General features: G+C 37.3%; 5 protein-coding genes and 1 long non-coding RNA gene across 10 annotated transcripts; 3 read left to right on the forward strand and 3 right to left on the reverse strand.

Moving 5' to 3' along the window:
• The first annotated feature begins 8,940 nt into the window (after positions 1 to 8,940).
• Positions 8,941 to 20,986, forward strand: HDDC2 (HD domain containing 2). The gene is made up of 6 exons (XM_062570918.1): positions 8,941 to 9,027; positions 9,446 to 9,567; positions 10,507 to 10,609; positions 12,651 to 12,719; positions 16,452 to 16,590; positions 20,845 to 20,986. Exons 1-6 carry the CDS (start codon positions 8,959 to 8,961, stop codon positions 20,937 to 20,939), a joined length of 597 nt encoding a protein of 198 aa, XP_062426902.1. The 5' UTR covers positions 8,941 to 8,958; the 3' UTR covers positions 20,940 to 20,986.
• A 3,768-nt stretch (positions 20,987 to 24,754) lies between these two features.
• On the reverse strand, positions 24,755 to 85,286 carry TPD52L1 (TPD52 like 1). The gene is made up of 7 exons (XM_062570919.1): positions 85,219 to 85,286; positions 65,493 to 65,608; positions 58,633 to 58,781; positions 41,113 to 41,214; positions 32,000 to 32,038; positions 30,606 to 30,666; positions 24,755 to 26,412 (listed from the first exon to the last, which is right to left on the reverse strand). The coding sequence occupies exons 1-7, from the start codon at positions 85,235 to 85,237 to the stop codon at positions 26,281 to 26,283; spliced, it is 618 nt and encodes a 205-aa protein (XP_062426903.1). The 5' UTR covers positions 85,238 to 85,286; the 3' UTR covers positions 24,755 to 26,280.
• Positions 85,287 to 120,817: 35,531 nt separating this feature from the next.
• On the reverse strand, positions 120,818 to 183,847 carry RNF217 (ring finger protein 217). Its single transcript, XM_062572597.1, has 6 exons — positions 183,221 to 183,847; positions 148,312 to 148,545; positions 140,024 to 140,188; positions 132,652 to 132,853; positions 124,591 to 124,662; positions 120,818 to 122,648 (listed from the first exon to the last, which is right to left on the reverse strand). The coding sequence occupies exons 1-6, from the start codon at positions 183,845 to 183,847 to the stop codon at positions 122,575 to 122,577; spliced, it is 1,374 nt and encodes a 457-aa protein (XP_062428581.1). The 3' UTR covers positions 120,818 to 122,574.
• Positions 183,848 to 239,586: 55,739 nt separating this feature from the next.
• On the reverse strand, positions 239,587 to 785,530 carry NKAIN2 (sodium/potassium transporting ATPase interacting 2). The gene is made up of 7 exons (XM_062570920.1): positions 785,432 to 785,530; positions 538,422 to 538,559; positions 496,591 to 496,671; positions 318,515 to 318,715; positions 263,036 to 263,096; positions 246,142 to 246,223; positions 239,587 to 240,705 (listed from the first exon to the last, which is right to left on the reverse strand). Exons 1-7 carry the CDS (start codon positions 785,483 to 785,485, stop codon positions 240,696 to 240,698), a joined length of 627 nt encoding a protein of 208 aa, XP_062426904.1. The 5' UTR covers positions 785,486 to 785,530; the 3' UTR covers positions 239,587 to 240,695.
• A 418-nt stretch (positions 785,531 to 785,948) lies between these two features.
• LOC134137828 (uncharacterized) lies at positions 785,949 to 806,190 on the forward strand. Of its 5 annotated transcripts, none has more exons than XR_009957755.1 (6): positions 785,949 to 786,051; positions 786,864 to 786,974; positions 800,705 to 800,758; positions 802,865 to 803,069; positions 804,932 to 805,008; positions 806,093 to 806,190. It is a non-coding gene; the product is annotated as an uncharacterized LOC134137828 (long non-coding RNA). The 5 variants fall into 5 exon arrangements; XR_009957754.1 differs by lacking the exon at positions 806,093 to 806,190 and adding an exon at positions 805,594 to 805,951; XR_009957752.1 differs by lacking the exon at positions 806,093 to 806,190 and having other exon boundaries at positions 804,932 to 805,951.
• Positions 806,191 to 842,149: 35,959 nt separating this feature from the next.
• Positions 842,150 to 1,083,321, forward strand: TRDN (triadin). Its single transcript, XM_062573067.1, is given in 40 exon segments — positions 842,150 to 842,160; positions 842,589 to 842,664; positions 844,230 to 844,405; positions 881,432 to 881,682; positions 894,876 to 895,013; positions 896,873 to 896,902; positions 912,905 to 912,955; positions 919,890 to 919,949; positions 922,611 to 922,670; positions 925,427 to 925,486; positions 928,069 to 928,128; positions 929,460 to 929,654; positions 934,306 to 934,365; positions 952,168 to 952,239; positions 963,467 to 963,529; positions 964,389 to 964,451; positions 983,653 to 983,688; positions 986,899 to 986,952; positions 1,000,117 to 1,000,149; positions 1,000,255 to 1,000,287; positions 1,001,499 to 1,001,525; positions 1,008,307 to 1,008,354; positions 1,010,809 to 1,010,832; positions 1,013,606 to 1,013,656; positions 1,014,173 to 1,014,223; positions 1,018,113 to 1,018,163; positions 1,020,870 to 1,020,920; positions 1,021,491 to 1,021,541; positions 1,031,235 to 1,031,264; positions 1,043,611 to 1,043,637; positions 1,044,765 to 1,044,812; positions 1,050,173 to 1,050,217; positions 1,052,291 to 1,052,308; positions 1,053,963 to 1,054,010; positions 1,054,915 to 1,054,935; positions 1,059,046 to 1,059,072; positions 1,060,115 to 1,060,150; positions 1,060,368 to 1,060,412; positions 1,061,419 to 1,061,466; positions 1,080,791 to 1,083,321. Coding segments are annotated over 40 exon segments (2,472 nt in total). The 3' UTR covers positions 1,080,934 to 1,083,321.
• The last annotated feature ends 65,267 nt before the right edge of the window (positions 1,083,322 to 1,148,588 follow it).

Raw genomic sequence — 1,148,588 nt, forward strand, 5'->3', positions numbered from 1 at the left:
CTCCTTCAAGCTTGCAACCTCTGCAGTACAGCCCAGTAGCCTCACGACTTTGGATACACAGGGATGACAGAGCCAACTCAGGCTGATCAGCTGAGGCTGCATGTGGGGTCACTGAGGAGAAGAGAGGCTTCAGAGCTGTACCATCAGTGCGTAAAATAACAGCTGAGCAGTGGGGGAGCAGGAGGCAGCAGCTCATTATTTGCATCTCTTAGTGTGTGAGAACCAACAGGAACAACGTGGGTCAACACCCTGCAAAAATGCATAAGCATATACAGTTATAAAGCTATATATACAGTCGGCTAATCATCAGCTCTCCCTAGAAGACAATGAACTAATTTACAGTGGACAAAGACAAGTATGCTTATATGTTCTCAACGGGACTACAGCCATACAGTCGGACAGTGTTCCAATCTGATTTTCTTCTCAGAGCCCAGAATAACAAACAAATCAGTGTGCCTTTATTTTAAAAAATGTTGCTCACAGTAATAAGGGTGGGTGGGGGAACTCAAAAGGAAGCAGAGCTGTGATAAAAATTCCATTTGGTTCTTTCTTGTATGTCAGAAAAAAATTTACATTACAATTCAGAGTGCCTTTGCAGGTTTATTTTTCTTTACATTGTTACATGTCCGATCACATCTGATTTTGGAAGCTAAGCAGAGTCTGACTTGGCTGGCATTTAGGAGACTGTTGAAAATACAGTACTTTGGGCAGGATCTGTATTCTCATTATATGAATATACAGGGCCTAACAGCATGATTTTTTTGTGTGTGAACAAGAACATTCACAGTTTTACATACTTTAAAATACTGCCCTGCACCAGATACTGACTGAAAATAACAGCATGAGTCTTAAGTGAGCATGCTTTGAATAAGAAAAAAAAAAAAAAAAAAAAAAAAAAAACAGGAAAGCTTGTGAATACTAGTTACTATTCTCCAAAGAGCACAGAAAAACTCTTTGGGCAAAATGATCATCAGCTCATTAGAGATAGGAAAGAAACTCTTTAATTTCTGTCTGTTTGCAATTTACTTTACTAAGCGCTGACAATGGCAGTGGACTGTGAAAATCCCTTCAAAACTTATTTGAGTATAATATGGGTAAATAACACAAGCTTTTTAATAAAAAAGATATGAGGCTTAGACGAAGGTTTTTTCATTTTATTTGGGGTCCCCTGTTATTTTTAGTGTCTCAGTAACAAAGGGCTTAATTATCATATAAAGGTTCCTAACTTTTTGCTTTACCTTAGAAAATTCCAGATCACGTCTGGCCTTCTATGATTTTGCTTGGAGGCTCCCAAGCAAGAGTTAAAACTAGTAGAACAAAACTAGTAAAACAAAAGTTTCCTTTATTAAAAATGTTAATTAGTCATTCAAGTTAAACAAGTATCACTGAAAGAATAACAAATGTGACTGAAACTCCCTTCCTCTCTTACTTTCTTAAAAAAATATCATCAGTGGGTACCTCTCTGATCCTGAGTGGATCTTGCAACTCAGAGGGAACACCATTTCTTTGGCAAAAAGAAATTTAAAAGGCAAAAAAAAAAAAATCCCTGTAAACATGTTACAAAGACAGATAATGAACAACAACCCCAAAAAAAGATATTTGGTTATCTTTGGTAAAAAGAAACAGATAAGACATGACAAAGAAAGGCAAGTTTCATATGACTATTAGCTTTTCCCAGGTAGATAGTCTGGGATAGATTTATACAGTTTTGCAGTCTTTCTTCGTTATGTCAAAATGCAAGGGATTTCTAAATCCTTATTTGGATGCACCCTCTAACAGCAGAGAGAAACTGACAATTACTGAAGCAAGGCAAGTCGTTTTCAGTTTAGCAGTTTTTTTCTAAGCCAGACTTGTGGTTTTATTTGAGTCTGAATGCTTCCATTCTCTGAGAAGCCCAGTGGCTTTTCAATAGCAGAAGATCAAATGATGTTAATCAGGCAGCGTGGTCTAATCCTCTAATTCAGCTGCCTTTTTACATTAGAAATGTCCTGCTCATGTAAGACTGATTTGCTCTTAAATTGACTTTTTTTGTTAAATGTACTATTCTGAAGGTCTGCTCCTGGCTCTGCAGATCTTACTTCCACTTAACTACCTTTACTTTCTCTATCTTTTTTTTTTTTTAATTTCTAGAAAGGCAAGTGTTAAGGGTTCTGACAGGAAATTTCTTGTTAATCACAGAAATGTTATGCAACAGCAATACGAAAAGCATTTGCATTTTTTTTTTAGTAGTGATCCTACAAGGTTATCTACATTTAACAAATATACTACAGTTAGCTATTGCCGACTACAGGAAGACTATCCCAAGCAAAATTTCTCCTCAGCCTTCTGATGTTCCTTCCACTGACATTCACAAATGTTCCATCAAAGACTGAAACAATCTGCTCACCTTTTTTTGTTCCTTTTTGTTCTCTTCTTTTTGATGTGGTGACTGGTGCACCACACTGTGTGACAGGCCTTCACATACGTTATGGGGGGCAGGCCAGGAGCAGTGGTGCTATCTTGCCACTAGGAAAGGCCAGTGTGACCAGCGCTCCTCTGCAATGTCTGTCTCCCTCAACTCTGTGCATCAGCAGGTAGATCTCAGACTGCAGCCACACCTGACCTGCAGGCTCACAGGAGGGGAAAGAGCCTCCTGCTCCATAAATGACTGTTAGCTTACACAGTGCTGCTGAGATTGCCTCGTGCAGGCACGAGGAAGGGGTCAGCTGGGCGACCCTCAAACACAGTCTGTCAAACTTGGTAGGTTTTCTGACAGTGTTATGCTGAAACAGCTCCTGAGCTCTATAAGCACGAGTGGACAGACTGTCAGCACTGGTTGTGTCCACCGACCTTCACAGCAGCTCCCATTAATGAAGGTCAAATGAGGGAATCCCAGCAATCTATACCACATACATTTAATTGTATTACCAGTTCTCATTCACACGTTTGGAACTAAAACTCTGAAAACCCTAAAAACAGGCATTTCTCCTACAGGCAACACATACATGTCTGATCTCTACATAAACACAAAGGCTAGACTTTCCTGAAGCACCAAGTTTTCTGTCCAAATATAGTCTTCAGTGTTAATGACTACAGCACAAATGAAGTTCCACTCGCCCCTAGGCTGGATTTGGTCACTATTTACAGCCAATAACGAGTGAACGTATGTGACAGGTACTTTCTACACAGGTACTTTGTACGCTTTTAATGTTAACCTTCTCCATATGAACCTCGCCTGCTTGAATTGTAGAGGAAGTCATGATAAAAATGTATAGCCCTTTGGCTCAGACATCAGTGAATGCGACCTACCTCCACTGCCTGTGCAAGGCAGCTCAGTGCAGTCTGGGCATAAGAACACATAGCGTAATACCTGTGAGGTGTACGGCAGAGGGGAAGAAGGCACATGGCACACACATGCGAGGTCTAGCGTCCCTGCTGTTTGCTCTTTCTGGATCACTACAGAGGATTCTTGCACAAGCAGACTATTTTTACCTTATTGCTAAGATTGCCTCATGTAAAGGAAGATAAAACATTGTTTGGAGAAATCAAATGAGCATTTACAGTCCCTGAGAAGTGCTCTTTAATCTTTTTTCTTCTTGCAGAAGACAAAGGGGCTATTCTTCCTGCCTATTGAATCTGCAATATGTAATCACTTTGCTACATACACTGAATCACACTTTTTTTTTTATGTCAGATGATAACAGATGAATTTAGTCAATTAATTACTTTTTCCAAAGATATTTCCCTGACACAAGGTTTGGTGTGTCCATATTAGCAGAACACATAAAAGTTTTAGAACTCTCTAGTGCTGTTATTGGCATTACACAAACCACAAGCTGATTAAGTTCCACCTTAAAAGTAATTAAGGGTTCTGTCCCCAGTCATCTGGGTTTTGTAGAGATGATTTTCATATTATTGTGCACATGTACTAAACAACCCCTTTCCTTCAGCGCTTTTTTGCTAAAGAAATTAAAACGTAATTTAAACACAGCATTTGGTAACACCAATTGTATTTGAAGTAGATTCACGGGCAGAGAGCGCCATCTCCTGCTACCAAATATGATTACCCAACAGTAGCAAGATACGTAATTTAGCATTTCTCCTTGGAATTTCCATCTGCTACAGCAAAAGGTGCAGCAAAAAGCCACTTTAGCTTGATGAATGATTGGGACTTAAGTCTTAACATTATCTTAATATCCTGTAGTGAGACTTTGCAAATCCCTGCTAACATTTCTGAATTAAATTAGAAAAACTGATTATAATTGCAAGGAGCTAGGATCCTAGATTTGTTTCTGCTGTTGGGCTGCTCAGTCAAGAATAGAAACATCTTAGATTTTAAAAGAGTTAATATTTTTACTATATTATTGTCCTCTGGCCCTCCAGAGATTTAAGTATGTACTTAACACTATGTATGGTGCACATGTTAAGTATTGGGAAATACTCACAAATGGTTATACCTCTAGTACTATCCCAGAATGACTGAGTAAAAAGCTAATGTAAGTAAGCAATTTTGTTTGCATATACATTGTAAAGAATAGTTGTATTAAGGGCAAATGTATCTCAAATTACTATTTTATCCCATATAAATTGTACATATGTTTTAACATACACTTTTGAATAAATCTATTATATGCTGAAAAAAGTAAATGAAGACATTATTTCCAGCAGATGCCTGAGAAATTTTCTCCGCTAATATGCTAAATGGTGTTAGTACATTCTGTGTACTGTTACCTAGCAGCATTCTGCTCTATTTAATGTCATTAGAAACCTCAGGTCTCCTGAGCATTCATAACTCCAAAGGATTAAAATGGAGCAGAGGTATTAAGTATGCTAAAAAATCAAATTGTGTATGCTAAATGCACACAAAAAATCTTCAGTGTGTAAACCACAAATAGATCATATGCTAGTTTTCAAAGTATTTTCTAAATTTAGTGAATGCAGGGGGGCTTGTGAGTCTAGCCTCTTTAATGACACAGAAGAGTCTGTTTCAGAAATGTACCTTAATGACACAGGCAGCAACAAATTATTGCACGTAAAATCAAAAATGATGCTTCCTAAAATACATTCTTTACAAGACTTACCTATGCTAAAGAATTGTTAAAGAGTTTGCAAAAGCAAACAGTTACAGGATTTAAAGGGGTATATACACACTAAACATCTATATTGAATAGAAGCCCTCATGAATGTTTAAGAGAAGATTTCTGCTACTGCTAGCTTTAAAGATAGATTCATTATTTTATTAATATAGAAATTATTAAATTATTACATGCTACTTCTGTGATAGTCTGAGTTTAGAAGGTACGTGACTACTTTTTAGAAAACCAGAAGGATTCAGTTTTTCGCCACAGAGATTGCAAGATACAAGAAAAATGTTTATGTAGTACAAAGAGACACGTAAAGGACAAAAAGGTGATCAAGAATAGTTAGCATGGATTTACCAAGGACAAATCATGCTTGAGCAACCTGACCACATCCTGTGATGAAATGGCTGACTACATGGGCAAGGGGACAGCAGTGGACATAATAAATCCTGACTTCAGTAAGGCTTTTGAAATAATTTTCCACAGCATTTTCACTTGGAAGCTGAAGAAATACGGCCTGAATGAGCTGGCTTTTAGATGGACTGAAAACGGGGTAGTCTGCTGGGCTCTATGGGTAGCAATGGAGGCCTTAGCATCTGCCTGAAGGCCAGTAACAAGCAGAGCACCCTAGGAGTTGATACTATTGCCCATATGGTTCATTATTTTCTTCAAAAAGTTGGATGATGAGACAGCATGCACCTTTGGTATATTTACAGATAATACTAAGTTAGTGGGAGCGGCTGACGCATCGGATGGTGGAGCTTCAGATCAGAGGCACTTTGAGAAACGTAAGGATTGTGATGACCAAAGCCTTAACAGGTCCAACAAGTAGAAGTGCAAACAAGGAGAAATGCAAAGCTCAGAACCTGGGACAGAGTAAACTGTGCCATTGATACCAGCTGCAGAGACTGGCTAACTAGCAGCCTTACTGAAAAAGGCCTGTGGCTATAGTGAAAGGCAAGTCCAATATGAGCAACCAGTGTGCTGTCTTCCCAAATAAGGCAAATCAGATGCAAGACTACATTAGAAGGTGCATGACCAGCAGATCGAGGGAAGTTATTGTCCCCCCCACCTTGCTTGGGGCTGGTGAGCGTAATAAAAATACAGTGTACAGTTATGTGCTCCCTAGTTCAAGAGAAGGGGCTTCAGTAAAGGGCTACCAAGATGACTGGAATCTAGATCATATAACCCAGGCTGAGAGGCTGAGAGAGCCGGAGCTGTCTTGTCTTTTGAAGAACCTAAGGGTGGCCTAATTGCAACCTACAGTTACTTGAAGGATAGTTACAAACATGACAGAGCCAAACACTTCTTTGTAGTAGCAGACAATATAACACAAAGCAATGACCAGAAACTGTGGCTTGGGAGGTCCAGAGAGGACATTATGAAAAAAAATATATTTACTTGTACATGTAGAAGATGTGAAATTTTCATCTTTGAAGACAAAGTTGCAGCAGATCTGACTTACTTCACTGATACTTCACTCTGAGTGGGAGTCTACACAACTTCCAGAGGTCCTTTTCAACCAACATTTTTGTGAAAAAGCTGTAACACTGATGATTTTCGTGCTCTATGATCTTTCTTTATTGTGTGAAGATAGCTTTTAAATGGTCACCAAACACTCTATTTGGACCTATTAATAATTCAGAAATATTAAGCACACACATGAGCAAAAATAAAAATACTATGCCATCTGCTGATATCTCAAACTGCAGATGTTCTTTTCTGAAAATCAAAAATTTATTGTCACATTTAAACCATTAAATAGTATTTTAGTTGGCAGTATAAAAATAGCAAAGAAATGCAATGTATTGTGAAAAGCTACTGATTGTAATTTAGTGTGTTACTTATTTCAAGCTGTAAAAGTGATGTGAAGTGCCCGTAGCCAGATGCCAGGAGCCCCTAAACTAATTTAAACCTCTGAATGCAGCAACCAAGATAACCACTCTCTCTTCCAAGAATAATTATATAAGCTTGCTCCATTTCCTATGCTTTTTTTTTTCTTTTAAGCATGCTAAATGATATGATCAGTTTTAACTTAATTATGAGATACTCACAGAGAAGGCCCCAACAGCAATTCATTTTTGTAGCTGCCTGTATCAACAAGAGCCCAGCTTCCACTTCTCTTGGTATCATTTGTGGCAGTTCTAAGAGTCTAAGAAAAGCTCTGTGCAGAGTTTATAAAATGTGTGGAACTTAATCAGAACAAAACATGCTAGTCAGCAAAATTCATACAGCCCATGCTGTATGCTTCAATCTTGTTTCTTTCATCACAAAGGAAAGAGTTATATAACCCTATATAGCTGAGTGTGTCCTTTTATTGGAATAATTTAAATTCCCTGTCCGCTCCTACTATCCCCAGCATTATTGCTGTTCATCCTTTAATTAGTGCTATTTCTGCATGTCAATCACGTACTTGATATTACACAAGGAATGTAAAGAGACATAGCTAATAGTTCCAACGAGCTTACAACCAAAATAGTCAATTCCAAACTTGCTCTTTCTTGAAGAATTGCTAGTAATTTGGTTCACATAACAATACCCCCTGTAATCTTTTCTACCCTTGTTCCTGTCTACAAGACTGCTTTCCTTTTTTCATGTGGAAGGATTCCTTCGTATCATTTTTGTAATGAAAGAATGGAAGGAATAAGCCACCTATGTATCCTTTCTTGAAGCAGTCACATCCATGAATAATCCAATTTCTATTGTTGCTTTCTTCATTTTTGCTAAGCGAATCTGGAATGTGGTTTTGAGTCTACTGCTTACTTCTTTCTTCTGTAGTCTCACCTGACTTAAAGAAGTGGAACCCACAACCTTGCATCAGCACATCAGCTCTCCAGGCAGGACAGGGTTAGATACCTCAGATAGATACCAAAATAGCATCCACCGAGTACAGAATTGTGCAAAATTAGCACATCCAATGGCTAAACCTAAAAACCACTGAAGAGTTAAGGAAGTCCCACCTAAGGACGTACTGAGCTGGTCTGAATGTCCATCTACCTCAGTGCCCCATTTTGACACTGGCCAATGGGAAAAAAAAAGACGAGGAGCCCTGGGCAAGCATGGTGTAACCACTCCCACACTACACAGTCCCATTGCCTGCAATTAACTATTTAGGGGCTTTCATAGCTTGTTTCCTTCTTTTTTCTTCCACAACTCTGAAGGGCTTTTGTTCCCAGGAACAGCATTCACACTTCCGACCTCCGCAGTGCACCACAGGAGTGCCCAGGTGCCCAACCACTACAGCCCAGGCCCTCCCCTGGAGGCAGGCACCCCACAATTTCCTCAACGTGGCAAAGCTTCTAACGCTTCTAAAATGCACAGAGTTCCTCTTCTAAAAATCGCTTCCTTAGATACCTTCCTGACAGCCGTTTGCCCGAGGAGCAGGACCCCCACCGCCCTTCCAGGCTGCCAGGTTTGACAGGCCCTAAGGGCACCGCAGGATGGGGAAGCCCAGAATCGGGTGGAAGGGAAGCGAGGAAAGCGTACTTGACCCATCCTGCCACCGAGCAAAAACGAATTCATCCAAAATTTGTGGGACTAAAGTGGGGGAGGCAAAGGGGACCGCAAGGGAACACGCAGCCCTGGGGCCGCTGCGGGCCCCTGACACTGCCATGCCTCGCCTCTCAGGGCACGTTACGGCCACGGTCTACCTACACGTTGCCACCCAACCACACACGCTTAACGCGTGTAAAAACAAAAAAAAAACAAAAAAAGAAAAAGAAAAAGAAAAAGAAAGAAAAAGAGAAAAGGAAAAGAAAAGGGGAAAACAAAACCCCGAACGGCTCCTGCCGGCCGCTCTCGCGGTCGCAGCAGGTGTGCGGCGGGGCGGGGCCGCCATGGCGGCGGGCGGGGCCGGCGGCGGAGGAGGAGGAGCAGGAGCGAGCGCGAGAGCGAGCGGATGGCGGCGGCGGCGGCGGAGGGGGTGGGCGGCTTGCTGCGGTTCCTGAGGCTGGTGGGGCAGCTCAAGGTGAGCGCGGGGAGCGGGGCCGGGGCAGCGCGGCGGCGGCGCGCCGCCCGCCCGCGGGTTTCCCTGCCCGTCCCGCTCCCGCAGCGCCGCAGCCGCGCGGCGGGCAGGCCGCGGCGGGGGGACGCGCCCGCCCGTGCCCCGTTGGGAAGGGAGGAAGCCGCCGGCGGGTCCAAGCCTTGCGCTCCGGGCAGCGCAGCGGCTGCGGCGGGGCGGCCTGGGGCTCGCAGGGGCTGCGCGCGCGGCGCGGTGGCTGCCGCGGAGCCCGGCCTGGGCGGCCGGAAGCGCCAAAATTAGCCGCGTCCGAGGTGGCAGCGAGGCCGCGCTCCTGCTGGCGTCCCTAGAGCGAGGTGCTTCGAGCCTAAGCTTTTAACGTTTCGGTTTTTAACGTTACCGCGTTATGGTAACTGTCTCCACCCAGAGGGTGCCGCGGACGGGATGGGTGTACAGCGGCGTGGAGAAGCCGGAGAGCGTGTCCGATCACATGTACCGAATGGCCCTGCTGGCGCTGGTGGCCCAAGACAAGACCCTTAACAAGGACAGGTGAGATGTCGCTCGTTGTCACGACTCTTGCTGAAGGTGGTGGAAGAGCCGCAAGCAAAGTGCTTACAGCTGCTCTCGTGCTGTGGGAGAGCTTTTAAAGCAGTGGGAGTATTTGAATTCCTCCCCCCCGGTCCCCTTTTGAGGGGCTGCAGTAACCTAGAGAGCTTAAAGGGACTTAAGGACTTTTATGACCAAAATCAGAGTGCTGAGGCAGCTTTAACTCAGAGGCTCTGAGCATATAGCTTCTCGCAAGCTATAAATAAGCAAGCTGAAGACTTTCAGTTAAAAGGCAGTTTGAGGAAGGAGAAGGCAAAGCCATATACTGCACAGATTTTGACAGACTGAGTTAGCACTCAGCAGCAATAGAGACACATAAATCGTATAGCACAGATGCGAAAGCATGGTTAGTGTTGAATGAGTTGTCAAGTATGGTATGGGATCATATTTGCTTTGTCGATTCAAGAGAGAATGAAAATGATGATGACTTTTGACTATTTTCTTACAGACTGACATAGCTACAGAGTTGTAAGTGTGTTTTGTCAGGTTATATATTGAATTTGGGATGGCTCCAATCAGATTATATTCTACTTGTTACAGGCATAATGTGAAGTTTGTAATGTAGTTAGCTTTTGTTTGCTTGGGTTTGGGAGATGTTATGATAACTGAGTACATCACACTTGAATAGTATCCTCTTATACAAACTATATTTAAATGTATATTTACAGTCAGCAGTAGCTGGAAAGCAGGAATTAAAATCGTATATAGGTGGAAGCCATTTCTCTTAGCCAAGAAATGAAAAATATTGTGTAGAATTGGGAGGAAAAAACAGAAAATATACAAAGGGGATAGCTTATGCATTTTCTTAAGACATCTTTATTAATTATGAGATGCAACTTAAAATGATGAAAAATTAATTATTCTGTCTTGACTTCTTGTCAGATGCATACGATTAGTTTTGGTTCACGATATGGCTGAATGCATCGTTGGAGATATCGCTCCTGCAGATAATATCTCCAAAGAGGAGAAACACAGGAGAGAAGAGGTATGACGCACTGTCTGAAACCACATCTGTGAAGCTTTTTACATGTTTTTAAATATTATGGTGGCAGTGAAGAGACCCTCAAAACAACCTAATACTGTCTTGGGCATTGTGTAAATATACCATAAGTAACCATTTTTTTTTGACATTTTGGTGTTACCCTTGCACTTCTTCATTTTGTCTGTGTATAGAAGGAGAACACCTGAAGTAATCTCCATACCAACCATTAATTCCTCTACTGACTAGATCTTTTTGCAGCCTGAGGTGTTAGTCATATTTACTAGCCTTATCAAGAAGTGGGGAGTAGAGAGTAAGTATACTGAGAAGAGTGGATGACAGTTACTAGAGTTTATACAGTATCAGATAACTTGAATGCATCATAAACTTTGTTTAAACAATTTGCACAGAAATCTGGTGTAGATGACAATTTTGACATTAGTCTTTGCAGTTTGGCGTGATATATTTGATTTTGTCCATGTGTATATCTGAACTGCTGGTTTGTTGATACTGGTTTGGTGTATTATTTGAAGAAAAGATAAACCACTCCTTCAGTCACAGCTAGAGGGCACCGTCATGCCTTTTAATTTCAGTTCTTTATAGTATGATGAATGTTCCAGTGGTATTTTTTTTCTACTTTTTTGCTTACTGTTTAAGCTTGAGAGTAAGGATTTAAGACTAATTCTAGACATAACCTGTTTCCTAAGACTAAGTGCGACTTAAAGATCAAAAGACTATTTAGAATTCTTTAAATGCTACCTTTACCAACTGTAATTTCAGTCTTTCTGGTTTTTTTAAGTGTACTTGTTCAATGTATTCTTACACTAAACCCAAAAAACCTTTCCCTAATGCCTCCAAAGGTTGTTTTGTCACCACAGGTCAGAAATTAACTTGCTTAGAGGGAATTACCATTTGTATTTAGGCACTTACAGAAGTTTGATGTTTAAATATGTTTACCATTTTTTTCTGAAGTGTTTTTAGCTCTTCCTGCTTCCATTTAGCTCAGTAGGACTTTGCTGTTGACCTCATGAGAAGTCATGAGAAGGAGGATCTAGTACTGAACATTTATGTTGACCTTGAATTTCAGGGTAAAATTACATAGAGGGTAGTGGTTTCATTAGATGGCCTGGGCTGAATTATTAGTAATTATTAGTATTCTACTGCTGAGTTCTCTTTTGCCCTCTGCTCTGTTGTTTATGTTGAGCTGTTCCAGAAGTTTGCTTGCTTGTTTGGTAAGTTTAATCAGCTAGTCTCACTAAGGCAACAGAAAATTAACTTGATGTTTTTTAAAGAAAGAAGTCTTCCCCCCCCCCCCTCCCCGTGTAAGCCATTTTGCCCTGATAACCATGAAATTAGATGAGCTCCAGAGCTGGAAGGAGATGGGGAGGAATGAGACCTTAATGCATCAGTGGCAGGGAGCAGGTGATTAAGCTGAGCCACATTGTGAAACCATGTCCTGTGTCTCAAGTTGAAAAACAATCATGGCATAAAACTTCTGGTTTGTTTGTGATGTTGGTTGTTTCAGAACCAGCACTGTGTTACTAGGAAACAGTAGAAATAGTACAGAAGTAAGAGTGATTACCTGGAGGAATCTGAAGAACATACATGCTTGTTATACCATTAGTTTGATATGGCATTACACCTTATCCCAAGATTTTTGTATCTCAGCCTGGGAGTATTGTGTCTTATTACTGCAGAAGAAGGCAGAACTGGTAACTGATGGCAGTTCCCCAGCATTTGACTTGCCTGTTTTGCTCTGGGCTTCTTTTTGAACTCTTGAAGTTACTAGATACACTTCCAGGTTATTTTTCTGTTCTTTTGAACTAATTCTCTAACAATGCATTTAAGCAGCTCCCAGAAAAAAGTCTTCTCTGTGCTAAGTGCTCCTACTGTTCGGCTGGTAGATTTCATGGTGTACGCTAACTATAGAAAAGTATTGTCTGGTGTATGCTTTTACAAACTTTGTAACAAGCAGTTATTTATTTATTTTTTAAGATGTGCTTGCTCAGGTCATGGATATATGCAAATGCCTTCTTTTTTTTTTCAGGCAGCTATGCAACAACTGACCCAGCTTCTGTCAGATGACCTCAGAAAAGAAATCTATGAACTCTGGGAAGTAAGCTTGCAATCTTTTAATCCTTTGCTAAAATTTAGAGTTACCTATTGTCCTCTTTCTGTTTGCCTGTAAAACTACGCTATCTCTTGTTTGACATCAAGCAAGGTAGATTCATTGCTCAGGAGATAAGGCTTTAAATTTTTTAGTGAACAGTATGAGTGAAGGTGACTTTGGAATCCCTTTCAAGATAGAACTGTAAACTTTGGTAGAAAAAACAGCCTTTGACCTCGCAGAGTTCTGGGTGAACCCTTTCAGGGCTTGATTTGACAACTGAAAGAAGTTTTCTCTTTATATCCAGGCCTTTTGGATATAAATCTGTTTCTTACTGCAGTATGTTTTGTTGACAGCTGTCTCTTTGTAGCTCTTTTAATACAGAAAAATATAATGGAATCTGACTACGTCATCTAATAATTATTACCTGTATAAAAAGCAGAAAAAAATGTGGATTTAATTTCTTTACTATACAGCCCATTAGACTAAAATATTTGGTAGTAAGTTCTACTTTAAAAATAAATCTGGAGTACTGATAAAGTACAGTGCTCTTTTACAAGCAGTACAGATTGCTGGCCCATCCTGGATACCTTAAATCTTTGTATTGGAAAACAAATATTTGAAGGTGATTTAACTTTGTAATGCAAATTCATGGTGTTAATTGTGAAGATCTTTGCAAACAAGAGATCATTAGATTATTTCCAGAGACAATCCATGTTAAAATTTACTGTGCTTTATAATATTCTGTGCTTCCTCTGACATACGATCTCATGAGCACATGTAAGTCCATAGTCTCTTGTTCACAACGTGATGTGAACAAGGGGTTGTGTGTTTCTTGGACTCTATAACCCTAGGCTATATTTTATGCTGACATTCTTATTTTTCCACTTTAGATGGTATTTAAATTCCATATATTTACCACCAACTTTTGTACTTGGTTATATCCCACTATTTTTTTTTCTCTGTAATTGTGTGGTTACACTGGCAACAGAGCTAGATTTTTCAGTGCTTCATGCCAAGGTTAAAGGGTTAAATCAGCATAACCAAATTTGGGGAATAGGGAGTGTGCATTTGTATAGTAAGCACTGGTTCCCTCTCCATTTGGAAGCTGTTGTAATAGAAGAACAAGAGTTTATGATAGATAAGAGTTGTCTTGTGGGATTTTTTTTTTTGCGTGTTTCTTCCTTTGCCTCAGGCTTCTCTCCTGATTGTATAGGAGCTAGTTCAGTATGCAATTAGTTCTTCAGTATGTTCTTCATCTTTATCGTCACCATAATTTAGGATATGCACACTTTGATCATTTGTTCTTTGTTCCTTCAGGATAATTAATTGGCATTACCATTACCTTTCCAATGTAGCAGTATCAATGTAACCCACACAGCAACAGGTGTAATCTAAAAATCGAATACTCACATGCAGCCCCTCTAGTCTTTCTTTAGGTCCATCAAAAAAAAAAAGCAGAAAATGAGAATCTTCTGATCACTTGATATAATATGCTCTCAGCTAGCCAGAGGCATTTCTGTCTTTTTGTGAGTGAGCAAAGTGATGGGCCTGATCTGAACAGTAGCTGGACAAGATCTATTGAGACTCTCACCAAGTTCTTTTGTACTGCTATGTCCTGTTTTGACCTCCTTTTCCCTACAGCCTTGAGAAGACTGTTGTTTTGGACTGTACTGGCTGGCTCTTTGCAAGTGTGTGTCTGTCTGTGTGGTGTTGGAGAGAAAGGTAGCAGAGAGATGCCGTTGATACATTTTCATTTTGTAACTTAATTCAGAATATATTTAAGTCGGCACACTTCAGCTGTGTCCTGCTTTTCATATTTTCAAGAGCAAAATCACAGTAGTCATTTTAAAAGTCCACCCTACATAGACTGTGTGTTTGAAAGAGCAGTTACTGTTTTTCCAAAGTACATTATTTTGCACTCTGAAACAGCTGGGGGGGGCAAAACAATAAATTATTATTTCAGTGATATGCTCAGTTACATTACAATAGCTAATATTTCTTGAAGTTAATGTAAGCTGAGGTATGCATAAGATCTGGAGGGCTTTGTGCACGAGGAAATGGGTGACAGATTGATATTCCCAATGAATGGTGGAGGTGAGGCAGACTTTTACAAACAAACAGCCACTGTGATAAAGTTCTCCTTTATAATGTTACCAAAAGAGTTTGTGCTTTTTGGTGACAAATGAAATGGAATAAAACATGGTCATGAAAATAGTATAAATAAATGAATTTGAGTAAGTAAGAGGTAGTAGTTATTTTATATATGAAACAAATCTCAGACTGAAAGGAGGAAAGAGAAAGGTAAAAATGTTGAAATGAAACTGTTGACTAAACTGTTGATCAGAATGTAATTGAAACTTTAAAACATCATTTAAATTACCAATCAATCGTGGCTATCAAAATTTGAATTTCTGACTTTAGGATGTAAAACAATAAGTGTAATAATAAAGCAGGCTCCTAACAGTATGTCAGACAAGCAAATAACCAGCGATGCTCATTACCTGAGCATCGCTGTGCTGGAATTATAAACCAGGACCTTGCCACTATGACATTCACCATTATCTTCTCAATACAGAGAGAATTTACTGCAAATAGATTTATTCCTGTCTGTCATGTTACAGAAACAAAATTCTACTCTATGAACTGCCCTAAATACTGGTAGTAGTTTAGGGTCTTTCTTGTCTGTTTAAAGTTCTGCCAAAATCTTGCCATGTTCTGTGGGTTAGTAGGAAAAACTTCCTGCAGTTGCACCGTTCTCATCTGTAGAGTTGCTCTGGTGTGTAACTGGTTTCAGGCTCTACCTGAAAGCACAGGTAGGCCTGGTGTGTACATAAGAGACTGGTCTGGTTATTACTGATGATGATGAGGGAGGTCAGACTTACTGAGAATAGCAAGGTGGTGATAACCCACAGAGAAGGTGGCTTTTTCTGCAGCTGATTTGGAAAGCCTGGAGTAGACCATTTGAAGATACAATGTCATAGATTTTGAAAAAAGAAAAGTGAAATGGCCAACCTGTCTGCAACCATCACTGGAAGTAAATGACAGCAAAATTGTTCAAGTTGACTAGTAATATGAATGACTCGCAAATATGAACTGACAGTGGATGGAAAGAAGGAAAAGATAGCAGAGCGATTAAAGGACTTGAAGTGTTATACAGAGGAAACCTCATAACACCACCACTCCTTGTCTCCCAGGGGAGAGAGAAAGACATAAGCAGCTCAGACAGATTAGACCAAAGAGATTAAGAAGGAGTGACAGGAAAATTGTAAGGAACAACTGCTTATGAAACTAGCAAGTGGCGGAGAAAAATGCAAAATAGTTCTTCAGATATATAAAAGCAATACATTGGCACACAATGTGGTGATTCATAGTCTTAACTAACCCTGGAAAAGGTCTTTTATATAAAAAAAATTTCATTATATGGAACCTATTATTTAATTTGTACATTACGATTAGGATTGTCTTCATGTGATCCCTGATTCAGCAAAACATTTTGGTACACGTTTGAGTATGCAAAAGTTAATTGTGTCCTTAAATCCTGTTATGTTTAGTAGAACTTCAGCACCTACTTAATTTTAAGTGTTTTGCTGAGTAGCAGGCCTTAAAAGAAGGAACTCTGTCTTGAATATTTATGGAATGGCTTTTACTAATAAAGAAAATTCTAGATATAAAAAGAGCTTCTAATACTCTGTTTCAGAACAACAAATAAAAATTTCTTATAATTGCACATCTGTTTAGGAATATGAAAATCAGTCTACTGCAGAAGCCAAGTTTGTAAAACAGTTGGATCAGTGTGAGATGATACTGCAAGCATTTGAGTATGAGGAGTTGGAAAAGGCACCTGGCAGACTACAGGATTTTTATGATTCAACTGCTGGTATGATAATTTTTTTCTTTTTTAATAAAATCAATACACAAATTGCTTTTTTTTTCTTTCCCTGAGAGACATGCAGAAAAGGTAAGAAACAGTTGTTATACCATTACTGAAGTACACACTAAATATTTTTGATGAAGCTTATTTTGGTGTGAAAACACCTTACATCTGTCTGTACATGTTGAACATGGATTACACTTATACTAAGTCCCTTTTACATCTCTTTGTATTTAGAGAGAAACTTAGCTTTCATCACTTGCATGCATTTAAGGATCTCTCTATACTACTAAAGGGGTTTAAAGGAGCCTTCAGTCTTCACTGATGCTTTGACAGAAGCTTACTTCTACTCTAAGCTAGTGTTTCACAAGCCAGTGAAGTAAACTGTCATGGAAAAGCTGCCAAGGCTTGTCCACGTGTTATACTATTGCCCTTTACTGCTCTTCCATGTAGGTACTAACATTACCAAGGGCGATTTAGAAACCATCAAACAGGATTTCAGAGCTCTGGAGATGGTGGACAAGGGTCTGGCAGCTCAGGTCATTTTCTCCTCAATTCTGCCAGTGAGGAGGAAGGATGAGAGGAGGAGTAGATGGATTTTTCTAAGTTAACAAATGGCTGCACTGCTGGTGTTGGCAACAGGCTTTTGGTTTCTATAACCATGGGACCACGTTTGAAGATCAAGATCATCAACAACTGATGGGGAGAGATGGAATCCACCTCACTAAGCAGAGTACACATCTTTACTAACAGGTTGGCCGGCCTGGTAAGGAGTGCTTTAAACTAGGAACAGTGGGGGAAGGGGAGAGTTATAGAGACAGGGTAGTCAATGTGGCTCAAGTCAGGATGCCTCCAGCAGGTGCATGCAGCTGGGGAAGTGTGGATGGGACATGGCTATGGAGTATCCTCTTGCACCCTTCCCAGGAAACATCCATGCACGATTACCTCTCTGTAATGCCTGTATGCTAATGCACACAGCATGAGGAATATACAGGAAGAATTAGAGGTGTGTATGCGGTTGCAGGGCTATGATCTAATTGCAGTTACAGAGACGTGGTGGGATAGCTTGCATGACTTGAATACTGACATGGATGGCTACATGGATGGATGGATAGCTGCTTTTTAATAAAGACAGGCCAGGAAGTCAAGGTTATCGATTTGTCCTTCATGTGAGAGAGCAACTGGAATGTGTGAAGCTCTGCCCTAGGGTAGATGAAAAGCAGGTCGAGAGCTTATGAGTAAGGATTAAAGGGCCGGCTAACATGGGTGACATTGTTGTGGGTGTTTACTACAGGCCACCTGATCAGGAAGAGGAACTCAGTGAGGCCTTCTACAGACACCTGGAAGCAGCCTCACAATCACAAGCCCTGGTTCTCATGAGGGACTTTAACCATCCTAATACCTTTTGGAGGAATAACACAACAAGGCACAAGCAATCCAGGAGGTTCCTGGGGAGCACTGGTGGTAACTTTGACACAGGTGGTGGAGGAGCCAACAAGGAGAGGTGTCCTGCGGGACCTTGTACTAACAAACAAACAAGGACTGGTGGCAGATGTGAAGGTTGGAGACAGCTTTGGCTGCAGTGACCATGAGATGGTGGAGTTCAGAATCCTGTGAAGAAGAAGCAGGGCAGTAAGTAGAATCGCAACCGTGGATTGAGCAGAGCAAACTTTGGCCTCTTCAGGGACCTTCTTGGAAGAATCCCATGGGTTAGGACCCTAGATTGGAAGTGGGGGTCCAAGAGAGCTGGGTAATATTCAAGCATCGCTTCCTCTGACCTCAAGAGCGGTGCATCCTTATGAGTAAGAAGTCAAGCAAAGGAAGCATGGATGAGCAAGGAGCTCCTGGCAAAACTGAAACAGAAGGAGGAGGCATGGATGAGCAAGGAGCTCCGGGCAAAACTGAAACAGAAGAAGGAGGTATATAGAATGTGGAAAAGGGGATAGGCCACTTGGGAGGAATATAGGAACGTCAGAGTATGCAGGGATGAGACAAGGAAGGCTAAGGCCCATTTGGAATTGAATGTGGCAAGGGATGTCAAGGACAACAAGGACTTCTTCAAATACATCTGTAGCATAAAGGAAGACTAGGGAAAATATGGGCCTGCTGTTGAACAGGTTAGGTGCCCTGCTGACGAAGGATACAGAGAAGGCAGAGATACCGAATGCCTTCTCTGCTTCAGTCTTTACTGCTAAGGGCAGCCCTCAGGAATCCCACACCCTGGAGACAAGACAGAAGGTCTGGAGAAAGGAAGACTTTCCCTTGGTCGAGGAGGATCGGGTTAGAGATCATTTAGACAAACCTGACACCCAAGAAGTCCATGCGCCCTGACGGGATGCACCCACGAGTGCTGAGGGAGCTGGTGGATGTCATTGCCAGGCTGCTCTCAATCACCTTTGAGAGGTCATGGAGGACAAGAGAGGTGCCTGAGGACTGGCAGAAAGCCAGCGTCACTTCAAAAAAAAGCAAGAAGAGGGACTCAGGGAACTACAGGTCCGTCAGCCTCACCTCCATCCCTGGGAAGGTGATGGAACAGCTCATCCTGGATGTCATCTCTAAGCATAGGGAGGAAAAGATGATCAGGAGTAGTCTGCATGGATTTATGAAGGGGAAATAATGTTTAACCAATCTGATAGCTTTCTCTGATGGAATGACTGGCTGAGATGCAAGGGGGAGAGCAGTGGGTGTTATCTGCCTTGGCTTCAGGAAGGCTTTTGACACTGTCTCCCATAACATTGTCCACGGCAAACGCAGGGAGCGTGGGCTGGATGAGCAGCCAGTGAGGTGGCCTGAGAACTGGCTGAATGGCAGAGCTCAGGGGGTTGTGATCGGTAGCACAAAATCTGGTTGGAGGCCTGTAGCCAGCAGTGTCCTTCAGGGGTTAATACTAGGTCCAGTCTTGTTCAAGTTACTCATCAGTGGCCTGGGTGAAGGGATAGAATGCATCCTCAGGAGGTTTGCTGCCAGGAGTGGCTGATACAGCAGAAGGCTGTGCTGCCATTCAGAGAGACCTGGACAGGCTAGAGAGATGGGTGAAGAGGAACCTCATGAAGTTCAACAAAGGCAAGGGCAGGGTACTTCACATGGGTACCAGTACAGACAGGGGACTGATCTGCTGGAAAGCAACTCTGCAGAGAAGGACTTGGGAGTCCTGGTGGGTAATAAGTTAACTGTGAGCCGGCAATGTGCCTTTGAGGCCAAGAAGGCCAATGGTATCCTGGGGTGAGTTAGGGAGAGCCTGGCCTGTTAGTGAGGTAGGTGATCATCTCCCTCTGCTCAGGCCTGGTGAGGCCACATCTGGAGTGCTGTATCCAATTCTAGGCTCCCCAGTACAAGAGAGACATGGAGAGACTGGAGAGAGCCCAGCAGGGGGCTGCAAAGATGGTTATGGAACTGGAGCATCTCTCTTAGGAAAGGCTGCAAGAGCTGGGGCTCCTGTTTAGCTTGGAGAGAAGACTGAGGGGGCATACGTGATGCTGTGTACCCTCTCCACCCTCCTGTGGAGTTCTTCTTACTTCTTTCCCCCCCACCTCCTCCTCCTGGGGTGGTACTCACCACTAGGTCTGTGACAGGATCTTACCAATGTATACAGATATCTGAAGGGAGAATGTCAAGTGCATATGGGGCCAGACTCCTTTCAGTGGCACCAAGTAATAGGACAAGAGCAATGGGCACAAACTGAAACTTGGGAAGCTCCACCTGAACATGAGGGAAAACTCTTTGCTGTGAGAGTGACAGAGCACTGGAACAAGTTGCCCAGAGAGGTTGTGGAGTCTCCTTCTCTGGAGATAATCAAAACCCACCTGGATGCAACCCTGTCTAAAATGCTGTTGGTGACCCTGCTGAGCAGGGAGGTTGGACTAGATGATCTCCAGAGGTCCCTTCCAACCTCAACCATTCTATTATTCTGTGAAAATTGTTATCCCTACATTGACTGTGGCCTTGTAGAACCTACTCAAAATATGTGGGAACCAGCTCAGTCAAGTGCTTCAGATGTAATTGTACTACATTTTATGCTATCTACTGCTCTTCATGTTTTCCAAAATAAATTAAATTGTTAGTTAAAATGAGAAAATAGGTAAAATAGTTGCTTTTAAAATTTAATCCCCTTATTGGAGTGGTTATTAAAAATTGTCTTAAAAATAATGTAGTTTATTCTGAGCTTACATCAACATCACTGCCAACCTTTTAGAGCTAACCTTTCACACACAGAAAAATGAGAGCATTTTAATTAATTTTTCCTTTTCTTTTGTCTTGCAGGAAAATTTGTTCATCCAGAAATACTTCAGCTTGTGTCTGTGATTAATACAGAACGGAATCAAAAAATAGCTGCTGCATGTCATCCACGTTCCTAAGGTGTTCCTAAACAGCTGTAGCTATATTAAACTTTTTTTTGATTTTACATTCTCTATGTTGTTTTACTTCCCATCACCAAGACTGCCAGGGGAGTTTTTTTCTGTGCATTAACTGCTGAGAATCCTGGGACCACTTAGGAGTGGGTATGGTAATTACATCTCAGAGCATAGATTCTGTCAGTATTTCTGCCCTCCCCTCCCCCCTCAGCTTGGCTTTGTCTAATGCAGTCTCACTTACAAAAATACTTTATCTGGAGAACAGTGCATTTCATGGTAGGGCAAAATAGCTAAAATGCTGAATGAAATGTTACTTCCTTTTGTTGCTAAGGGAAAGTCTAGTTATTATATCAAAGCATATGTTCTTCAGCAGAACATAACCCAGTAATAATAAACATTAGGAAGATTAGGAAGACACTGTTCTGCAGAAATAGTTACTCTTTAATTATTTTCTGTGCTTTAACACCTAAATGCCTGTTTAGTTTTTTATTACCTCTGAAAGAAGTCTTTGGAGTAGCATAACACTTTGGTTTATTGTCTAAACGGTATTTCAAGCAGATTCTGTCCTGGTTCTGCAGAAAGGTGTAAAAGGCCTGACTAACACTCTCCAAAAGGAAACTTCATTTCCACTTATGCATCAGTGTTGCCAACTTCCAAACTAGTCCTCCCAGATAAATGGGAGGGAGTCGTGCTTAGTCCTCATCTCATGCTGAGGTTCAGTTCCAGAGGAATGTGGTTCCTCGGATATTTCCTTTGAAAACATGTTTAATACTAGATAAGCCTTGAAGAATACTAAAACACCTCCATTCTGTGTATAAAATCAATTGCTGTATTCAGAGAAAGAACAGTAAGACAGTAACTGTTGTGGTTTGGTTTGACACACTAATGTTTTTATTTCACTAGCAGGTTCAGAGTTCAAACTAATTTTCAAGATAGTTGAAAGCAGAATCCAAATCTTTATTAAATTCCAGCTTTACAGCTTTCTTCATCTTTCCTAAGTGAGATACTCTTTGGATAAAATCTTCCTTTGTATATTTCTCAGTCAGTGGGGTTCTAGTTGAGTAAAAATCCACTCTTAAGGTTTTCCTTCATGCTCAGTCAAGTAAGAATGTGTGACAGCATCAGCATGTGTTGGCTGTGCTGACATTTTTTTTTCAGTGCCATGAATGGGCATCTCTGAGGCTTCCACTGGGGAAATTCAGGTAAGTTTAACTTAGCTCATTGCAAACAAATCTGTTCAGATAATGCACTGACTGGGACAGGTAGTCTTGTTTTGTGACTTCTAAATATGCACAGGCTTAAGAACGTACACTTACTGTATCAAATAGGTTACTAACTATTCACTGTGTTACACAGAAGCAAGAAGCATGAGTGCATTTCTCTAGAAGCTCTTGATAGAGGCAAACTTAGCTTTGGAGTATGTGATCCTTAGGAAGTGATCATTTCATTAATTAACTTTTCTCAGTATATTTCTCTTCTGTGTTTCATACAATTCCTTACATGTGTCTTCATTATAGCAGGGAATGCTGCCAAGGTGTCTGTAAGGCCAGTACTCCTAACTGCCCTTCACCCCGCAATGGCAATATGCTGGACACTTGCACAAATAATTCATAATGCCCAAGTTGTCATATAGATGTGCAAGTGCCTGTACTCCAATGTAAAGCTGTTCTTCCCTTGTTCAGATAGTGTTACAGTTCCCTGTAAGCTGTTACCCACTGGTACTGATTCTGCTGTAAATGACAGTTATTGATGGAAGCAGTAATGCCAGTGTAGAAATACAGAAAAGTTGTCAAATAAATCTGTAGTGGTGGTAAATACCAAAATGAGTTTAGTGTGTGCATTCCTAGCTGTTGCTTAGTATATGTGGATGGAGATTGGGGTGATGTCGTAATTACCAGATAATATAGTTTGCACTTGAAAAAATTGTGTAGTAGAGACTTGGAGCTAGCTTCTCTGTCTTCAGCATTGTGTCAGATGAGGCAGCTGTAAATTCGATTGTAGTTTCCTTTAAGGTAGATAATTTAGTTGAGTGTGTATCTTCAGGCAGAATGACTCTAGGAAACATCATTGCGCAGATCTTAGGTGCCTGACCAGAGCTCGTACTTTCCTGTCTAGTGTGATCTGTGACTGGTGCCTTTGGCAATGCCATTGACTGTTTTGCAGAGTCGCTGGGAGCTTTTGCTGTAGGGGCCAGAACAGTACAGAAAATCTGCAGAAACTCTTGGTACAGACAAAGTGTGGAATACTGGAATGCCTGGTGCGCTCAGGAAACCTCACGAGGCAGCAGTTGTGCCCCGTGGAGAGTCTGAAAGAGCAATCCGCACTTTGCTGAGCTGTAGGAAACTCTGACTAGTGGTTATTACTGTTCGATTGTGCTATTACAGTGGTGGTGATAAAGAGTTGTCCAGGACCTGTCATTCATCAGCATTTTTATTCTGTTGAGTTATGTACCAATCAAAGTTTGTATAGAAAGCCAACTGTAAAGGGCTGAAGACAGAACTAAAATCTATCTTGACAAATTCGAGAAGTGGTTTGATAAGAACATGCAGCAAGTACTAACCCTAGCCGGACCAGTCAGTTCTTGTGGCACAGCAGTTGGCTTCCCTGGCTAGCGATACACAGTTCTGCAGGGAATCAAGAGCTGAACCTGAATCAGCAATGAAATGTTGCAAGAAAGGTATCTATTATCAGTGGAAGCAGAAACAGTTTGTGTGCCTGTTGCCCCAGTGTTTTTTTTTTTTTTTTTTTTTTTTTTTTAAAGAAACCTAGGATGTACTCCATGTAAAATTATAATTTACTTCTATCATTGCAACTGTAATTGCATGCTAGTTTTGGACACTGCATTTTAAGAGAAATAGGAATTAGCTGGAAACACACTGGAGACGTGCAATCAGAGAATACGAGCTGTGATGAGAGGCTGAAAGAAAGGTTAGCAGACAGCCTGTGGGATCTCTGGCTAACGCAGAAGTGACGTGCACTGCTCGCATGTAGGACAAGTATGCTACACCTTAGCATATGACTTGTGAAATGAAATCACCTCCTCCATGTCTTTACCCTGCTCTATTCATATCAGGATTGCCCTCACTCATAGTGGTTGCTATTTTAACAACAACATGATAAGGATTTTCATGCAACAGAAGTGTGTCTGAGCAACTCACCTTTACTAACAGTAATATCAACACAATCTCTTTAAATTGTACTCTTAAGGGAATTAAAAACAATTCACTGCTCTCCCATAAATATGTTTGTGTATATGTATATACATATGTGCATATATATGTGTATATATGGATATATACACATATGCATGTGTGTGTTTACCTATATATATGAAATGAAGTCTAAATCATTTTCCTGTAGAAGATGACAATGCCTGTCCTCCATGTTTTAACCTTGTCTTGGCTGCTGGCCCTGTTCAAAAGAAGGTCAATACTTTTAGAACTACAAGCTATTCATTCGTTCCTCTGCAGCACATTTTACTTTTACCGAACAGTTCAGTCATTTTTCTTCTTTGAACCTCCAGATCTTCAAAACTTAAGCCAGAGATTTCCATGGGAAACTCCAGGCCTGGAAGGCAGTGAATGCATTTTAAAAACTGCAGGAATGGCAGATTACTTTCCTAGAGTTTACTTTGATACTCTACTGTAATACAGCAAGGCATAGAAAGGAGACAGAGTATTATTAGTGACTGTAAGAATGCTTTAAAAAAAATCTAGAGTGTAAAAGAGTTGAAATTTATTTTTAATAAGAATATCAATAACTTCATTTACACAAACTAAGTTGACCAGTAAGATTTTGTTTAAATTTATGTACTAAAAACTCTGCAAAATAAGCTAGCAAACTGTCACAACAAAACTGTACTAAAAAGAATTACATTTGCTTCCATGCTAAAATTACACTAAAGAGGCATTTTATATAAATGTCAAAGCTAACTTATGTCCAGTTACACATTATGAAAGGACTTCCAACTTTGTAAAAACTAAAACAAAAGCCACATTGGGAAAAATCACTTAAAGCCAAATTTTCTCACAAGATTTTAAGCAATGTGTAATGTTAAAATCACTAACACCAGTTTGAAGCTTTGCCTTACACTCAAAACAAGCATCCATTTTAAAAGTATCCCAGACCACTTTCCATTTTGCTTATACTCTTGGTAAACTTGCACTCATCTTGGTCTGGTGAACTGAGTAATACAACATGCAGACTGACATGTGCTCTACAGCAAGACACTCACAAATGTGCTGTTCTTTTAAAAAATGTTAAAAGGATGCAAGAAAACATGCTGAATCAAAGCTGCGAGAGATGACTGGCTCTTGGTGACTAAGTAGATGATATAAAATAGAATTATGCCCAGGAGTGCAATTAAACAGGACAAAATTTGGCGCAAAACGTGAAGTACTCACTCATCCTGGGTATTGTAACATAGTGGGGCTTATGTTAGTAGCTCTGACGTACAGACTGAAGGCATGGGCTCTCTAGCCGATGGCACGTCTTAATTGTTGTTTAGGTACACTTTAAGGCTGTAACTGCAATGAGGCTCATGCTGTTCAGTCATAAATTTACCTTCCCTTATTTTTGAGGGGAAGATATAGAGGCAAAATTACTACAGGCTTTTCTTCCCTCTCCCTTCCCTTCCCTCAAACCACAGAACGCAAGCAACAAAACACATTTTTAAATTGAAGCTTTTCCAGCTACACTGATCAGCTTAGATCAGCAGTGGTGATCAGCTTAGTTTCTATATGAAAAACTCTTCCTGTTCTCCTTATCTCTGCTAACTAATAGGTAGAGGGCTATGTCAGACTGTATCAGTGAGAGAGAAAAAACTTTTCTGTGACAAGAAGTGATTTTAATTCCATTAGGAAATAGACACTCCTGAGCAAAGGGCACCTGGTATGGCTAATAGACAGTTGGTGTATGGACTATTGCTGGCAATAGAAATCTTTGCACAGCTCTGGTTCCATCTGTCTGATGTGGCACTGAGAAGGGGGTTACAAACCAACAAAAAAAATTAAGTAAAATAAAGTAAAAAACAGATTGGGAAAATCTGGGGAGAAGTTAGCTGAAAATTAAAATTCATTTGGTCACTTAACATTATAGAATTTAGAGTATTATAGGTCAAATATTTCTTTGCAATTCCTGTGGCATACAAAATACCTACTGATAAAATGACCCATCCAAAATATAAATATAGAGAGGAAGAATTTTTCTGGCACAAGGTCAGCAAGGCAGTTTTCCAAAGCTGACAAAACCTTGTTTCTCAGGCTGGGTTGTGAGAGACATCTAGAAATTGCTGGCTGGGTAGGTCTCCAAACAGAGGCCCATGAGGCTTGGGAGGGCCAGAAGTCTAACACTGAAGCTCTTCCTCGTTCTCAGGAAGTCGGGTGCCAGCAAGAGAGCTCTGAGCACTGGCATGGGCTGTAGAGCTGAGAACTTCTTCAAAACTGCCTCCAGTGTGACCTGTCCCACCAACCTTGGTCTGAAACAAGGCAAACAAAGACAAGTTCAAGTCCTACTTGCTGTCGAGGGGCTCAGAACTGTTCAAAGGAGACACAAAACATGGGAGCTTTATTTTTTTTTAATAGTACCCACAAAGTTTAAAAAGAAACCACATAAAGCAACTTCCCCAATTTCTAAACTTCTAGGCTGCATTTTTCAACTCTACCCATGGAATGTGTCATAAACTTAAAGGAACCATCCTGTAAGTCCTACCAGTGAACTTAGGAAGGTTCTTTACATGCGCGTCTTGAATTTATTCTTTGAGCTCTGTGCAGGCTGAATAAGAGATGGGTATTAAAATGAACTGATTTATTTTCTAAGTAAAAAGTAGCCCATCCTCCAACAACAGTAACATAGCTACCCTCAAAATGTATAAACCTGGCTGGGTTTTCAGTCAGTAGAAGGAATTTGGTAACCAAAGAACAAAACTAGCAGTCTGTCCTGGTAGGTTCTTTTAACCATCTAGATAGATAGATAGATAGATACTGAGTTGCAAAACTGCCCAGAGCATTTTAGTTGAGACCCTTTAACATAATTTCTTCCGGGGGTTGGGGGGAATTGTATTAATGAAGCATACAATTATGTGCTCACAGTTCATCTATTTTCAAAATGCTGCATTCTGTAGAATTTATAAATATAAGTACTAAAATAAAATATGACTAAAACTCTGAAAGCGAGTATTTATAACAAAGAAAAAGCTTTATTTAAAGCTTTGGAAAATATCAAGACTATAAGTGAATAAAAAACAAAGCTGGTTTGATTTGGTTGTCTTGATAAGGGTATATTCCCAAGCGAAAAAAAGGAATATTCTTCTTGGGAGTTGATTAAAGTCTGAAAATAGAGCAAAACTCTCCATTCCTAAAACTGCAGCGGGACTTACTTAAATAAAAGGTGGCATTTTTCCAGCCTGTCAGCCAGTGAATGCTTAGGAAGATTATTTTAATTAAATGAACTCTGCATCCTAAGTATCCAAAGGGTTAATCCTGTGTAATCCTTTGTTTCATCAGCTAGCACAGGAGCTTACCTAGCTTGAAAGTTCAAAATAAAACAAGTTAGTAGGATGCTTGATATTTGTTTTGACAGTTTGAGTCATAGTTATTAAAAGTTCCCATCCTGAGAAGTAAAAATCTGTATCCATTTTAGTGGGCTGTGCTGACTTTCAGAAAGCATCAATCCACCACCGATTTTTTTGCAAACAGCAATGCAAAATATACAAGCTACACGTGTCCATTTCCAAATTAAAACTCCCTACAAAAATAATAGTGATTCAGACTGATCAAAATGAGTGTGGAAGTAGACTATTCCTTGTGCTATTTCAAGTGACTCAGAAAAAGTGCATCTGACTTTGGACACCTCAAAATCAGAAATATGGTTTCATTTTCTGTTTGTTTCTGCCTACTCTTCCATAGGAAAATAAGAACAGTGCAGGTCATTCTTCTGGAATGCCTCTGGCCAATAGCCAGTGCTTACAGCAAACATTTAATTCATAAGTATTTTGGTTTTTAGAAAAGTTGAAAAGAGTTAGGCATCCATGCTGATTTCCAGGGAAACTCAATTCACTCTCCCAAGAAAGTTGCAACCCAAAGACCAAACTCAAGACCACATAAAATCTATTGACTTCTAAATGTGTGAAATCTGAACATCAGTTTTGGCTGACTACAGGGCACAGAAGGACTACTTACTTAAGACTTGTAGCTAGTATGAAAAAGATGGTAATTTGATAATGCTGCTTCCATTCTTTTCTTTTGTCAGAAGTTTCTCTGCTTTTCAGCTCACAAGAGGGCCCCAGAACTGAAGGGCCAGCCTATGCGGTCCTCCTACTCCCCAGACTTCCTGATGCCCACAGTAACAAACTCCTACTCTTGCAAGCCTTGGAACAGAGGCAAGGGAAAAGGAAGAACATTGCTGAGATATTGCCAGCTGTCCATCTTCAGGGTGACACCCTATGTTCATCACACCAGTTCCCTTTATTTCTCACTTCTTGGTGCACACAGAGAAAGCAAATACAGACAGAAAATGTTTCACAAAATGTCAGTGGGTTTGCCAGTAAAGCTGGACAATGGCATGAAGGTTGAAATGGATATGGTAGCTGACTTTAGACTCAAGACTTTTGGTTTGGTAGTACTCAACTAAGGATTCCTTAAAAGTGATCTAAGAGCACCCCAAACACATGGCAGGCTAAGAATTGGTATGACAAACACTCTCCTCTAGCAGTATGCCTTGGCTTAATCAGCAAAATAAGATCAATCTCCTCAAGCAGATCACCGTGAGAAGAAATAGTCTTTAGGGCTGTGCAGTTTGAGGTGAATTTTCCTCCCTCTTGAATGACTCATGGGGAGGTAACTGGAAATATAACCCTCCTGGAAGCAGAATGGACATCACTCATATTGGTCCTATAGCCATCAAAGTAAGGCCAAAGGCTTTAAGCTGCCTCTCTTGCAGACTGGCCATAGATGTAGAAGAAATGGATTTGAGGAGAGTAGAGGAGTCTAGAAGTAAACTTGGGAGCTAGAATTGTCAACAGGTCTACAAGCCCTGAGAGTAGGTTTACTGACTAACCTCATTGCCACCAAATGACTAACTTGGATACACTTTCAAGTGCTGCACTTCTCTAAAGTAGCGTCTTTGCCCACTTGACAAGTGGTTGAAAATGCAAAATGTCCATTTCAGGCATCATTCTCAGGAGCTGTTTCCCTTATTTAGTTGAGTAAAAGCAGAAGAAACATAAGCATGTATATACTTGATGATTGCAGTAGGTAGGAATTCAGACCTTACAAGCTGATGCACCCCAGTTCATGAATGCATTGCTTCTGCAGTGTGGGTGAGTATGAAAAGCATTTGCAGCTAAGATGAAAACAAGGAAACAGAAAGGTATATAACAGCACTGAACTGAGACTCTGGAGGCCTAGGTTCTGCTCTAGCTCTGCCCCTAGACTTACTTGGAGTGCTGTCTCCCAACTGTGAAACTGAGATGATGTTTCCCTCTTTGACAACATGCAATAGAGATGACATCACCCAATGCTATCATGAGTTAAAGTTGCCAGCCTATCACTGAAGAAATGTGAATACTCAAAAGCTGCAAATGATGGAGTGAACCTAAGCATTCTTTGGTAGAAATGCTGTTTTAGAAACATAAAAAGAAATCCAACTCTCTGTTGCTCCTTAACTTCCTTAGACACTGACTAAAAAATGTTATCTTCATACCATTTCACAGTACTATGAAAAAGACAGTCTTTCTCTGTGTACCTGCAGCTTGAGTTCTAGCTGTAATTTGCATTTTATATGATAAGAAGTGCCCTCTTGTCCAAGTGGAACATCATTTTCTTGTCATTTTAATGCTTTACAATTTGTAATAACAAATCACAATGTCAATGTCAACACCCATTGACATTAATCCAGTATTTTCAGTTTCTCCTAAAATGAAGGGTGATAATTTTGGCCCTTGTAAGCACTAACACTAATTGCCGTTGGAATGCAGTGGAATCTTCTATAGCATTAAAGTAAAATGTCATTTTATGGGTATTTAAAAGAGCTTTATCAGATGAATAAAAACAATTAAGGGACAGACCTTTTTGTTCCCCCTTCAATATGCTTTGCCATGCTGCAAATATTAGCTCACAAATAATGAAATGGACCTGTGCATTAGGAGAAGAATAGTTCATTGCTAAGAGTCACACTGGTTGTGTGAATCAAGCCAGAGTCACATGACAGCTCCCACCAGTTGAGGAAGCAGCACTTGGTGGGCATCACTCAGGGACTTAGGTTCACGCTGTAAACATACAGCTGTGTCAGTCTGGCAAGGCACTGCACAAAGCTCTTAAGACTACACTGCTTTTGAAATCTGACCTGTCTCTCGACATGGCCCTGCTTTGCACACCATAGCCAGCCATGATCACACTTTCTGAAATGTCCCTATTTTCCATTTTAGTGTGGCCCTTTTTCAGCCTTTCTGAGACCGTTTTTTTACTTTGGTAGACAGCGTTAAGTCATTACGTGACAACTGAGAAGCAGTGAAAGACCACTTCTCTGCAAATTGCCTGTGCACTTGCAGTTCTATGAAAACTCTTGATGGAACAGCAAATTCAAGCTGTCTCCTGTACAAATGATAATGATAGCTAAGCTGTTACACTTCTTTAACAAGCACAGCCATGTCATTCAGCCCCTAACCTTTACCTTAAAGTTTGTAACGGTGGACTCAACCTTCTCCTCAAATGATTTGAAAGTTGGAGAATTCCTGGTGAAAAAAACAAAAGAAAGTTAAAGGGAGGAAGGAGGACAGTTAATTCAAAACTCAATTGTATATCACAGTTTCATCAATTTTTGCCAGGCAACAATGCTAGGACAGAATGAAGGCTGGCTGGCAGCACAGGGCTATATACTAACAGGATATGAGCAGTCACTTGTCAAATCCAGTTACAGTAACCAGGTGAGTATTGGTTTTGCTACGAATTTGCAAATGCAGAACCTCCCTAATAACTGAAACTGAACAGTGACTTGCCTGCTTATCCTCTGGTACATTTACTCTGTTCTCTGAAGGAAAAACCAGAGAATGCTGGCCTTAGTTATGCATTTCTATGTTTGTATCCATTTTTGTTGTTGCCAAAGTGAAATTAACATTTTTTTCAACTGGTGATCAAGGTAATAGTCTATATGATTAAAAGATGCTAGCTTAACATTAAAATGTACCAGAGGGCTGGGGCAAGGAGATTTGAACTACAGGGGAAGTGGGTCTCAAATACCTTTGAGGAATCCTGACCCCACTCCATGATTTTGTGACATTAAGTTTTCCTTGCTGCTTTCAAAGACAAAGACTTTGGCAAAATTGTGTCCCAAGAGTGTCCCTCTAATGGAGCTAAGCTTTGTTCTGCCTTTCACTCCTCATGGAATGGAGCACAACGCTTTGTTTTTGAAGAACTGTGAGTTGAACATATCTTATAAGAAGGGAAAAAATGAGCAAAAGGTGCAATTTTCTTTTTTAAAGCAAGCCACATATTCAGTTTTCTGGCTTGCCTGACAACCTCATTCTTTTTTTTTCTTCAAAACTTGAAGCATAGCTTGTCTACTTTTAAATGCATTCAATTTTTAACATTTCTCCCTGCCAACTGAATATACAGATCACAACAAACACCTGTGGCTTAATATTATAAACATAATGCATATGCTCTGTTTAGAGTGAGAGTATAGATCCCCACAGAAAATTGCACAAGACGCCCTTTAGCTGCTTGGATGGATGCCTCTCCCCCACTCTGTCCATGGATTCCAGCTGCTTCCCCACTGCTGATAATCCCCATCCTATGCAGGAAGACATGCTAGAAGTAGACAAGCTGGGACAAGTATGAAAGCTTTTCCACTCACAGCAGTTCAGCTAGCACAGGCAGACTTGGGCAAATCTACAGTGGGTAAAGGGAGAATGCAGTTTAATATTCCCTTCTCTGCGTCTTGCTTGACAGCTGATTAGTTGATCATCTGAGTAAAAACTGAAGGATCAGAATCAAAGAATGAAAACTGCCCCTGGCATTATGCTGTTGAACATCAGCATAGCAAATATAATATGGGTAGCATATTACCTCATCGCAGGCATGCTTATAGAATGGCGAATAGAGTAACTGTGGAAGGAAAACAAAAGAGAAGGAAAAAAAGGTGTAAAATCCAGTGTGCAACATGGTTGTTACACATCATTTTTTATGTTTTAGTTTTACTTTTTTTAAAAAAACAGTGTGCTGGTACTCTGCTCCCAATGGAGAAAGCTTGTCAGACTCACCTGTTAATTCCAGCTCACTTTCAGCACTGAAGTTCTTGCCAACCACACTCTCATATCAAGTGATTCCAGACTGCAGAGGGCTCAAAGGAACCATGCAACACAGTTCCTGCCAATACCTGTTTAAAGGACTCAGACCTTTGCTGTCTACAGAGATGTGCAACACATTACAGAGGAACAGAGAGCTATCTTTGTGTTCCTTGCTCACAGATGATAAGCTCTGGCCTAGGTGAGGACAGTACACCTCACATTTGTGAACATAAACAAAGTTGGTTCAAGGCAACCAAAAGAAGTTGGTAAGGAAGGCAATTGCTTGCTTTATTTCGTATGTACAATGCATCTAGTCCGAACAGCCAGGCCCTGCCCCTGTTTGCATATCTGCCTGGGCAACCGGCTATCTAAACAAGAGATTTCCTCAATAGAGAGGCAACACTCACAGCTGCAGCAGTTCCTGTTCTCATCTCTTTGGGACATTTCACTCCTTCCTTCATAAAGCAACACTACGAAGTGTAGAAAGCTCTGTTCTCCAAAGCTCTCTCCAGCTCTCACAATCTTTTCTTCCCTCTTCAGACTTCCCAGCACCATGGGTGTGGGAGGGCTGACTGGCAGAGGGTGCAGTCTCTCTATCACTCAGACCTGCAAATCCTCTTGCTCACCTTTAATACAACAGATATCCCTCACCCTAGCCTCTTGGCTCATATTAGCCACCTTCTCCCACCTCAGCCAAAGTCAATTCTGCTATTATAACATTTCGTATTCCCTACTGCTGAGAAGCATCACACTTATTTTGAATATGTTCCTTTACTTATTTGAAATAAAAATACCATCTGTAACTACATTTATAGTCAAGTAAATTGCACACCTCAAGAGGACGCAGTGTTTCAAAAGTTCATGAGTGGCTATCTTCAGTGTTGACAAACAGCTGCAGTCTGGTCTTATTAAAAATAGTAGGAGCTTTACTTTAAGGGACATTAATATTGGGCTGCCATCAAGCAAAATATGTTTATTGCATTAAAATATGAAAACTCTCATATGGCAGGTTTAGCTCAGTTGGTTAGAGTGTGGTGCTGCTAATGCCAAGGTCACGGGCTCAATCCCCGTATGGGCTACGCTGAGGGTTGGACTAGATGATCTCCAGAGGTCCCTTCCAACCTTACCATTCTATGATTCTATGATAAACAGCACATTTGTTCCAAACTATCAGTCTCCTTATACAAATTCAGAGAAACACTGTTTCCATATATACAAAGAAGCCATTTTTTTCAGAATTAAAAATTAGAAATAGGAAAAAAATCAAAAACAAAAACAAGAGCTGTTTGGCAAGAAGGTGTATTAGATCAGTCTTAGATGAACTGTTTTCTGCGTGTATATACCTTAAGGCTTCTGCTAAGCTGAGACAGACAAGCAGTGATTCCAAACACAATACAAAGTTTTCATGTTCAATTAGCATACCATTTTTAAGATTTAGGAAAGACAAGTCCAAACATTCACAATTGCAGATCTCTAAAAATCCTAGTTAAGTGAAACAAGCATGTTTGCCATACCAGTCTGGTAACATATGACAAACAGGCAGAAAATAAAGAATTTTAGTGTAATTCAGCATAAGCTGCTCCTTTTCTAATAGCAAAACATACGAAATATGAAGCTCTAAATGAGAAGATTACATTGTGCCAAATTAAACTCACACAGCTGAGAAATGACATGTGACAGACAATCTATTGAGTGCATATTTTACTGAGTCCATCTTTTTATTTTCTTTAAAGGGGAGAGGATGCAAGCTATAGCAACAATAACAACAGCTTCCAATATTGTTCTATTAGAAAAAATCTACCTAATATTTTAGGCTTCAAGACACTTGTGTCTGCAGTGGTGAAAGACTTCACAGGTTCAGTGCAAAGGCAGAGAACAGAGATCCTTCATGCCAAAGGATTGTTAGGTTTTACAGTTTTGTTTCATGTCAGAGTGAGATAGGAAGTCGATTTAGGCCACATTTTGAAGTTTTTTTTCAGTGAAGTAAGAGTTCATGTAAGGACAACATTTAGCTAAACAGAACAAATTTTTTGAGCCATCCTGTGCATTAAAGATGCTACAAGGCCAGACTGCTGAGGATTCAGGGCTGTACAGCCCCTTTGCTAGGTGAACTGACTAAAAGTCAGTAAGCTTATAGAATCTTTAAGTGCACACAAGATTGCTTTATCATCATCATATTTTTCATCATATATTGAAATGTTCTACAGCATTAGTAAGCTCAAGCTCTAAAGAAGGTGAAGAACCCTTCCTAGTCATCACAAGAACTTGTCCTACCTTTGGAGATCTCTCTAAGACTCAAGACTTTTACAGAGTCACACTGTATACTTCATGACTGCTATACTTCTACTTTATTAAAGAGGTAGGAATTAAATTGTTTATGTGACCTTTATAAAACTCAGCTCACAGAACAGAATTTTTACTAAGTGCTGTTTATGTTCCAGCCTTTAGATAGAAGGAGGTGGCTGAGAGAACAGATTACATGTAAACAGGTTTTCCCAAGAGAAACTTCTTTTGAATGCATTCATTATTTGGAGACTAATCTACTCAAGAGCAAGGCAAACACTCTAGTCACTTACTCCAGTCCTTTCCTCATTAGAATCACCATGGAGTAGAAATGAGACATTACAGTTTAAGTAAAATATATTTTTATCTTACATACAGTCCTGAAAGGCAAGAGGTTACTGTGTTATATTCCGTAAAACAAGCCCTGTCAAATATACAGGCAGTGTTTAAGAGTGCTATTTAAGAAGAGCAATATGTCTTACCCAATTGAATGTGATCTATGGTAGCCGTAAAAGGAGAGAAAAGTGACAGTTAAGAGTATTAACAAAATTTAGTAAAAAATATACATACATATCCGTAACATGCCTAAGGAGAAAAAAAGTAAATCATTCACACTCAAATTTTGACACTGGAATTCACACTAGAACATGGATCATTTGAGATTCTGTCAAGGCAAAAATATAACTTTTAGTAATTTTTACATACTCGTTACACACTTTAATAATTTTTACACACACTACACAGTTAATCTCTGATTATCTGTGCAACAAAGTATAGACTTTTTGTCTTCTAAAGTTTGTGTCATTTTCATTAGATCATGTTTGATCAATGCTAACTGATTTTTCTCCCCAGATTGCACCTTAACTTCATTCAAGAAGTATCAGCCAACTGGAAATTCACATCAGTAGCAAATGTCTTTTCCCCATCTGGATTTTTTTTTATCATTTCTCAGTTCAGGAGTTTATGGAAAAAAAAATCCTTTTAATTCCTAAAATGACATTTTCTAAAAAACTGTTTTCTGTTGAAAATGTTATTTTCAGCACTTTGACACTGTTTTTCGGCTCACAGGAAGACTATACAATTGAGAACTGATATACAATACTCAAAGGATGTCACTAAGGTTCCAAAGTCAAGAAATGATGATGGAGACAGCCTCTCCTCCATCTGTGTACTATTGATGTAGTTTTTAATTACAGACCTCTTCTTCAAGGGAACACCAGCCTAATGCAGTGAAACAGATAGATGGTGCACACTTAACCAACATCTCTTCAAGTTTTTAGATAACTTTTGGATGTGTGGTGTGATGCGTTATTTACTGTACAATATTTATACCTTACTCTGAAAAAAAATATTGACTTTTTCAGGGGCTATTTTATGAAGCTTATCATTACATATGTAGGTGCTTTGCAAACAGATTGCCTTCACAACACAGTTCTGTTTAGACCTGCTTACAGTAATACTGTTGCTGATTTTAGCCTCCTTTTACTACCAGCTGACTCCTAGTACCAGCCATTCCTTACTCCATGCTAGCACCAATACTCGCAGAGCTATATGGTAAGCAAGATTGGGAATCTGTGTTACTGCAGAGCTCTACAAACCAGCACAACTGAAGGTGCAAGTGCCAGTACAAATAAGAGAAAGCAACTACCTCACCTGTCATCAGAAGAAATGCTTATGAAATTCAATTCTGAAACAAGACGATATCATTATTTCTATTATAGAGGGTATCAGAGACACAGAATGGGAGTTTTGGATATCTGACAGCTATGATTTTTCAAGGAATTCAGCTCCCAGTGACCTCAGCAACAGTTGTGAGTGCTCAGAACAACCCTAGATCATGGAAAGCACAGAAATGCAGGAGTGGAAGAGATATCAAAAATACATTCCCACAGCACTAGAACAGATTAATTATACCTGATCCACCTCCAACAGACATCTGCCTAACCTGCTTTAAAAAAATCCAACAAGCTGTTTATATTTAAATGAGTTAAGTCTTTGTTAGCTTAATGACCTTTAAACGTTTTTCTCTTTTTTCTTGCACTAGTAGTAGTGTGTGTGGTGGCATGTATGCATGTAGTAGAGTAGTGCAAGTAGTTTCCTTGATTTTTAAAACTCTTTTAAAATTGAAATATCAGAAATCCCCCACTTGGTATCACAACTTTTCTAGAGGAGTCATCAGCATGGCTGAAGCTGTAACATCCACACAGACAACTGTAGAATAATCCAGCAGTATCCACAAAAAGATCCAAACTTTGCCAGCAAAAGAGCAAGGGATAAAGGCCCCCAACTCTACATCAGCCCTCTGCTCTACATGACAAAAGACATGTTGCCACCACTATATACAGCCAGCAGGGGAGTGGTAGGACTCAGGGATCTTGGACTCAGTCTGGCTGAGAGAAGAACGTGCTCAAACGGGCTTTTTCAACCTGATCTCACCTATCTTAACCCTCTGAAATTGTCCCAGTCCATCCTCTTTCTCCATGGCTGCCTCCTGATGTTCCTACTGTCCTGCCTTGCTCTGTCCCCAGAACCCTGCCCTTTCCATCCATTCATTATCAGTCTTTCCCTTCATTCATACAGTGGGGCTGTAAAGAGGAAAGAGGAAGAAAATCACACTTTTTTTTCCCAGAAATCTCAGACTCTGTCCTCTACATCTGAGTAGCTGGGGCCTGTATTACTTTCCTATGAGTGACCTGGGACTCTCTTCTTCCCCTTTGTCTTCCCTTTCCATAAAGAGGACATGTCAGAACATGTTACAGAGATGATGTACAATAAATAAATAAATAAATAAACTAACTGATTTCATGCTATTAATTGGAAGAGCTATTCATGAACTATTATCTTAAGTGTATCCCAAAGCAAAATTGTGTGTTTACTGGTTTTATATGCATTTCTCCTATTTCTAGTAACATGATCATATCAAATAAAATGCATCACAAATCCAAAGATATGTTATTGGCACTAATTAAAAATAGCACAAAATTCAAAAGATGCAAAATGCTAAGGATTATTAACCTACAAAATGAGCTGGGTAGCTAAGGATGAGGAGGAAAGAGGAGCGTGGAAGCTATATGAAAAGGATTTTGCCCCCAAAAAGCGGGGTTTCTCTGTTCATCGGGACACATGGGAGAGAGGATTTTGCCACTTCTTCCTTCCTTCATGTAGACTTCATCCTTTTGAAATCCTAACATAGCAGAACAGAATATCCAGGGGAAGTTCATCTGGCCTGCTGTTGATGTGTCATATTTTAGTAAGTATTTTCAGAAATAATTCAGTGTGAAATATCTTTCAGATTATCAGTTAAGACCTTGCTTCTTCAAAACAAAAGTAAATGTGTTTCATGTGATACTCTGTCCAGCTGACACAGCAGGCAGCCTGAAAAACAAAATTTTGTTTCACAAAGAAGTTAGATTTCAATATTCAGAATCAGACTGACTGCAAGTCCTTTCAAAATTCTTACTGCCACAGGGGTAAAGGCTAAACACACCAGACTGCTGAACATACTGGGAATTATGATGATCATCTGGATTTCAGAAATCAGTTTCAAATGTCTGCTCTGAATGAAAGCAGAGCGGGGATTTGCATCTGAATGTCAATGGTGACTATCAATCTTAATGCCTAAACAAGAGAATAGAGCCAGAGTCTAATGTGTATTTAAAACAGTATTATGGGAGAGGGCAGAGATAATCCATATGCTAGACCACTGAAATGAAATGAAATGAAATGATTTGGATTAGAAAAAAAGCAAGCAAACAATGAAACAAAGAAAGCATACCTCCCTAGAGCTCACTCCCCCAAACACAGCTGGCATTAGAGTAGGAGTGGGGGAGATTTTTAACCGAGGTCATTTAAGTCGTAAGGTTTATAGTGTAACCCAACATAAAGCTGCACCTGCCTAAATTGAGCCGAGATCTTGAGCTAATCTTGCTGCTGAGATAAGCATACTGACTATTACTCTAGATTTGGGGTGTTCAGCAGACATAGAAGGCCTTATTCATACATGCTTTGTGTAACTATGGGATACTAGCTATGCCGCTTGCTTCTTCATCGTCATTTGTCAAGAAAACTCTCCTTACTGAACACTTAATTAAAATCAGTATGTTTCCACAAAAAATGGCAGTGCTAGTAAGTTTGTATTTTCTTGAAAAATTCCCAAGCAGGTACACGGTAATCAATCTGGGCAAAAAAAAGCTACTGGAATCAAGTTTCTTGATTAATCAAAATGGATTTAGCCTCTGCTTTCAGCCCTTGGCTAAATGGCTAATGGGATAAATACTGCCCAGCTGCTTTCCAAGTGCTAGTCAGATGATCATAGTGGGGAGGGGACTGATAGGTAGGATGAAGGAATTGGTTAGCAGTCATGTTAAGTATTAAAGGACGCAGTGTATTACAGCAAAGACATTTCTTCCTTTGCAGTTAATCTCAATCCCTATGTAAAGCCCACATAACAGGATCTGAGAAGTACCAAATGGTCAATAGTCCTCCTCCTATGATCTAGAACCAGTGTCCAAGGTACTTGCACAACAAATCTGTGATCACAGCTCTGGGATCCAGAGCAGAGAAACAGCAACAGGACTTGTCCACTAAGCAGTGTGTTTGCCTTGCTACAGGAGGAGGTGTTAGGAAAAGAACAGAAAATAAAACAGAAAATATGTTTGTGCCACATGCTGCATGCATATCTCATCATGCCTTTCTCAGAAATGTATTGTACAATTAGGAGTGCAGAAAAGGCACTCATAATAAGAATACACAAAGGTAGAAAACAGCATTGGTATGACAAGCAGCTAAACAGGCTAGAGTCTCAGCCTGGAAAAGAGGTAACTGAAGTGAAATACAGGAAAACTACAGGAAATCCTAAGTGACTTGAAGGAGAGGAGTAAGTAGAGAGAAGTAAATTCACTGTTCCTCCCAAGAAAAGTAACAGAAGGCATCAAAGGAAGGTAGATAAGGTAGAGATTCAGAAGAGAAAAATAATAAATAAATAAATCATACAGACCTCTTCACCACAAAACTATCTGCTAATCTGGGGGGTCCTGAGGTGTTATGAATACTAGAAACTCATGTAAGTTGAAAAAAATGATACATTCATGATGAAGAATCCATCAAAGATTTTTAAATGAAAGGTGTCACCTCTGTTTTAGAATGTTCTCAGATGACAGATTGCTAAAAGCTTGAAGAATGTTCCCAAGAAAATACAACTGCATGCTTCCTTGCTGTTATACCCTTTTCTAGGCATATACTACCTACGGGTGTTTAACTGTATTGAGTCAAACAATTCTTAGCTTACTCTAGTTGTAAGCCACTTATTAGAATTCCACTTTAAATTGAAATGTGAAAGAGTCATTGTAAAGCAAATTTTTCTTTCATAGTTTCACCTAGAAGAACAGCTGTAGTATTTCTATAGAGGGTTTATTTAGCTGCGTGTAAAGACAGGTATGAAGGAGGGACTCTATAAAAAATTTCTAAAGATTTATATTAAAAATAAAAAAGTGGAAAAAATAAGTTTACCTGTAAAAAATTATTCTTCAACCATTTGCAGCAACAACGTATCTATATTTGAAATATTGTGAAATGAATTCACATAGTTCTTAGGATACAGTTACATCTTGCACTATAAAATTACCAAAAAAAGTGACTATATGCTGACATCTCTAATAAATGAGACCCTAATTCTCCAGTTCAAACAATATGCTGTCCATATACATTTATTTCCTCACAAAAAAATCAACTCCCTAAAACACCTGAAAATAAATTTGTACTCCTACTACCAACTTGAAAGCTGAAATGCTAGCTTACTATGATATATAATTTCTTCATTTACTCTCTCATTTTGAAGAACTAAAATCAACATTTTAAGGATACATTGACATATATAAAGCCTGTCATTTAAGTCACACATGCAAATAACAATTTTCCCCAAGCCTTCAACTTCTATTATTTTCATCATATCTATTTTTAATAAATACAGCCGCACAACAAAATTTTGTCTGCTATCTTAGTAGGCTTGGACTAGCAGAGTGAAAACCAAGGGCAAGAGACAAAAGCCTTTCAGATAGGTAAAATATTAAAACTTGATGGGAAACAGTTTAAGTAAGAGAAAAGGCAGTAACAGTTTGCTAAGTAGTAAAACCTGACTTCAGGATGTGGTACTACTTTTATTTTATCCTTTGTACAACTTGAAAAAGCTGATAAAAAAACAGCCTGAAATCCTTTTGATTTATCTTTCCAAGAGGAGCCCCAGGCAGGCTTGCTTTCTTTAGATAACGTTTGTCTCCAATCTCATTTATGAATAAAATTAGGTTAATTAAGATTTAACTGTATTTTTTTCTTCTATTTTATTTGTATACTTTCCTGGGCTTGCAAAGTAATTCCAAAAGGGATTTCCAAGTTGTCTGTTTTTTTTATTTTATTTTTTTTTTTTAATCCAGGACTGAAACAAGAATTATACCTTTATTCACAGTTGCCCTTTCCTGTCAGCTGGAACCGTGAATACAGTACTACAATTATGAGCACTACTGAAACTTTAAAACACTAGTGTAGAAGAAAAGTGATAGACTTGGTATCCCTTTTCTCCTCAAAAAAGACCAAAGAAGCAGCAGATCCCTATACCTCATATCTCCAAACTTCTTGCTGATAGCAGTTCCTACGTTGCTGATAGCTGCTGTGGCCTTCTGTCCTGCATGGCTCAGGGTCTCGTGTGTTTTCTTGTAACTGGGGGGAGGGGGGAAAAAAAGAAAGAAAAAACAGAAATGGTGCTAAGTATTAAGAAACAGAGGCTAGAATTCTCTGCAATCCCCTGCAATTCCCTTTTCTCTTATTTCTACATCTCAAAGTCCCATCCACTAAAGCGTTAAGAACTGTAATAATTGTAGCATAAAATGAATTACAGTGATGCCCACTCCTACACAGCTTCTATGATTCTAAGTGCAGTTTAATCCTAATGTGAGCAAAACACCCTCCAGAGCAATCCTTCACTGTTTCTCCCCCCACACCCCAGCAGATAATCCCCTATGGTCAGTGCAAGCTGTTTAAATGCAGGAGGCAGTGATTTGTTACGGCTTCCTAAATACTTGTTTGATACAATTTCAGTAAACTTGCATCAGCTAAGAAGCATAAAATACATGTATGTATAGCATAAACATTTACCTACAGAATCATCTTAATTTACTGATCTGGAAGATATGCTTTAACCCATGGAGACCATTCAGTATGGTTAAATTACATTCTCAGAGTAATGAATAAGCTTTGTTGTATGGATGCTTTCTTTGCTGAGTAAACTATTTCTGAGTATGTAAGAAGCTTCTCTCCTAGGAAATTAACTGATGCTCTCAGTGATGCAAACAAGCTCAGAATTAGAATATTGACCTAGTAACAAAAGGATAGTATGTTAAAATCAGTCTTGCATCCTGCAGTGTGTCTTGGCAGACAAGAACTGTAGAAATGATCATAAAAAATCAGAAATATAATTTATTGATCTTATTTCCCTTTTGAACAATTTTTTTAGGATTGTAAAGACTGCAAAAGACTGCAAATTCTTTAAGATTCCAAAATACAGTAGAGATTAATGAAAAATCCCACTGCCTAATTCATAAAACAGACTATTTTATTCTTAGTTTTAGATATATGACAGCAATACAACCTTGTGGAGAAAGCAGAGGAAGTAAAAGAAGATTAACATTTGCCACACAGCACATCACATTTATGCCAGGTCCTTTTAGCCTTGGTAATATCTACTGCTGAAAGTTGTTAACCTCTGTCGTACACCCAATGGGTCAGCAAGGCAGATACCATGTAAAGCTCTATACTTTTAGACAATATTCCATCCACAATTAATTTCCCACAACATACATACGTTGATTATATACTCCTAATCCACAAAATATCTTCTAGACCACTGACCACATAAGAAGATATAACATCTACCAGATAAAACATCTAGTTTGTGAAAGTGCCTGTCTCTGTTTCCACTGATGAGAATGGGAGTCTAGAGGAGCGCCTTAGACCAGGATACCAAACCCCCAGATATCAAAAGTTAGATAAGCTGAATTAACTGTAAGCAATAATCTTAGGGGCATTAAGGGATAACAAGGGGTAAAAAAATTTAACAGTTACAGAAAGAGCAAAAATTATAAAAGAAAAAACACTGGGTTATGCCAATTTTATTATTCCTCTCTCAGGGTTAGAGTACAGAGAAGATCCAAGAGATTGTTTTCAGTCAGTCTTCTTTCCCATCAGTCCTAAGGTTTGTCACTTGGACAAAGAAAGATTGCAATGCTCGTATCTCACAGAAGCTTCATTTGCTAGCTTAACTAATTTAATCACTCTGGCACTCTCTTGCTGTCAGTAGACATACTCTCATGTAAGTTAGAGTGCTATGGTACCCTAAAACAAATGTTAATGATGCTTCAGTCAAACTATGAGCATACACCTTTTGAAAAGTGTTGATATATGAAAAAAATCAAAAATCAAAAAAAAACCTGTGAGTTTATATATATAAGTGTATTTTTAAAATACGTCTGTATTGTTGCATTCACACCTTTAAACATTTTATTAATGGAGAAGATTACAAATCCATTCAACACAAGTGGAATTTTGCTGATAACAGAAATGAGGGTCAAGACATGACTTCCTAAAGGACTAAAAGGTCCTTTGTAGCAGAGCCAAGCTCACTTTACCTACACTCCAATCCGTCTGGACACAAACCATCCATGCACAAACAAATCCAGCCTCATCAGTCACAGCTGGTTCACATGTTCCTCTGAGAATGCAGGCAAGAGGGAGCTTCCCTCTTTCTGCAAATTACTGTGTTCAATCCTTAAGCCTGTTTTAAACATCGAAAGACTCCTATTAAGCTGAACCCTTATCCTAACTTGCATTTTCATATGTTATCTCCAACGCTTAACACAATGTCCTCCCCATGTATTTCTATCAGGAAGAAAGAAATGGAAACTGCATTTATGTTCCTAATACTTCTAATGTTATGTAACAGTGTAAATCCAGCTAAGACTGTTACACAATTGGTTTTTTTTGAGTGCCAGCTCCAGAAACATGACCTCTGACATGGAAACACCTCCTCCCTTCAGCAATGCTCAAGAAGAGTTTTCAAGAACAGAAAAATAGCAAAAGTAAAAATACAAAGTGCAAAGAGCAGTATCTGCCAGCAGACACAGGAACAGTAATTTGAATCTCAGAAAAACTCACTAATGGTTAGCTAAAAAAAATCACCCTCCTGTACTTGCCCCTCTACCATTATCCACATCACTGTGCCTCCTTCATAAATAAATGATGTCTCCATAGAGCACATTGCCTCGCTGTAATCAGTTATGATCTGTATTGATATACAGCACAGTATTTTGGGTCAGATATTTTTATCATCATAGTTATGTTTATATTTACAATATTTATTTGATATCTTGCCAAGTACTCTGGCAAATGATGATCTCTTTAGACATATTCTTTCTGACTTCTGGAAATCTTCTCAGTTGTATTCAGTGTTAATAATTTGAGCCAGATATTTTCACAGCCTCACATAACACATAGCAGTTTGTAGCTTTTAAGGTACTGAACACCTAGTTACTTACTCAGAAAACTCTAAGAGTAGCAGTAAGTTTGCTATTTCAGTTCAGAATATTTATACCTGGGAGACAGAAAAAGTGTTGTACCTTTGTTTTTTCCCAACTTCTCCTTCCACTGCCAAATGCTCTCCTATGCTAAACGATATGATCTACACTTCCATCATATTCTTACCTTTTGAACAGACATTATTGGCAATTAATTTGCAAGTACTGACAGTCTAGATTTTATCAGGATAGTGAAAACATCTCAACAGTCAGTCAGTCATTGACTGAGATATGTAGGTGACCCTGAACCCCAAGGCAGAAATCCTCCAGCAGAAACAGAAACTCAATGAATTTATGACACAAAGATTCAAGAAATACTTTATTTCTGTCCAACCCACAATGGACATTTTACACAGGTGCATCATTAGGCTCTTTTCTTTCTTACACTGATAAAAATTGTTATAAACCATCCCTCCCTCAGTTTAACAGCATTATCTCAATGTCCATCAACAAAAGTAGAAACAGGCCAACTTTAAACAGAAGACATGATTTATACAGTTACGAGTAGGAATAAATTCCTTGTTTTTGAAGCACCTACACATACTCCATAGAAAAGGAGGGTTACTGGCAGTGCCTAACAAAGACTACATTTCATTTTTCTTACTCAGCACTTCCTAACAAACACTTACTGTTTATTTAACAAACACATAGGATTAAACAAATATGGTATGAGACCTGCTGTCACAATTAACCTGCTAATCAAACTAACCTGTGTCACCTGAGGCAGCCAACAGGTGCAGCAGTTGCGCAGCAGGGTGCAAAGAAGCAGCCCTAGTCATAGCAGCGTATACTTCCTCAGATACGGTTACAACATGCTGCAGAGTGCACTTCCCAGTAACCACTGGACTTGCTTGCCTGGTTGGCAGTCAACTTTTCTGCAGAAGATGAGCTGTGTTGCCACAAAAAGAAGTATGAGACGAAGTAGGAAGGCTGCCTCCAAGAAGATGAGTGTGAGATAGATAGGATATTCTCAAAAACCCTTCAGCTTCAAGAGTCTCAACCTCCCATAGCACTGGAGATGTAGGCAGACTCTGTGCTACATGGAACAGTAAGTCATAACTCTGTAGGAGATGCAGGATGGAAACTGGTCACTTTTCATATGAGGAGGAAGGCTGTAGCTCCTCCTGAATACTTACAACTGATGAACAAGTTCAGTGCCCTCCAAGCTAAGGAGGAGCTGGGCATGGCTTCAAGTGAAGCACCTGGGCTGATGGACCTGTGACACGCAGGAACATCCAGAAGAAGTGGCAAGTGATTGGAGGGGGTGACTCCCTGCTCCAGGGGACAGAGGCACCCATCTGCTGACCTGATCTCTTATCTAAAGAGGTTTGCTGCCTGATGGGGGCTCAGATTCGAGATGTCATGGGGAGATTGCCAAAGCTTGTCCACCCATTCAACTATTACCCCCTGCTGCCTTTCTGGGTGGGCACCAACAATACTGCCAAAGGCAACTTGGAAAGTATCAAGTGGGTTTACAGAGCTCTGACGATGGAGGTCAGGTGTGGAGGCCCAAGTCATTTTCTTCTTGATCCTGTCAGTGAGAGGGAAGGATGGGAGGAGTTGCTGATGGATACTCCAAGTAAACAATTAGCTGTGCAGCTGGCATTGGCAGTAGGGATTTGTTTTCTACAACCATGTGACCCTGTCTGAAGACTGACAAGTGATTAGGAGAGATAGGATACACCTCACTAAATGGGGCACACATGCCTTTGCCAACACACTAGTCAACCTGGTAAGGAAGGCTTTAAACTAGCAAAGATGGAGGAAGAGTTATGGAGACCATGCAGTCAGCAAAACAGGGCTCAAGCAGGGATACCTTAAGCAATTGCATGCAGCAAAGGAAGTACCTAAAAGACAAGACTATAGGGGAACCTCAGGGAAATCAGCATGCTCAAATACATCTCTGAAGTACCTGTACACAAATGCACACAGCACAGGGAACAAACAGGAAGAATTAGAGATCTGTGTACAGTCACAGGGCTATGATCTCACTCCAATTACAGAGTGATGGTGGGATGGATAGCTTGTGTGACTGGAATGCTGTCATGGATGGATACATGTTCCTTAGGAAGGATAAGCGAAGAAGGTGAGGAAGAGGAGTTGCTCTTTAATGTGAGAGAGTAACTAGAATATATCAAGCTCTGCCTTGGGGTGGAGGAGGAGGTCGAGAGCTTATGAGCGAAGATTAAGGAGCAGATTAGACACTGTTGTGGCTGTTTGCCACAGGCCACTTGATCAGGAAGAGGAAGTAGATGAGCTGTCAGAACGAGGTGGAGGCCGAATGCCTTCTCTGCTTCAGTCTTTACTGCTAACAGCAGCCCTCAGGAATCCCACATCCTAGAGACAAGACAGAAGGTCTGGAGAAAGGAAGACTTTCCCTTGGTCAAGGAAGATCGGGTTAGAGATCATTTAGACAAACCTGACACCCAAGAAGTCCATGCGCCCTGACAGGATGCACCCACGAGTGCTGAGGGAGCTGGTGGATGTCATTGCCAGGCTGCTCTCAATCACCTTTGAGAGGTCATGGAGGACAAGAGAGGTGCCTGAGGACTGGCAGAAAGCCAGTGTCACTCCAGTCTTCAAAAAGGCAAGAAGAGGGACTCAGGGAACTACAGGTCCGTCAGCCTCACCTCCATCCCTGGGAAGGTGATGGAACAGCTCATCCTGGATGTCATCTCTAAGCATAGGGAGGAAAAGATGATCAGGAGTAGTCTGCATGGATTTATGAAGGGGAAATAATGTTTAACCAATCTGATAGCTTTCTCTGATGGAATGACTGGCTGAGATGCAAGGGGGAGAGCAGTGGGTGTTATCTGCCTTGGCTTCAGGAAGGCTTTTGACACTGTCTCCCATAACATTGTCCATGGCAAACGCAGGGAGCGTGGGCTGGATGAGCAGCCAGTGAGGTGGCCTGAGAACTGGCTGAATGGCAGAGCTCAGGGGGTTGTGATCGGTAGCACAAAATCTGGTTGGAGGCCTGTAGCCAGCAGTGTCCTTCAGGGGTTAATACTAGGTCCAGTCTTGTTCAAGTTACTCATCAGTGGCCTGGGTGAAGGGATAGAATGCATCCTCAGCAGGTTTGCTGCCAGGAGTGGCTGATACAGCAGAAGGCTGTGCTGCCATTCAGAGAGACCTGGACAGGCTAGAGAGATGGGTGAAGAGGAACCTCATGAAGTTCAACAAAGGCAAGGGCAGGGTACTTCACATGGGTACCAGTACAGACAGGGGACTGATCTGCTGGAAAGCAACTCTGCAGAGAAGGACCTGGGAGTTTTGGAAGACAAGTGAACCATGAGCCGGCAACGTGCCCTTGAGGCCAAGGAGGTCAATGGTATCCTGGGTTGCATTCCTAGCAGATTGACAGAGTTGATTCTCCCCTTCTACTCAGCCCTGGTGAAGGCACCTCTGTGTTTGAGATCCCCAATACAAGAGACATAGAGCAAGTATACCAAAGGGATGATGAAGGAACTGGAGCATCTCTCATATGAGTAGAGGCTCAGAGAGCTGGGCCTGTTTAGCCTGGAGAAGAGAAGACTGAGAAGGGATCTTATTAATGTGTATAAGTATCTGAAGGGAGGGTGTAAAGATGATGGGAGTCAGACTCTCTTCAGTGGTGCCAAAGGACAGAACAAGATGCAACGAGCACAAAGTGAAACACAGGAAGTTCCATCTGAACAGGAGGAAACACTCTTTTACTGTGAGGGTGACAGAGCACTGGAAGGGACTGCCTATAGAGGGTGTGGAGTCTCCATCCCTGGAGATATTCAAAAACTATCTGGACACAGCACTGTGCAATGTGTTCTAGGTAACCCTGCTTGAGCAAGGGAGTTGGACTAGACGATGTCCAGAGGCCCCTTCCAACCTCAACCATTCTGTGATTCTGAATATTAACTTTTTCAGATCATGACATCTATCTAAAATTTTGTCCATGGACTTCTGATCACTGTTTTTAAAACAGAGAATTTCTTTAAAATAGCAATAATAAATAACAGTGATGTTACCAGAAGCCATCATAAAATACGCTGATATCACACAGCTATATTTTGATAACATTCCCTTTCTAGCACATTTAATGGAAGCTCTTAAGACTACTTACATCTCCAGTAATGTAACGTACTCCTTAGGCAAATAGATTTGCAGCATATTTTTGTTTGCATTTTTACGTGACAGTTTCTTGTACTGTAACTAAATTGCACTATCTTATGAAACAAGGTCTCACTATATGATTTTACAGCCAGTTAAAAAAAAACAAACAATAAAACATAAAATACAGAGGGAAGGAAACATGTCATTCTTCATACAAAATACAGCCACACTTCAGACATATAGAGAGGTCAGAGAACTAGATTTTAAACAACCAGCAACTCAGTAAGGAGCCGTCCTTCACAGAGCAGAATTTAGTCCAACCTTCTTTCGTAGGCAAAAATATGTGCTGCTGACAGAAGTAGGCTACAAATATAATAATCTTATTTTGCATGGTAAGCTGCACGTTCAAACTGCTACAGTACTTATAAAGATTTTAGTATCATTTTCTGTAAATATGACAACACGTACTGGTAATTAGTACATCTTCACCCAGTGTTGTGCCTCTTCATCAACGTTTTCTGGCAAAATTAATCCAGTTGAGAAACCTTCCTCTGTAATAAAGCTTACATAAGATGGAACAAAATGCAAACAATTAACAAGAAAACCATATTGTAGAGCAGAGCCTGGTGGCACAAGCCATGTCCTATGGAGCTTTTTAGAGCTTAAGCCATTAGTCAGCTTAAGAATGACATTTTCTGGAATGAATGTAAAGCATCTGGGTCTCTGAGAGACTCTTAACTATAAAACCATTTTGCTATTCATTTTCTGTGGAAAAAGCAGGCTTAGTATTAACTAAGTAATGCTAATGCTTAAATGAAATTAATGTATGTGTGAATGACAGACAATATGTACTTAGAACATATGCTTTAAGAGCATTCATATTGCCATATCGTCCACAAATGAATAAAAAGTTTTGGAATTCACCTGAAATTCATTCTAACTTAAAAAAAGAAATAATGTGATGTATTTTTCAGCCATTTCTCCTTTTGTCAAATGTGTAAAGAATTAATTGAAATTGTGCTGGCTCTTGGGTATTGTATATATGTCTAAATCAGTCAAAGGAACTATGCCCCAGGTGGTTCCTCCCCCATAGTGACAGGAAGGGCAGAGCTCAGGGAACAGAAACACTGCAGGTCACAGGGAAGCTGCCCGAAGCCAGGAATCCACAGGCAGCATACGACAGGAGACTGCTCAGGGGGCTGGGGAGAGTCATGGGTCAGGAAAGGTGCCAGACAGCACTGCCAACTGTAGTCCCGTGCTACAGTTGTCAAAACCATGCAAAAAATGGGGCTACAATTGTATGGAAGTCACTACTTGCACAGGGCAGCATAGAATGGAGGAAAGCAGTTGTGCTCATCTCTGAGTATAAAAACCACAACTCATTTTCTTGAGCCAATTAGGCTTAAGACATTTCAGGTCCATACTGCATAGTTTATCCCATTTTAAACTGTGCCAGCAATGAAATCATGCAGACTAAAATTTGTGAGTCTCCTTTTTCTTTTCCTTCCTCTTCTTCCCCTTCCTTCTCCTGCCATTTCTCTTTGTCTTCTGTTTCTTCCTTTCTCTTTCCCACCCTTTCTTTTTCTTTTCTTTTTTTTTTTTTGCCTTTTGTTCCTTCCTCTGCTTTCCTGCCGCCTTCTTGCCTTTTCTCCCTTTTGCTGCCTTTCTTTTTCCTTCCCTCTCTTCCTTTTTCTGTGTTTTCTTGCCTTGGCATTCCTTTCCCTCCCCCTCTTTTGCCTTCCTTTCCTTCCTTGCCTTTCAGTTCCATTCCTTTCCATTTCATTCTCTTCCATTCTTCCCCGCCTTTTCTTCCCCTGCCTTTTCCTGCCTTTTCTTTCCTTCTCTTCCCTTCTATCCCTTCCTTTCCTTTCCTTTTTCCTTCTCCATTATTTCAGGGATTCTAGTTTACAGCCCCTTCTCCCCTCCTTGTAATTAGATACATGTATAATATACATACATGTATAGTTTCTGGTTCAAAGTCATAATGACGGTGGGTTGTTCCTACGAAACTAACACGATATTTCAGTGATCCAGCACAGCACCTGAAACAGCTATAGAATTACCACTAGCTGAAGTTTCTGGTGCAAACAGTTGGACATGGAACAATGGGAATGGATTAGGTGACTTTTCAGAGTTCCTTTTTCAGACTTATTTTCCATGACCCCACACATTTCATTCACCCTTCTATGTTCAAAGGCAGAGCAGTATGTGGAAAAGTGGCAAAAAAATGACTTTGAGGAAGGCATGAACATCAGCTGGTCTGACCAAAAGGACACATAAGGTCAGTCGAAGCGAGGGCCCCTTTGCTTAGAGCACATGTTCACAAACAGGCACCATGCTTGCTTCACTTACACAATTACTACACTTACTTGTATGTTTAAAGATGAAAATATCACTGGGCGATTACTCATTTCAATGAACAGAAGCCCCCACGTTTCTTTTACTATCACTCATTACAAGTGTGTCGGGGAATGCAGTATGCCGAGTTCCTAAATGACACAGCAGGACTAAGTCAGACTAAATTCCGTCTGACTTCCTGAGAAAATTCAGATCCTCTAGAACACATTACTATATATTTAAAGTTATACTAATGAAGGCAAGAAGTATCACAGTTTTTTAAATCCCCAAACTCCTGCAGTGCAACTATTGCTTTCTATTTTCTTATCACCTGGCAGAAATTCACAAAAACATAAACTCTCACTACTTATGGAAACTTATATCTTACATCTTGTAATACAAGTATCTATCCTCCTGCTATCAACAGAACTAATATTACTCACACAGTTTTCAATTGGTAGTCCCAGAGGGGATCCCTTCTCTCTCTCTCTGGAGGGAAAGGCCCAGTCCATGCTGAATGTTCCTCTTCCAAATCTCAGGTAAGGATAGAGCTGTTTATTCTGAATGACTCTTCCTAAACAGGCTTCAGAAGACAGACAGCACTTGAGAAAGCCCCAGGCACTGTCTAGGAGACATGTTGTTAGGTGCTAGCACTTGCAGATCTCTTATTTCTGGCCACTAATTAATGAGATATTCTGTTCCTATAATATGTAAAAATTTTCATCTGTGAGGACAAAAGATGAAAAGTCATTCTAAAAATAGAGCTTTGAGAGAAGGCTAAGGAATATCTTAGTTGGCACTCTCATGTTTTCACTTTCCATCACCTCAAAGTAGTCCTGATCCCACGCCTGGAATCACCAAGAATATGGGCTTTGAGACATTTCACTTCATTTCACAACTGCAGCTCTCAAGGAGAGAACAGGTTTTCTTTAAGTTTTTCACTGTTCTAGCGATTTATTGACCATAGTAGAATTCCTCCTTGCAGTGATCTGAATATCTAGAGTGCTCACTGCTTTTTCAGTTTTTAATATAAAAATAGAAGTCTTCATCTCGCTGGAAGCTATCCCTATAGTTATTTTACTATACATCTGTTGGGGTTGAAAGGTTATTCATCTAAACCAGAAGAGGCCTATGTTTTCTAACAGTTCCTAACATTTTGAAGACAGACCAACAAAGGAACTTCTGGAAGCTATTAGGCTGGAGTGAGGTTATTGGTGGGTAATTCTGCAGAACAATCTGGGTGTAATTGATCCTTGGGAACTCCATAGTCCCAAAATTATGGAAGACAACACTATAATATCCTATTGTTTTTACCAGAGAAGTACAGAAGAGCACCAACTTAAAAGCTAAGGGACAAAGCTAGGCACAGTGACAACATAAGTGCTTACCAAAGGCCAAGGTATCTTGTGAACCTATTTCTAGTACTTCATGTGAGAGATTGGCGAGGAGGATGCATTAATCCTTGTAATCTTACCCTCGTGCTCTTAACCCTCACAACACAATGCAATTCTTTAGCTGGATTTAACTGGAAGAACAGTACTATTTTACAGTTTAACGGAGACGTGGTGGGATACTTCACGACTGGAGCGCTGCAATGGATGGCATACTCAAGGTCTATAGGAATGACAGCCCAGGATAATGAGGAAGGGGAGTTACCCGGTATGGGAGAGAGTAGGGGAAATGCATAGAGCTGTGACAAGCGAGGGATAGTGTGCCAGCTGAGAGCTTATGCATCAGGATTAGCAGGAAGACCAGCATGGGTAACATTATAGTAGATACTTGCTGTAGACTGTATGATCAGGAATAAGCAGAGAAGGCCTTCTTCATACAACTGGAAGAAGCCTCACATTTGTAAGTCTTGGTCCTCAAAGAGCACATGAGCTACCACTTGAATCATAAGCTATCTGAGAGGTTTCTGAAGCACATTGGTGACAACTTCCTAACACAGGCAATGAAGGAGCTGATGAGAGGAGACAATCTGTCAGACCTCAATACTTACAAATAAGTAAGAACTCGTTGAGGATGTGAAGGTTTGGGGCAGCCTTGGCTGCAGCAATCATGCGATGGTGGATTTCAAGAACTCCTACGAAGACAGAGAGGGCAAAAAGGTGGCTCACACCTCTGGACTTCAGACTTTGAGCTGTTCAGGATCTGTGTGGAAGAATCCCAAAGGACACAGCATTGGAGAGAAAAGGGGTGCAGGAAAGCTGGTTACTTTTCAAGGATTATCTTCTCCAAGGTCAAGAATGGTTCATCCAAACAGGCAAATCATGTCTATCCCAATCAAGCAAAGGTAGCAGGAGGCCTGCATGGATGAACAAGGAGCTACTAGCTAAACTCAAATATAAAAAGGACACACAGAAAAGGTGGAGATACAGAGAGGTGACCCAGAAGGAAAACAAAGACACTCTCCAAGCATGCAGGGATGGGGTTAAGAAAGCCCATCTGGGGTTGAGTTTGGTGAGAGACATGAAGTGCAACAAGACGGGCTTCTATAGGTATATCAGCTGCAAAAGGAGGACTAGGGAAATCCAGGTTCACTGCTAAATGAGGCAGGGAACCTGGAGATAAAGGACATAGAAAAGGCCAAGGTACTCAATGTCTTCTTTGCATCAGTCTTTTCTGGTAAGACACCCATTAGGAATATCAGGCCCCTGAGACAGCAGGAAGTCTGAGACAAAGACTACTTACCCCGGCAGAGAAAGATCATGTTAGGGTACATTTAAACAACCTGGACTTACATTAGTCCATGGCACCTGATGGGATGCACCCATTAGTGTTGAGGGAGTTAGCTGGCAAGGCCACTTTCGATTCATTTGTAAAGTTCATGGTGATTGGGACCAGAAGAAAGCAAATCACACTCCTATCTTTAAGGAGGACAAGAAGAAGGAATTACAGGCCAGTCAGCCTCACCTTGATCCTCTGGAAGATGATTCTTTCAGCACTATCACCCCATAACATTCTCTTAGACAAGATATTCTCTTAGATAGTTCACAGTAAAGTGGACTGTAAACTGGCTGAACTGCCAGGGTCAAGAGGGCTGTGATCAGCAACACAGAGCACATCCTCAGCAAGTTTGCATATGACACAAAAGTGGGAAGAGTGGTTAGTATACCACAGGTTTGTGCTACCATTCAGAGGAACTCTTCTGGCTGCAGAAATTGAACAACATGAATCTTACAAAGTTCAGTAAAGGAAAATGCGAAGACCTTCTCCTGGGTAGAAATAACCCCATGCACCAGTACACATTGGAGGCCGTTCATCTGGAAAGATCTGGGGGTCCTGCCGGGCACCAAGGTGGTCATGTGCCAGCAGTGCACCCTCATGTCAAGGAAATCGAATGGTATCCTGGATGACATTAGGAAGATCGTTGCCAACAGGTTGAGTGAAGCGACATTCCCCTCTACTCAGCCCTGCTGAGGCCACATCCAGAATGCTGCATCTAATGCTGGGCTCCCCAGTACAAGAGAGACGTGGACACACTGGAGAGAGTTTGGCAATGCGCAACTGAGATGATTAAGGGACTGGAGCATCTGTCATAGGAGCAGATGTTAAGAGAGAGAGGATTAATAGAGAAGAGAAGGCTTGGGGTGTAGTGTTTCTTATTAATATGTATAAATATCTGATGGGAGAGTGTGAAGATGGACTCAGACTCTTCTCAGAGGTGCCCAGTGACAGGACAAAGGAAAGGCACAAATCAAAATACAAGAAATTTCATTTAAACATAAGAAAAAGCTTTTACTCTAAGGATGACTGGACACTAGAACAGGTTGTCCAAAATGGCTGTTGTCCCTATCCTTGGAGATGCTCAAAACATGACTGGACATGGTTCAAAGCAACCTGCTCTAGCTGACCCCGCTTTGAGCAGAGGGATCGACTAAGTGATCTCCAGAGGTCCCTTCTAACCTCATTTATCCTGTGATGCTGTACAAAAGTAGGCTATTCTTCACAGAAGTCATCTTCGTGTCTTAATATACTATGCAGTGAAAATCTGAAATATGGAAGGGTACACATTTTGAGTAATACTGTAGAAAGAGCTGTGGATACTTTACTAAAGCTCCACCAATCAAATAGGTTAACTAAGTAAACATATTGTGTTCAGGTTACATAAAACCTTTCCTTTGCAGCACGATGTTAATTAGAAAAATTAAATTACACTCTCTGTACAAACATTTTTATTGATTCTTTACCCTAAAATAACTAACCCTATAAGCCACTAACATTATCTTGCTTCTAGCATCTAAATAAAAATTATCTATATTTAAAATATAAATTAAAAACTGCATTGCTAGAAGCCAACTGAATATCCACCCACCTCTATTCACTGAAAACTCGATCTTTTTAACAAAGGTGTGTGGGGGAAGTCATTCCAGCTGAATGTCTCATCATCACAAAAGAAAATTAAACTTAAGGCAATCATTTGCTCTCAAGTTATTGATATGCTCTACAGTAGACATCCCCTGCCTTCCCTAACACAGGGATTATACTAAAAATCAATGCACTGAAGAATAGCAGAAGAAATGAGCATAGAATATGTAAAAAGGCATTATGCTTCTGGTCATCGTAGTAAGTGAATGACTTCCAGGTATATTTCTTACTAAGATGAAAAATACAAATAGCATTACATTTTTTCTTTTTTTCTTTTTCTTTTTCTTTTTTTTTTTAAGAGAGAAATAAAGTTGATAAAAATGCTGATTTGGTACAAAAAAAGCAGCATGCTACTGTTGCAAATACAACGTCCTACTAGAGGTGGCAGGAATTGGTTTTGTGTATCCTGAAGCATGAAAGGAAGCAGACTTTGTGCAGTTCTGTGCGCTCAACACATTAAAATCCTGACTCTATGCAGGCCATCAGCCCATTGATCTCCAGCTCTGTTTTTTATCACTGTGAAAACTAATTTTTTTAATCATAACAGAATCCTCTACTAATAATTTCTGACATTTACATGTCAAGTATGCTTAGGCTAACTCTGTAACTACCTGCCCAACCTTTTAAAACTTAGATGCTCAAAAAGAATCAGGAATCCAAGTTTACATTTAGTCATTCCAGGTGGCATTCATTCCAATTACGACTTAGGTACCGAGTCTTAACTAGGTGTTCAGACACACTTTACGTAATTGCTTGTGAGAGAAATCCACTCCTCTATCTCTAAGCCTACTCTAACCCTAAGAATCCATCCCTAAATAGAGAGCTTGAGAAATTATTATTAATAATAAGAGAACAATCTAGTGCTTAATTGTTCTTTGTGGCTTTGAAGCTCTCCCCATTAAAGAAAAGTGGCTTTAATTTCCACAAAAGCACAGCATCTGCAAAATCCAGTAAGATTTGGTAAAAGCAAAATTTGCCTCCCTAAAATCAGGTCTTTTTTAAAAGTGACTAACTGTGGATGTAGGAGCCTAAAATACAGGCATGTAAATATTTTGAATTTAATTTTTTAATACAGGCTTTTCATTCATACTAAATCTGAAAATCTTGGTGAGGTACGCTATCACATTGCTATTTTGATGTAACAACAATGAATCACCTCTACTACTTAATATATCCATTCTTTAGAATACTGAATTTCTACAATTTACATTGGGATCATTAAGTGTCAGTCAGAATTATACAGCACCTTACACAGTTGGACCACAGACATCAGGATTTGCAAGGGCACAAATGAACTCTGTGCTCAAGCCCAAATAATCAACCATGGACACTGAATGCCTAATGGCTTGTTGTTTCTGAAACTCATCTTAAAGATGAGCAGTACCCTACTGCTAAAATCTCAAGTCTCTTTACCCTTGCAGGAAACGTCCACATTGTGAAGGAAGAATGGAAAGCTGCCTTGGAATATGCTACCAAATTTCACATAAAAATGGAAATTTTTATTCTGAAATTTTGCCAGTGTCTCCCAGGCACTTTAGTTTAAGTACCTTGTGCCCCTTCTCTCCTCTCAGTGCCTCCTCTGAAAGCTCAATTTCTCTAGACTACTCTCTCCCAGAAAACACCACACTCCCTCACTGAGGGCAAAAAGGGTGCCCCTGTCAGTGACAGATCATGAGGAATGGGACCTCATGACTGCCCAAAGAGAAACTGACCAAAGGTTAAAGATATGCAAACTACAATTCCCATTAGAGACATTATGCCTTGTTTGACTTTTCATTAAAAGGGGAAAAAAAACGTGTATTTTAATAGAAAATGTACATTTTTGTCTTTTTCCACTGCAATGTCTTCTTCCACTCCTATTGCTTTGCCTGCCTGTGCTCAGGGTCAGTTCTGGCGTGGCACAGTTGTGTAACCTTGGGTCAGACTGTGGTGACAACGCTGTGTAAGAAAGAGTTGGGAGAAGACATGATGGATGCCTCTTGCCTTCACCTGGGAGCTGCATTTAAGCTCAGAGTGTGTTCAAGCCCTTAGTCTTGTTTGACCTATATTACACATACACCTGCGTCTGGCCACGCACCTCACTGAACCTGATCTGCAGATTTGACTTCCTGCCTTGACCTGAGACTAGCCTCATCACTACAGACTTCTCTGGAGAACTGGACTCCTGGCTTGACCCCGTCTACTGTCATTGAACCTAACCTTCTTTGCTTTCACTGTCTGACTACTGTAGGACTGTAGCCCTGTGTGTGAAGCCACTGCCCTGCTTGCCTTGCTGTCAGCTCCCAGTTTGCAGAGTACCTCACTCTTGCTCCTCTCTGACAGTCTCAAATCCAATTGTCAATTAAGAAAAAAAAAGGAAAAAAAAGAGGAGTAGCTTTTCAGATTGCACTTGATGTAAGGTTGGTTCTCCTTTCTATTAATATTGCTATTAATTCAGCCCAAGAATTTGTAGAGCAATACAGTGTGCATAAAGCTCAGTATGAAGCTGAGACCAGCCCCCCAGTAACTACCATGGCCTTCCTGGAGCTTTGGAACTCATGCTTATTTAACGTCTCCCTCTGTGACACTCCATTTTTCATCAGCTTTTATACTGGAGATACAAAATAAAAAGTGTTTAGAAGAAGTGCTGTCTGTCCTGGGTATGAACATTTTTTCTGGCAGATTCAAGGGTATGTCTTATCATTATTTCTAAACATCATTTTTAATTCCTTTTCTGTGCAAGACCAAAGGCCTCCAAGTTGCAATCCAAATAACAACTGTGCTCCCCAAACAATCAGTAAATTTACAGAAGGCACCTTCCTGGAAGGCAGCAACTGAGTTAGACTACAGACTGCCAGAGTATAATTGGTTTGCTTCTAGAAAAAAATAATTCAAATAAAAACCATTTCAACAACAGTTCTACCACCACCACCAAAATTTCAATACTCATTTTTGCACTGAAAAGTGGTGTATCATTTTTTTACACTTCTAAATTACTTTTCATTGGAGGAACCCAGAGCTGCTCATATGTACAAGCCAAGTTTCACTAGACTCTTGTGAGCTAGTTATCCATTCTGCACAGTCCTAAATGGAGGCTGTGATAGCCTTAAGTGACTTGCACAGACTACTGGCTCGTAACAAAGTACTTGACATACGTGGGTACATGTTAACGTCAAAGGCGATAAAGTTATTCTTCTAGCTTTTTGTTGTTTCTTTCGGACAACTAAAAGCAGGAATAACAATTCTGCATCACATCAATTCTGTCAGTATTCTTTACAATTGAGATGATAGTACTTTTTGGTTTAAATTGTTGCTGATATTTTGAAACTTTTTTTTTTTTTTTTTTTTTTTTTTTTAACATTTTTTCCCATAGAGGCTGAAAAATATAATACTTTGAGATGAAATAAAAGAGTTCTTTCTCTCCCCAGTAAGGACTTAGTAGAAATGTGTCATGGGACAGGAAGATGACCTCCTTGGTGCCCTGGCAGTCTTAGCTGTAATTTTGTAAGAGTGAAGTTCAACAGAGTAGCAAATCGTTTTGTTGTTGTTGTGGAAGGCTGGTTCCCCCTCCCGCCGCCATGTCTCCTTACTGTTTTAAGAAGCCTGATGTACTCATTCCTGTCATCTGCTCCTGCTGGCAGGTATTTCAACTGCTAAGCTTCATATGAGGGCTCATCAGGACAATGCCACCAATATACACAACATACAAAGAATGAACTTGTGCAAGGTCTGTACTCACGCAGAAGTTGTCTGCATATCATGCCAGCTTTTGCTAAAGTTCTGCTTCAGTTCATTCATCAGACTTATGCCAAGCTTTTGTTTAATTTCCATGAGGTGCTTTTCTTTGGCTGCTAATACTTGCCGCAAAGTTGAAATTTCTTCCTCTAGCTGAGTAAAAGAAAGGAGGAGGAGGAGAAAGAAGAAAAGTGTTAGCCTGTTCCATAAAAAGAGTAACTATGTTAAGAGATGGAATGAGTGTCATTTGAACTTGCATTTTTCATACAGGACTAGAGAGACAGAATGAGAATCACATGCTTGTGGAGATCAAAAAGATGCATCCAGAACACAGTCAAAATTACCATTCTACTATAAATAATATCTCTCTGCTATATATGTGCATACACGTGCATCTGTGATCTGCCTTAGGACTTTAGGGATTCTCAAACATCAATTTTTAATTCACAGATAAAATGGGAATGTGTAGAAAAAGAGAAGACTAGATAATCCAGACAGAAATGTCTCCTTGAATGCACAAGTTTTTAAGTTCCTATTTGCAGCTTTTTAGTCTTCCACTCTCATGAAAAAAATAGATTAAAAATTTTTAGAAGCAGATGTTAAAAAAAGGATAATATTTTAGTAAAGAACATAAAAAACCTAAGGTCCTCCTCACAAGTTTTACTCCTTTAGTGTAGGCCATATATATTCCAAAATACTAAAAGAAAAATACATCGGAAATGGACTTTTAACACGAATGAACAGATCCTACCTGAAGTACGGAATCACTCAACAGACACAGTGGATTAGCCTATTCAGAGCTCCTGCTCATTAACCAAACTGTGCAAATTCAAGCCAACCCAAACACAGGAATGTTGCTCTCCCTGCAGCGGACATTATTTTAAAGGCATTTAAAACAAAATACTGTTTCAGCAAGGCAATGAGCTGAACACTTGACTAAGAAAAGAGACCACTGACATGTTTGCCATTGATTCTAATGTTTTACTCCTTGGTAGCATTCCTGTGAGCATGGGTTTGAATTCTTCACCAGGAAAACCTCCTGAGCTGGTTACACAAGCAGCACTCAGAGCTACTGAAGCTAACAAGGGTAAGCAACATGAGAGCAGCTGCCTTTCACTTCACATTTAGAAGCTCCCTTACCAACTGCGTGCCTTCCTCCATATGTTAATAGGATAACATATGTTAACGTATCTTATAACCATATGTTAAGTTCCCTGGAATGACAGTCCTACTGTGATTTAACTCCATAGGTGGCTGACAATGAGGCAAGGACCAGCCGAATCAGTCGCTGACCTCTAGGGCTATTTTTAGGATGTTAGCATTATTTTTTATCTTGCACACTCATGCATTCTGTTTTCCTGTAAAACTGGTTGCAAGTCCATTGTTCTTTGAAAAGTCTCACTGTTTAATCCTCCACCTATCAATTTCTCCTTTGTCACAGGGACCTGCTATCTAAATTATTCAAGTAGCTTGGGAATTAAGCAGTAAGACTGTGAACACAAAGCAAAATCATGACCTCAGTGAAGCAGATACCAATATTCATGGATTTCTGTGATGCCACCACTTCATCAGTAGACTAAACAATGATCCAAAACTGCTTTATTCTCTTCCCGTATCCTTTATGCTCCATTATATTCCTAACATGAAAATGGAACACTGCCAAGAGGCAGCATGAGGGTCTATTCTGAGAGGTTTACTGCGTAAACGCTTACAGAAAGAAGAAATTTCAAAAATTTCAGCACTCCTAAGATGACAAAGTTTAGAATTCTCTATAACTGTTTCCTACCCACAGCAAACCCTTTAGTGCACAAATTTGCCTCAGTAACACTATTAAAGAATTTAATGTAAACCAACACCAGTATGATTACAGGTACTTAAAAATTAATTCTTTCCATATGGACTAGTACTAGGTTGGTCACCATGTACCTAGATATGTGAAGATCCAAAGGCTTCTATTACAATTACTTTCCATCTGTCCAGCTGAATAGACACCTAAAGCTGTAAAGCCTTAAGCAAGCCTTAACCCTGTGCCCAGTGACTTAAGTAGGAACAACATTTTTGGCCATACTAAAGATAGTAAGTTGCTTTCCTTTAGAGACCAGAATCTGGTTTTAAACTGACAACATCCTCCTCAAATTCTGTCTTTCTAAAATAACAGTAGGTATATAGTCTCCCTAAAGTGCTCAGATATAAGTGAAGACAGAATGCAGGCAAAATAGGTTAGGGACTTACAGTGGGATCTCCAAAATCATTTAAGCAGGTTACAATCCTAGCTCCCACGGAAGTCCGGCATCCCCGCTTAGGGATTTTTGAAAAGTCCATCATTACAAATGCAGACTCCATTATGAAAGTAGGGCTTAGGTCAACAGAAATACACTTACAGAGGAGAGAAACATGAGGACTAAAAGCTTATAATGAATGCATATAGGTACAACACTTCTCCACTTTGCAGGCTTTACAATCACAGTTAATTGCTATTTCTTCTTTCCTCTATTACTGCGTGGAACACCTGTAAAAGCAGGAAGAAGAGCTGACCACCTAAGAAACTGATTCCTAAGAGCAGCTGGCTAACCTAACATGTAAATCACACAAGGTGAGTTCCCAAGAGATGTACAAATACAGACAGATCTCTGCAATCTGGCACAAATAATATGGAGGGAAGACAACAGAGTTCATGGGTAGTTAGCCACACACAAATGCCCCCCCCCCCCCCAAAAAAAAAAAAAAAAAAAAAAAAAAAAAAAGAGAGAGAATTTTAAAGTGTTTTCCCAGTATAGAACCAGCACAGAAAAAATGGACACATTTCAGCTAGGTCAGTTCCTAGATGTAGTGCTGAGAGCTACACAAGTGCCTGTGCCTTCACAGCACAGGGAACAGAAACAAGGGCTGGAAGTGGAGAAGAAAAGAAAGCAGTGACCAATTAAACCAGCACAAGCAGCATGCTGGTTGAACACAAAGTCACAGACACATATCATTTTTACCAAAATACTATTTTTTACTATTTTTACTGAAATTAAGGCAGACGTGACCGTTTCTGAGCATGAACTACCTGAGGCTTCACTAGGCATTGTTTAAAGAAATAAAAAGTGAGTTAAGTAAGCAACGCTGGCAGCACCACATCATGTTCACACAAACTGATGAGTGACTACGGTAAACCCAACCTTGGCGGGGAAACAAAGGCCAGGACTCCCTGACAGGAGGCCCTGGGAGCTGTGCTGGCCCACGGAGCTTGCACTAGCCTCTGTGAGCTGGTACATCTGTCTTTGGCTATGCCGTAACACTTCATCCCTGCAGCTGCGTTCACAGCATAGCCTATCCCAGTCACACTGCCAAAAATCACTTGGGAGGCAGGGAGGTGAAAACACACAGGAAGGGGTAGAAAGTCTGAAAGAACACTGCCACAAAACCTCTCTTATCATGGAGCTAAGGCTTGCAGATACCAGGGGTTCTCAGCGTTCGATCTAACCCCTCATCATCATGTTTACTACTGTAGCAGCTAGACTGCAGGTAGTGTGGAGCTGCCTGCCCGCAGCAGGACTGAACCTTTGCTTTGTTGCATACATATAGCCTGTAAGAAAAGCCGGAAAAGGCGTAAGAGAAAGACAAAAAAAAAAAATGTAAAATGAAAGGACAAGCACTGGTATGGTGCTTATAACAAAAGAAGGGTAATTCTGAGGGAATACATGATAACTGAAAAAGGTTCACTTTATGAGCACAAAAATCATCTTTTCCTTTATGTCTTTGGCTTTCAAATAAACAAGACCACATCTTCTCTATGATGTTCTTTGATGTAATCCTTTTTACGTCAAAAGACGCATAGAAACTTACAGTGGGCATACAGAGAAATTATGTCTCAATGAAGCTGATCTACTAGAGCCCAATATTTTGACCATCTATTTTATTTACTAAGCTGATGATTGTTACTCAATAGTTACTCTTCACAAAGTTTATACCTCCAGGCTCAGTGACTGTTAATATATAGGTTAACTTGGGTAAATGGCTCCCAGGGACATCAAGGATACTCATAAATAAAATTACCCACAGATCTGCAGAAACAAGTACTCATATCTTTCCTCATACTGAGAATAAATATACAGTTACACACTCTGGACCAGCTGGAAAGCTTGTAGGTCAAATCAGATAGCTACTACGGTGAAGGTATGGGAGGGGGAAGACAAGAGGGAGTAAATGACTGCTTTGATGGGTAGAATGGAAGGACAACAGATGGTAGCAATCGATCGATCAGGACAGCCAGAAAACCTCAGTGTCATGACTCAGGAGATTGTACCACAGCACTCCCACCGAGGGGAGAAGAAAAGAAAATCTGCTTCTGATCTTGTGTAAAGCTTTTAGGCTACAATTTTCTGCCATGATTCTGAAACATCAGACTGCCCTCTGATAATTCAGATGATTGTCAGACGTTCCTGTAACATTTATTTATTTTACTTGCACTGTAGAAACACCAAGGCTCAACTAGAGTCAGAGCCCTGCTGTGCTAGTCAGACTACAAATACAAGACCAGAGCTAGTGCATTCACTGAAGGGCTTGCAGTATAAAAAGACTAACTAGCAGGGTAGCGGGAAAAGAGGATACAACAAGCATACCTGAAAAACAATAGTGTAAATTTCCCTCTTAATGCTGGGAGGGAAGGGAAGAAGATAGAGAATACATACAGTAGATACAGAAGACAGAGATGGAGCTCATTTTCTCCATTTAAACATATGCACATGAGAAGCTCTCAATAGTTCCTGATTCTATCAAACATTAACCGATCTCATCACTAAGGAAGATTTGGAACTCCCTGAGCAGTAAGAAAAGGACAACTGTTCCTGCAGGCTAACATAGGCAATATTAACCCACACACATGGATACGGAAGAAAACAAAACTACCACTGGTTACTTTAAAGCACTACCTTCAAGCTAAGGCAAGCAGCTTTTTGAAAGGAAAGATTATCCAGTTTCTACTGAGGTTACTTTCGGAAGGAGCTGAAGTCTTACATATCTTTTTGTAATTTTTTTTTTCTAAGAATCATAAGCCTCATTTAAGTTTAGACTTAGCTCACTCCTTATTCAATTTTTCCAAACCTTTCTTTGAATATTATCAATTTTGTTTTGCTTTTAAGAGTAAATTGTACACCAATAAATTGCAGTGAGCAATTTAGGAGATTATTTATAGGTCAGTTAAGATCGTAATATTTGAAAGATAACCTCTCAGTTCTATGTTGGTACATAAATTAAAGCATTTCTGCCATGAGCCACTGAGAATACTCAAGTCCCACAGGAATTAGTAAGCAGAAAGGATGCCCAGAAACTCATGGATGAGCTCCCTTCGGAAAGGCTTATCATTCTCAGATGATTGCAGAAGTTCTTTTGTATTCCTTCCTTCCATCCCTCTCAAGTCCCTTTCACCAGAAAAGTATACAGAAAGCAACAATGAATCAGGGAGGAAAAGCCAATAACAAACAATTCCTATCTTATTGCAGATGAACTTAATACGTAACGCTAGCTTCCTTCTTGCTGATTACTGAAGTAACAAGATCATCAAAGAAGAAACAAGTGATGTAACAACTCAGAAAAATAGGCCTGATATAACTTTAAAACAAAAAAATCCTTTGCTTTTTGTCCCACTAGGATATTGTAAATCACCATTTCAGTCGAATGACTTGAAAGTTAAGAATATGACTTCTAAGGTATTTAATATTACGACCTAGCATTAAATCGGGGTTAGGTTTAGCTCAGTTGGTTAGAGCGTGGTGCTGCTAATGACAAGGTCACGGGCTACCCTGAGGGTTGAATTAGATGATCTCCAGAGGTCCCTTCCAACCTTACCATTCTATGATTCTATGATATTTTGTTATATGAAGGAGAGGGATTAATTTCTGCAGAAGAACTATTCTCTGAGTGAGTCTATTCTGTTTCATAGCAGCACATACTTCAGAGAGCACTGAAGAAGAATGGACTTAATACGAAATGCTTTTTTCCTAGTGGGTTTACATTTTGAGGGTATATGCTCTATTCTCTTAACCATTCTTTATTTCAATTAAGACAAAAATAAAAAAATCCTCCTCCCTCATACAACTGTGACTTCTACTATTTCTCTCCTATATAAAATAAATAAATCCTCATTTTCTTCCCATTCATTCATTTTCCACTTAGGAACTTCACTGCTGTTTCTGCAGTCTTTAACAGAAGTAATTAAAACTGAATCCACTCTTCCATTGTAGGCCCAACAGAAACAAGCTTCTTAAGCTTTATAATACAAGGACCACATAGTTCAGGCTTCTTTCCTCCTACCTTGTTGTTATTAAATATTATTTTTTAAAACCTCTTCATGGCATTCTGAGAAGTTATGATATCATGACATGCTGTGAAGTTCTTTACTTAAGCAAAAAGGAAAAAAAAAGGCAAACCAAGAATATAACCCTCTAAACACATCAGTGCTAAAACGAAGCAAAACTGTGGCAAAATTATTGTGTTCATCATCACCACTTCTCTGTAATCATCATCAACAACTTTCCCTTTGAGTATTATACAAAGAATCTTTTCCATCAGGAGTCACACCATAGTAGCACATAGATCTAACAGGAAGAACAGATTTCATTTTTCATAAATTCTAGTTTATAAATAAAGACAAATGACATTTATTGACTAAAATGGCATATTCATCTCTACAATCAGCAGGTAAAAGATGATTAACCTTCCAAAAATATCTAAGGAAATGAATCATTTTACAGAATTCTAGCCTAAAAGAATTTTAATAAAAGGAAGAGCATGCCTTTATGATGTGAACTTCAATATATAATTAGTATCTTCCTGTTTCAGGAAGTAGAAAAATTAACACCTACAGAGATTCAAATTCATTACCTTGGCTAGCTCAGTCTTTAACTCTTCTTTTTCTTCTTCAGAAATCATACTGGTGAAATCAACATCAGTGACCATGTCTTCATCTGTTTCATGCAAAGACTGTGTTTCCAACAGGCCTTAAAGTAAAGAGTTAAAAGGTCAAGACAGCTATTATCAATCATTTCAGCCATTTCAGCTAGATATCCTCTTAAAAAAAAAAAATCATAGCTTGATTTAATGTTCACTCACTTAAAAAACCCACAATCTTTCCTGCTAAAGGCAATTTGGATTCTGCCTCTCTGGTTCTGAAAAGCTACTGGTAATGTCAGATAAGAAATGCTGTACAAAATGATCTCATATGCGAAAGCAGCGATCACACCAAGAAAGCAAGCACCTTGGATCCTACTAGTCCATGACTGAGTACTTCCTTGATTTTAACAGAAAAGGGAAGAAAAAAAGATGAAAAATGTTTTTTTGTCAAAATAAGAAAGCTGATTAATGTGGACTACTAGTGGGGCAGTGACAATAATATACTGAGCGATATAGCAAACATATTTCTGAGTCAAACTTTATTTTAAACCACTTGTGATTGCAGCAATTTGAGAACCTTATAAATGAACACAGTTTGCAGAAGCAAATGCCATACCTACTATTTGTACACATCCAAATGTTTAGAGAGAAGCGTACCTTGTTTCACATCTAAAACTGTGAAGGATGACCTACTATACTGGACCTTCTGTTACTTTCTTCTTCTGACTGTTGAAGGTCAATATCAGAATGTATGATAACTAAGTTAAGCACATAAATAAATTCTGGTAAGACCTGGACTGGTTGGTATAATATATTCAGAGGAAACAAAATATACCCTATCTCCATATCATTCAGTTTGGAAAAGAATGACTGCCATGGCTTCAGTCATTAAGAATATCTCATTGCCTGTAAACAAAACAAACACTGTAAAACATTACGTAACAGAAAATATACTCTCTTTCCGAGACTTCTTCTTTTTTTTTTTTTTAACAAGTTCTCAATCTGTTTGCAGTGTGAAAGAAAATTATCCTCCAGGATTCACTCCAACAGGACTTTTCCCTGTATTTCACCTCTGTAACTGAAAAATCTGCCATCTCAGCTGACTCCTGACATCTATGTGTTGTTTAATACAAAAGAGAACTGCTTCTTTCTGAGGTTCACACAGGGACATATACTCTATTACACAGAGATTAGATGTGTGGCATTTGTTAAGTTTTAGCAGTACAGAATTGAAGGTACAGGCAGCAAGAGTTTAAAGTTTTAAATAACAACTTCAAAATAGGTGCTTCATATTTCCATGTACGTCCCATGGAGAAGAAAGCAAAACTCCCTCCAACTTTCTGTCATTCCTTCCAACTAGGGGTTCTAGCATACCCAGATTTCCTGCTATTTAGCAGAATGGAACTGATTTGATTCTTATCATCAGCTTCACTGCAGAGCACTATGTGGTGAACTCAGCCTTGTTAATCATTACTCCCACAAGTAGGGAGGAAAGAAAAAAGCAGTAACACAGGTGCTGAACCCCTGCCTGGCACCATATGCAAGAAAAGAGCACTGTAAGCATCAAAGTCTTTTTTAAAAACTGAAAGCACATAAAAGATGTTGATACCTTAGCTACTACTCAAGGGACAGCTTGCCAGGGAAACGCAGATTTCCAAAGTCACAACAAAAGAAAAACACATTTTTATATATGCTATTCAGCAGGAATATTCCCAAATTACTTTTACTAACCCTCCTCCACCCCTAAACACAATTGTTGTTTTATATTTATTTGAGGTTTAACAGTGTTGCTATGGGAAACAGGCTAAACCTATCCCCTATAGTCTCTTTTAAACTCTAGAAGTATGCTCTTTTTTCATGGATGGAGAAGGGGTAGTACAGGACAGTTCTGGGAAATACTGAGAAGAATCTAGATGGAACAGGGTTAAAGCTGAAACACCTTAAGGAAAAGCTAGGAGCAGAATATATAAAAGACATAAGCGGAGGAGATCTTAGGGCAGCTGACACTTAGACAGAAGAAGCGGAGGAGATCTTAGGGCAGCTGACACTTAGACAGAAGGCAGAGCTGAACTCAAGGGATAACACTAGTTTGAGATTGAATAGGTAAAGAGAATTACTGGACAATGGATAGACAGAGATGGAAGCTAACAGGAGCCAAAAAAAAAAAAAAAAAAAAAAAAAAAAAAAAAAAAAAGATCAAGATAGAACTGCAATTAAAATCCCATTCTGAGAAAGCAGGTGCATGACAGTCTTCTGCATGATCTTCTGCAGTCCCACTTCTTATCTCTTGTTTCTCATCCAACTCCCAAGGCATCTTAAATTCTTGTCTGATCCCTCAATCTGTAATCAACACTATCCTTCCACACAGGCTTCACTCCACTGATCTCACAGTTCCAGTTTCGATAGCTCTCCACCATACTCAGTGTCTCAGACTTCTTTCAGCCAGTATCAATTCTTAAACTTCCTCACATGAGCACTGTCACCATCAACCTATCCTTAAAGTCTTCCTTTTCTTTTCTCGGCTTCTGTCTTTCCTTCCATCATCTCTGCTTTTCCCAGCCACATCTAGCACCCTTCAGTCCTGGATGACACCTTCCATGCTAGTCTTCCACTGTTACCATACTCCCTGTTGGCATCCATGAGGTAAACTCCACTGGCATCTTCTCACCACTTACCACTGGACACTTCTGTCCTGGGCAAAGTCTACTGGCACAAGTAGGAGGTTTCAGTTCTGGTGCTGGTTCTCCTGAACTTCTTAGTCTCTTTTACCACTTAAGCAACAGAAATATATTCCTTTATTCTAATCCGAATAGATCTCCTTGCCAGAGCCTGGGCTACCCCTACAGAATCTGTCAAATTTACCTTTCTCAGTCTTCAGACTTAGGAAAAAAGAAAAAGCAAATCAAGTACATTAGGGAGAATATATGCTTCCTGAAGCAGCAGAGATCTTAACTCTTGCTATTTATTCAGGACGTAAATTTAAAACTCTATCCCTATGATTTATATCCTAGGGATTTCAGCATCTACAATTTCAAGCGATTGCATGGCAAAGTATACAAGTGAGTTTCCAAAGATTTGGGGTTTTTTTAGCCTTTTTAGACACATGCACTTATTGCCCTTCTAATAACCACCAAGTTCACTGTTACATTTCAGAGTTAGAAGTCTCTTATTACAAATGTAATGAAAACAGTCAGCCTGGCACAGAATAAGATTTACATTAGTAATTTAACTGACAGAATGCTAGACAAGTTCATGCTCATATGAGATACTAGAGAAACCACATAAAGAAGAAAGGTCATTCATGTAACACCTCTTTTACAAGAACAGAAGAAAATGTCTGAGTTCGTACTTCTGTACACCATGGTATTCATTCCTCCAATGCACACTTTCTATGGTATTCTTATAGCACCTCACCCCGGAGTTCAGCTCAGCCCCAGGAGAAACTACAGTATTAGGGTAATTCAGGAAAGTCAGCCAACTAAAAGCCACAAAACTACAGAAAACTGGACTACTGATGTTCTCCTGCTCACAGGACAACTTGTTATTTTTGCTGCCTCCAAGGAGAATAAAAACCTGCAGAAAGAGTCACACCAACACATATATGAATATTTATTGATATAGGTAGTAAAGCAGCTCCTATTGCTAGTAGTGCTGACCCTGAAAACCTTCCACCCTCTACTCTGTGCAGGAAGAACAGACTGGGCTCAACCTTTCCTGTAGAGTCCCTTCACACCTTTCAGACATTGATTATAGATGCACCAAATACAGAAGCATAATAAAACATAAGAACTCAGTGGGATGGCTGACATATTTTAAATGAAGCATATGAGTAACTCCTTAAGACTCAAGGAAAAAGATAGGTTCTTATTAAGTGTGCTTAATCTAGCTATACATTTTGTTTAGCATGCTTAATATAGCAACTCATTACAAAAAACACACAATGATTAGTTGGTTCAGATAAATGGTTAGAGCTGTGAGTCGCAGAATCCAGTATTTTGCTACACTATCATAGTAGCCAAGTGCCAGATTTAGGCATCTAAGAGTCGGAATTTTAAAATAACACTGCATTTTTACACCTCACTGCGTAACATTCAATTCCAGCAATTATGTATTTCACTCAAGAAAAAAATAAATCTGCACTTTAGCAATGCAGACATTCATAAGTATGCATGCACAAATACTCTGTTTATACATAAAGATGCTATAATTGAGCAGGCAACACAAAGGTTTCTTTATTAGTCTCAGACTTCTTACTCTGAGAAAGAAAAGAACTTAATAGGTTTCCAATTTACCTGGAATCAGATAGTTCAACTTAATTACCCCAAAGATCGATATACAGCTATACACAGCATAGCCTACATCCTATATACTATACCTATATATCTATACAGTATATATCCCTATATATGCTTATATATCTATGTATAATCATACTATATCTAGAGTTATATAGGTAATCTATAACTTTTCACTGGAACTAAAATAGATATTCAAGGCAAACTCTTCCTGTGAAAAGATAGTCCTTACATTAGATTTGAATTTTCTGATCTCCAGGTAAAACCCATCTTTTTCTTTAGACTATTTTAAATAACAGTATTCAAATGATCATAACTCATTTACTAAAGCATCAGTTAACCCATGATTGTTTTATATAACCCTAAAGAATAGTTGGTGCAATATACAGACTTTTTTCTTAATTAAACTACCTGTATCTCCTGTAAAGTCTACTAATGAATGGTTTGCCTCGATTTCAGTTGCACAAAATGCAGAGAATCAGACCACTTGTTGAGAAGCTGCAAACTAGAATCTGGTCAGGTAACATTTCAGGCTGTGTCTTCCCAACAATTTACTGCAAAATTAACTGAAGTTATTCCTTCTCCTAACTTACAGAATTAGTCAAAATATTTATCACTCATAGTCAAGGCCCTATTTGACACACATGGCACAAAATTTTGAAGTGATACAATTCCAAATGGCTAAATCAGTTTTCCATATGAAGCGATAAATATGTATCTGCTCAGAATCATTACTGTCGAATTACCAATTGGGTTTATGTGCAGGAAACTAAATGCATTTTAACTGTATGCTCACAAAAGTAAAGACACTAAAAAAATCCCTACTATACTAGGATTCTTACACCTGAATATTAAATTTAACTGATTTCATTGCATTGAGAATCACAGTAATTCTACAGCTGGAAGATACTTGATACTCTCCAGAGCAATACATAATGTACTTTAATCCTGCTAAATCAAAGTCAACAGCATTGCTAAGGCAGCAACAAAAAGCAAAGCAGTTACAATTAGGACATATTTTAATGTGAAATGGAGCACAATATAGGTCAGCATCAAACAGCTTAAATTCAGGCTCTAGTTGCATCAGTAACTTGTTCTCTGCTGCTTAGCCATGCTGAATTACATAGCTTATCCACTCAGACACAGTATTGTGGTAACATAATTACACTAGTCTTGAGCCTTTAGTCTGTACCTCTGCTTTGGGTCACAGGCATATACCAGCTGCTCAGAGCTTATGGGTATCTCCGCACTGTGCTACATTGCACTGAGTAGCAGAAAAATTCTCCTAGTTACTGCTCCTCCCTAGATGCTGCCATCTCTGCATTACAACCAGCATCTTCAGAGTGAGGGGAGCGCTGCAAGTCCCTGATGATGATGAAACTCTCTCTGCCATGGGCAGGTTTTTTAAGAAGCTGACTATTACTGTCCAGTGCACTTTAAGGGATGTCCTATGAACCCACCTACAAGTACTGTTCTCATACGATCCAGAAGTCTTGAATGATCTTTTTCCGCTCCTGTCCAATTTCATGATCCAATAATATAGAGCTAATCGGTCAGGGAGAGACAGTAAGTTTTGATTTTTGCCTAAACATGCGTGAGTTTAGTGACTAAGCTTTCTGTGACTTGTTAATTTGGGCACGGAGCTATGCAAGTAGCTGAAGTGTTTTCAAATTAACATCAAATCTTAATGGATATTTGTCAGTAGAAGCAAAGTAATGTTGGTTTGAGGTTCCCTCTTTTCCCGGACTGGCATGTGTGTGCTTTCTCATGGAAAAATGGCACTCAGGTTGCACTGCTTCCTTTCCTGACTTCTTCCAGGAACACTGGAGATCACTAAAGCTGTCACTAAAACAGGAAACACTGGAATTGCTCTCATAATTGAACTTGTTTAGATGCATAGCTGGTGTAATTTCAGAATCATACCAATATCCATATCTGGAATCAGGAACAAACTTTCCACCCATTCAGAAGACAGAAGCTGTTGAGCACGTAGAGGGTTTTTGCTTCTTTTTGCAGAATCAGTGTTGCAAACTTCCCAGCACGAAGATTTCCATTTAATCCTGCATCTCTTCTATCCTCTCCTAATAGCATAATATTCTAACCTTTGACCTCTTAGTATTGGCCTAAAGTGATAGTTCTCCAAGGCTTGTTCATGCAGACTACTAATAGGTGGGACATCAGGATGGGGTAGGGAGAGCAAATGCACCACCACCTACTAGCATCATTTTTCTTTCCTCCTTTTGCCCAGATTAAGTCACTCCTGTTTCTCCTGCATTCAATTCAGTTGCTCTGTCGTGTCCTGCTCTGCTATTCCACAGAAAAATCACACAAGAAGCATCAAATGGGCAGAAGTAATTCTAGAACATATTCCAGGAACCTCCTGTCCCTCATACTCCATGGTCAGAAGTCCTCATTGCCTATTCTTTTCTCTAAATTTCTTCCAAGACAACTCAATTGAGACTTAGGTTGGTATGTGCCACTACAAGTCTACCAGGAGATGGATACAAAACCTGGTCCACCTCGCTCAACTACCTTTTCCAGGCAGCCCCCATTCTGACTGCCTGAGATTGCTGGGGAAAAGATCTGAAGGTCTGCATGGTCTCATCCAACCTGTCATTCCTAAAACAAGCTACACTAAGGATGTATCCATGGGTATCTTATTCACCCTTCACTGAGAGGTATACTTGTGAATGTCTGAACCTATGTTACTCCAAAAGAAAACAAAAAGCATATAGTAGGGTATATATCAGTGCAAAGAGCTGCTTGGTTTACACCATTTTTAGGAGGTCATAGTACTTGCTGTCATACATAATTAGACAAAGTAAACAGAAAAGATGGAAAGTATAGGAATATCAGAAATTAGGAACTGCTAACCATACAGAAGGATCCAACACAAAAGGATTAAACATGCAACCATCTGTATTAGGTATTTATACAAAAAAAGTACGGAGTGGATGTCTGGGAGAATATGTTTAACGTGATCTTCTAAAAGATTCATATGAGAAGAGAATGCAACAACTGTACAAGGAGTTAACAGTATGCTGAAACATTCCATGGGCATTTTAACATTCTCCCCCAACATTCATGCTAGTTATGGCTGTGACTGGCAATAGAAGATTTACAGTCTGCTGTTAAACCTGTTTTAACTTTGACCTGTACCTATGCGCATGTTTGCTACTAGAATAATTGTTTTAATTCACACAATGAAGTAATGACAAATCAACTATGTCACTTTGAAACTACAGAATCTGTAACTTTTCATAAAGTTTAAATTAACCACAATTCTGTGGTTAATTAACCACAACAATGATGAAATTTGAGACAGATTTTCAGACTCCACATTCAGGTGTATGAAAATCAGCTGCACGCACTTGTTTTAATCAATGTTCTGTATATATTTTCTTCATATTCCTCTTACAGTCATTTTGTAGAGTATCCTACATCAACATAAATCTTGCATGTTGATCTTGTAAAAAAAAAAAAAACACAAAAAACAAAACACTACTGGCAGTGATGTCGGTTGAATTAACGACGGTAACAACAAAATTAAAGGCAAAACCACCGCATTTTAGGTGCTAAAATTCTCTGATATTCATTTCAGGGAAATGTATAGATGATAATCCTTTATTCTAACAAAACACTTAAGTAGTGAGGCCCTTTTTATGCTCTTATTTTCTTTATCATCTGTGTTTTAATTTACAAGAGATCTCAGCACATGTTTCCTGATCAAACAAAAACAGCATACCTAACTTGTTATCTGGTACTCATATCAGTGAGGAAAATAATCTAATTTGAAGCACAGTAAGCAACAACATGCTACAGCTTCATTTGCCATGTCACTATATTGTGGCCAACAGCATAGCAAGGTATGCAGGAGTACCGTTTCTCACTTCCAATTGGAAAACACTTGTTCACAAATTTAAATTGCAATTAAGTTTAAGTGACGAAATTGTAAGCAGAACAAAGGAACTGTCCAGACATTGCATTAGTGTCTTTGATCTTCTTTACGTTATCAGTCTTAATATCAGAGATTGAGGGTGAGGGGGTGAGGGAAGGAGAGACAAGAGACTAGAGGCATATACAACAAAAAACTAAATTGATCAGAAAATTTATTAAAAGTCAGAAGATTTTCACCACTTTTTTTCCTTTCATTTGGAATTATCCTGGGAGAACCTAAATAGAAAATATTCTCTTATGCCATCCATCTAGGAAACAAACTCCTTGAAAGAATACTTTCATTTGCCTTTGGTCCTAACTGTGGATGAGACCAAAGTGCTCAAGCCTATGAATTACTGCACAGTTTGTCTTTCTCCTAAAGGACAGAAGTGAATTGGGTAAAAGTAGCAACCATGTAAAAATAAATAAATAAATAAATCTTATTGAAGGTAGGTACCAAGCTTTGAGCTAGGCTCTCATCTTCCAAACAAAATCACTGAAACATCTAGCAATGCTTGGTAGGCATATCTTATGCATTTTATCCAAACACATATAACTGCCTTTATATGAAATAATAATCCGGCTGGCTCAGGGAAGACAAGGGCGACATTGCTTTCTAAGCTGCAGCTACGAAAATACAAAGCAATTGTTGCAAAATATAGCAGTTCAATGGCAGCACATGCTTCTTTCTATTATGTCAATACTGAAAGTACTGACAGTATTGTGCCACTTACTGTGCTTTCTATTGATCATTCTGTACAACTTTCCTTGAGGTCAGGGGTAAGAAAGATGCCACAAGTGGAACAGTTATCATGTCTTTTCTTTCTTTAGGCAGAACAGAAAAAAAAAGAAAAAAAAAAGATGAAGTCACGATGGAAATAATGGGGAACGAGAAAGTGGATGACACTGAGTCACAAAAGAGACTTGTTCTCTACAAATAAGGTACTCTAGAAATTGTAACAGACTGCATAAAACAAATGAAGGAATAGAGCATACATAATCAGACTAAAGAAAAAGAAATGTTGGGGAAGATAAGAGCTATGACATCGAAATGCTAGCAGTCAGAGGTGGAAATTGTCAGTTAAATTTTTTAAAACCACCCTTACACACTAAAAATATACAATGGTACATTTTTCTAATCTCAGAATAGACAGGCATCTTGGGCTTCATCCTCAACGGGTAGATGTGACTGAAATCCCATCAATTGTATAATTGAGCTCACACATCTGCTTCACTGAAGCAAAAATCACAGAAATTTAATGGCTTGAATAATAACCTCTCTCCTAAGAAAGGATTGGTTTATTGTACTTTTCTAAACCCAGATGCAGAAGAAAACCACTAGATAGAAATCTAACTGCAGTAAAATTACGCTCACAAGTCTTCTCAATCAACTTCCAACAAAGTATCAGGGCTGCAGGAAGTGACAAAATTACACATATTTTTTAATTTAAAAAAATTCTTCAAATAACTCCAATATGCATTCTTTAGGTCACAAAAAGCGTAAGAAAACACAAGATCTTTAGAAGTCTAATTAAAAATGAGTAAAATCTTGCTGGGGCCAGTAAGCTGCTTTCTCTAACCAGCCTGGCTCAGCACCATAAAGCCAAAATGTCACCTTGCCTCCTGCAAATGCACTTTCACTTCTGATCTTGTAAACTTGCTAGGGAAAATGAAAACAAGCAGTTATAAATAGGCACATGACAGATTCTTTATTCTCTTCAGCTAAAAGTCATAATTCTTAATGCTTTTATACAGATTAAATATTTTAGCACCATTACATGTACAAAAATATAGACTTAGGAATGATGAAGTAAGAAGGTATAAATTATATCCCCTGTATTTGCTCAACCTTTCACACTGGGAGAGTAAAGATTACAGCTTTTAAGGACCAGGACTGTCTTTTAGTATATTGCTTGGCACAACAGGTTCATGATCTGTAACTAAGGCTTGTAGGCAGCATCATAATTATAAATTAATAACAATAATTCACCCACTAAGTGGAATGTAGGCACAGTTGCTCTCCCCAGAGACTTCTTAAAGGTTAGTGTTAAACCATGTAAGAGCACGCAGCTACTGTGAAGAGGCAGCAAATCAACCCACCCCACAGCATAGGCAGATCTTGCCTCCCCTCTTTTTTTTTTTTTTTTTTTTTTGCCCTTGTGCACCTATGTCCCTAAAGGAGAATATAGGATGGTGTAGACTTCTGCTGGATTTTCTAAAGAAACTTCACCTAGTCTTTCATATATCTAATTGCAGTACAATTGCATACTCATTTAAAAGTTAACAAAAAATACAGATCATTTACCTTTTACTATTTTTAAACCTATCCATTTTATCAGAGAGGAAGTCCACGTATTCTCTTGCATGGGCCTTACATTTAAAATAAAGTTACTTGTTAAAGTGAACACTGTAAATATATTGAAAAACAGCTTTGATTTTGTGCCACTTTGCCTCCTACAAATGCAGTGCCTTACACAGTGAGGCAGCCATTCCCATGGGAGGTTTATCTGATAAACTTAGTGTGACACTGCAATTTTCCAGACAGGCTTCACAAAATACTTGTCTATCAGTACAGCACTGCATATTCAGGCCTGTTCAATGCAAAGTTTCATTAGTCTTTTCATTATTTTTTAGGCAGCACCTTGAACCATTAAATGAGATATTTATTATTCTGCCTTTAATGTTAAGTTCCAGTTAAGGCATTCACAGTTCTTGGCATCATTAATTTTGCATTTATGCCCACTCAGTGTTTTGTATCATGCTGTTACAAAGCAATGTGTTTGCTTAATGAGGTTGTGGGTGGAGGCATCTGGGGTTTAGGGTTCAGGATATCTGTGAAGTTCCCAGATAAACAAGTTTCTCAGGCTCTCCAGTTGGGTAGCGTTTCAAGAGGATACATGCCTCTCCATTCAGAATGACTTACACAAATGACCATATTCCAGGATGAGAGATTATTTATCAGATCAGGATACAGAGACAGGCACTTCTAGCCACAGCAGGCAGCCTCAATGCCATCTTCGAGGTCCCCGATTTACCCTCAAGTATGGGCCAAAGTGGCAGTCATCACAGACAAGGCATGTTTTCTCCTCCTTCAAGATCAACAGGGAAGTTGCTCCCCAAAACAGAGAGAGTCAAACATCTGCCCTAATCCCTATCAGTCCCCCAGCCTGGTAACATGCCTATCATAACTTCTCCCAAGCTGCCTTAAGAAGTTTTTAAAGGGGAACACAAGACACTCCTCTACTCCTCACCCATCTACTAGCTCATTTGAGAAGACCTTTCTGCAGACCTTGTCGCAGAATGGACATATTTCTGAAATAAACAAGTATTACAGTGCTTGTATCTGATATTATCTTTCATTCATGCCTCCATCCCTTCCCAACCTAACTGTTAAAATCTTATTCTCCATTATCTTTCCTCAGTCTTTGATTCCCTTTTGCAGCACTTAACTATGATTAGAATACTACTTAGCATTTGACTCTCCATATTTCAGTGCAGACTCGGACACAACCGACCCTTTTGTTCCACATCTAAGTCAAATCCTGCCTTTGAATCTCTTTGGAAAGGCTACAAACTTATCATTAAATATTGTTCTTTACTCCTTGTGCTTAACATAGACTTTATCTATATTGCTCATTATCTAGAGCAGCTTTCTTGTACTTCTCTAATTTTTATTATTTTGAAGTAATTAATTTTAAAACTGCAGGCAGAAGATGTTTTTCTCTCTACCTCTAGTATCTCACTTCCAGCAACCTGACAGCACCTGTTATTTAATTCTGCAAAGATCTTATCTAAATCTTCAAACTGCATTGTGATTCTGTTTATACTAATAGCATTTTTCAGTAGCCCTTTTTCCCCCCATCGGTCCATCTATTCACGTGATTGTTTCTTCTTCACCATCATCTTTTCTTTGTCATCAAAGTTTCTCCATCATCTGACCCATAACATGATTGCAGGATTTACGCCTGCAAGACATTTGGCTTCACTGTTTCTTTAGTCTCCTAGTCACATGCACATAATAGTGTGTAACACTAGTTAGCTAGTTTAATTACCTGGCAAATATCATTCTTCCTGATTGTAACTGTGATTCCTTCCTCCCACAGTAAGTTAATAGCTGCCACCTGCCTATTAAAATACTTTGAGCAGAAGATAATCTTCTGTTCCTGGCATAATTGCCCCTCTAACTCTATAATGTATATACATTTTTACTCACCTCTAAGGAAAATCTGATAGTGTTTAAATACAACTACCTCTGATCACTTTTTAATGAAAATTTAGCAGGCAGCAACCCAGTACAGAAAGAACATAGAGCAGTTGAAGCCTTCAGAAGACATTCTAGTTAGAATACACTAGCTTCAAGTCATTCTCTAAAAATTTACAGGTTTTTCCTAGCGTGACCTGTCAGAGAGCTACTCAGAGGAGTTAAGAAGATTTTAATTAAAACGTGTAACATAAAAAGAATTAGATAAGCACCTAAAATATCTGAGCCAACGTCAGCATGACAAATTATTTCCAAATTGACTCAAAGCACAATGAATACAGTTATTCCAAGGAAGTAATACAAAAGTATTTTAAAACTTCAAGATTGTTATCAGCAGCTTTCTTGCAACTGCCGATATGCACTACTTTAGTTTCACACAGGTGACGAACCAATTTCATTGAACCAGTGAACACAGGAACCTGTCTTTTTACTGAACAAGTAAGCATGGAAAGCACTAGCTCTCTTCATTCACCATTTACAAACAATTACAAAAGATAATTCCATAATGCTACACCATAGGTACTGTTTACCCTGCTTTTCATACTTATGATTTATAAATTAGTTAACCAGCAGTTATTACTTGTTACTTCAAAGAGTGGCACAGGTACTACAGAAAGACAACTGTATTTGTATAGCTAAAGAGGGATGGTGTTTCACAAATCAAAGCAAAGCCTAGACAGAAACGAGGCTGTACAAATGGCAAATAAAAACAGAAAGGATGGGTCTCATAAGAGGAAGAAATAATTTGGGTAGGATCTGGTCCATTGGGGCCTGGGAAATCAAATAATAACTGCACTTACCAGCAAACAAAAATAGACTTTTCAGTAAGAAAGACATTAAAGTAAACTAAAACCACAGTGCCTTCTACAAAAATATTCTGTGCAGATGCTTTATTGGAAAAACCAGCTCTGTATCTATGGACAATTTTTGATTCCATGAATGTCAGAAAATTTTTAGAGTGTAATTTTATATCTCTCTCTGCCAAAGCACTATAAGAGACCCTAGTTCCTGTGTTACACTGAATGCTGAATCTTGGGGTTATGTTTTGAGTAATCTGTTGTTATTATAAGTATTTTGAATTCTATTATCTTACCAAAATGTTAGAAGTCCAGCTTTGCCTCTAGAACAGCAAAGCTGAAAAGTGATTGCTTTCCAGTACACATTTTAAATACTCTCAAAGCTTTAAAGTACTTTACTGGACAGAGTTATTAGTAGACACCAAAAATATCTGCGTGCTCAGGTAAATCAGTGGTGATAGCAGAAAAACTGCTAAGATTTTGAAGAAAGTCAATGTCACATCTAAAACTCAAATGCAGATTTTTTTAGTCCCCTTTCGCCCTTTCCACTATGTGATGGTTTAGAGAACACTGCAGTAAAAATGCCAATTTCAGAGAGGAGCAGAACAATTACAAAAGAATAGGCTACTTTTTAAAAATTTGACATTGTGACTGTGCATTTCTATGGGATCCAAATAAAACCAGATAGAAGTAGCCTGCCCAGATCTAGCACTTATTATCTCAAGCTATTTTTGATTGATAAGAGAGATCTCATTTTACCCTTAAAACACCTTCTGAAACTGAAGGCTGACCTTCATTTTTCAAAACCCAAATTCCTGGATTACCCTAAAACAAGCTACTAAACAACATCTAAATTCCTAAATACAGTCATGTAGAATGTATTTCAATCACTTTGTAATCTTCTGCCACGCTTGTGCCACATTGTCAACCTTCAACCCTATAAGCAAAGCTCCACATATTTCTGTACTGTATCAAGCAAGGCAGTGAGGCACATCAGAAGGGTATCGGCAGACTAATCTTTCCACTAATACACTTGAGAACACTGACAAAGAGCAGACTATACTTGTGCTGCCTCACAGTAAGACCTTGATATCAACAGTCTAATGAAAATAATAAGATTTAGGAGAAAAAAAATAGAGCAAGAACTTAAAAACATGTTTTAGGGGCAGTTTTGCTTGTTTTTGCACGTTCTGCATATCTTCATCACTGTAAAACTGGAAAAGTTGCAATGTCTCATAAAACGGGCCCTAGATTTTTGAATACATGTCTCTCTACTTCTGTTTTCCAAATCCTACCACATTAGTCTCAGCTCTCTTGGGTAGCAATGAAACCACTCAAATTTCCTCAGCCTCAGCAAACTGAATTTCTTCCTGTGACAAGTGTCTTAAAGCTGAAAGCAGCACAGGTTCAAAAGGGTAAAATAAAAGCACTACATTTGCTTTCAGACACTTATTTGCTTAAAATCTGATAATATTACTGATAACCTATTCCATGCATACATTTTTCCTCCATTTAGTATAATTGCTCTTTTATCATTTATCCTTTTTATCTCAAGCTCTGGGCACTTTTGTTAAATATTTAAGAATCCTATTATAAATTAAAACCCTACCATTTTCACTTGACCTCATCTTCACGTGATCTTATTAACACAGCACTGGAGACTTCCAGCATGCAGTAAAATATGCAAGCTACCACTGGCTGGTTCAATTATCCCAGTATCCTCCTGACCCATTGCAAAGCCCTTTCCTGCTTTCTTCCACAGCTGGGTAACGATGAGCTCCAAAAGGCAGTTAGCAGACAGCGCAAGTGCCTGGCTAACAGAGCTGATCCTGAAGCCCTGGGAACACCTATGCCCAGGTATTTTCCTGTTAAAGAGAGGCGGGGGAATGTAAATGCACTTCTAGCAATGAAAGGAACCAGCACCAGTGTGGGGTGAAGATGCTAAGGTTGCCCTTGCCTCATCTTTCCCTTTTTCCTCAAAAAACACAGACAAACATGTGCCCTGAAGGACTTATAACTAAGCTGAGGGATTCTTTTTCTCATGGAACAATTTCACTAAATCGGCCCCAGGCCACTAGTCTGACTCAGTACTTAGGGGAATGGTGAACATAATACAAAATGGTAAGGAATGCTCCTTGACATTGCTACCCATCTCAGATGGGGTATGGGAAGCTGCAGCCCTCTCCAGTATGACTACTTCCTTTACTGTGGCAGACAGCACTGTTGCTGCAGTGAAGTAACCTCTCCATGTGCTCCCTATCTCACCTTCCCACTGTCAGTCTCCATCCAGGTTCCTATCTTTCTTACTAACCACAATTAATGAGGAAGAGGGAGAGACAATGCTCACCGAGCTGCCAATAGCCTGTTTTTTGGAGTCCTATACACCTAACCACAAATAATGCAAGACCTCCTTACCACCACTTCCCACCATGGGAGACCTCAAGCATCAGCCTATGAGATGGGGGGTGGTCAGGGAAAGGGCCACAGGGCCAGTGGTGTGACTTCTAATGGCCATCTTCTGATCATAAACCCCAGCAAAATGGCACACGCCTAGCTGCAGCTTCATCAGCTCTGTAGCCTCCATGTGAAATGCAGCTGGCCAGAGGATCACAAGTGAAGCAGGTCAGCTGCATCTGGCCCTTGAGGTCACACAGCAGAGGAAAGCAGTGCTGTGCTGCCAGCCTGTGAGACACTGGCCTAGATGAAGAAGAGTCTAAGATATGGACTAACTACATCTCTCACTATCACATGTGACAGGGGTACACAGAGCCACAGTAAGCAAAATGGCCACAATGCACAACTACTAGCAAAGGCTGCAGAGTAGCCGTAAGAAATGCTGTAAGGAGGAACTGCTAGGGCAAAGAAATGCCTAAAACACTTCTGAGTTTTTGACAGAGTTAAGAAGCTGGTCAAGTATAGGCTAGTAGAGCAAACTTCAGCAGTGGGAAAGAAATACAGACATAGCAGAATTCACAGAAAGTCAGGATGAAACTGAAAAGAGGGATTCAATTGCTTCCTTTCACTGCAGCTAGTATTTTTCTTCTTTGTCGTTTGCTCCTAGTTTAGTGGCACCCTTCAAATACTTCAAATTAGGTTTCATCATCTGATAAGGTTCCTCCAAAGATGTAACACCAGTCAATGTAAAAGACACTGGGTAGGCAGAATGACAAAGAGCAGAAAGCTGCACATCAAAGCTTCATCAACGGAGGAAACAAGACAGGATACAACGGGGAAGAAAAAGGTATGATTATGGCTGAAACTAGGAAAAAAAAAGGCCTACGTATTGCAAGGAGAAAAATAGATTAAGAGCAAAGTTCTAAAGTTAAGAGTCATGAGATTCTCAGATGAAACACAAATGGAAGACATCCACAGTAGTGTCACAGCTAGAGAATACTTAAGGTTTTAAGTTAGTAGCAGAACTACACAGGAGAAAGTCAGCTAATCTGCACCTGGGTCCAGAGAGAGTATCAGGACAAGAAAAAACATAGTATGGAGCTTCCCACCTTGCACGCAGAAACACTGTGTTTCTAAGTGTTTCACTTTAGAAACGACTGATAGTCATAGGAAGAAAACAAATATGTTCTTACAGAAATTTTTAGCACCTCACATAAGTACAGCTGAATGGTGTGTTCCCAGGACCCTCTATATCATCATTCAGAGAAAAACGCAATGAAAGATAAAAGCAGTCAGAGGCTTAAAGGTTACAACTTATATAAAGTACAATTTATGATGTTTATTATACACACAAATTTGTGTACAGGGAACATACGGTTATTTCTTTACAAAAGATTTTTAACATTCATATTTAACATTTAATAACAATTACTATTATTTTCCATTCGGAAGACAGCCTTGTCTAGTTAGCACTGAATGCCAAGAGAACATATTTAAGCATAATAATAATTCCATATCACCCATGAAATTCTATACTGCTTCAAGTAAAATATCAGAGCATTTAACTTGCGCAGTCTTTAGATCATGGACAGATGTATGCACACAGTGCCTTGCACAAAAGGCTCCTGATGTTAGCTACGGCCTCTAGGTAGCACTATGATGCAAATAATTACACATAATAACTTTTTTTTTTTACAGTAACAGAAAGATTTATAAAGCTGATTCATGCTGCTCTGTAAAGATGCTGACAAAATTATTTTCCTGCTCTGAAGAAATCTACAGTTTATATTTGCATGGGTGTATTTTTTTGAACATGCAGTTGGTCTACTAAGGCATAGCATCCCTTCAGGATAATATAGAATGGCATAAAAAACATAATTATGTCAAAAAGTCCTTTTGAAGAAAATCTTCAAAGTATTAAATAATGAGAAACTTGACAGTGCTTTCAAATTTATAGCTTTTACCTTCTCTTTTCAACAGGAAGGCAGTCCCCCAGCAGAGCACACTGGAACAAACTATTCAGGATTTATTTCTCTGCGGGCATCTAAAGGTTTCTTAGAAGCAATTCATAAACTCATTTAAACGTATGCACGTTTCTCTTACTGCTTAAGCAGATACTTGAATTCAATAGATTTTTTTTCAAAGCAAATCGCTACTGTTTTCTTAGTAACCTTCTATAACTATGTTCTGCAAATTACATAGTGGAATTGAAAAATTCAGATTTCTGGCCAGTGCTTAAATGTACTTAACTGAATTCAACTGCACTAGAGACATTCAGGCTCAATTCTTTTTGTCAGCAAGGCTCCATAACTGCAATAGCAGGCATTGAATTAAGTCTAGAAAGAGAGGGGGACACTTTGGAACAGAAGACTTCCTGATATGCAAATACCACAATGCTTTTAGCTTGCACTGCTAGTGCATTAAAATAAAGTCTTTTTTGTTTTTTTAAGAAATGGGAGACTGTTCTGAGGAACTTTAGAGACAAAACACACAGATGAGAAACAGAAGAAAAAATAACTTAAGAAATGAGTCCCATACTGAAGACTTGAAGAGCCCCATATTTGCCTGTCAACTAGGTATGATAATTTTAGGAATTCAAACAAAGAAAAAAAGAGAAAAAGGGCTAAGAATCCCTACTGAGATAAAAATGCATACAAAATACTCTCATTAGCCAACAGACATAAATGAAGAACATATTAAAGAAAAAACCTTCCTATGGCAGTAACAGCACTAAGAAGACTCAGTAAAAAGTTGATAACCACAACATAGATTAGCAAAACACATTACTGGCTGTTTTTAACATATACTAAGAGTGTATTCACCTTACCAGTCAGGGAGAGGAAAGAATTCACATTAACATATACCATTATCTCACTAGTTAGAATCAGATACTGTTCTCCATCAATTCTACAGAACAAGAAACGACCAAATCCTTTATCATGTACACCTATTTAAAAAAAACAGGAACTCCGCTGTAGTTATCTGTACAGCTGTATTTTGGAAATCAGTTTAAATAGCTGCCTCATGCTATAGTATCAATGTAGACTTAAAAGAAAAAGACCAAAACCCCAGGAACTCAGCCAGAGATCTATTTATTTTGCCAGTCATGGCAATAAAGTCGAGCCATATATCCATTAAGACAGCCTATACAGCACGCTTTTGCTCGAGAGGCTTTCTCCTTGAGTGATCAACTCAAATCCCCCACTGTATGCCTTTACTTACCACAGTACTTGCTATCAACGTTTGTTTTTTTATGTACCTTTTTAATACAGCTTTTACCTATTCTTGAAGGCTGTTCTGTCACTTAATTTCAATAAGCATCTGTCTCCTCCCTATTTCTATTTATTTTACGGACGACAGAGTATCTTCTAAGCATCCTGCTTTCAAAGGAACAGTTTTACCGCCTGCTTAGCAGTTCTGGCTTACGGGCATGGACAATGAAGTTAAAAGGTTCTTCACTGCCCAGAAAATAAAAGCTATTAGCTTAAAGGTGAGCGAGATCCACGCATGTTAAACACCTCGTGTTGATTCAAGTCATCTAAACCTCGCATGAAAAGTTCCTTCTGCTCTGCGGCAGGTCAATTCATTTTACCCGGCGAGCGCTGAACGGCTTCAGCACACCGTGAGTGAACACTGGCCCACAACTGATATAAAAAAAATAAATAAAAAAAAAAAAAGGAAGAAAGGGAGGGGGATATTTAATCCTAACAGTGGCAATACAAGAAGCGAACCGCTCGCTCCGGCTTTGCCAAACTGCAGAAATACTGCAGCACGCCCAATTTTAAAGCGCTTTCCCCTCCCCGGCCTCGGGAGAGCGGTAAGTCCCGCCGCGGGATGGCGGCTCAGGCGGCCCCGGGACAGGGTTGCTGCCGGGCCGGGTCCCGCCGCGCCCGCGGCCCCAGCGCGGCTCGGGACACCACGGACCGCGCCCGCGCCGCGGGCTCGGCGCGTCCCCAGCGCCGGGGGAGCAGCGCCCCGCGCCCCCTCCTCGCACGCCCCGCGCCGCCGAGGGGCTTCGCCCGGCCGAGACTCACCCTGTGCCTGCGCCTCCATGGCGCGGAGCCGCCGCTGCCGCCGCCGCCGCCGCTCCGCACGGAGCAACGGCTCTGGCGGCGCTGGCAGCCGGCGCGCGGCGCCCCCGCCCGCCCCCGCCGCGGCCGGGGCCGGCGGCGCCCCCTGCCGGCCAGGCGCGGCGCCGCCCGCGGCCTGTGGAGGGCCGGCGAGGCGAAGAGCGCGCTGGCGGGCCGGGCGCCGCCTCGGTGCCCCTGCCCCGTCTCCTGTTTCCGCGGCTGTGTCTGAATCTCTCCCGCCTCGCTGCCGGGGGCACCTGAGAGCGGCAGTCCGGTCCTGAAGTTAGCGCTGGACGCAGAGGCGAGTCCGCTGCCGCGGCTGCCGGCCGGAGGGCCCAAGGCCTCAAAGCCCCTGGCGCTCAGTAATCTTATTTTTAGCTGCAGAAAAGCAAAGCCAAAAGAAATAATTATGCAGTGAAGTCAGAGAGAAAAGAGCGTTTACCTGTACCAAGTAAGTTCTTTACCTTAAAATACTACAGAACATTGCAAAGTATAAGCTTTATCATTCAACTTTGCTTTCCTAACAAGTTCAGAAATTATGGCCAAGGCAACCTTAATTTATACACATCTATAATGTTTTAATATGCACATGCTGGTGGGTTTGAATTTGAATTATCGTAAAACATGAATTATGAATATTTTTTCTGTGCAAGCCTGTCTTCATTGTGATTTGATATCTCTTCAGGCTAGAATTTACCACTTACAAAAGTGTAACAGCGGCTGTCAGAAGAACGAAGTTCTGTACACGTATCATTTCAAATAAAGAGATGTTCCATTGTGAGGAGGTTTGAGCTCAGAAATGCCATAAACTCTTACAGTAAAAAACCCAGGCCCCCAAGTATGGCCATAAGTGTGTGAAACAGCTCAGAAGTTTCTCCTTGAAGGTAAAAATATCAGTATGATTAGAACATGGACTTTTCTGCAAATATAGGCAGAGAGTTTAAAATTCTCTAAGCATGCTCTGTTATGTGTAATGGAAACTGAATACCTAATTTATTTACATATCTATAAAAATATTGAAAACAATGTTTCTGTAGAAGTATAATTTAAAATCTTTGAGGCATACACTGTTCCAATTACTGCAAAATATTACCTTTTACTGATTTTTGAAACACTATATTGGATTTATTCTTTCCATTCAAATATATTGCTTATTCTTCCACACCAGAAGTAAGGAAAACTTTCCTCTGTAGGGAAAATCCAAGTAATGTCATACCTAATGAGTACTGGCAATCAACAAAACTACTTCTGCATTTAAGTTCTACATGTAAGTTCTATATATCTTAAAATATCTCTAAAGAAATCTTCATGAGATCTTTATGAGATCCATAGTGACATGTTTGTATCATGAAATACATATTTATCTCATGGCACATGACACAGGAAAAGAAATCAGCCGAGTTAATATTTTGCTATAGCATACAGTGAGGAAATCAGCATTGGAAAAATAAATGTGATTATAAAATTAATACCCCCTGAAGTTATGTCATTTAATATAAAAGTAACTGGTTCATTTTCTAGCTACCCGTTTTAGTTTTGCTCTGCATGTATCACTGATTTCCTCATTGACCTTGCCAAATTTTTCAATTTTTGAAATTCTTATTTGTTGCTGAATGCTTCAGATTGCACCATTTTTTACAACACAAGAATAAAAGGCGTCAAGTGAATTTGTTACAAAAACTGATGGTATTACACAGGCTGGTTTTTGTTGTCTAACACTAAAAAGACACTGTCAATTTAGTGACAGACTTCAGTGGACCTGTTTGCGCTTGTAATAACCACATGCATTTTGCAGATAGAGATTAAAGGCAGGACTCTGTATGATGCTGAACATGCCAAACTCTTATTAACTTCCCATGGAAAATAATAAGGAGAAATTGTGTTGAATGATTTGCATCAATGTAAACAGTCTAAGAACCATGAAATACCACTGCAAATTACTGGTCTGTCAGGCTGAATTATCATTTAGTAGGATAAACTACAATATATGCACACATGCAATTCATAAGAAAAATGCCAGGCCACAATGAATGCAATATTAAATTTGTGATAAAAAATTAGATCTCCTAGCCATGAGCAGGTTAAAGCTTTCTAGTCACATGCCTTGGCTGGGAAGGCCAAGAAGGCCAATGTTTCTTTTGTTTCAGTAAAAGGTTGGAAAAACAGAATATCATATTTTCAGAGGATATATTACTGTTTATTTCTTCCATCCAGAAGTCCTCGAGTTCTTTGTCAAGTGTTCAGGATTTGGCATATTATGGGTGCCAGTTTTTCAATTAAATTTTGAAAATAAAAATAGAATATACACTATTATTTCATGGGCTTTTTTGCTTAGCTTTTAGTAAGTTCTTTTGCTTTTTGTTTCATATTTTATGCATACTTAATGTTTAAGGCAATCTTACAATATAAAAATAAGAAGTGTGAGATGTCTTTGTTACATAGTGACAAGTAGTTACTTAGACTGTAAACCTTCTGGACAAGGACTTCAGTCTGTGTTTTCTTACAGTGGCTTTATGGGTCTAAAGGTACTAGAGCAATAGAAAGAATATTGCTAACATAAATTATGCAGTTCTATTATTAGAGGATAGCGTTACACTCCCTATACCTTTCTGAACAGTAAGCAGTGCTTTTAACACCTTTTTCCACTAGGTGCTTGAGTTAGAGGAAATGTGTGAATCTCTCGAAAGCATCTCCAAAACTCATGAAGGAAGTCTGCAAAGGGAATACGTTGGATCATTGTATGAGAATTTCATCCACTTCAAAGAAAGTTAAGTACGTACTGCACTGACTTTCCTCTATGGCTCCCTACTTTATCATATAGGTTAGATAAAACAAAACACGTTACCCTGTTTTGTAAATTAGATATAAGTTCAGTCAACAAAGCTTTAAAACTCTTTGTAGTTCAATGTTATCTTCTTGTTTTCATTTAACTTTCAGTTAGCTATTCAACTGCACTTTGTTGCAACATTTAAGTCAAGGTTTGCTTCCTTCCCCCAAAATATCAACCTGTTAGAGTAACAAGCCATCATACGCGAGATAAAGAAACAGATTTATCTCCATCATTTGATATCTATTAAATCTATGTTATATATACATAGATTTCCATTCAAGCTCCCTTAATACTTTTCAAGTCTGTATTTGAATTGGTAAATGCTAATATGAGGGAAGACCTATTACCTGTCATGTAAGCTTTTACATTCAGTGAAGACCAAATAAGTTCATGAAAGAGAAATCCACTGAGATCCACTGGAATTTTACCATCCTCTTCATATTGGCTATGTCTGTTACTACCACTAGGATATGCAATACCAAAAATGCTTGGGAGCACAAGCAGTTCCTAGATCTTCCTGCCTCCCATCTGTTGCCTGAATACTGTAAAAGAAACGCTTTCTGTTTCCTATGGTCTAAAGATATATAAACCCAGGACAGCTGTACTGAGTGAGATGAAATACATAGATGAAAGATCCATTTAGCCCAATATGTGTATAAAACCTGGGCTTTTCCCCTTCTACTTCCCAGCCTCCAACTACTTTTAATTCAGAGATTTTTCAAGCTGAATGCAGTTTCTGTGTATTAGATAAATCTCAGTGGATTTCTTTTCCATGAACTTATTTGGTCTTCACTGCATAGAATACTCAACATCCTTTGGTAGGGTGTTCAACAGATAAATAACCTTTACTTGAAGTACTAGCTCCTTTTGAACCTGGTTCCCTGTAACTTCATTTAACTGAAAAATTCAATATATTTTTATTGACCACGGAAAAAGAAATACTCATGTCTGATACTCTTCAATAAATAGGAGACTACTATGAACCCTACGATCAGGGTCTAGTTAGATTAACTATTTCCTAACAAAAATACCTGTTGGAAAAGAGTCAGTCTTCTCATCTTTGAGAGAACAGTGAAGATGTTTTGAAAGGCCAGGTTAGGCTCAAATAACCTTTTTCATGATTTCTCAGAACTTCTTGTCCTGTTGCAAAAGATATTCGTGTCTCTTGATCTCATACTGAACATACTCTGCATGATCCTTCACTGTGAGAAGCTGACTAATGCTGGAAGAGTGAGCTGTGTAATTGCTTTCCTTGAGTGCCCTTTCCTGAAATACATTATAAATCACAATTACATTAAAAGAAATTAAAACACAGTTAGAGAAGGTCTGAAGGTGAGAATCTTCCAATTACAGATAGAAGAAAACATACTCCACAATCCCACCAGTCATTCAAAGCAGCAACATCAGGACTAGGCTTTTGTAAATATCTGTTTGTTGAACCTTCTTACAGAAAAAATGGCAAAAGAAAAATAACTAATCACAATGTGTTTCATTAATGAAAATAATTTTAAATTGATAAGTATTAATGAATGTCTGTCTACTTTCAACATTCTTTGATTTCTCTATCACTAACAAAATAAAGATAAAACTTGTATTCACAAAAAAACCTCTATGGACCCTAGTCAAGAAGATAGGTTTTTTTCTCCTATAAATCCGTATAGTTTGCTTGATGCAGATGCCCGAAGGCACTAAAATAACCTACCTTAAAAAACACATGGGAAATTAACGGGAAAAAACACCATTTTTTTGTCTAATACATACAAATATTTGGTTCTGCTCAGTTACCTTAGCATTTTGTCTGTAGTAAAACCTTACTGTTGGTGATATTCTCAGGCTTTGCCTTTGGTTACACCTTTCTCTTTCTGACAGAGTTCTTCTATAGTAATGTTAAAGCTTCAAAGTATTAGGTATTTATGGTGTATTAATGAAACCTTGAATAGCTCAATAAAAGCCTTTTCTATATTTTTAACAATGACAGTTACCAAATGTAAGCTATGCGTTAAACCCACCTTTATTATTAAATAAATAAATAAATAAAAAGATTGGAGGGTATTTCCCACTATATTGCCAGATACTTCCATTACCATTTCACTCAATCTCAGAATGAAATGTATTTATAATACCTCTTTTGAGAGACATCTTCACTTTAGAAATGGGAAAATGCAGCTCAGGAAAACCAAACAACTTAGTGGTCAAAGAGAAAGGCTGGGCAAAGCAAGTTCTTAACACTAGTCACTGGTGTCAAACCTTCTTGCAGGGTCAGGCATGCTAAAGGAAAACCAGCTGATCCTGCAGTCAGATGACTGCCAACACACTTTAGGCTGGAAGCTTGAGACCTGTGCACTGGGTTTTTGCTATACATCCAGCAACTGCTGTAACTCAGAGGTCCTGTCCAAAATGCTTGCTTTATTTTATGATTGAGGCAGTGCTGTGGAAAACATAGGAGCTGTGAGGCTTGGAAGAGTTGGAAACCCAGTCACTACAGAAGAAGTAAATGGAAAGTAAGTGGAAAAGGGCACCCATAAAACCTTTCATAAACTTACCTAAAGTCTCTAAAGAGATCAAGGATATGGCATACATTCTTTGAGTAAATCCTTGAGTAAATTGTTATCTTCTCTAAGTGTTTATTTATGTTTTTTTAATCTGAATTTGAAAACAATGACTTTAAAACATAATTGGTATTTGGGAGTAAGTCAGTTTTGTGTTTTTCAGCTGAGTTTGCTCTGTCTACCCCATATCTGGAAAATTCTTATACATTCCTTCTTAGAAATTCTTTCGCATTGAAACAAAGCAAATAAAGAAAGACTACTCCTGAAGTAATCTTTCATATGGAAGTTTTGTAACATTGCCTCTGACGCTTTTTTCTATATGAAGTCTCAAGAAACTTCTATTTAAAAAGGTGTACACACATGCACTCATGCACATATACATGTACATAGTTGGATGTGTCTGTCTATAAGCACACACAATATTAAAAAAAGTGATTAAAAACAATAAATACTTTAAATCTCTTAACAGACAGAATTTGAGAATTCTCTTGAAATCAGCAGATGCTCTAAATTGAGTCAGATGTTCTGAAATAACGTTCTTACGGCGTTTGAACATGATCACTGTGTAAAAAATGAAATATGAAATGATATTGCAATGAAAAAGCAACAGCTTGTTTTTCTGTGGTAACTTAGCATGGCAATGCTGTTTGAGTGAGACCCACCACACTCTCTCCCTCTCCCGCTCTTATAAGCTTCAATTGCTTGTTCAGTTCCAAGAGCTGGGAATATAGCATGCCATTCTTTCTAGTTCAGGATTTATAATCATCCATCACTTTCATTCTTAAGAAACGATATTGCTATGCCAGAAGAGCATTCTCTTGCATTTTCTGGTGAAGAAAGCTCATCTCACTTTTGGACAGCAAAAGCATCACATGCAAAAGAATGCCTTAGTTATCAAAAATGTTTCATCGGAAGATGACTGTCAAGCCATGTGGTTTTAAAGATGCACGTTACAACATTATGAGACACTGTGAGATCTGAATAGTAGACACTCACTTCAAACAACTTATGATATACTATAGCCTCATCAAAACCAGATTTCCTCATAAACCTCACAGACCAAATTTGTCAAAATCAACATTTTTTGGTCGTATTATAAAAAAACTATCATTGAGAATAAATTTTGAGACTGACTCACTACAAAGGCACATCTTGCTCGTAGGAGGTATCCTACTGCAAGAATAATTGTTGTATAATGCCTTTTCAAAACAAAGCTGTCAAGGCAATTTAGGAACGCTCAGATAATGTATATATGCATATATAGAGATGCATACTACTGCTTTAAAACTTTTGGGACACTTACTTATCCTAGGAAGTTGGTGAAAACACTTGCAAATCTCAGACGTAAACAGTAAATACAAAAAAACAAAAGAATGCTACTGTGTGATATTTGTAAAGCTCTGAAAATACTCAGGCTGTGCTATCAATCTAAAATCATGTTTATTCTAGATTTCAAGGCTATCTTTGACATGGTTCAGTCTAAACTGTCCTTTCAAAGTGTTCATTACCTTAATCTGCTCATGACAGGAATAAAGAAAATTATCCTCAGGACAAAGGTATGAATGACCTAACAGCACAACTGAAAATATCATGTGACCTCAGACCCATGGAGAACAGAAGAGACAAGCATAATCAATGAAAAAAGGGTTTTTGTTAAGTTTCTCTGAAGGAAACTGTTACTGCAGAAAAGCAGAATCATTGAGGGTGGAAGCAACCTCTGGAGAGCATCTAGTCTAATCCCCTCCCTGCTCAAAGCGGGTTCAGAGAGAGCAGGTTGTCAGGACTATGTCCAGTAGAATTTTGCATATCTCCAAAGACAGGGACTCCACAACCTCTCTGGCAACCCAGTCCATTGTCTGATTACTCTTACAGTAATAAAACAGGTTTTTCTTATGCTTAAATGGAACTTTCTGTGTTTCGATTTGTGCCCATCACCTCTCGTCCTGTCACTGGGCACCACTGAAAAGAGTCTAGCTCCTTTACTTGTCCCATCAGATATTTATACATATTGAAAAGATCCCTCTGAGCCTTGTCTTCTTCAGGCTGAACAGGGCCAGCTCTCTCAGCCTCTCTTCTTATGACAGAGGCTCTGCCCTTTGCCGGACTTGCTGCAGTAGCTCCATGTCCATCTTGTATTGGAGAGCCCAGAACTGGACACAGCACTCCAGGTGTGGCCTCACCAGGGCTGGGTAGAGGGGAAGGATCATCGGCCTTGGCGTGCTGGCAAGGCTGTCCCTAGTGCAGCCCAGCATACCTGTGGCCTTCTTTGCCACAAGAGCACGCTGTTGGCCCATGGTCTACGTGGTGTCCACCAGGACCCCCAGGTCCTTCTCTACAGAGCTGCTTTCTATCCAGATGGCCCCCCGCATGTCCTGGTGCATGAGGTTATTTCTACCCAAGTGCAGGACTTTGCATTCCCCTTTGTGAACTTCATGAGATGCCTCTTGCCCATTTCTCTGGTGTCTCGAGGTCCCTTTGAATGGCAGCAGAGCCTTCTGGTGTATCAGCCCCTCCTCCCAGTTTTGTATCATCTCTGAAGTTGCTGAGGGTTCACTCTGTGCCTTCATCCAGGCCATTAACAAAGATTTTTGACAGTATTATCCCCAGTATTGACCCCAGGGGTGCACCACTAGTGACTGGCTTTCAACTGGACTTTGTGCCACTAATCAAAATCCTCTGAGCCCAGCAGTTCAGGTAGTTTTTAGTCTGCCTCACTGTCCATTTATCTTGTGTGCCAACCCTGCTGTAGAATAAAATTTCAGTTTTAAAGAACACTGCAAAATTATGTTTTATTAAGAAAGTGTAGTTGATAAATCTGTATCATAACAGAATTCAAATTTTATGGTACAAAACCAATCTCTGACATATCTCTCATGATCATTTCATTTCTAATGCAATTTAACTCTAACTCATACAGTTACTTCTATATTCTTAAAATATTTTCTTTATTTCCAAAGGGTAAGTAGTTAACCAAAGAAAGGATACAATTTATTTTTTACATGAAGCTGAGAAATGGAATTCCTGATTGAGAATGTTTAGACTGTTTATTGGTTTGGGAAGAGTTCATCAATATAGGTGCTTATTGAGAAGCTGTACAGCACCTATTGTTGAGAAGCATTTAAATCAGTCCCTTAAAGGAGTTCTCTCTTTGAAGTGCTCTTAAGACTGATGGAAAGCCTAACACATTTAATTATTGCTGTTTTGTTGGATTTCATGTCATTTTCTGGGGCTAAAATCCTGCATCTCCAGAGTGAAGTGCAAGTGTATCCTACTATATGACTCTGAGCAACTAAACCAACCTGCAGATACTCCTACCTATTTATTATCTAGACCATCACAACAAAAATGGAATTCTTTAATAAATAACATAACAGTACCTGACAGGAAGATAAAGTTTATAAATAATCTCTATTTTATGTGCTGGCCTATGCAATGATGCAAACAAATGAATCATGTTTCACTAAATGACTAGGATATTTAAAAAAATTTTGCAACTTATGCAAAATACTTGAGTATTCTAAAAAAAGGAAAAAGAAGCTTTCATAAAAAGAGTTTGCAGTAGAAATGATGCCTCTGCACAGTCAGACATAGAGAAACATCAAATAAAGAAACATCCTTTTTCCTATTAAAAAACCCCACTACCCCAAGTTATTTTTTAAAAGTAATCATTGCAAGTTTACCACACGTTAATTAAGTTAGACCACATATTGATCCATTAAAGAGAAGAAGCACCTTGGAAAGCCTCTCCCCTTTGGATGTCAATCTTGATTTGACAGAAGGCACCTTCTGAGGAAGATCAAAGAACTGGCAACAATCCATCAGGATCATCAGAATGCACTCAAAGAACAAGGTGCCTATTTAAAGTGACTTTAGCCTCCCTAAAAACAGTAGTTGATGAATGAAAATAGAAAAATCATGTGCTCCATCTGCCATAAACCAAATCACCTGATATCATGCATTATCTGCTCTTGCAACATTGCTGGGTTTTAAGATATTTTCTCTTCCATGTCATGCATAGCCACCTGCAGTTTCAGAAGCTCTGTTCTCTATTCAGAAAATTTCAGCTCTACTGCTGTTTGTTCTACACATTGCTTTAGCTTGATGTCAGTACACATACCTGAGGATTCAGAATTTGGATAACCAACTGCTTATTTTCCAAATACTTGTAAACTGTACGACTAATTCGGGATGCCAGTACTCTGGGATAAAAAGTAGTTTTCCTATTGAAAATCTGTCCCACATTGATTCTATCCTTTGCTTAATTATGAGCATCTAAAAACAGAATAAGGCTCAAACAGTTCCGTGTTTTTCACCTAATAAATAGTCGAAATCGCAAATGACACTTTCCTTTTTGATATGTCTGTGTACTTTTCAGTTTTTCTTAAAGTGAGCAAGTTACTTGTTAAGCCACACTTTTTTTTCCTGTGGAACAGTAAGTACCAGGAGGTGACACTACCACATTCTCCTTTGGCATTGAAAATTCTAAATGCATGGAAGGTCAAGAGTATACGAGGTTCAAGCAGAAAGATGTGTGATCTATAGAGTATACTTCTCTCAAAGGCCTGAAATGAAACATGCCATAATTCAGAGTATGCTTGCAAAAGGTTTCTGAGGCAGACATGGAAAACAGTTTGTCTTGGAGTGCAGTCTGCCTGCACTCCAACTCACATGGATGTAAGCCAGCTCTACATGGATAACCCCAGCTAATAATCTGAGCTAAAAGACAAGGTGTGTTAGTTTGGATTCAGTTCTGTATTGGTATGGTTACATGGCTCCTGTTTTGGAGCTGCCTGGGGGTTTGGGTAAGGCTCACACACCTCTGTCTGCAAAGTACTGCTGCCATCGCCCAGATCAATTTCTCTGCTGACAGCCCAGCCTGCTGCAACGCTCCCTCTCCTCCTGTAAGTGCTGAGTTTTGGAGGATGACAGCAGACTGCTCTTATCAATCATTCCTTTACCGTGAGTGTCTGAGGTCTGTACAAGGAAATGAACCATACAAAGGATTTTTTTTTTAGACTTTTTAAAGACCTTGAAAGTTACACACATATCAGAACTGTTCTAGCTGATAGAATCAGATAAATCTGACATTGCTTAAAAGATTGCACAGTCTGAGATTAGTTCAAGCCTACCCCCCTTCTCCAGGATCAGTTTCGTAACATACATATTTATTAAACATAAAATTCAGCATATCTCTCTCATCTTTGTCCCAGGGTTCTTTGAAAGTTGCCTTTTACTTTCTAATATAATACTTTTAAAAGAGACACCCTTACGGCTTTTGGTCTTAATTAGTCATTAAGGAGAACTCTTTTATTATATATCACATACTCTGTATTCAAGATTCCTGCATCTAACACCAAGGCAATTTGAAAGAGGGTTTTTGTGTACCTCTACCTATTTTTAGAATCTTCAGCCTTTCTAACAAACAAAGGGACTGACAACTTAATTAATCACAGGTTAATTTGCATTTTTCTCCTTTATTTTATACTACTTCGGATTTTATCTGTTTAATAAGAAGCTATCTTGGATCTGTTTTTTAACCCTATTGCAACTCCAGTGGCTATTCAAAGAAAAGTATTTTTTATAACAGTTTTCACTTCATGATTTACCAAAAGGAAAAGCAAGAAGGATTTCTCTTAAAAGCTATATGAGGTCAAGCACATACTATTATATTAATGTTAGAATCTATGGCCCTAGTCTTTGTCACCAGATCAAAGAACTTACTAGAGTTTGCATATGCTCTCTGCCTCACATTATCCAAATCCTAGACTTGGTTAACACTGATTTCCAACAAACAGTAGAGAATTAATTTTTCCTCTGATATTGAAATATTATGCTTATAGAACTGAAGAGTAGATTTAAACAACAGGAATCTAAATTGTTACAGTAATTTTTTTTCTGATAAGCTGAATTCCATCCTCAGCAAAGTGTATAATGTTTTCTGTATCAAGTATTTCTTCTCAGATAAACATGAGGAGTCAGTCAAAACGCATGTTTTGAGTTACTTAGTGATAACAGGCAAAATACCTTATAAAGATTTTCTATTCACTGTTACTCGGGTTGGTTTGCTGCTCTTCTAATTCCTGCTTGGCTCAAAGTATCTCCCTTCCCAGAGATCTGTTGTCTGTCTGCCTCTTCTTTCTCATCAGTTGTGTGATCTCATTCAGTAAAGTCAGCTTATCATTAGAATGCATTTCTAAATAGTAAAAAGATTATCTTAATGGGAGCAAGGTTTTTTCTTTCTTTCTTTTTTGTAGCCCCAAAAGGTCTTTTTTATTCTAATTTGATAAGCGCACACTGGTAAAATTACAAACATTTATGTAACAATCAACCAGGATAATTATAGATCATTTTACCCCACAGGTAGGTCAATTATTTCTTTAATCAAGTTATGCATACATTAACTGCTGTCTGTGTCTAGGCTGGTACTAATTGAAATGACGCATGATTACTGCATAATTTAAAATCTCTTCAGATTGCAGAATTGGGTCTGACCTAGCAAGGAACTTTGCCGCTGTTATTCTCTTAGAGCCAAATTAATTATATTGTTTTCAATTCCAGTTCTACTTGTTTTGTTTTCTTGCAGTTGTCTCTTTTATAGACTCCCCTTTACATTGGTAAGTGGGAATGGAGCTGTCCCCGTTCAAGCACATCACATGCCCAGTAGGGAAAAGTTAAGCAAGACCAATAATAACGTGTATTACTAGTTTTGTTCCTGCTTTATAGAACTTGCATTTTTAAGGCATCACAAAGAACACAGAATAACGGGAAAGTCTAAACCATCTTTTATCCTGAAATGAACATTGCTGCCATGTTGATTTCCTGTAAATAAACTCAATCTCAGTAGTGCAGACTGAAAAATAGCAGTTTTTCATAGCAAGTACCATAACACATTCCAGCTTGACCCAAGTTAGATTTAGTGGAAATCCCACTTTTAAATCAGTGTACTTTTCATGAGAAAACCTCAGGAATTTATTCAAATAACCTGAAAAATGTATTCAAAGATGAGTAAGTAAAACTGGCATGAGATCTTCAGGTATATTTATAATAAGTAACTATACATTTGTTTCAGGTTTTTATCACTGTGACTGTTGTGCATAAGTAGTACACCTTTTTACCACTTGATGGTGCTAAATGTTTTATACACTTAAGCAAAACTATAAATACATGCTCTAAAAACGAGCCTTCTTTCGAAGCATAGTTTAAAGCTTGATGCGTGAATCTTACTTCATTTTTATGGAAGCATACATTTATAATTTGCTATCATAGATATTTAAAAATAAGACATTATGGTTCACCTGTTGTAACTTTAGCACTGAAAACTGTTATAAGCGTCTGTATTTGTCATCTTACCTCCTCCTCCCCAATTCCCACCCACTTGATATCTACATCTAGCAGGTAATGACACAATTAGACATGTACCTCTGATGTGTTCCTTTTGTACATGCACATCCTTGCCAGCATGGGTGTCAACCCCGCTCTCACCTTCTCTTTCCCTAAGATCCACATCATGCCTTTACCATTTACAAGACCCTTACTTATATCTGAGTCCAGGATGAAATTTGCTTACCTGGGCAGGCAGAAAGTGATGTTTCTGAAGAATAAGGCTCATTCACCAGTGGCATGAGGCTGGCACCAGCCATGCTAGTCTGTGCCCTCACATTAACAATCAAAGTGAGCAAAATTAGGAGAGAACAGGAGCAAGATTTTTCAGAGGCCCCTTAAATTAGGTTAGTGCAGTGCAGCTGGTAAAGTAAGTTTGATATGAGACAGTGAGCAATTTGAAAGTCTTCATACTCCTGTGCTTTCTAAAGGATGTTTGGCAACTGTATGTGCAGTGAGCATTTTGTTAGCCTTAAACAGGAATGAGGTCAGGATTACATAGAAGCTGCATGGAAACTCCATGGCTGGAGGAGCAAGAGATTTCAACCCACCCCTTCTCATGTCAGGCCACGTCACCGTCCTTCTGCCACAGCACTGAGGAAAAACATTTCCTCCTCCTTCTACATGCCAGCACATGTGCCCTCATTGCTGACTGTACCTTCAGAGGGAGGGAGGGAGAAAAACATATAGTAAGGTATCTTTGTAAAGGGAAACTGAAAATTATGATGGAAGAGTGAGCGCAGAAGAAGAAAAACAACTATATGTGATGAGGCAAAATACAGAAAACACTATTTTAGGATGTCTTCATGTCTAGATGAGCTGGAAGAGTTATAATATTTGGGATGAAGGGCTACATGTTTACAGTGTACTATACTGTGTATATGGGGAAATTGTCTCCTAGTCCTGTGAAAGATGCCTTGTGACTTACAGCACTTTGGGAAATAGGCACCTATGTGTCTCAAAAGTGGGTCTGCAATCATCTTTATTCTCAATTTATTTCTGATCAGGGTGGGATGTTGGAACCCAATATCATGTTCAAAAATGGCAATAACTTACACAGCTTTTGGAGTATTTGCAAATCTATGTTGCTGTAATAATCTCACTACTATTAGGCACATTATACTTACCTGCTATTTTTGTACAGCTAAACTCCTTCACACAGGTCTAATCATCATATTAAAACATGATTGTTCTTAGCCACTGCTCAATCCAAAGAGCTTGAAGATACAAGCCTCTCTAACTATAATTAGAATCAAACTGAAAAAAAAAAAATCACTCCGCTGCTCCCCAAATTCCAACATGCAAAATTTCAAGGCAGAACTGTTTTTCTGGAAAACAGTTCTTGCCTCCAACTGTTCAGTTAGCTCTAGATTTTATGCCATTGTGCTGAAAAAATTGCATATAGTATCAAAAAGCTCAATTTCTAAGGCTTTACTATTCTGCCTTTTGTTTGAAGGACCATTACTATCTGTTCTGTGGAAGACATCAACCATTATGGATTTTCAATCTGGTTCTCCCATTAGCATGCTGCTGGGCTGGTTCAGGCTAGCATTTGCAGTGGGGTCTGACATGTAAACTGCTATCGTCAACTAATAAATAGATCCGATAAATAATAAATAGACCTGATCCTAGGTCATCTATGGAAAGGATTTATTAGTAAACACTCCTCATCATAACTGCACATAGAATTCAATACAGCAGTGTTGCCAGTGTTACTGCTTAAAGATGTGTGTGCGGATTAGCATAACTAAATATGTACCTACTGCAATCAATCAGATGAACAGGGCTTAAAAAATAATTCAATAATTAACAAGATTCAAATTATACACACACCTTATATGTATGCAGTAATACATTTTAATATAATAATATAATACTGCAACATGTAATAATGCATATATAGACACACACACATATATATGTATATAAAATAACCTAAAGGGTAAAATATAATTGCATACAAGGAACATATCACTTTGTTAATGCACTATTTTACATAATCAAATCATATATAGTGAAACTTTCAGACTGAGCAATATATGTCCACAGTGTCGAGAAGCAGCCTAGAAGTTTTTCCTATGAGTTAACTTTGTAATAGAGGTGGCAAAAATGCTAAGCAGGGGATTTCCCTTGTGGGGAAAAAAAAGAAAAAAACAAAACAAAAAAACATAGCTCTAAGGCTTCATAAAAAGTCCATAGATAGTTGAAAGGTGAACATTTTGAATTATTTAAGAAAACACTCATTATCCCTACAAGTAAGAGACAAAAGAGGTTCAGAACCTGGTTGAATGTACAATACCAGAAATCAGAAAAATGACTGGGAGGGACTCAAGCTCTCTGAGCACATATCAGTATTTTAGTTACTGATGTTTTGAAGGAAGAATTTTCCTTTTGTCAGATTATTCAGCATCTACTCACTGCATAGTTTCTTGCAGCTTCTTTTGAAGCAGTAATCTAGAGGGCTCTTCACTGCTGGAGACAGGATTCTAAAATAGAAAGAGTAATTGCTTTAACCTACAACAGCTATTCTTTAGATCCTAATACTGATGAAAGAGGGCATACATACAGTGAAAAAAACTCTGTTTCCTGAAGTGTAGGGGGTAACAACTTCATCTAAAAAAATGGTGTTATAACTGATTTTCTTCTTTTTACTAACCGAAAAAAAAAAAGCCACCTGAGGCAATATCCTACCTCTCATGTCTTTCATTGTGCTAAGTATCCTGTCCAGATCTCAATCTAGTACAGATTAACTGGAATTCAGAAATGAGATCATGGTGTTACAGCAGATTTTTTCAAAGAATTTTAATTTCATTATACAGGGCAGCCTCTGGACAATCAGAAGTCAGCCTCAGAGTGGCCATTTCCATTCTATTCTGCCTGTGTTTCCTAATATTTATAGTCTAGTGTGAAATATAGATATATTCCTGTTGAAAGGTAGAAAAGAAATGAAAATCTGGGAGAAAACGACTTGTGAATCATCAAAGATTGAAAGCAAGTATGTTACTCTCTGGTAGCAAAGGAAAATATTTATGTTAGGTGGAGAGTTTACAAAAAACTAAGCAGTTGGTCTCTGGAGTTTTGCTAAATCACAGGGATGTGTGGGAAGAGAGAGAGATCGTGGAAAAAATGCATTTGTTGAAAAAATAATTACTATCTTCAACCTTTGTCTTGTTATTAATTCATTCTCTTTTTTCCTGCAGAATATTTAAACACACTGTCCTCATGCTTTACTTCCAAATGGAAGCCATCAACTTGAGACTGTAATGCCTAGGAAAAAAAATATTAAGGATATTTTATGGTGAAAGCTTCATCCATCTCCTAACTAAATGTTTTCATACATATCAAAGAGTCATCTGCCCTATTGTCTCTAAGATCAGACTAATAAATCTTAAAGAAAAAGACTCAAACCAAAAAAATGCACCTTTCTATAAATGCATTCAGATGCAAACTTTCATGCTTAGTGTTCGATACCATTCCACACAGTCAACACAAAACTATTGTTAACTTCTTGCTGAAAACAGTATGTTCAGACATGTTACAACTTTGAATGATGAATATATAACATTGGTCTCATCTGCTGTACTACTTGTGGTAATCTTTTAATTTAAGTAGTTTTAGCCACTTAGATTGGTAAGACTTGACACACAAACATTATCATTTGTGAGCTATACCTGTTACGTAGAAATCTCATTTTAGACATAATATCTTAACACATCAGTCTAAAAACCAATGGCTACTCAGCCAACTTCTATCATAACTAATAGAATGATGTCTGATTTTTTTCTTCTCAAATTTTAAGAACACTGGGCCATTTTCAGCTGGCCGCAATCCGTATATTTATTTAATCCTGACTGGTGCTATGAAGCTCCCAGCTAAGAACTCTTCCTGGCTCTGAGCTGCTCTGAGCTGCTCTACAGCTCTACAAAAATCCTAGTTCTTTACCTTGAGTAGGAATGGGACGCATTTGAAATTTAAACCACGCAAATACGTCTGCTTGTGGCTCATCATGATTTACAATTATAGCAGCTTCTGAAGGAAAACATTGTTTGTACATGCAGTATCAAACTACATCAATGGACATCTGAAGTTTCTCAGGATGCGGTATTTATGCTGTGGCCTTCTGACTTAAAAACATGTTCATAGACCATAAGTGAAGCAGGCAAAAAGTTATTTTTGTGGTGGACTAGGTCAAGTCTGGAGAGAGCCATACCAATGACCATGAATGACAAGGCACACTGGTCTTGAAGAAAGTCCCTGCTGGGTCAACGGGCTCATTGTGTGGTGAGCCAATATATCTTATTAGCGCAGTAACACATAAAAAAGGGAAGCAATTCTAACTTCAGCTGCCTTTTACCTGATACGCAATAAAATGCATAGTATGCATTTGGCTAAAAATCTATCTTGAAAACATGATTATAGTCCATTATTTAGCTAAAATCTTTCAAAGATGTACACTTTTAGAAAACATTTTTTAAAGCAATTTCTTCCCCTTGAAAGTTTCGACAGCATTCTTGAAAAAGATAAGCCAAACAATAGGCTCCTGAGTACATGGCATCTTTTCAGAAGTACCTTGCATCTATCAAACCCTCTGAGATCATATAGAGACACTATCCTGTTTCAGTGTATTTCTGAATAGTACTCCAGTGATCGTGTTTTTTGCTCATGAGTCATAAAATTGAATTGGAGTAGACACAATATCCTTATTCAGTGAATTGGCTGCACTTTTCCCCATTTGATTACACACAGGTTGTCTCATAAAAATTCCTTAATTTGATTTATAACAACAAATATGCTTGATTTGCTGTTCTTTTACTAGTTTGTTATTAACTTTCGTTAACTCCTGCACAAATTCATTAAGCGCCTGGTAACAGAAGAGAATGTCATACAATATTACTTAAACATGATGTAAACCACTAGCACACAATAAATCTAATGTCACGTTACTTAACCCACTTGATCATTTCCTTTTTCTGGCATGGTGGGCTGTCAATAAAATAAGCAGGCATGAACATGACAGATTTTGCTAAATGAAATATTTTGTCTCCTAAGACTTCACATCTTTGCCAACGTAACCAGACCAAATAAGAAAACTTTTTCCATATTTAGCTATATTGAACTATACTGAGGCTTTTGAAAGCGATTTGTTTTCTCTAGAAATTTTGTCCTTCATCTAGGTAAGGAGATAGACTTGGGCTGCATGGCTCTCCTGCTGAACAAAAATTTTGTGGAGAGTAGGTGAAACAGGCACAGTTATAGACAACTAATTCCGCTGCCGCCAAGCTGGAATGGAACGTGTAGGTGAACATTTGATTCCTGATCAGTATTCCAAAAGAGTAAATAGATTGCTTTTTCCAAGATAAAAATGACTTTATTCCAGCATAGACTGCCCATAAGGAGCAGTCAATGCATCTTTGTATAGTTTTTATGTGTATATATAGTTTTAAACACAGGTAGCCCAACAGCACACATAGCTTTGCAGATCAAAGCCTCATTCATCCAGAAGTCCCTGCTACTGTCTTTAATCAAGCTATAAACTGAATTGTAAAATCAGACTGTAAAGCTTAGATGAAAAGCAGTATCTTGAAAGCATTTTAATAGGTTCTTTGAATTTGCATCATTTTAAAGCAGCTTTTTTTTTTTTTTTTTTTTTTTAAAAGAACTTTCTATATATTGAGGCTAGAGAGTTCACAGAATAAACCTAGTCAATAGAGTTATTTACAAAGAATAAATTCAAATGACTGAGGAAAAGTTACATGGAGATTTTGAAACATTTGTTCAGTTTCAGAAACAATCGAGGGCTGAAGATCTGTGGCTTTATTTAGTCAAGAGAGATGATTAAAAGTTAAGGTTATCAATTAATTTATAATTTGTTACATAAATTTCACAGTATTTTATTTAAGTCTAAAGAAAATGTATTTCTTATTTAATAATGAACAAAATGTAATATTAATGTATTTCGATCAACGGCTTTTGATGTCTTTCTCCAGAAGTTTTTTGGCTGGTGACTCACACAGCACACGAAGAATATAGGAATTTGTCTTCCAGTTCCAAGAGATCCTTTGTGGCTGGAAATTCTTGATATATTCAGATGCTACACTTGAAGGAATAGTCTTCATGGGTAGGACAGATCAGAACACTCTCTGTACTTTCTTACTTGTATTAGTTGATCCAGAATTTATTCTCACTATATTTTTCTATTTACTACTTCTTCTCATCTTTATACATTTTTACACTTACTGGTAGTAGTGGTAACCAATATATAGTTGGCACACTTTCAAAGATCAAGTTACCATTGCTGTGCTTTAATACTAACGTTCACAGAAATGAAATTTCACATTCAAGTTTCAGGGAGAACTTTATATGTGCAGGAAAAGATCACATGGGTGAACATTTGCATTTTATCCTGAGATCCTAAAGAAACAAGGCTTGTGTGACCATGTTGTATGGTGGTCTGCAGTAACGAGCCTCAAAGATGTAAAGTTCCTATATAACTTGAGGAAATCAGTATCTGGGCAAGAGAAAGACCAAAGCAGGGGTGCTTCAGTAGGGAGAAAGACTGTAGCGCCGGCTCAGGGTTAGCTGGTGTGAGGCCAGCCAGCCTGCTGCCTCCTGGAGATCGGCCTGGCTGTCAACTCGGCTGCAGTAGCTGGTCATTCAGCGCATGCGTATTTTAAGAAAAAGGCAGCGTGTGTGCTCAGCAGCAGCAGGAGAGAAGGCATCAGGTGAGAATTTAGGGAAGATGGGGTGGAACTAGAGATAATAATGGGGGGGCTGAGGTCACGTAGTACATATCAGGTGGAAATATGTTATGATGGAGGGGGCACAGAAAGAGAAGTACTTGTTCCATGAGAAACCTGATTTTGTTAATCTTTCTGCTCATGAAACAATTCATTTCAAGTCTTTCATTCCTAACAAGCACAGTAACCAGGAAGAAGAATGGCTGGACTCTGCTTCTTGTCAAGGTTTTCAGGTACACAAATCCAATATGGTTGGTCTCTAACCTAAGCAACAATGCACAGTGCTCATCAGATGTGCCTTTACAACAGTCCTTCTCCTTTTTTGGTGATCCTATGCTGTTATCGTCTTTATAACTTTGAATCCTTTCCTTGGTTCCCATTTCACTTTCTAACATTTCTAAAGGAAATTAGCAAAATCCTCCCCTCCCTCTCCAAAAAAAGAGATGGATTAAAAAACAAACAACGGTCAAATTATTACACTATAGTTCTTTTATGCTATAATATGACAAGGCAACCCAGAGCGAATAATGCTATTGATTTGCTTTTTTTGATACATATTTATATAAAATAAGCTCTAAGACAGCAGCACAGTACACTAAAATGATCATTCTTCTGGTAGCAAGAGCAGACCATGCAGAGTTCTGCTATTATTTGCCTGGCTCTTCCACACATGTGCAGAAACTACTCTATACTTGCACACCACATCCAGCACTCTGGGACACAGTGGATTTCACCAACACGTACGGCTTGCTTACCCTCAAATACTTGGGGAAAATAGCAGCTAGGACAGGTTGCCACAACCAAAGCAATTAACTCAGCTTACTTGGAGCTGCCTTTTTCTGGGAGCTCCTCATCTATCAGGCTGTCAGCCGAGTTAATGGCTTTGGCAGGGCCAGCTGCTTCTCGCTTATCACATGATGAGGCAGAAGCCTGCCATAGGCTGACTAGGGGTCCCTACCCAACACCTGGCTTATAGGAAGTAAAATTACGACAATCATGTTTAGTCCTTGAAAGCTCATTTTTGGGAGAAGAAAAGTCAATCTTTCTTTAGCTTGTCTCCCTTTACTTTTACAGGAATGATAATATCCTAATCATCTTTTGATCCAAGGCTGCAAAATGTCTAATTCAACATTAAAATGAAGTAGTAAATGGGAGTTAAATGAAGGCTATGTGTTGCCTGTCATCTAAGTAACCTTGTTTCTTAAAACTAACATCGTAAGTGGAGTGGTGACATAAAATGTTTGTTGTAAGGAATGTGAGAAAGAGGCAACAGTAGATATGCTTGAAGGTACAAAATATTGAAGGTTTTATTGGAAAGTTGTACCGAATTAATGTTTGTTTGATTTGGCAAAGGTTTCCCACTAGCCAATTTATTATAAGCTTTGACTTGTCCATCACCTCATAAAAGCCAGATGAAATTAAAATGAAGACAATTTTTAGAACATATTTTTAGTAAATAATAAACATATGGTAAAACTAAAAGTTTAAGTATATATTGTTTGAAAAATAGTTAAAATCAAGAAGTCTTAAGGAAAAGGTCTTACAGGCAAGGAAACCTGCAAGTACTCAGATAGATATAGAGTGAAAATGCAGACAGCTGAAAAGGTAACACTTAAATAATCACTCAGTCTTTCCTGTAGTTCATCTCATACTGTGCTTTTCAAAGTTATTTTGATGTGCTGCACTAAAGACTTGGCATTACTTTTATTTGATAAATTGTAGTGTTAGTTAAAAGAAGAAAATGTACACCAATGATAATATGTTTTTTTTAAGTGGAAAGAGGTAGGAGCAGGATGGAGAAAATCCACCTCGATTATGTGCAACCCTCGAGAAAGAAGCCATTATCCAAATCAGTTCCCCTGTGTGCTACAGGAGATCATCAAAAGCTAACATGAAATGAGAGCTGTCAGTCAGGGTAAAACGTAGTATGTGGATTACATTTTTTTTTTGCAAAGCTGAAGAGATTCACCATTGCTCAAAACTACGTGAAACCAAGCATCCCTCAGGGAAGCAGGCACCTGAGGCAGGTGGCAGGTGGCACCCCTAACCCACCAGTGGGAGTTCTGAGAGGTGCTTGGCAAGTCAGGCTACCACTAACTAACCCACAGACTCATACGAATTTTTGAAAAAATAAAAAGGGGGAAAAGGAGGAAAAAAAGCCACAATGAGCCTATAGGTAACAATTTCAGTGATGAGACAGAAGGCAGACAAATTAGGCAACAGGCACATAAAAAAGGCTGGTCAAAGGAGATGAAGTCTAAGCCAGAGCAGAACATGGGGATCAATATGTCCATCACTCAGGACAGTGGAAACAAAGCTTAGCATCAGATCATTTAAGCATTACAGTTAGGGAAATGTTACGGAGGAGGAAAAACATTTCGCTGAGGAGACCATGACTGGATCTAAAAGAGGATAAGGGGGTAATATAAGTGGAAATTAAGTTGAGGCAACAACTTAGCTGAGGTGGAAAAAAAGTCAGGTAATAGAATAATGCACTGCAAAGTGGACAGGCTGGTAACAGCTGGGTACCTCCTTGTGTTTTAGGCGAATCCTTATCCTATTATTACCTGTGGCTGAAGAGAGGAGAGGTAATTTTTTTCACATGAAGTTGGCTTGGGGAGGTCATGTCCCTACCATTTCTAGTGGATCACCATTGAGACCTACCATAACATTCCCCCCACTTAATGACCTTCAGGATAAGGATAGAAAGAGGATGATCTAGCAATACTGGCCCAGAGCAAAATTCCAGGTAGTCCAATATCCCATCTGTAATAGAAACCAGCTGTCTGAGGAAGGATGCAAGAATAAAGCAAACATTACCTTCTACCACTATCCAAGCATCCAAACATTTTTCATTTTCAAGGATCTCTTGAGCCAGACAGAGTATATATACATTTAGCAACATCTACAATATACTTTGGAAAGAAATGACACGGCTTTTACTATTTGCATAAAGACTCTCCTTTGTTTGTTACAGCTTCTGATAGCCTCATTTCAAGGAATCACAGAAAAATTGGTGTTGGAAAGGACCTCTTGACCATCTGATCCAATGCCCCTTCTCAAGTTGGGTCAGCTAGTGCAGGTTGCCCAGCAACATGTCCAATCAGGTTTGGAATATCTCCAAGGATGGAGCCTCCACAAACTCTCTGGCAATCCAGGCCAATGTTCAACCACTCTCACAGGGAAGAAGTATTTTCTTATGTTCAGATGGAATTTCCTGTGGTTTTGTTTGTGCCCATTGCCTCTTGTCTGTCACTTGGTGCCACTGAGCCCTCTGGCTCTGTCCTCTTTACACCCTCCCATCAGACATTGATAAAATCCCTCTGAGCCTTGCCTTCAGGCTGAACAGGGTCAGCTCTCTCAGCCTCTCTTCTTATGACAGAGTCCTTTGCTGGACTTGCTGCAGTAGCTCCATGTCCATCTTGTATTGGAGAGCCCAGAACTGGACACAGCACTCCAGGTGTGGCCTGACCAGGGCTGGGTAGAGGGGAAGGATCATCGGCCTTGGCGTGCTGGCAAGGCTGTCCCTAGTGCAGCCCAGCATACCTGTGGCCTTCTTTGCCACAAGAGCACGCTGTTGGCCCATGGTCTACGTGGTGTCCACTAGGACCCCCCAGGTCCTTCTCTACAGAGCTGCTTTCTATCCAGATGGCCCCCCACATGTCCTGGTGCATGAGGTTATTTCTACCCAAGTGCAGGACTTTGCATTCCCCTTTGTGAACTTCATGAGATGCCTCTTGCCCATTTCTCTGGTGTCTCGAGGTCCCTTTGAATGGCAGCAGAGCCTTCTGGTGTATCAGCCCCTCCTCCCAGTTTTGTATCATCTCTGAAGTTGCTGAGGGTTCACTCTGTGCCTTCATCCAGGCCATTAACAAAGATTTTTGACAGTGTTGGCCTTAGTTAGACAGTACTGGCCCTAGGGTACACCACTACTGACTGACCTTCAGCTGGACTTCATGATGCTGATCACAACCCTTTGAATCTAGGAATTCAGCCCATTTTCAGTCCACCTCACTTGTCTAGCTCATACTCCATCAGCTTGTCTATAAAAAGATGTTATGAGGGAACAGTGTCAAAAGCCTTTTACTAAAATCAAGATAAACAACAACATCCACTGCCCCCCCCTCATCACCAAGCCAGTCATTTCATCCTAGAAGGCTATCAAGTTGCTTAAGCATGATTTCCCTTTCAGAAATCCATGCTGACTACTTCTGATCACCTTTCCGTCCTTCACATGTCTAGAAATAGTATCTAGGATTAGTTACTCTATCACCTTCCCAGGGACTGAGGTGAGGATGATTAGCCAGTAGTTTTTCCCTTTTCCCTCCTTTTTCCCTTCCTAAAGGTAGAGATGACATTTCCTTTCTTCCAGTCCTCAGGAACCCCTTCCAATCATCATGACAAGCTGGGGGCTGACCTTCTGGAGAGCAGCTCTGCAGAGAAGGACCTGGGAGTGCTGGTGGATGACAAATTGACCATGAGCCAGCAACGTGCCCTAGTGGCCAAGAAGGCCAACGGTATCCTAGGATGCATTAGGAAGAGTGTTGCCAGCAGGTCGAGGGAGGTGATCCTGCCGCTCTACTCAGCCATAGTGAGGCCTCATCTCGAGTCCTGTGTCCAGTTCTGGGCTCCCTAGAACAAGAGAGACATGGAGCTACTGGAGAGAGTTCAGCGTAGGGCTACAAAGATGATCAGAGGGCTGGAGCACCTGCCCTATGAGGAACAGCTGTGAGAGCTGGGCCTCTTCAGCCTGGGGAAGAGAAGACTGAGGGGGGATCTTATCAATGTGTATAAATAGCTGAAGGGAGGGTGTCAAGGGGATGGGGACAAACTCTTTTCAGTTGTCCTGTGTGACAGGACAAGAGGCAATGGGCAGAAATTGAAGCACAGGAAGTTCTGCCTGACCGTGAAGGGGAATTTCTTCACTGTGACAGTGATGGAGCACTGGAAGAGGTTGCCCAGAGAAGTTGTGGAGTCTCCTTCTCTGAAGATATTCAACGTGTACCTGGATGCAACCCTGTCTACCATGCTCTAGGTGACCCTGCTGAGTGGGGAGGTTGGACTAGATGATCTCCAGAGGTCCCTTCCAACCTTACTGATTCTATGATTCTATGACCTACCATCGCCTTGCAAAGACATTGACCAGCATCCTCAGCACTTATGGGTATATCCTATCAGGTCCTGTGGATTTGTGTATGTCCACCTTGTTTAAGTGTTCCCTAAGCTGATCTTCCTCCAGCAAGGGCAAGTCTTCATGGCTTCAGACTTCCCTTCTGGTCTCAGTGGCTTGAGATTCCTGAAGCCCAGTCTAACCAGTAAGGTCTGAGGTAAAGAAGGTATTCAGTACCTTGACCTTTTCCAAGTCCTTTGTGACTAGCAAAATGTGGACCCACATTTTCCATAGCCTTCTTTTCACTACTTGTGTACTCATAGAAGCCTGTCTTGGTGTACTTATTCCCTACCAGTTTCAACGCCAAGTGGGCTTTCGCTTTCTTAACCCTATCCCTGCAGATGCAGACAGTGTATTGATATTCCTCCCGGGTCACCTGAACCTGCCTCCACCTCTTGTATGCTTCCTTTTGATATTTGAATTTAACCGGGAGCAACATGTTCATCCATGCAGGCCTCCTGCTGCCTTTGCATGATTTCCTGCTTGTTAGGAAGAACTGTTCCCAGGCAACACTTCAGGCACTCCCCCTGCTCTCTCATATACAGCACAACTCCCCTTCCTCACTGTCCCAGGCAATCTTTCCTAAAGAGTCTGTACGACCTGTGGCAGCACTCGAGTCACGTAAGTTATCTCACCATGTCCCCATGATTCTAATGAGAACATAGCCCTGTAAATAAACATAGACTTCTAATTCATCCTGTTTGTTTCCTGTGCTGCTGCATTAGTGTAAGGACACTTGAGAGAGGAACCCCAGCGTGCTGACTTCCCAGACGAGGCACAAAAGCTTTCCTCCTAATACAGCCCTGTAGGCACTTCTTTATTTACCCACATGCTCCTGGGGAGATTCCACTTCAGCCCTGTTTTAAGAAGTCCCTTCTGTTTACATAACACCAGGACCTTTGGTTGTCAACCCTATCCACCACTTCCTTACAGAAGTAAGTACAGACTATTAAACAAAATGACTTGTCTGCATGATTGCCAATCCTGTAGAAGAAATTTGTTAGGCTGGTGAGGCAAGACTTTTGTCACAAAAGCCACGCTGACTTTTCCAAAGGATGGTAATTGTACTCATGTAGCTGCTAATTCTGACTTTTTAACTCTATTCTCATTAGCTGGTAGTCACATACCCCTCATTTTACACATCACTTCCTTTTTCAAAGTTCCTCATAATCTAAGGTAAAGCTTGTGCCTTTTGCCTGATTTTGTTGCTGAAACCAAACTAAGCAAATATATGAGAAACTCGAATTCATTCAGAATTTTTTAAAATGTTATTTTTTTACAGTCATGTGTAAACAGATTCATTATTTTGGGAAAAGAGACTCAGATTTATATTTCCTATAATTGCTATTTCAAGCAACATGGCAGTCATCTGTAGGGAAGTGTCCAAATGTTATGGCTGTAGTACCTGCAATCTTTAGGAAACATATCAGTCCTATTTACTTTTAGAAGTATGTTTATAAACTAAACTTGCTTTTCTGTTTTTTATCACGTAGTTTGTGACAGGTGAAAAGTTAGCCTTTAACCTGAGTTTTAGCTATAGGGATGTTGATTTCTCTGGACTCCTAACCATCCTCTCATTACTTAGACTACTTGCTAGAATTACTGCAGTTAAGGGATCTCTAGTACGATGTCTGCAAATTTTGACTTTGGTGGGGGGGGGGGGGAAGTGGAGAAAGGGCAGAAAGACTCATCTCCTAATGTTGGCAAGAGGCACCTAGGGCAGGTCTCTGTCAGTCAAGATTTTTGATGTGTATTTTATTGTAATGAAAGTTCTTTTCAGCTTTGTTTCCTATAGAAACAAAATATACATGAATGTGCCACAATGTCTACTTGTGCAAGAACATGCAAATGCTGTTTCATAGTTAGGCATAGTGTTTAAAGATCCCCAACACATCAGACAAAACATTTCATCAGTATTATCAATTCAGTAGTATGGAAACTGAAAACAGTTCCTCTGAGAAAGACATATCTGGCTCAATTAATGGCCGCCATATTTCAAATTTACAGCTACAGCAAATGCTGGCTTCTGTAAAAATTCAATCACTGAAAGAATAGAGATTTAAAAAATGATGGGAATGGAAAAATTGGATTATAGCATGTTTTTTCTTACATTATATTGGGTTATTTTAACCTAACATTTTAACCTTTCTTGAGAAGGAAAATTTTGTCTTGCATATTAAGATACTTATAAAATTAAAAGCAACAGCCCAGAGATTATAACACATGGGAGTATTACATGTAAAACTTAAAATCAGCTTGGAAGTGAAAGTCCAGTTTACTATAATGAATATTTTTAAAAATAGTGAAGATCGAAAGTGACGGTTATGCAGGATTTGTGAACACAGAGATTTCTGGATTTTTTTTAAAGTCATTCTATGGGATTTCTTTATGATTATGTAACAATCATAAGTTTAACAAATACTACTTGGAGTTGGTTGACTGATAACCATGCACACAACAGTTTGAAGAACAGAGAGAAACATTCAGACAGGTTTTCTTTTTCTTCAAAACTTTATTATGTAGACATTACTAGAAGACACTGTAAAACCCTCTGTGTGCAAGTGAACAAACTCTATAATATTGTAAGTCTTCCCACAATCCATTAAATGCACAACTGCCCCCCTTCACACACGTTTCTGAATATTAATTCTAAGACAAGTGGAGTGCATTCAAATTCTACTTTACATTCTTCCATTTCATCATGGAGAAGTACTTTTTTCAGGTTCTTAATAACAGGGGATTAGGATAACAGTGTAAGTGAAAGGAATGCCTTTAAAAGAAAAGAAGTACCATAAGTTTTGACTTATGAACTTCACTCTCAACACAGACATCAGATTCATCTCATAGTCTTTTAAATTAAACTGCCTACCATGAAGAACGTGATTGCATTTAGCGAAGTGAAGCAGTACAGAGATATACCTATTACTGAATACTAGTGAGGTAACATTTTGAAAATAAACTGTTAAAAAAGTCATTTAATTTCAAAAGGTCCTGTCCAGCAGGACAAACATTGGCAGAACATCTTCCCTTGTATCCATGCTTTTGTACATGTGCATATACAACCTGTGTCTACTACAGCTTTCCAAAGAACAGGATTTTAGTTATACATTCATCAGGACAAGTTTAAAATCAGACACTGCTATGGTAGATTCAACAGAAGACTTCAGTGAATTTTCTCTAGATCACCTAAAATAAAAGGCACTCTGAAGAGGGTAGCAAAAAATTATCCTTACAAAACACTGACACAGACTGAAGCAGCCACAAAGTTGAGCATACTCAACAGTGATTACTGGTATAAATTTAAAATACCAACTTGAACATGGATTGTTTTTAAAATATTGCCCAAGACTACTGAAAATTTTTGTCAGGTTATTATAGCATGAAGACCATTGTTGCTACACTATGCAATGAACAATATAGTTATCAGATAAACGCAAGAGAAAGATGATGGAAAACTTATCAGCATTTTGGTTGTGTGTCTGCTGGCTATGAAGAGAGAAGAATGCAGTTTGAGGAAGTAACTTTTACATCAACACTCTAACTCTTAAAAGTGATGAAGTATTTTGGTACATGGTGCCTCCTATTCAGTGAGGTATAGGATGAGCTAGTTAACAACTAACTTGGAGATAAAACTGAAGTAAAAGTTATTAAGATGTCTGAAAGAGTGACAACTCAGTTAAGTTTTATTGTAGTATGGCTCTCATCAAATTCCCTATTATCGAAAACTTCAGATTTGTAAGCTGAACCCTGACTACGCACAAATGTATGATTCTTTGTGAAGAAGTAGCACTGAAAGGGAGAGTCTTACTACTAATTAAGAACTCCACGGAGGGGGAAAAAAAGTTTCTTCTACAGTTCTGGAAAACTCAAGAATTCCAGTGGAAGAACAAGTTCTAAAAGATATTCTTCTCATCTTCATTTCTCCCTCTTTACCTTCCTTCCCAAATTTTTAGTGGGGGAAACTGAATATGGTAAAACCACTTTATGATCATGAATTAATGATGCAGCATGACTTTTACATCTACCTCCCACTCCAATTATTAGCTCTCTGGAATTTCCTTCTAATAATTGCCATTTTATAACCTCCCTCTTTTTCTCCCCCTGCTGCCCCCCCAGATCATTTCCAGCAGTAGCTCATATAGGTCAAGATAACTCTAGAAATATAGCTTATTCTTGACATTTGATTTCAAATACATGGACAAAAGCGGGAACAATGCTAGTAGGGAAAATCGAATTTACAAAATCTAGATCATAATAGGTAAAATTCCACTGCCTTCTGACAAAAGGGAGTAATCTCAGAAAAAGAAAAAAAAATCCCTCAGTCTCCTTTTTGAAGCTAACTGAAGATGATAAAATGATTTCTATTTTTTTCAAATCATATCTTTATCACATAATGAAGGGCAGTGCAAGAGATCTCATATCTGATCCTCCAAGCTCACTTGAGGGCTTGGTCCATCAGGATACCAGAGAGGATTTACCAACTTTTTCTTAAAAAGGATACGCTAGTTCAAGTGCAAATACCATCTGCATTAAGTCTCAACCTAATGTGTCTCTGCGTGCCATGCTCCTCAACACTTCCATTGCCACATTAGCATGAACAGGGCCTGTTATTGAGCCTTTGAGGACAGATACACTCCAGCTGTGGTCTGAACTAACTTCTGTTAAATTCTATTTTCCAAAAAGTTGCTTTTCTTTTTAGTGGTTAAAAGCTTTTAGCTGATTATACTGGAAGACTAAACTAATTCTGACAACACCTATAGATGCATTTCTGCACAAATCTGAAGGGAGGGGATGAACAGTAAGTTAAACTCAAGAAACTAGATCAAGATCATGAAAATTAACACAGGCACATCAGATTACCATTATTATTCCTAAAAAGACAATATCTTCACGAACATAACATTCCTCAATCTTCTCAACAAACTAGTATTTGGTTACCTTGGCTTAACATGCCCATGTATAGGAGTCTGCTTAAGAGAAATTTCCATACTGCTCTATGGAGTGAAAGGTGGATGAAGACTGTGATTAAGAACAGAAAAACCTTTTTCACTTGTTTCAAACAAATAAGGCACTAACGTATTTTTAAATAATTTTATCAGTATACAAAACACTGAACACTGGAATTCAAGTGTTGAATATTTGGACATTACTTATCTCCAGTTTTCATGCCTTACTCTTCATTAGTGACCCAATAAATATATTACAGAAAGTTTTAGTCAGTAATGCAGTTTTTATATATTCCAAATGTAGAGTTAGAAATTGCTTTCTTAGTGAATCTGAATTCTGTTTTGTATGGCTTTTTATCTGTGCCAGAAGCATGTAGACTGAAAAGGTATAATCTTATTGTTCCCCTACCCTTACCTCCTGGCATTCAAATTAACTGTATTTTAAAGGAAATTCTTCACATTCAAATATAAAGAGAGATGGGGGGGGGGAATTCTCACTGAATTGTCATGGAATTAAGATAAGGTTCTGCTTTGACAACCTCCTTGGAAAGGGAGATCATGTTTACTTTTTCTCAGCACCTATTATTCTCATCTCTACCATAAGCAAAGAGTTAATTATTCAATAGTGAACTCAGATGGTTAGATATGTAACCAAAAAAAAAAAAAAAAAAAAAAGTGTTTAATTACATAAAAATGTAAAAATAAAAGCTCTGAAGAAAACCAGACACCAGTATTTTGCAATTAAGTAATTTAAGTATAACAGAAATAATCTTTTGCTAGTATTGCTCAGCAAAATCTTACCGAAATCACATACTGTGAGATCACATTTCCTAATGTCCAATTCCATCTTCAGCCATTTTCACCAACTGGTTTCAAATAATGAAATTTAAAAGGAAGAGTATAATGAAATAAAATGTATAACAAATGGAAACACGGTAAACATTTTATTACAAGATAGTAAACGCAGTGAAATCTACTACTGTCCTTGCAATTTTTGGACATGAAGCAGTAGGATGTAAATTGGTATGAAGACTTGTTTTAATAGTGCATTTTTTTATGCAAAAAGATAGGCCATGACTAAAGACAAAATCCATCTGCTTATCCAAAGCTTGCATAAGACATAAAAGGATTTCTTAACTGCATCAGCAATTTTACAAGACAGGTTTAAAGTATCTGAATGACTTGTTTGGATTCTGTAAGTAGACTTTCATTGTTAAAATGAGGAAAATGTGGCATGGTACTAGTAACATCACGCTCAGTGACAGTAGGTTAAAATTTCAAGAAATAACATTTTCATTTCATCTTGCCAGCTTTTCAACAAGATTAACACTGAATGGGGCTAGTATGCAACAGTGTTTAAGCAGACTGTGCAAAATCCATTTTTTAATGCTAAAAATGTCAAATATTTTTATACATATTCCTATTCTGACTTTGATTCATCCAACACATTTCAGATCTACTTGTCACATTTTCATACAAGCCAAATAAGCCCCCAAAAGGTTTTCTTCGGCACAATATGCATTTTTAAATAAACTAGTTGCTATTATTATTTTTTTTTTTTTAACAAAGATACATTTAGGAATAAACAGAGTTATGCTCTTTTTTTTTTAAACTAGGGAGAAAGTAATTAAAGCTTATATTACAGTTCTACTTCTGAAATCAGGGCATGCACTCTAAGATCAGTTTTCATTTCTCTACCTTATAGTATTTCACTGTCAGGCTAAGAGCATCAGTGATTAAGTGCCTAATAAGAGCATTCCATTCCTTACTGGAGAGGAAACATATAGATCCTGAGCCCTTATGCACAAAATGAAGGAAGAAACAGCCAGAAAGTTACAGTCCTGTGTCACAGCAACAAATTGCATTAAAGTTTCTTAGAGAAATAAATAAATAAATACATGTTTGCAGGTATTGTGTCAGTAATATACACGTGAACACGCTGCTAGTCTTACAGCTGAATCCAGGCTCAGGTGGTTTTCCATGTAATAGTAGTAGACAAGCCACCAAGAGTATTAGCAACGTAACTTCTTAAATATATGTGTACTCTTTTCAAGTTTGTTTCTGCATTAACTCTGAAAAATATTAAACCATTCCTAACTCCAATTCTTAAACTGAGCTAATGTGGCTTACACTGAAGGAAGCTGAACTTAAAAATATGTAATTTAACACTGTCTGTGGATGTGATTTTTAAAGTTATTGGTGTCTCAAATTGTAAAAAGCTTTATTTATTGTACAAAAGATAGGATTAAAAACAGTATTTCCCTGACAATTTGCTGCAATAAGAATGCCATTTGGAAACTCTTCCCGTCTTCCTGCCCTCTCCTGCATCCATTAAACAAGAGCTGGTACTACACTCTGCTAATGAGACAACAGGCTTTATAACAGTTTGCTCTTCTTCAGAAATAAACCTGATTTTCAAGTTGCTTTATAACAGTTGTCTACATAGTTCAAATATTTCAATCAAGGCCAAACTTTATACTTGCATAAGAACGGGTGCGATTTCTCTGGTTTAACAGGGCTATGACTTATGTTAGGAACGGAACCGACCCGCTGCATCTGTAAGGCTGCAAAATCAGAAGAAACTAAGAAATAAACTCTCTAATAGTTTCTTCTTTTAGGATTCTTTACATCAACAAAATCAAGAGAGATCTAATATAGATTATAGAGGTAACAGTAATCCATGATTCTCATCCACAGCTTGGAGCTACACAATTATCATGCCAAGGATTATAAATGATGCAAGGTCTGCTCAAGAAACAAAACACATTTTTCAACACTTATTTAAACAAATTGAAAAAAAAACTTGAAGTCTGCATGGCAAACTGTTTGACCACTGAATATGGAAGTTCCTCAAATCTAACTGGGAAGAGAAGCCATTCAGTCACTGCTGAATTTGTATCCTCTGACAGGACTACTGCCTGAACTACGTACTATTTAACATCACACTAGCTGTGCCGGTCTTTGGAAGAGCAGAAAGCCCACTGGCTAAAAGGAATACCTGATAGTGAAATTGGCAATAGTCCCTACAAATTACTATTTTTTAAAAAAGTAAAACTTCACGATGATTAAAGTTTCAGAACCAAGTAAATAAATAGTTGTAAACTATAACACTCCTCCCAAAACAAAAAACCTGTCATACCAGCAAGAGTTACGCAGTCAGCATTAGATGTATCAAAAACATACACAAAATCCTCCCTCTCTTATACATTTGCACTAACCCAAAGGAAGATAATAGATCATTGAAAATGCACTATATTTTAATATTTGAAAGGTATATGTTTTATAGTAAAGGTGATGAGAACTGAAAATTAACAGAAGTTACTGTATGAAACTGAAACGGGTGAACCAGCTAGAGCTCACAACTGCTCAGAACTGCACTTCTGCCTCTCACATTCCTGCTCAGTTTTCCACCCCCACTACCTAGCAGATTTACAAAAGTAGCTACTTCCCAACGACCAAACTGCTGGATAAGCTCTGCAGATACACGTAACTGCGCTCTGAGAGGCTGCAGCACTCAAAATTTTCCTGCCACAAATACAATTGAGGAGCCCTGTAACTCGACTCAACTGCTGAAATTAATTAATTACTTCTAGAGGAGAAAGCGCATCTCCTCTTTCCCCCCCCCCCCCCCCCCCCCCCCCGAGCCAGAGAGCAACATGGGGTAGAAGGCGGTGGGGGGAGGAAATATAAAAAAAAAGATTCTTGGAAAACTAGAACTCAGATTTGCACAGTAATATTTGTTCGGTCACATGGACACCCTAGACACTTAAAGCACTTACCTAGGTGGCCAGTCTGAATGCAATGATGAATACCACACTGTACCATTTTAAGGGGCTCTCTTAAACAAGCATGAACTAAGCTGAAAATAGGTGATGTAGAATCAGGTGTTAACTTGAAAACAAAAGGTCTGTTACAAAGCAAGAGTGACACGGGGCTAAAATGCTTCTTTTGATATGCATGTCTCACCTAAGGACCAAAAGCAAGAAAGTCTTTTGGGGCTCTTTGGGCTGGGGATTGCTGCTCCTACAAAGGCACCAAAGGTGCCCATAGAGTCTGCTGACCAAGGGAATGGCCAAGGGCAGCTGCTGCGCGGGCTGGGCTTGACAGGACTCTCCTGAACACCTGAACCAGGGACCTTTACAGAGGGTTTTCCAGTGCAGGGAGAGTCAGTGGAAAGATGACTCAGAGTAAAAAGCAGCCTCAAGAGAAAGAGGCCTCTCCGGCTGCGCCCACCCAGCTTGGTCAGGGGCCCGCGGGAGCTCAGCTGGGGCTGGGGGAGCAGGGTACAGCCCTGCAGGCAGGACACCTAACTCCTGCAGCACGTGCGCAGGAAAGCACGAGTGCACGAACAAATCGCCTGCACCAGGCGAACCAGAAACACCAAGGATTTAAGGTTTTCTTAGCCTGAATACAGATACTGGTGAACAAGAACTTCTCACAAGGATAAATGATCTTAACTATTAAGCGTGGTGAAAGCAATCTGGATGTTCAAGCACATAGTAACACGAAACCTGCCTTGAGCAACGACTTAACAGGTTCATTCAACTGCCTCATGAAGTTTTCTCCTAGTGAAGATGAAGTAGAAGTGTCTGACAGTCTCTTCAGAGTACAGTTAAAAAAAAAGGGGGGGGGGTAATGGAACAGAAAAACATACTTGAATTTCCTTCCCAAGTTCATTCCATTTCCCCAAAGTTGATAAAATAATGATTGCAAAACAAATCATGTGACTTCGATGTACACAAACTTTCCTTCAATACTGGAAGAGCTGTTTAAAAGCTAACATTTTATTAAAAAAATATAGGACTGGATCTTGATTTTTTTTTTTTTTTTTAACAGCAAAGCAAAATCAAATAGTTGTCATCCCTCCTTTCCCCTGCCCCAAGAAAACAAAATATATTAGACTTTTTCTTCTCCACAAGGTCAAAGATGCCTATGTGTAGAATATGAAATATCATTTTTATTTGATTTAATCTGTTCTGATGAAATCAAAATGGCCCAAATGAAATGATAATGGAGGAGGAGTGTACTCCTCTCCTTCACCCACAATAACACGCTTTCTGAATATAAAATAAGTGCCGATCTATTATCTTCCCTTTTATGTTGTTTATTCTAGTATCTTGAGATCTGACTGAACTCCCATCAAAAACTATGAAAATCTCAAACATCACAGTGAAAATAGCTACAAAGATTTTAAGAATATCTCACATATTTATAAAGAACTGGGAAAAGTAAATTAATGCACTGTGTAGCTAATTACAGAGAATCTCAAGTACTAAAATATTCTTAAATGGAATAGTTTGACATCATACTACAGACTGCATTGCAAAACCAAATGTGTGTGTGTGTGTGTGTGTGTGTGTGTGTGTGTGTGTGTGTATATATATATATGTATATATATATATATCTTGGAGGTCTGAAATTTTTTGAAATAATACAAAAATATCTTTGTTATTTGACATTTAATGAAAGGAATAAAAATCCCTGAGTAAGCCAAAGAGAACTGACATAGATGGCCTCAGAAACACTTTCAAAAACAAGACTGATTTTAAGGCAGCTTCCAATCTGCATATTGAACAAAAATACAAAACTGATGCATCTAATTAATAGATGGATTTGCACTGAAAATACTTTTGAACTTTACTTCTAAAAATGTCACTGCTTCCCAGCTTAATTTGAAAATCTTAGGAAGGTACTGTTTTACTTTCAGGAGAGGGTCAACATGCCCTTAAACTTAAATGGAAAAAATAAGTTCTGTTGGCTACTATGGTGTGCTTATACCCACTGTTTCAGCAAGGGAAAAAAAAAAACAAAAAGCAAAATCACAAGAATACACACACACTAGCCAACTATAGTAAGCTCACGCTTGTGTTTCCAGGTAAACAAAATTAATCAGTTTCTTCCATGGAGGCTTTGTAGTCAAAGTGGTTATTTCACGACAAAAGAGTATTACGTTGGTGGGCAGCATACCATTTACTTAATAATTACAACTAGATTGAGATTTCATGACAAGTTTCCGAGAAACTGTTGCAAAGCACATCATTTCAAAAGACACTATTTGTAGGCCTAAATTTTGAAGTCTGTAGACTTTCAGCACATGGACTCTGTTCTTCCCCTTCCTCCCATATATATATATATACATATGTTTTTTTCCCCCACACACAAATATTTCACTGAAAAAGTACCTTCGCCGTAGAAATCCATTCTTAAGATCAGCTTGAATTTTTATAAATAGAAAGTATTTCTCTTCATCTATTCTTTGTGTATCAGTGTTCTGCTTACACAGATTTACTTTATTCTAAATTTTACTTTTAGATTATATTTGCACAACTGACAAATTTGTAATAGAACTAGAAAAGAAAAAAAATCTTAGTAGCTGGTTCCTAACCCTGAATTATATTGCTTTTGTGATGATGCACTGAGAAAAAAGTCCAGTAAACAGCAGTGATAGTCTGAAGTTAGGAACAGAGAGCAAGAATAGCTGTTCTCTTTAAAGACCTTGAACAACAGGTCAAGAAGGGAGGGAGATGCTGGAAGCATAGACGAAGAATAAAATGGTCTCTTTACAATGCATGACCCCTCCTGTTATCCAAACTTCATTTCAGTTTTCCTCATGAGGCATCAGTGGACGCTCTAAGACTTGGATAGCCTACTTTAAAAAAAAAAGTGCTATTTAGGTAATAAAATTTCATCAATTCCATCTTCACACAAAACTAGTGTGTAGTATTACATGCCAAGTCAGAACAGAAAAGCAGGTTTGCAGCTTCCTTGCGAATACATTTCCTTGTACATTCTGTATCACATTGCAGTGAGTATCTGGGGATAGAACAGGCCACAGGTATTTCTCATCATCCGACTTTTTCAAATCTTCTCTTTTACTGGGAGAGATTCAAAATGCTGTAACTCTAGCAAAGTTACTCCCCTATCCAAATCACTATTTATAAGCTGACACAATTTAAATACTAAAACAAAACCGATCAGTGAATTTAAGTATCATAAAGTTTCAAATAATAAGATTATCTCTCTTAGAGGCACTGTTATTTGGCTGAGGCAATCCATGCCGCAGAAATGAAACCTAGGCTCTTGCTCACTAGTAGGACGACTCGGAAGATAACCAGCTGTCATGTTCCGGCATATGACTGGGTTTTGGTATGCTAAAGAGAATGCTGTGTGTTGAAAGTTATTTACAGAATTAGTTTTTAATACCAAAAGTAGAATGTTCAGTGTACAGTAGGAGTCCAAACACTTCTAAGCATTTCCCCCTTAAAGGCTGACACCGAAGTTAAATGAAGCACATTAGCAGTTAAATCCTTTCTTCACAGGCCAATCGGTAGTAGAGTTGTGGCTACAAATACAGACTTTGATTGTCTAGTTCAGCAACTTAGATCTAAATCTTCAAAAAACTCCAAAGTAATAGCTAAAAAAAAAAAAAAAAAAAAAAAAAAAGAAAAAAAAAACCCCAAAACAAAACCAAAACCCCCCCACATTTAAAAAGCAGCAGTCAGGGGGCCCATCTTGTTCAGAGTGCACCAGAGCAAAAAGGCTTTCTGGTCTGCAGTAGTGTTGGTGGCTGCGGGAAGACGGCAGGAGATCCTCCGTGCTTCTTCCAGGGCCGTGGCGCAGGCGCTGCACCAGCACTGTATTGCTCTGTTGCACAAACCGTGTACAGCCCTTGCAGGACCAGCTCAGTTCAGATGAGTAAGGTCCATCCTTACCAGGGCATACCTGTCCGTGACCTCTTCCTCTGCTTTTTACAAAGGCAATAGATAGGAAACACAAATAAACCTGCCAAAATAAGAAAGTAAGATGACATAATTAAACGTAGTCCTTTGCATACTCATTTTGTGCTTTCAGTGTACACAGAGCACTCAGATGCAGCTTTCCATCTTTCAGGGAACTTAGATGAGGCATTTGGACAAGCAGAAAAAAAAAAACACTAGACTGCAACAGTCTCTTTGGTAACTTGTTCAACTACACTTTGCTTACTTTAGAACAAATTCCTGCTAAAACCCCTATCTCTGACAGAAATAAATTCCTGAACAATGGTCTGCTTTGTAAGAGATACAAACTTAAAACTTTAAAAAGTATTTTTGCAATTTTTAGATCTAAATCTAGGGCTGATTTAATTAAACCTGTTTTCATAAACACGTAATATATAAATCTAAAAGGCTAACAAATATCTGCTTATCGTAATGTTGGAATTCTGGTTTACTTCAGACAATCCACTCTTTCCAAATCCCCTTAATCTTTAATTCAACCAGTTTTACAAGTATTAAAGGCAGCATATTGTGTCTGTACTATTTTTTATATGTATCCTTCTCTATTATTAAGTAATACCAAATGTTTATCCTTGCCAGGCAGGGAATTTTTTTTAAATCTTAAAAAGTCTTTTGAGAGAAAGTAGAGTGTAAAAGGAAAAAAAAAAAATCAGATTTATCTAAGTGAAAAATAGTTTGCCATAAGAGATACTCTTTCAATCCTAAAGGAAAAAGTGTGTCTTCCCACACTACTGAGATAGTGAAGAATCACTTTTCAGCTACCACCGCAGCAATCAGCTATACCAAAAGACTACCACAGTTGTTGGGGTCCTTGCTATGCTTAATAATCTTCTTATTTGTGTAAAAAGGTTTTCAGCTATGCTACTAAGATTACTTTTACAGGTGTGTTGTCAGTAAATACTGCTGTAATTACCTCAAAATCGAAACTTTACTATAAATAATCAATGTCTTTGGAATTGCACACACTGCTCTTCTCGATTGCCTCAGTTACATGGCCAGACCTACGGTGGGACGTCAGTGGCAGAATCGACATTATTGCAGCTGTATTACTGGAAAACCTTCTTAGTTTTAATTTTTAATATAAGCAAGAGGTTTTTGTTTTGTTTTTCTTACAGTATAGATTATACCAGACTGCTGAGTAACATAAGCTTTACTGGCATTAGAGTCTTTACTGCCTACGTTTTTGACATAAAAATGTCATCAAAACAATATATATCTCTTCAGTCAACCCAACTCAGCATTGTTACCAAAAATGTCCATATTCTTAGTCTAAATGCTCACTATATTCTAGACTCAGGTATACTCTAGAAAACCTTTATCAGTACATTGTATATAACCAATCAGTATATAGCCAATCTTATTAATGTAATTATCCTACTATATATTGGTTTTACTGTATCAGAACAAAGGTACATCATCCCAATATGCTTCAGAGATGGGCATTCAGAGTAAGTTTCCAATGCCCTAGAGTAATTGGCAGTAACATTTTACTGCCAATACGAATGAACAGTGGCTATGCACTCACATAGCCAAAATTACATCTTGCAGCTCACGTGACAAAGTTCTTAAAGTTGTGATCCACTGGGGTGGTGAAAGGGAGGTTCCAAGCCAGCCAGCCCCTGGCACTAGATATAAACTATGCAGGCCTTTTCGGTATTTTAAATATAAAAGGTAATGATTTTGGTTCACAAGAGCCTTAACAATGAAATAATTGGGAAAAAAATATTAAGCTAGTAGGCATAAAGCATACGTAAGAAGAAAGTTATAAAGCTTTAAGATTTTGAAGACATAAATCCATTTAGAAAAAATATATCCATTTTACACTAAAAAGAACTCCTCAGTTTGTACTTTTTCTATGTTTACCTCAGAGAGGGAAATACTGAGACATTAATCATGCAAGGAAGTCTGGCAAAATCAGAATCAGACTCATTCCTGTCTGTAATTCTTACCTATTACAACAGCTATGGCTCCCAGTGCCAGTCCAAGAACCAGTATTAGGGGTGTAATGAGTAGTTTTCCAGCTGAAACACAAAATTCATTAAATAATAAAATGCCTGCTTTGAATTTCAACCTCTCCAACCATTCTTAAATATTTGGACAATCTGACCTCTAAAAATCAAAAGCTGCTTTCTTTCTTTTCTTTTTTCTTTTTCTTTTTTTTTTTTTATACTTTAATAAGATTCTTATTTGTAAAGTCAGTCTGCAAATCTAGCTGGGTATCATCACCAAAAAGCCATCTCCTTGTACATGCTGCTCTCTCTATCCACCGCAATTCTCTGGGCATAGCCCATTTTGTACATTAACAATTAACTGCCATTAACTTCGGTTTCCATTCTGAAATCCTTCGGGCACTAACAGGAACAGGGAGGATATAAGGTTACAGTCTTTTGGCTTTAGAGAGATTCTCCAAAATCCTGTTGTACCACAACAACGCTGGGAAGATGCCAAGCAAGCCAGTGTCTTTGGGGAGTTAAGGTTAGCCCAAGGCAACAATACCAGCTGGTATCTAAACATGCTTCCCCTCCCTCTAAAAGGCTACGGTAAAGTCCTCATGTACTGCTGTGATTTAGGACTAAACCAAATGACCACCAACCCTATTGGCAGTGCTGTGTTGCTGCTCCTACATGAGTAAGGTGACAGGGTTGTACTGCCCGTCAGGAAGAGCCTAAGACTCTGAGAACATATGAAATCCACTCTCATTCTTTTCTTTTTTTCTGTGTTTATCATCTGCGTAACTGCATGGAAGGAAGGCAGGGCTCCTTTGGAAATGCTAAGTTGAAACTGAACTTTGAACCAAGTTACCTCGTGTCATATACGTTCAACTACACAGCGCAGAATCTCTCTCCCTGTGCTAGCTGAGTGGCTCAGACACGTTACTTTTCTCAGCTCTTTGAAAATGCAGCGTGTAAAGTACCTTTACTCACACACCAGCAGTTTGAACAGAGATTTGAAACTCCACAATTCTCTCTGTTAAGCCTATGTTTGAAAGATTACCTCTAGAAAGGGAGATCAAGCTCATTCCCTCTCGCTTCTCTCAAGTCACTTGTATCAGATTTCAGTGAAAGGATTACTTCATTCAACAATGATGTAAACCTCTCCATAACCTGAAACACGACTTTGGGCAGTCTGAAGGAAAAATGAGATATTTTGGAAATATTTACAGCAGTAAATGAACTGGTCCTTTTCACACTCCTGTTTTGATAGCTTTTAAATTTCTTAGGGTGCTGTGGGTGGGAAACATTAATTCCTAGAAGAAAAAAGTTGGCAAATACTATTGGTATTACTCTATTTACTAGGCATCCTAATGGTAGACTTTCTCGGGACTCCACTGAGTTGCATTATACAGACACAGAAGTTGCCATTGCCTCAAATAAGTTATTCAAGTCTAGACAGGAGAATGAATATAAAGTGACAGAAAATTCAAGTATACACCAAAAAATCAGTGATCAAAATATTTAAAATATTAACAATGCCTTCAACAATTCTGAAATAAAACTTATAAAACTATTTTAATGCACAAGCTCTATGTACTTTATTAATAACCATATACCTTATTAACAACGATGTAATTTGAACGTCAGAAGATGTTTGCTACCAATATTATTAAGTACTTAAACCACTAGACAGATACCTAAAGCACACAGAAGCCAGAGTCTGTAGAAGGGCTAGGCTAGCTTTTGATACAAGTAATTTCTTTGCAAACACAAAGAATGTTTCCTAACCTAATTCAGTTTAATAACTTGTTGACTCATATTTGACAAACTAACTCTGAGCTGAAATAAATCATTAACATTTGTCTTTTTCCTCCTGCCTGTGAACATGAAGTGAGGCATATTGTGTAGTCTCTTACTTCTATGACTGGAAAGGACAAAATGACTTTTCGTTATCATGAGACAATCAATTCACTAACTGGAGATCTTTCTTTAGCTATGCATTCTTTCTAAGTGCTAAGCTTTAAAAACAAAACATTGTCTTATGTTATTATATATACATTATACCCTTGTATAGCTATAAAATGTCCTATAAATGCCCTGGTGAAGGGCACTTAAGACCTTTATCTTTTTTTTTTTTTACTTTTATCATACAAAACTAAGGAACAAGTTTCTATTAAGTGAGTAAGACTTATTCAAGCTACAATCAGGTAAGAGCACAAACAACAGCAATCATTGCAAAGTAACAGACACCTAACTTTTACTCCAATCATTTGTATCTGCATCACATGAAAAAATCGTAAAATGCTCTGTTTTATACGTCTGCACCGTACATTAGCTTCTATCCAAATGCATCTTTGCGCAAATCATTTGTCACAGTGTGAGGGATTATGAGGCTCTTAATCACAGTCAGAGGCATACTAAGAAATGCTGGTGAGACTAAGGGTGCTCATTACACATTTCACAAGGATCCGTTGTCTTATCTCTACTAGCTCAGGGCCTGCTTGCAGAGAAGCTGTGCCAGTAAGGAACTCGGCAGCAACTGCAAAACTTGTTACAGAGCTGAATAAAATTATGGGTCATTAATCCACGCAGTGAACTCCGCACTAGGTTATAGCAGACAGTTCGGTTACGCTCCAAGTTAGTTTTTAAGGATAACTACAAACACTGTAGTAAATAAATCAAGCCCCAAAAGGGAACATTTCTAGAATTCTACTCAAATCAATGGTAGACAGTTTTCTTTTTCTATGCAGACTTACTCAATACAAAGATTTAGACTTCTGCAGTAACATATTTACATTTTGAAGACCTTCACATGATTTCATAGGAGTTTCACTACTGTTGATATACAGAAAGATTTTTTTTTTTTTTTTTTTTTTTTTTTTTTTTTGCAAAAGGAGGAATCATTTGGGGAAATATGAGGGAATATTTTCCCCTTGCGTAACTCTGTATGTATTTCCTTAAAGGCACACATTAAAAAAAAAAAAAAAATCCTTTGAGAATTCTTTTCCATGTAAAAAGCTAATATACCAGTTTTGGAGAACAAATTTAATCACCAGCATATGAAAAATGGAAAGTTCAGTCTTCCACATCTAAATATCAGTATATGCTTAAATAGAGCCACTCTAAGTACATATTTACAAATTAAAAAGTCACAACTAGCTAGATTTAAGTTCTAATACAAGTTTCTGTTTATATTTAAAAAGTCCAATCAAATGCATAAGGGACATTCTTACAAATCAGACCGACTTAAACAAAGCTGCTAATAAAGCTTGGATCCCAGGACTGCATGTTTCCTCCTGCTGTGCTCCGCACTGTGCACACATGAAGTGAATCACGCACTCTGTCTTAGCACAGCAGTACGTATCAGTAAGCTTTGAAAATATGCTGTTTTCAGATTCATAGTTGAAACACAATACACCATGCAAATAAACTTCAGTTGTTTTAAAGGCATCCTTTATATGTTCTGTCCTGTTACGTATCCATCTAATTAGTAAATGATTTTGAACATAATTCACCCAGCTGAATTCAGATGACACTAAAGTGGCACACATTGAATACACTGAAGAAAGCTTAACGTATGTTTCTCCTTTCTGTGTTCAATAAAGAAGGTAATTCATCACTAACTCAAGTTATATTTAAAAATTCTGCCTTCAACAACTTAGCTAAGTGGAGTCTATTTAGTATGAAGATGAAACCTCCGAGTCCACTGGAAATGAAGGGTAAGAGTTACTTCGTCTTACTGTACACACTGGTCACAGGGCAAAGCTCCTTTAAAAAACATGCAAGCTAAGGTGGGGAGAGAAACGTCATCAAATTAAGCAGAGATCAATTCTATCAGTTTACTTACCTCTTTCCTCTCTGACTTCTATTACCTTTACAAAGACATTGGTTTATGAAGAGCAGTACATTTAAATTTAATGCTATTAATTTATGCTGCCATTTTATTACAGAACAGCCTGTGATTGCAGGCACAGACCTCTACTTCTAAACAGAAAATATGATAGCATGCCAGAGTCTGCCATAAAGCATTCTTTCCTCTTTACACACCCCATCCACCCGGATTAAGTAAAAAGAAGCCAAAGAACCTTCACTGCATAGACTACAAGATCACCACATTTCCTTAAACAAGTACATTTCTTCTCCATAGCAAGAGAATAAAAATGTCACAGAATAAAATGCATCTACTGACACCTCATTGCAGCCCACTTGCAGCCAAAAGTAAAGTTCTATAGTAAAAAAACCACAGTGCTGCTTAGAGGAAATTCCACCTTTTTTTTTTCGGGGGGGGGGGGGGGGGAGGGGGAGAGGGAGTGGCACAACATGTTACTAAAATTTAGAGTCTGTGCTTCGTAGCGACCTTTTCCTCTGCGTTCTGCTACAGTCTCTTTTCTGTTGACTCTCAAAATGGAACCAAAAATCAGTCTTGTACAATCCTCCTGATAATAATGTTACACCGATGCCTGGCAAAGTCTGAACGTATTTGATCCCTAAAAGGAATGAAAGATTTCTAGATTTTCAACTGGATTTTAAGTAATGAAGACTAGGAAGCTTCAGTTAAGAACAAATACAAAAGCAAAGATCATGATAAGGATTCCGAGGGAGGGTCTATAAAAGCAAGATACCAGACAATAAGCGAATTATTAATGTTTACTCTATTTTATGATACAAGAAGAAATCAATTAAATTATCAAGAGGCAACTTAAAAAAACAAGAGAGGAAGTACGTACTTTCTCCACACAATGCATAATAATATCCTACAGCAAAATATCCATGGATAGTGTGGAGACCAAAACTATAACTTATTGAAGAAAAATAGGATAAACTGCTGAAGGATAACTCTACTGATAGTTATTAAGCAAAGATGCAGATGCAACCACAACTAAAAGTCTCCAAACCAACGATTACTGGCAATACATTTAGTGGGATCACGTTTCCAGTTGGTCACTGCTGAAGACAAACTCTGCCACACAGACCTTTGCACTTACCCAGTTAAGGGGAAGAAAACAACTCTGTTGAAGATGGCTACAGTTTTACAAGGATAGGTGCTCCTGCCAAGCCTCCACCCCTCCACAAGCTGAACTGACACTACATCACAGCTGGGGAGTACAGCATCTTGAAAGAAGAACGTCAGGAGAGACCACCTTACACCAACATAATGCCTTCTTAAAAGAAAAAAAGACTGTGTGTACATCAAGGCCCATGCTGACCCACACGAGCTACTCATTGCTAAAATCTAATTCAACAGAGGAAAATGAGTTGGCTGAATTCTCGATTCCTGCACAGAAGCAAGTTGCTACACCTTTACTTTTTGGATTTCAGATGCCAGTGTTGCTAGGGCTCGCATCTACATTTATACAATGTATCAGAACTGATACTGAAAAAATAAAACCAGAAACCATCCAACTTCCCTCTAGAGAAGCCTGAGAGACTCAGGGTCCTGCATATCAATGCAGGAATCTGACTCATGGCGAACTTGGACGTTAACAAACTATTCTAAAAATCGGGGCAATTATCACGTTTGCTGACAGAATCAGTTAGCTCCGCGTCTATTAACATGAACATTCCCAAGGAAAACACCACATTATGACAGAGGCAGTCTTGGAGATAAATTTTTAACAGCAAATTCTAGGAGAAATTTAGGCTGAGGTTTTGACCTTTGCTAGTCTTTCTTGGCTTCCTAACACTTTCAAACAGAAAATAAGAGTAAAAAATCTTGTACATTCTGTATACATCTATGCATGCTTTTATGAATTATTAAGATACACATCTTCATGACTGCTCAAGAATTTCAACTTTGATACATATACTTCTGCACTGGTCTTTACTACCTCCATAGCATTATTTGCATATAAACTGATTTTCTTCCTTGTTGTTAGTAAAAGCTGATTTTTTTAAAGAAGAAAAATAGTGTGTTCTTCTGTTCCTTAAAAATATTAACCAGGGAAACAGGGAAAATAAAACCTAACTTATGTATTATTAAAATCATGCATGCAGTTTCTGGCACTAATCAGCAAACTGCATGTTCAGATACCACATGTGTAAACCAGGAAATAATAAAACTTTTGGCAGACCTAGTTTGTGATAAAAAATAATACTTATTTGTATGTGTATACCCATGCCACAGAGAAGGTTTAATCTTGAAGTAACATTACTTATGATTCTGCATGTGAGCAGCACAGTATTTGTAATGTCTGAGTACAATCCTTCGCTATCACATAGTAATTCCATCAAATATACCAAGATCCATTTTAAAATAATTTATATTGCTTGCCATGTTGTTTTTACTGAAAGCTCTTCTGAAACCTTACCAAGTGCTTAGAAAATGCCTTTGAATCTTAAGCCTGAACTTATTCTTGAATAGTTTACATCCATTTGTTCTAGTTCCAGCACTGTCTTTAATCTTTAATAGATCTTCTCATATGTTGGAATTTATCTCTCTAAAATATATCACAGAGTAAACATCTAGAATTGTTTTGAATTTTTATCCTCTTTCCCATTTATTTCTGTATCTTTAGTTCACCTCTCTTTTAAAGTTTGTTCTAAAGCCTTGCAAGCTCCTGAGGTCAAACTACTCGGCCTGTATTACTTACCATCATTTGTTAAATATGCATTCCATGTTTGCTAGTCTCCCACAACGTTGTAGATCAGTTAACAATTCTTATTACGAGGCCTATGAGTTTGTGTGCCAACTCTTGTATTATTCCAAAATGGAAATCACCTGGTTTTCTTACTGGAACACATTTGGCTCTGGAGTATTGTTTTCACCTCAGTTCTACTGATGTCTGTTTCCACACACGCAATCTCTCACCTTATCTCTATATTCAACATCATCCAGTTGAAAAACTTTTTCCTTATCCTAGGTAAATTCCAATTTACCTCTAATTTCTTTGCCTTGTTTCAAAGTACAAAATTTTCCCTAATGGGTCCCCAGTATTTCATACTTAATACAATCTTTTCCTACAGTGTTTTAAATTGAGAACAATTCTTATCTTACAAGATACCTTATATAGGTACTAATTTAACATGTTGTAGCAAGTTATCATGTAAAATGATTTTTGTTGTGCTTCTATAAGGTTGAGGCAGATATACAGCTTTTCAAAAGCAAATTAGGAGTCCCTTTTTTTAAAAAAAAATGTCTATCTTTTGGCAATATATTCTTGTGAGAAAGATTAATTTACATGGCTGTACTTTTAAGCTGGACTTCATCTGGGCAGAATGAGATCAAAGTCCACAACACGCACATTGACAGCTTTGTATCTTGTTGCGAGTGAAATCGTGCAGGTCTAGTTCCTACTAGGAGAGCTACTGAAGAACAAGGATCTCTGAATAACAGGCAGTCATCAACTCAGAGCAAGGACCAAGAACTCCCCAGCGCAGAACTGTTAACTAGCTCCTTTAGAAATGTGGTATTTCAGATACTTCCTTCTCTCCTCTCTCCTGCTAGGTAGCTCAGACACCCCCAGCTCAGCATGCAAATCCCATTCTTGGGGACAAACATTTCCCTAGGTGTTGTACGGGGACGTTCCAGTCCAGGCACTTCGCTTGGCTGCCAGACTCCACTCAGACTTGGCCAAACTTCATTGTGCCATGACCTGTAGGATCCTCCCGTGGATCCAGGTTTCAGCTGCTACGAAACGCGGCATAGCTATCCCTGGGTGCCTGAGTAAATGCTTATGGATTAGTCTGTTAACGGAGAGACATAAAGATCAAATAGTGGTAGTTATGCAGCCATATGCAAAAAGACAAATATATAAAATGCAAAGAGAAACTTCCTACATCGTAAGTCTGAGAATTGCACTTTCTTTTTCCAAGTTTGTTTGTAATCATTATGTGTTATTGAGAAAAGGTTAGGAAACAGTATCCTAATAAAAGACATCATACTTATTCATACAGAGTCCACTGAAAAATAGAGTCCAAATGCCACATCTTTTAATATTTTTAGTAAACCACCTTTTACATAACTAAACAGCAGGCTGTGCATCCTTTACTCTAAACCAATAGTTTTCAGTATACTGATTTTTTTCCCCACAATCTCCTCATTGTGCAGCTCTCCACAAGGTACATTTATCCACTCACCACAGACAGAGCCTCGCACTAATCTCCTTAAATGTGGTCTCTCAGGGAGGTAGCGGTATTTGCATCCAAAGATACTGAGGTTTGACGTGTGATCTCCGAAGAAACGGAGCTGGCGGTATCTCTCCCCACAACGGTAACAGAAATTAGTGTTACATTGTGAACAGGTCATGTGGTCACACCCTTCTGTTCTCTGGATGTGGATCTTTATGAGCAGAAGAAAAAAGAAAAGATTATTTTTCCCCCCTAAGCACAGAAAAGTAGGCACTACCCCTGTAACTGTACATCCCCTGTGTCAAACGGGGTGACGCTGCAAGCAGCCCCTTGCTCAACTCTCACCCGCTGCTTGCATCGACTGACGCTGTAACTGCCTTAGGGCAGTAAGTTTCTACTGTGCTTTTACAGAGCAACAAACATAAAAGTTGCATTTGTTTCCAGATTTCCACTGAAGAAGTGGAAATTACTTCCACTTATTTCTCCTTCTTTGTTGAAACAAGCTCCTTGTCTTCGACAAGAATCCAAGTTGCTCTTTGCCCTTACTGAATGCTTTGAAAGATGAAAAGTTGCAGTCACATTAGCACGAAACGTTAAGAGTAATACAGTAATCATATCTCATGAACTTCATCTGACTCGCCAGAGATGGGCTTCCCTCTTATACCACCTGTGGCTCCACTCCCTTTCCCATTACAAATGGATTTGGCATTTTGCAATAAAAGCTAGAATCACTATGCTGTTTGCATGAATGATAAGAGCAGTAATGGATTTTTTCTTTCTTTTTTTTCCTTTTTTTTTTTAAAAAAAAGAAAGTATCTACAGACTCTATTAGAAAAACTACATTCAGCTTTCACAATGTTTGTAGTATACCATTAAGCAGGGCTGTTTTATGTTCTGCTTTCATCTTTCCACTGACTGCCTGCATGAAATTAACTCACTTACCATTCCTATCCCTCCATGTACTCTTCTGCTAAATTGCTAAATTTACTTACTTTGCATAGATTCTGTAAGGCTTCACTTTTAGTTAATAGTTCAGAGAACCTTAGAAGAAAGCTAGTCCTGGGGCTGAGTATTTCACTAAAGCAAATTGCGTACTGCAACAATGATTAGACAGCTATTTTAAATCTTGCCAACAAAAAACATAGCTAACAGTGGTAAGCAGTTTTCCTTTTTCACAAAACTGATACAAACAACACTCTGCACCTGCTAAAACAAGTCCACTAGGTTTGATGATGGAATAGTAGATAAAGTTTTCAGAATAATTGACATTGGAAGTGACTTTTAGTCATTTTAGTGTCATTTATTTCAACCTCTGCTCAGAGCAGGGCTAATTGCAGAGTCAGACCCAGTTTCCCTTGTCAAAATCTAATGTGACAAGACCTAAGAACGGCTATTTCACAGTCTCTTTAAACAACCTGCCCCATGCTTAGCCACTCTCGCTGGGACTATTTTTTTTTTCCTCTCATGTCCAATTGGAATTTTACTTGTTAAAACTGGCAATGAATGCCTCCATAACCTCTTACTTATATCCAGAAGTACTAATTTTGTGAGAAGGTAAAGGTGAAGACAAAACATCACTACTTAAAATGGCCTTGCCAGCATCAGAGCACTTACGTGAGATGCGGAAAGCTCAGGTACAATTGAATCAGCCTCGCACCTCGAGAGAGGTTTGTCGTCACTTGTAGGCACTTGACATTCTTGAGAGGGTCAAGTGCGTTTGCACTCTTAGAGCTGAGAAACTTTGCCCATTGGACGTGCTACTGAAACTGGCACTTCACATTTGTGTGTGTGTATGAAAGAAAAACTGATGTTTTCCTGTAACAGTACTTTTGGTAAAAGAATCCAGAGCAGATGTAGTTAAAAGTAGTTTCAGGTACACCTGCCAACAGGTGAAATTCAGAGAACAACTCTACAGGAGCTGGAGGTGGCTTTTATCATCTGCTGATTCACAGTGACACGTTTTCATCTTAAACATGGAAATGAGGAAATCGAACCTTCTGACACTAATGAAAAGTATTTGATTTTTTTTTTATTGAGACTGCTGAACTCTCCTTTCTCTTCAACTTACAAACCCAATACATTAAGTTTCCATCAAGCCTAATTGGAAATCTGTGCAAGCCTGGAGCCTAATAACCCTAGATGCAAATACTCCTTCCAAAAACATTTCATACGTAAAAACAAAAATCAAAACAAAAGAAAAAGAAAATGTTTCTCTGGTAGTTGGAAACTCAAGTTGGGAATGGCTCTGTACATTATACCCTCTGGGTCTTTCATAAATACCCACCTCCTCTTGGATACTGTCTGCCATCCTTCTAACCACACTGTCTTAGAAGTATGCAAACTCCAGTTAGCCAGCCACTATTCCCATCACTCCTCAAGGTTCACTTCTGAATCTAATCGTTTCTGCCTTATGTGTTCCAAAACAAAGTATGAGAAATCCCATAAAACAAGCAAAACGTGTTTCTGTTATCACCTGAACCTTCCTGCCCATTTCCCATCTGCCTGAAACACAGACATACTCCTCTCTCAAAGCATAGAGAGGCTGACACAGGATTTGTTTTCTTACAGATACATAGTGCAATTATATGAACTTTACTTTTTGAAGAAACAAAAATGAAATATTACAAGTTTTGGACAATGCTTACGCAGAACCATCTGCACATAACTCTCTAAAAGCTGCAAATTTGAAACAACTTTTACTTGCCTTTTCACTTACATTTTTTGTTGCAAAAACTTTGCCTTTTGATTAGGAGAGAATTCACTAAGAAAATTAGTTGCAGAGCTTGGACACCCTATCTACGCACACAGATTGACAATGCCAGATGAATTTTCTATAATTTGGTCAGGCAGCTTTCAAGACTAACAAACGACACTTCACCAGAGAAACTTCAGCTCTGGTTCACATGGGTATTTCTCTCTCCCCTCCGCATAATCCGCTGACAGAGATGGATGGCAAATCTATAGGTCGGGAAAGCGATCGCCTATGGGTCAGATATCACATGCACGTTCCCGCTCAGCTGGCCAAAACAGCGGGAATGCGCCAGGCAGGAGACACCAAGAGGAGCGCAAGGGGCTGGGAATGCGGCTTGCTATAGTTAGCTGGTTCAGTGCGAGTTTCAAGGGCTTGATCAACTCAAGAGTTTTTCCAACAGCACGGTGGGGGGTGGAGGCGGCAAGATGAGAGGAAAAATTGCCACAAGCCTCCTGCCTCCCCAGACTCAGGCACTATTACTGGCTTAATCCCGCACAGCAACAAGCGCCCAGAGCCCGCTCACATCCAAGGACATACCACACCTTACACGGTAAGGTTAGTTCACTCAAACTCAAGAGTGGCTCCCAGAACAAAGGTGTAAAAAAAAAAAAAAAAAAAAAAAAAAAAAAAAAACCCACCAACTGTGAAGTACATTGAGCTAAAGGACTTCAAGGCAGCAGCTGAATTAGCAGATTGGCTAACGGAGGCATAGTTTTGCAGCTCTAACAAATACACCTTACTTTGCAACTTTGCAATGATGCGTACAGATGACCTAAGTAATCTGCTAGAGCATGAATAGTAAGCAAAGGAATCTTGAAAATATTTCAGTATTTTCCTTAATCAACTGAGATAGCTGAACTAGTTGCCTTCCCATCCTGCAAACAAATATCCTCTGTAAAGGAAGGCCTGTTCACAGAAATCTTCAAAACAAAAAACACCCCCCCAAAAAACAGTCCAAAGAGATCTACCGCTCCCCACTGAACAGAGCTGTCATTTCTCTTCCCCTCCTTTTGAAGGAAACTTGATGCATAGCCGATTCCCTTCATATACAAGCACAGATTCTCCTCGTTCCAGTCAGCGAAAAAGAATTCAAAGAACACCTTTAAAAGCTATGTTCTCAGTTATTTGGTAACGTTCATTTTAATCAGAATAGTAAATCCAGACATAAGTAGTATATATTCCTTGATCTGCATTAACGCTCTTGTTTATTGAGCTTTCTGCCTCTGTTCAAAGCTTTCTTAGAAAGAACCACTGCTTTGCGTTTCCTCTGTCAGTGTTCTCTTTTGAAATCTGTGGTAAGATAATACCAATATAAAGTACTTCCTTGTTTTGCTGTACTGTAAAGACACTTGTGGAAGAAGGATATTTTGTTGCAAACACACTGTTTTCACGACACTGTAAAAAAAATAAAATAAAGCAAAATCCCAACCAGTAGTGGGGAAGACACAAACTTGCACATTTTACAAAAAGGCACTTAACAATATGCAGTAATTTTGCACTCATTAGCCAACTCTATCTAAAACAAAATCACAACTTGATTGGACAAATTTTGAGAAAAATGGTCTATGCTGAGTATCTTAAAACAGCATATAATAAATTTGGGAAAGTCTCTACTAAAAACAAGATATATCATAACTCAAATATCATAATTTAAGCTATATAAAAGAGTAACAACTTGATATTAATCTACTGATATATATTCACAGAATAAAACAACAGCAATGTATTTTGACAATATGTAATATTTTTATTACAGTTGAAAATAATCTCTTCCTGTTAGGTGCACTAAGGCTGTGTCTACCTACAGAAAAAGGTTATTAAAGCTGTTTTAACAGTATTCACATTCCCAAGGATTATGTTCTTTCAAAACCACTGAAAAACGTGTGAATACTTGCCTAAAGATCTGCCTATGTATTCACTGCAAGACTATTAGCGCTTAAAATCTCCCATTTTCCCACCTGCATGCCCAGACAAGACACAAATTGTACATTCGACTTCTCAGTGATATAGCTACTTTAAGAAAAAAGTCTGTGCATGTACTTGTCTGCATGTATATATAAATGTAACAGTTACCTCTTGGAGATAAAGTCAGAACCTGTGACACTGTAGTCAGTATCACACTTTGGAAGTTACCAGTAATTTTACAAGTCATCTCAGGAAAGAACGTCTGCCTCCACTAGACTTTTAGTTTCTATTAGCTTCAGTTTTAGTGTAAAGATCAAATACCAGTATCTTGATTTTTTGTCAATTTGTTGGTCAGATGTGACTAGCGCCATTTTTTTAAGCAAAACATGAAAGCGCTATTCTTTTAAATAGAACATAAGCATATACCAAAATAAAATAGTTGTCGCCTGAAACACTGCCTACCTGGATCTAGAAAAAGGATAGCTCAAATCCTGCGTTAACAATGCTGCTTTCTCCTTCACTCTTTTTGTCTTTTTGAATGGGAAACGTGACGATCATCTGATTCAGTATAGGCCATTATCTCATACACATGGTATTTTGGGGGGCGGCTGGAGGGAGAGGCAGAGAACATACGATCTCTCCTCCTAGCTGTTGACTCTTGGTGTGCTTATCCCCACACCCAAGCATCTTTTAATCCTTTTGATGCAGATGAAGGCTGTTGAAGATGTATTTTTGGTAACTACTCAGTAACTGATTAAGAAAGAAAAAATAAAATAGCACCACAAGAGGCACGCAGGCCAAGTGGCTCTTCTGATTACTTGCTACTGATAGGTTTGATTTTGAAAACAAAAGTGTTTTCTTATAAATATTTCATAGAAGTTGTAAACAGGAAGAACTTTTTTCACCTTTAAAGAATAATGCCAGGAATAAGTGTGGGGGGCACCTTATATTAAGGCTGAATTCCCTCTTAGATTAGTATTACGTTACAAAAAAGGACTTGTCAACAAAGGTTCTTTTTCAGTGCTAGTTTCCTAACTTTCCATAGTGCCTCCCACCATGCAGGGCATTCTATTTTCTTTTAAATAACGAAAAAAAGTAACCTAAAGCCTTTTTTGGAATTAATAGCTGAACTCACCGAACTTCAGAACTCAGCACTAGTGAGCACAGAATTTTTGAGTGTTCAGCCTTTTCTTTCAGAGTCAGTGAAAACAGTTGTACACTTAATGTTTCAGAGAGTCGGATCATTTCTTTAAAACGTATTTAATACATTAAGTTTTGCAGCTTTGTTCCTTTCTATTTACTGCATGGACCTGCCTTTTCTCTGCTTTTCCACTCTGCTTTTTTGGCTTAGAATCCTGTTTTTTTTTTTCCTTTTTCCTCCTTTTATTTTCGACAAGTCCAACTACTGCTTATCATTATCTACTTATTTCAATAGTTACATCATTCACACTGTCATAAAATCCAAATCTGGATACAAGTCAAAGAATTAAAAACAGATCCTTCTTCCCATTCCAAAGGGAACAAAGTTTGGAAAAACATTGGTCAAGGCTTCACAGAAAGTGAGCATTTTTAAAACCAGCTCAAACCTGTCAACTCTTACCAAATGGCAAGCTGTTAAAATTCTGCTCAAATGTCACATGTAGGTGGGAGGAAGGGTAAACAAATGACTGTTCATTTCAGAGCTTTAGGAATTTTTGTTAATGTTCTGAAATCTTTCAATTGCAAGCTACAGCATCTCAGGCCTTTCTTTCCCCTTGACTAGAATAAGATACTGAGTAAACTGATAAACATTCTCTTACTTGCACAGGACAAGGTTTGAAGTGTGACAAAAGTATACTTTATACTTAAAAAAAAGTCTTTCTGTTCAGTATTTATTTCCTACTAAATGCTCCCATTTTCTTACTATGTCCTCTCCTCGAGCTAGATGTAGAGCTGTAGATAGGTTCAAGTTAGACACTCCCTTTTAAAAAGCCACAGTTCCCCCTGACCAGGGTGCTCTCAGGGTTGTGACTTGCTACCCTCTCCGCAGCTGGAGACAACTGCTGGAGAAAAACGAGGGAACAGACCCAACAGCCACCCTCCTCAAGGGCAGCAGCCGGCGGGACGTGCCTGCGCGGGTGCGCCTGGCTGCTCACTGGTGGGAAACGCTGCTTATCCTAGAAGAAAATAATTGGTTTTAGGGTGGAGGACACAACTTCTTCTGTCTGCTGAAAGTTAAACTAATTTATGAGAAAGACTTGCGAAGGACTGATATTTAATCCTAAAAAGTTTTTCTACTGTTGCCTAATCTCAAAAGTCTCAAATAGTTAACTTGCCAACAAAGAACTTTGTGTTATTCAGCTACCGAATGCACTCAAGATTTTTTTTTTTTTGGGGGGGGGGGGGGAGGAGAGAAAGAAAAAAGAAAGAAGACAGAGGGCATTACATTTCTTTAAATCTTTATTTCAGGAATAATTCGGACTGTAACATACATACATTATGAGTATAAAATGAAGCCTTTCCTTAGAATTTCCATAATGTTTATTTTATGTGCAAGGGGTCTGCAGAATCATTTCAGGAATTGCTAAGTAAAATATTTGATTCTTTTCTCAGTGGGCCGGAGATGAGAATCTGCACAGCAAGTGTGATTTTAAATCCAGAATGGAAGCTTCAAGTATTTACTTTGGATAAATATTTAAAACTGGTTTGAAAAGACGACCTGCGAGCCAACAGAAAGTAACTTACCTTGCATTTTGGACACTTCTGGGCATTCCTTTGCCCATGCTCAATTTCGTTGGCCCAGTGACGCAACAGCTTGTCTCCCTTTTTGTATTCCTTACAGTTAACACCTTCATGCCAGGGAGAGTGGCACTTAAAACACCAGACAAATTGGCAAGATGGACACTGGATCTGTGTAAATGAAAAAGAACCATACTCATTTGCAAGCTGTGCGCTGACTCGGCTAGAAAACCCACCTGAAAATTATCACTCTTAATTTAAGACAGTAACTGCACAGCAATAAAGGTCTAAATTTGTTTAAAAAATACAAGTGATCATAGAAGCTAACATTGTTTCTTTCATTTTAAGAGAGAGAAGCTGAAGAATTAATTGCTAAAGCCAATGATGGCCTCAGTCGTACAGAACACAAGTAGTTTATTTTAAACATAGGAACTGTTTACTGAATTTACTGCATGGCTCATATGCCAACAGGCAAAATCCAGAAAATATATTTAGGTGCCCCCCAAGGCATATGTGATGTCACCTAAAACTTAGCAGCCAATTTTCACTTCATTGGTCTCTTCCTTCCAGTCATGAACTGCGTTTCCTAGGATGTTACCAGGGAGCATGTGGTCTTCTGAAGGAAACATAGCAAGCCCAGAATGCTTTAGGAAGCTTGTATTAAAAATAGCCCTGGGAAAAGCACCCAAGAACAAGGGTCTTCCTGCTTCTCAACCAAGCGCCCCAACCACCACTTCAGAGTCAAGCACATGCTCTATTTCTCTCGATTATATAAGGGTGAGCAGAGGATGTGCCAAGCTCAGTCCACTTGCTAAAAGCTACACCTAATGGCGAAAAATGCCAGTTAAACTCCTTAAATTGAAAAAGGATCTATCCTTCCCACTCCTCTGGCTTCAATCACTATGTAAAACCAAGTACTGTCATCATTATCTCTTCTTCCAGAGCCTGGACATTTTTTTATTTATTTTTTTGAGAAAAGCTACCATAGCTGCTATGCCTGTAGAAGTCTGAAGAATCTGGGCAAGTTTCAGGTGCTCATCTAACAAGAGACAGGCCTCCTATCTGGACAGTGACTAATGAAGCAAGATCCATAAAGCCTCATTACATACAGGCACATCTAAATTTCAGCTGTGTTTGGCAGCAGAACTTTTTAAGTTCAGCTGCAAAAACAGGGGAAGACAGGGAAACGCAAATTTCTTAAGCAATTACTGAGCCCTTTCCACCATCTCCAGCTTCAGCCTCTGTCTTGCACTGTCCTTGCTTTGTCCCAGCTGATCAACTGGATCAGGGAATCCAACCAGCTGAAGAAAGCTTTCCAGCTGCATCTGTTCACATATCTGGTTTACCACCTAACCATAGAAATGTTTGTGCTGGCAATCCATGGGGTGAGGGTTCTGTTCAGGAAACTACATCCTTGGGTACGGTCATATGCAAGGCCCTCACGAGAAATTTCTCAAAACAAGTTCTCTCTTCCCACACGTTACCGTCACCTCAGCTCAGACACGCTGACTGGCTCTGCTCTGTCTCAGCTCCATCTAGATGCTGAAGCAGGTGCTTGGAGCTCCCTGAAGTATTTTACTGAGGAGCAGCCAAAATTATATGTGCAGTTCCTACATCTGTTACTATCAGCATGTTAATACAAAGCTGACTTGATCAGCTTAATGCATGACTGAGTGATGAAGCTTTCTGCTATCCTTAATGCTGTTTCCCAAGTGCTACACATAGAGAGAAAGCATTTAGATTTTATATCTTATTTTTAATAAGATACTGTTTATATTAATATTTATATTTTAATATTTTTACACACCAAAGATCTAACTGACACAATGGTTCAAGCTGAGTATGATTCTGCATGACACATTTCTAAGTATTTATTTGCAAATGTTCTTGCTCTGCAGCATTGTCTAACAATCGTAGCCTCTTTTGCAGTATGTGAAGCCTTTTTGTCTGTGTAAAATACTTGTTATATACAGTATGACCTTTAAACAATGGACTATATGATGTGCTAATCTGTCATGTGCATTTAAGGGTTAGAAAACAGACAAAATTTCCTTCATATCAAATGGACTCAAATACAGTGAAAAGTTAAAGCGGATGAAATTCTGATATCCTGTATAAGCATCACTTACTGCTTTCCATAGCTACACAGTGATAGTTTTGCTGCGATGGTAAGATACGCTCAGAAAAAAATTACATACATCACATGCTTCCTGTCAATGCAAAGACTTACAGAAGACCTAGGTAGGCAGCACAAAAACAGGACAGGTTCTATACTATTTAAGAACAAATTAAAATTTTTTTGCAAAACTTTAAAGCAGCACATTAAAGCTGCAATACGTCAGTTACAAACATTATCACTTTTGCATGAGAACACAGTAATTTCTGACCAAATTTCAAAGCCCAAGATATGAAGAAAGAAAAGCAATATAAAATGCAATTAGTATTCTTTCTCTGATCTGGTGGTCTCCTAGTAGCTCCTAAATTTAAGAAATGGAAAAGTTTTTGATATGATAAGAATATGTAATATTTTTCCTGTTGCCTAAATAACAGAGGAGTTTAAATTCCAGTTTTAAAAGTGATTTAAGCACTTCCAAGCATGCTTTGGTGGAAGTTAACAGGCTCTTCGGCTTCTCTCTCGTTTAGAAAATTTCTGCATAAAGTCTTAGACCTGCAAAAGAAATCTATCACTCCCAACCCTTTGATTTTGTATTAGATAGAATAAAATAATTCATACATAGCGTTCAATGCAGATTAACTAAGGACTTTTAGGAAAAAGGTTTGAACAAATCTTAGAGATTGTAAGAGGACACTCCTGAGAGCTGTAACTTCATAGATTCAGTTCTCTGGGTTAAATACTCTTCAAATACAAATTTTCAAAAAGATTGTAAGATTGTAGAGATCTTTATGTTTACGCTTTCATTAAAAAAAAAAAAGAACAAGAACAAAAAACAAACCCCCCAAACCCCAGAACTCCAAAACTCCTACCCTTCTTCTAGTTGTGCTAATGCTTTTCTTAGAATAGATATTCTACAGAAAGTAGCATTAGGTCTGGCAGAATTAAGTCCCTGTAGGAGTGTCTCCGTGCCCAGATGCTAAATGAAAGGAAATATCCTATCCTGCTAACATTAACGTGCAGCAGGAAAATTCCCACTTGGAAGAACCTGAAGAACAGCATATTTATTGCTACTAAACCAATCTACTCAGAACACTGATTTATGTTCCCGTAATTCCTTAGAAACCAATAAGCACAACAGATAGCTTATTATCTGACTCAGCATCCCCAGTAACTTGTTTTAGAGCTTAGAATTTATGCTTTTCAATAATATATGTTACAGTGGCCTGCTGCTGGGAAGGCACCACACTGTACTCATAATGCCTTAGGCAAAGATGGAGCTGAGTGTTCTACAGCCTGACAGTTTTACCAGTTGCAATACTCAGACATTTAAGACTGAAAATAAACATAAAAAATAAATATAAACCCAAATCAATAGGTCTCGGAAGTTGAAAATTAAAGCTCCTTATTTAAACAAAATGCCAACATAATTTAAAGCAAGAGTAAAACAAATTTTTCTTCCTGACACAAACTCATTTCAGGCTCTATCTTTCTATTACAGCATACATAGAATCACAAGAAATACAGCTTATACCTGTAAATTGACATCAAATGTTTCCAAATACTTTTGTTACTTAGCAGCTGAAATATGGTACAAGAGTATAATCACATGAACTCAAACTAACATTTATTATGATGAGAGGCCCTGATTAAGTGAAGTAAACTAATGGGAACTGTGTACAAGGTTTGGACTTCCTAGTTGCCTTTTCCATCTTCCACCCCTGACAGCACCTTCCAGAAAACTGAATTAGTAAGTACTTTTAAATTTTGAATAGACTTGGCTTCACTCTGCTGTTCTATGTATTTTTCTAGTGTATGTTCTATTTGAACATACATTAAGTATGCAAAAAAAAGTATGTCTCTAAGTACTATTAACCTTATTTTTCTTGAATCTAGGGACTGCAAGACAAACCTCCAAACCTATCCAAATTTGGATTCAGAGCGTGACATCATGGCATGTGTTTAAGGAGTGGGAACACAACAGGGCAATTATGGCAGTCTGTCAGGTTCTTACTCCATTCCTCCTCTGCTTTTTCAAAAGAAAAAAAAACACATCTGCTTTATGCTTCAGCATCAGCGCATGAAATCATCCTACCATGGACACAAAAATGCTCTTTTCATGGAACTTAAAGCAGCAAAAATATTGTCCAGTAAAACACACAAACTACATCTGAAAAAAAACTAGTGGTTTTTTTCAAATGCATTTCTCTCAAAAATTTCATCTTTTATGACTTTCATTTCAGTCAATCAGAACTGAGAGCATATACACACAAACTTTTACACCATCCAAAGGTCAGTTTCCCTTGAAATAGAAAAGATTACACAACTTCCCACACTAACCCTCTGCTTCTCCACCTTCTGAAATGCTGACCTTTGAGGCTAACATTTTCCATTGTCTTAGACAGAACAGTTTACAGGAAAGAGTCTAACTATCATTTTCCTCACCTCCTAGAAAAAGATCTTTCAAAACTGGCAGGTAACACCAACACAAAACATTGCTTGTTGTGACATGACGTTAGCAAAACTGACCTCATAATCAAAATATTCTGAGAACCTGAAGCTACAGGAAGATTAATGGGATTTTCTATTGCTTAATGGAATGTTAGCTACAGACTTGGAAGCCTAAATTAATTGTGCAGCTAACTGATTACATAAATTACAACACCTAGCTAAATTACAACCTCTAGCTATGGCTACACAGTCCCTTTATTCCAAAATAATATGGGCTCCTGCCAAAACAGCTGCCTCCTCCTTGTCACCAGCTCATCCCCTCTCCTGTACCAGCTGAAAACAAGCAACACCAGAACAAACAAATATTGTTTCCACTGGAGCTGATTTTTCATCCAACCTCCAACGTGACACCAGAACATCCACGTGAGCAAAAAGCAAGCTGGCAGGAATGAACTGCCCACAGCAAAGAGGGGGAGCAGGACAAAATCACTATGCTCAAAGCAGTCCAGGTTTAAGGCAGATTGGAGCAATGCATAGCCTCAGCCATGAAGATATCCTCAACTCAAGGGTAAAATTTGATCCAAAAAGATAAAACTCATTGATATAAACTCCACAGGTCTGTTCTATCACAGCATCTTCGCAAGTAGTTTTCTACTAGCTCTAGAGCAACATTTGAGAAACTCTTAGTTAAAAATAAGGGAGTTTAAATAAAAACTACATTGAAAAAACATTTACATTTTGGAAGCTAAGCACTCAGATTAAGATTTTTTTTCATATGACATGTCTCTCTTGACTGAAGTGAACAACTTTATTAGAAACTTCACAAGCTGATAAGGCAGAAGTGTGGCTCAAGCATCAATAATTATTTCTTCATGGCAGGTCAGAGAGCCAACACAAAAATAGGTGAAATCCAGGGCTTGGGAGAGAAAAACAACACAGAAAAAAAAAATCTTGCAGAACAAGGAAATGTATAGTCACTCACGCTAGTGAAACCAGTGTATGTTCCATGTGTACAAGCCAAACCACTAATTTTCAAAACTTTTACCCATTTCCCTTTGCACTTGGGCATACGAGCTTTGACCAAAGTCTTACATTCCCAATTTAGATCATGAAATTGAGAGAAAGGTATTCCCTTACTTAAAGCTGGGTCCATTTGTAACATGAACACTTAGGTAGGAAGCTAAATAGTCACACAACTGTATTGTGCTGTACTAAGTGATACTAATAGGAGATGGAAGGTTTGGATAGCAAGAAGGTTACAGCTTCCCCTTGCTTCCCCTCCTTCTCGCCTAACTAATATGCACTGGCTAACGGTCTGCGCTCAGCACAGCAAGACTTTGATCTTAAAAATGGAAAGCAGCATTAGCAAACTGAACTGCTAGCCTTACATCAGTTTAGATGGCATTAAACAGTTACAGCAAGGAAAACTAATCAAGATAATAAACATTTAAAGAGTTACAAGAGACATTTGTAAGATTTACAGTAGTGTATCAATTGCTGGAGTACTATTAACCACACTTTTTAAATACCTGTTCAAATGTACTCTTGGATTTGAAACAAGTGCTTTGGTGCTACAGTGTACAGGAATGCAAGGGTACTGGCACTGAGTCCTTCTATGCAATGACCTCCTGGGATACTTCTGTGCACACTTTCTCACATATGCCTTAGTTTTTCTTTCAGGGCTGATGCTTCAGTTCAGAATTCCTCTAATGCATTTATTACTTATATTGCTTGCATGCGAATATGCAAGTCTCTCAGTCTCCAATCAGGCCACTCCTACGCTCTCTGCAGAAGGAAATGAGTCCTTACCCCCAAAAGACCTTATAATTAAAGATAAAGGCAAGATGCTATAAAAGAAATCAGGTGAGAATATACAAAAAATATGAGATAATAATGGTCAACAGAAATCTGTGTATGTAAGTACTCACATATATACAATCTCATATAGAAGTCTTTTTTTGAACCTTATCCTAACGGCAAAACTCTTCCCTGTGGTGAGCTTAAAATTAGACACTAAAACTGCATCTATGCTAGTAAACAACACAGGTCCAGGAAGCAGGCTGAAACCCTGGCCTATGAGCATCCTTACTGCCTGTCAGCACATTCCTAATTATAGTTTTGACTGAAGTCAACCAGACGTTCTTCCAGGCAACACCTAGGTGCAGCTCAAAGGACACATTCTGCCATCTTCTGTTCCCAGGAGGACACTTTAGCTCTGTGGATAAGAGACACAACATTTCACCACAGGACCAGAAAACTTCTTCTGGCCTGCTCTATTTAATGCACTAGACAGAGCCTGAAATTCCTTCTCTGCTTATAATTTCCAGGGTAGCAGTGGGAACATTTTAACTACAGCATTTCAATTCATAAGAGAGCGCTGCTGGGCAGACTGACCCACTTTTTGACTAGAAGAACATATACGAATACTCAGAGTTGGCATGCCCATTATACAACAGCTGCACAACCTGTGACAGATATCAATGTGACAGTAACAGCCTCTGACACCTCAAGAGGGGCTGTAGCAGGCTTATTACAACAACTCACCTACCATAGACTGTACATCCTGTCTATATCTGAGGGAACGCTGAGTGGATGGATGAAGGAGAATGGCTGCAGGCAGAGGGAGCTTTACATGCAATTTGGAGTTTCTCCAATTCTGTGTAATGGGCCAAAAATCCACAACAGGAAGTCCAACAGACTTTGTGGCTGCTTGCATGTAATTCATACCTTGTGCAGATGTACATAAGAACCTCACAAGTCAGGGTTAGCTCCACCAAGGTTGCAACTCCTCTAGCTACACAGCCGTCTACCTTTTAATCTCTATACATAAAGGCTGAATTTTATGCTGTAATTAGGGCTATCTAAACAATCATCTAAATTCCTATTGTGGAAAACTGGTTTGTCAAGGGAAGGCCAGCTCAGTAATGAAATTAACTACAACAGAGCTAATAACCGGATGGAAAACTAATACAGACCCTTGAAACAGGAATCAAAATGCATGAAGAAGGGGCTAGATGACTCTCTCTCTGACTGCAGGAAGAACATGATGTTGCAGACAGAACCTGTCTGTAACTCAGATGGATCTCCAGGAGTTCAAAGCTTCTGTCTGTAACCTCTTGCACACTTCATCTTTAATTGAAATCATGATATAAGCCATTCTTATACTAAAAGAAGGGCTGTGAAAAGGGGTTTTCTTGCTCTATTTTAAGTTTTCTGTGCTGTGAGTTATTAGACTACAGTAGCTTTTAACCTAAAGTAAGGGACTGAAGAAATCCAAACCATAGAGACAGACAACAGCTCTATTTTAAGGAAGGAGTAAGCTAAGAGTGTATCTCAGAACACAAAAGCACCCAGAACCCATTTACTCGCAGCTTCAGAGAAAGCTTTTCTTTGCTGGAGTTATGTATATAAAATTATCAGTTATAGTGACAATTCCCCTTCTGCAGTCTCTTCTAATCATGACTGTATTGTCCACACCTCCAAGAAGAAAATACTGTCACTCTTTAATTTCAAATGGGCAAGTGGCACAATTTTGTTTTTCCACAAAAAAAGTTCAACTATTTGAATTATTAGAAATGAATTAACTAGTTAATCAATGATTCATACTACAGATTCTTAATAACAGCTTACATTAGGTCTCAGAAACAGAAGAAAGCCCCCTTAATGCCCACCAAATGCTGACCTACTTTTGTTGTGCTACCTAATCCATAGCTCTGGCAAGCATGCTCACTTTGTATTTGTTCTCCAATTTGGCAGGGGTAGGAATGTGGCCTCTCCTCCGGAAGGTAGTAAAGTGCTTGCACTGAGGGCATGGCTTGGTGCTGGAGTCAATGCGGCTGAGTTCCAGGAAATATTTATACTTGATGATATCGTCATGGGGCAGATTATAGAGGACAGTTGTTTCATCCAGGTGTTCGCTACACTCTGTGATCGGGCATTTTATATCTGCTTGTCCCAGCTGCACCTGCATATAAAAAATAAAATTAAATTAAATTAAAAAAACAAAGCACAGAAGAGCTGTATGACCCTTTGCTTGAAAAAGGTAACATGCTGCAAGTACTGCAGAAGCAGGCATTTATGAATTTTGCAAGAAAATCCATTTAGTTTTGAAGTACACTAGCAATTCACCAACTACCAAGTATACCTTCTTAAAACTACTTTGATTTACTCCAAGCACACTCTAGTTTTTCTAGAGGATATTTTCATATCCAAACAGAAAAGCTAATTACCTTTATGACAACAGGAATTATTAAAAGTGTAGTCTCATCATATGCATGACTGTGGCATAGTCCATGTAACCAAAACATGAGCTCTAACTAGTAACACCCATTCAGTACTCCATGCTTTGGGTGTAATAGTTGCCTCTCCACTACCCTGGCTCATGTGGGTTGTGAAAAGGCAGATAATGGAAACACTCACGTACTGTTTCGCTACAAAACAAGCTGGGAATCACAGTCTGGAGAACTGAAGTAAATTTGGGATCATCAGAGTCTACCAGCAATGACTCGGTGCTTGTCCTGACTGGTTCCTGCCAACCACGCTCAGTATCTCTGCAGTCTGAGTTCCAAGAAGCTCATTACATGCCATACTGCATGAGCAGAAAATGTCATTTGAGCCTGGGGCTGACCAAACCAAAAAGTTTTCCCAGAACTCAGAGTGCGGGAGAGTTAAACACACACACACACACACACACACACACACACACACACAAAAACAATAAAAAACCCATGCTCCTTTCTCCCCAAAGAGAAACCACACACACTCACAGAAGCAAGCTGAAGTCTAACAGGGCAGAAACTACTGTTGATCTAATGAATCTTGATTGTCCTAAGATGACCCATATGGTCAGATATCTGCAACTTGTTTCTAGAGCTCCTGGTTTTGAGAGCACAGTGTTGGACCCAGGTCTGCATGCTTCATGCTTGGCAGGCTTTATTACCTTGGACTCCATGCCAAAACAGCAGATCCCAGCTGGTCTGGGAGCGGTATGGTTGTGTATATTAGGCACTGAGCCCATGTTAATAAATCCTGATGGATCCAAAGACAGTCTGCAAAGACCCAACTTGAGTATGTTTGCATCTACCACAAGTAATCTTAGATCACGTGAATGAGAGCTGACCGCACAAGCAGAGCTGACCACTGACCAGTTCCTTCTTTACTGAATATCTCCATGCAAAGAAGAAAGGGTTTGATGAGGAAAGGACATCCATCTCTAAGGATCACTGTTGCAAAGTTGAAGAGCTGGATTTCCTTAGTATTTTTAACATGCTACATCACAAGAATATAAAAAAGACTATATTAAATATAATAGGATATAATAGGAATACTTCAAATTTGGATGCAGATCTCAATAACGCATAGTGGTATCAAAAGACATGCCTTAAAACAGAGATGTTACTAATGCACCATTTAAGCTAAGAAAGGAAAAAAAAACAAAACAAAAACCCCACAACCACAGCCCTGCCGCAGCAACAGAGTTATTGTAAAGGGAAACTAGCAAAGCCGTATGGCTTTAATTGAATGAGCATTAATTTAGTCAGGAGTTAGAGGATTAGAGAAGTCATAACAAAATGATATAAAACCCAAGGTTTGCACTGACTTCAAAGAAAACCCACTGCACTACTTTTTGTTCTTCTGCAATAAAAGAACACCACTTGTTCTTTAGCAATGTAGCTAATGCACAGCAGATCAAAGAGATTAAGTGTCTGTCAAAGACGGAAAGGCAGGGTGAGGATGCTGGCAGCACCTCAGACCAAAGAACAGCAGAGAAGAGCTCAACTGGCAATGCTGCAGTGCCCTGAGCAGCCTCAGCTCAGGGGAGCAGGGAGGTCAGGTCCGCGGTAGGTCTGCCTAGGGCAGAGAGGACAGGCTCATTTCCAAACACATGCATTCTTAGGCAACTTGTCTGAATGCAAACTGCAGCTCAGAAAGCTAAGCAGAGTTCCACCACGTGCCAGCAAGGACAGACCAAAATGTTTGTCTTTTACATGGACCAGCATGGAGCAGGAAGAGCCAGTCCTCAAAGATACTATCACAAAAATAATGCACATACAAAAGAATCTGGGGAATGTACTCATGCTCTGACTGGAGAACACTAATCTACCTGTAGCAACATGTGAAAATTGAGCTCAACTATCTGATATCACTAGAGTGATTCTTCACAAAAATACAGGAAATCACCAGAGTGATCCTTCTCAGAAATTAGAAGAGTTACAATCAGGCCACAAGGAAAACCTAACCTCATGACTCAACATACATCCTTGGTTTGAAGGGTAAGCCTCCATTTGAAAAATTCAATCAACAGTATCACCATGTGATCCTAACAAACCTACTAGGAACTGATTCACAGTCAAAATCTATTACCAAAGTATTTTTATTAGAGCTAGGGGTCCCTGGACAATCCAGTTATGCTGCCAAAAGTCCTAGCAGAAGCACAGAAAGTTTTGCAGGGGCTCAGACCTTTAAGCACTCACATCTTGCATCCCAGCCCTAGTCCTTTTCTGTGCAGTGTTCAGAATTACGTATGTACACAGACTTTCATGAAAATACAGGAAAGCAAGTCTAATCTTCCTTCCTCAGCTGGTGTCTACACACGCCAAGAGTCAATATAATTTCTACAGCAGTCGGCATCACAAAACAGCCAGGAATGTTTATGAGACCTAATAATGTTACTGATAGCTTATTTCAGAATGCTTGGGGTTTGGTTATAATTTATCATCCGATACATGATGAAACCATGCTTAAAAAGCAAAGAACCAACCATCTAGCACTAAGAACTCCGACACTAAAATAGGAAAACAGTTTATAATAGAAATATGAAAAGCTACTGCAGCTTTTCCAATGTTATGATTAGTGTAAGCTTCTATTTAAGGAAGTGAAGGCACAACAATTTTAAAAGTAGTAGTCAAATGAGCCCACCTGTGGGGGTCTACTGACTCTGTTTTATTTTTTAGTATTAGAAAAAATACTAAAAGAGGTAAGCCATTTTGCTAAAAGTGAACTAAGCTACAATGGAATGGCACCTCACATTGAGACGACGCACTGTATCTGGCATTTAAGCTGGTACTTACGAAACAGTGTTTATATGAAATACTAGTCAAGAGTTAGAACAAACCTGCATTTGTAGAATAAAGCAATACAGAATTGAACGCTTTCTATTTTTCATGCCCATATAGAATACGATTAATACATGTGGTTAAGAGTCAAGTGCGGTTTCAGTGTTTATTTTAAAAATACGTTTTACACTTACTTGAAGTAAATCATTTTTATCCTCTGTAACAGTTTTAGCCGTTCAAGTTTGGCAAAGATTGGTTCTTTTCCTATGTTTTTGAATGGGACTGAAGTGAACAGAGCTGTTTTGCTTATTAGCAGCAACTTCAATGGAGCCTTGTCTTACCAAAACAGTCCATCTTTGTTTGCGCACTAGCACTGGCAATTGATGCAAGCACAGCTTTAGAAATAGGCTGCTAGGCTACCTGCTGCTGTAGATCCAGGAGGTGCTGGGGAACAGGGAAGAAAAATCTGTTTTAATCTTGATAAAAGTAACCGGTTTTATTCTCCCCTTGATTTTTTTTCAAAAAACAAATTTTGAAGAGTTTTACCCTGCAATATCAGCTTATCACAATGTCAAAATGCTGAGTTTTAAAAAAGTCTTTGAATTTTAAGATACCGCTGCGCATTAAGAACTTTCAACGTGCTCAACAGCATGGTGTATTTTCACAGCATGAGGAATGACTCCGATATGTCTAAAGGTTGCTGAGCTGCAGCAGAGTGTTAAATGTCAGACACCATTCAGTTATCATATCCAGCTGTGCTTCACTTTCCTCTGGCATCTCTGGAGGTGCTAACACCGCTCACAATTCAAAACATGAAAGCAGGCTCTCAGGACCTTCTTTTATAAAAAAGGGTAACATTTAAACTTACTGGAAAAGCAACAGGTGCTCCCCTCCCAAATTCTTGTCATTTTATTTGAAAAGACTGTTTAGATTGGGGGCTGGGGCAGACTCTAGAGTAGAGCATTTTTTGCCCAAGAACACAGTAATACCAACAGCAGAACAGAGAAACAGATGGCATGGTATTTTAAGTTAGGAAATTAAAGGAAAGCTGAAGGGAAAAAATAAATAAAATCTTTGTTACCTACATAGAAAGTAAAGTTCAGACTACATCAGAAGCACCGATTTATACCTGTCATTTAGCTTGGCCAAAATTGGATAGAAAGTGATCTGTTTAGGGTGTATTTGTGAAGGAAATTATATTCCCTAAAAAAAGTGTTATTCTACTTTAAAATAGAAACACATACAAACTGGCATTTGCTTACTCAAAGTTTACTCCTAGTCCAGAGATGTATATGCTGTTCAGATGAGTAAGTTTTTCTTGCTCTTCACATTTTAATGTTGAAAGGTCAACAGTCTACACCACTGTACAATACTTACATTTCTACCAGTGGGCCAAATTCTGTCCTTGAAAACATCCCTGTGACCAATCAAGGATAACAAAGGTTATTATTCTTCTTCTTTACGCATAAAGACTTTTTTTTTGGGGGGGGGGGGGGGGGGGGTGGGGAGGGGAACAGCACATATGAAAGTAGAGGCCACAGCCTGGCCTGCAAGTTTTACATATTATGGAGGAAGAAACACATGGAAGAAAGTTTCCTTTATTTATAAGCAAAATCCTATTGCCCTGTAGGTCACTGGAAATGTTGCTCATTCTCGTTTTTGCTGGTAAGTTTCAAATTAGTGAAGAATCATTTTTAAGTTTGGGTGGGGAGGGTGCTGTTTTGTTTTCTTAACAACAAACAGCACCTCAGGAAGTAATTCAAGGGCTCACCATGTTTCAGGATTCTACAGTGGTAGGCACTATACAAACGAAACCCAAGTAGACATTGAACAAGTGCAAGGTTGTGGTTCCGTGGCCATTTCTGTGGCTAAAATCCTAATTCAAGCAGTCCATATCCCCTGCCTCATGCTAGATGGCATGCTCCATCTAGCTGTTTTTAAAACAAACAAACAAACAAAATCACAAAACAACCTATGAAACAGATTCTCTTTTTCAGTCTGTCCTCCCCTCTTAACTGCCAAATCCTTAGTGGTCTAAGTCCTCAGTGGTACCAAACAAGTGAGAACACACACACAGAAACAGGGTAAGGGTAGATTATGGGCTACAGTTTTGTTGTATTACAACCAAACAGGAAACCATAGACTAAGTTGCTCATGCGTGACCTCCTCCATCGGACATTTTTACGCGTTCTTGTCTGTACTTCCCAGAATTGTAGAACGGTTGAAGTTAGAAGGGACCTCTGGAGATCATCTAGTCCAGCCCCCCAAACCATATTCCACTGGCTCAGTTTTACTTTCACTTCCCTTTTATTCCTCTCTCTATAGCGCAGAACTGCATTGAAATTACTTTCTGAATCCATCTTTCAGTAAGTAACCCTACTGTCTTCTCCACCACTCACCAGTTGCAACCTCTCTATTGCAGAGCCATTACTTCTCTCCTCAAGAGGAAAGGTCGTATTACCTTTAGGGAGACGTGCAGTGCTTTTATCAAAAGCTCATAGGAAGAGGTCCAAGGGGTGAAGATTCCCTGTATGCCGGAACTAGATTCGTAACTGTTACTGCTTTTGGTTCTAATTGCTATTTTCTGCTGGGGTAGGAAATACCTGAATGACCATCAGAACAACTAGAAAGACTGATCTTTCTCAGTAGTCAATGGAGAACGAGGAACTCTGCTTCAAATGAATTCAGAGAAGAAGGCACATTTAAAAAGCACCTTTAAGTTGCTCCCTTTCTCCCTCCTCAATAACTAAAAGTAGCCCAGGGAAACTAAACGTTAGTTAAGAAAGTTAGCTGGTGTTAGAAAACACCAAAGTGAGACAGGTACTCAAAGACTCCTAATCCAACAAAAACAAAATAAAAATGCAAAAGATTTCTTTATATTTGTGACATCTCCATTTTTAAATACAACATAAAAGGACACTTTCTTTTGAGTAGTAACAGAAGTTCAACCCAAAATTTGTACTCTGATTGCACATATTTGTTCTTCTTCCACATCTACATGATGCACCTGGATACAGCAGTGAGAATTAACTGACTCTTGCTCCATGTGGCATTCAGAAAGAGAAAAGCCACTTGGGCTCAGTGCTGTAGGCATTAGCAGGTGGCTGCGGCTTGCATTACCTGTCACACCGCTGACACAAAGAGAAGACATAAAGGAGCAAAATCTTGGGGCCTTTGAAGAACATTTTATATATCAACCCTCAGAAAAGGACACGCAAGAGCAAGAGGCTGACAGGGAATTATGGCATACATAACTGCAAGCCAAACACCACCAGTACATCAAAGGTCCGACTCCTCTGCTCCAAAAGCATGTCTTCTAAACAGTATACAAAGCATATTTAAATGTAGCATCTGTTCAAATTCTCAAAGCTCATCTAATGTTTATAACTTCAGTTACAAACTGGGATTCAAAGTTCGGTCGTATTCTTCTGAGGAACGCTTTAAAGAGTGCAATTACAAAAAAACCTTATCTTCAGCAGAGCTGCTAGATGATGCAGAAGTAACTAGTGTGCCAGAGAAGGCAGCAGCTGCCTGAGCCAGCTCAAGCAACCCCAGACTTAACTAGCAAAACTGGCCTGCACAGCCAGCAGCAAAACCATAAACCACAGTGTGTATTTCCCATTTAATAACTCTTCCTTTTCTCCACAGTTACAATTACATTCAAAGCTAGTTTAGAAAACAGGGAGGAAAAAAGCTTGTAAGACATTTTTCAAAATATCTTCTAAACTCAAGCAAAACAGTTTCGTTAAAGGCTTCTTAATTTGCTTTATCATTCAACCACATACTGGCATAAAGCCTTTTCCCTTCCTGCTACAGGATCAGGTTCTAGCAGTTCAGCTTGAATATTTAGGACCTATTAGTCCTAATCCTACAGAATTAGAATTTATGGAAAAATGTTTACAGAAAAAACAAATCAACACTAAAATTCTCCTTCGTAAGATATAAACAAATACTGTTATCAACCTGCACGAGATCCCGTCTCTCTGTCATCTCTTCTATTACTTTCTCAAGCACCAAATTGTTTAAAAAGGAAAAAAGGCTTTATCTCACTAATACTACTAAAAAACAGCTACCTGGCAAAAAGTCTTTCTTCTGCCTGCTATCACACCATAAACACAGAGCATGTGATCAGAAAGCATGGCAGTTACATGCCTTTTGACCTGAATTTTTGGCTTCCGCAGTGAGCTGAATCCACAGCGTAGGAAATGTTTAGTCCTGTGTCCAGACAAAAACAGAACTGTTAAACTTGGATGGTTATCTGTTTAGGTGGGACACTTTCTGACAAAGAGGCAAACCAGTTTTTCTAGACTCCAGTAGAGTTATCCTAAGAGATCAACATGCAGAAAACTTTCATCATCTCACCAAGCACTGGAATTTCCAAGATAAAGCAGTCTTTCATCTCTCATTTTAGGATGTGCATGGGGGGCGGGGGGAAATGAGGGGAAAATCCGTGCTGAAAAGCAGAAGTGTAATTTAGAGGTAGAATGTCAGAACCTGGATTGGAGGTATCTAACTCAAATCTAAAGATTTCTCTGCATTCATTAGGGGAAACAAGAAAATACACAAGAATTTTCTCATTTTGCCCAGGTTTGCAAGTTTTATCTCCAGAGGTCACTACCAATCTCAAGCATTTTGATTTTGTGATTACCAGTGCTAACTAAATAGGGAATAGGATATTTTTATAATCCTTAGAAAACATATTCACTTTTAGGTTATCTGTAGATTCAGAGATGCCTATTAAAGAAGAGTGTTGAGGGTGGCAGATTGAACAAGGTTCATCTGGGAGTGGAAAGCAGAGGCAAGTGCATCTGCACCTTGACAGTAGTTGCTCCTTTGTAGGAGCAGGACAGGAAGACCATACCAGAGCAGATGCCAGGAGGGATTACAAAAAAGAAACAAGGAGCAGACCATCTGCATTGCACGATATGCTCAGATAACTCAGCCGTCATGCAGGTGAGCCCTGCTCTTAGCAGGTCTCAGCAGAATTAGGAAAGAGGAATGGCAAAGAAGCTACAGATTCATAAGACAATGGTTTATCAGTATAGTCTTGCTTTAAGGACTTCCAATATTGGGATAAAAATGTCACAGACAAATGTCTCGGAGCACAGAACTAATATAAACCAACCCCGATAGTTGCTATCTGTAAAAGAAATAAGACAAAGTAAAACTGATAGTTTAAATGCAGGCTTAAATTCAGATCACTACAGTCTGTTCTCCTACAGCCAGCATAAACCCTGTAAAAACTGTAAGCTGTGTCCTACTTTGACAACACATACTTCACCATGCAAGCCCAACCTGGGTCATTTCTGCACGTTTCAGGACCTGGTAAGGCGCCGACCGCTGCAGAGCCCTGGCTGACGCCCAGGGAAGAGGCCAGCAACCAGCCCCCACGTGATGGCACGCGGCCACAGCAGCGGGGACCGACCGCTCAGTGCAGGAGTTTTACCAATGGCACGTGAGAGCACGTCTCGCTCCCAGCACGCAGAGAACTCCCAAAGGAAAAGTCACGACATGAGTGTTTACTATAATTTATTTAAGTACTTGTCTTAGAAAAGAATTACAAAACGAAAACAAAATTCTGCTCTCTTTTCCTTTCCAATTAAGAAGATTAAAACAAACTGTTGTCAGTTACTTGAGTAGGTCATTTTATTTATATGCCAATCCTTCACAGCATCTGCACTTAAAAAGTAACACTACTGTTTCCTAATCTCACAGTAGAAAACTGAACTGTTTAACTCTGAACTCCATTGGGTTCAGACTGGATTAACCTAGATTCAGATCAAGTCCAATGGAGTAATACTGTTAACTATTAACAACGATCAGTATCACAACCCGAAAGAAAAAAAAAGAGAAAAGGTGCAGTAAATATGACGTAGAAGTATAACGCGGTAGAGACAGAGAGTACTAGAGTACTGCAGTACTTCTTCAAAAGCTAGCAGAATAACTTTCTGCTGGTCTAGGCAGCATGTTAAACCCCATCGCTGGAAAAATGGATTCTTAGTCACAGCAATATTTTATGCAAAGCATAAATGAAAGTAAAGTTCCCTTTATGAACCTGGCAGCCACGGCAGTGGCAAACCATACTCTATTACTGCAAGTAAACACTGTGCCTAGACCAAACCCCCCCCCTCTTCCAATCCCTTCTCACGCTTTCCTCAAGGAACGAACAAAACGAGCTCCCACAATGGTGTCACAGATCAGTGAAAGCACATGGTCGCAATCCGGACTGAGACAGATCACTTCAGTCTTCGCACAGAGCCAACCAAAATCCATCAACAACAGTGGCAATTTATTCTGTGGCTATTTGTTTGGAGAAAGGGAGATCGACAGCTCATTCTCCATCTGTTTCAGAGGCGAGGTCCAAACCAGAAAGAAAAGGAGGAAAAAGCTCCCAAGTTCTCATTTGCCAACCAGCACTCCTATTTCACAGGAAAAGGACCCAAAACATCATAAATTTGCAAAACCAATTACTGAGCCTGTAATACAGATTAGCCCACATAGCAATTCAGCCAGTAGCATCAACAACAGTTAACCAAACCTCGGGTTCGATCAGCCACAGCCCTTCCTACATTTTGCCTTTGTATCTACAGAAACGTTTTGTGGTGCATAACATAGTTCCAGCTGAAACCGGTATTTAGCAAACAAAAAGAAAAGCTCTTCTAACTGGAGGAAAGGAGGAGAGGAGGAGCGAAATCCTCCTACCTATCTCAATACTCCATTACAAAATATGTTTATAAACCAAAACAAAACAGAGTGCTGCCACAGATGTGGAAAATGACTTAAATATGGTGAGAAAGTCAACGTAAACCTCTCGACTATTCTCTGCCCACTCGGATCATCTACATGCCCTGGTCTGTACTAGGAAAGATGGACATTTTACCATCATTCTTTAATTGTTCTGCTCTCCTTTAGAAAACCAGCTACAACTACTTACTTTGAATATCTTTGCTAGATCTGAGGCTGCATGTGAATTTTCTTGTATGTGTATGGACAGCCAAAATATTTTGATTCTTGGCTATCTGACACCAAAGCAAATTCTGCCCACTTGAGAAATTTAATATAAAAGCAGTGGAGTTGCACAGGTATAAAGGAAGGCAAAATAAAGCCTGGAAAATACTTTCTACCCAGCACATGATTGTCAGGAGCAGTAACAGCATATCTCCTTCCTAAGGTCCTGGCTGGAATTTACAATGTTAAAATACCATCACTTGGCTTTCCTTGCAAACAGCACGACTTAAAGGAATTTGTTTACACAATGAAGAAAGAGCTATAATTTGAAATATATATATTAGTTCTATAATATTTCTATAATAGTTCTATTTCTCTGCCTCCCTGAAAAGAGACCTATGTCATCCTAACTGTACCCATCCACAAGAAAACTGCTTTCGGTGAAACTCCACTCTGTGAAAGCTATTACAAAGTGAAACAAGCTGATGGCTTAAATAGCTGAAGTCATAAACTTCAGAAGTGGATTAGCATGCACCACACGGACGCATTTTCATGGATCAGTATTTCCTGCAAATGGCTGATGCAGGGCACAACTTCCAAACTTCTCTCCACATGTTGTATCTGCATAAATCCCAGGAGATACTGTGCCAACCCTCCAATTTCACTTTGCTTTGTAAAGTTATTTCTCAAAATACATTGTCTATTTTAAACCACATTTTAACACCCTGAATGCAATGACAAATGCGGCCACAAAAGGGAGCAAATACACAAGACCAAGATGTGCAAATAAAACAACCTTCTCCAGGGAGCTGCTACAGGCAACAGCCTAAACAGCAGCTTTGAACAATACCTTGAGTAGCGAAAGTGAAAGAAAATCATGCAAGAGGAATAACATACTACCCACCATTAAACAGTTAAACATAGGTACCTTTACCTAAGACACCTCATTAGAAAATTTTGGCAAAAAAAAAATGCTGTTATATGAGAAGAAAGGACAATTTTGCACCAGAATTGATCTAATTCAGTAGAGAACCGCACAGGTCTAATGTCCAATGACTGCTGAACAGTGTATTTCAATTCCTAAACAGTGTGTTTAACAACCCCAATATGAGTGTTACTTCTCTTGCTGATAAAAGGCCAGCTGGAATTTTGGGGTTGTTACTGTATCGGTTCAGCCTTTCTGAGAGCTAGCCAGAACTGAGTCCCAACCGAAGCTGTCTGACAGTTTTCAGCTGGATTAATGGAGAATCTTTTCCAGATGTTATTTGTTGCAAGCAGCTGCAGTCCCTACAACACTGCATCCAGAAATCATTAGAAACAGAAGGAGAGAAGGAGCTAATAGAGGTTTTAAACCAGAAGAAACAAACCTTAATTGTGCTCAGAACAGTATATTCTACTTACTGCTTTTTCACAAAACCAAGAAAACATGAAGCAAGTTTATTTTAATCAATATAGACAGTTCTATCAGCTGATGGGCTATTAGATTAAAATATCCTTTTTTCACATCAGATTTGCCATAAGAAAGGAGGATTTCTTATTTATTCCAAACTCTGAAACAAGATAATCTTTTTCAAAAAAAATCACTACTTCTCACTCTGTTCTTGTTTATATATTTAAAAAACCCCAAACACCTATAGTAATTTAATATGTCCTAGTCTTTACTACCAACCCATTACTACATTGATATGAATTTAACATATCTGTTGCACGCAGTGTTGTACTTAGAGAACCCACTTTTGCTTACGTGAGGCTCAGATAACGGACAGAGGGAGAATAAGCCCAAATGCCCCAGGTTTTATCCCTGGCTAAAAATTCAGAGTTGACAGTGAGGAAGAGATTTGATTCTTGCAAAAATACTGCTGTGAACAGATAAGGCTGTGGAAGTTCTTGCACGTAGGAACCAGAACAGGGTAAAATATGGCTTCCCCTCCTTTATCTCATGATGTTTTTCATCCCTTGTGCTGCTCTGAGACACACAATGTATTCAGGCACTGGCTGAGACTAAAGAGGAAGGTGGAATAGGAAACAGCCACTGTAATCATCAAGCTCAATTCCCTGCTACTACTCTCTTTGGCTATTTAGAGAAATTGGAACGGAAAAAAAAGACAAAATAAGACTTCTAACCACATGCAGTTCTCCTCCTTCTGGATGCCACTCCAGGCTTATTCTGCATCACCAGGAATCCAGCCCAAGATCTCCAGTTATCTGAACAGACACATACAGGAATTTGAAAGATCTGGGGTACAGATCAAGCCACATCTCTAACGTATCAGTTGGTCTAGGTATCCCTCTTCCAGTCTCAGACCTCCTAAGTCGTTCCTGTAAGCCACAGTTAGCTAAGACCGCTGTTTATGTCAAACTGTGTTCTGCCTGATGGCTAGAAACGACTGCAGGAGTCGGTACAGCTTTCCCTTATGTGTTAGATACAGCAACTGTGAGGCTGCAAGGAGGGAAGATTCAGCTGGCTAACACAGCAGAAGACTGAAGTGTTTTTAAATTAGTTTTCCAGTTGATCAGGCAGCTGAATTAATTCTCCCTGTGATACATGATCGCTAGTTTGCAACCCAAGAGAAAAGCTGTAGATGCATAGCAAGAGAATCTTTCAGAAGTAGCTACCCATTAATTCAGCTTACCTGTCATGTCAATCTACACCTTCTGATCATGTACCAGGTATGCTCTGTGTTGTCTTTGATTACCTTTAAGAAGCTACAAGTCCAAAATGCGCTAAGCAGCCCCCTCAGTAATATGTTAGTGGCAACTACAGTAACAAGGTTAGAGGGGTGTACCAGATCCCCTTCCCATGAGAGTTTTTGCAACGTTTTCCATACATGGCTCCTATAATTGCTGTTCTTCAGAAAAAAACCTGTATTTTGGAATAGCGAGGCCATACATTAGTATTCATAAATCTAACAATATCTTCCCATTGTGTATGGGTATTTAAGATGTTCAGCACCTGTATGTGTGGAAATCTTTCACTAAACGTAAGGTCTGAACTTTGTTAGTAGCTTCTACCCACCACACTTCAAAGGCTTCCTAGTTTTCTGCTGGCACTAGTTCAGTTCTGCACTTGTATCTCCCTCTGAATAAAATTCTTCTCTGTGAAGCTAAAGCAAAGGAAATAATTAGGAGTAACTAGACTTTTTAAGAAGACACACAGTATCTGTAATAAAACAACTAAATTAATACATATTCTCAGCAACTTGCAAGATGCAAGGAGGAATTCTACCAACAACTGTTACATACACCAAAAAACATCATAAAGTGGCTGACTATAAGAATAAACAACTATATAAAATATAATATGAACAGGATCCCTCACTGACTTGACATAATTTTCACAGAATTTCACCAAATGTGTTTCATTATTCCATTCTAAGAATAAAGATACTGCCTCCAGAGACTCTCATCAAAAAATAGTTATGAGAAAAAACACCCAACAACCTTGCATGCAATTGGAAAAAAACACACTTATTTTTCATTTCTGTAGATACAGCCTATTCATTTAGAAACAAAATTACCTCAGGCTTGTATCAAGGATTATTGACTGTGAGGCTTTTGAGGTGCTGAGTAGGTTGATAGAAAGCTTGAAACATCACTTCTTCCTGCATTAAACCTTTACAAGCCTCCAGAAACTGGGTTGCCATTTCACATCATACTGAATATTTAAAGAAGCAGCTTCATTCCTAACAGGAGGCATCTGAGTTTCAAAACTGCCACCAGTAAGGACTGGAGCTTGGGGAGCAGGGGGAGGTGAAGGAGGTATCAAGCCACTTCTGAAACCACAGACTTCAACAGTAATTGAATTCAACACTAGTTGAGGAAATTCTAGTTTCATTAATTAATTCCAAAGAATATATAGTCCTTAGCTGGAGAAGACTAACAGGTAGGAATTGAAAAGGTCTAAGAGAAATTAATTATAATAAAACATGGCAACAAGGAATGCAGGAGAGTGTGTACATAACAACATAAATCTCTCCAACTCCAGATTTTGCAAGAGCAAAAACAAATGACAGACAGCTTCAAAGGCAAAAAGCCAGGAGGATAAATAAGTATTCATTATCAGAAAAGCTTTTAGAAATACTTAATTTAGCATTTCATTAATATTTTCATTGCAATCAAAGTACATCACATGATATTAAACAGCACTGACCTATCTATCAACATTTCTCTCAAAAAGTTAGTTTTGTTTCAGTTTCTTCATGGGATGAAAAGTACTTTTTATTAGGAAAAAAAACCCACAGTTCTTCCAGAGCAAATAATCACTACTACCTGCTAGCTGCAAACAACAAATACTCTCTAGGGTTAAGCAGTCCTTGACAATCATTTGCTGCAAATAAAAGTTGCTGTAGCAGCTTGATCAGTAGCAGTTGTTTACCTGGAAAGGGAATGCAGTCATTGCTGTTACAGCTTGTTTGGAATCACCCAGACCAGACCTCCCCAGCAAATCCCTGTCCCTCCTACTAATCACAGTGTTTTTTCTCCTCTCTGCTGCAGTTACTTTCCTAGATCACAATGTCCTCTCACTTGACATATCGGGGGTAGAAGGAAATGGGAAATCACTCCTCAAAATTTTCTTAATCCACTAATTTCCCTCACTTTAGTAAATCCAATACCCAGGCTGCTGCTCCTATTACCTCATTTCTATCCAGGGGATATTCTGTGCTTGTAAAGTCTCCTTTTATCCTGCATCTGTGCCAGTATAGGAGCTGCAACTCAGAGCTGCTATTGCTGCTGCCCAGGAACTTACTGCCCCAAAACACATTGATTTTCTGTGCAGAAAAAAAAAGGCAGCAATATTCATACTTGTGAATTTTGTGGGTCTGGTGGCATGCCAAAATACCAAGATAAATAATGTGTTTGTTATGCAATCTTGACCAGAAGGCTGCTTACAATTTGGAAAAACCATATCGTCCTGCCATAAAGTTAAGTTCTAAGGTGTCCTGACATTTCTCCAGAAGGATCACAACATTGTTTCATTAAGAAGTGCTGTGTTAATTTTGTCATTAATTCAACAACAGACAAGTTCGGGATTTTTTTCTCCACGTGTACTTCATGTAGACTCCCCCTGCCCCCCCCCCACCGCTATAAATTTTTTGACCCAGTAACACCAAGCTGTAAAGAAATACCATAAAGGAAAGCTGAGAATTTCTGGCAGCGCCAGCAGGACAAAATATAGCTTGTCCTTTTATGGTAATCATCCACTGATAGTTAAGTTTTCTGATATTTGTTAAAATATGCCTCAGCACTTTTCCTGGTGGAGAGAGACCAGGCTCAATGACTTTCCCACCCCTTTATTCCCAGCTGGATAGGGAGGGATGGCAGAAGTGATCCTCCAGATCTAGCCTTTGGCACTCTTCCCTGCCCAGACGGATCAGCTGATGGCCTGTGAAATGATTCCATCATTTCTTACGAACACATAACCTTACTAGAACACTAAATTTTTAATATTAAAGTAACTAATGAGACTAACATCAAGTTTAAGGGGACACCTCTGAAATTCCTCCCTCTCCTACACTATATATTCCCTTCTTAAATTCAAGCTGATGTAGTTGAAACAACTATAAAAAACTAAATTTTGCAGTCAAATTTTGTCTGGGAACAGGGTAAAGTAAATCACCATGAACACAGGGGAGGAAAAAAGAAAAAAAAACTTGAAATTTATAGTAAAATATCATTATTTAAAACTATGGGACACTAAGGTTAAAAATAAAATGATGGATATGAGAAAGCCAAAGGATGCTTACATTTATTAAATCCACAGGCTGCTTGCTGCCAAGCAATGGTAAGACAGCATCAAGGGAAAGTTTAAGAACATTTTATAGAATCATTTAGATTTAATGAAACATCTTTTATTAAAGGTAAAATGGATCTTTTGTTGTATTCTAGTGCATAGAGTACCCTAATTAAAAAGCCATTTTTAATAATGAGGTCTCTGGAGTCTACTTTCCACCTATACTGAAAAATATATTTGCTATAAATATTTTAATACAAGTATGACAAGTATTACGGAAGAGTGAAGAAAAGACTTCTATGTAGTTTAACTGGAATGAAAAACTGTGTCACTCAACTAATGACTTCTCACATCGATTTATATCTCCTGCTTTCACATGCAGAACAACTATGCAAGTTTTGCACACAGAACAACATAATCTATGAGGACGCCCCATCAAATTACCTATGTGAATAGTACAGTAAACATGAATAAATTTAGAAAAAGAGTAAAAAAGCCCCACACTGGTGCTAATTTCCATATATACTGCACACTTTTCATACCAAGTCCCTAGAGTACAAATGGCTACATTTAAAATCAAGTACAAAACACAGTTCCATTTGATTTCTCATTTGCAAAACTGGAATCAGTAACAAAACAGGTTAAAAAGCTTTTCAATGCACAGGAAAGAAATGATACTGCACAAGGAGAATAAATAAGATCACGAAAGCATTTTCAAAGTGCATCCTCAGCTAGTTCTGAACACCAAATCAACCTCCAAAGCAGCAATTATTCATTTCTCATAGCAGCATATGAACGTTTTGCAAAATGAATGTATTTTTCCTAATGTTACTTTCATTTATCATAAAACATAGCTCCTAGCGACTTTGAGTGCCAAAGCTGAGCTCACAAACCAAGTCACTGTGGGTGATCTTAGACAAGTCTGGATTAAGGGACCTGGCTAACATCACCTGGAAGGCTCTAATACAGGCAAAAAGAGAACGCAGTTCTCTTACCATAACCATTACGTTACTCTGCTGTCTTATGGCTCCCAGATTCACGAAAGCTCTAGCAATCCTCCTTAAAGCAGTTGCATGGGAGAGGATCAACTTCTACACACTTTGTCAGCAAGCTGGAAGTCAACAAGTTGGAAGTCAATCACCTAGTCTCATCATTTCTACGGTCTCAGTTCCAGCTGGCACGGGAAACTACTCCAGCTGGCAAGCACCTAGGTACTCTTCCCCCGAGCCCCTGCACCAGCTTCCTCCATCCTCTGGTCTCTCTATGCTAGGCTCTTCCATGCCAACTTCTTATTCTTTGCCAAGCCAGCCCTGATTGTTCTTCGTTCTTTACACCATAAACCTTAGTGAATTCCCTGTGCCTTCAGCTCCCACGTCGTTGTGTTATGTCCATAAACAACATTTCTTGGCCCCTTCAATTTAACTCGTCTGCCACCTGCACCCTCCTGTTTCTGCTGTGTTTCAGTGGCTCTACTCCTGGATGGCAGGAAAGGAGCATTTACAGCACACCAAAAGAGCGCCGCCCTCGTAGGACTCATCATGGAATGTTATAGGGGTTTACAGTAGATAGGAGGGACAAAGAGTGGATCTCGCTAAGGTCCTACAAGACTGGAACAGCTCAACGTTGGTAGAATTACCAGTGAATTACACCACCTCATGAAAAAGTCTGCACACGTATAATTGCAGCTTTTCAACACTTATTATTTGATCACACAGTAGTGGATAGTATTTCCAAATACAGACAGATACCCTGCAAAATGCTGAAGCCCTCTTCATCTCCTAAATCACCAAAACACTGAAGATTTCCAATAATGTGGCCTAAACACTACTTTTTAAAAATTACTATCAAACTGGCTGGACAAAAATAAATGAATTTCTCAAAAGTCCATTCTTGGAACTACCTAAACCAACTCTTTGCTAAAGTTTTCCCCACAAATTCAAATGGGACAGAACATTTCTACTTGGAAAAAATCTAGAACAACTAAGGACAGGTTTATGTTTGCTTGAGACTAACAGCTGACCATACCTCCAGCTGCAACCGTGGTGCACGGAAGATGCTTTTACCCAAGGAAAACCAGACTTATGGAATTCACAAGGGAATTCAACAATCGTCCTCATTAACCATGACAACAGACGGATGTGTTATGCTGGAAGGCGGCTGATTCTTCTACTAAAAGACTGACAGCACAAACCACACGCATTCATTACTGTGCAATAAAAATACTTTTACAAGGCTCTTGGAAAGTAAACCTTGTTGAGCAGCAAACAAGACTGCAGTACAGCAGAGACAACCTGGTCAAACAGTAGAAACTGCTTAAGAGATATAAGCAGAAAAGTGGAGTACAAAAAAAAAGAAGAGACTAGGACTTTTTTAACTGTCTTTGTCACCAAGAAGAAATTTGGGTGGAATACCTACTATGTTTAAAAAATTTACAGACTATGGAGCAAAGAACATTTTTGCTAGAATTTTACAGATTTGCAATCATCATCAGTTGTAGTCATAACAACAACAAAGTCTTCTCTCTAAGCAGCGAGAGGCAAAACTGACTTTAAAGACAGTCTAAATTGGAGTTACAAATAGGCATAGATCATAGAATTGGTAAGGTTGGAAGGGACCTCCAGAGATCATCTAGTCCAAACCTCAAGCGAGTGGCCCATACAGGCATCGAACCAATGACCTTGGCATTCTTAGTACCATGCTCTAACCAACCGAGCTAAACCTAACCCCAAGGTTATTCCACTGTGATCCCTATAGGACAATGAAGACCAATCAGCTGTCCTAAGCCTGTATTTTTCCAGTTAAAATGTTAAGCTATAAACAATTGAACTTGCTTAGGTTTGCAACATATAGCACTACAATTAACATCTGTTGTGCAATACAAAAAATTATGTATGAAGGTAAGCGTGCTAAATACAAACCCCCAAAAATATCATTTCTGAAATGCAAATAAGTGGTCAAAGCAGTAATATGCTAAATCAGCACTGAAATTTTCCACTGTCGTTTGATATGTTCGCTAAATTGGATAACGCCAGCTGCTTTTTTGTTTGTTCGTTTATTTTTTAATTATCCAGCCCATTTTCTTCCTGGTCTTATTAACACTGCCCTACCACCTCAACAGTACTGGTCAATTAACGCATAAGTACTTGATCACTTAGGCTGAATCAAAAAATCCTTTATGAGAGTCAACATATTATATGAATTTAACTGGAACATTAAAACTGTAATTGAGCACACCTGCCTTGTGTACAGTCATATAATGCTGTCACATGCTAAACACAGCATAGAAACTCCATTGCTTCAGAGAAATATTAACTCCTTTTTCTAACTCTGCAAATCAAGTTATGCTTCAAGAGAAGGAAAGGGAAAAACAGAAGGAAAAACAGAATTAAAAAACAGACAAACAAGTCTTAATCTCATGATTACTCCCCTCTCTTATCTGCATTTCTAGGGCTTGGGAGAAGAGTAGGAGAGGGGAGAACAAAATCAATAACTCTTCTGCTGCTTAATGAGGTCTTTAAAAAAATCTTTTGTAATGATCAGCACAACAATAAAGATAATCTTCCTGTTACAGCCATCTATGATGCTACCTTTCCAAGTTTCACAACCGAACTGTAGCTATGCATAACAGAAACAGAATCACAGAATCGGTAAGGTTGGAAGGGACCTTACAAGGTCACAAGGCTATGGAGCAGAATCACCAGAATTTGCATCTAAAAATCACAGGCAGCTGAGTAATATGTGCTAGCAGAGAAGATGCACAAATCCTCCATCTGAACACAGTCCAGCCCTGCAGAGGTGCAGAGGAGCAGCAATGAATGGTGAACGACTTCTTAAGCCCACTGTCACCAACTGCTCAGCCTTACGTAAGCCTCTGTAGTCACAGCAGCCGCATGATACCACCAACGCAGACTGTGGCCACCTCCTGGAGAAGTCTGCTATTTCAGTCATATTTATTTGCTCAAAAGCAGCTGGAGAGGCAAGAGATTGCCACATCTGATTAACGAGATTCTCCTGCAAGGAGGTCTTGCTCTCCTGTTTAGTTATACATTGATGGGAGGAAAAATAGGACAAACACTCCAATGATAACAGAGCTAAAAAGAGTTCATTGTTTAATAGTAATTTCTTCTCCCAAAGTCACATAGCATACCACAGATGCTTGATTTCTTCTAAGCTTTCACTGTAAAGGCACTTATAAATAACCTATAATGTGGCCAAGTTGCTTTTAATTTCTATTGCCTACCTCTAGATCTTCAGAGCACGACTCCAAATACTATAGTGAAAGAACTGTTGTGGAAGGAAATGCCACTGCAATAAGCTACTGACAGCTAAAGGGAAACGGATCCAGGGGGGTGAAGAAGAAAGAGAGCAAGAGCTGGAAACTAGTAAGAGCAGAGGTCACTCTCCAGGATCTTCACAGCACTTAACAGATAAGCACAGACATATTGATTACGAAGTAGCTCAACTTCCTGCCATAAATAAAGGTTTTATAATCCACTCAAAATACAAATTAGGCAGCCAGTCGCTTCATTTTATTTGTCTTTGCTTATTCTTTAGGCCACGTCTGTTTTCCAAGTGTCTCCATAGACCATTACACAACATGTACTATTATTTCATATACTCCAGATACAGTTCTCATCTGTTTTTTTCCACCACGGCTTAAGAATACAAAGTAATCCATTAAAAATCACAAGCCTGTATCTTTCAAAAACGTTTCCTAAATGTTGAAATGCCTTTTGGTGTCTGCATATATCAAGCTTCATGTTTGTATAACGCTTTGTTCAAACACAGAGGTAGGCTCGTCACGATCAGATTAGCCCCCAGTACTGATCATCAGTGTACCTTCTAGGCCAAGAATTAAATCAGTTAGCACTTCCATGAAATTTATCTTCCCAGAGAGACATATACCACTGGCGAACTCATCTACCCTACAAGAAACTGAAGGCCTGCAGCAAACCAATTTAGTCTGGTCTAATCCAGTCTAATTTAACAAGTATTGAATGAAAGTATCTGTTAACATTACACAACCTCCAAAGGCACAGCAAAGGAAAGATGCAGGCACACACTGGACATTAAAGATGCAAGACATGCACTTGGCGAGCCAGCCTCTAGCTCTATTCAAAATGTGCTGATTTTTCTGTTCATCTAACTTCTACATATAGCAACCATAAAAAGCATGACAGCTTCAGCAATTCTGTTCAGGTGGCTTGTGGGTATATTCGGGGATGAATACAGAAACTCGGCATTATTGTACCTTAACCTTCTCAGCAGTTTTTACTGCTGGAAAATGGACCTCTGGGTCCATTGGGTCCGGCACAGAGCCAGGATGGATTTCTCCCAAATCCCTAAGTAAGTCACCTTGCAGCCACCCCTAATCTATCAAAAGACTACCTGGCAGCCAATATAAATACTTTAAGAATGCTAAAATCCTTCCACCAAACGTGTTAGATATTGGTATCAATAACTGGAAAAAGGGGAAAAAAAAAAAGGAAAGAAAGAAAACCTTTGAATGAGACATCAGGAAATAAAACCAGTGTAATGCTGCTGCTGCCTACCAAGTGAAACACACAGATAACTGAAGACTAACAGAAAAAGAAGGAAGCTCAGCAAGCTATTACTGCTCAGTAATTCAGCTACCACTGTCTAGTAATTAGCAGCACACTTGCCCAGCTCGTAACTGTAACATCACCAAAAAAAAGCACCCCCTCCCTCATATAACCTTCAGAGATTGTTTTTCCAATCTTATGTAGCTTTTTTTTGGGGGGTGGAGGGAGGGAGGGAGGTATACTTTAATCATTTGTTCAGTTCATTGGTTCCTTGTTTCCATGTAATAACAATCAGTGTAAACTTAAACAAACAATCACTGTTTTTTTTGCTAATTGTTCGTTCTCTCATACGTTTCTTTATACAGCGGCTTGTGTGAATTCCCTTGGAAAGTTATTTCAAAGGCATCCTCTATACTCTAGTTCAAGTCAGGTGACAGTACAGCAGTCTCACAGAGACTGGGGGAGATTTGAAAATTGTTCCTATTCAGCCATATCAGTGTATCAAGAACTCGGTCATGTTTTGAAATTTAGTCAAAAAAAATTCTCCTAAAAACAGCTTAAGCCATTTGTAATACCTTACAGACCAGAGAATGCATGATGTAAAGTATGGTTTTAAGTAACTAACATCAGATGATGAAAACTTTTCAGTAATCTCCTCCTTCAGTTCAAGTTCCTCCCCAGTAGAACTCACTCTCAGAAACCCAGACCTCCCCATCAAACTGGGCCTGACAGTCCCACATAGCTAGTACTTTTTCACAGAACTACAGGTGCTAACTTTGAGAACCATTCAGATATTGAAGTCATCTTCTTTAAAGCACAGGAGACTGGAAAGGATCTCAAAGATCACTCCCTGCTATCTCAAATATTTAGGCTCACTCCAATTTCTAGCCTAACTTAACTTACAACAAATTTTTATAATTGGTACTGTGCCAACGCTTAGGAAGTAACCCTCCTATTCCCTCTTGGATTTAGAGAGAATAGTCATTTCTCTTCTCAGTTCTCATTATACTAAAACAAACCATTTGCATCTGCATGGCAGCAATCTGCTCCCTGCAACCCTTCCTGGTTCCTGCCATCTTGCTCCAACACAGGTGCCCAAGATCCCAAATAAACCTCACCAGATGCAATGGCCTAATGCAACTCTCCTCTCCCTACCACATGCTAGACTCGCACTTACTTTTTTAGCATTTCCATCATATTAGCTGCTTGTCATACACTGTCATTAACTCAAATTCGCTGCCTCCTACTAATGCTCCAACAGTCAGGCTCCCACCTGAAAAAAGAAAATGCTGTTATTGGCCTCCAGTTGTACGCCCTAGCATGCAGTTTTATTAGTTTCATTCTAATTCTATAAAACCTGAAGACAGACTGGATTAAGGGAAAGATAAGGCAAGAGAAACACGTGCAATTACATGATATACACAGAAAGAACAAATATTTGCCATGAATCAGATTTCCTATGTGATGTCCAACAACATCTTTTCTGAAGAAAAGAAAGCTTTCTCTTCCAGTCTTGAAAAGGCACCCAGTTGATGCAGATAAGATCACTGGCTCATAATCTCTTCCTTGTTCCCACCAACTGTTCTTATAAAACTTTAAATTCTACTAAGTCAAAACTCTTCACAGAAGCTAAATGGCAGGCTAGTATCAAAAAATGCTCATATTTTGGTGCCAGTTCATCACTGAGGAAAGGAGAGGTGGCCTTCTCCTTATCTCCTCCCCTTCCCCCTAAACAAACACTTCACTAAGAAACATACTTTTAGGTTGTGAAAACCACAGTTACTGCCCATTCATGCCAATGCAACTGTTAGAAGTATAGATTACATACAGGTTAAAAAAAAATCTGTTGTAAAAATATCCTTAAAAATTTCATGGGTTGAAAACTTAATCAACATACCTGCGGAAAGCAAGCAACAGGCTTCGAATGCATCAAGAAGAAGGGGAAAAAAATAGATGTCTTCCCACACTCCCTTTTAATGCAAAAGCTGGTTTATATTTGTGGTTTATTCCAAACAATTATCTCCTTGGCCAACAAGTTATCTTCAGTCTGACTCCTGACACTGAAAGTCAATTAGCATGGACAAGAATACACCAGAAAAGTAATTAATTGATTTTGGTTTCTTTCTTTAAAAGAGGGCATTTTTTTTTGTACTTACACCAATAGATGGTATGACTAAGCTCAAAAGAAACCTTCATCAACAAAAGAGTTTCTTAATCTAAGATCTCAAGATGGTGTATATCTGGTTCTTCCATGGCAGTTGCACCTTGCTCTGTTGTATATTTTTAGAATAACATCACTTTTAACAGCAACCTTCAGACATTTTGTGTCTTTGGGGGTGGAGACCAGGAAAAGACAACCAAACCCCAAAATCTTTCAATCATTTTGAGCTCTGCATCTCTATTCATTTGCTATTAAAATAGGTAAGGAGCTCAAGGAACTTCTTTTGAGAGTTGCTAGCTGCAGGAAAAAATTCTTTTACTCATACAAATACAATGAGCTTAACTGGCACTTCTTGGCAAACTAAAGCTGTTGAAACAAGCAAGATTTTACCTCTGATTTACAGAGAATATTCACACGAAAAACTTTACTTTTAAAATGCCTTAGAGATAATCTGTTATGTATTACAAAACGCTGGAGGATGCTTTAGAATTCCAGCTAGTTGAAAGCTTCTCATCTAATGACATGACAAGAATAAACTATTGAAACACAGCAGTGAAAACAATACCAGAAACACAGCAGTGGAGACAATACCAAGAACTTCAGGCCTGCAGGTGGCTTAGAAGAGTGCTCTGGACATGCCAAGCCTGTCCAGAGAGCTGTGGGTGCAGACGCATCTACAGGAGTTGGACAAGCCATAAGTTCCTCCAGACTGTGAAAGAGGAAATGATGCAGAAACATGACTGAATTTCAGTTCTGATTTCATCAAGCTCCAGTGAAAACCTCCACATGCAATCATCTGTACATGCTCTTTGTCATGTACTGTTTTTCCAGTCATTTTATTCCGCCAAACTGTCACTGTTGACAAAATAAACGGTCCCAATTAGCCATGGACACTTGATTCTCTACCACCTTGTGGTGGAATAAGTATTTGCATGGCTGCAGCATAAGAATGAAGAACTTGATTTAAAAAAAAAAAAAAAAAAAAAAAGAAAAAAAAAAGCACAATAGGTGTTAAATGTTAATTTTAACCCTTATCAGTTCTCCTGGTGGATCATGTAAAGGGAGGATGCAGGAACAGTAATGAACAAGTTATAGGGAGGAGTGGGCAGCATTGCTGGCTTAAGTGACTGTAAACCTTTGGTCTTAGACTGAACGCAATGCTCTTCTTCCTACAGAAAGAAAGAGACCCAGAACTCATTTTAGAACCACAATTTGCTAGAAATGATGGCCTGGCCTTTTTTGTCTAGGTCTCTACCTGCTTTGGCTTAGATAAAGTCCTCATGAAGCATCATATTCTAAGATATTTCAAGCAGGATTTGCCTGCTTGAAGGCAGGATTGAGAGTTACTCTCACAAAAAGAACCACAAATCAGGTCTTCATATGGAGTATCTGCTTCACTGAGGCAAAAGCACTCAGTAATGTCACCAGTAATAGGAACCCTCACACCATAACTCACAGCAAACGTACTTTACATCTTAGGAACTGGGAAGCTGCCAACAATTTAAAATAATCTTACAACTCCCAAAAATGCCTTTAAAGAATTGCCAGCCTTAAAAGTTTGAAAATTATTCTGAAGTATTACTGAGAAATACAACAGAAGCAAGTCTGTATTTTCCATCAAACAAATGGGTGAGGATTTCTGCGGTTGCTTAATTTCTATCACCCCTCTGTCAGCAAAGTAAGGGCTGTGCATCTAGTCACTTTGAGGTCTAGATAGCTATGTATACATCAATACCTGAAACACCCCAAAGTCTCTAACAGCAAGAATACTTAGGCAGAACTCCAGTTTTTTGCAATTGATGCTCTAACTTCACTTCAAGTAGGGTTAAATAATGATGATAAAATATACTATCATCACTGTAACTCTCCTTGGAGTAGTAACACCTATATTTCGTAGCTGGTACGCAACACCTGGGAGTCTAAACACTACTGAGCATGTTTGCTCTTTTGTGGATCCATCCATTCCAAAATCTTCTAAACTGCACATTCTTTCACCTCCTTAAGCTGCAGGCTAATACCATAAAGTTAACTAAGCAGAGTTTCCAAGCTATTCCACAACTGAACTGCATATGCACTTGAAAAAGCACTGAATAGTTTACATACTTGCTTCTATAAATCTTTTAAAGGAATACTTCTAACTAGACAAATTATACCTGGCACTGCACAGGTGCACTGGGATGGAAAGGCAGAAGGTGTCCTATCCCCAAAGTGCATTCATACAGCAAACATTAAAATAGTAAAAAAAGTTAAGAATCGCTCCTCTCCCACTCTTGTGTCCACACATAACAGTAACAGTGATGAAAACAGTAAAGTATTTTTTTTTAGCTGCTCAGGAAAGCAGCATTTCTTACAGCACCTCTGAAACTGTATCACTGATGGCACAAGGCATCTCCCTACTCCATCCTTCTTTGCTACCTACAAGGTAGCAAAGTCCTTCAACAGGCCAGTAAAACACATGCTCACCGTCTTCCCAAAAGCTCTGGACTGAAGCTACATACCTTAAAAAATAATAGTGATAGACTTTAAACATAGTTTGTTTTTGGTTTAAGGCTAAATTTATTCCCCCTCCTGCCCACTCCATCCCATAGTAAAACAGAAATAAAACTAGTCCTATTTCACTTTCTGGTTATCATTTACCAGAACAATAGGTCAGTATTCCGCTGCAAGTTTAAATGGAGACCAAGGACCCACCTTATATTTTGAGGTCAGAAATCTCCATGATTCCCTTTTGTTTTACTAAAGCTTATTCAAGCAAGCCTCTGGGTCAAACCGAGTCTTACAACATCATCAAGCCCTTCCCATCCGGGCAATCTTCTCATTCTTCTTCCTTCCTTGTATTGTACGACCAACCTCACAGAACCACATCACAGCTGAAATAAGTTGGATAGGACTTCCTTTTCTGTAGAAGCTAAAGGGACAGAGTCATCTGGATCCCTATCCAGCCCCTCAGCTGGTACATCATTCCTATGAAAACAGTGGAGCAAATCAAACAAGAGAGGTACCCACCTTTGCTGCCATTCATATCACATCAATGGTAGAAAACAATAAAAAATAGCATCAAAAAGTACTAGGCTTGCAAATGTCGAACTTTGCCCCTTCTGATTGCTACTATATCCAATATATTCAGGTCTCTACACTTCAGTAAAAGCACCAGTGGGGAGAAAAAAAAAGACTATGCAGAGCTACTTTTATTTTTATCTGATATTTCTAATGATTTAAAGGGAGACATTTTCAGTTTTATAAATGTGTTATACAGTCCATAAACAAACATGTAAAGAAAAGGATATGTTAGTTTTAGGAATTTCTATATCTTTTTATTAAATTGTAGTCTCTGAAGTCCATAGCCCTTCTTATAACTACATAAATAAAAGGGAGCAACTACAGTATCTCCCAACAAGCTATTAAATGAAAATACACACTAACCTTAAAATAATGCAGAGAAGAAGATGAAGGCAAATGTAGACTCTAAGCCACTTCAATTTCATTTCCAAAACTGTCTTAAACTATCATTAAACTTTTGATCTTCTGCATTGTTAATCCTGAAAATTCTCTAAATTTTTTTTCTAAATTTATTCAATATCACACACATTAGTTATCTGAAGCAACTGCTCTCACAAGGCTTGTTACTTGTAACATAAATGGATGTAGACCATAGTAGAAAACTGTACCTTCAAGAAAAGACTGTTCAGCAGGAATTCTGTCGTTTCTATGTTCACATTAACTTCCAAATAATATTAATTTCTTTGGTAACCAAAAATTTTTCAAGTGCATAACAACTGGCTCAAAAGTCCAAAGGCCTCTCCGTCACTAGACAAATTTCTCACTTTTTCTATACTATAAAAGCCATTGCTGTTTGTCAGATAAAAGACCTAGATAGAACCTATTTTTTGGGGGGGCGGCGGGGGAGGAATATATTCCTAAAGAAAGTAGTAAAAAAAAAAAAAAAAAAAAAAAAAAAAGGCATGAAAGGTGAAAGAAAGGAAAGTGCAAGCAGCTGAAGTATACGAAAAGACAGATTAGCCAACATAACTGGATGAGTAAGTAACACCCTTCTACATCAGCCTAAATTCTTTTGAAGAAATTACATCCCTTACAACTCTTAATCATTTGGACAACGTACATACATCCTACCCATTTAAGAGACGTACTTTTCTTAAGCCCAGCTGGTTTAGACAGCAGGAAGCAAGGTATTTGTTCAAGAAGAAGAAAGGAATGAAGGGCCAAGAGGCCCCAGAGCCGTTGGGAGAACAGTTGTCTGGGTGGAGGAACAGAAGAAGGGGGCAGAGGTGAGCTGCAGGCCTGCCCAGTCCCTATTTAATTCCTTCACATCTCCCCGTTGGGGAGCAGTGGGAGGGGAGGCACCCAGCAGACCACCTCCATGTAGGCCAGTCTGTGCAATCACCAGTTCCCACCTCGTCTCACCAGTGAAGGACTGGCAAAGCACGGCAGACTGCGTATAGCAGGCAGGGAAAGAGCAGGGCTTCTGCTGCACAGAAGTTTTGCACTTTCAAAATCAGATTTCAACCCGCACTGAAATAAAGCCAATTCTCCTCCATCTCCCACTTCAATTTCACGCTAGTGGAACTCCTTACCCTTCCAAATCAACTTTACTGTCAGAAGCAACAACTTCATGACACTGCTATAGGACTCACCCTCCCTCACGCCAGGAATTCAGACATTTCTGCATCAGCACAAGCTCTCCTGGGATCAACGTTTTTCCTATTCTAGGCATTCTACAGATCAGGGTTTTGCTGGAAATCTTCTTAGTTTTATGAAGAACATCCACCCTTTCTCCCAGTGCCCTCCATAACAGTACGGTTAAGAAGGAATGGCCACACGTTCCAGCTATGTATCTGGTAGAGGCTTATCCAAACAAGAGGAATTCATAGTGGTCCATGCTGTGTAAGTTTGGAGCTCTTTTTATACATAGAATAAACAAGCAAAATGTCTGTGATGTTGGATCGAGGTCTACAAGCATTAGGACTAGGCAGTATTAAGATGCAAGAATAGTGCTCAAAGAGAGTTTTCTTAAATATATACATAAAATTATGTGTGTGTGTGTGTATATATATATATATATGTGTGTGTGTGTGTGTGTATTATGTGTATATGTGCGTGTGTATAATGCATGTTTCTAGCAGTGATTGATTTTGTAAAAGTTTGTTTGAAACTGAAGATTTGGCCCAAACTGGATCCAGCAACGAGCATTCAGAGGAACTGAAAGCTATATGCCTAGTCAGATTCAAAGACTAATAACCTTAAAATAAATAGGCTATTTAAATTAATAAAGACTAATAAAGACTAACCATAGACTAATAAAGACTATAACCTTAAACCTACTTGGGTGTCAAGCTGAACTGCAATACAAATTGCAGTTGGGCAGCTAACTACACTATGGCATTTCAGCCCCGACACTGCCTACAACACACAGGAACACGAAGGACAGATTTTCAGAAGCTGTTTGCTGAAAGCGTCAGCGAGGAAGTCGAGGTTCTCCTGTGGCTTACTTATGGCTCATGGCTGACGGACGAGGTACATCTGCATCCTCCTACTCAGGAACCAAATACTTTACAGTGGCTGAAGTGGCTGGTTTGGTTTACAAAGCCTATAATCCAGCAGATAGAGATTCTCTTCTACTTTCTACTTAACCTTCTCTTTCTGTTTGCTTAAAACTTCAAAGACTAATGATGACCCTGCCATCATCTCCCGGCAGCCAGCCTGTAGCCACCCTACCAACTTAGCGGCTAGCATTAGAGTACGTTTTGGGGTTGCGCTCTCCGGTGAGCACAGCCACCCTCCCACGCGGAGAGCCAGCAGCTCATTCGCAGTCAGGTGGGATGATTCAGCGCTGGGGCACCTGCACTTCGGCCGGCTGCCTTTCATCAGCAGCTAGACCGCAGCTTTGAAGGTAGATCCTTTCCTTGATGCAATCAGGCACCTGAAGCGGTGCACAGCTGTCAGGTCCTTCTAGGTCCAACCTCCTCCTAGTTTTAGGCACTCTGGTCAGCCCCTAAACTCTCCTGCTAGTTAACATGGCCTTATAATTACATTCCAGAAAATCCTGACTAACATCCTGCTGCTTTTCTTCCTGGGCCTTTCAGAAAGAGATCATGCATAGAAAAAAACCCCAAGACCTCAAGTCACTGATACAAGAAAATTGGTAACAGATCCCAGGCAGAAGGAAGATGATCTCTGTATTTTGCTTAGGAGAGTAAAGGAGGATTGTAATCTCACCAAAACCAACCATACACAAAAAGCTGTCAGATGCAAACGCCCCCCCCCCAATCCCTTCTGATTTAACCACCTCCACTAATCTGATTCACGTTCCTATAATTAAAGCATCACCATATCTGATTGAGAATATAGTATGCTGCATAAATTAACTCACTTAAAGTCCTTTAATATAAGAAGGACTGCTCCAAGAGAATTACAAAATTTACAAAATAAAGCATTACTAATGAGCGTAGGATCAAAACTGGATTATCAAGTTTCCCAATTTGCAAGTAGAAAAAGTAGGCAGTAAAATCACCAAGGTTTGTATAAGACATTTGCAGCCGCCTTATAATAAAAGTGAAGCAAGTATAGATACAATTATAAATATTTCTTCAAATATTTATTAGAGAAATTATTTATAGATGTTAGGAAACAGCGTAAGTTAGGAAACAGCATATGCTATTTTGGTCTATGTAATTCTTGCTAAAAAGTAAGGCATGAGATTATTGTTCCGAACAGCACTTGTCAGATTTACAGATTGGAGAGATGAGGAAACACATATAAACCTTTGCCTCTTTATCAGGCAAAGTTAAGTTAAATATAAAATCTTAGTTGAACTGTTGGTCAGTCTCTCACTGTTTGTTTGTTTTTCTAAAGAAAATTTCCAAATAAAAACCACATGGACACACACACGCACAAAAAGCAAAACTAGGCACAAATACTTCCCTCTAACTCAGTTTACAAGCAGCCAGGAGAGGTTAGGAAGTGATTCACTCATTTAGCAAACCTATGCGTGCACACAGCTTCTAGAATAAACCAAGTTTGATGCAACATGAAATAGAGAGGGCGATGTGAAGTGAAGGAAATGTGAATGCAGTATTATTTTTTTTTTTAGAACTTTCCCTCCTTGGTTTATATGTTGTATAGACAAGTACAGAAGTGCATAGCTCCCAGCTCAAGCAGAAACTCTTCCCCCCTTGCGACTGCAGCCTAGCTCACTGTAGATCTGACAGTCTGAGGAGATTCTCCCCACGAGCACTGCCCTCCCAAAAGCAGCACTGGCATTTCAAACACCCTCACTCTTAATCTCGTCCTTCTTAAATTCATAATTTAGAGGCGAAGAACAGCTTTGGGCTGCATTAATTCCTGCTGACAGGGTTTGCTGTGACCTGGACCAGGCTCTGTGGGACCACACACTTTTACCCACATCCTGAGGCATAAGAGCTAGAATCTCTTTCATGATAACCCATTACTCATACTTACCCCTTCCTCAATTTCTTTTGGTCTAAGGAAATAGAGAAGTCATAGAAAATTTTTTGTGAATAAAACTGGCCACAGTCAGATGTTTGTGAGTACTAGCTCCTTCCCCTCAACACACCACAAGGGAAAAAAAAAAAAAAGAGAGAGAGAGAGAGAGAGAGAGAGAGAGAGGAAAAAAAGACTGAGTAAAGTGAGGCAGGGCTAAGTTATGCCAGTACCAAAAGTGAGGCTCCAGATCAGCGTTAGAGCTTTGGGTTTGCTTATTGGCTTCTGTGCCAGCTGTTAAATCTTTGAAAGGGATTATGCAGTAAGGTGCCAGTGATAAAAGAAACTGCATTTCACCTCTAAGGCCCTTCCAATCCTACATTCCTAAACCAATTAGCCTCATTTTCCCCCATGTCTGTAAAACCAAGAGAGAACCTGGTTGCTGTGGGAGCATTTTCATCTGGATAATCTTCTTTTCAGCAATACCTAAAACGCCAGTTGTCTAATCTGTATGTCAAGGCAAAGGTTTTGATGTAGCTTCACATTTATATAGAAGAGAGTAGAAACATTAACAGAGTTTTTATTTTGATATTCCATTAAGCACCATTTCAGAAATCATAATGAAACTAACGTAGGAGAATCCAGCTTTCTTCAGTTGGAAAATAAACATTAAATGAAATACAAACTCTTTTAAATGTTATTCTTCTGTCAACATACTCCAGATTTCAGCATGAAAAACCACTCCTGCTCCAGCAAGTTAGAGCCAACGTCTTCTCTAATCAAGGACACAGATTACTACTTCTTTGACAAAGAGTCCAAATCTAAACAGTGTATTACTTCCCTCTCTCCCATTCCTAGACTAAGCTGACTGTCTAGAAACTGAAAATATGTTTGAATTTTCAAACAGAACCCACTTCACAACTCTTTTTTAAATTTTGACAAGTTTCTTTTTCTAGCTACATGAGGATAGATCTCAGATTATAGGTGTTTTTATTTCTATTCCACACTGCCTTTCCACTCATCTTTCCCAGAAATTCCTCTGATACAACAGTTGTGGAGAGAAATCTTTTCCTTCTCCTCAGGATGAGTCACAGGGTCCTTCAACAGCATAGAGGAAAGGTATATCATTTATTTTTCTTTGCAAAGAAATATCACTTCCTTTTTCGAAGAAGTAAAATAAGTGAAGAACACACTGGACTGTATTTGAGGGTGTTTGGTCTTCTTTTTTTTCTGATGAAATATATCAAGTAGTTAAAATTGTGTGGTCCTAACAGCACTTATAACTGTGTCCCTGTGTTCACAAAACTGCTCAGTGAATCTTAATTCTCGAGAAGTCTATTCCTGACTGCAGATACCCCAGCTTTTATGCATATGAGTAAGTATCGATATGGCTATCTGCCATATAGACTTTTTAATACCTTCCAGGGTAGGCTTTCCAGAGGGCTCAGCAATAGTAGTGACTTTCCTGAAGAGGGCATCCCTTTGTACACATCCAACAACTGGCCAATTCCAAACCCACTTCAGGGGGGATTTCCTTGGTTCCCAAGTCACTCAGCTGCTGCAGCCACCAACCTTTGGACTATCCTCAGAAAGTCCAGCCTAAGCCAGGCAGAAGACTTTTTCAGTAGAGCTTCAGCTACCAGTTCACATAACTTCCTTAAACCAGATGTAAACTGTTCTCTGCATCATGACTAATATTGAAACAATTTGGGATTTGGGGTAGGATCTTACTCAGATACAACTTTTTAAATCAAATCTCTCAAGACCATAGGTCCTTTCTTACTCAAAGAAAATAAAACCAAAACAAACAAAAACAAAGGCACATATATGGGCAGTTCATTTGTTTTAGGCAAACTGCACCCTAAAAAAAGCACCTTTCTCTCCCTCTTCCCCCAGTGATTATAGAAGAGGTTCAGACAGCTAGACTCAGTGTTTATGTCTATGCTGTAGGCACTGAGATTTGATCAGCTGAGGTTATCACTGAAGATCCTGACTGGCCATTCCTCTGTGCAAGATCCTCACTGTCAGGGTTGCAGATGGACTGAGAGACAACCAGGCCCCCCACAGGGCACGGCATTGGCAATACCTTCAGAAAACTTATTAAAAGAGTTTCCCATACATCACTTAACTAAAAAACAAACCAAACATCCTGAGCTCTGTGCAAGAAGTCTCAAGAACGCTTATTAGATGTTCCTGAATTTCAGTATTACAAGAGACATTCATAAACACAATTCCAGTTTCTCTCACCCCATCAGTTCCCACATTACAGTACTCCCTGTTATCTAAACAGAATTAAAGTGTTTCAGAAAATTCTGAGCAAGTTCAGTATTAGTCAAGACAAACACTACCAACACTAGTAAATGCTGCCTAGGCAAGCCAATACCCAGACAGGGGCATATGCTTCAGTTCAACCAGCACGTGCAAGCTCTAAGCAATGAAATACACTCCAGCCAGAACAACCTTACAACTATTTATAGTGCATGGGGGTAGCTGTAGCTGCCTTTCCAGTTCCTGTGTACACAGTCCAACTAGGGCAGTCTATACCAGCCAGGCTCCCAGGGCCAACAGGTGAAAAAACACGTTCTCCCACCAAGAAGCACATCTCTACCAAGTGTCCCAAATGTTTATAAGCACTTAAAAGTGGCAAGAGAAAGGTTTATTTGGTTTTGTTTTCCATGTATCTATACTTCTCCCATTGCTCTTTGGGTTTAGGGCATGCCTACCCTAGTGCTAGAAACAATGCAGAAATCTCCTCTGATGCTAAGCCAGCAAATAAAAACATTAGTGGAGATGAGAGCTTAGCTTTCAATCTGATGACTTCAGTTTGAAACAGCAATTCTGTCTAGCAAATCAAACTGCGATGGAGAAATAAGTAACCTATATAAAGTAGCTATTCAGCCAGGATAGATTTTTTTTTGAACTTTTTATTTACTATTGTAACTGTAGCTCTTCAAGAACAACTGACTACACAAATTCCCCCCCCCCATTTTTTTCATAATTGGCATGATCCCAAATACAAGATAGCCTCAGATGAGCATGCAGAGTGGCCGCAGGGTCTATCAAAGAGTGCATTTAACATCAGTACACACAAATAGCAATACACACGCTGAACTCACAAAGATAAAACGACTGCAGGATCAAAGCCAAAATTCTAAATTTGTAACCCAGGAAATCACCTCAGAAGAAGCTGCTCAGGCTACCAACCTATGTTTCTTATCATTCTTTGCACTTGTTTTTGAAAGGAAATCGTTGCCAGTCACGTAAGAACTCCAAATTTCAAATAGAAAATTTCAGAGAAAGACTGGGAAGAGCCTGAAAACATAAAACTGACCAAAACGTATGAGATAAACCCTTTAGGATCAAACGGTTAGTAGATTAGTAGCTCGAACACTGATGGTCGCTAAACAAGTTTTGTATAGGATTGGAAATTTTTTCCTGTGCCACACCGTAAGTTTTTTTTTTTTTTTTTTTTTTTTTTTAAGGAACGTGTGCTGTGAAATCAAACCTGCACCAAAGTTTTCGTATATAAAAAGAAAGAAAAAAGAAAAAGAAAAAAAAAAGCAAGAACTACCTTATGGTTTTTATATCTCTATCTGCAGATGCAAGGGAGACCGGCAGCCGGGTTTCCCTGCCCCGGCCGAGGGTGACCCCGGCCCGGTGCGAGCCGCCCGGGAGGCGCTGCCTCTCCTCGGGCAGAGGCACCGGGCTGCTGCCGAGCCGAGCCGAGCCGAGCCGTGCCGTACCTGGGAGCTGAGGTACCGCTTGAGGCACTCCTCGCACACCGCCTTCTTGCAGCACGACAGCGGCTTGATGGGCTTCTCCTCGAGGCACACGCGGCAGCTGAGCACCAGCAGCGGCCCGAAGTCCCCGGCGATCAGCCCGGAGAAGGGCTCCGGCAGCAGGTACAAGTCCACCACCTCGATGCTGCCGCCCGCCGACAGCGGGTCGCCGCCCGCCGCCGCGCCGCGCCGCCCCGGGGGCTGCCCGCCGCCGCCGTCGGGGGGCGCGGCGGGGGCCGCCGCCGCCCGGTCGTTCTCCACGCAGTACACGGTGCAGTACACGTGCCGCCGCGGGGCGCGGCGCCGCCCGCCGCCCCACTCCGCGCCCGCGCCCTCCTCCGACGGCTCCCCGCCGCCCCTCGGCTCCGGCCCGGCCTCCGCCTCCTCGCCGCCGGCACCGCTCCGCTCGGGGCTGCCGGCGGGCGGCGGCGGCTCCCCGCTTCGCCCCGGCTCCGCCGCCCCGTCGCCCGGGGCCGCCTCCCGCGGCGGCTCGCCCGCGCCGGGCTCCGGCTCCGGCGCCCCGACGGCCGGGCTGGGCGGCGCGGCGGCGGCCGCCCGCGGGGCGCTCAGCGAGCTCTGCTGCTCCCCCATCGCCGCCCGCCGCTGCTTCCCATCCAGCCGCCTCCCGGCCCCGCTTCTGCTTCCGGGTCCCGAGCCGCGCCGCGCCGGGCCGCGCCGGGCCGAGCCGCGCCGCGGGCACCGGGCGCCGCCGCTCCTTCCTCCTGCCTCGCGGCTTCGGCGCTGAGGAGGAAGCGGCGGCGGCGGGCGCCGCTCAGCGCCGCCCCCGGGGGCCCCGCCGCGGCCCGACCCCCATGCTGCAGCCGCGGGGCACCGGCCGCCCCTGGCGCCGCGGCCAGCGACACCGGCCCCGCCTCGCAGCGCAGCGGAGCCGCGCCGACCCCGGCCCGGCCCGGCCCGGCCCGGCCTGCCCGCCTCCCGCGCCGCCACCGCCCCCTCGGCGCGGCCGTCGGACCCGCCCCGCCGCGCCGCGCCGCCTGCCTGGCCCGGCCCCTCATTCACTCGTAAACACCGCCGGGCTGTGCCGGGGGCCGAGCGGGGCCGTGCCAGCGGCACGCGGGGTTGTGCCTGCGCCCCCCGGCTTGCTTTTTCTTTTTTCTTTTTTTCTTTTTTTTCTTTTTTCCTTTTTTATTTTTTCATTTTTTTTCCTTCTTTTTTCTTTTTTCTTTTTTGTTTTTTCTTTTTTCTTTTATTTCCTTTTTCTTTTTTTCCCTTTTTATTTTTTCTCTTTTTTCTATTTTTTTCTTCTTTCTTCTTTTTTCTTTTTTGTTGTTCTTTTTTTCCCTTTCCTTCTTCTTCCTTCTTCTTCCTGCTTTCTTCTTATTATTTTCTTCCTTCTTCTTCCTTCTTCTTTTTTCTTCTTCTTTTCTTAGCAGTGCCTGTCATCTTCAGTCAGCACTTGTCACCACTGTCCAGAAATATTTCATTCTCCTGAGGCATACAGAAAAAAAAGAAAATGCTCCGTAGAAAGCAAACACCATCTTCAGTTTCAAAATGCCTTGATGTTTATTAACCACACCCTCAAGTAACATTTTGAACATAAATATCAGCACCCAGTTAAAAACGATTTCTGAAGGAGACAAGTCATAGCAAGCAGGAGCAGCATCCTCACTGCCATGTGTCTTTAGGAATAAACTACCCAGGTAAGATCTACCTGCCAAATGCAGTACAGCAGCACTGGCAAAAGTAATTTACTCAGTTAAATTCTGACAGGTTGATCCATGTAGGAATTATCTCTTTCTTCAGAGTGCTTGCAATTAAGGAGGATTAGAAGAGCGTGTGCACATTGTGCACAGAAAGTCTGCCAACAAGCCAGATGCCACCGATAGAAGAAAATATCTCCAGAACTTGACATTGTCAGATACATTGTCACAGGCAGCAGATATCATAGAGCTGATTCCATCCCCAGCTTTGTCTAGAGTATTGTTCAGAAGTTAATCAGCTGCTAGAGCTATGTCAATTTTGCCTTACATATGGTAATTTTTGTTTAAAAAATATAAAATTGAAATTTTCAAGAAATTGGGAAAATTCAAATGGGTGGTGTTTTCAATACATATATATATATATGTGTATATATATATATATACACACATACATATAGTCAGAGCTACTCTGTTAGTGAGTGCATGGGGCTGGACTAACAGAAATAAGGAGGCCTGGGTCACGGAGGAGATGGCAGTGCAGGGGGTAGCGGAGGTGTTTGCTTGCAGCCAGCTCAGCTCAGGCGAGCTCATTAGCTCTGACTCACGCAGGCCCTGCAGGACCGGAGGCAGCTCTGCGCATTTATCTGGCTCTGCTCGAGCTAAACAACCGTCGCAGCACGCCGGGTAGTGAAGACGGGGTCAGCCGGAGCTTTGGAAGGCCCCCGTGGCACGGAGGTGCGTGTGCTCTGGGCATGAGCTGAGCCTCCCCGGAAAGCCGCACGAGGGGCCTGCGCTGCACTAGGGAATTCCAGAAATGCAAACACCTAAGGCTGCCGATAGCATTTGCTGGCTCTGGGTCTCTGCTGCTTGAAACTGCTATATTTCTCCCAGACCTGAGCTGACCTGAAAGTCAATGTGGAGGGATTTATGCAATATCACATTCTAGCTACTCCTGCAGAAAACTTACATGAGAGAATTATTTCTTTCAAATAATACATATTTGTGTATTTTTTTATTTAGCTTTTCTTATTTGAGCATCTAGAGTTTTTACTCCCGAAGCTCCATTTGAGAATGCAAAGCATAAAACCCTTAATGAGAAAACATTAGACTTTCATACACCCCTACCACTGAAGAAGCTGGAGCTTAAAGAAAAACCTAGAAAGATAGCATCATTGCAAGAGCAAGCAATGTTGCTCATATGTTAGTTTAATTTAGAAATACATGTGCTGTAACACAGCCAGGAACAAATAAATGGGTCTGGGGAATTCACAATGACAGTGCTAATTGCACTAATGAACTCGAGGAGAACTAGGATGCAAATCCGAACTGGAGAACTGCTGGTTCTGTCAGGATACAAACTATGGCCTGGGCATAGCTAAGTGGTCGCGGACATGTAGTAAGGGCCGTGTGAATGGAGATGGTTTCGGTACAGCTGTAGTGGCTGCCCCGGATGCCCTGCTCCCTCGCAGGCGGTGGGGCGGGCTGGGGGCTGCCAGGCCCTGCCCTGCTGCTGCCAGGACACCCCAGCCCCTGCAGCGCAGTGCCCTGACGCGTGTATGCTTTGCAACAAGGTCTTTGCAGTAATCTGTATGTATTGTCTCATGTTAAGCCTTTAGAAACATGAAATTATGTAATAACGGGCAGAAAGAGATACTGGCATCAGATAAACATAACGTGACCTGTGAGTCCATCACATACTAGCTGATTGCCTCTCCCACTGGGTCTTTGCACGGACTCATATTAGGACCACGTCAAAGAACAGTTTTCAAAATAAAAAGAAAAAAGAAACCCCATGAGCCTCCAACAACCTGCTAAAATAGGACACACGCTTGCATCGCGTATGCTTATTCCCGAGGAGAGCTGGTGAGAGAACGAACAGCGCGTGGCGGGTGCGAGTGATGGCGCTTAACGCGCTGCTGGCAGGGGCTGGGGTGGGAGGGCAGCACGCAGCAGCCTGCCCAGAGCAGGGTACGTGGTTCCTAACCAAGGGTCGAGTCTCGGCGCTGCTGACTAACAGACTGTGTGAGCTGTCTAGAGCTGGCTCTTATCCAGGTTTTGACAAACCGTGAGTCAGATTTGCACCCAGAGTGACTCTGTTGATACAACTTTCTTTTTTGTTTTAAAACACAATTTTTGATTCATACCTTTTACACTCCCCTTAGCTCATGTCTAGACTTTAAATAAAACGTTATGAAAGATATTTACAAGATAGCAGCGCAACAGGATTTGCATAACAGATTCAAATTAATTATTCTACAAAGATTTTTTTTTTCCCTAGCCAAACTGGTTGCTTTAGAAAAAACTTTGTCATGTTTGAACACAGTGGTGTGGAACTCAGTCCCGTTACTAGAAAGATTGCTTTTCTCTCGGTGATGGCTAAGTGGAGCGCAGCAGAAATTCACACGTTTGAGCTTTGCAAATGAAGTACGAAAGAGCAGCTGGCAGCACATTCTCTGCGAGGAGTCCTCGGGTCTGAAAAGCTTTGTCCATCCTCATCCACTAGAGTCTGGATTTGCTAACCTCTGGGAACACAGCAAAGTCCCTTGTTTTCTCCTTCTTTGCTGAGACTGTGGGAGGGTTTGGTTTGAAGAAGTATGTCTAGGAGCAGTTGTTTTACTCATGCCTGATTTTTAAATTCTGCAGTTGAGTCCAGGCTCCTGCAGTCGTGTTTTCAAATACTAAATGTAATTGGCTGCAACTGTTCTGGTCAGAATTGCATTTAGTTTTGAGGGGTTTTTTTGATTCACATTGAATAAATAAACTGTTTGCTTTTATATCAATGTAATATCATTGCTACTACATCAATGCGTTCAGTTTTTCACAACTTGTAAAATTTTATGGTTTTGCCCTGAGAATTTCCTTCTTTTCTTACTTTTGCTCCTTAGTTTCTTCCTTCCTTTCTTCTCTTCCTTTCTTTTCCTTTATCAAAGAACAAATGCTTACTAAAAACTTCAATAAAAGAAAATACTGTTATGCAACATGGAAGCAAAATGCAGAATTTATTACTACACATAATCACCAAAAAAGTTCCATAGCAGAATTTAAACACTGATTTGTTACTTCTAAGCACTACAGCTGAGCTAAGGTAGGCTGTGTTGTCTGTATCAGCTATATGTGTGTGTGTGTGTCTATATGAAAGAGGACATATGTATATATGGGAAAAAGGAGGAGGAAACATACATTTCCCAAGACTGTAGTTCATGAGTCTTTGTGAAAATTACTTTTGCTGAAAATAATTAATATTTGTAGGATGAGTAATTAACATTCATTCTTCTGGGCTAATGCCAATAGCCTCTGAGGAAATCTGAAGAATTATTTTCCCATGTGCAGCAATAAGTAAATGGCAGGTGGTACTGGGCTATTGGATACAGAACTGACTTTTTTTGAGACTCTCTTTTCAAATACTTTTTATTTTGCTATTAAATTTTTGGAAGGATTTCATATTTTAGTTTGCTGTCTTGCCAACCATTACATATTCTGGCTATTCTGTGAAATATCTTTAATGAAATGTTTACATTTGTTTTGAAAAATAAATAAAAATTCAGATTCTCATTTATCATAAGAGGAAAATAATTTATTCCGTGTGACTTCATGTACAGCTGTAACACAAGAGTCTCCACACACTTTTTGCCCCTCAACATTTCCAGTTCTCAGTATTCTGTGCTCTCCACCTGTAATCTATCGCCTTACGTTCTCTAGCATACATCCAATGAGCACCACTCTGGACATCGTCCTATTTTTTAAAAGGTATGAAACTGGCTATGCTGGCTTGACAATATTTACCAGAATAGTTCCTATAACCTTCTCTGACAAAAGCTCACAGCAATAGCGTGTCATTAATGACAAAAGTTTTCTGGGACCATCCAGCGAGAACAGAACTCTTGAAGATCTTCCTTCATTTACAATTCTGAATTTAGATGGGTTGCACTAGACACAATTTATTAGACACAATTTATTTGGGAATCACTTTCCCAAATGCAAAGAACCATTTGAGTGAAGCAAGGTATCACCTCATCATCATAGTTTTAAGATCTTGAGATTAAAACTGAGAGACTGCACTGGGACTCTCATGATCACCACAGATTACTTTTTCAGATAGGCTTATTCACTTTGAGTTGCAGAACTACATCTAAATCAAGCTGTGCTCCATGTATCCAACAGTTACCATTTTTCTTATTAACAGCCCAAATGGAAGACAATACCTGTATCATTTATCAACATTAATCTGGATGAATCGCTGAGCTCCATGGATGTGATATGGCCTCCTTTAGGAATCTGAAGGTATTTTTCACTCATGGCAGCGATGAAAGCATGAGAGCATTCCAAACTGCTTCAGCATTTTTCAACTCTCCCAAAGAAAGAAACCTTCATTATAGCATTATTTTTATGGACATGCCTTTGAAGTTTAAAGTGTCAGCTCGCCACAGAACTACGAGACAACTGCATAGTAAAAGTAAATTCTGCTGAAAGGCAAACACATTCTATAGCTTTTATTGTTTTAATTAACTATGCAGAATGACACACAAATAGAGTGTTTTCTTGAATAAAGACTTAGCAGCTACATTTTCAAAAATATCCTGTGTAATTCTCTGATGTGCAAATTGCTGTCTTTTCCTTCTTAGCTTCAGGCTTGAAAAGCAGTTGAACATTTGTTAAAACAATTGTCTATGCATGTTATAGGATTATCAAATTACACTTTTATCATTTTGTACTTGAGGGTTTTTACATTGTTAATAATTTAAAAGGATTTCAGAAAATAATTAAATTAAGTAATTAACCTGATCAAACAGTGGAGATACATGGATCTACTCAAATTAGCTGTTTAATTATGGTTCCTCACTTCTTAAAGCCAAATTTCGGAATGATTTTGAAGACTTCCTTCTGCTCCTGTCTGTAATTCCACAAAACCTGCCGTTATCAGCGGAGGCTCACGTTACACGCTCTGTGGCTCTGCGCAGACTTATTACTTCTGCAGGGAGCCACTGCAGCAAACGGAGCCCTGTGGACAAGCGTCTCGCGGAGAGCGCACCGCAGCGGGAGCCCGGGGGCCTCGCTTCTAATCTCAGCTCTATGGCTGACCAGCCGTGTGACCTTGCACGCGATGATACTCTTATATCTCTGTTTCCCCTTTTACCCTTCGCCTGGCTCAATTATTTAGACTGTAGGCTGCGTGCGACAAAGAGCGTTTGCAGCTGAGGCACCACCTGGCCTAGCGAATTCCCTTGTCTTGGTTGAAGACCCTAGGTACTGCCGTGACACTGAAAAAACACAGCAACCTCCAAATCTATCGTGCCACATGAAATTAGTTCATTCATAAGAATTTTAATAGTTAAAGCAAAATCGTTTGTATTGAGATCCTTCTTCTCCCTACCTTTACTTTGTTCATTGACTACACCGTTGATGGCCAAAATAAAGCTTCATTTTAAGGCTTGGACACTCTAATTGTAGATGACAAGTTGGCCATGAGCCAGCAATGTGCCCCTGTGACCAAGAAGGCCAATGGTTTCCTGTGGTGCATTAGGAAGAGTGTTGCCAGCAGGTCGAGGGAGGTGATTCTGCCCCTCTACTCAGCCCTGGGGAGGCCTCATCTCAAGTACTGCATCCAGTTCTGGGCTCCCCAGGACAAGAGAGACATGGAGCTACTGGAGAGAGTCCAGTGAAGGTCTACAAAGATGGTCAGAGGGCAGGAGCATCTGCCCTATGAGGAACGGCTGCGAGAGCTGGGCCTCTTCAGCCTGGGGAAGAGAAGGCTGAGGGGGAATCTTATCAATGTGGATAAGTACCTGAAGGGAGGGTGTCAAGGGGACGGGGACAAATTCTTTCCAGTTGTCCCATGTGACAGGACAAGAGGCAATGGGCAGAAATTGAAGCACAGGAAGTTCTGCCTGAGCGTGAGGGGGAATTTCTTCACTGTGACAGTGATGGAGCACTGGAAGAGGTTGCCCAGAGAAGTTGTGGAGTCTCCTTCTCTGGAGATCTTCAAGGCCCGCCTGGACGCAGCCCTGTCTACCATGCTCTAGGTGACCCTGCTGAGCGGGGGCATTGGACTAGATGATCTCGAGAGGTCCCTTCCAACCTTACTGATTCTATGATTCTGTGATTCTAATTGGCAAGATGAGTAGGACCATGCTCTGAAAGACTGGCTTCACTGTAGAGATGTCCTACTTTTCCTCAGCAAATATTCACAGGATGGGAAATAGCAAGGGAAAAAAGGAGATTGAATTACGACTCTGCAAAATTAGAATATTTATATATTGATTGTCCTGTAGTTTGTTTGCTTGTGCTGCACTGCAGTGGGAATTGAGAAGCACCAAAGAGTGGGAAGAGGGAGTGAATTATCTTGACTAAAACTTAACCATTTCCTTGCTGCAGTATGCATCCAATGTGCAATGCAAAATATACACAGTGACAGATAGCACACATTTTGTGAAGTGCTGCTAAGAGACAGTGATTAATGAGAAATCAGGTAAAGAAATTCATGAAAGATAATTTTATGGGTTTTAGAAATGCTATACACTGTTTGATGCGCCAGGGGACCTTCCCACCACCCTCCAATTACAGTCCAATTCTTAAAATTCTTAATTTCTTAAATCTTCATCGTTGACACTGAAAAAAAATGCATAAATTTTATGCAGTTTACCTGAGGATTTACTGTATAGAGCTCTTCTTAAAAATATTTTCAAATACTATATTATTTAATATGTCTCATTTTAAAACGGACAAAAATAATAATGTTAAAAAGTGAGGGCCAGCCAGGGCAGTCTACAGACTGCAACAGAAAACTATTTTCACAAAACTGACAGATTCAGTCAGTAGCTTGATAAACGCTGGTGAGAAACAGCCTGCACTCTGAGCAGAAAAGTTGTCCTTTAGTAGCCATTTGGGGAGTAACGTTAGTGTGTCTCACCCTGATGATAAGGTTAGTTGCTTGGTTTGCACAAGAAGTCCTGGATGGAGTTATAGGGAAAAAAAAAAGGCAAGAGATGTTGAAACAATCCCTGGGGTGATGAAAGGGCATCAATAAACCTCTTATCCTAGCAAAGCATAACAGAGGGAAAAAAATGTAACAGTCAAAGATACTGTCTGGACTGAAAAGAAAATACGCTTAATCTCTCTGAGAGTGGAATCTGAATAGTAAGCCAAGGTTGCAGTCAAACCCCCACCGCTTCTTTTGTGCATCTGGTATGTTTATCAGCAACATCAAAAAAATCTCAAAAATGCCAACCTTTCACAGGAGCTTTCCCAGGAAGCTGCTCATATGCCTGTCTGCTGGGAAACCAAGAAATGGTGCCAGTTGTGATAGGCTTTTGCTACAGGAATCTCTGTTCGTGAGGAAAGGAACGGAGACTAACTCACCTCACGTAGCCTCAGAGCCCCAGGGTAAAAATCCTTGGTATGATTTAAATTGTAGATAAACTTGAATTAGACTCAGGGGGAAAATTCTCACCATCATATTTTTTAATCCCAAGTCAAAAGTTTCACTTTTACACCGGCAGTGGCAGAGTTTATAAAAATCAGTAAATATGGTTAAAATAAAGAGTGTTTCTTCTATTAATTTAAACAGGAAGTATATAACAACTCATCATTGCTTGACGTTGTACGACCTCACCTGCTGCTTGGAGTCAATCTATGTGTAAGAGAGAACATTACAGGAAAGAGAAGAGAGCAACTGCAGGAGATAAACATGTAAACCATGTAAATGCAATCAGATTTGTCTTTTAGGTTTTTATTACTTACCAACCTTTAATAACTGGAAGGTCTAGTGATAGGAAAAGGCTGATAAAGCAACTCAAACATGGAACAGCTATGGGCTGCCTTTGTGCAGCCAATACTAACGAAGTGCAATTCATTGACTACTTTTGTTTTTCCAGTGAAAACATTTATCTGTGGTTCCTTCAGGATATCTAAGTGTATAAGCTGCAAGGTTAATTTTTGTAAGCTAAGAATTTATCTGAACAGAGCACGAATGGCATGATTTTAAACCAGTGAAATTAAATTGATGCAGTTCAAAGGTAAAGTGGTATAACCTGAGTCAATGCCAGTGAAAAAATGCCCAGAATGAAGACATGTTTATTTAGACAAATTATTTAACAGCAGATGCTAACATCATAGTCATCATTCAGGACTGTTTCTCCCTAGCTTCCTTGGTCACATCAACAGGACAACAACTATCTCTAAAATGTCTAAAAATGACATTGAGAAATAGGTGAAGCATTTATCTTTATGATGCATGATATTCCAATTTTAAAAGATATCACAGTGTAGCTGAAGTAGTACACATGTCAAATAGACCCCAAAGCTGGTAATCAAAATCAAGAAGTAGCTGTCAGTGGGGAAGGATCATTAAGTGGGACTTTTTCCAGTAGGGCTCAGTAGGGATTAGCGAGAGGCCTGGCGCCACTCCGTAATTTCATTAGCAGCCTGGAAGTCAATGTGGTGACCGAGAGCTGATGCGTGGTAACTGACGGTCAGGACTGAGCTGCTGTACAAAGGAGTATGAGTGTGTCTCTCTTGTTCAAATACAATGTTTTAATATAGTAAAAGGCCAACAAATGAGAATGTCTCAACATAGGTAACAGATTTTGTAGTGCTTAAAGTCTGGATTCTCTTCTAAGAAGGGCTGGATGCTTTTGCTAGAAGTTATGCTTCAAACGTGCATTATATGTACTCGGTACACATGATTTATTGATAAATAGGAAATAAAACTAGAATCAGCTTAAGGAGACCTTTCTGGCATGAGCCTATCTTTAATCCGTGAAAGTTCTGCATGTTGCCTGGACCTAAAAAAATGCAGAACTGCTCTGTGTCGCCTGAGTGCTTCAGCAGGGCTCTGCCGAAGGAGTCCGGGCTTTTATTTGTCTGACTTCGTCAGCATGAATTAGAGTCACAGCTCTGCTAGAGCGCTGAGCTGGATGGAAATGTTATAGGGAAGAGTCGCAGTGTTTGCTGCAGAAAGACTGTTAAGGAAGCCTAAGTGCTTCTCCAGGTTAACAGTTTTGCTTACAGTGCTTTTTTTTTCTTTTTCTTTTGCCTGGAAGGTATATTGATGCAGTTCCTAGCATGAATGTGAGTATGTTGGATGCTTTTAGACCAGCATTACGTTTCGCTTTCCCATTTGGGAATAAACCGGACAAGTTTAAGCCTTTAAATTAACAAAAATACATTCACGCCAATGGGATTACAGCACTCAAAGTGTTCCAGTGCAGTTGCTGCCCTGCTTTTGATAAATTTAGGCAAAGTCCACATTTTTTAGCCTGCTGAAAACGGACACACTGAACTTTTAGTTCAGAAACTGAAAAGAGAAAAATCTCTACTGAAAAGATGCTCCTAAAGTCATAATCTAGGAACATAGTTAACAATATTTTAACTTGCCTTGGCTGTGTGGTGCACTGTGCAGTCATGCCATAGTCTATCTAATCTAAGCTATTATTCAGCTTTTAAATACGTGAAACAGAGAGAACACAGCTAAGACTATGCCAACAAACTTGCCATGATTTTTAAAAGCCTATTCCCCCCCCCCTTTTTTTTTGGGGGGGGGGAGAGATGTACTGAAACATTTAAAAACTTGGACAGAGCAATTTTTATTTTCAAAATTATGGATACTAATGTAATTTCTATTTGTGAGCTTGTTCTATGCCCATTTCGAAATCTTTATTCCATGCATTAAGCACCAATTAGAAATTGAAAGTTAAGGGTAGATAAGATTAATTTTTTTCACATATTTCTTATGATTAATATTAAAAAGTATGTGGGATAGAAAAGGATTACAGACCAATAGCACCATTTCCCTTGTAATCTTTATCCCTTTCCTGACTAACTGCTATCTGCTAATGCAAATCCACAAGATTCTGACCTTTCTTTTTGCTTTCCTTCCCTGCAAGCACCGTGGAGGAAATGATTCCTGTCACGTAGCCAAAGGGGGCATATTTACATGGCTCCACATGATGTGACAAGGAAATCCTGTCGTAGGGAACTCAGAAGGAAAACAAGTACGTTGTCTATTCTGTCATTCTTTTTTAGGACTCCTGCCTCTACTCCTCAACAGGTTTACTTCCTGAATCACCAGTTTTGTTATTTTATCGATACAGATCTCTTTGTTTCTGAATGTTCTCTCTCCATTTTTGAAAGTGGGGGTTTCCAGGACATCATTCGCCTTCCTGAAATCTTAGCATATATCGAGTGATTATGTTCTTGTCTGTTGCATGCTTTTACTTTGCAAATTTTGCTTTTAGTACTGCATTTTTTTTTTGTTCCTCCACTGATCATCTTTAAGCTATGCATCAAAGTAAGGAAACACCGTAAGTTCTTTAATTCTGTTTTGTTCAGGGGCAGGGGTAAAAAAGACCTTCGCTGTATATAGTGAACGAGAGTTTCGTCATTTCAGATCCTAAATCATTCAAACAGTAGCCAGCGGAAGCCAAACGTAGGAGGGTTAGTGTTTGTTTTTAAATGTATTTGGTGCATGTATAGTACTGTAGCTCATAGTTTCTAGATAATATTATAAAAAAAACCCATGAAAACTCAGTCTGAGAGCTTTCCCTCATCTACCCAATCAGTACTTAAAAGGTCTAATTTCCTTTCCTAACGGCTCTGAGAGCGCTAATTAAAATCATCAGCGAAGTGTTTCAGTTGACTAGGGCGGGCGCTTTCAGCAGAAAGAGCGCCCTGTGTAAAATCAATGCGGAACTTAGGCAGCAAAGAGAGGATATTAAACGTTGATGATAGTGCAGGCTACAGAGCCGTTGTTAGGAAAGCCCAACGCGTGTTAGTGTCTTGCCACAGTTTCTAACTGGGAAAACGTTTGCTCGGGCGCTAACCGTTCCCGCAGCCGAGTCCCAGGCAGCGTGAGGTTAGAGCTGGATCTGATTAGGGACCAGCAGATTAGAACAAAAGTACTTTCCATCGTAGCATTAGTTCTGATCCAAAATGCTGCACGTCAGTGGCTCTAAGCTTTGGGAAAAATTAGCTCCAGATTCCGATTGATGCCTCAGAAGCATCTCTTTTTTTATACAGTGGACAATAGCCTCTTTTAAAAACTCTCTGATTCCAGAGGGGAGTTCAGAGTTTGTCTGAATTGAAAATTCTTGAGATTTTTTTCCAAACTCTTAATTCTACAGATAAATTTTCATTTGTCTCCCCCATGTATACAGTTCTTGAAAACAGTGTAGAAAAGATGGAATTTATTCAAAGCCAAAATCATTTTTGATCTGCTTAAAGGTGCTGGGACAGAAAACTTGACATCTGGTGTTTAAGGCAAGACTTAGTTCAAGCTCCTGAAAAACAAAAGTGCTCAGAGGGTACTAAAATAATAAACAAAAACTTCTTAACTCTTGTGAAAGACAAGAGGGGAAATCCTGTGATCAAGAAGAGAAAGAAATTTTAATAGTAAGGGCCTTGTTAAGAGTCAACCAAGTCAGATTCTTTTACATAAAAAGATGTACAAACCTATGCAATGAAAACTTGTGGAATATCACAACTATTTCAGGAAATTTTTTTGTCTCCTTAAAAATAATAAAAACATTTCAATTTTCAGCTTAAGAAATACTAAAAATACTGTTCATTTTATACTGCATTTCTTTGCCTTTCTTACTTCAGAGTGGAATCTGAAATGGGGTAAAAGTAGAATATCAAGGGAATAACAACAAATATTAAATGCATAAGCATTTGGGAGCTTTTTCTTATTGTTTCATTGAAAACTCTGAAATATTAAATAAATAAATAAATTGAAATGTTAGACCCAAACTGTTATTTTTTTAAAAGATTTCTGTATTTCAGAAGATGAGAGAAGTTCAGTGAATGAGGAGATGATTAAAAAGAGACTAGAGCTGCAGTTTTCTAGTCCTGCCTTACAATTCTGATAAAAAAAAATCCAGTGTATTTATGGAATGCCAAAGACTATAAAATCAGTGATTTTTTTTCCCCTCACAGTTTACTTTCAACGAGTATACAGGATATAGAGAGCACCCTGAAAAGATCTAACTTGAACAAGAGGCCAGCATTGGTCCTACATACAAGAGCTTGAATACTAGGTCTTCAATTCTGTGTGGTTTTCAGGACGCTGCTGGGATATGCGACAAGGGCTCTGCAGACACCCTTTGCAGATACTTATGGATGTTGTCTGAGTGGCCACCTGCATTTCGATCTTGTACTGTCACTCTTTGTTATGTTACATGTTATTCATCTAAAACGAGATATGATGCAACTTAGGAATGCTTCTAAACTAAAATAAGTGTGAGACACTAAACTCCTATAACAGTGAACTGCTGTGGATGTGAGGCAATCGTGACTGGCAGTGCAGGTCCTCCATGCAGCAAGGTTTATGAGGAATTGTGGTCTATAACAAATGATGAGCACATCTATGAATAGACCTACATGTAATTTAATAACATCTTTTGTTGATTTCCTCTATATTCAAAACCACACACAAATTCTGAATTATCTTGATGGGAAGCTACAAGACTTCAGCAATAAACTTTCTTTTTATAGACAACGGGAATCGGGTGGTTTGGATGGGCTACATCAATTGTGAATGGCTTCATGATACCTATGAAGGGCTGTGGTTAGGCCTCACTCATAGAGCAACAGATAAAGAATTGTTTTAGTCACAGATACTTATTGAAAATGTTCCAGAATAGGTGAGAGACCACTGCAGGATACAAAGCCTATGTATAACAGGATGAGAACTGGGAGCACATACTGCTAAAGATTTAAGCTACACAGATTTTCTTTTATAGATTTACTCAGATAAGCTATGAAAAATAAATTTTTGCATGTTTGACTGCTACTCTATGAGACTATCAATTTTTAAGAGAGTTTTATGAAGCCTTGATCCAGAAAAAACATATTTATTAGACAACTATCTAGTTTTAGAAAGAAAATAAAAACTACAAATAAGATAATAAAATTGGTGATAATAAAGACCCTAAAGGATTTTAAATCTGCAATGTGAAGATTTAGGTTCAGCTTTGACTGACATAAAGAAGTGGAACTGTAGATTTCCAATATGAATCACTGTCCCTCGATTATCATAATGTGTAATTTTCAAGTAGGTTAGATTCAGATTACTGGAAATAATTTCTGACTCCATTCTAGAAAATGTTGATGAGATAGCTGTAGATTTAAGGGTCATTAAAAGATTCTCATTCACAAACTTATGCACTTACCTTTAATTACATGTTTAATTCTCTTTGAAGCTAATGGTGTTTAAAAATGTCTTCAATCCTTTCAGCTTCAATGGAGCTTTAACATTGCTTTCAACAGGAAATTTGCTAAAATGTTTTTCTTAACTGGGGACTGTAACAGCATTTTCTCATCTCCCTCCTGCCTGCAGGATCAGCCTTTCGTTCATTCCTCTCCTGCAGGCTCCAGCCTCCTCTGCTAGTAGAGTTAGGGAGCACTGTGACCTAGATGGAGAGGAGGCAAAGCTCTACAGCCTCACTTGACTCTAGCGTTTTCTGTTTTGCTGATTTTCTATTTAGTACATTCAGCTTATTATCCTCAGAAGCATACAAGTCAGTAAAATCATCATGTTTTACTTTATGAAGATTATGAAGATTAAGAAATTTTATGAAGAATGGGGATGATATTTTTTTACTGTTTTCTTTAAAGAAGCGGCTTCATATAGGGATAAAGAAAAACTACACAGTTGGTATAACCGGTAAAGTAACATTCCAGGAACATTAACATTATTGGGGGTCCCTAGTGACTTTGAAGCTTCAAAAAGTTTGTCTTCTCTCAAGTTTGTTTAGTGACCAAAATATGTAGAGCCGAGGGAGGGGGGGGGGCAGGTAATTTTGGTAAATCAACTGGCAAAAACCAGAAAATTCAGGTTTCTATTTCTTTTTCATTCTGTATGGAATTTAATAGTAGTACCTAAGTTCATCTGTAGTGAATAGTTTTGCTAAGAAGTGTTATACAAAAAGGAAAATTGGTTTTGTAATTCAAGTATTGTCAAGATTTTGAATATAGATAATAGCCATCATCCAAGCCCCATGTTTATCCAGGTGGGAGCACCTATGTCTATTCCATAGTCTTTATGCTGCATTAAAATGTCCAGCTGCTTTTATAGTGCTTTTGTGGGTACCACCGATTCCTCTCATCCTTGTTCACAAAAGCCCTATTAGCAAAGAGCAATACTTGACTGCACCAGGCTTAGTCCATGGCTGAATGTGTACCACCTATGTAAATGGCTCTGCTTGACTTCTGCTGTCACCCGTCCTTGCCTTGCAGCTGACAGAAGAAACTCAGAGTCTTGAGGCATTTATTCTTCATGAGTATTCCTCAGGACCTGTCTGCATTTTCACTTGGTAGGCCCTTGTTTGGGAAATGTGGCCTCCTGAGTGCCTGAAAAGAGCTGGAAAGCCCAAGAACCTCAGTCCTATAGGATCATAGAATTGATAAGGTTGGAAGGGACCTCTGGAGATCATCTAGTCAACCCCAAACGAGTGGCCCGTATGAGGATCGAACCTGCAACCTTGGCATTATTAGCACCATGCTCTAACCAACTGAGGATTCCTCCTTTATTTCTACCCACTTCCTCTTTCTCTTAAAAATTTATCCAGGCCTGGCCCAGAGGCACCAGAGCTTGCCAGAGCCCAGGAATATAGCCCAGAACACCTTCCTTGGGTTTATAGTGTGGGATGTCTGGATCTGTAAGTTCAAGTCCTCTCCTTAGGATAGCAAGTCAGGAGACAAATGGCATGCACTATTTCTGGCAAGATCCAAAATCTGTTGTTGTTATTCTGTTCCCAAAATAACTGTTCTTTTCTCCCACTGAGGCTGAGGTGAAGAAAATGTCCCTGCAGCCATCCTATAAAGAATGGCTTTCCTGCAGGCACCATGTCCCAGGGTGCTATAGAAGTCACACAAGGTACTTTTCAGAAAAGCTGGTTTTTCTGAATAACTTTAGAATAGCCTGAAGCAGGTCATTTAACAAGAAAATGGAGCAAGCTTATGTTAGCTGAAGAATTAGGCTTAGCAAACAAAGGGCTGTGTCCATGGAAACATTTCCAGGTTTGGCCCTCTGGAGAAACCTCCCTCCCATCATCATACTGGTCTGCAAAGAAACTCACTCCCACCTTGTCAATTGGATCTCTGAAGGGAGCATGTGGGCTCTACTGAGGCCACTTTTCTTCCTAGCACAGCACATGGTCGAATCCTGCAGTGAAACCAGAATACCTCCCTCTCTGAAAGGGCCTTTGACTCCAGTCCTTGTCTTCTCCTCTTGCCCAGCTTTAAATCCTCTGTTATGTAGACAATTCAGAGGACGACAATCCCCAAAGCATCCCAGGGCAAGGGCTCTGCTCTCCTGATCCTTAGCTTTCTGCAGTGTATATGGAGACAAAAAGAGAGACTAACCCACAGCCTCTTCACCAGTGTCTGCTCTATCTGTTCCAGCTCTCCAGAGCCTATTCCAAGACTGATCACCTCAGAAGACTTCCTCAGTCCTAGGAATGCCAGGATAATGGTTTTGCTCATGAGAAAAGGACTTCACATCAACAAATGTGAAAGCTTGCCCAAGGCCAGCTGAGGAGTAGGAAGATGGTGAGGATTAGGAAGACAGAGTACTTTGTGGTAGGTGGCCCTTTGGCCCTTTCCACCAGTGGCAGTGGAGTGGGAAAGAGAGCTAGGTATAAGGTGGAATATTTTGTATCTAGACAAAAAACACTGCTGGTAGACTTCTCTCTGAGTATTCATGCATCTAGGCTGTGGACAGGGATGTTATCTGTTTAAAATGGCGAGTTGGCTAGAATAATCTCTCTTTCCCTCCCTCCCCCCCCCTCTCTCTCTCTCCCTTTTTTTTGGACAGGAGTTGGGAAGGGAAAGAAAATAGGGAACTGTCACACAACAAAATGAGACAGATGTACACTCTTGTGGGATGTCAGCCAGTGAGGTGTGGTGTTATTGTCTAGAGTGTTTCCAGACCCCACCATCTCCACTTTCTGCTGGCAATAATGGTGAGATGCTATATATCTGAGTGAAGGAGCAGGGAGGGAACACAGCCATTGTAACCATACTACACAGGCGAGTCTCTGTTGGCATAGCATGATGCCTTTCTAACGCTGATCATAGCCCTTCCTTTGTGAAATAGCACGTAGGAGTCCGCTTTGCTACATGGGACATCTCTTTTCACAGCTATTCTCATGCTGCTACATGTGAGAGGAAAGTGGAAATCCTTCTTGCCCTGCAGAGCATACAAAGAAGCTCAGCAAGTGTGTAAGCAGTGCTGGGGCACAGATCCATGCAAGGCCATGCAATGCTGATTTGCATATCTTTCAGTGGATGTGGCCTTCTGTCCTTCCAGCCTAGAGGGCATTAAGACCACGTCAGAAGATGCCCTAGAGGATGCTATGAGGACTAGGTGCCCTCAAGGTATTCCCTAGGAAATCTAGGTAGAACGCTGTTTTCTGGCTGCAGATGGGGTCATACTGATCCCATCATCACATATTGCTCCTGCACTTGTGCATCTGCTTTTATATTCCTTGCCATATTATAATGGCTGCCACAGATATCTGCTGTAGGCAAGAAAAGATAGAAAACTGGTTAAGGCTAGAATACAAGACTAGAAGAAATAGTCAGTCTGTAAAGAGAGGAAGGCTTTACCAGTGCAGCTCAAATCCATCCTGAGACATGAGCTGAACCCATCCTGGATTCAACGTATTGTTAGACAACCATAGTCTGATCACTCATAAGCAAAGAAAGATTGTGGATACTTCTAAGTTATTTAGAGTAATAAGGCTAATTTTGGAATGCAGGAAGACTCCCCAAGACTGTATGACCTGGCAGCAAAATGGCAGATGAAATTCAATGTGTATTCATATAAAGTAAGGAGGTGGTACTTTCCACAGTGGGTAAAAGAGGGTGTAACTTCTTGTCAAAAGAAGTGGTAGATATTAAAAGGGGAACTTGAAAAAATTTACAGAGCAGATACTAAATATATAGAAGCTACATCTAGCTCTGAAAGCCCCTGAGCTGGAAAGAACTGAAAGCTAAAAGGGTGTCAGGGTTATGTATTGCTTATACTTTTCTTCCTGGTCTGTGAGCAATCTTTTATGACTATTCTTGGTCACAGTGGGCTAGACGGACTGTTGTTACACATTATAAGCATTATACAAAATAAATGTTGAACATAGATAGCATAGTGTTCACAGTTCCTGTCATCCTGCCTCCCTGCCTTCCTGCCTTCCTGCCTTCCTGCCTTCCTTCCTCCTTTCCTTTATGCAGAGATTGGGGAAAAAATCACAAAGATTAAACAGACTTTTAAAATTCTCAGCAGCAGCTATTTGGAGGAGGGAGTAGAACAAATCCTGCACAATCCCTGAAGATAGGAGTTTCTGAAAGGAAATATTTTAATTTGGCATTATACCACCTTGACTTCCATTTGATGAAGACACAGGCAGTAGGGAATGTTACATTCAGTGAAAGATAAAAACTGACCAGGTCACAGAAAAAATCAGTCCCTGTTAGTAGAATGGTCTAGGCTGGTATTTATACAAAAGTCAACATTGTTGTAATCAAGATAGTCTAAGGATATAGATGAAGCAATTTTTGAAGAAGAAATAATATCTTTTGTTAATCTGACTGCTACAGTAGCCAAATGCATTGGAGCAGCCTTGAGCACATAAGCCTTGGCCTTGGGCACCCGAGCCCTTCCTCCAGGCTCAGACAGCAGCTTCTGCTTTGAGCACACAAGCCTTTCTTCAGCTCTGAATCAGGAGCTTTTATCAGAGATGGGGAGAAGGGCTTCTGTGCCTGAAAGCTAGCTTGTTTTCTGCAGCTATATCAGCTGGTCTAATACAAGAGATCATGGTTCCTTTGCATCTCTTAAGGATCCCAGAGATAAGGTGCCAGGAGACTACATTCAAATATTTCAGCACAGTTTTTGGATACTGCAGGATTTTTGGATTTTTCTGCAACCAACTTTTGTACACAGATTACACTGTGCCTTTATGACTGGGGCCTTAGTAAAGAATGGAGAACCTAAAATGAGAAACTGCCAGCAAAAGATTTTAGTATATTCAGTGGCCAGTCACAGATAGACTATTGAGGCTCTCGTTCAGACTAGAGACCTGGCAAGCTGGGGCTCAAGGTGGCCAGGATGCACCTTTTGGGGCTCTCCTGGACAAGCAGCTTGCAGGCTACATCTGCTACATTGATTGTCTCAGGGGATGGGGAGATGGTGTAAAAGGTGAGTGAGGAGCCACAGTCATCCTATGTGCAGATGTCTGAAGATTTCTCCTTCCAAAAATATAAGCATAGCCGGAAAGATCACACATTTGCAAAACTCTCATTTGGAAGCTGAGGAATTACGTGGCGGAATTAAGGGATTTACTAGTACACAGAATGGCATGTCCAAACTCACCACAGCTTCAAGGTCCTCAGTGATGTCCAAAAGCAAATACTAAAAAAGCTGTATCCTTGACTCTGTTGTAGGGTGTTTGATTGTTTTAATCATAGTAGTGATTGTCGATTGGCCTCATCCAAACTACAGGTTTATAGAGATGTACTTCTTGTCTTTCATTCTGTCAGACAGCAGCCTTGGTTGCCTGCTTTTCTGTTTTTCTCTGAATCACTTTGATGTGGATCCTCCACATCCTGAATGAGCTATGTAATAAGCCACCTACTGTGTAAAAGCTGGTACAGTTCCTCCTCCCACTGTATTCTTTAATGAAAATAGCCATGGAAGCGGCTTTAATCAAGCCTTCAAGGGCATAGCTCATCTCATCTCATAACAGGTCTTAGGAAGAAAACAAATGCCAAAATTTATCTAGACTGCCGAAACAACAAAACAAAACAAAATGAAACAAAAACCTAAAAAAATCACCCAAGGAATCTTGCAGTTCAAATAAAGTCTGATATAGTCCAGACCATGGGATTCATTTCACTTAACATTAGTCATCTAAAACGGAGACATCTGGTCTAGTCCACTGACTTTCTCTCAGGCGATGGAGCAAGCAGCATGCATCAGGAAGGCACGTCATCTCCTCTCACCTGCGTGCCTGTGGAGGATGGGGCAGGCCCTCTCCAGAGCTACCTGCTTCCTGTCACTGTCTCCAGTCCCTTTTGGCCAGGGTAGGTACAGGGCTACCTTTCTATACACAGAATTTCACTGAGGCTAAAAATAATAATCTGAATAAAATGAGACCGTTATTCAGACGGTCTCACAATTGTGTGTGGTAAATTACAAATGTGCGCGCACTGAACAATAAAACAGTCTGATAAAAAAGTGAAAAGTGACCATGAGCTTTTACTGAGCTCTAGGGGAAAAAAAAAGCAAGAAATCATCAACAATTCACTCTGAGATGGACAAAATCCAAAATGCTTCAGTGAATTAGTTTACAGGTGGCAAGGCTCTTGAGTCAAGAGTACCAGCTTCTTGTTGCCATAGAAAATAAAGTGATAAAACCTACAAAAAACCCCAGTTATGCAGGGCCAGTTTTCTATGGAGAAAGTCATTTACATTTCTGTCATTTTTGACTTTAAAGATAGTTTTTTTTTGTGATTCTAAACACTTCCTAAATATTAACAAAATAACTGTAATATGCAGTTTAACTGTAATACAGGCATCAAATGTACCTGAAATGCATTGCTATGGTAGCATTAGTATCTCTAAATGAGGCACAACAGAAGGCATAGCCTTCAAATACTCTGTTTAAGAAAATAAGCTGTGTCAGAATAAGGCCAATAATCCTACATGTGGGAGATTAAACATCTTTATATGTATTACAGTTTTGGAGGATAGTCCAGATTATTCAATATTCCTCATAGATATTCCTAATAAATGTTGTTGAGAGGTATGTTTTACTAATTCTTTTTATACTTGAAGGACCATCTATAGTGGATCCCCATGTTCAGAACTGCCAAAGCCATCTTATTGTTTCAGTTTTTAGAATATTTAGAAAGATATCTAAGCATACAATGTAAGGCATTTGAATCACTCTGATCAATTCAGTTATATTCTTACAAATGTCATGAAGGGAATGCAACCGTTATTCTGTTATGAGCTTTTGCAAATTAATTTTAAAAAGTCTAAAGAAAAGAAACATGTACAGGACATATACACATACCAAAATGATAAGAATGTACACAATTAGGTTTTCTTTCTTTGATCTATAAACTCAGTTTCTGTACTAGATGCATATAAAATTTTCCTGATTGCTCTCCAATTCCCATCTTTCAAACTGACCTATCTCACTAGTTCCAGCAGCCTGTTTGCCACTCAGCTGCTCATTCTGCATTCACCAACACTTACAGCACACTGATCTCGTAATCCTAGAGGGTGCTAATGTCACACAGCAGCTGAGAATCTCCATAAGATATATTTCTGCAGTTGGAACACACAGGTAAAATTAGGAGCATTTATTGATCCTGAAGTCTATACCTCTTGGCTGCATATGACACAAAGATATGTAGAAATCTTTTTTTAAAATAGACGACATTAAAACTCAAGTGATTTCCTCATTATTTCTATTCCATTTCATTCTGTGATTCTATGATTCTTCTTTAAGCCAGATTCATGTCTTCATCTTGCTAAGGCTCATTTAGTGAAAATCAATCTGGTCCTACAGCTCCCTCTTCTGTACATTTATCATAAGTGCAAGAAATTCAGTAGCTTAGTCTCCTTATTTGTTTATTCCACAGCTATGTGCAGACTTACCCAGTTTAGTCATTATTCCAGGTTTGAACCTCTTATAGCTGATAGTGAATTTATAGTCATTACACCTCATTGTGTTAGGAGAATACTGTTAAAGCGAGCCACCAGAAAGGAGACAGAAGCAACTACATTTTTTCAAAGGCTTATGAAGATGCAGATTGGCACCTGCTGCGTTATGGAAAGATGCCTGAGTAGAGTAAGTATCTAATTTTCAAAGGGTGTTTATTAAAACCTGCTCATGTTTATTTGTCTCTCCTGCTAAATGCCAGCTGTCATCTCTAGGCTTCTACATTCTGTTGAAAGTCTGCTTGAGAAGAGCTGCACATCCAGGCTCCAGTGGATGCATTAAACTAGCTGAGACCAGGATCTCATTTCTCAGTGTCACTCCAAGGTCAAACAAAACCCGCCTGGTAGAATCAGAGATTAAACCAGGGATTTAATCAGGAAGCTATCATTCCTTGGGTAAAAGCTGAAGATAATTTGATAGTTACATTTACTGTGATGATGGCTCTCCCTCAAAAGCCACCTCTTCCAGGGAATCTGAGCCCTCTATCAAGCACAATTCAATCACTACTGTCACTGCAGCTTCCTTTATTTAGGCGGTGCAATAGGCAGCGTAACACAGACATGCTCTTAACCAGTAAACCCTTATTGTTCCCTAGCTGCTGTTTTTCTAACATAGTGAATACATACCCACTTACTGCTTTATAAACTTGTCTTTACAAATACATGTGTATATATATAAATATATATACACATATTGTCTTTTTAGGGATGTATATATGCGCACACATACACACACACATAAATAAAGATATTTTTTATATTGTATATATAGGTATTGTAAGTATGTATCAGTATATATATATATATATATATGTTCAGTCTAGCTATATTTACATATACTATAAATATGTATGTGTGTATTAGTGTATCTCTAAATGTATATATATATGTATGTATCTATCTATTGATCTATATAAAAGTGTGTGGGTGTGTGTCTGTGCGAGTGTGTGTATGCACACTAAGATAACTGACATACAGAAACACCCAACAGAGCCTTTGCCACATGCCTTTACATGTTTGACACCTGCAAACAACTGTTTGAACGAGGTATTATCTCTTACATTATCTACAAGTACAGCTTGGGTCATTTGAGCTATCTTAACTTCTAGCTTGTCAGCATCAGCATTACTTAGCAGCATTCAGTATTGCTCAGTTTAAAACCGAGCCCTTTCATGACTGATAGACTCCTTCCCAGTTCTCATATATATTCTATAACAAGTCAAGCCCAAGCTTCCTGCAGAAACATTCACCTTGTTGTTGATACAAAGATCAGAAAAGAGAGAGTGAGAAGCAGAGTACCAATGGGTAAGGTGATGTACACTGGGGAGAAGAAAATGTCAGAAGTTAGCTTTAGTGTTTCTGCAAATCCAGCCCCCGTCGTCTCATGGTAGCTTCCCAGAAGAGAAAGACAGAGCAAATGCCCAGCAGTAAACAGCTTGCTTTAAATACCTTAGTCAGGATCACACAGAAACTCTGTGGCAGAGGTTTGCACAGACTCCCTCCGGCAGCATTGGAGCTGACAGAACTGGGGGCAATGTTCAGCTTCCTCCCCCGTGGGACCACTGTGTTTCTTCCTGCAGTCACTGACCTCATTCACTGCACATCATTTAAGTTATGCAACCAAAGATTTATAAAGGTAACACTTCATTACCTTCACTGCACAAGCTGCTCCTCCCTCAGAGATCTGGCTCCTGTACTGAATGCTGAGAAGGAAAACTGTCTGCAGACATATAATTCAGATGTAAAATGGTATGTGATGAGCAGGAAAAATGATGTTTAATTTTACAAGCAACTTCAATACCGATAACTTGAAACTTCTGAATTACTGTCTTTGACACTCTAGAATTCTTTAAAATAAAAATAGCAAAAAATAATAAAAGTAATTTCCTAACTCTTTTAAAATCATCCTGGGAAAGTGGATGGAATAGTTGGTTACGGTGAATCATTCATATGCAGAGCACAGAGCTAATGAAATAACTGACACTATCCAGGGAGTAGCCATAGAGCAGGCAGGGATTGCTGCTTAACCAGTCTGTTTTATTTCTTGAAAGAAGAAGAATGAAGGGTTGTAAGCTCTCTGTTTCATTCTAAGTACCCATAAGCAATTCTCCTGATTGCTTTTCCTCCTTACCACTTGATAGTTCTTCCTACACTCCTTTTCTATTACTGCCCACTTTTATGTGTGGGCATCTCCATCTACCTTTTTTCATCTCCCACCTTCTTGTCAACTTAGAGAGTGTTCAGGATCTGGCTCCCTCCCATTTTCCTATCCCAGCCTCTGATACCTCTATTCTATAACTCTCTCCACTCAAAGGAGAGAGTTATAGGAGGCTACTTTTTCCTTTTCTTGTTGCAGCTGAGGCCAGCAGAGAAAGAAAATGTAGCAGAGGAATAAATACTGAAAATAGAGAAGAAATAATCTACCTGTTCTCTTTTCTTACATCTAATGCCAGAAAACTGTGGCAGAAGGACTAGTTGCAGAGAAAATCCAAAACGGTTGCCATAATCCAAAATAGAAGAAAGATTTTTCATTTTGAGGCCACAGCATATGCAAATTTGATAAATAAGCAAAAAACTACAGGGAGATGCAACATGATCAGTGAAGATGGAATATTCACATTAATTGGCCAAAAAGAAAGTCTCTGCTGATATTGTGTGATTATGATGGTCTTATAATTTGATCAAGTTTGAAGGAATTTTTCACAAAAAATTTAAAAGACAGCACGCTGAGACCAGTTATCACTTCAAATCTCAATATGACTATAGCAGTTCAATGAATAGTTGAAAAGACACTTTTAACAGACATAAATATATTTTCATCCAGGTTCATTCTTGGGACATTAAAAATAGTTTTCTCTGTATTGAAATCTTCAACAGAAAGTTTGCTAATGCTTTAAGCAACTGAAATAAGGTCTCTCAGATGGAAAGATGTGGATAAGTATAGCTCTACCAATTTTACTAGCTCTGCTTATCTTCACAGGCCAATGAATTGTATCAACTAAGCTGCAACCAAGTACACATCTGAGTGAGAGTACACTCTCACTGCTGAAGAGAGTGCATTTTCCACCTATGGATCAAGCAGACTGGTGTATTTTACTGCACATTTCCTGCAGAACAGTATGTTTTGTAGATATATCCAATCTAGTTTAAAACAAGATTATCTCTTGGACATTGTTATACATTTTACAATTCAAATAACCCTGCCTTTCTGAAATAGGGCTGAGCAAAACACTGAGTCTGTAGAGTACACATCCTAAAAGAGAAGTCATCTTTAGAAAATGGTCATGCAAATGGGGAAAAAAAAAAAGAAAATAGAGGCATTTATCTGCAACGTTAGTGGAAAACCACTGCTGCAGTTTCAGAGATTTTCAGCATTTGTCCATACTGGAATTTGCATTTTGCCTGTATCACGGATTAAAATAGAGGGGCCAGATACACTCCTAAAGATGTTTTTTTTCCTTGCAGTATGGTTTGCAAATGAAAGTCTGCCTGGGCTGGCACGATTTTTCTTAGTTTTTTGCACTGCACTAGTGCTGCACAGGTCTGGAAGAGCCTGCAGCAGGGGGCATGACTGCGCAGAATGGATATTCACGCTTTTAGTGTGGGAAGTCTTGACCTACATTGAGCCTGTGTGTAGGACATTCAGATAACGACTCCACTGTTAGCATGCATGGATCCACACCAAGAGATACCCAGTGGCATTCCAGCTTAAAAGAAGCACTAAGCTAGAGAAAAGTCTTGTTGTAATCATGAATTACTGCTGTATTACTGCTTGTTGCTAGCAGCTGGTTTAACACCAATGTTGTTACCCCCGCACTACATGGCTCTAAGTGTCAACATGGGCAAACTGTGGTCAGTGACTAAGGCAGCTAAATTGATGTTAACAGCCAGTTACTGGCAGCCTTAAGGAAAGTCCTGCGAACTGGGAGCTCCCTGACACTGTACCTGCTAATGGACACTGTGGCTCTTCTCAGTTTTACTAGCAACAGTAACAGCAAAAATGTTCCCCAGATCAGCTTTGCTGGGTAGCTGCAGGGGTCTCTAGAGGTCAGTCTCAGGCGAGCAGTCACCCACGAGCCTGCTGGGCCACGGACTCCTCATGCTGCTTCTTGCCAGACCCAGCAGCCTCCTTTATCACCTGCCACCCTCAGGATTCCTGGCTGCAGGCTAGAGACACTGTGGGTTAGTCTTTGGAGTCAAAATCATTTTTTGAAAACTTTATTTCGCTCAGTAATATTTAAACAAGTGCAGGACATGAATTGCTGAGGTTCTGGCATGGAGCTGCTCAGTTTCCACCTCAGCCGTCATCCTCAGGAAACCCTCAAACTCTGTGCTCTGTCTGCTCTAGGGAATCTAATCTGACTGGCAATTTCAAATCCGCCTGCACAGGAAGTACTCTAATAGCCCCCTTTAATTTAAAAATCAAATCAAAAGATAGTATCCCACTTTATCTGTTAATACAAGGGCTCAGCTGGTGTCTGGGACAGAAGGGAGCGTCCTCCTCAGCCTGCAGCAGCTCAGGGTCCTCTTCCCAGGAACATCTGGCCCAAGTTGTGGAGTTGCAGTATGCCAGCAAAACAACCTGCCTTCCTCCTATTGAAGTTATTCTGCTTCCCATTAAATAATAAATGTTCACCGACATCAGAAGACAGAGAGAGTGTTGTTCTAGCTAAGTAGTTAGGACAACCCCATGGTTTCCATTTTTGGCTGCAAGGGCTGCTCACTGATTTCATATTATGTAACAACACATAGGCACGAATGACACGAACAGGGAGGGCTCAGAGGAGATGTGGGCACCCAGGGATTTGTCTGTCAACATCAAATGCTATCGTATTTCTCCTGGTTTTCCTGCCCCGACCACCTATGTTTGCTTCTCCTTTTCTCTGCTATGATTGAAGAAAAGAAGGATAGAGGACAAATTCCAATTACAGTTAAAGCACTGACTTTTGAGGGGCTGGAGAAGTTCAACTATGTTTTTTAAAAATCACTGCTTGGGAGAAAAATTACTGTGAAACCAAAATAAAAATCATTCCACCATTTAAAACTTTTTGACTATCTGGACTGATAATTCATGAATATAAAGAAAATAAATCTCTATACAGTGTATATTATCTATATTATGATATTCATTAACAGGGGAAAAAAAGCTCATTGAATGTAGGAACATTTTAAAGAGTTTTTCATTTGTCATATGAATACAGAAGAGTTTTTGTGTGGGATATCATTTTAGGATCTTCTTTAATCTTCTTTAATTTTACTGAGATTTGGTGGTGGTGGGAAGAACAAATGTCTATCTTTCTCTCAGATTTTGTTTTCCTATGAGTCATTACTCATGTCTTCTTAACACTTATGAGATACTACATGACTTGTATATAATATTATCTTAGCTTATTTATGGATGCATTAAGTATCTTTTAAAGTTCAGTCCATGCTTTCCCCCCCAAACAACTCAAGCCCTTTTATTACTTTGTTCTTCTGACTCACTAACAATATTTTATCCTGCTTTGATTATTATACAGAAGTTGTTATTATATAGAAACAGAGATATGAGGAAATGCTTCCTTTTATTTTCCTGGAATGAAAGCCTCATTAAACAGACTAATTCTGCCTTGGCAACTACTCATTTTGATCTCAGTTTGGAAACATGTAACACTTTTCATAGAACATTACTAAAATTGGGAGACAAAATTTTTTTATGAATGACCCCTGTAGGGTGTCCAGGTCAATGGGGCTCTCACACCTTCTGAGAATCTCTAATGTGATTTGAAGATAGAAGCAGAACTAAAAGTTTATAAAAGAAGTATCTGTTGTATTTTATCATCACGTAGGATCAGATTGGGTGGGAATGAGCCAGCCATGAATCGGTGAAGATTTTCAATTAGCAGAAAGTGCTTGTGTGAGTGGAAAGGTTCAGAAACACCTTTCCAAGAAGTATGTTTTGGTAGCAAAAAAATGTGACTGGTTTTATGGAGCCTAACAACCACATAACCACATGGGTTAGTGGGGACTGGAGCAGGTGGACCGGGAAGTCTCAGCCCTGCTCTGTTCCTATGCTGTGGATGCTCCACAGGGCTATTGCAGAAAGAATTTCAGGTGACCATGTGTTCTTTCTTGCCCATGTGTTCTCTGCCCTCTTATGTTTTCTGCATAGAACTGGATGTTGCAGTGATAAAGCTAACTGCTATTCTGATCTTTATTGGTTGCTCAGAGTGCATTCCCAGCTCAACGTCTACCAATAGCTTTCACAGGAGAATCTCATCAGATCGTGTCCTGACCTGCAGTCTCTTATGACCCTTTGGTTAGCTAGTAGGCTTAACTCACTCCTAGTGCCTGCAACACTCCAGGAGATTGTTTCAGGAAAAAAAAAAAAAAAAGTTATTGCTTATTTATGTAATATTGAAAACAGGTCTTAAAGCAAGGTTACTTACCTTCGTTCCTAGTTTACAGATTTCACTTCCCAGAGCCACAGAAGCCTCCCTTGTTTAATAACAAATTCTCTCTCTGATCTGGAATTTATCATTTAAAGTCTTGCCCAGTCCTTTGACCACTTCCTAGATAAAACCACCATTGCTCAACTTTCAACTGCCTTCTGGTGTTAAAGATTAGCTCCAGCTACAGTAAGGAAGCCTTGCAACTTGTTAGAGGCTGAATGGAAGAGCTTTAAATTGAACAAATGTACAAGAGCATATTTTAAGCTGGGATAAATCTCATGACCTTTATGTTTATCTTTCTAAAGCTTTTTTACTTCAATGATAATAGGTGGAAAAATGCTTTTAGATGGGAAAATTTAATAACTCAGTGAAGATTTTCAGTATCTCTGACCAGTTAACATTCACACGGAGGTGTCAAGAGAAGAAAAGGACAGACAAGCTGAACAAGCACCCTTGTATTGAGTGGCTGTACAGTTTTCAGACACATGAGCTGAGGTTCAGCTCCAGATGAAGGCAAATAAATTTAAATATCTATGTGTGAGCTTGGTGCCTATGCTTCCACTATTGTCAGTGGCATTTAGGGTATCCTTCAACAGATGAGGCATAGGTTTCTCATTTAGGGCAAACAAATCAATCAAAAGACTCCACTGATGGTATTGTCTCATGGTCTGAACTAGTTGTCTGAACACAGATGTCTCGTGTTGTTTGAGATGTCCACACTGGTTTGGCATCTGGTATAGCATCTGCAGAGACCCATGCTCTTTTGGAAGGGCAGCTGGAGGCCAGAGATGTGCTCTGGGATGTATTATTTGAGACTGTGCAATTATTTTTATGCAAAAGCATCAAATCATTGAATTCCACTGATACTAGCTCATATGCAGATATTTAAATAATTTTCTTAATCTGGTGCTGATTCATACCTGGAATGCATCTTTCCTGATTATGAGAACATTCAGCGAGAAAGGAAATGAAGCTAGATGGCTGTAGTTCTCTTCTATGCAAAATATTCTGGGCAATGTGGGAAAAGCCTCCTGCCATCCAACATGTGTCCTGTGGGATAGATTTCCTACTGAGCATAAGGAGAAATGCCGTCAGGAATCAAGTGGGTGCAGAACCTGTGCAAAGGCATATGGTCAGTAAAAGGACATCTTCTGCCTCTTGCATCTCTCAGGGGAACTTTAGGGTCTGGCATGGGAACAGGGATAAAGCCCCCGCAGCCATAGCACTGAGGCTGTGCAGCCCCTTCTCTGCTCTGCATCCCGTGCTGCAAGAATACATTTTGTAACAAATGCTTTCAACTTTTACTCTTTCATCAATAGATGGCACTAGGCAGTTAGCAAGAACCATGTCTGTTTATGACATTTTTGATCAGTAAGTAGGCTGTTTCAGCACTCGGTACCCTGTACTTTATATGGCTTAAGATCACATTTTCATGGATTCTACCACACTTTCCAAGTTTTCTTACTCATAAAGGACAAAAGACATAACAAGAAGCTGGAATTTCTAACAAAGAGCCTCAGTAGTTGTCGGAGGCGGGCTTGCGGAATCATAAGACGACCCAATATGAGCTAGCAATATGATCCGTTTATTTCAGCAACTTAACCTGCTTATATACCATCGTATGCTGTTCACACGCTCAAGCATCCAGCTGGCTATATCTAATTGGCTTACTACTATAGTTCACGCCGCAAAGCTCTGTGCTATTGGCTATCCACATATTCACTGTCCCGTCTTGCCAACCCCTTCATCCTGTTTTTACACAGCATTCATTCTTACTCCCTCATTACTTGTCCTTCAAGGTGTCTCCAAGGTTACTCCATATCAGCAAGTCAGGGTTGCTCATTTGCACGGCCTGATATCCATGCTCGTCCAGCCAATTCTCTACAAGTAGTGGTGAGTGTGAAGACGTTAATTCAGATTGTAAGCATGGTTTACACTGGGGGTTTTCTATGTAAAAACTCTGACCCTACATTGATTTGCTTGAATTTGGTTTATATTCATAATTTCAATTCAAACTCTTAGCACTATTCTGAGCTGCTCAGAACATTCTGAGGCTATCAATCAATTGCAGCATTTTCATTTTCCAGTTTAACTGTGTTTAATGGAAAATATCTTGTGAGGGAGAGGAGGGGGAAAGGAAAAGGTTATTGTGGGGGGAAGCTCATGAATTACTGATCCCATGAATTATGTGATCTTATCACGTGTGATCCGCAGGATGAGCAGACATGATTTCAATAGGTTTCTGAAAAGAAACAGCTATTGAAATCTCACCTTCAATTCTCTAGCCCTTTACAACAGGCTGAAGCAGTTAATCCTTCTTCTGCAGCATGTGTCATTCACCTTGTTGCTGTGTGCTTGTTAAAGAAAAGTAAGAGGAGAACCGATAAAGTATTTTTAGTTCTTGTAATAACCATTTAGAGACCAGGATTAAAATTTCCTGATGGGATCAAGATAAAGTATGTCAGCCTCCCAGAAGTATGTATGATAAGACCAATGGGAGCAGGTCCTTGTATTTGTGTCCTATAAAGCAAGGTACAAACTGCCTCTTAGTCTGAGTTAACTTGTTGAAGTGTTAACAACCTAGCTGTTAACTCAGTAGACTGCATACGCAGCACTCTCTTAATGATCCAAAGCTATTTTATACACACAAACTTTTTTATGTACAAAAAATATTAATACCAATTCAATTATATTTTTCCCTCAGTACTAGCTTAACATGTAACAGGTGTGTAGGAATGACTGCTGATGTTATGTTTTTTGATGAGCCTTTCCATATGTGGTGCTATCTTTAATCAGAGTATTGAAGGCTAGTTGCACTTCAGATGATAGCATAAAGAAATCTGGAATCAAATAACGAAGACCTCACCGGAAGGTGAAACTTACACCATTTCTACATTTTGCTTCATATTTTAGTAAAGTAAGGTCTGTTGGTCTGCCTAAATGCATATGGTGCTGGGCAGGTAACCCTTCTTCCTCCCGGCTGCTGCTATCTGCATTATGCACTAGGGACAGTTCCAGTGTTAGGATTTAACATCGATAACACTTTCGTGCTACCAGGAACAATGGAGATCAAAACGGCATCACGAGATGCCATCTCTTGCATACCCTTGTTGGACCCGGCTTCTCTACTCTTTGCTTTTTATAAGCAGCCGTAGTGTGGCTAAGTGGTGGTCTTTGCCATACAAATTACTTGCTTTTAAAAATAGAATTGCATCATTCATGAGTGAAGGAAAAGCTGCATATGCTCTATGTTTGGATTTCACTCCTGCCTTTAATTACAAAATTGTCTCACAAAATTGTAATCTCAAAATTGATTCAAATTGACTTGGAAAGGGAACGTTGTCATGTAGATTGAAAACTGACTGCAATATCACAAACAAAGGGTAATAGGAAATATAAATATATATTCTATTTAAAACCAAAGACTTGTAATGATTTTGAGGAATGATATCCTTTAACAGCTTAGTGAATGAGAGGAGCAAATGTGATAATTGTCTCCTGGCTGAAACACAGAACTGGAATAGAAAATCTCTAGGGTTAAAATACAAGGTTGCTCTGCAGCCTGAACTGTAGATGGAGGCTGGTAACCACTCATCTACTCTGCAAGTTGAGTTCCTGGACAATCTTTTGTCTTGCATGCAACAGTAGGTCACATAGATAGTATGTATACTACTGAGAAGTACAGATAGTGGGAATGAATGCAAACATCCAGAAGATTAAAAAAAAAAAATTGCAAGCAAGAATAACAACCTGACCTCAAATCTCACAAAAATAAAGGTAGCAGATTTTTTTCTCTTTTCTTTCTTTTCTTTCTTTCTTTTCTTTTATTTTTATTTTTTTTAACATCCTTCAGTTGGATCAGGCTAGGGAAACAACAAAATGCAATGTAGTAAAATTCATAGTAATATGCTGGGGAAGTAGATAGGTGTAATTTAAAGCATATTCAGTGGGAGGCAGGAATGTGGGAAGCATTACAGCTGAAAAAGACCCATGGGTGACAACAGACAGCAAAACTATAGTGTTTTGAGGGTCTTGCAAGATCAGGCTGGGTATATGACAGTTCAGTTGTGAAACAAACAATTTCCTGAAGTGACCAGAATCATTCCAGGCAGAATATTCCATTTTTCTATACACCTATTTCTTGAAATATCTAAAAGATTCAGGCATTTTATGAAATGGCTGATGTTATGGTTAGAGCCATATTTTTAATCTGGGTGCTACGAGCATCTTGTGGTGTTATTGCTGTGAAGATCAAATGATCTGCAGGAAACGGTGGCCTCAGCAACTGCTCACTGAACTGTATGTATATATATATATATATGTATATATATGTATACATATATATATGCAAGGTAAAACTTCAGCAACATGTAATAGTTACATATTTTGCAGTATGTATTTACCACTGCTGTATTACAGTGTCTCTAGGAGCTCCATCTGGGTGCCCCATAAGGTCTAATGTCATGGGCGCCCAACAGAAAGTTCTCTGAGCACTGATGAAACCTGTTTTTAGTATTTGTCCTCATTGTAGATGCCAGCTTGAAGGATGATACTATTATCCTCTCCATCAGTTTCTTTTTCTCTACACAGAGGCCTATTTAGAAACCTCTTCCACCCGAAAACTCACCATTTACAGGACTCAGTCATGATCCTTCCCCTCTCTATCTAGCTTATTTCAAAACAAATTCAAAGCTTTTCAGGTGGGGATGGATGACAAACAAATAACAAGCTGCAGAGTTACTTAAGCCTCATTTTTGAGGTAAGCAGACTAAAAATGATTGTGAACTGAAAGGACAAACTATTCATAAGCCTCCAGATAATTCTGCAAGCAGAAAGGAGCTGAGTGAGACATATTAACTGAAGTGTTGGTAGATCGCAGATACCTAACCTTTGTTCAATTTGAAGCATGGACAGAGGTTGCTTAAGGTGGCTTGAAAAATGCTCTGAAAGTTCAGAAATCATGTGGGACCAAGGACTATGACAGAGGTCTGTTACCTGACTGACTGGCGTTACTTAACCTGAGCTTCAATACAGCATAGTGACTCATTCCCACTGATTTATGCCAGAGCCCTTTAAACATGGAGTCCTCCAAAGGCTGTATTAAGCTGTAGAATAATCTTCCTTAAAAAGTAGCAGTGGAGCCATTGCTAGAAATGCTAGGCAGAGCATTAGGAAATACTCATTTCAAAGTAACCAAACTCTACAGCCTACTTCTGTGGACTCGCTCAGGAAGGTGCTCTCTGGAGGCTAGTGGTGGGGAAGCACCGAGCCAACACACTGTTCACCTGGACCTGTTCATGGAGAGAGGCTATGCAGGAAAATCAAAGAGAGCCCTTCTCTCCCTCTCAAATATTCATGAAAGTTCAGTAAATCTGACATAAAACTGATGAGCATGTCTTGAAACGGTGACCTGCCTTCGCTTGCTAAATGGATTTACAGATAATCATCAACTGTTTCTTTTGTGAATCAAACTCTTTGACACTAAGCAAAGCAATTGTAGTAGGTCTTCTGGGAACTAAATGTAGTTACCTCTGATGTTGTTTTTAAAGTACTTGTTTACAGGGTGTCAGATAGTAAGACTGTGTATGATTCATGGCAAATAGCAGCATACCAGAACTTTAAACTCTCCTTGCATTGCAATTTGCCTGCTAGCTTGCTCGGATGAAAGCAGAATATTTATCTTTTTACTGCAAATATACTTTACGATTAGCACTTTTTAAACAGCAAATGTAAAATATAGCATAGCAACTTCTGTTAACTTTAGTATAAACTACATTAATCAAGTGCCTTCTGTAGATATTCCCCTAGTGTTTATGCCCCAAATTGACTGTTCTTTTTATCATAGAAAACATTCACAAATTTTCTAGAATAATTTCTTTTTCTTTTTCTTTTTCTTTTTCTTTTTTAATATATATGGTTTGAATTTCGTTTCAACAACCTTGATACATGCAGTCTAGGACATTTTGAAATATATACAACCAGTTCCTCCTTTATTTATTGAATTGTAACTGCCCAGAACTGAATGGAGGATTCTGTTGTATTTGCTGTGGTACTGTTGATGATGTAGGACCTAATTAAAATAGCACTGCTAGCATGATGTACACATGGCTGCACAGCTGCATTGCAATTTTTTTTGTTCTTACATTTACAGGAACCCTGCTTATGCATGCAGCCAGCAGCTCTTTTGAGCAGCTTGGACAAGAGAGACATATACTGTTTTTTTCACAGGTTATTATTTCTTACCTAATGGAACAAAACCACATCTTCTTCATGTGGCAAACCTCCCATATAGTCTATGTAGAGGTACTTAGCTGCTTCCAAGAGCATTTTCTATCCTGAACTCAGATTAATGATGGCAGAAGTGATCTAGGAAGGACTGGAGAGGATATGTGTGCCTGCTTCTTGGTCATTGGCATAAACACAGGAAAATGAGGATGAATAAACTGGTCAAGGAGCTGTAAAGTTTCCAACAGAGGAAATCTATTTTACCTATTACACCAGGAACTACACCACAGAGACTGTGGATCTACCTCCTGTTCAAAGCTGAGGATAAATTTCTTCATTAGGTCAATTTTTTAAAAAAAATCTGTTTACTTGGCTTGCTGTTTGGCAGAGCAGAGATGAGAGCTGCACTGTACTCTTGATAGAGAGGTCATCTGCAGTATTTTTGCTAATTAACCCTCTTTGCCTCTGTAACATGCATAAACACACACATACATACACGTTCAATCACTCTTTGCAGACTTTTTCAAAATCTTTTCATGTAAGTACCATTCTTACTTTGCAGTCCTTTGCTGAACTTCTCTATTCAGCTCTTTGAGATGAAAATAGCTCCATGAAATCACAAATGGGTTTAATTAAATTTTGTTTTTAAATTTTAAGTGCAAATCAGAGCTAAGGTCTGTGTTTTTGTCTGTGAGATTCTTTGATCCCAAGCTGACTTTTAGATTTCTGAAGCACACACCATCAAAACAAAATTAATTGGAGTACCATGGGTTATCCTGGAACTCAGAATAATAGCAAAATTTATCCAAATGCATCCAATGAAACACTTGATATATCATTCTATTTAGCAGTCATAGTCTACAGAAGTTCATTTGTCTACTTTCTGTTTTTCCTAGTGAAAGAAATATAAAGGCATAAAAACAGTTTTAAATTTGATATGTAAAAAAGTAAAGAGAATACACTGCAGAACTGTTTTCCTACTATTGTAGTTCTAAATTTTAATTTAGAAATAATAAATTTATTTCTATGTTTTTCTCTCATTTCCTCTCCCATCTCAATTATTCTTTTCTTTTTATAATGCTCTTCTTAACTACCTACAATCCAGCTGTAATCTGTTGCCACAGCATTTGTACAGCTGAAAAGAGAACATCACTGAATTGTCAGCATGTTTTCAACTTCATTAAAGATGACAACCTGGTAATCAGCTGTACGGGCTGTATTACCACAGTTACAAGGAAATCTGAGCTATTTTCCTGCCATTACATCTTCCTAACAGCAATTAGCATATTCCAGAGTTGAGTAGCACAGTCCATGTTTTCATGTTTATTGGAAAACTGCTTTGAGAAAACTTGGAATTTGCTTTCACAGGTCTCTCTTGAATAAAGACTCCTAAACCACTATTCAAACTAATGGGAGAATGTCAGTGTAGTTGTGATATGTTTATTGGGGGTGAATGATTTTAGAGTAAAGTTTGAACTGCTCTTCCACTAAATTTAGCAACTGAGAATTGTCAGAGACAGAAGTTCTGCTCAAAGAGAATTAACTTTGCATATTTTGTTGTAATTTCATCTTCATTTCACTAAATTGTGGTCTTTTGGAAAGACCAGATAAGTCTTCTTACCAGGTAGGTAAGTTACCAGGTAGGTAATCTTGATTTTTCTATAATTCCACCAGCATAAAGCATGAAACTTTTCATAGAACTATATTGTAAGAATGTATAAGCTAAAATTGACCCAGCAGGGAAAAACTAGTACAGATAAGGAGAAAGAAGAAAACCTGGAAAATGATGGTAATATAAGGTAACACCTACATGAGTCAAAAGACATATTTGATTTTTTTTCTTAAAAAAAAATGAAGACTTAAATCTAGCCATTTATGACGAAGACTTTATGACTAGAACAAAATTAGGAAGGATTTGGTAGAAGAAATGAATCGATGTTAAGTTTGAGAACATCCATATAAAACTTAAGGGTCAGCATGGAAGAACATATAAAGACGCTGATGAGAACAAAGTCAGAGTCTAACCAGAGTTTATCACAGGCACCAATAATTGCTAACAGAATAAAATTGAAACATAGGAAAGGAGATCAATTGTTTCTCAGATATAAGCAAGGTGCTATTTCCTATAGGAAATAGGAAGGAAGGAAGGAATCTGAAGATAATGCAAGGAGATTCTTTGGAACAATTTAAGAGAGAAAGTCAAAAATATGCAAAGCAAGTGGTTCTTAGGCATTTGGATAAATTTAAATGCCAAAATATGCATAGAAGGAACAAGGAGACAGCTGCAGTAGTCAAATGAAACATCTCTAAGAGATATGAGAAGGCAGCTTCAGAGAGAAGACACAATGTGCATGAGTATGTGAACAGAGAAAGACGGGAAAGGAACAGAAGATGGCTTCCTAGGTCATAGGTACCATTCATGACATGTATATATGATAAAGAGCAGAACAGCCAGAAATCAGGTGTATCAAGGAAAAAAAGTAAGAATGCAATGTTGAGATGTGAAATGTAATTGAAGAAAAGCATGTGGCAAAGTACAAACATATTTAGTGTTTGCCAGATACGTAATGCAAACAAACAAAATCTGCAAAGCCCCTGGGCAGGGCTTTGTACCATACAGCTGATATTCTGAGACTGGATAAATTTGATGTTTGCTAGAGGCCTCACATATTTCTGATCAAAAGTCCCTAGACAAAGGAACAAGTCCCTAGACAAGGATACAGATAACATACAAATGTGACATATCAACAGCAAGCATCTGACACGCTGCATGTGGTATGCATGCACTGATTGCCTGGACTTGAAGTGTGTGTGTAGATCAATTGGATAGCAAAGATCATGTGGTTTTAATGCATTTCAGCTAAGTAGAACTTTCACTCAAGACGAGACAAAGCTACACAGCATGCGAGCAGTGACTATTTGTCTCAGATTTCAAAACGTCCTCTAGCCCAAAATGTCCTCTCCTGAAAGATGGAAAAGGCAACAGAGTAAGAAAGTTGTGCCAGTGTTGTCAGATACGGATATTCATGAAGTGTGTTAAGTACAAAGCATTCTGCACAGCATGGTACACAGGCACAGAGAAAAATAGAGCCCAGGTCCTTTCAGAGTAGTGATGAATTTAGCAACAGAATTTAACAACCACTTTCACTTTTGCTGCAATGCAGCATAAGGAAATGTGCTTACGCCACATGGCTATGCTGTCCGAGTTGGTTTGCAAAAATAGGCAGAACAGCTCAGAATGTCAGGTCCAAGCCATGACATTCATATGGCTTATATCAGCAATGCTGATAAAGTCATGGAGGCATACTGAGGAAATGCAAGGTTAGATGTAAGTATAAGGACAAATACTATAATCTTGATATCTGTGTGATAGCTGTGACAGCAGAGCCACTTCTGAGAACATTTGTCTTCACATCATGAAGTTTGTTACCAATTGTACTGTCTATGCAATGCCTGAGAGGACATCTTACAGCAGAGGCAGTTGAGGCAGCATTTCTTGATGTGTTTAAAAGGTACATGACATCTCCCAGACTCCAAGGACTCAAGCTACCTCCAAAAGCAGTACACCTGCCACAATGGCTGACAGCAGCAATAAGAGCTGAAGTGCAAAAGGAACGGCAGCAAACACCTGAGTGTAATGGAAAGAGGGGGAAAACTCAGCTGCAGAGACTGCTAACACTGACATGAGCTAGATAGGCATGAGCCCTTTGGAGCTAACAAAATTAATTAGTAAAACTAAAGAGATAGTCCCTGCTGAGCCTGAGCCATCGTGTGGCTCCCTCTCTGCTCCGTTTTAGGCTAGACTGCATGATCACACAGGACACAAGACAGTCGGGACAAGTGTCTTGCTTGTCTTTTCTTCCTCTCTGCAGTCCAGCTATAGCCTACCCATCCTAAAGGGCCTCATTTACAAGGCCTCCTCAGCAGTCGCAGTCTGTGTCTGGACGCTGTGTCAACAGGGACGAAGAAGCAAATGAAGTGCACACAGTTGTCTGTCTAGATGATGGCTCTTCCAGAAAACACCTTCTGGTATTTTTGTATTGCATCTGCACAAGTCCAGCAAAGGTACAGTGAAATATTAGAAGGAATAGGAGTCCTTGCTGTTGACAATCTACTATACAGAGACACTCGGCAAAAATCTAATAGCACTACTCATAAGATGGAGTGCCATCTAAAACTGAATCATAGAAAAATAAAAATTGGTGTTGTGTGAGTTGCTTTGATCAGACCTTGGAAAAAATGTACATCTGATCTTGTTCAAAGACAGTGAAAACAGTAAAACATTTTCAAGTCTCCAGCTTCTCAGAGGAAAAATCAGAATCCATAACAACACTGGTTTACCTAGTGCAGTTTTCATATAGATTTCTGCTATGAAGCTGAAGGGAAAAAAGGAAAAAAACAAAAAGCATGTTATTGGGAAAATCTGCTGAGAACTTTGAGAACAAAGGGGCTGTATTATTTTCAAACAGCAATAAACGACAGAAATAAAATCATTGACTACATTCCAGGGTATGTTCCTAGAGATTCAGGATATGACACTGTAAAGGTAGACGTGCCACAAATAGTGGACAAAGCGGTATTTTTACAGGAAAATGCTTTAGGAGCATAAAGATTGAAAGTGTAGAACTATAGCAGGAAAATTAAATTCAAACAGAAGAGAATTTACCATTGTCACTGGATGTCAGTACCTACTGTGGAGTATAGTTGAAATGGATCACAAACCTTAGGGGATATTCTTGATAAACCTTTAGCTTCTGCACCATGTGTGAAGCTGCATTATCAGCTTCACACATGATCATAAACATACAAAAGTATGACTTCAAAGTGAAATACAAGCCCAGAAGAGAAATTCTTTTAGCAGCATGTACTGGTGTCTGCAAATAAGAGAGCAGAAATTCTGTGGAGAAACAGAGAGCATCAATATGATGAATCTTTTAAAAGAATAGGTCAGGATGGCTTGCTGAAAACCAAGTTCTCCTGGCCTAACAGGACTTTTGGAGTGTAAAAAGCAAAGTTAACTGGGAAAATTAAATGAAAGAAAACAGTGGCATTGAAGGAAACTCCTTCCAGCCATCTGAAAAAATTTATTTATGAACCTTGCAGTGGTGTTACGGAAAGTCTGAGAATTAGATATCTTCACTGATCCCAGATTACTGTAAGATACTAGAGATGGCCAGGAGATGCAGAGATTTTGTTTCTTTTTCTTTCATATGACAATGAAAAGTGTAAGGCAACATTTGAATAAATTAATTTGTATTAATGATATTTGCATTGTGCAAATTACGAGAGGCAGAAGCCTCCAACTCTTGTACTAACAGAAGATATACTTTAGAGAGCCTAGCAGCAATGGATAACTGATCTAGAGATGATACTCTTAACCTACCACTAGATTATTATTGTAAAACTGTTTTTGAAGTAGCTACAGTAGACAATGCATCCCTGATCTCTGGACTTAGTGATACAAAGATAATATTCACCAGCTAAAGCATCAATAATGAGCTTGCTTCACACAAGGAACCACAGGACACATTTGAAAAATTTCAAAGCTGTGGCATTTTGCTTGCACACACGCACTTTCACACACACACACAACCAGCCATCTGCACTGCCCACAGTCCTGTGGGTGGCTGAAAGGCGTACAAATCAGCAAGCTGATTCTGATACTGTTCGAGGTGGTCAGAAGTGCTACCTCTTTGTTTATTAAGCTGCTAAAATGCATCTCTGGAGTCAGATATTTTATCCTCACAGGCTCTAGCAAGCAGAAAGCTCAAAGCTGTAACCTCTGTGTAAAGAGTATCTTTTTCTTTCCAGAGCCTAATATCAGGGTGAAATAAAACAGCTGAATGAACAGAGGAAGAAGATGGAAATTCTATTCATGATAAAAATGCCAATATACCTAATCTCTTCCAAAAGGCTATGTGGGTCAGTGCCACTCTAGTGAGAAAACTGAGCAGCCTATGCTAGATGTTATGGAGCCAAAAAGGGGGTTTTTATCTGGGTGAAATCAAATATTTATCAGCTGCTCTTATTGCTATGAGCACAGTAAGTGATGACCGTGCAAGCCCCATGATATTGAGAGGGTGATTCCTGCCAAGCCAGCCACCTCCAGGAGAAAACGGGCAACAGTTACAGCAAAAACATGTATGCTCTATGGTTGACCCACTGTTAATACACAGAAATGCACAAAACAGCCCCTGATATCTACATAGGAGAAAATCCAAATCTAAAACTTGGAGGGACTACATCAACATCTGCTGGGATGCCTCCTCTCCATGACTTAACCACAATCATCCTAAGTGTGGTTCAGATCTTATGAGCTTGAGCTTTGTCTTGCCTATGAAAGTGTGCATACAAAGAGCTTTTCCTCAGAAGATCCAAAGATATGTTTCCTTGCAACATTAGAAAGACACTCCACATAGCAGTCTTCCTAAATGTAACGTCCAGCCTTGTCTTTGTGGGAGTGTCACCGTTTCCATGAGGAGGTGAACTTCACTGATGTATCAGTTGAGAGGGCCATTTTGTCCCTCTGCATCTGGATAAGCAGTGATGCAGTTCATGGTCTGGACTTTTAAAACCCGACCAGGCTCTCTCTTGATATGAGCTTGTGACCACCCAATAACCCCTGTAATGAAAGAAGACTCAGAGGAGATGAGCCCATCAAGATACTCTTCAAGCTCAGGAAGGTGCGACCTAGTAATCACAACCCTTGCATGACTTTAGCTTAACACAAAGAGGGGCAGAGGGTGACCTTTGTTTTAGATAAGTACCTGAAAATTTGGTGAAGAAAAAAAGAATGTTTCCTTTTGAGTTTAACAAAAGGTGGGAATGTCTCTCTGAGATTAGCCAGATCAGCTTGGGGGAAGTGAGTATGTGGCTCAGCCCAATGTTGAGTGTAAAACCTGAACAAATAACAAAGGAATTTTTGAAGGGAGCAATGGGCTGGAGCCGGCTTCAACCCACGTATTCCTTCCCGGCAACTGGGGACGCTCAGCGTCATGACGGTGAGTGTATTATAGAGACCAGTAATAGCAATTGCACTTGTATTGTGATTTCAGTATACTGCTATAATACTCTGCTAAATCAAAAATCCCATGTTAACACCAAATATCTTCAAAGTAAACTTTTACATTAAATATTGCACTCTCCGTATGTGTGGAGGAGCTAAAAGAACATAGTCAGAGAGTACTGGACTCTGACAGAAATACATTCAGCTGTTTCTCCATCTGTCCTAAAGCTCTTTCTTTTTTCGATGAACTTGCTCTGCCTTGTATACATCTCCTTTCTAACATCTGCCTTCCTTGATTAGTCCTTGGCAACCTTCCAGCACCCATCTTCAGAAAGAGGTGAAACAGTGCCAGCCACATCCTCGTGTATCCAGAATGCAGCTTACTCAGGAAGTCAAGCTCTTATAGCCCTCTGTGATAAGGTCCTCCAAATCTAACAGGAGGATTTGAGCTACTGCCTGACCCAAACACTTCACTGTCATAAACTGGACTGCTCAGAGGAGAGTCACCTAGAGCAGGCTGCTCAGAGCTGTGTCTGGTTGGACTTCTGAAGCACCTTTGCCTATCAAAGGTTTAAATTGTGACAGAGATCATTTCATTAACAAGAAACTTCAGAACTAGTATCATAATATTTGATCAATCATCAAAATTATAAAGGATGAAGGAAAGAAATCATTTCCAAAGGGATTTTTGTGAAAAAGAAGATACAGAAGCAGACATTTTACACCAAAATTTTCTTATTTGGAAAGTCAATACTCAGGAGAGGTGATCTGTCTAAGGAATTAGGTCCCAGTTCTGATGAGTGTGAAATTGTCCCGTCAGCTCTGCCAACTGAGCAGAACAGACAATAGAGGCCAAGACTCAGCGAGAACATGAGGCAGGTTTTAAAGTTTGTTGTCATTTCTTTTCCTTGTAGCTGCTCCAAAACTAATAAATAGTTCCCTGACTTTTCACTTTTTTATAGGGTAAATAGCTTTATTAATTATCTTTTCTTCCATTTTAGGAGTTATTGAAGGCTGGTCAGAAATGTATTAAATATCTTACTCTCCAGGATGGGAAAGGTCCCTCGGAGGAGCCAGCAGTATCAAGGGCATTTCTCTACCAAATGACAAGAACCGGTAACACAGGCTGCCAAGCTGGCAGATAGAAATATCCCTTGGTATCAGCCAAAGGCAGTGATCACGAAGCAGGGAGACATGGAGAAGACTTGAGACCCGAGCGTCCTACCGACTTTGACACCTCACGTTATTCTTGGTTGACAGAGTGACTCACTGGTGTGACTCAGACCTGAAAGCCATCAGGAATGTGTAAAAAAACACTTTGTGACAGACTGAATTCCTCTGTAACAGTTTTGCTAATGCCCCAAACACCCGGGGTTATGCTGTGAGACTCTCTGAATCCTCACATAATTCATGAAAAACCAGTTAATCAGCAGGACCTCAAGGACTGGCATCTGCAGATTCCATGTTTATGGCAGAATATGACAGAATAATGTTGCATTACAGTAATTCATGATGTTAGATTTCTAATATATTGCTTTTGCAAGAATGGTATAGTAAGCAATGCCTAAACAGAGTTTCTTGGTTACTATCAATATGTGCCAACTCTAAGCTGCTGAGAATAGGATGTCTTTGAAAAACTTCATTAATTCAAAAGCCCATTACACTTATTGCAGGCTGGTTGGATTCTGTATCACTGTTTCTAGAAGCCAATGCCACAGAAAGGGAAATGATGCTGTTAGTTGTCACTGAAAATGCAATTTGTGAGAAGATCTAAAGGTTCTGACCTTGTCATTGTTGGAGTTGACATTTATTCCTATATAGCGCCATTGGCTTCCATTCTTATCAGTGCAGGTAAGGCAAAAACCTGGTATATTAACCTGGATTTCCCTATAAGGAAGCCAAAATGAATCAAGGTCAATCAAGATGAGATAACAAGAAAAGAGATTCTGAAGCCAGATTAGGCCAGATGGCTGTTAAATGATGGGTGCCTGCTACTTAGAATATATAGATATATGTGTATATATGTTTGTAAATATATTTTTGTATATATGTATGTATACACATATATGTGGTAAAATTTGGTAAAGCAGATCTTTCCAGTTGGAGATTTCTAAAGTTATTTTTTTCTGAAATTCAGCTCATACAAAGGTCTTTGGTAGATCTTCTTTGAAAAACAAACAAAAAAATCTTTTTATTTTAAAAGCAGTTTTAAGCTCACTATCTTCTTTTTAACTGCCCATACCGTACTATGTAAATAAACTATCTGATATCTTGAAATCATCTTTTCTTGGACATCACTGTGTCCTGCACCATGCTCATGTGCATATGCCATGCCCCAGCTTTATTTCCCTTTGCAAGCACCCGAGTCATCCAGACCTCCTCACAAATTTTCTCTCTCCGACAGAAAACGTCAGCAGCAAAACACACATGCCAATGGCATTTCTGCAGAGAGCTGCACACAAAAGCCAAAGCCTGACGGTTACCATGGGATTCTCTCATTAAGCTTTTACTGAATACACTGTATTCTTCACTGTCTATTAATCTCTGCTACTCTTCCTTCCCTTACCAAAATTCTCCTGCTCTCTGTGCAAGAATGTTAATTGTATCAGGTCCCTTCAAGGGTAAAGGAGCTGTTGAGCTTTGGCATTCACCAGTGAGCTTCCATCTGGTTTGAAAAATCTCTTCTCTCAAATCTTCGCCAAATAGGTATTGCTGCGTATTTTAGAAAAGAGAAGAAAATCAGCTACTGCATCTGTTGTTATTTATGAATAATAATAAAAAGCTTTGAACAAGGAAGGTACATAATGTGCCCTCCTGCTAAACAGTGGGTAGAGTTCTGATTTTCACTAAGAGCCCATCATACCCATTTAGCAGGGTAAAGGAGCCTTAAAATGGGTATGTTTTACCCATTTTACTGGGTAAAATTATCTCACTCACTTAAAGGCCCATTTACACTTCCAGAAAAGTATGAAAGGGTCACAGAAGTAAAGATGGCCCAAGTTACTGTTTCATGTGAAACAGGCATTTCTGTTTTCTATACATGTACTATGCGCCCAGGCTTACGGCTTTGATATAGGAATGGCTCGTGGGGAAGACTTGGCTTTGCAAAATGTTAACTGTACATAGGCAGCTTAGAAGAAAGATTTCTGCCCTTTTGGATCACACAAAGACTACAGCGTAGCTGCATGTACTGAATCCCCTAGGGAGGCAAGCGTGACATTTTAATGTGCACCTCGTTTTACTTAAGACAGTAGTACTAAGAAGGTTTTGTTTTACGCTTAGTCCTCAGGTAAAGGAGCCTGAGTGACAGATTTTTCTTCTTTTGTCCAAATCTCTAGTATGCTCCAGATACGTCAAAAAAATTGTCAGCTATAGCACGGTTAGCCAGCTATGGGGGTGCCTGTTTCTAGACAGCTGCTAGGCTAGATCAGGTTTCCTATGCAGGCCCCAGGTGCTTCATATGTTGTGATACAAAGCTGTGGCTGCTATAAGCCCGCAGTAGATTTTAGAAAGCTGGGAAGGGAATTATAGTGACTTGCTGCTGGCAGATTTCTGTTAATGTGTTTGCTCACATTCTTCAGGATCTTACGAGAATTACCAGCGAATGCAGATAACTGACAGGATCTTAGTTATAATTAGTAGCAGCTTCCCTTCTGACATACAGGAAGGGCTAACAACATCTTTCTTAGGGCAGAGTTGTTATGCTATACGCCAGGGAGGTACTTTAAAAAAATATATTTTCTGGCAAAAAGCCTCTCCCACTTGCTTGAGACAGATGGCAGTGGAAGGGATTCTAAAGTGATGTAGTTAGAGGGTAGCAAAGTATTGTACAAACTGTAGCAGCGTGTAGGCTGTTGTTATAGATCAAGAGTTATTTTTGATATTACTGAATATACATCCATTACATCAAGGCCTCAAATAAAAATGACCAGTTCCAAAATAAGAATATCAGAGCAGATACGGATGGAATTTCTATCCTTTTCTCCATACTAGCTGTGAAAAATCTCAGAGAAATAGCATTTAATAGATTTGGAATCTTGAAACTTGAGAACTGAATCTGAATTAATGTATTTATTTAGCCTGACTTGTGAAGTGTACCTGTCCACAGAGTCTAATCACATAGAGCACTGATTTTCAAAGTTCCTTCTCTTCCATTTCAAAGGAATTTAAAAATGCAAATAAGCATTAGTTGGGCTTTCAAAAAGGCCTAAAAACCTAAATACCCTTGAGGAGTTTAAGATTCACTGACTTTCAGCAAAACTGAGAGGTCTGATTTAAGGTTAACTCTCCTCACTTGCATGACACAGGAAAAAAGTATCAGACAGCATGGCTTGGGCTGCTGAGTTTCTTTACAGCTGCAAACAACCCTGTGATGTTTATTTGAGAGGTCTATTTGATCTTGGAGGGCCCCTTCCCAATCTGCATCTTCCTGGAAAGTCCTGTATCTTTTTCTACAAAAATATCCTTTTAGAAATCTGTTCTCCCTTTCCTGCCATAGTTACAGACAATACAGATGAAAAATGAAGTGTAGAAAAGGGAGAAGCCAAGAACAAAAACAGAACAACAAAAAACAAAAAACAGAAAAACAAAAACTTCCTTTCCACAGAGCCTAAAGCCTTTAACAGAATGAACCACGGCAAAGGGGCAGGATTAGAAGATCTTTTGGAGTATTAGCGTCAGCCTAGTTAAACAGAGCTTAACAACCTGAGTTAAACAGAGCTTCTGGCCATAGTTTGGATGGCTATCAGGACTGAGGAGATGTTTTCAGTATAAATGGTGAGGAGATCTGAGCTTGAGGATGGCTTTTGAGATTGATCTTGATAGCTAACATGGTAGTGCTTTGCTTTTTTACAATGCGTTTTCACCAATTTTTCCAGCTAATCCCTTTGATTATTTCTAAATATAAAATGTACTCACCAAAATGGGAAAATATATGATAATAAACAGGTAATAATAAGTAGTAATAAAAACTCTAAATAATTATGTATGTGACTCAAGATATGTTCACATCCATAAGAGGCTGGATGTTATTTAGAGAATAAATTCAAGTCCAAACAGTGATCAAGACTTTCTCACCTAAAAGTGCACCCTAGTTAGAGTTTTATGGCTTTCCTAATGCAAAAATTTGGAGTGTAGTCCATGCTCATCAAAACTAAGTGAACTAACCCATTAACAAGCGCAAGGCCTCTCAGGAGCTAGGCAAGATAGAGATTGCCAGTGGCACTGGCCACCCCTGAGAAGATTCTGGCTCTGTCTATCTATTATAAATTAGACCTGGGGATAGAACAAAATGTAAGGTAGAGCCAGCTGAAAGTCTGACTGCTTTTGTTCCAAGAATGGCACCATGAGCTAAAATAAAGACCTGGGAAGAGATTCTTGCAGATCCAGACTTGCTGTTCCTGCTGATGTTGGGGATCTGAGGACTCTGGAGTGGCAATATGTGTTGCTTTGGGGACCTGCTGGCATACAAGCCAGCTCAAGCCGCAAGTGCAGGTGTTTCAGGTGCTTTTTTCTCATTCTTTTTTTCTTTCTTTTTTCTTTTTTTCCATCCCCATAGGCAAAGCTGAGTCCAAGGTGGCAGCTTTTGCAGCGGTTCCTGGCTGCATCTCCTTGATCTCTGTTTCACATGTGCCTAGAGCTAGACCTGCTGAGATGGCATAGCTCCACTGACGCACTGGATGTTTTGTCACTTAGGACATGGAGACCCTTGTTATTTTTAAGGGACACATATCAAGGCTTCAGTTCAATCATTTAAAATGCCCGTAAGAACTGAAGCTTTCATGAGGCAAATGCATCAGGGGTCCAAGTTTGAGAAGCACAAGTTTGAAGGAATTGGCATGAAATAAGCAATACTAGTTTCTCATTTCCCTTTACTCAGCAGAATACAGGTCTGTACACATGAGCTTGAGAAAGAAGTGACTGTTGGGGTGGGAGTCTCCCTTGGACAGAGTTTTCTCAGGAACTACATTTCAGGCTGTGAGATAATGAGCAGAGAGGCATTTGTACACAGGAGAAACTCCAGGCTGAGTAATGCTTTTAGCATCTGGGTTATTACTCATTATCTGTATTAGAAACACTGGATTTTATTATTCTGCCTTTTGAGGTCGTACTTTATCTCTCTGCTGATGGATTAGTCTGCTCAGTGGAAAACTTTCCAAATCTGAAGAGCTTTGTGCAACTGAGCAAGAAACTAGAAGAACATGAAATGCTTGGATTGAGAATTGTATGTTACAACTAATATTTAACATTTATTTAAAAGGGGGAAAGAAGTCATGTAGCAGATTCTCACTATCACATTGACCAAATAACTGCAAATATCTTTTCGATTCCTCCTTAATACTCATATTTTGCAGAAAATTTCCATTGGTGCTAATCTGCCTGGGGTGATATTCATTCACATAAAGTGAAATATACAGAAGAGTAGGAATGACTGAAAGATTTTACTGGCACACATGTGGCGATGAGCAGCTTATGTAGGTCAGCACATATGAGTACTTTTTTTTTTATCACTAGAGCATATATTTTGCAAATGTTAAGCATGAAAGGAGAAAAAATCAGAAATTTTGTAGAAGTCATTAAAAATTTTTACTAGGTGTTGTAACTGTTTACTAACCAGGCCTAACTGTGGCAAGCTTTCATTTTTCAAGTAAGGTAGATATTCAGACATTTTAATTACAAAGAGTGAGATTCTCACTTCCCACTGAAATGAAAAGCAAAATTCCTATGGACTTTAATGCAACTGAGAGTTCATCAACTGCAGGAAACTCAGAGAAGAGAAAAATAATAACTCATACATTTTAGAAATTGGTATTATTCCCAAAAGCATTTTAAGGATAATGCTTTATTCTTGCTATATCAATTCTGAGACTCTCCCAGGACAACAAGCAAGATTTTTGCATTGTCTCCAGATGCTAAGCATATATCCAGTGGGAATCAAATATGATTTAAATGAGAGTCAGATCACAGAATAGTTGGGGTTGGAAGTGACCTATAGAGCACATCTGGTCTGATATCCCTGCTCAAGCAGGGTCTGCTACAGATGGTTGCCCAGGACTGTGTCCAGCTAGGTTTTGAATTTCTCCAAGGATGAAGCCTCCACAACCTGTCTGGGCAAGCTGCTCCAGTGCTTATTCACTTTCATGATAAAGAGGTGATTTTTATGTTCAGACCAAATTTTCTGTGTTTCAGTTTGTGCCAGTTACCTCTTGTCCTGTTACTGGCCACCCCTGAGCAGAGTCTGGCTCTGTCTATCTATTATACGCTAGACCTGGGGACAGAACAAAGTATTTTATATCTAAGGCTAAAGCTCATTGTTGTTTAGGGAATGGAATTTTCCAAATTGACAGGAAGAAAGAAACAGTTTTTGATTGCTGATGCAAAATCAAAAGCAAACAAACGAAAAAGAATCAAGATTACAAGAATACTAGCAATACTTGAATTAGTGGAAAAAATCCTAAGAGAAAACAAAACAAAACAAAACAAAACAGTGGACAGAGGAAAAATGGAAATATAGAGAAAAATGGTGCTGGGTATACATTATGTGGGCCAAATACTGCCTATGTGTCACTGCCACTTACAAAGTGACCATGAGCTGCCTTTCTTGATCCCAAATAATCTTTGCAGCAGCAAGGAGCAGCTTAGCGTCACCACCAGATACTGTTACTCCTTTAAGTCAGGGAAGGGTGTTCAGTACAGGTGCCAGCTCCGTGTTCATATTGTTGTGATTTCCACTAACATTTCGTACTTGTTTCTGGCAATTCTCTCACTTACTTTTGCACCACAAACTTTTTGATTGTAGTCAGACCTTTACTGTGATTTCACACTCTTCTAATGTCTTCGTTAGTCTTTAAATGTTGTACTTTCATTTGTATTGCCTTAATCCCTCTGATTCTCCCCAGTTTGACGGATAGGATGGAGTTTCCAAAATCTGCCATAGGTGACCCTCATATGGTGATGACTGTTATGGCTGTCATTGTCACTGACATATAAATCATTTATTTCTCCTGACATTTTGTTCTTGCTGCCTAAAAGTGGGATCAGATTTTGGCCATGAAAATCACATGTGTACTGTATGTGAGTATGCAATGAACATGAGAAGTTTTACTTTTTTTTCGATTTAGAGATTCAGTGTTCCTGATACTTCAAAAACCATCATAGAACTGGGAGGAAAAAAAGATAAAGTAGGATATAAATAAAAATATCCCCCCAAGTGAGACACAGCACTTTCAAAGCATGGTTTCTTTTATTCTCTGTTTCATTTCTTTGTCCTTCACTGACCTCTCTCCTGCCAGCATCTACCATTTTGTAATCTATGATTTGATCTTATTATAGGTGATTTCCATATATTTATTTTTAAGTACATACTAAGACAGTATATAAATAAAATAATTATCAAATTTATGGAAAACAAAGTGAAACTGCTGACATTCCTGAAAACATTCTTGTGTTTTCCTGGATTTGAACTACAAAAAATAAGTCAAACCAAAAATGCAACAGTTTTACTTTATTTAGTGTCAACAGAGTTCATAATGTTTTCCATATCAAGCTTTTGTTTAAAGTTTAAGCAGGTATCTACATGTTATGCTAGGCAAGACCTTACATCTCTATTCTGCGGAGCAGACAATAAAAGCAAAGATTAAATGGAAAACATATTTTATATTAATTATAGCTGGTTAGCATTTCTCAGCACCTGAAAGGAAATAAACAGAAGTTCTCTTCTACTGGAAGCTCTCAGTATATTGGCTCAAATCATTAAATGTGGATAACTTACATTGCTACACATAGTAACATGGAAATATTTATCAGAAATTGATGAATGAAACAGGAAGAATAATGAAGAAAAATGACAGTACATATACGCTCCACAAAGGAAAATAAACAATGTAACTATTTGGTAAATAAATACCTGTAGAACTCTTAGAAATGACTTACTGATTAATTGAATAAATCCATCAACCTTTTGTGATGGCATCAATTTGCAGTCTTTTATGTTGCTGTTTTTCCACAGCTACTGCTTTAAATGCCTTTAAAATGTAGGAGACAATATAATATAGCTATATGGAGGGATCATAAGCAAGTTGGTTACTTTAGTGAAATACAATTGAATTATTTTTTACTTAACTCTCATATGCACATGCTTAAATTAACTGCATCATTATAGTTATACTTCACATTCTTTTTTTTTTTTTTTTTTTTTTGCCTAGCTCTGCCTCCTAATGTTATTTTTTACCTACTCTTTGATTAATCAAAATTTAATAGCAGAGTGGAAGTATGACATCATTTTTCCCTTTTCTTTATATTGAAGGAGCCTTTTTTTTTTTTTTTTTTTTTTTTTTTTTTAATATAAACCCTTTTCAGAAAGGACTGTCTTGTTTAGAGTGGTCACACATGGCACCATTCTTGTATGTGAACATAACCATCAGAAATCATAGTTGTTATAAAAGGAATACCTATCTGAAAAATAAGCACTCCAGGGCTTTGTATGTGTTAAGAAGAGGTATAGGAAAAACTAAATAGAGGAGAGCATATATAAGTGATTTTGTACCCGCATCATGAAATATATTCAGATAATACCTATATATGACTGAGAGAAATGAGGAGACAACATTTAGCACAAACGCATGTAGATGCATGAATATAGATGCATGAGAATGCTGTGAAAATTAACTCAACGGCACATACATGTTCTCCTAGGAATAAAAAGTTATTCTAAATGCTCACACATGCAGAAACCAGCCTTTCAAATGCTTGCAAGAGGAAAACAAAATCTGAGACAAATTCAGACTGACTGAAGGAGGAATCTGATTCAGTCAGCAAGTCTCAAATACATTTTATGTGAATTTTCTTCTATATCACCTGTGCCTTTTCTAACTTGAGATATTTATGACTCTCTCTGTACTCACTGAACTATAGATTTAGCAAATGTAATTGTATATTTGAAAATGATTGCTACTAGGGCTAGCTGAATCTCATGACCACTATAACACTGTCAACCTTTACAAGTCTATTAAGTGTCTCACATTATCTGGGGATTTTAGAGGATTTATGTAACCTTTATGTTTCATGTTCTTCCAGATTTGAACACATACACAATGATGCTATCCCCTGTTATGGTAAATACTTTCATTATATGAAAAGTGTGAAACAGTAGATATGAAAAAAGAGCAGTACATAAGTTAATCAGGGTTTATGGGGAAGTATTGAGACAGAGTGGGAGAGAGAAAATGGAACAAAAAGATGGTGATATAGGAAAAGAAAGGAACTATATGAAATAAGAGATGCTGGAAAACGTCTGGGAGTCCAGAAGACTGTTGAAGAGCACAAGCTGAATATGAGCATTCTCCTTCACATTTAGCTCCAGATGACTTATCTGCTTGCAGGATAAAGAAAAGGCCAAGAGAGCAGTTTGGTAACAGGTAGTAGTAAAGCATCTTCCAATGGTGAATGTAGAGGTCTGGTTTTCTGATTAGAAGATTTAATTTTGGATCAGAGGTGACCATACGCTATTTTTTGAATGATCAAGTTAGGCACTGTCAATCCTATCTACTCAAAATAATAATTCCAAGGCATTTGAAAGTCCTGAGAGCTACATTTTCCACTCAGCAGAGAACAGAAAAGATAATGTTTGATTGAACCTGATGAAAAAACTCTTTTGTAATGTCAACAGGATTTGGATGAGGCTTATAAAAGACAGATTTATCAGCTGGCTTCTGAGACAATAACTAGTGAGATTTTTAAGAGAAGAGTATGTTTTGAAAAGACTTCTGTGCATGCGGGGTAATGAATAATATGTATGATGCTGCTTAACATTAGGTATAATATCTTTCTTTCTATCGCACCTTGCTATATCCAGGTCACAACTCCAACTGGCTGCTATTGCCTCTCTTGGTAAAAGTCTGCATGGGGGGGCTTGGTAGGACATGAGACCAAGCAGAGTTGATTCTTCCAGTCCATGACTTGAGATGAAGCCGATTAGTGAATACATAAAGAAAGGGTCCTTCACCAACTCTTCTGTGTGTTGCCACTTCTATATGTGAATGAATAACTGCAGTCTCAAGGGTAGTTTCTTTCATACCTGGTAGTTACATTTAATATTGCATGTAATTTGGGGTGCATTGATTAGCATACCATCATCTGGTCTACATTTTTCTCAAAGGAACACTAGACACAATGATTCCTGCAGCATTTCTACGTATTGGTACTTTAATACAATTTGTGTCACCTTTAGGATTTGTCTCCAGTCCACATACACTATATAGGAGCTAGATTCACACCAGCTGGACGACAAATTCAGAAGGTTTATCAGTTTCCTCTCAGCTTAGCTTGAAGGGGCTCATCAGAAGAAACAAACACGCTCCATACATGGGGCTTTCCAACCATGATAGAAAAATTCTCATCCTCTGATTAATTACCTCTAAAAGGAAAACAAAGAACAGGAAATAAAAATGTTACCAGCCTGAAGATTCACGCCGTATGAAATTTTGTTTTACCTTGAAAAGTCTCAGTTATGTTGGACAGTGAGTTATTGTTAATGTACTCAAAGTGATGACAAGAATGCAAATGATTAACACCTCCAGGCTCTGAATTATTAGCTCTCCTATCTGGATTTATCCAGGAATCAACATATGTTTTACCAGACTTTTCCAAAATGCTGTACAATAGCTGAGTATTGCACCCAGTGCTTTAATTAAGCACGTGGGGAACGAGCCTTATCTCCTTACCTGGCTGAAAAGCATCACTTGCAGTATAGTTATGACATAAAAAACTGCAACAGCAATAACTAATGAATGCTCCTACTACGGAAGAGTCTTGGGAGAGCACAACCAAGCATATTCAAATGTAAACAGCTCTGCTCTTCTTTTATTAGATGACCTCAGGTAAGCTATCAAAATATGTGAGCTCTATAAAGAGGATGTTTCAGACAGGATTTCATGTTTTCAGTTTTGGGACAATGAACAACGGATAAAGAAAATGAATGCAGTGGAAATATCCGAGTTACATAGCTCCTGCTTAACAAGGATTACTTACGCAATACATAACACTGTTGCAACTGTAGACCTATCAGAGACTTAAAATTCCTGATGAGTGGCCAAAAAAGATGTTTTCTAAATGAAGAGTTTATTGCAGTCAGCCTTGTAAAAGAAACCTTTTAGTGCCAGTGATAACGAAAATATGTGCTACTTATGACTGAATTAAAATGAAGTCATGACCTGGCAATTTCTATTCAATGCTGTCACATCTATGCACTGCACAGATCAGGATTGTCATCATGTAAACATAATAGGATTATTTATCCTGCATTGTTGCTGAGCTGGAAACAGAAATTCTGAGTTTTCTACAAGTTGTGAATAGCATCAGGGGGCCATGAATAGCTTGGAAACCTATATTTTTCCATTTATTTTTAAATGCAAATTACACTAGTCAAAAAATCACTTTTGTTAAAAATACATTCAGAATTAACAAATGCAAAAAGAAAAAAAAAGACACATTTGGATTGTATCTCTTGCCTTCTGAATATTTAAGTTTATAACAAAAGCCAGCCTAGAAAAATAACATTCTTTACTGGATTTTGAGGAGGATACACCTGTACAAATCAAAAATGTCATCCAGATGTTCTCACACTACTGTGCTCTAAATTGCTTCCAAAAGAGATCTGTCCACTAATCATTTAGTTTAGTAGTCAACAGTCCTAAGTTCTTTTTAATGGTGATGCTGTAACTGCAACTCAAGCAGGGTTATGAATACCAGCTTCTACATGTGTGTATATATAAATATATATATACAGCGTGTATGTGAGTGTGTGTATATCTATTCTATATGTAATATATGAATACACATTTACCATTGTAATACTTAATAGTTATATGTGCTTCCTATTTCCTAAGCACTGTACAAACATTGACAATTCAAACCTCACAAAAAGCCTGTGAGGCATTTATTATCCCCATTTTATAGATGGGGAGACTAAGATACAGAGAAATTAAGGCCAAACTTTTATAAATTAGTTAGACCTAAAAACTATCTATAGACACTTCAGTAAATTATCTGACTTCTAAAATCTCTATGTACCAGTAGATGCCATTTTGAGAGCAAACACTGAAAGATATAAAAACTGTTTTTGACAACTGAATCACTGTTTATGTGCCTAAACTGTTTTCTTTTATGCTAGAAAGTCATTTTTATAGAAATATGATTTCAGTTAACTTTTATACAGGGAAGGTTGAAATACCCTGGTATGATATTTTCATTACATCTAAACTTTTAAATATTGTACGTCTGCTATATTTAATATAACATAAAAGTAGAAACTTCCAAAATTTTTCAGTTTTTGGGAAATTTCAGCCTGGCACTTGGAGCTGTATGATCAGACATCTCATTTCAGGTACCCAAGTGTGAAAATTTGAACTAGGGATCCCAATCAGCCAAGAATGCTTTACGGGATGAGGCTGAAGTGACTTGCCTAATTCATGCAGGAACTCATTAGCAGGATTTAGGACTGGAATCCTTGGCTCTATGCACAAGCCATTTCTTGGATTATGCAGCCTCTATCACTAGTTTTTCTTGTGTAATATATATACATACACATACACACACACACGTATATATATATAGATATAAATCTCACTGAATAAATGTAAATACAGATCCTGAACATGTCCCATATCTAATATTTGGTGGTGAATGCCTGTTCCTCTGTCACTGTCCAGAGTTACTGCTTGTGACACATTACATCCATGCAAACACAGCAAAGGGCATTGGTTTGTATAGAGATGAATAAGTGGAGCTAGTGCACAGGTCATGGGAACTCAGAAGCCATGGGGACATGAAGGTCTGGGGAGCAAGGAAAAGAGAGTCGCTCGGGGGCAGCTTGAGCTTTTCCAATGACTGAACCTCCCTCTCGCCCTCAAAAGCTATACGGTCACCTAAGGTGTGATAGGTGCACGTGTTTGCGCTGGTTCTGAGCAAAGAAACAATGATGATTCAAGTTCCTGAAAAGCCTGAGCAAAATATTTTTTCCTCCTAATGAAAGCCATCTAAGTGCTTGAAAATACAGATCAAATTTAGAACAAAACATATGTTCCTAGGAGTTCAGAGTATTTCATATACACATTGACCTACTAGCAAAATTCCCAAAGGCATCTTGTTGCCAACTACGTAACAGCACAGTTTTTTTTTCAGCCACAATAATACAGGAAGATAAAATACACGTTCTAACACACAACAGATCCCCCGAATATACCACAAAAAGGTCTCCAATATTTCATCAACTCAGCTAGTCCCTCCCCCCACTCCCCAACCAAAAAGAAAAATAAAATATATAGTTCCCTTATGATGCAATTAGAAAAGAAAAATGCTCACTTACAGAGAATTTTCAGTTGAAATTAGATATAAAAGAGTAAACATAGCTAGTATATATTCAGTTGGCCTTGGTTGATAGAAATCTGCGGATGTCTCTGTCATTAGTAAAAGACATTTAGAGATAGCTATAAAAGCACCTACAGTATGATAAATAAAAACAGCGGGATTAAGAAGCACTGTTTCTGCTGCTTATTTCCAGTAGGTTCAGTTATTAGTTTATGTTACCCTTTTCCCCACCCTGGCCCCCAAAAGATCTAATTAAGATCTAATTTCCTTTTTTTTTTTTTTTTTTTTAATCATTATAAACTATTTGTATCTTGACCACTGTGGAGCCTCAAAAGTAAAGCACTTTTCTGAGAGCTGGCAGTTTTCTACTCAGTCACTCTGCTGAGGAGCAACAGAGCCTTATTCCCTGACATGAAAACAAAACAGAACAAAACAAAGAAAACCACTGACTTAGAAATCGTTCAGAATTAACAACAGCATGTTGAGCCTAAAGGACGTTACTTCAGAAAGCTTGCACTGAGTTTCTCTGATGTGCAACGCAGTAGGGTTAAGGCAAGTATGAACTGTACAGCCTTCAGGGCAAACAACGTGCTGTCCAGTGACTTCTGTCGCAAGGTCATCCTGGTATTTTTAGCATCATGTTGACTGCGGAGACTTGATGTGGCCAGGAGTGCAAAGGGGCTCTGAAAGCACCAAACGGGGTGGGTTCATGTCTTAATCCAGATGGGCAGGACTGGTGGTGGTCAGGGTAGGGAAGAGACAGAAGATGGCACCAATGCCTCCGCTCTGACCCTCCTGCGCCTTGTAGTGGGACGCTGGGAGGCAGGAGGTCCAAAGTGCGAGTCCTGGGCATCTCCTTCTGTACCCAGTAGAAAGAGGGGCTGAATGTGCCCTTTTATTTTTGTATCAATGTTCAATCAGCATTTTTTAAAACACAAAAACTGGATTTTTTTGCTCTTTGTAGAATCTAGGGGGCCATCCTGAAACAGTTTCTTAGACAGGTCCTCCAGCCCCTGTTGAGTAGTCCCCATGTTTACTTTGACCTAAGAGAGACAGGAAAAGAAAGATATTTCAATCCATTAGAGACACATCTGACAACCACCCTGCAGCTCCTGTGCCCATCTACAAGCAAGTGTAAGCAGCCAACTGGTAACAGTTCAGATATATGTGGGATGAGGCTAGCAGAAGGGAAACACTGTTTGCTCAGGTGATCTCTTGACTCTCTTTGAAACATCATTAAAGAAGTCAGTGTAGGTTTTCCAAGCCATTCTAGGCAGGAATAATATTTAACTGTACACTTCTGTCAGACCGCTGACCATGTATAGCTGGAAGATGACCCGAACAATAATAATCCACCAAGAACACAGCAATCTTTATGAAAACAATTGACATTAGACAGAACAGAAAGGCTGAGTAATGGGTGCATGGGAAAGCTGCCCTGAGGCTCACTCTAAAAGCAGCGCGTATGTGTGAGTGCCACAGTGTCTGTGAAGCTAACAAGTGCTATGGTTAAACTTGCATTTTGTAACTCTTGACTTTCACAGTCTAAAACAGACAAGTTGCTGCTCATTTCTAGATAGGGTTTAGCTGGTGGTTTATTCAAATGAAGTGTTGCCTATGATATCTGAATTCCACAAACATGGGTCTTAGGAAGTCCAGCTCAAGAAACCAGTATCACAGCAGATTTTTACTGTGTGAACATGCTGAGTGTTGTGCTGGTTATACATTAGCTCCTGGTTTTTGTGTCTTGATTATGTTGCATTGTTGCTTCAAATGAATCATAAAGTAGTTATCTTCAGATTAGCGTATGTGAAATCATCTGGACAAATGGCTACAGCTTTAGGCTAAGAGACCAGGATGATGCATAAGTAAAATTCAATAAAATACAACAGAAAAGATGGGAACAGGTACTAAGGCAAATGCACTAGAAAAAAAATCCCAATTACTGACTCAAATTTCCTTCAACATTTGGAGAAAATTAACATTCCTATAGTCAGAGACTCCTGTAAAGTAAGCACATTCTAATGAAAAAACAATGCCTACAAATAGTTCTGTGTAGCATGAACATACATAAGCAGGCATATATGTATGTGTATATATATCGGTGTGTACATGGAAGTGTGTGTATGCGTGTGTGTATATATATGTGTATATATACATAATATGTATATATAATGCATAGATCCTTAGGCTTCACAGAGTTCAAGACAAGCAAGCTTTGCCTCAGGGCTGAACTGCTCTTGAACAATTTATCCAGTGCATTGGGCATCAGTATCAGACATGCATTTTTTTTCTTTTTGCTTCACTTCTTTTTTTGAATGAACAAGTTTTACTGGGAAAAACTTAAAGAAAAATCTCTCTTCCCTCCCTCCTTCCTGCTGATTTTAGAACAGTGCTCATGCAGTGCAATCTTGTTCCATGGCTATAACTGTGTTTTTCTCATGTGCAGTAAAACCAGTGCCATAGAACAGCTCTTAGTGTGCAGTCACCTTCCTTGGTCACCTCCCAAGAGGTCTCTTGACAATTGATTTCCATCATCTTATTGTGTACTTGTCCCACTGTCTGGAAATGAGCACTGGCATCTTCAGCGCCGAATGCCAACAAGCTGCTGTTCTGGACATCAGCCGTGGTGCGCTGCAAGGAGGTACGCGAGCAGCAGGTCTGTCTCCTTCTGTCTAGAATGCGTATTCGTTTTGAAGGGACTGTCTAGGCTTCTTGGCTTGCACAGCGCAGAGCACGCTGCTGGCACTTCAATAACAAAAATAGCCATTTACATCTAGAGTAGATAAAAGTCATGATAACCCCCTTTCCCACCTCCAAACCGATGTTTTATTTATATCATATTTTTAAATTGAATATATTTTGCTCCTTAAAAATAAGGCAATTTAAACTAAATGTGAAATTGGGACAGTTGATGAGAAGGAGAACTGTGACAGGAATTCAAAGCCTAAAATATAGAGAAAAGAGACAAAGTGAGTCTGATTCTAATAATTCTAACTATTTAAGGAAATAGTAGCCAGAGAGTCACCTCAATTCACTGTCTATGGGCAATGCTCCCTTTTCATAAATCAGTTTAAGTATCAAACATTTTTCAATAATTCTTTTTTTTTTCTTGAAGTCTCCTGTTCATTTATGGTAGTTTTACATAACTAATTAAGCTTCATATTAATATTCTGCATGCATTTAAATTGAGTTCAAACATTTTTATAAGTGCAGCTTAACTGATATTGCAAACAAAAAGTAAAATTCTTAAGTAAAAAAAAAAACCCTGACACAACAGAAATGCAAAACCAGGGGTCTTAATAAATCAATATAATTATTTAATTGCACACCTAAGTTCGTGTAGGTTCACTGTAGCCTTCAAATTAACAATGCAAAGTGCTAACTTTAGCACATAAGTGAAAACTGGTTGCAATACTGTGTCTTAGCATTCAGCAATTACTAAGACTTAGCATTCCTTCAGGACGATAATTAAACTGCACATGTATAAAACAGTTAAAGCTGATTTATAATCCCCTTGATATAAATTAGTCTGGCTGGAATAAAAGTTTGTGTTGATGAAATTCTGTCATTGTTATCCATTAAATCAATTCACCTCTGCAAATAGGATGTCAGTGCTGGCTGAGAGCTACCACAGAACTCTATACATATTTAAGGTCTGCACTATTTCTGTACATGAATCCATCTGACAAACATGGGGAGGGCTTTCTGTGCTCATTACTGAAATATATGTTGAGATTTGCATTTCAGTCAGACCTGTATAATCATTAGAAGCTGATACTGTTCTCGTAAGCTCTTCAAAGCTGAGGTCATGTTCTTTTCTTTGCTTTTGCAGCACACCTAACATGCTAGCCTATAACAAAAAGAAGTTTTATTTGTGCCTTTGGAAGTAGTTAGTAGCCAGATGATTTGAAGGAAACTATTTCCTTTATCTCTTACGAGCCCAGAGCTCCGCATGAGTTGCACTCTGTTTGAGACCAAAAGGCAGAGCATGCAAAGGTAGCAACAGGCTGTTTTATATCTTCTTGATCTTTTTGCAGGAATTAGACTCGATGTTTAATTTATCCTCCACTGCCCATGGATTCAAAGAGCTATTACAACAGTTGATAAATTCATGGAAATAGTTATATGGATATAGTTATATAGATATGTATGGATATGGATATGGTATAGATATAGTAGATATCCATCTATATCCTAGATGGATATGGTCATAGCCTGGACATCTGTGACAGTATGGCAATGGACCTACTAAAACTGCTTTCCAATTCTACCCCCGGCCTCTCTATATTAAATGATTCTTATGATTTACTCAACCTCCAAGGATGCTGAGCATTGTAAGGTGCAGGTGACAGTGGCTAGAGAGTAATGTAAAGTCCTTATTTTTTTTCCCCCCTTTTTTCCTTGAGTACTATGAGTGCTAACACTGATGTTCTGCAATGGACAAGATCCCTGGGGAATGAAATCCTTCCTCTCAACAAATAAAGCTTTAAAACACTAAGTATAGTCTGCTGTTATAGTATCAGTGTGTTGTGACTTCCAGTACATATTATTGCTGTAAGCAGTGCTACAAGTAGATCAAACCATGGCTTGATTAATTTAACATTCAAATTTGTTGCTCTGCTACCTAATGCTCTGCCTAAATCTACAGAGCAACTGCAGTGTGAATACATATGGATGTATTCCTAATGTGCTTCAGCTGTAAATAATAGAAAGTTATTTCTAAGCGCTAAGTAATTACTAAATGCCTGTTAAGGACAGATTGTACACAAAAAGATTAAAAAGAGGGAGAGAACCTTGTCAAATACTATAAAGTCACAGGGAAACATAAAGTATTTTTGACTGTTGCTGGGACATGATTATACTTTTGTGGCTGATTGACCAAAGCATCAACTTACATGCTGATTTTTGTCTCCTAGTTAAGATAGCAAAATCACCTATATACTGGTGAGAAAGCTGCAGTGGAATATGTCAGAATACAGTTTACATGGATGTATCATGTATCTCTCCATCTGAGCTACAAGCCTAAAAATATTGCCTTCTTCTTTTCATGGCTCTAGTGCTCTTTCCAGTCAGTATAAAGAGGCTCAGTAAATGCAATCTGCTGCTCTGGAAGAAACACTGAGAGCATAAAGAGAATGGGATAATATCTCAGCTAGAGGCTCCATATGTTGATGGCAAGGTGTAGTATACCGAGAAAGAAATAGGATTAGAATTGTTCTAAGTATCTATGAACCGCATGTAATACAAGGAAGGAAATAACATTTTCTAAATGTACAGCACAGTGCCAAAAGTGCAGGTGAAAAATCTTTACACGAACACAGACGGACGGGAAGCTAAAGTTAAAATGACATTGGAGATATGCACTATTGTAATTGGAGATTATTAAAAAACTCCTAACAATACTCCCAAATGGCCTGATCCTAAGCACTACCGCAGAATTGATTGTTTCACTGATAAATGAGTAAACGTCACTTCCATGCAAAAATCCACTAATCCATTAGCAGATTTGCTTCCAGTTATCAGAAGAAATGAAATTATATTCAAGTATGAATAGAGAGTATTTTGGATGGATGTTGTTTGCCTGTATTTAGTTCTTTTCCTCAAAACAAATATTCAGGAGAGAAACAAAGGCAAAAAGTAAATGTTATCCCTTTGTGAGCTATCACGTGCTGTACTTTTACCATATAGGCCAGTGATGGCAAGTAAAAAGCAATTCAAAAGTCTGCAGAAGTGAGTAAGATTTAGCTGGGGAGTGAGGACTGCTCTGAATGGCACCTGGCATCCATACAGGAAATATTTGGAGAGCTTTATTTCTGGACCCAATCTATGGCTGGGTGTGGGCTCCAGTGTGAATGTGCTCCAGTTGTATGTAGGTACTGAGATTTGGTATCCTCTTTCAATCCTCATATATATCAGGCTGCATTTTTAGGGAGTGGATAGAGCTGTCACTCTTACTGGTGAGATATAACATTGTTTTCTATTCAGATTGCTCTAAAAGTGATATGTTGTTACAAATTTTTAAAATATGAAGACTGCAAATGAAGTAGAGAAGTACCTCACAGAATACGTGTTCTGGTAAATGAATGCTAAATGCATCTACTAAATTTATCAGGTTGCTGAACTTTGATAAGTCTTAATAAAGCCACTTTTATACATCCAAGTCCTGGTCAGATCTGACTAGTTTTTACTAAAGAAAATTCTCATTGCTTTTGAGTGGAACCTGCATGAATGAAAATGGAGTAAAATCAGGTGAGAGCTCAGTGTTATTTAAACAACTGTGACACATTGTATCCTACCTTAAGAAATCATTATCATGCAACAAAAGGGTAATGTTGCTGCTTAAGTATAGCTTGAATTCAGTCTGTCAAAAAGGCTTCTGCCTATTCTGAATTTTTAAGTCACATCATCCTTCAGCTTAATGATCCTTTAATATCAGCCTGGCACTCTGCAGAATATCTCAAAAGTTAAGTACTCACATATACATGGGCTGTAGCTGTAAATGAGATGTCTTCTGTGGGCCTTGATAGCCGTAAGAGTCGAATCCACCTATAAAATCAACTGAAGAAGGGGGAAATAGCTTTCATTAGCAACATCTTTTCAGAAGAGATAGGCACTATCATTTAAGAACCACCCAACACACAGATTATTTTTGATGGACCTCTTAATAATCTGTTAAAATTAGACCATCTAATTGTGGAGATGCAAAAAAGGGTAGGAAATGGGAAAAAGCAAAGTCTTTAGATTTTTAAATTAATCACAGGAAGACAATAAGGGATTTATAAAAGCCATCTGTCTGTCAGAAAGAGCTGCACATCATTCTCTTTCAAGTAGTCCACCTCACTAGAGCACAAAATGACTTTCTATTCAGATATTACAAATGCTGTAAACCATTTATTTATTGGCATGAATGCATTGCTTCTGACTGTGATTACTGTGTCAAGCTTGTTGACATACTGTGGTTCGGCGATGTAGAGGAGAAAGCACATTGATCCTACTCTGTTTGAGAGACAGAAGATTCCCTGCTTTGACATTTGGGTTGAAATGCACAAAAAGGGGACTGGAACAGTTTATCTGAGCTTCAGACACAAGACTTCACAGATCTAAGCAAACCAGCATTTCTCTCAAGACACTGGAGGTTTATGGGAAGGTTGTAGGGAAATGTTATTAATTCATACTACTGCCAGTTCCCAGTGGTCTTCTCATGTTTATTTTAAACAATTTCCAAGGTGATTCACTCTCATCTGAGTCTGAGGCCCCTGCTTTTCTGCTGTAACATGTTCTTGCACTGATAAAAGTGTGCCCTTTGCTTCCTTTGCACCAAGACCCAGCTATGGCTTTTGGGGGTTGTTTGTGGGCAGCTCTCATCCCTGAAATACTGTCATATATACTGTCATAAATACTCACGTACAAGATGTGAATTTGACTTTACTTTGACAGAAAAAGACAGAGAGTTCAGATACAGAGGTGCCTTCTTCATCAATCTGGGCACTTCTCAGACTGACTGTATGTATGTCGAAAGCAAAAAGAAGGAATAAAAAATCTTTGGTGTCAGATAATTTCTTATGGATCTAAAATGAAGTAACATTCACATAAAAATTCATGAAACATTAATTTACAATCCTCAATTTGAGAACTTTCATGGTGGACGGAGTCCTTAATATTTGCATTTATGAGATTATTTTATCCTAAGGTAACTCTCAATGTGCTTCATACTGAACAATGCATTCACATGTGGTCCAGGAATGTTATAAAGCCAAATTCTTGTGCACTGGTTTGCAATAGCCACCGAACACTAGACTGAACAGCTGTGATATGTCACCACTGCAAACACAGACAAGTTGAAGCTGCCTTTTCCCCTGGCCACAGTGGAAGGAAATTTCCCCAAGGAAATCGTTTAGTTCATCCTGGGCTTTGCGGCAGTATTAAATATACCTGTATCCCAGAATGATGTTTTACTAAATTAATTCCTGACATATCTAATGAAAGAGTTTCTATAGTCTATCCGTGTTGCCTCTCCCTGTGCCTAACTTACTAATGTCTAATTTAAATTTAATTTCCTGCAAATTAAAAACTTTTCTACTTCTTCATCTTTTCTCCCAATGGACATGAAGACAAATGAGCCATTTTTTCTTTTATAACTACTTTTAAACATTTTTTTGAAAAGTATTTTCAGGTTATCTATCTTTTCTAGATTTAAGCCTAGCGAGTTGTTTCAGCTTTTTTTTATGGTACACGTTTTCAAAATCTTTAAATTTTCTATTTTGATCCTTAGCCCACTTACATTTCTTTTAAAATGTGATGCACAGATCAGAACTAACTGGTACAATTGACATGGAGGTATTGGCCACCATATTGTAAGCCCCATACACCTCCTCAGATCTTTCTCTCTCTCTCCCTCTCTCTTTTTTTCCCCACTTTTTGTCACCAGCAGTAGTCTAGCCAGTTAATTTCTATTTTGTCTGAATACATTTGATTTCTCCTTTCCCCCAGGAGTTCTTTTGCACTTCTTTATAGAATTTCATCTCCTTGATTTCAGGCTACTTCTCAAGATCATTTCTGAGTCCTAATCCTATCTTAAGAAGTGCTTGAATATCTCCCACTCTGGCTTCATCTTATTATTATTATTATTATTATTATTTAATAAATGTTCTCTCGTCTATCATTCTTGCTGTTAGCTACAATAATGAAGAGAATTATTTCACTACTGAGGTCCCACTGAGATCCCATCTGAAATGTCATCCCAGCTGGTTGGTAACTAAATTTTAAATACAATTCTGAGCACAACCAATGATGACTTTTATCTGGACAGTACTGCTCTGGCTTGCTTACAAAAATTTCATAGGATCAAAATCCTGCTAAAATCAGGATAAATTCCATTTATTGCTTCGTACTTATTCACCGTCTGTAATCATCAGAAGAACTTTTTAACAACATAATCATGTCTTTGGAAGCATATTAAGTTTATAAGCTGAAATGAAGAATTCCCTATAGGATTATTGCTGAATGAAGTGCTAGGCTGGGACGATATGAAAAATCTCTTATTCAAATGCAAAGATTGCAACAAAAAGAAGGGAAAGGCTTTACTGTAACTATGGTTTGTTGGATTTTGCCCAGTTTTTCTTGTTTTCCCCACTCCTGACCCCTGACAATACAAGCCAGAAAATATGCGTGTTGGACTGAATGTCCAGCTGGTGTCAAGTCTTGTCATTTTATGGATGTTATCAGAGCATTTGCCCTGACTTGCATTTTTTGTGAGCTTCCCAAGAGCCTTCAAGCAACCAGCAAATCATTATTATAAGGTTGCAAGCATGCATCTGTTTTGCAGACATGGTGTGAAAGGTCTTAAGGGTGTTTTTAAGGTCATCTTCAAAAAGCTAATCGAACATATTAATAAAAAGATTTCTGTAAGTGAAAGGAGTTTGTGGGCACATGAGAAAGATGTACGCCTATTTTCTCTGTAGACATTGTGTCTCAACTATCGCACAAAGTAAACATAAAGTGTTAACAAGCCAGATTGTAAAGTGACAAACAAGATGGACTTGTAGAGACCTTTCTGCTTTAGGCTGACAGTAGACGATCCCGCATGCATAACCTGATGATGGTAGGGCAGAGGATATTATTGTGACCTTGTTAAAAACATACAGTACTTTCTTACACACAACAACAAACTTTGCAAGGTAGGCAAAGGAAAAGGTAGATAATAGAAGGGGAACTCCAATGCAAAAGAATTTCAATAATTTCTTTGAAGCAAGTTTTTCTTTTCTTTATGGTGGCAGTTTCTCAGTTAGCACTGCAAAGCCTGTGGTGCCCAGACTGTGTTAAAAGCTCCCTGTGGACTCTGAGCCAGTTTCTTAAAGCATGCAAAACACTGCCCTTTCTGCAGGCATTTTATCCTGGCTGTGCCTGAAAGGTCACTAAAAGTGTCATACAACCGATATGTTCCCGGCAGAAGTAACACGAGATGAATAAAATAAGGCTTATTAACTGAAGTACTACAGATGCTTCCATTCTTAACTTTATCCATCAAACACATTTTTTGACTACTATATTTTACATTCATCTTACATGTCACTGCTATCAGAAGTGCCTCTTTTGTCATGTTTTGCCTTAGTAAAAGCACACATACATGTATAAACAAATACAGTCTTGTTCTTTTGAAAGAACTGCTTTCTTGAAATCTCATCTGCTGAGATGCTTATTTCCCTAGCTAGGCTGCCTAAAGCATGATGATAACTGTGCTATTTATCTGTAAAAAATGTTATAAGAAATTCATCATGAGTGTTTTCTTTCTTTGCTAGTTTTAAGGGGCTTCTTAGGCATATGATTGCTATTACTGGTGTACCACAAACATTTTCTGGGACATATGGTTCAAAATTCGGACATATTTTCAATTGCTAAGCACCCACAGGGATGTGATGTTTTAGCCTCTGCCCACAGTCACGGTCTCCACTGTCTCCAATGTATATCCAGACAGGATGAGAGGCATAAATGCATTCTTCATATCTGATTTCTGGAAGTTGTGGTGTATAAAGGGACTGAGATGATACACTTGCACAAAAGAAGATCCCATTAGCATGGATGTGCATATGGGAGAAGGAAGGGACTCTACAAAGCTAACAGTGAGAAGCAATAAAACTCAAATCAACAGATGGACAAAGAGAAAGGAAACAGTATGCAATGAAAACAACAAGAAATTTTCTTGTAGAAAGCACAAGGAAAGATTTTGAAAAGAAATCATAAGACTAGATGCTATTCTCCTCATGAAAAGTTTCCTCTGTAAAATATAAATGCAGAAGAATAAAGATTCAGGCTAATATATAATTTTAGCTTCAGTTACTTCATTGAAGCAGTGATAATTTATATTAGCTTAGGATCTGACCCAAAGAGTCATTTAGGGCATATGGGCATAGAAATATGACAGACATTATGGCTTTCCTTGAATTTTAGTTAGCATGCAAAAATCAGTGCAGATTAGATATAAAAGGATTTAGATTTCAGAAAACAGGAGGTGGAAGACTGGCTTTATCTGCAATGAAAATGAAAAGGAAAGGTTGGGAAATAGCCATGTACATGGCCAATCTGTGACCTCCAGGATTTGTCTGCTTTCAGGCCCTCTTCTTTCTTTGTTCCTTTGCTGTTATTGTCTTCCCGATTCTCCCTTCCTGCCCTTGATACATGAGGCTGTACCTCTCATGACTGAATGTATTGTCACCACTCAACCCTGGCTTCACCTCAACGTCCGCTTCCTGCCCACAGCTCCTTCTTTAAAAGTAAAAAAGCCTTTGGTAGTAATTTTGTAACCCAGCTGACTAGCACTGATTCCTCCTCTCTTCCTTCCATTCTTCCATCTCCCTGAAGAAACAGTGAGGGAGTCCCACAAGCTCACCCCCAAGTTCACCACCTCTTACAAACTGAGTAGTCACGTTCACAAATGCAGATCCTGCTATCATCTACCATCTCTGAGCCATCACAGAGTACCTGTCTTGTGCTCAGTTTGCTCTTTCTACGCAGATTAAAAGCTCATAGCTCTGTGGTATGCTAAAACCAGAACTCCTAGTCTCCCACCCTAGCACTCCCTGATACCTCTAACAGTGAATGACAGCACAATTTTGCCTTTCAGTCGAGGACTTTCATGTTAGATGGCTTAGGCTTTGGCTGCTCTCTGTGGCTGTATAGCTGTGCACTATTTGGTTTCTGATGATTATTTTTGCATATTGAAGAGGAAGATTTTTCTGTCCACTGACACAGCAATAACATTTACCCAGGGCTCTCGGTGTCAAACACTACAATTGTTCCTTTTTTCGACCTTACCAAATGCAGGTGTATCCGAAAGCAGCAAGGCTCATCTCTTTGACTAGCTTACTCCTCTCTGCATCCTGTTACAGACTTCGTCTTCCATGCTGCAAGCAGAAGCTAAATCTTTTTGTATTCAAAGCCCTTTATAAAGTCTCCACAACAATCTCCCTTCCTTCCATTTTTAAAAGCTAAATTCTGCCCCATGTTGCCAGCTTGACCTGCACACTTATAACATTTCCAAACACTTTCTTTCCCTGTGAGACGTTCTTCACAAGCAGTTCTCTCATTATTTTCCCTAAAACTCTTCTTTGTTCTATTGGCAATAGTTAGGTTACCCATGCACTAATATTCCTGTCTACCACACTGAAAAGTATTTGCTCATTGTTTCTTTGCGCTTTCTTTCTGCCTGTGCCCACCTGTTATGTATTGTCTGATATGTAGATTGCAAGCTCCAGGAAATGGGGCTTTCATGTTTTCACACTGCTTGATATCTTGGTAGGCCTTAAATATATTTATGAATCTGAAGCACTAAAATAATATTAAAGATTTGCGATTATATATAGTCAAGATGGTGCCATTTAAAAAGTGCTAGTGACCAGCGGAGCATGTGTGCATGTGCATATGGATGTTTTCTGCACATGCACATCACAGCCAAATATATTCCCCGTGTGTTATTGCACAGAGAGAATGTTTGGTACACATGTGCTACATCTGACATGTATGGAATTAAACTTACTACACGCTGGCTGAGGAAGACCTCTGGACTCAGGCCTCAGAACTGCAGTGATTAAATTTCACTGCCACATCAAGGCACTCTACTGCACACATAGCTGGGAGAGAGGACGGACAGCAAACAAAACAAAGCTAATAATTTCACTGAAGGGAGTGTTGGTGTAGAAATGAATATTTGAGGCAGCTCTCTTGCTGAAAGTTAAAAAAAATGGCAACATCGTGAAAAAACAGGAGGGAAATAAAATTAGGCTTGATGTTAGTAAGTTTGGAAAAGACACACTTGGAAATAGCAATAAAATATAAATTGGAAAAAAATATAAAAGAACATATGGGGACACCCATGCTCCTGCAGCTTTGCCAGTATCCTGCCTCCCGCCTCACCGTCTGGTGAAGACACTTCCAAACCCTTTAGTGCTCTAGTCTTTGTATGCTGTGGCAGTGGCTTGGTGGCAATAAGACAATATAGCACACAAGAGGAGGTTTGCTTGAATACAATCTCAATAAAGTTTGTTTACAATGATAATCAAATGTTATTGGTCTTTGGGTTGAGTGTACAGCAATTTAGACTCACAAAATAGGATAGAGCCAAGTATTGACAAAGCAGGGAGAAAGAGCATATCTGTCAATAAATAAGGCTGTGTCCTTACTGATGGGACAAAGGAAGATTATGAAAAGTGTTAAAGACTTGGACACACGTTCCAATTTTGGCAGTATAATATGTACTACATTTCTGCCAAATAGCCAGTAATAGCCAGTTAAATGAGTACTGTTAGCTCACCCCACTTATGAGGCAAAGTAAAACCTCAGCTTTTTAAACTGTAATTTCCTGACATTTTTGAACCCTACAATGTCCACAAGAATAGCAAGGGAACACAAATTTCTGTAAAGTTTCTCAACTCAATTCTGTAGCACTGCCATTATCACAGTGCCATTTACTTTCAAAATAGCCAAAGGATTCCCTCATTTTTTGTGTCACTGAGGCTTTCCCTCTTGATTCTTCGCCTCCTACCATGCTTCTTGGATAAGGCATCCTTATCCATGCCTTCTGGATAAGGGCCTACAAGGTCTTCTTCTGTTTCTGATACTACTGATCCCTGACCAATTCTTCATTCATCCCTTCTGGGACAAGATGTAGGACTTGGAAAATATACAGACTGGTGACATCTGATAAGCACCGCTTGGTGGCACCACCTGTCTAGAGTCATTGTCAGGGATTTTGGCCTGCTTTGCCCAGTGATTAGGACCAAATGGGGATGCAGACCCTGAATTCAAGAGGAACTAAGTTGTACATAGCAAAAGATACCAGCATGAACAGTGGTGACGGCCAGGAAATTAGGGAAGCCCAGAAGTGTCTCAGACTCACAGATGGAGAAGGGGACTGGTCAAAGGCAGAGCCTTGGGATAGAATATGAGGAAGACCATGCTGCAGAGGAATGCATTAGCAAGACACGGCTGTCCAAAGATAGGAATGGTAGGGGAGAAGGGGCAGGTGCCAGGACCACTGCTGAGCAGAAAGGCAGTGGGCTGAAAGCAACCAGGACTAAACAACCAAGGGAGGCTGGAGGAAGAGGCAGGAATGAGGGTTAGGCAGCTGGAGGCAGAAACAAGGACTGAGGATACAGCAGGGAAGAATAAGAGCCAGAAGCCAGGAGGAAATGACTGGAATATAAGCGCAGCAATGAGAAATACTGAACTGTAGCTGTCAGAGTTGCCGCTTAGACCTGATAAACACAGCAAACCATCTGTCAAGCTTATAGACTGGGGAATAAGGCTAGTGAGGTAGGCTGCTGTTTGACTGCTGCAAGGCTTTGCAAGGCTTATGTAAACCTGCAGTGGGGCTAGCCCAAGGCTCCATAAAGAGTATTGCAGGAAAGTCCGTTATACATCTATACTCAGCTGCAAAAACATTAACAGTCTACAAATACATTCTTTTTCTAAACCAGAGGGACTTGGACACTGCTGGATAATAGTCATTTGCTTTCATATTTTTATGACTGAGTAAAAAATATAGACCTCAGATAGTTTTTGATGGAAAAACTATCCAAAGAATTAAAGAAAATGTAGGTTAGACTGAATTATCATAGAGCTGATCAAATGAATTGTTAGGAGGAGATTGTTCTAAGCCAGTTCTTTGCTACGGGAAAGTGATAAAGAGATGAAAAAACAAAAGAGAGAGGAAAAGAAAACGTCTGGGTCAGTGGTCTCCAAGTGTGACTATTATATTAATAAATTAGAATAAAAGTCATTAATAGGTGCAACAAAGTGGAGAATTAAGGCCCAAATCTATGCAGTTAACAACCCAAGGCTAATGAATACCCATCTAGATATTTAAAGGGAAAAGAAGTAGACATGCAGACAGAAAGAAATTAGTACAAAGTTATGCTCCAGATATCTAGAAAACTGCTAGCAGCTCATGTTGACTCTCTCAGTGGGGAAGGCACTAAGGTGGTGGGAATGGGTTTTTTTGGGGGACTGCTTTTCGGGACTGCTGGAAAAGGTTAATGAATATGGTCTACCCATAGCAGTTTGGCCTGCCGAGATGTAGCCATCCTTGCTGGAGCTCTTGTTTAAGTCAGACTGAGCTTTACTGGCAAAGACATGCAAAGGAGGTAGACTACACCTACTCGTTTTGCCGGGATGTGAGGAGGCAGAGAGAGGCAGAGCTGTGGCGGCCCGGCCGCCCGGCGAGGCTGCTGAGCTCGGCGGGGAAGGCAGCGCCGAGGAAGCCTGGGCAGGGAAGGGAGCTCAGAGCTCACTGTGGCTGGCAGCCGGCTCTATCTCTGCCCATGCTCTCTGCGGGTCTGTGTTAGAGGATGTCTGTCAGTGAACAGGGAGAGAAGTCCCTCCAGAGGTCAATTCAGTAGTGTTTGCTTCCAAAATCTGGCTTCGAGTTTAACTCAAAGCATTAACAACTGGTGCAAATCTGAATGAAGTCTTTGGACAGTATCAAAGCAAAATATGACAGCCAACCTGAAACCATTTTCCATTCAATTTTCAGTTTGCAGAGATTCTCAAATTTTAGTACTTTTTCTTCTTTTGAGTGTGAGTTTTATTTATTTTTAAGCCTCAAAACATTTTGCTGGATGGGGAAGACCACTTCCTATTCATCTATGGAAACATCCTGGGAATTTCTTCAAATCATCTATGGCTTTTGCTGTCAGAACTGTCTCTAGTTACTACCTCATTTCTGCTACCAATTTGAAAAAGACATGTGGGACTTTGTTATATGGACTGAACTTTTTTTTGTTGCTCTCCTCAAATAATTAATTCATGAGAAGACTAGTAATATTTTCAAAACACTTTGGTATAAAATACAGTTTTCTTTATAAAAGGTTTGTTAACCATTCATTCCCTTTTCAAATGCGAAGATTTTTTCCAACATTTCCGTGATACGTCTTTCTTAAAACATGGATGATGAATAGTTAAAAAAAAGCAATGCAAGGTAGATACATCCCCCTGGCTGTTACAATGCATTGATTTTATTAAGCAGTGCCCCATTGTGATGAGCTGCTGGAATGGAAATGCTACTTCCTTCAAGCTCTATGTTATGTTATTTAGACATATTTTAAAGTTGAGCTTGACAATCCCCACAGGAGGTGGTGATGGATGCAAGGGGAGTGGCGGGGAAGACAGGGAGGGAGAAGGGGAATTAGCATAGATGGAGCCAGCAATGGCACCATTTTCCCCTGTGTAATTTTATTTATATATTTGCCTCATACCACATTCTTGTCTCCTAGGGATTCTTTGAATATCAACTTCATTAGTTACGAAGGCAGCAATCCATAACCAATTTTCTTTTCATGTCAAGCTTGTTCATGTATAAACCCAACCCTTTTGTTGGCAACATTTGCAATTAATCCCGCAAACAAAGAAAATGCAAATCATACAGTCTACCCTAAGCACCCTTTCTGACTCAAGGCCCTGACCACTATCTATTATACACTAAAATGAATTGAAATTCCCACTTTGAGTCTATCCTAATTTTCTAGTGATAATAGGCATGGATTCCCAGAAGCACTCTATGCATCTTGATAGTAACATCCTAATTTCCTTTCCTGGTAAATGTTTTAAATAAGATTTTAGCACCAAAGGAAATTAACCTTTAAATTAATTGTAATTATAAAATGCCATCACTGATTTTGTCTTCAGACTAATTACTTGCTATTATTTAAACAAACTGCACCTCCTCAGAGCTTTAAGTTCGTTTCTCTCTCTGCAGTACCGTGCCAAATGATCGTGGATAAGGCTGCATATGTCTGCCAGGCCCTGTGACACCTAGACTGCTCAGTTCCATTTGCATGTCAAATGCAGCCAGTTTTAGTTGTCGTATCTTCCCGTCACAGCCTTTTCCCTTGTGCTTCAGCCTAGCACTCGGCTGCTCAGACATTTTCGGCGTGTGCTTTCTAGCTAGCGACCGAGCCTTGTGGGATGCAGAGGGTCTATGTTCTGCGTCACTGAGAATGAGATGCTAAATACTAGCTTCTGTTTTTATAAAAGGCTCCTTCCAAGGCATGACATGGCTGGAAATAATGATGCAGAAACCTGCTATTGCTACTTGCAAACGGTTGACTCTGTACACATGTCTTAGGAAGTTTCCTAAATGTTCTTGGTGGCACTGTAGCTCTCCAAGCTTGCTCTTTTTTAGGAAGACAAGTATGAAGCAGATTTCAAAGGTTTCATTCTCTCAGTGCTTCCATCAACATCTTGACAGCTGAAGGCATCCCATTTCCCTCCCTTTGGTTTACTTAGTTCACGTAACAGTCACCCCACTAAATGAAACAAGTAAACGAAAAAGCTTCTAATTTAGCCGCAGGCTGTAAATTGGAGAGTGCAGCTGAGCAAAAACAATTTGATAAATTTCAAATGTAGCTTCAGCTTTTGTAGCCTGTTCATTGAATTCTCACTCATGAATGACCGGTTCAACAGCTGGAGAACAATTGCGTTTTAAATACTGGCTTTTATTTGTTCCTGTGCTTGTTTGTCAATGCTTCTTTAGACTGTCTAGGCACTTTTTAGCATTAACCAGACAAATTAGACCAGTGATTCATCCTATTATGAGAGAGGTGTCTAACACAGGGCAAACTGCTCTTTGGATTTACCTTCCTGTCTCCACTGACTGCAGCAGAAAATTCAGTCATTAGTTTAAACTATACTCCTAATTATATATGACTGTAGTCAGGTGAGATGAATCCCATCCTTGACATTTTGTGGAACCAGGGAGGGGCCCAGAAAAGGTAAATGTGTTTCCCCTTCTGATATTATTATTCTTGTATGATAGATTCTATTTCTATTATTTTGAGGACATAGAGTATCAGGATGCAGATCCCCCTCCTGATCAGAAGTTCTGCAATATTCCCACATAAGCTGAGGAGGGCAAGTGGTGGCAGCCTATAAAGCCTTTGGTAACACAGATAAGGTGAAGACAGGATGATTGTTCACTGTTTTGCAATACAATAAGAAGAATATGCTATACAAATGGTAGGTGCAAAATGAACAAAATGTATAGCTAAGGAACTCCTTCCCACAGGATGCTGTGTTACATTACACATTAGTTTGTATGTAGGGGGACATGCTCGAGAAGAAAAGCCCAGTTAAATACAACAAGCCTACTTCTGTCTAAGGAAGCTCCTGAACCTCAATTTACTATTAGAATTTTCTGTGAAATATCTATATGTACTTACTATGTTCTTATAAGCCTATTGGCAGATATATATCTAAGTAAGCATCAGCCGCTCCTTGTTGTTGGGTATAGTGTATTGGGCTAAAAGCATCTCCCTTATGTTTTGTTGCAACAGATAACTCTGCACTTGTAAACTGCGGCTTACACTGACGGCAGCCGTGGCATCACCGTCCTGCCAGGGAAGAGACCTGTGAGCCTGATGGGGAAGAAGCCTCCAGAGCTGCTCTAAGCTCAGCCTTGACTACAGAGAGGTGGTTTCAGTCATCTTCAGCCATCCCTCAGCCTTAGTTCCTGGTCCATTCCTGCTTCATTTCTGTCCTTCTCCTATCCTGGTCATCTTAAAATTTACAGCCATATTCACCAGAAAAAGGGAAGGGAAAGAAAGAAGTAGAATTAATAGCTGAACATTTGCTAGCAGTTTTAGCTAGTCTTTGTTTTAGCAAGTCTTTGTTTTAGAGATTTTAAAGCAGGGATGGAAGCAGAGGTATTATTCTCTGTAACATCTCACTAAGCAGATTGTGAAAAGCATTTGGCACAGAAATAAAGTGATACCTGAGCACATTCTGAACTTCAATAGTGCCTTTCATCCCAGAAGCTCAAAGTTATGAAGCAACATGCCTCTGAGTTTGTCCCCATCATTATTTCCCATTTTAAATATGGGAAACAGAAATATGGAGAGGTTAAATAACCCACCCAGAGGTGGAAGGGAGTCTGTAACAGTGAGAAAAATAAAACCGTTTTCTACCTATTCCATATGTTTATCAAAAATTCACATCTCTTAAAACTAATGAACTTGATGTCTTTTAAAAGCAAATTTTTGCCACTACTTTGGTATGTCCCAGGTCAAGCATAGGACCCCAGGATGCATGGCTCTTTGGCACTGAGCATTTTCACAAATTGCCGTGCTGCACTGCTCATCAGTAGGTACCCAGTATCCAGGGTATTTTATTATTAAATGTTTTTCATTTTTGAGTTAAAAAGAATGAATCTTGAATTCATACTTTCACATAAGGGAGCAAAATCATTTTAAAGGGTTATCTAGTGTTTAGTTCTATGTCAGACATCCCCAAAAGCTGTGCTCAAGAGAATATAGAGCAAAAATCTATTTAACTTGTCTGTAATTTCTTTTGCTTTGCAGTTTACCTGGAAACAATGCCAAGAGAAAAGGAAACTGTGTGTGTGTGCAAGCTGGACTCCTGCTAGTGCAAGACAGTGCAAAGGCTGTGCCTTGTGGTACTCTAGAAGCAGTCAGACAAATCCTATTTCTTCTCTGATTACCTTGATATTGTGTGTGGTAAGTGAATAATGATTTTTTTTCTTCCTGTCTGGGACTGCAGGAGAGCACTCTGGATTAGGATTTCACTGCAGGACACATACCGAACCAGTGATTTTCACTAGTAATTTGGGCTAGGGCTCCTCCCTAGTCAGACTAGTCCCTCTAATAACAATCCAATTCCTTTTCCATCAAACAGAATCTATAAGGAGAGCACTGCATTCCTCTTCAGTAACCCAGGTTCCTTTTTTAATTGCCTACAGACAAAAAGCCCCAGGAAGATGTTGCTTTATTGCTTATATTACAGAGTTTTCCACCAAATATCTGCATATTTAATAACATTTTGAAAAATACATTGATTTTGCTTTACTAAGGCAGTAACAGCTTATAGTAGGAAGCCAAATTGCTAGTGAGGAAATGCACATTAAATGAACATTTCAGTGTTATTAAAAATAATGTGCAGCCTTTGAAAAATGGAAGCCTAATATGATTTTGGAGAACAAATGAGGAGCTTCGATAAGTTTACAGCCGTTGAATGCCTCGAAGTAATGATAGTTGTCGACATTCTCATGCTTTATTTTTAATTGCTGCAGCTAATAATGTTAATGAGGTAAGAATGACAATAGCTTAGTCACTGCAGCAGCAAGAGTGGAAAGGAGAGTGTTGAGCAGGCAGAAGCCCTGCTGGGACCCGTCCTCGCTCATCTTTCCCAGCTCTGCACCTGAGGTGCACCAAGCTTAAGAGTGCCTTGTCCCTGCGCAATCACAGGGAGAAAGATGAAGAACAGATTTTCAGGAGAGAGAAGCTACTACCAACAGAAGTAGCTGGGATAAACCACCTTTGTCTGATCCTTGGGGATGAGCACTACTCTGGTGTGGCATGTGCAGACTACTGCTTGGGACCATAACTACAAGGAAAATAGCTTCCTCTCTAATCCTCAGTATAGAAAAAGGCAGATTTTTCTCATGAAAGCTGGTGCATGACTCGTGCTTTGATTTAGGACCTGCTGCTGGATTCATTTGGTTTGTGAGTAGTTTAACCCCCTAGATTTGCTGACTCAGTCTTAGTTATGACCCTGATTTGATCACTGTGTGGTTCCCTTCTTAATCTTTTAGTGAGGATTACTCTGAGGTTAATCTTAGTGAAATGTTTCCTTAATTCTGCCCTTGTTCATTTGTTATTTTAATAAAATCTGTAAAAAGAATGGAGAAATGGTTATTCTTTCAGCTTGTACCAATTGCTCTGAGAACAAAGCTAATTCAGCTGAAGTAGCTTAAAAGCAATTTGATTTTATTTCTACAGTGGAGGTTTTACCCTGACAGAAGATGAAACGCTTGGAGCAATGCTCATGTGTTTCTTTGGTTAAAATTTGCAACATCCCCCTGCCTGGCATCTGGAGATCGCTAGACTTTTTCCTCTAGTCTCACCCCCTACTGCCCACCTCCCCCAGGGTGAGTGTTCCTGCCCTACTTGCTTCTTCTCCTCTGCTTTCAGGCAGCTGTTGCTCCCTAGCCCATTAACAAAAAAAAAGAAGAAATGGAATTTCTTTCTTTCTTTCTTTTCTTTTCTTTTCTTTTCTTTCTTTTTTTTCTTTTTTTTTTTTTTTTCCTGTTAGCTATAGTAGCATGCCAGGGTGGGGAAGTGAAAAAGTGAAAAAGGCTGTGGGAGTAGAAACACATTTGGCGGATCTCAGGTGACCTCAGTCTTAAAAGGCTGGCGCAAGGAGGTAGCTCTAGCAATGGCTCTGGAGAAGGCTCTGGGGCATATTTCACTTTCCCTAAAGCTTCTCTCTTTTATGCTTACTTGGTCTGCATGGGACAACTCCATCTGCGAACGTGCTGAGGAAGTTACGCTTAGGAATCTTCCCTTACAATATAAATACTAAATGACACAGAATCTGTAAGGGATACATTACTTCCTAGAGAGGAGTGGTAGATTGATTTGTTGCTGAAAGGGAGGGAAAGGGCAAGAAAACATATATAAATGGAGGGAAAAAAAAGAATCTAAAATGTAATCAGAGCAGGGGGTATCTTTATGGACTCTGCTCCCTGGCTGTTAGAGAGCACTCAGCCCATATCAGAGTGGATGTCTGAGCAAAGAACTAGAATCATTCTGACTCTCTGCTAAATACTGTCTCTCAGTACAAATTAAAGCTGCTTTAGTTTTATGATACCTTGAGGGGCCAAAATCAGATCTGAGAGTTATTATAGTGTTAGAACAACTCGGTCACAGAGTTTGCTCTTTCTCTTTTCTTCCAGCCACGCTTCCAAAACTCACCAGAGGGGAAATTGCAGAGCGTTTGCTTGTGCTGGCTTCCCTGTGTTGAGCAAACTTTTGCCCCAGAACTCCAGAGAGGCTCCTATGGGTGGAGGAGACGGCTCTTCGGCTAGAAGAGGGAGACCTGGCTGAGGTGCACTAACAAAGTAATAAAAGCCTCAAAATAGGCAAGGCAACCACAAGAAAAGGCTCAGAGAAGCATGACAATCTGTGGCTTCGGAACAACAGGGAGCTCCCACGGCAGCGAGCAGAAAACAATACCATATTGGCTGTAGCGCTCTGCTGCCAGGAATACTGTTTTACAGACCGCAGGAGAAATCTTTCAAATGTGCTCCGAGTCCTGTGCTTGTTCAGTGAGCCAAATCACAAGTCCCTTCCTCACTTTTTACTTATATTGTGCCCTAAAGCATTACACAAGACTGGAAAAAAAAAAAAAAAAAAAAAAGATCCAAACCATGGGAAGAGGGGGCAGAATTGTTTTAAACAAGATTTCATTTGGGGGACGAGGAATTCAACTCTGTGGATAGTGAATTCACTTAATTGGAGTAAACAAAGGCCATATGGCTGGGTCACTCCCTAAAAAGACAGACATATTTATGACATATCCTTGCTCCACAAACTTGTCTTAACCTCTTTTTACTACCACACCTTCCTCACCTCCTCAGAAACACAGATATTATTGAAATGAGCACAGATCGGAAGACCTCCAAAATGCGGTTTGATTTCAGCACTGAATCTCCCCTCGATGGCTCACAGTGGCACTGCATTGCCAATAGATTATAGAATTTCAGCTATTTTCTACACAGCAGAACACACAGAAGAACCCCCACCAGGCTTATCAGCACTCTCAATCAAATAAAAGCCCTTTAGCTTCCTTTTGCAAAACTCTCTCTAGGATTCATGTATATTTTATCAAAGTTGCATGCAGTTTTGATACTTGTTTCTAAAATGCTTTAGTATAAATCCCAAGATGTCCTGAAATGCTGCAGTGGCCCTTTTTGAAAAAATCGAGGTTAAAGTAAGAAAAAATGAAATGACTTGGCTTCATAGCATGTATTTAGAGTAAATTCAGCTCTACAGGCTTCTATTCATAATAAATAAGCAGAAGAAACACAAGCACATATCTATATGAGATCATTTCACTCTTGTCACTGTACCCTGGGAGCAGCAGGAACAAAGACAAACTCCACAGTTTCACCTCTCATAAATGAAGGTCCTGCATGAGCTAAAGATTTTTTTTTTTTTTTTTTTTTTTTTTTTACCCTCAGTGGTAACCAACTATGGTAAAAGTAGCAGTTTGAAATAAGGAAAAAAAAGTTGGGTTTGGCAATTGGTATTTTTGCCCTTCTTTTTGTTCTTAAGGTACACTGTGGGGAAAAATATTATAACGATCTTTTCAGAAGAAAGGAGTGTGTATTTTTCTAGGTTGCATTTCTTGATTCCTTTATCTTCCAGACACTTGTAAATTGTAGATTAAGGATGGTCAGAAAGCGTGCTCTGACTACAGTGGAATAAGACATTTATGTGGAAGTCTACAAGAGCCCACATAGCAGAGGGGTGATTTAAAAAGAAAAAGAATTCATTTTGTATGTAATAAAGCTTTAGTACTTACAGCTATCCTCTTCTTCAGTAATACATTTCACAACATAACAGGCATAGATGAAGCCCGCCAGCTGAAATAGAATACAATAGCATTAGATGTAAAGCAAATACAATAGGAAAACAGGAGCTGTTTTTTTTTAAAAAATAGAACCAAAACCAGAAACAACAGAAATTAACTTCACCAGATTTTTTTTTGATAGGGCAGTGATAATTCTTTACAACAAACTCTTCTAATAATGAGTGAATTTCCTTGTTTTCTGTGATTTTCTGGAAGTTGTCAGGAGCTGGTATTTCCTTAAATACAAACTTTCAATAAAAATTACAAAATAATTAATAAAAAGTCAATTTTGCTTCCTTTTACTTATTGAAAACCAAAAAAACCCCAATAGGTAGGTGGGTAGTAGGGAGTTTAGCAAATGAAAGTGTACATGTTTGTATGAAAATCATATTTGCTTGCCAGTAAAATTTCATGCTCTAGCAGAACTCTCTTTATTTTAGCAGAACATTGCTACCTGAATGTAACATTGATTCAGTGTACTTGTAAATTAGTAAAGGTTTTGTAGAAATATTTTATTATTTGAAATTAGGGTTGTGGATCTGACACTGGAATGGGTTCCTGTATCTGCAGTAGCCCCTGAGCCTCAATAAATACGTAGTACTTCATTCCCGGATAGATCTAGGTGTTTGCATCAGAGTCTTATGTTGCAGCTGAAAATGGATCTTGTTCCCTGCATCCCTCATCTCAGAAGGAGCCCAGAAGTGGGTTGCAACCACAAATGAAATAACTAAAAGAAAATGTAAATTCTGGTGTGCTGCTGGAGTGCCATGGTAGATTGATTATCTCTCTGCCATCTAAAAAAAATGAAAAGAAGGAAAGTAAGGGCCAATATCACACGTGGCTATGGCCAAATATTATGTAAATTCTCTGCTAGTCCTTCCGCCAAATTCTATTTGTTATGCATAAGAAGTTACACTCACACTGGAAGCAATAAAACAAGTACTGCAACAGCAGTATCTGCCATTTGTGTGCTTTACAGGGCTTCCTCTACATTTGGGTTTGAAGAGTTTCCTGATTGCAAATAAGCATTTTACATCCTTTAGCTTATCACTGAAGCCTGTATAAAGATGGTAGGATGTCAAAAGAATTTTGGTTGTTCTGTCTCTTTGTAGTGAAAAGTGAATAACATTGTAAAAATGTGTTGTTCTGCATAGGTCACCTCCTAGAGATCTTTTCAGGAGTTGCAAATCTAATTTGTAGCCTTTAGAAATTATTTTTTAACCTAGATAATAAAAATGCATAAAGACTCCAGCTAAAATTGAGCTCTGAGTGTGCATGGTGCAAAAAACTTAATCTCTGGTTGAGGGAGATTATGACCTCAATTTCAGACAAATTAATCAGTGAGTTAGACCGTAAACTGGTGAAATCTGAGAAAAGAGCATGTGTTGTTATGAATGCAATTATACATTTACACAATTCCAGGGCACATCTACAAATGCTGTAGTAGTTAGTGTTCTGGGTTCTTAGAGTCCTTAATATAAACTCTATACGTGAAATATAAACAAAATCGCTTTGTTTCCTAGTGGATCCACGCTGGAGGTAGTGACTGTGTAGAAAACCATCCATACCTATGGATACTAGCTTCTAACACCTGTGTGTGAGAGAGAGGGCTAAGGAGAAAAAGGTCAGCCCCAGGATTTTTCTGAAGAGGTCAAGACTTGATTTGGAGCTTGTACTGCAGCCAATATAGATGCTGTATACTGCTTAAGTTCCTGTTGGGAGCCCGGAAGCTGCATTACAAGAGAACTAAATCATTAATTTTGTCATTTATTATAAATCTGCCTTAAAGTGCTGCTGGGAAGATTTTACACCTGGGAAGAATGAAATATTCACAGCCGGACACAAAGAACGTACTGTACCGAGAACAGTGGCATTCAGCTAATATCAGTATTTCATCTCTGTTTTATTGGATCACTCTTTCCTTTGGTTTCTTGGCTTCAAGACAGAGGGCTAATTTACTTCACTGACTTATGCCCTGCATAACCCTATTGACTTCAGTGTCATTACATGTGGCTTAAATCAGCAAAGAATTAGGCCCAGAAAGGTTATTCATAAACGATTCCATTCTTGGATGTGAACCCTGGCTTAATAGTTTCTCTGTGCTTTTTTTACAGACCATCAGATCCAAGTTGGCTGGATAGTTACATCTGTGGTAGGCGATCACAGTGGTAAAGTCTTTCTCTATAATACGGTTCAATATTTCGCTTTCTGCTAAAACACCACAAGTCCACCTGTTTTTAACTAAACTCCTCCCACAAAGCACGGTAAACAAAGTGTATCACAAACTGTGCTTACTACTCATCTTTTAATTGTGTTCGGTTGCATCCCTTAAATAGCTAGGGAACTCTTTTGAGATATAAGTAGATCCTACAGCATTTTGTCAGATGAGCTTGCCGATTAAAAGAGTGCCTTAAAGTTAGAAATTGTTCTGTTCTAAATACAATAATACAATGGAAGTTTTTTTCCCATGAGATAACCAAGATTCATAAAACAAACCTTCCCTTCTCCCACATTTTTCTCCAATCCTTTGCTTGATACACACAATAATTTTGTTTTAATTTTAATACCCCATTAGTTATATTCTCTCTCTCTCTTTTTTTTTTTTAAACGAAGCCACTTATCAGTTCTGATCCAGTGATAGTCATTCCAGCGATAGACATTCAAGTTTTACTTTCTCATTGTGCCAGCAGTAAAGGGTATTCACTGAAACCTAATGCTCAGAACTGAATGTGATGTTTTTTCACTTTGAACATGCTCAATGGCCTGAGCTCATGGGGACTATAGATATCAACCGGATGGAGACTAGGACTATGTTTCCTCACCACTGTACTCAGGCTTCCTGCATGAGGGGCAGGCTCATCTATGCACATACCAGAGCTTTCTAGGGCGGCCAGTCAGCTAAGATGATTAATGTATTTCCTCAGGGATGAAAGGCGCTCAGAAAATTTGCTGTCTTGGTTGCAAGTGCAAGGTGCATTTCTTCGACCTTGCTTCTCTTACAAAAACACACTGCAATGTACCTATACAAAAATATATATGTGAAATAAATTCCAAACTAAACACTTCACGGAACACACTTCTTCCCCTGGAGAAAGATGAGAAAACAAACAAATGATAGAGGCTAGTCACATTGCTTAATATATTTACTGGAAATCCCTCAAATACACAGTGCTAAGTGCAGTATAGGAATTACACAGAACAGAATCTTCCTGATGCAGTGTCTCAGGAGGAGTTTTTTTCTCTTCTGTGAGGAGGAAGGGAATGAGTCCTTAGAGATAATGAAGCGAATGTGCACAAATGTCTCCCAGAATGAGTTCAAAACTAGGAAGGCTAGCATGGAAACCCTTGTTGCTTTGCATTCCTTTTTTTCATTACCCTAGTTTTCTTTTATAAACCATCGGTACGATGAACAGAAAATTGGATCTGAATCGCAGAACCATCCAAATTAGATGTCTGCATCTGTCCCAGAAATCAAAACATTACTGTGCTATGGGTCTCCAGGAAAGAAGGAACTGTTAACACTCCCACTCATTTATATATAGAGTGATTACTGAATACATGTTTTCATGAACTTCATTTTCTGCAGCTTGAGAAAATCTCTTTAGTGCTCTCTCCAGTATATCCACATGAGTATAAATAAGCACTGCTCTTTCTAAAAGTTATGCATTGCCCATCGCTGCGCTAGTTCCCATGGTGTTAATTTCATGGCATCTGATGTTCATTTTCATGCAAGGTAATAACTATACAATGATCTCAAACATTTTTGTTAAAAAAGAAAATTTTTTTTCATCTCTAAATATCTTGTTTTGTTCCTTCTGCAAAGGAAGAAAACCCAAGAGCCTAAAATAAATCAATATTAAAACAGCACTACTAAAGAAATGGCAATTAGATTAATTATGGAATCGTGTTAACGCCTCTTATTCCATTATTATGGCTATACAAAGTAAAAGAAAAAATTTACTGGAATGTTCTCTACCCTAGACAGCACTAACCTGTTACACTGCTAGTGAGCCTTAGCTGATCCTGAGTTTTCTGTGAGTGTACTTCCAGAGCTACCCAAAATGTCAAGTGCTGGGATCGAACTTGATCAAATTGATCAAAATCGTGTCTTGCTATTTTTTCTCACCCCTTTTATGAAGATAAATGTTTTCATACACTGCAGATGGCATCAGATTTGGGAAAAAAAGCTATTATATGAAAAACTATAATTCCTGGTCAAAGTCCTCCCATCTTTTCCCCTTTTAAAGTAATATCTAGATAGATAAATGTTAGAGGCTATCTTCATTAAGCTGAACGGCTGAAACAGAAGAATAACAACAAGGAAGAAACAAAAATTAGAAGTAGGTAAGATCTGAGTGGGGAAAGGTGAGGAGGAGAAGGCTCTAAAGATGAAGATGAATGATTTAAGGGTTACAGAAATAGCAGAGACTCAGCTTCACTGAGCATGAGTGTTTTATTTTATAACTGGTCTTTGTCAGGAGAAAAGGGACATCAAACTTAAAAAATACAAACCCACAGCATTTTCCTATGGAAAGATGTTACAGAGTCCACTGAAACAGCTAACGCTGAGGCCCATTAATTTATTTTTCATGACTAAGTTTTCCAGATTCCATAGTTTTTGCAGGGTCCCATAAGCACTATGTTTGAAGATCTTGACAAAAAAGTGAGACAGTTCAGGTAATAATACTGCAGAATTACATGTAGGTGGCTATGATAACTTTACGTTGCCATTTACATTTCTACCCACATACAACTTTACGTTAACTATATTTCTTAAGCTTATGGAGGCTGGCTGTACATTTAGAGCCTTTGTAATGTTTTGCATTAAAGGGATGGTATTTCTTTAAAATGGAGTTTCGAAGACTAGAGATATACATATACATATATAAATATATAACTATAAATATAAATATATATATATATTGTGGAGCAACCAAAGAACCGAAGAATTGCTATCTAGAAAACTTCCAGTAGCTTGATTCTCAGGAAAATCATACTCATTATTTAGCAAAATAGATGAGACAGAGACCTTTCTATCAATATCTGTAGAATTAAATCAGTGTCATGGGGGTTCTAAAGCTGCCCCCTGCAAAAAACCCTTTCAAACACAATTTCATTGCCTGCAGCAGTACAGTGTCAGTGAGAGAAGATCATTGCTAGAGTTTAATATAAGACTGAAGCTATGTGCCATGGAAACTACTCCACTGAGGTACATTTTTATTTACACTTGCATTTACCACTGTGAAAATTCTGTCATTCGCAAAATTTAACTACATTTCATCATAACAGGAGCATTCAAAAACTACAGATACCAGATCAGAATCCTGATGGGCAATGCAGACTGTGTGGCTTTAGTGTCATTTTTCTACATAATTAACTATCTATGTGCTACCTGAGAGTAATTATTCATTAGTGTGGCCAAGTAGCTTTTTCTTTGAAATAAAATAATTATTAAAAAAACACTGTGTTAGGTTACCATGACCACAATAATATCCAATACACAAACATAGAATTTAAAAAAATGACAGAATCTGATTTCTTAACCTATATAATTGTCAAATTCTTCTTCTTTCCTTCTTTAAGTTGCAAGCTTCCCCAGAGGTTTTTTATTTATTATTTTTTTCCAGTGGGCACAATAAAATATGAATCATAGATAAATCTAGATACAGTGGAAAACAGAAGTGTGATAAAAAATTCATTATTTTAACTCATGAATTGTAGTCTTTTTTGTATCAGCTATCTAGAAGGTGCTTAGCATAAAGTCTTTTCTTATTTCTCTGTGGACCATTCAGTTTTCTTGAGATTTCATTTTTGTACAGGCACAGGAAGATCATCATGAAGACCTGCTAGAATGTTTTTGTTTGAAATGCTGCGGGGAGCTTGAAAATGGTTTCGTCTTGTTCAGGGCAACCGCTCCCTTAGCATCTTCCCCAGCAAGCTTTTTCACCTGATGAATTGAAGAGACCACAGGGGCACCAAAAATCACAGCTCCGTGGCTTGTCAGATAAGAGCTGTGCAAACCTTTAACAACAGCAGAAGGTAAGAGATACTTACCTGTTTTGAAGCTGTATTACAGACACTCAGCTTGACCCAAATTTCCTGAAAGTTTAGGAAGACTTTTCTGTGGATCTGACCTTAAACTTTCTACAAATCTCCCCTCTTCCTAAGTATTTCCGTATGATTTATGCTTTTGATAACCACACGATATTTGGTGCTTTTCCATGATTTCATCTCACAGCTAAAGAGAAGGACGTACTTTGTCCTGTTTCAAATACAATCCAAAATGCAGGGGCTACCAGCTTGTACGAAATGAAAGTAGGGATCATTTATTGCTGAACTCCATGTTAACTGAGCTGCAAAGCATCTTGCAGATTCAGTCTCAGCGTTGAACTCAATGTTGCTGCTCTCACAGGCAAAATGCCCCACCTGGGATTTTGCTGGACTCCCTCGGGAAGCTAAAGCAGGCATGGCTACAGCCACAGAGGGGAAGCACAGCGTGCCGACCCGTGCTAATCCCCAGGTGACAGCTTAGAGCAATGATAGCGCCAGAAAGCCAGGAGCAAATTCCCCGTCAGCTGCTTTCAGCAGGTATTGGGTGCAGGTCAAATACACACTGCTCAGTGCAGACTGAATACATCAATGTTGCAAAAAAAACCCCTATACAAAACAAGAAAATTTTAACTTTTTCTTTTCCGCTTCAGTGGAACTATGTCCTCTTTACCTTTTCTTAGTTACCCTTCATTAGGGTTACAGGATATGTCCGACTACCTATTTTTGTTAATTTTATCTAAAGTGAGAGTATGAAAGCCTTGGCAATTGAAAAGCCTATTGCTCTGTTTCCTTTTACTGTGTAGCTCTGAAACCCAACTTGTCACTGTTAGAACATAGCTGTGATTGTACAGGGGTCAACAGTGTGCAGTGACTGCTGTTCGCATCAAAGGGATTTAGCCATTAGGGCTGTGTAGATTGGGAAAAATCATCCCATTTATTTTTAAAACAAGGTTAGCTGCCTCTATCCACCCAGCAACAGCAAAACAGCAAAACAAAGAGTGAAATTTAAGCAAAAAACCTCAGGTAAAAGGCTTTAAAATAAGCATCACACTGGTCAGCATGCTATTAATAGGAATGGATTATTAAAAGAAGAGTCCATATGTGTCTGTATGTGGGTCCTGCTCTGAAGCTTTTATTGTAAGGCAACTTTCATGGAAAAAACCTCTTTTCCCTCTTCTCTTCTGGGAATGCTTTGGGATGGTTTAATCATCTGGCTTTGGTATCTGACTGCCTTTGGCAGCTGTAGCTTTTCTTATCATTATGTCTCAGTGTGTGTCACCTTTTCCAGACAGCCATAGGATTAGGATAAGAAAAATTGGTTCCTTATGCTGCAGCTCTAACAAAGACACAGACTGCTCACAGCCCACCAAATGAATGCCTAGCATTTTAAATTGAACAGCATTAGACGAAACTCTTGATTATCAATGCTACTCACTCTTTTGAGGGGCAGTAGAAAAAAATCTGCATATCTGAAGTTTGTGCAGATTGCATAGGGGGAAATATTTTGATGGTACAAGAGAACTCTGAATTCCTGATAAACAAACACATACAAGAGCTTCTGTTCTGTGAAAAACCCTCCACGCTGAGGCACCCATATGGTGAGCAAACCTCGATGATGCGACTGTGAATAATGCCCCTCAGATCCTGGGAACAGAAGCATTTGGGGGAGAGTGAGTAGAGGATGAGAAATGGAGTATTGTGCTGGGTCTACCACTTTCTCAAGACTGTGGCCTACCATGAAAACTGTATAGAGTAAAAGTTTGATAAGGAAGTACAGGTAATGGCACTCTTCTTCATCATCAGTTGTTAGATTAAGTTTGATTAATCCTGCCACATAAATAGCAGGTGACAGAAAATTTCATCAGAGGTAAGAGAAAGTTTTCAGTAAAGACTGACTATTTTCCTGTGATGCTATTCATTTTTACTGTAATGTATTGTTGTTTATTTGAAGGCTGTGACAGCAGTCACAGGATCAGGAAACTCCATGAGTACATAACAGCCTTCAGCACTACACTGACTTCATGGTGGTGGTCATGGCGTGACAGCCTAATATTGCTCTGATCAAAGTGTTTCTACGATGGGCTGGTGATGGCTGTGTATTGATGTACTGTATACAAAGCGCACAGCTCAGCTGAAGCAGCTCTTCAGCAACCAAAACAGTCAAGTTCCTTAACTTACAAGACGAAAACCAGATAAGGTACATATTGCCATCCATATGAATAGCTGTAGGTGGTGCGATCTAGATGAAGAGGGACTTAATTGCTAAAAGCTGAGTATCGATTAGTTATTAAAATACAAGAATAATCTTGAGCCAGTAAAAACAGGGGAATAGACCAATCTCTTTGACAGTGCCTTCAGCAAAAGAGTTGCCAAGGAGATGGCTAAGTCAGGGGGAGGTTCCGCCTCTCAGCCCCATGGCTGCAGGATGCCTGACAGAATATTCTCTGCCTGGCAATGCATATAAGGCAGATTAGGGAAGAGTGAACTGATCTCAACCAAACAGCTCCTTCAAGCCTCATGCTCTCAAGTAAGAAAAGAGAAATACCTCACCGAAAATTCAAAGCCGTCTACATGGCGGTGGAGGAAGGGGAGCTCCACAGCACGGCATCTCCCTAGGATTCATATCTCTACCCAGTTCACTGCTTAGCATAAACATTTTGCTCTAGATGCACAATATAACAGCATTAGATGTCAGTGGGGGTTCAAGGTCAATAAAACTTCTTCCTGTGGCATCTAATGCTTAAAGTAACTGAACTCAGCTCATGTTTCTGTGCTATTTTTCCTCACAGCATTAGCCTACTGCAGGCTTTTTCCACATTTGTAATCTATAATAAAAGATATGTTTCAGTGCTACCTTTTGCATTCAGCAAAAGTAGCTAAGCAGGTTTCAAAAAGCAAATGCCAAAGCACTTTATGAAATCTTCCTTGCAGAAGGAGAACCACTGGAGAGTTTAAAGGAATATCACACCATGCAGCCTAGCCTAGTATGAAAAGAGATTACCCTCTAGAGTCTCTGAAGGAAAGGACAATTTGAATTCCATCACCAAAGGCATCTTTTCCTTTACATTCCTTCTGGTGGAGGGCAGGAGATCACTTCCTTATTTATTCAGCATGACAAATAGTGATCTCATTATCCTGAATGGAAATAGTTTAATGATTAGGATCCCAGTTGCACTCTGGAGTGAAAGAAGACATATGCATAAATTTTCCAATATGTGTGACGAAAAAAACGTGATCCCTTTAGCTGAAGACTCCAGTAACATCATGTCACATTAAGTATTTTGGGGGAATGACAAATTGTAAAGCGAGAACATTCTCGGAAAGGCCATGTCCTTAGAATCTGTGCCTCATTTCAGAGAGTTAAGCGGATGAGTTATATCTGACAGTTTATGAACCTTGTTAATATAATGCAATACCTGGGAGTGTGCCAGCCACAGTGATCAAGGGAGTATAAATTAGACCTCTGCCATAGGCAGACATCACATACCCATTTAAAACTAAATGTTTCACCTGAACCAGTCTCTTCTCTTATTATCCACTAAATCAGTGATCTTCAGCTTGAAGCTCTGAAGCTCCACACAGCTCTCAGCAGCCGGCACATGTCTCTTTTTTAGGTCTCAGTAAGAGACTATTTAACATACTGATGCATAGGTTGCTCTGATAGGAAAAGCACAAGTGGCAGCAGTAATTTGACATGTTAGTCTCTCAAGAAAAATGTGAATTTTCTTTTTTCTTTTTGGGGGGGGGGGGACCCATGAGTGGTGAAGGCCACAACGGTCATCTATTCCACATACAGCACATTCAGGGCCACAGCGACCTCTGGCAATCCAGCCAGCACCAGATTGTCATGTCTTGGCCCCTTCAGGAGAGCATAAGGAAAGGTGAGGGGAAGCCTCTGTGCCAGCAGAGAAAGACGATTTCTCTTCAGCCTCCACACTGGCATTAGACTGCATTAAGGGAGAGAAAAGGCCATTGCCTTTTTCCTTCTGCTCTGGCATCAACATTCACCATAGCCATCACGCTGATGCAGCAGCTGTGTTCCTTCATCGTACCAGAAAATGTTATGTCTTTATCCTTGCCTTTAGAAGCTCCCATCACCTATGTGATGCAGAGCCATAATGCTCCCTAACATGGACTTCAAAACAATGCAATCAAGATTTATTTTTTCTTTCTTTCCAAGTTCCGTTTACAATGTCTGTACAATGGAGATGATAATGCCTGTTTCACCAGGGTGGTATAAGGTTTCATTCATCACTATGACATTTGCTTTGAGATTTTGGATGCAAGGTATTAAAGGGGGTTCAACTAGGTATTTGTTCTACTTTTTTATTAATCAATTATATTACTCTATTAAGAATAACAGCAATATGTTAATGCTTTATATTTAATATTGTTTGTATTTAATTTTGTGCATATTTGTATTCCAAATGTTAACATTGTCAATATTTTGTTGTTCTCAGGCTCAGCTCCGGCAGAGAACAGATCCTTGGTAGAGAGTGATTTGGTGTTATTGACTTGAACAGATGCACTAGCTCTTTGAAAAATGAAAGACAACATTAAATCATACTGAGGGTCAGAGAAGAAATGGTTCTTAGATTGTTGGTACTCCTATATCACCTATTCAGTGCTAAGATTGGGAAATATGACTTTTTTTTTCCTGGTTCTCTTATCTTGCCAGAATAGAGGGAAGAGGGGACAATTTAGTTGGTGAGACATGAGAGAATGCAACATGACACTGGGCCAAGTCACACAGACATTTTTGAAGACAGCTGAGCCACACAGCCGCATCACGACACTAAACATAGTGTAAAGTCAAGACATGGCATACTCCGTGAGATTTCCTCCCTGGTTTATTATGTATCCACAGAAAGTGGGTGAAATTCTATTAGTATCTTCAGAAGTTAGAAAGAAACGAGAAGAGCGTAAGAGTTTTAGGGAAATTGTGCATAGTGACTGAATTAGACCTCTCAGAAGAAAAAGCAAAATATTTGATGGTCACAGTTCGGTCCTAATCACATTTCTAATACAAGATATTTTCATTACAATTTAGCTCATTTTTGAATGTCCAGATACCTGATGCTAGTCAGGAGCAAGCAAAACTGTGTCTCTTAGGAAGCATCGGGAGAATGTTCCAAAGGAAGATGAAACACCTTAATTGCAGTATAATGCACTGGAGAGCTACTTGGAGAAAAATGAAACAGTACTTGAAGGCATAAAAGGAGTTTTCAGAGATGCAGGAAGAGTGTTGACAACATAGAAGGGAAAAGAGACTAGATGCTCGGATGCGCACACACACACAAACCTACCTTTCGTTTTTCACTGGTGCCCTGATGTATATTATCTACTCTGAATAAGAGAACTGAAGTTTAGGAGATATGTCTGTACAATCTAGCAACTGTTTGTTACATCTCCTTCAATCCTGGACACCTTAAATTTTCTACTGCCATGCAAGAGGTGCTGTAGCTTGGCCTGTCAGTAGTTTTCTAGTATGACGAAGCATGAAGGCATTCTGCTTCATTAGATTTCATGTGTTAGGATGTGAAGTTAGTTAATTTGAATGATTATATGATTATCAGTTCAATAGTTAGGGAGTTATACCATTATTGAACCATATTTATTGCCCAAGCCATCCTACATTAAAGAATAAAGATATCTTTATTCTACGAGTAATTGACCAGTTGCATTCGAGCATCCTTATCTTTCCTTGTGTCATTCTGTATGTCACATATGGACCATGCCTGTTTGCGTAATTTGTGAAGTTACTAAATAAATAGCAAAAAATGATAAAAAAACCCCTTACTCATTTGAAAAAATGATATATTCAATAAAGTATAATTCTTAAATACCTTGGCAGTACCAGCTAAACATGGAAAGAGCTCTCAGATAGGAAGAGTGAAGACATAATCTGAAAAACAGTTGAGAATTCTGTATGGAAAAAGCTTTACTTTTTTTGACTTTCAGCTAGCAAACAGCCCTTAGCAGCTACTTTGGACTTCTGCCTTTCACAGTGACAAGGTGTCAGAGATGATAATTGAAGCAAATATATGTATACCCTGCTGTTACGAATCACTGTGAAAAGTGATTACTCCTATAGGCAATGTATTTGCAGGAAACTAGCGATACATTTTGCCAAATTCTGCTCTGTTATTTAGATGGAAAGCTGAACAAGTTCTTAGACACTTATACCTAAATAACAGGGCAACCTTAGGCAGAGTGGACAAAACATTTTTATAATACCAACCTGACTTGGAAGCCCTATTTTTTAAATTGACTAAGGGACTTAGGAACTCATTGTTGACATTTAGGCTGACAAGTATGAAAATCACTTTTGAAAGTGGGATTTGAGAGTTTCTGACAAACCTTTTTTTTTTTTTTTTTTTTTTTTTTTAACAAACATTTTATACATGTTTCAGTGGAGGAGATATTTTAGCCTACCTGAGAGCAGTGAATACAAAATGACAGCTATATTTTACCGATACAGGCTAATTCAGGAAAGTTTCAATTAAATCATAATATTTCTTGATAATCTCCTCTAATCAGGTGAATAGCACCCTGGAATTCTTCACTGTGGAAGCAAACAATTTTCTCTTAATAATTTCATCTTTATTATGCTTTATGTCTTTGTTAAAAGCTATGAATATCCTTTATTACACAGGTTATTGTAATTCTGAAGATATGCATTAGTATATTGTTCGATCTAAGATTTAAAATAAAAGACCTTATCTTTTTAAAAATGTTCTATTTACAGATGAACTACACTTTCATAAAGTGATAGATCTGGTTGGATTTCCACTCATGTTTAGTGAAGTAAAGCACTAATGCTATCATGTGAATGCTCAAGAAGACACATAGTGCTTGCAAATGTAATACATGGTATTAGTAGGCAATAAATCACCAATCCAAAATAATACAAGTCTATAGCATGAACACTGAAATGTTTAAGGTATAAAACATAAGATAAAGAATTCCAGTGTGAGGCTAGAGATATTGCAGAATAAATTTATAGTTATATAGAATAGAGGAAAAGCAAACACAAGGTTTGAAAAAAATATGCCAAGATAAATAAAAAAGCATTCAAACATATAGTGAACAGGGACTGGAGGGAAAGCAGGCCTTATTAGAGATAAAAAGTGCAATTTGCAGATTTGAAAGATGACTGTGCTACCCAAATAAAATAGATCCTTTGCTTGAATGTTTACAAACCAGAGTTGACACAGGTCCAATAAGCAGGGCTATGTTTCTCTAAAAAACTGAAGCAAAACAGATACATCAATAATACTGAAGAAAGATGTTAAATTAAAACTGAAAAGGCAACAGATTCCACCTCAGAAATTATTTAGGGCAGAAAGTCCTATTTTTTCAAAAGGATCACAGATTGTGTCTAAATGGTCAGTTAGGCTAAGCTTCTGTAAGTCTTGTGGTCTTCATTCCTTCACCTGGATGACTCGGTTGGAGCTAAGAATGGATTAGCTGGTGTTACTATGGGTTACTTTTCTCTGGAAACCAGAACATCAGGAAAGAAGAGGTTAATGGGTGCTTAGGTCTGACCTCAGTTTGGTTTTGGGATGGAAAAGAAATCAGACCTGGGAGCTTGGAAGGGCTCTCAGGCCTCTCCAGGTTGGAAGCCTGAGTCATGACTGTGGTCTCAAGGAGAGAGGGAGCCTTGCATCCCCACAGGTAATTCACGTGGCACAGAAAGCAGTCTCTGGAACTGTAACAGTAAAATTATGTGATCATGTGGAACTGAGCTTGAGACATTAAGATGCATTTCCTGCAAGCTGTGAATGTATTTTTGTGTTGTTTTTCAGGCTTCCTTCTGATTTCATGTTTAGCTGATTTACAGTGATCTCCATGGTGATCTCTGATCATTCATTGGCATGTAGTCACTTACCTCCAAGTTCAGCAAGCGATAAAAGTTGAGAGAAGCAAGTATTTGAGTGCTTAGGTAGCATGACAGACCAAACTGGCAGAAAACACATCTCCTTTTTTTGTTGTGTTACATATAATTTTTACTAAAAGGATAACTTGAAAGCTTCTCTGTAACTGAGTGATCTATCTGTAGATCAACTACAATGACGTACTTGCAAGTGGGAAATATATCTACTTAAAATAGCAAGTATTAATCAAAATAGCTCTTCCATTTTCAGAAGAATAACCATTCTCCACCTGCTTTCAAGCATTTTATTTTACATTATCCCAAATTAAATGGTTTGGCAGCTGTAATTTCTAAGTTCATTAAATTGATATGACGAAATATTGTATAGCAATTTACTTACATGCACCTGGGTATATATATATGAGAGTGGAGATATTTCTTTCACATTTTCAGAGACTTTATAGAAGCTTACTCTTCCTCTGCAGTGAAAATAGCAAAGTTTCAAAGGCAGGTGGTTCTTTCTGTGCCTGGAGTGGCTGAGTGCCTCATGAAAAGTTTGTGTAATTGCTACCAAAGGCATAATTCCACACAAAGGTACTAGACTTCTTGCTTAATATGTGCCTGGTTAGCAGGTGCTTGCCTCTGAGTTTGATCCTGATCTTCATGCAGTGTGCAGCAACCTAGATATGATGGAAGACTTGAAACAATGGGGCGGTAAACAGACGAGAAGCCCAAGTTTTATTCAGGGAGATGTTAATTGGATAGTTAGTGAAGATATCTATTTTATCTGGGGAACAGCAGAGAACTGCCTTGGTATTGCTCATCTTCACACAATCAGGCTATCTCATTCAGTTTCAATAAAGAAATTTAGTTAATAGTTCCACATCAATTTATCTGATTTGAATTTGACAGTCACCCTGACACTCTTTCATGTTCTTTTGGAGTCAACATTCCAAGTTCCTTTCTAGCCTTTAGTCTTTTTCAGTCTTTACATTTCTGTAACAAAAATGAAGGTCCTGATGATAGCATATTTCTATCTTCATTCATTTACTGATTTTGTCGATCTTGAAGTCTTACTTAGCCTATTAAACACTGCGGCTGCTTTCACTGTCCTTGGTGCTGACACAATGAGGCACAGTCTTCCATGATTGACATTCTTCTCTGAAAACAATATTTTTCCAGTCTACATAGAGTCCTCATTTGCAGTTTTCACATGAAAGCCTTCTGTATGACTCCATCATTTATGACTTCTTCACAGCAATCTTCATTATAATAAATACTATGATGGGGAACATTTGTATTCTAATATGTCTGTTGTCTTCCATAGGTCATCTACTCTGTTTTCTTCTACCAAGCAATGAAAACTCAGACCATATAGTTTCTATTAGCAATCTATCCATTGAATTACTGTGATATTTCCATCAGCTGCAAAAGTTTATCCAGGCAACCACTATGTCAGAAAACACACATGGCAAGATGTAACCTAGTCACAACTGTACTGTAATGTATTTGCTGCTAACCTGAAGACAATGTGCTATTTTGCTGTAATGACTTGGACTGATATACATGCTAACTTTGAAATACTTTCCAGTTCCTTCATCTTTGTGAAGAATTATACATCTTTCCAAAAACAGTAAGATAATGTGAAGGAAAGCTCTGTGCTTAATTGAGGATTAATGGAATAACAATGTACAGATGTCTTTTCTGAAAGCTGAATATTCTTTATTGACAATTCATTGTCACTTACCTGGGGAAACAGCTCTGATAGAAAAGTCAGATCTTGGTTTTGCCCTCAAATTGCATTTGCTTAACATTTTTCTAGTAGCTTCTGAAATTTTTGTCTCTGGAACCATGAACATAATTGATAACAGTTATAATTCTGTTTCTTTTTTTTTTCCATGAATGTTAAAAAAATGTCTAGTCATTGGTAAGAGACAGACACCTATAGAGAGAATAAGCTATCCCACTTGTTTTAGGCATCTAAATTAGGATGGGCTAAATCTCCGTAGAAGTGCTTGTCTTTCTCCGTGATTAGGGAAGAAGCCCAATTGCCCACCTTAGGCTAGATACCCAAATTTTAGATGATTGAAGTCACGTGAGTGAAGGTGAATCCCATTCTAGCAGAATAAAGTAGGAATTTCAGAGTGTGTGTATGTCTACAACAACCAAAACCCAACTGAATTTAGAATATGCAAAGACTTAGAGGACTAACATTCCTTCAGAGCAACCTAGATGTCTTGCTATACTGAATACAAGCAAATAAAACGTGTTTGAATACAGGCAGAAATGTGTTTGAATACAGGCAGGCAGGAAAGCCTGGCTTATAGATGTGGTAGTGCCTGAAACACCTTCCTGGTGCATAACTAACCTCAACATTGAGGTTAAACAGATCATGTGCTCTCTGGCTGTTTAAATGCGAACTGAATTTAATTGTGGATATTACCTTTTTTTTTTTTTTTTTTTTTTTTGTATTTATGGCACAGATCTTACTAGAGTTTAATATATTTTTAGTGCCCACACTTCAAGAAGGATTTTGAAAAGAGGCAGAAGGTTCAGAGAAGAGTGATGAGAATGATTAGAGGACTGGGGAGCATGAGCAACTCACTGAGTAGGAAGGAGATTAAATAGGCTATCAAAAAAAAAAAAGATTAACTTCATAAACCATAAAAACAGAGAACAAAACTTTTCTAATGACAGGGTACTGCAGTTTATCACATAAGTGTCTTGTAAATCTCTAGATCCAAAGCTTAAATTTAGACAAGAAAGATGAAGTTAAATTTAACAAGAATTGTAGTGAAATTTCCATCATGGGACATTTTCAAATCAAGATTAAATATATTTTTAACTTTAATTCAGATAGAAATCAGTTCAGGGGCTCTCTATAGCCTGTGTCATGTAGAAGGTCAAACTAGGTAGTCACAGTGTTTTGTTCTGGTTTCATGATTTGTGACTCTAGTATGGTGATACAATGTCGATACATAACAATTTCAGTATATGCCAACATTTGTGGAAGAAAACAATTCTACAAGAGGGGAAAAATGAGCACTTTGCTTCTGTGGAAGAATAATAGAAAAACTTGAAGTGATGGTATTCGAAGTTAGTCTCTAACTCGCTCAGATATAACAAAGTATATAACTATCTTCAACTGTACTGTTTTACTGGTCTCTAATCTTTTACTGTTTTCTGCATGAGTAAATTACCTTCAGTGAGCACATTCAGTAATTAGCAGCATGGTGCATATTACACAATTATTACTGCACTTAACTCACTCTATATGTAATTTTTATTGCTATTTATATTTTAAATTCAGAGAATCCCAGGAGATGTGTAACCAGCTTTCTCCAGATCTCAGTTTAATATTTATTTCAGAAATGTGAGGAAAGAGGACACACTTCACCAGTTTCAACCCTTATGTCAAGAAGCATTGCATCTGAATCTCCAGACAGGAAGAAAATAATGAAATAACCTTCTGAAACAAAATGCATAGGATTTAAGGAAAGTGAAGGAAGCTTGGGATAAGGGCAAATACAGGGCAAGAGAATGAGGGAACATGTCACCTTGACTCTTTTTCACTTCTCTTAATTTTTCATTTCTTAAGAAGCATAATGTTCCTGACTTCTGTATTCTACAGAAGGTTTTAATGCTGGTAGGAGGTTGCCTGAGGCAAACATAGCTCCCTTCTGCAGGTCACCATATAACCACCACACCAGACATTCCTGTCTATGAAGTGATCATGTGCAGACACTGAAGACTAAAAGCACACTGAGGCTGCACATCACTGGTGGAGAGCTCCCATATCAGCCAGTAGCTTTCATGAAACACACTAAAAGAAGTGAACTATAGAGATAACAATGACAGGAAGTTGTACAATGACATAAATCAAGCGTCTTATGGAATAGGGCCACAGTAATGAGGCAGAGGGATTGCACTGCCTAAAGAACTAGCAATATTATATCTTCATAAAACGGAGCACATTCATGGAAATTGACTAATTAATGACGCAGGGAAAGACACTCTGGCTATGTCTATATTGCTAAACAGAAAAGGCCAAGGGCCAATCTCTGGCTCCAAGGCCAAATAGTGTGGAATAGTTCAGAAGGAATGTTTTCTATCGCATCTTCTTAACCTTACTGCTCTTACTTTGAGAAAAATTTAAGTGGATATAACAGATGCACTTTATGGCACCAAAACAGTGGACCAGCAGAAATCTGAACACACATAATACCATAGCAGCTTCTTGTACATTTTTTTTTGGTCTAGATTAACTACAGTAAAGCCTGCCTAATGGAAGCTCACACACATGTAGCATGATTTGTCTCACTCTTTGCGAGAAATGATGACTCTGAATAGTCTTTCTCACTATTCAGAAGCCAGCAAGAGGAAATAATTCCATTTTCACATCAGCCAAGAAAGTTACAAGATGGTTATAGCAGTGAAGTAGGTAACTTATTACCTCCATTTTTAAATAGAGAATGAGAGATACAGCAAGCTGAAGTGGTTTACCAGGAGGTCACTGTGTCCTCATAGTCTGAATAGAATCTAAGAGTGCAGGCTCCAGTCCTGCCTCAGAAGCTGAATTTCCCTGGAATCTCAGGTACAAATAAACCTTCTCCAACAGAAAAATTGGAACTCATTACTACCTGGCTCCCAGCCAACACGTAATTCACCAGACCTGAAGGAAAAGAAGGTCTTTTTAAGAGAAACCTGGAGCATTTTGGAAATATTTCAGTAAATGAACGAGCTCATTATTTGTCTGTGAGGCATATAGCTAAAAAGGTAAAAATTACAAGAATTTTCTGCAGCCACACTTATGGCAGTTCTTTCTTTTTCAGGTTTTAAGCTTTGTTTGCTGATCATTACCTGTGGTTTTACTGGTTTATACACAGTATTCCCAATAGTACCATATGGTTAAGGCCCCTGCCATCACAGACCCTGTGAATTGTGTATTTTTTTAAGTTGGTAATAAACACTTCCAGGACAAAATAGAAACAAAACAGCAAGTCACTTTTGGCTGTTAACAACTACCTTCTAGTTCCCAATCTTCCCACATTCTGATATTATTTCTTGATAAGCCTTTTATCTTACAGGCATGTCTTCCTCACTTCTACTCTTACTTTTAAAGGCTTTACACAAATCCTCTACACTAAAACGAAAGCATTTAGAAAACACTTGACTTATTTTTAAAACACCTACACAGCAGTCTGCACACACATTTTCTTTCACCTTGTCTCAAAGCATCACAAGCTTTTTCCCCAGCAGTCTTGCATGTTTTGGCTTCTCCCTCATTTTGTGCTAAGCTGTTCTTTGATAAGGTTCAGCTAGGGAAATCCATTCCTCTCAGGACCCAATCAGGTTTTTACATCAATTAGGCTAATTGACAGAAGGCTTAACACATTTCTTAATTATGACTGCAAAGATGCTTCTTGGGAGAAACCCCAAAGCACAGGAGGGGGAAAAAAAAGAAACAAACCTCTTTTCTCGTAAAATAATTTTGGAAGTATCTTCAAGGTAAAATACAGAGAAGGGAGTTTAGCAATGGGCAAATATCTCATTATGGCTGAGACTGCTCTCAGCCAGACCATACTAAAAAGATTACCCTACAGCTGACTGTAAAAAGGTAAATAACCAGAAAGTAAGAGAGACAGTTAAGACAAAAAATGAAGACAAAAAAACTCTATAAAGATCCACAAGTTACAAAAAGGTATACTTCATTCTGCAAATTCTTCTTTTGTATAAAGTATTAGATGACTATATTTACCAGTATTCTCTAGAGCTATAACTTAAATACCTCTTAGTATTATTAGATTTTAAGATTCACCAAGTCAGAACTAAAACCTACTGTTTTTTTCCTGATTTTATATGACAGTGTCTGAAATCATTTGTCTTTATTCATATTAGTTGTCTTAATTTTTTTTTAACCTCAGACTAAACATTATAACTAAGCTAAACATTGTGATATAGAAGAAACAGTTTATATTACAATATGATTTTGTGTGTTAAACTGTAATTCCTTCTCTTCTGTTTCAGTTCTATAGGCTTTTTCTAGGCTATAGTCTTTTCTAGTCTTTTATATTATATCATAAAATATTTTTGGGAGAGGAACCCCTGCCAGAGATATTTATCCTCAGTCTTGGCTAGTAAATCTGAACATCTGGCCACCCAACTTGATTATTTTATTTTATCTATTTATTTATTTATTATAATGTATATGCTGCACAGAGAACAAAGAACAGCCCTTAGGGAAGAAATGCTTAGAGCAGTATGGAGGAGTTATATACATAAATCCCTTGGACATATTTTCCATGTAGTGCACTTAAAACCAATATCCTATTACTTACTATTGCCCCACTGGAGTTGGAATCAGTGTTAAACTGCAGCAGTGCTTTAAAATAAATGGACCATGTTGTAGTTTTTCTGTTTGTGTGTGAATATTAGGGAAGAAGGCCATGATGGCTTTAAGTAAATGCATGTGGTACACACTGAATCTCATTGCCAAAATGGCATTTTTTTTCTCTCTAGATACATTACAGCTCTTCTCTTTAGCATGATGTTTAGCATGATATTTTCTCTTTAGCATGCTCTGACTTGTGCTATGACTGCACTTTTAATAGCCTAAAACCTCCATTAAAATCCATAGGAAGCACTTATTTACTTTCAAGGTCCTGATTTTGAATACTGAGGAAAATGCAGTTTATCCCTTGATAAATTGTCAACACAGTAAAGACTAGATTATGCCAGAGAACAGCCTTACAGTCACTCTTTAACTCTAAGTGGGAGTTTATTGCTCATGGGAAAGGAATGTTGTTATGGTGCCCTCCATCCTCTCCATGGCTGCTAGCTGGTGGTGCTTTGGGGGGTGTTGGGACTGGACCTGGTCACTCTGGCATGCACCAAGAGCTTGGGGCTCTGAGCTTTACACCAGAGGCACTAGCTGGTGCAGGATTTGCTCTGGCTTATTCAGTGCAATTCCAGCTTGGGGGAGCTACGGCTCCCCTCTTAATATCCAAATATCCCTCACTGGGATGAAAGGCACCCTCCACTGTGCAGAATCTGGTGAATGTCAATCTATTCCTTTGAAAAATGAGAACTCCTCTTCCCTGCTTTGGTTCCAGCCCAGGTACTCTTGTTTAATTTTCCCTTAACAACTCTAACATTTTCTACTCTTTGCTCTACCTCATCTTCAAAAGAAAGGCAGTATTTTTCTTCCAGATTAGTGCCAGCTAGTAAGGTCTGACAATATGAAAGGAAAGTGTGGATAGGTGATAGTAGCAGTTCTGTTCCTTATGTGACTGCCAATGCTTTTCTTTACGTTTACTTTAAGGCAAGGTAGCACTGCAGGTCAAAGGGGAGTGTGGGACAGAAGAGGCAGTGCTGTAAATTGGATTATGCTCCATTCATCTTCATCTCTCGCCCTGATCTTCCCTAGACCTGTAGTGCTACTTTTGTCTCTTCAGGTTGCATAGTATCACGTTCAAGGAATGAGGAGCAGATGCATATGCAGATGCATGTGCAGAATCTGTCTTGTGAGTGGTCTCTCCCCAACCTGCCCTAAGGATCCCTTTGGTGGTCTTGTCCCACTTGGCTTACGATCCTCCCCTTCCCGGGTGAGTGACAGGGAGGCAGAAGCAAAACAGAGACAGACAGTTATGCTCCATGCGTATTCTCCCACAGGTTGCACAGGTCCCAGCGCTGACTGTGCTGAGAGGTGATACACTGTGTCCAAAAGAGGTGTGGGAGAGAAAGCAAGCAGCAGGAGTCAGAAGAAAGCTTCTGGTGAAGCTATAGTAGGAATACGAGGTCAGTCTAAGAAAAACCCTGCTCCTACATCTCCCGTGGGCTGATGCAATATTTTTGCTCTGTTAGTCACGTAGGTTTCTCTCTTTTCTTTTGTTTGGGTATATATATGCTGAATTACTTATTGGATCAGTTCTACTTCTCAGGCTTCTAATCCATTTCTAGAAACTCTTGGATCCTACAAAAATAGGGTGAGAAGTACATCTATCACCTCTTCCAGCCTCAAGATAGAGGCAGCTCTACCTATACTGTTCCTGATGTTTTCCTGCAGGAGGGGGAGAGTGTCTTAAAAACCTCTCATGATGGCAATTCCTTGATTGCCCTGTGTGATCTATTCCAGAGTTTCACTACTTCTATGCTTAGCAAAATTCCTAACCTCTATCATGACGCAGTTTAAGCCCAAGATTTGTTGCCTTAATTTATCCCCATTTTTCTTTGTAGTTTTCACTTTTTCTGAAACTTGACTGAATAAAGATACTATGTTGTTTAATGGCAGTAAGTGTGGAACTTCTGAGTAAAAACAAAGTATTAGACATTGATGGAAGCTAAAGCTTAGGCAAATGCAGGCCCCAGGCACTCATGGGTTAAGGCATCAGTTGAACAAAGGCAGCAAATGGTTAATTATGCTGTCTAACTACGGGCGTCTGACTAGGATGCTCTGAATTACCTCTGAATCTTCTCTGCACCGACTATAGGGATTTTACATTTTTACTTTGAGATAGTCTGAATCTCACTAATCAAACTTTGTGAATAGCCCTACTCCACCCAAGCCCCCCTTCACATGTTCAGTCTCTTTTTAGATTTGACTGCCAGTGCTCGTCTTACAAAAACAACAATAATAGTGAAAGCAGCAATAACTGAAATTCATGTTGCCTTTTTGTGGAGTAGGGAAATCATATTTGTGCTTCAAAATGGTTCCATAGAATAAATTGCGTAATAATTCATTGACTCACTGATTGTTGTGGTTTATTAGATTAGCTGGTGGCAACTACAAATCTATTCTATTAGGCAAAAAGAAAACTAATTTTTTAGTGTTTTTTATAGACAATTGGAATACTCCATCTCTAATGTATGCTGTTCTCCAGCACAGCAAAGTATGTATGTTACTATACTGTTCAGGATTTGTCTGGCTCTGAGAATATCAGTGTCTGAATCTGTTTATTGATAGACAATACTATGCAATATGTGGTGCGAGATAAATGGGATTCTTCCTTTTTTGCTTGTCACCAGTGCTAGAGAACTGATGGCAATTAAATCATGAATAAGTGAGACTGCAATCATCTTGATATGCTTCAGCATTTGTAAATTGGTTAGGGCTCAAATAAATGTTCTAGTCCTCAACGTTTCTTGAATGTGTTAAAAATCTAGTTTAATTGTGAGAGACACTTGTCCTTTACTAAGAAGTAAGTAAAAGACTTCTTGTAACCTTGAATGGTACTGGACCTAATTGAACTTTACTGTCTTATGGATGCTTAAGAGAAAACACTTCAACTTTATGCTTCTAAATGGATTACACTTAGAGGCAGCTCTAAGATTAAAGGCACAGTGTGAGACTGGCTGTCAGTGTGAATGCTCTTTCATCCTCATGATTGTGTTTCCGTGTCACTTCTGCAAACCTAGGAGAGAAATCAGTGAAGCTTCAGCTTTATATTAGGCTTATTTCTGTGAAATGATTTCAGGTAGTTCAGTATTAAAATGATCCTATGACCCTCCATCAATGGATGATGTAGTTGCTCAAGTGACACTGGCTAAAATCGTTAGTTATCTAGAGACAGAGAGTAGAGCTCAGTAACACTTTCATTCTTGTGTTTTATTTTCAGAACAACACGTATTCAGACAGATTGAAACTATTGGTTAATTTGTGGGAAACACTGGAATATTTCAGCTAATTATTTTCTAAAAATGTTTCATATTATTTTCTAAAGACAATATTTTGATTTTTGGCAATGAATAAAACTATGAATGAAGAAAAATTCTTTCCTTTCCCTTTTCATGGCTTTTGCAAGGAGCTAAAAGTCAAACTTTTGTGCAGCTCTGAATATGTTATGTGCTATTGCAAACATCGCCTTGATCTATCCTCTTAAAATTGCCTTTTTGTAGACTGTGAGAATCACAGGGCAAGACCATTGCTGTGTTTTACTGGAAGTTCTACAGCCTATCGGTTCAATTCCAGAGTGAACCCTGTAAATAACGACTGCTATCGAGTATGAATGTACATGGAAATAAAGTAATATTTGTGTATTTAATCTCGATTCACCAAAATTATTATTCCAGGTCTAATAAAACATTTCAAACAAAGTTGTCTTTCAACCTTATAGCAGTTGGAATTTGTAGCTGATATTTCTTATTCAGATAGAGATAATCAGCTGAAGGCAATGCTATTTTCCCTCAATATACTTTTATATCAGACAGAAATTCAAATGTTATTGCCCTTGAAAAAAAACCCTTCTAATTTTCACTCTTACTGCTTTATCTAACTGTATAACCTTTTTGAAAATAATCCTTCAATCTTTTTTTAATTACATCACTAGTTATATAGTGACTATGTTTTTTGACTGATATTTTTTCATCTATATCTGATAAACAAATAAAAATGAAAATGTTGATCAACTGAGTATGAAGAGAAAGATTAAGTTCACAGGGAAGTATGACTGACCAATAAAGCCCTACAATGCGGGAAGGCTCAGAGGAGATGGACAAGGGCGAGGTGCCCAGAAACCTCAGGAATAATGTAGGATGTGACTCATTAACCGCAGGTATTGCACAGAGATCTCACTTTATCTCAACCCCATGGGGACCAGAGGGTGACCTTTGCTTTAGGTAAGCAGCTGTATCTGTTGAGCGGATCAGCTGGTGTAAATGTTTCTTCCTGAGTTTATCAGAAGAATGTGAATGTCTCCCTGAGATAGCCAGACCAGCTTGGGGAAGTGTGTATGTGGCTCCACCAAATATAGAGTACAAAACCTGAACAACTACAAAAGAAATTTGAAGAGAGCAATGGGCGTGAGCTGACTTCAACCCACGTATTACTTCCTGGTGCCTGGGGACACCCAGCATCGTGGTGGTGAGCATATTATAGAGACTAGTAATGGGGATCACATTGGTACTCTGATTGACCTATATATTGCAATTGCTGTATTTCGCTAAGTGTATATATTTGTATTGTGATTTCCGTATATTTCTGTATCACTCTGCTAAAACAAAAATCCCATGTAACATCAAACATCTTCAAAGTAAACTTTTACGTTAAACATTACACTCTTCATGTATGGAATGTCTAAAAAAAAAAAAAGTCTGGTCAGAGTATACTGGACTATGACAGAAAGAAAGTGAAAGCGTAGAGAAACATCTAGCACGTACTGAATTCATTCTACAGTATTGCCTGAGATGATGAATTGTATTTAAGTACCCTTGTGAACACAAGACTTCATGAAAGCAATCTATGCTTTTCAATTCCTGGTATTTGGGATGTCTTGTCCTATTTTCCTCCATCATAAACCAACTATCACTTGTTTAAGTGTTGATGTGATTATGTGATTTGCTTCTTTGTTCAACAGCTGTTCACAATCTGTTACCCTAGCAAATTTCCTCTAAACTTCTATTGAGAAAGGATCTAAAGTGCTTTAGATCTTTTTGCTTGGAATGATAAAAATAATAATTTATCAACATGATTCATATACATTTATCTTTGAGCCTGTGCCATTCTAACTTGTTGAAAAGACAGGAGGGAAATGTGGCAGTGATTTTTCTAAGTGTTGTATTAACAAGCTGTAAATGAAAAATTGTGCAGGTACCACAACTGAAAGCATAATAGGTAAAGTGAGAAAAGAAAGTTTTTGAGCTGTGACAGACATACTATATTTAAAAGCACAAGAGCTAGGATAAAATAAATGATACTAGTCAAACTTACATAAAATTATATTTCAGTTTGCAGCTACCTTTCCTTATTAATTAATGAAAACCAAGTAAGTCCAGAAACATTTTCATCTGTGAATTTGAAATGGTAGAATAATATCTCACAAAGCCTTCGGACTTCTATGCTAACCGCTCTATTCACATCAGAAGAGAATGTCGTAGGAAAAAAAAAAACAAAAAACCTATGATGTTGCTAGTCCAGATATTGGCCAAGGTAAATATCCCTTGTGCAATCCAGTCATCACAAAGATGTGCACTCAAGATATAACTCTTGTAGAAAAAAAAAATCTTAGCTTTATACCACTTATTGCACTTCCATTTTCTTTTATAACTTACGCAAGAGGACAACTAACATGGGAATAAGTATAATCAACCTAAGCCCACTTATAAAAGAGACAAGAAACACGTTTTTGGGTGGGGTGTGCTCCTAAAAAAAATCTTCTATTATATTAGAAGGAAGATTTTATTTTTTACTTAGTAGACTAAGATCATGCTATTTTATATATATGTATATAAATATATGTATATGTATAAATATATATATGTGTAAATATATATATATATATGTTTATATAAGCATATACATATATATGAGGAGGACTTGCATTACGTCCAATTAAAGGCTCTTAAAAAATGTCCAGATAGTTGATCCATGCTGGAATGATGTCCAGTAGTTTATTGACTTGGAAGGAGAAGAGCCCTCTGATATGACTTAGAAATTTCTCTCCCCATGTTTTATTAGCAACTGGAAAGTGGATATAACTCCATTTGTCTTCAATATCAGTGAAAGCTGGCATTTTTACAGAGCTCATTAGCCACAATTAGTTTTCTTGAAATAAAGGTAGCATTGGCAATGGGGGAATTTCTTATGTATACATGTGTGTGTGTGCGTATATATATGTATATATACACATACATGTATGTATGTATAGATGACAGTGCTGCTGAAAGAGTATAATTTTCTGAGACCAAATTTCTCAGGATTAGAAAAGTATTTTTATCCAGTGAATAAAAAGCACAAATGGCAGTTTCTCTACTCTGCTGTGCCAATGGCTCCATACTTGGCTTATTGGCACATCAAAAAAAGTCTCTTGTAGTATCTTTGATGATTTAGATATAAAGATGCTATCAACTAGCTCCCGGTCATGTAACTGAATATATGGATAACAAATACCTACATGAGCTGTCAGGTGAAACATATCCATGCATAGGCTGGACTAAATTATCAAAGAATGAATGACTTTGATTTGAAGAATAATGAATAGTAACTTACCACAGATTGCATAAGTTGATGATAAAATTGGCTTAGGAATTGTTCCTCCCACCATCTGAAGTCCTTTGGATTCACAGGGGTTCCACTGCAACTGCTAGGATTCTACCGCTTTTCCTCTCTAACTTAGAGACTGAGTAACAGCTTGCAAGGATGACAGTTGTTTTCTGCTCTTGCATTAACTGCAAGTGCCTTTTAGAGTAAACATATCTAGGAATAACTTTCTGTACTGCTGAACGTGGCAAGTCTTAATATTCCAGTCACTCCCCATAGAGAATTAACGAAGAGTGGCAAGACAGAAGCAAGGGAGGAGAGTCAGATCAAGAGTTTTTTTTTTTTTTTTTTTTCACATGAACAAAACCTGAAAAATAATACCAGCTCACAGTTTATCACTGTGTGGTACACGTCTCATTAAATAGGAAACACAGAAATAAGATGCAGTAAAATACCTTTGGTAAATTGAAAATGAGTGTCGTACAGAAATCACACCAGTGTGAATTCAGATTTTTAAAGAACAAAACAAATTGGCTCATTTGAAACTTGTAATTTCATGCATCTCATCATTACAAAAAAAAAAAAAAAAAAATGTGAACAATATCTAGAGTACAAGTAGATGTTGTGATACTATTGGAGCTTTGCATTTAGGATTTATTATAACACTCGCAGAATCCCCTGATGTACTTACATTCTTGTAATTCACATTATTTACCTATCATTTAAGACTCTCCATAATTCGTGCTGTCATGTACTGTTGCCTATTATGTCACTATGATACCACAGGGATTTGATCAGTGGCTGAGCTGCTTTAACTCAATTAAGTATACTTGACAAACTGTGTGATACTCTAAGTTTCACAGAATTATTTTTAACTATGACAAGATGACACATCGTTGTCTCTTGACTGCTAACCTAGATTGGATGATACCGACTGATAGAGGAAGCTATCTTGGCTGATAGGTGTACATAGCGGTAACTGAGAATGCATCATACTATTAAGTTCCAACAATTGCTTTACTGCTGTTATAAATGTCAGCTCCAACCTATGATAAAAAATATCTCACAGCAGGGCTCCTACTCACACTTTGGACATTAAGTCTCATCTTTGTAGCAGACTGGATATTCTGAAATATGTACAGAACTGAGGGAGTGTGAGTTCCTTCTCAGTAAATCTTACCGAGCCTGTTACGCTTACCATTTAGGCAGGAGTTGAGCTCTGTTTCAGAGCCCTGAAAAATGCAAAGTGACTGCAGATTTACATTACTCCTATAGAGGCTGCATTTAGCTATTAGCTGTACAACTCAATGAACATAAATTTTGGGAGATGACTATGTATGCACTTTGTAACTCACGTTTCAGTTCTGGCTCTTCAGTGGACAAGACCAGTTTTCTGGCTCTTCTCCTCCCACTCATAATTGCAATGGTACGCTTACAATTTTTGAGTATGCAGGTGTTCCCTTTTTCAAAAAGAAAGCCAGGTTGCATGTTTTCTGTCTAGTAAACTAGGATTTTAAACTAGTAGACTAAGGCTTTTATTAAATGGTATGGCCCAAAAAGCTGCACAGTCCCTTAGCAAATAGCAGCAATTCTGCTGAGGTGAGAAAAATAACCTTTAGCATAAGCTAAAGGCATACAGCCATTAATTCTCAGACAGTACTAAATAGAGCAGTCAGAGTGTGATACTAAGAGGAAGTTTGTACTCACATCTTTAGTATGTACAAGTAAATGTAAAAGGAAGTTAGACATGAGAATAAACTACGTCTTTTATGACCCTCTTTATTAACAGGGCTCCTGTGTGTTGATAAAGTTTGTTTTTGGATGTCTTTCCAGCCACCAGATTTGTATCTATTAGTGGTAAAGATGAATCAAAGATTAGATATCTTTGTTAATTTTCAAGACTGTCTAATCTTTTTCACGTGTCTCATCACAGAAATATTATTTTTAATTTCTTTTATTTTACCTCAGTTTTTTTTGTTCTTGTCTTTCCCACCTTTTCATTTTCTGAAGAAAAATGGCTTAAGTGGAGAAGTTTCCTTCACAGAAGGATACAAAAAGCCACTTATACATTGGTTACCTCTGGAAAAAAACCCTTAGGAATAAGCATAGCTCTATCTTCTTTCCATATTTCCAATGTTTTCAGTTGTAAATCTCATCTTTGATACAGCAGGATGATCCAAGGTAAAGGAGGCTGCATTTCAGTTACCATTCTTTCAAGATGGTATTGCAGTGCAAAATGATGTTACAAAACATATAAAAAATAACCCTGTGTGGACCCAAGACCTCAGAAAAATCCATCATCAACATCTTATTCCATGTGGTGAACAACAGAGGACAATGATGGCCTTGCACACGACAGCCACCACCCTTTTTGAAGAAAACTAGCTTCATTGGCTTTAAAACCCAGAAGAGCATTAGAAGGGTGAGCATAACACCAGAAAAAGAGCTAGATACTGGAAAGTTTATGCATAAAATTTTAAACTGTGTTATTAATCTGTGATAAATAGTTAATCTAGACAACGAGTGTCAGCATCATTGTGACTGGACTAATATAACCGTTGTATTTTGATATGACTGAAAAATTTTAATTGGTGTAGCAATAAATTCTCAGCTCCATATGTCAGGCATGTCCCATTTTGCCTATAGCATGACTGTAACAGAAGTACAACTTAAAATGTATTGCAACTTGGCTAAAGAAATGTTTGTCTTATGCTAGAATCAGGGCATACCATTTCAGGCATGGCACAGTGTTTCTAGCTCCTGAACTAGTCTGCTCAGGGCTAGTTTGGGTATTTTTGTATGTTATATTGTCTGAGGTAGACATACTTTTACCTTAAAATTCCTCTCTCCCCCCCCCCCCCCGGCCCATTTATTTAATAACCAAATGATCACTTTATTACTATCAAGGAGAGCACAAAGGAGTGCAGGTACATTAATCTAGTTTAAATATCATTAGTTACTTTCCACTCACCCTGTTGAAAGGTCGTGTGTGGGTCAATACAGGTAGGAAACACTCTGATGAAGGAGTAACTGTTATCTTGCAAATTATCAGTGGGCACTGCAGCACAGCAGAAGGCTGACAAGAGTTTGTCGTCAGCTCCTGCAACCCACTGAGCAATGCCACAGAGAGAAACAAAAGGTCTGATTTTCACCATGCAACTCTTGATGCATTTATTGGGACTGGTGGAACAGCACAAAGTGGCTATCAAACCACCTTAGCCCATGCTGGAGGAGGCTTCTTTTGGTTGTGGTATGGCTGGTTGTTCCTACCCTCACCTGCTGCTGCAGCCCTGAGAGGTTTTGCTAGAGGACACTGATGGACTTGTTTTCCAGCCTGTTCTTGATAGTGGCTGGGAACTGACTGGCTCCAGCCCACCTAGGGGTTTTATATATATCTGCATATATAGAGTGTCTGTGATCTCAATTGCATTTGAACAGTCAGTTGTCATTTCCGCATCCAATAGAAGTTTGTTTTCCTAATCAGAAATTTTGAGAAGGAAACACCTGTGAAATGTCCCCTTACAAGATTTATAAATGCTAACTCAAATCTGATGCTCATATCTCCTCTAGTCACAGCTTGAGCCCTGCCACCAGAACTAGACACCACCTATTTCCAACAGGAGCTCCAGCAGTAACACATGCTGTTGAGACCAGTGGAAGTTTAGTTGGAGCTAAACAGTTCTGGTTTGCACGTGCTTGCAAATGTCTGTAAATAAGGGTGTAACCCAAAGGAGTGTGGGAACAACCTGAGATGTGCAATATCTGAGAGTTTTTGTAAGAATACTATTCTGCACAATAAAAAATGAGGATCTCTAGAGTGGTAGCGTAATCTTAGCTATGCGACTTTCTCCACTTCCATCCTAAACCATACAAAACTATGCATGTCATTAGTCAGATGATTAAAAGGTCCATTTTCAATCCAATAATAATATTTGTCTATTTAACTTCCTGCCATGACAGAGCATATCTAGACTAAAACAAATGAGATACAGTCTTTGTAGCTGACTCCAATGGTGTGAGCCTAGAGCTTAGTAACTAGTTCCTGTATACTATGTAAGTCTGTCACAAAAAGGCTTATGCTGTTTTCAAAGCTACAAATGAAAAGAAATTGAGTTCACATGCTGCAGTGATGCAAATCAAAAGCCATAACATTTGTATTAATTGCTGAAAGCAGATAGTGCCTGGGAAGCAGAATAGAGGGTGGAAGTGCAATAAATCTTCAAATCTAAATTTGGAAATGAGCCCAGTTTTTTGGGAGTTCAGAGTCTGGTAGGATTTATTTTTTAAAGAGTAATTCTATCAGGAAAAAATTAGTCTGAGAAGTATATTCTAGACCTTTGTTAATTTTTCTTTGGCCATTAGCCAAATGTTGTTAATTGAACCTCTAAGAACTGGTTCACTTACTCCGGTACCCACAGAGAATTAAATGTTTTTTTATAACAACCAATGCTCTTAGACTTTTTCATCCTGTCATTTAAAGATACGATTAGTACTATATTTTTAGGATCTTTACTGAAAATCCTAAATGAGGACTGAAAATAAACTTGAAAAATATAACTCAATTTACTAGTCTGACTCTTTCTGCTGTGGGCTACATAACGGCAATAGTGCCAGGAACATTAGTTATTCTGAAAGACTTTAAAATAGCCACTAAATAAAAAAGAGAATGCAAATGCAATCTTTCTCTCCCTTTTAATAACTTGATGGAAAAATAGAGGAATAAAGCATCACAGAACTCTTCATTATATCTAATATATTTATTACATTCTATATTTAGGATAAAAACATATAGATACATAAAAATTAATAGTACAGTGATTTGCAACTGCTCTAGGGCTTCTCCAAATTACTGAAATGCAGGGTACATCACTGCACAATGATGCTATACTGATTTTCTTAGGTGCTGAAAAACCAACAGCACCATTCCTGACCAACGGCTGAAGAAGGTTCATGGCAATGCTGAGATAAATGAGAGAAAGTAATTGCATATGCAGAGGTAGGAGACTTGACCAGTAATTGTTTACTAAAATAATTAGTATTGTTGCAGTCTAATAGCAAATGTGTATTAAAGATCTGAGAGAAGTTTATGCTCTGAAAGGTAGATATTCTTACATCTCTTAGAACTGATGAAAGGTAGAATTATTTCTCATACGAGTGGGGTGAAGATTTGACTGCATTTGTGCTCGGCAGCTGTTTTATTGTTGTTTTGTTCTATTATACTGTCAATAGAAGGAAAGTGGAAAAGAAAATGGCAAGAAAAGTTGGGAGATACTAACAGCAAGAGAAAAAGACAAAAAGAGAAAAATAAATGCAGTGGAAAGAAACCTCCCCAGTTCTACTGCCAAGACTTGTCAGCTCCTTTTGCATCTAGGGCTCACTGGCCTGTTTTCTCCACTGAAGTCACACCGCTAACACATTATTAGCTGAAGTGGTTTTGTGGGCTTCATAGAAAAGCTGAGTGTTAAGAAAATAGTTCAGGGAATGAAGAATAATTGTTTAATGAATAGCCACAACATGCCATTTGCAAGACTTTATGGTGTTGCTTAAAATTGAATATTTTACTCTTCAGAAACAGTATTTCTTCTGAGGAGAGAGAAGGTAAAGGATGATGTACTGAATTATTTTCTCAAACTTTTTGCCCACATGACAGCAAAGCAAGAAAAACAGAGGTACAATATTAAAATGGAGACATATACATATATGCATGCATGGAGAACCAATATAGCCATACAAGCAAATTCAAATGGAGATGTAGCATATACTGGCAAAATCAGTTTTCTACTAGTGTAGCTTATGCTAGTTTCATAAACAAATTTAAGATTTTTGTTTTAAATACAACTGCATGAACACTTATAGTTTTACTGGGGAAGTTATACTTCTGAGGCTAGGAAAATAATTGATTCAACAGAGACATTCATTACTGCATTGCATGAATTTTCAAATACTTATTTTCCATTTATATTTTCATGAAAAACCAGCCTTTTCTTTCCTTCTATTCCAGTCACATAAACATACATGCAAATATGTTGTATATACATATACATGTATTATTTGCTTACCAGACTTTGGAAATCATGTCTAACATAAACCCATGGAAATCTGATAGAAGTAACAATTCAAACATATCAGGGCTTAAAACAAGCCAACTCTCTGATATATTGACTCATTCTAATAGAAGATGCATGTTTTTCTAGCCTGATTTACTTGAGCTACTTTCTGGTAGCTTAATTTGAATGTTTTTTTTAGTCGCAGTAAGGGGGGGGAGAGATAGATAGATAGAGAGAGAGAGAGAGAAGAAAGATTGACTGGGTGACAGACCACACAAACAGAGATGCTAAGCCGTCAAATGCCAGATCAGGTAAGATCTCCCCAGTGAATCCACAGCTCTGGGGTAAGAAAGAGAAGCCCTTGCTCTAGTGTTTTCATAGAGCTACTGTCGAGATTTTCCTTTTTCTGTCTCTTTTTATGAAGGCATTTGACATATGGTTCTAGTGCTGCTCAGTTACACATATCTCTTCTACCTCGCTTAGCATTTTTCATTTATTTGTCATTTCCCATTTTTAACTAGAATTATACTTTATTCATCCTTCCACATAGCCTTATGTTATTAATTTTTATTGGGGAACAAAAAACGTCTCTAGTCTATTATTTGTGAGGAGAGAAAGTTTAATCAGTATGGAACCTGGCTGAGAATAAGATATAAGAGTTTCCTATTTTAAATGGGATGATTGGTCACTAACATAGTTTTTCCCAAGCACTGAAAATATATTTAAGACTATGCCATTTGATTAACTTGTAAAGTCTGAGAGTAGCTAGCAAATTCAATTATGGATTCAAATTATGTTACTAAATTGGTCTAATTTTTAAAAGTGATGAATGAGGTGCATTAAAAGAAATGGATAATAAAGGTCTAAAGAGGAATTGGCAAAGACTCTATTAATTAAAACTCAATGAACGCATGCATATCTTTGTTATGTGAATGGGTGCACAGCTACAAATACGTTGGTGTGCATCAAAAATCTAACTTTACGTAACATTTATATTACACCGTTTAATTTCCTACATACTTCAAATTCATTTAAATATATATTTATGATGGCATGAGATATTAGAAATGTGTTTCTGCAACACATTAGGTGCAGTTAGGGTGCAGTGTCTTTTCTGGAAGACAGAAAGCTCTTTAAAAAGAATTCTGAATGTCCATGAAAGATATAATGATGTTCCTTAAACCTGGTAAGCTTGGGCAATGAAAAGTTAGATGACTCAGCCCCGATGCTAGTAAATTAATGGAAGAGGCAGGAGCAAAGATGATAGATCAGATCCCTTGGTGAGTCCCTCATGAGTCCCTATTCTTTAGCCTGGGTCAAAGACCAACGTAAGGAAGGGACCCCCAGGAATTTCTGTGCAAGATGCAGTAATGAAATTGATTTCTAAGGATCCCCTGGATGTAAATGAAAGCCTTGAGCTCAAACTGCCAGTCCTGCACCCACAGATGAGCTCCAAGAGGCACCTACAATGTCATCTCTGATCACTGTACATCAGATCTTGGTGCAACCTTAGGCTGGGAATTCAGAAGATGACCTAATGCTATAGAATTACTGTTCAGGCTCATTTCCTGTGCTGATGAGGATTTTTGTGTCCTCTCTGTTTTGAAAGGGGACCCTGGGGTGGGAAGCAACTGCTCCAAGAAAATAGTTCGAAATCAGCACCAGTTCTGATGTGGATTTTCACCCTCTTCTTGTATATAAAATGTCTTCTCAATCTCCATTTTCATGTCCTTTCTTGCACAAAGCAAGAGATCATATACATCATCTTGTGCACAAACAATAGCCCAAACCTATGTTTGTATTTCTTGTACAACTCTGTATGTAAGTAGAATGAGCATGTAAGGGCTGAACAGCACTCTGGAGAGATCTACACATCTATCTTTCTCCAACAACTACAGTTTAGCACCTTTGGTAGACTAGATCAGAGCCTGCATATCTCCCCTTTTTATCCTGCCTTCTTTGTTTCAGCAGAACATTATTCTCACCAATTGTTTGAAAACCAGCTTGCTTTTCTGCAGCTGGTGAAGAGGAGTACCTGCTTGCAAGCCTGAGAAGCACACAGCTAGCTCCTTAGGGATGGCTCTTTTCCAACAGACACTGTGCAGCTTCTGCAAACACTCAATTACATTTTCAAGATGAGAGATTGGAATTTCAGAGGTTGTCATAAACAGACCTATAACTACTTAAACATCAGGTATTTTCAGAACATCTTTTCTTTTTTTAGTTTTAAGAGACTTTTAAGAAATAGGAGAAAATCGGATGCTTCCAGTTCGCTGTAGCTGAAACATAAGTGTTGGCAAGGAGGCATGATATGAGCTGGGAGACAGGTCTTTTATATGATGGTGGCTGGAGATTAAGAGAGGTGCACAAATTAACAAAGTGAAACAAATATAAATAGTTCTTGTCAAAAATAAGTAGAGACAGTTTGTGTTGCACAGGTTAAACATTATTCTAGCCAAATATTTCACAACTCATAAGACAATCTTTGACTGATCAGACTGTCAAATAACAAGCAGGACAGTTGGTAGCACGTGAAAGGATGCTGCCTCCTGTCACAGGATTCACCCAGTTTAAAAGCAGGAGCTTTTCCCATAGCCATTCAGGCATCCCTGCTTCCTGCTTCAGAGACTCCATCTCCTGGAAATAGCCTGTCAGGTCCCATCTGTTTTTTTGTGAAGCTGCCAGCCTCCTGAGACAAGGCCCTCCATTCCCATCTCCTGTCTGCTGCCGGAAAACCAAAGGGGAATAACCTCTGCAATCTGCCAGAAATTGGTTTTCTGAAAGCAAGAACTCTGCTTCAGGGAGCTGCAATCTACCATACTTAGAAGAAAATTAGTTTTCTAAGTACAGGGCTTTCTTCTGCTGGCTGCCTCAGTTCTCCATGTTTGCCTGGTCTCCTTCTGTTCACAGTATGCCTTGTGGGAGTTTAAGCTTAAATAGCTCATTAACAAGTAAAATTCAGAACATACAATTTCTTATTATGGCAGAACATACAATTTCTTATTATGGCAGTTATTGTGGAGGGAAAGAAAGGATAGTAAAGAAACTTTTAGACATTCCTTGCCATTACAATGATAGTAAACCTTTGAGCATGAGGCAGGCTATGGCTGGTATAATTAACAACTGTTAAATTTGTCAGTACCTAGAAAACAATTAGCAGGTGTCCTATTTGATGTGGCAGTATCATTAATCATTGGAAGTATCCCTTCAAATTGATTTATCAGTCAAGTAACTGTGCCCTTGCTGTGGCTTTATATAGGATGATAATTTTACACTGTTTTATAAACATAGATAAAGTGACATCCTCTACCCCAACAGACTTACTGTTTAAATAAGGCAGGACAAACATACATAACAGAGACAAAATGGGACAAAAGCTGAGGAGAGGGAATATCTATCATGAGAACAAGACAATAGAGATTATCAAGAAAGATTTTGGAACAGAGAAAAGGTGCTTTATTGAGTAGGAGCTGGGAAAATAACTGTAAGGCACAGGACTAGGAAGAGAAGAGACCATCTGTTTGGAAAAAAAATAAAGTAATCATAGGAAGAGTCATTTTCACACATTCAAGCGTATGAAAAGCTTTAAAGCAAACCAGGGGGCTTCAGGATGATTCAGCATGCATCAGAAAAGAGGGAGCGAGGAAAATAGCACCATTTGGGAAGAGGAGTGAGGTAGACAAGAGAAAGGCTATAGAAATAAAGGTGTAGTGTGTAATCCAGTTTTAGTGATGGAGAACTGGGCTCTTGGGAGATGGTAAAAAGAGAGGGAAGCCATACAACTCAGTGAACTAGAGTATCCATAGTGAACAAAGGAGAAAAGAAAATCAACCTAGTGTGCTGCATGGAAAAGGCTCAGAGGTGAAATGGAGGTGATGTTGAGTGCATCAGATGGTTTAGAACAGAGGGGAATTTTCCTTTTAGCTAACATAAAATTTGCTATTTTGCAATATGTAAAGCATAAAATTAAGCTATTTGTTACCTATTTAAAGCAGTAGCAATTTTCTTGCACAAATAAGGGCAACGTCTGTAATTACATCAAGTGAGCTGAAGCAAGAACTGCCAATTGTCAAGCATAAACTATTTCTTATGCAACACCACTCAGATCACAGGATAGTATTACCCAATTATTTCACTGTGCGAGCTGGGTTACTTTATGGCTTCTTCTGAAACATTGTTTATTGGCAGTGTTAGAGAAAGGATTTTGCTGTTGATGGGCCACTGGGTTATTCTGATGTGCTAGTATTTCTACAAAAAAAAGTCTTTGCTGCATTTCTACAATTTAGCATCCAGACAGCACCGGCTGTCATACTATGTCGTATTACATAATGGAACCCAGTCATGGATCCAGTAAATGTTCTTCAGTTCTCTGTTTTATTGTGACAAATTCTGTCTTCTTCTTACAAATCCAGCTTTCTTTTAAGTCTACGCTTCTCTGCAATGTGTCTACAAATGTGCCCTGCTATAACAAAGAGTTATTCCGTAAGTATACTGAACACTAGATTATAACCAGAAGTAGATACCAACACCAAGAGTCATTGTTGATCTCAAACCACCTCCTAGTGGAGCTAAAGGTGTTGTTGTGTCCTCCTTCTGTCTATGGAGCAGAGATGCGAGCCTTCAGAGTTCCCTGAAAGAAACTATCACTAAATTTTAGAACATCAGTACTGAAGGACTAATCTAAAACTGTGACAGCTTCTGTCCACAATCCCTAATGCTAAACATCTTTTAATCTTTTAAAGTTTTTAAAGTACTAAACCTTCAGTAATCTTGTACCGTTGAAACTCTCCAGTCTCCATGGAAGTGTAATAATCCCCAGAGATGAGCGGAAGATGTCAGTATTGTTGCCAATATTTTTACTCAAGTTGTCCAGGATGGAAAAGTATTTTTTTTTCTATCCTGAAGCTAAATAATGTCTTCTGAAAGTCTCTCTTACATCAAAATGCTGCAAAATTTTATCAGAAATTATACATCCAAGATAGGCAATGTTGTTAAAAACAAAACAAACTCCTAAACATGAGGATAATTAGTAGACAGTTATTCAAAGATACCAACAAGCAGATCCCATTTGTATGGGAAAGTAATTCCTAGAGGAAAAATGTGAGTCTGTAAATATAATACATAATCCTTTCTTATGCTTTTTATGTAATCAGTATCATTATATTACCTAATGACACCAATTATTTAAAAATTAAGCACATGGTACAGCGTACTTCATATTTATTATATTCAGATAGAGTTGCTATCTGCAGCACTTCAGGGGCAGACATCCTTTAATAAATTCTACATATGCCTTTGGTATATTCTCCAGGGTTGCATTTTTTTAATGCTTACTCTTTTAGTGGGGAATCTTAAACATAAAAAATTAAAAAGGTCAATTTTATGATGAAACACATGAGTCTGGATATTCTAAATGGCACCCTAGACTACAGAAGCTAATTGCTTTTTGACAGAAGAACTCTCTTTCATGCTCACAATGGAAACAGGTTTATGTGAAAAGCAGGATGCATCTCTCCTCAGCTTCCAGGCCTGCTGGGACTTGTTGAGATGAGTGACATTATGAAAAATAGCCGTCACCTGGAGCCAGTTAATATTATAATCAAGTGAAAGTACAATTATGGCTGTCTTAATCCATCTGTCTGTATGTATCCGCTCCACTTCCAATCACCTGCTTTGGTCACAGGTGTATTATTATGGAGCTGGAGTTGAAGAGATCCAACCACACGAATGTTCCAAATTGCTGTATACTCTTCCATGGCAGTTTGCTTCTCTCTGTATCTTTAGTGTGGTTATTTGTCAGCAGGGACAACAAGCAAAGGCCACATATTGCATGAAGTATAGCCAAAGTTCCTTTGCATGTGGCGGTTGGCTGAATAACACCCAAATTTATGTCCACATACTGCAATTTTGACAATTGTTATTTATGTAAAATGAAAGAAGAAGAGCTAACAAATGTACTGTGTTCTGTTGAAATGCCTAAAGCTTGGTAGTATGCAACAGATATTGGATCCCATAACTGAAACTATGGTAAACAAACAAAAATTTCTAGTATGTGATGGTAGTTCTACAAAGGCAATCTGCAATTATATGATATTTAGATAGTTAGTTTCTAATTTCACCCTGGATGATGTTTGATATTCTAAGTGGTCAAACTGAGAACATGTAATTATATCTGATAAAATCAATTTACAACAGTATCAACAATCAAATAATAGCAACTACAACAAACAACACTAGCAATATCTTTTCATTTTAAATAACAAAATGCTAACTAAACTCAGGTGATGTTTTCAAATTTTGATTGGCTATCCATACAGGGGAAAGTTGAATGATTTTACTATTCAAACATTCAAACTATTTCCAGCTGACAGCAGTAGGCTCTCATCAGTTCTTTGCTATTTAATGTGAAGCTTGTCACTCATATTATGAATCTGATAATGAAGTTTCAATATGAGTTTCATATTAATTTCATTCATTGTGAATTTGTAATGAATTTCTGCATAAATTTTACCAAGGAAGTTCTTGATTTGATAACTATTCTGTGTAGAGAATACTAGATTCCAGGGTTGGTATAAAAAAGAAAAATCAAAAGCTCCTCAGACATAATCATACAAAAACTTAAAATCCATTTTGAAAATTATCTGAAAAAGATTTTTCTGAAGACAATTATAGTTAACGGAAAACAGTGGTAGGTTCTTGGGCACATTCCTAAAGTATTAAAAAAAAAGAGAAGAATTAGCTTTTCAAGCTTGGTGATAGTTTCAACCCTGAACTCTTGTGCACAAGTCTGGTGTTAGAACTCAACCTACAAGACTTCAGGTTTTGATCCAGTTTCGAAGAAGCAAAACATTGAGTCAGTATGTATTAGATGCTGAAGGGTCGTGGATTGCAACTGTTACAGATATTATCACATTTTTAGAAGCTCCAAAAACCACTTATAATTTAGTTGTTGACAAACTATTTGAGAAACAAAAAAAATCTTCCAGTAGTGTTCAGCAAAGTGCTACTTTTTGATTTCAATAAATTGCTTAAAGATTTGATGCTAAGGGAAGAATCAAAAAGCTTCTGAATGAGCTATACAACTGCATAATCTAAATTAAAAATGCCATTGAGTCACTCTGTGAGATAGTTAATTGTCCAATCACATTTCATATCCTCTTCAAAATTCTCTCTGAGACTTGCTCAGAGCTACCTGCTCTGAGCAGGTGCTCTCTAAGAGGTTGTGAATAAATAGAGCTCTTAAGTGTGTTAGAATTGAAGGTCAGGCTTTTGACAAAGCTCAGAAAATGTTCAGAGGCTATCTCAGATCAAACTTCCCAAATTCAGCCATGCTCAAATATAAGGCATTATTCACAGGTCTGCAGATGACAACTGAGTCAAATGTGGCTGTCCCTTGCCTAAAAATAGATGGGTTAATCTGGAAGTACTTTAATTCTTCTGAGTCTCCAACTTGAGATCACATCTTTTACCACCCAAGGTGACTCTCAGTAAGTGCACAAAAGGGTAATACCTTCAAATGGCTTTATAAACAAATCTACTGACTTTTTTAGACTATGGACAATTACACAGTGAAGAAACAAAAAAACTCATTCCTTTTACTTACTCATGTCATTCTAGGTTGTTTTAATTAAAATGAATCACCAAGTTTAAAGAAGCTGAACAGTTACTTAAAAGAAGCACTTCAGAATAGAGAATGCAATGCACTGCTGTGAAACTTTGTTCATCCCTGATATTTAAAAATGGTCAAATTAAATGCAGATTCTTTAGGGTAACCCTTAGGTTCGCATAAACACTATGAACTTCCTGGCAGCAGTACTATTTCCAAGAAGATCTAAAAGAGACTGACAAAGCAGTGCATATTGCTTACCTATGTTTTACATATAACCATTATCATAATTTTTAATGACACTGAGCTCTTTCAGTCAGCCAGAGCTTCACAAATCATAAAGGTGTAAATGAGCAGACGGCATCTGGAAAGAATCTAATACTTTATAAAATGATAGTATGTTTAGTTCATGTAGTTTACATTCCTGTGAAATTTGCTGCATCGTTATATTCTGATCATTGCAGCAGGAAGCAATAACCATAGCAAGAAAGAGCTAACAGCCAGGGAAAAGAATCCTTTTCTTGTGACACACAATGATTTAAGAAATGTCTTTACAAAACACAAAGCCACAGAAACCTAAAATGCTGGTTCAGACAGTGTACAAAACATTGATTTAGGAGATTAATGCTTTTGAAGACCGAATCACTTCATGCAGATTGTAACAGAAAATGTTTGCAAGAGTCCAGTGCAATCTTTGAAGTGTATCTGGGTTATCTATTTTGTACAGTTGGTATCCAGCCACAGCAAAAATTTCTGCAGGCATCTCTAAAGGAGAATCAGGAGGCTGTCATCTGAAAATGAGGCAGGAACCACCAGCTGATACAGCAAATGCCAAGCGACTATTTAGCAGTGCCAGCTCACACAAGACTTGTACAGAAAAATAGCCCCCTCTCTTCTCCTGTTTGTATCTAAATCTTCAGGAAACTAAATCACTTCCTAAAAGCAAGGATGGAGAGAACAGTCTATTATTCCTTGACAGACCACGAAGCATTGTCCATATTGACAATCTGTTTTGTATAAGCAGGCTGCAGAAGCAGTAAATCCTATTCACCTGTTCAAAGTCAAATGAAGACATTCAGAAAACAGAATAGCTATTACAGGCAGTGGTGAAAGAAGACTACATCAAAGACAGGTTAAATGGATGCACCAGCTATTAGATTATGCACAGTTACAACTGGAAAATCCACCAAACCCTTCTATCACCTGCTAATGCCCTTCAGGATATTAATTATATCATCCAGTCTAACTAGCTGACCATCCTCTGTTCTGTCAGTGCTAATTTCCTGGATAAAAAATCAATTTCATGCTAACAGGACTACTATGCAAAATGCTTATATTATACTATGGTTTCACTAATGCACACTTTCCCTACCCAAAACATATGGCATTCAGTGTGTACAGACCACTCCAGAGATTTACTGTAATTATGTCATGATGTGCTTATTGTTATGGATTCAGCAGCCTTTCTGCATCTCTACCTGCTTTGTTCAAGAGCAGCTGCTAGCTTCAAGCTGTTGCCTGCTTCCAGCAGCAGAAGCTGAATGAAGGAATGCTTTCTAGGGAAGACATGTTTTGAAGCAGACACACTGACAATAAACCAAATTCACTTGGGAAGCATAACATTGACTGGATAAAAGTCGAGTAATCAGTCTATGATAATTTACTGAAACTGGGTGCAATTTGCTTTAAAATGAAAATTTCCCCTGCTGCTGATGTTGGACTTGGAGGCCTTTAACTGATAAAAGTGTAGCATTTGCTTTTGTGAAGTAGCTGATCTTTGGAGATTCATTAAACCTCATTATTTCTTCTTATGTGTAAGTGACTATTAATACCAACTCACTGAATGTGAGGAATGGGAAGAACAAGACTGAAACAAGACTTGACAGTCCTTCTGTAGCACACGCTTTCTGTGCTCACTGTGACTGTATATAGAGTTATTAACAAAAGCCTGAATCTCTTGACGAAATAGTGAATGCTTAAGATGAGACCGTCTGACAAATTCTGATTTCTGTGTACGGTTTCCATTACAAATCAGTAGCATGCATTCTGGCTGCACTTCGGCCAGCGTCGGTGGGAGCTCCGCGTGCAGAGGCCCAGATCTGGCCCATTCTCGCTACCACCTGCCATGTGCCACTTCCGAACTGAGTAAGCCTTCCTAGAAAATGGGGCTGCTTGAACCTAAATCAGAGACAGAGAATTGTGTCTTGGGCTCTGTTTTATTTTTCCCTGATCTTTAGGAGAAGCGTATATGGAAGGGGAAATGATTAGTTAGTTAGGAAGAACAATAAGTGCAGAGAAGTCGGGTGTTCCTCTGTTGTGCTTTTGTTATGCTGCCCTTCTTGGAAATGGCAGCTATTAATATTTTATTGACTCAAACCTCTGGGGTAGATTCCAGATGTTACTACTTAATCATGCTCTACATTTAAAAAAAAATATATTCTGTCATGTCAATATTTAATTCTCATCTATAGCAACAACCATTATCACCAGCCAAATGCCCATAAGAATTTACAAGTGCCTTTTTTCCCTCTATTTCATAGCACATGAGTGATATGTTCCAGTTTCAAGAAAAGCCTGGACACAACAAAAATAAAATAAAGCAGAGGAAAGGTCTCACTTCTACATTATTAATTTGTATTTGTATAAAACATTAGAAGATAACTATTTCATTTTCTATGTTCAGAACAGAATGGAAACTAAGTTAGTAGAGCTTAAGGGTAGAGTTAAAAGAATCTCGCCTTCTGGAAAAAAATTCTGCTCAGTTGATTTCGGGAACATGAATTGCTTTATACCAATCAGTTTCCGGCAGTTGGGTACTGAAAGACTGGTATCTAAATAGTTCTGAAGTTTAAATGAGTGGTGCTGCTAAAGAGTGCATCTTACAAGGCCCCCCAAAATATCATCAGAGCATAAATATGCTGTTTGATTGTCCAGTCAGGACTGAAGATATCATCTGCTGAAAAAGTGGGAAGAATTTTCTGGTGTCTACTCAGAATACACAAGAAGAACAGGTTACCTCTACTTTTAAGAGAGAGTCTTTTTCTTCATTTGGATGGAACAATGATATTTGTCACTAATGAATATTACCTGTCATTTGAAATCTTGGCTTCAGGTGGAAGCTCCAGCACATACATGCCAAAAAATGATCTCAGACTCCTCTCTCCTTAGAATTGCCACATTGTAGAAAGCAGAGAGCTAAGATTCCTTAGGTCATGTCTATAAACAGAGGATTATACTCTGTATTACATAGGTTGTTTTGCAAGCTACATAAACATTAGAAAATGTTTTATCCTATAAATAACAGATTTTTTTCCCCTCAGGTTACTAGGTTACAGCTCACGTTCCTTTCCTGGACTCCATGCTGTGTGGCCACATCTTGAAAGCTAGAGATTGGGTTAGCTCTGATATTGCTGTGGCTTTAGTGAACCCAAATTCTCAGGATGTCGTTATCATGGCTTTGTGGATGTGTGGCAGTGTATAGAGAGATATACTGGCAAATGAAGTAATTCAGAGACTGTCTCCTGGTCTAAAGGTTAACTGGTAGGATGCAGCCTGTATTCACACAACTAAGCTCTTTTTATCCCCAGGAACAAGGTGATTATATCCAAGCTTTCTGTCAGGGATGGTCCCTGGCTTGTGCTACTGTATAACCATGTCCAGACATGGTCTGGCACAGTGGTAGTGAGTCCGGGCCCAATGCATGACAGGGGCTGTGGTGAAAGGTAAAGAATGTGGCGGTTCTTGGGCTTGTGTCCTGGCCAAGTACAGGTGTAGTCTAGAGTCCAGAATCAAAGCAACCAGCCAGGAAAACTAGCAGGAAACAAGGTACCATTTTGATTATCACTTCCCTACACTTTAAAAGATTTTCATTGACATTGATACATTAAGATAAAAGATTTCAGTGCTGATGTAGTTTCCAAGAGAATCCTATTTCTTCAGAAAGTTCCCAGATGGATCCATCACTTAGACTGTATGAAGAACCTCAAACAACAAAAATAATAGGACCAGTTTCTTGGCCTGCCTCAGATATTTAGTCCAAGGTCCTAAAATACACACTTGCCATAAAAACTTAGGTACTTTGTTCTAGAAGGTAAAAGGCTTTTTGCACTGTCCATGCTATAAAATGGGGAAAAATATTACAGAATTCATAACACAATATTATGATTTCTATTCGCACACAATAAGGGAAATTTAAATGCTTCTTAGATTTCCATTTTTCCTAGGCATAGTTAGTTCTTTCTTTTAAAATTTTTTTGAGGAGTAGTTAGCCCCATCAAAAGCAATTGACTTTTTAAAGAATTTTAGGAATTTACCATTAATCTACCAGCACTTTCCATATAGATTCAGCTGCAGTTGCTGTGAGCTGTACAGCTTACAATTTTTTCTCTGGTGAATTTAACAGACTAGATTTTCTAAACTGTGGGTTTGTGACTACAATTACCATGACTAAAGCTATATAATATATAATTCTACATTTTTATAGATAATGCTATACTTTTATGAGCTCAGTTCATCTTTTGCACAGGAAGCTGTGCTATCAGCACACAAAAGTGGAACATAAAGTATACTGTACAAATTTCAACACAAATTTGAAAGCTTCCTCTGGAAATATGCCGTAATGCTGGCCTTTTCTGTATTTTTAGAAAAATACCTTATTCTCCACAACCAAGTGTGAAAGTTGGTGGTGTGGTTTATCAATCCCTCTCTTAAATTCAGGAAAGGGTACTTTAGCTCATGAAATGAGGTGTCTTGCTTTCAGCTCTGGGGGTTCTCATGGGGTGTGAAGCAAAATGGCAAAATGACAGCTGTAATATTTGTGCATGGCAGCACAAGGCAGTACTTAATCTCAGCAAGAATATTGATCCCAAAGACACTGTGATATACCTGTATTGTGCATATTTCTATAGTTTAAGCAGCAGCATTTGTATATTTACTTTACTGCCTGAATCATCTCAGGGAAGAGGTTGGTGAACTGAGCTCTTGCTATGAAGAGGGATTCCTTTCTGTTTAACTATACATCGTAATCGAATACCTGAGATTATCAGATGCTTGTGCTTTTTCTTACTGTTCTTATTCTATATATATATATATGTCTAAAGCAGTTGTAATTAGAGTACTTGGTTTCTCTACCATGTCAATTCACTTGTAGAGAATATCCAAAGAAAGAAAATGGAATGGACTAGGTTCTTCATCCCGAATCTCTTCAAAAATGTGAAAAACCTGAGATGCTTACCAAATCCTAAGTAAAAAGACACCAATCTATCGCTTTGAGAGGCATATAGCTGGAAGTACACAAGTAGCTCTGATGCTAGGACAGTGTCATGCACACAGAGGCAGGGCTGAGCTATTATAGCAACTGAAGAATAATTTAAATCTCAGCTGTGGGAGGAAGTAAGCCAGCAAGCCAGCTTCACCTAGTAGCCCAGCATCTCCACCATCATATAGCCCCAGGACAGCCATGAGGTCCTGAACCTGGGGAACCATAATCTCGCTGCTGTGCTGTGTAACTATCTGCTCTATAGGGTAAGACAGACTGGTCACTCCGACAGCAGATTCAGAGTTCTCTATATGAAGGAATACATATGAGATAGTCAAGCCAAACTGTTAGGAAACTTCCCTCAGGTCTCAAAGTAATGAGTTTAATGTTCAACTCTTAGATATTGCAGTTCTGATCCCCCAAAGAAATCACTCCTTGGCTAGTGCAGGAAGAGAATCTGTGAGAGGCAGAACTGCTTCTTCCAGTCTCAGCTCATGCTGGTGCTGTTGCTTCTTGTTTAGTCAGGGAAATAAACCTCTTTCTTAGAGAAAATCCTGCATGCACTGATCAGGTAACTCTAAAGCTGACTGCTCTCCACTGAGTTGGAGCAAACTTGTTTTCACACAATTACCATATGACTTAGCTTTATATGAGCCCAGTTCATTAAGAAGGGAAGCTTTTAGGTAAATGAATGAGTGCAATTCTACTTACAAAGCTCCCTGCTCATTAAAAAACAGTTTATGCTTTGATGTGTGGAATTCAGTTTTCTGCAAGGATTGGTGAAGAAAAGCAGGTAGAATTTGATAGAAGCAACAACAGATAACATATGTAGGCATAAAGAAATCTCTTCTACAGTAATCCTTCAAAACACTAATGACATATGCTCTAACATTATTGTTAAACAGAGAAACAGCAACACGCTGTGCTCTGAGGCAATGTCAAAGAAGCCTGAACCTGATGTTGCTCCTCCACTAACATGACACGTCAATGTTATTAAATTAACACTTTACAATGATTCATACCCTCTTCTCATTGTGCTCATTCTGCCCAGTCCTGTTGTGAAAAACTAGTCTGTCTAAAGTACCGATCTATGTCATTTAGAATCAATTTTCTTTCAATCACTGTGTTGCCCTAGAAAGGAACTCCACCTTAATTAAATAACGTTATTTTTCCCCATTAGGTTCAAAGAGTCATAAGTTGATTATGTGAGCTCTTGTCTCCTTTTTCACATATAAGTATTCTCTCCACTTTGCAAGCACAACAGGAGGCAGCCGATATGCAAGGTATGAGCACGGGCGTATGTGTGTGTTGAAGAGATGGAGTCTGCTGTCAGAAAGGAGGCAGGAAAACAAAACTGACATCGGTAAATCTGAGGGCTTTTATGTGCAAGACCTACTTATGTGCAGAACTGAAGAGCTCTGTGTTGGCTAGAAAGGAAAATGGCATCAAACTTACATATTACTATGAATAGACCTGCTGTATGCCACATGTGATCAGCAAAAAGGAATTGAAAACTGAAAAATAAGAATCTGATGTTGGTCTACTGCTCTAGTCAGAGACCAGAAGTTTTTCAAGAGCTTTGCCTTTTTACTTTAGCAGCAAGCAGATCTGATGTTTATCTTATTTTGCTTTTTTTAAGCATATCCAATTATACATATTTTGAGCATGAGAATGGGATATGCTGGATTATTAACAAGACCAAAGCCTAAATCAGGCAGTGAAACTTCCTAAGGATTCCGAATCATCTATCTGAACTCAGTAAAAACCTTTAACACAAGGCAAGTTCTTAGGTTGTGCCTGGCCCTAAGTTTTTGTAGCTACGAGAAAAGGACCTACTTGTTTACTTCCTCAACATTTTGATCTGAAGAATTTAATGCAAATTTAAGGTCTGTTTGATTCTGTTCAGTAGTATTTTAGGACCCATGGGGACACTGTCCTGGTCTTTGCTTCATTCTCCATGGCACCATTTGCTAGGCAGGTTTTATTTTTCCTCCATTCCTGTGACAGGTTGCCTCTTATCCCCCGCCTTCACTCTTTTATTCCTCCTCCCATCATACAGTCTGTCCTTTTGATACACCCACACACTTTATGCTCACTGTTTGCTGCTTTTAGTCCTGCTCTGCCATTTGTTAGGGTTAGAAGGAACTACTAGTCTCTTGCTCTGCTCAGTGTCTTCAAAAAAAAAAAGAGAAAGAAAAGAGAAGAGAAAGAGAAGAGAAAGAGAAGAGAAAGAAAAGAGAAAGAAAAGAGAAAGAAAAGAGAAAGAGAGAAAAAAGGAAAGTATTTTTCCTCTCCCAGTCTATGGATGCACTTTCACTCTTCTGTTCTGCTCCAAATAGAAATTTTACAAGTCCTTCATTCCTTTAACCTCTCCTGTCTGCTTGTCCCCTGGACTCCCTCCTACTCTCTCACTCAATGAGTTGCAGCTTCATAGGAGTGTCCTGCTCTCCATGTTCCACGTTCTCCCTAGCTCCTAACCAGCACCCTAGGCTAGGCTGAGCGCATCAGGAATGCTACCACAAAGACTGTTTTCCTGAGTTGGTTTATCCCTCTATTTCTCCTCTTTACTTTTTTTCCCCTCTATTCAAATTCAACTATTGCTTTATTTTGCCAGGTCTTTTGTAGCTTATCCCTCCCTAATCTGTCCCCTCTCATTCACTGTCAGTGTGAGAGAGTGCATCACTGATGAGCCACAAGCCAGTTCTCAGCTCCCTGATAGATTTCAAACCTTCACGCTTTCCTCTTGTGCTGCCTTTTAAGAGATTTTTTCCCATGGATAGTGCAAATTTAACTCATTATTCTAGTTCACAACCCATTTTAGGACTTTTCTATCATGCCTACAAAAAAACTGACAATAGTTAATTAGGAAGCGCACTGAAATTGCGAGCCTGTATTCTCTCTCCATTTTCCTGTCTTTCCCCATTTTTCTGTCTCTGTTAGTCGGCTGGCTGGTTTTGTAGGTAGGCTGTAAGTTCTTTGGGACAGGAAGTGTTGCTTTGCTTTGTGATCATACCGTGTGCACTGGTGATTTTTAGGTGATACACTCTTAGTGGCATATTTGAGTCAAATACATATAGCATGGAGATCCAAAGCACAAGAAGACAGTCCAGTTAAGAAGATTTTTATGAAGTAACATCCTGCTCCCACTGCTCTGCTCAGCACTCTCACTTCTTTGTTATTCTGCACTGAAAGGACTATAGATAATTATAGTCATTGTAAACTTGTGGTTTTCTTATTTTACTTGTTTCTAATATGGGACATTTCAGAGACTAATTAGGAGTTTAGCCATACTTCCACTTTCAAGCAGTAAGAACCACAAAACAAAGCAGAAAAGAAATGCTGACTAGATGGCTAAGGATAAACTCCTCTCTTTCTCTGTATTCCCATCTCTCCACAAGGGCATGAGAATAGTATGTTAACATTAACAATTTCTAGAATACTCTATTCTAATTATTACTAATCCTTGAGAGAAGCAGGAAGCATTAATACAGTACAACTAGTCTACTGTCCTAAGTGTTTAAATATATACATGGACTTATTTACAGTACCTTACTGTACTGTTTGATTACCTTGCAACATTTGATGGAATTATCCTTGCAACACCTTTCTGAGATATGTGAGAACTACTGTTTGTACAGTACAGACAGAAAATGGTACAGGAGTTAAGCACCCTGCCAAAGGTCACACTGTAAGTCTGCAACAAAGCAGAGATTTTGAAGCTAGCTAGGAAGCCATCCAGTCTTATTATCACATGTTAATAATACAGTTATGTTTCATGATGATTTAAATCAGCCTGAGAGCATCACAGCTTGAAAGATATTATGCATGATGCAGACTATGCAGAATCCCAAGTAGTATACATTTACTGTAACTAGTATGGATGGATAATTACCTATTACAATTATTTAAAGCATAAAATAATAATTTTAATGACTGCATGATGCATATATTAAAGTACTAATACAGGAAGGAACAAAAGGAATTAAGACTAATGTACAGCACATAAAAATTCAGTGGACAAGATCACTATGAAGATGGTCAATACTTGCACATAATAGTTTACTTAAGGTTTTATTTATTTGGTATGTAAGTTACCATCAATAATGTGAATATAGTACACAAGAAATGCCTTTTCCCCACTCACTTGTTTTACTGGAATAATGTTACACAGTTCATCTTTTCGAGGGCTATATAACTAAAAACCAAATTGGCTAAGGTGATGCCTTCACATTAGTCTTATTCCCATAACTCAGGCACTTAGTTCCACTAAAATCAATAGACTCACGAATGTGTAAGTGAGAAGTAAAAGACAAGCATAATAAATACTTTAAATCTTACATTGGCAAATAGATATGCAATTCTGTCACATTAACTCCATGGCTGATCTTTTATTTGCATATTTTCAGAGTTTTGATCTACAAATGGATTTTAATTTGTCGACTCTTGCAAGAAAAGCCTTGTGGGAGCGGGGCAGGTCATGCATAATCAAAGAGTAAAACACAGGCAGAAGGAAGATGTGGAGAATCAGAGCTCCATTTCTGTATGAAATGCAATTATCATTATTATAATTTGCTTGTATCACATAAAGGCCTTACTGTAGTAGGTGTCATCCACATTTAGTGTTTCTTTTCAAGAAGTCCCTGTCTATGCAAATGGCATAATCTCTTACAAACTTAACATGAAAAATGTGGAATTCTTGCTTTTCTCGCTGCCCTTCAGGAAGAAGCACAGAGAGGCAAAATGATTTTCTCAAGGACATAGTGGTAGATCTGGAAGGAGAACCCAATGATCTTAACCACATTTCAGTCTCTTAACTGCAAAACCTTCCTTTTGCTGTTCTACAACAAGAGTTCAGTAAATTTGCATAGGAAGAAAATTTTGTATAGGATCCATAGCTAAAGTGAGACACTGACTGGGTGTGGGTATGTGTGAATCTGTGAGCTTGTGACCTTTTTCTGGCCATGTGGGTTCCCTGGGGTCCCTATGCTATTTATACACAAAGCCAACCCCCTCTTTTTTATATGCCAAGGTTAGGAGTACATACTCCTCACTGTATCCTCCATACCCTGAGCACTGTCTTCAGGGTGAAATAACAGCTATTCCTCCTGTCTTTTGGGGTAGGTGGGAACTTTCATTCAGCATCCACTTCATAAAAGCTATGCAGAATGCAACTTAGATTTCTCAAACCAGTAGCAAATCAGACGTCCATTAGTACCAGTGACCTCATCCTCTACCTGGAACAATCATCTCCAGAGATCAGTAATTTAAGGATATTCATCCTTGATAACTCAAGAGTTCAGAAAATGAAATAGCTTTTCTGATGTAAGCAACAAGAATCAATAACCATTAAGCACATAAGGACACTTTAATGTATAGAGCATGTGAGCATCCAAGTCACTTCATCACCAGAACAGTTCATCTGGGGAGTATGCAGGCGTCAGGGACAGGCAGAATTGTGGCCCTCCCACAACACATTGATGGTCCAGGTGCTTAGATATCATAGCTCTGTAAATGACGCTTGCCTGGGAGAGAATGAGTAAAGTGGAGAATTTGCCTATGTGAGGACTGCCGTGAGGATTAGCTTTGTGCAACAAAATAACTGAATTATTTGTGGCTGAAGCTATACGTTTTTCCTCAACTACCACCGCAGCGTTGAAGAAAGTACTGGTTTTGGCAAGATCCAAAGCTAAGATTTCACCTTTGCAGATTCAATGGTGCTATTCACTGGGAAATGGGAAAGGGAGGGGAGGAAGGGAGGGAGTCATTTGGTAAAAATGTCTTCCCTGCATCTTTTCCCAGACCTCAGGGTTTCACAAAAAACAGAACAAATCATGACCTTAGCAGTTCTATTCGGTTTAATACAGCTGCATTCTGCAGGTGGTGACCTAAAAATATGTTTATTTTGCAGCACTGCAGGCTGCAAAGCTGCACTTCAGAATGAAATAGATTCCCCTCACTCACATTTCCCTTCTTCATTCTGAACTTCCTCTCTCTCTTTTTAACTTGATGGAAGAAAGTGGTAAGAAACATAGAGATAAAATGATAGCAATGAGGCTCAGCTCAGTCTGAAATAGGCTGCCAAATAGAACCAAATAGGAGGTATCAGTATGGAGCACAAAAAATCTGACAAGCACAGTGTGTGGCACTAAGATTTTGGTACCAGACCATGTCAGAGAAGCATGCCAAGCATGGAAAACTCCCATGAAACTATCATAGTAACTGACTGAAAAATCACTGGAAGTTTTTCAAAATAGAGATCCACAAACACAAAACGAAATCAGTCAATGTCTGAGCAAGAAGTAATGTGCTGAAATGGAAATGGCTACAAGACAAATGGGAAAGCGCACTGAACGATTATTTTACATATCTCTGATGCCAGGGTTGGTTTACTCATAGGATCTAGAGGGGCTGTGTTCTCCCATCAGCACCCATCAAAGCCCTGTGTGCTCTGTGTCGCGGGACAAAGGAGCAGTTGCAGCCCCCTTTATTGCTGTGGTTATTCCAGCCTTGCTTTGCATACATAAGTGCTAACTACCAAATCAGGATAATCCTCATTTTATCAGAACATTTCCTTGCACACAGTAGCTCTCAAAGAATTTTTCCCCATTTTGAAGATTTTCTGAATCATGAACTTCAACTGGTCAAAGTATAGGGAATATCAAGAGATATCAAAAATGTGCTGACAGGCAATAGCAATAATAGTAGAGTACTCCCACCCCCTCTTTCCTTTTTCCCCTCCTCTCTCCACAAAATTTTCTATTATTTCTTCAATGTGACCTGATATATGTTAGGAATTTGGCCAAGTTGTTTGTTTATTCTGAATAAAATCTTTTCCTCAACAGAATCTGGCAAAACATCTGTGCATCATTATGTCTGGCTCTCTTTAGTCTCAAAGGTAGATGTTACACAATAAACACCACCAGCCTGTACAATAGGGACTCTCCTGACCTTTAGGATCATTTCACATTCCAGTTGTCTTAACTGGTACTCTTTTTAAGAGAAGAAATGACTGTTTTCCAAAATGGCACTCTTACAGAACCAAAATCTGTATTGAATTCCACAATATTAGCAGCAACATTTGTATGGTTCAGAAGCCGATGCTGTTATCTCCTAGGGCACATTCCTGGATAAGGTGGGGAGTTAACGTTTCTTGGAGATGCTGAGTATTCTCTACCTCCTTGGCAAACTATCTTTCTGCAATCCTTGAAATATGCAACAACCCACCTGGAGCCTTTCTTTTTAGAAAGTATACAATGAAGGAGCTTTTATAGCTTTTAGCTTAGCTTTCATATTCTTTCCACTAAGTATTTCACAGAAAATGTCACATCTATATGGAGTCTAACCTTCCGTGAGCTTACTAACAAGCTATATAAGATACACCCAGTATAACATTTTCAAAGACTGATATAAGTAGGTCTCAGTGAAGTTGAATTTCTTTGTAAATTTTATCTGTAGGCAGTAGGAAACATCCTTAAAAACACACTACATGAAAAAGCCAAGATCAACATTCGCTTGATCATTGTCATGAACATACAGAAATACAAACAGAAAGCAAGTAACCAATTTGCAGGTGGCAATTTATAGTTTTACAGTTAAAGTGCAAGATTCACTGAAGTGCCTATAGAAGAAAATTGAAGGGAAAGATTAATTTCTTTCTACTAACTGGAGATAAATCTAATCCAAGGCTTGGGCTTGTTGAAAGCTAGTTTGCTCAAAATCAAGCAATATCTGCTCTTCTAACATTGTGCTATACATCACTGAGCAGCACTTGGTAATTCCTTTTTCTCACCACATTTATTATGATTGTGATTTATGCTAGCATTTCTATTAGAACCCCATTCAGAAAAGTGAAAACGATGTATATGTAACCATTAAGCACTAAGTTTGGAAAATTGTCCTATACTTTTAATGCATACCTCTTTACCTATGATAATCACATTTACAGTGACAGGAATAGAAATGTAAAAATATCTTTAGTTTGCTACAGCTGTCAGATTACTGATGGTTTTTTGTTCTGAATCATTCCTCTGGCTTGCAAAGAATGGTCTTATCAAGCAATGCAGCTCTGTTGTGGCATAGATACACAAAAATTTTTGTTGCACTGTACTTATGTTTCCCCAGAATAAGAACAGAATCTGGCCTGAACTATGCATTCCTTGAGTTTCTTTTTCACCATTCATTACACACGAAAAATAAGACAGAAAAATAAGGATATCTCCTTTCAGATTAAGTCTGAGTTAAGTAAAATTGGTTATAGATAAAGTTGTAAAGCTGTTTTGATCATACTAGTTTAGTCAATCTGATTTCTTTGCACTTTGTCTCTTTTCCATCAGTTGTAGCTTGTCAAAATTGCACTTGTGTACTATCTGGAGTGAGGACTGCTTTTATCTTGCTAAACTATCCAGTGCGTGCCTCCCTAACAACTTGATCAGGGTCATTTCCTTCTGCTACAAGCTGCCCACCTGGTGAGCCCAGAAGAGGTCTGGGTTGGCTCCCGTGAAGGGGGGCAGCAGTGCTTTCAGGTGAATCAGCTACTAACTGCTTACATGTGGAGCTGTCACAGAGATGTACTGACACAGAGGGAATAGGTAGCTAAACCTGTTCACCTCTGGAATAGCTGAGAGCCACATTCTATGTTACAGGCTATCCAGATTAACTTCTGCACCTGGCAAACCAAATTTCCCCCCTCTTTTGCTTGTGTGGTCCATCTTTGAACAAAGCTTTGGAATCCTCTGCACAAAAATGTATATAGTGGGAGTCATGTACCCAGGTGTTGAACTAAATTTATATATAGTAATGACTTTATTTGCAATCAGGTATAAATATATATATATCTCCACTTGGGCAGGAAAGTGTGTGCATTGCTAGGGCCTACATAAAAATACAGCTTGCCATTCAATGTAATTAAGTCTTTTCACCTGAGTTAGAGCCAGGAAAAATGATTAGTACAGGTAAATATTGTTTAACACCTATCAGATTCCCCAACCATTACAAACCGCTTTTCACTGCTCATAAATTTTCCTTGGTGTAACAGTGGATTCTTACCCACATAAGTAAGTATGTACTTACATACATTTTCTTCTCTTGAGAAAAACCTTTCCCATTTTTGTGAAGGGCATATTGAATAATGTGGTTAAGACAACTGGTCAGTTTTGCTGATTTAAGAAAACAATATAATTTGACTAGTTACATATGAGATCTGTGCAATGATCAATGAATCTATTTTTACTGTGAAAAAAAATCTCTTTGATTTTGGCCTTTTTCATATTCATTTGGGCTTTCATAGTAGTAGCTGTAACTGATTATTTCGTCATAACTTATATCTTCTAGTGTAATATGAATGTAATTTTCTGCAAGTATTTTGTGGGAATGTCAATGGTTAAAATAGAGGCCAGGAAGAGTAATGATAGCAGTTCTTACAGCATTAAATGTGTATAGCGAAGCTTTCATGTACAGGTTGCTTGCAGTAGCTGCAAGCCAGGAGAGTTTCACTACAGGGCTTCTAAAACTTAGTTCCAGGGTTTCTAAATCAATGACAATATTCCACTATACTGGTAATAAAGCACTGCAAGAAGAAATCAAGAAAAAGTGCTGGGAGTGAGGCTGTTTATAAACACTTACTGCAAGGAAGATCTGAAGAGAACTGTGAGCCACTTCTATGTACTGGTATTCAAGAAAACACCCCGAGACAGTGATATAACGATGATCCTCTGGTGCCCAGTCTGGGGCTGGGGTTACTGAGGTCACGGTGCAGCCTGGTCCATTCTCCATCCACCAAGAACGATGCATTGAGATATTAAAGGTCAGAATGAGATCTGTTTCCTGCAAAAGTACAAGTGAAGAATTAACACGCTGGGATGGTACTCTGCTACCAATTGCCTCAGCTAGAGATTTTTCAGCATGCATAAAGAAGCAAAGAGCAGCAATAAAACTGCACTGTCACATGAAGATTAGTGGAGCTTGCCTGCAGCAAGCTCAAGTAGCTGTACCTTGACAGGCAGAATTGTTCTGGAGCAGAAGGAAAATAATCCTGCAAGCCAGGATCTGCTCCCAGACATTTGTAGTAGCCTGGACCATATTTCCCATGTTCCTGTGGAAATCATAAGGACTGATGGATGTGCATATTTCTACCCCAACTTTCCTCTGTTCAGTTGCTAAAAGTATGGCTCCTATTTTGGTGGTCTGATCCACCAAACTATGCAAGAATCCTTGGGAACTGGGACTTCATAGACTGTAATATGTGTGGATCTTTTGCAAGGAGTTCAACTCATAGAGTCTGAGAAGTAGTATGACAGGACTGAAATATTGGAGGAGATGCAGTAAAAGGGTTTAGCCTTATTGCTTGAAACTGTAGCCTCCTCTTCTGAATTCTTAGTAATGCTCATCTCAATCTTCCAACTTTGTAGTTGTTTGTAAGGGAACAGCTACTGAGTGTTGCCTTGTCTAAAGACTGTTCAGCTCATTAAATAAAGGGCAAAGAAGCAGGCAACCTTTAAATCCCATGCAGCTGGTACTTTCTAGCTAGTGCAAGGGAGTAGCTAGTCAGCCATGCTTTCCATTAAGATTGTGCTTATAAATAGTTCATAAAGGATTAATAAATGATTAATATACATCATAAACAATACTATGGATATGACTTTCATAAATTATACTTGGTTGCACACTACTTGAGGGTGTTATACATGGTTATAAGTAAACTATGGACCTTGTGAATTCTGCAATAACCTACACTGCTTACCAACTCTTTATAAACTATTTATAAATGTAACTTCATTGGAAAGTGTGAGTATCCTCGTCTATGTGCACATGTGCTCAGTCATGTAAAAAAGACTGCTTTTAAGTAATGTCTTTGCAGAGCCAAATTCTCTCCACACCTAACCTAAATTTTTTCAGTCTGTTGATGTTATTAATAATTAAGAATCTCATAAAGATTTCAAAATGTGACTATTTAATCATGTTTACCATGCCAAAATGATCATAATGACCATTCAGAATGCTCATTCTGAAGCAGATATATTGTGTCCTTATTTCCCTCCCTTCAAAAATAATCATTTTTCAGTTACACCTGTTTTTCCTCTGCACTAATTCAAGCGAAGGTAACTCCATCCATTGAAGTGTTGGATAATATCATGACTGACGTGTCAATCAATCAGCAATTACACTTTACACTTTATTTTATTGAAAGATATTTTAGGACACTTTATTTTATTTAAAGGACTACAGTCTTAAACAGCATAAATTTAGTACATTAAAAAATAAAAAAGAAGTTACCCTGCATAAACATACCCAACTGTCAAATGGCAGTAAGGATCACAAACACTGCTGCAATGAATAATTACCCTATGTCGTCAGAGCAGCCTGGTCCAGCAAATGATTAGCTGTATGAATAAACCCATGACACTTCCCATAAATTTAGTGATGCAACTAAATTTCAGCATTTTGAAGGTAATCAAGATTACTGTGAACATTTGAGTAACGGCTGCGTGAGCTGGGTCTCTTCAGCCTGGGGAAGAGAAGACTGAGGGGGGATCTTATCAATGTGTACAAGTACCTGAAGGGAGGGTGTCAAGGGGACAGGGACAAACTCTTTTCAGTTGTCCTGTGTGACAGGACAAGAGGCAATGGGCAAAAACCGAACCACAAGAAGTTCCGCCTGAGCATGAGGGGGAATTTCTTCCCTGTGAGAGTGACGGAGCACTGGCACAGGTTGCCCAGAGAGGTTGTGGAGTCTCCTTCTCTGGAGATCTTCAAGGCTCGCCTGGATGCAACCCTGTCTAACACACTCTAGGTGACCCTGCTTGAGCAGGGGGGTTGGACTAGGTGATCTCCAGAGGTCCCTTCCAACCTTACTGATTCTATGATTCTATGATTTGGATAAACAATCTGAATTTGCTGAAAACAGACATATTTTCCTGCGGCTATATGCCTTCATCCTCAACAAACTTGCCTGTCTCTGGACCCCTCTCTAGCAAATCTACTACTCTGATGTCTGCTGGAGTCTGTCTGTCTTGGGTACAGTCAACAGACATTTCACCCCCAGCATCCAAGCCAGGAGGTTTTTCCTTTTTCTGGAGTCAGGGTTGTTACGACTCCTTTGTAGTACAAAGTCCTTCTCACCCAGTGTAAAGGGTTGAAGAATAGGTGAATATCTTTGGAGTAACTTTGCTTGAAGTGATAGATTTATTCCTGAATGACTAAAATCAAAATCCATCATGTTATTGTCAAAAGATATTTAAGCCATTCTAGTTACCATGGAAAATTCTTAACCTCTGGTCTTTTATCAGAGCAGCAGTATGAATGAATAGGACTCATTGTTTGACTCTATTTTATTGTTCCAATACATCCAGAAGAATCAGGATGGAGTAAAAATATTTTATGAGAGCAGATAAGGGATGAAAAATATATTATTTGAAAAAGAAAGGAATAAACTAGCTGTCAGGGACTGAATATTTGTTAGACATCTGCAAGGTGAAGTTAAAATGTGTCAGGAGGAGCTAATAAAGATCAAAACTGGACTCTCTAGAGACAACTTCATTGCTTTAAAGATAGTTATGTTTGCTTACACAAGGTGTAGTAGTCCAAAAAGCTTTTGGTTAAAAGTACAAGTAAAAGTGCCAAGTTACAGAAAATATAATTACACAGTAAAATCTTTATAATTATATATGTAAATAAAACTTCACAAAATTCAGCTTTCTTCTTCCCTGAATTTATTCCTGCAATAAACAACTTTTACTGAAAGCCTGGAATTCATATCTTGGAAATTTTGAATAAAGTGGTTGAGAAGTCTTTTAAAGAATGTAGCTATTATATATCTAATTAATGAAGAAACAGTGGCCAAGTTCAGCAAGCAAAATAGTAAGTGGAGGCAAAATCTGGTTTGTTAGACCCTTGCCATCATCCATGCCTCAGTGCAAGTACAACTGGAAAAAGACTGACAATGAACTCCAATTTTCACAAACAAGTACCTGTCCCTGTAAATTAGTGCCCATAAATTCTTACGCCCAAAGCATGTGGGATAAGAATAAACGCAGAAGGATCCTGTTTATACAAAGTCAGCTGCAGCACAACTTTAGACCTTTTCAGGTGTTAATCATTATGGGCTTTGATCTTGCTTATAAGCTTCAAATTATCTCCCTCTATGGGCAATGAGATTAGAAGAATATTTCCAGTTGTTTAATAGTGAAGGATATCTAGTTTAGGAAGAGTTTTACTTTTTAATGAGAAAACTGATAAGGACCTGAATGTCCTTGTAGAACTGTGTGAACCAAATTAAAGATGATATATCTATCATTAACAGCTATTATACTGGAAACATTTCAAATTATTTTTTAATAAGCTTTCTTGCTATTTACTCTGCTCACTGTTTGAATATACCTTTAGTGGCCATAGATGAGGATTGCACTGGAAGCAGAGGATTTTTGTATTCTCTTGTGTATTTGCCATATGTTTTCTTCCCAGTGTCTATGGCTCAGATTTCTCTATTGTTCAGAGAAATGCAGAGAAATGGTCTAAAAAACCTTGGAAATATGAAACTTAACAAGAACTGTTGATACACATTGGGCATGTTGATATGTTGTTTTCACTGTTTGTATGTCAAGGAAGATTTTATTACCCTAAGTTCAACAAACAGCTGCTTCCTTCATGTGCACAGAAATACATCTGTATGAGCTTTATTGATGATCACTGTGAGGCTTTTGTAAATCCTGGTGATATTTGTAAAGCCTGTTAATGGAAATCAGTGCATTAAAGTAGATTTTGTTATTCAGCAAAGGTAAAAATCAGAGGAAAATATTCTGTAGGACATCTTTGCCGCTGTTCTTGAGATGTCATGGTATTTGTAGTGGTCAGGAGACGTACTATTACTGGACTGGACAAAACTGGAACTTGAAGATTTCATAGACATTAGAAGCCCAGACATCTTCAAAGCAAGTGTATAAATTTATTCTAGCTTGTTTTGTGAAAAATACAGAATCCTGATGGATGTATGTCTGTGTTAAATACAGTACATAATAACTTTGGCTAGGATTAAGTGCACACTGCTTCTGGTTGACGAAAACCTACACATCTTACTGAAGACAGCTAATAACAGAACATGGCAGTAGAGAGCTATGTAAGAGTTACTAAGAATAAATATAGCCTTCTTTGTATAAAGGAGCAGCAGTCCTCCAAATGAAGATAGTTAGGCAGTGTGTGTATATTTCTACTACTATATATTAATATGTATACTATCTCTGAACAGTAATCATGGCAAGGGTTTTGTTAGGCAGTCTGGTGCAGTTTGGAACAGCTGATCCCAAAAAATCCAAGAGAAATCCGAGCAAAAAGAAAGGCAGTAGTGATTCAGGGTTATTCTCTTTGAAAGTACAAGAGATTTTGAAGACTCAGGGAAACTAAATTACGTTGACCTCTGTGCTTGTGGCTTCCCATGTCATAGGAGATGAGATTATTCTATTTTACTAATTAGGAATTGCTGAAATCTGTGCAGAGCTATGAAGCTGCAGTACAAGTTTCGCCAAATGCAACCATGCAACCCCTTGTTTCATTTTTCAAACCCAAACAAGCAAGAACAGGCTGCTTGGAGACTGAATGATCACACAAGTTTTCAGGGATAAAAGAGCAGTGTCTGAAAGTGTCTATAGTTCTGGATGCCTTGGATGTGCAGAGACCTCTACAGGCAGTTTTGCCTTCTGTTATCTCACTTTTCCGCTAAAAGTAGCTCCCATCAGGCAGTACCATTTTGGTATGAGAGCAGACTTCCTGTCTAAAGAAACAACTGCTCTTACTGAAGGGTCAAGATACAGATTGACATGTAGGCCTTTTTTTTTTTTCTTTTTTTTTTCTTTTTTTTTTTTTTTTTTTTTTACTGTCTTATCCACAGTTGATATAAAGGAAATAATTATTGTACAATTGTGTAGAGATCATGGATTTCCACTACCAAAATTTTTTTTATCCTGTTGCATCTTAAATTTTTAGCATCTCTATTTTACTTTTTTGCTAAACAGGCAATTCATTCCCTTTCATTTGAACATTTTTTTTTCAGTAACTCACAATTTTGGCCTTGAATTTGCTCTTACATAACAATTATGCATCAGTATAATTCCAAACGTGATATGCAATATGGTTTACCTATATGGCATTAATGAGATAAGACTGTATCAGTCTGCATCCATCCAGCAGATTTACCTCTGAAATTGATCCATGAAAAAAAGCAGAAGTTATCTTACTGTTAGCTTTTCTCAGTAATCTGTTCAAAATGCTCTGCATGTGTCTTAAGTGATTTCTAGGGTAGTGTACATCCAAAGATCTCAATGAATTACTTATAAAGACATCAACATGAGAGAAAGAGATCACTCAAGTGTGCTGATTTTTTTTTCTAAAATGAAAGTAGATGCTTATATGAACAAAATACTGTAAAATAGTTCTCAAAAAGCATAGCCACTTCAATACAGGGATTGACACTGTAATTTACGACTCTGTTATAGCATTCCTATCAATAATCCTATGAAATTGTTAGAGCTTCAATCAATGCTATCTTAATTAAGATCTTCATATTTTTGTAATATTGGAATATCTATACTGACAGACCTAACAATTCTGTTCCATCCTGTTACATTTTATTAAGATCCCTTGCTAAATTCCAGAATATTAATTCCATCAGTTCAGCAGCATCAACATTTTTCATTAACAGCTTTATTCAAGAGGTTTCTATCTATATAGTTCTTCAATTAAAAATATCATAAAAAGAAAGCAAAAACTTGCAATTTGTATTGCAAGGTTACTACTATCTCATGAATATTTTTCATATTTAAACAGAATATTTTTAGACTAAGAATGTTCTGGACTAAGATCCTTTGAATTTTTTAATGGAGAGTAGGAGAAACAAGTCCACCCCAATATTTAGTGACTTATAGTTACTATTGGGAGTTGACAGGTTGCAGTCTTTGTGCTATCATGTAGACATTTGAATCTGTGTCTTCTACAAATTTAGTGAAGTCCCAGGCATTAGAATATTATGAAGCTCTTTACAATTGGCTTTGTGTAGGATTTAAGTTTGGTAGAATAATAAAAATCCAATGAAATAGACAGCTGAACAGAGGTTCCCACATCCCAGTGTAGCAGTCAACCCTTTTAATTTCTCACCACACTCAATACCACTCTAGAATTGAAGGATTCAAGTTTTGAAGGAAATTGTGTTGAATATAATACCTTGTCCTGAAAAGTTTCAGTTTTGACAAACCACTGTTCTCTGATGAAAATAGCCAGACTTGCCTAGAAACTTTGTTAGTGCAGATATAAAGTGGGCAGTTTTCCACTTTCAACTGATGTACACTGTTCTAAGACTACTGACTGGCATGGAATTATTGCCAGATTTCATTAAAAAAAGCTTCATTCATTCCAGAAGATGAAGTCTGGAATTGTAAGTCGAAAATTTAAACCTGAAGATGCAAAAAAGCAACTTAGATATATTTTTGTGTACTAAAAGACGATGATCCAACAGGTATATTAGAGAACTAATTTTAAGCTTCAATGTGGAACAGTGCGACTGGATTGAGGGCAGAGTTCCATAGCTAGAAACTGGATGGTAGTGCTTAGTCTCTCTTCATAATATTCTTCCCATACTAAAAGTGCATTTCACAATGTAAAACTGTAAACAAATTTTAGTCATTCTAAATTCAGTACCATTCTGAATTTCTTTTCAAAATGAAGTGAATATTATGAACAGTTTCCAAACACTAGTTGTCCATTTTTAGTTGAAAATAGATGATTTCACAGTTTACAGAAATATCACTGTATTTGTATTAGTTTGTCATGTACAGAACAGAACAGAATGATTTTAAACAAGTTTTAGCTCCTTAGTGTCTCAGGATGGATTTTTTTTTTTCTTTTTAAATGGTAAAGGAAATATGTCTCATGTCTTGTTTTATCCAGGCAAATATACAGATCAATAGTGCTTAAAATTTGCAGACATAAATATAAATAACCCCCTAATTCAAAATAAAACACTCTAAGTACAAAGATGTCTTACATTTGGATAATATCCAAAGGACTGAGCAGAGCTTCCAGTGAGCTAAGAACAAAGCAACAAACGGCAAGGTCTAGGTCCCCAGTAAAACAATAGGATCAAAGGATCTTGTCCTTAAAATGTTTCCCTTTCTAGGATGAATGGTTTGCTCTAAGTTGTAAAAGCATCTCAGGAACACTTTGCTTAATTACCTCTCTTCAAGGCAAAAGTTTATCATGGTCAACAATTTAATAAGGATGATTGCAAAAGTGTGTGATATAGAACTTCTCTGATAGTTTTAGAGTGTCCATGCAGAAGAAAACTCCTGTTGATATGGTTTGTTTTAGGATCCTTTGGCATTGGTTATATAACAGTAAATGCTGTAAAACAGTACACATATAAAATGGCAAATCTTTGTTTTCTGTTTCCGGGGATGTTTATTCTCTTTAAAAATTTAAATAATTATAGCATCTATCTTTTCTTACTTTAAACAACCTGCTTATCCATGACTCCTGAGTTGAGCTTATGCCTACAATTGAGATATACATATTTTTTTCTGATTGAGTCAGCCTCTGATATTACATCCACAAAATGCAGAGTGTACAGAAAACAGTAAGTAGACTTCAACAGAGTTCTCAGGTCAAAGTTGTTATCCCAGAAGAGGCATTAGGAAACATGAGACCGTTGTCATGCAGAAGTGGTTCAAGAAACACCGAGGTGAGGATTAATACATATTGTACACAATACACTATAGTTTAAGCATTTCTAGTCAGCACTGAGTTTGTGTGTGTCAGGATTTCAGGATAAATAAAAATAAGCCTGGATGAATCAGGAAATTACTAAAAAGTGTGTGGAACCATCTTATTCAGTTTAATTCAAATTTAGCCCCAATGAATATTTTCAAGAGAATTTACTTCTGTGAGGAGGTTGCAATGAACTAAAGCAGCAACTTATAATGCATAGCTAGTCCTCACAACCCACTTGCATTCTCAGTATGAAACAAAATAGCCATATTTAAATGATTTGAATTCTTCTGAAGTCAATAGAGTCCAGCTGAAAGAGAGTCTAAGTATTTCTGAAGGACCCTGAAAAGCTACTTAGAGAACCTAAATAAGACATTGAGCAGGAAGCCAGCCACAGATAAGAGAGGACAGAGATGGCACTGGAATGTGTGCCGTCTAAATATAAACCTTATGTCCTCTTAAAGAACTAGCATGGGGTATGGAACAACTTTCACCATGATTTAGATCACTGTTGATGAGGCTGACACTTTTCATCCACAGATTTAGATTCAGCTCTGAAGTTGTACAACATTCAGGTAGCTTGCAAATTTGGGCCAGTAGAGCAAAAGTCAGCTCAGCAAACCAACATGAATAAACAGCATGGTGTGCAAAAAGACTGAATATAGCAGTCTCTGTTGCAACACTGCTGAATATTTGTAGCAAGGATGTTTCTGATTTTCAGTCTGACACATTTTCCTCCTACCTATGGCTTTTATCTGACTTCAAGGACTCACACAGGTACAACTCTACCAGGTCACAAAGGAAAACCCATGTCACTGTTTTCAGTGTAAAAACATTTAGCTACCCCACAGATTTTGAAAAAGACCTTCAGTACTTATCTCTGTGGTTCTGTTTATTTTTTAAATGAACAAAACAGTTGTCTCAGGGCTGTGTTATAACACCCCAACTAACTTTAGTTCATAAAGAGTTCATTCATGTTTTTGCAATTGAGGATGTTTATTGGACTATGTAAGGCTATATTCAGATTTGATATATCAAACTCTTTTCACTTTACATGCAGTAATTAATTTAACAGTAAGTGAAACTGCTCTTTCCTTTTCTAGAGTGATATTATGTCACATAACACGGACCACAGATTAGTTTTATGAAAACTAATTTGATTATTCACTACTCTCATCTAACTGCAGAAATAAGATCTAGCTTATCTTGGACATGGAGTGAATTAAGGATGGTTTGTATATTGGCTGTTCCCTGTGTTTGAGAAGTTACACTAAGGAAATTATTTGAATTATGTCTAAGAAATGGGATTCATAGTTTCCTCTATTTTAGTGATAGACTTTTTTTCTGCAGTGTACCTCAGAAATAATTTTGAAGAATCCAAGAATACTCAGGAATTCCAGCTGAAATTGGAGACTAGTTTTAGCTTAAAAATGAAGAGAACAACACCATAAGCGATTCATTTCCACATTTACAGAAGAAAGTGTTAAAGTTTTTTAAACTAGACTCATTAGGGCATTTAGGCAGCATTTGCAAATTGAAATGGAAAATGCTAGCACATGCACTTATTCAGTGTACGTTATATGGGTTCAAATCTCCCTGTTTCTTGATTCAAAAAGTGTACTTCACTCTTCTTGTGAGGTGTTACTGAAGGATGACTATGCAATCAGCTGAGTAAACTACAGCCTTGTAAGAACAATTTGAGGCCATTTTAAAAGATTCAGTGCATAACTTTGGGTAAATGTATGTTTTCTATTAAGCTTTCAGAAGCACACCTTAAGGAATAAGATTATGATGCCATGCTAGATTTTTACCTAGTACGAAGGAAAGTACCTCATGTACCATAAAAGAAAAAGTAGCAATTTAAATCAGCTAAGGTACTAATCCATAGATTAATCATCTGCCACTCTTCTACACTGCATGCAATGCTGCTAAATCATGCATAACTATCTGTAGAGTATAAGAATACCTAATTTAAGATGTCAAAAACAGTTCAATAAAAGGATCCACTATTTTGCACATCTTATCTGTAGCACCAGTTTGTATAACACACACACCAGTTTCTATAACAGGCATAAGGTTATGATATATGTAAGGTTATACATACAGTAATGAATAGCATACATAAGAGAGCATACATAGCATGCAAAAGAAATATCATGCGGATTCAGGGTGTAGGGTTATGATTTTGAACTAATAGTATCATTAGGTGATAACAAGATGCTTTCTAAGTATCATACTAATTCATCCTAAAACTCTTTACAACAGCTTTTATTTCCCATGATTTTCTTCTCCTTCCCCTTAGATAAAAATATTTTCTTCTAGTATTTGACAATGCAGCAGTTAACAAATAAACCATATTATTTAATGATATAACAAATGCTACTTTGTACTGTACGCGTGTCTTTTTTTTGTAAAGCTTTGTTCTCTTTTCAATAGTTAAATTATAGAAATAAAAATAATAAAAAAAAATAATGTAGATTGATTCAGATATTCCCATTCTTAAATATGGTTTATCCCCGTATTTTATTTCAGATATTAAATGCAAATGTAAAGGAGATGGTTTTGTAAAAGACAATGCAGAATAGCCTACAAATTGCAGAGGAGGATCTTGTATCTAGTAGGCACCCTTAAAACCTGTTTCTAGAAAAGCTGTGTCTTAACGATAGCTTAGTGGCAGTTCTTATGAGATGTCAGTTCCACTGTTACAGGAGATTCATGTTTTGATGCTTTGCTCCATCTCACAGGGTTGTGCAAAAGTAAAAATTGCCTTTCACTTCAAATTTGCATTGATTTGCTTCAAAGACAGAAGAAGCCTCAAGTTATGGTTTCCTACTAGTTAGTAACCTGATCACTCTTCAGTGAGAATGCAAACTCCATCTCTTACAGCTGAGCACTGACTGGCAGGTGAGCAGCTCTGCAGAAAAGGCCTGCAGAGAGGCCTGAAGGACACCAAGCTGACTCTGAGCCAGCATAGCAAAGAAGACCAACAGCATCCTGGGCTGCGTTAGGCAGACCATTGCCAGCAGGTCGAGGGAGATGATCCTTTTCCTCTACTTATCTCTGATGAAGCCACATGTAGAGTGCTATGTCTAGTGCTGGGCTCCTAAGTGTGAAAGAGATGTGGAGCTACTGGAGCAAGTCCAGCAGAGGGCCACAAAGATGACTAAGGGACTGGAACATTTGTCATAGAGGGAGAGATTGAGGGCACTGGATCTGTTCAGTGTTAAGAGGAGAAGGCTCAGAAGGGATCCCAGTGCTGCCCATAACCTAGAGAGAGGCAAGCCTAGAGAAGACGAGGCTCCTCTCAGTAGTGCCCAACAGAAGGACAAGGGACAACAAACACAAGTTGGAATACAGTAAATTCTGATTAGATTTAAAGATTTTTTTGCTTGCTTGTTTTCCATGAGTGTGGTCAAAAACTAGAGCAGGTGCCCAAAGAGGTGGTGCAATCCTTGCACCAATAGATCCTTGGATCCTTGGAGCTATTCAAAACTTGACTGGAAAAGTGCCTGAACAATCTGATTTAATTGGTCCTCCTTTGAGAAGAGAGTTGTATCAGATGATCTTCCAGTCTAATTATTCTGTGATACAAAATGCATTCCCTTGAAGATTAAAAAAAAAAAATGTTCCCGTAGTTCTCTAAAAAAGCCCCTAATTACACCACAAATTGGCTTCTTGCAGCACAAAAGTCAGTGGGGTGTATCCCTCAAAATCCTACTATAACATACTGGAGAACACAGTAATAATAAAAACCCAGCAACTCAAGTATGACTTGTCCACTGGACTGATAACTAATCCATGATCTAACTCTGTAGGGGAAGCATACTTTCAGAATAGACTTTCAAGAACAGATTTTTAGCTTACATGCTTTCTGCCTTGAAACAACCTAGAGGTGTCTCTTTCAGTGGGATGGAGAAAGAAAAACTGGCATTGGTGTGGCACAAATGTTTGCCTTGAATTTGTTGTACAGATTTTAAATGATGCAGCTATGATTAGGGCCCTTCCCTATCTCGAAATATCACATATGAGCTAGAATAAAACAGTGAAGATGTTCAAAATTTTAGGAAATTTTTCTTAAATGTTTTCTCAGTCATTCCACTTGACTCATATCATCACAGTACTTATGCCTGTATGTTTTATTTACAAGCATTTCAGGCAAGCTAACTAAAATTCCACTTAAGATGCCTGTCTGAATACAAAGACCCTCCAGTTTCCAGTCAGGATTAAGATGAAAACTAGGAGCAATGATCTTTAATGAGCATAGCTTAAGAGAGGCAACTAGAAGAGAGTTCTATCTGTGTAGACTGAATCAGTGATTGAAAACTTTATTTAAGAAGCTGACAGGGAGTAGATTTAGCATTCTAACTGTGGTGTCTGTGTCAGTTTCTTAAATTAAGTTTTCAGTAGCTGATTTAGCCCAGGGAAATGTAGAAATCTGGTTGAGGCGTCTCTTGGGGCTGCTTATACTAAATTTTTTGTTTGTGTTTAGTGCTAATGCAGAATTAGAAGAACTCCAGTGTCAAGATGTTAGAAGATCGATTCTTTTTATTACTTTGAATTGGAAAGCTGGTATACACAATAGAGCACTTGCAGGGGAAGAATGATACAAAGATCTCTTTTTTGATTTCTTGGTGTTTAGGAATATTACAAAACTCTGTGAATTCAAAGAAGTAGAGTTAATTTTGTGTCAAGGAATAAACTTAGGGTACCTAGTTTATTAAGTATGGAGTGGGTAAAAATATTTTTATAGAAATATATATCTGCCCAATGGAAAAATACATAAACTTCAATGAGTTTTACAGTATCTATATAATCACTTCATTATGAAGTGCTAGCAATAAACCACATGTGCTCTGTCTCTTTCCTTTGGGTTAAACTCTCCTAATACCTTACCTGTAAGAGGGCTCTTTTATTTACAAGGCACATAGCTTTTCTGTCAACATCACTGATTTTTAATGTTTCTTGGAAAGAGGCATAAAAATATTAAAACTTCCCTGAGGAGAAGTCCTCTGCAATGTGTAATGCTGCAATTCTGAATTCTCTAGGAGCTGAAGTTGTCCAGAGAAGGTAGCAGTGAGGCCATATATGCTTTCAACTCGAAATAAATTTTTGTCTGGAAGGGTGATCTGTAAAGTATTATTACATTTAAAGGATACATCTCTATTAGAACAAATGGGATTTCAGCTTAAAACCTAATGGCACAATCAGGCCTGAAAATAAAGATTGCATAGTTTAGCACTGTAAGGTTAGGAAATGACAAACTCCAGCTTTTATGTGCAACCTTGGTTCTACCTTACTCACTTCAGCATTACAATATAGTGTTTAATTACTTACCATTCCAGCAAAATGAGCTAAGCACACAGCACCTTGTTCATCATTTACTCTCACATATTTTTCAGTCTTGTAACAATTCAGTATAAACTGTAGAGAATTCCAGCTTAATCCTAAATAATTTAAGAAATAATTTCATTTTTTTGTACTGATGATAATTCTACCGAATTAAAGGGACTCTCATAGCACATGAGATTAAAATTGTTATTTGAGTCCAGACCTTCAGATAAACACTTTCTAAGATATATATAGATTCTATTAATATATCCTTGTATACTGGTGGTGACAAGAGTATCTTTTTCATTCTTGGTATGGTTTTTCAGCTGATTTTGTCCTGTATTAAGGTAAGTATACAATGATTCCTTAACATGCTGAAGAGAATGTCAAATGAGACAAAGTTTAATGTTATCAAAACCCAAAATATACTACATCTTGCTGATTTTGTCCTACCATAAGCCATTCTTTTTAAGAAGGAAAACGATAAAACTGCACTCAGAAAGTAATTTCAATAGTCCTTGGTCATAATGGATAGACAAACAATGCTATGCTGAGGTCTACTGTGGATTCAGTACTACTATATGTTCATTAATTACATGGATGATTGAATAGATAATAGACTTAGCAAATGTGTGCTGAGAGCTTGCAAGCACAGTTGAGGATAGAAGTAACATTCATAATCATCTTAAGAATCTAGAGAAACATCCTGAACATATGTTTCTGTTCAGCAAGAACAAATGCAAAGAACTATGCTTAGACAGAAATAGCTAAATGCACAAATGTGGGATGGGTGACAACTGGCTAGGCAGTAGTCCTTTAGTGAAGGACAGAAAGGTTATCATGGTTCACAAACTGAACAGGGATCAACAGTATTGTGTTGCTGCAAATAAAAGGAGTCATCCTTCTCAGTCATATAGATAGTGTAATTTGGAGCACTGGTAAAATTCAGGTTAGGCTAGTGCTGGCAAGGCTTGAGTTTAAAAGATTTTAACAAAACATGTGGACCAACTGGAGAAAAGCTAGAGGGGACCAGTTAGAATGAGTAGGGGTCTGAGAACAAGATCTATGAAGAAAGACAGAAAGAACTAGGATTTCTTAGCTCAGACAAGAGAAGACTGAGTGCTCAGTAGACTGTTGAAAAGAACAGAGCAACCTGTTTCCCTGTCTATGATGGAGATATCCATCATTGTCCCAGGAACGAAATTACATTGCAAAGAAGAGGTTTCAGATTAGATCTTGGGGAAGAAAGAATTTCTAAAGTTGAGGGATATGAAATCACAGGAATAGACTACTTGGGAATCTGTTGTTGCTGGCATTTAAGAACAAGTTAGACAAATTTCTCACGTTTTTCATATATATTTAGGTTGGGGATATGGGTTAAATGTCCTACCGAGTCATTCAGCAACGTGAGTCAATAATTCTAATAACTGAAAGCATGGTTCTGGGAATACATAATATTTATAAATATGTAACACTTATCACCAGTCATTCCACTGAGATTTGATATATTTAATATAATAATTGGAAGTGCCCAACATGTAAGGCATAAACATAACTGAATTTAAATATAACAAGTTTCCCTGGAGTCCTCTAAGAGACATGAGCAATTTTAATGCAAAAGAAGGGAGACTCATTTCGAGAAGCAATTTTAAGTGAATACTCTATTAAAATGATATCTTCTTCCCTAGGTTCTCAACTTCTGATAGGCTAATTGCTATAGTACTACAGTCCGTTCTGTGGGACTCTCAGAGTAGGAAATGGAATGACTGGAATTCATTTCTCTAACTTTTGATGTCTACCTCTGAACTAGTCACCCTTAGAATCAATGGAGCTGAATCTCACCAGCTGTAGAAGTCATCTTCAGTATGAGGTGAATCATACCCTAAGATTCACTGTTTTTCTCTGTTGGCTTTAGGGCAGGTCTAAATGCTAACTTAAATGTAGGCATCTGCATTTGGTCAGCTTCATATACTTAGCAAATAAAATCCAAAATACAGATACCCTTCTGTACATATAATTCAGATTAAAAATAAATAATGATATGTGTGTATATATATATATACACACACACACACATACATATACGTGTGTGTGTGTATACATATACACATGTGTGCACACAAACATACACACACACATGCACACATACATACATATATATACTTATACATACACATATATCATAGAATCATGGAATCAGTAAGGCTGGAAGGGACCTCTGGAGATCATCTAGTCCAACACCCCTGCTCAAGCAGGGTCACCTAGAGCATGTTAGACAGGGTTACATCCAGGCGGGCCTTGAAGATCTCCAGAGAAGGAGACTCCACCACCTCTCTGGGCAACCTGTGTCAGGGCTCCGTCACTCTCACAGGGAAGAAATTCCCCCTCACGATCAGGCAGAACTTCCTGTGCTTCAATTTCTGCCCATTGCCTCTTGTCCTGTCACACAGGACAACTGAAAAGAGTTTGTCTGCGTCCCCTTGACACCCTCCCTTCAGGTACTTATACACATTGATAAGATCCCCCCTCAGTCTCTTCCCCAGGCTGAAGAGGCCCAGCTCTCACAGCCGTTCGAGCCAATAATGTTGGTTTCAGAGCATTTATTTTCTACAGATGGAGGTTCTAAGAAGGCACTGGCACTAGAAATGAGTACTTATTCCTTCAGTCTTTTTGAACTTTTGAACCTTTTGGAAACTTGTCATTAAACCATTTATGAACTCATATTACAGAAGAAATTTGAGGACTCTGAGACAAGATTCCTGGAGTTTGTGATTCCAGCAAAAGGAGTTCTGAGCTAATTGATTAAACAGCTAAGAGCTTGCAATCTCAGGGAATTCAGGCTGCTGCAGTGATGGAGTCTCAGCTCCTCAGAAAGCAGCCTTCTGCCAGGATTTTGCCATGGCTGTAATACTCTAGAGGAAAATTCCAAAATTCTACTTCAGACCTTTGCCATTATAACTAACTATCTCCTCTGAGAAGAATCTGATGTCCCACTAGAAAGCTAGAGAGAAGGCAAAGGAGACATTGTATTGACAATAGTACCAAACTTGCTGTAGAATTCAAATTTGGCATGATAAAGTTGATTTAACTAGTCACAGGAATGAAAAAAAAAATGAATGCAATACAATTTACAGTTGACTATCTCTTGCCTAATTCTGTAAGGAAGAATTGATTTGTGGACTGGAAATTGCAATCTTAGGAAAAGGAGACAATAAGGAAATTAAATGCATCTGTTAATTTTTTTGATACTGTTAACCTGAACATGAATGTTAAATTGGCTCAAGTAAAAAAGGAAGTCATGGATGCTCAGTTATATATATATATATATAAATCAGAAACAACAGATAAGTTATTAAGGATATTACTAGTAGTCAGAAAAAATAATGCTATAAGCAAATAGTCAAGCATTCAGAGAGATGAAAAGGAGAAATTCTGGTCAAGATAAAGTCAGACTTTAAAAAATAAACTATAATAAATTCAATAAGATATTTTTATTAAATAAGCAGAACAGGGATAAAAGAGGTTCCAGAATTTTTTTCACTCAGACCTGAAGTCAGCAGAATTTCCTGAAGCTTAATGTTGAATATAATCTTAAACTGATTTGATAAAATACACACCTGAACAACAAAAACACAACTGAAAAACTTTGGAATCAGAAATGTCTTGTATTAGCATTGACTATGTTTCATTCATATTTTATTCAGAAAATTAAAATATGATGTCCCTTGATTTTGAATTTTTAAACTTAAATTGCTTGCAAAAAGGAAACAGTTCTTGCTTTCTTCTAGATTTTGCAAAGGTGAACATACTTGTAATTCAATTGATCCTGTGCCTAGTGAGACAGGTGATCATGTGTACATGTTTTTCTTTCTTTGTATGAACTTGAATATAATTTTCCTAGTTTCCATTTTCAGATTGCAATATCCATTTCTGTCAAGTTCTAATTTCCTATTCAATATTACTCTATGTCTTACTACTGTCACACCTGCAGTGATCATTTATCATGAATAATTCCAGCTTCTGCTTAACATACTTAACACTCTCTGCTTCCACCTGTATCTGTCAGCTGATACCCATGCACCATGGCTATGGATATATTAGATCTAGTGTCTCTTGATCCCTGCACAGAATACAAACGCTTTAGAAACACCAGCAGCTAAGGCTCCTATTTCTAGCTCCACATAAGATATTAATCATTGGACTAACGCACAACATGCTCTCCTGATAAAGAGCAGATCACTTTTCATGGTTTCTGTTCTACTTGCAAGAGCTATATTCTGTCCAATATTACAACAGTCTAAATCAGTTATTAGTGGTAGTGTTTACTGAGTAGTCATAAACGCATTCACTAGATCTCTAGATATAATTCTGTGAAATGGAGGTTCTGATATTACAACTGAATGTTGAATCAGAGTGAATAACCATACTTTACCTTTCCTATTAAAATCTAGTTATTACTTTCTCAGAGGTATATTATTCCTATGATACAGAGCAGACAGTTTGAATAAATATGGAAAAGATCTGTAGCAAGATAGACTTAAATCTCTGATAAATCCCAAATGGAAGATTGTAAACTCCTTGATCAGATGAGATGGAAAATCTTGTGAATGAAGGGATATTTACTGGATATACTTTATGGAGCTAAAGACTTAGATTTATTTACCATGTACTGCCTGTTGTTTAACTGTTCACACCAAAACTATGTACTGCATAAATGCATTATAAGCAGGCCTTTGCCTGTTGCTAGGAAATGACATGAAATTCTTTAAGCTGCCAGGCATATTATTGCATAATATGACTAAAAATCTGGCTTGTTCTACCTCAAAACCATTGAGAATAAACTTCTTTGGGAGAAAGAACTGAATTGATGCATAGATACATGCATATGTACCTACATCTCTCTCTATGCCTTTACACAGGTATGTGTATACATAAACTTACCCTCACTTTTTCTCGCTTTCTAAATACAGTGAGTGAAATCAGTGAATGATGAGCATTGTCATTTGCCAGTGGTATTAACCTTTTGGTGCAATAGATTCCTCTTCCTTATATCTTAATTATATTTTTTTTACCAGATTTGCAGAATTTACATGTTTTAAAAGAGTTCTATAAGTGGTACTGAATTAGGAAAGAGAAAGGAAAGCAAAGATAGACTTCTACCTTATAGACAACAGACAAACTGTTGTCTACCACAGACAAACTGTGAAGATATTAGTGCCAAAAAAGCTTTAGAAGAAATATGTCTTTACTAGAATACTGCTTGAGTGTATTAAAAACTGTAAACCCACCTAAAAATTTATAGCGGTAAAGTTAAGATCAAACTGTATGTCTAAATAGATAATTGGGGCAGGATTATACCTCCTAACTTTAACCATCTGAAAATCAAATGTCTGGTCAGAGCTACTTCCCTGGGATGAGTTATAATCAATGGAGATGAGTGCTAGAAGGTGACTGCTAACCTTCCTAAGAATAATTGCCAAAGATATCTGGGATAAAGTGTCCTCTAAGCAGAGAATGATTTTCCACTGGCCTAGACGACTGTAACAGTTTAAGTGACTGAACTTCAGATAGCTACAAGATAATTTGGATCACTTCCTATTTATCTTAACATTCATGAAGGTGGAAGAGAGGCTTATGCAAAGTCTACTGATATTAGGGGAAATTTTATTAATATATTTATTAACATAAATGTATTTGAATTAAGCTCCTTGCATTGTGCTATTGATCTCTTACTGATGCCCTCAGACATATACATTTTGTAGGAATAGCTGTTTTCCTATTATTGAACCAAAATAAATTTGGCATGTTGTATCTTAATGTATGGCTTAGTACATGAATAAATATATATACTTTGTTAATTTAAGGATTTTTGTGTAATTATGTGTGTGGTATGTTCAATAGTCATCTCATAAAAATAGCAGTCACTACAGTTTTGTTACCTGTTAAAACTCCTTTCAAATCTCTATGCACTATATGTCTTTAGGAAGAAAAGAAAAGCACGTATTCATCTGTCCTAAATAAAAACAGAATAATTCTTCCTTTGATTTATATGAAACATTTTCATTTGTTGCATCAAGTTTTTTAATAAAATGGATAGAAAAGGATGAACAATAGGAAATCTATGAAAATTTTAATTTTTTAACATTTTGTTAAAGCCAAAGAAATCTTTATTTATTTGATACCCGAGTTAGAAATCTCTTTCAAATACATCTATCAAGATAATGAACTTTTCTCCTTTGTTTAGTATGCAAGAAGAATATAAAGCCTATGGAAAACAATTATTAGTGAACTCTCTGATGTTAATATATTGTTCAAATCCTGACAACCAGGTCAGTAAAGAAAAAAAAAAAACTTGTCTAGTTTAAAGGGAAATCTCTTTAAAGTGGGGTTTTTGTTTCTGCTCAGCACACTCTGAGTATATGAATATACATTGGCTTGGAAAAGTATAGGTCTGATACTGTAACTTTGCAATCTGATGAAGAAAAAAGAATGTATTCGCATGTAATGCAATTGCCTCATTCAGATATGATGCAAAGACCAGACATCTCTGTGTCAAAAATCTGTACCAATAGGCTTGTTATATAACGTTTGCTTGATTAGATCTGACAAATTCAGAGCAGAATCTTTACATCCTTCTTTCAACCCCATTAGCACCATACTGCATACACAGTATTTATTTTCAGGACTCTTTAGTCCTTGTAGATTCCTCTCTGATCATAAAAATTGTATATTTTTTTTAAAAAAATTCTAATTGTATTTTAACTGATCCAGACCCAGAGATTTTTTTTTTTTGATAATCGTATTGCACTTGGTCTAATCAATTCTTTAATTTTATAATCTCTAGTGGAATCTCATCTATCTTCTAGTCATTATGATAATTATGTTACAAATTGGCATAAGAGTTATTTCAGCAAAGGCTTTGTACGAGGGCTCTCACATAACTGAACCATCCAAAGAAGAATAATGTATCTTGTGACACTGAAACTCAGTGAGACCGCAGCTTAGATGTATGTGACTGTGTTAGCTTTAATTTAACTAATTTTGCATAACAATATTAATGAAGAAAGTGCACAAAAGAGTTCAGCCACTTACTTAAAGGCCCTAGATAGGTTTGTGCAGTAAGATCCACATAGCTGTAGCTATATGGCTATCTTTGTTTAAGCTAAACAGAGTAAAGCTGTCATGGTTCTGTCTACACAAGGTACAATCACCCATCTTTATTCCAGTCAAAATGCTATTTTAAAGCTATACTTAATTTTTCTACTCTTTTTTCTCTGGTTGATAGTATAACACTACCCTTTTGCTGATAGAAAGGGTGGCTGAAGCAAATTGAATATGTATTCAAGCCAAAATGCTTGGTAAGGAGAAACAAAAGGCATAGTGTCTGTCCATTTCTCATTCACATCTCCTCCTTTTTTATAGCCTTTCACAAAGGCAGAAGAAGGAGATTTTTGAATAGCAATAAATAAATATATTACAAGACACCTATTGAACAAAGAAGAGAAAAAAAACCACAGAGCAGGTGAGCATTAAGCAAATACTCTGTACTTTATGTGCTACTTGAGAGGTAACCTTGTGGAAAATAATAGGATGTGAACATCACACGAGATCTATGTCATAATCTATGGATTGAGAGCTGGCTGAAAGGCAGAGCTCAGAGGGTCGTCATCAGTGGCCTGGAGTCTAGTTGGAGGCCTGTGGCTGGTGGCGTCCCCCAGGGATCAGGACTGGGTCCCATCCTGTTCAACTTCTTCATCAATGACCTGGATGAGGGGACAGAGTGCCTCCTCAGCAAGTTTGCTGATGATACCAAGCTGGGAGGAGCAGCTGACACACCTGAGGGCTGTGCTGCCATTCAGAGAGACCTGGACAGCCTGGAGAGCTGGGCAAAGAGGAACCTCCTGAGGTTCAACAAGGGCAAGTGCAGAGTCCCGCACCTAGGGAGAAATAACCCTAGGCACCAGTACAAGCTGGGGACTGATCTGCTGGAGAGCAGCTCTGCAGAGAAGGACCTGGGAGTGCTGGTGGATGACAAGTTCACCACGAGCGAACTTGGAATTAGGAAGCGTGTTGCCAGCAGGTGGAGGGAGGTGATCCTGCCCCTCTCCTCAGCCCTGGGGAGGCCTCATCTGGAGTCCTGTGTCCAGTTCTGGGCTCCCCAGGACAAGAGAGACATGGAGCTACTGGAGAGAGTCCAGCGTAGGGCTACGAAGATGGTCAGAGGGCTGGAGCACCTGCCCTACGACGAACGGCTGTGAGAGCTGGGCCTCTTCAGCCTGGGGAAGAGAAGACTGAGGGGGGATCTTATCAATGTGTACAAGTACCTGAAGGGAGGGTGTCAAGGGGACGGGGACAAACTCTTTTCAGTTGTCCTGTGTGACAGGACAAGAGGCAATGGGCAGAAATTGAAGCACAGGAAGTTCTGCCTGACCGTGAGGGGGAATTTCTTCCCTGTGAGAGTGACGGAGCACTGGAACAGGCTGCCCAGGGAGGTTGTGGAGTCTCCTTCTGTGGAGATCTTCAAGGTCCGCCTGGATGCAACGCTGTCTACCATGCTCTAGGTGACCCTGCTGAGTGGAGACGTTGGACTAGATGATCTCCAGAAGTCCCTTCCAACCTTACTGATTTTATGATTCTTTAATTCTATGATAATACATGTGTCCAATAAGGAATGAATTGACCTTTAATTCTGGGGTTTCTAAATGTGTGACACATCAACTTTTCAACTATAATACTATCTCTTCAATGCAAGTAGAGTGTGCATAGGCTTATGTGTACACCATACAAACTTCTGCAAAAGTGCTAGACTTTGTTGGTTGATTTTCAACTTCAGGGATAAAACCTAGATAACAGATATCATTGCATGTTTTCACATGGGCAAATTTATTTTTTTTTTCCCTTCTTAAAATGCTTTGATTCCAAATTTGTATCAAGATCATAAAGTGAATTGCTATTGTGACTACTATTACCAAACACTTTTTCATCTCTCTGGCAAGTTGTTTCTAGTATTATTTTATAGGTTTTAAACCAGATATTTCTGGCTTTGAGAGACTGTGTTCATTTGTTTTTACTCACTAGAAAACCCTTCAAGCTGCTGAGCTAGTTTTTCATTAGAAACTAATAAATTTGACTTGAATATACACAATGCTAAAAGGCTTAGTTTGCTGTGACTTGACCTAGCTTACTATGTCATCTAAGCCCCTAAGCTTTATTTGTAAGGGCTGTTAACGCTGTATGAGTATTCAGTTCCAAAACTTCATGTAATAGTTTTTTTTCTTGGGGCACAGTTCTATGAAATATATGAAATTAATCAAGGATAATATAACTTACAACAGAGATAGAGAAGACTACTCTCGAGTTATTGAATAGTATCCAGAAAAACAGGAAGTGACTGATAAATGAGACAAAGTTTGCGTCCATCCTTTTGTACTTCACAGAATGTGCACGTTCTAGGTAGAAAGACAGAGTGCAAGTGGGCCGAGCTGGTATGAGCTGCTATAACTTCCATATGCTTTTAGTCAGTACATTTGATGATTCATTCACATAGCATTAGTGTTTCTTGATAACACTGTGCTTTTTTAAAGCTGTAATGCACTTTGTCCTAATGCTTTTCAGGGGTTGAATTCCAAGAAGGAAGCTTAATATTTCAGTTCTACTTCCCTTTAAACTTTGTGAGCATTTTTTTTAATAAATAAAAATAAAAAATGGTCATCCATATGCACTTGAAAATCTTTAAAATAGGCAACGCAGTCTATTATCTTAGATGAAGTCTATTAACAAAATAAATAGCATGTATCTAAGGCTTCAGATACAACTCCTTTTTTCCCTTTGGACCTAGATTGGCTGAAGACCTCCTCATTTCTGCACTTTATTAGAGATTACCACATTCTCAGATCTGTCCTTCAGCCAAAAGCAGTTCTGTCAATATCAATTGCTTTACTAAAACCCATCTAGTTAAATTATTTAAACTTATCTGCCTCTTTTAAACTGAAACAAATGAAGTACTTCATGAGCAACTCAAAGCCTGCATCAAAAGGGACAGTAACCTTTGGTAGATAGTTGGATGATGAAGCATATTTGGGAAGCTGAGATCCATGTGGTTTAATTACAACTGAACAGCAATGTTTAAACAAAGCCCAGCCAACCCCATTCAGCTACTTAAAAGCCCACTAATGAAAGGACCCAGCCTTGACAAGGATCTGTCTTCTTTTCTAGAAAGAAAATAAGGTATGTCTTATTGAGTGCCCTGACCAGTTATAAGCCAGCTATCAACCTAGCTGTGACAGTCAGTTTCCTAAAGAGCTGGCTTGGCCCTTGAGAGATAGATTGCCCAGCAGATTGATTAGCTGCCTCTTACAGATCACTGTAGAGTTTCTTTGGTAGCTTCTGACAGTCTGTTCCTTCTCCTTGCTTGCTTGTTGACCCTGCAATATGTCAGTCATACATATACGCCTTACTCACGACATAGCTCAGATCACAGGCCTCCACTTGTCTGCTGTCCTACCTGCAATTTGGATACCTCTAGCATTTTCACTTTCAGCTTAACTTTATATTTGCTTCTGCTTATCGCTCTTGGATAGTGCATTGAAACTCTTTCAGTTGCTGAGGCTGAGGTTGCCTTTGGCCTGTCTTTGAGCAGACTGCTGCCTAATCACTCAACTGATGTGGTCAGCAGTTTTTACCACCCAGTTTGGGCCATATTATGTCTACATTATATGATTCAATACCATATGAAAAAGTAAGGGGACTCACCTTTCTATTTCTTCCACCAGTATCTAGAGGTGGACCACTCAATACTGAGGCTTCAGATAATAGTCATTCATCTAAGAGTTGTTATTAAATCATGTGCTTTTCTGATTAAAAAGTCCTAAAATTTATTGTCTGTGGGGATTTCTAGGTAATTGCATATTTGTGCTGAAGTATAAGATTTAGATTTTCTGATATTTCCTGGGATGTTTAATTAAATGATCAAACATACTTTTATTAGAGCATCTCAAAGAAAGACTTCAGAATATTTATATCACTTGTGAAAATAAGACTTTTTCCAGGAGGTCACACAAGCATTTTTGCAAAATTACCACACATTTTTATGGGACTCAAACTTGTTATTCTTGTGAGTGGCAACTAAGATAGATTTTACCATTCTATTTTAAGATATATCCTCAAGATATTCTGTACAGTATTTTTACCTAGTGCTAGCGATCAGGTCAATTCACCAAATAATTTCCTTGTCAGTGTCTTTGGAACTAGTCTTCCTGAAAACATAGTCTAGAGACATTCTGTTGCATCCACTCTCCACATTGAATCTTTTTCTGAATTGGGTGTTTGCTTCTGAATGATTAGCAGCAACCATATCCAAAGGAAGAAACATTTTTCCCTGTCTTGTGTTTGTTTTTATGTGTTTAATGATGATACAACAATTTGAAAAAGCTTTTGAAAGAGAAAATGTATAGCAAATTAAATACCTCCTCCACATTCCTAATTCTCGGTGAGAAGTCAGCAGATTGGTGCCTGCATAAAACAGCCCATTTGAATCTCCTGCAGCCTGACTCTATATGCAAACTCTGTAGTATTTGCATCTCTGTATTAGCGTCTCAGATCCCTGACAGACCTGTTGTTTGAGACAAAACAGAAATATTGGCATTTTCATATTTGCTGTAAAGAACAGCATGTGATTCTGCAACTCATTCAAATTTCACTTATTTTAGGTAGTGTTGTTGTACCTGAAAAAAACAGAGTATTGTATGTATTTACGTTCATTTTCCCTTTTCTATAAAAGAATATTCATATATCTTTTTTCTATGTGGGGAAGTAAGACAGGCAAGGAATAATGCCCATTTAGATGCCTGCTTACATTTTGATAGGAAATAGGCACTTAAATCCATTGAAAAAAATGTATCTAAGAGACTTTGACTGAAGAACTTAGTGGCAAAGCAAAGATTTGAAACATCCTCCCAACTCCCAGCTTAGTAATTTAAGCATTTGATGGGCTTTCTTCTTGAACTGTAATTCACAAGAATAAACTCTGATTCTGCAAATATATACATTATGCTTGACTATTACCTTCAGTAGGACTATACGGAAAGGTCAGCACACACATGTAGACAATGACACCTGTAGTTTATCTTAAAAGATTTTTTTTTCATTTTAAGGGAATAAGAACTGAGGTAGTTGCTGGGTTTTCTTTTAGGGTTGCAGGTCATAGCTTTCCTGACTCTTCTTTTCTTTCAAAACAACCTTTGCAAAGGCAAGGTGTTTAGCAGTGTAACTGTTTACCTATAAAATGTAAAAATACATATTTCTAAAATAAATGTCATATTCTGCCTCCAAAATGCCAGATACAATTCCCAGGGACTTCCACTGAAATCCGAACATGTAGTAAAAGGATATATTTGATTTTAAGAATACCTAGAATGTTTTACAAATATAGTACTACTTATATATTCTGCATAGTTATGACTGACAGTGATGAAATCACTGGAGGCTTTCATTTCATTGACACTTTGAGGAAGGAGCACCTGCTTGATCATATAGAACTGAAGTTGGACTGCAAAGCTCATCTGGAAATGGAAAGAAATAAAATTTAAATTTGATCATTTAATATGAGGCAACAATTTATTTCGAAGTGGTTTAGGTGCATTTTAATGAATTTAGAATTAAAAGATGGATACATTTACATTAGTTTTAACTGGTGCTTATTTCTTCTGAATTCAAATGGGTTTTGCATTCTCCTAGTTTTGCTCTCATCATCGCACAGCATAGATAATAGCATCCTGTTTAATTGCTAATTATTCTTTGTAATTCTATTTAGGCAGTTTAATTATTTTGTTTAGTGATTTAATAACAACATTTGACTCCTTATATTTTCAAAGCACGTTAGAATTAATGACTAGCATGAGGTACATAGTAGCACTAGTAAAATCCCTGCAGGTGGAGAAACTGAGAAAAAAAGTGACTTGATTTTGGTACAGTAGGACTGAAGAGCTCTTCTTCTTCTTCTTTTTTTTTTTTTTTTTTTTTTTTTTAGACCAAACCACCCCTCTCCTTTACTTTGCCTTATGAAAATATAAGGTTAGAATCTGATTTAATTAATGCTAGTCTAGAGGTTTCCTTTAAAAGACAGAGGCAAGAGAAATTTATCTATTTCATATATTAATAATTAATACAACTGAACAAGGACTAGATACAAACTATATTTCAGGCAATTAGAAGCCTTTTTTTTCATGAGTGTGAATGGGTTGGGGATTTCCTATTGGCAATTTCTACCACCCTTTATCATGCTGTAAATGAAATGGTTTCAGGAAAGTACATTCTGCACAGGAAGTCTTGATTTGCTTTAAAATCCTCACCTCTGAGGATACCAGCATGTACAAAAGTATCTCATATTTTCCATATCTAGATTATTGTCATTAATGTGTAGATGATCATAAGAGTAACTAAATTGCTCTTTGTAGTATTTCTGCTGGTGCCCGCACCAAAGGGGAATATACTGTCTGAATTTATTCCATTTTATTCCTGCAAAATATTTTACTAGAGAAAATCCTGCCTTAAAAACAGCCCTATCACAGACTGCTGTATTTTCTTTTGTACACTTATAAGTTACCTCATTTAGGTCCATGTTGGACATCCAACTTGCATTTTTAGTTGTCAAATGACATGAAAAATAGGCATCATTGCATGTATACCCAGTTCTTCTAGATGCTTCCATGCAGTAGGATATTTCTTCATCAAAACTCATTTATAGCTCAGAAAAGGAAAGTTTGCTACATCAAGACTTTTTTTTACACTCCATGCTGCTAGTAAGATAATAGATGACATCTCAATTTAATATATTATCAATCTGTGGTTATGAGTGTCGGTTGTAAACCCACAAGCTTCTAGCCCCCAAATTCATCTCCCTCCAAATAAACCACAATAACAAATCCAGCAGAGGGATAGATACTCAGAGCTTATAGAAACTTCCACCTCTAGTGGTGGCAACCTCACCAAAAACAATCCCCCCTTTCCTTCCCGACGAGCAGTTCTGCTCTATATCATTACTGCTGAATACCGAATGAATTGCATTTGTACCCATGCTCTAACTGAGGGTATGGACATTCTCACTATGGAGGAAATGAGAGCAATAATCAATGTTTTACAATTCCAAATCAATTACTGGTTATGTTTAGAAGGCAAAATTAATAACCCTATCAAGAGCTGAACTATTAATGCAGCAAACCTTCACATGGCACATGTAGCTTTCTCAATTACATTCCACTGCAGACTAAATATGACTTAAGACAGCTAATATCAGGGAAATCTTCATTTGTTGCTGAGTCTTAGTCCGATAAACAAAAAACGTTCCTGTATTCGTTCAGATTTATATGAATTTTGGTGAAAAAAGTGACAAAATAAAAATTAAATGAAATCTAGGTTCCAGAATATTTTGTAGTTTTTCTAGGTTACAACATGCAATACGGTGGTGTGGTAGTAGAAGACTAAGAAAAAAGTTCTAAATTCATAGAGTTGAGGGGTTTTGTATCAATATTTTACAGTGTATTTGCTAAGACATGCAAAAAGTCTTTTATTTTAACTGTCTATGCAATGGTTTACTAGTCTGTCCTGCAGATAAAAATTTATTTTGTTTTAGCAATCCAACTTTTTGGCAGAAGATGTACACTTGGAAGATTCAAAGGAACAAATCTCCTTGTGTAAATATACATTATTTTTTAAAGGAGGCTGTTTTAAATAAATCTAGTAACTAGAATTATTCTAGAACTATTCTGATAATAGAATATTCAAGTTCTGTGTGAGTAGTTTCAACATTTCAACTAAGTTATTTTCCAAAGAGGTAGTGACTGTAATCCCAATCTCAAAGAGAAAGATTCTTGTTTTGAGGGAGTGAAAGCTGGAAGTGACTGTCCTGATGTAGGAACTCAGAGGACATGGAGTTACAAGAATTTTCAGAATGAAAGAAGAGGAGAGACTAGATAGTGTTGTGGCTACCTCCACGGACTTTTAGTATATGAAAGCAAAGGGTATCCACCTTTATTTTTATATTTCTGTGACCTCTTTCCTGATGTCTTCTGGTAACATGTCAAAAATTCCTTTTAACTACTAAATAAATGAAAAAAATATGTACTCCAAAACGTGCCTCAATTCTTCCTCCCATTTTGTGCCAAACTTTCTCTCTTATGGGTTTGATGACCTTGGGCTTTTTTCTTTTTCTATGCCTGACTTATCCCCATTGGACTAGTTTGGGACACTAGTGACCGAAAAAGAGATAGGAGTCCTTTTAAATAGATGAGCTGTGAGCTTTTAGTCAATGTTGCAGTAAAAAAGGCTAATGAGATCATAGGATGTCAAAATGTGGAATAGGTGAATTTAGAAAATGGTTTTATCTCTGTATCTGTCATCACTGAAACAGAAACAGCAGATTCTGTGCTGCATTTTAAATGAATATTTTATGCATATATACATACATTCATATATAATATATAATATATACTTAGACACACATATCTAATACATATATATATATATATATATACATATCTATATATAAATCACTGTGTAGTAATGGCAGCAAAGACATATCAAAAAGGACTGTCTGATGCAGGCGTAAACTACAGAGATTGAAATAGGAAGACCCATCAAAATGGAGGGCAACTGGAATAACCTGCCAAGGAAAGTGATGGATTCCTGGTCTCTTTAACGTCTTTTAAGTGAAGTTCTACTCTGAAAGGTGTTTTCGTGAAACATAAGTCTTCAGCTTGACACCATGGCAAATGGATGAAGTGGTTGCATTACACCAATGTCTGATTAAATGGTCAGCTCCTTCCAACCTCTAGGTAGTGAAAAAACTGTGTGAGGAAATTGCATGTGGAAACACAGGTTCAATATCCGTAAGTCAGCTGGCAGGGGAGATCACCTCAGTTGTTCCTCAGCTGTTCAGAGTTTACAGGGATTTCTGGAATTGTGGCTGAATATCAGTTTTTCTAAAGTTAACAAATATGAAGATTTGTGAAATTTTGCGCTGTCACCCATTCCATGAAGTTGTTCTACACTTAGGCATAGCACGTGCTCACTCCTATGATACAAGCATGTGTGCTGATCACCTTGCTTGTCCCACCTCAATCCGTGACATCAGCATGGAGTCCAGATTTTTGATGTGTGGCAGCTAGCCATGCCATCAGTTGTATAACAGAGGTAAACTATGAAATCTCAGTGTCAAAATCTTTAGAAATATATTTACTGAGAGTTGCTTGTTTAGCTTTCTTTGAATGTTTCTTTCTATTCAAATTACCTTTCTACCTAACACAGAAAACAACCTGGAAATCCTGCCTAAAGTGTAGAAACGTGATTATAAATGGAGTCATGCTCTTCACTGCTGCATAAAAGCGAATGCAAGATCAAGGTCTTAAGACCCTTTTGAGAATTAATTGAAGTTCTTGAAGGGACAGACTTTAAAAAGTGTTTCTAAGGGCCATATGTGGGCAGGATGTGTATGGGAACAAAGATGCTGAAGTTACTGGAAACATGCATGAGATCAGCTAGAGCTAAAGATGTTCCCTCCGATGTAATAAAACTACCTCTACTTAGGCACCCAAAGGCGTCAACAGAACCTATAAAATGAGATGTGCAAGTGCTTTTGGAAAACCCATTGTAAGCCTGACATTTTAAAAATTTATAGTTGTGTACTGGTCACTTTAGAGCTTTTGATGTGTTGGACCAGAAGCCTTGTGCTAGAGTCACTCTACTAGTGAGAAATTCTCCTTTTCCCAGACCAAACCCAACCTGCCATGGCAGTTCTTCCCCTTGAGACTAGGATTCAGCACTAGTAGCAGGCAGAGACTAGACGCAAGTGCTCTGACTACTGTGATCATTTAGGGAATGCTAATGTGCTACTCCTGAGATTAATGCTGCTGCATTCTGTAAGGTGACAGAATTAGCGAATTACTGACACAAAAGTGCACTTCCATGACAAAACCTACAGGAATGGTATTTTCTGCACAAATCTCACAGAAAGAACTAGGAAGTGAGGCACAATAAAATGTTTCATGGAACATTTTGTGATGCAGCAGTTATGTTTATGTGATCTAGTGTTTCCTTAGTTCTCATTTTTTAAGCTTTGCTTTTCTTTTGCTCATTTTCTTCTGAATACAGTTGAAGAATCTGAATATCTGAAGAATAAAGAGACTCTTTCCACTCTGGCCGGTAAGGAGACATGCAAGATCCCAAAGCCTTCTTTTAAATTCAGGGTCCTCTACAATCAATTTCCACCAGGAGTCATCGTAAAACTGACCTTATGCTCCTCAGGCTGCACAGAATGTTGACACTAGTACATTAAAAACAGAGATTGTGTTCGGTTGCAGAGTTGAAAAAAGTATTTTGCTTATTAGAACGCTTTTGTATTACTCTTCATAGATCTGAAATTTATTGTTCTTCTATCTTACTAGCCAGTTATGGCATCATGTTATTAACTTTTTACTGTAGATGTCTTTGTAATTTTATTTCAACTACATAACTCATTCGATGACAATACTTTAATAAGGAACAAAACTTTGCTATTATATCAAACTTAATTATATGCCTACTATAGGGATAAAAGCAAAAAAGCCTGTAGTAATGAAATAATTTAAAAGAAATACATGTCCTTCTGTGAAAAAAAGACTGCATAACTTAAGAAGCATCTCTCCTTACTTATGAGAGATTTGTAGAGATTTAAAAGTAGCAATAGAATAAGAATGAAGCTAAAACTTTGACTACTACAGAAAATCTGTGATTTTTTCCATTGTTAGGGAGATGTTAGGGATAAAATATTCACAAATGAGTGAATATTGGGGTTTTACTGAAAGATCTTCACTGTTATTTGAGTAAAAGGATGCAAAGATATGTCAAAACTCATATTTTCAAGGCCTCCCAGAGGCCTTTCTGATACGCAAGCTTTGAGGTATTGAGGCTATGAAGGAAATCAAATCAGATTTTCTGTGTCACAACTATTCAACCTCTTGCTCATCCCCAGTGGCAACAGTATGCTGTGGGACAGGCAGTACCTGCCCATGGAAGTGCTGCTTTGAAATGAAATTTCCTGTACATGTATCTGAATTGGGCTGGACACGTTATTCAATGGCTACATGGTCCATGGGACTCCAGACATTTGACACTGTCATTGCTATAAAAACAATACTTTGGATGCTGATTCTCTGAAATGAGAAGTGTTTAACAACCACGACTGCAAGGTTGGTTGCAGTTCTGATGTGCCATCTTGTTTGGAGTCAGCCACAGGCTATGCGTCCTGGCCAAAAAACTCTGAGAGTCCTGATGAAAGGTAATGATAGGAGATAAGATAGGATACAGACAACACGCAAAGTGAAACCTACCTTAGAAGTCCTCCATGTATTCAGGCTTCTCAAACTGTCATATGGGGCTTCTAAGTGAAAAATGTTTAAAAATCGGTGTACTATAAAAAGTGAAAATCTCTAAAGAATTGTGAGCTGTCAAAGGAGGCAACTCTCAACTCTAACGAGAGTCACAAGAGTATAACTTTATGAAAAGTTTGGAAATCATGGGGAAAGAGTCATCACAAGTAGTTACTGCCTTTCATGTTTTTAAATTAATTAGCAATATACCCATGGTTTGAACAGAACATTCTCATGTGATTTTGATTTCACTTGCTCCTATGTAAACTCACAGCGTATGTTCTTTCGTGTTCTCATAGGCAACTACAAGCTGGCTTATAACCTGCACACAAGCCTTTACAGAAAGAACAAAATTTACCATCAGTAAGCAGACAGTCAAGTCTCTAAAGCAGTTTGCTTTAAATGTGTAGAATCATATCATACATATTTCATCAGCTGAAAGTTGTATGACTTTTGCTGCATTCTGGTTAATCTTCCCAGTGAACGATGCTGGAGTACACAAAAAATGTTCTCTGGGATTCATAACTTGAAAATTTGCCACATACTGTTGATTACTTTGAAGGAAGTGGCTAGCATTTAATCTAATTTTACTTTGCAGGTGAAGCACTTAGCAAATGATTATTTTCAAGGAAAATTAATAATTTTTGTGGGTTTACCAAAAACTTAAAGGGAATCCAAGAGTTGTGTGATGTTTTAGATCTCAAGGAGAAATAATACTTTCCATACCCCAAACTCAACACATCTACAGCTTGGTCAGCTCAATGCACTTAAGTGTGAAAACTAGTCATGTAATAAGATACACTAAAAGATAGGCTACACTATAATATCTGGCAGCCATTTACAACCGCAGAACTGCCTAAAACCATATTGCACCACAAAATTATGAAACATCTTTTATAGCTTCTGCTTCTTAGTAAAAAGCCAGCAATATTTAAGCAATTATAATTCGTGACTTTAAATTATAATTCATGACTAAATCAATCTGAATGTAAAGTTATCATTTTGTATTATAGCGATAAACCCCATGAATCTAAAAGTCCCTGTAATTTTAAAAAGTTTCCTCAAACAATTTGAAAATTTACAATGACAGTCACTAAAAACAGTAACTCTTACTTAAATCAGAGAATATGGAATTCCATCAGAACAGGGAGGTTTTACATTATCAGATGATTATACCAGATTTCTGTTTAGGAAGGAAATACAATAAAAGTTCTTTAAATAACAACCTATCATATTTCAAAATTTTCAGAATTAAAATATGTTCTGTATATGCACACAACTTTTAATAATGAGGATTTTAATAATGAGAAGTAATTTCTTACTTCTATCTAAGCAGAAAAATAAAATACATCATTTTATTATCTGAACTCAGGAAAATCCAGAAGTGTTGTTATTAGCATGTCTTCAGAATCACTGAAAATATTGCATTGGACCTTCTTTCCTCACAAACTCATTACACCATTGGCCTATATTTTATTTGTACGTGCTATTTGGACATCATACAGTCATATTATTTACTCCAGAAGCCTTTTCCCCCATGAAGAAGTTAAAGAATGAACCACATAAATTTCAGTGGCACAGTGTGCTCAGCTTAACAAGTAATATGGATTTTTCAGGAAGGTCTAAATACTGTCCTACACAGAATTGCTTTGAATCCTAGTAGGAATATATTCTAGGCACATGATTTGATGTTGTCTTTTTATCATTTTGGAGATGCTTGGAAATGGGTGCTAATCTGCAAAGCCTAGATGTCAGCAAAAGCAGCTCTCTGATGTAAATGGTTTACCAAAGACCGCTTTAATTTCTCAGAAAAGCAAAAGGTTAGAGAATAATAACACGCTGCAAAGGGAATTCAAAGAGTTAACCATTATATGCAAATTGTCCTCAGATGTTCAGTATGAATTAAATTCTTCTACAAAGCTCAATAAAGACAGCAAATCATTTTGTACTGGCCCCAGAGACACAGTGAGAGTGGTCTGGTATTTTAACAGTTTCTTTTTTCTCTCTGTAACATGTTCTATAACATTATAGAATACTGTCTCTGTCTTGCATTTCAGTACCAATAGCAAAAAGATGTGTTATTTTCTAAATTCAGGAGCTTTGCCTCTCTGTTAGTTCTGTATTTCTCCTAAGTTCTCTATTTTTAAGTCAATGCTCTTATCTGGCTTGTGGAAGCTTTTAAGAATCATGATGTAGACAGAATCTGTCTGTTTAACCTAAAACAAAGCGGCTCGCGGCTGGGAGCAGCTACGGTGCTGCAGCATGGCTGGGGGTGCTTTGGCTGCCGTTCTGTTCCACCTTGCTCTACGTTCAAGACAGTCTCCAATACTGCGCTCACAAATTCAGCCTCTCTGCTGTCACTAAGCAGCACCACTTTATTCAATATAGAGCCTTATACTGATCTCATCATTGTAATCTCTGTCTGGCTGTTCTCCAGTAGTGACTGAAACAACATGACTCATGTCTGCGATATGTGGTTTGTTTTCTCTCCTATTTTTTCATTGGGAGGAGAAAGATAGGTGCAACGTTGGTTTTCGTTTTGTATTTGTGGTTTATGTTATTTTAAATGTATGTGCTATGGTGTGCTCTGCATTTACTGGTCTTACTGGTCATGATTGCTGTTGTAAAATGTTTTTCAACTTGGCGTTTATAATACACTGTACTCTTTTTTCCCGGGGACAACATTCTTGCTTTGACAAAATTATCTACTATTTTTTTTTCTTAATGCCTTTCTGTGCAATGATGAAAATTGTACTCCACTAATTACCCTGAATAACTCTGTTTAAATCAGCCCTTAAATATGGCCAAGTAGGACAAAATGCAAAGATTTGCAGATCTATAGGAAATGCAGAAAGCTGCCTCCCTGTTCTGACTCACTGCCAGTGGTTTTGAAATTACAAGCAGACACTTTTTAAAGTGAACGTGAACCTTTCATGTTATTTTGGATATTCTGCTCATTTCCCAGTGAATGATGGTTTTACTTAAAACTTGGGAAGCTTCCTAACAGTTTAGGCCTGTACAGAACACATTCAAAATGGAGTATGTTACTGAGCTTTTTAGGGGAATTCATTACGCTTTAGAAAAATGTTCTGAACATTGCCTGTACCCACATACAATATGCCTTTTCAAATGAAAGGAAAAACATCTCAGAAAATTACAGGGAGATGGTGTGAACTTGTTTCGGTGAGCAAGTTTGAGTCTCTGCCTTGAGGACTGAGTTCTCCTGGGTCCTTTTTCATCTTCAAAATAGGTGTTGTTTGGAATGATATAGAGGGGAAACTTCAGAAATGAAGGTGTCTAGCTGATTCCTAATGTCAGTCACTAGTCACTACCTATTACCTTCTCTAACACGTGTAACAGCAGTCACAAACTCAGCTGAGCCCTCGCTGTGGTGTACAGCACGGCTTGATTTAATGTCTCCCTTATTGTAACAGCCACTCTGTATTGTGAGTTTTTTTTTTTTTTTTTTTTTTTTTTTTTTGAGTATTCAGTTGTCATGAGGAATAGTGTGCCTCATTCTGCCTCGGGTGTAATTCAGCCACAAATCAGAAATAACCCAACTAAAGTCAACTATTCCTTTCCATATCCCACTATATTGCATTGAATCCCCAAAGGCAAGAACTTGAGGGTTCCCAAACGTGAAGAGAACAGTTTTGAAGAGATCTCTTTACTCTTTTCTTCTAGGATCAAAACAGTTGTGTTTAGGCAGTGAACAAAACGGATGCCTAACTTCAGTTCAATTTTTACATTCACTGTACTCATTTGAATTTTCACCCTGTCATTCAAGTAGAAGTTACAGCTGTGTGGTTCTGGGGCAGTAGGGTTCTTGGACTTTTGAAGGTGATTTAGGGATCAGTAATACTATTGACAGCTAAACTCACTTGACTCTAAGAGGACAATAGAGGTTGGATTGAGAGATAAATGATCTTGTGTTCAAGACTTTCTATTTCTTACTTGGTTTCCTACCCACATGGGAAAGCCATCTGCTGATCCTAATCCCCTTTGCCGTGAGGACATTTCTTCTGCTCCTGTGAGTGTGCTGGTACACTCAGTGCAGTTGCCCCATGGTGAGACTGGAGCAGGAGCAATATCCTAGGTGTCCCACAGGTGATGCCTGCCAAAGCCTGGGAGCAACGAGTGAACAGGTGCACATTGGAAATTTTAAGATTCCTATAATTTGGCCAAATTTGACTTTTGACTGGAAAGGCAACACATATCTCCAACATCACCGTTCACGTTTCTTTCCAAGCTGCTATTCTAAAGTATGGATAGTCTAGAGTGCCTCACGCAAATACCTGGGACCTCGTTTTGGTGAGACTACCATCTACTCTCACTCTTGAAACTTGCTGAACCTCCACTGAAATTTAACATCCATCTTCCCAAAAGAAAAAGCCTGAGCAGAGAGCAAGCATGAAATGTCAGCATGAAAGAACCTCAGCCAAATTTGTAAGACACTGAAAACTGGGATTTCTTAGTGAAATATATACATAAATATATAAATATATATAAGTGTATATATACATATATTTCTAACACTATCCAGTACCCGAGGAAATAACTTCTCGTGACTTTAGTGAAGATTTATTTGCCCTTACTACCTTATTAATGATACAGATTTTATGTTTGAATTTCCTGGTGAAGTGGTAGTAACGACAGACAACTCTTTAATTACACAACCTGTGCTACAACTAAAGAATATAACTTATAAAATATCGAACATTTGATAACAAAATACCTGCACACTGTAATTCTTGATAGGTGGTATCCAGTGGGCAAAAATATTAGCTGTTTCAGACAGTTCTCCACCAAATATTGGTTATAGAAATTACATTGACCTTAATGCAGACACACAAGTTTACACAAACTAAGATTCTGTCCAGAAACATTAATTGGAATGTCTTTCAGGATTTGTTTTTAGTAAGAGTTTATAAAAAGGAGGCTTTTATAAAGTGAGATTTTACTGTGTATTTTGCTGAAACTTTTGTTTGGAAAGAAGGTTAGGAAGCTTCAAGTTAAATGTTTTGAAATAGAAAAGGAATGACTGCTTGACAGGTTTAAAAAGTCACGCTTGACAGAGTAGTTATAGCTGTTTGATAGTAAGACTTAAATGTTCTGCTTTATTGGATGACAGGCTGAAAAACTGGAAGACTATCAAAATAATTTTTTTATATATACTCAATTTTTTTCTACTTAATAATCCAAGGTCAAACATGCACTTTAATAAAAAAAAAAAAAAAAAAAAAAAAAAAAACTGTAAACTTTTGTGCATGGTCAGGGAAAACAGACCAAATTTAATGTTTCTTTCAATGTATTTGCTAGTCTACATACAGAAAGTGCATTACAATTGCGTTAGCAAGGCAAAGCTTTTCTTGACTATACAGAGAAGCTGTGTCAGGATAGAAGCCATCCTTTAGAATGAGAAATTTAAACTTTATAAAATAACCCTGTACACACACACACACACACACACACATATATATATAAAATAATATCTCAAAGCTTTCTTACATTGATATTTGCATTTATTAAAGCATTTGGAGATGATATAATGATATCCCAAGTTCTTTGGTTTGATTTTTCTACACATTCAATAAAATCATAAGACACATTTCCACCCACTTTTCTCCACATGTCCAATTGCTTGTAGGTGCTCTTTTTCCCTCATCTGCTAATGGAGAGCCCAGCCTCTGCTGATCAGCCTGACAATTGACTCAAATTACATAAATATCTTTCAAAAGGAAGGCATTGTTCAGGATGAAGTAAGGACCTCAACTCAGTTTGCAATTACAGCTTATTCCTCAAGAAGGTTTTCACAGTTTAAAGCTTTTCTTCTCGTATCAGTCAGTAAGTAAATACAGCAGGTTTCTTGAATTGCACTTTCAGGCTTCTAAAGAAGTGCTTTTATTTTAGTACATTTTAGTATCACTCATATTGATATTGTTATTATTATAATTATTGTACCTGAACATTTCAAAGTCTAATTTTCTGTTTGCCCTTCAGCATCAATCACTAAGGTTCACTCACACTGGGGAAAAAAATTACCATGAGGTTATATTTAGAAAAATCATTTTTTCTTCTCCACTTTTTCTCAGCTATACGGGGATATTTTTGTCGGTGATAATATTTCTCCCTTAATGCTTACTCCTATATATTGATTGGAAACCATCATTTACATATGCAAGGAATATTGATTTTGCATAAAAAGGACATTCATTTGATTTAAAAATTTTCTTTAAAATGAACAGTAAATAAAAGATTATATTTTGAATTTGAAAAATAATTTGAAAAGCTAATCCTTCAGAAAGGTCCTCCCTTATGTATTGCTTAGGTTGATTTACAGAATATCTAAGGTTACAATTTTTTCCCCTTTTATTTTCCCAGTCACTTTGCACTGGAGGAGAAATATTCTTTTCCCATTATTCTTCATCTATGCCTCTACTAAAGCCCTAGTTCAGGAAATAGCTGAACACATCCTTTTGTCCTATTGTGTTCAAATTATTAACATATTCTCCCTTGAATCTAGAACAAATTTTGTTTATATATTGAATTGTATATAAACATTGATATACATTTTACTATAAAACTTCATCAGCAAGGGTTTGAAACAATTAAATTACTTTAAAAAAATCTCTACATGAAGAATAATCTGATATATAGAGAAAAAGATTAAAATCCTAGGTAACAGTGTTAAGGATTTATTTCAATGGTCAGAGTACAGAGCGTAAAGTCCCAGTAGACTTCACTGAGTTCACCACTCTTTCAGAATAAAAACAATGAATTCTAGGCATAATCATGGACTGAAGTCTTCCCTTCCGCTAGATTTATAATTAGCTCATTAGTTTTCCTACGTCTTAAGAGAAATGACCTTTTAAGAGTCAAAATACTCTTTCTTATGATAGCATCAGAGTTATAACAGTTAAAAATTACGAGCTTGTTAACATGACAGGATTTTTTTAAGTCAAGTTATTAAAGAGTCCAGAGTATGTTTATGGAATAATATTATCCACAAAAGAAATCATAGTGCATATCACATCTGCCATCACAGATAGATATTTAGGGCACTGGATTTTTTTTCATATTTGTGAGAATTTCATCTAAGGATCAAAAGGAACTTTATCACTGCAGAAAAGAGGATTAGATGCATGAAAAGAGACATGAGAAAAACAAGAATCATTTCTTGGCAATTTTTCTAAAATATCAAACTTTTAAAGGAAACTGAAAACTTTTTCCATCATCTTTAACTACCAGAGATGAACAGTGGTAACTCCCCCAGAATGAACAGAAGATCCAAAATATTATCTGAGGATCTAAATTTCCTTAAGCTTGAATAAATTATTATTACGTTATTAAGAACTATTTTGTTTACAGTATCAATTAAATATGCTATTTAGGATTCCAATAAATCTCAAATAGGTCTGTGATCTAATGGATTTTAATGCAAACATTCTTCCTGATGAATCAGGCAAGAACACATTTGAAAAACCTCTAGGAGAAATTCTAGATTGAAAAAGAGGAGATACAGATTGCAGAGGGGACTGCAGACTTTTTCCTTGTGCTTATAGAATTATTTGTTCAGGTTTTCTCAAAAGACCTTACATATATCAGATGTCAATCCATCTGAAATTCTACTTTTTTTTTGGTAGACTTAAGAGATCTTGCTCTGTTTAATATACTTGAAATGAATCAGAGTTTTCATACGTCAGGTTGTATCCACTTGTATAGAAAAGGGGGATAAAAATAATGCGCCCTTCAAAGAAAAACTTTAGAAGTCAAAAGGCACACAGACCATTCCTTAACATAAAGGCAAAATATTTAATAAGAATTCTATCTACTAGTGCAAAATAAAATATTTCTCTTAGCTTGATAAGACCTGTCGGATGGTGAACAATGCTTTTGTCAAGAAAGGAAATATTTTTCCAGTGGTTGCACAAACAGAATAAACCAGAAAAAAGAACATTATTTTAGATAAATGATCAATCTCTTCATGGTCCTTGAGGCTCATTTAAGAACAGCTTTCTGCAGGGCTATGCCAGGGAGTCTGTGATGCATGTAATAGAATCAAAGTGCTCCAATACAATTCCAGAATGGTAGAATCTCTGTTTATCTCTGAGCTCACTTTTTCTAACTTCAGCTCTAGATTTAATGACCTCAGTAGCTTACAAAAGACCACCAAGCTGCTCTTTGAAAATAGATTTTGTCTGGTAACTACTACAGGTGGCATTTTACTTTAGGAAGCTAATGGAAACTGATGAATGACAGAGCTATTTTAAATATACATCTTCTTAACATATAAGAGCAAATGATTATTCCTATTCCAATATTTTTCCCCAACTTTGAAGTACAGAAGGCAGTTACAAAATGCTTTAAAATAAAACACCCTGATTGCACTAAATTATCTTGAGCTATAATAAAAACTTTTTTTGGATAACTCTGTGGAAACTAGGCAGCAGCATGCAGCTGTACAAATGAATATAGAAAGACATAATAGATTTTTTTAAAGTGGAGCATCTCCACTCCATTGCTCCTTCTTACCCTTTCCCACACAGATACACTTATTTCAGTTTTCACAGAACTTTTGCAGTACAGGTAAATGCTCACAATTATAAAAGACAAAATCCTCTTTAAAAGGAGACCCATAATACCTTACCTGATTTTCTTTTAGCTGCTGCAGCCATATATCCCAGCAGAAATTAACAGATTAATAAAACTTAGAACCATGCTCCTCTTGCTTGTTCTAAAATCAACCCTCTTAACCTTGCAGAGATAGCACTGCAAGTATTGAAACACTAGTGAAGTGTGCAACATATATGATACTGTAAAAATTAAATAGGTATTGTTTGTCTGTCCTACATGCATGCATGACAGACGTTTAATTACTAGTGACAAAAGCACAACTATGTGCTTTATGAGGAAGGAATCACATGAACAGATTGCTGGTGAAGAACAGACAAAAAAAACTTATCCACCACCAATAGAACATAAGCTTGCACTGCCGATAGAATATGTTCCCCTTACAACTGTAATTTTTATCATCACCAATTTTCACCATTTGGCTAATTTTTCAAAGCAGTAGAAAGTCAGTAATATTAAAAATAATCATTGCAATTTTAAATTAAAAATACATTTTTTTTTACCCTGTAGTGAGAACACCTGCGGCAGATCCGTTGAGGACTCAGTAACTGGCAGAGTACATGGCAGCAGGTGGACAGCAGGTCACATACCCTAAGCTATTTTTCATTTAATTTGAATATACCATTTTTCTATGTCATGTTCTAAAACAAATTTGGGCTTTCAGAATGAATTTAATCTGCGGAATGGATTGTATAACTTGCTTCATGTTCTCACTCTCTTTTTGGCACTGGAAACAGATGAGGAAAAGGAGTACAATTAAAAACCTTGAAAATCTTTGGGGGTTTGGATCCAAATATTCACCCAACACCATTATTCTTTTCTTATGGGCCACTTAAGAATATTATAAAATATAGAATTTACATTCTAAAATTTAGATTTGAAATGTAAAACTATCTACTAACCTTTACACCATTTCACATATATTGCCCTGCACTTCTGAGACATATGATACACATGGAATGTAGTCTTATCAACACTGTAAAGACAGCACTCCACTTTTTCCTACAGATGCTCACAGATGAGTCAGACCGTACAGCAGGACAGAAGGGGATGAAGGTACGCTTAATTGTCCTAGTAGTTGCCCAAAAGCATGTGTGATGTTTCTGAGAGAAAATTCCAGAGCAATGCAGAGCCAACATCTGTGTCAAAGGCTAATGATAAAATAATAAAAAAAAAACTTAGCATGTATCATCAATTTTTGTTCATTGCTGGGGGTAGATTTTCTACAAATTTGAACAATGAAATCACTACTCTATCCACATTTTAAGAGGGCTGGTCAAAAGAACTAAAATTTATGGACTTTGAAAATCCATCATGGCTCCCTGGCTCAGTCTGTCCAAGGATTTTTTTCTCCAAACTGAGAACAGGAGCTGCTTGATAGTTTGAAAAGTTGTGACTGCTAAGAGACTAAATGATTACTCCTGTAAACATGAACACTGATAAGCTCCATTTAAGGACTGGAAAAATGGTTAACTAACAAGATCCAGAGCTTTTATTGCTGCCCTTCAGTGAATAAAGTGCCTGCGCAGTTCATGACTGCGAATACCCTTGCAGCTACCTCACTCAAATATATCTACTGGTATTTACCATCTTAAGTCACTCTGTGGTTAAGGATACCTTCAAACTCAATGTGAGTAATCTTATATGCAAGGTTAGGATTCATCTCACCTATCTTTAGCTGGCTAATTGTCAAGTTTCTAGACTAAGCTAGTTGTTCAGGCACCTTCTGTAAGACTGAGAAGAGACTGACGCCTTCTGTGGATGAATCATACCACCTACCCAGACGATTATCTCGAGCTGATTAGCTTTGCCTTTGCTAACCCACTGTCAGACAGCTGCAGCTGGTGACTCCCACTCAGAGTAATGCCAGACATTCATAGCATTAGGCCGCGACAAAAGAAGAGATTACTTAGATTTTAAGGAATATTTATCCATTTAGAAAAGTCTCTCAAGCTGATGTTACAAGGAAATGGAAGGTTTCTTTCTTTACCACCCTTATGAACAGGTATAACATTTCAAAGGGTCTGTGCCACAAGTGATCGGGTGCAGTCCAGTGACCCTGCTGCTGGTCGTGCGGCCAGCTCTCTGGCTCCTAATGCTAGATCATCAAGCTATTCAGCTTTATCAGCAACCACCAACAGTGAAAAGGCCAATCTTTTGAGAATAAGGTCAAAAGATAGCTGGGAAGCATTACAATATCAAGTATTATCAAGTGTCAAATGATCAGTGAAGTTTTTTCTGTACATGCTGCAAGTTCACCAATTTCATTATCTATATGCCCTGCTTCACTTTCCAGGCTTCTAATGCCTATTGCCTTGTTTGAACAAAATACAAGTATATTAAATGATCTGGCCTTACTTGTCCCCCAGTGAAGTTCAATTTATTGACAGAACACTTTTTGTTTCACTTCCTAATTTTAAGTACAATGGATTTACTACGGATTTGAATTCACTCGGTAATTGGTACTCTTACACACTACATTACTAATTTAAATAATATTATATTTCCTTCCTACTAAATATCTGAGTCTTACAGCTTCAGACAAAAAGAAAAGATATTTCTTTAAATCTGTACAAACACATGAAACAAAGGAACATACTGAATGGGAGATACCGCATCAGGCTACTTGACTGTCTCTGCACTACACAACCATCAGCAACTTCGAAACAGAGAAGAGAACCTTTTTTTGCAAGCAGCTTTCTTGAAGCCTGGACTTTGGAGTTTCTGTCAGAGGTAGAGTTTCCAGAGCTTCTAGATTCCCGGTTCTGTGGTAGGAACCTCTTTATAGGTTCTTCCCTAGAAAGATGGATTTTGTGTGCTCTTCTGAGGCCAGCAGGTTTGCCCAGAAGATAGAGATGCCCAGGAGAGAAAGATACTATGGAATAGAAGGCATTATGTGAAACACAAAATGTATTGACTTTTTTAATCTCTGGGTGTTCATTATTTATCAGATTGTAGACTGGGGGTAGACAGTGGTCATGTGCTCCTCCCTGATTTTATCATGCACAGCACTATCTTGACATTCGTATCTTGATTAGAGGCTCTGAATGTGACTACTGTGACAGAACACATAATGCACATATAACACTTTCTGTGTGCAGTAACACCTGACATACCTCTGCCTAAACAAGCACCTGCTTTGTGGCCAGACAAGTGTATGGATGCCTGCAGATGCCGACCTAAACAAGCTTTGTTCCCAAAGTTGAGAACTAGATAACTCTTTCTTCGGTAGAAGTAGATCTTGATGTCTAAATACATCTTGCCATAATAACCAGGAAATGATTCACACTGCAAGTTTCTTCAAGGAAATAAGCCATCTCATTTTATATGAGGATCTATCATGGATGTTAACATGACCTCATTTGAAGCTGAATTGGTAGTATTGAACTTTCCTCATTTTCTGAGTACTACAGACATCAACACTAATTTTTATAAGGTTTGGTGAGATGTGAAAGATTTACAGTCCAAGATGTCTGAAATAAAACCTAGGTTACATAGACTCAGAAGGTGTCATAAGTTGAAGCTGGACTCGAGATGAACAGTGTTAGACAAGGCTTAGTCTATAACAAAACCAAAAGTGGTAGCACGTTCTATAATTTGCTTTGTCAGGTGTAAGAAAAGATGGGGAAAAACAAGTTCCCTAGTACAATTTTTAAGCTAGGGAAAAAAGAAAAGAATTCTCTGAAAAGTCTTTTTCAGCTGAATTGCCCACACCAGGGAGATCTGGGAAGAATAAAAGCACTACTACATGGTGCATTATGGCTATCCACATTGCTCTCCTAGTGTCCTGAAATCAGAAGTTCTGTAGATGTCTTTTTTGGGGGGAAGAGATCAGCAGAAAACAAATAGAGAAAAAAAAAAGAAGAAAAAAAAACTTAGATGGGATCTAAGGCTTGTCCCTTAGTCTGGCAAGGCATTTCCAGAGCTGGTTCCACAGTTGGTGAGTCTGCCCATGAACTTGGGTTTGGAGTAATTTGTATGCAACAGGGTAGCTTCAGCCTTTCTTTATCAATTTCTTAAATCTGTAGGAGGCCTAAGTAAATGAGGCTCCTAACTCTTCACACACTAATTTTGGTGCCTGAAGATACACGACGTACCTACCCATTAGGATGTGTTTGGCCTTCTGCCAATGAATGCCGTTCATATGGTGATTTGATTTCATTTAAGTAAAATATCCATTCATATCATCACACAGCTAATGGGAGTGTTCATAATCAGTACAATGACTGGACATATTAGCACAATAAATTCAGTTCAGTGAGTCACTTCTGGTTTTGGGAAATTGAGTCTGAATTGAGTCACTTTAATGATTCATCTTAGCTGGGGTAACAAGAACAGGCTAGAGCCTTTAAAAGTGAGTATTTGCATTCTGCTCCCAGATGCTTTTCTTTGTCTCATGCAAAAGTCATCCTGGAGTTCCTCTTTGCTGTGGCTTATCTCAGCTTTTTCTTGACATCTGCCCTAAAAGGCAGAACCTCTTCAGAGGAGACTTGAACATGTAAAAAAAAAAAAAAGTTTTACTTCTTCTTTATCTAAAATACAGTTAGAACTATGCAATTCCTCAGCTATGAGCACAGTTATATGAACATACCTGGCACAATTAATTTAAGTGCAGCTAAGCTTAAGAGGATGTATCTGAATTTGAAACAAGCGAAGAAAACACCCAAATCCAATACCCTTAAACAAAATACATATAGCAGTGTAAAAGAGCTCTGTTTACATGAGACTTTGGGAATGTTAAAATATATTAACACAGAATATTGCCCTGACGTGCACCAAAGTCAATGAGAGTTGCTAAATAGAACTTTTTCAAGGGAGACAAAAGAATAGGCAAGATATTACGGGAGAACTACACACTAATATAAATTTAAAAGTAAAATATGCGGAAAAAAAAAAGACAAAAAGAGTCAATCTTCTCTTTTACTACATTATGTTAACTACCTCTTGCAACTGTTATAAATGTCACTTGCTGGCTTCCAGCTGTTCAGGAATGGGTTTGTTTTTAAAGCACTGACTGAATAGAATAATTGTTTTGCAATGTTCAACAGCATGATGTGTTGGTTTTGTTTCTGTTTTTTAATGTACGTAATTGAATAATCACATCATCTTCATGCCTCAAATGCCTACCTATGATAGGAAATACATACTTCAGGTTTCTTAAGGAGTTCGTATTCACTTAACCGGTTTGTCTACGCCGTACATTTTCACTGTACAGGATAAAAAATACTGTCTCTCTGACATACTTGAACCATTCATGATTCAAGACTCATATGAGTTTTAGATATTGTTCAAGAGCTGAATTTCTAGCACTGTAAAAAATATGCAGTCTTGTCATTTTGTACAGTATGGTTATCTGCATTACAATCTCCAGCTTCTGCAACGCACTTTCTTAATTAATATAACTATTTTAAGTTTGGTTTTGTAACGCTCTTTGTTGATGTCATCCATAAATTCCCCTTCCTCCTCTTTTTATGTTGTGTAAATTAGGTGTCCTGAGGCTCTGACTCTCTTCTCATGATGGTTTTAATCTATGAAATAGATCTAATATCTTCAGGTAAGGTACCTGTGTTTTAACTAGGAGCAGAGGAAAGCCAAAGCTTCAGGTTTTGGCTATACAATCAAACACAACTAATTGTGGTGACTTAACAAGATACCTCCTGTCAGCTAAGCAGCTACGAGCATGTTTTAGTCCAATTAATTATGAAAGAGTATAACTTAGTTTAAATGAATAATGAGGGTGAAGACAGCATATTACATCAGAAGACATCAGAATAAACTTTTTTTTCTAGGCTGTTTTGTACTTGCCCATTCTGTGTTGCCTAGACCCCTAACAAGACGCTGTGTGTTGTGTCCTGGAAGCACTCAGACACTGAAGATAGGCTCCTTCTCCTCTAATGTTAGACTGCTGCATTGTAGACTCCCATTTCACAGCAAATGGAGGCAAAATTTTAAGCTATGATTTATCTAACCTGTATCAGATGATTACTCGTAGATGAGTAATGGGCTCCTAGAGCCCATTAACTCTATTAAATATAACTCCAACAACTGTAAAAGGAGCGAAAGCTGACTGTCTCAGACACAGAGCTGTGCATTTCATCAAGTGAATCCCACAAAAGTATTATATAGTCAGGCTTTATCTGCTCAAAATGGTCACTGTGATTAAAGGTTCACTTAATTATGACCCTTATCTGAGCACCTAGGGTGGGATTTATCTCACTTAATTTTCTACATCTGGAATGTAATCATTTTTGAACTATCAAAACAAAGCTGAGCGAGTAGTCTGGAATCCATGTCAAAGGAAACAATCATTTCTGAAGGTAAATTCATGTTGTTCTAAAGTAGATATGTAACACAGGGCAGAGAAATCATGCTCCAGAGGTACCTTTTTCTACTTTGACTTAAAATGGCAGTCTAGATAGGCAGGTGAGATGGAGACACTAGGCAAGATGCAGCATGCAGTATCCTGCATACTGCAGTATCTTGAGTACCACAGTAACTGAGAAGTAACGTGTTCCACTTTCTCTTTATTTGTCCTTTCTCTGTTTTTTCTCATGTCATGCAGGTTTATCTCCCTCCCAAGGCAGGATGGAGGGCTGTAATTTTTTCTCAACCTAATATAAAAATGAGAAAATGTATGCACCCAGGAAAGTTTTTTTGGGTCAGCAGAATTTGAGTTGTAGTGATCAGAACACAGCAAGTAACAGCAACCTGAAATGCTCTGCTAAATCCTGTGAGTTTTTTGTACTGTTTTACAAACCTTTCCCCTGCATCCAGCTATGACTTAGAGCAAAAGAAATAGCAAACCAATAACAGACAAAGTCAACTGAACAACTGACTGTGCAGAGGAAAAAAGAAATTTCAGCCTGAAAAAGTACAAAATCAATAGAAAAAACAGTACGCAGTCCTGCATCCTTTATATCAAAAGTCTGCAAAGAAATCCCAGACCAACATTTGATTTTAAATTAATGACAACTCTTTAAATTTAAGCTTTATAGACTCATTAAATCAGCAAACAAGAACTGTGTGATGTGAACAGGAAATTGCAATTGGATCTTGACTTTTTAGTTTGTTCCATTACAAATAAAATAACTTCAGACACAGCAAGAAAACAGATCATAATTTAGTATTTTCTCCATCTTAATTCTCCATTTTCAGTAATCTGGAAAAAAATACATTTTTAGAGCAAGTAATACAGGATGAAAATATGAATTTCCATTTTGGAATTTTATTTTATACTGAGAGTCAGGAAAAAATACAGAACACAGAAGAAAGTATTAGCTAAAATATAGTGTGCTTCTCTGTTCATTTGCCTGCAAGCACAGAAATGATACTCTAGCAGTTTGTCCTGTCTAATTTTCTAACTTGAAACCACTGAAGGAAAACATGAGGAGCTCACAGGGATGAAAAATAGAATTAAAAACAAATCAACATTTTAGTGTTTGTTATGTTTTAAACAAAGAGATATAGTCAGGAAGAATTTCTGTATGTTTGCATTGGTATATGTTTCTGTAAAGCACACAGGAAAAATGCAGCCTTCATGCTGATGGAGATTGACAGGACATTACTATAATTTTCAGAATATGAAAAGTAGTAAAGGATTATCAGCAAAAAACAGTTTAGCAGAAGCAGTCTTGAATTAAATGACATGCAAAGCTCTGAAGGGAAACTACAAGTATAGAAGACAATCATTAAGGATGAGATTCTTTAATGGAGATGCTCTTAGAAAAAGCTTCCTTATATATCTTTTAACTTCCTATTTTTAAATATTCCTTTATGGTAAATAAGGCTGTCTTTCCCCTTCATAAAATGCCATTGTTGCATTATTCTGCTCTTGGTAATAGTTAAAAATGAAAACAGTGGAAGAGACCATAAACATGAAACTGTGGCTCCCTCAGAGTACCTGTGTGTGCATAATTCCTTTCAGAAACACCATCTTGATCTCTATATTCCTTTTCATGCAAACACAGCTTCATTTAAATTTAATATTTTCAATACGTTTTCCATTTTTAGGATGCCTCCTTTAGATAATATCCACTCTGACTCCATCCTTGACTCGCAAACCCATGTCCTGGGCTCGCAGACTGGTAGTTCGGTTCAGATATGCCATTCTTTCTGCCTGGCTCTGTATCACATAGCATTGTAGGACTGAATTAGATTAGGTCATGGGAGTTTTCTCATGACTGTTATGACTGAATAAGTTTTATACATCTAGTGGATACCCATAGAATGGAATCATTTACAGTCAACAGAAACAATCACTTCTGGAGGTAAATTCACTTTGTTCCAAGGTAGACATATAACACAGGCCAGGGGAATTATTCTCCAGAGGTACCTTTTTCTACTTTGATGTAAAATGGCAATCTAGATAATCAGATAGAGACACTAGGCAAGATGAACCTCCCTCGTAGTGTGCAGTAACTGAGAAGTAACATGTACCACTTTCTCTTTATTTATCCTTTATCCAGTTCTTTAGCCATACTGGAGTGCTCATTCGAGGAGACATTATGGTTTTCCTCCACTCTGGGAACATTCGTGGGAAGAGATTACACTAATTTTCTCCTCTTTTCTGCAGGAAGTGAGCAATTTACTGCTGGCTTGCTTTTATAGAAGTTTACTGTTCCTATCTTTCCTGTCACCTACTTAAAAGGTGAAGGCAAATTTCTGAAATAGTAGTTACTCTCTTCTTTCTAGGTACTGGCTAGAGAGAGATAAGTCATGCTAGGGAAATTCTAAGATCTGAATAAACTGTACGAAATATCTTACTTGAAACACAGTCCACTTTTGAATTTGCTTTACTTGATATTTTTCTTATTTAAAAGTAGTAAAAATAAATCTTGTGTGCTCTATATTATTACTGTTGTTTGGGTTCCTTTACTGTCATATAAAATTGTTACTTTCTTTTTTTAGTGGTTAATCTACAAGTATTTTGGCATAAGCCGAACATCTTGCCAATAAAAAGATAGAATATTCTAAAGTACCCAAAGAAATTTGGAAATTTACAGTGCACTTTTTACCGTGCTGTGGTACTCTAACCTCTCTGCAGAATGGTTTGCAATGGCAGTTCTGCCAAATGATTCCTCTCAGTTTTCCTGCATAGTCACATAAATAATACATGTGAACACAAAAAGAAGGCTCGACTCTCTCAAGAACTACTGAGGACAAGGTGTACCTGTCTCAGAAAAGGATTCTGGAGTGCAGTATTTGAAAAGTGATCATAGACTTCTCAAAAGAAAAAAATAAATAGAGGACCCTGATATTATATTTGGCTAAGGCAATACGACTTAGCCAAACTCCAAACAGATGAAGGTAGGGTGAAGAGAGGTAAGCATTTCTGTTTTTTTTACTCCTTTAATCCTGACAGTATATTTTCAATTTCCTATAATAAAGGCCTAGATTCCCTGCAAAAGTTTACTCTCCAGTCTTCAGTGAAAGAACATTACTGGAATATTCTAACATTTCTCTTAGGTTAAGCTTTTCTGGTAAAGGAGAAAACATCATGGTAAATAAAAACAAATGTATTAAAAAATAATAGTCTTCACCTTAATTTTTACAATTTTTAATTTTCATCAAAAGAAATGTTCAAGACAAAGTAACAGGTTAAAAACAACAGAAAAAAGCATTCCAAGTTAAGGTACTTTACTCTTAGATGCATTTCCTCTCTTGTAAGTATTAACTACATGTATTTAAAAGATATATGCTGCAGTAGATTGAATCTAAGAATTTTAAAGAAAGTATAAGTCAAGCCCATGGAGCCTTTTCATATTTGCAAACTAACCAATAATATTCTGTTTGGAACTGAAACCACAGTTTAAAACCTCCCAAATAACAAGCAAATTTAAAATTCAGATTTGTTTTTCTGATCATGGAGGGCATTTAAAAGCAACAGAGAGCTATTATTTTACTTAAAAAAGAAAATAATCTGCCTCTAAAGGTTAGAGTTATCTAAAGCTTGTGATTTACATTAAGGCTAACTTCTAGATGCACCTCATCCCTAGTCTTTCAATTTTTAGCTGAGAATTTTCCTCAGATTTTCTTCAGAGTCTTTAATCACTGGGGTCCCAATTCCTACAGCTTTTCTCACTTTCAAGCCTCATGTACTTTTTGTCTTCTATAGATCAATAAAAAGAGACTCAGCTGGTGATTGTAACAGCTCTCTTTCATGTCTTCCTTCTTAGTTTATGTTAAGATCTTTTGCCCACAAATTTCCCCAAAGGCAGTTTTTAATTTCTTCTTGCCCACATTTAATGAACAAACAGAAAAGAGATAACATATCCTATATTCTTGGTAGTGTAGGACAATATTACAAAGGCCTTGAACCATAACAGTGTGTTCTGGGCAGAGCTATGCCAATTTATGCTAGCCAATGCTGCCATGCTTCATTTTCACCAGAATCTGCAACAAAATTCCTCTCAAGGGCCTTACTGAGTGTAAATCATTGTACTGCATTTTTATGCAATTAATCAGAATGATCTGTTGCTTCAAGACCCACATATTTAGTAAGCAACTTCCATGCACTTGTACACTAATTCTACTTGAGTGTGAGTTTAGTCATAGTTTCACCTTTATTCTCCTTGCAGTATATTTTAGGCTGTTTCAACTGGATAGTGAATCCTAGATTGGATTTCTTAAACACGTGTTAGCTTTAGGAGCAGTATAGGTAGATGAGTGGGAGGTCACTCATTTACTCAATTTTTGTTTCGCTGCCCCTGTATCCTGGGGATACTCTTCATGGCCATATTCTCATTTTTGTTTTAAACTATCATACTTAAAGAAAGCTTGGGAAGTCCTTCAGTTCCCATGATGTAAAAGTACAACTACCAAAAAAAAAAAAAAAAAAAAAAAAAAATGGTACACAAAAAATAAAGTTCAAAACCAAATATGATGTTATTCCTCAAATGTTATTTAAAAAGACAAAAGGAAACCATACATTGTATTAGGAGCACAATGAGGTAAAATTTCAGTCTACTACTTATAAGTTATTTGAATACTGAATACAGTTAGTAACATTTGATCCTTCTCCGAAGTTCCCATCTAATCAAGCTGCATCCAACTGCAATTTAAACAACCAAGCCTTCATGTTCATCTCTTTTCCCTATGAAAAGCAGAAAAGCTTCTCCCTGTGCACTCTGGAAAATCCTTGTGAACTACTGAACCCAATCATTGCCCCTTAACAGCAATTGGTTGCAGAGTGGAATTGGGTCTGAATTGTGCTGCTTGAACAGAGAGACTGAGCTGGGAATGAAACTATGGACATAAATTGGCCATGACAGCTGAGTTGGCAGGTGAGAGCCTGGGGCTCTGACCCTAGGTCGTATATGCAATGTGAACATAACTTTAGCAGTCTTAGGAAGAAAAAGGCAAGATTTTTATGTTCTGCAATGAGTGTTCATTATTACATGTTTCAAATCTACATAAGATACATAATTGCTCATTATTTTTAAAAGCATCAATTTTAGTTGAGATACATCTAATCACTAGGGTGTCTGAATATTCTGAAAAAGTCTTCTAATTGTCTTTTGTTAGATTATATTTTTTTTAAGATTTCCCTCTCCTAGAGTATGGGGTCATGATGATCACCCCTAAACCTAGCAAAATAATGTAAAGAAATTCAAACTCCTTCAAACCTGGATCTCTGCAATGAACTAAATGATTCAGTACAACCCAAGCAATGCTTTTTTGATCTATGGTCTAATATGCAGCTCTTGGCTATTGATAATCAAATTAACACTAGAACAGCCATGAAGCAAAGACAGGTTCAGAAATCCTAACCAAATCCCTTTGAAAAGGGAGGAATTACAGAGGTTATTATGTTAACAAAAGTATCTTAATATCATATTCTGTGTAGCTGCTTATATAATCATGTACTTTGGATTAAAGAATAGGATTCAGTTTTAATGTACTGAAAACTTCTATATTCTTTAAGGTGTCTCAGTGAATCATTATTAGAGAATGAATTATTAGCAGAGAATTGAAATTGAATTTCAGTCTTGAATTTATATAACTTTTTAAATTTATACTGACTTTGGTCTCCTTTATATATAATCATTAGTTTGGCATGTGTGAACCTCAAAATAGAGATTTTATTTTTTTTTAATTAAATACTGAAAGCCAATGAGAAAATTCTAATGTGTTTTGAATCTTAGATGAATATTGTGTTGAAGTGGAGCTTTAACAACACAAAATTCACACTGTTTCAATACAAAGTTGTGTGATATTTTTTTTCTTTTAAGGCATTGAACCAGATTCTGTTCATTGGTCTGGGTAATGCAGTAATAAGAAGATAAATTTCTTTATCATAACCTAAATCATGATATCACTATAAAGTTTAAAGACTATGCCCTCAGAGGATGTAGCTTTGTTATGTGGCTTAAAATCAGGAAGGTGCTCTGGGTAGCAACAAAGAGGAAGTTCATCAACAGATACAACCTCCTAGTCTTATACCTTTGCTTGGAGCTCCAACTTTGTCTTATAAACATTTATTGAAACAAGCTGGTTACAGGTTTAAACACAAATAGTTGTAACATGAATTGTATTTCAGCTGTGGAACTCATTCCTGCAGGATGCTGAGCACTGGAAAGAGTTTACTTATGTTAAAAAAACAACCACAGAAATCCGTGGAAGAAAAATCCATACAGGGCTTTTAAATACAAAGACACAACAAGCAGCTGAGGGATTCTCTTAGGCGAAGGCTGCTGGGAGCTGGGAGCAAGTTCTGAAGAAATGTCACAAGACATATACTTTACTGTGACTGCAATTTCATGGTATTTATTGTTGGCTGTTGTCATTACTTCTCATCTCCAATATGATATTATCCCATCCCCACCAAAAACCTCAGAGCCTTTTCTAAAGGTCTTTCTAAAGGCATAAAGGAAGATAAAAACATGAATAACTCAAATGGTTACAGAAGACCATAAATTTAAAAGAAAAACATAAACCAAAGCAGAGAGAAGCTATAAAAGAGGAAACCACGGCTGGCCAAAAAATGCAGAGCAGTGCCCACTATGCCCTTTGCTTTCATCATTTAAAATTTGAGTATTTCTGGATGGAAGGCTTCACTTCTCAAAAAGGCAGAGACAGACTCTCCTTCCTCCCTGACTCCCCCACCCCCTTTCACTGCAGGCTTCCTAGGTACATTTTTGGTATATTTTTCTTCTTAATTGGAATGAAAGCGTATTTTATAACTCAAGTGTTCTGTCAACTAAAATCATCAAACTTTGATGTTAAATCTTTTACTTCAGCTATAGCTGTGTATTTTGTTCTAATATATGACTAAATAATTCCCTTGAATATTTACACAAGAGAGAAGAATTTATAGCTGTCCATGAAGCATTTATCCTCTAGGCAACTATTCTTTTTTCTTTTTTTAAATTTTCCCTGGCTTATAACATCATTGGCCAATGGTCCAGTGAGAAATTTTCTCTCTTTCTCATCTTTATAAACCATTCAGTTACCTTCAGCTGTAAAGAGATAGGAGAAAAATCTTAATTTTACTCTGCTGGGAAGCTGTAGAGGCAATGTTTCCTCAAGGGCGAGAAGTGTGCTAGTTCTACCCTATCTCTGCAAAGCAGGTGTTACTGAGCCACAGCAAAAATGCAGTCTGACTCCTACCAAAAGGAGAATTTCTGTTAGCATCTACTACTTTGGTCATGGATTTTTTTAATATATAAATATACACAACTCCACAAACTTTTATTCACTGAATAAATATTTTACAAATTAACTATGTGGAGATTATGATAAACATGCAGTACCTGCAATGATTTATTAATATTGAATTGCTTATTAATGTAGTGTTTTCTGTGTGGCAGTTTATGTATTTCTCTGTAGGGATCTGCCAAGCAGGAGGACAGAGACAGCTTGAGACAGTCACCTGTCACTTAGCACTTATGATTACTTTAACTACAGGGCAACGGCACAACTTCTAAGTTTAAACTTTGATCACTAGTGAGACTAGGATAGTACAGATAGACCATTGACATTTTTTTCAGTGGTATTTTTAATTTACCTAAATTTTGGATTTAAAAGGATATTTATAAAACAAATAACATCTTGGCTGAAATTTCCTAAGAATATTTTAAATGGCCATATTTACTTAGCTAATCAGTACAGCAACTTTTTCTTCCTCTTGCGAGCACAGCTGACATTGAAATGCCATGTATGTAATTCTATAAAGAGTATTACATAAAGATATTTCAAATAAAAACATAGCTTAAAAACTATTTTTAATTATTTATTGATATAATTAAATTGTATTAATGCCCTTTATTATCCATATTAAAAATTCACAAGGAATTTCATCCATTTCATCTTTATTAGATGTCATAACTTGTTATGTATTTTCATGAACTATTGATGAATATGAATTGCTCAAAAGCAATTTTTTCCTTTTACTTATAATGGCTATAAGGGGAGTATATTAATATTTGAACAAGCAGTTATATTTGCTAGTCAGTATAATTTCTACCACTTTTTCCCAGCATGCAGTACAAATGCAACATCCTTCATACATGGAATCTGCCAACCCTTGCAGATGATACGGTACAAAGTTCTTCTTAGCAATGTATTCCATAATTATCTCATATCTCATGGCTTCTTATCTTATAAGAGTAGTAAATATATTTCATAAAGTGAGTGCAAGATATTAAACACATTGGTAAATATTATGGTGGAATTGGCAGCTTCAGAGTTAAAGAAAGGTTTATAGAGAAGTTGAATTTTTACATGAAAAAAATCAAACAAGCTTTCTCTCTTAAAATCCCATATTTACTGTTTTAATTAAAAAAAATCATTTGGTGAATTAATTAATTAATTGGAATGGAGTTCACAACAGACAAGTAAAGTAGGATATGTCCATACCTGAGAATTACTGATGGGAATAATATGGAATGTTGGGCAGTGTGGGTAAAGATTGCACTTTTAATGAGTGTTCTATTTTTTCTTTCTAGTCCTCTATCTCTTCTTATTTTATAACCTGGATATTGCAAAAGTGTTTTTAGGCCATAGTCATTTTCTGATATACTTGACTTCCAATGTATCAAGAGTTCTAAAATATTTATGCTACCTTATGCTGACTAGGTCTTTTAGTTTGACATTGGTAGGACTTGCATTCCTAAATTACCTAACTGCTTTGGGAAATCCCATTCGTAGCTGTCTAAATGAAGAATGTGATTGTAGACTATTCTTAAGTGTTAGTATCTCTACCTAGAAATTTACAAAAACTTTGTCAGCGTTTAGAAACTGGAAGTAATTATGCCTCATTAACACCAAGGCAATTTGTCTTTTAAGCTACAAGGACTTTTGAGCAACCAAGAGAAAAGAATGTAATAAAATCAGAATTGTAGTCCTTAGATAACAGCGTTCTTCACTACTCAGCCGGATTTATTTGCAGCTCAGTCATCTTGTGTAAGGGTAGATCTTGAATTGCTTTATGCATCTGTGTAAGTTAAATGTAGGAGCAGTCACTGTTCATGTACAAAATAGCTAAGGAGTTGCCTTACCACCTCCAGAATGAAACATTTCTTTTAAGGGGCCATTCTATTTCTTATTATCTCTTTCTTTTCTGGATGTTTTGCAAAATTCGAATGCAATATCTTCACATTTATGTCATTAAAACCTACATTCATCATTATTTATTAAACGTTGTAATGGAAAGCAGCAATGCACAAAGTTTCAAAGTTAGTTTTATAAAGGCTCATGCTGATTGAACTTTAAACAAAGAATTTTAACAATGAATTAAATCTTTCTGTCCTCAATCACTCTATAGTGGTGTAGAGAAAGTCAGGCAATAAGACAGGAAGAAATTGGAAAACTGCATCAGTGAGGAATTGGGAGTGTATTCTGTAACTGACTGGCATTGATCTTGTGCAGTAAAATAGTTCTGTGGCTCAGCTTAAAAGCCATCATACTTTGCTTGCTTTGTACTTTTCCAATATGGCTTAAAGCAGTCAGAATTTGCAGCTGAATTTAACTATAAGATTGATCAAATAATAATAATAAAAAGATATATTCAACCTCCTGCGTCTAAATTTTCACTTAGATTCACCACTACAAACAAAACTAATAAAAAAGTACAGGTATTAGACAAAAGTTATGTTAGAAAGTTAGTGTAACATTAGGACACTAGCATCACACACAAACTAGGATAGCATTTGTTGTCTTAGTTTTTCCTTTTCTTGTAGCCTCCTGCCTTGCTTTATAACTTTCGGCTTCACCAAGTTAGGTCACACAGACAAGAGTCTCCTTCATTGCTTAGTTCTGATTTATATGCAGATCCATTCCATTTTACAGTGAACAAGGCAGAGATCTTGAGGAAGAATAGTAAATCATAAAATAATTAAAAATGGCAAGGTATGTCACAGGCAGAAGAGCCAAATGAAGGTTGCACGAAAACATTATATTTAAATATTTTGGAAAAATTAGTGCATTTATTTTAACAGCTGAAATATTTAATTGCCTATTTAATCAGTTGTACTTTATTAGCAATGAACTGAAAATAATGGTCTAACTCTCTCAGGCCAAAGAAAACAGTAAATAAATATGCTCTTTAGTCTAGAGACATGATACAATAGGTATTGTTCAAAATAAAATTCACACTTGGGAAAAAGATGACACGTTGTAGTCTTCTCTTTAGATTCACAGAGAAAAGATGCTATTGCATGCAGTTTTATTCAAAACATAAAAAAGAGTGGGTACAGCTCCCAGAAGACAATATTTGGGATCAAAAAATACTTACAGTATCAAATTCAAAAGTACATCAAAAGAAAATGGTATCTTGTTTTTGATGGCAGCCCATCAACAACCTAATTGCATGACAGATTCATCCAGAGGAAACTTGAAGAATGCTAACTGAAGTGTCTAATAGAAGTCTTTTGGGAGACAGATGCCTCTTTTGGAAAAATAGACTTCATGTGTAGAATTGGACTCATTGTGATTGCTGTCCGGAGATAAGATGACTGAAAATACAGTTGGGTGTTGTACAAACAGAACCCAATTTCTTCAGTAGTGAAGGTAGTAATTTAACAATATGTTGACTATAAGGATATGATGACATATCCTGACTCTTTTTGAGAAAGAATCAGAAAAGAACTGCAGCAAATCATTTACTTTCTAAGAGTACCTTCCAGAACTTTTTGAGTATTTTTATGATTCCAATGAAGACAATGCATGTAGTCTGTAAAGGGCTTTAGCAGCCTCCAACCGACAGAAATAAATGCACTATTACAAAGGAATTTTATCTATTCAATAAAAATATCTTACCTCAGACACTGAGTTATCTTCAAAATTGTTTTGTTTCAGTTTTAGTTAGGCATACAATATTTGAAATGCTTTCTAATTAAATGCCAGCAGTTACCCTGTGGCCTCATTTTCACCACAAACACCTTTCCCTCACAGGTGAATTCTCAGCATTCCTAGCTGGGAGATGAACCAGTGTTTGGAAGGTTCTTAGTAAATTTTTTTAAAGTACAGTGAATACCTAAATCAGTTATATGTGAAGGTATGCCACTGGCTATTCACTAGGGATATCGAAAGATTTACAGTTGATCATATTAATCTACATCATGACTTACTAACTGTACCTTACTAAAATGACAAGACACGAGGAGATGCATAGGTAGGGTTTACAATCCTCTTTTTCATTGAACAGATATTCAGGGAAATCACACAATGAGCTAGATTGATTGGAACGACCTAATTTTTAAGACTGACGTCCTGGCCCTTTATACAGCCTTAAAAGACTTGGAAAGCCATTATACATGGCTGCGCACCAAAATGAGAAATGAAAACAGGATAACATGGGGTCACTGGCTGGGCTGGTTGCGCTTGCACAGAAGGAGGCTAGAGATGAGTGGGCTGGTCTGCAAGCTACATACGTTAATTGAACAACCCCTGATGGGTATGGGGCGAAATGTTGCAGGTTGCTGCTTGGTCCTGGAGGCTGTCTTATCGCATTACATTTTTTGTGCTTTCCATGTAAGATCTGCCACCCCAACCATTTTAATTCACAGTTGAAACTCATTGCGTGGAGGGCAAAAATATACCCCTCAATATGTGATTAGAAAAAAAGGAAAAATCCCATGTCTACAAGATGAGGATTCTTTCTGCTCTTTTAAGAGGAACCTAAGCGCATCAATGAGAATTTATCTGAAATCCAATTCACCAAACTTTTAAGTGCTAACGTAAATTGTTTAAATTGGTTTCCACAGAACCCACTGCATCCTGCTACCTTGTGCTTTCTGACAGTAGGTTTAATTTTCTTGGAAATCGAAAGTACAATCCACATCCTTTTCACAATGCAAAACATTGTGCATATTTAACAAGCTAACGTTTTAAACTCTTACTATGCAAACTGCACCCTTAAGGGTGATTGAAATATGATTTAAATGTAAATCCTCCCTCTCATTTTTATTTTTTAAAATACCATTAAATACATTTTACAACAATTCAGCCTAACACATACCCTAGCAGAAGTGAGATAATCAAATATGCTTTTCCCGTAAAATTTCATAAGGCTGCCTCATTTTCTAAACAGAAGCAGCAGTATGTATTAAAGTACACCAGAAATTATTCCCTTTGTTGCAGCAAAAAATGAAAACAGCGATGTGACATCTGATAGCAAAAGACTTGATTGGGGTTGGTTTCTATGCATTCTGCTCTAATTTTGAAGTGCAAAACAATTGGAAAAATAAAAGCAAATTCTGAGCAAATGATTAAGGCTTTGGAATGTGTTTGCTCAGCAATAGTTATGTTTCAGCATATTCTGCAAGTAGTGTTCATAGGAGGTAGGATATCAAGTTTATTTTTTTCCTGTTAAATTTGTGTCTTATGTTTAACCTTTCCAAAAGTTTTCAGTGTAGCTTTGGGAAGACAGACAATCAAGATAAAAAGAACGAATTTCATCCATTCTGAAACCAGTGATCAGTGAACTAACTCTATCATGAGTAAACCACTAGAAATCGCAAATCAGAAATGCATTACCTTAAATTTGTCATGCAAAGCCCCTGCAGATTGGTCTTGCAATCCAAGCAATCCAATCCAAGCAAAATCCAGTGCATAGCATTTCTTCTTAGGAGATGAACACTCTCCCCAGTGTGAAATAAGACAGTATACTGTAGTGGTATACTGTCTTTGCAAACCATTTACTACTTCAAATAGAGATATTTGTAGTTTCAGTATTTTCCTTCTGTTTAGAGCCTTCTTATTAGAGTTTGTCTTGAAAATTTCCTTACAGATAAATGAATATTGCAAAATAATTGATTGTGTAATTTACTGTTATCAAAGCTGTTGATAAAATAGAAAAGTTATAAATAAAATTGTGCCCTAAATCCTAGATGAATAAATATAATTCTTTGCAATAGTTTCAGTATTTTTTTCTGATTCTGTCAACTTCACTGAAAATTTTATTTTCATAAAGTAAACATTTTGAAGATATGTGTGGCTATAAAATAGTTTCTCATTACTTTTAGGTGTGGAAAAGCATAAAATATCAGCAACAGGCTTCATCAGTGATTGCACACTGCATGTAAGAATGAAGAATACAGAAACAGACGCATTTGCTGACTTTGGAACAGGTTGAACTATTAAAAAAAAGATATCAAAACACATATCGGTGGCATGGAATTGTAATAAAATGATGAGAAATAAATAGATAAACAGTTCTTTTTAAAGAATATTTTAAAAGATCTTTTCCAGTCAATTGTCAGAGCCAAATATAGAAATCATCTTTTATTTTTCCCCTTCTGCATGCTCCTTTTCAGCTTGATCCTTTCACACTGCACAAAACTTGCTCAATATGCCTATAAGCCTCCCCTCAATATTTTGTCTGGAATGCTGTGCGTACAGGTTTCTTAGGCCACCCCATCCCAAAACTCTGTCAGAGTTTCTGGTTGTCACTATGTCTCCACATGCGCAGCAACAATAGAGGCAGATCATTTTCAACGGGTGGTCAATTATCATCTCCAAGTTAACATACACAAAATTGTTCCGGTCAGACTATAAACGCTAAATATTATTGGAAGACATAACACAAGACACTCAATGAACTAATGTTGAAGGAATAGGATTAAAAAGTCCCTTCAAATAATACTGTAATTCTCCAACTCTACCTCTGTAGGAATGTCAAAGAGACTTGCCAAAGGGAATGTCAAGGCCAAAAACTGTATGCACCAACGTACAGGTTAATGCCCACCCAACCCCAAACCTCCAAGCTCTGTTGCCAGATCTTCAAGGAGCCATGAGGTGCGGTCCCTCACCCAGGATAATGAACTCCACCTTATCTGAGGCTTAGCACCTTACTGACGTGACATACTGCTCCTGCTTCCTATTTTATTGCATGGACCTGAAAACTGGGGCAGAGTATACCTCATCTTGGAGAGCACATTTGTAGACCTCCCATTAGCTATATACCACCAAGCGTAAAGTTTTTACTAGTTGTAGTCTAAAAGCCTAAAAGTAATGAATATAGGAGATAACCACACGACGCCAAGATGAAATAATTTGGGTGTGATCCTCCTTGGATTGAAATCAAAGGAGATTTGCTACTGTTTTCAAGGAGACACAGGGTCATGGAAGCGCTTCCAAGGTTATGTCAGAGATGCAGCTGCAGCACATAGATAGTTTGGTTAACGATTTGATTGCAGCATCAGAGAGCTCAGTGTGAGTTAGTTAGTCAAACACAGGCAATAAGAGAATTGTGCACACTTCCAATAGAGGTATATTACTATAACTATATAGTTCACTACTTTTTTTTTTTTGTTAATTTTTTATTTTTTGAAATATAAATATTCTCTAAATTACAAGAGTCATGGATTAGATTGACAAAGACCCAAGTGCTCCTGCAGATTTAGAGTTCAGATTCACGATGTGGCAACGTACAATCTTTTTCTAATAATATTTGTGTAGGATTTTATTTGGGCAAAAAAGAAATGAATGTTCTACCCTCCAAGCTTTTGAAAACACATCCATCCTTCAAGCTGAATCTGATAGGATTCTGGTCTAAAGTAAAGGAAAACTTCCAGAGAAAACTTATTGAAATGCTAGCATTTGATCAAATGAGCTTTTCAATCGCATCTTTGTCCAGAGCTCTAATACTGCGAATACTCATAGGCAGTTATCAAAAACCACACAGCTATTTAAGCTGTTATGTACCGAATTCGTGCTTTGAGAAACGTATCTAGGAATTCTTCAACTTCCTCTTCTGCATAAACTCATTCATGTTTGATAAAAATGAATTAAGTCATCTTAGCAAGGGATTTTTAAATCTCTCACTGTTATAGATAACTTGTGCAGAAAAAATGGGACTTCATATCCCAGATTTCTCATGACTATCTGAAAGATAGCAAAAGGTCTTATTGTTAACACTACTAAAAGTCCCTTAAAATATCTTGCTGCATTGTTTGAAAGTGCATATAATAATTACACACAGAATACCAATCTCCCCCTTCCTAACTGAGAGTAAGGACCACAATAGTGTATTATTTGATGCCTGGAGTGCTTAATCAGCATATTTTATAGTTGCATAAACATTTTTCTTATTGACAAAACTGAATTTTATGCAGATAGCTACCAATACAATTCATAGAATTACCTGCATAAATACTTCTATTTGAACATGACCCCACAATTTATAAAGATTTAAAGTAATTTTTGGTTCAGTTTATTATTTACTATGTAAAGAATTTTTAAAAAGATGCTTATTCAGTCAGGAGAATTTACTATACATTTTTTTTTTTTTTTTTTACATAAACCTCCTATTTAAACAACCCCTATATGCCCCCACCCTTTTAGTATAATTCCACAGGATGCTCTGGAACCAAGTTTGAGAAAAAAAAAATGCTATTTAAGAGTTTGCTACTGAGTGATAGCTACCATAGTAGTTGCCATCCCAGTTAGAAGGTCCTTTTCTTATTTTGGGTGATGCTCAGCAGTCCACTGTAGAGCCAAAGCTCTTGGAGGGATGATTTTTCAACTGACTGTGGGAAATCATAAACAAGATTTCACCGTAACAGTTTTAGAAGGTGCTATACAGATCATGTCCTTTTGATGTCACAGAAAGAAAAGAAAAAAAAATCTTTTTTCTTCCTTCTGGCTGAAGCTGTTGATCCATGCCTTGGGGAAGCAGAAGGAAGTAGGCGGGGGGGGGGGGGAGTGAACTCCATGATCTGCCATTTTACACCTGTTCCTGCTCCTTCTTCTAATCCAAACCATATAAAAGGTTTAAGGTTGATGCAATAATAAGAGCTCTAGGCATCTATCGTCAACAAAGCGAACTTTCATCCAACTCTTACTTAATTGGCAATTATTTCAAATTTCTGATGTTATTCACTCTGTTTTGATCTGTAGACATAAAAATGTAGGTGACAATAGGACCGATGAAATTATCTGTCTCAAGGTGTGGAATAAGTGCAGAGGCCATATACTTTCTTCTGAGAAATCAAGTAATTCACATAATCCTGTACAGTTTTTAATTAAATCAAATGCTTAAAACACCTGCTAAGTTCCGGTTTCACTTATAGATGAAACATTTCTGACTTCTTATATGAAATATAAATTTGGTCATACATCAGAGACTTGATCCCTTATTTTTGGTTTCATTTTGTCTGTCCCTCCCATGCTACCCCTTCTGATGGTCACCTGTCTTCAGACACCCTTTTTTCCATGGAACTTAAATGAAACCCAAAGAGATGCATGTAGGAACTGTCAGGTGAACAGCCTGCAAATTGTGTTCTACCATTACTGCTTTCCCGAAGGAATCATTTTATGCTAGAATCATTTTCGTCTAGGCCCCGGCTTTGAAGTATATCGTGCAATGCCATGTCCATTGGAGAGGGTTTTAATAGTTGGAAGGCACAGTACTGAGTAAAATCACAAAAAAATCCTACTGAGTTTTCATGTTGTGGACGTTCAAATGTGGTGCTTTTGCTCTGGAAGAATCGGAGAAATGCAATTTAGTATTGTCATCTCTCTCACTAAACTATTATCAAAACTCAGCTCTCCCTATATCTTGTGCACTGAAAGAACATGATCTTACATGGGCAACCCCCCCCCCAAAAAAAAAAAAAAGTTAAAAGAAGACGCTGCTTCCATCATTCAATATTCAACATTTCAACTTTACGGAAAATGGCTTTTTAGGCTAGTAAATAAAACATCTCCCTGATACTCTAATATCCTGTCTTTGGCATAGCTGCTCATAAAGGAAGCAGAGCATCCACTCCCACTGAGCTGCAGAGCACTAAACCATGCAAAGAACTGAAAAATGCAGAGCAGGCAGCAAATGCATCACCAGGAAGTAAGGAACGTGTAGCTCAGTAATGTCTCTTCTGTGTCTCACACTGTCTCTGGCACAACTGCAGCATGATTCTTATTTGATAATTCTTATTTTTTAATACTGTGGTTTGTATCCATTTTGTGTTTTCTTTTACCAGAGTCATGACACTTCCTGTTTTAAGCTATAGCTATACATGTCTGTTCAGAGTGAGGAGAAATATATTGCTGCACTGCTCAATCTGACTGAGACTGTGGTCTTGCTAGAATGGCCAAAAACGTCGTTGCCTCATTACAGTGAGCCTCAGACTTTTTCCCCGGAGAGGAGGGACAGCTGCTGCACAGAGCTGCTGTATTCCTTTCGTCGGCACATCAGCGAGCGGAAAGGACACGCGGTGGCTACTGGGGAGAGAAGGACTTTTCTCTCTGCCCACTGCTCCTCCGGTCTCCTTGCACTGCGCAGCCGTGCGGAGCGAGGCACACTGCTTTGCAGAGACACGGAGACCGGTGTGCGGTCCCTGGGGTGGGCGGCACGGCTGTGCTGCGCGGTGGGGCGGCAGGCAGAGGTTTTCAGCTGTTTTAAACGAGGAGGGTTTGACGAGTCACAGGTAAACATGTACATGCTTTATGTCACCATCTCCATCTCGGGCTCCATGGGGAGCACAGGAATACATCGCTGTTTCTTAGAATGGATATAACACTCAGTCCAACTCTCCATTAGCATTTTTCCCTTTGAAAATGCCAGTAAAGAAATGCTTTCCTTTACTTGCCCAAGGGCCAATTAAAATAGTTAAATAATGACAGTACCTTAATTGGTACAGACAGATTCTGTATGATAGGCTATATTTTATATTAAATCACTATCTATCTTTCCTCCCATCATAGAGCACAAGATCAAATCTGTATTTCTAGCACAGAACACCTCAAAATGCTAAATGCTATATTGCAGTGCTGGTGCAAAAATGTACTAGAAATTATGCAGAGAAGAAGGAAAAGAGTACTTATCCCAAAGAATTTAAAAGGATATAGAATTTATTCCCAAGAGATAATTGTTCAAAGACACAACCATTGAAACTTGTGGGATCATAAAACCCTAAACCTAGTATTTCTTTAACTAGCCACAGATAACTTCTTATCCAACTTGAAAGTCATATTCTAAAGACATAAAGAAAGTTGCTGGAGCTAAATGACTTGCACCGCAGATATTCCTGAGTTGTTTTTATCATTAATGTTATGTAATGATGATTTAAGCCCAAGAAGAATGATGGTGTGATATTTTCAGGTAGATATTATAAGTAATTGTCTTTTTTACAATTTAAGCTAAAACTTTTTATCAGAGAAGGGCATCTGCATGCCAAAATTGTGTATGCGGAAAAGCTACAATTTTTAATTGGTTCAATTTCCCTTTATTTATTTCTATGAGATGTATTTTGATGATATTTTTTCTATTATATCCGTTTGCAATTTCTATACTTTCAAAGTTAGGATATTTCTGAAAGAGAATGCATCTGAGTCATTCTGAAAAAAAGAAAGAACAAAGGGGGCTCTGAGCGTTCTTACCAGTAAAATATAGAAACAGCAGCTGTACTCATTTGTGAGTCAGATAGACATGTTTGACTGGTGTTTGCTTGCTACACTCTCCCCCATCCTGAGGGGCTGCAACTGTGGGAGCCAAATGGATGGTGCAATGCTGTTCATTAGCAAAACTCCCACGGCAACATTTAGCACTTGGAGAAGGTCAGGAGAGGTGGATAGCATCCCTGAGAGCACAGCTAGAGACACTTTAGAACGACCTATCTCGGAGCAGCTATGCTGAGCAGGGCTCAGAATAAGGATGTATCTGATGTCTGCAAACTAGAATGGCACAGAGAAAATAATGTTTTCCTGGCATTTCTCAAAGGTCATGTGGTGCTTTTTCGGCTGAAAACAACATGAAAGAAAAGAGTAATGATCAAAGAAAGAAAAGGAGGCAGGGGAAGCCTGCTTTGCACAGTTTGTCCTTATCCCTTACAGAGAACCACTGTATTGACTATCTATCTGGCTACTTTGTAAATACAAGAACTAGTACTGATTTGGTCTTTTATCCTAATCACAATAAAATACAGATAACATAACAAATGATGTGGAGTGTAGTGCTTGTTTATAGACCACGTTGCCGGCTACTATAAATAAGCTTTGCAGAGCTGGAGTCCATGTATTAAACTGGCAGGATCTGCTTTTCAAGGAAAACTTCAAGGAAATTTTCACAGATTTCCCAAGGATGCTGTCTCAGTGGATGAAATGAGATTTGGTTTAGTCCTTCTGAGAGTGTATTTCATTTAAAAAACTAACTTCAGTCAATGCAATTTTGGATGTGTCTTTATTTAGTGTCTTGTACAGCATCCAACATGTTGTTCACTCTTGGCACGTGCAAACTTGCGCTTTGATGGTCTCAGCAGTATTCAGTCATTCAGAAGAGAGTACTTGAAATGTTACTATTGCATGCTCTCAGAAGTCCATTTGTTCTTCATTGCATTTATATTTTCTTAGATTACATGCTTTTTCACTGGAAGTAAGAAGAATTAGGTAAGCAAATGTGAAGCTATCTGGATTTTGAATCCAGACACTATACATAAGAGCACTGGGCTAAAATGCAAAAGACCTGGGCAGGATTCCAAAACTAGGTAAAAATATATTAATAACTTGCTTTCTTTCACTTGTCCATTCATAAAATGAGATAATACTTTCTCACCTCACAGCAACATTACAAATATAAAATCTGTTTGCAATGATGTGGTGTTCCAGAGAGGAAGGCTGAATGCGGGTAGCAGGGCTATGTTCCTGGTCTTTCTTCCCTCACAGGGAGTAGCTGGGCATGGATAGGGAATGGAGGAGATATTCATTTCATGCTGATGTACAGTATTTGTAAATCTTATTTTTGAAGGAAGCAAAATTCTCTTGCAGGCAGATGCTGTCTTTTGGATTTTTTTTTTTTTGATGTCAAGAATATTCATCAGGGTGAGCAGGGAGGGAGGTGATTTGACATATCCATTTATTAGCATCGCCTCTGAGAGGCTAGGAGGACATCTTTCTTGTGCCACATGCTGAACATCTTCCTTTTATAGCTTTACACCCTAATTACAGATTTTCGTTAAAAAGTTCTCAAGTTCTCTTGCTTCTCTCTCCTTAGTCCTGTGCACAAACATGATGCTTGCTAAGTCATGTGTATTGAACACTGCAAATTCCTACTTAAAACAGGACACCATATACTTCTATGTAGTGGAGAAGAGCATTTCTCAATGTGTGCTTATATTTTCTTATTATGATTCTTCACTCCTCGCTTACACTTGTTAAAACACAGAAGAGAAGATGATTTTAAATTAGCTCCTTATGCTTGTTTTCCACCAGGATTCACTGACTGATTTTGTGGAATGTGTCAGAGATGGAAGGAAGGAAGATATTTATTGTGAAGTTACTTTTAACACTTCATGGGAGGCCAAGAACTTGACCAGTCCATAGAATTAATTACTTTCTTGTTCTCTAGAACCCGTACCTTCATAAATCCTAGAGGCAGAAATCTGTACACTAAAGTATGGATACTACCTGCATTATCCATGGATAAACCATGGAACATTTTAGGAGTGCTACACTCACTTTAATGTAAAAGAGAATAATGATAAATAAGCAAACCTAAAAAATCAAAAAATAGTGTTGATTCCACTGAAAAAGCCAAAAATTCAATTGTTTTAAAGCAAAATATCTATTGCATAACAAGGCCTTATCTTCCAAATGCAAAAAGTAGAACTAATGCAATGTTAAATTTCAAAAGTTAAAGACTCAAAAACCATATATTATAAGCTAAGACTTGGCAGTATTGTCAGCCATACTGCATATTTTACAATGTACATTAGTGCCACAGACTAATACGTCAAGATTTAAGCTAGAAAAGGGAGAAAATAGAAAATTCTGCATCTGTGCAATGAAAATCACCAAAAGAAAGAGAAAGCCTATTGTGGTTTATATACGCTGTGGTGTTATTGTGAACACAATGTTGTTATGAGCACTCTCACTTGTACCTTTACCTTAACCACTGAAGCAGGTTTATTCTTCTGTGTGAGTGCTGTCCTCAGGCCCTCGGATAATGTAGTTCCCCTGGCTCTTCCCTTAGATGATGACTGCGACCATGGCAAAGGTATGGTTCTCTCAGTGCCTCAAGCTCATCTCTATCACTTCAAAGGGTGTCTGCAAATGTCTGGTGAAAGCAATAATGAATCTAGTGCTCATAAACTCTCTCTGGATACCTGCATATGACACGTCTAAAACTGGAGAAAAAAAATTATATAACTGAACTTGTCTATAGGTTTATAGGCTTCTGAGAGAAAAGATGCATATTTGGGAATGAGAAGAAAATTTCTGTGTCATCAGAAACTGATTAGCATAACAGTAACAAGTAGCTGTAAAGTAGGAGGATATAGATTGCAGGTGGACTAGGGAACATTTGCTGCAAGATCCAAAATTATCCCTCTTTTCTCCCCAGTTTTCTTGTTAGTAGTGTACAGCCCAGTGGGATAATAATGTACACATCTGACTAGATATGAGGAAGCTGAAAATAGGAAGTAAAAGTCTCGTGGGTCTTTAAAAGCCAAAGGTTTATTTTATTCACTTAAGGTCAAGAGCTTGCTGCCTGTGGCAAAACTTATCCACTCAGATGTAGTTGGGAGAACAGGAGGAAGGGAATATTACCAGAAGATTTGGAAAGCTGTGTTTTTTAAATGGTGGGACTTGTAACTAGGTGTCATCTGCACCCACTATAAGGGAATGGAAATAAAAAGATCTTTCCTGAGCACGTTACAGCACTGAGGGTCCATCTGTTCACTTATTGCAAGGACTGATCGATTCTAGAGATGCTGCCGGCACTGGTCTCCTGCACTGGACAGAAGAGAGAGGGCTTGAGCCACCCCATTTGACACAGGAGTGCTGCTGTGCAACCCTCAGCTTTGCTCACCACCTCTTTCTGTACGACAGATGCAGAATTTTACTCTTAACATCACACTATCATCAGTTCTGGGATTGAGTATCCTCATATTTTTATTCTTTTTCTCTTAAACCTTCTGGACATTTCTTAATTAGTTCTCTGTCCAGGTATTTTTCTATAATCATGCTAAGGCAGTCAATATACCCAGCTCAGGTTCCGTATTCAACTCTTCTCATCATTCAGTGAGAATCTGAGGCAGACTTGAGCAGCAGTGATTTGTATTGATCTGGCTTTCTAACTTTTACGTTGTAGATATTGAATTTTTAGACAAATTTTCAATAAAAATAATCTTATGAAAATTACAGAATATGGATTATTTTGTTTGTTCCTAAAGCCTTTTTCCTAATGTTTCTCTCTCCCTTGCACCGGAGTGTCAGTGTTGCATCGTGTCATTCCTAGCATGACCTGCCATATCCCTACACTGGTACCTCACAGCTTTCTCCTACTTTCTCCACTTTCCACAAACCCAGCCCTGTATCTGTCTACTTACTCCTAGTTTTGTCAGCTGTTCATATGCGATTATCTGTGGGTTGGCATTTGCCTAGTACCAAGCAAGGCAAGAACACACACACAGGCAGCAGTTTTCAATTATTACTATTTACAAGGAGGACCATAGTCATAGTAAAAGGTTTAGAAGCCTCTAAATTACTCCTGTCTATTTCTCTACCACAAACTCTTTCCACTTTGTTTATAGGTGAACAGTTGTATTTTCAGACCTTTTTATTTCTTGATTAACATACAAATGCAAGATGTGCTTGGAAAGGGCAAATTTCCCTGTAGAGAATCTAAGGCTACTTCAGTGTATTTCTGTTGTTGTGGACCCAAAGGCTCAGGCCTCCATCAGACTATAACATTTTGTGACAGTTTCACTCTGTACCAACTATCTTCTCTCTTTTGAGATTTAGACTTTTCCTTCCCTAAGATAAAATTTTTCTTAGTAGATTATGAGATCTTCCATAGGAAACAAAGCAAAACAAAACAAAACAAAACCAAAACTGTAGAGCCAAGACTAAAGCCTGCTTTCAACATTGAGATAAGCAGTCACTTCTTTGTTTCATAATGCACATGATGTACAAATGCAAATGTCAGAATTGCCTGTAGCATAAGCCACAGTAGGAAAAACAGTATAAGTTTGCTATACCTGAACACAAAGATCAGCTGGAGAAAGTAAAAATAGATTTTGTTTTTTTTTTCCTTAATCAGAAAGGCTGCCGAGTCAGTTATGTTGAAATAGAAGAGAGAACTGACTTGATCGTACACATGCAAGCACACAGCTTTTATGTTGAGTTGTGGTAATGTAAAACAGATTCTTAATTTAAAAGAGAGGGCTTACACCAACAGCACTCCATAAGAAACCACTTTATCATGATCTCTGATCAATGAATGAAATTTATAACATTAGAAAAGGTCTGTCTGTGCTTGCAAATGAACAATATGCCATGACATATATACAACTTTTTATATTCACCATGTGAAATAATGGTTATTTGCCAGCAGGATTGTTCCTAATTTATTTTTCTAATAATCTAGTCACTGAGTAGCTATAATGCTTATTGACTGTGATTCTTCCAGATCAATAACATATCGTCAAAACAATCCTTCAGCTGTTCAATAAAACAAAACAAAAATTGATAAAGTAGAATTGTCTATATGGGAAGAGCACCAAGCACTTCCCAATACGCAATCATTATATAATGCTAGCAACAAAGGTAGGGGTGTAGCTCACCCAATTTCAGTCATATAAAAGAGACAGATGTTTATTTTAATATATTAGCTAAGCTCCCTTCTTAGCCAGCTGACCTACGGAGGGTAATGGATAGGCTTCAAAGACCAGGTGAAGTGAAGAGCCCTCTGAAGATGTCCATCTCTAAAGACTAGGGAAATCCTGCTGTTTTGTTGATTGCTAGTAGGTCACAGTGCACCAGTCCTAATGAACTAACCTTTGTGTGATAAAGTATTTTGGGGAGAAGTTTGGAAATATTTATCAAGGAGCTGAAAAATAGCTTGCTGGCAAGTTCCAGTCGCAGGATGATCATTTCATTCTCATGTACAGTTACAGTAAAGCGTGACAACACCACATGGACTAGGAATAGTTCTCCCTCTGCACTCTTGCACTCTGAATTTCCTCATGAAGAGACACTTTGCTTTAACAAATACACAGAACAATTGTGAGAGAAAGGGTCTAAACCAGTTTTCTCTCCTTGGCTCGAGTTGTTTTTCAGCTCCAAACATTTGAAATTCATGAGTCTGTTTCCAAGAATCCTGGGGTTAGGTTTAAACACGTAAGGAGTTTTTAAAACATAATTGTTTCCTTTTGTTGGTTTCTGAACATTTTGGGGGATAGTTGTGTCATATCTTCAAGCATTTATTAGAAAATGTGAGGTTTGTAATTAAAGCACTTTTTATTAATATTTTTGAGATTTTTCTTTAGGATACTCATGCAATGGCTGTCTACATGGTCAATCTTAACTCTAGAAACAGGAATTCAGGCAAAACACCAAATCTTACCAAAATAGTTGTTAAAATTGCAAAAAGTAGTAATTTGAGTATGAGGCTGAAAATGTTGCTGTGAAGCAGCATGGTTTAGTTGTTTCATTGAGTTCTGGGGAGCCCTTAGGCTTACCATGAGTCTTTTTATTCACTGCACTGGGTTTTTGACCAGTATTGCAAGGTTTTATGTGAATTCAGTGTGTGGTTGAAACCCAAAAGAACAGGACAAACATATTTACAGTGCATCAATCATATATACAGAAAAATCAATGTATCTGGACAAACATTCTGAACTTCTCTTATCTTTTTACACAGGCCAGAGAGCAAATAAGCTTAAAAGGAATATACCTTCCTCAATACTGAATTAGTGACAGGAACATACATTAATCAGTAACAATTAATATTTCATTCTAATATAGATAATGGTACCTATTTGTGATTCAGAAAAATCTTATGTGCTGTCAGAAAAATATTCCAGGTTAGAAGGTTAGCAATAGAACTTATGCTAGTATTGAAATTTTTCATTTTTTAAGACCTAGAATAATTACACAGCTTTATTCTCTAAGATTATGCTTTGTAAGAGATAGCAAATAAAGCAAACTCATATGTTGTCTGTCACCTGGACAGATGTTACTGCAAGCTAACAAAAGAACTACAAAAAAACCCATCCAGAGAATAAGTACAAGCCTTACTCACTAAATAGTCATTTGACATCCCTTTTCACAGAGTCTGCCCCTTGGGCAAGGGTCTCTGTGATAAAGATAAGCTCACATTGTAAATGCTTACTTTATAGCCAACTCCAGTGAACTCTGCTAAAGGCAATATTTGTAGTTAACATTACTGTGCAAATTTCTTTTCATTTCTGAGACAGCTAGAAAGACTACATTGCTGATGTTCTTTCATATTAGATATCTCTTGTGAAATCTTGGTGATCTGTATTTTTCAAGACTACTAGAACTGGAGAGATTTTAACCTAAGTAACACAGTGAGAATGCAACAAATAATCAAATAAGAATTGAAATGTAAAGTTAGAAATGCAAAGAGAAATTATTTTTGTTTTGTAGTAAAAGTTAGAAATGCAAAGAGAAATTATTTTTGTTTTGTAGTAAAATTAATAATTTCCAGAAAGACCTCTGTTTTAGAAGATTATACTTTTTATAATGAAATACAAAAGTATACTCTCTGCAGGTAGCATAATTTGATATAAAACTAATCTTGATACATATAGTCCACTTTTTAATGGATTTTAGATTTATGTTATTTGTTTTATGGTCAGTTAAAGTCTAATATAATGCTTTAAGCTCATTCTGGCTTTGGATACAACTGAAAATGTATTTAAAGTTAGATGTAGGAAGTGAAAGTCAATACCGGATTCAACCTGACCTCCGTTTTCTGCTTTTAGAATATAAGAATGTGAATACAAATAAAATGATATTGATTAATGTTGCCATCCATGCAAACCAGAGACTTGCTTACATTGGTGTCACTGAAATTATTGTCCAAGAAGAAAATATAACACATAGGCCTAAATCGTAGACAGGTTCAATCTTTGTGATAACTGCATGTAGCCAAAAATGACAAAAATAATCCATTTGCCCTCAGTTTTGTGGGACAGCCTAACTTGAAAAGAAATATGTTTCTTTTGTCATAGGGCTGCTGAGTTCTCTATGGCATTGACATATTACAATTACTGTAATGGAAAGAGCATCTTCTTTAAGTGATATTAGGTCAAGGTGCAGTACAATATTTGATCACTACATTCCTTCTAGCTTTTTAAAGCAGATTTTAAATTTCCACTAAATTGTCTCTGAGGCATTTTACTTACATCTTTTTTTTTTTAACTATATGGTCAGAATTCCAAAAGAATAATCTAAAAGCTATTACAAAATTTGTGCTGTCCATATTTGCAGAAATGACCATGTTTTTGTACTCACTTGAAAGCGCAAACTGTTTAGGTATGTCTTAATCCAATTTTGACTTACGAACGCACAGCTTGCTCTCAGAAACATGCTTGCATATGTAATTAAAAGATATGGGGTAATACTTACAGCTCCTGCCAAGACATTCAACGGAGAGCACTGGGGAGAAGGAGATGAAAGCAACCAGAGCAGGAGCCACACAAATTGGAATATGGAGCAGGCAACAGCAGGAGCAGATAAAAGGTTAATGCCACGTTTGGGAGAGCAAGACAGGGATTCTGTCCCAGGTAGGGCTTAGAACAGGTCTTGAGATTCACATGAAACAAACCGGTATGTATGAATTATGGAGACATAGTTCTATCTTGGGACTTGTGGCAACTTTACAAATCATGCCTGCCTTTCTCTCATGGTTTATGATAGCATTGGAAACCCTTGATGGAAATATAACCTCATAAGCCAGATACCTGCTATTTATTCTGTACCTTGTGTATATAACCAACAATTACTTGTTTACAGCAAGAATGACTTACATCTACTCACATTTGAACTCAAGGACCTCCATGGATGACAAGTATAACAGCAACATACTGTTTGCCAAACCCACTAGAATACTTTGTGAAAATATTGGAGGATGGGAGGAGGGAAAAGGGATGGAGGGAAAGAGGCAGTGTATTTTGTATAAGTGTGTTTGCAGGAAAGAAAAGGTGGTCAGATGGGGGGTTAGGTTAGGCATGTGAGAGGCAACACAAATCCATTTCAAAGACTTTAAGTCACACAATTCCCATTAAAACCAGTGGGGTATGTTTGGCTAAATTACATGCAACACTTTGAAATTTGAGGGGAAAGTCTTTAGCCATTAACTGTGATGTAATTTAGCTTGAAATCTTAATGAGAGAGGGAAAATAGCATTTGGGGGCAAAACATTTGCATAGCCCACTTCTTCTGCAGGTGTCTAATTGGTAGTGATACAGGTTTCATTAGAATACGCAGCAGGTTGTGGAGCTATCTAAAACGCTACTGAAGATAAATGCATTTTGTTATCAGCAAATCAGCTTGCACTGGGAACCAACAGGGGAATATACTGTATGATACCCACCCCCCATCATTCATTTCATCCAGCTTTGTGGAAAAAACGGAATACAAAAAGAATTATTAACACCTCATACATTGGATACTAGTTTAAAAGCCACAAGTCTGGCAATCTAAAGCAGGAGTGGATAAAAGCAATCTATCACCTTTATTAGTGCTGTGTTTACTGTGGTCCTGGAAGGAGTGAAGGAGGCAGGTGGTGCGATAGAACCACAGTCTGAAGTTAATGGGCTTCTGTACTTTGAAGACACAGTGTGAGAAGGTAAGGAGGGCTTATATGAAATCCTGCATGTAGGAAATTAATTCCTAGCTATGCTATTCACTTGCAAGTATGTGGTATTTTTGCATGGAAGATATTAGGGATTGCTGCCTGGAGAGAAAATGATCCTTAGCTGGGAGGGGATAAGCATTACAAGTCCCAAACTACAAGGAAAGAGTATCTTTGGACAAGCTTCATCTCCCAGCTTTTTGTTAAAGTAGAATGTGATTGTAAGCACACATCTGTCAAACAAATGGAAACAAATATAACAATACTGCAGTCTTAAAAACACAGATACCTGAAAAGCAAGACAAAACCAACAATCTCACCAAAGCCACAGTGGAAATACGGGAAAGCATGGAGACACAGAGTTAAAATATCCTAGATTAACTTAACTCTACCCACCTCTAACGTTTACATTACATTACTAACGTTTACATTACATACCTCTATCCATTGGGGATTTTTTTGTTGTTGTTTTAGACTTTAAATGATGAGCACCTCTATGTGGGGCTGCTTGTACAGCACTTGACAGAGAACGTTTTGGTTGAGGCTAAGACTCCTAGGCACTTTGCTTACACAGAGAAGGAGTATCATTAATAAAAACATGGCTAGCTAACCCATTATTCAGAAGAAATGGAGTTATTGGGACTTTTTTGAGGGGACAGCAAAAGAACTTATTTTGTTTTGTGTTTTTATCCTTCAAACAATAAGAAACTTGTGAATGCGTGTCACGTTTTCAAAAAACTCTTTCTCTGAATATTATGTGTGACCATTGGCAGGCACTTCCATTTCTCAGAATATGATTTTTTATAAGTAGCATAAAAGTTTGCTTACACTGTCAGTAAATAGTATATTGGTGGGGAGTGCTGAAGTTTTGTTTTCTTCTTTTTTTTAATCTTTATCTTTATCTTTTTTTTTTTTTTTTTTTTTTTTTTTTTTTTTCAGGGAATGCCCAGACATTTATAATGGAGAGACAGGTAGGCACCTCTCTGACTACTTCAAAGAATGCCTCAGCACAGAGATGGAGAATTTGACAGATCTATTGTGTCCACACTCACTGTCAATAACCAGGGCTGCTCACATCTCTCTTGGGCTCCCAGGCTGCCAAGTAGTGAAAAACCACCAAAGTTAAATGTGCCATCCACTTTTGTGTTCCCACCAGTCCGAAGATTAAATGAGAGTTTCTTTGTTGACTGCTACTAACATTTCTGCTGGCTTTTCATACTTCATACTAACCACCTGCCTGCTGAGGCCTGCCACACATCCAGACAACATCATCTGTCTTTGGAAAACTGTTGTTTTCAATTACATCTTGTGTTTCACATTAACTGTGTGTGTGTGTCCTGAATCCTGTATCTTGCCTATCAATTAGCTGAGAAATATATAAAGCTCTGTACTTAACTATTTTAGCATAGTTTTCCAAGGAAAAAAAAATACAGCTCCCAGCACCTTCCTGTCTGTCTGGTCTTTTACCCTCTTTCTGCCTAACTCTTCCTTTCCTTCTCCCATCTAATTTTTGAGCCCGCTGGCAGATATCAACCAAATCTGACAGGCATCTAGATATTGGACTCCCACAAGTCTCATGAGAAGAGGAAACAGGGAAGAGAAGAAGCGATCTATTATTATATCCATTGAGGAAAAGGCTAAAATGTGTCTACAGTGTTTTTCTGCAGGCTGGCTTGGTGCTCATTGGCCAGCACAGGTACCTGGCCAATGCAGCTTGCAATTAGGCCTTTCATGTCCAGCCAGGTAGATAGGGAAGATGAGAGGATGTAAATATTTCCTAAGTGCTTTTAGGTGTCTCTGGGAAAACTCAGGTATTATCAGAGATGAGAAATGAGAGTAGGGATGCTTTGGAGAAGACCTGAGCGTATTTCGTAAAGGCCATTGAAAGGAGAAAGGGAACTGTGTGAAAGCTGGGTTGGTGGGGAGCGGGCGGCTGCAGATACTGTGATAAGAACTGCAGAGGATGCAAAGCCATGGAAAATCAGGACTCACGAGGTACACTGCCCACGGAACAATTTATTTTGTCTTTGCTATTTGTATTCCATCCTTCTTAGGGTGTACACTTTACACACTTCTGATCCGATGTCTAACAAACTTTCTAAATAATGGAATCTATCTATGCATTATTCCATAATAGTGCTAGAATTTAAATGGGTCAATATGCAAGTAATATTCAGTCATCCAAGTTGATTTCTCTCTATATAATAAAACCTTGATTATCCAACCTCCCTTTTTAATTATCAACATAATACAAAGCTTTTCCAACTTCATAGAGCCCTGAGTTTATGAAAATATTTTGCCTGCCCAAGACTGCAACGGAACATTTAAAAAGTATTTATCTTGTTTCACAAACTATGGGGAACAACTTTTCTGATTAATTTAGTTATTATCCCTGAGCAGGCTGTTAGATCTTTGTATTTGTTTATTTGTAGTAGTTTGTATGTACAATTTTTAACCTCCAATGGAGTTTATGCATAACAGGTCACTATGATTATTTCCTGTTTGCTCTGTGTGTAGTTTGATTAATCACCAAATCAGAGGATATTACTTCTGCTCCAAGATTGGATGACCTATGTCTTATAAACAGGAAAAATGCCTTGCTATTAATGAGTCTACAGTTTTTGATGACTCTTGCAATATGGCAAAAAAAAAAAAAAAAAAAGACTTTAATAAAGGACCATACTGCCTTTTACTAGATGTGAATAAGCTATAGATCTATTCTTTCTAATGTTCATGATTCTTTCCCTTTTCTTGAATATTCTTGTGAATAGATTCTGTTTTGTACAAATGTTTCTGAATAAAATCATTGTGAGCATTGCTGAAATAAATCAGCAGATATAATCATAGGAACACTGATAAATATCTTAACTTCACCTACATCCAGTTTAAACAGAATGGGAGTTTAATTCAGCTGGCTATTTTAGACTAACTCAGGTTTCCAAAATTAGGAAGCTTTCTGACTTCCCTACACAGCTCATGAAGAAAGAAAAACAATTTTTCACAGCTTAAGTTTTCCAGGAAGTCCAGGCCTACATTGTTCATAAGTTAATTGTATGAATATTTTATAGCACGCTGTGCATATGAAAAATGTGCAGCATATATGATGCAAATCTTCACATAAGCATAGATATTTCTAGTATTACTGTATGTATATAGCACAAGATAAGTAAGGGCTTCGGAGGGATTTCTTTGCAAAATTTGGCCATATTAAATTCTGACATAGCATAATATGTAACAGTATACACAAAGAAATGGCTTTGGAAAAAATATTAATTATAGTTATCATAAAATATATGCTCTCTGAGACTCAAGGAGCAATATTTCTTGGAAGGAAAACAACAAATTAAAGTAAAAATGCTTTAAAATGCATAATTATCATGTATTAAGTTGAAAAAAACCCAGGACATAGAAATATCCATGCTCTTCAAAATGTCAAGTTGAACACCTTGCTGTGAGCTACACTGTTTAATGTATGGGTGGCTTTCAGTTCTAAAATTCTAATGCATAAAGGACAGCATGACAGGATCTTATAACTTTATGAAGATAACAAAAAAACCTGTGACGTTTCATTAAAATTAAACCATTTACTAACATTTCTGAAGAATACATTTGTGGAGTCTGATAATTTTGTCAAATAAACAGAAGTCAAAGTGTCACTTTCCAGAGACTACTGCTGTGCTCAAGGTCTCAGTTAAAGATGCAAAATTAAGTGTCTTTATGCTCAAGAACACCAAAGCAAGCCTGTTTGCTTCTTAATAAATATGAACAAGCAAATCCCATTAATCTGCAGAATATTTTAAAACTGTTTTTTTTTTTCTGTTCCTTTTCTTTCAACAACTTTCTTGCAAAAGTCATGGTAAAATCTGTCAAATAAACCCTTCTTTGATTCAAATTCTTGCCTTAGCTTCAGGTTTATTTCTCTATATAGTTGTCTGAAAAAGACACCATTTTATTCACTGCAGGCTACATCTAATTCACCTTGTTGGCTCTGCTGTTAGGTGTAACTGTGACACGGTAACTGTGCTGAGTGATGTCTCACTTCATGAAAAGCATCCCTGAAGATAGTAGAAGCAATTAGAATCAGACTCCACAACCAGCTGTATAACGCATGCTCAAACTTTTGTGATTCCTGATTCTAAATATAGAGCTGATGGAAGGGCTATGGAAGTCCAAGTCTGCTCTCACAGTTTTTTTCAAGAATAGTTTGGTAAAAGTAATCAATTTAATACAATGACCTTGCTTCCAAGGCCTAGGTTACTGGAGATGATTTCGTTTGCATATGTAAATGTAATTATTTCCTGTCTGAATGCAGATGGCTGCAGACCAGACCTTGATATGCAGAGTGAACACTGATTCAGGGATTTAGGTAAGATTTAGAAAATACCTATATATCCTAATTTGTCATACATATCCATGGAAAAATCTCCCTAAAACTGTGCCTATAATCAAGATTTCTGCATTGGAATTTAGTTATCACTTTGTTCATTAGCCCACAGAATATAAGGGGAAGTAGGAGATGCTGAATGTCAGCAGGATTTCAGGAAGACGCACTGAGTTGAGCTCTTTGGAGAAAAAGCTCAAGATTACAAGTAATATAGATTTCAAAGTCAGAGGAGAGTTTTGGATGATCTTTTTTTTCCTCACAGAACAGGGCAGAGAACTTCAGGCCATTGCCTCAAGTACAAAAATACCAACCGGAGGGGTCTACTACAGAATTTCAAATAGTATACAGACTTGGCTTGACTATTTCAAGTGATGAGGACTTCCCCAGGTCTTTAGGGAAGGTTATTACTTCCTTATTTTTTTTTAAATAAGTACTCTGAATGTATCTACCTAGATTATTAACATTAGATTTTACCGCAACGCCTCCCCTTTTTTTTCCTGCTACATTAAAGAAATACCTGCTAGTAGATTTTCCTTCTCCACAGTAGATGGTCTGTATCCAGATTGTTCTTATTTTCTGTGGCCACATTGAACTGATTTTGTTTCCTATATTTCTTGCTATGGTTTATTAGTCCCTCTTTCTCCCCTCCTCTCCTGTTCTTTATCCTTTTAACAGAGTGGACTGCAAAACTGCATTCAAGAGACTAACAGCAGTTTACAAATGAAGCATACTAAATTCATAGGTCATGTTTATCTTCTGTGCTACAGTACCTAACTGAGACACTCCCTTACCTCCTGTCTCCAAATTCTTTCCAGCATCAGTGCAACCCAAGATAGTCTCTCTCATTTGGCAGGAATGACCTACATCGTTTTCCTGCTAGATGTGTGACCTTGTTCTTGGTATTGTTTGCATTTTTTGAATGAGCCTGCTTCACCAAGCAAGCTAGATTAATCCATAAAGCTGACTTAACCCTGTCATTATTTATCAGTGGAGCTACCCAAAACCCTTTTATTTTCTAGTTGCTGGAAATATTATTTGTTTGCTTATAATTTAGTTTCGTTCCTAATCAGATCCCAACCTGTGTCCAAATTAGAGAGTGAACTGGCAGATCTGCTCCAGGGCACTGACCCCATGAATGACCCCTCATGGCTTTTAAATGCAGCTGACATTCTTGTCATACCACTGTTTGCAGTAAAACTGTCAGGAACATCATTTTCCTGAGCATCTGCATATTGCTATCCTTACAATTGTAAAGCAAAAATAGACATGGTTGCTTTATTAATGTCAGGGAGGGGGCAAACGCAGCCACATCTTTTGTGAAACGAGAAAATCCCACAGTCAAAATCTGCCACAACGTTTCAGCACCTAAAATTGGAAGCACTGTCCAAACCCAAAGAGAAGAAACCTTGCACAAATACTTGCCCTCCGTTCACTATCCCATCCATTCTGTAGAACAGATGGACTTTTCGGCGCATACTCCATTGGGAGCACTGGGCACTAACATCGTCCAGATCCCCTTGCTAGAACTGGGGGTAGAAACGAAACATTGACCCTGAGAGGTTGTTAGGAAACTGCCTTGGGGTATAAGCTGTTTTAGTGGCTTGCATCAGTGGTAGGGATCAGCCAGTTGTGCTTGGGCTGTGCGTGTGGGAGGAAACGAAGAGAAATGACCAGGAATCATGATGGCTGTTGGACTGCAAGGGGACATTGGCTTATCCAGAGCCTGTCTGGGAAGGCATTCTCTTCCCAACTGCTCTCATGGAAAATTACACCTCTCAAATCATGAGATACTTGTACACACAGACACACAGATGGACAGGAACACACCATAAGGTGGTTTGATTCGCCCTGTGGTTTGCAAGCCTCCATAGCTCCTGTTTTCTAGGTTTTCGAGGCAGCCAATCTGTGCGTGGTGCAATATGCCGACAATATTATGCATTAGCTATGACTTATGGTCATGTATATAGACTTATTTCTGTTTTATGAATTAGTGATTTCAAATCAAGAATTTCAGATGTTATTGCTGGTGCAAAAATGATATGGTTGACTGGTATAAATACTGTATATTAAACTCTGTTTTTTTTTTCCTGTAATGATAGCTTCATCTAAGGCACATAAAAGCAATCTAGCTCCAACCGTTGCTAGTAGGAAAATACTTTCTCAAGCTTTCCTGCTAGAATGTGCATATAAAGAAACAGATGGGTGATTGGTTTCACCTGGAACAAACCGTATTCCTACTCTTCTGGAAATATTTTCTCTTTCCAGAGATAGAACTAAATTAAAATGTTTCCAAACACATAAAGTTAAGAAAATATGTATACATATTCTACATGCACTTATATGCATATTCTGGACTATATTTGGGGTGTGCCACTACATAGTGTTTTAAAAATGATGTTGCAAATTACATGGTTCATAAGAGTGCCACAAAAATTGTCTGAGGAGGGTTTGGCTCTATAGTTGTCTTTTATTTTTTTTCTATCTAGCAGTTGACAGAACCTTGTTAACTTAAAAGGAGATGCTGCATCTCACTGAATCCAGCTGTATAAATATTTTAACAACATCATAGATGTTTTCCCTAGTGCTGCAGCACACTGTGGTTTTAGCTTCCAAGCACATAAGTATAATTCTTATTTGAGCTGGGAGGAGGGGAGGAGAAGGAGACAGAGCAAGTGACAGCGAACGTGCCTAGTGGGGAATGGAGGATAGGTGAGGTTCAGTCAGATAAGAAAGCAAATGATTCTTTAATAAGTGACCAGCTTGGTGCTCCAGCTAATTTTGAATTCCTTTATTTAAGTCCCTCTAGGGTGCTCTTTGGGATTCGATGCTAAGGAGCATTAGCAATGCCTATTATTATTATTAGTGTCTGCAAGTGTGCCTCATCCAGAGTCATTTATGCAATCGATGTCAATTCCTGTTGGTAAGAAGTTGGGCAAGGCAGAAAATTTTGCTTCCAAAGTAAGAAATTACCACTAGGTGCACTTAATTTCCAGCAAGGTATTTAATCTATCCTTCGTGTACAATTTAGAGTGTGTTTTGGAAACAAAGAAAGTGAAAGCTTATTAAGATATTATCAACTTATGTGTAAACTGCTCTGAAAAAGGCATGCTGCTTCAGCATCCTGGGTGAGGAAGATGCTTGTTTCGAGTCTGGATATTTTATAGCCATATTTAAATGGTTACTTACTGGGCTGCTACAGAACAAGACAGAAATAATTTTTTATATAGTAAGTGCAGAGCTGTATAGAGGCAAACCCTTGCACCCATCTTTGTATAACATTTGGTTTCAAATACATCTTTGCTAAGAAAGGTAATTGTATGAACACTGTACGACAATCTCTCTCCTCTTCTGGGCAAGGCAGAGGCCTTTGCTAACTCTCTTTGCCAACACAAGCTTCGCACGTACCCACATATCTACATACGTATATACCCATACATACACACATAAGAGGACTCTTTGGCTGTGGTTCCTGCATATACAAATTAATGCTTTTATAGAGTGGAACCTCTCTGATTTTCACTTCACTAAGCTATGCCAACCATAAAGCCATACAAAACTATAAAAGCTGTGCTTTTTCACAGTTCTCAAAGTATTTAAGGTCTCTCTGTTGTATCAAAATCTCATAGAACTGAAACCCCATGATTTTAACATTATAGACTACGGAATGCATTGGGAACTTTTGCGCTGTATAACTGATATTATGTTACATTTTATCAATAAAAAGACTGATCTGATTTTTATCAATAAAAATCTGATATTTAAGAACTGAATAGTTCCTAAATATTAATAAAACACACTATTCTCCTACTTTAACCCAAGGAAAGTGAAGGTTCTTGATGCAATATTGCAACATTTGTCTCTTAATACCATACGACTTGTGATAAATTATTGACTACTTTTTTTCTAAATGATGTATCCTTGTCAGTTCAGAAAATTCAGTAAAGCATGGCAGGACTGTCTGGCACTAGTATGAATCCTGCGTATGTATGGTCATGTGCACTTAGGAAGCAGCATTGCTAGCATTAAATTAAACGTTTCTGAAGCAATTAATATATTTCTGTCTCAAAACACATTAAGTTGCAAGAGATTGAATCATGTTATGCAATGGCTGTTGGATCAGCACCAAGAGCTGAGCACTCCACTTCTAAACCTGTGCTTGTTCAGGTTGTGAACTAGTAGTCTGAGTGTACCAACAGCCTTCATTGCCCAGACTAGCCTCACTTGAGACCCCCACCCACATGTGTTTGAGCTGGGAACTCAGTTTAACGTCAGGCCTGGGCACCCTGCTGTAGTCTGAATGATGCTATGTGTGTGTACACGTGCCCAGCTTTGTCTCCTGCTACCTTGACTTCCAGCCAGCTCTTCCTAGATGGACTCGTGGACTTGTAGTGTCTCCGGGATGGACCTTGGACTCATGTTATGGATAGCTTCTTCTCCAGTCCCATCTCCAGTCCCGTGTCCCACTGCTCCCTGGACGGAGCCTGGATCTGACTCCTTACCTTGCCTTGTCTAACACTGTCAACAGACCCTGTCACCATCACCAAGTGGACCCTGCACAGGTGATGTGGGGCTACTCTCTGGTCCTTGAGGGCACTGCCTGTGCTGTGGTCACCCTTATCTGCCAGCTCCTCCCACCACACCATAGAGCAGTCTTGTTTTTGCTGCTCCCTAACATGGTCAGCATCAGATGACAGTTTGGCCAGGTACAGCTTGTCTATGGGAAAGTGAAGGCCTGATAGATGACATGAATGCTTTCCTAATCCTGACATGCCTGCATGAATGCAAATTTTGAAATTATGGAGCATTCAGCTTCCTAGTGTCTGCTGCCTGCATTTTATAAGAACATGTAAGACTAAACTATAAATGTTTTTCACAACTAAACCTTTTTTTCAGGGACACTACAATTATCTAGCACTACAGCTGTTTTTTTTTTTTTTTTTTTTTTTTTTTTTTTTTCCTTTAATAACCAAGCTATGGATATTAATAACCAAGCTTGGGATTGCTCCCAAGCTATGATAGTTTTCTGTATTTTAGTCCCTTAATGTCTTGAACATGCGATGGTGTCACATGAGGTAGGGTTGATGGGGCTCAGCCTGATACCTGTTACTGCTGTTTTAGCCGAATTGCAGCTGGACCAAATAGGATTCTGCACAGTTTCAGACCCTTTGCTTTTTAAGGGTGCCTGCTAACATTATCCTAACTTAACATATCTCCGTACTTTCTGTGATTCCTCTGATAGGCATTGGGCAATGTTGTTCAGAATGAGAAAATCTTTGTTTGTTTTGCTCAGCGTTTCCTTGATGTTTCCTTGGTGTCTATCATGGACAATGTATCCTGCACTGAGATTCTCCTACCTCTCAAAGTTCCTAATAGCTGCACCTAACTTTTTGGTTTTCAAAGGGAAAATACCTTTTTCTTGGTGGAATGAAAGGTATAAACATGATCATCGGACTGGACAGTGACAGCTTCTACATGTTCTAAGAAATGACTTTGGAGCAGGGCAAAGCCTCACTTTATGTGAGTTTCTCACTGCCTGCTCTAAGGTTGTGCAAGTTTCAGCATGCTCAGTATTGCCTTTTCTTTGCAGAGTTTCTGTTTTCTTCCTCTGGAGTTTCACCAAAGCCAGTGAAGTGCTGCACTCTGTAGCCTTATGGGCTGCACTTTGAGTTCTATTTCAGACTTTTTCTTACCATCATAGTGGTTATTTCCTAGCAATAAGCCTTTACAACCTGTGGAGTAAGCTGCATGGGTCCCTGATAACTCTTCTTTTTCAATTTCAGAATAGTCTGGCACTGCAATGAAATTAAATATATGGATTGCTCTGTCCAGCTCCCTAGCAGTTGGTGCCACAGCAGTGTGTGAAGATCTTTAAACCTTCTCTTTTTTCAGGCTTTCCCTTTCATGTATACTTCCTGTACTTGCCCGGTGGCCTCAGAATGTTTTCTTTTCCTAAATCATTAGCACTGGGTCCTATTCCTCTAATATAACATTTCTGATTTCCAGTGTTGCTGGGGTTATACTGCAGCTGGCTCCACAAACCAGCTGGAATCAAATTTTTCACTGATCTAATAGCAGAGCTGCAAAATATGGCAGTAGAATGAATGTCAGCCTTTGTAACAGATGCGTTGTTTTGGAAGCACAGAATACTCAATGAATATTATATTGACATGTGACAGATGCTATGGGTACATGAAATATTCAAAAAATATTGCATCAGTGTGCTACAAGTGTTATTTGTGTTTCTGCGCATATATGTGTGTTTCAGTGGATGGATGTTCTCTGTTCCTAGGGAAATAATTTATCCACAACTCTGATATAGATAAATAGCTGAAGATAAATATAAAACTCACTTTCAAGGAAAAAATAATACATATTGTTTTGGTAGGGTAGGGGACACCATGCTGAAACAAAGAAATCAGAAACTGAAGAGTGCCGCTTCCCCCAGGCAATATATGCAGCTGAAGGGAAGCAAAGCATGACCCTAAGCCACTTACTGCTCTGTGATCTATTTCCTCTGTTCTTCTATTCTGAACAAACTGCACCTTGCTGCAAGAGCCCGGCAGCCACCGGGGAGCTCTGCCACTGTCCCTGAGAAAAAGCACAGCTGCTGAAGCTGGACTAACCTCGGCCTGCTGGGATAATCCGAATGCCAGAAGCCCCAAAATGATGGCTGTGGGGCAGTATTATATCTCGTCCCATTGCCGCCACTGCATAGGGAGCAGGGTATTTTCCAGTCGTGCTGATCTTAATGCTACCCACGCTAGGCGCTACATGCCTCAACTCTTAGTGACTCCCTCTTGCTGCTTGAGTCCCTGAAGCCTGGTCACGTGTTCTTGTCTTGCCGCAGGCTTTGCCACCTTTTAATTTTCGCCCTAGATAGCTCAGTTGCCCTTTCCTTTAGGATCACGCCTGTATAGTTAGATTAGTTTCTTTCAAAAATCTCTCCTGGAAACTGGAGTAACAAATCTCTAAAATGATTTTTGTCTGGGACAGGTTTCAAAAACTAACTTTGTGTTCTTCCGAAATGAGTGCTGTTGTGTATCCTCACTAAGAGAAGAAAGCTAAGAGGTAACATTAGAAAGTCAGAATGGCTGTAATATGTCAGGCCAAAAATGCAGCCTGCCTTCTATCCTGTCTGTCAGTGGCCAGAAACAGATGCCTAGGGAAACAGGTAGGGATGTATATTGTCATATTTCCTCAAATATTTTTGTAGCACAGTTCATCATACGTGTTCAGCGATCCTAACAGAAGTTCTCTTCCTTGGTAACAGAACTGTAACAATCTTTTCATATTAAAAGTAATGAAAATTGGGAGAAATTCTCTAGATGGTGGAAAAAACATAATTGAAAAACTTTAAAAAACTGGTTTGACAAACATCTGTCAGGAATTTTTTAAGAACAGTCTTGTGGCAGTCATAAAAACAAGTCATTTGTTAAGATTCATTCCTGGTTTCAGAGTACAAAAAAAAAAAAAAAAAAAAAAAAAATTGTTATCATTCTAGCCTTTATTTGTGGACTTTGTTTCACATCTGAATGTGAACTAATTGAAGATGTCTCTAGGAAAAACAGACATAATGAATTAATCTTTAATCTATTTTAGGATGGGATGAATTGCTTCAAGGAGGAAGTTCTGTTTCTCTCTATTCACTCTAGAGGGAGTCAAGAGTTATTTAATCTAAGATAGGTACCTAAAGTCCGATGAGGATTATTTATTCCCTAACAGGCAGATGAGATTTTGTCTCCTGTGTGACAGACAGTACTCTAGTGTTTGCCAGCCAATTGACTTTTAAAATATTATTTTTGGCCACAAGATCTCAATGACTTTCTAACCTTTCTTTTAAAAGGGGCACTAATGAACTTAATCTTCATTTTCCCATGTTTATACTCCCACCTCCAAATTGGTTACAAGCATAGATTTAATTCTTGTTAATACCGCTTTCCTGTCCATGCAGAATTGGTTTGTTTTCCTAGAAATAAGAATTACAGATAGTCTGAATCTTTGCATGCTTCCTGTACCTCTGTTCCAATATGTTGCTTTCTTTTCCTATTAATCACCTGGGTGCTAGTAGACAGACCACTTCTACTTTATTTCATGCGTTGTGCACTAGCTAATGACGGTAGATGACTCATGCTTCATTGTTTCTTTATTTATAAGAACTACTTACAAAAGTGGTAGAAATACAGGAAGAATTCTAGACCTGTGCACAGTTTGCATAACTGATGTCCTGGCACTTCCTCCAGATTTCTTCCTTTCTTGCAACCAGTGGTTCTTCACCAAAATTTCATGCATTCTGCGAGTGTCCCACCCTAATAAGGGACCTGTGCATGCAGGTGGGAGGCTGACTCTTATATTAGGAAATAACATAGATTGTGAATATCTGTTTCTGAAATATTTGTACTGAAGCTCAAAAAAATAAATAGATATCAAGGATTAATAGATTAAGGAACAATAATTGAATTACCACTTGCACTGGAATATAAAATGCTGAATGGGGGGACAGTGCTACATAGGTATAAAAAATCAGTAGGGGAAGGGGAGCATTTCTGCCTCAGTAAGTATTCTTGTCCTCACAATAGCTCAAGTTAGATCCTAGATTTTCACTGATTCATGATTTTCACAAATCATTTTGTTTCATTATCCATTGATCATTTTGATACAAGTCAGTTAAATCAGAAAAAGAAATAGACATTCTCTGCTTAGATGATTTCTAAATTAACCAACATAAGATGTCCATATCAATGTACTGTATTTGGAGAGCTCAAACTTTGTGAGTGATTCTATTTTGAGACAATTGGGCAGTGCTAAAGAAAATTTCAGCAATTACAGTGTAACAAGAGGTCATTGCTGTTACAGGTGTTTTTAACGCTAAGGACATGCTATTTCAAACATTTGGAAAGTTGTGATCACATAAAATTGAATGATGTAATTTGAGAATAATAATATTTTATTTATATGGTTAAGAAAAAGGATGGAACAGAAACCCAACAGAGTTCAGTAAAGAGAAATGCAAAGTCCTGCACATGGAGAGGAATAACCGCATTCACCAGTACAGGCTAGAGGTGAGGAGCTGCAGAGCAGCTCTGCAGGAAAGACCTGCAGTCCTGTGGACAAGCGGTTGAACATGGACCAGCAATGAGCCATCATAGTACAGAAGGCCAACAGTATCCTGGGCGGTATTAGGAAAAACTTTGCCAGCAGGTCGAGGGAGATGATCCTGCTACTCTACTCAGCCCTGGTGAGGCCACATCTGGTGTGCTGTGTCCAGTGCTGGACTCCCCAGTACCAGAGAGACATGGACACATTGGAGTAAGTCCGGCAAAGCACCATGAAGATGTTTAAGTGCTTGAAGCAAATCTTATAGGAGGAGAGGTTGAGACAGCTTTGACTGTTTAACTTGGAGAAGAGAAGGCTCAGGGGGATCTTATCAACGAGTATAAATATCTGATGGGAGGCTGTGAAGACGATGGAGTCAGACTCTTCTCAGTGGTGCCCAGTGACAGCACAAGAGGCAATGGGCACAGACTGAAACACAGGAAATTCCACTTAAACATAAGACTTTTATTGGGATCTGATGCTGGAAATGGGTTGTGGGGAGTCCATCCTTGGAGTTATTCAAAACCTAGCTGGACATAGTCCTGGACAACCCAGGCTGACCATGCTGTGAATAGGTGGGTTGGACTAGATGGTTTGCAGAGGTTGCTTCTATCTTTAACTATTTTGTGATTCCAGCTATATCTATTTATGTATCTTTTTGATTAACCTAAAAGTACCCAAAAGATAACTATATCTGAAATATTATAATAAGAATGGATACCAATTGCAACATCAATATGGAAAATTTTCCAAACCAGACTCAGAGGTCAATACTCCCTTTTATTCCATCTTGTAACGGACATTCAGATATTTTCTCTTCTTTGAAAAAAGCAATTTTTTATGGAGAATAATAATTATTATTTTAAATTAAATATTTCAGAGTGACTTTTTTATGCAATAATTCTCTAGTGACCAGTACATAAAACAGCCTGGGAACCAGGACTTGAACTGGGTCTTGTCCACTCAAACTGTGTAAACTAACCTTTTGACTAAGGAATTAAATTCTTTCTGATTCTCTTTTAGGCCTCATAAAATTTGTATACTTTGCTGCAACATGGCCCAGCTTTGTTGTTCCCATTTTTTCCTAGCTATTCTATGTCCTACTGACTAAGGACATTTTTCATGAAAGTGGGAATCAGGATTTGAAAGCTTGAAGTCTGATGTAGAGACCTATAACACAGATCTTACATATCCTGAGTAAGTGCCTTAATCATTACACTATTTATAAAAGATAAGGACCATCACCATTATTCAAATAGTCTTTTCTAGCAGTTTAGTTTTTAAAATGAATGTCTGTTGGGCATTTATGACCTGGATGAGGGGACAGAGTGCCTCCTCAGCAAGTTTGCTGATGATACCAAGCTGGGAGGAGGGGCTGACACACCTGAGGGCTGTGCTGCCATTCAGAGAGAGCTGGACAGGCTGGAGAGCTGGGCAGAGAGGAACCTTATGAGGTTCAACAAGGGCAAGTGCAGAGTCCCGCACCTAGGGAGAAATAACCCTAGGCACCAGTACAAGCTGGGGCTGACCTGCTGGAGAGCAGCTCTGCAGAGAAGGACCTGGGAGTGCTGGTGGATGACAAGTTGACCATGAGCCAGCAATGTGCCTTGGGGCCAAGAAGGCCAATGGTCTCCTGGGGTGCATTAGGAAGCGTGTTGCCAGCAGGTGGAGGGAGGTGATCCTGCCCCTCTCCTCAGCCCTGGGGAGGCCTCATCTGGAGTCCTGTGTCCAGTTCTGGGCTCCCCAGGACAAGAGAGACATGGAGCTACTGGAGAGAGTCCAGCGTAGGGCTATGAAGATGGGCAGAGGGCTGGAGCACCTGCCCTGCGAGGAACGGCTGCGAGAGCTGGGCCTCTTCAGCCTGGGGAAGAGAAGCCTGAGGGGGGATCTCATCAATGTGTACAAGTACCTGAAGGGAGGGTGTCAAGGGGACAGGGACAAACTCTTTTCAGTTGTCCCGTGTGACAGGACAAGAGGCAATGGGCAGAAATTGAAGCACAGGAAGTTCGGCCTGACCGTGAGGGGGAATTTCTTCCCTGTGAGAGTGACGGAGCACTGGAACAGGTTGCCCAGAGAGGTGGTGGAGTCTCCTTCTCTGGAGATCTTCAAGGCTCGCCTGGATGCAACCCTTTCTAACATACTCTGGGTGACCCTGCTGAGTGGAGAGGTTGGACTAGATGATCTCCAGAGGTCCCTTCCGACCTTACTGATTCTATGATTCTACGATTTATCTAAATTCTGTACTCTTCAGCCTGAATGAAGTGAGACGCTTAATGTTAAACCCTGATTTAGACACCAATTCCCACAGAATTTATTTTGCTCACTAGTATGTTGGTTTTTTGAAACATTTTTCTTGCTTAGGTTAAAAGAAAAACAACACTTTGGTTTATAAAAATTATAAAAAGTTTTTTTTCTTTCTTTTAATTTTTACTGTTAAAAATGAAGGGTATAAAAAGGAAAATATTTCAAATGAAAGAGATGGAAAATTCAATTTGAAAATACAAAGCTAGCCACTGTAAAATGTTCAGACTTGTTAATTTTTAATGCAACAACTTAGTAAAAGACAGTGATGGATGAAAAATACTCATGTTGTAAATTTTGTCTCTTACTAAAGTAAGTATTGAGATAAAAGGACTTAGTTTCATTCAGCATTTCTTCAAATGATATTAAGATTTCTGTAAGCAATTTTCTACTTATTTAAGCATTAAAATATATTCCACAATAAAAATGATAAAGAGAAAAAAGATTAAGCAAAATATTGGTCTTCCCAAGTATTGTGTCCCTGCCATTTAAAAAAATATAGAATGCAAAACCAGCATGACTTCAGCAGAAAAAAAAAGATTTAGGAAGTGCCACATACTAAAATTACTATCAAAATGCCTTTCAGCTGCTGTTCATGCTTTCTTTCTGAAGTGTAAATATTTGTTGCATATGCAGTGACGTTACTGTAGTAAATGTGTAGATTAAAACACATACAGCACAAAGGTATCAGTCCCTCTCAAATACCTCCTCACCAGAGGCCCTCTTAATTTACACTTGAGTGTCTAATTGAAGTATCTCTATTGATGACAATTATATGGCACTATAATGGACTTCATCCCTTGGGTCCATAGTCTAAAAAACACTTGTTCTTAATTTGACACACAAGATTATCTCATGAAGGTGAATGAGACTGTTCACGTTTGTACGTTAACCACGTAAGTCCTTACAGAACTGGGTCCCTAGTCAGTAAGTCTCAGATAAAATTCTTTATAGGCCAAACAGAGCACCTTAAAACAGAAATCTACTGGAAAATGCAAAAATTACTTGTTTCCATATCTGACAATCAGGTCTACTCTAGTACTCTAGTTGCATTCAGTCATTATCCCTGCATACAGGGTGGTAGTATAAAGAAATTTCACTGAAAATTGTTTCAGAATTTTCTTGGACTCCATTTGATACTGTTTCTGCAGCTCAGTAAAAGTGCATTATCATTTTTATCCTTTGGGCAAAGGGAGAGTTCCTTTCCAGTTAACTGGGAAAATAATACAAAACATCCTTAAAGAACACATGCTGTTAAATCAGTTCCACCATCATTTCCTGTGACTTTATATGCTTAGCACAGGCAAGCATTTTTTGACTCTACATCTCTACCTTTTTCTCTTTCAGTTATTGGATTCCAGAAAGAAGCACAAGACATTAATACCTCAGCTGGAACAACCAAGACTGAATATTATTGAGTTTTCTTATTAAAAGTGGCATTTTCATTAAAATCCCTTTCTTCCCCATGAAAAATCGTGATGCTGTATTATTTTTTCTGATACAAGCGTGTTGCAGCAAGTGCCTAGGAGGTAATAACACAGTTTAGGAAAACAATTAAATATGATGGCTGGCCAAAGGCAATTTACACATTTGTTTCCGTGTTGGCAGGTTATATTTTTAGCAACAAGTTCTGCACCTAAAGTATCAGTGCACTGCTTTCATTGAGACATAAAGAAAAGAAAGACTGTTTTGCATAATACTATCTACAAGGATGAATGAGAGAATCTGTCAAGAATGAAAAGAGTTAGATGCTTGTGTTAAATTCAATGCACTGTCATGTGGATGCGAAAAAAACATTCAGCAGTAATGAACATGGACTAATCAGAGTAAAGAGAAAGGCAGACTGTAAATTTGGGTTATGATTTGATGAAGAATTAGAGATACTGTCTTCCCACAGATTCTTTGCCCATTTGAAAACTGTTCACTCTGCGTAGATAGAAGTCATGATTAAGATTGTTTTAATTATCTATGTTTACTCTTTTCTTCCATTCCTCTCTCAAATCTCTGCATATTGCAGGTGAAATATATTTTTAACATAACGTTTTCAGTTTCCCTGTATATAGCTGCCCTGGCCACCTTCACCATTTCTCCTTTTCATGAGAAGGCCCATGTCTGGCCATGGGCCCTAATGTCAGGGAGAGCTCATGAGAAATCCCTCACTGGGGATCTTTCCCACTGGGGAGGGAAGTGCTCTCTGATGTGAGAGCTGGGCAACATTTCCAGTGCCTTAGCTCTGGCAGCTCCACATAAACCGTACTATAGTGTGTGATGCTTTTAGTCACTATATTCCTCATAGGCTGCATAGGGAGAACAGGTGCTTAAAGCAGAGCTACAGAGTCCTCCATTGCCAGGACTCATCCACCTCATTTATCTCAGAATTGAACCTATAATATGCATTGATTTTTGTGCAATAGTGTAGAATGGCCCAAAGCAGCAGAGACAGTGAGTGGCTGCTCCAGAAATAGCCTAGCTGTATCATCATGGCCATACTACATCACACACCATCCAGCGCTGAAATTTCTAAACAGCCAAAGGACTTGACCTGGTACAGGCGCTGCCACTTCGCACCGTGGCCGAGGCCAGCTTGCAGTAGCCTGCGGTTAGCTACACAGACAGGCGTTAAGGTTCTGATTCTTCAGATATTCAGATACGTGTTTAATTTTAACTTTTTATTCATGTGAGCTGCCCTGCTGGAATAAATGAGGCTACTCCTGCTGGCAGGACTAGCGCCTGAGATGGCCCCTATTCAGCAAAGCACTTGAGCGTGTATCTGCCTTCCACCATTCAACAAGTCATATTAATGGACCTCAAGTATATGTCTAAGTGCTTTCTTAAGCCTGAGTAGTGATTGCTTATATAATTGGGGTCGATGAACAGAAAATATGTTAGCAGCCAGGTAATAAATGACATTTTCCCTATGTCAAGCACAGATGAAGTGTTTTAAAGTAAGGAATGGTATTTTTCATTCCTTTTATGTATGCAAAGTGTAAAAGTGATACCTTGAAGTAATTGTTCTCTACAAAAGAAGATTTTTTTTTTTTCCCCAGTGAAATCATTCCATCTATTATTTGGCTGGAGAAATAATAAAAATAAGCAAGAGCATTTTATATGTGGATTTCAGTTGCCAAAATAAATAAATAAATAAATTGAAAAACTCTGCAGTCAGTGACCAAACAATAACATCAACAAATTGTGCAAATATGGTTCAGCTTAAACAAAAGTAATTTATTTGATTTTTTTCACCAAAAATGGAACTAAATTAACAATCAACCCACAATTGTTATAATATTGTTTCAATATTATTCAAATCAAAAGATTGTGTTTCATTTTGGATTAATTAAATTAAAAAAAATTCTAGAAATGCTTAAATAAAAAATAAAGAAAAAAGTCAAAAATTGCCTAGACAATATCACTATATAATGCAATTTTCTTTTTTCTTGCTGAAAGCCATTCACCATCTTTGACTCAACTCTGTGAATACCTCTGGATCATGATATTGTATTTTTCAATAATTTACAGGAACCAAAACTGGGACCAATTTACTGGGACCAAAACTACTTAGCTATAATTTCTGCACTAGATTTAAGAGTTAAATCTGTAAACAATGTTAGCATAAAATTATCTCTAAATCTATATATACATGTGTTTATAAATTTGTTAGAAATTAAAGTCTGGATCTTCAGGGATAGAAATCAGAGAGGAACCTTTCTAAGTTTTATGCTAGTAATATAATTTCCCTTTAGTTTAGCTTGCATATTATATAAAACATAGCAGAGAAAAAAATCATGGGTCCACTCACTTTTAAGTGAAGTTACCACTCTGTTATAAAAACACAAATGTCTGAATGGAATTGCAGCGCATGCTTCTCATTCTAATGCATATACAGGCATTTTCTGAGTATCAAAAACAAAGTACTATGTGCAAGCTTTAGGGCAAACAAAGCTTCTGAAAAACATTCAGCTTTTGTTCAAGTGTTAAAATTGTAGTTCAGGTAAAAAAATCCTTCAAAGGTTGTTATTTTCTTTTTTAGGACATTAATTAATAAGGGCTATTTTTTTTCCCAAGATAAAGGGCAAACTTGGAGAGGAAAAGAGGAGGATACTTTTGGTACCACAAAAACACAAAATACTTCTCTCCTTCCTCCTCTCTTCCAAAGAATACAAGGCTGATGCTTTGTGCATGATACAGGCAAGGAATTACTGATGAGTTCTACTCAAAAAAGAGACATAAGGGTGTTGTGGATATGATTTTCTCCTATTCAGATAACACCATCTGTATTTTAAATCTTCTTCATCCTTTCCAAAAAAGCTTTCAGCATATCACCCTCTTTCTCACTTTTATCTCCTCCTTCCGTTTTCTGTTTCTCAAAACATTTTTTTTTCAAATGCTACATTCTCATATCAGTTACATTTTAAGGAACACCTTCATTATGCAGTTAGACTTCAAATAATACCATGTTGAAATATGGTTCTCCTGCAATCAATTTTGTTCATAAAATACAATGTCTTTATTTGCCTTTTCCCATCCTTTCCTCCTTCTCCCTTGAAATCCATCCCTTTCAGATAATTTAGACTTCTGAAAATTTTCACTATCTCTTACACTTGCACACTTACATCTTGTAAAATTGAAGAATATCTTATTGTCCACTCCCCAGAACAGAGGATAGAAGAAGGAAGTAAAAGGAAGTGAAAGAAAGTGAAAAAAAAAAATTAAAGCTAACAGAAGTGATTTAAGTATAGAGAGATGGCTCCAGCCCTTCAGCTGTGAGGCACTGTCTGTGTCTGTTCCATGTGATGAGGAACAATCTGTCCTTCAACACATGGAGAAAAGAGTTACTGCTGTTCTGCAAGAGAAGAGTGAATAAAGCCAGCCAAACAGAGGAAAAATTTTCCATTGACTGCAAGATCTCCCTGCAAATCAATCATCTCTGAAAATTACTGTCTTACTGAAATCCTGTAGAACTGAAAAAACCTAGATTTACTTCATAGGCATATTTATTCCAGAAAAAAAAATCACATTCTAAATGAAAAACTCACCATTTTGTAAATAGCCTGCATTAAGTAATCTAGTTTTACTGTGTAGGGAAGCCTGTCATTTGAGTATGTTCTGAGATACTGACATTCTCTTGCTGAAGTTATTTGCCCTTTCAAAATCAACTCGTTCATAAAGGCTCAACATTTATAAAGGTTCATATCGATCTGAATAATACTAATGTGAATGATCTAAACAAGAATACTCGGCTGATGTTTAGAAAGCTCTTTGGGCACTTCAGCATGGCAAAATTCTAATTTCAAGGGACAAATCTAGTGCAAGATTGCGACACCTAACTTCAAGTGTCTCACGTAGGGGTCTGTGCGATAAGTACATTCCCATTACATAGGATTATACTGCTCTATTGTAGTCAATGGAAATCAAGTTGATACACAACAATGGAGCCAGAGAGTGATTAAGTGGACCAGGCAATAGGCATCTACTTTAAGATGAAATGACTTGCTTAGGCTCCATAACAATTTTATGTTCATTAAATGTCCATTGACAATAACAAAAGTGGAGTTGCATAGCAGAATACAGACATCTGCATGTAAAAGGTGCCCAAATTTAGGTGCCTTATCCTTGACTTGAATACCACCCCAAGGCAGTAAAACTGTTCCCCTAACACAGGTGCCAGCTGAGGTGACTAGGGGATTTCTACCTGGCGTTCAACTTCACCTGGCCCCGTGGCAGACGTGCCAGGCTGCAGAGATACCTCATGCACCTGACAGTATTTCTAAGGGTCCCGATGGTATTTCTAAAGGTCAGAGGTTTCATGTAACTACTTCAAGTCTTTCTAGACTTTGATTTGAAATCTCCCAATTTCCAGCTATTTCACATCATAGGTGAGGCTGCTAGTCTTTTATTTTGAGATAGGACTGCCTTTTTGAAGAAGGTCCACTTGCTGTGCCATAGTTTGCATAGCTGGGCAGTCCTAGAGGTCCTAAATGGGAGTCCTTGTAGTTGAAATAAATGACATGTTCTCTGGGAGCCTTCCAACAACTGCTAGGCATTCAGCCCATGGGACCTGGCCCTGAACTGCCCACAGTGTAGAAGTCAAGTCCTCAGCACCAATTGTTTTACTCTGCAAATCCCTTCCTGCCTGATTAATGCTTCCTATTGGGGGATTAACTTAGGTGGCTACAAGTTGAGCGTTGGGAGTGTTTAAATTTCAAGCATATTGATCCTCAATGAGGTTTGGGCTTAAGTAGTTAGGTACTAGAATTGCAATCTAAAAGTCCCATAGAGTGAACAAGCTAATAAGAAATGTTTTAGAGTGGGGGAAAAGGCTATTTTGTATACATTTCAATGTTAAGTAATTTCTCTGTGTTTTGTATCCAAACTGCTAAAACAGGTCTTGAAAGTTGGAGGTCAGAGGGAACCGATCTGAACTTTGCATTTTCACATTTACACAAAAAACCAAAAAGTTGAAAAGAAGGAAAGCTGAAAAGAAAGTTGATATGCTAGCTGCTAGTCAGAATAGAGATACACATTCATGCCATCATTTTGAAGCTGTATCACTACAGGGGAGAATTTAGATTTGCAGGGCTTAAAAAGTACAGTAATAAGGTGGTTATCTGGGAGAGAAGAGATCAGGTTTTGAATCTGTTCTCTAAGAGATGTTATTCCATATTTTATCCAGTGACTGCGAAACACAAAATGCACAAACAGAATAGAACTAGCACATTTTTCTCATAAAATGAATGTGCCAATCACAGGGCTGTGGAACTATGCTTCTTCCTCTATATATTCCCTCTGATCTTGATCATGATTCTTTAGTTCTTTGTTGCAGAGAGTTTCTACTTCAAAATGGTGGATTTATACTCCATAGCTTGTTGACTAAGACATTTTTTCTAGGGGATGGGAGACTTTTTCTGTTTTTGAATGCTCTTATGGGAAGGAGAGAACTGAATCCAAATGACCTGCTTCCTGTACAAGAAATCAAGACACTAGACTGTTAGAAAAATTCTTTTCTTATTATGCTAGAGATTAGGTCCTTCAAAACATACAGGCATATATAAGCCTAAACTTTAAGTGGGAGACAAGATCTTCAAATAAGGGCAGCCTGGATATGTACAGTAAGATTACTAGGCAATAGAGAATTTTTTAAGTTGAACAATGATGCGCCTGGTGAGTTTAGATATCTTTATGGTCAGAAGAACCTGATATTTTTTTTTAATCACAGTTTGTGTTTCCGTGACTCAATACTTACTTACTTTCATATTCACATCCTTCACAAGACCTAAGGCTTAGTTCTTTCTTTATCATTACCTATATTTTTCCTGCTTAAAAATAAATTAGCAAATTTATGAATGTAAGCCTTCCATTCATGATTTGTAAGGCTCTTTTTTTTTTCAATATTGAGGGTTATTTTATTAATAGAAAAAAAATGTAACTTTTTGAACAAATTGAAGCTTTTGCCCTTCAGTTGTTTTTATGGCACAGATTGATCTTTGCAGCATTTGGGATGCTGGAAATGAATAAAAGCTACTCCTGAATGTAGCAGATGCTAAAATGTGGGGGAAAGCTCTGGAGGAGAAACATAAATTATCATTGTGACTATGTTTCAATGAAGGAGATGAAATAAAAATGTCTCATTTGCAGGATCATCAGACTCATCAATTTTCTGCTCTTCACTAGACAAAATTTCAGTCAGTAGCATATTTGGTCTTGAAGAATCCAAAGAAAACTATTTTCTGCACTTTTTGAGTTGAGCACAAATTCTTTCAGTCTCATGAAGGATCTGTGTTTCTTATTTCAGACAATTTCAGACTAAGAATCCCTTGACTTTTTCTCTTTTCTTCAAACTCAGTTATGCAGAATTGGACAAATTTACATTCTCTCTTCTGATAATCAATGAACACTAATCACATTTACAATATTGATTAGCACTTTTACATTTATAACAGTTACATTCTTACACTGTGAAATTTGAAAAATAATGTAGCCTACATTAAGTACAGAGAGGTACTTAATGTCAGCATATGCCAAGATTAACAGAAAGTAGCTTGCAACTAGGGTTCCACAAAGCATTTCCAAAACATATAGAAAAATCAGTTTGACTTGTAAAGTGAGTACTTTTGACTGAAGTTCAGAAAAATAATTTCCTCTTCTGAAATGACAGTAAAAATCCAAAAGTGAAAACCCAAATATGATATTCACCATCACACTCGAAACCCCTATTCAATATTCTGAATGTCTATGATTTCCGATGCTGACTGTGAGGAATCTGGTAATAGACTGAAAACCACAAGACTTGTTTTCATTTTCTCTTTGCCTTGTTATTTTAAACTTATATCATTATTATTTTGACGGTAAGAAATAGAAATAAATTGTTCTACTGAAGAGCATCAGATGTCAGTTTTTGATGCTGTGTTTAGGATCTTGACAATGGTAAAGTGGCCTGCACAGTGCAAGTGATAGCCATCATCTCCCATTGCCAAAAGTAAATTTGTTTTCAGTGATCAATGAACTGTGAGGCTAAAAAGATAAGCAAAGCAAACCATCCTTAATGTTATTTTAAAATGGTGTTTCATTTATTATATGTGTACCAAAGACCCTCTTTCTCTTCCTGGAGAAAGCAGGAAATAGCAGGTAAGTATGATTATGCTGTCATGGTTACTCTAAGAGGAAAACACTCTTAGATATTTTTAATACAATTCAAAAAGATAAAACCAATCATATTCAACCAAATCCTAAAATGTTTCTATAGACTTTTTTTTTTTTTTTCAAAAAATCTATAAAGTCAGATTATCACTTTGACTATGTTTGCCTAAACCTGCCTACAGGTAACTGAAATGTTTTGAAGCAAATATGCTCTAAAAGCAGTGGCCTTAAAGTCTTGATATAGGTGTATCCTTGAGCTGGATCCTTCTCTGAACCCTATCTAAGGATAGTGATGGCACTGGGGCAGCACCTAAGTGAAGTCACCTCTTGTCACTGGAGCTGTCTAAGCATTCAGGGATTATAGAGTTTCAGAGTGAGCAAGGCACAAGGCCGTTTTTGAAGCTGCCTCTAGCTGCAGAGTGAAGACTACACCAGTGAAGGGACAGCCCCAAACCTCACACAAAGACAACCTAGTCTTCAAACCTAAAGCAAAGAGAAGGAGGACTCTCTTCCTTGAAAGACAAAAATGAAGAATTCCCTCACCCCCATTTGAGCAGCTTTGCATGGTTTTAGGTTTGCATAATTATTTTGCTAGAGATGGACTCAAGCAAGACAGGGTCACTTGGCTGTTCCACAGATACTTACAATTTGAAAACTTTGAATTAGAGTGTATGTCTTGGCGTGAAGTCATCCTACCAAGTCTCAGGGATGTCTGCACTTGGGAGTTAGATTAAGGTAGGTTTATACACACTAATGAATCAGAACACATTAAAATATTTCTCTGAAGAGACTATCCTCCAGGGTGCTGCTGTCCACACATAGCAAACTAAGAAAAAAGATCATTCTAGGACAAGTAGCTCCTAAGTAACAAAGCTTTCGGCACATGCATCGTTTCCATAGAGGAGATGCCTGCATTACCCTTTGTTAAACTCAAGTAAGTTTCCTAGCAACCCAGTCGTTATCTCTGTGGGGGATAAAAACACACTGGCATTATATAGGAGTTGAGAGTCTTTGACAGCATCATGGTTTTTGACCACTACAATTAATTACCCAACATCCTGGCAGCAGTCCCAAGTCCTCTTCTTCAATAAGATAAGCATCAGCAAAGTACTTTGCTTAATGCTAATGCATTTCATTTTCTGCTGCATGATAAAATCAGGCTCCATGTATCTAGTATACAGCACAAAGTGCAGAGCATCCTAAACAAAAATCTTCACATTAACCTCTTGTTTTGGCATGTCCAGTGATGAGAAAAACCAACACCACATCATGAAGGTGACTTTTTCAGATTGTCCTAAGGAGATAATTAATGACCTAAATAGAAAAGCCTTCTAGAAAAAACTCTTTCTTCATTTTCCCACGTTTTTGTTTGTTTGTTTGTTTTGCTTAGCTTGCTTGTTTGTTTTTAAAGCAGTTAGTCCAACTCTACAATGTTAGATTATAGCCATTAATGTCAACTTACTAAGGACTAGAAGCTAGCTCAAGGATAGGAGCAATAAAAAAATACCATCTGCAATTGAAATATGAGATAATTAATTTATGTTGTCCTCTGTGTATGGTTAAATTATTAATAGTATAAAGACATCTCAGAAAAACAAAAGACAAACAAACATGGGCCAGTGAAAAAAGGTTCTGCACAATATTAAATCATGTGCTGACATATCTGTATCTTTCAGGCAAGAAACTGTTCCTTGAGAACTCTTCGTGGTGTGCTGTAGTCAGACAGTCCTCTAGTTAAGGGAATGTATAAAAGAATGATAATACTAACATTCACAGAGTCCTTTCTAGTGGATTATTTGTGGTTCAACAATTGTATTCTTGAATAAACCTAGGTTTTCGCTCCATACTGAATCTCACAAATGGTTCAAAATACCAATACTTTGCAGTATCCCCTCTTCGCGTCCAGGTTTGTTTTGAGTATCTCTTCCTGCACTTTAGCTATGGGTATACTCCATGCTGAAAGAACATGTCACTGCAGTGTATAATACAAAAATGATATTTATTGCTTCACAGTTCACCACTTTTCTCCTATACTTTTTTTTAAAAAAGAAGTTCTTTTTCAGATATGTACAGAGGAGGGGAGAAGCAGCTAATTCAAGACACCCTCTCTTCAGAAGCTGTAGTATACGAGAAAGAAAAGGAAAAAAGCCCATAGGAATTATATTTATAACCTACTCTTTTATTGAAGTTATTAGAAAAAATATTCTCTTTTCCAGAAGTAGCTTAGAAACTGGACATCATCACTGACAAGAGGATTCCATGACAACAGTCCACATAGCGGTGAACCCATGCTTTTCTCTTTTCCAGGCAGAAGAAAGAAGTAATGCATCTTTGTTGACTCCTGACCTTTTTAAAAGGTAAATCTCTTACCTCTTTGTTCAAGAGTATCTAGGCTTGATCTTTCACAGGGCATATTTGAAGGTTTTTTGTTTTGTTTTGTTTTAGGATGTCTAGCAGCCACAATGATGTAGTAAGACTTAAAGACTTATAAGGAAACCTACATTAGAGTTGTTTATTTTCACTACAATTATTCCTATAATAGGTAGGCAATAGAGTTATGAATCAAAACTGCCAGTATCTCATATTGCCTCATTAAAGTTATGGTCTAAATTAATTATTGTAATTTATGGTTACATTGCACATGATAGGGAGGAAGGATAGAAGGACAGAAGGAAAAGAACCAAGCATACATTGCACTGGTCTGCAGGTGGACGGGTCTGCAGACTAACACAAACTGGAGTGCTCTTTTTAAATAAATGATCTCATTAAATTTTGGGATGTATTTCTTGCCTTATTATTATTCTAAATATAATATTATAGTTTCTGTGACTCATGCGTGGTACCTCAGGATAGATTTCTTTTTGATGTTCACTGCATTAGTCATACTTATCTATGAATACAGATGATATACGGTGTAATCTCTACACTTGCTACTGTAGTCTAGAAGGAAAATATTAATATATTATTTGGTGCTGTAATTAACACTTGTATATAAACCAGTGCGAGTCCATAATAATTCTTAGGATTTAGTATAGGATGATGAGAGAGAAAAAAAATCTTCTCTTCAAAGTTATTTCACTGATAATTTTTGAGAGAATTTACTGTGGTATTAGCAATTCTAGTTCTTGCAAGAAGTATAATGTAAAAGAAGAGACACATGAAAGCCAGCAGAGAGTCTGTTTTGTAAGAAGAGATGAGATTAAGAGATGTAAGGAAAAGGTTATTATAGCCTTTTCATTACTAAGAGTCAAAAGACCTTCAGATATCAACTTTTCATGAGGAACACTAAAAATCAAAACCAAATATATATATTGATTCTTGACCAGCTCATAGAGCTTGGCCAAATCTTGTCAAGTCCTGCATAACCCATGGCAGGATTTAAATGAGGATGTTAAAATTTGAATGAGGATATTGATAGGCCAGTGGTCAACAGAGTAAACTTTCTTGCTGTTGGTACAGGGGTAAACTGAAAGTGTGAATTGAGACATGAATGTCTGTAACAGGAGTGATGGGGAAAAAAGTCTTTCTCTTAAATATGGAACCAAATTACTCTGACCTCTTCAAGCTTTCATGTCCTCTTCCAGAAGCTACATCCCACACCTTCTCCTCCCCTCCTGAGAACTGCATCATGTGAAGGGGCTAAAATGGAACCGTATTTTCTGAACATTACCAAACCATCAGAATCTTCCAGGAAATAGGGCTATAAAATGCCATAGTTGCAGAGTGCAGCAATGGCTCAACTTTATAACTCACACTACAAAAATAAGAGCCTGTGAGAACTTCTAAAAGCAGGAGAGCAGCTTCTCAGTGTCTCAGATTTCCCTTCTCCTCCTTGTCTCACTGGTATTCTGCTGAGATATTTGGCAACTAACTTTCTCATACAAATCTAAGTGATGTGAATGTTTCCAGGTCACCCTGCTTTACAGGTGAAGGGATCTTTGGGACTTATAAGAGAATGGCAGCATTTTTGCATTGACTGGCAGCTGCCAGTCAGACTGTTTACTTGATTGGAACCTGAATTGACAAACTGGAGATCAAATCAAATATAAAATTGTGCAAAAAGCACAAAATAAAATGTTGCCTGGGAGAAATGAAACATTTTACTTCTTCAGTCTTCTTTTATACAATATTAGAATTCCAATGTGATACAGTCAGAATAACCAGTGTCAGAATAGCTACCCAGGTTTTGGAAGTTACCCTCATTCCTCTACTCAGAGAAACTTTACATATACTGTTCAACTTCCGCATGACTACTAGAGCTGTCATGGTTAAAGACACTCCCAACGCTTGACTAACTAATAGGAATTAACACAAAAGTATTTTATTGGAAACAAATAGTTTAACTAGCTGAAAATAGAAACACTGTACCCCCAAATACTTTATATGCAATAACTTTACATATGGATGGCTGAGCCTTTCTTGAAGAGATAAAACTCATAGAGTCAAATATCTATAAATGGAGGAGATATTGAATCAGGGTCTGAGATTTTCTAAGCATGCTAATTAGCCTGCGAGGCAACACATCCCTTTCCTCCCAATTTTGTGATTCAAATTTAAGCATTTTTTTAAGATGAAAGCAGTTAGTGAATTATATCAGAATTTGTAAATAGCTGTGTTTAGACTGAAACTGGATTATTGTGTTCACAATGCCTATATTCAATGTTCCTCACCTGACACAAGGTGTTAAGTACGGGCTGCAGATCATTTTGAGATACTGATACACAAACTTTTATAGCTATTACCATTTAAAAGAAGAATCCTTTCTTAAAGTATCATGATGTTATGTGAGATCCAGTCAAGTTACAATATGTCTTTAAGTGCCTTTGAGAAATTGTTTCCTGTTGCATATAGTTCTCCTATTAGAAAAATATGATATTCTGCCTAAATCCTTCCTTTACTTTGTTCCATTCAATTACTCTTCTTTGAAGCACCCTGAAGAATTCCTCTCTCATTTATCCTCTTAAAACACTTACAGATATTTAGCACATCATTCATGAATCATTATTTAGACAGGCACTCCATATTTAGCTCTTTTCCTTTTCCTCATAAATCAGGTTGTTCCAGACTCTCGGTCATTTTTATTGCTCTTTCATAACTGCTGATAGGTACTCATAAATGAAACGTCCACAATGGCACTAAGCAACAAAAAGCGAACAAGAGACCTAGGCTGGAGTTAATAAAATAAAAATAAAACAAACTTGGACATCCTCTTCAGTTTGGCAATCAAGTACATATAAATAAAAGCATAAGAAAGTAAATGAATTACCAGAAGCTAAAGTGATGCCCATGGATACTTGCTGACATATTTATAGGCTTTAGAGAAAGGGAAATAGAAAATCAGCTAATTTTAACACCTATTCCTATATTTTAAATTAATATTCTGTACACAAGAGCAGTTGCTGCATTTAAAATTTAAAAGCTCAAAGCAGGTTTATTATAAGGAAAATGCACAGGTAAAGACAAAGTCTGTCACTGTAGGGTGACATTTGGAGCCTGTTTATCTCAACTCAGCTTGCAGGTGGTTTTGTGGGGTCCTTTACAGCGCTTAAGATTTGTCATGCTTCAGATAGCTATCACTTCCTATTTAAAAGCTTTTCAGGGAAACAATCACATTTTTGACAGTCAGGTATATACAATACTGCCTCCTGATAGTTCTAATTTGCAACAAGGACACATCTTTTTCTCCCTGTCAGGCTAATGAATCTTGGAAGCCTGCAATTTAAATTTTTATAGGTGAGATATTAGTTTTAATGAAATTATGTTCCAGACTTACTTCAAGCTTATAAAAAGAGAGCTTTTAAAACAAAGATCATTCTGAATGATTTGTCATAGAAGAGGCAGAAAACTTTGTGGAAGTTCAAGGTAAAGGTTGCTTAACCAATCTGATAGCCTTCTCTGATGGAATGACTGGCTGGGTAGATGAGGGCAGAGCAGTGGACGTTGTGTACCTTGACTTCAGCAAGGCTTTTGACACTGTCTCCCAGAACATCCTCCCAGAGAAGCTCAGGAAGTGTGGGTTAGACGAGTGGACAGTGAGATGGATTGACAACTGGCTGAAAGGCAGAGCTCAGAGGGTTGTCATCAGTGGCGTGGAGTCTAGTTGGAGGCCTGTGGCTAGTGGCGTCCCCAAGGCTCAGGACTGGGTCCCATCCTGTTCAACTTCTTCACCAATGACCTGGATGAGGGGACAGAGTGCCTCCTCAGCAAGTTTGTTGATGATACCAAGCTGGGAGGAGGGGCTGATACACCTGAGGGCTGTGCTGCCATTCAGAGAGACCTGGACAGCCTGGAGAGCTGGGCAAAGAAGAACCTCATGAGGTTCAACAAGGGCAAGTGCAGAGTCCTCCACCTAGGGAGAAATAACCCTAGGCACCAGTACAACCTGGGGCTGACCTTCTGGAGAGCAACTCTGCAGAGAAGGACCTGGGAGTGCTGGTGGATGACAAGTTGACCACGAGCCAGCAATGTGCCCTTGTGGCCAAGAAAGCCAATGGTCTCCTGGGGTGCATTAGGAAGCGTGTTGCCAACAGGTGGAGGGAGGTGATCCTGCCCCTCTCCTCAGCCCTGGAGAGGCCTCATCCCAAGTCCTGTGTCCAGGTCTGGGCTCCCCAGGACAAGAGAGACATGGAGCTACTGGAGAGAGTCCAGCATAGGGCTACGAAGATGATCAGAGGGCTGGAGCACCTGCCCTCTGAGGAACGGCTGCGAGAGCTGGGCCTCTTCAGCCTGGGGAAGAGAAGCCTGAGGGGGGATCTCATCAATGTGTACAAGTACCTGAAGGGAGGGTGTCAAGGGGACAGGGACAAACTCTTTTCAGTTGTCCCGTGTGACAGGACAAGAGACAATGGGCAGAAACTGAAGCACAGGAAGTTCCGCCTGAGCGTGAGGGGGAATTTCTTCCCTGTGAGAGTGACAGAGCACTGGCACAGGTTGCCCAGAGAGGTTGTGGAGTCTCCTTCTGTGGAGATCTTCAAGGCCTGCCTGGATGCCACCCTGTCTACCATGCTCTAAGTGACCTTGTTGAGCAGGGAGGTTGGACTAGATGATCTCCAGAGGTCCCTTCCAACCTTACCGATTCTACGATTCTACAAAATTCTACAGCAGTTCAAATAGCGTTTCCCCAGCCTGTTCGGCATATGACGCTGGTTTCTCTATTTCTATATGTGTATAAGACAAGACATACATGATACTTTTCTAAACGTATGGACAACAGAAGGTGGCAAGATGAGTCAAGCAACATCTGTTTTCAGATTGTATTACTCTGCATTTGAAAAATAAAGAGAATCAGACAAAATTTATAGAAGCAACTATTTCCCACAGAAAACTCAGAAAAAAAGTAGGCTAAAAATAAACATTCTCTCTAGATATTAAGTTAGAGCAGCTTAGGGCATTATGACTTTACAGCTTTGTTACAGAATATTGGCTGTTTTAGATTTGTTTTACTGTTAAATAAAGCATAAGATGTTAGAACTTAATATTTTTTTATTTTATTTAATATGTTCAAATTCTCTATTTTTATACTGTAGGTATGTAAAAATATAGAATAGTCAAAATTTTAAATACAATAATGAAAAACATAGCAGATGTTAAAAAAAACCCTTGAACAATTGCTATTTATTGCTACCTGAAAAAATGGTCTTTGCTAGAGTCTCCATATCAAACTAGATCTCTTGAATTGACTCACTCGTCAGTGATGAAGATTTAAACAACAAACACCATATATATTTTTTCAAACAGTAAAACTTACATGAAGAAAAGAAAGATTAAAATACATACGAAAATTTATTTTCATAATGAAAAAATATCTACTCATACACATTTGATAAGAGCACATTTGTGGTCACAGGGACCATACTACCAGTACATAAAGGCGTTACTTATTTTATAAATACTCTCCCCTCTACTTTATGTCATTGATATATTCAAAAGTGAAAAGTATATGTTTAGAGATCTAGAAGACCTAAAAGTGCTTTTTCGTTTACCTGGAAAAAATGGGCCCCAGAAGTAATACATTTTTTGGCTCAAAAGAAAAAAAACATACCCCTCAGAGCTTCAACTAGAGAGCATGTTAGAAACTTTGCTCCTTTGAACTATTAGCAATTCATGTGAGTTAAATTCCTGTCACTATCATCTGAACTAGCAGAATACCTTGCTAGCTTTTAGACTCTCTAAATTTGTCTGATAAAATATTTATGATTACAGTGCTTTAAGTTAAAGTGGTAGAAAAAACAAGTCCATAATCTTGCATAAGTATTAAAAAGCTTTAATAATCATCACTGATTAAGAAACCTCATTCATCAGTCATTCTGTTTCCAAAGCTGTGAATACAGAAGAAATACCACAGTGGGATGAAGTAAAGACATCTAATGAAGATGGTGCAAATTGCTTAAAATAAATGATAATCTTGGAGCTCAGAAATCTTGGCAATGATTGGTTGGAATCAACTATGCTGCGAACATAAGAAATTATGAAGATTAAGTGTTTTGTCTCTGCACATATTCTGAAGGGTTTCGTTAAGGAATATCTCAAAAGAGAAACTGTTTCAGGTTAGAGAAAGATTATCAGTTTCCTAAATATCACTGGTAAAATCGCTCTCATATGGGGAAGGGGAGGGTTGGGTGGGGTTCTGGTGAGCCCTACACATTTCCTTGACTTCATGTAGCTTACAAAGTCACATTTATTTTCTGTATATTGTCCTTTACAAACAGGCCTCTGAAGACCTGATGATTTAATTCATATCACAGGATGAATTTTCAGAGTTTTGGGGTTATACTTCCTTGCTAGCAAAGAATAAAAAAAGACACATGTGGAGAGAAGTAAGTGAAATGTGGAGATGAATATCTAATGGTGCAAAGATGTTGACAAGACTGCTTTGTCTTCCCTGATGTTAGGACACAGTTCAAGGAACCGGTAAGGAAAGAGAGGCTTCATCTCATGAAAAAAATGAAGAATGTCTTCACATCCCCGTGAGGCTTTTAATTAAGATCAGTGGTGGCCAGTGACAAAAGTCAACGGGTAAGTATAACCAACAGCAGCCTGTTTGAAAGGTAAAATGGAGGTGGCAGTGAGGTGCTGGTGGGGATGGGAGATTACGTAAAAAATCATGAACTTTAATAGTGGTGAATTCACTGAAATCATAGATATTTGCATGGTGAGGTCAAAAGTATGGGAAACATGCAAATGAACTAAAATTCCTATTATATAGCTAAAGTTGTGATAATTGAGAATCAGTGGGATACTGACTGGAATGACTAATGTCAACTGCTACAGCTTATGAAGGAAGGACAGGCAGAAAAAAAAACAAAAAAGAGAAGCATTAACTAGTATGTTCATTGTATGTACAGTTGTTTTGACATAAAGAATGTAGAAAGTTGCATATTTTTAAAATGGCTGGACAATTTAAAGAAAGTAAAGAAAACAGATAAACAGATGCTACATTTGCTGGAGCCATCAGAACCATGAGGACCATAGAAAGGAGTCTGTTCACAAAGGTGTAAAAGTAGCAAATACCAGGAGCAAAAGAGCACTGTCTTCTGTGAGACAAGTGAGGCAACTTCTTTCTCTTCCCAGAGCCGGCAATGACTCAGTGAGAGCATTTCAATCAGTGTCTTTGGGTATCATTCCTCAAAAAATACTGTGGGTCAGTAGAGGCATTCAGAGCAGAGATGGAGAGCTGCAATCTCATAAACCTCATGAAACATTTGAAGATTATTTATAACATAAAGGCAAAGACCTAGGTGGACCTGGTAACAACTGCCGCAAAGCAGATGGCCTGCTACTCCCGTCTGAAAATAGGATAAAAGTAGTGGATTTAAGGTAGAAGAAGAAGGCTTTCCTTAGATGACATGATAATTTTTAAGGTTAAGACTGAGTCTCCTCCACTCCTATTTCTTATACGTGCATATTAGTAAATAAAAGGTCAGATTTATTAGTAAATAAAAAAAGTCTGCTCTCTGGCACAAAGGATGATTGAAAGGGCACATTTTGCACCCAAATGCTTACTTGCTGACCCTATAGCTGCATTTAAAGTGCCTTTCGACAGTCTTCTTGTCCAAACGGTGCTTGGCAATTGTTTAGAAAGAGACTGGCTAGCACAGCACAAAAATTGTGAGAGACACCTAGCTAAAGAGTTCAAAGATATAAAACTTGAGCCAGTGATCTAGTGCCTGCCCTGGTCGTGTTAAGCTTAGTAATAGAGATATAACCTGCATACCAGGAAAGTTAGCTGTCTGTGTAAATAATAAGTGAATTAAATGAGTGACAGATGAAATTCAGTGCCAATTACTGCAAAGTAAAGCATATGTGGAAAAAAAATCCCTAATTACACAAATTCAGTGCTGGATTTTAAATTAGGTATTACTACTTTGAAAAGAGATTTTGGAATAACTATGGATATGAAAACGCCCGTAAGAATAAAAAGAGATACAGAAAATTTGAATTACTTTCTAATAAACAAAACAGGACACTAAATCAAAGAGGGTGAAATAGAAAACATCATTATGCCACTACATAAATATACAATGCATGGAAATCTCAGATACTGTGTACACACTTTTGACTACTTATCTTGGATATGAGGTTATGGAACTATTCAAAGTGCAAATAAAGTGACAAGGATGACTGGAAGTACAGAACAGCTTTCTACAGCTCAGGAAGTCTCTAACACACTAATTCACAGAAGCAGGAAGAGATATCGGGGAAAGAATACTCTCCTCTTGCCCTCTTTCTTATAGTATTTTCTTAGGCATCCATTATTGGCCACTGTCAGAGACCAGACTCAAGGATGAATAGATACCTGGTCTGACACAGCGCGATCTTTCTGGAGTTCTATTTAAGGTGAAAGTGCTTCCTTGTATTTGCCAGTAAATGACTTTTATCATCTAAACAAGAGATTATATGGTGTTTCTACATATTTTATCCTTTACAAGGCAATCATAATGATTCTTAGGTTTGGATAGTTGTTTTATATAACGATATGTAGTGAAAGGAACAAAATCCTATATCTGATTCATTTCATTTTATCAGAAAAAAATCACACTGTACCACCCTTTTCAAAAACTGCTACTTTTCCGTTAGTAAAATTAGCTTTAGTTTTCTTCATAACCACCTTCCATACCCCACTCCCTAACTATTGCTATTGAGAAAAGATTTTTAAATCTCAGTTCTCTAAGACAAAAACATTTTTTCTAATTTATACCTAAATTTATTAATGCACAAATTCTTCCTATTTATTCTTATGTGAAGAGGGTCTTTTAGATTTTCCTTGCTCGTCTTTAAACATGCATATCAATACAGATACATATATATCTATACAGAAAGCCATCATACTTTCTTTCAGGTTCCAGCTTGCTACACTTACTAAGTTGATGTCTTTTAATCAGTTCCTGTAAACTCTCCAAACCTCTGATCATTCTAATACCTACATATACTAATATGTTGCTTTTGAAAACTTGGTTCTTCAAAGCAAATACTGAAACTATACCCTGTATTCTAAATGACGGCTGCATGGCTTTAAAAATAGCTTTAGTACTTCCCAGTTTCTACTGGAAATTCCTCGCTTAACGTATCCCAGGGTTGCATCTGTCTCTTTTATGATCCCATTATATTGGTGTTAATATAATGGTCAAATAATGAAAGCTACTGAATCAAGGAGCACAGAAGATGCTTTATGACTTTGAAAAATTGAGCTATTTTAATCTAGGTACTTGCTACAGAGCCTAGCAGTCAGTCACCAGGTTAAAAAAAAAAATCAGTTGAAAACAAAGTAAAACAAAAATGAAGTTTGAATAATCATTGCTATAGGATGAGAATAACAATAGACAAAAAGCTTAAGAGATGTTTTATCTTTTCGTATACTCCTCCCAGAATTTGTGATTTCGTATATTCCTCCCAGAATTTGTGATTTCATCCATTTGTATTCATCTTTGAGCATAGAATATTCCTAACATACCGAGGCATCAGAGTCCAGATTCTAATTTTAATTAAAATCAAATATATTTGGTGATGTGTTTTTTGCTTCAGTGGAGTAATTGTGCATTTATGCTGTCTTAAATGAGAGCAGAATTTAGCGCGCTCCATTTTACACACTTCAGTGATTGGGTACTAAGAATGTCTTATTGGATTGGTTGGATTTTTTCCTCATAAGAAACAGACGTGTGGTAATTTGTACTTGGCGGTTAAACACCTGGCCACTAAATATTTAAAATTCTGAAATGAAATGCCTTTCAATAAGCTATGGAACAATTTATGCAAATACTTACTTATAGTCAATCGGCATATAACAAGGTATGAACAATGTCTGTGCATTATAATGAAGTGTTGTAAATGACCTGAGAAGCTGAAAAACGCTGCCAAAAGTTTGAATTCTATCCAAAATAAGAATGTCTGTTTTCCCTACAATCTGCTGAATGCGGAATGCATTAGTATCTCAGCACTGCACAGCTGTGTTTTTCTATCAAAGGAGGATAATGCCTGCTTTCAGATTTGGGGGAAAAAATAATATAAAAAAAATCCGTCCTAATTGAGTTGGGTACCTTTATCTGCATTCAAGCTGCTGCTCATTTGTTTTTAAATAACTGAGTTCTGGCAACATTTTATCCTGAATGGAGCACATAGTCTTAAAAGAGTTAGAAGAGCCATGTCAGCCTCCTGCAATGGAAGCACCATACCTCCCTAAGACCTCTCTTAATCTTTTTCGCTTTTTTCATGACTCGTCAACCAAAATTTCTTTGAGATTTTATCTACGACCAAAGTCTGTTTTCTCTCTATTGTCTGCTAAAGCCATATTAGACAATCATGTCCTACTGTCGTATTTGTCCCCCTGACTGTCTTGGTGGAGTCTGCAACTCCGTGCCTCTTTAAGGGGAAACTCATCTCAGTGAGTTTCCTTCATGCCTGCCTTGTGAAAACAACACGCTCTAGGTTCAGAAGATCTGGAGAGCTCAGTAACGCAGCATTAAAGCACCCAAGGGCTACTTGAAGGATTCGAGACATATCTGAGTCACAATTAAATGGCTACATGGCATGTCTGAATTTTTGTGGGACTGTTTTATTCCCTTTCCTTTTCTGGTTTCACCAGAAGGAGATCCACCTTGCTGGATTTCCCATGCATGCAAATGCTGTTTCTCTCAGCTGGATCTGATTTCTGCTGAGGAAGAGTTCAGTGAAGCCATATCTGGAAAAATGATCAAAGACTGATGAAATTACCAAGTGATCCTCAGTGCAAATTCGCTATAGGGAAATCTTTGGTATCTATAGAGAGTAGATTTTATTCTTCTTTTGCAGAAGACCTATACTTCTCCAGACCCTTCTTGTCCATGGAGAAGCCTCAGATTGCTGTAATACAGATAATCTCGAGGTACTCTGGTGGTCTGAAGTGAGAAGCAATTTCTCTTTTCAGTTATACTCCACTCTAAACAGGAGTTCCTGCATTTACTTCCTTGCAGTTTATAATGGTGCAGAGTCCCAACTTGAAGTAGTTCATGAGTATGTGCTGTAGTCACATGCTACAGTGCTGTAGTAAGATTCACATCTCTTTATCTTAAAGGCTTTTTTAAAAAACACTGCTGTCCTGCATTCAGGTTTATGTGTGAAAGAAAACAGATTTATAGTAGTAGTATATTTACAGTAGTATATAGGTGGTAGGTCATAAGCTAGTATAAATATCATCACAGTTTCACTGTCTTCACTACAGAAAATAATCCAGCCCCAGAACCAGGATAATATTGTTCATTCTGTTCTCACTTTTGCTTACTTTTCAGAGAGCTGAATGTGTTTCATTTCTTTCTCACACAACATTTTTACAGTATTTACACTTTCAGTTTTATTCTAACCAAGCCAAATTTTTATTTCATAACTTTACCTTCTGAGTGTATCTCAGCAAAGCACAGATGCAATCTGATTACCATGTGTCAAATACGACTGCTTTTCTACATTTCTATTAAAGCTAGGAAACATTATTTACCTATATTTTATCAGTTTTCTACAGGAAGAATAAAGTCGTGTTCACACAAGAGATTTGTGGTTCATTAATTTAAGATATTTATAAAGTGAATTAGTTGAATTCCATTGTGGATGTGTAATTCAGTTTAAATGTGGTTTATTTCAGTTTAGCTTAAACAGATTCCAATTTATGCTAAATTGAAAAATGCCCCATTAAAACAGAAATAAAAGTAGCTGCACAACTTCATATAATGGTTTAGTTAAATTAGTTGAATTTATTACGTTTGATTGAACTAAGATAAGAATATCACAGATTCAAGGCTGAATTTTTAAACTGACATTTGACCTGGAAACTTTATCAATTGTAGCAGTAGAGATCTCTCCTATTGCTAATTTATTATTTTGCAACTTTGAACAGTAACCAGCAAAGACCATGTCTGAAAAAGACTACTGTGCAGAGCAACTATATTGTGCATATGAGGGAGACTTACCAACATATGACAAGATTCTGCCAAACCAGGAACAGGTTAAAATATTTTATTGAGGAACAAGTCTCAAATACAGCAGTGTCTTTTAAAGCAAAGCTATGTTTTATGGAGATCCTCTTTATGATAGGGAATTGGTTTGGGAGAAACATCTTTGTTCTCTAAAACATTTTCAGTTGTCTGGAAGAGTTCACATAGAGAAAGGCAAACATTGCTTTGGCCCCTCTAAGGAGGGAGTCTCTAAAGTCAAGGCAATATATCACCTATATTCAGGTTGGAGGAACTCAACTCCTGTAACTTTTCTTGCTTAAAGTGTATTTTTAAACAGATTGTAGGGGTGCTTCAAGCATGGATGCGCTTCATCTGGGCAAAACATTTAGCAAAGAAAGTAATTTGGTGTACAAACAAAAGAAAGGACCAGTCTGTGCCCTTTGCCTCTGCCTTGGGCTCCCAGGAATATTCCACTAGCTCTCCTTTAGAACAGGGATATTTCCTTGATGAGAAAAAGAAATTCAAATACACACTCAAGCAACCAAATATTATAACTCTGATATATTTATAATGATAAACTTTTGTATAGGGACTTCAAGAGGCAGAATTAAAGTACATCAAATTTTAGCCTTAACAATCTTGAATAAACAAACATTCACAGAAGCTGTAATTACTCTGACCCAATGGCTGGGTACATGCTCCATTTCTGCTGTTCTTTATAGTATTTTGCAATCTTTCTCGAGCACATTAAATCTTCTGAAGTGATCAAATATCTGTAACTATCATTCTCTCAACTGTCACAGCCTGGTAATCCAGATGTCATTCAAAATAATTCTGTGGCTGGACTCAATGCATTTTTTTATGTTTATATTTTCAGTCTCATATGTTGAAAATAGACCTTGCTTTTCAGAAAATGAAACTTTTCATCATGAAAAATGAGAAAGCGTTAAGTTCTTTAATATTTCATTAATACGTATCTTCATTCAGCCAAATATGGCTTTTATGTTACTCTTTTACAGAGATTTCTTTCCCCTACTTAAATTATAGCTTCTGCAGTATTTTACATTATTTTCCCACTACATATACTTAACTACTATAGAAAGTTTGAACATATGCAGCCATTTTCACATATCTGCATACATTCATATGCATAAATACACCCAGCACAGAAGGTGAAACTCAAAGAAAATGAGTTAAGAAACAGAAATTCTCTTCAAGGGCTGAGTTGACTTTGAAGGTAACTCACTGAGCTGTGAGGTAAACCAAGTACCATATAAATTTATATACTTATTTCCTTCTTAAAACGGAAGAAATGCTACCTTGCAATCAGTTTGCAATTAATACACTACTTTGTTAGCTTGCAAGGTCTAAAGTAAACACCGAATTCTTTTTTGTTCCTCGCCTAGTCTGTAATCCATTTTTCAGAAGTGGAGAATCTGCTACTTGGAAATTCCATTTAAAAGCATTTTCATATCAAAATAGGTATCTTCATATGAAAGTCAGAGAAGTCTTTTTTGAAATATGTGCTTTTTAAGTTTTTCAAAGAATTCTTTTCAGAAAAAGCAAGCACCTCATCAGCTCTCACGCACACAAATCTTCAAATACTGTTTTTGAAGAACTGCATTTAAAAGTATGTTCAGTCATATACCAAGCATGAGAAGCTAGAAAAAAAAGTCTTTGAATCTGAACTGCAGCTCATCATAATCTGGTTAAAATTATCTTCAACACCACCTGTCATTATTAATGCAGGAAGAGAGGTGGAAAAATACCTTCAGCCTAGCTACATTATTGCAAATAAGGTCCATCTGCTTTTCACTGTTCTGTCATATAATAATAGCAGCTATATTTATGACGGATTTAGGATTTTTCCTGTAGTAGATGAATAAGTAACTGCTTTTATTAAAAATGCTCCTCTTTGAGGGTGTTCTATCATCTTAGCAGTCTTTATACCTAATTTTCAGTGAGGAATCCTCCATCCTTGATGTATTCCATTGCTTAGTAAAATATTTTTTTTCAATTTTTCATATTTTTATATAGACATTTTATATTCTTCTTACCTACAAATATATGTAATACTCTATGTAAGATTTTGTGTTAAATTGTATAGCTACACAGAATCTGATTTAAGGCATAATGGACTGTAGGGCCATTCTATCATAGTCGCAGCACAGTATTCAAAATCTGCATCCTCGCAGGAAATACTCTCAAAAAAAAAAAAACATAGGAGTAATACTTAATTTCTAAAAGGTAAAGTGAGGGCACTTGTTAAAAAGAAAAGAAAAGCAACAGCCAAAAGGACAAAATGCTTGCGGTTAGCATGGTAGTGTTCAAACCATAGCATGGAGCTTCAGAATAAACAAGGGGTGAGTCTACATTATCTTGTGATATGGTGCATCAACCCAGGAGCTGTGGTATGACTTATTCCTTTCTATTGTCCAAATTTATGTATTTGTGTCTTTGTGTGACCCAGGGAGGTTATGATGGTCAGAATATCCATCAATAAGACAATAAACATCTATCAATAAGATTTCAAATAGACCAAAAGCAGAAGAAGCTGTTAGAAATAAGAAATAAAATGCTAGAAAGTGTATTTTCTGTCCAAATTAGGAGAACAGAAAGAATAGAGTATCTGAGAAATTAAATAGAGAAGCATGACAACATAGGCCAAAAGAAATTTTAAGGAAGAACTTCATAAATGCTTTACACTAAAAAAGAACCTGTTTCCTAAACACATTAGAGGAATTCAATCGTCCAAAAAGTCTGCAGTGCCCGCAGATGATTAGTGTGTTGTATGAGCACTCCAAGAGAAGACTGCTAATTCTTTCTAATGATGTTCACCATAGGAATTGTTTTTTCTTTTGAAAAAGAGTCAGTAGAAGAGGTTTTAGAATAAACTGAAAGTGAATCAATACTTGAAAAATTGAATAGAAACAAATCATCTATACTTGATATTCACTCAAGAGTGAATACCTGACTCTTCAGAACATTTCCAAATTTCTACAATAGAAATTTTTTTAGGACAATCAAAACTGGAACTGGAACAGAGCTGTAGAATCATACTGCAGTGCTAAGTAAGCACTAATTGAGCAACAAAATGGCAGAGGAAATTTCAGTGTTGTTAAAATGCAAAATATTGTACCTGAAGGAAGCTTCCAGTTTAAGCGTTTCCAGACCTTCTAGTCTAGAAAGAGCACTTGGAAGATGATTTTGAAAAAATTCAGCTCAATACTCAGAGGTACTTAGACAAATAAGATACTAGAAACTATTAGTAGGGAAAGAGAGAACAAACCAAAATGTCACTATGCTGCTTAAAAACCATGGTGCGGTCCTATCGTATGCACAGTTTTACTTATCCAACCTGCACATGTTTGAAGATTAAAGAAGAACTTGAAAAGATGCAGAAAAAGGCATAAGGCCAATCTAGGCTTGTGGAATGGCTTCCGTAAGAGGAGAGGCTATGACTGAGGAGAGGAGAAGTTGATAGGCAATGACTCCACAGCTGGGAAAAGACACGGCCAGAGAAGGACACTACAGATGCCTATGCAATCACAGATGTAATTAAAGAGTGCATAGGAAATTATTTTTTTCACTACTTTCTCCTACTATGGATTCCAATGATTAAGCATATGACTTAAAAATAACAAAAATTATAGGACTTCTTCTATGTTCCACACATTTCAGTTGTGGAATTCATTGCTACCAGGTGTTTTGAATACCAAAATTATAACGGAATTAGAAATGTGATCAGAGACATTACTGGAAGAAACATTCGTTACCGGCTACTGAACAAAATAAAGTGGATGCCAAGTTCAGATTTAGAAAGTCCTTAAATATTGATTAGCAGAAGCTGTGAGGATATAGAAAGAGAAATAAATCTTTCTATTTGTTCTGTTGTAATATTCTTTATCTAACTGCTCACTACTGGCCATCATCCAGATATAATACAGGAGACAAAATGTATGTTTGCTTTTGCCCTTTCTGATACCTTATGCTGGTTAAATAAAAATAAAGAAATAAAAGCGATAATTGTCAGCAAATGTACAAGAGGTAACAAAGGGCTCCAAGACGCAGAATGCTTTTATCTCTCAGTGACAGTGGTTGGAGTGGCATTACTAATAAGTAGCATTGCTTTCAAAGTCTGGTAGTAACTGCTTCCATTCATATTAAATACACACCTATTAGGTAAGAGACTTCCTAATTTTCTCACTCCTGGTATTGTCACTGAATCATTATTCCTTCTCTTTGCTTAACATGAGCTCTTAAACTTGTTCAGCAAGCAGCACTCCTCCTAAAGAATTTTAACTATAATAATTATGATGCACGTTTGTAAAATTCCCATCCCATTGTATCTAGGATACTTATACAATTTAAAAATGGACAAAACGACAAGTGGTATTTTTCTCTTCGATAGTGATAGTACACTTTACTATGTGATCCATTGCAGCAAGTGAACAACCTCCCTGAAAGGATTAAAAATTTGACAAAAATCTGCGAGGAAACTATATGGCAATGGGGGCAAAGTAAAAAACTCAAACATAGCTCACAGCTTATGTCATGTTCTAAAAGTAGTCACACTTACACTTGTCCAGAAAGGATCAAATCCAAAAATGTGAGTCCACCACTATAAGCAGGATGTGTGACTTCAAACTTCACTATCCATGGCTATGTACATGGCTATAAACACGGCTATGCAGAGACTGAAAAGCTGTCTTGCAGGAAATGGGATGTTAAACTGTTAGGGTTATGTATCAACACCTTGAATTTCCCCTTAAGGTTAATTGGTAGCTGTTGGAAAATGCACAGGACCACTGAAATATATGCCTGACATTCTAGCCTCCTGAGAAGGCTAGCAATCTAGTTTATGTCAGCTGTTGCTACCATGCAAATAACTCCTTGCAGTAAAAATGAGTTTCTTAAAATGACAAAAGCAAGACCAGCTCATGTGGAAGAAATGAAGAGGATCTAAGTGCCTGATCAGGCTGTCTTATTCACCAGTTTCCATCTTTAAGCACTTGCAAAATCATGCAGAATTTTGTGACAAAGATAACTACTTTGAAGGGGTATTCTTTCACCAATATCTTGTTTTAAAAACGAACAATTTGCATTTAATTACATTTAGGTGCACCACATTTAAATAGGGAATATGCAACAGCCAGTTTCCTCTGGCTTTATGCCTGTTGTATGAATTTGCATTAGTAGGATTGACATTTTTCTGGTAAGTTAAAAAACTTTATGTAAGGATGAATGAAGCCATCTGAAATGATATGGAGATTTCTAAATAGTGAAAGAGAATAGTTTCACAACAACTACTAAGTATTAGATATACAGCCTTAATATACCTTAATAAACACCTTAATAACACCTTAATAAAGTCTAAATAACACCACTTAATTAAATAAATTTACATGAGAGAATGATGATTTACTCATAGTTTATTCTATGAAGAGTGAAAGACACCAAACCTACAGTTAATCTGATATCACTTGAAACAGAACTCCTTCCATCTCAAGCCCGGAACAATTACTCCCTTTTGCAAATCCACACTGCAAACTCAAAATGTATTGTTCATATCTTAACAATTCCATGAATATCTTCTGCACATTTCAGGTCTCCCCTGCAGTGATCCCCAAACCCCCCCCTGCCCCCCCCCCCAAAAAAAAAAAAACACTAAGGCAGGATAAAGTATATAGAAAAAGCTGAGTTTTCAACTGCTGAAAAGAGGTTATCTTGTAAAATCAGTAGGGATTTCTCTACTGACTTTTGAAAGCTTTCCAGTAGTAGCAAGACAGCAAAATAGTAGATTAGTTTGTTTTTCTTGATCTTGTTAAATTGAGGATGCTTTGACCAATGATTCTATTAGAAACAATATTTTAAAGCAATTTCACAGAAATTAGAAGTTTTTTTGGTTCACTATTTTAAATTTCTTGAGAGAAAGAACACCTAACTCATATCCAGTTTCATTACCGACTGAGATGCAAAAAGGATACAGAATTAATTTAATTCCATTGATTTAAAATAATGTTAACTTCATTGAAGCACTTTTAGAAGAAATCATTATTTTAGCTTTAAACTTTGGTGAGTGCTACATATCTGATTTCTGCTTCTATACATATGCGAGGGACAGAGCAGAGGTTTGCTCAAGTATATTCCCAACAGTACGGCCATTACCATGTCACTCTTTGTGGTCTGCTGTAAACTGCACGAGCTAGCTATAAATAAGTCCTGTAGAAAGACTTTTTTTTTTAGTAGTGTCATAATCTTAATTAGCAATAACTATACCTAATAACGTAAAAAAAAAAAACAAAAAAAAAACTATCAGGACAGAAGATCACACCCAAAATATTTTTAATCCAAAATCTGTTGAGGAAATAAACTCAACACTTTCTTTAGTTATTACTTACTAAAACACACAGCAGATTCTATCACATAAATACAGAAATTGCTCTAATGGATCAAGTATTCTCTCAAGTCTCATCTTATTATTTTTTTTTTATTTTAAGATAGAACCAAATTAAAAAAAATAATGTCAAGAAAATCAGATATAGAGAATTGTGTCCCTTGGAATAATTATTTTCAAAATTTCCCGCTATTAGTCTTGTACATGAGTAGGTGTTATATCTTTACCACTTTTTATCCTATTGAACATTACTGAACTTTATCATTTTCTAACTAAATGTATATTCTTTTGCTAAACCAATGTCAATCTTCTGAAAAGCCTCAAATACTGAACTTAATAACTCTTTTAGGATATTTGTGCATTTCTTTCATACCTCAGATTTACATATTCTAGCCTATTATAAATAATATATTTTATAATAGTATTAAATAAGATTTTTTATGACAACAAGACTGTCATCCTTTAAATGGAGATAGACCATGTCAAACTTCACTTTGCAAATAACTCCACTGAACTAGCTGTTCAAGCAGTTCCTACACAAGCTGTCAGGAAGACCTACCCTGCAAACCCAAACAGTTTTACATGAAGAGTGTGTGGCTGAAGTGTGGGAGACTCAGCTTAGGTCCTCAGTTCTGAGTCAGAGAAAAACTTAGCATAAATGTTTCCTCCTGGGGTAGGAGCTGAGCCACAGAAGTATCCAGAGGGTGATGGCTCTGATATCGATCAAACAATCTGTCTTCAAGCAAAGAAATACTGAGCTGATGAAAGTAGAATGAAAACTAGTGTAGTGTTGTCTCACAAAAAAAAGTAAGTTTCAACTACTAAACAACTTTTGATGAAAAATCTTTTCTCACAATAAAAAGGCTGAACTGTTTTTTACCACAACTAGCATGAAATACAGTTATCAAAGTTTGGATCAGGAGTGAGCAGAGAGTGTTGAAACCTGTGGTGTCTGCAGCCCCCAGATTCTTCTTTAAATGGGGCCAACTGCATTCCTCGTTTTATGCAAGTGAGGTGAACTCAAGCTTCAGGCATGGTAGTGCTATATTTGGAGAGTTTAGTCTTATAACAGTTCCTACATAATTTGCTTGCTTACATGAACTATAAGCCAAAGTATTTATGGGAAGAGGCATATACAACATATATTTCTTTCCCTAAGCCCTCAAATATCACTCAGTTGAAGGAAAAAAGGAAGAAATTAGTTCCTTACGTCAGAGTCCTACTGAGTTACAAATGACAAACAACTTCTTATTGTGATCACCTCCACCACGACTTCACTGAAGGTTTCCATTCACCCGAATAGCAACAGTCTTTAATCAACGTAGTGAAGATAGTGTATTCAATATTGCCATCTGTGGATTCATATCATCACTCTGCTAGCTGTTTTTCTTTTCTGACAGGCTTCAGTCACTTCACTTTCTCATATTTCTGGCTCAACAGTTCAGAATGAAGCAAGGCTGTTGTTGCTGCAGGAATTGTTCAAGGCTTTCTCTATAAATTTCTTTTGCTTATACTCTGTAGATTTCATATTTATAGGCATCAATGGTTATTTTTCTCCCTGCTTTTCTGAAGTCATAGCATTTATATACAGGATTTTGCTTCTGAGGCTTCAAGGCAAGCATATTAAAGTGACTGCCACACAGTAATTGTAGCATCAGTTTTACATTGGATTTTCAGGTGTTTACAATTTAAACTAGCAGGAAGGTCCTTCTCAGAAAACTGACAATTCTATATTGTAATACAGATTCCTATAGTTCCTCTTTAATGTGTCATTTTTCAATATCATATCAAAATCCCACAGGCCATTTTTTATTTATCAGAATAAGAACATAAGTAGATATTTCAATCGTTCCTCTTTCTTTTAGGATTACCCTTCAGATCTCAACCAAATGGCAAAAATACAGTGTCCTATTTCTCAGAAATTCATGATCAGCCTAGCTATGGAAATGAAGTGTGGTATATCTAATTAGTGTGCCATAGGGACTAAAACTATTAATGAGATTTATTGTATTGTCATTTCATTGCAGTATTGTACATTTCAACAGAATGAGCTATCCAAAATGAAACACCGATGTGACATACCCGTCACTGAAAAGTAAACATGATTTTCTGAAAAGATACATTTTTTATGTCCGTAAGTTATGTCAGTAACTTCAGCTAAAAACTCATAAAAACCCTAGTCATATTTTACACTAAGCACTTCTAGTTCTGTGTATAGAAATCAACATACATTTAGTAGCTGTTTTTTAAAAATAAAATAAGATGAACTTCTAAGACACATCTATACATGCTGCTGATGTTCAGGTGACAAACAGCAGGAATATGTGATAAATTCCATCTGCCTTAGAGTTTATATATTGATTTTTTTTATAGCACCCATCTCACTAAGTGTGAATTATACATACAGCTTTGAGCACTCCACCTGCACTCTGCCCACTACTCCATTTCTTCCAAGATTACTTGTAACATATCACACCTCTACACAGTGTGAAATGTTTGCCATTTTTATTTCTAAAAATTGTCTGCTAAGGATGTGTTTCTTTCTTCTCTAGAAAGTTACACTAGTTTAAAAGGTAACACAGGCTATGCTGAAAGTTAGAGGAGGGAATAGTTTTAGGTTTAACACCTTGTGACACTATGTCTAGAAACAGAAGCTACACACATTTATAAAGGGAGGAGAATAGCTTCCAGTGCAAGATCATCATTTTTTTTTTTTGAAAGATCTAAGGATGCTGTATTTTTGTTGTTCTGAAATAGCTGTCTCTGCAGTGACACCTGAATAATCCAATAGATATTAGCCACTGTTTGGCTTCTGCTGTGCAATAATTCCTGATAAATAAGATATTGGCTTCAAGAAAGTTAATGGAACCTGTACCTACATTATACTGTCCAAATTTTATCATTTGCATTACTCTCATCCATGCAGAATGTTTTTACTAATACAATAAAAACAGTCTGATGAGTTTTTATGTACAGTGACCTGAAGAACTCATGTACTGCTTCACTGTCTCTATGTTGCAGGAGCTCTGAACCATTTAGATCAACCACCCTTGCATATTGCATATACTAACCCTGAAGAGCTCTGTTTTACAGCTGCTTAGTATGCCAAGTGTTGCAGTTATACACATATTGCATGCCCAAATGTAGCACTGAGAAGACACAGCTCTCATTCTGTGGATGGTATGTATCAGGCCTGCACTATAACATTTGAAAAGTTAGATCTTTTCAGTGCATTTGTCCTCACTATGTACCAGGAGATAGTCTGGTATTATTACCTGTGTTTTACAAACAGGTAACTTAGGCACAGGGAGACTAAGATGTCTTGCCCAAGATTTGATAGAATTTCTGCAGCAACCATGAAACTGAAATGTATTGCTTAATCTTCCAGGACCAGTTCTTGAACCATGCTATCTTCTTAGCCTTGGAAAATATATTATATTCTCATTAAATTAAATGAGCAAATTGTTGCTGAATATATTGTCTTTACTTACAGCACTCCTATTCATGATACATATCCTAGAAGTTTAGCTGCAAAGTGGGAATGTTCATTTCAATGCCTTTAAGCCCACTTACTTTGTTTAGTAATAAACTCGGTTTTAATACTAATTAAGCTCATTCATAGGCAGACATTAGAACTTGAGTTTTGTTGTGTTATGGACCCAGACTAGACTCTCCAGTACTATCTAAGTGTCTCAATTCCAGAGAATGGCATTTGGCAGCTAGTCTCTTATTCATATGTCATGCTACCAGGAAAGAACTGATGCCATAAGTATGCAGGGGATCATTGCATCTACCTCCTGTCAACATCTCTCCCAAATGGCAAGGACACTTTGCTTTTATACTTCCTGGCTACGAGGATGAGGTAGTTGGCAGAAACTCAGCTGAGATAAAAGGGAAGTAGTTCAGACAGGGCAGGCAAGCATAAAAGAAGATGCTGTCTCCATCTTTTACTGAGAAGAGATTTAATTCCCCATTAATACCCTAGCTATTTGAGATGGTGATTTGGGATCTCGCATTGGCATCTGTGGCCAAATGTCAGCGCTTAAACCATGTGCACTCCGGAATTCTTCTAACAATTATCCTTAAATATAACCCCATACAAATTAAGCAGTGCCACTATGACTGTGCTACTGTAAAGTGCTCTATCTTAAAAAGGCCTCACATAACATTTTAGTGGATGAATATTCAGCATTACTTTGAGTTTTCAGCTCTTAGAGGGAAAAGATGAACCCTCTTCACCCATTTACCACCTAACCATAGGAAGACCAAGTGTTTCTTTTTCTTTCTTTCTTTTCTTTTCTTTTTTTTTTCAATAACATAGACCAGTTTGGATGCTTTGAAAGAGAGCATGAGCAGGCAGGTAGCCAGTGATTCCTCGTGCCTCCTTCAGCAGTCAACAGCTTGCAGACTGATATGCTCCCAGGCCCTAATATGCTGCTATGAGGCTTGGACACTCAGCACAGCACTTACACACTCCTGTTCAGGCAACAGTTCCCCCCTGGGGAGGCAATAAGAAAACCTGGCCCTGGCAAGGGAAAATACAAAAACTATCAGTGGCTTGACCAAATCTCATCCTTCATGTTCCCTAATCCTTGGAGCCACTGGGCTGGATGCTTTTCTTGTTTGAACCCTGGCCATGCATCCTGCCCTTGCCCCCCTCCCTGTACAAACGCACTCTTACACCAAAGGGGAGCCCTGATGAGGCCACGCAGGTTTTCTTTTCTTTCTGTCAGAAATTTATGGCACAGTGACTTGAGATGTGATTTGATAAAATCTCCCAAATACCCCAGAATTGCACTGCTATGTAAAATGGTGTGAGGGAAGAAAGTAGTCCATTTTTACATGTATGTTTTAAGGAGATCCTACCTTAAGAAAATTACTAGTAATTTATTATCAATTTCTTTGGTTGAATTTAATCTCTCTTATCCCTAATTTACCTTTTCATTTCTCATGTGAAAGTGCACATACTTTCGAGTTCAATTCAGTTTCAGTTCAGTTCAGTTCAGCTATAAGTAGTTTAAATTTATTTAATATGGACGATTATGTTGCAGTTAATATTGAGATGAAACAGCTGAAAGAATGTTCAAACTATTTTCAGCAGTAAAATGGTTCCTGCAAACATTCCTCATTGGAAAGAGCTACTTGGCCAAATTGGCTAAACAACCTCTCCACACAGGAAAATAAATAAATAGTTGTCTTTTACTGAGAGAAAAAAAAGATACCTGTTAATTACAGTTTTTGCATCAGCTTTATCACAGATGTGATGGTTGCAAATACGACAAGTTTTTGTTTTGAAAAGTAAGTGAGAGAATACACAGCGGCAATCAAAAGACATCTCCTTTCTACACACATTACCTGATAAAATGTCTTTCTCTATCCTATTTTAATTTAACAAACCAACATAACTATTTATATATTCACATATAGTATTTAAAATGAAAAATAATATGGCAAGCTCATCTAATTTTATAAAGGCATAATTTAAATTTTATGGATTCTTGAATTAATATTTTTAGACTTCAGTGGTTGTGATTGTGACATATTTTAAAAGCGGTGAATGAATGGAGAAGAAAACTGCATTGCATTTATTTTGCCTGCTAGAGAAAAAACATGTTAGTGTCTGAAAGCAAATTGCTTCTCATAAAATGCTTTTCTTAGTTTGGGGGTCCTCAAATATTAATTTTCACACAAATAATTTTTTTCTTTTAGGTCACCTTAGCCTGATTTAATAGGCTAACTGGAGCCTCTGAAGCAGTTTCTCTGGCCAAAATTCAATGATTCATGTGGAAAGTTTTCTTCTGCCAGGTAAAATAGCATTGAAGAATCATCTACAATTTTATCATTTAGAGAATTTCAGCTGATTTCTTTCTTCTCCCCAGTGAGCAGTCTTGGGAAAAAGAATCAGCTACTTTTAGCTTGGCTAATTGAAATTTCATCTGAAATCTGATGCAAGTGAAAATCAGTCCATTTAGTTAGTGAGTTAATCCACACGGTGTTACTCCAATCAGTCCTGCAAAACAGTGCTTATGTAAGATAGCATATATGCCACAAATTACATTGAGGCTGTTTCATAATTCCGGTTTTAATGATGCCATCACCAGCAGATAGGAAAGCACTGCTGATTTGAATTACTTGTGGGTTACTTCCTGTGGAGAATATTCTCCTGTCTGGAGCCTGTTACAAAAATTTGGTCTAATTCATATTAGTACGGTACATGAGCTGGCAACTGAGGATAACAGACATCTATTGGGAAAGTTAACCTACTTAGATTGTTGTTCTAAAATATGAAAAGTAATTGTTTTTATTAAAAATAATTATCTAAAGAATGACATCTATATTACTAGTTGTAGGTTTATAGCATCCATTTGCTCATCTGAAAAACAGAATATGCACACAACAAACATCGACATGATGTTATAAGAAAAATCAACACACTAAATTTAATAGAATTAGCTTTTCCGTGAGGGCTTTGTTCTGTCTAGATAGCTATCCCACAAAATGATATTAGCAGTAAAACTGAATAATACTGAAGCCTGGCGAAGTTTTTATTTGTCCATCTGAAGCAGCCCAGGCAGACAATGCCAGATACTCACGTTCTTTCACTCCCAAATTGATTCCTAGATCTCAGTCAAATACTTACCTATTTCATAGTTTACTTTCACAGCGTAGACTGTTGTCTAGGAGACATTCATTTTTCCTTTCTCCACACTAGAAATTAGTCAGAGCCGGTATGTTTGACATGCTGAAAGATCACAGATAGGCCCCTTGTGACTCTTTTAGGGAAGATGCTATATAAATGTATTTTGTTGTTACTGCACTGAAGAGACTGTTTAAATTCTCCATTGCTCATAGGTTAAAAACAGCACTTTCACAGACACAGACCTTATATCTCAAGAGAATGAGTAATATATTGATTCTTCAATACAAAAATTTCCCCTAGTACTATACTATTTTACATTCATGTGCTTTGAGGCACATTATTCCCCTCTCATTTTACCAGTTTACAAAACAATACATTTCTAGCATATAATATTTTATTCTTACCAAAATATGTGGTTATATTCCACATATTCCTTATCGATCAAGTGTTTTCTTCTGATGCTGGACAAGAGTACTTATGAAAGTTGAAAGAGGTGATGATGGTTTAATGGAAATGATTTGTTAGGGAAATCAGCATCTGGAAGTGAGTATTGAGTTTAAATCCCAAGAATATATTAAAACTTTTCAATGTTTCATTTAAGAACAATAAAAAAATCCAGAAACAGAAACACATGAATTCACTTCTAGTTACTCACTGTAGATGAAAAGAAAAAAAAAACTCAGTAAAATAATTTGAACACAAAAACTTATCCCGAGATGCAGTACTGCTCCTGTTGAAGCATCCATTATGAGAGTAGCAGGTTTTATCACTCCTTCTTACCCTGCTGTCACTGTCTTTTGCTGTCTCTAATACAACATTCAGTAAAAAAGCTCTGGGTCACATGAAGTTACTTCATGTTAATCTTCTCAGAAGAGAGTAGTTATTTCATGTAATATAAAAGTAACATTTGTCTACTACTAGTGCCGTATTCTTAGTAATGTTTGTCCTTTTGATTAGCTGATTCTGAATAAAGCAGGCCATGAGCTTACTATATTTGTGTTTCTGAAACAGAGCCATGCTTTCATGTTTCAGATTAACCTGATCTATAAAAACTACATTTGGTAGGTTTCTGAAACACATGTGGAAAAGGACTAAAACTTAGATTTTTCTCCTTTGCCCACATTTTCCTCCGTTCCCATGAAGCAATCACAAAAATGGTAGGCATATGTATATTAGAGATATATAAGCATGCTAAAGACTTTTTCTGTTAATATTTTTCATTTGTCAGTGCTGGGTCACAGAGATTGCTGGGGGAAAAAAATTGGCTATGTTAGATAATCAGTGAAAGTTAAATGTAGTTGATAAGGAAGGATGTCCTCCGATACAAACAAATATGCTGAAGTCAGTGGAGCTCTATGTGCATAATCTACAGTTTTGTAACACTTCCAGCAATGTGACTGAACAGGATTTCAAACATTCCAAAAGAAAGAGAGAGAGAAAAAAAAAAAAAACCTTGAATGAGGTTACAGCTTTTCCAGAAATACAATCTGACTGTCTTGCAAAATTCAAGATAGTGTTAGCATTTATGTATTCTTTCTAACCATACGATTTGTCATCACAACATTCAACAGCACTCGTCAATATACTCTTATTCATGAATGTAACTATTGTAAAGCATATTATTTCACCTTCTGCACATCTGATGTTGCACACTTGGAGATGTCTTCTAACTGAAGTGTCCTGTCTGCTAACAGAATTGTCCAAAATGAATAACTTCAGGAGGAATGAAGTTTGTATGTGACAGTCACTTCTGCAGAATGCATTTTTTTTTAAATAAGATTCTCATAGGATTTATCATGGAGTTTGGAAATGACCTGAGAAAAATCATCTTTGGCGATGGTGAGAACGAAATCATTGCCCATATTCTCAGCTCTGATCTTCTGCTGTGCCTAGAGTGAGAATGGCCAATTAAGCTTAATTGTGATAACTTATGTTCCTTTTATTAAAGATAATGGGGGACTACTGTCTAAACACGTAATAACCCTAGAACACTTGTCTAATTGTATTTAAAACCTAAGGTTAGATTTAAATGACCATACATGTGAGATGTCAGTGCTCCATTTACCCTACCATTGTTAGAGTATTCACATTCACATACAGAATTAATTCTGTGACAATGTAAAACATTATCTGTGTAAGTATGGCTAACTCAGCCATCATCCTACTGTGTTATTAGTTTTCACTGGAATATAACTGTTTTGAATCCTTATGAAAGAGAAGCAAGGAATGATTTTGCATTTTCGAGTATGACCTCTTTTTCTTGTTTTCAACCATTCCTTGTAGCAGACAGCATAGTGAAATTTGCAAGAATTTTGAAATCGTGCAAGTATAAAGTGCACAGTCATATTGCTGATATTATTTTCATACTTCCTTCCATATGAGAGAAAAACCCAGCCAAGAGAGAACGTACATTCCTGTCTGACTGATCAAACAGCAGACATAGTAAAAAATCCCTCAAAACCTTCTAATTGGAAAAATCATCATCATTAGTCAAAAATATTTGTTAAGTGTATCTGAATGCCGTAAGAATATTTCTTGGAAACTTCCCCAAATTTTCAACTGAAATCCTGGTTTCTCAAAGTCATATTTCCAGTCCTTCACTGGGAACACAAAATACTCCCTATGAGTTTTAGTAAACAGATTGTTTCTGTCAAAATTTTCCATAGAGATAAAAATGATAACACAACAACCAGCTGTACTGAGTAGCTCTGAAAATATGTTACCAGTATTGGAACATGTAGAAGCCAAAATGTATGGACCCTTTTTTCAAAATTTTTGTCCAAAGGATTAAACGACTTTCCCAAAGTCAAACAACAGCAAAGTTGTAAAAAGAATAAAGAACTTTGTTTCCCAAAATTTTTATGTTGCACATACATTAATGAAAAGGAGCTTTAAGCACAAATGAAGACAGTCATTAAAATTGGGGAAATTCTACACATTAAAGTTCCACTTTTGCACATACCGGATCTCATTGTGATGAATATACGTAAGTAGAGAGAGCTTGATAAATCCCACTAACATTATTACACAGAGAAGTTAAGATTACATTGAAGGATATCATGATTTTAATTGGCTTTTTCATTTTCAGTTTCACTGACACATATTTTAGCTATCCTCTGTATTGCTTCACACCCCTGTTACATCTATTTTTTATGTATGTTTACTGACTCTTACATTCTGTTCCTAAGTGCCAGGTTTCCAACCCTTAAGCGGTCTGAAACACATACTGCTAAAGATCACAGGTTCCATAAGGAAGGCATGCGGTGTAATTCAAACAGAAGTGGTCATTCAAGAACTACAGTAATTTTTAGGAGAACTACAGATAGAGTAAATTAAAAAATATATTTTCTGTAAATACTTCTATATACTGCAAACGATTGAATGCAACTTTCGAACCAGCATGTTCCCAAGTAAATAGCATAAATATTTCATTTTTACTAACAATCTCTCCTGCAAAAATTACTTTTAACATCTTCAAACCAATCATATCTCCATCCCTCTATGCTTTCCTTATCCCGATTTTTTTCTGTTAGTGAAAAAAAAAACAATGATTTCTCTGGAGCATTGCGCATCGCAAAAAAAGTAAACATGTTTTCTCTCAGTCAGTTTCATCCTCTAGCTGGATAAATATTTTCTTATATTATGTTTTATCCTAAATATACATTAGACTAGTCAGCATTTAAACTAGTAGACTCTGTGATGTGAAGTAAATAGTTATACCTGTACAGCCTATTGGAATTAACACCCCCTTGTTATTTGTGTGCAAATCCTAGAAGTCTGTCTGTGCCCTAAGTGGGGAATATGATAAGGATCAAGAGAGGAGTTTGTCACAGATTCATATATTTGTGCTGACAGTTGTTGTTTGCTTCAGTCCAAATTCAAAAGACATTTTCAGTTAACTAAAATTCAACTTAGTGTTTCAACTTTTAAGACTATGGAATACAACATAATAGGATTTTGGGTTGTCACGGATAGCATCTTTTAATGATTCACATTCCTCTTCCTGACCTAATTTTAAGAGAAATTACACATTCTTAACCTCAGGGCATGTTCCTGAGATTGCAATTTGAAACCAGGTTTAAAGAACAGGCACTTGCAGGTGGTTTAGCATGAGTCAAGCACAAGCAGACATTGCTGTAGTTTCTTTTAGATTACTTGATAAGACTGGTGCTTGTTAGTTACCCACAACACGTTAGCTATTGCCTTGCTGCCACTTTAATTTTTGGCTCTCACCCTCAGATGAGCTTAGTTATTCCTAAAGGCCCATCTTTCCCAAAGCAGTCATGAGAATTGAGGTTCCTAAACCCTAAAAAAACCAGGATGACAGGATGATCCAGATTCTTGATTTCAAGAGCACTGACATAAATCTTGGAAATCTGCTACCTTTGCTGAAGTCAGTCCAAAACCATAACAGGGTAAAAGAAGACACCAATATAATTTTCCCCCATAAAGAACTGAAGAAAATGATTTCACCTCACTGTGACGAAAGTAACACAAAATGGTTAAAAAAAAAAAAAAAGAATAAACTTTGATCTTGTGCTTTTCTCCTATGTGGAAAAAAATATCTCCTATGTGGAAAAAAATATCTCCTGGGGCTCCTCTGAAGAGACTTCTCCATCTTACATCACTTGCAAAATAACCTGATAGTACTGGGATGAAAATTCATGTCATTTCACTCAATCCCTGTTATACAAATATAGATAGGAAACAAGTCTGAGATTAGTATGCTGAGCCACTCGGCTACCCACTCTGATAGCTTAAATCACATTAAAAGGAAAAACCCCAAACCCTCACGCTTTTACATGGTTCAATAACATGCACTTCCTCTTTTTTTTTCTTTTAAGGGACAGGGCAAGACAGTTACACTGATGATTTAACACTGCTTTCCACTGCCAGTGAAACCAGCAAAGTAAAATTTCACCTACTAGAAACCAAGCATATTAAACAATCACAGTTTATCTTCCCCAAATCATTGCACTAATAGCCTTGTCAACTGCTAGTAGTCAAGTTTCATTCTTTAATGAGTGTCATGAATTAAGAAAAGTGAAAATTCTAGACTAAGAAGTAATTACCAATCAGATGACTTTTCAAAACCATAAAGAAAATGAATGAATGAGCTATGCTAAGAGATTAATACAACTTTAAAAAGTATGATAACACAAGATAGAAAAGCAAAGCTGAAGAAAAGAAATAGCAGAAGAGCTCATAAGCATGGTAGAGTTACTATAAAAATGCAAATAGAAAAAACAAAATGCACATCCTAAAGAAACCACATAGATTCACTATAAAGACCACGATCATCAGCAACAAAGATGATAGCTGGAAGATATCAGTTCAATTTTTACAGAATTAACTCAGAGGAAATAAGAGTGTTGTTCTCTTACCTAACTTTGAGTTCTTCAAAGTGTAGGATACAAAGTCTAAACAGAACATGAAGGGATCATCAAATGCTCAGAATAGGATGGAAGAATTTCACAAAATGCTATAACTCTGCCAGAAATGCACAAAGGCAACACAAATCATACCAAGATCTTTGATGAAATATGTTCTATTGAGAAATGCTCATTTACTATGATAAAGATGCTCCAGGAGAATATGAGAAATTCAGTGAGGCCTGCTTTAGACCCCCCCCCCCAAAAAAAATCTTTATTTTGAAATGCAATTGAAGCATTGCTTTCTTTTGTACTGTAAATTTTTAATAAAAAAATAAAAGGTTGAAAAAGGAAACAAAATGTTCAGCTGGCAAAGAAAGGTTTCTAAATATTCTCATTCTATTTCCAACAAAACAAATTTCTCAAAATTTGGATGAAATTGCTGAAATTCCAGGTCTCTCAAAGCTCGTTATACATAATATGCACAACAAACTTACTAAGAAAGAACAGATAAACCCTATAAAAGACTCATAACTCCGATGATAATGATGACAGCCTATTTTTAATAGTTAAGCGCTATAAGCAAGAACAGTCATAACTGTTTTAGGTGAGATCTCAGGTTTGATAATAAGACAGGATAGTATGTATTAATATGGCCCAAAGTGTACAATAGATGCGGAGGCATTATACCACTATTGAAATCAATTTTGGGTAAAATGGTCTAAAAATAATTCTTAATAGTTTAGATGGAGTTAAAGAATTATTTCCAGATACGAGCAAGATGGAAACAAACCTCAAGCAAGTCAGTGAAGAACTAGAAGTTGTTGTGGGGACTGCCATTTTGTAGAAGAGGGGAGACCTTCAAAATATTTTTATTTTTAAATGTGTATTTTAGAGCAAAATAAATGATGGATTTTTTTTGCTGTATAAATGCTTTCTGTAAATATCTGCATTTTTAGGCAGACGAAGAAGTGCTGCATGTTAGAGATTTTTCCAGCTTATTGGAACTGGATTGTTGCAAATTTTGTGTGACAATCAAATCATTAGTTCCTGTTGCCAATAGAGCTGTTAGATTTTCATTTACAAAAGAACTTTGATGGGAATTTGGTCTCTTGAAACATTTTGCTCAACATCTCACAGAGAAAGAGAGCCAGTTGCAAATTTACCAGCTGAGATGTTTTCCACTGGCAAATACTGATTTGAAATCAGCAAGATGTTTCACAGGAATCTGACAACTTCCACTGATGCTTTTGAAGAAAATGAGATAGACAAAGCTTCCCAAATCCCCCAGTCTCCTTAGTGGGGCATCAGAGACTCTTGTGGTCTGAATTACAGAGCCATACGTGCACTCTATCAAGCCTGAATAATCTTGAATTCTTTTCTACAGTGAGTAGCAGTTTATGCTCAGAGGATCAAAGTATAACTACCTCTAAATAGCTTATTGCTGACAGATCACTTTCTGGCATGATTTTCTAGTCTCTGTGTTTCCAATTTAAGTTTGAAACTCCCAAGGAAGAAAGAAAAATTGAAGTGAAATCTCCCATGTGATGGAGCGCCACCGCACTGTGTGCAAAATGAAGAGTGCCGGTTTCGTGAGGGTTGGCTTTCCCTGTGACCCGGTGGGAACCGCACAAGGTGGCCCCTGCCCCACGTGAGTGGATAAGAGCGAGGTGGCAGCACTGTGTGGCCTCCTTGCTTCCTCTGCGGGTGTTGTCCGAATCCTGGTGTGCGGAGCCTGGCATCAAATAGGACCACTGTGCATTCCTTGGTTAGTAAGCTTTCTCTGATTTGTTTGTTGGTGTGCATCAGCTCTGTCTAAGCTTTTGAAAGAGTGGAGATTTTACAGACGAGGAGACAGCAGAGCCGTTCGGCGGGGAGGATGGGCTGTGGCTGCTGCCTGGCAGGCATCAGCAGAGTTGACAGGCAGTGGGAATGTAGCAGTAAATGTGGTTTGTGGCATTGCAGTGTTCAAGTGAATTCCCCTCCTCTGCCAACAGGTATCTCATACGGGTTTGTGCCCTTCCAGTTATTTCCAGAACTGTCTGAGCAGTGGTGTATATGTATAGCTAGACTTCATTCAATATAAATTCAATAAATATAGTCCTGTAATTTCCTTATAGTTTGCTTACCTTGTGAAGGGGAAATGATAGAATAGAAAACATCCTTTTCATGTGGAATTTCTTATGAAGATGAGGGCATCTTTACGAAGATGTTCTTTACGAAGAACAGTCATGTCAACTGCTACAAGATTCCTTTACCTTTAATGTTTGTTGATCGTTAACCATCATATATTCTATGGCTTATTTATAATTTTTTGCAGATTAGAAAAAGATTTTTTTTGTAATCCTTTTTAGAATTAGCAAATTAAACACGGTGTCATTGGACAGTTAACAAACAAGGCTTCTTCTGGCACCAGTGACAATCCAGCCTAACAATAGCCTAAAAATTTATTGAATTAACATTATTAATGCTTAAGTTTTTCTTCACTATTCATTCTGCTCTCATACTCAACAGGACTATAAAATTCAAAATATTAAGGCTCAAAAGGGTGAAGCAAAATCACTGTGCTTGTCTCACTTTTTTAGCTGGACAAGACCCATCTTTCTTTGTTATAAACCAGCCATTATGTTTTTATTTCAAGATAAGGAGAAGTCAGCCTGGGTAAAACCCTGAATTGTTATAAAGAAACAGCACTGCATCACAGGAACCTGGAGAATATGATAAAGAAATCTGGGAGATTCAACTAAGAAAAAACTAAATTATAAGATCTTTGAACAGGACACATACTTTCTCATCCTGGAAAACCTGGCATCCTTTTAAACCTATGTGTGAACAATAGAGTGATGCAGTTTGGTGAATAGGCAGATCTCTGTTCACTAGAAGTACAAATGCATATAGTTGGAGAGTAGCTCAGCAGCTGCATTCTTATGAGCCCAGTTTACAGAAGAATTGATGTAATTCATACATGAATGACTGTGACAGCAATTAATACCTTTAGTAAGTTCTTATCTTTCTTCACAGACTTGCTACCCTTAACAGCTGTTATAGTTTTAATAGAAAATAAAATGGAAATAATCTCATAAAGATAGGCACACATTCACCTCCAGAACTGTAACTTCAGAAGACATTTTCAGAAGATATCTTTAATGTGCTATATTTGTGCAGAAGGATTGCTGCAATTATGGAAGGTTGAGGCACTGCCTCCAAATCCTTTGGTTCTCCACACATTTGGCCAAAACCTACCTATTTGAATGTTTTGTTCTTGGGAGAGCAAAGCAGAGGTGGAGGATATGACTGTCATAGAACAAAGTATTCACAGAAAAATTAGAACTCTTGCCTGAAATTTTGGGAAGGCAGGCAGCTAGGCAATGTGGAAACTGCCCATGTGATGCTCTTCAGCTATACATTTATAATGTCTATTTTTATGTCTAATTTTACTAGTTTTTTTTTTTTTTTTTTTTTTTTTTGCTATCACTTTTGTCAGCTTGCATAGTGCTTTTGTGATGTGAATAGATTTCAAATATGAACTATGGACTGAAATTGAAAATTTATTTCCAGGTCTTTATTTGAAACAAGAGGCCCAGAGAGAAGATGCTGTTATTTAAGAAATCCAAGACATACTAGGTGTCACATCCGAGCTTTTTGAAGAATTCTGCAGAAAGGGCTGGTATCTCTATTTTCTGATTTGTCCAACAATCAATTATTATTAAGCAAGATGCAAAGATAAATAATTTGCTAGCATTCTCTGTCAAGATTCTCTGGGCACCTCTTTAGGAAAATGGAAAACAAGATAAAATTAAACATGATCTTTAATCAAATGAGAAATCTAAACCATGTGAAATCTTGGAAATCTTTATAAATCCACAGGTTTCATAGCTGAGGATAAAGGAAATAAAAGCCAAACTAAAATTACATGGAAATTCAAATCGAACTTGTGTCTGTGATTTGGAAAAAGTTTTGCCACTGTTTGCAAAAACAGTGTTTTTGTAAACACTGTTTATAAAACTCCTCTTTCTCCTTTTCTGCTATTTCCCTTCCTTTCCCTTCCCTTCCGTTCTACCATACTGCTCCCTCACAGAGATACCGAATGTGCTATGTTGTAAAAAATCATCTGCTATTCTGAAAAAATGACATTCTTCAATTTATATTTAGTTCTTCAGTCACTCAAGAGAGCAGGTAACTGATGGAGTAATAAGGGTCAAAGAGCCCTCGTATTCAGGCTTGTTCCCCCTTTGGATGATCAGGGTCAGCTTTGTGAACACAAAGAAACCTAAGTCATGCAGGGATTCCTGTGAGTTCCTACTCGCTGCATAGAGAATTTTCTGGCCTAACATCCCCATGTCCTGCCTTTAGGTAAATAAAGAAAAAGGGAGTGGAAAACCATATGGCAATAGATATGTTAGAATTTCTCAGACTAGATTAGTGTGGATTTTGCTATGTACTCCGACAGCATGACAGATGACAAATAAGACAACATGAGGACTCTATGACTACAGTTATCCTGCACTTTCCTTGCTCTGATCCATTTATGGCACAATTTTGGCTGCATCTATAGCTCCAGGAGAAAGATATAGGAATAAGAAAATACTTCTTTGCATTTATTATTCCTAGATGAAAAATGTTTCATGAAATGACAAACCAGGTAATCTGATCTGACTTTGATATCTTTTTTCTATTTTAGAAACTGTATTTACAGAGATTCTCCAAGCTTAAGAGAAAAGATTAAAGGTAGAGCTGATACACAGTTTTCTATCATTAAAGCAAATGAAATCAGAACACTATTTGAAAAAAGAAATGTTACCTATTAGCAATAATGGGGAAAGTCTCAGCTACCTGTGAAAAAATATATCTTTGAAATATGTCTGGTTTCCAGGCAAAAGACAATTAGCATTAGTTTAAAAATTCAGGTAAGAAACCATCATTCTAACATTAACTAAATATATGTTGGATGTCGTTTTCCACAATTGTAGAAAGGCGTAAGGTTATTCTAAGTTTTTGTTGCAAGATGAAACATATCTGTCACAATTCAAATCTGCCACCATTAACATTTCTGCCACACTGTTAGTCATAGCTGCAAAGTTCGGAAATCTTTGCCATGGCCTTCTTAGATTCTAAAATGAAAATAAGAAAATAATTTCTGTTGCTCAGGAACAGAATCACAAATGGACATGGTCCATGTTTGTTCTGAGGACATGATCCTTTTGTTTATTTATTTATTTATTTGCATAGGAAAAGAACTGCAAACCTGTGAGGAATGATTTATGGACTAGAATAAGTAAGATATTCTTGAACACAGGGCCTAGAGTATTCTGAGAATTTTCACGATTTTCCTTTTTTTTGTTTTTTTTTTTTTTTTGTTTGTTTGTTTCTGGAAGCCATATTTAATAATAATTTGAAGTTGTCTTCTAACGAATTTTTGAACTCTGTTTTCTTGTGAGTGGGTGAGGGAAGGATTTATAACAGAACAAATATTCTAAAATATTTTGCCTAAATTACAGAACCCTGGAATGACTTGCATAATATCTTATTTCTATAGCTAATTATGGGATAGAGATAGTTATGATAGCTGATTAAGGTACAGTGGTGTTTTACTTACAACTTAAATAGAACTGCATGTAGAATTAGTTATATCAGTGTGAATGAGAACATCATAGCCTTCTTCCCAACTGTCATATTAAATTCTCCTTAGGAAGTATATACCTCTGTCTTAAAAGGCAAACATGTAATAATATCTGCAGGTATTATCCCACCCTTGCAGCACAATAATCCAGTCTAAGAGAATGTTTAATGCTGACATCTAGGGACCAAATTCATTACTGATCATTAAGATTAAAAAAAAATAAAAAGTAAATGTTTTAGCATCTGAGTATCAGTGAGGCAAATCTGGATTTCAGTTAAGAAATCCTGCTGTGCAAATATTCTCAAAAAATACAGGTAGCATACATAGTAGCTCTGTGAATAGATGCCAGCAATTGCCAGAAAAGTATTGTGCAATGGAAAGCTGTGATAGTATAGAAGTCAGTTCTGCTGATCTATTTTAACAAGAATATATAGAGAGTAAGTTCTTTAGTGTTGACCTGAATCTTTTTCTGCCTGGAAGTGGAACATACATATTTCTAACAATCTGTAATTGTGGCAGATCAAAGTCCTGCTCCTCTGGGCATGCACAGGTGGCTCTGAGGCTATGTTCATATTGCCATTTTGTGAGATGGATAGTGACAAATGAATTGTATGTGAAATCCCAGCAGACTGAGGATTCTTTTCTTTCATTCTGCGAGGGCTATAAATAAATGGTGTGGCACAAAACAGACTGCTGAATGAAACAAATGCACACACACAAAATAAATCAGAGCAACCTTAGTGGTTTACAAATTGAGGTTTTCAACAGGATTCAAACAGAGAGACAGGGCATTTTTTTAAGCAAATGAAAGAACAGCTTTCCTGCATTCCACAGGCACTTTAGGGAAGAAACTTCTATCAAATATTCATGGTAGTCTCTTGTCTACACAAGTCTGCTTGATAGAGTAATAGTGTCGACTCACCTGGCACCAAAACTCAGCCATTTTCCCTTTCCCCATCTAGTAAATCTGCGGCTGTCAGTGATAGGAGCTGATGGGAAATGATAGCCTTATTGAGCTGCCTCATCAACTGTAACTCATTTGTTCTGAAGACTCAGACTGACAGCCTCTGCATTTCTCCCTTCCAGCGAAATTGAGTATAAATCACTTCATCATTTTTCCCCGTGACAGTTTATCAGAATTCTGGAATTTTATATGAAGTCATAGATAGAAATAAGGCTCACAGGTGATCTTCTCGTTGGAGATCACTGCATCTTGCAAGGTTTAACGTTCCCATAAAAAATTGCAATCTGACTCACACTAACCATACACACACATACATATATATGTACACACTTGGCATCACAACAGAGAGGGAACACTGATCAGGCTCATTTCCACTGGCCTTAGATGCAAATAATTTAAAATTAAAACTCCTGTGAACTTAACAATTGATATTTATTTTCAGATCCTGCTAAATTCATTTCTCAGTTTGACTTTTAAGTCTTTTAACATATTCTCTGCAACCCCCCCTAGCCCCCCCCCCCCCCAAAAAAAAAAAAATCCTTTGTTGCACAACACTACCCCAGTTGCAGAACCTTCTGCTCTCATTTGGTTTCATTTGTAATAAGCTGCAAAATGGAAAAATAGTTTGGACAAACTAAATACTGAAGTATTTGTGTAGATTGTTAATCCAATCTTAAAATAGTTTTAGAAAATTGTTATTTAGAAAAATGCAAAGCAATTACAAACAACAGGACTTATACACTGCAGAAGGTGTTTAGTTAGCACGGGGCAGCTAGTTACCAGTTCAGCTTCTTTCAAATTTCTTTCTATGCACTGTGTAAATATTATTTATTAACCCCAGGACGGAAGAACTTGGTATCCTTAAGCAAATAGTTATCTGTATTAAAATTTTTTAAAAAGATTGAACTAGACCCACAAAGTCTCTTCATGAAGCAACAAAGGATAGACATACGTAGAAATGTACGTGTGTAAAAAAAGACTTATATTTCTGACTTAACTCATTATAACTGTATTGAGACTTAGGGGTTTGATGAACACTGTCTAGGTTTGTGAATCACAGTTTGAAGTCGGTCTTTTGTTGATAATACTAAACTGAAATCCTTCTCCTCGGGCTGGAAGTGGAGCACAGAAGATGACCTAAGCCGAAAAGATTGAATTTGGGGTTCTTTTGTGCTCCAAGATGAATGATTTTCTCCAACTATTATCTTTATCTTTTGAAGTAATTCCATAAAACCTGATCTTCTTGATCCCTGCAGGTAGGTGGCCAAGCGTGTAAACCCTTCCAGACAGGTGACAGGAGGTAATGATTTCTGCAGATGGATGACATTATGTAACAGTGTGATCTAACACGTTCTCCTTTCAGTGTGTTCCTTCTGGCAAGATGCTGCACTGTGGAGGTGGGTCACACAGAGCTCTGTTTTTACTAGTCACTCTGACCATGGCAAAATTCATAGTAGAATACATGCTATAACACAGAATAAAATAAAGCCACTACAGAAGATATCATGGCTGAAAATTGGTTCCGTTTAGTGGCTAATGTTTAGGCCACTCTAGAATGCACATCTAAGCCTAACTTAAACCTGTTTGTCCAAGTGCAAAAACTTCATGCAAGAAGCCATCAATTTTTCCCCTCCTTCAAATGTATGTTATTACAAGTAAGTTGCAAGTGAAAATGTATTGGAAATCTCATGCTTTTAGCACAGCAGGTACCGTGCATGTGTCTTAATTATTTCAAATGCTTAAATTCTAACATCAGCTACCTATTTTTGACTCTCTTAGCACTGACTATGGTCATTCTCAACAGTGACCTAGGCAGCAGAAAACTCTGACAATTCTCGTCATTAAACTCCATTAAATGTTATTTCATCTGGTTTTGCACCCAGCTGCATATATCATTAGACAATAGACACTTGCCTGCCCTGTTATCGCTAATAATGACATGGGGCAGTAGGCTGATTTCGCACACCTGATGCATCAGTAAGCTAGAAGTGTGTGCACACACTATGAAGAAAAAATGCTGAGACAAACTTGAATTAAATGTAAAACAGCAATAAAATATGAAGACCCCCAGGAGATCAAGAGTAGGGCCATAAATAATGCTTCATAATCTTTTGAACCTAATGACAAAAACATTGAGAAGGTAGTTTGCATCCATGCTCATATTACACGATCCTAAACTAAGAGAGGGTTAAAACTGAATGCATTTGAATCCTTAATGAGATGGTGGTATTTGCAGGAGAAGTATATCTAAAAGTGCCTGTGTGTTAGTTACATCAACAGAGTGTTTTTGTTTTTGTTTTACACTGTAAGAATTAAAACACAGGGAGCTTTTGTGGTCAACTACTTTAAGTATCAAATCTTGTTACTGAAATACAGTTGTTAAAATAATCCTGATGGAATTTCTCTTCTTAGATAAATTAATGTATGAAATGCACAGCGTCATGTAGAATTCAGGGTAGTTGATAGAAATAATTTGAGAAGGGCAGCTGGACAAGTGTTTGTAAGAAATAATATTGTGAGGCACCAGAAAAGGAAAGAAACAGACTAAAATTGATTTTCCTTTGTGTTCATAAAAATCCAAGCTATGCTTAGAAAATACTATGCCTGTGCAAATTTGGTACATCTACATAGTTCTGTATTTTTGAAAATATTGCAAGGGTCCTATGGTAAAATATTTTTACAGTTTTGAAGTGTATTTCTGCTTTTAACTTTTTCAGATATGCTGACATTGTACATTACCCTTAGGTTAAAAAAATGTCAAGTGATCAAATACCCAGAAAACACAGTGCCCTGCAACTGTCATAAGGTTATTGCTGTTTTCATGTGGAGAGTTTTAAGGACTGTTGAGATGAAAAGGAATTATAGCCAAGTCACTTAAGTGTCATGAATTTTCCACTGCGCTTCAGGCATGCTTTTTGGGAGCTTGTGTGTGTCTTGCTAATGCTTGACCTTCATGGATTATTAAGATGGAATTTTATACAATGGAAATGCTGATAAATTTGAGCTAAACAGCATACTTTGAAAGGGAACGTTTAGAGCTACTAATTGCAGCAGTTTTGTGAAGTAAAATGGTATCGTAATTGCAGAGAGGATTGAGATGATGGCTATCATACACTGGTATTCACGCAAGCCTGTTTTAGCATTTTATGGGAGTGTTTTCTCCCTTTGGATAGATGATATTGTTCTCTGTATTTATTTATGGATTAGAGTACACACAAGAGAAATAACAAGTGTTTTTCTTCATACATCCGCCTGCTCCCTTTCCAAAGTGAGTCAGAGGAGTAATATTTCTAAGCATAACTTAATCAGACTGATTTTGCTTTCATCTGCATTCAAGATAGAAATATGTATATTGTTAGCACAATTTCACTGCTGGTGAAATGATAGTCCTAAAGGACAACAAAATCACCACAGAAAAAAGACAGATAAATGATATCAAGGCAGGCTCATCTTTGTTGCTATAGATGAATTGTAGTACTTCATGAGGGTCACAGGTTGTGATCAACGAAAAGGACTGAGGACTGTAAAATACCAGAGCCAAAGCACTGCAATTCAACTTCATGAGGAAAGCAACTTCATATGGAAGGAGAGGGGAACTGCAAAATGACTAAATGTCTTCTGTGAAAGAGAAAATAAATCTTCCAATAAGGAGGAAAAAAAAGAGGAAAATCTTAAGAGATTATGGAAAGCTTAAGATGGAGAGTGGGCAAAGTAGACCACAGAGTAACAACTGTCAGAAAAGGCAGTATATAAGAATATCCAGAGTTCAAACAAGAGCAAGTAGATGGTACAAAATCTTGACTTTATGTACATGTAATATGGACAGTAACTTTTCAGTCACTGCATATTTCATTTTTTCAGTTTTGTTCATGTGTTTCATTGTTGCATTTCATATTTGTTGCAGAATACATCTTTGCAGGACATCAAACAACAGACATGTTCAAACAACTCATTTCAGCATTTCCTGAACAAATGGTTTGCTCATGATACATTACTTAGAAAATGAAATACGTTCTTTTTTTCCACTCTCTTTTTCTTCTTCTGAATTTTAAATTCCATGTGAGGGCTTTAAATCCCTTCTTGGCCTGATTTAAACTCTCCCATCACTCAGAGGAGTGACATCTTTTCTCAGTTATAAAGTGTTTGTAGCACAATTCTTTCAGCTTTGCCTGTTGAAACTTGGGATAGATACAGCAGCAGTACCTCCTTGTAAATCCATACTTGGAAGCTATTCCAATTTGTAAAATTGTAAAATATTCACTGATCCAGAAAATGAAAGTGGGAATGACTTCTATGGCCCTGTGATTAGGCCTCCTGTTTTAGCATAGGATGTCAGTAGCCTCATCTCTCCTCTGCCTTTGGAAAACAGCTTCAATAGGCTCCACTGCTACTTCAGTCTTCTCAGAGGGGAGAGTTGGGTTATATTTTTTTTCTGATAGTATCTCTCCCAACACTCTTTCAGGTCCGTTGCCTTTGAATTGATATATACATGTAGGTGACCTTCTAGGTTCTCTGAAAGGTACTGAAATCCCCCCTGCAAACAGTCTTCTTCTTCTTCTTCTTATTATTATTATTTGGAGGGATTGTCAGTTTTCTGTTTGCGTTTTCATATAATTGATGGCTAACAAAATAATGAGTTGTTTGCAGAGTTCTAATACCTATTCCTCTGTGCCTTCTTGGCTGTGTAGGAATATTTTAGATATTAAGACTACCATATAACTCTGAGATGTACTGTCTATTCACTGCATACATAACTCCATATCTGGTCCTAGATTCAAGTTCACTTAGCATAATTATATCTATCAAATACTAAGCCTTCTTAGAAATGTATCTGAATAGGAAATAGTGCATTTGCCTGTGGATACTAGTGATGATGGGAATGCCTTGCTATCTGTATCTCTTCAGGTTGTGATCTTGCCAAATCTCATAAGCTAAACAGATTCTGGCCTGCATAATAGTTAGTTGGAAAATTTCCAAAGAAAATCCCAGGTGCTAAAGAAAGTAGCACTAGTGATTCAGTAGCTGGCATTCTTCCCTCTGTTCAGGAGCAGACCAATGTCTCAGTGTAATATTGAGGAACCATTCGTTAGCTCAGTGTGCCAGCTTCCAGGGGAGACACACAATCAGTGCAGACAAGACTTGCAGTTACTGAACTATCTAGGGTTCTTCCTGCAATATGAGAAGGCAAAATAGAAGTTTGGGGTATCATCATTCACAACCTAAAATTTTGCTTGTGTGGTAAACTGCTGTACTGGTTGGGAAAACCTGGTATATGCCATTCTAAAGACTATTTCAGAGTAGTGAATGAAAAACAAGCATACTTGCTTACACGAAGTGTTTTGGGACAATTCATCACGAAAACTACTCTGAACTATTGTTACTAGCATTGGCACTCTTCCTAGAAAGAGATGGCAGAGATGTTAGATGAAGTACAATTGGATTATTAAGTTCCCCTAAAATATGCAACTTGGATAGAAGAAACAGCTCACACCAGATTAAAGAATAGTTGGGGAGCTGAAATACCTAATTTGCCTTCCTAGTTTGTTAAGACTGCCTGTGGAAAGCCATCTGCAAAGAAAACTGAACTGCCTTATCAGGATGCATTTTGCACAATTATTTCTAATCTATTAATGTGATTTTTCAGGAGAATACCTTAGTAAGCATTAGCTTAGTAAGGATTAGTGTTCTGATATAGCAACAGTTTTAATTCGTAATTACTACATTGCTTGCAAATGAAAGTTCATCAAGGAAAAATTCCATGTCTTAAAAAGGGTAAGCACTACACATAATCTATTTTAGCAAAGTCGTGACTGCTCTGAAGGAAAATTTAAGCGCTTATAAGAGCAGACTGCAAAAGACCACTACTTGTACTCTATGTAGAGCCTCGATAATGTGTAACAAACAAGTCATGCCACAAACTGAAATATTGTGCTATTGAACTGTTTTAAAACACAGCCACTACTCAGTCTGAGCACTGAATGTGGTAGCGAGCCTGATGTAAAAGTTGTGTATGATCATCTAATACAGCACTATCTGTATAACACTACTTTGCAAAAACGAAATATATTGGTATGCCATTGGTTAATATAATTATTCCCTTTCCAAATGCCCAAATGCTTGACATTGAAAGCCAGTTGTGTTTCTTTAAAAAAGGCAGAGTTGGTTTATTTTGTTTTCTGCAGATATATGATGATGTGTGTGTGTGTGCATGCATACACATATATTTGTATATGTATATGTATATATTTGGAAGTGAATATTCTGAATGTAATAATTCATCATAATGTATCTTTTATTTAATGCTCAGTAGACCATTTGTTTAACAGCAGTACAATAGGCACAAATCTTAAGAACAGACTGAAGGGGAAGCATAGACTGTACATATGTTTTATCTGTACATGTACATAGAAAAAGCTATCTATATGGAAGGTGACATACAGTTAAGTAAAGTATTTAGCACATGAGTTATTATCTTCACGAATCTGTTGTTCTCTAGACTTCGTATTCTGAAGAGAAAATTATATGTATGTATTTTATAAATAATTCTTCATGGAGGAGCAAATTAACTACATTTTTTGCCTTTCCATACTTTTTGATTCTTATTCCACCTCAACTTCAGGATATACTGAACAAGGTAACTAACAGTTATTCCATTTGTCTCCCTAATCACATTTTTCTGAGGAAGAAAAATTTCATGTGTGCATTTCCTCAAAATATATGTTGCTATTTATTTATATTAAGACAAAGTCAAAGACTTTATATATATATATATATATATATAACATGTCTTTGAGACAAGTTTTCTGAGACTTGTGATGGTTCATACAGGAGATCGTTCCAATGCCTTCCATTTACTCTTATTTGTTAATAATAGTGATATTCTTCACTCTCTAGGAATAAGGGATTTCAGTTCAACAGGATTGTCATCTTATTAAAATCAAAGAGAAAATAGAGGAGAAAAAATACTTTTCTCTGTACAGAAATTCTCTTGAACTATACATTTTCAAGTCTTTAAGTTGCTTATGCATCACAGATTTTCATATTCAAGTAATTTCATCTCAAAAGCTGGAAAGGGGGAAGTCACCCTGCAAAGCACTGAGCCCTGCCCTGACATTACTGTTCTTTTGTTTTGCTCTTGCTTTCCACTGTAAAAAAACTCCTCAAATCAGAGGCAGCCAAATTCCTTTCCTATATTCCACCCAGTGCTCAGTAAAAGAAACCAGTCTCCATTCCTGTAAATCGTCTACAGAAATTGGATTGCACATAAGGTCAGGAATAAAGACCTCTTACTCTGGCTGAGTACTCAGAGCATTTCACTTTCTCCTTCCTCCCTTGTATTTTTCCTTTTTCTCACTCTTCTCCCTACCATTCCGTGCCCCCCCCCCAAAAAAAGGTGAAATATAAGTCACTCTCTGATACAAAAGCATAGAAAAATGTAGTAAAACTAGTTCCAGTAGATAGAAACTGATCTCACACAAAATCATAGTATCATCTCTGAAATCTCTTCTAAATACTGAAAGTCTGCTGTGAGGAAAATAAGGAGGAAAAGCATACCTAATTTTTACCTGTAAAAAAGCAAACATGGTGCAACACCTTTTGCTTTACAAGTTTTTTCAGCACAAAATAAAATCTTACTATAAAATCCATACTAGTATTTTTAGAATATACAAACTTATGGAACTTCCTCCTCTTAAATTACTTATATTTTACTCTTTACAAAGAGATTTTTAAATACTGATTTTGTTAGTGCAATTCTTCATCAGTTTTGCCATACATCATCAATGAAAATAGATTAGACTTAAGAAAAATTATTCTCCTTAAGAAAAAATTAGTCTCATGCAAAAGAATCTTTAACCTCCAAGAATCTTCTCTTTTCTATACTGAACAAATATTTTATCCAAGGTGAATTTCCTGTTGAGTGTACTAGCTCTCATTCCCCCTGTCAGGTATTACTCATTATAGTACCCAGACCTTTCACATTAAGATCTCATTGTGTGTTGCGTATTTCTGCTATAGTACTAATGTTTCCCTTTGTTTCACCTCTGGGAAAAGAAGGGAAGGGAATGAACACTGGCAATGTTAAAGAATGACACTGACATTGTTAATTGAATACTTTATGGTCTTCACTTGAAATTGAGGAACAACTAGTAAAATAAAGAAAGGAGAGAGGACTGAGAGACAGCACTGTGACATAAGACTTCTTTCCTTTGTTATCAGTTTAAAAAGCAAAGTCAAATAAAGAAATACGTATCTGTTTTCCACTACTGCTGTCTGTAGTATAATATAGATACCTGTAAGCAATTTGAAACATGAGTATACTCAGTGTTTTTGCTTAATCTACCTCCAGATTAATATTTCCTAAATAATTGTATGTGAATATGGTAACTATAACTAGGTTTTGATCAGCAGATCTCTCATGGTGTTCACGTTTCCTTGCAACCATGATGATATCAATAGCTAAAAAAAAAAAAAAGCTTATTGCATGTGACAGTCCATGAGAAACTGCTTTAAAACATATGCTATAGAGGTCTGAAATTCTGGGGAGTATATGGGTTAAATTTAATATTAGAGTCTGCAAATAGTTGCTTTTAAAAAGAACTTTTAAAAGTCCTTTTATTTATTGAGCTACAATATTAGCATTTTTACATCATCTAAGCAGAGAAGATTTCCAAAAGACTAGATCTAGCTGTTTGGCAAATAAAATTTACTAGTCTCATGCTTCTGCTCTCTGCCCCACCAAGGTTCATCAGCAAAGTACTGGGGACTGTTAAGGCCTTTTTAATTTTTCACATCCTGTTTCTCCTTTCTTAACTTATAGAGACTAGCGGGCTCTGTACCAACAGAGCACAGAACTGCATCTGATGCTTTCATGGCTATCATCAAAAATACTGGAATTAACAGACGTTCCAAACACAAGTGATGATACCCAACCAATTTTACAAAGGTTACCTCTAATTTTGGGAACCAGATTTTGCAGACTGAAGTGGTTTTATGAGCTGTTATCATAATTGGGACTCCAGTTTAAAGCAGTAACAGATTGTCTAATTACACAGCTCTTCATGAAGATTTGAAGGACAGTCAAACGACACAATGGTAAAAGATGCTGAGTGGAATGGAAGAATAAAATCAAAAGCCCTCCCAGATCTGTATATCACCGTGTAAACACATGGCTCTTATAGGCTGTTTGCAAGTTAAAATTTATGATCCTCCCTGAATCATGGAAGGCCAATATAATGCCAGAATTTACACAATACAGAGATTCACATGGGATACAATAATAATATTAATACAGACAATTTCTATGGAGTATAGAAGAAGTATAGTTAGAGATGACATAAACTGAATCAAGTTCTACCCTGTTGCTCAGGATGAGGCTGTGTTTGGCTCCCCACATTAAATAGCTGCCCTCAAAACGTGAAGCTGACACTTTGAAATGCAAGGAAAGCACTTCAAAGTCAGAAATTGTATGTACGCCTCCTACTAATAACTGACTGCAACTTCTGGCCACAAGTAAGCAACTAATAAATGCTGTTGCAGATTTGGAGTGTCCCAGAGAATAAATCTGGATGGAAGGAAAACATAACCTAAGGAGTAATTGACAAACAGGTCTCAGTTAAAAATGTTAATTAATTAGAAGTTCTCTAAAGGCTCAGTAAGATATGCTTATTTTAAAAAGTTGAGATTCAAAGATATAGGCATTTTATTATTTAGCAATTGAATGTATTTACCATCTATGTTAAAGTTTTTTACAATTAGTAGGGTAAAGAAAAATTCTGTATCTGATTCAGAAAGTAGAGATGAGCACTTCATCTGATAATCACAAGTTTTCCAAGAGTGTGAGGGAAATCATTATGCTTAAAACTTATCAATCTTGATTCATTTTCAAGTTACTTTGGCCCAGGTCACAATTCAGTGCTGTCCAGAAACAGAAGATCACTGGACACATGTATCTATAAGCATGATAGCTAAATAGAGGAATGACTACAATAGTATGTACTAGACACCTTTAAAAAGAAAACATCTTAAACTCATTTCAAGGAATGAGCAGACCAATTACTTTAACATTTTAAAAAACACAACATCTGAGCCTTTTCCAGAACAAGGAACCAAATACATATATTTTTTTCTTCAGAATAATTGGGATTTTTATAATGATTTGTATTTTGCTTCTTGATTTTATCAAACTTACCTAAAAACCTAATGAAAGCTACCTGTTCACTTCAATAACCATTAGTAATTTCCCAAGACAAAATATCCTTAGGAGACTTCTGGACCAAATAAAATTGGTATATTCCTTGCAGGGCAAAACTAAATACATAGAAATATAACTTGTTCCTTTATTATTTCATAAAATTCCAATTAAAAAGTCTGAACTGGTGGTATTTTTAACAATAAAAATGACAATACATTTTTGTATGTGCATTTGTACATGAACATGCACAAGCAGTTGCTCAGGGTAACATCTACTAAAAACACCCAGTTGTGGCATACTATGCAGGTCACATTTTACCTTCTCCCAAATTTATTTATCTTTCTTATACATTTTAACATACTTATTATAAATGTAGATAATCAAATAGATTTTGTTTACACTTTGTTTCTTCCACACAGAAACCGTGGTTAGTGTATCTTATTTTCAAACCCCGTATGTACAGAGTTTTGCTGGTTTTCAATGGATTTCAGTGCAACCTCATAATAAAAGGGCTTCCAGTATAATTTTTTTGCCTGCACATTTCAAGAACACTTTGTCCTCCAATTATTTTCTAAGATCAAGATGGTAACAAAATGTATAACTAATTAGCTGGGAAAATAATATTACAACTCATAGCTACTTCTTTTATGTCTGGCAACCTCATTTACTGCAAAGGAGGAGGCTAGGTTTTCAAGGTGGAGAAATTAAGCTTTGTTTCCAGAAAGTTCACCACCAAGGGAGCAAGAGCTGGCAAGAAAATATTATAAAATTTTTCTAAAGCACTTTTTTTTTCTGAATGTGCTCACTTTTCTGTTTTTGTTCTTCAGTATGACTACACAGGGCACCTCTTGATGTATTCACCCTCAAAAAAGTGGAAACATCTGAACGTATAGTAAATACTTAACTTTAAAGACTTCAGAAATGTTTTGGGTAGTGCCACATAATTATTGTAGCTGTTATGCAGAAGTAAAAGCAAAATACTACATTAGTGCCACTTTAAACTAAAGACAGCTGCTCAGCTGCTGTAAAAATCATGTTGGCATCACTAGATTCAATAAAGCATTGCCTATCGACACTGCTTTACTCAAATCTGGTTGAGGAGATGACCCTGACAGTATAACTGCATAAGGATCAGAAGATTGAGAACTAAAAGTCTGAAATCAGTCAATATAGTGTGATGCCTTTTAAGAACATGAGTCAGCCTGATCCTTCATCATCTAAAGCAACACGTTCTACTTAGGGATCTTCATCTGTCTCCGGGGGCTCACTGGGGCTTCTATTCCGTGATGTCCTGCCTTAACAGACAGGACATGGATTACAACTCTGAACTGCAGCGGGGGCTTTAAAAAATGTATCACTGAAAGAGATTATCTGAGATATGGGTTGACTTAATGGAGTAGAGAAGAGTTTAAGAAGGCTGTAACCTTTCCAGTACCATCATCAGTATGCACGCTATGTCAAGTGAAAAGGAAGAGAAATTCAGCCTCTCCATCTGTATTGCAGATACTATGCCCTGTGAGACAGTCTGTTTTGTGGTCTACCCATCCTAACACTTTTCAAGGACATGCTAGACAGAACTCTACTTTCTATATGGAGGTCTAAGCCTATGGTTATAAAAACATAATGCAAAGGAAAAAATCTTGTAATTATCCATTATGACACATTTTATAAGGGGTAGATGAGATGACCCATATAATTATACTCTGGTTAGCTGAACATCAGTTCTGAGCAAAGTCATATAAATGCTGATGCAACATATAAGGAGGAAAGAATTAAAGGATGGTAGCATAATTAGTGCCAATCAGCAGAGTTTTATGGAAAACAGGTCTTGTCTAAACTTCTGATGAGGTGATGAGTTCGGTTCACAGAGGAAAGTGTGTTGACATAATACAACTTTTGTAAGGGCATGTGTCTGCACAACTTTCAGATTAAAAAAATAACACTATACAAAATGTCACGTAGTACATACTAACCATTTGAAAGAATAGTTCCCTGACAAACCTCAGAAAATAACTGTAAATTGGGAACAATTGTGCAAAAAGTAATTTCTAATGGTGTAGTGCAAGGATCTTGAACTAGTGCTGTTCAATACATCATTTATTCAGAAGAAAATACACATTCATGCTAGCAAAAGCATACAGTTGATATGAAAATTGGTGGAATAATGAACAGTGATAAGGAACAGACAGTACTACACAGATATCTGAATTATAGAATAAGATGGACTCATTTAAATTATTTATTTTAAGATGGCTACATGCAATAACTTACAATCAGGCATTAAGAATGCAATTCCAAGCTTTTATGATGGATATCTGTACTATGAAAAATCAGTCTTAGATAGGATTTTGAGATCTATGGTGCAGTACTTTGGACAAGAGAATAGATGCAGTCTCTAAATGTATATGAAGGATATACAGAAGTTTGTATTGGACTTTCTATTTACTCCTGTTCTTGACACTGTTGAGACCATTACTGAAAAGCAGTTCAGATGCCTAAACTTTTAAATGGAAACTGAAAAAGTGAAAAGGATCAGGAAAGAGATCAAAAATTATTCTGAAATGAGAAGCCTGAATTACAGAGACAGAGTTAAAAGACACAGCCTTTTCAGTTTAACCAAGTAGTTTAACTGTAGTATTCTGTATCATTTAACCTTGGTAAAGGTGATAGAGTATGATTAGTAGATGAGGAAAAACAATATAAATATGAAGATCAGATTTCTGATGATAGAAAGATTCTAAATTTACAAGACAAAGGTATAACAAGATGTACAGGCTAGAAGTAAAAGTTAAATAAATTCAGATGAGTGGAGCAAAATTTTAACTCTGCAAATACTTACTCAGCAGAACAACTTATCTAGAATGATGTATTTTCCATCTATTTAGGTCTTTTACATTTACAGAGGGGATCTTGTCAATGCCTGTATATACCTTAAGGGAGAGTGTCAAGAGGACGGGGCTGGACTCTTTTCAGTGGCGCCAAGTAACAGGACAAGAGGCAAAGGGCACAAACCGAAAGACAGGATGTTCCACCTGACTACAAGGAAAAACTTCTTTACTGTGAGGGTGATAGAGCACTGGAACAGGTTGCCCAGAAAGGTTGTGGAGTCTCCTTCTCTGGAGATATTCAAAACCCACCTGGATGCGATCCTGTCTGACATGCTCTAGGTGACCCTTCTTGATCAGGGGGGTTAGACTAGATGATCTCCAGAGGTCCCTTCTAACCTCAACCATTCTGTGATTCTGTGATTCTGTCACATTTAAGTGCATTGTTTCTATGAGATAAACAGAAGCTCCATCAGAAGCCGAAAATTTACTCAGTGAAATTCAAAGGGCTGTTATTCAGAAGATCAAACTAGGCAAACACAATGGGCTCTCATAGTCTTCACAAGGAGTATTTATATCTCAGACAACAAATACATAATTTTCAACAGAAGAGTACATACCAAGTATAAAGGAGAAATTGCCATAACATTTCAAGGAATAACTTTGACTTCTTTACTGTCTCCCAACAAAATATGGGCCTATTCTCTCCCTCAGCAGGAGTTACCATTTTAATGATTTATTCCAGCAGAGACCCTATTTGATGATGCAAAGCAGGACTAAATCAAGAGATTTTTTTCCCATTAGAAAGCATCAGAAATTCATGAATATCATTCATGTCCTGGTAAGACAGGTCACATCATTTTTAGCTGGGTTACTAAAATATGTTATCTTTACAATAATAATATATAACGCTTTATCCTTCTCACTTAAAAATATATTATAGCTCTTCACAACATTCAGTCTCTCTTGCAACAATTCCTACTTTCTTCATTTCCTGCTTCCTTCATTTTTATACGCTAAGTTTTTCACAATGACAAATGAATGGTCACAGTATTGTTTTACACATACTGAAAGACGTTACAACATCCTCTATTAGCATCATCATTTTATAATTAATGAGAATATTCTCCGTTTGAACTCACCCTGTCATTTAAAGTATATAATCCAAAAAAGGTCTTATATAACCACCATATTTAATAATCATATATTTCATCCTCATAAGCACAAAACTCTACCTCATATTCTATTGAAAATCATATTGGTTTCTGTGATCCTCAAGTTAAAAGAAAGAAGCTAGAGTATTTCAGCAACATAGCTTGTTATATCTCATATGTACATATCTATTACAATCACAGCTCTTAAAGTATGAGCCTAGAATTGCAAGGTTTTTAAATACAGGTCTCTCTCTCTCTCTTTTTTTTTTTTTTTTTTTTTTTTTTTTTTCCTAAATGGCTTCTAGAAGATAAAAATAGAGAACCTGAAAATTCACACAGAATCACAGAATGGTTGAGGTTAGAAGGGACCTCTGGAGATCACCTAGTCCAACCTCCCTGATCAAGAAGGGTCACCCAGAGCATGTCAGACAGGGTTGCATCCAGGCAGGCCTTGAAGATCTTCAGAGAAGGAGACTCCACAACCTTTCTGGGCAACCTGGTCCAGTGCTCTGTCACTCTCACAGGGAAGAAATTCCCCCTCACGCTCAGGCGGAACTTCCTGTGCTTCAATTTCTGCCCATTGCCTCTTGTCCTGTCACACGGGACAACTGAAAAGAGTTTGTCCCTGTCCCCTTGACACCCTCCCTTCAGGTACTTGTACACATTGATGAGATTCTCCTCCTCCCCCCCCCAGTCTTCTCTTCCCCAGGCTGAAGAGGCCCAGCTCTCGCAGCCGTTCCTCATAGGGCAGGTGCTCCAGCCCTCTGATCATCTTTGTAGGTGCTGGACTATGCTGGACTCTCTCCAGTAGCTCCATGTCTCTCTTGTCCTGGGGAGCCCAGAACTGGACACAGGACTTGAGATGTGGCCTCCCCAGGGCTGAGGAGAGGGACAGAATCACCTCCCTCGACCCGCTGGCAACACGCTTCCTAATGCACCCCAGGAGACCATTGGCCTTCTTGGCCTCAAGGGCACATTGCTGGCTCATGGTCAACCTGTCATCCACCAGCACTCCCAGGTCCTTCTCTGCAGAGCTGCTCTCCACAAGGTCAGCCCCAGCTTGTGCTGGTGCCTAGGGTTATTTCTCCCTAGGTGCAGCACCCTGCACTTGCCCTTGTTGAACCTCAGGAGGTTCCTCTCTGCCCAGCTCTCCAGCCTGTCCAGGTCTCTCCGAATGGCAGCACAGCCCTCAGGTGTGTCAGCCACTCCTCCCAGCTTGGTATCATCAGCAAACTTGCTAAGGAGGCACTCTGTCCCCTCATCCAGGTCGTTGATGAAGATGTTGAACAGGATGGGACCCAGTACTGAGTCCTGGGGGATGCCACGTGTCAAGAATAGCTTCAATTCACCTTCAAGTGCAACTCATTAAATAATTCCAGTGATTAGATATAGGAAAGACTTAGAAACCTGTCTACTTGCTCATATCTGTACCAACAGTGTAATCATGCAGCAATAAAAAAGAAGAAATTTTGGCAATAAACTAGGTATGCTCAAAAACAGCAGAGCTGTTAAGGAAGGAGAGTTCTTTTTTTTACCCTGGTGTTCTGAGCAGAACCATTTTTTTTGCCAGTTTTTATTGCCTTGGGTATGTCACTCACATACTAAATGTGCAGATTTGTACACCCCACTAGAGTCACTCCATGCCCAACCACTCAGCGCCCTCATGAACGGAGAGAATTCTCCTACATCCCCCAGAGAAGTTTCTACAGCTGGCTTTTAAAATCTAAACAAATAAACAAAACCAAAAAAAAAAAAAAAAAAAAAAACCCCAACAAAAAAAAAAAAAAAACCCCACAAGCCCTACATCCATTACTTGAACTGCTTAGAGATGTGTTTACAGCAAAGAGAGGAAATATGCACAAATTCTTTATTAGAGGACTTGTTTAAGAAAAATTAGACTACTGAATATTCCAGAATGTCTGCAAGTTGGTCATTAAGATGTAATATTGGCTACAAGATACCATCCACTGTTAAAAAGTTTATTGTACTTTTAGAAGTACTAATCTGAGAGTAAAAAGTCACTTAATATTTCATTTACATGAAAATATATTCAGTGGACTTTCAAATATTGCGCATTTTTATTGCCAAAAGGATTACTTTGTCTAAAGTGCTAAAAACTTACATTCCATGAAAAGGCAAATTTTTAATGTTAACCATCAAATCAGTTCTCTGACAATATTTAGATATTTTTAGTGTTGCGCTATTAATCTCCAAATATTTTATTCTTCTATTTTGCATATGTCAAGAAGATTTCTAGCAATCTAACATATTGCTAACAATTACCACTAAGATGCAGACAGTTTTTCCAAATACTGCAGCATTTAAATGTTATAGCCTAAATCAGCAGAGGAGGCATCCTTTTATCTTCTGCCATCATAAGTGCATTTCATATTGCAGAGCCGGAACAAAGCCATGAAATAACCTATTCTAAGCCAAGCACAATAAATGCAGTTTTTGATGGCTTTTTACATAATGGCCCCAAAAATGTATATTACAATATTTTAACATTTAATTTAAGGTCTAATTAGTCATCGCTAGTGACTTTTAAAATAGTAAAAATGGCATTTTCTTCTGAAAAAAAAGTATCACATATTACAATTTTCCTTTCCTAGAGTAATATTTATTTTAGATGCATTGCCTACTGTTTAAAGCTATGCATTTCCTGTCAAGGTAATAAAGACAGAAAATATTCTTACTTTTAGTGTTTTCTGAATTCTGCCTTTACTAGCTCTTTTTTCACATTTCAGTGAGATTATAAAAGAATCTGAGATTTCTCCTTAAACAGCCTACAATATATATAGTCTGAGCATTTCATATGCTGAAAGTCATTAGAAGCAAAACTTGCAAAATGGACTAGTAAAAGGAAAATATCTCATTACTTCTAGCAATCATTTGATGTCTAGGTTGAATGCTCTCTGACACTCTAGACCATCATTCTCTCTTCTTTTACACTACCCCACCTATCAACAGGTTTCATGCAATGTGGCTACATTTTCTTAGCCTCTAATCATATATCATCGAAGCAAGAACTACACAAAATGAATTTTAAAAGGGAAATAAAGGGTCATCATGCAATTTCCCCCCACCTCCAACTTTCAATATTGAGATCAGCTACTGCAGTAAGTTGTGTGAATGACTACAGAGACAACGGTCTGCAGGTGCAAGGAAGCATGCCTCAATCTGTTGGCACCAGTTCACTGAATATTATCTTGCAATGGTGTTTCAAAGTACATACAACTATGTTCAAGGCCTGGTTCTTTAAAAAATAATATATTTAGTCTCTGTTGGAAAATACTATCCAGTATTTCCCTACTGGATAGCTAGATGTATCGGTCACAGAGGAAGCACTAAGCTCTCAGTTTAAAATCGTATGTATGATACAGTCGGTAGTAGAAGCATAGAGTGTTAGATGCACTAGTGGGATTTTGTTTTTTCCCTAGCGTTCGTTCTACTGCAGCCATCTTCCTGGGCTTTAGGACATGACTAAGGACAGAACATGACGGAGTAGGAAAAATGAATAAAAATATAAACTACCCATAAATTAACTTTCTCCATAAGGCTTTTTGATTATTTGCAGTGCTATACATGCAGGAACTAGAAAGCAACTGCAATTTTCTGTTTCTGTATGCTTCTTTAAATGTCATATTTTTTTGGATTCAATGTTAGAATAGTGTATTCACTTTGCTGTTCTATGTGGACTGAAAAAAAATCCAGGCAACAGCATTTCTTAAATCATAAACTTGGCATATTTGGAGGAAATGAGTTAAAATAGCTTGTAATCATCAAATCAATTTCTTATTTCAAGCATGCTGTATTAATTACATTATTTTCGCTAAAGTAAGAAACAAACTTGAATTCTCACCACAATATTTTTCATGTTTATAGATTTGGAGGGGAAATGCAAAATGCTCTTTCTATTGTCTTTCATTGTTTCTTGAAAATTCAGTATGTCTTTTTAAGGACTGTTTTCAATTAAGTTAAATTGCTTAAAGAAAATGTTGGAATCCTTTAAAAGCAGAAATATTTCATAATTATTACACCCGTTACATTTAGTGAAATGCATATTTTTAAAGATGTTTTGGTGGGTGTAACACTGATCATTATAAATTTTTCATCTGGATTAGAACATTAAATTTTCTGAAATTGCCCTTCTTTCCCAAGAAAACACAACATGTAGCTAAGTCGGTTCAGCTTTAACTGAACAGAGGTTCACTTAAATTAGTGTAAACTAGTAATAAACCCAAGTGAGTGTGTTCATACCACAGTAGTTGCAGTTGAATAGTGCAACTGATTCCAAAAAATGGCTTCTAATTAACTAGATGCAGTTATTGTTCCTATGTTAGCTTTCAGACAAAAAAAAAAAAAAAAAAAAAAAAAAGGATATTACTGTGGATCCAACAAGTCTCTGAATTGTTTTAGTGTGCATGCAGAAACTCTCACTCTTTTAGTAAAGTTTCACTGTGCTAATCCCCTTGGAATGCAGCATTTATCACTTATCAAACAAGTGTAAAATATTTCAGTCCAAGAGGATTATCACCGCTGTCTTCCTCTCTGCTCTACTGGAGCAGAAGAGGAGAGGGAAGAAAGGTAAGCAGACTGATTCACCAGCTACAAAAGGAAAAACAAGTAAATACAGATAAGTCCTAAACAATGTTGGTCAGCTGTGTTTCTCCTTCAATTTTTTGTTTGTGTTTTTTTTTTTTTTTTTTTTTATTCCAGGTTTTAAGAGGAAAATATTTACAAGCAACAAATGAAAATATGTCATATTTCCCGAAAACAAAGATCAGGGGAACCATAGCCAAAGCTGAAACCACAGCCCTGATACTGTGAGCATAACACAGATACTGGAAGAAAATATTCTTCACTCCAAGAAGCTGTGCCAATCATTCAGCACCCCCCCCGCCATTCAACCCTTCAAGCATCTCTGTCTCTTCCTTTTGAATAACTTTATTCAGTCTTTTTGATTTGGATGAGCAGAACTGAACACAGTAATTAATATTAGGGTGCACTATGAATTTTGACAGTAATATGATGGTATTCACTGGTTGGTGCTCTGCTCCTTTCCTACCATATGTTAACATTCTGCTTGTTTTTCCGTGTTGATGAGCACTAAGTGGATGCTTTCAGAGAACTATCCAAAAGACAGATCTTTTTCCTACGTAGTAAGAGCTAAGTTGAAGACTATCACTGTATATTTATCATCAGGGTCAAATTGTTCTATTGGCATCACTTTGTGTTTATTGACATTTAATTCCCTCTGCCATTTTATTGTTCAGTGTTATGAGATTTGCCTGCAGTTCTACAGAGTCTCTTTTAGCTTTGACTAACTTGAATCATTCTGTCCACTCAGCCATTGCTGTTACTTCACTTTATTCATCAATTTTCCTTGACCAACTTGGAGCATTCTGAACAGCAAAGACTCCTGCACAAATAGTGCTAGGATCCATTATTAAGTTCTTCCTGAGTGAAATATCATCTTTTTGTTTTCTATCTTTTGTTTCCTATACACTTATTGATTATCAGGCAACATCTTATTATAAAAAAGAAGAAAAAGTAAATTAGCACGTTACTAACAGAACGCTACAAGAAAATCTAGCTTTCTGTCCAGTTGAGGACAGTTGTACCACTGGAAATAACATCACTCTCACTGTGTGCTTCCCTCCCACAAGAAGCCCTTTTATCTTCTTGAGGGGTGTTTTCAAATGTAGGTCACTTTGGGCTGAAATAGAATTCTGTTTGTCTGTTCTTCTGACCTGGGTTCCCTTTACTGTTAGTGTTAATGAATAATTTAATGCTTATGTTTTTGTAATGGATAAAGATCCCATACCCATTCTGTAAATGTAGAAATGTTGGCCTCTGCACTATGGTAAGTGTCTAGAATGATATAACTACATTCTGCACATCTAAATTTCTTCTTCTTCTTTTTTTTTTTTTTTTTTTTTTTTTTTTTTGGATAGAATGTTCTTCTCTTCTTCTCTGATCTCCTAGAAGTGGTTGTGTATGCTTCCACCCTCAGTTATTGCTGTGTTTCAGCTATGGTTGAAGTGCTTCTTATATCACCTGTTCACAAAATTCCTTGGGATAATGCCAAATGTAAAGTGATGCCTAAGCATAAATGGGACAACTTCTCTTGAGAATCTTAAAAACCAACCCAGGTAGACTTCATTTTATGACATAGAAATGAATATGAAAGTTTCTTTATGCAAAGTGATCCCCAGTAGTTTTTATCAGGGACAGTCATCTTTCCTACAGTAGAATATGACACTTTAAAATATGACAGAAACTTTCAGTGTATCACTATTTCTTTAAATGCTTTGTAGTTTGCACTTCATGTTCATGATTTAAGCCAGAACATTTGCCTCAAGAATCTTATGTTTAAGTCAGTGATAGCTTACATAAACCCTGAAGTAAATATAAGTTAGCAGATAAACGTATAACTTTAAGTAATGGTCACTGAAGTCCTAAAAAAAATGTGTTCAATCTTCCTTTTCCCCATTTCATCAGGGCCACAAGAAGTGAAGCACAGATATAAGGGTTCATTTAGTTTGTCAGGCTGCAACCTGAACAGTTTTTATCTTTCAGTGGATGAAAATACTCCATTTCTAGAAAAATATTTATCAATAACTTGGACACACTGAAACATTAATTCCTCGGGTGGCACAAAGCCATATTCAGATTATTCCTTCCTACTGACTTCTATGAGCTTGCTGTCCTCTGAAACCTCTTGCCATCATTCATCTTCTCATAAAAAGAACTGAAAAATATATGGAAAGATCTCAAGCCTCAATTTTTCCATCCATCTTCGAAGCCCCTTCCCCATATCTGTCCTGGAGCTGATATGAGCCTTCTCATTTGAATTTGACAATGATTACTAAGAGTAAGAAAGTTTCAGATCTCATTTCAATTACTGAATGACTTCCTCTTGAATTGTGCATATGAAATCTAAACTAGGGTATACAATATATTTTGAGGATGGCTGTACACCCTACTTTAGATTTTCTTGCAGTATAGATAATCTCAGTGACTCCTGCCTCTTGAGGTATCAGGAAATAACTTAGGAATACTGAGAGATTTATGATTAAAAATAACAATGGTAGACAACACAGGCATTGTTAATTATTCTTTATTTCTTCTTTACTGCACACTCATAGGGCTTGTAAACCATCAAAATCACTGATAACTAGTAAAAGAAGATATAATCCGGACTGCACTTAATTAATATAAAATAGATTGAATTGTTGATATGTTCTCCAGACCATTTACTGAGAGTCCAGACGAAAGAAATCATTACAAGTACTCTAGCGTACATGTCCTACTAATATTTTTTCACGGACTGTTCTGAATCAGTGATTAAAATCAAGGAAAACACTATATTTAAAAATATATACATATTTAAGAAACTCTAAAATAACTTATTTTTTTATCAGAGATTTTACAGGTGAGCTCTTTTCTCGAATGGTATGGAAAGAAGAAGTAAAAGTGAGAAATCTTTTCTTCAATTTCCCCTTATCTTTCAGATCGTTCTCATCAGCTTCTTAAGGAAAGCAAATGCCCAGTAGCTTGGCAAATTCAACATGCTCATCTAATTCAATTATATACATCTAATCAGTAAAAAGAAAAATACCTTTGGACCAAATAGATTGCCAGTCATTAGGTAGTGGAATGAACAATTCCTAATGAGAAAGTAACCTAGAAGAGGAAGTTTTTTTTGTAAAATTTTATAAATAAGCTGCATCACAAAAGGTAGCAGAAGAAAGATTAACAATTATTGACTAGCTGTCTTGTTACCTATAGTCTGTAATTTCATTAAGGCAGGAAACAATTCATATATTCAAAAGCTTAATGGGACCCATTCCTATGAAGGTTTCTAGTAATGCAGCAATGTGAACAGGAGGACTACACGTGGTGAACCATTAGAATAACGTATTTCCACTTGTACTGGGAGGCACCTGAGAAATACTGCATTTAACCTTACTGTGTTGCTGTCCTTCTCATGCAGGCAACTGCAATTATCTTTGTTTTACAACAGTGAGAACTGAGAGGCAGAAGGTGAGGCAGAAGACCCTATTTATTTACAGGAAATCTTTGTCAGAGCTGAAAAATAGACCTAAATCTCTCAAGGTTCAATTCAGTGATTTGAACTACAAAGTCAGGTTCCTCTCCTGCTGTTAAATAATGGGCTAATTGATGAGCAGATTATATTTAATAGATCAATACATTTGCTTCTTCATGTACAGATTCACAGCCTGCAACACTTTCACATCTTTTATTTCCAAGTTCACTGAAATACGAAAGTCAAAAAGCAAAACAGAACTTATACTATTACTCATATGTTTATCTATGTTTTGTGGTGATAAATACCAAGTATGTCTTTTTTTCTAAATCTGATTTAACATTTTGGTGAGAAAGGAAATTTTCTATGCCTGCCTTACAGAGTGTCATTTTAGACATCGAACGCTTACATGATGCATGCACCATAACATGATTTCCATATCAATGAAACTTAAATCTTCTTGTCTATTATGACATTGCTTTTGATGTGCAGGATTCTCAAGACATCATCATGCTTTCAGGGAAAAGACTTGACACTTTGAGAAGCCCTTGAAAAGTCTATGTCAGCTCCTGGCCTCATTTTAGTCAATCGAAAAACATGCATTGACTTCAATGGAGACATGATTGCACCTGAAGTTTCTCTTCACTAAAAAAAAAAGGTCAGAACTAATTAAAAAGCTGAAATAACAACCACAGGAATTCAAAAAGACAGACTCTTCAACTTTTTGTCTGTTTTAGAGTAGTGTGCCTGCATTAGATCCTGAGGGTTTGTAACAAAATTGTTATTCCATCAATTCCTGTGTTCTCATAAATAGTAAGATGATAAAAGATACTAAGTTTGCCAGAAGATATCCTACTAAATCAACTTTCCTTCTTCACCTTTGACAGGTTCTTTGGCTGTGGTGGTTTTGAGGAGGCGGAGCAGAGATGGGACACACTTGATTTTTTTCAGGCTTCTGACACTGGGCCATGTGACATCACTTATACACAAATTAAGGAAACGCAGACTGGATGTAAATCACCCTGCAACCAAATGCATGGTTGATTTAAGACACGCTCTCAAAATGCATTTATCACTGATTGGCTGTTAATTTGAGAAAGGAGTTGAAGTGGAAGCAGGGCGTCCCCTCCAGGTCCAATTCTATTAAATATTTTTATGAATAATTTTGGTGACAAAATATAAAACTTTTTATATCATGTTAAAGAAGGATAGTAAACATTTCAGAGAGCAGAACTAGAACTCAAAGAATCTCATCAAATTGAAGAGATGACCCAAGAACAACAAGGTGAATTAAATAAAGACAAGAGCAAAATGCTACCTGTAGGCAGGAGAAATCAGACAGATTGAAAGTGAGTAACATTTGGCAAGGTAATAAAATATAGCAAAATGAATTTCTGAAATTTATAATTCTCAGAAATGAGAATCAACACTGTACTGCTGTGCAAAACCCAGGAAATATAATTCAGTAATCTTTAATAACAGCTTTATAGATAAAATACTATAGGTATTTGTTCTGCCCTACTTCTTGTGAGACTTGAGCCAGAATTTGATTTTGAATACTGAATGTCAAAAAAGGTACAGACAACATGAGAAGAAGAGGAGAACAAGAAGAATAAGAGACTTAGAAAATATGTTCAATAAGAAAACATGAAAGAAATGGATTTGCGTTGCCTAAAAAGGAAAAAAAAAATAAAAGTCAGCATGTTAAAAGCCATTCAACATGTAGATAGTAGGATAAAGAGCCCATATTTTCATGCCTATTCAGGATTGATCAAAGAAATTCACTAAAATCACTTTGGCTGGATATAAGGAAGAACTTTCTGTAAGTAAAAATAGGATATTTGGTAATCGTACAGAATCCATTTTATTAGTTTTTAAAGAATTAGTAAGCTAAGCATGTGTTAGGAACAGATCTAATATTCTCATTCTTTTCTACATACAAGCAGTATTATGGGGAGATTTCTTCTAGCTTTATACTTCTATGGTTCTACTACAAGGAGTTTAGAATCATCTAAGTAGAGAAGCAAAACAGGCAAGACATTGAATTCATAGACATGTCTTTCTAAATATGTCAGCGGCATATGAATATATAATCTGCTTATTAAACACTGTTTAGTCCTAATGGTAAAGTCATCATCTCAAAGGTTTTTAAATCAATACAGTCTCACAGAACTTTCTCTGAAGAAAATACAGGATTTCCATATTTCTACAGTAAAATATTTAGTTCTGCAGAATAAAATAAAATATTTATTTACTCAAGGACTTACATATTAAACTCGTTGCCTTTTCTCCCATTTTGCCTTATCTAACATATACCATGCAGCCCATCACAAAGAAAAGTAATAGCCGTTAATAAAAATAGATGCTAAAATTTTTAAGTGGGCTTAATATATATCCCTTGCTTAATATGGTAAATATTCAGATCAGATCTTTTACTTTGAATTTTCATGAAGTCTATCTATTTTTATTATTTTGAGTGTCTTATATAGCATTATTGAATACCAAGCCACAAATTCTTAACATTTCTCTTTGATTTGAAACACGGACTTAATTTATTTGCCTTTTCAAGGACCTCTATTTATGAGGTCCTAACCATTCCATACTCTGAACTGAAAACCTTAGTGTTTGTTAATCATTTGTATGTTGGTAGTTGGTATGACTTTCTGTATGAGCTTTTCCAAACAGAATCCCATTGTTTCATGGACATGGTAGGTAGGTTTTCAATTTATTTCATATGCAGCATCACTAGCTTACTCTGAAACAAAACAATAATCAATGATGGAGGAGAATCAAATAAACTATGGAACCTCCACTTCATAACATGAAGCAGTTTTCCTGTATGTTTATAAAGGAAAACTCTACCATTTCCATTCTTTCTTCTTTTCTTGACAATAAATGTGTTGCAAATCACTACACACAGGATTTGCAAAAAGACGTTTGGAACTTTTACTAGAATTTTAAACCCACTTTCATAAATGACTAAAAAAGTTTAGCACTCAAATTCCAATTTAAAAGCAATTTAGACTCCATGGCACCAGATTTTTAAATATATTAGATTCTCTCTGCTCTGCTCCAGTGATGTGGAGTCTTGCTGGAGGCCTGTAGCTAGTGGAGTTCCCTAGGGGTGAGTACTGGAAGAGAAGACTGAGAGGGGATCTTATCAATGTGTACAAGTACCTGAGGGGGGGGGGGTGTCAAGGGGATGGGGACAAACTCTTTTCAGTTGTCCCATGTGACAGGACAAGAGGCAATGGGCAGAAATTGAGGCACAGGAAGTTCCGCCTGACCGTGAGGGGGAATTTCTTCCCTGTGAGAGTGATGGAGCACTGGCACAGGTCGCCCAGAGAGGTTGTGGAGTCTCCTTCTCTGGAGATCTTCAAGGCCTGCCTGGATGCAACCCTGTCTAACATGCTCTGGGTGACCCTTCTTGATCAGGGAGGTTGGACTAGGTGATCTCCAGAGGTCCCTTCTGACCTTACCTGTTCTGTGTTTCTGTGATTCATTTAGCTTTAGCTCACTAAAAGTCAGGTATTTACTCTAGGCAGTCTAGGCAGAGAATTAGGGCTCTCCAAAGAGTGATTCAACCCATCATCAGATAGCTGTCTAGAAAAACAGTGTAAAGAGGAGGAGCGAGAGGGAAAGAATGAAAAATTTCATATGGGATGGAGCACCTTAAATGGACATGTGAGGAAGCTAGCACACAGCAGGACATCCTGCTTAGAAGGCCTGTGAGCTGACACAGATATTTGCTCGTTTTCCTGAGCCCATATTTCCATCTTAAATCAATAGCAGATAATCTGAATATTAATTGCAAAGTACTGAATTTTTACTGTGTGGGTTATCTAAGGCCCAAGTTATATGTGAGATTTTAATTAAATACAAATTGCCACTAATGTTTGTAACATTTTGCTTTGTTCCTTTATGAAACAGGGAAGAGACAATACTTGAAACTTACAAACTTTGAATGCCTGTTTCTTTATGAGGGAAACAAGGGAGTATTGTCTTATTCAGCACACAATGATATCAGCATAAAAAATTATATTACTTTTTATATATTCTTTTTACTGGGTACATTTTTGTGCTTGTGAAAAGCAGAACTGACAACATTGCCTAAAGCTAAGCAAAGCGGATACAGGAATCAAACAAATTCCCCATGTGAAGTCGTTCAGTAAACTTTTCATATACTGGCAGCATTATACATTTCATGCTCTGCAGAACCTACTATTAATACTATATACTATGTGATATAGACAAATGTCCTCTAATGGTAAGTTAGAGATCATGAGACTCATTTTCACTTTGAGATTTGAATGAAGAGAAATATGATTACCTCTTGAATATGCCTTGCCAGAAATATAGCTTTAAAATTAAGTCTTCAAAATCTGTTCATGGTTTCACAATGCAGAAAGGAGAGATTTCTTGAAACAAATCCCAGTTATTTCAGTTTTGTATTTTACACTATCTTGAAGTGTGAAAACCCAAGAGTCTGGCAATTATCATTATATTCTCATTCCTGTAGCGGGTTGTGTATGCTAATGAAAGGGGAAAAAACTAATTATATAGTATCATACTCTGTTGTTAGTAAGCACTTCTGTAACCTCTTTTTCCAAACAGCTGTCTGAGCTCATAACGTTTTTCTTTATTAAAAATTAAAAATACATTATCCAAGAAGGCAAACACAAGAGCCAGAAGTTGTCATTTTAGGAAACATCTAATTCTTTAAACCCCATCATTGTCTGTCAACCATAAAAAAACGCTCTGTTAGAAGCACACAGGTTTTCTGATTTTGTATAAATTTTCCTAGACTCTACATCCTGTGTTGAGCTGAAATTACTCATGTGACTGAAATACTTCCACACTGTCCACCAAGGCACTGACAGTATTTGACAAGAAGGATACGCAAGAGAGACTAACTAGAAGAAGACAGGATATGTGTGTACAATGAAAAGCAAGGTATCCATAACGCTGAAAAACATCTGATGAAGCCAAAAGAAATAAAATAAGCAAAGGCTAAGAAAAATGCTTGTTATTTTGTAGAATTCATGCCCATAATGGTAATAAAGGAAAGAAAAAATTATATTAAAGAAAAAGAAACACACACAGAAAGTCTGTGACAAAATGGAAAACTGATCAAATATATATGTACATTTGCTTTTCAATAAAAGCCAAAGGCTTTTAAGCTCCACGGCTTGAGAAGAAACTTTTCCAATGGAGGAATTTCTTTCAGTATTACCCATAGCAATGGTTCTTATATAACTGTTCGAACACCTGGAATTAACTACGGCTTGGCAAGGTAATCTTAGGGTAACTCTCTACACCAATTTTTACTTTATTCTTATGTAAAAACTTCTAGTTTCGCATACTTTACATTACATAGATTATACCTGCAATATGTTTAATGATGCTTTGTTCAAATTTATTTTATGATGTCACATGCAGCATATGAGAGAAAAAACGCACCCATATACAAACATGATGTTGAATGTTTTAATGAAAAAAAAAGGGTTTAAAAAAATCCCGCAGTCAAACATTGAGAGAAACAAATATGTTCCAACTGCTTCACTTCCCCATCAAATTAATCCCCATCATTGCTGGTGGAGGACAGATCTTTTTTAGCTAGGTTTTTAGAACATCTGTGGGAACAAGTGGAAAAACAGTATGAATCAGATGCGTGTGTTTCCAGCGGGCGGGGAAGTTCAGAATTACAAAATTTGGTGCATTCTGTAAGGGGCAGTTAAAAAGAAATACGTAAATGAAGCCATACTTTAATACAATGTTTTCCCATACCTCCAAAGCAAAATAAAACTTGTCAATTTAGCTGAAACCAGCTAGAATACATTTGAATGCCCTAAAACCAGCTCCTGAGGAATGGGCCAGTGATGGCAGGGCAATGCCAGGATTACAAAGCAGGTTCAGCTTTAACAGTCTGAGTGAGGACAATGGCAGAGTGGCAAACATAAAATTCCTGAGAAAACAGAGAAAGAGGGAGACAGAATTTGCTATTCTGCATCTGGTTGGAAGCCCCAGCTGGGAGCCTTATATAGACAGGGAGAGCCTTTTGCTTTTAAGGTATGGCTAAAAGACTGACAAATCCAACATTTTTTTTTTTTTTTCCCTCCCTCTGAGTAGTAAGATATGTCCAAATTACCTTTTCAGGAGGAAACATTTTGCTTTTCACATAGTTTTAAGCTTAGATGAGTACTCCAATCTTACTCTCCCTCTACACTGCAAACAGCAGTTTTTCTGTAAAAGGGTTCATTGGGAGTTTAAAGATACCAGTGAGATACTCAGGCACAGCATGTTACTGATCACCTCATTATTGCTAAATTAGTCAACTATTGTAAGGTGGAAGAAAAATAGCCTGAGTTATACTGTGGCCTGCTGAAGAGCAGGCTTTTAGACTGAAACCCACAATAAACCACACTTCTGTTCAATTCATAAGGTTACTTAATCAATCAAGTCCAACTCTCGAAACACAGACTCTAATTTCTTTTCGCATAGGTGTTCATGGTAGTTTGATAAGTGGCATATAATGCCATAGCACTGCACTCTACTGCTGAATACATAAGATGCCCCTTAAAATTAATGTAATTGGAATAGCAGCAGCCAATTTTGAAAACATAAACACCAGAATGAACTTAGACTCTGGGAATAAATTAACAAAGGTAATCATTGGGTTTAGTGAATTGTTAGAAAAGAAGATCAAATATTTTTCACAGCTAGCTTTCATTCTGAGCATATGGAATCAACAAAACAAAACAAGCTGTGTGTGCTGTCAGCTGTAGTGTGACAACACTGAAGTCAATGGGTTTCTGCCAGAGAATATTTTTTCTGATTTATCGAGGACAATTAATAGAATTTCATCATCAAATCCTACAGAATTCTCAAAGCTGACATTAACTAATTCACTTATCCATATACCACTGATCACTGTCCTGCAGTAGCAGTTTTGGATACATTCATTTCTATGGAGGAAGAATGGAAGAAAATAACAAAAACATAACACTTACTAGTATCCGGGATAACTTAAGCAGAGTGCATAACACATCTGGTTGCAAAATGCATCGCATGACTCCGAGGCTAGGGCAGATAATCACTTTCAAACATTTGTGGCAGTTTAAAGATATTACTGCCTCTTAGCTACTGGCCAGTGTCCTCTGTAGGAACTAGCTTGTCTGCTTTGTTGCAAAGGTGAAGGGGTGGGGGAATATATTTTAGGTGGCTGCTAGGAAGGTCTCAAGCAGCACCTCTATATTTTAGCCCAGAGACAGATTGTAAATGTCCAAGGGCTTCAGTGCTCTGGCAGGGCTATGGCAAGGGGATGCTCCCACAGAAGGCAGCTGCAAGCAAACAGGGAGGATTATAAGATTAAGAGCCACTGTAAGAGATGACAAGCCACTGCAGCCATTTTCAGTTTATGACCTTATGTTGTGTGAGCTCATTGCTACCATTGCAGCAGTGAGAAAGGGTCAAAATGACCCTGCACTGTTCTTCGACTGCATGAACACTTGTCTGTGAGACGGGGACAATATTAAGCAAAAACAGAAAGAGAAGACTGCTTCAGAGCTCACGTTGCTTTCCCAGTTTTAATAAATACCCATTCAGACGTGAAAAGATGTTGAACATAGAATTTTTATTTCCTACTAGATTAACACTGGTATAAATTTCAGTAGAGCAATTTTCAGTGACATAAGGATCTGAATGGTTTCCTTCAAGAATTCCAATTAATATAAAGCTCCTGGCAAACTGTATGGACTTAATATTATTAAGAAGTTTCTGGCAGACTGTAGTTCACAAGATGGAGCTTCTGATATATTATAATTCAGAGGACAATTATTTACTTATATTTAAAGGAAAACATAAATATGGAGAAAGTATAGTCTAACCAATGTGCCTACATTTAGATCAACAAATTGTTAAGGACTATTTTAAAGCATCGCATATGTAATCAAAAAGAATAACTAATGAAACAAAAAGATGATGCCATGAGTCAGTAAAATCTAACTAAGCTCAGAGAGTGGAAAAACACAACATACTTTCATCATTGCTATAAGATACCCACTGTGAAGTAAAACAATTTTTCTTTCAAATGTGCATGATGAATATGAGAATTTTCTTACATCAACACCAAACTGCATTCTCCGTGACTTCAGTCCCAGCAGAGCAGTGCCCGTTGGTGGGGGTGTTAGTTCCAGTGGAGCAATCTTGCCAGTGAATTGCAGGTTGTCACACAGTACCTGGTTCTTACTCTGAGATATCCCCCACAGTAAATGTGAGCTTCGATGGGATTTGTTGTTGCCTTAACTTAGATGTCTGAAGGTTAAATGAGTTGCTTCCCCCTCCTTATTTTTATCACATAGTGAGGATGTTTTCATGTGCTTCTCAACAGAGAAGCAGGTGCTCTGGCAGCCTCTCCAGCTTTCTGCTATGGTAAATCACCCGTATGCCCTCTTCCTTAGCTGCTTCTGTAGACTGATTTATATGCCCATAGGGAAACTGCCGTCTATGAGAGGTGTAGAAAGCACCCCAGAAGAGCAGTAGAAGCGAACAGGCTTTCTGTAGCTATGAGTTTCTAAGCATCCTCCTCACTGGAAATAGGTTTTTCTTCTCATTTTCCATTTTCACCAAAATCAACTGTTTTCCCCTTTGTGCCTTAAACAAATGTTGAAATTCTGACAATGATACACTATAGCATTTGAAGGTGATTTCTTTAAAGAGAAAATGCCAGCCAAGTAAAAGCAGAGCTTTGTATCACTTGGCTATCCATCCTTGCAAGGATTCTCAGCTGAGATACATGGGGAAACCGTAATGAAAAAATTAAGAAAATACAGAGACCATAAGTTCAGAAGATATATCAGTGTTTTTTGTTTTCTCTCTAGTCTCCTATTTATTGGTATCCATTTCTTATTCTGTCTCATCACATACTATAAGACCATATATATATGCTATTCAGGACAGTTCCTTTTTATATTATACTTGTCTAGGACACATAGTACAATGGCACCCTGATATCAGCTTGGGGCCACTAGATGGTACTGCAATATAATTAATAAATATTAAAAAGTAATCTCATAAATATATACATATATATTTTTTTTCAGCAAATTCTTGGCTATAGTGTTTGAAAGACTTGCAGAAATCTCCGTGGCACGGCCTTTAGATATCAACTGTAACCTACATATGACTATACTATATGCAGTTGTAAGGCATATGTTAATAATGTGCTTACCAATCTTAACAGAATAGCTTAGGTATTTAGTACATGCATACATACACATGAATTTATATAATATGTACACATATAAGTAAGTTATCATAAATAATTATCATCTGAATTGTCATTACACTTACTCATTTTGGGAAGAGAAAAGTATACATTTATAAATCATAATGTATGTGTATGTGTATTCATGAAGTCTAACAAAAAACATACACCGGAATTTTAAAAGATAAACTTTGTGCAATAAGCAAAATCTATTTTATATTTCACCATACTTTGAATGATTTTCTACTACTACTTGCTTCACCACCAAGGACTTAAAAAAATTCTGGTATTATCTAAATGTTTTCTACCATATGCTATGTCTAGAGTAATAAACAGTTCAAATTTTGTAATCAGTTATCTTCTAGATGGTAAAGATCTTGAGGTTAAAAAATTGCTGCAAAGCTAAATTATCTGAAACCATAAGCATGCTTAATAGTATCTACCCATGAAACTACCCTCAGAATAACCTAACACTGCTGGTTGCCGGCACTATTTTCAATTTTCGTCTGCTAGATATATGATCAAGCATGTCAAATCTGCCCTGAGTAATAGAAGTGAAGAAATAAAGTCATTTACTTAAAACATTCTGATAGCTATTTATCCAAAAACCCTGGTCAGATTTACCGCTCAAAGGCATTTACCTACAAAGTTAACCAGATGCTTTGAGTTGAAAACTAATTTAATTTCTCTGTTATCTTAACAGGACATCTGTTAAAACAACATCCAAGGAAGGTAATATGTTCAAAATTAAACATCCTGCAGGTTGTTTTATTAGAGTATGTGCAACATTGACATTTAACTGTTAACAACCACTGCCTTACAAAAATAATTAGTAAATGTGAAATCAAAGCAGTATAATGATTATACTAATGGACATGAACTAATGGAGAATGAATCTGTGCAAGTTCAACCTTGTTGCCAAGTTCACTGCTTTGTTACAACTGAGTTAGACTGAAGATGAATGAACCATTTCTTTTATTTCCTTCTTTCATGAGCTTTTTTCCAGGTTCCAAATCGTCCTTTTAAAAATCAGAGTATATTAACTGCTTAAAGTGTGCAGCAGCTATGCCACCATGTCTTTTTTTTTTTTTTTTTTTTCACATCATGTGTAACAAGCTCTGCAAATCAGATCCTGAAGTACTTTGCATTATTTTGGTTAATTTATGAATATAAACTGCATTTTTCAGCTAATAAGTATCAGTCCAAGCAGTGGCATATGAAAGAGTGAAAGTCAGATGTGTAAGTGGACAAGTGCTAGCCAGTGGTAGGGTATTTAAGTAGGAAAATGCAAGCAGATGCCTATTTCTGACGAGTTCTTGTCGTTTTTCTGGAGAATATAGTGGGGATGAAGAGAACTGGTGGGGAGACACATGGTCCCAACATTTCTTCCCCCTTTTCCCGTTTATGCCCATCAGCAGTGCAGGGCTGACATCACTTCTCTGTTAGCAGGAACTGTTACGACAGTCGCCACCTCTTTCTCTTCCCTTTACTATCTCATCCAATGGAAAGGAAGAAGCGTAGAGACAGACTGCACTACAGACACCAAAAGTCAGTCGTATAAAGCTAGTTCTGCCAGCATCTCAGGTCTCCAGTGGAAAGATGGTCTTATCAGTAGTCGAAAGTTGTGAACGCATGAAATACCAGTTATGGATGGATTTCCTAACTGCTTAGTTCCTCTTTAAGATCCTTTCTGTCAGATACTATGCCATAGTGCATGTTGGTTGCTGGCTGGAGACAGGAGAAGCAATTAACAGTATCCTGAAGTCCCTTTTGGCCTTACATTACTATGAACTATGACCGTGACTATGAAATCACTGATTTTAATCCCAATGTAAATCAGCAGTTAGAGGGTACCACTTTAATCTTTTTGATTTATATTTGTATTTATTACTCTGCTTTCATGACCTAGAAAACAGTCAAACTTGCAATTTAGCTACTGCGTAGGTAATGCCTGTAGGTAATAAAATAGCAGCAAACTCTCCCTCTAACCCTATTTTTCTTCAATAGTGCCTCCTGCCTCTGAGCTGTATCCTTTCCCTGAGCTGTCTTCCAGCAAAGTCACTTCCTTCTGTTCCTTATTAGTTACCTTGGAGCCTTCACCAAGATTTGCTTAATCTTCCTTATTCATACTTATCTGCACTGGAGAGGGGAAAGAGTTATACATTTTCAGCATTTTAGGTGAGTGTGAGTGTTATGTACAACATTTTCAGTATTTCCCTAAATATAATATTAGGCAACTTGAATGTTGCTGCAATTTGAAATTTCCTTGGAATAAGTATTCTGTTTTTTTGAATGTATTATTACTTCTTCCAGATAACCACGGTAACCTTCATTTTTCTACATTTTACTTAAGCTAATAAATACCTTAACGTATGTATGAAAACCCTTCATTTTTCTTTCATAATAAAACATGCAAAATTATGAAAAGTGAATGGATTATTTATTAAATAATAATTACCTTTTTTTCTTGTGATCTGCACCACACTGTGTGTGGTTGGAAATAGGAATTCAAGTACGGTAAGGACAAAAAAAACATGACATTTTTAATCTCAGTGAAAAAACAAAGTAGGGGTTATAGAAAAGAAGGAGCATAACTGTTCTCAGAAGCACCCAGTAAAAGCACAAGAAGCAATGTCACAGACGGTAGCAAACAGCTACAGGAAGGAACAACTTCAACCGTATATCAGAAGAAAATTTTTCACACTAAGAACAGGTAAGAATGGGGAAACATTGCCCTAGAGAGACTATAAAATTTCTGTCTTTGGATATTTGCAAAACTTGCTTGAGTGAAAGTCTCAGCAACCTGATCTAACTTTGAAGCCGGCCCTGCTCTGTGCAGGAGGATGGACTAGGTGACATAAAGAGGTGCCCATCAACCTGAATTAGCCTGTGATTCTGTGGGTCTAAGTTATCTTGTATTTGCCAGGTATTTGGGGGTGGGACTGGGAAGGAATAAATTAATTAAGAAACATTTGACTTTCCTTAAAACTTCAAGCGGAAAATATCCTGTTTACGTATTTTTATGTAGTTTACATTTTAATAGCTACGGTATGTTCAATTTTTTGTATCGTATGCAATAATTCACTTTTAAACTTACTGTTGTCTCATTCTTTCACGCTCCTTGTGTTGGAACTCAGGGCAATACAGCAAAAGAAGTAAACCGAGCTGAATGCATGTATCAACTATTCATCTAGTGAAAGAGCACCATCGATTGCAATGTGAAGCAGAAGAGAGTGAAAAGGGGGAAGGCCAAGACACAGAAAAAAAAGCGTGTGGAGTCTGGAGGAATGACTGCAGTTGGCTAGGCAAAGAAAAACTACAGAGGGTCAGTGGAGTGTGAATTTGGAAAAGGAGCTGGAACAGTGAAAGGCTGAAGGGGAGGTGTGCATTGGCTACACAGTGCTCACATTCTCAAACCCAAATAGGACTCAGAGAGACCAGAGGCCCATGGTAAGGAAAAGGAATATTACCCAGACTATGAGGGTTCTGCACCAGCCTCTGTTATAGAGTTCTTACTTCCTGCTAGATAAATCATTGCAACCAAATCTCAAAACTGATTACAAATTGTTTCTCATATTCTTGATGTTCAGCTCAGAACCTGGAAGTCACGTCTGTAGAATGGCTGCTAAAATCAAGAGGAACTGAATTTTGACATGCAGGTGAGCTACATACATGCTATCACTGCCATGCTTAGGGTACCTAAGTGCCAACCTAAGTTTTCATAGCATTATCATGTCTTTTTTCAGAGCAGAGTTGGAGTACAGGATTTACTTATACAAAATATGGAAATAAATCACATACTGACCAATAAGGAGAAAATAAAATATGTAATGGCCATGTGCAGTAAGAAACATGCAATACCTTTTTTCTGTCACTTTATCAAGCTTTCCCTAACTTCTGCAAAAGTGGGCTCCTGCATGAACGCCTCATTCACTTCCCAACACTAATTCATCTTTAAAATAGGCCATGCTGTGCAGAGACTAAAGCAATGACTGTGGAAAAAAAATACAGCTATGACTACATAATTAAAGAGTGTATAAAAATGAATGTACAGAGAGAACTAAATTATGCTTATACAAGCAACCTTAATTTTGGCATTTCTTGCTTCTGGAGTGTTTGACTTTCAAATACCGAACTTTGTGTCAAAAGACACATAAATACAGTCTTATGATTTAATACATTAAATGTAACTTTCATATATTATTTGGTTAAAATAAAAAAGCCAGAAATATAAATAGAAACTAAGTCAATCGCAACAGTTATAATGTTTTCATTTTTTAAGGTGTGCTCTTGCCCATGTTCGCATAATACTCTAAGAACTCCAGTAAAGCTATTCCAGAGCTCAGCCAGGAGAGGAGAGGAGAGCTCTGGTATCTGGCTGGGTAGATAGGGTCATGTGCAAGGTAGACAGGTTCACATACAAGGAGAGCCAAAAGCACAGGGATGAGGCTGGGAACATGTGTGCTAGCAGCTGCTTTGGACCTCGAGCCCTAGCTGGTACTCATCCTCCAGCACCACGAGTCTGGCCTTTGCCTTGGCTCCGGGTTAACTGACAGCAGCATCTGACAGACCTCACTTGGGATGGGACCAGTGCAACCTCTGCCAAGCACCAGTAAATTTCTTTACAGGAAATGTCTACATATTTTGAACCGAGCACAGGAATTTGGTGGTTCTTATTCTGCTACTTTTCAGCCTGGGAGGATCTACAGACATTACCAGTGGAAGTTTTTAAATGCCTTGAGGCATGGGTGCCGTTTCTTCATTACACGAGCATTTGCAGCACTTTTTTTTACTGAGGGTCTTCATTCAGAGGTCATGGTTGAATCTCACAGAAGCAAAAGGGAGTTTTGCCTGAAGAATAAAGTCAAAAAAGCTAGACAGGCTGTTAACTTTTTGCTGATTTTGCTCTAGGATATATGAAGCTAGTCCCTTGTTTTCTACTTGTAAATATTTCTTGGTATTTTTAAAGAAATAATTGAAATATTACAGTTTCTTACAGTTGCCTTCTATTATTTTTTTTCTTTTTTGTTTGACTAGTGCACTTCAAATGGGCCTCACTCAAGACAAGAGGTCATGTTTTCAGTATTCTGCATTTGCACAGCCACTGGCCAAAATAAATTACTATTCAGAGATCCTGAAAACTAAACGTCCTGCTTACATTACGTATGGCAATTACCTGTAAGCAAAACAATAAGGAAATTAATTAAATATTGCTGAAGAATAAAATTGATAAGTAACAGTCTGAGAAGTGAGTTTTCTAGGCATTCATTCATAGATCCACATAACTATCAGGATGAAGAGCAACAGTTTGCGCTTCCTCTTTATTACTGACCTTCTGAGCCATAAATATTCTGTGAAAGTGTGTCAGCAAAGGCATTAACCATGCCTCAAGGACAGAAAATACTGACAGTATGATGCCATTTCCCACCACGTATATAAGACTCTAGAATGTCATATTAAGTAAACAGATTTGCATGGCTGTTCGCTAATAATCCTTCAGACTTTTTAGTCTCTTCAGAGATGATTATCTCACAGTTCTAAGAATGTCTGAGTCTTTACAGGGCCATTTCACTGTTATAAGGCAAATCTGTAAGAATGTCATGACCTCTGCCCCCAACACTAAATTAAAAAAGGATGAAGCTAGTATGCCTTTTGTAGTAAGATACATCAACCATCAAAATATGTCATCTCCACTACATTAGCAAGTCATGCTGGAAAAAAATAGATGTACATACACAAGAATAAAAGCTCTTCTCAAAACTTTCACAAGAAAAGGCTTTCTTTGATTTTATTTGGTAGAAACTATAAATTATATATATAAAAATAAACTACACCCAGCTGGACTATTATTAGGCTGTAATTTTAACCTATCAATTCCTGAAGTCATGCTGTGCAGTATCCTCTCTCATGGTTTACAGCCTCAGAGGCATCCCTCTGGTACTTGCCTAAAGGTTATTTTTTATTCTCTATTTAGAACTGATTCAGACCCAGAGGTTTTTTTTTTTTTTTTTTTTTTTTTTTGAGATTCTACATGCCATTCCAAACACAAAAAATACACTGTAGTATCATTACAAATGTGAAGTTGTGCTTATCCTCATATGAAAATATAAATTATAAAGAAGATTTAGTGCAAGATGTGAGAATGTGAACAACAGATATAAAGCTAAAAATTATCCATTTTGTAACATACCAACCTATGTAAAATGGAGCCTCTGAAAGACCTAGAATATAAGGATAAGTTCTATCCATGCAAACAGCTGGGTACTTTTCCATCATACATATATCTCCAGACTCTAGTTCTTGTAGAAGATTTGAGCATCTGAGAAGCTTTGATGTACCACACAGATGAAAGAGAGGAGAGGGATGTTTTAGGTGATTTGGTTAGACCTTTTGGAGCTGATGACTCAACCTATTTCTTAAATCTATTTTCTGGGTACTTTTCTTTTCCTCCCTCTCTTTACTAGTGGTGTTGATCCAATATCTAACTGAAGTGAAAGGAATATACTCTACTGGACATTTCAGGGTGGATTATATCCCTGGAACAAATAAATTAGACCACTAAAGACCAAATAAACATCTCAACTGTGTCCAAATATAAGCCTATACCACAGGGCTCATTGGAAACATACTAGATCACATAGCCCAAGAATCAGAAAAAATCAATTCCAGATGTAGCGCTTATTGGTGTTCTTAAACTGATTTTATACTCATTAAAATACAGTGATCAAATAGCTGCTTCTCCTTTTCCCTTTTCTTCCCACCTTTGTCTTCCTCAGACACATCCCACGAGAAGCACCCAACATTTGCCAGTTAAGGAATGCAGGTGGCTGAAACGCGCAGGTGGAAAGAAGATGGACTGGGCTGAATACCACCACTAAACAGATGTTGTACTTGTTATGTAGATTAATTCACTTAGCAATACGGAAATCATTTTATCCCCATAAATTATATTATATGCAAGTTTCTGAATTTACTCTGTTTTTGCCAGACTTCTGATTAGACTGGGCCTGTCTGGAGGTACAAAAGCCAGAAAGTGTAACATTGTTTTACCTGCAGAAAATTCTTTTAATATCATCAGGAAATGAAATTAAGATCTTTTTGAAGTCTATGTATTTTGAAGAAACAGAAGACAGGTGATGAAAGATCCAAGTCTCTAGTATTTTTTACACTATAGGGGTGATTTGACAGAAAGTACTGGTAAGGAAGTATCTTTGCCTCCTTTATTCTTCCTATAATTGTGTTTAATTTTCTGCATCATAATATATCAGTAACTCACAAAGGATCACAGAATTACATCTATAATTTTCAGTTGGGATAAACTCCCTTTAATCAGGAAAGGCAATTAAATATCTGTATCAAGAAGAGAACATGATCTTTTTCAGAAATGGGATTCACCTTGATGGTCTGCTTATACCACTGTGAGCATAGCTCAGCTTGGACAACAATATTCAGACCTAGCTGAAACTCATAACTTTAATGAAACAATTTGTTACTACTGCTAATCTTTTATCCCATAATTCACTAGCCCTCTGGGAGCATCTTAGAAAGTAATAGTATTGGTTTGAGATGGAGGATCCATTTGTACTGGATTATGATCATGATTATTACCAACTACCACTTATTTGTTAGCACTTATGGTGTCAATAAAACCTGATAAATGTGTCATTCTTGAGAAAAAGCATTTTTCCTATAGACTTTTACTATGTATAAGTTTTGAATCATAACATTCCTAACAAAATCATAGAGTTAAAAAAACAATTATAGCCAAATAACATTCTATTCTGGCACCTCAGTTTACATTTTAATTAAATGAAAGACACCTTGTTTTACAATTATTATGCTGTGATATAAGACCCCTGGAAGGAATCCAGCTAAGTAAGAGCAAGCTAAAGAGTACAAAAGAAAGATGTGTTTACTCTTGAGATGGTAATCTTCTTATTTATCAAATCACTAATTAGTCTTTCTCATAAAGATGATATTTGCTTTGTAGAATCACTGAGGGAGAAAAATATATAATTTTCCTTTAAAAAGTATATATCATTGTTGTGGGCATCAGAATGTATATATCTGTAATTGTCTAGGATAAAGGATTCTAACATATCCAGAGTATTCAAAATTTCCATTCTACTGTCCTCATTCTAACAACATCAGGAAAATGAGTAAAACAGGAATCTTTGCCTTTGAACTGGGATATGTTATCACAGCACTGATAGCTTAAATGTATCAGATGGTAAATTACCTTTGAAAGGTCCCCAGCCTCCAAATAGAAGCAGATAACAAACACGTTCCATGTAACCCAGAGGACTAGCCAGACAGCATACTGTAAGAGAGGAAGACAGAAACAATACATATGAATTTTGCAATCAGCTGAGTTGAACTTAGTTCATTAGACCATCAGTTTAATCCAAGACAAAAACAGACTATAAATATGGTACATATGAATGTTACATGTAAAAGAAAATCAAGAATAAATTCTTCCCTTTCACAGACACAACCTAGTGTGAATTGATAAGTGTTCAGTCACACCAGAAAAATCTACATCTGAGAAAACAGATGACAGACCTGAAATTCAAATGTGAAATTAATCTAGATCTCTTATTACTGCTCATATGAGAAATACTGCAATATCAAGAGAGATGTAACATCAATTGTATGTGAGAAGTGCAGAGCTGCTTATTCAAATGGTTATTCAAATATAACTTACTAAAGAACAAACTTATTGGAGTAGGTACTGGACTCTGCAACACTTGGGATTTAGTCTCAAGAAAATACTTTTTGTTCATTATTTTACTAGTTTTTCTAGAAAATATGGATGGTTTTCCCTAGGTCATGACAGCTGCCTCTATAATATATTAGTGACATTCCAGACCATCATCCAAAATTATTCAATGCCCTGAGGATTATACTGTATTTTAAATTGCCATTTTCTCTCCCCCCCCCTTTTTTTTTTCTTTTTGTTTCAGTGCGTAACAGAAGTATTCATGCTTAAGCAATATCTGTTCACTGGTGGTTGTCTAATTTCTTGTTTGCATATCTGATATGAGTAATGGGGTACATTTGTTTTCTCTCCTTCTCTCCACATATATGCCTATAGCTACTCTTTTGTATTCATAAGATCTTAAGTCCCAGGCCTGGAAACTACGTTTCCCTGTTGTAATGCTAGAGGATCCTCTACAATGAAATCTGACCTGCTGTTGCTAGTCTCACATAATGTTTGTGCTTGAAAACGTCCCTTGACAAATTATTCCATCATCTAATAAACCTTAGGATCTACAACTGTTTTCTAATGATTGTTGTTGCTATTCTCTAGTTGTTCATGATTCAATTCTGTATGTTTTCTAATTCCATTCCATAGACCTGTGACACTGCATATGCATGAAATACAGCGCAAAAAAAGACACTCTATTCCCTACCTATTTTAGCTGAAGGCTATTTCCTCCTTTTATATCATCAGCCCCTTTTGTCTCCAGTAGAGAAGACTTCCTGTTTTGCTAGCTTTTTTTCCAAGTTGCAATGACTAAATTCTGTTAACTACTTTCAAAATCATGTTTAACTTATTAAAAGTACATTTTTGGACTTCTCTGTATTATATCACCTTTCAAATAAGCAGACTGATTCACAGAATTACTGAGGTTGGAAAGGAGCTCTGGAGAACATCTAGTCCCAAACCCTCGCTTAAGCGGAGTCACCTGGAGCACGTTGCTCAGGATGCTGTCCAAATGGCTTTTGAATATTTCCAAAGATGGAGACTCCATATTCTCTATGGGCGTTCCTTCCAGTGCTCTGTCACCCTCACAGTAAAGAAGTCTGTCCTCATGTTCAGACAGAATGTTCTGCATTTCAGTTTGTGCCCATTGCCTCTTGTCCTATCACTGGACACCACTGAAAAGAGTCTGATCCTATCCTCTTTATGCCCTCCCTTCAGATATTTATACACATTGATAAGATCCTCCCTCAGTCTTCTCTTCTCCAGGCTAAACACGCCCAGCTCTCGCAGCCTTTCCTTACATGAGAGATGCTTCAATTCCTCAGATATCTTAGCAGCCCTTGCTCCAGTAGCTCCACGTCTCTCTTGCATTGGAGGAGCCCAGAACGGGACAGAGTTGTTCCTACTAGGGCTGAGTAGAGGGGAAGGATCACTTCCCTCGACCTGCTGGCAACACTCTTCCTAATGCACCCCAGGAGACCATTGGCCTTCCTGGCCACAAGGGCACATTGCTGGCTTCTGGTCAACTTGTTGTCCACCAGGATTCCCGGGTCCTTCTCTGCAGAGCTGCTTTCCAGCAGATCAGCCCCCAGCCTGTACTGGGGTTATTCCTCCCCAGATGTAGGACCCTGCACTTGCCTGTATTGAACTTCATGAGGTTTACCTCTGCCCAACTCTCCAGCCTGTCCAGGTCCTTCTGAATGGCAGCACAGCCCTCTGGTGTATGATCTCTCCATTTTTTATCATCAGGAAACTTGCTGAGGAGGCACTCTGTCCCTTCATCCAGGTCACTGATGAATAAATTGAACAAAACTGGACCCAGTACTCAGCTCTGGGGGAAAATGTTAGCTACAGGCCTCCAACTAGACTTTGGGATGCTGATTACAACCCTCTGAGCTCTGCCTTTCAGCCAGTTCTCAATCCACCTATCTGCTGATCTATCCCACACCTCCTGACCTTGCTTAAGACAATACTTTAGACCGTACACTATCTATCCCTAACAAAAATATACGACAAACCATTTTCCGCATTGTGAGATACTGTTTATATGATCAAGTAGAATAATCATTTTCTATCTTTTTGTTTTCACTTTCTTTTTTTTTCTGTGAACTGAGTTTACTGCTATGTGCAAATTTGTAGCAATTCGCTAGCTGTGAATTAACCCTACTGCTTCACATTCTTCACATAGTAATTTTCTGTCTCAACCTCCTAGTCTTTTAGTTGTTGTATCTCTTTTTCACAGGTGCAGTGTCTTGCATTTATCTAACTTGAATTGCATTCTGTTGACTTTTGCTTACTCCTCCATATTCAGTAATAACCTATGTGGTACTCTTGTATTTCTCTTAGAGAAGCTCTTTTGCATCAAATTGTCTATCATTCAGTATGCCGTTTTCTACTTAATCTTCTAGATGCTGTGAAAATACAATTCTATCCTTTTTAAGCAGAGCTAAAGTGAGACTACATCCAAAATGGGTAAAATTTAGGCCTATTCCTTTTTCTTACTTTTTTCAGTTTATCAAATCATTGCCAATCAGCCTGACTGCTACATACGCAATATATTATTGCATAACCAATATATAGATTTTAAAGAATCATGATGGATATTGTTTTCATCTACTAGAAACTAACTCAGTTTTAAAGATTCAAATTGCTTTAGCCAAAAATAATTTTAGGCAGTTTAAAGCATACAGATTACATATATTTCATAGGGCCTTACTTTCTGGATCATAGATCTGGTCCACAGATCACAGATTTATTTAGATTGGAAGGGACCTCTGCAGGTCACTTGGTCCAGTTCTCTGTTCAAAGCAGGGCCAACATAAATCAGGTTGTACAGGAAATGCTTCAGTTGAGTTCTGAGTATCTCCAGGAATACAGATTTCACAGACTCTCTAATGTATATTTACTCTTTAAGGGTAGGACACTAACCAGCCTTCAAAACACAGGTACTTAGTTCAGATTCACAGTCTTAATTCACTTCTATTGTTTTTAAAAACTCAACCCTGAGCCTTTAAGGATATTGAACATTTTAGTTTCCTGTAGCTTGCTATTTGCAGTACATCTAACTCTGCATGCAACATGGAGTGCCAGGAATGTGAAAAACAGAGAAAGAAACATTAATTCAATAACCTTAATTTGGCATTTTCTAACTTTCAATATTTGAAGTTTGCTTTTTTAGTATTTTACTACTTTAATTTTATTTACAAGAACACACACACACTGATAGAGTAAATACAAATGTTTCTTCTGATACATAAAGAAAACTGTCTTTCTTAAAATGAAAATTCTAAACACTACATTTAGGTCAGAGTCCCAAAGAAATGAGACTTAAACAATAATGATACACATGTACTGTCTGTTTCCTTGAACTTCTGAGCTCCTGAACAATTTTAACCAAATGGGACAAAATGTCAGAAGTTTTAAAGATATTATTTATCAAAAGTTTCAGAAAAAAAAGGTGTACAAATGAGCAGAGAAATTGTACTAATATCCTCATAGAGAGGAAAGCTTATAAGTTCATCAGTCAGTATGAGGAGGAAAAAAAAATATGGGAAAGAGCCACTGGAAACTGGGATTCATTAGATCTGCTGTTCATAGTGCAACTTGCTACATTGCATGTAAACAGCAGCTGATTGAAAAGCTCCCTGTGCACAGCACATCCAGCAGAATACTCCAAGGCACTTTGGAACTGCTTGTCCCAGCAGCAAGTCTTGTGTTCACAGGAAGAAGTGAAACTTCTCTTTTCATCTGTCTAGTCTATCACTGAAAAATGACAAAATTATCTGACTTTTAGAAATATTCTTTTAACAAGCATCTACTGTTATTGGACCATATAAAAGGTTTTAAAACTATTTCTTAAGACTGCTTCTTTTGAAATGTTATATTAAGTGTTACTGCCTGAATTCTGTGGATAAACACTGTGTATAATTATCTTGAAAAACAAAGATGCTTCTGCTTCCCACTGCTTCTTATTTCAGATGCTTCAGATCTAGCATATCTCTTATCTCTGGATCACATACAGTCATAAATGCCTCTTGTTGTCTATGTGCATCAGCAAATTGTTGTGGAAATTCAGCTCTGAAGGTCTGTGACAATGAACAAATCCTTTTGGTACTCTCTATTATACGTATCTAATTAGAAACACGTTTTATACAAGTTCTTCAAAGGGCTATAGTTGTATTTTTTTTCTCCTATGTGGGAGTTCAAGACGGCTGCATTATCTGACAGAAGCCACCACAATGCTACAGCAGTCACATATCAACAAGACAAGAACCTTGATGAACACATACTGGACCAAGCAGAAGCTACTGACAGGAGGCAATGATTACAGCAGTGACAACACAGCCTAATTATTTTTATGGAAAGCCACGCTGGAAAGAGATATAGCTGGAAAGCTAAGTGAGAAGATTCGAATACTTACTGTTTTGCGAAGCTGTAGCCAATCAGTAAAAGCCATTTCCTTATGTAAAATAAATCATACAAAGAAAGCTCTCGTATGGTGGAATATGGTTGCCACTCTTTAGGTTACTGCAAATTTATAACCATCTATAAAGAACTATGAGGAGAATGACCGCTTTATGCTTTATGGGTACTGTGTAGTCATAGCTTTGAAAAAGAATGCATATGCTCCACAGTTCACTCAAATTCAGCTAAACTGCATTATCTCCATTTTACTAAAAGAGGAACTGAAGGTCAAAGAAACTAAATTACTAGATTTAGTTCCACAACCCAATGGAAAAATGACTACAAAGACACAAGAACAAAGTCAGTGAAGCCCACTACTCTGCCTTTGATACAAAGGTAGTCACCAGAACTCACGCCTAATACCCCTGCCCCTTAGTCTGAATATCATACGTCTTTCAAGTATCGGCGCTGTTAGCAACTCCCGTAGCTATCAGCATTTTAAATGTAAGCATCTGTTTCACAGAATTTTATCATGGCATTTCTCTTGCTCCCTGATTATTTTTGGACGTGTGGTCAATTTCAGTCGCGTCTTACAGAAGGCTACAGTGCTGGAGACCTAGAAGTCGTTACCTTGTGCAATTCAAGAGGAACAGTAAGCTGAATCCTGTTGTGATTAGTGATTTGCTACTTATTTCCTTTTGACAAAAGTGTACATTTAAAATTTTAGATTCTTTTAAATTAAGCTGAAAATACTATTGCCCCAAAATTCTTTCATGGTCCGCTCAGAAAATAAACTATGTGCAATTCTAAAATGAGATGCCAATTATATAGGAGTTAAAATTTTGTTCATTTATGCTACCTGAGTGACAGTAGTTGACTTGTTCAAAGACTACCCTAAGCCCAGTATGTCTGGAAAGAAGCATTTATTTCCAGTAATACAGTAACAACCGTCCTTGAATATCATTATCTTTGCTTCTGAAGTTACTCTGCCCTAATTTCCTCTGTTGAAGAATTATCACATAGATACAATTTCCAAAACAATATCTTTTTCCCATCAAACCTGAAAATACATAGAATTCTGCATACTTGTCACTAGCATAACAACTAAACTTGTTGATAACATTCATCTAATCACTGATGTGCCTGCAACTTTGTTTATCTTTTTAAGGCCCCTCTGAAATAGAAAGAACTGGTACTCTGATAGGCAGCTGTTCCTGAAGAGCGAGGCCTATAGGTTTAGTTGCCTTAATCTCTTGTGGCCCTGCCCTTCTGCTCCTTTTCAGCATTAAATGACAGATGTTCTGCTTTCTTGTCTTTGTTTCCACCTTCCTGGGACTAGTAAAAGACTTCAATTATTTTTCATTGGGCTAAGTCTATCTGTGGTGGCAATCACAGGAGTCCGTAGGGAATTTCATGTAACAAAGTTGCTCTTTAATAAGCATAATTCTCTGATTTAACATGGGTTACATATGGCTGTTTCCTTTCCATTGCCTGTGGCTTTTCTCTAAGTATTGGTGTAGGAGCTGAGGGTCTGGGCTGCGTGATGTAGTGGTTACAGTGCAGCTCTAGAAGCCGGCACGAGACACAGCCCAGACGGAGGTCTCCAATGCAGAACAGGATCAGGAAACAAAGCCAGACTCCGACAGGAATTGGGAGCCATGTCCACAACCAGGAGAGGTGCAGTTACTGAACGTGAGGATCAGCTGCTTTAAGCAGAACAACTGCTCTCCGTAAACAGACACAAAAAGTAATCATGAGACTTTAATAATCCAGATAAAAGTCTTCCTTGCCCAGCAGTTACCTACATGCCTCCACTGCAGATAGCTCAGGGCCAAACCCAGTAGCCTTGACAACACATTACAATGTTTCTGGCAGCAGCAGGCTTTGTGCAGCCAGGTTCAACTTCAATAAATATGTCATTCATTTTCTTGAATGTACATGGGAGCTTTTGCAGAATAACAGAATCCCCTGGATTTTTTCATCCTGTTTTGTAAAATGGATAGTGTTCTAAATTGCATTGGTTGTCACAGTGTGTAGCTTGCACTAGTTTTGCTTGGCTGAATTATTTGTACTGTTAGATCTTAGATTTTTTTTTTTTTTGCTGGCTTTTTTTTGGATTTTTAATCATGGCAATAGTGTCAGAGCACGGTCCATCACTCTGTGTTTCTGTTTCTAAGTAAATGTCAGTTGATTCTGTATGAATCATTACTGAGTATACTCCAGTCAGACTCTTCCAGCTCATATTTCAATGGCAGTCTTGTTTGGTTATTTGTTTTTTATCAGGAGGGATCTTCTTAACCCTTCAGCATTGCAAGGCTGGCTCTTCAGTCTTTCACTGGTCACAAATGAATCTGTAGTTTCATTTAGTTCAAGGGAACTTCGCATCCTCGGGTTGAAGATTTCTCTTTATTTCATCTGATTTACACTTGCATAATTAGTGTCCTCTGCCAAAACTAACTGAAAGCTGCTGAACTGTCAAGTACAACAGAACTGGTCACTGCCAAAAAGAAAATGGCCATTTCACTGGTTTCTTACTCCTTGGCAATCACTGCTTGCAAATACAGAGGAAGCGCTGCTTAAAACATCTTCGTGGAAGCTTCTATATATCCAGTGGCTGTGTTTAAACTTTCAAGCTCTTTGACTTAGTTATATGCCCTGACTTTATGGGCATAAGTGTAGTAACAATGTAGTAACTCTCTTTTCCCTTGATTTTTGCAGAAAGGATACATAAGCGTCAGGGAAAGAATTCTGTTACATGTTGGTCAGATGGCCAAAGAAAAATCCCAGGGCCCTAAAATCATGATATGATGTGTGCTTAGCACTCAGTCTACACATGGCCAAGGACTTCTAGCTTTGGTGGAACTCACCTGCTTCATTTTTACTTTTGGTTTCCATTTACTTAAGTGCCAGAATCATTTGGGGCCCAGAATGCATGGAGGAGATTCACTTCTTCTCTTACGCAAAAGAAGTTAGAGCTATGTCTTCAGAAAGTGTATTTCCACAACACTCATTATTGCAGGAGTGGTATCCATCTGTCCACATTTAGATGTCTGCAATGCAGATATCTTCCTCTGAGCAGTGTCTAGATTCCCATTAAAGTCAATTGAGAGAAAAAAAAGCATTTCCTAGGCTCAATTCATTTCTGAGACACAGATCTCTCCACCTCTGCTGTCTGGAAAGCTAAACTGCTCTGAAATAAAATTCTTAATGTCACAGAGCCCATTCAAAAATCTTGAATCTATGATATCAAAAATGAGACAGTAACACTATGCAGATATGCACTCCTTTTTTTCTACATAAACAAGCAATCAAGCAAAAAAAATATCACCAGTATCAAATATCCTCAAAGGCCTACCGAAGAGACATCTTTTGAGAACTGCTGTCTCAATGCTGTGCATTCTACACACTTACTGATGTTCCATCACTTCATATACTTCATTCATTCATCTGTTCATTTTCTGTCTCTGAGTTTCACAGCATTTTAAGTTTTAGAGGAAAAGCATGAGAAATAGCACTAAAATAGCATCTCTTTCTGGATACTGCAACTTTTTTGTTTGTTTGTGTTTCAGGTGCTGTCAGACTGTACCATCTTAAGATATTATCCCCAAAACTAAATGCCAAATCTCCATACCAAGAACTCACGGAAAACTTAGCTGACATACTGGCCTCTTCTTTTTGCCTTCATAAGAATGATACAATATTATCTCAATGCAGTCACTCTATTCCTGACAAGCAATGCTGTCTTTTCCATTATGATGTTCTAACACAGTCTCCAAAATATGAAAATAAGCAGATCTAAACACAACTTAAAAATTAGCATTGTTCAGTCAATCTACTCTGTCAGAGTAGGATATTACAGATGTAACAGATCTCCAAATAAAAGTATTCTGTAACCAAAAAGCAAAACATACTTCTACTTAAAAAGATAATTCTTCTTACAAGTCAGAAGCAGAGAAATTTTCTCCTTCTGATCTCAATTTTTTTCTTCTACCTTTTTTTTTAACTTTTCTTCTGAATCCATATGTTAAAGCTCATGGTCCTTTTAACCAAGGAGCATTTTATGTACTAAAGAAAGCAAGGCAAGGCATAAATTTTGATGGGACATATTTATTTTATCTTTTTGACTTAGAAGTAGAGATTTAATTGGCTTGGCTTCACTCATCATTCAATTCCTATATCTCTTTTGATCACATCTTTGTTGTGAAACATCTACCAGCAGGAAGCGACTTCAAATATCTGAATACACAATTTACTGCAACACAGTACATATCCACCTAGCTACACACACGTATAAATAAATGTATATGTGCACAGATGGACTGATACTTTTCTTCTTATGAGATTTTCCTGTTTTTTCAGAATTTTTTATTTTGTTTGTGAAATAGATTATAAAGTCTCCAAAATTAAAAATGACAAGTAATTAAAGATAGGTAACATGAAAATAACTTACAGATAATTCTCACTTAAATAGAGTTGGAAAAGATTGATTTATATCAGGATTCCAGGAATATCTCTATTTTTCAAGATTTAACTTGAGCAGATCAGGGAATAGTAAATCTTAAAATAGTACTATTTTGTCCTCTTCCACTCCTCTACACAGTTCCAACATGAATCTGCCAGGCTCTGCCTCAAAAGCTACTAGCACTAGAAGTCCATGCTGTATAAGATCCAAAAACCTTAAATCCTGGTTTGGAAATGGTGTGAAACATTAATCTATCTCTGGCAGTTTATTTTTATTTTTATTTTTTTAGCAGTTCTTATCAGCTGTTAAAATCATGTTATAGCTGACATGGAAAAAAGAAAGACAGAAATCAAAATGATGTGATTTTGGATGTCAGTTGGCTCTCCAAGAGTGAGGACTAGAATATTTGGGAAAGTGTTAAAGAAAAGAGTGTGTAATCACTTTTTTACAGAACATGTGAAGAACCCCTCCCCCCAGCCTCCTCGTAGAGATGTTGTTACCTCTTCCTTGTCATCACCCAGTTGGGAACCACCAGTGCTACTCCTCTGCAGAGAGGTTCTGCCAGGACCAATCTGTGAATGTGCTAACAAGCCTGACTCACTGTCCACCTTCTCCTTGGGCTGCTCCCCTTGGACTCTGTGCCATGCAGTCTATCAAATGCTCACATTTCCCCAATGGCAAACCAGCCTCACCAGCTGAGGGCCACATCTCCAGGTCCCTTTCAACCTCAGGCAGTCCCAGGAAGATCCCACCTATTCTACCACGCAGCAACATCTATTTGGGAACACTCTCCCTCTCTCCTGCTTGGACAAGGCCATTGTGCAGCCAGGAAGGCAAGGGCTTTTTGCCCAGATAAAATAAATGAGAGAAATATATCTCTGCTGTAATCTAATGAGAAGGGCTTCTCACTGAAAAGGTCTCAGATGCTCATCCCTATTATTTGCTGCAGACACTTGAATACTGGTGGAGCAACAAGTATATTGAGCATCTTCCTGGTGCCTATTGCTGTTTCAGAAATATATAAAAAGAAAAATCACTCTTATAATTCAGTCATTGAACAGTTTATTTTAATGGAGTTTTTAGCAGCTGTGCCCATTTAAATTCCCTATTAAAAATACAAATCAGGACGCTCAGAATTCTTTCAGTGTTCATTTTTAACAGAATGCAAAAAATAAAATCAATAGATACTGTTGCTAGGAACAGAATTCTACTGACATTTATCTAGATTCTTTTATTGATGCCTCAGTATCTGAGTGCCAATTGTAACTATTTATAAAGGGAATCCATCTCCCTCAGTGAATACATTAAAAATCTTGCTAAAACTAAGCAATGTATAATAAGAGCATTTGACAAATTTAGTGGTCTGTAGTCTTTTTCCTGGGTATTGTTTTCTTTCTTCCATTTTTTCAGCTTAATGCTTTAATAGTCAAGAGGAGCCTGCCCATTGAGTACACAGAGCTTTGAGTTTGGTCCTTGGTGTTTGTATTTCAAGGGAGATTTAAATGAAGGTAAGGGGATGCTTATTTCATTGTAGCAAAAAAAAAGCGAGGACCATCAAATAGATGCATTTTTTACCTCTCTCTGCAGTGTTTTCTAAAGTATTAGATCTCAAAAATTCCTAAGACCTCTCCAAAATTTTGGAAACAATTGGTTTAGTAATATTGACAGGAGCTCACTAAGACGCAAGGACAGTTTGTGTTTTGAGATTAGGGGACAGAGCACACAGATATTCAAATCACTGCCTGGCAGCTCTGTTTTGGGAGGCTGTTGGCTGTTTCAAAAGTACCAGTCAACTAAAAAAGGTCAAGTCCTATTCTTTGGAGAAGGCAAACATACAATCATTGGCTCTGCAAACTGTTTGGCTTTAAGGGGACCCTGGCTAGCACAGCTGTTTAGAGCCAACCATACGAGGCCACCGGACTGAATTTTGTTTGCTGTGCGGGAGGCTAAGGCAGCTGGGGTGGATGGAGTAGAAATCTAGAGGCACGAAAGTCAGCTTTGGGAAACTGTATGGTGAGCACAGGGTTGGGGCAAGTGCTGCATACCTGTTCAACTGCTGCTGTATCATACAAGAACGAAAGTCCCACTGAGTGATACTAATGAGTAATAGGGAGGGGAGTGAGGAGAGGAAGGACCACAGTTCCCTTATTGCCTTCTGGTACAGCCGCACTTATTTGGCAAGATCAATATGTACAATATAACCTTTTTTTTTTCTCTTTTTTTAATCTTGAAAGCATTGAAGGAGATTAAGAGAGAAACCTGAAACTATAACAATACAGAAAAAGCAAATCAAGAATAATCTCTCTGTTAAAGAGAATAAAATGTAAAATGGGCATAATTTACTAATTTCTCGAGGAAAATTCAATATCATGCATATCTAAAAAACATTCATTTCACACTAAAAAAATGACTGTACATAATCATAGGGAGCAGTATTCTAAAAATATCTTCCTCATTAATCAGTCAATCAATATTTGACTTTGCACCAGAATACATTACACTTTGCTTGCTTATTGATTGAGTTATGGCCTTGTTCAGGAAAGCTTGTATATGGCTCTGTGCACATATTTGGCTCTACATTATTCAGGAAGGAATGAAAAATCTTCTCTTAGCTATCTTAGACAAACTTTCCTTTCTCGCCCTTACACTTGTATCAAAAACCTCATTAGCTCATTGAAATCTCATTAGCTACTGCATCCCATAGATTCTTCGAGTTCTGAGGAGAAACTGGTGATGTGGTCAAGTAATTTCGTGATGCAAATGTGTCTGTTTTGGCCTGGGACAGGTTATCATTACTATTACCTTTGTTGTTAACCTTCTTGTCTCAAGTACCTCCTAGATCAAGCATCCTCTAAACATTCTTTTTGACTGAAAATTAAAACCAGGGAGATTTTCAAAGACTATCTAGGAGTAAGGTTGGCATCTCTGTAACTACAGATGCAAAGAACTCGGGACATTTAATCGTTAAGACATCACTAACTGGGAAGCCTGCCATGAACATCCACACTTGATGCACATACATTGTCTTTTGGCTCTGTACAGCTATGCCCATCTGCTTCAGTGGCTTGGTGCCCACTTATCAGCTTGTTGGACAGTTTTGCTGTGCAGAGGTGCCAAATAAAGGTTTTACATGGGTAGCCTGTATAACCCTGAAAGTGCCATTTCTTTTGTAGAAAGAAGTGTGAGCGCTGAGATACCGATAGACTATGTCTTTGTGCATTTTTTTGCATCCACTGAAGGTGGATTTTGCCAATACAATCTTTAAATCCCTTCTACAGACAAAGAAAAATCTAGCACTGATAGTTAAAGGGAAAGAAAACACTATCTAGAAGTAAAACACTGATGAACAAAGCTAGTAAGAGACAAATCACAGTATAAAATAGAGGACAAAAAGTCCATCTTAAAATAAAATTAAGAGAGTACTTCACTATAGAAGTGTAGCTATTGTGCAATATACACCGCTAATTCAAAGAGAAAAAAAAATGCAAATTTACAATCTCACCTCCTTTCTGAGTATTTCAAAACATTAAAAACAAAGAAAGGTTCACAAATATAGGAATTGGATCACACTGTGTAGAACTCAAACGTTTTAATATAAGGGAACATATAGCTGAGATGTTCTAAATAGCCTTATTTTGCCCTACAGGGATGACATGCCATGCTCACAGAAATTTAATGAACAGTTTTTTCAGTTTGTATCCACAGTTTATTCTGGACACGTTCAGTTGTTTATCCAGAGTTTCTTTAAGAAGAAACATACTATTTAATTTTTTTTTTCTCCTCATTGCATAAGTCAGGGTCACAAACTTCCACGGAGACCATAACTGCATCAGAACTAACAATTACAGTAGAATAAAACTGGATATAGAGATAAAAATAAAAGAAGTTGCAGCTACATGTGAATCGTTAATCACAGAGCAGTCCCTAGCAAAAATATCGCATTATTTCTTTAGGTCTGAAAGAATGTCTATCATCATTTTCATGTTCACTAGAGCAATTTAATGGAAAATGGTTCATAGATGTATTACTTATTGCCTGTGATGAAACAAAAAAATTGTATACAATACTAAAAGCAGATGATAGTTAAAAGTTTTGGCAAGAAACATTTACAGCTTCAGTACATTATTTTCTACAACAAACTGGTGATTAATGAAAGGCTGGGGATCAGTGTTGGAAAAGATAGAGGAAGAAAAAAAACTCTGGAGAATGATGTCCTAGTGTTCTTGTAAAACCATCGTTAAAATATGTAGAAAGGGCAGAAATCAAATTAAAATATAGCTGAAGTTGTTTTTAGGTGTATCACTTGAAAACAACCACTGTTCAGTGTAGATGTTAATACAAGATAAGCCTATGCTACATATTCTTTTTATAACAATCCTAATTCAGTGAATTGGGATCTAGAGATTATATAACCTTTAAATAATGTATGTCTTTCAAACTATTCTTGAGAACTACATGATGAGGGAATTAAACTGACTCGCAAGGTAAAACATACATATCAATTCATATTTTCATGTACCATTAAAAAAATCAATTATAGCATTTTTTTGGTATCAGAACACTAGGGGATATAGCAAATACAGTTGAGAAACCTAAGGATATGACTACTCTGTCCACCAACTGCCTTGAAACATAAGCAAAGTTTCACAGCTTTGCTTCTTTGAGAGTGAGTTGGACCAGATCGCCTCTAGGAGTTCCTCCTCTCCTAACTTAATCTATGATTCTCTGATTGTTACAGATCTTTCTTAGCATCAGGACCCTATACACAGCTCAAGCAGAAAATCATACCTATTATGTTGATAAATACTCAGTGATAAATGACACTGACCATTTGCCCACACTTAAAAAAAAGGGGGGGAAAGAAAGAAAAGAATAGAATAGAATAGAAAAGAAAAGGAGGTAGCTGAAAGGATGATGGCTCGACAAATTATAAACAGGCAAACAAGGACAACAGTAAGGAAGTAAACAGCTGACACTTCAAATGGGGTGAGATTATATCCAGATGTCAAGCTGCTATTTGTTGACATTAGTATGAAAGGCATGGTAGCTCCCACACTGTGGCAAAAGAGCCATGTTACTTCCATTGCAGCAGCCCTGCTCGCTGTGCAAAATCCAAGCACCACTGAGCCAAGATGCTTCACCAATAACCCCAGCGTTGCCACATCAGATAGACTGTGATGACAGTTTTATGACAGGAGACAACAGCATGACAGACTGATAACTTTGCTTGGAAAAGAGATGAGTTTTTGAGGTGACTGAATTGAATTACTCCAAATTCTGTAAGGTATAATGAAAACTGAACAGGTTTCTTCTGCTCTCTAACTCCATTTTAGAGTGCCAGATCAAGTGCATACTCCTCCCTGGTAAGTGTAAATGAATGAAATCATGTAGGAGGAAAACATTGATGTTTTTTAACTATTATTGCCTTAAGAACAACAGGATAGTTATGTGAACATCATAAAAATTTGTAATTATGCAAGCTAAAGTTCATGGTTACATTTTATGCTTAAATTAAATTAGAATATGCTTCTGGGTATTACTGATTGCCCAGATGATTCAAAAGGAATTTCCTCATATCATCCCATCAAAGTATAATAATATATTTCATGCAAAGAATAAAAGATGCTTCCAAGTATCCAAAGGAAAAAAGCAAAAGAATGAAAAATTAGAAAAGTGAGAATTATAGTTTACCCATGTTAATTCACTTTGACAGCCAAGTGTTCTTCTACGTAACGCAGTAGCTGCTGTTCGCTGTATGCTGCTGTTCAATACCTCTTTCTATCTTCATCACTCAGTGTAGTCTTGTGTTTTATTTATTGAATATCATCCATGTTTTGTTTTTCATAGGATTTTCTCTAGCCTAGCTTACTGCAGCTTCTGAGTACTTCTTAAGCATTGATTACCTTCATAACACCCAGGACGGGTAAGGTAGTAGTTATTAGTCCCATGTTAGAGAGGAGAAATTTCTGCCACAAACGAGTCTGGGGTGTTGAAGGCAACCACATAATTCATTACCAGTAAGAAGCCCATGTTGTGCACTAATAAGGAGACAATTAAAGACAGTAGCATAATTCAAATGCACAGGTGGCTAAATAAAGGTCACTCAGGCAGCATTAATTCCAGAACTTTCTCAGTTTTGGATGCATCATTTGTAGCTTTAATTGTCTTTTGCTACAGTATGTATAAGCATGTGTGGAGGTACATTTACAACTGTGCTTACGCTGCAGGTACTGGGCATTATGCAGTCAGGTAGGCACAACTGGTAACGCGTGACAAGCAGTGTCCTCTGCATGGGCTAATGATAGCAGGACAATAAAGCTCTTTTAGTTCCTAGATAAGTCTTCTCTTAATGCATAGGTATAAATACCATCTTGTTTAAAGAAAACATTGAGAAAGAAAAAAAGAAACAAAAAAGATTATGAAGTGATGCTGATCTACACATGTACAATCAGCAGTGCCAAGAGTCTTAGCCTTTCAAACAGACCTGCACCACTCAAGGCAATGAAGCACGTCTATAGAGGCTTCAAGCTCCTCTGGTCTACTTCTCTCCCTTTCTCTTTAGCCAGTGGTGGCTTCCTGCCTCTCCTTTGCACTGCTTGTGCAAAGAAAGGACAATCTGTGCCCTTTGCTCCCTCTCCTAGCAGCTCTGCCAGCTGCCACAGTTGCGAGGCTCAGCACCTGTTCAGCTGCAGCAGCATCCACTCCCTCAGTGGTTCATAATGGAAAAATGTTAGACAATTTTATGTGTAAAGACTTACTGCAAAACCTGACCATTGTTATGTAAATCAATAAATAGATCCAGCCATTTCTTTTTTTCTTACCATCCTTCTGAACTTCAGATGTTGAGTAAATGCACTGCTGGGATTTCAGTAATATCTAGCAGTTACGTCCCCTTCTGTTATAATACTTCAAACAAAACAGAGTTCCATAGAAAGCTCTGCAGTCCTTTTGTCTATTAAACTAGAAATTTCAGTGGATTACTCGAATCTTGCTCCTTTTTGCTGTTCATCTCTCCTCATCACTGGAAATTCCATTTTCCCTCATTCCTTTAGTATAGACACTACATAGCAGTAGTAATGCAGAGACTACATAGTAGAGTTTGCAAAGCAAAGAGGGGAGAGAAGATGAGAAGAGTTGAGAGAGAAGAAAAATGGCAGACTATCACTATCAGGCCAGTATTGGTCAGCAAGAAATTAGAGTCAGAGGGTTAAGAAAACTTCAGCTTGGAGTCTATCCCAGAACACTAATGAAATGGCAAGAAAGACAAAAGTACAATTAGCTTATGCTTGCAATCTCTTTCACTTCCATAAAAAAGCAATGTCAGTAACATCTGTATTTAACACAGAAAAATGGAAAATTTAGAACACCTACAGACTTGTCACATAAAGCTAGCAATAAAATCAAAAAAACAAGCCCCCTGCCACCCAACAACACTGATTGGTGCAAAAGTCTGTGGTTGAGTTAGTTGTGGCAACCTTGTCCGCTTCCAAGTTTAAATGAGAACCTATTGCCATGATAACATTCCCATGGTGCTCATTCTGGAACAAAATCCTGCAGAACGCAGGCAAAGCATCACAAGAGGCTGCTACGCAGCTGGGACAGTCAACTCACATCTCCTATTTACCCCAAAGCTGTTCTTCTAAGTGTGCTGACGCTTATGACTGCTGAAGGTGTATTAGGAAGCAACGAAGTGGATCTTTTCTTAGTCATCCCATGGGATATTCTTGAAGCACATTCTAACTAATAAATGGCAAATCTTACAGAAGGTCTCAAGTGCAGATTGCAGATGTGATCCCCTAACTCCCACTGGAAAGAAGCCAGAAGCTAGCTCATGCAATTGTTTTGTTTCAGCAGGGATTCCTATCTTAATAACTTATTTTGTTGTGGAAACTGAAAGACCACTATGTATAAACCTGCAGGAACTAAGCCTAAAACAACCTAGTGTATGACATTTTTTACTGATGAAAGAACTATAAGAGAGCATCTGCCTAACTACAGGAAAGTCCTGAATCTTTATCTTAAAAAACATATTGGCCCCTAAATTCTTGACTCTGGCATGAATTGCACCATTCAGAATCCCTCCTCAAAGTGATCTGTAGGCAGCATGTATATATGATTGCTATGACAGACTGGGTGAGAATATCTGGTTGGCATGGCAGCTCCTTCCTATACATATTTTGATAGAGACAGAGTGTAGAGACCCTAAACTGGATATCTAAAGTATGAGTGCAGCATGTTTGGGACATAGATATATAACTAACAGAATCCTGTAAGAGTTGTCACTATGGGTCATTTTTGCATTTTGTATTGATTATTAGGAGTAGAAAACAGAAAAGAAGCTATGGGTTTATTTAGTTTCATGAAGAGAATACAGCAAGACTGTTATCTACATAGTTATTTTTTCTCCAAGAGGAGTTCCAATATATTACAAGGGTTGTGGCATCTGACAGACATACATTTATTAAAGAACAGGTCTGTGAAAATAATTCTTGATTTGGAAATACCCATGACATTCATCATATTTCTAAAGGTACCTCATCGTTGACTGGGAGAACAACATAACCAATGTAGATGCCTTCACTGAAGAAGGGATCCTGTCTTCCTATTACAATATTTTAAGTTGTGATCAGTGCTTTCGTAGTCAGAAGAATAGACTTCAAAATCTTAATATATTCTAAATGTGCATACAGTACTGTAAGAATGAAAGAAGAAAAATAGAGTTTTGTCTTTCTAATTACAGAGACTGACTTTAGCTCTGCTGTTCAAATAAGGGTTCATTTCTGTCCTTAGCTGTCCAAATCTTTGAGAGGAGGGGTGGAAATGCACCTAGCTTCATTTGCATGACTGCTGTTACATCATTATGATAAACACTATTTCATCACTATGTTATTTCCCCTTTCAGTCAATCTGACACAAAGAAATTACCCATACCCGTAGTAAGTTCCTATTCTCATCTTATTTATGAGTACATTTCTGTTTTACATCAGCTTCTTATTAAATGATGTAATGAAAACTGTGCAAATATACAAGTTGAGTATGCCAGAGATCATCTGAGCAGGCAGTAAAATCCACATATCAACCTAACACTACTTTTTTCCAAGGCTGAGACGTTACAACTGAACTCATGTCTTTAATTCTTTGCCTCTGTTGTCAGACATAGCTTTGAAATATTTTTTTAGCTTGTTTGTAGCTTTGCTTTACTCCAAGAATAGCTTTACACATGTCGGTTGCTTCTGGCATTTAAGAGTTTCCCTAGTGGTATGAGATTTTCTGCCTTGTGTTGCTATCCTAAGAAAGATCAGGTAAGCAGCCTTCAATGCTTTCCCTGGCATGGTAACTACTTTTTTTCATAATGATATCTGCTTATTTTCATCTTGTAATTTCTTTACGAAAAAAAAAAATCTATAGCCTTATCTTTAAACTTCTGTCGCTTTGTGGCCAAGTGTCTGAGAAGCTTTGATGGCTTTATTGATTTATTTGCGAGCACAAAAATCAGAAAAAAATGGGGCAGAACTTTTCTGCAGATTCCACAAAATTAAGAAAACTCAACATCATCTTATCATACTTCTTGAAAAGCTTTTTCTAAAGCCAGCAAAGTCATCTGAAAGGATTTTTGAAGAGCATTAAAATGTTCACCATTATTTCAGCTGCTATCACTGCGTTACTTGGGGCCAAAGACTTCAATTTGTGGTGTCCACTCTGTGCATAAAGTATAAGACTCTAAGCAAAATCCCAATTTCATAGATTCTTAAGAATCAGAGATGTGTGTATCCACTGTATTTTTCCTTGTAGGTAAATTTGGATAGCTCCAGACTGTGAACCCCGCAATGTTTTTTCCACATATTTACCCTTTTTCTTTCACTTTCAGTAATATTGTCACATACTGGCTGACTTTCTATGGACACTTTGGCTCTGGAACCAGCTTTCTCAGCATCTATGATGACTGCTTCTACCTTCATAACAGAAACGTTGCTGTTTCTCACCACCCACACAAGTAATCACTTGTTTTATTTAATTTCTTATCCCTCTGTATTTTCCCCTTTGCCATTCAAATGTGTTAATAATTAAACCTTACTCACAGTTCAGTGCTTTACAGGGCTAAAAATTAGAGCTACAAAGCTAGAATTCAGCATATCTTCTCTGCAAAGTTCTCATTTCTTAACGATCTATATAGGAGTTGCTGCAGAACGTGTTTACTAATGTTTATACTCTCTCTGTGTGCATGCCATACGTTATTCCTGCATGTCCATTTGTTTTTGCCCTTTAGCAAGCTCCACACTTTGCAAAATTTGACAGTACATTCACTGTGTGATAAGTAAAATGGAAAAATAAGAAGTTTGTGCTGAAAACATTTACCCAGCACACTCAAAAATTTCATGTTACTTTCTAAATCTGTCCAAACCCATAAAGATTTCAGGATGACAAATTAAAGGTACCTTAACCATTTCTCTTTCTTCTGTGACAGGTCTAGCCAACTGAACTTTCACTAAGAGGAATAAATGAAGGGTTCACAAACATACTGGGGACCTCATCAAGTACTACCTTCTGCATAGACAGAAATCTTCCACAGTTCTTTGAGGCCTAATGGTCTTATTCATCATGGTTAATTTAATCCACATTCAAAAAAATATGCACACATATATGATTAACTTCAAACAAGTACCTAAAGTCGACTAGAGTTAACATGAGATATTTGGCTGTACAAAATGCAATGTTAAATTTGACCCTATTGGGGAAGTATCTTTTTGCTTTGGTTCTATTAAATGTAATTGATATCTAACAGAAATTACCCATCAAAAATTGAATTATTTCATCAGTGCTTGCAATGGTGTTACAAAATATCATCTATAAGAATAAAAGACAAAAAAAAAAAAAAAAAAAAAAAAAAAAAAGAAAGCCCTCCAAAAGTAGATGAGATGAAGAGGAGGAAATAGGTTAAAAAGTTACTACAGCAATAGATAATGCTAGAAGAAATAGGGCATCTTTATATCTATATATTTCGTTGCAGAAATATAACCTAATTTTCTCAGTTTTAAAATTCTAATAATTTAAAATATTTGTAAGTCACTCAGAAACTACAGTAGTAGTGCCGTAAAATTACCTATTTTGATTAGATTAGATGTGGCAGATAGGCCAAAGATTGAAATACTTAGTCAGGGAGAATTTACATATATGAATATTGAAACTAACTACTCTTTCACCTATTGGCCTAGGATGAGGTACGTGGCAGGTTATAATGCAGATGCTAACAGAGATTTCAACTACAGTATGCTGGTACCTGTTCAGTAGACAAAAAACACGACTTAATTTTCTAATGCTATCAACTTCCTCTTTCCATGAGAGTTAAATTCATATAATAAAAACAAAAAGCAATAACACAACTAAGTCCTGCACCTGCAGTATTATGCAATTTTCAGAAGGAAGGAAGGTGTTGACAAAGTAGGTGCTGATTGTTTTCAGGCTCTAATGCATTTACTATTACAATTACGTTTCTGGATTTTGCTGGTGTTGTTATTTTTGTTCATTTATCATGGGGAAAAGTGTCCTACGAGTGTTACATTCGGCCCTTAGCAGCAAATTCTCAGCTGGTACATTCAGTGAAGTTCCACTGAAAGCAATGGCAAGTCATGTATTTATATCAGGACCATAATCCAGGCAAGGATTTTAAATCCTCATGTCTGCTGGCCTGTGATAACTGTGTGATCTTTTTGTGATGTTCTGTATCTGATACAGGGCAGATATTTAATAACTTCTATGGCATCTAATGTCTCATCTTGTCAGAAAAGGAGACAAAGATGAAAAGACACTTATCTGTAAGCTCTTATTTTAAGATAATCAATAAACTCTTCCATAAAAATAGTATCCTGGCAACAACCAAACAGGAGACACTAGTCTGCAGGCAGCAGAGCCACAGCAGTGGGTTATCCCTCTCTTTTCCCAAGGTAAATAAGGAGAAACCTCAGAGTGATACTCCTACCTTAGCAATTGAAGAAAGAGTCCAAAAAGGGAGAGTCACCGACACCTTTCTGCAGGCATTAGGGTGCTAGGAACCGAATGGGGAGCCTCTTTCAAAACAGGAGCCTGGCGTAAGACCTCTGCATGTCTGTGCCATAATGCAGAACAAGTATCTCTTCAGTTCAGCCATACCCTCGCCTTGGCCACTGCCTTTCTTGCTCTCTTCTCTCCTTTCCCTTTTATATTTTCTCCAGGTTCTTATCCCACTACCACCACTATATTCCTACACTGCTTAGCACAATAGAGCTCATTCTTGGTTGGTTCTTAGAAAATACTGTAGCAAAAGTGATTAATAATAATATTAACAGCAGCAACCTTTCAGACTATGCATTTTACTGGGTGATATTTCAGATCCTAGCATTCTGCCAAGAAAGCTTAGTTAAACTAAAAGCTGTGAAATTAGTCCGCAATTTTCCAGAAAGCATATAATTTATTACTTGCATAAGCAGGTGATAATGCTCACAAATGCATTTTCAAAATTGCACATGCATAGGAATCAAATTTTGAAAACTGGATCTTTCTACTTCACAAGTAATCCAAAGATATTTATGTAAATACATTGTTACTCAAAAGTTTGGCTCTATTATCGTACAAGAAAACTTCTTGATGCATTGGCTATTTGATACTCAGTATAATAGTAATACCTTGATCTGTTTGTTTATAGCGAATATAATACATATTTCTGTTGTATGGGCTTGTTTCAGAAATAGTGTGGAATAGTTTGTGTGACTTGTTGCTCCACTTACCTGAATAAACAATATAATGAACTATGAATACTGTACAACCATCTCAGATTTGAACTTCAACAAATATTCAAATGCATACAATTATAATAGCTTGGTTTTTTCTCTTAGACTTGAAGTTTCATGCTTTTGAAGCTCATTCATGAAATTACTGTCAGGAAGTGAAGACATAAGGAGCAGTGCAAAGTCATTTGATATATTATATAAATATTTTCTGAAGTGTTTTTGTAAGGTTGACCAATCCTGTTTATTTGGTGAAACTTCTTCAAAATTACTGTTGCAAGTGCACATTCTACATAAATCTGAAATGCAAAGTCATCATTGTGTTTATGAAGAAGGCTGATATCATTCAGAAGGTTAAAAAGCTCAGTAGGTAAGAATCCTTTCACATTGTAGATTTACATTTAAATTTGGTTTAATTTATAGGAGAAGATGTTTTTTTCATCCTATCTTAGGTCTGAATCAAATTCCAATGGAAATGCCCTTTGCATTCAAATATAGTGTGGATCAGAAATTATAGCCATAATTCCCCAAATGTGTTCACACTTATCTTTATGCCAAAGTAGCCCTGCTGAGTTCAGTGTTTTGCTGATGTGTAAAAAGTTCAGACACGCACATAGGTGCATGTAGTATTGATTCCTTAAGTGTCTGCATACTTTTGTTCACGTTAGCAAACCTCTCATGAGTCCACACAGCTGTCTATTCACAGGAAATAGAAGAATGGGTAGCTTCAATACTTTCACTAATGAGTGATTTAGAAAGCATATAATTAAATTTTACATTAGCATCAACACCAACCTTTTTTATCCTTACCACGCTTACTATCTTCTCACAGTATTTGTGATATTTGCCAAAATCTCTATAAAAATAATAAAATAGTGATATTTTGTAACCATTATTTGTATTCAAACAATCAAAATTTGTAAGAAAAAGCTAGCAATGAATGTTTAGTTGTGTGTTGCATTTTGTGGGCTGAGTGACTAAATCTTGCAATTTTTATTAGAATCAAAATGAGAACATACATAATTTGCTCTCAGCTAACCTCTCTTCATTTGTTAAAAGCTGATGGAAATCTTTGGACAGGTGTTTATTCTGGAAGGACTTATGGAATTACATAAATAGGCAAGAGAAAACTTACAATTGGAGAAGCATTTTTAAATAATTAGCCAAAATGCAGCTATTTACACAATGTGTTTTAAAATTTGTTTATTCCTTGGATTACTGAGAGAAAAGAAAGAGGATTTCAATTACAATGTTCAGCCTTTATGGATATTAAAAGCCTTTCATTTCCATTGATGACAACAACAGCACACACACAGCTACTGACTATAACCCTTTTATGAGGGATGGATTAACAGTATTTCTCCCTCTTGTAGACATAAATATTTCATCTATAACTCAGGAAAATTTCAAATAGTTAAACTGTCAACAATATCATTCTCCATCCTCCTCCCACACTACTCCTCCCAGGAGTTTTACGGCAGGTAAGCCTTACAGGGAAACAGTCTTTCACCACAGTATAGTACATTTCTAATATGCCTTGCCTTTTTAAATGCCCCTTTGCCTTATGATCATCTTGTTATCAAGGGAAGTAATTATAAATGAAAGCAATGAAGTCTAGCTTGGAAGGGCAGCATATTTAGACAGATTTAGCCCAGCCACATTATCCAAACCTTTACTCATCTTGCTATAATTCACTCTTTAAAGTTATAGGTGTTACCTCATTTTCACAAGGGCTTGTACAAATTCAAAACCACTAGTAATGGTTCAAAAAGAGTTCTTTACTTTTGGTAGAAAAAATCAAAAATAAATTTGAGTCCTTGGAGGTTTTCAAGACCCAACTGGGCAAAACTGTCAGCAACCTGATCTGAATTCAGTATTGACCATGCTTTGGAGGTTGGACTAGAGATGCTCTGAAGTCCCTTCCAACATGAATGTCTCTGTAACTCTCCTCTATTCTGTTTGTTGGTTATGGTACCACGGTGCCTTCTGCAAGCTGTAGTTCCTATATCCCTGTTCCTGCTTCCCTCTGCAGGCTGTTTCCTGTTGTATATCTTTTATACAGAAAGTGATCACAGTCTTCTCTCATTTGCTCCTTCCCACAATAACACAAAAGACTTTAATACATCTATTTCTGTCGAGCTGTAGGAAACCTCCAAATGACACCCTATAAGAATTTTGGGTTTCAAAGGAAGTGTGGACTGAAAAATAACTCTGCAACTCAGTTTGACAAGCCATTCACTTCCTAAATTGGTGTAATCATGAAAGAATCCTTTTTTATTATTATTATTATTTGTTTTCAAAATTCTGCTAGTCCTTGAGCCATGACACCACAGCAATTAAAGATATCTAGCTAGCAAACAAACGGGATGAATCCATGCCTCACTCCAGACTTACACCGGAGAACTTTCTGAGTTTACCTGCCCTAAAAGGAACATTTGATCTTGTGGCAGAAAATTTAAAATATGGATATGATGATACTGCCTTATGTGCTATTGGGTAAGAACACATCACACCTTGTCTATGCTAGACTGATAAACCAACTAGTTTGAATGGGCACTGGACCTTCCACTTGACCTCAGTGGAAACAAATATTTTACTAGACCACTATTTCTAAAAAAAATCTCTTTCATTTTCACATTAATCTTTGCAAGTAAATGTTCGTAAGTGTAAATATTTCCTAATAAATGAGTAAAAGTACTTCCAAATAACAGAGAATCGAAACAGCAAACTATTCACGGGCATATTCATGCATATTCCTGGCTGGCTTAACCCAGCTGTCATCACCATTCAGTCCTCATCACTCACCGTGGAGCTTCAGATAGATTACATAAAATAGACGGAGAGAGAGACAATAGATTATTCATTGAGAGTCAGCCCCTACAGGGAGAGGGCTTACATATCTGTGATTTTTGTACTCCCTCATGATAATGGTTATACTGCAAAGAAATGCAAACTGTCCTCCCATTCAAGTAATAGCAGATTCTGACTGTGACTACTTTGATAGATTTAAATGAGATGGGAAGCATTAAAGGTTATAGTAACCTGGTCTAAGACTTCACTGAAAAAAAAAAACAAACCAAAACAAAAAAAAAATCCCCCACAGAATACTTGATACAGCAGCCCAGAAAGGAAGTGTCCCATTATGCAAAATGATTTGACTTTTCAGATTTGTTTTCAAATTGTAATCAGATTTGTTTTCAAAATGTAATAGAAAACATCTTCAAAACAGCTTCAAAAAATTAACATTAAAACAGAAGTAATCAAAAAAAGCCAATGGCCTTACAATACAGAACCAGCACAGGATATTTAAGGGCAATTCAGATTCTAAATTAGTGTTAGAATATTATTCCTCTTGTATCTGAGGTGAGCAATCGCTAATGTATTGAATTATTTTGTGATAAAAACTACTTTCACCTTTTCCCCCATATACATTAGTCTGAAATATCTTGGTACTAGAATGAAATATCATTGTCAAAATGAATAGATTTCCATGTCAAATTTAAACTGTAATAAATGTAGGCTTCTAGCAATAATAATAAATCAATTGAAAAATGCTAGTGAACACAAGCTACTTTATTTCTATCATAAGGTAAACTTGTTGACTTGGTAAAATCAGTCACAGCTTGAAATGTTCCTATCTCTACTAAGATTTCATAGAAATGGCTAATGTTGGTAAATGATAGAGGTTAACTTAGCAAATATTAGTCATTAATGTTAACAAATGTTTCTATAAAGACGCATAGTTCTGGTAGGAAAAAACAAATTCCCAAACTGAGTGGACTAAACTTGGAGAGTTGCTAGATATTAAATTTGATATTCTACATCTGAGTTAGTGCTTTGCATGCACAGAAACATTACAAAATATTCTCATTCAAATAATAAAATTGTGATGTACTCTTAGGCAACTCATTCAAAAATAGTGTCAGTCCAACATACTGTGCTCTTTAATGTACCCGTAACTCCCTGGGAGTCTCTGAGTGGAGTACTCCAGATTTCTCATCATTAAGCCATTACATTGCAGCTCATCAACACAGCTTTAATGGTCTGAAGAACATGTATATATAAAAATTAGGAACTCTAGCTGTTTGGAATATATGTAAAACTATACTCAGAGGTGAAACAGGAATCAGTCAAACCGACATGCACACAACCCTGTCTAGACAGGGCTCCAAGCAAAATACAGACAGTGTTAGCAGGAATGACCTAGCCTTAGAAAGCAATAAATACACCAAGGAGACAGTCAAGCTAAAGAAAGTTAGTTATGTCTGTTTGTTGGTGAGGTAGGAATAAACTCTTGAATTTTCCAAACAGAAAAGAAGATGGGAAAAAAGGTCGGAAAAAGCTCTTTCCTTTATCCTAGGGAATTTTTTGCCTGATAGATCAAGTATGAAAGACAGACAAGTAAGACATCCAGTAAAAAATACAGAGATATGAGGGCTGATAAAAGGACTTTAGAAAAACTGAAAACATTGACTAAAGACTCAGAAGTCTCAGAGAGATCATAAGAGGGATAATTTTTAGAGATAGGTTTAAGTAGATCATGGGGCCATGAGCAGCAGCCTTATGCAGTCTCTAATCCCAAGAAAGGGTACTAAGGAGAACATATATACTATATAGGTAAATCCAGGGAGCTCAGAGACAGCAGAATGCCTAATATTGCCCAAACTCAGTCCATGGAAAGGAACACAGGATCTAATACTGGGATCTAAGCACAAGGGTTACATGAATAGCCAAGAGGAGGCATTCACCTAGGTTTATGACTGCTAAATGAATGTTTTCTATGCAGATTCAAGTCAGAGAATAAAACCAATGTTAAGTATACATTCTATTTGTTTTGAAGACAGAAAATTTCCACTCTAACAACTCAATAGGTATTTTTTCCCTTTTAAGAATAGTTCCTATTTTTAAAGCATGAGGCACAAATAGGTATGGAGTTCCTACAGAGAAAACAAATAACTGCTGAAAACAATAACAATTTAGGAAAATGTTCATATATTTTACAGCAAATAACATATTATAAGAGTTGCTGAGCTTGCATTTCTACCCCTTTACCAAGATTTTTTTAATTTTGTGATTTTACTCCTTATACTCCTTTACTCTCCTACTTGATAAGATGCCCTTTAAATAGAAGTCCTAATGCAAAACCTACATGTTAGCCCTACTTGGGGTTTTTAGCATTTTGATTTCCCTACAGAGTGAATTTCTCACATGAGTTTAGCTTCTTATTCTGAATGATCATTTGAATACTTTCTAAGTACTTACAAACTCTTCACTGATCTTACATTATTGGCTTCACAGACATTTGTCAAGTTTGCTAGTTTGTGCTTTATGTTACTTCAAAATGTTTTGCTTATCCTATTTTATAGATGATAAGGTAAATATGGACTATCCATCCCTATGCATTCAGATAAAGAGGGAATGGTGGAAAAAACATGGAGTAACTTTGGTACTCTTTTACCAGCTGATCTCTTCTAAGAAATCCACAGCCCACAGTATAAATTAAGCAGGATGAGTCTTTAAAACAGATAAATAAATATATTTCCAACAGATAACTTATGAAAATGAATAATTTAGAAGACAAGATATTTCTGGTTTATCAGAGTATCATTGTCAGGCTGTCCTGCTTAGCTTATGCAAACTCATTCAAATGTTCAGAGAATTGACATAATACTATCCTGTCCACATGATGTTTTCACAGGATATGCTAGTGAAACTGCAGATTTAAAGAACAGCCCAGATTCTCCCTGAGTAGCTCTACAGCAAGTTTGCATTGTGTTGCAGTAAGTTTCTTGCCTGAAGCTTCTATGTACTTTGCAAAAAGGTTTTGTTTCTCTTGAAAGGTAAGATTCTGGGTACTCTTGTATGAGCACACAGGGCAGATACTGAATTGTCAGGAGCTCTACAAAACCCTTCAGCAATGACCAGGAGAGTTCAGGTACTTGGCACCATGAGAATAAGTATCAGCATGGGCAGGAACTTAGGATCACTCTGGTGACAGAAGGAAAATCTGAACTCCTTGGAAGACTATATACATATATATATAAAACTCATTGGTTTCAACAGCACTAAAAATTACTTTGCACATCTGTTTCCCAGAAGGCAGAAAGGGATAAATCTGAGTCTCCTTCTGCTCTCCCACCAGTGGAATGAAGGCCGATATTCTGGGGGAGGACATGTTATATTCTTTAAAATCTCTACTCATTGTTCTGTATGAACATACCCAATAGCACCCTGACTTACGCAGAAAGAGAGCTCCTACAGACTGTCAGCAATATAGCTTGTACAACAATCCTCCAACCATGTAGTCACATCTTTTAAAGTTCATAGGAGTTCAAATAACAACATTTAAGGAGTAAGATTTCTTTACCTCATTTCATAGACACTTGGGTGGTTTTTATATCATATAACATACAAATCTCTCCTTCAAGTCTGAAAAGGATTTTAGTGGCTGTGCTTTAGACACTACAGTCACATTATTTAACTTTATATAACCTTCAGCTTACATTAATTATTATTTTCCTCATCAGGTTTACGGTAAAGATAAGAAGTAATACATTTAATGTTCATATATATGAACAATTCTTCTTAAATCAGTAGCATGGCTACAGTATTTTTATAGATAATTTTTTTTGCAATGAAATTGCTTATTTTCAGTTATGTGCAGTATAAGCCTTTTGTTAGGTCAGCCCTTTAGAGGCATTTTTCATCAATAAGCTGTGGGCTATTTTTTTTTTTTTTTAGTTACATGTGACTTTCTATAAGTCCAGAGTAGACTGGGTATCTATTTCCCCTTGGATTTTTTTGGACAATATAAATTTGTGCACTTTGATTTGAGGTTCACCTGCTTGTCTTAAGTATTGATTCTTGAATTTGTTTGGTAAATATAAACCCCTGTGTAGTAATTGAATGTAGCTGACTATCAGTTTTAGGCCTCTGAAAAATGTATGAAATATACTAATATTGCTTATTCATAATCTTTTCTGCATCTGAGTTGAAATGTATAGAGGTTTACCAATGCCCATTTTCTTTATTACTTTCTTTATTTCTTTTTTCTTTTCATTTTTGTGGACACAAACTCTACATTTTATAGAATTAGTAACAGTAGAATTTGACTGAACCACTGAATGATTAAGAGTCTGTCTCAATAAAATCTCAAAGACTCTCAAAGAGTCTTCTGACATAGAAATAGCAATGTATCACAGAAACAGACATGTATCACAAAAGGCTGCTTTTTCCTACTGTGTCTATTGTTATGTGAATTTAACAATGACATCTTTATAAGGCCAAAGAACTATCAATCAGTCTGAGAGGTACAGGTAAAAATACTAATATTGATAGTAATTATAATTATTATAGTGGTAAGTCTTTTAGGACAGAAGTTGGATTTAAATTTTACAGCATACAGCACACCAAATCAAAATCTTAAATCAGCCTATCACAATAAGCAGTGTAGAACCCCAAATCTTTGTGCCCTTACACTGTTATATCAGCAAACACATTTGAAATCTATGAGTAAGTATTTCAAATTATTTGAAGACTAAAGAGAGAATATTGCTTCTTGTTTTTCAGAAAGCAAAACCAGTGAGGAAGGAAAACCAAAATGGCAGTTACACATCTGTTTTAATATTAAATTTCAGATGGAAACTTGCTCTTCAGAAAGTTGTGTAATGTGAAATATTCAGAGTGCCCATTCACAGACTATATATATATATATATATTTAATACATGATAGAAAAGTTTTGCTGAAAACTATGTTAGACCTACACAAGGAATGCCTGAATTGGTTGATAGAAAGCATTTAAAATTAACAGAAACAGTGACACCTTAGCATTCATATTTTTTCTTTCAGATTTCTCTCTCAATCAAAACATTTATGGAAAGAAAACATGGATCAAATAATTGTCTCTTTTATGCATTATTTAGCAAATGTTATTCTTTAACAAAAACTGAATGGTTAAATCAAGATTTATCAGCATACTTAGCAGGACATCGTAGGAGCAAGGTAAAATGTGAAGTGAATAAACAAAAACGGAATGACAAAATAATGCAAGAGAACATGTGAGGTGCTCATGGCTCAAATATTTATTTTCTACACACTTTTCTAACCTTTTCTCTCTTCTGTTCTTTCCTAGTCTTCCAAAAACCTTCTTATCAAAGTTAGTTTCAGCTAAATGTTAATTTCTATCTGACCTGAAGAGCAAGGAAAAACAAACAAAACACCCATTGGTCTCAGAGCAGAAGCACCTAAGAATCTTTAAGTGGCTTATTGGGTCATTATAACAGCAGGAACCAAAGCTGGTTATCTCTGTACTCACCCGAATGTGACACTGAAATCAATGAAAACAGCTGTAGAGCTTCATGGATCAAAAATGGATAATCTAACAAAAAATAGTACTGGAAAACAGCTAATAGACTGCAGCTAGGGAGCAAACTGAGCAACATCATCTTTGGTATCCCAAGCTAGTATAAAAGGGAATTATATTGCCTAATTGTAAAATTAGACTATTACTATACTAGAGCTGTTTAGAAGCAAAATTTATATTGGTATCAGGTAAACTTGAAACATTCTGTCTTTACAGGCATTTATAATTCAAATGATATCTGCTGAGTTCATAGCTGCTTCACGATGATCTTTATTATTTTAAATTAAGATTATTTATTATTTATAATTCAGTTTATCCAACATAAATGTATGTGGCATTAATATCTATGCCTAAGTATAGACAATAACCCATAAAAACAATCTCCAAACAAACAATGCCCTTGACAGCTAAATTATGGAAATAATGAGCAATGGAAATTTCGGAACATCTTTAGAACTGCATTTTACAGCTCTACACATTGTTTATCTTGCCTTTCAGTGTCATCAAGAAAATATTTCTTCCTTGGTAATTGTGCTCATGACAATAGGCAAAGCTTGAAAAAGTAGTATGTCCCCTTTCCTGAGGAGCTTCAGGAATTGAAAACAGAAATTAAAACATTAAAAACTGGAAAAACAAAATACAGACAGGAAGTAGAAACCATCTCTAAAGTTCTGTGATGGAGACTTGTGACAAGAAAGTTTATAGAAAGATTTTTATGTAGGTTCTTGTTTGGCAAGAAAATAGCTACAGTTAGAATATGACTGCAGGAAATCATCTCAAGTCTCTCTCATTACTGAAAATTGTGATTTGTAAATGAATGATACATTGATCTATGTGATTCTCAATGCACCTTTCCTGAAGCATAACCTCAGGGTGACATTGAAACTCACAAAAGAAGAGAATTAGTCACATTACCTATAAACAGAACTCTTGGAAAAAAAGATAAGAAAGGTACTGATAGGCAATCCTGTGCAGAGATATAAAGTGACTGTGTGGCTTTTGTTGGCTGTACGTGAATGCCTGAGAATGCCTAAGAAGACAAAAACAGATTGTCTGAACCTTAATCAGTTATCCAAAACAGGAACTGGGTTTTGATGCAACTTATTGGTAACGTATTGTTATTTGCTGCTCAGACTTCCAAGTCAATTTAAAATAAAGAGACAGTTTAGTTCTACTACATGAAGTACAATGACATTTTAAATGTATATTTGGAAGTGAGTGGCTGAATGGAACTGAAAAGACTAGAGGAAGATACAGACAGGAGAACAGAAGGAGAATGAATAGAAAAAAGAGTGACAGCAGGGCCATCATTACAAGACCATGCTACAGAGTTGACTCTAAAACTGCAACCGTGGCAGTGACAGACAGATGAGCACAGGAGTGGAAGACTTGGATAGATTGGACATCTGGTAATATTTCCTTTTCTTTTCTAATGCTTATCTCATTGGGGTATAAGTTAATTAAAATATATCAAATTCCTAAAAGGAGTATCTCCACAGATCCTAGCCTTCATCAACACAGCCATTGAGTTTGACAAAGAGGCAGATATGTACCCCAGAAATGGGTGCTATGCAAGAGAAAAAGATAGATGTATTACCTCCTAGATGAACAAATGTCATAGCAATTTACTTGCTGATCCTCTGCAGACTGCTTTGTGAAATTATCAGCCATAGTTGATATGTGTCAGAAAAGATAATGAATATGCTATACTGAAATGCATAGATTTAGTAACTGCTATAGGAGCAACTGTGGGAAATACAAAGAACTCTTTCAATTACTCCAGATAAAGAGAAATGTTTAGCACTGAACTATACAGGTCAGCTCAGAGCAGTGGAAACATTGCCTTATCTTTGTCTGATTTTTAATTATCTCTTGCTGGCCAGAGCTATTGGGTGTTTGAGAGAATTTTAATGCTTTCAACTGTAGTTTAGGTGACAGTAGCAAAAACATGGATTTTCTCTCTAATCTCTTGCTCCGTTAACTGCATCATCATCTAAGTTATTCATTCTCCGTGCTTTTTATAGTATTTCAACTACAAAGTGCCAATTAGACATTATTTTAACAGAAAGGGTTGCTTGTTCTAAAAAAAAAAAAAAAATCTGTAGAGTAAAAGCCACTTGTCATTATACTGACAAGCTGGAGGATCTATTCTAAAGAAAGAGAAAATGAAAATGTAGAGGAACTTCATATTTTGGCATCTTTCCAGGGATGCTGTTAGTAAGCACTCTAGTTTGAATTAGAATAAACTACCATATTCATTGTATGTTATTAGCAGTTCTAGACTGAACTGTACTTCTCAATGGAGACTTCATGGAAAGCCATCTTTCCTTTTGGTGGAGTGGATGAGGAACAGACTTTCTGAATGGTTATTTTTTTAATGTGAATGCCATTCCCTGAAAGGAAATAAAGGCTTTAAGAAAGGATGAATGTAGATGAATTCTGCACCAATTAAACCTGTTACGAATCTCATAATTAAGTATTAAATTGAAAATACCAGAAAGCTTCATACACTGAACAGGTTCTGCATAAAATTTACTGGAAATCAATGCTGTACTTCATTAGATGATGCAAATTATAATTTGTCATTTTCTAATACTCCACACATATTCATTTAAGAAATAGTATTAGTGAAGTATCTTTAAAAGAATTTATTATAATGGAAACTAAAATACATTGTGAAAATAAATGAAAATCCATCTCAATCTAAAAGAAAACTCCAAATCGAAATCTGTTGAAGCAAACTGTCCTGGAGTTTTCCAGGGTTTCTTTCACCATACTTTCTGAAAACATCCCAAATTAATTTTCAAGACTTAGTGACCATAAGAATCTGATAGAAGATTTTGTTGTTTTTTCAAAATGTTTACTATTTGAAAGACCTTTTGGAGTTTGAGAGCTTCTCATTCAATTATCTACGGTGAATCTCCATAGGGTTAATAGACCTTTTGTCTGTAGAACTCTGTTTTCTGACAGTTAGGGATTTCTGAAAGAGTAATGTTCCAGACAAAACTTGCAGATTTCTTAAATGGGCTTGTTTTCTTTTTATATCCTCCCTAAATATCTAATCAACATTTTTTTTCCCCCATTGTGCTATACTAGAGCTGGAAGATCCACTATCTGGGGACTCTTTAATTTTAAAGAATATATGACTCTTTGATAACAAGAAGTTGGCTCAGGTCTTCTGATCACAGAAGAAAGTTCCTTTTCATAATTTCCTTGAGATTAATCCCTTTGTACCGTAGTGCCTCATGCCTAAATACGTTCCACAAAGAGAGTAGATGAAAGTAATCAAACTTTGCTCAGACAATTATACATCTTTGAAAAAAATGAGTTATTTTTGTGGTCCTCATTTTAAAGGGTATTAAAATTTTAAACTCCAGAGTCCATAAAGGCATAAAATTCTGGAGATGTACTGTGGGTTACCTTCTTTCATCTACTTTCATATGGTCAAGACAGGCACATTCTGTGTACTATACAGACAGTGACTCTCTGACACAGTTGCCCAATGACTGGATAAATCCCAGGGCTGGAAAATTTTGCGATCTCTTGCAAGTTATCAAAAAGTCAAAAAAGTGAGGTCAAAACCAAAGGCCTAGCAAAATCTAAGCCCACAGTAACGCTCTGAACTGATTATCAGATAAAACAGCAGATCATCTGCTTGAAACTAACACCAACCAACTACCCAATATAAAGAAAGAATGACTTTTGATCACTGAAATACTTACGCTTTTCTTTGTTGACATTCTGTATGTGTACAAGGCACTACATGAAAGTGAGCATATTCCTTCAACCTTTGGCTTTCGACTCAAAATTTGGATTAGTCACACCAGTACAGCTATGACACTGAGCAGCTACTGACCAGCTTTGCTTCCCTCACATTCCTATCTCTACTATAATACTGGCTAGATCTAGTTGCAAAAGTAAACTGATGAGCCTATCCTTTTAAACATAAATGAAAGCACATTTAAATCCACAACATACTAAAATCTAATCTTTTAACACAACAGCAACAAAAAGCACTCTATTAGATAGTGTACCTCCGCGTGAATTGAAATCCTTTCCAGCAAATGTTGTTTAAAGTCCAAAGGGCAGTCTTCTACTTACATCCCTACCAATTTTTTCACAGCATCTGCCAAAAGTGAGGAAAACTCTCTAACAAAATAGCAGATAGCGAAGTTTACAGAGGTCATTCTTCTGGAGGTAGTATCCAGTAGTGAAAGGATAGAATATGAAAAGAATCTCAAAATCTACCTTCCTGTGACATTCAAATTCTTATCAGCAATCTTCTATGAGAGTTTTTAAGAGAAAAAGTTGTAATAATATGTTCTTACTCCAGATATTTCTAAACATGGAGCTGTTTCAGAAAACACTGATGACATCTGAACAGAGGATTACTAAAAAGGTAACCAGGACAAAGAATCTTTTTAGCAAGGTGAAGCTGGGCAAACAGTAAGCATCCCTCAATAAACCATCTAGTGTAAACTTTGTAATACACACAATGTTAATGATAGTAAAGACTTATCACAGCAAATGCCAAGGAGAATGCATGCTGATATTTGTGGCACAGAAAGCATTTCATGAAAGTGTCCCTATGCAGTAATTACTATACTATAAAAGACAAGTGCTTCATTTAGCATCGATTTATCTGTTATAATGAAAATGAAACCATGAATGAAATCTGGCGTTAATTCAGGGTCAAGGTGGATTCTCCAATTCTATAATACTCTTAAGTCATATTATCATTTGGAACTTGACCTGGAATGTCGCATAAATAGGTCTACAATACTCGTTTTGCGAGTTTACTAATGCTCTTTTAAATTTTCTATTTTCAATCTGTATCTTTTTTGTTTGTTTTCATACTCTTGGTCATATTCTTTACTTTTCAATGCCTTTTCTTCTTGTTGTATATTCTATGCTAAATTTTATTTTCAGTGGATTTCTCTTTAACTTCATCAGACACAAATTTTCACAAAAAAAAATGATATTTTGATAAACAGTCGCTATTAACCAGCTCTGTGTATATGCTGCTTCTCCTTTGACTCCGTTTTAATTTGTGAATCTCTGGAGATTCTATGTTACGGCAATAGTTTATTCCCTGTTCTTACCATGATGAAGATTAGCAACAAACTGTTGTTTCTTAGTATTTCAGGGGACCACTAATATTGTGGTCACTATTACCTAATGACTCAGATATAATTATTTTTTAATAAAGTCCTTTGGTTTACTTTGAACTGAAGGCAAACTTTGTATTTGTCTAATTTTTAAGCAACAGCCTCAAGAATAAATTGTGTAAGCACTGAGAAACTGTTTTGTTAAAGTTTGACCTGACCTACCATTCTTTTTAGGTGCAGAGTTACCCATAATGATCATTCTGTGAGATGCTATCATCCTCTTGATCTTGTATATTCAGTATCTTCTGAATCTTTTCGACCTTTCTGATCAAAAATGCAATGGTAGCTCACTTATATTCCTGCAGCTTGAAAGTGTTGGCTGAGTCCTTCCACTTACTTTTTTCCCCAAGTTTAGTAACTTTATACACACGAGCTTCCTAAATAAAATATTCTGTCCTCCCTGTTTGAGGCACACACAGATTATACGTTACATAATTCCTAGCATTATATTAATTTTCAGAAATTACTATTTTGTCAACATTTTCCTTTATTCCTTATCATTGAAATATCTCTTTTTTAACTCCTTTTCAGCTCCTCCAGTGTGTATTTAGACATTTTAAGTACCTCTGACTTTTTAGCTATTATTTAACTTTTTACTGACAAAAAATTTTCCACTAATGTGGAAATATGATTGCTCTGATCATACACTTCCTGGTTTTGATCCAGCCTGTAAGTAGCAAACTACAAATCAAATGAATTGCCTCATGATATTTCCAACCTAACTGAAACCAATAAATCCTAGAAATTTTACAGTGAGAACTGCATGAATAATGGAAAACATTTCCTACAAATACCTTTTCCAATTTAAAGTGTTCTTGTTCATGTTTACATTCAACATAGATTTTAGCAAATATAGTGACAGAATATCCTAAGAAATGATCATTCTGCTGCTCCTACTGAAAATATTTGCAGAAAATAAATTCTATATTTTCTAACACATTTGTACCAGGAATGGGAATTTAAGAGGCTGGTCTTAGAGAGACAAATAGGTATAATATCTATACCGGTTTATTTATATAGTTAGCAATTGTATTACTTAATTTAGATTTAAAATTAACATAAATCTATGTTGAATATTGCCAATAGTATATTCAACAATTAAATATACCGAAAAGTGCATAGATACAAACTACAGAACATACACTCACATTCATTATTTTTTATGGCAGACTCCTGAATCAAGGAACAAACTGAAAAATATCATTATGTGTCCTTGAACAATATGTTAGCAAATAAAAAATCTTGCCAATGCTGTACTTTGAAACAGAATCAGTATCTTGATTCATAGTCTCCTGTGACAGCTAACAGCCAAAACTGCTACTTATATGTTCAAGGTCCATATTTCCTTAATTGTCCTTATGGTATTATTAAGCATTAGCTCAAAATTATTATACAGAAGATCATTACTTATGTCCAAAAATCAATATTCGCTCAAAAAAAGTTGCCTAGAGTACCTATTTTGTATGACTATTTGCCTTCTTTTGATTACTTGCCTTTTTCTATAAATATGCATCTATGTTTTAGTTACAATAAGTAAAACACCGCATAAGTACAGCTCAGGTGAAGTGTTGAATGATTTGTCTCAGTACAGAGACAAAGGTCTTCCCTGATGACCAGCCTTTTCAGAGAGCAGTCTCAGGTAGGAATCTGACTTCACAGACCACAAGAACTTTACCTTACAGGCACTTCTGAATATATAAAGGCCATTCCATTTCATCTTCCTTTTTATTAAATAGATTTTTTTCTTTTTGTAACAGGTAAAAGGAAGTTGAAGAGAAATATCTTTTTTTAATAATTCCTGTTCTGAATTTGAGTATATGCGTGTCCTCATTTTAAAGAAAACAAAAATCTGAAAAATAAATTGGATTCGGTCAACAAAGTAAATTAATCTCAGAAAAACTGTGTTATTAATTTTTTTTAAGAGTAAGAATCTTTTTCTTTTGCTATGAATGACTATTTCCTCAGGAAAAAAAAATGAAAGCTGATTGTCTCATAAAATTTAACAGAATATCTCATGAAATGTTTCCTCACCAAAAATTGTTGCTAAAACATTAAGTATACTAAGCCTGTCTTTAAAATTCAAAAAAGTAGCTGAGAGAACACAGTTATAGAACTGTGGCTTCTCCATTGTTCTTGGCTTTACATGTTTCTATGCTATGGTTGATATTGTTTGATAATATCCTGATATGTACATACGACAGATGAACTGCTGAACATTTTCATGTATTGCTTTGAACATTTAAAAACACAGAAGATCATAAATTGCAATACGCAATTGAAATACTTCAACATAGACTTCATGAATTCAGGGCTACTTGTCATATAGATTATTAAGCAGATCCCATTAGGTGCATTGACAATTTCTAGTCTTAAAAAAAGGCATAGATTAACTCATTTATACTCTCTGGGGCCTAATGGTTTGGCAGACTGATGATGCTGCAAGACTCCAAGACATAAGGTAATTGCCTCTTTCTCTTTTTTAATATATATCAGCAATTACATGTTAAGTAATGTACCAGTAATAATCTATCCTTTCTCCCAGACTTAATGTGGCCAGGTATTATCCTGTACAGGATTCTTTTTGTTCTTGAAGGTTGCAGATTGCCTTACGTTGAATTGAGATCCTTGTTCTTTTCAGCTAGTATATTGTGTTCTGTATAGGTCCATGTGAGTCCCTACTATCTTCACTATTATCTGCCCAGGAAACACTGGAACAGACTATACTAATTTGTGAGAAAATATTAATAACACTGTTGTTGTCCACTCCATAATTTTGATTTCTTTACAACAAAAGTCTGCTTAAACTATACAATGAATGGGCCCTTATAAGAAAACACTTTGTTACAGTACAGTCTCCTACTATCACAGGTTGAAAACAAACTAATCCTCTTCTGGATTCAAAAACCTTCTCTCTCATGTATTGGTTCTTCACTTTATGCTCAAGGCTGGAAAACTTGATTATTCTTCAGATGCTTTTTTACTTTCTTACCACTTTTCCTTTGTGTATAAGACTACTTAGTAAAACCTACAGAATTATACAGAGTCTCCCTTTCTTGGAACAATTTATAGAAGAAGAAATTATAATCTGTCTAAAAGGTCCAAATAAGCAAGAGAAATTACAGACATCTACCTCACAGATCTGCCTTTCTTCAAATTCTTATATTTCATAGTTCACTTCAAAGTTCTCCTCTATCTGTTTATGTCACTGCCTAGCTACATTAGACATTCTTTTATCTTCTTGACAGGGCAGTAAATAATAAAAGGACTAAATTTTAATTGTCACCTTTGTGGCATCTGATTACCCTAGGTAGGCTTTACTTGTCTGATTGATTCCTCTGTTTGGGGAAGATGGTGACATTTGGAATAAACGTGACTTTTTGTCCTTCCTATATATTCCAAAAATATTTCTTAGAGATGTTAAGAAAATGGGAGAATGAGATTGCTGAGCTTTTCCATAAAGCAGGAACCAGAAAACAGCTGTGCATTCAGTGGAATTGCCTTCCTCTTTTTATTTCAAACCCATAGAAGAATGAAGAATATGTGCTGAGTGTATCAGCACAGCTGGAGTCTCTTTGTAGCAGGAACTGGGAGAAGCTGAGCTTCAGGCAGAGCCCATACCAGGATGAACAGCATTGCCTCCTCCCAGGCCCCTTTGCTAGACAGAATGAAGGATATTTGCATTGCCTAACCTTAGGATAGCACTGCTAAAAACACAGTCACATCTCAGCTATTTCATAGTTAACCTTTGTTCCTACTGAAATCCCTATTCTCTAACTTCCAGCATAGCGCTGTTAAGTAGATCATTTACCATTACTGTTTTCACAATGAAAATTTGATTTATCTGTTTATTGTCTTTTGAAGAGATTTGGTCTATCCATTCACTCATTCTCACCCTCCTAGCAGGTATTTTACCTCCTTAGTCCCTGGTTATTGGTTTAGTTATTATTGGTTTAAGTTTACAGGCAAAAAGGGAAATAATCTTTCAGAAGTTTTGCAGACAATAAACGTCATTTTCTCATCCTCTGTTCATCACACCCCTGTGTCCCATGTAATTTCATGTATTTTCCAAGACCTAAAACCACACAGTCACCTGTTCCTTGCCACCTATTACTACTACTGCAAACAGTTTCCCTATAACTTTTCAGAGTTCAAGGACGCTCATTCACGTGTGGTTTCCCATCTGTCTAAAACTTATTTCCTTTTGTCCCTGAGCCACTGTATCATTTCTTTAAATCTCAGCTTAAAACCTCCCTGTTCTCTTTAACCTATGATTCACTATCCCTGGAAAACATTTTTGTGATATCCTTTATGAAGCATGCACTATAAAAAAGAAATTTATTGTAGTCTTGTTGAAGCAAGCCACACCTGAGATACTAATGTGACTGAGGATTAAGGGTCCTACTGGGTCCGCTCAAAATAGGTTGACCCTTGCAGAATCACTTGAAGTCTGAGTTCTTACATCCACTCACCTGAAGACCTCCTAACTACATCCTTGTAGGCTTATTGGCTGTTGTCTTAATCTTTTTGTTGCGTTAGAACGCCTTGCTTAACTCCTGATTTCAGAGGGCACCATTGAGTTTTGTCTAGTTTCATCAGGATGCCTATTCTGGGCCCACCAGCACTGAAAAAGAAGTGTGCAGTTCCCTGATCCCTTCCTCCAAAGGCTAGTACCATTTCCCACATCTTAATTTCAGATATTCTCCAAAGAGAGCAGTAGAGGATGGAAGTTTTGTCACTGTTTCCTTATCTAATTGGTCTATTACAGGTAGTAGATTCAGGTGTCTATTTCAAATCTTAGTGATACAAACACAATCCCACCCTAGACCAGTTATATACAATTCAATGAAAGGATTCAGAGAGGCAAATTCACAAAGCCAGATGGGCTACACAGTGCGGGTGAGGGGGAGCTCTAAGAAAAGATATGTGTGAAAATTAGTAGGATGGTGTGGTACAAATGGCATCATCCAGAAACTCATGTGAACAGTACCTATTTATATGGTTAGTATTCCTCCTCATTCACGATGTGCTCATCATTGTACTCCTATCGAAAAGGCCATTTAAATCTAGCTCTTTTGCTTAGCTCAACTAAGTATTTTATGCTCATTTTCCTTGGAATGGTCTTATGCTCTCTAAAAAAATATATTAAAAAAGTAGCTTTTAATATTCTTGAATTTGAAAACACAGGAGTTATTTTTTTTTTTAATAAAAGACTGAAAATTTTACCTAAAAATATTAAAAACTAAAAATTTTTGATTCTTTTTATTTAACTGACACTTACTTGAATTTTGTTTTTTATTTACAAGATTTTTGTAGTGGTCACAACACTAGAAATGGAAGAAGCCAACTCCAGTTCATATTCACGACTATGAGAGTTTGGACCTAAAGGAAATACTCCAAATACTTAAGATTTGGAATATATTTTTCGATATATTTTTCAATTACGCACAAACACGCTATACATATGGGCATAGACTTTTACATATAGAAAATCAGAGTGATAGAAACACAGACAGAAACATTAATGTATTCCCATTAACATCATACTGCAGAACTATATATGGTGTCACTGAGGTTCAAGGGAAACCTTTATATCTCCTGAGTAATTGCTGGTATTAGAGGGAACACTATAAGAGGATGCAGACTTTGCAGATGTGGGCATGGATCCAGTGGAGTTAATTCATTCCTCTTTGGCATGAAAACACGATCCCATTTCTTACCATATGCCCATACTTCATTTTCAACTCAGATCATAATTTCTTGGAGAGAAGAAATGCTTTCTTGTACATAACAAGTAGGTACTCCATCAACATTGGTTCATAACAATAATGAATAAGTATAATAATTAAGGATCTGTTGGGGAGGCCCAGTGTATCTAAGTCATGGCTAGAATTCATTCTAGCTCTAGATCCCTGACATGGACAATTCTGTAATTCTTTAAAGTTACTCCACTTCTTTAAAGTGCATATTTCCATGTAGTTTGTGATTATACCAACTTTCAACTGTTGTAGGTTGTTACCATTTAATTACTGAAGATACCCCAAAAGCATAACAAATGGATGTAAAATATGTACAGAATTAGCTTAAACCAAGGTAGGATTCCTACTTCATTCAAAACCAAAAGAGTAAAGAGTTTGAAACTCTTTATTTTTTTTATTTTATTTTTGTGCCATGTCCATCAAAACAAATAAATAAAATGAATACTCACTCCTGTTATGTAACGAGGTCTATACTGGATGGTCCCAAATAAGCCAAGTATGACTATAATAATGTGTATAAAATTTGCCAGGATGGGTGCCCACTGATAACCAAGGAAGTCAAATATCTGTCTCTCGAGCACAGAAACCTATGATTAAAAAGCAAAAGAATAAATAGATTAGAACAGACCAGAAGACATCTATTAGGGCATTCCCCCAACCCATACCTAAGGTAATTGAGTTAAAAAAATATTTCAGTCAGCAATAGAATGAAATGAGCTTGCAATATTTCACCTTCTTGTTTTAATGAAAGCAGAATTTCTCACTGACAGTTTACTGAGTTATATTCAGTTAACTAAAATATTCATATGGTCAGTTCTACCAAGACAGCAAACTCTGCTCACTAAGATGTCATGCTTGCAGCAGGAGGAACACAAATCGTTCTGTTATATACACCAGCAAACAGTGTAACCTCCTGGTGCCGAAAATAAGTAGTGTGCTTATGACATCTCCTCAGCTACTTTGCTTCTATCCACAAACACCATCCTTCAGTCTACTCCTGTTTATTTGCTACCATTAATTTCTCTACCTTTGGACTTTTCCCTCTACCCCAGATATTCTATCAGTAGGCTTTTACCTTCCTCCAAATACAAACTACTTTTTGAGCTTATTCTATTGATAATGAGTCCGGTTTACCTTCTCCCATTGCTGTAAACAGCAACCCATATATAAGATATTACTCAAGGCTAAAGATACTTCGTTCTTAAATGTGAATTATGGGACAATCTTAGGCTGTGGCTGAGTATTTTCAAGAAAGACTGTTCTAAGCAGATAGATCAGAAAATATATATATTTCTAACAATAGAAATCATTTCAGAATTGAAATAGTAGATTTCCCTTAACTGATGCTCAGATACTATATCAAAATGTAGTAACCAACCCATAGGTAGAATAGCCTTTTTTATAATTTTGATCATTCCCCTCATCATTGAGGGGAAGATTAGGAGGTGATGTAACAGTGGTGCAGTTAAGCAGAAAAGGCAAGGAGTTTCTTTGGTACCATTTCAATAACAATTTCACTAACCAGAACTCAGAGCAGATGAGTTTCATGAAAATGCATAATAAAAAAAAAAAAAAAAAAAAAAAAAAAAAACACAAAAAAGAAGGAAAAAGCAGGCTGTTTCTATATAAAGTTTCATTAAATAACAGATGACTATTTACTTGGTTTATATTACACAGCAGATTAATTAAATTAGATGCATCTCTCACAGACTTCTTCATTCATTTAAAAGTTAGCACCTCCATTAGAGATCAAGTACTAAATGGATAATTAACCACATGTTCACCGTACAATATAGCTATAGCAGAGTTTTTCAACTTCATGCAGCAGTCCACTGTCAAACCAACAATTTCGTTTTGAATTTAACTAAGAATATTTGCCATTAAAAGACAGCCTACACTTGCACCATCACTGCAAATGCAAAACAAGAGTGTTAATAATACTGTACTTACTGGCATATGTTGCACTTTACAAGAGCGTTTCTCAAAATAACCCTAAGGAAGTTTGTCAGCCATATCCTATTGACTTTCAGATCAAATTGAAAATTTAGGATTTAATGTCAACCACCGAATTCCTCTCTACAGAAAGACTTTTTGCCAATACAGCCAGCTTATAGCCAGTCTTGGTATTTTGCCTAGCATTTTATTTAACAAATTTATTGACATAAATAGATCCTTGTCCTACATCATCCAGCATCTTAAAGAACTGTTTTGTGATATCATATACCTCATATTTAGCAAAGTAGTATAATAGAAGAATTCCCCAAATCCCAAGGTACAATAGCAACAATGGGGTGAAGAGTAGAAAGGCCAAAGTGTATTCTGAGTTTCATGAAATCTCAGTCTCCCCACTTCTAACATTATTGTTAAAAATATTTCCTTACCTAATAATATAGCCATTTATATATATATTAAAAAGTGTGGAATAAAGCAGTGTCATGTAGGTCTGTGTGAAGTCCTTTACAAGTATCAACAAAAGACCTGCTATACGTAAAGCACTGTTAAACACATAATAGAAGCAGAATCCTCACTCTGAGCACAGAGCTCTTATTTTCATCAACTGAGCAGAGAGTAAATGAGAACAGTAAAGCAGTAGCAAAGGCAGACTAGACAGTACAAGCCTCTACTGTAGTAACAGTAGGGATCCCATAAGTAAAAAATGCAAGGGATGAGGCAAATCATTCAACCAGTAGGAAATCATACAGCTCAGTGTGCCAATTATAGAGGAAAATTGCAGTGTGGTAGTTAATTGTATATAAAAGTAGGAAATAGTATTCCTGCTGCAACTTTAGGCTAAAATGAAATGGCACTGTCATGCATCAAGTTTGCTTTTGTTTTGCTTTCGTTAGTGAGCAGTCCAATAGGTCCCTCAAAACATGTTTATGAGACTGTGTTGGATAAACGGATATTCGGTGCGAAATCATCACCTCCCATATGTTCATGTACTTTTTTTTCTTCCCCCTACTGCCGGCGATCGTTTCAGTACTGAAAAATTACTCCCTCAGACTGCGTGGCTGCGTCAGAACAGGGGACCAGGCTGGGGGGAATGAACTGAGCACCCTGCCTGCCCACATTTATAATGTCCTGCTGGTGGAAAGCAGGGCATGCGAGGAAGGGAGGGGAGGCAATCTGCCATGCAGAACAAGGAGGCAAACATGTACCACCTTGGTCCCTCTACGTCTACCGCATGCTTGCCATAGGCAGGGTTGCTATTAGACTTGCTCCTGTCATCCCAAGACATCAGCTGCGAGCGGGGACGGCTGGATATGTGAAACGGTTCTGGTAGGCTGCGCAGAGATAAAATGCTGCTGAAATGCAGCGGCTGTTCCTTAGAAGATCAGACTCCCGCAGCAAGGTGCATCACAGATTTATCAAACGGAAAATATAGGGCAGAACGAGATCTTTATTCCCACTTCCTGAAGAGATGAAGGTGGAGAGGAAAAAAAAACACAAAAACAATATAGACTTACTTCGTGCCGTTTCTCAAAAAAATCTCATTCGATCTATCTCTGTTTCCAAAGGGGGAAAAGTAAAAAGTAGGACAAAGTACTGAGAAGAATCTATTAAAAACAGTATTATGTGGCTTCCTCCTCTTCCACAGATGCCAGAATCATGAGGGATTTCCTTACATAGCAATAGAAAATGAAGACTTGCTGTTAAAAGAATTTTTTCCTTTTACTTTAGAAACTTTTAATTTTCTGTTAAACTACACTTCTTCCTTCAAATGAGACCCACCAGCTGCAAATATTTAATGATGTTTCAACCACATTACAGAGAAAAAGGAAAGGACTGACAAAGAAATATTCATATTTGAAGACTAGGAATAGGTAGAGAATTACTCATTTCTCTCTTCCTGTTCTGGAAACCAGAGCTTAAAACGAGAACAAGAAACATGAAAAATGGATGCGTTGGGTGGAAAAGTAGACATGGTAAAAAAAAAAAAAAAAAAAAAAAGTCTTAATTCAATTAAATTTTAGTAAGGCAGTCAGATATGAGACAGTCCTCCTATTCCAAAATACAGCATTATGGAGGCTTAATTCCTGATGTTAGAAAATAAACATCCACCATATTGTATTTTTAGACTTCCTAGCAATTAAAATGTCATAGAGAGATCATCTTATGCAACCATTGATAAAATTGTAGAAACTTTAAGTGTAATTACAGTGAACCATTTTTCCTAATTCATAATAATTTCCAAATATGTGCTAAATATTTTAAAAATAAATACAAAATAAAATCAGCCTATATGCTGTTCAGTTGTAATAGCTCCAGCTATTTCCAGATTCTTGTCAGAGGGTGGTTGTTAATAGGTTAACAGTGTTACTGACCTTGAGGGATCTAAGAATTGAATTTGCAGAGGATAAAGAAACCCATTTTGAGACGATTCTTAAGGCATATGATTGGACTAAAATTTCAGACAGGAACCACAGAGGAGAACACAGTCAAAAGATGATTTATAACCCAAACTCCAAAATGGAAAATGACAAAGTGCCTTTCCTCAGAAAGCTTCTTGGGATGAAACTCAACCAAGACTACCTTACAGTAAAACAGAATCAAAACTTTACATTAATATAAATTAAACTACATGCAGGTGCATACACACACACACACATATGCACTTAGGTATACATGTATATGATGTCTTACGTTTAGGGTATACAATCTCTCACAGTGGCAAAACTCATCATGGCTATTTGAGCGAGTGATGTTAGCAAGCCTCTTCTGCTGCAGGCTACTGTATATGGGGCAGAAAGGGCAAAATATGGCACCTGCCACTCCACTTCAAAACCTGCAGCATCAAAACTGCCAAAAAACCTGCTGAATGACCTGCTGAAAGCATCCCGGAGCAGCTGCGGTGGAGGCATGTGCTCCAGCTGCAGAGAGGGGAAGACGCAAGGTGTGCGTGGGGACCCCTGAGCCCCCTGCGCCCCCGTTTGCCAGCGAAAACCCCTGCACAGCACACAGATCAGGGCAGAGGCACTGGAGTAATTCGGGGCCTGCGCACAGGATCACACTCAAATGACGAACTCACCACCCGAGTCATGACAGCCGGCGCTTAGTCCACCCCAAACGAAGAAAAGCGTACGAGCTGAAATTACAGTGAAGGAGAACGAAGCAACTGCGTTTTATCTCACGACTGGTGCAGGCTAAGAATGAGCTGCAGAAATTAAGCTGTAATCAGTAACTCATTAGGTCCCCTCAGCTCAGTCATGGTGCATCAGTTGCCCACAGCTTCTGATTGTTGACTTGTGTATTTAAGTTACAGCTACAGGTTGACTTTACGCTGTATATGCAGCTAAAAAAAAATAAAAAAGCCCTACAAATATAAATATTTGGGGCCTGTGGCTTATGAAAGGCTGCTGACACTGAAGCCTACCTGTATCACACACAAGTCCCCCAGCTGACCCTCCCTCAACACATCCACCATTCTGAGGCAAAATGCATATATTTACAACATTCCTTAGAGGTGTTTATCTAAACTTCCATCAAAATTGCCAATGTCAGGATACTATCTTGAGATAGAAGGCCCAATCATTCAGTTCCTTCACTACCATTGCCCATCTGAAAAACAGAAGTAATAATAACATTTTGGAGGTCAAATAAATAGAATGCATACATATGCATATTGTGTGTATTTACGCATGGGTAAAGTGCTTTACTGCAAGACAGGAGGGAACGAAAAAAGATGGAAACTCTTTTTGTGGGAAGAAAGGTAAAACAAAATTCGGTGAAGATCTATGGATACACTGATGTTCTTACCATATCCAATGAAAAACCCATCACAAATACAGGAAACTCAATAAACAGCAAGGGATTAATTTCTTCTTATTCATCAGTTCCTTAAAGGAATCACATATATAATACTAAACGCCTATCCTTAATCGCTTTGATGTTGTTCAGAGAAGCAATAGCCCTTCACTGTACTTTGTGAAAAGGTAATTATGGTTTTTAAAAATTATATATATGACCACATCCCTGCATCATATTGTGCACAAGTGGATTTCTACTGCGACCTACTGAGGACAACAGGGCTCTCCACAAGTACAGAGAATTTTCTAAATCTCAGCTGCTGCCTTCTCTGACTGAATATAATAATAATAAAGAACTGGTAAATACCAGCTTTCTACAGTGAGTTTTCAGTTAGGTAGTAATGAGAAGCAGAATTGTTATCTAAATAACACTTCAGTTATTATTACTGGTGACATGAAAATAAAAAAGAATCTAGCTAACGCTGAGCTTGTGAACCTGACAGTTGGTTTAACTAAAAATGATTTACTATGCTCTGAAAATATCTTCAATGTTTTATGTTCACGATTTAAAGATATTTAGGCTCCACCATACCTATATGGGGACTCAATGACTCTAACAATAACAAAATCAAAATACTGTCTTCAAAGTACTTCCCTGAAAGAGTTACCCTCTGTGTGAGCAGCTGAAAAAAAAAGAGGAAATTGCTGCCAACATGCTTGATCAACATGTTCTATTCTTGCAAAAAAAAGTCTCCACACAAATTACAAAACACCAATATCCATTAAAGGGATAAATGATAGAAAAAAATGAGAAGTCTCTAATTTTATACTGAATAATTTCCTATTTTTATATGGTTTCCCAAAGTGACTTTAGTGTAATATTATAGGAACCACATTGCTCAAATTATGGTAAAAAATGTAATTAAATAATAGTGCTGCTGTACATTCACTTAGGACATGTAAAAATTTGAAATCTGAAGCAAATATTTGAATTCATGGGAACATTTTATGTAGTTACACAGAACTTATAGAGATAATTATGTCTCCAGTATCTACACTCTTTTTTTTATTGTACAAAACCAAATACACCTTTGCTAATAACTTTAAACAGAAGGAAATCAGGATACGTGAAGCAAAGCAGATTCCAGTATTACTATAACCAGAAAGGTGTTTCAATTCATTCACTTGCTTTCAGAACAAAGTTTTATATAAAAGTTTATTGTAACTACAGGCTTGGTCCCATGACTTACTTGAATGGGGTGGGATCTGAAGTTCATGGTATAATTTAGTTTATAAATTTAAACAATATCTTATAGCAATTTTTGTGTGTGTGTATGTGTGCATATGTTCATGTTTTAAGGCTACAGGTTTTTTCTTTCCAGTTGGCATATAGTAACAAGACTTAAATATATATCAGAACCACATCATTTTGCATGCCTGAAAGAAAATTTGGAAATTCGATCAGGTGTAAATTGTGTTCTATGATGTTAAAATATCACAAAGCTAATATTTCAACTACAGAATTAATTTAAGGAATAATAACTTAGAGGTGTTATTATAAAGAGAATTAATCCCTATACAGAATTTATTTCCTGTTCATGAACATTTGTAATAACAATACGTGCATGATCTTAATAATTTTGCACCCTAGCAGTAACAGGAATATAAAGATTGAATGTATAAAAAGTGTTTCAAGGTCAAACTGATAAATTAGGTCAAGATACAAATTCCACTACTACCTTAAAAACAAGTTGATGTAGTAACACAAAACACCTAGCTGGTATGTCCAAGGTAGGAGTGTAATACGCATTTAGTGAAACCAACATGGGTATTTTTTAGGAACCACTAAAAGTCACGTGTTGCGCGCGCGCGCACACACACACACACACACACACAAATCCCCCCCCCCAAAAAAAAAATAATCACAGGGGACAGAATATATAAGAATTGTTTAAAATACTTGCTCAGCTGTGCGCTGAACAGAACTGACTGCAGACTTCAGTCCTTCCATCTGTGCTGGTGACTTTCATTTTAGGTGGCCCGATTTCCAGAATTGGTGAGTGCAGGTCTGCATGGGAGGGGCAGAGATGTGAGGGCTGCCTCTTCCCACAGGGCTTAGGAAACCAGAGAGCACAGGGTTGGACCTGGCTGCCAAGCTCTGCCTCTGCGCGCTCAGGCCTGGGAGCAGTATAGCAACCTAGTGCCTGAGCCAGCTGAGGCACCCTGCTGAGATTTGGCAGCCCTGCCCTTACTGGTGCATACTTATGCTGGACTCAAGGATTAACAAATCCACTTAAATATATTGGGAACATATTTTGGGAAGCAATTCGATGCAGCTTTAGCTTCATACGACTTCCTGGTACAAAGTTAGCTAGGTCATAAGTACGGTCTTGGGCTTGACATCTACCTTGTTTATATCAAAGCTCTGGAGAGCCAGGCTAGCTGCGACCATGGCCAAAGGAGGAATGAGGATATATCTAGGGGTTGGTGATTACTAGTGGGGATGGAGTTAAACACTGTCAACATTCACAAACCTATCTTCTCCCTTTCCAGCACTGACAACAGGAAAATCAAGACTGATCTCTTCAGGGTTCCTGTCCCTCTGCTCTAGTCCCAGTCCTTCCTCGACCTCTTTTGCCTTTTTCTAGCAGGAGCATTGAGGACCTTGCTCCCACATCTCATCTTTAAGGTGGCAAAATTCAATTTTACTGACAGTGCTGAGAAGCCTTGAGTCAGTTTTGGACAGGAAAATACTGTTGCATTAAGCTTTAATAGTATTTCATAATCGCACAGTATGAATTTGCCTGCAGTAATGCCTGAAGGCAAAATCAAGCATTCAGAGAGGGGCACCACCTTATTTAATATTTTCAAATTGTTTCTGTCTTTATGGAAATATGTGGCAATAAAATAGGTACCTCTCTCATTCACAAAGATTTGCCTAGCTTCTACACAGCGATCCAGATTATCATATATTACACTTGTAAATTCAACATAGATCTGATAATGCTGATTTGGAGTTGACGAAAGATGATATTTAGGATGTGTCCACTCAAGGCAGTGAAATTATCCTTTGTATGTTTCTTCAGCCAAAAATGGAATATTGCCCAATACCTGAAAAAAAATATCTTCTAACAATAAAATAATAATAAAAAAACCCTCTCTACTTCTTTTCAGAAGGCACCTCTGTAAGAAACCTCATTAGCCAAATAATCTTGAGTATTGGCAGGGATCATTCACTATTTCATTAGGACTGAGATATGTGATAGTAATAGCAAGGGGGGATTCAGTATCAGAGGAGTGTATCAAGTGAAAATATCCAGTCTACAATTGCTATAGTGGTTTTAGTTGTATTCAGACACAGAAGAGTGTCCATAAAGCAAGAAAGATAAAGATAGCTAATTCATATCAGAACTATAAGGTACAGAGGGCTTCTTGCTTTGTAGTCACTTATTCCACAACTAAACCCGGATAAGCAGAAGGCTGACTTTGTCTGACCTTACAGAAATCTCTCTCTGTAATACACTCCTGTTGGAATATTCATTATTGTTATATAAAATATGTGAAGCACCTACTAGATTTTCATGCCTTGGCATAATCTAAAAACTGACATTTAAACTATTCAGAGCACTTCATGGAAGAGAGATAATTGATGTCAGTTATAGTCTGAAAAGTTTGTAGCTGCTAAACTTTGCCTGTTACCCAGGCATGAGGCCATCAGTTCTTAGGGAACTCCAAGTAGTACCAAAAGCAGCAAAGTGACTTCTCTATAATGTGGCCATCTCAAGAATCAGACCTTCTCTCTGTTCCTTGCACCATCATCTCAGAGAACAGCAAGCACAAGATCTCAGATCTCCTCTTCAAGATGCTTAGTGACCCAGGCCCAGTACCTCTGAATTAAACCACAAATAGGGAATGACGATTGTTGTCTATAGCCCATTTCCATAAACAGAAATTTGTATCTTAAGGGTGAAGTTTTATTTTTGTAAAGAAAACAGAGCATCATCAGGGATTAGTCAAAGACAATTGTTTCAACTCAAGAACAGTTGATTAGAGTCAGTCAATTTGCAGCAATTTTCAATATTTCAGCATTTGTTTTCATTCTGCTTTGGAAAATGATTATAAGGAAAAAAAAGGGCCATGTGAAACTCTATGCTGTTGTAATCATAACAGGAAAACCCTAGGACATCAGGCAATTGGCTGTGGGGGTCTCCATCCCAAGGCCCTGTGAATAACTACAGCGAATCATTCAGCCATTGCCCTCAAAAAGATTCCATTAAACATTTCAAGAAAACTACAAAGTATTCCTGCTTTTACAAAACAATACAGTTTAATGAACATGATCCTAAACATTCATTAAGAACACAAAGAAACACGAAACCCACCACCTACAAGTGGAAAGCTCAGCCTTTCACTCTAAATACATAGTACAGACATATAGTGCCATGCTCTCACCTCCAACATTAAAACTATAACAAAACAAAAAATGTGGACTGCTGGTTCCTCTTCCCTGGCCCTAACGACAAATGTATGGGATAAAAAGCTACTCTGTAATGACTATTAATACTGTATGTTGTCTGCTTTTTAGGATACTAATTAATGTATGTAAATAAATATCTCCTTCCCTTAAGTACATTTTTTTTCCTAAATATTAACTCTTTGTAGTTTCCAAGAGTGAAGTGGGTAAGCCACATCAGCCTACAACATAACAAATGGTGAAAAACAGAGTATTATAATAAAGTTCTCACTTAAAAGACAGTAGATCACCAAAGTCTACCTACCATCTGGTTAGACTGAAAAGTTAAAAATGGGATGAACAAGGAAAACAATAAGATGTGAACCTCTGACAAAAGACTAAAGACACATAATGAATGCTTAACCCTTACTGTACTGCTGAAAGGTGCTACGGTATCCTGGTGATGAGGACAATGTCAGAACATTGCACTTCTGTGCAGGTAGATTATCTAGAGAATGAAATGGCTTAAAGCTAATATTGGCAAACAACAAAAAGAAACAGGAAAGGAAACAGAGATATTAAAGAGGAAAATAATCTTGTTCATTGTATAATCTTTCTCTATTGTGATCAATACCTTTTCTGTGATTTAAACTGAGGTAATTTATATCAACCAATTTGAGGCTAAACTCTGATTTTTACTGAGTGCTTATTTTGTGTTAGTGTTGAGTACAATGAATTAAACCTATTTGTTTATCAAAAAAAATGCACTCAAGCACAGTTCATGTCTCTCAGCATGTATCTGTAGCTTATCTACTAGAGGAAAAACAGCAAGGCACAAACAATCCAGGAGGTTCTTGGAGAGCATTGATGATAACTTCCTGACACAGGTGATGGAAGAGCCAAAGAGGACAGTTGTTCTGCTGCTGGATCTTGCACTAACAAACAAGGAAGAGCTTGTTGGAGATGTGAAGGTTGGAGACAGCCTTGGCTGCATTGAACATGAGATGGTGGAGTTCAGGATCCTGTGTGAAGGAAGGAAGGCAATAAGTAGAATCGCAACCCTGGACCTGAGGAGAGCAAACTTTGGCCTCTTCAGGGACCTTCTTGGAAGAATTCCATGGGTGGAATTCTAGATTGGAAGTGGGGGCCAAGAGAGCTGGTTAATATTCAAGCATCACTTCCTCCGAGCTCAAGGGTGGTGCATCCTTATGAGTAAGAAGTCAAGCAAATGGGGCATGGATGAGCCAGGAGCTCCTGGCAAAACTGAGAAGGAGGAGGTATACAGAATGTGGAAAAGGAGACAGGCCACTTGAGAGGAATATAGGAACATTGTCAGAGGATGCAATGAGGAAGGCTAAGGCCCATTTGGAATTAAATCTGGCAGGGGATGTCAAGGACAACAACAAGGGCTTCTTTAGATACATCAGTAATAAAGGGAAGACTAGAGAAAACGTAGGCCCACTCCTGAATGGGGCAGGGGCCCTGCTGCCAAAAGATACAGAGAAAGCAGAGTTACTGAATGCCTTCTTCGCTTCAGCCTTTACTGCTAACACCAGCCCTCAAGAATCCTGGATCCTGGAGATGAGAAAGAAATTCTGGAGAAAGGAAGACTTTCCTTTGGTTGAGGAAGATAGAGTTAGAAATCATTTAGGAAAACCTGACACCCAAGAAGTCCATTGGCCCTGAGGGGATGCACCCACAAGTGCTGAGGGAGCTGGTGGATGTCATTGCTAGGCCACTCTTAAACATCTTTGAAAGGTCAAGGAGAACAGGAGAGGTGCTTCAGGACTGGAAGATGGCTAATGTCACTCCAGTCTTCAAAAAGGGCAAGAAGGAGGACACAGGAAACTACAGGCCAATCAACCTCATCTCCATCCCTGGGAAAGTGATGGAACAGCTCATCCTGGATGTCATCTCTAAGCATATGAAGGATAAAAAGGTGATCAGGAGCAGTCAGTATGGATTCACCAAGGGGAAATCACACTTAACCAATCTGATAGCCTTCTATGATGGGATGATTGGCTGGGTAGATGAGGGGAGAGCAGTGGATGTTGTCTACCTTGATTTCAGGAAGGCTTTTGACCCTGTCTCCCATAACATCCTCATAGGCAAGCTCAGGAAGTGCAGGCTAGATGAGTGGACAGTGAGGTGGATGGAAAATTGGCTAAATGGTAGAGCTCAGAGGGTTGTGATCAGCTGTGCAGAGTCTAGTTGGAGGCATGTTGCTAGCAGTGTCCGCCAGGGGTCAATACTGGGTCCAGTATGGGTCAACATATTTATAAGTGACATGGATGATGGGATAGAGTGCACCCTTAGCAAGTTTCCTGATGTTACAAAACTGGAAGGAGTAGCTGATATGCCAGAGGGCTGTGCTACCATTCAGAAAGACCCTGACAGGCTGGAGAGGGGAAGAGAGGAATTTCATGAAGTTCAACCAAGGCAAGTGCAGGGTCCTGCATCTAGGTAGAAATATCTTCATGTCTCAGAACAGGCTGGAAGCTGACCTGCTGGAGGGTAGCTCTGCAGAGAAGGACCTGGGAGTCCTGGTGAACAAGTTGACCATGAGCCAGCAGTTTGTCATTGAGGTCAAGAAGGCCAATAGTATACTAAGTTGTATTAGGAAGAGTGTTGCCAGCAGGTCCCAGTAGTAGCCAAAGGGCTACTGAAGGGACTGGAGCATCTATCATATGAGGAAAGGCTCAGAGAGCAGGGCCTGTTCATCTAGGAGAAGAGAAGATGGAGGGGAGATCTTAGTGTGAATAAGTATCTGAAGGGAGTGTATAAAGAGGATGGGGCCAGACTCTTCTCAGTGGAGTCCAGCAATAGGACAAGAGACAACAGGCACAAACTGAAACATCCTGAAGTTCTGTTTGAATGTAAAGAAAAACTTTGCTACTATGACAATGACCTGGAAGAGGTTGTTCAGAGAGGTTGTGGAGTCTCTTTCCTTGGAGATACTCAGAAGTGGTCTGGACAGGGTCCTGGGCAATGTTCTCTACGTGAGCCTAGTTTGAGCAGGGAAGTTGGACTAGATGATGTCCAGAGGTCCTTTCCAAATTCAATCATTCTGTGATTCTGTGATTTTGATGATGACAATATTTTTAAATACCTGAAGTAAGATTTTTTACTTTTCTACTTCATGCAATAAAATACTATTAACAAGTACTAGAACAAGAATGACTCCAGCTTGTTGATATCACTAAGTGCCTTAGTTTTGTGATGAAGGCCAAAGAGGGCTGCCTAACAAGCACACATAACTTAAGTTACATTGTTTGTGGAAGTTTGGTGATTTATAAAAGAGCCAAGCAAATACTGTTAAAAAAAAATAAATAAAAATAAAAAAGTTCTGCTGTCACAAATCATCATCTTGCCTTCTACATTTGCCTTCAAATCTTCATTTTCCCCACCTTCCAATTTGCTTTCTTTACTTCAATGCTCACAGCAATTCTTGGAAGCAGGAAAAGCTATAATCTAGAACTGCTGCAGGCTCTCCTCCAGCAGAGCCCTACCCCTGCCAATAGCTGCCATCATTCAAGTGGTACTTGCTGGCATGATAGCACAGAGTTGCAGCAATTTCTTTCCACTTTTCCATACCTCATATCCCCAGCTGTTCCAAGGGGGTGATCACCTTGCTGGTTTGATGAGGTCTAGAAAACTCAGCAATAATTATTGTGCTGGCAGTGCTGAAGGCAGTCAGCATCACTAAGGCAGGAATTGGAATGCAGCCCAACAAACATAGCAGAATCTACTAATTTGTTGCACTGAATATTTTGTTGTAAGAAATAATCATGAGCCTTGTGATAAACTATGAAAGGCAAATTAAATTGCCTGAGCCAGACTCTTCTACAGTGCCTAGCAAAAAAGAAGCTGACAATTTTAGGTTTAGCTGCTGAAATCTAGCCATTTTAAATGGTCTGACTTGTTAGTAAATGACCTCCTCAAATTATACAAAAACCAATCATCTATCCAATCATGACCTGTCAAAAGAGAGGTGTTTATAATTGTTTTTGACCAAGTTAGTGTGGATTAGACTATGAGAGGAAGGCTAACAGTGTTCAATTTAATTTCATAATGGATGCTATCTCATACAAGATTGTAAAAAATCAAATTGTGGATCTTTTTTTCTATAATCGTATTACTCAGTGTTTTAAATGATGCATGTCTACTGACTTTCTAACCCTTGCTAGACAATAGCTTTTAATAAAATGATTTGAGGGTAACTACAATGCCTTTCTTGAAGTGGACTGCTAAGATTAATGAAACAATAGGAAAAAATAACATTTACATAACATCAAGTGTCTGTGTGATTCTTAGTGCTATAGGTGACCTTCCTAGAGACAGTATTTTTAACTCAAGAAAAGGCAGTGTGATAATATTGATTATGTTGCTTCTCTGCTAAAGCAGGAGCATACCTTTATACAATGCATGCTGCAACAGCCCACCTGCCGATTCCTGTTTCGTGTTGCATGGCACTGATTTGACCAGGGTAATGGTCTACCCTCTAGTTTACCCCAGTGATATACTGAAAAGAATCAATTAACAGTGAAGATGCAGATAACCCAACTCTGTGAAAAATAGTAGAGTATTGTAGAAAATAGGTGGAAAAGGGACTTGCCTGATTGAGAACTGCCTTCTTTCTGGGAAGTAAAAAACAACCAAAGCAGAGAGACCTCTTTCACCCCTGCTGCTCTGCTGCTGCAGCCAAGGCAAGCAAGGATCAATGCCCCTTTGGAATGCCCTGCTATTGACAGGCAATTCTACGTCTGGAGTGGAGAAAGGAATAGATAAAACTTGTGCATGTCTGGGAAAATATGAAGAAAAAGCTGGGATCACCGAATTCCTTCTTAATTTATCTCACTATACAAAATAAATTGTTCCAACACGGAAAAATGCAGGATGAAGACAGCTCTGTGCTATGGGTAGCTGACCAAAGTGCCAGCAGATGACTGACAGCTGCCCAGAGCTGCCAATGGCTGTCGTTGTCCATGGTGTTTTGGAAGTGATATTCATGTTTACTCTTTGTGATAAGCTCAAGTAAGACCTATACAGTTGATGCCACCTTGCATCACAGTCATAACTTCCATTCAGAAAGCAGAGGCTAGATCCAGCCTACCTAAGACCCTAATATCTGTTTATGTTTCCAGTACTGAACCTCCACCTAATTTCTTTTTTAGTCAATGAAAAGATGCGGCTCCGAAGGTCTCAGTCTGGTCTGACTGATTGCAGGCATCCAATTGAGACAAACTGAATCCCATCCATCTCTTTTTTTGCCTAAAAGTTATAATTATTACAAAACTGACCAATACAGTTGCTAGTCTATAAATAAAATGCTGGGCTGTACTCTGTTCTGGGGTCTGCCACAGCTCCCCCATGAGATCTGGACAAAATCTTTTAATCTCTCAGGGTAACAATTTCAGGCACTACTTAAATCCTATTTTCAAGACGAAGTCACAGTGGAACTACTGATTCCATTGACTTTCTCTAATTATCATGTTCATAGCTTATTTAAATATTTCTAAAGTTTTTGTTCTACATATCAGTTTAATTTGTAAAGTGAAAACTCCAGTGAAACATAAATATAAGCACTCAGCATTATTATATACTGGATGTTCTTTTCCTCCCTCATAAAAGGAGGTCAGGACCAGAGGTGGCTCCAGCTGAGGTCACAGGAACAATCAGTGTGGTCAGGTATAAATTTGGTCAAATGCTATTCTTGCCAAGCAGTTTATTCTTATTCTGTATTGTAGACCACATGCATAATTCATTACCTGGCATACACTCTTCTTCTGAAATTTTTTTTTTAAGAAGGCATTAAAATCAAGAACTAAATCAATTATTACAGAAATCAACAACACAGACTGTTAAACAAAACTAAGGAAGAAGCCTATAAATAGTAGTGACTTATTGGAATACTAATCATTAGTTTCTCATGAGACATTTATATATAGCTTTTTGCCATTTCTTTTTCAACTCCTCCACCCTCTCTTTTCATTTGTTAAGTGTGAAGCTATTTGTTCTAAATCAGTTAGGATCTGATTACCTGAAAGAATGCTTATATCTCTTGCCTATACTGTTAAAACCAACTGATGCATTTAAATTGCAATTTATTTATATTGAAACTAACAATTCATAATAACAATAACAAATAAAATTATTGTTGGCACCATAAACTAATATAAAAATACATATATTTATAAATCATCCTGGTACTGGTTTTCACGGTAAAGAATACTAAATATAAACTGTTGGCTTCCCTTGGATTGGCCTGTGTAACTTTCATATTACAGAAACTTTTCCATCAGAAGGATTTTCAGTCCACTATTTAAGGCGAATCTCATGAGGCAAATTGATAATCTCTAATGTAATACCTAACAGAACACATAATAGTCCAGTCTATTTTAAAAGAGTTTAGAATTAGCAGACATGTTGATGAATATAATTTGTTGTGGAGGAATCAACACTACTGTTGCTTAGCGATGTTAAGATTAGCAAAATCATTAGCAAGAATTCTTTCTTTAAGGAATAATTGACTCAACTTGGGTCTATCTGGATTTTCATAATGCTTCAACAATGTCCCATGCTAATGATCTGAAGAAAATATGCTGTAAGAAGAAGTTATGTAGAGAATTGCTGAAGTTTGCTGATGATTCAAAATTTGCAAGGAAGACAACATTAAAATTGTCTACAAATCATTGCAAAGGGTATTGCAACATGAAGTGACTATGCTTAAAAATGGAGGATGAAATAAGTTGCTGATAAATGGAAAATAATGTACTTGGGAAAGAATAATCAACATATACAGTGAATGGTTCTAAATTAACTATTACTATTCAGGAAAGTAGGATATCATTCTGGATAGTTATCGTAAAATGTCAGCTTGATGATAAGCAAAACTCAAACTTTAGGAGTCAATAGGAAAGAGTGGACAATGTAGCAGAGAACTCCACTACTGGAGAAAACACCACATTTGCAGTTACAAAGTAAAATAGGAAAAGTAGGGAGAAATACAACAAGGATTATCAGAACGGTGGAGGATTTCCATCTAGAACAGACAAAACCAGTTAGGACTCTTGAAGTCAGAAAAGAGACAGTTGTAGGGGATATGAAAAAAAGTATTTAAAATCAAGGATGATATAAAGAAAATAAGTAGCACAAATTTTATTATTTCTCCTAGTATGAGCGATAGAGGCAGCCAGCTGGCATGGTCAGAAAAAAAATGAAAATAAACAAAGGATTTTTTTTTTACACAATGAATAATGAAACTGGGAAATATATTGTCATGAGCTTTTGTGATTTAGATAGGAAAAAAAAAGTTTAGATAAGTTTATGGAAAACAAGTCCATTGACACAGTGGTCTGTGTCTTAACAGCAGTTAATCGCAATGGTGTGGCTACAGCCTTTGGCTTAAAACGTCTCAAAACTGCTGATTGCTGAAAACTGGAGGGCAAACTGAGTGAGGGACCATGCTGTATAGTCTTATACTGTTCACTACCGGATGCCGTTTGAAACAAGTTTCTGTGCTTAGGTGATCTTTTCTTCTGATCCAGTATGACTTTATTTATCTTCCATTTTAACTAGCTTATAGTTTTTTTTACCCCAAATTAAATTACAATGAAATTGCAAAAAAATCACAAAACACATTAAAAACAATGCACTAATGTACACACAGCCTACAAGAATACGTATACTTATGCCAAAGTCACAGAATATTATAGTTTCAGACCTTTAAAAATTTTCAGATATTCACATGGCTCATGAGCACACTCTGAAATCATATTACCTATATTTGTCTATAAAATGATATTTAACTATCATCATTTCAATGACAGTCCCTTTTAATTTCAATAACACTGCAGCACAGTAATCTTTTCTCAGGTACTATAAAAAGCTGGTCTCTAGTGGCTAATGGAGAAGACTAAGAATTAGGAGAGTATAAAATAAATTCACTGCATTTTATTTGAAGATCCTTGTCACCTGGTTTTAGTTAAATCTCACTGTACATGATACACAACCTCAATGGTGAACAATAGTACTAGTTCAAAAAAAAAATTTTTTAAATACTGTAAAAGACCTATCAGTTACTTACACATCAAGATACAGGGGGGCAAACTGGGTGGCAATGCTGAGCCAGAAGTCAAGAGTTAGTGGATAAAATGATACTACAAGAAAATTTGGGCCCAGTTTTCATTTGTCCACCATTTCCTATGTATTCTTATCCTATTTATCTATGCTTTATTTATTCTGGGATAGATATTTCCTTTCAATCCTACCCTGCCACTCCTCCTCAGACATTCTGGTCTTCTGTGATCATTAGTAAGACAAAGAAATAATAAATAAATAAATATAAATGTCTGCCACAATGCTTTTCATTCAAACGTACTTGCAAAAGGATATGAAACATCTCTAGTCCTATTTCAAATATAAGAACCTGAAGAATGAGAGGGATTTACTAAATTTCACCCAGGCAGCATGTGAAAACCCAAGCATGGAGAACAGTTGACACGTTTTAAGTCCCACTGGGAATCCTAACCACTCAACAGTATAGTCTTTACTTACACTAAAGATAACTGTTAGATGAGACTTTCCTTTCATTATCAACAATCTGAAGCAGGCATCCATCTATCTATCGCTAATAAATGTCAACTAACTGCATTATTACTTGGCTTTCATAACACATACCATGAAAAATGTGAGCCTATGAGGTGCATTAATAATAAAGTAATGGTGTTCCTGATGTTTTAAAAGCATCCGAAACATGAACATTTTCTTATATTAATTAGCCTTTTAATGGGATGAATAGTAGTCGGCATAGCACCAAGAGGTGACACATCTGGCAATTCTGCACAGTACATCCCTATTCTAAACTATCATTGCAACAGGAACAAATCACAAAGTGCAAAGTGTATTTTCAAATGAAAAAGATATTGCTTAAACATGTCAGATTAGTGATACATCATGCAAGCCGAAGCACAAGAAAAAGAAAGTTTTTCAAAGTTTGAAGTATACTGTTTGAGGAGAAAACATATGCCCTACAAAGCCTGAATAGGAAGAATGGGACAACAGATGGAAAACTCCACTGAGTGCTTTATCAGCCACCTGTCATACACTGAATGGTGGCCAATAACACAGCTACATCTTATTAGGTTACAAGAAGGAAGATGAAGCTGGAACTAGTGGTAAAGTGTGGAAATTAAGGGTAATGAAGTATAGCCTGTGTTAAGTATAAGAAATCTGCAATTTTGAATGGGGCAGCAACAAATGAAATAATGAGTGGTATGCAAGACACAGAAGGCTGTTGTTTAAGTAACCTTGCAAGTCTTCCTATGCATTCAAGCCTCTCCATTTCCTGCTTCCGACCTGTTGAGGTCCTTTGAAAATAACAAAAGAGGACACAGCAGTATTTAATTCATTCTAAATCTTCATTCTGAAGCTTTGGATACCTAAACTACCAGTCTATTTGCTGTGGACCATAGAAAACAAATGAATACAGCAGCATGTTTGTGCCAGTGGTGGCAACAAAGTTATGGGGTTTCATCTCTGTATGATAGAAAAAAGACTTTGTACAGGTAGCTATGGTAGTTCTAGGCTCCTCAATCTTCTATGATTACATTATACTATACAAGACATGTCTTCTTAGAAGAAGAAAAGAATAAAGTAAGATTATTTCCAAAACACTTCCAAACCATGATAAAATCATTTTTTTTTCTTGTTGTGGCTCCATATGAGGAAATGACTACAGATAATAGAAAACACAACCAGTATGCAAACAGTTGGTATCAGAAGTCTACAGATTAGCTATGCATTATTGTAGGTTCATACCACAATTTAATTGCTTTGGAAAGTAACAACGATACCAATGGCAAACAGGTAATGATTAAAAAAGACAGAGATGTGAAAATGGAAAGTAATAAGGTACAAAATCAACCTATTTTCCAGGTAATTTAAAGCCAGCAAATGTATATGTCAATTAAGCAAGATGGATGCTCAGTACTTGGGAAAAAAGAAGGATAACTTATATGCATGCTTACAAACCCAAATTTGATATTTCTGTATTTTTTTTACTGATTTGGGTCATCAATATAGGCAACAACAACAACAGCAAATACTACTTGCATCTAAATATTATGACTCTATCATAGCAGGCAACCTAGTAATGTTGTCTGAGGGACAATATCATGAGCTATCTCAATAAATCTAAAATAATCAGAATCAGCATCCACACACTGTATCAAGATATTTTTTCCATAAACATTTCAGATGATATTAAGAATTTGTTAAAAAGGGTATTATTTTGTATGTTAATATGATATTTTCCATTCTCACTGTGCTTCTTAATATGTGCTATTTCCTCATTTCACTGTGCTCATCATTCTGCCTTTCCCTGATTGCAATATGTACCATTTTGTTCTTTGATAGCCTGTTTTATGGGCCTTCACTACTGCCAAATACAAGTTCTTGTATGATTGTGGAACACCTTCTAGGGCAGCATCTGATTACTAAATTCAATTAATGTTATAATTCTATGTATGTATTTAGCAGAGAATGTCTCAAAAAATAAAGAGAAGTCATATTAATCTATACTATTCACTTTCATAAATTTTTTTCTGACGATTTTTTTATGAGAAAAGAGCTTAAAGTTTTTGTGATTATCTTTTTTCTTTATGTAATTCAACACAGTAAATTAAGATATTTATCAGTAGCTAAGAAAAGTAAAAATTTCAAAAATAGTTATTAGAAATATGAACACCAGTCATGAACAAAGCTCAAATGCAAGAAAGCATCTCTAAATCATACCATTTCCATAGAGTATTGTCAATAAACTAATTTTACATATAAACTAAAAGATCCACAAACATATTAGACATGATTTACTACTGAACCTATTTATTAGACTGAAAATGTTGCTATTAATGATTATGATTCTGATGAAAGGTATATTTTGTCTGATTTTTATAATTATTGACCATTTCAACATAAGTCCATAAAAACTGTAGATAGTGGTTCATCACCTCTGAGCACTCTATTTTTAAACAATATGATTATTGTTCAGAATATAGTCTAGTTTATATCAAATGCTGGTATAGTTAACATAACAGCCTATATCAGCATAAAATAATTTAACTGATCAAAACTTTGTCAAAAAAAAAAAAATAAATAAAAAACCACCTATGGCTTTTCAAAATTTCAGCTGTTTTACTACCCTACATGCAAAACACTTTGTTTTGCTGGGAATTATGCCACTATTGGAGCTGAAGTGAATCTATTCTCCCTTGACTTACATGACTTATTCTGTGAAGCCCTTCAATTACTTTGGTTGAGGTTGCCTTGTCTTTCTGGTCATTATAGAAAACAGAAGGCACAGAAGATAGCTGATGTTTCCCCATCTGTTTCTTTAATAAATGCCCTCTGCTACAAAGGACTAGTGTGTGGACAAGAAAGCAGGAATCACTTATCAAACCATATACCCAGTGCCGCCAGAGATCCAAGCTGTGTTTTGATAAGGATTTCCTGGATGATATGACAAAATTCTGCCTGAATCTCAGAGGTATCTTGGGCATCTGGCAAAAACACTTCATCCAGATCATGAAAACAAATCACTTTTAATTAGCTAAGTCTTACGCCTCTCTTTTTCCCTCTCCACCCCCTAAGAAAACCCCCAGCTGAAAAAAAACAATAAGTTCTCTAGCTCTGACATTTGAAAACATGATGCCATGTTATCTCCTAGACGTCCCACATGACAAGATAAAATAACAGAAAGAAAAATACCAAAATCAAAATCTGACTTGTATGTAAACATAAAACAACCTTCAATTTGCAATCAGAAAAATTTGTACATGATTACTCTGCACAAAGCTCAGGAATTATTAGTCTGCTTTTGAATTCTTTTAAGTAAGTGCAGCTGTATGAAATCATGGAATGTTTTCAAATACAGAGAAGCTAACAGCCAACAGCATTTTTTGTTCTGATCAGATATTTTTATTACAGATAAAGTCTCTTATCTTTAGATATATCCCAAAGATGATTCTAGGCACTTCCTTGCTTTATCACTTCTACCTACAATTAATTTCAATGCATAATTAAAAGGCACTAGTGATATTTAAAACCTAATTGGCCAAAAGTGCTTTTCATACAAAGATTGCAGTTCTGAAAGATGTTGATAAGGACTCTTGGCTTCCCCAAGCCTCACACTCAGAGGCAAGTCTCAGCTAGAATCTTGCCCCATATCTTGTATCTCTCTTTCTCCAGAATACCTGTCAGAGCATAGACCCAGCTCTTCACCCTTTCTGTTTCAAACAAAGGAACTCCAGCCAAGGGACTCCCAGGCATACTGGCATAGATACACTCATTAAGAAAATAATTGATAAGAATATTCACATGCAAGCTGAAAGAATCAATTCATCCTACTTCACTCAGAATAACACAATTGTTCAGGTGCCATGTGTATGATCTTTTTGGCATTGCCTGTTATAAGCCACTGCCAGAGGCAGAACATTGAACAAGATAAATCAATGAACACTCCCATGTGCCAAACCAAGAAATTGTCAATAGTGTGAAGCATGTCTCAGTTTAAATGCCTGGAGCATCTTCCATATGTCTTAGTAAGGAGTGGGCCTCTCTGACTGGATTAGTCCTGATCTGCTAGGAAGGAAGCAATAAATTTCCTGGAGAGCTATCACTCTGGAGAAAGAGGGAGGAGGAAAGGGCATCAAGACTACAAAGCTCTTTGACATAAAGGTCGAACTGTGGATGAGTATTACTCTTCAAGGAGATAAGATGAGGAGAGCTTGACAAAGGCACTGTAACAAAACCAAAACAAAACACAACATAAAAGCAAGCACGCAAACTGATGAAAGAGCAGAGATGAAAAGAAATCTGTGGCATAACAATTAGATAATTTTGTGGTGCTTTGTTTTACAGACTGAAGTTTCTGGATTTGCAATAGCTTCTTTGGAAAAACATTTTCTGAAGAGGTTTTATAGTTTATTTCTCTAGATACTGATTGATCTCTAACAACTTGTAAAACTTCAAGAATGAGGATAACTGTAATTCTCATACATTTCCAATATCCAATATGTGGATATTATTGTCTCTACTCTTCCTGAAAATGGTGCAACAAAATGCACCTAGCATTGGAAAAGAGAACAGAAGAAAGTATTTTCTTTTCTTATGAAGAAAACAGAAATCTTCCCTCCCTCCTCTTCCCCTCCCTCCTTCCCCTTCACTGATGACCAAAATATCTCATAGTAAAGGAAGGACTGATTTGGAATGATGCATCATGGAATGAATCAACTCTGAATTCCTCCTGAATCAACAGATATAGGCCTCAGGTAGAGGGGGAATGTGTGGATTTTTCTCTCTGGTATATTCCTGCTACCATTTGTATAAGATACAAATGACATCTTTGTAATAATTCATGTTGAAATAAAGTCATTGCATAATTGTACTTTGCTGTCAATCAACCTTTACTAAGCCTTCAGCTAGTATTTCAGAAATAGTCTCCTAATTGAGATCTACTTTATTTTATTGTGTGTTTGAAAGTGGTAACCAAAACATGCCAGCCTCTGACTTTCCCAAAGATACTTCACCTGATGCTTTAGCAAGAACAGAAGATGAATTGATATGGCTTGAGCCCATTGCTGTGTTGAGATTTACACTGTAGTTTTCTTTACGACACACTGCCCTAGTGAAATGTAGGAGCTTCTATATGACTTCTCCCACCTGCAGCAAAAGGACTGATTCTTGAACATTAAATCTGAAAGACTGTAGTGACGGGCAGATATCTACCAATTTGTTACATGCTTCCACGTTCAATTTAAGCAACAATTACTCTATTTCTGTTACACATTGCTAATACCGTAAAGAAGTTACTCATTGCACAAGACAATCTAAATTTGGTTTCCCTCAAAACTTGTATCCTTTGACATGAAACCACCACTTTCACAATAACCTTGCACCTTCTCCTGACCTTTCCATTGTACTGCAACACTTCCAGCTACTAATTATACTCCATAGTTTTCATATAAACTCTGCACAGTCCCTCTCCCAGGTCTCCCAACTAAAACCTGAGAAAGAGACGAGATATGCTATGGCGATTTTGTGTCACAATTGTACTGAGTGGTACGTGTATACTGAGTGGCCATCAAGGAGAGCTACAAGAAGGATAGCCATTAAACTCACCTGCAAACTTGCTGTCAATGGTGACACTAGTTTGGTTGTCTTTCCTACTTACCTAAACACCATTTTACAAAACTTACAATATTATTTTGGGAAAAAAAAGAGTATATCAGGAAAAAATGTAAGCTATTAAGAAACACAGGAAATGCACTATGAAGGAAGTGGAAGTGAGTTTTAGGTAGACCCACTGACCAAATCCAATACATCATATATTTTATACACACAAGCTGTTTAGTAAGTCCTGTACCGTAAGAGAAGAGAAAGCACTTTATGTGCAGTTTTCTTCTTTTTTCCAGACTGTAACTATTGTGCAAAGCATGTATTAAGAAATAATGTATTAAGAGATACTGTATTAAGAAATATTAAAGAATGTCGGCAATCTTTTAAAACCTGTAACCTAAAGGCAAATACCTCTTGTTCAGAGTCCTGGCAGGACGAGCACTTTGCCAAGCTGTATTAATCTAATTTCATTCTCGATCCTCATGCTACTCTGTATAAACAATCTCTGTGCCAAATTTGTTTCCTCACAGTCAGCCTTTTCATTTAGAGGGGTTTCTTTTGGTGTGTGTGTTGGGGGAGGGGGAGCTTTTGCTGTGGGCAGGTAGAGGGAGACAGGGAGTTGCATGTTCTATTGCTAAAATGGTATTCTTTTGTTACTGCCTTTTTGAGGATACTTTCTGAAGAAGTCTTTGCTTCAGACAGTTATAGTTAGCAGATCAAGAAAATGTCTGCATCTCAGACACAATTCAAAATCTCACATACAGCATTAATTTTTATCCATTAAAAGATGATCTGTTGTTTGAATAAACTTGTATTAAGCCATTAAAAATACTAAATTGGTTTTGGGTTGCTTATCTTGCAATTTCCTTCCTTTTACTTCCTCAAGATCTATACATTCCAAATACAACTCTGATTGTGTAAAGTCCATAATTTAACTTCATTTTTATATCTAGTCCAGAGTGAAACCTGAATCAGACCAGGCTTTCCTGCAGAGAATGGGAGCTTGTGCTGATTGACCAGCATTTTGTGATGGATATTTATCAAATAGAACATTCAAAACAGTGTATACAAAACAGTAAAAAGCAAAATGATTTGAAAAAAGAATTTTATGGAATGGAATTCATTCTGGGACACTTGGATGGAATAATGCTAATGACAAGTGAAAACCACCTACACCTAGAGATCATTCTCAGAGCCAGGGATCTCTATTGTTTAAAGAAATGTAAAAGTTTGCCACACAGAAGACAGTCTCCACTTGATGGTCAAGATGTGCTACAAGCTACTTTTAAGAACAAAGTAAACCTTAATATTAGGCTGAGAATTTTACCTAAAATTCCCAAGTTTTTGAAATATTCGTCATAGCATAACTTCAAACAACTGTAAATCATTTTCTTTCATCTATATTAAGAAAACTTTGCTCAGTATTCTTTGGGCTTCTGAACAACACAATAAATATGTAACTTTTGTAACAATGTAACTTTCTTAAAGTTAAGGAACTTTTTTTTTTTTTTTTTTTTTTTTTTTCTTCTTTTTTTTCCTCAGTGTGTAGTGGGGGAAAGTAAAGCTTAGGAATCCAGAGATGTCTGAGCAACTTTCAGGACGGGATTTAGCTTCATAGAGTTCTGAATGTTAGTAACCTAAAACCAAATATGGTCCCCAAACAGATAACCAATACATCTGCTTTCCAGCACAGACTGATTCTGAAGTTTGTTAAATTAACTTCAGAACTAGGTTCTCTTTTCTTATTTAATTATCTGTGCTTACTCAAAATTACCTTAAAATGAATGGTAGATAATACTTCTAATCAAAGGCTTCACTGTGATCCAGAATCAGATAGCTAGACATGAAGCCTGTTTAAATTCTAAGAAAAAAAGCTTGTAAAGTTGAATTTGAAAACTATTGCTTGTATAGTAGCTTAGTGATTAAAGCATTCATCCAGAAAATGAATGATCTTAGTTCTAAGCTCTGTACAAACTTGGGAGGTTATCACCTATAGCTATCACATTCTCCAAAAGAGCACTAAATAGAGCAAGCCATAAGATGTTATCCTGAATGTAAGAATTCTGTTTCCTGTTGAAGCTAAGCCACTGTATAGAGAAGAGGAGTTAACAAGCCAAGTAGGATAGCCAGAAGGTGCCTAATATTTCCTACTGGATCCATAAATAGTCAGTATAAGAAGCAGACAATTAGCTTAAGCAACCTGAGTTGCCTTCTGCAGCTGGCCAAAAGACCAGAAGAGAGATCACTCACGCTAGATATGTTAAACTCTCCATATGAACATCAGAGATTTTCAGAGGCATCCATCTGCCCCCACTTACTAGGAAAAGAAATTAGGTAGTCGCTTTGGCAGCTAGAGCCATCTTTTGATTATCCTGACATATAAGACAGATGACTAAAATTTTGATGTGTAACAGAATTTAATATTGGGCACCTAAAAGACTAGATTAGGGTTTGCCCTAATTCTAAAAGCATGATATGAAAAAGTGAGGCTGAAAGGCTGAAAGTGCCTAATATTTTGTGAATAAAATTTCCCAGACATCTGAATTTCTACCATGATATATACTGAGTACCAACACCACCATTGCAGAGTTGATATTGACTCCAAGCCCCTCTCTTGCCACAGTCCATTTCAGTTTTACAAATAAAGTGCCTAAATGCCATGAAGTGCGTGGGCCTATAGGAGTGTTCAGCACATGCTGAATTCATGCGAGTTCAGCACAAACTACAGCAGTCCAGCTACTTCAACTCAAAAACATGATGGGAAGGATAATTCACCTCAGTATATGACAGCCTAATGATTATTAGTCACTAATCCATGAAGTGGGACATGAGATAGAGAAGTGGTGGAGAATATGTCTCTAGCCCAGGCAGGCAGGGTATTTGATTTCTAATGCAGAGCAGGTACATAATCATATGACTTTGCTACAAAAAGAATAAATTTTCTTTTCCTCACTGACAGAGGGTGTGCCTTCATAACTATAACTGTGTGTGTATTTTTTCTTGTTCACTCTTGCTTCATAAATCTTGCATTTTTGGCTCTTCAGTGTAAGGAGGACATAGAAAAACATGAGAAAATATGAAGAGGAGCAGAAAAAATGTTATTGAGTGAGAATAAGAAAAATGAACCAAGAGCGAAAAGCTTAAATTTATAATCCAGAAAGGAGAAAAATCATGATTGCAGTCTATAAATACATTCAAGCTAACAATATAAGAAATAGAAAAAGGATGTATGAACAGAGGGAGGAGGAATAATAGCCTGTGGGTATGAAAAGAAAAATTTGGGCTGAATATTAAAAAATGTATTCCCAATAACAAGAATAGTTAGGCAAAGAAATACCTTTCTTGAAGAAAAGGAGCATGACAAAAACACCATAAATATTTAACAAAAAATAGCAAAACTCTTCACTAATAAATTATGAGCAAAAAGATCAAAGCAAATAAAATGGTCCTTGAAGACTGACCGCAATTAATTATCTATTTTGTGAAAAAATAACTAATACTGATATGATACTAAGGTTGAGATATCAAGCACTCATTCATCAGCAAAAAATATAAGAATTGCAGCAGCCATATTGTATGTGATAAAAAAGTATGCAAAAAATAGGCTATTAAGATGTATTAACAGGGAAAAGAGGAGTTAGGAATGCAAAGTAACAGGGAAAACAGAATAACAGGGAAAAGAAGAAACACTAATCATAACAGTAAGATGCACTAAGTTCGTACAGTTATCTATCTAAAAATAAATGACATGCATATATATAGATAGATACTGAAGTGACCTTAATAAGAAGCTTAATGTTAGATAATCAAAGACTCGTAATCAATACTTAAAATCATTTATTATTAGACTACACATTAGTAAAACAGCAAAACTGAATCCATGATATGACAATCTCATAGGCAAATTGATGATATTTGGGCTAAATAAACAGACAAGTGGATTGAAAACAGCTAAATGGTAGAGCTCAAAGGGTTGTGATCAGTGGCCCAAAGTCCAGCTGGGGATCTGTAGTGTCCCCTAGGGGTCATTACTGGGTCGAGTCTTATTCAACGTATTCATCAATGACCTGGATGAAGGGACAGAGGGCCTCCAGAGGCTCTGCTGCCATTCAGAGGGACCTCAACAGGCTGGAGAGATGGGCAGAGGGGAACCTCATGAGGTTCAACAAGGCAAGTGCAGGGTCCTGTACCTAGGTAGAAATAACCACGTGTCCCAGTACAGGCTGGAAGCTGACCTGCTGGAAGGCAGCTCTACAGAGAAGGACCTGGGAGTCCTGGTGGACTGCAAGTTGACCATGAGCCAGCAGTGTGCCATTGAGGCCAAGAAGGCCAATAGTATCCTGAACCGCATTAGGAAGAACATTGCCAGCAGGTGAAGGGAAGGTGATCCTCTCAGTTCAGTCTTGGTGAGGCCCCATCTGGAGTATTATGTCCAGGTCTGGGCTCCTCAATACAAGAGAGACGTGGAGCTACTAGAGCAAGTCCACCAAAGGGCCACGAAGCTGATGAAGGGACTGGAGCATCTGTCCTATGAGGAAAGGTTCAGAGAGCTGAGCCTCTTCATCTAGGAGAAAAGAAGACTGAGGGGAGGATCTTATCAGTGTGTAAAAGTATCCTGCCTGGATGCAACCCTGTCTAACATGCTCTAGGTGACCCTGCTGAGTGAGGAGGTTGGACTAGATAATCTCCAGAGGTCCCTTCCAACCTTACTGATTCTATGATTTTATGATCTGAAGGGAGTGCAAAGTGGATGGGGTCAGACTCTTCTCAGTGTGTCCAGCAACAGGACAAGAGGCAACAAGCACAAACTGAAACACCCTGAAGTTCTATTTGAATGTAAAGAAAAACTTTGCTACTGTGAGGGTGAGAGAGCACTGGAAGAGGTTGTTCAGAGAGGTTGTGGAGTCTCCTTCCTTGGAGACACTCAAAAGTGGTCTGGACAGGGTCCTGGGCAATGTTCTTTAGGTGACCTTGCTTTGAGTAGGGAGGTTGGACTAGATAATGTCCAGAGGTCCCTTCCAACTTCCACTATTCTGTGAGTCTGTGGATTTGATTTCTCCATATCTCAGTCAAAGATATATTTTCTCATTTTATTAATAGTCCAAATCTAAGCTTGGAACAGAATGGAACCATTGAGTAGCATGATTGTATTTTGATTTACAAATGAATTTTATCCTATTCTATTTTACAAAATGAATTTCAAAGGTAAAACAGTATTTCAGACATACTCTAGGAGAACAAGTACCATGTGCTGTACGATTTATCTTTTAAGCCCTAAAATGATAATTACATTTAAATTACTCTCCAATTCTATTGCATTAACATAATTGTGTGTCAACTAGCAAGATGTACTTATTAAATGGAGTATTTTTAGGCCATTTCCACATGTAATAATATGTTATTGTTAAATTTATATTACACCTAACAATACTTTGCATATTGACTCACTCTTATTGAAAATGGTGCCATTAAATAATAGCAAGTACACTATTTTCTGTTGACCACAATGAACTCTATAAAGAATGTAAAAATTGGCATTGTGATATTGTACATCTCTAATGAGTTTAAATACAGTCTCATGGACTTTAAAACATAGTCAGAGTGTTTTTTTTTAAAAAAAAAACTATGTTCAACTCTTCAAGATAGGAAAGATAGTGTCTTTATAACAGGTACAGTGCAAGCAAGATTAAAAGTTTGCTCTCATTTTATGCCAGATTAGCAGTTTACAAAATCACCTGTAGAAAAAGATGGAACAATTCACTGGTTCAATGTTGGTTCCGGGAAGTGAAAAATTCTCCGTCCTCCCACCAGCAACAATAAAAGCTCACAAAGAATTTATCTTCTCTTTCAGAATTGGATCTTCAAAGAGAAAATTCACTCAGTTATCCTAATGTAATATATTAACTTGGTTACTTTTTTAAAGTATAAAAAAATGTGTTATAAAATCTTAGTCCAATGGGATCGGATTTTTGTGCAAAACTTTTGAAAGGGGTGATGAAGGGAAGTCTTGTTATGTTATAATCTACTTCCTTTTCCATCCCAGGGCAGAACTGATCCCCACAGTATAAATGCTTCTGAAAGCTAAAATGCACATATGGACTGTTTGGCTTCTGATGAAACACCATCATTTTAAACGGCTCTGTGAATGGTCTGCTGGCACATTGTAACTTGTGAAACAACAGCCTCGGGTAGCTTTACCTAAAAGGCAATGACTCCAGAAGTCTACAGGCTGGGCACAGTTTACAGTTTACATACTCTTTCCTCTATGAGAGTAAAAGCAGATATTTCTTATGTGACAGTCTGGGGATTTTTCAGCTCTTATTCCCAATGCAATACCGATTATGTTCAGAAAAGTTTTAGAAGATGTTTCACTTTTATTTGTAAGTAGGGCTTCTCACAGAAAACTGAATGCATTTGTTTTTCATGGGCAAGTCTGTTCATTTTATGGTTTCCTAGTAAAAACCCCCAAATCCCAAACCCAAACAAACAAACAAAAACTCAAGAAATAAAGAACTGTAGTTCTAGATTTTTCTCAGTAATTTTTGGGTGTTCACTATTAGTTCCCAGAAATTGTTATATTCTTTGAGTCAAATATTCAATCAGAATGAATATTCAACAGAATATTCAACCAGAAAATTAAATCTCTCACTAACAATCAAAGGGCATGCACAATTTATGGATGAGTGGCTGTTGTAATTAAAAGAAAAAAGGGAAATAGAAAATGCCTTAACTCTGAAAATAGCTACTGAATACTTGCGCTAGCTACTTTGCTAATCTATCTGCATTAAGGATGTCAGTAGTGCTGCGGACAGACCTGGAGAACAAACATTAGAAGGGCTGGGACTCCAGGAATCAGGGAGGGGAAAAAATGCTTATAAAGACTCTTGTCTTCAAGGTCACAGTCTTTCCTGTTGGTTTGTTCCCTACAGTATTTTTCTTCAGTAGTGCATTAAATCTAGTTTCAAAAGTCCCAAGAGATGAAGTTACTATCACTTTTCTTAAAAAGCTATTGCAGAGCCAAAAGGAAGAGAAGAATTTTATCATTTTTGATATTATATTCCTGCACTCTTATAGCAATGTTTTCACTAGGCACCACATTAAAATCAATAATGGAAAGGAAAAATGAAATCTCTTTCAGATATTTGTATCACGTTTCCCACTGGTTACAAGAATAACATTAGACTGAAAAAGAATTTACAGATAGTAGACTATTGTGTACTGCTGCTACTCCGTGTAACTTATCTTGTGAACTAAATATGTATTATCTTAAAAGTAGTTAGTTTCTTATTTTGCTATTTGTTATGGGAATCTTTTAAAGACATACAAAAAGCTATCATGGTTAGAAAATGTACAATTTCAAACTTAAAATAATTAATGAACAGTTTATATCCAGCAGTATCTCTTGGTATAACTACCTTTTAGCTTTGTAATTTTCTCCCTGCCTGTATTTAACCTCCTAGTGGATTTACAGAAGCAATCATATGTCCTCTCAGTTTTGTTTCTCTGACTTCTTGGTATCCTCTACTAGGGTAGATACTAATCTATCCAATTCTGTTGAGAGGCTTTCTTTCATCATTTATACTTTGAATTCATTTCTTTCTTAGTCTTCTATAACCTCAATTTTACAAAGATTTTCAAGACCTTATTAGTTCCTCACACAATGACACTAGAATTTTTTCATCTTCAGAGCCAGCTCCTGGACTGAGTATGCTTTCTTCATGTCTGCTTCACGTTGATGATTCAGTCATCTAATACATCCAACATTTTTTCTCTTCACCTGCAGAATATCTCCCAGTTTATTGTATGAAGTCTTAACAGTCCCTAAATTTATGACTATCTACTGCCAATAATTTTAATTCCTTGTTTCCATTCTTATTATTTGTCTTCAAGATTTTTTTCGTTCTTTCCTTTTGATATGGCAGTTTTTCTTTGAATTGATAAAATCCTCCTAAATACATACCATCAATAAATATCAGCAACATGTTCCTACCTTTTGGATTAAGGTTAATTAATTAATTAATTAAACCTATTAAATAAGAATCTTTGCAAACCAGTTCTTAAAGATCTCCAGCAATAACTCTCTTACACTGCAGTATATCTTATCCTTTTCATTATCACATGTAATTTTCTCCCCTTTAGTCATTTCCTCACGACACATTAAAATTCTTGTAGTAATCCTATTTTTAATTTATTGTTTGGCAGTGTATCAATTATTTAACTAAATTCCAAAGAGATGAGCTCCCCTGCATGTCATTTGCCTAGAAAATTATTTAACAAAGAAAAAATGCAGTTAAAAACATGTTATGTTTTGTCCTATTTCTAATTGCCTTCATATATTTAATTATAATTGAAATTTGTGCTAAACTTTACTTACTGTTAAGGCCAGATGAACCTCCCCCCCCCAAATCATTTATGTCTCCATCTACTTTTTTAAATGAAAGATTTACCATTGTTCTCTTAGTATAGGGTATCAGTTGGGATAGGTTGGTTAAGGATAGGTTGATCATTAGACCTGTGGTTTCAAATATGATTCTTCAGAATTCTGGGATGAAGAATATCTAATATCCCTCACCTTAAGCACATTTTAATTTCTCCTGTAAAGCAGGAAATCACATTTCCAAATCTTTATTTTCATCATTTTGTGTCTCCATATCACTTATCACTGTCTTTGCTGAAAATTTTGACAAAAATTTCATTTAGATTTTGGACCAAAAGAAGCTGTTTTTAATGTCTAGCATAATGATCCTTGCATAAGACTACTTCCTTTCTTTTTTTGTTCTCAGTTTCACATGGCTAAAAACCTCTGCTTTTAATTACTTTTTACATGATGAAGCTTGACTTGATATTTGGCAATTCTCACATTCCTCGTGTGTCCTGAATTCTAACATGTATTTTTTGAATTATTCAGTATAAAACAAACAAAGAAAAAGAAACATGCAGGAAAATTATTTATTTTGTAGCTATCTGCCTATATTTAATGTCTTTGGCTCAGATATCTTTTACATTTATGGCTTAAGGAAATTCTGAGCATTCTCGATGTTCAAACTCTGGGACATTTAGTTTCAATATATAGTGCACATAATTATAACTTTTGTTATAGATTCCATTTATTCTTTATCTAATTCAGGTTGAACCATCTTAGGAACACTGACATACAAGGTCATTTTTAATCAATAGGTTTTTCACAATGATTTGTCAATATGTTGGTAGATTGATTATGTGGTCAAGAATATGCAAGTCCTAGTATAATTTACAGCACTTGTCCTCTAGTTTTTGTCAGGCAACATCAAATCTCCCAAAGGACACCTATTCCAGTAATACTATCAATATTACAAGGAACTCTCTACATATCTGACACCAGAGATCTGCAGCAAATTCTCTAATTATCCCTTAGAATCTTTGCCACACTTCTGCCACATACTCTGACCAAAAAATATATGATTTTTAACTATGTTGGGATCCTTTTTTTAACCCTCCAACATCTCATAAACAATTCTGCTTTATTGTATGTTCATTTGAATCCTTTCTTACTAACCAGTTCTTCCTGTCTTTGGGTAATGTCTCTCTCCTAAACACATTTGCATCTCCTGTCAACTTTTGTTATCTATGAATTTCATTAACATGCTGTTTACTTCTTTGAAATCATTAATTAAGATATTAAATCAGACATTATCCTGCAAAGACATAAGCATATTCTTAGCTTTAACCTTGCAGAATCTCGCCATATAACATATCTTGTATTCTTCCGTGTATCTTATGACTCTCCATCTGTATATGCAGATAAAAATTATAAAGGATTTTGTCATCTTATGTCTCAATTACTTTACTGTCCTCTTCTCTGGCCTTAACGCACATGATCTTGGTTCATGATGGTGTTACAAGAATCTTTGCTTTCATTCAATTGCTCAGTGGCACCCACTTCCCTGTATCCTATTTGTTGCTTTTCCTTTACTATTCACTCAAATATAAGTTTTCACTGTCAAGATTTTTCTGTCATTAATATCAAAGACTGACTTCTGCCACTGCTCATGATCCCAGCCTCCATTCATTTACTATTTTTAAAAATACCTATTCCTTTCTCCTATTTTGCCTTTTAGATTTAAGATTTCCTTGTAAACGTGCAGATCTACCTTACTATTCTTTTTTATGTCCTTTGGTAAAACTTGTCATTATTTTGAAGCCATCTGATTACCGACTGTTAATACACTATCACACTCATCAGCCTTGCCTCATCTTTCTTCTCTGATGGAGCAATTTCCTCATATGCAGTTGAACTTTAAGGGTAGAGACCGTCATTCTTTCTTTTCTGTATTCTTACAGATGGTCTTGAGTCATGATTGAGTCTTCTACAAGGATACTAAACATAATAAACAATAAAAATGGTAAAACAAAAAGCAAACTAAAAACTTAAGAGAGCCATTCATCCTCATGTAATAATAGGCACCTGCACAGTAATTCTTTATAGGACTACAAATAAAAATGGAGCTACAAAAAAGGCTTTCCTAAACCAGTTTGTTGCCATCTTGTTTTTCATAATGATGTAGCTAGTAGCTAATCTACCTAATTTTATTCCTTTCCAAGCTAATAAAGAAGTATTGTGGTTTTTTTTGTTTTTGTTCCTCACTCCCCCCCCCCCGAAATATTTGCAAAGACACTGTGTCCAATCTTTCACCTTTATTTAAATTTAAATCACAGAGGATACCATATGACTTAGTATGCTAATCAGGAAGTATAAATAACAAATACTGGAGGCAATGTTCACAGGAAAACACCTTAAGTGCTCTTCAAACTGATATTCTTCAGGATATGAGAGGTTTCAGAATGATTGGCAGCAAAATACAACTCTAAATCAGCTGTCTTGAATTTGGAATCCCTCACAAATTGATAATCAGTTGTATTTTTTTGTAGATAATTTGCCAGTCACAATGGCTTTACCTTCACTATGTAAAATTTCTCACTGATAATATATTCTGCTATGGTATTTCTGTGAATAGCAGTGGTTTCACTGACAATGTGTGAGTATGAGGTGAAACAACAGAAAGAACCTGTACCTTGATGAAACATGACAAACCATTGGCATTGATTACATAGGATCCAAGATCTACAGGACAGATTTCTTTAGAAAATTTGGGGGAAAAATGATTATATAGGTACTATATTAAACATGTAGTGATTAAAAAATTCAAAAATTAAGGTTTGCATGGTGAACTTTTTTAATTTTTACAGGAATGACTGACAAAACTGGGTTAGCTATCTGCTACCAAATAACCCAGGTAAATTATGCTTCAAATTCAGATAATATAATGTATTTAAACTAACACTGAGCATTTTCAGGAACAGAGAGAATTTTCTAGTGCTAATGAAAAAAAAGGAAGATATTCTGAGTCATTCTGTCTAGCTTATTTGTCTTTGGATCATCTCTGCTCCCCTTCCATATTGGAGATTCTATGGCTTGGATAATTCTCCTTCTCCCACTCCTTCCTTTACTCCCACTTCATGTTATTATTATTATAAGAAGAAGACAGACTCTTTACCGCTTATTAGGTGTGGTGAACTATGCACAGAGGTGTACAAAGGAATCTAGTAATTTAACAGTCAGTATTTCCGTCATTTCTTCCTCTCCCTATTTGCCCAAAACAGAATTTCAAAGTAAAAATAAGGAAAAGGAGAAAAAAAAGGGGGGGGGGAGGCCTCTAACCATTTTAACTTCTCAGAAATAAGAACTTACAAACCTTTTTCTTCTCTAAATATAACTCTGAGTCAAGAGTAAATATAAAAATACACTCATTATGAGAGAGTAAAAAGATGTAAATGTTAAAATGTGCAACCTTTTTGATTTTATTTTTTCCTCCAAATTTCTGCTTCATTTCTTTATTTAATTTTGCTTCAGAACATAAACAGAATAATATGAGACAAGGAAAGAAAGATCATTTATTGCCTTTGTGACTAAATCATCTTTCTGATTCTTTGGTTACCAATACAACACACTGTTCTGTGTCGACTGAAATACAGAAGTACAGTTATAGGATTAAAGGTTGAAAGGCTGTCTACTCTCTGTTATTTGACTTTGTTGCTTCAAACTGTCCCTTCACATCATTTTACCAAAGATTTTGGTATTTAAACAGACATTCTTTTTCCTTCCCTATGCACACAGGGATTGCAACTGCTTCAAGTTGAATTATATTTTGTATTCTTGCAGTCTGTAGAATCTTACAGCTGTCAAAATTGTTCTAGAAAGGTAGAAAGCTGGTAGTTCTACTTGAAACATGAAAAGACTTATTAAGCCAAGAAAACTCCATAATGCTTGGAAGGACATATGCTGCAGAGGCCGAGTGATGGGTGAGTACGTGGTGGAAAGTTCTGGTGAAAACACAAGGATGTAGGAGGATTTTGACAGTTGGGAGAAAGGGAAAAGTTGCCAGCTCCTCTCTCCTACTCCTGCTGCAGCCACAAATCATGGATGGGAGCACTGGAGAAGCTGTTTTACAATAAATGCTGTTTCTCTATACCATGCAATATTGACAGTGCTCTTCTGAAAGACCCAGAGACTTTTCTCTAGGTGGGTCCTTGTACTCCCTGCCTTTAAGGGATCAGACTGGAAGTGTCCAGGATCAAACAAGAGGAACTGCCTGGCCTTTGTGAAATCAAGAGGCAAACTTGCGTAGATTCAAAAATTAAGGAAGTCTACAGCAATTTGGACAGATGTTTACCCCAGCTTCCCAATGCCCCCAAACCCCCCAAAACAGAATACATGACAGCAGCCAAGACAGTGGGCTTTTAGCTAGTACTTTGAACACATTCTGAATCAAAAAAAAAAAAAAAAAAAAAAAGGAAAGAAAATGAATCTTTCACAACATTAGAATAATGGGTCTTGTTAGCGTATCTCTATTAAACTGAAATAAATATTGAGTATTCTTTTAGCCTGAAGAGATGTATTTAAAATTCCTCCTTCTCAGTCCCCAGACAATTGATGCTGCCAATTATAGGACTATTTTTTTAACATCAAGTGATGGCAGAACATCCCTACTAGCAAAGCAGAATGAATCAGAGCTTACAGTAGCTACTACAGAGCTGTCAGAGCTACTAAGCCCCTAAACCGCTATCCTGGCCCATAGCCCTGCTATCACAAAACCCAGAGTCAAAACAAACATTATTTCAGTCAAAGTTTGCTTTAATCAAGTGATGTCTAATCCATTTTTGCTGTATCCTTGAAGACATAATTTCAAACAATAGTTTGGAATGTGAAGAAACACATTCACATTATTTTCTTTTCAAACAGGATCAGATTGTTTTAAATACTCTAAATATTCCGAATGGGAGAGGTTCATGCCCATTTCAATAATCTTTTTGTTGTTTGCTTGGCATATCTGAGATGAGATTCTCTAAGGCTGCTGTTTGCATGTTTGTCTCTTACATTTCTGTTCTATTCTTTATTAGCTGCTACTATCTTCCAAATCTGTTCCTTTCATACCTACTTGATAAATTTCCCTAGTATTGTTGTCTTCTTGCTGCAAAAGACACATTTATATTTGATGATGGAAATAAGCAGGCTAACTAGAGTTTTAGTGAGGGCAGGTCGGTCCTGAACAGATCTTAAGCTTAGTGTTTTTAAGTGAATTTTAATTGCTTTTATTAAAGATGTTACAGCAATGATTAAGATTTGTTGTGTTCGTAGTGAGCTTAACCACATCTCAGAAACTCCCCAAACAATGGTCGCCTGAGTTAGGAAAACAGAAGGGAATTCAATGCATCCAGCAAAAGGATCTGATCACAGATCAGGACTCTTAAGATGTACCAAGATGATGTCTTTTAATAGAAGATAAAAAAGCATTCATTGTTTTTAAAAGACTATATACCTTTCTTTCTTTATTTGAGGATGCTGCAGAAAAGGTGTAACTCAGCAGGCATAAATCTCCCTTGCCATCTCTGATATAAAGGGGAGTGGCCCCATCTTCTCTTTACTTATATATTTATTTTTCTTTACACTTTTCACCTTTTGGAAGTGAAGAGCTGAACTACATGGTTAACCTATTTATAGTCTATCTATTATGGGGCCAAACTGAAGACACAGGAGCTATAAAATGGTTCATAAGATAACATGCATCATCAGAAAAGAATAGGCCCATCTGCTGGAGTTCTGTACACATCATTGCCGAGCCTAGTATTGGGGGAGCTGAGTAGTTTTGGCTGCTCAGGCATCCGTAACAGCAAGGCATGGGAATTGCTCTGGATGAATGCAAGGTGCTAAATTCTGTTGGGTGCTCTGCATCAGATCACTTAAAAAAAAATAATTGTGTTCAAAACAATGTAATTCATATAATTTCTTTATTATCTGGGAGGTATTTTTGACTGAGTAATTTAATAAGTTGCGTACACAGCCATAAGCAGTAAGTGGAAAGGTCATGGACCAAGCAGAAAGTATTCCTAGTCTGTGATACATAAAACAGGAATTTAAAAGGTGTCTGCTTGTGTTAACTTCTGCCATTATTCAGCTAATGTTTGAGTGAATTGTCACTCAGTTAAACAGCATCAAAATGCAATATTTACCACAAACACTAACCAAGCTCTGTTCTTGACATTTAGTATCAGAGAAGAGTTCTTTTAAAACATTTTAAAAAATCTTGAAAGACAGCCTTTAGCTTATTCGACAAATTATTGGCAATATTTTTGGAAGCTAGAGATTTTGAGTAACTTCTTGAGTGAACAGCTTTCTCAGACTTAACTTATACTATAACTTACTTGCCTTTTGTTTCTGGCAGCCTGTCCCTTAGCAAAAAGAAGGAAAAAAAAAAAGAAAAGAAAAAAAGAAAAGAATTGATCCCTTCTCCTGTTTTGGCATCTGCATACATGCTTTGGAGCATGAATACAGTAAGCTGCCCTGACTAATCTACAACAGCTAAGCTTCTTCCCCTGCCTCATCAATACCATGCCACCAAAATGGCATGTCTGATTAGGGGGCTATTCAGACTTGAAATAAACAGGACCCTCCATTGCTTTTAATGGCTTTTGGATGATGATATCCTAAAGTTCCTATCTTCAAATACGTAAGTGCTTAGGTGTTTTGGTAAAGAACCATCAGATATATCCCATGACTATAAATAGGCCTGGTGAAGTGCCACACTTAAACATTACTTCATCTACCGTAATCCACATCAATGATACTTTTTAAGTGCACATGCAAACAAAAAGTTACAAAAGCTATGATTGTTCAGGATAGAATGAGATATGCTGTCTAAAGCTGACCAGAGTTAAAGGGGTAAAGGCCCCACTGCCCACCACCATTAACACACTGTAGCGTGGACCTCTTGATGTAACTGTATATACTATCATTCTTTAATTTATCAGTATGGTCTCGTTCAATGCAGTCATATTATTAATGCTGCTTCATTTTGATAGAAATTGGTTAGAGACCAACAACATGTATTGTTATGCTGGCAGATCTAAAAGCCTGCAAGCCTCTGGGATGTGGTGAAGAGTAACATCAAGAACCACATCTGCAGCCACAGCTTTCAGAATACAGCTGCTAAAATTAGGGAAAAGAGGATTGACTTTGCAAGCTCAGCACCTTGTGATGAAGATGACACAATGGCTTCTGATAGGATGATAAAAAATTCCAGGGGGATGTTGCCCTTCCATGGATCTGGGAACTGAATAGATCCCATTTGTCATGCAAACAGCATTTTTACAGAGATAGGACAAAATGAGAAAGGCAAGATAAAATCAAGTACATAATGATCTGTTCTGTAATATTTGTTATATTTGTAGGCTGTGAGATGTACAAGGGAAAGGACAGTAGAATAAAAATAAATAAAATAAAATAAAATAAAGAAAAAAAAGAACTTTGCCATTGAATAGGAGAGAAGAAACAGGTATGAGATCCTGCTAGTTGTAATACTTATTTCCCCTCCAAAATGGAAATGGTTAGCAGAATATTACATCAAGTACAGATAAAGACAAAAAATTCAAGAGCTTAATTGTGCTTAATGCAACATGGATGCTTAATGGTTAGAAAGAAAAGGTACATCAAGGCTTTCACAATTCAGAAGTATCAGGTCTTCAATCAAATCCCACTGTCTGTTCTGTTACACTGGTTAGTCAGGACAGAATTAGTACCTTTCAGCTACATGTTTCCAAGAAATAAATTCCCCGTAGCCTAGGGGAAGCACAACGAGCTATAAGCCAGAAGAATGTGTTCTGTTCTTATCTTTCCTGGCAGCTGTAATACTTCTGTGCAGAGGTTTGCTGAGAATAAGTTGGGGTTAAAAGAATGATTGCCTTTGCCTCACATTAGTACTGGCTAGCTGTGCTGCATGAGCAAATTAATATCTGTTTTCTCTTTTTATTAAAATCTGAACTGAAAAATTAGGGATCTGTTCTCAGTTTTGCTGAATGTGATCTCAAGCACTGAGTAGTCACACTGTCTCATACAATGAATGTGTAAGATATAGGGAGGTTTTAGTCTGACCATTAGTTAATGCTTCTTACACAGAGTTATGTCACTGTTTTGAGGAGAATATAATAGCTTTCAGTTTGACTAACAGATTTGAAACTCTAGGATTTAAATTCTGGCAACATATGTGGAGGTTTCATTAGATTATACATGAAATAGTTTGGTTTACAAACCCTTTAATTATTTTTTATGCCCTAGGTAAATTTTCAAGCTAAGAAAACATCCAGAATAAATGAAAATATAGTTCAGAATCATAAATGCTGTCAGTTTTAGCCCTACACAAGAAATCACAGTAAATTTGCTCACAAGCAAAATTTCACTTTGGAGAGCAATGGGAAAGACTCACTTGGACATGGCAGCTGATGTTTTGGGATGGATAAGTGTGCCTGTCCCCAGACCTTTACCCACGGTCATTTGAAATAAAGGTCAATGGTGTGGAAAGAGTCTTTATTTTTTATGGCTTAAGGTACAGACTGACAGTAGAAATGTCATGGTAAAGTTGGCTCAAGGAAGGGATGAGGAAGGGACAAGTCTCAAGGTCTTTGACAAAGGAAACGTTCCCTGTTAGAAGAGGGGGAGGAACAGAGGCATGTGGGTGAAATAGGAATGATGCCAGTTCCCACAGTATTTCCACATCACTGTAGTTTCTATCACATGCCTTGCCTTAAAATCCTTAAAAGCTATTACTCAGCCATTAGTCTGATGAAATAAGCAACACTCAAAAGATCTGATAAATGTTGATATGACTGGTACTAGACACATGTACCTGTTCAGAATCATCTGTTCATCAATCTTCAAGTTTTCATACTAATGTGGCACATTTGTAAGCCTTCATTAGAAGAAATAATTGAAGATTATCACCCTTTCATAAAAAGGGCACAGTCAATGTTATACCTCCTTCTGCTAGGGGGAAATAGTAAGTTCTTATTTTTCAAAACAGTCTCCATAGTTTGTAAGCATGCATTATAATGGAAAAGTTATGATACGTTTAAGATAATACATGTCATTCACCATTAATAATAGTTACGACAGGCACTTGGTACAGCATGTCAGAGTTAATGTTACACAAGGACTTTTATTATAGTTTAAGATTTGTATACCTTCTATCATTCTGAAAAATATTCCTTATGGGCTTAAGTACTGCAGGGTTATACACACAGTAGTATGAGATTTTGTGCCTTCAGTAAGCCAAAGCAAAATCTCTTTCTTTATTGAGACATACAATTTGAAAAAAAAAAAATCACCCAGCCACCTTCAGCAAAAATTAATATTGTATGTGGGAGTATATTAAGGTGTATTATACAGAGTGCAAGCTACAATTTAGACAGAATGAGTAACAGCTTAGATTTATTTGTGAAACTTTTTCAATTCCAAACTTTTGAATATATCATTTAATAAAACTTTATGTTCACTTTAAAAAGAACAAAAATAGTATTTGTTTAGGAAGTGCAATTTGACATTTCTAAAAGTTCAGCTATTTATTAATGGCAATGAAAGTTCTTTGGCATGATCGTGATTCCTGCAATTGAGAACCAGTGAACAAGGATTTTGGGTTTTCGGCTTGCAGTACAAAGTGCTGATTAACTTGAAATAAAAAGCACAGAGATTTAATCCATTGAAGGTAACAGCATGAATGTTCTTAATCCATTCATTCTATTCAGTAATTTTATGAGCAGCTCACTATACAGCAGTGCATCTTACAGGAACTGTAAGTCATTTTTACACTTCATTTACGTAATGGAGGAGATGCAATTTGAGGATATGACAATTCAGGGAATCTCCCTATAGTAGGATTCTAATTGGGGACATGGAGATGCTGCATCATTAAATGTCTCAGAGTACATAGTATCAAGGCCATGTAATGCATCTTCTAGACCAGGAACAATAGAAGTTTTTTAAAAAAAATCTTGATAATTCCATTCAAATGCTAGCACTTTAGGACAACAGACTGACTAAAGATGATGGAAAACTTTTCAGCCAAGTCAGGGCAAGAAAGGAGCTTGAAGCAGTAGTATTTATCCAGAAACAGAACACAGCGTTAAGTTCTTATTATAAAGTAGTGCTCTAGAAACAAACCTCCTCCCAATACAAAAACCTATTTTCCCTAGGAGAACCATATTCATTTTCCTGAAGAATAGTATATTCCTAACCACCAGTGACCTCCCCCAAAATCAGATAATGGCTTAGCACAGAGTATATAGCTGCACACAAAAAGGATGCGAATAGTCAGTAGTATAAGTGAACAGCATTTTAGCAATTATTAAAAAAAATTTTTTTGAACTAGTTCACTTTCATTGTATTCACAACTTTACACAGATTATACCACAGCATGCAATGCCTGATTGATGTCAGTCTGACTAGCCCACAGTGCCAGTGATGGGTATATGTTACTACAACCTGTTGGGGTATACTGGATAAAAGTCTTTTCAAGGCACAAACAGGAATCAACTGCCCTCCTGTAATTTACTTAGTTGGCAAAAGTTCATCTCTAGAAAGATCATATTTTAATGTATTGTAAAAAAGTAGAGACATAAGAAGTTAACCCCTTTTAAAGAAAATTTCTGCTAGGTCAGAAATTCCAGATGCCCATAGAATAACTTCCTGAAATGTAAAGCCATCTGTGCAGTAGTGTCAGAACACAAGATTGTCAACTATAGCTAAATGCCAGGCCAGCAAAACATTCACTGCCTATATACAGTCATTATTTCCTGAGCGGAGTATAATTTGTCTACAGTAGCTCAATACTTCAAGGTAAGCATACTAAAATATACTGCAATAGAAATGCCCAGGTGTTTCAGTTTTTCTGAAGCAGGTGTTTCAATTATTTCTTGCTAGTATGTCAAAAATACAAAAGCTCACAGACTAAAGTCTGCACCTCTGACTTGATTCAGCTATGGAATTCTCATACATACAGAATCATGGCTTGCAATCACAACTGACAAACTTAAAAAACCATTCTTTTTAGATAGTGACAGAAACATAGAAAGATAGGAAGAATTAAGTTAGAAGGAGTTTCTGAAGGTCATCTAGTTTAAATCCATGCTCAGACCAGGGCTATCTTCAAAGTTAGATCAGATTTCACAAAGCTCTGTCCAGCAGAGTTCTGAAAATCTCCAAGGATGGAGTGACCAAAGCCTCTCCGAACAACCCGTTCGACTGTTAAACCACTCTCAATATGACCTGTTTTTCCTCAAGTCTCATTGGAATTTTTATTACTATAACTTGCAACCATTCTTTTGCAGTGCACTGCTGAGAAAATTCTGTTCCTGTCTTCTCGATAACTCACATTAGGTAGTGGAAGAATGAAGTTATATTCCTTATCCTTCTCTTCTCTTCTTTAGGCTAAAAAAACCCAGCTGCTTCAGTCTCTCCTATAGATCATGTCCTGAAGCCCCCTAACGATCTCAGTTATTCTCCTCTGGATTCCCTAATGTTTGTCAATCTCTCCATTGTACTGCGAGTCCCCAAACTGGACTCATTACTCTAGAAGTGACCTCACTTGACCTTGGCTGAGGAGAAAAATCACTTTCCTTGACTTGCTGGCTACAGTCTTGTTAATACAGCACCTTATTATATGGGGCTACTAATATGCAGTTGACTTTCATTGTCACAAAGGTGCACTGCTGATACATGTTCAGTTTGGTGTCCACTAGGACCCCCAGCTTTTCTGAGGCGCTGCTCTTACCCAGTCAGTCCACAGGCTGTATTGATGCCTTCATTATTCCATCCCAGATACAATATATTTTCTTTCAAGAGATATGTCAGCCCATTTCTCTCATTTTTTTTATGTCCCTCCTCCATCAGTTCAACTATTCTCACCAATTTAGTGCCATCTTCAGACTTGCTGAACTTCTGCCCCATTCAACCATTCATGTTACTGATGACTGTTACCTGTTACCTTATCCTGTGCTGCCATCCATATATCTATTTATGCTCCTAATTCCAGTCCTCTTCTTGCTGAGTTCATACTTCCCAACTCTGTCTGGTCTTTGCTTTCCCACACACCTTATCCACAACTGGAAAAAATCCCCAATACTTTCCTCCCATCTCTCCTTTCCTCCCCACGTTCATCTGACCTGAATCGGTCTCAAGATTTACCTTATTGATGTCATACCTCCCTCCCCTGGGAGAGAAGGAGTGTTGGGTTGTACTGAACACATAGGAGCAAAGGTAGCACCTTGTGGAGATACGACTTGTTTCCCAAACAGGATGTAAACTCCCAGATTTGGAGAATAAGGGATAATTGATTTAGAAAACTTTTAACTGCTTATCATTCATGAAACTGAATATCTACTACAGAAGACTATCCACATTCATTTTGTTTCAGGGCAAAGGCTGTCAGGATTAAGGCATATTCCAACTAAGAGCTATAGAGAAAATAAATGCTTTAAATATTCTTTTTAGAAAATATTTTTTCCTTTCCAGTTGTATAAAAATCTATGCTTTCAGTAGTTCCTGGAGCCTCTGGTTGTGGTTGTTTAAAAAGAAATGTTTGTATGAAGTCAGACCCTCTGTCAAAACACAATAATGTAAGAACTTTCTTCTGGAGAAAGGTCATATGAGACAAAAAGGCTTTACCCCAATAGGGAAAAGGAGACGAATTTACTTTAAATTAATGATGCATCCAAAGTGAAAATAAGAATAGCATAAAAATACACTAAGGTGGGTTAAAAAATACCCAGGAACACCAAGTATTTTTCTAAAAAGTACAATGAAGATTTTTTTTTTCCTTTTCAAGTTAAGTTCCATGTAAATTCTGCATTCATGAAAAATTAATTTTACCTCATCAAAAATCAGGAATTCAAAAGTAAAATCTGAACTTTCAAAGACTTTTCTCTTAAGCATATGAATATTTTATGCATTTTTTAATTGCATAATGATATACTACCCTTTGACTCAGGTCTCTCTCTATTAAAGGAGCGTTATTTTTAAATCAGTTCAATATTTTGGACTGTCTCAAGATTATAATTCCTAGAGAAGAAAACCTTCTCCCTAGAAAGAATATAATAAAACAGGAGATCCAAGAACTAGAACAAGAGGTAGAACTTAGCAAAATGGTAGAAATGTGCCTGCAGAAGAAATCCTGCTGACATTTTTCTCTGACAGACTTAGTGATTTTCAAAGAAACATATTGATAAAGTGTCATATACGAGATTGAACTACACTTCAAAGTTCATTTGTAAGGAAATCCCAAATAAAATTGTGTTTGAGAAAGTGCTAAATTTTGAAGAGTAGAAATATGGGTAGAAGATATTCTTAGGTCCTCTAGCTGCAGGCTGATTGATTTGCACTAATTGCATCACTTTGTTTTCCTCCATTATGACTCTTTCATAAAATCTAGAAGCATTTTACAGAAATTGATCTTCTTGAATTTATATTGCATATTCACTCTTGATAGAAGGAAAGATACTTGAAAGCATATAAATTCTATAAAAAGAGAGCTTGCCTTTTGGGTGATTCTTCAAATGGATAGGCTTCAACACTGAAACTATTTAATCTATTTCTATATTGAAATTTTGATTGATATTGAAATATATCCATTTCAGTTGTGATATTCTAAGTTAATGGTGGCTTCCGAAACTGCCATCAATTACTGAAGTGGATGTGAGAAATAGTGATATGAAGTTCACTCTCTTTTTTTCTTGGAGTATTCAAAAGCTTTTGCTACTTAATTTGTAAACATCAAAATGGGGAGGGGAAGAGGTATATGCTGTCTGAATCCACCTGTGAACTGAAATACTGAAAAGGGCTAGTATTTCACAGTCATAGTAATAGACAGAGGTCTTGCAAAGAATATCAGAGAAAAGGATAGGATAGGAAGAGACTTGGTTATATGTCTCTTCCTCATGAATGAATAGTAAATATCATTCTTGTCTTTGAAGTAAGAGCAAAATGTAAAAATCTCTTTACTTTCATAAGGTAATTACCATATTGAAAGGTATATGTAGACCATAGGTTTTGTTCAGCAAGCACTTAAAGCCAAGGCATTTGACAGAAGTTTCCCTCCCCCATATCCTCCCTTCAGTATCTGGGCCTTAATTCTCCAAACTCTGTAGTTGGTCAGCCTCTGCACAAAGATGCAACAGGTTCCAATCAGGTTGTGTAAGGATTCCTCTGAGTTACAGTTTTCCACAAAATAGTCCTTTACTTCCAAAACAAACCCTTCATAATCCTCAGAGGTCATAGCACAAAGTCTAAAGCTCAACTTCATGGGACTCCTTTCCTCTCATAGGGGCTAATTAGCTATTTTATTTAAATCCCAAAGTAGGAAGGTTGCTAATCCTTGACTTCAAAGTTCTCCCATTCTAAAGCGTAATTAGAGAAAGCAACTCTTTCCTCCAATCTGAGAAGGGTTGACTTAACATTTTTGTTTCTTTTCTTGTTTCCAGAACAGTCTTGGTTTGTAGGAGTCACCTCCTCCCATCCAGCTACCTGAACAGTGCTTGCAGAGATAGGGCCCCTTTAATTGCTATCTTTTAGTTTTCACTCTTTTTAGCTGTGTTGAATGTAGGTTTTAGGCACTGTTCCAACACAACTGCCCAAAGTAGAAACATAACAACATGGAAGGATCTGCGAGTAATACAGTGCTGTGGGGAAAGGAGTGTAATGGGGAAAGAACACGTAAGCATGTACAAGCAGAATTTTCATAAGAGCTTTTTAAAAGTGCCCTACATAAATATTTCCTAGTACTCACTAGGAGGGAACCAAAAGCTATACTCTTTAACTTAACACCACAGTTATCATCATCCTGATAAAATCTTTTGACTTACAACTGAAAACATAACTTATTTAAATATTAGAGATAAACCATATTATTTTCCCAAAATACAATTTTAGCAAATTTGAACCACTAGGTAGAAGTACAGCGTTTTTTTAGTGTGGATTCTTTATTAGAGATTCCATTATATTTTGTGAAGGAAAAAGTAAATCAGTATTAGATTTTTTAAATTACAACAAATTACAAGTGGGCTTTTTAGTTACCACGGTTACAAGGTCCCAAGAGACCTTTCTTTTCTTTAAGAATTTTCTTTCTTTCCCACCTCAAGATGAGCAATAGTCCTTTAAAAATGTTATCTAGACTACAGCAAAAGGAGTTTTATATTACATTTATACTGATATGAAAATTAGCCAAGCTTTTGTTAATAACAACGCAACTTGTGCAAGAGTACTGGTGTCCCTATATTGAGAATGACAGCTGCTGGAAATTATAGGTCTTATTTCTAAATAAACTATGAATAGTCTAACAATAAAGTCCATAGCATTTTAGATTGACAAATATGAAAAATATTTACTGTAACTATCTGACTAAACTATGAAAGAGAATTCAAGACAATGGCATGCAGAGGTTTTTTTGAGTATAGTGTTCAGTTTTTCAGATGCTTCTAGTCTATTCTGTGCTGTTCTACATAGTTCATCTATAGTCCTTCTCTCTGTAATAACCTTTGCTCACTTACAATTAAGCAATTTGACCTATATATCACATTGAGTTGTTCTTTAACTTTTGCTCTTTGGGAGATCTCATATAGGCTTAGAGGAAAGGAGTTTAATATAGTTCTCAAACATCAACAACAGCAACAAAAATAATTTAAATGGAAGGCTGTTCATATATACTTCACAGAAATTCAGATCACTAGCTAATGCAACAAATAGATGTGTAACCAATCTCATTCAACAGGCTTGAAACTTCAGCTACAATGTTCAAATATATTCACAACCTTGTCAGTCCCCCCCAGACTGTCTTTTCAGTTGCCATCATCAAACATACTGTGAGACAGTGAAAAATTTCAACTTCCAGATTTCTGTAAACAGTGATTCAGAATGATTGCAACAATAAAGATGGAGGCCTATGCCAAAATTGCTATTTGCTGGCCTCCTTCAGCAAGATGATGGAAGTTTACTGCCAGGTAAGACTTTACTGATGTCAAAGAAACCAGGCAGGTTCAAGCTTTGTCTGGAACAAACTGAAAGCAAAGAGATTTAGGTATCTAAATACCCTTAAGAACCTGATCCTTTGTTTTCATTTTACTGGTACTACAAGTTGAGTGATATATTCGATTCCCCAATATACTATCTTTGATACTATAAAAGGAAATAAGAAGCAGAAACTTGTGCATCAGTTATCTACAATGCATTAATATGGAGGAACAGATATGAAAGTCTATGTAATACTTATGAGGATGTTGTTTTGTTATGCAGACAAAAGCTGTTTCATACATACAAATGATTATTAAATTATGTAAAATAATTCCCTGCTTTAAAGTATTTCTTAACCATTACTGTCTTTTGCAGTTTCCTTAATATCAGCATTTTTTTCCATCAGAAAGAGTCCTACCACTAAAACTGTTTATCATATCAGACAGTTACTATAAATTCCTAATTATTTTCTATGAGTCAATCCTTTTACTGATCCTAGTTTAAACTAATCTAATCTTAACCTTCTAATATATTTATTCTAGTTTTAATATAGGACCTTAAACAAAATTAGACAGTCTTTGGTGAAGATAGAACAGCAGACTAAATATCAGGTAAATATTAATTTAGCATTCAAGCAAGGTGTTAAACCATCTGGTAAGGACTCAAGAGTCCTCTATTATTAACAAAGAAGAGAGACAGCATGGGTAGCAGCTACTTGCAGTAACCCTGTTTAGGTAGATGTATTTCCAGGTGCGGGAGAGAAGTCACCATTACATGCTGATTAAACTAAACTTCTCTGCAGAGATGGGAAACCACAATGACAGTTTTAATCACAGTGTTTGAGACACAAGCATGTTTGAGATGCAAACACATTTTCAGTAGAAAGTAAATTTCGATTCTTTGACTTGCTACAACATAAATTTAACATTACCACTATTCAGTGTTTTTAATACCAAAAAAAAAAATATTTAACAAACTAGAGTAGCCTACCCAAATTGCTGTTTAAATATCTCAGATTCATCTACATCCACGCCAATATAGTCTTTCTGACTTAAAGTGAATGCATTTCTAACCTTCCCTTTTTCAGCTAGACTGTGGGTTGACTGCTGTGCAGAAACTAGGGGCCAGAAGAGCAAAAGGAGCTTGAGGAAACTTAATTCTAGCCAAATGTTTGGCACTCAGTTGTATCCTGGACACCACTGCCATGCTATCTCTTTGCCCAAACCAGTGCAAAGTGGAATATGTTCCCATTTGTGGGACTGACCTGGAGCTTCATTTGTGCCCTTTTGAATTACCTCGGACATCTGAGGCTTAACCCTCCTCTGAGGAGCTGTCATAACTTCTGCACTTCTAACTTATTATGGCCTAAGGACAATACAGAGGAAGGAGCATGCTTTCACCCTGAATGAGGGCTAGGATCTGAGCTGATGAGTTCAACACTTCTCAAAATGAATGGAGACAAGAGCCTAAGGAGCCCTTCCTCCTGGTTTCTCACCTCCAGATACAATCAACACCTGATTAAGAACTCATCCTTAGTAGAAGGTTACGCAAAATAAAACTTCGGTAGATGTGGCACCTACCACTGATTACTGATTCTCTATATTTGTGTTGGTGACATAGACATCCGCTTCAACGGGACTGAATTACCTCCCTCAGTTACCTGAATTATATGAACTGGCTATCTTCAGGTACAGAAGCCTTTCTTCATTCAATTGATAGGGCTCCTACACAGCTGTTTTTCTCCCTTGTTCTCTTGGTTGCTCCTCAGGAGTTATTCATTAACATTTATAGGACATGTGTAACATGCATCTCCATCTGCAATGCTTTTATGCTTCCCATTTTACACTTTATCTATCTAGAAATAATAATTAACAACCAGAAATTTTGGTCAAAGATAATAATAGAATGATCATGCTTACATTGTAAATATGGCTAGATTTTTGATCATTGATTACCACTAATTGCTACAGCTATTATCTTTTTAATTTTAGGCTCAGAATGTGTCGTTTTAGAGCTCGGGTTTTAGAGTTCAGTTTAGGCACTGAATTTGCATCTGAATAATTCAAAATCATGCAGCTCACAGTTAACAGAATTTGGTAGTAGAGGTATCAAGAAGTTTATATATAGGGTATCTACTGTGTAAACAAGGACACTGTATTATAAATTGGAATAGATACTACAATATGTCAAATATCTGGAAAACATCATTTGTAAAATTTATTCCATCCTGGAATCCAGGGAAACAGGATTCCCTAAATGTTCTTTTATGGATGGATGCATGGATGGATATATAGATAGACAGAAAGATAGAAAGAAAGAAAATATGCAGTTAAAAATAATATTTTTTAATTTTTACAGTGTTCTTCATGAAGTCTTTCAGAACGAGGCAAAACATTAAGTAATATATATTCAGGTAAAATGTAAACAAAGTAATTCTAATTTCAATCACATATTTGTTTTGAAGAAAACAAATATTTTAAAGGTAATGAGTAATAATAATAACAATAACAAATCAAGGTTCTCCAAGACTTTTTACAGACTAAGTAGCAGGTATATGCTGCAACTCTGTCTCTGGTCCTGATCCCCTGTTTGCAGAAACTGGGTATTTGCATAGATTGCGTCATGCCTCCCTTGTAGCTGATGAATCCTTTTTTTTTTTTTTTCTGTAGAAATGGGTGGCTGATATTCGTATATGGGCGTCAAGATATGGGAAGGACACATCTGCAGATCTGGTAGCTGGGACTGATCAGCCAAAGAGGTTTAACAATCTTTTGTACCAGCTGTACAAACACAGCAGGGCTGGGTGAAACTGAGAAATAATTCATCAATAAATACTGATGCAACAAGAATTGAGCCCAATTTGAAATGAAAAGAGACTATTGCGTTTAAAGGTGTCAAGAAAGGGAGAGTTACAGGAAGACTACACACTTCTCATTTATAATGTAGGCAGTGTTAGTGAACAACTTTTCTATTGCCAAAAAATTTTCTCACATTGCTACATAAATGAAAATATCCAGTGTCTTAGGCCTAAAGACATTTATTCTTTCTCTATTAAGTTCACAGTATTATAAATTTCCTAAAGGCTCTCTTTATGTGTTCAGTGAAAACTGTGTTTTGCACCCATTCCACTGAGTAAAACCCACTAGCCTAGAAAGGATTGCCTGGCAGTACATAGAATCACAGAATCAGTAAGGTTGGAAGGGACCTCTGGAGATCATCTAGTCCAACCTCCCTGCTCAGCAGGGTCACCTAGAGCATGTTAGACAGGGTTGCATCCAGGTGGGCCTTGAAGATCTCCAGAGAAGGAGACTCCACCACCTCCCTGGGCAACCTGTTCCAGTGCTCTGTCACTCTCACGGTGAAGAAATTCCCCCTCATGGTCAGGCAGAACTTTCTGTGCTTCAATTTCTGCCCATTGCCTCTTGTTCTGTCACACGAGACAACTGAAAAGAGTTTGTAAATCCCTGTCATGAGTGGAGATCTTTGTTACCACAAGCAGAGCTTCATATGGGATAGCCTCTCTGTGATGAGCTGATAGCTCAAGGTGGCCAGGCACTGTCCTGCCAATAACTGAATGATCTTTGTAGACTACTGAGACATGGTGTTGTTTCAGTTCCTCAGCGAGAACCAACCATATTACTCTGTTGATGGATTCATACTCTTTACATGAAAGCAACAGTCATTCTAGGAAAGATCATTACAATCTACATCCTCACAGGGTTAAAATATTATCCTTTCTAGCACTTTGTGATGTTCAAAATTGAGAGTAATTATTTATTTCCCACAACTCAAAATGTATTGTATTATTTTTTTTTCAATTACCTAGCCTTATCAGTCGGCTGGGATACTAACAGTGGGAAATATGCTTATGTATACTGAGGGTTACAATACAAAGAACTGCTGCACTCCCAATTACTGCCATCAACAATAGATAGCTAATTTTCTTTAACTACTATGACTCCTATTAAAAGTTATTATAATAGCAGACTTGTTCTTAAAATCTAAAGCCTACTTCACAGTACATTTTCAATATAAGTTATCTTAGTGCTACACTTCTTAAAAACACATGATCAGTAGCTTCAATTATTTATTAGAAACAGCTGTTCACACAAAAACGTGTTTCTGTGTAAGGAAAATGAGAGTGGCTGGGAGAACTACGTTACATTTGTCCAATTTTCAGCCAAAGGTGGTCAAATAAACTGCAACAGATTTATCACAACTGATCATAAAACACTAATCTTCTAACAATTCTTTCACTATTGCGTATAAATATACATTTTTAAAAGAGGGCAGAAGCAAAAGTTCTTGCAAGTGTTGAAAGCATTAAATAAGATGTTGGAAGAATAGCAGAAAATTGATTATACAGAATAAAACTAATGGACCTTGGCAGCACTGTCTGCTTCAGCTCTTTCCTTCTGCTTCTCTTTGTCATTGTCCATTCTGTTTAGGGCTACTAGTAAAAGACTATAAGTCTAGAAATGTTATAGTTCCCAAACTCTTGATACAGAATGAAAAAGTCTTTGACATCTAATAGTCTTCTGTGGACTGTTTTCATTTTGTTCCCAGTGGCATTCATTGCCAGACTGCATTTATATTAATCTTTTCATCTAAGCAGCAAAATCATTTGCTTCCTAGTTTTAGTTGAGATTACCATTCTTTCATAACAAGGTTATCTTCAGTGCCAGTTAATTAGCAAGCACACAGCAGCAGGGCTGTCCATCTTACCCTTTACCACACAAACCAGGCATTTATGTGCAGCACACATTATAAACTTAATATTAGAACAAGTCTTGCAGTGGTAATCAAGCTCTCACACCTTTTTTTTTTTTTTTTTTTTTTTTTTTTTTTTTTTTTTGGTGTGTGTGTGTGTGTGTGGTAATAATTTATTTCTGAAGTTTTTCTGAAGTTCCACCTATCTATCCATTAAGTGATGAAGTATCAGGGCGCAGAGGGGAGTAATCTGTTATGTTGTCTATGCATAATTTAACTCTTAATTCTGAAGGAAAAAAATGGTATCTAGTATTAAATAAAGCTAATTATTCTCATGTGCATTAGTGTGTATTAGTCTTTATGTCCTCTAAAGTCTGTGCTTTTAGATATGTGTAATAGGAATCCAGCGATTTTCCAAAGTATTATCTTTATATTGCAAAATTTGTGACTGAGAACAAGTCAGCAATATCAGTCTTTTCATAGTGGGGTCCTGGAATGCAGAATATATGAAAACATTTCAAGAACCTATGAAAAATCAGAGGCCTGGCTATCTAATATAAAATGATCCTAGAACATAAGTCACCACACACAGTCTCACTTTTACAAAATCTATGTAAAACCTGGTGTTGTGCATATTAACCAAAATCCTGTATGTTGGTCAGTAAATGGATATAAAATCATCAGAGCAAGATACTGCTCATAGAATTTTTCAAGGTCTGTTCTACTCTTGTTTGAAAAACGGAGCTTCATAAATTTATTTATAGGATTAATATATTGAAGACTGCAGGCTAAATAGTATACGATTGATCCTACACATATTTTTGAAGGTATTGGATATTGGATATCTTTCATCAGTTATAGATATAAATAATAACACATTTTTATACTTACACATATGTATTTAAGATATTCAGGAGATATATCTAAATTTAGACTTCTGAGAAATAAGTTTAGTTTTAAAAGTGACATTTTAGGACAGAAGGCTTATGCCGACATGTTGTCTTTATCTGCTGTCTCCCAAATAACTTTTGAGCCAGTTGGCCAAATTCAGATTTAGCGAGGCACAGAAAGCTCAGTTCCTAACAGGTTTTATAAAATTGGAGGCTAGAAAAACGGGAGGTATCTAGATAACTATGTGGACACACCTACACCAGAGACACAATTTCCTTAGAGAAAGGTAGGCAGAATATAACTGCTACACACCCCATCTGAAGACATCTGGGCCAGGCAATCTGCACATATCTAGTTCCAGTCTAATGACAAAATGCTTTATCTGTAGGGGTGTCAAAGACAGCCACAGGAAGGAACAGATGTTATCGCCATGGAAGACAGATCTGGGAGATTAAAGGACAAAATTCAGCAGAAACCACTTTCATTAGCTCTGCAGCTGACAGAATAATTCATTTTATATTTTATATATTTATATATTATATATGTATATGTATATTCACTAGCTTGTTTAAGCCTCTTCATAGGTATCTGAGTAGAATGGCATGTCATACAGGAATAGGTATATATTAATAGATAATCCTGATTAACAAGACAACATTTTTTCTGGCATGACTGCCAGAGAAGAAGGACTAACAATGTTCCCAAGAGTTAAGAATTATACTAAACAATTACACTATAAAATTACAGTTCAAAGACTACTTGAAGCAATGGAAAGACTCAGGGAAGAACCAAAGGATGCAGTGAACAAAATGTCCATAGTACTGTTAGCTAGGACTATACTGACTCCATAATACAGATCTTATTTAAGGACCGTCCCACAGGTTACAGATCACTAAGTTCCATTTTTCTTCAAGGCACAGACATGAAGAGCTTCAGCTCTGATTTCACAAAATATTGAAGTTCCATTTGAGACTGTCTACCAAGGACAGCTTCTGCCTCACAGTAGAGCACAGAAGCATCTCATGAGGAAGAAGCCAAAGGACAGAGAGGCAGCCATCTTTGAGAAATTCTCCTTGCTACAAAGACAGAGAATATTTGCATTTGGACAAAGGAATTAAACTTCTTTTCTTTGAATGAGAAATGTAGAACTACTTTTTGGAGGCCACAACCCTGCTTCTGTTTGCCTCTCTCTCTGTTTGCACACTGTTCACCTTTCTAAGCACTGGGATTTCTTTATACAAAGGACAGCAAAGTTAATGGCATTATTAGACTGTAATTGGAATACTGTAGCACCTAAATGCTCAACAGCAATAAAGCCAGTGAAAGAATGTGAATTATGGAGAAAGTTTCCCTTTCCCATAGGCCTGCAAGGTAGAAGGAATGTAAGGTGTGGGAAAAATCCTAGTGTATATATTATATGTGGTGCTTTGCAATATAACTGCTGTAAGAACAAATGAGCTTATTGACATACAGCATCATTATGTTTAACAATGTAGGAAGCTGACATCTTTTCCTGTTTGTAGTGATGAATTTTAATTATTCAAGTGTAGTCATATTATATCAGTATCATGAGAGGTCATTTACAGCTTGCAGAAGAGATTCTAGATTTTCTGACAGATACTCTAAGAAAGAAGAAATGTGTTTTTCTCTCAAACCTTTCTATGACAGCTTTTTATTCCCCTAGACTCAGGACTAAATTGACTACTGACATTGAAGAATAAGTTTTGTTGACTCTGATGAGAAAAGTGCCTGCTTTTCCACAAGGCCTTAACTTGATTCCTCATCATTTGATAAAAATTTTCCAGAAGCTTCCTCCTAGCTTTTAACTCCTATTTATTGGCTTAGATTTTGTAATTAGAATTGCATAAAAAGGACTGTTGATTACAATGAGGGAAGCATTGGTCGGAATTTGCTCAATCTTACATTAATTATTGTCCACTTAAGAGACAAGCAGTAGTTGCCAGTATAATCGTTTTATGAGACTCCATTTATCATTCATGCTAAAATGGCCCAGGGTAGGTTCTTTTTATCCATTATAAATCAAAATAAATAATGAATAATGATAAGTAATTGCAACTAATGAATCAAACACAGCTTTCCTTATTTCCTCTAAATCAGCTCTATGCATGTGCATCATTTAAAAGACCCAGAACCATCTTCACAAATAGCACAAAGAGGATGCCATATTCTGGAGAGCTGATGCAACAATTCAGTGCTCTGCACATGAGAATAATTTGGAATTAATATAGATGCTTTAATGACAAAAAAGAGCATTGCTTACTTTTTTGTTTCAGAGCTGTGAGATGGGCATTGCATCGTGACTGAAACATTTTTGCATAATTATTAGAAGTGCGTGGGCTGCACATGCAAAGTAGAACCCAGGCCCACATTGCTCTGTTTTTTCATACTATTTACAAAAGCCACTAGTCATATAAAAATAGATTTGTCGATTTTTTTCTAGATTTTCTTAAATACATTTCATGTGGATGTAAGTAATTCTGTAATAAATTTACACTCTTCCCATTGACAATTTTGGCTAATACATATGCCTTATGGTGGTGAATTAAAAATTCAAGTCTGTGAAACAATCTTATTGTTGATAATGAGGATAGCATAAGAGTTCTTAGACAGACAAAAAGGTGAAAATATAGAGTTGCTGTATGAATGATTTTTATCTCTTCACACTACTTCTAGATCACCCCAAATCCAAAATGCATATAAATCTTAAACTAAGAAAGCCTAAGAAGCCTAAGAAAATTAGAGAACTATTGTACATGTCTTCCTTGCCTGTGGTAGCTAAAGTTATTTGATACAGAAGAAAATCTAGACCATATACATAGCAATTTTGTATATTTTTGTAAATTTGAGCTATGATGTTCAGTAGATCAATACTCTAGCTTCTAATAAAAAAAGTCTCAGCATTGAATGAACACATGTGAAACAAACACATTTTATGATTTTATGAACAAATCAGCCCAAATTATTCTTAGGATAAATAAAAAATCCACAGCAAAGTCACTTCAGGTCAATAAAATATTTAATTTAAATTTAAGGTCTTTTTCATTAAATACTTGAGAAATAAAGATCAACTTCAAAAAAGTATTTTGAGATGAGAAATTGGAATAGTTTGTTCTAAAGATCTTGAAAAGTTTTGCTTTTGATGTTTTGGTTTTGATGTTTTCCCTTTTTTCAAATCTTTTTTAGTCAAAGCAGTTTGCTAAACTCAATATAAATTGTTTAGCTCAGAGTCAATGGAAAATGGTATGCCAGAAAACTATTTCTCCTATAAGTATGTGAAAAACAGCTCTACGAAGGTATTCATGCTAAGGCTGTAGGAATGGCTGAATGGTAAGAATGCCTCTGTTACAGCTTCAGTGATATCAAAGCGCAAGCAAGACAGGAAAAAAAAACTCATTACTTTCAAGTTTTTAAGTTACACAGGAAAATAATTGGTGTTTGATTTGAAAGAGGATAGAATGAGAAGAATTATTTGAACTGTGGAGTACAAAAGTATATAACAAAAAAATGGAATGCAGATTTTTTTGTACATCTCACACATGATTTAGCAGAGAGCCCTGTTCGCAACAATAAAATGTTAACCAGCCAAGCGCTAAAGTTTTGCTTTAACAAAACTAGTTGCATCCTCCAAACATCTATTAATTTTTGCAAGGACTATTTTCCTAAACCACTACTTTGGCCATAACACCACTACCTATGCAGCCGAAACTAAGCATAAACTTTAACTGAATTGTCTGTATCTAATTTTCAAAGCACTGTATTCCCCTTCCCCTTCTCCTTCCCTTTTCTCTTCCTTGCTCCCTTTTCTCTTCCCCATTCCCTTCTCTTTTGTGTATATGTGTATATATATATATTTTCATTTGTCACAGGACTAGTTTCTGTCCCTGATCAAACTATGACACTTCTATTGCTACTAACTGTATTTTCAAACATACAATATCTTAAAAGTTGCCTCTAATGTGTAATACGAGTTCCCTATAAGCATCCACAGTGATACCTCTTTAACCTCCTTTAAAGCCTTACTCGAAACTTTCCTCTGCTTGACAGTGATTAAGTCTCTGGTATGCTGGTAACGCTGCCTGTTCGGCTGAGCAGCAAAGTCTCATTGTTTCAACATACTTCCCCATCTGTCTGTAGAAACCTGCTGTCTCTTGCTTTATAACCTCTTTGAGCAAGAACAATACTTTCATGCTGTGTTTATATATTACCTGGTACAATAGCATTCTGATCCATACCTGAGAATCTAAGTTTTAAAGTAATACTCATAGAGCATATATTTAAGTGCTTTGCTGTTTTGAGAAAGGCCTAATTAAAGGAAAAGGTTCAGTAATCCAGAGGAAATGAAAGCATGTCTGGCTGTAAAATATCACTATTCTCTGGGGGCTGTGGGCTTGGTGTAAGGCTGGGGCTAATCTTTGTGTAAACCTAGGTAGAATAGAGGAACTTTTTTAAGGTATAGTTTACCCTACTTATGACTACCAGTAGAGGTAGAAAAACTGCAGAGGACCTAACTGTTATACCTCCTATCCTATTAACCCTTTCCTTTCCTTGAGACATGCAAGAATCCTCTATCACACAACTGAATTTGTTCTCTCCATTGCTCTCATGCTAGGACTGTCCTTACCAAGGGAGGTAACAGTACTATGACCTGTCTATATCTCAGAAAGATCTTGGAAAAATACCAAACAGGTATGAGGAGCTATCCTTAAAAATCCATAAAGAAGCAAAATATTTGCCAGTCTCTTTTTGTCAGGAGCAGTGATTTGGAATGGAGCCCTTGAATCCCCTCAGAACAAGTGGGCAAGACAGAGGCTACAGACGTCTTACTCCCTGGCACTGGTATTCATAACTCTGTATCAATAACTACAAGTGATAGAATGAAAAGAAGATGCTCAAAGTATTTCATTTATACTGGGTAGGAAATTAGACAGGAAGACTGAGCCTTTTACACTGTCCCAAGATGAAGAAACATTTTGCAACAGAAATGCAATCATTGAAGCATAATAAAGGAATGCATCTGAAAAGACATCTGTATTTGCAGGACTGGGGCCAACATTTCCAATTCATGGATTACATATATAAATTACTTAATTGCTATATTTATGGAGATTTAGCTGAGCCTATTTTCAGTCTCTGATGGGAAACAGTAGAGGTGCCTTTGTGAACTAGACCTGAACTATTAATCCAGGGAACTCCACATAACACTTTTTTTTTTTTTTTTTTTTTTTTTTTTTGGGGGGGGGGGGGGGGGACAATACAAGTCATAAGAACTGAGAGGTTTTTAATCAGTTATAAAACATTTTGACATGCATAAGAAATTCTGGGGAGAGGCAAGACTGGGAATCTGTTCTGAGGAAGGGAGCATTTTTTTGGATGATGGAGAATTCTGAACACTAGAACAGGACACGTCACACTCTTGTCTTTTTAGGAGATGATTGAGGAAATGTAGGTCCATAACTAGACTGAAATAGAGAAATTTCTAGTTATATACCAGTTCAGACTACTGCCTATGGGTGTCCAGAGGGGACCATCTAAGAACAGGAGAAGTATGCAGTGATACTTCTGCTGGTACAACCTTCCAGTTGCCAGAAGACAACAGCTCAGGGGCTAAGGTGTTTTGTATCTGCTGATATTTGGATTCCTTTCCTAGTTTATTTATTTTTCATTTTTTTAACATATTTTTAAATTGCTTTTGAAATCAGGTAAAATATTCTAGAAAAAAATAAAAGAATTAAAAGGCCACGTTAAAGTCTTCTATGTGTCTTCATACAAATTGAGGAAGATATCATATGCCAAACAATTATTTGATGAGGTATGAAAGACTCAAAAAGCAGTTATCTATACCTAACAGATGAAAATAGTTATTTATCAGGACATAATATAATAAATACCTCAGCTTAGCTTTGCCTTTACTATGTTGCTCTTTGAGCTCTCTATTTGAAAGGGAGGGGGATCTCAGAAAAGAAATCTCTTAACCAGTCATTAGTTAGAAAAGATGATGTTTGAACAGTCATACCAGAAGCGACAATATCCCACAAACTCATGGACTTAAAAATGAGCAGTTTTTGGTTGTCAATTACTATTAATTCTAACCTAATGTTTAGTTTATGCTGCTTTTTCTTTGAAAAGTATTTTTTACTTTTATATAACACTTTAAAAATAAAATCTCATTTACAGTCTACCGTAATTATTTAATAGTTATAGAAAATTATCAATTACTGACATTTAAGTTTCCACTTCAGTGTGCTGGTTCATCAAAGAAATATTTACAGTGACTTCTGGCCATGCACTCAAAATGCCATCATTGAAGGATTTGCAATGATTCAGAGAAAGTATTTAACTAAAAATCAAAACTTTCAGTAGTTATTGATTGTTCCTCAGTCTACATCATTATTGTTGCTGACAACTTAGGTATGTGCATTCTTATTGAATTTACAACGTTATTCAATAATCCTGCATTAATCTACCACAATATACACTCAGAGAAAAAAAGTATAGCTGATTTTCATGATTTTTAAGTAATATTTCTTGAAAGAAAAATCTGACAACTCAATACGTCTAACTTAAATTATTTTTAAAATGTAATTATTCATCAGACTATTATCAATCTAAATAAATCTGCTATTTGAATACATTTTCTGTATGAGTACATATGTATGTAAATAAACATCACTGCTGTAATGACAAAAGAACAACTATATATATATAAAAAAAGTGCAAGCTGGAAACTGTTCTATCCCTCTCTTTAAATGGTTAAATTGTCCCTTGTAGTAAAATTACTAAAGAGGAAACAAAATATTAAATAGCAGATTGGCCTGGGACAGATTATTCATAAAATCCATATTACTGGATTTTAGTCATCACATATTCCCCTTTTTTCTTAATTGGCTATTAGTCTTTATGAACACAAAACGCTCAGGAGGAAAAAGCTTTTATCCTCGTTCTGCTCTTACCGATTTGGTCATGAGGAGTGTACAGACCTCAGCAAACTCACACATACTGTACATCAGGTTCTTTGAAGAGTACAAGACTTTGAGAGTTTATTCCTCTTCTTAACACATATCAGAATACAAAGACTGGCGTGGCTGTCTGGTAGAATTGCTTTTGCTACCCATGCAAAATGTACATTTTCATTTCCAAGTCATTATCTTTTATGACTAGTAGTTATCACAAGTAAAGAAGCTCAGCTAAAAATGGTTATATGGTCTACTGAGATACCCAGAGGTAAACAGTATAAAACTGTTATTAACCAGGACCTAACAATAAATGTGCTCATTTGCAGATTTTTTAAAAAATCTCAGAAATTGACATCACTTACAGTTAATAACTGCCTGGAAGTTATTGGAAGTGAATGGAAATCTTTCCTTTAAACTCAGTGAACTGTGGATGAATCCCCCTTTACTCAGCACCTGTTTCTTACAAACTTATTTGTGAGGAGGGCTTGTTTCACTGCTGTACTCTTCCATTTTTATGGGGCTCTCACTGCATGCAATTATTCCATTGTAAAACTAGAAACCATTACACTTCTGGTCTTTGAATTTCTGTAACAAATAGTAAGATATATATTTTAGAGCAGCTTCAGAGCCATAGGTACTGATAAGATCAGAATATTCAAATCAATATACCATCATACCCAGAGAGTCAGAAAAGGGGCTGGCATTTTTGGCCTTCTATTAGCTGAAGGCTTGCCAGCTATGATGAAACATTGTCTAAAAACTCTGGCCAGTAATAGTTGAAAAGGGTCAGAAAAAGTTCTCATGTCCCAACATTTTAAATCAACCAGCATAAATATTTACAAACAAAATAAATTTCTTAATAAAAAAGGACAGCTCGAGAGAATCATCATTATGGTCTTAAATTCAAATGCTTCTAGTTTGGCTAACACTTCTAAATCAACTTAAGAAAAGCAAATTCAAAGGAAAAACCTTTAATGCCTTTGGCAATTATGAAATGCTCTATCACATTAAGTGATATTTTTAATTTAAAGTAATAAAGAGCTTCTTTCTTTTTTTTTAAACAATAGCTTCTTATGTGAAAGAATGAATTACAACAGCAAATGTGCCTATTTGAATAATTACAGATATTGTATTCAATTGTTTAGTTGTAACATAAATGAGTGCAGATATCATAAAAACAGGCACTATGCAAAAAAAAAAAAAAAAAAAAAAAAAAAAAGATATTTTTTAAAAAGTTTATCTTTTCTCAAATTTCTTACTAACCCAAGCCAACCAAACATACAACCCAGCAATTACCTTTTGGGGGGTTGCAAGGGCTGGGTTCTGTATTATTCATAAGTGTTTTACTTTTGGCACATGCAAGCATATTTAGTTCAGTCAAAACTAATATTAACCATTTTAGACCATATTCGAATCCTAAAAGATTGAGGTTTTTTAAGGGAATTTTTCTGAAAGAAAATGAAGAAAACAAATGCAATATGTTTAGCAAAAAAAGTTTCTGAGACTACAGCCTGTTAGCTTCATATTGCTGTTTTTCTTAGATTTTATGGTTTTCACAAGCTAGCTAGTTCTAACAGGCAAGCTATCATTCAGTATAGTCTCAGTTCACTATAGTACTTACTTAATGTACCAGATCTCTCTAAGTCAATTACTCGTGTGCTTTAAAATTAAGCATATTCTTAACATTAGCTCTGAATGCCTTGCTGAAGAGTAACCTCATTCAATTTTCATTAAAGTTAGTAGAAGGACTCCTATCAAATGTTGCAAGATAGCATTTAAGTCTTAAAACCCACATAGGTCATAAAACTCTACATAGGCCGATACCTGTACCCAGGTCCTACAGGTCCACCACAATATTTTGGCATGGAGCCTTTCCTTTTCTCTCACTCACAGACTGGAGAACTTGCCCAGCTGTTTCATTTTGCCCCACTCCTGTTCCTTCCCCTCTCCACTGTCCTGCCACCATCCGGCACAGCCCTGTAACTGGCAACCTGCTTGCACTAGTGCAGGTTTAGCTCCGTTGGTTAGAGCATGGTGGTGCTGCTAATGCCAAGGCCACAGGTTCAGTCCCTGTATGGGCTATTCTGAGGGCTGGACTGGATGATCTCCAGAGGTCCTTTCCAGCCTTACCATTCTATGATTTTATAATATCAAACTGAAGATAATCACCCCAGTAATAAAGGTGTTGATCTAATAATTGGCTTAAGTGCTACAGTACTTAAATTTATCCTCTTGGCTATCCATGTGGAATGTTAAAAAGAGAGCATTAGCAGCCTCTTTTCTCTTGCAAAACTCAAGGAAAATTAAGAGGCTTCAGGTGAGCAATCGGAAAGGATCTGTTGACAGAGGAACTACCCACAGCAAACCAGTAACAAACACTAGGGACACAGGTACAGCTGAACACCTGCTTACATACAATGTAATTCAATAAACGTATATTCAATTTGATTGTTCTTCCCTAAAGAAAAGCTCTGTGTTATAATTCAAACAAATGCTTTGTAGATATTAAGAGATTTTTTTGTTTCTTTTTAATAAAAGAAATTAATGGATTCCTATTTTGTCATCAATTATCAAGCAAAATTTTTTATTGGAACAAGAATATCAGCTTGAAATGTGATGGGGGGAACCTGCCTCTTTGCTTTCAAAACTACAAATTTGTCTGTCCCTATCAGAAAGAAAAAAAAAAAAAAAACAAAAAAACAAAAAAACCCAAAAACCTCAAGAGTAAACTATTTCATTTGCTTTATATTGTACCATACTAGAAGGTATTACATCCTTCAAAATCTTTTCAAGTTGGGGGTATTGAATGAAACCTAGATGGCAGAAATTGAAAAACAAAAAAAGGGAGATGTTGATGCAATGTGTAGTTAACCTGGAGAAATCCTTGCACCAGGAGTCTGTGGATGCTTTAAAATTTAGATGAATATAAGGAGAGAGTGGACAAGCTAAAGAAGAGAGGACTATAAGAGCTAATAAATACAAAGGTAATACCTCAAACTGTTACTGGCTGTAAGTATTCTGGAGAACCGCTGTTACAGATTTATTCTGATTTTACATCCTTCTCCAGGCAACTGTGGTTGGCTATAGCTAGAGACAGAGTCTGGTGGGTTAGAGAGTATTCTGACCTTGATCCCACTGAAGTAAACAACAAAGCTGCCATCGGCATTGATTTCAGGGGGGCTGGATTTAATTCCAAACCTTATTTATTATTTCTAGTATAGAAGTAGGCCTTATTTTCCTGAGCACAGATCTGTAATAGGAGAGGTTATTGCAGGGAAGAGCTCCAGACCACAATGGTTTATGCTTTTGTGTAGCAGCCCAAATGAGTAACTGCAGAGTTCAATGCACAAAGTTTAGTAAGCTTGTAAATCTTTGATTCCACAGCCTGAAATGTCAAACAACATTGAGAAAACAGAGGATCATAAAAACTATTAATTAAGTATACTTCACATATTTCTGACTGCTACTCAGTCTCTCATTAATGAGTTGACTAATTAATCATAAGTATCTTAAATGCTGCATGATGTTTTTGAATGTTTTTGTTGTCTTGATATTTTGGGTGAATAATATTTTTATTTTTCCAGCCCAATTTTAAAGAAAAAGTAGTGTTAAAACAGCAACCTTTTAAAATGGCCTTTTTAATTTAGGAAATATTTAACAGCCTTTGCTAGAGTTCACAATTAATTTGGGAGCTGGAGAAGATTCATAACTGGGAAAGACTAAAAAGTCAAGCCAGTCATTGCCTTGTATATTGAGTCATATCTTCTTTTGCTGATAAGCTTTTTCTCCTTCTCTGTATTGCTTCATGTCTGTATTCTTTATTACCTGCATCACTCTGAAATACAGAGAATGAGCTAGAACAGAAATTCTTCGATAGGAGGCAGGGCAAGAATTTATAGGAATACCTATATGTTTCTCAAAGCTTAAATCATAATGTTTGAAAAGTGCTTTAACATAACAATGCCTAATATTATTCAAAATACTGCATTAAAAATATTGCACAGTGTATTTTTATTAGGAAGCTGTAACACTGTTTTTTTCCTGCAGCCTGTCTCAAACAGAGAGAAAGACAAGATGCCTTGGGGAATGCAATGGACAGTTATAGAATAATCTGCCTATTCATTGAATCATAGAATGGTAAGGTTGGAAGGGACCCCTGGAGATCATCTAGTCCAACCCTCAGGATAGCCCATACAGGGACTGAACCTGTGACCTAGGCATTAGCAGCACCACACTCTAACCAACTGAGCAAAACCTGCTGGGAACATTTTTTCAGTAAACTTGAAAGGCATATTACTTACTTATAAAAATCATTATTCCATAAAGTTGCAAAAATCATAAAAATGTCTAATTCATTTTAAAACTGTTGGTCTCAATTCTATCCTGTGAAAATGAGATTCATATGTGGTTCATGCTTACAAAAATTGTATTTTGTTAAAGTACACATTTGTTCTTTATTTTCTTTTAGTTATTCTTTTTTTCTTAAAAAATAACAAAAAAAGTAGGTATGAGAGTGTGCTTTACCTTCTCCATGTGTATTTACTTACACATTTGTGTCATTTCTTCTCTTTAATCCTTTCTAAATTAAAATAGTATGTCGAGTCTTTGTATGGAAATCTTTCTTCTCAGCTTCCTTTAATATGCCTATTCTATTTTCTGTATTATCTTTTTTGACCAGAACCGAATGTTGTATTCCAGCTGAGTGGTTGTAATTGACTCTCATGTAACATAGTGCTATTTTCTATCTGTCTATTTAAACATTCCAACATTATCTACTTTTTTGGTTACCGCCACACTCATTGAACAATCTCTACCAATGTCACGTCTTTACTTATCGTTTAGAACCGGGTAATGTGTATGGTTAGTCCCAATTATTCCTTCCAATGAGCATTAACTTTCACTTGTCAACTCTGAAGTATGGCAGACACTGAACTAATCACTCAGCCGACATTGCCATGCCTCTCTAGGCCTTCTTCCAGTTTTTGGTCATTTTCCGTATTCTGCATTCTGAAAGTGTTACAATTTTCCCATTCAGCCACAGATCCAATGAGATAAAGTTGGAGCACTGAGACAGCTGTAGCTGTAGCTCTCCTACTGCAAAAAAGGGCTTCAGCAGACAACTCTGCCATGAAAGACAGATCTAGCTGGAAGTTCTATGAGGTATCTTTTTCTGCAGGACAATTCTGGTTCACTGACATCATGTTTCAGGCAGACTATTCAATTCCAGTCAATTTAGAGGGGAATCCATATGCTGGACCCCCATCTGTCAGCTTGCTTATCTGAATAGCTTGGGCTTCTAGGCCTTACATTGTAACAGGTAGAAGAGAAAACAAGAGCTGAGACCCTAAGAACTGCAGCCCTAACCATCTCAAAAGCTCTCTCTTATCCTACTGTCTACGTAAAAGCGAAGGATCTGGGGAATGCAGAAGCCCTGGACTTCGAGCAAGGGCTTCCAAAGTCAGGACTTAGAAGCAGCTAGAGCCATCACCTGCAGCTTCTTCCTGTTTTGCTAATTTAAAACAGGGAATGAGGCTTCTGCTCTGAGGCATTCATAATTTCATTTTTTCAGGTTTAATACAAAATTGGAATGAAATCTAGAAAATTCTAAATCCTTTCCTGTGTATTTCTATCATTATAGTTCATTCATTTTACAAGAAAATTGAAAGTTTGTCACTGAAACAGGACTTCATATATATTTATATCTTACAATCTTTTCATACAATTTGATTGCACTGAGAAAATCGTGTTCAAGCACGTCAACCTGCATAATTGTTAAATTCGCATAACTTTTAATGAAAGCATTATATGCTCAGAAAGAGAGTTCCTATTCCTAGTTAGAAATGAATTTCCATATCAAAAGAATTCATTTATTCTTATGGCTTGGATAAAAGGATAATATGACTTGAACAGATTAGAAAATTTTTGACAGAACATTTTTCCATCAGAAAGCATATTCGATCTTGGAAAAGCTACACAGAAAGGTGCTTTCTCAATATTGAAACTTATTATAACAGTATACATCTTTTGATCAAATATAATTCTGGGAAGGGAACACTTTTTTAATTTCAAAATAGATTTCTCATTTTAAAAGCACATTTCAATGTTGTAGCAAAATGGAAATGTCAATTTTTTAAACTAATGTTTTTTAAATTTTTGTTGCTGATTCCAATTTAAATTTCCTGTTTTGAAGCTAGCCAATTTAAACTCTGCAGAATTATATAAAAAACAGAAATTTAATTCTGTTATAATATTAGTAGCTTTCCAGGTTCTTCAGATGTGTCAAAAGGAAGTGGCAGTCATTGTAAGGGAATTTCTCAATTTCTAAATATCAAAACATTGTCCTTCTATTATACAATTTTTACAAGATGTACTGGTTGGGAGTCCTCCATTGATTGCTAATCTTTCACTAACTTAGATGGAAAGCCTACATACATTTCTGGCAGATTATGCAATAACTGGCAGTTATGACTAGTTGGCAAAAGATGGGATTGAGATGTGTTCAAAATAACGATAGGATGCTCCTTTCTCTGACTAACTCCTACTCCAGCAGCAGCAATTTAAAGATTTTTTTTTCCCTAGTTCTAAATTACTTTTTGTAACAATGGTGCCCACACTTTCAGCTGCATCACCTGCACAAATTAAGAAGCTCTTCCTATCTCTAGTGTACCTGTAAAAGACAGATTAACACCCCCGACACACACACACAAAAGACCAATATTCCTTTTCCTTTATTTGACATAATTTCAAACAGAAGACAGCTGTTGTTCTGCTATAAGCCAAGAGCCAATCTATATTCAAATCCTGTGTGAGCCTTTAGTGAGGCTTTTAGAATCATCATGTACTTTACATGTTTTTTTTTTTTTTCTTGCCAGAGTCCACAGACAAATATAGCAATAGCAGTGAATTTAGATTTACCTTGACATCTCTTAGCCCATTTTTTTTTACCATATGAAAGCTTGGGGGAAAAATAATTTCCCACAAACTAGAGACTCCAAATATCCAAGCAAGATCAGCTGTGATATGTTATCACCAGTTGTAGGGCAAACCCTTAACAGTCAGAACACTAAGAAAACCCATGTATTTCATTTAAAATCTTAGCACAAAAGATATCGAGCGGCAACCCCAAATAATTTATAATAGTGTTAACACTGTGGTGCAAAATCTTTTCTAATCATACTTAAATACTGAAATTCAAGCCTGGATGAGGCCTCTAGGGCCTATTAAAAGTAAAGCTTGAATAGGAAAAATCTAGTTTATTACAGAAACCGAATGTAATCACCCAGTTAGAACCTGTGTAATAAACATTTGTGTAGAAATATACATAAATTTATGTGCACATGAGTTCATATGAAACAAAATTACAATCACAGAATATCAAAATTGTTGCAAGGTTGAGTACTCAGATCTAAGGCAATTCCAAAACTGTGCACCCTTCACTTAGCCCTTTTTGCATATACACTATGATTGTTTTTTTAACTACCTCTTTTTTTGCTCGCAACCTCATTCAGAGCTTATGATGGACACTATCCACTTAATGAGATACTATTTTAATATTTTGTTTTCTTTTCGTTGTTCAACTTGTTCAGCTTTGCTTACGGCACACTATTCACACCCTGCTCTAAGGACAAAGTAATTTCATCACAGTGTTATTAAATTCCTTGGAGCTACTTCCACGGCACTCCTCTCCACACTTCATGTGTATCTCCCAAAAGTTCATTAATTTATTTTCACAACACCCTTTAAGACCAGTGGCTATTACTACTGTAGCACAGAGAGATTAAGTCAAGGCATCCATTACTTCTTGATGATCAGAATGAGAAACTTAAGACCTAGTTTTCTGTATCTTGAACACATGAAGAAATTCATACATTTAAGCCCATTTCCCAAGAAATCATTAGTAGCAGAGGGCACTCTCCACATGACAAATTATGGTCTCAGGTTAGGAAACTTAAAAATGAAGAACAAACAATCATACCTGAGAAAAATCTGCTTTAATTGATTGGCAGGCATAAGATAAAAACTCGATAACAGTGGCAGGCTTGGAATACAGGTCCTCAAAACAATAGTCAACTACTCTTATTCTGAAACAATTATTTTTTTTCTGCAGTCCTCTGCCTCGTTTAGAGTATGCTTTCCAACTTCTGCAACAAAAGAGGCAGAGGTCAGATTACAGCAATATTTTCCTTTCACCGCTCTGTATTGATGGATCCCTAGAGAAAGTTCATCCTGCTCTAGGCTTGAAGTGGAAAACATGAAAAAACATTACAGGCATGTTACAAGTGGAAGGAACTGAACTTGCAGAAACAGCTATAGTACAAGTATTTCCAAATGTTCAACACTGCTTCCATCACTTTAAATGTCCTTTCAAGCTATTTCTCCAAATTATTTCTTAGTTGCTGCAGTCTATTTTAAAAGCAAAATGAAAAACCAAATCCCACTATTTGGTGTTCTACTGACATCAGTCTTCCATCATCACTTATTTGGGGAGCTTTTAGATCCAGCACATAATTTTTCTACTTGATGTAGTACAGTAAATGCAACAGTAGCAGACAGGTGACTGTTAGATCATCACCAGTTTAAAAAAAAAAAAAAAAAAAAAGTCCAAATTCTGCTGAAGGCTTTTAGAAATATTTACTACCAGTAGAAGATTGCTGCAATTCAGGAATGTGGGATGCCATTTCAATGTACAGATTAACCAGGGAATAGACTCTTCTGACTGTCCTTCATAGGCCTTTCTTCTCTTTTTCCTTTAATCTGTTCCTCTCTGAGTCCTTTTTTTTTTCTTCCCCAAATTTTGTCTCATTTTCTCCTTCCTGTTCTTCTGACTAAATAGACCTGTACACTCAGTCTCAGACCTTTTGACTCAGTTTCAAGTTCCTTTGCTCAACCAACCTTAGTACCGTGCTCCTGACTCTGAGTCCTAGGGTATCTCTGTACCATGCTATGCACTGAAGAGTAAAGCAAATTGAACTAACCATCACCTCAGAGGAAGAGTGCTCTGCAGAAGTAATGTTTTTTCCTATTGAGAAGGCTATTACCACAGAGACATTATTTTTGATATCTAAACTAACTCACTTAATCTCACTTAAGCTTCTATCCCATGCCAAATGCTTCCCAGTACATCCATTCTCTAGTTTCTCTAATTTCCCTCCCAATCCCAGTCACCTCCAACTCACTATCCTAACTCATTCAGCCTCCTCAGTTTCCCCTTGTGCCTTGCCAGAACTACCTCCACCCTGACAGCTCCTCCTTCCCTCACTCGCTCCCTGCCTTTCTCCTAGAAATGTATCAGTCCCCTTCCTCATTTCCAGTTTTACTCTTTTTCACAGTTTCTTCCTTCCCACCCCCAGGCCCCTCTGTGTTCTCGATCTTCATTCACTTAGTGGGTACCAATTTTCATGCTAATTACTTTAACTTCTCAGCCCAACTCCTATTCTTTCCAAACAGAATTTGACTCCCCGCTTTTCCAGCTCTTTCCTTCTTACTCTTTCTAATCTATATTTAGAAATATAGAACACACACACACACATATCGTCCTCTCTTAGAGAAATTCCAATATGTAAACTTTAAACCTGAGTAGGATATGTTTGCCAAATAGATAAACAGGTACAAATCTGGTCTTATAGGTCATATATAATGGTAAATGGCAAGCATCTAATGGTAAATGCTCTACTAGTTATGCACAGAATACAGTAAAAACCGATTGTATAAAAATAATTGAATTGTATGTCTGAATTTTAGAACACCTGGCAAGTATTACAATCTGGAAGCTCAAAGCAAAATTTTAAACTGAATTTAAAGTCTAGTGATATAGTACACTCCAGCTGCAGTATTAAGGATTTCCTCAGAAGACATAAAATATTTCTTGTCAACAATAAAGATATGTAGATAACCCCTTTGCCAAAAGCATTCATAAATAGGGAGAAGCTATTCAGGTACTTAAGGAACAGACAGGAGAAACTCATAATAAAGAGTTAAATAAATACCTTGTGATAATAAATATCACAATATATGTCTTTCTGCCGGACATTTATTAATGCATCCTGCTGCATCAAAGCTTAGTTCCACTATACCACACCTTACATTGATAAAATAATAAAACTCTACTTTAGCCACAAGACTGCATACCGGAAAAAATATTTTGACTGCTTGAAAGGAGCATATCGCTTGGCCATTGGAAAGGAAGAAAAATGGCATAAGCTTTTTATGACCTCTAACAGAGCATACTATTGACAGTCATTCCCTTGCAAAGTTTACAAATGAGTTTGTCGTAAGTCTAAATTTTGAATCTGAATTAAAATGCCTCTTAAAAAAAACATTATTCTTTCACTGGTAAATTCTATCTGGGATCAAACTATATTTTTTACAAAATTTGAAGTGAGCTGGAGAAGTAGTTTCTGAAATATATTATTTTACTTTGCTCTAGAGTAGCAAGTAGGTAGACAATAAGAGTAAATAAAACAAATTAAAAAGAAAGGTTAACTACATTTGTCTAAACAAAATCTAATACACAGAACAAACTGTGTCAAAATGTATTAAATTTTTAAATTAAATATACTAAGAAGGATTGCTAGTTCCAGAATGTATGTCAAGTAATCACAGGAGATCTGACCTTGTATTTGGATAATGATTAAATTCCTTTCTTTTGATGCTAAAAAATAAAATGTTAAAGTCACAAAATCAGGTAGTCACTGTGAGGTACAAGTCACCAAAGTGCCTACATCCTACAGAACCATGAGTGTTGCTACTTGAACCGAGCAAACCAAGAGACTGCAATAATCTTCTGTCAGTCTCTGTGAGAAAGAGGTGCACACTGTCCATATTTCACAATTACTTGCTAATATAAAGGCTCTGTCGCAGCATGTGCTCTACTCAGCCCTACCTGGTCTCATTCTCCCTTTCCGTTCCCATCTGAGTCTGTTTCCTCTCAGCTGTACCTCCCACCTCCAGCATCCTTCTCTCAGATCTTCATTTCCAATTCCCAGTCAGGCTCCTACTGCCATTCCCTCTCCTACTAGTGTTCAGTTTTGGTCTCCCTACTCTGAATTATTTATTTAAAACAAGGTTTATGACCTCAGTCTGCTACATTCACTAACACCTTACTAAAGTTGCTTCCCACTGCATGTTATCTGGAGGCTGGCAGAGAAAATTTAGGGACAGAAATCCCTGTGCTTCAGGTCCTATGTCCTTAGCTGTCTTGCATGTGATAGGAGCTGCAAATTGTAGGAAATGCACAACTCTTGTCACCCTTGACTTAGGCACTCTCAACACCTGGGAAAGTTCTGGAGAATTTAGCATATGCAAATTCAGATTTCTGAAAACTTGATTACTTGGCCTTCTAGTCATGGCCCATAAACTCACTGTCTGTTTTCTCTGTCTTCTTTCCTCTGCCCATGGCCTCTCTCTTCACATAGGCTCTTGGTATGAATCTCTTTCTTCTCTCCCTCCCCTATTCACCATGTCTCCAAGCCCTCTGTCAGAGGATGGAGGGCTCTCCATCAAAGTGGATCATGGTGTGGAAAGTGAAAAAACCACAGAGGATACAGAGTTATTGTGCTTTCCTCTCTGGTCATGTCAGCAACCTTCCAGGCTATTGAACTTTGCTCAGTGGAAAAGGACTTGTAGCTCAGGGATGAAAAAATATGAAAACTAGGTAGAAGGCTAATAGTTCCCAGGTTTCTACCACCTGAATCTTTCTTTGAAGTTTGTGTCTACAGCATTAGCTCATTATAATGAAGATATTTTGTTAACAAATATGCATTATATATCCCTACACTGATGTGCACACACACATGAAATTATGGAGAAAGTTTTTCTTTTCTTACTCAGCCTTTGTACTCCATTGCTTGTCTTTTTTATTTCATTTTGTTTTATTTTATTTATTTATTTTTGCCTTACAATACCAACTTTTAGGGAGAAGAAAGTCAGAATCAAACGGGCTGAAAATTAAGCCTAAACAAACTGGATTATTCGTCATAAACTGCATATCCTCATGTGCTCTGACTTCTTACTTGTCTTGGATCAAAGAACTCCATATGATTTTAAACACTGATGCTCCACATATATGCCAAAAAGAACAAAAATAGCAGCTTCAACCATTTTACTCTAATGTGAAAAGTGGATCTCATTAACAAAATCCCTTGAAGGTTCTCGAGGCATCCCTGCCTTGGCACTTCCAATGGCAAGGAGAGCAATAATTCCCAATCTACATTTCTTAAAAGCAGTTAAAGGTCATGAATAAATTACTGAGAATTTCAGCATGGGAAGAAAATAGACTGATGCTAAAATGAAAATACAAAGATTTATTATTATTAAAATCCTCCTCTCACAGAAACATTTCTTTTATAATATTTAACATTTTGATCCCAAGGAGTCCAAGGTTGTAATGCCATTAGCAAAAGATAGCCTTTACTTGCCTCTGTGAACAATAAATAAGTAGGGAAAAATGCAAAACAGCACTTCCTGTGTTTACCCATATTAAGTACTTCATTAGTATGGCTCTTTCCTTTTTCTTCTGGGCTCCTTGCACTCCCACATATCTGTACAGAATACATTTACTGAAGCTTCTGAAGCAAAACTATCTTCATTAGGGAGAAATTAAAGAAGACAAAAAGATACGTGACAGATATAATTCTAAAAAGAAGTAATTTAAAAAAAATGTCCCAAATGACTTTACACTGATTCTCAAAGGTATAAGATGTCTTCAGGGCTCAGGGCTTTATCTTCACATGTATTTTAATATATTTTTAGTATCAAAAATAGACTATAGCTTTCATCATGGGATCTCCCTGAAGTTCTCCAGTTGCCATTCAGGTTCTTATCATCTACAGTTTGCCTTTGCAGACATCAATCCCAGATTAACTTAAGCAACAAAAAAGATCTAGCATGAAGACACTGGAATTTGTGATGTTTTACCTCATAGCTATGTGTCAAGTTGTCTTTACAAAAAATTATATCCAGTGTAGTAACACTGTATTCTGTTTTGTGTTCCTACCTTTTTTTTTTTTTTTTTTTTCTGTCTTGTAAGCTAATTTAGGAGTGTGAAAATCTCAAACCATCTGGAAACACAAGTCTCTTAATTCCAGTCAGATGTTACAGTTCTAAAGAAGACAAAAGATAATTAGCTGTTACATTTATATAAAAAAAGTGTAATAGTGAAGGATGAACTGAAAAGACAAGACAAGATTCTCACCATAACAGGAGAACCCAAAATGATTTTCTCAGCTTTCAAGACTGGAAGAATTTCTGCAAATGACATTATCTAAACAATATTTGTACCTTAATAAGCTACCCTCACCTACTTTATATGGCTTGTGTGCTTAAATATTTTCAGAGGCAAGCAATGAAAGCCAATGTAAATATGAGAAGTATCAATCAGAGTTAAGAAATAGATATTATATTAAGTGTCACTTTAGTTCAGACTATCTTTTTTTCCTAATTCTGAATGAAGTCCTCTTGGATGTCTACTTAAGAAAGCCAAGAATCTGCCTAACTGTGCTGAGGAGAAGATACTAACAAGACACACAGTAGCAGAGGAGATAGTGGTTAGTTTCTTCATTCAAAGAGTGTGCTACGCAAAAGGTATTCCTATCCTAAGGAACTGGTCTAGGATCCCACTCATGGAACATTCTCTGCAAACCATTAAGTCAGGCTCCCTGACACTGGATCTCTTCCTTGCTCCGTGTTTCCTGCAGTCCCAGCTGCACAGGGTCTGATTCCGGTGAAGAATGGACCACGCTCCCTCTCACAGTACCATGTAGCCACAGGGAGAGCTGGGGCAATTAACTGGCTAATTCAAGCTCACTAGAGATGAAGAAAGTCTAGAATTCAGGTCTTCCATCTAAGACAGAAACCTAAATCATGTAGCAGAATGTGGCCATGACTCCCACTCTTCCCTGTCAAACAGGAACTTCTGCTTCCAGGGTATTAATACTAGGGCTACTGTTAAGCAGGGAAGTATTTCCTGAGTATGACTTCTGGATCGTCCTGGAATTTACATCTTAAGACTTTAAATTTCACATAAACTGGCTTGAACGTGCAATAGGTCTTATCCCAAAGTTTTTAAAGATATGAGTTTTTAAAGATACTGGTCTGAAATGAGGAGGAAGCAGTGAGGTCCTGCCCCACTGACGGTAACAGTAAAAACCCAATGAAGTCAAAATTTATTTTCATATTTGATATTTTTTGTTCCCTTTTCTCAGTACTATGTAGTAATAGAAATGCTCTATATGTGAACAAATGTTCTTTAAGAAGAATTTAAAAATTGGTAAATAAGAACAAATATTTCACGTTAGATTCGCTCTCAGATTCTAAAGCAAACATGTATTAACAATGCTCACTTCCAAACATATTCAACACCATAAAGACATGTATTAAAGGAGTACCACATGATACCTGCTGCATAATCAAAATCTCAACATATAGAAGGTCAACAGTGTAGACATCACTCAGCACCCATGTTGCAGTAAACCACCGTGCTGTGCCACTGCTAAAAGCACTTTCTATTGATTCTTTGTACTAAGAAAAGGACATGAGAGTAGTAAGACAAATTTAGAGAACAGAAAGCTGAAGGAAATAATGTGACACAGAAAAGTAATTCACATTGGAACACCAACAAAGATAAAGCACAAGGTGTGTAATATATCACCAGCCTGGAAATAAACAAGGCTTTCTGCCATTTTTTCAAGTTTTCAGGCAACCACAACTAATTGCTGAAAAAGAAGTCATAAATCTTCTGTGAAGCAAACGTAATAATAGACCAAAACAATGCAGTATCCTATGCTGACTTTATCAATAAGAAACTTAGAGTCCTGTTCTGCCCTTGATTACACGCTTATTGCTCCCACTGATTTCTATGAGTATTGAATATGTGTGTATATGAACCAGTATTTGGTCCATGCTGCTCCTAATGGATGGCAGGATGGCAAAACAGTGGAACTTGCTAAATTTTGAGATCTGGTAAAACCTATTTACTTGATTTCAAATCTATTGTGAACAAAACATATATAGCTGCACCTTCTCCTTCTAGCTAGCTCATACTTTGCCTGTGGATGGCTGTGGAAGGATGTGGAGGTTTCTGTATGCGTTAGTTTTGGGGAGGTGCTACTCTACTAAAATGCTAATTTTGTGTTAGAAAATCACGATGGATTTATGGCTCTGGAGAATGAAATCCTTTACAATGGGCCAAAAATAACTTGACGTTTATTCCGTGTCTTTCATTCTGAAGATTTGCTACAACATGCTTATCAAACTGTACACATTTGGCAGCACTGAAATGCAGCCAAATTGGTGTGCAGCCCAGTGCACAACAAAGCAAGATGAGAAGGAAAGCATTTAACTAGGTACACTAGGGAAAACTTCTTACTCTTGAAATCTTTCCTAGGATAATGTAGTGTCCATACTGAGGAGATAACTGCACATTTTGAAGTTTCATCCCCAAGGCTGTCAGAAAGACAAAATGGGTTTGAACTCTCCCTCTCTCATTCAGCTGGATAGATCTGTGCAAATACAAACACTCTGTGATTTATAATTTTAGGTCTGAACCACTAGACTCCCAGTTTTTAGCAAGATGGTGTCTTGGTACAGTGTTTACACAAAATGGTGTTTACAAACCCTCATGATGCCAAACAGCTCAGATTTGTTCACCAGTACAAAATATCTCTAATCTGAAATTAGTATTTTCAGTGAGCACAGATGATTCTTGTTCTATAGTCCATTCAATACCCAATTTCTCATCTGAAACTGCCAGCAAAAATACTAGAAGAGTGAATTATTTGACTCTAGGCTCAAACTACAATCCTAAAGAGCCATCCCTTAACATGTTGAACCTCCTGAGAACCCCCAAAGTCCCATTTTTTCTATTTGTACATAAATGTATGATGATTAGTGAATGCACATACATGTGTATAGAAATATATAACAAGTATATATTTATATATGTGCACACTTATTTAATAAACTTGGTTATATTGTCAACAAGCTATAAGCATATATAAAGAACAAAAAGTAGATGTAAACCACAGACTGCTATAAATACAGTATGGAAAAATGCATAATATAAATATGACCAAACTTCAGTCAGCCAGAATGACCTAAGATAAAGAGTATATGAAATAGGACTGAAATGAGTTATTTGGTTTTCTAAATATGTGTAGGAACTAGGATTGAATGAATTCTGGGCAGCTTTCATACTGGCTTTTATGTCATTTTGGACAACCGAATTAGCTTCTTGGTGACAGATTCATCCTTTCGAAATGGAAACTATAACTATGGTTGTTTGCACTAACATTTATCAAGATTCTTGCTGCCAGATCAAACTATAGTAATGATCTATTTTAGATGAGAGAGTTTGGCATTGATGTAGGGGGTCCATAGCTATTCTCAGCAGCGTGTTAGCAGGTTGCAGAAAGAAGTCTCACAGTCTGCATAGCTGATTCAGTTCTGTCCTGCTCCAACTTTTATTGCGTTCTTTTTCAAGTCCCTTTGAGAGTCATGCTGAAGTTACTCTATTTTAGCTGTATGGACCAAATGGAAAAAGGACAAATCAGGCCTCTGAGCAAAAACATGCATTTTTGCCTTTCAGTCTCCCTTTTCTGCTTGGTGCCCAAGCACGGGCATGAATGATGTAGCTTCATACTGGTCTATGCCAGCTTAAATAAAAGGAGTTATCATTGCCAAATGTACACAGAGAAAAGATCTGGCCTACTATACATCACTTACTGCCTCTATCAAAATGCATTTTGTAGGTTGGAAGAAGGGCTGAGGGGGAAGAATTTATATTTAGGACCACCTCTGAGCAGCAGAAAGCAAAACTCTTCAGGTGTGAATTCTTCAAAATCTCTAGTGATGATGAAATCACCTAGTTGTAGATGCTTAGACTATCACAGTTTATTTACAGTGATTTGATTAGCCAATGATGCTTTAGAGACAATACTTTACCTCCCTCCCTCTAATAAACCTCTCAGTCATTCATTAAAGTTAATACACATTAAAAAAATTAAATTACAAGGTTGAATTGGAGATGTTAAGAATGAATCCAATCACGTATAATTTACATGTAAAAGATATTAATGTGGCTTTCAGGAGCTCAAGCAAGATAATACTTTTCTAATATTACCAAGACAATTCTGTTTCTACTTATAGTCTTATTTATGTGTTACAAGCTTGAGAAATTTCAGAAGTGTGTTGGCAGCAGAGTATTTGACATTCACATAAAATATGCTCAGTTTGAAAATCCTCTTATCTACTTGAATAGAGATGTCCAGTCATATTCCTCTCAAGAGATGTGTTGTCCTAATGTGAAAGCTCACCCAAATAGGATATCAGGTCTACTCATCACTAATGTAGTTGATGAAACCGTCTGTGAACACACTACTTTCTAAAAACCATTTCTCCATGTAGCTAGTTAAAAAGTTATACAAGTAAAAATCCCTCAGATTGAATTCTTCTTGGAAACTTCAACTGGTGCTGAAGGCTGCCCACATAATTCCTTAAGTGCTTTCTGCAGGGAAAGCTGTGGCCAGATTTTTCAAACTCTCAAAGCTGAGAAAGGATTTTCAAGGAAAAACAAGCGTGTTGACCTCTCAAAAGCTGGTCATTAGTATCACCAAGGGAATCACTTTTGCCAAATTGAAAATGGGACATTAACTTTTTCAAGCTCTGTATCCCATGAATCGGTACTGGGAGTTTAGAAATATGGCCCTGAACTCTTTTGAAAGCTGGACTTATAATCTATGATTTAAGATGTGCAACGTTCTAGTATCATTTCAGATGCCAGTTAAAATATTTTGGTTTTGGCCAGAGCTGAGTGAAGAACAGAAAACATTTGCAGAAATGTTTGTTGAAATCTGGAGGTGCATCTAAGTTCACTATTTCCTTTTGCTTCTCAAAATATTTAAGAATACCAGCATTACAAATAAGGATCCTTGTTATGAGAGAATTTTTTTATTTCAATCTTTAGGTTGTATGATTGGCAAATTGCATCAAACACTCTATAAATATGCTGTCAGCCAAACATACAGAATATAGGATACACCATTTCAGTTCCCTCTGTTATTTAATTGATGTATAGATCACATGATTAGGGCCTTTGATCTACACAGCTGAGGACAGGCTGGAATTTTACCCTTGATCAAATTGTCAGGGACTGTTTTCAGGGTCCACCCTTCTCTGACGTGGTGAGGATATTCTTACAGGTACACCTGGAGGTAGTTAAGACATTGGTAATGCCTCTGATCTCTTCTCTCTCCTTTGGCACACACTATTATTATTATTATTATTATTATTTTGAACTTCAGTCATTTATGTATTGGAATTGATAGAGGACATCAGCAAATGCTTTGTGTCCTATTAGATATAGGGAAGGTGTTCTGCAGACCATCCTGAACTCTGTAATTATTTCAGAGGACATAACTTTAAGACTGACTTAATGGTCTCTTGTGGCCTTCTGCTCAGGCCATGTTCCTATCAATTTTGATATCAATTTTATTAATATTGATCAAATATATTCTTAAATGTCAACCTTTCTTACAAAAGCATCCTCAGACTTTGAAATACTATTCTATTCCTATAAATCAACTTGAAACAATTGTATTTGTTGGAATAATCATTTCAAATGAAATAGAATGCGATTCCTTAGTAAAAATCAAATTTTTTGTTTAATTTAGGAGCAGATTTTTTGACAGATGTTGATAATTTTAAAGAAGTGCACTTTGAAACAAAATGTTTTGAGCTGAAAAGTTTTTTTCTTTTTTCTTTTTTTTCCCCCCACGTAATATATCAACTTCCTTAAGGAATTTCTTTTGGGAAAAATTCATTACAAATTTGTAAATAGTTTCCATCAACTCATGTTCATTCTTCAATAAAAATAAAGTTTAAAAATGCTATCTCAACAGATAACAATACAGCACTCTTTTCATGTTTCCACGTGTTATAATTGTGACAGCACTTTATTAACAGCTTTCATGAAACCTATTTCAAGTAATGAGCTCTCTAGCTGTTCTGTCATTCAGTCTGTCTATACCTGAGTTTATGACCAGCATAGATGGCAATAATAAGTAAAATTGACAAAGATGTACTTTGATCTTCTGCATTGTTATTAAAAAATGTAAATGTTCAATTTGCACAAAGAATATAAGCAGCAATAGATGATAATTAGATTTTGACTCAAACGGTTCACCTTTTATTCAAATGTAATGATAACTAATTTGGCATCAAAGCAGCCTAAATGCTTTCTTTTTTGGAGAGCACCATATGGATTTTGTATTCTCAGAAGAGAAGGGACGGCTAGGAGCATATCTCCAAGGTCACATGCACTTCCATAAACATTACACTGCAGTGTTTCAGGGGAATGAGTACAAGAGTCCAGCTAATTAAATAAAACAAATGAATCCGTAAATGAAACATTAAGTGCATACAAGTGGATCGACTTTGCCAGATGCTGAATGATTTTCATTATCAACAACATGATTAGTTTCAAATATTATATCAGTCTGCAACTAAAATTTCAACATTAGTGAATCTAGAACATTAAAACTAGAATCTTATGTGTATTTTTACCTTGTTTTTGATTTATGGAAACAAAAGCATTTATAATTTAAGAAAATACCTCATATCAGATTATGCACAACCAAAAGAGCTTTCTTGATGCCAGAAGGTGGTTACCTTCTCTAACAACATTTTCACCAAAATATAGACATCAACTTGGAAAGAAAGAACTGAGAATACTGAGTTACTTATCTTCTTATTTTGCCTTCCATTTCTTAGAACCTCAATTTTGAAGAAAAATTCCAAAATGGCAGTACACATAGGAAAGGAGATTTAGCTTTGTTCCACAGAAGTCTAGCTAGTGATCCCTTTTCAAACAAATATGCTAAATATTTTATTTCATGGCTCAAGCACAAAACTTTAGAGTTTTCTATGATGTGTACTGCTGATTCAAGTAGAACAGCATTACCAGTTCAGAAGAGAATGGGAGTTATCATAGAAGAAGAAATGATTTATCATTAAAGGAGAAGTAACAGAAATGGGAACAAATGCACAATTAGTTGTTGTGGTGACTAATAAGAATTTCTGCCAAAAAAAAAAAAAAAAAAAAAAAAGAAGAAAAGAAAAAAAGAAGATTAGGAGGAGCAGAAGATAATAAAAACTTAGGTAGATTATTAAAGCATAGTATTACTGGATCATCAGTGTAATGTGGCCACAAAAAGTAGAAATGAAACCAGACTGGTAAAGGAAACATTGAAGAGGGTCTATAAGGCACTGACAAGAGCTAACCCTGAAAACTATATACAGTTCTGATCAGTTCAAAAAAGAAAAGAAGAGAAAAGAAAAGAAGAAAAGAGAAAAGAGAAGAACAGAAAAGAGCTGAAGGTTTTAAGCAACTACTGCTGCTGTTGCAATATTTGTAATAAATGGAACATATTTATGTATTTTAACAAAAATACAATAATATGTTGAAGGAATCCTCTTACTGCTTTTGAAAGACTGCTCTGCAGCTAACATTGGTATTATATTGTTGTTCTTTGTGTACTTCCTTCCATGAATTCCCTCTGAATATCATAGTTTTGTGTATCTTTAGGAGCTATGTGCTCTGATACCTAACTGAAGAAATGATACTATCCTATCAAGAAAACCTGTTCTAAAGGAAATTTGTGGACAGCTCCTGAGCTAGAACTGGTGTGTAGTTACACAGTACAAATTCAGTACTTTCAGATCACAGCTGTGCAGGAGTGGAGGAAGAGCTTCCTGAATTATAGCATCATGCAACACTCACATACAGTTCAAGTTTTTTGTCACGTGTTGAAGCAAGTGGACGAGGAAGCAACCACCTGGGTACCTGTAGACCATCACTTTTCAGTGCTAGCTCCTAGTGTATTTCACACTACTTAAATAGTCTAAATAATGCCATTTTTGGTCCTTTAAAATAATAATAAGTGCTAAAGGAAAATCATTTCATTATAGGCCCAGTGGTGTAGTAGAGTAAGTTAGAAGAGGGATTTCTAGTTTTTAAAGCTCTAGTAGACTTGCATTGTAATACACAAAAGACAATTAAGAGACTCCCACCTTCCATTGGGAGACACACTGTCTTCAGTCAAAGGAATGCAGCTTACTAGATAGATATGTCCGGTAATTTGAGGCCAAAGCAACTAAACCTGGCTTCTCCACAGATTTTTTAGTGGACTGATAAAAAAAAAAGGACAGAAAACTCTATGATTCTCATGTGGCTTCTGCAAAACTCTTAGCAATATCCTGCACAGGTACAGGCCCTCAAGTAAAGACAAAGAATGTTATCTTCATGGTTAAAGAGAGACATTATTCCTGCTTTTTATGACTACAGCGATTTTTAACCTCTTATTCTACTTATTTGAGGAAACACCGCTTATATCTTCAAATCTGGTAGAATCTGAAAATAATGACACAAGGAAAGTGATCACAGTATCAACTCACAGAGCTGTCAACCTAAGAATCTCTTCCTGACAGAGATGTCTCTGTGGTGTGGATACTACTTAACCATGACTCCTCTAAGACATTGCCTTTGTAGGCTTCATTGGTGTCACACTGGGATCCTTCAGTGAAACAAATCATCTCATGATGCTATCAGCTGCAAAACGTAAGAGATGAGCCAGAAGAAATATCAAGGGCAGAGTTATACTGAAGAAAATATTGTAAAGACCCGCAAGAATAACTTGTCATATAAAAAAGAAGCTTCACTAAAATATAAAAGATTAGATCAAGAATAAATTATAAACAAACAACTCAGGAAAAGACAAACTAAAAGTTGTGATAGGAATGAGATATGAATTAAATATAATCTATACACAGTAATTACAACCAGAATTTACTGTATTTTGTCTACAGGATGATTACTGGGCATTGAAAAGAAAGCAGGCAAACTCCTACCGTGTAAGTAGGAGAAGCAGAACTCCCTTTAAAATATAACATTCAGAAAAAGCTATACATCACAGAAAAGAATACTGAACAACCTAGAGTGACTATATTACTCAGCATTATATTGAGATTTCCAATAGTAGCTAATGACATTAGAATATTTAAGATTCTAATCCTTGGAGATTTGAAGCAATAGTTAAAATGCATTCATTAAACAAATCACCAGTGGTGGATAGACACCATGGGGAAAAATAAACCTAAAATAAATGAACTTGCTTCCTAGATTAAATATGTACATGCCTAGGAGATTCTCCCTCTACCCAACGCTGCTTTCAAAATGTGAATTATACCCTGGGAAAGGTTTATGTGGAACAGACACCATACACACACAGATATTTTAGAAGACTTCAGCTACAAACTGAACCAGGGCAGTTACGTACTTGGATCTGCAGTAATACTGTACTGCTTTCTTGGAAAAATATGTCATGTCATAGATAGAAACAATCACAGATAAGATGGTTATATGCTCAAGTTGCCATTCACAGCTATACAGAGCTATATATTGTATGTGGCAAAGCAAAATAACTCCTATCCTTCATTCTTCTCTGCAGATGCAATCAGCATACGCAGAAAAATTCTATCCTTCTTCGTGCATTTATCCTCACTGCAATAGAATTTTTTGGTAAAACATAGAAAAACTAGGATATAGCATGTTATAGTTGTATCATGTAAAACCAGGAGTCACCAAATCAATCATCTCTTCTTTTATGATACATTGCACCATATAATTACTTAATGGCAAAATATTCTAATGTATTTCTTCCATGTGGTCTGAAAGTTTAACCCCTGTCAGAAGAATAAGAACACTTCCATCCTGTAGGCAATCATATTATTTCCTCAGGCCAGTAATTAACCATAGTTTTCTAATTATCTACCTGGAAGGACTGTCAAAGAACAGAAGAACTTGTATTTGAGATATTTGATATGGACTCAGCTGCACCTCTGGTGCACTTGAAATATTTTCTCCTCAGGAGGAGCCCTGGTTGAAACAACACATCAGGACAGAGTGCCCCACATGCAGCATGGACACAAGTTGCCTTCCTCAGGAGGGAAATATTGTCTCTGAGGTCCTGTAGCAGCATATGCCCTACAGGTGTGTGTAACAGCACGGCCTTTGTGGATGGCCATACAGAAATCTGCTTTGCATTGTCTGTTTAGTGTAGATTCATGTTATAAGACTGGCATCAACTCCATTGCTAGTAAACACAAAATATGGTCATACACTCCTAGAATCGTAACAGACCATGACAAATCAAAACCTTATCCTTCCTTCTTCCCGCTGCGTTGACTGCAGCCCCTCAGATACCGTTGCTTCTTCTTTTTAGATGATTTAAAACAAAATTCTGGCTGTTGAAGAACTCATTTTAAACCCTAAGTATTTTTATTAATCTGTATGGAAAAAAAATCAATAAAAGATGGTATTTTGTTCAGAAAAATATTACCTTTTCTCATGACTATGGACTTGTCTTAAAACTTAAATATATTGTTCTTTTACTGTAGAAAATCACACGTTGTTCTTTTTCTGTATAAAAAAAATATCAGTCAGGTCTGAGCAGAAGAAGAGCAAATATTTAGATCACCAGAAAGAAAATGATTTGATTATTATGGATGAAGGTCTCCATGACACAAGGACATACAGGTGATGTAGCAAAAACGTTGACTGTGCAACTGGTTACAAACACTAAAGGATGTTGAGAGGCATAAACAACCAAAAAACCTTGTACAGGCACTTTGAAGGACTTGATCCTGCTATTAGATATATGGGTGAGCATCACTGACTTTGCAAAATCAACTAAAGATGCAGAGCTTTCAAATGCCATCTTTTCTTCAGGAGGTCCCTTAGCCTGCAGATTGAATATCCATGGATGATGATGATATTCAATTCATATAGATTTGTTAAAAAAAAAAAAAAAAAAAAAAAAAAAAAAAAAAAAAAGAAAGAAAAATAAAGAAGATGGTCCCTTTCCAAAGAGCAGATGGAACTATCAATCCTGGAAAAGAAGGTTTTAAAACATCTATAAAACTTGCCTACATAGCTGGATTCAGATACCTTAAATGCACTGTGAGTTTGACCTATTACAGATTGTGCTTGTGATGGTGAAGGAAAAAAACAAACAAACTGTTAGTCACACGAAGAAGATACAGATTCCTTGAGATCTCTAAAGATGCTTAGGCAAACAGATAGAAACAGCAATTCATATGAACAAACTCCTTAAAGAAGAATTTTCCTCGACCGAGTCTTTTGTTACCTGATTACATTTCATTTTCATTTTGAACTGAGCTCTAAACATTGCTTAGTCCATCTTATGCCAATCCACCTCACTCTGGACACTACCTCCTCTTCTAAGAAAATGCTTTTGCTGTTCATATTGTTATTAATAATAACATCATTAGGATTGGCATCAACATAAAGCCTCTTTTCATCCATCTGGTTCCAAACATCCTCTTCCCATCTCACAATAGATGAAGTCAGAAGAAGAGTAATATACCCTGTTGTACCACACTCTTTCCATCCACTAGAATGATTTTCTGATATTTTGAAAATGAGATTTTGAAGCAGAAATACGTATTTTGTATGTATGAGGTGAATGCTATTAAATTAATTCTCTTGCCAGTATTTTTTTCTTCTGGAAACAATTACTGGAGAAGAATACTTTAGCTATAAATATTTTTTTTAAACAACAGGTTACTTAAAACAGGTAGAATATTTCATCATTTACCAAACCTCTCATAGTTGGCTCTTTTATTCAATAATAAGCAACTGTATGCATTTCTCTTTCTCGTGTCTTTACCACAGGTTTCACAATTTGGAGAGTTTGACCTTAAATGGAGATTACATGAAAATACCAGCTTTCATAACAAAAAGTCAAGCCTTTAGGCTAGCTAGTCAGTGAAAAAAACTTGAAAATATGATCCAAGCACTCTTCAGAGTCTATAATCTTCACTTTATGTTTCCTCTAATATTTCCTTGTTAAAAATATGTGGTTTGGGGGATCTGACTCAGGATTTTGCATGATTTGTTTGAACTAGCAATACTGAAGAAGAGAAAATGAATTATGCATTTGGCTAGAGTTTATTACCAACTTCTTCAGTAACATTTCAAAAATTACAGTCTTCATCTACTAAAGCCAATGAGGCTGACCATTACTCTCATACGGAACATAATATCAAGACGCTGTTCAAAGTAGATAAAGTTGTCCTAAACTGCAGGATTTGGGGGATGCAAGAGAGTATGCAGACATGATCAACTACTGGACTGCCAGAGAATCGCATATTTTCTGTGGATTTCAAAAGTTAAAAAAAAAAAATGCTCTCCTATAGCTGAACAACATATCCCTCTCAGAAGATTTGTCTTTTTGCGTATTAAAGAAAAGGCATAAAATATATCAGAGACTGAAGATATCAGTCATCCACATGAAAAAGACATTATATAGACACTGAACTGTAACTTTCAATCTGGGAGATGACATCACATGGAAATTTGTTTATAATCTGATTTGCCTGATTTTCTAATGGCTTCATCCACTGTCCTGAGTAGGAGAGATATACCAAAGGAAGAAGAATTTATTCTTAGTATTAGTGTCTGAAGAGTCAGTTTCTGTGACCATGTAACTTGATGTTGGTCAGAGATACTTAGAGGAAACCATTGCCTTTGCATCCTGACTGACCATCTCTGGTCAAGTGCTGATGTTTGTGTGCAAATAAAATAAGTTATATTAAAGATAGGAATTCTGTGTCCACTGGAAAGCTAACCCGAAAGATCACATACTTCAGCACCCTTTTGACAGAGTAGTTGCACTGATGTAACTAGACAGCTGGTGTCAGAAAAGGGAAGAGACCACCATCAACACATTTAATTTTTCATAGCTCTATTTAAGTCTCCTCCAAGAATCAATATATCTGCAAAGAGAGTTTTTTTAAAAAAAATACTGTGCTCTGTCCATTTTTTCCCCTCTGCTCTTGATTTAGGTCCTCTGAGTAGAATTCTGAGTAGAATGCAAATAAAGCAACATTCAAGTTTAAGCATAGTAGTGCTTTTCAATACCAAGTAGCTGAGATGGTTTTAAACTAGACAAAACTCAGCAAGAATAGCAAGTGCTCACAGCTTCTTGCCAAGAGACTTTTCATGGCACAATTATTTTGGTCTTTTTACTTCAGTTTGAAATACTTTTTTTTCTTTTTTTTTTTTTTTTTTTGCTAGCTTCACATTTTGCTCAGAAAGTTTAATTCCTGCCAAAATACATATACCGTTTTCTAGCTTAAAGTGTCTGTGAATAACAATTCACAGGAAGAATACAGGAAGATACAGTTTCAAAAGGTGACAGGATGTCTTTACTAGCAGAACTATACCTCTCTGTCCTTTGTGGCATTATTCAGCTCTCTCAATGGTCTGCAGTGGGAGAGAGCTCAAGGGAACTAAATGACCCTGTGCACATCTGTGGGTTCGGACTGGGACATGCTGCCTCTATTAGAGCTCAGTGTGTGGGAGGTGAAGTTTTGTATATGCAGGTAAAATGTAGAGTTCTTTCTGGCTTTCCCCTCTGAAGCTCCTATTGACAGTGCACTTTCCCATCTTTAGCTCACTAGCAAATGCAGCCTTCCTAGTTTTGTAGCATGTGGGAGTCAGCATGTGCACCTTATCCCATCTTTCTATCACATACAAGGAGAATATTTTTAGCCTTCAGCACCTAATTAAAAAAGGTGAGGCTGACATCTTCTTCCATGCCTGAGCTGATGACACAGAGCATTGCAAATGACTCTCTACTGGGCAGAGGAAAGGTGAGTTTTGTATGGTTTTGTGCTTCAATTACAGCCGCATGCTAGGGCAGCCAATTTATTCCAGTCACCAAATCCCATATTTTTCCTACAGCCAGTTACAAAAAAACATAAGTTCTGCTGATCTGTGGCAATGAGCAACATGCAGGAGAATCTTAGCCCTCGCAGGAAAGAAAGAGGAATTAATGGTTAGACCTCAGAAGGATGGGAGGGGAGATTAATTACCACCCCTATCGCCATGGAGTTTAAGAGAGGGCTTGAACTCTAACAGTGTGGCATAATTCTGACACTCAAATCAAAAATTTGAGATTAACCAACATTGCTTTTGTTCCACAAACAGAGCTGAAGAGTTTAAATAAGAGGTATAGGTTTACATGCATTTCCACTCTCAGTTGCACAAAAGATTTTTTACCAATAGTTTTTGCTTGGTATTTTCTAGAAACTGCAAAATGTAGCTTAACTTATCTTTGTCCCTATTTTTAATTAAGTCTATTTTTTGTTATCTTTTATCTCTCACTTTCTTAATATGCCCAAAATTGGATTTTAACTAATGAAAATAATAGACTAATAATAATTACTCTTATTACACTATTTTGGAAATGATTTGAAATGTTGAGATCTAAATTTAGGTATTGCAAATTGTACTAAAATGACTGGTGAGATTAGTTGTGCATTGGAAACAGCAACATAAGAACACTATACTAAAAATGTAGATGTTATTAGTGCAGTATATAGTAATTTAAAAGTGCTTTCTACAGAACTTCTTTAAAGGCATTGCTCATCAGCACCATGTTGCTACACAACCTGAAGTATATAATTTGCTTGCTTTAGAAAAAGTGCCCTTGTTCTTCTAGGTCAAGGAGGTATAATACCAATTAAAGTACTAAAAGAAGGCAGCGTAGCCTATTAGACAGCTGCATTCAGCTTTAAAAAGGCAAGAAGAAAATAATACCTTAAAAATAAAAAGAAACAGATGACAAGGAAAGCCTAAGAAAGAGAGGGAAGGTACTCAGGCTTATTATTTTTTTTAGATATTCATGATTAAGATCCTTTAATATTACTGGGAATTACACACAAATGCACCTAAACAGAAGAATGTACTCTATGAACACATTTTAAAAGAGATGGAAACAAACAGGAAACGGGAAAGACAAGTTCTGAGGAGAAAACAAATACGAGATACGAGTCATTAACATCTAAATGTTAAAAAGGAGCTGGAGCAACGTGGCAGCAATAGTCATACTCGGGGACTGCGAGAGAACAATTAGGTTCCTTCCCTTAACAATAAAAATAAAGGCAACTGCGAAAGAGGCACAAGCCACCTTCCGCAGAGGCTGGAACGCCGCAGGACTCTTCCTGAACGTCCTGGGTCACTGAGCCAGCACGGGCACCAGCCCCGGCCTCCCCCCCACTGTTTTTCTAGCTTCGTCAAAACGGTTGTCTTTCGAAGGGACACCAGAAGTAAGAGAGGAGCCTGGTTCCAAAGACATAAGAAAGTAGTGGACCCCGGAAATAAGGCTTTCACGTCAAATGAGAGATAACGTGAGGTACAACGAGGTAAAGCTGTAAAAGACACTTAACTATCATACTGTTATTGCTGTCTGAGCAGAGAAGACAAAAGCAGCTGATAGGATGCTAAGAGAACAGTGATATTGCAGGAGATAGAGCTAAGAACACAATCCTCGTAGTGGCATCAGAAGTTCAGTGAGCACTGTGTTGCATAAAACTTTCTCATACAACCATCCTTACACTTATGTGGAAGACGTTTCTCTCTTGGGGTGATTTTTCTCCCTTGTTAACAAATAAGTCCTTTAGCCACTTTGGGGAGGAAGAAATGATTGCTTTTTTTTTAAAAAAAATAGGATCCTGTGGTACTGGTGCCTTATTTTCTGATTAGGTTTTCTGGCAAAAGTGTTCCAAGTTAATACTAGATAAGTTGTCTTAAGCTAGAGGTACACAAAGATTCAGGCAGACTTCAGCCTATACAATAGCACAGAAATATTTTGGACAGACCTGGCCAGCAGTTGCAAGGATTTCCCAAAGAGCTACCTCATCAGCTTTATCTTAGTATTTATCCATGGCTTTTGCTTAGGCTGTTCACTAGGCACTCTGACCTGGTAGCTGCTGACCACTGCAAAGGGATACTAAGGCTGGTATTTCAGGCTCCCGTAATTAGGATGCTGTTTGCTCATTCTCCCCGTCTTTATTATGAATAATCTAGGCCGAGTATTACTGCAGTGTCCCTGGTGTCTCTTATTTATCTATGTGCACCTTAACCCATAGCATAACTTGGGCAGCTTTAAATTGTAGTGTTTCATTCACAGTGCCACGGTGGAGCAACCCAGCTGTTAGCCCGTGTGCATAATAGGCAAGATTGTGGCTTTAAAGTTACAGCCTGCCCCAGGGGTGCTGGAGATAGTGTCTCAGAAAAGGTGTCCACTTGTTCCTCATGGCGCCCTGGGTCAAGTTAGACAGAGACGGGACGGCTCATAGCCTGATCTCCTACACGCACCCTAACTTCCCGAGTCTGAAAGCGAGCAATTGTTCTGCTTTCCAGAGTAAAATAGGATATTGTGCACACCCTTAAGCTAGCACATTGGAGAATCTTTTTGTACTGCTCTCTACATCTACATATAGTTATTTACATTTCTCGCCAAGTCTGGCATGATTTGATACACAGAATGGGAAGTGCTGATCTTATTCACTTCAGTCATTTCATTCCCAACCTCAGTAACAGCGAGGACCGGTAAAGTGATACAGGCAGGCATCTGGCAGAGCAGGTGGAGTGGAGTTTGGCCTTCTTTGGAGCCAAAATATTTCCAAAAAATTTAACTCAGCAATGGCAAAAGGGTGATGTCAGCTCCTTTGGGATTTTCCCACTGGCAGCTCCTTCCTGGAGAATACCACAGCCAAGAGCTGTCTAGTCAACTGCTTTGTCGTTTCCCACCTCCAGCCTCTCTAATTTCTTCTTTGCACATGGTAATACCTGGAAATTTTCATGAGGAAAGTGAAATGGTGCAAAGTGCAATGGATTGCTAAGGACAACTACAGTGCACACACAGTACAAATAATAATGTTGCTCCTCCTGACTAAGCCATTTTGGAGGGAAGGATTTTAACCATGGGAATCTCTGCTCTGCTGTTCTCATCCACAAGACAAAACTGACATGCAACAATAAAAAAAAAAAAAAAACTTTCCAAAAAACAGAAGGAAAAAAAAGAGCAAAAACCTCCAAAGGTGGTTCAGCTGCTTCATTCTGCAGCCATTAAAAAAAAAAAAAATGCCTCTGTGTAGTTCACTGGAAGCAAAAATCAAATCATGAGTTTTTCCAAACAGCTCTCTTAAGTACTGAGAATGAGAGAATTTTTTATCTTTTAAGTGTAGTGTGCATGGTTATCACTGAAAGGATTATAAAAATAACTTTCAGTTTCCATTAGTTCAAGTTTGTTTGATCTGAAAGCACTTACAGGAAATATATGTCTAAGCTGAATTTGCAGTATGCTGCCAGAACCTATGCAGTTAGAACACCCACAAAAACATAATCTTTTTCCTTAGCTTTTTCAGGTCCATTATTTTTAATTTTGAAAAATCTTTTACAAACTAACTGTTTAAATTATTCCTAGATGGCTTTCTGTACCACTTCAGAATGGGAGAGCCATGCATTTAGTTTCCTTTAATTTCATTTGTGACTACATTTTGAAACATTCATCTCCCTTCAATTTATACTTCCAGAGATCATCTCCTGCTAGGTCTGGAATATTTGCATTTAGGGCATATTAAGGAAAGCAAAATTCATGCAGCTCTTTATGATATAAGCTCTGATATAGCTTGAAGCATAAAACAGATCATAATGAATATAGATTAAAAAAAAGTTCAAAAGTTTTCAGAGAATATCTATGGGTTTTTTGTTTGTATGATACCAAACTATTTCTCTACGTCCGCATTTTAATTAGACCAGTCATATTCATCTGTATATGCAGTTGCACATGCAGAAAGTAAATGGTGATATGTGAAAGGAAAAAAAAAAACTAAATAAAAACTACTTTTATTTAGAGATTTTTCTTTCACCAGAAGTATCCGTTTCATGGTCCTTTGGATGACACTGATAAGCATTATATTTCTACTGCAGTTCATTTGCTTGTTCGAATATTTATTTATGGGAACTCTATTTCTTTCAGGATAATCAGATATAAGATATATTAAATATCATGAATATTCATAGGTTTTCAACTCACTATAAATAGCAATCTAGCATCCTGCCTGCATGAAGTGCGAGAGATTTTAAGTAGGGATTATAATGAAGAATGTATGCATGCTTCGTTACTTATTTGGACTTACATACGCACTCATTTAGCACAACTCATACTAACTTGAAAACTTAGTATCATCAAAAGAAGGAAGAGATCTACATGACTACAGAACCAGTGGAACAATCCACAGCATGCAAAGTGAAAAGAATTCATAGAACTGGGACCCTGGCTCATATGCTACACATGGGCCTATATGGGTATAAACACATTCAGCATAGCAACAGTTCAGTACGTACTGGTGGGAGTACTATGACCCCTGGTGCAAAAAAATGTTGCATCATGGAAAAATGTACTCCATTACTTAAATTAATTCATTGCTTGTATTATTTATTAACAGTAATAATACTACTGCAAAGCCATATTGTACATCCTTCTCAGACAGCTCTGCAGATAAAACTCAAACACATTGAGCTTTAGGAGATACAGGTTTTATCACGATACAGGTTTTATTTACTCACACTCAAACTAACCACTAATGCATACTACTTATTTGTTCTATTGGTTTGCTTGTGATAACCCCTTTTCCTCATACTTCATCATAAGAAAGCAAAACAGAAATTTAGGCATTGCCAGTTCTCTGAAATCCTTCAGATACAAGAAAATTATTGCTTATTTCTCCACTTTTTTGGTAAAACAATGATTTAGAACTGTTCACAGATCTATTAGTATGATATTACGAATTAAGCAACATTCCCTGATTCTATTTATTATGGATCTGAGCAACAGATTAACTCAGGGTTGGGGGAATATTTAAATCTTGTGATACTAGGGTTATCTCAAGTAACATATTAGGAACATATTTTTCCTTCACTGCTATGTAGGCAAGCATGCTCTGTAGACTATCTACTTTACTTGCCATCTTCTAAAACAAAAGATCTGTCTTAAAAGTAAGGGTGAAAAATATCCTGAAAGTTATTAAAAATCGAAATACCCTTGCTGTGGTACATCTCAGAAATATTTTAACTTTTTCTGCGTGTGTTTTGAATTGTTTTTGGTAAAGCCATGCAGAATATACCCCAATACTAGTTGAAAGCTCTGTCTTCTTCCAAAAAATTTTCTATTGACTAGGTGAAATTTCAGCAAGTACTTCATCATTTTCAGGGTCTGTGATGGAACCTCCTCACTGATTTATATATTTCTTTATATCTATGCCTATATGTTTTATGCTTCTCCTATATGTTTAGAAATTGGTCTCCAGTTTAGATGTTTCATCTACTTAATCCCCATTAATATCAATGAAAAGGTATCACGGATTTTACGTAAGCCTCAAAATAGGCCATTTCTATGTTTCTAAGAAGAAGGTAATACTCTAGAGCAGTGTTTAGGGATTAAGTGAGTCTTCCAAAGAGAATGGTGCAAATAACCACAATATTATTGTTATTTGTACAAAGCACGAACAATTGTTTTGAAAATACATACACAATTCAATATTTTGTACACTATTCTTAACTGTGCATATATAAAGCCTCTTTTATAAAATGGGCTCTATTTAGTTTTGTAAAAAGACTTAATGACAGACCCTGAAATGTCATGGCAAAAATGAAGCAAAGAGCACTAGGACATTGTTCTTGGGAAACAAGCTTCCGAATCTATTTAAAATCTGGATATAGGAAATAACTTGAGATTACCCTATCTTTGATAAAATAATGCAGATTATATTTAAGATATCACATTTATTTCAGGGCAGGTTAAATATGCTGCAAAAGAGAATTCAGATTTTGTTATCAGTAAGGATAGTGTTCTCATATGAAACAAAAACAATGGTTTAAGAATTTCCTAAACTGTAAAAAATTTATTTCTGATCAACTCTTCTTGCCTTTTTTATCATAGCAGTCCAGTAAAAAATTGAGCTATAAGTAGTCCTTGACATGCCAAACAATCAGAACAGATGGGCATCAAAATCCAGGCTGCAATTTATTGTTAACTTTCCTATGTGAAAGCATCAACAAAATCTCTATGTCAAACAACTAAATCTTTTATCCATTGATTGGTTTGCCCCAAATGAATAAGCACTAACTCTAAATGAACATATATGTTCACATTAAATTCTCTGTGTAAATGTTATGAAGAACGACAGTGCTAAATTACCAATCATCTTGTCCTTGGCTAATATTGATAACACTCTTCATAGTGCAGAACAAACATTAACCAATTAATCCTGACAATATCCTAGGTGCAACAGTTAAGCATTTTCCCACTGCACAAGGAAAAAGAGAAAGCATATGGAGGTCTAATTTCCCACTATCTTTTGTTCATTTATTATAATGGAAATATGAGCAAACTAGGTGCAGTTACATCATCAATAAATGGCTCATATTCTTCTATCATTTACCCTGATTTTACACCAATGAAGTTATTACCGTTGACTTCACTGGGACTAAGATGCTGTCTGGAGAAATCAGAGTTATATTTGAGTTACACTGATGTAAATGAGATTGAAAAGCAGGATATTTGTGCTTCTATTCCTGTTCTGAAGTGTGTTTACTTTTATTACTATTCAAATAGACAAGGAGAAGGTAGTAGCTAGACTATCTGTAGAAATATATTAAAAAAAAAATACCACCACAAGAATAGGAGCTCCAGAATAATTGCACAACTGCAACATTTTCTAGCACTGGTACTAGTTACTTGCATAAGGCAAATTATAAAATAAATTGCTATAAGACTGAGAAAGTTTATTACAATTTGAATTCCTTCAAACTCATGTTTGTAAAAGTTAACTTAATTTTGGCACTTTGGCAAAGATGTATGGTATATTTTCTACTCCAGAAACTGCACTCTTAGATGGCAGAACAAGCATATACAGGAAAAGGGATCTATGTGCCAAAAATCCTAGCTCTCTCCCTCCTCTAACTTTATCAGCTGTTCTAATAAATAATCTTTTCCTTATAGGCATTTCCCCACTTATACCCTCAAACAATGCACAGCTATACCAGCGTTACTGGTACATGGCTAAAGGTTCTTATTATTACTTAAAAAAATTGTGTTAACCACTCTGTTAAAAATTAAAAAGCATATAAAACACATATTTTTCTATTCTATTTTTTCTTAGATACTTGATTATTCTTTTCCCATTAACAACCATGCTTAGAAATTATTCTTAGGAAAAAAAAAACCCCCACGTAATTCCACAATGACGAAATTTTAAGGGCTAGATCTCGAGCAAGTATAAGTCAGGACAGGTTGGTATAGGTTCCCTGGTTTTAATAAGCTTCTTACATTTAAAAACTAGCTCTTCATTTAATTTTACTTTTGGCTTTCTGAAAAAAAAATCATTATTTTACATTTGTTTGCAGTTTCAGAAATTATGACTCATCCTTTTGCTAGATGCACACCAATAATTTGCTAACAGTACAACTTAAGGATTGTGAAAATTTAGGAAGTATCTAGATTATCTTCAAAATATGTAATAAAAACACTATACATGGTTACATGTGCTCATCTCAAAGCAAAATACAGATGTATTCTGTCATCAGACTATGCCCTGCTATGTCACTATTGATACAGAGGTAAGAGCGGGAGTTGTGAGTGTGCAAAGAAAGGGGTATCACACATATGCTAAGGAAATATCCTTCTATTGCGGCAGTAACTGGGAAATGAAATCATTACATCTGTATCAATCAAGTAATGTCAGAAATAAAAACGTAGTAATGGGCTGTTATCATAGGATCAATGCTGCCTGTTTTCAAATGTCTTCTGCTTCACCTTGTGGCCTCAGCATTTATGTGGCAGTAAAAAGCCATTATCTGTTCTATTTACTCTTTCTCCTCATCTGTTCAGATGTCCATTCTTTGATGGCTCTAGTATATCACACTTTTCATACTCTAGCCGTTACGTATGCTACCATTTTAGGCCATTTGGATGCTTTGGGTCAGAGAGGCCTTTTTTTTTTGCTTTTCTCAAAACACTATCACAGCTGAAATTCTGTTGCTGTTATTACATGATTGCATTTTCTTTATCCAGTTTTAGGCTCCATGAAATTATCTTAGTGCATTGCCATCACTGGGTTAGGTGCAAGAGCTTTTTCAGCACTAAAATACTGAAGATCCCCTAAATAAACTGTAAAACATAATTTAAACAAGTGACAAAAGCAGTAGTCTAGTTTTAAGAGTAGCTACTGAAAGGTACAAAATAACGAAGAACTACCACTTGTTCACAGATTTCACTCTATCTCATTTGCTCCACTAGGATTGTGGGTTTGTACTACTGAAAAACAAAACCAAAGTGCAATTATCAGAGACATGGAACAACTTTACACAGAAAGTAGGGAGTATACATGCAGTAGTTTGGATGGACATAGGACATCTGAGAAAAACTGTGTAGGCTAGTTGAAAACTAGCCTTTTACTGTAATCTTCAAGGAAAACATAAGGATAAATTACAGATTTGGAGTTCCTTAGACTGTATTTTCACTTTGTAAAAACAGCAGTAAGGAGTAAGGATTTTTCTTTGAGGCTTGTTAAAGTAAAATAATTCATCTTTCCAACTCAATCCCAGAGTTGGAAGAAGAAGACCCAGAGAAGCCTGGTATATACCTATGGTTATTACATATAGATATTATTCTTTAAACAGAGACCAATATTAAAAGCATTAACATCTGCCAAAGAGGTAACTTGAAAGACAATACTATTCTCAAATATTCAGAATAATAATTTAACTGTAGTAAAATAACTGTTTTACTAGATTAACTACTAGTAATAATACTCAATTTAATTTACTCAATTACAGGTTTATAGTAAATATAGTAAATATAGACATTTTTTAGACTCTACAATTTTTCCTGACACTGGCAAATTGGTTCTATGATTTTTATTATTTAAATTCAAAAGGCTAAGCCTTTGAAGAAGAAGGAAAAAAAGTCTAGGAAAAAGAAAGGTTGCAATTTACTCAGTGGAAATCTAAAACACCAGGTGCAGAAAAGAGACAAACAGCTTTCAGATTTTTAGCACATTTTCTTTGCTAAAACAGGCCTTCAATCAGCACAAAACTCTGCCTCCTCACAGAAGATGACAGCATCAGCATAGCTGCTGCTCTAGGAAAAGAACAGGCTGTCAGCGACTGTTACAGCAGTTTCAGCCACCATAAAACACCTCCAAGATAACCTCCTTTTGTAAAATGAAAAAAATCCCTAAATGATACAATGTTTATCACCTTGAATTCCTCTTTTGATGCTAATTATATTAATCAGATAGTTGCCATACCAATAAAATGTGAGAAAGACGAAGATGCGCAGCATAGAATATGATATGCTAGAACTGGTGTTATCAGAACACGAACTTGATTTTCCCACTGCTCATATGCCTTATAATGCTTTACTAGCACAATCACAATAAAATACAAGAGAATGTCAAATCAACACAACTGAAAGGATTATTAAATAAAAGTATACCTTATCTATATTTTATAAAGATTTAAGACAAGAAGCACAATGTTTATTTTCTTTTTGAAGAAAAGAAACACATTTCTTTTTCAATTATGAATTATATCTAAGAATAATATGAACACCTCACATATTTTAAAGAACAAGTCAATTATAGATGAGTTTTTTAGATAATGATTAAAATAATGATTTTTTTAATGCCTTCAAAGATTAAAAAAAAAAAAAAAAGTTCTACTGCAGATAGGAAAACTGAAGGGAAAAGTTAGATGGCATATTAAATGTTAAATAGTCATTAATATGGAATAAGGAAATAAGGCTACAATCAGAACATTGGCTGTCTCCAGAAACCCTGGACCACATGGTAGAGGGTAACGACTGTGACAATGTCTCTGAGAATGCCAGGCAATATATTTGAAAAAGATACTCATGACTCAGAAAAGGGCAACAAGATGATGCTAATAGTGTAAAACATCGTATTCTCAGAACATAAAAGGCCAAGTAAGGCATCACTACTTTTTGAATATCAAGATTAGGAACAGCAGATATGTGATAAAGATTGACAAATAAGTCTAGAGCTCTAGGTTGGCTTCCTGCTTGAAACAATGTATGTGTTACACCTAATAAAATTCTGGAGTAAGGTTAACTTGTTTGATTTGCTAGTTCACAATCTCCAAGTGCTTTATAAACTAGGCATTGTTTAAGATAATATGACAGCAGAAAAAACTATATTTTTGCATTGTTCCCACCTCTCTCAGGCAGGCTTTGCTGTAAAGCAGACTGGGTTGTCAAGAGAGGGGAAAGCAGACAGGAAACCTGCTGTGCCAGAGCTCCTGGGATGTGACTCAGAGGCTTCCTGCAGCAGCCATCAAGCTCTGTGAACTGGTAGAGAGCAAGGAGACCCAGAAACAACTGGAAAATAAGATGGGAGCAGAAAAAGTCTGCAAGGGCACTGTTATAAATAGGTCTCAATCAGCGGATGCAAAGCCGGCATGTTTAAAGAGTTTTCATCTAGTTATGAGTTTTCTTCTTTATTATGATATAGCTCTAAAACTTTTTGGCATCTTTTGGCATCCTCTCGGTAAAGATAAGCCAGGCAATTCCACTCCAGTGCTGTGGCCAATTTAGGATCCCTCTGCAAAATCCAAAAATATTCTTTATATCTGGGTAAACCTGACCTGACATTACACTGATATATTTGTCTAGAAAGAACTCTGTCTTTCTAAACATTCAGAATACTCAGATATTCATGTCTAAAGATATTGTACATGTAAAACGCCTGATATGTTTCCATTTTATACCAAATAAGTGTTGAAATTCATGTGTATTTTTGATACATACCCTTAAATACCTTTCGCACACTGCTGGTCATTATACATTCATTAAAAGTCACACCTTTTTCATTCATTGGAATGGTTTAAATAAACACAAGAAATGTATGTGCAGAGGATATCAGATAAGAAAATCGTCCTTAGGCTAGGCCATATGGCTTATGCCTGTACCTTCTTATCTTCTTTCTTCAAGGAAGCATCTGAAGACAAATATTTAATCCCTGTCCATATCAGAAAGTATCTGCACAGGTTGCTTGGGAAAAATGTTTTCCTGAATCTTAATTGCAAGCTGTTTTTGCTGCAGTTTAAAAGCTCAACAGAGATGCTGAGTGCAAGTAACATTCTTCCTGATTCAAAGATGCTGTTTGGAATGACAAGAGAAAAATACTTAAACTCATAGAACAAGATACAACATGTTCTACTCTGTAACTGACAACTGATTTGACCTCCCTGTACCAAGACAATTAGCATACATAAGATTCTTTTAAAAAGTGGCCTTCAGTGTAAGATCTTATGACCTGTTTGCCTGGTCATCAGGATCTTTTAAAAACCGTATAAACAAGCAGGTGGGGACACACAGTTACTAACCACTTTATGTATGCAAATATGTCTAATTAAGTCATGACAACAGCTCAAGTAACTTTGCAAAGAGCACAAAGTTATCAAAGACTATGACTATTACCCTTCATGATCTGATGCAAGGTAGATTGCTGTAAGACAGGGAGGAATGCTGCAGCTCTGCAATATTACTTCAATTCCCACTGTCAATCAGTTTAACAAATAGACGGAGTAATGACTTATTCATGCAAACACAGTTGTTTACTTCATTAGATAAATGCTCACTTAGTTTCTTTTTATTTTTTCCTTTTGGCTTTCCAAACCAAGCCTTTCTACTTCCTTTGAATGACCCTGCCTGGTTCATAAACTACCCCATGAATGTATTGAGCTCAAAGAATCACCAGGGATTTGAAAAATGTTCATACATGGGTATGAATGCCCACAAAAGCAGACACATTCATATCGCATATGTAGACACTGTAGATTCACCAACTGATATTTCATATTGTACAGAAACCATTATGATAGTACATCTAATAGCACCCATGGGAACTACTGAATTTGATATTTAATACAAAGTAGCTTACTGAAAAATATATCACCTCCTACTATTTTTCCAAAGCAAGAAAATAAAATTGGAGTCCTTGGAGAGCTGTTTCCTGTATACTGATAGAATGAGTGCTTAGTAAAGGCACATGCTACTCTTATAAAAGAAGGAATTTTTCTGTAAAATACATAGATGTTTTCACATAATACAGCGCAAATTCATAGGAAGAGACATTAACAAGGTAGTAGATGCTTGAGGATATGGGTACATTTTAAACAAATTAACCACATCTGTACAATTTTTGTCTCCTACTTGCCTGATGAAATCATATGCTCACTCATCCATTCCCATGAGAGGTCTTTTAACATTTCAAATCACTAAAGAGCTTCATATCATCTTTTCATCCAGAAAAGTTCCCAATTGCTAAACGTTTTCTTCAAAACTACAAAACTACAAAACTACAAAAAAAAAAAAAAAAAAAAAAAAAAAAACCTCTCCTGAGAACATAGTAAGAGTTTTAATATAAAAAGCAATTTAAGTAGTGTGATTTTATAACCTTACAGAACTAGACTACATAGAATGAAATGTAAAATCCCAAAGGATTCAGAATTTTCAGTTGATAGAAATTATCATTTAGCTCTGCCGGAGCACAGATTCCTGGACTTTAAAATCACTAAGATCTTTTTTTTCCCTTCTTCTTCTTTACTTGTGCAGTGATTAATCTTAGCAAATTTTGGAGAATGATATGTACATTTTCATGTTTCATACTGTTCAGATGAAGAACAACTAAGGTACTTGTCTTTTCAGTCATTAAGGCATGAAATACAGTTCAACTTAGATTAAAAAAAAGCAGTAGACCTTTATAATAATCAAAATTCAGCCCTAAAACTTTTAAAGCTGGGAAGAGCTTTTGCTACTCAAAAAAAAAAAAAAAAAAAAAAAAAAAAAAAAAAAAAAAAAGTGTGAGAAGAATGTTTTGAAGTTTTAACATGTAGAATGAATACATTGATACAAGGAAAAAGTTGATTATTGCCTTTAAACTTTTACTCTGGGAACCATGTGCAAAAACATACTTCATTAAGGTTAACATCTCAGATCTCCTTGACTTTTAACAATTACTCCCTTCTTCCTAAAATTTCCCAAAGCTTCCTGAAGTTACACCACTTCCACTCAAATTAACTTATCTTTCCGTAATTTCAGATTACGGATATTTCACTACAGAAGTTTAGCAAATGTATAGTCTTTTCGGATTTCAAAGGTAAATACAGTCCTAATATTCCACTGTGAGCATTCCATTCCCCTCACTCACTCTGCAATGTCATCATAGCCTTACTACTAACATTAACATTCATTAGATTCATTAGATTTTCACAAATTCCACGATTCATTAACAGATGGCAGTTCTGATGTGTGTCATCCGCTTTCAGCTCATGCAAATTTTGCTAACCACAAGGAAACTGTGTGCATCTTTCTACATGTTAGTCCATATTAAGCAAGAATCTTAGTGCTAATTTTAATTCCATCTTTTAACAGGATAATCTGTCCTGAACAGTTTACTCTCCAAATATCCTAATAATATAATCATAAAACATTTGATGTATATTTTCTGCTGAGTATAGAGGAAACTATTTTAAGAAAAAAGATTAAATCAATCTGATAAATTACTCTGAATTAGTCATAATTTTGACTTAGGGAAACATATAAAATCAATGTCATGTCATATATGAGTACAAAATCAGTCTTGAATAAAATGCATGATGATACAAAGGAGGAGCTTAGACTGTCAAATGTATCAAAACACAAAGACAGTTCCATGATCAACCATCCTCAAAAGCACAAAAAAGCTGATAACCAGGTGTTGCCAATATTCATACACCGGAATTTTGGTGTCTCTTTTTTCGCCGATCAGATGACCTCCAGATGCCAGGCCATTCTTCCCGCTTTCTGATCCTCTCTCTTGTTGCACTTTCAGTAATATTGTTTTAACAGCCATGTCTTTCGATGGCTTGTTCAAACGTGCCTTCTACCTGACCAGCAAACTGTAAATGTTCTAAATCAGCAACATCCTCATTTCCCAGAGGCAGATTAAATACGTTTGCCTCTGAATTCAGCGTCCATGTGCTATGTGTGGTTTTCATATTATCAGATATTTTAGTTACCTGAATCACTATTGTTGAAATCCCTATTGTTTGAATCTCTAACCATACTACTTTTCCCTGCTTTTCTTTTCCCTTCTTTTTCTCTTTTTTATTTATGTTTGCTTTTTTCTTTTTCTTTTTCTTTTTCTTTTTCTTTTTCTTTTTCTTTTTCTTTTTCTTTTTCTTTTTCTTTTTCTTTTTCTTTTTCTTTTTCGTATTTATTTGTTTCTCTTTCTTTCTCTCTCTCTCACGCTCTCTTTTTTTCTTTTTTCTTTTTTCTTTCTTTTTTTTTTTTTTTTGTGTGTGTGTGAGACCAGAGGCTTTGTCTATGGAGGATGGTTCTCTTTTTAGAAAAAAAAATCAGAAGATTGAATCAAAGTATGCTTGATATTTACTTTTCAGTAATCTGCTTTTCTGAAATAAGAAAGACAGGACTCTAGTCCTGTCCAATCTAGTTTCACTTGAGTACTGTGTAAGTGTTATTTTTCCCAAGTATCTTCATTTGTCTGTTCCTCCAACTAAAGCATTCTTAATGAATGAGTAAGACAGCAGCAGCTGTCTAGTGAGTACGTTTCACAATGCCTCTTCTGGTTGCTGTGGAGAGCTGACTGTTTCACTTTACCTCTGTCTGAACCTTTGGTCTCTCCTTTATAGCTGATATCTCACAACCAATTCCATGACAAATATTTACTCTTGAATTAGAAGTCTAACTTCATTGTAAAGGAATTAATTCCAATTGTACCTTTTACTTAGTAGCAATTGATTTCATTATTTGGGATCACATAAGGGTAGATCATCTTTTCCCAAAATGTGCTCCTTCCCATCCTTGTGTCAAGAGGAGGCTTTACCACAGTGTAAAGTGTTCTCCTGATGATAATCTATTTTAATTTATGATTTATAGTGAAACGTTTTCACAACGGGTTGATCATCTTAGTATTATTCAGATACCTTCTTGTGTAACAGGCTTCATGGCAGCATTAGTGTTCATGGAGAAGCTTTTTGCTGCTGACGGTTGGTAACAATAACTATTAGCCAACATATCTTGGCACTTTATGGTATGCCCAAGGACGATATGCAACATCAAAACACTTTTATTCTTTTCTTCTGTCATATATAATTTCCCTCCTAAAAAAAATAATGAATAGAGCTTTAGATTCGATTTCCCTTTACTTTCAAAGTTGCAGTCAGGTAATTCTTCTACCCACCGGTGTGCTGTAACATTCAGCCTCGTAGAAGTGAAAACATAGGTTAGCAGGAAGAATTGTAGACGTGGCATGAAGAATTGTAGAGAGAGAGGTGACATTTGTCAGTTACAGCCTATTTCAAAAGCAGCAGATCCCACCTTCCTGAATGAAGGTAATACTTTTTAGCTTAATGTTCCTGACACACAACCAGATACTCTTTAGCTTGCTTTTATAAACACATCACCTCTTTACAGGGAGAGACACTGAAGATAAATCACGAAGAGGAAAGGCTATAACACCTGCTTGTTCCAAGTGACAGAACAGTTGCTTTTGCAACTTTTGCTCAGCCTCTAGTGGACTCTGTAGAAGGCAACTACAGCAGCAATAGAGACTTGAATTTAGAGAAACCAAAGCAGGTTAGGAAGACCAGTGTACCCATCAGGCCACTAATGTCCCTAGCCTTAGCTACCTGTCAGTATCTGAACATCTACCTTCCTTTCAAGAGTAGGCTATTTACCACAGAAATAGACTGTCATTGCTTTTAAACAAAAGGGGATTTCAGGCCATCCTTTATAACGAATATGTGGTCTAAGAATTTTCAGAAAATAAAATTCACAAGCAAAAACTTCATAAGATGTGTCTTACTAAAGCCTATCCTTGGGAAACTACCATTTTCTAAGTGACTTGAGACCTCACTTAACTGTAATTTACTGCTTATCCAACAGCCAAATAGATGCTTCTCCTTATAAGTTAAACACATTGTCAGGTTTGTCTCTCTACTATAGCGTTTGCAAAACACCAAATTGAATTTTTGGATCCTTAGGTCACAGTCATTGGTGTTATCCTTCAGGGCAGTCCTTGTTCCACAGCACCTGATGGCCTTTTTTTTCTTTTTTTCTTTTTCTTTCTTTTTTTTTTTTTTTTTTTTTCCCTCACTTCTGGAAGGGTTTTATAATCATTTCACTGTCAGATATCCTTTCCATAAAAAGGATATACTATACTATCTATCCTTAGCCAAACTCTTCTTCCCAGAAATACTCCTCTTACGTGTTTGAACTGCTAACCTTAATATATTAATTTCTGCATTTATGCCTTAATTTCATCAGCTGTGATCTCTAGTTCATTTATTTCATTCATGTAAAAACTTACATTTTAAGCCATTTTTTCTCCTTGAGAAAAGCTCCTGATGTTTCAGCTACTGATATAACTTCAGCATATAGTGATTTCAAAGGACAGGCCATTCCAGTCTCCACTTTGTTCTCCAACATCTGTTATTACTCTGCTTTACATTTTTCAAGCATGTTAAGTTAACACTAACTTGCTAAAATTATTTTTCATCTATAAATTAATATTGTATTTTTATACTTCCACCAGGGCCAAACAAAAGCTAGCTGATACAAGAAGAGGGTCACACTTAAGGGGAGAACATACTTCTGAAGCAAGCTGCACTTTCTATTCCCATTCAGGACTTCTAACTAATAAACCCTGAAGTGATTCTTTTGGCTCTTGTTCTGTTCTTGAGAGCTGCCTATAGAGTCCATTATCAGGAAAAGGATGCAAAAAAACCCTCAAGATGTGCATCACTTTTGGCAGGCTGAGCTCAGTTTTCCCTTCCAAGTCACTCCCAAGACTCAAGTTCTGGGAAAAATGCTCTGACTGCAGCTTCCACAATTTCTTCCTTAGTGTACCTTTTTAAATCTCACATTTGATTTAATGAGCTAAATTGATTATGTTTACCCTGTTGCCATAATGGGTATTTTGGCGGAGTTTGGGGGGTTTTGTTTTTGTTTTTTTTTTTATACTTGAGTCTTGCTTTCCATAGTGATAATGACATTTTTAGAGAGGTTCTGCTTCACTTTTCTTGGAAGTTGCACTGAAAGCAGTCTTAAATGTTTTCGGTTCACCAACTGTAAGTAGCTCGAATCTGTTTATTGTGATTTCTCCTCCACTTCACCCCTATTCCATTGCAGTGAAAACAAGGTAGACAATTAGACATTTTAACTCCAGTTTGATAAGCAATTTCTGATCTTCCAACTTCACAAATTTTCGTTATTTAAGCGACTTGCTTACATCTTTGGTTAAAGCCAACTGTTTGCTGCAATCTGTCTTAGAAGCACCCAGACTCATGGTCACCTCTTAATTGCTCATTGCCCTGCCTGTATGAAGGTCCTCCAACCTCCAGATGAAATTCTTCTGGTTTATCTCCCTCCCAGTCACTATACTTGCACTACTGCCCTGGCTTGGACAGTACACAACAGCTTGTAGAGAGAGGTAAGATCTCTGAAATTCATTCTTTCCTATGAAATATTTCCAATACTATGCATGATTTTAAAATCAGGTTCAATATGAAAGCAAAACACTGCTCAGAACTTGCATAGGCTCAGCACAATCCAACTGTCCTAAAAGGACACTGCAAAGTCTCTGTTTAACAGCTGTCCCCCTTCACCGGTGCTACAATATTTTAGATCCTTAAAAATGAAACAAAACAAAAACAAACAAGCAAAAACCCACCAGTCTAAGGGATTCTTGTACTAAAGCTTGAAGGATGGGTGAAGGGAAAGCGACTCCAAGCTCGGTGAGAGTTAGAATGCCTGCTTCATATGGAAGTGATAAGGTATTTGATCAGCTCCTGGTAGCATCCGAGCTGTACTGCCACGGAGGTCTTGCCTCCTGCTTGATTCCTACACATATAGAAGCCATTTCCTCTAGTATTCCCATACAATAATTATACTTTTGCCTCCACTGGAAACAGTGGCTCTGGGCTCCTAGCAAGCACAACCTCCCTTGAGGACAAGCAGAGGCTCTCACAGTGGCCACTAGCCTGCCCAGGGCAAGAGACCAAGCTCTGCCACTGCGAGAAGGCTCCGCATGAAGCTGCGAGTCTTATGCCTTCAAGAACTCTCCAGGAGCTGTTGCCTTCATAGAGACAAGACAACACTAATCATATAATCAATAATACAACAGGCAGTGGCTCCTGTCCCCTGCTGTGCCCTGCCTTCTGCAAAGGTTCAAATTATCAGGAGCGGAAAGTCATTGATCACATGGAGTAGAGTATCTTTAATAGCTGCCTGGGACACTCTTGCTTTTGTGTGAGGTGACAGTTGCTGAGCCAACCTGTTCCTCAGTCACAATGTGTCAGTGCTCATAACACAGAAAAAAGCAAGAGCAGGGCATCTTCCCCAGTCTGAACGTTGGGTTCAGACTCAGCATTTCAGCTACAAGTATTTCACACAGTTTAGTCTTGGCAATGGTCGCATCCTTCAGCTGAATGAAATACCAAACTCTGCTGAAGCCCAAGAAATATTTGCCTTCCAGAAGAATAATATCAGTGACAAAATTTTTATGAATATATTTGAAAGTGCCATCCCAGCTTTACAAACACAAAATGACAGCAGAGACTTAAGAGAAGAATCACGATCTGCTTTTAGCCTTAGGACTGTTTGGTGAGGAAACTGAGGGCATGACAAAGCAAGTTGTGATTTGAGGAAGACAGTGATAAAGAACAAGAAATGCATACTGAGGTTAACTTCAAAAAATTTAACACATAAAGGATACAAATCCTCCTCAAGAAATAATATTTGCAATAAGTAGATCTGGAACAGATTCAGCCTTGAAACTCAGTGATATAAAGTTTCTGGTATTCCAGTTGTTCAGGAGAATAGAAAATCGAGTTTTTATTTTCAGAAAATGATTAGTGCATCTGCTCATACAGTCACAAATTTACCTTGTTCCCTGTACCCTGCATTTCATATTGTTGATTTAGACCTTCATAGAACTTAATTGACAGAAAAATTGAGGCTGAGTTGATCTGCAAAAGCATCTAGCCTTCTTCCTCAAAGAGAAAGTGTGGAAAATTTAAAGTAATCAACTGATTAGTAATTTAAGTGAAGTTAAAGGAATATGCAGCAAAGAGTTAATTCTGAAGAAAGTGGGGATTGTTACCCTAGTGATTCTTCCTCAGTCACATTTGCTCATTATCAGCTTAAGACATGTCCCAAAGAGGCACGTTGCTAGCCTCTCCATAAAGTGTCAGGCATGCCCAGTGTGCAGCCTAAAAATAAAAGTGAATGGGAATAAATGAGGATAGCATTCTTTCTTCTAAGCAAGGCAGTGATGGGGCATACAGACAATTCTAACTCCACTAAAATATTTATGCCAAACCCAGCTAAAAAGGATACTATTACAAAGTCATTATTACTATTATAAATGAAGGAAGTTCTCAGCAGAAACAAAGAACTGAGAGAATCTGGCACTATAATATATTTATAAATATAAATATAAAAACTTTTGTTTGCTATTCCTATCTGCTAAACTTTCTTTACCCTTTAAAAGCTCAGAAGATAATGTCCCAGTGGAACAATTAATATAGTACCCAGGAATTCAGTGGCATTTCTTCCCAGACTTCATAGAGATTAAGGTAGATGAGATGCCACAGACAGTGGGTCTTTGTAAGACCTCTAAGGTCAAATACCTAAAGGAGATGCTTTCCCTGAAGTGGTTAAGGTACATTATGCACCCTTATAGCAATAAGACATTAACTGATTGAGTTAAAAATAACTGTATTTTTGAAATCAACATTCACAGGTAGTTCTCTAAGGAAATAACTCTCTGTGGTAGTCTTCTCTGAGTTAGACTAGCAGGACTTGGTCCCTAATGTAAAGAAGAAACCATTAAAAAGCACCATACTGCTTACTTTCACTACTGTGCTCACGTGTCATCATCAGGAAGATGCTGATAGCCCACTACAACATACACATATTTTTCAATGATACCTCTGCATATAAGCTAAGATTTGTCCAGAAATACTGAAAATCATTCAGACACATGCCCACAGAAAATTCAAATTGTCAAGTATTAGATGCCTATAAATTCTCCCTAGAATCTCTATAATTTCTGTATAAAGCAGAAATAATCACATTTGGCAACTTAGATAAATTTGCATATTTTTTTACCAGGGAGATAGAACTATGTCTCCCACTGAGCCCTTGCACCTATTCATGTTTCTTGCTAGTGATCTGGATGCTTATGAAAACGTAGCCATTCCTCTTGCAGTATTGTTATGCTGACATCATGACATCACTTAGATATTATTGTTTCAGCATACTGATATTAATCTGTGTACTTCAGGCCTCTTAATTTGTACATTTATAAAATTATTTCAACATTACTATGGTATTTATATCCAGAAACTATTTGTTTTTCAAGAGCAATGTATTTCTTTCTAATAAAAATTAAAAACAAATTCCCCAGCAACACACAATAGAGCATTACACATTTAGATATGCCATCTACTGCAATAGATACACTGTACAATTTGTCCTTCAGCATATTTTAAACATGAAAATTCTAAGTTTACTTCCTTTCAGCATTCCACAAATTATAGTTCTGAAATCTTAGAAAAAGAGAAAGAAAGAAAAAGAGAAAGAAAAAAAAAAAGAAAGAAAGAAAGCTTCCTTAGAAGTGACTCATGGCCAGAAAATGTATAGATTTTCAATTCAAAGCCAGCATAAAAAAATCCCCACGGTAACGCAATTGCGAATGCTAATTGCATTTCAGTAAATTGCTTTACATTCATCAAACAACAATCAATGGAAGACACTGCTATCGTCTTTTATTGTAGCGGTGCTGTTCTTGGCTATATAGATAAGGTAGTGTCAGACAGTTATAATCTTCCCCCTTCTTAGTTTCGGGTGCTTATAACTTCACAATAAAATTTTTATGCTGAAATTTACCAACTCAGACCAAGAGTTTTTCTTTTTAATTGAAAAATGTGCTGAAGTATATATTGCTGAGAGATAAAGGAAGACTAAGACAAATATTCCAATTCAAATACCTAACATAAACTAGTGCAATCTATCATTAGATGGGAATAAGTTATTTTAGCCTCAAAATTTCAAAGGTGCAGCTCATCAAGAACTCCTGTGACTACATTAGCCTTCTATTCTAAATTATTTTTATGTTACTTTTTTAAGTAAAACAACACAAATAATAGCAATTTGCAGGTTATATGTTAAGCTCCTGACCACATCAGGTCATTACGTTGTGTTAAAATTTAGCATCTCTATGTGTACATATATGTTGTTTATGTATATATGTTTATAATTTTGTATACCTATATAAATATAAGTACACGTACATGTACACACATACATATATAAAAATATAATTGCAAATTTCATTTTGGTTTCTGAATATTATCTTAATTGTATATCATCATATATCTTAATCTTGTATCTTATATCATCATATATATCACTTACAAGGGCCTTTGTTGCTCATATTTTGGTCATAAAATTTCAAAAGGTGTTGTGCCTTTTGTCTCCCAACGTGGAACAATGGTGAGTGATTAACAAGAATGGTCACTCTTTCAAATAAAAACAATTTAAAAATTGGATAGCACAGCTCATAGAAAACTTGGCTTATGTTCAAGCTTAAAACAGTAGGTAATCATCATAAGAATAACAATAACAAAAAAATAGTGTTCAAGGAGACTGAAAAGTATCATGATTTCTTCTCATCTGAAGATCTTTCCTCCTGCTTTCCCCACGTAAGATACAACTAGGGAAACTGAAGAGCCTAGATACCTACAAACAGTGACAAAAATATCTTAAAGTGCCTCAGAGGAGTGAATATGTAGGAAAGAGACTTGACTTGCACGGTTTTGTTGTTGTTGCTTGTTTTGTTGTTCTTCTCTGTCAAATAGTGACCACATTAGCCTGCAAAGTACCACTTCGAGGATGTGAGAACCGACTGGACCATCTCCCGAGCTCTAGTGTCATGCAGCTGGCTCTATATCCCAGGACGCCATGGTGTCCTGTGTCCACCTCCCTTTTTGCCCTCGTTCTCCTGCTGGTAGCTCATCAAGTTGTGTGGTTTAAGAAGACTTTTTATAAAGTGCTTGAACTCTATCCATCTACCCTCCCAAATCACCATATTTCCTGGTGTAATTTTGTGCTGTTTCCTCTCTGGGCTCATGAAGGTACCTGGCAGCTTTTGGACCAGGGCAACTCACAGGACAGGACAGCAAAACCAGGAGTGGGAAGAAAGATTTCCTTTCAGTGGCAGTAATTGAGTCAGCTGAGCAACGTGCCAGCTAATGCCAGATCACCGTACCTCATGAAACCCTTCCATGAGAAGGGGTATTACACAGAGTTTATGTTCTTCAGGAATTAGTCTGAAAAGTCAGATTTTTTTCTTCCAAATTCTATTTATACTCAATGGATTAAAACACAGCAGCTTGAGGGACAAAACAGCAACAGTAGTTCAACCAAGCTTATGAAGGGAAGACAGGCTGTTGCCTCAAATTCAGGAATGCTCAGGAACATCAAGCAGTTAAAGAGAAGACAACAACACCTACAGCCATGCACAAGTTACAGAGATAGGGTGGAAGAATTACAAATTTTAGAGGAAAGAAAAAAAAAATGCAGCTTCCAAAATGTCAGATGTCATGTTCTTTAACTAGCTTCTCAAATGAAAAAGAAAACTGCAAAAAACAAGAGTTGAAAAACCGTATCATGCAATCTGAGTACCCTTTCTACTCAGGATAACATTACACATCATATTTTGAGCCACCTTGAGCATCTAAAGGGAAGACATCTTGCTCGCACGTTTTTTTTGCCTCTGTCTCTCACCACATTGTGCCAGTTCATGTCCCAGTCTGATAATGCACTGATTGCTATTAAATTAATAATAATGAGCTGGAAAATCAAAGTATATTATTTTCTACAGAGGCATAGTGAGTTGAACTGGCCCAGCAAGGATGTGATGAGTTCCAGAGCGGACAAGGAGGAAGGACCACCACACATAGGATCCAAGGGAACAAGACAGAGAAGCAACACCTATCCCTTAAGTAGCTTTGAATTATTAGATTAATTCAAATTTAATTGGTAACTTCCACTCTGGAGTAGATTTATTGGATTTAACTACTCAGACAAGCAAAACTATACATGTAGTCATGATTTGGCAAAATGTTTAGAAAGCATGCATATATTTAAATTGCACATGTGTTTTAAAAATACAGACTTTTAAAAGTTTATTTCTTGTAATTTCTTAAACTCTGGTTTTGGATGGTGAAAACTTACCAGTTGCACTTTTTATGGTTAAATTGTGGAAAATGAAGATAAAACCAATAGGAAACTAAAATTAATGGGCAATGTTTACTAGATACTTTCCATCTGTATTACTCTCCAGAGCAAGAAATTTGATTTCTTTACAGAAAAAGGTCCATTTCTATCTAGAATGGTTGGTAAGGTTGGAAGGGACCTCTGGAGATCATCTAGTTCAACCCTCAGTGTAGCCGATATGGGGACTGAACCCGTGACCTTGGCATTAGCAGCACCACGCTCTAACCAACCGAGCTATTTATATATTCTTTTCCAAGTTTATGTCCTAGTATATTGTATTTCAAAATATAAGCTTCTATTGTTGGCTTTCAATTAGTTTTTTTCCAGGAATTTCTTGAAATTCATGTTTTAAAATATGCTTTCTGTTAGAATAGACAATTAAAAAGTCCAGTCTTTACTCTTCTGCACAACTTATGTAGAGTTAGTAGACAGTAGAATTAGTCATAAAATAAAATCTTCATTTTCACATATGTAATGTTCACTCCAATTTCCAAATACTGTATATAAAATTATATGGAATTCATTCCTTTATAACTCAAAGGAATGTTCCAGTTTTGTTCCTGACATCACTGCCAGTGGGCATCCCTACAAACTTCTAAGACTGGTTGTGTGTTGACATAAACAACTCCTTATAGACCTATATGAACTAGATAAAAGCAAAAATAGTATAGACTTTTTAAAGTGTGTTGTGTGCATCAATAGGCTAACCTCCTCCTCTTTCAGTGTCTCTAATGGGAAACGGAGCTGATATTTAGTTCTATTTCAAAGACTATAATCTAGTGGGAAGAAAATAGTAAAACATATTCTACTATAGCTATTCATGCATTTATAAGATGACCAGTGATATCAACTTAGTTCAATTTATGAAATAAGATGCTACAGTAGTATAGTGAACACACAGTCTAATGCACATTTTTCTGTAGAAACTCTAATCCTGTCAGCTGAGAATTATTCTCCATAGGAACACTTCCTAACAGCACATTTGCACTGTAAACTCTCACTTTAATTAAGAAAATAAAATATTTTCACTTCCCCATCATTTATTTACTCATTTCTAAATGGTTCCTTTTGCACCTCATCATTCCCATTATTGAAATAATGCACAATTCCCAAAACACAGATCTTAAATGACTTCCTGTGCATATTATCACAAGGAAATAGTCTGGAATTCAAATTGTTCTAACTGAACAAAAGCATTTGTATAATCTTGGCATTAATCCAGCACTTGAAACTACTAGATGCTGGGAACACTAGCTCTTACTTTTGTTAAATTTTTAAGAATATGCTGGATTTAAAGCATGCAAGTACTTTCACTGAGGTTGAATTAAGGGTATTCTTAAACAGTGCTAGTCATGGTCTATAGTACATAACTGTCACGCAAAACCCCTGCTATCCACTGCAGGTCATTCACTTCCTACTATAACGCTATGAGGACTCATTTACAAAAATGTAGTGCATTGTCTAAGCTGCGAAGCTCCCTTTGTTCATCACAGGTATCTAGGCTTAAAATGCTCTCAGAATTCACTGCTTCATGTTACAGAGTGCTATTCTTTGTAAATTTTGCTTTCATTGATAGAAAGAGGAGGATACTTATTAAAGTACAATTGTAAAAGAGGTTCCCATAATGAAAGAACAGTGGAGATTTGTTTTTATAGAACTGATTCAATGAATGGCATCAGGAAGTCAGAGCATCATTTGTCAACAACCCTCAATTTATACTTCTTTTCCCAGGGTCTTCCACATGCATTTTAGGCAGGTATTATAGGTATGGAAAGGATCGTTTTCAAAATCTTACGGTACATATGCATGTCCCTCAAATATGCAATATGGAAAACTGCTTGCATACAGAACAAGACACATGGTCGAAGAATAGAAGTGCATGTGGACTTTGGCTGAAGAAGGTTATTCATTTCTGTCTAGAGCCCATTTTCCCAGCCCAGAACTCTGAAGGGAGAAATCACCCCAACACACTCCACGTCCTTCAAAGTCAGAAGCATGCAAGCTAGCCCAGATAATTTTAAACTGTGGAGCGTCTTCAGTGAACCCAGCTGAATTTGGAAGAGTAACTATTCCTATATTAATTTTAAAGACTCTTTAGTGGTGTTATGTGGCAAATTAGGTAATTTAAAATTTAGCACTACTATTACAGATCACGGCCCTGACCATCTCAAACACTTACAAATTAGGGGATGGAAAAGAGCAATCTGAAATAAGGCTGAATTTAAAGGAAAACAACATGATCTCCTTTAAAAACTAGTGATCAGCTAGCAAGGTATGGGCAGCCCAGAAACGAGAACTGTGCCATTGAAGAAATTGCCCAGAGCAAGCACCACAGTTTAAATTCATTCCAAAAGGGACCCACGGGTGAGAAGCGGAAGCAAGAATGTCACAGTGGTTGCTAGCACGAGTCATGCCAGAGCTGTTATCACGCAGTCAGTGTTTCAAGGCTGTGCTCTGACTGCACAGTACATTTGATGTACACTCTGCTGACATAAATATGTGGGAATGGCTAACAAATCTGCCATCACTTCTTGGGCCTTGCAGAGTTTCAGAGCATCCCAATTCCAGGCATTTTCTCTGAAGATGTTCTGTGAATTGTCAGTCTTTCCCAAAAGCCCATCTGAATATCTAGATATGAGAATACTGCATATGCCAGCACTGATGAATGCCTATGATATATTCTCTCCGAAGGCTTTGGAGTTTATGTGAAACCCAGTTGGACTGCAGCTATCCACCTTAATCTGCTTTCCACCTAACACATGGGATACTTTGTCAGCTGTCTACTCTTATTTTTCCTCTCTGAGTTTTAAAATATATGCTATTTGTAACTTCAGAGAATTCATTTCATCATTGACAATTAGCAAACATTTTTGGTAGCCATTCCTACCCTTGCACTGTTTAGTTCATACCTCGAGAAGAACCTTGGTGATACTCACATATTTCTCCACCCACACATGTTCTTTATGGGTTGCTTATCTTTAAAAATTAAACAGTCTTCTGCATTTTAATGGCATATAGTCTATGAACATGTGCAGAGTTAATTATTTTTCCCCCATAGTTCCAGTTCAAAGAATATAGATAACCTTAATATTCTGTACAGAATATCCTAATTGGGTCTACTGGCTACCACTTCCCAGGGCATCGCTCTGAGAGTAACAGGGAAGCTGTTGTCTGATCTAGGCAAAACAAGTCAGTGGCCACAATTTGGTCCCTAGCGGGGAAAGAGTCTCAGCATCCGAGCTGGAAGGCATATGGACGTTTTCGGCGGCAAAGCCACGGACTGCGCAGGGCCAGAGAACGCACACCTTTCATCTTTCCCGTGGTCCCTGCAGAATAAGGCTGTTGCGTGGCACAGGAGTCATTGGCAGCACTTCTGACTAAACAGGTCTGTTGTTTTCTGCCTAAGCTGAGTGGATGGAGGCCAGGACTCTCCATACGCCACCTTTTATGAATAGCAAATTTAAAATGATTTATAAATTAACGCATTCCCTCCCTTCTCCTCACACACTGTAAATAATTGCAGCTTTTGACTTACCTGTGTGAGAGACGAATTAAAGCTAGAGAGAGTTTGATGCTAGAGGAAAATAAGCCGAGTGGATGATGATAAAAGCAAAAAGGGGCGAATATAACGTCAGCTCTGTTGATTAGGAGAAGAAAAGCAAGCCTCTAAAGAATAATTCTTCACGCTGCGGAAGGATGTGATCGGGGGTGTGTGGGGGGAGACGTGGGAGTTGAAGTGTATGAACGCAGCAACGCTGTGCGTAAAGGCTCCCCTGTCTCCGAGACGTGCCTCCCTGGTCCCACGGCTCCCTCCTCTGCCCGGGGCTCTCCGATCGCAGGCACAGGCGGACCCACGAGCCCAGAAACGGCCGGGGGGACCGACGAGGAAACAGCAGGCTGACAATTCAGTCAGAAGCCGCTCATCTGGAAAGCACCCAGCCATCCGAAGGCTCTGCTGTGGGAAGAGGTGCCTGCATTTAATATTGTGACTAACCTTTGGAGAAAGGAGCAAATAGGTTATGCTCCCCTCGCTTCAAATTCATTTAGATGTCCAATTTAATATTAAAATGAAGCAACACGTATGCATGTATGTATACGTAAATGCCAAGAATCAAAACAATTATTCATAACATTGAGTTTCACAACTATAATTACAATATCAAAGTCAAGCAGAATTTATTTTTTTTTTTAAAAAAAAGATTTTTGATGAATAAAATTAACCTGCATATCACTACTTCTAAAGTCAAATTTTACGATTAACTTGTCAGTGTTTTATAAAAAAATTGTTATAATATAGCACTGCCTTTAGAGAAACAGTATTATAATAACTCATAATGTGAAGACATACCTGAGATTATAATCAACACTCAGTTACTTTGTTTCCTAGCAAGGCTGTATTATTGCAGAGAAATTAAAAAACAAACCTCCATTTTGATGTCTGTCCACAAAAGCACAATATATATGGGCCTTCACCCTTGATGAAGCAATATTTAATTAAAAATAGTCCCAAGAATTGCACACAGCCGTGCTGGTAACAGAACCACAATGCAGACAAAAAAGAGATGAGGAAAGCATTCTTTTGAGGATAACTATGTGTTTTTTTTTCTTCAAAGTGGAAAAGAGTATATGAGCCCTAAATCTCTGTTATCTTTCAATGCCTCTGTTTTTGTGATGAAATAATTCTAAGAAAAGGGGCTATTTAGTTCACAAAAGGCCTAGGTGGGGCATGAGAACAGATAAAAATATGCAAAGGGCAAGCAAGAAAATTAATTGCTCAAGGGGTTAGGCAGGCTTTAACTGCAGCAAGGGAGATTGGACAAGGGAGTTACATGGTCATATGCACATACAAACACACATTTTATATACATATATATATATACACACATATGTATATAAAATGTGTGTTTGTACACATTTTACTAATGAACATGCTGAAATATTGGAATAGATCGCTTGCAAATGTCTCCATCATCAAAGGCTTTTAAGATCTTGCAAGTAAGATAGATACGATCCTTTCCAGTGAAAGAGGAATGGACTAGGTGAGCTTTATTCTCTTTTCTCTATGACTGCATGCAACTAAAAAATGTTTCCCAGTTAGAATGGCTCTGCTTTCCACTTCTCAGTGTTGTAGCTGATGACAAAGAGAGCAAGACACTAGAGAATCCGTCCTCATTCAAGACATATCTGCATCCGCAGATATCCCAATAAGTTTGAAATCCTCAGATTATTGCATCTACCAGTGAATAAAATTTGTTAATGACATAAATCTTTAGCTTAGATGACAAGGGAGTCTCCACCTTTACACAAAGAGACTTTGTTGGGGTAGGTTCTTGGCTAATTCCTGTGCATGAAGAAAGGAAGGAGCAGGGGGAGGAAAAGAAGGGAGGGAGGGAATCAGCAAAACAGCCATTCATTAAAATATTCTAAGCAAACGGCAAAATAAATATAGAAATTACTAAAATGTCACTTGGATAAAACATGATGAAATGGAAGGTTGCTGCTTACTGGCAAGTTCATGAATGATTAAAATCCTGTAAGTATATTCAGACAAAATCCCTTTTTACACATTTAACATGGGCAAAAAGTATATGGGAGAAAAAGTTGTTTGGAAAACCTCAAATTCTCATCTCCAAATTCATATGCACTACTCCAAATAGTAGTTTTTGAGTTACTTAATTACCAAGACAGAAAAACACACACAGAATTATGATAACTTTATCAGCAGGGTGTGACTAGTGATTAACTGAAAAGGATTCCCATAAGATTAGAACTAAAATTTGAAATGTCTGAGGCAATGCCAAAAGCTTGTCCATGATTTGTTCTATGAGACTGCTACATTCCTCACTTGTCCAATAAAAACAACTTCTTCAGTGTACTGGCACTGACAGCAAAGCCAGAGATTCTTCATGCCAAAAAAAAGAAGATTGCAATAGGATTTTTTCCCTTTAGTAGGATGGAAGAAAAAATCTTTTAAAAGAGTCAAAACATTCTATGGTAAAATTGGAAGGCAATAAACTTTAGCTCCAATTGCAATTACCAATGCAGACACATAAAATCTGTCTATCACATGAACACACAAAACAAGAAAATGCATCTTGGAGCATATTCCTCAATATTCTTTTGGTCCAAAGATTTTTTGATTCAGACAGTATCTTTACAACTTTAACAGCATATTATGGATTTAGTCTTCTCCTCTGTTATAATAAAGAGGCCCAGAGTTTATAAATCTGCAATTCTCTAACAGAGTAAAGCCCATTAATAAAAATGGTATTTTGATGGGTTCTGCAAATAAATAGAAACATGGCTATACTAGGTATGGCTATGATGCATGAAAACCTGTACCCAGAACAGCTGGAGTGAAGCATTATGCATTTACTGTCTGCAATCATATTCACAATCTAAGATGGAAATCTGATGTTTGCTAATTGCTTCAAGTATCTTATTCAATTTTTCAAAATACTGTAACATAACACTGGAGGTGTTGGTGTCATTGCACATCTATAAAAATGTTCTTCAAAGTGAACTTTTAGTATCACTTGCCCAGTACAGCAGAAATATGCCTCGGATAAAGATACAGAGATGATTTTAAAATGTGTTTAGTAACAATTTTTTATCTTATTTTTATAAAAAATAAAAAAAAGAGCAAACCCTATGGGTAAAATTTGGCCTATTTCTCATGCATAAAACCTGACAGGCAAGAAGAAGCAGTATGCTTCCTCTGCGCAAGAAGGATAGGCTTAGTCTCCTGGGGCTCCTGCTGTATACGTACAATGATTTGGGGGTAAGCTCAAGTCCGGATCACCCGATCTCGAAAGGGATGCTGCAAGGATAAATTCATTTGTGTGTCTGAAGACTCAGATGTTAACACGAGAATCTCTAATTACCTTAAGAGTGAAATAGCAGGAGTCTTGAGTCATGATGGGAATAGCTAGGGCATTAGCTTCTGTTAACTAAGCAGGCAAGTTTAAGAACCCCACAGAAAAAACTGCGTTCTTGAGAAAATTTAGAAATCAAATATTATGTAGATATAAGAACCAAATAATATTTTTATAACAGCTGCAGAAACTAGACCTGATCTCCAGCACAGGAAGCTATGGTGTTTGTAACTTTAATTACAAAATTGTTTTACTTTTACTCTCCCTGCCAGAAATTATTGCAATAGGTATTGATTGTACTCCCTTTATAAATTTTTTGGTGCAGCTTGGATAAATATACTTGTCTTAAATTACTCTTAATAGTAGAAGTTTTGTACATCAGTTCCATTAGCAAAGAACTTAATTCTCCTCCTACTAAAATCATGGCACCTTTCCCCTAACACTTCCAGAAATACTGAAGTAAGATTTAAAATAGTCTAACTCCTAGATTAACTGTTCACATCTTTCTTTAAAAATATGTGCAACATGTGGGATCTTCTGATCTTTTAACAAAGTAGAAGACTGTCATCAGAGGGTGATTTTTCTAAGCATCTTACCCACTTCATTCCTTGTAACCAGGTCCTCTGAAACTGTGGTGAACCATCCAGTAAGCTGCAACCTTAAACTGAACTGTTTCACACTTTCTATTTTTAATATTCCTCCCCCCATTTCTAATAGTTGAAACAAGGAATGGCAATAATCATATCTTTCTTCACTATCCTGTGTGGTGAAGACTGAGCCAGATCAATCATTTGACTGTTCTACAGTGTCATTGCTTTTCTTAATTGCCCATTGTACTTTTGCTGGAACTTCTGGTAGCCTTCCTATTTAAAGAAATGCATATTGTTTCTGTCTGTGAGGTATTTTTTTCTCCAGCTCTGCTTACATCTTTTTCCTTTCCACTCATCTACGAAACTGTATATTTTCTCTTGTGAGCTTTACCTAGAATGAGCTAACCATTTTGTATCAGTTTGGATTGATTTGAAAATAGCCTCTATTGCTTATATGATGAGGAAATAACAGCGTCAAAACTTGTTGCTCAGCATCATTTCAACATCTGCTATAAAGATAATCAGGACTTGTCTGCATGACAAAGTTATATTAGTAAAGCATGACTCCCAAGTTCTTTTTAAATCTATACAGTTCCTTTTTGTGGATAGTTTCATACTATTTATTATATATATATATATATATATATATATATATATATATTTTTGAAAAAAGATTTAAGACACACCTAGAAGTAAGTAGACTTTTATAGGCCTGTAACAACACTGTTAGTAATATTAGATCAGTATTGGAATTAAGTCATCTACAAAGTGCCAGCGTCATAGATTTAAGTTGTTTCTGATCTTTACAAATATGATGCATTTTGGATTTTATTTCCCAGAAATATTTTTATCACTCTTTAAGGTTTTTACTACATATGAAGTCAAAAGAGTACAAAGACATGGCACTGCCTCCTAGGCATTTGATGATTTTTCTTCTACCTTGCAATGCCTGCTTTGTGCCATCTGATGCCTGAACTCCTGGTTCCCATTTTCATAGCAGTCTCATACTTTCTCCTCTTACAAAATGCATAAAGTTTTTTCTCTCACTAAGACTTTTCATCTGATTTTATTCTTTGCTGACTTTTCTCAGTTTCCTGTCAATATGCTGTAGGCTCTGGCTGTCCAGCATCTCTTCACAGATGTTTCACTTTAAGTAAAACATTGCAATTAGCATCAGTAAAAAGGAGATGAGAATCAGATTCCATCTTCCTAGAGGTATATCTGCATCTTTTTCAATGCAATTATTTCTCCAAAAGATTAATATTTGCTATTTCCAAGAAACAAACTTGAAATGAAAGAGCCAGTGACTCAGGACTTCTGTACTTCCAATTCTTTTTTAATATACCATGATATTATCTGAAATAGATCTGAATATTCTTCATAACATAACATGTTCTTTTTCTGTTTTCAGCATTCAACGGCTGGCTCCCTTGATAATTCAAAGTCCATCACATATTGGGTACCACATCTAATCTTTTAGTTTAGAAATGTATTAATTGTGCAGTAGCGAATAGTTATTGCTTAAGTTATTCATGCCACATTTTTAAAGTATGCATTAGAACAGCTAATTAGGATCATCCTCAGATCAAACTAAAATAAGGAAGAACAAGAGATGCATCTGTTCTTTTAAAAGTTTTGATCCATTTTTCTTATAGAACTTCTTGCCTAGCATTCACAGAAAGTTTCCACTTCTGGAAACAAAGTGATTCAAAGATGTGCGCCTGTGTCTGTCTCCCACAGCGCAGAAGAATTCTTCCCTAAAGAAAGCACTGTTTTTCTTAGTTCCTTGTGCTGATGCCTATCTATCAAAACAACTTAAGTACTTTTATACATTCAAGCACGCAGGTAGTCCTGCTGATCAAGTGACTTGATATTTAAAATGTGAGATGATGGGACTGGTAGGTGCTTAAAGCTACATATGCACTTAAGTGCTTTAGTGGATTGAGGCCAGGCTGCTTATCTCCTGTAGGGCTTGAAGGATCTGTGCCCTGCTTGGAATCCTGCCTTATAAACATTTACATGCAGCAGTTTATCAGCCATATAAGTCAATTAAGAAATATTTGAAGCACTTAAAAAACCCACTGCATAATATTACAGTACCTCAGAGACCAAGCTATTCCAGTCTATCGTAGTAAGCCTTATTTGGAATGTACGTGACGCATATTACAAATCTCTGTAAAGCTTTTGACATACTAATCTTCCAAAAACAAGCCTACAGTACTCAAAATAATGCATTTCTCCCCTCAGACAACCCTTACACAAATATAGTGCGTTTTACAAACTGTCTCTAGGCAGGAGTCCAGCACTTTTGTCCTATTTATTGCTGTTTCTGTAAACTGCCATGAGTTTTTAAAAATCATTTATACTAAATATTCTTTTCTTTGTGGTAAAATGTAAATAGTCTTAGCAGTCTTGAATCTCGCTAGTAGAGACAGGCAAGTTCAGTGAGCCTCTCAATATAATGCCAGGAGTAAAATCTCATCGAGTGCCAAGAAACCTTTGACATCTTGGAACTAAAGTCTGTTCTGAGTAACTTGCTCATCTTTACTTGATGGCTTATAATACAAAGTGAACTAAAAATAGTAAATGAGAGAACCAGCTCATTAAACAGTTTGGTTTTAAGGAGCCTGACCATACTAATCAGTTTGGTTTTACAGAAGTATCTTTACCCAAATTCTTCTCATTTCATTATGTCATAATCTCTTCCTTTACAAAGTGTAGGCCTTATTCTGGAAAAGTATGAAATCTTGCATCTTCCATAGACTTCTGTGAAGTTCTTCTGAGGTATTTCAGTTGACAATCAGGTCTTCCAATGGATGTTTACAAAATTCTTCTCTTTTCCTTTACTGAGCAACATTTCTGGTCCCTTATATGGACAAAACAAAATCAACTGTTGATGACAACATTTACTTTCTAAACTTCTTTTCTGAGAATCCAGTATCCATCAGACTGACTTCTAAATAAAATATATATAATAAATTCAGTAATTATGTTTCTATCTGATATTCAAGCTTTAGAACCTCTGAATATATCATTGTATCAAAACACGTAGGTCTTGCTGAGCTTGATGGTCTTTTGCCATTTTAGAGTAATTTTGTACTTCAGCAAGTAGTAATTAGCAATCTTTTGAGAGGGCGATATTACTAAAACTATAGTAGCTGAATGTTAAAATCCCATGAGGTACTGTTACACTGGAATGTAAAAGTAAGGTATGTATGCATCAACATTACCAAACAATTCCAGCACTAAACTCAGCAGTACTCTCCTGAAATAAGTGGTATCATAGCCTAAAGCACTTTGTGTGGATTGCTTTTATTTTGCATTGTGCTGGAATTGAGACTAAATGAATTACACTGGGGTGAGGATTGTACAACATCATTGACACATAGTTGTTGCTGCTTCACAGGAAAAGGTAGAGTAGCAGCAATGAACAATACCTAGGCCATAAAGGACAGAAGAAGTTAAAACCATAGTCTGACAAGCAGATGTGAGAACAAAAGCCAAAACTACAGGAATGCGCAGGAAAACTTCTCATGATTTCAGATGTTTAATAGGAATTTCATGACTAATAAATGTGCTATGTTGTTTTCTATGTAGATCATTAGCTAAGCATTAAATTGAATGGAGCTATGCCAATTTATACTAGCTGAGTATTTGTCCACCCATATCAAGACACAGATAACAATAGAGCACAAGGTGAGTCATTTCTTCCTTTAAGACTTACCAATTCCTATGGTTGAGGCCAGGACCACTCAAATTTCTGAACTATTAGTTGACCTTGGCTTATTTATGAATTATTATCATGATGATGATGATCTAACGGCTTGTGGCGTAAAGAACAACCCTATTAAGTGTAGCCAACACTGAGCACATCCATTTTTAAGAAGGATGAATCTGGAAGTCTTCCCAGGTTATGCATCTGCCTCTCTAATTCCCATTCACTCAAAATGTACAGACTTCTCTCTATGACATATTTGTGGGTGAGCTCAAAGCAGCTTGTTAACAAATACTACTTAAAATGGTGACTACACATTGGATATTGTATATACAACTATAATTGGGAACACGTTGATTCATCTTCATAAAATGTCATCTACTAGTTGTTTAACTTGGGGCAGCTAGAAATGGATTGAATATTGCAGGAAGACATTTTCTTCTTCTCTTTATCTTCCTCCTCCTCATCTGATCATCTGATTTTCCTTTCTTCACCTTACAATTCTGAAACCTTTTAGCCTTTTCTGCCAGGACATTTTTTTTTTCTTTTTTAAAAAGCAGAAAATCTCCTCACAATCAGAATTTTAGGCTTATTATATTTCAGTGCAGCTAAACAGCATTCATAAAATACTTGAGCCATTCAAACATCACTATTCATAGTCATTCCACCAGATTCCTAATATCTAAAGCATCATTTCTTTTCTAACATTAAGTATTTTCCAGATATTTCCTTTCTAAGAAGTCTTCAGTGTTCAAACCCTTTATGCATTAAAAAGCTAATGAAATATTCGGAACAAGTTGATTGCTAGGAGCCAATTTCCTCTTTTGTGTGTATGTGGTTGTACAGAGCCAGATTTTTAATGTTTCTGTCTAGTTGGCTTCTTCTTTTTTTTTTTTCCCCCCCCCATATGCCATCTGTGCCCTGAAAAACTGAACTCACATGTTTTATGCATGGAAATAGCACACAAACCTGTTTAGGTAGATAAAAAATACCTGGATTCAAGTGTTTCTTAATTAGACAGTAAGATTGTGGACACAAAAGTAAAATCCCTTAACAGGCCTATAGCTGGACTATATGGTTTGGTACAGTCATTCATTGAAATTCCCTTTGCAAGAACATTCATTGAAATTCCCTTTGCAAGAACAGCAAAAAACACCTAAGAGAGGGAAGTGCAGCTAGGACAAAGAAGTAAATTACTGTAATATAGTGGGAAGCCACTACAGTTTCAAGTACCATCTCAACACATTTTCTGAGGGTCTCTATATTTAATATAGAGATATTGTATTTTGAGATGACATGCTTTACAAGGTTTGAGCCAGACTGAAATGTATCTTTCTTTGGTATGAAAAGACATTTTTATGGACTATCACTTATTAACATAATGGGGGATATAGACTAAAGATTGGATGGTATGATTTTACCCTGCACTGTATGTTGTTGCGTTCTAGCACTTGAAAAGGATTGATTTTTTCTACATCTTCTGTTTAGCTGGAGGGCATGCAGATGTATTTTGCTAGCAAAAGGGTTAATGGATTCAACCTTTTGAAAAATGTACTTCTTTACATGCATATAATATGATGGATAGTTAACTGCGTACACATTGGTAAACAGAGGTGAAAAACAAATTAATTGGAAGGTATAGAGTTTATTGTTTGTTCTCTGTTTGATAGATGGATCTCATTATTTTCCTTGGGCAGACAAAGCCATAATAGTTTCCAGAGAAAGGAGAAGTGGCAGCTCCAGGAAACTGCTTACAGATGGACACCCAGCAGGCTAAAAATATTACTTCTGTCCACCTCATCAATAAACTGGCTCCATGCAGAATGGCAATTATTCTTTTCCTGCTCGTGTTGCCCTTTGTGAGGCCTGAGGACTGTTATTGATAACAGGGTATGGAGTGCAAAATATATACAGTAACTCAAACTCATTTACTATGGTAAATCCATACTGGGTAGCAATGATGCCTTTTATGCCATTATTTAAAGTGGCAGTGTGCACTCGTCAATGTCCAAAAGGATTAAGTTGATCCTGCGTTTTGCTACTAGCCTATTAATGATTAACGATGCACATTTATTATTTGCCTATTTTAGACATGGTGCATTCTCTACAGAAAGAAGGGGAACACCGTCTCAGCACACTGTATTTTGTCTTCAATAGATTAAAATGTCACAAGCAGGAGGATCTTTCTGTTCTTGCTTTCACCCCGGTACGCACAGAGCCGGATCCTAACTGTAACCGAACAATACACATAGAAGACTGACATCCCCAGGCAAAGACACGGGGACTACTTATGTGCTTTGCTTGGGTGTCAGCTGTGCATAGGTGGCAAAGTGGCCATGCCATGGGCCAGCAGAATGGAGCTCCAGCCCTGACCACGGCGTGGGACAAGCCCCACGTAACGCAGTAAACCCAGAGACCCTAGCAATAACAGCTGCCTGAGAGAATAACCATAAGTTAATAGAGATTTTCTATAGAGATTGCTAATGCATGCAAATGGCTTATTATACATTTACAGTTCTCCTGCCTTTTCACCCTAATGCACTTTCTGAACACACAGCAAGCTGAACTTACTCTATGAAGATGTACTACTGCGTACATCTGAAGATGTACTATTCTTTGTAAGGGTCCATATGGATCAGCTGACTGCACAAGTGAACTTCAAATGAGACAGGATATATAAGATTTTAACTATTTATATATATATTTGTATGAGGTGCCTGCATGTGTAGCTGAGAAATACTACAGCCATATTGCTTCAATATGCTGCACTCTTGCAAAGGGATTACAGAAATAGTTAAGGCTCAGAAACATTACAAGAGCTGCATGTTCCTAAGGATACATGATTTCTGCCCATAAAGTAGGTTAGATGGACACTTGATCTTATTCATCTTAAAAGATCTTTCCTCTATTAGTGAGCAAGCTACTGTGACAAAAAATGCTAATTTTCTCCATAACAAAACCATTAATTCATGAGGTCCAAGGTGAACTGCCCTTCTGGAATGAAGAAAGTTAAGATAATTAGAAAAATTGGAAATTATTCCAACAGAGAATTTAAAGTTAATGTAGGGAGCTGCACTGAAAAACCACTGCAGCCAATGGGAATGTTGTCACTGACCAAAACGTAGTTCCAGCTACTAGCTCACTTCTTTAGAGAGAGTTTGCATACACCTGCAGAGTTACACCCATGTTGCTGTTATTGCTACATTGACATCGAGCCCTTGAAAAGGTTATTTCATTAGAATAGCTTACAGAAAAATTCAACGGGAAATAAATATTTACTATTTCTGTTCCTTTTTCTAATCACTGTAACACTGCAGCCCTGTCAGTGTCCACACAGGAGGCAGACCTCTGCACCGTTCAGAGGTCCTTCACCTCTTATCTATTTGGAGATGGAAAGACTCATATTAGAAAGACTAATACTTAAAATTAGTTACGTATATAACTACCTGCGGCCTACCTCAGCAACTGCTCCACATATGCATACAGGCCTCCTTCATCACATTGATTAAAGTGTAGTATTAACCTAAAATAGATATTGGAAAGAATGTGCTTTTATTCATAATCCCATGAAAGCTATGAATTTACAGAGTCTGTAGATTGACAGTAGCTATGCTTTTAAAACAGACATATTGATGCTACTCAAAAAATGATCAACTTGAAAAGTGAGGGCAGAATAGTATATTTGTATTCTTGTATTCTTTGTATTCTGAACATTTAGTATTCTTTACTTAATGGCCCTGAGGTCATTGCTGTATTTCCATTTATGCAGTAGATTCAATGCATTAGTTCAACTAAAAAAGTTAACAAACCTACAGTTCCACTACATATACATGTGGAAGTAAAATCTCTGTATCTCAGAGCTTCCATAAATCTAACCAGTCTCATTCTTTCCATGCACCATTTGAACATGTGAAAAAGAATCTTCAATGCCTCTGAGAGAAATAGCTTTTCCTACTTTTAAGAATGAATCATTTAAATATTTTTTAACTCATCAACAGGATAAAATAAACAATCTTATATATTCAGAAGAGGTTCCTCCTGTTAAGAACCACTTTAGATTCTCTTTTCCTAAACCCAAATGAATTTACAATAACTCAGAACATATTAATCACTGCCATTAGCCATTACTCCATTTTCCTAAGAAATGTCAAATTCACAAATACTTGCACAGAATAGCCTAGTCATCAAACATACATTAACCATAAAACCTCAAACTCCACAAAAACTCCTTCAAGCACGCATGTCTCCCAGCTGTTTGTCAGAACTTGTTTGGGGCTCAAAGCTTTGTAGCATCTGGAAAGTGAGGCAGATGGTTCACTTACTCAAATTTTATAGTGGTCTACTTTAGTTTTTTTAACATTTACGATGATATTAAATCTACAGTGAAGTTAGATCTTTAATTTGCTTGAAAGAGTAAAATCAAACCATTTTTAGTAAAAAAAACTCACAATGATTAGACCTCATCTTAGGATGCACAGATAATTCAATAGTTACTGATTATTGCCATTTACTTTCTATCGGGCTACTATCAAACATCTCATGAAAAACAGATAAGACCACTAAAATTCAAAGTTATAGGAAAACTAATAAGTTTATAAATATATAATTATATAAATAATATATGATTTATATTATTATATTAGCTATATTATTTATATACTTATAATATCTATATTATTTATATACTTATTTATATATTAAATATATAATATTTATATATTATCTATATGTATCTTCTCTATAATCTAGAGAAGATAAATTTGAGTCAGTTTCTTTTAGAACTACATTTACATCACTAGTTCCATCTTGTAGTAACTCACATTGTTATAGTTCAGTGTTAGATTATTTTACCAAAATATTTTTTCACGGAGATTTCACAGCCCTGCTGTAGCAGGACAAAAGGGCAAGTGCATTCTTAAGGGTTTGTATTCTCCATAAATGAAACGCCACACTGCTTTAATCTGAATACTTCTAATGTCCATGCACTTATGCTCTGCTAGGTTTTATGAGACTACTTGTCTCACAAGTAAAATCAGGTTACTGGTCTTGGCATTCTTACTGCTCTCTACATATGGTTATGCTCTTTATGACCTACAGTAGATGAATTACTTTTGTTCCCTATCTTCTATGTATTAGAGAGTGTCTTTCTTTAATTTTATTCATCCTTACAGCAGCTTCTATTATTCACTGAAGCCTAAAAACCAAGTTATTTACCTATGAGTAGAGGCTTTTTCCAGCAAGTTTATAAGCATGCATATAAATTAGAATTATTATTTTGGCCCTGCTGTAAAGTTTCCTTAGAATTCTCTAATCATGCTTAGAATTATGCTGTAATGAAAATCTATTAATCTTATAGTCCTTCCTACACTGCAAAAGTAACACTTTTAACATAACCAACATATTTGGGCAATAGAAAATGTTACACATTTCTTAATAAGATAGACGTGCATGAGTGGCCAGAATGTGCCTTCAAAAATTATTTCTTTCAATTTATGAAATGATTCTTCCATTTATCTGTTAGGAAATAACTCATTATCTTTACTTATAGGTCTTAACTCATAAATAAAACAGGCAAAAACTCCTACGGTAAAATAATGAGTTTGCTATACCTTAACAGATTAATCCTACTTGTATTATTAATTTATCACTAGATGATGTTCAATCATCTCATTTTAACAGCAATGTGAATACAGAAAAAATATTTAATCTTTAAAAAGAAAATAACAAGGGGAAAAATGAGAAAAACAAAACAAAACAAAACAAAATTACTCAAGTAAGTGTTTTTATTTTCAGATTCCCTTCATGTCTCTCAGCAGTTCTTCCAATATGGCAAAATAAAATAACAGAATGGTTAGGATTAGGTGATTGTTTGAAGATTACAGTCTTTTACCTATTTCCCTAGAAACAGCTCTTTTCCCAGGAAAAGCAGACTAATATATATATATTTTTTTCTAAGTTCCTTCAAAGTATTTTCTTGATAAAGAACTACACCTTTAAGGCAAAACATTTCTGGTAGGCAAGAGGCAACCAGAAATTTTAGTTTTCATATCAAACGTTTCATTAGTAATAAAAATTCGACATTTCTTCAAAAATATGATACCAAACAAACAGATTGTGTAGTAGAGAGCCATTGAAATATATTAAAGTCATTCTATTGACTTGAATGGAATTTGGGTAAGTCTCCAAAGCCTGGAGGAAGGTTTTATGAAACCAATGAATTAGTTGTGCAAGTAACAGGATTCATTATCTGAGGAAGTACCAACAGTACTAATTCATATTCTCTGACTGTATCTTGATATCTACAGAACATAGAGCCATCACTGGTTGGATTCTGTCCTTATAACACTTGCAATGAGACGGACAGATGAACAAGAGGTATACACTGTATGTTAATTTTACATGTTATTTACATATTATAATAACCAAATTAGGGAGGAGGAGAGAGAGAGAGGGAAGGCCTTGATTTTAGTTTAGTCCTTTTAAAAACTGCATTATATCAATTCTGATTTTTAAAAAGTGAGTTAAATGTAATTAAAAAAAAAAAAAAGCTGAAACACTATAATCACTGCCACCATAAAAGAACCACTTAGCCTCATTTTTAAGCCTCTGAATGAGACAAAGGTTACTAGGTTACCATCCCTGTTTTCTATCAGTAAAGAATTAAGCTCTTGTGCCTGAGGTTTGCAGCGACTGTTCAGACAAGGGCAAACATGTATGATATGAACAAGTGAAGACTGATTCATTTCATAAATGTTTGAACAGAAACAATCCAAAGAATGAATTTTGTTACCAATATTATTTAATCCTTCTGACAAGCTTGCAAGGAACCATTAGCAACACAATATATTTCCCCTGAGTCCATGTTGCACCATTACCAAACATCATCACAAACTAATGCTGGCTTTTTGTGGAACAAAGAAAGCACACAGGACAGGGCCTTGCCATTTAAACTGTTTGGCCATGAAACTTGGCTCTAAAAGAGTATTTTCATTTTACCTCTGACTATGATATGGGGATGGAGAAACAATTCTTTTACTCTTTTGATTCTGCTGTCATTATTTAACTAGTTACAGATACAGTGCCCTGAAAGGCACCTATGGAAAAAAAGTAGATATGGAGGAGTACCATCTCAGGTGCTACCAAGGTTGTCTTGAGTATCCTGAGGCAGTCTCCCTCAAGTGCTAAAGTGGTGGGTTATGTGCTGTGGCACAAACTGAAAGACAACAGAGGCTTTTCCAAAGCGGGCAGAAGATAAATATGAATATCACACACAAGCGGCCAAAATCTAATTGAATATGGAAGCAAATGGAACTATTCAGTAGGATATATCCTCAGTTTATGAAAAATGCTGAGTTCTCTCAGAACTTTAAAGAGAAAATGAAAAAAAAAATGGGAGCACATAACAAAACAGGAAACAAATCACTTAAGTTGGATGTAGAACTCCATTTTCTCCCTGGAAGTCAAGACGTTTTCCCAAGGGCTGTATAAACATACACGGTAGTATTATCTATACAAAAAAGTAGGAAAATGAAACACCTAAAGTAGCAACAAGCCAAAAAATTAAGTCGCAGGCCATATTTATGCCCTAGTCCACAGGGATTTTTTTACCATTGGCCTGGATATTGACAGCAGCTAAGGAATTTTAATAAATAAGGAAAGACCTTTAGAGTTAGATAGAAGCAAGCAAGAAGCAAGTCACTTTCACAGAGCTCTGTTTTAAAAACCATCAGAGCACAACTTGCTCATTCTTTTATCCTTGAGCCTAGTAAAATATATGATGGCAGAGATCCTGATCCCTTCCACCCTCCAAATCAGATCCAATAAGAGCACCAGTTATTCAGTGAGTGCCAAGGATCAAGTGGAATACGGACTGCAAATTGGGACATTTACTAACTTCATGAAAAGAGCTGCAAAAATACCAACCAATGTAACATGCTATTAATATAATGTGGTATGTAATTTGGAAGGATTATAAAATGAAGAAAGAGCCTCCTCAACTACACATATTAATGATAAATGACCATTTTACCATAATGCCACTTCCCTGCAAAAAACTGAAATAAGTGAATATTGTCGCTTTGCTAATTAGTCATAAGAAAAAGATGTTAAGTATGTCAAGTGTGAATATTTTACAACACTACGCAGACCGAATTAATTACTGTAGATGATATAAATACCTAATTATTGAGTTTAATCTATAAATATGGAAATTATAACTCATAAAACTGGTAAAACTCCTATTTTTCTATTTTGCCCAGACAGTATGAAATAGAAATAAAAGTGTTTTCAGCAGTTTTATATGCACAAGAAAAGCTCAGGGGAGCCTTTTCTGCAGCAAGCGCACACAGATCAATGCACCAACGGTCTCTATAATCCAAATATTTGCCAGATGCCATTGACTTCCTTTGAAATCTTCCAGCTGTTGATGTCTTGCCTTCTGAGTTGTGAACTCCTAAAAGTGCCATTCCATTTTTCGGAGTTGGTTAAGTGATACTGTCCATTATAAAAAAGTTTAGTCAAGTGCAAGCACTAACAATTGTGTATTCAATTGTAAGTACTCTGCATAGAGAATCAGGAAGGTACTGGTTGCAAGAAGGTATAGGAAAGCAAGTTACTAGCTGATAAAGCAGTATTGGTCTGGTAAGGTATTCTGGGATGGCTGTCTGAAAAGTCTAGTTCACCAAAAGAAATTGCACTGAATTATTAAACTGTTGATGATATCCAAAGTACTCAAAAGAGAGAGAAGGTATGGAAGTTTAAGGAAAAACACTGAATGAAATAAGCTAATGCATTTTTATTGTTGTGTATTCCATTATAGAAAAATCACTATCTACTTCTTGACTTAACAGTATTAGTGCAGTGGACACACTCTATTGATCTGAAATCATGTTCCTGGATCACAGGAATTCACAAATCAGCAAATTCTCTCTCACACATTAAGATTCATTTAAGCAAATTAGGTTAGTTCAAAACATTGATATCTTAGAATAATATAATGTATGCAAGTGAATTAACTGCTTTTTTGACCACAATACTGTTGTTTGAGGATTTAGTTACAGAAGATTGATTCTGCATCAGCAAATGCTGAGTTGTTGAAGACAAAACCTGTTAAGGACAGGTACTGTATGGCAGTTTCTTGGAAAATGGAAAACCCAGGTTAATTCCTGGGTTATGAAACAAATCCTGCCTTTCTGTATGAAAATTTTCATCAGGCCAGGAAAGTGTAATAGTCTCACAGCAAAGAGTAGGAAACCATGAAATAGACAGAAGCATGTTAATGATGACAGTCCCTTTGAACTGGAAATCTGACTTTTCATGAAAATTGTTTAGGGTTCTATTTTGATCTCAGTTTGGAACAACAGCTGTTCTGAAATTTCAGAGTTTTGAGACAAGAAAAAATGTTTCTCATGAGTGCTAGTTCCTAACTAATCATAAAAGTTCCTAAAAAATGTGCAGAGATTTAATTGTGTGAGATACTAATGTGACTCAGGACCATCCACCAGGTATTTCAAAATATAGACATTTTTACTTGTTTCACCTTGTCATGTTGCTAAGATCAGTTTTAAATCTCAGTTTTCCTACTGTTGACTTGTGAACTGGGCATTTAACTTGACAAGATTTTCTGCTGGAAATGTGAGATGACAATTTAGCAAAAGTTAGGGATAGAAACTAAAATTGGCATATAAAATAATAGCTTAGAATAGCTTCTCTATTGATACTAGTTGTCTTTTTCATGCAAACTCTACTACTCCTTGAAATAATAGGCTTACAATTTCTCTTCTAGTACCTTTGTAGTGGCCTCAGAAATGTTCTGCTGTTTTCCTTCTTCTCTGTCCTTGCAATGTCTTGGTCCTTGTCACATGAAATTCAGACTTAGAATACGTTCTTTATCCCACATGCAAAGCATCCCTTTGCTAACCACACCTGGGGCTATTCATGCTGGCTATTCATTTTGTGGTGTGTGTGTGTGTGTGTGTGTGTGTGTGGTAAATATCTAGACTGAACTATGAAAATTCTTCCAGGATTGTCATCCAATTAAGTTTGATGAGTATAAAGTGTTCCTTTCCTTGGAATGTCTGATATCACTTGCCACAACAGTAGCCTTTTTATTAAGGGATACAAGCCATCCTGAATGGACACAAAGCCACTTTGCCAGAAGAGAGAGGTACAGAATATCATAAAACAGAAGACAACCCTCCAAGTCCCAACTAACCAGAAACAATCAAGAAGTTCAGGAGAACATGCTCACAGGCATGAGCAATTGGCCCGAGAGCAATAATACTTCACTACTGCAGGAGTATTAATGGGATTAAGTTGCCTACATACTTCTGAAGTTCCAAACCCAGGAGGTGTTTATCTTTTTTCAAAATATACCAATATCTATTAGTTCAATATAGAAACTGAAAGACTTGGGAATGGGGTGGGGGGAGGGAGGTTGAAAATATCACTAGTTTCCTTTTGCTGTTTCTAGTGCCTAAGTATTTCTGAAAAATCTGTTTTTAAGTTACTGAATTCTCTCTCTTACCCACTGACATTCCTCTCTTAACCAATCTACCTGCTTCAGTAACAGAGATTGAGTAGTAGGAAAAAAAATCAGAACGACATTGCATGTGAAGGACTCATACAAATTGCCAATTAATGAAGAATAAAAAGATCTTACCTATCAGATACTACTGGACACAAGCGAAATACCACATGATATTGTAGTGATATTATAATAGCAAGTTGTACTACTTTCAGTAGTTGCTGAGGAATCACTCTGTAGAGCATTGAGGGAGTAGAAGATCAGGGGAGTTTTAGAAGAATAGGACAGAAAGTTGATGACTTATTGTATCCACACACGTGTATAGTCTAGCTCATTTTTCCCTTAATCTAGACTTTGTTGCAGAGGTCCACCAGAGTTAGTCTCATATATGAGTGACACATAACAAATTTGGGGTGCTAGCAGAATCAAATCTGGTTAGTAATCTGATCTTCATTTACCAAAACATTTCTCATTAAAATTAATTTCTAAATTTATTTGCATTCTTCTTTGAATCCCTATTATATGCAAGACTTCTATGGCTTTCTGTGACTCGGTTTGATATTAAAGCAACTCTTCAGCTGTGAAAGCTTGAGTGCCCCCATGTTAAGCAATCACTATACAGAATAACAAATTGAGGGTTTTGACTAGATGGTAAGAGGGAGAAACCATCAGAGAAACCATCACCTACAGGGAAATAATATTTTAATACATGGTAGGAGGGAAAAATAGATAATCACTTACAAGCAGAAAACATGAGTAATTTCAACACTAGTTTCTTAGCTCAATATTTTCAAGTTATCCATGAAATGCCAGCAGATCAGTGTTCTCTCTTGAATGCTATATTCTAGGGCAAGAATGAGACTTTGATAATTTGAACGCACTTTGATAGTGCATCAAATGAATTTAGTCCTGAATAGCAAAATGGTTATGTTTCTGAACCATAACTGGATGGCAGAGGGAATATGAGAAAGAAAATAAATGAAAGCTCTTTTTTTTCCCCCTTCAGAAGCTAATCTTTATAATGCTTTCATTAGCAGTTAAAAAATTGCTGCTTTGAAATAGACAAGAAATGGATTTGAGGATGCTGAATACTATAGGGTATAGGTCTTTTCCCGATTAACTAGCAGGCAATGTGAAGGGTTTCTTTTACTGTTGTTACATTTGTAAAAGGTTTGCTTATAAAAGAACCAAACACAAAAACATAAGCAAGCAGACCTGAAGAAATGTTCATTTGGCTAGCCCAGTAAAAAGGAAAACAGTTCATATGTTTAAGCAAGAAAAGAGATGAAGTACATTTTTTTTTCTAGGAAAAAAAAAAAATCCTGATAGCTTGGACAAGAAAACAACATCTCTTGTGAATGTGCACAGTATAACCATATTTCTAGCATAAACAGGAAAACAGTTGCCACTACATCTAGTGATGTATGTATCATGCTACACATCAGCGGAATCTTCTGTCATGAAAAATACTAGATTGCTACCTGGATCTAGGAGATAAGGACAATTTTTATTCAAGGCTCCTAACCAACAGAGAAATGCTTTATGATCTGAAAAAGTCTGATTGAGAAATTCTTTATTTTCATATCCAAATAGAAGCCATAATTTTACCAATCCTTTGTCAACTCAGGTGCATTTCATCTGCCCAGATTTAGATTTAAAGACTTCAGGTATCTAAGTTGATTGTTCAGACTCCATTTATAGTCAATAGAAGGAAACGTGCATTTCCATGAAGTAAGAGGAGTCAAACCTAAGGTAGGTATTTATATTGTTGGATGCAGCAAATTGCTTTCTCAAGTGCTAGTTTCTCTCCACTGAGTACAAAGTGGGTCTAGACAATTAGCTGAGTTAAATGAGGTGAATTGTACTTCACTGTTTAGGTAGCATTCACCTAACTTTAACCCCTTCTAACTATTGCAGAGGGGTTGGGATGAGAATCAGTAAAGGGGTGAGAAAAAAAGAAGTTGTGACTGGAAATAGTAAAAGTAGTAATACCTTAATTTCCTTCTGCACGTTTGAATGGTAAATATTAGCACTGTGCACATATATTTTCCCCCTTACAATCTTCTATCCACCCTGAGAACATCAGACCAGTAGAGCACTTCACAAAAGAATTAGAAAAAAATAAAAGTTACTTGGATGATAATCCTACTGCAATTATGAAAATTCCAGAATATTTAGCTTCAGATACCACAGTACTAATAGTACTGTGCTAATAGTAACATGGTTTAATCTGAAAGCCTGAAGACAGCTAATATTTTAAAAAACAGTCTTTGATATTTTGCTGTTCATAGACTACTGTATGCCATTGAATTCCAGGCTTCCTGTACATTGTTACTTTTGTAGATCATCCCATGAAATCTAGACTGATCTAAAACTTGACAGCTAGACCTGCTTTCTTACTAGAAGTTCATTGGCATGATTGCTCATATTTAGCACAAAAGCTTCAAAAGACCAACTGTAGGTGAATTGATTCTTTAACATTTGGCAAATATTGGCTACAGTCTTTGATAGCTATAGACTGTCTATTCCCTAAATGTCTAAGCAGGAATCAATCAAATTTGATGCTACCTATGGTAACCAGGTACCCTGACTCCTACAATTCCGTGACTGAAAACCCTTTCCCTATTTTTATTGACTGCTACCATAGTTGCTAAGAACCGTCAAAGATACCAGGTGAAAAGCAACTACTTCTTATGGCAAAAGTTTTGGAATAATAGTGCCCCTTCCAGCAGGCACTATAGGCAAGAGAATCCTCCTGCCAACCAGAACAGCCTCCTTATCTCTGGAAATCACAGATTGAATCTTACTTGACCTCTCAGCTTTCCTCCTGCCTACAATAGCCAGCTTGCCTTTAAAGGTGGTTGAACTATCACTAGCACCAAGGGAGAGTGCCTCAGCCACTGCAAGTCTGCACTGCTGGTCCTGAGCAGGATACAGTTAGCAAAGAAGAGCCAGCCTCGAAGAAAACGTTACACTGAGACAATGACACCTGAACCACTTGGAATTTCAACTCTTCATATGTGGGAAACTAAGCACTACCTGACTGCAAATTTCCAGAATACCAAGAAATCTTCATACATTATAGTAACGAATAGTATGGGCAGGGAGAAGGTGGGCAAGGGGGAGAACAATTAAAACTAGAGAAGTTTCTCACGAATCAAAATAGAAATTCATGAATCAAAAGTCTAAATTAAGACCAATGCCTATATTGCATCAAAAGCATAACTATGTTTTCCATTTCAGTAACATTTTGCAAATCCAGCTCAGCTATTAGCTACCAAAAATATATAAAAAGATTACCTCTTTCAAGAAACTTAAGTGATTGGTTACGTTATTCCCATTTCCCTGACAACCTGCCAGCATTCGTGACCCAACTACATTCCCAAATGAGCTGCTGATCAGGCAGTTAATAATTTAGAGAATTCTTTCGTTTTGTGGGCTGTTGTTTGTCATTAATGATAGAACAGCTCTTCATTCGATTCCTAAATGCAACAAGTGTAAGGTAATGTCACATTCGTTAAATTAGTCAAATCACCTCAGATGTCTCTGCCTGGAATCGTAGTAAAAACAAAGGACAGAAGTTCAGCTCTCATCAAGACAATGAACTGAACACACTTAGAGATATCATTAGGTGGTCTATCTTTTTGAACTGCTGTTTTCTTTTAAACTAGGATGTGAAAATACTTAGTATAGAGGTATTCGCTAATTGCTATTGTTACTGGGCTTTTTTTTTCAACATAGAAATGCCGCTTCACTGACACAGAACTTATTAAAACCAGCACAATGCTTCATTTACAGTCTCTCCATTGAAAAGAACAGATAAAACAACACATAAGGCTAGATAGCGCTTTTAAACAAAGCCGTGGACAAGGCAGTGTATGTACGTGCCTTATGCATACACATCAGACTCTCTTTAAGGAATCTTTTCCCACTTATTTTCCCTGTACTGCCAAGAAATACTAGGTTCTGCCCTTCCCCCTTCTAATCTTTCTAGGTAAAGAGGAGGAGTTTGGTCCCAGTGATGTTTATTCTCGCATGCCCAAACCCAAATACCAATGCAGCTGTGTGTGGGAGTCAAGGCTATGCAATATGTAGCTGAAGTAATGATGTTCCTAGGCTCATAAAAAGAAAGAAAAAAGAAAACGAAAAAAAAAAAAATCACTTTACCCAATAGAATCAATGTGTTTTACCACAATATGAATAAGTGGCAATTTCCTGGGTGCTCTTTTTGAATTTTGTAGCTTCTTTCATAATTGAGTCCTTCATTAGCAATTTTAAGCATCCCTTCTTATCTTCTTTGCTTCACTGAAAGAACATTATACTTCAGTCTTACTTTCTATTCCCAGCATTAATACAAGTAGATATTCATTCCCCACCCCACTCCCCACTTCCCTCCCATGACCCCTCAAAATGAAGATATTCTGAAAGGAAGACAGGAGCCTCAGGAAGCCTGGCTGGTACAGAATATACCACATTTTCAAAAACAATTAAACCTGAAATTTCAAAGCTGGTATATTCTTATATCAGCTTGCTGTCAGGAAATTAAAATGGTCCAGCATTACAAGGATCAGAAAATGAAATTCTCTAGGAATGGTTCAGTGCTAATTTACTGCTCAAGAAAAAGGATAAGCCAGACTTCAAAAAAGTGTTTAGATAGGTATTCTAGAAACAGATAGTATTTTTTCTTTTGGAATGCTGGACCTCAAGACTCACATTCAGAAATGCTTACTGTCATCTAAAGCTTTTTCCATGTTTTCTAAAACAAGTGGGTTCTTGCCTTAATTTCTCCCCTTTGGCCATATCTATTGAAATATTTATTGGAATTTTCATAACAGACTTGATCATGTTCAGATACAAATTTTGGCAACTTTATAAGTTGCAGTTCGCAATGGCATTGCAACTATGACAATTAACAAAATTACTGAATGAAAACATAAGCTGTACATCTTGGATACTGGACTCTTTTTCTGAATTATATATATATATATATATATATTTGAGCAATAAGTCTAGGGAGTGCTGTGGGAACCTAAAATCAGGTGTCTAATGCCTTACAGCATCCTGTCTGTTCTCCAGCTGCTACTCCAGAAGCATCTCCCATTAATCACATTTCTTATCTGCCCAGTCCCTGCTGCTATCTTAAATGCTGCACAACATATTCCCCTGATGCTCCTGTTTAGGCACATGGGTTGTTCCTTTTCAGTCTAGTATGCTTGTATAAAAAGCTAGGCAGCTAGATGTGCTGCTCTGGAAAGCTACGGAGAGATTTCAAGATTCACTGATCAGTCTAAGAAATGTGAAGAGGTGGTCAAAATTGGTTTCACTAATTTGGTACATTAGGAAAGTAGGGGATTTATTCAGGAAGGCAAAATACTGTGCTAGTAATGTATGGGAATCAACTTGCATCACTGAACTAGAATACACAGCCAAAATCAAAATGAAGTATCAAAGCACCTCAGGTGGTATGGTACCATTAGGAAGGGAGTTAATGAGAAAAATCATGATATGGAGAAATGTTACGAAAAAAATAAGTTGAAAAAATTATAAGAAATGAGGTCTGGCTATGGTCTATCGAAAACTGACTTTGAGCCTAAGGAAGTGTACTTTATCTCTTAGATAGGTAGCTCCAAGACTGAGCTCTAGAAGAAAACCTCTTAAGTGCAGAGAGACTGTTTTAAGAACATATGAAATGATGGGATAACCCAAGGAACAGTTCAAAATTTTCTGTATTGACAGTGGATGACAAATCAGTTTAACACCTGCATAAAAACTACAGTGTTTTCTGAGCCTCCAATTTATTAATTGTCAGATGAATTAGAGGACATAAAAACTATATAATAAAAAAATAAGACAAAGCAGTAATTCTTGAAGGGAGTTTTTTCAACTGTTTACTAAAATGAACATGTGCTAAAACCTGCTTAATATTATAGTAAAAACAACAACAACAATAAACCCTGAGAGGCCTAAATGGGAAAATGAATTTGGAAATATATGGAAAGAGTTTTTATTGTTTTTTTGTTTGTTTTTGTTAAGCAAAAAACAACAACAACAAAGCTAGATTTGACTGCTTTTGGAAATCTTTTTCCAAGTTTATTCACTGTGAGTCTGATCCAGCACGCACTGAAGCCACAGCGAATTGCATCATACACCTGCACTCTATGAAAAGGTGCCACTAGAAAGTGCTGCATATTCCATCATAAAATCCAAGTATTTCACTACAGACAATTTAGAGATAAACATGAGACAATCTTTGGTCTTAACTAGATTTTTGAATATGCCAATTGGTGGCAGTACAGTTTCTGGATACTTTTAAAACATATCTTCCTGCTATTCCGGAAAAAAAAAAATACTGAAAACAGTATGAAAAACAAGAAACTGTCCAAGAATGTCCAAGAAACAGCTCACTACCCATAACTTGACCACTGTTAGCAGTGTAGCTGTGTATGTGCATCAGCTGTTTACAGAATGACTCCCATCTCTACGGAATGATTATTTGTCTCCTTCAGAATTTACTTCATTGGTTGTCACTATATTTTCCCCAGAAAATCTGATACACTATACAGAGATCAATCTGCTGCATAGTACATTGTCAAGTGTTTTCCTAAAAAGTAGATACATTACAGCGATAAATTATATCTGTTGCTTCCTTGGCATTTCCTTGCTGTCTGGCAGCTCTGTAATGGGCTCAGATCCAAAGCACAGGTTCCAGAAATAGTCAGCACTGTTGTGCTAATCTCACCTTTTCGCCCTTATGAAAGTTTGCAAAGTAGTAATTACTAAAGAACCCGATGCTAACTGAGCAAATGAAGGGATGAAGCGGCTCATCTTAGCTCCTAGCCATTACTGCCACGCGTACTCATACAGATAGCACTCAAAGACAAGCGGGGCACGAGTGTGAGCATGGTCCTAAACAAAAGAGACCCCTATCATGTCAAATCCCAGGGGCTGCCAGCTTAGTGGGGCAAACGTCTTTGTACGAATGAATTACACATGAACTGGAAGGAGCGCTACCTCTGAATGTGAGGGGCAAACTAAGAAAGAGGACAAGAAGTCATACTAGCTTGTGCATATATTTACGTACAGACATACTTTTGTACTCACTCCTTATTCTTATTCAGAAATGAAGCTAATGGCCAGTTTCAGATTTTTAATTGTATTTTCATTTTTTTGCATTGACTATTTCTAACATCACGATGTCAAATTTTACATACACCATTTCAGTTTGCCCCTACACACTTCCAGGGAAAAGGAGGAAATGTTATTTATTTGATATAAGAATCACAGTATTTAGATGAAAATGTATTTCAAAAGAGTCAGTCAAGGCAGTGATTGAGAAAATGAAAAGAAATACCATAGCTTTAAAACTATATCACTGTTGATAAAGTTTATTATTACAAAAACTTATTTAAAATAAAATCTCATTGTATCTGCTAAAACTAAATAGCATTTGAACTCTGAACAGTGTGGATGGAATATGGTAGAAAACTCTTAAGGTATCTAAATCTATTTTGAGCTAAAAATACTAGCAACACTTTGTGAAATGTGTGGTGAATGGCTATGTTAATCAAGGTAAATCAAGCCACGCATAAGAATACCTTTTGGAAATAAGAGAATAATTCAGCTTTATTTTCTGTCTAAATTTTGAGAACATAATTGTTTGAGGACAGAGCACCAGAGCTTTTCATAAGGAAATGAACTAAATCCACCCCCTTTGCTTTGGGGGGGAATAATTTAAAATAGCATTAAATAATATGTGTACAAAAAAGCAGTTGAAGTCAAGCAGGCTAACATGGATATGAGATGAATGCGATGTTATTAATAACGCTGCTGTCACACTCAATGATTTTACCACTTACTAGAGGCATGGCCAGTTAAGCTAGGATTACTTAGTAGCATGGTCTCTGCAACCCAGCGGTATTTTCACTTGCTGCTCAACTGTTGGAAGAAAATTCAAGTTGAAATCAACCAGTAAAACACTTTAGCTTACGAGACAGGCTGACTAGCATCAAGGTGATATATCATATATGCAAGATGATGTTCAGTCTATTATGGTACACTGAACTCAGCCTGCAAACTACTGTATAAGCCAGCAGATACTTACTAATAAAAGCTTTGTGAGGCATATGAGGGTGTCTGAGGACAGCTTTAAAATGTTTTGTTTCTCTTAAAAACAACTTCAGTGAAAGCACTGTGTGGGGTGGAGGAGAGGGAAGATTTTTGCATTTGCTATACTTTAGTGACTCCATAGAAGATTTGTTCCATGAATAAATCAGATTCTTCTTTCCACTACCAGCCTTTCTGGTCAAAATGTGGAAGGAAATCTAGTCGGGCTCCTTTCTGGGGCAGCATTCATATTTCTGAGCTAATTGCGAGGATATGTGGGTTGTGGATGCAATCTGGGGCCTGAGCCCAGGACTTTAGCCCAGCAGAAGCACAACGGCTTGTGAAGCACAGGTAAAGGGATGATGACAATTAACAAGAAGCAGTCAGGATAACACAGACAAACTACAGAAAGAGCCTTCCTAAAGAAAAGTCTCTCTTTAAGCAACTTTCATATTTAAAGATAAATATGCTCATGAGTACATATGCATATGAGAAATGATCTTAAAGTTGCTGTTATCAGGTACCTTGGGAGAGCTTCAGGGGGTCTTTAGGCTTCCTGTTGAAGCTGTTCCACTACCTCTAGGCCAAGGAAAGAATAAGTAACCTTCTGCAGTGAAACGTTTGAGTCGCTGACTAGGGAGAAGTAAAGTAAAGCTAGATTAAAGACTTCGCATCAAAGGCTGTTTGATACACTGTACCTAAACTACCCAAAGGATAACATCTCAAGATAAGTCATATAACCACTATGCTGCACTGAATTTTCCATGGTGATACATATTTTTCTTTGCTAACCTGCAGCTTAACTTTTCCCCTCATCTCAGTTTGCCATTTTTAAAGAGGAAAAACAGGACAGAAGAAGAACTATATTCTTAAGAGTGAAATGTAAGTGTGCTGTGGCCTTGAATATTTCACTTACTTGGGGAAAGGGAGAGGATAAAGGTGGAGAAGTCTTCTTGTGAGCAGACTAGGGAAATTACCAAAGAACAAAAACTTCTTCATCAAGCAAAGACATTTCTTTCAGTTTTAAATATGTGTATATATACATATATATATATATATATACACATATACATACATACACACATATATATATTTAGGACTAACACCACTAAAATAAAATTCACTGTAACAGAAACCTCATAGACACAGGCACACATATAAATGTACAAATAACACATTTTATACAAGCTAAATAGAGTCACATCTATAAAAAGATAGCCTAAAAATGAAACTGTCTATTTCTTACATTACCCATCTTAAAACAAGTTACTCCATGTTTAAAATTTGTCAAACTTTTTTTCTGCTTTGATTTTTCACACTGGACTCCATTCTGCAGTTTCTCTACACAGCTGATGAGAGATTGCTTGTTTGTTAGAAGATGCAAACAGCAGTGCTACATCGAGAGGAGTCAAATATTGTCTTCATTTGTACAAAAAAATGAATTCTGAGGAGGAGAGGAAATTGTGGGAAAAGAGAATCTTTGTTTATAAGCTACACATTGAGAACAGAAATACTGCTAGTAGTCAGAACAATTGAGTTTTGCAGCTTTCAATATTCAGGTGATATGGAAAGCATCTAAAGTTTAGGAGGTTTTTGAGATTTGAGACGCTAGTAAGAAGTCTCACTACTCGAATTCTTAACCTTCCATCCCACCTCGGCATCTGTTTCCTTCCAAATGTCTCACTATGTGTCCTTGCCAAAGAAAATCTCCCAAAAATAGAGGGATCGTTTCCTGGGGGGAGGAGGGCAGAAATCTGGAGTTTCTCTAAAGCTAAGCACACATATTTGGGCAGAAAAGATATCTGCCATCATTACATATTAGCTATCTCAATGTAGCTATGTGGATGCAGTGTTTGATTTGAGCGACAGCTGAGAGTTCTTTTGTGTAGGCTAACGATTGTAAATGCAAGGCAGAAACTCTTTGATGCTCACTGCAATTAATTATTGCAAAAGCAGAAAAAAACTAAAGTCTAGTCATCCTGCAGATTTGATATTATTTTTGTTCAATGGAACAAGACTCTTAGCTTCCCGATGAAAAAACTTTGCATGTGACATTATGGAAGCTTGCTCAGGAAATGAACATCTATTTCTAGCATTAGAACAAAGGGGTCAAAGAGATGAAGTGTACTATACTTTGAAATGTGGCTATAAAAGTGGCATCATTATGTTCTGTTTATTGTATCTCAATGACCAAATGTGCTCAATTTACATATAAAAAAGATATATTTTTGTCTAACTTCCAGCAAAGTAAACTCAACAAAGCAGGCTGTTATCGAAATGTGCTCTACACTCAGTAGCACAATGGCATTAGAACAGTCACACTGCAAACAGAAGCACGTAAAGAAGATGGTTATTAATTTTGGAAAATAATCACACGAAGCATACTCAAGATAATATGATCTTGTGTACAGACCAGCAGAATATTTTGCAACAACAGTATGTTTCTGTTCTCAGTGTTTTGTGATAAGAAAACTGAACTCAATATTCTTGCTTTGGCATTAAAGAGTTGATATTGCCCAAAAACATTTTATCAGCTATGCCTTTAAAAATTCATAACCCTGCTATCTGTTATGAATGAAAGAGCCAGAGAGACAAGCACCTGCACAGGGATTGATAAACACTAAGGTAGAATGGAGAACCCACAACTTGGAAGAAAATGGTGCCTGGAAGCTTGAAAGACAGAAAAAAAGCAAGCTTAAAAACACATAAAGAGGTCAAAGAACAGAGATTATTACTGCTAGATTCTTTTTATTCGGTATTAAATTTGTAATGTTTCATGTTCTTTTGCTTCTAACAAGGCTAATAATTAGATTCAGATAATGATGTGAGGTTTTATGACCCAGAAAACTGCAAGTTTTGCAGTTTGTTTTGGATAAACACAGAAAGGATCTTAGAGCATCGAGTCATTTATAATAGTGCCAAAAGCAATCGCATGCTTAAAAATTGTTTTCCAGTTATAATGATGCTTTTATTTATTTAATTACTATCACATCTTTCAGGCTCTTGCTGCAAGAGCTATCATGAGTTTGTTTTTCTAAAAATAATATTAATAAATATGCAGATACATATACATACACAAACATGCATACTTCTCATTATTGCTTATTAGTGATACAAAAGAGGGAAGGAACATCAGAAATTCTTTCTGTCCTGTTGCATTGCCTAAATTATTCAAATTGGACAGTGCCAATTGATCTAATATGTCTTTTAACTTAATCACCGTTTGTAAGAGCACTGGCTTTTGGAACCATTGGTTAGCTTTCTAGTCATATTCAATCACTAGAGGAATCTAGTAATTGAACATACACACTCAGCTCAAGAGAAGATAGAAGGCACTTGTCTGTAATGAAGAATACTGACCATTCACAGCCTGTGGCAGGCTCAGATCTGTAATGTCTTTGCAGGTAGTTAAAACTATCAAGGCAGCTGTTAATTGGGCTCTTAGGAATAGCAAATGCTCCTTTAAACCCCAAAGTTGACCTGGATGTAGCACTATGATTCAGAGTTCCATCAAAAAGTAATTGGATAACTGCAAAACTTAACATTTGTGCAGCTTATTAAATGGCTTATCTAGTTATTTTACAAGAGAAACCCAGTAGCAGCATAGCAGCGACCATGATGAAGGTTCCTCTCCAGAGAAGAACAGCTCACCCTGCCTTGGTTACACAGTCTGTAAATTAATAGAGCACTACTCTCCACCTTTCACAGATTAAATTAAAGACCTATTTATTTTTATTTTATGTCTAAGTGACTGTCAGCACTGCAGAAAGCCTGCAGAACCAGAGTTTTTCAAGCAGAGACATGTCAGCCTAGAATTATGCTAGCTCACCTACTGCCTGGAACTCCTCTGCAGTAGCTGAAAGACCTAGGGTTTCATAAACTAAGAGCCTTTCTCTGTTGCATTCATAAACTATCCTCTATATTAATCATTTTATCTCTTGCCTATGCAAAGATCATTTAAGCGCTCATGATGTGGCTACTTCAGAAACCTTTTATAGTTTCTGTGCAGAATACAAATTGTGCGAAGAAGTTTGCAAAGGACCTCTGCACTCCATGTAAAGGCAGTAACTGTTTTGCCTTTCATCTTTATATCTTCTATAACAGTTTATGCATAGATAGATGCCAAAACTGGCGAGAGTTTAGAGACCAACAAGTTCCAGATACAAGATAAAGACTCACTCACAGCTCTTTGCTGGTTTATCATTACCATCTGTCCTTTGACTGCAACATCAGGTGACCTGGAGAAGCTACAGGGTTATGCTCTGATTTTATTTAGCTGTGAAACACAAATTCATTACATTTTCTTACATTTACTGATAGTTAAATATCCATGATAGAACATGGATTGTTTAAATCAAATTCTAAGAAGCTAAAAATTGCCTTCTGAAATCAGAACTTTCCACATGTTTGATATGTATGTCAGAAGAACATGCTGGCCATTCAGTCACTAAAATATAAACGATGGAAAAAAAAAGCCAAACAAATATAATTCTGCTTCAAGTGGTAATCAGGGGAGATCTACAAAGAATTACTCCTCAACATGAAATCCTCCTAGCATATAAAGAGTAAAATGTTTGTTGTTACACACCCTTTTGGAGGAAGAGTGTTGCTTCAGCTCCACCCTAGGTCATGGACACACTGTGCAATAGACTACTTTCTGTATAGATCAGAGTCAGAGATCACACTAGGCCTTGGATCCAAACCATTCCTAGCAACCTCTTGCAAGGTAGAGTTTGTTAATTCAGGCTGGGCAGTGTCTAGTACTGCCTTTACTGCTGGCATCGTGGAAAGCATCAAACTGAACAGCATTCAGGTATGTACCAACTTGTAGGTCTCTATGTTCTGCTTGTCTGGAAGAAGTAGAAAGGAAGGCACAAGTATTGTGTCTTCCCATCTCCAATAGGCTGGAAGAAAGGAATAGTACTCTGCGTGAGAAGGACCACAGTGAAGGAAAAGGCTTCCTGAACCTTACACATTTCCAGTCACACAGAGAACATTTGTCTTGGCACAAGGACTTTTCCCTGCAAGCAGAAAGTTTTCTATCCACTCCTTCACTATTAGGAGAAAAAAACAATGTTTGGATTTCTTTTTCTTCCATAGCTGTCAGAAGACTCCAAACAGAACCCCTGTCATTTTCTCTTTATTACCAACTTTAGAGCTCTCACTGGAGCTGCATATCTGTAGGACTTTGCTGGAAGCTCAAAATAAAATGGATGCATTTCAAAGCTAACTACAGTCTATTTATAATCCAACTGAATGCACCTTCTCATCTGCAGTGGGCTTGTGAATTCATATTCAGTATAAATCTGCAGGGGCTGTCAACTCTTTCCAACAGATATCTTTAACATTATTCCTCTGTTCCCTCACAACTACTGTATTTCTTGGAGGTAGAGGAAAAAAAAAAAAAAGCACACACATACATACCCACACAAAAGTGAAAGTTTCAACAGTAGATGTCCAACACATCACATAACAGGACACTTTATATTGTGAAAGTGTTAATTATGTCTCCGAAATGGAACTCTCATTGGAATACGGACTTGAAGCAGAGATCGTGCCTCTTTATGGTATGAAATATATCATCTTCACAAAGTGATTTCAGATATATGATTGCTCACATGTCCATAGCAACTTTGAGAGTACCAAAAGCAAGATAGGTAGTGGCTTTCCACCTAAAATCCTTTTAACAGAGCCTGAATAAAACATCTAGCTATTTTTAGAGATCTCATGATGTTTGAACTCATGATTCATTAATATTTTAACCTTCCAGGCTTGAATTTTTTTTATATTCTCCTTTTCATTTAGCACCTGAGTAACCACTGGAGTTATCTGAGGGAATACACAGATATTCACTTATGTATAGGACTCACTGATTCTACATTTTGAAAACCATCATGCAATTTCCCAGAAATAAAAGTCATTATTCAAACACATCAACATCAGTTTTATATTTTGTCTTTCAGATAGATTTTAAATAACTTGACACTTTTCTTTTAAATTTTAGTAAATAATTTATTTTAATAAATAAAGTAAACATCCCTCTTCCTCTCCTTTTCAAAATCCCAAACTGAAAACCTAAAGTAAAATCCCAGTTTCAGACAAAACATATGTGAGATTGCCTTTCATTTATCAGGGTGACTTTCATCTTTCTTGTTTTTATAAAATAAGATTATTATTGAATTGAGTATTATAATGCAAAATGTTCTCACCTATCAATAATCTTTCAATGTACTTAATATTTCCTTTAGATGGAAAAGATTACTTTTAAGGAAAACTTTTCATTGGCCAGTACAGATATCTCAGCTTTTTACTGACTGTTCCACTTTGCTTCATTTCATAGTTTCCAAAAATAATTTGTTTCACTTTGTAGCTTTCTCACCTGTACAATTCACAAAACATTTTGACTCAAACTTGGGCCAAGATTCTCAGATGAGTTCAGCTCTATTTCAACACCAAATATTATTAGTATTATCATCACACTGGGTTTTGATCTCTTTTAAAAATCTGACTTGAGCGCATAAGTGAAATCCTTGGCAACACTAGTCAGCCAAGAGACCACCACATATCAGCTACTCTGGGGAACTCTTCTTTCGTAGATATACTTGAAGAAAGACTTTTGGGGCAGTGAGCAATTGTTAAGCTATACTGGGACAGCATTGTGTGAACCTACTGTAAGTAGTGATAATTAAAGGTCAAATCCTGATGCTATGGTAATTTTTTAAAACTTCTATTTATTTCAGCATGGTCAGGATTTTGTCATACTAGTATGAATATAATATAAGATTGCTATTTTCTCATTTCGAAAGATATTCAGAGATGGTACAGAGAGTGTTGCCCCCTCATATACACACTGATGCAGAGTATACTGAAATAACATTGCATCAATGATAAAGGCATTCAGCAAAAATAAACACAGTGTACACACACAGCTGCAACCTGAGTCATGAAAGGCTTTTCAAGACAAGACTCCCGTAGAGAGATCTGCAAGCTTTTTGAAGTCCCTGCTTTGGACTCCCTTCTTTACTTGCAACCTCTTAAAGCCTGAAGAATGCTTTTGATTCATTCAGAAGCTTCTCCAAGTAGAAATAATGTTCTTAAACAGAATGGCATAATAGCTTTATAAACTGTTTTCAGGAAGGCAGAAATACTGCCATCATGGCCTGGCAGGGAGGCCATGATGTGAATGATCCAAATGAGGCACATTAAAAATGCAAATATATTGGTCTTTTTGGCTAATAGCTTGCTAGAGTTTGAACATACGAGCTGACCCTCGAAAGCTGTTGTGGCTGTTGTGTTCTAAAGACACTTTAGGTTCCATCTCCATTAGGCATTTTTGTGGGTCTATTTTTAATGCCACTTAGAAACTGTTTACTCTGCTGTTTTTCCCCAATGTGCATTCCTACTTGATTTTTCAGGGTGTATACTACTGAACTTCATGGTATTTGGTGTGGCAAACAAACTCCAGCCTCAATTTTACTGTTTTTTCTAGGAAGTCTTTGTTGTTGATTTTTCAGAGGAGCACAGCAATATACATTTGTTTTGCTTTTTTTAGCACACTGGATTACACTTCAAATTCTATCCAGGCATGGATAAAAACAAACTAGCAAGCTGGCACTTCCTAAATAAGCATAAAGGAAACACAGACATAGTGGTGTTTCACTAATGGATTATGCTATCATTAGGAAAAGGTTGTTGTTTTAGTCTGTGCTCTTTCAAACTTAAGGAGAGCTCCAATTTTTTTCCACATATTTTAAATTGTCTTTCTACACAATGCACAGATTTCAGACCTGGTTACTGTTAATGAATCAGAATAACAGCTAGCCGTTGCTATGCTGTTCCAGCCTCATGTTAATTAAATGTTGGTTTCTCACTTCTGTGAGACCTGCTTCTTTTGCTATGTTAAAAATGGTGATGGTGGGGCAGGGGGAAATCATCATCATCTCTCTCCTCTCACTTAAATTTAACTCCTCTGAGGTCACAAGACCTGCGAGGTCTTGCATCAGCTCAGATGTCTAGAGAATCTAGTTTAACATATATAAACTCAAAATCCCATGTTTTTTTTTCTTGAGAGAACCAAAGTCTGTACGTGAAGATGCAGAATCAAATAAGAAATAAAAGCTGATTTATGAGAGAAGTGAAAAGAAAAACCTCATCTCATGTGAAGCCTCAATATTAAATGCCATAGTAGCTGCAGTTTTGATGGCCCAGTTGTTAAACCTCTCTAAATAGTATATGTGAAAACACTAACATTATTTACATCTTAGAAACTGAAATGCTTTCAGGTCTTAAAAAATGACTGAACTGTCAAACTATAACAGTAAAGAATATACAAGAAATCCTTCTTACTATGCAAATTTTATGTAATGGTATAAATATATAACCCTCAAATTAAGCCTTTTTTATTAAAGAAAGAAAAAAGATTAAAAGCAACTCCACTGAGCATTTTTCTGATAATCCGTTGTGGAACCCAGTCATAAAAACAGAATTCTCTGTACTTGTCTATTTTTACTTCATAGTACTCAGAATACACACTGAAAGTAAAGCTATTAAAACAAGAAGAAACTGGTGCAGAGAAATATTTAAATCTATATTAAACTTACAACTCAGGCTGTTGCCATGCTTTGGCACAGAAATAATGGATGCTCTGGGTTTTACCTGAAGGATCAAGAGGAACTCCCACAGGGCTGGCCATATGCTGTATTTCATCTTGTGGTTTGCTCAAAATATTTTAGATAATTAGTTTTCATCTCAGAAAAATACTCCAATTATCAATATCTGCATTAATTCACATTCATTATAGCCAAGTGTTCTTTACATCTTAGGGACTACTTTTTCACCCTTATTATTGCTTCTGAGGCAACTATGACCTCCACCTCTTCAAATCAGAATATTGAAGTCTATTACAATGACACAGTCTTCATTTCTTTTTGACTTAACTGGATTTCTTACCCTTTTACCTTCAAAGCTCCTGTTATGCAGTGGCAAGGTATGACAGTTAAGGCTAGCAAGGTAAGAAAGGTAGCTCTGGGGCATTATGAAGAAATAACTATTTCTGAAGGAAAGGTGTTTGCTACTCGCTCTCTGCCAGAGGTCCTGCTGAGAATCATTTTAGGGTTTTGATGATCTAAGTAGCAGTATTAGAGGTTGTCCCTGTTAACGCAGTTTACCAGTCATCCCCTTCTGTGAGTTCAGTAAGTTACTTATTACAGTCTTCCCGGAGGAGACAAAGGAGGATACTCACAAAAGGCTAACTTTGACTTATTGAAACAAATCTTTCTAGAATTTCCCTTTCTCATCTTTGTTTCAGCCAAAGAGGGAATTTAGGGAAATTCAATTCAATAAGCAAAAGTTCATCCTTGTGTCCACCCCTCTGAGAGTCTCCAGCATTATCTTTTCTGACCTTTGGATCATAATGGGTTATCTTCTCCTACTTGTATTTTCTTTATGGTCAGGAAAACAATCATCTTGTGCATCCCGTCAGACTCACTTTCACTGGATCTGATACTTTCCTCTGTTTCTTCAAAGGAAATAATGCTATTGTTATCCCCTCAAGTGCAAACTCTATTAGCACTTTGTACAGCAGGATGAAGTGATGAGCTTTGACAGCTAAGCATAAGCTGACTTTCTTCCCCATAAGCCATCTCTGGTTTCTGAGCAGTCTCTCCATTTTCTCCTCCCCACACTCCCCTTAAGTCTCTCTTTTTAACGGGCACAGTTTATGGAATCCTATGTGCATTTGTGTCTGTGGTATTTATTCCAGGCTTGGTTAGTCTTAGTATAGCTCCACCTTTTCTTTGTCATTATGATTAGATCTTCTGTTGCCTGCTGCCTGGAATTGATTTGCTATAAACAGACATGTACTTACTAGAATCACATGACTCTGTTCATGTGTCTACTAGTGAAATTAAACAGGTCCGCTCATAAGCAGAAGAAAATCTAGCAATTGTTCCACATACAAAAAATCCACACAAGATTTACACAGATATAAATGACACATGACAACCTCAAACCCCTAGTAAAGAAGTTTTATATGCAACATTTTATTGAAACTATTTGCTTGAAGCTAGTAAATCAGGTTAGAAGCACTGCCATATACTTTCTGTTATTAGGAAATATATGTTTTTCCATAAACCTGCCTATTACCAAGAACTCCATGTACTAGAAGCTTTGAAAACAAACTGTACAGGTGTTTTTTAAAATTACCCTACTGTTCAAGAATACTTCTATATAGTAACTAAAATGCAATTACAGCTTATGCAGATACACTAACTTTTACCCAGCCAAGCAGACATTGACAATTGTGCAACTGCAGCAATAAAGAGGGCTGCCTTGGGCGGGCCATCAGGTTTAATCAAAGTCTAGGTAGCTATTACAATCCTTGCTGAAATCTCGTAATGTTGTTATTGCTATTCTAGCTATGCCTATTTCTATTCTAGCATAGCGAGAAGCAATATCTATGTAGATATAGAGGATATATCTATCTTCTATCTATGTAGAAGATAGAAACACAGATATGCATTAGCAGAAGGCGCACAACATGAATGATGTGAGAGAACACAATCAGTGTCATATAAAACTACGTATTTTATTGTTAAATCAACACTCCAAGACTACTTTTCAACTGTACATTCTTTTAAAGGATTTTTAAAGCTACTAGTAGATAATTGACAAGTTAATTGATAAGTGCATTAAGCAATTGAATAAAAGTTCTCATGCAGTTCTGAAGAACTGAGTAAGATCTGTCCTCTGTCCTCCCTGTTAAAACATCTTTAACTTGGAGTAGGATCCTCCTTGTTTTAGATAGATATTGTCCATTCATTACTTCTCATAGAATCATAGAATCAGTAGGGTTGGAAGGGACCTCTGGAGATCATCTAGTCCAACCCCCCTGCTCAGCAGGGTCACCTAGAGCGTCTTAGACAGGGTTGCGTCCAGGCGGGCCTTGAAGATCTTCAGAGAAGGAGACTCCACAACCTCTCTGGGCAACCTGGTCCAGGGCTCCGTCACTCTCACAGGGAAGAAATTCCCCCTCATGCTCAGGCAGAACTGCCTGTGCTTCAATTTCTGCCCATTGCCTCTTGTCCTGTCACACGGGACAACTGAAGAGAGTTTGTCCCCGTCCCCTTGACACCCTCCCTTCAGGTACTTGTACACATTGATAAGATCCCCCCTCAGTCTTCTCTTCCCCAGACTGAAGAGGCCCAGCTCTCACAGCAGTTCCTCATAGGGCAGATGCTCCAGCCCTCTAATCATCTTTGTAGCCCTACACTGGAGTCTCTCCAGTAGATCCATGTCTCTCTTGTCCTGGGGAGCCCAGAACTGGACACAGGACTTGAGATGAAGCCTCCCCAGCGCTGAGGAGAGGGGCAGGATCACCTCCCTCCACCTGCTGGCAACATTCTTCCTAATGCACCCCAGGATACCATTGGCCTTCTTGGCCACAAGGACACTTTGCTGGCTCATGGTCAACCTGTCATCCACCAGCACTCCCAAGTCCTTCTCTGCAGAGCTGCTCTCCAGAAGATCAATCTCCAGCTTGTACTGGTGCCTAGGGTTATTCTTCCCTAGGTGCGGGACTCTGCACTTGCCCTTGCTGAACCTCAGGAGGTTTCTCTCCACCCAGCTCTCCAGCCTGTCCAGGTCTCTCTGTATGGCAGCACAGCCCTCAGGTGTATCAGTCACTCCTTCCAGCTTGGTATCATCAGCAAACTTGCTGAGGAGGCACTCTGTCCCCTCATCCAGGTCATTGATGAAGAAGCTGAACAGGATGGGACCCAATACTGAGCCCTGGGGGACGCTGCTAGCCACAGGCTTCCAACTAGACTCCATGCCACTGATGATGACCCTCTGAGCTCTGCCTTTCAGCCAGTTCTCAATCCACCTCACTGTCCACTCATCTAACCCACACTTCCTGAGCTTATCTAGGAGGATGTTATGGGAGACAGTGTCAAAAGCCTTGCTGAAGTCAAGGTACACAACGTCCACTGCTCTCCCCTCATCTACCCAGCCTGTCATTCCATCAGAGAAGGCTATCAGATTGGTCAAGCAGGATTTCCCCTTGGTGAATCCATGCTGGCTACTCCTGATCACCTTCGTCTCCTCCATATGTCTGGAGATGACATCCATTTTGGACAATTGTCTCTAACAATCTTCCTTCAGGTTAGTTAAAGTGGAAGGAAAAAAGCTTTTCCAAAAAGATCACTTTAGAGAAGCTGCAGTCTTTCTTTGGAAAAGTAAAAGACATTTAGCATGACATATACTACGGCTTAGCAAAATATTTGAAGACAATCATTAGTAAACCTGAATTCTCATGATTAACTAATTCTTGTTAGTTCCTCCCTTGTCCCAAATTATGAAGGACCTGCCACAACCAACAGTTCTGTCATATTCCTCAGGTTATTATATTAGTATTAAAAGAAGTCATTAGAAATCATCCTAGCTGGATCTTCAGTTTCTACACACCACTCTTTGCCCTCCTCCGGCTTGGGAACAATGCTGTATTGCTCTCAATATTACATCTCACGCAGCGTCATGCCTTAAGCACTCATGCAACAAAAGCCAAGCTATCTGAAAAGGAGGACATGTGGGAGTACTATATTATTCAGGCAAAACAGTTTCAAGATATGCAATACCATAATACATTTTTCTATACTTATCTTTTTTGTTCATTTCAAAAACTAATTTAACAGTATAGCATGTAAATAAGTTCTTATTTATGAATCAAACATAAAATAGCCTTGGAAAAGAGAAAAAAAACCCAATTCATTGAGCTTCTATACTAATTTCCCAAATCCCAGGCAGAAGCTGGTTTTGTGGGTACACTTGATTTCACAGGTAAACATCATCTATTGTTCAGAAAAAAAGAGATTTGATGAAAACACACACAAGCACAAACAAGAAAAGCTCTGAGCACTGCTTTACGAAAACATTAAAAGGACTCCAAAGCAACGACTGAAAATCAACTGCATCAGCAAATTCAGAGCCACTTCCTTTAGAAAAATTTCTAACTTGTCCTTTCAGAACCTGAAAGAGTTCATTATGTAGCAAAGACAACCAGCTCAAAAGTCATAGGAGAAAATAAGCTTCCAAGCAAGGAGTTCCTGATACCACCAATTTATTCACTTATTCTGAGGGGATCTGAGCACAAGCAAACTTTAGAGTGAGGCAATTTCTTAACTTTTTATTATTAGAATTTAGTTTTTGTCTTGCATAAAGCTTGGATTGTTTCTAGTGAATATGCATACTTACCAAGGTACAGTTACATAGGCCACTTTTACAAAGCAATAAGTAATTATTGTCTGAAGGGCCTTTTTTTTTTTGCTTTACAGCAAATAAGTACTACAAGTAATAACACAGAAGTGACTTCAGATTTCAAGATCCGTAACAGTCAAGTAGTCTGTTTCTAGTGACTAATAAAGATGCAACAATCCTTTTCTGGGTAACTTTAGATAATCTACTGTCACCTCTCATCCTTGCTGCAAATAATCAAGTTTTGAGAAGACTCAAAAAGAAAAAAATGTGTATGTTGTTGAAACGTTATTAAAAGGAGTCACAGGCAATATGTTAGCTTGCTGACACTAACCAAAATTTTGGTATGGATATTAAGCCTTGTGTTTCAAGACCATGAACGAAAATTCATAAATTCTGAAAGAGTCAATTTCTGTTCTATTATGTTTTCTCTATTATTTCCTGAAGGAGTTATATTTATTTCTGCTGAAATTAAGCAAAAATACAGCTCATTTCTCCAGATAGCGGAATCAAACATATTTACCTCATAGTTACTTTTCTTTGAGCCTCAGCAGAGGAGAAAGATCAAGACCCACCAGGTTTTGGGTTCACTATTGCCAATCCCAGACAAATGAATTATCAATTAATATAAAGGAAAATATAAGCAGGTTTTTATTAGCTGTATCCGTATTAGTAAATGCAACTTGCCATTCATTCCTGGACACTGAGGCTCACAGGCATGGAACAACCTACATCCATATCAATAAATTCTTGCCTCCAGAGCAGGGTGGCTGAATGCAAACTACACATCGGGAATGTTCCTCCAAGCAGCTATCTCCAGTACTGTGCACAAAAAAAAAAAAATGTTTGAGAGTGCTAGATGCTACAGGAAGACTGAGCAATTGGAAATGTTTAAACATTTGAATCATATAGATGTTCACATTCTAACGCCTGAAAATATTCCCTAGTGTTGTTATTTGGCGTACAGATATAATCATAGCACCCATCCTAAAATGCATAAATAAATGAATGGAGAAAAAGAAAACAGCAGCCATAAAAGTTTCGAGGTTCCTACTAAGTTACTGTGTTTTTATCATTGGAACATCTATCAACCACTAAGTCACAAATTTTCCAGTAGTCTACTACTCTACTCTATTTTAGCTAGTTAGCCCTGAAAGCAGAGGAAAAAACCTGAGCAAAAGTTTGATCTTCTGTCATAGATACAAACTCCTGAATATGGTATGGGGACAGCCACCTCAACATCCACTCTCTTGTTCATGACTTATGAGTTTTTGCTAGGCATATTCAGTCGTTCACTTTCAGTAAACATCTAATAAAGCTAAATTAATTAACTTAATTCAGCATAGAAATGTTTGAGGGCTGTTTTTTGCAGATTTAACATTTTCTATGCAATTAACTAGTAAAAAGCAGCCATTTTTTTCCTTTACGCAAATCCTTGGAAAATTTAAATCATTTTAAAGTGTCAGCATGAATGAAATGGCTCTTAAGGATACTCTATCAACCTAAAAAAAATCACAACTGAAAACACTACCACGCCCATTATACATGCACTAAACATCACTATATCAGAAGACATTAAAATATACTACATTTTTTGTTGAGTGACTGGTTCCAAACAGCCCCAAACATTTAATCACATGCTTAACTGTAAGAGAACAAGAATTTGTAGTGAGACAAGAGAGGCTGAACCCATCTCTGTGAAATTTATCAGTTTATTTAGAAAATAATTATTTGAAGAGAAGTCCTAAAGAGTGTGCCTTATACATGCACAGACAACCATCCCTGCTGATGAAAGAAGGAAGCAGGGTAAACCTGATACAGCTGATTTTACAGGGAAGTTTTATATATCTAACTGAACTTTAAAAGGAAAAAATAGATTTGCATAGTGAACACAGCTACATGAAGGCCTAACTGAAGGATAACAATAGGTAACAGCATAAGGAGCAGTGGCAAAAGACATTATGAGAGAAAGAGCATGGCAGGAATTATTCTGCAACTGACTTTTCCTGCATAAGATTAGAGAACAATATTCGACTGCATGATCAAAGTCTGAATTAATATTTTGATCATTGTTCTAGAAAATAGAGTGTAAACCATTTCACTGCAGACAGAAAATTTTAAGCACAGGTGGCAGATAGTTTTAGCTATCAAACATACCAAAATACAATTTAGAGAAATAAAGGACACTGCATGTTAAGGCAAATCAACAAATATTTATTTCTTTTGTGGCTAAGTTAAGGGAATTTTCTGAGAAGTAAGTAAATTAGCATTTCATTCTGTCTTTAAACGAAAAGCAGCTAATGAATTGTAATTAATTAATGTAATTCAACAGAAATAACTGAAGTGAAAAATGTCAATAAAGAAATCCATCAGTTCCGTAAAACTAAAGAGAAGTCTAGCAGCACATGAACGAGACAGTGTTCCTATCATTTTCAATTGCAATTTTCTGTCTCTAATGTGTAATAATGGCTATAAAGCCACTATTTTATTTGGGGGAACAAGTTTTTCCCCCTTGTATCTAGAGTAATTTGTTGTCCTATACAAAACCAGGAAATCCTTTCTTTACCTTCGTACTATATCCTTTACCTAATGGATTCCAATTTTAAATACAACATAGAAAATGAAGATATGCTGCCCCTGAAATGAAAAGTTTTTATTTCCCCATTGACTAAATAAACACACCCACTGACTATTAAGGATTCAAGTGGTGTAACCCAGTAGGCACCCCCACCCATTAACATGTCACTAGAGGACATCTGAAGCACTGAGGGATCCTTATACTCCTGACCCCAGCAGCAAACCCAGACCCTCATTTGTGCCAAGGCTGCCCCAGACAGGCCTGAGGAAGCAAATGAGTAACAAAAGAGATGTAGTGTAATTGGGCTCGTACTTTAAGACTGCTTGAGTGGAAAAAAGGATTAATAGGATTGTGTGTTTTTTTCTTTCTGCTTGTTTTTTTTTAATGAAATTACTACTTTTTTACTGTGATAATGTACAGCTCCTACAGTGCAGATGTAATTAAGGGAATAAAAAACCTAAAAAAGATTAACCATTTCAGCTTTGAAAAAAAGGGATCTAATCCACTGAAATCCTATATATTATCAGTAATAGCTGTACTGAAGACAGAGGATGTGAGGGGACAATTACTTTGTTTTAAGTAAATAAATCACACATCTAATCACATTTCTTACATAGCTATGAGAGAGTTGGTCTTAGTATGAGTATCAGGTTGAGAGTTTTCATTTCTGGACAACTCTAATCTGTCTTGTACCATCTCAGATTCCCTGAGGGAAGTTCTCAGGCAACTTATTGTAAAAATGTTTCTTTCACATTGCTCTTACCATTACCAGAATGGTCTTACCATTTTAATATGCGACAACAGAATTTAACAGTGACATTTTGGTACTTCCTTTGCCAAAGTGAGGTCAGACCAGGTTTGAAAGTGCTATTGAATAGTATGCCTTGGTTTAATCACAAGGCCCTTATAAAATACAGTGGAAGAAAAGGCAAAACAAACAAACACACAAAAAAGCAAACAAAACAACAAAAAAACCCAACAAAGAGCCACGAAGTTTTCGTTACATTAATCAGGAACCTGAACCATGAGTCTGAAATCATGAAGGATTTAAGCCAGTTATTCCTGCCCAAAACATCACTTGGAAAGGGCTTATTGTGTTTCCTTCTTTTCTTTTCATGATCTACAGCATTAACACAGGACAGGTTCAGGTCTTCCCTCTGCCAAGTGTGATTTAAGGTTTCTCCTCTCAAAAGTTAAACTGTAACCATGCCAGCTAGGATTGTCACTCTCCTTCTTCTAAATCAAAAATGATTTAGAGAGAGCTTGACATGACAACATTAACACAGATCCAGCTTTTCTTTGATGAAGGCCTAACTTTGGCATGCCACAAACAGGAGTAAGTTGATAGACATTAAAATGTTGTTGCTTTTTCAAAATAAGAAGAGATGTCACAGCCTGCAGCCACTTCAGTGTTGAGATGGTGATTCAAAGAATTGTGTTGCTTGCTGGCCATCCAAAAAGGACTATTTTGTACACAACATCCACACACAACGCCCTGCACTTGCATGAGGGCAGATCCTTGGCTAATGAGAGTCAGCGGTGTTCCAGTGCCTTCAATGCAGTTATGGCAATTTGTGCTGGCCTTGCTATTTGTTGTTGTCCTTAGTTGGCTTGTAATCCCTAGTATTGTCAACTTCTTCATCTGTTCTATCTTGAAAAAAGTAGTACTCAGCTTCTTTTTTTATTGGGAAGTCTACTTTAATCACTCTGTAATTAGCAGCTCTACAGGTACTTCCTTCTTGTTTATGAAAAATGCCTGATGCTTCGGCTGAATAAAACTGAAGTACGAGTATTTCTAATAACTCCATTTAAAGAGCACTTAGGCTGCATGCTGATTTCAGTATTTCAGTACTTATGGAACAAATTCAGACGGTTAATTTGATCATGGATGTGGTTGCCTAACGATTGCCCATGAGAACAAGAGAAAAATGAATAGAGAGGTTTATGTACTGGTAGAGATAAGACAGGGCACAGGGAAGTTTGGTAGTTAAGATAGCAAGAATGGAAGTGAAAGATATGGAGAACATCAAGTGAGATGCAGAGTTTGTGGGAACAGAAGAGGAAAAGTGTTAAGAAGGTCATACCATTTCACACATACAACAAATCAATAATTTTATTGATTTTTCTCTTTGAGAGAATAGGAAGGACACTTCAGAAGAACAAAAGAGGAAGGTGGGGGAGAAAAGAAAAAAAAAGGAGTTAAGTTGAAAGAGATGAAAAATAGGTGGGATAAAGAATATGGAATTCCATTACAGTAAAGGAGAATTACTTAGTTAAAACATTGATGTGATTTTAATGGAGGAAAAATCATTCTGGCTGCATATCCAAGCGTATTTGAGAACACCTTTGAATAGGAGTAGAATATATAGATTACACTGGAGGGAAGGAATAATACACTTGTATTATCCATCATATACTATGTCAATAGTTTTTGAAGAGAAAGATTCATATTGTCCCCCTGCTGCACTGGTGGCCTGCTCGTACTTACTGAGTATGGTCCTATTTTTGGAAAATATTCTCCACAATGTTTGCATAGGCAAAAGGTACTATCAAAGTGCTGACTGGTGATTTTCTATTTAAAAGGAACATTGAATGAAAGTTCAGTAGTTTTTAGATTCACAGTTCACTTAGACACAATGGCTCCCACAAGTAAATCTGTATTGATTTCTATGATTTTTAATATGCACTTGATGTTCATACATATACTCCTATACAGTTGCACTGGCCTTGCTCTATGCTTAATTTTTTACAGATTTCTGGACACTCATTGCACCATCAAACTGGATTCTACATGTAGAATTATAATTTCAATTGCCAGAATTGAGTCAAAAATATCTGCCTTCTTTTGTGAGTTAAGAAAAGACTAAGGTAGAGGGGAGGCAGAAGGAGTGCACAAGGAGGAAGAGGAAAGAAAAAAAAATAAAATCAAAGGAAACCTGGAAGTTTTCACTCAGGTGAATCAGAGTGGAGAAAATATCAGCAAAGTAAGAATAAATAAGTACACAGCCTTTCCTAGGCAATGAGAAGAATCAATGTGGCAAGCTTGCAATGCAATTTCTGAAAGCAATCTTTTCCCATGTTACCCTTTATCAGCCTTTCCTGTGGTCACAGAGCAGGATCTTGACTTCAGTCCAGCTATTTGTAAAAGAGTTATAGTAGCAATAATGAGTTAAATATATTTTCACCTCATTTTTTCTATCCCTTTTTCCCCACTAGTGAATTGTATGTGAATGTTGTAGTTATATACAAGAAGACTATTTTCCTTTCCGCTCAAGCTGTGATAAAGGACTTTCTGTACAGTCTAACACCACTGCAGGTCAACAGCACTGAGACAGCAGCACTCCTCTTCCTGGTAGGACAGGAGATTCCTGTGGAACTTCATAGATTTGCTTACTGCTCAGACTGGAGGTGTTTTCAGAAATGTAATCTTGCCAGCATTGATCAAATGCTCATCAGGATATGTTTTCCCTCTAACATTCCCAAATTTGAGGAATGGGCTTTTTTTTTATTTATTTATTTTATTTTTTTTTATTTTTAGAAGATTTACTTTATTTCTGTTTCTGAGTTTGGGGACAAAATCAATTTTGTCAGCTACTAAAGGATGAAGATGTCTTTTCTTTTTTTTTACATGCATATGTAATAAAATCACAAACATAGGAATAAAAACTAACAAAAATGAAAAAAAACCCACCAAATTATATGGTTATCCTGGATTATTCTGCATGTAGAGTTTTCTTTTCCAGGGGGATCCAGTTGTGAAAAACTATTGATAAAACTACCCCTCACTATTTTGACTATTTCATTGATAGGTTGTGGTGTGTTCACTAGTATCCCATCGAGGTGTATAAAGAACAAGAATAGCTTGACATCACTTTAAGCAATACTGAGGGTGGCCAGGATGTTCATGAGGTGTGAGACAATCTGGTAGAGATGAAGCCCAAGGGCTGATGATTGCATCTCTGGCCTCTCCTGTCCCAGAAAAGCCCTTCAAGTGCTTAAGGAGTCACAGGTTTGAGCACCAACTGCCCAGTTAGGGAAATTCACTTCTAACGCACAACTTAGGAGACCAAAACTAAACAACCTGCCAACACCATAGATGAGGAGACACTCCACTTAATCTATAAATGTATTTGGTAGAGGAATGGATCAAATACTACAAAGGGATGCCAAAAGACTTAACATATTTGGACAAAGTGCTATTCAAATACCAAACAAATCTACATTCTCCACAGTCATGAAAAGGAGGAACTCAAGAGGGGTGTGTTGGGGAGGTCTATATTTACTCTATCTTTGGGACATTGTTCCTCAGTCAAAGAAGGCTATATGTCCCATATACCTCCAAACAAATGCATCTATAACGTCCTGGACTGTTGAATAACCAGAAACCAGCTAGGAAGGCTTGACCACATGCAGAGAATTGTTATCTACAAATTATTCCCAGATGAATTGAGTCTCCACCTAGTTGAACCACAACCCACAACCCTTTTTTTTTCTTTTTTTTCCTCCCCAGCCTATCTAAGAAATATGATTACATCACTTGAACCTTTGAGATAATGAAGGTGCTCTTAGCATTCAAGTTCAAGCAGAAAGCTATCTGTGCTTTACTGATCCCTGAGCTATTTTCTGTGATATAAATGTAACACTTGCATGACTCTAGAGGCTTCAGTGACATGTATAACCTGGCTTTATCTAAGAAGTATTTAACAGCAATAACAATAAATCAAAATAGAAATTTGAGCAGAGTGGAATGCAGAAGCATCCACTTCCCCAGACATGTATATTAACTATTAGTAAAGTTCATTGAAATCTTAATTCCCACAGACTGAGGTAGAGGCAAGCTAACACAGAAAACAATAATGCTATCTGATATGCATGACCTTTTTGATTAAAGCAACTTGTCTTTCTTACAAAAGGCAGCTCCTACAGCTCATTAACAGCTTTGCACTCTATTCTTCAAAATACTGTATCAACCAATTCATATTCTTTATTTCTGGTGGCATTTGAAAATGTCTCAATTTCCTCTTGAAGTTAAGGAGAGACAAGTATTCAATTGTAGGTCAGCAGTGACGGATGTGGTCTCATAAGTAACCTAGTCTTCCATTTCTACAGAATATTTTGGGACAGTTCTAGTCCCATTTCTCTTTCCCCTGCCAGTTCCCCCCATTCCTGCCCCCACATACATACACACACACAAAAATCTCTTTATCATATGACCTGGGTAATACATAAACAAGGATTTCACCAGGATTTCTTATCCTTTTTTAACAGAACACACACGTTTACATGCTTTGTAGAAAGACAGCATGTCTAAAAAAAGTGTTACTCTCAGAGGCTCTATCAGAAACTCCAGGATGGAGATGACTAACAATGCTGCTTTTCTTAATTCAGTTTTTATGTCTCTGTTTCAAAAACACCAAAGCAGGACATTGATCATAAACCAGGAATCTCAGACACAGTACATTAGCATTAACTATGGGCTGCACAAGACAATGATTTTGGATGGCTAACCTTTTTCTTAATGTGGATTTTTAAACACGAACATATTACATCTTTATACTGATACACTGCACAGAGAACCTGTTTTTACTGCATTGGTGTTTATCTTCCAATACTCACTATGTTTGTTCCAACAACTGACTAAGATTTACACTACAATTTCCGCGATAGAAAAGAGCTAAAAATGTCTTATTAAGATCATTACCACAGGGATTTAATTCACATCATTTTAAGTAAATTTCTACAGCCTTGTTGCTACCAGTTTTAAATATTATTCATGAAGATTTAGAGATACTGTACAAGCAGTGAAAGGCTGCAATATTTTTAAGTAAAAAGCATAATAGAGTGTTGCATTTGAAGCCTATAAAATTTAAATAAAGCTTGTTTCTTAGTTCATAGAGAGATCAACATACATACAAACTTACGTGAATATTAGATATGATATAATGCATATTAGTTTCTCCTCTTGTTCAAAGAGTGGGTTAGTTGCCTGATTATATTCAGGGTTAATTTGGAACAGCTACATATTGAAAACGTAGTGATCTATTTGACACTGAGAAAATAAGAGCTGTGGAAAGGCTGTAAGCAAGCAGCCATTGCTCAGTATCTGAGTATGCTACTTTGGGATGTAAAACTGACAGCTTTTCCATTGCAAAGTCCTTGGTTAATCTCCACAGCTACTTGGACATATTGTGCAATAAAATCACATTAAAAGTGTTATGTAAAATAAATGAAAGCTGAATATGTATATTTCTGTAGTTTCCTCGTCGCTTGCTCAAACTGAAACCAGTTTGCACCAGAACACTGAAATCTGCCTGGCCACGATAGAGGCTATTTCAGATTTCCCAGCCTTATTGGCTACAGGAGCACTTTAAACCTAGCCCCAAAGAGTCATTGAAAAGGAATGTCTCCTTCCTAGCTTTCATACTCTCAGAAGTGGCAGAACCGTTTTATCGTGGACTTTCAGCAACAGCAACAACACAAGAACTGCCTTCAGGCGGGAAACAGGACCGGGAAAAGCCAGCGTGAAAGGCAAGATGTTACAGAAGTTTATGAGCCACAAACAAGAAGTTTGGAATAAAAATATAGTTAAGACTCTTTGCTATAAGTATTGAACCTGAAAGCTATTTTAATTGTGATAGCATTTTAATGAGTAGCTCTTACAAAGATTTTTGAAAGAATTATAAATGATGTAGTTACTTTGCTTCATACAACCTCTAAGATTATTACATGTAAGCATTGTACAGCCACAACGTCAGGCACAGGATCTTCCTCAAGTGCCAAGTATTGTTACTGCAGAAGATTTGATACAACAGTATTTACATATAAAGATAATGTAAATGTTGACTTATCTCCTGCTACATTAACAGATTTGTACATGATACTGCATGAAGAAAAAAAAAAAAGACAAAGTACAACGAACATTTCCAGCATGCAAACATCTGCTTAAAAAAAATACGGTGGTCATGACACCAAGAGGCTAGCAAAAGCATAGTTACTGCAAATTTCTCAGAACAAAGTAGACTCAGAAAATGTGCATCCTTTAAATGGAAACATAACATTTATAGAAATTCAGCTCAAATAAACTAGAGAAGGTAAGCTGCTAAGAGATAGTTTGCTTACCAAACTGAGTAAAACCTCTATTTAGCCTAGATAGTCTCGGGCTATTGTTCAGTTCCCAAAATAAACAAAACTAAACAAAAAGTCTTGCACAAACCAAAACTTTTGTTTTTCATTTAGCTGTAGTCATGCCTAACAGATCAGACAAAGAATGGGACTTACTGATAGTAAGCAGATGCTTTGCTTTTTCAGATCCCACTTCCAAGCATTATTCTTATTCATAAGTTACACACGTGCAATAACTCAAAGTTTTGATGCCCTGCACAATGATTTCTGTTCTTAATCTGAATCTGCATCTGAACTCTCAACAAAAGCAACAACCAAAACAAGGACATCCATGTTCTTATAGTTAACACAAAAGTGGTACCACGAAAGTGGTTTCGTAAGTCTTTAAATGCACAGCTCCAGACTAGTGTGAGAAACTATGATCTTGAGCAGCATAAAAGGAAAGTTAAAACAGTGTTGTAAAAACAATGTTATTAACTTGTTATTTTTTTATACCTTCAGATACATAAATATCCTCCATGCAAGGCTGCCAGCAGGCATTCTTCCAGTTCTACAGGAACATAGGCATGGTAAGAGAGGACTTCTCTTTGCACATTTATGCTTCTGGAGTGAGGCAGGAGAACTGCATGTCTCTATGTATGTCTAGCACTATTGACTGGTAATTTGCACTGCATTAGGATGGCAGAGAGTATCCAGTGTCACTGCATATCTACCTCCTGATCCTAATCCTGATCCTAATTACCATGCACTTAAACTTGCAGGTCAGTGTCAAGTTCAATCTCAAGTTTAGTTCCTCTATCGTAGCCTCCCTTTTGCTTCATCTCTCCTGTTTCTGTGGTGAAACAGTTTTATCGTAAAAGGCAAATCAGCAGGAGACTCATGAACATGCAACTAAAAAGGATAGATATATTGCATTTATGAAACTGTATGAGGCAATAATCAAGAGATTCAGACTACAAGCTAGTGTAGATAGAACAGTGCACATTATGCATTAACTATATCAGGTCTCTTGGGCTTTGAGATTTTATCAAAGGGAATCCATAGAAAGTAATTCCTAAAACTGAAGAAAAACAAGACTTATGCAGAGAAGATGAAAGCACGAGTGACATGGCAAAAGGGAAACTGCAGAATTCCTATCATCAAATATTGAATTTTCCCCTCTACAATGAGGATTTTTCACTGGAGAGTTGTAACAGGTTCTGCACAGTTCAGAAAGATCGGGAAGCAAGTGACTGCATACATAAAAGCACAGCTGTAAAAAAAAAAAAAAAAAAAAAAAAAGTGGGTGAAAGGTCTTAATATTTAAAACCTCACAAAACAAAATTATGTGCACCAACATCAGCATACTATTCAAAGCATGCAAATTTCTTCACTGGAACATCTGTGTTAATTTTGAAGAAGGCTAAGGAGGGAAGTAACTTCAATCTTTCTTGCCCCCACTACGACCACGTAACAACTCAGTGTAATATGACCACAGTTCAACCATGGACAACCAGGGGCAAGTACAGTGAAGACCAAGGAGGTCATTCTGCTTAGGTTAGAGGAGCAGCTGCTCAGAATAATTGCCAGGGGTTGCCCCAACACTTCTCACAAACAATATGAACAGAAAAGCTATAGTTGTAAGGAATTCCCAAGGCACGTCAGCCTTGAGGAAAGTTGTAGGAGATAATAACTCAGCTTTTTAAACTAACTGTGACACCAGAGATAATAAGGAAAATTCTTATTGTTAAGTACAATATTAATAGTGCCTTTGGCTGTGGGTTTTTTGTTTGGTTGTTTTAATATTTTTTAAAAGTGTTTAATAAAAATCATCTAAACACAAGCATGAATATTTTATTCTTAAGTCTTCCAGTAATAAAGTTGTTCAAGTAAGTAATCTGACAAGCAGGAAGATACTTGGGGATGTTGGGGCGGAGCAGGGGGAGAACACAGTGATCATCTTAATTTCTGTCTGTGTCCTCTTGGGGTTAATGTCTGCCTGGTATAGATGTAGTCACTCATTGCAAGGCTAGGCTGAAAGGAAATAAAAGATCTTTTTTTTTTGTTATTCTTGTACTGTTATATTACACTTTTAATACTTTCCCATATATTCTTTAACAGATACATTTTCTAAGGTGTGGACCTTAGTTTTCCACAGCTACAGGAACTGCACCACTAATTGCAGTGCTAGCAAACTGCCAAGGCTACATCTGACGCCTTAATTCCAGAAGAATATCAAACGGGAAGTTACTGCTGGGGAAAGTTCTAATAAGTTTTTTTTTTTTTTTTTTTTACTATTTAATATGTTACTCTAGAAGAGCAGTTGTTCAGTAAAAACCGTGGATGTTGGGTTTTTTTGTTTTTGTTTTTTTGTTTTCATTTTTTATTTTACTTTATTGACATTTCAGAGTTTTCCTTCAAGGACCTCTGAATCCGTCTACAAGTCTTGTCCTAAGGGGAGAGAGAGAACTAGGATCTTTTTTACTATTAGTATTTATCCCTTTTCAGCTTTTTTCCTCCCTTTTTTTTTTTTTTTTTTCACTCTGTGCCAGCTGCAGCTCTGAAGTTTTTACAACTATTTGACCACAATATCAAAGAAATCCTTTGGGAACAATCTGTCCCAAGTTTCTTATTCAGAACCCTGTGGGTCAAGTAGCAACGCCTCTCAGCCTTCAGCAAAGAGAGAAGTCTTTGAGAAAGGTGATGAGTAGATGAGTTCTTAAGCCTTAGTAAGTTTCTTAATTTTTTTTTTTTTCCCTTTCTATTGCTTCAATTTCTTTCCTTTTCCCAGTTCTGGAGAGGAAAAGCTTCCTCTTGCATTAATCACTTCTTCAGGGTCACGGTATGAAGTGTAAGCCAGATTCTATGTTGCTATTGCATTAAGCATTTTCTGTTCAGAGGCTTGAAAACCCTAAGTTGTACCAGAAAGGAACCCTCTATCTTTTGCAAGGTCACAGTGATGTGCCTCAATATCTTTGGTGGAAACAACTGAAAAAATTATCTGTGCGTTTGCTAACTGCAAGGCATGTGCCAAGTAAGTAAGGACAGGAGAGCTTGTTGTGTATCGGTCTTTCAATTTTCACATTCTCTATCAGGCTTGAAGAACTAGGGAGGCGGTTTACAAGTCTTACCCCACATTTTTTAGTGTCACCCATCACAGAATATTTTCTTTCTCAGATCACTATTCTTTTCTCTATACCAGCCTTGTTTGCAGAGAACACAAAGCTGATAATCTAGGGATAGACCCAAACTGTGCCCTATTAGCTGAGGGTTCCCTTTGTGTTATTTTGGCCTCCAATGTGCTGTCCATCTGCTTAACTGTAAATTTTATTGAAGCTCAAAACACTCCTGTTGAGGCAAAGGGTTGGCAAACAGTTCTGCTGTTGATGAAAGACAATATCCTATTTTACTTAGCCAGCAAGAGGCATATAGACAGTGAATATCAGAAATTAAAGTAGATGCTAGGGTTGCTGAGGAAACTTCAAAATTTTTCCACAGTTCTTTTTAACTGTTTTATCTACAGTAGTTGGTGCACCCTACTAGTGCCAACTTCTCCCAAACTGAGACAAGGATAATTCCTATATATCCAAGCAACGGACTGGCTATGCAATACCAGCAAGTGATAGAAAGGGAGCTTTGTGTTTTAAATTGAAAGCAGGACAAATTTTCTAAAGATCCTGCAGAGCATTTAAATATATATGAGATCAATGCATGACAAGGACAACTTTCATAGATTTGGAGTCACACAATCAGTGTGGCTGGATTAACACAAAACACGAGTAACTTTTGCTGCTTTCTTTCAGTTACTGAATTTTGTTTAGCCTCAGGCTCACAGCACTATTACCTAGGTCAGACGTGACAGAACTAGGAGATGGTCAGTTATTTCAGACTGTGTTCAAATAATTTATTAAATCCCTAAATACAACAGATGATTTAACAACCAGCATCCAAATGGTGATTGACATCCAAATAATCATCCAGCTACAGGGTGTGGATTGGTTGCTTCACAGTGAGGATCACACTATTAGCAGCTGCAAGCTTTTGAATCACATTCTCCCAAAAAACATTTTCAGGATATGACTCAAATCAGAGTTAAGATCCAAGCTGGTTGTAGTGCACTGGCACTATTTCACAGACTATAGCGTTTCAAATCTCTATTTCTTTACCACCGTTATGATGATCAGACACACTGGCACAGTGTCCAGTCAACCTGAATCTCATGAGGTAATGAATGAGTCAGACCACTGGATTTTTACAGTGCCTAATCTGGGCTCCTCTACCAGGCAATCCTACTGGCTTAATGATAGAGTAAGGGTCTGCTGAAGCTGGATAGCGAGAAATCTCACTTTATCTTCTTCTGCAAGCATCTCCAAGAAGAAATAGCAAGAAAACACAGAATTAACTGTTGGATAAATAAAAATATTCCAGGTAAGTGAAAACTGGAAAGTCTGGAAAAGTTCCTAGCTCCCCAAACCCCCTCCCCTGCTCCCCCATACAAACACTTATGTTTCCTTTTTATCTTCTTGATTGTCCACCTACCTGTTCATTTCAAGTCTCTCTGAAGAGATAAGGGAGGAACTACTGGGACCAGGGCCAGGTGGCATTGAAAGCTTCAGACAGCTTCAGCTGTTTCCTTATGCACTTTTGTTGACTTGAATGAAACGATATACTCTGATCTAAATTTTCATCCTGAGATCTAATCTGGTTTTATCCCTCTCCCTCAGTGATTAATTGGAGGAGGGTTTTGGAGCAAGAAGACACAGTGAATTCCAACAGGTGTAATTAATGTCAAGTGTTACAGCTAGTGGCACTGCTTCCCTGCTTTCTCCATGTGCTGGCTGCCTGCTGTCACTCTCCTAATGCTACCCCCATCTGTTGAAGGACAGCCTCTTCAATTCACCATGTTTTTATCTGAGGGACTCCCTTCTGCCACTTTGTCCATAGAGCTCAAGGAGGGTGTCTTTTCCCTCCCCTTCTTTTTCCCCTATCACCCTACCACCACACTCTCCTGTTGTTTGTGTGAGAAGAAAGAATATGAATCACAAAGCCCAGATTTTCAAAAAGTACTTAAACACACATTATTATATCTACTAAGAAACAGGTTCCTAAAAATATTTGAGTATCACTTTTTTGGTCCTTCTGACACCTCCCATCAGCCTTGAAGAGCCTTAAAGAGTTTTCTTGTTTTAGCCACTAGAAGGCGCATCAGCCCACCTTGCTAGAAAACATCTGCAATTGCTCCTCAGCTGTGTCTATTCAGGAAGGAAAGGGAAAAAAAAAATAGTATGAATATGTTAGCTGTTTATGTGTGTAATCACTTTATCATTATGGAAAAGTACAGTAAATGGAGTAAACAGCATGATCAAGCAATCAGAGAGAAAGAGCCATAACATGCACAGTGTTAGGGAAACAGGCTGTACTGCTGTCAAGCTTGGTCCAATATGGAAAGGTAGATATTTTTCCTTTAATTCAAAGGGAGTCATCACTAAGATGAATGGCTGTCAGTTACAGCAAATCTTTTATTATTGCCAGATTATAAATACTGTAATATGTGATTATAGGCTATATAATACTAGAAAGTATATGCATCCTAAGGTTACCATAGAACCATAGAATCGTAAGGTTGGAAGGGACCTCCAGAGATCATCTAGTCCAACCCTCAGTATAGCCCCGTACGGGGACTGAACCCATGACCTTGGCATTAGCAGCACCAAGCTCTAACCAACTGAGCTAAACCTGCCCATATTGGTTAAAGACTATACACATGCAAAGAAGTGTATCCCTGTTTATAATCCTCATTTTCCAAAACTCTTTGCTCTTCCCACCTCTTATACTTCTTTAGCTAAACATTAAATTTGAGAAGCTGTGATCTCTCACTTTGGGAACTTAGCTTTAAAAATACAATTTTATCTCAGAACATGTATTGTTATAAAACCTTATGAAGTTTTGGTCTCCAGCATCGGGGGGAAAAAAAAAAAAGAGAGAGAGAGAAAGGGAGATTTTTCTTTTATATTATGAACACCATTGCAGCTTTAAATGGCACTTTTGTCATTTACTTCCTCAAAATATAGCCTTTTTAATCTTAAATGCTTCTTAGGTGTAATATATCTTTTAAATTGAACACTGACTTTAGAGCCATGCAAAATTTTATACAGCTGCAACCAGACATTCTAGGAAAAAAAAAAAAAGCAACATTTCAGTTGTACATAAAGCAAAACGGAAAAACTATCTGACAAGTAAACATAGGGGACTTGATTTGCATTAATGTAGCTCAGCTGAAATCAACTAGAATGACTGACTAGCAAATGAGCTACCCTATATTAAAGATTTTCAGTGTTTTAATTTTGTGCTCTGGCATAAACAAATAAGCCCTCAAAGTATGGCACTCTCCACTTTAGCATAGATCACAGTCTAAATTTATCTGTTTTGCAGAGCTGATTTCATTTTGAAACACTGTAAGATTGAAACAGAAAAGGTTTTCACCAAGACTCTCTTTCCAATCATCCTTGCCCAAATTTCCTCTTATTTCTACAGCATCTCCTTGAATTGAGAACAACTCATTTTTCTAACTCCCTCTTGCACTTTAGAGAGCTCATTACACTTCCTTTATCATTATCTACACTTCTTTCATTGAGCTGGTTCAGCAAAAATATCATTTAGTCTTGTTAATGAAGAATACTAACTATGGAACTATATTATTGATGGGATCAACAGTTGTTAATTTTTCCATTTTCCAAGAAAGTAATTCCACTGTTTAGAACATTTTGATGGGAAGCATTAATTTCTCTTAAAACATTTCTAGTTTTGTCATAAACCTGGACATTATTCCTCAATTTATCTAGTTTTCCATCTAGAAGTTTCTTTAGACCATCTTCTATACAGCCATCTATGCAGCTATTAGGTCACTAGAATTCAATAATATAAAATAGAGTGCTCTCATTTCCCTTTTCATTGTAAAAAATATCTTAACTTTAATAATTGCCTATGCAAGCACTCCCTTTCTAAATCTTCAGAGAGGATATTTTTACTAGCTTGAATTCAAGGAAGAATGTCTTTGGCTTTTCAGGATTTAAGTGTGATTAACTAGAGTAACCTACTGCAAAACACTGTCCAAGGAATTTCATCCAGTTATTCCTTATTAAAAGAACAGCTTTTATAGCAATAGCTTATGGGCAATTTCTTAAAAATGAAAAATCATATCATCTTGCATCAAATAGCTGACATCAGGGTTACATCTACTGGCAGGAATCCTACACTGATTTCTTCTTGCTCCCAAGTGAAATCTTAGGTCCAACCATATATGTTTTTCCTCTGCCCTGCCACTTAAAACTGAACCATGATTGACTCACTCTTAAAGATATAACCAAATAATAACCCAGACAAAATTGTTTCTGGTGAAACTAAGATCTTGTCCCCTTCCTCAGATTATTTACAGAAAAAAAAGATCATGAAAGGGTTATTTACAAATTCATATCAAAAGAGAGAAAACATTTATAGTAAAAATGTCTACAAAATCTATCTTGTTAAAGTACATTAAAATAGCATATGTTAGAACAGCTGGAATATTTGTTGAGTTTTTTTACATTTTCATAAATTGTTTGGGTCACTAAACACATCTGGTCTATGCTTATCCAAAGCCTAGTCTGACTCATGACACTAAACTCTAACCATAATATTCTTGTGTTGCCAGTGAAAATAAGCCAACTGCTTAATTTGCCAACATAGCATTATTTCAAGCAGGCAGCAAATGATTTCAAAGCAAACTTTCCCTTCAAAATATGCCAGATTATGCTAAAAATCACATACAGAAACCACCATTTAGAAGTGGTTAGCTTTAAGTGTTTGAACACTCAAAGATTATACAATATGATGTAAAGGATGTAAAGTTTTAACTCTACCAAAATTCAGTGAAAGTTCTTCCCCTGGCTTCAGCACAGACAGCTTTCAAGACTGTATAACCAACCAAGGTACCTTCATGCTTATATTTGCATGTATATATTAAAAAAAAATAAACAACATATTTCAAGATGAATTACTCTTCAATCCTGGCTATAAATCTAAATTATTTATCATTTTCTTTAGTATCTAAATACTTCTTGCATATCTCTATCTGTTTCCTATCACTGGACTGGAGAATGAAGTCTTTGCTGTTGAAACTCTCGGAATCATTATTTGGTACGTGCCAATATATTTATTTAGTTTTAAGATTTCACAATACAAGAAAGGTTATAGGCCTTTAAGTCCTCAAGCCTCAAGAGACCAGAGTTCTAGTCCAACCACAATCTTTGTCAATCAGAAGTAATACAAATCAAATTGCAGCTTCCACAACAACCTCTGTAGATGTTATTATTCAAGATATTCACTCACATCCTGGTTTTCTCACACTGGGAGGGCATTTATTTTAACACAATCTTCCTCTGACAAATCAGCCCACTCCACAAGATTATAGGGAAGATGGCACTAGAAAATAACATCTGCTTAAATCCTTAATCCTCTACTTACCTTCAAATACGACAAGATTCTCTATGCTCTATGCATCAAACACCTACCACAAAAAGAGACTCATAAAATAACCACATCCAGTGGTGAACCTCCCACACTCAGTTTGAAAAAAACAATCTTACTCCAGCCATCTTCCCACACAGCCTGAGTAACAGTCCTGAGATGATAGCAGAGAGCTGCAGAAGGGGGATAGAGGTATAACTCATAATGGAATTTAATTTAATCCACCCACCTATGCAAACCACTCACCCTTACTAGAGGTGAATGAATATTTGCAACTTTTTAAAACCCTCTACCACTGAGACATCCCTTATAATGTGATAGTTAGGCTTACATAGGTGCAAAATCTCTCCCCTCTCATTTTCACATAAAAACTCACTAACCTGGATTTGTTGGAGCTTTCAGTCAGGTCCATCTGGAGATATGGTGCAGTATTCAGGTGTAATTTTCCTTCAGACTGGCAACTAGCCCACTTTCTGTTAGGATAAAGCTAAGTCACTGCAGCATTGATAATACTTCAATACCTCTCCACAATATCTTTTCCTCCAAATACAGGGGAACTAACTAGCCTGTCCATAATCTCTCATGAAACACTCAAAACACGTAAGGTATTAGCAATACAAAAATACCATAAGCTTAGTCTACACACAAGCAGTTCAAACACCATACACCAACAGTACAATAACTCTATTACAACCTTTACTTACCCTAAAAAAAAATCAATTAACACCCTTACCCTCTACCACCAGTTACCTAGGCTAATATGGAGGAGAGACATATTCATTCTAATCAAGGAAAATTAGCCCTAAATCAAACTATGAAAAACTTTTTCTAATCTTTTACTTTCCTCATCTGTGGCAATCAGATGGCCTCCCTGCTACACGTACTAAGTGAAGAGCCATAAGGCTACAATTTATATTTAAGGTCTTTCTGACTCAAATACTTCCACTCCTCTCTGGACCTGAAATCTCCTGATACTACAGCAACTATTACACAAATAACTTCTGCAAGGAAAGATTTGTGCTCCTGAGCAATCCTACACTGCTCTTGATTAATGTTATTCAGCCATGTCTCCTCCTGAAGAGTACAAAAAAGCCTAGCACATGTAGAATGAGTGTTTACTCAGCAGTACCATTTATCTGAGTTGTTTCCTTAATTTTAGCAAACTTACACTCTTCAGAAATTTCCAAAGCACAACTTTCAAGCTAGGTAGAGCAGAATGTGCTTTAAATATTTCACTCCTCCTCTTTGTTGCTTATGAGAATTTGAGCTAAAATTAAAAGGTCAGTTGGCTCCCTGGCTGGGAGACTCCCTAGTCCTCTTTCCACTGCTGCTACTGAGTCTTCAAGTATAGCTCCCTTGGGTGACCCTAAGCTAAGTATCATCATATCCCAATTCAGAATAGTGTTGCTGCTAGGCTGCCAAAAATTTCCAGCCTTTTGTCTCGTTACAGCACAGATATGTCCCGGGTGATCATCCAAGCGTGCTTACCCATTTGTTTGCACAATGTGGGTTCTGTTCCAGCAAATACTAAACATGCATTTGCACTAAACTGAAACACAGATGAAATACCTGTCTCTATACAGTTACTGTTTGTCTGGTTTCTTTTATTGCTATCCTCTCAGTAATACTTTATGTAGATTAAGTACTGCTTATGAACATGTAAGATATACTATGGAAACATCATGCTACTGTACAAGTCCCACAGTGCTGATTAATAGCAACAATAATGCACAAGCAATTGTGCTTTTATTTTTTCACATTTGTTCTATGGCCATTTTACCACAAGTTTGATTATAGGAAGAAAGTATTTAATGAATCAGGAATAATAGCAATATATGACAGGAGAGGCTTTATGTACAGTTTTAAGACTTATTTCCTTTTGTTGCTGAAAATGCGACACTGGAGGCAAGTCAGTGCATTTATGGCACTATGTTTATATAGCTTTTTCTTTTCTTACTAGAATGTCACATACAGATTTACAATTGCCAACATGCATTTTCAGTTGCTTGAAAGTGATAGCTGCAATCTAAGGCAATAGAACTGTGAAGGAGGAGATGCACATACATCTGACTTCACGCTTCTTAAGAGGTCAGACCCATGCCTTTAACACAACTACATTGTTCCAAAGAGGCTTTCCAGAAAGGTTACAGCCCTCCACACAGTCTTTCCCCCAACTTTTTTTTTTTTTTTTTTTTTTTTTTTTTTTTTAATATGAACCTCTCTTGAAAACTGATACATTTCTGACTCTGTTCCAAATGATCTTATCTTTATATCCCTGTAGAAGCAGGTATTTTATCTCACTTATCTTGGACAGTCCGTTCCTGAATAGCAGCTGCTGAGTGTGATACTGATCTACACAGTCCTTCCCTCCTCAGGAAGATTTGGGAACAATCTGCCCTATTTGCAGAGGCTGGAGTTCCTGAGTAGTTGTGTGTACACCTAGGAGAGTTTTCAATCTCCAAAGCTCTCTCTGGTTTGCCTTGCCTGGTATGATGAGTTCTGAAATGCATCAGAATAAGACAGGAAAATGATGAAATGAACCAGTAACATGATGATTTATGGAGGCATAACTTTTCATTAATTTTTTTAAAGTGTCTGAATGTTTTTTCCGTGGTGATCCTTAATTTGCATAGCGTAAATCAGCTATCAGTTGAAACTGATTAATAGCTTTTACTCTATTTATTACATGGTATTTTATGCTGATATTTAATACAATGGTTTAATTTAAAAAAAAATCCTGGTTAGCATACTGAAAAATAATTTATAATTCCTTACATCTTGAAAGTGACTGCAGTAATCACCAGACTGATCTTCTGAAATATTTTGTGTTGAAGAACACTCCTGAAAAGCCCATTTCTTTAGAAAGATGTTTATAGATAAGTCTTTAAAGGGAATTTGGGGACCTCTATTGGGTCAGATATTCTCTCTCTCTCTCTTTTTTTTTTTTTTTTTTTTTTTTTTTTTTTTTGGTCAGATTGATAGGGTAAAGATACTGCAGATCATTTAAATCTCTCTAGCAGAGCATCTCAATCACATAAATGAACTACAAGCAGAAAGATATCTCATATACATAGCACATGTCTCACCCACCAACCAGACTAGAATAAGTTGGTAGCTCCTCTTTGCTTAGCTAGGGTCCTCTGTTATTGGCACAATCCACTTTGCTCTAGCAAAGGTATTTAACAGGCTCTCTGGTACCTTCCCTGCCACAGCTGTGCAGATATTTGGCATGGCTGAGAATCAAGGACTCTATCTGTCATTTTGACACTTCCTTTGTTATAAATAATAGTGGCATAGCCATTAAGGCAGCTCTGGTTGGATGCAGAGGAATCAGCTCCAGTTTTGCTAGGAGGCTGAAGGCTGCCAGAGTAAACCCAGCCTCAAAGTACAGGCATCTAGTGATATGTGGCACTGGCTCCACAGCCATAACAGGTTAGCTCCATGGATCAACAGGCTTTAAGGAGATGTTTAATCGTTACTATTAACAATAAGAAAACTCGTCTTACATACTTCAGTCATTTTTAGACAGGATCTAGCCAGACACAACCACATTCTTGCATAAGGGTGCTTTAGAGCTATTTTTGATACAGATGTTCCATATTGCCTATATATAAAGAAAAGCTGTAGAGATTTATAAGAAAACTGTAGACTGTGCACTCTGGATTTCTCCTAATATGCTAGGTAGTATTTTACTCACCTGTTCAGGCAGTACAATTTCTTATATTCAGAGGGCTAAAATTCTCAAGACATGCATACATTAACAAATCAAAATTCTCTTCTTTTTTTGAAAGGTTTTTGGCAGCCACAGATTGATAAGGCATAAAATGTTCATTCCTTGCCCAGAGCTTCAGATTATTACTGAAGATTATACCATTTAACTTTCCCAACCAGTGCAGCAGAGCACTCAGCAGAATTAGAATATTTAGAATTATATTTCATCTAGAGACATTTTCTTTGGGGTAAAACAAGTAATTAATTTGCATATCATTGGTTACGCATATTCCTCTAGATATAAAACTGAGAAAACAATCATACTTATCATAAAGTCAAGCAAAGTGTAAGCTCATTCAAAGGAATGGCAAAAGTAACTGTGCTGGTAAACATTACAAAAATGTCCAGAGTTGATACCAGAACGGAATTCAGTGACTAAAAGCTGGACAGGATTTTTTGACGTGCCTAGTCTTCATCCCATATATGATGTACTTTCACATAGCATCCTCAGGCTTGAAAGTATCAGCTGTGGAATATGCTTCAGTACCTGGCAGAGGTTGCAGTGTGATCTCTGAATTGGGAATGAGAGAGGTGAAGCTATATCCAGGTCCTTCTCCTTTGAAGAACACAAACTTTATCATAGGATGTTTCATCCTATTAAGAATGGAGAGTGAACTGTGGTATAATATGCGTTAACATAAAGCTATACATAACAAATACCTAAGAACATCTGGTGCTATACAAATGAGTAACTTTTCTTCCTTATTCCAATTTTCTAATACAGTCTTGATGAGTTAAATGCAGTGACTTGATTTAAACATTGTGGATTTGCAGCTACCCTAAAAATAGACTGTAAAATACTAGATTTTCACAAAAAGAGTACATATTATGGAAAGCTCCTTTAATTAATTGTCCTTATAACCTTAAATATATGTGCTGGAGAGTGGGATGCTTCTCAAAGAGGAGCAAAAGCAGCCTCGGTCTAGTTTGATGGAACTGTATTTTACTTGGAGATTCCAGTCTAGCTACTTTAATAACATACCTTTATAATCTCTGAATAGCATTTAGATCATTGTTGGACAAAGAAAGAGTTTCACTTTTGATAAAGAACAGAAAAGATACCTGAGGTAAAGCCTGGAAGGATTTAGTTTGTTTTACATAGGAAAAAAAAGGAGCATCTAGACATAGAGATTAAAGTCTGCATTAAGTTTGCATGACAAGCAAAATGAGACAGACAAATGAGATCTATATGGAAGCTCCCCTTGTTCCAAGAGACAGAGATCATTCACTTTCTTAGGCAATGGCTTCTGGCAAAAGTGGAGTTTAAGGAGAAGATAAAACAGCTGGGGACAGGTATGGAGCTACCTACAACAATCTCTCACCTAGAAGTCCATGTTGTTGTGTACCTCAGTACTAAGAATGAGAGAAAGTTGTTTCCAAAGCAAGGAAAAAGAGACTAAAATCCATAAGCATGGCAAAATGGTAACTCATGATAGTCTTCTCTGACAAAAAAAAAAAAAAAAAAAAAAAAAAAAGAGAGAGAGAGAGAGAGAGAGAAACAAATAATCAAATAATGAGAAACAGTAAACACTTCATAATGCTTTGAATAGGCATGAGGGTCATACAATCTGGAAGAAGGAAGTTTTCCTATGTTCTCCTACTCTATACATGGGCCAGATATCAGAAAATTCTGTTTCCTTTTTGCTGCAGTCATATACGCATTGAAAAAACAAACTGCAGTAAAGGAATCCTCCAAAGTGTGAAGGGCATTACCCTTTTTCATGCAGAACTAATACTCATCATCCAAACAGAAGATCCTTCTCTGTTGACTACTCTGCTCCTGGGATCTCAGAACTCAAGGGCTAGTGAATGGCTCAGGTAATGAGTAGCTCATTACTACAGATATTTCCATTGACTATAATATGGTAACTGCGGCATTCAGAGCTGTTTGTAAAGGTGCTCTTGCTGCTAACTGTCTCTGAATAATTAGGGATTTAAATTCTTTTTTATGCTCCTGTGGTGACCTCATCAACAAAATCTGTAAACTTATTATAATTATGAAAATCATAACATGCAAGAAGGACCCAATAATTTGACATTTTAAACTGCAAGCTTGCCAATGAATAATTTTTTATGACCAAGCAGATCTGGTCATCTTGGTACCTTCTCAGCAGGAGTTTAGGCCAGTCTGTTCTGTTCTCACAAGTGGCACATAGTATATATATGTTTTATCTGCTGTCTTTGAAATTGCAATGACAATTCTAGCTGCCTGCCAAATATTTTTTTGCAGGTTCCAGTAAGGCTTCATTAATAAGAAACATTTTTCTCATGGCACAGAGGTATACAGAATGTCCAACAATTTACAGTTTTTGTACTTTTTTTAATGCAGAATTTGGAGCAATCTGGATCACTCTTTCAAAAACTTCTGGGAACTTTTAGACTTACCTGATGCAAAGGTATCAAAAGGTCTTACAGCTTCTGCTCTAAGACAAGGATTGAATTTTTCTTTTTTTCTCCTAAGTCTTAAGATCCTAACAAAATTCTTCAAAGTCATTTGTTTCAATGCTGTGGAGTCCTGGAGCTAAGTCTTTTACAAAGACCTTGTTGCTGTCCTGGAGGTCAATCTTACATAATATGAGGCAAGACTCAAGAAAAAGATTAGCAAAAATACGCTGAGTCTCACCTTTTAAGCTTTTAATGTTTTTTTTTTTTTTTTTTTTTTTTTAGAAGAGTACCTAGGCTATATAGTGGGATGCAATAAATCCTTAAACTGAAAGCAAAATAAGCACTGAATATAACCTAATTGGAATGCTTGACTTGGAAAAAAAGGTCAGTGTTTAAAAGTAGAAGACATGAATCTTAAATTTATCATAAGGGACACCTAATGGAGAAGATATTTACACAAAAAGAAAATACTCAAAATTTGCCAGAGCCCTCTCCAACTAACCACAGACAGGTCTGCCATGAAGTATATCTGCTTCTCTTTGATGCACAACTTCATTACTTTACAGGAACTACTACTTCTGCTGCTACTACTGAAACTAGGAAAAGAGTGAACAACAAGAAAAGAAGAACTAGGACTGTTAGTACAAATTATTTTTTATATTTTCAAACCATCTAAAAGCTCAAGTTCCAAGTCAGAAATCCACTGTGCTAAAGATCTGAAATTTGGAAGAAGGTTCAGGTTTGTTTTCCTGAAACAGTCATAAGCTGCTCTTGTATGAAATATGTTACCCATCCTGCAAAATATATTATTTGCTAACTCTGAAATTTTATTAGCTTCAACAGAGCACTGGCTCATATTTTTTCTTAAAAAACAAAGTACAAAACACTAATTAATTTATATCCAGTAAAAATTGTCTGATCAGTTCGCAATTTTGCATTTTAAAGGTGTGCATTTTGAAATCATCACAGTGTGATGCAGTGCAGATTAGTGTGAGGCTAGTGCAGATTATTTCTCAGTCTAACGCCTATATGTTAAGAGCATTTTTATTAGTAAGATACCAGTGATCATTTCCTCCCAGTAACAAGTACAGATATCACCCTAGTGATTTAGATCAATTCATCTAGTCCAATATCCTCTTTCTTACAGTGACCAGCATCAGATGCTTTAGAAGAAAGACCAAAAAAACATGAAATTGGCAATTATGGAATAACTTTCAATAAGCACAGTTTTTTCTGAAACCTGAATTTAGAAGTTAGTTTATGCCCTGAACCATGAACGTTAATATAAATTGTATTTTGACTTGTAATTTGACTTTTGACTCATATGGTATCTCAAGACAGCAAGATAGATCGCTTTATTGTATCAGTGCATTATAACTGTACATGCTTAACTATTGATGTACTTCCTTCTGGCTTTACTGTTGCTGCCTTTCAGTTCCACTGACTCTCCTTTCACTCTTAAAATGCAAAGGTAAAAATAAGTGTTTGTAGCTGCAAAATTTAAGCAGTCCCTGCATTCTGCCTCTGTGCCCACACTCCTAGAGCAGAGAAGCACATAGTATAGAAGCTTAGACCTTACATCCTTAGCATCCCTTTGCTACTCTATCATATCTATGGTATAGCTTATATGTATATACATGGATTCACACAAGTGTGAATATCTTTTTCTGATATTCATCCAATACCATGAACACAATCATACATAAACACGTATAACTCTATTGTTTAAGATATTTCAAAACACAAAAGAGCATATCTATTAGCCTTTGAGGAAAAAAGTCAAGGTGAAAAAGGAAAAATACATAAATCAAATGAACCTTGGCCAAATAGCCTAGGGAATTTAGCCATATATTTAGTTATTAAAACTGACTGAGGAAATGTGTATACTAGACTACTTTGCAAACACCAGTTCCATTTTTGGCATTAATAGAGGACCAAATGGTTACACAGTAAAACTGATGCAAAGACTCCAAGATGAAGGAAAACCCATATCTGCAAAGCAACTGTCTAAGGACCTCTTTGAAAATTAAAACCCACCCAAGTAATGAAGGAAACAATAAGAAATGGTGAAAAGGAATGATAGTCTGTCTACATGGTACATAACAAAAAGCATCTTCTACAAAGCTGGTTGCACTAAATGTTTTAATTTGTATTCATATCTAGCTAATCTTGTTGAATATCCACCATAACTACAAGTACTAAAGTCAGTGAATTTGAATTAAAGGAAACTTAATATAAATTGTATGGATGCAACTTATATAAAGCTCATAAAACAGAACAATGTGCAATAAATACTGTATCTTACAGGAAAAAGCGGAGCTAGAACAGCTACTGAAATCTAATAATGATTTAGTAACAGAACTCAACTCAGTTATTATATAAATCTGTACTTTTATCACCAAGAGCTCAAGTATTCTTACCAACAATTTCAAACAAAAAGAAATGTTTCCACGGTCCTGATCAAAAAGTGGTTGAAATTCCAGGGAAAAAAATATCCATTGCCTTGAGTGGATTTTGGATGGGGTCCCTAAACTGTTAGGGCTGCCTGCTTTGAAAAGATTGCCAAACTTCAAAATAACGGTTAGTTCTATAAAGCACCAGTATTTAAGAGACCAGTCCTCTTTAATGACAAATCACACCTCCAAATTGCTTTCACAGTGGTGATACCCCGGAGCTATGCAAGACCCTGAGCTGTCCTTCAGTTTTTTGCCACCAAAAATATTGCCAATAAGTACTGTTCTATTTCCACCTGCAGCATACTCTAAATGAAGGTAAATAAGGCATTCATGCAAGAAATTAACACATGGCATAAAATAATACTGAGCTTCAGGGTGAAAGCTAGTGTTGTGTCAAAGGAAAAATCAAGGAGTGTTAACAGTGTCTGTGCAGTCCCAGGCAACATCTCAGTAAGACAGCTAAGACTCCTAATAGGTGGATTGACAGCACAAGCACAGCAACCAAAACTAACAGTTGTCACTTGTGTTATGGTCTGAAAACCACATTTTTTTTCACTTTCCTTCATTTTTGTTATATTCCTGATATTCCTGTGCTCTTTTGTATTAAATAGTTTGCTAAATTGTGTATAAAACTGTGACATCCGAGCTAGTTAACAAAAATAGCTTAATATATACTTTGTAAACCATTTAGTTTTATAAGCAATGTGGCACAACTCTTATGGACTGCTTCATTTTTTTTTTTCTATTGTGTTTTTTTAAAAAATGTAATCATTAAGTAAATAATGTAAACATTATTCCAAGTCTGTGGGAGTCTTTCATCAGAAGTTTTGCAAGTGAGGAACAAGAACATACCTAAAGAGTTAAAGTTGTGTAAAATTCTGTGTCCAGCATCCTGAAGGTATACCAAAAAAGATCACACTCTAAGTCATACTTGAACTTTCTCAGTTTCAAGTTCCACAAGATGCTAAAATACTCTCTAACATCACTTCATATTTTGGTTAACTGCTCTAATTACCACCACTGGTTTTAGATCGATTATCTGAGATACTGTCACCACAATGCTTAAGGTATTTCAGACATCTTATCTGCCTTTCAGTTTCAATTCTAATATTTCCTCTACTGTGATACTTCCTAGGATATCTTAATGTGGCAACTAAAGTGATTTCAAACAGTACTTGTGCCAGTGGCATTACAGTCTGGCCACCCAGGGGACTGCAAAATACCTACACATTACTATAGTAGTATCCAGGAGCCACAACAGATAAAAGGAGTATTGATTTGAATTTTTTTGACATCCAACAATGTACATATAAACTAGTCCTCTGTTAGATTACAGTATAGTGTATGGAATTCAGCTGAGTTTGTACAGCAGCATCACACAAAAACACCAGAAATGACTTCAGAACTAATTCAGAGTTTAAATACAGAAATATTTCTTTGAATAGATTGTAACTGTAAAAACAGAAGGGAAAAGATACGCCACAAGTGCAGTAACATCTCTAGATACTTGTAAAGCAGTTACAAGTTCACAAAGGACAAATTTCAGGAAAAATGCCTAAGCATGGAAAAATCAGAGCTGCAGTGAACAGGGTTAATTTCCTATTCTCGACAGAAAATTAGGAATCAAAGGCCAGGGTGAACACAGGGACACTTAGCTAGGCTGAAAAATCAGAGTATATGTTTTAGATGATGCAACACTGTGAACCAGCTATCAGTCAAAGAAGAGAACACAGAAGAGCCTTGTGTTTGCTAGGGCCAAAAGCAACAGAAAGTAATAGAAAGAATATTTCCTCTCCACAGGTGGTGCAAACTCTAAGGAAGATGCATGGGGCTGGGGGGTTGTATCCCCCGGCCAAGAGAGCTCTCCAGCATGCTGCATAAGGGAGCTCAGGAGAGAAAAATTCTGGGACTGGGCCAGAGCACCAGTGCACAGAACAGATTCGCTGTGCCAAAACTCTCCATGGAACAGCTGGTCATATTTGCTGCATCCCCACACTGTGAAGCAGCAAACACAAGTCTGCTGCCTGCTGTCTACTAAGGAAACCTCTCTGTAGGCCATTGACACTGTATTTTGGCTTTGCTCTATTGATTTGCTTAGACCTTCAGCAGAATAGGAAGGGGTGAACCAAAAAACTCAAAGATCTTAAAAAGTAAAAGATACGTGAAAGTTTCAAAGAGGCTGGGAAGAGGAGAATAGAAAAGGGGAAGAGGTAAAAGATAACCTCTTCAAGGAACCTGATACATCAGGTCACTTTCAATTTAAAAATATTATAATCTCCTCTGTTTTAATATATTCAGCTAGGTTAGGAAATGACTTCAGTTCACTCAGAATTGTCTCAAGCTAGAACAGCCACCCGCTAACAAAAGACTAAAAAAACTTAAGGGCATTTTGTCTGAATCATTATATATAAAAGAGTGGAAGGTAGAAAATCACTCAGCTATCTGAAGTCATTATCATCTCTTGGCCGAGGAGATGCTCACTAGAATGCAACATGGAAACATCCTCTACGTCTGCTTTTCCTCCAGGAGCAGCAGCTTGTCTGGTCTGACCAAGGAATTCCTCTGTGGGGCCAGTCTGTCAGCTCTTTGTTCCATTTGACATTTGCCTTTGCACTCTACTGTGGTGCTGCTTTAGCATTTGCCTTGAGGGAATATTCTAATAACTGAGTTTATTAGCTAGATTTTCACACACAAAAAAAGAATCAGGGAAAATGCTGTATTTTTCAAGGAATATAAAATCTTGTGTTTCATGGGATGTCTAATTAATAAAGACTAGGACAATTTTTTGTATTATTTTTGTTTTCCCCATGTGGAAAACTGATTGTAACAATGTTTCTAGGAACTTTCCCCATTCTGGGGACACAACAGAGGAGTGGATCTGATATGGTTATTTCTATACTGCCATAAAAGCAATTCTGGACAAATGAATATAAATTTTCTATAGGATTCGAACAAAATGCACATCTAATAGACATTACTTCTCTCCTGTTATATCTTAGCTTTTCCTCTTTATACTTTCTTTTTATGTAACTCCACAAACACTTCAAGGCTGCTCATTGCAGGAGAAATGCGTGTAACACCAAAGTGTTGTATCTAAACATAGTCAAACAGAGAATAGTGCTAGTCTGCAGTGAATACAAACAAAAAAAAGTTACATTTAAACCATTTCTGGCATTACCTTGTGCTGAAATAGAAGTTCTCAAAGCATGTAACAAAAGATAGATTCTGAATGTTCTGAATGTTCCACTTAAATATTTTCAAGGTACTGAGGTATTTGTTTGAGGCATTAGTCTTTTAAATTATCTTTAAAAGACACAAAGCAATTTTAAGGCCTGTTTAATATAAAATTTTTGATGCACTTACACAATCTTGTGGCTGCAAATGCAGTAACACACTAGACAATATTATACAATATTTTTTTACTATATTCTACCCAGTATTGGCTCTTGCAGGAATAGAGAAACTGTTCCTTACAAAATGCAATTTCTTTAGAAGTCCAAGAGACAAAGAAATGCAAAAAAAATGGCTTATGTTGAAAATAGTGTTGACTTAATGTGTTGATTAAGTGTTTGTGCCTCACACTATTAGGTCCCAGCTAATCATAATTTCAGAACATCAAAAATTCCTCCTTTAGACAGATTGTCAGATGTAAAGCTTAAATCCAACATGAACATACATAGCTGGCACAGAGCTCTGTCTTTTGCTATCTGTAACTCCTTGCAGTTTCCCACACCAATGTTCATCAATGGCATTCTACTTTTAGATGTTCCTGGTAATATTTCTCAAAAGTTTTAGTTTTAGTATCCTTTGATTTCTTTTACACTATTTTATTAACTAATCATAGTAGTGCTGCGCTTTGAGTCATTTTTAAAGGAATTTTATCTTCATCGAGAGCATCTTTCCTCCTTTACATTTTAGATACAGCAACTGTTTAGCTGGTTTTGTTGTTGTTTTTTTTCTCCCCTCTTCTCTCCTTTTAGCTTAATACCCAAGATGTGTGGGTTTCTTTTTCTTTTCATCTCAGTATATAAATGCAATAATAGAAGTAATTAATGTTTAGCTGTTTAACTCTCATTTTATGCAGAATAGACATCTGATGATCAAATCCACCCAATGTCTGCAATTAGAACAAGTTCTGCAGCTGCGCTTCCTCTTGCTAGCTGTAATACACTTCCCTTTTTCTCTGGACTGCTTGTTTTGTGATGCACTTGATATACAATGCTCTGTGCACAGCTTTGAAATAAATGTGGGATATTATTCTATCTGCAAGGCCAAAATAGAGAAGGGGCTGTATTAAGCTTTTGGGTGGCAAAGGGAGGCAGGGAGGGTGGAAGAGGAAAATAAAATGAAAAGGCAGTGACTGCAGATGCCCAGGCTGTATGGAGCACTGGAAAATCATTGTCAGCTTTGCTGTCACTGTCACACTAAACTTCCCAGATGTTCATATCTGGAAATGTCAGAAAATGTCATGGCATAAATTGCTAAATTTTGTTTTCTGCAGAAAGGGTGAACAATAATAAAACACCCTCAGGAGTGTATGGGTAGCCAACAGTAGCTTGTAAAGGTCTCAGCAAAATAGCATGTGTGCACATTCTGGAAAAGAAGAAAACATCAGCATTTTTTTTTTAATTAATAACGTAGTGCTTGAGCTGATAGACATTTCACATTTGAATTAAACAGAAAGAAAAGACCCTTTTGACATCTTGTCTGGATCTCAAAGCTCCTTTTGTAGAAGAGATAAAATACTAATGTCAGATTAATTATTGACAGAGCCCACACAAATTTGTTCCATGTTCATTTATCATCTGGAATTTGATGTAGTGCCCTACAATTAAAAGAAGAGCCCTCTGTGAACTAAGCTCTTCACTAGTGACATTGATGGGGAAGAAAGTTTTACATTTTAAAGTAAGATCTTTCAAGAAACAGATTTTATCTTCTCCACAAGGTTTGTGGTCTTGAGCGAAGCCCAGGTCAGGTTCTCTCTGTGATGTCTTCTTCCTCTTAAATTATCTCAATTTGCTTTTCAGAAAGCAATGTAGCAGCAAAAACAGTGACTTGTACAGGCATACACTCAACAAGATGCCCTCCACTTAAACCATTAAGACTAAGCATTATAAAATGATATCTCTAGTCTATACATCCAAATAAAAAAGGCTTTGGGCAAAATGATTTTGGCTTCTTTACAAAAGAAAACGATAAAGAAAATCAATCATCTGCTTCTCTGTGTTTATAGAAAGTTATGCAGATCCAGAAGATACAGTTAAAATCCTTTCCTCACAATTTTGCTGTTGCATATAATTGAGTTCACTGTGATATGCTAATATTCCAATGAGTGACCTACTTACAAAATCAGAACTGTCAAACGGCCAAAAAGTGGCCCATCTACTTTCATACTGCTTTTGACTAAGTTCCTATACTGTTTAGTGAATAATGCTCCTTAGCTTAATCTACACAGCATGTGTGTGGTATATACATTTACGACTTTTCGTAGTGTGTCACTACGCAAGTGATACTACAACTGCAAAATAGAGCTAGAGACAAGGAATTGATCAAAAATAAATGCTGAGCCAGGATCATTTGTTTTCAAAGGGATATTTGCTCTGGGATGGTGATTTATTCCTGTGTTTATTTCATATATGCCAAATGATTCAGATGCCATCATTTAGTCTTGTAGTCCTTGGTACATTAGTCTGATGTAACATCATTGAGCAGCTGCATTCTCATTTATTTGAAGGACAGATGGCAGCCATGCTTTGGCCGATTGTAAATTTTTTCACTCAAAATTTCTTTTTCATCATACTGTACTTTGTTCTAAGATGGTTGGCTCTAATTTTTAGTCTTTTTTTTTTACAAGCTTTTATCAGTATGAATGAGCAAGATGATCAGCAATCAAGCTGAGACATTTTATTTTGATTTTGATTTTTTCCATTACTTTATTACACGCTACATTTTAAAAGATAGGTGAACTATTCTGTTTATTTAACAAAAATACATCACCATATGACACGCTCTACACATCATGCTGGTCCTTTCCATTGTAATCTGAAGGAGGAAGAATTTACCTGGAAGCAGTCATTCATCATTCACCTTTACTGGGAACAGGAGTTTTGACCTCCCGCACTCAATAAATCTGTAGGTAACGACAGCCCAAACCCTTTAACACAAACAGTTGGCACCTTATTCATATTTTATGAAAGGAAACAGACCTGAAGGTCTGTTTCCTTAATTGCTTGTTGTTATTATCTCTGTCTCTTCACCTCTTCCCAAACACAAGGCACAACAGCAGATTATAACTCCACTTACACTTCTTCTCCTCGTAATTACTCTAAGTCTTTGTATCTCGAATTCACAGCACAGCTACCTCTCCTGCAGCATTGCCATGTTAATGCACTACGCATGTGGCCAGTGGGATGATGAAAGGCATCCATTCCATTTTTTTCGCACTTAGCAACTTTCACATACACATTTGTCGTGGAAGATCTGGTAGCAGCTAGATAGTCACTGTCAGATCTATATAACAGTGTGGCATAATTCCACCTTCCTCTTTCCAAAAAGGCTTTCCTGTGCCTCTCTAGAGTATCTGCATTTGTCTATTTTATAGAGAGTATTTTAAGGATCTAAAGAGCAAAGTTTGCAGGAAGAGGATTAGCATAGATCGTTCACATGTGAATGGTACACGAATGCATGAAAATGCCTGCATTTCACTCCCGTAACAACTTTCCAGCTGCAGCAGGTAATGTCAAGAGGAAAGTGATACAGTTTTATAAGTGCACTTCACTCTACTGGAAGAATAAACAAGCTGATGAAGGAAAAGGGTAAAATAAAGAAAGCAGAAACACTACTAAGAAATAGTTTTGTGTTAATCTACCCCGCATGGCAATAAACATTGATGGTAGTATGAAACTTCTAAATCAACCTAAGATTTTGTTCCAGCTTCTACTATGCTATTTAGGGCTTATTTTGCTTAATAATTAAACTGATATTTCTATTCTGTGTTTTAATAGATGCATAGGCAATGTCTTATTTCATTAAATAAATAATGGAAGTCCAGTGCCTGGAATCTGCTCACATTTCAAAAGAATTATATTTTCTTCTTCTTTCTTGTCAATATCTTATTTTTTTGGAAAAAAAATAGTAGCAAAAATAAGAAAAAAAATATTTCAGAATGCACATCATTGTGGGCTGGATTTAAGATTAGGCTTGGAAACACCTAAATAACACATTTTTTAATCCTTTCTTTTTCTATGTGAATATAAGAGCATACAAGCTTTTGTGTTTGCAGGTAGGTTCAAAGTTTTGGGTTCAATTACCATGAGTGCAGACCATCATCACTTCGTGAACTTCAGAAGACATGGTCTTGATTTGATTATTCTAACCATAGCTAGTAGGCTTTTCAAGGTGCCACCTTACAATGCATTTCTAGATTTTAAAGACTTTTATATGTAGCAAACTACATGTTCAGAACTCATTTTCAGGTTTTGAACAGACCGACTACAATTATCTCTATTTGTAAGGGTCTCTGAAAATATGCAAGAGTTGCGAAGCATCATTTCTAGAAATGATTTCGTCATTCTATCATCTATCTATCTCCCCCCTCCAAATTTTAACTAGACTACTTAAAGAGAGGCTGTAAAAGCAATACAACTGGTCGCAAGTATACATCCATTTAACCAGAATGCACAGATTCCTCCAAACAAATCAAGTATAAGAATTCCTTAAGTGACTAACATTTTTCTAACTTTGAATATTGCATCATTGCATTTGTTTGAGCTATATTTGAGGCAGTGTTAGGAATATTCCATGCAATTTCTTTATTCAGGACCAAACCCTATCCTAGCAGACATCAAGGTAGGTCTCCCTTTCTGTTTTCTGTGACTGATCTAGCCTTCACCAGACACTTATAATTGTCAAAGGATCTTTTGCAGGCTCATGAGTTCCTGACACATGCATCTTCAAATTTCTCTTACTGTGTTCTGAGAGACACTAAAATAAAAGCTGGTTCTAATGGTCCTGGATTCACATTGTAAAATTTGTACAATTTCTGGTTTCTTTGCCCGGGTAGATTGACTCAAACAGAGGAGAGAATATGACCTTTCCATTTCATTCTTCCTCATTCCCATGTTGTAGCCTAGCTGTCCTATCCATCAGAGCATTTAAGTGTGTACTTAAAGTTATATACATGCTTTGCTGACTCTAAGGCTATATAATTATGGAAAGAATCAACAATTGCTTAGAGTACAGTTGTATTTTCGATAAATGTCAAAGGCATTTCCAGCCTTGGATGGGTGCTTTTTAATGTGTCAAATAAATCTAAAATAAATATACACTGCCAGAATCTACTAAAATCAAATACATTTGTCTTCAACTAGAGCAGTTACTCTCATAAAATCAACATTCCAGTCCTTTCACTTGTCCTCAAAAAGTGAAGTTTTTCAGCTGTTTAAACTTACAAAATTAGCAGAATAGGAACAGTTCTTAAGTAAATTATATCTTACATTGAATCTTCTTTCCTCACGTTATTAGTCAACTCAGCTAATATAAAATATGTCATTAAATGGACACTGTAAGTACCATGCAAGACAGGGCAGGAGCTCTGCTTCACAAAGTAATTAGTTTTTAATCTATTATCTCTGCTACAGAAAAAAAACAACATGAAACCCCCAAATGAATTAATGAAGTGCTTTTCTTTCCATCTTAAAGGGGAAAAAAAAGAATGCAGTAAAATTCGGCCCTTTTGAACCCTTAAATGCAATCCATGTGCGGTCATTGTGGCCAATTTTGTGCTGCAGTTTTGCTGACCTAGCGGAAATTTATGTCATTAGACTCAAAAATGTCTTCCATTTCCATATTTTTATTTTTCCACCCAAGAACACTGCATAATAGAGCACATAAAGTCTCCCATTGCTTACAACACCAACTCAAATGAAAAAAAAAAAAAAAAACAAAGAAACAAAGAAAAAACAGACAAATGAAACTGTCATTTATAGTCATCTATTGCTGTTGAGCTGCCTTATTGAGGCTATATATTTCCTGCCTTTTAAGAGACAGAAGCACATGGTAATATAATCCTTATTAGAGGCTACACTAGAACTTTCTCTACTACGAGCACTACAGTCTTTCTATAGCTCAAAGAAATTTATTCCTGTAAATAGAAGCTTTCAATATTTTTAATTATATCTGAGTTCTAGCGGATATCAAATGAATCAATACATTTAAGTATGTAAAGTGCTGAAAGTCCTATAGGCAAAAATCATTAATAAGGAGAGAAGCTATCTTATATAAATTAGAGGTATTTTTCATATATCTAATAGAAACAGCCTTCAGGCAGAAATAATCTCATGTTATTTCATCGAGAGTACTTAAACTAAAGGCAGGGATCATTAGGTGACAACTAAAAAAAATATATTTTTTCTTTAAGAGGTATTTCATTATGCGCAGTCATAATAATATATTATAACTGTAGCTCTACTTTCAAAGAAAATTCTTGAAAAGGAAAAAAGTGCAATACTGCTGCTACATTTTAAAGGTCATTCACTTCTCTTCCACAGAGATAACCTTGGGAGTTTTACCTTCCCTTGCATGTACAACCCTAACTAGAATCGTTTTTTGCAGAGCTTTCCCATTAGGAACAAGTACCTTAGACAATTATAGTAAAAGAAAAATTCCAAAGGAAGCAAATTCCTTTAATTCTTCAGTAAGAGCTTGGGAGGAGCCCATCTCCCACTGAGAACACATGAATGACATTTTTGCTTCTATGCTTCTGTATAATTCCCATTAGCCAAGATGATCTGGGTGGGGGGGGGGAAGGAACAAGGGCAATGACAGCAATCTCATGTAAATATCAGATACACAAGATGCACATGCTGAGAAATTTTAAAAATTGTTTATTGTGTCACCAGTAATGACACTATATCCTACCGCAAAAAGGAAGGAGACCTTTTAGTTTGTAAACAGAAGGAAGCTAATCAAATGCTGCCATACAGAAAAGACAAACAGAGGCAACTGCTCTCTACTTCCCTTCTAGCACTCTTTACAGTTGGAGTTCTCCGTCTTTTGATCTTAAGTTTGTTGCTAAATGTTGGGAAGTGGTTGTTTGCACCCCCTGAATGTAGCAACACATGCAGTAAATAATCTGTGGATCATCTAGATTAAATAACTATTCCAGGGTTGCACAGTGGCTAAGGGCAGAGACTTCTGTGGCTGAGGATGGTTAAAGCCAGTCTGTAAGCCAAGGCAGAAAGAATTATCTATGTAAACAATTGGACATAACTAGTAGTGTCAGTATCAGAAGCAGAGAATTTCAGAACAATGAAGACTTTTGCTTTTACTAGAGAATACTACAGAAACATTTTGGTATGGCAAGTGATATACTATCCAAAAAGTGTGGCATTGACTGATTACCAATTTTAGCTTGATTTTTAGTGAGTAATTTTAATATTTTGTTCCTTTTGAACACAAAATGCTACAGAATTAGAAATACAAATAAAGGGCTACTTCTACATCATGATAACTGTACCTTTAAAATTAATGTGAAAAGAATCATTGCAGTTCCGCTGTGCATTCTCTGAGATTATCAATTTGCCATGATTGGTGGAAGATAAAATCATGGTGTATAAATGTTCTCTTCAGTAATGTTCTCAGAAGAGTGTCCATATGCTAAGGCATGCCACAATTATTTATTTCCCTTTAAAAACAGCATTCATTGCCTCAGCCACAAAAACTTTTGTATTAATTTCAAAAAGAGTATATACAGAGCATTTCAGAATACAGATCTGAAGAAACTTTAAAAGCTGGTAGTTTGATATAGCTCAGGAAAAAAAAACTTTTTGGTTAAGATAGGAGAAAGTTATTTCCAGGAAGATTTGGAGGCTGTTTTCTGGAAGGCACGTTGAATTGCTAACTAATTGCATTCACACTATTTGCCATATCATCAACGGGGAACATTTTATGGCTGGATGCAGCTAGATTAAAATCAATTAAAAAGATGAGTTGGTTTTATCATGTATTTTTATTTAGTCTGACAGCTGCTTTCTGAATAGCACAGAAGAGTGCATGTGAACCAGATATATCCCCTCTGAATAAACCAATTGTTATATTCTTTAATTCTTTTATAGGAGACGCATTACGTAAAAGAGGCAGTTCAAAGTGATAGCTCAAATTCTGTCCACTGACATGCCTGAAGGTATCTCCCCAAACTGTGCAATCTGTTATCTGTACTGCAACAGGGCCCATTAGAAGCAGAGATCTAGTGCTAAGCCAATGCTGTCTAAGTAATGGTAGGAATTACGCAGGTATGAGTACGAAGATATCACTGGAAAACTGAAAAAGATAAAAATAATAATAATAAAAAAAACAATGGAGAGCTGTAAGAAAAAGTAGGAAATTCTGGAGGAAAGCTGATGCTGTTTTTGTCTTTTTCCTCTAACATTCTCCTGTTGGTTGCTTTCCTGCTTTTACTCTACCTTTTGAGCCATTTGGGATAAATGATAGCCACTTACACAGCTTATTTATATGTACTGTAGAGTAAGTAGCCCATTAATCAACTCCAAACTTGTCACAAAGCCTTAACATTGTTTTTATGATTAGGGGTACTTTCAAACTCTTTTAGTAACTGGAATCTATGAAACACAGCAGCATTGAGACTGCTTCCACTCAGCAAACAAGAAATAGTCCAGCCTTGCATGAAGCTTCATCTCAACCCATGTCACACAGAGCTTGCCAATATGATTCTGCTTGATTGCTTTGCTATACAGAAATTCACATTTTTGGTCCCAAATTTTTCTGTTGCACACTCAATTCTGGTTGACCTTGCTACTGACACCAACATTAGCAACAGTGACAAGACAGGGGAGATGAACTGCAAAGCATTTGTACAATAGATAACAAACAACAAAGGATGATCTGGAATTCCCTATACTCCCACAGATGTTTTTCACATCAGCGCTTTCTAAACACAAATGAAGTTGACAACACTGGTTCTTTGGCTGTCAATTAAATTTTCTGGTGATGTTGGCTGCTTAGTGAAATATCCTGTAGAAAGTGCCAGTCTTTTGACAGGCATACCAGAAGGGGGAAAAAAATCTTGTAAAGATTTGTTGATTGATTCTGGGTTTTTTCGATAAGAGCATTATTTTTAGCATAGGAGATAAGGGCATTCTTCTGGCCAGATTCTGAGAGTACTAAATGTATATTCTGCCTGGAAAAAGGGGAAGAACCAAAACTAATATGAAAAAAGATTGGAACATTTCCTTTGGTTAAGGCTGGAAGGGTAGCCATGAGCTAAATGTAACCATCTAGCATAGCTGGAACAGAAAAACACAATGAAGACTTTTCAAAAAGAAAAGAAACAAAGATTTCATTGTCTACATAACCAATCAATGTAATATAAACTTACTGCAGAAGAGATATGGAATCAGAAGAAGAAGTAATTTAAAACTTTGGTCCTGCTACTACAATATTTCAATGCTTGTTAATTTACAGAAAGCAACTGTGAAAATGCACTGTAGAACGCATTTATCAGTATGCAGATTGTTTTACGAGTTTTGAGTAAGAGAATATCTTAAGCTTAGTCAGTGAACAAATAAGGAAGCCTGGTGTTCTCAGGGTCTCGTAATTTTAACTGTCAGAAACCATTAGTAAAGGTACCTTGGCTTTCATATTTCTCATATTTCTATCTTTTCAAAAAATATGTACAAGTATGTGCTTAATTCCTTCCTCAATATAGACTTCATCTTTATAAGGCAGCTTTCACACCTCTTCCCTTTGGTTATAAATCGTATCCTTCACTTTATTAATTACAAATATTCCTTTTAGAACTGGAGGCCATCACATGAGCAAAACTTCTGTTGAGTGCAAAACCATTTCAAAAAGCTCCTTATCTCCACAAAATTTGCCAGTTAATATCCTAAATTGAAAGAATAAAAGAACTAGAAACAAGTTCTTTTCCAGAATCTTTTATTAAAGGGTCATTAGTAAGTTAGATAAGCCAGTGACTGCACTGACAGTTTTTGTCTTTCCTTTTTATTTCAGGTGGGTTTCCAGTCTACAAAGGCTCTCTCCATCTCTCTTGAATCTACTGCTGACCCAAGAGCTAACTCAGATTAAGTCTTCAGGTCTTTCTTTACCCCTTTCTTTTGTTTCTGTCACTTTAGTAACATGTTCTTCCAGTAATACAGTGTGACTCTGGTGATTCAAGAACACTGTTCATCACAGACTGTTTCCAGAGCCCAGAACCTAAGCATACATTTTTAAAGAAGACTTCAAATGAGGGACGTTCCTAACCTTCAGCTAGGGGAGTGCGTTTCAATTCCTGGTTGAATGATTTTTAGTATTTTAAAAAAATACTTCTGCAAATTAGTTCCATGGTTCAACTGTTCTGAAAGAAGCTTCAGCAACAAATTGTGAACTTGGAAGTAAGTATCAAGAGTGAGATTCTACTTAAATTAAACATCAAAAGGTTAGCTGTCTAAGACTAGTTGTGCTCTAGGTTAGCCTCTTCCATAATCATTGGGAAGGAAAAGGCACCTCTGAAGTGTGCTTCATTTCATCCAAAGTAACTGAGACAGACACCTGTCTTGCACACTTGATGTACGTATTTCTCTCCATTGGGTATAAAGGGTGAATGATTCGCTTAAGGTGAAATGACTAGTTTTTACATACCTACACTGGCTTACAAGAATCTCAGTTTAAATGTCTAAAAAGGAGGCAAATCTGACTCCAGCTGACAGGAATATGATAGTAATATAATACCTGATATAAATTTGTACCAGTAAATCCTGCATCCAAAGTGTGAGCCTCTTTCTCAGTGGTTTTGTACTATCAGCGGTGAGAATCTGAAACCTAAAATACGTAGAGCACAACATCACAGAATCACAGAATCAAAGAATATTTGAGGTTGCAGGAGGTCTCTGGAGATCATCTGGTCTAACCCCCTTGCTTAAGCAGTGTCAGCTAAAGCAGGCTGCCCAGGACCATGTCCAATCAGGTCTACCTCCAAGGATGGTAATTCCACAGCTTCTCTGAGCAACATGTTCCAGTTTTCAACCATCCTTACAGAGAAAAGTGTTTTCTTATGTTCAGATGAAATTTCCTGTGTTTCAGTTTGTGCCTGTTGCTTCTGATTCTGTCTCTGAGCACCACCGAGAAGAGTCTGTCTCCATCTTCTCAACACCTTCCCTTCAGATATTTATAAACATTAGCAAGATCACACCAAACCTTCCAGTTCCAGCTCTCTCAATCTTTTCACATATGAGAGATCTTCTGGGCCCTTAATCACTTTAGTGGCCCTTGGCTGGACTTGTTCCAGTATGTGCACATCTGTCTCTCTTGTACAAGGGAGTCCAGAACTACAGAAGTAACTTTATATCGTTATATTGTTAACATACACACATATATTTTATACATATACATTATACACATGCAATCATATATATTTATCTTTAGTGTTATCATATATGCGTATTATCATTTATATATATAACATGTATCTGTATCAAGTAATATTATCATATGTCTTTATATCTTTATATCATTACAGAAATTATTTTATATCTTATTATTGTGCAGATAAGGTTGATCTTTTTAAACATCAAAGAGCTACTGAGCAAAAATCTCTAATGTGGTTTGTTCTACTAACACATCTAAGTGTGCTATGTATGAACTGCATGTTGAACAATCCTTCCTAACCTATAATTCAGACTGATGAATTCATGGTTGAGTCTCTTCCCAATTAGCTGTTTTCCATGAATCTTCCATTAATTTAACTCTAATCTAGAAGTGCTACTGCATGATACATATGTATTACTATGTCTTCTATAAGATGGCAAAGAATAACATACCAGTAATTTAATGGAAATCCAGGATCGAAACACTGAAAAAGGCATTAACTACTTTTGCATGATCTCATAGTGTGTTGAAAATCTAAAATTTGCTAAAGAAATTGATCTGCTGAAAAATAGACATAATTCTCCAGCATATTTTGAATAACATTGGAGAAAATAAAAGCTATATGCAACAGAGACACAGGATATTGTGAATGAGAAGACAAATTAAAGCCATGAATGTACATTTTCTAATGGTATTAATTCTCTCCTCTTTATGTTTCCAGGAAACTGCATCTTCATTTTCAGGTGAAAAGCTTTGTAATGGTTTAACATGGATGTAATTATATGCATAAAAATCTACACCTGTTAAGAACAAGCCTATTACCTTATAGTCCTCAATTTATATTTTGTTCTTCTTGTAATCCTTTCAAACTTCCTTTCAATCAATGTTCAGTAACCTGTACTGAAATACTAGTAATTTACCAATGTTGAAAGGCTCTCAGACTTGTACCAGGTCAGACCTCTCCCCTTTTTCTTTTACAAATCCACAAATTATGCAAAATCATCATATTAGTACAAAGCGACACACATTCAGCTAAGGTTCTGCCACAATATAGGGGCTACAGATCAGCTACTTTTCTAGTAGTTTTATAAGAAGCCCTTCTAAAATTATAAACCATGCAATTTTGATAGGAACTGACAGAAATTGGTCACTTAAAGTTGTAGGATTATTTGAATTGCCTGTGTCATGTTCCATATTCATTACTCTGTTTGACACAAGATAGAAGACTCAGTCCAAATCCCAATTAAGAAAAAAAAAAAAATCACACATCTACAACTTTTTACCATCAACAACAGGCACAGTAGAAATGCCCAGGATGAAACAGATCTCTGAAAATGAACTGTTCTCGTGATTAAAGAGAGTTACTTTAGATGTATGGTAAAGATGCTGATAATGTTAAGGAAAGAATGCAGATGTTCATGTCATATCTGTTCTGCAGTAGGGACAAACAGCCTGTATCGCTATTCTTTCACAGAGGCTAAACTCAGTAATAGCAAGAATATACAAATACAGAGAAAATCTACTCCAGAGAACTACATCAAGTGAAAAAATAAAATCACAACATACTCCTTCAATTTAGTTGGAAATTCTTTCAGGGAAAAAAAAAGATAAAATAATATTTTCAAAGTCAGATCTAATGTGAAACAGAATCTGACAGAACTGATATGATACATCAAGGCAAAGCAGAAATTGAATGCTGTTTCTTTGAAAAGTGATGAAAATCTACAGCAGTTTTTAGCATTGGTATTGTGATCCTCAAAGGTATCGCTACCAGCTTCTGAGCAATTCTGATCGCATTCTACTCCCTACTCCCAGCTCTCAGATATTAAATCTTTGCAACAGAGGCAAGAGTTGAGGAAAGATGAGCATTGAATTGCCCATACTTTGAACTCCAGCACTCTGATGCAGGCTGAAGCCCTGTGTCCTCAGCATCAAAAATCAGAGAGGGTTCAAGTTGCTCTACCTGCAGCCACACTTCCAGCTTCTTCTTCTATCAAGATGCAAAAGTAGAGCCCAGTACAGAACTAATTTGTTCTCTCCTCAACTGCTTCCCCCTTCCTCAGTTCAGTCTTCAACAGACCTCATCTTTCAGAGGTTTTGTAGACCAACATAGTAGTACTTGCTCTGCTCTGCTTGCACAGTGAGCATTTGCAGGGGCTGTTGTGTGACTGTAAGGTTGCTTTATAGTATCAAGGCAAAATAAAAAGATCTTAGTGTAACTGAATCAGGCTTTCTGCTACTGGCCTCACATAGAGGTAAATTTATTTGGTCATTTGCCCCTTAACTCCAAAGAGCACTTTGCTAGCCACTGTGCCATTCCCACAAAACTGTGAATTGTCATAGAAACTGGGACACACTGTCCTGCAGTGGGCTTCAGCTGTCATGAGTCCTGATCACTGTACCTAAGTGGTAGGAAACCTCTATTTTGCATGATGCAGGCTGAACAACGTAATCCTGAGAATTTCTCCGTCTCATTTGATACTCTGAAATGTCAGAGCAGATCATCTGAGAGCATACTTCTATGAGCCTCATCCATAGTCTTCAGATAGTCTTCTTTCTGTTGTGGCTTTTGCTATTCCTATGCTCACATCCTTTGAGGATGTGGATATCATATCTAAAAAAGATAAAACTGACAAAGTTAGGACATTTTTAAAAAGCAGCAATGAGAAATGTTCTTATAGCCTTGGTAATTGCAGAGAATCATAACATGGAAGATTTGAATTTAGATCTTGGAAAAGGGTATCTTGCTTCTACCTGAGATCTTAATCTTTGAAAAGAACAACATGAATAATGTTGTGCATTACAACAAAAAATAAAGGCACAGCACAGAACTGCTCTTCTTTTTATAAAACTATCCATTGACAGTATTTCAAATAGTATGAATATAGTTGGTTAATAATTTATTGAGCTTTCGGAAAGAAGTCTGAAAACCTCCTGCTAATAACCTTCTGATCTCAAAGTTTTGGTAACAGAGACGTTGTACCAACTACCCTGCTGCTTGCCACCATAATTCAAAGAGATATAGTACCTGTGCTCACTTGGGGAAAACTCCAGTTTCAATCTGAAACTTGCAGCAAATCAATATAATCTGCATTACAATACATGGACTGATTCAAGTGACAGGATACTCCTTAATGATCTCCCACTATGTATCACTTTTATGTTTCATTGTTGAAATGTTATTTCAAGACCAATAATTTCTCCTGGAAAAAAGACTGCTTTTGTTTCTGCCAATGCCAGCTTTTTTTTTCTTTTTCTTTTCTTTTTTTTTTCTTTTTTTTAAGCACTGCCTGAGATACCTGATGCTTTCAATCATCAGCTCTATTTTCACCACAAAGATAAAGGCAAGAATGTATGATTAGTTATGCCATTAACTTCATGAAGTATCCATTAAAAAATGGAAAATACTTACAGAGAATGTTTCTACCATTAAACCATTGAGAAATACACATACGTCTCTCCCTTGAAGCTAGTAGAAAAATGCAACGCCTGTTAACTAGACTTAAAGGAAGCAGTCTCTTTTTGTTCTTTTCTTTTGACAAAGTATCAGTCCTCTTCTGGTCAATTTTATTATATAATAGTAATGTCCGATATTGTTCTTTGAAGCCTTCTTATTGGAACCTCTCTCTGACTAAATAATATCTCTAACTTATAATATAAACATCAGAGGAGAGGAAAAAATTAAAACCTAGAAGAATTAGACAAATAGAACAAGGTAGCAGGTTGCCTACATTCCCTGATATAGTTTTTATAATGTTTCTTTACTCAGAATACTATAAAAGGATCATTACTTTAGATATTAAGAGAATAAATCCAATAAACAGGCTGAAATAACTGTCATTATCACTAATATAATAATATAATGATAAATAATAATTATCATTAATAATTACAGTGTCAAAGTTTCAGCTAAACTTTAATTTATAGACCTCAAAACTTAGAAAATGAGGACAAAAAATATTTCTTTCTGCCAGAGATTCAGAACAGACATACAGGCCAGTAAATGATGTCGCCAAGGCTATCCACAAAACCCGTGGTGCAGCCTGACCTAGAGTGCAATTTTCTTGACTCTCAGTCCCAATACAGAGATGTTAATACTAATGAAAGCTAATCAAGAAAAAAAAATGTAATGTCTTAAAGGATGAATGAATGAATGGAAGAGTGATGAGGGTAAGTCAATAGTATCTGTGGATCTCTGACAATATCATGCTACAGCCCTGCAATATCTTTCTCTACAAGCAATAATGCATCTAGAATACCATGGAGTTATATCACACACAGAAAAAGATAACAGTAGTAAGAATACAGATAAAAGAAACTGAAAATACTTACAAAGATTGACAAGAAGACCAAAAGAATTTTTATAGATATCAGCTTAGAATAATCAGAAATCCAAACAAAACTATCTGGTACGTAATCTCAATGAACAAATTCCTTCTACATAAGGATTCACTAGGCACGGTGTGAGTGTGAATCAGGACTAAATGCTTGCATCTACATTATCAAGTAATGAAGACTGATAGGAATAGACATGTAGAGCAAAATAGTTATGCTGAGGGCCTGACGTCCACAGAGTAAGCATTTGTGAGGGTTTTACTTTGGACTAGCTCTAATCTTTTCCCAAGTCCTGAGTGTGTTTTCACAATAAGAACACGTAAGGTTTGTTCCTGTTAAACTTTCTGGTTTAGTTTGATCCAAACGGGATTCAGGTTGTATGCTAAAGGATTCACAGTTTTCATTGTGAACCATGGCCTTGAAAGCGGGAATGAACAGGAGACTCACTTCAAAAGCACACTCCTGAAGCAAGCTAACACATTACTAGAGAAGCATTCAGTATACCCTCTAGAGAAAAAATAGCACACAGAGTAGTCTAAAAATGTTTAACAAGAAATAGGAATATTAGATTAAGTAAAGGGAAAGGCTAGATATCAGGTCAAAACAGATCTTAGAAAAGAAAACCATTAGATTATGGTATACCTGAGGGTTCTCCTTTCATTGTGAACCACTTGATAATGCTACTTAACATGACAAAAAATGAAACAAACTGGGAGAATGAAAAGGAAAAAAAAGTCTAAGCTCTTTGAAAGTCTGGAGATTCCATGTCTTAAATGAAGTTCTTGATTCACCTAAAATCTTCATAACTCACTTGCAGATTGATTGTAAAAGAGTAACCATATGTTGCTAGAGTTAAACTAGAGGGGTTGACTTTTTATCAAACAGCATGAACAGTCTGCAATCCTGATTTTTTTCAATGACCATGTTTATTTTGCTGCTATTTTCCAACTGGCTGACCAGAAAGATATACAGATCAGGAAAGCATTCATTTCTCTGAATTTCTCCTTTTCTACCTTTTCATGGGCAAATCATTTTCCCATTTCAGTTTCCACAAGGGTGCTAATGGAAACCCATTTTGGGCTAAACAAATGATTAAGGCTAATGGATTGCTAATGTGTATTTTGAGCAAAATTTTACGAGAGTCAAAATCCGAAATTCAACATATCATCTGCAAACAGGTGAAAATAGAAGCAGAGGGGACATTAACATTAGAGATTGATTTCTGTGCATCAATCTAAGTGAAGTTACTATATTTATATATATGGAAAAAAGGAAGAGGTACTGACAGCTGTGAAAACAGCCAAACAGGGCACAGCAGAAATGCTGCCTTTGTTATATACTTGTGTATGAGTGCTGTTGTGCAGTGGCTTATATTTCTAAATCAGTATTTACCTACTCTTAATGTAATGCTGCCCCAAATAGTACTTGTATCTTATGTTATAAGTATCAGGACATGGTGAGAAGATCTCAGATATCTGCATGGAACTACTGTTGATACTGCTCCTACTCTGATGATTTATCATCTTGATCAGAATATATGGTTCCTACTTGCTTCACTTCAGTAGGATGAAAGCCAAAGAATCTGTAGGGATTCAAGGGCAGTATTTTGCAGAAAAAAACATCAACTCACAGATAGTTCTGGGAGGTTTCAGTTTAACCAGTTCTGCTTGGCAAAGGTTTTAATTTTGTATTTGCTGAGCTGAAAAAAAAAGTGAGTGGGATTAAGACATGCAAGATGTATATTCTATGCTCAGAGTTTGCATCTTCATGGGAATGTTGTGATAACTCTAGAAAGAACTGTTTAAATCACTGCTTAGAAAGTTTTCTCATAATTAAAAGAAGGGACATTTATGGGAAGGTCTTAGAATGCTTATCACATTAGCTTTTAAAAGCTACCTACTATTCTGTCACTGAAAAATTAAATTTATTCTAATATATCTCCAGATAAAATACAAAGTTGTTTTATGTTCTTCATCTGCATTTGCCTGTTTTGAAGTAGTAATTAACCAAGAAACATAACTAAGACCCTGTGCTAATATCATTAACAGAATATTGCATAAAAAAGCTATCCTACTTTATAAACAAGTTTTACTTCAAAACTGGAAAAATAATGAGCATTTCCACACTATTTTTTTTTTTACTGATAAGAAGTTAGAAGGCACAGTTAGTGAACATAAAGAAGCCCTTTAACACCTTGGTTGTATGCTTAGTTTCTTATGTCCTGTTAGTTAGCTCCTACTGAGGGAGCTGGGAAGACCATTTTATTCTAATGTAACAAAATTGTCATTGAAAAGCCCACATAGTCTGCCATTCAGCAAGGGAGTGTTGAGTGTTCTGCAGTTTGTTCAAAGCATGCCTTAAATTATATATTTTGCAAACTAGAAGCAGCATGTGTGTGCTTTGGAATATGCATACAATATTCTTAGAACCACTTCCAGTTTAATGCATCTTAACTTTACTTCCCCCTTCACTCTTGTATTTAGTCAATATAATGAGAGACATTAGAAAGGTGAGATTTCTAATTTTTCATCGTTTTCGTTATAGTTTTTGTGCTATTAATATATAGGATGTTATATTTAATTTATTGAACCCTCCAAAAAAAAAAAAGAAAAAAGAAAAATCTATTCCAAGCAATTACTTCAAGTATGCGAAGAGAAAAAGAAATGTAGTCTTAATCAATAAAATTGCTTTTTTAGTTTTCTCTGTATGGCTCATGGTTTTGACCCTATTTCAGTCCCTTGGGAGTATAAAATCACTTTCTATATGCAGTGAAGAAATGACTCTTAACAGAAACAGCACTCTATTTTGGGATGAAAAGCATTTCACTCCATTTGCCAGCCAAACTTAGTTATAATCCATTCTTATCTTAAAAGTCTCATGTCTTAATGTCCTACTGTACATGGCTTTGTAGGTTGTTTTTACACAATATCTCATTCTGGTTATAGTACCCCCGTAAGTGACATTTAGAGCTTTTCATGCTCAGAGAAGTGCACAAATACTAGCTAAAGTTTATCCAAAATAAATAAAAATCTCTAGAAAATTAGGTAGAAAGGCATGCCTCTGTCTGCTTAGGTACAATTAATCTAAATATATGCCATACAACTTCTTCATTGCACTTGTCTCTTACAATATTTTGCAGAATTCTTGGGCATAACTTGCATTAATTTCAACTTTTTTTTTTCTTTACTAATGTTTAGAGAATAATTTTCCCTTCCATTTGTAGAAAATTTTCTTGCGAAGTTACACAAACTGTTATAAGATTTTTATTAAACTCTTTGGATAATATATGTGATACCTCATTAGCTCATTTTATCACTGAGTAATTCAGCAGTTTAAAGTATTTTCTGCTATTTCTCATATAGGTTATTCAATATCAGTAATAAGGTACAGGCTTCTTCCCAACCGTCTCTTCTAAAATAAGTGATAGTTTTTTGAACATAAAATTCTATGTTTTATTCAGAAATCCACATTTGTTCTAGAGATGTACTTTTCTTGCAGACCCCTTGGCCTCCTGACATACAGTCTGCCACAGCAATACCGACTTGACCTCCTTGGTCAGGGGCAAGGAAGGTTCCTGCCACTATTCCCATTGCAGAATTAAGCTCAGCAATCACTGAGTATGATTTTACATCGCTTAAGAATTTCACCTGAATCCCAGCTCAGGTAGTTTACGCAGCACTTTGTTGGCTGTGTACTGTTTTTGACACAAGGTTTATTGACAAGATAACATTATTTTAACTTAGTCTTCCGGTGATTTGACAAAAGTGCCAGAACCAACAATTTAGCTTTCAAACCCAGTACTAATTATAGAGATGGAGAAAGTCAAGGAAGAGGGTGAAATCTTTCTCTGAATGCTGGCAGTTTGTTTAGACTAAAAGATTTAAAACTGTACCCCACAACAGAAAATACCTAATGACTGGTACAATAATCTTGCTAAAAGCAGAAGAATGTGCTTCCGGACACTGGGCACACTAATGTCTTTCAGATAGGGTGGATCACTTGCAGTCTGTTAAAGTAGTGTTTGAGTCAGACTAATTGAACCTTCCTGTTAAGTTTCAAGTTATGGAAAGAGCTGAAGAGTTCTGGGGACTTTTTTGTTTGTTTTTACCCCCCTCCCTCATAGGTAAAAAGAATGAAAATTATCATCTGTCACTGGAATCATGTGATTGTCTTGTTTTTAAGCTGTTGACTTCTTCATACATTTTATTGTGGAGATTTAAGACCAAATATGGGGAAACAGAAGAGACAAAACTGAATAGAAGGTCTTAAGAAAACACATTCTGGCATGATCAACCATGTTTCTCAAGCAAACAATACACTTCCTTCACCAGCAGTGTTGTGGGTACAACAGTCTGCACCTCTGCCACCTTGAAGACTAAGACTCAATTTGAAAATTGCTGAATGGTGTTTCCATCTGCTCCTGGTTGGGTTATTCAGACATCTAATTTATGCTTGAGTCTGTATTGCAAGTGTAAGCCAGTGATGGGTAGGATCACTACAAGGTCTACGAGCCACCTAAATCCTACCTGACAAAGAACAAAACTTATTCATTTTGATGACAGGAATTTTGGTAAGAAAATGCAGTAAATGTTGATCAACGTATTTTAACATTAGCCATTATATTTTTAGATGACCACCACAAACCAACTTGATTGGTGTTTGATAAACTGATACATCAAGGACAGATTCTATTTTAGTGGTAAATCAATGTGACAAATTATAATGGTTCCACTTCTATATATTGCCAATGGAAGATCAAGCCCATACCACTTAACATTTCTGTCCTGTTCTCACAAATCAACCTATTTTTAAAAAATAAAATGTTTTCAACTGACTCTGTGTCAGAATGTTTACTAATTTCTCAGATGCCAAGAACTGAACATAGAGTTCTGTTTGCTGCTTAGCAATGTTACATAGGTTTTAATGTCAAAAGCTTATTATTCTCTAATAAATGACAGCTTCCCACTCCAACTCTGGGAATCACTTGACGATATTTTTGAAAATATACTATCAAAATAAAGAAGCCTTGTCAATTGTTTCTGTATCAAAAAATCTGTATGCAGAATTGAACGGTCACCTTCCTAAGCCATGAGGCACATCCTTTATAGGTATACAGCTCAAAACCAAACTTCTGGCTGCCTGGTCATGCTAAATGACACCATCCCTTTTTAAAAATCATTTTCTTTTCCTCACTAGTGTTTACAGCTCCTTTCAGTCTCATATAATCTCAAAACACAATTAACAAACTTTACGGCCATTCAAGAGCATTAACGACAGTGTTGGCGTAGATGTTACACTGTCCCGAGGTTCCAAATGGCACAGCAGAGAGGGAGGTCGAAATCCTTACTTGCTTGGCAACTGGCAAGCTGGATGCACAGCTTTGGGACTGCTCTGTGCTATGCCAGCTGGCAAATACAGAGCTAGGAGAGTAGCAGAGCTCTACTCCCACAAAAACATCAAGGTTTCAACATCTTTCCACATTCTGCAGTGGAACTAAATCAAAATCTTAAAACAAATCCAGGGGATATTGAACAGCAAATAGTATTGAGATCAGAACACTTCTGTGAGACCTAGGAGACCAACTTTCAAATTAAGCATAGTATAGACATTAACCTGTGTTTCTTCTTCTAGGGAGGTGTTTGAATATGAGCTATCTCAGGAAAGTGTACCTGGATGAGAGAGTGTGTTTATACGTGTTCTGCTATCCAAATTTCACTCAAACTGGATTTTTTCCAAGAAAAATACTGATGAAGCAGTATCTTTTCTGGAAAGCCATTCTAACAAAAAATTTCTGAGCAGATTTATTGTTTATACTCCCAAACCACAACTTATTTACTAGTTAGTGCTGCTGGGTACATTGCAGGAAATTTGCAGCTGGCTTGGACAGTACCGCTTCCTGTAACTTTATATCATCATAGATAAAATGTCCCAGAGGATCTGGATCACTAAGTTAAACTCAGAGTGACAACAGAGCTATGAGAACCCACTGGTCACCAATCTATCTTTATATGAACTAAGGCACATAACTGCCAGTCTGGATAGCCTGGATATAAAAAAAGCCATTCTTGCAAATCTCTTTTCCATTCCCAGTCCTGTGCTTAGATATTTCCCTTACATAAAAGGACTAACTTTTTGTACAATGCCTTAATCATCATTTTTTTCTCAGTGCAGAAAACTTCATTGTTAGTTTTGCAGCTGATCATGAGACCCATCAATACCATCAATGCTGGTTGCAAAAATGCCTTCCAAATGTCACTGGAAGGCCAATCACTCTATGCTTCATTTCCTTTCCTTTAAGTCTCTTATAATAAGAGATAAAGATGCTGATTATACATTCTTGTTTCACCGGAGAATGGATTCAATCCCACTATTCTACAGTTAGGTTCAGATTTCTTTGCCTTAGGTTTTTAATAAATTCAGAAACATTTCAATATGCACTGCTGAGAGATATACCCCACAAGGAAACAATAACTTGATATAATCTTCTTGGAAACTCCAGCCAACTCAAAGGCTTACAAATCATGAACACGGAGGAACACTGCAGCATGGCTGGAGCTCAGGATCTTGTTGTCATTTGCAAAATCAGAAGGTCTCAGAAAGTAAGGAAGAAACAGAGAAAGAACAAAGTAGTGTTTAAAGTAAGCTTAGAATAAACACAAATGATTTTGTATAAGTCTACAAGTTTGAGAATAAGGCAGAAATGGAAACAGAATCACCAAAATGAATCTTGGTGTAGAATGCAGGAAAGCACTGTTCTCTAGACTTTAGTGGAATATGACTTAGAAACAGCCTTGAGATGCTGAATCTCAAAACACTGTGAACTGCCTGGCCCTTCCCAACTACTTCTCTCCCATCCATCCCCCAGTTCTCTCTTGCAGGAAGAAGAGGAATACAAGGAAAAGGGATGAAGAAACAAGGGTGTGCAAACTGGAAGAAGATATCAGTATGAGATTCAGAAGGAATCTCAAAACGTGAGCCGAGCTTACATGACACTGACCATTTGGTATGCCTAAATACAGGCCTTCTCTCCACCAAGTCTATCTATCTGACTGCATCACTCTGAACTGGTGCAGCTCTAACTGCACATCTTTGATCCCTTTTTAGGATGGATGAATATCCCTCCTGAGGACTGCTGCAGCAGCTGTATTTCTGCTGCTGTCCAATGTACTTGGTTTTTTCCTATGCCATACACACTTTTTATTTCTGCACTTTCCCCATGACACTGACTATTTTATTACAAAGTGCACTGCAAAGGATGCCTCACCTATCTTTAAGTGCAGGTAGAGATATTAAAGGTTTTATGTCTAAGAGAATTTGTCCTTTACTAAAAATACTCCTTAATAAAATGACATAACAGTTCATAGTTGAAGGATTTGGGGGGGGGGGAGTTGGTGAAAATATATGCTACAAAAAAGACTATTTTAAAACAAGGCACAGCTTGAGGACTTGAATCTGATCTTCCTGAATATGTTATTTTTGTTGTATCTTTCTTTTTTTTATAGAGAATCCCCTAAACAGATTGATTGATTGAAGTGATACTGGAAATACAACTGTAACTCTTTTATTAGAGCTGCTTAGAAAACAAAAGGGGATTAACTGAGAAGGGAGATGGGGAACAGAGTATGATTTTATCCATGTAGGTGAAGAGAGAATCAGTGTGGGAATAAACAACAGATTAGCCAAATGTTAGTTGCTAGGATGAAAGGCTTTCCATACACTTTCTACGGATGTGTGTTCTACTGAGAGGCATTTCGAAACGTTGCTTATATTGAAGTGGTAGAAAATACAACTTTATACTGAACACAATGGTTTTCTTTGTTTGTTTTACAAACTGCAATAGTATTCATTTCTAAAAATTGCTTTCCATAAGATTTTGGATATTTCTGAGCAAGACATTCAATAAAAAGTGCATTGAAAGCAACACATGTGGCTTTCACAGGTATCTACATAGCTTGATGAAATTTGCATTATCTGACTTCATATATCTAAAAGTAATTTGGTTACATCTAAACTAGAAACTTTAGGCTGCCGCTGGTCAGTGGAAACAAACAGATTTATCCTATGGACAATTTATTTTGACCTAAGATATATGTCTAAACTGGACAGGTATTTCTAGAGAATAAGCCAACTCACTTTTTTCCTCTCTTCCCCTGCAGATGGAAATGTACTATAACTAGCTTAATATTGATGGGTCATTTTTAAATACATAGCCCCATTTAATGGGCTGCTCCACAGGAAAAGGGAGCTTCTGTGTTTTCCTAATCCTCTCTCTACAGTCTTTGTAGCAGGGCTCTTCAGTGTGGGGACATATTTCATCTTGAGAGGCATGAAATCCCCTACCCACTTGTCCCTGTGAGATACACATTTAGGAGCTTCATGATTTAAAAGTTATTGCTTTTAACTACTTCATTTTCAGTCCTAACAATTTTCAGTTCATCCAAGGGAAAAAAAAAAAAAAAAAGAGTTGCGCTTCTTTTCTCTTTTTGTTATATTTTATGTGCATATACAATTGTAATACATATTTTACAAGAGTGAGATTCAAAAAAGGCTCTAGATTGTAAGGCCCTGTCTCATCAGCACAACAGTTTCAATAAAAGCTAAAAGTAGTACAACCTGCATGCTGATTTCATGGTTCTGGAAAAGCCAATTCAAGGGCTGAGGAGATGGAGAACATTATTTATCTCTAGTAAGTTTGCAAATCAGTGTCACTAGTAACAGTTTTTTGTAACAGACTACAAACTATATCAGGAACCAATCAGCTATTCACAATGTTTCCTTTTGATAAAATCTTCCATGAATGACTGATAGGAAATGATTTTATGTTGGTGCATCTCATACCCCCTTTGTATACAGTAGAACATCAACAAATTAGTCAGCTATTGAAACACCATTACGCCACATCATATAATCAAAATGGAAGACATACCTAAAATGACAGAGTTGTTATTCGTAATTCATGGGGCTGTATCTAACTTGACATGCACACTGACATTATAGCAAACTCTTAATTCACAATACACCCTTGCCTCAAATATATAACAGATTGCTGCAGTTTAAGAACTGTTATCTTAATCAAATTCTCTATCTTGAATGTTAGCATTCATATTTAGGCACAGTTATTCACTTAGCTCATTCATTTCTCATTTGTGAGCAACTTTTTAACTTGCTAACAAAATTAAGATATTTACAATACACTTGTTGCAATAGCCCATGTTTTTTTCCCTGGCAAAAGATTTATTTTTTGAGAGACGGAGTTTGCTTTTGCTTTGAGGCACTTGGTAGACACAAGCTCTTATGAAAAAAGAAAAGAATAATAGCCCTTCTCAATCATCAGAATATAAGCTTTTTTTTTAGATCATTAGTCTTGTCAGACTCAGAATTTGTATCACTTTCACTCTTTAGATGCAATTTCTTGGACATTTGGATGCAGCTAATTACATATTAGAGAAGTTAAATGAAGTTATGAAAATGCAAGCCTGATCTTCTGTTCCCACACTGCTCAGGAACACTACTGAGGTCTTCACATTATTGTGTATTTTTTCCCTTTTTTCTGTAGAAATAGTTCAAATTAGCTTACAGCTGCTTCCAGCTCCTAAAACACAGAAACAAAGTGTGATTTTTGAGGAAGGAGGAGTTTCATTTCTTCCACTGCTTGTCTCCATACCACTCGAGGAATGCTTTTTCTTCCCTGCCAGAGACTGCCAGCTAGTCAAGATTCACCTTCCAGTTTGGCATGTTCTTCAGACTTGTTCCTTCTTCCTGATTCTCTACTTCTGGGCATCTTCACATCACTTCTCTCCCCTCATTAAAGCAGAAAAGAGCTTTTGCTTCACCGTGCTGATCTCTGGCCTAGAAATATCCTTATTTAGGCTTATTACGGGCATGGTCCAAGAGGCTTTGTTGCTCTGTAGGCCAGGCACGTTAACGACCAGGTCCAGGAATGAAACTGCAAAGTTGATCAGGAACAAAACATTGCTGACTACTATCACAGCAACGGGAAAAAAAGATGTACTCTTGTATCGTTCCTGCCCTCCTAGACTCTCAGGCTGGCAACTTTTTCACACTAGCCCTTGAAAACCTAACAACGGCTTCATAAAGATTAAAATCAGACTGTTCACATCCCAAACGTTGAACACATGTCACCATTTTCTTTTACGAAGTTCTATATTCAGAAAGTCACAATTTAGCTGCAAAATTGTTAATCTGGGTCACACTATCTAAAAATAAAACTCACAAAATACCTAACAAAAACCCAAACTCCATCTCCCTAAACCAGTGAGGGTATCTGTTCTTTAATACAGCATTTGAAGTCTCCCAGTGTGTGGAACAACTGCTTTTTCTATTAGGAGAAGGTAATTTTACTGTTCTGTCTTTAAAATGGGATGTGGGCATGTGGACTTCCACTCAGCACCCACATTAAGATAGCACATGCTGGCTTCAAAGGAGCTATTATGCAGTCTGTAAGTTCAATGATCTGCAAAGCAATAAACAGCTCCTCCTGTAGCCCTCACGGCCTATTGAGTAAATAGTAAGTGTTTAAGAAAACTCCATAATTACATGTTTACACATTGGAGCCATTATGGGCTATCTAAAGAAAAGTACATGTATTTAAAAAAAATCCAGAATAATGTTTTTTTACATAACTATAGCTCCTTTAAAGCCACTGAGAACTATCAGTTAAAGACTATCTAGACTGCAAAGTTCACAGTTACAGATTGCGTTTATATGCAGTGATGACAAGACATCAGTCTGATATTTTAGCTATTTCAGCCTAAAATTTTAAATTAAATAACTTTATCCAGAAAAAGTAAAAAAGTCAATCTGAAATTCTCTAGCATAAGCAAATAAGAAAGACGAGATAAATATCTACATCTCCCATTCCAGAATTCGCGTGTGTACCAAAGGTTGATACTTTAGGCACTAACCTCAGTAAAAAATTGAAATAGTATGATACTTTCAGCTAAGTCAGCAGGGGAGCCCTATGGCTGTGTCCTTAGAGCTTTGCCTGGGGTTCACTTCCCCTTCAGTGCAGTACATGACACTGCCCAGGACTATGGCTGCTCTGCTCTGCGCACACAACAGTGCCAAATTCTGGCTGCAAAAAAAGTCCATTTACTCACTGCTTTATGCAAAAGTGTAAACCCTGAAGTTTTAAGTGGCTATGGGATATCCATGGACTATGTTAAAATTGAGATCAGTACTATCTTTACACAGCGATACACGGGATTACACATGCAGTAACAAGATACCAGCATCCATTAAGAATGGGAGCAACTATGCATTTTTCATATGTGAAAGCCATATAGGGTAGATCATCAATTTAGGGTTGATTGCCATCACTCACTTCCCTTCACAGAGGCACTAATAGTTTGCATCAACCAAAAAGTTTCTTCTACATATATTTACACTGCACAACTGATAGAACATTCAGTCAGGAGTTAATCCAAAGTATTTCAGTTCCTTTCTTCATAATTCGTATACCAATTAGCCCATATCATTATTCATATTCTTAAAATAACAACAAAAGTTTGTTTCAGAAGTTTAGGCAAACACTTCCTGTTTTCTAGGGACTCAGAAAAATTCTTAAGACATCAAGTAACATCTTCTGTTACTAGAAGAACACTTGTGGTTTAGGACGAAAGATTCCCTTTTAACTTACAACTATTGTCACTCAGAATAGAGCAGAATATATTTTATTAAAGAATTCATCTCAATCTTTAGGTGGAAAAAAAGAGACACATTTCCCCCCATTTTCCCTCCCAACAACTGTCTAGTTATGGGTCATTTGGAACTTTTGCATGACAACAAAATATTCATGTACTTTGAGGAAACAGAGTATACCTAAGTTAGAATACCTAAACTCCCAGAACAATTTATCTTTTGTAATTGCTTAGAAACACTTTTACAGTCACAGGTTACAAGCAGTATGTTCAACTTACTGCTCCTCTGCAACATTACCGTAGCTTTAATAATTTTGCCGTAAGTCTATGCAGACCAATTAATGTAATTACATTTAAATGAACACCCATTTAGGATAGGTTCACATTAATTTAAGACAGTGACCAATAACATTTGTATGCCAGGTACTGAAAGAACTGAACTGTCAGACAGTAGTGATGTTTAATGCACAAACATAAATGCATGTGTCTACAGTCATATCAGATATTATGTCACATATAACACATGCCACTAAGCAACAGAAACACTGTAAGAACCATGGCTGATCTATAGTAGCCTGACAACAAAGACTGATACAAAATGTAGAATTCTAACCAGAACACTGATGCTTAACAACAAAGTTATCCACCATTGAGTGGTACTGTCAGTACTGTACATCACCACTTGATAAATACACAGGAGAAGGAAGAATCAAATGACATCGGTAAAAAAATGCAATTTAAACAGAATTTCTGTTTAAAACGGTGTCTAGAATCAGTGTAATAGGTCATATTACCTTGGCATCAATTTTTTTAAATATATTGTGCATTTTCCAAAGGTCATTTTTATAATGAATGAGGATATTCTCTTTCAGTGTATCTTTATTTGCACAGCACTTCCTACCATTTAGATCCCTATGCAGATAACAGTAGTATGCGAGACAGCAAAGACATCACTACGTGTCAGATGTATTACTTAGCCATTTAACTCTTCGTGGGATCAGTAGTAGGTAAGCACCTAAATACCTTGAAAAAAAACAGATTTTCTGTGGGAAAATAATCCTTCTTATTCAACAGGTCTGTTCTTTTTAGCTATTTACAATCCCCACTGCTCTGTCCAACAACAAACTGCACTTTTCACAACAGCAACACTAAAAGACTTATGCATACTCCCCATTTACACTGTCTTTTGCATCAGCCTGTCATTTTTTGTAGCGTCCTTACTAAATCTCTCCAGTATACTCATTCTACCAGTATCTTTGTGCTGCTCAATGCCATAGTAGGAATGAATCTGCTGTAACCAGACTACCCTAATTCCCAGCAGCTAGCTGGCCACAAAGAAGGCCACAACCTTCAATAAGGAAATGTTAAAGAAATGCTACTGCAGGACCAGAGTGCAGCCTTGTATTATATTTTGTGCATGCTATAGCAATGTGCAATCACAGAAATGAAAACAAAAACTGCACTTCAATCCTATCACAGAATGGGTAAGGTTGGAAGGGACCTCCAGAGATCATCTAGTCCAACCTCCCTGCTCAGCAGGGTCACTTAGAGCATGTTAGACAGGGTTGCATCCAGGCAGGCCTTGAAGATCTCCAGAGAAGGAGACTCCACCACCTCTCTGGGCAACCTGTGCCAGTGCTCCGTCACTCTCACAGGGAAGAAATTCCCCCTCACGCTCAGGCGGAACTTCCTGTGCTTCAATTTCTGCCCATTGCCTCTTGTCCTGTCACACGGGACAACTGAAAAGAGTTTGTCCCCTTGTCCCCGTCCCCTTGACACCCTCCCTTCAGGTACTTGTACACATTGATAAGACCCGCCTCAGTCTTCTCTTCCCCACGCCAAACAGGCCCAGCTCTCGCAGCCGTTCCTCGTAGGGTGCTCCAGCCCTCTGATCATCTTTGTAGCCCTACGCTGGACTCTCTCCAGTAGCTCCATGTCTCTCCTGTCCTGGGGAGCCCAGAACTAGACACAGCACTCCAGATGAGGCCTCCCCAGGGCTGAGGAGAGGGGCAGGACCACCTCCCTCGATCTGCTGGCAACACTCTTCCTAATGCACTCCAGGAGACCATTAGCCTTCTTGGCCACAAGGGCACATTGCTCGCTCATAGTCAGCTTGTTGTCCATCAACTTGTTGTCTATCAGGCCTCCAGAGCTAACCTAGACAGTACAAACTGCAGCTTTTCATTCTCGAGCCAAAAGAACTGCTTCCTAATTCTAATCCGTTATAAACATGGACATATGAAGGGTCTGAACGCATGATTTATCCTGAAGATCTTTTAGTCTTATTAACAGTCTATAGTGAAGAAATTGGTCCTCAATCCCAGCTATGCTGGTAGGCTAGTAAGAAAAAAAAAATCAAATACTACTTTACTTGTAAATTAAGCATATATGATAAGTAAAAAAGATGATATTAAATGGAACCTTGTTATATCATTTTCAGAGAATTGCTTTTTGAAGTAGAACCATACAAAATTCCACACTTCTAGCAAACGAAGGCTGTAAGAAACACATAGAAGAATTTTTATACTTTGATTTATTAGAGTTATTTCAGAAGTGGTTTGACTGTCAATAAAGTCATGGCACTTGATCAATTCATGCTATTAAACACTGAGGTCTATGGACCCTATTGCATCATCAATTACATAGTATGAATGTAGGATGTTTTACATGAAATTAACACAGCAGGCACATTTTCACACTCATTAGTTAAAGAATCATGGTTGTAGGTGTCCAGAACAGCCTGTTTTCCGTCAACATGGGCTGGATCCAAAGTCCAGGAAAGTCAACACTAAGACTTAAACATGCTCTTGGACATGCACGCACACACCCACAAACAGACCATTGCTCTAGTTCAGCTCCAGATGTTCATACTAAATTGAACTAGAATTCCTGTGGGCTGCTTCCATGAGACCACAGTCTTTTCAGAAAATTGGCTTTTTGCTGTAATCCACCTTAGCAGAGTTGCTCTCCTCTTGAAAAGAAAATTATTCCACTCACGTAAAGATTTTATATATCCTTTTTCTCTCTGGAACACCAAGCTAAAGGAGACACAGACACAGATTATTTATAAGCCGTAAACATATGAATAGAGAAAGTGACAGAGCAAAACTGAAGAGTAAGTAATTTCAGGATAGCAAGTAAACCTACCTGGTACACCTTGCCCTTGCTTTCTTAATCTGCATAATATACGGTGATTATTTCTTGTTCACAATTAGTCCCCAAAAGCAAGCTGACATTAAAATAGCCTGGAGTGAAATTATTGTCACAGATGTTGGGAGCAGCTAGTAACTACATTAGTTAAATTTAGCTGTATTTTAGATAAATTGATCTGCTTTTCACATGTATCATATAGGTGATCCTACAGGGAAGTAAGAAAACACCACCTACTCATCCATAAGTTTAATTGAAGAAAAATACTGCTTTTCTTGGATTATCCTCACACATTATCACACCAACGATGAATTATAAATGGCCACATTTAAAAGTTGAAAGGAAAACAAAAGCCTCACTAAATTTAAAACATAACAGTTTGATACATGATTCCCCTGACAGTGATTGCCATTTACTTGTGAAAGTACAAATAAAATGAGCATAGAAACTACCATAAAAATGTTTATATATACATATAAAATTATATTTTATTTTATATAAATTATATTTTACATATAAATAAATAAATAAATAAATATCAGGTTGCTTTCTAAAACACAGGGCCTCAAATGGGACATATGAAACTGAGAAACCCCCAAACTTAGCATTTTCAAATTTCAACTTTATTACGGATCCTAAGCTAAAAACATACAAATATATTGATTTTATTTAATTTATCAACCACAGCATATCAACATTTCTGAGAAGCTACCACTTCATAAAATGTCGATTACCATTCTCCTGGACCTTGATCTTAAATTGGCAGTGGGAAAATCCATATTTGCCCTTTTTTCTATCTCAACCTGTTGTTGGGTTAACTTCATCTTAACCTTTTTACCTTCTTCATTACCAAAAAAAATATAATCAGTCTTACATCTTACTCTTAGCCGGTCCTTCTTCATAATTAACTTTTCCAGCTCATTTGTTCTTAATGCTCCAAATAACTTGAGGGTTTTTTTTTTTGTTTGTTTGTTTTTTTGTTTTTTTTTTTTAATTAAAGATGAGTAACAAGGGTACAAATCTTACCAGTGCCTAGCAGCTGGTGGGTCAGATGGAAAAGCCATGTCTTTTGAGAAGACACAGTCATGGGAACGTGACAGAATTAAATGGAATGACCTCCTCATGCTAGCTACAACCCACATTCAAGAAGAGGTGACTAAGCCACCTGGTCATCAAGATGCTTACAAAAATCCAGGCAAGAACTGAAGACTCAGACCTCACACTTCAGAGAGACAAGTGCAATAGTTTACATGGAAGATTAGACAGAATATAACCCACATCATCTCTGAGGTGCCACCACTCCTGTGCATGGGTATTATCGGGTGGCAAACCAGGTTATTCCTGTAGCTAAATATGAGGGTTAGCAAGTCACACAGAGGAGCCCTGACTGAGGAACGGCATCTGAACACAACACCTACTGATCACAAGTCACTTGCTGCTGTGTCACAGCACTGTAGGGTCATGGAAACAAGAAAAAGTGAAACATGGCACTGCAGAGTAACTTCCTAAACCACAAGGTTTACATTAGAAAGAACACAGGTTGCCTTTTGTAACTGTACCATGGAAGCATGGAAGCTTTCCAAAAATTGAACAGCTTCCTAACAATACAAACCACTGGAGTTTGCTGTTCTTCTGCTCAGCTGCTTCTGCTTTCCAGTATCAGTGATTACGATACAGTCATTAGTCTGAGTTTTTAGACTGACCTCCTCCCACTCTTTCCCTTAATCTTGTTAGAAAACAACCAGGAAATTGATATTATTTATATTGAACATAATCCTTTGTTTCAGTGTCTCTTTGTATAGTAGAACCAAAGACAGCAAATCATAGTATCAGTTCTCATACGTAACATGTGGGGACAGCAGATAGCAAAAATACTTCCATTGTAAGCTTGCTCAGAGATTTAATTTAATATTTATTTTAATATTTCCAGTGATAGCAACATCACCACAAATGGTGGTAAGAACACAACAACTAACAATCAGACCTGCCTGAGAAAAAAAAAAAAAAACATGATACCTGAAAAAAAGATCTGAAAAAAAGGTCTATTGGAGAACTGTGTTTAAGTAACTATCTCTAGATAACTATCTCTAGATAGTTACTTAAAGAGGATTTGGAAAGATGACAATTTGAAAATATTTTGAAAGGACAAGCACATAAGAAGTGAGCCTGGAAAATGCATTAAATATTACATCAAACATTAGCACACAAGAATTAAGAAGCAAAGAAAGAAAACTATTAAGGAATAAGGGAGACTGGAAATCAGGTAGAAATCTTGGCAGCTAATTTACTAGAAATGAGTAAGCTAGGTGACATTCTGCACATCTAAAGCTTCCAGAAAAACAAAACAAAACAAAGACAGATCAGCAAGTATCAGCTTCTCTGTTTAGAAATTCCATAAAATGTCTCTGAAACTGTAAATAACTGAGCAGAATAAAGATCTTTATAGAGCTGTGCAGGCCAATCCAAAAACTCCAAGCATGTTAATTAAGAGATCACCAACTTTCTAAGGAAGTCTAGATGATCCTTGCTGGAGGTTCCACACTAAGAAAAAGAGTAAACAAATCTTCAAAAGATTGATGCCCAGTAAGATAACATGAGTAAGATGCACTGAGCAGATTTCTGAAGCCATCACAACCTGCAGGGCCACAGATTGTAATACGAATATTATTTGTCTCAGTCAGACACAGACAACAGAGAATTAACTTAAAAGGACAATGAAGGTCAGATTTATTATTTCTTTGAACCATTTTTTCCAAGAACCAGTCCCACAAATAAAGGTGGGGGGTGGGGGGGAGAAAAAAGAAAGGAAGCAAAAGGCTGTGGAAGTAAATCTTTTATGCAAGTCAGATAAAATAGAAAGCTTGGGCTTGGTATAATGTTAATCCAGTTTACATAAAGAAGAAGTTCTACATAATTTTGATTGCCTCTATCTTGGCAGATAAGGAACCAGTCTGCCAGGAAATAAGCTGGCTAAACTAGTCAGGTAATAAAAGGCAAAAAACTAAAAAGGGGACATAAACATCCATTCTTTAAGCACAAAACCAGCCAAGGTCAAAATTATTCAAGTGTCAACTTTAAAGAAAAAATACTACAGCCTGGCTGATATCCAGAAGGGTAAAGGTGGTAGGGAGGAAGGAAACGGCATCATAAGCTGTTTGAAGGGCTTAGGTTGAAAGCCTGACATGGGCGAACTGGCACGGTGGTATCACTCACCAGCCATATCAGAAAGCATGAGTCACTTTCTGCAAAACTGATGGAAGAAGTATCCAGTCTTTTCATGTCAAAGTTCATTCTGTCTCTTTTCACTTTGTCCTTGATATTGGAACTTCCCAGCTCCGCATGTGTTCACAGGTGTGTATGTGTTTCCGTGCATCCACATGCATGCCTTACGCCACTGCTTAACGTTCCTTATTCATAGGGCAAAGTGAATTTTGCCAGCTGGTATTCACATTACCACACATTCATTCACCTCAAAAACATCAGATTCTCTCTATACCATTCCTACCATAAATATCTCTAAAAACTTGCTAGCAATATGTATGCACCATCTATTGTTAGCGGTCAAGCTGCACTCACAGTAACACCCTTCTCCTGTCATTAATTATGAATGCTTCCAATAGCACTGATGAACATGTGGGCTTCATTATGGTTCTTAAGTATGAACTTTCTGGAGTAGGTGAAGAAATCCGGAAAATAAGACACAGACAGAAAAAATTACCTTAAAGAAATACTCATATTTCATATACTTTAAAGGAGGTGAGGTTCATATAAAAAAAAAAAATCAGCATCTTGTTCTTCACTCATTATGATGTCCCCTTCAGTTAATTAATCACATTATAATCCTTCCAGGGGGCCTCCGGAGCACTAGAGATAAATCATGCCCACCATTCAGAGTCAGTAGAAAACAGTATAGTAGACCACTGTCGTGTCTTTGAATGTAATCACACTTTTCAGAAAAAATGCATCTGTTCAGAAGGCTGTGGATCCCAACGAGATTCTGAGAGCGCTACACAGTAGTCTAGCGCAACAGTCTCCACCCCAAAGGCATTTTGACTGATAATATCTTACTTCTGCAACAAGTATGGACTTCTGCTAGATTTTGCTTCCATGCCTGAATTTCAGAACAATCTAAGAACTGCTGCTGTACTTAAAAAACAATAGAAGTTTTCAGCTAGAAGACCCTACATCCTACCAAAGACATCTTGTCTATTTTTCTTCTCATTTTTATTGCTAGCAGTGCTTCCAGGATTGCTGGCTTGTTCAAGATAGGAGCTGGTGGTATCTACATTCCACTTAGTACTCTGTTCAAATTATTAAATATCGCCTTGTTGCTTTGAAATTAGCTTTAAACAGAGAGACAATTACAACAGTTCCTGTGAGACACAATACTAACAGCAGTGTGTAAAACTCAATTTTGCAAACGAAAAATACGATGAGCCAAAAAACATATGGTATGAATGGAACAAGATAGCAGTAGGCTGCAGACAGTCAAGACACCTCCAAGAAACGATCATGTAACATTGGTTAGCACAGAAGACTGCAGCCACAGCCTACCAACAGGCTAGACAGTTCTATGGGAAGATTTGAAAAAGTGTGACTTAAACAAAACCTATCCTAGTGAAATCATTCCCTTCACTGTGCATGTGATCTGAGAGCTTGTGGTGTTTATTAGAGGAGGAAGAGTGAAGGCAGAAATCTGTTTACAGCGGGGCAGGGCTATCAAAGGTCAGTACTCAGTGACCAACCATTTTCTTGTGATACCTTATTTCCTGAGAAGTGTGCTGTCATCTAGATAAAACATATGCCTTTCTAGGTCATTTGGCTAAAGTTTGCTGTGCCACATACCCAACAGTCTCTGCTGAGAACAGCTGACAGCCTAATAACAGTGTTTCTCCAGCTACTGGTTCACTGATTTTTCCCCACAAACTCACTGTATGATTTATCTACTTTATTCTGCATGTGTAATGAATACATACAGCATCACAAAAAAAATTGCAAAACATTTAGCTAATGCTCAGTCAGAACACTGAAATGAAGGCAACAAGTACAAAAAGAAAGATGTAGTAAAGGGCCTCTTTGACCTCTGCCTCGCACGGCACTCAGCGAGGTACAAAGACTTATATCCCTGAGCTGCGGTATTGCTGAGCTCAGGACCCCGCAGACGATCCCCTACAGAGATTGTGCTCTGCAAGTTTTCAGGTCAAAGCATAATGTTCTGCTCTGTGGCCCTCTTGCCTTCAGCAGCAACAGCAGTCTGCCCCAACTTCGCTTTGAGTGCTTAGAGTAAAAAGTAGGCACTTAAGCACAGACATTTGAAGGCTGACAACAGCAAAACTGCAAAAGACCCAAGTTACCATAGAATGAATACCAAATCTATGCCAGGTTCACATGTGCTGCCATTTACATTCAGTTTAATTGATGAGAAGTAATATATGGGTAACAGCAACAAACCATATTCCCAAAGGAAAGGGGACAGATACTCAGCCAGTTTAAACCTATGAGCTCTGGGATTTGATCCTTTATCTAAGATAATCTGTCTATAAAGTGCCTACCTTTTAGATGGAAACCCAGCAACAGACTTTGAATGTTTTCTGATTGCTACCTGAAGGCCCATTCTACACTCATTTCTGTATTTTTAATGTTTTAATTCAATTCATCCTGTGCCACCCATTGCCACTTCCTTTTATTCCTGCTGAGAGAGAAAAAAAGCTTGAATTAGTCATAGGCCTTCAGTTAAGAGTAAATTTCTACCCTCTTTATCATCAGTGATTCTTGATGAAAACTGCAAAGCTACAGTTCTTAACTTACTTCACAAGCTGCAAGATTCTCTTTAACTTCTATAAACTACAGCTCCATAATCATAACTTGTAAACTCTAGTGGAATAGATTTCTGATGTGGTAAATTAGCATCATGAGCTCTCCTTGCAGTATAATATTCCTTTAGTTTTTCTCAGTATGCTTTAAAAAGTTGAATAAAGTGCACAGATTGAATGTAGAATCTAGTGCTTTTTCCTAATTCTGTCATATGGGGATTACAAAGGTAATTTGGGCCAGTGTTTTTGCAGGGAAACACTGATTTCATGGTTCCTTTCCAAAACAAACTTATGTATGGTTTAAATTCCAGAAATGTTGTTATCAAAAATTCTTTCTATGGTGAAGAAGCACTTTGGCTACAAACCTTTGTAAAATTATGTCCTGGTGTATTTCAAGATACACATTTAAAACTGTAACACCTGGAAGCAGTGGCCACTCCTGAAAATGTGGCTCATCATCCTTCTAAAACAATTTCCTAACACTTACAAATGTATCTATCTAAAAGAGATACTGGTAAACCAAAGGAATTATTTTTAAATATACAGAACAAGTTACACTGCATCAGCTAATACCACAATAAGTTCCTTGCGTTTCTGAACCACTCGAGACTCTCAGCTACAAGTGAAGGACATGTGTTAACCATATTCACCTGCCCACAACTGTTGGCCTTACCCTGTCCTCATCACTCCCTTCTCTCATGCTAAGGCCCTCCACTTTGCTCTCTCTTTTTTCTCTAATACTCCCTGCTCCCACTGTTCTTTTTTCTTTCCTTTCTACGTGGGGAGTCCTTCAGAGGATAAATGCTATTTAATTATGTTGGGAACATGGAGAGGGAGAGCACTGCCCTGAGGACCAGCCAGAAAATCAGCATCAAACTTAATGCCAGGCCTCGTATTATTCAGCCATTTAAGTCAGCAATTAATTATACAGTAAATAAAGACTATTTCCATAGGGAGTCAAAGTGCAGTTCTTATGATCTGCTGGCAACTACACATCCCCAGATCAGGGACAATCACATTACAACAAACTTTATGATTAATGAATTCATGATATTCAGCTACTGTGACAGCTGCAGTATTGCCTGTGGCCATTCCTCCATAATTCCTTAGCTGCTGAAACCCTCAAGTAACTCATGGGGAAGATTGTAGCTACAGACCATGTGCTTGTTGGTGACATTTTGGACTCAGGATCTTTTTTTCTCAGAATCCAGGCCAATCATTTCAACTGCTGTGTGTCTACCATACTGCTGAGTGGGCGCTCACTGCAACGTCAGGGCTCTTTCCACATAGTCACAACATAGCCTGGGCACCCAGAGACAAGGTAACTATTTCATCACCCAACCTTAGTCCTTCTGAAGCCATGAGCAGGGAACGAGACATGTGGGGGCCCTAAAGAATATGCCTCCCCACCATGACCACCAATGTCAACATAGCTACTCAGCAGCATTAAAGCACTTCCCTTCTGTGAATCTGAAACTGCCAGGGAGAACCACAAATACTTGCTATATCTTGTTATTCCAGTCCTTTAGAAAAGCAAGTTGGCTCAACGGCCAGTATTTTACGAGATCTAGCATTCTTCTAGGTTCTTTAGTGCAATCAATGTTTTTTTCTAATCAGGAATGGCTAGAACAAACCGTGTGAGGTTCCCTGATAAGTTAAACAATAAATTACACAGGCATATTTTCCATTTGAGGAAGAATAAAGCATTCTTTCAGAAGTTGTTATCCAACCTTACATGAAGGAAAATCACATAGTGATTTTACTTATCCTAACACTGTCAAGATAATCAACAGAGGAACTACCACAACATATTACAAATTTTCCCAATTTCACATTTGCCTTATTTAGAAAGTATCTTAATTTCAAAATGCAGGACTGGAAGATTGACTAAAAGCTTACAAAGTCAGATGAAAATACATACTAGTAATTAGATTTTTTGTCCAAATATTAATCATGCAACCCAAAGTTTCAGCTTAAGTTCACATGCATGTTCGCTTATCAAAGAAAACCACATGCCAGAAACTATTATGCTATATGAGAAATGACTCCTCTTGCTTCCAGATCACTATTTCTCTAACCAGTCAAAACTCTTAGGCCAGACATGCACCTGCCATTTTCCTTTCTAAGGCTGTTCATATATGAGCACAGGTAGATAAAAGTTGGGTATCTGACATGACTCCTGCTCCATTAGTCTCATCTTTCTCAGCGCTAACTAGCCATAAAGCAAAGACATCAGACCTCACTTGAAACAGTACCAGAATCCTGTAAACAGCATACAGCCCACCAGATACAGCTGCATACACTGAGATTCAAGAGCTGCTTCAAACATATCATCTCTGAGGTTGAAGAGCAATCTCCAGAAAAGGAGGGGACTGATAGATGAGAGGTTGATATTTCATCATCCAATTTTTTTTGCATTAATACTGTAAAACACTGCCCTTACTTGCTTTAGTCTTGTCAAATTATATCAAAGAAAGGAATAGGCAGTTTGCTGCAAAGCAGATCAAGGAAGAGGGAAAGAAACAAGTTGTAAGATGCAAAACAAAGGTGGACAGAAGCCAAGAGGGGGCACAGGAGGTAAAAGAGGAAGTATCATAGTGGGAGGGAAAGGAAAAAGAAGGAAACACACTACAGGCATATGAATATGTGAAACAGGGCTCAGAAGATGTGGTAGAGGTACTGTAATTTGATACTGGGAAAGGAAGACAATAGTAGGCATTGTAACTTGTCTCCTGTAATACTGGACCATATACTGCAGCAGAGTTCTTTGCCTTATTATTTTAAGAGGGCCAGATTAGGAAAGTGAGTAAAGAGCATACGGGTTGCAAGGATACAACAGCTGTGACATGGACAAACACAGAACAGAAGTGGGAAGGGAGAAATGACACCCTGTGCAGAATAGGGAGATGAAGGAGGGAGACATTTGGTTCAGTACAAGGCAGGACCAGGGGTCTGGATACTGATCATCTCCTGATGTCACCAGAGATGCTAAGGTTCAGGTCCTGCTGTGCTTCAGTGTACTGGGGATAAAGAGAGCAACACTCCAGCCCCCGAAGACACTGAAGGCTCAGAAATGGATTTCATAGTGGATAAGAGCCTATCCAGGCTATGGAAGCTTTTCTTCCCCATCCCAGGGTTTCATCTGACCCTGCAGGTTCCTAAGAGACTTTACAAAGCCACTAACAGCAGGTCATATGACCACCATAAGAATGAACAGAGCACATAATCGATGACAAGAGCTTGTTATTTTGATCGGCAGTTTCCTGAGATGACACATTTTGACAAAAGGCTTCATAACTGCTTGCTGAGAGCAGAGAATGGTAAAGACTTGCAACTCTTCTCTTCCAGATGCAGTAACGCATCCTTCGGATGCTGAAGGAGTCGTGAGGCCCCCATGTCTCACCGTTCCTCCTCAGTCAGCACACAGCTGTGAAGCACATCCACACACTATGCCTCAACCATTCCCAATGACTGACTGACATATCAGAGGACAAACAGTCTATAACAGCTATCTGTTACTCCACAGGCTCAAGAGGTCTTCAGAGGACTTGAAGCTGCTGCTGATTAATGCTTGTAGCTAAGAGGATTTGATACAAAGGAATTTAGTGTCTTTTCTTTGTGTGTATCTGTGTATGTGCAGTATGTGCTTTTTAATAAGGAAAATAGCAAAAATTGTGATAAAATTTTGAGAAAAGGCACATGCAAATGCTAGAAAAATGTCAAGAGGCAGCCTCTGCGGATTTAATCTTCCAGTCTTATGATACATGACTAAGATATGCATTATGATATAGTCTTTAATCATACGATCACACAGCTATCTTAGCACATATTTCAAATGTGATAAAGCCTAAGTTAGGTAAAAAAATGTGTGTTAAGAAAAACTAAGCAGGAATAATCAGAGAGAATTCTGGATTGCTGCTTCAGAAGTCTATTATTCTTGTATTCTTGTATCCTGGTGTATCAAAAGCTGTGGCTACTTTTTGAAGTCAGGATCTTGTTAGAGGAGAAAAAAAAATAAAGCATCTTTGCATCTTTAGAGGCATTAACTCAAACAGAGATGGTGGAACCTTGCATTAACCTCCACAGCAAGCAGAAAGTACTCAAGTCCTCACTGGCACTTACGCAGTGGTGAAGTGCATGAAGCTGCACAGGGTAAGGAGCCATGGAAGGGCTAAGCTAGACACAGAGGTGTAAATTTGTGCAAGAATTGGATTTGAAATTCCACTTCTCCTTTCCAGCAATAAAAAGCTAGCATTCTTTATAGCACAGACAGGAGGGTAAAAATGACATTAATAGGTCCAGGACCAATTTCACAGCAAATAAATGATCAGGAGCTATCCAAAACAACAGTCCATTTTTTTGGAATTTTCTCTATTAGCAAAATTCTGCAGTAATTTTATTTTAAAAAGTTAGATTCAATTTTCCTTCAGCATGTGGAATAAACATCCACTTTTCAGTTCTAAAAAAGTCCAACTTTTTGGCAAAGCTGAGCACTTGCTGAAAGCAAATTTGAAAGCCTGCTATGCCACCTTTGATAGAGCAGCAAAACTACAGAATCACTTTTTTTTTTCTCTTTTTGTTCTGTGTTCTTCAATTTTTCAAGCAAGATATGTAATTTATATGTAAATTTTGCCTGACTACAACTCTTACCATTTAAAAAAGTAAATATTTTAAGAATATATAATCATTTGGTAAGAATATCTAAGTGGCATTTAAAGAATAACTGTAATTAAAAAGAATACAATATTAATCAATTATAACTCTCACAGTATGTGATAAATTTTGTAGGGCAAAGTCAAGGAACAAATGAAAAACAAAATATTTGAAGCTAAACATACATAGTATTAGGTGAAGTTTAATTAAAACCTGAATAATATCCTCTCTAGGCTGGTAACTTCATTTTTGTATTGTTTAAAGTGTAGAAATTCCCTAAGAAAGAGTACAGGCCTGACTAAAGCTGTTAATCCAAATTATGAATATAGCTTTTGGTTTGATTGTCACTGCTGTTCATTAAACAGGCATGCTCATGGTGTAAAATATTTTTCAAAATTTAATATACTGGGCCAAATTCATACATAGCTTAGTGATGAGCATTTCTAAGTACCTGCTTCAACTGGAAAACACTGGGTGTTTCACCTTGCTCATGCTGAAAATATTGATTTCTGAAGCTGCACGGAAAATAAAATTATACTAGCTTCAAAGAAAAAACTTTTCTCAGAGGAAACTTAGATTTTGAAAGTAGTTGAGCTGAACATGAAACTGAAGCCATACATTAGTACAATTATTTATTACTGCTTAATCAATGACTATGAAGCAAGCTCAGCTTTCTGTTGTGAAGTTCAGAAAAACTGTCACCCTCAAAATATTGCTGTGCATTCTAAAATAGTCTGAAAACGCAATACACTGAGACTATGCATATATAACAACAGTCAGTGGTGGAGACTTTGTGAACAACAGAAATCTGTACTTCTCCTGATTGGCCCTGAGAGGTTCAGCTTCTCAAGCCAGGAGAAACATTGCACATGTGGTAGCAAAACACAGCCACTTCACACCGTCGGCGAGCTTAGCGATAACAAGCTGAGATCCTTCAACAGATTCCTAAAATGACCACGGCACAATGACTTGTTCGCTGGAGCTTTACTTAAAGGATCACAGTTTTAAATCCATGTCACCTCAACTCTATTTGCAATACCACTAGCATCTGAACCTCCATCTCAGCAGGCATTATCACTGGCAGCAAACTATGCTCCTTAAGAAATTTCTTTCAAATATACAAAAGTAGAGCCTTAGCCCTTTGTTGTGTGCTGTCAATCTTTCATATTCTAGGCTGCCAAAAACGAGGCAACATAAGTGGCAGGCAAAGTAACAGAGTCCTTTTGTCTTCCAATCAGTGCTTGGAAAATCTTTCCGCATTTAAGAGGCTCAAAGCCCGTCCTGTGAAGGTTGTGTGTGTGTGTTGTGCTACACAGTGCTAGTGATAACTATTTCCAACCTGTATTCCTCCAAGCGACTAGGAAGGTTTGTAACTTTGATAATTTACGCACACTTACATACTATCGCAGCCACTCCGTCAACTTAGTCAGACAGGAATCTGTGTTATCTGATAGTTTTGTGTGGTGACTAGGAGAATGCAATTGTAGTCTAACTAAAGTGCTGCCATACAAATTATCATGGCAGATGTCCCCAAACACAGAAGATAATCCATGTCCTTTTTCATTGTAACTATTTTTTTCTCCAGACGCACTGAAAATAAAACCACTGATAATCACTGTCTACATTTTTTCCTAATAACATAAAGTGCAGTTACTCACCAAGTTAATGTAAATTGCATTTAATAGGTCTCTGGCTTGTGCAGGATAAATAGCAGGAAAATATGCTTTGAATATAACAAAAATTAATCTTTAAAGATTTCTTAGATTATTTTTTCCTTACACAGAAATACTAGCTACTAGTATTACTTATCAGCGTCCCTTAAAGATTGAATAAGGTATACAGGAGGAAACATTCATATCAGGATATATTTTAAAAATGCTGAGATAGCATCTGAAATCATGCATATAACTGCTCATCTGTCTCCACAGATTACATTTATCATAACATTTAATCATTTCCTATAGAAAAAGAAGTCAATTACATATATATGCTTTAAAAATTTGGGGGGAGATGGTAAGGAAGAAAAAAGGAGAAATGAAAAAGTAGACAGGAAATCGATTCATATTGCATTTTTCCTGTTTGACAATATTTACTATTGTGAAGATAGGTGAGTAAAGAGGATGTGAAAGCTACAAGGTATTATGTTCAAAAGTAACGAAAACTGGAAAAAGATCCCTGATTGAACTTCACATTGCCAAATATAAGAAGCATTCCAAGCTTCACACATATCGAACATTATCATCCAATGAATATTTATACATATAATAAGAGAAAGAGATAAGTGAGAAAGAAGAAAATAAAACAGCCAAGATTCAAGGAATTATAGTAAGCAGCATATTTCCAATGAAGTAATCATCCTTCTTACCACTGGTAGTCTGGATGAAAAACAGAGGCAAACTAGCAAAGCTACTATGTTAATGTTTTAGCCAATGAAAATAAAACCAAAATGGTGGCTTACCAATAACTTCCTTGAATCATTTTGACTGATATATAGATTTAATGGATTGTTACTGTGACAATTGCAACAGAGCTCCCTTAAGCTGAGATTTTAAAAGCTGCTCAAAGGGCATTTAGATGTCCCGTTTATATTTAAATTTTAATAGAGCTGGATGACTAAAAATGTGGCATCTTTCAAAAACCTCATTCTCACTTTCACAAACTCAGAACTGATCTATTAAAAAAACACCTGAAGAACATTGGAAACATGGATAAAACACCATTGATCTTTGATAAGCCCACTAATCAAACCATTCATCTGTATCAGTACTGTATTTATGTACAGTATCAGAACTGTATTTATGAAGATGGGTCACAAAGAAATACGTTTTAGTTTGTTTGTTTTGTTCAAGCTTGGCAGATGGCAGTAAGCTCATAGCAACAGTAATCCTATGGATATGCAACAAATTCAAAGGACAGTGCAGCCACAGAAAAGAGCAGGTTAGGAAAAGAACATCCCAGTTCTGCCTGTGGGATACCAGGAATGCAAAACATCAGGTCACGGTGAGCAAAAATGCCATTCTGTGTAAAACAGGGTTCAGGAACATTGGAAAGAACACATAGGAAAGATGACAAGAAACCTCAATTCAGGCATTAGAGTATCTTCAGCTGTTCTGGAAATTGCCTGAAGGAGCTGAAGGAGAAATTAAAAATGTCAACGTGAGGATGCTCAAAGGCAAAAGACCACATCGGTGATCAGCGCTCTGTTCAGTATCCTTGGGTTCCTCATGTGTGGCATCCTATTTCTGAAGCAGGTTCTAAAACTCAGCATTGAATAGGCTACATACATGCTGCAGTACTCCATGGAGAGGAGTCAGAGACGAAAGAATGAACAAAAATAAGTAATAATGTTATGACATCGACTAGGCTTTTTTGGATACTTCTAGTCAGAATGGAGAACTCCAAGTATACTCACTTTTTATTATTTTTGAAACAGGCTTTAAAGGCTCACTGAATGAAATCAGACCAATACCAGTAACTTAGCAGAAGAAAGCAGGCTTAAGAAAACTTCACTTTGCAAGGTCCATTTTAATAGCTACTAATGACGCTAGAAACGACCACATTTTAGAGCACAAGCAAAAGAAATAAAAGTTATGTTTGATCATTCCACCTAATCCTGCTTTTCCTGACAAAACAACTTGGTGTTGTAATAAAAATAGTTTTTATAAGAATAGGGTTTTTTAATAGCTTTTCTAAGTTTTTTTTCCCCCTTCAGGTTTTGTTAATGTTTTTAGTAAGACCTTTTGTCTCATAAAGACCTATTTGTTCTGGGGCCTGAATATAGTTTTCTAGTAACAAAGCTAAGTCAACATTCAGTTATCTATATCTGTAACTGATATTTGAACCAGTTTACTAAAAAAGAAATTAAATAAAATCACTCAAGAAATTGGTTGATCAAAGGTTGAGGTTTCAGATCCAGTTCTGACTGACTGATATAATGACTCTGGGCAAGTCATTAAGGTTATTTCTACTTGACATCACACAGTACCAAACAGAAATTCCCAGTATAGGTCTTAATACTGTTTATGCAGCTATTGACTCTATCACAGAAAATGCCTAAGTGGTCCAAAAAGCTAAGACCAGGTATATTTCTTTAGGGAAACTCTTCTAAACTTCAAGTATGGACACCAGGCCTCTTTTTTGACACACCTGGAAAATGAATGACAAGAGGTTCCCATTGCTCCTGGATTGCTGCAGGAGGGACTCTCTGGATGGCAGAGGAATGAAAGCTTCAGCCCGCTTCAGTCTTCAGTCTGCTTAAGGGGGCAGCAAATTGATGCTTTTCCCTCTTGGATGAACAATCCAACAACTCATTTTTATAAATGGGCAGCAGCACCACAACTACCATCACTGCTTTTCCAGGCACATTCTAGCAGAAAAGACAGAGCCTCTCCTTGGTACCCTAAGCAGTAATCTCAGCAGCTGACTCCAGAAGGGTTTCCAAGCATGAGATCCTAATTCCACACGGGTGTCCAATGCAGGTCAGCAGGTGGACATCTAAACTCAGCACAAAAGTAGCATAACAGTCACATTCCTCCACCCTCCTCATGTCTCGTGGAGTACTCCTATGTGCCCAAATCAGCCTGCACATAGAAATTGAGCAACTGAGTTAGAACCTGAGACAGCTTGCTGGAAAGATGAATGGTATGATGAATTTAAATGGCTTTCACTATATTGGCTATTTCTTAGCTTAGGAAGTATCTGGCATAGCAAAAGTATGCAGTCTTCAAGACTGATTAGAAGTCAAGATGAGCTGGAAGAATAAGTACAGAAGAGCAAATTATGAGAAAATGATTTAGCTTAATAAGTTACAAGGCATCAATATCTCTTCAATATCATATCAGTAAAACTTTATGGGAATTAGTAAATATTTACATTTTGAACAGAACCTTTGTGTGGTGATTGATCAAGCGCAGGAAACAAACAGATATTTTTAAATATCTATTCAAAATGAGGTGGGAAAAAGCAGAGCTAAAAGCTGAAATTTAAAAGAATTAATCCACCACAAAATCAAACATATAACAACTACAGAACATATCTTTCTTAACAAAAATGAATGCAAAAATGAGAAAAAAATGATTTGGTGTGTGTGTAAGTTGAGTATAAAAAGCAAAGAAGAACAGGCTTCAGAGGTAGGAAAAACTTGCAAACTACTGCCTTAACTGAAAGATCTCTCACTGTAGGTATTCTTAAGAAATAGTAAGGTTGTCCATTTATAATACATTATTTCCTTCATCATATGCCTTGCTGCTGTGGGCTTAATATTGCTTTAAAATCAAAGTTTACGCAATTTATGAATACAGGCTATCTCACTGGCATGACACAAGGTCCTCACTTTATGCTGATTTCTTTATGTTAGAATCTGAGCTGAAGCTTGAATTTTTTAGATTTTCTAAGTATATTCAACATAAACCAAAGACTACTTCACAATCTCTAATTATTGGGATAAGCATCTTTTAAAGTTTTCTACAAAACAAGTTTGAAGTGCATGTTCTTGTTAGAACATATAAGCTAGAAGTATTTTTTCCATGCACATAACAAATGGCTCAGCTGACTTCTCTCTTAGGTAAGCAAGCCTCTGAACAGAAATGCAGGATATTTCTCCACCAGAGAAAACATCAGTTCTGCTGGTCAGCAGTACTGGTTATTGGAATAACAAAAGCAAGCCCTGCGTGTGCTACAATTTGACTGTCCCTCATTTCTCTACAGACCTCTCTGCTCCCCAGGGAGCTGTTATAATGCTTCTAAATAATGACCAAAATCAACTAGATCCTCTTTTAGCAAAAAACAGCAATGAAAACTCTCCATCTGTATTTGATTCCTGAGTTTAGACTAATTCTGAAGTGGAGTTCTGTATTTCTGCGTTCCTAACAGGGTCCTCCACTTATTGCCTAGGTTACGATTTCTTTTTCTCTTCTCTCTTTCCTCTTTCTCCCAAATTAACAGTATAACATTGATAATAATAGTAGAAAGAGGTAGAATGAAGGTCATTATGCTTCCCACTTCATTCAGTTAAATAAATATGAAATATTTATCATTTGCTCTGCTCCTAGCAGACTGCTAAATACAAATTCACCTGTGACACATGCATCAAGATAAAGTCATATCTGTTTTAATATATTTCCATTAATATCAGACTCATCATTCATTCTCCCAGATTCTTGAGTACCACCAATGCAGCGTAGGAGAATATGATTCTGTGCAATTCAACAGGATTCTACTTTTAAGACTCACAGTACATACATTCATGGTTATGATTTCATTCACACATATTTGCTTAATTGCTGTCTCCTTTGTTATAACATTCTGCTGAAAATGGACACGTAATTCATTGTTTATACTTACCCATTAGTCAGGATATGGTTTAAGACTCTGTCTTAAACCTACATCTACAATCTATCTACATCTTAAATCTACATCTATCAATCTTTTCCCTTTAAGTCCAGTTTTCCAGCTAAAGCTGTAAAAATGTATGAGTTTTTTCCTGAAAGTCACCAACTCTGCGATAGATCAAGATAAAGGTTACCATGTATGTACTGCAGTACACCTCTAGTTCCTACACATCACTGCTCCAAATATGAATTTGATGCTAAATATGACATATTTACACATCATTGAGATATACCCATTTTTTCCTGTACATATTTCAAACAAATGCTTCACACTAGCACACCTCCTTTAACTCCTTTTTTCTCATTTAGACTATGAACTCCTGAAAAGCTGTCATTTATTCTGACATTTTAAATTTTGGAGCCATATAAAAAGAGGCTGGTCTGAGGGAAAGACAGCCCCGCGAAATTAAAATTCTAAAATTCAAAGTCAATTCTTTCTCTGATGTGTTATATTTCCTTTCTCTTCCCTCCATATCTTTAGGGTATCTCTATCAATTTGTCAGAAATCACTTTTTGTATTTTCCTAACTGCACTTCTTCAAATTAATAAGCCTTACTGCCATTCCAGTCACTTAAATCAATACATTTCCTTTTGCCAAAGATGCATTTCCTCAACAGGTGCAATATTTCTTGGGAGCTTCTCCGCATCATTTTTTCTGCTTTGCAATATTCCCCTTGCATTTTTAAGCACAGAAGCCTATAGGAAAAAAGGCAGTAGTCCAATGAAATGCAGGAGGATTTGTTTGACCACACATTGTCCTATCACCAAGTAGATCACTGAGTTACTACAGCCAAGAAGATTTATTAAGACTCACGGACATAGAAAGGATTACAAAGAGTGATTCTGTCCAGAAATCCTCATGTTTATTAATAGCTACCTACTAGGTAATCCTCACTTTTTCTACAGCTTAGTTTATAGTTACAGAAGTTGTATTCCTCACAGTAGCAGCAGAAGGCAATCTAATACCACAAATAGCAAATAAGCAATGGCTCAGTCTACCTTTTCTTAATATCAATACATATTAAGGAAGCAGTACAAGTAGGACCTGAGTAGTTAAAAGATATGAGCAGTGACAAAAATGAGATATGCAAGAAAACTGCTCTCACACACTCCATTAGTGTTTGTCAGCTCTTGAAAAGCAGAACCTCAGTCACCATTATGAGAGTAAATAGTCCTTATAAGGATGAATTTTATTAACTCTGTTCACAGCTTTCCTGTTTATAATTATATCTATGCTATTAAATAAGTAAGTCTGAAGAAATACCTTGTTTTTGTTTTTTTCCTCCTTAATGTATTGTGCAGATCCATAAGGAAATACTATAATTTAAGGACTCTGGTTATAGGTGAGGGGCAGGGGGCAGGGGGCTGTGCATGTGGAGTGGACAGGGGTGAACTGTGTAAGAATTTACCTTTAAACTCTACTTCCTTTAGGCCAGTCCCAAGGACAGTATATGAACCTGGCAGATACACTGTGCAAGTAATAACAGTCCCTAGAAAGCCGTCTGTTATTCTCCAGGTCCTCTGTCAGCATGCCACCAAAACGACCCTGGCCTATAGCTGGCCCAGGCAAATCCTAGCTAATCAGTGCCACTACACAACTGAAATGATTACTAAGGTGAAGGCACTGAAATGTCATACAGAACGAACCCAATTTTCTCAAAATTGTAAGCTATTCTACACGTAGCACAGGGAAGTATACACCAGATGGTGGGGGGAGAGGGTGAAAGTGTATGTATTCTGGGTATTCTAGACACCAATTTAGGAGCCTATCAAGTTAACAGATACGTTGGTTATCCAGAGCATGATTTAGAGCACCTAAGATCAGTTTGCATGCTAAATATTAGCAAAGCGCACTGAGTTCCCCCTAGGGACACCTGCCTACAACACCACTGTGACAGGCAGCCTAGGAACTGAAGTACTTGATGTAAATTCCTCTCAGGTGCTTGTGGGGATGGGAAAGAATGCCAGTGAATAAAGGAAGAAGCACAGAAAATCACATAGATCTCCAATATCATGCTCTAGAAGTACTACTTCATAGTAGCTGGCTAGTGAAAGAGCTTGTATTAATTCTGCAGTCATAGTGAGGCTGCAAAACAGACACAACAAGCAAGAGGTTATAATAGAAAAGAAGAAACTATATAGTATTTTGCAAATATGAATACTTTTGTTAGAAGAACTTCATAGACATATATCTTCCTTCAGACTACAGATTGCATTTTTCTTTTCAAGACAAACCTCTTCATGGTAGAACTACTCACAGTACAGGGTATCCAATAAAACCTCTGTAGTCTAAAATATTCTATTTCATAAAACTAGCATGTTAATTATGTTAAACATTTATTTTCTTATACCATAGGAACATTAAATAAAATATAGAAATTTCTAACTCATTTTTAATCAAGAATGGAGATGGTTTAAAATTCTTGAAATGCTAATACGGAGGCAAAATGTGGAATGAAAATCTGAATGGATCAATATAACAAAAAGAACTGTCAATCGTAAGTATTTATGTAAATTTGTAAAACCACTCTTTGGCTCACTAACAGCTCATGTTCAGACAACTATTGATCAATATCTTGACAAGTATAGTATAATTCTAGAGAATTATTTTCTTTGTCCCTCACCTTAACCTAAGACCTGCTGAATTTCAATTGAAGTAAATAAATTACCTTTACTTTTTGACCTTTAAAAAAAGTATTCACTAAGCATATATTATCTTGATCAAACTGGATGTTCTAAAGGGATTCAGGTGTTGGCATTAGCATACTGACCTTATACAAGTTTTAATATAGCTATCATGAAAAGCACAACAGGTTTAGTAGAAATTAATAGTTACCCACCTTTCCAGGAAAAGACCACTCCAGAAAAGTTATGCACAATTAGGAATGCAGAATTAAGAGGGACCACATCATTTGTCAAGACTGGTTCCTCACAAATGCAAGTTGGCACTTTACATGCAGAAGATCCTAGAAGATTATCTACCCCTTCCCTCAGTAGGCATGCCTCTGCATACTCTTAACCAAGCCTTGCATCTTCAAAATAAATGTTGTAAAATTCCTGAGCTACAAGGCTCCACCGAAGAAGATCAGAGAAGACCTACTGCCAGAGTCTTAGGTCTCTGCATGAGCACATGCTTTCCTCCTTATTTTCCTGCTGAATTAAGTGAGTGAGAAAAACAATTTCTGAGAGAATTGCATATAACACTTAAAGAATTTGTATGTGGCAAATCAGTATACGACTCTGTGTTGATTAAGCACAGTGCAGCCATAGTTTAGCCCCGTTTTCCTCCATTCCCAGCTTACAGGGTGGATACTGAATACACACTCTTCAGTCTCTCCCCAAACCCAGCCACAATCTGGATGGTACCAGTGCAGGAGAACATCTATGAGATCAGATAAAATCTTGTCCTAATTTGTGCACAGGCTGAGATGTAACACCTAGAATAAAGTTCTCCTGAAGTCTGGAGAGGTTAAAATATAAGGTTTGTATCTATCATACCTAAACTTGTGCCAACCTGTTCAAAGGGAAAATATATTTCAGTTATGACAGACACATCTTCCAAACAGCCTCAGAGAGAGGTGTCATAAGGTATAATTCTGACATTTATTGGGACTACCAATTTTCTCTTTTACAGAGACGTAAAATACCTCAGACTATTATTAAAAAAAAAAAAAAAAAAAAAAAAAAAAAAAAAAGAAGAAGAAGAAGAAAGAATGAAAGGAAAGAGTTAAGTTTACAGCTAGCTGTTTTACCATTCCCCAATTCTCTCTTGATCATCCTATCAGTCCAGCTGTGAGGGCAAATGAATGTCTCCTCCCCAAAGCCACTGTTATTGAATGTGCTAATACTTGCACTGAATATCAGAGCAGCTGGGACCTTCAATGTAATCATCCTCCAGAGACCTCAAACTTTAATTAGAAACTTTTTGATCTAAAACTGGGTTTTCCAATTCATGCAAAAAGATACTAGTAATGTGTCAAAAGCCAGCTATTTTAAAATGGTATAATTATAAAATGAAATATCAGATATTAACCATTCAATCTATTCATCATTGTAGTTTTGTATAACTGTCTTGTCTTAAATTAGTAAGAAAACTGTCTGGAATAGATGCTGCAATTTTAAGAACAGTGTTTTCACCTTCCTAAAATAACCAGGTTTTGTCCACATTCAGAAGCCCAATTAGTCACTCCAAATATTGCAGAAAAACTTCTAGTTTACTCAAATTTTGAAAAAAAATACAAAAAGCAGCAAGAAAAGGAACACCTACTTGACTATAGAGGCACGGGGTTACTCTAAGCCAGCCTGAGCTGTACACATCAGAGATGTGAGCTGAGAAAGCCAGGTGCTTAAGGGTACTGCATACGCATGTCATCACAAAAGCTAAAATGCCAAGAGGTGGTTCTTGAGAACACACTCATGGATTTGGCATGACCAACAAACCTTGCCATTATGGCAAATGGTTTCCTCTGGCAGAGCTTACATCAGTTCTTAACCTCATTATGATGGCACTATGCCACTTCTACATTCTTTCTTGTTCCAAATCCATCTGGTTCCCACCAGAAGTTACAGCAGCCAAAACACTATTACAGCAGCTGGGGAACTTTGGAGGTGGATTTATTCCACCTTTATAAATCCAGGTGGAATTATAAAGAGACTGAGGAGTTACTGTATTGCATTTACAACTTGAAAACATCTCTTGGGCACTAAGATTCCTCACGGCTGCTCTAGGCTGATGGGGACCTGAGTATTTGACCTTCTAGTTAAGGCACTGAGCATGATCTGACGTACTCATGTGTATTTTGACATTGCCTTTCTTTCTCATTTAGTATAAGACCAAGATATTAATTGCTGGAAGTTGTAAGTATCATTACAAGCACTGCAAACACACTGCACTTGTTCTGCAGACACTGCTCTCCACCCACCTCTGAACAAGCATCTGAGCATTCCTGGATTCACCACTGCTTCCTTCTGCTTTTACACCTGTGTCAATTAACTGAAGCCAAGAGATCTCCACCATTACCCTTTAGTGTAACGCAGAGGAGAGATACACTCATAACTTCTATTATCACCCATGGTAGTTACGCCCATGTTCTGGGCAAAGAGGAGCAGCTGTCCTCTAATAAGGAGCTAGCCATGACAAATATAATACTGACATGGGACCCACATAACTGTCTTTATAAGCATACTGCAAAGTAAGAATGATTGCTAATGGCAGGAACCACAAAAAACCACAACATTCCCCCTCAACATTTTTATTTCAATTTGCAAAGAACAGCACATTTCTGCAGCAAATAGAGCTTACTAAACCAGCTGCCTTTTGTTATTGTCCTTATGCCTATCTGTGATATTATACAACAGATACCACTTTATCGGCGTCCATAAATAACTTTTATTATGCATCTGAAAAAGCACAGTTTAGCATTATGCAGTACAGACAACATCTATTCCAGTGGTTGAGGGCAACAACTTTCTTCTGTACCTGCCATTATGACCCTAAATCTGGATGACAGTTTTTCAGGAAAAAAAAAATCTCCTCCCCAAAACAACAACAAAAAGTATGAGGCAGCAGCCCCCTCTTACTATTTTGAGAGGCTGCCAGGAGCAGCAGCAGACATTTCTAGGTATACTGCTCGCTGCTGCATCCAGCTCCAGTTTGTTGCGATCTTTCCTCTGCAAGTTCCAAATTTACTGCCAGCTCCACACCCAGGAAAACAAGCCTGATAAAATCCAAGATAGTGCACCCTCTTTTCAGGATACACTGAAACCTATGTCTTACGTTCACACTACCAGTGCCATCATCTGGCTTGTTATCAAGTGCTGTCACTGCTCATGAGTGCTACTAGTGTCAAAGAAAACAAAAAAATAATTGGCTTAAAGTGCATGAGGTGGGAGTGGCCAAGAACTTTAAAAAAGGGAAAATCAACTTTACAGCAAATGAAGAAAATTTGCTGTAACAAATATAACATCTGTATTTTAAATTATTCTTTTTTGAGCAGCCTCTTGTTCCTTTGCATTCCCTTAACTGATAATGTTTCCATTTGTTTTACTGTCATTTGCTCTGCCAGTTTGAATAGTGATGTAATGACATATGACTGCCTGATATTCAGTGTTACTCACAGTGCCTTTGTCATTGGTGGCTCAAGTGCACAATAAATAGTATCTTGAGTATAACGTATTTGTGGCTTTGTGACGGCAGTAATGATATACAACGGGCTTTTTTTCTCCTTTTGTTTCTATGCTTTGTAGTAGAACAGCCTGCCACAGAAACTTTCTGTGACCAGAGAATAATGGAAAATGCTGGGCCATTGTTGACCATGGCAAAAATTTGCAAACTTCACATTTTGTATAAATATTAGAGAATGGGTTTTCAAAGCTCCATGCATTGTTCTAGAGAGATGTCGTAGCATCTATCTTCCTATCCTCACAAAAGCTTTTTATCTTCAAATGAGAAGAATATACTTGTTGAGGGCCAATTAGCAGTCCTTCTATGGAGAAGTTTAAAGGAATTTTTAATTAGTAAATTGACCCATGGTGTGAGTCACCTAGAAAGGAATTATTTTAGTTTCTAAGGCAGTTAAGCTTTCTGACACAAATATTAATCAGTATCTCAGGTTCAAGACCCTCTGTCTCTCAATACTATCTTCTCCTGTAAACTGATTTCATGTACTACTATGGGATCACTCACAGAGAATAAATGTTACTTGAGGTGAAGAGGGGCAGCACCCTGACCCTCGTTCTAGGCCTCTAACATCACTTCCATTCATCCAGGAGAAATGTTGTACATCATTCTTGTTTATTCTGCCTAAATTCTAAGTAGCAATGTTTTATCCTGTCCTCGCTAAACTGCCACTGTAGGACAATTAGTGGTCTTCTCTCATCTTATACATATGTTAATCTGTCATACAGTATTGCCGCATTCTTCAGTAGCTGCTGCGAAGTGACCATCCAAGGTAAGCAGACATAACTATAAAACGAGGAGAATAATGGTGCATGCAGAAGAGAGGCTGGAGCTTCACATTTCTAACTGGGCACCAGCTCAAAGCTCCCTACAGAGTCAATGGAAAGAGGCTGCCACCTCCGGAAGGTGATTCAGAGCCTATATGTTACACATTTAAGTGAGATAGCGTGACTCTCTCTCCCACCATCTGCAAATGGTCTTGCATTTTTGCTTTCTGAAAGGTGATGCAAAATGTAAAGATGAGAGACATCATCATTTTGACATTTTGCTCAGAAATAATAGAATTAACTTCACATGCTGCCCTCTGTACACAGCTCTACTGAGACTCTCTTCAGGAGAAAAGAAGGATGAGGAAACCAAACCTCAGTCTGTTGTGATATGAATATGGGATATGATAGATTTTTCCTATCCACATTGATGTAACTGGTAAAATGTTCATTTTTTTTTTTTCAATAGAGACACAGCCTAGAAATCCCAACTCAATAAAAATATCATGGAAAAAAAAAAGAAAAAGAAAAGTTGTTAGAAAGTTGTTACCATAAGTCATATAGAAAAATCTGAGATGCATTTATATCAATAATACTTCGACTGACTTTAGTAATCAGAATAATCAATACTTTTTATAAACCTTATATCATTACTTAGGCAGAAGAGAAGCAAGTTTGTGTATGAAAGGTTAATCTGAGCTTCAAATGAAAGGCATTTTCAAGGTATCTTGATATATGTAAACATGTAAGTGGGAATCAGCAGAGCTCTAAACTGATAAACATTTCTCATAAGTTATGTATGAATTAAAATCAAGTTTTTATTAAAAATGCATAAGTATGATCTGCAGTGAATAGATCTATTAGATATGCATGTTTACTTTTTAGTGAACACAAAAATCAGTAATTTTTCTTCTAAATGTCATTTCTATTGGAGGGTTATAGACTGATAATTCTCAGATGCCATCCAGCTGGTACATATATGTGTGGGGAGAGAGGATTAAATAACAAACTGTGAAATGGTTATTTACTGCAGTGACAAGAAAATGTCATTTCAACCATTGTGTCCATCTACTTTACAAGTCAGATAGCACTCAATGGTCCCTCCCTTTCACTTATCATAATGAAAAAAATAAATGATGATTAATTTGGAGGACAATGAGCTATTTGACGCTTTAAAATTATCGTGTTTTCAGTGTATTTCTTTCTGATCACACATTATTTACAGCAGTCTCTGTCTTCTTCACCCCTGTAGGAAGACAACAGAAAATAGCCTAAAAAATAAAGTGAGCATAAATTAGTTTTGTTTATCAATTTGGTTTTAGCATCAATAAGTGGTTATAGAAGAATGGAAAGCACGGGGGATTTAAAGGTACATACTTAGTGAAATGACAAACATCTTTCCAAAACAGCATTTCTCAATTTTTGGATCACACTTGTCCCTAATGTCAAAAACTTCTCAGTAAAATGACTTGTAAAAATGCCAGAGGAAGGAAAAATGTAAATAATAAACACTATGGTGACAACATTACATAAGACTGTGATTTCCTCCTCCCTCCCTCCACCCTCAAATGCTTTCTTAAGCTGAAAGACAACTTTACTTAAGAAATATCTCTAAAGGACCTTACCCACTCTGACCTGCCCTCTGTAGAAGTCCCTCTTCTGACCAAAGAGGCCTAGAGAGATTATCCTAAATTACTCAGACTATGAACACCCTCACATTCACCCAAATATGAAAATATTCATTAACATCATCCTCTGCTAAATATGACTTAGACTTCAAAACTTAAGCAAAACTTGGAGAAATCCACTGATACATCTTCTCTCAAAAAATGTCATTAGCTATAGCCACTGCACACCTTGAATGATCTCTTCAGCTCACTGAAGTCATGGGACTAAAAAGGCATTTGGAGAGTACAAGGATATCCAGGTAATTCACTGGGTGCTGATGGAAGCCTCCAGAGCAGACACTGGCTGAATCCAACAAGTCCCTGAGCCCAGGGAAGTGTCACAGCCTCAAATCTTCACCCTGGCTGAGACTAGATGTTGAATGAGTCCCATGTCTAATGGATGCTTAAAATACCCTCATCAGCTACACCAAGGCATTGAGAAGACCCAACAGAATTTACTCTTGCCTAGAAAAAAACCCATCTACATCACCAAGCATTTGTTACAAGACTTATATGCTGCACTCATACATTCCCTCACCTCAGCCCAGGACAGTAAAGTTGCTACCAACTCAGAATATTCCTGTCTCTTGACTATAAAATGATAGATTCCCCTCCACTGGCTACAGAATGACTATAGAGAGCTTTTGGTATCTTTCAGAAATGCTTAGTTAGTGCTTTTTTGTAAAGAAACAGAAAACAAGCAAAAACTCTGCTGCTCATCATTCAAGTTGCTAGCTCAAATTTCAGTCAATATGAAATTAATTCTTACTGCCAAAGATTTGCCTCATGGCTATACCACATGTCTAACCTAGCTAGATATTCTAGGTCCCTATACTCAGGCAGTTTATGCACCTCTCCTGCTCCCAATCTATTTAAACCTTTCCACCACGCCCATCATCAGAGCATCCGAACGCTGACCCTTAAGCTTGCTCACTGAACTCTACGGGAGTTCAGCTTCAAGATGCAGCGGATTAGACTTGTTATTCATCTGGTCCATTTCTCTTTTTTTTGGTTTGTTTTTAACCTGTATAATTTAAAACAACATGCTCTGCTTTTTTTGAAGTATATAATTCATTATTCACAATTATTATTATTCATTCACATTTCTGTGAAAAAATATACTGTACCATTCACAGCGAAAGTCAATCCATTACAATTAAATTACATAATCGACTATTACCTCTGACAATATCCATTTTTTTATGCATCACTATTTTTGACTTCAAGCTGTCAAGAAATAAACAACTTGATTATGAACCTGTGGTATTTCATCTCAAGACTAGAATAGAAAGAGTGTTTACTTCTCTACGAGGGTATCATATAACTTAAAAAGTTTGCTACATATTTCTTTCACGGCAACAAAAGATGTCAGCTCTGAATTCATGCTCTAGTCCTTGTTTTATATATTCCCAGCAACATCTCAAAATCAGCTCTGTAGTATTATACAATAGCTTTCAAAAACATACATCTTTTCAAGTCTGTTATTCATAAGATTGTTTCCTTTTCATAGATAGTGGGATCATAATGTTTTTGGATATAATGAAACTAACACTTTCACTTTCTTTCCTGACAAAATTGAAACAAAGCAAAATGTAGAATTTTAAAGAAGACATAGATGCCAGTTGTTGCCTACCTTTGAAAATGAGTATGTCAAAGACTGAAATAAGTACTACCTAAAACTCAAAAAACAATTATAGTTTTTTCCTAGATTGATAAACCTTCAGATCTACACACTAAGAGCAATAACAAAATCACTTTCTATTTACATGTAAAGTCTATTTCTTTAATTTCATTTTTGCTAGCAGAAAGTTTAGGAACATGTATATGCCACCAAAATTTTCCATTGCAGACCTTTGTCTCATAAATCAGCTTTTGGTAACCATTTAGAACAATGACAATGAAACACAATGAAAGAAAAAACTCCAAAAATCCAAAAACAAGACCTCCAAAACCCACCAATGGGAAACAGACACCAAAAATTTCACTAGCACATCCTCACAGGAGAAAGAGGGGAAAAAAAGTTATATACAGTAGTGATTTGGCTTGGTCTGTTATTTATTACGTATCATGGTGATCAGCATGATATAAGAGCCTATATTAAAAAAAAGAAGAAAAAAAATATTTGTTATGTAGAACTGCAGAGTAGCTAATCCTAGGGCATGTTGTTTGTTAATGCCTTCACTTTACTCTCTGAGGTCCAGAGACAATTCAAGCTGCAAATTGTTAAAATATGAGCTTTTCTCAAGCCATGACGTTGTGGTATAAAACTGTGCCAAAACTAGTGAGGTAGACTTCTGATATAGACCATAACCTGCCAAGATCCCCATTCCCAAAGTGATTGACCTCAGTTTTAAACATGAAAAATCTCAACCCACAAAGCCTGACAACACTGAAAAAAATGCAAGCAAAGATGGTTCAAAAAGTCCTACAGCTATTCTGTCAATAGAAGATAAAATGAGCAGAGAAATATTTGCTATTTTTTTAAAAAAAATATGTACAAGACTGAACACCAAGACAGTCTTGTTGTCTAAGAAACAAAGCTCTGTTCTCTGTAGTTAAATGTATCATTGTTTTATAATGCACGCAATAATTGAAAGAGAATCTAATGTAAGAGTAAAGGATGGTTTGTGTGCACTGTAGATTACTGGCACCTCTGACAATATCCCCCAAAGTCACAAAACACATACAGCAGATACTACTTTCCAGTTTGGAAGTAATCCATTTCCTGCATTGAACCTTGCAGCAGATCAAGTATGTGTCTTTAGGTGCAGCATGGTATGTGTTTTTGGACACTGATATCACAGATAAGTACAGAAAATACCTCAGCTGATACAGCTTCTGAAATAAAAATATCTGAATTTTCTCTTACATCACACTATTCATTTGTAGAAACGCATGAAACTCAAGTGTGTTTCCAGACAAGTTATCAGAGATTTGACCATTTCTTCCACTAACTGAAAGCAAAGATAAAAATTAGGGCCAGTAATATCAAAAGCACCTAGCAATGCTGGATGTCTTTCTCCTTTTGGTTAGGTATGATGACACACCACTGATAGTGGCTTCAGCCAGAGTTACAACTGGAAGAGGTCATATGCAGAGAGCGCCATGTGGTGCTTATGCCCTGTCCTGTGGGGTGTTAGTGAGGAAAGGAGAGATTGCAAACCAGTGTTTGCAATTCCATGTGTTACAGAAATCAGGGAATCTGTACCCTTTATAACACAGGCTCCTTTAGGGTATCAGACAGAATACCCCAGGATCACTAGCTAGGCCTCAATGTATATGAAGTTTGTTTATAAATTTTATATGAATTTTAATACTTAGCTAAAATACATGAATTGTATTACAGTTTACTTAGAGGGGAGAAAAAAGAGATTACAACAGGCAAACAGTAGAAGAACAAGGTAAATAAGTTTAGACCAAAACTGAGAGAAGACATTGTAAAGGCTGAAATACCAGGCATCTAATTAGCCTTGGGAGTATGGCAATCTTCGCCTGATGAACAGAAACAATACAGCAATCATAAGACTTGAAATTTCCTTATGAAACCCTGTCCTTTCTCATCATTACACTTGGGAGGATGGCTTCTAAATTGACAAGATTACTTTTTTCTCTGTTTCACCACTGCTAGATTTCTCCTAAGTAGCAATAGAGGACACACAAAAAGTTTCTAACTGGCTTCCCTGTGGCTCTTGAAGCTGTCCAAAGAGCACTGAAACCAGCAGTCACAGCAGCATCACCTTTGCTGCTGCTGCAATTAAAAAGTTGAAGCAATAGGATATTCCTGTTCTTGATGTAAGCTACGAACAGAAAAGGAGACACCCAAAAAGACAGAACGTAAAAGAGGGAATGCAATGCCAGGGGATTCCTCGCAGTGCAACCAGGACCGTTGACACACAACAGAAGACCAGAGGGAGATCCTATGCCCAGAGTTCTCTTGCGAAGGACGAAGGACAAGAGAGACTGAAATTAGTATCTTGAAGAATTACAAGATGTTTTAAGATAATTAACTTTGTAAACAAAAAGTAATGCCTTGTTCTTAACGTTACCAAAATTAGCTCTTACTTGCTGTTAAATCTTCTCATTGGCTACAAATACAGGAGAAAAAGAGCTGTCAAAGGTTGTTCTCCATATTAAATGAGAGCACAAACAGGAAGGTGTATGTATGTTAATAAGATGGGGAGCAATGACCAGTATGCCCTTCAGAAAAGAAACATTCCTTGAGCTTTCTGATAATCTGATGATATAGTTATGTTCCTTTAGCTATGAGCACTTAAAATGCAATTATGAAAATAATTTTCTTTCTGCAGGGGCCCTCATAAGTTGATGTAACTCTACTCTAAATCAGTGTTTGAAACAATCATCCCTCCCCTCTTTTTTTGTTGGTGGATTTCTGGGCACCTATATCATGTATATATGTGATATTCAACACCTTCTCTAATGATTTGAAGTATATCTCAATCTTACTTATTGTACTACTTATTGGCCTACAAAGACCAATTAGATAACCACACCCAGCTTCTGTAGAGATGGAAAAAAATGTTTTCCTAAAAAATGGTAAAATCTTTCTTTTTGCAAACTTATTTTTCTCAAATGGAAGTATATTTTCTGCTTCATACATGACCTTTTTGAAACTGAAAGCAAGGTTTTAATAATAAGAGATCCTGATGTTAATATGATATATATATATATTTAAGTATGATTATCAATGTAGAAATGGTTCCGCCCCCCATCTCATTGGACCAGATGACTTCTTCATCCTTTGTTTTTGATTTGTATCTGAAAATTATCATGGCTGCTAATAATAGGATAAATCTTGACAGTACTTACTCCTTTAAGTAGCTTTTACCTAAAAGGTAATAACAACTGATTAGCCAAAGGCCTACTTCAAAAAGTTAAGTCTGAAAAACTCATGACCTGTTCCCATCTGATGGTATATGGCATGTGAAGAAAAATGAAAAGCAATCTTTGTGAAGTGAGAAAAGAGTATTTTTCCATTCCCAACAGCTTCCCCCCCCCCCATGTAAATTGAGTATTCCTGCTTTGAACCTATCTACATGTCACTACATACACCAAGTGTGATTCAGAGGTTTTGTGTTATTGCTAGCACAATAAAGAAACTCTTCTTTGCTCAATAAATTTGCCAGGTTTGCTTTCAGTTTATGAAAATAAAAGAATGCTAGAAGTTTGCTTAAGCTAATCCAGAACACAGTATTTACTTTCTAAAAATATTTATGCATTTGACTTATTGTAGTTCACAAGCTCTTTTAAAAAGCTTACAGTACTGCTTAAGACAATTCTGTATCAGCTTACTAACTCATCCACCTGCTGGTAGATTCCTATGGATATTTCTGTTAATGTTTTTAACCATGAGTTCGTGTGCATATTTTTTTTTACCATGAGTTAGCAAATATGTTTTCTTTCACAGCCTTCAAAACAATAATATTTTTATATCTGAGCATATTCCATAGTCCTCACAATCTCCTGTTTGTTGGATTCATTTTAAAATCAACCTCTTATTCATAAAAGGTACAATTTAAACCATTTTTGTTCCCTTTGCAGCAGAAAATGAAAAGTATGCCTGAAACTTAAATGGACCTGAAGAACTTCAGTGATTAATTTTATGTTTCCAAATTGCTGGAAAAGGTTACATTCCTACCATTCCACTCAAGATTCACTACTTCTATTCAAGATTCTTTTTTTAGACAGTGTGCATGAATAAATCACATCTGAAAAGACACATTCAGCTACAAAGAATCAGACAACTCACATGGAGAAAAGCATATGCAAATAAAATGCTTCCCAGTACACACAAAGATTAAAGATTGATTACAACTAATATAAAGACAATAGGCATTTTGGATTTCTGATCGGCTAACACATTATTTTTTCTCCCCATATTCTGTAGTACTGACTTTGGCCAGTAAAATCTAAATCTTTTTTTTTTTTTTTTTTTCCCTCTCTCTCCTTTTTTTCTATTTTTTTTCCTTCTGTCTTAGTACCTGTCTGCAGGAGAAGAATTGGCGACAATGCTGGTTGCCATTGATACCGACTAACACTTTCTCAGCAAAACTATTCAGTAAGAGGTAGAAGGATGGAGTAACATGAATTATTTCCTTCCTGCTCTAAGGTTAACTGCTTAACAAAGGTGCTTTCAGCACCTGTTCTGCCAGCACATACACAGTTGATCTACTGAAAATAAGAAATGGGACATATTTCACTGACAGGTCGTCAGCCGTGTGTCACTGCATCAGAATCCAAAAGAATTCTACACATCGCATTATCTGTGTTGATAACAATAATCCATGCAGGAAAAGACATTTCTTTAGTTTCTTAACTTTAGACAAAGGGACTGTCAAGTACCACAATATATTTGCACAGTTTAAGGGTCTCGCTAAGCAGATCTATTTTGGGGCAGCTCCTTTGTTATTGTATTTCCGTGCATACTTTTTAAACTCAGCACAGTTTCTCTGGTAGCTCAGCTTACAAGTTCTGCCACATGTTCCCTGTATATATAGATACATATACACACGTATGTATGTATAAATATAGAATTGTTTTACTTCTGCAACAATGTAATGAGGCAACGTTAACATACACTGGCCAATAAGTCTGAAAGACAAAAAAAAACAACAACAAAAAAAGCATCTGCATAAAGGCTCAGGCGTAACTACTTCATACGCACACACCTGTACAGCAGACCGATCACAAGCTGTTCATCACCCCTAAAATAACCATGTGCCTCCTTTACCTGCGGCTACCTAAATGTCAGCTTGCCACAGGAAACCGGGTACCAAGTTGCGCCCACGCCGGGGAAAACTGCCCGAGTTTATTAACTCCGCCGCGCGCCCACCGCCGCCTCCCCGGCGAAGCCGCCGCGGAACTACCTGTAACGCGGCTCCCCACCCCGACATACCGCGCGTATCCCGCCCCCCGCCCCGGCTCCCCCCGGGCAGGGGGAGCCGCCCGCCGCCCCCCGCGCCGCGGGCCGCCCCCGCCGCCACTCACCAGCTGCGCGCCGCACACCGCCACCAGCGTGCACCGCCCGCTGCAATAGCCCATGGCTCCCGGCACCCCGCGCCGCCGTCCCGCGCTGCGCCGCGCCCGCTCAGGCGGCCGCACAGCACCGCCCGGCCGCCGCCCGGCTCCCGCCTGCCGCCGCCGGCGCGCCCCGGCCCGGGACCCGCATGGGGGCGCGCCCGCCCGCCGCCCGCCCGCCCTAGCCGCGGCCGCAGCCGCAGCGCCCGCCGCCTCGGCGGCCGCCGGCAGCGGGGCCGGCCGCCCCCGCGGAGGGCGGCAGCGCCGGGGGGAGGGCGGCGGCAGGTGCCTGCGGGAGCAGCCGCGCTCTGCCGCGCAGCCCCAGAGGCATCTGGGCTGCAAAGTTTGCCCCCTCAACTCCGCTCGCAAACCATCCGGGCTCGCAGCCGTCTGCGGAGGGAGGGAGGGAGGGAGGGAGAGAGGGAAAGAAGGAGGGAGGGAGGGAGGGAGGGAAGGAGGGAGGGACAGGGACGGGGAGGCGAGGCGAGGCAGGCGGCGGTGCTGAGCTCGGTTCACGCTCGGAGAGCGGCTTCCCTCCTGCCCACAGCAGAGGCGCTCCCCCACCCTCCTTCCTCCTCCTCTTCCTCCCGGTAGGTCTCAGGCAGCCCCAGCAGCGGAAACCCCCTCTCCTCGGGGCTCGGCGGCCGCTGCCGCGCGGGAGGCCGCGGAGCGGGTCCGGGCGGCCGCACGCCGGGCTCCGGCGGCGGCTCGGGCTCGGCACCGGCCGAGCAGCCGCTGCCGCTTTGTCTGCTCCGGCGCAACCCGGGCAGCGCCCGGGCACGAAGCGGCCGGGGCGCCCCGCCGTGCCCGGACTCCTTTGTCCCCGCAAGACACTTCCCTGCCGCCACCGCCGGGGTGGCGGGGGGCTCCCCCGCTCCGCGGCACACACGTCCCCGTCCCCGGGGCCGCGCACGCAGCGGAGAGCGGGGAGCGCTGCCGCCCGCGCGCAGCCCCAGCGCACGGCGCTGCCCGCCGTCCCGGCAAGGCAGCGAGGGCTGCGGGGCGGCAGCGCGGCCCCCGCCCCGCGGCAGCGGAGCGGCGCGGAGCAGCGCGGAGCGGGGCGCTCTGCTGCCGCCTGCCGGGCCGCGGCGGGCGGCGCAGGGCAGAGCCGCCGGCGCGGCCGCCCCAGCTTGCCCTGCCTCCGCGGGTGCCTCCGCGGACCGCGCCGGGGAGAGCGGCCCCAGACATCCAGCGCGGCCGAGACAGGGACACGCGACTCCCCACGCTGCCTTTGCCCCCATGTGCCTCCCAGCCAAAGCAGAGGGCAAAGCTGGGGAGGCGGTCAGGAGACACCGATGTGGAAAACTGGGCGGGATCCAGGCCAGAGGCCAGGAGCACCAGGGTGGAGGCTGGAAAGGAAGGACGGAACTGCACCCATTCAAAAAATATTAATTGGTTTCAGGAATCTGGTGCTGATCTCCATCACGACTAGGAACGTTTGCATTTAGTGGTACATCCAGCCTTTCTCTGATGAAAACCACCGAGAATACATCAGTAAAACTGGTGGGAAATGGTATGTCAAATTCTGGAGCGTCAATCTGCCTCCAAAGCCTTTTACTTGCTGAATCATCAGAAACAGTCTTGATATTATGTTCAGACCACTTCACTCTTTTGCTAAGCTGCCCATTAATAGATGCAGTTTTAGCAGTCACATCAGCAATTATGAACTGGAGGAGCATCACTAGGTTTTTCTGAACAAATGTGGATGTTTACTTGCACCACAAATATTCTTTGAAACTGGAAGCTCTCTGGAAACTTAGGGCCCCAAGTAGTTAGTTTCTCACTTTCCGAGCGGGTTTGTCAAAATAGCTGGCAGCTTGTCAAATTAGCAGCTATGCCTCCTAAAATGCCTTGTGACATAATGAGCACTCCACAGGGGAGCAAAACACAGACGCCAAACAAAGGTGACACTGGTTGTTCTCTACTCCATGAGGACATCCATCTGATTGCCAGCTCCTCTGCTAACAGAAATAATATTGACCTGCCAAATCACTGGTCATGCAAAGTACTAAGCACAGCAAACACATCCACTCTAGGAACTAAGGAGGCGACAGGAGCAGCAGAGATGTCCAACAAGAGGCAGAGAATAGCTCAGGTACCCACAGATTCAAATAGTCTTTCTTGACTTCAATGTATCATTCATGCATTTTACAGAAATTATATTGATGTGCAATATTATATTGATTGTTAGCTGGTATTACAATTACCTGAATTATATATTTGAAGTAGAGAAGCTGTAGCAGTGGCTTCTGTAGCTACTGTAAAATTACTCCTGTCATGTCCCAGATATTGCACCCTTTGAGTACAGATCACTTTTGATGTGGTGAATCCTACTCTATTGAGGAATCAGGCTGGCCACAAACAATACACAATAATTATTTCTTATTAAAACAGGAGAAGTGGTAACAACAGTGTATCTGATAATCTGGGAGAGATGGGAAGTTAGCAGGAGGAGGAACAAATAATACCCGTTTGATCTCTGAGAGGGAGCTGAAGCTAGTACTGTCCATGTATCCGTAACTCGGAGGGTTGTTTATTTTGGTGGCAGGTTTTGCTAATGAAAAAGTGGGCTGTAGTAACAGAGGCCAAAAGGAATAACATCTAGAAAGCGATTTTTGATCTTCATGGATTCTCATAGCTTTCCACAGTTTCCTTACCCCTTTCTTCTTTCTCGGTGTCTTCTCCTTCAGCTCTGCTTCTTAATGAGAATCTTTGGTTCCTTGCCTTCTGCTGATATTCAGAGAAGTTTGTGTCTCTTTCTGCCTCTACTCTCCAGTTCCCTCTGGTCTTTGGTTTACATTTATCCTCACCTTTCCACCCTGACTACCTTTGTCTGTGTCACTTCATAGCTGTTCAGTCTGTCCCTGCTTTGTGCTACTTTGTGCTCCTCTCTCCCCCTTTTTTCTCTGTGAGTTCTGTACCCTTTTTCACTCTATCACACTATACTAAATACTGCTAAATATTGTGTGGGTATGGACTGCATTTTGACCATCGCCTCTGCTTTTAGCAGACCTGCTTAGTAAGAGCCCACTTAGGAGCAGAATAAGCCTCCAGTGGAGGCAGATGAAGTCAAAGAAGTCAGTTGTGTGAACTGCTCTGCACCTTGGCCTTTGGTTGAGCATCTGATTAGCACCTCTCTAGCTATTTCCCTCTGCTGTTGTTCTAATCTCTCAACCCTTCTAGCCATCAACATTCCCCAAAGCTGAAATTTAAAGAGGTGAGTTAAATCTGTTGAGTTTTTTTGACAACAGTGCCATTCAGATTTTCCGAGAAAGTCTTCAGACAAAACATATTGCTGAGGTGTCAAAGAAAAATCTTCACCTCTCTGTAACCTAGTCATCAACAGATCCACCACAGCTGAGGCTTGCTGAGGGCTTGCCTTTGCTTGTTCTGTGCAATTAGAGAAGCTGCAAATTATATGCTGGCTGAATAAAAAGTTAGAATATGATTAAGGAAAGTAGTCAGGGAAAGAAGAAATAAAGCATTAACCCTGAATTCATATCAGACTGCTCACTGAGCATTTTAGGTGAGATGCAGGAAAACTAGGTTCAGCAATCTTTAGATCAAACACTCAAGGCCTTTCCCAGGCCAGTTTGAGCCTGTTTTGGGGCCCTGCAGCTTCAGCATATCAGCTGTGTAGGTATGGTAATATTGTTTTGTAGGTTCACACTTAGACTTAACAAAAGGCCTGTTGTGTGTGCTCAGTGAGTAATTTTCAAATGTTCATAACTTTGTCAAATCAAAACCAATTTTCTGAGAAGCTAGGCTCTGCGGTGCTCCTTGCTGAAGGTTATTCCGTGCAAAATATTAACTTGCAGACTTTGGTGGTTTCACTAGTTGGTTTATAACCTCAAAGATGCCGCAAAAAAAAAAAAAAGATGAAAACCTGTTTTCCTGTTTTCCTTCATTCTTCTTGTAGTCAGAAACAGATACAACTTTATTCATTCTTATTTCTACAACTCTTCTCTGGGAAGAGCTCAGTTCCAAAATTAGTGACTCGTACTAATGACTAAGAAAGGAGGCTACAGATTCATGTTACGCTCCCAGGTATAAGAGCTTATTGTTACTGCCTCTACCCCCACGGTGTCTACTTCATTTGGGTGAGTGGGGAACACAGCTTATAATGACAGAAAGATTGTGTCCCGCAGTGCCTTCCCTTTGATGTGAGTGGACTTACTGGCCCGTTGTAAGGCTGTCCCTAGCCTGTTCCTTCCCTCCGTCTGGGGTAGTAGCTGTTGGAGATGGGAGTCCAGGCAAGGCCGCAGCTGTCAGGGCACTTCATCAAACCCACAGCCACAGGAGAGAGGGAAGGATGTCAAGAACCAGCCACAGGCCAAATGAACTGGTGTGAAGGGACACAAGAGGCTTGTAAACCATAGGGTTGTATATCCCTTTCCTTTAATAAAACTTTTATGTGAACTTTGTTAAACTGAGCATAGCACTGGTTACTTGACGTTTTATCCTAAACATTTTATCCAGTTCAAGCCTGCCCTTTCCCATCCATCAGCATCGTGTCTGTTTTAGTCTGACACAAGTGCTGGTAAACCAATGTCAATTCCTGTCTACTATATTCGTTCTAATATCAAACCAGTTTTAGAGTGTTTGGTATTTGATAATATTGTCATCAATAGTAAAGGGGGAATAATGTTCCAATTTAACTAACACCTTATTAACAGAATAGGCATTACTGTGTGACATACATATACATTATCTGGGGAAATCAATTAAGATGGAAAATACGTGATTAAAACATAATACAAAATTATTGTAGGCTTAAGCACACTGCAGTAAGACCTGTAGTGTGCTTAACCTGTAAGACTATAGCAGTATTAAACTATTTTTTTGAACCTCATCCCTACCATGAAGATTGAGTGTCAGGTACTTTTTTTTTCCCTCCTGCAGGATTTCAAGACTTGATTGCCCAAATGACAGTTTACTTATTTTACTGTCACATACTTTTGTGAAATGCCATAACAAGTTGATTACAGGTTTCACATTTTGCATAGTGACAAAATTGTCTGTCATATAATAGTCTGATGCCTGAAAGCCATTTAACTAAGAAGTAGTTTCTACTGAAAATAATGATATTTGAAACATTAAGATGGGTTTAAATGTATACATTTTTTAAATGTCTTTGTTTTAACTGAACAAGAAGACCAATATTATCCCTTTTAGGTAGGAATTTAAGACTTGTAAAAACCACCAGACAACAACTAGCTAGAGGATGAGGCAAATTAGAAGAGATATCATTTCATGAATGAAATAAAGGACAGAAAAGGAAAATGTGGTGATACATCCCAGGTGCTCAAAGTTGAAAAAGCACTTGAGTCTTTTTTGGAAAACCCATTATTCCTACCATTATGCACTGGAGAGCTGAGCCACATCATGCACCCTGGCCACACAAGAGAAAACCAGGCTGTCTTTGCCCTCTGTGCAGAGCTATTTGTTCATTGGGACTGATCTCCATACCTCTTTGCCAACTTTACTGTGAACTGGTCTCAGGGAGAAGCATAAGGTTTACCTTCCTCATTTGACATCATCCATCACCCATACCTCAGAGGAGATATCAGTAGTAACAGTAATAAGGATAATGCATTCACATATTCAATTTCTTGATTTTGAGTGACTGGATATTGTAAATAATGTGATGTATCATTTTTAGCTAGCAATGCTAGCCAGGTGAGGAATTTTCCAAGGGATTTTTTTATTGCTAATGAGTAGATGAAGTATGAATTCTAACTTCTTCCTGTGTGCTGGCAAAAGACCAACCAGTTATCAAAATGTGAAGAGAATGGGAAAGGGAAGTTCAGCAAGCTGTTAGTTTGAAGGAGTGATGTGTCCCTGGCACTCTGTCTTACACTGACTTTAGTAGACCATTTAGCTATCTTAAAGCCAATTATCTTATACCTGCCATTATTAATTTTAGTAGAACAAAACAGTAAATTAAACATGAGACTAAGTATTGAACCTATCGGGAGGCCCGCACCTGACCTTCTGCAGCAGGACTTGGCACAGGCTCTCCATCAGCAGAGCAGTGCCCGAGGGCATCTTTGACTTTCCCTGCGGCCAAAGGGGGCATACCAAATCATTGCTGAATATGTTTTCCTCCAAAACTGGAGAGACAGCACGGTTGCAACAGCTCTGGGAATTTCTAGCAAGTTCAGTCCAGTGGGATGAGTAAGAAAAAAGGAGAGAATGGAGAGGAGGAGGGTGTCCTCTCCACCTCCTGTTGCTTCATACAGGAGCAGGATTACAGAAATTTGACTTCCTGGAGGCTTGCTTACCATTGTTTTCTGTGGACACCATTTGAGCAATGTTTTTCTTAATTATCACTATAATGTTCTGTGCTTTTATTAGGCCATCTAGGGAAAAAAAAAAGAGGCTAATAATGCTATTATTTCTTTATTTTTGGTCGATGTTCTCCCATTTGTGGATGTTAAAGCACCGTACAGGTAAATGAATATTATTGATCCTGTTTCAGTTGCTGTGAGCACAGAGATTTGAAACACTTCATATGCTAAATGCTTTGGTCATTCAAATAGTAGATTTTCCTTATCTGTCTCCTATAAACTTGTGCAACCTTTAACAAGTTACTCAAACATTCTACTTCTCGTATACCTCATCTGGAAAACGAATGCGTACTCATATTGCCTAGGGCAAAGAAATGCATAGGAGGAATCATCTTCCTAGAGTTGGAATTTCCTTTTGCTCTTAAAATTAGCCAAAGTAGAGGTCAAATTTTTGTTACCATATTTTTTTATATATGCTTCATTGTTGTAGAATCATGTATGTTTTTCCATTAGCAGCATTTTTTAAATGTTCTAGTATTAATATCCTTGAAAGTTGTCTTTTCTATAAGCCAATGTCAAAAACCTCTTTTCAGTTCTAAAGTTTTGATTTATTATAATTTTTGTTGATTGCACTGAAGTACGAAAAATCTAGAATCTCATTTTAAAAAGGCATTTTAAATTATTTACTTCTGAAAAAGAATGGCTGTGTTTTAAGAAAACATTTTGATTATCATAGAAACTAAAATCAAGAAATTTGAAAAACATAAAGTTATTTTCTTTCATGATGAAGTTGTGGCAGAAGTATGATTACAGTCTTAAAAATGGAGAAAAAAAGTGCTGTGGGAAAAGGAAAAGAAGGTTTGTCTTCAAAGAGAAAAAATGATGGGCAAAAATAAAAAAGAATAAAAAAGAAAGAAAGAAAGAAAGAACCTTTATACTGTACCTGTGGAGAGATCTTGTTACCATCTGAGCTAATGGAAGAGCTTTAGTAGGTATCAGCAATAGCTAAACGTTTATATTCTTTATAGACTGCAACCCATCAAAAGAGGGCACTGTGTTCATATATACACAGAAAACCTGAAATCAGTGGCAGCAGTTCTTACTGATGTCCGTGAATGCACAGATTTAAAGCCAGTAAAGCAACTATGCCTACCTTCCCAGGTGCCTCTGTCATGGCCCAGCTGCCCTCGAGCCAGCTCCTTCTCCCACAGTCCAGAGAACTGAGGAAGCTGGTGCAAAGAAATCAAGCTGCAGAAAGTAGTGCATGCCTAGCACAATGTCACTTGGTCACACATAAAAATTAATGGGCTCCACAAAGACTGAAATACAGGAGGGGAATAGAAAAGAGACAGACCTAATGCAGCAGGTCTGCTTGACTCTGATCTCTGTAAAGGTTTTCCACAAAGAGTAAACTTTCTTTTTTCCCCTCTCCTGGAAATATGAGTAGATTTGTAACTTCTACATCTTATCATGAAGAATAATCTTAATTTGTCTGTTTATAACTTTTTGATAGCTTTCCGGCTAAAAAGAGTCCTCTTGCAAGAAGTCAAAGATCTTCCCTGGGTTGATTTCTGGTTGAACTGAAGCTGTAGGGGAAACACAGATTTGATTTAAAGTTTTCTAAAAATGAAGAATAAACAAAACATTTTTTTTAATTTGTTCTAGAGATTTGTTGGAAGACGTAATATTAAAAATTAACATTTTAGTTCTAGTCTAAAACTGTGCAGGTTCACTTTTCAATAGCTGTTTTTTGCTAGCTTTGTGTCTGCTAGACTGAAGAGTTCTTTTTAGAATTTGAAAAAGTCTTGTTCTTTCTATAAACTTTTCTGGACTGTTTCTGCAGCAATCTCTCATATTCCGTTTGATAACCTATGGAACTTGGTCTCCCAAGGTTATATTACAAGATATATTTTCTAATCCTCTAATTAGTCTCACAGCATTTCTTGAAATTCTTCCCCATTCAACATTTTGTAGAAAAGTGGACTGCGGAACTGAATACCTAATGTTAGCAGTGACTGTGCCACTATCAAATGCAAAAATCCTAGTAGCCTTTTTGCTTGCATCATCATGATGAAAAGTCCTGTCCAACTATGCGTTTTCAATGATCCCTAAGGCCTTTTTCTGGGTCTGTTTCCCAGGATAGACTCCTCCATCTGTTACCTATGAATTACATTCTTTGTTCTTGGCTATATGACTTTGCATTCTGCTGTACTCAGGCAGATATGTTTCTTTGTGCTCAGCCTACCAAGCCACCCAAACTGCACAGAGAAGTAGCCAGTCCTCTTTGCTATGAGTCATTCAATCCCTTTTTCATCTTCAAAGTTTACTCACGTCAATTACATTTTTTCCTCTCATGTAAAAATAATTAAAGTGGTAAATATTACAAGGTGCTATTGACACATTCAGTGGTTGTTTTACATTTAAAATTGCAATTTGAGACATATCAGCTAGCTACTTTTAAACCCTTTTAATATTCTCCAGGTTGACTTTTCATCATTCCAGTTTCTTAATTTAATGGTCATTAAAAAGAGCTCACAAAAATCTAAATATTTTGCACTAATACCTTCATCATCCTAACTTGTAATCTCATCAGTAAAAGCCATCAAGTTAGTTTGACAAGATCTGTTTTCCATAAACTCATGCTGATCAGCATTAATTATATTATCCCCCTTTAATTCTTTATTAATTGAGTCTTATATCAGCTGTTTCATCATTTTGCTTGGGATCAATGTTAGACTGACAGGTATATAATTGCCCAGGTCATCTCATTTACCCCTCTAAAATATTGGCACAATATTAGCTTTCTTCCTTTCCTCTGGGGCTTTCCTTGTGCTCCAACTCTTACTGAAAATCAACATTAATGGTCCAGAGAATTTCTTTGACAGGTTTTTCTGAAACTCCTCAATGAAAATTATCTGGACCTTTTTATCTGGAACTTTGTGTGCAGTTAGTAGCCTTTAATTCTCTGGAGGGACTACTGGAATAGAAAGTGCTTCAGCATTACCTTATGATAAAATCACTACTTTTTCCCCTCCTAAACACACAACAGAGCTATGCATTGAATACTTGTGGCTTACTTGCAGTATTACTGGGTTTTTTTCTGTGATTCCCATCTGCTAATACAAAACCAATATTGCTCTTCTCCTTTTATTTGCTTTTAATATACTTTAAAAAAACCAGACAGTCTCTCCTCCTAATGACCTGAACAGCCTTCACAGGTTTTATTGCCTTTTCAGTTTTGTAATTGATTTATCTTGATTTACCTGCATCTGTTGAGGTCCATTACAAAATGATTGTGTATTCTTTTACTTTTGTTTCCTTTATCTACTTTCTGCAGTTCTTGCTTCAGTATATGTTCAGTGTATATTCATGCACTCTTTTTCTCCGTGATCCTTAATTGCTATCAGTTCTCTGTAATCAACCTATTTAAAGAAATATATGCACAGTGCTGGTTGGTCTTTCTTCTCTCTGCAGATAACAAATCTAGGAATTTGCATGTATGTGACCACCATTTTTTACCTAGTAAGAAGAAGTCTACTATAAAATAACCCTATGTTAGATGCAACACTTCTTGAATTAGAAAGACTCACCTTTTACTTTTTAAAATTCTAAATAAATTTTAGAATTAGCGTCAGAAGTTCTTCAGCATATGTCACTTAGACTGAAGTCCCTGTGATACCGGGGCTTCTTATTCCTCCCACATTATACACCAGGTACTCAGGCACCTGGTGTTCTCCTGTGATGTGGTAACTTATGACAAATTTCAGCTGGCACTTCATCCTTTGCCAGTTAAATATTCACCCATAAGCCTTCAGTATTGATTGCTTCTACACTGTCAGCACTTTGAAAGATGTAGTGCCATTTTTGACATGAAGTGTCATTTCCCACTCTTTCTCTCTGCGTAATTTTTTCCTAAATAGATTACAACTGGTGATTTCAACATTGCAGTCATGCAGATCGTCTGATCGGGTCTCAATAAGATCAGTGAGCAGAAATTCGTGTTCATAAATGAGCCATTCCAATTCTTGCTTATTAACCAGACTCCTGGCCTTGGATTATAGGCAGTTAAAAGATCTTTTTCACACCCCTTGAAGCCTGAGCCTGATTAATTTGGTTTTGAGGGTCTTCATTTTGAGCTTAATGATTGCTCTGTGCCCCTCCGCTTTTGTTATTAGTTTGTCATCCTCAGGCTATGCTCACAAATAGACCCTGGTGCCTTGTTACCTGTAAAATGAGCGGTGGAAGTTAGGTGTTCCCTATCCAATGCATGTCAAGAGGCCACGGGCAGGTTCACAACTGCAAAAGAAGAATGCTGCCAAAGATAGGCAGTAGGAATTTTTCCAGAATCAGAAATCTTCTTCTCATATCCATCTCTTGACTGTCTCTTAGGATATAATTTCCCACTATGTTTTGCTAGTAGCAAAACCTATTAAAGTTTCTACTTTCTTCTCTCACCAAGGCCTTAGCCCACGATTTGCCACCTCTTCAGCAATGCTATGCAATGCCTTGTGGAATCAAGCTGTAAAACAAAACCATAAAAAGATTCAAATTTTAAATTAGAGTCCTCTCTTTCCAAAGGTTGTGAGCATGGGTATGAGTTTAGTCTGCAGAAGGGAGGTGCTAATGTGTAGCCAGGAGTATGGGGTCCCTGGAAGCCCTTGTCCAGTCTTGCAGCAGGACGTTTGCTGCCAAAATTCCCATAGCTCACAGATGAAGAGGCAGGAGTTGTGCCTCTCCTTGCATTCCCCCAACTAAAGGGCTCTTTTGAGTTGTGGGAAGGCAACACACAAAGTGTCATCACCTGAGCAGTTTGAATGTTTGAATTTAGAAGTTCCAATGCCTCTTAGGAGAGAGTCCTGACCACTGGCCTACAGAACAGAAGTAGGTAGAGCTCATTCTGTCATCATGGAGTGCCTGGAAACCTGGGAGAAAGAGTGCAAGAAGAGCTTCCAACCGTGGGATTAACTTGCTTAGCAGAGCAGAGGAAAGGGCTCCAACAGACCAGTTTTTGCTCATTGGTTTAAAAAGTTTACCAAATGGTAGGGTTATATTTTGTCTTATCATCAGGAGAACAGCAAACTGTGTTACAGTCAACAAGCTTCATGAAAAACATCCTTTCATCCTTTCATCTTTTTTGAGTGGTGATATTCTCAAATGTACAATCGACATCGGAGATTTAATATATGGAGATGATAGTAGCAGGACATTATTCAGCTAAAAGAATATATTGGAAAAAATACTAACTTTTCAAACCACTAAGTGTAGATTAGTTATAGTAATAAAGCCAGAACAGTCTACTATTTTCAAGTCTATTTTCTCTTTCCATCAGCATAAAACATGGAATATTTAGGACAATACATTTTTGAGGAGGGGAATTAGTTCTTTTAATGGAAGCTAGCTAAAACAAAGCTGTACAAAAAACAAGCATCTCATCATAAAAACTATGAAGTAAACCTCTTTCGTGCTCTCAGTAGCTTACCAGAGGGACATGAGGTTGGATTAAGCTTTGATCTTTAGTTATGACTCTTTTTTTCTTTAGAGTAATAGGCTCCCAAAATTCCTGTCAGGCTGATTGTTTTGAAGCAACAGTCTCTAATCATTTTTAGAAATTTAGGGTCTATCTTGTTCTCTCTCACCCATCCCATTATCTTCTCCTTCTTTAAACTCTTCTTTAAAATTAATCATCGACGTGCTGTTTCTAACATATAACATGCATTTCACAAACCATTGAACCACAAAGTTACAAATGAGCAGTCACCACTGTTGCCTGATTTCAGCGTTTCCAGTTCTTTTTTTTTTGTGGATATAGTCTAAGATGTGCTTTAAAGTATAGAGTGAATTCGTCAGGACAAGGATCTTGCCTTTCAACTTTGTTGTGAAATGTTTAATATGCTTGGGCATTTAAAAATTAAACATTTAAATCACTAAAACATTGAAGAACTGTGTTCTTTAAACTCCTATTTTGTATATCCTGTTAAGATTTATTACAGATTTTTTCAGTTGCTTTTAAATTCACTGCAGATTTCAAAGTGATTTAATTTCATTTTTTCTTTAGCTGTGGCAGATGTCAGCTCTCTCAGTTTTCTTGCAATTAATGTGCTTTCCAATTTTTCATGTTCTGCCTTGAGGTTAGATTTGAACTAGAAGGGTTTGTCAATTCCTGCAACCACGAGAGCTGTGGCTTTAGTGTAGTACTTCCTACATTTTGTCATTTGTCTTTAAGATTTGTTGTTTCTGCCTTCTCCATATGCCTCTTACTGGTGTTCCAGAGTCTGCTCTCTTCTCTGGAGAGAGCTGTCCTTCTCAAGAGACCTGTTTCATTCTCATTGTGGATGCAAATCATCTATTTCCTGCAGAAAATGACATGTTGTATTTTATTCAGTATATAATTTCTTGAGGTATGTTTTAACTCCTTGTGCCCTCGCCTAATAGTACATATGTATCTCCCATGCATTTTCCATCCATCCCTCCAGCCAGCTACTGAATGTGACAATCCCATGTACCTGTGCAAGTACCACAAACCACAGTAGGCTGACTTTGCCTTAAAGTTATCTCAGGAGACATTAATTCTGTCTAAGGTTTTCCCACAATACCTACAAGATAGTTAAAAACTTTCTTCTTTTGATTGACTCTCAAGAAACAGTGTGGGAGATGTTGGTGATACGACAGTAAATAATATTTTTTTAAATGATCATTTATTTCTGAGGTGAAGAGTTCAGTACTAGTTCTCCTGTTAAATTCTGTAAAAGTCCAAAAGGAATTTTTTCTTCAGTCTATTCCTCAGTGTTTCTTTTGTCTAAGGTATAACTAGCTTGGCATGATCTTTCATTACTCATTAGGAAGATCCTGCATAATCTAGAGTAAAACTGTATTCTCCAATCACATTTTATTCTGGTTCCTGTTGTTTTATTCTTTTTCTTTATCACTTTTTCTTCAGCTGTTTTACTCACTGACACAGTTCTTTTCACACATATTGACTCACTTTCTTTTTGCTCTCACTGCCTGTAGGTATTGCTTCTGTCGCTGAGCTTTCTTCCCTTCACTGAGGTTCTTCATGAACTCTGTGGTTCATTTGCTGATAATTCCTGCAGAAAACTCTCAAGGCTGGCTTTTTGTTACTTTTGGGGCTTTCTTTCGCATTAATTTTTGTTTCTTCCTTGACACACAAAACATAGCAGAGCATTCTGATCACTGAACCGCATTGGGGAAAAAATTACTTCGGCTGTATATTCAACATGTGGCTAGAGGCTAAAGCTGGAAATTCTTTCCACTTATGCTATTTGTCTAGTATACCATTTTGATTAAAAAACATTGATTTTGAGACCAATTAGCTTCAGATGTAGACCTATCTCCTTAAACATGAACTATTATGAACATACTCACTTACAATGTCTTTAAAGCTGTGCCTTTTTGTTAACCAACAAGAAATATTTTGTTATTTTCCTTTTAGAATTCCAGACTATATGTTGCTCAATTTCCCTAATCTAAGCACTTTTAAAGAGAAAATTCTTTAAAGCTCCATGGTTTCAAAATTTTGATAATCTGTGTTCACCCTTAAGAGGAAACCAGCTGTTTTAAGATCCCAGTGGATATGTTATAATCTCTCTTCTGGATTTAGAAGTTTAATTATCTATTATTATTGTAATTATCTAAGGAAAAACATGATAGAGGAAAATACAATCAAGACATGAAGATATTTTAGCCATGCAGCTTTTGACTTTGCCAGAATTTCCTATTATAAGTGGTCCTTAGACTATCTATGTTACCTGATTCCATTTGTAGATTTCTTTTTAATTATCTAAAAATGAGATGGGAAATGAAATGAAAATGAAAAAAGAAAAAGATACCAGAAGTGAAAACACAAGCTGTAAAACTTCATTTTTTCTCCTTATAGTAAGGAACTTCTGCAAATATGCAAAGTAATAATGTTATAACATAAGAATAAACAATCTTGTTCTCCGTGCCCTCTGCAAACTATATTACTAAAGCAACTTTCATTTCATCAAACGAGATTCTAGGCGTGGATAGAGCTGACTGGGATAATGCAAATTATACCGAATAAAGGAATATGATCAGTGTTACATTATTTTTTAACACCAGCTTGTATCAGTTGAATTCATTTATTTCTAAATTTGCCTGCTTTATCTCTCCTTGATGCAGTTACTTTAGATGTTTCACTCAAGGTGATCTTTTTACAGCATATATATGACAGCTGCCATCTTGATCAACGTACTGGGTCCTTCGAGACTTATAACTTAACCAGAAGCAAATGCAATCCGTAAGACCATAGCCTTCCCCTCTCCCCCTCATATCCATATCCCACCCACCCCAGATGCCACACTCCATGCCACAGATTTCGGGGTACACAAAGTGCACGGCAATGGTCGTCTGTGTGTTGCAGCTTGTGCAAAAGGACTAAGGCCCTCTTTTGCATTTTATAGAAGTTAATGGTGCTCAGCATGCCACCCCTTTTCCATCTTGTTTATTCCTTTCGTGCAGGCCCAGCCAATTTTTAACAATATTGCAGCAAAATGATTAACTGTTACACTGTCATGAAGTTGGAAGCACAGATCAGTTCTGCGTGTGCTGTGGGTGTGACTTTTTTGAGAATTTTTGAGGTAACCTCGCCACAGTTTTGCAGACATAGGAGATAGCACCAAGTTTTCCTTTGCTCTAGGTTAGCTCAGCTTTTTGGTTAGCTCAGCTGAACCACTAGCAGAAGGGAAGAGGGATCTTTGGTGATATAGGCTAACAGCAAATTTTGGCACTGATCCTAATGCTGCAAAGAGAAATGAGGGTACAGTCTGTCCCAGAAGAGCATGCTATCTCCTGGGACTTCTGGGCTAAAATACCTCAGTTGTGGCTATATTGAAAAGCCTAATCTCATCTGTATAATAACTTGTACATTTTTTTTTTTTGACTGTTTGTTTCTTTCTTTCTTTCTTTTTATTAGTACCAATGGAGTATGTAAATGCAGGCTGGAAAAGAGAAACACAAAGTAGTTGAGGTATGTAAGTTTTTAAAAGCTACCTGAATTTCTTCAGCTCTCAGAATTTAGATTCATAGACATTTGAGATTGACTACATTCCTTGCCCCATATCCAGCTGGCATATTTTAAATATAGATGGTCAACAGAGCATAAATATGTTGTGCATGTGCATTCTGACAGCACATATATCAGAAAAAAAGAGTTTCAGTAAAAAGCACGTAAAACAATTGTCACAAAAACATTTTTTATATCACAGCTAGTCATCTGCCAGCAAGATGCCAGGAACAGTGTTAAAAATACTGTATATATTCAGCTCAAAGTGTGTTTACATTTGCAATATGTTCTTTTATGTGAAAGAACAGAGACAGAATGAAAGGAGAATCCTCCCCTTGGTAATGACTATTTTAATATATCTGCCCAAAGCTTTGTAAATAATGCAGCACTGTAAAATTTAGTCATAAGAAGTAATCATTATTTCTCAATAAAACAGAATAATTTTTCCATTTCACCTGCCATATAAATGTCTATAAACATTATATTTATCTTTAAGAGTGTTCCTTCTATTCATGTCCTAATACAAGCAATATGAAGATTTATAACATCTCAGAAAATTACCCTTTAGTGTACCTGGTTGTCTGGTTCCACCAAGAGCTTCACTACTGAAAAGGGATTTTTAATCTTCCAGTAGATTGGGTCAGGGTCACAGAATAACTAGGCCATCAAGACTTTTTGGGGTTGTTTTTGTAAACATCCATCATCGGTGGGATGATGAAAAATATATCAGTAAAACATACTCTTCCAATAGGCCAAGAACTCTTTCACAAGGTTCTCAGTTGTTTTCTTGAGGAAAAGGCATGATGAGAATATGGTGGAGCAGCATATTTTTAATTAGAAGACTTTTAAGTGTGGCTTATTCTTTCTAAAAAAAAGAGGCAGATGATTATTAAGCAATTTTGTATTACACTACCTTGAGAGAGATGCTATAACTGATGACTGATATATTGTCAAGGGACTTTGTCTTCTTGTTTGCGTGTAGTGTGCAGCCACTGTTTGGCCACAAAATGTGACAGATGCTCCTTGTGCCAAACTGGAAAATATTTACATTCTTTTTATTGACATAGTGAATAACAGTTTGTTTTGTGTGATGAATTATTTGCAGTTGGGTGAAATCAAAATATTTTTAAAGGGCTCATGTAGGAAAAGGAAAGTAGCAGCAAACCTAGGATCATACAACACAGAGTACCAAAATAACAAAGAATGCCTCCGGGGCTTCCTCCAGGCTGGAAAATTTTAATTCTCAGCCCACTTAAAATGAAAAATATGTTAAAAAGAGTATAGGTTTTCTTTGTAGAAAGCAATGGATGATGAGGTAGAAAAGCTCAGTGCTGCACTGTAACTTATACTGAGGGTCCTGATTTACAGAAAGCAAGGTACCGGTATGGATGTATCAGGTTATCCTTGTGGGGTAGGACAAGGACATGCACCTGCTCTCCCCCAAACTTTTCTTCTCCTCTGCACACTTTCACACAGTTTCCATGCAAAGGAAATTTGAGTGCACTTTCCAGATGGGAACTCAAATACACTCCGAACAAGTATTAGCCAAAATGATGCAGGCCTCAGGGCTCAGCATGCTGTGCAGCAGAAGGCACCAGAGATGCACCCAGAGAAGTCATTAAGTTATGCCTGTGTAGGAGTTACAAGTATAGGTGAGACTGCATACTGAAAAGTCATGTTTTTCTGTTACCGTCTAAAGATATTACAAGTCTGTTTTGTGTTAAAGTTGGTAACCGGGGTAACAACTTGGAGTGCTAATCAGAGAATATCTGAATTGCAGTGTCCTACCTCCAGGAATAATGAGAGAACCTAAAGCTTCAAGAGCTGAAAAGAAGCAGTCTGTCTACAGATCATATTATGACCAATTGTTTTGAGAACTTGAATGTGAATACCAAAATTTTCTTTAATCTAGAGTTATACCAGAAATACAGTTTAAACTTTAAGTGACCTATCATTTCAGTCATGAGTGTATATCATGAATTATATTAAAAATATCAGATTTACGTATTAATGTTGACTGTAACATTTTCAGTATATTTTTATAACATGATTTACCTGGGTGTTTTTAAGAAAAAGGAAAAAGTCAATAGATGCAATGAAAACAACAACAACAACAAAAGGAATGAACTAACTGAGACCATCCCTGTCTTTTTGAGGAGGATTCTGACTATAAGGAATATTAACAGCATACCAAGAATGTCACCAACATGCCAAATGGAGGGGACGTTCAAGGAATCAACAGGAAATACTACAGAAATAGATTATCTGAAATCTTGTGAGTAGCCCCTTCCCTACAGTTTTGAGTTAGGCATCTCCATGAAGATGGAGATGCTCTTCTGCAATTGCCTGCTTATGAATTTCCTTTAGAAATGCGTGGCAGGTCATAGTTCTTTCATAAAGTATGAGCAGATGAGGAAGATGTGGTTGAACTTCTGTTGTCCATAGTATGGATATATAACTTTTTTATGTAACTCTACATAAATAATTCGAAAATAACATGAGTAGGATCACAATTTGGGTGGTTTTTTAATGCATATAATTATTTCAAAAACAAAGAGAAATAAAATCATATAATGACTTATACCAGAATCATATCATAGCAGAGAGTCATAGCAGTGAATTGAAAAGGTTACATACATTGTGGACAGCAGTTTGACAAGATGATTCGTAGTGAGTCAGTAGTAAGTCAGTCTTTTTTTACTTCTTTAGGAAATCCTGGAAGAACTAGGAATAAATGATGTATTAATGAAATAGGAGATAATATATTAATTTTTGCAAATACCATTGAGGGCACATGAGGAATATTATAGAACAATGATATTCCATAGAGGTAATATTCTGAATTTCATTATTCTTCAAAAGATGAAGGGTGTCAGTAGACAGCAAAGCAGATAAGCAACTGTGATATTGTATCTACCAAGAAAAACAATTTTTTTTGGCATATGCAATGCATATATGTTAACAAGGAGATTGCTCCTGTCTATAAAGCTTAGGGATGGCTACACTTGAAGTACTATGACCAGTTCTTCTGCATTTCTATAATATGAATACATTGAAAAATTGAAGGTGGGGTGAGAAGTATCCTAAACTGTATTCAGGGGCTTTGAAAGAAAAGTCACTGAGAGAAGATCAAAGATCCTATACAGTACGCATTAAGAAATGGAACATCGAGGTCACTCAGCAATATTGAAGCCCTGACCAGCATAAATACCACAGTTAACTCAGCATTAAGGCTTTTTCCAAAGGTACTTAAGTAATCTTAGTATCTCCAGACTAAACCAGTAAGTGTGAATATTGCTGCAGATCTTTCAACAGACTACAGTAGACTCTGGGTAAAATTCCAAATTGGAATTGAATGTTTTAGGTGATTGTAGAGAAAGGAAAAATGTTAAATTAAAACTGATCCTGATATTCCAATTATAGTTACTGCAAAGCTTCACAGAGGAGAACTTTTACCTCCTCAATTATGTATGCTCTGATTTTGTATATGAAGATCAAAAATGAATTAGGAAAGTCACTTTGCTTTGTAAGAGTGAAAGATCTGATGTTTTGAAGAAACAGTCCTTCAAAGGGAAGTGGGAGGAACTAGATATAAGCTTTTCAAAGTTTTTTTCCAGATGTAATTACACTAAGGCCAAACTTAATGAGAAAAGAGTTATTATTAGACAAACAGAGACAGTACTGGGAGGGTATCTGTAGTGTCAGCATCTACCTCTGGCAGATCATCCCGGGGTACCTTTTTAGTCAATAGAAACCAATCTTTGCATTGAAAAGAGTCTATGGATTCACTTCATCCCAAGTAGACTCTATGTTGACTATAGAAACTAGGCTTTAATTTACTATAAAGACAGTTTAGGTGAGTACTTCATATACAGACATATTACACTCCGGCCAGTTAAGGTTAGGGTGAGGGTGCTGAACCTAAGAGAGCAGCTGAACCTGAGCAAATAGCATTACTGTGTATTAAGGTTGTGTATATAGGTTAAAGAAGGCAACCTTTTTCATGTTCTCTGCTTTAAAACTAGAAAATAAAATGTCAGGGGAGAAATCACAGGGAAATTATCATGAATATAAATGCCATTCAGTCAGTAGAGCATCAATGGAACTAATATAGAAGCTTGGATGTTTTCCTTTCAGGTCAATTGGCTGCAATCTGGCTTCACTCAACTTTTCCCTACGTGTTGAGAGCAGATATTCTCTCTGAATAGGCTCAGGTCAGTCATGTTGTATTACAGTATGCAATGGTATATTATGACAAGGGAGTCTTTGCATTACACTGTTCTTGTAAAAGGGATGATAAGTACAGGAAGAAATGCCTTTACAGGTCATATTTACTAGACAGATATATTGCCAAGCGCTGTACTGTTTGTGCTGCTGTAACAGTCCAGGGGAAAATGTCTCCTTCTTGAGACAGAAGTAGGCTTTACAGCAGCCAAATTGCAAAAGCCCTGTGGGGCTTCTGAGTCCAAAATCTGCAATTGAATTTAAGCTGGAACAGATAACTAGGTAAGTAAATAAGTTATGCCATAATGGCCTATTAGAGTATAACAATATGTTGCCTTTTAGATAACTTCCAGTTTGCTAATTTGAAAATTACAACCCTATGAAAGCTTTCAGAGTGACAGCACATTTGTTTGTAGTCCAGTATCTGAATATGGCAAATATTGGTTCTATTAAGCTATTATAAAGCTAAACATCTACATCAGACACATTTTCTTTCTGCATGAACACAAAGGCATAATGTTCATGTTTTGCTGATATCTGCATGATTAACTACATTTGTTTTCTATTTACCACAGAAAGCTGTGCTCTCAAAAACCTATCTGAAACGTTCCAACTTTCACTCAGGGACATTTCTCCCTGAATAAAGACCAAAGAGCAGTAGATGTCAGTAATCAGGAATCTCTAAGGACCCCAATTTTTACAGCCTCATTAGTACTGTCTTAATTAGATGTTGCCCAGGTTGGCATTGACTTGTTAAGCTTATATGGAATGCAGTGAAGGGCAACCGATATGCTCTCAAAATGTCAAATAATGTATCCAGCTTCCATAATATATGATATTATCTATAAAAGGCTAGTCTGAGTTAAAGACAAATGGTCTTACATTCTGTCCTCTTTTAGCTCTCTTAGTAAACTCTATGATTTTCTCTTTATTTCTGGGGGAAATGAATGTCATTTTAGAACATTTAACACAAGAATACTCCTCTTTAGAAATGTGATTTTCTATAAGCAATATATATATACATACATATATATAACATATATATATTTATATATCCTTTCACTTCTCTTTCAGACTTACATATTTGTATCTTTATATGTGATATATATATTTGCATGGTTATATGTAAAGAGTTATATATATACATATGTTTGAAAGAACTGAAAAACTGTCTTGCTGAATTTACATAATTGGAAGCTATTAGATTATTTTATCAAGAATGTATGTCTGCTTTGTAACTGTCATGATGCTAACAGAAATAAATAATTTGCTGTTTCTAGCCTAATTAGTGAATATATGCCTATCTTGAGTAGGGAGTTGGACAAGATGACTTACAGAGATCCCTTTCAGTCTAAATTACTCTGTGAGTCTGATAGCACACACAAGCATGCACACACACACACACGTGGACATATACACGCACGTGCACGCATGCACACACACACACACTCTTCCTAAGGAAAAAAAAATTACAGAAGGACCTTGATGACAAGGAATTTACATGTTCCTGGTGGCTTGATAAATTGGAGAAAAAAATCCACACCCACCTAAAGGGAAGGTATATACAGGAGTTATGTGTACAACGGAACTAAGATTAAACTTTCTGGTAAGCAGAGAGAAGATGCTTTCCTCTGAACCTTCCTCTGATGAGCAGATGATTATATCAACATGGCTTGGAAGAAGAAACTTTTCTACAGAGAGTAAGGTGGTCCAAAAATATGCACAACAGTTGGAACAGACTGTTTTGCTTTATGTTTTTGTTATATACATCTTTAAAAAGATGAACATTATTATGATATCCTGTTAGAAGGCATTCATATAAAAAGACTCCTGAATGACTTTAAACATGATTGAATGCCTGTGTCAATAGGCATATACATATATATCATACATATCTACATCTAAATGCATGCTGGATCTATCTGAAAGGAAATGCAGAATTTATAATTTGTTTATTTGATATGATACGAATTCTTACAAAAGAATTAGGAGTGCCCTTGACCCTATTTTTTATCCTATGAGTGCCATGCTAATTTTTCTTCTGTAAATATATTCTAGAACGACTAAAATAGAAACTAAGAAATCTCAAAAATTTCTCTGAAGGATGCTGCAAATGGGATCCACATATGTTACAGGCTATGGAATATAATGCAAAAGCTACATTCAAGATCACAGGCCTGTGCTGAAAGGCTTTTTTGATTGCTTTTTCTGAGTAATATTTGAACCTTACCGATTTAAAATTTCCCCAATGGATTTTTGTGACTGTGGGTCAGCTATCCCTTAGATAGACTGGTCATACATTCTTTTAAACCTTTAGTCAGTAGTGTTAAAACTACCTAGGAGATGAAAGAGGTATGTTACTTCAGACAGTAAAGTGGCTCAGACCATTACCAGCATATGACTCACAAAATAATATTATTCCACCTCCTCTTCAGTTTTGCCATACACAGTGAACAAAGTAGGTTATTAAGGAAGTGAAGAGAAGTTCCCAGTGTAAAAAAGGATAAAGAATAAATTAAAAGTCAGTTGAAAGAAATGAATGGAGCTGCCCTCCACCTGTCTCATCAACATCTGCTTCACTGACATAGTTGGGTAGTAACAGTCCATGATTAAAAGTAGTCTACTGCATTGTCGAGTGGAGTACTGCTCCATTTTAGTGGAGTAGTAGCTGGCACCAAAACACGTATTTTCTAATAAAGGAGATGATATTCTTTTCCTAGAGATGCAGTGATGTGTTGCCAATATCTTGAGGGGTTTCCACTCAAAAAATATGTTCCTTATCCTGTGATAAATTCTTTTCAGTGAGGACTTTCATTACAGAGAGAAAAGGCAAGGTAGTGGGAGGTATGTTAGCTTATTTTCTTTCTTAGACAGAAATACTTTATTGGAAAAATAGCAAAAGAAAGAAGCAATTCACTGTTTGATAAACACCTAAGCAACACTAAGTTGAAATTGCTTGTCATATAGCTTGTTCCTGAAAATACCTTTCATGTATTGATCTCGTACAACAACTGTCACCTGATATGGTTTAAAAGGTCAGAGATGTTATGACAATAGTTAGCACAATAAATCAGAATCTATTTGAGCATATGAACCAAAGCAAAAATATTCAACAGTTCCATGGTAGCAATCTCATTTTGAGGGTGCAACAAGTTTCTCTCTTGTTGCCTCATGGCTCAGTCAAGTAATTGTATATACAGTGCTCCACTTTTCCAAGGAATTAATTAAACCTACCACTGTAATTTGAAAACTCGTACCAATGAAGGAGAGAAATCTTTGCTCTTAACATAAGGTATCAGCCTTACTGTCTTCCAAGTGCAAGTCTTAGCTGACTCCCAGAAAGGGCAGCACATGCCAGCTCATCACTGCTCTTTGATATGATATGGAGAAATCTCATTTCCCTGCTCTGAAGTCAACAAAGTTATGTCTGCAATTCAAACTTGGCTCGAACTAAGTCTTCTCACTGTGGCAAATTGACCATCTATCCCTTTTCTCTGCCAAAGTGAAAACATTCCATTATTAGTACCTGATCAACTAAAACATTTCTGTGGATAATAGTCTGGCTCCTCTTTAGAGCAGTACTGTCTGAGCTGCTGTTTTGGGAACTTGGCTTGAGGTAAAATCCTCTCTAGTCCTCTCAGCCTGCAGTAGGTTTACCATCTACCAGAAGAACTGTTGCAGCCTTTCACACACAAACTTGTTTTTTTCTGTTGGACAACCATCTGCTGCGCATGCTGTTATTACTGATTTTTCACCAGCTATTCCAACAGATTTTCAAAATCTAGCTGACTTTTGGGACAGGATGAACTATTGCACTCCTTCCCCTATCTAGTCCTTTTAGACTTCCTTCACAGTCATAAATTCAGCTAAGCAGAAAACAGTAGCGAGATACTTACTGAGAGTTATTGCTATTCTATAGCTTAATTAGTATGGTTAATTATATTTTGTAATTATACCATGTTTTGTTTCTGTAAACACAGAGGTCACAAAAACAGTAGTCAGATCTACTGTACAATTTAAACTAATGGTTACTTAATTATGCAGCTAATTTATTTTTGTAATTTTAAGGCAATATACTGTCAATAGAATTTGGTGGTGAGGTCCTGTATTGGCCTACTTTTTTACCCATTTCACAATGCAGCCTGTGTCCTTTAAGATTGATTATTATGTTCATCTTTTACCAGACATTAATATGTTCTATTTTTGTTTACTTTTCTCCATGGTCTCTTAAATCATATATAAGAATCTAAATATTATGAAATGATTACGTAATACAATGAATTTCATTTACTCACCTGCTTAAAGATGAAGAAATACATCCAAAAAGTAGAGCTGTTGATACACATACAGCCTTTGGTTTGGGCTATCAGAGCAGATGACTGGGATTTTTTACTCTGTTAATGTTCTGTTAAAGTAGCCTTTTTGTGCATTATGTACGTATGTTTTTTAATGCTTACATGTACAAGTTAATATGTTCAGCATATTAATAAAAGATGTTGCAAAATTAAAGATGTTGCAAAAATTAATCAACTTTTAAAGTTATCTTTTATCAGTTGAACAAATCATGTTTTTGCATCTAAATGCACACTGATGAATACACCTGCATAAAAAATATATTTTCTTGACAGAATCTAAGCATACGAATGTGAATTTGATTCAGTACTGGGAGTACAATTTTAATCACACAAAATTCTATAAATTCAGATGACATTTACAATTGCTGTTTCAGTAGTATTCTCTTGATTATTTTGATCACTGTAAGGTCTTTCACTATACAGCAGTGGCTAATATTGCACATATCCTTAACTGATAAAATAGAAAAGAAATTTACTTTCTCTGAAATCTCACGACACTGAATTTGCCACAAATACTATCTAACCCTTTAAAGGAAGATTTTTTGATAATACACATTATTTTATGCAATCACAAGAATGAGTGAACGATTTACAGAAATTGTGTCAGTATAATAGGTATAATATTTTATAAGAGTCTAAGGAAAACGTTTTTGTAACTAATTTACGATCAGAATGGCTTCACACCACAGCTCAATACAGATTTACTATAACAATGCCGCGCTAATTAGTTGTTTCTCTAATGCTAGAGCCTCTCACACTGCACACAGTATTTTAGAGGGAATGCCACAGTTTCATACCTCTGAAGACCATGCACTTCAAATGCAAAAGAAAAAAACTCTCTTACGGAAGATGGGGGATTAAACAATTGCAAACTTCTAATTCTTTCTTGAGACTCTTTTGATGTTCTTCTGTCAGCACCATGTACAAAGGCGAGGAACTGCTACAGAGAATGTGCCAATAAATATAGTAGATAATGGTTTGCAAACAAGGAAACTGTTAATTTATATTCCCTATTTTATAAAGTTTGCATTTAGAAGGAATATGCCTTGCCACTATTAATTCTTTTTATACATTTTATTAATGTATAATACACACATTTTGGCTTCAGTCCACTAAAAATATCATGATTGAAACTTATGATTCATGTATGAACAACAGTGACCTCATGTGGCTATTGCTTCAGGGATACATGTATCAGGCAATAAAAAAGAACACATTTGCCTTCATGTTAGGAATATAAAAATGTTAAGTGATGTCCATTGCAGTTCATTATAGTTTTATTGTCTTAAGACAATGTTAACTACAATATGTTCACTACAGTACTGCTTGAGAGAGGAGCTTGATAAATGCAGCAATGAAATTGGCCGACAAGCTCCGTTGTACGAAGTTAGGTTTTTACCTAGTGCCACACCCAAGAGCTTCAAATGTCTGCCCTGCTAACTTGGATGATTATCAGTTAGAGACCAAAAAGTGTTTTTACTTGAAACCATGATTTTTTTTTGTTTGTTTCTTTCTGACTAGTCAAAATTATGTTCAGGCAATATTGTGTACAAGCTGATGAAACATGTTCTGCTCTGCTCTGCTCTCTTCTCCTCTCCCCCTTTCTTTCCCCTTCTTTCCAGAAGATCTTTATTCTTGACAAATGCACGTGAGTATGTGAATTTCTCTAAAAATGTATTTAGAAACATTACCATTGACAGAGGGATATTCCATTAAAACATACTGACTGTTTTCCACAATAGACATCAGAAACAGTTGTTAGGAAAGCTTTTAAAGAATACTAAGAATAAAATGCTTGAGTCATTCTACACACTGTGTCTATACAGAATTAATATTTTAGCATGAAAATCATAACAAACTAGATGCCAAGATCTTCCTTGAATCAGTAGGTACAGAGGCGATGAGTAATTCCCACCTAATACCCTGCTTGATTCACTAATAATGACCTTGCAGAAGTAATTCTTTATTCCCCTATAGACTCACTGTAAGCCATGGGATACATATGTGGATATATATGTGAACCCATATATCTATAGAAAATGACTATTAGAGAGTGCAGAAATCACACTTTCACAATCTGTGGCATAGATGCACCTGAACTGGCTTCATGGAAACTAGGTGAAGTTGGCATGATTCTTCACCCACACAGCTGCTGCAGCCATTTCTCCAGAACATTGGGAACTGTAGTAAAGAAACTTTGGCCACTGCATAAGTAAACCAGCTCTTAATAGGAAGCTCTAACCAGCTTCACTTTTGTGCAAACCCTTCCAGACCAATATGGAGCCAGCTTGACGTTTCTGTATCATAGTCCTTAGTTTTTCTGGTGGTGGTGGGAAGGAGTATTAGCTTGGGAGCTGTGTTATGCAAAGTGTGGCCTGCTTCCGGACCTAAAATGTCTCTAGTTAAAAAGCTATTCCATAGCAAAAAGGAGCATGATACAGAGCTTGTAGAAGAGCTATCTAGTCAGAGTAAACATACAACTTCCGCTGCTGGGGGCTTTCTACTATCTTGGCTATTCCTGCATGCCATTACTACAAAAAAGGCACTGACATACTGGAGCGAATCCAGCTGAGGATCACCAGGACAGTTAAAGGGCTGGAGCACATGACATACAGGGAGAAGCTGAGACGATATAGTTTGTTCAGTCTCAAGAAGAAAAGGTTAAGGGGGATCTTTTATCTGTCTTCAATTACCTAACAAGGAAGTGTAGAAAAAGGAGAGTTAGACTCTTTTTGGAGATCAGCAATGGAAGGGCAAGAGAGAACAAGCCAAGTTACAATAATCAAACACTAACAGGTTTCCCAGAGAGGCTGTGAAATCCTGTCCTGAGCAAGCTGCTCCAAGCTAGCTACCGCTTTAAGCAAAAATGACTTCCAGAAGTAGAGAACCAAAAGCAGAAATCTTTTAATTATATATGGCAGATGACAATTCCATCAAATTGCTCTGTTTTAAAGGAGATCTTAGCACCATGAAAGTAGTGGGTTGAACAGAACGTTGTAGAAACTGATGAGCTTAGTGGCTTCATTTTACTGGGAGGAGCAACATGAACTTTCACAGAAGATGGTTGAGGTAACAGCTGCCTCTAAGCCTCAAACACAATGCACTTGTTTCCACTTGAGCCAAAAAAGGGAGGATTTTGCTAACTAGATTTTTTAATAAATACATGTATGCGTATAACTTTGTGTGTGTGTGCATGTGTATGCGCACGTGTGTGCGCGTGCGGAGGGAAAGAGAAAGACGCTAGCTGAAAACGCTTTGGGACTAAGACCCAGTAAACCTTTTGGTGATTTTATGCTCCCTTAATTCAAGAAAAAAGGATGTTTGCATTCATATTAATGAACATATCATGAGAAATGCTTGGTTTCAACAATCAACAACTGAGTTATACCTGAGTTAGTTCCTCTGAGTTACAACTACCAGCTAGAACTTAATTTTATGGTTAGCCACTAAGGAAATAATGATACTTAATAATTAAGAGAACTGAGAAAATTTGTTATCCCCATACCTAAATTGTGTAACCAGCTGGTCTTCCTGATCCAGACTGGACAAGTGAATCCTATCATTTTTACTCCTGCTCTCTACTTTTAAGATTCACAAAGTATTAAACAGAAAGCGTCTCCTTTAACAACACTCTCAAAAGCAGTTGTGAGGCAATGGCCTAGATTATGCATCTGCTTTTGGCAGACAGTTCTGAGCTGCTGAATTCCTGCTTGAAAGGGAAAAATGTGAGTTGCCAAAAATATTAACCTGTTTTTATGGCCAAGCAAGCAGTAAATTTGTTTGAGAGGAATGCATGTTTTTCTTTTCTGTCTCTGCTTCTTGAGCTAAAACTCTTAAGCTGAGAAGGAAAGATGAAATGAGACTGACTGCACAAAAGAAGCAATAATGTTCCTTTTCTTTGTTCTTTCTGACTCACAGTATAAATCGGCCAAAATGGCAACTGTTGTTCTGTTATTCTCCAAAATCACAAGATTTTTTTCTAACTAAGATTCCGTTAAGAACTTGGCTTTATCTAAGGTGTTCTTTTCTTTTTTTTTCTTTTTATTCTTTTTTCTTTTTTTCTTTCTTTCTTTTTTTTTTTTTTTTTTTTTTTTTTTTTGAATATATGAATAGTGTCATGGGCATAAACCTGTCCTAGAGCAGGGATTTGTGTACATTTTTGTAGGTTTTCTTCCCCAACTCCGAAGCATTATACTCAGCATAACCTTTACAACAAGAGAACTGTTTGAATTCCAAGATGACTGATATCAGTACACCTTGTTCTTGTAAATGGTGAAATCTTTTGCCCTCAAAGTTTTCCATTAAAAAGTTGAATTAATAGTCAGGTCCTTTACTCCTGAAAGTTTTTGCTTGATGATTAAGGAAAAAAGGATTTCACCCCCTTTCTTACCGAAGAGCTCTTCTCAGAACTCCTACATACATTTAGGGCCTCCTACTTTACACTTTAAATATAGGAAATAAGTCTCAGCAGTACAGGTGTATAAGATATATTTCTCCAAGAGAACATTACTTTTATGTCCATAACCACCCATTCTCTGCAAGAATATAGGTCTTCTCTAAATGGTGTGTCCCTTTCTTCTTTCATATGCAAAAACAAAATATAGACAATGAGTCATATTTAAGCAGAATAACAGGAAAACAGAATCCTTTCAGTTATCTCTTAAAAAAAGATGACTTTACACTGAAGTCAACTGCAAAATCCTATCTAAAAGGAAAAGGATAGGGTCTGCAAGTTATAAAAATAAATTTCCAGACAGAATATAATGTAAATTTAGGTAATGATTTGGAACTTCTCCAATCGCAGCTTAAGCCTTGAAAACAACTGATTCCTCTGAAAGTCACTGTAGCTGAACATAAAAATTCTTGTTATACTATAGCAAATTGACATCACACAAGCATCAGTAATGACTTATGCACCAAAGAAACAAAACACCTTCTGTATTTTTGTTGTAGAACAAACAAAAAGAAAAAAATACAAACAGCTTTGTCCAAGCAAATTATGAATTAAAGTTTGTTTGACTTGCTTCATTTTTTATTTGCCAGTAATTTATTGATCCATAAAAATACCAAAAGAAAAATTGACTGTACTGTTGTAACATGGTATACAAATTTTACTCAAAAGGCAGCTTGATGTTGGCTATTAATAATCTGTTTCAAAATTATACCTGTAGTAAACCTGAATCCAGATAATTCCTTACTTTCCTTTATTCTTTCCAGTTTCACTGTAAAAAAGGAAAGTAACAGTTGAAAAGAATAGATATGAATGAATTATTCCACCTCTCCTCACAAGTGAAAGTAAATGTCATTGCATTGGCCTGAATTTATCAGATGTAGGAGCATAGAATTTACAACCCTGAAAGAGACAATTTGTCCATCAAGTCCCATAAAATGTATCTGGCTGAGACCAATAATAGCAGTAGTATAGCAAGAGGAATGTAGAGACATAGAATACTCAAATAGATAATTTTTTGCTTAATGCTGTCTATGGAGGCTTTTTAAAATATTTTTAAAAATTTTTCTGGTGCTTAGAGATTGCCACTTAATATATCACAATAATCAGATGTTGAGGAAGCCAGCTGCTTTCATGAGCAGCAGCCATAGCAACCAATCTCTTGCTGGGTTGGGAGCCAATTCCACAATTTACAAGTAATTCTGTGTTTTTTTTTTTTTTTTTTTTTTTTTTTTTTTCCTGTATTATAAGGCTGGTTGAGCCATTCAGCAAAAACTTCAGGAATATGTATTCGTTTGTGCTAAGGCAGTTCATACAGAAAGGAAATGCTCTATCTTCAGCACTGCTAAAATTCTGATACCTATACCTTAAGGAACTATGTATTTTTCTCTCATTACAAGCATTCTATAATATAATTTAGCAACATCAGTCTTGCGGTGTGTTGCTAGGTCCAGTTGTGCAGAAATTTGAAGATGGGATTTGATTACAATTATTGTCAAAATAGTATAGAAGACATTTGTAAAGCTTAATCTACAACTGAATTTGACCAAACTTAGGGATGTTGTGATATAATGTTTAAATTTCAGCCTATTTTTGTGTTAATGGAAAAGACAACATTTATTGGAATAATTACCAGTGAAATTACAAATGACAAGTTCAGATCAGGAATCCATGCGAGTAACATTCTCTTCAGTGACGTTCACTTCAGTGAAAATGAAAAGTGTTCAATCAAAGGTTGATTTTGATTCCTAAGCATTGAATATTGTAGACTTCTGAGGTGATGTTCAAGACAATAAAATCATTGCTCTGTTAAATAATACTACTCAAAGAACACGGCATGAAATTCTGCATTTAATATCAATTTATCAATTTAACAGCTGTGAGGGGAAATCTCTACATGTAGAGAAAAAAAAGCTTGTTTTCTCTCAAATTCTTAGTATAATTAAACAGCTTTTTCACTAATCATCAGAGAGTTCTGCTATACCTTGGGGAGAGAGGAATAAAAAAAAAAAAAAAAAAAAAAAAAAACACTTCGTTATTAGTCTTAATCAGTGAATTTATCATAGAGAGAGTGGTATTGAAAATCTCAAATCTGTTGATGAATGTGAGTCAAATTCCTGCTGTGAAGACCTAGGTTCACAACTTCATAGAGGAAGCTGTTGCTGGCCATCTATTACATAGTGGTCTGAGACAGAGGAGCAGTGTTCCTACTCCCTTCCACGAATTTATTCTGTACAAAAGAATATTATGGCTTAGATATTTTTTTCTGGAAAAAAAGATATCAAATCTTGAACTTTGCAATATTTCTCTCGGGGTTCCTTTTTATAATTTTAGCTAGATTTGTAAGCCTAGTAAAGAATTTTTGTAATAATTTAGTCCAGTTTCTAATATGACAGATTATTATCACAAAGCCAAATCCAGATTTTTGCTCCAGCAAATCATTAGAAATGATTGCTGAATCATCTTAAAATGATAGAATGTTTATATCTGTGATAGCCCTGCTTTAAGGAAACAATTACTTTAATAGGTATCTGCAATACAGCATACATTAATTTAATTAAGAGATAATATGAACTGAACAGAACATTGTCAGAAGATAATAGTCTTTTGCTTCTACATGAATGCCAAGGCATACGAATAAATAGTAAGGGCACACTGAAACATTTATTTTCAAAGAAGACACACTTATTATGTGGTTCTATTTGACTGTAATCATTTCTATTGCACCAACAGGTTTATGTAAATCTAGAGCTTGATCTCCATATAGACTAATCTGGTGCTTGCAAAATCAGGCATTACTGTTACTATTCTGCTTAGAAAGACAACAAAGAATGTTTGTGTCAACTAAACTCCAAGTTCCCAGTTTTCCAAAAGTTATTTCCCATTTTTCCATAATTTCCCCCACTCACTTTCTTGATTTTCCTTGATTTTCCTCACTCACAGAAATTACAGAATCACAGAATGGTTGAGGTTGGAAGGGACCTTGGAGATCATCTAGGCCAACCCCCCTGCTCAAGCAGGATCACCTAAAGCACTCTGCACAAGATCACATCCAGGTGGGTTTCAAATATCTCTGGAGAAGGAGACTCCACAACCTCTCCAGTCCTCTGATCATCTTTGTAGCCCTCTGCTGGACTCTCTCCAGTAGCTCCAGGTCTCTCTTGTCCTGGGGAGCCCAGAACTGGACGCAGGACTCGAGATGAGGCCTCCCCAGGGCTGAGTAGAGGGGCAGGACCACCTCCCTCCACCTGCTGGCAGCACGCTTCCTAATGGACCCCAGGAGACCATTGGCCTTCTTGGCCCCAAGGGCACATTGCTGCCTTAGTTGAACAAAACTGGACCCATTACTGACCCCTGGGGGACACCACTATCTACAGGCCTCCAACCAGACTCCACTCCACTGATGACGACCCTCTGAGCTCTGCCTTTCAGCCAGTTCTCAATCCACCTCACTGTCCACTCGTCTAACCCACACTTCCTGAGCTTATCTAAGAGGATGTTATGGGAGACAGTGTGAAAAGCCTTGCTGAAGTCAAGGTACACAATGTCCACTGCTCTCCCCTCATCCACCCAGCCAGTCATCCCCTCACAGAAGGCTATCAGGTTGGTTAAGCAGGATTTCCCCTTGGTGAATCCATGCTGACTACTCCAGATCACTTTTTCTTTTTTTTTTTTTTTTTTTTTTTTTTCCCTCCATATGCTTAGAGACGATATCCAGGATGAAGGACTCACTTTGGTGATTCCTACCCAGTAAATATGATCATAGCCTTGTCTCAGTCTATTCTGATCTTACCAGACTGTGGTAGATATACTGAAATTTTGTGTGGCAGACATCACCACAATTTAATGTTTCCATTAAATCTCTCTCCTTAAACTTCAATACTGTTTTGTTATTTCTACCATGTTAGTTATATTTGATTCAGTCTCCTTTGCTGTGCCCAGATATATAGCGAGAAGACAATTGCTGCTTAGATTTTCAGTATGTAATGGTAAACAGCAGGCCAACTGAATAGTGACAAGAGAGGTTTTCTTCACTTCCTAGCCACTTTCTAGGATATGAATCTATCATACAACTGTCCTCATAAATTTCTCATGTTCCATCATAAAATGGATTATTCTTTCTGGACCACATGCTGAGCCTTTTGGAACCCTGCTCTTGAGATGGATAGATAGCTTCTAATTTCCAGACTGAATTCCTTCTTCTCCAATGTACACTGACTTGTTTTATGCCAGTGCTGTCCATCACTGTAAATAGCTCTTATCTCTTTCTGATATTTACCTCATGAGTGAACAGTTTTAATGGCATTTATTCTTAATTTTTATCTGGAAAATAAAGCTCTCCTTTAAACATTTTCAGGAATTCTGCCATTATTTTAATAGCAGCACAGAGCTCTCTAGCTTGATGGTACACTATACCTGTAAAACCTCTTAAACCACTTTCCTGAAAGGAATTTGACTTATATTAATTCTTTTGCCTCCTTTGTGTCCTTATTTCTCAGCAATCTCACACAGCTTTAACAATCCCGAGATATCTTCATATCTGCCTTTATTTCTATCTTTTCTGGATAGTCTGTACCTGTGCTCCACTATGTTCCTATAATGTTGCTGCATGCCAGGATGTGGTTGCAGAAGGAGGTGACAATGAGACAAGTGCAATTAGTTCAGTAAATAGAGCAGCTGTCATTATAGGGAAATTCTTGAAAGATTAAAAAAAAAAAGTAATGTAATGAGTTGATTCTATGTATTTTTTTTGTAAACAGAACATGCACAGGGGAAAGTACAGTAGTGAATGAGGAGTAATTGGATTAATAAGGAAAGAAATGTCTTTTATGGGCTTAAATTCTTTGCAGAATTAGGGTTGCTATACAGATAGTGTTATTCTGCGTCTGCTCAGCTTGCAGGTACACACTAACTCCTAATTACTCCTTTCACAGAATTCATTCCTGTCTGTTCTCCTAGGGAGGACTTTCAAGGCACTTCTGGGGGACTTTAACATCTAAATCCCTTAATTGATTTTGAAAATCCAAATCAGGTAAGATGCTTCAGAGTAGGAATCTTCTAGAACAGAAAATTACTAACAATTCCCTCTTTTTTTTCATACCATTGTTCTTCCAGACCCTAGCAGGTTTGTGTAACTACTTGATATCATTACATGAAATGTATAGATTCTCTTATGAAAGTTTTCTATAAGTTTTATTTATTCTTATTCTGTGAAAAGCATCTTATTCTTTATGACTTTATCTCACCTCAAAACTCAGAATCCTCCAAAAGTCACTTAATGGAACTATCATATTCTCTGAGTACAAACTGCCACACAAATAGCAAATCGATATTTTAAATAGTTTAGACCTGATAAGTAAAAATTAGTATGTACATTGCAAATAAGAATAATTTTAGTGGGAATACTGTGCTGTTTTAATAAAGGATATGCAAGAGACCTACATTTCAGAAACTGAAAGAAATAAAGATACTTCACCACTTATAATCTAGATCAATATAGAGTAATTAAAACCGTAGTTTCCTACTTTAACTAGAAAAGAGCAGCTCCTGACATAGCATCAATTTTCCATTCTTGTGGCTTATCAGCCAGCTGCCCAATTGATTTTCTATGGTTTGGGTGATTCCTAGCCAGGGAATAGAGAAACGCTGCAGCATGATTGTGAAAATGTGGTTTCGACCTTCCGTTTCCCCTTCATTTCCTGTTATCCTGGGGAATAAACTGACCCTGCGTTTTGGGGTACCCCAGCACCCGTGCAAGGGAATATAGTTCCTACTAAGTTCACCTCAGATATACAGAAATAATCCCAAGGAATGTGTTTGAAAATATGTGGAAGAGATTCTTATCTCACGTTCACTAGTAAAATGTCAGAGTAACTTCAGTTATAGCCATCAGATTTAAACTAGACTTAAATTGCTGAGATAGATATCTCCACCTTGGATTTTTTCTCTCTGAGAATTCTCTATTCCCTTTTGTTATCGACAAATTTTTAGTCCTAAAATATTGCCAGAAGACCTTTGGTTATAAGTTAAGCCTCTCAGTGTGTGAAGAAATCTGAAGTAAATAACATAGGCAGAATGAAGTTAGGAATAAAATAAGAAGTGTTAATCTCCTCCTTCTTTCTGCATACAAACAGTAGATTAAAAACTAAAGATTTCTAACTTAATGGCAACTCCTTGAAGCATTTATGTTATTCAATTAAAATGCATTGAGCAATAAAAAATGCATGGCATATACAACAAAAGTAGCTGAAAAGGCTAATTGGAAACCTAGCTGTTACAATGACAAATGGCTCCATCTCTTGCTTTTAATTCATATATCATTATATATCAATAAGGACTAATTTGTAAAATGCCTCACAGGCTTTGATTGACACTAACCGACTGGCTAGCTGTAGCTGCCTTAATGATAGACATTTGCAACAGTCTCAAGGGTAAAAAGACCAGTATTATGCGACCTCTGATATAGCTCACTTTCAAGTTTGAGTCTGAAGAATAATAACCTACAGCCATGGAACTTAATGTGGATTACTGTTCTCTTCCCAACTCACATGTCATTGAAAGGATTCACTTTTGCCAGAAATATTTAACCTCATTATAATTAAAGGCATTATCTTCAAACACAGGTTCTTCAATTAATGGTTTTGGTCTGTCAATGTAATTATTGCAATAGGTTTACTATGCAAATTCTGTGGCTTTCTGAATCCATCTCATACAGAGATTGTTAAGCTAGTATTATACTGACTGTGCCAAGCTGTTCTTTTCTTCCAAAAAAATGAATTATCACAAAATTACCCACAGAGGACTGTGCTAAGATCATGTCTGACAACCAAGAGTGTGGGACCAAAAATTACTGTATTTTGCTTGGTGGAGAAAAAGTTCAGAGGACAGAATATTCCTCCCATCAGTTGTGATTAGTTTCCTTCCTGCAAAAATTGAGATCCCGCCTCCTGAGTCCCTTACCCAAGAGCTTTGGGGCTCCATCATGACACTCTAAACTTTCACCAGCCCATTCGGAGAATTGCCCTGAACATACCACACCAGATGGAGGAAATTAAAGGAAAATGCCAGCTTCACGGCATGAGCTAAAGCCTAAAACCACCGCTCTTTTCCTCACATGTCTTTTTATCTCCTTTCACTCTTTTTTCTTTTTTATTTTGATTCTTTTCTCTTTTTGTCTTTGGCATAAACAAGAGCCTAATTTTGCCAGTTAAATCCTCACCGCATAGAGGCTGCTACAGAAATATTCTGCTGCTGGTAGAGGTTTGCCCTGTCCCCAACAGTGACTGTGGTGGATAAGTATTTTATCACCTTCTGGCTGACAAAAGTAACCTCCTCAGACAGCACAGCTGTGCACACAAGAAGATATGTGTCTTCAGTGGTGTAAGCAACCATCCTGGACTAGTGAGAACAGCCTCTTGGCTCACACTGTGTCCTATTCTAAAGAATTCTAATGAATTGAGGGCACCAAACTCAGAAGTAGAAGATGTATTTTCCTTTTTTTGGTACTCTTTTTCATTTATTTTTGTCTATGTTTATATTCTTTTGTTCTGAAAACACAGACTGCGACAACACCATCTAAACTTCTTTTACCGTATTATTTTTTTTTGTCCTAAGTGGATAACTATTAATATCCAGAAGGCTGCCCTATAGGAATTTTATTTCTAACAGCTCTAGAGAAAAAGCAGAGAGAAATAGAAAAGTGTTGTTTAAAAACATTCTTCAGTTCCTTACATGTCATACAATTTAACTGTTTTCTCATTTCTGTATCTTTAATACAAGTTAAAAATTTTGAATAGCGTTTATTACCATGGTGCTCAAAATCCTGAACTTAGCTGTTCACAGTATTATTCAGTGATAAGATCATGAGAACAACTTTATAACGTTCAGCCTGCTTAATCTACCTCAGTTAACATAGTATTTTTTTCCTAGGTTTTATACTAGCACCTGTCACTGTACTATTCAAACTCCTAAACATTCTTTTTAGGAAAAGAATGACATTAAATGACTTTTTAATAACATCCTGGATATAAATTAACCTTATAAAATGAGTATTTTAAGGTTTTCAGATCATAGTGCCCTTCTTTCTTTAGGAATCTTACTAACATATGTCTTTCATCATCTATTCCTTGTAATATTTAAAAGTAATTATTTTCTTTAAAAAAAATACATCAGAATTTCAATCTCCCTTTCTATAGTGCTTTATCCACCACAGGAGAAAGAGATTAGCTTATCTAGATGCATATATAACTTGCCTACATGTCAACTTTTTATCTCTGGAACTGTAAAATGCTAATTTTCAGAAAGTTTCATCATTTGAAGGAAGCTTTGCTTAATGTCAGTAAAACTCAGTTTTGCTCAGGAATGATGCTCTGGAAGGTGTGGAGGCATTTCCCATTTAGAACATTATTTATGGTTCAGCAACTGCTCATTGTTTTGCGATGGTGTATTTGGTCTCAGAAAACAACAACAAAAAAAATCAAACAAGAACTATTCCCTCCAGAAAATGACCTCCAGCGCCTGCTCCCACCAGTGGGGCAGTCACTGCAGCAGTGGCGAGACCAATTCAATCCCAGCTGTTCTCTGTGGAAAGAAAATCCCAAGGTGAGGAATGAAGTAACCTCGCTCTTTATGATAGCTTTTAAAAACAGAAAGACAAGGTTTACTCGCTTTCTCTGAGGCTAGATGGATATTAAAGTACTTGGTGCAAAATGGCACGATATGTATGGTAAGAAAGCTGAAAAAATCCCATATTTTCCCTAAGCATGGCACTGTTGTTTTTATTATTTAAATCACTAAAAGATGAGGTTGAAATTAAATCTTTACCTTGCATATCCTGGGAAAGTTTTTCAAGCATTGCCCTTCTGGGAAAGAGAGAGCAGCTATAAACACTTCCTCAAAACCAGCCCTTTATTCGTTTATCTTCTGCGTAAATTAACAAAACAGTATCTATTGCCTTGCCTTTAACAGTGAACACAATTGATAATAAATAATAATAATAATAATCTTACCTGAAATGAATTATTTAGTTTTGCTTTCTGAATAAGTGAAACCTAAATTTAATTTCTTGCATTCCTTTCTGCACATCTGAATTGAAAACATAAATCTGTCCCCCCCTCCCCCCTGCTTTACCATCCTTACAGAACAACCTAGAAAGGGAGCTATTGACAGGATCATAATTATTAAGAGAGCAATCAGATTTAAAAGTAGGTATACTCTAACTTAGTATCATCAATCTTTCTGGAGTTACATTTATGGGAATGGATTTTAGAGAACAAGAATTCAAAGCATGAACTACAAAAGTGTTCATTTTGTAAAGGAGTTAGCAATAAACTTGCATTCATTCATCACGTAGGCGTTTACAGGAGTAAAGTGGTTCTTCTGAGGGCAATAAGGAGATTGGGGGAGAATACTTTGGAAAAAGGTGTCAGCACTCTCTAAACTCTCTAAAATACTAGACTAAACTAAAACTTCAAAGTTTTCCAAATATTTGCATGAAAGACATAACACCCCTCGGAGACAGGAAGCATTAATAAAGTGAATGAACACATTTAATAATCTGAAGACTGATTATTCATAGGGTACTCAGGAGATGTTGGAGGAGAAATCTCATGTATCCAAAACTCAACTCTCAAATATATCAAGGCTTGAAGCTTAAAGGAGTGTTAGAACAAAATTTAGAGCTTTTCTCAATGCCAGATAAACTAGTATGCTGGGTCATGTTGTTTTGTAAGACTGGTTCCTAGAGTCTGGAAGTTTTTAAAGTCAGTATAACAGATATGTAAAACATGCATTTAGGATTTTACTGGCCAACAGGAAAGGTATTTTGCCTACAATGATTTCTCTGAAAGAACAAATTGGAAAGCAGAATTTTTCTTGTCTTTTAGCTGCCTGGGCAGCTAAAACTGATGAAATCGCAAATTCAGCAACTTAGCTAAATGTGTGGCACAGTGGGTATCAACGGAAACTTTTTGGAGAAAGGGCATCAGCTTTTTGCACAATTCTGGAGTGATATCTAAACAGAGCATCCTTCTGCCATCCCAACAGCCGAGTGGGTGCCCCACTCCTTTATCATGCTATGCCCATACAATGAGCCGAGGAAATGCAGGAAGGATTATGAGGTGACTGTTCTTTGGGGAAGAGGCAGAGGTGAGAGAAAGAGAAGGGTTTTGAAAGAAAAGGGAGAAAAACTGCTTTTGTGAGGATGAAAGGAATAGGCTGCAATTGTCAGTGGGGGGAGGATGAGACGGGAGCAGCTTTCGGCACGAGGGGCTGTGGTGCCAGCGAGACAGCACTGAGCAGGGTGAAAGGAAGAGCAGCTACCTGAGACCTGCACCTGGCCATGGCCATTACCTGAGGTAAACCCACCCAAGCCTGGAACTTGAGGTATTTTAAGAAGGTCAGAGAATTAAATACATACTGTAAAAAACCTAATGAGATTCCTTGTGACAAGCAGTTAGTGCAGTGAAGACAGCAGTGCATACTTAGCAGCTTATGAGAGATATGTAGATGGCAAACTGAAAGCTGTGTGGCCTGGGAGCCAGAGGAAAAATCTAAACTAAGAACCGGAGAATACAAACAGTTAAAGTTCATTTATACATTTATTCACATCCTCATTTTAGCTGGTCAGAAAAAGTTTTCACTACACATTGGAACAGATCCATAAATTCTCTATGCTTCCCATTGCCAGAGGAGTTGGTTGAACCCAGGAAGGTGACTTGATACGAATAAAAATCAAACCGATGCCTCTGTCGCACCTTACAGTGCCAGTACACAAGATCAAATCAGCCTTATGGAAATGAAAAAGAATTCTGTATTTCTTAATAACTTGAAGGCATTTCTGAAACTCATATAAATGTGCATAACTCTATTCTACCTGAAGATAGGACCTTTCATATACAATCGTTTCTCATTTTAGTTTTGTGAATTTGAGAAATATTTTCTTTTGACTCATCTGTAAGTCCAATTAATTTTCTAGTAGAAAAGAGGGATTAGAAAGAAATTGTACAGCTGAAAAATCAGGCTGTACAAACTAATGCTATGCCAACAAATACTATCAGTTTGTACAACCTAATGCCACCTAATGCTATGCCAGACTCCACGGATATTACATGTATTTGTTGTCTCTTTAATGGCCACTGTATGATAACTGTATAAATGCATACAAAGACACAGGCACGTGAATGATCCTATGTGCTTGTGTGAGCTTGAGGGAGGGAGAAATGCAGTACTAACCCTTTACCACCCCAGAAAGGCAAACAACAGGAATTCTTCCAGTAAACTGAGTTTCTCTGTGCCCTTTTTGTAACTGCTTAAGAAAGATTCATTTTCATTCCTTGAAGAATAGTAATAGATTAAAGAAACACATCTGTAGAGTGCTTTTGATAGCAGAGTAGGAAGCGTTTACATTGTAATCTAACTGTGTGATTGCAGATAATCCAGGACTGATTTAGCACCAGCTAATTCAGACACCAATATCTGTGTAAGGTACCAGTACTCTTGAGCTCACTCTGGCAGCAGGAGCCTAAGTTAGGGGTTATTCTAAGTAGATTTTTTCCAGCCTGTCCTGATTCCTTTCTGCCTAATGATGCACTGTGGTATGGAGGCAAACTGAATAAGCCCTGTAAAACATTTCTTGAATGACTTTTCCAAACTGGGCCACAGTTTTCTTTCAGACAGAAAGATACAGCTAGAATATATGTCATTATACAGCTAGAATATAGAAGGAAAATGTGGTCTGTTGTGTATGTTTCTGGGAATGCAGGGATGTAAGCAAGCTAATCTAGAAATTCAATGGATATTTCTTTTCAGAAAACCAACTTTTTTTTGAAGCCTTAATTTTGAAAGGAATGGAGAATTACTTGCCATAGTCCTAATGAAAGGCAGAAAGTCTAATCACACAGTTCAAAAGAGAAAGCAGTCATCAAAGAATTTGTAGTTAAAAGTCTCCTTTCTAAAAACATCTGATGCAACTGGAATTTGTGACCATGTGTAATGAAAATTACATACCAAACTGTATAATTACTGTGACCTAGAACCTTTTTGATATTTATGCTTGAAAGATAGCTCGTACACACATGAATGTGTACATACATACAAAGGATATACATAGAAATTGGTGATATGTGTTAATGAGCGAAATATTCAGGAAAGAAAAGGTATTGGGGTGATGGAAAAGAAACAAATTAACTGAATAGTCTGATTTTCCAAGGAGGACTGCCTGGACTCTACTAAAATTAATCAAATCTATAATCATTCCTCACTTTTGATTATTAGGATAGTTTCAAAACTGGAGGATGTATTTAGGAATGTATCAGTGAAAATCCCTAGGTCTTTTCTGCTTAAGTCAGTTTAAGTGTTTTTTTAAAAAATCTTATAAAAGATATTTAATATTTGACATTACAGTTTGAACACAGCCTTAAATCCATTAGAAATACTGAGTAAATGCATATAATAAGGAAGTTTAAAATATTTGTACTTTTAGCAATGTTCAAATACCAATGTTATCATTCAGAGTTATGGGAATAACAGCTTTCTATAGCATTTGTGTGTGTATGCATCCAGGTACTGATGTCACAAAACATAGAAGTGACTTGACCAAACAATCCTATAGGGGCAGAAGTCCCATGAAGTGTGAAAAATACCTGCAAAGACAGGCTTTGGAGAGGATTTTCTCTAGGGGTATTGCCAAAATTGCCACAACATAGTGTCACAAACAGAGAAGAATAGTACAACTGCTTAAATAAGAAATTATGCAGTCTTAAGCCCACAATGCTTTCGAGGTCTGGAATGTTTCCAATTAGGAGCCAATGAACATAGGTTTCCATGGTGATTAGCTAAAATGTGGAATGAACTTCATTTCATGATAATTACTACATATTTGTAGCTGAAGTGCATCTTTCAGTTTCAGCCTAAGATTTTCAGGCCCTAATCACAACTCTGGATCTGAATCTGCTGATAAAACCCATAAGAAAATGCAGGGCTATCTCCATATTTGTTAGGGAGGAAGGAGAGGTTACAGCAGACATGCTGAGATTTTGGTTAACACATTTCGGTTTTTTGGGGCTTTTGATTCGGTTGTTTGTGTAATATTTAAAGTAGCAGTACATATCTACTTTGCTATTTTTTTTAAATGAGAAGCTTTAATAGAAAATCCCTTCTTGCAATATTTGTGAAAAGCAGCCAGTACTTTGATTATCTGTCAGTAACACAGAGCTCCTTATTCCTGTTACATTTTTCTCAAAGCTTATATGTATGCTACAGTAATTGAATTTCACTATAGTTCTTTAATACCCTATACTTCTGTACATTTTACATCACAATAAACTTGCCAGCAAAAAGTAACAGCATACCCTTTCACAATTTTATGGCATTGTGAATGTATGCAGCAATTAGACTGTAATAATAGGATGTCAAATGCTTCTTTAATAGCAATTCTAAAAGCCATCTTTTCTTGGTGGAATGAATGAGTATTTACAAATCTGTTTATCTTATAAACTCTGATAGAAACACAAGAGAAAAATTGGCTTACTGATTCAAAATTAACGTGGAAGGAAGTTGCCATACTCCTTAGATTAGATCATCACTAATTTAGGGCAAAACCTTGGTTACTTTTTCCACTGGTCTCCAAGCTCTGCATCTGATCCTACTGCTTTCTTTCAACTTCTGATAATTCTTCCCTGAAAACATCTTTTTCATATTATTGAAGGATTAATATTGAGGAATTGTTTAGTGACTCATTCATTGTCATTCTTCTCAATCTGATTTCCACAGGTGAAACCAGGTGGAAAAGAATCACAGATTCCACCCTTGAGAAGTAAGACACTCACTCCGATGTGGCCCTTAAATAGGACACAGACTCACCTGCCTGTGTGACTGTTGAGCTCCAGAGCCAGGTTAGTACATTCTAAAATGTTAAAAACAACTGTATGTGAGCAGCAGAGTGTTGTGGATATTTTTTTTCCACTATATGCTGAATTAATTTGATATATTATAAAGCTGAAGATGTCTGGGAAGATAGGATGAATTTCACATATCTCTGACATTTTAATACCTGATGCATATGTCATTCACTAAAGGATTAATTTTGTATAATTTGCCTTTGTATTATCTGTGTATAAACTTTTGATTTTTTTCACATATACTTCAAAAAAAAAAAAAAAAAAAAAAAAAAAAGAGGATGGAAATTTATTAGTAATGCACATGCATTCTGGTTCTACTACCAGAGATGTTTTAGTGTCCTCCTTACTTTTAGTTACACCATTGAGTCAAGTTTCTCATTAGAATTGATTATAAAAAAATGTTCAGCTCAGCATGTTCTGCATGCACTTCAGTGATCTGCATACATGTCTAACAAATGCTGGAAAGTGTAGTGTAGTGCTTTTTCAAGTAATTAAGTCAATTGTAATGCAAGTGATGGAGGAACTAAACTGGCAGATTGTTATTATAGAATCATCAAATGATAAGGTTGGAAGGGACCTCTGGAGATCATCTAGTCCAACCCTCAGCATAGCCCATACAGGGATTGAACCCACAATCTTGGCATTAGTAGCACAACGCTCTATCAACAAGTCTTTCTGCAGTGTCAAAAGGCCTTTTTAAAAAAAGGCAAAATAAAATATCCATCTACATCTCTTCTCTCTCTCTCTCTCTCTTTATTTTTAATATAAAAAGTCTAAAAGGGTAGTTATTGCTCTAGAATAAAAGTGTCTCCGTGTGGTGATGGAAGAGTTGCTAGACCATATTTTTCAAAACAATATTGTACAGTTTTTTTTTGCAGACAGTAAAAGTGTTGTTGCAGTTGAAAACAATATACAATTTTTGGAGCAAGACTCTGCTTGCTTATATATGACTAATGTGTTGCAATGATCAGCAAAAGGATGTACTAATGAAATAACAGCTCTCTTAATCACTTGATTAAAGTTGCAATATGGCTGTATGCAAGGGGTTGTAAGCCAAATTAACATCTGGCATATTATAAGAATAGGAAAAGAATAACTGAAGGTAAGTGGATGTCTTTGCAACAGGAAATTATGTTCCTCCTGTGATTATTTAAATTTATTTTCTGAATACTGTTGAATTATTTTTCCTTAAAAATTAAAAAGCAATGTGAATATGTGCTTTGAGGAAAGACAGAAATGGAAATCATTTATGTGTGTGGATTGATCCTGTGACGAGCTTAGCATTCCATTGAAATACCAAACACACCTTGTTCTTATTGGATAATTTGAACTATAGATAATAAAATGTTTTTCTTTATTGAAGAGTAAGAGATTACCAAAGGAATGACTTGAATACGTGCTATGGCCTGGGGCCTGAGAAACCTCAGTTGTCTTCCAAATTCTTTTGTTTAGTAATTGATGATTTTTGGTAACTATATATTCCTCTCTATGCTTTAGTTTCTTGTGTCTAAAAGCGGCAGTCTATCAGGTTATCTTGTGGCATAGAGCTTTGGGAACTACTAGTGAAAAGAAAGCTGTAAGAGATGTATAAACTATGGCCTATATTTGCATGTTTTATACAGTTTATTTTTTGTTACTTATTCAGTTACTTGGATTTATTTTTGTATATATATATATACATACATGTAGAGAGAGAGGGGGGATATACTATTATATATATATAGTATATATGTATTGTATATATATTTGTATTTTATATATATATATATATATATATATATATATATATATATATAGTATACTTTGATTATACTTATTGTTCAGTATTCTGTCCCTTTTGAAAATATGCCAGGTGTCTTCATAAGTTACATGCAACTATACAAAAACATGGACTTCTGTTCTGCTTCAAATATATAATAGTAGAATTAGCAGAAGTAGTCTCTTCTGGCATCTTTCTTGAAAGCAGAAACTTCCAGTAAGTAAGTAGGGGTACCTTGCTTATATCCATGTATGAGATGCAAGTAGAAAACTGATAACAGGGCCACTGGACCCTGTCAAACATTGTCTCTGAAAGCTACTGAGACTGTATATTAATTAGAACATGTCAAGTTTGATCATACATGGTAAACTGTGCCTCTAAGGAGTTCCAGTTTGTCATGATGCCTTCCCAGCATGTATTTATGGTTGCCTTATCTTGTTATTTAAATTGAGAGCACTGAATTTGAGGGTGAAAATATATACTGGTGAAAAGTTGTAACACGGTTTACATATAAAACCCTCTCTGAAATCTCTCTAATGACTAATGTTTCCTATTTCTTCCAGTTATTAAAAATTTTTACTTCCTCCTATCAGTTTTTGTAAGATGATTGAAACCTCACTTATTTTTCTTGATTCAAGAATTCCCAAAGCCTATAGACAGCCCGGTGAGTTCCTGTTTAACACATTTTTAATCTATATGCTTTCCAGCTGTCACACAATGTTCTTTTGTAATCTGGGTTACAAAATATAAACACTAATGGAAGCATGATTATTATTATTAGAGTTCTGGTATTCTCATAAATATAATTCAGAGGTGGAAATACATTTCTTACAGTTTGCATATAAAAGAAAGTATGAGATTTTCAGCAATAGCAATTCTAAATTCCTTCTATTTCAAGATTTGTTTAAAAAATTAATATTTTTCTCAGTAAAACCTATTGTTCAGACCCATATACAAAATTCTACTCATTTTGCAGAAGAGCATAATGAGTTTTGTCAGGAATGCATCCCTGAAGATCTGCACACTGATAACATGGAAAATGAACATGAAACTCAACCATTAGTATTTACTGTGATGCTATTTATAGCTTGAATTGAAAATTGTTGGGAAGACCTGGGGGAATTACTATCGTATGATAATTACATTCCCTGTTGTGTCTCATTGCTTAAGTATTTTTCCTTTTCTGAATTTAAATTTAAAGGGTGTTTCCAGAAAGCTATCTTGCATTTTCTTTTCTTGCATTCTCATTTAGACATTTCTAAATGCCTTTCCAGATTTGCGTTCATTTTACCTTGTATTTTACTTGGCTTGATTTAATGTTAATTGTTCATGAGACAGGTCAATGCATGAATATATAGGAAATAACATGACACTGCAAAGCTAACATATTTAATGATGGCAAAAGTAGCATACTGCAGTGCTGTTATCATTATTTCTTTTATGTATTAAAAAATGATCAAAAAAAGCAAGAGGGGGGAAAAATAGATTTTGGCTATTTACACTTCAGCTTTGATTCCTGTGTTTGGAGGTAGAGACTGAGGCTAGAATAATGTGCAAAGGCTCTGAAAACTGCAGGTCCAGGCTGAGAATAATTTCTTTGATTCAGTAACTAAGGAAAACAGCAGCAGACAATGTTTTTTGTTTGTTTGTTTGTTTTTTAAACCACCTTTACAGCAGTCCTGCGGTATGCAAGGGGTGAAGGAAGACTGTGGCAGGCATGTGGTTGATCTGGGCCATGGTATTACTCACAAGTGGGATCATTGGGCATGGGCAGACATCATTTCAGGCTATCTCTAGGATTGTCTAAAGTATTCAGGGGCTTATTGTTGACTATACAAGCCCCCAGACTGCTATATAACCAGAAACAGAGTTGCTGTGCATCTCTTAATGATATTCAAAGTCGTCTTCAGAATTTGGCATCCAGTTCTTAATTCCACTCCATTTCTAACAATTAGCCCTAGGAAAGAGAACATATATACTAGTGTTGTTATATTATAATGTGGATTGTGGTCACTGAAGACTACAAATTCTCTCCTCTCAGACTCCTGTAGCAACCTGGCAAGAGGGTTCCGGATTCTATGACCATGGAGCATGGTTTGAAGACCAACAACTGGTGAGGAGAGATGGGATTCACCTCACCAAGTGGGGCACATTTGCCTTTGCAAACAGGTTAGCCAGCCTAGTAAAGAGGGCTTTAAACTAGGTAGGAGAGGGATTGGGGGGGGGGGGGGGCGGGGGCATGTCATACAGACAGGGTAGACAACAAAACACAGGTTGGGGGTTGGGTTGGGGGGCCTCCAATGGGTGCACGCAGCTGTGTTTGGGACATGGCTATGGGCGACCCCCGTACACCCTTCCTGGGAAACCTGCAGGCATGACCACCTCTTTGAAATGCCTGTACACCAATGCATGCAGCATAGGGAAAAAACAGGAGGAGCTGAAGATGTGTGTGCGATCGCAGGGCCATGATCTCATTGCAGTCACAGAGACATGGTGGGATAGCTCTCATGACTGGAATGCTGCCATGGATGGATATGTGCTTTTTAGGAAAGACAGGCCAGGGAGGCGAGGTGGCAGAGCTGCTCTTTATGGGAGAGAGCAACTGGAATGCATCGAGCTCTGCCTAGGGGTGGAGGAGGAGGAGGAGGCAGTTGAGAGCTAATGGGTAAAGATCAAAGGGCAGACTAACATGGGGGACACTGTGGTGGGTGTCTACTACAGGCCACCTGACCAGGGAGAGAAGGTTGATGAGGCCTTCTATAGACAGCTGGAAATAGCCTCAAGATCACAGGCCCTGGTACTCATGGTGTCTTCAACCACTCTAACATCTGCTGGAGGGACAGCAAGGCACAAACAGCCCAGGAGGCTCCTGCAGTGCATTGATGATAACTTCTTGTCACAAGTGGTGGAGGAGCCTACGAGGAAGGGTGTCGTGCTGGACCTTGTCCTTACCAACGGACAGGGACTGGTTAGAGATGTGAAGGTTGGGGGCAGGCAGCCTTGGCTGCAATGACCATGAGATGGTGGAGATCAGGATCCGGCAGGAAAGAAGTAAGGCAACAAGCAGGATTGCAACCCTGGACTTCAGGAGAGCGGACTTTGGGCTCTTCAGAGACCTGCTTGGAGGAATCTCATGGGTTAAAGCCCCAGAGGGAAGGGGGGGTCCAGGAGAGCTGGCTAGTATTCAAACATCACTTCCTCCAAGCACAAGAGCAGTGCATCCCTATGAGTAAGAAGTGCAGCAAAAGGGGCAGGAGACCTGAATGGGTGAGCAAGGAGCTCTTGGCCAAATTCAGACAGAAGGAGAAAGTACACAGACTGTGGAAGAGGGGGCAGGTTACTTGGGAGAATTATAGGAATGCAGTCAGAGTATGTAGAGATGCTGCAAGGAAGGCTAAGGCCCGGCTGGAATTGAGTCTGGCAAGGGATGTCAAGGACAACAGGAAGGGCTTCTTCAAATACATCAGCAGCAAGAGGAGAACTAGGGAAAATGTGGGCCCACTACTGGGGCATGGGGCCCTGGTGACAAGGGATACAGAGAAGGCAGAATTACTGAATGCCTTCTTTGCTTCAGTCTTCACTGCTAAGGGCAATCCTCATGAATCCTGCAGCCTGGATGTGAGGGAGAAAGTCTGGAGAAAGGAAGACTTTCCTTTGGTTGAGGAGGAAAGGATTAGAGACCTTCTGGGCAGGCTAGACATCCACAAATCCATGGGCCTGGATGGGATGCACCCATGGGTACTGAGGGAGCTGGCAGATGTTGTTGCCAAGCCGCTCTCCATCATCTTTGAAAGGTCCTGGAGAGGTGCCTGAGGACTGGGAGAAAGCCAGTGTCACTCCAGTCTTCAAGAAGGGCAAGAAGGAGGACCCAGGCAACTACAGGCCAGTCAACTTCACCTCCATCCCTGGAAAGGTGATGGAACAGCTCACTCTGGATGTAATCTCCAGACATATGGAGGAGAAGAAGGTGATCAGGAGCAGCCAGCATGGATTCACCAAGGGGAAACCCTGCTTAACCAATCTGATAGCCTTCTAGGATGGCATGACTGGCTGGGTAGATGAAGGGAGAGCAGTGGACATTGTGTACCTTGACTTCAGCAAGGCTTTTGACACTGTCTCCCCTAACACCCTACTAGAGAAGCTCAGGAAGTGTGGGTTAGACGAGTGGACAGTGAGGTGGATTGAGAACTGGCTGAAAGGCAGAGCTCAGAGGGTCGTCATCAGTGGAGTGGAGTCTGGTTGGAGGCCTGTGGCTAGCGGCATCCCCCAGGGCTCAGTACTGGGTCCCATCCTGTTCAACTTGGAGCACTGGAACAGGTTGCCCAGGGAGGTTGTGGAGTCTCCTTCTCTGGAGATCTTCAAGGCCTGACTGGATGCAACCTAACACGCACCTAACATGCTCTAGGTGAGCCTGCTGAGCAGGGAGGTTGGACTAGATGATCTCCAGAGGTCCCTTCCAACCTTACTGATTCTATGATTTCCTTCATACTGATGCTTAATATGTCCACAAGGTCAGGTGACACTGTTTTGTAATTTCACTTCCTGTTGCTATTGGACTGACCAAAGACCACTCAGTATCAAGCTATCTCCACAGTATTGACCCTACTAATTGAGTATTACCAGTTTATGTTACACTTTGTCCTACCCGTGGCTCAAAACAGAAAAAACAAGTCACCTATGCCTGTCTTTCCTAGATTTCCTGTTCACTGGAGAACTTTGAACGTATCTAGTAAAAGCTGTTCTTCTTCCAGTGGCTCAGTCATGAGCTGTACTGCCTATCTATGATGGCAGAGTTAGAAATCTCTATGCCTTTTTCTCGGTATCACTAGTCTATGTGCAGGACAGTGAGCAGCTATTCATGGCCAGTAATATCTACTTTGACCAAATTCTTTCTCCACCAACAAATTCTTTGTACTAGCGGTGTGAAACTGGGTTGTCAGAAAAGAGAAACAGTGATACAGTCCCTGTTGTGGCCCCAGGCAGGGTGAGAGAATAAATGTGCTCATTTACTTAAGGCTAACACTTCAGTATTCTAGTCTTGCTGGCAACAAAAGGAAAATATTAATGATTTTGATCTAATGTAGAAGAAATGTTCAGCCCTGAAATATTTGCAGAATTTGGAACTCTGACAAGACCTAACAGATATTTGTCTCATTCATAACAAAATATTCATCCTCTCTTTTCTTAAAAAAGATTTCTACTCCTTCAGGATATAAGGACAGGGTCCTCTTGGACCTAAAGGTATAGTTACTAAAGAAAATTTTAGATCAACCATTAGTTGGGAAAAAAAAAAAAAAAAAAAAAAAAAAAAAGGAAAAGAATGCAGTTTTGATATAATTCTTTAATATTAAGAGTAATGAGAACAAAAACTCTGTTTTATATCTGCTATGCTTTCATACCCAGAAAGTGATGCAAACCATATACTCTAAGTGGCTAGACTCAAATAAATATCAAATATATTTTAGCAAATGCTGCATAAAGTGTTTTCTATTCTTTGCTACCCAAGTAGTATATCTGAGAAGTCTCTTAATGGAATAATGACACTCATGCATTATAATGCAATGTATAATGCAATAATGACACAAGAGAAATCAGGGTGCTTGAAGTTCAGCAGAGTTTTTTTTAATCTCTACCATTGCTTTTCTGCCTACAACTGAACATCTGGTAGTCACCAATATACAAGAAACTAATTTCTTATTACTCAAGCTGTTATCATCTCTTACTGGAAAAGCTAAAAATATCACGAGAAATGCCCAGTGGAAACAAAATTTATAATCTAACTCAGGATGGAAAAGAGTTGACTTTAGAATGACACTCGGACTCCCGTATGTATGTGGAAGGACCATTAACTCTTTCACTCTTACCCATCCTAACACGTTCCAACCATCTTTCCTAGTTGACATTCACTGAACTTCTGGATGTGTTGTTTATATGTAGTAAACAACTTTAAAATAGTTTTGCTTAATGGAAGTGCAGATGGAGGATACAGCAGCTTCCCTCCAAAATGAATTCCCTTTGCTCCCTCTCATCGTGTTTCCTGTTGATATCTCCTGTTGTTTTCTAAAACTGCACTTTCCTACAATCTGACTTTAATAACTTTAATAAATTGTATTTATCTACTCCTTTCTAGAGACATTACCAACAATAAATGCCATAAAGTGTGTGATTGTTGCTGCTACTTTACTTTCTCTAGGGATTTGATGAATGATGTCTACCACCTTTAAAGTCTTTCTTTAAATCTGTGGAAGTTCAGTTGTAGAGTATAGTTTGATGATGTGCTCTATGACTCTAACTTTAATGAGGTCAGGGAAAGTGCATTCTTCTTGATCTGTAACTAACTCCTCTTAAGGTAAAGTGAAAACTGATGTGCATCATTTGAAATGAATTGATCATCCAGCAGTTAGAGAGCTGTATCACTCCTTGTGTGATACAAGCATATCACTTGAATGAGGATAGAAGCATGTTTTGTTCCACTATTGAAAGAGCAAAAAAACTAGGCTCTAAACACAAAAACACTAAACTATGCAAGAAAGTATGTTCAGTGCTCTAACACCAGCTCAGTCCCTTGCAATGCTTCCATGCTTGCATCTGTTACCCAAATTTCCTAAGATTATTCTTGTCCATAGTCAGATCCAGAAACTCTATCCTAAAATTGAATTTTAACCCTGGAAGTTGCTCCATTAAAATACAACTTAAAAATAGCTTTGATTTTCTCCTAAATAACTTTTGCAGGAATATATATTTTTCTCTGTTTTCTTCTTTGCTGAAGATGAGAGCTTTCACTGCTGTGACCTCTGTATTTCTCTCATATTTTTTTGAGGGATTAGGTGCAGAACTGGGTGCTCGATTGCACTGTGGTGAAGCCCACTTATCTGCAGAAATAGTAAGCACTGTTCTGGATTTAGACTTAGTGGAATACAAAGGTAACAAATAAATCCCTTTGAGGGAATAGCATTTGAGTCAACAGCAATGAATGAAGTGACCTGACAAGAGACTACTCAGAACTAACTCTTTGTCTTCAAAGTTTCATTTTCATTCCATGTAACTTTTTAATTCCTTTTTAGTGACAGTAAAAATAGTTATAATAAAAAAGAAAAAAAAAAAAAGAGAGACAGAGAGATAATGATACATTATCTAAAAGTTCATTCAGCTTCTACACTACTGTAGACTAATGTGGATAGATGGTAGGAGGAAAACCCTCTGATTTATTTAGTAAGTCAGATTCATGAACTCATTTTAATTGGGTGCAAAGGAATGCATGTCAAGTTAAAATCTTCTGTGATTTCAGCAGTAGTTAAATACAAAAATAATTAACACAAGTTATAAAAGGAACCCTGTCAATAATAGAGGAGTCTTCAGGTGTCCTTCAGATATTCTGAGTCCTACACTGGACTGAATCTGAAATCTGAAATCCTGAGAAAAGGCTTTAAATGGAGGACAAAGTCACAGTCCCTATTTTTAAAGGTAATATTTCAATTTATCACAATTCTCATGCAAGCTTTTTTACATCCTTCCAAACAAGTTTTTGACAGCACCATTACATGTGATGCAGGTACACTAACAGCACTACTCTTCAACATTAAAAACTGATATATTTTAGCTCTTTATGGGGAAAGCAGGAGTTAGGTTCATAAGTCCCTTTGGTGAGGTACAGCTAAATTAATATGCAAAATATTATACATTTCATTTTTGGACTGTATTTAATTCTTTACAGTGAAAGACTAGCTTAGTTTTGTACAGCTGGCTAGTGGTGTGATAAGAAACCCTTTCTGTGGAATTTCTTGCTAGTCCTCACCACTGACCATTAGTTCTCCAAAACTTCGTTCAGAATGATAAATCTTTTCTTCCTTTGTTGATTTTCTTTTTTATTTTATTTTATTTTATATTTGACTCTGTCTTTTATTCAGTTCTTAATCTCCACTTTAGGCACAAATTTGAAAGTCAGAGACGACTATCTTGCATTCTGTGTTTTATTCCTTAAGCAGATTTGACAGGAAGTGCTGAGGTGAGTGCGTTGAATCACTCAAAAAAGAGTAGAAACACTGATGCAACTGTCTCATAAATTAGGCAAGCTACTTAACCAGCTGGAAGCAGGTAAGTGTGAGAAGACAGTCAGGGTCTCAAAGGGCTGAGGGAATTCCTAGCCCCATAATTTTCTTTGTCTAAAAGAGATGAACCTAGAAATTAGACAAACTGGCGTTTTGTGGCATATGGTTTTGGGCCTTGCCTATATTCAACCTTATGACTCTGAAGTTTCTAAAGTCACTGAAGAAACTATGGTCTCCATATGAAACTACTGTCCCATAAAGATACTGCAGTGGAGTTGCTAGCTCCTTACCTGGTACTGGGGTAATTAAGAGAGAAGCTGTTTTTCAGTAATTGGCTATGGATTCCCCAATATAGTGATGAAGTTATAAAAAGACCTGTCTCAGGAGCCATATGGAGGCTCTGTGTGGTAAGAAACAGTAGCCTGGAGACCTCCGTGAGGAGAAGAGGCCTGAGACTAGTGTTACCTGAATGTGGTGAATGTCTGCTGTGACAGCTGTGCTGACAAAGGCTGAATGAACTGGATGAAATTAATGTGTCCTGGGTGTCATCCTTTTGCCACCAAAAAAAAAAAAATGTTAGCTTAGCCTGAGTATTGATAGCCATAGGTCTGAGAGACCCCACCACTATATACTACTTTTGCAGAACAGTTGTGTCACGCTTATTACTAGGAGAAATTTTTGTGTCATGCTGGTGGCCGTCTGCCTAAGCTTAGGGAAATACTGCCTATTTCTGATGGCCCTTGCAAGACAAAGCAATCCTTGGTTATTCACCAGCCTACATATATAGGAATCCACCTGCAGAACCTAGGGCTGTTCTCCTATGGCTAAGGAAATATATCGCTCCAGGTAGTAATTAGAGGGCTTTCACTCGATTAACAGGACTCAAAATTGTAGTAGGCTGACAGGTCTTCACACATATTAACTGCCACCATTGCTAGTGCTCTTAAACCAGCAAAACCTCTCGGGGCAAGATGAAGCAGGTCTGTAGAATCAGATAGAATAGCTTGCCAGTCTGTGCTCATATATATGTCCTTGCAGCATAAGGGACAGGGTAGAGACTGCCAGAGTGGGACAGGGGTAGCTGCACAAGAAATCTTAGAGGGATATTTTGTTCCAGTGTTTCTTTTGTCAGATGATTTCTAAAGCTAAAGGAATAAGTGTAAGGGATTTTTAACAAAGACATTCTGAGCTAGAATACTGAAACAGGCATATCGAGGAGGGAAACTTCATCTCAAACTCAATGAAAAAAAAATCAATTTGATGATATAAAGATTCAGGAGATGTTTGAAAATCTGGAAGACAAAAGATCAAATTTGTGAATGCTAGGTTTTCCAGAGGGAAAAGAAAGAGAAAAGAGGCTGTCGTTTTATAAGTAACTTTTAAAGAAAGCCTTTACAGTCAAGTACTGGTGCACCTGTTTTTTTCATTAAAAAGGCAAATCTTTCTGCTGACTAGTCACCAAGACTAGTGATAATAGACTTTTTGATTTTCCAGACTAAGAAGAAGGTTTTAAAATTTGCCAGGGAAGAGATGTAGATTAGATATTAATCAGTGAATTAGCTGGGTTTTATTGCTAAAATGTGACCAAAGGACTGGTATTTTGGCTACAGATCAGTGTTTATCAGCAGCAATATAACTGTGCTCATGTCAAGTGTCCTCTTTCCTACCTTTCTTATGGTACTTCCTTGGAGGATATGGGCAGCCAGTTTATTGAGAAATAATGAGCTGAATTCATGTAATAGCTTTGCTCCCCTTTTTATTAGGATATTCTTCAGAACATTCTCTCTTTGTTAAATTAGTGTGTGAACTTCACAGCAACCAAAGATTAAACATACAATGCATTGAAGGAAGTGCTGTGTTCCAGAAACAGCTTTCCTTGGCCACTATAGGGAACACAAGGGTTCTAACTTTAGATTATCTTAAAGGGATAGGTGGATAACACAAAAAATTCCAAATTCTGCATTTTCTTTGCTGTTGTCCAAGATCAGAATTACCACGGGAAAAATCAATGTCAGCCTCCTCTTGCATATCCTACATATCCATATTGCCCTTGTGTCGTGTCCTTGTGGTTTTGCTTTTTGGCATTCATGCTTTCTAAGCATATTTTCTACTACAACTAAGTCTGATTCTTTAGTTCAGAACTTAACAACCGGGTTTTCGCTCAGCAGTGTGTGAGGTAGGCTAGTGATCAGGTGCTAACAGTGGTCATCTGTTATGAAAAACAGTAAAATTGCAATTGCAACTGAAATTCCTGCACCTTAATGACACTATATTATGTAGCTGTCAGAACACTCAGGCACAGAATTTCTATCATTGCTGGCTTATTTAGAACAGCCTCAAAATTTACTTTTGTATTCTCTACATAAAATAAGTGTGGACAATTTAAAGAATAAGCCATATTTTTTTTTTAATTTTGCTCTCCTGGTTGTGAATGCAAAAATAGCAGCTTGATTTGAAAGGAAAACCTCTAAAAACTCTTTCAAAACTAAAGTATTCATACAAATCACTGTGTTAATTATACATCCCCAAAATTATGCAAATAATCTTTATAGTGGTGAATTAATCAATGTTAATCACTTGAAAAATAGCTTTTAAGTGTTTTTTTTTGTAAAATGTGTCAAAGTATTTAAAATTCTCGTGGTGAGCTTACATTTTTATAGTCCTGTTTTATTACTTTCTAACACTGACAGAGGAATACTGCCTGTGTTATTTTGGTGTTGTGCAACAAACACACTAGGTGATCGCAGGTGTAAACTTCTCACACTGGCTTTGAGGTTCTTGCAAAGGTTTATAAAATAAGGTAGAACTCACATCTTAATATTTCATTTCAAATGCCTTTGGCACAACACAAATTGCCCTAACTGAAATGCAGAAAGTACATTAACTGAGTGAGACACATCCAAATGAGGTATCTGACCTCTTCTTTTGAGTTGTGAGTTTTGTCTAATCTGAAAATATGTCTGAAAACAGTTCTCAAGATAGGGGCATGGGAATGCACTTGGATCAGAACTTTTAATTCATAAATTGTTTGACATACCCAGTTCTATCTACTACTTGTCCTCAAAGTGCATTTATTTCAAATTTTTGCTCTAGTGGAGGTTAGCATGGATCTGGAAAGTGAGATGACCAGCTCCATATACTCACTGTGCCTCTCCCAGCTCTACCGCAGCAGTAGATCTGCTCTTTCAGACACTTGTAGCCACGTGTCTTATACAGACTCGGGAACCACAATGCTTCTACTATTCCTGCTGGGGCTATATACACTCCTACATTTGGGCCCCTGCCTGAACTCTGGAATCCCAGAATCTTCCACTGTTTTGACTCAAGATTTACGTTGCCTGAATCCTACACAGCAAGCCAACACAAGGCAGCATCTCCCAGAGTCCAGAAATTGCCAGTAGAAATTTTCAGGAGTCCTCACAGCCTGGATTTTAACAACATGCATGATGTGATGCTCTGACTAGAGAGTCAGGCAGGCAGGTGAACCTCCCCTCCCCACAGTTAACCAAGGCTAGGTGTTAGCTGTATGCAACACCTTGGGAGCTAGCCAAGACCTAAATGAAAATGGTTAGTGTAAAATTACTACGAAAACTGAATCTTCTTTAGAAATCCCATGGAAATGTATTTGATGTGTGTAGGGCAGAATGCACCTCACACACTGAAGTTCATTCCTATCACTGAGTATGATGAGGTAGCTTCTGTCACTGTGCGAGGCTACTAGTGAATGCTCTACCATGTGCGGAAAACAGGACTTTGTGCAGTGTAGTGGTAGTGGTCCAAAGAAGTATAAAACAGATATGAAGTTTATAAAAATAACCTGAAATCAGAGCACCAATGTCTTAATAGTCTTGATTATGGAAATAAATTACACTTTTACAGAGACAGTGTGTCCGTAACTAAGTGTAACAGAAAAATTACATGTCATTTTATGTGCAAAATATCAAATAATCAAAGACTAGACCTTCTGCAAAATGTATGGCTACTACTACACATTCATTCGTGCATTCATTCCATAAGCTGATTCAAATTCTCTATCATTTTGTGACATTACAGAAAGGTATTTTACGAAGTAACTGAAGATTAGAGCCATTTAATAAAACGATTATTTTTCTGTACAAACGTAACATATACATTCCCTCAATTAAATTCTTACATTTACAATTAGTGATTTGTATGTGATAAAAGTATGTATGCATTATGAGTACATAAGCTTGCATTTTTGTTTTTCAAATTTCCTGTAGTTCTCATTTACTTTAAGTGAGAACCTTGGCACTCTGAAAATTAGGCTCTAATTGAAATATGTTGGCCAGGACTTCTTTTGTAATGCATGAGTAACAGGTGATAAAAAAGCTTATTCCATCCATGCTGTGGCAGGAAAGAAACTGTTTTCTTTGAAATATTCTTGTAATTTATGATGACTTTGATTTGATGAATCATTGAGATGGTTAAACTTTTAAAGAGGTGCATGATTTGTTACTCTGGTGCTGTCTCATCTGGAAGTAGAAGAATGCAGAAACAATCTCTTTCATGAATTGCTTCTCCAAACAGAACTGATAATTACCAGAAATAACTTACATAGCCAGACATTCTGCATGTGGCATCACACATATACACATATATCATGGGAGACAGGTATGCTTTTCCATAACTGAAGGAAATAGATTTTTTTTTTCATACTTTATAATACCCTTTTTATTTTTTCTCCCAGGGATGATTCACTGCTGATGTACAAATTAAGACTGTATTTTATATGTAGTTGGCAACATACCATTGCCACAATGTGGATTTACCTAGCATAAACTGTGAGGAAGTTTTTTTTTTTTTTTTTTCCTAGATAGTGTCTTTCAAGAATATATTTTGTTCAGTTCCTTGAGCTGTTACTTTAGGTACTGCTGCTGTTCTTCAGAACTCAGATGAAAATTTTGTAGGATCAATTTCTGCCTTCTTGAGAGAAGCCTTAAATCACACCAGACTCTAACGTATCTAGGCCATAGTCTTTGGCAGTGAAAATAAATAGTATATCAGAAATCTTTCTGAAATATTTTTGATCTTTTTACAAGAGTTTCTATTCAGGAAGGAACCTCCATACCTTTGTCTGACTCATCCTTGATCAAAGGGAATAATGTGAAAGAATCTGTAAGTTGAATTTTGCACCTGAAGGTGAAGAAAAGCTTGTAACCTCATGAAATCTCTTGCACTCTGCTTTCAGAGATTCTGATAAATACTAGCAATGAAATCCTAACTGCCCAGCAATGACTGACACAGATGTTATTTTTGCAGATAACAGTCTTATAGTACATGAAGCATTAGTCATATCTTCTAAATAATTCAAGAGAATATTAATATCCTCCAACTGCCTTATACTTAAGAGTGACAGGTGTATTTAAATTAGCCTCTTGAAAAAACCCAGACTATTCAAGACAGGAACTTCAGGAACATCAGCTTTAAGTGGCTGATCCTCCACTTTTGACACCAATGAAAGGGTTGATACACCTTGCATGGCTATGCAAGGCAAAAGAGCTTTTGCTTTCTTCTTAATATATGTTGGATCAAGTCTTATAGGAGGAAAAGAAGAATAGGAACAAATTTATTTCCATGGACACTTACGTTAGTATAGAGTGGATCACAACTGGGAACGTTAGTCTGAGTGATTTTAAAAGTCTATAAAGACCCCACTAGTCACTGCTGAGCATGATTGTGCAAACATGCAGGTGCTTTTTAAATAAGAAAAGGAAAGTACTGAAGGAAAGAGTGGGCTAAGAAGGACTCATCTGACAAATGTTTTAGAGGAAATAGGGTGATGACATGTTCAGAGTAGGCTTGTCAAATCAGATAGTAAAGGTGGTAGTGTGGGTCCATAACCCAGTGTGTGACATATGCATTTCACTGCTTGCCCTGCTCTACTGAGCAGGTTACTTCCCCCCCAGGACTGCACAGTACCTACATTTTCACTGAGCATCTCCTTTCAGTCTATAGACCGTATTCATGATCTCAAACATCAGCATGTTCTGGCTGGATAAGCTTTTAGCCCTGCCTTTGTGTAATTTTGATGCTGTGTTGCTCCTGCTATTATTGCAGATGAGTCACAGAGTCGCCTTCCCCCCACTGTCATGCTTCGTTTCTTATCTGTAGAGCAGGCAGATAACTTTGTTGTCGTTGTTGCTCTGAAATGTGGGACATAGAAGTACTGTTGTTATATCTGCCTTCCACAGAAATTAAGTAAAATCCTAGTTAACTTTCTTCTTCAAGTTGGGAAAAAAAAATCCTTCCCCTCTCAGTCACCTGTCACCTAAGTAAAAGAAACATGACTTTTCCTTGATCATTATAGCGTAGCACTGTTAGATGAAGTGCAATCCAAATATTCAAGGTACAGTTGTTCCACAAAACCTTTTGCTGCTCATGAGTCTGAGCAAATGTGTTAACTGTCCTGCTAGCTGAGGAAAGGGGAAGAGCTACAAGTGATCAGAGAGAGAAAATCTTTAAGACACCAGGGATATAAAGTAGGATTTTGTACCCAAATGAACTTTTCAAAAATTGTCTGGGAATATAAAATGCACAAGTAAAGAGATGACTCTTTGCAAGACCCATAAAATTATATCAAACAAAATCCTTTATCTTCAGGCCAAATCCTCCTTACACTTTAAACATTTACGTCCCATTCTGGATTGTTTTAACAGTGGTGCAACCATTGAATGTACTAGCTGCTGCTTGTGGCTGTACAGCCTCTTCACCCCACAGCGAACAACTGCCAACAGTTCCTTGGCAGCTGTAGTTTGTGCCAGTTGTGTCAGAGTTGCACACAATTTTCTCAGACCCTGGGAATGCAGCCGTGAGCTTCCAAAAGTCCCCAATGTCCTTGTCTTGCATTCTGAGCACCGTGGCCGTGGCTGAGGATCTCCGACTCTCTGTCTCTGGGGTAATATTTTTATTTTCCTTTAAAATGTGAATTTGGAAAAATTCATTTGGTTGAATTTGGCTGAACCATCCCTTTAGGGCTGTTGCACCCTTCAGTATTTATTCCCTACTATTTCAGGGAGACAGGGGGAGGAGTAAAGAAGTAGCAAGTCTTTTCAGTAACTGCTTTACAGACAAATATTCTTTATGGTTTGCATTAGAAAGTTGACTTTGGACATATGTTGGAGCTTAGACAGGAATCTAATAAGATTGACAGCAACAAATGGTGGCATGTTATTCAAGGAAAATTAATTTATCTGCTACACTGAGTGGTAAAGACATTAATGCTCAAACTTATTTCTCCTTTTAAAAGGTACTTCATTTTTTACACAAACTTTTTCAGTGCAGTTGCAACTGTCAACACTGACAAGATTGAATTTACTAATTATTTCATTCCACTCACACTCTATAAAACACTAAATTGCCTAACGAAAAGTTCCCTATTTAGATTTCTTATAATAATAAAGTAGGTTCTTCATCTGAGATTCTGACTTTGATCAGTCCAAGACCATGGCTAGAATGAGGAAGAAAGAAAGAAGAAACCATAAGAAAACTCTGCCTTTTCAGAAATCTCGTTGCTGTCATGTAATTTCTTTCCTATAGCTGATAACTGCTGAAATATTTTGCCTACTTTATATTTTTGTCTTCTTTTTCCTGTATCTGCCCCTCTATGCACTTATGACAACAGATGCCAATATTTCCTGAGTAGTTTGCATCTTAAGTTTGCTTATTCCTGCTGGGTGACTAACTTTGTGGCACACAAAGGGTTAATTCAAACTGGAGCTTTTGATATTTTAGGATTTGAAGAATGATTTCTCAGTCGGACATAATTCTAAATTCACTGCCAGGAGCTGATATCTATCCCATCTGTGGAAATGCATAACTCAACCAGACTCTGATGTCCCAGGGCAAAGGAAAACCTTAGACCTTTTTTTTTTTTTTTTTTTTTTTTAAAAAAAAAAAGAAAAAAAAAACATTTTAAAAAGTGCAGTAGATACACACTATCTGCAGGAACACTTTTAGATATACTGTCCATACCACCTAGGGGATGTCTAGAATAAGAGGGCCTACCTAAAGTTGCAAGTAAGGACTGAGACTTAACAATCTTTTTTTGGCTTAGCCTGTTTCTATATTACTGCTGTTTTTTCTAAGCAAATAGTGCTCTGCCTGGAAGTGTTTTTCATATCACTGCGCCTTGATCTTGACTATCTATTTGCAGAAAGGCCTCGGCAAGAGCCAAAATGCAGACAGACCTCCTGAGGTTTTGACTGGGATTAGTTATGAGAGGAATCCTTTGCTAACGTGACTGTGGGAATTCCACAGCGCCTAACAGCACACAGTACATAACATAAAATATCAAGCAGAAAGATGAGTCATAAAATGTTTAAAAAAAAAAGATGAGGTTTCCCCTTGGTTATGAAGGTCAGACTCAGCAGATAGTTTCCAACATTTCAAAGAGGATTCTCATTAGTGAAGATACTTGGAGCACTAGTTTGATCCCATATTTTTTTGAAGATATTTGGCATGAGATGATGTATTTGTCTTTGCCCTTTAACATAGGTGCAGTCAGGCTTTTCTCCAAAATTGCTTTTCTTTCTTCTGTTTTTGGCAGTATGTTCTACTACATAGTATATCTGAAGCATTTTATTTTATATGCTGATTTTTACTGAAACTTTTTTGAGAGAGAGAGACCTGGAGAAAAACTTAAGCGTGTATCAGTGAAAATTTGGAACTAGGTCTGCAATTTGAAGCTCAGAAACAGCTCAGACATTTTGCTACATTTTTTGTGTGATGTATTTCTGAGTTCAGTATAGAAGCTTGGTTTAAATAAAATTTTGAACAAGCAGTCATTTTTTTAAGTAAAAATTTGTCACAGAATGTACAGTCATCTTCAAAAGAACATTTTTGGCCAGCCAGTACACTGAGTTCATTAGAAAAGATCCCAATCAATATTTCTGGCTGAGGTAATTAATGTTATGTCAGAGCCCACCCATCTCTCTACTAACTAGCTGGCTACTTGTTATGTTATGTACACCATTAACCTTGGACACAGCTTGTCCTGAGGGAAAAGACAATTAATGTGTACTTTTTTTCACTGCTTCCTAAAAAGGGTCAGATCTGGATATCCCCTCTTCGCTATCACGGAGGTAATCTGTGAGACTGTCTCTGAGAAGTTGCCCAAATACGAATGTAAATTCACAAGGATTGTAATAAAACAATACTAACTAAGAACAGCAAGAATAAAACAGATTAAAGGAACATTATGTAATACAGAACTGCTAAAGCTCATACAAATAGTGTATACACTTATATGCTGTAATAGATGCTCTCCCTAAACCTAATTCATAGTAATACTGAGTAGGATTAGAGCATATAAAATTGGAAAAACAGTCCTAAGCAAAGGGTCTGCTGTAGTTTAATTTCCCTCCTTTGACCTTCTCCTCAGTCAACTTACAAGAAGACAAAGCAAGGAGTCTTGTAACAACCTTGCTTCCTGGGATTCAAGTAGTTTTACAATCGGTGGGTCCTCTGATATTAAAAATGGGTCATTATTCAATCATACATCCAGGCTGAGGTGACATCAGCAATTTTGCAGCATAATATCTAACTGTGGGTATTGTCTATAGTGAAGTGGAATAGATAGTATCATAGATACTTTCCTTTGTACCTGATAACTTTCCATCATGTAGCTTTGAAGCAATTTATTTTTGTGAAACCTAACCTATCACATGTCCCTTAATGAGCTCAGAGTGTCAGCATGATATGACCCTCGTGTGCTTGTCAGCTGTCCCCAGGCAGAGGCTGGTTTGAATTCAGACTGGTCTGTCTACAGAGACAGGGCTTCTTAATGGTACTCTACATTCATCTGTCAATAGTTCACACTAAATCTACCATGCAGTTTAACTAATTCTCTCCTACACTTTAAAGAAGAAAATGTTTAAAGGTGCTATGTATGTAACTCTCTCAGTGAAAAATGATGCAGACTGATTTATGAAAATATTTAAACTTGTGCCGTGTTTTAACCTAAATCAGAAACAATATTTAGTCTTGTTTAGGTCTATCTGAACTTTGAGTATGCCTTACTCTGGTCATGGTGATGCCAAAAATCTTGCAACTGTTATTCATTACATTTTGATATGAATGGAAGAGAATTATTTCATAGTATGTAAAGGTGCATAGAAGGTCACAAGAACTGTATCTGTGACTGATCAGGCTTCATGGGCCTGATCTGAATGGACCAAAAATATGAATTTCTGCTCTTATTCCTACTGAAGAACATATGATCTTACCAGCAGAGCTTACTGAAAGCTACATCTATACATAACAACATTCCTGAACCAAAAAAAAAAAAAAAAAAAAAAGAGAGAGAAATATCTGGTTTAATAGAAACTAGTCAATGCACCAAACAAATGTTAGCATTTTTTTCATATGTATCTCATAGCTTAGTGACAGATATCACGATAATCCCCTCGTTGCTTCTGCAGGCATTTTTACTTTCACCAGGATCCACAGATTGGGTACCATCCATCCTCTCCCTAGCTTTATACCTCTGCCCTATATTCAGTTCATACCAGTTGATTACTGAATGTTTTCTGATAACAGCATACTTCCAGGATTCATCAGATGTATCAGTTAAGATTCCTTTCCTTGACCCTGCTGTGCTGCACTGAGCATGCACTGAGATACAAAGCCGTTTTCTTTTGCTTATTTTGGTTTTGTAGGACTGACCTCCTAAAATTCCTCAGTAATGTGTTCAAAGATAGCTTCAAACATTGTTCTGCATTTTCTTGTTGACAGACAGTTTTATTCAATTCCTCAAATGTTTCCTTGAATCAGTATGAAAGTCTCTTGTCTCATTACCTAGTAATTTAATGTGATCTATTGTCTTTTTCTATTCCCTTTTTAACAATATCATCATGGCAACCCAGAAATTAGCTCATAAAGAATTTGTGTACTCCTACTCTGATTATTTGAACAACACAACTTGTCATTTAAAAGTGGGAGTTAGTAGTAGAGCTTGTCAGATAGTAAATTGCTGACTTTTTCCTAAAATAAAAAGTTCAAATTACTGCTTTTTCTTGATTTTTTTTTTTTTTTTTTTAGTTAAGACTCTCACTTAAATGCAACATTACCTGAGATCAAGGCACATGCTCACATGCAGACAGCTGCAGTAGCATAAAGCACTTCTTTATTCTCCTGTTCAGATTTTTTTCTTTCTACAAAATTGCTACTTTTTTCTCTATCTGGGCAGCTAGAGAGTAAAGAGATCATTCACTTTATGATCTTTTAACTGACTTGTATAGCTCAGGAATCTTGTATGAAGAGGGAAAATTAACCTTCTGTTATAACTCTCTTCATCACTGTTGAATTGAGATCTGATCCTGGGGCAGTTCATTTAAGACATAGCTTCTGCACATGTGAAGAGGGAACCTATTGCTTACTTGAAGAACAGAACCGAGAGTGTTTTCATATTGTGCCTGAGACCTGATGCAAAGAAAATGAGGAGAAATTGCGTATATGTCCAGGCTTGGATATCTCTTCAAAGATATCTTTTTAATTTTTCATTATTGTTGTCATTTATAACATGAAGAAGGACAGAGAAAGGACATTTTACAAAAAGAGTCAAAATTTCCGTCCAGTTAGACAAGGTAGGCTCCCACTTGTATGTGTGATCAGATTGAATATGTAAGTCAGGCCAGGGAATTAACCCGAGGAATTAACCTTTACTCTGTGGGATGAAGTGCTATATAGACTTTCTGTTAGCCTTCTGCATAATTTGAATTTCATAGGCTAGTGAGCCAACTGCTACACTTCAGATTTTAACAAACCTTCTAACCGGCCATAAACCTAATTTGGGGAATTTCCCTTCCTTAGTCTCCTAAAGAAGAAGCATAACATTCTATAATTTTCTGAAAGAAACATTTATTGCTCAAAGTAAATGTGCATGTATGCATGTACACACACAAAATCAGAAGTTTATTTACTATAGTCTGGCATATTTTCATAAAGGTTGTGATGGTCTCCAATAAATACAATACACAGCTCCCCTGACTTTGCCCCCTTAAGAAGGAACTATGTGAATCTCAATATAGTTGCCTAGAGCTATGCTTGCTGTAAGGTGTTTGTGCGCATGACAACTTTAGCCTGCTTTCCAGAATGAATGTGTTGCATCTACAAGGGATACAGAGGTTAGCAAGCAGCTCTCTTTCTGGCTGCTGGGCTGAAGTGTGGAAAAGTGATGTCCACTTGGATTCTCTCACTTCCTCTGCTCTTATATTTTGGTTTCAGAGTACCAGCCTATGATTTGGGGTTGAGCAAAAAATAGCATCAAAGGAAGTAAGGCGTGAAGGCAAAAAGGCAGATGGTAGGAGCTGAAAATGGAATCAGTGAGGGACAGAAAATCATATACACACAATTAAACAAGTGTAGATGTCCTTGGTCTCCAAAACTTGCTACATAGCCAAAAGCAAAACCAAAAAAAGGTAATTAAGAAAGACTTTGCTTTAGTATCACACAGTTTACCACAGTTTACTAACCACTAAGCTATTGCGGGCTGCTGTTTGTTGATGTGCATATGATTCCTCAGAATATTTAGGCATTGATAAAACAGCATTTTTTGAAGGAATAAGGCTTTGTCTAAAATGTATTCATCAGCTTCAGTGAGGAGGATCTTCTCGGGAAGATAGGCCTAGGCTAAAGGAGAAAAAAGGAAGGGTTAGGAGGACAAAGAGAACAGCACTGAGTACTGAACGCTGAGTGGCCAGAGTTGTCAGTGCAAAGGAGGGGAGTACTGATTCTAAGCCTTGGCTAAAAATTGACTATTAGAGGTTTTTAACATTTTCAGTCATGCAGCACAATTGAAGCGGTTTAGAGCAGAAAGAAATCCCGATGGTGACTGCTAACTTCTGTTCAGTGAGTCTTCCCCTCTGCATCTTGTGCACTGGATAAGCAGATTCCTTTCGTTACACTTTGCCACAGAGCCAGGTGCTTATATCTCCTGCAGGGAAGATGAGAAGTGCAAATGCCAGCACTGGAGAAGAACTGACTATAGGTTCCCTAGTCAGAACTGTTCAAGATGGCATCTTATTTCATGTGACGATGACATTTATGTAGAGGTATGCTGGCTCGAGGGCACTTCTTAGTTAATCTCACTTTCAGGCTCCTGCAATAATCTTACCACTGTGGAATTGCAAGTAATCAATAGATTGCTCATGTTTTTCATTTATTATTATTACTTACATTTTTTTTTTGCTCTAATGTTGGTTAAAATCTACTTATTTTCACTTTTACAAAATCTTTATTACAATCTCAGTTTTTTTAACCATGTTTGACATTTTATGTAAATTAGACCTGGAAAAAAAAATCTGATTTTCTTAATATTTTTTTCATATGACCTTGACACTTTTAGATTATATAAACTATTACTACAGTATGTATAAACTCTTACTATTTGCTTTTTTAACAGTGATCTTTAATATTTAGAGGAACTTCACGTAATATGTATCATCATTACAAACCAGAGAACCAAAAAAATCAAACCCCCCCAAAGTTATCACTTTTATAGGTTTAGAGTGGTGTCTTTATTGGCTCTGTATCTGGCACTAAGAATCAAAGTGGAGAAAATTACCTAAATTTACCCTCCCCCTTAGTAAAGTGGTAAGCTTCCTAGAACCCTCCCCAAACCAAATAAGGCAGGGAAGAATGTGCTAAGCACTGAGTGTGCTAAGAATAAAGCTGAGCTGAGATGGATAAGGTTACTTTGAACTCTATATTTCATGTTTCCTGACATACACCCCAAAGAACTGTAATTATGCTAGAGAGGCTGCAGGAGCTCTAAACAGTTCTTTCCCAGTTCTTTTGCTTTTTGCTGTATTTCCATGCTTTCCTGCCCTGTTTGGAGCTGGGTATTTCTACCTTTTATTTATCGTGTGCCAGGTTCTTAGGATGTTAGAAAAAATGTGCTGAAGATTCCCTGTGAAGCATGGCTATTTGTGTTAGAAGCTGATACTTTAGACTAAGCTTTATGCATTGCCTTTGGAAGGCCCTAGGTTGTTCTGGGTGGGCAGGAGTCTGCAGAAGAGACAGAAAGTTCAGAGGGGCACGAAAGAAGAAGGAAAATAATTAGAGAAAGCAAAGGACCTCCCTCCTTTTCACTCTGCAACTTCTGCAAGAGCCAGCAACCCAGAAGTATTATTTAAGCTGCCACAGTACACCTTGACGTTTTTAACAGAGTACCTCTTACTATCATCATTATGGCCGAGATTACAGCAGAAGGTATGGTAACTATTTTCAAATACAATTAACCAAAAATGTTATATACTTTGACAGTGTAATTGAGCTAGTGTGTCAATATGTGATTTATTGGTGATTTATTGCCCTTAGAAAATAACACTTTTACTGCAAGGTCATTTTATTTTGTTTGTTGGATTGCTTTCTTCTTTTCTTTTCCCCCTTTTCTCCCCTTTTTACTCCTGTAAACAGCCTTTCTACTAGTTACTGAAGCTAGATGTTTGTATACCTCTAAAAATAGCATTAGTCTCATAGGCAGAACAACTGCTTAGGCAGTTTCATTAGCATGATACAAGAAGGGAAAAATCACATGGTTCCATCCTCAAGTCTTTATTCAGGTACATCTCCAGTAGTCCCTCATAATAGGAGATTTGCCTGAATCATAATGAGCGAGCTTAGCTGGGTGGCCCTGATTTTTCCATAAGAGCGCAGAATGTTTGTGAGCTGTAAATAAAGTTATTGAAGGGTAAAAGCTATCAGGACTGCAATTCTTATTCAGATAAACTTCTAGAGGAGTCAGTGAAAGTTTTGCTGAAATAAGTGCTCTAGAGACACACAAGAATGAAAGGCAATTGTATTAGCAAATAAATATATGTTCTAAAATATGAATATTTCATGTGCTTTAATATTTCCTGACCATTCATATTTAAATAACATTTTAGATGCATAACAATATTTTATCAACCACAGCCAGACAGAGGAGATGTTTAAAATGCAACCTTCTTCAAATTTAATACTGAATTTTTTAGTGGAAGTTCATGCTAACCTTTTTTAATAGTGTGGGTCATGCCACTGTTTATCCAAATTTAATAATAACATTATATAAAAAAAGGCTTTTAAACAGCATTCTGAAAGTTATTTTTATTTCACTTGTCAAGGTTATGCAGTGTTTCAATATATGAAAGATGTACTTTTCATCTTCCATTTTTCATTGTTAATATTTGTGAGATGATCTGCATTAAGTAATATTGGAGACTGAACTTTGTCTCCCAAAGGATTCAAATTAGGACTATGTCAGACTGCGTACAGCTCTTGTCTGATGTCCAGTTAGCCACAGCAAAGAGTTGATGTGGGTATGGGTATGTTTTTTTGGTCAGCAGTTGGACAGACCGATAATTCACTTCTGGCAGCAAATATTGCCAAAACAGGTGGCTTAGCCTGACAGCCCTAATTCAAATGGTAGCAACTAGTTTATTTGGATAGTCTTAATCTGATTTGCTGGAAATATTGTTTGTCTTGTAATTGTTATCAGACAAACATTTCTCTTCCAAAATGTGTGCATTAGCCCTAATCAAGAAAGCACTAGTCAAGTAAGCTGTGTGGAGGTGCCTCTTGGAAGGTTCTCCACCTTTAGGAAACTCCGATTAAAATTAGTAAGATACTTAGTCCAAAATTAATATATTAATATCAAATATAGAAGACTTTTCAGTAAGTAAATCACTTAGCTACACTGAATATGTCTACAGAGTTGTTATATGCTGCTAAATCTTGGATTTGCTCACTGAAAAGAGAAGATACACCGCCTTAAATTTATATATATATGTGTATATATATATACACACACACACACACACACACACATATATATATATGGAATAAAACAGGAAGTGTGACAATATCCTTATCCTGCTTACAGGTGAGTGTTCCTTAGATGTCACATCTTTCACATCAGTTCATCTTTCTTTTGTCTGTGCAAGGCAGTAGACTTCAGGTGGTAATGGATATCAGTGCCACAGTAATCTGACCTTCAGCAGGATAGTTCAGCATAGCCATAGAATACAATTTTCTCTCTTATATTTGGAACGGAGTTATGCTGATTGGCTGTTTTTTAAACTTTGGATCCATGAGATGTAAATTTTACCCATGGCAGAATACTAAAAATTCAGCCTTGGGCTAATGTTTCACTGCAGATTATTTTCCTCTGGGGCTACTGCTGCCACTCAAAAGGCAGTCTGAAAATTCAAACCTAAACTTTGGCAAACACATAGTTGGGACAAATAGAAACAAACAATTAAAATATCTCTTATTTCATACAAATTTTTATTATTCTTCCTTTTATTTTTTTATTACTGCTTCTCAATCTATAATTTGCTGGGGTCTTCATGGCTTTGTTAAACTACTTGTTTCTCGTGATAGGTATCCGTATCTCTATTTTATGCTGTCTGCCACACATCAGACAGACTGTCAGAGTACTTGCACCTTGAGATACCATACCTATATGTCACACAGCAGTGCATAATGACCAGTGTTCCTGGAGCCACATGCTGCCATGCCCAGCCTTGCCGCAGATTTAGGGAGCAATGGTCCAGCTCTGGCAGACCGGTACATGTGATGCGGATCTCAAGGTACCTTTTTCTCACAGTCCGTGTCCATATCACCGTCTATTCAGAAGCAAAATGCATGGGGATGAAGGTGCTCTTTCAGTTTAACATCACTGAAATGACAGTGACACTTAAGCAGCTTGAACATGTAGCCACTGAGCAATGACCCTGGCCTGTTTTAATTGCAAGTCACGCACATGTGCTACCTGTGCATTTTCACAGCGACAGGTGGCATGGTGGTCAGATGTGCTAGTGAAGTATACCTGTTGAAAAATGAAAGATCTATGAAAATAATAATTTATCCTTAGAAAGCTGGCAGGACTTGGATCTCCAAGTGATAAATATTTGAAAGGAGATTACAAAGGATTTTCTTCAGCACCCTCATGTTACATTTAACTGTAAGAACAGTAGTGTCCTATTAAAATGTTTCTTGGGAAATTGTATAAAATTAAGTACAAATGGAAGCTCAGTGTAGAGATTAGGTACTCTCTCTTTGCAGAACTCTCAGGAATGTTGTTGCTGTTATTATTATTATATTTCAGCTGTTGCTGAGTGTTCCGTAATGTTCAGGGACTTTATTGTGATCCACCTATGAGCATGCCTAGAAAACCACAGGCATCTAACTGCTACTCTGCTGTGTTTATGAATATGAGTATTGGACCGGACTCAATGACACATGCAGTTAGAACTGCCACCACTGAAATCCAAATACAAAAAACTTGACATCCCTGAGAAATGGCTTCTATCAATGTATAGCTTAATCAGTATGTGCACAGTAGCTCCAGCAGGAGCCCTAGAGTTGGTCCTTTCTAGTCCAATCTACTACAGGTCACAGTGCAAGGTTGATGGCTGTCCCCTGGCACTTTATCCTCCCACACAAGGCACAAGGAACAGGGCCGTAGCTCTGCTCGCTGCAGTGCTCTGGAGGTTGTATACCAATCTAATCCAGGGAGGTGAGGAAAGGAGAAAGACAAGGTTTCCATGCCAGCTGTTTGTCTGACACAGCTTATTTCCCCAGTGGAGCGAGAGAGAAGCAGGAGTCAAAAAGAAATGTGACAGTGAGTCACAATTTGGTCCTTATTTTGTTGCTGAGAGATGTGCAACTACACATTTCCTCTTTCTCGGAGCAGATTGTAGGGAGACAGGCTAGCCCGGAGGCTATACGCAGCTTGTCAGTGACAAAATCAAAATTAGCTTCTGGATTTCAGTCCTTTTCTCAGGCTATTTGATAAGTATGAAAAGTTTTAAGATGTAAAACATTTCAAAAGGTAGATTTAACATGATCTGTATGCTTGAAGATTAATATACATGAAACTGATAATGTATGAGAAATAACACACAAGAGCCAGAGGGTAAAATCATAAAGACTTTATGAGTGCAATGGCCAGAAGCTAACAGCAGTCTTCAGTAGGTAAAAGTTTAGCAAAGTCACACGATCAGCAAGGCAAGGAGGAGTTTGGCACCTCTCATGGGAATTCATGAATTGCTGCTAGAAGTGCCTAGTTCTGCTGACTACAAAAGGGGCCTGGGTGAATAAATTAAATTAGATTATTTTGGTGGCTGAAGTCAGGTGGAGAAGCTTTCCTTTTCTTTTTGAGGTTAACATTGGCTGGTTTATGCTCTGTTTAAGCAGACTGAACTGGTGGTCAGTGTTCATTTTACAAGTTCAAATGATTTTTAAAGCAGCAGAGGGTGAATTGTTTTAAATTGATTGAAAAAACTTTTAAATCATCAATTTTAATCATGATTTAAATCAGAAAACAATAAACTTGGATTTCAAACCAGCAATTTTAGTCTCATTTTTGCATATGTAGCCTAGGAAAAAAGAATAGAAAAGAAAAAATGATTCCTGTTGGCTGATGACAAGTGTCATGACTGATGACTGAATATAGTCTTTTTTTCTAAAATTGTGCCTTTTATCTTAGGGAGAAAGATATCCTAAATGTGTATCTATTAAGCTACTCTATCGTTCAGCAACCATTTATCCAGATTCCCAATCTTTGCATATTTTTTAATGATAGAAAATGGTAAATGATGCATTTCTCTTTTCCTAGATAATGATTTTATTTCTACTTGTGATTTCTATCAAGCTTCATTAGGATGGAAATTGGAATTCAATTAAAATGGTACATAACTAGCATTCAAAAATTGTTTATTTGTGTACTATAAATGTACTGGATATATAGCAAAAGTTCATTTTCAGTAGAACATGTTTTGATAAGCTAAGTGATTTATTAAACGAATATAGTACTATTTGTAGTTTAGTTCCTGGCCACTGCATCCTACAAGAATATGTAACTGATAGAGCTCATTTTCGTTCACATAATGTTTATTCAAAGATTAGAGAAAGAAAATATATTTTCTTTTTTTTTCCAATCCTTAATTACTTCTTGACATAGAATAAGATAGCAAGTGAGTTCAAAAATCAGAATTAATTAAAATTAAGAAAATATTTTCTGCATTTGCAAAGAGTTTATGTTGTCAAAAACTGGCTAACTTAATTTGACTCCATCTGCCTAGCAAGTGATTGGTGATTTATATAGCTTTCTTCACAATTTCAATCGCTTGATCATAGTTTTTGTTTAAATAAAATTGACTTTGATGGTACTATAAAAATGTAGTTCTTAGCACAAGTTTTATTAATTTCATATTTAAATTTTAAAAGATCTATTTGTAAAAGTATTTAAAGAAAATCTCAGTTTGTGATTTGAAAAGCACCAACAATTTTATTTCCCACCATCCCCCAATGCGGCATCATTTGATGGGGGCTTATAAAGTAGCAATATTGAAGATTTATATTGAAATGTCTTCAGCAGTTGGAGTGTATAGATGGCTGTAAAACAACATCAATGATTACATATCTAAAAGACTTGTACAGTGCCTTACACTAATTTAAAAACAATTCAATGATGTGGTTAAAGAAAACTTTAAAGAGGAATGCAGGCTTAATGTTCTTCATGTTGCTTTACATTGACAGATCAGACTGATGACAGGGAGCATGAAGTAGATGAGCAGATCTGAACTGTAAAGTCTTTGTATTTAAAGTCTTAAAATTATGGGCAGCTAGTTGTATTTCTTATCCATTTAATCCTGCTGCATGTTCCCTTTTCAGCTTTAAACATTTTTATTAGAAATTATGATTATTTCAAATTTTGATCTTAGCCTATTGTCTTTATACAGATCTTACTTTGATCAGTTGAGACATGACCATTCAGACTTTAGATCCTTGAATTGAAGTATGTTTAAACAGTGTCAAAAGATTTAGGGTCTAGATTTCTTGCTAATATTTACTTATAGTTATTTGTGTATGTAAGTTTGTTAGGAGAATTATGAAGCAAATATTTGGCTACCAAAATTTGGCAGTAGAAATAGAGGTACCAACAGTTAGCAATAGATACACCAAATGACACTACTAATGTGTCTTTTTTTCATACTCTGTGATACGTGTTTTGCTCTATAGTACAGTTTTCCCTTTTTTCCTTCTCTCCTCCCTCCTTCAAGATCTAAGATAATACTGCTGTTCAGTAGGCAGGTTATGTAACTCTAAGGGCAAAATATAATCAGAAGAACATAGTGAAACACACAGTATTGCATTACTCTTCAGACTCATTAGATCTGAGGGAAAGAAATGAGCTGACGTAAGGGCTCGTGCAAGTCAGAGGAGGCCAAGTAAAAAAGCTGTAAAAGAAGATACTGACTTTTTTCACCCAAAACTGTCTCATAGGCTAAAACTCAGCTATGTGACAATTTCAATCAAATGAGTACAGTTGCTTGAATTTATGGTCAGTGCTAGGTTTTGCCCTTAGAAATCAGGATGAAAGAGTCTTGGTTTAAAGTCCTGAATAAGACTCCAGTCCTGTGGCTGATTTGGGCTTTTTATAGAATAAGTTCTACAGTGCAGTATGAATTCATCTCGGGCCTGAAAGTTCTGCTTAGTGCCATAGGAAGGCATTTTCCATAAGAAAAGAAAATACAAAATGCAAAGCATAGAAAAAAAATTCTCACTGGAGAAGTCTCCTCTTTCTGTCTTCAAAGATAGTTTTAAAAAATCCTTTACAAATATGTAATGAGTAAAGACCCACTACTCCCTGTACATGCTTATGTTCTCACAACTTCAAAAGTGTATCTGTACCTTCGCCTGGAGTTAAATTGTCAAAGGCACAATGAATTTGAGCCTTTGTAGGCTCCTTTGGTATGTAAATGAGCTCATCTTTTTTCCCTATATTCCATTATGTAGATTTAAGTTGTAGTTCTCTGTGCATATCAGGAAGGCTAAATCTTGTTTCAATCTTTACTAAGAGGTTATTCACAACTGACACAATTACCATAAATATAGTTTTCCAGTAACTATTTTACTGTTTTTAGAGACATAATTTAATATATCTAGTCAAATGTTACAGTCTTCATTTTGCTTGGATCTTTTCCTCCTGTAAAAGTAGGACCTTAATTTTGGCTTCAGATCCATCAGCGTAACTCCTACTGAAGTCAGCTGAGGAGGTACATGAGCGTATCCGATTCAGGATAGAACTGCTCAGCGAAAAGAAGCAATTTTGCACATGTATGATACAATTTAGGCTATATACTTTTCATAGCTACCTGAATTTTTAAGCCATGACCATAAGGTGAAATTACCATAATTTCAATTGCATTTAGTTTTAAGGGAAACCTTCAATTCTTCTTCTTCATAGAGATTTTATTGCATCATAATTCATGATAAGGGTAAAAACTGTGAGCATTCCACAAGGAGAGATATGATTTACCACTAACTTTACATAACAGTAATCATAGCAAAAAAAAAAAAAAAAAAAAAAAAAAAAAAAGCTTTTTATAAGGTTACCAGTTTACTAAGAGGTGCAGCAACTCAGAACTAAGTACAGGCATTTATTTTGCAACTAGAGTAGCCCTGTTATCAGACTCTCAAACAGAATTAATCTGTGAGAGATATGTGCTGTAAGCTTTACATTTATCCTAAAAGGCACCCCTCGTTCTAGACACTGTAATGCTTTTATTGATTACATAAAAGCTACCTGAAATGCCTTGGAGAATGCAATGTGTTTTATTGTGCTGTTAGTAAACCAGATGAAGTGACAAATTTACAGATCACTAACAGCCAACAACTCTTCATCCCAGTCTGGTATCTCTCTCCCTTCACCTTCCAAAAAATAGTGCGCTAGGGTCCTCTGCATGGACATGTGCCTCTGCACCTATTCCTTGGCTTTATCTGAAGTGAGAAATTAATAGATATTTTAGTATAACTTTGTTATATTTCTCTTGCATGTTGCTTGTAAATTAGAGTCTTTCAATGAATTGTTTTCTGTTTAAGTTTTATAAAGAACTCATATAAGAAAGATTAGGAGGGAAACTTTGCTAGATGGGTGTTATTCTGGGAAGGAGGGGCCTTATTAACTTCGAAAATCATGTAGAAGCTGCTACAAATATGTAGTCACACAGTTTTGGGAAATCCTTTTTGCTTTGCAAGGGCATGAGTTGGGAAGAATGTGCAATTTTGCCTGAGTTAATGAATTAAGATAATTTCAGCTATACAGGCAAAGCAATCATATGAGTTAGGTTTTTCTCTTAAAAACTAATTAGTGGGAAGTTTCTTTTAAAATACGTTTTCCATAGTTTTGTTTGTCACACAGTATAGGCTAATGCATTTCACACTGAGAAGTGCTAAAGGCATTCTCAAAAAAAAATAAAAAAGATACAAACGACTAAGTTAATTTTACAACACAGTTGCTATCTACTCTTCAGTGTTTAAGTGCAGAAAAACAGAAATAATGCTGCATCTGCAGAGGATGCCAGAACAATAACATGGTATTGGACCTAATTTTTTAGACATTTACTGTGGCTCTGCATAGTGACTGGATCTGCATTGGACTAATCACTTCATATAAGAAATGATCTCTGCTTTAGATTCTTAAGACAATTTTAACTTGTTAAGGTTCTTCAATTTCCTTGGCATTTTAGAGAGTAAAAATATTGTGATAACAATTTTAAACTTTAACATTCTATTAAAGCATACTGTGAACTATATAACTCTCTAGCAGTGAACACCTAAATTCTTGGGATTGTTTCTAATGCATTCTAGTGCTTTATAGTATTTAGTAGCTTTTATATAAGTCATATGTTAAATTTTTCTGCTTGCTCATTGGAGGCTTTTACACGTCCTCCATATGAGAAGTAAAGTTATTACTATTTTGTTAGAGATAGCAAGATCTGATGTACTTCAGGATCACAAGGGCTTTCTCATTGTCCATGCACTAGAGCCATTCGTGTGAACTCAGAGGTCCTGGGGACCCCTCTGGTCCTAACCTGCTAGATGGACGTTGTGGCACCATGTCCAGCGAGCAGGCACTGGTGCTCAGGTCTTCCACTCTGCTGATCTGTCCCTCTAGCCTGTGCAACTATGCACAAAGAATTTAGCAATCAGAATTTAAATAAGACTATAGGATAGACTGCACTGATCAAGAGCTGGACTCGGTCAGACTTTACATGCAACCAGCCCTTTATCCCCTTTCCTCGCTGTTTTCCCAGACTTGTTCCTCCCCAGTCTACCTTGATCTCTCCTTTTCCCCACCTTTGGTCCTTCCCCTAATCATCCCATCTCTAACAATAAAAGAATTAGGTTTAATAGATTTTATAGTCCGAATGTCTGAAATCATTCCAATTATTCATTGCTCCAAGCGAGAAAGAAGAGCAATGGGCCCTTCTCTGTTCTGATTTTGATTTTGATTTCTCAGATCTCAGAAATCCTGATATTCTTTTTTTTTTTTTTTTTTTTTTTTTTTTTCCATTGAAGAAATTGTTCATCCTTAATGGCTTCAGATCCTGGAAGACATATGCCTAAATTTAAAGACAGACATATAATTGCAGTATAAGGCTCACAATTTCTTTCATAGTATGTCCTGTGCTGTGATATTGCAAACATTATGTAAAATTTTAATTAACTCATGTCCACTCCTCTTTGTATAACCTTGAGCTACCGTAAGAGATACTGAAGGCCTCATTTTATGATTATTTACAAATGTCTTCAGGCTGTAACCATTTTTCCCCTGTGCCCACAGACTCAATCCCTTTCCCCTCTCTTCCTTTAGTAAGCTGTTTAAATTTTCTTGCCATTTTTCAAAGGTAAAAGCAATTTTAACTTCTAGGTGTTCCTTCTTTCCCTGGAAAAGCCATAAACATGTATGGATTGCATCTTCTCCTGAAAATAGATGCACATCAGTTACACTGGAACAATTCCAGCATCATCCATATTCTGGTGGAGGAAACAGCTGTTTTCCAGGAGAAATTATTTAACTAGCAACAAGAAATACCTTGTAAAGCCATTATATGTTTGGGTTTTAGCCCAGTAATCTTTGTTTCAGCCAATTCCTCCTCTTCTTGTCCTGTGGTTACATGAAAAAACTATTTATGAATGAGCTGGAGTTAGACCTTTTCTCTTGCCCTGTAGAGAGTGTGCAAAAAAATTGTACAGAAGTCTGAATTCCTAGTCACGTAGCTACACAGGGCACAACCAAATAGTCATAACTCATATTACATCTTCATATTAAGAGTTAGAAAGGGACAGTGAAATAAATCTTGTACTAGAAAATTCCTCGAAAATTCCCTCCTTCCTAGATCTGCTTCCCACCCTGTACTATTCATTTTTTTCTCATATACCTGATGAATATAGTCTGTAGTTCTCTGTGTAATGTGGAGATCAATCTCTAAACTGAAACAACAAGGATATTTTTCTTTTGCATAGGAAGAGATATCAAAGATTAAATTAAAATAAAAATGTGCAATGTGTGTTAAAAAAAAAAAAAAAGAAAGAAATTATTATAAAAACCTGAAAAGTCGTAGTTGCACACCGTGTTCCTCTTTATCCTCTCAGTTCAGGTCTTTTAGCATAAGCAATTCCAAAGACGTACATTTTAGTTTAGCATATTTTTTATTTCATAGAAACATAGAATCAGTAAGGTTGGAAGGGACCTCTGGAGATCATCTAGTCCAACCTCCCTGTTCCAGCAGGGTCACCTACAGCATGGTAGACAGGGTTGCATCTAGGCGGGCCTTGAATATCTCTAGAGAAGGAGACTCTGGACAACCTGTTCCAGTGCTAAGAGAATATTATTAAAATATGAGATACAATGTTAATACCATTTAAAGTAGAATATACTGTATATTCTGCAGATAAAGAGATGATGGTGTTAAAGACTTCATGAAGGACTGTACCTTATCTTAAAGTTTGAATTTTTGAAGAATGTTATTATACAAACTTCAGGAATAATTTTTTTTCAAAATATAATTTATAATGATTACCTGAATAGTTGATGCACTAAACTATTTTTTTGGCTCTCCCTAAAGAATATACAAGTGGAAACAACCTTCCTACAGATTCGCTAGTTTAAGTTAGTGTCAATGAAACCTCAGCTAATGTGTTTATCCTTTCACAGGATACCTATAAGCTCTGCACTCATATTCTTGAATATATTGCTCCACATTTTGCTGTGTGTAAGTCCTATTTTTATTCTACTCTTTGCATTTATTTCCTGTAAGCTGTTTTATTTCTGTGAACTTATTGAATAGGTCAGATCAATACCTTTGAAATCATTACTGTCTCCATTATTAGCACAATCTTTGTTATCTTTAAGTTTTTGTTAGGAACTATTTTATTCTGTCTAATTGAATTACTTCAAGTGTTCAAGAAGGTAGGTATACTTATTTAGGTAATTAATGAAAGTTGTCTGCATGGAGTTTCCAAAATCTCTGAATTTTGTTTTGGAATGGATTCCTTTTTTTTTCAACTACAGTCATGACTTTATCTATCTTTACTTTAAATCCTTCTCTTCTTTTATGCCTTTCATTCTCTTAATTGGAAGGATCAAACTGCTGCTTTACTAGTAGAAATATTATCTTCTATTTTCACAGTGGTTGGAGAGAATACGTTCAGTGGCTTTAAGTAAAACTAGAACTACAGTAGTCTCTCATCTTCTGAAAAAGACCACATTTTCTAAGAGAGGGCATGTATTTTTAGTTCCCTGCTAGATCAGTAGGCTGCTGACTGACTTCAGGCTGCAAAAACATTTACATTGTTTTGTGTTTTAAACTCATTTGCATACTATTACAGTCACAGAATCACAGAATGGTTGAAGTTGGAAGGACCTCTGGAGATCACCTTGTCCAAACCCATTGCTCAAGAATGGTCACCTAGAACACATTGCACAGGAAAAATAAGAAAACCATGAATTATTCTATTCTTCATTGATTTTACAACAAGAGCATTTCATCAACACTTTTTGGATATGAATGTGAATAATGTTAACTGCCTAGCTCACATACTGTTAATTTTCAGGAGATCACTTATGCAAATAATATTTTTTCCAGCTTGCAGTCTTCCTCTCTTTGCTTCCATATTTATCACCTGAATTTAATTTGCATGAAAGTTACCAGGTGACAGAGCACTGCAACAGGTTGCCCAGAGAGGTTGTAGAATCTCCTTCTCTGGAGATATTGTATCCGTACTACCTGATGCTTGGTAGGAATGGTCCGTGTTGTAATTTTTTGGTGTGTAGGACAATACCGCTGTGTTAAGTGGAATACAAATAAGTAACTAACAAGGTCTTGGAAATCTGTGAGAAAGAACAGCAGTTGGTTACATACATGTGGCTTCCAGCTACAGAACAACCATGAGAAGCAGTCAACATGAAGGTCAGAAGTTGAAGAGTAATGAAATAGCGACCTCCAAAGTCAACATGGCCCCCTGAAACAAGTCTACACACGTGCGCAGTATCATAGCCCGGTTATGCAACCAGGGCAGAGTTGGGCTAGACTCCCTGCACTTGTTGGCGCCACATGCCGGGACTCCTGCCTACCACAAGTAATCATAAATACTGGAGTTTTTCTGAAGGATAGAGAGGCTGCTACACAACAGAGGACCACGTTGCCACCTTGAGGAAGCCCAAAAAGATTGTGCCCACCGACTCTCTCATCATGCAGATGATTGGGACAAGCGTTGGAGTGGTCCTTCTTGAGATTACCATAGGGTCAGTCTGTTTGTAAGTATTTACTAATAAACTGCTTGCTACTGAAGAGTATTTGTGTGTGTGTATGTGTTTGTGCTGGCTTGCCACACCAGATGTTTGGTCCCCGGGAATCTAACTGGAACAGATAATCAAAACCCACCTGGATGAAATCTTGTGCAACATGTTTTGGGTGACCCTTAGCAGGGGGATTGGACTAGATGATCTCCAGATGCCCCTTCTAACTTCAACCATTGTGTGATTCTGTGATTCTGCCCCAAATTGTTACTACATTAGTTTGCAAGTTCTTCAGCACTCTGGCTCTTTCTATCTATGCTTCTTCCTGCAGAAAAGTAGCACCTGACTAAAGCAGATGCTAATTGCAGCACATTGAGAATTGAAGTGTCAGCTGGGACAGAAATGTATTGTGCATAACAGAAATCCTGATTTTTTTTTTCTATGACACAGAGATCTAAGACTTTTCTTATACTTACAGACCTCATGCAATATTTTCTGCAACTGATAACAACAAAAGTGATTTTTTCTTCACCAAGAGTCAGCACTGGCAAAGGTGTGTAATGTTCTCAGCAAAAAACATATGCTGCCCCACATGCATCAGGAAACATTTTCCTATCCAAAAGGGCAAAGCCAAGATACAATATGGATGGTGTTATGAGAAAGGAGCTTCATGGACAAATATAAAAGTTATGATGTGTCCTCTGATCATTTCCATTTGGAGAAAAGCAATTGTGACCTCTGAAGCCCTTAGTGGTCACTGGAATTCCCATGCTTTTCCTTGGTGTAAAGTCATTGAGGAGGGAGTTATTCCATTATTTTTCCAGTCAGTCAAAGCCCAGATGAGGCCCAGCTGTTTCATGAGATGGTCTTCTAAGTCTGCTTCATATAGTGTTTTGCTAGGGAACAGCGGGTGCTGTGAAGTGAGTGCCCAACGGACTCCGTCAGATTCTAGTCCAGCAAGCCTGAGCTTTTCTGGAAATAGAGAAAAAAAAAGTTTAACTAGTACCTGCCCACTTGGTGAAGAGGGAAAAATTCCATCTCTCCCCCTCAACAGATGTCTAGTAAATGTCTCTTAAAGCCAAATAATAACACTCCTGCCCAAATCAGCAGAAATGGTGGGATGGAGCCATTGATTTGGACTTAAATTTGGTTGATGTCTTATGCAAGTTTTATTTGGCTGTTTGGGTAGTGTGAACCTTTCCTCGCAGTCCTTAATGGTGGAGGAATGTTAAAAGATTTTCTACAGAAGCTTGTTAAAACTGTTAGATACTCTGAAGCATGTGCGGATAGATCCTTAAAAATATCCCAAACAATTTTATTCATGCCTCTTACAAGGCACCTGGTATAAGAATTAAGTAACTATATCAAACAAAAATACCAAAAAATGGTCAAAATTCTTTAGTTAATTTTCAAATCCTCATTTCTTCCTTGTCAATTTCTGTCACAAAAAATAGACGATGGATGCTCATTTAACGCATTGTCATATTTGATTTTTTTTTGAAAACTTATAATGGAATTTTCTCTTTGTAGTAGTGTTTGTTTTGCATTTTTTTTTTTAATTCTAGCCTCAATAGGGTTAAGTTATGACAATTACAGTACAATGTCTTATGGCCTACTTCTATCTCAGTATTTTACATTGTGGCTATAATACATTATTAGTTATTCAGTTATTAAATACATACTTTGTGGCTATTCTTATCTTTCACCATAATACTTTAATAGTGTTCTGAATGTATTATACTTTTGTGCATATGAATTGTGTTAGTGAGTGAAAGATAATCCGTTATGTGACCATAAGAATACAGTGAATGTAAGCTGTAAGGCTGAAATATCGACTGTAATGTGAATGTTCATCTTCAATACATGTGAAAGTATGCATTTTTTATTTATTAGCACTTATCTAATTACAGCTGAAGCTGCACTCTATTTGTATAATAGAAAAGGAAATTACTAAAGAAAGGTTAGATGATGAATAGTCCCTTGACCAGAATATAACAGGCTGCAAAATCTTGCAAAGATGTATACAGAATAACTAAGTAGGTTTCGAAAGCTTTCTTGAAAATTTAGAAAGGACTATCAACTTCTACATCTGCAGAGGACATCTCTATCTCTTTTCATTTTACTGGCAAAGATATGACTTGAGACTACTATATTAATATTAAAGAATCTTCAGAGAACTGTTTGAAAGTTTCCTGAAAACTAAAAAAAGTAAGAGTGGCTTTGATATTCTTAAAATTTGAGACTTCAAGAAGAGCTTAAAGAGATTTTGTACACATGCTGAATATGTGAGGAAACAACTGGCTTAAAAAGAGGCAAAGAAGATAAATAATTGACCTCAGAAGAAATCTGTGATATATTCTGCTTAAGCATTATAGAGTGTGTGCAGAGGTGCAATGAGTCAATTGTTAGAAGAGGAAACTGGGGTTCAATTCTACTCTGTGCCCAAACTATCAATATAACCTTCACTCCTTGCTTAATCTTTTTGTAATTTCTTTTTTCTCAAACAAAATCAGTGATATGACCTTACATTGCAGTGTGGCCTGTGGGGAGCATAAACATTAGAAGACCAAGTGCCACCAAATCCGGGTTTGGATCCATAAAAAATGCCCAACATAGGATTGCACATTTTGAGTATGACCTGAAATATGCAAAAGTTTATTAAACAGGAAAACATTGTACCTATATGGAACATGTTTGAACACCACCAGAGGATTTGTAAATAGAGCTTGTGCAATTTGGGAGTTAGTACTAGGCCAAAAAAATGTCTGTCTTTCAGCTATGGTTTCTATTTCATTGATATAGCCAATGGTTAATCAAGGAAGGAAAGAGTATCTCTGTTAAGGAAAGGAGATGAGGTAAGATCAAGACAAATGTGCATAAATGTTTTTTTCAGTCATCATGGCTGAACTTCAAGTATACATATGCAACTATGTCCTTCACCATCAGAGTTAGGGAGTCAAGCATAAAAGAACTGCTCAGCTAAGACTGATGCAAAATACCAGAAACCTTGTAGGATAACCTGCAGAGGTCCTTTAAGTGCCTGATCCCTGCAGTAGGTGTTCTGGCCAGGAGGAAACTTTGTAGCCCTTGCTGTTTCTGTGGCCCAGGAACATTGGGTCGCCTGGTATGTACATCTGCTGTTGCAGAGAACATGACAAGGTGTTACGGCTTGAAGATGACAGGAGTATGGCTTTGCAATAATTTTGTGCATGTCAATAGCAGATGCTAAAGATATGTGATTTAGATTCCATGGAAGGAAATGAGGAAACTACCATTCCAAATAGGTCAAAATTTTCCCCTGGTGTAGCTCACTTTCTGTTCCAGTCAGCAATATCAAAAGGGAGGGACAGCCTTGACATGGAGGAAAAGGCCTTTTTCTTCAGAATAAAATCTTTAAATTATGTGTTAAAGTGAGACTTAACATTGTGAATTTGGACTGATTATGTCGTTAAAAAAGTGAAAAGGTTTTCCTGTGTTGTAAAACGTATCATTTGGATTTGAGGACTGCTCTGCTAAATCTGCTTAGAGTCTGTTTAGTCTTCCATGACCAAATAAGATGAAACACTATTTTGCCTCAGTATCTAACATTTTAATGCAGACACTGGAACCGAGAGAGGCTATGACCTTCAGAAAGATTCATGTTCCAAAAAATGTAAGTGAGTGAATGGATGCCCCGTCTGTGAACAGGACAGCATTACAACTCAGAGGTGTTTCATTTCTGTGCTGATACTGATTACACATATCCCATGGGAGTGAATTAAAATTAATGGTCATTTTATAACATTCTGTGTTATGCACAAGAATGTATAGGTTTAATTTGTTTTCTAAAATTCAGCATCTTGCGTTATTGGAATAATTTCATGAATATATTTTACAATAGACATTATATTTTATTTTGTGTACTTTGCAAACATACAGGTTTATCACTAATGCATTCTCCCTGTTTTGGATTATATACTTAGATCTTAATGTAAGCAAGATGAAAAGATATTTTAGAACTAGCTTATGTAGATAGATATAAAAAATAAATCATCTTCTATTTTAGATATCTTTGAATTCAAAGCAGATTTTTATCTTATCTGTCACTGAATAAGTTTAAAGGACTGTTAGCCTATTAGTAAATCTTTCAGATGAATCATTTTCAAGATTAAGATGTCATTTCTCTGAGTTGCTTGACAATTAAACTATGGATCATATTTTTTTTTTTTTTCCTTTCTGAGGCCAGAGTCCTTGGAAAACATCCTCCACAGCTATTATAGCTTTGATATGGATAAATACTTTCATTTTCAAGGAGGTAGGGAAAAAGCCAGTATTTACTTTTCATGATTCAGCAAAACACTGGAAAAAAAATAGATACAACAGCAATGTAGGAAAATTTTATATACTAGCCTTGGTGACCTTGTGAGTGAAAAAAAATACTTTAAAATTTTGTCATTATGTGGAAATCATTAATATGGAATGTTGTGACATATACTTAGAAAGAAAAAGGCATTCATTTAGGGCTTGGATTTACTCTGACAGCTGGAAAAATAAGTTAGTTAAAATTATTCTATGAAAAAGTTATAGCAATTAATCTTTTGGTAATTCTGCCAACTAATGCCAGAAAAATATCTTCTATAAAATCAAAATTCATATAAAATCCTCTCTTGTCCTGTAAATCAAAAAAAAAGTTGTATAATGCCATACACCAGCAAAGACTAAGCAAAAAATAAATAAATAAATAAAAAAGTCCAGATAATAACACTAATATTGACAAGAAATGTATCTATTTTTAGTAATCTTGCACCTTTTGGTATCTTCTGTGCATATTTCCATGTCTATCATACAACATACATCATGCTTCAAGTTAGACTTTATATAGAATGTGGAACCCAGCTATATTTTTAAAATAAAACAAATAACTTTTTTAATACACCCATTTAAGTATTATTTTTCATGTACTCATTTCTGCAACCACAAGTTGTAATCCCTGAAAGCTGAATTTGGAATCCATAGTTTCTTTAGATAGATAGTTGCAAATAGGTATGGAACTGTTCCTATTTTAATACCTCTTGCTCCAAACTGCCCAATACTTCAGCACAGAACAATCTTACTGTTACTAGGCTGAGTCTGAGGTGTGCAGGACACAGGGAACATTTCAAATTTCAATTTATGTGTCACGTGGATGTCTCAGCTTCTGGTAGGGAATAGTTCTATGAATCATTACAGAAAACTGCTCCATTTCTGGACCTGAATAATGTAACCAGGTAACCATTTCTTGGCATTTATCACTGGGATAAAATAGAGACCACTCCAAATCTGTTTGGTCAGTTGAGATATTATCTCATCTCATCTGCAAAGATCTGAAGAACTGTGCTGGAAGGATAAATTGTAGGTTAATAGTTAATCTCATGCCTCTAATAATAGGTAAAATTGGATTAGGTGGCTTTGGGGCCTGATTTCCAGGTCACAGAAGCAAATGTCCTTAAATCAGTCTTTAGAATATTCATTATGCTTTTAGGGAGCCATTCTGGGTTGGTTTGTTAAGAATGTGATAGAGTGAAAATTAGCAGTTTTCCTGGAACCCTGGAAGTCTGCAGGGTTTACATACAGGTGTAAGACTATTTAACAGTCTCACTTGCTGATAATTTACTTGTGGATAAAAGTCAGATGACTACAACAATTTCTAAAAACTGTTCACAGTCTTGTTCTGCTCACAGACATCAATTTGGAGGAAGGATGTAGAGAACAGATACAATTACTGATGTGTTTTTTGTTTTTCACTACATAATTTTCAAGGAATCCTAAATGTTCATGCTTTTTCTTCTTTTCCGTGTATGGATGAGATGCCATAAAAATATCTACATAGAAAGAAAAGAAAACAAGATACTTCAGACTCTCTACCTGTACATAAGTTATATGCAGAGACCTTTCCTTCATGAAATTTGAATTGGCAGGTACTTCCCACTTTCCAAAACCTGTCCAAGATATAGTCCCGAATACGACAGATTAAGATGTGACTAGCTGATGGTAGCTGGTTCAGGAATGACTGAGAATAATGGAGGGCACGGTGACTTTTCCTGCTTGTTGAAAGGTTTTGCTACTTGGAATGGATCTCGATATTATCAAAACATTTCTCATCTTTGCCCAGAATGCTTAACACTCCTTTGAAATAAAGTTCTCTTCTCAGATGTCAGCATCTGGCATCAGCTGCCTTTGAAACAATCTTTTTAAGGTAGTGTAAAGACTTCCCAGCTCTCGAGAATTGCAAAATGCATTTTGCATGACAGACATACTGTGAAAATACTGCTGTACTATCTATAAAGACCAACTGCCCTCATTGCGACAGCATATCCTCTGTGTCCCAGCTTCCCATAGAGGTCACGCCTGTTTCCAGTCTATTAAGACATATTCTTTTGGTCCTAGCTCCAACGTCATGTTAGGCTGGAAGAAAAGAAATCAGCAAATCATCTTACTAATTCTTCCTAGACACACGCATTTGGGAAATAGCGGTAGTTCCACCAGAGTTTCTTTCCAGAGTTTTTTTACACTGATATGCTTACCAGAAGTGAAGACAGAGGTATTTCTAACCTACTATTTATTGTAGTGACTTTCAATATTTATTATAACTACTATTATTTTATAGGTGGGAGCAGATTTGTTTTTCCAAAATAGAAAAAGTCTGGTTTTTCTTCTAATCCATTATGAAAGTTTCAGGAATTTAGATTTGAGTTCCCAAAACCAAATTAATAACAAAGGGAATGCATACAGTGTTCTTGCTTCAGCAGGTTTCATGCTATTTAAAGATAAATGGCAACCATTTTCCTCCAACCTTCATTTTGACATTTTAAAAGATACAATGTACCTCTCAGCTTATATCAGCTCACAAATACGTCTGAATATCCCTTGGCGTCTCTTTCAGAAATGTCAGATTTCTGAGATGAACAGGAAGGTAAAATTCTTTTTACTGTTTCAGAGCACCAATTTGTTTCCCAAGAAGAGAAGGTATTACTACAGATCAATAAAAAAAAAGAGAAAAAGATCAGGTATGGAATTGAACAAATAATGGACTTTTGAGTGTGATGATAATTTAGTGTTTTGTGTTCAGAATTCAGTTAAACTCTCATCTCATCTACATACTGAGGAATTGAAAATAAAACAATTGATTTTTGAACGATCTTAGCATTTTTTAAAAGAAAATACAAAAGGCATGCCAAACTGAAGAGTCACTTCAAAATGTCCAACTGCCAGAACATTAAAAGGTGAAGTCTGCTGCCTTTTGAAAAAGGAGCAGCTTGCTGTCCCTTTGCCGTGCTTGGCCATTGGTTTAACACGTGCAGTAAATGACACTTTTCTTGTTCAGCATCATCAACTCTACTACCTGCAGTTTTGATTTTATAGAAGTAATTAATTCTGTGTAGATTATTGTTAACCCTGCTGATCTTCTGAGTTCTCAAGAAATTACTACACAAAGTGATATAGCTGTAAGTAAAATGATCTATAAAATTTCCCAATAAAACCTGCTATCTTTTAAACCTTGTCTTTAGGACTTTCCCTACATTTCTTCCTGCAGTCATTTCAGGTGTGAATTGCTGTGGAGAGTTCCACAATACCGTCTCAGTCATGAGGGCTATTTCAGCAGGACTAACAACACAGAGGACCTTTGAACTACTAACTGCTAATCCCTCTGTGACTGTTCAATAATCAGAATCATGCAAAAGCTCTTTGAAATATATATACACACAGGAAACAACCACACAGTGATAGAAAGTTAAATAAGTATAATGGCCTTTAAAGGCAAATTCAGAATAAAGTTAAGGCATTTTTTACACTTCTTCACAAAATGCACATAACAAATTTTTGTCTTCTCAATTTGAACGAGGTTGTAGTGCAACATTTTCTGGTGCCATATTTTTCAATAGTGAAATGAGATGGCAGTATAAGAAATTATCAACTAGCGCTCTACTAGACTATGAAATTCAAACATGTAAAGAAGACAGATCACTGAAGTCCAACTTTTCAAGTGATTTAGGACCCATCTCATATGGATTTTCAATGGTATGTGGGCTCCTAAATCATACAGGGACATCTGCTGATTTCATCTTTGCTTTACATGACATCAAAGGCCTGAATTCTACCTACTGAGAGGGAGTTAATTTATTTTATTGCTGACTATATTTTAAAACACAGTGTAAGAGGGTTTGACTGAAAATGGCTTCACCTTCCCCTCTTGGCGTTCTCAGATTGTTTCAAGACACCGGTACAAATAGGTAAAACTCCTCTGTTTCAGACATAGTTGATCTAATCCTGAAGTAAGTTCATACCTTGGTCTAGCCCACAACTAATAGCTACTTTTATTATTTCTTCAACGAGATCTAAAGGTCTGTTCCCAGAAATAGAGGTGCTAAGTATTAGTTTCTCAGATCTCTTTTTTTCTTTTTGGTTATTTGACAAGATTTTTATTCCCCTTCTCCCTGCAGGGGTGACCTGTCTGGGGCAAGAAACACTTTTCTCGGTGATATACCCCTATTCTCCATTCATAATCTTCTGAAGATCTTAAGATTTTTTTTTTTAACCTCAATCATACTTGCAGTAAATTTATTTTTTTGACTGACTGTCAAAAATAGTCATACTGTCTCACTCCATACTCTGAGCTTTTCTGGACAAACCATCTTTTACTGCTACTACTTGAATTTTTCCTTCTTGATCAAAAAGGCCCCTTTGGGGAGGAAGCCCAGACTGCCCTTGTTTGGGCTTCAAACACACAACGGTCCAAATCCAGCATTCAAGTTTACGTGACAAGAAGCTAACTACATATGCCAGCTTGTTACATGACACATCCCCATTCTCTCATATTCATCAGAATATCTTTAAATGGATGTCTGTAGCTCTCCTCAGAAGAAAACTCAACCAGAGACATGGGTTCAAAAAATTGTAGCTAGATGGAAAATGTGAGTGATGTTCTTTGAGTGAGATAAACTCCTCTGCTTCAACTGTTTAAATATTTCAGAAAGCGATTTATACTAGATGTACAATATATTACATAAGAACAGGGAAAATATAATATGAAACTTATTTAAAAAACATTGGAGCTTAGCTTCTGAATTTTCCATATTTCTTTTACAGAGAGACTAGCACTTCACAGCAGGTTTTGAAAAATTGTTCTATGTGGAAAAAAACCCTCCAATACATTTTATATTTCTCCTTTTTATTATGAAAATCATTTGCATAAAAATAGTAGATTTTTTTCTTAAAAGTTCATTTTCTCTTGCTACTCCTTCTCATTTAAAATCATCATAATCCCCACAATAGGTTGATGTGGAAATGGTTATAATATCACAAAGGAAGAATTATGACTCCAAGTAGGGTATAAGCAGCAGATTCTTCTGAATTCTTAAAGCAAAAAGATACTGTTTCCATATAGGTGACTTTATAAATAAAGAGCAATATAGAAACAAAAATAGAAATAAAATAATGTTTAAAATAGATTTGTGTTCAACTTTTTGATCTCATCTTACAATTTAGCCGGTTGCTCATAATGAACAGTAGGTATCTTACATGAAGAACATCTTTGAAGTCAGCAACTGTACTTTAAAAATATGGCATTTACATGATAAAAATTAAGGCATCAAGAGCATGAGAAGAGTCAACATGTGTCAGATGGTAGATCTGGGTAATGCATTATATTGTCTTCATTAGTGGTCACTGGTTGATGCTGAGAGAAAAGTACAAGTTTAAGCATGAAATAGTTACTCTCAGTCTTTCCAGAATAATTGTCCAGCATTTAGGGATATGTAATAAAGTGAATTGCTGAGCCAGAAATTATGTCTTTGTATTTAAAAATTCTGAAAGGACTCTTTTTTTTCCCAAGTATTTGCCCAGTCATTATTGTAATCCAGCCATAAATCATCAGTAAATTCATATTCTGTTCATAAAGGTTTTTCTAAATTAATATTAGTTAAACAATTATTTTCTTCAGAGAAACTTTCCTTTATCTTTTCTACCCAGCCCAAGGTAGTGTAATGTATCTTCTGAAATAGATATTACCATAATCCCCCAATGTACATCACACCTTAGAATGCAACATTAATAACTTCTATTTTTTACCTCATAGTATTATTATTTATTATTATTATTATTTATTTACTCATACTATATTCATTTTCTTTGAACTAGATAATGAAATGGCCTGATAGCATGTAACTTTTATTCTGCAGGCTTCCTATTGAAATGGATATGATCAAAAGATTGGTGTACATAATTTCTTGGAGTATGAATTGAGAAGATTAATACAATTTACTTCTTTAAAATATCACACACTCTCTATTGATCAAACCAATACAGATATAATAACAGCAAAGGAAATTAAAAGAGTACACAGCATCATATGTAATTATAACTGCCTTTTCTGATTCGGTTGTTCAGTCAATTTTCATGCACCTTCCTCTCCATATTCTATAATCTCTATTTTATTTCTTTTGTCATGTAGAATTGGTTGCTGCATAATTTCAAAGCCTATTTTCCACATTTCATAAAGAATATTACATTTTTATAACTATCAGTCACTAATAAATCTGCAAATGTTCCCTCACAGACATTCCCAGTCAGTTTTATAAGCCTTTAGTCTGCACAAAGACTACCTTTTAACTTTGAGAAGTTTGCCAATATACTCGATACGTGTTAAGAGGTCTTACTATTTGCACTTTAATTACCTAAGCTGTGAGTACAACAACACTTCAGTACCCTAAGATGATTCTAGAAGTCTGTGAATTCTGATATCAGCTGTGAAACTCCTTTATTCCCTTTCATTTATTATAATTTATTCCAATTGTATTTGTTCATTCACACATAGAGGGATATAATATGATACAGAAGAGAAGGAATGGCTGAATGTCAGCCATCTAGAGAGAAGACGTTACAGCTCTGAAGAAATTAAGTCTCCCTTAAAACTGGCAGGTTTTAGCTCATCGGCTTGCATACACTCCTTTGAACCATACCAAACACACCTACACAAGGTGCCTGCTGCTCATCTGATGAGCGCTAAATTGCACGTATCTACCTACTTCCAGAACTTATTTCAGGCAATGGTGAAAGCGGAGCTTTCAAAGAGCACCCACATTTGGCTATGTAAGATGTCTTTGCCTATTTCCTTCTCTCTGTCAGTATTAGGCAAGAGCCTTTGCATTGAAGTCTAGTTGGAGGCCTGTGGCTAGTGGTGTCCCCCAGGGCTCAGTACTGGGTCCCATCCTGTTCAACTTCTTCACCAATGACCTGGATGAGGGGACAGAGTGCCTCCTCAGCACGTTTGCTGATGATCCCAAGCTGGGAGGAGTGGCTGACACACCTGAGGGCTGTGCTGCCATTCGGAGAGACCTGGACAGGCTGGAGAGCTGGGCGGAGAGGAACCTCCTGAGGTTCAACAAGGGCAGAGTCCTGCACCTAAGGAAAAATAACCCTAGGCACCAGTACAAGCTGGGGGCTGACCTGCTGGAGAGCAGCTCTGCAGAGAAGGACCTGAGAGTGCTGGTGGATGACAAGTTGACCATGAGCCAGCAATGTGTCCTTGTGGCCAAGAAGGCCAATGGTCTCCTGGGGTGCATTAGGAAGAGTGTTGCCAGCAGGTGGAGGGAGGTGATGCTACCCCTCTACTTAGCCCTGGAGAGGCCTCATCTGGAGTCCTATGTCCAGTTCTGGGCTCCCCAGGACAAGAGAGATGTGGAGCTACTGGAGAGAGTCCAGCGTAGGGCTACAAAGATGATCAGAGGGCTGGAGCATCTGCCCTACGATGAACGGCTGCGAGAGCTGGGCCTCGTCAGCCTGGGGAAGAGAAGACTTAGGGGGGATCTTATCAGTGTGTACAAGTACCTGAAGGGAGAGTGTCAAGGGGACGGGGACAAACTCTTTTCAGTTGTCCCATGTGACAGGACAAGAAGCAATGGGCAGAAATTGAAGCACAGGAAGTTCCGCCTGAGCGTGAGGGGGAATTTCTTCCCTGTGAGAATGACGGAGCACTGGCACAGGTTGCCCAGAGAGGTTGTGGAGTCTCCTTCTCTGGAGATCTTCAAGGTCTGCCTGGATGCAACCCTGTCTACCATGCTGTAGGTGACCCTGCTGGAGCAGTGGGGTTGGACTAGATGATCTCCAGAGGTCCCTTCCAACCTTACTGATTCTATGATTCTGTGATTCTGTGATTCATTACCATGTGTGGCCAATAGGAAAAATGAGGTATATTAAAGGATCTAACTGTGTTCTTTATCTCCTGATATCCTGAAGGAGGATATCAGTATTTCAGACCCTCCACATGTTAAATCCACTGTAATAATTTGCTTAAAAAACTAAACTATTAGATAAGTCTAAGTTGACTCAGTGTTGTGATAGCATTTGGAGGAGAGCAAAAGATTTTGCCCAGCTTGACCCTTCTTGCTCTTGTTCAAGATGTTCTGCACTCCGACATTCATCATCCAGTGTGTTTGTCTTGTACCCACTACTGTCTCTGTAGCTCTCAGCCCTGATAAGAAGGTGTTGGCTTTCTGTGCAGGTGCATAGGTAGGGTTCTCAGGGTCTCCCTTCTCTTTGCTCTGCTCAGCATTTTGTCCCCACATCAATGTATAAGGGAGACAAAAGGCATAATACTAGTGAAAAGTTTACAACTCCATGTGCCTTTGGAACTGGCTACATACTGAGGATGAGGCAAAAGCCTTTTAGGCAGAAATCATCAGATTACTTCATATTGCCACTATTATTTCATTGCAATTATTAACTGTTATAGAAATTCTGCCTTTTCATCTACACCTGTATAAGCCAAGGGAACAGAAACCAGAGTAGAGAAAGGAAGAGTCATGCATGAGATCAGCTGGACATAGGCCTGGGCATAGGTAGTATCTTTTTTGGTTGATTGTCACATATCCATTGCACAATTCTTCACTGGAGGGTTCTAATCCCGCATCCTCTTTCCCTACAGTAAACTCCTTATTGTAGGCTGGGACTCCTGCCTGCTTGATCACAACAGTGGTGAACTAATAAGGTCACCAGGTTAAAGCCCAAGGCTCAAGCCCAAGCTTAACATACAGTGTCAATTTATACAGTCATTCTTTCTCTTTTCTTCTCCTTTAATTAGTATTTAAATATTCCAAGTGAAGTGGAATAGGTCAAACAGGAGCCATTTATGACCTGAATCCAGAATACTCTATTTATTGGAGTGTTCTTCTGGGAAGTGGAACAGACAAGTCAAAAAAAATCTACCTGTTCTCTCATTTGGAGCAGACTGCATTGAGATTTCTCACATCCCTACTGAATTGCCCTAGCAACAATATTATTATTTAAAAAGGAACCTTTTTTCCCCCAGCAGCATGACTGCTGTTTTTAAATACCCAGCCTCAAAAAGATATTTCAGATTAAATATTTCTCCTGACTTTTTTTTTTTTTTTTTTTTTTTTTTTTTTTTTTTTTGAATTTGGTGAAGGCTATAATATATAAAATAACTATGAAATAACATAAATCTAGAAAATTACTATTTTACATTCAAATGAATCTTCATGGTCTAGTTTATTTTTGTTTTTTATTTTTTCTTGGGAAGTGGGAGGTATAGCCACTGAACTGCAAAATCAAGTGCCCATTCTTAAATGTGGATTCCTATGTTTATTATGCCTTAAGGAAAGTTTAGCTTACGAATACTAAGGGTATTTTGTCTAAGCTGCCAACATTGCAAGCTCACCCTGAACTCTGAAAGTTACACTGTGTTTTCCTCAGTGTTGTCACCAATCATCAAGGTATATTTATATTTGCGAGACCTTATGGGTATATATTGTATCTTCAGTGACAACTCCGAAGCCAGAGAAATTGTAAGAATCTCACGCAGTTTTAGCTATTTGGAATTTAGCAAATCTGTCTGTTGATGTAAAGATATTTGTGATCTGATGGGGTAGTTCTGTGTGCATGAGAAATCGTGATGTAGAGTCAGAGGTATATATCCCTGAAGTAATCTTTTTATAGAAATATATATATATATATAACTGAAACTTTTTAACTTCCCAACCTCATTGAAAATCAATAGCAATCACAATCCAAAGTGCCAGGAGGTTCTAACAGACATTTGGTGGTGGATTAAAATTGAATGGCTGAAAATGTTAGAGCCTTCAGCTGCACCTTCCACCCCTCTCATGGATGTTGCCTCCCTCAAAGCAGGGACACATGATCTGCTCATGACTCTAGTCTCAATCCACTGCAGTGTTCGTCTAAGTATACTAAAGTAAACTGAGTTGGATTTTGGCTGGCCATAAGACAATACTCTGAAATCTGTCTTGTGAGAGGAAATATGTGTAATATGGATGGGAAGGATGGCTGGAGAAGTTCAGGAATTTGATTTTAACCTGTTGCTGAATGTAAAAATAAAACCTAAAAAAAAAAAAAAAAAAGATATGCTTCATTAAGCAATTTCAAAGCAGCAAAGCCTCCTGCCTCTCTAATTGACTTGCTAGATACCAGAAACCACATTGACCACCCGAGCAAGTGTGCTGCTCAACTTTGGCACTTTGCCGAAAAAGGGAGAACTGCTGCTTGTTGGACTAATGGAGAGCATGGATCATGTGTAGTTCCCTTCTTTCCCTACTTTGTTAGGTGTGTAAATAGCGTTAAGTAAGGAGGTAAGCGCTGGTAGGAGATGGACAGCAAAGCAGATAAAACCTAGGCATGGCAAAGTAGACCAGGCAGAGTCAAGCATGAGGCTTACACCACTGCAACAACAGCGTTGTTGATGGAGGTGCAACCATTCTGGGGTCATTGCTTCTTTCTTTTTTAGAATGATGAAACTATGATGGTATTGCTCCATGATCCACCCTGCATGGGACCATGTAGCATCAAAAAATGTCCCCTCTCAGGAGCTTTAAATAAACTCCTCCTGTAAATAAACTCCTGACTCTTATTAGTAGCTATATATATATCTATATCTATGCACATGCAGACAGTTTTAATTGCTTTTGTTACAACTGTGCAAATATCTGCCATTAATATGTCATTGGAGAGATGATACTAATCACATTTTTCAAGATGAGACAGTACCTTTCTATTCTCTCTCATACATCTTAAAACCTAGCTGATATCCCCAAGGAAAAAAAAGTGCATAATGTGTCATTTATGGCCTGTTACATGCACAAATTACTTCCCTTTGTATGCATGGCAGTAGAATAACAAAATGCTATTGATTTGGATTTTGACTTCAGGAAGCTGATCTTTATTGCTAGTTGTCACTTGGCAGATTTTTCCTCCTGCTGTGAAATGTTTGATTCAAAATTTATGTTTGGAGAAATAGAAGCAGTGAGGTTTTTTTTTTTTTTTTTTTTTTTAAGTATATAAATTGCATCTTAGTAGATAGACATTACTTACTTACAAGCAGAATAAACATTCCATAAATAAAACTAAATTTCAGATAAGTAACAAAAATGTGTAATACGCCAATCTTGTTCTGCCTATTTTGCTATTCAGAAAAGCAGCTTTCCAGGTCTTGAAACAAGACATTGATCAGTCAGGATGCTTGTGCAGAAGTAAGCTAAAAAGGTGAAAATAAGGGAAATACACACTAATACAATGTATAACATTATAAATGAAAAAAATATAGAATAATCAAGGTGTTGAAATTGAAAACCTTATAGTTTGATTGGTATAGTATAATTAGGAATCAGGGAACCTCTGATCCCAACACTATCTTTACCACCTCTACAGATACATATGAGACATATAAAGGACATTTCAGAATCATTTGAGAGAATTGTTATCACTTTCTGTAGAATAAGGAACAAAATCAAGCGTCTTTAGTATGAGAATTGGAAGACTAACAAGTCTTCCAATTCCAACAATTCCATCTTCTTTGGGTTTTTTTAGGTATAAATGTTTGTACTTACAGGTAGTACCATGGATCTCATTCTTTCTCTATGTGCGTTCATTTCCTTAAGAACATCGAAGTAGTGATTCTCAAATAGAAGTTATATATATCACGTGAAGTCAAGCATCTGAAAGTCTTCAACAGTCTTGTACATTAGTTCTAGTCATATTTATCATTTGCTATGTGAAAAATGGAACTAAATCTATTTATCTTTGTGTAGTGCAGCTCTGTCACTTTTCTAACCTCCATCATTGTAAGGAAATTATCAGCTTTGTAGATTGTATCAGCTATGACAGAACACAGGTGAACTCAGGGTAAGAAGCAAATCAGTTTGAGCAAATCAGATATTACTTGTTTCCTTGAAAGTTCAAATTTTTATGTGGTCAAGGGTCTTTGAACTCACTGGCATTCATTAGTGAGAGCTGGTATCAAAAGGACTCAACTAGACTAGGAACACATGTAACATATCTTCATTTTTTTTTAATAGTAAGTTAGAAGTAAATATCGTAAACTAAGCTGGTATCTTCTGCTGTTGTTGGTTGTGGAGTTATGAATATTTTTACTGCTTTGGTATTTTCTGGAAAACGAATACCAACTATGATTGTTTAGACTATCACTCTCTTTTATGGAGAAGAATAATATGATAACTTTTCAAATGTTTTCAGGTTTCACTTACTATAGTTTTGGTTTTGTGCCGAATTAACTGTTCTTAATACTCCAGGAGGAAATAGATTAAGTTACTGGTGTTAACTGTCCAATAAACTGTTAAGGTGTGGCAACCTCTTGCTTAATTAACATACATACCCATCTTACTATCATCATCCTAGTAACAAAACCATATTTTCTAGAGTTAAATCTGCCTTGGCACTGTAACTCTTGTTTATTAGGAAATTATTTCATTATGTGAAAAATGTAATAAACAAAGGTATTTAAACTACAAGCTACAAGCTTCTTCACATTTTATAATATATACTGGACAGATATATCATTTGTATTTCTGTTAGATGAAATGGGGTATAAACATTCTCCTTGCCATCGATATGTCCTTGACGGCAGAATTCTAGCCAGACCTCAAGTGGTGTAAATGCGTTAGGTCTATTAAAGCCAGTAGAAGTATACTTAATCACATCACCTGAGAATCTGGCCTAGAGCCCATAACAAGGCAGTCCTTTAGAGAGTACTGATATTTTATGCTTTCATCAATCACTCTTCTAGGTTTGTAGCTATTCACGGCAAGATAAAAAAAATGTCAGATAATAATCGAAAAGGCCAGTCATGGCCATTTCACCATGTTTACTCCTAAATTAACTTTATTAATTGTGTCCCTACTTCAGAAAGAAAACTCCTTTTTCTGGAAAACACAAGAGCCTGTCTTTAATATTACCAAATTTTCATCCACATTAAGCATTTTGAGTACACAAGGGTTTCAAAAAAACATTCATATTCTTGATTTCTAGGCTCCAACGTTCTATTTTCTCTACTTTGATTATTTGTCTAGGACGTATGTCTACAACAACGACAATAGTGGATGGTAAGAACGGATCTGTTCCTGCGACATCCATGAAAGTGGGCAAGAAATCAGTTACAGAAGACCTTCTGACAACATTCAGCTCACCGGCCGCATGGCTTCTTGTTGTTGCTCTGATTGTTACTTGGTCAGCAGTAGCTATTGTGATGTTTGACTTGGTGGATTACAAAGCCTTTGCAGGTAAAACTCAGCATATTCTGTTTCTTGTATATTAAAAATTTATTAAAAATTTATTAAAGAGTGTATATTGTGTAAATATGCATGTACTTCACTGTCTTGGAACCTGCCCAGTGTCTCTACTGAGTTTATCAACAGAGAAGATATTTTGAGAAATGACAGAACATATTAATTTATATTTCAATTTACAATTAAATTTACAATTTAGATCTCTGTTTTGTAGTCCATCTTCATCCTAGAAAATGTTTATATTCACAATAATATAATATACATATCAGTACGCATGGTCAAATTTCAGTTTCTATATTAAATTATTTCAAAACTAATAAAATTAATTACTAATTCGCACACATTTTCTTAATTATATTATAAAATCTTTCATAGCGGTCTTGTACTTCTGACACCTGCTTACACATCTGCATTACAACAAATATGTAAAAGATCATTTATAAAGATGCTGATGTTAAATTCATTTTCAGAAAACGTAAGCATAGAAGATCAGATCCTTAATATTAACTTCATACCCAAATCTTGAGTGGTGCCATAATTCAGCCCAGTCTAGGATAGGGCACACTGACCAAACAAGATCAGGCTTTAGGGTGTCTATTGATTGCTGAGAGCAAAGATGCAGACGAAGGCACGTGTGTGTGTTGCAAGCGCTGTGTGGCTGAGGAATGGAAAGAAAGGTGTCGCGTATAGAAATGGTCTCATTCTTACCTGATTTTTATGCCTTGTATTTAGTAATGATGTATAATAGAAAATAAACTGCTTATCATTTTTAAGGGGGCTTAGTGTTCAGTAAGCAACTGCAGAAGCAAAACTTTTGTGAGGTAAATAGGCTGGTGTAAAACATGTAAGTGAGTAGAAAAGAAATGATTAGGACCCTTTTCTTTCTTAAATAACTAAGAACTCCATCTCTAAAGTTATCACATCTGTCACAATAATTAACTAGGAATTGAAATTCAGACTTCAGCCTTTTAATTCAAAACAAATTGAGTTAATGTTTCACAGTTAATTTCCTGGACTTTATTAGTTTACTGATAAATCTATAGATTTTTGTCCTGTTATATACCAACATTAACCCCAAGATTTACGGAAAAAGCTTGCTTTTGAACCATAGATAGAGCTTGAAATAAACCTCCCAGTCCTGGATCAATGGGTGGTGTAGGAGCTTGAAAACATATGAGAAACTTCTTTTAAGTTTTTTGCTTCTCATCCGTCTTTGTTTTCAGAAGGAAGTCAGTTGAGTCCCAAGAAAACAGAATAGTTCCTTTTGAGTGATTCTCTCAAAGCAGGCACCATATTTTAATTTGGATGCTACCCACTTAATGCTACAAAGTAGCTGTAAATCAAGAGAAACCATCATACTCTGCTTTTAGTTTTCCTTATAAATTCTCAGTCGATCTATCAATCAGTCAAATTCTTAGTAGTTTTTCAGTGAAAGGTCAGGAGCCAGGGCGCTCAGACAAAACTCTTACCCTGAACTAAGCAATTCTTGGCCTACCTGTCAGCTTGCGCATGCTCACTATACTACTTAAGGTAATATTAAGCAGTTAGAATCCCTATCTGTATTGGAGACTGAAGGAATCATTCTAAGCAGATGGAAATCTGACGTTTGTGTTGCATTGGTTAAATGAGCTTAAATCCCAAAGGCATTAATGGAAACTGACATTTTCAGACCAGGCTGTAGAAATAAAATGATTCAATTTGCAGGATAAATTCATATTTTGTGGAAAACTCTGAGATATGATACTTCAGCATTTTGGGTTCATGAGTTCATTTCTTTTTCTTCACATGGATATTTCTGTTCCTAAATGATTAATTAAGCCAGTATTTAAATCAGATCTCAGCAGTGAAATGTTAAAAGAAAGAACTGTTGTGCTCCTTCAGCCCTGGATTTATTAGACTGCTTTCTATATTTACATAAATATAACAATAGCTACCTAGCTTTTACCATGGCCCCTGGGTTTCAGCTTCTGAGTTCCTATCCAGTCTGATTTTTCCAGGTGAAACTCATATTGATTTATACAAATTCTATGAAAGTAGCTAAATATTTCAGAAAGGACCATTGTCTGGGTTTATTGATACTATGGTGATTTTCACTCTCTAATGGTTTGGCCCTTTGTCTGGAACTAAACGTGGAACTAGTGCCATGTTTTGGTATACAAAATAGACTTGGGAATATTAAATCTAAAACCCAGGAGTATTTTTTCTTGGGTTTGACACCGCTCCTTGGAGAATCAGACCTGCATTAAAAAAAAAGGTAGTGGTTGTTTTCAGGACTGTAAATTTCATTTAGCAAGCATGATAAAAATTAATTTCATAGTTTTTAAATGTAAATGGGGGATGTGAAAGAAATTATATTCAGTTATGTATTCATATATATATATATATATATATATCACTGTATATTCAGTGCATTTTTTCATTAGTTAACACTTGCTTTTCATAAGTCAGTGCATCCAGTTTCTTTCCCATTTCCCATACCTGAAATTCCATGCAGTTCAGCTTTAGGAATTGTGCATAGCACGTGAGTGATGGAGGCTGAGAGAACTTGTTTAGTCTAGAGAAGATGAAATGAAGGGGTTACCTAAGAGCAGCCTACAGTTACCCCTCCTTGGGGGGCCTTTATAAAGACGACTGATGACAAACAGTTAACAAGATAATTTGCTTGTACTATAAGGTAATATAACAAAGAGTAGTGGCCACAAAGCACAACCAAGGAATTTCAGCTTGAACACTGGGCAAAAAAGTCTTTACAAGGAAGGTGGTTTAGCACTGGAAGAGATTTTTCAGAGACACTGCAGATTCTCCATTTTTCAAGACTTGACTAGTTGGCCATGGCCAGTGGGATCTGGTGTTAGTCCCTCACCGAAAGACTGCACTAGATGAACTACAGACATGCTTGCTGATCCACAACTGATTGCATGATTTCCTGAAAATGTCTGTTAGAAATCCCCTATCCAGAGATCTCAGTAAATTAAGAGGGAGATTCTCATATATGCGAAGTGAACCTGTGGAGCTCTGTAGTTAAGATTCCTCTCCCTGGTTAATACAGTTAATCCTTCTGACTTAAGTGCAGATGTTTCCCAGTGATTTACAGTGGGATGATTTTAAATGTACTGCCACCACTTACTGGGGGAGTGCTGGGTGAAGCCACGCACCTCCCTACTGAAGCTGGCCCTGACCTATTGAGCCCCGTCACGAGGTTTCCACCTCTGCCTCTGTGCCGGAAATCACTGTCTCTGCAGCAGAGCTCCTTGCTCTGAACAGATATTGGAGCCTTTGCTGTTACAGGACTGACTTAGGTAGAAAATAGTGGTGAGCCATCCACAAGCTGTGAACTGTGTTACTGAGGAGTATACACAGAATTTGGCTCTCCTGACCCTGCTGCATTGCTGCTAGCATCTGGCACAGGTAAGAGCTGTAACCCTTAAATTATAAGAGTTTACCTAGATGCACCTTGAGATTACACACTGCTGTTCATGGAGCTCAGGAGAAATACAGTAGAATTGACCTTGTCAGAGTAGGATGTAGTTTAAACTTAAGCATTTTTTTTTTCTTATTTGATAAATTACTCTAAATTTTACTTGTGATATCTTAAATGAAAATACTTTCAACAGATACATAATATACCAGTATATTTTTAGCTGTTAAGTTTTTATTCACTTTACCAGTATAAACTCCATATTTGCTCTGTGATTGCGGAATGCCAACCCATAGATTTCTCTCCTTAATTAGCATCATTTCACGTCCTTTTAAAGGTAAATTATCAAGTTGGGATGTTTGAGAGTTTGCACAAGATGAGATTTATCCCAAATATAACTGTGTGGAAATGATGTGTTTGTTTTCGTCCTAAAAGATTTGTGGTAAATTACGTTTTGGAAGGCCCTTTCTGTATTCTAGCTGAAAAGGAGCCTCTAGAACAGAGATCTAATACTAACATTTAGCTTTTAGATAGCTGAATTTAGACTACATGAATCCAGTCTCCACCCACAGAAACATTTAAGATATGTTTTATGTAATTTTACATATCCAAGAAATGATTGTTGTAAATTCAGTAGCATTTGGGAGATGGTGGTTATGATATAAAATATTTCAGGTGGACTCTGCATTGTGAGGTGCGTATGGAAAGTATACGCCTCTTTGGTACTATGTATAAGTAAGTTGTTTCAGAGATGAGAACACAAATGGGATTTACTAGCCAACTTTGGCTGCGGAATGTGAGGGAATCATGAGCCAAGAAATAGGTCAGTGCTGAAAGCTTCTCTCTCCCCTATTCTATATAGCCAGAAGAAAGAAATTAAAATTTTCAGTGTTTCACATTAGTGTGTTATGTTAATTCCTTTGAGGAAAATAAATGAGAGCTTGTATTCCTATCATGTTATATTGTACAACTATAAACCTGACTGAAATATTTCTAATGTAGTATGAAGGTGACATGCATTACAAAATCCAGAGATAAAGCACTATGAATCTCATGCAGTGTGTAGCATATATGAATATGCAATAAGAAGTATATTGCATTGGAAGCTCCCTTATACATTCTAAGTATTTTCAGAAACGGAAAAGAGATTCATTTTTGTTTGATGTGCACTTTGCAACAGTTTGTTATTACTCCCATCCCTTCTGTTAAAAATACACCTTTTTAATTGGCTTCATAATTCATGAATGTATTTCACACATTTCTTGTACACATAACTGGATTATATATTTTAATTAGTACAAGTAACTAAATAATTTAAGAATATTTTAGTCCTAAAGATTGATTGCCCATGAATCTACATTTGCTAATGGACTAATAAACTGTTCAGAATTCCCAGCCACCTCTGTGACCAATTACAGCTAATTAACACCACCCTAATTTCAGCTCCACTGTTCAATATTCAGAGTGAATTGATAGTGATTTAGCTAGTCACCTAAAAGCCAGACTAAAACAAATCTATTGAAACTTCACCTAATCTTTGAAACTCAAAACAGTGAAAAAATAGTCCAAGTAAATGAAAGTACACACACATAGTGAGCTGGTCAGCTTCTTGTGACTGTTTCCATAACAGAAAAGAGAACAAGCTTTTCTTTGTGGATAATTTATTTTGCTCAAGCATAAATACTTGGATTGAAGCAGTTAGAGATCTGCAGCAAAGGTAGATCTCCTTGGAGGAAATGCCTGTCACTAGCAGGAGTAGAAAGCAGTGGATGGAGGCATGGAGATGTTGGCTGCACAAGAAAAGGCAGGGACTGGAGTCATATATTCTTTTTTTGTTGTTGTCTTTTGTTTGTTTGTTTGTTTGTTTTAAGTTAATGGCAAAGCATCTGGCCAAACTGCTGTGAGCTTTCCCATGTCAGCTGCTGATTCTAACACAGTCTAAAGCCACCATTTCCTTACCTTAGTTTATGGTCACATCTATTACTGTCTTTTAGCCGCAGAAAGCTTTTGAGTGACCCTAGGTAGCCAGAATGATATGTCTGTTCATATTTTCCAGTAGAGAAAAAACAATAACAATTAAGAACATAGTTTTTAAATTAAGATATATATTTTAGAGAAAAAAAATAAATAAAATGATGAAAAGAACTCAGAAGAACTTGTACCATATAACTGGCATATGGACATTTATTTCCACACTCCCCTGCACAACAAAGCTGTAATGTGTAAAACCTGCAAGGTGCAGAATGTATTTTTCATCATTAAAATAGGGGAAAACCACCAAAACGCAATTATTCTACTTTTTTTTTTGTGTGTGTGTGTGTGTGTGTGTGCGCGTGTGATAAGATTTTTGCTCTGAGGCCAATTGCTGCAGTCATTCTTTTGGGCTCATATTCACTGGAAACTTTTAGTGCTGCAAAAAATAAGAGTGCAATTATATTTACCTTTGTATTTTATACCAGTATATCCAGTATTTTCAAATTTAGTAATACATTAGCACTTATTTAAGAAAAAGAATGCTTTTTTTGGCTCACTTTAAACCACCAACAAGCTAAATGGAACAAATCATTTTGTCTCTTGGTATAAGAAAAGTGTTTTATTGCCTCACTAAATTGGAATAATTGGTAAAAGCTTTTCCATGCAATGCCCTAAACAAATCTCCCATAGAATACGGTAGAAAATGTTATGAATAGGAAGGGAATGAAAAAAGAGAATTATTCAAAACTTGATGCTATAGTATTTTGAAATACAATTTTTACTGTACTCATAGCATGAGTGCAGAACATAAACAATTCCAAGCTCTTAATTAAAAGATATGTGAATTATATAAGACTGTATAGATGTACCCCAAACCCAGAAAACATTTTTTTTTTTGCTGTCTTCCGTAAGTAAAAACAATCAAAGGGATTTAAATCAAATTACAGTTTAAAGAAGGGCTACCCAGATGACATGTTATTTCCCAGGCTTTCATTCTGCAGCAGATCTTACAACTGAGTTACAAACCCCTAGCAAATGAATTTATGCTGAAAACAACGACAGACCATGAAGTTCTGCAGTGCTACAAGTACTTCATTCGTCCCAAATGGTCGAGCATATACAAGATGATAAATTGTAGTAAATCTAACTCTGTGAGGTCATGAAGTTGAAAATGTGAAATTTCAGAAGCTGACTCAATAAATAGGGGAGGATTTAAGAGAAATGAGTCTTGTATGCTTAGCTGTGCTTCATGGAATACAAAATACAAACTAAATTTCTGGCCATAATGGTATCTGTGAAATTTCCAATTTCAAACAAGCAAACAATAGTAATTCATTTCAGTAACAATAGCAACAATGTAATTCTTTGATTATTTGCTGGTGAAGAAAACCAGATAGTTCAGCTAGAATCAATTATACATAATATGTCCCTTTCAGTAATAGAATATATTTGTAACTTTTGTGAAAATACCTGTGTCTTATTTAACTGTATTTTCTGCATTTCTCTGATTCAGACTGTGTTATCTCACACCCACAGTGTATTGTTTTTCTTTTTAACGAACTCAATTTCTGCTTCATAACGGCAGCCCCTCGGAGATGAAATAACTCCTCACTTCACTCCGTAATTACTTCCTTTAGTCAAGTGGCAGCTCAGAATGTTCATTATCGCTAATGGTGTTTCTTCTTTTTTCTTCTTCTTTTTTTTTGGGGGGGACGCCTTTCTTGGGTCCATCCTGTTGTCATCCACTGTAGCTCCCTTTCCCAGCACTGTGGTGGTCCCTGTTTGCCGCCTGGTGAAGACATTCTGCCTGCAGCGTCCTGCCCACGCGCGTGCGAGCGCGCCTCCGGTTCTGCCTACCTGAGCTAACGGAGCACGAGCAGCAGCACAGTGCCGCTAAGCAATGGCACAGCGTGTTTGCCAACCCCCAAATCTAGCTGACTAAATCTGCAAAGTTAATTATATTAGCGTCCTCTTAATTTTCACATGCTGGCTGAAACAGATATGTCAGCTAGGAGACTGCCTCAATCTGCAGATCCCCAGGAATCAGTGATAAACCGAGAGATATTCATTTTACCCTCATAAAAGCCTTTTTTAAAAACACCGTCATGCAGTTATTTAATAGCATTGCCTTTTTTAATACAAAATTAAGATCAATATCCTTAGTCAGAGAATGGAAAACTTAGAATGAGCAAAAAATAAGGCTTGAAATTATTTTAGATAAATTGTCTGGCTGTTTCAAAACACACCACCTAATTAGAGTCAATCCATCAAATCAGAAGAAGCCTTTCCGCTGATATCAAGTCAAACCCTGTGAGTCATATAAATTTAAAGTATCCCCATGCTAAACACACATTCATGGCTGCATGTCTATGGCTATATCAAGAGTATCTGCAATTACCTGATACCTTGTGACACTGTGAATTTCCTTTTAAGTTTTGGCAAGCAGATTCTACTTCTAATATAACTATTTTGTTTTCATTTCAAGTGCCTTTGTCCACTTTCAGTTGAGGTTTCCTCTGAGGACCTGACCTCAATATAATTATCTAAGGCTGATGTTATAAAGAGCCAGAAAAGATTTATACCATAGACTGTAGTCTTCATATTTACATTTTAAGTACCTATAAAATGGAAATTACTAGGAAATGTTGAGTCTGAGCTTTCTTTGACATTGGCTTTATAATGGTAAAATTCCATGATATATGGAGTTTATCCTGATGATAAGTGCTGCAAGTATGAAGAAATATCTAATCTATGAAATACGAATATGAGTCCTAGAGACACCTACAGTGAATGAACTGAGGTATCAATGATGGAAGACTTTAAGTGTATATTTAACAACATATGTGAAAAGGTTTTATGTGTTGGATACTAGTCTTCAGAAAACCACAGAGTAGAAGGAAATTATGACCAATAATCTCTAACATTAAAAAAGTAAGCTTTCAAGTTAAAATATTTTACTAAAACTAGGATATGTTTCATGATCACTTAAACTAATGTTAAACTTTTACATTTTATCAAACATGACAGAAATTTTGTCTTCATCAGCTGCACCTTGTCAGTATCAATGAATTGGATTATATCTCATAGATCAATCTTTACACCAGATAATTACCATCATTTGTAATTTAATTGCATTCAATTCACTAGAGTCAAAATATGTAATTGATGAAAATCCCACAATCATTAAGTAATTCATTGCAATTCATTAAAAAAAAAAAAAGCTTTAAAATGAGCTAGACTATGAGTGTATATTCAACTATTTGACAAGTAAAGAGGATTGATAGCAGGCCACATTCCTGGTAGGGTTATTAATACTGGAATAATGACTGAAGTGATTTGCACAGATAAATCAATTAGCCACTTTTTGTTGTGTGCTTCACAGGAATAAATGACACAAACCATGAAACCTAACCAAGTATGCTCAAGGTACTATAACAAATTATATAATGAGTTTAATCAATTCCTATTTTGGAAAGTCACTGTTACAGAACTTTAATTAATTATATTTTAAAATATTTAATAACCACCATACCAAAGATAGCATCCATGTCACATACCTTAGTGATCTAAAAATAAGGTGTAATGCCCATGCTGATTTTTTAGGCTTCATTTATAGTCAATGGCAAGACATGGACATCTTCAGAAAGTAATTTATCTCACTCTAAAAAAGATCTCAGAGGAAGGTGAGAGATTTTCTTTCTGAAGCTGAAACCAACTCCTGAGGGAGTCTCAAAATCACCAGGAACTCAACACCTGGCCTTCAGGTACACGTAGCTAGATGAGATGAGTTGGACGTAAGCTGTGATTAAATGAAGTGACATACTGTCAACAAAAAGGTTTCAATATTAATTGCATGTTTCATTCCCGAGCTTAATTTACTGAGTATTTGCTTGCTTCCCTTCCCTTCCTTCCTCCATCCATAGTCAACGTTTGGTATTTTACTACTACATTGCCTAAGAGGAACAATTGGCTCAGTCTCTGTTTGCCAGTTCAGTAAAAGATACAACTTCACAGCACATACCTACCTGGCTCCATGAAGGCCCTATACAGTTTAAATTCAAGATTCTGCCCCAGCAGCTCCCACCACTTCCTCTTACAGTAGCAAATCTGAATCATAAGCTTACCTCTTCAGACTTTGCCAACAAAACACTTACCTTCAGGACACCAAATTTGTATGTTTTGGCCCTACCTGAGAAAACCCTATGTAAGACACAGACTAAAGAAAAATCCATACTATAGAACTGTAGGTCTGAAATATAGTACGCATCTACATTTAACCAAAAAAGTAATGCTTCTCCTTTTTAAAAGTGCTGAGTACTCAGATTTTCCAATTAAAATCCCTTCGACATAAATGTGCTTTGCATAGTGTGTGTGGGGGGGTACTTTTAGAGAGGAAAGGAGAAAAGAATCATTTGAAAACCATCTGCTTAACGTTTGATGTAAATGTAAATGATATAAATAGTTGTATAGTGAGCAAGGGAAGTATATTGTCAGCTTAGCTTTAAAATAATTTGTATTCTATGGCCTGCCAAGAGATGAAAACCCGGAAGAAGATATGCAGGGCACGGTTAATCCAGTTTGAATGTACTTGATTTCAAGAGTATTCTAATAAAACATCAGCATACTATACCCTTGCTGAACATCTGCAAATAAAAAATAAAAAACAATTTTACATAACATCAAAATGTCAAGATTAAATTTTGTTGTGAAAATATGGATTCTCTCAGTCATACTCCTTGAACAAAATCCACTGGAAATGGATGTCTGTCTTTGCATGTGTGTGTGGAAAATGGCTTTTTCTCTCTACTTGTTTTACCTTGAATTGCTTCCTCTCTTTTATTTCATGTATGTTTTGTTCTACTAGGGAAAGAACAACCTGAGAAAGCTAAAAAGTTCTGGGGAAAGCTAAAAACATGGATCTGATCAGTAATTCTTTCCACTTCAGGAATATCTAGCATGGTGTTCTTATGCATTTTAGGATACATCATCACCCTTAGCACTACTTTCATAAATTGCAGAAGTTATAACAAACATTAAATAAAAGGTCTTTCCACAGGAATACTACCTGCCGGTGCCATCATACTGCAAGTGGGTCTTGCACCTTTTGTACAAAATTCAATTTTGCAAATACCATTAAAGTGTCGTCTACACACTCCCAAACCAACATTTTACAAACTTTTTATGTTAAACAGGGTTTGCAACTTGGATCCGTTAGTAGAGGTGTGACTGGAGAATTTTGCCTCTAGTCACTCACAATTTCTAATCCATTTTCATAGTTTGCTATGAAGTTGTTATGATTTTAAGACCAGAATATGAGGCTGAGGGCTCTGATTCATCAGCAAAGGTGGCTTGCCTTGGGGTGGTTGCAATAACTTCTGCTCTTGATGTTTCTCTTCCCTAAGTAGTTCCCATACGTGCTTGGAGGAATAGATCTGCTTCCTGTGAAACAGTTCCTGAACTGCTACATTACAGCCCAGGATATTAAAATGAGTTGATAAAAAATTTTGTTCAGTTTACAGTTGTAGTTCATAAACAGTGGCTGTAGAAGCCCTGAGCCATTCCTAAGCAGCCAGTGAGTAAAGGGTGAGTGGGTGACCAGAGTGGAAATCATGGCAGCTGTCCTAAGTTAAACTATCCCTTCTTGTGAATCAAAATCTCAATTATGCTAAGACCCCTCTGACCATGTAAATTCTATTAATTCACTTAGACTCTTTAGCATCTCTAGATTAGAATAAATTATAAATGACATATGGAGTTGAGTTGCAGATTTATTTTTTAATTGCCTTAGTATAGGTATTTATTCTCCTGGTAGACTGTTGAGAAGGACATCTGTGGCAATTTTGTTGAAAAATAAAATCCCCGGATTTCAGTGGATGAGGTCAATGCATGTAGATATATTCCTTATAATAAACAAATTAAATGTTCCCTGGTATATTATTCAAAATGTTTTAGAATTTTTTAGTCTGGTGACAGAAGTAAACAAAATTATATTATCTATTACTTTGCAATGATGTCATGCTATTACAGCACATAATACATTTATTTGATGTGAATGATTGTTCAGTAACATATAATATAATCTCCAAAAATATTAACCAAAATATTTCTTCAATCTAGATTATTAAAAAGTAGATGCAAAATAACAAAAAAGCAACCTGGTCTTTCATATTTGAGAAAAATTATTTAAAAATAAAAAGAATTATTTAGAAAGATCTTCTTTATGTTTCAAATAAAGTTACCTTCCTTGTAGACACTTTTTCTAGCAGTTTTGGAGAATAACTGTTCATATTGTTGCCTCAATGAAGTTGCTTCAAGCCTGCACTATGCTTGTATTGGTAACCCACAAGTTCATGTGAGACTACTGCTGGTTACTGCTAAGATTTACCTTGTGAGTCAGAATGCTGCAGCTAGAAATAGTTGTAATTTAACTGAAATTATAACATTTAATTTCTTATTCAGATACGTGCATACAAAAAGATGGTGGTAAACAGAGCTATAGTTCTCATTCTACTATGAGATTCAGTGCTATATTTCTGTTGAAATCAACAGAAGAAGGACTAGGCCGATGATTCATATCTGAATCACTGAACCAACGAATCATATCTGTGATTTGTCTCTGATTGTGTATATTTGTGTGAAACTTTCACACAGGTAGGGGAAGCATTCAGTCTGCCAATTCAGCTATGGTGAATGACAACACAGGCTGAATGACAAGTCCTTGTCTCTCTTCCTAAGGAATATTTGGTATAATTTCAAGATAATGAAGGTTTGCTGGACAAAAAGAACAGACAAAATAGTCTGTCAGAAGCTGAAAAGTTCTGTAATACTATGCTAGCAGAAGAAGGGCAGAGATAAATTCAGTGAAATCATAACTAAAAACTCATTGTAGGAGGTATTTTTATTATCCATTGATGGTTGCTCTCACTGAAGTGTGGCCATATTGAGGAATGGAGGTCTTGCTTGTACTACAGGGCCCAGTGAGGATGTGTTGACACAAGTAAGATGGAGCACATTAAACTGCACAGTTTACTGGCTTACCACCTTCCTTGAATACAAAAGCAGTAAGATAAGAACTAGTTAAGTATATCAGTATGCATACATACATGTGTATGAAGGTCTAGAAAAGTAGTAAGAGAAGAAACAGATATACAGTTGTGAGTGTTAATGTGGCTGCCACCGAGCATGACATTTTTGACTTCACATTTCCCTGCATTCCATACCCAGGACTTTTTTTGTCCTTTGTGTACATAGCCTTCTCCTTCCCATCCTTTGCATTCACTCCAGAGGAATGATGCAACCTGTCTGTGCAGTAAAGTCAAGGCTCAGCAGGATTTGTGAAAAGCGAGAGCCTTAAGGGGAAATGTGACGTGAGTGGGACACAGATAGCTGTGTATCCTAAATAGATATCAAGAGGTGGAGAACTTGGGTAAGAGAAAAAACAGGTTTGAAAGGAAGAGATTATTGGAGAGGATGCATATTTGATGGAATCAAAACTTTATTTAGCTTCAACTCAAATACACCTCAAAGGGCCAGAAGTTGGAGAGCATTACCAGACTAATATCCATTGGGTCCTGAATCACTCTGCTAACTGCAATTACAGTAGGATACATTTTGTACCAGTCCTGCACAGGAAGAAGATCTGTCCTCAAACTCTTGAATAATAACAGTTAACTTTCACAAACTTTATTTCTGTTAAAAGAAGTAATATAATTAGTCTTGTATGTAATGAAGAATAATTCTGATCACCAAAGGAGTACTTTGTTTAAACCTTTTTTGTTTTAAACTCTGCACTCAGGAAGATCTGTTAACAAGCTCAGCACAGAACCACTGAGAATCATTCATGAGACATTGGAAGAATCCACTGATTGGGTTTATGGCTTTATGTCTTTACTGTCTGACATCGTATGGAGTGATGATGATGACAGTGATGAAGGTATTCAAAATGTAAAGATTTCTATAACTGCTCTAACTTCTGTTTTACATGCGTAACGTTGGCTTACTCAGCTTTTAACCTCACAGTCAAGAAGGTCAAACAAAATGAAAAGTGAACGTTGTTGTTAATAAAGCATCTACTGGCAATTCTAATCAGTAAATTGGTCTCTTTGTTAGCTTTCATCTTGTGTTTAACGTACCATTACAGAAAAGCTGTCAGAATTAAATATTATCATTAGTACACCTCGAAGTAAAGAGTGCTAATTTACACAAGACTTCAAAGACACAACCAAAATATGCATCAGGGTATGCTTCAGAGAATAGCAATAGCTGTTTTCTTACAGTATGTAAGAATCTAGAGAACCCTGGTAAATATACAAGACAAACCAAGAAACTTAGAAGAACTTTTTTATTTGATATATTGACTATGGGTCAATACTCTGACAATAAAATAAAAGAAAAAATAGCATTTTGACTTGCCTAATGGGAGTTTGGATGACAAATAGCAAATAATTCAGTTTAGTAAAAATTATGGTTTTGCCATTATGGTAACATTCTTCATCTGATACCAGCTGATAAATGAAACTAAGCTGCTTGCATTTTATGTTTGGAAATAGCCATCCTTCTCTTATGAGAAAATTAGTTCTCTGGTATGAGCAGAGCCGCAGTGGATCATCACGTCATGTCATATTGGTTATTTTGACAAGTGATGGCTGTAGCAGTGACATCTTCATTTCACAGTGGTTTATTTCATTTTTTTTTGACTATAACACAAGATAATTAAAAAGCAACATGTACTAAACTGATTTCTACCCACTTGTTCATTAACTCAAGGAATTATCAAATTTCTACCTTTTAAATACCTGCATGAGCTTTTTGTGTCAGTACTGTATATGAATACTAATAGATATGCTGCTACATGTAGGTTCATGAATTGGGCATCCTATTCTGAGATATGATTTACAACCAGAAAGTGGCCAGTCTCTCCTATGGCTGAGAAACAGAAAAGGTGAAATATGGAGAGCTTGCTTAAAATTGAAAAGTGTTCATTTTTCTCATTTCATAGCTCCTGAAGCACCTGCAAGCTTTCAAGTACTTGAGTGGATAAGTATTAATAAAAGTAAGAAAGGTTATAAAATACCTGACATACAAAAAATAAAGATCTGAATGCCCACTAAGAAGTGTTTGGAAACCTCAGTTCCAGCAGCTTTTAGTCAAAGAGGTGTTCAATCAATACCTACCAAGAATCTGAAAAGGCAGTAGGAAACTTACTACACTATATCATAAAAAGTAAATTCATGTGCACTCACTGTGCATTGTGCATTGCAATCAATGCAGCTGAGGCTGTATGCTCTACACAGTTATCCAGACTGAACCCTTTAGTAGTCATATGTGGAGGCAGAGTAACAAATTTGGCAGTCAGATACTCTGAGTCCACTGAAAGTGAGCATCTTTTGCCTTTAACTTCACTGGTGTCACTAAATTTACAGTCCTGCTTACCTGAATATATGTTTTATAATTTGGAGTTAAAACAGAATCATATGTTTATCCTTAAAATATGGACCAAGCAAATTGTAATTGTGTGGTCACATGTTTACATTCAAAGCACAAATATAAGTTTGGATATTTCCTTGGTTATTACTGCACACTGAACTTATCTATCCCAGACCCTGGAAAGCTTCTATGGTAGAAAGGATGTGTTAAGAAAATCCAAAATCTCAGAATAGAGTGCTTGCCACTTAGTATATAAGGAATTGAAGACATTTAAAAAAGAAAATGAAACAACAGGACAAAAATATATATATATATTTTTATTATGCTATCTCTTATCTGATTTTAGTTCTTTTTTTCTTGATTTAGGTGAAGTGGAACATTCCCTGAAAAGAAAAGGTTGGTTAGTTTACTTATTATAAAGGGCAAATATTTTGTTACATACATGTCAAGAATTAACTAGTATGTCTGTGCTACGTGTTCTGTCACTAGCTACCTGTCAAAGTACTATGTGTACCATACTTTAAGAAAAACATTAAATAAGAATGCCAAGTTATAATATTTGCTGTATTGTTTGCTGTTCTGGGAGAGGTCTTGATTGTTTCATTATCATTCTGAAAATCTGAAAAATGTTCATAGTTGACCTATAGGATTACTGCAATAATATTATCTGTACCTTTACTCCATACGTGAGACTCCTATTAATGTCAATATAAAGTTATACATATGTCTGGAACAAAAGAATATCTATTAAGAAATAATGGCTAGGTGTTTTGAACATTTTGCCTTTTGTCAGTGCAGAACTCCAAAATAAGGACTGCCTCTGAATCTTGAAAAAAAAGAAAAAAAATAGTTATCATCGCATTTTTACAGCAGACAAGAATGAAGCAAGTAAGATTTATAATATAAATGTTTCTAGACATGAAAATTGTTATGCAGAAACATAAAACTTATGTTCAACTTCTATTAAATCAAAATGAAAATGTATTAGAAGGCTTGCGATATTGGTGATAGGATGTAGAGCTTTTCAAAACTAGGGACATTTTGCTCCAAATTGAACTCAGGTTGATAATATCAAGGCGTGCTACCAGCCCATGTGATTTGAATTTTCTATCCATCAAATTCTCAATATATAAATGCCCATATTGAAGAATCTATCACTATAGTTGTTGCTGAGATTACAACCCAGTTTTCCCTGAAGTTAATTGGAATTGGATCAGGCTTCTATTCAACGACACTTTTTGTCAGTCCCAATAGGATACCCAAGGACCAAATGAGCTTGAAGACCAGGACCATTCATCTTTTTATGGATGATCCTTCATGTTAAGATTCAAGAAAATTTATAGGCAGTGTAGGGAAAAAATTCCGTCTATTTATTCCTTCAGTAAGATTATCAAGAGGGCTTAGCATTATCCTCTCTCTTTTCCCAAGGGCTGTATTTTATTTTTATAGTGGTTGCAAGGACTCTGTAGCTGTAGCACATTACTGGCAGGCGCCCAGGGTGGAAGGAGTCTGCTCACCATGGGTGGGTGTAGCTGACCAGGTTGGGAATACTGCAGAGGTACTTCACTGTTGGGAAGACTTAATCCATAATGACAGAACAGATGGCATAGTGCTCAGTCAGGATTCAAAGCTCAGAACCCTACTCTGGACATAAATATCTGAGAAAGTCAGCTGAATTTGGTGTGTATGAAATAGAAGAGGGGCTATTGGTTCCTCTAGAGCTACTACTCTACAGAATAACACAGCCTCTTTTGTGAAAGAGTCAGATTTGAACTCACTTCATCTGCCTGACCTGTGAAAGGGATTTTGCGTGGATTTTTCCACTTTCTGTATGCATATTCAAGACCTTTCCCTCCTTCTTTCATAGAATAAGGAGTCCCATTCTTGCCTACTAGCTGTTTTTAGCTCCAGAAACTAGCTGTTTCACAAGCTGATGAAAGTAGTAGTCCATGGCCCTTCCTTGCGATAGGCATAAGCTTTCACATAGCAACATCCACAAATAACTTGTTACCATCTCTGGATGACTGGAGGACTCAATTTCATCCTGGCAGCTAGGATTTGGCCTTGATTATACTGGATTTTGTCATCGTGTCTGCTCAGCAACAGGCGGCTCTGTGCTCCTCAGAGCTGTTATTCTCTCTCTTTGCAGGCTTCTCTTAAAATAAGCTACAAGGAGCTGAATGGCCTGGGCCCAAGCCTGTATGGAATTTCTCTGAAAGCCCTGTAATAAAGACTACAGTCAACAGCTTTTCTCCTTAGGCACAGTGAAATTCACTCCTGTGGCTAAAGCTCATCAGCACAGAAGTTAGAGCCCTGGAAGATAAGATGAGTCCTTGCAAGGGCTATGAGAATTGTTCCTCTGAGCATAAGGTGCAGATTTGTTTGAATAGCTTTTTCTATGGTCCAGAAGTAAGATTTCCAGAGCTAAAGCACTCCAGAGCAAACATTGAATATGTGCTTTTTCTCACATGGTTGCTGTTAGGGCTGGACCCAAAGAAGTACCAGCAACTCAAAGGAATTTTAGCACTTTTGGATATCAAAATACTAGCAGTGATCTGCAAAATCACCACCAAAGTTTTAGACTTTGAGGTATTCTCCATTTTCACTTAAAGGACCATTTCCACACAGCAGTGCCTTCCACTGTGCAACATTGTTACCCATTGCTTTGTGAACTACCTTTCTTCAGGTGGCTCCTCTTATGCTTGTGAAGTTTGAACATCCCAACAAAGAACTGACCACACTAAGGTCATGTTGTACTCTACAGCCATCTCCAGAAAAATTGTACAAGAAAAGTGTTTGACTCTTTACACACATTTTGCAGCAGCCTCTCTCAAATTTCACATGGGAGATATGCATATGAAGTCAGACATTGTAGTCAGACATTGTGGTGTCTAAGTTTTCAGTCATCTAAGTATTTGTTCTGAATCTAACCCACTGCTACTGTGGCAAGAGCTTTCATAAATAGATTGCTGAGGTTTTTTGAAAAACCTCTGTACCTGTTTCAGTGTATCGACAAGCCTTCAATTTTCTGCTTTATCAACTAGCACATAGTATGAATGCTAAAACACTAGTACAAAAATTTATTTTATATTGGAAATATTACAGCTAAAGAAATAGTAAGTATGTTGGGACCACAATACGACTACATATGAAAAAGAATTAGGGGGGAGGGACAAGGACATTGTGTAGTGATGAAGGAAGAAAAGAAAAGCGTAGTGATAATTATGAGCCCAAAAAAAGCAAAGATAACCTTCCTAGAGATGTAGATTGAAAGCAAAGATAATAAGGATACAAATAATGACAGTAGGCTAGCATATGCAACAGGGTTAATATCAGTTTCAGAAAGCTTTAGAAAGTATTTAAATGCTTTCCTTGTACCTTTTTTATTGCAATTATTTTTTCCAGCCCTAGTCTCACCAAGAATATTTATCTTAATAATTGGAAAAATGTGAACATTTTATATTGTTCAAGAAAAAAAAATGTAATCATCAGTGGGGTTGCAGTGTTCAACAATGTATACACGCAACATGCTAAAATCACAAAGCATTTTCACAAAAAGATATGCAGAAGGCTAATAACAGTTTCTTACAAGCTTAATATGTTTTGGCTTCATTTTTTTCGTAGAACAATGGTTATGCCTGACAATACCGTTCATTTTTTCCTGGGTTAGTTTAACCTCTACAGACAAATCCAATTATTTGACAGCTGTATGTTTTCTCATATTTGGATTCCCTTATTAGAATTTATTATTATAGAAACAGAGAGAAATTTTTATTATTTCTCAGTATTTGTGTCCAGTATTAGTTGTGAGTTTGGAGAATGGTTGAGAAACAAGGTGCACAAAGTTAGAAATAGTTTTCTGTAAAAAACAGACAAGCACAAACACTTCAGCATTGTCGTCCCTGGCTAAAAGTTTCATTATTAATCTTTGGTGGACCTTCATTCTAATTTACATATTGGCAATTGAAAATTTAAACTCTAAACGTGGATTCCTAGATTAGCTTGCCAGGGTATACCTGCCCAGCTGTGCACATGTAGCAGGAGTTTATAGGTTTTATAGGCAATTTTCATTTCAGTAAATACCACAAAGTTAGAACAATACCATAGTGATACATTGACTTACTCAGTTCTTTCTATCTGCATTACCAAACAGATCTTTTTGACATAAGATTATCCTATACCAATAATCAAACAAACTTGATTTCTCTGAAGTAGAGAGACCTCTAACTTTCTGTGAGTTAGAGTGTGCCTCTATGAGATAGAAAGAGGTATAAAAATAAATATATGTCATGAACCTATTCTCCTGACTTGGCTACCAAGTCTCAAATTGTTAAAAAGAAAAAAAAATGTAGTTAATAAATGACAGATTAAAACAAGAAGCCACAAAAAGAGATGAAATTTCAGTTACAAGTTTCAAGAAATTTTGCTAAATTACAAATAAGCTTTTTAGCAAAGTACCTTATGCTTCATTCAACTTTATCTGTTCAATGAGAATATGGTTCCCTGAGCATCAGACAGAGGGCTATTAATATGCTGAAAACAAACAGGCCACATTCTTAAAAGACCTAACAACTTCTAAAAGGGTATGGCTGGTTAAACTAACGTAACTGGGCAGATCTGACCCAGGTGTATTTACCACAGACTTGACCCAGACATTAACTCCCATTAACCCTCCAAGGCTAAGACAGCCAGAATTTATTCAGCACAAACTGTTTATTTGTTCAGATCTGGGTTTTAATCTGAGCTAACAACAACAAAAGAAATGCTACTAAAGGGAAAGGTACACATCATTTCCTAGATCTCCTGTTAAAAGTGATCAAACAGACAGCTCTGCCAGCTTTGCCCGAGAGTTGGAAGAAGCAGCTTAGAGAAGACTGGTGGCAGATTTGCTCATCTGGATTTGTTATTATGGCCTGAAAAAGCCTAAAAATAATTGTTCCAGGCTAATCAGAGTGAAGAAAAACATACTGACAAACATTGAAGATTTTAGTCCTGCAATCTGTAATGCGTGGCTAGATGTTTTTGTCTGTTAAGTACATAAGAATGGTTATACCAAAAGTCCATCTCACTCAGTGGATAGAGTAGAAGTCCTTATTGCTGTCTGAGAATGACCAAGAAGTGTGCAAGAACAGTTAATCATTTAGTGACAATTTCCCTTCATCTTCAAATACATCAGCAGCAAAAGGAGGACTAGGGAAAATGTGGGCCTGCTACTGAATGGGGTGGGGGCCCTGGTGACAAGGAATACAGAGAAGGTAGAATTACTGAATGCCTTCTTTGCTTCAGTCTTCACTGCTAAGGGCAGCCCCCAGGAATCCCAGAGCCTGGACGTGAGGGAGAAAGTCCAGAGAAGGGAAGACTTTCCTTTGGTTGAGGAGGGTAGGATTAGAGACCTTCTGGGCAGGCTAGACATCCACAAATCCATGGCCCCAGATGGGATGCACCCATGGGTACTGAGGGAGCTGGCAGATGTTGTTGCCAGGCCACTCTCCATCATCTTTGAAAGGTCCTGGAGAACTGGAGAGGTGCCTGAGGAGTGGAAGAAAGCCAATGTCACTCCAGTCTTCAAGAAGGGCAAGAAGGAGGACCCAGGCAACTATAGGCTGGTCAGCCTCACCTCCATCCCTGGAAAGGTGATGGAACAGCTCATTCTGGATGTCATCTCCAGACACATGGAGGAGACGAAGGTGATTAGGAGTAGCCAGCATGGATTCACCAAGGGGAAATCCTGCTTAACCAATCTGATAGCCTCCTATGATGGAATGACTGGCTGGGTAGATGAGGGGAGAGCAGTGGACATTGTGTACCTTGACTTCAGCAAGGCTTTTGACACTGTCTCCCATAACATCCTCCTAGATAAGCTCAGGAAGTGTGGGTTAGACGAGTGGACAGTGAGGTGGATTGAGAACTGGCTGAAAGGCAGAGCTCAGAGGGTCGTCATCAGTGGTTTGGAGTCTGGTTGGAGGCCTGTGGCTAGTGGTATCCCCCAGGGCTCAGTACTGGGTCCCATCCTGTTCAACTTCTTCATCAATGACCTGGATGAGGGGACAGAGTGCCTCCTCAGCAAGTATGCTGATGATCCCAAGCTGGGAGGAGTGGCTGACACACCTGAGGGCTGTGCTGCCATTCAGAGAGACCTGGACAGGCTGGAGAGCTGGGCAGAGAGGAACCTCCTGAGGTTCAACAAGGGCAAGTGCAGAGTCCGGCACCTAGGGAAAAATAACCCTAGGCACCAGTACAAGCTTGGGTCTGACCTGCTGGAGAGCAGCTCTGCAGAGAAGGACCTGGGAGTGCTGGTGGATGACAGGTTGACCATGAGCCAGCAATGTGTCCTTGTGGCCAAGAAGGCCAATGGTCTCCTGGGGTGCATTAGGAAGAGTGTTGCCAGCAGGTGGAGGGAGGTGATCCTGCCCCTCTACTCAGCCCTGGGGAGGCCTCATCTGGAGTCCTGTGTCCAGTTCTGGGCTCCCCAGGACAAGAGAGACGTAGAACTACTGGAGAGAGTCCAGCGTAGGTCTACAAAGATGATCAGAGGGCTGGAGCACCTGCCCTATGAGGAACGGCTGCGAGAGCTGGGCCTCTTCAGCCTGGGGAAGAGAAGACTGAGGGGGGATCTTATCAGTGTGTACAAGTACCTGAAGGGAGGGTGTCAAGGGGACAGGGACAAACTCTTTTCAGTTGTCCCATGTGACAGGACAAGAAGCAATGGGCAGAAATTGAAGCACAGGAAGTTCCGCCTGAGCGTGAGGGGGAATTTCTTCCCTGTAAGAGTGACAGAGCACTGGACCAGGTTGCCCAGAGAGGTTGTGGAGTCTCCTTCTCTGGAGAACTTCAAGGTCTGCCTGGATGCAACCCTGTCTACCATGCTGTAGGTGACCCTGCTGGAGCAGTGGGGTTGGACCAGATTATCTCCAGTGGTCCCTTCCAATCTTACCGATTCTATGACTCTATGATTACCAGAAGAATTCTCCATATTCCAGACATTTGCCCATAATGAACATAATATAATATATTACATATATAATATAATAACAGGGGCACAGTTTTTGTATGAATGTGATCGATGGATACCTTCTTATTATGAGTTCAAGGTTACAGACAATACATGCATTAGTGAGCAAAACCACCATGGCATAAAGTTGCTGGAACCAGTTCAGTTTCATAATAAGATTTGGAAGACAACAGTTTTCTTTCCCAAATTTTTTATATGATTAGTTAAATAATAATTAGCCATACTCATCTGCCATCATTAAAGAGCATCTATATAAATTACAAGGTTTTGCCACTTTTAATTCATCATCACTGAGCAACCTTTTTCTCCCATGCTAGAAAAAGTCCCTGGGCAGGACTTAGGTGAATAAACCGAGTTGTCTAGCACCATGTTAGATATCACATGGTATCTCAGGCATTGCATGGATCCATGGAGAAATGCACATTTATGTAGCGGTTGGTGAAGATAAGGGTCCCTTAGGGAGTCTAAAATGACACCAGGTGTCATTATTCAAATTCTCCCATTAAAAATTCCCTACTAATAAGGCTTACTGAAGTTTAAAAAGAAAATAAGTTGTATAGAAATAAAATTTATCATTACTATGGTTTATATCGTAAGGATCATGTTTGGAATAGTTCCCATTAGCAGCTGACACGGTAACTAATTTTTTTTTTTTTTCTTTTCTGGGAGAATTCTAAAATTAGAGCATCAGCTTCCAGGCCATTTAGAAGTCCTTTTGAAATTGTTATCCAGTAATAAATCTGTAAAAATAAAGAAAGTAAATTTTCATGTTCAGGAAACATCTATGTTAAAAAATAAACAATTTCCAATCCAAAAGTTAACAAGTAGATAAGACTAGAGAAAAGAAACTCAGACTGCCATAGCTGAAAACTATAGTCCTGAAATGAAGTTGTTGCCATGTCTGATATAGGTGTCTTAGAAATTAATTATTCAGTACCATTCATTCCTAAAGTACATATCTATTTGTACTGGTAATGCCTTCTGAATCCATCTTCAGTTTCTTTTATGTTGCCATATGGTAATTCTCTTTTCTATATATGAGTTGCTATTACAGATCTTTGAAAAAGGCTTTCACTGTCTCTCTAGGCTACATTTTACTACAGAGCATTCTGTATATCTCTGTGCAAAGTACACCCTGCGTTAAAAGAAGAAAACCATTGATTGATTCAATTCTTATATGCTAAACTGCTTTTCCAGACTTTTTTTTTTTTTTTTTTTTTTTTTTTTTAGATTTTCTGTGGCATCCATTTCTGTTATTAATTTTCTTCTTACAATCTTATTTTGTTTTACTTAATCTAATCAATATAGCAATAGCACTTCCACTGCAAAAAAGCACTTTATAATGTAAGGAAAATATTTTCCATACTACTCAGATGAAACACAGTTATATACCTCTAGGGAATAGGAATGTTCTTTTCCCTGTGAAAGAGCAGGGATTTTTAACATGAGTTGAAATATTTTAATCCAAAATTGCTTTTAAAAGATACACAGAGGAATTTGAACCATGAGGCTGGTAGGAATCCTAAGCAGAGATGTGGCAATAGATAGGTTTTTAAATAGTTAATCTAGCCTCTTAAATTAGGGAAAACTCTAAGTATAGCTATTCATGTTACCTTGATGGGATTCCTAAATTTGTGTGCCATAGAAAGGCTCATTGGAGACATTTGTACTCTAAAAGGAAGAAGTAGGAGGCAGGTGTCCCTCTGGCTGGGAGCTTGCTTTGCCAGAGACAGAGCAACAGGTACGTGAGAGGGGAAAAAAATTAAATGAAACAAAAAAAGGACCAGCTTTATTCCCCACATGAACAGAGGCTCCTCTTGTTTTTATCATAAAAAAAAGAAGAAAAAGTTTTATATGGGAAAATACGTCTTTGAGGCTAATCAAGATTAGAGATTTAATTTATTAGTATATACATTGTTTTCCTCTACTCAGAGGTCTAGAATTTCTGTCTAAATAGAACCTAGTTATACAGAACCCCACTATGAATGCTTAGCTAGAGACAGTTACTGTTGATTCTGATGTCCTGAACTGTAAAGAAATCTCAGCTGAAATTCTTCAAGCTATTATAAAACCTTAAACCTACCAGCAACTCTTATAACAGTCTTATAAGCAAATAAGATTGCACTGATTTAAGTGCAGGCTGTAAAATTTATTACAGAAAACATCATTTAGAACTGGTCCAACAGCACCTTTGTGGTGTTCTCTTCCATAAAGAGAAACACATCTACTTAATTTTACCTTCCACAGAGAGGAAATAAACAAAACAAAACCACAAACATTTTTATGATCACATGGCTCTAGCTCTTTTTTTTTTTTTTTCTTAAATAAATCAGTGTAATTAGCTTACCTTTTTCATTTCAAAATCTAGGTACAGAATTGCAGTCTGGAAAAAAGCAATATTAACATATTTATGTATTTGGAATAAAAACATTTTTTATGAGAAAATTCTTAGGTTTGCAGATCTTCTACTACCTTTCACTTCTAAATCTCAAAAATCCAATCACAATATATATTACCTCCAAACAGAAAAAGCTGTCTATAGTCTTCTGGAGACACATCAGTGCCGCTTATCAGATAATTATCTGAGACAACTGAAAGTAACCTTTTCCCCTTAGAATCCAACTTTTGTTTGGGTTATACTTAACAGATATTCATAAATTATTTTTCCATAGAAAACAGAAGCCTTCCCCGAGGGGAAAAAAGATCCAAAACATGGAAACAGTAACCAAAAAAAGTACATAGATCTGAGTAATATGAGGCTTTCCACCTGGAGTTTATCTCTTACAATCATTACTATTTTTGCTTTTAGTGAAGGATATGCTTCCGCTTTTGGACCCATCAGAAAGAAAGAAATCCTAAGAAAATAGCACGTCTGTAGATAATTCTCTGATTTCATGGGCTTTTATTAAGTGTTCCCCTTCATCTTATCTTTTCAGGAAAAATAAATACTTTCCTATCTTGCTAAAAGACAATTTTCTATTGAAACGGCCTGTGGGGCTAGATTTTCAAGTAGCCCTATTAAATATACTAAAATGCCCAAGCTATCAAAACCAAACTGAAAGCTCAATGACAGTAATCAATGATTTTGCAATAAAACTGTTATAATAAATACACAACAATATAATGATACACCTCTACTCACCACTAATTGCTATTATTGAAATGAATTACTTTTGGTAAAGAATATAATAGCTTTAGCAATGTGAATATATAGGAACATAGTTAATTGTCCCTAATATAATGAAAAAAAAGGAATAGTGGAATAAATTTAGTTTAGGCTATAGGAATTGTGGAAAAAATGGTTTATAATAAAATCTTTACATAAGTTCAATATTTTTTTTATGAAAATGGCACATATACTGCTCTTAAAATGCCTTTTTCCCAATGTATCTTCTTCACTATATAGTCTTCAAAACAAACAAATAACAACAGCAAACGTTGTCCTAGAATCAAAGCACTTATCAGCAGGATGATGAAGTTATTAGCAGGTGATCGCTAATGAATTTGTATTTTGGACTGGTGAAGCTACAACAGTGTGTAAGCAACTTAACACCTGTTGAACCAGAATCTTATCTATCTATTTTTGTCCTATTTTGGTATAATGAAGAAGGTCGTGTAAAATTTTATATTTATAGGGAAACATAAAATCTGCTTGTTTGCTGTATGCTACTCAAGATAGGTAAATTGTTAAGAAATACTTGAGGGTCATGTTCTCTGTATCTGTGGTAGCTGCTTAGCTATGCTAGATAAGGTATCAAGAAGAGAAAAGAGAGGAACCTACTATGAAGTAGCTGAGCTTTGCTGAATAGGTTTAGGACCAAAGTCACTTCACAGCAAGCTTTACATTTTAGACCAGCATGCTGTTTTGTCCGAGCAGAGAATTTCAACTAAGGGGAACCTGAAGTAGTCTTCTGTGACTTTTGTCAAAACTAGTCTTATGGGGCAACAAACAAAAGAGATACTGTATATAATGCTGAAAAATATGAAAGAAAAAGAAAATTATGAAGTTATGATGTCCTTTAAATAAGTTGTAGTGAATTGATTACAGCATTTTTCCAAAGAGATAGAGATAGATTTTGAAATCTTTGTACTTAAAAGGCACTGTGATCTGCTATCTCACTTAGCTAGTGAGCACACAAGCCTTTCAGCATCTTCATCAGTAAGCAATTCATATCCTGTTACACTTTCAAGAAAGATCTTAGACACATGACTACAGGAAAAATTGTTATGTATCTCAACCTGAAGCTGCTATGAATCCTCAGAACAGGTAAAGATCTAAGAAAACACTGGGAATAACATTATACTACTAGCAAGCTGCGAGGAAAGTCACTTAAATTAGTCGTGCATGTCATACGCTTTCAAACACTGAACGTTAGTGCCTAAACCCTTCAGTTACGCTAACCTTGGTTCCTGGATATAGGCATAATCTACGAGTTTGAATCCTCAATTAGAAATATTTCCTGTTCTTATATTTTTCCATTATGCCTGTTGCAAAACTTGTTTTTTTCCTCTAGAGTATAGCTACATGATGTATTAGTAGTTTGCTAGAAGTTGCTCTAATGCACAATTTCCTTTATTCTCCCTCTAGCCCCAAAAGGATAACTGTCACCCTCACCAGCTGGTACTATCTAGATTAAAAATAGACTTCAGCTGCACAATTGCAAATTTCTCCTGAGGATACCAGCAACAAGAGATTTGACTACAATTCTTTATACAGACAGCATCTAGAAACACATTAGAAATGACATCCCTCTCATCTTCTAAAGCTCTTAACACCACTCACTCCTGCCTTGCCCTCAGTATCTATCTCCACCAACTCTTCAGAATAATCAGCTGCCTGCTACCAATTAGTCTTGATAAATTAGCAAGGCTATAGTCCCATTAAACTTCTGGCAACTGCTGTAAGGGTTTGGGTTGCTCAAAGGTAAATTATTAACCTCTGGTTCACCAGAACTGTGATTAGGACTTATTTTCCTTTTCACGTTTAGATATTATAAAAGAATGTCAAAGCTCTAAAGGCACATATCATTGTGTTGAGTATGCAAATGAAGACCAAATAGTACAATTTGCTTAAAAAGAGTAACATATTTTCATTACTAATCAAGTTCCAGCTATTCAACTATACCTTTAAAAAGTAGAGACGTTAAACCTATCTTCCATCCTGACTGCGCTATTGAAGTAGAAGCAGGATGCATGAGGGGATAATATGGAGTGTCAGAGATCAGAGTTAAATTCCCAGTTTTTGCTGACTTTCTGAGTAGCTATGGGTAAATCATTTTTGTGTTTTCAGGTGGGGATAATATTTCCTTTTCTTGCTCATTTTTAGCTGCTCACATCATTATTATTTTTTTATTATTATTATTCTTTCTGGCTAGTTGATTGGAATTTTTAAGGTATATTTGAGCCATAAAATGGAAATTCAGTAAGGAGAAGGGACTAGGAGCTTCTTTTAGCAATGCTAACTTCTACTCACCACTCCAGGACCACCCTCTCCCACTAGGAAAAATAACATAACCTAGTTTGTCAGTAAAGGTTGAACTCCCATGTTATAGTGGAGGGGATATCATGTCATATTATAACTACATATGGTACCTAAACTGATACATCTGGGACATCTGCTGAGGCCATAAGTGCTACTATAATACAATGACTTTAAAATAATTAGAAATAGTACTATATTATTTATTATATTAAGCAAGGAGAAAACAGAAAATCCAGCTCAGAAACAAGAATGCTGAAAAAAAGAGACTAAGGAGGGAACTCTGTTAATGGGAACGTAAAAATCTCCTTGTGCCTTACCATGAAGACACCATGCTTCTTTATGCATGCTGGTGCAAAGTTGCACTGTGTTGAGAGAGCACCACTAGCTCAAATTGATTCAGGGAGCTTTAATTTTCTTTTTTTCTCCAACTCTAATCTTACTGGGAATTTCTAGTCTGTGGTCAGGGCAAGCCTTTTGTGCAACTCTTGATAAAGAAAATTATCGTGATGTAGGATGGGGGAAATCTTCTGTCCAAACTGCATGTTCATCAGGGATTTCAGTAAAGCTGCTTGCAATTCTGGCCTTCAAATGACTGTATGGGCTAGTCTTGGGTAAACAGCACATAGATATATTGGCCTGTTACCAATGTAGTGGAATACATCTCATGTCAGCATCTTAAAATGGTCAGTGATAAGGCTCCTAACTTTCCTTCTTTGGCTTATTTTAAATAAGTACCCTATATTTTCTGCATATCTTAACAGCACTCGAGGTCTAGAGAAGTCCCTGTCAAGCAGTATCTATATTTAAGGAAATAAAGTACTTATCCGTTCAAAACCCAAGAAACATGAGTGGAAGATAATTTTTCATGTCTACTTGATAACTGAAAAAAAAACAAACAATGAAATACAGCTTTTAAAATACATACCCCCTTGCAATAATTTAATAAACTGTGCTGTCATCTCATAAAGAATCAGGATGGTTGCCGTGGTGACAAAGATTATCCTCACTGCTGCTTGATTCTGTCATTTTTCTAAACACGAATTCATAATATTTAGGATTTATTAACAATGTGTCACACTGATAGAGATAAATTACATGCTTTAAACTGGCCATGTAAGTCTTCTATGATATTATAGCCGCTTTGTCAACTCAGCAATAAGATATGATTACTAGAAAATTAAAGCTATTTGTCATAAAGGATAAGGCAGAGAGTATCAAAACTCTCAGAATAGAAAAAAATCTCAATACAATAATCTAATGTGTTTCCATATTTTAAATATTTTGGTGCTGGCTAGCAGCTACTATTTTTTGCCTTGTAAGTTGATCAAGATCAGCATATATAGAAACTACATTTATTTATGCTAGCAAAATTTAGGTTGTAATATATCAGGGTTGATGTCTTCTAGGCTGCAATATTTTATGGTGGTTCAAACTATGAGGAGCTCGTGAGGAGATCTTAATGATGGCAAATTTTGCAATATATAAAAATATATATACACTCACTTAATATATTATGAAGGTGCATTTCACTTCAAGGAATTTGGGGAGGATTGTTACATGTGTGGTATCATAATTGTAGCAGCAAGTTAGATGAGATTTCTGAATGCTGCTGTCTAGTAAATATCTTTTTTTTAAGTAGCTTATTGAGGTGCTTGTGTCAAATAAGCTCCAAGGGCCAGTTTAAACAGCCAGTTCTAAAGTCATTGTTCCATATACTTTTCCTAGTCAAATTAGCAATTAAAAACATAGAAAGAAAGCAAGAAAAAGCTTTTTAAAATAATGATGTATACTTATTTTTTCAAATTAAAAAGGCCTATTTTGTACAGTGAGACATGAAATAGATGGAGCTAGTGGAACTGAGAGTTTAAGATAAGCAACCCATTACATGACTCTAGCTGAAGAATAATGAATTCTCACTTCATGAGCTACATTTATATCTGTATGCAGGATGTCTCGTTGATTTGCTTGAGGTAAGTCTCCACTGTATATTGCTGTGTAGAGGAAATGACTCTTCTGTCTTAAAATGACAGGTTTAGAAGCAATCTAGAGTGGTTGCATGCAGAACAATACAGAAGTTTTCAGAGTAAGGAAGATGTCCTCTGCCTGTAGATCAACATTGTCAAACACTGAGGCACATGCATTATGTTGCCAAAACCAGTTTATGCATCCTTTTAAACAAAACAAGTGAGAAATGTATGAAAATCTAGCAATCGGATTCTCTCAGCAGATGAGAGGGAAAAAAAAAAAAAAAAAAACAGTTGAAATACAATAAATCAGTGTGGCTTGATTTCTTCTTTGAGGTTTGCAGAACAATAAATGAACTGCACACCCAGGCTGCAAAGTACAAGATGGAAATGGAATAAAAAGTTCTTTTGGCTTGTCGACATAATATAATTAGCTTAATTATGCTACCATAGATAGATGGTGACAGTGATACATATTTTAGCATTTGTTATGCTATATCTCCTTGATAAAATAATGTCCTCTCTCTCTGAAGGCAACATAGACTGATGCTATAGTATAGTTATGTTTCTTGCAAACCAGATACAGTCACTATTTTGAATGATAAATACTACTAGATATAAACATTCTATATTTATTCTCAGTGACCTATGCACAGATCAGAGTGCTGGAAAGTGAAAATATAATTTTACACTGTATCTATTTAGGATTCTGTTACACCTATCAGATAAATGGAATATTTCTGTTGCCTTCAGTAGAGAGTAGAGTGGCTCCTTAAAGTTCAGCAGATGGAATACACACAACTTTTTCTCTGTTGGATTAATTTTGGGGGTAGAGTTCTTGTTATTTGTATCCTGCAGACCAAATCCAACCCTAAGAAGCAAGGATTCACCTCCTGTAGAGTCTGGTATGATTTGCATATGCTTTTTTTCAAAGGTGAATTTGATCGAATATTTTATATCAGTTTCCCACTGCAGGAGATATATGCATATTACCATAAACCAGACACTCTATGTATTCTTAATAGCTTATTAGACACTCATCATAAAAGACCTTTACATTTTACCCACTGAATGTAAATAGTGCTAAGCAAACTTGATTTACTTCTATTTTTCCTTTTCTTCATTTACATATTTTGCATTTTCTGTATTATCTGAGTTTTTTTGACAAGATAAGGACAGTAGAAAAATAATCAAGTACAGAGGTGTACAGCAGTAATAAAACATCAGTGTCACAGGTGAGGAATTTTGTTCAGAAAAAGTAGTATAGCAAGAGGTCAGATAAATATTGTAGCACTTTCTCTCTAATAAGGTAGGTATCAGCTAGTGGATTTATTAAATGTCCTTTGGTATATAACATGATTAAATGAGTCATTCTCAGAGACTGATCCCTAACCGAGGAACTTTTATCTCTGTTTGTAATTTGTATACAACATTGAGTCTATCTTTTATTGTGTGGTAGGGCTACCAATCAACTGTTGGAATGTTACAAAATTTAGAAAATGCAGTAAAAAGAACATTTTCCCTTCCAAAGGTATATTGGAAAACATAAAATACTAATCTTGGTAAATAACTAGAGATAGATACAGAAAAATGCTTAGTAAAAGCATATTTTTTGTGATTCATGAGCACTCTTTGTTACTGTATAGCTGTTGCAAAACCTATTCTTGACTTAATAAGGAGTTGTTAGTTAATTTAAAATGGAATAATTATTAAAATCATTTAATATTATCATTTTTGTCCATATATGTTTTGTATGAATGTCTCTCTATATATGTATAAAAATTCTTTATTGTATATAATTCTGAATACGTAGATGAAAAAGACATAGTTCTGTTATGATAGTTGAAGTATTTAGTTATTTTTATTTTTAGAATGTATATTTTTCTGTGTGAAAAGTCTTTTAATATTGATAAATAAACTCTACATTATATTATTTCCAGAAATTCATAAAGAGAAACCTGAGAGACATGAGAAACGAACATCACCAAAAGGTAATTTTTTTTATGTTTATGTTGGTATGATGTGTAATATATAATATATTTATGAACTACATATTTTACCACTGTTATATTATAAAAGCATTCAAAGATACACAGATTATAAATGGTCAAAACGGAATGTATACCACAGTTTAAGCATTAATGGATTGGGGCATTTTATATTTGTGTGGCTATATTGTAAATGCACATTCCAAATAAGATTCTCCTGCCCAAACTTATCCAGGAGTCTAATGAACTTCCTCTGGTGCAAAACATGTGAAGTGTGTTGGGTAGGGAAGAAAGCAAATTTATGGGCCAGTGGGTGCGCTCCAAGTTAGGAAGCCCTACTTAATAGTGAGCCAGGTGCAAACCAGAGATAAGAAAGGCTTCCATTTTAAGAACCAATTCGTTTTCAGAGTGTATAATCTCCTCTAACTGGCCCTCTCCAAAAATCCATGGAGGAACTGGTTTGGACTGGTTTTCAGAGGGTGTGTAAACAGAGAAGTTTCCTGAGACTTGCAGTTTTTTGCCTAATAGAGCCTCTTCTGTAAGGGTTAGACTGCATAAAATTTGATGAGCATCTTTGTGATGAGCCAGTGCTATGCTTGGTAATGGCAGGAGGGAGCAGGAAAGAAACTTATTAAAAATATATATGAATACACATACACACTCCCTCATGCATGTATATTTATTTTATATATATTCTCTATAAGTCTTTATGGTATTTCACAGGTCTAGTGCTAGCTTTCCAGTTCTGTGCTAATCAGGGTCATTTGGAGTTCCTAGAACTCTTTCCCAACTACTTAGTAAATCACATGGTAAGGAATAAATTTTTTTAGAGTATCAGTTGGCTAGCTGGACGATAATAAACTCAGATCCACTAGCAAGAGATCCCAGTCAGAGACTTTTCAAGCATTATATTCTAGAAACATAAATGAATTTGCAGCCTTGACCAAAATAGCCTCTTGTGTACTATCTAACTCAGTATAGAAAAGCATTGCCTAACATTAAAAGAACATTAATGTTGCAGAGGTGATCACTGAGAAATTATAAGATGCCAGAAAAAAGCATTCAGGTGTCATTACTTAAGTCCCTTTATGCATATGCTTTATAACACAGTCTTAAATTACAGAGTCACTTACTGAAGCTCAAGAGAAAGAATTTTTCTATTCTTAGTTCTCATACTTAGCCCACGAGAGGCATCTTGCACACCAGAGGAGTAACTGCAACAACAAAAGCTCCATTTGGCATCAGGCTAAAGCGTGATATAGATATGATTCTTTAGGAAGTTTTATTGTTACCCTCTAATGTATGTCCAGTAAGCATATTCACATGCAATTTTTTGAAGTTTTTTAATACGAAAAATATAGACATAAAATGAATCTTTCTAATAGAAGCAAATACTCTAAGAAAAATTTTAATCCTTTATCCAAACGTATGGATACCAGACACATAGAAATAGTTTTAGGTATATTTTTGAAAGGTCAACTCCCCCACTTCCCCCCCCCTCCCCCCAAGTCGAATCTCCAAGGTTCCTGTGAACCTTGGGAGCTCTATTAGCCTGATTTTGAAAAGATTATACAAAATTATCAGAAGTAGGTATAGGGAATGGAAATTCCAGATGGAAGTAGCAGAAACTACAAAACAGGTTCTTATCATATGAAGAGTCAGGAAAACTTCTGCACTAATCTTTGCCTATAGTTAAATATTTGGATAAACAATCAGTAATAAATTCTATCATTGTATTTATTCAATTTAAGTCTGAAAAGAAAGATTTTGAGAACTGATTAACAGAGAACTTGCTTGTGCTTAAGAGCAACAAAATTAGTTTACTTCATGATTGCATGTATAGAGAAACATAAATTCTCTATTATAATGGGGTCTTTCCAGTTTGGTATTTCATATATTAGTATTTTCACAAGGGCCAGCATCACTCAGAGCTGTACAGGAAGAAATACAGCCATTATTACAGTCAGTGACTAAGGGGTAAACATGCAATACTTTGGCAATAGGGGAAGAACAATAGTAAAATGTGTTGAAGAAAAGTATGTAAAAGTATATAATCTCTATCTAAAGGAAGAGCATGGTATAACGGTAACCCAAATGAACTGATAATATCAGCTCCGTTTCTAATGGAAACCTGGAATTAGCAGTGAAATTAATTAACCTGTATTCCTAGGGAAGAATAGCTCCTATTACTACAGTTATTCGAGGAGGCGTGGGAAAAGATTGATTTACTGTGTATATAGTGTGGGTTTTCTGATATATAGTTCACTAATACACTGCTGATAGAGTGAGGGATCAAAAAAGACCATGTGGTGATGAAATGCAACCTCTGATAGTCATGCATTAAAACACAGTGATTTAAGGAAAGATATTGGTGTCTCCCTGAATTAGGACAAGCCTTTCTGTTCTTTGCAGAAAGTATTGCTGAACTCAGCCTGATTTTACAAATAGATTTCAGTCCCAAAACTATTTCATTTACTATGCATCACACATATCCATCCCTCCTACCCCATCAACTTGCTAATAGGGCCAGACTGATAATGCAAATATTAAACATAATAGAATAAAGCTGTTTGTTTTTTAGTGTACAGATAAATTATCAGATTATGAAGACAAATATAATATCTCTCCATAATTTAATTTGCTGTAGCAGGAAGAGAATGTATTCGAGACAGCTAAGTAGTTAAATAGAGTTGGACCATACATATCCACAATGTAGTAGCAACCCAAAAAGCCAGACAGAATTAGCAAGTTAAATAGCATATTTACATTTGACACAGGGCCTGTCTACTGTGATATCTGGAGGCATATCTGTAGGTGCACTTGAGCTAACTTTAAACTAAGCAGCATGAGTACAGAGAGCAATGCAGCTGTGGTAACTCAGGATAAAGCTGTGACGCAGTTATTTAGCTGTATGGGTTTATGGTAGCCCATGGTGAAGCCAGTGCTGTAGGTTGTTTGACTACTACCAGAAGCAGTCAAACCTAGATTCAGTTCAGATGGGTGTCAAACTGTCTGATTGTCATAGTTGAATCTATTTTTAAACTGTATATACACATAAGTCTTGAGAAATTATTTAGCTCTTCTATAGACATTTACATTCAGTGCTGAAGAGCTAAATCCAGCTCAGGGTTAGGAATTGCAGAGAGAAGTTTTTGCATGTTTGGGGCAGGCCTGGGCAAGCAGAGAGGCAAGCCTATCCCTCTTCACAGATAATCAAGGTAATGGGTTTAAGTGTTTCCACAACTTGTAAACTACTGGAGTTTCCTTAGATTATTATATAGATTTGGAAGCCTATGCCACTCTCTGGATCAAATAGGAATTTTTGTTTGGTTGTGTTTTTCTGTTTGGTTGATTTTTTTTTGAGGATTCTTTAAAGTAGGATTAAGTTATAGCCATCTAAGACTGCTTTACTTCTGAATAAAAGCGTCTGCACAGAGATTTAATTCAGTCCAACTAATGCACTTTAATTTCATCGTATTCATTCATTCATCTCGACTTTCCCGAGTGTTCCTCTATAGGCAAGCCCTTAGTTAGCTAGAGCAACCAGTCTCTGCTTCCTGCGTATCACACTCATCTCCTGTCTTTATACAAAGCAGCAAACTGAGACTTGCTCAGCTGGGAACTATTTTTACTTCTTTTAGTATGGAATTAATGCCTCCTTATTACAGCTCTTCTTTTTGCACTTGCTTTTTTGGGTAAGGAAACATTAGCCGATATTCTCTTAAACTCTTCAACTAAAAAAACTAAATCTGGTTTCCCCTTCACTATTTTTTCTATTTGATGCAAATCAAATATACAGTTAGATGACTGAAATTTGGGGAAATATCCTGCATATAAACCATACTTCTTGTCTTTAAAGTTTTTGAAGTGGATAGCAAACCTTATATAATTAAGTTTGGAATATATTCTTAAATTACCTTAAAATTTTCCATTATAAGTTCCTATTTTAGATTAGTTATAAATTTACCACACTCCAGTCATTCAGGATGAAATTTTTCATGCTTGGCTCTTTGCCTCAGGCGGAATTTTCATTCAAAGTCACATTAAAATGTTTCAGCAATTTCCAAAATCTAGGTTAGTGAAAATTGGGTTGGGATATTTTTTACAATGCTAATAACAGTTCATTCTGAGCTAATACTTCTTAATATTTGCAAGGCAGTCCAAGCAAATTCAGTGAAGTTATGCAAAATTCTCAACTTACAAAATTGTTATAAAAGTAATTTTAATTATTATGCTTATTTTTCTGGGTAAATCAGGCATCCTAAAAAAATTTAAAAAAGAGAGAGAAATAGAGATGATCTTTTAATTACATTGTGTTTCTTAAAGCAAATAAAATGGTTGAATTAGCAGTTTTAGTTCTGGCATTTTTCAGCTGAAGAATGTTTGACTTAGCAGCCTTAAAAACATGTTTATATGCATTCTCTTTGTTTTATATATGCAAAAATTGCAAAAATGTTGCATTTATTCTGGTTTGTTTTCCAGATACGTGGTACTATGGTTGGCTTGTCTTATTTCTGAAACCTAATCCTTGTTCTTTCTTGACCGTTCTCTGAGTCCTCATAAACGCTGGGGGCTTAGAAAAGGGGATGTATTAAGCCCTCCAGAAAGAAAAAGAATTCCAGGCAACTGGACCTGGAAAAGACCTCTACAAAGGAAGTATTTCATATGACAGCTTCTAAGTTTCTCCATACAAAGCTGAACATGAAAATATTTCAGGGGGAAAAGCCCAAGAGTTAATTTATAAAAGAAAAATTTTATTTACATTTTGTCAAATCAGAAGCTTCAGTGGACTTTGGTCTCCCTGCTGCATTGTGATTGAAGAGGCAAAAATGGCCAGGCATCACAGTCCCGGAATGTGAATCCTTTAATTTTGGTAGCACCTGCCCTTACCAAATAAGCTCTTACCCAAAAGCTACAGCTCTGATCATGTCCATATGAGGTAAACACTACAATCTGAGATTAGCATACGCTGAGGCTGTGGTGGTATCAACGCACAGGATAGGGCTCTTGGACTAATTAGAGAACACCTTCAGCCTATCGTTGGGAAGAGAAAAATAGTTTACGCTTATGCCAGCCTGGTGTCTGCTTATCCACATTCCAGGCTCTCTGCCCAGACATATCAAGCTACTTTAATTTCTCAGGAAGGAGCCAGCTGATCTCCTCTCCATGTTTTTACTGTGAGGTCCATACAAATATTAATATTTCCTTGTGTTTAAGCACCTTTATACCATTTTTACAATGGAAATGAACCTTGAATAACACTTATGTCCACTTTAATGTCCACTGATGCTTCGTGGAGTTCATGCCTTTCAAGGCTCATTTTGCTTTCTTCCAAAGCATGAAACAGGAAGATGTTATGGGGAATGAAAAAACAGTTTTTGAAGGATGATCCTTCACACAAGTTTGATGCTTAGTGGCTAAGCTTTTCTATTATCACTCTGTTCGGCATAGTTCAGCTATACTTTTTGGCACAGAGACTACAAGGACTTTTGTCAGATGTACAGAAGCTCGTGCATCACAGATGTTGACCATTAGAGAGCTACTGTTTGCAAAACTGTTCTGCTGTCCTATCCCAAATTGGCAACACTTTGGCTAGAAATGTTTTGCACTGTGCCTGTGTTTGCTAATACAAAGCTGCCATATAAGAGCATACTACTGTTTCAACCACTGTATCATGAAAAAATATTAATGGCCTAAGTTCTATAGGACATAGAGACCCAGGAGACTGCTTTTCCATGGTATGCTACAAGAGGTCCAAAAACAATTGCATGAATTATAGAGTTTGCAATTCATGCAATAATACATTGCTGCTTTGTTTTTCACAGCTTTTTTATTTCAGTATAAATTGGTTGTCCATATTCCTTACGGGCTTTGAAAAATCTCACCTCAATATCTTTCCATTGTATTATTAATTGATACTAACAGTAATTTACCTATTATGACTGGAAGTGTTTTTGGGTAATGAAAACACATGTAAAGACATTATGCAATTACTGAATGTTTGCAATGATTTTTCCTAAAGAAACATAAATCTATTTTTTAATGAGGAAATATTTACTCACCAAAAATATACCTGTACCTCTATGAAATGATGTTTGCTACAAGTATGGTGAAATGAATGTGTGTAGAAACATGACTGTGCTTGTGTATAAAAGTCACTGTTATCTTCTAGTCAGAGTTGTGTTTTCTGTGGATGATTTGTTGACAGAAACTTAAGTAATGCAAAGAAAATATTGTTTTCCCTGAAATTACAAAACATTGGTCTTTTATTGACAGGCCTAGTGGTAGCAGAGGTTGTTAATGAATGTTTTTATCTGTCTAATTCCTTATAATGTGGAATATGATGGTGTCCAAAAACAAGGTTTAGAAGCTTGGCAGGCAGCAGAGCCCTTAAGGATTCAAATTTGCTTGCTTCTAGCAGGACATATAGTTGACTGTTTTAAACATCTGTTCTTCCTGATGTTATGTTCTTATTAAAAAGGATACATTCTTGCTAGTCCATCCTGTGGCTGCAGTAATATCTAAAAATAAAGAAAAAAGAGCATAGAAAGTGAGATGCTAGCCATTTACTGTTAAGAATAGCAAGCAGTGCTGTCAAGGACTGAAAATAATTTCCTCCACTGGAAATCCTAGACCCAGGGTGTTTGCGTAATGGGACCAAAACAGATCCCACAGATTAAAATTAGGGTTGCTGAATAATCACTTATGTTGCAAAAATATGGTCCAACATCTGAAGACTATAACAAGTAAAAATATTTTTCCTGGACTTATAATTAAAAACTGACATTAAGAAAGGCTATATACAATCTAGTGTTTGTCACTCAGAGCTGAAACCCATTACTTAATTTTACAAATATTTTTTTCTATATCACCTTGGTAAAATAATAAGTATGTATAATACCTGGAGATTACTGATTTATTGTTTTTTTATATCTAGTAATTCACAGAGACAAACCTGAAAAACAAGAAAAAAATGAAAGGAAGGAACCCCTAAAGGGTAAGTATGTAGCATTTGATGTCCTTTGTCTTTTTACCAATCATTCATAACAGTCTAATCTATTGACTTTTAGACCATTTTGTAAATTGTAATTACGTTTAAGGGTGAGGGAAGTGTTGTGAAAGACAGCTGGAAGGAGAATGGAGGCTCCTCAAGCACTTTGAATACATCACTCTAGGGAAAGGCTAACTTTATGTTCATAGATTAAAGAATACATTTCTGCTGTGTTATTAACTTATGTAAAAGATGCCCAGAGCATAAATAGGTGCCTTTTTATTTCTCCAGAATAAATCCAAACATAATATTTGTCTTTGGGCATACTTCTGAGCAAAATGTAGTGAGTAAATTATAGCCTACAGGGCATGGCCCCTGGAGGCTTTCTGCTTCAGAGACATGTCTTTGAAAAAAATTTTCCCTTGAGCCCCTTTCTGGGGGTGTGAGGGAATGTTAGACAAGATTTGCTAACTTGCTGTTGGGGTATACTAACATTAAATTACACACCAACCTATTTGGGGAATCAGAATGAGGATAGTGCTTCCTCCCCATCCACAACTCATTAGTTCTCTGCTCTCAGAGCCCCCTCCTAGTTTGCCCCTTGTGAGGGACTTTTTGACAAAATGATGTTTTGTTGGAACTCACTGATGTGTCAAAACACTTTAAACCTGAAAAACGTGTCCTTTACATAAGTTTTATTAAGAAGAGTTACTCAACTACAGAATAAAATCTGTAGTTGGAAAAAGTTCCCATTCTAGAAAAGCAAATAGGCCAAAGGTCTTAATAAGCACCCAAGAAACGTTAGACCCCCAAATCCAGTCATGGCTGATTTATTTCAGACCAAGAAAGCAAATATCTCACAACAAAAGTGAACACACACCTTATTAAAAACTGTGCTTTTCGAGTGGTCCGTGCTTGGAGCTTTTCCATTTTATATAATGAATTCAAAATACATCACATTAGCAAGACTGACTCTAGAGGTTAATGTCAGACATATGAATACAGGTTTCCCTTACAGTAAATATTTATTACTCAAAAATGGAACAATTCTAAGAGAAAATGTTTCTGACATTTGGCAAAACGAAAAAAAAGAAAGATTATAGTGTTCCATATAAAGGGGTATATGTGTTGCCAAGACTTCTCCTGCCTTTGTGGAAAACTTTGGAAATTCTTGGATTTTCTTTGGTAGAAGAACAATTTGGTAATGCTTTTGAAAGTTTCTTACAATAGGAAAATTAGATTTCAACCAAATTTCAACTGTTTCATGAAAAAGAATAAGGAGAATTATTATACTGTCTTCATTTATTATAATTCCTACCTAGCTCTTCTGCAGACTATATCCTGTACTAATGTAAATGAATTATTACTTAATTTTGTCTAGTGAACTACTGTTATAATTACTGCTAAAATATTACTAAAGATACAGATTCTCTGGGTTCATTGTATGAAAAATCATTGCTTTCACACTAGATATTTTAAAATTTTAACTATGGATGCACATCTTTCTAAAGCCATTTCATTGTTTAGGAGCCCTCAAAGTTCTGCGACATCCACGTATTTTAAATGCTTATTGTCTACTTTAAATATGTTCTATTTTCAAGACTGAAATCTGAAGAGAGTAAAAAATATCCTATTCTAATTTCTAATCAGCTTCCATGATGAAGTTTAGGAAAATTACCTAATGACACAGAAAGTAATTAGCTGTCCATAGAAATGGCTCAGTTAGTTAGGAACTCACTTTCTCCTGTATTTCACCTCTCAGTTGCTAAAAAAATATTGTGAGAGCCTTCTCTCACAATGGTCTCTGCTTTTTAATTTCACTCCCAGTTAGATATGAGTTTGTGATACTGTAAAAGATCTTCCTTTTTTTCTCCTCTTTGACAATGGGTTTTTACTAAACTGAGAGAGCGTCGCCACAGGAGTTAGAATAAAAGCTAGATTGCAGTTTCACAGCTGATTTTTCTGAAGTGCTCTAAATTCCCTCTTCTTATTTTTTATTGTCTTGAAAATCCTTATGCTAACTCCTGCGTAAAGAAAGTGGAAAAGGTTATGTCAATGGATGGCTGGCTGGCTCCGTACGGCTTACCCTGTCAAAATTTTAGTTTTGACTTTTCACACACCGGGCATCTGATTACAGCTCTGAAATCATTTGCTGAGGAGGGATCTCAGCTAGCGTTCGTTACTGCTTACCCGTTTTGAGCCACCCGGCAAGCGCGAGCCGTCATTTGTGCGCGTGATGTCCTTAGCGCTGAGCTGTTGTAAGCGTCCGCCGCTCAGAGGATGGGGCGGCCCGGGTGACGCGCTCCTTCGGTCGAAGGCGGCGGCATTTACTGTGAGCTCTTAGTCCTTGGCAGGTTCCTGAAAAACCATCTTCAGGAGCGGACAGACAATCACAAGCGATAAAGTTACTGTGCTGAACAGCTGAGGCATGTTCCCCTGGCTGGGATGATAAACAGTAACTTGTTAGGCAGAGAGCTGCCTGCCTGCTCCTGCCCGTGTAGTACGACGTAGGCTGGGCAGACATCCGTGGGGTAATTTAGTAACTCCAGCTTGTCATTTCGTCTCCCATTGCTTATCTTGGTAGAATTATTTTTGATACTTCAGTTTCTTGCATTGTTTCTTAATATAGATTTCCATTTATATGTGAACACACTTCTTCTCTCCTAGTGACACACAAAGACAAATTGGAAAGACAAGAAAAACCTGAAAAAAAAGACAGGCATACAGGTAATGATTTAATGTCATTATTTATGTTACATTTTAGAGTAGCTCTGCAACTAACCAACTCAATTCCCCTGCATGTCAATGTATGTATCCTTGAGATTGGAAAAAATGTTATAGACTGTGATGAGCAGTGTCATCAGGTGATATAAGGATTTACAGAAACACAGACTGAGTAGCCTTTCTCTACAGAGTAGTATTCCTTCTGCATTTTTTTTGGGGGGGGGGGCAGGAGATATTATATTTTAGACTATGGATAAGTATTTTAATGACTCATTAGTCATTATTTCCTAGGAGTATTTCCAATATTCTCAGTAAATATGGTTACTGAGTGAATACAGTCATTCAACTAACACCCTTGATAGCTAGAGAAAATGTAAAGAAAGGTAATGAAGCAGGGGATGTGGGAAAAAAAACACACATTTTAAATATAACGGATGCATAAATACATAGATATTGGACAAGGCAGGACTATTTCATTAAGTAATTATTTGCAATATGCAGGAATCTAACACTACTTTATCTGCAATAACTGTTACTTTCTTTTGAACCATAAACACAAGGCTTGAGGGTACATAGTAATGTGCATGCATACATTTGTTTGTCCCTGGTATAATATGCCAGAAGCAAATAAGCAGCTGAGTGTTTTCACATGCTTGGTCCCAGTAGGGTACCTCAGTGGGTAAAAACACAGAGCATCATCTCTGCACACCCATGTACACGTTAGTACGTCAACACTAATCTGCAAACAGTTAGGAAAGCAGAGTGCAATTAAGAAAATACTTCAGACTACACACTGTGCTGCTGGTGTTGCACAACTCGGGTGTAAAACCTGAGACAGAAACTTAGTCACAATACTGTACTTCAATTTGCAAAGAAGAAATTAAAAGCAAACAAAAAACCCCAAAGAGCATTAGTTATAACACCATTGCAATTAGATTTGTAATTAATTAGAGTGTTTAATCATTCCTAGCTGGTAAAACTGTTATTTATTATGTGGAGTTCAAAAAATCCTTCAGAAATAAACCAAAATAATAAACAAGAAAAAACAAATATACCAATAAACCAAAATAAACCCATAAACAAAGCTAGTAAACAACATAAATAATCAGGACTCTTCTTGATTAACGTCTTTCATGGCATTACTGTCATGCTAGAAATACCGTTCCTACTTCAGGAGAAATAGACCCTAGAGACGGTATGTAAGTTTTGAAAGTTCTAATCATATATTTTGACATCTTGAGTGGTCTAAGTGATTTGTCCAGACACTCTCAACAGATCCCATTATATGGCTGCCATTTAGCTGTCTTGATATGCCAAACACAGAAGTCATACGATCACTGTTCACGTTGACAGTTGATGTAGTAAAACATTTCTTGTTATTCTATTCAGACTAAGTATTCCTCTTCTTCCTCTAAATGCCACTCTTAAACATCTTAATAAATAAAATTAAAAAAACAAGAAAGAAACTTTGTTAATAAAAATGAGCAGGAAGTCCTGGTAGGGCTGTGTTATTTAGCAGTCTTTACATGTAGTTTACAGCATCCTTCCTATATAATTAGGTTTTATGGATCTGCAGGTTTTAAAGATCTAATGTGCCATTAAGCATGTCTCCAAGTGCTGCTCACAAAAGAGCTACTAAATGAAATATTTTTAATAAACAGAGCTTTTCAAGAGGAAACAAGTCTCCCCAGAAGTGAAGTTATCAAGTAAAAGATCGCTTTTTAGGGGAGCATGATTCATTAAGACAAAATACTTTCACATTTCACCTAAGTTTTGTTTATTTTTCTTTTTTTTAATACACTTTTTTTCAACGTGAAACAGACTTTTTAGAGTAGGAAGGAAAAATAGTCATTCTGTTTTGGGGCAAGAGGTGAAAGAGAGTTCCACATTTGCTTCTATGTATTGCAGGGTGGCAATGAAAGCTTTCTGGAAAGATTTGCCTGAGCAAAGGCCACTTCTGAATAGCTGAACATCCTTGTAGGTAACCTTGGGAAGGTGGACTTGAGCAGTCATCTCTGAGACAGGAGACAGTCCAGGGTTCAACTCTTTGTCTGTCAGGGCAAACACATGGAGCAGATAAGCACAAGCCTGCCACTTTAGATGGTAGATTTTCTTCCAGGGTTTGTTCTCCTGCAATTCAAATGCTTGGCTTGTTAAGACGCCAGCTATCCAAAACTCCAGGGCAAAAGTATGCAGGGAAAAACCCTGTGTCACATACACATTGTGTCAGACTTGCAAGTGATGCAGAAGATACCTATTCCTCCAAAAGCAGTTACATATGGCCCACCAGACTCTTGCTTTGGTGGTCAGAAAGGCTTCACCGCTCAAGCAAAGTCTCCTCTTTGTCCCCATATACCAATGATTTACACTTCTAACTTTATATTATATTACTTTACTGTGAGAGGAGCACAGTTTTCAGCTGTGATATTCATCTGGCACAGGAATGATATGCCAAGGCTTTCTGCTCTCTGCACTGCAGTGAAGACCCTTACAAGGACAACAATGTGTAGCTTTCCTTCTCAGTAGAGACCTGAATAAGCCACGCAAATGAATAGTTAACCTATAAATTTTACAAAAATGAAGATGCTAAATACAGGGACAATGCCATGAACAGAAGACAACAGCCACTGAAGAAATTTTTCTGTTTCTTTGGATGGCCAGCCATGTGTTTCTTGATTTTCTTTTTTCTCCTTGTTCTTATTTAATTTGCATCATTTCTCTTTTTTAATAACCACAATGTTGTTGTTACTTATTTCTAGTTACACATAAAGAGAAACCTGAAAAGCCAGAAAAACCTGAAAAGAAAGCACCTTCTAAAGGTAATGCTGATTATTATTAGCTGTAGTACAGTTTTAGATTGTTAGTGCTTTTTCAGTTTGGGAGAATGTGGCGATGAGTAGCTAAAGTATACGTCTCTTCTAGTCTGTGGTGTATATTCTTTGGTCCTTCTTACTTTTGTTTGAGCAGATCTTAATCTCCTCATGACTGAAATCTTGCACAGCACATATTTCTTGTTTAGTTCACTTGTTTCAATACTCAGAGGTAGTTCTGAATCAATCTTGTGCAGCTAAAGGAATGAGTCTATGACTATAATATGTGCATTCCTTGATTTCTTCCCCTCCACAATTGGTTTCAGTAATTTGCCTGCAAAGAAGGCTTTCTCTTGTGTATCAGTTTTCAATCTGGTGCAGACCTAAGTGTGACAGTATTTACCTTTTCTCAGTCTGTGTCTTCCATCATATCCAAAAATAGATTTTTGTTCTCTTGCCTTTATTTTTTTTTTTTTGCAAAAACCTTTTCATTTCAGTACATGATTTGTACTGTGCTCCATGGTGGAAGTAATCTTGCTTGAGATTTGTATATCTACTAATTATCACACATATTCTGAAGCAATATTGTGTGTGAGGAATGGGTTTCAGTGTTCTTTTGTCTGATAAGTCCACTGTTAGCCATGCTTGGACAGAGTGGATTTAAAGGTCCAGTCAGCTTGCCCTGCCATGTCATTTTTTAAGACTAATATTTATTATTACTTGCCATTTAAATGTTTTTGTGCAGCAGTTTTCTTTTTTCCCCTCTCTCTCTTACATGCTTTGCTTTTTGAAAGCCAAATATTCCTATAACAAAGTTAGTTTCTAAGCTTTGTCCCTTCTTACTTTTACTCAAGTAAGAATTAAATCCTGAAAAAAAGTGATATATCTTAATATCAGTCTGTTACTGCAGTCAAATTAAGCTGCTGATAATGAGACACATGAATTAATTAGATTTTGTTTGAAGCTGCTCAATCAATATAAATTCAAATGTACAAACCAAACTTTATTTGACTCAACCTTCTTCTAAGGAGAAATGTGAAAACATAAAGTAGGAGTAAGAAGAGAGAAAAAGTAGAATGAAGCCTTAAGCAGAAAAGGTAGCCATTGTCCAGTTAAAAGAAATATTTAAAAGAAATATTTGATCGGTTCTTCTACGTTCGGTATATCATTTGAAAGCATAGGATTTTTTTTTTAATGGAATTAAGCTGAAGTAAACCAGAAAAAATAAATGCCCACAGAGTCTGTGTAGTCTTGAAAAGCAAATAGCTTCAGGGAATCCTGGAGATATTCCTAAGAAACAGCTACCCTTATATACCCATTTATCTTCTGCTAGCTAAGCAAATAATCGCTCAGAGCTTTAATGTATTTAACAGCAGCCATGACTCCAGTCACTAGCTAGTAAATTTTATGACGAATTAATCTTCTTGGCCCTTTGGCCACTTGAGCAGCTAAGGAGATTTGCTGCTTCTACAGCAAGTAGACCTGCTACCCTGCCTAGAATAGTTTCGATGCAGTATCAGCCGCTGTGGGTGAATTTAATGCATCAGTGCACTCATTGCCTTAAGTGCTTCCTAAGGCACGTTTTGGCCTGCAGCGTCCTGAGCTATCTCCATCGCCAGGCTAGCCTCGATTTTGTCTGAGGTCTGCTCCAACCTGGATCAGCCACCGACAGTGCTGGGGGAGCCATTTCAACAGCTTGGAGTCCCTGGGAAATGAGGACGCTCAGGTCCAGGCCAAATCTTGACGTACTGTAAAAGCTGCGAGTACTTTCCCCTACAGTCAGGAGATTTTTCTCGGTGCTTAATAAACAGTCTTGGGTATTTCTTCAGCCTCTGTGAAAGGCTCAGAAGACTTCAGTGATATGAATGCTATTTAAAGATGTCATCTAAGAAACTGCTATCTAAACAAAACCCATCTAAACAGCAGCTATGGCTCCTCATATAGGCAGTAATTCCAGACTGGAATTCAATAAGAGAGAATGCTGCTCTTATACAGCTGTCGCTTGAAAGAAGCGTAATCACTTTTTAAGGCTGTTTTGTTACTGCAAGATATCTCTGGATGATAACTAGGAGAGGAAAGACAGAAGTCCCCAAATAAAGCTTTGATTGTTTTTCTGGGTCAGAGCAGTGTGTGTTTACACAGCATATCCTGTGCAGACGTGAACTCACTCTGGCTTGGCTCTGAACTGAGCACCAGGCTTGTGCCTGTATTTGTACGACAATGAGCTCTAGATAAGACAAACCCTTTTCTTGAAGACTAACGTAGTCATACAGCTTTCTGTTGGCTTGAGCACAAAAAGGACAAGCCCATGTCTGCTAAGAGCTTGAGCAAAACCAGTCTGTGTCTTATGGAGTATGCGGTATAAACACGCCTCCCAAAGCTCCATATCTGTGTCCCTGCCTTGTCTTTTGGTTGGGTGATCCTCAACAGAGATTTTGAAGTCTTTTGCCCTAGTGTGTGAACCTAAGAAAAAAAAAAAAAAAAGAAAAAGGAACTACAAAAAAATGTGAAACTTCTGAGCATATTGTTGCATTTTAGAAATATTTTCTTATTCTTTTTTTTCCCTAATATATAATTGTACTCGTTTTTAGCAATTCAAAAAGAAAAAGTGGAAAGACATGAAAAAGTTGAAAAGAAAGCTCCTTCCAAAGGTATTTATAAATTTATATTAGATTTTTTTGCCAGAGTTTATATTAAATTGCATAAACTTTATTTTATGTGAGAAGAGAATAGAATATGTATGAAAAATCAACTATATTGCTATAATGATGAAATAAAATGTCTTTAAAACATTGAGGAGTTAGTTCTATACATGATTCCTTTATCTTCTGAAACCTTCTGAAATTTCAATGGTGAGAATAAAAATAAACACATGAATGACCATTGCCCTGAAAAAGAGGTTGGGCTATCTGTAAGGAATCTGAATATATATTTTTACTATATGTAGTAACGAAATCTTCCTTTCATTATCTAGCAATGCATTGGTTGTGTTGTGGCTTTATTTGGAAGTAAAAATTGTCCGCTATAAGAATATCCGTATTCTGTTTTAGAATAGGTAGAATAGGTTCACTTCACATACTTAAAATAAGTCTAATCAGACCAGTGGCTTAATACAAATAGAAGTCCAGAGTCACGGACTGTAGCACTAATTGGAGTTTTGCCTCAAGGACAGAGGTGTTTAAACCTATGACAAGTACCAAGACTTGTGAACATTAAACAGATTGGTTTAAAGGAGTTTCAGGGCTGGTTTAAAGCTTCTGTTATATTTTCCACTAAAGTGAAACCCTCATATAGTCCACAATCACATCTCAGCTGAGAAAAAGCAGATCGTACCTAAGAGCAGAAGGAATAGACCTGGTACGACCAACTTCTGTTTAGCTTCAGCCACTGATTTTTACAGCCTGTTTTTTTTTTTTTCTGCTTTGAAATCTGTCTACTGAAAGGCTCATCATGAATTGGCCCATCTCAGGCAATGCTTTGAAACTAGAGAACTGATACGAAGTGAAACTCAAGGAATCAAGACCTTCTTGGGCACAGATCTAGAACCCTATCGTAAACGTGACTTTTAGAAATATTCAAGCTTTAAATTGACTATGCTTATAGCTTACAACAGAGTTTGGCTCTTGATCTCTGATGTTTAAAGTTAATCAGATTTAGCCTGGAAGTACTATATCTGCTTGTAAAATGGCCAACATCTCTCACTTAAATTTCTGTCATAAAGGCTAGTATATTGTCATTAGATATATTTATTTTTATTTACTATGGCCTATTTCTTTGTATGAATTAAATCCTTGGTACAGGTCTGAAGACAAAACATACCTAATATTTTTGGCATTTTTGCTTTTGTTAGATCTGAGCAAGGTGTTAATGATGAAGAAATACTCATTAATAATAGCACAAGATAAAATGAAGGGTATTGAGTGTTTGGAGGGAATGTAAGGGAGAAAATGACACTGAAAGTTTTTTTCTGTATTACTTGCAGAGGAAAAGAAAGTAAAGAGCACCAAAGTGGAAGCAAAAGTTAAAAAGGAAGTGAAGGATGGAAAAAGTGAAGCAAAGATGGCTGAAAAACTCAAGCAGGCAGAGACTAAAACAGCAGAAGTTGGGCTAATAAAACCCAACCCAAAAGTTAAGGAGGAGAAAGCTCTTCAGACTGTAACTAAATCGGAAAAGAAAGGTAAACAAAACCTGGAGGAAACAGATGAAGATCTTAAAAAGGTAGTAGGAAAGAAGCAGAGAGAATGAAGTTAAAGCTGACAAGGACCATGAAAAAGAAAAGTGCAGTACAAAAAAATTCCAAATGAATCTCAGATTACTAAATGGAAACTATCCAGATTAAAATAAGATTAATCTAAAAAAATAGAATATTCTGTTTGTCATGGCTAAAAATCCATTTTCAGTTTGAATCCTTCTTTACTGAGGACCAATATCTCTTCAGATAAGAGTGTTGATGGATTTGCACAGTGGAATTTTATATAGTGTATTAATAGTAACATTATTTTGGAAAATAAGGACTATCCAATGATCTATGGGAGATATATTTTTTTCTACATCTGCATACTACCCACTTAACAATTATGAAAATAGCAGTGTCTGAAAGGAAATGTAGCCTTTGGATTACATCAGACTGTATAAGGCACTGTCTGTTTTGTACGACGTAATGAAAATGCCTAATGTAATTTGATGTGATTAGCTTCCAAATTTCTATTAAAGGAAAAAAGTGTCATTTCTCTCAAGAAAGAAAGAAATCAAGTAATAAAACAAGGAATCAGCATTTATCAACACCAAATGCAGATATTAACTCCACACTCCTCTGTGTCAGAATCAGCTCGAGTTATTCCACTCTCTAACTGCTCTGAATTCCTCATTTCTCTGATTTCCTCGCGGCTACTCCATGGAGTTAGGTACAGTTTTGAATATGAGTGAAGGCAGCAGAATCTGGCTTTCTGTAAGAAATGCCACACTGCAGGCACAGGATTATTCTGACATTAATAGCAGCAGCTTTGTGTTGCGTAGCTCACCTATCTGATCCTTTCGGCTGAGAGCCGCAGATAAATCGTTATGCCTGAGCATCAAAGCAGCCGTCCCTGCCTGGATGTCGGGCAGATTCACTCAGAATTTCATAGCCATCAGCTGTGGACCCCTTAAGAGTTACCTAAATTATGTTTCTAAAAATTTGAAATGAGAGGTTTTGAGGCATAGTCCTCTTTCTAAAGTGCATAATGTGGTGAAGCCAGTATTTTTTAAAATGTATTTATATTCTGGTTAATTTTAGTTTTCACATGAAATACTAGAGGCTTAGAGGCACAAAATCAAAGTAGAATCTTTCATTCTGATCGCTGTGATCAAGGGGGAAGTTCAGCAAACTTTTGTGCTCCCCTTGAGAGGTGCAAATCTCTCTGTTTTTGTTTACTATGGCAAGGTTTCCATGCACAGTGGGATCCACTCCATATTCTACAGAAAAAACAAGAGTCTACAGATGAAGCAATTTACTTCCTGACAGTTAAATATTTTAAGTAAATAGGAGTGAAAGATTATAGAAAGCAATAAAAAGGGTTTTATTCTTTTTCTCTCAACTGACAAGTATTAGCAAAATGATCCATCTTAAAGTCAAATATTAACAGGCCACTTTGTAAGTCTGCTTTAGAGTGTGACCCCAACGACTGTGCACTGAACTGAGGCAGGTGAGAGTGGTGACGAACAGCTGGAGAGGAGGAAGGAAGGAGCCTCTTAAGCTGCCTTTATCACTGGAGATATGGTTACACACACCCAGGGAAAACTGCTCTTCTGAATTTTGTCATTCTTTTCTCCATCGTAATTTGCTGCTACACACCTGAATACCCTCAGAAAAATCAGTTCCATATTTCCAACCCACTGTGACCCAAGGTGGACATAATTTTTTAGTTGATATTGATGTGCCAGAATTTCCTGATCCTGCAATACCTACTTTTCCTTGCTCAAGGGAGTGCTTCTGTCAGTTTTTCTGCAACGGTGTAAAGTAAATAACGGTAATCATTGGAGTGTTGTTACTTCCAAGGTGAACTTCCCTACCATTTCATCATTCCTTAAGCAAATTAATAATAAAAAGTATAGGTCATATACTCTGGGATAAATCAGATGAGGTACTATGACACAGAAAGATCTATGACAAGATTTATCAATAAGCATTTAGTCACAAACATGATTTACTAATACTTAGTTGAATATCTGTACTAGTATACATTTGTAAGGTGAAAATGATAGTCTAAAGTTCTTTTTTTTTTTTGCAAGAGAGTTTAAAGTAAAATGAATTTTTAGCCATGAAGAGACATTTGGAAAATCATGCTTATTTAAAATCCCTTAGGCTTGAATATTTGCTGATTAGCAGAATTCCTATGGTTTTCAATGGGATATTGAAATGCATACTATGCACCTTATTATTTCATATACAGTTGAAATGCTATTTTTGTTATCCAGAGTTTAACGTTCTACTTTTTTAATTTATATAAATTCCAGTTTTCAGGGGTTGAGATACTAAAAAATACTATGGGGAGAAGGTTAATATATATATATTATTTTTTTTCCCTAGGAGATATTAAGAATAGAGCCTCTTTTTTAAGTTTATTCAGATTACATTGCTATAAAGAAATAGTGCATTTTAATCCTGGTTGGTATTCCTATGATAAAAAATGGATTATTTTAATGTCAACAAAATGTTGTGAGCCCTCAGGCCGTGTCTATAACAGAAGCCACACAGGGCCAGGGTGCAAACTTACGCACTGTCCTGTGACTGTCTGTGCTGTTTATGCTTTCTGACGTAGTTTTGTCCCATGCCATCGAGCAATTTTGCATACAACGACTGAGTACAGCCCTGGGATTTTTTCCCAAAGGGCAGCATGGGATGAAGCCAGCTTGTTTTGGCAGGAAAAGAGTAAGGACAATTCAGATTTATGGACAAGAGTTGTGCCTTGCCGTATTCTTTCTGGGCTAAGGAACTGGCCTTGTCTCACTTTGCCTGTTAGTACAGACGCAGCCTGACTGGCTCACTGAGGCCGTTTGCAGGTGTGATGAAGGCAGTGTAAGCTCTTTTGCTGACCTCAGTGGTTTTAGATGGGCTTAGTGAGAGTACATATTTGTACATATTTGTACAAACACTTCTTTTTTTTATTTTTCAGAAAGTTAACACATTTTATAGAGTAAGGGCATATATTACAGCCAAATTCTTTAAATTTCTTATGGATGGAATTCAAGACTGCAACCAACCAGAATGACAAGTTCTGAATTCCCGCACATGCCTGTAAAAACTATTATGAATAGTCTTTGAAAGCTTCAAAAGGAGTGTTTATAGTTATGTCCCTGTGTACATCTTAGCAAGTTTGACCCAAGTTTTACAATACTGACTAGAAATTTTTACCCTTGCCACCTCTGTAGTAGGCAAAAACTACATGGGCTCCTATGGGCAAGTAGAAACAACTGATGTCTGCTGAACTTGTAAATCCTCTCTTAATTTCTGCAACTCCATGAGAAATCATGACTCTGGAAAGCTGCAATTCTCCACCAAAGGACTTTCATAGCACTCAGCATAACAGTGGCGATTCTATAAATGCTTCAGTATCAGCTAATACTGATGCTTTAGTGAAATACATAATTAAACAAATAATACAAATTCTCAATATACTTGGCAAGATAATTTTGCATTTAAATGCAATGGTTCATTCATTTTTTAATTTTTAACTACTTCAGACTCTGCATGATTTTATTTTGAAGCTGGAAAAGAAAACATTACTGGCTTTGTGTGTGATAGGAGGTAGATGAAAGGTGAGGTGGAGAAAAAGTTGTAATGCTTGTAGCCAAGGAAGTATGGGGCAACAGTCTGAGAGTTGGATGAATATGCTTAATTGAAGGTCCATTCTGAACCAACTAGCTAACCGATGCTGGCATTTAATTATCAACATTCACTTTCAAAATTGATGTCCCTTGGAATTCATTGGCACAACTCATTTTTTTCTGGTCAGCTGGAGAGTCCATATAGCACTGCAATTATGTTGCACTGGGTTACATCTGGTAATTTTCTTCACCCTTCTTAGTGGTAGAAATTTTGCCTGAGGTCTTCAGCATTGCCTATTTATAGAAGAAATCAATAGACAATCAACTTTTGTGAAATCAGTGTTACATTTAGATTCAGAAGCTTTAATTTTTGAATATCATTGTTGTAATATATATATACATATATATATTTGTAAAGATTAATTTCTGGAATATGATTCTGTAGTGAAATGATAAAATTCAGTGGAAAATCTCATTACTATAGACGTGTAAGTACACAGAGCTGTTTTCATAGTCCCATTCAACAAATGTACATATTGATTATACTGTTTTAAAAAAAATAGCAAAATACAGTGATGTAAAAGTTAATCAAATTCCTCTATCACCTGACTGAGAATATTTAAAATGGATTTGCAAGGATCTGAAAAAGTCATTGGGATCTATGGCCAGGCAACAGTTTGCACAGTAGCTATGCTGGAAGCCAGGATATATGACAAAACTGAGGTTGCACATTGTTGACCTGGGTTACACACTGCTCCCTGCAGGCCTGTAAGAGTTTGTAGCTCTCAGGCACCTGTAGCTCCAAAGTTCTTGGTTAGGAAGTCTGAATAACATCTGGACATTAAAATGTCTTTTTTTTTTTTACATGTGAATTATTTTGAGGCTAGAAAAAACAAGTAAATATGGTAACAGCATCCCAGAATGTGTATCGATACTACAAAGCTTTATCTTCACTGTTAAATAGAAACAGAAATTTAAATGTACTTTCTTCATTACTCTTTTTTTCCTTTTTGCTCTGTTAGATCAATATGCATTCTGTCGCTATGTGATTGACATGTTTGCGCAAGGGGATTTTTATCCAGGTACTTTCCTACATCACTGAACTCTATTCTAATACTCTACTGTTTTCCTGAGAATTTCTGCTCTTTTACGCATTAAAACTGTGTTTTGTATTGTTGAAAGATCTCACAAGTGCAACAAAGGGTGTGCAAATAGTTTTAATAAAGCATAAGAGCTAATGGCTGTATTATTAAAGCTTTTAATTTTCTGTCTACAATGCATGAATTAAAATTAAGGTTGCGTTGCAAGTAGAGTCAATGGAAGGCTATAAAAACTGCTAAAATATTCCAAGCTTCTTTTGACTGAGATGCAGGAGGAAGGAATGAAAGCTTATTGTTTTTCTTTTTCCCCACAAATAGCAAATCTAAACCCCAGGATGTTTAAAGAATAGAAGCACCATTGTTTTAATATATAAAATCTCTTCTCTGATCTATCATTTTTGTGCTTTGTCTCCCCTCCTTCTGCATCTCCCTGCTCATCTACTCAAGCACACACACTTAATTCTTAACACAAGAAGAAAATAGAACTACTGATGATGACTGAGCATTGCCTCATAACATTAAGTCAATGCAATCTACTCTGACCTTATTTAATTGACATTCTTCCAAAAATGTGGTACAAATCATCCAGTACAAGAGGAGATATTACAGAGAAGACAATCCTAGGTATGATAAGCAATGATATTTATGAAAACAGTCAAGGATAGAATACTCAGGGACACGCATCCTAAGTATTTTAAGCTTTGTTTAGTCTATTATTTGCTCAAGAACATCTGTGTTGTTTTTCTTCTGAATTGAATGAATTTTCTCATCTCTACTTTGTAGTTTAGGTCCTTTCTTGAACCACTTAGGTCCAGCCAGAGCTAGGAAGTTATATGGGAAAAGGGAGGGAAAATTAATAATATTGAGTATATGAAGAGAGAGGATTTTACATAGCCTGTCCTCAAAGAATGAAGCTGTGAAGAGTTAATCAGTTCTCCTTAAAAGAGAACAAGCTATATCACCACTAGGACATTTAAAGAAAGCAGTTCTAAATGGAGAGAATAGTCTTAGTCTAGGCTGAGAGTGGCGGGAAAGTTAGTAAAACCTTCCAGAGTCCTTTAATTACACCTTCATTTTAAAAATAAAATCATATACTTGCTGTGATTCACCAAGTTTCTGGGTTTTTCTGTAGGCTTCACACAGCTGTGCTATTAATAAATCATAACATTTAGTAGCACAGAGCTCCTCAGGATCTCCCTCACAGTTCTCCTAACATTTGTAAGCAGCTTTGACTCATCTCAGAGTCCTTTGCCTGGGCAGCTCACTGTTTGACACGCTCCTAAGGCAGAGCAGGCTTGCTGCAGGGAGGGAGTTGTGCAGGATCTCTTCTGTTTTGACCTTCCCGGGCACCAACCAGGATATGGGGAGAACCATGAAGGGGAGCAGGGGGAGAGAGTGAAGAGAGATAGTGTGTTGAAGAGGGAGGAGACAATGAGTTGAATTTCAGAAGATAAGAGACAGGCCTGTTTGCTCTTGCCTCGCCGTGCTTGCCTTGTGTCATTTCAGTGTGCTATAACAGACTCGTGTCAAAAAATCGCGGTGTAAACATAGCTGAATAAATGCTCAATGGTCAGCTGGCCTGGGTGAATAATTGGTGTTATAGCTCAAAGTCCTGGAAAGTTATGAAGCAACTTAAATCATCTGATTTGTAGGCAGAAAGAGAGAGGCCATACTCCTAGGCTAGGGTCTCCAAAAGTCCAACAGTGGCTTCACCTATAAATCAAATTTGATCTCCTAAATAATTTTTTTTACATCTGAAGTTGAATTATGTGAACAGCTGTTATGATGGAGCCTGAAATATATTGGTGAGAGGTAAAATAAAATACTGTGTGCAAAATAAGCTTTTTAAAAAAAATCACAATCTGTGAAAAGCAGTGCTGAAACATCCAGACCATGTCTCTAAGTAGCAAGGTAAAGGCCAAGTATGCTCGGCTCTATGCTCTTCATAACAGTTGCTGAGGAGAGGGCTACCAAACATTGCTTGGTTAGTGTTTGTTACTGTCTATCTCAGACAACATGCTCATTTTGCAGTTGCCTTTGTGAACTGGAGTGTTATTTTTAATCATTTTCTTTAATAGATAAACGTGGGAAAAACAGCAGCACGTTAAGTCCTTTTAATAACTGTAATATCCAGTTAGCTTTACAATTTGCTACACTTTATCCCTTCATCAGTTTATATATTTTATGTTAAGCTATGTTGTTCTAACAAAGAGATCTGAATGAAATTCAGCTAAGGAAATTTAATTACAGTCAATCTGACACCGTAATACTCTCTGTGAATCTCAATATTACCATTTGTGAAAGAAGAGGGGAAAATACAATCTTTCTCATAGAAAATTCTATCACACAGATTGTTGGCTATTTGCAGGATGTGTTCAATGTTTACACCAAATATCCTGAGGTTAATACGAGCAGTGTCCCACAAATTAAATTCCTTAGAATACATTTACTTGGACAGATTTGTAATATCAGTAATAACAATAACATTCAGCATTTATTATTTGATATTTGTTTTGGAATATCTGTGTTAGTGAAAAATGCATATTCATTATTGGCAAGATTGGATTATTTTAGATGTATATCAATTTTTTGCAGGGCTATCTAGCAAAGGAGACCCTTTACCATAGCATTTTATAGTGACCAAACAAATACAAATGAAACCTAGATTCTTGTATTCTATGTATTAAATATTTATTCAAAATATATCAATTATACATCTCAATAGTCATCTGACCAATCCATCAGAGGCCAGTTAATGCTTTTATTTTGATTTTAACGAAAGAGAGTAAGATATTGCTCATTCACCCAAAGTTTTGTTAGGCTTCTGGAGACTTAGCTGTAAAAAATAAATGAAAAGTACATACACTGTACATGGTGAATCCACAAAAGAGAGAATTCTTGCTAAGCTGAACAAAGTATTAGCTGGTTTCCATGTTTCTCTGGCCAGCATTGAGAGTGACCACTTTCATGCAGATCCTTCTGCTACTCTGAATAACAATATCAGTATCAATGGACTTCTGTGACTTCTAATTTACTTTGTATGAAAAAGAAAAATATCCAGGGTTCACAGCCCTTTACAGTAGATATAAGTGGAGGTCTAGCCATAACCTCAAGCAGATTTTGGTGAACCAGAAGTCCAGTTTGTGAATTTCATGACTGTGACAGTGACCTACCTTGGACTCTTCTGAGAGACTTTTAGAGATAAGCTCTACTGTATAAATATTACTTTCTGATTTTACTTGATGAAGCATGGAGTTTGAGATCTTTTGACTTTGTGCCTAACATGCATGTGATAAATTACTATTTAGTAGAGGGAATGCTGAAACACCTTTTCTTTAAAAGATAGACTTTCTGATCTTACTTATCATTGTTTATGCATATTCAGCCTAAGTATGGGAAGTATGGTACTCAGCATCAACAGATTTCTTTGTCCAGTGAGAAAATACTTTTTTTGGCTGCCTGTAAAGGAATAATGAATAGAAAATTTTGCCAAAGTTATTTTTTCAAGTTTCATTTCTAAAATTTTAACTCCTAAAGAAAAAGGTTTGGTTTTCAGAGATGTTGAGATACATTTGTTCTAACTGGTACCTGTTATTCTGCCAGAACAGGTGCCTCTGAGGTTCAAGATAGCCTCTGACTTTATTTTGTGTGATTTCATGATACTAGCATATTTCAAGCAGTTTTCTATCTAGTATTCCTGATTTTTGTTCTGAGTAATATTTATAGTGTTTATTCATATTTTTATTTTATATATGTAGGAGAAAATATTTAATTTGATATTTATAACTACTTTTTTGCCCTTAAACTTCTTCACTCACATAGAAGGGATTTGAGAGACACTAGTTGGTCATTACTTTAGCATGTGGCATATATTTTTCTGAGAGATCTGAACATGCTCTACTTTCCTCCCCTGGCGCCGTATGGAGAGCCACACTCTCCTGCTCCCTCTTCAATTTTTGCCAGCTTGCTTTGCCAAGAATGGTAGAAAAAACATTTTCTGAGCTACCCTAGAGGATCAAGGAGTTCTTCCAATGAAGGATTTTTTTGCAGCTACCTAAAAAAAATGAATCATAGTGTGTGTCTCTTCTTCTGCATGGTCACCTCAGCATACGGTTGTGCATGTTGCATACTGCTGAATTAAGAGCAATGTGTTTGGTCCCAGTGTGACACCCTTGTTTCCCACAGTCATACTGTATATTTATGATCTGGTTTTGTTTTCATTTTGATCACTTGGAAGTTTTTTTCGAGTGCATATCTTTCCTGTATTCTAGTTTTGGTTACACTACTTGTATTTCACAGTACCCTTGACTCACTAATGGGTGGTCTTTACAGTTACCTAACTGACCACTGAGGCAGCTGTAAATCAGGGAGCACAGATTTGACATTAGCGTCAATCTGGCATATCCAGAATCCTTGCAGTGAGGTGTCCAGTTATCCTGTGAAGCTTGAATCATTACCTAACTGTCTCCAACAATGACTGATCTGCAATATTGTAGTCATACCTTTTCTTCATGTGTTGTGTATTTCTGTGCTCGAGGCTAAATGCCAAAGTGATGTAGACAGTCTTGTTAAACTTATATTATTGAGAAAATGTTTGTACTGGAGAAATTCCTCAAGTTCACCGGCACTTTTACACTGCAAGAATGTATCCTATACAGTTCATAAAGCAGTCATCTCACCTTCTGATTAAAAATATCTTTGAAGCTTCACTCTATGCCCACATGCTCATGAAAAAGCAGTTCTATGACAATTACGAAATTCAGGCAAAATGTGATCAGAGTCCATTGGGAATCCTACAGTCTTCTTGGTTCCAGGGAAAGGTGGCAGACTAAATGCCCTCCATTTCTACAGATTTTTTAATAGGAATTTTCTCTTGATTTTCCATTTGTCAAGAGGTATTCAGTGAAAGAGCAAGGATTATTTCTATTACACAAATGCAGCCTATGAATTTCAAGACAGTGTCAATACATTCCTTGGCATTTAATATCCAAAAAGGTTCATGGAAATACTGGTAGAAAAAATACATTAATATTTTAAGATTATGGAAGTGTATTGTTGATTGCTGTACAAGATCTGAGAACACTAAGGGCCTAATTCTGAGAGTAAGAACGCCTGCGTTTGTCCTGGGTGGGCTGTAGCACTGGAGTTCAGTACTTGTTCTTTGCTGTTCTGATAGCAAAACTCTTTAAGCTCTTGAACTGTTTTTAAGTATCACTCTTACCTGATTAAAAACTAGATTGTGTTATGGATATACCAATGACAGGGCCTAATTTTCCATCTTGTTACATTAGATTTACATGAGAACACTGATACCAGTGTAGTTTCTCTAGGGATATATTTGATGTAACGTAATAGAAAAATCAGGCATAATAAATAAAATAACAACATGCTATTTGCTTCTTCTTCAGTGAAATTCAGCATACAAAACTGTGGGTAAACTTATAGGCTTTCATAGTAGGCAGAGAACTCCAGAGATATTTTTTTTTGTTGCTGAAGAGGTGCTTTCTGATGCTGCTTACTCAACTACCCTCTCCCCTAGAATAAAAAACAAGCTTTAGTAAAATGTTAAAAGAAGAGTTTGGGAACTGTAAAACTTTCCCAGTTTTAATTTTAAAATAGGAAAAGGTACCTAAGGACTAATCAGTCTTCTCCTTCTGGGAGCAGTATGGTAACCCCAAATTTGCAGACTCCTCTGGATTCGTCTTCAGAGCCAAGCAACTAATAGTGTATCAGATTATGAAAATATTTTTGATATGATAAAACATTGTTGACACATTTGCTTCCACTGATGACATAAATGGAGAAGATTCAACGACAGGAGCATTTACTCCTCTAGTAATTTTCTGGGAGAGTTCTGAGTACTTTTAAGCTAGTCTGAAAGGAAAGTAATAAAGAGTAATATTTAACTACGTGTCTGAGAAACTGAAAATTAAGTTTTAAACACTGAATAACTTGTAACTAATTTTTAATGAACAATTCTTGCAATAGTTTCAACTTTCATTTGGAGTCTAAATATTGCTTCTTTACTTTTCTATTCAGTTATGTAAGACTGTATGAGAAGACATCCGTGATGTCATTTTGATTAGGTTCGTTTCTATGACTCTCCTCTCATCCCAAAAGCTCTGTCTGTTTGGGCAAACTCTGAGATGACATTGATCTCTTAATGGGGACATTATCAGCACACAATCCTGACACCATCCCACAGAGACAAAATAGCTATCCATTATTCCCTGTTTATATCATCCCGTTGTGAATTGGAGCCAGATGCTGGCACCTAAGCCACATCTGTCAACACTCTTATGGCGCTTTATTGTAACCTTGCCAAAAAAATTTAAAATGACTTTCACTGTCTCAGAAGCAGCTACTCAGGGAATGCTTGGCATTCTGCTTCTGTGGAGAGGTACTGATTTCTTTCTTTAATAGTTCACTGCAAGCCAGTCTGAAGCTGTAGCTGCAAATCAGAGGGTCAAAATCACATTTTTTTTTGTGTAAATCAGGATAACTCTTTGATTTCAATGGAAATAAACACATCTAATCTAGGAAGGCATTCAGATCAGACTAAGAAAAACTTTATCATATTTTACTATTATTTTTTCATATTATAACAATTTAATGTAGTTCCAGTAACCAAATTTCAAAAAGAAGGGACATTTCAAAAGATTCACTAACAATGACTAAGAAAGCTAGCTGGACTCTAAACATTATTACATGGCTTAACCATTTTAGTCATAAAAGTAAAGATAGAAAGTGAAATGTCAAAAAATTGAGGTAATAATAAGCAAATAAAATTTAATATTAAAAATAAACAAATAAATTTAGACTGTTACCTTGTAATGCAATAATTACATTTAATGATTCCTTAAAATCATTGTTTTCCAGTTAGAATTATTAATACAAATGCTGATGGTCTGTCAAGAAGGTTAAAAAATGAAAGCACTCTTCAGGACTTAGGATCGTATTCAGAGGTGAACTCAGTATGAAAAATATCTGTAGATTAATTACGATTTAAGCAAAAAGTAGTCTATCCATATTTTTGAGAAAAAGTTGGCAGGGAAACAGAAAACTAAAAAAACATAAGTTACAAACATCAACTTACAAGAGCATATGCTTCCTTCTTAGAACTCGGATGGATTCCAGTATTGAAAAAAATATAGTTCCCAAAAGTCCTCTCTCCAAGTTTAGATTTATTAGGGCTTAGAAATCAGTACACTGCAAAAGAACTCAAAACAATGATTATGCATATGACAGACTTTGCCGACAGTACCTGCATTTGGAACACAAGCAGATTTAGTTATTTATAGGGACTAGATGCAGTTGCCAGTAATATTGAGATTGCATTATAAGCAGATAAAAAAGACTATCATAAAAGTCAGCTGCATACAGCTCTGCCAAACTTCAGTTGGTAGGGTTCAAAACCAGCCACACCAGGTTATTCTGCCGATAAGGACGATTAATTTATGTAAAAGGTTTCAACCATTTCCAGTACTTAGAGGGTTTTTTGTTGACCATTTAAATATTTGTCTCCTTCAGTCCTCTTTCAAATGTTTTAGGTGTTCCTAGATTAGCCTATAGTGGGACTAGCCAAAAGGCTTGACTAATTTGTTTCACAGGTTGGAACATCTGGTTAGCAACATCTGCTCAGCAAGTAGCAAAGTCAGATAGAGTTTAGGATTATCTGCACAGATCTGTGCATATGTACCTCTTCATGCTGGCGTATTTCTAACGTTGGAGAACAAGCTAGACGTATGGAAGGATTTCAGCATTGTAGCACGGGGTATACAGAATCCTTATTTAAGCACTTATTAAATTCATGGTCTCTATAGCCCTTAACCAGGTGCTTAAATTCCTTACACAGTGCCTGATAATCCATAAATGTCGTCAAGGAGCTGCTTAGGCCAACCAAGTGGGACGTGTCTTAAGCCCTAACCATTTCAGGAAACTAGGACCCCTAATAGGTTGCTAGCAATCATCTGTCTTTGATTAGAAAAAAACAACCCTCAATTCTCTCCCTCAGTTAGTTGTAAAAGCCCAAGTAATGTATCTGTATCATATATATTTCTAAAATTATAGGTAAGCTAATGAATTCATTATCTTTACAATATAGACCTGAAACTGCCTTAGGGAAGTTATCTCCACATGACAAGTCTCTCTCAATTTGAAAAGCAAGGAAAACATCTGGGATCAATGTAAATGTGCCTTTAAACTTCTTCTTAAGCTGAATATGCTGAAACAGCATGAAGAAGGAAAAATGTACACTGAAGTGTTTACAGTTTTCCTTTGGGCTTTTTTAGAACTTTTTATTAAAAAGGCAAAACATGTAGCTCCATTATGGGACTGAGAGAAGTCACTTTCTTCAACCAAATGCTGATTCTCTGTTGTGTCTGATGGCAAAGGATGAAGCTCAGTGTTAATTACATGAATGGTACCTGGTCATCATACCACACAGATAAGAAGAGCAAAGACAGGATCTACAAACACTTTGAAAAGATATGTTCTGTTTCTGCCTGGAAACATTTCCAGCACAGCAATAATTCCTCATGCAATTCAGAGGACAGAAAAGTGGTCAGCTGTGGCCAAAACCACCATATGTTCTCCTGGCCTTTCTTATGTCCACTTCCTTCTATAGCTACCCTGCAAAGGTCCTGATAGCTGTCGTTGGCGAATCCTTTTGTCGTTCTCTTTTCAAGTACTTTTTCCTTTTTGATTCCTTTTTTTTTTGTGCATGTATCTGCTTTGTCAAATGAGAGATGCTACTTACTGGCATATATCTAGAATGAATCAAGACTAATTTATTTTTTCTTCATCAGAAAATGTTGTTTTTCCCTCTGGTTCATCAGTTTTCTTCCCCTTGTTTGACTTTTGTCCTTCAATACACTTTCTATTATGTGGCAGAGTAAAGAGCGCATGCAGTTCAAAAGGCCTTCAGCGCCCACCCATAGCATTAAACCTAAACAATGCTTTTATCTTTTTTTAGTTACGTTTGACAACAGAATCCTTTCCGTGTGATATTCATTCATATAATTGCTGGGGGATTTGTGCACTGTGTGTTACTAGGCAGCAATTGCACTGTGAAAAATTATGCATGTCTGTTGATTTTAGTCTTTCAGTGGGAGATTTTGGTGGCATATAGTATCATCTTTATGTAGAGCTTCAAAATGAGACATTTGCAATTCATTGCACTTCATTTAGGTATCCAAAAGTTAATTGCCTAACTGTAACCTTTAGCTGTCTTTATAGCCAAAGGTATGAAATGGATGCCTCCAGAGGACATTTCTCATCCTAAAATGGATGCCTAAGATAGGAAAAATGAATGACCCCGTGAAAGTGCCAGTTTCTCTCCATTGACTATCAATGGATCCCTAAGGTAATTTATCTAGATTTAGTTGTCTAAAAGTTAACTTTTAAATGTCTATAGCTAGATGAGAAAGAGCCCACAAAAAGTATGCTAAAAGTGTTCAAGCAAGTACTGTCTTCAAGTGAAGAGTTTAAATATCAAATTTTCGCATGTAATTTCAAATGGAATTATCCCGGGCAGCTGGTGGCCCTGCTGAGAAACCAGCAGAGCCACTCTGAACGGCGTGAAAAGGTGAAGAAAGGACAAAAAGCATTCTGGGAACGAGGGAAAGAGAAAAGGAGGAGCTGCATGGGGAAATAGTTTCTTCGGTGAATATGGAGGATATTCCCTGTCCGAATGCGCCCTCAAAAGCTTATAAAATGTTAGCTTCAGAAAAAAAGTCTAACTCTTGAAGGCTTACACCTTCACAGAATTTGAGGACCTTGTAATCTTTACTTACTCTATGTTTAAAATATCTATATTTTTAGAAAATTTCTATTGTACTAGTTTATAGATGGAATAGCAAGGCACAGTAAGTTAACTGAGTTTCCCCAAAATCACATAATTACCACAAATTCCCCAAAATTTAGCACAAGGATTGGAGCTCATGATGCTGAACCCCAGAAGTCATCCTAAAAATAACTCCTTACAGCAAAGAGAAACTTTCCCAGGAAAAGGAAAGGTAGCGGAAGAATCAGAATTTATGCAAACATGGCTGGAATAAGCTAACTTTTCTTTCCAGAATTACTGTTTGTCTGTTCCTGTATTTCTCATCACTGCCCCTACCATTTGCACAAAAACAGTGTCTTTTTTTAAAAAAAAATGTTTCAGCCTGAAATAGTTCAGGCTATGTATATCATAATGCTGTAGAAACCACAGCTGTGAAGAAGTGTTGCATCAAGCCTAACATCATCACTTGTTTTAAAGGATATAACTTCTAGCCTTGAATTTAAATATATATATATATATATATATATATATATATATATAATTATCAGTATGTCATCCTCTTGTGATTCCCCAAAATATTAAAGCCACAGCATTTTTAGAAGAAAGAGAAAGCTCCCTGAGTTTATTAATAACACAGAGCCCAGCCTTCAAAGGAATTAGATATTTAATGTCTACCTAATGCTTAGCTCTCATTGATTTCAGTGAGAGTAAGGCACAGGAGTTAGTAGCCAACACCTCTGAGCATTGGGTCCTACTCTTGATATTTGATCTAATAAGATTTTTCAGTTCTTTTCCCTCTGACTTCAAACTGCGTTATTGAAATACTAACTTCAGAAAAATGGTTATAGATTCACTCTCTTAGGTAATTCTCAAGTATAGACAAAACAGGTAACATAATCATTTCTTTCTTGTTTCTCTCATTCTGGCAAAAAGATTCAGTTAGAGAGGTGAAAGTCTTCCCAGTGAGCAATTCTGAAAACAGAAATTCTTGGCTTGTGATCACAGCTATTTTGATTCAGTTATGTTTACAGTAATTTCAATATTCAATATATTCTGTTATATCTAAACATCTCTAAACGTGTTGAAAGATTATTGTATATGTAATTTGATTTTGATTGTACCAGACTGTCATTGTTTAGCAAGAGTTGGCGTATGCACTCTTTCTTGAAGACAAGGTAAACTTTAACATTCCTGGAGTGATAGCTAGATAGCTTTCCTGACGTTAGCACTGAATGTTTCTGAGATGTGGTTGAACTAATGACAATTGAAAAGATGCTGTGTACAGATAAACTCAAATACAAATAGCTCATAACTTACTGAGCAGTGATCCCATGGCATAGTCAGTGTCTACTGCCTTTCATCATGAAAGCTTATCAGTCCCCTCCACTATGTTTAATTGTTGACAACAAGCATTTAACTGTTTTCTTTTCTCTGTTTTAATTATTTTCTTGTGGATAGACTGGCTATATTTCATATCGTGAAAGTATGCATCTATACCAACTCCTGACCCTCGTGTTAATTATGCTAGGCATCAGTGTATATGATAGCAATTCATTAAAGGTTATTTGGGGAGAGAGAGGAAGGCTGAATCTGTCTTTTCATTTTTATAATCTGCTTTTACTGTTCTCTCCAGTACACAACAATAGCTATAATAACCCATCATTTTCACTGTCCACAGTGTCTTTGAGATCTAGCTCTAAATCTCTCTAAACATAACATGTAAGATTATCTTTACTTGTTAAATGTGGGTGATAAATAATGAGAGGAAGTGAAGACAGCAGAGGGGGCTGAATATCATGTGACTATGGCACCACAGAGAAGCAAACTCACACAAGCTGGTATTAATAAACTCGTTAATTGCTCAGGCTGAATAGAATTTACTTTGCAATGTATAGCTCAAGTATGGAGCAAAGTCCTACTTCCAGTAATTAATGGTGACATAATTAAGTGCAATGCTAGAATACTAGAAGCTTGATGTTTCAGGTCAACTTTCTTTTAAGGTCAGGAAAGGCTGTGTGACTTCTTATATAGAGTGACAAAACTGTTAAATCTTCACTCCTTAATGAATTCAGTCCTCTGGACACACAAACTGGAATTTCAGCTAAGGAGAGATTTTGGAGTCTCAGTGTGGTAAAAATCTCGGGGCAATAATTCTAACAGATACATTCTTGTAAATGGATTTGGTACCACAGCTATGCAGCTTGTGCAGTTTAGCTACATTACATGCATTTCCAGGTGGGACCATTAGTATTGCCTAAAGGTTAAAGTAGCAAAGAAACACACTCACAACTCTACCCATGCCTCTCTTGCCTGCCTTACCTGTATACTCTGAGCTTTGCTTGAGCAAAGGGTCCATACTGTGTGACGTACAGAGTCACAGGAAAATAAAAAAAAATACCAAACTAGTTCCCAGCTGTGACTTTAATCAGGTTTGGTGGCTAGAAGAAAAGGTATTAATGTTCATGGAACGACTGGCAGTCTGAGGGTGATGAAATATCATGCTTGTTCGGTTACCAAATTCATGCCTTCAGAAGTGGGGCTGGAAGAATCATTTTTCTGTTTATCAGAATTTTCTGTTCATTGTCTCTTCATATACAGGTATATATATATATATATGTGTGTGTGTGCGTAGGAATATATCATTGAAAACAAAGGATGAACTCAAATCTCCACGTATTATAAATAGAAGCCAATAAAGTTACTGTTACTTTCTACCTCGTTTCTTGAGAAGCAAAATTTAATCCTTCTTCTCTACTCTGTTCTAAAGAACATTTGATTATCAGACTGCAACCATGCTTCCTACACCTTTGCTATTAATCCACTGACCCTTGCTTTTACCTTAATAAATGAATGGTCTTCAAAGGCTGTTAGGTTATTTATTATAATAGGTGTGTTTTTGTTGTATGTTTTTTGAGGGAGGAGTGTCTCTCAATAACATGCTTTATATGTAAGTTAGACTCTGTAAAGACCCCCAATGCCAATATCTTAAATGATTTTTAAACCCAAGTGGAACATATAGACATTATCTCCCCCTCTTTTTTATTTATTCATCATGATAGTACCTCGTGGATAGCCAGTGTAACAGAATATGAAAATGTAAAGGATTGTGTTGCTACTGATAATTGTTAAATATAGTGTAACAATGTTTTTCCTTAGGTAATATTGACCTCATGCAACATTAGAGTTTCACTGTATATTGGGCAATTGGCCTGAGTGTAATAGAAAAACTGAAATACGTTAGCTACCAGAACAGACGTCTTTTAAAAGTCCTATTTTATTATCCATTAATTCCATGTGCCATTGTCCAAAACTAAGTCCAGGACGGGTCACTATTTTTCCTTTTGACATCATTTTGGGATCACTTTTGAGACTTGTGGGCTCACAAGTAAATCAAACTCAATCACAATTATTTTCTATGTCTGATACCTCCCAGCATGGAGTGATCCACATCCGTTACACCTTCCCAAACCCAAAATGGGTTGGCTGCATCCTGGCTACCTAGTGAGAATGGTCCTTGGCCCATGCTGACTCCTGAACTGAACCAAAGAATTGTTTGAGACAGTGATACTTGCTCAAAACTGTCAGAGATCATTCAAAAAATGTTACAGAATATATATGTCTGAATTCTAGAGCCTGGGAACCTTCCCTGGCAGCATTTAATTTACTACACAAAACCGTCATGTATTGAGAAGTGTTCTTTATCCAGGAACATCATCTTTCGAGGGCATCTGCCTTTTGGTCCAATCCTTTCCCAAAAATGAGTGCTTGTATTGCTCAAAATAATTATACAATTTCATCTCTTGGCCTTCAGCTATTCTTTCTTAATGCAAAACAATTTCTTCATAATTTTTCATGCACACAGGTATGGAGAAACTGGAAAAACCTTTCCTCAGAATAATGACAGTCATATCTGAAGAGTGACAGCTAGTAATAATAAGGGAGTCTCAACTTTAACTTCAAGCAACTTACATGTCAAAACTGGAAACCTAGCCAGAACTGCATGATTCCATTGAGATTTCAATCCTCTAAAAGCACATTTGGCACTCTTACCTCATTCGTTTGCTCCATGTCTTGTTTTAATCTTTAGGAAACATTTGATTCAAATTTAGTTTTGATAACAAATGACTTTGCAAAGTGTGTGCTTTCTTTATTTCAATTATTTCTACTGTGATATGGGAAAAAAATGTCATATCTGGGAAAATCCAAATTTGTCTGAAGAAATTTGTCTTTGAGAGACATTCTGCCAAAATGCTGGTGCTGTCAGCCTGTAGGATTCCTGCTGTTCAGACAGCCATTTACATGGCTGTGGGGGAGATGTACGGTCATAGGAAAGGTGTTTCCAGTTATCATTTTCTGTAGTGGTAGTATTTATCCACATACCCAATTTGAGTATTATGCTAGCTACAATACCTTTAGTTGTTGTATAATTTTTATATATATATATATATATATATATATATATATATATGTATGTGTATATATATATGTATGTATGTATGTATGTATGTATTTTCTTTAGTCACTGCAGAGAAATGGAACAGGACGAATCAGGCAGAAAAGAAAATCCACATGCTTTGCTGTTATCAGAGGAAATGAATTTATACTCAGTGCTTTGAAAAGGCATTTTTGACAAATATACAGTGATTTCTAGATTAACAAAATTAAGGTTATTAACATTTTTCTTGTACTTCTTATCATGTGATATAAATTCTACAATATTCACCTAATATACTCATAAATCTGGTCAAAAGGCATTTCTTCAGCATATCTCAAGTGCTTCTATGAACACTGATGATGGAAATTTCTTGGAACTTGAGGACTGTAACTTAGTTTCAATGAAATATTTATATTAACAAGTAGTTTCTTAAAGATGCTACTCATCTTTACAGCATGTTTCTTTCTTTCAGGCAGTGGAGAAGGCTACTCGTATCTTGACATGGCATTTTTTCTCATAATGAACAAGGTCCTGTGAGCTTAAAGAAAGTCAGTTCATTTCACTCTACTGCATTTTCCATCAATTGTCATTTGTCGGGTAGCTGCTTGCCTTGTCATACATGAAGGAGGTATTTGTACACAAACAAAACCTAAAGATGAAATAAAATACACAGCACAGCTCCACAGGCATAGAAATATGCACAGATTTTTTGTGTTTCCAATTGCATGTCTGGAACATTGCAACTACATGGAAAAATCAAATTCTAATTAAAAAAAAAATCAAGTCAGATCAACTATTTTAGCTTATCTCATAGCAGCAAAATAAAGACTATGTTTGAAATGAGAAGCAAGTAAATATGTAGACTTTAAATTCCAGTCAGCTGCTATGACTGCATTTTTAAATCAACAAGATAAATTTATGTCAAATAATAATAGTAGTAATCTGGATAATGACTTCTCATGATTCATGGAGCAATCTGATTGTCTTCTGGAATCGTTAAAAATATCCCACCTTCCTCTCATTTACATCCTGGATATGTGTCCAACTGGCCACTGTTGGAGTCAAGATAGTGGACACAGTTAATCCTAATGGTCTGATCTGTAGAGGCCAGTTCCTCATTTCTATTTATGAGTTCTCTGTGCAGCAAAAAGCATTTATGCGTTATAACTTCCAGGAGAAAGAAAAAGGAATAGAAAAGAAATTTGACTTAGGATGTCCCCTTTAACATATTTCATCAAAAGAATGGATAAAATATTTATTCGGCTACTGTCCTTTGCATTCCCATCAAAGTGAATAGAGAGACATTTAATAACACGTGGAAACATTAAAGAAGCTTTTTATCAGGGTGGATGGGAACCTGCTCAGAACAAACATTCTGGCCTGAGGGAAAGTTTTTGATCTGTGAAGCGTAAGCTTTTGGTGCTTAAAACACTCTCATATTGGATCATGTGGTCAATTTGCATGAAATAAATGATTTGCTTAAAACTTGTAAAAGTATAAAATAGAACTTGACAAGTCATTAGTAATAAATGGTATAGCACTGGGATTATACTGACTAACGTTAGTGCAGTCATTAGAAAACTGCTATTACAGCAAAGAACACGAAGATAATGGGGCCATCCTATGATTTGACCTAGAGGTGTTAGATCTTTGCCCCATGCGATAGATACCACACTGCAGTTCAAATTACTGACCATCCCCCTTCATTACTGATCTACTCAACATTCTGAGCCACTACTTTTTATCATCCTTCACACAAAGCAATTAGTCCAAATTGTAAAATTTGTCACTCTTTCTATGTATGGATAGATGATGTAGTTCATTTAAAAAAAAAAAAAAGGAAAGAAAGAAAGAAAGAAAAAAGAAACTGAAAAACTGTTGTCCAGAATTTTAATCAAAACTAGCAGAAAAAAAGTTTATTTACTTGTTCTTCACTGATTTTCATATTACTTTTCTTCCTACTCTGAACTAGGAATGCAATTAATGAAGTACTTGTATGCTGAGAGAAGTTATGGTTATAACTTTCCTATTCTGGTTGGAAACAAAGGGTATTTGGCATCTCATTAGCTTGGTTTGCAATTTAAGGATGATTTTTTAAGATACAAAGTGTTGGAAAATAATGACTAGACAGCTGGATTCCTAAAATTTGTCTACCATTCATTTCAATCATATATATCTAAAATCATTCTGTGATGAAATTGGTAAATATCTAGTTGTGATTATTGCCAAGACATGAAATATATATAAAACCTGAGATTTTTACCATTTGTTGCACGTTGCCTTCAGTGCCTTAATTTTGTCAATGTGTCAACATTTTGTCAGTGAGTCAGGCATATGAGTCAAATTTGGGCAGATCCATGTGTGATTTTTATGCAAATTACTTGATGAACTAAACTATTTACTTGCAAATTGTTTGCCTGTGATCATACATATGCTGATGAGATGCAATAACTTAAAGACCATGGTGCTCAAAGCCCACTGTTTTCTTCAAGACGAAGTATCTTTGTAAAATGGGAGGAGTCAGTATGATACTGCAGTTTCCAAGACTCATAAACTGTTCATTTGTCTTCTATCACCAAGCATGAGGCATGGCTTTGAGTTTCTAGTGTGGAGCTGGAGCTGAGACCTAACAGCACGATTGCATGTGGTGCAATGAATGTATGCTGACGTGTATGACTGCATCAGTATTACATGTAACTAATTTTATTTCACAGGACACAGAATAAATCATGCTTTCCAAATTGTCTTGGACAATACAGGACAGCTAATAAAAATAAATACCAAAGGAAGAAATTAAAAGGAAATAAGGAGGTTTCAAACAAGCACTGTAAATCAAAAAAGATATATAAGAAATATAAGAGTGAAAGATCTGGTTGTTAATGTTTGTGGAAATGAAATGAAAACTGTTTTTAATAAAGCGTGGTATCTGCACTTAAAGACTCATACAATACTGAAAGTCCCAGTTCAATACTATGAGAGAGTACAGCTCGATACTAAGAAGGAGTAGAGGTATTTCAGTCAGCAGTTGGGATCAGAAGCTAGCTAGTGTTTACAGTGCGTGATCTGCCTGGTATTGGCTAATTAAGAATAATTCTTAAAGATAAAAAAACATAATATTTTTTGCCAGTGTTTCAGGAAGTTCATAATAAGTGGACTTGAGGGACCAACTGAAGATCATTGGCCTGACAGAAAAAAAATGTGCTTTTACTGTAGAAGAGGCATCACAAATATGTAATCTTATTATTACAGTATTATTCTTATGAGATTTTTATTCTAACAAAGAAAAGTAGAATTGTGAGCATTTCAGCATGTGCTTGAATCACTTGGTTTTCATTGATTTAAAATGTATCTCTTAAAAATAAATTGCTGTGTTTGTTGAGAAATGCAGTTTCTTCCAATGATGTCTGGAAGATAATAACTTTTAAATACAATGTCATATTTTAAACATGAACAATTCTGATGGGAACTCAGTCTGCTAGTGAATCTGATTAGTCTGTTAGTGAATTCATTTTCTATGCTTCTTAACTTGTATACTCACGTGCAGGACATGTATACTCACGTGCAGAACATAAGGAAACAGTATCACCTCGTCTTCTTCTAGAACACAGTCCAAGGAAGAAGCCATCAACTACTGAAGGCAAGTTTGAGTCTTTTCCTCATTTATTAGTTTCTACTCATGAACTTGACTCTCCATACTGTTTGATTTTGCTTATAAATATAATCTATATTACAAAACAGATCCAATGATTGGGCCTGAGACATGAATGGTACAAACATATTCACATGATGAGACCTAAGTATTCCTTCTAGTGGTCCTACAGATGGTTCAGCGGATTCCCTGCATGAAATAGATTGCAGAAATGAGGCTCAATCTGTAAAGTGCAGTGCTTTGGAAGGAACCCAGCCATAAATTGCCATCCAAATGTAAAGGATAATCAACATTATCCTCTTAATTTACTTGGGATTACTCTTTCATTTATTGTTATTCAGCAATGTTTCTGTGTATTTTCTACAATAATGAAGATAATATTTCTGGCTCCACATTTACTAACTCTACTATTCTTATTAAAACTACTGAAAATAAAAAATACATAGTCAGATCTTACCGTAAGAAGATTAAAACATAAAACCCTGCAACTGAATGATATTGTTTACTGTACAATCATCTCAGTAAAACGGTTGAAATATGCACTTAGAGCATCTAAATAGGCATTTAAAATGGACTGTGTCCAGTCACTTCAAAAATGCTACTGTGATGTACATTTCTGGTTTCTACACCATACAATTTAATAATAGAAAACTTATGAGTCTTGTTATATAATTATATGCCAGATTTCATATAATACTTGGGAGTCACCCAGTCCCATCTAGGCACTTGCTATTTTCTCTCATAGAGGTCTTAGTTCTGTGTTATACAGAATGCAGTTGCAATCTAAGAGAAAAATAGACTGGATGACAACATCACCACTAAACAAAAGCTACAAGATTTGTGTGTGCTTGGAAATGGAAACTTAGAGAGTGATTTTGGCAGTACCTATGACTAAAGCAATGAGTTAAATTAAATAGATATTTCTGTAACTCTGTGATTATTATGAATCAAAATGTCTAGACAAAAATAGTTAAAAGACTTGTTCTTTGTCTCAAATATTGTTTGAAAGAGTAAACATCTATAGTTGCTGTAACACAACAGCATATTAGATTTGCAGTCCTACCTATTAAAAGCAAAGGTTTGAACCCTGCTTATTAGCAAAAAAAGTTCCTGAAATGTTAAGCACTATTATCCACCAAATAACCGTAATGGAAGAAAAGACATAATAGAAAAAGGCTGCTACATTTATTGAGTGATAAACCTAATCTTTAAATATAACTGTTACACAACACGAACTAGCATCAAATTAACATTAAGTTCCTGATTTTCAAAATCATAAGGAGCATGCAATTACTGCAATTGCACATGAAAATGACTATTTATGACCAGTTACACATTTGTGTGTTTCATTAGCTCATTTATGCATGCAATTGCAGTAATTCTGAATGTAAATTAGACACCCATTTGGCAAATCAAATTGGGGAGCAGATTATCTGCTCAAAATCGTACAACTAAATTCCCTGTAAGGCTCAAGGCCAGAATACCATTCATTCAAGAGTTTTGGAGGAAATAAAGAAGGAAGAATCACTAGAAAAATGCTGCTGTGAGAATCTGTATGTTGCACCAGGCTAGTGCCAGCCAGTGTGGTTTCTATATTTGAGAAAAGAAACCACATTTCCTTTAGAAACTTTAAGCCCTGAAGCTTTATTTCAGCCCTGGGGAAAATAATTAAGTAATTTATAAGAATATTTGGAAAAATATCTGAAGACAAAAAAAAGGATTAAGAAGAGAAATTTAAAATCTCTGGCATAGCTGAAGAGACAGGTATTTGTGACTTCTTACTGCTTACTCACCTTTCTGAGCAGGATATCACTATATTTGATGAAACAGGAGAAGAGAGAGGTTGAAACAAAGGTTTGTTCTTATCTTAAATATAGATAAAGATAGTATAACAAATTCTCATAACAGTGAACAAGTACAAGCATTTTTTAATTGCTAAATGTGTTTTATATAATATGGAATGATTGGCCAAGCCTTTGACAAAAGCAACCAACTCTGAAGAAAGATAAAAATGTTGGAAGTAATAGAACAGTGGTCACAGGGTAAATTTGTGGAAAGAATTTATTTAAATTTTAGGCTTTTCAACTTAGTGACATTCAGGGACTAGATAGAAAACCATGCAGCCAATAAAAGCTGAAAAGACTGACTCTTTTTCTAGATAGAGATGTTTTCACTTTTGCCCTGTTTTGTCACAGACTTTTTAGGTAATCTCGAATCAGTCTATTTCTGTTAATGTGGACTATTTAGTGTCTGCACCTACCAAATACCTCTATGATTTGATACTTTCAAATGAAAGCTTTTCATGGCTTCTAAACACTGCTCAGTAGAAAATACTGTCTGCTGAATTCACTATGCCTTAGAGAAAAAGCACATGTATTAAATCTCAACCTTTATCTTCTCGTCATTGTCATTCTCTCTTCCTTCACTTCCACAGTAAGTCTTTGGGAAATGGGCTGATTAGGTAAGATATTCCTAACACGTATACCGTGTTCTGTTTGTACGCAATCAAATGTATCCAAATGCACGTGTATGAATTAAGCCTTTCAGTTATCTTCCATCAGGAAAGCAAAATACCTTGTACTACTGTAGTTAGAAAAGACCAGATCATTACTCTCCTATTTCATGGTGGCTTGACTCTTTTCAAAAAAATAGTCTGCTGTCTTGAGATCTTACACTCAAAGCGCAATGACGAGTTTGAAGTTTCAGGTCACAAATAGAAAAGAAAAACAAGAGACAAACAAAAAAATCCAGTAACAATAAAAACGTGAAAGAAGGAAAGAGAATTTGTGAACAGAAGGACATTGATATATATTTCAACATGTGTTCTAGGCTTCAAAACCTTGTTTGCCAAACTGTGAAGTAAAATAACCCATTTTAAAACCTTTACCTTATCTTTTTCTGGAGCTTTCAGGAGGATTTGGAAGCAGGCTCTTCTCTCTGCTAATATTCTGATACTGCCATCTAGGGAGGACGCTGGTTTTGGCTGTGGTTTGAGCAGATCTGTTTTCCATGGCTCTCTGAACTTTGATTTTAGTATGCATCTCCCTCAACTGTTTTCTTCTCTGTATCTTTTATTGCTCTCTTGCCTAGATTTTGTTATCCACTGATATCTTAAGGCTACTCTGCAGCATGCAGCTGGTGTTTTGTGAACCTGCTTGCTCAGGTCTTGTCTTTTTCGCTCAGCTCACAAGGTTTTCTGCTTCGTCCCCTTCCCTGTTCAGCCAGGGAGGACTCTTCCTTCTGACAGCGCTCCTGCGTTGCGCTCTTCGACATGGCAGGGTAATCTCTACGGAAGGACCTGCAGCCTGACAAGAAATGTGGAAACTAAGCTAAAAAACTAGAGTAGATAGTAAAGCTTTCTATTAGTTGTTACAGAATGGCATGTCCATGCTCTAATCTTCTGCACAAGATTAGAGCATCTTCGTGAGAGGCCTGTTTCAAAACCCTTCTGTTAGTGGAAGGCATCTTAATGCACTTTACCCATGATCTCAAACAAACAGTAACCTCTGTACCACATAACTATGTTGAATAGCACTGTATTTGAATGATATTCTTCAAAGTTTTCAAAATCTCCCTTATGTAACTGAAATATACTGGTTATTTGCAATCTTGCTGGTATTTGTGATATCAAATGAGGTAAAAAAAGAAAAACTTAAAATCTCATAAATGTCTATGGAGAATCTTTGAGGAAAAAAAGAACCAAATGATTCTTGCTGGATCACTGTTGAAATGCTGTAATTACAAATTTTGCAGAATACAGTAAATTAAATTACTGTGGAATACATTTCTTTAACTTCATCCAAAATTCCTGTGGAGGCTAAATTGGCATTGCAATAGAAAACTGTCTAGCTTCTATGTTGTATAGGATACAGACTACCTAACTATCTTGGGAAGACATTCCAGTCTACACCTCAGTTCATGAATATAACATTAGGGGATATAACCAAGAGTTGCTAAATTACTAAAACCAATACAAATTTTGATAAAGCTTCCTTGATGTATAAAGTGTATAAGTACACTTACATAGAAGTGTAGAAGGGCATCTTGTACAAATCAGCCTGCTTCTGCCTCTGTACTGTCTGTACAGTCTTCCCTTCTGTACATGGTTTACTCCATAAAACATCCTTTTTTTTGTCTTTTGTCTGTAAAATCAATTACACCTAAAAATATCTTTCTAATGAAAGACATTATTCAATATAATGTTCAGGATTTTGAATTTTTAGCCAAATTTAGAGCATTTTTAATAAAACTGACATTATTTATGTGATGAAAATGCATTTTATGATCAATTTTAAACCAAGTGTGAACAAAAACAAAGAGGAAAAATGTTTCTTTTCGAAATATCTAATACAGTGTTCTGTGTTTTAACCTAGTTTTTTGGAAGAAACAGTTCAGGTAGCTTTAACAGGATTCTGTATATGAAGCATAAAAATAAGGTTTGGGGAGAAATGTGGGCCGTATGTCTCCATGAGTCTGTACTAAAGACAGTAAATCCTTTGAAAACATATGCACAAGATTTCAAAGTGATTTATTCAATGATTTAGATTATCTGTTTAAGCAGTAAACTCTAATGATTGAGCTACGATGAAGAAAAGCCTAAATCTTCACTGTTTCAGAAAGCCCTTGACATTTTACTTAATGACGTGAGGCTTTTTTGTACTACTATTATTCTAGTGATGAGACAGAAAAAATTAAACTGCAATTGGGAAAAAAAACCTTACTAGAATGTAGAAAACTGATTTAAAATATAAAGCTAAGCACATTTTGATTAGACATATTGCTATATTTTCTCTTTATTATTATTATTATTACAATTTATAATATTAGATTTTACATTTAAAAATAAATATCCACCAAGAGTTACAAAACACAATCAAATAATTCCAAAATTTAAGAGTTTTTTTTTTTTTTTTTTTAATTGTGCCAAGTAAGCAATAACCTTTTGCGTGTGATTTCACTGTGAATGGAAAATACTTGGATTTTCTGGGCTTTAAAATGCAAAGATTCCATTTTTCTTTGGAAAGCTGAGGGTAACCTTCACACAAGTTCTGCATAGTCTTGTATAGCCCTTCTTCTAAACCCCAGACATTCTTGCTCAAAAGCATGCAAAGCATCATCGAAACTGTTCCCAGCACTGGCAACACAATTGCTGCTATTGATTCCTGTTGCCTAGTGAATCAGAATTTCGGCCACAAAGACGGAAAATGCTAACCCTGTGCCTTAGCTGTGCTGGTTTGGATCTTGCTGAGAAAGGTCATATCATAAAGAGTCAATGTTCTCCTAGAAATTTAGCTCATTACTGCAATCATATTTACATCCTATTTGCCATTCACCATTGTCGAATGGAGGGGCTGTTGCTGGTCATGTCATGGAGGCTAGCGTGCCTTCTCTTTTTCCCCTTCAGATGCATTTTCTGGCTTTATTACTCCGGTATTTGCACTCCTCTGCTACTTGCAGTGTTGTTTAGTAAGGGCAACATATGGCCCCATTCTATTAAATGGTTTTGGTGCTTAATTCGACAGAGCCATGAAAGAGGAACCTGTAATCACTCTGGGAAGAAATAAGAACACTTGTGTGGGTCACATGAACGCACTAGGAATTTCAGGCATGATATTGCTACCTGCATACTTTCCACAGACCTATAAAATATCTCCATGAAACAGTCATCAAAGCTGCCAAATAGCGTTTCATATTGGGATTTGAAAATAGTGAAGTAGTTTCAAAAACCAATCGGTCTGTAGAGAATCCTCAGGACATCAGCCTTTGCTATATCTCCAATGACCTGTGTGCCCCATTAGTCTTTCTCTTGCTCAGTCTGAGAAAAAATTGTTTTGTATTAGTCTGCTGAAATGAAAAGGTACAGTTTAAAACAGCTTTGAAGTAAATGTACTTAATTTTGGCTTAAGCAATCCCCTGTAAGTTTTATGTGTGTGTGTGTCTGTGCCTGTGTGAGTTCTGAGAACTTTAGATTAATACTATTTAGGTTTCTGCGACCTTTATTGACTTTTTCAATAGCTGGTCCAAGACAAGACAGAATTATTTTTCATAGAAGAAATAATTGGACCAACAAGGACTTTCTTACCCAAGAAAGGAATTTTTCAAAAAGACAACTGAGGTCAACTTTTAATTTAAATTTAGATTTATTAAAAAAAATGAGTTTCCATGACATTCCAAGCTAGTAGAAATATTTCCTTGCATTTCTTTTAATTCCTTTAAAATGTTTGTAACCCTAGCAGGTTTTATAGTGTAAGTGTGTTTGAAATAATGAGAATCCAATGTGAAACTAAGCAATCTAATGTCATACTCCACCATGAGCAAAATGTAAAGGGGGAAGAAATATCATCAAAAATAGAAAGGTAATTAGACATGTTAATATTCAGAAGGAAATCCAGGTCCCACTGAAATCAGTGGCAAATCTTTCATTAAGTTCAGCCAGGGCAGGATTCCAGTCAGCAATTAAAACAAAGAAACAACAATAATTATTCAAAACAGATAGGGAAATACTGTTTTAAAATATAACTTTGTTTTTTTGGAATAGCCTTTTTAAGTTATGATTTTAAGAGCTTAAAGTGAACAAAGATACTTGTAGAAAAATAGAATGGAGCTTTACCTATTTTGTTCAGTCTGAATTGTAGCTTCTCTGAGGTTGGAAAAAGCTAAATTAACTTTTGTTCTGTTCCGTATGTGTATGAGTACACATACATCACTGTTGTTCCTCATTTCTGCCAAGACCAGAATTGGTAGGCAAGAAAAGCTGTCGCAGTATTTCACAAAGCCAGGCAATATCAAAAGTCTCTCACAAGGGCTTTTCTCTTGAGATTTCCTGACAACAGGGTTTTAGATAAATGCAGATAAGCCTTGTATAAGTATCTGAACTTTAGGAGGCTTGTCTGAACTAAAACTTCTCCAAAATCCTGACGTTCAGCCCTGCTATGTGTATAAGAACTAACAGGCATGCCTCTCCACAACACAGCATCCGTGGCTGCATTTTGCTACCTTCCTTACCTTCGTTTCTCAGATGGGGTGAGCTGAGCTGACAGGTTCTTTCACAGTCAGTATTCGTGTGGTCACCTGGAGGATCTGGAAGGATACGGAGCAGAAACTCTCTCAGCACCTTCCAGCCCGCTAGCCAGCACCATCCCTGTGACACCATGCCTGGTAACTCGAGCGCACTCCTAAATTTAGATTCTCCTCAGCACTGGCACAGCAGCACTCTGTTCTTACCAGATTTGTTTTCAAGTGCTGCATTGTTAGCATGTTTCTATTATCTCCCCTCCCTCTGTTGTCCAAGAACTAGTTGACAGCCCATGACACTAATACAAAGACATTGTGAAAGCTGGTAAAGTAATTCACCTTAATACATCTCTTTTCTTGCTATCTAGTGACTCACGCTTGGATTTTCGTCAGTGTCCTCAGTTCCTCACCACTCCTTACTTAGAAATAAATAAATGTCTTGGGGATTTCTTTGCTTTTGGGTTGTTCTCTTTGTTCCAGTCATTTCTCAAGTAAGCTATTCTATGCGATCTTTTTCTCTTCTCAGGAAAAAAAGTTTCACCTGAATTTCCCATTTGGTAGCACATCACTGCTTTAATTCGCATTGCTCTTCATGAATGCTAGTTTCTTCCTTGTTCTACATGAAGCTCCACTTTTGCACATTCTACAAAAAAGTGTTATTAAATCCAAAGTCCGTTGCTTGACTTGATGATTTATTCTGTTATCTTGTACTCTGCTATCCAGTTATATCCATCTTTCATTCTTGTAAAGACATTGTAAAGTTTTGAAGATAAGTTGGGGGATAGTTTTTGGATGTCTCTTACACCCTGTACACAAGGAGATGATTGAAGACTAGTACTCCTGGCAAAACCATAACATCAATTACAATAATAAATAACAATAATAATAATAGCAATATGGATTTTTCTATGGTTAATTGGACTGGAATTCCACATTACATCCAACTCTGAACTGTCAGAAACACCTTGTGTTTCTCTGTGTAACCCACTGCTCATGCACACAGTGATCCTTCCTTATGCAGCTGAACCACAGATGTTTGTATCACTGTTGCTGCTCCTAGCTAAAGAAATAAGCACTTTAGATTAGCAGATGGGGCTCATAATTTTACAGTTCAAAAGACCTGCCTAAGCTACTATTTATTTATTTGTTCTACCTTTTAATTTAGCTATGTATATATCTGTAGGAAAATGACTGGCTCTGCTTCAGAAATGATAATTTTTGCTGGTATTAAATATATACTCCAATATGCCACAACCTAAATGTGGAAGAAAGTATGTGAATAACCCAAATTGAGAGGAAGTATATTTATTCAAGAAATGGGATTGCTTCCCTAAATCACAAATAACACTTTTTATACTATCCATTTACCAAGTCTATCAGTCTAAAATACATGAACATTTGTCAGCAGTAGGCGTAAGGGACATCAGTGAGATTAGATGCAGCTGAGATTTATACGGAAGCCCTGTGACTGCTTCTCTGAGCCTTGACCAAGAGTGAATATGCTGCAATGGACAGTGCTAATGGGACACAGGGGGCACAGTCCTTTAACAATGTTTTGTAATCATCCGCTACAAAATTCATAGAGAGTATAGATCACTTTAGGCTTCCTGGGCGCTTGGAATATTGCAATTTGAGAGCTTTGTGAAAGAAAATTATGACAATGGAATTAATTGCTGAAACTATTTAGCAATGAAACCAGTGCAGTCAAGGCTATATTAAATTCCTCCTAGCTTCCATATGTCCTCCATGCAGACCTCCACGTCTCAAAGCTCCACTTCTCAGCTCACGGCTCTCAACACACATATGGCTCTGACTCTTGCTGTGACATTGGGAGCAGATTTTTATGTGGCTTAGTTGGACCTCAGAAGCATATGACTTGTTATATACAGTCACAAGCAGAAACACTGTGATTAAGGAGAGTCTTTTTGATTGAAGCACCTTGGGCTTACAATGATTCCTGAGCATCACCTGGCACTAGAAATATATAAAGTAAAATAAATTAATCTATTTGGAATACTGCAGCTGCTAAGAGCTCCACCAGAACCACGATGCTCAGTAAATATGGAAGACAAATAACAGAAATACAAACAGCACTTCAGTCTTTAGCTACCAGGAGTAGAGGTTAGTGAAAGGACGACATCTACTACGAAACTTTTCTCTGACGGTAATCAGGTTCTGCTGTACTTGATATGTTTAACAGTTTCAATTAAACGAGGCAGGATAAGCAAACAACTAAACTACACTATATAAGTTAGAAGAATTGTATTTTGCACGTAGAAATGAAATACTAAGGAGTCACACCTTACCGAACAGCTTGTGCATGATCCCAGGCTCAAGAATTTTCCATTTTGAGGAGTTAGTCATGGTCCCTAGCCAGAGTTTCTGTAAGAGCATCTCAAAGACAGAGAGACTCCTGGTAATCTCAAAGCTAGACAATAACAGAAATTTTAAAATACACCAAACAGAAGAAACTCCAAACCAGCTTTTGGAAGCTGAACAGTGCTCTAGCATTCTAGGTGTGGTTGAGAAGCTTGAGCAAAGCCTGCCAAAGGCACAGAGGACTTTTGAGCTTGAAGTTCAGGCAGATCAGGGCTTCAGCGGGGAGTATTAAGCACAAAATACTGGGAGAGCCACTCTATAAAACACAGGCAAGGGTTTTCTGCTTCATTTTGTCAAGACAATAAAAGCAAAGGATATTGACCAAATCCCTTTAGAACAAGAAGTAAATGCAATACAACAAGATCATTCTAAACATTAAATAATTTTGTCAGAAAATCCGAAGCAGTATGGTTCAGGGAGGCCTTGAATATTGGCAAATGTTGCCTCCATGATAAGCAAAAATTTTTTTATGAAACTGCTGTGGACAGACTGTGGAATTTGTGTATTCTGTGAAGAAATCTATTTTTCTATCAAGCGTACACCTGCGCTGTTTGTTTTTGTTTTAGAAAGCATACTGAGCTGTATTTCAATTAATTTTTTTCATTCCCTGTTTGCGTATATTTTTTTCATGCACAAGTCTATTGTGGTAGCTAGGGAAGTGAAAAGTAAGTTGTTTAATTTTTTCCTTATCTTCATACTAATTTATGCAAGGGATAATACTGCTGCTTGGATCTGCTGGCTTCATGAAATATTCCTATATCTTAAATAATTTTCAAATAATAAAAACTCACTTAAAGGCTCATGCTCTTCTGCTTGTCCTGTTTGGTACAGTAATAAAAATATCTTTATATTCACATTCGTACAGTAAATCATCACAAAAAGAAAACTACATTTCCACTGACTTCATCAAAATCCAGAGCCATGCTTGACAACCTGAAGATGACAAACTTAACTCTTTGTGGATGAATATTTAAAAAAGTATTTAGATTAGCTCTTATTGTATTATCAATTGTACATCAATTCTACATCAAAATGGGAATTCACTTCCCAAAAAGGAAACAAAAAAATATTATATCTTCCTTTTCTCAATACTGAACTCTCAATTTTCCAATAAATAATATTGATAGAATAAGTAACTAAATTGTTATAGCCTTTATAAATAAAGGAAAAACATTATCTTTATTTCTACTGTTGTCCAGTGAGCTGACAAAATAGATGCAGATGCTTTTAAAAGAATGAGTCATGTTCTTCTGTAGACGATAGTTTAACTGCGATCCACCATGAATAACAGGTGTCCTGTAATGACAGTTTCAAAGGTTCAATTCATAAAAAGTGTTATAAAGGAGTATTATATATGCAGGCTTTTCATGGTATTCTGCACTTATTCCCAAGTATCACTTGCAAGTTTTGCCATCATTAAATCTGATTTTATAAAAGAAGCACTTACTCAGGCAGAGCAGGTGCAGGGCTACTGAATCACCACAATAAACTCTTCGTTACACCAGGTTAATGGCCATAATTTCTTGAATAAGTGCTAACTTAAATAATTACCTGGTGCACATACTGGTTCCAGTTCTATGCTTAGCTCCACAGGCAGTTTACTGTCATCAGCTCAGAAATATAACTCAGGTTATAAACTATATTGCTGAGCTGATGATAGTAAACTCCTAAATCAGTGACAGGCTTATCCAATCTAAAACCTGTTATAGCTGGTCAAGTATGCCCACTCTAGATATAGATAGATAGATAGATAGAGACAGAGATGTAGAAGTAGATGTACATATGTATGAATAACCAGCTGAACTTTCATTTCCTTCCTTAGAAAGAGAAGAAGAAAAGAAAGTATCTCATGTGAAGAGGGCTACCACTGAAACCAAGAAGAAAGGTATGGTTTGGGAAAGCTTCTTATTGGCCTCATCCATCTTTTGTTTCTGTGAGCGGCTCAGATGCCATTGCTATTTGTTAGGTTAGTCCTGTGCTTCTGGCTCTGTGTTGTCCCTTTCTTACTTCCTTACTCATGGTGCACCAGCCTACGTATTACTATTTCTTCAATCTCTGATGTTTTTAGCATCGTATGTTTTCTGACGTCTTTTCCTGACAAGGAAGAAATTCTATTTGGTGGCTGTCTGTGGGCTTGTTATATCATTTTAATGGAGTCTGTATGCATGCAGGACATAGTAATATTCCCATAGACAAAGTTCATGGGAAATAAATATCACTCGGTTCATGGTGTTCCAATTTCTCAGTGTGGGAATGTGTGTTTTCTTTCTTTATCTTTTTGATAGAATCACAATTGAAACTTGCAGAGATCTGATTGTTAGGCCCTGACATCCATCTAGATAACATTTTGGATCATTCATTCCCAGGAAGCATCTAAAATCCACTAAGGGCTTTGCTTTCATGGGAAAATATTTATGTCATTCATTATTTATTAATGATCTCATTGCTACTGCAGCTTAAGCTAAAAGGTGCCACATTCACGCGCTGATGATTTTCGCCTAGTCTTTGATGAATTATTAAGGGTCCAAATCATCCATAGTTGATGCATACTGATTAATTTTCATTTCATCTGATTGCTCTGTGGCTAGTAGGGTGCAAGTGCTATAAGGGAATAATCTGAACTAAACTCCCAAATAAGTCACATTTTTTTCAGCATGTGCCCACCAGGGCTTGGCTGACTGCATATTTGAGTATATGATTCACAGTTCTAGCATATCAAATGACTTTCTTTAATTAAATCCTAGAAAAAGAAGGAAGAAAAGAGAAAGCTCATGAGAAGACAGCTGTCCCTGAAATTAAAAAAGCAGGTAGGAAATTGAAGTCTGTCTTTCTCTGCAGTAAATATCCGACTACTTAGTATAGGCACTTAAAGGTTTTCATCAGTTGAGATAGAGGTGTGTGTAAGTCATTATCATGTAAGACTCCAGGCGTGACAAACATATATACACATATATGTGTATATATGTATATGCATATGTATATGATATATATAATTATATATGCAATTTTCAATTTTATGAGCATGAGATTTTTATAAAAACTTCAGAAACACTTCTTTCTTTCATATTATAAATCAATCAAGAGCATAAATAGCCTCAACGGGTACATGGAACGGAAAGAATGGATGTAGTGCAAATCATTTTTCATAAATCATTTCACAAATTCAGCTCATTTTAAGTGCAAATAGTAAAACCTACATATCAAGCCACCTGGAAGAAAATAGTCAGTTAACTTTCTGAAGTCTTATCCCCTGAGAAAAATAAAGTAAGTTAAAAATAAAATTAGTAATTGTCCTGAACCTAATTCATTGTGTTTCATACTAGCTAGCATAAAAATGATGTATTTCTTAAAATAAGTCCAGACATTTGGAGCTTTCCTAAAAGACAATTTTTTTTCTGTTAATTGTTTCAATGCATCTGCAAGTATGCAAACATAGCTCAAGTAAGTAGCTCTTACAGTTGGTGAAACTGAGTCTCATTAAAATCAGGGAGAAACAAAATAGTCCATCTAGCAGTTTGGTCATCACCTTAATGCCTAAAGAAACTGGTTCTACATGCTGCTTTATCAGAGATTTTCCATATAAGCAAGTAACCAAGCACTCAGATGGGCCTTCCTGTAAACTAGAGTAATCTCTAAAACCATGGAGAAAGGTTTAAAATAGGATTGAAAGATTCAGGGCTGTAGTTACTACGTCCTCATGCTAAGCCGTGTGCTCTGTTATCTAATTATTCAAATCTGCTGAACTATAATCAAAGCTGAAATGATATATATATATATATATATATATAATTGTTTATTTATATAATTGTTTACTAACATGATGGATTATATATACAAATATGAATGTGAAACTAGCTTCTTTGCTATTGAATCATATACGGTCTGCATAAGCTTTCCTAGTAGCGTACTTTTCGCCCCCATTTTAGTATTTTCCCTCCATTATAGTTAGGAATGGCTCATTGTGGAAGGAAAGGGAATGCTACTTCCCAAGTTAAGTTGCATATTTAAAGGTATAAATATAGATTTTAAAAGAAAATAAGCTGACAATTCAAATATCTAACTTTATTCTGGCTCTAAGCTTGTATTCCATTTGAGGATATAGAATTTTAAAAGATTACATTTTATGGCATAGCTGCAGCGTAAAGTTATTAATATGTTCATCTTCACAAGCTGTTGCTAAATCCAGTGAGTCATCCTACCAATGCTAGAAAGACACAAATTAGGCAAACCGAGATATCCACACATTCCTGTCCCTTTTATTAGCTCTGTAGGTTGCTGCATTTTGAAGAGTTTACTGCCTTTGTGTAAGAGGATGGTAATCCGTAATATATATTCTAGCTACACATGTTGCTGTTATTTCGCATTCAGCTTGCTCTTTGAATGCATGTGTACTTTTTAGCTTTGATTGGCAGCACTTACTGTTATCCCTAAAAGGTTTTAAGCCTGAAATAATTGGCACATTTGATCATCAGAATAGTAGTGCATAGCCCAGTTTTGAAAGGAAACTAGCTCAGTGTCTGATAGTATTTACATGCTTTGGATAAATATAACAAATGAACCTTAGAGAGTTTGAATCAGCAGTGCAGATAAGCATCCAAAAGCAAAGAGGATAGGAACAGCTTCCATTTTTTTTACCTTCTCTTATTAAAAGCATAGGCAGTGGCCACTGCATTAAATATAAGCTCTTCACCCTGGTTGTCAAATCCCTGCATTGCCTATGGATGTCTCTGATTTCGTGTCTCATTTTGCTTCTCATCAACCTTTCAAATCCCTGAAGCTGAGGGGTAGGCATCCAACTTCAGACACTCCTGGCTTGTGCTTGTGCTTGCAGGCAGCTACCTTCAGCCAGGAGTTCGCTCCTGGTGCCCCAGTCTCACTGCTGTTCTTCATCCTCATGGAAAACTTTCTGGAAAGCTCACCTATGCAGCAAGGCCCCTGAACCAGGCTTTCCCCCCAAAATGAACAGTTGTGTGTACAGGTGACTGTCAGACACAAACAAGAGAGACGAGGAGATGCTCTGTAAGCAGCAGGTGATAAAAATATCTTTAAAATAATTCTCTCAGAGCAATACTTTTCCCTCTATTCCTCTCCATTTCTGTTCTTCTAAAAAGGAATGCTCTGTCACTCCACTGCAAATACTGAATATTTGCTGATTAATGTTTTAGATTAGTGCTATTGTCCACGATACAATTTTATCTGTAGTGTTACCGGAGTGGAGTTCTTCATTGCTCTCCATTAACTGTATCTCTGTGATGCATTTGTTTATTTGCATGTCCGCTCACTCTTTCTCAGTTCCTCACTTCCCCATTCCTCTCTCTCCCTCTTTCCTTCTGCTGCTGAAGAGAAGCAAGAGTCATCTAATGCAAAATGGTTTTCAGTCTTTAGCAGAGAATGAACTGAAGGATTCTTAATTAGCTTTTAAAAATGCATTGTAGATGAAAACACATTAATCCTCTGACCTTCAGCTAGTACAAAAACATCGTGTTAATTGTTCTGAAAAATAGATAATTCCATTGTTACAAACTCACAGGTCTTGCTTAAACAAACATAATTGTCAGACACAAGGGTCTGGCACAACCACACTTGAAACCGTGTTCTGGATAAAGAGAGAGCTCTGTCTCCAAATGCCCATCAAGGGGCTTGTTGAGCAGAGGCAGAGTAACAAGCACTAGCCAGGAGCTTCCAGAGCACGCCGTGGTGTTGATCACGTCAGTTTGGAGGTGTCCAGCTTGGAGTCTAAGAATAGAAATTCTTTCTTGAAAGCCTCGGTGCCGAGCCTCACGTGAAAATCAGGGCTTGCAGAAAGTTTGTTAGACTGGAGAAGCCCCAGGGGAAGTAAACCTGACCTGCAACTTTTTGTGAAAACCTGAAGCATCACCAACTATTATTGGACAGGTGATAATAGTTGTTCAAAACATCCTGCTTGATAAATATCACAGGCAGGAAAATGGCTAAAAAAGAGAGATCTCTCCCTCTTTCATTCTTCTTATGTTTTGCTTACAAGGTAAGCTTATAAAGTGTAATTCTGCTACTATGGTCAGACTAGAGTTTATTTTTTAGTGGAAACAAAACTTTGCTGTTCAGAGATTAGTGTTTTCGGAATCTCTTAATTTGCTTGCAGGGTGTCTCTTATTGCTCCCTTTCTTAAAACCTCAACAGTCTGGAGCATCTCTGCTTCTTCTTCTATGAAAATTCCCCAAAGTTCATAATGTTCACCAGCAGCCTTTGTCTTTAAACCTGATTGCTACGAATGCCTTTCCCACTTCATTTTAGTTCTCACAACAAATAGCACAGGTAATAAATGAGCTTTAAAAGCACTGAAAATGTCAGCCTGGATCATCACATCATTTTCTAACTAAAGCTTCGCTCAGCTGTCAAAGATGATTTTGCCTTCCTGTTATTGCTGCATAATTTCAATTAATAAGTAATAAAATCCTAGATCTTGTGCAGCATTTTTTGATAGTAAATCCCAGAAACACTTTACAAGGGGAGTCAGTGACTTTCCCCCATTCCCCACGTATGGAAATCCAAGTACAGGACACATCACCCAGACCAGTTGCCCACTGGGCAGAAGGTACATATTTTCTGAAAGCCAGACCTACGTTAGCTTGATTAAAGATCCCAAGCTCTCACAGGCACCTTTGCTGCTTTCCTAATAAGAAACCTGGGATATCAACCAATGCAATTGATGCTCATGAAAAAACTATTTCTTAAAAACATAAGGCCTGATCCACTGGGCAGGTGCTAAAGAGTGCCTAGGCTCTGACCCACAGCAACAAATGTTTTATGAGTATCAAAGTCCACTACATCCCTGAACAGTTCTGCTTAGCCAGCATAAAACAAGTTCGTGGTGTGCAGACCTACTCATCTCAGATCAGCGAGCATGATCCAACTTTTGTATTACTGTGTTGGTACTTTTATGCTCCCAGTAAGGCAACGGTTTTCATCGGAGCCTTTATTAAAGACAGCGAGCCCCTGTGTCAGGCGAGCCCCTGTGTGAATCACGGAGCTACGTGGTGCTACGGCTGCATCCCTGACACGTGATGCCCTATCATGTGTTTCACACTAAGGAGTGTCAGCAGAGGAGAAGAGTGGCAGTGTCTCCCTAGCTACCAAAGGAAATCATTGCCTCCTGAATAGGAGAAGTCTCTGTGGGATTAAAGTCACAAATCTTGAGGTACTTTTAATGATGCCGCTGTAACATTCAAGCGATCCTGTTCCGCAGTCATGCAGAAATAAACTAAAAGTTGATCTCAGATGTAAAAATTCAAAACATTATCTTGTGACCACCACAGAACTAGGTTATGCCTCCTACCGTGTTAACCAGTGAGATCAGGAGGCTGAGTGGAAAGTCCATGTTTAATCAAGAAGGGATGTTATAGTACTAAGTAGGCAGAGTAGACTGAAGGTAATCAGGAAAGAGAAAATGACCTCTCAGCTCCCAAGGCTTCAAGGCTTTTTTTTTTTTTTTTTTTTTTTTTTTTTTTTTGCATTAGTTGACCACACTCTACTATCATCAACTCTACTTTGTTTTAAAGGCCAGTATGTGTACTTGCGAAAAGACAATGATTTTATAGGAAATGGAGAGAAAAGACCATTTTATGCTCCAACAGTATGTTCTGTATTTTTGTGCTTTATACAGAGAGAAAGACAAATTCCTCTGATAATTTTTAAATTCCTCATCTTAACAAAAAAAAAAAAAAAAAAAATCCATTTAATTTTGTGACTTCCTTGGCTCAGCTTTATCTTTTCATTCTTTATATTAATCAGTCTCTTACTATGATAAGAGAACAAGTAGTGACACCTGCTGGACAATTGTCTCTCTCTTTTTCTTTTTTTTTCCATTTCATCTGCCTGTTTTCTGTTTTGTTGTTTACTTTTAAATGTGGCTATTTAAAAGAATTTGTTGGTGAAATTATGTGTCTATGATTTATTTCCCCTAGCTGCATATGCTATTGCAGCCGTGGCTAGGAAGATGTTATAATGCTATCCAAATGTGACACCATCATGAGAAAAAGCATTTTGGAGGGATGATACTTTCTACTTTGAAAAAAAACATGCTTGGCTTACCCACTGATCTAGAAAACTACAGTGTGCTCTGCACCTTGCTTAAAATGCTTTGAATGCATCCAGCTGCAGTGGATCAAACGCTTTATCTGGGACATAATGTTGATTCCGTATTTTTATGATGGGAAAACGGGTGGTGCTTGTGCACACGTGTAGGAAGACTTCTCAGCTGTCTCTGAGGAGCAGCACTGCGGCTGGGTTTGAGACACCACGTCTGCCCAGTGCAGCCTCAGGAGCGTTCTTTGGGAGGGGAAATAACTGAAGTGCTGACAGGTCTCAGCATGCTGTTCCTGGCCTGGCTACTGCCACGTATCTCATTTTCCCTAATGTCATAGATGTCATGTGATAGATGTCAGCAGACAAGAGGGTGGAGGGTGCTCTCAGATGAAGCCCAGTTGTCATCTCTGCAAGGGCCAGTGGGATGTAGAGGCTGTCTCAATTTAGGCTGCTTGCAAGGGCAAAACAGAGATGTGCAGATGGACAAAGAGAGGCCAAGGTAGTTTTGAAAGCAATTGACCCATGTAAAGAACATAACATATGCTTATTCACAGGTTTTATTGTGACTTGTTAGCCAAAGTATGAAGAAAGAGCATAAAGTTCTGTGGTAGGAAACTGGGGTGCAAGTGTACATATATGCATATTGTGGATTGTCTGGACCTATTTTTAGAACAGCTGCTATAGCATGTAGAAGGAAGAGGTTTTGAGGGATAGATTGCTGTTTCACTGTTCCTTCGCTTTATTTTTTAATGAAATAAAAAGGTTTTATTTGTAGCTAGCTTTAGAGAGGTTGGGAGGAAGAGGAGAGATGTATGTAAAAAATAGGTAACAGAAATAATAAGCATTGAATTGCCTAGTGATTCTTTATGCAAATAAAATGAATGTATAAAGGTTGCAGAGTGTGTTATGATTTTAGAGTGAATTCAAAACAAATCATGTTAAAAAGTAATACACACACAGAGAGAGACACACATGCAAAGGAAGATCTAGGTATGGACCTTAAAACTGAATCTTCCTTCTTTAAGTTACTACTTTCCAAAACTCTCTTGATAGCTGTAGGGGCCATGGCTTGGTGTGCGTATGTACAACCTTCAGCAAAGAGGACACTAGCTCTGGTCTCATATTAGCAATAATTTCAATTATTATTATTACATGAATTAATGTCCCCATACCAAACCCTGTAAAAACACACAGTTTTCCCAGCTGGCTTACTGAAGCTTCAGGTTTCATTTCACATACTACAAACAAGTAGTAACTTGCTCATGACACTATCAGGCATCTCAGGTCCAGCCTGTTCAGCCTTCCTTCCTCCTCCCCTCCGCCACCTCTTCCTCTCCTGGGTCCTATTTGGATGTTTCCTGCCATTTCCTGGCATTTTTGCATTAGTAGAGGTTTTTCCCTTCACACACAGATACACATCCAAACCACAGAACTGGCTGTATTTACTAACCCACAGAAATGCTGGATTAAGAGTCCACTATAGTTACCAGCAGATGATGTTATTCGCTGTTCTTTCTCTAACACAGGCAGGGTTTTCACACTATCTCTTGACTTTGCTAATAATTTCCTGTTTGTTGGGCTTTGTATAACAAAATCACAGAAAGTGGAGATGGAAATGACCTACTAGGTCATCTAATTTTTCCCTCTGGCAAGGTAGGATAATTCCTTAAAGAATATCTTCAAGTGTTTTATCCAGTTTAGCTTTAAATGTCTGAAGTAACTGGGCCTCCATCAATTCCCACAGAAGATTATTCTACAACCTAATAGATCTCACAGTTAAGAAGTATTTCATTCCAGTCTGCCTAAATTTTCTCTTGCTTTATTTTATCCCATTACTCAGAGTTATATTCTCTTGTGTCACCCAAATATAGTCTCTCTAACTGCAGGGCCCAATTTCCTACTGCCTCGCGCATTATATTGCCATCTACATTTACATCGTCAAAGTAGTTTTAAAACTGACAAGGTGAATGGCACGTTGAGGTAGATAATTTTTCAAACAGCTATGAAATAAACCTAGTAACCAGGAATGCAGGCCATGGCTACACAACACCTTTGTATAAGCCACTGGTGAGACTGGAAAGTGTGTATAGTTAGTGTTCAAATTGGAGGAAGCACAGAAAAAAAAAGTTTATTTACAAATAGAGAATATGCCTCATAGTGAGAGACTTCTGTTCATCTCTTCAAAAAGAGGTGACTGTTATAGTGGATACTAAGTACCTTCACCAAAAAAAAAAAAAAAGGGAAAAAAAAAGGGCTACTACAGCTCTTTAGTCTAGTAGTTTAGTAGGAAGAGTTTAACAAGAATGAATGACTGGGAGCCAAAGCTAACTGAATCCAGGCTGAAAATGAGGTACATGTTCTTAACACTAAGAATGATAAACTAACATAGCACAGGGTGGATATTGCTTTCCTTGATGTCTGCAGAAGGGGATTGTTTACCTAATGGAAAATACACATCAGCTGACAAAGTGCCTAGTTGAAATATAGGAGTCTCTGACAACAAAGTGTCAGACTAGATAATCTGATGGTGTATTCTAGCCTTGAGCATTACAGATGTATATCCTCAGAGGTGCACATGATAAGCAAAGGCAAAATGCAGTGGAGAGTCAGGTCCTCGGCGACAAAGAGTCTTACAAATTCATTGGGAAAATGGAAAATCCTTTCTATTTTATTTTCTATGTGCCTTTGTAAGCTGAACACATGACAGGTAGTAGTTCTGTATGTCCTTCCATGGAAAATAAAATAAAAGAGCCTACTTTTCTAATTGATGCTTCCAAAATCATCAGAAGACAGATATGGCTATATAGTAAAAAACAAGTTTCATCTCTCCAAACAGATAAAAACAGTAAGGGGGCATTGCAACAAAACAAAATGAAACCCCCCAGCACAACCCAGAGACAAACACAGCAGATAAGCAATTCCCATTTTCTGTATGTGGTGGGGCACTAAGAGAGTCTGCTCCTGAAACAAGACAGAAGGCAGCTCAAAAGACATGCTATACATCCCATCCCGAACATTTCAAGCACTTAGCAGACTTTAAATCTTGAATTCCATCTTCAGCAGTGATTGCCAACAAGATTTCAAAGATATTTAGGTGCCTAAAGACGCAGCATGGCATCTGGTGGGATCCACAGACATGTCAAGGTAAGCCAGGCACATAGCTCCCATTGATCTTCCATGAGAACTGAATTCCTAAACACCTCTACCATTCATGAAAATAACACAGAGGCTGAAAGGTCACTGTGTTATTTCTGAGAATATCATCCCCTATTGCCTAGTGAATGGGAATAGTAACAGCTGGGAACGGTAACATTATTTTATACTAAGACCAAACACTTAACGCCCTTCCAGGACTTGATTAGAGTTCAGTGCTCAGGAGCTGGAAGCACTGTGAAATGCAAGGAGATAAATAGTCAAAAATAAACTTTTTCTGTCTTCCCCTTTTCTCTCCTCCACCTTGCAATGCCCAACATATGACCAGTTCTTCACTGGAGTTGATTGTGGGGGACCATGAGAAAGAGGACTGACATCTTTCATCTAGTATGAAATCATCTTTAGAGGAAACTCTACCTCTCCCTCCTCCATGTGTTGTGCAAAGAAAGCTCTAGACAGCTCCACTGTCTGAGGAGCCTCCTCTGTCCATGAAATATTAGCAGCAGATGAATAATGTTTAAGCACCTTTCACTGGCATAACCTCTGCTAACTCTTGAGAGAGCTGAGAGCTTTCAAGGCTAAGATTGCTCAGCCCAGACGTTCTTCATTGCTTTCATTCTTTTCTATCTTTGATCAGAACAGAGCAGGGAGTGATGAGTGAAGGGAAAATAGTGGTAAGACCCTGTTAGCAAAGAATTAGAAATGCCATCCTGTTTATAATAAAGAGAAAAGGAAGGAGGCTTGCACTTGTAGTATAAACTCACTTTTTGTAAACTGACATGAGAATCATCCTCGCGCAAACTAGAATGGTCATTTTACTGTCTGGCAGTCAATCTTTTGAAGTTGCATTGTCAGCATTGTAAAGAACCTTTTGGAGAAAGGCAATATTAGAAATAATCAAGCTTAAAACGGTACATATTCAATATAAAGAGCACACAGGTAATCAAATAATCATTTTGCATTTGATCTTTCAAATATGTAGAATGAAGTACCTGCACTGTGCTAGCAGCTGGGTGGCATAGCTTTAATTAAAGAATCTAATTTATTGCATCAACATTGTTTATGTTGGTTTGGGGATTAATGTAATGTTTATTTTTCTAGTCACATCCAGAAATAACGGGATTAGAATATGCCTATGCCTCGAACAATGCAAAGTTAATCTTTTTAATGAAGAAAAACAGTTTTGTTCCCTCAAAATAAGACGTACATCTGAAACAGCAGACCTGATAGTTAGGATAATTATTCTATGCAAAATATCCATGCACAGACACGTCACTCAAGTTGTAATGATATACCAGGCACTGCTATCTATTTTCTGTTGTCACTCAATGGACAAGCTGGAGGCTTGACCTAGAGCTGAATAAAGTCACTGAAAATCTTCAACATTTGGATCACGCCAATGTTTTTTACTTTTACTTTACTTTTAAAATGGAAAGGTAATTTTTCCCTTGATCTTTAAACACAATTTTAAAAGCTTTTACTGAATTTTAGTGGAAATATATGTGGTAAAGTTCTTTATATCACACATTCAAAAGTATAATAGGGTGTCTCCTGGACACCTTCTCTTAGGCGTGTTTGTAGAGGTATACTTGATTCATGTAAGGCATCCTTTACACTTTATTTTCAGTTATGATTGTTAAACCATGCAGTAAATGTTCCCAGTAGCCATGCTTGTTCTCTTGATCTGTTTTTCAAGAAGCAGAGCTGATTTTGTGGCCTTGTTATATGTAACTGAGAGACTAAGTCGGATGAAGTATTATTGAGTGATTAGGATAATAGAACGGGCAGATGTTCTTCAGAGGAAGATCCATACGTAGCTGTGGTTACAAGTGTATTGATTTTTAGCTTGATGCAGTAGATTCTGCATGAGGTTTCTTTTTCATAGATTTTGCTTCTCTTTCGAGAGTGTAATTAGAGTACTGCATGTCACCTATAAAGATGAAACGGATTATTCAAGATTTCTCTTTTCCGAGAGTGAGGATGCTGCCTGTATCCATGTTCAGAAGTACAAAAAAAAATCTTAATTCCAGTGACAATGTTCACAGATGCCATCTGTAGACCTGCCTGTCCAACAAAAAAAGAAAAAAAAAATCCAAATATGTTGATGAGTACATAAAAAGAGAAATTCAAAGTCTCCATACAGTTAATAAAGCCTAGTCTTATTCTTAAAAAAAAAATGCACTTGCAAGTAATTCAAAAGTATTGGTGCTTAGTTTTCTTAAGAGAAATGCATAGAGTCTATATCCTCCACACTTTTTTAAGAAAAAGTAAAAAATAGTGAAGAAAATTTTTAACTGTAATCATATACCCACTAACTCAATGAAGTTATGAAAGTTTATTTGAGGAAAAAATCTGGTTCTTAAATTTTAGGAATTAAAGTTATTGCCTACATGTGCCACACACAGAAGGGCTTACTTTCTTCCTAAATTATTACAGCTTCTGTAATTAGCTGTAGTTAGAGCTTCCTCCTGTACATGGATGACTGTGGTCTAATATCATGTTCCAAAGTTTTGTTTTTTTGAGCTATTCCTGGTGTATACAGAAGGCAAAGGAAAACATTTCCACCTGTTATGTAGTGGGGGAGACTGAATCCAATCCATTTCAGTAATTTCAAAGTAGAAGGAAGTAATCACTAATTAATGATAGCATGAGTCACTGGTACAGCTGAAATTGGTTGTTCCCAAAGCGCAGGCTGTTTCTTACCATGAGTATAGCTGAATCACTTGTTTGCTCTTATCTTTCTCTACTTGCTTCATTTTTCACTCTTTTGAAGTTTTTTTTTTTTTTTTTTTTTAATAATCTTGGGAAATCTGCTTGAGGTAGCATTTAGTGTTTCAGTCATACACATTGCTGTGCAACATTTGGGAAAGCTCCATGGGCTTTAGGCTACTACCTGTCTCTGATGCTGAGCTGCTCTGGGCTTTCAGGCCGTATGTGGCCATGCCTAACATATAGCTCCTTTATAAATGGGGACGGGCATGGTTGTGCATGGAGACAGGGAATTGGGATGCAACACACGCAAGTGCTGGTGAGAGGAAGGGTCTTGGAGGCACTAAAGATATTAGAAATGAACAAAAATTTCATTGCTGCAAGTGGGGAGGAGAGAAAGAGTGAGGAGAGGAGGTGGTGAGGAGGTGAGGAGAGCAGGCATCCTCCAAAGACAGTGCAAGGAAGAGCAGTGGAATATTTTTCCACTTCAAAAATGACAATCATCAAAGCTGAAGATGGAAATTCTCTTTAAAGGCAGTTTATCGACTCCCATTTAGGGTTAGAAACACTCCTGCTTGCTCCCTGTGTCTTTACTTGATCTGGTAACCGTGGCTAAAGCCCTTGAATCTGATCTTAAGGAAATGAGTTGCTGTTACTGGCAAAAGGAGACAAAACATTTCACTGTTCCTTGACACTTACTTGGAAGCATTTGCTTTTAAGTGAAACAATTATTTTTATGTTAAAGTACCTGAGACAATACACAGTAAAAACAGCCCCTGCCACAAAGATTTGCAAACTGAATTTTAAATGATCTGTCAAAATTTTAGACAAGCACCATCACCAGTTTTCTACTATATTAAACAACAGAAGAATGTTCCCTAGTCACTTTTTCACAATTCTAAACCCTTCAAACCCCTTTAAATCTCACATTAGTTATCAGCACCATCTCATAAGCTAGTCCCATGTTGCTCGAGGAAAATTGATTTCACCTTACTGAAGCTCCACTTCCTCCCAGTTTTATCCAGCAATAATAATTCTATCTGCAATTCTCCCTCACCTCTTGTCCTAGAGGCTAGAGAGATTTGAACAGAAAACCTGCAGTCTGGGATTCAAGAGTTACTAGCCTCTGCCCATAAATTTTCCTGAGTATTTATGCTGCAGTAAGAATAACTATTAGACTTATGACTACAAAAACTTGTATCCTATTTTATTTATGAAGAAGCCATTAAGATAACTTAGATCCTAGAATTTCTTCTAACTGATTGTCAAACAAGAAAGGACTGGAAAAAGGACTTTATGGATATTTGGATTGTTAGGAGTCCTGAGTTATTCCCAAAGAAAGTTAAACTCTAGTCTAGGAGTTCATAGCTATCACCAACAGGGATCAAGGAATAACTCTGAAGCAGCTGTGGTTGGGCCTCTTGCTTTTCTCTTGTGCGTGATTTCAGCCTCGCTGGTACAGTGAGATGACTTTCTCATGCTCACCAAGAAGCAATCTTTGGAAGATGCAAGGGCAATTTCTGTCAGAAGCTGTCACAGAGCATATGGCAGACTCAGGCTCAGCGATTAAGACAGGGAACAGAAAGAAGTGCAGGCCCAAACACAGAATTTTCCATGTGAGAAAAATGTATTGCTGAACAGCTTCTTCTATGACAATATTGAATTTTAGGGCTGTGCATATTGATAAGGGAATCTCACCTTAGTGACTGAAATGAGCCTTGCTAGATTTTGAAAGCTCTGAAAAGAAGAAACAATATTGTTTTAATTCCCTATGATATAAAATTTTGAAATAACTTTAATTATAAAATGAAGACACCTGAATATATGTTTTATAAACTGGATATTACAATAGAAAGTGGAAGCACTCTGATAAAACGCTTTTATACTTGGCATCTGCTGTTTAGTCATCGTTGAAATCAAAATAAAAAAGAAAACTTCCCAAAACTCTATGATGTGATAAGATGATGCTGACTTTATTAATGCCAACATCAAACAACAGTTTAAAATTAACATAAAAAATATAAATTAGAAAGCAACTGAGTATAAACTTTAAAAGAAAATTCAGAATTAAACACTACTCTTGAGTATGTATTTACTCTTGAGTAAATACTTCTCTTGCTAGAATATTAGTTGAAATGGCTACCTTTTTGTGGAAAAAGTTGTGGAAAAAGAACTCCAAGTGAATGAAAAAAAGAAGTGCTAGACCACAGTATATTTCATCAGGAGGTTTGTAAATGAATGTTTATTTATTATGTGTTTCACAGGGATTCATTCTTAACTTCATAATGCACAGCTATCTAGGGCGTCTTATTCTTTTACCACTGTAAATCACATTAACTGCAAATCTTGGTACTTAATAAATTGTTTTTAAATTCTGGTACATCTGCTAGCTTGAGAGCAGACTGTATGGATACTGGTCTCTTAGCGACTTTAATTATGTTTTTCATTCGCATGATGGAAATTTGCAGTCATTAGATGCCACCTGCTATCATTTTTATTTCCACTCTTTTGAACCCTTGCTCAGGGCATGAAAGGGAACATTAGCTTTTGTGCTTATACAATGCATTGTCTTAAAAGCTCTGCTGTGGTATTAGATGTGCAAAACCAGAAGGAAGTTTCCAAATGGTGGTCTCGGTTATGCTTTGGTCAATAATAACAGCCAGAAGCCTTTTTTTTGCCAGAGACCTAGTACAATTCTAACTTCACGGTGTCAGAAAACACCTTGTCAATTTTCAACACAACTCCCTCTGATTCTTCAAGTTTCTGTTCATGTCTGCCCTCTTCTCTGTTTATTCTCCAACTTTTTACTACAAAACTAATTAAATACCTAAGTCAAAATCAATGGTAAGAGCTAAGTGAGGCAGGGTTTGCATAAATCCTGTTAAAAAGCTTCTTTTTGAGTCAGCTAATAGAGCTATAGTCATGTTGTGTGTGACATTTGATTCTTCTGTGGTTATATGTGGACCATTAGCCAACTAATGGGATTTAATGAAGTCAGTTCTAGTAGGTGATCATCAGCTAACAGGTAAAGAAGGTAGACAGTCAATGCAAGCTAATGTTTAGGGTGACAACTCCTTTAGTAACTACTTAACAATTTACATTTCTCTTTAGTTTTTGATTCAGAGAATTCTGCAGGCATCTTGTAATTCCCAAAGGTTTCAGTGCTTTATTCAGACCAGCTAGGACAGAGGAATCCTTGTATTCTTATTTTTAGTCTTTAGTAAGCTCTCTTAGCATTCTTAACCTTAGTTACCGAGTAACCTTGTGTTTGATTAGAATATTGTCTATTACACAATTCAGACAGTGTGGTTGTGAACTGATGCTTAAATTAGTCTCTATTGTAAATTTGAGATTATAGTCATGTTCTTCAGTAAGTTTCCTAAAAGAAAGGTTTATATCGATACAATATACAAAAGAGTGCTTTCAGAAGTAAAACTATTTTAGGCAGCTATTGTAAACAGCACAGTATTAGCAGAGCTATCAACATATCTTCTCTGAAATATTTGTATATCTGAACAAAACCTTTAATTTAGGAGGATTTTTTATCCCTATATATATATATATATATATATATATATATATGTATATACACACACATTTTTAGGTAGAAAAAACACAGAGGATCTTTTTATAAGAGTACAATTTCAGACATATATATTTTCTAGAATTGTTGTTTGTATATAAAATTATAGGTTATATGGAGCTATTGAAGGTCTTCTGCTATTCCTGCATGTACATTATGTTATAAATCTATTGCTAAAAAACGTATAAAGGTTTTGTGAACCTAGATATGGAATTCACATCACAACAATGTTTGAAATATTCAGTTTGGTAATTTTTTTTAAACTCATACAACCATACTCTGTAGTAGAACATTGGGGTATCCTTGTCTAATGGCTTATTATGAACCTCCTAGGGACTCACTGCCATGAAAAGCACTATATGAGCTTAAAGGGATATTTTTTTCTTGCCCCATGTGTAGTTTAGATGTCATTTGCAGTTACTGTGTACTGCTAGTTTACTTCAAAAGAATGCTGATCGAGGCCTGAGGAAAAGATCGAGCTCTGTACTAAAAAGAGGCAAAAGAATAAAGTACTGCTTTGCTGTTTCACTGAGATACATCTATGCTGGCTGCCAGATGTGCATTCCTAGTTTGAATTCAAAATTGATCCCTTTAGCCTGTGCAGATAAGTGCAGAGCGAAATTATGTTTGTTAAAATTTTTAGTGTTTTTTTAATAAAATAAAAAAATTTAACCATACTTTAATCTTTTTCAAGAGCCAGTAAAAGAGAAACCTGTTCAAAATCTGAAAAGAGGGGAGCTGTTTTTATTGTATAATAACACCTACATTTTGAGATGAGAGAGCAGAATACAACTGTCTTCAAATATCTCCTGAGAATAACTGTAAAACAGAGGTTGGTTCACAGTCCTCCACAGCTGACAAATGATTTTGTTAGCTCTAGTGCTTAGCCTGTTAAAGTCTGTTATAGGTGCTTTCAAAAAAGCCTATGGCTAAGATTGTCAGCAGTATCCAATAATTCTCCATGTCTTAGTATTTGGGTGGTCTATCTAAGCCCTTTAATAAGAATTGAATATAAAATAGGTCCTCAGCACCTTCTAAGAAAATTAGGTGCTTTGAATCTGGGCACCCAAAATACCAGCAGCCTTAAACTTTAAAGTTGTGATCTCCTATGGTAGGTCCCAGGAGTTTACTAAACATTCTTTTCATTGCTTTAGGTTGCTTAACAAAACAAAACAAAACAAAGAAATATTCCCTGTTGCTGAGTGTCAAATAGTTCTGTCACCAATACCAAGGACAGTCATAGTACCTTTGACTGCGCTGCTGGCCGAGGCGGCTAGCGTACCTGGCCTGATGCTAATGCGTTACACGGTTTCCATGAAGTGTAGCCGTTGGTTTCATGTGATACACATGTCTTTCCTGTTGCAAGACTTCACATGTGAAGTTTTAAAGAGACAATAGCCTAAAGCTCTGGAAATTTTTCTTCATAGGCTGATTGGCAAAGAGGTATTGAGGATAATGTCTGTACTTGGCCTAGCACAGGTGGAGGGAAAAGGTAATTTCTTCTGGAAATCCCTCTTAACTAACCTGAAAAACAGATCTATTCATAGGGTAGTATTAAGGTCAGGGAGCTTTTTTCTCTCTCTCTCTCTCTCTCTTTTTTTTTTTTTTTTTTTAAGGCATCATGCGTGTGAAGACCAGAAGTATTGTGAGCTGCCTTCCCTAAGCACACTCACACACTCCAATAATTTAAAAATTTAAAAGCTAAGCTCTAGACATGTGGAAAACAAAATAAATAAAGCAAAATGCTCATTTACTTTAATTGCACTAATATAACGCGTTGTTCCATTCTTTTTTGTTTGTTTGTTTCCTGTGAGCTGTTTAGTTACTTGCTCTTTGTGCCTTTAGGAGAGCTATAGCTGCTAAGAATAGCAGGTGCTTGCATTTAGGGATCTCTTATTCAGAAGACTTTTCCTTCCATTTGTCAGATCTACCAATCACTCCATACTTTACAATTAGGTCATTTATTTCATTCAAGCATGAGGTTCTTAGATGTAAGGGTTATATACCCTCAATAGGACTCCATGCTTTTGGGTCCAACAAAATCTCTTCTGGATTTTTTTTTTTTTTTAATCCTCCTATCCTAGATGCATAAATATGGATTTAAAAATCTAACTTGAGACATCTTGGCTTGGAAAGAGTAGCCTAAGAGTAAAAATATTTACATTTTCTTATCATTATGTGCTATTGGAATCAGTTATTGGTAATTTTTCTGCTCTTAAATATGAGTAAATTGTAAGATTTTCTTTACTAGGAAAAATTGTTCAGATATTTATTGTATGCTATATATTTCAGATGATCAGAAAACACATTGATTCTTTTAACATAAATTATGGCTCTAAAATATATTAAAATATGTTGTCCTAATAAATAATGACTTATTTGAAAAAAATGAAAGAAAGAGCTTGAGGGTTTTATTTAGATCCCGTCCATTATTGTAAATGATGCTGCCAATTTATTTATTTTTTTATAACCTCCAGCAATAGCAGATTATTGTGATAAATGATTCATATCACTGCAATGTACACCTTTTAAAATTTCCATATCTGGCAACTAATAGGCACATCTTGAAGGCTTCAACAGGCTCCTTAGCTAGATAACATGGCTTAAAGCTGCTTCATGATTAATTTCATCTAAATGTAGTAATTATCATACTTTGAAGTAATGCCTGCAAAACATGCTTTCACAGAGAGTTAGTGGAAGCAGAGGATTAACCTAGAAACATTTTAGTTCAGAGCAGCATATCACCCAAACAGAAATATATTTTCCTCTGAATTTTTCACAACTTCTTAATAGACTACTTGGCAGTCATTTACATTACCTTATCTCTTATCAACTTTTTCACATTAATTTAGAGAGCAACAGAAACTGAAGCAACTTTATATCGTTATCAGTAATGGGATAGTCTTGCTTTTGCAAGCTACTTAATTTGGCAGCTTCTGCCCTGAAGTATTTCTTGTATTAGTACTTAAAAGAGCAATTAATTTATCATTCATTTATGTTGTGGACATAAGCATTATCACACCTATATTCTAAGCTCACGATAGATTAAGGAGGAATCTCATTTCCTTACGAGCATCCAAGAGAGTAATTTCTACAACCATTCTATGCATTTTCAGTTGTCCCATGTGATAGGACAAGAGGCAATGGGCAGAAACTGAAGCACAGGCAGTTCCGCCTGAGCGTGAGGGGGAATTTCTTCCCTGTGAGAGTGATGGAGCCCTGGCACTGGTTGCCCAGAGAGGTTGTGGAGTCTCCTTCTCTGGAGATCTTCAAGGCCCGCCTGGATGCAACCCTGTCTAACATACTCTGGGTGACCCTGCTGAGCGGGGAGATGGATTAGATGATCTCCAGTGGTCCCTTCCAACCTTACTGATTCTATGATTCTATGATTCGTGAATCAATTCTTAGTTGCACAGATGATGCTAGTGAAAAAGGTATATCAGCCCCTCTCCCCAGTTCAGTTATCAAAGTGACCCAGTTTGCTAACCAAATAAAATCTCAGATGTTAATTTGGATGAACAATTATAATGAAAAGATAATCCATCCCTGAATATTTCTGCCCCTTTGCACCTACTTGGTAAAAATTCCACATCTACCCTCACTCATCATAAAAATGACTTACAGTACAAGAGTTGTGCTATCTTAACTAGAGATATGATTAAACAGCTTGGTTAAGTCTTACTGATAGGCTGTCTGGCTATACTGTATTTTGATATAGCTGAGTTATTTGAATTTCATTTAAATTAAACAAGGATGGATTTACCTGTTTTAAGCAGCTGAGACATAGGACTGAGTTTCTTCAGGTTTGTAGGCTATTCCACATCGGCTGAGTTATGGTAACAGCCATATGTGTGCTGTTTGTCACAAATATGAGAGAACTGTATTAACCTGAATTTCAACTGAGCAATGGGAAAAACTGGAAGCAGGAGGGATCTTCTCTCCAGGTTGGACTGGAAGGATGGCTTGCATTCTTTTGGTGTCCTCTCTTTAATTATAAATCTTCTGTTTGTTTTGGCATGGGGGAAACATGTAACTGCCTGATTTTTGGCTAGGTGTTTTGTGAAACCTTCCAAACTAGGCATCATTTGTATGGCTGTCAGCAATTTTAGGAAGACTAGACTTGATAATCCCTTTCATCATATGTCTCTATTATTAGATTCTTCTACTGCATTTTCCCTTGCATTTGCTGTAATCTGGGAATGGCACATGGGGAATGGCACAGCTAGCACATGTAAGCCATGGTAACTCAATCATATGTCAGATCCCACAGATTACTAAAATTAAACAAGAGTGTCCATATTCATCCAGACTTTGTTGCATTTTCACTTTAAATTAAATTAATGCAACTCTACCATGAAACAGAATTCAAGTGATCCACTACATTATAACAGTGCTCTTTGCAGCAAATCAGGTGTTTACTTCTAAAGCACATACTGCTGTTTTTTGTCTACCTACGCACTTTCTATGTTTTCATGAATATGTTTTTTTTTATTTTACAGATAAAAAAGAAGCTGCTGTGTCCAAAGAACTTAAAAGTAAGACACTACTATGCAGTAGGTTATGATCTCTTACATGTCATGTAATTTTAAACAGCATGTTTCAATAATCCAAAATTATAGTTATTGAATTGTTGAAAACACAAAGAAGAAAGTAGCTACACCATTTATAATTGAAAAAATGAAATATTTAGACTCCAGCTGCCTCCTACATTCTAAATTCATTCTTATGCTGTTTCTAATCCCATACTCTTTGTGACTGACAGTTCTGCCTTCCCCTCTTTCTGTCACTGTCTTCAAATACAAAGGTTTCACAGAGAAGCAAATGTCAAGTTAGATCTCAGTTGAGTGTGCTCTCAGAAGCAGCAAGTTTGGTAAATGGGCTGAGAAGATTCAGGGTCTAGCAGGTTTGCAGAGGGTCACCTGAGGACCACCAGACTTGTGTAAATGGAGCCTGTTTACAAATGCAAAATCATGGCATTGCCTTATCAGTTACCTCAGCTTCACATGGAGAGGCTTCTGAGGCTGCAGAAATGTTGGGACTGGGCTCTTCTGCATGAATAACAAAATCATTCTCTCAGAACATGACATTGGTAACAAAGGAACTCTTGCACCTTTCTTTTCTACAAATTTGTAAGCATTAATGCCTCAACACAGTGAAGATAGTTACAAGTAGTTTTGTTGGCAAGACTCCAACTGCTCAGAATCTTTGTTCTGAAAATATGACGTATAATAAAAGTTAGGAAATATCTGAGGCTTCAAAGGCTCAGTCAAGTGCATGATTAAAGAATGTATTGACTCCGAGCTCATACGCGATCTCTCCCAACCTTATGGCAGAAGTTTAAGTGTTCTCTGTGGAATCCCTTACCAACCTCAGTTTTTCAGGAATTTATGAGAAGATTTCTTTTGGCATCCAAGAAAATCTCGTACTTTGCTTTCCCACTCAAATTTTGCAAAAACATTGAACAAAAGTTATAATGGATTTGGTGTACAAATAATGATCTACTAGTGGTATTCCTGCCTGTCTGCAAGTAAGCCTTGAAGGCTCCATGGATTTGAGCACATAATTCTTCTAACAGGAGTATTGTCTAGCAGCTGCTACTGAAACATTTTATGAATTCCAAAAAGAGTTTAAAACAGTCGCATCTTTGTTTAGTGCTATAAAAAGTTAAATGTATTAATAAATTACAAAACTTTTTTGGTCAAAAATGTCCTTCATGTTATTTTTCCTCAACCAAAATTATTCTAATTGCTCAAAATAAAGTATTTCAGATGAAAACAAAAATTCAGGTGGACCAAAAAGAATCCAGAATCCATTTGTTTTCAGAGATGTTAAGAAACCAAAAAAAAGTGTTGCTGGCCAGTATGTTCTACCTGAGGGAGAAGGGAATAAGTGCAGGAGTCCTGCAGTTCTGAAAGAAGTCCATCTTGCCACTTGCAGAGTATGTGTGTTGGATCTCCTGCTTCTGCAGGAGCAGGCATTCAAGAAAAAAAAATTTTAAGGAAACCCTTCTTCAAGGTCTTCTTCTACATATTTCCCTGAAGGATGAGTGAGTACCCCAACTAATTACAATACTGTGATAATAATTAAGATCCAAATAAGTTAGGATATAATTATCTGCTGCAGACTTTTAAATGAATGGAAACAAAACAATTGCACACTTGCAAAACTATATTTTGTTTTCATTCTGTTTCACAAGACAATCTGATGCATCTTTCATGAACTTGTCAAAAGACTGGAGGGGAAGAACTCAAAATTACATTCCTAATTTAGCCATATTATTTTTCTTTGTAATAACACAGTGACAGATGTGAAGGATTAACTAACTTTTTTTGGCATTCTGTAATTCAAATGTGATTAAAATGATTAATTATTTCCTCTCACAATATGGAAATGTGAATTATTAGTTAGCAGGATTTTACAGTTGATATAAAAAATCCATTATGAAAGCCAGTGGAGTTTAGCTTATGGATATTTGTTAAATTATCTTGGTTTAAGTACAGCCTGTTTTGGTAGTTCCTGAGGATACAAAGGATTAACTAAACTCTAGTAAAGAGTAAATAAATCCACAAGACTAGTCATATTCTTCTACCCAGGGCTGAGATTCTCAAAGTGTCCTTTGGGGATTCACATACCCTTCATCATTTGAAACTTCATTCCACAAGGAAAAGTTTTGTTTCAGTAAAGAGGAGATAACATAAATGTTTCATGAAAAGATTGAGATCAGAAGAACTACAGTTAAGCAGTCTGAGAGGGGTTGTTTCTCTACCAGGAGAACCAAGCAGCTGCTGTTTCAAGTGCAGTATCAAAGATTGAGTTGTTCCCCTGATGTTCCTCCATTCCTCAGCGTGGAGAGAGGCTCCTCAAGTATCAATGTCTCTGAACGTACTTTGAGAAGCAGCCCAATTTTTTGCTTTTTTTCATTAGGTTTGGATACAGGTTAGGGGACAGGATACTATTTTGAACAGCTATGAGAACTTAGGAGGTGCTGTTGCTGAATTCACAGATAGGCCAGCTACTGTAGGCTGGCTCAGGACCTCCTGCCTCTCTCAACTGCCAGATCAAATGTAAAGGCTTCTGGTCAAACGCTGCTGCCCATCTGGAGAGGTCAAACCTTGGCAGTCTTCACCTACCTTCTACTGAGCTCTGCACCCAGTATAGGCTGACTCCCCAACCGTGGTTACGGCCGACAGCAGCGAGCCACACCACCACCGGAGCATAGTGAAGCCTGAGTGTCCTGGCCGGTAGGGACAGTGCGGCTGCACTGCCTCTCTGCCACAGCGGCTGCAAACGCTCACAAGTCCTGAGCACGGCACGACCTGTGAGCGTGGAGCCAGCCCTTCCCTTGTGAGGTACCTGCTCCGAGCTACCCGGGTTTGAGCTCCTGCCTCCCTTTGCATTCCTACAGAATGCCACAGATAACTGCTTCACTCTGCTTTACCGATGGATATGGAATAAGTAGAGAGAAAAAATAAACAAAGTGATTGCTAATGGCAAGATTTTAGAAGTTGCTTTAGCTCTTTGGCTAGCTATTTTGTTCAGATCATTGAGTTAACTGAAAGCAACTTAGTTCTTTCCTCTCTGGGTAATCTCTTTGGTTGACTCTCCACTGAAAAGTTTGCCACAGGCTGTATCTTTCATTGGACACCCTCCTCATATTTCTGTCTTTCAAGATAAAACTCTTTGTAGTAATTGATTTAATTTTTTAATTTGTCCCCCCCCCCCTTTTTTCTTTTTTTTTTTTTTAGAGCCAGCAAAAGCTCCTGCAGCCAAACCAACTGCCACAAAACCAGCACCACCAGGTAAAGGACTAAATATAATCTTTTCTCTTCATATTCAACACATTTCTTGTATTTTTGAACCAGTTTATTGCATCATAGCACCATCTACTGGATTATACAAAAGCCACTGTTTTGGCTTTTTGTCCGCTCAAACTAAAATACATTTCATTGTGATAATCTGTATGCAAATACTTTTTGAAGAACGATAGCATTTTGAATGGCCCTCTAGCATTTCTAATAGCTTCTTGTCCTCCAAAAATGTTTGTAATGAGTTTCTGACTTTCATGACAGCAGTAAGCTGCCATACTGGGCTTTTTTTCAGGGCTGGAGCCAAAAAAAAAAAAAAAAAAATCAATCTAAAGACTAGTTTCAAAAAAGCGAGTATTTACAGACATGAGTTTCCAGGTTAGGCTTGTAAGTATTCAAGCACTTCAAGAAGGGACCTGATTTTTCAAAATGTTAATCCTGCAGTAGTTCCTACACAAGCAAATGGAGCTCATACTTGATCTGCCTTAATATGCCCTGAAAAGTTAAATAAACTTTTTGAAATACAATAGTGGCACTAATTCACATTAAATTCAGACTGGATTGTAAAAATCAACAACTTTCTGTTAATTTCTGCTCTGTTTTGCTTCACAGTCCTCTTCAAAAAAGCCCCATTGTCTTTCTACTTGATTTAGTAAAACCTAAATACTCAGAATATTTGTAGTTTTCCCAGGCTTTAAATTAGCTATCAAAAAAAAAGGAAAATTTGCATATGAGAATATAATAGGTATAAAATCCATGTTATTCCTTTACGCTAGAGTGGCTTATGCTTCTCCAGGCTCAGCGCAGCTGAGCTGAACCTGATGCTGGCATTGCAGGGACACACTCCACGGGAATCTTTCTAGGCAGCAGAGTCTCAGCACTCCTATTTACAGCCCACTGTCCTTGCGTCTTCTTGCCTTCAACTAATTCAACTTTGTGTGGTTACATGGATCTATGAAGTGATTTTTTTTTCTTCTTCACTTTGAGTGTGTTCTCTAGCAGTATTTCTCTAATGTAGATCTTCTCAGTGACCTAGCTCAGAATGCAAATCCCCAAATTTTTGAATCACCAACTAAGGGAATAATAACTTACATCAGCAGAGCAGATTGGGAATTGATCGAAGATCAAGCTGGGAACCTTTTAAGTTTTCTCTATTGCAAAAGGTTTTGCAGCCTGGAATTGCAGTTGATATAGGGCAGTGTAGGGCATATCACGCAGCTGTTAACTGTGTGAAGCAGGCTTTTTAGAAGTCACCTTTCCCCATACCTCCCCATCCTTGTCTTCTGTGGTTGTGCCTCGGCTTGGCACAATATTCTATTCTGCTAACACAACCGGGAAAATCCTGTAAGCCATTGTCATGGCTTAGAATGAAAAAAAATATCCTAAAAGTGTGTGTGTGTGACAGGGTGTTGAGTCTGGATCGTTTTAGTGAGTCTGACTCCACAAACATTTATATCTGTGTAACAGATAATTTTTGTAAGTGGGCTTTATTGCCAAAGTGTGTTGTATAGCTAGACCTATAGATGTCTCCACACTGCATTGCAGAAATCATTATTTTAGAACCATATGTTTATAATTAATTCATCCCACCTGCTTGCATCCAATATTTGTGTTCATTTTTGAAAAATATTCCAATGAGTCTGCTTATTGGCAGGAATGGTGGTGGCAATAGTCTGCTTAAGATACTGAAAAGGGGAAAAACTGTCATGGCTTATTATGAAAAAATAAAATGAGTTCATCTGTTCTAACATGTTTCTAAATATCGAGTTTGCCTTACAGATGATAAAGAGCATTAGCTTTTTGACTTCTACATTTTTACTTCCCCTCCCCAAATGGCTCTGTTCTCTGAAAATTAATTTACATGCAGAATAATTCACTATAGCAAAATATTAAATATGCTTGTTTGGCAACATCATAACCAGACTGCTGCCTATTAGTACAGGAAATTAAGTCCATTATCCAATTTCATATTTCATTTTCTTTCATATCTCTTATTACATTGCAACCTGTACCCCAGAATGCTTAAAGCTGAAGGTTTATTGCTATTAGCATACTGAACAGACTGAGAGCACAGCTGGTCATCTTCCAGTGCTTCTACATCACATATGTTCTGGGTCTCAGTGCTACTAGTGAAGAAATCTCTGTCTAATGCATTGTGCACTATTTTTACCTTTATACATTTAAATGGGGAGAGCAAAGAAAATTAATGTAGAATTTTGAAGTCTATGAGAACTTCTGATTCTGGAAACTGATGGCTGCTCTAGGAAATCACTCTCAATGAGTATCTGTTACTTGATTTTCAATGTGGATATTTTCAAATTTGTGTACTGTATCCTCTAACTCGAAAAATTACCACTCTGGCACCCAACTGAAGTTGTGCTGGAGAGCATAGCCTTTGGCTTTAAAGAAAAGGAGAATAATTTCAAGTGCTGTTATTCAGAAGGGAGAAACAGTGGGTGAAGATACTGATGCAGCAATTTCATGATGCTAAGTCTTCTCCTATTACACTTTCTTACGGTATTCCTGTCCAAATTCTCCTACTCTCTCCTCTCCTTACACTGTGATGCACTACCTCTTCAGTGGTGCCAGCAGGGAAGGTCTGGGCCTGACCTAGACTTACAGAAAATCTGCCTGCTTATCTATCTATCTATCAGCACAGGCATAAACATAAACAGATATGAGTGGTCATGGTGGTGTCAAAGTTAACTTAAAGCTAAATTTCCTTAATTCTTTCATTTTGTGGTGAGGACAACAATTTTATCAGTAAATCCGAAGAGTCAGCAAATAACAGCAAATAAGAGCAAGAGCCCTTCAGTGGGGAGAGCAGATACAACATCCTAGATCAGCATTATAGCCAAAGACTTTGTCCTAGAGCCCCAGTCTCAAAGAGTAATAAAACTCTAAAGTGGTTCCATTAATCCTCTTGTTTGCATTTACCTCTCACTGGAGGACTGAAATCTTTTTTCTTTGAGGAAAAAGCATAAGTTTCTTTCATATGATTTCATGGGGAGCGCAGCATGCTCTGTAGCTAGATCATGTAGCTAGATCAGGACAGAAGCTCTCAGGTTTCTCAGCATCAAGGAGTATGTGCTGAGCACGTGCGCCATCCCACTGCTGGGGAACTGAGATCCTCAGGCAGGAGATGCGCCTGCAAAGGCAATATCTACGTTCATCCCATCCCTTCTGAGCCTCACTTCAGAAAAACGCCCGGAGCCCACTGCATATCTAACCCTACAGTTACTGCTATTTATTAATGGCTCCTGACCAGTGCTAATTGCTCAAGGTACCCAAAAGTTGTTGAGAAAATGCTAGCTGGCATAGACTACAGCCATATCATGAATTTTTGCAACCATATCAACAGGAAAGGTGATTGAACTCCACTGCATCATGTTCCTTGGCATGTATAAAGAAACTTCATAGCCACTAGGTACTGAAAAAAACATTGCCATTTTTCCTTAGTTAAGATCAATGTTGGGAAGAGCTTGTCTGTGAGTTCCCTTTATGGAATAACCTAACATTATACACAATACTTTTGCACCTTCTTTCAGTGCTAATAATAGTGCTTTTCCCTGATGATTAGACTGAATTAAAAATCAGATCCAAGTCTTTTTAACGCTATAAAAATTAATTCTTGATTGCAGCTCAGAATTTCCCTGGAATGGTCTTGCAATTTTTAATTTAATTTTATAGCATATTTAATAGCTTCTGTACTGAAACATACTGTCCTAATTACTAATTTTTAATGCCTAATTTTTCACATCTTCCTCTCCACAATGAAAATAAAAATAAAAATCTTATTATGCCTCTTGGGTTCATAACATACACTCTTTCTGAGCAATAATTTCCCTTGAATATTAGTGAAATTTAGTTTAGACTCAAAAAGAATAAAATAAATATGACAGAAGAGCCCATTTTAAATGCTCAAATGTTAGTTGCATCCAAGCTAATAAACTGATACTTCAATTGTTCTAGAGTTATTATTACTTTATTATGCCTCTGATTTTGCCACTATGGGAAAGACAAAGAAGGAAAGAATAACATTTTGCAGGAAATTATTTCCTAAGGTAAGTTACTAGGAACATGTTACTCTGAAAAATCTGACCAGAGATCAAGTTAAGATGTTCAGATCATTTTACATAATGCAGGAAGAATTGTCTTTGTAGAAACACCCCAACAGAATATGTCTGATACTGGTCAAAAACAAACTCTCAGAGAAGGTCAGATCACATATATATAGATTTTTTTTTTCTCTAAAATGCCTTCTAAATTTCCTAAAATTCCTCTATGTGAAGCAGGGATTTCTGTAAAATGATGAACTTCTGGAACCATCAGTGCTTTCCGGGACTTCACGTTTATCATCTTCAGGAAAGAGATATACACTTACTGTGGTATGCATTTAGTTTCTTTACAGTAAAAAATAGAAATTAGGAGCTCTTTTCTACTCTGTTAACAGCATCAACCAAAAGAAAAGAAGAAAGCCCCCATTTGGAATATTATCTTACTTTAGGAAATATAAAATAAGTATCTGCAATGTATTCAGGAAGATACAATATTTTTTTCCAAGAATCATTAAGATTTACTTGCCTGAATACCTGCGTACCCTGAAAGTGGCTGTTGTTTAAACCGTAGGAGTTCTACTAGTGACAAACAGTATTTGATTTAGCAAATTGCTGTAATTCTTAGATTCTAGGCCACCAACAGCAAATAAAACATCAGCAGGAAAGAGCAGGCATTTTATACTTGCCATACTTTTTTAAAAGTATGTGTTATTCTCCTACTTTAAAAGGAAGAAATAACACAAATGGGCAAAAGTTGTAGGACAGCAAGTATGCTTTGAAATGGAGGAAAAGGTTCATTAAAGTATTGAGTTCTGTAGTTATCTTTTAATGACTATCTGTAGGAAAGAATTAGGTTCAAAGAATTAAGTTCAAACATTGCTAAAAGCACAGAAGTAGTACAAAATGTTAGTAAGATTCAGCATATTTATTGAAAAGTTTACAATCCTATTGGAACAGCTGAAAATATCGTGGACTCTTTTTCATGTTTGTCCCAATTAGATAGCTCTCAAAAGTAACCTGTCAGGTTGTATTTTATTCACAGTGTTTCTTCTGCGATCTGGTATTTTTCCTTTTCTTCTTTTTTGAGCGCACACCCATCTTGTGTCCAACCTCTCATCCTCCTCTTGTGTAGACATACTGCCCAAAGAAGGAGACATCAAAAACCTGTGCAAATTGGAGTTCAGGAGTGGATGTGATATCCACTCCCCCTTGTAAGTACTTTTGGAAAGAGAAAAAGAAGAGGAACAGCCTTTCCTTCTCTTTCTCTCTCACCATGCTCAAGCAGGGCCCTAGTAGAGTTTGCCATCCTGAAATCTCTTCAGGATCTTACATCTGAGTGTGCCATGTGCCCTGAAGTTTCTCTTTACGAGCAGCCAAGCCACTGCCCCGTTAGTATCCCTGCATGTGTTACTCCAGTACAGGTGTTACCTAGCCTGGGGTACTATGTTCAGTTTTCTAGCCCCTGATGCTAACCCTCTCAGACTTCCTCTAATGTTAAGTACAGTTGTCCTCAGAATTTATTTTCTTGGTTTGCAGTTTAACTCTTCAGGGACAAATGATGAAGGTAGCATATTACATGCATGTGGACAGGCTTTGCATTTGATTTCTGGACAAAATAAATCCTCACCCAAGCAGCGCAGGGAATATACACTGGTAAACAAAATAGTAAAATCTTACCTGTATTTATGCTGCTACTCAGGGTCTTTGGGTTTAGATTCAGGATACTTCTGTAGTCTTTTGGAATCATAGAGGCTTCCTTTCTGCTCCAGATTAGCATACTTATTCTTTATCAGTCTTCTTCCTCACTCTAAATATTCTGACTTATTCAGCTTCTTGTTTTAAAGGCAGAGTTAAAGGTTTGGGTGTATTTGCACTGTGTATTCGTGGAGATGATCTGACCTGCAGATTCCAGCAGCCTGACAGGAGAAGCTAGGTCTTCCTCCACAGCTGTTCGTGCCAGTGAGTTTCCCCTAGAATTAGTCAAATATGGCAGCTGACTCTGCTCCTGGTCTGCCAGAAATGCATTTAGCTGCCTTTACAGCAGCTAACTTCTGGCTATTGTAGTCCACTGTTCAACCTTCCCTTAATATCTGCAGGAATCTATTAGTTGGATGTAGATATATTCTACAAATCATTCCAACCTACTAAAATTAGATGGCAGCTTTAGGGCTGAGAAACTGTTACAGAGTAAATGATCTTAAACTGCCTGGTGGATCATGTAAACTAGATCATTATTCCCATTTTATTATGGGAAAGGAAAAAGCAAGTTTTTGGCTAATGCATGCCCTCAAAGGGGAAGAATTTTCCAATATTAGAGGGTTTTCAGTTCTTTTCAGTTCTTTTCACATAGCATATATTTAAATGGAGCATGAAATAGCTTATCTTACACTAAGCTTTCTAATCTGAAATCCATTTTTTTATTCTTCATTTTTTAAAAACTTCTCAAGTAAATGATCTAGAATTCAGGATATTTTTTCTACTTTTTCTAGGATCTTGAAGTGCCTGGTCTCAGTCTAGCATACTATGGCTGTGTTTATGCCTTCTGTGCTCTGTACAGTATTTCAGCATCATATAGTATTAAAATAATTTCCTATACTTCCTTTCACACCATAGTTGACTATATGAAGACACTTGTACTAAAACTGTAGCCTTGTTTTTTTCTTCAGTCATATTAGGTACTACTAAATGTCATTGTTTAGTCTGACCAGTGCAACAGAGTACTGTTGTATTACTAACACTAAAATGATGTTGCTTCAAGAACAAGGCAGGGGGAGCAAGTTAACTACAAAAAAGAAATGACTATTTATTCCTTAGAGCATGAAAGTAACAATGATAGGAATGAAATAGTATCAAAATTAAATGTTTTTAAATAGAAATTAGAGTTTAAAAGCTTGTTTAAGTGTCCAATCTTTATGGAAAAGGCATTTAAGGGGGGTTGTTCTATAGCTAGCAAGCTTTTATAGCCCTGAAATTTTTTTATGATTAGGTGCTCTTTTGGCAAGAATTGGGCCCAATTTCAGCAAAGCACTTAGCATATGTTTAACTCTGTCTTGAATCAGCAAAGCATTTTAGGCTATACTTAAGTTTTGCTGAATCCAGAATATTACATATAGTTTGTATCTAATTAACTTCCCAGAAATCCATCTTTTGGAAATGATATCACCTTTGTTTTGCTAGAAAGGGAATAAATGAGCCTCATCTTGCCCATTGAGGCCATTCTGAAAAAGGCAATTGATTGTCAGAGGAGCAAGCATGGATTAATAAACAGTAGATGTGGACTAGAGTTATCTACAGCGTGTATGATAATATTACATCTTCAATTTATTATATATGCTTGAACGTTATTTTAGAGGTAGAGCAAGTGGTAACATAATATACTTCACTTTGCTGTTTTTTAAACATTAATTTTCTCCAAACATCATGCAGGAGTACTTTTTAAGATTTTGAACGTTTCTGTATTAAAAAGTTTCAGCTAAGTATTAAAAATACAAGGCAAACGATTAACAATCCACAGTACCACTTTATTCTACCAAGTGCCTCAAATAATGTGGTGACTTTTTCTTCATAATGGCTCCTTAGAGTGACCAAGTTTGGAGCTTTACAAATTTCAGAAATAGCAGACAGTGGTTTTTATTTCTTGCACGCAGTAGATCGCTCTCAGCATTTTGTTGCCTGTCAGAGCTGCGCACTTCTCCTCGCGCCTGTTGTTGATGTCCTCCTTTGTGACATTGCCTCTGCAGATACCTTCTGATGGAGTTGCGTGTCCTGGTTAGGCAGCTGAAGAAGACTTTCAAAGTATTTAACCATATGCATGTGCTTTGACTCTAGCGCTCCGAAAGCAAAGATACCCATGCTTTTGCTCTACTGCATTCTACAGTACTCCTTTGGGCAAATCAATAACTATACCCTGTTCTAAACCAAGCTCTACAGTTTGGTCTCTTGTGTTAAGTTCATTAACCTCCAAATATATTTATTCTGTTAGGATCTCACTGCTTTAATTTTTACCATCTATTGTTTTCTCATTGAATTAGCTAAGTTAATCTGCTTATCCGTTTTGCCTGATGACAGGCAGAATTTTGAAGAATTTACTTTGAAGTTTCCTTTCATTTCTGAAAATCCAGACTCAAACCCTCTGCAGGTTAAAATAGTTTAAGTGGAAGTGATCCCCTTCTCAAAAGAAGGGATGAAAAAGTTAACATCCTCAAAAAAACTTAAAGCATGAGCAAAGAGTAATGATTGGGTGTCATCTGAGCCGTGATTGCCTTCCACGGGTACATCCTTGTCACTAAGCAACTGCAAATTTGACTCATTTTACCTCGCAGTTAGAGTCCTAGGAGAATGCTTTTTCTCTGTCTAACTGTGAGAAGCTGTGTCAGGCTGGCAGGACAGACAACAAAAATCTGCATTCTTTCCATTTCCTCCTTAAGATGCTTCATTTTGTCTCAATTATCTAACTTGTGCAGACGCTAATATGCATTTCAGACTCTGAGAGGAAAAATATCTGTCTCTCTTCTAAGAGAGAGCCTCATCTTCAAGCCTCAGTGTAATTAGTACTGATGCCTTGCAGAAAGATGTTTGCTTTCTCTCTGAATTAGTACAGCCTGAATAGTCTGAAAAGATGTGTGGACTTTCTACCAGCTCAAGTGTGGGAGGACGGATCCCATCAATTTCTAAGAAGGATATGAACTCTAGGAAGGACTCCCCCCTTCTAAGCCCCACATCCAAGGGGCTGTATTCAATGCATTTTGATCCCCCCTTTTCCATTTTTTTTCTTTTTTTAAAATCTGAGTTGCTGATGAATAAGAAAAGAAGGAAGGGTTTTAGCCATCTTTATTCAACAGTGCCCACATAAACCAGAGGGTCATGTACTGCTGCAGTGAGTCTAACTTCAAGATGTTTTTCTCAAGTATATCCCAGCACAGCAGAAGATTTCTGATACAAATGTATAGATATAGAAAACTGTAGAAGAGTCTTCCCAGTCTGTCTGTTCCTTTCCTTTTCTTCATGAAAATCCCTCAGAGAAACCGAGGACTTCCCAGACTGAGGTTACTCCCCCCCCACCAATGTTCATTTATAAAAAAGAGCAGTATATGTTTGGTATGATCTCACCAAGTAAAAGGTTTTCTTAGCCTGTTCTTGTTCCATAAAGAAATATATTTGGCCAGTTTGTTATTTTTGAGTGTGGTAGTGATGGATGTGGCAGTGAGTTTCCTGACATTAATCCTGTCAATAAGACAACAGCAAGCAAATAAAACCTGCTGAGTACTTCTAAGGAGCAGGAGAATTTCAAAAATCTAGTTGGATGCAATACTCCTCCTGTGAATTATTTCAGATGTAATAACATGACTGAGCTCATACTGTAACCTTTCCCTTCAGTAGGGGGGACTAAACGGAACTTTTCTGTATCTGACTGCTTATGTTCTTAATATTTATAATGAAATGATATCTTGGAAAGCTTTACTATCCTCTCTCATTTGGCTTTAATTAACCAATACATTATGAAGGTCTGAGAGGGAAAACAACAGGCACATAGCCTATAAAACCGATATTACAAGACTATAAGACCACCCTAATTTCCCCCTCTCTAAGGATTTCTATATTCAAGACACTTCACAGAATATGGTAACATCAGGCTTTTGCAAATGTAAAACTAGATTCATTGAAATACTTACAGCAGAAATTAAACAACTGTACAGAAAACTTTTCTGCAGCCACTCAGTGCAATTAGTGATACTGGTTATATGATGTGATGTGTACCACAGAAAAACAAATCCATTTGAGACATAATTTATTTAATGTTTGTCACAATGTGTGTGATTCCACATATAATCTCTATTTTCCTGAACACTTCTTGGACAAGAATGCTTTATCTGAGATAATTGGAACACACACATGCACATGCACACGTGGATATACAAATCATAATGAAACATCAATTGCTTTCTCCTGGCAGATGGCAGAAGGTCAAAGCTTATGAATATCATTCCTGGTAGTAAAAATCTAAAGGGCACCACAGCAAATGTGCCAGCATAAATGCTTTTCAGCACTCTTTTCACATTAAGGAACAGTCTGGCTTTGGGAAGCTCTGAATAAACAAGTGCAGGTTCTTTTCTGTTTTTTTGTCTGCTCCAGGGGTATTTTGAAGTATCCCACTAGTACTGAAACAAAAATATATATATATATCTATATGGTTTTATGGACCTGTAATACATTTGTCAAATCTCATAAGAGGGAAATATTATAAAAAAGAAAAATATCAGAGCTTAAAACATGGTGAAATTTCAAATTAAAGTAAATGTCAATTTTGTGCATGGTAGCAAATCAATATATTATCATCAGAAGTATATTCTCTGAATATACATATGTAGTGTAGTCTCATGTACACTAAAAAACCCACCTCTTTAAAGCTAAAAAGAATTACAAATGTCATGACAAATATCTAATTTGCCTAATTTGCCTAATGTGTCTACAGCTGGCAATAGCCTTTGATATGTCAGACTAACTGTTCATTTCTGGAAAAAAAGCCACTCAAATTGCTTCATGAAAACCTGAAACAAAAGGAAAGATGTAGATCTGAACCTCCCTGAAGTTCAGGGCAGATGCAATAAAAGTTTTCAACTCATTCCACTAAAATATGAGAAAAGAAATCACTTAGAATTTCATAGTCACGTACAAATTTCACCAGAAACTGTGATATCAAATCCAGTTAGTTACTGAATGTTTTTTTTCCTATGGAAGATGATCTTTTTTAGATGTTTCTGGAAAGAAAAATATTATAAAAGAAACTCTGTAGAACATTCCTAATGTTGCATTTTTGAAAACCAGGAACTAAAGCTAAATAAACCAAAAATTTCAGATTGTGCAAAAGTACTTGAGAAATGATGCTTATGTCATATAGTTCCCTAATCTCATGAGACTTGACAGATCTTGGAATGAGAGGGAAAATTAATTTCCCCAAGATCACTAAAGTCATAATTACATTTTCTCCAGTTCTCTGGAAATAGTCATGAGCAAAAGCAAATCAGAAAACCCCACAAAACCAATTAATTCTCTAATTTCAGAGAATGAGTCCTAAATACCTATACAAAATTGGGTACTCTGAAGAGCACTTGTGCCACACAAAACCAAAGCTGCAGCTGTTATTGAGATTAAACTTATTGAGTCAGCCAAGCTACTGAGTCCCAAACTTCTGTCCTCTTCTGTTTGCTAAGTTTCTCCCTTGACTATAAAGCATCAGTGGCATTTTATATACATATATATTACATAATAAATACATAAAAATGTGCCTTGCATAACCACAATAGAGCGTAATCCCTGATTTTAATAAACTATTCTCATTTCTTAGAGATGTAGATGTTGGGTGAAAGAAATTACTTAATGTGTGATGAAATTCCATCAATATTTTTGGTCAAAAGAGAAAACTGAAAAGCTAAAGTGTTTTGTTTTGCAGGAGTCAAAACAGTTTATTTTAGAAATTACACTTTGCTTAACTGGCTATTGAGATAGATTTAAGAACTTATAAAATAAAATTGATTATTTCATTTCAAATAGAACTGCATGTGTTGCTTGTTCCAAACTGGCTGGTAGTGGGAATGGGGCAGAATGACATATTTTGTTAAAAAGCTAGCCACCATTTTTTTTTTCCCTTATTTTGAATTTGTCTACCATTTCAAATATCAATTATTTTCATGGCTTTGTGTGGAGTATATCTCTTTTACACATCCACTGTGCATTCAGTATTAATATTGATTATAAATTGATATTGAATGTATTATTCCTACTAACAAGTTTAACGATCAAATAGTCAAATCATTATGGATGGTCAAATTATTTCATTTTCTTTTGGTAGACCTTGTTTCTTTCAACTTATTCAACTCGAGGAGAATTCAAACTTAAGGATAGCTGCTCTGTATTATCCTATATCATATCCTTTTTCTAATCTAGATCAGATTAGTGAAGAGATATTATATTAGCGAAGATGAGCAGAACATAGCAGGACAACTGAGGATGCATCAGGCAGTTTGGATTGCTGTTTATGATTCTAGGTTGTATGTGGACGTGGAGCTTAGAGTACAGTGTGGATTATTGGAGTGAACACATTCTGTCAAGGTGGTTTCTAAAAGGCTTACTTTTAGTGGCACTGCAAAAACATCAAAAACAATTAGAATATGGAACTCCATATCATGATTCCAGTGTGGAACCTGTTAAAATGTTAGTATTTCTTGACTGTATTAATTCAAAGTTAATGAAGATATCTCCTGTGATAAGCATGGAGAAACTGTAACTATTAGATAGTAGTAAGTGACAAGCATGGACAAATGAGTGTATTTAACAGAAACTGTCATTATCTTGTGATCGGTCAGCTCAAACGCTCTTTAGTTTAGGAAATGCTCCTGTGTGGATCCAAATCTGTACACCAGAACCTTTACGTATGCTTTTTGAAAGCCCTATTTCATTTGCTGACAGCAAGAGCTTCTCTCTCTTTTTGCTGTTATGAATGTCAACCCTGGCTGGTGGAGCGCATTCGGCTTCTGAGATACATTCAGGGTCTTTCTCTTCCTTCTGGCTGTCCACCTACCTCTGGAGGGATTTGGAAGCAAATCCTGGCAGGAAGGAAAGAGCTGCTACAGAAACTACTAAAAGTTTGTAAAACCTAGTCATGGTTCAAGTTATTCTCCAATCCTTTTTGGTTGAAAAAAAAAGAAAGGAAAAAAAAAAGGCATCAAGCATACTGTGGTGTCCTGAGGCCCACAGGCCAACAATTAGACTGCCTTAAAGAAAATGGTAAATGCTTTGCTCTTCACTGTTGCTAGAGTTTCCTTTTAGCACCTGATTATATGAGCTAAATTATCTCTCAGTGTCTAATAATAAAATTTAATCTATCTCAGCCCAGTGTGACTGAGGATAAAGGAGTAACTGATGATAACTACAAGGGCTTTTTGGCATGCAGGAAAGTACTGGAAAATACGCCCGAACTGGGAGTCTAAAGGCAACTGCCATATCCAACAACCACTAGTAACATGACAGTCATTGTCCAGGATAGTGAGACAAAACATTTCAAGAAGAGAAAAATGTACTTCTTTTTTTTTTTCTTTTCCAGAACCACACAAGAAAGAAAAACTAGTGGAATCTGGTGAATATTGTCACTTTTTTCCTATTTCTTAACTGTCCTAATAAATGTTCAAATTAACTCAAGGCATACAAAAATATTTACATTTTTGTTTGTTTGTTTTTACAGCCAAAACAGCAAAGAAAGAAGTAAAAGTACATGGTAAGATCTGTGAAAAACAGTAAGTTTTACAATTCATCATTTATCTGGTTTGATTTAAAGTTAAGACAGGATTAGGTAAAGAGACAAAAAAGCAGAGCCAGAGATAAATATTTGCCAGTTTAATCGAACTTATTTGAGTAAAAGAATGACTGTGGAGCAGCTATGTACCCGTTTGGCCTTCTCTTGGAACAAAGATCTAATCAGCTATAAATGAGATGTACGTCAACCATGAGATTTTTTATTTCATCTTTTGAAAGGTTTATGTTTTCAAAGAGAGGCTCTTGGAGGTTACAACGCACTGACAGAAAAATACAAAATAGGGGATTTGCAGTTTGCAGGGAGAAGCAGGTATTTTGTTTTGTTTTGTTTTGATTTATAGTACCTATGCCATATATTTGTGCTGTAGCTAGGCACTCTTCTTATTCCTGACTGGAATCTATTTCTCCAGATTGTCCAAATTTGAGGGATCATAAAGATTTGAAATTATTTTTACAGTCAAGCTTGATGACTCATTCTTTTCAACTGACTCTTTTTTTCCTGGACAAATTCCAAGCAAAAATATATGCAGTAGAAAGACAATTTATAGACAATCTATGAATGTCTCCTATGGCATAGAAACCCTGTCATGGGTCTTCAGAATGAAGGTATGAATAATGAGGAAAGATCTGAGAAGTCTGAGAAACTAGACTTAGTTAATCCAATTGTGAAGAATAGTAAACAAATTAAGCTGAAAAATATATTTAATACGTTTGAGGATATTCCTCAATATTAGAATAGTTCTTCAACTATTCTATTTGAAATTTGAAAAAGGTATTTTTAATTGCTCCAAGTTACTGCTAAAGGAGATTTCTTTAATATCTCCTTCAACTATGTATGATGTATACCCATTCTGAAACCTATTTTTTCACTCCTTATGTCATTCTCATTACCTGACAATAGTGGAGTTATTGAAGCTCCATATATGCTTTACCTATTAGCCTTGTTTACCATGGCTTTTGAGCTGCAGATTAATTAGTCATCTGCCATGAGACCATCCAAATAAGCAACATATGTCTGTCTCTGTTTTCCTTTGCATAAAAACCTGAAGAATGAGTTTCTAGCCTAATTTGTGTAGATGCCTAGCAAATTGACGAATAGAAGAGCTGTCAGGACCAATCTTAGTTTCTTTATGCAGTTGCAAAATTTATTTCCTGGACACTCTTATTTTACAGCATCTGTGGAAACACAGAAGTCAAAAGGTGGGTATCTTTATTTGTTTTTTAAATTGAAATGGAAGGAGGCTGATGTTGATTTTTATAAATGAAAAATTCTAATAGGTATGACTTATTTAAAAGGTAGTAGAGCTTTTAAATCACAAAGACTCTTCCTTCCAGCCCCTCAAAGGCATCCCCCAGGGCTCAGCACTGGGTCCCATCCTGTTCAACTTCTTCATCAATGACCTGGATGAGGGGACAGAGTGCCTCCTCAGCACCTTTGCTGATGATCCCAAGCTGGGAGGAGTGGCTGACACACCTGAGGGCTGTGCTGCCATTCGGAGAGACCTGGACAGGCTGGAGAGCTGGGCGGAGAGGAACCTCCTGAGGTTCAACAAGCACAAGCACAGAGTCCCACACCTAGGGAAAAATAACCCTAGGCAGCAGTACAAGCTGGGTCTGACCTGCTGGAGAGCAGCTCTGCAGAGAAGGACCTGGGAGTGCTGGTGGATGACAGATTGACCATGAGCCAGCAATGTGCCCTTGTGGCCAAGAAGGCCAATGATCTGCTGGGGTGCATTGGGAAGAGTGTTGCCAGCAGGTGGAGGGAGGTGATGCTGCCCCTCTCCTCAGTCCTGGGGAGGCCTCATCTGGAGTCCTGTGTCCAGTTCTGGGCTCCCCAGGACAAGAGAGACGTGGAACTACTGGAGAGAGCCCAGCGTAGGGCTACAAAGATGATCAGAGGGCTGGAGCACCTGCCCTGTGAGGAACGGCTGCGAGAGCTGGGCCTCTTCAACCTGGGGAAGAGAAGCCTGAGGGGGGATCTTATCAATGTGTACAAGTATCTGAAGGGAGGGTGTCAAGGGGACAGGGACAAACTCTTTTCAGTTGTCCCATGTGACAGATCAAGAGGCAATGTGCAGAAATTGAAGCACAGGAAGTTCCACTTGAACATGAGGGGGAATTTCTTCCCTGTGAGAGTGACGGAGCACTGGACCAGGTTGCCCAGAGAGGTTGTGGAGTCTCCTTCTCTGGAGATCTTCAAGGCCTGCCTGGACGCAACCCTGTCTAAGACGCTCTAGGTGACTGTGCTGAGCAGGGGGGGGTTGGACTAGATCTCCGGAGGTCCCTTCCAACCTTACTGATTCTATGATTCTATGAAAACCCCTCTAAAGAGCAGATGTCTTTGGTGTATCCAAGAACTAATGTACTATAATTCTCCAACTGTATTAAATTTCATTTCTAACCTTAAGTCATATCATAAGGTTTTCATGAAAGGCAGAAAGGAAAAGCAACCAACCTTCTATAGGACTATAACACAAAGAGTGATATTCCTCTTTTTCCTATCCAGTTGTAGCACAAACACCATGACTGGTCAGTTATTTTCTTTACTGAGTGTAGTGAGTTTTACAGGCAGGTTCAGTGAAACAGCCTTTGCCTCCATTTCATATAACTGCTGATAGGGGAAAGCAAAAGATATAGGAGCACCAGAGCTTTCTGCACAGTTTTCCTCCTTCCTGAATGCATGGTGGGGCTGGGGCTGGTGATAAGCCCCAAGGACTCAAGACCCAAGGTTCAAGCTGAGCAAATATTTAACTCTTTATATCAGTGTCTGACTTTTACATATATACATTGTAAGATGTTGCCTCTGAATTGTCTTCATGCACATTATAGAGGGCAGCTGTAACCTAGATACAAGTGAAAAATCGGGATTGCATGTTACAAACTGCAAAAGTACTTCACCCTGGGTCCGTGTTTGTTCATTTTAAAGATCACCTTGCTTTGCAAAAATTCTCACTGAAACAAATGAGACTGTCCAAAGCTGTCTACCACAAGTCAAATCAGAGAGATGAGAATTTCCAGTTTTTCATGCTCTCAACCATCCTCTTTGAGTTTGCAGTTCACCTCTGATAACCTAGTCACATTAACTAGTAAATACTGACACAAGTATTTAAACTAAATTGAAAGACAGTACAGTGATATTCTCCAGTATGAGGAAAGGTTGCAGAATCACTTCCTTGATGATTAATGTAAGGATATCAAAGCTGGTGCAGTATTGTCTTTATTGGATGTTTTTAAGTTCTCTGCCTTATGGGCTAAATTCATAATGCTGTGATTGCTCTATAACTAATTGTATTAAGCAAAATAGAAACCATATTAATTTAGATATTTGTTCTCTCTATACTCCCACCAGGTAAAACACAGAAACAAAGGGATAAAAGCATATTGACTTAAGCTTTTGCATTTTTAGCAAATTCTAGATAGCAAAAGCTGGGAATAAATATAGTTTGCCACTACAAGCATTTGAATAAAGCTTTCCATTCTTGCTTGAAGCTGCTGAGCGAATCTTTTTGATATATAATCATTTCTTCTGTAATGATGTACTGTGTACTTAATGTCAACATCCCAGCACCTCTGGACCTATTTCTGCCATGTCTACCCATTAAAGTCTGAAAAAATTGAAATATTTACTTCTTCCAGGATTAAGTCACTTCTTTAAGAGGACCTTAAGGTTTTCTTTGGACACTTCTGAGAAGTGTTGTCATACACCTCTTAAAAATGTTATCCCAGCTGATTATATTTACTCCTTTATTATGAGAAAGAATTCTTGAGGTCATTTGAAAAGTTTGTGCCTAGAAGTAGCAGGGTTTTTGAATTAATAGAGCCTTTGCCTCTGTGCTTTGTTGCTGTAATGTCCTCAAAATCTGCTGGATGTTATTTCATATTTTGATAAGACATAATCATTTATACATTCAATTTGTCTACATATGTCTCCAGCATTTCACAGGATAAAAAGAAAAAGTACCTTATGAGTGACTGAATTAGCGGGCAATTGAAAAGTTTTACAGGAAATTCTTTGTTCACTAAAGGGAAATAGAAATCATTAGTTCCTATTATATCAAACAACAATCATTCTGTTATTTCTGCTGCGAAAAGAGCAGTCTCACAACCAAAAACTTTGCTCTTAACCGCAGTAATTTTAGTACAGAATCATCCTAATATTGAACTTGTAATTCTTCTCACATATTTAAGTAAATAACAACTTTGTTTTAATTGGTCACTAATCCACATTAAATAGAAACAGTTGATGTTATTGCTGTCTAAATGTTATCGAAGTCTAACTATAATTGCATGCTGCTAACAAAGCCTGTTCTACAAGGTAAAATATTACAGCTCTTCCCTTTGCCTCTTAACAAAAGTCAAAAAGGAACACTGTTGTTTTCTTCTAAATATAATTTTTTGCAATACCAGACAAATTCAAGTAGTCTTTAGCAGTTACACCTTTCACTAAGTCTGAAAAAGATCCTTGCATTTTTATCTGTATTTATTCATTCTTTTATTGCTGCTCTTTATTTGCTTATTTCCCATCTTTCTGCTATTAATTTCTTTAGATTTAGCAACTTTTTGGGTGCAGTTTGGCTTCCAGCACTCACTAACTGTTGACAAATCTTAAAATTTTTAAACATGCTCATGGAAAGCAAGAAGCCTTGATATGAAAACAAGGGATGTTTTTGATGTAGTTCTCTTTTGTGGTAATTAAAAAAATAATAATCTTCTATTATAGAAGGAGCTCTGGACCATTCCTGCTAGCTTTTATTTCTGATGAACTATCAGGTTTATAGGAACTTTTATCTCAATCTCTCACATACAGTTTCATATTCTTTACAGCAAGGATTTTTTTTTTCTTTATGTAATTCCTAAAGCATTACAGACATTTCTGAAGTTCATGATTTAATTATATTAGTGATGTCATTACAAGGAAATCCTTCTGGGTTCATATGTGGCAAATGAGTAAAGCGTTAGTTGTCTTCAGTCAGAGGGCACACTGAGTATACATCTCAAAATAGCTTTAAAATTAGCAACGTTTTGGAATCCACATTTCTGGTAGGGATGATAGTTAAGCAAGCTACCTCTTTTGGGATAAAGATATTTTGACAAAGTTGATTGTAGCCTACAACTATTAAAGATGCAGAAATATTTGATTGATGAAAATTGCTCTTCTGGCTAGTTTTGGCACAGAACAACATCTGCTAAGTTCTTTTTTATTTGTTTTCCAAAGAGTTTATGATGGAATCAGAGGAACAATTATTTCAGAAAACATACATTTGATCTACATTATGCCAGGTTACCAAGAATTTTACTGAAAACATGACAAAATATGACAGGGAATTATAAAGGCAGTCTGAACTACATCTATTTCATTTATTTTTTAACTATAATGTACTGGAATGAAGCATCCCTGGCAAACTTCTGCTTTTGCCTTTACGTGCATTTATTTTTTCCTGTTCCAAGTAGATCTTTTTTATCCCTGACTCTCTTCTGCTATGGAGAAAAATGCTGCATCCATATTCTACTTAAGAAAATAGATAAAGAACTAGGCAAACAGACAACACCTACAATGTGAGCCACTTTTTACAGAGGCCCCCCCTTCAGGCTGTCACCCAGAAGAAATGGCAATAATTTTGAAAATGCTCGCTAGAAGGGATGAAATCTTGAGCTCTTCAGAAAACTTGTCCATTTTCTAAAGAAAACAAATGAAAACTATTTGAAGCCTTACTCTAAGCATTGGTTCTAACTATCTAGACTTTATATTTATACAGACTGCTACAGTGACATTTGTACCCTGCTGGTAGAAGGTCTCTCAGCATCACCCCAGCAACTTACAGATTCTATCTCAAATATTTGCTGATGAATAATGCAATGTCCTACTTGCCTTTCCATATACCAGTCTACCATGCCTAGATGATGCTACTTGGCATTTTCTAACAGTTACTAGAGGTCTGTTCTGTCTCAGCAACTTCTTCCAAACAAACACTCCCTCACAGAAATATTTTATGGGTACTGAATGCATTTATACCTGGAATATTATCAGTAGTGATAGTTTTTATTTTAAAATATTGGCCTCAAGGATGGCTGGTTTCTTCAGAAGATCCACTTGTCTAGCACTGCCGCATGATTTGGTGACTCGACATACACCTGATCTTCTCAGAAAGCTATATTGCTCTTCTAGCTTGCTGTCTAGGATCCTGAAAATATATATTTTTTAATTTTCATTCCATCTATATTTCAATTTTCAAAAACTGGACAAACTGAAATTGCTTTAGTTTTGACTAAAAATGATAAATGTGCTTTGGAGAAAACAAGAGTTTTTAAGAATTATTTTTACTCTTAATATACTTTTATCATTCTTTTTGTTGCTTTTAAGAAGCTACAAATACATTTTGGAATGTATATGGGACCTAGTTCCTGAAGTCTTTTTCATATCTTTTTTTTTAAAAGTATATATATTAAAATAGGTCTATTCTTCACAATGTTGACCATTTGAGCTAGATTTTTAAAATTACTGTGATATTAGTTTGCTCACTCTGGCAGATCTCAAAATCCAAATTCAAGAATCTTAATTTACTGCTATTGTGATGTACTGTGTTCCACACAACAGACATGGTGTTGAAAACATATCCTTCTTTGACCAGCAGAAATAATAAGCTGAACAGATTCTGTATGCTGACAACTCTGTAGTCACAAAGACATTTCTTTATTCAAGATATCAGTCATTTGAAGTGAAGCAAGTTTCAATGTCCAATTTACTTACTGCCATTTATGCTGATTGCCTACTCTTTGCATTTCTTTTAAAGTACGCAATGACAGTGAAGCATATTTTCTTAATGACACATTTGGTGTGTCTCAAGCACTTCAACGGAATAGTTTATTAAATCAAAGGAACTATTTTCATTTGGCATAATGACTATAAAAGTTTGATTTTACAAAAGTGAAGCATTGCTAGTACCATTTACAGCTAAACAACTGAACAAATATGTTTACATATTTTCAAGACTGTTGTTCTTGAATAATTTAATTAGATAAAAAAAAATGTTATTCTAATTGCATTCAGTGATCTGCAGGAAATTCTGTACATTCCCAAACTTACTATGTAAATTGTCAGAAATTATAAAAAGATGCCCCTATTTGTATAACCCTATTTGTATAAGTTCTTTAAGAGAATAAAATCCAAAGAGGTTCCTTTCTGGTACAACCTCGTTTTAGGTCATTTAATCTCCAGTGTGCAGCCATGAAATAGTCTCTCTGTCCCTTGTCTCTCTGGCTCTACAAATCAATCTAGGAAGTGGGTAAACTAAAACCTATGAATAGTCAATTGGATGTATTGAGACATCCTGACTTGAGCTGTTACATCTGCTTCTCTCTGCCATCAGTTAGGGCCTAGCAGCCCTGCTGCGTAAGTTGTCTGAATCTCTCTTCTCCCTTGTACTCGGAGTCATCACAAAGACTAAATTAAGTGTCTGTAATACGTAGTCTAACCGTGGCATGTTACCTTCAGTGAGACTAAATACACACTTCTGAGACTAAGTACACAGTTAAGAATATGTTGAAGTATTTTGCTGTGTCAAGGATGCAGAGTGGAGGTTTCTGCTGGTGCAAACAGGAATCCTCACTCATGTGGAGAACCCTTATGTGGCTGTGCAAAGTAGAGACCTGCTTGTCCGGGTCTTTCTCTGCACTGTTATATGATATGCACTGCAATTTAGCCTCATTTGCTTTTGAGATGAAGAAAGAAAGTACTGTTATTCATTTATTAAAAGAAAAGAGGTTCCATATTTGCTTTACTTCTTTTCTTTTCAAGATAGGTCAACAATATTTATTATGTGGTCACATATCAGAAAAATAAACACTATCTCATGGTTGCAAGACTTTGAAATCATCTGCTTCAAAGTAATCTCTAAGCATTTAATCTCTTTTAAAAGGCTTTGTCTATTGGAGCAACACTTCTGACTAGAAATCTTTCTTAAACCTTATCTTTATTTTGCAGCAGCACCTGAAAAAAAGGAAGAAAAAACAATGAAGGCAGCAGAGCAAGGTAAAAAAGAAAACAAAGCATGTTGGCACCGTTTCTCTTAAGAAGACAATGGCACAGAGAAGAAAATCTCAGATACAGACAGCTGGATGACAACAGCTTTTTAAATCCATTGCTCTGTTAGTATCTACCGGAGCTCTGCAACATTTACTAGAGCAACAGAGCATTGGCTTTGTCCCACTTCCACAAAACTACAACCCCCCACAAAGGGCTTAAAGTGAACATATCACTCACTCCAAGTTCCTGTTCTGGGACTTTCACATTCCACAAACCCTGCAACAGTTTTTCTATTCCTGTAGCCTAGGCAGGGCCCAGCCTTTACTTTTAACCTTGGAGAGTGAGTTGCAACGAGGCACAGTTGCCCTGAACACAGCAGAGCTGCCTACCTTACTCCAGACAAAACCTTAGCCCCATGCAGGTCCACGGCAGTTTGCAAAAGTTTAAAGGGCTAATGAACAGCAGAGCTTGTAGATGTTTGTAACAGAACTCCTAGGATTTGTATGGGTGAGGTGCAAATGGGAAAGTTTGGGCATGGGAAAAACAGAAAAAGGAGGCCTATGAGAATGGCATGTGTCGATGGCACACAGATCAGCAGGTCACAGAGTCTGCATTCAGCTTCCCAGGCCATGGAGAGGAGGAAAATCAAGGGCAGTCTACCACAACAGGCAGTCTACATTGCTTCTAACAGGGATTAAAAAAAACCTCAAGCTATTAAGAAATGATGGTGAGAAGACAGAGAAAAAGGTTGGAATCTTAAAACACATAGATAAAGAAATGAAGGAAGTGAAAAAATCCCAGAGGCCAGACAAGATGGGTAGGGAAAAGATCATATCACTTTCAGCTCCTAAAGAGTACAAAAAGACACAGAGCACACCAACATAAGGTTGCAAAACTAAGAAATACCTAGGCCATATTTTGAGGACTTGATAGCCATCACTCCTTGTCCTCTGTGGCTGTGGTCACTTGACCTATTATTCCTTTCCTTTCTCTTGTCTCCCAGCTTCAGCTTTACTCAGCAATGCTCACGCCAATGCAAGCACCCTGCAGCAGCTGTCAGCTGCTTGCTAGCTGTCACAGAAAATGTTAGAATTAGGAAGATCTTGTCCTAGATTTCAGGCTTTGTCAGTCTGGGTGTCTCTCCACTGTGTCCCATTGCCGTGCAAGTGCTCCCCAGCCACCTGCATTGCTTTCCCTCTGTTTGGCCATCTCATACAACATAGAAGTGGTGTTTGCTGGAAGTTTTGTCTCTTTTACAAGATGCTACCATTAGATGGGAGTTTATGTGCAAAATATTTCACCTGTGCTGTAAAGAGCACAGGTTGTACAGTATAAACCATGTGGTTGGCACTGAGCAGAACTTCTTAAACCGTTGCTTTGAATTTCACCAAAGTAGAACTGGAACAGGGACAAAGTATTTCCAGTGACAGCAGCAGCAGCTCTGTCCCCCCATGTCAGCAGCCATTTAGTTTCTACAAGTCAAAAGAGTGAGAACAAGACGTGTTATCTATCTGCAACAACTGCTGCGGCTTCTTCCAAGGGCTAGCAGCAGCTCAGGTCCTCAGATGTAGAAAAGTGAACAGGAACACTTTAAGACCGTACTTCTACAGTCCACTACTTCTTATCCCTGTGCCCCAAACATACTGAGCTACCACCAATCCACTCATCATATAAAGAAAAATGTGCCAAATTCAGGAAGTTTTTTGAAAAATAGCATATATTTATGTTTCTCATAGAACAACAGAAAAACAAGGTGATGGAAGCAGCTCCAAATGAAGAGAAAACAGTCCCTAATTCACTCTTCCCTGGTGTCCAAAAGGCCTGGGGAAAAGTGAGAACTCCTGTCCTTAATCAGAAAAGTAAGAATTTAAAATCAGAGTGATCTGAGTCTTTTAAGACTGAGAAATGACATCACCTGTCATGTTATCTATCGTACTCCAGGATACATGATAAAAAGAAGAGAAAATCTGAAATGGTCAAAATTAGGATTTGTGCTTTAAGAAAAACATTATATATAGTGAGACTTACGGCAAAATTTGGAGTGTTGGCAGAGCTCCTTGTTTAGCAATAGTGACATGGCTTCATTGCTTTAACTCTTTACTGTATTAGTTTGAAAAATAACATGAACAAGCGTCAGGATGTTGCCAGGGAGTTACAGCGCCTGTTTTTGTAAAGCAACTGTGAATTGATACTTAAAAGAAATGAGGAACAGGCAAAGAGTTTTTCCTGCGACATCTAACCTTACTAAGAAAAGTTTACATCACTTTAAATACATTTTCATTAGCTGCTTGTTATTACAAATCATTTCCTATGTAAAGATATATCCTAATATAATGAGAGCAGGAATTTTAAAAAGTTTTTCTCTTTTTTCTTTTCTCTTTTTCCCTTTTCCTTTCCCTTTCCTTTCATTTCTTTTCCCTTTCTTCCTTTTTTCCCTTTCTTTTTCTTTGTTTTTCTCAGATAAACCCAAGATGAAACAAAGAAGTAAGCTATACCTTTAGGTGCTACTTCTCTCTGTAACTGATAAAGTAGTATCAGATCTGTAAATGAAATGCAATGTATGGTTAATTAGATAGAGTAGTATCTGATCTGTAAATGAAATGCAATGTATGGTTAATTAGATAGAAAGGATACAACAAAGCTAGTAACAGTAATAATGAATAAATAGATAAATTCAAGTCTATTTAAGGCAAAGGAGTTTGGAATCATTACTTTATAATCTTCTTTGACAAGCATAAAAGACATATACTAAAAATCTGTTTGTAAAAGTTTGTGCTTATTATATTACACACAAAATTCATCTCCCCAAATCTGTTAGTGTCACTAGAAGTCTCAGCTGTGTAGTCTGGTGTCAATAGAAGCTTAACACTGAGAATCAATACTGAGCAAGTAACAGAAGTTTCCTGTCATAGTATTTGTACAAGAAGGTGTCATTTTGCCATAATTATAGTAGACTAACAGTCTTCAGTACGTTCAGTTCTACAGAATGTCCAGTGCTTATTTACAGCTTAAATTCCTATTTCTAAGCTAGTCATTCTTTACATGCTTCAGCAGCATCTGTGTCACATACCATATCATCCTAAAAATTATTTTTTTTCCTGCAGATTACACTGGTCTCTGCAGCATCTTCCCAATTGTTTCCTGGTTTAGGGATCACTTACGACTTCAAGCTTTGTCTGTAATGACTTAAGCTTTTAGTTCAGAATTGTTTAATTTTCTTTTTTTCTTTTTCTTTTTTTTTCTTCTTTTTTCCCCCCCCCCAAAAATATCATTGAGGTAACAGCTTCTGAAACAATCTGGGTAACTGTGGTCTTTACAATGGAGGTACACATCATCTTGACGCTCCTGTATGTAAAGGGTTTATATTGTACAGCAGCTAATTTGTTATGCATATGACATAATAATAGCATGACTATATCAATGTTACGTGAATTAATCAATACTTGAACTGGGATTCACAAAAGCACTTAAAAAAAGATCACGTCTCTTCCAATCTCCTCTCTTTTGCACAGAGCGTAGCATAGAATATGGAATCCCTCCTGGGAATCTTCTGTAACACAAAAGGACAGTTTTTTCAGCCTTCCCATTGGAATTAATTTCTGTTAGCATTGGTTTATGCCATTATTATTTAAATATTGGGGAATTGTTTTCTTTCTGCCTTTGAGAATGAGTGACTGAATCATAAGCTGGTGAGTATGAAATCTGAAAGCAGAAGCAGGAGGGCAGAGGTTCTTCTGAAACAGGATTTTGGGATACATTGAGGATGAAAGAATATTACAATAAAGATATACTTCAACTTTATTCAACAAAATCTATCCTTTTTCCTTTAAAATGGTATTGTTTGAAAGTATCTTCTTTTTAGAAATAAAATATAGAGGAAGTATAATGAAACACTCAGACCTTGAAGTCATCACCATTGCAGCAGGAGTTTCACTGTCACCAGTAAATATACTTTTTCCACCGGATGGTTTCCTTTACTGTTAATAAAATCTCGTTATATCTGAATCAGTTGAACGTATAGCTCCACATACTCTGTTCATCTTACACAGAGCTCAATACCAAATCATGAGCAAAAAGCTTTTTTGATGCAATGATAAGTTACTATTGTATACATTCCACACTTTTGTAACAAGACTGACAACTTGTGAATTATATGCACTTCCAGGCTATACGCAATAGACATTGAAATTGGCCACTTTAACAATTGCCAGTTTCAGATTTATCTGCTAACCATTGTACAACTTCTCCTCAGTAGGAGTCTTGACATCTTATCCTAGCTAGAATATCTAAGTGGGTCATCTAATAGAGTGGGTCTTTTAACAGAGTTCTTTAAGATCTTCTAGCACCAAATTACTGCTGAGTTTCTCAGTAGATTTTTTTTTCCTAGAGATCTGGTGGAGAACATTTTATTTTTTTTTCAAGACAATGTAAGTTAATTAGTATTTCTACTAACCAGAATAACCAGCATCCAGATGGTTAAAATTCTCACATAATGTGGGAATTCAAAATTCAATGCTCTGTTCTTTCTGACTGGCCTGTTCTGAGACAATATATTTGGTAATTTTTTGTGGGCATGATATTTTGGAGATCTTAATTTCATTCATCTAAAAGCATGATCTCACATACTGTGTGAAACAGAATTCTTGTTTTCTTTCTGGTCCAAATTATTTCTCATGCCTTTTCCAGGGGACCATTTTCATCTTAAGGAGCTATTAAGACTAGTGTGGCCTAACCATCTTCACCATTTGTCTCTAGGCAGAGTAAAAGCAACTTTTGATCCTCCTATTTGTCGCTCTCATGGTGTTCTCTCAATTCAATAGTCATCTACATTTACAAAAGAATAGTTCCAGTAAAGAGATGCTTGGATTTGCTCAGCAAGAATGGACAATTGTCTGATAAAGGAAGTGGGCCACAGCCAAATCTAATGAGTCAAAATTGGCAAAGGTTCAGTTTTGTCATTTCTGGATAAGAGAGTTGAAAGAAGGTCCCATGGGAAGTTGCTACTGAAGCTTGTAAATTTTATAGGTTTTATAATTAAATCAATAAAAGGCATTTACTGGACTGAACTCTCTGTGAACTGAAATGTAGGTTTTGTTCAACTCTTCTACTGTTTATCACCTTCTTACATTCTTTTAACATATAGTTATAGTCTCTAATATGATCTACATGCTTCATTTTCTCTTAAAACTTAATTTTGTAGTTTCACTCACTTATTGCTTCTGCCTGTCACTTTGTCACTGTGAATACTTCTTTACAGATCCTGGAAAAGAGAAAGAATTGAAATCTCCAGCTGCCACAAAAGACAAAGGTAACACTGCAGAATAAAATTGCACAAAACCCAAAGAATATACGTCCAAGGAGAAAAAGTCTTGCAATATATTGGCCTGTCTGCTTTTTAACCATAGCTTAGGAATTTAAAAGCATAATTATGTGTCACTAAATGCATGGTAAAGCTTAATTAGTCTTACCTGAACTGGAATACAAAATAGAGCTTTGAAATAGTTGTAGGAAAACTTAGAAGTACAAACTCAGAATTTAGGACCACTTGTTAACTTTTACTATCACACACTGCAAAGTGAGATGAGTGTTGAGTCTTCTTATAGTTAAGTAGTACAGTTAAGCATCACACTTAAGAAATGTTTGTGATTTCACTGTGTTAGCATGCTGGATAGATCAAAACCAATGCCTTGCACTGCACATTAAATTGGTATCATGGCATAGTTAGAAACTACTAAATTTTCAATCAATCACTCATCATCTCAGAGTTATTAGATGTTAACCTTTAATCCCTATAACTTGAAGATTAATAAATTACTTTTTACAGAGCACACTAAAGAAAAAGAAGGAAAAAATTCTACAGCTTTAAAAGATAAAGGTAAGTATATGCAATAGAATATAATACCATTTTAAAATCACAGAAAGTAGAATGAAGATACTCATTTTAAAATAGTCATTAAATATCTTGTTTCTAACGTCTTTGTATGTATAAAATATGATCTCAATATTTAACTGAATGAACTATTACATAGGATTTACAACATGAGGTCAGGGACCTCATTCACCAAGTGGTTAACTGTTACTTCTAACCTGGCAGAAGAGGCTAGACCTTCTCCACCCAGTCTTCAGAAAGAATTAGGCAGGAATTTAATTTAAACGCTAAATTTAGGCTTCCTTTATATCAGATTTCCTATATTTTAGGAAAACAAGGCAAAAGCCTCTGTAAAAATTGCAACGTATTACTCATGTAATACAAGGTTATATATGTCCAATGCATTACTGCTACTAATAGCCAAGGTCTTGGCTCAATGCTGAATATAGCAGTAAAGGTCCAGCTGGCTCCCTAATGGCTGCAGCAACGTTGATGTCCAGCCCTTCTGAACCTGTCCTCTTGGCTTCTGAGAGCGCTTGCTACTGCAGCCATCACTGTTTCCCATAAGAGACATCAGCCTTCACAGTTAAGTGTCTGTGAATGTGGGTGTTGATTAGCTATCTGCAGACAGCTGACTAGCTCTGTTCAAAATATATTGACAGCCAAAAACTCCATAGGAAGAACTTATATAGCTGTATGGAAGAAATCCTTAGAGATCTGGGTGCATTTCTAGATTATATGCTTTGCCTACTGCTTTCTGGATAATTCAGCTATATAAACATATATTCAGCATTATAAAACCCTCATCTTACACACCATATTTGCCCAAATATAGTTTCTAAATTAATCAAACCTTAGTTGTGTGCCACTCTTTCTTCTGTCCATTGCCAGTTCAAGGCTTCTTGGTGGGCCTCAGTAAAACTTAATCAGGTTAATGGGGCCTCTTAGCAACTTGCTGTCTAACAATCTGCTTCTAAAAGTGTGTCTTGTTGTCATTTAAAATATATTGAAGGATCTGGGAAAGTAAGGATTTTAAGATTGCATGCTAATCCTAATTATGTATCTCAGGAGTTTGTTTTACTATTCCTATAAAAACAAACAAAGGAACTTTTTTAGATGAGATGTTAAAAGCTTGTAATGATTACTCTTATCCTGGTACCTTCTGCAATAAAAGAAGCATCATCATACCTCATTCTAACTGAAGAATGGGCTAAGTTTGGGTGAACAAGAAAGGAAAATATTACCTGCTTCAGAAAACCTATCATAAAACTAGGCTATCTTTCCTGAATGGTTGCATAGCATTTTTATTTAAAGCAGAGATAGGAAAAATAAATCCTTGAATTTGGAGGGATCACTAGGACACTCTGTAGATCATAACCTCACAATGTTACCATATCTGTTTTATGAGGTGAATAAAATATCTTCAATCTCAGAGTTTGGTTTTATTGGTAGCAATTAAGGAGAACACTGGAAGAATATGCCTTCTTCTATTGTCTTGTGATAAAGGGCATCTCAAGACTGTTGCTGAATTTAAAGAGCTTCTTAGCTCTTTCCTGAAGTAAAGAAGCCCATTTACAATAAGTAATGTAAAAGCTGGTTTTCCATTGACATGAGCGTATTGAAATAATGGGTGGCCAAGGAAACTCAGAGGGATAACATGCCATACAGTCTTTTTAGTAGTTATCTTAGCCAACTAGTCAAAGTAGAAACTCATTCATTCAGAGTCTCTAACACTTAAAGCTCATGATAGACCATACATATCTCCTTGATGATTTTTTTTCAAGAAAGCCTCTCGAATTGTATTATGATGAGTTATTAAAGTGAGAATATGTGTGCTGTACAGATAACATAAATTCACTCTGCCTCTGCATTGCCTGATTTGTTTTCCAAACAAATACCCCTTTTTCCCTATTGTTTGCTTTTGCTGAGTACTGGGATATCCACATTTTTTCTTACGTCACTTATATGTGGAGAATAGGTCTATTTATTTTTATGTCTATACACAAGAGTGGCAGGGGGAATAATTCAGTAGTGTATATTTCTTTTCTGTCATACACATAATAGCACAATGTCACTAAACGAGACACGTGCTGACTTGCACATACTATGCAATGCATCTGCTTCCTTTAAAGTAAATGTGAAATGAAATAACATCTTACTTGCAGCATTTTTATCTTAACTTAAAATGTATACTTTTTTCATTAAAAGTAGAAAATTATGTTGTGACAATCAGCTATGTGGAAATGAAATCACCCATAGATATTAAACAGAAGGGACTGAAAAGCAGTAAATTTCAGTTAATATTTCTTCCTATTTCTGCCTCCTGATTTGCTGCTGCCTTTTTCATGAAGACTATATCTTTCTCCTGAAGAGTTCACATGCTACTGCAGCTGTCTTTCTATAGCATCCTCCTATCGTGCCCAAGCTTCACCTATGGAGAAGGATGCAGGATGAAAGCAGGGAGATGAATTTTGGCATTAAGGCAACTTTATTTTCTCTTCTGAGACCAGCAAGGAAGTCATCAGTCAAGAGTAAAAGTATGAACAGACTCCAGTGAGCCGCTGTTCAAACACCTAAAGATGAAGATCTGTTCTCTGGAAGAGAAGTAGCACTGAGTATCTCCGTAGCCTGGGCTCACAGAGAGAGGGCATTGATGCATGGTGGAGAGAGTCCCGCACTAGTGCTAAAGTTATAAGGGCTGAAGGTGCTGAAACGCCTTTAGAAGCTACAAAATATAGGAAATCTCAGAGAGACCTGCTAACGGGTGATAAAAGAACTTATGAGTCAAAGCCTTCAGCACAAGGGGAAAGGTTTGTCCTTGTGGCTGTAAGAATGGCTGCTGAATCTCTGAGACCGCAGACAGAAACGCAGAGCAAAATGGCCAGCTGGAAGCTGTTGCCCCTAAACTTCCTACACAGTCAGCACAGGTGGAGATAGAAGCTCCTTCAAAGGAGGTCAGAGCCTTCACACTAGAAGTTGCTCTCAGTCCTCTGAAGGAGCCCATCTCTTGCTGTGGAGATTAAGCTTCTAATTTCAGCACCTGTCTCTAAATGGTGTGATTTCTCCAAAGGATTCAGCCACCTTGGAAGTGATGTTATACACAGTTATTTGTGTTGAGCACAAAGCAAACTACATGTGTGATTTGTGCCAGATGGAAATGAGATCATATCCTGGTAGTATGGTGGTCAGGAGAATGTTCAGAGTTTTAGATTTATTTTAGGAGGGATCTTCTTTTAGCTTAATATGCTTTTACTGATTTTTTTGTTTTTTTAAGAATAAATGATATGAAGCTTTTTCTGGACATTATGTGTACATCAGGTCGGATGAAATATAATTTGGTCTACTTAGCATCCTGCCAGCTATAATATTCTCTCACTCAAATCACAGACATTCATAAAGCTATGAAATTATTTCCTCACTTCAGAAAAAAGAATTACATCCTAGAATTCACTGATACACATACTTAAGGGGTCAATAGGATATTGCTTTCAGAGAGTGTCATATGTTAACTGCTTATGCAATGTATGTTTTTCCATACCTGCTGACCCAAAATGCATGGTCCGTAAAGGACTAAGGCAATGGCTTCCGTCCATTAAAAAAAAAATAGAATAATCTTTTCTGACTTCATGAGGTTTTGGATAAGACCCTAAGAATCTCCAGTCCTATAGTATTGCTTGTAGTTTCCCCTTCTCCTTTCTGGTTTCTTTCTGTGGAGCTCTCCACAGATATAGTGACTTATAACAACTAATACTATTTCATTTGAGGAAAGGTCAGAGCTACATCCATTTACATTCATTAATTTAGTCTTGATCTTAATAACTTGTTGGGTTTTCTTTCAAGTTTAGAAGGAAGGTCCTATCTTCTAAGTCTCAAAAACTTAATTACCTCCCTACAGAGTCTCTGAAAGGAAAAAACCCCAATAATCCAGGGGGAATAAAGGAGAAAGGTAAGTGAAAAAGTTAAGAAATTCAGTAACTGAATATCAGAATGATTATTTAATGCCAGTAAAAGATCTTAAGTATAAGTACATAAGAATGGGAAACCAAATTCATTCTGGTTTCTGTTTAGATTATTTTATCCATGGCACTGCTTTTAACAACAAATTTAAATTCTTGTAGGAACTGTTATCAAAAGGTCTCTGAGTAACTACATCTGGGCTTCTTTTTAATGCATCCTGAGAGAAATACTGAATGTATTTTTATACCACTTTTTGACATTAATCGGTCAAAATAAGTTGTCTAAATCCCAGAGAGTCACTTTAGACTCCTTTTTATAACTGCTGGGGAGAGATACATCCCAAGAGCTATTTAACTTACCTGCTCATTTCTTACATCTGCATTAGCACTGCGGTTTGGAGCAGTAATGTAATGCCAAAGCAAGTCATCTGAACATCCCTTTACTTCCCTTGCAGTAGCTGTGTGTGCAGAGGAGCTTCAATGTGTATGAACTAGATTCCTTTTGGAGGAAACTGAGCTGGACTCTCAAGTCCAGGCACACAGCAAATGTGTCTCTACCCCCAAGAAAGATGCAATGACCTGAAATAATGATTGTTCCTTTGCGTAACCTTAAACCACATGTGTGCTGGAGACAATCAGGCCAGGGAACCAGAATGAATCTGATCCAGGGAAGACTGCAGAGAGTGAATACTATGGAAAAGTAGGCAGAACTGCTTCAACTTAATGAGCTGCTCCTGCACCAAATTATTTGCTAGGAAATTTATAACCAGAGATGTCTAGAAATTAATAAATGGAAGCTTTGGAAAGCATTGTTTTTAGAAACACTGAAACCATCCATGCTGACATTTACAACTAAAAAGATGTTTCAACACTTACTGGTTTTATGGTTGCTAATATCCACATGAGCTGCTCAGATGAATTCTCCCTTCAAAACTTCAAGCTCCACTTCCACCTCAGCACTTCATGCTGCACTAGAGACATTCAAGCACAGAAGAAAAATTTTATTTTAGAAGAAAAATACTCTTTGGGGAAGAAATTATTTGGATGCTTAAGTCTCTGTTCATTTTTTGCTAAACTGGAACTAGATGCAAAGGAAGAATCAAGTTTTTGGCCTGGCTTTGCACTTCGCGATATTCATACATCTTTGTAAATCAAGAAGTTTCCTTTCAATAAAGTAGAATGAATTATCTTGGTTAAGTATTAAGAGATCATTATGCATTTTAATGTGATAATTCAAAAGAACTGAAATCTAAAATATTTTTGGTATATTGCATTTTAGCAAAAATTTCAGAAATTCCATGGACTTTATCTGTAGTCCATAGTTAAATAGCTATAGCTAAAGGGTGTGACAGGTAGAGACAAGACTATTGCGGCTACTGACAGATCCAGGTGTTTCAGGTGACCAGGAGAAGTCAGTGAGTTTTTTTCTTGATTTATTGGCAAACATGGATGTATACATCTCTAATGTTTCCAGATGCCGTGTGTTGGCTTGCTGGCAGTGCACACCAGAGAAAGCACACCTCTGGAGAAAACATTAATTGTTGCATTGTGATGAATATAGAAGACAAATGTTAAGAACAATAGGATTCATGGGTACTTCTCACTTTTTAGAGAGTACTGAAACATCTCAAACTTTTCCAGAAAACAGCGAAGGCTAGGAGAATTGTGCACAATTCCCGAGCTATAAAGGCACATCCTGGATCCAAACTGTGGTAAAATCTCAATTTTCTAGGAGGTGGATATATTCAATGCAGTCCACATAATGATTGGAGCAGGGCAGAATACTGAATAAAAATACCACAATGTGATGATGCACTTCAGGGCATCTCTACAAGACAGGAATTTCTTATTTCTTGTTAAACTACCAGTGGCATAAAGTCAGGTCACTGTGTGAGGCTCAGAATTCTCCCCTTTCTCACTACTGTCAGTCCCTGTGTCTCAGCCAGGCAGCACAAGACAGGATTTTTTTCTTTATTTGTGTTTAGCCAACTTCTGTGTCTTTTTTGTCTTGACAAGCTCTCACTTGGCGTAAAATATATGAATGTATATTCTTCATCTTGACATGAAATACATGAATGTATATTTTGAAGGATGAATATTGCTCTTATATTATACTCATCTTGACTCTGATTTTAAAAGGCTATATAAAGGAAGTGAAATCTTGTTCACAGGCAATATCCACATAGCTTCTATGGTGTTAAAAGTATGCAGAGTCCTGAAGGAGTAACTGGCCCTTCTGTCACTCCTGAATAAAGAAAACTTCCACTTATCTTTATCAGACTTTCAGGTTGCTTTCAGGTCTAGCATTCCTAATATTTTAATTGTATAAATGTAGATTAATTTTGTATTTGGATTCAGCAAAAGGTAAATCCATTGATGTCAGCTGCTTTATAGAATTGCTGTACTCTTTTTAAATTATTCTTCATTCCCTACTTGAGAGACAGCTTAAAAGCTTCCTCCAAATACGAAGGAACTAATGACATATTGAATGTTTATTATTTTGCATATCCAAGTCTAAAAGGATGAATGAATGACCTCTTTGTTTTGTCCTGTTCATTATTTCCATGCTGTTAAAGCCATTTAATTATCACATCCTTTTCCTCTCTGTATATCAAATTGTCTGACTTGCTTTCTTCTCATGTGTCAACTTATTTCTCTAACTTGACTTCTGATAAATGTTAAATGTTCCTTTCTAGAGCCTGGTAAAAGAAAAGATGTCAAGCCTCCAGCAGTCTTAAAGGAAAAGGGTAATGTCTCATGAAAACACGGTTTGGAAATAACCAGCTGTCCTCATGAAAGGGTCTCCTGGTACCTCGGTGCTGCTTCTACATACTTTGCTTTTTGGTGAAAAGGGACTACACCTAGTTTATTCTCACTTAGCAGATCTGATACCTTGAAATGAGCAGCTTCTTATATGATTCAGAAATAATAAAATAACAATCTTTATTACAGCATTCTTTAACTTTTTTTTTGGCCCACATAGCCAATACTGCTGAAATGTTGGCCTATTCCTGACAGTGAATTAGTAACAGAACTGTTAGCTAAATTCAGATGATAGACTGCACAGTAATGAGAGCAGAAACTTTTCAAGGTAATTTAGTGGAAATTATTTTGGTGTGTTTTCAAATCCTAAACTGAAACTTTTATTGAAATAAACAGAAATACAAATTCCTAACACTTTTCTCTTCTATACCTTTTTTGTAGTCTGGTGTTATGTACATTTGTTATAGTGCAGATGTCTATAGTATAGTAGTGAACAGTAATATTAGTATTTTATTAACTTTCTACTTCCATTTTTTTTTTGATTCCTTTTTCAGAGTCTTCAAAGGGAAAAGAAATGAAGACTTCAACTTTCATTAAGGAAAAAGGTAATAATCCCAAGTTGAGGTGAGCTTCAGTATAAGATTCAGTAGAGAAACTAGATCTACTGTGTGAGCATTCTCGAAGAGATCCTAGTTTATTCTTTCTCTTATTCATCCACAAATATCCTTGAATGTCATCCTTTGTTGCAGTGACATTTTTTTTACTTGTCTGATAAATGACAGATACATATGAGGTTATAGAAGAAGTAATAACAGTAGTACTCAATAGCCCCCAAAGTTATTGTGATTTCTTTCGTCCTTTCTTAATTTTATCATATTCTTTTTCTTTAAATTTTCCATTTCAGACTGTAATTTGCTTTTCTTCTTAACATATTGTTTTTCTCATTTGCACTGAAAGCATCAGCACTAGCTGTCAAATAAAGATCAATTGTAATATATAGTACCTGACCCCTAAAAAATAGGGATCCTTAGACAATGATAAAATTGTAATTATAATCAACCAAACATTTCAAATTTACTTATTCTCATCAACTTAATTCAAACAAGACTTAGATTTACTTTAACTCTATTTACATATTGATTAAATACCACTTGCTTATTAAAAAACAGTCTCTTGGGTTAAATGCATAAATAATTTAACACAGAAAAGAATATGTAATAACTTACTAACTAATAGCAATCCTTTGAACCACAGGAGCAGTAGTCAGTCTTAAGAACTTCCAGTTGCTTTTGAAAGGTACTTCAGCTAACTGAATAATATTATTTCCTGTCTTATATATTCCCTAAGGATCATTAGAAATTCTGAGCAGTGTTTTCTCTAGCAAAGTTTGCGAGTTTTTATTTCACATAATACAGGTAGGAAGTATATATTAGAACAGGAGAAATAGGCTGTTATTTTGCACAGTGATACCATTCTAAAGCAACATGAAGGTTTAAGTGTTATAAAAGGAACTAGAGCTTAAATAGTCTGATACTCTTTAAAGCAGTCAGAGCAGATGGACTTGGATAGTCAGTCCAAGGTCAAAGATACAGAAGAATAAGGATGCTATTTTTGTACCCTTGCTCTTAGTTTACTTTAGTCAGCAGTAAGTATTGAAGTGTGTTTTCTGCTTGGTTTGTTAGTTTTAATGCAATGTAGCTTTTATATTTTGAGCTTCAAGTGAGCTAAGTTCCTTCAAATGTATCTGAAACATAACTAGATTAATAAGGAGATAAACACTGATTAGTCCACTTAGTGCCTTACTGTTGAACTTCCTATTGCATTTCCTAATTTTTATCCTAATCTAATTGCTATCTTCTGCTCTCCATAAATATTTCAGATCTCACGTTTGAAGTGATATTTATTTAAATTTAATAATAATAAAAGCAAAGTACTACTTATTACAAAAGATTGAAAAATAAAAAGAAATAATATATACCTGTAAAAGTTTTCTAAGTGCACTGCTACTGAATTAGTTTAAGTGAACTGTAAAACATCCACACAATTTTACTAAAAAGCAAATATTCAAAACAGGCTAAGATTTGAATCAGGCTATAATGCAACTAGTGAGCAACAGCTCCTTTCAAGTCCCAAAACTAAGTTCTTTCAAGCAAAGGGATGTTCTGTTCCCATACTAATTGGTAGGACACATGCAAGATTTTCCTTTGACTATAGCAGTAGAGCTATGTTTCTAGTGAAATTTCATATCATACAGACTGCTACACATGGGAGCAGCTTTTTCTGTTTTTTTTTTTGTTTGTTTGTTTGTTTGTTTGTTTTGTTTTTGTTTTTTTTTTTTAACATAGATAAAAACATTGTAAGAGACAGATAAAAGATCCAGTGTTTTTATGTCACCTTACTGTCTTGTACCTCACAATTTGTCAGGACAGAAGATTTGAATGTCTGGTACAGAATACACTGAGATTAACTCCACCGTAGGGTAAGGGCACATTAGAGACATCTGAGATTGTTTTGATAAAGGACATTGGCATGGATGAATCATAGAACCAGTAAGATTGGAAGGGACCTCTGGAGACCATCTAGTCCAACCCCCATGCTCAGCAGGGTCATCTACAGCATGTTAGACAGGGTTACATCCAGGCAGGCCTTGAAGATCTCCAGAGAAGGAGACTCCACAACCTCTCTAGGCAACCTGTGCCAGTGCTCCATCACTCTCACAGGGAAGAAATTCCCCCTCACGCTCAGGCGGAACTTCCTGTGCTTCAATTTCTGCCCATTGCCTCTTGTCCTGTCACACGGGACAACTGAAAAGAGTTTGTCCCCGTCCCCTTGACACCCTCCCTTCAGGTACTTGTACACACTGATAAGATCCCCCCTCAGTCTTCTCTTCCCCAGGCTGAAGAGGCCCAGCTCTCGCAGCCGTTCCTCACAGGGCAGGTGCTCCAGCCCTCTGATCATCTTTGTAGCCCTACGCTGGACTCTCTCCAGCAGCTCCATGTCTCTCCTGTCCTGGGGAGCCCAGAACTAGAGACAGGACTCGAGATGAGGCCTCCCCAGGGCTGAGAAGAGGATCGCCTCCCTTGACCTGCTGGCAACACTCTTCCTAATGCACCCCAGGAGACCATTGCCACAAGGGCACATTGCTGGCTCAAAAGTCTGCATTAGAACTGATTTGTTTATTATAACAGCAGTATATTCAGATAAGCAATGCCATAGTTTAGTGGGGACTAAAAGTGCTGAGTCTGCACAACCTTTAGTGGTTTCCTAAGTGAGATGCATATTACTGGCTATTAAGCGCAGCACCAAAGGCTCCCAAGATATGGAATCTCAAAAGAGTTTTGGTTTTCTTTCCTACTGGTAGCATGCATCTTTGTTCGTAATCTATGCATGTGCTTGATGCCTTGCACAGCTCACTGAGAGCAACTGATGGCTCACAGCAATTTGAATTTCTCTTGGAATCTAATTGACTGTAAGAAATTTAAATATTTGGATTAGATGCTGTCAGATCTATTATCAGATCAACCACCTTCTTTTTAAGTCTTATGGTATTTAGATCTGCATAGTGGCTGGTCTGAGCAGGGCCTTTGGAGCAAGGCTTCAACAGAAAAATGTAACTCATATGGGAAGAGCTCAGCTTATATACAGGTATATTGTCAAATGACCTCAAAATCTATAATAAGAATCACTCATCTTCCAGTCATCAAAGTTCATGACACAGCAAATCTTATACAAGCTAACTTTGAAGACCAAAGTTCAGCTCAGTGGCTCCAGGTTCTTCAAGTTGTTTTTTCTGCTCCATGTGACAGCTCTTCATAAGCCATTTCTTAGCTGCTGGGATTCATATGAATGCAGCAGTTCCAAAAGCAAGTACAACTAACTCAGTGATACTGAATTTGTATGACAGGACATTGACATTTTGTCAGAAGAGTGTAACCCCAATGCGCAAAGTGGCTTTAAGCATCCATGTGGGATGTTGTGCTTCATTAAGCCTCTCTTTCTTTACAATGATAAGTGACATGTCACACAGATCAGATAGACAGCTTGGGAAAAGCCTTTGTAGGGAAAAGTGTTCTAGAAATTTTGTGGCCACTGCCCTGTGAGGAAGTGCAAACAGAAGGTCACCTTTATGAACACCAGTTCTCTCTTCAGCCAGTCGAGAGTATGCAGGAAGCTTTTTTAATGGACGTCTCATTTTAGCAAAAAAGCACCTTGAGAAGCAGCAATTGATTGAGTAGCACTTGCCATTTTAGACAGATCTGTCAAAACAGATCATTAATACAAGTGACCACTGTAAAATCTCCTATGTTAAGAAAAAACATATTTTTGAAATGCAGGAGCTGAATTTGCACAAGCTGGGTATAGAATTACAATGGAAAATCCTGAATAATGCAGAACTTTACTGTAAGGTGAATGTATTAGGTGCATAAAAAATGCAGTGGTAGCATGTTCAAGTGGTCCATCCATTATAAACTTGATTGCTGAACACTGCCCATACCAAATACTTCAAGGAAACATCAGAGCATTAGAAGATAGACACTAACAAATGACACAAGACAGATACTGGAAGGTATAGAATTCCCATTGTGATTCAGCATATGTATATGAAAAATCTTAAATAAACATTAGAAAATAAGAAGAAAAAGAACAGCAATGAAATACATAATGTGAATGAGTAGCATTTTATAAAAGGAAGGATCTAAAGTTTTAATTCTGAAAACAGTTCATATACATTAATGATGAGGCGAATTTTACTACAAATTATTAAGTGTAACTTTGTCTTTGTTATCTGATACCAGTTTTTTATTATTATTATAATTTGAAGGAAATTTATTCAAATTAAGCAAGAAATAGCATGTATGTGTACAGAAATATCTATGCAGTAGTCAGAACATGTTGGTAAATGGCAGTATGCCTACTGACAGAGTGTTTCCCAGTGGTAGAGACTGATAAATACTGGGTCCTTCAGCTCTCCTGTACTCTGAAACATCTGAATACATATGTATTCATACATGCTTATGCAATGAAGCGCAATTCTACTTACATAATATGATTTGTTTCACATTATATTTAATACCAGAAAGCAGGGCTCTTTCTGACTGGGGCAGTCTGCTTCTCACTGGGTGAGAGAGAGTCAGGATCCCTCAGGTTTATTGCCATTCTGTAGTCCTAACAGCATTGCACTCTTTCCTGCACAGACTCAGTGAAAAACCGCCTTTCTCTAAAAATACCTTGTATTTTGGCAATCTCTCTGAAAAATGAGAGAGAAAAAGCTTTGCATCCCTTCACACTGAGGAGAGATAGGAGACCTAGATAACTCTTACCAGTGGAAGGTCTAAACACCACTGCTTGGGCTTTTTATTGCTAACACTGGTGAGTGCTATACCCTGAGGGCACCGTCCGCTAAAGCTGACCCTTGTGCAGGTTCCTCAAAGAGAAGAAATCCTAGTGGCACTTTCTTTTCCTTAAAAGCCAAAAGTGTCCATGAGGTTCGTTCATTGATGTCCATTGTCCAACTCCTCAAAACGAAAACAAATTTGGGAGCCAAACTGCCTGTGCTGAAGTACACTTGTATCACCTTCATTCTAGACAAGGTACTTATGTATTCTTATTAATTCTTTGCTGAATTGTGTAATGAAGAAGAAGAAAATACTGTAACTTTTTTTTTTTTTTTTTTTGCATACCTAATGGATGAAAATATTCTTAGTAGATCTGTCAGCTAGATCTGATAAATTAGGACAAAAAAGGACAGTCAGGTTATGCAGTGGAGTTCAACCATAGCAAAATATATGAAGGTAATCAAATTAGAAGATATTTCTTAAAATCTATTTATTAAAACCTGGACCAGAGGAGAATGGCAGGAAAGGAGTTTCCTGCTACTGTATGAGACTCATTCTAAACGCTGATGCTCCAGCCAATTTAAAAGGCTGAATTCTCCTCTCCGTTGCTAACTAAACTAGTTCTTTTAACTACATTTTCTTAACATGATTAAAATTTCTCTTGACATGCATAAGAGAAATTCTGAATTCAGAAAGAGTGGAAGAGATAGATAAAAATATCTGTTAGGAAGACCTGAGAGAAAAAGATCACTTTATATATTTCCTAAATATGTAAAATCATACCTTCTTTTCAGGCTATGAGCAGATGGACAAGTTATGGTGAGATGAGCAAAGACAGTACGAACTTACTGAATGCCAGCTGCTTTGCAGTAGCTGCCTACATGAGGTGGTTTTTACTTCAGCATAACAGCATGCATATGAGTAGTTACCACAGAGTACCTGACACTGGATGAGTCTGCACTTTCTCTTCTCTTACCATAACTTACATGACTATAACCATAATAAGTGAAAGAACAGAGACAAAACTTCCACTGACTTCAACTAAAAACAAGGTGTATCAAGATAGTAAATACTGTATTTTAAATTACTTCAGGATTATTAAGAAAAAAACAGGAAATTGATAAAATCATAATTAAAATTAGAAGAACAATAAATCTCTGGAGAGTGATATGACAGAGTCTACTCAGGGAAATCATGTCTGTAATAAATGACTGAACATCTAAATAAAGCAATGAATGCAGCTTTTATGGGATGGTTTAAACAGGCCTTTGGCAAGTTCCACTATAGGAATTACTGCAGTAAGTAAATAGCTACAGTCTAGGAGGGATAGCTTTGAGGGAAATCAATATCTGATTAGGAGAGAGAAAGCAAATGATTCGTTTTCATTATGCAGCCAGTTTACAGAATAATCTCGTATAGTTCCATGTCTGGATTCTTGTTATATTCCTTAATTAACAGGAAAAGACAGAAATAGTAATGTGGTAAAATTTTCAACTAACATAAAATTAGTTAAAGAGCTCAAGATCAGAAGTGACTGTGATGCACTGAAATATATATGTAAGATGAGTGGACCTTACGATGTCAAAGAAAAATTTGTGTTACCAAATGGAATGTAATATATACTGGAGGGAAAATATTAAAGAGAATATAGCTGTAAATTAGCTATATAAACTCAAGAAAGGGCCTAAATATTGCTATAAACAGATCAGTGAAGAACTTTCCTTCATATGCAGACACATGAGAAAGAAAATGCATATAATTTGTTAATGCTTTTGTATAAATCAGAAATTCTTCTTGTCTGGAGTACTGTGTATAAAACACTTGAAAGACAATGTAGCACCAAAGTAGGTTAGGAAAGAGCAACAGTGGTTTGCTCTTGGAAGAAGAAATAGGAAAGATTCAGATTACCTTCAAGATTAATTAACATAATCATGATAAGTCTGAAAACCACAAATCTAAGTCAAGGACTGTTGAAAAAAATCACAGACAAACTGTCTATTTATGTGGTAATCCAGGTTAGGCAAAGTTTTCATAATTAATTTTTGCATTTTTAGAAAGGAAGTTAAACTTCATGCCTCAGGATGCAATTTCTTGCTATAAGAAAGCAAAATGAGAAATTATGGAAGAAACATTCACTTACTGTTTTCAAACTGCCTTCTGAAGTATTTGCCCCTAGCAACTGCTGGGTTATAAAGCTACATGGACCTGAATAGTGCTGGGTAGGAAATGGCTTTCCTATACCACAGGCATTTCAAGGTTTCAAAAGTGTTTCTATTTGCTAAACAGTTCAGAAAAAAGTCCCTCAGAGTTAGTTGTCAGTACATCTGGATTTTTTTCCTCAAAGCATAAAAGATGATGGTGCTCAGTTCTGGTCTCCAGAGTAGTAGCTAATCTGGATTCATTATCCCTGAGAATAGGATTTGTATCCTTGATAAACATATTTTGCTATATTAATAGGAAATATGTTAGTTGGAGTTAGAAAGAATCTAGGAAAGAAAGATAGATGATTCACTGGAGTCATTGTGAATAAGGACTACTAAGGTAGTCCTATCTGAATAGTATTTGTAGGAACAAATTCCTAATACAGGAGCTAACGATAGCTCTTGTCAGTACGATGTAATACAGTTAACTTAGGAATTTGTTCTTTCTCCACATTATCAAGGAAAAAAGAACACAGTTAAGAGTATCTGTGATAGCCAAACATCACAATTTCTAGTTCATCATTCTACTTTATTTAATGTCCTTCTCTGCCCAGCTAAGATTTACTACTCACATTTATACTCAGCAGGTGATCTGGCTTTTTGTCAACTGCAGACCAAATTCTTTGGCTAATCTATCCATCTTTTTGTTGCATTTCAAATAGAAACATATTGCTCAGCTTCTGAAAGAGCAGTGTAAATGATGGTCTTTGTGACAGAAAGAGATCTCTTTTTTCTCCTAAAATTTGCAGTACATGCCATCAGAAAAGTAGTGACCAAGGTGAAAATTCAAACAGATTGCACGATAGGGTGTAACAGCACGATAATTTTTCATTCTATGTGTAGATGAGAATTTAGCTAGTTATATGTGCAGTGCAGGTGAGGATGGACCTCTGCCTGTGCTCCTCTCAAGATCAGAAGTGTGGTGAGCTGGCTGAGCAGAAGTCAGGAGGGCCCTAGAAGTGCACTGCACAGTAGCTGGAAACTCTGCTCAGAGTCTCCAGATCTGAGGTTTCTGCTAATCTGGGCTTCCATCCAACACACTTCACGTGGCAGTGTAAAATATGCCTTCTGAAAGGCACTGAGTCTTCTAATGTAGTTTCGGGAGAGGGGGCGGGAAGGGAAATCCTCCATAATGACAGTTTTATGAAAGACACAGATCTAATTCTTTGCTGCTTTGATATACATCAGCTGGGAAAGCAAGGTGTCTGCAAAAAGGACCAGATCCTGGACACTCTGTGCCTCTTTCCACTAACTCTAGGCATGAAACAATTTTTCACCTACTGAGCACATCCCTAAGATACTAAAAAATATTTTATTCTCAAATGAGAGTAAGACACAGAAACCATGAAAAACATTTGAAATGTGAGTTTCTCCACCCTTCCCCCCCCTCAGCCATTGATAGATGCCAGTTTGAGCCTTTTCCTTTTTGATCTATTTTATCCCAAGGGGCTAATTGTTCGAAACAAAAGAATTTTTCATCTTAAGAATGCCAAAGAGGCAGAGATCAGCAACCAAACCCAAAATGCAAGCATCTGAGGCTGTGCCTGCTCCCTCCTTTGACCTCATGACCCTTGATTTCTTTCCTGCACCATGGCACATCTTCAAAGGGAAGATCTGCTCCTGCACATTTCCTTTCCAGTTGCTATGTCACAGCAGGTCCAGTCATACAGCCAGCCTGGTGCTTGCATTCTTTACTGGGAAGTAAGGGCTCCGAATTTGAATCTCTCTCATTTCTTTTGCCGGAAAATGCTAGAAGTGCTATTCGAAGGCAGAGGAGATCAGTGCCACCGCTTCTAGTAGACATGTTCTAAAAGAAAGTGGCATCTGTAACTACATTTTTAGAAGTCTCAGTCCTGTAAATGTAGACGGGAGAATGGGTAGTGCCTGGATTTCAAAGGCACTGAGGCGTGAGCCTGGCTCAGCTCTATCAGAATTTGAGAAGTAATCTGCAAATGCAGGCATTTAGGTACAGTTCTCCCATTTAGCCATCTCAGTTCTTTTGATAAAACATTGATACATTTTCATAGTATCCTGTACTGCTGCAAGCAATATTTTATTGGAATCCCACACTGAGATTTTAGTGGACTTTTAAGCTCCCTCTAGAGATTGAATACTGGTTTTACATCATAGCTTGCTCTGGGGGCCTCATTCCCAGTTGTCTAGACTGGGAACTTGCTTCTTCTTCTACTTCTTATTTTCTCCCTCTTTTCTTCTTTTTCTTCTTCTCCTTCTTCTTCTTCTTTTATTTTTATTTATTTTATTACTCTTATGAACCTTAATAGTAAAAAATCACATAATTCTCTAAAACAGTGATGTTTTGTAACCTCTAGTCTCCCCTTCCCAATTTTCCCATCCTGTTCAGGTCTATCTATCTTTGTAGCTGTTTATTTGGGGTGAGAGGAAGTGGAAAAAAAAAAGAAAAAAAAAGAAAAAAAAAAACATTCTGCTGCTGTCTGTGCTGTACAAGCATCAGGGAGGAAAGATGACTTTGTGATTAAAGTTATATATGAGAACCTAGAAAGCTGAATTTTGCTCTCTGCCCTATCAATAGCAGAGCTGAGTGACTATGAGGAAATGCTGCATCTATCTGATCATGAATTTCCTCATCTGACAAAGCAATGTAATGGCTTTATTGCATAACATATGTATGTTTTGAGACACCTGCATGAGATGCTTGTATGTAGGGGCTTAAATTATTCTTGCTAGTATACACATTATTAACTTTAGATGTGGAAAAATAGTATTTTTGCTTCCATTTCAGCTGCAGTGAAAAAGGAAGAGGAGAAGAAAGGTAAATCAATTATTTTCACTTGACTGAAACGTCTTTCAGACTTTGACTGCTGTGAGAAATATTTCTTTCGTTCACTGATACAATTGCAATGACATTCACCACCTCGTGTGCTACCATCAGCTGGCTTTATCTATTCCCACTGCGATAACACCGTTGTTATTTCCAGTACTGTTAGCTCCCTTTTACCGCAGGCCACCACAGCCCAGTATCAGACACTTCATCACTCTGTTTGGGAAGAAAATGAAAGACTTTTATTATCATGTTAGAATTTAGCAAAGAGAACAAAACTTCCAGGGCATCATGCGTGCTGACCTGACTATTCCTTGCAGAATGTGCTTTCCTAGGTTCATGTAATTTCCTCTTTTCAGATATGTATGTAACATGAATGTAAGATTTGCTGAAGTCTTTTTTTTCGGTATTTTAACAGTTCAGTATTCAGTAGAAAAATCTACTCTGAATCAGAACTTAAAGCATTGCCTGAAAGAGTTTAAGATACTATGCTTATCAGGCCCTAAATATCTTCTTTCTTACAGTTTATTTTATTTCAACTGCAAAAAGAATGAAATATTAGCATTTTTTATAATATATTTAACTTTATAACCATATATTGGTTCATGAGCCATATGTTACTCCTTGAATTGGGAACAATGCTGGAATTTTACCATCAATTTAGATTTAGATTTTACCATAGATGGTTATTTGAGATTTAGTACTGAGTAAATGGGAGCAAAAATGGCTATTTATTTCTGAAGTTTGCTTACGGGCATTTTTTCTTTTGTCATTTCAAAAGGATTTAGAGCTCCTGTGATTCACGTAGTTGAATAACAGAGCCAACCATTACTCTCTATTCATGAAGGGATTTTTAATCCTGCTAATTTTTTTTCTGTTAGCCCTATACAGAGTTGTTAACTGAACTGGAAAAAAAAAATGGTAGTCTCAACTATACTAACAGCTCATGAGTTAAATCTTGGCTCTGTTGATGTTACTGGCAGAATTCCCATTCACTCCACTGGAGCCAAAATTTCACCTCATGTGTTTAATGGAATAATAAAGTTCATTTTGGTTATCAAAAGCAACCATGCTTAATAGGTATCAAACAGGATGTTTTGTCCAAAGATTAGTTTGCATCAACTGAGGCATGAAAGGTAACCCATGAAGCAGGGAGAATCAGAAATCTGGCAGTCACACTTACAGCCACTGATTCTCAAACATCAAAATGTTTGCTGTGGACACACTTTTGAACTTATTACATGGATTGTTGCCTCCTCAGTGGAAAGAAAGGAATGAGGTAATTGCTAACTGTGGAAGAGTGCTACCGCTGTGAGGCTTGCAACAAGTTATGCGTCCATTCATTTACACAGAAACATCAAGGGAATTTGTTTGAAATACCTGCTGCTTCCCCTTAGTTCAGTTTTTCATATGTTAGGATTTTTTTCTCCACTTAATCATAATCTCCCTCAACAAAAAATGATTTGAAAGTGCATGTTTAATGAATATTCTTTGAAGTTGCAAGGACTTCTATCCATTTCATTTCCCCTTTTATATATTTTCTGCTAAAAATACCACCTTCTTATTTTTTTATTAAGATGGTTTTGCCAACAAGTACTTTCAAGCACCTGGCTCAGGGTAAGGTGTACCTCATCCTGGAATTAACCACCAGCCTGCTTCACAGAAACATAGACGTGTGAGCTGAAGAAAAAGTCAACTTTGGTCACTCTTCTAATTTCATATTTTTAGTTATTCTTGGATTAAACCTCCCTCTGGTTTTCTAAGGTTATAACCAACATTATCAGCAAGGTAAGAATTGATAGTAGTGAAAGAATAGGCCAGTCCTGATATCTTCCAGCAACTATGGAAACCTGGCCATTCAGTGGGGTTCTTGTCTTCAGCAGAAATCCAGTAAAGTGAGCAACTGGAAAGAAGCAACATGGGCTCTTCCCAAAAATGAACATACCATTCTTTAACTTTCACATTTAGCTTCACACTTTTTGTAAGTCCCACACAGAAAATATTGCATGTGAGCAGCTAACTCTGAGTATCATCAGTTTTTATTTATTTATTTATTTGTGCTTATTCTGTTATTAGCGCAAATTGCCCCGGCTGGATGTGTATAACTCTGACTGGTGATTAATTGGCAACATTTGCTGGTTTTGCTTAAGGGTACAATATTTTTCAGCCTGCTGCAAAAATCACAGCAGTGGCCAGACATTGTTCTAAACTGATTGGCTCATTATCCAAATATTGTGTTAGTCGCATGCACAAGTTCAAATAGCACTTTATCATTTCTCATGCGAATCATGCTGCACATAGGCACTGTTCTGTATATGAAGCTTTCTCCAATTATTCCTTGTTATTCAAATACACACCCCTCATCTATAAAAGCAAGAGTAATGAGCAATACAGAGTGACAAGCCGTCTTAAAAAGAGAAGAGATGAAGATGGAATGACACTTTCTATTGATGGCACATTCTGTATATAGCATAAATCAGACATGAAGGAATTTGAAAGAGAAGGAAAAGAAGAAAATTAAGCTGGAGAAAGCTTATGCATTTCATTGATTCCTCCAAGTGTGAGTAATACTAATGAGGAATTGTTAGACACAGTCCATGCATGAAAATGATGCATTAGCCACTTCTATTTGAAAGGTTAGTTCTCTATGACTTTGTGATCCAAGTCCTAGAAAATAAAGTCAACTTCAGCTCCCAGCATCATGTTATGCCTTATTTCAATACATGTGAGATAGAGGAGCTGTCACAAAAACATATACAAAGTTGTCATTTTCTAAAGGGCAAGAGATAGCAACCTTTTTTCATGAAGAAAGAACTTTCTAACATCCCCACAGGCAAATTTTACTGCAAGCACGTGAAAAATTTTAAGTCTTGCTCATAATTCAGAACATTGCAAGCAGCATTTCAAGTGAATCAGAATAGACCTAGGTCTATTCTATGTAGTGGTCATATCCACATGCACATGTATAAGATGGATCTTGAAATTGTGTAACATCAGTCAGCTACCTGGGTTGGTCAGAAGCTGGCTTCTTTAGGCTCCCTAGAGCTAATGAAAGAGAGAGAGAGAGAGAGAGAGAGAGAGAGAGAGAGAGAAGTCTACAGAGGGGCAAGTCCAAGTGAACATCTAACAGGGGCTAGGTATCTTCTGGGGGAGTCTCATTGTCTATATAGACTATAGATTTTGTCTATAGATGACATGAATACTAGCAAGCTAAAGAGATGCAGAATCTAATTCCCTGTCAACGATAGCAAGAATTTAGTTACGATTTTGAGCATTATCACTCCAGCACCTTTCTCTTAAATTCATTTAACAGCTTTTAAAAGTCAAAAATACATTCAACCTATAAATATCATCAGTGATAAACTGAGAGAAGTTTATGCAGGAACACGTTTAGACCTTTTTCCAATAAGGTATCATGGCATAGTAAATCTGCATATAGTCTGAGTGCAGCCAATTAAAGAAAGAAAAAAACAAAAAGTGAATAATGAATATACATTCGAACTCCAAATAACAGATTTTTGCCAGTCAAATAGAGGACAATTTCCTCAATTACTCCTGTTAATAAGATCCTATCCATTGCTTGGAGCGCTGGTCTGCATACAGAGTATGGTATAAACAGCAGAGTCCCTTTTCAATGTGTGTAAAAAATCAAGAGGCTCTCCAGGCTGAAAAAAGTGTACATCACTGTGTTTCAGAACTGTTTAGATTTGGTGTAGACCAGAAAAACTGGAAGGTAGCCTTATGAATAAAGCAAATGGCCAAAGCACTGCAGGATTTCTGTTCATCTGAAAATACCACTGCAGCAATATGAACCACATCTTTGTTGTGTAGTTTATTAACATGCCTCAAAGCAAGAGTGTAAAGTGATTATTAGATGCTTTTGTTTAGATACAATTAGATGCTCACTCAAACACGCTCCTAACAGGATGCATAAAGAGAAAAAAAGTAGAAATGTTCTTTAAAAGCATTTCCTTAGAGTCATAATTTCAATGTTATGTATGAGAAAATAGTAATCACAGTTGCATACATACTACCATGCTGTTTAAATTAGCGATGCTATTTTGGCTGCACATTAAGGCAGAAATCTTTCAAGAAGTAGCAGTCATTGAACTAGCCGCAAGGTGGAGCCCGAAGGATCCATGAACTGATCCTCAACACGGTCACTCTAAATCAGATTTAAAGCAAAATACTGCTCTCTTTTCACGACTGAAGAGCATTTTACAGGAGACTTAAGCCACAGACCAAGTATTCTTCAATGTAAATCCACTCCTGCCTAAAAATATTTTTCCTTTAATAGATAACTGTGGTTATATATTTAAAAAAGATCGGGAAGCTTTGAATTTCATGCTGAAGCAACAAAAAGCAGACACATTCAAAGAATATTTATGAAGGTAGACTTTGCATGGAATATGGAAAATGCTCTGAAAAATCTACATGAATTATCTGCAGTTTGCTTGAACTCTTCTTACTGTTTCTCAACTATCTGAGAGGGTTATAGATAATGTCCATTTTGCAGGGTTATGTGAGACTTAATGATCAGATACATAATTTCTGTTAAGATACCTCGAGGAACCAGGCTCAGGTACTTTCTATGGTTTAGATATGTCAGATACGGTAAGACATGACAACTCTACAGCCTCCAGAGTAGCCACTCAATGTAAATGGAAAAGTAGATAGATACCTGTATTTTGTCTATTACAAGGAATATACTTCAGGTTTAGACAAATAACTTTTTGCTAGTTTGGTGAGATTCACCCCCACTCACACTAAAGAGATCTAATTAAATATAACAGATATATTTGGATTAATCAAACATAAGATTCTCAATTAAAAAAAAAATAGAGACCATGGTAAAAATATTGATTAACAAAAAAAGAAAACAAATTGCAGTGAAAGTAAGGATAGTTTATTGTTATTTATTTTAACAAGCCTCCCAAAACCTTTTAATATTTTTTTTCTCTTATAAGAACATGACAGCAAAAGAGAGGAAAGGTGAGCAAAACTAAGCCGTCATTTATGGACCTTGATAGTCAGCCAAATATCTACCTCACTGTACTTAAATGGAGGCACTAATTCAAGTATTTTATCTCAAATGCTTAGCATCAAGCTGGAAATCCATGTTTAGCTCCTTAACACCTATTCTTTAAAGTGCATAAGACTAATGATGCTAACTTGCATCAATGTTCTTAAAAAATACCCACAATTTTACTCTCAGCAAGATTTAACCTAAACCTTGCCATTGGTTATACCTTTGTAATCCATTCAATGAAAAAATCAGAGTATACTTTTAAACTGCAGAAAAATTTCAGTCTTATTTAACAGCAAATTGCTGAAAAGTATTTTACATTTATAGATCTTGCATCGTGTTTCAATAGCAGTTATGATTGCAACTTATGTTAATCATTCTTACTTGCCTTGAAACACAACAGTAATTTATTCGGTCCCTGCTACCAATAAATGGAGGGACTTAGGCTTGTATTTTAATGATTATGCAACAGGTGTTATTTCTGAAGAAAGGATGATCTGTATAATTGGTGGCCTGTGTTGTTACTATAAGTTAGGGATAATACATGTATATTGGCATCATGTCAGCAACACTCTCATCTGTCAATCAGCATAATATACCCGAACACCTGGATATTCATATAACACATGGTTAATTGGCTAAAAATTTCCCAAGGCAATAAACTATTACTTTATTGCCCTGTGCAAAAACAGTTGCAAATGACTACTCAGAGGTATGCTACTCAGATGCAGTTCCAGAATTAACTGTGCTTGTAGTGATAATCTTCTTCATTTCCTTTTTTATCTATCATTTTCAGAAATGTGCTCTTACAAAGTTGTAATTAAAGCAAAAGCAGTGATCAACAGCATTTCATGAGGAACAAAGATGGCTCAGGATGTTCTGCCTCTAGAAGCTAGTCATTAGTCCTCTGCTTTAATCACCACATTAATTTGGGTTGCACCCTGGGAAAAGTCCATTTTCTCAAAGATTAATTATTTGTCATTTTCTCCACTCCTAATATCAACTAATCTCAGCTCTAAAATCTGTCTCCTCTAGCTTTCTGTGAGGTCATCTTATTCTTGTCTTAATGATCTCTATTTTACACTTATTTAATAAAATATTAAAATATTTGGTCATCCATCCATCATACTCTTATGTGAAATCAATTCATTGCTAATAAGGATCTCAACAAGAAAAGTAAATAATCAAAGCATTTCCATGAAGTTTGGACACAGCGATGTAGTTTGACATCTAAGTTTCAAATATTAATGATTAACAACTGGAAGAGGTGCCACTTTGGGCTCTACTTAGCTATATAGAATGGTACTGGTTTGGGTATAAACTAGGGATAATATTCAAAAAAAGATTCACTGGGAATCTTTAGGTCACCACTCTAACAACCTACACATCTCAGTCTGCACAATCCCATTCACCTACTCATTACTGGGCTAATAATCTGTGTTGGAATAAAGCAAGCTGCAGTTTGGCTATATTTTGCCTTAGTTATATGCAAAAATAAAGCTAAAACTTAGATATTACTAAAAATAGTCTTGTTAAGTATAGTCTCCCTGATCTATATGTTCCCATCACATAATTTCAGGGACGAGCACGAGAAAATAACAGGAGCTAAGAAAGTTATTTAGAGGGAGCTCTTCAGGCCTTTCACCACATGTGCCAGAAGGTGAAATGCCTTAACATAACACATGTACCTCATCCACATTTGACTGAAATTGTATTCTTTTCAGCCATATCGATGGAAGATTTGTCCTTCTGGGATTTTAAGGCTCGTAGTACTTTAAAGACATTAACTTTTAGTGCTATCATATAGAATCCTTGTGTTTCAACAAGACATATACTTCCCAGGACATTTTAGCTGCTTAACTAACAAACTGGGAAACAGAGAAAGATCCTCCCTACAGGCACATATCTCAGATTCAAGCTGAGGCAATTCTTCTCATTAAAAATCATTTTAAAAAATTTGGGAAGTGTCTGTACAACTTTACTACTTCTATTATCATTTACTCCAAGCTAAAGTTTCTCTTTTGCCTCCTCTCTCTGGGTAACTTTTTTGTTTTTCACAGTTATATCAAGTATTCTTGAGCTGACAGTCAAAAAAGAAATCTCAAAAAAAGAAACTATTCTAGACAACAACAACAAAATCCCCCAAAACCAAGAGTCAGCTCATTCTTCACTCTCCAGCCCTGAGGCATATGGCAAATCACACAGCAAGGACAGAAACAGCCTGTCTGTATGGAGGCAGATATCTTGGAATTGTGGTTAAGGAAATAAGGCAGAAGGAACTGTGAGAATAGCCTGTCAACTTTTTGATGGAAAGTGCTAATAGAAAGATCAGTTTGCTGTAGGTGTTACTGGCTCTTGGAGCAATGGTTAATTATTAATTGTAATGGCAAACCATGGCATTTTTAGGAGGTTTTAACCTTAGCAGTTGTCATTTAACCTTATTGTCATCATTAGTCAAAAGAGTCATGCTGAAACAGCAGCCCCAGGTAGTCTGCAGTGCTGCACAGCCCAAGATGAAGACTCCCTGCTAATAAATAACAGCAAGAACACTAGCTGGGAGCTCCAGTTCACTTCGCTGCTCCGCTGCAACCCTTCCAGACAACCTTAGACAAATCACTTAGTATTTTGTATCTGTCTTCTTCATATGGGATAAGACTTCCCTAACACCTGGAGAATGCTAGGTTTTTTAAAAAATAAAATGGACTCAGTATGAAATTAAGAGATTCTATAAGGACAAAGCTTACGAAGAACGAACTTTAAAATAATCGTATACTAACGCCTCTCTGTTCATCCGCCACCACATCCTTCTTACTTTCTTTGCTTTGACCCTTCTATATGGTAACTATTGGCCACATACTACAAAGCAATTTCCTAACGTAGAGCTGAGGACAGGGAGAGTCCAAGCTATTTTCTTCATATGATGAGAAAAATGAGAAGCTGCTCTTGAATAGGGTGATTAATCAACATTTAAAATATTTTTTTTTCCGAAGTTGTTTTTATTTAAGATATTCTGTACTGATAAAATAAAAGGAATGTTTTATTCTGCTTGGTTTTTAGATAACACAGTTTCTCCACAGTCTGAAGAACCTTACCCTGACTAGAATAAAATTATTTAATTCAACCTTAAATTAAAAGTGCACTGATAATTAGGCAGAAAGAGGGGGCATTTTAAGTTCTTGAAGTCTGCAGTATTCCCACTGAGTTTTGAAGTAGCAATGTTTTTTAGCTTGTCTAAAAGCCCATTTGCTAGTTTATCTGGAGTTAGTTTTCAGAGAGAATGAGGTTAGCTAGCTGCAATAAGAGAATCTAAGTCTTCTCCTTGTTTGTGTGCTGTATAAACCAAAAGTTTTCATGGAATCCTGAAATTCCATGAAAAGACTCCTGTTGATTTTGATGCACCTTTTGGTCTGTAATGTTACGGATGTTACAAGGTCATGGCTGGATTCCTCTAATGCCCAATCCAAATTCTTTTAAAACAGGCTTTGTGCTTGCTTTAGTAAGAGGTATTTAGCCTAATGGAAAGGGAGTTTCTTATTTATAATATATGTGAAACTACACAATAAAAATAATTTTCATAGCTATAATATATATTATTATTTTGTTATTCTTTACTAAAGCAAATGATTCTATCTTTACTTCCATTTCCTGCAGAATATATTCTTTTCTTACAGAATGTGCACACTCACAAACATATTTGCTTTCTGAATAGTAAGTGACCATTATCCAGATGGAAATAGATATGTTATAATAAAAAAAGAAAAAAAAAATTGCTTTTAGCCTGACCAATTTCTGGTTCAATAAATCAGAGAATTCTTTTCTGAATCCATATCTGAAGCTAATTTACAAAAATATACTGTATATAATTAATACCCTTCTGGCATTCAGAATAGTAGGCAAGAATGAAACAAAATTTAGAGTGAATGTGAAAAATAGCAAGACAACTATCAAGCCTGGTTACCAAGATTAATTGAAAACAACAAAAAGTAATTTTTTAAAAAATGAACATTTTAGCTGGGGATGGAACTAGATAATTTCCATTTATCATATTCATGTCATATGTAGCTTTAATTATTTCATCAAAGTTCCATCTGCTTTTATTAGATCCAAATCTGATCCTTCTCCTTCTCTAATATGGTTTAAGTGTTAAACAAATAAAGATAAAATACTTCCTTAGGACTAATTTTTACCAAAAAATTAAAAAAAAAAAAAAAGTTAAAAAAAAAGTTATTTACCCAGCGGTAATCCCTTTAACTAATAATATCAGTATGACTGTTTGAAGTGACACCACGGATGCATCTAATGTGATGATCTGTCTCCACCTCTGATCAAAACATCAAATGCCCAGGGAAGAGTATAGGAATAAAACAATCACGTAATAGAGCCTCATAACCTCCTGTGATCTCAGCTCAGGGATTTCCTAAGCCAAAAGTTGTGTTTAATAGTTCTTTGTAGATTTTCCTCTGATTTGTCTATGCAATTTTTGAAATGATGAAATTTTTCAGCATCCACACATCCCTGCAGCATGGTGTTCCACAACTTAACTACACACTGTGTAAAAATACTTAAAGATAGAATCTGAATAGAATTGCATTACTTTTGGTGCAAGATACTTCATAGAATGAACGAGAGCATTAGAACATAGCCTTCCACCTCTTACCATTTAGGTTATATACCATTTAATATATAATTTAATTTAATAAGTAATTTAATATATAATAATTATATTCTATTTATATTCTAAAATATTCTTTTTTTGGCTAGGAATGGTCTAAAAATCAGAATATCTGTACTATGGAAAATGCTAATACTTTAAAAATTAAACTAATGTTCTTTGGTTTTCATTTGGGGGGACTCTGTTGATTATACAAGTCATTTGATGAGAAAATATAACATATCAAAAAGATTAGGCTTAATGTTGAACTGACTAAAATCGTAGTAGATTTGGCAAAACATAAGTGTTTGTATTTATAGCTAACAGACCCTCAAAAGTTCACTTCAATTTTTTGCCAATAAAATATAGGCAGATTTCATCATACCCAACATATCCTGTGAAAACTTTTGATTCTAGAATGTCTTTTTTTTTCATGAAAATGTGCAGTAGAAAAATCTCTGATTGGCTTGTGTCCATATTTAGTATTTTATGCTAGAAAAAGGAGGCCAGACATTTAGTCTGATACCAAGAACCTCAGTGTTCAAATTCTGAGTGGATACTGGAACTATAGATTTGGGCAATTAATAACTCTGTGGATAATGTGGACAAGGGCAACACAGTCACCTTCCTAAACTTGAGCAACCAGACCTGGACTGAGTTCTTATTTCTTTCCACATGAATTCAGGGGACTCAAAAATACTCTCCATGACTCATATTCACCAGCAGAAAAAAAAAAGAAAAGAAAAAAAAAAGAAAGAAAGAAAGAAAGAAAAAGAAAGAAATACATTGGCTTCACACTTTTTGTTTTGGCTTTAGTGTTTTAAAACAAATTGCAGATATGAAATAAGGATGCTGTAACGAAAGCTTATTTGTAAAATTAAGTAGTGTCAGTAAAGAGTCTGTAAATGAATTCTGTCTTTATTCATACCTTACATTAGTGATTTTTTTGAAAGTGTTGTAACACAACACAGCGTTCTCTGATAGTTATATCAGTCATCATACCCGTTTCTGAAGTTCAAATTTTTTTACAATTGCAATGAATTTCCATTAGTAAACTGAAATTCATAGCTGGATGGGCTTCTCTATCTTGCTATGTCTTTTGGCGCAGTGAACTTCCTTTCAAAATTTCAGATATATTTCATGGAAACTCTTCAATTGCAATAGAACTTATCTAAGCTTGTGTTGCTCAGGGAACTATTTTTTGTATGATTTAGGGGAAGTTGAGGTAAAATAGTTTGAGCCTAAATTTACAAGAAGGGTTTTTTTAAGCACATAAAGATAACAAATGTGCCTTTCTCATAGGATCCCTGTTGTTCTGTTTCTTATTTCTAATTCCTCACTCGGGAGCAAGCATATACATCTAGTTTGTATCTTTAGTCTTTATTACTCTCTCCCGAAATGCTCCATTATTTCTGTTCTGTTCTGCACACCATCTCCAGTCATTCTCTCTTTAAATGCAACAGCGTGGATCAAATAGAGACTGGGTGTAAAACAGGAGCGAGTGAGTAGACATTCAGCAGTTAGATTACAGAATGGCACTTTTGCAAGGAAGACAAGTGAGCATTTCCATTTGGGAGCAATCTCATCACTCTTGGGATTTTTCTTTTTTTTAAAAAAAAAAGTATCACTCCAAGGGCATAAGGAAACCCAAGAATTCTTGACAGTGAAAACATGTAGTTTTCCACTCCAGGGCACACAAGCAGAACAAAACCCCACCTGCACAGCAGCTACTTTCTGCCCTGAGGGTGAGCTGAGGAGCTCCGGGCAGACGCAGAGTTCGTGTTCTGGGACCACAAAGGCAGCTCACCCCCTGCTCTGCTGCCTCTCTCTGCGGGAATTGCTCTCCTTCATACGTGGCAGACCGTTACATGCAAGCGGCAGAGGACTGACTCTCTTCAAAACAGCAGCCGCCTTGTGCAAGGCAGCTGGCACAGCCAACGCGTTTCTCCCGGTATTGCGTAGGGCTCCTTGTGCTCTCTCTTTAGCTGAGAAGTGTTCTCTTAAGGGCGATGGAAAGCATAAGTTCAGTTTTCTGTTTTATCTCACCTAATTTGCCTGGAAAATGTGGAAAATGAAAGGGAAATTAAGTTATGAAGCTGAGGTACTGAAGTCTAAATCTTTTCATTTCAGAAGTGTATTATTAATTATGTTTTCAAATATGTCCTTTTGCTCCTTGAAGTGTCACTGGATCAATTTAAAACTCACCAACCTTACTAAAGCAAATGAAATTGCGAGGGACTCTTATAGGTCTGATTTAAATTGTCACTTCCACACTAAGCCAGCAATTATTTGTCTGATTTTGCCCAGTACTGAGCACGTCCTGGTCTGAATTTGCCCTACGTGGTTAGGAGCACTCCACTCAGCTCAGGTCAAGCACCCCGCTTAGCAATGTGGTTGCCCTCAGCTGAAAGAAGCACTACTTAGTGGGGGCCACTCAGCCCACCCAGGATGTGAAGAACCTCCTAACGATATTTGTGTCGAGTGGTGCCTACATTCCTCGTAGGATAAGTAAGACTGTGTTAAAACTGTTGCACATTTAAATATAGATATCTCTGAAGGCTTATGTTACCTGCCTACAAATATAATGAATAAATACACTAAATCCTGCATTACAGCCCTAAGCATATTAAAATGTGCTCTTTTTCTTTGTTTATTTCTAGCCGCCATAGAGAAACATCATGAACATAGTAAGTAAAAAGTTGATAAAGAATACTTTTGCTTCTACGAGGAAGATATCTTTTTATGTGGTCAAAGTTTTAACAGCTAAAGATGAGATTCATCAAGACAAGTTGGCTCACAGGAAATTTGGGCTTGTGAACCTGGAACTGACTTTCACTGACTCTGCCTGGAATGCAGGACCCAGATGTGTTTCACAAGTCCCAGCGTGCATGAAACCATTTTCCAGTTCCTTGCTGGGATAATATCTATCTTTGCGCTGCATCTCCATGGCCTGGCTCCCACTAGAAAGAATCAAGGCACATAGAGATAAGAAAGAGCATTCTCTGATGAGGTCTCTGACCAAGACTATAGAGAGACCTCACTTGCTACACAGATTGGACGTAGCTGCTGTAACTCAGAATGAAACATATTTTCACATTTCCTCTGAAATGTCACTTGTTTTTCCATTTCACAATGTTATTCCGTGGATATCTCACTATTTTTAAATAGCACAATATTGCACACAGTTTATATTTTGATACAATTTAATAATTGTTTAATTTTGTCATATATATTATGTATACAATTTTATAATCTTTTTTACTGCTTCACAGTGTAGCTGCAGGAGCAGTACCTATTCCAGACAAGTGATTCCAGACTAACAGAGGAATATGGAAAGCTATTTTTCCTCTATGTAATACACTGAACTTTCATTTTGTCTTCTATATCGAATAGTACCCCACTTCTGTTGCAATAAACTGCTTCCACGCATTTTATATAAACATCAAGGAGAGATTTTCCTTATCAAAGATAAGTGATATTAATCAAAATAAGTAATGTAAGTAATGTAAAAACTAAGTCTTTTAATCATTTTAAGAAATTGTATGAAATTTATTTAAAAAACACAGAATGTAATCTTACAATTTCTTAAACCACATGAAAAAGTTCAAAATTAATTTTTTTATATTATCTTAAGTTGTGAAAGAAAATGTTCTTTTAACCAAGTTCCTTTCTTTCTAACAAGATTTGTATCAAAAAGTTCTCAAATCAAATGCTAACATGTAATGCAAAGTCATCTCTTAAAATAATAATGAGATTTTTTTAAGTCTTCTGACAATTAAAAGCCCTCTAACATATAGGTTCTTTTTATTTGCAGAACATGAACCTGTTAAACGTGAAAAAACTCTTTCTCAAATTAAGTCAGGTGCGTTTTGTAATTTAATTTCTAGTTACTCCAGGCTCTGTTCAATAAGGATTTGTGTGATCTGTAAAACTGTGAGACTTTCTTGAGATAAGCGTTGTTTATTTTGCTTTGTATCATTGTTTTTTTCAGAGTTGGGAGGGAAGGAAAAATGACGGGGAAATTTAATTAAGAGGAGGCAACTTTCACAGTCTCTTACAGTTTCTGTAACTGCCTTTTTAAAACTGATGATGTAGGGCTTATAAAGTGTCAGTGAAACCAGTTACCAATGTGGGGAAGGGGATTATCTTTTACCTGTCCGTAAATCTGGGTAAATCTGGAATTGCCCCATCACAACCTTTTCTATAAACAACCAGTTGTTACACGAAGTAACGCCCAAAGGAAGGCGATACAACCCCACTGGGTTGCATATGTAGATGCATAACTTGAACAGAGGTAGCATAGCGAGAAATGGAACTGAGCAATCAAAAAATTCTTGGCTTGACTCTGCACTCAGGTAAACTGTAAGTAATATCTAACTACAAGTGGCTGCAATGGGTCAGTTTGGACCTCTTTCAAATCCAGGTCTTGTGCCTCATTGCACATTGGTATATGAGCCATTGGCACATGACCTGGTGAGGAGTTTGGCCTGATGTGGAGAAAGGAGGCTAAGAGGATATTTCCACAGAAACTCAGCTGAAAACTCAGCTCTGAGTGGTCTTACTGGATGCAACGGGTGCTGCAAAAAAGATCCCATCGACCTTCGCTGACAATGCGGCTGCTTGCAAAAGACCAAGCTTTACATAAAAATGAAGTGTTCATGAATAAGTGATCAGATGAACTACTTAGAAGCTTACTTTCTCGGTAGAAAAGTCAGCCTTTTTTCCTTCATGCTTTTTTTTCCTGAATTGTTTTTATTGAAGGATAACAAATTTTCCTATGCATTTACTATTTTTCTTAAATACTTTTCTAGCAGAATATTCTGCTTGTAAGGTGGATATTTCATAGATATTTTGACGTTTCCTATCAGATTTGACTACCTTGAATAGCTGAATTAGTGAAGTTGTATTGCTTTTTCTGAGCCAGCAGGAGAAAAAAGGGAAAAAGAAAAAAAAATAAAATAAAAGTTCCTCACTCCAGTTTTCAACAACACAGAGGTCAGGCTTTTTTTTTTGCCTCACTGACTACTTTTCATATATTAACTGCTCATGGGTACTTCGAGCTACATTGGGAGAAGCTTGTGCAGAGATGCAGAAGCTGCATTTGGCTCCTTCCCATTGTACCTTGGAGAATTTGTCCCAGATACCAGTATATAAATAAATCTGCATGGTGAGGTGTTTGCAGACATTGGGGCATCCTACCTCAAAGCAAGTACATTAGACTGAGGAGGAGCTTGTATAGCCATGCTATAGTATAATATATTCCAGATTATAGTCCTTGGAATTTCAATGTTCAAGGTAAAATAAATAAATAAATAAGGACTAGCTAAATTTCCTTTAGCATAAAAGATTTTTTCTCCAGTGATTAATGATTGCTTTGGAAAGCAGTGGCTGTTTTCAGTTTCAGTTGATGACTGGAAATGTTAATTTGCAAGCATTGGTGGTAATAGTTCTGCCTGCTGTGTGCCAAGGAGTTCTCTTGAGTTAGCAGACTGAATTATAAAACCCTCATTCTGCACAAAGCATTGGCCTCCTTTTTCATCTTGATTCACAGAAGCTTCAAACTATTATTCCGATACTTCCTGTCATCAGATTAAGAAGTATCACGTGAATGAGAAGCCAGAGAATTCCAGAAAATGTATTGTTCCTATAGGGATTTTTTTTAATTAAAGAATGTTCTGTGTGCACGTGTGAGAGCAGGTAAAGCAATAGAATTAATTCTTGATGTAATTCTTCTGAAACTGACTGAAACACAGATAGATCTGTTGGCAGCTTTATTTTTTTTTTCTATTTAAATTAGATACAGCAGAACAAAAATGAATATTAATGGTTGGAGTGCTGCAAAACTAGAGCTCTGCAGAGGAAAGAAAATCTCTCCAATGAAATATTTCAGAACTTTATGCTTTAGCCTTATTCAAAATCAGAACAAAGTCTGAAATTTTAAAAAATATTCTCAAAAAATGGTTTTTGTGTAATTTTTGTACACATAAATATTTTGGGGATTTGACAAATTCCTCATGATATGATAAATATAAACTGTAAATGAGAAATGAGGCAGTCATTATAAAATGAAAAATTTAAATATTTATTCTGTTCCAACCATAATACCTACTTTTGGTATTATTAGAATTCTTTCACTACTTTTCTTCATATGGAAGTTCTGGTGAACTGAAATGATTTTGTGAAGCTTCCTGATCTCTTGAAATGTGTTTTCTGGTAGAGAGTATTGTCTTTGGGTTTTGCTAATACGTTCCTTCAGATTCCCTTTTGGTTACAATCAATGCTTAGAAATGCAGTGAAAAAGTCATGCAGTCACCTCCTGGAGATCTGTCAGGGGAAGAGAAGCAGCAGCCTTCAGAGTGCTGTCCACTGCAATCAGCAGATCAATAGCTGCTGTTCAGTTACAGAAAAATAGGACAAATGCCAAAGAATTACAGCATATATTTCCAGATTAATGCAAGTTCACAGCTCTGTCCAAGAGATGCTTTACCATAATCAAAAGATGAGCTAATGAACAAATTTTCTGAAATGAATTTGTTTTGAAAAATAAGTCTCACTCATACTTTTTTAATGGACCAGACATGCAAATCTCTCATAGACTCATATGATAGACTTCAGAGTAATTGTTGATATAAATTCTAACCAGAATTTTAAAAAGCAAGACCATTCTGTCTAAGGTTCAAAATAGCATGCACACTTTTTGGATAATAACAAACAAATATAAGATCTAAACTTTTGAGCTGTACTTGTCATTAATCTATATGGTACAGGTAGAGGTAGTATGGTACACGGCCTACGTTTGAACTCAGCAGGCTGTTTTTCTTTATATATCAACAGATGGAAAACTTAAAGTGCAAATCTAAACCAATGAAATACACTGGCAGTGTATTAAAGCTCATCTAAGAGCACAAAGAGATACATTTTTCTGAACAGGCTGCTGCTTCAAGCTGCTCGTTGTGCTAGAACAACATTTCTAGTTTCACAGACAGCTATGAGATGGAGATGAGAGTTTTTAATGCACTGCGCTCATAAGGAACTGAAAATAACAATAGCTGAGTAAGGGGAAAAAAAGCTCTAAACTTAATTCAAGTGAAGAGAAATTAAATCACCCTCTACCAGATGACAACCAAAAAGCATAGTAATTCAAGGGCTATATTTTATTTCTGAAGAAAAGAAGAGATCAATAGCAATGGAGCTTTTTCCCTCCCTATATTTTCCCCCATTAATACTGATTTCCTTTCAGAAACAAACAAAAAAAGCCCCCACAAACCACAATTTTTTATGCTTCATGTCCGTGCTTGCACTCTTTCTTTGCCATGTGTTGGCACGTTATGGATGAGAAATGGACTGTGCAGCAATGAGGCTGCTTCTCTGTCAAGTGAGGCATGATAAATGTCTTTTTAGGACTCTCTGGCATTTTTATACTTCTAGAGATCTCAGGGGCAAGTTAAAAAAGAAAAGGACCCAGAAGAAAATCTTCGGAAATTGGACTTGCTCTCTACCCTCACCAAGAAGTTCTCTGGAAGTTACAGGCCAAATTTGGAAGAAATGCCACATATGTTGAGACCACTCAATAGTCTGCTTTCTAAATATGCTACTATCCACATATTTAGTCAGAATTCAAATGAGGGTTAAGGATCCAAATCTGGACACTTTAGTTCCAGAGCACTAGCCCACACAAAAAAAAAAAACGGTTCTTAAGGTTTGCCCTTTGAGTCTGTGAAGATGCAGCAACAGGCAAACTGGGCATCTGCTAACATGCAGATGCTCCCAGCCACTCACCGAGTTCCCAGTACCTCTCTCTGTTATCTCATTTAAAAAACATTTTTGGCTTCCAGGCTGGGAACACAGCTCATATGCAGGAGCCAAACAACTTACTTTGTGCATGCTCAGGCAGAATAGCCAGGAGGGTTTCTAGCAAGCTGGTGCTCAAAAGAGTTGGGTGGCTACAGAGGACCAGCCATCCCTACCCAACCTGACCTCCACTCTGCCGATGTTGCTTTGAATCTGACGCCCAGCAGAAGTCTTGGAGAAAAGGCAATGGGCCACAGGCATGTAACTGTAAACTGCCTCTATCAGTGAGAGCAAGGAGAAGTAGATGCTGAATGTGCTTTAAATGCATTTAAAAAGAAAAGTGATTATGTACATGAATGTTGAAAAGTAGGGCGAGATCTGAGCTCCGTGAAGAGAAAAAAGGAAATAAGAGCAATGAAAGATCAAGAAGGAGGGAGTTTAAGTCAAACAAACTGGGCAGAGTGGAGATCTGAAAAAAAACTTTGTAGTTCCCACCTGCCCTAGCCATTGGGCATTTAAGAGATGTCATATGTTCAGAAAGCATAGTTCCACCTATACTCTGCCTGAAGCTGAACCCATTGGCCTGCTCAGGGGGAAAGGAAGCTGTCCAGGCTTGGTGGCTGCCACTGGCATGGGGCCACATTGCCTGAGCTGAACCATAGGCAGCTCCAGAGCATGTGCATTTAGGCAGCTTTTCTCATGAGATTTTCACATGCTCAGGGCTTCTCTAAGGTTTTGTGACAGCTATTCAGCTGGTTTTAGGTAAGCATGCCCAGCAGCATGTGGTATAAACAGGCTTTCACACTGGCACTGAGATGTGTTGTCATTTGGAGGGATCTCCATAACTTTCTTCCCTTCAGAGTAGACATATATGGATAAGTCAGCACATACTTGTGACTAGGCACTACCTGAGCAGAAATTCTCAGGCTTATATATGATCTTCAGGGGTCCCTTCCACCTCAACTATTCTATGATAGAGAGAGAGACAGAGAGAGAGAGAGAGAGAGTATGTGTGTTTGTGTACCTGTATTTATGTATGTATACATATATATGCTTAACTGTTGAATTTAGGCACTTAACATGTAATGTCCACAAAATTATAACAACTGGATTATTAGAAATAAAGTTTCTGCCTGAGTGGCTACCTGAAAGACATTGCCAAGTATGTGGCTATTTTTGCGGGTATAAGACATCGGATACAGTAATTTGATCTTTCGTGGAATATGATCTCACCATGCAGTCAGAATTTAAAATGTATATATGTCATTTCTACAGTGCTACAATGAAATAGTATTGCTAAGAGCACGCATTTATTTTTTTCTCTGTGGACTGTATGTAAAATATCATATGTTTAGAAACATTTTTCCAGTTATGTGCACCTGTGCTAACACAGTAAGAATTTCTAATTCTAATGCTGCTTTCACAATACAGACGAGAAAACTAAACAACAAAAGACAGCTCCCACTGAGAAATCAGGTAGGAACAAGTCATTCTTCTTTAGTTTATGGCGAGGGGGTTAAATGCTGTTCAGAACCTCTGCATTTGAATTGCAGTTATTTTTCAGAGTATTTTGAAATACGTAATTGATAACACTTTCTTAGCAAAGCCAGCAGTGTTGTGACCAAGGACACAGTTCTGAGCACATCCTTTCCAATGATAAAGCCAGATTAGGATGTTTAAGGTCTGGGCTACTTATTCCCACCTCTGTGCCAGAGCTGGGCTAGTAAAAGGAGGTGGAGCTGTAAATTAGATGTCTGAAACAATCCCAAATACCTTTGTAAGGCATTGCTGTTTTTTTTTTTTTTTTTTTTTTTTTTTTTTTTTTCTCTCAGATTTTTCCAGCAACTGAATTTACAGCACATGCCTGCAAGTAGTTTCTGTGCCACAACACAGGGAGCAGTGCACAAGAAGGGAGTGAGGCAGGAAGATGAATCAGTTGGGTCTGGGACTTGGTTAGATCTTAAACTGGATTTCTCATGGGTCAAAAGTCTTTGGCTATCTGGGTCCCTTCTGCAATTTAGACCATGTAGGTTTTGTAATAATAATGTAGACAGAAAAGTTTCAAGTAACATTGATTATTACAGAAGCCCTGCAGAGTCACCTCAGGGATTAAAACATTCTCATCGTCATTGACTGTCTGCAGCCATCTTGAAGGCTTCCTTTAGATATCAACCTCTTGATCTCCACTGAAGCCTCAATCCAAATATGAAATGAAAGATTGCCAAATCATGAACAATGATGCCAGATCAACAGATTATAATATCACTTCATGATGATGATAATGATTTTTTTTATAAAATAAGGATCTGTTTTGTCTTGAAATGAATTGTGTTATTTACCACCTCACTCCTATTCTTATATGGTATGTGATTTCCTTTGCCTGAGTACTGTAATGGATGCTGTACAGAATAGTATTGTGCTGTCTCTAGCTGTGATTTATATTATCTGTGGCTTTTTATTACTTTTTGTAAGAACCCACATGATAATCTATTATTTTACCATGAAGTGTTATCATATAACAATCTAGCCATATATCCACTTAAAATAGTACTTGGTATTTTTTTGATTTAATTGTAAACTGATGTATGTTGCTCAAAAACATATAAATTATGCTTATGTTAATTGAGTTGGAGAAATTACTCCAAAATACTGCAATGTATTTGTCACTGAGTGTTTAATGAGTTAGCAATTAGTAGTAGGCAAACAGGTCTGGGAAGGAAGAAATAACATCTTTGAACCTAAAGATTTTTTCACAATTAAATTCACAGTTTTTTTAAGTTCAGCTAAATTTCTTTTTTAGTTTTTGAAGAAAATGAGATGTTTCAAATTATCACAAATATTGCTGTTATGCATATATATTCTCAGTGGCTGGGAAAAAAAAATAAAATAAAAGCAGCCAGAAATCTCATGACTTGACATTTTTTCTAAGATTTATTCAACTCTGGTGCTTCAGATAGGTTGACCATGTTTTTTTTTGTTTGTTTGTTTATTGAAATCAAACTGAAAATCTAGTGTTTCAAATTGACCAACCATAAGCCACTACAAAAGTAACTTGTAAACTTTCAAAATGGTACTTATTGAGCTTTAAAGAGGCAGGTTGAAGCAGAAGGTAAGTCATCCCATCTCCCTTTAACAAACATTTTATAATGATATGAATTATCCTCTGGAGCTGTTCATTACTCTCCCTTGATTAAAAAAGAGTTGTCTGTAATAAGCTTGGAGTTAGAGCAGCATGTTCTCAATGTTGCAAGTCAGTTGAATCACACCCAAAATTTTGAATCAACTGTTGACTGAATTTTTTTCTCCTTCACACAGTTACATTACTGTGTTAAATGCCAAAATACTTCATTATTTCAGTAGAGGCAGTCTAAACATGTCAGAGTCTATCTACATTTTAAGAGCCTGAATGCTTGTGTTTTTACATGAGTGAAGGAACCTAAAAAAATGTGAGAGCTGACTACTAGAAAAATATTTGAATTTTAAAAAGTTTAGAATTTGTTTTCTCTTTGTATCTACGTATTACAATTTACCTTCTTTTGTCTTCTGTAGTCCAGCCAAAGCCAGCAAGTACGTGGTACCTACCTTGATCAGAAAATTCCTGTAATATAGTGGGATATGTGTGGCTTTCTGATTTTAACATATGGTAGCTTTTTCATAGTCATTTATAATTTGACTTAAATCTATAATGTCTTTACCCCATGCCTTCCATTATTTTTATTTAACATATTGTGTGTCATTGCTATTTAATAGTCCATTCCATTTGCCATAACTAATTGCTTTAGTACAGGAGTTGACTTATTCTATGCTTGCCATATCACAAATTTCAACAAAAAATTAACACAGGAGTGACAAGTTTTTAAAAAATTGCTTTTAGCAATCAGTTGGGTGGAATGAATACTTCTGCTGAATTAAAAAGAGAAAAAGAAAGAGAGATCACCACATCATATTATATTTTAGTATAACTGCATGTAGAATTTTTCTCAGTCAGAAAGGACTGGAGAAAGAGTTCACACATTGACTTACCATGCAGCCTGCTTGTTAGCTTTCCATAACCTTCATACCTTCCACATATAAAGATAAAGTGTAAATGTAAAAGATGCTCAGTTGCAACCCAAACCGCTCTCACCCCCAGGAAAGCCCAGATGTGGAAAAAAAAATACTCATCAGAGTCATAGGTTTCAATTCCCATTTTATACAACTCTTATCCATTTGAAATTCCCAATCATGTCTTAATTTCAGCATTTCCTGGAATATATCTTCCTCTGCAATCACAGTCGCTGGGGGTTCAAGAATTAATTTAGACGGCAGAAGCACTGAAGCACATTGCCCTTTTTCAAAGCTTGCTCATGTTTTCAACATTGTCCACTTTGCAGACCACCTTTGTATTCTTGTTGCTCAAAAAGAAACAGGTGTGCAGATTTTTAGCTGTGGGTAGCATGACCTGGAAACAAGGCCAGGAGAGCTGTCCATTGATTATTCAGCTCTAAAACATGCTATGGTCCTTGCTTGCCTGCATTTAGCCTTGCTGCAATTATGCTATGAGATCTATGGGTTTTTTCATTTCCATTTAAGCAAGTGTGACTTTGCTATAAATTATGTGATACTAGACCCTTGTTTTTAAAATTAAGCTTATTTGTGCTTTCTGTTTCCAACAACCTAACATAAATTCTCATTATTTCCAGTAAAAATTATGAAATAGAAAGGTGCACTGCCTACAAAACTGTGCTAGGTCTCTAATTTTCCACTGTGATATATAATTTATTCATACAGAATAGGATGTGTTCAAGGCTCTGGGAATTCAGCTCAAGTATCTATGACTCGACAACATAAAGGTCAAACGAATGGTTGCTGAGTTTGCTCTCTATTCTCCTTTCAAAGATGGAGAGTGGATATAAATCACGTTTTAGAAATTGAAGGTAGCGTCTATTAACTAACTCTTTCCTTAAGGTACATGCATAACTTTTAGTAAAATTAATAGTAATTATATATGTAGAGCAATGTGCAGTGCTACTGAACTTTGCTGCTTTGTGGCAGATCCATTTATGAACAATCTTTTAGTGATTAGTCTTTTGGCTTTCTTCCAAAATAACAGCATGAAGCAATAGAACATAAATGTTGATTCCTGAAAAATATGCGTGCAATCCTTCTTAGGTAAAGAAAAAGCATACAAAACCCACTTTAGAAATATGATGGCAATTTTGTCATGCTTTCTTTTATCTAGAGCATGAAGCTGTCAGACATGAAAAAGGCGTTCTGCCAACAAAACCAGGTGGGGACACAGAATTTTATGCATTTATTACATTTGAAACTGTCATTTAAAGAAATAGCACAATACGCTTGAATATGACTAATGTCAAAAGGAACAAGAGCATGATACTGTAAACTGTTTTGCAGTATAGGATGACCTTGACATGTCACATCATAGCTAATGTAGCCCAGTATGTATTTGTAAAGCCTTTTGTCATTTTCTGAAGGTATATATCAAAGGTCAGATTCATGCCTCTGTAATTCCACTGACATCAGAAGAGATATTCCAGCAAAGAATTAAAACTATTATCTGAAGCTATTTGTTCTAAATGGCTTTATTTTGCTAATTATTTTTGAATATCTGCCATTTATTTAGACCTCCTTAATCTCCTTGCACAAGTCAACTTGTCAGGACCAACAACACTTCATATTCTTCCAAAGCATTTTATATACGCTACACTGGTCAAATTATGACCTAGTATTTATCCATAGTTATGAAAAACATTTCTGCATATTGTAATTCCTATACAATCTCTCTGGTGCAAGACAGCAAATTATTGCAGTTACAGGAAGCAACAAAGTTTAGTTTCACTGTGTAGAAATCACCTTAGGTTTAAAAAGATAGTCTTCTCCAGGCTTCTCAGTAAAAGGAAATATATGGAGCATTTATTTAATATATCAACAGTTCTTATTGTTGATATTATTCATCCTTAGTTCTGGTATAGCATTTTTCATGTGTAGATCCAAACATCCCTATTATTATTACCTATCATTATATTGTTATTAATTACAATAAATTTTCTAAAAATGATGTTTAGATATGCAGTAAATACACAAAAGAAAAAATAACAGTATTGTTCACTGTAAAAATATTATGCTGCACCTGACTGTTCTGAGCATTTTTCTATCCTCTTTTTACTTCCCAGCCAAATCAAAACCAACTGCAAGTAGGTGTCATGTCATGTTTCTTATGGAATATAAACTTGCTTTGCAGATGCATGTTGTCTCAGTTTGCATTTTTGTAATTTTGTCATGCTAGATAATGCTGTTTTCTTGCTTATACTACAGATATTCTTACATTGTGATCAGTCTTAAAAACAACTGAGCACACTGAAACCAAGCACATTTGCAATTTAATAGTGTAAAGCTGCAACAGTCAAAGTTCATTTGTAATTTTCACTTTTTATAAAATTAAATCATAATAGTAGTATGACTGATGCTAGGGTGATTTTAGACGGACACATTACTTATCATTATGTAAATTCATCATTTATTAAAAGTAATAAAATGGCAATGTGGCATAAACTGAATTAGACAATCTTTTTATAATTTCTTTTGCATTTGTTAAAAAATACCTTTTTTACTTTAATAAAATACAATATTAAATTAAAGAGAAGAATGGAATATCTCAATTTTAGATGAGTTTTAAGGAGAATTCAAGGGGAATTTCTTGCACAACAAAGATTTCCACTGAAATCCATTAGATAATGTACTTATTAAGGACAATAAGATTTTTGAATGGGTAAAGACTGAGATCCATGCTTATTGTGGCAAGAAATTACAGGATGCATACTTCAAACTGTGATCAGACGTAATAATAGGTTCCATGAAGGACAGTGCTTACACTGCGTACTTTCAATTGTGAAAACATTACAGTTTTCACAGTTGGATTAGCTGCAGTCTTTATGAGATAGGATCTTTCTTTTTCTTAAATATTTGTACAATGCCTGGCATAACAAGACCAAATCTTCTTGTGTTATCCTGATACGAAGTAATCTATGGGTAAAGAGGACCCAAAGCCAGGGCCAAGCCATATGAAGCACAGATCCCTTCCTACCCCAAGACGGAAAGCAGCAACAGTATCTCTGCCCAAGGACCCACTGAAAAATTCCCGCTGTTGTTATAAGTCAGAAAAATTGGATTTCAACAACATTTTGGGAGGAGATCACTTCTTTTCCTGGGGGAAAACAGTTTATAACCAGCTTGTCAGTTTGTAAAAGTAAACTGGAAAAAGACGTGTCTCCATGAGGAACCAAACCATAATATTTCAGTTCTTTATGGGCGCTGAGCCATTACCTCCTTCGGATGCCGGAGCACCTCTCAGGCTTTGTACTCTGAGGACCTTGTGCTCATTTCCCTCTTTCTCCCTTAGCAGCAATACATCCTACTCTGTAAGCAGTACCGCCAATGATACTCCATAACTGCTGAGCCACAAAGAGCATAGGTATTCACACCAGCTTCATGTTTTGCTGTTGATGCCTGATTTAAGAGGACTGTCTCTTCTAGTTAGCCTTCTCTTTTGAGTTATTTCCACCTGGCACACACATAGAAACTGTCATTGGAAGGTACCTGGAGGCAAGGCAAGCTAGTTCCATTAAGCTTCCTAACTTAGTCATCAGTGTTAGATGCTTAAAGTTAGACAGGATGAATACCCACCCTTTAACATCTGACAGAAGACACCATGTTGTCCTGAATCATAGCTCGAAGAGGAAATGTGGAAAATGAAGTATCTGAAGTATATGTCCCCCTGAAGGGTCTTCTGCCAACCTGAATTGCAGTGTTAAGTTTTCAAGTCACTATTCCAAAATCATTATTTGCTGTGGAAGCTGTTGGTGGTTTTATTTCCATTTTTGTCATGTTTGTATCTTATGCAAATTTTCCTCTATTTGATTCCACTAGTCAAACTTGTTCAGTCTTATAATCACGAGATCCATTTACTGACATTTTATGTCTTCTTTGCTGAACTGTTTATCTGAGAGACCTGACAATGAACTTTCTTGTAATACAGAACCATCAGAGACTTAAGTGAATAACTTTCAGGCTTTTTAAAATAAGTATCATTTTAAGCAAAAATCACTATCCACAGTGCTTTTATATTGAGAACTATATTACTCTGGGATATAGTGAATATAAAAGTGAAGATAGTGAAGGTATTTTCCCTTGACCTTTGCAGACGGATATTTGTACCACATTGTTGAACCTATATTCTGCTGTTTGAAAAGGTAATAAAGGTTAACTGTGCCTTTAGAAGAAAAAAAGGAGGAAAAAAGGGAAAAAACAGTATCAAGTAGAATTACGATCATGTACAAAAGTACTTTTGTTTACACTGTCTGTTCTGAGCTAACCATCCTTGAATGGAGCTACTTCAAGCTTTTAAGCATGAGCTATTTTTTTCTCCACTCAAAGAACACTTAGTTGGATCACAGTCATCTTTATTTCTAGAGCTCTATATAGCTTTGCTTCATATATTTCTCAACCAGGTGTACCATATGGCCAGCAAATATGTAGATAGCTATCATGTAAATCAGCAAAACCTGTAGCCATGGACACAAAATTCTCATTGGCCTTGAAACTCAGGTCTAGCAGAAGTGTAAAATAAATCCATATCTTCGTGCTGGGCCAAATTTATTCACACATTATATCCTGTGCTGTCTTATTGTAAAGGTAAATGAGGTGTAAATCGGAAGAGAGATTGTATTAAGTGAAAGACAGTCTGTAAACAGAAATACAAAGCTGAGTTTGAAGAGTCCCCAAATTATCAACAAATACTTTTTTATGGCAACCTGCTAGGAGAATTAGCAGGCAATCATAAAATCAATTAGTAAACTACCCTATTTCCATTATTTCTGTTTTAGCAAGCATGAGGTTCTCTCACAGCAATTGATCCTATATCAAATTTGAAGCTTTAATGAAACTCAGAATGTACTCCCTGCATACTGATTAAAATTTCTCAAATTATGAGCGATTACCTTGAACAGAGGACAAAACTGATGGCATTTCTTGCTCATATAGGAAGTAATACTGAAATATATGCAGTGTTTTGCAATCAATGCAAAGAATATGTGAACTGATATTTTCAAAAAACTCGCCATTGACCAAACTTTATTCCGATGTAGTTCTATGGCCAAAGTCCCATGCTTTCAGCAACTATGAGCATGATAATGAGCAGAAATGTAAACATTACAGGAACAATATTAGTGTTAAATGGCAACAAAATTGTCCTTCACTGATAATGTCTGACTTTTATGAGCCAAATCCCGAATGAGTTTTCTAGGATGTGTTAGCAAAACCTACACTTAACTGCAGACTAAGATATCCCAGTGAAAACATTTTGCCTGAAAGGTGTTCACCTTGGTGAAAGCTCCCATTAGCAGTAGGACCTCATATTCATCTGAAGCCAAAACCCAGCAAGAAATAAATACAGAAATAATTCAGTCAGAGGAGACTCTGAAATGCTTTGTGAACATGTTCATTTTAAACATTTCTAGGATATAGCTCTTTTTATTATTCTCTGTGTTCAAGAAATAAATGTTTTCTCTGACTAGTGAGGTCTTTCTCTTTTCTTTAAACAGGGTGAATAAAACTGGGACTAATGAAGTACTGAGGAGTAAAAAATTCTTCGATCCCACATTCATTTGTGTGATTGCAAATGATGTTTTCTACCAGGGAATTTCTAGACCGTAATGTTAATCTCTTGTGATTAGTTATTATGGGTACAATAATCTCACAAGGAGAAATGCTTCTTTTTGTGCTAGGTACTGTACAAACATTTAATCAGGATTTTTCCAGCTCTTAAGACCTTTTACACTAAAAAGGCAAGGCAGACTGATGATGCAGCAGAAAGTTAAACAGAGATGAATGACAGCTATTTAAGGTTAGCATCAGAGCCTTTGGCTGGGATGTATGGATAATAAAAAAACAGAGATAAAGATTAAATTTGAATACACTTTTTGGAACAGCGAATGCCTATGACCTTGAATGCTTGTCTGAAAATATCTCTAAATGTTCACTTGTCTGAAAGCTTGACTGGCACAGTGGCTGTTTTTGCAGGAACCATGCATGTTGGATTATAGTACTTCAAAGAGTGGGACTCAACTCTGTGAAATTCTGTGTATGTGTTCATTGTAAAGACCATTTCTTTGCAAATTAATATTCTGTATAAAAGTTGCAGATGAAAGAGATCTATTAAGCTGTTACTTTTCAAGAAAAAGCATGGTACTAAGCCTCATATTCCTTTCTTTTCCCTTCCATCTTCTTTTCTGATTGTTTTTCTGAAGAACTAGCAGCTGAAATCCCAACAGCAGGTAAATAGTGCATTTCTCTGATCTGTCTTATGGAAAGAATTAATGAACATACCAACCCTGATGAACTATATGATGTGTTTAACCACTAATAGTGTAAACCAGCATTGCTCAGTTGACAGCACTGCAGTTCTGTACTAGTCAAAGACTATTCTGATCAGGTGGTTATTATAGTTCCACTGTTGATCTTCTTCAGTATGTTTTGAAGGTGATTAGCACTGAGCAAGCTAGCGTTGGTCAAATAATACATGCACCAGAAGACATTGAAGGAATCACTATTACAACTGGTTGGATCATATTGAGTGAAAATGAACAATTCTAAGGCAACCTGCCAGATTTCTACTGTACGCAACAGGGAGTACTGAAATGGGCTCAGATGCCTGAAGCAATCCACCTTACTTAATTTCAGTCTGTCTAGCTAATGGAGTCACAGACCAACTGTCCATGTTTGTGCGGGGGCAGGGAAAAAGATGCCAAGAAGGAAAATGCACATGTTCTAAATTCATATACATTAAAAAATAAAATAAGTAAACCACAATCTACTGCTGCAGGTCGTAAGGATAGTCATACTTAATAGATCTAAAGGTCCTTCTGGGTGCATATCCTGAGGGGTTTTGTGTGTTTTGGAGGGTTTTTTGTTTTGTTTTGTTTTGTTTTGTTTGACAGTAGAGACTGCTCAAGGAAAGAGAGCAAAAGCCAGCAAAAGGCAGCATGATCCTGAGCTGATCCCCTGATGCTGCTTCTACCTTCTGGCAACCACTAGCTAGGAAAATCTGGCAGTAGTTTTCCACCTGAAATCTCTATCAAGAGTTTCCAAACTGTTCCATAATCAGTGATATTCTGACCATTTCCAAAGACTATTCAGAAAGCCCAGAACATCTACTTCCACTAACAGTAGCTAGCTGTTCCTAGGTCCATGCCATAAGACAGCTTTATCCCAGTTATAATTCCAGGGAAATTACTAGGGAGATCAGCATGTGCTTATTTTAAAAGTCTCGTATATCTTATGCCTCTCTTAATGTGTTTTCCTTGCGTATCTCTCTAGCCCAGAAAAAAACAAAGACAACTAAGGAAAAAGAGGGTAAGAAGTTGCTCTGTATGTGCGTATGTACGTAGAAGATCACAATAAAAATAATAACAGATTACAATTTTGCATACATTGTTCTTTGAAACAGTCACTGAAAGATTTTTGCTAATATTCAAATAATTTTACTTGAAGAGTCTAGGAAATAATCTTTTCAGAATTTAGTCAATTTACCAACCTTGAACATTTCTTCACTTTTCTTTTTCCTTTCTAGAAAAAACAACTGAGAAGAAACATCAGAAGCATGAGAAAAATAAAGGTAATAAAAGGATGAAAAACTCTAAAAACAACAGTGAAAAATGCAAACATTATTTTATTCCCAGAGGCTGGAATGAGGAGTTTTGTTAATCTTCCTAAATATATGCCTGTAAGGCAAATGATGAAATTGTACAAAAATCCTCTATAATTGAATGTCCAGTGGCTCCTCTGTATGTGAGTATCAGGGATTACACCAAGACGTCGAGTCTGGATGCAGCAGTGCCCTGCCCGTGACCCTCCCCAGCTGCTACATCATTAGTCCCAGGCACTATCTGCAGATGAGGGATTTAGGAGTCCCTGCTTAGTCTGCCATCAGATTCCCTAGTGAGGTGGTGCAAAGTTCATTTCCATAGCTTATGTGATGTTTTTGATCACTGACTTCATATTGTAGAATATCATGTTGATAATGAGAAGTGCTTTTTACGTATTTGATATACTTCACAGTTCCCTATATGCTGACTAAACTGTTGGACACAGAACTGCAGCTAGAGAGATGGTTTCTGCTATACGTATAAAGCTGATTAGTAATAATAAGTTACACTGATTTATTAAGTTGGTAGTCTAAGAGATAAAGGTCATCTCTACATTGGTTGAAGACAACGCATTTTTCATAGAAGTGCAGATTTGGAGCAAGATCTGCAAAAGTTAGTTCTTAAAAGTGCCTAGGTGTTATGCATGTTGAATACTTGTGTATACAATGTACATATACTATTTGCATATAAACTTTGTATATTGGACTCCTACTCTCTTAAAAGATAGTAGTTAGTTAATTGTAGTGGTGCAGGTTTGCTAAACTTATATCTAAAAGGATGGTTTTCCTCTCCATTTTTTTCTCAACATAAAATTTATGTGTTTAAATAGTTTAATTTGACAATCACTTTTAAAAAACAGTCTGGTTTATGCAGATTCTTAGTTAGTTGACTCCAACCCTAACATTTTTTTAATAAAAATTAAGTATTTTGGCCTGAAACTGAAGACTAATTTATCATCTTTCTTCTGCTCTTTAGGAGTCCTGCCGGTAAAAGAAGCTCCACGACATCACAACTTGACATCAGGTAAATGATTTTCCTTTAGTCTTCTTTTGTAAGGGAGGTCGCACTCACAGACTTCTCGTGTCTCTCATTCAAGTAAAGGGGACTTGATGAGAGGCAAGCCTGGTGAATCAAATCCATAAATATTGCTCCTGTAGAAAGTGATGACCTCAAGTTATATTCTTTTATTGCCTTCCTAAAGTTTTAAACATATATTCAGCCAATTACGTTATAAACCAAATTGCCTGTCATGAATTTGGCATTGCATTTTTTCAAACAAACATATGCTCCTTTTATAAAATCTGTTCCCTAGCAAAACCAAAAAGAGAGGAGTATGTCCAATTCATTTTTTTCACATGAATAAATATCAGCCCAGGAAAAAAAAAAAAAAAAAAAAAAAAAAGAAAGGTAAAGAAAGGTAGGACATCTCAGGAGGAAATCTCCCTGTATTGTGTTATCAGTTAGCTCCATATTTTTCTCAGTTTACGATATAAATAAAAATATGAGATTCTTGACAAGTATAAATTAATCCCTGTGACTTCAGTGGAACAGCACTGATTCATATCAGACAAAGATCTAAATCTTTAATCTCACCTGTGAGTTGTAACTGTAACACAGAAAATATGAACTAAATATTAATGTGGGTCTTCCTGGTGCAACTTTGATGTCTTCAACAATGGAGAAAAGAATTTCACGTCAAATCACACAGACTGTTTTGTTGTACATGGTTTTGTTTATCCTTTTTACTATAATTAGCATTAATCTCATAGTCCTATATAGATTATTGAAACGTGTAATATATGTGTGGCATATGTACCTATGTATGAGTAAATATCTTTATCTACCTCAGATATTTTAATAACAATTTAAAAAGTAACTGAGTGAAAAACAAGTGCAGAGCAGTTATACATTAAAGAATAGAAAGCTAAGATCAAGCACTTAAAGGTTAGCATGTGGGTTTATAAGAAAAACTTACACATATAGCTCACAAGACTGCTGTATCAAGCCCAATAAACTTCACAGAAGAATGACTTAACTTCTTCGTATTATCCTTCTTCTTCTTCTTTTTCTTTTGATTGGTAATGTAGTGTTTTAGAGGCAGATGTTGACTTTTGTACCTCTTAATAATTCTGAAGTTAACTGATAAACCCAGAATGCAGAATCTACATGGCCAAAATAGTCCTCATTATTTCATTAAAATAGTATTCATATTGATCAAGTAATACTAAGCAGACTAAATCATAATAAATAAAAGTAAATTAGACCAGAAAGTTTTCCTGGGGAGAAAAGAATTTTCGTATGGAATAAATTCCAAACTCAATCTAAAACAGGAATGTATTAAAAATGTATTAAAAATATATTAAAATATGTTTGCTACAAGGTTTTGTACCATGTACCACTATGTTCCTGCAAAGTTTGCTATTGATTATGCATTATTCAAACTGTGTTACGATAGTTTTCATTTACAGTGACTGCTATGATCAGTTAATTTAATTGTACACTATCATTGTGCCATTATTCTTGACTGGATGTTTCCCATATCTTAAGCAGCTCTGTGCAAACATTTTTTCATAAGAGATTTTGTAAGTAGATATACTATGTGTTTTCAAGCCATTCTTTGTCCACTAATAAGAATAGGACAGTTTACAGACAATGGATAAAAGGTTTCCAGAAACACATCAAAGTGATTTCTTTTTTATGAATGTTGGTCTTTGGTGTTTGCTCAGCTTGAGAATTTAAAAGCTGAGACCAAGTCCTAGGTTAAACACACTTGAATTGGAACCTATTTTTCCAGTATTATTTGCAGATGAAGCTGTGCATTTTGCACGGTGCACTGAATACTAATACTTTTTGCTGATAAATAGAACTAGAAAAGGGTTTAAACATTCAGAGCTAATCTATAAATTTAAATAGCAAATCTTCTTTTAGCTTTGAATAGCTGAACAGAGCAGATTCATATATTCTTAGATTTTGATCTCAGTCCTTCAACCTTTCCCAGGTATTAAAAAGCAATCAGATAAAGAAAAATAAGCAATTTAAAAAGCTGTATATAACTTCAATTTTAGGATGTTTCATATTTAAACAGAATTTTAAGCAGTCCCTGACTTTGCATAAACAATGATGATATGTGCAGCATACACTAAATTTCACTTCTTGGTATGGCTATAAGGAATTAAAATTCTTCTCCCTCCCTTCTGTTGTCCTAAATCTCAAAACTGACTTCTGTATGCACACTGAAACTGGTACACACAAAAAATGGGAAATCTTAGAACTACTGTTCCTTCCTCTGTCTTACAAAACTGTGTTCACAAACAGGCAAAAGCAGATTTTTAGACTCTGAAATCAGATTTGAGGGGAGCACTGATTCAAATTTGTAATGAAGACTATCTTCTATACCTTATATATATCTTCTTTACATATAGAAGATATATACACATATACATAGATACCTAGTTGTAACTCTATATATACCTTGTGTGTCTGTGTATGTCTATATATATATATATATATATATATATATATTCTATATTCTTCTCCTATGTACAAAAACTCCATACTTGTCCATGATTAGTTCCAGCGCTTATACCAGAATAGTAAAATCTAAATTAATAAAAAATTGATTATGTTTATTGTAAATGCCTTGTAATTGGCCTTGTGGCTGGAAAGTCAAGAAATGTGTATTGTATTTGTCATATAGACAGTTGAAGAGGCTGACATTTTAACCCTACCATCACCCACACATATGCAAGTATTGCAACAATAAAGAGTGGTAGTGATGAAAGATTATGAAAAGTGAGAAATAATAAGATTTGATGGTTATCCCATATGTATTTCTCTTTTAAAATAGAGAATAAATTAGAGAAATGTGTGATTGTTTTCAAGGTAATAGAGATCTATTTAGTCATGCTGACTTCTCTGGCATCTTGTGTTTTAAATAAAGGCTTATAAAATTCATGCATCTATTCCTTAAATTATTAAATAGTTAAAACTTTCTTAGACATGAGAACTTCTATACTCACCATCTAGTCAATGAAATTGTACCTCTGGGAAACATGAAATTATCGTAAGGCAGAATAGGAACATCCTTTATATGAGTATAGGGCTCTAGCACTTTGACTGAAAAAAGCATTTCTCAACTAGATTTATTCTCTGCTTCTACAGTGATAGATAGCAATATGGTTCCTGAGATGTTTTCCATCATAAAAAAGAACAATTTCATTACATTATCAGCAGGAGATATTCAGTGGCATACAGACATCTCCATTTGAAAACCTCAGCAACTTCAATGGATGAATTCATTATTAGTCTGTATTAGCATGTGGTGGTTAGTTGTTACCATAAGATTGGTTTATTGTCTTACACTTTGTGTCTCCCTGAAATATATTTTCCAATTCAGGGAGGATTTCCAAATCTCAAAAAGAAGGAAATAAGTTCTATTTGATGTGAGAATCATTTATGAGACCTTCAAGAAAGTTTCCTCAATGCTGAGATGACATAAAATTGCCAGCAGTGTAACACACAAGATTTTTTCCACAGATCATTATTTTGACAGAGAATTAGACTTTTTTTTTTTTTTTTTTTTTTTTTTTTTTTTTTTTTGCTTCAATTTTGGGGAGTATTAAATACTTAGGAGAAAATATGATTTATTTCACTATTCCAAAATTGCACTTGTAGTTAAGATCACTAAGCACAGTCTATTGAATATAAGAGTATTTAATGGAATGTGAATATTAAGCTACCATAAGAGGTAATGCACAGTATGCAAAAGAGAAGACAAGGACAAGGACCTCGTGAGTGCAGGATAGGTAGCTCTCATCAATAAATAGGTGTTGAATTCATCATTCTCATGAATTCCAGATACTATGTTTTCCACTCTCTCTTTCACCCAGACAGTCCGTGTAACACAAATTTATGATGGATTCACGTATTCTGCCAGCAGCTTCTTCCAGAACTTGTATAGTCCTGAAGTTGACAATTTGAATGCAACTAGGTCAGTGAAGCTGAACAGAAATGTTGAAGATAGAAGATATGCTATCCTTTCTCAAATGGAGATATAGATCAATAAAAGGACCATTAGGAATAACAGCTGTGTCTTCCAGAGTAATAATGAAAACAGTAATAACATCCTTGAAATAATTTATATTAGAGGAACATCATTTTTTTCTCATCAGAATTCAGCAATAAATCGCTAATATTAATACTGTATTTCCTGGATATAAGAATTCTTACCATTGGCTGGAAAATAATAAAAAGAATGACACACTGAAGGGTTTCGTAATTATTTATATAAGATCTATGCTCTTTTATTTACAAGATTAGCATGTCTCCTTGCCTACACAGGATGTTCTCATGCAGTAGGATTTTACAGCATGCTTGCCACTCTGCAGCATAAGTGGTCTGCGTGAAAATGCTAGGGTTGCTTGTGGGAGAGTTCATGTAGGACAGTCTTCGTGCTGTGGGTTTACAGCTTGCACAGACAAGCCTTGAAAGTCCCAGTGCTTAAGGTTTGTTAGAATTGGAGGAGTAGGGCTGCATATCCAAGCTTTGAAGCAATTTGATGTTAGTCATTTCAGTATTTTGAAGCTGATTTTTTAAAGAAATACTTAGAAGCTCAGTTTCTAAAGGCTTACCTAACTAGACACATGGAGGAATGCTGTACATTAACAAGATGTGTGAGTTTAAAGAGCTTAGTTAAATTGCTTGAGTGGTCACTTACTAAAAAGTAAGATGACCTTAATTTAATTGAATTTAACTTCAATTTTGAAATTGAATTGAAGAAAATTTCATTAAGGTTGCTTTAATTCAGAATGAGTGCCCACGCAATACTTTAATATGGTCTAATTAATCCATTAAAAGAGTTAGCTTGGATTAATCTTCTTGAATGTTCTTACATAGAATAGCCATGAGGCAGAAATGTCAGATATATTGTGTTAGGCAGGTAAAAGGAAAGGCTTGTGGTCTAATCCAAAACAGATTAAATGTCACTGGAAAATCTCTTATAGATCTCAATGAGTTTTGAAACTCAAAAACTGTAAACACACACCACAAATAGGAACAACAGAGCTATAACATTTCAATTATAAGCCTACAAATAGCCTCTCAGTATACTGACATTGTAATTTAAATTATGAATTATGTACATATTATTTAAGTTCTCCAAGGATAAGTTTATCTTTAGAAATATAGAACTTGACGGGAAGAATCTAGAAGCACTTCATGTTTCTGCTATGTCTTCTGCACAAAGATATCTAGCCTTAGCTTCAAACTAATCCTCTTTTTTTATATATATACGTGGCTGAATTTGGCAATTCTAATACATTACCTAGAGTTTCTTCATCATCAGGATTTCTTTAAAGAACATTCCTGTCCTCGTTCCTGCTGAGAGACATTCTCAATCTACTTTTCATTAGAACTAAATTTTATTGGAATTAGCTTAAAGCATACTTCCTCGGTAAACAATTGGAGGTTTTCATGATTACCAGCAGAGTGGCAGCAGACAAGCTGATTTGGATCAGTTTCCATTTAGCATCATAGCATTAGCTACTTCTTAATAGCCCTTAATGTATACTTATTCGATCTTTAAGTTACTAAAGAACAGTTAAGAAATGATAGAAAGTGTTTAAGAAATTTTAGAGTCCTTGTCAATCAACAGTGAAAATCAGTATTAAAAACATAAGGTTAGATCCAAAACATTGTTTTAGAAGACTTTAAAGTGCCAAACAGTCTTTCAAATGGTTTTCCTAAAGCCTAAGGCTTCTACATTCACAATGTGCCTTCTCATGCAAGCAGATAATTTGGGGGCCCCTTGCACTGCTGCTTTTGAAATGAGGAATACCGCTGGCTGGGTGTTTTGTTCCTACCTAAACTTCATTAGGATTCAGAAAATTGATTGTTGATGCCCCTCTGCCAGGCAAGCTTTGAGTACAATTAACACCAGGAAGAATCAGTCACTTCACAAAATTTTGCTTTTTTGCTCCTAAAATTTGCTTCTAAAATGGTAGTGAAGGTAATACTTTCTCTGTATTTGTCTGGTTGTTGTACACTCTCACAGAAATTCAGTTTGCAGGTATTCAGAGACCCCAGAGAGATTCGTCTTAATATCCTCCTAGAAAAACACTAGGGCTATTGAATTATAGAATAGTATGGGTGGAACACCACCCATCTGTTCTTCTTGAATTTGTGCAATTCTGGATCCACGAATACTAAGGTTATGGTTACTAGGGTCAAGATTTATCCATTTGGCATAAGATTCTGCTTTTGCTTCAGATACTTGTTTAGGCAAGCTACATCAAGATGGTCACTGGCTAATATCCGGAAATAATTCCATATTGGATTTTGTTCTTATGCTTTCAGGCACATAAGAGTGTGCATAGTGAGCTCTTGTGGCTGGCATGTATATGTAGAGCACAAAGTTTAGGTACCCAGGGAGCTTTGCAGTCCCTAATAGAAGGATTTTTTGTGTGTTCATTGGACAGCTGGTTTCTGAACTTGATTTCAAATATAGATGCTGATATAGATGCTGTCTAAATCTTGTTCTAGGTGTCTGAAGCACACTGTAAATCTTGGCACATAAACTTTATTGGACCAGTCCCAAAGCACTTGTTAATACTTCCTCTAAGCTTGGAATGGTCATTTGCATCCCAAGGGAAAAAGCAAAATTCTGCCAAAGAATACAGAAAGGGAAAACTCAGAGCACAGGGAGATATCCTAAAATTAAAAAGGGATCATTCTGGAGAAAAAAAGTTTTTCTCCAAATTACTGAATTGTCTACAAGCTGAGGGGCATTAAGGTTTGTCTGTAGCATAGTTCAAGCACTGTCCCTTTCCTGAAATATTAATGTCATAAAGCTATGAGCTACTCTCAGCAGAGAAGAGATAAATCTCTACACTTTATACTGCACACATCCATATATTAATAAATATTTGACTTAGAATGACAATTTTCTTAAGTTAGAATGAAACTAAGCATGCACTTTTGTCACTTAATGCAGGTTTAACCTTATTTAGTTGCTTATCTGATTCACTGTCTTTATCAGTCACTATGTTCCTTTCCATTCCATTCCGTTCTGTTCTATTCCATTGCATTCCTTCACAGGTCAGCAAATATCTGGTATTATCTTCCACCTATTTGTTTTCATACACGTTTCTATGCACAAATGTGTTTGTATGTAAAGTTTAAAACAATCTTTTAGTGACTGACAGATCTTCAGAAATGATGGTTTTAATCCAATATGTTATAATTGCATTAGTTGAACATGCTGGCCATAGGAATGAGTCGACAGAGACCATGCCACGTCAACATGCCTAAGGTACATGATCAGCACACAGTACACCTATCAAAACGTAGTGTTCAACAAATCAATAAAATACAATCCTTTATAGCTGCCCACCAAATACCACTGTCTGATGTAAATACCACTGTGAAAACAACCAGGATTTAAATAGACTGGATCAGGTCCTGCATGATTTTTCCCCCCTCTTAAATACTGGGAATAATTTTAGTAGTTTGCTTCTATACTTCATTGATGAAATGCATAAGATAGCAATACCAGGCTCCTCTGAAAGTTTAATGCTAGCAAAATTGTGAATATTGCTGTGACTGTATATTCTGATCATTGTTATGCTTTGTTGGAAGTGTCTGTATTGTCACAGAAGTATTGCGCTATTACATCTTGCATGTTTTTTTTTTTTTTTTTTTTTGCCTAACAAAAAGAAGTTTATAACAAATTTGGAGGGGAACTGGGGAACTCTCACACTGGGGAACTCTCACACTTGTGAGAGTTACATGGTTTATGAATGGTCACTGTGACGTGGAGTATAACATTTTGCTTTAAATGCATCATACTGGATGATGCAAGAGGCAGCTAGCAAAGTAGAGAATTTTTTTGCTCCCTTGAATGGGTAGGTAGGTGTCAGCTATCACATTCAGGCTTAAATGCAGAAATAAGTTTCAACTTTTATTGAGATTGTTTGCAATTGCCTAAAGTGTATTTTATTGCCACTGAAAATGGTTTCACTAGATCATTATAGTATATTATCTAGTCTCCAATGCAACATTTTATTTCTCTTCCTCAATCAACTGCAAGTATCTGGTATAATTTAGATTACATTTATGAGATTGTTGGACACAATCAAAAAGAAAGTAGATCCTAAACTCCAAGGGCTCTTGGAGTCTCACCTCACCAAAGGTGAGTGACAAGGAGTCTTTTCTCCCCTTCTGTAGCATGAGATTTGTAGGGAACAGGGGAATTCTTATTAATGAATAATGTAAGAGGTTTCTTCCTGAAATTTCTGCCATTTTCCTCCATTACTCCTTTGCTACTTTTAAATCTTCATCATCACTGAATGAGAGCATTTGCCAGATGCCAGGGTACTTCCTTCCACAGAAGTATAATCATGCTACCGTGTTAATACCACAGTCCCAGTAGAAGCTGGAAGAGTCACCAAATAGAACATGCAGTCTGAGGTCTCATGGCTATAATGACAGCTCTTACTAGTATTTAACTCTGCCACTTGAATATAATTAATACTGTTGTATTAAATAACTTATCTGAACAATCTACTTGCTAAAATGGATATGAAAACTTAGTGTTTGCCAAGATGAGCAATTACTTGCATTTAGTGTGGACAGTAGACTACAAGCATCAGCTTCTCCTTAACAGTTACTTTCTGGCCATTCTATTTTTTTTCCTTATCCAACACATAAGATATGAAACAGGTACCTTCATGGGATAATTTATTTATTTTTTCTCCTTACTATCAGTAAGATGCTACAAAAATATTGTTTTAAATGGATGATTTAGATATGTAAAATTGATTTAAAGTGATTTTGATATTTCTTTTAGGTGTGTGATGTATATATAGAATTTTTTGCCTCTTCCTTTCCTCTCTCTTCTTCTCATTAAGTATTGTATTTCCTGAGAATGACAATAAAGTGACTGTACAGCATACAGAAAAACAGGATTTAATTAAATGACAGCTAGAGAGTGCAGTTAAGCACAAAGACTTAGATACCCATATTAGGAAGGATATAAGCAAAGGTCTTTGATATTTAGCAAGGATTCCACACCATTTCCCCTCTTTCCTGTCTCTCCTAGTGATTTCTCTGGTCAATTTGTCAGGGCCTAATTTTATGAAGTGTTAAGGGGAAAAGCTTTAATTTTTGGTAGGGAAAGCAGAAGAGCAAGGAGGATAACATTTGCATCTCTTCCTCAACCCTTCTTAATCAGGGAGGCAAACAAACACCTCCAAGGTGATGATGAACACCTCCAAAAAATGATTTCAGAGTTGTTCAGCTCCCCAGTCACCTGAACATGCTGTCATTTTTTGTGCGTGGTTCAGGTTTGATTGCAAAACACTCTGTGTGTATTCATAACAAATGAAAAGTGATCAGAGGGAAAGGGGTGCAATTGTTGACTTTAATAATCTTTCCTCTAATTCATAATTGCTTACTAATTGGTTTCTTTTAATGCTATGATTACCTGAATTTTTGTGCTTTGCTGAATTGTTTAAATGTATTAGGAAAGCCACTAATTGAAGAAATTTGATTCAATATAGATAGTGCAAGTAATAAAAATTGTTTCCCTGCACATTCTTTATAATTTTTCCCTAATAACCAATTTGCACTTCTTCTACATAAAAGCTATTGTTTTTTCATGAGTATGTTTCTTGGTGACTTGTCTTTCAAACAGTATCTGAGCCTTGTGCATTTTAACACATAAATAGGAACATTAATGTTCCTTAGAAATAGTCATTTTTATTCCTCTCTGAATCTACTCTCTTTCCCTATAAGATTAATAGAAAGAATGATTATATCATGAAAAAAATATTTGTTTGTTTTGATCATCATAATTCCTTACACAAAACTCCCATTAATTGCTTGAGAAGGCACTTAAATGGTAGTTTTGTAGATACAAAACTACGTCTAAGTGGTCTTCTTTAAAACAACACTGGACTAAAACTGTATCCTTATATTGACTGAGAACAGGTACAGATTTCATGAAAGATATCATAAGATACCTAGACAACCTTGGAATTTAAATTTGCTCTTAACTAGACTGCGCATAGGTAATGGAAATGAAAAGAGTGTTTTTTCCTCTTAATCCTCTGAACTACCAGCTTTTATACTAGACATGTTGCTTTAGTGGAGCTACAGCCTGTCACCCTTTGGAAATTCTGGGTCAATATTTTGGAAGCTGAGCTCTTTTGCCATGCCACAGTACTTTGACTTTTAAGGTCCAACACATCTCAAAGGATGAAGTGCTCTCCTGCAAATCAGTTTCCTTAGAGAATTACTTCAGCTAAATTAACACAAAACTAATTCCAATATAGACTAATTAATATAAGGAGGATAGTATAGCATAGAATCATTGAATCATAGAATCAGTAAGGTTGGAAGGGACCTCTGGAGATCATCTAGTCCAACCCCCCCCTGCTCAGCACAGTCACCTACAGCATGTTAGACAGGGCTGCATCCAGGCGGGCCTTGAAGATCTCCACAGAAGGAGACTCCACAACCTCTCTGGGCAACCTGGTCCAGTGCTCCGTCACTCTCACAGGGAAGAAATTCCCCCTCATGTTCAAGTGGAACTTCCTGTGCTTCAGTTTTTGCCTATTAGCTCTTGTCCTATCACACGGGACAACTGAAAAGAGTTTGTCCCCATCCCCTTGACACCCTCCGTTCAGGGACTTGTACACATTGATAAGATCCCCCCTCAGTCTTCTCTTCCCCAGGATGAAGAGGCCCAGCTCTCGCAGCCATTCCTCATAGGGCAGATGCTCCAGCCCTCTGATCATCTTTGTAGCCCTACGCTGGACTCTCTCCAGTAGCTCCAGGTCTCTCTTGTACTGAGGAGCCCAGAACTGGACACAGGACTCGAGATGAGGCCTCCCCAGGGTTGAGGAGAGGGGCAGCATCACCTCCCTCCACCTGCTGGCAACACTCTTCCTGAGGCACCCCAAGAGACCATTGGCCTTCTTGGCCACAAGGACACATTGCTGGCTCGTGGTCAACTTGTCATCCACCAGCACTCCCAGGTCCTTCTCTGCAGAGCTGCTCTCCAGCAGGTCAGCCCCCAGCTTGTACTGCTGCCTAGGGTTATTTTTCCCTAGGTGCAGGACTCTGCACTTGCCCTTGTTGAGCACCACGAGGTTCCTCTCTGCTGAGCTCTCCAGCCTGTCCAGGTCTCTCTGTATGGCAGCACAGCCCTCAGGTGTATCAGCCGCTCCTCCCAGCTTGGTATCCTCAGAAAACTTGCTGAGGAGGCACTCTGTCCCCTCATCCAGGTCGTTGATGAAGAAGTTGAACAGGATGGGACCCAGTACTGAGCCCTGGGGGATGCCACTAGCCACAGGCCTCCAACTGGACTCCACGCCACTGATGACAACCCTCTGAGCTCTGCCTTTCAGTCAGTTCTCAATCCACCTCACTGCCCACTCGTCTAACCCACACTTCCAGAGCTTATCTAGGAGGATGTTCTGGGAGACAGTGTCAAAAGCCTTGCCGAAGTCAAGATACACAACGTCCACCACTCTCCCCTTTCCTACTCAGGCAGTCACTCCATCAGAGAAGGCTATCATATTGGTTAAGCAGGGTTTCCCCTTGGTGAATCCATGCTGGCTACTCCCGATCAACTTCTTTTCCTCCATGTGTCTGGAGATGACATCCAGAACGAGCTGTTCCATCACCTTTCCAGGGATGGAAGTGAGGCTGACTGGCCTATAGTTGCCTGGGTCCTCCTCCTTGCCCTTCTTGAAGACTGGAGTGACATTGGCTTTCTTCCAGTCCTCGGGCACCTCTCCAGTTCTCTGGGACCTTTCAAAGATGATGGAGAGCAGCCTGGCAACAACATCCTCCAGCTCCCTCAGCACCCGTGAGTGCATCCCATCTGGGGCCATGGATTTGTGGATGTCTAGCCTGCCCAGAAGGTCTCTAATCCTATCCTCCTCAACCAACGGAAAGTCTTCTCTTCTCCAGACTTTCTCCTTCACATCCAGGCTCTGGGATTCCTGGGGGCTGCCCTTAGCAGTGAAGACTGAAGCGAAGAAGGCATTCAGTAATTCTGCCTTCTCTGTATCCCTTGGCACCAGGGCCCCTGCCCCATTCAGTAGCGGGCCCACATTTTTCCTAGTCTTCCTCTTGCTGCTGATGTATTTGAAGAAGCCCTTCCTGTTGTCCTTGACATCCCTTGCCAGACTCAATTCCAGCTGGGCCTTAGCCTTCCTCGCCGCATTTCTACATACCCTGACTGCATTTCTATAATTCTCCCAAGCAGCCTGTCCCCTCTTCCGCAGTCTTTGTATTTTCTCCTTCTGTCTGAATTTGGCCAAGAGCTCCTTCCTCACCCATGCAGGTCTCCTGCCCCTTTTGCTGCACTTCTTACTCAGGGGGATGCACCGCTCTTGAGCTTGGAGGAAGTGATGTTTTAATACTAGCCAGCTCTCCTGGACCCCCCTTCCCTCTAGAGCCTTAACCCACGAGACTCCACCAATTAGGTCTCTGAAGAGCCCAAAGTTCGCTCTCCTGAAGTCCAGGGTTGCAATCCTGCTTTTTGCCTTACTTCTTTCTTGCAGGATCCTGAACTCCACCATCTCATTGTCCCTGCAGCCAAGGCTGCCTGCCCCAACCTTCACATCTCTAACCAGTCCCTCTCTGTTGGTAAGGACAAGGTCCAGCAGGATACCCTTCCTTGTAGGCTCCTCCACCATTTGTGACAAGAAGTTATCATCCATGCATTGCAGGAGCCTCCTGAACTGCTTGTGCCATGTTAGTATATAAAGTAGAAATATGCAGAATGAAAGTGAGCAGGTCAGTGCCTACCTAGCACTGAGCTTTTACAGTCTCTCTCCCACCACAGAGTTCAGTTGTTTAGCAGGCAGATACTTGATGGCCTTTGTGCTGATGGATGTGCTTCTGATGACAATCATTCCCCATCCAGATTCTTCAAAGAAGGAAAACCTTGGCTGGGGACCCCTTTATTCCATTTGTATGGAAGGTCCTTTAGGTGATCTACTTGTATTTAAAACTCTCCTCTTCCCTAGCAATTTCTTAATAATTTTATTAGCTGGAAGACATAGAGAGACTTAACTCTTTTTTGATTTTACCTGAGATGAGATACAAAATAACCAATCTGCTTGGGTTGGTAAGGGACTTGGAGACGACACCATATTAATATCTGTAGGAGATATGATAGAGATGTGTGAACTTTGACAGTCAGATCTGGTTCTGGGGTGTGTTTGGACTTCTGCGTACCTGTCTGCTGGTTCTCAGACAAGTAATTTCTGATAGTATTTTTGCCTTATATGAATATCCAGTAATATAATAGTGTCTAAAATCACTGTTTAAATATTTCAACAGTCTTATGACTTTGGGAACGTCTTTGTTATCTTTGATACTGGAACTGCTGTCAGGTTGTTGTCTGTTACCTGTTACCTTTTTCATTAAATAAGTTTAAAGAGAACAATTAATGACAAACAGTATGTAATTTCTATTTTAGCATTTTAAATATTAAACTAGGCCCTCAGAGCAGTTTTCATATACCTGTTCTGTAGACTGCAAAGACCTTGGGCAAAGACGTAAAGACTTAGCCAAAATATGGTGCTTTGGATGCCCTGTAGCAGGCATCATCCACAGCCCCAGTTACTAGAAAACCTAAACGTAATCTTCTCAGCAGTTTTTCATGGTTAATTCTCAAATCTCTGAGAAGCTTGGAGTTCTTCTTCCAATGCCTAACTTCTGAGAGTTAGGCATTTATCTACCTACATCTGACTGAAATCCAGGACTGAGTCTCTGCCTATGTTCCTCACAGAGCCTGATCCTGTAGATGTTTAAGGTGTTATTAGTTCTCTGACAAACCAATTGAACTGCATCTGAGCCAAATTCAAGGGATACTCTTCCCCCTCAGAAGGCAACAGAGGCAAAGGCAGGGCTCTCTTTATTCCAGACACACCACAGATATGAGAAACCTGCAATTTTTTTTCTCCTTTCTGCTCAAGAGTCAAAGGCACCAGGAGAATGCTCTTGCAGTATTTCTCACATTTCTTGGAATCAGCCTTCTGTGTGAGATATCTTGACTTAGAGATCAAGAGCACACATAAGGTCCATAGATTATTTGTATAATTTATCAGATGACTATGTCATGTACTTAACATTTCTTTTTGACCAGCCCTATCAGCTTCACACAGACCATGAATCCAGGCTTTTTTCTTTGTTTCTTTGTTTTCTGGAACTCACTCAGAGAGAAGAAATTCTCTTTGCATGCTGCATAGCTATTTAACATGCTGCATAGCTACTTCACTCAGGATGCTGGAGTTCTTCAGAACTCAGGATCTTCTTCTAGGTTCCTGCTTCCCACAAGGTGTTCCAGTGCATAATTTAAGAAGTCCCAAATTTCACATTACCTCTATTCCTAAGCTTCTTAGCTACCAGTACTTGCACATTTTGGTTGTTTTCTCTCTGGTAGGCTTACTTACTTTTATTGCTGAAGGTTATCATTAAAAAGGAAAAGAAAAAACCACACGCGTATCACAGAATCATAAGACAATAGTGATATTTGTGTCCATAGGGCATTGTAAAGCCTCCAGTGCATATGTTGGTTCACTTCTGGAACAAGTAAGAAATACCACAATTCCTTTAAGGAAGAGAATTCATTACAGTTGGAGAGGGAAAGGACAAAAAGAAATTGAGGCAAAATAGTAGCCATGCTTGGTCTGTGCAGGAATCATACAGACTGCAGTCTCCATTTCTTCCATTGCTCTTCAGATCAGCTTTATTGATCTGTTTCATTGTTAGGCTTCCATCAAGGGAAAAATTATGCTGATCTTGGTCAAAATGCATGTTTGCTTAATTAGACAGACAATCACAGGCCTGTAATAGTGGAAGGGTCAAGATTTGTTTTTCCCATAGGACTAGCAGAGACTTAATTTCAGCTGCCCAGCTGCCATACTCTTTTCAGAAACGTGCACAGAGTGAGAGACAACAGACACAAGTTTCAGCAATGGAAATTAAGTTTTCCAGAATTAGAGCCAAAGATTTTTCATACACTACCTCTAAAACAGGTTTCTACAATTATTCTGTGCTCTGTGATGTAAAGTCAAAAGAGATATTTTTCCTAGAGAAGCAGTTCTCATGAGATATGAATGTGCATATGTCTGCATAAGTCTTCTCACCCATGAGAAGACTTAACTGTTCACACCCTACACTCATTTCCATCTGAGCAAAAATTGTTTAAAAGACATTATTAATGTTATTTTCCCAAACATCATTAAATCCATCTACATTGACAAAAATGTGCATTGTTATTACCTTACACAAAATTCTGTTTCTCTTTTCTGAGAAGAGAAAAATTAGTATCTTTCCATAACCTGAAAAACAAATCAACGAATACTCTCTTCTCCATCCTTCCAGAAAAGAATTAGTCTTAGGCACAGACTTATCAGATGTCCTTATATAACAATACCACTAGCTATAACCTGCGAAAGAAACATTTCTAGATTTTTCAGCATTAATTTTCTTTCCTACAGTAATACTCATAAGCAAAATTTAAGTAAGTTATGAATTCTTATAAGCAACGTGCTAAACAAAAACATAAGACTAGAAGTAAGGTGTTGTTGTCTCAACTAAATTGAGAAAAGTCTTGCAGCATTAAATCACATGTTCATCCTTTTTGGTAACATTTACCCTAAAGATATGAGATAATACCTTAAAAGTGAGAAACTATCTTCAATTTAAAAGCCATATGTTGTATTGGCATTCGGTGTGTGAATTATGAAGGCAGAATGGGATGCATTTGTACTCTTAGCTGCATGCCAAAATTCAAATTGTTCTCCTGGTATGGTTTGTATTATAACACTGTTGCTGGTTCTGATACAGACACAGCTCCAAAGAGGTGGGAATTTGTTTGAGTGGAGCTTTTATCTGCATGTTTTTCAGCTCAAGATTGCATGACAGAGCAGCATAAGTAGGAAAATGTGAAAGAGAAGTAGTAAAAAAGCATATGAAATGCATCATTCTGAAGCCATTTCCTCCTGTCCAGGCTTATTCTACAAAGACTTACTTTGTTTTATACACTTACCAAGTTAGAATATGTTAAAAGACAGACCATTCAGTTAACAGAAAGTATGCATCTCACCAGCAATAAAGAAGAAAAACAATATATTAGATATTTACCAGAAAAAAAAAAAGAGTTACAACAGATGTTTGCAATACAGCTACTTCCTTATTCTAAGAAATCTGGTACCAGTCCTGCCTTTTCTAGTGCCCATGTCCTTATTCCAGTTCCATTTGCAGTGTTTCCTATTTCTGTTCTTCAGGTTTCCCCACACTCAATTTGTCCACAAAGTAACTCTTAGTCTGTTTTTTTTCTATTTTTCATCTCAGTCATAATCGACAACCCTTGCCTCTTTTCTTAACATGAGGTTCTCCTATTGTTTTCCAGACCCTTGACCTCAATTTCTTGACCCAGCTAGCTCTGTTTCTTTCCTCAAGCACTTCAGTCAAGTTGTGCATCACCAGTTTTGACTTCCAACCACCTCAGGAATCATTTGGCCTAGGCACTTTGCTGGACTAGTATCAATCTCCTGCCACGTCGATCAGGCCATTTCTTTGCTTGATCAGTCACAGTCTTCTACCATACCTGCCCATTTTGATCTGCTGGCTCTTGACACAAGTCGGATAGTTTCTTCCCTCAACACCTTCCCTTAAACCCACTAGAAAACTGACACTTTTTCAAGAAAATATATTTAAATGTTAAGAAAAGATTTTTTTTCTTCCTTGCTGTTTTTCTTGATACATCTAAATTGCTCTTTGTTGGGCTTTTTTAATCAAAAAATAATTTTAGCCTGCAACTTATTTCAGCACTGCAAGTTTCACCACAGATAGATAAGATGGCAACAAATTAAGTTACTGAAATTAGAGTCTTACGAAAGTATCATGCAAACTTAATAAAAAACATTATTACTTTCCCTATCTCGCCTCGGTTTCTTCTTTATCCAACATTTTCCTGATGTTTTCTGAAGACAGTTAACAGCCCATATAAACATCTGAATGTCACTTCAAAATATAGCACTCAAGGGCTCACTTCACAAATACTGCAGGTATCTCAAGAATAACACAGCCCAGGGTGTTTTTTAATATTCAAGATTCCAAATACATACAAATTTTTGATTTTTTTCCCCAGACAATTCAATTCCCTTATATGCCTACTGTTCACAGTTAAGCTTCAGATCCATCATATTTAACCTGTAACTATAAGGCCAAATTGCATAAGTCTGAAAGATTCCACTTTCCCTTTCCCTTCATGAATTTAGAGACTTTTAGCAGCAAACTGTAAGTCAGATTTTTAAGCAAAATGATTGCATCAGTCAGTATTATCAGGGATTTTAGAATGATAATCAGATAACGTATCTAGAAAGTGCTGTGGTGTCAGGCATGCTATAATTATTATATATAACTGTATTTAAAATGATGCTTGTAACAGATCCAGTATGTATCAGAACTCTGTGAACGTATGCAAAGAAAGAGAGCTAACTTTTAAGCATCTGGATTGCATGTACAATATAGGCAATTTTTAAAATCATTATTACCCTAAGTAAACCCTTTAGTGGGGCTAGCAAGTGCATGATGCCCTACTTACCTTCTTCGTAAAGCAAATAAAACTAGCTATTGACTTATTTTTTTTATGTTTATATCCATTAGAGGAATATGCAGAAATAATTTCCATTAAAAAGAGAAAGGTGAGTTTGTAATTAATAACTTTCTTCCTGTAAGTTGTTTCACTTTGTCAAGTTGACACCCATTAGGAGTTTCAATTTTAGATTTGTTTTTAAGTAGATCTGACTGGGAGATCTTTGGCTGAGTATTTTGATAGCAAAACATTTTTTTTTCTTTAATTATAGGTTTTTTGAGGAAATACACTGCTTTCAATTAGTTCTATTCAGGAACGATACCTTAAGTTAAGGATGGAATGAGCCTGTTTGTTGAAACTATAACCTTACAACCCCAGAAACTTCCTGGTCTTACCAAAAGGCCACTGCAAAGTAACCAACGGTAGAGCACAGCGCATCCACCCCGGGCCCCGGGCGTACGTCTTTTCAGGCCTCGCATTGGAAAATCAGTCTTTCACGTTCTGGCTGTGTTCTCTAACTGTGGGGTTCGCTTTGTCCCTATTTTTTGAAGAAATCTATTAACCTCACAGTGAAACATAGTAGAAATATTAAAAATTTGGGGAACAAATATTTATGTTCTTTGTTTCATAGGGAAAGCAGGAAGTCATTTTCAGAAGGATCTGATTTCAGGCACCATTTTCAAGTGTGCTTCTTAAATGACAGAGACTTAACCCTTGCGCAAGTCAGGCAACAAGACTACAGAGAAAAAAATCACTGGACTGAATATACTAGCATTTCTGACACACCACTCTGTGTTCTTCCATTTATTGTGCCTTGGCAGTCAAAAAATAAACCTTGCGTGTGAGTTTATAACACAGGAGAGCTCTGAAGTCTGCTTCAGATTAGAACTGTCAGAGTGAATAGCTGCACTTTTTAATATGGAATGAACAGCAGAGGAAAGAAATAGGCACTAGAAAACCGACTGCATGAAAACTAAATTCTCTCAAAAGCTAGCATTCCTCCAACCATTTTCCTGAAAACATAACTGAGTAACTGCTATCTTCTAAAAGTCTGTCAGGCCTACTTCTAGGAAGTGAGAGAAACTGAGAAAAACTCAGTTTTCCTAACAACTTAGGCCAACTCTGTCTTTGTTGAAAGCATGTGTTCCCAAGAGCCTTTAAAAGGTATAATGGAAAGAAGTGTGACTATACAGGCTGGTGCTCAAAAATCAAAAAGGGAGAAAATCTCCCTTGTGAAAGACTAAGGAAGAGGTGCTGCCACATATGACCCCCTTAATTAAAGTAAAGATTGTTCATTTGAAGGCTAATAAGGTATGTCATTATCATCATTAGATGCCAGTACTCCTGGAGCTCGTCAGTGTATCTGAAAGTGTCTGTGAGGTACAAAAACAGAAATTTTATGTGTGACTTTAGGGTTTTTTTCATTCTGCCACTCCAGAATACAAATATTCTGGGAGAACTATAGCCAAGTGGAATAATTGGTTTAAAAGTGGAATTGTAAATAATTTCTAATTTTATGCTACAAAGATGTCACTCAGCCTTTTAGTTAAAATCTTTTTGACATGTGGAATCTGGTTTGCTGTGATCATGCTAAAGATTTCTGCTGTTATAACTCGATTAATGGGAACGAAACTACACAGTTGTTTCTGGAAGAACATAGGAGAGATGCATGGTCGCAGTTTCGAAGCTGTAAATATTAATGACCTCTCGTCTTTATTTCCCTAGCTCCTGTCCGCTACTTTCAATGCGTCTTCCTAAATGGGCCTAATGGATATGGACTGCAATTCCCCACTAACCCACCCTCCAAAAAGGAAGAAAAGATTCACTCAAAGACTTCCAAGAGAAAGACAAAGAAACCTGGGCAGTAAAGAGACTGTCCTCTGCAATTATTCACGTTTTGCACTTTATCTTTTCTGCTGAGGTCCACAGCAGTTACAGTGGTACCCGTCATTGCAAGAATGTGATCTGGTTGGTCATGTGCACCTGGAAAAGTTTCCATTTTCATGGGGCAGACGCAGACAAAGAGTAATGAACTGTGTTTGGCAAAGGTAGAAATGTGCAAGTGCCCCATATATTATGGAAATACTGCAATGCTGACAAAACATTGGACTGACTGTGTGTGCTTGTACATGTGTGTGTTGTGTGTGTGTGTTTTCCTGCCTCTTCTGCTCTTTTTGTTTTTCTCTACCTGCTCAGCATTAAAGTGAGTCTATTTTCCATTTAATCATATTTAGGGAAGGAAAGGATGAATGCAGCTGTTATATCAGCAAGATTGCGAGACTACCTGCAATTCTAAATCATTTCTTCTTAGCGTTCAATCAAATTGCTGACAGGAAAAAGCCTCACTAAGTCATGAAAATGCGCTCAGTGACTGGTGCTATTTTTATGTCTCATTGACCAGTGTAGCCTGAAGCTATCGCTTACTCTGAGTAGCTCAATTTACATCAGTAAGTTCACTCTCCAAGCCATGTTAATGATGAATACTTACCTTTAGCTTGAAGTAGTAAAAGCATGGTGTGTTTGCCCTGCCCTTTGGTGAAATCCAAACTCTTTCTAAAACCTAAAGTGAGCAGAGAAAATGAAACAAAATGGCAAAGATGAGGAAAACCAAGAGTGTGGCAACATGAAGTTCCCAAGAAACAGAGAAAATCTTTTTTAATACTTCTATTTTTCTTTTATGGATAGAGTTCTTACCAAATCAGACTGACTTGCAGCACAGACCACACAAACGAATAATATATCAGTCAACCATATTCTATTAGAATAAGTCTGATGGAAAACTGATGTGAGATGCCACTCGTGAAACTAAACCAATCCAGATTTCTAGGTAAAAATGTCAAATTGATACAATATCAGATTAGTGGGCAAAAAATGATGAAAAGGATGGATTCCTGAGCTATTAGAATGATTTCCTCCAAAAGCACTCTACTGCTGATAAATGATAGATGACAACTACAAGTAGATGTGCAAATCCTCAACCTTTCTGTGTTTATTTCTGTAGAAATTACTGGTTAGTTACCTAAAAAAAGATGACATTAGATCTGTGGAGGCACATGACTGTAAATTGGCATCTCAATTGTCTGTATGTCCAGTAATGTAAATAATTGTGCATTTTTGCAAGCTGCTATTTGTTTGTATTTTATTACTATACTTTTGCATTTAATCTGTGACATATGCAGCAGTGACCTTTGTTATATAGCTACCAGGTGAAACATCATGAGGTTCAACATGCAACTTGCCTGCTCATAATCTGATCATACCAATAACTGCATACTGCTTTTTCATTTTTAGCATAGCTCAAGATAACATCACTCTCTTCTCCTGCCTCCTCCTGTTGGGTTACTGAGTCAGGTTATTACAGTCTGATTACTGCTCACAGCCCTGTATGGACTGAATTCTTGTCTTGGTGCACTCCGCCTTGCACAGGTCCTGTGTTGCAAAATCTGTCACAGCACCAAGCAACCTAGACAGTGGTTTCTGGAGAGAAGTAGAAACTCTCTTGCCCTAGAGGTAGCTGTTACTATTTAGGGGCACACTGCACACAAAACTGTTCCGTGTGAGTGCCTCCACTGTCACCTGTGAAATCTGTTATAGAGATAAGTATAGGACTGTAGAGCTGTCAGACGAGAATTTTTCATGATGAATTGACAATCTTTAATTTCTTTTCGGTAGATCTTTTTATATTTCCAGTGGCTTTTTTCTTTCCTTTGCAATCTGTGATTTTGTCTATTATTATGGATGCTATTGCCCTAGGTTTTTACTATGAAAACTGCCTTAAAATTAGATTATAACTTTCTGAAAATCAGATAATTTAATTCAAAACTTTATCCAACTTAAATCATCAGGACACGATTTTATTACGCTATGAGCTGTTATTCTTTTCAGCTTCTTTTGCTAAAATAAATTCTGTGCATTATGGTTATTCCTATTTGAGTTGGGAGATGACAAGAATAGGTTCCAGATCTCATTCCTGTAATGTTTCAGTTAGATATCAGAACGGTTTTGGAAACATAAACATTGAATATCTGTGAACAAGTGGTATAGAATCAGGCACTTATTGTCATCTCCTAATTGTCTCAAAGAATAGAGGAAACAGAGATCTACTCTTAAAGTGCAATCATTTTTCTCCATAAATTAAATTTGCCTGGAATCTTAAAAATATGTTATTTGAATTGCATGGTTTTACTCAAATTAGCCTGAAATATTGCAAAATCATATGCTGATTGTTATCCATTCTGAAAAATAAAGAATATAAATCATGTGCCAGAGGCTATGTTTTTTGTGAATCCAAAAGTGGATGATAAGGACTTACATATATGTCATCTGTTCTTGCAGTATATACAAATCTTCAGGATATGAAGAGACATGGCATTTTTTACTATTAGTCTGGAAGATGAAATTTAGACAGTCTAGTTTAGATGAAAAAATCCCAATAGAAAAATTCTTTTATGACACCGTGTTTTAATTCAATGTAGTATGAGAACTGTGAAAAGCACAGGTGTAATTCAGTTGCAGGTGGATATGTCTTTATATATCAAGGCATAAGCAGGCGATCAGAACAACAAATGAAAATCTCTTCCTTTTCCTATTCTACTTAACACTTTGCTTCCACTCCAGCATCCCACTGTGTAATCTACTGTGTACAGGGAGAAATGAATGAAAGACTTACTCTATTATGGAGAACACTGGCTATCTAGCTACTTGGACTTAAGTCATCTGCTAACTGCCCACAGTCACGTACTATCAGTAGCACTTCTTTCTGAGGAATTAAGATTTTTAAATTCAAGAAAAAAAAGAGAAAGATATGGTGGGTGATACTGGGAGGAGAATGGGAAGGTGTGAGGGGCTGGTAACTGATAAGAAAAAAATATCGTAATATGTTACGAGGGCCAGGTAGAAAAAGAAAGATAATTTGTTTTGGAGAAGACAACTGGAGGGAAGAGTCATAAGGAGATCCTAGGATGTTAAGGGAGATATTGCACAGAGAGGAGAGAAATGGGCAAGGAAAAGATTACAACAATGAAGGCGGAGTTTCAGGGTAATCTTTGAACATATAGAAAGAAGAATAAAGAGAATTTTAGAGAGGCTACAAAGAACAGAATGGTACTTAGGATTTGGACAGTAGGCAACCTAGAATATTTGGGGAGATAAAGAAGACTGACCTGAAAAAATTATCTAAAATATGAAGAAAAAGAAAGACTGTTTGAGATGAAAAGCTTAACGTTATTTAAGAGAGAACAAGAAACAGGAGGCTTCGTTAATCTTAGGTATTTTTAAATATTTGTTATCTGATTCTTTATTCAAAACTCAAGACAGGTACCTTTGAATGGCACTCCAAAGCCACATGGCAGGAAGAAATCACTAGAAATGCTGAGCATAGGAGGGTTTCTGATATACAGTCACTGTTTTAATGCAGTTCTCAGACACCCCTCAAGAACTGCAGGCAGACTGAGTCAATCATGGCAGCTTTTGCTCCAGAATCTGGGACCTCACCTGAAAGTAGGGATTTACAGCTATAATTTCAAAGGCTAAAGCAGGGCATGGCCTCTTCATCTGAACCATCACTTTTAAATGGAGGAATCCATTCTCAGTTTGACAGATTTCATATTTCACTGGGGAGCGAGATAAAAGGAGGATCACCAAAAGAAAGCAGTGAGTTTTACTTGATGTACCTGGCACACTTTGACAATGTCTATTAGATAAGACTGTAAGATACATAAGCACAGAAATATTTCACTCCTGAAGTCTGCTTAGCCCTGGGCAGGATATGAGTGTTGAATTGCTCCTGTGGAATATGCACCGAAGAAGAACCTTTGAAAGACTCAGCTTCATGAAAGTTCAGGTGATATTTCTGCTTGCTTTTAATTTTCCAGAAGGAAAAACACAAAGACAAATAAAAACATGAAGTATATATTATTTATATATCTGAAAATATCACTAGATATCAGGCTCTTGCACCATTTATTTAATGAAGTCCTGCAGAAATTCCCAGCTGGCCAAATAGATAAGGAACCACAATATTCACCCGTGGGAAAAAAGACTCCCTAAATAGAGTGTACCCCTCAATGGAGAAGTCTTAGCCTTTCAATTAAACAATGAAATAATACAACTTATTGTCTATGCTCTTTGTCTTGGTTTATGGATTCCTACGTGTGCTCATTGTTTTTGATACATCCTACAACAGTCTGTTCTCCAGTCCTCATGTCTCATGTTAGTTATTACTATAAATACTTCTCAGGAGTTTTCTTTGTTTTCCAATCTTGTCTCTTATTATGATAGAAATAGTGGTCTTTTTAGAACATCATTCTATTTTGCCTGGTCCAAAAGCCCAGCATTTACTTACTGATGCTTTCTTTTGAGAAGGTATTGCAAAAAGATGCGCTTTCCAGATATCACTGTTATTTCACAGGGCAGGGGAAAGGAGGTTGTTTTACCAACAGACAGCAGATAAAAATTGTTTACAAATTTGGGCCTCTTTCTTTGTATTAATTTCAAAGGGGGAAATATGTTCCAGTGACCAATGTGACAGCTGAGTTACGTTTGGTTTGTTTCTTGTCTAAGAAAGGCCTAAGTGGTCTCATTTCATAGAAATGAAAGATACTTTGACCGCAGTCAAACTTCTTCCTAGACTGTTTTTTAACTGAAAGGATTTTTAAAAATTTATTTTCTCTTCATACTTCTTTATTAACATACCCATATCCTAAAATTTTTTGTACTTTTCTCAGTCTACTGAGAAATTGTAATTGAGAAATAGTAGCTGACAATGTGAACCAATAAATCACTGAATAGGACTGGTTGTAGAGGTAATAAGCAGCTTTTTCCTGATAAATGGAATATTTGCTACTGTAATCCTATAGTTTCCTTATTTTTGTGCCTAATTTTGCTCAGAAGCACATTTATTCTGCCACCTACCACATACAAAGTTCCAGTTAGCAGAAAAAAAAAAAAATCTCTGAAACCACATTGCCAAACTGAGTAATTGCAATTATTGTAAAGAGTAAACAGAAACACTTTAATCAGCTTCTTCCTTATTCTGCTGAAGGGCACTACAAAATGATGGTCTTGTAGTTTTTAGACCCTACAGACAAATAGCAAAATAAAGCTGTTGACGTTAATGCTCCAAAATACTTTCCAGCTGGATGACAAAGATAGAAATGCATATTTATTACAATCCACCTACCATGCTTCTTTTCTTTCAGAAAATGAACAATGCAGAGGGGTCTTGAGTACCATACTGTTAAATTAGAGCTTAGCGGTAGCATTTAAATGAAGAAAAGGCAACATGAAGACAACTTGATGAGAACTTTCTGTATGTCTCTGTAAATATCTTATCTTCCTGTTAAAGTGATATGGCCACTCTTTCTTAAAACAACTGTTTCTCTTTGTTCTTTCCTTGGCCTTTATGTGAGTGAGCTTGAGTTTGATCTGAGAAAATCTGAATAAATTGCTACTACTTGTCAATTTTCTAAGATGTAGAAGACAATACTGCGTTCCAATAAAACGTATATATACGTCTGTGTGTGTATATATATGTATACATACTTACATATCTACCACTGACATTTCAGTTGCAATGACAATATGTCCTTTGATAGAAAAATTTAGTAAAGTAGAATAAGCAAGTTGTAATGTAAGCGGTCAATCAGAATGACACTATTTCGAAATTCAAAGAAAATGCATCAGAAACTTTTAAGAAAGTAGATTTGAAGAAATAAAGTAATAAAATGCCTAGGTTTATGAACAGATTTTAAAAGCCTACCTAACTTTTTAAAGCAAACAAAGCATCTTCCTATTTATTTATTTGCCAAGATTATTTTTCCCTGAATGCCTTGCCAACATAATTATTATCTCTGGGCGCAAGTCCAGTGGTTATCGAAGTTATTTGAATTCTATAGACTTTAAGAAGGTCTGGATCCAACCATTAATATACTTTTTTTAACTGGTCGATCATTTAGCTAATCATTTTGGAAGCTTCCTCAAAAAAATAGGATATACATTTGAAGTACTGAAGCATTTTTTCACATCCTTGTTTTCAAAGTGAAAACAGAAAAGGCAATTGGAAAATTAGCAATGATGACAATAAGGCTACTAAATGCTAAATGTCAGTGAAAATTAAACATCTGTGTGCTTCAGCATTCAGGAAATAAAACCAAAGCATGCCTCATGCCTCTAATTTGCCTGAAACCTAATGATTTCAGGAAAAAATAGTCCAATCATTTTCAGAAGGCTTATAACAGCAGTGTTGATGTCCTATAGTTCACTGGGTTAGAAGTAATAATAATGATAAGTCTATGTAATCCAAAGTCAGAAAATTTGTCAAAAAAATCCAATATGGAAGACCTGATTACATTTGTCATAGGGAAATTCTGTAGATCTGTTTGTGAGCAGCTTTATCTTGGATGTTAGTGATTGGCACACTGTAATAAAAGGGGTTTCTGTAACTCAACTGATGTTTTAAATTCTCTGGGAAAAAAAACTAACAATAGAGCAGTTAAGGGTTGAATATGACCCCATCAGATAGATTATGCCCTTCACGTCGAGAACCCTGCTATCAGGGCTTCTATGATGTGCAACTACAATTGTTCTTTTGCTTCCAAGAATGTACTATTCTCTACTTTTTTTAGGTACATATATAGTTTTATAATATTGAAACCATTCTCTAATAATGAAGATGGCTTTATTATGCTGTAAATCATTGGCTAGAAGCAATGGCTTAGTTTTGGTGTGGAGCTGAGTTTTTTAGGCTTATTCTGTCTAGCACTATCAGTATAAGCAAGCTTATTAAGTCATATTAAGTCTTATTAAGACATATTAAGTCAACCACTTTCATTATTTTGTTTTGTCCTATGAATGTTTCAATCAAAACTAAAGTGAAAGAAAATGATTGAAAAGTAAATTGGGAGACTGCTTGATATGATTACTCAGTAATATTGTGGAAGACCTTCTCAAGTATTTCTGTATACTTTAAAAGTTGTTTTGAAATAATAGGAAAGGACATTCAAACCCAATGCAAAGCACAGATAACAGCTTTTGAGACGTTGGCCATGATTGCTTTTCAAACCGAGGACGGCATCTTGCCTGTTGATGACTCAGATACCAACCACTTGAAAATCACATTTAGTGGAACTGTGCCACTTTAACACCCCTAGGATATAGTTTCCATGGTCATTGCTAAAACAGCATGCAAAGAAATGTCTGTGTGTGTGTGAACTGTAGCAAGGCACCTGTAGTCCTATAGGAATGCACATGCAGACAGTTATGCTCTCGTCCCCAGAGCATACTTGCAAATTCATGTAATTTCGAGCCAAAAAATGACCTTCCACAGGCCCTCATATATCATTCTGTGCCATTTTTGTATAAGCTCAATAACACAGACTAGAATAAAGCACAACTGTTAAAAGTCCAGCTTTGACAAACTGAACAGAGATTTGTAGATTAAGTCCTCTCTTTCTCCTGCATTGTCTATATTTATAAGAGGTCTCACTCTGCAGAGCTCCCAGTCTCAGCTTCTCACAAACACTGCTACCATCATTTTAGCACTAATTTAAATCAGTATTCTCTGATCGACATTGGTGAAACTATGTCAATTAATTTTTGTATGTGAACCTCAAAATTGGATTTTGTCTATTGTGAAGAACTGCAGGAGGCAGAGAGCTGAACAAAACCCTTCACAGGTGTTTTTCAAGAGAGAAAAAATGTGGGAAAACTTTACAGCTATAAAGCTTTTAAGTTTAGAGCACTGAGAAGTTTACCTGAGACACCAGTTCAGTTAGTACTAGCTGTGCACATCCAGGATCTGGACAGTAAAATTTATTGAATTAAAGTCTTTTAATGTTTAAAAATGGACAATTCTATTTTTTCCTTTTTTTTCCCAATGGAAAACCTTCCAAAGCTTCCAAGCTAATGACTGCTTTATGAAGTAAATTTTAGACTTGTGAGAAGGAGGCCTGAGGGGCTAACTACCTGGGTGGAAAATCACACATGAGAGAGAGAGAGAGAGAGAGAGAGACTGAGAGCACAAGCATGAGCACAGCTGAGACTGTGACTCACTTTCCTCATTGAGGGAGCCTTGCTTCCACTTCTGCAACTCCAGCTGAGAGACCAGGTCTACAAGGAGTCGCCCAGCCCTGGCAAGCAATGAGAGGCAGGAGGACAGGGAAAATAGACAAGGGGAAAGTCAAGACATGAGAAACATGAGGCTCTGGACTATCTAGAGGTAACAGAATGCAGGAAAGCATAGCTACTACAAGCAAATTTTAGTTCCTTCAACTATTTTCCGTCCATCTTTGGGACAGCAGCACTCCATTTTGCATGTACCTCTGAAGAGGTCTCTCTGCATGTACCTTGCTTCTGTTCAGCCTTTTGAATAAGGAATTCAATTCATTTGCCTTGCAAGCCACAAGCAGGCCTTGTCTGCTTTTGTTTAATTATTTTTATAACAACTTTGATGGATCTCAGTCCCTGATCAAATCAATTGGCCTAGGCAACATAAATCTGATGCCATGCAGATGAAACTGCTGAACCTCTGAAATATTAGCATTTGTTCTTCCTTCTCTCTCTGTGATTGGCAAGCACCCAAATATGCTGGGTTGTCCCTACTGTCCTCTGCTGATGGACAAACACCATGACAGACCACTTTGCCCACTAGTTGTGCCATGGGGAAATATAAATTGCCTCTCTGCTGTGTTATCCCAGTGCTCTTTGAAAAAATGACAATATGATGTGCTTGATAACTACTAAATAGAGAAGGCTTGCTTTTGTGATTTGCTGGAAACCTTGACTCTTCCTAGCGACTGAACTGCTTTCACCTCACAGAGAAGTTACTCAGCACTGACAAGTTAAGGCCCGAAAGTATTTATGAAGACAAGGCTCATCATTTGTGTGAAGACTCAGACTTCATTTGCTACTTTAGCTTCTTGGAGCCAGGTTGATACCCACCATAACGCCAAACAGAGCCCTCCTGGCAGAGTTCTGCTGATCTTTTCTAGACTGAAGGTTCTATAAATTATTATCAGTAACTATAATTTGCTGTGTGCTTGTATAGGGTTTGGCATGCATTCTTAATAAAAACATTGACCATGATAATAATCTGTGTTAATAATTATGTTAATTAGTTGACATAAGCATAGCAGTCACTGCTAAGCTAAAAACGATGTTGAATTTCACAAATCAAATGGATAATACATGAGTTCTATCCCCTTGTCCAATTTCACTGGACAATAATTTCTATTATACCCTCACAGGTACAAAAAAGGCCCCAGAACTCATCAATGTGCCTGAAAGAAAGACACCAACTGTTCATATAAAGTTATGTGAGGAAAGACGGCATACTAGATTAATTTTGCTCTTTGCTGTTTCTTTTATATGTCCAAAGACATGGTCAAATGTTTTAAATAATTTTTTCCATTCAAATAAATATTAGATCTATTCCCTTTTGTTCCTTTTTTTGTTAAAAAAGTCAGTATTATCCCACGAAACAGTGAAATAATTTGTATCTAAAATGTAAGAAGATATTTTCAGAGCCTTATATCACATCAGTAAAACTTTTTCCTTCCTACCACTCCTATCTCAGCCTTCCGCAAGATTCAGCAAAACAATGTTTGTTCTCTTGCCTTCTTCCACCTGTCACTTATGAGAGAATAGAAAAAGGCTTACTTTCTTTTACTTACTTAATTTTAACTATTAAAGTTTCTTGCATACTATAGTCTTGGGGTTAACATTTGCATTTCTGCTTTATAAAGATATAATCTTATATGTAACAATGCTGTACGTGTTAACAATGCTGTATGTGTGTACATGTGTATGTGAAAAAATATTCATATATAACAGACTTTTTCTTCCTACAGAGAAGACACCATCTTTTTCAGTCTGCATTTATATAGTACTTAGACAAATGCTATTCTGGTTGCTGCTTAAAATTCGGATGTGTTAGAATAACAAGAAGAATATGCACGTACTCTTATATCTGCAGAAGAAAAGATGGGATTTGATTCCCCAATAGGACAATCAAAAAATTTGGTTAAACATTAGGAATCACTTTCTGGTTGTAAAGAGAGTTAATTATTGGACCAGTTGCAGACTCCACAGAAATTTTAGAAATTTGGAATGAAATGTTATGCAAATACCTGTCAGGAGAGAGACTACTATAGCTGATTCTGCCTTCCGGCAATGACTGTCACCTCTCCAGGTCCACTTAGACTTATACTCTATGGCTCCATGTTAGTGTATATTTTAACATTTTTCTCAATGTAGCAATAAATCTGAGAAATTAAGAAGATATTTGTTAACCACTTCCAAAATAGCATTTAAGGCGCTTTTGTTGAAACAACTGCATTAGGATGTTCACGACTGTTGCAAATTTTCAAATCATAGAATCATAGAATTGGTAAGGTTGGAAGGGACCTCTGGAGATCATCTAGTCCAACCCCTCTGCTAAGCAGGGTCACTTAGAACATGGTAGACAGGGTTGCATCCAGGCAGGCCTTGATTTCCAGAGAAGGAGACTCCACAACCTCTCTGGGCAACCTGGTCCAGTGCTCCGTCACTCTCACAGGGAAGAAATTCCCCCTCACAGACGGGCGGAACTTCCTATGCTTGAATGTCTTCAAAAACTGTGGGGTGCATTACAGCCATTTCTGGTAATTCAGTCCTCACTTCAGTAGTAAAGCCTTTCTGATTCCCAGTGACATGACTGCTCTTCCAGCACCAACATCTAGAAGGGAATCCCTGTTATTTAAGATTTCCTCAACTGAACTTACATACCTGCCATATAGAATTTAACACCTGTCTATTTGGAATAGGTACCTGCCTGCATGGAACAAGAAAAAAAATACCATTACTCTATTACTCTGGACTTTGTGGAAATAAATTAATAAAATAAACTGTGATCTTTCAAAAATGTTGAGGCTGCATTTCTGATTTCCCAATAGGTCACAGTAAAGATGAGCTGCTAGTCCAAAGGAGGATAGTTAAGGCTCAGAGTGATATAGTTGCTGTATCACTGAAAGGCACTTCGCACCTGATTTATCTCACTTAGTTGTATCTCTGTTATGTCAGTTGTCTAGTGTAAGGTAGTTGTGGAGTCAATGTTAAGTCCATAGTCAATGGAGGGGGCTGGTAATTCCTGATGACAGTTCACCTATTCTGCAATAAATATTTGAGGGATGGGATGAATCATCCATCAGAGAAACCCATCTTTCTTCATTTGCTATATAATGAACTATATGAGAATAGATCTCTCTAGCTTTTCTAGCTAAAGCTGTATTCATCTGTGACACTACGATGTTGTGTGTCCTGTGCTAAAGCTAGAAATGAAGATACCGTTTCAGTGAATGAAAACAATCTTGATGTATGGACAGATTGCAGTGAAGCATTTTCTGCATGTCAATCAATTTTTAGTTACCAAAAATGAAGATATTCGCATTAGATTAAGTACAGTACTGAGATTTCTCTTTTCTCCTTCTCTCCTCTCTTCTACCTTCATGTTACCTCCACATCACAGCAGCAAACTTCCACCAGACTTCCCAGTTGGATTGTGTTTTCTCACCAAAAGAAAAGGTGATATTTCACAGAGGCCACCACTATTTGTATGACAATATCTACTGAATGAAAACCAAATAACAACAACTTGTCATTGTAGCCTTTATTTTCTTAGTGAATGAGGTGAGGGGGGGACAACAGAAGGGCTTATTGATATTGGAAATATGTATTTTCAACTCAGAGTTACTGCAGACCCAAGCAAAGCAAAGCCATCTGTAAATACCAGTCCTAACTGCAAAGGAACCAATGTCTATGCCAACAGAATAGCTATCTGAAGCCATAAGGATGCATCAAAAAGAAAAAAAAAAAAAAGCACAGGGGACAGAAAGTTAATATAGAAGTGTTTTGAATAGAAGTACTACTTGTACTACTTGTTTGGCAGAAATTGTAGTTTCTTAACTAAGAATTGATACCAAGAGAGTAATAGGGAATCTAAAGTGTCTAAATTTGGAAGATAATATTTTACAAAAAAATAGGTGGTTTGCCAGTTCCCTCGTTTTCTCTTGAAGAAGGAAAAGAAGGAACACTGGAAACAGTTTAATAGAAAGGACATAGTCAACAGTCAGGTGGATTCAAACAACATGAGCATAAATCAGCTCAAACTCTGATCGATATTTTTATTTTATCCCTCAAGATGCCCCCTAAGAAACTGCGTAGAATGCGAAGACTGTTGGAATTGTTGGAGACATTACAAAAACCTATGTAATTTCTCTTTTTCACTGGTGCTACTTGTGTAGTTCTTTTTTCCTTTGACTTCATTATAGTTGCTTCAGACTTACAGAAGTGTAAATCACTCATTTCCTAATCAGTGATTCATTCCTCTGCACACTGACAAAACCATGGCAGCAGAGCTCTGTGCAGGAATAAAATTTTGGCAAAGACTTTTCTCTCAGCTTGAAGTCCTGAATTTGCACCAAAGACAGCTGGTGTATTTCCTTGCTTCAAAGAGCTGGAAGGTCAAGTCCTTAAAGTACAGCTGCAGATCAGATGCATAGCAAAAGGCAATGTACTTCCCACCATGTAGATATAGAATATTCCCCTCTGAACCTCTTCTTCTTTACTGACAAAAGTTCCTCAGTGACAGCACTGGTAAGAGGAAGCACATGCTGGGCTGCACTTCTCAATTGTCCAGGGTGCAAGATATTTCTGTTGTTTCAGTTGTATACCAAATATGACAAATTTAGAGCTCTAAGTGCATAGTCCCGTCATGCTTTCTACATCTTTCATAAAGTGAAAACATTTTACTCCTACATTATCATATCTTAGCATCTAGAGTGATTTTTAAATATCAGCCCATGAGGTTTTTATTATCGCTGTCGACACCCCATTGTTTAGTTGTTGTCTAACTCCATATTTCCCCAACATAATGCCTACTGGAGAAATCAAATCTTCTCTTTAACTTCAGAAGAAAAGTACATCTATTCTCTTATTTCTCACACAAGCATATGACCAATACATTGTAAGAGTTGCCGAAGGGAAGGTTGCAGTCTAAACTCACAGTATCCCCATCTCTAATTGCCTTTTTGCTATAAAGAGAAACACTAATGTGACCATGTTTCAAAACCGGTGTCCAAGAGAAACACAAATACTCGTTGATATCAAGGGTGTACAGAATAAAGAGAAATAATTTCTTTCCCTATATAATATGCTGTGAAGATAGCTATTGCAGTTTTGCTGAACCAAAAAGAAGGATCTATACACATGAAAAAGGATTTGAGAGAAATTTAGGTCCATAAAGCCACAACTGTAACTGCAGTGCTTATTAAGATGCTTTCGTGTTTCATTTTATACCTCCACACACCTACAAGTCTCTTTCTGACCAGACATAAAATCAATGAAACCTGAGAGAGGTGCCTGACGCTCACCACAGCCAAATCAAACTCCGGGAGACAGAGGAGCCCTGCAGTTGCCCAAGGGGGCCAAACCAGCGTACATATGCAGGACATGCCTGGTGTCTATAATCAGAATGCACAAAAATACTGAACCGTTTTGTACCGTTGTGCTGAATAAGCCGTTATACTTCCTCAGTTGCTGTCTACAGGTGACATCGTGTTAGTGTCTCTTATGCATTTCCGGAAGAGGCCTGTAGGAATCAGCTCACTCAGAGAAAATGATTTAGATGCAACTTCAGCTGATACACGTACTCCAGAAGGGTTTATGGAACTCAGTAACCATTCTCTGTCAAAACCTTGTACCTTGTCAGTGCGAATTAATGGAGACCACAGCTATATGATTTTGTGTGTGATACAGTTACTTACTAAATACATTAGTGGATTATTTATTTAAAAGGTCACTCAAATATGATTTTATCAAAAAATAGAAATCATAGGTGATTTTATCAAATAAAATGGCGCCTCCATTTTAAAAGGTTTTTATAAAAATAAAATCCTTGATAGGAACTACAGCTTTTTAAGCATTTGAGAGGAAATGGCTGCAAAAGACAGGTTGAGAACTCAGTGATACAGAAAATAGAAAAATAAAATTGAGAAATTTCATCTTTCTTTTAATTTTTGTTTGTGATTTTAATAGTTCCTTTGCATGTACCTTTTCCAAGTGATTAAGGTATAATAAAGATATTGTATAGTAATACTGTTAGAGGCTTTCTATTACTAATTATTTTTAATGCTTGAACTTGATAAAACCGATGAAATGTTTATTTAAATGAGAAACTATAACTGAAAAGAAGTTAATAAGACTTCTTTAGTAAATCAGAAAACAATCTTATTTGGCGTTTTCATACTGTAGATAAGGAACACAGTTCCACTGAAACATCCATTGATTATTTAAAAAATGGGCAACTGACACACAATTTCACAGAATCATAGAATCAGTAAGGTTGGAAGGGACCTCTCGAGATCATCTAGTCCAACCTCCATGCTCAGGTAGGGTCACCTAGAGCGTGTTAGACAGGGCTGCATCCAGGCAGGCCTTGAATATCTCCAGAGAAGGAGACTCCACAACCTCTCTGGGCGACCTGTGCCAGGGCTCCGTCACTCTCACAGGGAAGAAATTCCTCTCCATACTCAGGCGGAGCTTCCTGTGGTTCAGTTTTTGCTCATTCGCTCTTGTCCTAATAATTTCTTGTCACATAATTTCTGAATGGCTTGTCTGTTACCTTTATCTCATGATAAATAAAATACCTTATTATTTGAAGTTTTAGTGTGTAGACATTTTAGTATGTAGCATTAATATGTTTGTTCGTTGTTGTGATAAAATAAAGCCATGCCATGACTCTCCTTATGTACTTTACTTATGGAATGTACATATGAGTTCAGAGCAACACGGGTGTAAAGATGTGATGGCAATCTCTGTTCCAACACACTCAATTCAAATATCATTAAGAGGACTGGCATCACATGCAAGCTTTTGCATCCTTGGGCAAATTTGAATTTCTCTTCTTCCTGTCTCTCTAGCTTTATTTTGCCTTGTTTTTTCCTCTTGTGCATGTTTTTATAACAAGTTGTCAGTGACTCCAAGGATAAATTCAAATTCATTTCTCTAAGGGCAACAGAGAAAGAAGAGGCAATCTAAATAATTAAATTGAAAATCCTCCCCCTCCCCAAGATAGAGGAACAAAAGGCTTAGCTAGACAACAGTATTTTAATCACCATAATTTCTCCTGCTATGATGTAATAGGTCTTTCCTTCCATATTATTAAAATTTATGAGTTCTTCTCCTTACCATAACAAAATAAACTAGTCATTTACTGACCATTCCAAATTTTGGTTTGTGAATATTCTTTCTGTCTAATCCTGTGTTTTCACTTCTCCTTCGGTCTCTTAGCCATTCAACATATTGAGGAAAAATTCATTCACTTTCTCTGATACTATGACCTGAGTTCTTCTTCAGGTCTCTCCAGAGAATCCTCCACACCAAATGCATCATATTTTGGAGGCATCACCCGTTTTCAAACTCTGAATAATTTATTTCTTTTGTACATTCCTAGTATCCTTTTTTTTCTCATTTCTTCTTTCTTTCACTTTCAGTAATGTGAGTACCATTCACCTACTGTGATTAACCAATCATCTCACCTGCATTCATATACTTCCATGATGTTCCACTAGTAACACTGTCTTTTGTCAGTATTTAGAAAAATGTGGAGGTCTATTTTGTCTTAGTACTTGCACAAGCAGCATTATTTTACAGAAGTTGCTCTCAGGCATTAATTAACATGTATTATGTAACTGCAGTTCAGCATCATGATAGTACTGAAAGCAACATACATGCAAATGCTGTAAACACTAAATTACTTCCAAATTAGAGCACTTAGCCATTACAATTATGAATGTTTGCATATGATTAGAATCAAATGTGGTAAAGTTGTTATAGTGGCCCAATCAGTCAAGAGAGAGAAGAGAGAAAACCTATTAATTTCCTGGGGTGCTATGTGCATTTTCCAGATATGAGGCTAGAGGCAACCTACAGGTAGGAGGAAAGACAAGAAAGTGGTAAGGAGCATCCCTTGTTGATATAACACTATTGAAAACAAAGGAGGTGTTTTAGAGAGCATTTTGAATGCCCATTAGGTTATATCATACTGTAACCTATGACACAGCTAGATAAGTCAGTTACTTAGCGCCCTGGAAGCATGCTGAGAAATGCAATACACTGCATTAGGTACTCCAGGAAGGTCTTACTCACCATTCACTTTCCCTAAAACAAGCGGGTTGGGAGATGTAGATTTGAATGGGAAGCCAGCAAGATTTCTGTTTTTCTGTCTTACTCCATAGTCTGACTAGTTAACTACACAACTGAAACAATTTACTCACTGCGTATCAAGGAGGGAGCAAAGAAGTTAAGCTCTTCAGGGGTGATAAAATAATGCACTACTTGACCAGACTACATGATTTTTCCAATGGAACAGAAGAATGCTTCATTTAGGCCAATATTTTTCTCTGACAGTAGGCAGCAGAAGATGTCTAGGAAAGAGTGTAAATATAGGGCTTGTGAATAATTATAGTTTCCTTGATAATATAACAATATGCAGACAAAAGCTTGTTGAACTGGAGTTGTCTTTCAATTTAACAAGCTTCAATGGATTCTTCTTTCATAAGTTTAACCAATATTTTTCTCACTTTTTAATTTCTGTAAAATAGAAGCATTCAAAATATTTTGGAGTGAATGACCTCCACTCTTTAATAACATGCCATGTGAAGAATCATAGCCTATAGTTTGTTTTCAATCTGCCGTTTGCTAGTTTCATTTAATGGTCCTTCATTTTTGTATGAAAGAGTAGGCAATCATCTAATATTTATGTCTTCATGAAACCCCTGAGTTCATGGTTTCTCATGGTTGAAGCATTAAGGAAAATCTCTTTGGTAATGGCATTTCAGTAACTTCTGGGGTACCATGCATTAAGATTTTAGCATGCATCATTCATGTACAGAGAACTGTGTAAAATTCCAATATAGTCAGCAATGCTGAATATGCAATGTTGCTTGATGCTGCATTAAAAAGCACTTACTTTGTTATTTCTCTCAATTTTGACCAATGACAAAATCTAAGAATAAGCTAACTGTGTGTTGGAGTAATTCAGAATGACACAGCCGGTTTCCTTATAGAGGAACAATAGTTCTTGCCATCTGATTTGCAAAAACCTGGCTGTACTCAAGATGCTTGATTTTAATAAGAGAGATGCTGGAATACAACAGCATTGTTCCTTATGTCAGCACGGGAAACAACAGGAATGGCAGGAGTAGGACCACTGCCACCATACTGTTAGATTACACCCCCAGGAGGCACACCCCCAGACCAAGATGGAGGACCCAGTAGTTGTCGTATCCATCTGAGTTTAAGTACAAACAGTCATGAAAAGTATTCATATGTGATGATCAACTATGGTTGGCACTGGCACTTCAAGTATTGAATTGAATCTTCTGCAAAAATAAGTGCTCTAGCTCTCAGAGACGAAATATCAGGCCTCAGAGTGCAGTAGCACTGAAGCGCCCAGTGAAACAATTCATCTTCTGCTAAGGAGAGAGGCAAAAATAACCTGTCATCAGACAACTCTTGAAAACTTAAGTATTTGTTTTCCACATCTAGATAGTCAGAAAACATGTTAGTAGTTGATTAAGATCATTAAAATCAAACAGCTGTAGAAGTCTGGGGAATAGCAATGGGATACCAAGACTCGGTACTGACAGCTGTCAAGCCAGATCTGGCTGCTACTGCCTAAGTATTATTTTCACGTGCCCGGTGCAGCCAGCTTTTAAACTAGTTATTCTCCTAGTTCACTTCCTGAAGAAAAGAAGACCACACTATAAAAACTCGTAGCACTATTGGCAATTTTTGGTCTATCTTTCAGCAGTTTTAACCAAAGTCTCCTCATACATTAAGACCATCTCTAGTCTTTCAGTGAAGTCCCTGAAGTAAGGAATGAATTACATTGATAAGCCAGTGCAGGAACCTTGCAGCATCAACTCTGAGGCATCTCCAGAAACTTCCACCCACTTCTGACAATAGCATCCTCATATCCTGACTGTACATCTAAGACTGAATTTCCCAGAGTACTGAATTAATGATATTGTTTTAAAAACAATTTAATCATAATGAAGCAATCTAATGTGGCTCCAAGAATACAGCGACATCATACATGGAGATATTGCTGATTGGAAAGGTAATTGTGTGAACAAAATAGCAATAGGGATGGTTTACATTTAATATATTCAGATAATTAAGAGATTGCTATGCCTTTTAAGGGTGAAAACATCAGCTTTTTTTTTTTTTTACTTTCTCCTATGAAAATGAGAATGATAGACAAAAGTCTAAACAAAATGAAAACACAATGAAAGTTTTCTCTCCCTCACCCTCCCAAATACAAGCGTTTCCTCTTCCATCATCCTTTCACTAGCAGTTGAAATCTTCTTTCATTCTGAAGTTTCTGTCTTATTCTTTTGACGATTGATACAAACTCTGAAATGTTTGTGTGAGTTTTCACGAGATTATAGGCTCTGGTTTTCACTTGGGCTTCAGCACGTGGTATGATTTTCATGCTTAGGACTACTTTACCTCTGCCTTCAGAGTTTTTAAGCATTCAGGACATGCTGTACTTTCTTTTTTTGTATTTTTTTCCTTCTTTCTTCCTTTCCCTCAGAAGGGGAAGCATTCCTTTTTTGAAAGACTGGATATGGGTGACTATGTTCTTCCCTCCCCTTAAAATGAATGAAAAAGTTATAATCTTTAGTTGAAATATTTCAAAGAAAACCAAATTTTATAAAAGTTAGCCTTATGAATAATAAATTATTTCTGATAAGCTCTAATAAGTATGTATATGTTTGGATTATTTTTCCTTTGCTTCATACAGTAACTAATCCTTCACCAGGAGATTAAGCATCTTTATCTACATGGGAGACTTATCTCAGAATAAGTTAAAATATAAGCTAAGGCAATACACTGATAAATTATTCCCTCCTGTTTCCTTGTCTTCAATATGCTTTTCATAGTGCATTCTGACATATATTGTATGAGCTCACATTTCTCAGGAACAGATTAAATCTAAACCAAAAGTGGTCAGTTACACTGGAGAAAGAAAGTCCTTATGAAAGGTTGCACTGTTATAACTAGGTTACTAGTCACTAGTAAGACTTCCACTGATGACCAGTGTCATCAGAAACCTTTTATGCTTAGCCAAGTTGTTAGCGTCTTCCAGGCAGCCTACAAGTAATGATATTTGCTTCACTGTTTCATTGATGAACGTGTTTGTTTTATGTTTCGGTATGTACCTTGGCTCACAGTGCAAGCACTGTGTTAGAGCACCACTTTTGGCTTTGGAAAGCATACCACCAGAGGCTGACTCAAGTCAAAAGCTATATATCTGGATTTTGACTGAACTGTTAAAATTAGGTGATTAATTGATCCTACTAAGATAGGATATGCTATTAAGAAATATTTTTTCCACAAATACTGGCTCTGCATACAAGTTCACTTTTCCCTAATGTTTAGAGTTGACTGGGTCTTAGAGCTTGGTCCAGGACCTTTTCTGAACTGTCATCATGTACAGTCTTTTCTGCAGAGATATTTACCAGGAAAATGTTTCCACCTAAAGGGGACATTTGGACAGTTATAGATATACTCCCACTGCCCATTTTCTGACCTTTACTGAGCTTTTGTGAAATGTGCTGCATTATATTATATGCTGCAATCATGAAAAATAAAGCAGATTTAGCCATCTTTAGCATCATTTATTTGTCTTCATTAAATACTTGCAACAGAAGTGACACATCTAGTGACTATATAAATATCAAAGTCATGCTACCAAAAATGTAATTTTTTCCTAGTGCTAAAATATTAGGAAAACTAAAAAAAAAAAAAAAAAAAAAAAAAAAGCATCCTCAGTAAGACAGATAATGAGATAATGTTGTCATACTACCAAGAAAAGGACAATTTTTTTTATATAAAGAAAGCACCTGCTTTAGCAGACTCCAAGGTCAAATGGTTTTAGCTTCTGATTTGTCTTAATGCTCTCAGATAAAGTGAAACATCTTCACATTTAGCTCCCTATTTGCTTTGACCATTCCTGGGAAATCTTAGTTCAAAGCCCCGAAGTGTTTAACAGCCTGCCAGTGCTCAGCTGTGCTAATTCATAGCAAGTACTTTTATTGACTCTCTCAGAGTCTCGTACACATTTAAAGTTAGTCTCAGGGATAGCTGCCTGAAGATACAACCCTATATAGGTTGCCTCCCCCCATCACCATCCATCATGACTGGGGCATAGCCAATCCATTCGTATATAAACATTTAATGTAGCCAGTGAAGCTAGAAGTCCATTCTGATTGCTCTGAATCGCCTTCCAAAAGTGCTGTCTAAGGACTTACCCCAGTCCTTGTAAAAAGTAGTACAAGTGGTTCATCAGTATGATTATTTGCATACTTTTAGATCTAAATGTCTTTTTTAAAAAAAATTCACATTGACATTTGATGTCTGATAAAGCCCATGCAACTTGTTCATCACTCAAGTGCTCATCATACTCCTCTGTGTTCTTAGGTGAATAGACTATATCACAATATCTATTATTTCTGCCTAGCATGAAAGGTTTAACTCTGCCCACTGTTGCTGAGAAGGTTCTTTCCAGAATGCTTTTGTCATCACACTTTCTTTTTCACTAACCCAGAAACACATTAATTGAATTAGTTCTCTCCATATAAAATTTTCATGCCACATCTTTGCCAAAAACATTTTTGCACACTCAGATTCTGTCCATTAGACTTACTGGATGGGTATTTCCCAGAGGATTAATAATAAAATTCTTTTAAAAAATGGTCTGTGTATTTTCAAGATTTGGAAAGATTAGTATCGTTGCACACACAGGAAACAAAGGAAGAAGAAAGTAAAGATATTTGAGATCGTAAAGGAGGACAGCATTTTTAATGTCTGAATGAAGAAATAAAGAAACAAAACTGAATGTTGTCATGTGACAGTCAAACTAATGAATCCCCCACCTCCCTCTGCCTCAATAGTTCCCTTCACCACTCCCATAACTTTTCCCCTCACAGGACATCCTGCCAAATCCTTGCAGCCCTAGAAGCTTCATGACTCATTCTGCTGGGTGAAGAAAGAGCTCTCACTCTGTCTGGGCATGAGGCAGCCTTTATTACCCATATAGCATGTCTACTCAAATAGATCATGGAGCCTAGTAGCTTTTGGGGGGATTTTTTTTTCTTTTTTTTCTTTCAGAACTGCTGGATTTTTGAAATGTCTGGCAGTCCAGGACTGGAACAGACAAAGCTGGTGACAGAGACAGATGTAATGTATCTATAGAGACAATATGGTCCAAAATTAGTTATATGTGCTTCACTGACTGATGGTGCAGTTTCTTGATGGTTAGCAGACATGTCCCAAGCTTGCCAGGTAACAATTGTGATGGTCTTTCCTAATTTATCTTAATGTTCTAAGTGCTAGAAAAAACTGCTTCTATGGAGAAGATTCTTTATTTTATCTTTTTCTTCAATGATCTTTGATTTTGAACTTACTCCAAGACTGAATTTAAATCCAGTCCAAAAGAATGCCTTGGATTCTGTGTCACAGAGTCTGCCAACATAATAAGAAAGTAAAGTGGAAAACACACCAGGAGCTGTTAATCCATTTAAGAAAATGATTCTGAAATAGTAAAATTTTGCATTACTTAATAAGAAGTTCTGGACACAGACAAATATGCAGCATTGTTATTCTGAGTTCAAATATCATACTACTTTTAATGACCAGTAAACATACAGTATCTTAAAGTACCATTTAAATGGTAAAATACACAAATCTTCTTTCATATAGGAATACATGAATATTGGATTAAAAAGTTCATACCAAAATCATCTATTGTTCTTATAAAGACAAATTTGAGAAGTGATTCTTGCACACCAGCTCAGTGGAGTTTTGCAAGTGTAGAAGTGGCATAATTCCTCTGAAGTAACTGGAAAAACAAAGTTTCTGAATTTGTTTTATAATTCAAAGACCAATGTTTCAAACTTAAAACAATTTTAACCAATTTATTAAAATTCCACTGATTTTAATCAAGCAACTAATGACTTCTACTACTCCAAATAAAGTAAAATCAGGTCCAATATTTGGAAATACTAAAATGAATTGGTGTTGTATATTGAGCATCAGAGGCAGCTTATCATTTTCCACTGACAGAACTTCAGAGAAACAATGCCAACAGAAATGACATTATTTACAAGACAGAATTGGTATCACTAGCCAATAAGCCAGTTCTTTTCTTAAGAATGAAAAAAATGGTATCAGAAGAATTGCTTTGATATAATTCTGCTTTGCAATAGGGAATTTGTGAAAATCAGTTGCAGCTGTCTCTCGAGTGGCTGGAGACAGCTTTTTAAACAGCATCTAATGTTGGCAAACTATTTTTTCAACTTAGAATGGAATTAATTTTCACAAAATGGAATTATCCCAGATGATTTTTCTCAGATTGAAAACATCAGTGTGAGGTGGGTAATGCTCTCTTTCATTCTTTTTCTTTCTTTTCTCCCTCCTTCATAGAATCATAGAATCAGTAAGGTTGGAAGGGACCTCTGGAGATCATCTAGTCCAACCCCCCTGCTCAGCAGGGTCACCTAGAGCATGGTAGACAGGGTTGCATGCAGGCAGGCCTTGAATATCTCCACAGAAGGAGACTCCACAACCTCTCTGGGCAACCTGTGCCAGGGCTCTGTCACTCTCACAGGGAAGAAATTCCCCCTCACACTCAGGCGGAACTTTCTGTGCTTCAATTTCTGCCCGTTGACTCTTGTCCTGTCACATGGGACAACTGAAAAGAGTTTGTCCCCGTCCCCTTGACACCCTCCCTTCAGGTACTTGTACACATTGATAAGATCCCCCCTCAGTCTTCTCTTCCCCAGGCTGAAGAGGCCCAGCTCTCGCAGCCGTTCCTCATAGGGCAGATGCTCCAGCCCTCTGATCATCTTTGTAGACCTTCACTGGACTCTCTCCAGTAGCTCCACGTCTCTCTTGTACTGGGGAGCCCAGAACAGGACACAGGACTCGAGATGAGGCCTCAGCAGGGCTGAGTAGAGGGGTAGCATCACCTCCCTCCACCTGCTGGCAACACTCTTCCTAATGCACCCCAGGATACCATTGGCCTTCCTGGTCACAAGGGCACATTGCTGGCTCATGGTCAACTTGTCATCCACCAGCACTCCCAGGTCCTTCTCTGCAGAGCTGCTCTCCAGCAGGTCAGCCCTCAGCTTGTGCTGGTGCCAAGGGTTATTTTTCCCTAGTGCAGGACTCTGCACTTGCCCTTGTTGAACCTCATGAGATTCTTCTCTACTCAACTCTCCAGCCTGTCCAAGTCTCTCTGAATGGCAGCACAGCCCTCAGGTGTATCAGTCACTCCTCCCAGCTTGAGATCATCAGCAATCTTGCTGAGGAGACATTCTGTCTGCTCGTGCAGGTCATTGATGAAAAAGTTGAACAGGATGGGACCCAGTACTGAGCCCTGGGGGACACCACTAGCCACAGGCCTCCAACTGGACTCCACATCACTGATGACGGCCCTCTGAGCTCTGCCTTTCAGACAGTTCTCAATCCACCTCACTGTCCCCTCTTCTAACCCACACTTCCTGAGCTTATCCAGGAGGATGTTCTGGGAGACAGTCAAGGTCAAAGCCATGCTGAAGTCAAGGTACACAACATCCACTGCTCTCCCCTCATCTACCCAGCCAGTCATTCCATCATAGGAGGCTCTCAGATTGGTTAAGCAGGATTTCCCCTTGGTGAATCCATGCTGGCTACTCCTGATCACCTTCTTTTCCTCCATGTGTCTGGAGATGACATCCAAAATGAGCTGTTCCATCACCTTTCCAGGGATGGAAGTGAGGCTGACTGGCCTATAGTTGCCTGGGTCCTCCTCCTTGCCCTTCTTGAAGACTGGAGTGACATTGGCTTTCTTCCAGTCCTCAAGCTCCTCTCCAGGACCAGTCCAGTTCTCCAGGACCTTTCAAAGATGATGGAGAGCGGCTTGGCAATAACATCTGCCAGCTCCCTCAGTACCCGTGAGTGCATCCCATCCAGGCCCATGGATTTGTGGATGTCTAGCCTGCCCAGAAGGTCTCTAATCCTTTCCTCCTCAACCAAAGGAAAGTCTTCTCTTCTCCAGACTTTCTCCTTCACATCCAGGCTGCAGGATTCCTGGGGGCTGCCCTTAGCAGTGAAGACTGAAGCGAAGAAGGCATTCAGTAATTCTGCCTTCTCTGTATCCCTTGGCACCAGGGCCCCCGCCCCATTCAGTAGCAGGCCCACATTTTCCCTAGTCCTCCTCTTGCTGCTGATGTATTTGAAGAAGCCCTTCCTGTTGTCCCTGACATCCCTTGCCAGACTCAATTCCAGCTGGGCCTTAGCCTTCCTCGCCGCATTTCTACATACCCTGACTGCATTCCTATAATTTTCCCAAGTAGCCTGTCCCCTCTTCCACAGTCTCTGTACTTTCTTCTTCTGTCTGAATTTGGCCAAGAGCTCCTTGCTCACCCATGCAGGTCTCCTGCCCCTTTTGCTGCACTTCTTACTCATAGGGATGCACTGCTCTTGAGCTTGGAGGAAGTGATGTTTTAATACTAGCCAGCTCTCCTGGACTCCCCTTGTTTCTAGGGCCTTAACCCATGAGACTCCACCAATTAGGTCTCTGAAGAGCCCAAAGTCCGCTCTCCTGAAGTCCAGGGTTGCAATCCTGCTTGTTGCCTTACTTCTTTCCTGCCGGATCCTGAACTCCACCATCAAATGGTCACTGCAGCCAAGGTTGCCTGCCCCCAACCTTCACATCTCTAACCAGTCCCTGTCCATTGGTAAGGACAAGGTCCAGCACGACACCCTTCCTTGTAGGCTCCTCCACCGTTTGTGACAAGAAGTTATCGTCCATGCATTGCAGGAGCCTCCTGGGCTGTTTGTGCCTTGCTGTGTCATCCCTCCAGCAGATGTCAGGGTGGTTGAAGTCCCCCATGAGAACCACAGGGCCTGTGATCATGAGGCTACCTCCAGCTGTCTATAGAAGGCCTCATCAACTTTCTCCTCCTGGTCAGGTGGCCTGTAGTACACACCCACAACAGTGTCCCCCATGTTGGCCTGCCCTTTGATCTTGAGGGTCACCCATAGCCATGTCCTAAACACACATCCCCAGCTGCATGCACCCGTTGGAGGCCCCCCAACCCAACTTGTGTTTTGTTGTCTACCCTGTCTCTATGACACCCCCCCATCCCCTCCTAGTTTAAAGCCCTCTTTACTAGGCTGGCTAACTTGTTTGCAAAGGCAAATGTGCCCTGCTTGGTGAGGTGAATCCCATCTCTCCTCACCAGCTGTTGATCTTCAGACCATGTTCCATCTTCCCTTTCCATCTTCCCTTTTTCTACAAACTCTGGAAATTAAAAGGCAGTCCTACCTGGATTAAAAACTTTCTCATCATAATCTTTGTCAAATTCAATAATTCTTATAAAGTATAGCAAAAAATAGTTATTTTTAAGGAAAATTATTAAAACTAATATATTAGAATAGTAGATCATTTCTATTGATAATTATTCTAACAGATTAGAAGAGTATAATTTTTTTAGTTTGGTTCATTTGTCCCTACCTGTTAGATTCAGATAAATATTCATAATTTCTCCTTTAATTAATTTTTGAGCTATTTCAGCTGGAATGGAAATAAGTCCTCCTGCCACATACAGTTCCTAAGGACAGAATAAAATGATACTTTTACTATTCCCCCTCTACTCAAATCTGCACATGAGCCTATAGTCATGAAATATAAGACAATATCTCATACATACTTTCTTATACAGTCATAGAGATATATTCTCTAACTGCATATCACAGTCAGTGACATTGCATATTTCAAACATGTCAGTAAAACCGACTTTGTTATGATCCAAAAGGGATCCAATAGCACTGTGTGAATGTCCTCCTGATAAAACTCAAAAGGCAGGGTGAAAGCCTAAAAACTGTGCACTCATAAACCACTTTTCTTAAATCTTTGTCTAGTGAAATGACTTCTGACTGTGTCATATCATTGTTACTTGTTAGAAAAGTGCTGCATTTTATTGTATTTAATATTTCATATATAACAGAAAAACACTTATGTAGCAATCTGCCTTCTAAGAGTTCTCAAATATTCCCATCTGTAACTGTACTAGATCAGTTTATTATCTGATATCTCTGCTTATGAAATGTGTTAGAATAAATCACACGGTGAATTTCAAGTCACTGAATGTTGATGTTATTTCCTAGGATCATACAATTCTTTCAACGTGTGGTGTATTTAAAACAGCAGCCAGTTAATCCGAACTGAGAAGATACATACTTGATTCTATGTCTGATCTCTTCAGTATTAAGATGTGAATTTATTCTTACAAACTTCCTTGTGCTAATGTTTACCTTACTAAATTCCCTTTAATTTATTCACTCAACTTCCACATTTTATTTATACAGGAAATCTTATCAGAAGGGAGCATCGAATGGTGCTTATTATGTACGCAAGGAAGCCCAGGACATAGAGATGAAAGTATGTGGAGGAGAGAAACTGTCAGAGAAGACTCCAAGATCAAATGTGAAAATCCCACCTCCTGATGCATCTTTCTTCAGTTTACCTGCAGTCTTGGCCACCTGTCAAGCTTCCATTTCTAAACGAGGGAGGAAATAGGCACTTGTAGAAAACTATTTATCCCCTCCTAAAACAATTGTGTGAGATAGGAATGATGTTCTGCGGCCTGTCTTTTATTGAGCTTAGAAAGTGCCTTCATGCTACCTGAGGTGAAATGTTTAACCCATGAAGAGACTAAAAGATGGTAAAACGTATTTCTTTATTTGTTACTCAGATTTTACAAGGAACTTACTTAGAATCAAGATCTGAGGGAGAAAAAAACACACAACCCTCCTCTGCCTTTCCCAATATGGACAGACAGGGTTCCTAAAAGCCATTTAGTTGCCTAAATAAATAGAGTGATTAGTGACTAGATAAACAGTGCAGATAAATTGCTTCTCCCACTGAATGCAGCTACATGCACATGTTCCTCCATGATGCAAAGGAAATTCTACTTTTTCTACAACTCCCAACTCTCCTTACTTATCTTCTGCAACCTACCTTTTGCCATAATCTACAGATCTACTGATGTCACATCTCTCTGGTGTCATTTTCCTTTTCATGTCTCCCTTTTCCCTTCCATCTCTCACCCTTTTTTTTTTTTTCCCCACATTTCCTCTGTTGCTTACCACCTTATCTCCTGCTGCAGCCCAGGATTAATAATCCTTGACCCCATATGAATCATCTTTCTTTCCTGTTTTAACTAGCTACTCATATTTAACTCTATATATTGTTGCAAGTTTATCTGCACTTCAGGAGGAAGACCAAAACTAAGACAAAAAGATATACAGGTGACACTGAAAATTAGGAGAAAAGGATTTGTCACCCTAGAGAAATGGAGAAGAGGCAGTGAAGCTTACCAGTGACCGCAACAATAAGAATGACATATGGTAGACTGTAAGAGAGGGCAAAAGATAAGATCTTCCACAGGTTGGATGAAAATCAGAAGAGGCTGAATTCTCTAATCAAGAAAAGACCAACTGGAGATGTTACTGGCAGTTCTTTTTTAAAAAAAGAAAATAGTAGATATGATACCAAAAGGTGAATCTGGAAAAGTAGATGAACATGCTGTCTACCAGAAACAGGAATATGAGAAGTAACCTCGAAACAGAAAGAATCCTGACAGAATCTGAAAAGAAACTGCTATTATCAGGAGAAAATAACACTGCCAAATTGCCTTCGGAACCCATCAGAAATAAGTGTGCTGGGCTGGAGAAAACATTAAGAGAAATGAAGATTCAGGAGAAAGTTCTCCAGCGAAATTACTTTAACCGCCAAAGAATATCATTAAAGCCAAAATAAGTGGGAATGTACTAAAGAAACTCTGATATGACCCAATAGAATAAAAATATCAATTCAGGAAGGACTGGAATATCACACAGAAAGAACTACTTGTTCCCAGGGACTGGAATAACAGGGAGGGATGAAAATAAAGACTACAGAGTAGACGGTTATTCACTGAAGGACTGTGATCTGATGGCTAATCATTTAGAAAAAAATGAGTGTAGAAGGGTGATTAATGATTTGATTGATGATCAGTATGATGCAGTTATGAAAACATCCTCCATAGATATAAAAAAATGTATCCATAAAATAATAAAAAAAGACACTGTTGCAGCTCCCTGGTAACATTTCTCCCAGAACACATCTCCTACCCTAATAGTACCTCTCTATTGTTTGCTGGAAAGTGACCTGAATTTGTTTCTGTGATTATGATTTTGGCTCCCGGAGGCAAGGCAATTTGAGATAAATTGCTAGAAAAGCATTTATTTCACACAGGTCATATCTTTCAAGCCAGTTTCCCCCTAGCTGATTTTCAGAACATCTTTCCTAACATGTATTATCCAGTTATTAGCTGTAATGAAATCCAAATCCAGCTTGAGTTCTCTAGGACAGGAACCTGTCCCTTTCCACTTCCTGAAACTAGAGAAAATACTTTTAAAATGAGAGAATGCAGCACCTTATTGAGAGCAAAAAGGAGATACTGCATTTGACACAGTCTTCCTTAAAAGCACGCATTAAAGTTGCCAAGTCTACTGAAAAAAAGAGGATGAAAGTTAACTTAAATAATTAAACATACCTGGGTCATCTCACTCACATGCTGTGCTGGCTTCAGGAGTATTTGTTTGTAAAAAGTCTTTCACAAGTGAAAACTAAGGTCACTGTGTCTTCCTGTTGTCTGTTCAAAAATAAATAATTAAACAAGTCATGTCCCAGCTATATTGTAAAAAATTTGCATTCAAGCAATGGAGAAAAGGAGAGGCATAAGCTGATGTAAAGAATCTTTTTTTTTTCTTTTTTGACGAGAGAGGAAACAGAATTAAATTTAGTCCAATGAGACCCCCTCAGAAATTTAATAAAGGACTCTCACTCTTTTTTTTCTCCCTCAAAGTGTGTGACACATATGACAGTCCCTGACAAAACACTCTTTTCTGTTGCCTCATGAAAATCTATAAATCTCCTATAAATCATTCAACATTTCTATGCTGCTTCCTGTCACCAAACCATTAACTCTTAATAGCTCCAGCTCTTTAGCTTCTTGTTTGGAGTCCTTTGAGTAAAAACTGCACAGGGTAGGCAAAAGTGTGGCATAGAGCAATGTCTGATTCTTGCCAAGTGATCAGTTCATCCACATCATGCATCAGTGATTCTTTTTTCCGATACCAGTACAAAACATGAAAAGGGATGGAGGGTGATAATGATGGTTTCACTAGGATTGCCATCAGGGCTATATAATGTACAAAACCGTAAATGGCACCCCCCGATTCCTGGTCTGGGTGACAATTGTATGGGTGGCTGTGTATTCCTCAAAGAATGTATGGTTAATCCAGCAATGAATCATTGGCATAAAACCAAGGAATGTAGTATTTTCTAGTGATACAGTATCATTAGAAGAGTTGTATAGTGGAAAAATATTAATAAAACATTAATAAGTTTCATTAATTTTGCTCTGTATTATACCTAAGCCTGTGAAGTCTACATGAACCTGTAGGTATGTTATAATATTTTGGATCCAAAGTTATAACTTCCAATGAAAATCTCACCCTACTCAGTTTAAACAGGGATTGAATTAGGCAATATATACTAGTTAGATTTAAACCATTTTATCACATTTTCTGAGATGATCCTTTCCTCAATGAGCAGGATGGGGTTGTAGAAGGTATAAAAGACCAGCTGTGCACAAAGTTTCTTTCAGTGTTAAATGTTGTCACTTCTGAAGACACTGAAATCTTCAGCAGCAACTGCTTTGCAATTATCCATAGGTAATGGGAACTGAGAAAAGATGTTTTAATCTTTGGCAGAATAAGGATCTGAAAAAGCCCTTCCAGAGGTTATATTATGAAAGAGAAAAAAAAAACTAACTAGTTTTAAAATTGGATTTGTGTTTATGAGGAGGATTTTCTGTTGCAAGTAGCCCCGTGGTACCAGGAAACTGGACTCAGTAACTATAAAGATCCCCTCATATAAATTCTCTTATAAATTTTGATCCTCCTATATTCAGACAACGCAATCTTGCAGTCTCTCTGTTTGTCCTAACAATACCTCAAAGCTTCTGAGATTTTAACTATCCTCCTGGAGCATGGAGACACATGCATGAAAACGCAGCAAGTAACGACTCAGCAGGGAAGTTGGCTTTGCTCCTTTCAGCCTGCTGGTACCCCTGGTAGCTGCTGGGAGGTAGAATCCTGCTGCTGACAGCAGGGTCCCCTGAGGGCAATTGGCCTCTTCAGAGGCAAGAGGTGAAATGACCTTGCTCCTTCTGACCACAGCAATAGCACATTGGCCAAAGGAGAGAGGAGATGCTTCAGCAAGGTTGGTCCCAGGCCAGCCCATTAACCAAAATCCCATTTAGCTCCTACTGGGTAGACGAAGAAAACACAAAAACATTAGCGTGTATGCTCGAGAAAGGTATGCTCTTAATGAGTTTGTCTTGAATTCTGCTATGCTTTCAATCTCCAGATGGTTGTAAAGTATAGCCCTAAGTAAAATACATTACAAAATCCAAGCTGAAAGCACAAATAAAAGAAAAGAGCACAACTACTTAACTGTACATGAGAGTGAAGAGGGAACTAGATTCCTTCCTCTGTAGTAGCTCCCTGATTTTTTTAATATCAGCAATGAACTGGTTTCATTCCTACTTTCCTCCTTTGAGTCAAAAGAAGCAATATTATCTTTGCCATCTGCTCCTGCTGTTTCCCACAGCAGCACTTCAGTCCTTCTCAGATGAAATGTTGGCCTGCCAGCTCTTGGTCCCAAGCCCACCCTCACTTCAGTATAGAGGTAGTTGCTATGGCCAGATTTGGTGGTATGGATGAATAAAGCTGAGGGTCATGAGCTGGCCAACTCTCACATCAGACCCATGTACAGAGCAGGTAAAGGAAACACTGATATCCCCCTCTGCAGAAAAGGAAAACACATTCTTGCCTTGATGAAGAAGTTCTCAAACAAAGCACACAGAGATTGGGGAACTGAAGATGGAGGCACTTTCTGTAGATTCTACAAAATATTTATTTTACAGAATTTTTTAATGATATATCTCTACAAGAGGTAAAGATTTTAGGAGGAAATATCTGTTTGGGTTTTCTTAACTTGTTTTCAGAATTGTCAAAACTAACTGTTTTGATCTGCTCTAAGAAAATATTTACGCTTTTCTGGTTTGAAATAACTTCATTTTATAATTAATCTACATAAAGTCAATTTAATCACAATCAGGGTTTTTTTTAGATCTTGATGAAATGGAAAAATGTTTAAAATGAAAAAATGTTTCCTTGAATCAGAGACATTTGGTGTCCCATTTTGCAAGACTTTAGGTTTTGGTGTTTTATTCTTCAGATAAATAATTGTTTTCAGTAAATCCACGTTCAAGCAAAACAAGAGAAACAATTCCTCCCTCCCTCACCACTAACTCCAAGTTATGCTTGCTCCTGCAAGTTGGATAGAAGTTATGTACAAGACATTGTCATTAGTACTATTCAGTCTATGACAGCCTATTTCAGGCTCCAACTTACTGAAAGACGTATTATGGATTATTTTATTACCTAGGCAAAGCCTTTTACTGAGATGCGTACTTCAACCTCTTTTACAGCATTTGTGAAAGGCTTCTACATTGTGTGCAAACCTGGAGGGAAACAAACAGCATGCTATCAAAATAAATCTCACTCAGTAGAAAAAGGCCGAATAGAGGTTAATCCAATTACTTAATGGTTGTCCCCCTTTGCCTCTTCCTTCAGGCAGCTGTGCTTTTAGATGTTCTTCTTCCCTATTCTAACATGTTTCTTTAGAGTTCTTTGCTTCACAAAGGAAAAAAAAATCATAATGTTCTCCAAAAATAATCTTTTTTATCATAGATTTTTGGCCACATGGAGAAATATGTTCAAAATCTTGTATATGAAGTTTTGAAATTCTTCATCTATCACAAATATTTAACTTTCACATAAAGTGAAAAAGTCATTGTTCTTAAATTTATTTGACTTATTCTTGAGGTCATATTTCTAACTGAATAAGTATATAGTAGGAATAGCACTGGAAATTTAACAATTTTTTTTTTTCTGGAGGATTGATAGATAACATTAATACTTTATTGTAAAAACATGACTCCACAGATAACAGCAAAAATAGCAATAGGAGTCAAACAAATAACCTGAACAGAACTCTAATGAGAGCAAAATTTAATGAACCGCGTATATATGTTCTCAACATTCCTAGTTCAAGGAAATCGAATGTGCTAACTCCTGCTAATGCCATCCCTCCGGGAGTTTCATGCTCAAGCGACAGGCTGCACAAGATGATAGCTGACCTACGAGGAGGGAAGGCAGCGGGTGAACAGTAAATGAGACGGCTGGGACAATTAATCTTTAGCATGCACTTATAACTGGTGGAATAACTGTTCTGCTGCATTTAGGGTATGTCAAAACATTTTTGCCTCGAGTCGCCTGAGCTAGACCTGTGCAATGTTTCCATTTCGTAGGTGCTGAGCACTCGTTTGTCATTGGCAGCACTGCCATAGTCCATCCTCGGTGGTGTTCTTAAACTGACTGAGGTTGGCACTATTTATTCCCCAGTCTGCCCAGGCCAGGATTCCCCTCTCCTGTGATAAGCTTGCAATATTTATGCTGTAGACATCACTCAGAACAGCTGCTGTTTTAGAGCTTATTCTAATGCAGAAATCTATCCTCTTTGATGCCAAATGAAAAGGGAAAACTTCCCTCTGTGTGTTTTTACTATCATTCACTCAGTACGCAAAATTTTATGTTATAATAGGAAGAGAGGAGAAACAAGTTAAGCATGAGGCAGCAGAGAGCGTCCTTGCAGTGATGAAGGCTAACCCACACACTTGGCTGCATTAACGGAAGTGTAACAAGCAGGTCAAGGGAAGTGATTCTTCCCCTCCGTTTGGCACTTGTGAGGTTGCATGTGAAACACTGTCCTCCCCAACCCTGGTACAAGAGTAGTAGGTGAACTGCAGAGGGGATGGTCGGGAGGCTGCAACATGTGACATAGCAGGAAAGGCTGAGGAAAAAGAGTTTGTTCAGCCTGGGGAAGAAAAGGCTGAGGGGGTATATAATTCAGCCTTATGCTACCTAAAGGGGGGTTATGAAGAGGCAGAACCAGGCTCATCTCAGAGACGCAACGGTCACAATTTGCAGCAGGGGAAAAACTTCACCATCAGAGTGGCTAAGCACTGGAACAGGTGCCCAGAAAGGCTGTGGAAGCTCCACTCTGAGAGATTCAGCTGGTCAAGATAGTCCCTGAATTAAACGACCTGTGATGATAGCTCTACTCCTCACAGTAGGTGGGACTGGACAACCTGCAGAGCTGCCTGCTGACCTGAGCTGCCCTGTGATTCTCTCAGTCTAAATCCCAGCTTTAGTCCTACTATGCATTAGACTTTTACTCTAGTAAGTAATGCAGGATCAGATCCTGCTACAGTAAACCAGCAACAGTATTGTACATAGCTGGGCTATGTAGCTTCCCGCTCATTGCACAGAGATTTTAAAATGCATAAAAAGCCAGGTGTTTCTTCAAGCATTTAGCAAGTGTAACTTACCCAAGGTCATACAAGTGCATGGGAGATCTGGAAACTGAACCAAATACAGGTTTCCAGGAAGCTTTCTGATTAATCAGTGATCCATTAGCAATACGCTAATGTATTTGTTCTGTAGCTGTGGCATCTACGGAAATACCCTTGCTGGAGTGATGCCTTCATCTGCACACCAGATATTTTAAATGGACCACTGACAATTAAAAATGTACATCTCAGTAACCTACAATCTTCAAAAAATAAATTCTGATGATATCCCTATTCTCTTCTCTGTCCTTGAGTATATGTTTATGTTATGGACTAAAGGTCAGCAGTGTAACAATAATGGATTTGTATCCCCTTCAGCAGTTCCCTGTTATTTTGGTTCAGCAACCCAAAATGACTTTAGCTGTAGACAAAAGAGCCTGACTAACTAACTAAAGACGTAGAGATAAAAATGATGAGTTGTTTGTGAAGGAAAGAGTAATATAATAAGTAAAATATTTGCTATTTCTATATTTCTTTGTATGCAAAGCATCCTGATTCCTGGTATGCCCTATTACTGCTTAATTAAAAGTCAAGTCTCTTGCAGACTCACATCAATTCTTAAATTTTTTAATCTCTTACATTGTATCATACATTATTGATTTTTTTAAAGAAGGAGGTGAACAGTGTTAGTATAGCAATGATGCACCTGAAGTAATGAATAATCAAATCTGAGGTGTAGAGACTTACATTGCAAAATAGGTTAGAAATAAATGCTGTCTGTTCCAAATCTTCATCCAGAGCACTGCACAACAGCTAAGGTGCATTGTAGAATTGTGTCTTTGCTTTATAAAACATCAGATATTAGCTATTGCCAGAGGAAGACTATCTAATATGATGGGCTGGGGTTTGATTTGATATGACAATGAAAAAAATAAACAAAGCGTACGTATCTAAACTAAGGAGCCTCTTCTGTAATGAGCCATATTCTTAAAAACATTCACACACTTATATAGTTCCTATATGATAAGTTGATGTGATGACGAAAAAAAATCACATAGCACATGCCAGAAATTATTAAGAAGTGTTCATCATTTTATAGCTGCAGAGCAAAATTGGAGAACAGAGCGGCTTTGCCATAAAGTATTCTGCATTGAGACCAGGTTAGCTATGCCTGTCGTTTCATGTCTTCCTATGCCAGTTCAAATGTAAAATCCTGAAGAGTCAAAAAGCAATATGTGCAAGCTGGTCATAAAAAAACAACTCTCTTTCAGATATATATATTCTTCTTTGACACATTTCCTTACAAAAAAAGCTGAATAAATTGCCAGAATTCTTTCTGCAAGCCTTCTGTGAGAGTAAATTCCTTAATCTGCACAGGCTTTTCTGTCGTAGAGAAGAAAATCACTAGTACCAGGTTATAGTAATGTGTTTCAAGGAACACCTCCACTACCTGCAGTAACAGTTGTGGTTTAAAGATAACGTGTGGTCTGTGCAGAAGAATTTCAGTTTGCAGGGATATCCATCATCCTTGTAAAGCAAGAGGTTGGAAGTGGGGCTTTACCTTACTAAACATAGATATTTTCAGTGCAAGTCACCCCAGGATCCCTTTTTAATCAATGGAGAACTTCTAGCATTGTCACAGAGAAAAAGCACATTTTATAAAATGGATATCTGAAACATATTAGATGAATTGTATCTTCCTCCGTCATCTACTAAGGAAGTCTACACTGACTAGTTTAGGACGTACATCCTGTCTCTGCCTTTGGCTCTATCTCTGTCTATATCTGATATATGTGATTCTGGTAAATACTGTAATTCTAGTTTTTTTGTATGAACGTTTTTTCTGAGCGTCATACAGCCTCATCTGGCAGTTCGGTGGTTGAAGAAACGATGGTAGTGGTATATTTCTAGTGCTCACATATAGACACACAAATCTAGACGAGGTAGAGTTAAATGATGATTACCTCTCTAACATGCTATTTTTAGTATTCCTGGCCATTATTGTCACTAGTCACTAATATAGATGAAGTGATTTTTTTAGGCAAAGGACCAACTTCCTTGAAATGTAAAAGCAAGAAAATTACTGGGCCAGATTGAAAGGCTGCTTAATGAGTAGTACTCTACAGTGAAAAGGAAAAATCATGTAAACGCCTAACATTTAGAAGCAAAAAGGTACCTATATACAGAAACTAAAGGCTTCCACAATCTTCTTAGAATCAACTTCTTTACATGGGGAAAAATATACTTTGAAATGTTGAAGAACCAACAGGACATGACACAAAGAAAGAGCTGACATCTTTTCACATCACCAAATTTCCTAGAACATCTGCTGCGGTACCAGTCCATCAGTGTTATTCCACCATGATATATGATCGGGGCGGGGATAACTAACTGTGAGGAACTAAAAACAAAACCACTATAATTTGAACATGCAGGCTTTACAATATAGATGCACACTTTTGTAAAAGATAGATTTGTAATGTCCAGTGCAATGTCCAAATCTCAAAAACTAGGACAAATACTTGCTGTCAGGGAAAAAGGTACTGCATTTCTTAACCACTGTGTTTGACATTCATGAAGCAATATCATACCATTCTTCCAGTTTTCTATGCAATATGCTAGGAAATACAAAATTTCAATCTCATATACTCCTCATCAGGACTCACTCTGTCTCTCCAGGTCAAAGGGATATTATAGAGAGCGGGGTGATAGTAACTCTCAACTTCACTTTGAATAAGACTTGTTTTGGCTTGAGATAAAACAAACCCTGTTGAGAACACAGGGTCAACATGAGATTAGGGAGAAGTTTACTGAAATCAAAGCCACTGTGTTCTGTTCATGTTTTAACTAAAAAAAAAGCAAGCTAAAACAAGCATTGAAGAAATATTATTTTCAGTGTATTCAGTCTTCGAATGTAATTTGAAGACTGTCTTCTGCTGACAAGTCTGTCCCATGCCTGTTTCCTACTTTACATCTGCAACCAATAGATTGCCAGCAAATATAGAAAAAAAAAATCTTATTTTGAATCCTAGAGATATGAAATCCATCCCTGACCTTCCAGTTGTTTAGGTTAGACAACGACAGGTCACTGCACAGCAAACTCATAAACTCCACAGACTTGCTATGCAATCTTTGGGCTTTCTTCTCATCATATCAAATCATGGGGGGAGCTTTAAAAGATTGTCATTCAAACATGCTGCCTTTGAGTCATTTTCTTGTTGTTACTTCTGAGTCTTTAAAAATATTACTTTATGATTATTAATTTAGGTAATACTGAAAATTAGTATTTTATGAATGAAGAACCAATATCTCTGCTTTATAATTTCCTGAGCACAGGCCATGCAAAGGAATACAAGCCTGTTTCCAAAACTTCTACTGCTATCAGAACGTGTAGCTCTAGTGTTTAAATCACACCTATAGGGCAACTTTTATCAGCTCTGTGTCTTTTATGTGACTTGGAACTAGCTGAAGTTGTCTTAGTTCCTGACAAAGAAATATTAGTTTATCATAAAAATTTGGTACTATTGAGGTTAAAATAAAAGAGTGGAATTACAGTCCTGGCAAAGAAAGAGGCTGACTTAGAGAAGCCAATGAGAGTGCTTACAAGATATTAGATTCCAGAGTTATTTAATACAAAGCACCTTTTTTTCAGATCTGTGATGCCAAGAGCTCAAAAAAACATGAGCCAGGTTTCTAAAATCTTCGTTACCTTTAATACTGTAAGATTTATTTTAGCTAATTTAATTGAGACCTATATGATCACACTGCCTGTCTCCCAGAATAACTTTTGGATATTAACAAATATTAATCAAACTTGACAGAGGTACTGAGGTCTAAGAATAAATTCTTGCAAGTGTGATGAAAATCATCAGCTATGTGGGGCATTGGTAGTGTACCTGATGTTGGAAAGCCACTTCACTTCTGTTTATCTTGCCCAAAAGCAGCAGCAGCCAGTCATCATCTCCATAGCTTTGAATCAGACCTAGCAAACATAATTTCTTGCCCAAGCAGCATTTTTGAAGAGAAAAATAAATAAAATGAGGTTATTGGAAAAGGTTAGTATCTCTTGCTGTTGTGAGAAAACTGGAGCTATTGTCCTTGCAAACTGAAGAAGGCTTATAGTGGAAACAAAGGCACCATTATAGGGGGACACGGAAGAGTTGTGGGGAGCTGGGATTATTATGGTAGAGAATGCAAGAAATGCTGTAAAAATCCACAGGAAGCTAGACTTCCTCAGTTCCAACGTTCAAAGAACAATTTGTTTTAAGAATGGGCTCTTGTTAAACCCTCTCATGTTGTGTCCTCAGACTACATTAGAGTCACATATTTCAGCCTTTCTCTGAAGGTATGAATGGTAGGAATTTGCTTTATTCTTTTTTCATTGACAGCTTAGGTATTTTCAGTGCCAAGTGACAGAGCTTAAAGAAAAAAAAAAAGCTGGAAATAAACCATAAAATCAATAAATGATAGAAAATAGGGCCAAGAGGAATCTTGAGTAGGCAAGATAAACCATATCTAGATCATTTCTGGCAGATTTTTGCCTGACTTATTTTTAGAACTTGCCAGTGATGGAGATGCAAAAACTTTCCTGGCTGCCTTAATCCAGTGCTTCATTATCTTGCATGAAACCTGACTAAACTTCCTGTACTGTTAGTTGGTATTGTTGATGCTAACACACTACCAAGAAAAGCAGGAAATATCTTATTAACGACTTAGAGAAACAGAGGATCTATATTCCTTAGCCAGAACAGAAAGGACAATTATCTTTTCCATTCATTATTAACGCCTAATTGCACTGGGAGGAAAGGACTCGAATAAAGTCATCCTATCAATAAAACATTTTTACAGAAACATGACCAAATGCCAGTCCAAATTAATGCAGAAGAGAAATGGTTGCGAAGCTTGTAATATTGCATATACAGCTACACAAGTGATACAAATAGGGAGCATAAAAACCTCATTAGCTACTGTTAAGTAAAACAATTCTTTAATTGGGTGATCTGTTTTCTCCATCTGAAACTTGAAAAGAATCTTCATTGAAAAAGCTTTAAAATTTAAGTCCATCTTACTGGTTACTGTATATTCTGGACATATTCTGACTGACCCCTCCATAGAAAACACTATAAAATGTCATTCAGAGATACCTTTGAGTTGCCACTTACCTACAGCTTCTCAGCCTGGTCCTATATACTGTCTACCATTAAGAAATCTTAGAGGTCTCATGCTAATGATCATTTCTTTTTCCTGACCAACAAGAAGCTTTCTAAAGCCCAAGGTTTGATCATGTGCTTGTGCATATATATGAGAGGCTGATACACAAAAGTAAAAATATAATTCATGGAAGTGACATCTGAATGTTGAGTAAATCCACATTAAAGCTGTAGAAAGAAAGCAGCATCTCTTGTCTGTTTTCATAAGACATAGCACAATTTGTGCCTTAGATCTTCCTTAAACAATCATGATTGTTGCAAATGGAACTAAAATACATCTGCTACAACATCATTTCACTTTTAATGTTCTGAGGTCTGAATATTTGTCCTTCTGCAGCACTCCAAAAGCAAAACCATTATTTCAATCTAATTACTTTAACCCAGGGAATATATGCACTTATAACCAAAACTTCTGACAGCTGTAAAAGGAACTTAAAGCACCATTCACCCACTGAATAAAAGGATCTCACTCATAGAAATTATGCAACTGAGTTTCCAGCATCAGTGTGTTTTGTCTGATATTTTGAAGAGAGAGCTTGTGTGAATATATCTCTGATTATTTAACGGTGCAGAGATTCTTGAAAATTTGAAAGAGTGGTTAGAATAATATGGCTATGACTTTCAGTCCGAATTTGCAAAGATTGGTGATATTTATCATTATAAACATGAATGGCAGATATATTTGTCCTCTGTCGCCTCGTACAATGGAAGCTGTAGCCACAGACTGATCTCCCAGTATAGAAGCTGGCTTGTGCTCAGCTTTGCTGCCCAGCAGTCCTTCAGAGGCTAGGAGTCAATATTATCAACATCTACTCAACCTTGCTGCCCAACAGTCCTCAATAACACAAACCTCTGCACAGTACAATTGGTTTGAACCAGCTCAGATCCTTCCCAAAGTGTGGTCATCACAGCTGATTTCATGCAGAAGGTGGCTAGCAGGCTCTGGACTCAGCATGGGGCTGTGGGAGCTCAGGTCAGATCCAAGGCTGATGGATATCTCACCTTTGACTGACTACTGCAGAAAGAGCTTCTATTTGTGACTTATAGAGAAATTGCCTGCTGCAGACTCAATTGCACATAAAATAACTTCCCTCTCGCATCCGGCAGTCAAACTAACTCTAGACTCTAGGCCCCCCCTGAACACATCCCCAGCATGAAGATACCTCTGAGTTATCTGCACACCTCATCTGTGCTGATCAGCCACCTCTGTCAGAGCTGGCCACCTCCCTTTGCTGCCTTCGCTCAGATTCATTTTGCACCCCAGCACCAGACACACTTTCCTATAAGACAAAGCAAAGGTTTATTTATCAGATCTGAATGTAATAAATTCAGAATTCTAACTACAAGACTGCAAGCACAGGTAATACAAAATGTTTTTCTTAGCAGTAAGAGATTTCTTGATTGTTCCCGCGTGTTTCACACTAAGCTCTTGTTGTGTAGCTTGCCCTGAAAAGTTAATGTTCTTCTTGCATGAAATAGTGCCAGTCACATAATCCCAAATTCTTGCTTCCCGCCAGATAAAGCACCTAATCCCACCAAGTTCTCCATGACCTCCAGATACATCAAGTTGGATTTCTTGCTTCATTTCAGGGTGAATGGCAGTATCAGTGGCTCACATTTTGCGTTTTTATTATAGTTTGGACTTCTCCCACCACCGCATCTGCCTCTGAACTAGCCAGGTGCTAATTTAGATACAGAGCAGATCTGATGGGATGTAAGCAGTATGAGGCAGAGCCCACCTAGCCCAGCCACTATCAGTGAGAGAAAGGTAGAGAAAACTGAGGAAAGTGTTAAAGGTCTGTTGATTCCTGTTGTAAATTTATGCTAGCTAATGTGTATTCCTAGGTGTTTTCCAGTCTATAAAATTTGATCATTAATCTTCATTAACAGTCTTTATGAAATCTTAATTAAATTCTTCAAAATGATTAAAAATAATTAAGCTGAGTAATCTTCATTAAAAATAGAAGTCACATCTATTTTATTAAAAGTTTGGCTTGTGGTGCTGTCACAGCTATTACTTGACACTGCAAATGGCTTTTCTGGATACAAATTTCATGAAAAAATAGAAGACTGCATAAATGCATAGCCACCTGTCCTCCTTCACAAAACCTGCTGTTAGCTTTTGGGTACTTCGGAAGCTCAAGAGGGGCTTCCATCAGAAAAGTAGCATATGAATACTGGGTTTTGCACCATTTCTGGAGTTACCTCCCAGAGATACTTGCAGGATGAAGTTAGAATAAGAAATGATAAAAAATAGATTGGAAGCCAGAGTTATTGTGTTCTGAGAGACACTGCGAATTCTCCAGCCTTGACAGCTCTGACTGCTTGGATTAGCTGGTACTCTGAGGACTAAAGCCTTTATGAATTTTTCTCTCTTAGACACTGAAATTACCTCCAACCTTCCCTCAGGGACCTTACAAAGGGACAAGAACATTAAGTCACTAAGCCACTGTTCTTCTAGAAACAGCCACTGAAAAAAGAGTCCAGGGGAAGAACAGAAATTGCAAGTAATTGTGAAACTGTAGGCTGTTAGGTTATTAAAATTTTGTAATTCTGGTTTTGTAAAAGGTTAAGTAATTACTAAAATTACATAAGTTTAAAGATAACCATAGAATAATAGAATTATAAAAAGAACAGTTGGGAGTAACCCTTAGAATATCATTCAGCCCAACCCTGGCAGGATCAATTATCTCTGTATCATTCTTGACAGATGTTTGCCTAACCTATTTTTAATATCTCTAGCAATTAAGATTTCACAATATCCATAGAGTTCTGCTCATACAGTATGAAGCTATATTTTTGACTAGCGCTGTCACTTTCTCTTGCAATTAGAAATGTTTCCTAATATATAACTTGATTTTTTTCTTGCTGCAAATAAAGCCTATTACTGTTTTGCTGCTCTCAAAGACTTCAAAAATAGTTTACTATCTCTTTCTTTGTAGCAGACTATCATGTACAAGTCTATTATCTTCTCCACATCATTTCGTAGAATTGCTAAGGTTGGAAGGGACCCCTGGAGATCATCTAGTCTAACCCCAAATGAGTGGCCCATATGGGGATTGAACCCGCAACCTTGGCATTATTAGCACCATGCTCTAACCAGCTGAGCATTTCCTCTACTTCCTGTTAACCAGGTCCAGTTTTTTTGATATTTCCCCAAAGGCCTGTCAAAAAGAATGGATATTTCATTCTATATTTGTTTTCAGATTCTTCCTTTCTGGGTTTGTATTAAGTTTCATCTTGCTTTTTCTGATCAAATTGCCAAGAACTTCTAAAATTGACATCACATCTGTCAACATATCTTCAATCATTCTACCCTCTTCTCTTTGATTATTAACGAGATATTTTGGGCATTTCTATGTCCTTTATGCACTAAACCACCAAGCACGTGTGTTATCTTGGGCATACAAGGTAATACTTCTTCCCTTCTCCCTTGCTTGTTCTTCTTGAGCATACTATATCATTTTATGCTCATTTTCCAGTCAAATGAGTTACCCAGCATTTTCTGTTACATTAGTTACATTACAACAGTGATGAAATTTGGTTTATTGCATTAATATAGAGATGTCTATATACTACCTACAGTATATAGCATGGAAATCTTTGATGGGCTGACCAGCTACCCTTTTTTTTATCCCTACTAAGAATAATCTTAGTGACTTATTGACTACTAAGAATAATCCTCCTGTTTCTAGGTCCTTATTGTTTATTGGTCCTTATTATGTATAACACCAGGCCATAGTGTTAGCTAGGATCTCATCACCTATCACTGCTGATCCAAGCTAGCTGCCCTCCATTGTAGAGATAAGAGAACTTGTTAGGATAGTCTAGGTTGGCAAGAGGATGTCCCATTTTGTAAACTGAACTCTCTCTTTTCCTCCTTCTCTTTCAGTGAGCATTGAACTTCATCTCCTGTTGAAAGGACCAAAGCATATGTTCATGATGAACCCTGAGGTAGTCAAAATTTGAGTTTTTATTAGGAAGAAAGTAATTACACATTCAAATATGTCAATTACTTGTGTAAACGCTCAGTTACATGGCTGCCTGGTCATTGGTATGCACAATTACCCAAACTGAATAAGCAACCATGATAAATTTAACATGCAAATTGAGTATATAATCAGGCATTCAGCTAATTCACACCTAATTGGGCACATCTCATTTTGGAAATTATTTCTCTAATTTTCTGCCTACCTTAAAACATTTTGGGTAAAGGGGTAAAGGCTCTATAATCATCCTTTAGTAACTTTTATATATATATATATATAAATATATATATATATAAAAAATAATATATATATATGTATGTGTATATATATGTATATATTTTCACTTCAGGTTTGTCAGACAGCTATACAAAGTTGCACCAGGCCAGAATACTGGTATTATCATTAATCAGTTTACAGCCTCTGTTCTAAGCAATCTATTAGATGTCTGAGAGGAATTCAACACCAATAAAACCAGTAGAGTTTGTGACTGGGTTTTCTTTCAATTCTAGGATTCATAGTTTGTATTATACACTCATACTGCTTGTATAGTGTGAAGCTATGTTTTTAAATAGGATGACATTTAATTCACTGAGGAACAGATTTGCTGAGAATGGCTAACACAGATGTTTGTGAAAGCCTGATTTATGTGTATAAATGCCAGCTGAGTAACCATAAATTGGCTATCTGTGCACATACATACTTATAATTTGAGTGGTTCTGTACATAGGCAAACAACTGTTTTAAGTGCACAGATCCACATCTGAATTAGAAATCGGCTAGTATTAGGGATGCTCCTATACTCGTTAGTCAGACATAATATTTGATGAATAATAATTGATGAAGAATCTCATGATATTGCATGAAAAGTTTCCAGGAGAAATTCAGTGTCAATAATTGCAAAATAAAGCCCATGAAGAGAAGCAACTGTAATTCTTTATCTACAGCAGCAGATTCTCGACAATGTTTTATGACACAGGAATGAGAGTTTGGAAATACTGTGAACACTTCCTTGAAAATGTTAGCTTAGTAAAGATCAGCAGGCACAAAACAATTTAAAGTTGCTGGTGGACAACAGGCTGACCATGAACAAGCAATGAGCTCTTGTGGCCAAGGAGGCCAGTGGTATCCTGGGGTGCATTAGGAAGAGTGTTGCCAGCAGGTGGAGGGAGGTGATGCTGCCCCTCTACTCAGCCCTGGGGAGGCCTCGTCTCAAGTCCTGTGTCCAGTTCTGGGCTCCCCAGCTACTGGAGAGAGTCCAGTGAAGGTCTACAAAGATGATCAGAGAGCTGGAGCATCCGCCCTACGAGGAACGGCTGCGAGAGCTGGGCCTATTCAAGCCTGGGGAAGAGAAGACTGAGGGGGGATCTTATCAATGAGTACAAGTACCTGAAGGGAGGGTGTCGAGGGGACGGGGTGGAATTCTTTTCAATGGTGCCATGTGACAGGACAAGAGGCAACAGGCACAAACTGAAACACAGGAAGTTCTGCCTCACCAGGGCTGAGTAGAGGGGCAGGATCACCTCCCTTGACCTGCTGGCAACACTCTCCCTAACACACCCCAGGAGACCATTGGCCTTCATGGCCACAAGGGCACATTGCTGGCTCCTGTGACAAGGATTAGCAGAATTATGTCTTGGTCCCTGCAGGGGGACAAATCAGGTAGAGTCAGACTCTTCTTAAAATGTGGAAGGATATGATCAACATTTATAAAGCTATAGATGTTATGGAAAAATAAATAGAGAACAATAACATGCTATTTTTATAATATCAAATCTAAGGTGCATACAGTGAAATTATAGGTAACAGATTTAACATAAACAAAGGAAGCACTGATTTGTGCTGTTCACAATTAAATTATAGAACCCTTTACTACAGGATGTTTGGATTCCACAAATATAAATAGGTCTAGAGATTATTAAACTAAACATGGACGATCCATTAAGGCATATTTAAAAAGATACTGGAAATATAAGTCTAAGTTTGGAAGATATCAAATCACAGAATGCCTGCTTCTTATGGTCTTTTCTGGAGCATGAAATGTGGTGCCCTATCAGAAGCAGGTGCGAGCATGGTGGACTTTTGATCTTTTCCAGTATGGCCATTTTTATATTTGTAATAGAACTCTTAATTCTTTTCTTGGGAGATTCTACTTAGCCACCTTCTTCCCATCTCATCTGGTACTCTGGATTATTTCCATCTAAGTAGAGATTTTGCTCCCATTCTTAATGAATTGCAATCTAGTTTTTTGGACCTTTCCTCCAATTTGTCATTATATTTAAATCCATTTCCTCCATCTTCCCTAGTAACATTGATTATCTAAAGGAATGGTTGATGACCATTCCAACTTCTGCACAACTGAATTACTCTAAAGCTCATAAAACTGACTGATGCCATATACAAGGGAATTATTGTATTTTAAAACTGTGGTATAGGTGTCTGCATAGCTCTGGGAAGACAGAATATTATAGTTCCCCAAAGTCTACATGATTTTCCTTGCATGCTATTATTTTGCATAATACAACTATTAATGTGGAACATCCTAAGAGATACTTCCAACCTATTAATATTTATAAGATCGGTGCAGCTACTTGTTCTTAGTTTGTAGGCACCAGTTGAAGTAAGACAAATTTAAAAAAGAAAAGAGTGCTTAATGCGATGTTATTTTGAGTGATCTCATATTATGCTTTAAGGGTTGCTTTTCCTTCCTTTAACAAATGCTAATACTTAGATCTTCAAAAGGACTAATGTACTGAAAGATTGGCCTTTCAGTACATTCAACTGAGAACTATCCAACTTTCAGCCTATTCAGCTGAGGACCCCAGAGTTAACTGTCTTCACTTCTTGCAAAATGTCTGGGTGCTAAGTGCAATATAATATTGCACCCTCCAAAAAGTGTATTGACTCTAGCAGGGCACCATCTTAAAACTGCAGGTGAGCCAAAGCAAATCTGCACTTACCAGGCTTAGACTGAGAGAGTGCATGCATGTCAGCAGGTAATAACCTGTATAGATATATTTTCAGGTAACTAAAAATGGGCTGTACTAGGGCTGAGTTGGGAACCATTGAGAAATAGTGATGGAAAAAAGCAGAGGAGGGAAGGATTTCAACATTTCATGCCACTCTTTTTTTGTACCTCTTTCCACTGGGAAAGTTAATTGACTTCTCCAAAATTGTCATCTTTCTTTCAGAAGATACAGAGAAGCCACTGCTTTTAGCAGAAGTATATCTGGGGCCAAGAGCTTGTACTGCTACCCCCACTCCCCCACTGCTTTGGTGTTATAGCACAGTGTAATGAGAGCTCTCTCACAAACTGTGATGAGCAATTTGGGCAGTAAGATCTTCAGGGAGGAAACAGCCAGTAAGACAGAAGGACGATGAAGACATTTTATTCCATCCAACTGAAAAAGTTATATTAATTAATTTTTTCAATACAGATGTTTCCTTATCTGAAAAGAGGTTGTACCTAGGTTAGTGTTCCAGCTCCCAGTTCTTACTTCCTTTGGCAAAATTAGCCCCAGCAAATTCTTAATTACTCTTCTCTTTAGAAGAAGTTTCAAAATAAACACTTTAACTCAGTTCAAAAGATAACTCTACCTGTGGTTTTCTCTGATGACATTTCTGTCTTATTTGACAAAAGTTATTGGCACTCTTTGCATTTTTAAGATGTTTGATTGAGTACCACATGTGAATCTTACTAGAAATTAGTCTCTTATAAACCAGTGCAGCATACATTCAATTGACTAGGAACCTACTAATTGACAGATGCCGGAAAGCAGCTGTCAACAGAAAATCATCATCAAATGAGAAATATTCTGACATGATGATCACTTTGTAGGGTTTACTTCAATAATATTTTGTTGTGCCTTTGGAATAATACACAATATCACCGCTGGTAAAATGTGTGGGTGATAGAGAGATTGCCAGAGTAGCAAATAAGAATGAAGACATGCAACTTGTCAGTCTGGGCCCACTCAAACAAAATAGTTTTTTAAATGTCAAACACATCTAGATGACAGCACCTGGACCATGCCTATGAAATTAAAGCCTGCATACAGAATAGAGACTGAGTGAGATGTAAGGAACATACTGAATGAACAACTGAATATGAGTTTCCAATGTGATAATGCAGTAAAAGGGGGCTAAGGAAGTCCATGGATATGTAAATGGTAGAGTAGATTAGGGAGGAGAGCATATATTTGTGTACGAAATAGGTGAGGCCAACACTGGAGTATTAAAGGATAAACTTCCAAGAACTGCCACTGTCTTTGTGCACACAAGCAGCAATTCTTGCCCACCGACTGTTGCTCATAGTGTACACTTCTATTTTGCCTTTGTGTCAAAACTATCAGAAAAGTAGATGAGTTGTTTTGGGAGCAGGGGAGTGCTGTAAGCACAAGGCAAAACAACATTATCATGCTTATGGGCCTTCTTCCTCTACCCACTAGGTTTGTCATCAGTGCTGCAGAGTGCCCCGCTGCCAGCACAGAGGGGCACCGAGCACTCCACTGACCCACTCGCCCACGTCCACGCTGCGACACAGCCTGACTGAGGGCTTGTAAGTGAGGTGGGAAATGCGTATCACAGGCGGGACCTTCATCTCCTCACTGGGAGCGTGGCTGCAAACACCACATTACACAGAGTGGGCAGGAAAGCCAGCTACAGTTTTGAAGGGTAAGACTTTCACATTTTTTTGGAAGAAAGGATGCAGATCAATCCCTTCAGCAGATAGACTGTGGATCCTGAATAAACAGAGTGTGAAACACGATTTAAGAGCCCTCCTTAAAGGAAGTGCTCACTTTCCCTGTTGTGGCTGTACAGTGAGGCCTAGAATACACTGTGTTTTGTCGACAGACTTTGACTTGTTGGTTACATAACGATTAGAAATGTATTCTTTATCCTAACCCAAGTCCACACATGCCTTACTTCCCCTGCGGCCCGGTGTATGGCTGCATGTTTGCTTGTACCAGAAGAAGTGTCTTAAATTATTTTGGTAAGTACCAAAATTCCAACATCTGCAATGGCTTTAGGGGTTGGCCAGCAGCTCACAATACTACACTCTCATCTCTAGACTGCTTTGTAGAAATAAATCAGTTAAATATACATTTTTTTCAGTTAAGTAAATCTTTTTAAACACTCATAAATGAAATTATTGACATTGTTAAAATAAATATTTATATTTATATAGTAAAGCAATAAGATAAAAATTTATTATTAATCTTAAGATAATCTTTCTAATGAAGGCAAATTTACAGCCACAAGATTTCCTTTTAGCTTGCTATGAGCAAGATAAACGACAAATGTCAGATGATTCCTACATTAGAAAAAATCTGATTCCTGACAAGCTCATGTGATTATGACTACCATAAAAACTAAAGCTATATCAAGACATAAAACATCTATTACTCTTTAAATGAATGCTTTAGGTTGTCCTCTATAGCATCCCCGTTCTTCAAGGAGCTCCATGCCATCCCAGCTGGAGACTCAGTCTACAACCAGCTCTTCACCTGAACTCTTTCCAGAGAGACTGTACAAGAGGCTATGAACTGAAGTAGATGACTTTAGTGAGGAATGGGGAGTATAATGTAGACCCTCTCAAAGAAGGAACACTGAAGTATTTCTTTAAAATAGTCACCTAAATCTAAGATTGTTCCATGTAATTCCAGAGGAAAACTATGATTAATATACAATGCCTTTATGCAAGAATTTAAACACTGTAGGAGTATTGCTAATTAATGCATTTTAGAGATGCCAGCCATCCTAAATCATTAGTAAATACTAGTCCAGGAGATCACAAACTGTTGCAAAACCAGTCAATGAGGTACAATAGATTGCTATGATTAACATTTTCCAAAGGATTTCCATGGAAGGAACGATTGATTGCCAATAAAAAAGCCTTGGATTCACAATAGGGAAGCTACCACCTGCAGCTGTTTAAGAAGGAAGACTGAAATTTATAAGCTAGTTTGTGTACAGCGTTTTCTTTTCCTGCTGTGAATTCTCCAAATTACCTTTTAACCACTACTGACACCATTTATTTTTTGTTCATTAACCTCAGGTGGCCCTACCAAAGAATTCTCATAACATATCCAAACAAATATTGTTCAAACTTGTCTAGTAATCATTGCTACAGTCCACCCTTCCACAGAAATATGACAGGAGATAATGATACAACACATACTCAAAAGAATAGAAAATTGCATTGGTAGAGCCAAGAGATGTTAATACAGCACAAAGCTAAGAGTTATTTGATGTATTCCAAGCACAAGGAGTTCTTGAAAAAACAGAGGAAAGAGGTTTTAAAACCACTAAGAGGAGCAAGCAGCCTCAGAAGGTCCTGATTCTTAATGAAACAGACACTGTCTGACCAAATTTGGTTTTCAGGCTCCCAAATGCTCACTCATTCTGAAAATTAGCTAAATTCGGATATATTCAGCAATGCACAGGCTTTGGCTCTGGACAGGTAAGCCTTGCCTTTTCGAGGTGGGCAATATACCTCTTGATCCATCTCCAGCTTCCTGTATCTGACTGCTCAGCTAGTAACAAACAGTTTTGTTTACTTTCAACACCCCATGGCTGGGTGTGCACTTAAATAAGAAGAGCTTTTGCCATTAGGCTGGAGTAAAGCTCCATCTCATATACTGAGATAGGTATCCTAATATTTTGAACACCTTGCTTTCATCCCTTCTCTCCCTTTACTTTTGTTCTTCTGCTTTCTTTGATACCTGCACATATGAGGATGGTTGTCCTTCTAAATTACAGAACAAGCTAGTACCAAAATAATTTTCTGCTGATCAGTGCCAGCAGCAAGTAATAATCCTTCCCGTGCAGACTGAGGGGCTGAGCATCAGAGCTGTGTCTCTGTCTTTTGTCCTCACACAAGTAATCTCAAATTTAAACATTTGTAAATTCCACTTACATCACTTAACATATCTTTGGATCTCTGGGTTCTGATATTAGCAAAAGGGACTGGGATATCCTTAGACTAAAGAAAGCCTCCGGGAGAAAGATTTGGGGCCTTTATTGCTGTTCAAATAGATGCTGGGTTTTTCAAGGAAGAGATCTGTCTTGATCAGGAAGAACAGCTGTCTAGATTTATAGGTAATGAAACCTTAGATTAGGCACAGGAGGCTGTGATTTTCTGTTGTTTTTATGTTTACAGAGAGAAGAAAAACTTCAAACTGTGGTGTACATCAGTCCTGAAAGCTAATTTAACGTTCAGTGTGTGCTGAGTGTGATAAAAGGCATGTACTGTTTAGGCCCACCACGGTGTGTTTTATTGATCCACTACCAGGCAGATCAGGTGTTCTGGACACCTGAGTCTATGTTTCTCACACTTCTGAGGATGTGAATATTCACCATATTAAAGATCAACTTGGAGAGGCTTTATGCCATGATGCAGTAAATTCCTTTCGCCTTCCCTCCAGAAAGAATGACCTGAGCACATTTCAGTACTTGTATAGTAGAAGGTAACAAGTCATCTGTGAAGTGTGTGTGCAAGAATGCTTCTTTCCAGGGTAAGGCCCTGATTAAATATATTTTATTAAGCAAGTATTTTCTTTCTTCAGGAGACCTATGCTTTCATGAAAAATAAAAAGTGTGAAAGTGCTTCCTTCTATTATTGAACAGTTTTCAAAGGAAACATTTTTCTCTCTTTTCTACTATGTCTTGTGCAGTATACACACTATTTCAGTTTCCTGTTATGCCTACCTTGCCAGACATACCAACAGTTACCATTAGCTAATGTTGCTACTTAAGAATGAGGTAACCAGCGTCTTAGAAGTGACTCTCTTTATTGACTAGGGTTTATAGAGCTAGCTCATACGTGGCTGACATTTGGTCAAACGATAATCTTTAGTTGTTTTTATTGTACACTCTCCTCTTCAATATCCTGTACCTGTTTCTCTGCATCAAAAGATCACTCCATGGCAGCAATTAGTACTCCTCAGATTAACAATGCAAAGCATAACATTTGGAGGACAGATTGTGTAAAGAATCCTGCCTCGGGAAAGATGGAATATCTTCAAATCTCTGTGGTATATCTCATCTGGCTAAAGGAGGAGGAATGAGTAATTCAAGTGTCAGCATGAAGAAAAAAAATGACCTACTATAGAGGCAGACAAAAGGGGAAGGGAAGAGAATATTTTTGAACTTGGAAAAAATTGCCTGGATAAGTAAAGTTGTAGGTATAGTTGTGGTACCAATACAGCTAGGCTTTGGGAAGATTTACTCTGCTGATGATACAAAAAACATTCAGGTAACAATTAGCTTCTGTAAGAACTTGCGTAAGACAGAAGGTCAGATGATTTTAGCCTGACACTAGAAACAGTATTTCATGGATGTGGGGGTGATAGAAGGAAGCCTGCACCTAGAGAGGTATATTTACCTTTGCTCTTCCAAAAAAGAAGAAGAAAGAAGAAGAAGAAAGCAGCTTTTAAGAGCCTTGAGTGATTTAAATGTATTCTTCTCATTTCTAGTCCTTTGGACTGTAAAACTATTTTTTAAGGGACTACATGATAATAAAGCTGTTTTTTTTTTTTTTTTTTTTTTTTTCCTAGCAAGATTTATCTTCCACATATATGTTGCACACAGGAAGAAAATAAAGGATCTTTCTGGAAAAAAAGTCTGCCCTTAGCATCTTTATGATCCTCAAACCTAACTGAAATCTGTGTGCTAGACAACCTTTCCAGCCCTTGCGTTATCATTTTAGACAAGACACTAGTCTCTCTCTTTAAAAAGTGACATTTCTTCCATTTTTATGCAATGTACTCTATGAAGGAAGGAGCAGAACCAGGATAGAGCTCTTCATAGTTCCCTTGCTTACCAATTTTCCCCTCACATAATCTTCTGTGTAGGTAGACTGTCAAGGGCAACTAATGGAAATTTCATTATTTAAATAGGGAAGAACCATTCGGTGTTGATTACCCTAATTAGTCCATTGCCTGGTCCCCGACATAGTGGGAAACATGTAATGAAACTTAGACAACCACAATGTAAGTGTCTACATGGCAGTTAATCATTTGACTTCCTTTACAGATTGCAATAGGTTCTGTAGTGCACAAGTCCTCGCCTAGGTGAGATGACTCTAACCATGAATATTATTCCACAGTGATTAGAGCGGAGGTCCGGATGATTATCTCACACATAGCTGCCTAAAGATAGGAGGGGTGAATTCCCCATTTGTCTTAAATGAGAGTAATCCTCTGTAGCATAATAGACCATTGCCTGCGGAGGATCACAAAAGAAGACAGTGTTTATTATTAAAGGCTAGCAAATCTCAAATCCATTGCAGTGTTGAACACTGTATAATTCCAGAGTATGAGAGTTAGTAAGCATAAGAACCTAGAAACACCAACACTGGGTCAGACTCCAGGTCCACCTGATTCTATTTCTGACAGTGGTCAGCAGCAGATGCCCAGGAAGGATATATAGGAGTACTGCAAGCAGGAACTGATACCTCCTTGGTGAACTGTCCTAATTCTTCTTGCCCTCTGCTTCAAGATCTCCCTGAGATAGGGGACATATTTCTATGTTTGATTAATAGGTGAATAATTCTTCTTTGAAAATGTTTCTGGAAGCCTTACATGCTTCTAGCATCTACAGTGCCCTGTGGCAATGAGGTAAAGCTTCAATTCACATTGCAGGAAGATTCATCTGTTTTTGAGTGTTGTGAAAGTGCAGTCTGATCATTTCATGTGATGATCCTCTATAAGGGAGGCTATTCCATTTCTCCAAGCCACTCATGAGTCTGTAGGTTTCTGTCATGCCTCAAACCCCACTGGCTATTTTCAGGGTTGAACTGTCCTAGCACATTTACTCTTCATGTGCAGATACCATTGTATCATCTTTGTTATCCTTCTTTGTGAAGGATATCCTTCTTTTACTTATTCTCTCTCTCTACCACTTCCTCTCTGTTAAGTGTAGTTATTTTTATTTTCTTGATAAACATGAGTTCCTTGGCTATCCACATATCACAAAATGCATCTGGGTATATGTATGGATAATTCATTATAAACTGCTTCTGACATAGTATGTCTGATATTTACAAGATTTTGAAAGGAAAAATGTAAAGCAACAATCTTATTCACTTAGTGTAAGCCTCAGAAGAGCATCCATTTGAATTTAGCTGAAGAATATGCATCAGATGAGAGCAGAATCTGGTCATGAGACAGAACTTTGGGACAAGTGAAGAGGAAGGAAATAAGAAAATTAGACTTTGACTGCCTGAATATGCTTCTGAATGCCTGGAGAAATCCACTGATGAAACCTTCACATGATCAGGAGTAGCCAGCATGGATTCACCAAGGGGAAACCCTGCTTAACCAATCTGATAGCCTTCTCTGATGGAGTGACTGGCTGGGTAGGCAAGGGCAGAGCAGTGGATGTTGTGTACCTTGACTTCAGCAAGGCTTTTGACGCTGTCTCCCAGAACATCCTCCTGGATAAGCTCAGGAAGTGTGAGTTAGACGAGTGGACAGTGAGGTGGATTGAGACCTGACTGAAAGGCAGAGCCCAGAGGGTCGTCATCAGTGGCGTGGAGTCTAGTTGGAGGCCTGAGGCTAGTGGCATCCCCCAGGGATCAGTACTGGGTCCCATCCTGTTCAACTTCTTCATCAACGACCTGGATGAGGGGATGGAGTGCCTCCTCAGCAATTTGCTGAGGATACCAAGCCAGGAGGAGTGACTGACACACCTGAGGGCTGTGCTGCCATTCAGAGAGACCTGGACAGGCTGGAGAGCTGGGCAGAGAGGAACCTCATGAGGTTCAACAAGGGCAAGTGCAGAGTCCTGCACCTAGGGAAAAATAACCCTAGGCACCAGCACAAGCTGGGGACTGACCTGCTGGAGAGCAGCTCTGCAGAGAAGGACTTGGGAGTGCTGCTGGATGACAGGTTGACCATGAGCCAGCAATGTGTCCTTGTGACCAAGAAGGCTAATGGTATCCTGGGGTGCCTCAGGAAGAGTGTTGCCAGCAGGTGGAGGGAGGTGATGCTGCCCCTCTCCTCAGCCCTGGGGAGGCCTCATCTCGAGTCCTGTGTCCAGTTCTGGGCTCCCCAGGACAAGAGAGACATGGAGCTACTGGAGAGTCCTGTGTAGGTCTACAAAGATGATCAGAGGGCTGGAGCACCTGCCCTGTGAGGAACGGCTGCGAGAGCTGGGCCTCTTCATCCTGGGGAAGAGAAGACTGAGAGGGGATCTTATCAGTGTGTACAAGTACCTGAAGGGAGGGTGTCAAGGGGACGGGGACAAATTCTTTCCAGTTGTCCCATGTGACAGGACAAGAGGCAATGGGCAGAAATTGAAGCACAGAAAGTTCCGCCTGAGCATGAGGGGGAATTTTTTCCCTGTGAGAGTGATGGAGCACTGGACCAGGTTGCCCAGAGAGGTTGTGGAGTCTCCTTCTGTGGAGATCTTCAAGGCCTGCCTGCATGCAACCCTTTCTAACATGCTGTAGGTGACCGTGCTGAGCATGAGGGTTGGACTAGATGATCTCCACAGGTCCCTTCCATCCTTACTGATTCTATGATTCTAATCTACAGCAAACTAGAAAAGGTGTTCTAAACCAAAAATAAAAATGAATCTTTTTTTCAAAGCATATTAGAAAAATTTTAAATTACATTTGTCTCAAATCATAATGAAATGTAAAAATTGCAAAAGCTTTAATAAAATAAAATTTCCACATTGAAATAGAAATATTTTACATCATTGTTTTGACTAACATAACTTCAGAAGGAAAAATGTAACATCAAAATAAACTTATTGAAAAAGTTTCAAAACTTTATTTTGAAAATGTTGATGAAATAGAAATGTTTCAAGGGATGTTTCAACTTTTCTTCAGTGGGAAATGCTTCTTGGAAACGTTCTGGCCGTCTAAGTGGAACTAGAACTAGCAAAACTTTGCAACAGAAAAGAATTTGAAGGCTTAAAACAATCCACTCCCTCTCTGCCTGATCACACAAATGTAGGCAATTTCTCATGATCCCTTTTACTTTGCTGCTATAAGGAATTCAAATAGAATTACATTAATCATTGGCACTCTGGAATTATGGACCTCATTGGCTGCAGATGTTATAGAGGCAGTAAAGCTGAAGGGTGAGTTGATCAAACTTATAGAAAAGGTGCAAGTCCAAGCTAAACTTTTCAGAATATTAGTCTCACATTTTAAGACAGAAGTTAATGATCTGATTATTTTTCTATTTCAATAAATCAGCAAGTACATGCCTCAAAGTGTCCTTTTATTCTCTTTAACCTTTGAGTGAATCAGTGAAAGGAGTCAATATATATTGGCTGTCTATGACTTATTTTGACAGAAGTCAAGCAACAGAGCAGGTTGAATCTAAGAATTTCTCTTCCATGGGAAACACTGGCAATCTCATTTGAGTTTATTCTGACAACAAGGAAAAAACAAAACAACCCCCCCACACACAATTTTAAATTTCCTTCAAAAAAGTTACTGTTAATATTTCAGGCTCAATAATATCGATATTTTAATATTAATAATCAGAATAATGGGTGTGATAAAAAAATTTTAATCATTTTCATTATTGATATACTGTCATAAAATCAAACTTTAAATGAAAGTCATTTTAAGAAGGAAAATCAAAGACTAAAATGTCAATTTAGTCAAAACAGTTTTGCAAATAGAGTTCAAATTAAAATATTAAAATCAACACCAGTAATGCTACAAGTCCATGTTTTTTTTTGTTTTGTTTTGTTTTGTTTTGTCTTTTTTTTTTCGAAAGAAACATCCTTTTGGGAATCTCTTCCAGCTCAGGAAACCTGGCAGTTATGTTCTCTGCCTTTTCAAAATGATTTCTCTGATAGCACTAATATTTTTCTCCCTAGGGTGCAGTACTTTTCTTCTGTGAGATTATATGAAAAAAAATATAAGGTACCATTTATAAGAGTTCCATGTATCTCAAATCAAATTCAAGGAGCTGTGCTTAGCCTCATTATTTAGTGACTTCACCCCATAATGAAACTCGCTTCGGTAATCTGAAAGCCACACAAGCATCATTCTAGGAACTAGTAGTGGTGAAATGCAGCACGTTAGTGCCGTTTCATTATGGGGTATTCAGTCGACATACAGCATTCCCTAATAGTCATTTGTAATAGATAAATTATTATCTGAGCTAAAAAAAAACAAAACAGCAGCAGTCATCTTATTAGTGCATAATTTTTGCACAAGAGAAAGTAATGAGAAGGTAAAATTAATCATTTCCAAGGAAAATGCTCAAGTTAAACCATGCTATTTGCATTTTATTGTCTCTGCAGAGGTGTGAATTGCTGTCATCTTGGGCTTTATATTGCACTGATAAGGTGCTTCCAGGGGAAGGAAACTAAGCAGAAAATTGGTATCATTATGCATTTCTGAGATGCTTGCATTTAATCATTTCAAACAGCTGATCTTTGAATAATAAACTGGCGGGATCAAATAGTCAAAAATAAACGTGTGCAGCTGCTCATTTCTGAAAACACAATTTGATAACTTACATTGGAATGGAAAAAAAGACTAATTTCTCCACCTTCCCTAAAAAAAACTACACAAAAACAGACTCAGTCTAGAAGAAGAAAACTGGAAAGAAATGAAGAATAAAGAAATTCCTATGTATTAGATCCATTTGCTTCTTTTCATAGCCACAGGGAGGTGGGTAGAGAAAAATTAAGGCAGTAAGCCTCAGAGAAAATGGAGAAGTGAAAAAACAAGGTGCATTCCCACTTTCCTCGAAAACCCCCAAAAGATCCCCCACAAAAACAGCAAGTGTCTGTATATGTTGTTCGCAAGAGCTGAGGTCAGTCTCAATTAATGCTTGATTTTTAGTTAATTCACATTGTCCTGCAACAGCCTCTACTGCAACAGCCTCTACATTGGACTGAAGTCTGATAACAGGGCAGTTTTCTCACAGTAAGAATTTAAGAAAAGGCTGAAGCCACTTTTTCACAGCACAGTCTCTTATTAAATCAGCTGTTTTGCATACATATCTAGCAGATGTATACCTTTCACCCTTTCCTTACCTCCATGATTTAAAGATCGTGATCCCCAAAAGCGGCTACAAAGCATACCTCTTGAAGAGCCTGCGTACTTGACAGGTCTTTTTTACAAAGTTTTTTCCAAATACTCTCGTCTGTGCTGTAGCTTTAGTTCATGACAAGCTCAGTCCATAAATGCTTTGAAATAGTTGAGAGGTAATGACACTATCATATCATAAGAAACTATTAAGGTTTAGCGGGCTTGGGCAGGAGGAATGTGCAAGTTACTGATAAAATCATCCTGATGCACAGCGTGGGGTGAGATCCCTGGCTTTTCTGAAGTTTTTTGAAGAATAAGAAGGTAAAATCACATGTGTGAGGAATGCGGTCACGGAAGATAGTACGAGCTGCGGCTCACTAGTTCCTTTTTTTGTTTTCTGGTTCTTCGGTCTCTGCACACAAATTGTTTTATTTTTCCTTGAGGTCTTTGTTATATGAGCATTATGAAAATCTAATAATAATGTAAAGCCTTAATGTCTAGAAATTTTTAAGTTGATAGTCTGGTGCAGAGGAGTGTATCTCAGCTTTGCTTAGTGCTTTAGACCCACCACATAAAGATTTTAGGCTATTTTTCTTCTATTTCTTGATAGCTTGGTCTGAACTGTAAAAAGTTTATATTCATTAAAAAAAATAAGGAACCTCAAAGCTTTTGATCATGTTGTCATTTTCCACTACAGTGGTAATTTAGAAATTTAATAGAAAGCTTCATATTTTATAGACATACTTCAAATCGAAAGAGAAAAATGACTCTCTCATTAAGATCAATATTTAAATCACAGCATCTTCATATGGATTAGGCTTTCTATAATGACTTTGAGGACTGGATTTAGTGAGGTCAGTCCTATTTCCAACTTGTTGCTGCATGAGGAAGAAATGTTTTTGTTTTCAGAAATTCAAATAAAAACTGTTAGTGCCAAATCATATGACTAACTATATTCAATAACTTTATCACTAGAAATAAAATTGAAACAACGATATTTCACTACTATGAAATAATTTCTTTTGTCTTGTGAAAACTTGGGAAGAGAAAAGGTATTAAATTTTTCACTAAAAGAAAAAAGTGAAAACTAAAAGTGAAAACGTTCCAGGTGTGAATAGAAGAAGGATAGTGTAAAAATGTTTTCTCCATGTTGACCATTGTGACAATTTTTTCAAATGCATGTACTTTTTCAGGTTTTAATCTCAAGAGTTTTCAATAGTTGAAATGATGGATTAAAGGAAAGCAAACTGCTTGACAAACTAGTAATCTGTCTAGAGGGGAAGGAACATTATGTCAGTCAAGGTTCAGTTGCTATAAGTGTTTTTGACCAGTCAGGCATGGATACTTGTCTAGAAGGCCAAATGTTATTTTCCTCTACTACTATTGCCTATGAGAATGAAACCAGCACTGTGTGAGACCAAATACTTCCTTTTCTACTGCCATAGAGAATTCTGAACTTTGTGAACATGTGCTAGTCATGCTATCTACTGCTCTGTCCTACATAGTTGCAGGGCTATCGTAGGCTTCACTGACGCTGTGGTTGCATGATTGGTAATTAATTCTCCAGCTGAGTCTCCAGTGCTCCTGTGCATCCTGTTGACCATGTCTCCAGGCAGGTGGGAGTTATGCTGACACCCTCTTTTTTGGCTGCATCACACGTCAGATCTCCTGTCCGTGCAGACATGCTGGTGTCCAACAGCGTGAGCTCACTCTGCACGCAGCCCAGGAACTGGTAGCATTGCTCCCCTCTGCCCAGCTGCCTCTTTTTGTGGTACCACACATCTATACTGGGAGACACAGGCACACACTGCACATGCAAGCCTAGCATAGGTTTTCAGCACATCTTGCTCCATCCTCCACCCCACAGTTCTGGCAGGCAGTTGTGGCAGAAGAGTGGCTGCGAGCTGCAGCACACCCCAGCCAGCTCCCGCATCTCCTCCATCAGGGCCTCCCAGTCTGCTGGGTCACATTATGCATGCCCACCTCGATCTATGTGCAAGGTTTGAAGCCTCTTTCTGTCTTTCTCCCAGAGATAACTGAAATTAGTAAATGGGATCCAGAATGGGAGCAGAGGAGGACAAGTGGACATGTACATACGCAAGCGCGCGCACACACACACACACACACACACACAGGGGATCACACTGTTTTCAGGAGAAAGCAATCTGGCAACGAACAAGCTCCCAGTGGTTGTAACTTGAGGCATTGCGATGAGGTATTGTAGCAAATCAAACCAGCTTTCTGGAACTTTAATTCTGCTCAGTAAGTGATGTGTCAAAAGGACACATCAAAAGCCATCTCAAAAGGAGCAGAGTGAGAGCTGTGCTGGACCCCTTATGAAAGTCTATGCTGTTGCATTTGTAATGATGGAACGGACCCTTGCACAGCAATTGCTTACATACGGGATACAACGACTGTCCCTGGGAACTGAAAGACTACATTTCCACAGGGAAAAGACACCATCAGTATTTTTTCGTGGTAATCAGGCAATCTATGCTTCTTCTTGTTAAGTTATACCTTGTAAAATTCAAATAAGGAAGGCTCCTGAGAATATCACTGAGATTATATGTGAAATAGAAAACTGTTGCAGCCTATTTTTTTTAATCTTTGTAAACCAAAGTTAAGACATAGAAAATGTGCAGGAAAAGTGATTAACTGTCCATATGCCATACGCAAGGGAGGAATACTACAGCAAGAACATTGGAGAAGCACATAAACTCACAACTATTATTTACTGTTTTTCCCCTTGTCAAAAAAGAAAAATCTAGAGTGAAATATGTTTGTTCTGCAGGCATAGCTTCAGCTTCACAAGATCTGTTTTGTCTTACTCTGATTACTCTTTCCTGGCAACAATAATATCACTCTGAAGAAACTGGCATCTCTATGCAGAGCTAAAATGACTAGTGTGAGTTCAAAAGAAAAGGTAACAAATATGACATAATGCTAGGGAAAAAAGTATGAAAAAAGTTGAGAGGAAGAAGAGGAATAAAGATCTTTGGGAAAAATAAGCTTTCCTTGTACTATATTTCTGCATGATCTTCATCTGTGAGAGCTTTCATGACCTGTAGACTTCCAAGAAGTGACAGCTCACCCTATGATGTATTGCATGTATGGAATACACGAGCTCTTTAAAACTTATCATCGAGCAGGGAGGCATGGAGGTTGGAGACATACGATGTTACCAGAATAAACTCACATGCTCAGTTATTTCTCATTTTTCTTTCAAAAAGTTGATAAAAATAGCTATGGTTCATTCAATTAAAATATTTCCTTCATTCATATTTTAGCACAAGCAAGCAGACAAATACTCCCATGTACAAACACAAAAATATATGTGTATTTTAATTGCATTTGGTCATATTTTATTTAACAGAATGTCATTCTTCCTCAGTAATCAACAATGATTTAAAGTAGTAGTACTTTCCAAAGTAGCCCACTGATCACAGAGAACTGATGGTATTTAAATATACAATATAAAGAGTGACATGTTTCACAAAGTTACTTAATCTTCAGATTTTACATCAGAACACAACAGACCAAAAGTAACCTTCTTGCTAGGTCCAAGAATAAAATTTAAACTGACAACAAGTTGTGAAAAGTGATTAGTTTTCGAAAATATACGTAGAGAGAACACGATTGATAGACTTGTCCCGGCTTTACAAATCTCAGACCCCCTGAGTCCTAACAGTACTAAATTGAGAAACAAAAAAACAAAAATTTATCCTGAGGATATGAGCACTCTCTGCAAATTACTTCTGTAATTTAATTTTTGATAGGTGCTGTAGTGTTTCCTGTAAGGCTCCAAAGTAGATTGTTGCATGCAAAAAATGTATTTAGTGGTTACCACTAAGCAGGTTCTACAGATCACTAGAGCCTTAAGGCACAGATAGCCAATCTAGCTACAGCAATTTTAGATGTTGCCACAACTAGCTGTTAATCACCATCCATGTAGCAGAGATGTATCAATAGATTGCATGAATATTTATAAATTTGCATGAGTACAGAATCAGATGGGTTAGTGTGAGTTGTTGACAACCTTCACTGAAACAGAAGTACTTCCATAATCCACTGTTGCTTAAGTGTTGGGGCTATAATTCCCAGCTGAGGGGTGATAATTAACAGTCAGTGGAAGGTAACAACTTAAATCACAACAGCTGTCTCAGGTGATTGTCTACCTACACCTTTAGGAACTCTTTGCCAGAGTTTTTCTTGTATTCCTCTATGGATGAGGTCAGTTGTTGTTCCCATTTTCCACTTCACCCCATCACCACAGATTTGTATAAGGTAAATATTTAAATAGCGGTTCTCAGGCTCTAGTCTGCAGATCATCAGTGGTTTTACAGTTTTCTCCAGTCATTCACAGAACAAAATATGTACAGAAAACAGGACATTGTGGAATGCAAGGGGGTAAGAGAAGAAAAGATGCAGAGCTGGGAAAGGTTTGCAGGATGCCTTTCACAAAACAGTCCACAGGGTGAAAGAGCTAGAGAATAAGCCAATTTAAGAGAAGCATTACTGTCAATTTGAGACCTAGTTAACCGTAAAACAAAATTCTTTAAAAACAGTGTCAGGCATTCTACATGTGCCCCTCTGAATGCAATAATAGCTTTAGAATCACATTTTCTAGTATTTAATGCAATTTCTTTCTGCCATTGATGCGTGAAAGATCCACATGAACCTCAGGGAAAACCATATTTAAGGGAAAGTGATTATACACTAAATCTTATCAAGGATACAATGCAACCAAACCCTGAATCTCTAAGTTACCAAAATCTTAGGCGTTACTTGTAACAATCACCAATTAAATATTTTTAGACGTAAGCATGATGTTCAAAGATGTCAGCTTCCTTTAAATCATCTCGACTCTGAGTGACTAATGGCTACTATTAACACCACCAGCAGAACTGCTTAAAGACACAGGACAGAGATCACCAGCCACAGCTTGAAGGCTGTATAATTAGCACAAGACACCTAAGTGTTTGGAGAACGTTCCTGCACCACTTTACTCACGGGCCTTTCTAAACAGAGCAGGCGCAGATATTGATGCCAAGGCAAGACAGACTTTAATCCAAACAAGCACTACATTCTCATATGAAATAATCTCTGCAGCAGGGCTTGCAGCATCCATCCCTTCCTTCTCTTCCTCTGAGACAGGCTTGTGAAATTAGCTTCCCAGCTCCTACACGCTATGGGATAGCCACATCCCCAGAGCCCCAGGGGAAACAACAGAAGCGGAGACAATTCAAGCCCAGCATATATATCATGTTTAAAAATATCCAAAAAACAGTTTGTGTTGTGAAGAGGAGAAGACATTCTCTCTCCCTGATGATGACAGATATGCGATGGGGTTTATAAGGCCTCTTCTATACTGATTACAGAGCAAGGGAAAGGCTCCCTCACCAATACATTTAAAGAATGGATGTTGTTCACTCCCATTCCCTGTTGTCCTTTTCTCCATAGACCTTCTGCCTTTTCCTCCTGGTGCACAGCCCCTTCCCTTCTCTCTCCTCATGACCTCTGAAGGCAAGCATTCATCCAGGTAGGACACCCTGTTTTGCATATCCCTTTGGGTGCCCAGGCCCAGGGCCCATCTCGGAGTTAAGATCTACTGAAATACACTGATCCATTAAAGCCATGGTGACTCATGGCTCATGGTTAACTGGTACTCAGTTAACAGTAGCTCCTGATTATTTTACAGGATATTTCAAAGTATTTTCTAAAGATTCAGGAAACTCCATCAGGACCATAGAAGGCAAACAGGGTGAAAAAGGGTAACTCTGTTCTTAATATAGATGGGAGACACAAGAAGGCCTAATGATTTACTCCATGAAAGTTTTTGTACAAGTTATTTCACATCATTTATGCCATTCATTTCGCTTTCCAGTACAGACTTGCTTCCGTTTTCATTTTATTTTTTTTTTATCTTTCTTTATTATCTTTTCCCTTGCTTTTTTTCTCCCCTTAATTTTTTATTAACCAAGGGACTTGATTTGAAATACTTGCCTTTTGGCACTGCTGTGTGTTGATGATGAAGCAGCCTCTCTAAGGAAACACAGTGGCATTTCCATATCAAATACAGACCCTAATTAACCCCAGCCATTTTTTTGCTGTTCAAATATATCGGTACCCTAGAAGTGAATTATCTGCTAACAGCAAATAGAAGCTTTGTCACCTCTTTTTAGAAAAGACTTGTTGTAGGTGAATTATTCAAAACAAAAGAGCTGGCTAACCAGGATTCCCACAGACAAATAATTTGGTTATGTATTAACATAACTTAGCTTTGAAATACGGTGCCATAAGAAGCATCAACATCTTCCCTTGGCACGGTCTATACATTTTGCCAATATCCAGCTGCTTCCTCCCATTTGAATTCCGCTCTGACACCCTCAGTTCAGATTATGAATTTCTGCAGAAGTTTCTCTTTTTCTTCCTTTTTCTTTCAACTTTCTTTCAAGTTTGATATGTCTGGTATCAATTAGAGCAGTTTATTCCCACTAAATACTGGAGCATGAATGACAAAGTAGTGAGAGTTTGTGACCTCTGTTTCAACTGTACAGTATATCCAGCATATCACAAGTTGTTGTTTTCTTTCTTTTTTTTTTAACAGTAAAATCATGTTGTAAGTTCTGCAAACCAACAGAGATCAGTGTTATTTTGTGACAACAGAGCCATATGAAGGGAACAAATTAAGATCTCAAAAGCTGATACTCAAAAATTTCCCATACAACTGAAAGCTGAAATGTAGAATGAAGGTTACGTCCAAGTTAATGTGCTAGATACAGACACCTGACACAAGATTCATTGAAGGTCACAAGGTATTGAAGGATGTGGGATCATATCTCCCTAGCTTGCATTGTCATTTGAGGTCATTTAAGAATACCTCTAAATGAAAAGCAAATGTTCCCTGTATTGTCAGTGCCAGAGTATGTATCTTTCAGGGCCAACAGAAGGGGATCTTCCCTGGCTGAGACTTCGTTCCTGGGCAGCCAGGATCTGCCTTTGGAGTTATTCAAACTGCCTTTTTTATCAATCACATAGAGAACAAAGGCATTTCATTTGGGGATATACTGTCTTTTCACCATTTACTCAGCACAAAGCATGTACGTTCAGACGTAATTCCACAGGCAAGCAGATCATTCCTGGTTTATAAAGCTCTCAAGCTATAATACTCAGGAGATTTCCAAGGAGTCTAGGGACAGCTGTGAATCAACAGGCAGACGGTCCTCACACAGAATAGGGACAGATATTGTCTTCTTTTCTTCAGTTCAAACCAAACTGAGTGATCAGAGTGTCATTCTTGCTGTACATAAACATAATATGAATGTCTTGTATTGAGATTTTAATGTCTCTATCTCACTGTATTTCTATTTTGCTACCTGAGAAATGGGATAACAATTATTTTCTTGATTTCATAGCATGCTTTGAATTTTGTGAATCAAAGCACTATATTCAGTACCACAAATACAAACTTGTAAACTACTCACAAAATGCTATTCAGTAAAAGGACATTGTACAGCTAACCATATGCTTAAGTGATTTTTCAGCACAATCCTTTGAGACTCTTGCTTTTCACACTGATATTTATCTTACAAAATTGTCTTGGTACCCAGTGTTGTTGATAGCTCAGCAATTTCCCATAGGCAGACAAAGATTATCAAAACCAAATTCAAAGCAATCTAAAAAGCTTTTTTAGGATTTTATACAAAATCCTGAAGGCTGATTTGAAGATTTTCTCTTTTCCATGCTCTTCTAAATATGACTTTTTTAAGATTCTTGACAAATATATACAACAGTAATGACGGAAACAACATAACAGTGACAGGACCAAGGCTTATTGGAAAATGTTTCCCAGGCAATTTTGAAAGGTAATTCTTATGATGCTTGGTGAACTTTTTAATTTCCCGAACAGAACAGATAAATAGAAAAAGATATGAACAAAATATAGTCACGTTACAATTTTTTCTGGTATTGTTCTTATGTTTTGTTGTAACTGTGATTAAACAATACATAGAACATTCCATGCAAGGTACTGAATTAAAACAATTCTTGAAGAAAAATACAATTAAAGCAAATCGGTTCTTCCACTTATCAGTGCAGCTGACCTCTTGAGGTGCCTTTGACTCCTGTTTTCTTTAATTCTGTATTTAGTTTATGCATATCTCTGTGAACATCTTTTGTGACTTTTGCAACATCTCGCAACATATATTGTTTAAGAAATTACCTTTTCAATAAGGACATAATTATCTTAAAGCTACTTTGCAAGAAATAACTATTTGGAGTCTGTGTATCTGTTGCAGTTTAGTGGGACTTATTCCCGGTCAGTCAATTCATAAAACCAACAGATTATTAACATCTTTGGCAACAGAATCAAGGTTTTAAGCATGAAAGTTTCCATTACTTCTCCATATATTTTAAACATTTGTTTCATAGAAGAGACACAGTTTAAGTGGACATTTTTAGATTTCATTAAAGGCCTGAAACTGTCAATTTTTACACTTTTTTTTCTTGTTCCTTTTTTTCTACCTAGCTGGTTGGACAGGTGTATTTAGCCTTTCCACTAAGTTCTTCATATTGCAGGAATTTTCTTTCTTGATATATGCATATCGGCATGCATAACTATAGCAAAGTTAGTCCTACCCAATATACAACAAAGATAAGAAATAAAAGTGCTTCCTTTGAATTCTATCTTTAGCACTTCAATTCTGCTATAAAAATTGAATATCACCTCCTATGATAATAAAAATTGGAAAAATGTTCTTAGTCCAAATTTCATTTATTAAAAATTGACCTTGTTATACAGATTTTCTACAAGGGAAAGGTAGAAATCCTGTTTAATATGAACCCTGGTAAGTAAGAGAAATGCCTGCAAAGAATACTGAGAGCATATGAAGAATAATTATATTTCTTATCCAGTGTCACAACTACTGTTAATGCTGCAAAAATTTGCTTTAGCTGAAAAAAAACTGCAGCCAACAAGAACGATAGCCCAACTCCTTAACAATAAAGATCTCACTGAAAAAGTAGTCTTCTTCTTGAAGAGAGATGAGGTCCTAGTTATGCAAAATTTTAATATATCCTACTTTCACTTTCTAGAAATAATATATTAATATTCATTAACTTAAAGCTGAAATCAGTCATCAGAATACATTGCATAAATTGCAGCTAAGTGCCTAAATAAAGGATTCAAAAACAAAACAAATCTATCAGTTGGTCTGCAGAAGCTAGTCTTATCAACATACTTTCCTACAAAGATGCTCTGTCAGGATTTAAGAGGTTTTTGCATTTTCTGACTAGACAGCTAGCATATTCCAAAATCAGCTTCGTGCTGGTTTACAGCAAGCTTCAGCCCATGAATCCAAAGGCATCCATAAAGATTTTGATCACCACCAGGTCATAGTTTGCATAAACGTGGAACTCTGACTAAATTCTGGATCCCCTAGAGGAAAAAAGTTTCTACTGATCTGAGTTTTATTTGATATGGATTTTAAGAATCAGATCTATGGCAATATACTATTCTACAAACCATAAGTGTGGGTGTGCATAACATACATTCAAATATGGCACTTAGTAAAACTAGAGATACATCTTACCTATACAGCATGACATTACAAGGCTCATGAAAAAGACAACTGAATAAAATAGTAGGTAAGAATTCATAAATCTTTTAAGTCCCTCAAAGCATAGAAGTGGTATTACAACAGTTTCTATCACTGAAGACTTGCAAGACAGACTAAAAAGATATAAGCAAGTACAGTTTCCATCTGCCCTTTCTGGAGGTGCTGCTGTTAAACACTTCTCAATTTCAAGCTGTTTGCATTTCATAACATGTATAATGAAAATAGTATTAAGCGAGTGGAAACTCAGTGACTTGGTCAACAAGTTCCAGGCAAAACAATCACATGTTAAGACATACACTATTTATTAAAGTTGCTAATGTACTGCAAAGTATGAAATCTTTTTCTGTGTATCGCCTAGGCTAATCAAGGGTGATGCTGACAGGGAGAACTTAGAAACGCCAATGATGCTACTACATGAGTTACAGCTAAATTCGGAGACCTGCTTTTTCAAGGTTTCACTCTCCGCATTCTTTTAACTCTTCACAGTCTATTAATACTTAGAGCTGGAATTATCACTGAAGAAGAGAGGTGACCTAAACTGGCAACTTTGAAACTTCAGTGATGATGGAAGTGAAGAAATCGTTTGTACTATGGAGCTCTGGAGGTAGGGCTGCTTGAGCTATTACCTCCACGGTGGTCAGCTGTTAAGAGTATTCTCAATTAACCCCGCTCTTTTCAGACATGGTCTTGCAATACTTTTAACCATTCAGATGTATTAGGGGTATCCTCTGTCTTCTCATTGTACTTGAAAAGTTAAACCCTAATAAGAAATGTCTACTTAGTGAAAAGGACATATTCTTGCCTCAGCATAAAACAGACTGCACACGCACCAGCACACAACGATGATGACACAATCCCTGCATTTCATCAGACTTGTTCAATCCCTAGCAAATCCTGTTGCCCTTTTGAGGTAAAATGTATTTCTCTATTATGGCACATGTTCAATATATACAGTTACATTACAACCAAAACAAAAATGTCCTAAACACATAGGCTGAGATGTTTGACTACAACTTATTCATATTAATCCTTGCTTGGAGTGTGATGCTGTTGTTCTATGGAAAGTTTTACTATATTAATAATG

The sequence above is a fragment of the Rhea pennata genome, chromosome 3 (genome assembly GCF_028389875.1).
Source record: "Rhea pennata isolate bPtePen1 chromosome 3, bPtePen1.pri, whole genome shotgun sequence".
In the NCBI taxonomy this organism is placed as follows: domain Eukaryota; kingdom Metazoa; phylum Chordata; class Aves; order Rheiformes; family Rheidae; genus Rhea; species Rhea pennata.

Coding starts and splice junctions, on each gene's coding strand:
- HDDC2 (XM_062570918.1), top strand. CDS start 8,959: ATGGCGGCGGCGGCGGCGGAGGGGGTGGGCGGCTTGCTGCGGTTCCTG. Junction 12,720..16,451: donor AAATCTATGAACTCTGGGAA/GTAAGCTTGCAA, acceptor ACATCTGTTTAG/GAATATGAAAATCAGTCTAC. Junction 16,591..20,844: donor TTTTTATGATTCAACTGCTG/GTATGATAATTT, acceptor TTTGTCTTGCAG/GAAAATTTGTTCATCCAGAA.
- NKAIN2 (XM_062570920.1), bottom strand. CDS start 785,485: ATGGGCTATTGCAGCGGGCGGTGCACGCTGGTGGCGGTGTGCGGCGCG. Junction 496,672..538,421: donor GACCTCGTTACATAACAGGA/GTGAGTATTCAT, acceptor CCTCTCTTACAG/TATGCTGTCTGGCTAGTCCT. Junction 246,224..263,035: donor TACTGAAGAAGAGGATAGCT/GTAAGTACTAAA, acceptor CCCCTTCTTCAG/TTGATTTTATAGGTGGATTC.
- TPD52L1 (XM_062570919.1), bottom strand. Junction 30,667..31,999: donor ATAAGCATGCCTGCGATGAG/GTAATATGCTAC, acceptor TTTTTTCACCAG/GAATTCTCCAACTTTCAAAT. Junction 26,413..30,605: donor CCACCGTTACAAACTTTAAG/GTAAAGGTTAGG, acceptor GCCTTGTTTCAG/ACCAAGGTTGGTGGGACAGG.
- RNF217 (XM_062572597.1), bottom strand. CDS start 183,847: ATGGGGGAGCAGCAGAGCTCGCTGAGCGCCCCGCGGGCGGCCGCCGCC. Junction 132,854..140,023: donor AGAAGTGTCCAAAATGCAAG/GTAAGTTACTTT, acceptor CTGCTCATAAAG/ATCCACATCCAGAGAACAGA. Junction 122,649..124,590: donor AGCCATAGCTGTTGTAATAG/GTAAGAATTACA, acceptor TTATTTTGGCAG/GTTTATTTGTGTTTCCTATC.